Below are 993,812 nucleotides of genomic sequence, written 5' to 3' on the forward strand. Positions count from 1 at the left end.
CTTGGCTATAAGACAAAACAAAATACAGAAGGGAAAAATGGATTTTCACCTAATATGGAGAAAGAGGAAGCACTGAATGATTTTCCTGTAAACCCTGTTGTTACTACCTGTCTTTTTAATAACATTTAGATCTTGAGAGACACAAGAAAGTTACAGTCATTAAATTCATATTGATTTAGAGCCCCTTGTTGTTGCAGGGAAGTGAACGGGTCAGCATAAGGTGCCACTGTCAGGCCTGTAAAATTTTGAGGCAATGTTACTTTACATTATGTCTTTTATCAGTAGGTAAGGCTTTCCCTCTTGACTTTAAAATGGTGCAGATACTTAAATGCCCAACTTAAATGCCCCAAATGCTATTGTGGGCCTGGAGCATGTTCTACTGTGGGACCCTCCTCACCTGGGCCAAGGTGGGCCTGGGCCTCTTCACCACCCTGGGCCTCTTGGCTCAATCTGCTTCAGTTTGGGCAGAGGCACGGGACCATTATGGGTTCTGGGAAGAAGCATCTGTGAAAGGGACTGTGGCTGTGTGTCTGAGAAGCTGTAACACCCAGCTTGTGTGTCTGACACTGCATCACTATGGCTGCTGTAGGAATTAAGGGACTCGGGGCTTGACGCAGACCTAAACAGAAACTGAGGAAAATAATGGAGGCTGTAGGGTCACCAGTGTGACAACACTGAAGGCACCTGCTTTATCACATCCAAAACCAAGAGATGAACATCATCCCTGAATACTCCATGGTTCCTCCTGGGAGCCTCAGGGCCTCCCACTGGTTTGCAGGGCAGCAGAACAGAAATGGAGATGATGCCCATACTGTAGGGGACAGGGCTGTGATGGTGATGTGGGAGGTTGTTGGTGTTCTGCTGCCTTCAGACACAGGCAGACACCTAGGGTTCAGAACAAACAACCATGTTAACAGGCCCAGAAAGCAGCTTGACAGGTCTTTTTCTCATTTTGTCTGTCTGTTTTGTGGGTGCTAGATCTTGGGCACTTTGCCAAGAGGAAATCTGGTGTCACATGCCACATCTTGTGCTGTCCCATCAGCCTCGTCAGCCTGCCTGTGTGATTCAGTCCATCCCACTTTGGTGTAGTCCAGGCACAGGCACACAAATCTACACCTTCCTCACCTGCCCCACTGTGCTGGCCGTGTCTGGCACCTTCAGCAATTCATCACTCACCTCACATGGCAGAAATTTAACAAAAAATGCAGACACAAAATAAGCAGTAATTTTTTTTGGTTAGGTGCACGAGTCTGCATTAGTTTTCTTAATTCCTTGTTCCAAAAACAATTTGCTGTAGTGAAGTGAAACTGGAAAGGGCCCAATTGTTCTCTCTGGCAAGTAATTATCAGTCCTTCTTTGATCCATACACAGTGTGCTGTGTTTATAAAACTGAACTGAAGGTATTCAAGGTATCAGCCCCTGACATCTACCATGGCCCTGCATAGGTTACTTTTGCCTGTGCAGAACTTCAGGTACTCATGGATACCCTGTGCTTTAATAGCGTTAAGGCACACTGGTTGAGTTACCCCTGGACTTGGGTAAGACACGGTTTCACCAGGAATTAAGGGACAAATTAAAGTCTTAATTTAGTCAATCATGAAGAGCTTATCCCTTCTATAAATCTGCATTTAACAGATGCTTTATTAATTAAAGGGGAAAAGGGGAAGTACAGTGGATCAGTAGCCACTGTGGGGGGAACCTAAGGCCAGGGTGGAACTCGTTGTAGACAGTGTACTCAGGACTGGGAAAAATGTGGAAATCTTTGATGGTAACTGAATTTGACAGCTTGCTAGAAAGACAAAAAGAGGAATAGACGAGACATCAAATGCCAAGTATATGTGTTGCGCTTGTTTTCCTGATGTGTGTCAATAAAAAATGACTAAAGGTGTCTGGCCTTCTAGTGCCCAGAGGAGTACACGTCCTGACTCCTGGTCCAGATCTGTTCTTGTGATGCCTGACATCTCAGTACCTAGAGGTCATGGGGGGTTTGTAGGACTCTTCATCAGGCATTGAACACAGGCTGCCCTGGCAGCTGGTGACAAAACCTGCAAATTCAGGAGAACTAGAGTTGGCTGGAATCTCTTTGGTGGGCAATAGGGACTAAACTGGATCTTGGGGTCTTCTCAGATTGTGAGGAACATGGGAGGAGAGCTGGAAAAGGCTGAATAACCTATGAAGTGGATCGTTTCCAATTGCCTTGAAGATTGGTCTTTTCGATACTGGCATTGGACAGGCAGAATGCTGGGATTATAGAGATGCTAGCTGGAGTAAGTGGCTCATTCCTATCCCATATTTATACAGTATTTGGCATCCAAAGGATGACATTTTTCACTTAGGTTCCTGTGTAAACTAAATCACTTTACATGACACTGCTGTTTTCATATTTCTACTTAATTTATTTATTGAAGCCAAATGTTTATATCAGACTACTTGTGTAAAGTCCAAACTTCTTCTGATCATGTATACTAAGCTGTTAAGCAGAATAGCCTTGGCTATTGAAAGCAGCATAAATTTATATCTTGTGCATATCTGAGAATACCAAGGACTAGAAAAAAGTCCTGAGAAATTGTTAAAATACCTTTTGAAAAGGAGATACGAGAAAACTGACTTACACCTATAGAGCATAACACAGAGAGGGCATGATTTATAAGAAAACTTGGTATTTTTATAAAGCATAAACTTAAAAATGAAGACTGAAGGATGTTTTACTGATGAAGCCCCAGAAAGACTAACAGATGGGAAAAGATATGGGTTACTTAAAGGCTGAGAAATGAACAGAAATGCTATCAGACTCCAACGATATTTCAGTGTATAAACAAATCTAATCCTTCCATCACAATCACATTGCATCATTCTAATGCTAAACACGGTCAGAGGTAAGAAAAAGGCTTCATCTGATTATATCTCCCATCTCCCATATTCCACTGATAACATTTAAGTGAAAGAATGTGAATGTGTGAACAAGAGAAGAATAAAATTCATCCTATTCACAATTTAAAAGAGGCTATGATTGGTTACGGGAAAATTTATTGACCATTTCCTGCAAAACAAACTTTCCAGGGAGTTCTGAAGCCTATTCACCTGCCCAGAAATAACCTAAAGAGGCTCTGGGTTTGGGACATCCTCTCTTCCTCGGGATTTCTTTTCTGTTCAAGAACATTTAAGTATCTGATTATCTGCGAGGCTTAAATCACTACCACCGATTTCTTCTTGTTCTGATATCAAATGAGTGTAGAAGTTACTCAAACTTTTTGTAACATACTAATTATCCCCCTCAATTAACAGGGCTGAATACAGCCAGAAATATCATTTTGAAAGTATTTAGCCTCAGCCCAACACGGATCTGTGTAGCTTCAGGTGTCATTTAAGCATGCCATAATATTCCCAGGAACCCTTTACAGAACCATTTACAGATGATGTTGTTGAGAAGAGGACAGCATTTTTCAACTAGGTGATTTCTGGTGCAAATGATTTGCAAAGGCATCCTTGATCCCTTTTCATGGAGGCATTTGCAAACATTCTTTCTGGTACTTGACTTCTATTAAAGAGCCAAGCAAGGGGATGAATAGCACTTTGTATTTTAACAACAGAACACTCTTCCAGAACATGCCCTTTTCATATTTTCAGGTACTAAGTGCAAGGTACTACTGAGAACCTCTGGACCTCTCGGTGCATGAACCTCTTGAGAAACTGTGCTACCCAGATCATGCAAACCTGTAGTAACACCAGTGCTTGGGTATCAACGTACAGAAAGGTCCATCTTGCTTCATATTTCCACCCAAGGGTGGAAAGATTTCCTTCTGACCTGGGATGATTTCTGGGGTATTAGCTAAACATTCCCAGGTTTGTTAACAAAGAGAAATGCGTGACTAACGGATTACTGCCACTTTTGTGCAACTTTTTAGTTAATTACTTAATTCTGAGTACACAAGGCGTTCCCCTGGCCACGTGTGTGTTTTCAGAGGAGACTTACGCTATGTGCCTGTGCTTGTAAGATTGAAAATTTGTACAAAATAGCTTGTTATATTACGTGCTTAGGCTGTGGTTTGACAAGACAATTTAGGGTGTCTCATACCATATCTAACAGGCACAGATTACAAAGTGCTAGACAACCTCACTCTGCTGGTTGATACTGGTTCAAAATATGTAAGTGGGAGGTTATGTCTTGTCCTAGAGACTTGCACAGTCTGTCTGAATTGTTATTACATAAGCTATAGATAAGGTATTATATAAAGCATCGTAACACCTTATTTTGGCTGAGGTATTGTTTATCCTCCTGCAGCTGGCATAAAAACTACATACATAACATATGTAGCACTCTGAGTCAGAATAATGCAGAGGTGTTCACATCTAGCAGCATCAGATCCATACTTCCAGGTGATCCAGTAGTATGGACTCTGTATTTATTACCATGCCTAATATTGCTTTTACAGGAGTACCTAATCTAAAAATCAGCAAAACTCCCAGTGCAGTCAGTGGGCTTTGGATCAATTTTGTCTCTCATTTGCTTTGCTTTCCCCAGGTTGACAGAGATGGGCTAGCGTAACTGGTTTTAAAAGAAAACTTCATTTCTTAAGAAAACTGCTTTAACTTAATCTCATTCTGGAAAACGTTGTAATAGTGACTTTCCCACAAATAAAGTGCAGTACATTAGCTTTTAAGAAAAAAAAATAATAATTGTATTTAACAATGCCATATTGTAACTAAGTTATAAACTGATGTATCTCTGGTGTTTTTAGCAAGTTTTCTTATGAGCGGTTATTCTTTTGTTTGTGCTTACCATGGGAAGAGCAGGGAAGGAACATGCGGTGTGGTGTGATGTGGTGTGGTACCTGGTATGAGATCAGTCCCTGGCTTGAAGACGATCCCAGCCTCCCAAAACAAGGGAGTGTTTCGATCTGCTTTTGCTTTTCATCTGGCTGGATTACAGTGACATGTTAGCTCACCCTGCTGCTGTTTTTTCTTCCTGGTAGCAAACCTGAATGCACACATAATTCTCTTGACAACGATCCTGTTCCTGAACTCATCCACAATAAAGCGTGCAACTGAAGGGAAAGACAAAAGCTTCTCACGAAGCTGTCTCAGACCTTGTTGGAAGCGTGTTTTGGTTCTTGAGGTATGTTTCTCTAAGATGTCTTTCAGAAGGTGGGCACCTGCCTTATCAAGATGGCCCTGGAGGCTGGGAGGTTTCGTGTCGCAGGTGCAACAGCATTGCCTCACCTTTCCAGATAATCATTCTCCTGCCGGCACACATGCTGCTGGCAGCAGACCTGTGACACAAGATGTGTTGGAATCATAAAAAAGGCTGGAGGTTGCTGTGGGGATGGTTGATGTTGGGAAAGCACCAAGCAGGTGCCTGCAGCACCGTGTATGGGTGCTCCTTCTCTGTGACTCAGTGCAGCCCCTGAGCCCCGCATTACTAGATGGCAAACGGGAGTGGAGGTGGAACAAGCTGGTTTGTGCTTTTGCAGTCCTACATGTATATCTGCTCCTGCAATGAGGCCATAGCACACATTGTGAATTCCTATGTGCTAGAACATAAATTAATAACTAATAACTAAGAATAACTAATAACTAAGAATAACTAATAACTAAGCAGGAACCATTGTACTGAGGTGACAAGGACCAAGGACTAGCTGGATCAGCCAGGTTAATGCCAACATTTATTTTTCCTCTGTATAGGCCATGCCGCAGTAGCACAGAGCTACTTGGAGTTCAGCATTTCTTCAAGTCACTCTTAGACAGTGTTTTTATTACACTGTGCTTGGTGAACATTGGTGAACATGCTTTTTTTTTTTTTTTTTTTTTGGGGGGGGGTGGGCAGCAGTGGTTGGAAGTGGACTTGACAGCAACAGCAAAACAGCACACACCTCCTGGGGAGAGACACTACAGCTAATGGACATCCAGGCATGTGAAACAAAAAGGGGATTTACAACTTGCCTAAGAGAGGTTATGGCAACGGAGCAAAAGCAACAGGTTCAAGGAAGAGCTCTGGTTTGGTTTCTTGACCACAGGGGCTATGGAGACATAGGCCTGAGGGCTGGAAAGTCAAAGGATAAAGTTAAACCAGATTAGGTAGTATTACAGCCATATGGGACTCACTGTAAAAGGAGATTACTGAATGATGGTAGTGCTGATTAACAAAAGCTGTGTGCAAAACTGTGTGTCATTTCTTCGAATCATAAAATCACACAATGGTTTGGGTTGGAATGGGCCTTAAAGACCTTCTTGTTCCAACCCCCTGCCATGGGTGGGGACACCTCCCACCAGACCAGGCTGCCCAAAGCCCCATCCAGCCTCGCCTCAAACACCTCCAGGGATGGGACACCCACAGCTTCTCTGGGCAACCTGTGCCAGGGTCTCACCATCCTCTGAGTGAAGGATTTCTTCTGAATATCTAATCTAAATCTACCCTCTTTTAGTTTAAAGACATTCCCCCTTGTCCTATCACCACCCTCCCTCACAAAGAGTCCCTCCCCAGCTTTCCTGCAGGCCCCCTTTAGGCACTGGAAGGCCACTGTAAGGTCTCCCCAGAGCCTTCTCTTCTCCAGGCTGAACAACCCCAGCTCCCTGAGGCTGAGGCATAGGAGAGGTGATCCAGCCCTCTGAACGTCCTCGTGGCCCTTCTCTGGACCCACTCTAATTGGTCCATGTCCTTCTTGTGCTGGGGGCCCCAGAGCTGAACACAGCACTCCAGGTGGGGTCTCACGAGAGCAGAGCAGGGGGGACAATCACCTCTGTCGGCCTGCTGGCCATGTTTCTTTAGCTGCAGGCCAGGATTTGCTTCATCTGCCCTCCTTAGTCCCACAGCGTATCATCTTACCTTTGATATTTCCAATAGGCCAAGAGTATTTCCACCTTTTCTTTGCTGGCTTGAGCCATGGCATTCATGACAGATCCATTTATTTATTTGTGAAAAAGAAAATAAAAATCTCCACCCACCCAACCTGTTATTAACTGGGCCCTAAGCTGCTTAGTTAGGCGTGCCAGTGAGTAGAAAGGAAAACACAGCAGCAGCAGAAGCAGGAAGGAGCCTCTTAGTTTGAGGGTGAGCTGGGATAGCGGCCCTGGAGTAGAGCAGAGGTGGGTGGCAGGACTGTGGGGTCGGGTCCGGGATGGGGGCATGGGGACCACAGTACAGCGGGGCTGAGCATGAGGGACAACAGAGGAAGAGGACAAACTCATCACATTCAAATGTACAAGGAGAAAAAAGAAAGTACAGAGTGGGAATAAACAGAGCTGTGGGCACAGGGAGAGAAGGAGAGGATGCTGAAATGGGGAGCTGGGGTGCAGTGGGGCTGTGGTGCTTGGGGTGAGGCAGCACTTGCAGGACACCGAGCGCATGCAGCGGGCTGCAGCCGTAAGGCAAGGGAGAAGCATTCGCAGGGGTGTTGTGTTTAGACTGAGCTGAGCTGACTCACAGCAAGAGGAATTTTTAAAAACTAAAGCAACAATAAACAGCAGAGGAGGAAAGAAAAAAACAGGGTAGGAACTACATGTAAAAGATAGAAAGCTCACGAGAAACTTCAGAAGATGAATGCTTCAGATTTAACAACCGATTCTGTACTGTAGGCCTGTACTGACAAGGAACATATGGTGTCCTGGAAAGGTGCCTTCTCTAATGTCGTGTCTCCCTTAACAGATAGAAACAGTGCTGGGTCTATTAACCCCCTCCAACTCTGCCTAATAATGTTTCGTTTAATCTGGAAAAAAAAAAAAAAAAAGTAAAAATTGAGAAGAACAGAAATTCAGCTCAAGCAGACCGAACATGTTGTTCTCTTTTCAACTTTTGGTTTGCTACAAAGAGATGAAAAATCAGTTTGAGACTCAGCCCAAGCAGCTACAGGTACCCTGCATGCTGCAAGCGTCCACCCTTCCCCAGGGCACGCTGTGGCACATCTCCTTGCATGGGGCAGAGCAGGCGCTCGCACAGCTCCTGACTGTCACAGCCTGCAAGCGTGCCCCAGGCCTTATTTGCACTGCTCAGCCACGGATTTGCTTGGCACATCCCAGAGACTGACGGAGTGACTTCGTGCCAACGTGCTGCTCCGATGCTGGCCCAAGGGCTGCTCCCAGTCGCGCTGGATGGCCGTAGGGACCCTGGTGCCAAGTGGCATATTTCAGCGGTGTGCTAACCGCGAGCTCTCGCCTTCAGCAGGCACTTCGCACCGATGGCAGGAGGCCAGGCGCTGGGCCAGCTCTGCTGACTCATGTGAGCCAGGAAGCCTCCCTCACCGGTGAAATCCTTGTCTGACCTGTGAGCATCGCTAAGGGGGATGGATCCTAAATGCCTCCACTTCATTTTTACAGTATTAATTGGTATCTTACCAGTTATCGATGGGTGCATATGGTTGAAACCAAACAGCAGAGCTGGCACGTTTGTAAGGTTTCAATTTAAGAGCAAAATCAATATCTAAATGTAATGGGAATAAAAAGGATTAGAATTAACAATATATAGAATTAACCATTTCAATCTATTGTCCATTGCTTGGCCAGGACCTGCTAACAATATTTAGTGGGGTTGGGCATGCAGGCAGTTATTGGAAAAAATGGGCAGATTGTTGTCTCTTGATTTAAGATGTCAAACAACAACACACGCATAAAAAGAAATACACTTGGATTCTGCTTTCCACTTCAGACAGCTACTAACTCACCATTTCCATTCCAAATGTTTATTTATTTTGTTTATCTCTTCCCATCTTTTTCCCAGGACACATGGTTGTTCTCGGAATGAATTCACCCCCTTAAAACTGCAATATGTCAGTGCTCATTTCTCCAGCCAGAAGGACAAGATGTGTAATAATTTCTGCATTATGAAAACATACCATCTACTAAAAGTTTCTAAAAATCGAAGCATTCATTTGTTATCTGCTCTGTATTCTGCTGGGAGATCTAAAAGCAATAAATGAAAAGACTGTTAGTGCCTCGGGAGGATAATGAGAACTTCTATTGCCTAGGAAAGAAAAGTTTATAGTGAAGCTTAGTGGATGCCAACTCTGTGCATGTGAAGATGCATTCTGTTTAAAAACATGACATATTTTTCTGACAGTGGGAAATATTCCTGGGATACAGAATGACGCGCACCGAGAGAGCAATTGGAAAACACTATGTCTTACAAACTGCTTGTGGTCTATTTTTCTGTCCTCACTCCATGTACCTAGATTGGTCCAGATGTCCTGAGTTTGCAGGGATGAAGCTGTCAAGATATCAGCTGTCCCCGTGAAGTTCAGATTGGGGCCGCTGTTGTGGCTTGTCCGTGCAGCACCTCTGCAGCTATCAGCAGTGCAGCACGCGAGGTGGCTGCTGTCTTGCAGACAGATTCCCTCTTTGCTTGAGGAACAGGAAAAGCCTGGGGACTCCACGAGACATTTCTCAACTGCATAGCTGCAAATGTATTTTCAAATGAAACAGACACACGTGGACATTTATTCATTTATTTATGCTTAGACCATTAGCATACATCTAAGGCTTGAAAGTGAAATTAGCTTTTTGTTTATTTTTTTTTAAATGTACTTACGTAAGCTTAGCTTTATATATTGGGGGAAAAGAGGAATAAATGTAGACAAGCATGTTAAATTTAGCCACACGCAGGTCTGACCACTGCTGCTGTTAGGACTGGTGTGACTTGGATCCAATGCTCCTGCATGCCCAAACTGCTTTATGAGTCAAGTCCTGGCTCTAGCTCATGCCAGAGGTGTGCATCTGCCTTGTCCAAAAGGGACAGACAAGCAGCTGCTATCCTGGTGCATGCTGCTGTCTTGCTAGGGGCAGTTTGTAGCAAATTGATACAGCAAGTCCTACAGGATTTGGACTCGCCATACCTACACAGCCAGGATGCTGCCAGGACTCTGCGGTGCCTAATCCTGAAATTAGCTCCACTGCCTCTGCACGGCACAGCTCCCTTCCTCTGTGCTGAGAGTGAAGCTGCATGGATCTCTCCATTCCCACACTATGGGGGCACATGCCACGGGGTCAGCTTTCTTTGCTTGGCTTCTTGGCTGCACTTGCTGGGATTCTTCAGGTGCTTTTTCTTCATAGTGGTATTGGGAAAGCTTACTATTATTCTTCTTCCAAGTCCGGATCAGATAGTTTCACTGCAACATTACCAAGGCACAATACAGCCTAGCTACTCCAAATGCCTCTTGAGAGGCAGCATGTTACCATCGTGAGACATTTGGTGCAATTTGTATCCTGGGAAGAGTCAGGACATTGTCCGACAAAAGAATCCAACCATCTGGAATCACTCATATGAGAGCCCCTCATTTCTAAATCCCTAAGCACTAGATCCCACAGTCTGTGCACACCCAAAAAATCCCATTAATATTGGCCAGAGAAATGGCTGCAAACAATCATGAAATGAGAATTTCTTCATGTTAAAGACAGATGAAATTCCAAGTTTAAAGTGGCAATCAAGCTTTTAAATTGCTTCTTTCAGCTGTGGTTTTGTAAGAAGTAGAAAATAATTGCACAAGCACTGGTTAATTTAGAAAAGCCTATTCTGAGGGGAGATTTTGCAAAATGTTAGGAATAATAGAAGAGCCATTTTTAAATTGTGCCAGAAAAACTCCAAGTTAACAAAAAAGGTCTGGCTCCAAGCTGGACCACCAAAATAGAAACTAAAGACAGTGCTACAGATTGGTTCATGTCAGTTTGGCTACCTTGTAAATGGAGTGAGGAATAATTTAAAGTTTCTGATATCAAAATGTTTTGAAAAATCCCACTTGCATTGTAGGCTATCGCTGTTAATGGAGAAACCAAGACTCATTTTTTGCTAGCACACACACCTTTATGCATTAAAAGGCTGCATGTAATTATGGCAAGACAGCCATGATGTGCTTCCAAGGCCTTGAAGTAAAATGAAAAATTTCTGTGCAAATTCCAAGATTTCTAGATTCATCTATTCTTCTTTCACATATTAAAAAGGAGTAAAAGTATCTTCAGGTAAAGTAATTTAGACATCTTTTGTCCCATGGAAATTGCTGTTTTCAAACAAATAAAAAAAAGGCAACAACAAAAAACAAGCAACCAAACAACCTTTCTCACACTGCAGTTTGTTATAATAAACCTTCAGCAATGAAAACACTCCACTGGAAATACTTTTTAAAGTAAATAAACATACACAGGTGTGATGCTGAACATACGGGGCCCATCTGTTGAGAAAGCTTGGGATAATTATTACCTAGTCGCTGGAGGAGCAGCGTCACTTTAAACAAAATGGGTTTAGACGTATTTTTTGGCAGAATGCTGAAGCCAAGGTCACGTGGCAAAGCTTTGTTTCAGGAACACGATAAGCAGAAGCTCGTACTGTAAAGAACAGCACACTGTCTCGGAGGACAAGAGACCTAAGAGGAACAAAACAAGCTAGAGGATACGGAGGTTGAGCTTCTCATACACGCTAGCTAGCAAAAGGATTTTGAGATGAACAGCAGATTAAAACAGAACAACAGTAGATAAAATCAAGCACAAATAAAAGCGAAGTAGCACACACGGAAGGGAGACCGTGAGTATGGCTCAGAGGGCTCTGAACAGTTTCTACTCAGGGTACCGCCACTGCCTGCCTCCTGGGAACTTCTGCTCCAAAACAATCCCAACCCAACCCGACCACAGACGAAATTCCAGGACAAAGACTGGAGTAGAAACCGCAGCAGGAAATACAGTGAAGAGCTATTTACACGGCACACTTGACAATTTGCCCTGTGTAAAACATCTTTATCATCTCTGAGCTGCATCTCAGTGTCGACCACCTTCAGCACGACATGCAGCAAAAGCTGACAGACTCTGCCGTGTCCTCACTGCCTGAAAAAGGCATCTGAGCAAGGAGTAGGCCGACTTCCTGCAGGTTAACATTGACTGTGTTTTCTCAGGCATGTTCTGCAGTTACAATCTGTAAAACCAAACCTTCCTAGGCATCAACAAAATTCCTGCTTCTGCCACCGGCTTCCGGAGCACGGCCAGCTCAGGCGGCCTCCCTGCAGCCATGGCCCCACATCACCCCGCCGGCCTCCAGCCGTGGCCTCCTGCCCACAGCCCACAGCACAACTCCCAGCTGCTCTGCCCAGATGCCCACAGGGAACAGCAAACAGACACCTCTCTGCTCTCAAATCCTCAACAGCAGGCACTACAAAGTGCCAAGAAGGGAAAGCAAGAAATCTACAGCCATCCCCAAACCTCTTCTCTAGAGGGCTGTGTGGCCTACTAGCGCGTGGTGTGTGCACACGTTGGCACGCCTGTTTCCTGCTTCCCCAAATCCTTACATCACAGTGAAAGTCATCTAACTAAACATTAAGACAGGTCTCCTGTCCTCAGCTGTCTAAAATGGCTTTTCTTCACTGGCCCACCAGGTACTTCTGGCTCTTTGACACTCTGGTCCAGCCTATTTTCACACAGTACAGCTACAAGGGGAGGATCAGGTAAACTCAAGCCTATGAAATTTCCTATATAGCTCTAGCCTGTGTGTTGATATCTGAAATCACTCTCCTTTTAACAATGACATTTCTCATACAGGAAAAAAATAAACAGAAATAGAGGTCCTTTGAATAGGTTCATTAAATTAATGCAAATGCTGGAAACCCATGGTGGATTTCTACAGGCATTAAAACAGCAATAACAGAAGTTCATTGGATTACCAGCAGTTTTGAGCAGAACACACTAATGGGTGAAGCTGTCGAGAGCTAACACTTCAGTGCTTTCAAGGTCTTGCTTGACCAGGCTCAACATTTGCAACTTTATTTTTAAAAGGCTCACTACATCAAACAGGCACATGTGCTCAAGGTAACAGCCTGAACTCAAAGAAGTCCCTTCTGCATTCTGAAGAAGAGGTAAAATACATTTTACTACCCTGTGGTTTACAAGGTTAAGCTACCGAGTCATGCATCTCACCAGGACACATTTTGTCGAAGAGTTTTCTCCTCCTACCACAGCTACATTATCCCACGCCAGTTTGTGCTGACACACAGGGTGTATTGTCACGAACTGCAAGGCAACGCAAGCCGTAGCAATAAGCACATTTCTCTTGTCTGGGCCTCCACAGATGTGAGATACAAACCAAACTATAAGCAACATTTCCTGTGGTAAGCTTAGTAACATTCACTGCACTTCCCTTAAAACAGTGAGGAGACATCTCTACCAATGCTCCACACCTTACTCGTGGTTGGATCCAATGAGTCCCTCTCCCAGCAGCTTCACAGAACAAGGTCTCAAAACTGGAGCTGCAGGAATACTGAGGTGGGGAGGTGGGGGGAACAAAAGAGATGAGTTTCTTGGTTTCCATGCTCTGTGGAATTTGCTTATTTCTATGGGCTGGAGAGATTAAGAGAAGCAAAAAGATACTGTGCATCTCTAAGCCCAACAGACCCACTGGGGCTCCAGCAGGGCACCATGTGGCCCAAGGTCTCGTTCTCAGCTTCTTAACTTGGGGAACAACTCCATATTAGCACATCCCTCACATGAGAAGTGGGCAAAGGATGCTCTTATCCAATCCTCTCCCTTCTGAAGGAGAGCAACTGAGATTGCGTATACCTCTGTGCAATACAGAGCCACAAGCAACTTGCCTTGCTCTCACCAGTGCAACAGTATTGTAACATGCTAAAAGTTTGCTTTCAATGTTTTCAGCACTGATAAAAGAATACATGTTTTTAAATGCCTGTTAAAGCCACAAAATATTTTAAGTATGTTTAATACACTGGTAAATGTACCATTCTCTACTTTGCTTACAGATTCATTTCAATTCCTGTTCATTTGCATGCAATCAAAATGTTTAAAATAAAAAATGCACGTTTTCAGAAATGATGCATACCAGTTACCCACCCACTCTCCTCTCCCCAAACCATTTGCAACTGTAGCTTATATGTTATTGTTATTTGTTGCACATTCCAGTCATACAAGCCAAGCACTTTCTCTTCTTTTTTCCCCCGAAGTATGCTAAGAGGCAACACAAAGAGTGATCTTCCAAGCTCCCTGCTTGAGCTCCGTAAGCAGTTCCTTGAAGTGCCCTCATGCTTAGTGGGTTGGCATCACCAACAGCCTGTTCACCTCCACTTGCAGGCAGGGCTCTTTTTACTGCTCATGTATTGGCCTGCAAGGCATATTTGCCTTCTGGCACTAAACCTCCTCAAGGTACTCTACACATAGCTTTTCCACCAGCCTATACCATAATTAAGCGGTGCGGCTGAATCTGTTTATCCTGAATGGGGAAGCAGAGAACAGATTGGGCCCCTGAAATCACATTTTTTTCCCTTCAATAACACCAAATGCATTGTGCTTCTACAGGAAAATCTCTGTTCTTGGAGGTGTAAGGAGTTTTGCATTTCTTTTAGCAATCCAATTTAATAGACTGTTCTCCTGGTGGATACCTGATAACAGAGCCACTCATCTGGCTTGGGAGACTGCCAGTGAGGGAGAGAGAAAGAAAAGTGACAAGAAAATGACACAGAAAAAAGGAAAATGAAATGCTTCTCTCAATCCAGATCACTTTGAGAAGCCTATTGCTTCAAATCTCTTTCTCATTACCCGCATAGACACACCAAGTGCAGCACACACCTGTACTCCCTGAGCAGAACCCCCAACCTTGAACTGACTTTTATTTCATTGCCAGGAATTCAGGACTGCAAACATTTCTAACCCCAGAACCTCTGGTAAGTAGCTGTACAAACCTCATTCCCCAGCTTTAAGGGCAAAAACCTCTTTTTGCTTTGCACTGTATGGAAGAGATGTATGTGGTAGGGAACCATCTGCGGGTACTAGCAGTATTCCTTCCTTCCAAGCATCAGCATGAGTGACACTGGACTGTCACGGAGCGGGGAAAGAAAAACAACAGAGGAGAAGGGGAGCTACAGGGGAAAATAATGGCCAAAAAGTCGAAGGGGAGAGTGGACAGTCTCAGCAGGGCAGGTTAAAATTCTGGGTCTGCATTACACATTTCAAGGAGCTGCCTTGCCCCATCTATAGAGGAAAACACATATTGTCTTGCAGCTTACTGATGACAGCCCCATCACTTACAACCAGCACACCCAGCCCTTAAACTGTGGTTGCCTTTGAAGAGCAAGCCACTCACAATAACGGGTTAAGCCTTCATATGCAAATAAACTTATCAGTCTATCCCAAACACTGCATTATTTATGGACGCTATGAACCACATAACCGAGGCAGAAGGTGCTTGAAATACCTAAAGCAAATGTAAACCATATTTCTGTTTTTAAACAGCCATTCCTGACTTTAGATCATTAAGACTGTCATTTTAAGTGGTGAGTGACATTTCTGGCATCCACTGACGAAGGTGCAAATTGCACTAAATGCAATTTGAGTTTCAGACTCTGCACAGAACCTACAGAATTAAGCTAAATACTGACAGAGTTAAGTGGAAAGGATTTTATTGGCTACAAATGTTCACAGTTGAAAAAAAAAAATCAAAGAAAAATGATTTTGTTTGGATGTAAACATTCCCTGCTGCCCTGGAAATACTAACACAGAAACACTGCACTGAGATGCTGGGAAGAAGAAAATGTTCTCTAAAGTAAAGAAAGAACAACCACCACCAAAAAAGGTAAAAGTACTTCTTGAAATATTTCAAGTTTATGAATATTATAAAGATACTGTGTGTATTTCTACTTAAATCTCATATGGCATATGGCTGATTGACCAGTGAACTGCCATAATATGAAGATGCCAACTGGTTTTGGTGGGAATTCCCAGTCATAAAAACCTGAACAAACAGTAAGAGTGCTTGGACAAGATTACATGCATAAAAATGTACGTGCTGTATCAGGCTGGACTAACACATACTGAACCCCGAAATAGCATGATAGTCAAACCTGAGGGCCAAAATGAGAGGGGAAGAAGTAAGATCTAGCTTTGTAAAATTTCTCAGCAAGTTTTCAGGGACAAAAAGTCTGTAAGAAGAATTACCAAAAGCTCTCCCATAGACACTGTAAGTTGTTGCAGCCCTGACTAAGCAGATGGCCCCCCAAAAGTTTGATAACTTCACTAGGCAACACATCCACAAACACTCAGGCTGTTAGTACTGCCTCACATCCCTCTTCTCACTGGTTACAGCAGTCTCTGGGCTTTTGGGTTTGATTTTACTGTAAGAGTTGTCAGAAGGACCTGCAGCCAGCTGCGCTGGTTTCACAAAAACACATGAACCTTGCAGGCAGCCTGGAAGTCTCCCACGTGCACTCCATCCAGACAGTTAGATTCATGCTAATTTAGATGCTTGCAAAACTTCATGCTAGACCACAGTAACTTGGCAAAACGACGCACACGAGTGTGAAAGGCTCTGTGCATGCAGACACTGCCTGATACTAAGGCTAAGAACACATTTGCTGTGTTCACCAGATTTTTATAAAAGAGAAAGTCACAGCTGATGGGATAACAGGAGAAAGAGCGAGACGGGAAAGCAACAATTGAGGCTTAAATTGAAAGTCACATTGAAAAACTGACAGGATCTCATCAGAGCTCAGAAGTAATAATTTTGCTCAACTGCAGCAGTGATGGGGCTACCTCACAAGTGAAATGTGCTATCAATCACCTCACTTTTAAGCTCCATCATTACACCAGTAAAGGGCAGAAGAGTAGTAACAGGCTCATTTTTCAGGCTCATTTCTCCAAGTATCTCAAAGCTAACAGCTGCACACAGGTGGAAGTTTGAAACACCACTGATCTGGCTCTAGCTGTGCTGAAGCTTGTCTCTTCCCAGCCGTGTCAGTTTGCCCAGGTTTACGCAGTATTGTCTCACCCCTTCCCAAGTTGCAAGACATTTTGGGCTGTCAAATCACTGCACTGCTTTTGATTTGCCCTTTGTAACAAGACCATGTATCAATCCAGCCTATAAAAAGCACACCTGTGAAAACAGGTACCTGTCTTGCTGGAAATCTTACAAATAAACTTATCTGCAATTACCCCAGAAGTCTGTGCCAGAATTCTAGTCAACTAACAGAAAACTATTTTTCTATAACATGCTGGTCCTCCCAAAGAAATCAGTTCCCACACATTTTAGAAGTATTCCCACCCAGAAATTCCATCAGTCTTCTATTTTCACTGCAATTTTGTACAAACACTGCTTGAGAGAAACTGTGGATGCCCCATCCCTGGAGGTGTTCAAGGCCAGACTGGATGGGGCCTCAGCCAACCTGATCTAGTGGGAGGCATCCTTGCCCACGGCAGGGGGGTTGGAGTTAGATGATCTTGAAGGTCCAACCCAAGCCATTCTGTGATTTTATAATTTATTTTGAGCAAAGCATAAGAAATACAGAAACACTGAAGAGAGAACATCTTCCCATCCTATCTAAGCAATGGGACTTACAAAAACAGTATTAAAAAATGTGTATTCGCGATTTCTGCTGCAGAACACAGTGTACAGGTAATAAAATCATGATTCATTTCTCCTCCAAGCCTCTCACCTACTGTGTGCTGTGTCTTCACTCGTCACTCAGTTAAATGGTTATCTTCAACATCTGCTTTCAGGCAGCAGATATCAGCGCCTCCATGCTGTCTGACGTATCATGTAAGTGACAGCAAGCTTCGCCTGCAATCACCAGAAGAAATCTACTCATGAATCAATGATGAACAGAAGATCCGTGGTCCTGCGTCACCCCTTCAGCACAGCCAGCACGCTGACTCAACAAGGACATGACAACCTCAGGAGCTGTAAGGGCAGGATTCACCCAGTGCCAATGCCATACACGCATCCATGCAGTAGCGAGTTGCTGGGAACCGAAGAAACCTGTTGAAGCCAAATACTTCTAATGAGAAACTAAGGGAGAAGGAATTTTCATGCAGAAGCTTACAGCACAGCAATGAGCAGGGCAGCACATGTGCAAAAATTAACACCAGAGCAAGCACATGCAGTGAAATTACAGGGGGCTCAAAGACGGTGATGAAGGCCAAGTTTATGGAGGTCTAAAACAAAGTGGGGGGTATTGCAGGGAGATCCCGTGTGTCTGAAAAACACCACTGCTAATACTTTGCATGGCAAGTATCCTTAAAAGCAGGCAGCAATTTTAAAGCAGCCACTAACACTGGAGAGCAAGGCAGAGCCCTGGCAATGTCTCCAGCACACAGAAGACAGGGTGGTCCAGTCCAGCATCAGTGGCAACCAGGAAACTGGGAGGTGACAGAGTGCCAGGAAGGGCACCAGACTGTAGGAAGACTGGAGAGAGTAACAGACAAAACCAACAAATTCTTGGCAGAAGGACTAAGCAACAAGCACTAGGAAGTGCTTCAGACTCCAGCCGGGTATGCTGCTCCCAAGCAGGACAGGAAAAACACGACTGTCACTGCTTTGCTGCTCTGAGTCAGGAGGTTAAGACGCACGCTTGTGCAACTCATCACTGGGACAGAAGGGACCAATGTCTGCTCATCCTTCCTTGCTTCTCCTGCCACCCAGTGCCCTTCCGCCCCCACTTGCTCCCCAGATCCTGCCACTGTTACTGAACTTCCTCAGGAGAAGATGCCTGCAGCGATTAGCATGTAGCAACGATGGTGAAAAGATGTAGCACAGACTAGTGAGTAACAGAACTCAGATTTCCTGGGAAAACAGGACAAGGGTGAAATGATGCAAGTGATCTGCTGACTGAGCTAAAGCACCTTCTCAAGAATTAAAGACTCTTACAGTCTGTAATTATATCTGTAAGATTGTTTCATATTCTACCATATAGAACACAAATTTCAGCATTCAGTGGACCAGATTCCCATTCTGGAGCCCACTAAAATACTGGTATTCCAACACAGCAGCTGTTACATTTTCCGGTAGACTACGGCCTGATTCCTACCATTGCCTCAACAACCGGCAAATAAAACTACAACAACTACAGTTAGAATATTATCAAGTCTTTATAAAACAAAGCATGGCAAGCCAACTTCAAAGGCCAATTTGTTCCTTGTCAATAGTTAAGATTCTGTTGTGCTTTCTTAAGTAGAAAACCAAAAATTCTGTAAAAGGTCAGGTGATGGAAACCGTGATTGCAAAAGGGGAAGTGATGATATACGAGCAAGGGGGGGAAAAAAGACTAAGATTAAGAACAGTATTTAAATATAAAAATTTATTTAGGTGAAGTCACAAACATTTGTTTTAAATCAATTTACAAACACTTCATGTTATGCATATTACTGAAACTATCAAGGAAAGGTAAAGGAGAGCAGATAATGGCAGTTTGTTTTTTTTTTTTTCCTGAAACAACTAAAGGCATACCCTTACCATCATGTGCCTTACTGGATCATAGTTTTACCTTGATCATACTCCCTAGTATGCAAGGGGAAAGGAAAAGAAAACAAAATACTGAGATGTAAAATAATTTAACCATGAACCAGTGAATATGATTTTCATGAACGCCAGACCACAAGAGTGAAGTCTGATGCTCAGGATCCTAAGCATTCTATAAGACAAAAATAGAATAATAATTTAGGTCAATTGTTCTATCTGATCAAGAATTTTGTAATGCACAATTGGGCTATAAATTACTTCTGGCAATGACAGCAACAGTTAATCCATTTCTCAGAGACGAAAGAAGAGGCGGTATTGAGCCTCACAGAATTATTTTGTCAACAACCTGAGTTATACCAAATGTAGGATACTGTTTAAAGTCAAATATACATTTATGTTGCAGATATTCTCAATGAAATGGTAAAATTAACAGCTGTAACAAGACAAGTTATGATTTATTTTTTAAGCAAATATAGTACACAGATTATTTTACTTTTTTTTTTTTTCCCTTTTCTTTTTGAAGTGTCCGGTTGTGATCTGCAAAGATCCAGGATTGCACACAGGTTTGCTCAAATGAGAAGGGTTAATCTGCGCATTAAATTGGCTTATATTTTCAATGTAGTATTTTAGGGCAGGGTTCTCCTCCGGGAGACTGTTCCTGACCTCATTCAACCAATGTTCAATTTATTCACCTTCCTGAATCTTTGCCCTCTTTGGATAGTCTGTGACAAGTGCTGCGCTGCAGGAATTCCTGTTTTCCAGCAAACTGGCTTGCTCTGCAGGTTTGTAGTCCATTGTTACAATTGCTGATTGGGTAAAATGAATTTCCTACGTCTTCTCTAGCACAGCTTGCAACGCAACAGAAGCAGAGGTAAAAGAATGCACTAGAATACCAGAGCTCCACTTAAACACCAACGGAGTCAGGCTGTTGGCACCAATAAGAAATTCTGTATTTAACAAATCTGTAAATATTTAAAATCCAAAGTTAGTCAGTTTTATACATAAACTCACCCACTTAGTCTGACTGCCATTCCAACTGGCCTTCTGTTTTCATGGAGTCTGAAATAAAAAAAAAAAATAAACTGAGAATTGTCCAAAGTTAACTCACATGCAGGAACGAATCTCAGCTATACCAATTACTGCCTTCAAACAAAGCTGAGGTTTCTCACTTCCCTAAGCTAAAGCAAGCTTATACCTCTCTACTGTCTCCCTAGAACAGAGGGTTAGCCTCAAACACGTCCCTTTATTGCCTTTGACTTTGTTTTTACTGGTTAACCTTCGGTGCAGAACTGGAGAGATACAGGCACTGCAACAAACTGACATGTACGAATCTACTGAAAGGGGAAATTATAAATAGAGTCAGGCTGCCCAATGCTGTCCTCTGAAATGAAAACAAACATCATTTCAAGCAATCTGGGAGAAAAGGTCTCTGTAAAACTTCTCAATAGTACAAAGGTGAAAACGCTCAGGTTCTGGTCAAAGCCTGTTGTCTATCAAGGCCTATTCTCTCCCATTTGAATTCTCTGATTTTTTTGCCCAAATGCAAAGCCACAACCTTTTACTTCTCTGAAGCAGTTTTACAGTTGGAGCTTGTCAGGAGCTGAGACTGGGTGAGGGGGAAACCCTCAGGTCAACATTTCCCTGCTGCTGCCTTGCCAATGATAAGCTCATGCTTTATCCTAAGCGTCATCTACATTTAACAGCTGCTCAGATGATTGTTTCAGTTAAGGATGTTCTTCTTCCTTGAGCAGTTATAAATTAGTATGTGCTACCAATTAAGAAGTGCTCTAATAACAGACAGGTAGCTGAATCCACACTTAATGGTTATACAGCTTTTACTTCCCATCACGCTGTTGTTAGCACTGCAGTTTCTATGTTCAAACAAACCACTAAGCTAATTTGGGCGTTTTATAAACTATTTAGCTAAAATAAACACGTTGAATTTTTCTTTCCACAGCTTCTGATTGGTTCTTCAGATGAGAGGAAAAGTCAATGTCAGTACTAAAATCAACTGGAAAATTTCCACACAACCAAAGGGGATCGAGACCTCTGGTGTCTAAGCAGCCAGCAGTCCAAAGCTCTGCACTGTCACAACAGTTATCATGAAAGTTACAAGTCTGGGTAACGTTACAGGCTGAAGATCCGTCTCGGATGAGATGAAATATATGAGATATTTTCCATCTGGTGCTCACATAAGATCTGTAGTAAAATAAAAACTGAGCTGCTGTTCTTGAGAATGGAGAAATCTAAACAGAGATATCAGAACAAGTAACGTAAATCTAAAACATCAACCACAGAAAGCACCAAGGCCACACGGCTGGCACTGGGACCTACTACAATACTCGTTCGTTACACTGTCTTTGTTTCCATTCTTTGTCTGCAGGTTGACCCAGAGATTCTGACAGGTAGAGAAATCAGGGTTTGGTGATGCGCTGAATACTTGGAGATCCCCTGAAAAAGGTCCTCCCTTTCCAGATCAGACTAAGAGTCCAACAGTTTAGCCACTCCTCTCTGCTGAAGGTAACTGAGAAGTGCAATGTCTGATGAGCTAGCAAAACCCCTTCAGGAATGGAAAGGTTCTTCCTATGGACCTACTTTTTTTTTTTTTTTTTTTTTTTAAAGACATAAATATGGACAATGTAACAGAACCCTTTAACCATCATTCAGCTGGCATGAAACTCAACATTTAGTACCCAGCATTTTCTGCTCTGGCAATCTGACAGATTACAGCCACCAGTATTAAAAACAATACCCCCAAAAAATAAAACAAACAAAACCCAGTACAACCCTAAATATAGACAGGCAACTCTCTTTGTACCACTGGAGCTTGCTGTCACAGCTCAAGCAGTGGAAATAGTAGATTTGCCTGTGTATGTTCGAGGTTATGCCAACTCAGTGGCACTTGATGTCTGTAATAAAAGCAAATCCTTAATGTGAACAAAATCTTCCCTGCCTCCCCTAATCATTTGCATCCCACAACACAGGCCAGAACTCGTGGATTAAATCTGCTGAGGCCCAAAATAAATTAAATCTCCGAATCACAGTAAGCTTGCAAGCCGCGGCTGTTCAAATTGAAGTTTGTCATTACTTACATCAATTTTCCTGGCCTCCCACACAGCCTGCAACTACCCAGTGTTCCTACAGCAACAGCAGAGTCTGTACTCTGTGTCCTGGTACAGCTGACAAAGTTAATTTAAAATCTAAAAGTTAAATCTTTTAGAGACAACACAAAGTAAAAGAAATGCCCTTCTTCTGATGGCTTTAGGGAAACACAATATATCCTCAAGGATACATTGCATCCTCAGGAGGCAATTACTGGGGTTCCTAACTCCGGATGGCTGGAGCAATAGACATTACACAATATTTGCCCAGGGAGCATTTTTCCCCAGCAATCCAGCAATTCCCCAGCACACCTCCCACAGCAGCTGGCCGGGCACCTTGTGCGGCCCAAGCAGGTATGGCCCATGCCTTGCAAATTGATGCTTGGTGGGCACGAGCTCAGGGTCGGAGCAGTGACGTGGGAGCCTGCAGACATCCCAACTGCCCATCCACTTTCCTCGCCCCTTCTCCTCTTCCCCTCGGCAGGGGCATCACTGGGGCCAGGGGATCGCACCGCCGCGGCCGCCGGCCTGTCACACCTGGCTTTTCTCCTCCTGCTTGGGGCTCTGGGACGACGACGAGGATGGTGGCGGCAGCGGTGGTGGCGGCGCGGCCTGCGGCTCGCTCTCAGCACGGTGGTGCCTGCTGATGAGCGACTTGAGGGGCGCCATCCACTTCATCCAGAGGTCCAGGTCGACGTCGCCCCAGGGCAGGTTGGGGTCCTTGGCCGCCCGCCGCCGAAAGTCCTCGTCGTAGCTCATCCACGAGGTGCCCCCGTAGGTGGCGTGCAGCTTGCGGATGGTGTCCAGGTACTTGAACATGGCCCCGCAGCGCGCCGGGTGCTTCTCGCACACCACGCTGGCGTACACCAGGAAGGCGGAGACCCACTGGTCCAGCGTGTCCCCCGGCCGCGGGCCGTGCTCGGGGGCCAGCTCTGTGTGGAGCAAGGAAAACAGGTCAATGAACTCCCCCCGCCAGATGCGCTCCTTGGTGGCCTTGGCCAGCTGGTAGCCCAGGGGCCGCCGCAGCCCCACGTAGGGGGTGGCCGCCGCCTCCGCCGTCGGGGCCGGGGCCGGAGCTGGGGCCGGAGCCGGGGCCGGGGCCGGAGCCGGGGCCGGGGCCGCCTCGCCCTGCGCCGCCGCCGCCGCCGCCGGGCCCCCGGCCGCGCCGCTCGCCGCCGCCTCGGCGCAGGGGCTGGCGGCCGCCGCGGCCGCCCCGAGCGCCGCCTGCCGCTCCAGCCAGCGCGGGTTCACGTACACCGTCCGCAGCCGCGGCGCGGCCCCGGCCCCGGCCCCGGCCCCGGCCGCGGCCGCCCTCGCCGCGCCGTCGGCGCCGGGCTGCAGGCGCAGCAGGGCCAGGGCGGCGGCGGGCGCGCAGGCGGGCAGGTCGCTGCCCTCCCGCCGCGGGGCCGGCTGCGCCGCCGGAGGCACCGGCAGCAGCGCGGGCGCCGCCCAGGGCGGGGAGCCGCCCCTAGGCCCCGCCGCCGCCGCCAGCGCCTCTAGGCCCGGGAGGCCGAGCCGCGAGCCGGGCGCCACGGCGCCGAGCACCCATCGGGTCTCGGCCACCCCGCCGCGGTCCCGGGGGCTCCGCGACCTCCCCTCCTCGCGGCGGCCGGCGAGCGCCGTGCCCAGCGGCAGGGGGGCCGCGGTTCCGGCCCGGCGCCGACGGCGGCTCCGCCGCCTCCCACGTGGCATCGGCGCGGAGGCTCCGGGCAGGGCCGCGGAGGGGGCGGGGGCTGCGCCCGGCGGGGCGGGGACGGGGCGGGGACGCGGACGGGGACGGGCGGCGGAGGGGGACGGGGAGCGGGGCGGCCCGGAGCCGGCCCCGGGGCCTCTGGGGCCTATATCTATATATATATATCTATATGTGTGTATCTATATATATATAAAAATAAAATGACCCGCTGCTCACCGTCACGGGCAAAACGGACTTCTCTTGGGGAAGGTTAATTGAACGTGCCGCCAATTAATAGTGCAGGAGGGCAGCGAGAACTCAAACCCAAATCACCTTCTCCAAATCCACCCTCTTCTATGTCCCCCACCCCCGAGCAGCACAGGGGAACAGGGAATGGGGGCTGTGGTCAGTCCCTGAGGCTTCACCTCCAGCACTCCTTCACGGTCACTCCCTGCCCTTGCTCCCCATGGGGTCCCTCCCATGGATGCTGCCCTTCCCCAACTGAGCCTGGGGGGCTGCCCACAGGCAGCAGCTCTTCAAGCACTGCTCCCACATGGCTCCGTCCCACAGGGTCCATCCATCCCCAGGAGCAAACTGCTCCAGCACGGGTCCGCCATGGGCGGCAGCTCCCCCCAGACCCCTGCTCCTGCGTGGGCTCCTCTCCACGGGCTGCAGCTCCGGCCCGGGGCCTGCTCCTGCGGGGGCTCTCCATGGGCCGCAGCCTCCTCCAGGCCACATCCACCTGCTCCAGTGGGGGCTCCTCCACCCATGGGGGGGCTGCAGCGTGGAGATCTGCTCCATGGGGGACCCATGGGCTGCAGGGGGACAGCCTGCTCCACCAGGGGCCTCTCCCTGCACAGCCCGCAGGGGAACTGCTGCTGCCTGCCTGGAGCACCTCCTGCCCTCCTGCTGCACTCGCCTGGGGGCTGCAGGGCTGCTTCTCTCACATGTTCTCACTCTCCTGAGGTGTTTTACTGAGGGTGTCTCAGTGACTGACCTGCAGAGTCCTGTGCCAGGGAAGAAATAGGGGAAGACAATGACTTTACAGGGAGACATAGCCCTACAGGCAATTTCCTCTCTAGTTATGTCAAAGCACGTGTTGTTAGCATGGCACAGCCATACACGTCTTACCAAGGTCACTAGCAAAACACACAGTGGCCACTGCAGAGACAGGACCAGGCTGTCGTAATACTTGGTCACCGTCCTTGTAAAGGTCAAACACAAGGAGAGCCAAAGCTGCTGACTGGGTGCTGGCTTCTTGCAAGGACTTAAATCAAGCATCAACTCCGTCTGCTTCTGCAAACACTTTTGAAGACCTCTCCTCTGGAAGAGTAGCTTTGAATGTGATGTTAAAATGTGCATAGATCAGTTACACTGTAGTGTAGCCTTAAGTTCTGTAAATAACAACTCTTCTGTCTTCACATGAAAACTAGAAGAGTTTTAGAAGAGCTAAACTTTAGACATGCCTTTTTGTCAAACATCAAATCCCAGGAACTAAAGTTATAGGAATTCTCTTGTAAGAAAAATAGTAAGGTTAAAAAACAACTTCACTTTTTTATGCCTATAAGTTTTGAAGAAATAATGAGTAGCAAAATGATCCAATTTTCTAATTCACCTTTATTTTTAGAGATTTTGTTCAGAAGTCGAAACAGAATGCAGTCTTCCTTAATTACTGAGATGAACACATTTGTATTTTGATAAACAGTTATTTTTAAAAGTGCTACCAAAACTTGTGTAATGATAATGAGATTTACACATTCTGATTTTAAGTTCTGTCCAGAATCTCCTTCTAATTCCAGATTACTTCCCGTGGAAGTAGTTGTGTCACCACCCCTAGTTGTATTTAAAAGATGTGTAGGTATAGATGTGGTGCTTTGGGACATGGTTTAGCGGTAGACTTGGCAGTACTAGGTTAACCATTAGACTTGATGATCTCAGAGGCCTTTTCCAACCTAAATGATTATGTAATTATATGATTAAAAACACTGGAGACTGTACAGTAACGTAATTCCTCTAACGCCTGTCCATGCAGCAAGCTTGCTAGTAAAACCAGTGATACACATCTTTACAAAATCTCTACAAAATTTTAAAAGTTTATTTTTTTTTTCTTGTCTTTAATCCAAAATTCAGGCTCAGTTTGAATAACACCGTAGTGTTATTCAAGTTGGAAGGGACCTCAGGATGTCGCCGGTCCCACCTCCTGCTCAAAGCAGGGTCCAAACTGAATTCAGACAAGGGTGGTCAGTGCCTTTTCTGGGCGGGTCTTGAAAACCACCAGTGATGGGGATTCCACAACCTCTCGGTAACCCGATCCAGTACTTAATAACTCTCAGTGTTGTTTTTTGTTTGTTTGTCTGTTTGTTTGTTTTTCATTGTTGATCCAGCCCTGTTTCAGTTTATGACCCTCACCTGTTATTCTCTCGCTCTGCACGTCAGTGCAGAGCCTAGCTCTACTTTCTTGATAATCCAAGAAGGGACTCTGAGGCGCATTCTGGAAGGCTGGTATTGGGTTCCCCTAGCTGAACTAGTCTGGCTTTTCCAGCATCTCCCCAGCAGTCAAATTCTCCAACTCCCAGCTGTCCTGGTGGCCCTCCACAGGATTTGCTGAAGTTTATTGGCATCCTCCTTGTATCAGGAGCACCCAAACTAGACACGGTCTGCTGAATGCTGTGTAAAAGGCAGCAATGACTTCCCTTGCTCTACTATGTTTCTGTTGATGCAGCCCAGGATGCTGTCAGCCTTCTTCATGTCCAGGGCTCGCTACTTGCTGTTGTTTGCCCTATTGGCCACCAGGCACCTGGGTCCATCCCAGCAGAGCTGCTCCCTGGCCTGTCAGTGCCTAGCCCATAAAAAAACAGGGGGTTAGCCCGCACCAAGTGCCTCTGTCCTTGCTGACTTTCACAAGAATGCTGTTTTAGCCTTGTCTAAGTCCACCTGAATGGCAGTCCTGTTGGCTATGCAGTCCTGTTGGCTATATGCCCTGATTCGATGTTGTCCATGTACTGAATGAGAGTGCACTCTCTCTCCTCCAGGCTATTGATACAGATATTAAACAGGACAGGTCCCAAGACAGGCTTTTGAAGATCTACACTTTAAACCTAGCTCCAAGGTAGAGTATAAACCACTCATAAATATGATCCAAACATTTTTTCTCTTATCTAATTGTTCCGACAAGGAAGCTGTGGGAGGTCACCAGTCTGTGGCCTCTTGGATTGTCCTTGCTCTTTTTGAACATGGGTGCAATGCTTAGCTTTTTCTCACCACTGGGTACCTCTCCAAATCTCCATGACCTTTCAAAGATGATAACAAGTGGTCTTGCCATGACATCAGCCAGATCCCTGAGCACCCTCAGATGCATCCCAGCAGGGCCCCCAGACTTGCATGGGCTGGGGTTCCTCAAAAGATCCCTGACTCAGTTCTTTTCTGCTTCTGCCAGATCCTCTTCTCTGTGAGACACAAAGGGCTATAAGACTTTGCTGGTGAAAATCAAGGCAAAGAAGGGATGAAATACCTCAGCCTTGGCTGTGTCAGTTGTCAGTAGGTCACCTATTCCTTTTCAGCAGAGGTCTCACCTCTTCCTCTTTATTCTTTCAGTGATACTGTAAAGAAAAGAAGCTGATCTGCTTGCCCTTAACATCCTCTGCCAGTTCCAACAACTGCAGAGCTTTGGCTTCCCAAACAACCATGCCCATATGCCCAGGGTATGTTTCTGTATTCTTACTCTGTGTGCTGAATATTTTTCAGAATAAAACTGATGACTTGGAAAGTTGTAATTACGAAATGCATTCATCCCTCAAAATGTTTATGAATTCTTATTGCATTATTAATCCATATTACTACTGCTGCCTTTCATAAATATAGACTTGAAAAGCTGAAGACTGATTTCACATTCTGATAAGTCAGCAGACTACTGCATAAAGGCAGTGAGAGGCAGCGAGACAGAACAAGGAATAAACTTCCTCACTGGATTTAAGCTTTCACTGAAAAAAATATGAGAATGCAAACTGTTAGCAAAGCCTTTCTGGCTCCAGAAGTCAGCCCACGCCATTATCTACTCACAGCTCCATGAAAGACTGTAAAATTTCTTGGTATCTACTGCAACCTTGTGAGGAGCAGCTGCAGCTTCGCTTTCAGAAGGGAAGGGCTGATGACCAATATGGGATCGACCAGCATCGTCTCACCATTTCTCAGCATACATGGCCACACGGGTTATGTCTTTCATATGGTGATTAGAGCTAAGGTCTGGGGACTAGGACAGTCTTTTTGTCTGGAGTTTGTATGGTGCCCAGCTGTGGAGCCCAGCTGCATGGGTGGTGCTGCCAGACCTCACAATAATGCAGTTTATAGTGATAATCATAGAATCAGAATGATTCAGGCTGGAAAAGACCTGTAAGATCATCTAGTCCAACCTTTAACCTAGCATTAAAGTACACCACTAAACCGTGCTAACAAGTTCTACATCTCCACGTTTCCTGAAGACCTCCAGGGATGGTAAACAGCAGCATTAAAAATATTTAATGTTGATATTGCTGTTGCCTCAGAAAGATACAGATGGCAGCAAAGATGGGTAGTAAAATTGCATACATGAAGCTTTGAATCTCCACGCATATGTTGGCTCTAGTAACTGAATGTCAGCTGTGATTCTTTGGGTCTCTGTCTCATGAAACGTCCTCAGTTCTTTTTTGTGAGAGCTCTCATTTTTTTGTTTGTTTGTTTTTGTGAGAGCTCTCATGGAGAAAACCAGCTGGGTAATAACAGTACCTGGGCTGAGATAGTGGAAATGAGATTGGTTTGCACCCACTTAAGTTGGAGTGGGTACTTGTAAGCTGGCTGATGCTAGTAACATTGCATTTGTCTGATTGTTTCTGTCTCCTTTCACAGGTTGTATGTGTGTTGTGCAAGGATCCGAGTTTGCACTTGGAGTTTTGCTCACTGGAAACTGGTTGTGCCCCAAAGTCTCAGCTCTTCAAAATAAGGAATGTGTCTTACTGAAAATGGCAGGAAATATTTCCAGTGTGATTAGGGGTGGGCATGGTTGTTATATCTGCTACTCATGCTGCTCACAGCTCTGAATTTCTCCCTCTGCAAGCTTCCTCACTTATTCCTGGCCCTGTATGTTCCACACATACATTTGTAGAGGAGAAAAGTTAATGCTTGGAGCAACATATCTGTAAAACTGTATTGTGGATGTGCCTTTCTCAACCGCATTGCTAGCATGGGCACAGGGGGTGTAGAAACAAACTTGGATCATTGCTTCATGCTTCAGACCTTTTTAGTCTCAGGCATGAGACCCTATTGAAGGCATTAATGAGGAGGGAAAATGAAGCTTTAAACAAAAACAGCTGCAACCTTAGCTGTGGAGGATCTAGCAGAGTTTGGAATTAAGCAATAGACTGGTTTATTAAAATAAAGGGGAAAAGTTCCTTTCCAGAAAAAAATAAAAATAAAAAATACTGAGAGCCCCCTCTCATATGGAAACATCACACAAAACCTGAACACCCACCTCCCTTCGAAGGTGGATGGGCTGGCACGCTGCTGGTGGTTAAGAACTGTAAGTAATGCCACTCCGGAAAGAACAGCCTGCTCCCTCTGTTGATGAAACTAGAAAATGCTGCCGCGGAGCGCTTACCTGCACAGGCTCCAGGATGAGCCAGGGTTGGAGGAGAAAGTGCAGCATGAGCGGGAGATTACTCGAGCGCCGTGCTCAAGGGCTTTTTTCAAACCATCCCATTTTTTCTAAGGAATTTTAAGAGCTCCCTGCAATAATTGTGGGGGGACTGTGGAGATGGTGGTTTCTTGGGTCAGAGTAAGGAAGGTTAAGCCCCAAAGAACCAGTAGTCTGCTGGTGATTTCACCTGGCGCAAGGAGATTTAAGACTTTCACTGGAGCTCTTAGCTAGCCTTTCCCTATGTGTCTTCCACTCCCCCCATAAATTAAGTATAAGTCTGGAAGCAAAACAGGATTTGTGTCTGTGTATTTTTTTCTTTTCACCCCCCAGAATTTAAGGGTTGTGCTCCTCACTGACAACAGAGCAGCAGGTCTGAACTCACCCATGAAGCTAACAGCTAAGTGCAGCTTAATAAAGCTGAAGCGCTAATTAAATGATGGCGTGGGGCCTCCAGAAAGAGCCCTACAACCGGCGCTGTTATTTCCAGTGGGGGGAGGGCTTTGCATTCCCGGCTGGGGCTGGGGGCAGGAGTCAGATCCTGTGGTGAGGGACCGCTTCCTCCGCTCCAGGTGGGCAGGGGCTGGCCGGCTGCCACCCGGCCAGGGCTGTGCAATGTTCTTCCTTTGCTGACACTCTGCTCCCATGCTTCCTCGTGTTTTTGGCTCTCCTACGCTCGCCCCTTTCTCCTGATAAAGGTTTCCTTGTCTGCGCTTGGGGAGCGAGCAGAGAAAGTCTCTAGAATGGATCATCTGATGACATGAACGTCCACATCCCTTTGTGTGGAGTTGTTCAACTCGGGCTGTCTGAAGTGGCTGAGTGCATGCTCAAAACGTGCGTTGGCTCTGGCGGAGATGGACAGACCACCTCAGGCTGGCAGAGGATGGAAGGCACAGGCCTGAAGGTGCTGGCTGGCTGACGCCTGCTGCTGGCAGCCCCACAGATGTGTGCCAGAGGCTGGCAGCGCTCTGCAGCCCACACCACGCCGGCCCTGGGGGTCCCGGTACTCTGGAGAACACTGGGTGGGAGAAGAGGGGGACCCCGGCCACCTGCCCTGTGGGGCCCTGCTCTCCAGCACAGGCTGCAGGATGGACCTGCGTCCCTGCTTGTGGCATGGGGCACACTGGGGCTTTCCCAGGACCAGTCCCCGGGGGAACCCCCCAAAAGCCCTGGTAGCCCCTTGGGACACGGTCCCTGCCCCGAACGCCACCGGGCAGCGCCAGGGCGGCCGCGGGGAGCAGCTCCCGGCCGGGGCCGCCGCCGCCCCGACGACGTCCCCGGGAGCGGCCCGGCACCGCGCAGCTCGGCCCGGCCCGGCTCGGCTCGGCCCGGGAGGGGACCCATCGGTCCCGGTCGGCCGTGGACCCGTGGGTCCGTGTGCGGCGAGCTGCCCGGTGCGCATCGCGGCCGCGGGGGGAGTGCCTCTGGCAGGCTGCGGCGCGCTGAGATAAAAGCTCGGCGGCTGCCTCCTTCCCTCCCCTTTTCTCTCGCAACTTTTTTTTTTTTTTTTTCCCTTTTCCCTCCCTCCCCTCCCAGCAAAGTGACCGCGGCGGCAGCAGCCCCAAGCGGGACGCGGGCCGCCGCCATGAGCCCCCCGGTGCCGCCGTCGAGCCGCGCCGCCGGGGGCTGAGCCCGGGCGCCGGGCGGGGGGCACGGGGCTGGGGGGGGGGGGCCGCGGCCGGGACCGGAGACCGGGAGACAGCCGGGACCCCCTCGGCCACCCCCCCGGGGCCAGCGGCCGCCGCGATGTCGGCGCAGAGCCTGCTGAGCAGCGTCTTCTCCTGCTCCTCCCCGGCCGCCCCCGCCGCCAGGAGCCTCTCCAAGCGGAGGCTCCGCCAGACGCGCAGCCTCGACCCCGCCATCATCGGCGGCGGCCGGGACGAGGGCGAGGGCCGGGGGCGGGCGGCCGGCAGCCCCCCGGGGGAGCGCCGCGGTGCCCGGGGCGCCCCTCCGCCGCCCCGCGGCTTCTCGGCGTCCACCCCCAGCACCCCGCTGGAGCGCTCGCCGCCGGGCAGCGGCCTCTTCGAGCCGGACAGCCCCCGGGGCAAGCGCAGCCCCGGCCGGGAGCTGCCCTTCCTGGCGCGCACGCCGTCGGCCAACAGCATCTTCTCGTCGCCCCGCCGCTGGCTGCAGCAGAGGAAGGGGCAGCCCTCGCCGCCCGGGCCGCGCCCCGCCGCCTACGTCGTGTGGAGATCCGAGGTAGGGTCGCCGGCATCCGCGACCACCCCCCCGTCGGGGCTGCGCACTGGGGGAAGGCTCCGGGCACGGTCTCCACCCGCTGTCACGCCTCGCAACCTCCCCTTCCCACCTCGCAACCTCCCCGCCTTCACACCTCGCCGCCGTCCCGCCTTCACACCTCGGCCACCTGCCCTCGGCGAGGCTCCTCGCAAGCCCGGCGAGGTGTTTTTAAGAGATGTTGCTCGGAATTAGCCGGGATTCATCGCGGTGCTTGCCTCTGGAGTTAGTTAAAAGTTTGTGATTTCAGAGAGGCTTTGTGGGACACCTGCGGTGTCAGTGACAAGAAGCCATGAGACGGTGCCTAATGGCTTTGGTCTTGAGATGCTCATGGTCGTTAAGGCTGAGATGGCAGCTTATCCATGTAGGGTTTGATGAGGAACCTCCAAAAGTGTAAGCCATGTAAGATTTGCTGGGTGGGGTTTCCTGATGCCAAGGCTCTGAGCACTGTCTCAGGTTTGCAAGTGGAAGTGGGTCTCTCTACACTGACTCCACATGAAGGTGTCAGATGCTCAGGGCACATAAGGGTTAGCTTTCCTGGCATTTTCCACAAGTCTATGTATTGTCACACCACGTAGCATCACACACCTTCAAAAATATGTTTTTTCCCTCTAATTTGGTGTGTATCTAGCACATTTAAAAAGTCAAATTTGAGGGGAGTCACATTGCTGATAATGTGATTGCGTTACATCGCGATGTAATTTGTAGCTTAATGTGAATGCAGGGCAGTTCAATGGGATGTTACAGTTTGGCTCTCTGATAAACTGCTTTTTGCTCACATGGACCTGGGAAAGTGTCTTTCATCCCTTTAACAAATGGATGCTCACAGTATTGAAGAGTGGTGTTGTATTTTGAGGGCATCTGTCATACTGGAAAGGCCTAATTTTTACAGTAACCGCTACCTATGTGTAAGTGCAGCTTAAAAAAACATGGCCTTTATGTCAGAAGAAAAATGCATGCAGTTCTGCCGTAGGAGAACAGTTCTGAGCCCTGTGCAGTAAGGAGCAGCGAGTGCCCGTGCTTGTGCTGAGTCCCTGTATCCGTGCTGCCCGTGAGACCTGTGCCCTGCAGGAGCATCTCTGTTGTAGCCATCAGCCCGGCCATGGTGGCATTGGATGTCCTTGTGGGACCCTGTGCCTGTTGGGTGTTGAGTTTCTGCTTTCGAATGGTTATGCAAGTATTAGTTTGATCATAACTCTTAGCAACACCATGTGTAAGTGATTTTAATCTCTATTTGAAAAGAAACTTCACCTAAACTTTTTGACCGCTTTGATTCTCTCATTGTTGGCGTGCATCCTAATGTTGGCCATTCAATTTGGTTTCATCGTACAGTGGCATTGTTCATAAAGGATTTAGTTGATCCTCTTTAGACTTCACTGAAAAAGGACCTGCTCAGTTTTCTGGAAGTAAAATGTTCTCTGTTTCTGGGGCTTCACCCTCACTGTGGCAAAGCAAGCGTGCTTGGAAAGGTGAAAATTTTAAAGATTGTAAAGGTTTGACTGGGTGAAAAGGAGATAATTACTTATAATGTAACTTTAAAAGGTCTAATTATTCAAATTGTTGCATCCACAGTAGGGTTAGTAGCTCAGGTTTCCTGGAGCTTGAGAAATGAAGCACAGCATGGCAATGATGATACTCAGCTGCAGAAGATAACTGTATAGAAAACAGCAAGCCAAAAAGGAGCATGGAAGTTTTTGGTCTGAGAACTTAAAAAATCCCATCCTATTAGCTAGGGAATAAAAGACGTATTCATTACAAAACCTGTTTTTGTTACCTCCTTTCCAACATCACTAGCATAATTGCACTTTTTGGGAAAACATTTCCTTAAAGCTACTGTGCAAGCAACAATTCTTTTCTTCCCGCTACCTTAATCTCTAAAGTAGTAAAGAGAAGTACGAATGTAATGGAGATTTTATCTTCAGAACCCACCAAAATAATAAGTTTTGAGCAGGTCATCCTTCACCCACATCTGTGCCGTGATATATCGGATGACGTGGTGGGGATGCAGTTTGCAGCAATGGTTTCTGTGCGAGAGCCCTCAGCACAGCCCCTCTGCTTAGCACGTGTTACCAGCTGGTCAGGGGATCCTGCGTACGAGGCCAAAACGGCTGCAATAGCATTGATGAGATGCCAAGAGAAGGATGGATTGTTTATTTTACCTTTTTTATTTTAGTCATTTGATTTCAGTGTTTTATACCCTTTCTGCTGGCTGAGAAATGGAAAGGTTACTGCTCGGGTTAAGTGGATGGGCATAAGTAACTTTTAATGAGTTGTCAGAAAGCACTGAAGATTTCAGCAGGTCACACCTAGAGGCTTTCCACGAAGAAAGGTATTAAGCTCAAATTCTCCATCCACAGATGTTTGGATGTGAAGCATCATGTGACAGAGGCGTCTCTAACTCGCTGGTTATCTGTCTCTTCTTTATCAGCATTTAATTTTATTCTCAAGGACACTTTACGGTTGTAAAGAATATTTTTAGTGGACTTTACTTCACTAACAGGAATTCTTTCCCCGTTCTATTATCTGCTCATGCATAAGCTGCTTAAAAAGAAAACTGTTCCCGGTGATCTCAGAGATGACAATTTCCAGTGGTTTCAGTAAATCATAAGGCAAAGCTGTGGGGGATTTCTAACAGAAGGAAAGAAGCATTTATCCTCAATTCCTATCAGATTTCAGCTGTTTTTTTAAGTCCTTTTATTTTTTTTTCACTTACAAAATTAAGTCTATTAAGATTATTATGCCTTTTTTTTTTTTTTTGTTTAATATGGCTATGTGACTAGATATCATGGAAAAAGGTAGTAAAAATATGAAGAGATATCTTAAAGCCTCGATTCTGCCAACATTTAATTGTATATCTATGCTTGATTATGTGGGTAGTCCTGTACAAGTTAAGGACACAGGTGTGAGGGGGTTATGTTCACCAGATGAGAAGTCCAGCAGGGCTGGATATTGATAGATCTGGGTGAAGTTTTGAGTGTGTTAAGTGTTCTGCTTATTTTTCTAAATGAAAGAGGAAGAGAAGATGGGAATGGAAAGCCACAACATGTGTATAGGAAATACAGCAAATTATGTAAATATATCTGAGTAATCTCTTTGTTATGATAAACCAAATCTACACTTAGCTTATATGGCCTGATTATTTTGCTGTCGTATTCTGAGTGTTACTGAATGATGAAACATTAGCATCTCCAGCTTTTGTGGGGTTTACTGCTTTTAAAGGAATGGCAGCATGAAATCAGAAGCCTTCTGCTGGCTTGCCAGGCTGCTGGGAGGCAGGAGGACCTGCCACAAGGAGGGAAGTCGCGAGCCTCCCTGGTGGTGTCTCCGGGCCAACTGCAGGGATATTGGTGTTACTTGCCAGCAAAACTGGAACAGCAGCTAAGGCTTAGCTATTTTATAACTTCTGGTCGAGTCTTATGGAGTGGGAATTTAGAGCATGGCTGTCAGAAGTAGTGAATGCTCACAAAACCACTTTCAGCTAATTGTTGCTTTGGGAGGTCAGCTCCCTTAAATTCACTTGATATTGAAAGAAAGTTTAAATCCATTGGGAAGGCAGATATTCAGATTCTCTATCTTCTCACTTACCAAAGTTTCCCCCGAGCATCGTGGCTTTTTGCAAACTAATTCTAAACCCATTTTCCAAGTTGCTACAAGTGGCTAGCTTAGTTCTTTTCCTTTGCTTCCTTCTGCTTTTTCACATCCAGCACTTGCATCTAAACTCTGCTGGTGGAAGGATATACATGAAAAATGCTTTTACAGAGAAAGTGGAAAGCAAAATTCCTCAGAGAGTCTTGAGCTCACTACTCAAGCTGACAAATCAAGAGGTCACGTTCTCATACGGGTGTATATCTTTGGGTGCTTCCAGTGAATATTTTTCTTTGAAGGCAGTGGGGCAAGTTGTTTTGCAGAAAGAAAGGACTGATTGCATCATCAAGGATGAAGGAAGAGAACCCATTCATTGTAAATTCAGAGGAAGGAGAACTTTTATGTGTCTTTCCTTCCCCTTTCAAGTCATGAGCAATGGTTGGGATCTATTCTGAAATATCTAGACTGCCTATAGCAATGAGAGAAAGAAGTCAGTCTTCTTCTGTTCATTAGGAGGCAGGAACATGAAATAGAAGTATGGATGCTGCATCATTTTCAAAATATCTAAGATGAGCTCTGTAAGCCAAGGAATCTGTGTTCACAAGGCATTGATTGCACTTACTGTGATGTTGAAGTCACAGCGTGGTTGTCAAACCAGGGGTTAAGTCGAGACCTTGCAGGTGTAAAAGCCAAGCGGATGGGGATACTGTTGCTTGGAAATGGGGATAAGGCTCTGCCTCTGAAGGCTGCAGTAGTTCACATTGTCTAGAGGTCAGCATGCCCCGATAAACTAATTTAACAATATGCATAGAAATATTTTAGTGGAACACCTCCTCAACATTTAGTCTCTTGTGACAACTTGTATTTATTGCTGTCCAGTTGCCATAGGCTTACAGGCTTTACCTTCAGCATGCTGTTGGTCTCATGCTTTTGACTTTATTGTTTACGCATTTGCCTGTGTGTATTGTGTGGCTTGTTTTGGTGAAATGCTCCAGAATCATTTCCCCATCAGTTGGAAGTTTTGTTTGTTATAAAATCACAGAATCACAGAATGGTTTGGGTTGGAAGGGTCCTTCAAGACCTTTCAGTTCCAACCCTGTGCCATGGGCAGGGACACCTCCCACCAGACCAGGTTTCTCAAAGCCCCATCCAGCCTGGCCTTGAACACCTCCAGGGATGGGGCATCCACAGCTTCTCTAGGCAGCCTGTGCCAGTGCCTCACCACCTTCTGAGTAAAGAATTTCCTCCTAACAGCTAATCTAAATCTTCCTTCTTTTAGATTAAAACCATTCCCCCTTGTCCTGTCACTACCCTCCCTGACAAAGAGTCCCTCCCCAGCTTTCCTGTAGGCCCCCTTTAGGCACTGTAAGGCCACTGTAAGGTCTCCCCAGGGTCTTCTCTTCTCCTGGCTGAACAACCCCAGCTCCCTCAGCGTGTCCCCATAGGAGAGGTGCTCCAGCCCTCTGACCATCCTTGTGGCCCTCCTCTGGACCCGCTCTAACAAGTCTTGTGCTAGGGGCCCCAAAGCTGAATGCAGGGCTCCAGGTGGGCTCTCACAAGGGCAGAGCAGAGGGGGAGAATAGCCTCCCTTGACCTGCTGACCATGCTGCTTTAGATGCAGGCTAGGATATGGTTGTCCTTGGAAAGGAATCCTGGGCAATGTATTAAATTGCTATCATCACTGGTTGATCTTTTTGCCCTAATAATCTCCAAAGAGTAATATGTAGCTGAAGTAGAGGACAGCTCAGCTCAGTGTCTGTTTAATATACATAGCCTTAGACACATTCCCACCTGATTCAGATGCTTTTCAATATGGATGGAAAAGAGGTTTTAACTAATCCCTGTGTAGAGCCCCCATTAACTGTGCAGGGAGCAAAATGGGGATCTGGCATTTTGAAAGGACTTTTTGGCACCTTGTTTTATTGGTTTTCCTTCAAACATTTAAAAACCCAGACAGTCCCCCACTCGCAAAACTGATAACTTGGATTTTTCCTTTGGTGTGTTGGTGTGGGAGGGATGGGTTCTTTAATGACATGTGAGAACTGTATTTTGAAGGGCTTTTGTTTTCTTAAAGTAAAAAATTTCATGTTCTGACATTTGCCACTGAACCCTTTGCTTTGTTTTTCTTCTGTAAGACACCCTAAAACATTAGATGCACAGATTAGTTGCAGCCTGAGCCCCTCCCATTCAGTGTTGTCAGAGTTTTACAGCTGTAAAACTCGGTGGGCAGACATATTGTGGGTCTCGTACGAAGAAGAATGCCATTCAAAGTAACTAAATATATTCAGCATTTTTGAATTGGCAAATGCACTCTTTCCATTCCTGACTAAACTACGTCTGAGGACATTTGGTGAAAATGTGGGAACTGACAGCTAGGACAGATGGAATTGCGGCAATGATAGAAATGAGACTGAAAAGCAATTTTGAGCAGTCTCTAAAATATCAACAACCCAGACCGCTGTCTGGCTTCGTGATGGAGTTGCTGTGCAGTGGCAGTTTGCATGTGCAGAGCTTTGCAGCAGTCGTTCTTCACTCCTCTGTGGTGTTGTGGCGGGATAGGGATGGAGGTGTCAAGCATGTGGTTTTCTCCTTCCAGATGTAAATATTGTAATGGAAACCAGCGGGGAAGTCTGAGCCAGTAGGGCTGAACTCTCATGCAGAAGGAACTAGATCCTATCAGCATCGTAGCCACAGTATAGACACGTAAATGTAAACAGGTAATGAAAATTAAGACTATAACAGCAATTCTATCTTATTAAATACGGTGGTGCTCCTATTTGATTTTCTGGGTTTGTGGCATAGCGTTTGAGAGCATGAGGGTCACTGGAATTAAGCCGATGTTCCTGAAAGTAGCTTTGTACATCCTGGGCTCCACTGGTTTCTAACTGAACCAGGTGTCTGGGTGGTGGAAGAAGAGGCCAAATATTCCATTCTGCTTCTGGAAAATTAAAGGGGGGGCGGCATATATGAGGAAAGGGCAAGATTCAGACTTCATTGGAAACTGATCCTGAGATTCACTGTCCAATTTTGCAAAGTATTCAGCACTTGGACTTCAGTCAAGTGTGTGCTTTACTTTAGATGAGTGAATGATACTAATCAAAACATTATCAGGTGGGAAGCAAAGACTTTAATTACCATTCAGTCATAGGAATTTTACTTGTTTCACCTCTCTTTAAAACTTTCCTGTCTATTGTTTTGTACATATTTTTATGCTGTGTCTGTTCAAAATAATTTCTATTGTTTTTATCTATTCTCACTCTGTAGGAATAATACAAGTATCTATGGAAATGTGTTCCCAGGCTTTTTGATTATGTTTCAGCTTCTCCTAGATGTGCACAGATTGGCTGTTTCAAGTTCCATGTCTGTTCTACTATGCTTGTCAGCAAGGAGATATTAAATCCCTGGGAGGGTTAAGAGTGTTTTTGAAGGATTTGATGAGCTTCCAGTTCTTGATGCTCATCACATCGTTGTTCTGGAAACAGATTTGGGGTACCACATGTCCTTGCTTTAGGAGCTAAGCAGGTTAGGTGCTGTGTCTTTGGACCGTAAATACAAACTCCAGTTACCCACCATGAAGCTGCCATCCCTGGGTCATCATCCTCACGGTCCTGGCAATGGGAACAGCTTGCATCAACCTCCCAAAGCATGAAATCAGAACTGGATTTTCTGCACCTTTCTACTTGCTTCTGCTCCCTCTGTATCCTCACAAAGCAATGATTTGTGTTATTCTTCTACGAGGGTTTTTTGACAGTTTAAGGTCAAAAAGAGACTTTTGAGCATTGAACATAGCAAGGATATGCGACAGCCTCAGTCCCATGCAGAAACTCTCCTTGCACTGTGGGCACTGAGCACCTGAAGCTGACTTGGATACATCTTGTGTTTCTTTTTTCTCCCAAACTCATTTATGATTTCTTGTTCTGTGTGCACTGACCTGTTCAGATTGGCTTTACCTTCTATCCATGCCTCGCTGTCCTTGTTATGTGTCTTTTGTTTTGTTTTCATCACCCAAAGTCTGTATGAAAAGAAAAAAAAAAAGCTGGTTTCCTGTAGCTCTAGCATGTTATTTGGATTGCCCAAGTCAAACCTTAACAAGTCCTTATGTTCTCATAAATGGTTTGCCTCATAAATGGATAAAATGGTTTTCAGCAAAGTACAAATACTTTGATAACCAGTGAAAGATTCAGATTATAGTGGATAATTTGAGAATGCATGCTGCAAATATGCAAACTCATTTTTTATAATGTGATAAAAAATTACTTTTGCACAGAGTCATTCTTCTCCAAAGGACTGGCTTCCTGGATTTGATTTTCAATGATGGACTGTGCCTCCAGTGAACATCTATAACTGATTTTTTGAGACAAAGACTAATATAACCTTTCCCTTTCTATTTTCAGGCTTTATATGCTTTATCCCTTTGTTTTCTGCCACTGTTGTATTATGGCAAGATGGTTTTTGAGTATCGTCTTTTTCTTTTTTTCTCTCTGAAGGGTAATTTCAGTTGAGTTGCACCCTACTGAGAGTAATTTGGTGGGAAACCAGTTGGCAGTATTCTGTTAAGTTTTCATTTGCCTCTCTCTAAAAGTCTAAAAATATTCCTCCTACAGGAAATGTTTTTCATTCTGTTGTGTCTTTTGCTTCCCGTAGGAGGTATTACTTTTAATTTATTGAATAAACCTTTCTGAATTTTATTCCCATAAGACTTTAGGCACAATAGAGCCTTTGGGTAAGCTGTCCAAGAGATCTCACCATCTTCTGTTTTTAGAAGATAGGCTATCATTTCTTTATACAGTGATATCAAGCTCTGGGAAAAGCTAACACTTATGTGGAATGGGAGATTTTGATGCTAAAGAATGCAGTAACTTCTCAAATTTTATTGTGTTGATCATGCATATCGTGTTTGTCCTTTCTTAAATCATAAAGAAATGCCGGTTTTCTTTTCCGTTCCCTTGATTGTAAGAGGTTTCATAACAATATTTTGATTTCAATCTCATTACCATGATTCCTTTTCTAAGTGCATGTGTATATGGGAAGGCTAGATCCTTGTAACATCCTGCTTGGAAGTCAACTTTGTTTAGCTGTTAATTTAATGTGGATGACAGGGCAGAGACTGTTATTTAAAAGGGGCGGAGAGGGGGAAAGGACTGGGACAGATTACATTTTCATGGTCCAAAATTAGACCCTATCTTCTCTACCCTAAATGAGAACAATATGCTTGAGTTTTCTTGTGGCTATTTCATAACATTCCTGCTGACAAACTCTGGTGTGCCTTTTGCTCGTTGCTTCACTACTGTTTCCCAAGCATGTGTTCGTGTGTCTGCATCTCCTGACAGCTCTTGCGGCAGTGCGTATGGGGGCATGGCTCTTACTATAAGCAAAGTGGGCTGCGCCAGACAGTGGGTACCAAACCATAGCCATCTGGGAGAATGAGGGCGGCCAAATTACATAAATAAACACAATTAGGAGTTTTGCTTTTCTCAGGAATAACGTTCCTTACTTCTGCATTCATTGAGTGAATAAGGAGTAATTAGCAGTCAACCTGCCTGGAGAGTTGTAAAGCAACTTTAAATAAAATAATTAGCAAGATTTATGTTTATACATGCATATATTTGAAAATTATGTGGTTCACTGTATAAAATGTAGGCTTCTTCCTCCTTTTTTCCACTTGCAGTCTCAGGCCTCAGATAAAGACTTTTGTTTTATAAACCTCTCCTCGACAGAGGCAGAATGGATGTGAGAGATGAGCATACTTTTGTCTTTGTTGGTGTGAACTATGTAACAGAGCTTCCTCCTTGTATTTTAGCCCAAGTGCAGCTGAACTGCAAGATTTCACATGGGTCAGAGGAAGAATCCAGGTAAGTTAGTGAGCACAAGGAAAAAGAAATGAAAAAAATCCCCACCAATCCACCTTCTCAAATACAAGTGTTTTGCAGAGATGTCTCTAGCAGAACTTCATCAGGGATTTGGTGTGATCTTGACTGGTGGGAAAGTTTCTGTACTGACTGCCAGGCACCTGTGCTGCCATCTCATTTAACCAAGCTTGCCTACATATACCAGCATTGGGATGCCTAGTGCTCACCAGGTATGTGACTTCTGGACAGTGTGTCACCTGGACAGACCTGCTCTGAAGTGGAGCTCCATCCATTTTTGTGGGTTATTTCACTTTGGATTTAAAAATGCTGAAATTTTGGCAAGTGTGCTCATGACAGGCCATATGATGTGCTGCCTAAAACATTTCAGTTGAATGCATTTAGTAAAATTCTGGTGCAGCAGCACCCCTGTCAACTTAACTTTCCTAGCTTTCCTTTTTATCATCTTCCTGAATGTAAAAATAATCCGGGAGAGAAACATCAGAAGAACGAAAAAAACTGAAGAGCTCTGTGAGAAGGAAAGGAAATCTCCTGCTGAGCTTTGGACTGGCGATTCCACCAGACACAAAGGGAAGTAGGTGTGGCAGCAGGACGATACGTGCCTTGCCTATATTGTCTTGCACAGCAGCAGCTGAACCTGATCCTGAGCTAACAACTTAGGAGCTTAATGGCACACTTATGTAACTGGGATCAGTCAAAGCTAAACTGGAGTAGGCAGATGGGGCCACACAGCCCAGAAAAAGCTAGTACCAAATTGGCTTGCTGAACTAAATGCTTCCATGGTGCTATTTAAAAGGAGCACAGGACAGTTTGCTGCTGTTTACGATGCAGCGGTGGGCTTTTTTGAGCTTCTGGAGCATGTTGGTCTACATCTGATCTCCTCTGTCTCCTCTCCTTGTCCTTGGGAAACGATTTTGGCAAGCCTGCATTGAGCTGGCAGAGATTTTGTGAAGCAGGTGTGTCTTCTGACATCGGGTATGAAATTGGGCTGACAGAAGGAACTCATCCAGACTAAAACAAAGCCTCGATGGCTCAGAGTCGTGACATTTTCCCTTCTCCATGAGTACTTTTTTCCTTCAATGGACAAGAAAGCGAGAAGAGAAAAATGGGGACTGTGGATTACGGCCACGTGGCTGAAATAGAAGGAAATAAGGATGTCGAGAAGAATGAAACAGCATAGGAAACAAACAGCTAAGTAAAACAACATTAAGACTGGCAAACGGGGTTGCCACGGAAGTGCCACTGCAGCAGGGAAGAGCAGAGCTCTGGCTCCCACCTGCCTGCACCTCCCTGCACGAAGTTCTGGCCTGAGGCTACCCCATCCCACGTTTTGCTGTGCTGAGGTGTCCCCAGGGCACAAGTGTACCTGCTGGGTGGCCTGGACATCAGGGAGCTCCTGCCCACTGGTGGGATGAGAGGTGGGTGTTTGGCCCTGTGGTGCTCGGTCCTGGCTGGCTGCCACCTTGTGTTGCGCTCTCTGGATGGTTCTCACCATTGTCTGTAGGGGCAAGATGTTTGGGACCTCCCAAGTCACTTTGGAAGATGGCCCTCAAGCTCCTAGATGGTTTAGATAGCTTTTGGAATCTTATTCTAGGTCTTTTATATCCTTACTTTTTTGCTATATTAGTCAGAACTAACTTCCTTCCTTCCTTCCTTCCTTCCTTCCTTCCTTCCTTCCTTCCTTCCTTCCTTCCTTCCTTCCTTCCTTCCTTCCTTCCTTCCTTCCTTCCTTCCTTCCTGAAAATGTCTTTACTAATGAGGTCTTCCACACAACCAAATACCATTTATTATCAGTAAAGGGGTCTTGTGCCTTGCCCATATGTCTTTTGAGCTGTTTCTGATTTTGCTAGTGCTTTCAACTTGTCTCTGTAAATATTACTCATGTTTTCTTTGTGCTGGCTTTGTGGTGGTTACTGTGTGTTTTAGCACAACTTGCAACATTATTTTTGCTTTCTACTATCATTTGTTATTTTCATCTTGTGACAGAGGATCTCCTTGAGTTTTAGAAATGGCTTGAGACTGTACCAATGCATTATTAAGGTCCAAATGTATGTGCTTTGTTTCTTTAGTGCAGTAGCATCCTGCTTATACATTCTGACAGTAAATGGAAATTCTGATTGCCATAGAGTGCAGGATCTGTTTTAATTGACGAGATTAAAAAGAGAAGATCTGCCATTCTTCTGTAAGTTGTTCTGTTCTGGCATAGCTCATGTAGAGGATGCGCTCTGTGAGTTGTGCAGTATTTTTCAAATTGCTCTTCGTCCCCAGGAGTTTTCAAAAAACAAAGCTCCCTGGTGTTTAGGTACTGCATTTGAAGGCTTGGTTGTTGGAGCTCTCTGGCAAACTGGCTGGAAGCTGGATATTGTTTTGCTTTCTATGGAGGAAATCCTTCCTGTACTCCCAAGACTGTAGAAGGATGCAGCGGCAGCAGAGCCAGCAAGGTGCCATTAGAGATAAGGGCGGTGATGCTCCATGATAGACATTGCCAGCACCCCACAAGTGTGGAAGAGTAGTGTAGAAGACTGGTAGCAGGGGCAGCTCCATAGAGGTTAGCTTGCTGACCCCTCTTGAAAGAATATCCAAGGCCAAAGGAGACTAAAAGCAGAAGAGCAAAGGGGAGCTGCTTGGAGTGTTCCTTGGGGCCAGCGATAAAGGGCCAGGGCAGCAAGGGAAGAGGGCTCCTTCCAGGGCTGAGGCTAGGGATGATGGTGCAGCAGAGGCAACTGCTCAGCTGCAAAGGACACAGAACAAGCAGCACACAGGGAGAGTAATGGGACCTCCTGTCAAGTCCAAAGGTTAATAATTTGGTTATTTTATAACCCAACATTTGCAGGCAGAGAGACTGAGAAGCCTTGCTGGGAAGGGCAGGACAGATTTGGGAAGGAAGGACTGGGATGGCTGAAGGAGATCCAGTGACCATTGAGCACAGATGGAGATGTAAACGAGAGAGCTGCTGTGTTGATCCACTCCGTTTGGGCTCAGAGCACCATGTAGGTTGTGGGATAAGTGCCTTGCTGCAGCTCGTCTTATTAGCAGCCTTTATTTTGTGCAGTGGTGAAGTGCTCTAATTTGCTTTACAAACCTTAACGAAGCCTGGAATTGAACCTCCGAGGAGGGAATTTGTGAATTGCATCTTTACATTATGGCACCTTCGGTGAGGGGTGGTTGCCCAGGAGAGCAGGACTGCATGTAGCTAATGGGAGGAAGGGGAAGAGTTTAGAAACGTGATAAAGAAAATGGAAACCAAGATGCTCTGGGATGGTTAGTGTTATGAACTGCAGGGGAATTAGCTAATTTTTGTGACAAGATGTTTTGCCTGTAAAATATACATGTAATACTTCTGGTTTTCTTTCTTTGTAGACTAGCAAACAAGGTTTGATATGTTATTCTTTGCATGGAAAACATTCTTTTTTTCTGGATCGTTTTCTTTCATGAGGATTGCCACATGGAAAAATGCCAGTTTAACCTTTTCACAACCATCAAAATAAATCCAAGTTACTAAAAAGTAACCGAGTCCAAGTTTCTAAAAAGCTGCATGTTGGTTACACAAAATTTCAATGTACAATGCCCAGGAAAAGAAAAAACATGTACAATTTTACCTTTTCTTACAAAGGTAAGGTATTATTGAGAGGTACATCTCTCAGAAGCAAGTCACCATTTTATTGTCCATCTCTTCCTTCGTTCTGCCAGGAAACATCTCCCGGCTACGAGATGTGGTTTCCTGAAAACGAGACTCTCCAAAGCAGGGTGGGTAAAATCCACAGTGGGCAAAGCTGAGGCTCCTCAGACATGTGTTTGAATTCTCAGCGCGGTGAGTCAGTGGAACATTGCTTTGTACTCCAGCACAGCCACATCTGTGACCGCACTGAACAGGCACTGATGGCACGAGGTGTCCTCACCAAACTCACCCAGGTGCTGTTCATCGAAGAAGGCAGCCTGCAAGCAGTTGTGAGATCAAATAGTTGGAGGTCGGTTGCCTCCAGAGAGAACCGGAGGGCTGTGCCTTTACTTCAGGGTGGGGAATTGGTGATTTATGTATTCTTTGCTCAACTGGCGCAACATCAATGTGTAGAAAAGGATTTAACATACCAGATTTAGAAGAAATGAAGAAATATTCTTTTATTTCTTTTCCTATGTTTTGTATTAGGATAACTCTGGAAATATTCTGTGTCTGGTTTTGCTTTTGTTCTTCCCAGCTTTTTAGGAAATATTTGAACTAAAAGAATTGAGGCAGTGTTCAATACCATTGAGAGAGAACTGAATTTTCCCAGCTTGGAAAAGGATCAGCTGCAGATTTTACTGCAGGGACTAAGAAAGCTTTTGTCTGTTTCTTCTTCCTCCCCTGGTGTTATGGGTCGGGGATGCCTCTGCCTCTGTAAGCATATGTTTTATTTACAGTATGTGTAGCTTACATGCTTCTTGGAGCATCTTTTGTCTTCCTCCCAAAGAGCAGCAGTGGGCAGGTGACTGCTCGGTCCTTGGGATCTGTATCGGGTTGCCGCATCAGCAAGGGGCAAGGCTCAAAAAATCAAAGCTGCAGATGAGCCTGTGGATTTGACAGCTAATCCAGGCAGGAGCATGGGAAGTGTCTGTGGTGAAGACTAGGTCTCTGTGCCACATGGCCCTGCTGAGTAGGGCAGTGGGGTTGGCGTGATTTGGCGAGTGCTGCTGGGTGTTTCCCTGATGGGGGGAGAGGATGCGGCATTAGTTATTTCTGGCAACTGCACAGCCCACAGAAATTATATTTAGCTGTTAGATAACTGGTTTAAACTGGGATTATGCCCAAATTAGAGAAGAGAAGGTAAAGCCGAGTGATAAGAGTATCTGTTTTTTCTTCCCTAACTGTAGTGGGTTTAGGGACAGAAATGGGCATCTGCCAGCATGAAAAGCCTTACAGAATCCGGGGAGGGCATGGAATTTGTGTGGGCATCCCTGTACTGCTGCTGGCCTTGCATCACAGATGTGATTTTAACATTACCGTAGTGTTGTGGTACCCTATTTAAGGGCCAGAACACATGCAAATTGTTGTATAAACACAAAATACTTCTTCTTTTTTTTTTTTTTTCTTTTTTTCTTTTTCTTTCCAGGAATTCTGAAGAAGAAATAACAGAAAGACACAGTCATACCAGGAACTATATACAGACTTTGTTGTGATATTTAGTGCCCTCAGAAAACTAATGTTTTGCCCTTACTGAGTTCTAGAGAGTCTTAAGGCGTGGAGATAGTAGGTTAGTGATACAGATCTTTAGGGGGTATTTATTCAAAATATGAGGGGAGGAATGACGTTCCCAGGGCACAGAACCAGGTAGAGGAGACTTGACATGGTGGAATGAATCACTGAGGTTGATAAGGAGGATGAGACTAGTTAGGGAGGGGATATGTTTAGTGTTTGATGTAATATCCGGCTGAGATTCAGTGGAAAGTTATGTAGAAAAAGGTGACCAAAGCCAAGCAGTCTTTGCAGATCATTCTGGATGGATGTCAGTACAGCAGTGTTGTGTTGGAAAGGTGAGGAATGACAGTGCCACAGCCCTTGAGAGGATAGAATCTGAATATGATTTCTAGCTGGGTTTTGTATTTAAAAGACAGTATGTTGGTGATTTGAATACCTTGAATATCTTCATATATCTTTCTTTTTCTAGCTCTTTGCTAGGGGCAGGGAACAGGAGGACTACTGCATATTCTGGCCTGTGTTGTCTTCTAGCCTCCGTATCCTCCAGAGGTGTGGATTTTCCCTTGTCCCTGAGGGTATGTCTAGAGTCTCAGCACACTGTGGTGTGAAGACCTCTTGTCCAAGCAGTGAAGTTGATGGGGCACAGAGCAGGCTGCTGCAAAGCACCTGCTTGCATCCCGAAGTAGGGCAGCCACAGTCCCATAGTGACTGAGCTAAGAAGCCTGATGACACAAAGTAATGCCTTGAGGAGAGGGTGCCTGGCACTGGGGAGCTGTCCGAATAGTAAATGGAAAGTAAATCAATTTAAGCATCAGTCTCCTTTTGTCTCTGCAGTATTGATTGTTTCACTATCACTTGCTAAACCTCACTGGGGTGATGGATCATGCTTACACAGTACCAGGAGTCTGACACCCTTTACAAATGAGATTACCTGGGGATGAAGCATGAGGACATTGAGTACAGAAGCTGCAACTCTAGGCAGCAACACCATTTTTATTTTTGATTATTTTTAAGAGCAGCAAAAGGATAGTTATGATGATCACTGCCAATAGGCTCAGTAATTCCTTTTGTATGAAAGCTATTCAGCTTATTCCAGGCACCTTTTGCAGTTTTCTTTGCACGTTAAATGTCTTAATGGAGAGCTGGCATCTTGCTGTGAATTATTAACAATTACCTAACAGGTGTTTACATATGTTTGCCTTGAAATGTAGCTCTGTAATGCCACCTGAAAACATCGTGTTTTTGGGCCTGTGATTTAACAAAGGTGCAGGTCAGGTGGGACAAGGTGGCTCCCACTTACTTACGAATGGCAGCTGCGCTGAGCCTCCTCCAGTGTTGCCAAACAGGCACGCCCGAGTTTCTTCCCGGTTTGTTACTTAACTAATTTACCAGCAAGGCTGAGATACCTGCGGTAACTGTAAAACCTCTCCCCTAAATGGTTTCTTTGTAATTCCTCTGCCAGAAGAGCCCAGCAGCCTTCAGCCAGGTGCCGGAGAGCATTGCGGCCTGCAGCCCCGCTCATGCCCGAGCCCGGAGCAGGATGGTGGCAGCCTGGTGACACAGACCAGGGCACGGCTGTCATTGTCTTCAGCCCTTGACAAGGAGAGGGGCACGCAAAATATGTCGCTTTCTTTCGGATGGGTGTCCTCGTGTACTCAGCTCGGTACCTTTCTGGAGACAGACTGTGTAATCTTTAATAATTTCTGACAAGAGAGTTGCTGGGTATTACAGCCAAGGTTGCGTTATGCAGCTCTTGATCTTGATCCTGCTGCCCTCCATAACTGCATCGTCCTTCCCCATCCAAGGACTCCTGTGAGAATTTGCTTTGATGGAAGGCAAGCTTATTTCAGTCAAAAATGTTCTTTTGCAGCAGCCACCTTTTAGTACTGGAAGAAAGAGAGTAAAAAGCAAAACACAACAAAAGCAGTAGAAGCTGAAAATCCATTCTCCATTTAAGAAACTGAATACCTCACTTGGAAATGCAAGTACAGAGTGGTGACGTTAATTACAGGTGACCTCATCACACAAGAAGATGAATTAGTTTGTACCTTTTGCCCTGGAAAATGGTTGTTTCTGTGTCTTGATTTGATCAGTGTGTGAGAAGCTGAGAGTGGGATAGCCAACCTCTCACTCAGGGTCCCATACTGGAGCCCTGCTGCAGCACCGATGGCTTTCACAGCAGTCCTTGCCCTGGTAGTTAGCCATTACCAAGAGGGATCTAATGATTTACCTTTACCTGAACAAACACCTCATAAAGAATCAAATGGCAGATGCAGTCACTTCTACTGTGACAGCTGGAAATTTGTGGCGCTGGAGGGGAGCACATGGAAATCTCTCCACACAGCAGTTGCAGCTAGTGGGGCAGCTCTGAGCTCCCAGGTGTGTTGGTCACCCAATGATCTCTTGAGGTCCCTTCCAACCCCTGCAATTCTGACATGGGACTGCTTTGCAGTGCTGGTGGCACTGCCAGGGCAGCTGCGTGCTCGTGGCCATGCAGGGACTTCTGTGGCCCCTTCTCTCAGATGTGCATGATCCCATACACAGGAACAATGCTGTACCTCACTGAGTATTTAACCTGTAAGGTTTTAGATCTTTCCTTCATCTGAAATGACAGTAAATCAAGGTGAATCTTAGAATTGGCCAAACCATGTATTTCATCTCAATTGATAATTCTCTTTACTTGAAAAAATAATTTCAGTTTTCACAGAATACAGTTGGCTCTCATTAAAGGGCATGTATGTCAACTTTCTGTTGGTTTCTGATCCTGAGAGGAAAGCTCCAAATCTGCTCATAGACATAGTGGAAAAGAACTATTCAGGTGAAGAATTAATTAATATTTATGCTGCTTTTATCTTACTAGAATGTGCCAGACTTTAAAGTGTCATGCCATGATTTATTTTGCAAGAATGCATGCAAGGCACTATTGTGTAGGAGAAATATTTCTAGCCCCTAAAAGCAGAGACATTTGTAGCAAGTTCTGCTATTTAAAAATCCACAGCCAATGACTAGACCACCTAACATGAAGCTTTGTCAAGCAGAATGCTGATATTGATGTGCATGGTTTCTTTATCAAAGATGGTTTTATTTAAAATGTGTCCTAACATCTTATGGAATCAATTAGATATTACTTCGCAAATGGTATGGTGTTTCAACAGATGTGTAAACACCATGCTCTTCCTACCAGGAAAAGGTCACAGATATGTCAGTCTTAAAACTCAGGCTGGTCATGAAGAAAATGCTGTCTTTTATGCTGAAATAATAGAGGGTACCCTGGTTCCTATTTTGGGAATGAAGCAATATGATTTTTCATCAGTGGCAATCACAACACATGGTCCATTTCTAATATACATGTTTACTTTAATAACATGAAAACTAATATTCAATCAAAAAACCTTATAGTGCAGTGCTGTCAGTCAGGACTTTGCTGCGGTCTCCATTTGACAATATTTATTTCTGTCTCTGATTGGGATTTGTTTTTTCGGTCAATTTGCCTTCCCGTAGTAGGGAGGACTGTATTTATTAGATCTTACTATGTCTAATCTAACATGAACACCTGCTGGGAAGCTATAATACAATGTCAACTGTGGCAGTGAGATAGGGGCCCCATTTGTTTTTGCTTGACACTGTTTCATATTTACTGTATTTTTTTTTAAATCTTTTTGGAAATTTTTGTTTGGTGTGAATATTTTTCTGAGCTTCCCCATCAGTCATTGCTATGTTTTACTTCCATATACAAGACATTTTGTAACTCCAGTATGTCCCTGTATGATTCTCTTGATAATCTTATGTGTAAGACACTCTGCTTCCTTTCAGACTTCCTATGGGCACAGTCTTAATTATGACACTTCTTTCACTTTGTTGTTCTTTGTTCATTAGATGAATCAACACTTAGTGGCTTAGACAGATCAACCCAGAAATACTCATTCAAATTATGAGAGGAATAAAGATAATTCATTTAGAAAGTGTGTTGATTCTGCAACTTAAGTATTCTGAATGAGAGAGAAGTGCAAAGCATGTATGATTATTATATATCTATTATGCTGTTTGCATCCACCAAATTAACAGATGAATGCAGCTATAATGTAGCATTCAGGACAAATCATTTTTAATCATTTTTATATGGGGTTTGGAATTTCTTTGCTTAGATGCCTGCACCTTGGAAGCTGACAGGTGTTGTCATTCATGTTAGAAGTAGCATTCAACAGGATATGAATTATTTTGTCTTTATGTATAAAGGTAGTATTAAATTCTGTCATCCTCTGCTTCTGAAAGGCTAAAAACCAGATAAAATTGTTTTTAAAAGCATCTATGCTATGTGTAGCTGAATGAGAGAATGAATCAATGACCTGAGAATCCATAGGGTAGCACAAATGCACATGAATTTATCTCTAAGTTTGGTGCATTTATTTGGAAGCTATATAATCAGATCTGTGTAGATGCATGGTTTGAAGCGTCCCTTGAATTGAAGGACTTCACTCATTTTGATGTTTTGCTATAAATATAATTTCATTTACATTTGATGCTGACATCAGAAACAAACATGCAGCTAAAAAGATAAGATTTAAAAGAACTACCCCAATGCAACATTGTGATTTTTTTTTGCATATGCATATGTTCCCATATAGTTTCGTGCATGAATAATTTGTGTACGTTCCAAATGAAGGACGAAATGTTTCCCACATTTGACTTTGGCAGGCAGAATGGTACGTGTGAAAGTGGAACAAAAATAAAGATTCATTATTGGCCTCACATCTGAGGAAGCTCTAGAGCATAATATTTTCCTCCAAAGTTGTCTTTAAACTTGTGTTTAGTAAATTAGCTTCAGATCTTCCCATCCAGCACTGTTCTAGCATATGAAAAAGAGCTTTGGCCACCATTTGCTCTTCTCCAAATACTGACCATCAAACTGCAACGTGTCCATGGTGCGTCTTGACATAATTTATGGACAGAGCTATGCTGCGGAGCTAATCCTGCAGAAATGTTCATATATTTAGAGTTAGAAAAAATCAACACATAGAGCATCATGCTAGAAAAATTCTGGTTGACTGTATAATGACTGCTTCCCACTTGAGTTTAGAGTCAAAGTTATACAAGCAACTTTACCATCAAAAATTTGGAGTTTTGAGTATTTATGTTCATGTTTGTTTTTTTTTTTTTTTTTTTTTTTTTTCTGAAGGTGGCCTGTCATATGGGATTGCAGTTACAAACTGCCAAAATGCTAAGGCCAAAAGAGAAGGCTTCTGTTTTTTTCTGCTTTTTTTGTTTTAGTTGGTCCATCCACATACTAAAATTCTGGGAATGCTCAGAATATAAGTTACTTCAGTATAGTTCTATACATGGGTTGAAACGTGGGGTTGATGTAGTTGATTTTTTTTTTTCTGTTGTTTTGTTTGGCTTTGTCAATGACAAGTTGCAAATGGAATAATGGAAATTCTGCCCCCTTCAGCAGAACCTGCGTAAACATGGGCCCTCACAAGGCCAGTAGTTTTAATCTAAAAAAATGTTCAGTCTACATTTAATGTCTTCCGTATCTCATTTCCATGGTGTTCAGATTATTGGCTTCAGCTCCAGTGAGATAATTCAAAATGCCTCGTGCTTCCCTAGCTAATTACAATGGTAGGTGAGGTGTATTTGGCTGTTCCCCATCCACAGTTTTCCTGGGGTCCCTAGATGGATTTTAGAGCCTCGTCTATCTTTGTGAAAATGCTTTCACCCATGACTCTAAAGAATGGTTTTTGCATCTTTGGTGTAATATAACTCTGGGTTGAAAATAGCTCTGGAGTGATGAATGGACCACCAGAAAAAAACACTAGCTGACAGATTTGAGGCCTCTCAGCAAAAATTTTCTTGTCTGTAATGAGTCCGTAAACATCCAAACTTTGCTTCATCATGTTGCTAAAATACACATGGCTGCAGGCATGTGCTGTGAGTATTCAGACAAGCAAAATTCCCTTTAGCCATGGAAAAGAGAAGAAAAGAGGTCACTGGGAAAATTGCCAAGCCTATATAATTTATCTGGAAAATACAAAGGTGTGAATAGCAGCCAACATTTCAGTGAGAGTAAATTACAGTAAACCAGAGAGAACTAAGGCATTCTGTTGTGGTTTGTGCTTGGATGCTTTCGGCATTTGAAAGTTTGTTGTTTATTTGGGAGAAATTCTCTAGGTGCTGTGGATGTCCTACGTTGTCTGTAGCTTCTTGTGTGAGTCTTCAATTATATTTTTCTTAGTAGCCCTTTAAATCTGTGTTTGGGTCTTCAGTTCAGACTTGTTAAGTAAAGTGATTTTAATCTTTGATTTTAAACCTGTACTTAATTAGTAAGCAAGGCACTTGATTGTTTTGGTTATTATTTCATAGTTAGGGAGATCAATTTGTATTGATTGATAGCTATTTCATGTGTTGAGTGTCAATGGCAGTATAATCTTTAATTTGGTACTTCTTTTATGATTCAGACTGACAAACTGCATACATACTCTCTGCTAGAGATGGTGAGTGATGTGTTTGTTTAGCATGTGGTCATATTTTACTTGTGGTGATGTCTTTTTGGAATTCAGTTCAAGATGCAGAATTCTCATCAGTGTTATAAAGTTGCTTAAACAACACCGCATTACATGTACGAGAAGCACCGAAAAGTGAGTGAAACCATGTTTTGCTGTTAAAAAGAAGGGAATTATCAGACAATCAATTAGCGCAGTATGTGCATTAAAATTAATTTGGATCAGGAGTTTGCCTTTGGAAACAACTCTGTTGATGGTCTGCACTTGCTGAGCTTCACTTCACATCCTGGAGCAGTCTTGGAGCACGTGAACTGAATTTATTTCAGATGAAATTCAATGGCAAAATGTGCTGCTGCGTGTTCAGCCTGCATTAGGTATGCTGGAGGTTTTAAAAGGCAAGCCGTGTTTTGCATCTACAGCTAAGGGAATGATTAACTTGTTAGAAATCCTGAAGGCTGTCTTTAGGTAGGACTGTGTAGGTGTCTGATTGGACTGTCATTACCACTTCTTTCGGTTTGTAGAGCTATGAGGTATCAGCCTCTTCTGCCAAGTTTTTATGGATTTGGAGGAAAAAGGATCTTTCTTCCAGTCAGTTCCTCAGCCTTTAAATGAACTGGTTCTTGCTCTGGGCCAAACTGAAAAAAATATTCTTTATTATCAGCAAAATAGTTTGTAGTCAAGCAAGCCACTTTGGCGGTTTATCACTGTGATCCATCCTACACGTCCTTAAGCAGTTCATTCTCCTGTTTAGTGGTTCAGCTTTCTTGTAAACTTAATCAGCAGACGTCTAGTGGTTAAATTTAATTTCAGTTCTTTTAATACAGTGTGAAACCTTACATTGTAATAAATAAGATTTTTCACATTTGGATAGATCTGTTTAGAAATAAAATAAGTAAAAGTTGTAGTTATCTGTATTGTCAGTCACGCCAACATATTTAAGAACGCTTGCATGCATATCTGGCCCTCATTATTTCTGTTTCTCATCTTCAGCTATCAACAGTATGTTTCTGGAAAGAGTAAGTATGGCTGTTACTTTGCTAACATCCTTTTGCAATAAAGATGTAATGCGGAAGACATACAGAAATCATGCAGCTTTGTGTTTCCTTGCCCAACCCGGTGGCTGGCCTTGGGCTGGGGAGTGCATGGCTCACTGCTGTGTCCCCAAAATAAAGCAAAGGAACAGTGCAACTGGGAAGCTGGGAAGCCTTAGCTGCTCCTGAAGCGTTGTGTTGTGGCTGTGGCTCACTGTCTGTCCTCAGTGTGTTTCTGAAATTGGTATTGCGGGCTAGCTGGGACTGGAGGGGAAAGGGGGGTTCTGCCTTGGGTTTGTGGCTTAATCCTGTGCACCGCAGAGTGTAAGACCCAGGCTAGAGCTAGCCAAGAAGGCAGCATGGACACAACTTTTAAGTATCCCGTGCAATTGCACTCTGCATGTGCAGGACAATGCACTTCAATGGGCTTGACGTTCCTGTGCTCACCAAGCAAGAGGTCCTGAAAATGAAGGAAAAATTTTCCTTGTTGTTTTTGCACTGTCTAGGGCCAAGGTAAGCACTGATACTGAAAAATAAAAAAGTTTTTTTTTTTCTTTTTTAAAGTAGAATCTTAGCACAGTTTGTGCTTTTGGCTATTAAGGAAAAAGTACTCATTTTAGTATTTCATCTTTTAGATAATGATTGTACTTGAACAATGTGTTAAGCATCTCAGCCCTTCTGAGCAGGCAGCATTGTAAACTCTTGGTTATTTTGTAATGTAGCTTGGTCCCCAGTTTGGCTACAGCAGCACAATTTCACAGTATGTGCCTGCAGTTTTATATCCATTTTCGACAAAGTTTTTCTTCGGCATATTACGTGCTGTCATTTGATACTATGATTTTATATTCTTCCCTTCCCCTTCTTCTCCTGCTGTGGTTGTGATTTCTGTCAAAGTTGTACTGCTGCTTGCAGTTATCTACCTTTTTCACAACTCTTCTTCATCGTGGTGTATAAAACATACAACTTCCAGACTCTTGCATTTTGCCTGCAGTACATTAATCTCTACATTCCCTTCCCAGGGAGGTCGTGGAGGATCAGACCTCAGAGGTCTCATGGAATTTTCTTTAACAGAGTCCAAGGTCGTGAGGCTGAATGCATTGTTTGAATATTCATCCAGCAGGACCTTTGGATATGCAGCAACTGAACTCAGCGGAGCACTGCTGCTTACAGCAGTCATGATCGGTCTTTGTTTATTTAACCCAGGCTGTACTTTAAAGAGGTTTTGGTTACAGGCATATTTTGAGTCCTATACAGATGGCAGCAGCACTGACCTCCTTATATTATCTCTGAGTATCTTTATTGCTGCTGAGCAAAAAGGGAGGCTCTATTCTTTTCACATAGTTGTATAATTAATGAGTTATTCTAATGGCTTTCAGATCTTATTATTTGGAGAAATTTTGAGTGAAGTTACACAAGGTCAGCATTTGAAAAAAAAGTGAGACTACATTTTATAGTTTAGGGAATAAGATGCATTCTTTACCAGTTCTGGTAGAATTTCAGTTTAGATAAAAGTGTCTCTAGTTCTTTGGATTTCACAGAGTTCTCTCCCAGATGTGCAGGGCTAAAAACTGCTTTTTCCAGATTCTTCTGTTAGACAACTCAAGGACCTGCCAGCACATGAACTTTGCCAAGCTTCAAACAAGTGATTCTGATAATGCTGCGGACAGTTTCCCCATGGCTATTTTGATCCTTGTGACAGAAAGGAAAATGGTAAAAATCATGTGTTTCCACTTAATTGCTTCTGAGAAGATGTGAACAGTTATAAAAGCTAGTTCAAGAAATTCACTAGTATTCACAGCAAAGCAGGAAAAAGAAACAATAAAAAAATGGGGTGGAGGATTCGAGGCACAGGGTTAGGAAAGCTTCATCCTAAGACCCTGAATGGATGCTGGTGTGGAAGTTGGGGTACATCTAATAGGAGGTAGGGAGGTGAAGCTTCGATATCTCCACAGAGATTTATTAAAGGTGTATCGGGAGGTGTCTTCCTACCTTTCATACACATTAAAAGGTTGTTTCTTGAAAAACTTGACATACGTGGAAGAAATCTGCCAGATCTGCAGTGTTTACCACTGCAGTCTCAGGGACTTTTGAGTAGCAGATGCTCAGAGCGGGCTTGGTGCATGTCTGCTGGTCTGTGGGTGCAGGGTCTTTGGGTGTAAAGCTGGGATGCTTTGGGATGTCAGACAAATAAGTAGAGTGTGATGGCTCACTTGAGGTCATTTTGTCCTTCAGCTTGCCTGGCTGGAGCAGCTGCCATCCTGGCATCTCATGGGCTGGTGTGGCATTGCTCCAGTGGCCAGCAGACCTGTATTTTGTTACATCTCCATTGGCCAGTTTATTTTTTAGTATTGCCCTCTTAACAGGGATCCTTCTGCCTGAAAGGTAGAGGATTATTCCCAGAGCAGCCCAGCCAGCAGTGCAGAGCAGGCGTTAATCTCCAGTGAAGGGGAGATGACAGGCTGCCAGGGGCAGAGCAGGGGTAACAGCCTCTGCAGCCGGCACAGCTGGCGCTGCAGAATGACAAGTGGCCAAGTGCTTCGGCATCAGAAAGGCATTTAATACCCACTGTGCTCTTATTTCATGTTGTCGTCTTAAGGGATGAAACTCATGGTAATGCTGCTCAGCCTCGCAATATCCGTAAATTCTGCACGGAATGCAAAAGCAATTCGCAGTGTTTAGTTTCACTGTGTAGCAATAGTTGGAATATAACTGAAGGCTCCGCTGCAGCCATTTGAGGAACTCTGACTGGTTATGGTAAAAAACACTGAGAAATGCAGCACTTGACTGTCACTAAGAGATAACGCAGGTGACTTGAGAAGTTCCACACCAGTCAGACTTTGTGCTGTGCGGTTTGTCATTCTGCCTCCAGCTGTGGCTAATGCTAAACGCTGCAGAAGAAGATGAAAAAATCATAAAGGGAGCATGTGCATCTGTGTGAGTACAATTAAAGAAGAAATTAGCATGCAGTAACTTCGAGGAGAACTCTCCAGCAAGCAGAAAATCACAGTTCTGCCCATGTGCTTTGTCCCAAGACATACATATGTGTTGCCTTACAGGGCGTAGTTTGTCTCCTTCAGAGTGTGCAGCATAAATGATGCAACCACGATTCTAGATACTCAGCTAGCTGTGACACACGGCCCTGAGAAATGCTCATTATTCTTTGGCTTCGCTGTTCTTTTTACTTTTTATTTATTCAAACAGATTACATTCCCATTTGGATGGGATTAGCTGTGGTTAGAAAGTATTGCTGCGGTTTGTCCTGTGAAAATGAGTGGAGTATTATTAAGCTGTGAGATGTCTGTTTCATGACCTGAAACGTTGGATAGAGCATGCAAGAGAGTCAGCATTTGTATCTAACTAGATTTCCTGTCCTATAAAGACATGAGGCACGTTTGGGGACTTCTCATGAACTTACCGCTCCTTTTCTCTGGGGAAAACACAGAATTTAGGGGTTTATTCAAAGCTTTTCTAGGAAAGAGATGTGTTTATTTCTCCCTTGCTATTGAGCTTCTGATTAGCATTAATGAATGTATCCAAAACAGGCTAAAACAGTAGTGCCCAGCATTTTGCTGTGACCTGCCTGCGCTCTGTGTCCCTGTTGCGCTCCCATCCTGTGCCCAGGGAAACACGCACGGTTGTTTTTTCAGAAGCCAGCAGAGTGGCTCGGACTTCAAACTGCTCAACTTTGCATTTTTCAGGATTTAAAATCACCAAATAAGTGCAGTAGAAGTGATTTGCATTTAATGCTTATTTGTGCCATTTAGGATGGCAAATCAGAAATTCCTCAGAGCGATCAGATTATGCACTTGGGGCTCCAAGTTCATTTTCCAAAATGTGAAACGGGGCATGTAAGCCACTGTCAATAGTTATGTTGCTGCTATGAACATGAAGTATTTTTCCTAATTTCATTTAACAGCTTTATTTTGGATACAAGTAATTCTGTTAGTGTTGGAAACCCATGCACAGAAACACGGCTCTGATGTTTAAGAACTGTGACTTTAATCGACTAGCCCTGGCTCTGTGAAAGCAGAGGGCAATGTAAACAAGAAAACACAAACCATAAATGGTGAAAAGCTAACTCCTGAATTTTTACCTCCTGAGCTAGACTACCGAAATTTTGTGCTGGGAACCAACCTCAGCGCAAATACACACATTTATTTTAGTAGGAAACGCATTTCTTTCCCTCCGTGGCAGATAGCTGTTAAAACGCTGTGTAGCCGCTTTATGCTATGTACGCATTTCTTAGCACATATTAAATTGTTCCTTGGCTCAAACTGACGTGAAATAAAAATCTGCCTATATTCAGATGGAGAGAGTTAAAGAGTAGAGCAGAAATCAAACTAACCCCTGAGACAAGCTTCTTCTGGTTCATTCACCCCCTGGCAATTGCCGTTCCACCTCCCGGGGTGTGACCTGTGCCCACCTCTGGCCTCTTCCTCGCCAAGGAGGAGCAGCTCTACTGCAGGTGGCACCTGGGTTGATACCACCAGGCAGGAGAGCAGCATACTGAATTATATATATATATATTCTTTTTTATATGTAACTAGCACAGAATTCAGCAGCAGGCACGTGGAAGTGCTGGTCTGGTGTCTGTGCTTTGTATTTCTCTGCACCCCTGCCTTCCTGTCAGTGGCAGAATATCCTTCGCTACTTTCAGGATCTTGCTTGTGACTGAGACTGCTCCCATCAGCTCTGTCCCTCTGGTCACGTAGTTGCTGCTCTACTGATGAAAGCCACTTTGCATGGTCCTCCAGGCCTGACATAAGGGAGAGATGCTGGCTTCAGTGAACTTTGTGTCAAACCCTTTCTCAGGAGCTGGATGCACACCAAAGAACCCATTCCCACAAGAAAGGAGCGTGATCTCAGCATTCTCTGTCTTCCGAGAGAGCTCTGGCTCCCATGGTATAGTTTATTTCATCCATGAATCAGTGGTAAACACAGAACGAAAGCTTACTACTTTTTCAAGCTGGACCTACAGAGGAGAATTTGTTCTTTTTGCTATTTTGAGGCTTTCTATTTTTATACTGCAAGCAAAAGAGCTACCTAAGTATTTAACAAGAACCTCTGATAGCTAAGCACAGTTGACTGTCAGGACTTAGGGACTGGAGATTGTTTCCTCGTCTTGATTTTTCCAAGACTTTTCCCACCCCTTTTGAGCCAGTAATAAATTGTCCCTGATTTGTCTTGCCTGTAATGTGCCTTCATTGTATTCCACAGCTGAAGCGATTCTCCTGAGAGAACAGGAAGCAGTTTTCTCAAACTTGTGTTTGTAGCATTCTGTTGATAAGGATGGACTTCTGAACTCTTCCTGGTTATCTATATATAGATGTTCTAACAACTGGAATTAGATAAAACTTGTCCGTGTTTTATCCATCTGTTACTCTTTGACAACATTCAGATACAACATGACCAAGGTGGTAAAAACTGATTTTTACAAGAATTCAGCACTGAAAGAAGACTTTGCTCACTTTGAGATGCTAAAATAGGGGACTTCAAGCATTTTAGATGTGCAAAATGGGTAGCTTTTTGGATTGAAAACTGCTACATAAAGGCATTTGAAGCCTCCTATAGTCATCAGGATTCCTCAGCTGGATCCAGGAATATCATGCAGAGCTGCAGAAAGCCCTGTATGCTTGCTTACTATCTGGCAACACAGTCTTCAGCAGGGCTCTTTGATCCATTCCAAGAACACTTCACATTTTAAGCTACACTCACATCTTTTAAAATACACTCTGAAGATGTGTTAACGTTTTGAGAGAGTCAGCAGGGTTCCGAGGTGCAGAATATAATAGCCAGGTAGAGCTGAGGCTGCTGCCTGATAGGGACACACACAATGCTATGTATATATTGTATATATGAGCATTGCTGGCCACACTGATCAATGCAGACTGAGGACACACAGCACTCCCACAAAGATGACCTTGCACCCCTGTGGCAGATTGCTGGGAGGCTTTCGTGAAGTCTTTGAGCTGTTCAGTGGGAAACAAAGAGAGCGGCCAGTTCGCCGTGGAAAGATGGATTCGGTACCCTGGAAAGAAGGAGGCCTTGGTGTGTGTCATATTACTCTGAGTCAGCTTTATCACTGGGACGATTTAATGATAAAAGCATGTTTCCTAAAAACACAGATTTACAGGAATGGAATGAAGTCGCTAAAAAAGTTAAAATCACAAAAACATATCACTAAGGGCACACTTAGAGCAAATTCTTCTTTCCTGCTCCAGCATTTCAGGTAGCTTTTAAGGCAAATTAGTTATTTTACAGCCTGTTCTGTAAAGTTGTTAGGCAGAAATGATGAATTACAGGGGTCTGGCTGCTGGGTGGTTACCGGAGTTTGGTGGCTTTGGGTGTTCCCCTCCGTTGCTGGCTCAGGAGGGAAAAGAGCTCCTGCCTCTCTCCTGCTGCCCCTGGCCCTGTTCCCCATGGTGGGCCATGGGCAGCCCATAGTGGTGCTGGGCCAAAGTCACGCCATGGCCCGATGAGCTTCTCCAGATACCACTGCTTTTAAACACCCTGCACCCTCAGGCACTAAGCTACTTCTGTCAGGTGTTGGTGCCCTTAGCATGACATGCAACTTCTATGCAAGTTTTATGTAATGAAAAATAAGAATAGATTATTTTTCCCTGTGCTTGTTGTACTTGAGAACTTGTGCAGAGAAAATAACCCAGATACATAAAAACAAACAAAAAAAAAGGAACAGAGCACCTGGATGCTGTGATCTTTTACTGCTTAATAGGCTTAGGGGAACATCTAGGACCCTGCCAGAGTCTGGTTTCTTACTGAGTTTGTTTAATTTTGCTGCACTGGAAGTGGTCTCTTATGGAATTAAAATATTAGAGAGGAAAGATTCAAGAAAGAGCATTAAGCTTATTAGAAATTTGGAGTTTATGATCTATTTTTAGAACGTGGAAGTATTCAACACTTGGTTCAAATTAAAGCACAAGCCCGTAGGCTGAATCTGTGACTTAAAATGGAGGAAAGGATAAAAGGTAGAGTAGCTTTCAGATGCTAAATGCTCTTTTTGCAATTAGGGGGAAATTTTGCAATTAGGGGGAAATTAGGAAAGCCTTCTGTCCATAATGAACTGAAATTAGTTGGCCCAAGGTGACATTTTCAGTTCATTGCACCTGTTGGTTATGCTGTACGATGAAACAGCTCTGAGCCAGAACTGGGGGGATAAAGTCACCAGAAAGGCGTGCTGGTTCATGCTGAGTAAGGTTGTCCTGAGCTGGGAGCTGTTGAGCCGTGTGAATGAAAAATATCATCATTTAGCCTAAACCAGTGAACTAGTCTTGAAATTAGAAGAGTTTTCATTGCATAATGACCAGAGTGCTTGCCGATACACAAAATCCCAACCACCTGTTGCAGCGGCATGAGCTGTAGTCCTCAGATTTGACCCACCTAAGTACTTCCTGCAAACAAAATGTGTGAGACCAGGATTATAATACTGAAGGTTGCTTGATTCATAGTAGCTGCCGATGCACACGATCTTGCTCCATGGAAGTAAAACAATTCAGGTGGCTTATTGCACCTGGTGGCTCCTGGTATAGGTTAGTGTTGGCTGGAAACAAGGTACTGGCACCAGAAGAGTCACTGCTGGAGAAAGGAGAATCAGTCTCATGGCTTGAGTTCTTGTTTGGCTGGCTTATTCTCCTTTTTTTTTTTTTTTTTTTGTCTTTATCTGTGAGAACCATTTTATATGGATCTCAGCTGAACTGTCAAAAGCTCTCATATCCTTGGAGGGACTGTCAGCTCTATTCAGTTTTCTTTTACAATGCAAGGAGATTTCCCAGCGACTCGTGCATTGATATCATTTCTTGAAAACCCTGTAAGGATTTATTTATTTTCTACCACAGAAAACACTGGATTGAAATGAAGAAGCTTTTTTTAAAGGCCAGGTATTGATTTTGTTCCTATCGATAGATGGGCTTTTTTGAGTTGGCAATCGATAGTTACATAGGATCTTTTGAAAGTTTCTGGGATGTTACACCAGCTGCAGAGCAATTAACCATTTCAAGCAGCAGTACTTGCTTAATCTGCTTTGGTGGCATCTAGAGAGGCATATGGATGTTCTCCTGGGCAACGATGAGGCTCCACGGATCTTTCAAATCTGGTGGGACTCCAAAAACGAGTAAAAATTCTGTTTTGTAAATTAAGATCAGAAACTATTATTAGCTTTTGTTTGTAGCTCAAGCATGATGTCATGTTTGGCAGAGCACTCCAGTAAAACTCCCAGCTCAGGGCTCAGATCTGTTCTTTCTCAACTGGGTGTCTTCGATGTCTGCTCTTGAGGCTGCCTGTCCCTCCTAACGAGGGATGGCTCTTGCGATACCGGCTTTTTAAGGGCTGGCTCAGTGTTATCGCCCTCATGGGAAGAGGGACGGGAGGCCTTTCTTAGAGCTGGTCATGACCGCCTGATTTCCAGCCACCTTATCTGTACATAAAGCTGGATTAAACAGCTTTAACTTTTTATGCTGGCGTAAAGTCCTCTAAGGCCATTCCAGCTAGACAGTCATGGGCTTTGTGGGAGAGGCACACAGCACTTGCTCTGGCATTTTTTGACTTTTATTCCCATCCTTCTATTTATACTTCTAAATAACCATAATAATTTAGGGTTAAAAAGGAATTGAGGAAGTATAATATCCCAACAAAAACATATGTTTGGAACCGTAAAGCACTGCAGGAAACGATGTTCTTCCAAGTTTCACGAAGTTACAGTATGTTAACTGCTCTTTATTTAAAGTCCTTTCCAGTCTTGGCTTTTTGTGCAATTAGGGCAGGAGTTGCTGAGTTTTGGAGTAACTGCATCAAGTAAAAACAACTATAATTGTGGAGGAATAATTTGATCTTTAATAAATCTTCTTTTCAGGTATTTGAAGTTTTCCTGAATATTTAATCGAATAAAGTTTGAAAGCTTTCTCCTGCATATTGTGATTACCTACATATAATTTACTATTGCTACAATCAAATATAAATAAAATCTATTCATTGGAAATACAAGTATAAGGAAAGGGGAATATCATATTTCATACAGTTAGGAAAGCATCCTTTCAAACCAGAGACATCAATTCCTGAGGACAATCGTACAAGTTTAAAAAATTATTTCCCTTGTTTCTGAGTACATTGGCCAAATATGCATAAATATTTTTCAAGAATACCATAAGGTTTGCAGCTAAAGGTAAAATGCATATTCCTGTCAGGTGACTTTTTTTTTTTTTTTAAACGTTCTGTTCACTTGCTGAAACATCTTCCTTATCCTTTGTAGAAAAATCTTCTTCCCATTGTGGAGTTTTATTCCCTTTCAAGGTTGAAAACGATTCAGTAGCCTGAGGGGCAGAACAGAACAGCCAATATACAATACTGTAATAACGGCAGATTTAAAGCCTGGTAACTTGCAAATTGGTAGCACTATAAAAGAAAGTACTAGAATGCAAGCATTTCCCTGTTCCCAAAGGAATGTACGATGTGTTTATAGATGGTATATCTTGAGAGATGGCATATCACACCATTATTGTATAATGCAGGGCAGAAGAAATATTAAAGAGGTAGATACTGAACACATAAATAGAAGGTAAATATTACAGAAGGGTAATTTATATTTACAAGAGTCTAATCTCTACTGTGAAGATAGATTTCATGAACAAAGATGGGTAAATTAAAGGCAAACGAACAGCAAATGCAGTCTGATAAATTGTCCCCTTACCTTCATTATAGGAGTGAAGGGTCAGGTTATTATCAATACAAAGGAAATATGGCAGATATATCTCACACCTGAGATGGCTCCTGCAACACCAAGCCAGACATCCCTCATACATGGTCCGCAGTATTTCCATTTTGAGGAGCACTGTGCCAAGAACATGGACCAAAGCTTTGGGGCAGCAGAGGTTAAGTGTGGACTTCTTGCTAGTGCCCGCTACAAATTGGGTATTCTCCTCACTGGAGATCTGCCGACAGGTTGATCCAAAACTTCCCTGCAGAGTGTGTCTTACAGAAAACACAGAACAGCCTAGTTTTGTGGAAGGTTATTACTGATACTCACTTAAGATAAACAACATCATTCCTTTGTGCTTTTGCAACTCGTAAGTAATGACATGATGTTGGCCTGCTCTGTTTTAAGCATTTAGACCATAATGGCAGTGCATTTTTGTGTAAGCAATATTTTACATGAATTTGTCATAACTCTAGCAGGTGTCTTAAAGTCAGTAACACTTCCAAAACATTTTTGCCCTTGTTAGGAATCATTACTGTATTGTAATGTGCCATAAATAGTGGAAGTGAAGCAAATGTTCGTCTCCTGAGTGCCTGTAAAATTACTGCCTAGAATATTCAATTTTTTTCTGGGAAATCATCCTTATGTGACCGATCTCTTTTGTTATGTTTTATACTTTTTTTGTATAAAACATGGAGCGGAGCACATGGTTAACTCTTTCTGTCACATCTAATCTGATATTAAAATGACCAGTTTTCAGGGTTGTGCAGAAAAGAACTGCACACGAAGTTATTCCATTCCCATTTTCAGCATCCAAAACTTGAGCTTGGATGGTAAGCATCTCGCAATGTTGCAAGGAAAGGGATCAAAACAAAGTGACACCAAGACAGCTAACAAATGTCACCACCTCACGTACACAAATATCTTTTTTAAATAAATAGTCTGTTTTAAAGAGTACACTGGTTGTTACTTTTAAAAAAGTTTTCCAATGAAAACTTTTATAGCTACATGCTAGGAGAGGTGAAATATGTTCTCTGTAAAATCGTAATCATGCTAACATGGTGTTTTAGAGATGTCATTCCAAATACAACAGCTGTTTTTTGTGTAGATGGTCTTGGTTTCTAAATAATGCGGATGCTTGCATCAGAGGAATGAAACTTGAAAACTGTAATATAAATATTTTTAATCTCAGAAGCTTGCTGTCCTGCTCATATGCATACATATGTGTGTGTGTGTGTGTATATGTATATATGTATATATATATATGAATTTCTGAATGTGCTCTTAAGTGCTATAGGCTGATGTTACCTGAGACTTTGCAGGAGTGAGACAGAGGAGCTGACAGCTTTCTGAGCGTGTTCAGTGCTCCGCTCCATATCCTCCCAGATGAGAAGGCACCAGGATTTAGTTTGCTCTGCCTGTTGCAGAGGGCTTAAAACCTAAACAGGCAGCGAAGGGAAAAAGTAAAAGCACTGAAGTACACTAGTATAATGGTTCATGTAACTTTCTGCAGTAATTAATCTGTCCTCCAGGGATCCATCACTTTTCTGAATATTAAATAAATCCTGACATTTACAGTTATGTTAAGAGACTGTTTGTCTTATGACCCCGAAGTAATTTCGTTTTGTGGTTCTCTGACAAAATAGGCAATAAGGGAATCAAGAAATTATGTTCTAGATCTTTGCTTTCTGTGTAATCACATTGCTCTTCATAATAACTGGAAGCAGCTTTGTGTGTTACTGACAAATGCTTAGTTCAAACTAATTGTGAACATAAGTAGCCTTTAGAGAATATTACCAGCTTTCAAAGCTTCCTCCATGCCCCAGCTTTAACACCCACACAAGGTGTTCAGTGAAATTTGCTGTCTGAGCAAAATGTGCAGGTGTAGCTTAGGGACATGGCTTGATGGTGGGCTTGGCAGTGCTAGGTTAAAGGTTAGACTAGATGATCTCAGAGGTCTTTTCTAACTTAAGTGATTATGTAATTCTGTAATTATTGCATCATGTAGAAAGCACATTTGACTTCTTAAAATCCAGAGTGGATTTAACTGAACTTGAGATTTCTTTGGTTACTTGAATGTATGATGGAGGAAGCCTTTAGTGGTTATTGCATTATGGATGCCAGGGAACGATGTTGTAATTTACATTAGAAGAGAACAGATGATTTGATGAAATCCAAATCCCATTGCCACCCAACTCTCACCATGTTTGCTAAATCTTAGCACTTATCCAATTGTTATAATTCTGCTGCTCTGCATCCTTCAGCATTGAAATTGGGATGGCAGGAAATCCAGCTGAGGCACTGTTATTTTTTTTCATTGCACAGAGTTTATATTTCAGAAATAAATACAGTTATTTTTACAAAAGGGCAACAATGCATGTGAACATAACATAGAAAAATCACAGTGGAGACATCCAATCCTTATACATTAAATAATCTGCTTTACAAATTAAAAGAGTCACGCCAGTTCCCATCCTATCTGGGACATTTGCTGAGAGACTTTTGAATACTAATGTCTGTTTTGACACAGACTGGCAACAGTCAGCAGTATACATATATATGTACTTTTACTTTTTTTCAAATGTAGATGCATGAACAAACTTTCCTTGCATGTTCTTCAGATTCACTTCTGGATTATTCCGAAATAAAGTAATTGACCTTATAATGACAGCAGAACATGATGATCCCAGGTGACCTTCTGTGAGGTCAACTGTATCAACCCCAACATTTTATGGCTAAAATAAAACAATCTGTGATTTATTTATTTATTTTTTAACTACAAAATGATGTACTTTAAAAGCAAATGAGCAATTACACTAATTTTTATTAGATATGTGGGCTCTAGGTCTCAGATATATAACCCGTTTGAAAATTTGTTCCCTTTTATTCCCTTGGCTTCCTATATTTCATCCTGAATAAAAAACGTTATTATGGACTGGATGAAACCTTACCAAACGTTTGATTATACCAGTCTTCATTTATTCAGAGAAAATGTGAGAAGGGCATTATAAAAGCAGCTGATAGCCTGAGAGCCTCAACTCCCCCAAATCCTGTCCTTTGGCTCGTGTGGAGGTTTAGCTTTGAGGCAGAGGAGGTGTCCCCTGTCATCTAAAAACCATTGCTGGGACAGGAAGGTGATATGTTGAAAAATGTGGTGGTCAAGAGAAGAGCATTAGGAAATCAGCACAAAATCAGAACAAGTACTGGGAACAAAATCTGTGGAGAAAAAGTGTGGCAGAGGGGGTGCAGATTGTTGGCAGGATAGGGCTGGGAAACTGTTACCAAAGAAACTATCTTTTCTTTGATTGTGCTGTGCAGCAGGGAAAAGGACGTTGCATGCTTTTTGTAAGAGAGTTGGGTTTTATCAGAGAAATACGTGACTCCGTTGTGTTTTCTTTTTCTGACAGAAGTAATTTGCAGAAGCAGAATTTTGGCTCTGTGGGTCAGAAATGAATAAATGCTTATATGCATGCCTGTGAGCACACGTTTAATTTACGTTTGTGACAAGACAAATTAACTAAACAGAATAAGTAGTGAAGGTCAAAATCTAATAAGTTTATATGTTTCAGCATAACATACTTCATGTCAGTGCTAAAATGGTAAAGCACAGCTAGGCATCTAAGCCAATACACATAAAAATGTAATGAATACATTTTGTACTGATTGGCCAAGTTCATCTTGCTCAAACTCCCTTGACTCCTAAAATAACTATTGACCTAGTTCTCAAACTGTACAGGATCAGGTAATATCTTAATTCTGATTTCTTTTGTTCAAGCTTCAGAGCTCTTTCACTTGTAGCTGGCAAATATGCACTGGCAGGGAGCAGTGCCATAGCGAAATACTGCAGACCGAGGAAAATCACCTGCTTGTCCTGGGATTAGTTCCATCTCTGTCTGCCGGAAACGTCAGGCTGGTCTTTCAGTCTCACAATTGGATGCAGATGTTTCCAAAGTGAGAGCAATTTACCTATAGGACATAGGGATGAGGCAGCAAGAAGTGACACTTGTATTTTGCATGTGACTTCTTGTAGCAGAACATAGGGCTTTTTAATTTATTTTATTTTTTTTTGCTTTTCTCTAAAAGCAGAACCAAAATCTGGTAAATATTAGAAGAAGATTGCTCATGTACTGGAAGAGATTCAGGACAGCTGTTTATTTTTGGCCGATTCAATTTTTAAATAAATACTCCTAACAAAATAATAGAAAAATATATGTAGCATATTGTACCTTTGTTTGGCATTTATGGTACAGTGCTCTATGTTCTCATTAAAGTTATCACCCTAATTTTTACATAGCAGTTGGGCATCTGGTCAAAACAATGTGCACTCACCAATAGCTAGGGCTGTGCCAGGAACGCTCAAGCAGTGTGTTTATTACATTGGCTTTCCTTATTGCCCTTGCTTCACTGCATTTTTTTTAATTTTTTTTTATTTGTTTGTTTGTTTGTTTGTTGCTGGGCATCAGTTTTGTTAGCAATGAGTCCAGTATTTGAATGCAGTTACTGGATTACTTCTTTCCCTCTTATTCCCCCCCAAGTCCTTTCTGTGCAGTCTTCTGATATTTGTATTGAAACGGGACTACAGTAATTTTTCCAGTGTGGATCTACTGAAATGGGAAATTGAGCAGATTGGTGCTTTTCCATTTTTAGTCTTTACATCCTGTTGAATCAAATGTGAGAGAACAAAAGCACCGGCAGATCAGCTCATAATAAAGATGGTCCTCACAACAGAAAGCTCCCTGCAGATCAGAGGTAGCAGTATTTAACCTGTTGCCATCTCTAAATCTCTGCCCTGTTTCATCAGACTGCTACCAACAGCCAATCTGTTCTGTCCTTTGTGCTAGATGCTTTTTATTCCCTCTGCTTACAACCATTTCCTACCCTTCATGGGTATAAGGGGGTTTATGGGCCCTGCCCTGTCACCTTGCCTCCCCTTTGAACCTGAATCCATGGATGAAATCTGGACCTTCTCGTAGACCTCATTCCTTGCATATTTGTTTAATTCCATGCTGAATCGACTGTCTTCCTGCTCCGGGATTTGCTTAATGTTACTACATTTTCTTTCCATTATTTAAAGTTGCAAAAAAACTATTTCCTGTTTCCTGGTAATTCCTTAATTTAGTACATTTTAATGTATCTGTCCATGTTTCTTTCCTGTGTATATAATATCAAATAGAGAAGAAAATCCAGGATGGTATAAAGAAGAGCTTTATCAGCATTAGCTTGGGGATAGTTCTGTTATTTCTGGACAAAGGCCACAAATGAGTTATTTAAGACATGATGAAGGAAGGGGAGACTATTGTTGGATGCTTCTCTATCATGCATAACCCACATAAATCACTGAGTAAAAGTGGAGGAATACCTTAAAGAATTTTGAAGTCTTGTGTGGCTAGAATGGATCTGAAATGATGATGATGGTTTATTAGAAAACTTGATGGATAGAACAAGTTTTTCAGAGCAGTTTAGGCACGGTGAATTCTTAACAATGCAAGGCAAGGCCTGATGGATGCTTGACTAGATGAAATTGCTGGCTGACTCCTTTAAGCACCACATCTCCATCTCTGGTACCATTTGTCTGTCATGAAGCCAGATCTCTCAGGCCTGAGGTGGGACGTGCCCTCAGATCAGGGTTTTCTGGCCCTTTTCTCACCTGTCTTCTCGTTTCCCACCTTAGTCTCAGCACCCTTAATGCATCCTGATGAGGCACACTGTCATTGCATCTATAGCAGCAGTGTTTACGTTGCTGAGGAGACACAAGAGGAATGAAAAAGCTCACGTATTTTTGGCAGAGCAACATTTCTAAGCCAGGGATGATTTATAACTTCCTTTATGTGAGTCCGGTTTGGTCAAGAAACCAAATAAGTGCATTTGAAGCAAGCAGGCAAACCCCACAAAGTGCAGGTGAGCAAAAATCACACATGATTTTTGTCACCTCTGACTGGGACTCTTCATATCAGTCAACCTGGATGAGCAGCATGCCTTGCCCCTTTGCTCCAGGGTCCCCAGCAGCTGTGAACACCCCAAACACGTTGTGTCTGCCTGGAAGGCCACTCTTTCCCAAGATTAGATTATTTATCTTGGTTGAAGTTAAGCTTGGAAAACTTGTCCATCAGCATAAAGGACCTTTCCGTCCCATGGGGATGCCAGCAGTCAGACTTAATTTTGTGATGACCTCGTTCATAAGGGAGCAGTTGCTCACAGTTTCTCTTCCTGCTTTTCACAGCACCGAGTCTGGTTTGTCTGGTGCCTCCAACCATAAAATCTTTATTCCGTGAGGTGAAGGAAAATAACATCTTCCTCTGAGACACTTATTTAAAGTATGTAGCTCATCTGAAGCTCCCTGGTGATCTGGAATGTTGAAAGAAAATCTGATGGAGAGATTAATTCTGTTTTTTTGGGATGGGATATATTTGACCATAATTGTGACCTGATCCTTAAAAAGAGAAAAAGCTGGGAAAACAGAGAGGAAAACAATTTTGACTTTTAATGTTTAATTTTACACTGCTGATAGTGGGTGTTGGTAATATCTGGCACTTTAGATCTTGATCTCTTAGTTGTAGACCTAGGTCTCTTAGTTCTTGGGGTCAGTAGCTGTCAAAGATGCAAATAGATTTCTAGGCATTGTAGAAAAAGAAATAAAAAAAAAAATAAAATCCTGAAATGGACCTTGATCTACCCTTACCTCCTTTTCTTTGGTTTGCCTGGGGGAGCAGTCTCAGGGCCCACAGGCTGGATCCATTTTAGGGGAAGCTCTCTGAGAAGATGCACTTCAGAAGCGCTTGTGGCAACTGGGGAAGCACTGGGGACCTGGTCCTGGGCCAGGCTACACCTTTGGCCTGTTATGGTTGTGTGAAGGATACCAAGATCTCATATGAAGAACGAGCGCACCTCTGTCCTGGAGACTGGCTTTACTGATACTAGGGAAGGTTTGGGAATGGGATCCCCTGGCCAAGCTGTGCTTTGACTGTCCTTGAAATTTTCCCTCTGTAACCTTTTCATCTCAGAGGGCTTCTTCTGCCTCCTGGTGATGCTCTGTCTTAATTTGATTTACATAACATAGCATGAATAATGACATAGGTAATTGCAGCCATCTGCTTGTAAACCCTAACAGTTTTTTCTACCACACCTCGCAACAGCAGCTGAAATCTGGCTACCCGAAACCTGTCCAACAGCAGGCACCTAGCTCAGATCCTCTGAAAAACTCTCTAGCAGCCCCCACCTCTCCCCACCAGCTCCACATCTGCTACTTATGCTCCTGCCTTCTGGTGATCTGCTCACATCAGTCTGAACTAGCCTGGGGTGGATGGAGCCTATACACCACATGTTTTCTGGGGCACAACTTCATCCAAAATGCCCTAATGGCAATCCTTGGGGACAGTATTTAATGGGAGCACTTCTAGTTGCCTGCCATTTCTTGATGCAGAACAGCCGTTCAGTTTTAGCCACCTTTTTGGTGCAGTGCCCAAAACACCAGCCGTGGGGCTGAAGGATGGTGTTGGCAGCAGTGAGTGTGGAGGAGGATGGGTGCACGTGCTCAGGATATTCTGGGGAGCCCTGATTGCTCCAGTAATCACAGAAGCAGTGGACATTTTAAAAGAACATGCTGGGCAGAAATAGAGGAAGACTTAAGAGAGGATTTTAGCTGCATGCTTCTAACTCAGACAGTCATTCTTTCTCCTCCAGGTATCCTAACAAATTACCTCCAGTGGCCCCGCCTACATGAGCGGTGAGATTTCTGGTCCTATTTTCTCCAGGCCATATGCTCTGCTACACCAGTACATCAAACCTGTTTTTTCATACATATATATGTTTTTTATTTCCAGATGAGTGTCAAAGATTAGCAGCTAATATGTGTATGTCTGTGAAGAAGGAATGATGCCAGCTGGGTGGTGAGCTGCCACTTCACTTCTCTCTCTCTCTCACTTCTTCTCTCTCCCATCACTTTTCTCCTTTACGTTCAGGATTTGGCTGTCATCCCTGGAGCCAGCTGATGTCAGACTGTGGAAGATCTTCTTCTGATGCCAGCGGCAGCATCTGGATGCCCGGCACAACTCTTTGAACTGTTGTCTTGATTTCTAATGTGGTCAGCATGCGGCTGGAATTTTTTATCTTCCCTGGATGCCTTTTCTCTTTGGCTCACCTTGAATTATTTGGAATTTATTTTTCCATCCCATGGGGGAAACAAGACTCTTTGCAGTTGCTTCTCAGTACTTGTATGGAGGATATTTGCAGCTCAAATAGGGAGAATTCCTTTCTGCCTTTGTATGTAGATATATTTCTTGGAGGAGACTGCACTTTAAAGCTTGCTGTCACCCTGAAGTTGCTGCACACTCGCTGAACATATGCTGGGACTATGAGTGCAAATGGAAGAGCGTTTGCAGAGCTGGTTGCAAACTTCTTTACAGTATATTTTCTACCAAAAATTACTTAATATATTAAGGTTCAGCAGGGATCTTTCTTGGGTGTATGGTAGAAGTCCTGCCTGCAAGTATAGATATGAAAGCAAAAAAAGGAAAAAAGTGAATAGCTAGTAATGCACCTCTCCCTGCCTTCACCTGGGTGTGAGGGAGACAGATAAAGGTTCCTTCTCTGCCCATTTTAGTGCTGTGACAACCTGTCTGCAGGGCTGCGGTGTCTCCCATTGCAGCCTTTTACTCAGCCAGCTGAGGAACTGAAGCTGAGGCCAGGACTTCCCTGGAATCAAGGGGTGAGTCTGGGAGAATAGGAGGAAGTTTCTGTCCCCAGAATGTTAGAAAGAACTGCACTTCGTCACGTTGTGGGGCAAAACTAGGTATCAATGATACATTTCCTATTACATGGTCTTGTCTGTGGTCCGGGCCATACCTAACTGCTCATCCTCTTTCCAGACTTGCTTACTCTTTTGCAGTGTGTGGGTTCTAGACATCTGGGGTGCAGGTTTCATCATCCTAGAAATATGCCTCTGCTGCCCCTTGCTGTGTCCAGACGATTCTTCTTTGCCTGGCAGCAGTTTCCTCAGGCTGCCAGCAGACACACACCCCACAGCATGAGAAGCCAGAGGATTCCTACCAAATTAGGAGTCGGGGTTGCTGAGTAGTTCAGCAAAGATACTGTGGAAATGTAAAAGACAGCTTTCAGATCCATCAGCTGCTCCAAGGAAGCCTGAAGTAGTTCCTGGAGCAGCAGCTATTTTCAGGGATGCAATAAAAGTGAGCACATATTTTGGTGTTGGCCAGGGCTTCCTTTACATAGGTCTTGGTGATCATCACTTTTGGCCTCATGGGATAACTTTGGGAGGAGAAACTGCATTTCATTGTGCTTAAAAAGTGGTCCCCAAGAGCATCACCAGGAGAGTCCTACTTGGGGGAGCACGCGGCAACGTGTGGACACTTGTGGGTCAGCCCCTGCCCAGGTCGCCTGCTGCCCTGCTGTGCTGGCTGCCAGGGAGGAAGACAGGTGTCTCAGCTTCCTTGAATTCCTGTTTCTTTATGGATGTGGCCAAAAGAGCCATGTGGAGCCATTCTTGCCCAGAAAAGCCTTTTGCAGAGGATGGCTTTGCTGGCCTGCCACCCTGAGCTGATCGTGGCAGAAGAAGGAAAGGAAAAGTGGAGTTGCCCTGCCTGCCCATGGCTGTGCTCCTGGCCGCTGGGGGGAAGAAGTGGGAGACAGCTGGGCCTTCCCATCGGATTGTGGGGTACAGGGCAAAATAGGGCAGAAGTCTTGTTGGGCAGGTATTTGTTACAGCTCTGATCTCTTTAACACAATAGGCTTTATTTGTCTTTTTAACCAAAAAGTTTAAGATGCCATTAGTGCTAATAGTAGGTCAGCAGTGCAATTCTTAGGACTTTGTGTATTTTTTCCTACCTGCACCAGCTCGATATTTCCCCTGCTTGGCAGATAAATAAACTCAAATAATACGGGAAGATGTGACTACAGTTACACATGGTGCTTGGCAAGGACTTTTTGTCCTGTACGTTAGCCACATATTTATCCCTCTGCTATTTATACCATCAGTTTTTCATTTCCTCTCTTTTTTTTCTTTATTCCAATTTCCCTTCTTTTTTCTTCATTATCTTTGTCTTTGCCCAGCCTTGTTTCTCCTTGTAGCTCAGTGGCTCCTGTCGTTCACTTTATCTCTCTCCCTTAGTGTCCATGAGAGAGGAGAGCATGCGCGTGCCACCCATGCAAACATCTCCCAAACACACATGTGCATCGGGAGCTGTGCCCACGTGGGCATGTGCACATGCCCAAGTATGTCCCTGGTTGGTTTTACACTTGTAATTTAACCTTAGCTAACTAGCTTTTGTTAAACCCACAGTTGTCAAACAGGCCATAGGCAAGAACCACAAACCATATGTTTCTTCTGCGTTACCACATGCAGTGACCAGCTGAGCTGTCCTGAGGGCATCGTAAAAATAATACGCATATGCCCCTGGTGAAGCTGTGACAAGGTATGACGTTTACTAGAAGGCGGTCTTTGGATTTGTAGTTTCAGCTGAACATACTGCATAAAAATCTGCGTATCTGTTCTACACAATTCAAATATCATTATTACAGGCTTTTTTTTTATTATTATTTATTTATTTATTTATTTATTTATTTAGCAGGGGAAGCGTAGTTTGTGAGGAATTTGTAATATATAGCTCGTAACTTAAAGTCAGGGTATCCTAAACATTTAACTGTGTTCTAATTCGAGCTCCATCCTAGAAAATACACACTTAGACAGAGAAGGGGGATTTAGACTACTGGATTTTATCCAGAGTTCAGTCCAATGACACTCTAAACGCAGGCAGGAAGTAGTATTTTCAGTCCTTTTCCTCTCTTTTTAGCAGGCTCAGAAAATACAGCAGGTTCTCCCTTATTTCTGTGGACAACTAGCTTTGCACAACACTGAATCGGCTGTGCTGAAGATGCATAGCCAATGTAAAAACCCCTTAATTTATAAACTGTTGACATTGGAGAATGTCCTTCTCCAAAACTGTGTTGCTATTTTTAGCTTTGTTAGCGTTGGTATATAGAGTATGACAAAAGAGGACTGAATGTTAGCAACAGTCTCAGGCTGCTGCAATCAGTGGTAACTCCTACCTGAAACATCCTTAAAAACACACTATTCGGGGATTTAGTAACACGTTAATAGAGGTGTGTTAAGGAACAGTATGCCCCACTGTGACTTTTCCCGAGAAGGGGGATCAGACTGGAACAAACAACAGACTGAGCTGTTCTAACCTCATCATGTGGGATTTAGCAAGTATAGTCAGGATGAGTTGCAGGAAACACAGTATGTTGAACATCGTTGTAGCTTTGTACAGGGCTAGACCACCTGCAGCATGCTTTTCTCTTTTTAAGCAAGTTGTCATTACAGGATTTTTTTTCTCCTACTAAATTCAAAGGCCATCACTGTAATCGGGAACACTCTTAACACCAAGCCTATTTATTGGAGTCGATAGACACAGCCTGTTTTCTGCTCAAAATATGCTATAGACTGCTGCAATTTGATTTGCTTTGCGGAGTGGAATGTCGGACTAAAAGAAAACAGCTTTACCTTCACAAGACACTCCATCCCCATTTGAGATGCTGCCAAGGGGGCTGCTGTTTGCTGATAAAATCTGGTCCTGATGGTCAGATCCAAGTGCTGTGGCCACAGGCAACAAAGTACTCATCCACTGCTGACCCATCTGCTCTTTCAGATTTTGCAGGTTAGCTTGGTTCCAACAAGTTCTTTTGTGAGTCAAATATTGCACTGGCCTTCTTCAGCCTGCATAAAAATGTAAGGATTTGGCTCACTTAAGAAAAATGTAACTGCGTGTCTGTTCCTAAGATGGATAAAATTTCTAATGCTGGCTTATCTAGCAGTGCGCAGGTTGGTGTCATGGAGCATGGAGCCACAACCAAAGGCTCTTCCTGGGTATATTTGGTAGTCCTTTTCATGACGGGATCATACGGCAAAGTAGATTTTCATTGGCGAATTTTAAGGTATATCTGTTAGTGCCTGTAGTGTTCGCACTTGTGGTTTAAGCTGGCAGGCAGCTAAGCACCATACAGCCATTCACTTACTCAGTGGGATGGGGGAGAGAATCAAAAAAAAGGTGAAATTCATGGCTTGAGATAAAGGCAATTTAATAGGACAGAAAAGAAAGGGAAATTATGGAATACACAAGTGACACAGAGCTGCTCACCACCAGCTGACTGATGCCCAGCCAGTCTCTGAGCAGAGGTCCCCCAGCAGCCAGCTCCCCCCAGTTTTACATGTATTGTTCTGCACATGCCACATGGCATGGGACACCCATTTGGCCAGTCTGGGCCAGCTGTCCTGGTTCTGTCCCCTCCCAGCTCCTGGTGCACACCCAGCCTCCTCGCTGGCAGGGCAGCACGAGAAGCTGAAAAGTTCTTGGCTCTGTGTAAGCACTGCTCTGCAACAACTAAAACATCAGTGTGTTATCAGCATTATTTTTCTCCTAAATCGAAAACATAGCACCATACCAGCCTCTATCGAGAAAATTATCTCAGCTGAAACATGGACAACACTTCTCTGAGCTACTGAACATGCAGGCTTAGGCAGGCAGCACTGCATCTCTGAGACTTCAGCCATAAGAGCCAGCATCTTTGCCTCTGCTTGGCCTGGGAAGTGTTGACTTTTCATGCCACGTGAGCTGACTGCATGCTGCGCTTCTGTGTGTGACAGATACTATCAGCTACCATAAACTGAATTTAAGTGTCTAACAGAAAATACTGATGACCTTAGTGTATCGTCTCACTTTATTGCAAGTGAGAAATGGAAAAGTAATACGTTTCCTTCATAATAATTCAGGCATACTTTTTGTACCACTGTGTTACTACTTGCTCATGAATAAGATGAGAACACTAGCAGTTTTTAAAACACTTGTCTTGCTTTATCACTTTAGCCCAAATTAGAGAACTGACCAATATTGTATTTTAAACTCCAACATTTTAGCTTTCACTAGTGCTGTGTAATTGAGCTATCTGCCAGTCTACCTCATTTTATTTCCTTCATACTTTTGTCAGTGGTTCTACAGAAGCAGCACAAAAAATTCCTTTTCCCTGCTGTGATAAAGATTTATCATCTCATGATGATTTAGTTTTTCTTTCTGTTTCCACTGTCATGGTAAAGCAATGATTGATGAAAATCGAGTCCTTCTCTACCAGTGAAAAATGTTTTAGTTGACAAAAAGAATCAGGCCTGAAAAAGAAGACAGCTCTGCCTTAACATCTGTTTCTTTGAGGGAAGGAATAATTTCATTTGGGATGGAAAATATGTATTTATGGATATGAAATTGTTCTTTTGTGGTGCTTTGGTGCATTTCCTACATTCCAGTGCTGGATTTTATGTTAGTAAAAGCAGTTTAATGCCATAAAAGATCTGCTTTTGCTGGTTGGTGGATGAGATATTTCATACCCTCAAGAGTTTCTCCCTAGTATATTGCCACACGAATCCTTCTTTTGTTAATTGTCTAAAATGGATGGAGAGAATATTGCTTTAAGCATTAAATCCAAGGACATAAGCTCTGGAAGGGTGAAATGGTCAGATAATGTTTGTCTGGGCTGTGGGAAGTTCTGACAAGCAATTTTAGAGACTTTTGTTGGAGTTATTGAATTGTAACAGCCACAAACCAATCTTCTCAAGAGTAGAGATGTCCAGGAAACTAGCTGAGGACTAATTTGGAGAGGAGAAGACTATTTGTGGTTGGACCACCGTGGACACTTGAGAGCACTTGTAATTGCACATGGCAAGTTTGGTGGACATAATCTTCACAGAATTTACTGGCAGCATTGCCATGGGCCTAAGCATGTGTTTCTGCCCAAGGGTTTGCTCCCTCTGTGAGATAGGTGTTGGTCAGAACAGGCTGGATAATGAAACAGGGGCATAAAATCAGACACTGCCACCTGTTTGCCTGGTGAGCTACCAGCTTACACCTAGTGTCCTGTTGGGAGCAGGACAACTGGACAAAACCTGGAGTGTTTTGTCATGAGTGATGGTTCTGAGGACTGATCTCTTTTGGGTGACGTTTTGCAATCCATAAGAAAAAAACAGCCTCAGATTAATATGGTAGATGAATGTATTTTCAGGCCGTATGCGGTAGCTGGGCCTGGCTTTGTTGAGGAATCATGGCCACAGCTGGTATGCGTGTCGGGCCTGTGAGGGTTGCGGAGCAGAGGAACCATGTTGACAGCTCCAGTGATGGGCTTTAAGACCTTCAGGTGAAGCATGTAACCCTTCCAGGAGCTGTCCATTATCTGTGGGAGGATGAAATGCATGTGTTTATTTAGAAGACCTGGCTGCTCAATTTTTAACGCGCTGACCTTTTTTCTACTTTCTGCTTTTACCATTCATCTAATAATAGCTTTCTGGGTGGTAAAGCCTGGCAAAGTAACTCTCAAGCTGTGTAATTACCGATAATGTGGCAGCCAGGGAGGGATTTATGGTGTTCTTATTGAAATTATTGTAGCTGAAATGCAGCAAACTCTGGACATAAGCAGATGAACAGAAAAGGAAAATTTATGACATTTGGCTGTATTTGTTGTTGTAGTGAGTGGGTGTGAGAGAAATATTTTCATGATTAGGCTCAGATTTGGGGCACAGCATTAGATCAGATGGTTAGTAATAATGTCTATCTTGTTTCTTACAAGACTACAATTGACTACAATTAATAACTTGTTCCAGAGCACAAAACCCCATTGTTTCCACTTCCATTTTGTTTGAAGACTTCGCTTCACCACAATCATGTCACTTGTGGCGGACCTTCAAGAAGGAGCTGGGACCATGTTTCCATGCACTCTGGGTCTCCTCTGCGGAAACCTTCTGAAGTATTTAGGCCCTTTGGATCGTGAAAGTTGACATGAAGGCATTATGTTACAGGAAGGAAAACGTGGCTCTGTTTTGCTTTGGTGTGATACTCTGGGATTCACCAAGAATCCCATCTATTTTCAGGTGGAGGTCGTGACGCTTCTTGTATGCAAAGGGAGAAAATCCTCTGCTAAGCAAAGCAAGAAAATCCTCCCTGAGGGAAAAACCCTGAGGGAAGCTCTAATAATGTAGTAGGCTCTAGTAGACTTTTTTTTTTTTTTCTCTGCATTTTTTTTTCACAGAGATTAGTGAAACAAAAATACATTTATAAGAAGATAACTGTGGGATTTTGTAGCATTCTCCTGTAAAGCTCAGGAAGATGGTAATGCTATGCAGCACACATATATCATCCACTGCTGAAATGACTGAAAAAAATCTCGGTATTACTGGAATGATAGAAACTTAATGCCCTGACTCTATCAAGTGAAGCTATGTGGAGAAAGACTATTCAAGAGATTATGGGAATTCATCAAGCACAAACAGCTGTGACGTCTGTCTTAGATTTTGAGATTAATGGAATTTTTGTAATACAGAACATTTTAATTGCTTAATTTAAATGCCGGTGTGTTTCTATCAGCAAGTTGACTTTTTGCACTGGTGTCACAGTGTTGGAAAACACTGCATCATATATGGAAGTAGAAGCTCCCCATGCACTTCCTCTATAAAATGCCCTTGAAGGACTAGAACATTTCAGTTGTTTATCACATACAACAGCAGTATGACAGGCTGGCTAAATACAGTAAAACAAGAGAAGAAAAATGTGGGTCCATAGCTTTCATTTTTCGGAATTACATAACTGCTTCATAAAACTAATCTCTTTAAAGACAGAGGATCAAATTCTCATCTCTCAATTTAGCTGGAGTCACCCCAGCAAATTTGGAATGCCTCAGTCCCTCAAACCCTTCATCTTTGCGTAAGCCTGCATAGCATGAGCCACCTGCTCTCATGGAAGCTGTTGGGCTGTGGGGATAGGAATGGTGAACAGGACTGCCTCCTCCAGAAGAGCCTCACTGAAACTCCCTGAAAGGAAGAAGTGCTGAGTGGCTGTCGCACACTGTGAGCCCAGCTAGTGGGTGAAGCAGGCAGAAAGACCACAAAAACTGCCAGAGTAGCAGAAACAATTGGGATCAAAGTGAATCAACTTACCTGTCTTGTTAGATCCACTTTTCTTTTTAATTTTATTGTTTTTATCCATTCTCTCGTTTATTTGGATATATATTATAAATTATACATTGCAACATATACATGTCCCAGCAGTGAACCTCATAAAATATTTATATCAAGCTGAACAGAGTAACTATTGCAGATTGCATCAGTTTTGACTAAACTACATGGCAAAATATTTGATAAGGAAATCATATGTGTTGATAAGCAGCATCAGCAACAAACAAAACCAAGAAGCAAACAGATAATGTGAACCACAGACATCGGAAAGGAAGGATCTCTCCTCCAGCAGAACCATTGTACCTGCTTTGTCCTTGACCTCTTTCCACAGGGAGAACCAGCACTTGTCTTGCAAGCAAGATGCACAGGCACTGAGGAAACTGGGCACCCAGTACAAAACCCACCAAAAATCACCTCCATCTGCAAGCAGCCTTGATTGTGCTTGCAGAGTGCAGGATCAAGGTGCTTGTGCTCATCACCCCTTTAAAACTCTTTTCTGAATAACATTTGTGTGGTGCTGGAGCAGGAGGGAGGTGGCACCTGGCACAGCTGGACCAGGTGCTGTGAGGTGCTTGGCTCTAGTTCATGAGATGTGACACATCAGTAAAGCTCTGGGAATGGCTTCAGTCTGGTGCCAGTTAGACACATTGGCCAATTGACCCTCCTAGTCTCAGTCTGACTGCCATCTAGCTTGCCTGATAGTTTGCTCTGTGATGTGCTTGTAAATTACTCTTAACTAATCAGCTAATTCCATCCTAAAAATGACCCTTTTCCTTGGATAGAGAGACCCCGATAAGCTTGTATAAGAAGTTTATTTTACTAGAGTGGTATTTGTCTGTCTCATCCTCCTTAGGTGACATCCTTGAAACATACTTTTCTTTCGAAGGAAGGAAGCAAGCAGTGTTATTTTAAATTTTGCCCAAGCTCATCATGCTTTTTATGAGCACGTGGGTCATCTGCGCTGTAATTACTTTCTTCCAGTAATATTCCTTTTGTTATGTGCAGATGAATTTTAATAATGGAATTGATTTTCACATAGCTTTTAGTAATGCTCTTTTATGAAATTTCTACCTGCATTGAAGTCAAATTATATAAATCTTATTACAGTATTCCTATAAATGATTTATTAACTGAAGAAAATTTACAATGGAAAAATATTTTACTATTGGAACTTTTCTCAGCAGGAAGTTTTCAATAATATTTCTCTTGCCCCACAAAATAGCAGCACTGAACACTGATTCTCGAGGCTTTTTTCTGCTTGTGCTAATGCTGAAAATATATTTAAGGACATGGAAGCCATTATCACTGGCTATTTTAAAACATATCAAAAAGTGAACCAGATTTTCTAATTTCAGACAGATTTTTCTCTTCATTTGGCTACCCCAGTGTTGATTTTGCATCTTCTGTTACTACTAAAGAAGAAATACAAACTTCTGCTGCCACTCTTGATAAAAATAGCTGCTTTTGAGATATGAAAAAAAATAATTTTGCTTCATTTCACTGATCTGTATTACAGCTGCTTGCTTTGTAACTTGCCCTTGATTCAGTACAGTAACTTCAATGTGATTATTAATTAGATAGTAAGACTTGACTAAAAAAAGTGTCCTTGAAATAGAGCTTATAGTAAACAACATATTTTTCCATTCCTTATCTATGTAATAACAATGCCTTGAAAAAACACCAGTGGTTTTCTAGGCTTGTTACAGCACTTCAGCTTTCATCTATTTTGCAAATCAAGACAAAGTGGGTTTTAATGTAGGCTCAGCAGTGTGCTCTTTGTGGGCTACCGCTGGGGAAAAACCATAGCCAGCTCCATCCAGTGTCCTTGCTCTGCACATTTGGGGTGCTTTAGGGTTTACTGGAACACATGCTGATTGCAGTGCAATCTTCTATAGGGGGAGTTAATTAATCAGTAAAGAGAAGATGCAACACTGAAGTCAAGGCTGAATCAAATGTACAGGGATTACACTGCTAACCTGCATAATTTACGTGGTTAATACACCATCTGCCAGACCTGTGGAGCTTTTTGAAAGTCTTGGTAATGTTGCTGCATTGTCATCCTTTCACCTGATATTTGATTGCAACTTTGAGATTGCAGTTCAGTTGCAGCTGGAGAATCCAACAAACTGGATTTTGTCTGTTGCTTCTGTTCTTCAGGCCATGATCTAGCAATTGCCCTACTCCCCAGGCCACTGGTATATGAAGTAGTTTCTCCAAATACATATTTTAACTTCTTTCCCACTTCCGAATGACTTTACTAGGGGAAATAGCAATTGTTGTCACTGACCTCCCTTTAGTAGTTAAAAACTCTTTCCAGTTTACTCTGGATTTTTTTTTTTTAAAAAGTACTTTTTCAGTGGAAATTAAAATGTATCTCTTACATTTCTGTTCTTAAGTTACTGATAATACATATCTTAATTAGCTTATTAACATAATTTTAATTCTAGTTTTACATAGCATTTAGCTAGAAAACTTACTGTGTCATCTTCCAGAAATAGTTCAGGTTTAGGCAATTCAAACATATTAATAGCTTGTATTGTGTCATGGAAAAAGGAGAAGAAAGCAACAAATATGAATGTGCCTGAGTCACTCTGACTGTATTTTCTATCCTATGGAATATCCTTTTAATTGAAAAGGAAAAAAAAATAATAAAAATCCCAGCCCCTGTGAAGCAACTCTTTTTCTTTCAAGCTTCCTGTCTAGACTTCTAGTCAGAAAAAATCTCCAGGAACTGCTTCTTCTGCTGCTGTCTCCAGCACAGGAGCCCTCTTGCTGGGGCCGCATGGGATGTGCGGTCTGTCCAGTGCAGCCAGGAGCCTGTCCTGTCTGTACTTGAGGACTCCTTGGAGACATCACTGCTTTAAAGCACAAGTCCACAGGATCTCTGGGGAAAAGAGATGGTTTCCTATCTCTGAAGATGCCACTATAGCGTTTACGTGGCTGAAGAAGAAAAGTAGGAGGCTGCAGTTGGTCTTATTGAAGGCGCTGAAATGGTATGTGGGTTCCTCATAGCCTCTGTGTAAGGATCCCCAAAGGGCCTTACGTTATGCTGGTGGGTGGTTTTGGTAGCCAGCTCTCTTGCAGCACTGCTCAGCCCCACTTCATAGCAGCTCGTGCCCCATGAGGGCTGGGCTGGTGCCTGCTCCAGCAGATGGCTGGGTCTGGCACAAGGGAATGCAGAGCTGGCAAGAGGCATGCTGTGCCGCTAGCTAGGGAGAGCTGCGTGAACTTCGTGGCGTGGTGAGCAGGATGTATGCTAGAAGGGCTGTTATCTTGCAAGTGAAGGAAGACCCGGGAAAGCCAAAAGGCTCGGAGCAGGGGTTGCAGCTCCTGCCAGCGCTTCCAGATTGTTTAGCTCTCCCGTATCTGATAATCGCTGTTTAAACAGTGAGGGTCAGGGCAGAGTACTGGCAAAACCCGTAAATAACATGTATCCTCACCTTTGAAAGAACTCATCCATTCATTTTACATTTTAATTTCCTTTGTACGTGTACTTCAGGAAATACCAAAAATTACTACTGTCATTCTCTGCTGCATGGAGATTGTTCCCGGGACCACCATCTAACCCTGGGAGTCCTTGCTTGTTTGAGCTCCGCTACTAATCTGTAGCCTCAGACCTAACTGGAAACATGACCCTGGTCCCTCTGCAGCTCCTGAGGGAGGCTGTGGCATTTGGCATTGTCAGGGAGGTGCAGATGCTCCCCCAGCTCTCTTCTGGGCAGCCTGAGGTACACTTGAGAGCAACTTTGGACTTGCAGGCAACATTAGTGCATAGGGAGGCTGAGGTTTTCATTTCTGATTTTGCGGAACTCAGCCAACTTGCGTGGATGTTGCTGGGTTGTTCTGACACCGTGGCAGAGCAAGAAAGCACAAGAAAGTTGATTTCTAGCGCTGGGAACAAAATATCCAAAGTTTGCAGTAGTCGGAATAGGGCAGGCTTTTATACATTTCAGATGTGCGACTCAGACACCATGTCAGGCGACAACGTGCAGCGTGGTTTCATCCAGATGTAAGACTATTGGGTCTGGAGGGGACCAGGCAGGGCTCCTGCTTCTCAGGCCAGCCAGTTTCTTGCATCCCCAAACAGATTTTAGGGTGTATTAGCCTGTGTTGTAATAGTTTGGTATTTCATTAATTCTTTGCAGACACAGCGTGAAGGAACACGATGCTTGTAGGGTACTCAGGCATGATGTGGCAGGAGGTGCGGTGTTTATGGAGGCCATACCCGTGCCGGAGCCCTAGGAAGAAGCCGTAACAAATCAGACAATGGGCAGATGTTTAAAGAAGTTAATTTGTAAGTTGAGATCTGAGACAGCTCAGGGAGGCCAAACAGGTAGGAAATAATTAGGTGTTCCTGAGCCCCTTGGGATAACCACAGAACAGAAGACAGGACAGAAAGAGAGCTTAAAAAAAAAAAAAAAAAAAAAGGTTATTGGAGTGCTATGAGGAAATGAAAAAGCCCAACGGGGAGAAAGTGAGCTCGTGTCCAAATGTGTGTATGCAATGATTTTTTCCTTCATGTGTTTTGCTCCAGATCATTTATTTGTGCATCATGTTCTTGTCCTTAATAGCCTATCGTACTTTTGGAAGGGGATGAAGGGGGAATTGGTCAGCAACAGCTGACAGTTGTTTTTAAACTCTAGTTGAGCTCACATGTGACAGGGCACACTGGAAATTAGAGGCTGTTGAGAAGGGGAGGACTATAACTGTGTCCTGGTGTAGAGCATTAATGCTGAGCCAGATGACTATGAAGTTTGCAGATTTGGTGGTTATGGTATTAAAGTATTCCAGTCTTGAATTTCCTATCAAGACCAACTGTAGACGAAAATTCTTCCAGATGTCTTGTAAAATGCAAATTTGTTACTTTTCAAAATAATGCTGTTGTAGTGAGATCACAGAAAATCATGTCAAAGCTAGAGATTCTGGAAAAAATGGCTTTCAAGCAGACTTCTAATTGAGAGAAACTGTTTGCATGCTCTTGTCGCTCTTGTGTGTGGCTTCCATTGTAGCAGTATCTTGCATAAGTCTTGCACAAACTTGTTTCATTTTGTTCTAAAGCATTTATTTTCCCCCAAGTTCCTTTTGGCTATTTTCACATCAGGCTTTGCCTCTGACTGGAGGCTGCTACAGCCCAAGTCCTGTTGCAACAGCGTTTGCCATGGAGATGTATTTCTAGGAATCTGGAGGCCTCCTGACTCCAGAAGGCTGCAGGATACAGAAAAGGCAAAATGCTTAGTCCTGCTTAATACAGTTGTGTGTTGGGAATGTCTGTATTGGGCCCACCATCCTATGCCATGCTATGTTGCCTTTCTTTACATTTCTGAAGAAGGAAGCACTGGGTTTGGCCACTGGTTCCTGGGAGCTGGCCAAATCAGGAGGCAGTGTTACAGGTGGGATGGAGGCAAAGGGTAAGGCCTTGGTAAGGCTGGGTAATCCATACAGTTCATTTTCTGAAAATATGTGTCCCAAAGAGAAGGGCAACAGAAAGAAGGCTGAGAAGTGTTTATAGGAAAAGGGCTAAATTGGAGAGTCTCGCTTTTTTGAAAGCTGAAGGATACTGAGGTTGCAAGCTGGCACATGATCCCAGGGAGGACTTAAGATGTTGTTTTTCCTACTTGTGAGGTCTTGAATGCTCATTATGAAGAGGAAATATAAAATTCTTCAGTTAAAAAAACAAAAAAAAAGTAATTCTGGGTCTTTCTGGGAAGTTGATCTAATTATTTTAGTGGGTCCTAATTGGAAGCACTGGAAGTGCTGCAGAGAAGACATAAGAGCTCACACAGCTGCCTAAAGCCTGAACTGTATGTATTATTTCAGACTGAAGTGGAATGAGGTCCAGCAATTTCCAGAGTTGTCTTCACTTCCTGAGTGAGACAGGGGCTTGGAACAGTGCCCTGATTTAGCTTGGGGTGGGAAACCTTGTCTGTCTACATGGTGGACGTGGTGGTTTCCTCTTGTCCTCCAGCAGTGGGAGGCATGTTCACTGGGCACTGACTGTGCAGATGGAAATATGGGCAGAGTGCTTGTAGCTGCACCATGCTGTGTTTTTTGTTTTGTTATATTTTTACTTTGTATTTTTACGTTTTATTTTCATTTTTATTTTTTTCATCAGGAATGTGATGGGCACCAGCAGAGGTCTGCACGAGGGAAACCAGGCTGGTCCCAGCTTGCTGCACCAGGGCATGGTGTGTGGCTGCCCCAAGGAAACTGGTGCCCTGTGCTGCTGGGATGTGTGTGTGTGCTGCCAGGAAGTATGTGATGCAGGGATGCGTATACACTGCTGTCAGCATGTCCCAGCAGGGCTGGACCCGGCCACTGTAGGGGCAGGTCCCAGAGGGGCATCCTGCACAGTTGGGGATGAGTATTGTGGAGCTACTGACGTGTGGTCTCGCTGCCTGTCTGTGGTGCTTCCTCCTTCCCATCCCTTGTACGTAAAACCCAGCCACAGCTGCTGAATGGTGCCCCAGTAGGCTTCATCTCTGACTTTGTGCTTTTCAGATGCGTAATTACATTTTTCAAATGGTGGCGGGATGTTTGCTGTTTCCTCTGCTGTGCAGCCCAGCTTTTCTCTCCACTGTCGTTGAAGGTGTGGGTTTTGGGCCAGGCAGCACAGTTCGTAATTTCCCATCTCCTGTGGCTTTTCTTTAACTTCAGGCATTTTATCTTGTAGGACACTGAGGTCAGCATTACTATTATTAGAACATTTTCCAAACTCTCATTTAACTGACTGTCAAAATTCGACAAATAAAGGATATATAATGAGTCAATGTGGCCATCTCAAGAGCCTTGGCAATTGGGCAGCAGCTCAGTATAATCAGACAGGAATTCAAGAAAATGCTACCCATCTTCATAGATGTATTTCCAGATAATGTTTCAAAAAAAAAAAAGTGTTTTTTCCCTCATGTATTTCTTTATTTTTTATTTATTTATTTTTTGTTTTGTTTTGTTTTAGTTTTAGATCCAGGAGTTTTCTGAGTTGAAATCTGCTCAAAATCCATAAAAATACTTGCAAACACATGTAATGAACTTGTCTCTGCTTTCAGTCTTCCATTTTGTTTATATTTCGTAATTATTTGTGGTCCAGCTGTTACTGTCCTGTATAAATAAGAAACCAGTGAAATATGATGGAGTTTCTCATCAGATACCCTCCAGAATGTGTTTGGTTATTCTTGCCCGTGCCATCTGGTTTTAAGAAGAAGGGCTTGGATTAATCAGCTGTAACAACTGGTTTAGCAATATTATATTTTCTAAATAGATTGGTATGATAAGTATGATTATATTTGGCATTGAAAGCTGGTAGATCTTATTCCTGTGTACATAGTAGATTTTTTTTTCAAGGGGGAGCAATATTTTTCCTCTGAAGAATGTCACTATCACTGGATAAATGGACAGCAGAGGTAAACTGTGTTTCAGCAAGCCTTATAAAAATCACAGGCTCCCTATCAAGGGGATTCCTTGCAATTCCTGAAAGAGTTTCTAAAGCAGACATAATTTAAGTCCTATATCATAAAATTAGACTACAAATTATCACATAATTGTTTCCATATCTTTAAAGGTTTTAGTTGGACATTGCCCTTTTCCAGTATTTCATGTTTTATTATTGCTTCCCCTTAGCTTTCAAAGATGATGTTAATTTATTTACACTCTTCCTAAACTCAGTTTGAAGCATATCAGACCCATATGTGAGCTAACGATTCTAAATATGGGCCTTGTAGATCTGAATGCCTGTTTCTCTTTTTTCATTGTCATGTGAGCCCACACTGAGAATTTTGTGTGATATTAAAGAAAATAAGTAGTTCACTAAGAAGTAGCTCATTCGTGACAGAGAATTTGGTTGAACATGAAATAAAAATGATGTACACCTTCAATGAATATTTCCAGCTCGAAAAACAATGAGACATATTATTGAAAAGTTAAAGCATTTAACACCTTAGAAATTCATTTTATTTTATTTTATTTTATTTTATTTTATTTTATTTTATTTTATTTTATTTTATTTTATTTTATTTTATTTATTTTTTGTGCTGCAAAATAACACTCAACACTGAATATAAACATGCTTTCATTAAAAAAAAAAAAAAGTAGCAATCTAACCTCCTAGAGAACAGAATAGGATCTATGAATTGATGAATTATTTGTTTTAATTTACAGTAACACTGATGCTGGGCATTCATTTCAGGGAGAAAACCCTGTTTCCATACAACAAAATTGCGTTCTCTACACCTTTTTGGTTTTCACATTGATTTAGAAAAATCAGTTTATGGCATGGTACAACAGTATATGTTGACTCTCAGTGCCACAAGGTAACAGAATCGTATTATTCTTACCACTGTAAGTAAATCATATGTATGTGAACACAAGCTGGTTTCATGTGCTGAATACTTAGGCTTTTCTATTGTTCCATGCAACAGAGTCTCTTTCTCCTGTGAGTTAGGACACAACCCCCCAGAGGCTTGTTTGCATCCAAAGAGACATAAAGAGACACTTCTGCTTCTTGTGGGCATGTCTGTAAGACCTGATAGTGATGGAACACACATTTTTTTTATACATCCGCTATACATTCTAGGTATTTACACTGCTGTTCCTGCTTGTGATTTCCAGGGACTGTAGAGGATTGTGAGGTTGTTTTGATTTGTAAACACAATTGAAAGTTTGAATATAATATTACATCAGATATTGAGATTATGGAAACAAGTGTGTTTAAATTTGAAGAAATACATGTATGCTAAGAGAGATTACAATCTGACAGAATTTTATAGTATAATACTCATTATTATGGTTAGTTCTGGTGCCATTTCAGATGTGAAAGATGTGAAGTGCACCACAAATATATTAAGTCAGCTGGGACTGTTTTTGGGTTTGAGGTCCTGTTCGAATCTAGTCAGGGTGTGGTAGTTTTACTGTACACGTAAGATGGAAAGCATATGTGTTCAGACTGCAGTGATCTGCAGAAAATGACTCCTTGCAATCAGAATGGCTTCACATACACACTGTTTTGCAGGATAACCTCCATGTACTGAAATATGGAAGTGCTGGGAAAAATGTGTTTACACAGAACAGAAATAGAAAAGTCATGTATTCATAGCTTCTGCTGGAAAAAGAAAACAAACCATTTTTATACTGGTGAAAGGACTAACTCATATGGTTCACATTTTGGAGGGAAAGGAACCAGATAACAAACAGTAATTCCTGTTTTAAATCTCATTGCATTCAAAGTGCACATGGGTTAATTTTCAGTGAACTTTAACACACAGTGTCAGCAAGATTTTTTTCTTTTAAGGAAGAGAAAATGTGGCCCTCATCTTACCACAGCAAATCACCATACTATATATACATAAGCCCTCCTCCTGCATACATAGACAGATATACATACTTAACCTCACAAAACATTGGAAATCCCATCAAATTTAATACTGTTGACTGCTGAGGTAGCCTAGAAATAGAATTTTTCTGATATTTCATTATTTGAGAAACAGTATTTGATTATCCAAAATTTGTCTGCAGACTCCTACTACAAGTGAATATGGGAACATAAGAGAGAATAAGCAACTGCTTCTCACTTACTATTTCCTTCTTTGAGTGCTTTATTTTGCAATCTTAACTTCCCCTAAGTTTTTTTTTGTTTTTTGTTTTTTTTTTTTTTTAAGGCAGAAATAAAACCATGTTTTAAAACAAATTATTTAATCCACATGGAAAGATTTAACTTAAATCCAAGTGATAAAATTCAGAGCCTCTGTGTTCATACTATGTTCATTTTAATGCTTTGGTATTTCCGACAAACTGTGAAGAAATGAAACTCCTGCCTTTTCATGTTGCACATTAATAAAAGTTTTTCCATGCTATAATTGCTCAGTCAGTATTTTGAAAACAGAAAATCACACGCAGTACAAAGAGTAAGGTTTTCACCTTTTCTCTTTCTTGCTAGGGCTTTTCAAAGATAGAGCAGCCAAAATCAGCTTGCAAGAGGGGTCATATTTATCTTCAGATCGGCCATTTCTGAGGCACGACCAACTGTTCCCCCTCTCCAGACTCAAAGGCAGCCATGCTGGGGCAAACTGAAGCAGCCATTTATTGGCCTAAGGTTTCCTTTTGCTCATGACAACTCGCCTCTGGGTGATGGGGGTTTCTTGGTGACGTTTCTGTCTCAGCCACAGCACAGTGGGTCTGCTTGTGTCCCTGCCAGCCTCTGCCCAGGGCACCACAGCTCTTGGATGGAAGAAGCGGCAATTGATGGTGCTCATCTGGTCAGTTCTCTGGGCGTTGTTACACTAAGCTGTTGGTGAGATCACTTTTTCTGTGCATAAATCACAGAATCACAGAATCATCTAGGTTGGAAGAGACCTCCAAGATCACCGAGTCCAACCTCTAACCTCTAACACTAACCTCTAACACTACCAACCTTTAACACTACCAAGTCCTCCACTAAACCATATCACTAAGCTCTACATCTAAACGTCTTTTAAAGACCTCCAGGGATGGTGACTCCACCACTATCCGGGGCAGCCCATTCCAATGCCTAACAACCCACTCAGTAAAGAAGTTCTTCCTAATATCCAACCTAAATATCCCATATCCTGGTGCAATTTTAGCCCATTTCCCCTCATCCTATCACTGGGCATGTGGGAGACCAATCCCCACCATACAAGGGAAACCAGCTAAAAAATAAAAATGCAAGTTGTGTTTCTCCATAGGAGCCTGCATGCGGGCAAAAAAAAAAAAAAGGAGCTTTTCAAAGTTATTCATTCCCTCTTTTTCCCTAGGCTCCTGCGTGTATGAACTTGCATGTTAATTTTCTACTTTGTCACTGATTATACTCTATTTTTTGTTCCTACTTGTCTTTTTAATGTCAGTTCTTGCCCTTAAGCATGACTGACGGATGATAATTCATTTTCAAAGAGAAGTTCTCTTTGCTGTCCAGAAAGGAAGTCTGGTGGACATGCAGTGCGGGAGGTTTCATGGGTGAATAGTTGTGATGATCCTCACATATCTGGCAATCTTTAGAGCAAATTGAATGTTTCTTGAAGATGGTGCTATTTTTGTTTAGTGTCAGGGAACTGCCAGTTAACACCATGCTCTGCTTAGTAACACGGAGACTGTTGTCTTTCCCTCTCTCTACAAAAAAAACTTCCCTCCTGTCTCTTTCCACCATTACTACTGTCTCTGTGATGGAAACGAACTTCAGGGAGCCTGTGAACGCTAAGTAGATGAACATATATACCACCAGAGAGAAAACACAGAGCAAACAGCCTGTTCCTTCTGTCCTGACGGCGTCTGGAGGTGAAGAAGAAGGGCTGGCAGTACCAACAGCTCCACGCACCACCGCTGTGCCTCTCGCCAGGGAAGCAGCCTCTTCCACCTCTGCAGGTGCTCATTCAGCCACTAATGACACCTCAGTGTGTTTATGGGGCTGGAACAGGCTGGAACAGGAATTAATGTATGGGTACAGGAACAGGAGATGTTAATGAGGCTGCAGGCTTGCTGCCTGAGTGTAAAACATGACCCACGGGTTTCTGCTGGGCCTCCGGCCCACGCTTAGCACCAGCAGGCCTTAACACATGCCCAAGGCTTCCCCTCCCCGTGCGGCGGTGTTTTGTGTGTTGTGACCTGCTCTAGAGAAAAAGTGAAAACATCTCGACTCCAGCACCTTCTGCAGTAAAATGTTTAAACCTCTGAAGACATTCTTCACATCAGTCAAGACACGAAGTCATTCTTCAAGTCATTCAGCCACTGCTTCCTGGGTAGAGAAGCGTGCCTGCCTGGTGTCGCACACTGACTCCCATTATCAGCTGCGTGGCACTGAAGTCAGTGGCATGTCAGAAGATGACGCTTTTCTGCTACATCTTTGTGGGATTCAGGCTGTCTCTAGACCACTGAGCTGCATGTAGGCCAGCTTGCTCACCCAGAGACATGTGCGCCACACATGTCCTAATGGTTGGCAAGGCAGGCCCATGTGGCAGAAAGTGCTGCAGTGTTACCAGCCCAGATTAGTATTGTTCTTCTGTAAAAACCGACTGCCTTGACATTAGGGGCTGTAGTTGAGTACAGACGCCTGCACTTTGTTACGCTCCGTCTCCAGATGTGCTGTGTTGTAATGACACTCTAAATGGCAATATTTTACACTGGAATAAGGTTGCAGAAAGATGTTTTTTAAAGGGTGTTTCAAGTTCTGAAGGCAGTGCTCCCATAGGACTAATTTTAAATAATTCTTACAGTAGCATATATCAAGTTTAAAATAGAAATCAGTGGGGCTCCTTATGCTGTCATGAGATCCGGAGCCTGCTTTTCAGTCTCCCATGTGCACAGCTGGCCCGCCAGCCTCGGAGCTGCCAAGGCAGTGAGAGATGGTGGGGAAACAGGCTGGGTTCTTCTGGGTGTGGGTCTGTCTCTGTCTGTGTCTGCGTCTGTGTGTCTGTGTGTGGTTTAAGCACCCTGACCATTATTTCAATCTTGCAGCTCTTCTTGGACAGAGTTTTATTTATTTAAAAAAAAAAATAAATTGTTTGTTGTTTTCGTATCTACATATGGGTTAGCAAAATGCAGTTGAAAGCACAGCTAAGAATAAACAGTGCCATTGCTTTGTTGTGCTGTTCCTCTTTTCGCTCTGTTTCTCTGGCAGTGTTCGAAGACTGCGACACTCCAGGTATCCCGCATTGTAGTTTCTTCCCCGCTAAGTGAAAGAGTTAAGTTTAGGGCTAAGTTATGTTTGTGGGCTGTGCAAAGTACCTGCAATGCCCTTGTGAAATTGGCCAACAGGGTTAATGTTGCCTGCATACCACAGTGACAGACGTGCCAGAATAACCTGGCCAGACACACTTGTGTGCCAGGGGCACCTGCCCTTGCAGTTAGACTTTATGAAGATGGGAAACTTGTTTTATGGTGCATTTATTCAGTTGCTTTTTCATTATCAATGACTGCTTTAGTTTCCTCTTTGAAGTTTTATAAAGTCCTGTAAAGGAGGCAAGTTAGGGAAATATGGCTTGATCCAGAGGAAAGATGTTGAACAGATGATTGACATTACCGAACCATGGCATTGCCCATGTCTACCGCTTCCTGCTTTCTTGTGCTTGAGCAGTGACAAATTCAGACAGACACCATCCAGTCCTCTGTGGTATTTCAGTGTTGCTGTGATCCTGCTGCATCCATTCCCTGGGTGGTTTTTCAAAACTGCTTCAAGCCCATGTTTCTGTAGGTGTGTCCCAGCACTCTGTTCACTTTTCTGCTGTTGTGCATACTGAACGGTGACCTTCACACTAAGTCATGCATCATTTTCATTGCACTAAGTGCACCAAAGCAACAAAGTGAAGCCATTTACTTTCACATTCAGGTTTTCCCAAATGTGCTGTTTATGAGAAAAATAAACAGCTCCACTACTGAGAAAAAAAAGATAATAATTTTCATCCACATTGAACAACACAGTGCTATTTGGTATTTAAATACAATTTTTGATTACTGTCTTAACACAACATAATAGCAAACATCTGACAAAATAGTACATCGATCAGAAAGTATTCAGGCAGTACATCAGTCAGTCTGCCAGTCTGTATTTATAGTTTCTAGGTTTGGCTAATAAAGACTTATTATTGTTATAGCATTTATACTCAAATTATTGCTTTGTCACATTAATGTATTCCATACTGCTTTCATGGTATATATTAGCCATCTTTAAATCTGTATATAGCTTATTTTTGCTTAGTTTTGTTCTCTGTGTGCAAACTTTCTCTTTTCCAAGCTGGACAAAACCAGGGGCTCCACATGCCTTGGCGGATTCTGTGAGAATTCTCTCCTTATCGCTCTGCAAGAGAAAGCTTTGGGACTTTAATTTATTCATAAATATTTCAAAGGTCTTTGCTCTCCTCATTATCGTTTTTGGTTTACACAGATAAAATGTCGATGGTTAAACATTTTGTTTCTGCAAGAACAGGGCTCATTTGAAAACCCTCTGGAGAGGGTTTAGCTTCCCATCGACGTGGAAATGGCTGCTGGCTCCTGCCAGCCCCCAGGGCTATGGAGCTCTACCTTGGCCAGGGGTGTGGCTACAAGTAAAAGACCCAAAATGGGTGATCAGAATGAAGAAGGAAAAAATATTTGGATTCTTGGATTGTCTTCCCTCCTCAGCATCATCCTCCATCCCAGCTGCTGATGGGGTAGGTGAGCAGCATGTCCTGCAGGTCCTGGCCCCATCGCCTGCCTGGCATGAGTACAGTGAGGGGCAGACCAGTGGGTCGAATGGATGTGGGCTGGCCTCACTTTGTGGTTTTCCCTCCCTAGACACTGCTCTGTAGGCTTCTGCTGGGACTTCACAGAGTTTGTGGAGCACTTCCTCTGTAGCACCTCTCTTCTGTCAGATTTGGCTGATGATAGCCAGGGAGTTCAGATGCTGCTGCAGACTGGCAGGCAGGCAGGAAGAAGCGTGGTAGCCTTGTTTCCATAGAAAGTGGGCCTAAAAAGGGAAAAAAATGTATTGAGCCCCCTTTTCCCAGTCTTTTGCATGAAACTTTCCTTACTTAGAGCTGTAAATACCTCAGGGCCAAGAGCTCTCCATGTGTGAAAAGCTGAGAAGCATCTGGGGTTGCTGTCACATCAATGGTGCTAGCAACAGTGGCAACAGGTATGCGGATAGCAGGCCAGGTTGATTTTCTGTAGGATGGTTTTGAAGACAAACTGATAGCTAGTGGTGTTGGAGTTTAGGAGTTATTGTGACATTGATGGATTAAAACATTTAAAATAGCCATTCTAGCTGGTTAAATGGAGTTTTTTTTAAGCCAGCAGGAAAGACCTAGCAGCAAACACTGGCCAACGCAATCTGTGCCAGTACTGCACAAGTTTCGTAGCAAGTTTTACTATAGAATAACACTCATGCTTTCCTTTTTAAAACCTTTAAATATTGTTCACTTTCAAGCATGCCAGTATGCTTGAAAGTGAACAATTTTGATGAAAATCTATATAGAAAGATTTTTTTTTTCCAATTGCTTTTCAATTCTTGGCGCAGCCTGTGAAGGAAGTGAAACCAATCATGTTTGTTTGATTTGGGGAGGGAGCAGAGGTGGAAGAGAAAGCTTGGGTCATGAGTAGTATGTTTTGCCATGTTAATCATTCAGGATTTTGTTGCTTGAAAATGAAGCATTCCTGATGTTATTCTAAACAGAGTATTTTAAACACACCCCGTGGTAGGCACAAATGGATGTATTTATGTACATCTATCAAACATATGTATTATGTGACCTCGCTTCAGCAGAAGACTTTGTTGCTTCTTTGTGCTGAAGGAAAGATTTTTTGGAACCGCAACCTAAAAATTGTCAAGTGCTAAAGATCTGAATGCAATTCTGTGGTTTTGTTCACAGAACTTATTTTTAGGTTGGCCTGTCTTTGCCTCACTGAAGAAATAAATCACAAATCATTTATGAACAGCAGATAATGAACTGCAAAACTTCAGGCTGCATGCCCTTATCACAGGCTGGTGGACTTCTCCGGGAAGCGTTATGAGCTGATTTCCACTGATGAGAGGAGAAGTTGGCTTCAATTGCTAATGCATTGGACTCAACTTCACTCACAGACTCTCCCCCCCCCTTTTTTTTTTCTTTGCCTTTTCAAGTATTTCTTCTTTATTATGTTTTCATTTTTTGGGGTAGGCGAAGAGGCTCGTGTACCTCTCCATTCCTATAGAGTTGGACCTGGAGCTGTGTAAAGCAGATGTCACTGGTACTGGCAGCATCAGCCTTGTGCAAGTTGGGGGGTTGTGCTGGGGTCCAGAGAGACAATGTGAAGATGGGACCTCCTCTGCTGGAAGAAGGCCTTTCCACATGGAGGGCTACACTGTCTCCTCTCATCCACCTTCATTGCCACCTGTTGTAAAGTTACAAGGACTCTGCTTAATTTCCTGTTATAGTTTTTTTTTGTTTGTTTCTTTTTCCCCAAATTACTAAAAATATGTTTTGGAGTATTTAGGTTCGTCAGCAGTGCACTTACTGAGGGAGGTGCCCCAAACACACCCTGTCTGGTGTCCCCAGCCAGGTGTCCCTGCCAGCGGCACAAGGCATGAGGGACGTGAGGGGCTCTGCCTTTCCTCGGGTGCACAGAAGGTTATTCCCTGTTTCTAGCAGCTGGGAGCTTATCAGAAAATAGATACAACAGTTGCCTCAGTTTGTCCGTGTCTCTTTCTGGATCCTGTTTTCAAACTGGGAGGAGTCATTAAATCATCAGTTTAACCTCAAAATTAAGTTATACAATGAAAAAAAACAAACAAACCACCATTTCCCCCCATCTCCCCATCTTCCTCCCCCTCCACTGATTATCCTCATTAAGGGATGTCACTTTATTGTGACTTTACTGTAAATCAAGTAACATCCAGGACAATCACAGAGTGGATCCAGTTAATAAGCAGGCATTTGCCATTGCTAGGCTGACTTTTGCATGCTTTGTAAATTTTACCGAATATATTCAGCAACTCCAATTGTTTCCGCTAAGTACCATTGGCAGTCCTTGTATGTGTAGCTGTGCTTTTTAAAAAATATTGTAGCATTCTAGCTCACACTGGCAGCAGTACAATTTGGTAGTATTGAATGTGAGACTGTGATGTTTGTCAGCATTTCAAGAAATTCATCAAAAATTCCTGTGGGGTCAAGTCCCCCCAAATACAACAATGAATCCTGGATGATAATTAACAAATATATTTATTTTCAGGCTTACTGAGAAGCTTAATTTCAAGTTTTTTTTTTTTTTTTTTTTAAGTCTTTGAAGTATTTTTGCACCTTTGCAATGAACATTTTTGAAACTAAAGCGTGGTGAAATGGAAAAGCTCACCATTTTATTCAGAAAAATCCGCAGCCCATCAGCTTTGTTGGAACTGCTTGTGCATTGACACAAGTATTCGAGTGGTACAAAAACAGAGGAGCAAAGCATTTTGATGTCCTGACCACATCTGCGTGCACACCACGTACACCAGAAGGTCTTGGTGGAGTAGTTGGCCCTCGGTGTCCCTGAACCTGGCTACACCAGTGGAAAGGTCCAGTCCTGGGGGCCCCCAGGTGTGCAGCTGCTGCCTCAGGTGTGCTGAGGGGTGGGGAAGGCCCCAGGCAACAGGTGGGGCCAAAAGGATGCCCCCACAAGAATGGAATTGCATGGAGAGTGACACTGCTGCTACGTGTGCCTTGGACGAGTGGTGTAGGTCCTCCCAAACAAGCCCAGTTGAGAATTAAAGATAGCCTTGGCATCCTTGGCACCAGGTGAATCTGTTGGATGCCAAAGAGGTTTCCTGGGGAGAAAAGTCCTGACCCAGGGAGATGATGGTGGGTATTTTGGCAAATGCTGTGAACATGGTATGACCAGGGTGAGGAATAAAATCCAGCAAAGCGAGCAAGAGCCAAGGCCACTCACTGATGCTCTCTGGAAATGGCAGCACGGGCAACTGCTCGGTTTCCTGTACAGCTGTCCATTTCACTTATTGGATTTTTTTATTTTTTTTTAATTCCTCAGATTGCTTCCTTTGCTGTCTTAATCACGCTGAAAAAGGTCATTTTGAACGTTGTTTTAAAAAGAATTTAATCTGACACAGGCCAGGACTGAGTAAATAAAATTTCTTTTTGAAAATGGCTGTTAATGCTGTTTCCTGTTGGCTTCTTTTTATCCCCTATTACTTACCATTAGAAAACACAGCATACGATGCATTTCCTAGAGAATTCAACTAACGTGTTTGCTTTGTTATTCATCATTATATGCAAATCTCTTTATTGTTTTACTCCGCATGCTTGCTTTCTTTGAAAGCTACCACTGGCACTGCATCACTCTGACACCCGCGTGCAGCTCATACTTACCTACACAGGCTTGTACCAGTAGGTGCCATGCAGAGATGGCACTTCGAGGAGACGGCCTGCAGGTCAGCTGGGGGGTTATGTTAAACCTGGGTATCCATAAACCTTAGCTTTGAGTTTAATTGTTAACAGCAGCACCAGCACCCAGGTAATGGGTTCAGCAACACACCAGCAGAGCTAGCTGCAGTGAATTTTGCCTTCCAGATAGACGGGGAGCAGCAGCAGCAGTACTTGCCCCTTGGAGGAACCCTATCCATTAGGATGCCAGGACTGCCCTTCCCTTTTATTTATTTATTTATTTATCTATTTTTTTATTTAGCAGCTTCAAAATCCAAAGATGCTTATAGTTAAACTTTAATTCATAAGGTATGAATTAAACTACCAGCTTCTACCCTACCAGCTTCTGTTTGCCGAAAGGGCGCAGGCTTAAACCTGCCATGGGTGGCTTTTTGTTCTGACTCTGTGCTGTTGCCATTTGTTCTTAAAATGTCCTTTCCAGTTTGCTAGAGAAAAATGCATATTCAACTACTGAGAACTCAAATTCGTTTCATGGGTGAACCTGGCACCAAGAGGGACAATTGGAGTGCATAGGTCATTTAAGATGACCTAGGCTGTCCCACTTGTTGCCAGTCCCACCAGGACAGGTATAGCACACGTGTCATTCTGTTAGCTCCCTGGTAAACTTCAGATATCCTAAAATGCATTTAACATGTGACTAGATGGTTATGCTTAGGACCCTGGTTTCCTCCCAGAGTCTATGCACATTCCCTGATGAGCTGAGTGCTTTGGTGCCTCTTTTTTCCCTCTGAGATCACCCAGTTACTAGGGAGGAAGAAGACAGATGTAATAGGCTTATTCTAGAAAACTTAGGTTATTGATTACAAAATCAGAAGCATACTCACTACACAAGTAAACAGAATTCAGTTCTGGGTGTTATTTGACTGTGAAGATAATCTGCAGTTGCTAGAGGACTGCACCACTTCATCCCAGAGACCTTTGTGAAACTACCACATCTCTGTTCTTTTGGTAAAGATGCCAGCTCCTTCCCAGAGATACTTTACTTAACTCTGGATCAGAATGAAAGCAGCTTCTCATCACATGTCTTTTCCTGCCTACTCGTGGATTCATGGTCCCTGTTGCTTGGAGCTGGTTCCAGAGCCACAAGACAATATAGGTAACACCACCTGTCTTTGCTCTCTTGAAGCAGTATCTGTCCTTAGGAAGTGCTATGGATTCATATTTCCATTGCATTCTTTATTATATTCTTTCAAGCTGGAGGATATATTGCAAGTCACGGGATCTTCATGATGGTGGCAAAATTTTATATATTTTTTTATCATGAGGATTATTTGTAGTGCATACTATGTGTCAGGCATCTATTTAAAAGAACATTTCAAACCTGTGATATTTATTAAAGGCTCTCTATATTACCTCACTTGTCCCTGTGAGCTTTCATCAGTTTGGGAATGCTGGATATCATAAAGGATCTCACAAAGCAATTGAAGAAACTTGGTCGTATGTAAATAGCCTCTTCCTTTGCACTTTTTTAATGCTGTGTCTGACTTGCTGCGTAGTGAGTGCCAAGGGCAAGGACAACTGCTAGGGCTTCAGTCTACAGTGAAGATGGCAGACTTCTCTTAGCCTTAAGAACACTTAGGAAAAACTGCCACATCTGTGACATTCCCTGATTCAAGATTGTCAGCTTTAGGTTATACCTTCAACAGTATAAGTAATACGTAGGTCTGAGGCCCTGCTTCCTGTGAGAAAAGCTTTGCATTGCCTGTATTAAAGTTAATAATACCTATTGATACCTACTGATAACTATTGATATTCCACTATATTGATAAGACACTGCAGGGGAGATTCTTCTGATAAACAGAGAGATGTGGGTTGAGGTGCAGAAAGCACACTTGCATGGGCTTCAGGGGGAGTGGTGCGCACCCAGGCCCAGCAGGTGGGGGAAAGTCCTGTGGGGTGGATGAGGAGGTTGGTGTGGTGGGGCTGGTGTGGCCACTGGTGTGGTGGGGCTGAGCCACAGGTCTCCTGCCTGGCCCCCTGCACCATCCTCCCGCTGGACACAGAAGGATTTTAGCTGCAAAGCACTGTTTTTGTCTGGTAAGGGGAGTGCTTGCAAGGAAGGTGGATCAAAGGACCTTAGTAGCTCCAGATGAATTGCCACACACCTCGTTAATCAGCTAATAAAATGCAATGAATATCCTGCACTTGGAAAGCCAACTGAGAGGCCTCACAGTCCTTTATGCTGTGGATTTCCCACTTCGTCCTCATTTAACCTTGATGTGCAGTGTTTTTTATTTTTTATTTTTTTTGATATATTATTTACGGAAACAAATCTTACTGTAATCCTTTCTTCTTCAGCAGTTGGTAGCATCCTCAGAAATAACAATCAAGTGCAAATCAAAAAACAGAGACACGTATATTTTTGGAGTTTATTTTACAAACCTGTTTGTAATGGCCAAAGAAAAAACACAATTAATAAGGAAGCAGGGAGTGGAAGCAGTGTTCTTTTATCTGAATATTTGTTTTGGCAGTGATCTGGAGTTCTCTGAAACACTGGCTTAATTGTCTCTCGAGTTTGCCAACTGTAATTTTCTCTCCTATTATTAGAAATAAGGGCATTTTTTGGTTCACTTGAAGAGATTTATTTTCGTAGCAAATGCATTATGTGGATACTGTTAATGTAAAAATCCAACATGTTTCTGTTAACATCCTGCATATAAATATATTTTATGGATCCAAGCCCTGAGATTTAACTCCTAAGGAGCATTAATGCATCCTGAGCCAGACCATTTGAGAGGGGCTGTTTCCTGCCAAGAGATCCCCTCTGCGGACCCATACATAGCCCTGCAAGCATCTAGGGTTTTAAAGGGAGGGAAGTGTATTCAAGCCCTTCTGAGCCTTCAGAACATGAAAACTTCCCTCTGGTGGAGGAAGAGTTATGTCTCGTACACGCGTAACCTGTGTATCAAACCATAAGCTCCTGACTGGAAGCGTGTGACTGCTTGGTCTTAATTTCTCAGCAGCCCTGGGCACTATATAGTTATGTATTAGACTCTTAAAAGCAAAATCTGAAAGCAAGAAAGGGAACCATTTTTAAATATTTTATTTTATTTTATTTTATTTTATTTTATTTTATTTTATTTTATTTTATTTTATTTTATTTTATTTTTATGTTTGATACGGAACCGATTGAGTTTCTCTTCTTGTTTTCTCTTGGGTAGCTGTCACAGAACTTTTTCCATAATTCAGACTACTCCAGATATTAAGAGTACATGTATAACCAATTAAAACTAAAACACCAGCTATTGCCTGAGTTATGATAAAATTATGAATGCTGGCAAGATGATTTCCTTTGCAGAAAGATTATCTGGGAGTAATATCTCTGATGATGATTGTCAGAGTGATGTGAATGAGTGCAGAAGGTGAAATTAGAAATCCAGAGCGTCTGCCAGAGAGGACAGCTCTGCTGTGTATCTTTGACTCTTGGGAAGCTGAAGGAGTCGTTTGAACAGACAGACTTAGCAAAGTATTTTTGCTATTGCATAAATATTCACAAATATTTCATGACAAATACTTAATGAACAAATGAAGTAACGTCCATGGGTACTTTACCCAGGCTTTCCCGAGATTCTTCAAAAAAGAAGGCTTCCCCTGGACCTCAGGACACATTCTGCTTTTGACTGACATGCTTCAGTGTCTGAGGGCTATTTCTTACAATTGTTCCATGTCATCAGAAAAGAAAACATTCAATTTCATAATGGGGGAAAGAATGCAGTCTTTAAAACCACCTTTCAACTTACACTGTTTTTCTGGCAGTTACCTATGACCATTTTGCTTTAATAATTTCAGCATGTTCCCTTTTATTTTTTCCTTCCATCTTTTCCTGTATTGTTTCTTGCTTAGAAGCAAGATTTAAACCCTCAGTGTTGTTGTTGTTGTTATTTTTTTCACATTGAGGCATTTGCCAGACTGAAGTTAGAGTAGCTGGTATCTTTTGCAAGACTAGCAATCTCCCTAAAAATAGACTATGAATCAAATTAGCATTTAGCAGCTTTTGTCATTATCTGGTTGGTGTAAGTTTCAAACAGCTCTTTGTAATGAGATTTCTGTATTTATAGTCATCTTGCTAACTGAAAATGTTCCTAGGGACTTTGTAATTTTATGCTTTGTAACATTACACTCTCTTTCTTAATAGCGAAGGACAAATTTTGTTAAGCTGCAGTTAAATTTTGTAGTATGTATCAGTAAAACAGTGGCGGAAGAGAAATAAATTACGCGACCATTATAGCTTTTAAATGTAGCATTTACTGCCCAGAAAAGCAATTAAAACTTAATGAAACTATGAGTTTGGGAGTATTGCAATGGATAGGTTGGATGTGAGTTGCATTATCGTATTGCTACTGCTTAGCTGTTTACTGTGTTTGAGTAAAGCAGCTGTCTGTAACACTCTGTGCACATGTTCCTCGCCTATGGCAAATGCAAAGTAATTCAATTTAGTTTAGATTGCAGTGAAAGTACAATAACTCAAGTCATATTACTTTGCATTTATCTAGGTCTAAAAATATGTATGAAGAGGTTACCACAGCTGGCACACAGTGGCTTGTTAACTCTTGTTAAACAATAAACCATGAGCCTGAGCCCTTAATTCTGCCTCAGAAGGGAATCCCTAAAAAATTATCTAAAACTTTAAATATCATAAAATCCCTGGTCATTTTATTTCATCTTAGCAGGGAGTACAATAATACCTTCCATATAACCTGAAAGTAGTTTTTGTGGACTTTAACATTCTTTGTGGATCCGCATAAACCATCAAAAATGTACTTTCAGTTTATGCAGTGCTTTGAATCCAGCCATTGCAAATTTTCATTAAGAACAGAGCTCAACTTTTTTTTTTTTTTTTTTGGAAATAGGTTGCAAAAAAAAAAAAAAAAGTGGTTTCTGTCATCCTGAAACTATTTGGAAATTTGGGATGATTTCCTGACTAGGTTTGGATGGAAAAAGCTTTCAGGCTAAAGTGGTAATTGTTATGCTTTGACCAATTACCTTGTCATTAGGGTGCTCACAGATGATAATGGAGGATGGGCTTAAGGCCAAGAGGACTTGAAGCCCCATCAATCATCTCTTGAGAGAGTAATGTGATCTGCAAAATAAAGGATTTGGGGGGCTATCTCACTCCTTATCTCTCTTTTTGATTATATCCCATTAAAATAATGAAATAAAAGACTTAAATATTTGCTGAGCCAGAGGAATAAAGGGTGAGAGTGCCAGTGTGCTGGTGCTTAGGGCACTTGCCCGGGATCCCGACCTGGTTCAGATGGTTCTTTGTGGTGTAGAGCAGCTGGCAATTTGTGACAGCATAGCACCTTATACTGCCACGGCTGCTGCTCTGTTCCCTGGGCTTTCTGAAAACAAGTCCAGGGAACAGCCATTTCAGTGCAAATGCAACACTTAGTTCTTCTTGCAGTAAAACTATGGGTTGCTTTCCTTTTTCGCTTCAGTGAGAAAAGTTTGAAGATTTTATTAATCTATTTTTAGTTATTTATTTATCTAGTTATATTATTTATCTATTTTTTTTTTCAGTGTAACTTTCATTTTCCTCCTGATAAATCACTAAGGTAAAAAAACAAGCAAGCAGTTATTCACACATAAGCAATTCAGATCCGTTATGCCACTCAAACAGGTATCCTCAGATGGACTTTATTCTGTGCAGCTTTGACTCAAGTGAGGCTGTTTTGTTCATCTGAACTGTGTGGCGAGCTTTCCAACTCTCACGTGCCACCCTTTGCTGCTCAGCCTGGCTAAAGAGGCTTTTTACACTGCATAGCAAACCTGGCATTATGATAAGCTTTTGAGATGTAATTATGAAATCAATTTTAAAGAGTTGTGTTAATACAGCTGAAATTTTAATGGCAAAATGGACACAGTCTTATCTGTCCATTTAATACCTCTGATAAGATTATAGCGGGTGCTGCACACTGACTCTGCTCAGTCTGTCTATTGACTGAACCCACTGCTGTGATCACATTTCAGAGAATCATAGAATCATTAGGGTTGGAAAAGACCTCCAAGACCATCTGGTCCAACCACCAATATCACCCACTGCACCATGTCCGTAAGCACCGCATCCAACTTTTCCTTGAACGGGACAGGGACTCCACCACCTCCCTGGGCAACCCATTCCAATGCCTGACTGCTCTTTCTGAGAAAAAATGCCTCCTAATTTCCAACCTGAAAACCCACAACCATTTTGCATGTAATTGGAGAGATCTCTGGTAGATATTGATTTTTTAACTTCTCTGAAAAACAAAGCAAAACAAACATAATGAGCTCATTTGCTAGAAGCTGGAAAACTTTATACTAGAGGCAGGGAACAAATTTGCTGTGAGGATGTACAAATTTTTGTATCCCATGAAAGTATGTGGTGGGATTCTTGTAACTTGTAACTTGGTGTGTTTAAAGTAAGGTTATCTTTCTAGCTGCCATATATTTGAATTCTTTTTTTTTTTTTTTTTTTTTTTTTTTTTTTTTTTTTTGTAGCATTTCCTTTCTTTTAATTGCTATGCAAGTTAAAATACATAATTTCAAGGGAAATGACGTTTTAACCATGTTTTATTTTGGTGAAATTAAACCACTTTAATACAATCATGTCATACTCATTTTTAAGTTTTTACTTAATTACTGTATAATTGCGGAGCATTATTATTTATCAGAAAATCTTTTTCTAGTGGAGAAGCTTTCCAATGTAAATATGTTAACCACTCATGAAAACCCATAGCCCAGAAATAGGGTAGATGAATGTTGTGAAACTATTAGAATTCAAAACCTCTGATTTTTTTTTTTTTTTCAAATAATTTATTTTTGTAGAACTAAGTTTGCAAAGTTCGAGTTCCAGAAGGATACAATGATTTTCATTGTTCACTGTTGGTATATGGCATTATAAGAATGCATGACATTTTAAAGAGAACAACAGGTTCCTTTTAAAACTAGCATTTAGTTCAGGAGTAACACTGCCCAGTGAAAGATCACAAGAACAGTAGCGAGGCGCATACTAATACTGGCTTGAATTTATAGGCTGTATATCCTATCCTCCTTCCTAGTAAAGGCAGAGGGGACTGAGAAGAGGTATCAGTTGTGTTGTAATTCTTGTAGACTCTGAGAGTACAACCCACCACAGACATTTTGTTTAAAAAAAGAATATCCCACTAAGGTCAGGAGATATTTGTGCATCCTGTAGCAGCTCATGCCCATGCCTGTCACTAGCATGAAGCATGGCTCTCTGGCAGCGACATGTCCACATGTAGGACAGAGGCTTGGGTTTAAAAGCACACGTGAGTGTCCTGTGGAGGTGAAGCCCTTAGGAGAAAGGAGGCAAGGGAAAGGCTTTTCAGCTTCATTTTTTTTTTTGGTGTCATAAAGTATATATGTTTCTGTGTTGTGCTGTTTCCCAGTCCCAGGTTTTGCTTTAATTTTTGTCTGTGCTAGCAAAGGGGGAGATGTTAGAGCCATTCCGGGAGTAGTGCTTCAGCTGGGGGAGCATCACAGCCTGGGGAAACAACGGAGAAATCTGTTCATGTCTTTCAAAAACAAAAACACCTTGGGAAATAATGAAGTGCATCTTTTATAGCATCATTCAGGTGAAACATCACCTTTTTCCCAGACTGCGTGGTATCTGAACCATCTTTAGTTTTGTCCTTTCTTGGAGAAAAAAATGTGACGCTGCCTCTTACCATGTGTTATATGGGAGGGAATGAGTTTTGTGTGGTGGCAGGGAAGCAGTCACCTTGTCCAGCCATGCTCCGAGGTGCTCCCTCCAGGGAAAAGGAGGCATCAGGGACCCTTGCAGTTACCGAGAACCTTCTGATGAATGCTGCAGGGCACCAGGAAAAGTTAGCAAGAAAATTTCAGGAAAAATGAGACTTCTGTGAGCTTTTCCATTTACCAAACCTATGCTTCAGGGCTGATGCAACTCATCTTTTGGAGGCTTTGTTCTGTTGTTTTTTCCGTGTGGTGTGAAAATAGCTAATCCAGCTCTGGTGATCACAACTTAGTTCCATTATGGACGCCAGGATTCTAGCTTTCCAGCAACCCGAGCTGCAAAAGTTCATGGTGTTTTTTGTTGTTGTTGCTGGGTTTTGTTTGTTTGTTTGTTTTGTTTTGCTTTGTTGTTTGTTTGCTTTCTCTCTATTTGCAGACCAGCATAGCAAAGACAGTAGGGCAAAAGTAGGGAAAGTAGGAAAGAGCCTTACGTGGTCAGTTTGGGGAGGGCAATTTTGGCAGGGCTGCAGAGTCAGGGGAAGGTTGCAGAGCACCAAGGTGCGGTGTGGTCTGTACCTCACTGGTGAGGGGGTTAAAAGTAGTTAAATTCTGCAGATAGGGGAAGTAGATCAATTTGTAGTATTATGCCCAGAAAAATCACCTTAGAGTGCATCAGCTAACGTGTCCAGTGCAATCCCAGAGAGCAAGGGTGTGATGAGCTTAGTGGGATGAAAAGAAGAGGCACAGCTCAGCTGCAAACTAGAGACAACTTTGGTGGGCTGGGATTCAGTTTGGTCTTGGGGAAGATCTCTCCCTCCCTTTTTGTTTATAACTTGCATGTTTTGGGGTTTGGCTTTTGTAAATGCCACCGTGAAAGCCCAACTCTACAAGCCTATGTGTTACTAAAAGAGGTGCCAGTCTTCGGGACCTGAAAAAAATACCACAGGCTACACCTTTGACAGGAGCTGCTGCGGCAGAGCTGTCCTTTCACCCTCTACATCAACTTTCCAGCTGGAAATGATGCTGACCACAAAACACATCTGGGCATGGCAAAAGTTGGACTTCCCTCTGCAAGCAAACAAGCAGCATCGCTGTGCAGAAGGCGCTACATCTGCTGCTGTTCCAGATGTTGACACAGCTCTCGGGGCCGGCAGAGAGGTGTGTGGGTGAGGCCATCCCGTGCTGAGCGAGCCCTTTGAACACAGGTTCCTCTGCAGCAGAGCACACTCCGAGGTGCCTTTCCTGCACAGCCAGGGCTGGTATCAATTAAATGATTTTGCTGAGCGTTTAAAGCAGTTAAAAATAAACGAGCTGTAAAAATAATAAATGCAATTACAAAAGGACACAATTACAAAGACCTTCCCTCTCCTTGTTCCTTTCCTGTTCAAGGACTAGTGGGTTGTCTGTTTTGATGGGATGGAAGTAAAGTAAGGACAAGGAACAAATGAAATGAGTTTCTCCTGAGTTCAAGACTTGAAGAAACCTAAACATCTTAGACCATCCTCTTTTTTTCAGTGTCTTTCTTTGCAGAAAAACACCAGAACTATTTAAAAAGGTGCTGTCAACAAGAACTATATTTTGTTAGAGCAACAAAGAGCAGAGCAAGGGAAATTCCTTGTGACATATTTTTCATCAGAAAATGTTTCTGCTTTTTCAAAATGTCTGCAGAGTTGAAGATCTTTTTTCATTTTTTTAGGAAGTTACTTCTTACTGGCCTCACAAGTGGTTTTGTCTCTATTTCAGTTTTGCTTTGTTTCATTACCCTTCTGTCCCAAATTTCTTGGTAAATTTAGGGCTTTTGCATTTTCCTCTCTATGTATATGTGTGTGTGAATATGCATGTGTGTGTATGTGTATATGTATTTCAGCTAGATATTATGTTTTGTCAACTCCTAAATTAAGTTCGTAGTGTCTTTGTGCTCATAGAAATATGGGACTAAGCATTGCTGTTTTAAATGGGGCATTATACAATTTTGCTCACTCTAATTCAATTACTGAAATCCTCTCTGGAACTAAGCCAGCTGTGGAGCATGTGTACCAAGAACCTCATGTGTACATGACAGCCTTACCATCAGTTTTGAAGGAAAAAGCTAGGAATATGAATAAATACTTGCCTACCTGTTTGTAGGATCAGAGCCATTCGCTAAAAGTAAATGACAGCCTGGCCCTTTGCTCTGGATTTCTTGAGACTTCTTACTGCTTAGGCCATCATTTTTATCCTGAGAATTAAAAGTTAAAATTATGCAAGACTTCTCACTTGCAGCTTTTAAACAGCAGAGCTGTTGGGGAGGGTCAGTGTGATACAGTGCCTCTCTTCAGATTCACTGCCCAGAGCTGCCCGTGTTGCTGCCCCAGGAAGCAGATGCTGGTTCAACCCGTGCCTGCTGTGTCTGCAGCATCGGGTCCATGGCCAGCAGCTCATCTCAGGCCTGGGCACTGTGTGGAGTGGAGCAGTACTAGGAAGGATCCAGCAGGTCTGGAGGAGGGCCATGAGAATGGCCAGAGGGCTGGAACTCCCCTCCTGTGGAGACAGGCTCAGGGAGTTGGGGCTGCTCAGCCTGGAGAAGAGAAGGCTCTGGGGAGACCTCATTGCAGCCTTCATGCACACAAAGGGGGCTTGTGAGGAAGATGGAGAAGGACTCAGATCAGATCTTAGGAGTAAATTCTTTACTCAGAGGGTGGTGAGGCACTGGCACAGGTTGCCCAGAGTGGATGCTCCATCCCTGGAGGTGTTCAAGGCCAGGCTGGATGGGGCTTTGGGCAACCTGGTCTGGTGGGAGGTGTCCCTGCTCATGGCACAGGGTTGGAACTGAATGGTCTTGAAGGTCCCTTCCAACCCAAACCATTCTGTGATTCTGCAAGACCTCAGACAGGAAAATTGTTAGCGGACTGGCAGTATCAGTCTTACAAATGGTAATGTTTATGATTTTAGTGCAGTATAGCGGCAATAAATGCTGCAAAGTTAAATAAAACTAATCCTTCCAAGTGTTAGATTTGCATTGGAAGACCTCTAGACTTAGCACCCTTCTTCATATTTTGATAAAGTTTTATTTTTATTTTTTTCTCTTGGGTTCAGAAGAATTATGTTATGCTGAGCATGACAGAAGAAAAACCTGGGCAGGCTCTCTGAAGAGTGCCAGAGGAAACTTCACAACACTGCAGAGACTGCTAAAACAGGTTGAATTACAGTTGCAAGCAGTTCCAGTCCATGGGTAGTGTGTGAATTTTGTCTTGAGCAATAAGCTCAAGTCTCCTGTAGAGGAAGCAATGCGATGCTTTCAGGTGGACCTCTAATGTGAAGTCTGACCTCACTGCGATAAACCTACAGGGATCCTGCTTCAGGAAGGTACTTACTTCACTAGACTTTCATAACTTGCTGCAACACAATAATGAGGAAACATTTTCTTTGACTTGAACATCAGCATAGAGGATTGTAGGGAGGTTACCTCACCTTGATCAATACCTAGAGTATTTCAGTATATTGAGATATATGACTTTAATGCATATTACACTGTTATAAGGTTGTTAAGACACTTGCCAAATGTTGAATGCATTAGGAAAAGGGTCTTGTATCTTGTATTATGCTGTAATAATGCATGTTAAGAATGGAAAAATATGTTCTCGCTAACACACTTGTAGATTAGCCATGGCAATTTGGTACAAAAAAAATATAAATAAAATAATTGCTTTTTTTGCATAACAATGCAGAATCCTGCACTGATTCTTGTTAAAAAGGCACCCTACAGCTTCACCTTCTTATGCCTTATGAACTTTCCTCCATTTGTAGTTACAACAGTGTCACCTCTATAGGATAATAGAAAATAATCTTGCTTTGTGTTGTTTCATACATTAAATAGCAGAAGTTACTGAGAAGGTTCAGGATTTGGCTAGCAATGACATTAAAATTCAGCCTTTTTCCTTCCCACATGCTCTTGATAACCAAGGTGAGTCACTGGTTTCAGTTTTATTACATCCCGTTTATGGATCCCATCAACACTAATGTTGAACATGAGGATAAACTTGATGTGTCGTCTTATTAGTGCTTATAAATTTTAAATGACTATCATCAACTTGCTGAAGCACACAATAAAATAATTCTCATGTGCATAACTTTTTAATAACACGAAGAAGGAAGGATAAGCTTGAGTTTAGCTGTTATGTATTGCTGAATGCTTTGCTTTAGCTGCTTGCAGTTGCAGAGGCCCTTTGTTTAATTCTATAGTAGCCGTGAAAACTTCGGAGTGCTGCATCTTTATTTATTTATTTGTTTATTTATTTATTTCCCCAAATGACAGAGGGGTCCTGTTTTAGCAGCATATAACATATTCCTTTGGGATTCTGTGCTCATAAAGATGCTGAACAATCTTAGATCAGTATCTCTCTTTAAAGATTACAAATTTGTATTAAAGACTTTTTGTATTAAAAATAAATAAATAATGGAAATATTCCAGTGCAGTTAAAGGTAGCTGAAATCAGTGAAAGTCTTGAGATGGAAAAAAAAAATTGAGTGTCCAGATAAGCTTTTCTGGCTAAAGAAATGCATTAAAAGCAAGCCAGATAGATTGAAGTTTTCACCACCCAGATGCAGAAAGGACCAGAGCATGTTTATTATTGGTAAAGGAAGCATAGCACATTAATAATAGTCATTTCTGGTCCTCTAAGAGCAATTGAAGTCAAGAAAGCTTTAACGGAAGTGGTAGATATTTAGAATCTATGAAATAAGCTTTTTTCATTATAGGGTTCATGTGCCAGATCATCACACTGATCTGATCTTTGTCTTACAGAGCAGAGACTGTCTTCTCACTTAACACTTGTTAAATACTGTTCAGGATGTATTTATTATTTTTTTTTTTTGGGGGGGGGGGGGGGCAGGGGGGGCAGGAACAGATTTATCTTTGACATCAAAGCTTCTGCTGTTTGTTGCTGCCAACCTGCAGAGGTCACCTTCCATTGAGGACAGGTTGGCAATAGTTCTAATAGTTCTCCCCTTAATTCTGAAGCTCTTTGAGAAGTCCTGAAAATCTAAGTGCAGACCTTTTCAGTTAGCTTGAAGCCAAATAATCACTTGCCTGACAGGACAAATTCCAGGGAGAGGGAAGCTAGAAAGTGAAGGTTAGTGACAATTGCTCAGTGATACTTGTAGCAACCTCTTTTGCAGTGCAGATGTAGAACTGGATAGAGAACAGGAAAATACTCTGTGGAAGCATTTGCACATAAAAACAAAACAAAACAAAACAAAAAAACCCCATATCACACTTTTAGACTTTTAAGCCAAATGAACCTTGTGATTTGAGTATTTTTGACCAATTCATGCAGATATGGAGAAATCTGCTGTCAACAATAGCCTATGTTTATACCTTGCATTCTCAGGATTTCATCCAGTATCTGTGCTCAACTCTCTTTCTGTTAACAGGCTCATTTTTTTGTTCCCAATAGAGTTTATTATCACTGTGTCTCCAGAATTTAATAGTGATTTTTTTTTTTTTTTTTAAGAGCTGGTTAATCTTAGGTATGACTATAAAGCTACTTCGCCGGTAAAAATTACCCACTAATACTTGATGTTTGAGCATACTGCTGAAGCAGGGCAGTCAAAGTCAAAGCTGCATGCTGCGTCAGAGGCGACATACATATTGATGTTGGATGCAGCCTCTCCTTATTCTTGCCTGTGCTGGCATAGTGGAGGTGAAAAGAAGGGCAGCAGAGAGGTCTGCTTATACAGGCTTGGAGTGTGTCTTCAGCTTAAGATTTCTCTGCCAGCAGCTTGCCTGAAGGATCTTCCCAGGTAGGTGGCACTGAGGATGGTGCTGGTTGGGGTCAGCACATGTCGGTGTGGCATTGCCTTTGTCAGTCTCTTCAGGGGGAATTCCTCATGCACTTGTGCTTCCCCAAGAACAGCTTAATGGAATGGGGAAATATCTGTCTGCCTTCCTAGTGGTGGCAGCCTTTTGGGCACAGATGTATGGAAATGCAGTTCTCCATGCTCTGATTCTGCAGTGAGCCAAGCTTGTTGGCTGTGATCAGTGCGTCTCTGCCTTGCTGGGACTCTCAGCTTTGCAGTGACATGCAGGAGGTTCTCGCTGATGTGTTTATTGGATTCTGGTTGCAGTCTATTTCTGAAAACCAAAATCTTTATATTGTCTCTTGCATTTTATGTTGTGGTTCAGCTCCATTTCACTGATAGTCGTTAACTTCAATATCTTTACATCACATGCTCTTAAATCATCTCTCCTGCCTCTGGTCCCTTCACTTTTCAGACATGTAGTATTAGAAATCCCTAAAATATCATCAAAATATTTTAGGGGGTTCTTTTATGTTAACAGAGTTTGGGTCAACTGCAGTAATAAGTAACCGTCTGATTAAAGTGAATTCATCTTTCTCTGCATATTCATATTCTCTTCATAAGAATGACCTTTCTAAATTCTCTATATAAAATGCACAGCTTGAAGTTAAGAACTGGCAAGAACTTTGGCCTCAGACATTATGGGAAAATGCTGATCCTCCCAGGGAGATGCTGATGTTACATTTTATTCTTCTGCTTCCTTTTTTTTCCTGTCATGTGAGAAATCCTGTTTGTCCTGAACTTAAAATCCCTTCCAGCTTCCAACAGAAACTTAATGATGTTGATTTGTTTGGCTTCTCAGGCCGTTTTTAGGAAAACAAAATAGTTGGACCCAGGTAACAGATAAGCAGTAACCCCGTGTTTTTAAAACTCCGCATATTCAGGATGGGGTAATGGGGCAATTCTAAGACCTTTGGCAGGACAGAGGTGATAAGAGCTTTTTTTAAATGGCATGTGCTAATATTTTCCCATAGCTACTTGTAACAGTAAGGACAATCGAGCCTTGTGCTTGTCTTAAATTTCAAATTGTTTTCATTGCTGTCCAGCGGGAGGGAGATGCGTCGCAGTTTTCTGGATTGTATCAGGGTAGGTACTGGCGTTTTCACAGCTGAACTGAGCTGCCCTGGAGTGAGTTGTAGTAGAGTAAGAAAGAAGTCAGGCTGCAGAGCTTGTCTCCTTGCCAGTTTTTGTGTTTACTTTTCATTATGATTAAATGCCTGCAAAAATAAGTTGGTGATTGAATCCAGTCCTTAATGTGAAGGGACAAAATGGAACTGGGAGTAGGAAATGTCACGCCTGAATCCCTTAGCCATTAAATATCAAAGCTTTTGGTGGTGTCCCCTGCTGAACCCTTTCTCCTCACTGGAGGCCTGTGTCTTTGAGATAAGGTTTTAGGGAGTAACCCACTTGGAGGGTCAGAGCAAAATCTTTGGTTTCCATGGAAGAAGGCAAAGTGTTCTGCCACATGGGAGGGGACAGGCAATGTTTGGGCTCTTGTTGGGAATGAAGTGCTAATTTTAGCGTTGTCAGACCAAAACAGGACCGCTCTTCTGTCACGGGTTGGAGATGGTTACTGTGGTGGTGTGTCTGCTTCTCCGGTCTCAGCAGAATGTACTGGCTTCCTTGCAGGACCTGTCATCCAAATATCACTGAATCACAGAATTGTAGGGGTAGGAAGGGACCTCGAAAGATCATTGGGTCCAACGCCCCTGGCAAAGCAGGTTCCTTAGAGCAGGCTGCCCAGGTAGGCATCCAGACAGGCCTTAAATATCTCCAGAGAAGGAGACTCCACAATCTCCTGGGGCAGCCTGTTCCAGTGCTCCGTTACTCTTACTGTGAAGAAATTATTTTGCGTGTTGGTGTGGAACTTCCTGTGCTTTATCTTGTGGCCATTACCCCTTGTCCTGTCCCCACAAACCACTGACAAGAGGTTGGCCAAATCCCTCTGTCTCCCACACCTCAGGTATTTATACACATTGATGATATCCCCTCTCAGTCTTCTTTTCTTCAGGCTGAAGAGACCCAGATCTCTCAGCCTTTCTTCATAAGGAAGATGCTCCAGGCCCCGTATCATCTTTGTGGCCCTCTGCTGGACTCTTTCCAGGAAATCCCTCCCTTTTTTTGTACCAGGGAGCCCAGAACTGGACACTACTCCAGGTGAGGCCTGACCAGGGCAGAGTAGAGGGGTAAGATCACCTCCCTTGACCGGCTGGCCACATTCCTTTTAATGCACGCCAGGATTCCATTGGCCCTCTTGGCCTTGAGGGCACAGTGCTGGCTCATGGTCAACCTGTTGTCCACCAGGACTCCAGGTCCTTCTCCTCAGAGCTCCTCTCCAGCAGGTTGTCCCCCAGCCTGTACTGATACATGCGGTTGTTCCATCCCAGGTGCAGGACTCTACACTTGCTCTTGTTAAACCTCATTTGGTTTCTTCCTGCCCATCTCTCCAGCCGGGTCCAGGTCTCACTGAATGGCAGCACAGCCTTCTGGCGTGTCATCCACTTTTCCCAGCTTTACGTCTTCAGCATACTTGCTGAGGGCAGACGCTATTCCCTCATCAAGGTCATCGATGAAGATGTTGAACAAGACCGGACCCAGCACCGACCCCTGGGGAGCACCGCTAGTCACAGGTCTCCAGCTGGACTCTGCGCCACCGATCACCACCCTCTGAGCTTGGCCAGTCAGCCAGTTATCAACCCACCTTACTGTCCACTCCTCTATCCCATACTTTCTCAGCTTTGCTATCAGGATGTCATGGGAGACACCGTCAAAAGCCTTGCTAAAGTCAAGGTAGATGACATCCACTGCTTTCCCCTCATCTACACAGCTGGTGGTGCCATCATAGAAGGCAATGAGGTTGGTCGAGCACAACTTCCCTTTGGTGAATGAATCCATGCTGACTACAAATATGCCCCTCTGAAAACAGCTCATCCCTGGGGCTAGGTCTCTAGCATGCTCTGTTGCTACCCTTCTCGTCTCAAGCCCTTTCCTATTCCTTGCAGTAGGCAAGTGTAGGTTCATCTAGTCTAACTCCAGATGTTTCAATGTCTATGTCTATGTGGGAGTTATCCACCCTGGTGCCTCTTTGCTGTTAGCCCAATGGAGAGAACAAGAATTTCATCTACCTGTTAAAGGATGAAACAAGTAGTACCCTGGAAATACCATTTTTGCCATAAAACACATCTACATCACCAGCTCAGGCTTCCTAAGGTCAGTCCTACCCATGTGTTATTCCCATGAGCCAACCTCTTAAAAATGGCAGTAAATCCAAATGAATGGTTCGGGCTTGGCTTTTTTGTTTGGATATGTGTTTCAGTAATACTTTGTGTAAATAACACATATTTCCCATTTGATAATTCCTAGTATTAGGTTTTCTGAAGTGGATGGATGCGATAAAGGCCCACTGCCTAAAATATGCCAGGAAGCCCCCATGCTTTCTGTAATTCCTAGGAAAGGGATTATGGTTTCCATTTCAGGGACTGTCTTTAGCTGCCTTGTAGTCTAGGAAGAGATCACGCTTTGCCTTCAAGTAGGCAAGTATTATGGTTTTGCTTTATTCTTTAATTCAGAAATCTATTGTGCTTTTTGTTGCCCTAACTGAGGATGTACTTCGAAGTAAATTAGAAGCTCCTTATAGATGCTATTGGTGGCACTGATATTAAAGACCTAATTACAGTATTAAAGACCTAATTACAGATCTGTGAGATCTGTTTTGGCTGTCACTTGTTCAGCAGCCCACATCCTGTCATCACCTGTCACAGTGTCTGTGCTTTTGGCCACAGCATGGGTTGTGCCGCCAATCTGTTTTTCCCATGAAGGAATTTACTCCATAGTCCCAGATCTTTATAAAGGGAGATGAGTTGTGGTGCTATCCTCTAGTTTTGTCTGGGGCTATATCCCCAGAAGCATCAGGACACCTGGCAGGAAAGGAGTTAATGCATTGGAAAGGCCACACTGCAGACTCCTGGTGGTTTGGGGGGTGGGGGTAGGGGGGGTGTTTGCTTTTTTCCTTTAATCTTTGGTATTGCACAAAACTCTTTCCTTGATTTAGAAACTTTAAGCTAGTCCCCTGGCTTTGGGATAATAAAACAAACTCTTCCTGTAGAGTGGCAAAAATAAATAAAGCATGTCCCTTGCTTTTGGAATATGTGCAGAACAGTCACTTTTCTTCAAGAAAATATCAACACATCTAGTCCACAGTCTGGCCAGGATTAATACTAATAATCCATTTCACCTCTGGCAGGGTTGTGCTCTGGTCTTTGTATTTAGGCCTGGTGCTTTAAACCTTCTTCACGCTGCTCCAGAGAGACACTGGTCCTTTTTTTCTGGTGACTGCTGTGGTGATACTTGTCTGGTGATACTTGTCTGGTTTTCTCAGGGATCCCACTCATAGGTTCCTTTTCCCAGGTAGAACCCAGTAGGAAGCTGGTGCAAAGGCAAGGCACCAACGTCTTTTCCTCTTTTCAGGAAAAAAAAGATAGGACCCTGAATCTATCTTGGTGTTTGGCAGTGGTGCTTCAGCTCCACTAGAAACAACATTCAGTGAGCACAGAATGATGGGGAAGCACGAACACTACAACAACACCATTATGTTTGAGGAACCTTTGAGGGGCTTTCTCTGTAACAAATTTTTTTAAAACAAACAAACAAAAACCAAACCCCAACCAACCAACCAGAAAAAAAGGGGATATCAGGTCCCTATCCTTGCATTTTTAGGAAGCAAATAAATGGGTGGCTTAAGAGCAGCTCTTTCATCATTTTATAACTTAGAAGTTCGGTCACTTAGGAGAAGAACTTCTGCATTATTAAACAGATACTGATGTTAATGATGGCAGGATGCTGGCAAGAAATTTACCAAACGTTAAACTCGTGGGCTAAATGTGATTAAATCTCCTTGATCCATGGAGGAAGTCTAGTTTAGATTGCTGCTAAGTACTTTTACTCATTAGTATGGAAGTAGATCTTTTGTGTATATGTGTGGGTGTTTTTGTTAAATTGAGACACAGAAAGGATAAGAGAGGGACACAGCTGGGTTTTTTCCAGCTTTAGACTCACCCTTTTCTTTTTGCAGACATTATGGATGAGACTTGAAAGCACACATTTATCGTATAATCACAGTGGAAAATAATTCAAGACCTCTTGCTATCACCCCTTTTCTTTACCATGTTAATTTCCAGAATCTATTCTCAAGAATATCTGATGTTAATTTTAACTCTGAGTTCTGATGACAAACAAGTCGTCAGATTGTACTCTTTGTTGCAGATTTCAGGTATCCCTTATGTTTACAGGTGAGTTATCATGACAGTCTCTAAGTTTCTGAAACCAAGGAAAACTTTTTCTTGCACAGAATTTATCACATTTTCAAATCTCACAGCTTCCACTGCCATCAAGAAGAGAGAGAGGAAGCTTGAATGTTAACACTGATTTGCTCATGGAAAATATAAAAGCATGTGAGGTCATTTGGGAGAAGAATTATCTCCAAAATGATCTCATACTAGAAGGACCCGTTTATTAAGTTCAAGCTTGGTTTCATGCTGGAAACATTGCATAAGAAACAGATGCACTTTTTTAGCAGATTATCTATCATAGTTTCCATAGTGCGTATGATTCCAGTGGGAACTGTGAGCCAAACATCAAAGGATAAATTGCTTAAGAGTTTATTGCCCCCATAAATCTTCTTTGAATATGAGATGTGTATACCAAAGAACCATTAGCTGTTGTGGTGATGAGTAGTTTCTCCCTGGTGTGAGGGTCCCAGAGTTTTATTTGGGGCATGGACTGTGCCTGTAAGGGTTGGCCTCCAAGTGGTCTGTTTCTTCGAAAAAGGTTCCCTCTTTGGTTAGTTGATGTGACATCTCTCACCCCGTTCTTGTAAGAATCAAATGCCATGCTTAGAGGCAATGTGGTGAACTGCATCTTTAAGCATTTAATCTCTTTAACCTTACCGCAAGCTGGCTTTTTGTGTTATTTTCAAAATACCTATGGAGTTTGCATAGGAATAGGAAGTCTTCAAAGGAGTGCTCTCTTCAGCAAACTCTGGACAGGGTAGCTGCTGGCTAAAACAGCATCATTTGGATTTATTGCAGTCATTCTGCTCAGAGAGGGGGAAGCCATAATGGCCCATCGTATTTGATGGAAGGTATCTTGTCTGTAACCTAATATGAAACCTTGAGGTCTTGTTTTGCATGCTGACAAGACCAGGTTTTTGCTAGATGACCATTGTTTCCTCTCAGATCAGTATGTCCTGTTCAATGAAGACAGTCTGATTCCTATGAAGACAGGCTGAGGGAGTTGGGGTTGTTCAGCCTGGAGAAGAGAAGGCTCCAGGGAGACCTTACAGTGGCCTGCCAGTACGTAAAGGGAGCCTGCAGGAAAGCTGGGGAGGGTCTCTGTCAGGGAGTGCAGTGATAGGGCAAGGGGTAATGGCTTTAAAATAAAAGAGGCTAGATTTAGATTAGATATAAGGAAGATATTCTTTACTGTGAGGGTGGTGAGGCACTGGCACAGGTTGCCCAGAGAAGCTGTGGATGCCCCATCCCCGGAGGTGTTCAAGGCCGGGATGGATGGGGCTTTGGGCAACTGGGTTCTTGTGGGAGGTGTCCCTGCCCATGGCAGGCAGGTTAGACCTAGATGGTCTTAAAGATCCCTTCCAATCAAAACCATTCCATAATTTTATGTTTCTGTGATTCTAACAAAGGATTTTGTAAGTAATTTCATCTGTGGTGTCCATAGCAAATGTATCTGTAGCGGACTTACTGTTCAGAGAACAAGGTGCAGCACCATATCTACTACTCAGTGGAGGCAGGCAGGAACATAAAATACCTCCAATATGTTTTTAAGACTTCAGTTTCTGGTGCTGATCAGTGAAACATTTTAATTGGCTTGTCTGAACTGCCTAAACGTATTTCTGAGTATTTGCAACCTCCAAGAGCAACTCTGTAGTAAAACACAAATGTGATGGGAGATTGAATGAGGTTGTTACATCAGCACTGCTGAGTGCTTTGTTTCAAATAGCTGTTGAGCTTGTTCCCAGGTAAGGTATGGTTTCCTGCATTCCTGCTGCAGTCTCACGTGGCTTCAGAAGGTGACCGAGGAGGGAAGGTAGCTTCAACTATATAGGCTAAGCTAAGAGGTCCATTAGCCCAAGAAACTCAAGCAGAATCTAATTTTGGCCATCTTACTTGTTAGTTAAAGGTTGTATTTGAGATGAGATCATAAGACCTTCCTCTATGCAATGGTCTTCCATGGATGTGTCCACATTTGGGATGACTGTGAAAGCAGAAAATATTTAACAAAATGAGTGAGGGAGAAGGGGAACTGCAGTAAGAAAAGGGAGTCAATGAATATACTGTTAATCAGAGCAAGATATTTATACATGCTCTTGCTGTTCAGAACAGAGGTACTAAATTTTAGATATCTAAGAAGAAAACTTCCAATGTTACAGGTCAAAAGACATGGTAAGGAAATTTGCTATATATAGATAACATTAGCAGGTAACATTGAACAGTTCTACCTTAATTTAGAAAAGTGCAAAGAGGAAAATCTTGCTTTGAAAGAACTGCAAAATGCATCTTTATAAATGACAACCAGAACTGGTGTTTGAGTAGGAAATGAACATTTTCTTGAAACAGAAATACTTTATAAGATAAAAGCTTCATAAAAAGGGCACTTTGTGCTGAAGAATTGCAGATCTCTGGGGTACTTCTCCGTGTTTTGTTATCTATTTCACAAAATGACAAGCTGATGGGGTTGAAAAGTCAAGACTGTTTATATAGATAGAGTCCTTGAAAATCATCACAGGTGGGTAATTTCTAAAAATAGCGTTGCAAGGCACTGAAATGCTACATCACTTCAACAAAAAGAGGCTTGTAAAAGGAAAGATGATTCTTAAAATCATTGCAGACTCATCCCTTATAATGCTTGAATCTTTGAGAAATTCTTCACTTACTTAATACTTCACTTTACTTAATACTTCACTTTACTTAAAAATTCACTTTTAAGTAATAATATCCTAAAATGATTGTTATTTACAAAGGATCCTGCTGGTGATGGACAGACAATGAGTGATCTCACTGTCTTCATTCTCTGGGTCAGACCTTTGTAAATCCAGAGTCTCCAGCCACTGTAATTTTTCTTAGCACATGATATGACCTAATGCTCGTTTTCTGCCCCCCAGACAGTTGGCTCCTATGGGAGCTGTCAGAGAAAATCCTTTTGGAGTCTGTTTGAAGCAATTTGCTTTTCATACAGTTGTGTTTCGAAGCCGTCCTCCTGTTGGGACCCTTTGGGTAGGACACTGACTTTGGTATGTGTATAGGGGGACATACTTTTTGGAGAGATTGCAGCCCGAGCAGCACAGAAGATCAGATTGATTTGGCCATTGGCACAGGGCGTCCCTCCAGCGCACTCAGTGGATTTACGCACTGACTCACGTTGCTGTTCCCTGCTGGTGTGCTGGCTGTGGGCTGCCGTAGGTGCAGGATGCGGGAGCTGGGAGCTTTTCCTGCTGCTGGAGAATGCCACAGAAATGCTTCTTCTGCCTCTGCTCAAGATTCGGCTTCTCCACGTGAATTTTTCTCATTTAGAAAATGAGGACATCATTAGCCAGAAAGGTGAGAGAGGTCAGCTGCCATCCTGAATGAATGCTGCTGCTTTATGCTTTCTAACAGAGATATTCAGAAGTTACTTGTGGGGCAAAAGATGTTCTGAGAGTAAAAGAACCAATATTAATACTAATTTCTCCTTAGCTTTTGGAATTTTGGTGGTGGGGCACAGTCTTATTTTCTGGACTGTGTCCGAGCAGGGTAAGGGGGCAGAAAGCTGATTACATAGGTCTTGAAGGAAAAATGTTTGTATGTGGTTTGGTGGAGGAACTGGTACTATTTCAAACTGAGGAGAAATGTTGTAGTCAAATAATGAACTTTTTGAGGGGGTTAGAAGCAAGCAGTGAGTTTTCTATGAAGAACAGGAAAAGGAAGAACAAATGACCATTAAAGAAATTTGTAAAACTCAGAGAAAACAGACAATATTAAAAAAAAATAAAAAATGTCCAGCTTAGTAAAACAAGTGAATGCATTTGCTCTGCAGTGGTGGCAGACCACAGAATCAAAATGATCAAATGAAAAATGTTTTTCAGCTTTTCAGTGATGTCCATTGAGGGAAAGAGAACTAATGGAAATGAGGCTTGGAAGAGGAAAATAGCACAACAACATGAGGGCAGCTCAACTGAGTGATTCAGAGGGTGTTTCTCTGATTATTACCATGTTCTGATATAGTACATGGAGCTGTAGATCTGGCAAAAAGGATTTTTAATGAAAATCAAGACAGTCAAATTAGTGAATATCCCTAAAACAACACAAGGCAGGAAATGTAGCACCCAAATTTGATAACAGTTAGAACAATATGGTCTACGCAATATGGATTCATTAGCTGAGTTTCTGTATGATTGGAAGACTTTGAACTTGTACTGAAGTCTAATTAAAAACATAGAAGGAGATGGAAAATAATCTAATGCTTTTATTTGAAAGGAGCTCATTTTCTACAAAGGGGAAAATGAATAGATTTGATTTTTATTTTCATATTGCCTCAAAAATCCTAGGAACTGTAGGAGGTTGTTATGCTGTATCTCCATAACCACAGTAGGCTGCATGTCAGTCTGTACAGGCATTAATGGGAATTATATGCTGGGCAAGAGGTCAATCTTATATACTAAGCCAGGCATCTGTCATGGTCCAAAATTAATTAACATTTTTTATTAATGACTTGGAAAGTGGAGTGGAGACTAAGTTTATTCACTGAGCAGCCATTGCCAAAATGAGATAGCAATAGCTTTGTAAACATTGAAGGATGGGATTAAAATTAATTTGTTTTGAACAGATAGGTCTGAAATAAGATATAAGTCAAGTGCAAAATACTGTATTTGGTTATCAGCTAATCCCCATGATAGGGACAGGTTGTTATGCAGCAGTTCTTCAGAGGAAGATGCAGTGATTATTTTTTCACTCTGATTTAATCCTTGATTCAGTGTTTCATGTGTTATATGGGAAGCAAACACCATACCAGTGTGTATAAACAGGGGTGCTGCATACGAGACTTGCAAAGTAGTCGCCTGTTCTACTTAGCTCTGTGGAGTCTTTAGGAAAAGCACTGTGTCCATTTTTGGGCAATTCAGGAAAACATCAGCAATGATCAACCAGAAGTTCACAGACTGCAATGTATAAAAAAAAATGTCTGAAAGAACTGGGATTGTTTAATTTACAGAAAAGAAGATGCAGGAGAGATGCTCTCTTAAATTTGTTAAGTATGTCCACAGGCAAAGAGTTAATATAATACTCTGCGTCCACAGCAAAGACTGAAAAAAAAAATAAAGAGTGAAAAGGAGACAGGTTACACATCAGGATTTCTTTGACAATAAAGATAATGAAGCAGTGAAGTAGATTGCCTAGTCTGTATTTACTTTCCAGGGACAGCAATTTCTCAGCTTTGTTAAGTAGCCATCCCTGGAAGAGCTCAGCTGTCGCTGATCCTGGCTGTCAGGATTTTCCGCCTGTGCCTTCTGTGATTTGTAAGCTCTGCTACAGCTGGGCACAAGGGCTCACACATTGGATAAGGAATGAGTGGAGAAAGTGGCTGTGAGTTGTTTTGGAAGGAGGAATAGCATGGAGATGGAGAATTGCTGGAGAGTCTGGTAGTGATGTATTTTGCTATTAAGTGGGATACATCTCCTGTATATTCTAACTGACCCAAAAAGATGTGAGGGAATTTGCTATAAACTGTCAGGAGAAAGAATCAAAAAAATGTATGAAGTCCTCTGTTGCCAGTCTACTTTACATACAAGATGCTCAGAAAATACAGTGATTAATAGCAATGCAAATTCTCTGGTGTGTACACAGCCCACGTATCTGGAGACGCAAGGGGAATGCAGGATTATTTGCAAATCCCTCATGTGAGGAAAAAGGCAACTCTGACTGGACTGAGTGCTTCTTAAATCCAGCCTTTCTTGGAGATGACAAGAAGTATGCTTCTTGGACAAAACCGCGCAGTTGCAACTGCAGATGAATTACTTCAACAAGACATTTTCTTTCCTGCTAGCTAATTCGTACATCATGTGGCCCATGGAGCTGAAAATTGCTCATTCTGTACACTCATTAAAATAATGAGCAACATCTTTGCAAGCGTGGTGGGTAGAGTTGTTCGCTTCGGTGTGACGAGGAGCTTGCTCTGGCAGCCGTGGTGCAGCACAGCCTGGCCGTGGGGTCTAGCCCATGCTGATGGGAGGAAGACGTGGGGAGGAGAAACCTTGGCATTGACTGGTAGGCATAGGGACCAGTCCTTCAGCTGGCATTGCTTCTTTGTTGTGGTTGTCTGACGTGGTAAGAAGCAGGAAGATGTATGTTGGCCAAACAAACACCTAAATATGTGGACAGAAATGAACCTATGCACTTAGAAAGTACCTTCATATGGTCTCATGAGTTACAGAGGCTCATTTGGCATACATAGCTGCCATTTACCCTTTTCCACCTGCTCTCTTTTTCCAGATCTCTAAAATAAGCTTTTTTAAATGGACTGCAAAAAGTGTGTATGTACAAAACAATTAGATTTTCTTTCTTTCAATTCTCTCTCTCTCTTTTTGTGTTAATCTGTATTACTTGATAATGCTGCATTAAGATAGGACTGGATGAATGGTTAAATCAGCAAAGCTGAGAAATGGTAGCTTTAGGTGGGAGGGGGTGAATGAACTACTGCAAATATAGTAAAAGGGTAAACTGGATTTGGCAATAATAGAGAAATTTCTGTATCCTTATGATCACTTTTGAATAACCATTATGAAAATAACTTTGTCCTGTTGGCATAAAGAAATACTGTAACTTGCTGGTATTGAAAGAAACTTCATTATTAAAGAAATTTCATTCCTCCTATTTCAGCCTCCTCTTAGAGGACAAAGACCACAATTTATAGAAAGTAGTCCACAGTTGAATAGAAAAAATATCCCTAAGTCTGAAAATGACAAAAATAAGTTCGATGTGGCTGCTAAATGGCAATGAAAGAAGAAATGATTTTACTCTTGCTTCTGTGGGGAGGCTTTAAATACAAGTGTGGAGGAAAGACAAATTTGTGTCCTTGATCAAGTTCTTCCCTGAAGTGTATGCGCTTGTAGAGAGAATACCAGAGTGCAGGAAGCCGTGGGTAGACAGCTTCATACCATTAACTCGTTCTGCAGAGAAAACTCTCTTTTTCTAAATGTTTACATTCATTCAGCGGTGTAGAAATCCACTGTGCATTGTGTCTTGAGCTAACATGTGCACATGCATACGGCAGCGTGTGGGCAGCCCTGCACGTCATGCATGCGGATGGGGGGCCGGGCAGGAATGTGTGGCTGCACATCATTGTGTGGGAGCCAGCTTGGGCACACTCAGGCCTGTCGGTCTCAGCTAGAAACTCTTTCAAATGTTTTTTTTCTGGAGTAAATGCACAAGAAACAAGGTACTATGCAACATAAGAAACACTAGCCAAAGGAAGGAAGGAGGGATGGAGATTTTACTCTCATTACTTGAAGAGGGCACTACTGAAGACACGGTATGGTTGCTACCCCAAGGATATGTAATTTTGGGCAGGGAGGGAAACAGGGAAGTTTGGGCTTTGTTTTTGTTTTCTAGAAAGCTCAGTCTGGGCAGACTCCTCAGTGCAAATACTCGTGGTTGTGAAGATATTTAAGCCCAGTGTAAGACCTGAAGCAAAAAAAGCAAAAATAACACAATGGAACTTTGCAATAAAATACTTGTGATATGCCCAAAGTGCAAGTTCCTTTCCTATCATAAGTGTGCGAGGTCTTCAAGGATGAAAGCCTGATGTGAGTTAGGTCTGCTATGTGCACATGAGGACATGTTTAAGGGGTTAACAACATTTCTGGGTGAAAGGAGTGGAGAAAGCCAGTGACGGCATTGAGAAGGATGGGATAACAAAAGAAACAGAAAGGGGTCATGACCTAAGCATTATGATCAAACGGAGTTAATCAGAACTCATGTCAGTGAGTTATCTAACCCTCTACCTGTGAATATTTATATATATGTTAATGCATAATGATTCTAGATTCACTTTATTTCTGATCTCCCACTTTTTAACATTCTAAAGGGTGAAAAAAGAGAGACTGTTGAATATCACTTCTGTTCCCCGCACATTTCCTAGTGGTGATGAGTTGCTGTCTGAACTGTGACAGCAAGTATTTCTCACCATCTGTGTGGGCATACCAACTACATCCTTTCAGTCAACTGAAATATAACTTCGGCTTGTGTCTTCTTTTCTCACTCCCTGCACTTTGGCTTTGCTGGAAGGAAATGGGGAGATTCATGGTACATGGTACTTGGTACATGGATGGGAAAGGAAGTCGCAATTTGGTGGTGGGATTAGTGGGATGGTCTGCAGAGCCCAGGTGTCCTGTTCATGTGCAGCAAAGACCAAGTAACGTCTCCCTCTCCTGCATCCTCTCTCTCTCTCTCTCTCTTTCAATTTTTTTTTTTTTTAATTTGTTTGTTTGTTTGTTTTTCTGGTGACACTTCATTTAGGTAGTAAGCATTTGTTTCACTTCATTGGGACTGCTTGGGGGTTTGAACACCCTAATATTTACTAGAGCTCAAATGTTCTTTCAGACCTAAAAGTTATTTTATACCCAATTTTATTCTGTATTTCCCTCTGCTTCAAAGATAGTGATCATGTGCTTTTAATACATTAATGTTTCTTTAATACTTACTCTTTGCAGAGATGTGTGATTCAGCATTGCCAAAATCAATAGTTTGAATTAAATTAAGCTATAAGATAGTAATTTTACAACAGTCTTCATTCTGACACTATCAGAGGAGACGATTATCTAGCAAAAAAGTGGCAGTTTTGCATGTCAGCAGACTTGTTTGGATTTTTGTGTCGGGAAATAAGTTTAATTCTATAGATTCTGATCGATAAAGTATGTGAGACGCTTACTTCAGTGACAATTTTCATATAGACCAATGCTGCAGCTCTAGGTAGTAATGCCACCCAGTGGACGAATGGTGTATGCGAAGCTAACAACAAGAAAAAAATATAGTAAAAACACTCATTTTTCTGAAGAAATTAAGATTTTACTACTTTTCCATATTTAGTAATTGTCTTTCTGTTTTCTTATTTTTTAAAAAAAACAGTATCTGAAATTTTATTGTTATCTTCTCAAGTCATTTTGCTGTCTTGCTGTTATTAAAGTAATAGCAGTATATTAATATCACATGAAAATTGTACAGACAATGCAGTTCATATCGTGTATGAGATTCCATGATTTCAAACATAATTTTATCTTTGGATAGAGTAACAATTAATGCATCTCAATCTTTTATGAATCAGATGTTTGAAAAAAAATAAGAGCAATCAAATGTTTTTTCTTATATTGAAATGTTCTTAATATACTTAATAATTCCTGATATACAAAAGAGAAAATGAGTTGTGTTGAAAATTTAAAATTCAATTTTACTATTAATGATATATTTTTTCCCAGGAGAAAAAGCTCAGTTCACAAGTTCTTGTGTACTTAAACTCCAGAAAATAATGTTTTCTGGAGGAAAACTAGAAAAACATGTGAGGGTTTTGTTTGTTTGTTTGTTTGTTTGTTTGTTTTTTCCTGGTGAGTCCTAAATGCACATTTTTGGGATCTTGAGATCTAATCAGTAGTGAATTTGTCCTGAAATCACTGATAAAATATAATTATGAACTTACAGTCAGATATGTTTCTTTAGGCACAGTCACATAGTAGACCACCCACCCTGAAGTTCTTGGGAAGCCCTTGGGTTAACATCGTTAACAAGGGAAGAAGTTTGGCAAGTTGCATATTTCTTTGAATACATTTGTGCTGGTATTTCAGCCTACAGAGATGCACAGCACACTGCTTGCTACCTGCTAACTTGGTGTTACTTGAGCATTACTGGGATAGTACTGAGCATTATTTGGCATTGCAAAGGCTGCTCAGGCTGCTGGGGCATGGTGGGGTTTGCTGTGTGCTGGTTGCTGGAGGCAATGAAGGCACCTGAGAAGGAGCATGGGTGTGTGGAAGGGAGCACCTGGATTTAATAACTTCAGTTCATCCTTCACCATTTCCTCTGTCTGTAATGGTCTGGTTGGATTGTACCAGCTGGGTGGGAACTGAAGCAGAGCAATGACTGGTGCTCCAATTTCGATGTCGAAATGCTGCTTGTGCCCACTGTCAGGTCTCATGGTGAGAGTTTGTTAGATCTGCTCACGAGCTGCTGAAAAACAAGTTAATTTCTCAAGTAATTGATTGCTTGGCAGGTGGAAAGAGATCAAATTACTTGCACTTACGTTACTTGGCAATCTTACTGTTTCTGTTGTGTTGCGAGGGCGACAGCATCCATCATGGTTCACAGCCACACTGCGGTTAGTCACAGGCTGACCTGCATCAATGCTGCCCAGATTTTGGAAAACTAAATCCTCCCAGGCAAGCTGAAGCCTTTGCCACCCCAGCCAACTGATGCTGAAGGGCCACTACTTGATGCCTGTGCATATTGGACTTATTTGGAGCTATAGCTGCAGGCATGTGAAATACCACCTGACAGTGTATGAGTGTTTCGCCAAGTCCTTCTGCTACAGTTTGGATTTTCCTCTTGCTGTTTTCCTCTGTCTCCAGTTTGATGTCTTCATCCCCACCCAAGGTCTGCAGTCCCTCCTGGCGTGGGTGGTGGGGAACAGTTTGGGGACATTAAGAGGCTGCCCCACCATGGGCAGCAGGAACAGGAATGGACAGAAGAAAGCCAGCATAGGCTTCAGTGCATCTCCTTGCTTTATAGCTGCTGTTTCAGCTAGAAAACCTGTTTGTGACCAAAACCTCAGCCCAATGATTTTTTCGGGGGTCCACTAATCAAAAGATATTTCATCTTTTTTGAGCTCCTCATGTTCCATCATGTTCCATTCTCCTTTTTTTTTTTTTTTTTTTAAACAGATAAATCGTTATATGTTGTGTTTTACATATAGGAATGGGGAGAGAAGTGGTTGATTGGGAGTTAGAAAAGTACACTGTTTTCCTGAGCAGGTTGTCAGGCCTCCATACTGATTGCTTTTTGTGGTAGAAGAATGACTAATATATATATTTTTTGAAATGATTCATTTAAAAGAGCTCTGCTGGGTGATTTTCTTTATTTCCTGTGTGTTCGTACATGGCATTTCGTTGTGACTCTGAAAGGAACAGCAAGACATGATTAGAGCATGTACTGATGGAGATGTATTGATGTTAAACAAGCAAAAAGCTGAGGTCTGTGAGTCAGGAAGTGAGTCTTTTGCAGCATGTTTGCTGCAAAACATGCAGCATCAGTTTTGAAACGTTTGTTTCATCAGTGTGGAAGCTGGATTCCTCAGAAAGTCAATGATATACAAGTTAACCTTACCAGACTCAGATTAATAAAGTATATGTATGCAGCTACGTAAAATAAAAGGAAACGTCATTCTTGTTTGTTTATGTACAAGTATATACAAGTTTATGCGTATTTAACCATAGCAGAGCTACCCTGGTTGCTGCACGGGACATCTGTGATGCAATGAGTGTCAGTGATTCACTGATACAGAACATGAGGACGCGTGTGATGACTCATTTCTTCCCTCCCGCTTTCTTATTCCACTAATCTGAAGAAAAGCTTAACAACTTGTACCAGAACTTAATGAACCATAAATACAAGCCCTAACAGTATGACAGTGAGATGTATTTGATTGTGGATTGTTTCCCGTAAAATTCCCTTAAGAGAAATAAGATTACATTTATTTTCCTCCAGATAAAGAAGAATGAACTAGACAAAACACTGGAGAATTGCTGCAGAGATGAAGATTGCAGCAGTGTCCATTTCTGATACCCAACTTCAGCAAAGCTTGATAGTTTTGGGGAAAAAGATAAATGGAAAATGAAAAGAGATCTGTGCTCTTCAAAACTTTGAAAAAAAGCCTTCAAAAATTTCTCCCATTTACAAATAGAAATTTTCACTTGAACACTTCTGACTTTTCCCACAAATCTGGAAATAAATAAAAAAATAATTTTTTTTTGGAAAAAAAAAAAAAGTAAAAGATACTGGATTTTTTCCTCTGAGAAGGAAAAAGCTGAGCACCTGCTGCGCTGGTTAATGTGGTATCTGCTTTAGTAAAAGGTTTAGATGGACTAGTGCCTCTAAAGGTTTAGATTTTTCTGTTGGATTTTTCCCTTCCCCTTTGGTGTCTCTGACTCAAAATGATTGATTTTTGCTTAGCTTGCCATTTGATGTCAGTTGTGATTCAGCTTTTCAGGAGGGAAGAACTGTATTTCAAAGACCACATGAGGGAGTTCTGTGCTGTGTATCTGTCTGCAGGCAGATCTCTTGCTAATATGGGACACTTCAGCTTCATGGTTTTACCTTGTTGAAGGAAAACACTTTCTTCAGCAGTTCTCAACTTTTTCCAGACCAAAGGAGTCTCTCATTAGCTCAAGGCTGTTTTCAGTGGATAGTATTTGGAATTTATTGCTTAATAATGGCAGATGCTGAGTTCTGGCACACAGGCATCCCACTCTGTGCCCCATACACTCTTGAAGTGTGTGTGTTGTGGAAAGATAAGTGAGGGGAAAGCAGGCGTGGTTGTTTTATTTACTTTCTGCTTTCCTCTTTTCCCACCTGTGTAAGTGCAAGTGTGGTTAGATCTTACCTGCAAAGAGCCATTATATCACACTAACTCTAGTTCATGTTACAGTGTCTTCTCTGTCAGAAGTGTTTGACAAACCCTGTTTATTTGGCATTTTAGATTTCTGTAAGTAATCTCAGAGCATCACCCTTTCTGCTTTATGGGAGATGCTTTGCTTTAAGGCTTGCATATACAAATTCCTTGCAGGTGCATGGATAGGCAGCTGCTGCACATTGCTAGGGATCCTCTGAAGGCCTGTACTATTCAAGCATTAAAATGAGGTCTCAGGGGTGGATGCTGCCAGAGCTAGACTTTCAGCAATTCATCCACTACCTACTGTTCCCTTGAGGAACTGGAGCCTATTTTTTGGAGGAAATAATACCACACATTTAAAGAGCAATTTGAAGAACCGTGCAGAGAGCATGGCAGTCACTTACCGGTCACTCCAGAGAGGAAAATTACATGTTTGAGAGGATGTTACAGGAGACTTGCAAGGAGCAACCCACTGCTTGGGGAGCAATGTCATCTCTCCCTGAAGTGTGATTCAACAGGTGTATTTCAGCTACTTTTCCTAGCTACAGATGGCCTAGCACTATGCTGGGTAGAGCAAAGTACATCTATAGTATGGCTTTAAGCCCCCTACTGCCAGCTTTTCCCATTTTCCCAAGTGGCATCTATGCCAAAGATGGAAATATTTTTTATATATATATATATATATATATAAATATAAATATAAATATAATTTCCCCTACAGTATCTCATCCGTGCATTCACTCCTCTTTCATGAAACTCCAGAGGTCATAATTCAAAGGCTGCAAGGAGTTGAAAACACTGACATGCTTAAGGCAGTACCATGTGTGGTGATCATACAGAGCTCTGTCAGCTAGCCAACGCACTTTAGTTTGGTCAGTGGGAGTAATTGAAAAAGAGTTAAGGTGAAGAAAGCATGCTGTCTGACAAGAGAAGTAAATGATCAAGCAACCCTCTCAGCACTCCCTAAATAGCTTCAAATAGTTCCAGGAAACCTTTGTTTCATCCGAATGGAGAGATGTGAAATTAGACTTGAGAAGAATTAGCTTCTTGGAGCAGTCTCAGTGGAGCAAATGATAGAATGTGTTTTTGTATGGTGATAGGATTAAAACATACAAGGAACGCAGCTGCTGGGTCGCACCTCTCATTATAAGAGCACTACACTCCGGTGCCCTGCGAAACATGGTAAACACTCCACGTTGGAATATCCATTGCAGTCAGCCAACGTGCAGATTGTTTCCACCATACGCAGCCCCAGAGGAGATAGTCTTCCATGCTGTGACTTGCATCTCTTCTTCCGAAGTTTAAAAATTTCCATTTTTTTATGGAGCGAATGCTTGTGTTTTGTGGAATTGGCAAGTGCGTTTTTAGCTATATGCCCAAACAACTTTTTATAGTTTTGGTCAATCTGCAAATGACAATATGCCAGCTTTCTCCATTTCTTACAGCTCACTTACCCTTTTCCATTTTTCTTTTTTTCTCCACCCACACAAAATATTTCTTCTCTAACAAAGCGTTTCCTAGCCACAACCACCCTTGCCATTCAAGTGGCAATACTAACTTGGGGGTTGAACCAGATGATCTTTAATGTCCCTTCCAACCCAAACCATTCAGTGATTCTAATGTATCAATGACCTGTGTGCTTGACAAATTGCACATTTTCCTCCCAGAGCTAGCCTCTATAACTGCCCAAAATTTCTGGAGCCTCTTCAGTTTCTGCTCACACATATTGTCCAGGATTTTGTTTGTTAGATGTTGGGCAAATTGCTGCAGACACTTCTCCTCTAAGAAATAGAAAGGTGGGAAGCATGGCTCTGCCATCTATCTAACTGATGATCTTCCCAAACCACACAGATATACAACTTCTCTGGATTCAGTGACTTCTTTCCATTAGCCAAGCTTTCAGCAGAAGGCACCATAACCTGGAAGGCTGAGTGTTAAGTTAGACCTCTAGGTACAAGAAGGATTTTAACCTTCTGCCAAGCTGTTCCACGAGATACAGCAGTTACTGCCTTGCAACAAGTCAAATACACCTGACACTGCTGCTGATGAATTTATCAATACAACCTGAGGAGCTGCTGGCTGCAAGGATAAATCCCTTGCAGCTGGGGCTTGCACGGTACTTCTTGTGTGCAGTGGTGCTTCCAGCTTAGATTTCTGCCACGGGCCATTGTTTTGAGTACCAGGACAACTTGTAGGAATATTGTATTTGTCATCCTCCAGTGCTGCTGTTTCTGCTGCTCTTCACAGTTTTCCATCACTATGCAATCCTGCTGGTCACTCTACTGAGTTAAGGGCCACCTTAGCCATGTTCTGCTGCAGTCCTGGCTGGGTTCCTCCTTCTGGTTGTCACAAATCATATCACAGCAGTAGCAACATCCCCAAGAAATGCTACATGAGTGTCCATATAGCTATGGAAATCTTTGAATGAATCTTATAAATGATACCTGATAAGTATATAATGAATGTTGCTTTACAGTAATTTCTGTTTATTTCTGCCGTTTCCAGGAGGATGTCTTTGTCTTACATTGGGTAAGATGTTGGGTTAAAAATACTGTTCTGATGCTACCTGGGAGGTGCGGGAATATTGGGCAGAAGAATTTATTGTGAATGAAAAAAGAATGTTGTTTTTGTTGTTGTTGTGTGAGTTTTTTTGGAGTACACAATTCAGTTCCTGCAGGATATTAGAAGGTCAGGAGTTTAAATAAGTTAAAAAAAATGACTAGATTAAAACCAAAATGCTTTCAATGTAGTTTGTGAAAGTCCTTACACTTTGCATTGCTGGAACTGAGTGGGAAAGCCAGAGTAAGGAGAACATCATCATTCCCCATTGCTTATGTGATCTTGTTGAACGTGTAGTACTTAGGGAGAGGACCTGCGACACACCAGTTCTCAGAGACGTCTGTTCATAGGATAACAAAGTTAATTTTTAATGCTGTGGTCCTCCTAAAGGTGTCTTTAGGCTTTCAGGTATTGGTGCATTTACGTGCCCTCCTCAACTCCACAGCTACTCCAAAACAGTTTTAGACAAAGAAAAAACAGAAAAAAATGTAGAGATTTCTGACACGTTGGGGGATGAGTTGCTTTTCTACAGGGAAAATCTGGAAAATTGATTAAAAGTGGAAACTACTTTTAAATTTCATTGTAGATGCACAAATAGTCATCCATGATTGCTCGCTTCTCATAATACTGAGTCTATCAGTACTGTTGTTTCATACCCCTGTCCTTATGAGCACATTAGGCATCAACATGACATCAGTATCTTGGAAACACCCAGAGATGTGTATGTAGGTCTCATGTGTTAGAAGTGAAAGGAAAATTGTTTTATACATAAGCATTATGACAATCTTCTTTATTGTTTTGGGGAAATGTTAGATAAAACTCATCCAGATGTCATTAAACACTTCCTTTCCTTGAGTTCATGTAAGTTAGCTGATACTTTCTTCTAGACAGTTGGGCATGAAATATTATGAAAACATCATTTTCCTTTTCAGGAAAGTGAATAAAGAATGGGAAATAATTGGTTTTGTATGTAACCGTGACCTTTGTTTTTCTCATGGAATGGTTAAGGGTTCTCAGAAGAAAATATAAGATATACAGGAGCATAACAGGACAGCACAGACATGATGATTTCTTAGTTTTGGGGAGAGCAGTAAGCCTGAAATTTTTTGAAGAAAAAATGACCAAAAATGGATTTTTATACACTAATGACCAGTGACAGTTACAGTTTGAATTTGATTTACTGGGAGGCCTGCACCTAGAAATCCAATACTTGTATACTGCAGTATCAGATACACTTACAATCATACCACAGAGATTGGTTAATGGAATTTTCTTCTCAGCACTGAGTTGAAGGCAGGAATGGTCTTCAATAAATGTAAGAATAAGGCTCAATCCTATCAGTGACTTGCAACAGAAGCTCTAGAATGCTTTTGCTCATAAATATTGTATACTTTGTTGCTTGTGATGAGGGTTAGTTTTGCAAATACCTTATAATCTTTGGAGAAATATTAATTTACATATATATATATATACATAGTTTTATTTATTAAATAATGATAAAAAAATGATTAACTCCATTTTACAAAGCATGACAAAGTCTTCACGTGCAATTTTGGCCAACCATATGCAAGTACAATGACCTAGGGCTGGAGTAGGTCCAAGTAAGCACTGCTAAAATCAGGGAGGAGGAAGATCAAAAGATTGTAGATTGCTTAGCCTCACAAAAGAAGGACATTGAGAAGGCGGTGGGATTATCCTTTCTTAGAAGAGACCAAATACTAGGGATGAAATGGGAGAGTACAGCTATTTAAGCTGAAGATTTAAAAGGCTATAATGTGTCACTGCACAACCTTAGGACAGAAATTAGGAGATGGTTTCCAGCCATGGAAGCAGCAAAACTCTGAAACTCTTCAGAATGAAAATAATTGGAGTAAATGCAGCAGGTTTAACAAGGGACTTGTCTGGCAAGAAAGCTTATGACTGTGACCTCACCAAATATTGCAGTAGTTGGCAATGCCCAGGACTCAGTTCTGAGCTGCCTTCCAGTTCCTGTGCTGCAGGTTTTGCACCTACAGTCGAAGCCTGTTTTACTTTCAGGCATACCTTTCTTTTTATTTCCATATGACAGCAGAAATAGCTATCCAGAAGAGCTACCAGCCACAAACATCATGCACCCAAAATATGTGCTTTAAGCAAGCTGAAAGGATTTCCAGATCTGTGATTTGACTTCAGAGGCTGGAACATCATCATAGCATGCTCAGTAGCAAGATCCTGGTTTTGAGTGTCTTGACCATGAAATGTGATTGTATAGAGGGCAGAGACAGCTGACTGTGTGGCAGACTTAAGGACATGGCTTGCAAGATCCTTGGGCAGATGATTACTGAAGCATTGAACTCTGATTTAGAATAGTGCTCTTCCAAAGTGAGTATGTATGTGGTCAGCATGCTTTCAGAGGCATGAAGAAGGAGCAACTTACCTAAGGAAGGCGTTGAGTCTGGTTCACATTAACTCAGAGAAAAATGGTGTGTAGAGTTACCTGGCAATGTCAAGAATGGTATAAAATCAATAAACGATTATTCTGTTGTCTTTTTTTTTTTTTTTTTTTCTTCCCGCTACAGCTTTCTCTTCTTCATTTTTGACTCTGATTCTTGAAAAATACTCGTGTAGGAAGTTAATGGTTTTGGTAGAAAGGTAGTGCATTATTGTGACTGTGAAATACTGTTTTCAGATGATTAACTAACACTGAACAAAGAAACAAAAGAGGCAAGTGAACAACACATCAAATGTAGCCCTAGAGAGCGTCAGAGATTGTAAGAAGGCTCTCACAAACCAGTCTCCATGGTACACAGTGTACATTTCCATGGCCTTGTTTATACAAAGAAGAATTGAGTAGGCAGCTTAGCTGTTCTCCTTCCTCTCTCTAGGCAGTCTTACATTAGAGGATTTTAATAATGCAATTACCATTGTAGCTGTTTAGCACACCTACAGATTACCTTGCATTCCCCCACCTCTTCCCTAACAGAGGAGGTGCAAAGCAGAGTCTGATGCTTGAGCAGTTGAGGGACTGCTGTTCAAAGATTTTCCCTTCTTCCTGCTCCTCACAGCAAGAATAAGCCTGGCTCCATTTTGGGGGAGAGGAGCTGCTTGAAGGAGAGGAAGAGGAATGGCAAAGCTGTTTGCAGAATAGGCCTGGTCTTGCAGAAGAGACTGGGCAGGAGAGACAAAGGCAGTCCCAGGGAAGCAGTGGGAATGGAAAGGCCTCCTCACCCTCACTGCTCCCACTGACTCCTCTTGATTGTGCTTTCCAATGGGCATTCAAGTGACCCCAGGGTGGACAGAGGGGGTAAGTGATGTAGCTGAACTTAGCCATCCTCCTTCTGTATGTCTTGATGGCACTTCTGCATATGTTAGGGGGAGAGTTGTGACAGGCCAGCACACTGACTGGCACATTGTGTTTCACCATCTCTAGGGTCAGCCTGAGAATGTGCCAGGTCTTCCCAGCAGCTCTGGGTTGCCCCATTCCTTCATCCACTGTCATGGTCCACCCAGCAGGAAAAAGTAGGTACAGGTTAGACCCAAACTTGAATATGGATGGCTTTTAAAATACCTATCTGTTTGGGAAAGGGTTGAGGGTTGTTACAGGACTGCTGAAAGTACAAATCAACAGCATGTCACACAGATGTGGCAGCATTTCAGTGTGGGATTGTCACCGCAGGCTGGACAGCTATTGCAACTGCGGTCTTGTCAAGCTGGCGGTAAAGCCCTTCTTCCACAGAAATGAGGGAATATGTACCAAAGGCTGTGCCAGGAACGAGCAAAGATGCCTAATCCAAAAGCCTTCAAGTGTTTGTGAGAAGGGTCATGTGAATCTGAAAGCTGGTGGCACATATCCTGCCTATGGGAATCACACTCGCTGAGACGTGTTTACATAGATGACAGTTGTTTGTCCAGATGGCACTCACAGAGCTTTGCTCACCATTTCCTTGTTATAGCGAAAGCACTGCACGTGGATCACATTCAGGAAGTTGGCCCTCTTTATTTCTGAAGAGCCCAAATATTTACGTTTTCTTTCTGGGTGAAAGAAAACCAGGTGAAATTGCATGAAAGACCATCTATCAAGAGGAATTAAATGAGATGACTCATCAGTCTCCTGCTGATGGAGAGGACAGCTCTGTGCTCCAGACTTGTGCCAACACAGCTGGGTCACAGCTGGGGTGTGAGGACGTGCACGCATCGATACGCATGGCTTTGCTGGGCAGAAGCACCTCCTGTGTAGGTAGTTCTTCTGGCAAAGCTGTGTGTAGTGCGCTACTTGTTTCTCTGGTGATGGACGTTTCAGGTGCATAAAAATGAAGTGCTGCAGGAATTCGGGTGTCCCAGCCAGAGGCAGGTTTAACAGATTAACAGATCAGCTTTCCTATGTAAGATGCGTGGAAGCCTCAGGGTAGGGAGGTTTAGAAATCTGACGTGGCAGATTCCACATGTATTCATGAGTAAGTTGTAGCGGAGCACTCAAGTGTATACGACAGCTTTCCCATTAGCTTGCTCTTACACACCCCTGAACCCCTGATACTCCATTGCTGCATGAGTGGGCTGCAGCACTCATGAACTCTGTCAATGCAAAATTACATTTGTTTTCAAGTGTCTGGAGTCATTAAAGAGTAGTCATAGGTGATTCTGTTTGCCCAGCTTGAAGAACCTTAACAAATATTTTGATTGGTTCATGTTTCCCAGACGAGGTGGTCTGCAGCAATTCACCCTGTTAAAAGTCCTTTCAGGTTTTCAATTTTCAACATCTGCTTTAGGCCAGCAATCTGAAGATAGAAAATGCTATAAAAATGCCAACACTTTTGATGTTGTCGACTACTGGACTGGATACACTAGGGTTTATATGCTGTGGCAGATGAAGCAGAATTATCATTTTATAGTGTTAAACCATGGCTCTTTTGAATGTGGTTATTCTGTATGTCTCCTTCTTCCTGCCTCCAACAAAAATATTGTAAAGTGTGGTTTGTGAGGGCAGGGAAGACTAAAATTGCTATGAATGTGTTTTCACACTGTTTGAAAGAGAATTGGCTTGAAGACTTAAGCCACAGAACAGTTGATTGCCAAATGCTGGTTAAAGTGCTGTAGGTTTAGTGTTAGGGGAATGCATCTTTGAAATACTTTTGTGAGGTAAAGGAGAATGCAAGACGATGGTAAAGACCACTGTGAATTCAAAACTGAACGAACTTGGGAAACCAAATTTTAAATCAAGAAATTATATGTAGTATTAAAGTTAAACACATGGCAGAGAAATGCTATGTGTTAATAATGTACTGAAAAATAAATGTTTTGCCTGTGAATCGGAAAGGTATGGGACAAACCAAAATATAAATATAATGTATTGGTTTAAAATAATGACCAACATAATAGTAGGTTTATATATTTATTTATTTATTTCCCTGATTTCAACTGTTTTTTTTTTGTTGGTTTTTTTTTTTGTTTTTTTGTTTGTTTGTTTTTGGTATTACTTGTTTTCTAATTCCTTTTGGAATACATGTAAGATTATTCCATTTTTCTGCTTGTACATTTAAGGAAATGCCTCTGAAATGCATTGGATGCACCCTACAAATTGTTGTAAAATGCCTAACACTTCTCACCATCAGTTCCTTACTTACTGCACCTCTTTCTTCAAATAGCTTCTATTTCTTTTCTTGCTACTGTCTTCGCACAGTAACATGTAGTTTCCATCCCTGAGTCCTCTCTCTCCTGTCTCATGCTGCCTTGTTGTCGAGGGGTCTGCACAGCTCTCCATTTGGTTGCAGTGTGAAATGAAGGGTAAGACTTCCTCCAGAGATCTCTCTCCAGCTAAATTCACAGCATGTTGCTCATCATCTCCCCCAGCTTTAGGACAAGAAGGCTGTCGTATTTTGCTTCCACCAGCTGGGCAAGCAGAGATGTCACAATAAATAAGTGTACAGATGGAAAACAGTCCAGTTTCAGCTGCGCTGTTTCCCAGTAGATCAACAAGGGTATTCTGACTAAGCTAAAATATTGCGTGGTCATGATTCTCTCATGAGATTTACCATCATGCATAAAATTATAGGCCTTACATAAATACAGTGAATAATATCTTTTTTGAGCCTACCATAACAACAAAATAGTTGTGGGTAATAAGTACCAGGATGCTTAATAAATTATAGTAGAGCTTAAAAATAATATCCTTTGCATTCCAGTAACAATCTTAAGTACTGTTAGAAAAGATTGTGAATTATAAAACTTAGTAGCTTAGTGTTTTTTTTTTTTTTTGTTTTTGTTTTTGTTAATCTGATCTTTAATTCACTCAGGAAACATCCATTCTCTTTCAAAATCACTGGGAGTCCCATACTTATTTTGCATCTTCTTGTGTCATAGCTACTGCATTTTGGCCAAGGAGGACCAGCTTCTGAGTTCATAATTATACCTCTTTATGCAGTAAGAGGTATGAGAAAGGGGGACTAGTGAATTAATGTGGGGCAGTCTTAACACTTCTGGAAAAAAAAAAAAAATCTTATGAGGTGACAGGCCATCCTGATGACATTATCTCTCACTACTCAAGCACTGGATGTTCTTCCATGTTTCATTGTTCCATAACCTTTTTGTGTGGAAGAGTAGCATTAAAAGGTTCCTAGTGGAGTTAATAAAACAAAATGTGGAGCTGAAGAGCTTGGCTCCAATATGGTCTTTCCTAATCACAGAATCATCTAGGTTGGAAGAGGCCTCCAAGATCACCGGAACTAAGGGAACAAGTCCAGTAGTGAACTGTGAAGGACACACTGTTTAGAACAGTAATCTTCTCTCCAGGACTAGGAACTCTAAACTGATTTATTTTATTTTTTTTTGGATACTCATGAAGACGAACGTGTACATTACTGGAAAGGAGGCCTTTAAAGATTTTTTTTTTTTTTTCAGTTTAGATAAAACACACATCACTGCCCAAAGACTGTATAACAATTTTCTGTTTTCACTGCACTATTTCTTCTTAAGGCTTTTTTGTTGCAATTAGGAGTTTGCAATCTTTTCTTGCTTGTCTCCTTTCTCCTTGATCGCAAGTACTTCCAAAGGAGTTGAAACATGCTAATTTAGGTCCTGGTCTTTCATGCATTTATGTACCCCTAAATTTAATGCATGTGGATAATTGCAGTGAGATCAATTTAAATTAGCTCTGTATTTAGAAGTCAACATATGCATGTATACATTTCTTGGAAAAATTGTTGGATAACATTTCTGAATATAACAGTTGTGTATGCCAAAAAGTTTTTTGTTTGTTTGTTTGAAATATACAATGGAAAATGACAGCTACAGTATAACCTCCAGTTGGAGTTCGGTGTGCTCCAATAGTTTTCTGGTTGTTGTTCTCAAGCAGACTTAATGATAGTTGAAAGCATATTGGTATGAAAATGGCACTGAATTGATAGCACTTATCATAGTCATTTTCTGGAAACAGTTTCTTCCAATTTCTTGCCAGAGATTAGGATCATATGAGGAAAGGAGAGTTATTACTCTGCTTGTCAAATTCACACAGAAATGCACTTGCCATGATGCAACAGTGAATTACTTTTAAGCTTGGCACAAGTGAATAAAACAAAGGCTCAGGGAGAGCAGCATTTTAAATGTGAGCATATGTGGGACCACAAAAATCTTTAACTGAGGACTGATCTTGGCTCACAGTGTTATTAAGTGTGTCAGATGGACAGTGCTCACCTCTGCCAGAAGGGCAGTCTCACTCTTTCCTCACTTGATCCTCCTTCCCTGACCTAGTTGCATTGTCTTCAGTAAATACAACATAATAATATATATTGATAAAAATATATATATATCTAACCTGATTTATTCTTCTAGCATTTTCGAAAGCAGCAGGTGGAAGAAATAGACTTGACTAGAAAATTGTTATTTTGCCTGTGAGGAATTTCATTTGTCTCAGGCCATGACATGAAATTGTAGTATTCAAGCTTGTTCTACAGACAAGCTAGAGTGAGTAGCTGTCTCTGGATGAGGCACAAGTATTTCTCATAAGTGGGTGCTTCTGCTAATTGCTTTACTTACAGGGTTTATGCTATCTGATATAGTCTTAGTTTTAGGATGTTTGTAATGCTACTGCCATTTTCCCATCAGTCAATCTTGTCCGCATTAGACAAACATGAAACTTCGCGTCAGGTAGAATTGAGTGGCTAGATTTAACACCAGAAGCTGAATGTTAATAATTGTGTCTGCCATGCCCTACAGGATTTGACATTTAGTAAGTCAACAGTGAACCTCACAGAAAACCATTTCTAAATGTACAAATAATAAAAAATCAAATGAAACTTATAAAAATGTCAGGGGCAGACATTCCCTCAGGTAAAAATATGGTGATATCAAAGTAATTGATGATGCAAAAAAGCAAAACATCTTCAAAGAGGTTCAGACCCTTTGCTTCTCACACATCATCGACCTTGGTGTCTCCAAGGGGTGTTTGTATCATGACTTTCAGATAACAATAACATTTTTTTAGTCCACTGCTATTAATATAACATGACACAGATGCTTTTAATTAACTTAGTTCTGAAGGGAGCCTGTAGACTGTGTTTGCACCACGATGATCAAAATGGTGTAGTGTCCCTGCTACCCTGCAGGTGAATGTTATGGTGTAATACCATTACATTAACTGGCCTGATATTTTGAGCTTGCTTTTTTTTTTTTTCTCTTCCCCTCCCCCTCCGGGTTAGTTTCAGCAAGTAATTTCCTTTATTATACAGTCATATGATTTTTAGCATTGCATTGAGGAAGAGACTGGGAATGTGAAGACAGAAGTGTTGGAAAGGTGTGACCATCACATTAGGATACTTTAGTTATGCTAGAATGGTCTTAAAACAGGAAAACATCTTCATTACTATCTGGCATAGCTGTGGCTCTCAGTGGAGAACAGACAAACCTGTGCACAGAGGTATCCTTTCCTGTATTCCAGCAGACATGCCCGTGTAGGCAACGTCTTGTGAGGAGATTGCATTTTGTACACTGATCTCATACTACTCTGGGAAGGCAAAGTGCTTGAGAATTACTGTCTCCAAGTATGCAGTTGGAGAGGTGAAACAACAGAGTGCTAAGAGCACTCAGTGATATGCTTCTGGTGACTGCTCTCCTAGCAGTGCATTCCTGGCATATAATTTCTGTTGCATGATCTGCCAGAGGATTTACCAGTAGCATTTTAGTTGGCAGGACAGTTAGCAAAGGGTTAACGAAGCATCAAAGCTCATGCTTTAAGCAGCCAAGAGAGGAACCTTTCTCCTGTGTTCCTCATATGCCCTCACTGTTTTCACTCCACTTCTAAGCACTGGAGTTGGCAAATGAACTTGGGGACTTAATAGCAATAGGGAAAGAACAGTGAAGTATGTTAGTTAGCTTAAATCACAGTGCTGCAAACAACATTATTATCATTCCCAGTATCATCTTGTGTTGAAGAATAACTGAGCCCTTGGTCACTGCTAGTTCTGTCTCCCTTTTTGCAGATGTCTGAGTTTTCTGTGATCTCTATTTCAGATTTGTATTTTGGCATGTGAGGCATTCCTGGACACTGGAGATCAGGCAGGAATACATCTGCAACAAGGATCGAGTAATGGTGATGGAGATCACATGGCAGATGAGGGCGGGGAATGCTCACCTATATTCAAGGAAGGACTTCTCAAGGGCTTCGCTAGCAACATGCATCCCAGTTTCAGCAGAGCAGCATGGTCTCTGCACTGGGAGGAGTTGCCTAGTGCTATTTGCTTTCAACCATATGCACCAAGCACTGAAGCTGACATGTGCCATAGTAGGATTACACTATGTTGCTCATGCATGAAATACAGTCACGGGGTGAGGGAGAAGGACATCAAAATGAAATGTAAATATTGTGTTCAATGGTCCATATCCATCGTTATGTGCCAGCATCAGCCAGTGGCAGGATTTCAAAGTCTGATGGCAGTAGTGGAGAAATGTCTGGTTATTTAAGTGTGTTGAGGAGCCAACTCTAAAACAGCAGTAGAATGTAGCTCCCGTTTGGTTACCAGGAGGTGGTGCGGTATGCTCTTTGGAGAATGGAGGCAATATGGTTGTTTATATTCTGGGGGTGGACTCTGAGCCTAGTAAAACAATGGGTAAAAGTAAACAGAGTTCTGCATGTTTGCCCTTGCTGCTGTAGAACAGGCACTGATGCCATCATTTCCTTGTAATTTTACAAGTTTCATTTCATATTAATTATTAATTTTGCCATAAATCTACCAAAACCACTGTTACCAAAACCATCAACAAAACCACTGTTGTGTCCCCCTTGAATCATCAGCTTTTAAACTTTTTCTCTTTAATAATCTGATACCTTTCTTCAGTATATTCATCTATTCTGGACTGTACTTTTCAGGAAATGTCTCATTCCAAATTCCTTTTTCTTTTTCTTTTTTTTTTTTTTTTGAACATTCTTGTTGCAAATGTGCTATGATATAAATGCAATTGCGTCAGCAAATGCTTATTTTTTCACTGCTACACTACTTCAGGATTTTGGTAGGTTGCTTTCTCAGCCAGATGCTTGCAAACTGATGAACCATTCTTTCTGGAGAATGGTTAGGATGTTGAGGCTCACCTTTTAGGACAACACTCACTCAAGTGAACAGTTGTTCCTGAGTGTTAATACTCAGCAGCAGGGGAAAAAGCAGGGTAAGGATGCCTTCAACAAGGCAGCAAGCACTTGCCTGGGAGGAGAAACCTAATTGCTAGTGCCAGGTTTGTTCCTGTGTCTTCTCAATGACTTTTTGGTACAAAATCTGGTGGCAGTCTGAGCCCCCTTGTCTCAATATTGCCTCTATACTGTATTCCCTTACATCATGGTTGTTTAGTCTCTCCATTTGTTGGATTTAGTTGCCTGTGGTACCCACTCACTGTCATAACTTTGTTTTCCAAACCTCATGTTCTTGAAAAAAAAAAAAAAAAAAAAAAAAAAAAAAAAAAGAATCAGTCATTTGCCCTTAAATGAAGGACTTTCCAGGAGCTCATTTAGCATAGAGAACATCAGTCTTAATTGCCACTGATCTCTTGGATAAGAGCATTTAGCCATTAGCTGGATAGGACTTTACTTGCATGGCTGTTGGCATCTTGCCTTACAACTTCTGTTTTCAAAGAAATAATATTTTTTATGCAGTGTTGGGAATTTCATATTTCTGATAAACTTGCAAAGATGGAGAAACTATGTTAGCAAGGCAGAGGTTCATAGCAAAGAATGCATGACACAAATGACAGCACCATCGCTTAGTTTTATGTGGTGGTGCTTTAATGTCCTGGCACATTGCTAATAAGCAGTGAGCATTTATTGGTGTTTATAAGTCAATCCCTTCCTTCCTCTGGTCTGCAGGTGGTTTCAGTCTTTTGCAGCATTTTGGATACTTGGAAACAAGCACATCTATAGATTTAGACTGCCAGGAACCAAGCTTCGAAAGTCTAAAAATACAGATGTATCCAGAAGTTGAATTTTTTTTTTTATTTTTTTATTTTTTTTAATGAAGAACCTCGGATGAAAATCTTGGCTATTTTGTAGGATTTCATCATCCACCAGTCTTTGAAAATAAATTGTCATAAAACCAGGATTTTATTAAACCTAATCAGGACTGAGGCATGTAGAAACAGAAAAGTAAATCTTGCATAAAATGGGAAGTTGATTACATTTATTTGACCTTCTCATCAGTCTTGAGTTCTCTTTACATTTTTTAAATGAATTAAGCTTGCTTTAATTTCACTTCATTGGTTTCTCTGTTACTGCTCGTTAGCTGGACTATGATGCAATAATATTTTTATTTCACTTTGTTTAAGCTTATCTTTCAACTGGAGTTCTTTTGCTCCTTACTGTTATGGACAAAGTGCTGAAATTTGAACTTTAAATACCATGAAGCACAAGTCTGAAAGTTACCAGTACATATCCCTACCAGGATATTTTCCAGCTGAAATCATTCTTGGCGGAGCTGGATGGTCTAGAACATAAAAGATGCTATGTTGTATAAAACAAAACCGGTTTCTATACAGCAGTATCTTCTTCTTCTTTTTTTTTTTCTTCAGTTGTCCCCAGTGTAAATTAGAGAAACTTAATTGAGATCAGCTTTTACTTAGAAATCATTTACCATGGTAAATTATAATGTGTAGATTATAAATATTTACACACGTTTAGTATTTATTATGTTTATACCAAAATAAAGCCAATGAATTAATAGCAAAAATTAATTAACTGGTAGGGAAACCTAATGAAAGATAAATGAGGCAAGTTCAGGGACCAGCAGCTCAGCTTTTGGGGGAATATATTTTGGGTTTTGTAGTCTGGGATGGAGTTAGTTGAAAGCAAAATAAAAGTGGTGACTTCCCCATTTGATTGACCCAGGTGATTTTCTCTTACTTTAGAGGAGCATGATTCATTTCAGAAGATAAACAGGTTTGCATTTGAGCAGGATTTACAGTATTGAATATTATTTGGACATGGGTTTGGAAATACTTTAAAAGGAGCTTCCTGATTATGTGTCAAGAATGAACACTAAGTACATAAACATGACCTCCTCCACCTTCGCCCTTTTTTGTGATAACAATAAAGCTCTTTCAACAATGTGTGCTGAGAGATTATTGCACTTCTTGAGTATCTTGAGTCATTGAACCAAATATGTAGAATAAGTGATATGGCAAGACTACCTAATGTTGCTGACAGCATTCACCCTTTTGTCACAAGAAATCTTTAGAAGGAAGCATACACATTAAAAATGCTAGCATATCTTATTTAAAGGGACGTTGTATGAGAAGAACTCGCTATCAGCTGTGAACTGATTGCCTAGCGTAGTTGTGTGCTTTTAAAGTTCTCTGAAGAAGCAGGATATGTTTTCATTCCTAATATAGATTTTTTCATTCTGAAGGTTCAAAGGTTTCAGTCTCCCAGAGCATTTTAATATTTTTGTTGCAGGATTTTAGACAACACAAGGCCATGTGCAAGGAAGTTCTGTCCCTGTACTGCAGCTCTTTCCCACAGGTAATGAATAACTGATGGTGCTCATTATCTCTGAACTGTTAGGAAACCAACCAGTGTATCTGGGTGAGATTATTCAGATTCACTAATGATAAATTCAAGGAATTCAGAAATTATCTTCTTACGTATAATCATGTTATTAACTATTATTTCAACCTCTGCAGTTTTTTCAGTTTTGTGAGGCATTGAGAAGCATGAAGTACCAAAAAAGCGGTAACAAACACCATGATATTTTTTTCAGCAAGCTTATTCTCCATGATTTACAACCCAAGTTTTTCAAGATTTATGCAAGTATCTAAGGATACTTGCTTTCAGCTGGTTTCACTGAGGACTCATGTTTTTCTTATTGCCACATACAAAATGAAAAATGCATTCCTCTGACAAAATAATAATAAATAAGTAAATAAATAATGTAGTACATACCTTTGCTAGAATTAGATGCAAGAGTTATATGGATTTATAAGTAAAGCTCATCTAAGGTATCTTTCCAGTCTTTCTCCTAAGGAAATAATAGCTACATTTATAAACATCCTAACCCAGATCCTTCAGTGGATATCCCTCTCTTCATTTCACTGGCAAAACTTTGGCCATTGCCCGAAGTAGGCACAGCAGGTTTGGATGCTGCTGCTTAACCACTCCTTCTCCTGCCACACCATTTGAGCAGAGGCATATCCCATTTTGTTGTCATTATTACAGGGAGAAGGGACAAGAGGCAGAAGGACAAGACTGTTAGCTGGGGATAGGAGCACCCAAATGTGATCTGAGCCCACAGGCTCCATCTGCACACACACATAGAATAGATGCATGTCCTGTGTTTAAATATGGTTTTAAATTGGTTTTGTAGACAGCTCAACTGGATGAGGGGGTATTCTTATTTCAGGTAAGCTTTAAACTTCTTTGCTTGCACTGGCACTGGTATTCAAGGTGAACTAGTTGAGAAAGGCAAACCACTTTTTGAAGAAAAATGAAGCAATAGTTTTCCATCTGTGTGAATTCTTTGTATCAGACATGTTAGCTCAAGCAGGAGCTGGTGCTAGCAGTGATGGGCTGAATAGGAGAGCACTACTCTTGGAGGCACTTCAGCATTAGCTTTAACTTGGAGTTACATCCTCAGCTGCTCAACTGCAATTATTCACTGTCTTCTGACTTAGGTAGATCAGCTTAAAATACAAGGTTTAGTATGTTGCAAAACATGTTCTGGCAAACCCTGCTCCCGCAGCATTTTAAGAAGTTACTGGTCCCTCCCTCCCACCCCACTCCACCTCCCAGCTAGAGATGGATGCTCTCACTGCAGCGTGAGCAGAAGAAAGCTCAGTCAGTTGGGTAGAAACTTTCAAGTGTTGGCATAAAAATACTAATTTAAGCTCAGAAGCTAGCACTTCCAAATCGGTTTTGGCACAAGTGTTCCTATAATGGAAATAACCACAGCTGAGGTTAAAGCTGTGCTCATACCACTTTCTGTGCTCAAACTGGGAGGAGGTGAGCATAGAGGGAAAAGGAAACCAAGTAGTTCCCACTGGAGGACAGATTGGTTAGTAGAGATTTTGTTATGGCTTCGGTTGTTCAATGTGATGGAAGATGACTTAATTAAATATTTGCTTGAACTTTTCCTTGAATAGGGTATTTTTTCTATATAGTTCTTTAATTGGCCTCAGTGTTTTTATTAAATAGAGACTTGTTGTATAAAACAAGCTGGATTAGAAGAAAAAAATCTGAGATGAGTAAGGAATTGGCTAATGGGGATATGACAACAATTAGTGCTGAAAGAGGAAGTATTAGGTGGAGGGAAATTACTGGTGAAATTCCTCTTGGTCTTGGGACCAATTTAGTAAAGTAGACATTTGGAATACGAGAATAACCGTACTAATGAAATATGCTGATGACTCAAAGCTTAGAGTTGTAATCAACAAAAAGGGGGATTAAGATATTCCTTTCTTAAGGGGAAGGAAAGACTGGATTATTTTGTGAATCAGACAAATGGAAGCAGTGTGATAGGAGAAACAGGATGGCTTTCTAAGGAGGTGAGATTCAGTTTGGCTGTTTGGTTTAGAATAAAACAAAGCCTGAGATGATTTGATTGCTACCTGAGGATATATGTTTCCAAAAGCTTAAGACTGTTTCAGTTAAAGGATGGTATTAGATAATGAACAGATGACCTGAAGGAGTGCATGCTTAGACTTGAAATTAGGAAAAAAAAAACAAAAAAAAACAAAAACAAAACGCTAACCATGAGGAGAACAAAATTCTGCAACACCTCCTCAGTGAGAGAAGTTGGGACTCTTACCTAGCACTGCATGTGCACTTAGATAACTTACAGAAGGTTTTGTAGCGTGTGGATGTTTATGACAGTTGGAGACTGGGCTCGAGATGCAGAATTCAACATTCTTTTTCCTGGCTGGGAAAATCTGGAAAAAATACCATTGACGTTATCATAAGTTCTGTTCATAAGCTACTCAAGCTGCTTGCTTCAGAGAGTGATCTTCCCTCTTTCTTCTGGTAATTTCATTAGGTTGCTAACAAAGCTGACGTTCATTTATCATTGGCTTTCAAAATCCACAGCCCACTGCTCTGAGCTGCGAAAGGTCACACCTCTCTCAGCTGTTGTCTCAGGTTGTTGGCAGTGCTAGATCAAACACCCTGCCACTGATACATGGTGAGTCACTGCTTTACAAGTGCTCTTTGCAGTTCAAAGAGCTAGGGATTTACCAAAGTTTCTATCAATAATCATGTACTTACAAGATAAAGATTCCCGTTGCAGGAAGGTGGCTGAGCATTGTGAACTAACCGTGTGGTCACCTGGGCTCGGCAGGAGCAGGGTGACATCGTCCCACTTGAGACGTGCTGACCCCACTTCTGTAGGGGTCAGCACGTCTCATCAAAGAGAGGTCTTGGATGCAGCCAGGTGCTGCCGATTGCAATGACAGTAGAGAACAGGCAGTTAAAATGACGTGTGCATTAGGTCAAATTGCATTTAGATCAGGCAAACAATGTGTTTGTTCTGCGTGATTCCTGAGGCTGCTCATCAGAGAAATTGCAAGTCCCTGGGTCTACCGGGGAGCACAATTGCTTCAGGAGGGGATAACAGAGTTTTGCTTATTTAGGAGAGGTTTCTATTAGTCTTCTGAATTGATCTTTATAATTTAATGGCAAAATCATGTGATCCCTTTAGCTGCAGATGTAACCATATTTCTGGGAACTCTGTTGAGTCGCTGGCTTCCTGTGTGGTCCTTACCTGACCATTCTGTGTGTGTGTCACTCCTGATGCCTAGCAAAATGTATCTACAAGGGTGACGTTAGTGTTGTTTTGTTTTCCCCCCAAGTTTTTCCAGTATTTTAAGTAGAAGCTCTGACAATATTTTCATTGTAAAGATATTCCCCTTGACTTTCACATTTGATGATCATTTCCCCACACCTCATGCAGGTAATTTCAAAAGGATTTTGCACGCTCTGATAGCTGCACGCTCTCACCTGTGCTGAGCAATGTCTCTGTGTGTGCATACTGTACTTGTATATGCCCACAGAAAGAGAGATTTTGGTCAGAGAAATCTTATATATTGGGATGTATTTCTATTGTAATTCTTGATGGAGGCAAAGCCTGCTTTTCCCCCTACCCATCCAGTACAGTAGGTGAGCTATGAAGAAGGCAGGCTGCTTGATATGCTGAGTGACAGCTATCCAGAAAGGTGTCTTGACAGCCTATTATTTCTCAAAAAAAAGTCTATTCAGAGGAATATGTCACATTTTCAGCCTTTCACTCCATTTTAAAATGGAAAAAAGATAGAAACACTGACTTTCCCAAAAGATGGATGTTTACAGTTTATGCACGCCTCTAATTCCTGGGAGTTTTGTAAGAACTATAACATGAACGTTAAGTACTGTATTAGAAAAGTTTTGTTGACTGAAGAAAGTGAAACATTTTTAACACTTAAACAGCTCTGTTACCTACTGCCTATCCAGCTCTGTATCTGAATGCCTATCCATCCACCTGAATGATGCTGTTGAAATTACACACAGTGATGAGCTTAAATGACAATAAATAAAATGAAGTACCTTTCAAGTTGTTTAATTAAATGGACAATTATTTCTCTTTTTTGTAATTGATTTGGAACTCTAAAATAATGAATTTTCAAATTAAATTGTCTGCAGAAAGGAAGAACCATCATGTTGACGAATTTGGTAATTTGTGTTAGAAGTCTATATTTAAGATAATTTCTTATGGGATGGCATTTAAAAAAACAAAACAACAACACACACACACACAAAACACTGATTTTCAATCTGTTTTGTTTCTTGTGTTACTGTGGCTACCTGCAGACCTGAGCAAGGCCTAATTCAGACATTCCTACTGATGCTCAAGATCATTCTACTTCTAGTTTTCTGTAAATGTGTACTGTTTCTTGCCTGGGAATTTTGATAGAGTAACAGTTGTGGATTTTATTTATTCATTTATTTGTAATTCTTTAAAGTGTATCACAGCCTGAACTGAACTGTCACATGATTGTGTAGCACCCGATTCAGTTAAATCCATTGCTTCCCTTGGGCCTTTGTGACTGCACCACATTTGTGGGGAGATGAAGATAAACTCCATGTATACACTTTGTTCACTGACTCAGTGACAGCTTCGTATACTGGTGGCTTTACAAAGTTTTTAGATCTACTACTCCAGAACTTGCTGGGCGAGGCCACATAGACCCAGTGGGTCTGATGCTTACAGGAAATGCATCTGCTCTAAGCAGTGAGTATACACATAGATCTAGAAAATCCTGGATTGGGCAATAACTTTCTTTATGATTGTTTTGTGGTAGCAGTGGACTAATTTTGGGTAGGACTGTGGTTTGCAGTGAGATGTTCTTGGAAACTCTTAAAACATTCTCAGGAACTTCACCACATGGTTGTTTTATTGGATAAGTTGCATTATCAAAGGAAAACCAAAATGTTGTATCCAGTCTGTTACTAAAGCAGTCATCAGTCAGGTTTGGCATGCACTTCCAGGTGCATAATTATCATTACTATTGCCCCTTCATCTGGGCTATTAAGGAACAGTGATCTTACTCATTCTCCCCTTTGATGTGTTAAGTAAATGAAACAGCAGCAAAGTGTACGCAGAAGGGGAAACATAAGCTAAGATGACTTTAGTTTCAGCATTTTAGCAGTCATCACTGACATCAGCACTGCTGTGGTGTTTTTTGTGTATGTGCACATGATGTAGCAATCCTAGTGATTAGTGGGTTATTAGCAATGAAGGATTTTGCTTCAAATGCTCCCATGAGCATAGGTGTGAATGTATCTCTGCTCAAAGCAAAGGAAGAAAGGCTCTGATGAGGCTGACTGAGCTTTGCCATGCAACTTTAACAGCTGTTTTATAGCTTGTAACTTCATTAAGTTGCTCTGAATTTCTCAGTTTTTCCTCTGTAGCTTTTAAGCCCTTCTGATAATCGACAGCTTGTAATGCTCTCTTGGAACAACTGGAATCATCTGGCTGTAGAAATGGACTTACTTGCTGTGGGAGAGGCAGAGAGACTCTGTTGCAAAAGAACTGTGTAGGACCCAGTACACCATGACCTTGGTGCTGCTCAGCAGTGCTCTGTGCTGCTGGTATATGAATGATTAATTAATGCTTATTAAAAAAAGCATGCATTGTAAGAAACAGCCCTGAAGTTGTTGTTACAGCTTCACAAAGCCACCAAGTATGAAGTTTATTCTGCATGCAGATAGGTGCCTGAAACATCACGGCAGCTGTCACTCTTCATTCCTGCTCTGACAGCTCTATGTTCAAGATCTGCTTGAAGGGGAGGGAGATTAAAGGAAGATTACAGGGAGTTTGGGGATCCATGAATGGCTTACTGTGAGGAGAAACACAGGAACACAGGATTAGACCAGACCTATCCAGCAGCACAGAGAGACCCTATGGTGCTGTCAGACCTCTTGGCAGGCAGGTGTGGGTTAATGCTTTGTACTGTGCCCATATGGCCAGTGATAGATCTTGGCGCTAACCCTAAAGCATTAGATGGAATATTGCTTCCATTTTTTAAATTATAATTTATGTTAACACTGCATACATGTGTTGTGTGCCCAGTCTTCTTTCTTATTTTATTGTTTGACTTAACAGGTTAGTATGGAAATGGGCTATAGAGTCTAGGTAATTAGGTACAGCATTTTCCTTTCCAATTCACACATTTAATTTTGTAATCCAATGCAGCTCAGGGAAAAAAAAAAAGCATATACAGTTATTGCAATTCTAACAATGACACCAAGATCCTATACAATACTTTACCTCAGAGCACCTCTGTATGAAATAATGTTGCAGCATTGAACCAACAATGTAGCAAAACACAATGAAACACCTTAGGGACCTCGTTTATTTCAAAATTAATCCAGTTTCACTTACTCTCCCTGTCACACTCACTAGCACCAAGGTCCAGGTAGTCAATCTAGCATTGAGGCATGAACACGTGTGCATCCAGGTGGCCTGCCCAGGTCTCCTTGCTATGACGCACATGTCTACTGAGTTCTTCATAGTCTGGTGACCACAGCTGGTTTTGGTAGTTTCTTATGTGTTATGGGACATAGGACATGGTTACACTTCTCCAGATGCTGTTGCATGACCAGAGGGTCTGCGAAACATGACATGAAACTGATTCTTTTTCCTCAAAAAAAGGATTAGGTTCCCTTATACACAGCGTGGCATCTGGAGAGCTTATTCATAGTGCACAAAACTAATCTGCATTTCTTTTTGCATGTATAACAGCTACACATGTACCTTACACCTGGAGAACAGCATCTGGATGATGCCCGATGAAACAAAGCCTAGCTAATGCAGTGGAGCTCTGTCAGAGGGGAAAGTAATTGTAGTGTAAAACAAAACTGTCATACCCACATACTCACAAGCACCAAAACCATGCCTGCTAGTCGTTTTTTTTTGGCACTCAGTTACCAAGTCCAAGTGATCTGGCGAGTATTACAAATGTCAAAGGATGTAGGTAAATCCTCATCACCTGTCTTGGGTCCTCTACATTTGTGACCATCCTCTGCTTTTGGATATGCTGTTTGTAAGCTGACAGGGCTTGTGGGCTTCCCTCTCTCCATCCTACCCCACCTCCATGAGTCATCAGTAGCTCTGTGGAGGTACTCGCTGTCTTTTGTCTCCACTGTGTGGGTGTCTTATATCTGCAGCTCTGGTCTGTCACCCCACTCGGTGGCCTCAAGGGCACTATTTGCTTGGAGGAGGGTAGCCAAAACCATGATAGAAGCTGCTTAAAGGGTAAAAGTTTGGTCATTTAATGGTTCTCTATTTGTAATTCTGTATACATAATTTACATAATTTACATAATTTTTAGTAATACCTAGAAATACCAATTAAATATTCTTTGAAATGGTAGGACTAATAGTGCCTTAATGAGGTCCAGATATTATTTACCTTGTTTTATAGAAAAGGAAGCGAAATCATTATCCCTAATTAGGGGTAGGGCTCTGACAGGTTTCATACACATTTTTTATGAGAAGCAGCCTAACAGGACACCTGAAAATAGAGTGGGGGTTTCTTGCTCAAGAAATAGCATCACAAACATGATGGAAACATTTGTAATGTCTCTTACTTCAGTGGGATTAGGGAGTCAAGTATTGCTTGCATATTTTAGTCATGTTAACAGGCCAAAAGTTGTAGACTAATGGGTAGAAATATCTCATGACTTTACATCAAAGGGGTTAAACGGAAAAAAATATTTTTCTTGAGGTAAAAACAAAACTGGTAGCTAATTAAAGGATTAGAAAAATTATTAGACTTTTTTTTTGTGTGTATGAAACATATATAGTGAAAATGTTTCTGATTCTTAGTCTCAAATGCACTACACCAAAGTGCATGTTGGTATTATAATAAAGCTTTTTTTCAATCAGGAAATAACACATTTGCAGTGCGCATCCATCCTGGGATGCAGCTGTGGAGAAACATGCTGGGTACTGTAACTTATACACAAGTCCCCAGGAAGCACAGAGGTAATTTCAAGTCATCCTTGACCATTTAACCTCCTCCCTCTGGTGGCAGCTTTGGGTCATTCTGCAGTATTTATTATTTTCTCTTGGTCAAGTGGTTGATTTCTGTTTGTAGAAATACATTTTATGGTGCAACACGGAATTGCACTGAAAAAGCCTAGGCCAAAGTCACAGTGTGGTTTTAAAACTAAGCACTCTGAAGCTGGGCAGCTGATGATGTTACTGCCCACAGCCAAATCCAGAGAGTCCTCTTGAAATGCACTCGCAGCCTTATGCCTGGTTTCCCCTGTACCTGTTTTTACTGGACATTACAGATTTAGAAAATGTATTTTGAGTGTTGCCACAGCTGGTGGGATTGCACAAATATCTAAGTTCTAGAAACAGCCACATCTGTCCAGAAACAGAGCTTGCAGGTCAGGCCTCAGATCGTATCTTTCCAATTGTAGTTTGGAGCAGTGGTGTGCTGTGTGAGAGCTTTCAGTATTTTTTTCCTAAGCACTGAGTGCACAGTGTTTTTGAGACAATTATGACTGTGTTATCGCTATGGAAATGTCAGACTGATAGCTAACTGCAATGTTTAGAGAGCAAAGAGCTATTTCAATTTGCTAATGATAAAGCTATCACTTTCCCTGAAGAGAGAGAGTCGTGTCCTCTGTGAAAGCACAGGTGCTGGTTCCTCTGACCCCTTTCTCCTCAGCATCCTGATTTAGTCCTCTCCTGCCTCTGATCACAAGGACCCAGTTTCACACCACTTCATCCATTGCATCCTGTGAATAGCAGTTCACCTTTGGGGGCCAGGTCCCTCTGTGAGCCCACACAGTGATGTCAGGAACTCATTTGGACTTTCCACTGGGCATTAAGTTGCTGAGGCTGCTCCTGGGCTTGCTTTCAGCTGTGTTTATTAGCAGATCCTTTTGGATTTCTTTTTAAAGAGCAACAAAACATGACACAATGGTCAACTGTAAACTTGCACAATATCCTTCACAAACTGTGGTTACGCTGTGATCTTTGGAGAAATTCACTGTAAATCCTCTCACTTTGAGCAAGGTCTTTTCTTTCTGTGCATGTGGATGTCACTGGGATAGACGCAGCCTGTCCCCAGGTTACCTTCTGTGCACCCCTGCACCTGCTCCTCTAGGTCAGAGTCTCTGGGCGGGGGGAACAGAGCATTATTGGCAGGGTCTGAAATGTTTTAGTTAAATTCTCTCTGCTGATTGTAGGCTGAATGTGGATCAAAGTCGTGTTTTGAAAAGACTGGAAAAATCTGTGTGCCCTCTGACTGTCCCTAGGGAGTGAAGTTAAATCTACTTAACCTCTGTGTAGGACTTTCTGTGGAAGATTCAGTGATCTGACTGATTCACTGTTATCTGATTGATGTGCTTTACAGGTATAACTTTAGCTAATGTTAGCCTGTATTTATGAAGCAATTGAAAGTGGTATGTGTTTGTTGAAGTAACCAGCACAAATCTCCTCCCGAGGAATCAAGTGTACTGAGCAAAAGCTTCATATGACAGGCCAAGTATGTAGTCCGGATCCCAAGACTGTGCAGTATTAGAAATCCTCCTTTTCGTTTTGTTAGGTTTCCAATTTTTGTTTAGTCAGTGTGAATTTGGAAACCACTGCAGAGAGCTAGTGGAACCAGAAGGCAACATGTTGAACTGCTCAGCAAAAACCACTGCTCTGGAAACTCTTTTCCACTGCATCTCTAAGCACCGCTTGCTTTGGAAAGGTAGCTGTGTACAAATTATGTTTTCCTGCTTAGCGGTTCTGCTTTCTGTATGTTGTTCCTACTTGTGGCAATTTTGCAATGATTACTTCTTGCCTGCTTTAAGCTCCAAAGCACGTCCTTGCTGCTGTTACATCTCTTTGTCCATGGACCCAGCAGAGCCACCGGGATGTGTGCTGCACTGTCAGGCACGCTCAGCAGAGCTCAGCTCTGAGTTTTAAGTGCAGAGATATTGGAGGATGCTCTCCTTTCAGGGAATATGCAGCCCCAGAAGATGGAGTGGCAGCAAAACATGGCTTGAGAAGAAAAAAGCCTATAGTTTCCAATCCCAGGTTTAATTTGGGAGCTGGCAGTTAACGAAAGCACCCATTAGCTTGGAAACTGAACAAATGTGCTATGATAATTAGTGAGAAACAAAGAATATGGGGCCCCTGGATACCATTTTAATTAAAATTATTTTTCAGAGGAGAACAGCACTTTAAAAGCATGCTATCTTGGCAGCCCGGAGAGGGGTATTAGCAGCAATATGAACTGGAAACTCTGACAGTCACCTTTGGAGAAAGAACAGCTCAAATTGGTGGGCACAGTCAGATATGCCCTTTCCAGACCCATTTGGAGCTGTAATGAAGTTACTTCCCTGCTACTGGAAGCTACTGATTTCTCAGTTGAGTAATTGAATATGCAAGCACTTATACTTCGCTGTGATAAAATGGGGTTGCTTAAATCGCCCCGCTGAGGGGGTGGTGATTTCCGACTGAGGTACGGTAGCTAGTAGCTGTGGCCAGTAGCTGTTAAACAGCTTTCACTTGATTGCTTATAATTGCCTAATTATAGTTTGAGTATATTAAAAAAATATACTTCTACTTAAACTAGCATTTACTCATGTTAGAGTTGGGTCTGCTGCTTTCTGAAACAAGCGACTTTTTTTTTTAAATAACAAAGAATTGCATGCCTTTTATTCTCAAACACTGCTGTTTCTATAAATTGCTATATTGTACATGAAGGAAGAGCAAAACCTGCTAAAATGTAGAAGATACTGTTGATCAGAATCAAGATACTAGGGCAGCTTCCCTTTCATTTATTTCATCAAAAAATTGGCAAGTGTATCAAAGAAAATATTTATCTTTGTTATTTGTAATTCCAAGGGCCCCCTTGTCTACTCCTCCAGACTTTTTTCTTCATTTTTGCTGTCAGTCACCAGGGCTGTGGCTTTATGAGCCTCTGCTGGCTGCCTAGTCACTGGTGTTGTTTTGCTTCTCCTTTCTGGGGGCCCCTGACTCCTGGGCCTCCAGCTTTGAAGTGGCAGTGCTGGTAGGAAGCCTCAACTTAAACATCATCAGTTTCGTCCTGTCTTTGTCCACAGCCGCCTTGACAGCTCAGAGGCTTCTCTTCTTGTTCACTATGTACTGACCTGCCCAAAGACACAGATGTTTGGATTATTCCAGCATTGGTAAAATTAATACATGCGTGTTTATCCAATGCAATTTGGTTATACTTTAAAAATAGCGACTGCTTTCCCAGTGTCCTCAAGACTGTTGATACTGTGGAAAGTGATGGATACGCCATGGGTAGCTGTTAAGAATTAGACTGTCAGAAAGCCCCACGAATGTATAAAACCTGTCATTTGTGTATGGATGCAAATGTACTTCATAACCATCACCTTTTGTTAGCCCAAGGCTTAGGTTATGCAGTGATACCTTTCCAAGAATGTTTGTATCATTGTTTAAACACAGCCATCTATACGTACGTACTTACGTGTATAAACCCATCCTTTCGACTCACAGTGTGCGCTGAGATGACAACAGCCATGAGGGTTTGGAAACCACAGAAACCATAGCATTCAGCTCTTTCGTAATCACGAATTCAATACAAATACACAAATACCCAGGTCTGTTTAGGTCAGTATTTTGCCTCTGTGATAAAAAGAGCAAGGTGGAGATTGCCCCGGTGCTGCATCTGCTGAATACAACATATACGTTTCTATGCTGCGTTCCACAATGCATATGCTTGAAGTAATGCTTGTCAAACAGGGTCGTAATCTAGGGAAAATTACCATTTTCTGAGGATTTAACAGATGTGACATTTGTTAATATGCAATGAGCAATGATGGTGTAGCAAATACAGTTCAATGCAAAACTGAGTGAATCACTGTAACCGCTAATGGGTTTCCTAGGAATCTCCTGCATGCCTGATAAGAACCTTTCTTTTATTAGTTTGAGACCATCAGAACGGTTTATGTGCCCTCTGGGGGTTATTAACATATGCCAAGAACGTTAAGATAATATCAGGAACACAGAATGAGAAATAATAAGTTAGGGATTGAAATGTACTGACCTCAGGGGAACTTGTGGACTGGTGATTGGATAGAGTGGTAAACCAAATATTACTGGGGATTTTCCTTCCAGCTAAGCAATAGGTGGCTTTATGGCCAAGATCCCCATTTAACATCCCTGTGCATGAGTATAAAATGAAAGTATTCATGTTTGCCTATCTTCAACATGTGCCAGATCTCTGCTAGTGAAAGGCTCAGGGCTGTTACAAGGAAAGATATTGAAGATATGTAAGGTTTATATCTTAGACACAAATATCTTCACACACAAACACCAGGCATGGGGTTGACCCACTTTTCTGAAGGAAGCAGTGCTTGCTTTCTTTTCCCTTTCTTTTCTTTTTTTTTTTTTTTTTAATCACATCCCTTCTTTCATTCAGAAAGATTTTTCCTTACCAGAAGAGAGCTTTTTATAAAATGAGTGTTTATGAATGATTGTCTTAAATAACATTTATTCCATTCCACCAACCTCAAAGTAAAATGAGGATCTGGCAGAAAAACCTCTGGTTATTTCTTCAGTCTATGTCATTCACTTGGACTACCAGATTTTTGCAGTAGGGAATAACCCTGCCTGTGTGTACACCAGGTATCTTAGTTGAATTCTTCATGTGGTACTTTAGGATAGTAACCATGTGGAAGATGAAAACAAAGGGATTACAGGAGGAGAGGGGTTTGAGGGTTGATGTCATATCTACTCACATACATATAACGAACATTACTGCTAATTTCTGGGGGCTATTTTTACAGATAAATCATGGGCTGTATGCAAGCAAATTGGGTAGTAATGTTTCTAACAACAACAAAAGAAGTGAGTGCAGATGTGGTGTACCTGCAGTGGATTGATACTCGTCCGCTTCCTTTAGACTATACCAGAAGAAAGCCATCTGTGAAGAGAAGTTAAGAAAATGGAGTAATTTGAATACATAGAAATAATAATAATAGCAATAATAACAATAATAAAGACTAATCTCTTTGCACTTGAAGATTTTATTTATTTATTTATTTATTTTTAACAAGGACAATGGAAACATTTAGTGAAAGAGCATAGTATTAGCATAATTGTAAGTGTAATGACTGGGATAGGTTAGTTACATGGTTGTTACTAAATTCATGTTTAAGAGCTTGTTTTATCAATTAGCTGTGAGAAAACAGTGAAGGGAAGGAAATCATGTCTGGACCTTCTTCTGAAGGTGGGCGTCTGGGTTTTCCTTCTATGCATGAAGCTCAAAGTTTGTATTCTTACAACCGTCATTTAAGAGAGAAAAAATACAAAATAAAATAATCCATAGAGTTTTGGAAGCCACTACAAAACAACAACAACAACAAAAATAATTTAAAACGTCCTTTTTCTGGTATGCTTGAGCACGGAAAATGTGGAAGCGAGACCCATTTTTGCTACCACATTGACATCAAAAGTAACCCAGTGTTTCAATAAGAGATCACAAGAGTAAGAAATTGTTGTTACAGAGGCCAGACAAAGTTCTTGAGCAGAACTTGGGATGCTTTCAAACTTCTCATCTGAAAGCTGAGTGTTGATTTACTCTTATGCTGTCCCACCAGAAGCACAACAAACCTCCAAACACACTAACCAGCTGAAAAATGAGAACATATATTTATTCTGTAGATATGCCTTCTTAATTCCCTCATTTGTTATTCCCTGACGTTATAACAGCAGTGCTATTTCTGACCTGAATTTTTGGGATATGCTGTTAAAGCTAGTATGACAGAGTTCAGCTAAGCATATATGAATGCCTAATAGAAGTGAAGAGCTAAATAATCTTTATTTAACTATCTGTCACCTTTACAAATCAGAATATTTATTTGCCAAGCTTTTTATTTCAGCAGGAATTCAAAGCTTTTAGAAAGGGGTATGTTGTTAGCCAAATAAAGTATGGGGTTAGCTAAGCCGAGATGCCTTCACAGCTGTTGTTTCCTCTCCTGGTCCCTAACAGTGTCCATCTGGTGCTGAAAACCAGAGCTTTTAGTTTCTGAGTTGTATTTTTGCTCCTCTCTAGTCTACCCGGTCAGTTTAGACGTGTAATTTAATGTGATGAGTCACAAGCTCAGTTTTATCACATGAAGATCAGGCGAAAACAGCCATCAGTTGCGCCAAGGAATTTTGTCCCACTCATCTCTCCAGCTCCCTAGCTTGTTTCCCCCTTTCTGTCAGAGTAAATCAACTTACACAGGAGATCTGGAAGCAACCTTTGGGCACGACTGTAATTCATGTGTTCTCTTCAGAATAGGCCTGCTTGGTGCCAGTGGTTAAATAAATTCGCAGATGCTTGCTCTGGTGTTGCTGTTTAACAACACCTGAGTGGCAGCGGCTTGAGCAGCATTCCTGAGCTGGGAGCGAGGCCTTTCCAGAGGCTCTTCTGCTGTAAATCTCCTGCTGGGCAAGAAGCGTGGTCCTGCTCCCTGTCAAAGGGAGGGTCCCAGAGCTTTATTGCAGGTGGCCCTGCAGAGAGAAGGTTTTGGTATATACTGTTGGGAGGCAGCGTGATGAAAATAGCAAAGTGGGGGCATTATCGAATGCCTGTGGGACTTGCAGACATCTTGTTTTCATTACACATTCCAGAAACACAAATTAATAACTGTTTTGGTTTAGTTTGGTTTGGTTTTGCATTGCTTAAGAGGCAAATGATACAACCTTTCTCCACAATTGTAAATCTTCAAGCGTAGCCTAGGTTGCACAAGCTAAATGGCCTTCTTAAGGTCTGTGTCCTTGACAATGTACTTGCAGTGCTATTGTTGATTTATGCTCTTGTGTTTGTCCTGTTTTACAAATGCAAATATTGCCTCAGGTATTTAAAAAACAGATCCCTGTTTTGTGTAAAAAAAAAAAAAAAAAATCTGAGTACTCCCTTACCCCTTTAATTATACAGAATAAATCCTCTAAAATAGTTTCAGCTTGAACAGAGCAGCAAATAATAAATCAATCACATACACAGTTGTATATCTAGCAAAGAATTTTTTAGTTGAGTAAATATATCCATAACATTTTTACAGATCACTGCCACAACAAACCTCTCACATGTACTGTCTCTACTGTCTCCAGCTTCCCACAAATTTTAATACGACATGAAATAGTCTTGAGCTAAAGACCAGAATTCTGTGTATCTGGGAAATGACACTGAAAAAATTAACGGACACCAAAAAAGGGTGTACCAGAGCATGTGAGTTTGATCGCAAGTCCCAGAATTGTTCTGGTTTCTGGAAGGTGTCTAGCATGGGACAGGTTCCTAAGCAGGAGCACACGATAACATCGATCTCTCCTGGCACACCAAGTCGTTAGCACAAACAAGTGCCGTATTGTCCGGATGCAATGATGGAAGAGGTATTCAAGCCACATAACAGACTGCCTGGATGCCTTTCAATTGCTGCAATTAAGATGAACAAGCCAAATCAACATAACATATTGTATGGAGATGGCTGTCGTGCCTCTCGGAAAATAAGATCTGTAGCTTTTAAGTATAAATTATTCTGTGCAATGTGAATTGTACATGCCAGGTCTTATTAAAAGGCACAGCCTGAAAGCATAGCAGCAGGAGAGAAATGAGAATGTCCTCATTCATCTTAGCTTTGAAGTCTAAACAACAATTTAAATATCTATTACTGATTTGTTGCAGAAACATAGGAACATCCAGCAAATTGTTTTGTACTACTGTAGCTACAAATGCTGATATTTGCCCCGTTGACTGATTGTTCCGTGTGTGCATAAATCTATGTCAGGGTTATGTGTGAAAAATAATAACAAAGCCATAAAATAAATCTAGCACAACACTGATCATGTTCTGTTTCACTTTCTGAGAATACATGCAAGGAATTCATGAGTTTGCTACCTAAACATTTCATCAATATTTCATTTAAAAAAAAAAAAGCCATACATATCATTTTTACATAAAAAAAAATACATTCTCTAATTATCTTTAACATCCCTGAATTCTCCCTCCTCTTTATGTCACAGCCAGCTGAACAAGAATGTAGGTGCTGTGTTTGTATCATCTAGGAAATGGGGAGCAGAGATGATGTTGCCCATGTTACCTGCAGATGCAGCTTGGGTATGGTGCTTTGGGATAAGGCTGGGCTGCCTTGACAGTGCAGGCTAGGATTTCTACACCATCTGCCATTGCATCATATAAATGTACCTGCTTGGATCTGCTCTGGTTTGGGTGCAAACACTGTGTTGTGCAGCAGCTCACGGGTGAGGGAGGTGGATGGAGAGGAATCCCTTGGCTTCCTACATAGTTCGATCCTTTGCTCCTTGTCTTCATTCCTCCTCTTCCATGCTGACACATGCAGAAGCGAGGAAAAAAAAAAAAAGGCAAATGATGGAATGGAACAGGACAAGTTATCTATACTATTTCAGTTTCTCCCAGCTCCTGTGACTGGTGAACACGGGACTAGTGAGGTGAGGAGAAAGGGTGATGGGGAGGAGGCATTTTTCCCCACCCCTTCCTTTTTACTGCTCCATTTTTGCTTTTCATAGCAGGAAGGCAGCCCTGGAGGGAGATGCTTGTGGCATGCAAGGGGCTGCCAGGACACTTGACCAGCTCTCAGCCTGTCAGCTGAAAATATTTGCTGTTTAGTGCCTCGTCAGACATGGTGCTTTGGGCCCCTTTCAGCAGTGGTGGGGTGCAGGTGTGTGTGTAGAGGGTCTGCCACATCCTGGTGACACCTCTGGTGTCAGCGTGCTGCAGGCATCCTCCCCAGTGCCGGGGATGGGATGTCTGCATCCCGCTAACAAAAGCTAGGGGCCCTTCAGGAATTCCTGTATAAAAAGCAGATACCTACAGCTGGTAGCTCATGAGTCTAAATTAACTCTGGCAAGATGCTATTGTTATGAGAGGCATTCTCCTGGAGGCAGACAGGGGTGGCTCTTCTAGAAAGAAGCCCAGCTTGAGCTGTGGTGCTGTGACCCGCTGCCAGCCCTGTCTGATAAACAGATCAGCTCCTGACAGGGGAATGGAAGAGGGAGCATGTTTTGAGTCACAGACTAGTTTTAACAAAATGCACCTTTTCTTCATACTCCTACTCTTTGTACTCTCTGTACCATGGTATTGTCATTATATGGAATGGGATTTTTGACCTATTAAATGATACGCTTGCCATTTCTGTACTCAACGGAAAGGAACAAATGAAGTGAATGTGACCACAGCCTCTGTGCAGCTGAGGCTGAATGTGATGCGGTTAGGAGGCTTTGGTATCTGTGCCCGGAAAGAACAAAATTTAGCAAAGCTTTTTAGGGTGTTAGTGCAAATCTGCAGTTACAGTACAGCATTCTTCAAGTCAGACTCTTGAAAAATCAATAGCAAGGTACGTACTCATTTTTTACAGAGAAGGTTACAATTTTCTTACAGCAACAAAATTAGCATTAAGAGCTGGCTTCATGCAGACATTTATATTCTAGCATGAGTCATGAACTTGAAAAGGAGTCTGCCTAGGTAATTAATTTTCTCTGCATTATTGCAGATCTCGTTATTTGCTCATGTATTTTCTTAAAGGATCCATTTGAAATTTAATCATAAGATTTTTGGATGATTTTAATTTTAGTGGTACTCTTATACACGGCTTCCAGTACAGGAGGTGGTGGAAATTTGGTTTTAAATTCATGAGAGTCTTAAGCTTTAAGTACTTGTCTATGATTTTGTGTCGTGCTGTCACACAACCCATGTGTGTGGTCTTTTGCCAGTCGTTCCCTTCTTCAGCTGCCATCTTTGAAGTGGGGCTAATTATATTCATTATGTAAATGTCCTTGGAGTTTAAAGTGTTTGCGAAGAATCTCGATTTATTGATGATGGAGATTCTCGGGGTAGTGATGTTAAGCATCTTGTGTCGCAAGGTACCTTTGAAATGCCCTTATGTTCATGTGGAGAAAGCTGAGTCATTTACCTCATTCTTCTCAGCCTGTGGCAGCGAGCAAAACAACTGATATTAGCACTAACTCTCATAGCAACCACGTACTTGCTTCAGACCGATTTCCCTCCAGAAATCTCAGCTAGGGACACTCCTTAAAGTGCTGGGAGATGGCCCAAGTCTAAGACAGCACTGCAGAGCCCTTTCCTTTCCACCCTCATTATTGCGTCTCTTGCGGATACTGACGTGTAAGTGAGACGAGGTTCGAGACATGGGCAGAATTAATTGGACCTCATAAGTGCCACCTCATCAGGCAGTCTCCTGATGTGTTGAAGGTCAGCTGCATGCTGCTGGCACACTGCTACATAAACAGGATCAGTGCACAAGGCAAATGCTAGTCTGCATCCCTGCAAATCTCTCTTTTTCACCTGTGTTTTGATGCAGCCTAGATAGCCACCTAATTGTGCTGGCATCAAGCTTCTGAAAGCTTTCAGTGGCACTGCCTTACAACTACAGGTGCAAGACCTCATTCATAAATAGGTAGCAGATTCAAAAATGTGCTCTGTGCTGCTGAACATGCTGCTGATGTACTTAACACGTTGAACCTCAAGAGTACAATACTGAATTTTGGGGATATAAGAAACACAACATGCTAGATTTATTGATTCCAGTGCAAATGGCAATGCCAGGGAATAAAAAATAAAAATACACCTGGAATAAAAATCCTTATATTAGCACATTCAACCTTACCAAAATATATGCTTTAGGTCCTAAGAGTTGCTGACATGAGGATATTTTAATTTAAAATATTTTTAATGCTTGGATGTATTTTTTAATTACATATTTTGGATACAAAGCATTTCTCTTTGGGGGAAAAAAGGTTGTGGGTTTTGTTGTTGTTGTTTTTTAGCTCACTGAACTCTGGAGTAAGCAATTGGTTGGGATCTGTAGATAGATGCATTTTAAAATTGTGATTAATACAATTTACAAATGTTACTGTGAGAGTCAGTTTGGAACAGCCTGAATACTTAATGTCATAAGAAACCGTGATCAGTTGCATGAAAATGTAATGTTTTTCTCAACTTGGTGCCATCTAATCTTTTCCTTCAGGAAAAACAAACAAACAAACAAACAAACAAACAAAAAAAAAAGCAGGTAGTTTTTGTATGATTCTCTGGCAATAAGAAGAAATCAAGCTAATCACACTTTTTGCTTTCTGTTGGATTTGGTCCTGCCAAGCCCCATGTCACACAAAGGAAAGAAAAACAAATTGTTTTGGGAGAGATTTCTGGAAAAGTCTAAGAGACAGAAGTGATGGATCTGCATCAAAAGTCAGCAGTACTTCTGCTTCTGTACGGGGCATGTGCTTCTCCCACCTGACCTTGGTTTGGGATAGTACTTAGAGAACACACCTCCTCTATTTCACTGTGTATTGTGGACATCAAATGCACAGGAGTCTTCTAGCTCCCTGACAAGCATGCCAAAACCATGTAACCAAATTTGCTTTCCAGTCATGTATGCTTCCGAAGGAATTGCTGCTGTGGTCTTGGTGTGTCAAGGAGCACCATCTTGTGAGTAATCTGCTCAGAAAAGGCCTGGAAAAAAACTATCCCAGGCAATATATGGCTCAGATAGCAAAGCATGCAGGAAAACAAAGTTAAATAAACTCTATAATCTGCTCAGTATGTATCTTGATTTTGACCTGCTCATTGGGTTTACCATGTTCCATTCTTGAAACCCCTTTTTTCAACATCTTCTTTCTTCATCTGAATAGTAATAGGTATGAAAAGAGAAGTTCCTTACTTTCATGGTTGTCTAGTTTTTGAACAAATGCAGACCTGAGAAACCATTCAGTGAATCTTCCTGAGTAAAAGGTGCAGTTCCTGAGTTATGCCTGGCCTCACCTGAGTTTTCTGTTGAGCCTCCTCACAGGCATAACATAAGAATATGAGCTCTGTCCTCTCCATGCTATCTTAAATACTGGATAAACATGTAGGAAACCAGCAGAACAGTTAATGTTCCCAGCACCGTGTTGCCAGAAGGTTGACTTCAATAAAGTCCACCTCTGTTCTTCCACCAGTACTCCTGTGCGGAAAATGTTTTGTGGTCTCTATGTGCAAAGGCTAAATGCTGAACTGGAGGATCTGCTTGCAATCGCAAATCCTCGTTCATCTCAGAAATGAAACTGGCAGCACTGTGTGTTTCTTTTCTTTTCCTTTAAGGGTGGAGCCTCTTTTTCTAAAGCCAAGGATGAAAACAGGCATGTGCTGAATGCTGAGAAAAAATCCCGCTGTTTAAAACAATGCTTAAATGTTCTTTCAGGACAGAAGAAATGAACTGTACTTTGTTAAAACATCTTAAATCTGGTGGGAGTATAGTCTTAGATTCCTGGCAAGCGTGTTTCTCTCCCAAGCTATCATTTTTAGAGGCTCACCCTTTTTCTGAAATACTTTCTAGGATAGACACTAATTCCTCTTCTGACTTCTATTTATCTGTCTCACTTATTTGTTTTTACTTCTTTTGCTCTGGAGGGAAGGGAGTGTCCATTGATTGCTTTTTCAGTAAACTTCAGTATAAGTTTATGGTGTTTGTGCAGCACCTGGCAGAGAGAGATCTTAGTTCACTTCTAGGACTCTCAGATATTGCTAACGTACTGCTAACGAAATCACGCTAGTCTGGGAGTGTTGCCAGCGCAGTAAGTTCAGGGTGGCTGCTGGCCATGCATTTTCAGGTCTCTCAGACATCCAGGCAACTTGGCTTTTTTAATTTTAAAACCCTTCTCTGTCAAAAGGCGGGAGGAGGAGGTGTGGAGAGGGAAGAACAGTGATCCCATCCCATGTGAGGACTGGGATGAGGTGGGAGTGGGCTGCAGGAAAGCACCACGTATGGATGCTGTTTTCTGGGGGAACCAGCATCTGTACAGACATCTCCCACCCCATCTGTGCTCACAGTCCCTTTTACCTCAAACAAAACTGATGTTCAGGAAGCTGTACCTTTGTATACAGCCACTGCTATGTCAGCCTCCCTGGTAAATTGGTTTGGGATGGCTTGAATATGAAAAATGTGGAGAGAATTCCTTTTATTATATTGTATTTTAGGGCAACCCAGAGTGATTTCCAAACGTAGTCAGGCAGTTCTTAAACTTACCAGTTTAAAAAAAAAAAAAGTCATTTTCAGCTTTGAGGGGAAAATTGCGTTACCCTGTCTCCTTTCTATTTATTATATGTACGTACATATGGAAATGGTTGGCTTCTGTGATAAAAAGGTTTTGTTTGTTCAGCACGCTTTGGTGTCTAACCAACACCTTTTATTTTAACAACTGAGTCACTCTAAGAAGTGCAACGAAGTTTTAGTCATTTTTGATCAGCTATACAAATTACAGTCTCAGTTATTCACACTGTAGAAAGACAAGCTGTTGTCCTACCTCCCAAATGTGTCTAGAACCATTCATGGCATCTGTTTGGCACGAAGAAGTTTTGTCTGAGGAGCAGTTTTGAAATATCTGAGCCTTTTGCATCTGAGCATTTTTTTTTCTCTGGTAGCAGCAGTTTATACCACAGCTCCAAAGCATATCCATCCTTCTCAGTGAGTACTAGCTAGAGAATAAATGTTTCAGTTTAATACTGGTTTGCTGAGTGACCTTTGATGCACTGATGAATGGAGAGGACAGAAATAAAATGTAGTGAATGATGTGGCCAAGGTTTGGTTAACTCTGAGTTAGATCTTGGGTTGTTTGGTCTCATTTCTCAACTCTGCACTTCTCTTCTTTGCAAACTATATTAAAATACTTTCACCTTTCTGTGCTTGCTTTCTCCTCAGAAGGCTGTGTGAAGAACTCTGCATGATGCCAAAAGCAATATTAGTTTTTGGAATCGGCTGTCAGGATGTGCTGAAAGTTGTGTAATCAGCACCTTACCTCTCAGAAAGACTGGGTGCTTTCCTCTTGTACATCTCACAGATGTGCAGGGCCTGGGAAAGTTGTTTTTTTCATAAACTCAAGAGACCTGACTAGAAAATTATATGGTCTGGAAACGTATCAAAAGTCTCTCCACCCTGGGTTCAAAGCTAGGCCCATCTTGACATTGTGTAAACTCACCAGAGGCTTTCTCCAGGCTACAACAATATTTTGGGGAAGAGAAAAATGAGTGGAATGAAACTTTAAAAAATCACAACTGGAAGAATAGAATAGAAAATGCTAATTAAGCTTGTGATTCCTGTTAAAATATAAGACAAAAGGAGTAATAGTACAGCGATAAGCACAGAAAAAGGCATGTGTGCACACAGGGGAGTTAGATGTTGAGAATACTCTGTAGTCCAAAGGAGAGCTGTGATTCATAATTGGGGCTCCTATGGAATTTGACTTGATGTGTTTCATCCTTAGCTTCAAAACCACGTTCCTTCCACGTGCATTCAGAAAACCTCTTGCTGTGAGGTAGTCATGTTTTCACCTGCACTTGGTGAATCGAAACATCGGTGATTGACCATGATGCCCTGCCTGAAATTGTCTGGTGGTGCAATTTCAATTTACTTTGAAATATGGGGCAGAAACTGTGGTGGTCCAGAAGTTGCTTCAGATCTTGTTCAGCTTTCCTTGCTGAAGGTGCTGCACCCTGCATCTATCAGCAAGTGGACGGGGGATGTCAGTGCCCATTTCATCACCTTGATGCCTGTGAACTGGAGCTCTGATGCCTGGAGATGTGGTTACTTCTCAGATGGTTTAAATAATATTTGGTTTTAGATAGTTTAGATATTTATGAAGCATCCTGAAGTTCACATAAGACATGTCATTCAGGACTATGCATATGTAAGCAACTTGTCTCTCCTTTTGAGCAGCTGCCTAAGCAAGTTTTGTCATTAAACGTTGTATTTTTTGGACAGCAGCTCCACAGCACAAGGGTTTGGCAGCAGCACTGGATTAACAAGTTCCTGCCCCTGGCACTGCCCACAGCTGCAGAATCAGGGCATTTAGGGTGGTATACTTGTGGTGTAGAAATGCTTTGCTCTACCTTGGGCATCCTTAACCTTGGTATTGCCACTAGCCCACCAGCCCTACCAATTGCCAAACACATTTTACGGGGTGAGAAAGGTAACAGTCTAATTCCTAAGCTGCCAAACACTGACTTGCGAAGAGCTTTTTGTTCAGTGAAGAAGCCTCTTCCCATTGTGTGGTCACGCAGAAAACACTGGTGGGGTGAGGGTGGTTATCCACTCTCCTGTGTGAATAGCCTGGGCCTTGGTGGGACAAGCAAGGAATGAGTGCTGGTGTTTAGGGACACCCAGCTGCAACCATTCCCTGCTCCAGCCCTGGAGCACAGATCATGCCAATGTTTGCACAGTGTTTTCATGAGGAAAAGCAGTATATTGCTTGTTATTCATAATAACAAACTCCTGAGTCTCCAGATAAACAAAACACTTTAAAATAAGCTAGACCTGAAGATTTGGACTTGAGAATCCTGAGGGGAAAAGCAGAGCTATTCAGATGATGTGATAAGAGGAAATACCAGCATGTATTTCTGCTGAGATCTCTTCTTCATAAACAGCTAAGCAAACAACCCAGGGAGCTGCTGGCCAGTTAGTCTCACTTCAATATCTGCCATAAAAAAAAAAGCAAATAAAGAGATTATTCTGTAAATGTTCAAATGATAACAGGTTGATATACTGTGGGGAATGCTGATTTTCAGAAGACAGAGCAAGCTTTGTGAAGCTTTTGTATTGCTGAAACAATCTTAATAAGGTAGATGATATGAAATTCAGGGCAGATATCAAATTGAAAGTGAGTTTGGGAATTAATGAAGCCATTTATGCAAGTACCTTTGTTATGAAAGGTAAATCTGTATTTTGCTTTCATGAATAATCTGGAATTTTAAATGAGATGATTATTGCAATTTGTGGAAGGTTGTAGCTTTGGCGCACTGAACCAGCCAAGAGACATGGAGAGTTCTAGCAAAGCGTACAATTTCCAAGAGGAAATACAGTGTCATAAAGTTATGGCAGTGATACAGAGGAAAAAAATCCTAAGCCAAACTATTATCAATCAAAACCCAAAGAAAAAAATGCTTATATAGTAACAGTAGGGATCAGGATCTGGGCGTTAATAGATAACAAGTTAAACACACCACAGTGTAATTTGCTAAAATTCAAAGACTGGGCAAGGTTCCTAATGTTTCTGCTACTTTTGATCCAGGATTACCTCAAGTTCTTCCCTATTGGGGCTTAGTTTTGTATTCTCCTCTGTCTTTTACATAAAGCTTGCAGAATCATAAATCAGAGTTTAAAGATAGTGTATGTTAAAGTAATTTCATGTTTTTGTTTAAAGCTGTATGCAGTAGGGGATTTTGTGTGTGTGTATGCGTGTGTCCTAGACATAAGTTTGGATTCTTACTGGTCACGGCGATGGTTCTGAGTTTATTCTTTGTATTCCTTTAAAGTCCTCAGAGTGATGATTTCTTGCTGAACAACATAGGCAAGACCAAGAATACTCTATGGAAAAATAATAATAATTAAAAAAAAAAAAAGAACAAATCCAAAGATTGTTCATTGGACAAAGGACATAGATAGCCCCAAAAGTTATGAAAATGACACTAGGCTTAAGGCCAGCTTTAATGAGAGGGTAGGTAGAGATGGAAATACACAGTGTAGAGGAGGGCCAGGAATACTTCGAAAATATTTTAAAAGATAACATTGGTACTTCTGGTATATTGGTAGTAACAGGGAGAAAAAAAAAAAAAAAAAAAAGAATTACTGCAAGTGACCAGTGACCAAAGAAATAAGCCAACAAAAAAGGGTAAATCAAACTATGTTTTAGGGAAAATATGTAAGACCGGGCAGAAAAAAGGAAGGATTTACATCACTCCTGGAGTTTGTTGTGCTCAAAAATGAGCTTAGCACTTGGGGTGGGTCTGGTGAAACTGGCTGCTATGGAAAAATTGGGCTTTATTACAACGCAGCATTGTCCCAGTAAATAGTTGCCTTCCTCAAAAAACAAACAAACAACAAATATATATCTATATATAGATATAGATATATATCTCCTGACAAATGCATATTATATATAAATATAAATATCGTAATATAAATAATTATTATTACATATTATAAATATATACTCAGTATATAATAATTAATATATAATATAATAAATTAATTAATAATTAATGTATAATATATTATAAATATATATGCTTATATACAAATATATATATATTATAGAATATATATATGTAATATATATATATTTGTCAGGAGTTTTCATTATATTAAGAAAATTACTAAATGCTGAGAGTTTCTACTGATAATTGACATTAGGGGCAGAAAGAGATGCAAAATTTTGGGTGAAAGTGAAGAATTTTCCAAGCAGCTCCATGCCTTGTTTCACTCAGGTGAGTGAGATGTGCCTGTGTGCAAGTGAGGAGCATGGCTGAGGTGGAGATCACAGCAGTGCCATCTGCCCACAGATCCAACACACAGGCAGGCAGGATTCACCTGCTCTGCCATGGCTGCCTTGAGTGGTTAGGACTGAGCAGAGGTGTCTGAGTGACTCAGGTTTCAGCCAGTCATTCTGTAAAGTTGCTTTACAGTGTTCATCATCCTCATGGCAGGGACAGGCAGGGACAAAGAGCGAAGCTAAAGCCTGCCCAGCCATGGCAGCAGGAGGGAACAGAACAACTAGCTCTCCTCCTTGCTTTTCCTCCAAAAAGTGCCTTTCTTCCTTCCAGCTCCAATGTGTGGGGCTGGAGACTGCTCTCCAGCCCCTAAAGCTCTCCTTAACCACTCCCAGCAGAAAAGGGAAACTTCTGCCTTTTTCTCCCTTCCCCTTCACCTCACTGCTGTGGGCTCTTGGGAAGGGTGGAGGAAAAATGTGTCAGTGGAAAATATGGGATAAAGCTGCGATGTGCGCTGCATGGCTTTTCTGAATCCGTAGCATTTAGGCAGAGCAAAAATAGCTTTAAAGAGGAACAGGCCGACTAGTTCAGGCCCAGGCCTTCAGCAGACTGAGCGACTGCATGACTTAAAAGCTCTGCAATGCGATGGGTTAAGGAAATGCCCTTTTGCTTCTGGAGGCTTCGAGTCCAAATGCAGCTTAAAGTGAAACAAGTCTGAATAATCAAGATGTGGTGCTCCATTCTAAAATCACCAAACCATTAGGCTTCCTTCCAGGTCCATGCTCACAGAAGGCGTCGGGGGGCCTGCTCCTGGAGGGCGAGCAATAGCTCCCCCGAGAACTTGGCCTGGGCAGGCGACGGAGCAGAGCAGGTGGTGACAGTGCCGGTATGCGGGGACTGCCAGCAGCCTCCCCAGAGGGACTGGATGAGGGTTTTGCTTTGTTTTAGCCTTTCAAAGCAGTGAGCTTTTCTTGAGAGAGCCTATCTGTCTCTTGGCTAAATATAGGGCTGCCTTTCTCCTTCCCTCTTGATACATGCACTGTGCCGGCTGTGGGTGCCAAATCTGTGGCAGGGCCTGTGCCTTGGTTTCCTCCTGACCCTGTCACAGTGTCACCATGCATGGTGCTCCCTGGAGGGAAGGTGTCCCTGGGAGGCCGGGGTTGGGGCTTGGCAGGGACTTGGGGCACTGGTGATGCTTTGGGAGGGTGGAGGTGTCAAGTGGTGCTTCACCATGCCTTGCCTCTCCTCATCATGGGTAAATTTGAACAAAACTTAGAGGAGCCATCTTGCAGGGGTTCTTCTCTCAGTGGCTTTCTGACCACTAGGGACCATGTTTCCTGTTCATGCATTGAACATGTCTTTCTGAGATGGGTCTGTGCTAATCACCTGGCCCCAAGTTCAGGAAGCATCCTTCTTCAAAAGGACTCTTGAGCACCTGCTTTAAATTGCGGATGTATTATTTACAATGTTCTAGTTCCTAGAGCTAAATTCAGGTTAATGCTCTATGAAATTGGGGCTCTGGTGAACAGCAGTACCAAGACCTGCGATTACATTCCTTCTGTCTCAGTGGCACCTAAAACCCTCCTCTGCAAAGAAACTGTATCTGTCAAAATCTGAGTCTTCACACAAAAGCTTAAGCTAGTAGATTGGGTGGGATTTAAATCAAATCATTAAAAACATTGTCTCTTTTAAATATTTATTTCTATTTATTTTTGAGTAAAAAATGACATCTCTAATAATTTCATTTTTTCTCTTCAGCCCAAAAGCAGATGTCTTAGCTGTCGATGTATTTTTCCTTCTCTGTACTTCTGTTTGAAAGCATTCTGCTTCATAGATGTCTTTTTTCCTCCCCTTTTCAATCTTCATTTTGCGAGCAAATGTTTCTAGAGGATTTCAGAGTTTGTAGACGTTTGCTAGTGATGATAATGCTAATGATAGCGCTGTGTTTTCCTTCTTTCAAGGGTCTCACTGTTTATAGATAAGGTGGCAAACTCCTGGGAGATAACATATACAGCTAATATAAGCAGTCACATACTGGATGAGATCAAGAAGATCCCCAACGCTGTAATGCTGTTTTCTGTGCTAGGCAGGAACAGTCATTAAAGAAACAGTAGAAGAATTAAGTGTGAGATCCACGTTATATTTTCCCATTCCTGCTGGTTAGTGATTTAAAGTCTTCTTGAACTTGACAATAGCTGAAGCAATTTTGTTTGATAGCCAGTGATGTCTGGGAACTTGTCTGTTTGTTTTTTTGAACCTATTTTCACTCCTGGCTGTCACAGCTGTGACAGGGAATTCCACAGTGGAGTTATTTGCTGCACAGAAAAGCACTTGCTAGTGCTGATAGGAACTGTCCTCTGGTGCAAAGGGAAAACAACAACTTATGTAGCCTCTTTTAGGAGTCACAAGGTGTGAATGTACAGGGTTTTAGGAGGGTGAATTGAGTTGCACAAGGCATTTAATTTATTCAGTTTAATTGTAGGCAGCTTTTGAGAGGCATCCTGCAATCAACAATTCCTCCCACTTCCCCTGCATCAGGTATAACAGCTGAGTGACCTCAGGGTGGGTTGATTGATTCACCTTTTAATTCTCTACTATTTTGATAATTGATTCACTATTAATTTTCCTTCCAATTATCAACTTTACCACACAGTCACTGAAACAGGAGCATGTGGATGGACATGAGGGCAGCAAAGGGAGGCAGAACCACTCCTTTTGGTGGCATCTCACTGCTGGATGGGTTAAGCATACCGTGAGTCTGCACAGGTTCTCAGCAGCAGCAGTGTTTGAGAAGCGTAGAGCAGCAGGGCAGTGTATGGCATGTGCTGTTTGTCCAATTTATCGCATAGTTACAATAGGTTTTCAGGGCTTTCTCATTAAGTGAGAAACTTGTTTGTTTTCTGTAATCCACAAAGATAAATTCAATCCTTGGTGACATGGGGACAATAGCCACCTGACTTTGAATAGAACATAGTTTATCAACTGCACTGAGAACAACAGGCTTGTCTCTATTGTGCTTGTGTAGGAGGAGCCTCGTAAATGTAGTTATCCAACGTGTTTCCCTGACCTCACTTGGAAAAATATCCCACCAACTATGCTACAAATGGTAGCTACATTTTTCCTCCCCTCTATCATTGCTCTCCAGATCTTAAATCTAGATTTTCCATTACAACATGAGGCTTCAATGCACTGCTGTTTTATATAATGCACGGTGCTTATCCACATATTGGCAGCGTCTTTATGTTCCAGTGCCGTAGGAAAGAAGTAAAAATTCACTTGCAGACAAAGTGACAGCTTCTGTCAAGTTTACTTAGGTATTTGGATTTAACTTCTGAATTTAAATTAAAAGAAAACCGATTCAGTCTATTTCCTTTCCTTTGTAGATATATCATATTATTTAATTAAAACACTACCAATTTTGCCATCATGATAATGCTCATTTAATAATATTAAAAACTAAAAGTGACAGTTAAAACACAAAAAGATCTTGGGTCAGCTAAAAAAGCCCCAAAACTCAGACCTTACAGAACCTTAAAAGCAGCCTCTAATAGAGGTTTCTCTTATATATAGTCACAAAATTTGCTCTGATTTTTTAAAATGGAGGGGAACGTCTGAGTCTCTCTTTCCCCACTTAAAAAGGCTGCAAAGCTTAGTTAAGAAAATAAATAGAAAAGACTTTGAGTAATGTGTGTGCTCCTAAGGAATGCTATGGTCCAGCTGCAGTCGAGGCTGAGGACATCAGTGGCTCTAGCTGTTTGTTTGCTGTACACACAGAGTCCTCTCCTCCCTTCTGCTGAGAGTCCCCCTGTATTTGTTTTGGTTGGATTCCCACAGAAGATTGTAAGGTGGAGGTCTGCGTGTCTTGACAGCTCTCAAGCAGCGGAACTGCTATGTTCTTGTGGCATGTTGTGATGCCCACCATCAAGTTGACACCATGTTTTCTGCCCTGGTACTTTCTGCAGCATTTGGTATGCTACAGCAACAGGGGATTACACACTTCACAATGCAGGGTGAAACACTTTGCTCTTTGCATGGTTTTTAAGAGGTGAACCCAGAAGAATTGATAAACGGTCATGCCAGTGGGAAAGGGAAGGCAAAATGGAAACTTTTCCTGCATGAAGTTGTTCTGCCAAAGCTTTCCAACAAGTTGAAATAATGTTTCTGAGAGATGGCTTCTCCATCCAAGACCCTTAGCTGGACCTGAGATCATCCTAGAGGCAGCAGATAGGTAGAACTTGGAGAACTCAGAGGTCTGTAGCTTTCTCTGCCCTTGGTTCAGGAGTTTTCCACCAAGGAGCAGGAAGAATCCTAGAATTACCATTCCCAGGGGTTACCTCTGGGTTCACCACACTGCCATAATTATTTGTAAAGAATCACAGAAAGAAAAAAAAATCAAATTGACGTAGATTTAGACAGAGGTTGAAGTATGTACTGAGCTTCAAGAGGGCAAACAGTTTTTGGATTACAAATATACTCAAAGTTATGTGAGTACTTAGCTGCCACCTTGAATCATAGCCATTGTCAGCAGCCTATGATTAAATACTCTGTGAGTATGAGAGAGGTTTCTATTGCACTTTGGAGGTTTTACAATGATTTTGAACTAAAGTAAGACAATACCAAGCACATTCATTCACAATTTGGTATGGTACTACACCAGTCTAGGATCATCTCTTCTGTCACAATAATCCATATGGTAGACAGACATATACAGGCATCATCTTCTGGATCCCTCAAGGCTGATGGAACGGGTCACAGCAACCATCTGTTGATGACTGCATCATTGTGCTGGTAGGTCTCAGACGTACCAACAGAGCAGGGTGTGTGAATGCTGGCTGCTTATGCTTCAAGCAAGACATCAAACAAATCTGCAACTAAAGCCAACTTCCCCACTGTAAACCATTCAAACTGGCCAAGATGCTTTTGTTTAAAATGAAATAAGGGGCAGCACAAACATTTTTTTTTCAACGGACCCGTGGGATCCGTAACTTCTGTTAGGACAGTGATGATTCACCCACGATCACGAGCGAACTGCTTATGCTGGTACAGCTGGATCCAGCAGAGAAGCCTGTCACGGGCAGACAGTTTTCAGCTATGACTTTGTTGATTCATGTCCGTTGTTGAAGTGCTCATCTGTAGAACAACACTGAGGCCTGGGCACCAACAGCAGCAGCAAAATACTGCTGCCTGCCTCCTCACAAGTACCAGCAAAAAGTGAAAACCTACCTTTCCATCTCAGAAAACCTTCCTGGGTCTCTCCTCACAAACATTGCTGTGTTTGTCTTTGGAGTCTTGTGGGCTTGTAACCAATCTCTTCGGTCCTCATGGGGCAGTTCAGGTGCCATTGTTTCATGGTACGGCTGGCAGTGAAGTTGTGCTAGCACAACTGGTTGGCATCCTTGGCTGTGAGCAGAGCTAAGCCAGCAGGGATTGCACAGGTGGTGGTCAGCTGGGTCCCCCCACTGTCTGCAGTGTAGGGCTGTCTCACAGAGAAGCAGTGGGAGCTCCTGGCATTGCCACTTCATCTCCAAGGCATGCCACCTCCGGTTTCATGGCTCTGGGTCACATGAAGGTGTTCATTTCCAGTTAATGTTCAAGAAATCTAATCATCCCTACTGTATTGCGATATCCATTTCTTCTTCCTTATTTGCCTGTGCTATTTTTTTTTCACACTCTCTGTCATAGGAAGATTTCTTTCCCATTTATGGGTGCACATCTTTGTTGTAATATACAGCAAATTTAGTAACAAACCTTTACCTATAGTAGGTATACTGTATCATCATTAAATGGAAAAAATTGCCTTGCAAATTTCGTCTTAGACACCAATGCCATCTAAGGTGGAGAGGTGGAGAGAAAATGGAGAGATGATATAGATGAAAATGAGATAGTGTCATTTTCCCATCTTGCTACCAGGCATGTATGTACCTAAAGGGGAAGCTACAGATCCTTTGATTTCTGGCTTTCATATTTGTCTTCGGCACATAAGTCTAAGTTTTATGGGTAAATTTTTGTACAACATTTCATTGAAATGTCATCAGTAAATGGAAATCTTAAATGAAGAAGCATTCAGTGGGCTATTGAGTTTACAACGGACATCTTTATCCTGAATATTTTGGAACCCTGTTATTACAGCTACAGTGATAATTCTTATAAAGCTATTGTAGATGGTCATAGCAATTTTGAATGGAAAAATAAATAAAATATATCCATTCAATCCCTTTAATTGCATCCACACCAGAACTTCAGCTACAGGAGTGAAAACTCATGTTTCTAAGAGGACTTTGCAATACAGGTCCAACCTTATGTGAGTCTTAGATTAAGCAGGTATGTAGGAAAGGGAAGGCATGAGGGCTACTGGTGGGGAAGAAGGGGAATGAAATACCTGAACCCTGTGCTTCCTTTCCTCCAGCTGTGCCATCCAGCTGTTTCTAGCTCAGAGAACAGAGAGTATTTGAAGCAGAGCATGGTAAAAGAAATGAAAGAGTTAAAGTGGCAGGGGCAGTGTAGATCTGTGGAAGGAAAAATGCTTCCCAAAATGGATCAAAAACAACAAATACAAAATGTACTGAATGAACTTTTGTCTTTACTTAAGATTAGCTTAATTTTTTCTAGAAGAGAAAAAAACACTTTCTCTAACAACACGAACCCTGTGTGTATTTACCTGGGGCTTATAGAAATAGCTCATATGACAAGTCTGGCTCCATAAACTCCACCTAAGAAGCCTGGATCAGCAAAATTCAATCTGGAAGCTGTCTATAAATGTATGAAACCTGTCTGAGGTTTCCAAGTTAACTAGTAAAGTTATCTTTTGTTTGTAAAAAGATATAACATTTTTATAAATTAATACTGAAAACCGTGGAAATCAATTTTCAGTTTTAGCTGAAATCAGTTTGGTGCTTTAGCTAACTTCTGTTTTAATTTTGCTGATAAAGAAATACTAGCTCGAGACTGATCACATAAAGAGAGGTCTATTTGGTAATATGTTTAATTACTTTTTGGAGATATTTTTGTCTCTTTTTGCTCACTGGAGACTTTCAGCAGTTTCATGCTTTGAATAAGTCTTAAGGAAGAAGTTAAAGCCAGCAGTCAGCTGCTCTAAGGCTGATCAAATAGTGCTTTTCTGCATGTTTTACTAAGAGATGAACAAGTGATCCCATTTATAGAGCATACTACATGTTGACAGAGCACATTACTTCATTTTGCCGTATTGGCAATTCGAGATCTTAACAAAACAATGCTGAGGTTGCTCTCATTCTGCATTGCTATCCTTGGAATGCCTCTTGGATTTTCATTAACTCTGTCACTGCAAGATACCACAGATGGAGGCAGACTTTATGGGGGGAGTAATAAACATCAGAGACCAGAGAGTTGTAAACAGCTTAAATTCCCTGTCCTACGTGGATGAATCCCTTTTCCTTAGGACTCTGTGGTGTTTTCAACTTCTGTAGCTACTTGGTCTAGCTGGAGGTGAATGGGTGGATACTTGCAAGAGCTCTGATACCTCCCAGCTGCCGTGTGGGTAGAAGTGGTCTTAAACTCCTGCAGCCAGCATCAATACAAAGAGTAAGTCTCGAGATTCAGCCTGACACTTGGCTCATGGCTTTCTGGCTCTGCTCAGGGGCACAAATCACATGCAGAGCCACTTACGCGATTTCTTTTCCCTTGAACTTTTCTATCAAGGCAGAGGGAAACAAGGGGAAAAAAGAGCACAGCTCTGATTCACTGCTGCGTTACTCCAGCTTTCCCCTGTGTCAGCTTCGTCTTCATCAGTATTACAATAGATTCAAGATAAAGTAAAGCTGCAGTGGATCAGCAGGAAGCCTTCCAAGGCTTTCCAAGAGGGAGTTCCACCAGGACAGTTAAAGCAGACCAAGTCACCAGAGAAGAATTTAACTACAAAGGAGCTAGGCGTCCTGGCTGCCCAATGACAGCAGGCTCGTGTGGGATTCCTTAGGAATAGCTGTGGTGCTTTCAATTCATAGTTTACCTTTTTCCAAAACAATTGCTTGAGAACAGGCCAGCTCTTTTATACAACCCAGCGTTTCCCAAGCTATTTCGCCCAGGGGAATCTTCCCCTCCCAGATTAGTAGAAAGTGTCATTGCTCAGTGCTGCGGCTATGCTACCTGCAGACCCAGGAGCCTGCGGGCTGTGTCCTGTTTTCACCTTCCTCCCATCCCTGCAAAGGGAAAAACCCCAGTTTGGGATATACAAGAATAACTACATCCAAGCCAGGAGGGATTCAGTGTTCTTACAGCAGTAAAGGATCACGCAGTTTAAAACAGTACAGCTCTGGAAGCAGAGAAATTGTGCTTAGATGATGGTGTATTTCTTATATGAATCATGCTTTCGTGTTTCTGTTCGCTTTTAAAAATCACTTTATCAACAGTGCGTGCGCTCAGGGTTCTAGTTTCCAGGTAACAGTGAGAATCAGACACCCAAGTCCTTGGTGATTTAGCCTTTCACTGAATACAAATGGGAGGCAGTTAGCACTAAGGTACTGTAACACCTCAGTTTGCATAGCTTTTGGCCTGAGTTTTAATTCCTGGGAATGACATGCCATAGTGGTCATGTCTGATGCAATGGCCATCACAATTGATGCAGGAGAGAATAGAACTGCAATAAATGTACCTTCTGCAGTGTATTTACTGCTGTGTTTTCAGCAATGTGCACTGCACAGTACTGGATTGGTACATGAGTCCTCTAGGGTAGGGGATTAATCCCTTTTACCTGGCCATGTAAGAGGGGCCTTCTTGCAAGCATCTCTTTCCCAAGCTCCAACCCACGTGCATTTTGGTTTGCATTTTGGGAACACATGGCCGTTGAAACAAGCTACCCAGTTGCTGAAGAAAAGGTATTTAAGGTAGTCATTCTTTACCTTGGGTAGCTCAGAGACCTGTTGTAGGGGTCTGCACATGCACATACCTACAGTAGTAGCTTGTAGAAGGCACATGTAGTCTGCCAATGTAGTTGTGTCTGGAATTTTATTCAAGGGATCAAACATGGGGTCTGCTTTAGAATGACATGCCTCTAGCTCTTTTAACTCTCCTGTCTCTTTAGATTAAGCCTTTAGTGACTGTAAGGGGACCAAGGCATAGACACCTATATATAGGTATCTGAATCTGAAGGTGAATCCCAGCTGGGACCCTTATACATTTGTTTTGTTTTGTTTGCTTGTTTGTGTTTTGTTTGTTTGCTTTTTTGTTTGTTTGTTTGTTTGTTTGTTTTTGTTTTGTTTTTCTTACCTGCTTTATAGTGTTTTTACAGTGAGGGTAAGAGCCACCCAAAGTGTTTAAGATTCTGTGTTTTCCCATCTGTCCTTGGAGTGCTGAAGTCAGTTCCCTCACGTTCTCTCTCACTTGTCATGGCAGGTCAGGGGAATGCCTGAATCATTAGGTGATTGAAGCTTCTTACCAGAAAGTAAATCTGCTTTGATGCTTCTGCAGCCGCAAGGTAAAAACAAGGATGGACTTATAGCCAGGAAGAACAATGCTCAATTAAAACTACTTTGCTGATTGAAGTCCTCAGAAATCAATATATTGAAATTGCAACCGTACCTGTTCTTCAGAGCAAAACCAGACAGTGAATGTGATTGCTAGAGCACATGATAAAATTATTCATCGTTGATGTGGTGGACAGCCATATATACGAGTGCAAAAGACTTCACGAGGAGCTCACAGTGTGAGGCTATTGCATGTGATTCCATTTTATAAATACAAAAGAGCAGATGTTTCAAAAGCCATTAATCGCAATAATGGATAGAAATTTGCTGCAGTGGAAAGAGACCATTTGCTGGCCTTCAAATATTTCATTTGTAACCCCTTGAATCCACTTCTCATGAATCCGAGAAAACTAACCCTGTGTTACAAGCAGGCTGAGCAGAGTCTCTGGGTTTACGACTGTGAGAAAATCCTTTTGCGCTGTCCCACAGCAGAAGGCCTGGGGCTGACTCAGGGTACGTATCTTTGGATTAAGTCTGTCCGGTGATCCAGACCAAGACCCAGTGATCCCCAAAATCTCATGTTCCCATTCCTAATGCAGGCTGCCTGGCATTACTCCACTCCAGGCTCCCAGGCTGTAGGTCGGGCTGTGGGACAGGCTGCCTGCCAGGGCTTGGCACGGCCAGAGATGGCCCTGCCGTGCTGAGTGCCAGTGCCAAGACCTCAGGGCTTCACCGGGCTGTGGCATGTCCTAATTCCTCAGTGGTTCCCAGGCTGGCTCGCTGGCTTCCCAGGCTCCCTGCCCTGGCACTGGGATGTCCTGGGGTGCGTCCTGGGGGCTGTCACTCCAGAGTGGTTTGTGTGGCAGCTCCCTAAGGGCTCAGAGAAAAGCGGGGGGTTTCTCAGGCTCAGTGAGAACAGCTGCAGTGGTAGTACCCAAGCAGAGTACTTCGCGATTTGTCATTTTCTGGCTCAAAAAAAGCGTAAGAATTTACGCAGTTCACAAGAAATTTTAAGATGTTGGCTTTAGTCTCAATCGGATGAAAGTCAGATTTTGAAAAGCAACGTTCCTTATCAGCTGGAAAATTTGCTCTTTCAGTCAGCTCCTGTGAATGCTATGAATAATACCCTGCCTATGATTTACAGCTGAAATCCAGAACTCAAAGACGCCAAGTCTATCTGCTTACATGATCCCCAAATTATTGACTATTCCAAAAACTTGACATTTGTAACCACTTCACATATAGCCTGAAACCTATTAAACATTGACTTCATTTGAAGAGGTTTGTTAACATTATGAATGTTATTGTTGTTGGTCACAAGAGGTTTGGTCTTATTTCAATCTTGAAATAATTACTTTTACACTGTAAAAGTGATTTATGAATTATGACATTAAAACAAACCGTACAGTAGTTGCATTACTTCTTGGGAAAGTTTGTTCACTAATTATTACTCTGCACGCCAAATGGATTTTACCAATACTGTAATGTCCACAAAATAATACTGAGTAAACTTTAGGTGTGTGAAAGAACCGTTCCCCTTCCCAAACTCCTGTTAAATGTCCATATGGCAAATTTAGCTAGAAGCCCATGCTTCTGTCATTTGCTGATAAGCATTTCTATTTCTAGTCAGAGAGCTAATCATGTATACGGAGCCGATTTGTTTCAAGTTAGTGTTTTCTATTTTTCTTGTGTAGCTGCAATTTCTGCAAAAGTCATATGTAATGGAACAAAATTGTGCTTTTCTCCCTCTGCAGTTCTCAAAACACATTTTAGGTAGAAGGGTAATTGAGAGTGAGAGCTCAGCCCAGTGGTGCAGTTTATGGTGAACGTGAGTCGCAAGGAGATAAACAAGGAAGGAAATACATGGAGATCTGCCCACTTTCAGCAAGTAGAGAAATCTCCCAGCTTGCTGTTTTACCAGATGTGTATCATCTACAGAGATGAGACTTTACTGAAATTTTTGGTTCGTATGTTTAAGGTCTTTAAGCTGTTTTGAAGATCTAAACCGAGGAGTCACGTTTGCTTCCATTTAGCATTTTGTCCTGTCCTCCCTCCCCCCTTTATTTTTTTCACCATATTCCTGTCTGCCTTTTTAGCTTGTTCCATCATCAAGGAAAAACAAGAAATAAAAAAATATTAGGTCTGAAACTCTGTCATTAATCTTCACATGAAGCAGTGAGTGGTCCCATTTATTTAAATTGCAGCCTTTGAGGGAAGAAAAAAAAAGATGTTGGAGGGAAAACTGTTAGTTTCTTCTGCAGCTTTAAAAACTGAATGAACTACAGCAACCTGCTGAGAGTAAATTCTAATCTTTGTTGAAAAACTATTTTATGCAATGTGATAGGGTCATAGATTTGATTTACAAGTTGCTAGTTTGGAGTTTTAATTTAAAGATGTTATCATGAATTTTCACTGACACTAGAGGCGGAGAACAATGTGCAAACATAAGGAACGTAATTTATCCTTCTTCTGAGATGTGAATCTTAGATTAAATCTCTCTGGCAAACTGCTGATAACTGATGGTGCAGTGATGTGCAGTATCACATACGAAATATCCTTCTGTGATTTAGAAATTAAAGAGTAGAGTGAATTATTAGATGAAAAAACTATGAATGTAGCAACTAGAATGAAATGCCTGAGTAAAATTCTGGTGGCAGTGCCATCAGTGCTAACTGATAGTGTCCTGGATAGCACACTTCTGTCAGGGAAAGGATTTTGCTTGGGGTTTCTTGGTGAGTTGTCCATCTCTTCTGCTGAACACTTACCAGAAAATCTGTTTCTGATCCTGCGGCAAGTTATTCTGAGTGTCACCCTCCCCGGGGGCTGTTCTGTGCATTGCTGCCGCTGCTTCCCAGAAGGTGCCATCGGGCAACTGTAGCAGCTTCAAGGGCAGAGTGTGGGGAACCATGGAGGGAGGGCAGGGTCTTCCTAAAACACTTAGTGTTGCCATTCCTAAAAAAAATGCTGCTCCTGCCCCTCTGCACAACACAGCCTGCAGGTTTGAATTAGCGATCTGGAGCCTGGTTTCCTCTCTCGGGCTTTACAGACTCGGAGAGTGCAGGAGCATGATGTGGGTGTGCACAGGGTACAGTTCCTCTCTGCTTGTACCACCTGGTGCAAGCACAAGCTGAGGGTTTGTGTTTGGGGAACACAGGCTGCTTTGTATCGACTCCCTAGGAATAAAGCTCCAGCTTCCTCTCTGCTGGTACGAGCAACACTTGGACAACTGTAGACTTAGGAACTCTAACGGTATCATGCTCTTCTAGGGCATTAGATCTCATATAACAGGGTTTCAGACATGCAGAAAATTACAGTGATTGAGTTCTTTTTAAATAGGATTTCCTTTGTCTGAGAAGATACATGTCACCGCTGTGAAAAAGCATCTAGAGTGAGATGGTACTTCATTCTTCCCAGCCATTAAGTACTGTTTCCCCTGGCTCTGTTACAAACTGGTGAGAAACTATCAACATATTTTGATAGGTAGCAAATAAGTACTTTTTCAAAACAACAAAAAAAGTTAGTTCTGAACAATGGATTTCTGCAGTATATTATCTCTTAATTTTGATTCCTTAGTCTCTAGTTTTTGTTAATGGATGATTATGTATTTGATTTACTTGTCTGTCATCCTTCCTCTCTCTTCTTTTTGGGAAATAGACTTAGACTGTAACTGACCGAATGAACATTTGGCCAGAATAAGGGAAGTGCTAATTCCCTAAGGAAGAAGTGTGCTGCCAGTATCACTCTTGGCGCTTGCTCAGCAGCCACAGAGGCAAGTCTTTTCCAGATTTGGAGCTAGTTCTATGTAGAAACTGCATTCACATGCTATTAGAAAGGTCAAACAGAACAAGACCTTTATGCATGTTTGAAGCTTTCTCACCTGAAGAAGTGAACTGTTTTTTCACCAGGTAAGTGCTGTCACCCCTGCTTTCTGGAATAAAAACAATCAAGGTGGTGAGACTGTTAAGACCTTTTCTGAAAGCCCCAAGTGAGATTTAAGGGCTGACCCCATCCCTTGCAGCTCCCAGCGTGGGCTTCTTCTCACTGGATGCCTGAAGGGCAGACATCTGCACTACTTGTCATGGGCTCCCAGCCGAGTGCAGCAGGTGCTTCTAGGGAGCAATTTATCAGATCAGTTTTTGATGCCTGCTTGGAATGATGTAAACTGTCCATCAGATGTCTCTGCTTCTTCCCATGGAGTAGGAAAGACTTGGGTGATAACTTGAGGTGCACACTGTAGATGTTTAAATATACATGTAGGTGAGACGAATCCATTTCTGCCGTAAGGACCAAGCTGGCTTCCTTCCCGTAACAGGGTGGATTTGGAAACTTTTCCCTACCTCATCTGATGTGACATCAGACAGCTTGAGTCACTAGTTCCAGGAGTCCTTTTGGAGAAGTCACTTCTCCTCAGTTTCATTCTTGTGTGCTGTCTGACACTGTACAGCTGGTTTCTTTTGTTTTAGAGCAAGTAGAGTGGAGAAAGCATTTGGTCTGCAGAGCAATACTGAAAAACAAAAACTGGCATCATCAATGATCAGCACACCAATATTCGATTACCTACTCATTTACCAGATGGAAGCAACTAAATTGTATTTGAAACATGGTATATTCGTCTTTTTCTGTTGTCAACAATAAGTGATACATAGGAAAGAAGGAGTGAAGTTTTTACTGTAATCTGTATTTTTAGGTGTAAAGCATAGGCTATAGCTTCTTAAAGCAGTGTAAGAAACAACAACAGTGTAGTCATGGAAAACTAATGGGAAAGAAAAAAAAAACACAGTAGCGCAGTATTTCATACAAAGTATCACAGTATTTCATACAACAGAAAAGGATTTAAACTTATTTACTGATTTTTTTCTGGCTTATATATTTTTTTCTTGATTGAGTGTCCTTGGAGTGAGTGTACAGGAATATGTTTTATAATGACCTATTAAGAGAAGCTGAACTGGAAAGTTTACACTTTCCAAAGTGAGTTGCATGCATTCATTGGGTACCCATTATCAGAGGAGGAAGGCAATTTGGAAGGAACACCAGGGATGGACGATATACCAGTGTGAAAAAGGAAGGAATGTGGAAAAGAAAAGTTAGCTCAAACTGCTGTGAAAGATCAGCGTGTTAATCCTAGTAACTAAATGGCTTAAACTGGGGACAAGCAGCCGAGTAGCACAGCACAGCTTGTTACTCCTCATTGCAGATCAGGGCTGCGCTTTAAATCCTGTGAAATTTGAAGTCAGGTAGACACCTTGGCCATGATAAATACAATATACGCTAACTTGATACTCACCACCACATCTTGCTTTGAAAATACAGGAAGATTTTGTTTTAAGGTCTGGCCTTTGAAAACACCTTCTGCAATTAGCTTTAAAATTTGTTACTAGCTGATGAAGAATGTTGAACTGCACTTTTACATTTCTGATACCTGCAACTTACCAAATCCTATACGATACTCTGAATGGAAATACTTAAGGAATCATTTTCTCCCTGTTTTTTGTATTGTGGTAACAGAAAGCCTACATCTCGTAAACTCGCACCTTTCTGGGTTGACAGCCCTCTGTGGAACTGCTAAGTTTTGTCCCACAACTCTTTGTTTGTCATTGTATGAAGTTCTACTTATTTCTTCTCTTTGCATACTTGTTATTTTCAGTCCTAGCTATGCTGCTGTAAAAGCCTGTCAGAGTTGAAAACGTACTTCCATGCACACTCCTCTTCTGCTCCCGGTATCCTGCTCCCAACGAGACAAGCTCGTGCTTTCCTTTGTGCCAGCTCTGGCTCTCATCTCCTCCCTCGGCGAGCTGATTCAGCCTGCTGCACGGGAGGAACGTGCAGTTTGCAGCATTAGTTTGCAACGAGCCCTGAAGCTGAGGGAGGGGAGGCAGTGGCAGGACACTGCCGGGTGCGGGGGGATGGAGAGGGTCACCGAGCCAGGCTCTCCTTCCTGGTGACAGTAAATTGCCTGGGCAGACAAGTTCAGCCTGCAAAACCTCTCCTCTAGTTGGCCTCTTCTGGGACAGTCTTAATCTTCCTGCTGTTAGTTTTTTTGCCTTTTCCTAAACTGCACTGTTTCTTCTAAATTCTGCATCTCTGCATTTGCTATTTTTTTTTTCTTTTTCTTCTATACCTTCTAGTCGTGGATTATTTCTGGTCTCTTCTCCATATGCTATTATTATTATTATTATTTTTTTTCACTTCGGGGTGTTTATTGAAATATATCCCCCGTGTTTTAATCCTAACATTTTCTGATGTTTAGCATTTCCTTTTGTGTTGACCATTGTCGGGAGGTATGGCTAAAAAGGTGGTGATGCTATAAAGCTTGAGGGTAGAAAAACTATTTGCCTCTTCCTAACCTTGTTCGTCTGCTTTCTGCTGCTTCCTGTGGATAAATGCCATGGCTGCAGAGCAGAGCGAAAAGAACACTAGGAGTCAGAGCATGGGGCGTGTGTAGAGTTGTCAGGATGAAACCATCTCCCCAAAATAAATAAAAAGCAGAACTTCAGAAGGGGAAAGCAAACACTCAGCTCTTTTTTTTTTTTTTCTCTTTCTTTCTTTTTAAAATTATTTTTTTTGCCTGCCTGCTTGGAGATCCTGTTGATTTGAAATGTTCGATATGTGACATTTATTTCTGTTGGGTACTGCTTTCTGATGCATTCCCTGCAATTGTTCAAATACCTACCCAGCCTCATTTTCCTGGAAGGGCACTAGCACAGCTTAAGAGACAAAAATGGATTTTATGGGTAAACGCAGATACTCCGTGCTTTGCCTGAGTCAAAGTTAGCTGAGAATTACCTCCCTAACCATGGGAACCCTTAAGGATGTTTTCCTCTGCAATAGGAATTAAAACCCATAGAAGATCCATAACTGGACATACATAATCAGTAGAGCACAGAAACATTGGCTCAGCTGATCCAGTGTGTATTCTGAGCTGTTTTGCTAAAATATTCACTCACAAACTTTTTTGTTTGTTTGGTTTTTTTCCCCAAGAATGATATTACTTTTGTTTATAGATAAGTCAAACCCAGTAAAGCTCGTTAATTTCACATACATCATTTCTTTAGGGAAGAACTCACCGTAACTGGGGGAGTTACTGGTAAAACAAATTTCTGCAAAGTGTTAGAAAAACCGGTTCAAAAGATGGAAGAGGCCTCAGGAAAGCATCTAGCCCATCCCTTAGGATGGGTCTCCCTGTTTCGGTCACTTCTGAGGGAGCTTTTTAACGCTGCCATTGCTGGAGATGCCACAGCCTCCCGAGGCGAGTCGGAGCGAATTACAGCAGGGCAGAACCCGATTTGTACCGTGTGCAGGACTGGGTTCCCCTTCCCCAGTCGGTGCAAACACACGCGTGTAAAGGGACGAACGCACCACGAAACAGGGCTCCGCTTTTCAAGGCAGGGTGGTGAGCCAGCCCTCCCCAGCCACACCTCACAGCATACATCTACAGGGAGGGCGGGCAGCCCACACCACACCACAGACACCAGCAGCCGGCAGCGTTATCCCCAGCCCTCGGGGTGAGCCCGGCCGCCCGCCGGGACGCTTTGGGGCGGGTGGCGGCGGGGCAGCCCCGCAGGTGCGGCCGGGCGGGGCGGCGGGAGGGCCGAAAGCACCGCTCCTCCTCCTCCTCCTCTTCCTCCTCCTCCTCAACCTCCTCCTCCTCCTCCTCCGAGGGGCTGCCGGCTCCCGCGGCGGGGCGGAGCGGGGCGGGCGCTGCCGGAGCCCCGAGGGGAGCGGAGCGGAGCCCCGAGGACAGAGCAGCCCCCCCCGGGTCGCCCCCATCGCCCCCCGGCCCCATGGGGGACTCGGTGTTCGGCGAGAAGCCGGCGCTGCGCTACGCGGTGAGTGCCGGGCAGGGGGGATTTGGGGGAGATCCGGGGTTCATAGGGGGGCTGGAGGCTGCTGGCCCCTGCGCGGAGCGGAGCCTCTCGCCCCCCTGGTGTGGGGGATCCGGGGGGGTCCGGGGTGCGAGCAGCCGGTGCTGTTATTTCCTTCGCTGGGGCTTGTGCTGCTGAGAAGCCACTTCCTTTCTGCTGGCCTTATTAGGAGCATTTTCGCGGTTGCTCGGGCAGAGGGGGGAGGAAAAAAAAAAAAAAAGGCAAAAAGAAAGCTGCCTGCAAACACCCGTCTGCCTCCTCGTGAATACCCAGCGGCGGCGGGCAAAGGCGTGCGGGCTGTGCGGCCACCCCGCTGCTCGCCCCGGGGCGTGTGGCGAGTGCCTGGGGGGCCCGGGGAGCCCCCAGCAGCCCCCCCGGCGGGTCCCGGCTCCTCCGGGCTTCCCCGAGCACTACGCTCCCCCGGTGCCCTAAACGGGGCTCTCCCCTTGACTCTGTCGTCCCTTAAACCTCGTGTCTGCAGCCCAGAGCCCTAGCGGGTTGTGGGTTTTCTGCCTTTTTTTTTTTTTTCGTTTTGGTAACGTCTTGCTTTTGGGATGCCGGCACACCCGCACGTCGCTTAGCCCCCCGGGTAGCGCTGCAGCTCCCAGGGGTGGCGGTGGGCTGTGCAAGGCGGTCATCTGCAGGCAAATAACTTTTGCATCCCGTGTGAGTAGCGGCAGTGATTTTGCTGGGAAACTCCTTATCCAATTAATAGGAATCTTCTTGTAGGAGGGTAACGGCCCCGTTTGTGTTTAGGCACGTGGTAGACCCGTAACAGCCCCGTCATATGCTAGCTCTGAAACTTTTATTGCTTCCTGTGGATGCGCTTGTCCCTCTACCATCATCTGCTAGCTGCAAACGCATCGTTGCTGCTGGCCGTTGGGTATCAGTCCCTTTTCTTGCCAGCAGTCGTGCAAAGCAAGAAGCAGGATGGCTAGCTGCCTCGGTGACCGTCACCAGCATTGCAAAAACCACTGCTGTACAGCAATCCAAGAACATTTCCTATTACAGACAGCGGGAAAACGCTCCTAAGAACCCTTTGAATATTTTAAACTACTACTATTTTACAATCAAGTATGTTTACTTTTTAAAAATATGCTAATATTTTAATAATAACATGATTCATAGCACTTAAGAGGACAGCGAATTTTGCAGGCGATGTTACTGCTTTGTTTAGAGAGCATGGACCTAGATGCTATGCATAATCCACACACGTGCTTGGTGTTGTCTGTGAGCAGCCTAATTGAAATCAACTGCCTGTTGACCTGAAGATAAGCTAAGAATTTAGAGCTTTGTTGGATTGAGGCCTTTGTAATTGCTGCTTAACTGTAACTTACTGCCGTTCTTGTTAACTTTGGGTAATTACACAGTCTAGCTGCAAATCACGTTCTTGGATTGTTTTGATAACTGTGAAATAAAAATTATGCAGTGTTATAGTATTTAATAGCAATTAATTTATTGACAGAACAAATTATAGTGATTAATGTGGAGGGCTGTTCTTCTGCTTTTTAGGACTGATAATTAAAATTTCACGATTTCCATAAAGGTATGTAAAGAAGCATCTGCCTTAGTATTTCAGTTCTATGTAGTATTTTTATGAATACTCGTAGAAAGTTAAATAATATCTCGCTCTTGCTGTATATTGCCTACATAAGCCATACTTGATTGTTTTTAGGCCCAGATTCGTTCTACTTCCTGATTAATCATCTACTGTTCTCTGCTGAATTCAATCTGATTTTTAAGCTGTTCTCGGAATTGTGATATCTGACTGATATTAAGATCTCCAAATGTTCTGGGAACATTTTTCAACTGACTTCATGAAGTGAAGAGTGATGGCCACCTTCCTGACACAAGATGCCTTCCTATTAATTTCTAAATTCATATTTTTTTTCTTTAGTCTTAGAAGTGGCTACAGGGAAAACTGCTTTGCATATTTTGGCTAAAACATCAGAAAGCAATATTATACTTAGAGAGATCCACTGGTAATTCAAAATGTAGTTTTTTACACAAGTGACTAAAAATAGCACTGGGGTTGCACAAGAAACCTCTCAGTGGGCTGAAGCAGGAAGCTTCAAGTATGGTCTAGTTTGGATATAGCTATCTGAATCTCGATATAGCATCTTTTCATCATGTTTTGTCTTCCAGTATTTACCAGAAGGGATTTCCCTCAAGGGAGGGGATGTTTGCCCTGGCAGGGGAACTCTGTCCATCTTTCGCCAGAGAAGAAAGGGGAGAGGAGCAGGGCTTTGGAGTGGCTGCTGTGTCCCAAAGGGTATGGCAGGGCTTCATCTGGAGTCGCAGCAAGGCTCTTGCTTGGAGAGGGAGACCAGGACTTCTGCCAGCTCGAGCTCTGCCACTTGCTGGAGAGAGGGGACATCTGGGTCCCTGAAGGGCATGAGTATGAGGTGGCTTAAGGTCACCTCCAATTTGAATGTCATCCCGTAGAGTGCTTTGGGAAGAGAAGAATTTTTCCCTGCCTTTGGTAGTATTCAGGGTATTGGCTTGTCTCATTGTGTGCAGTTGTCCCTTTGCTGGTAAGCTGGGCAGATATTCTGCTTGTTTTTACCACCTGAAATCTCAGTCTGGGTGGAAGGATGCAGAAAACTGAAGAAACAAGTTTGCAATGGCAACTATGACAGCGGTGAAACACAGAATGCTTTCTGGAGCATAGAGGGGAGTAAAAAGAAGGTAATAGACGTGTTCCTCCCATAGTCTAATTGTAGTGATGGTGATAGTTATTTATAACAAAATTAATTTACAGAATAATTCTAAGTTCAATACTGAGATTGATGGTGACGCTTTGAAACCATGAGCTAGAACTGGAGAGCTCCCTTTTTGAGGAGGACCTGAGTGCTGACATCCTCCTGTAGATTTGGTTGCTTTTTGCAAAAATCTGCTTTTAAAGAGTTGCTTGCCTTTCTGATTTCAAGACACGTTGCCTGATGACTTGAGCTTTCAGCCACTCCGATTTTAACACCAATTATGTGCCACAAGCAAACCACATTTATTACAGCGGTGACAGTAAATCCTTCAAGAAATTAATCTTGCAGGACTAATTACATCAACTTCTTTATTTTCTTTAAAGCAACATACTCAGCCGCCCCAAGGCTGAATGAAACTTGCCAGGATCACTTGTCTGGCCTGATCCTGGCCTCTCCTTTGGCTTGGGTCCTTGGGGATCTGGCTTGAGACTGCACAAGTTGTCCTCGTGGTTGCAGGCTGTTCCCAGCTGTTTTCTTTCTTTGGAGCATCCTGGATTCTCTCCCACCACTGGCATTACGAGAAGAAGCTGGGTGGCCCTTCCAGAAAAGGGCTGCTGTGAGTGGGATCCCATCACCAAAGCCATTTGCTTGATTCCCCTCTGTTCCCCACAGGTCCCCCAAGGGAAGCTGTGCAAGAAAAGCAGGCCAGGAGGCCAACAGTGCCTGTGCAGGCCAACTGCGCCGTACTCATGTGGTTGGTCTTGGTGAGGCCGTGGGACTTGGCCTGTGCTCGACATCAAAGTAGGACCCATCAAACTCAAAATGAGTCTGGTGGGCAAGAACCCACCAGAAGCTAAGTGTCTCTGCTTCGTAGGAGGCAGCTGCATTATTTTCTAATACTCGAGTACTCAAAGGCAGTGGTAACTGGTTCAAAAAAAAAATAAATTAAATCGCTCTGTAGGTGTTTTTCAAATTAGGGAACTGTGAAGAACGCTTCCATCTTGATCAGATAAGCAAGTTGCAGAAGAGGCAGTTCGCAGAAGAGGAATGATTAAGTGTTCAAATTTCTGGCATCCCACTCTCAGATTTAATTTGTCAGGGACTTACACTGACTACGTTTGTGTGGGGCTTTTTGCTGGAGGAATATTATTTGTGATCACTGTTGAGCCTAATCCTTCGCTCTTCATTTGGGTGAAATTCTCATTGACAGGGATGATTCACGTAAAAGTGTAATCATTTGTAAGTGCTTTATTGCTAATCTCTAAAGAACATATATAAACATAGGAAACGAGTGCTATTTGTCGCTCAGCAGAGAACACCAAGGCCAAGCTTTGACTGGGATTGATGGACTCTGAAGTAGCTCCAGCCAGCTTCTATCAACCGTGCAAAGTGGCAGAGAGTTAACATCGAGCAGTCGGGATGAGAGGAGAAGACACAGAGCTCTCATGTGCATCACAGGCTTTTAGGAAGTTCTAAAAAGTAAACTTCAATTCAGATTCTGATAAATATATGTATTTTTACAGTTTTTGAACTCTTTATGTATTCCCAGGGCTCTCCATGCATACTTGTATATAAATTGCCTTTCTATTGTGTATGTGGGAGAACAGATGGGGACCAATGCAGGTTGCATTTGCCAAGCTGTTAGGCATTAGGTCAGATGCAGAGCTGTGCTGATGTGGCCCTGTTAGTCTGTCCCCACGTACAGGGGACAGAGGTGTCCTGAAGCACAGAGAAAGTGTCCGTCCCTAGTACTGGCAGACAGTGAAGCTGCCCTTTCATTTGATTTCTCTGCCTGTTCTTATCGAGTATCATCCATCACTGCAGCACGGTTACAGCTCTTGCAATAGCACTTACTTCTATTAAACAGCATCTTTGTATGTGAGACTTGAGCTTTGGGGTTTTTATTCAGAGAGACGCAGGGTCCTTTGGCTTTGATATGGCTGTGCACTTCCCTGGTGTAATTTACACCAATTACACCTCTCTCCAAGGGGATATAACCAACCAGCAGTAGTCCTTCAGAAAGCTGCATGAATGAGATTTCATCCTCATGACACTGAGGGAGTCTGTGAGAGCAGCAAGGTCACCTGTGGCCAAACCCAGCAACTTGTGCCATTGTGGAAGGAGGGACAGCCGTGCAGATGAAGTGCAAGAGGAGGACTGAGAATTTCAGTCTCTGTCATGTCCTTTTTTGGTGATTTTGAACGGGGCACTTTTACATGGTAAGGCTTCTCTTCCTAAAAGAGCTGGTGTGTGGAAACTCGTGCTTATCTTTAGGAGACACTCAGATGTGAAGGTGGTCTGATACAGAACTACCCTTAAAGTAAAAACTTTAGACTCTGAGGGGTCAGTATTTCCCTCCCAGACTGATGTTTTGTATTTCAGTTCTTTTTCCCAGAACCTTTAGGAAATTTACACATGGCTTTTTACATTTCTTTCAGCCTAAAGAGTGAAACTGTATAAATGGAGGTTGACTGACGTCACACATTTTTTTTAATAGTTGGTTCTCCTTTTATTTATCTTCTTTTGTCCATCAGTTACTTCTTATACCCTATTGTCTTTGTATAGCACTGTGAAGAAGGAGGGGACTTGCTAATAATGTTCATCTCCAGTGACATAAAAATAGTAAAGTATTTGTGACAGCCACAGCTCTTCATAACATCGTTTATTTAGAATGTAAATTTCAAAAAATATGTATAACCTAAGAAACAACCTGCTTCATGGAGTCTTTTGTACACCTTTGAGCTTCTTTCCCTCATGTTCCAGTTACTTCTGTTCCTCACTGAGTGGTTGAGCTGTGAGGGTGCTGGCCTCTGCTCTCATTCTAACGTGGTGATGACTGCTTCTGCAGTAGTAATGCAGCTGAACTCACACTGGCTTGGAAAAGAGATATTCAAAGTTTGAATTTCATACTATTACTGCCTGTCTATGATATTTGAGAATGCAGAAAGCCATTTCACTCCATGAAGTGAAATGACTTGTTCTTGTCTAGGGAATAAAAGAGGTGTGCATGCATTGTATTACTCACAAAAAGAACCTGAAAACCTTTCTGCAGCAAGCCCTGGCTGATGAGGCTACGTGGTTCACATTTACTTTCTCTAAGGGGGTGTCAAATCTGAATGCTCCCTTGGGAGACGCCTGGGTCTTGTCAGGAATGGCTGACTCAAAAAGAAAAATAAGTCATGTTTTTCTTTCTAATGATTACTATCTGAGACGTTATCGACAGTGCACAGTTGAAAGGATTTCCTGAATATATCCCCTACTAAATCAAAAAGTGTTAGGAACTGCTAATGAGAAATCGAGTATTACAATGGTACTTAAGTAGACTGCAGTGCAGTGTTCAGTTGCCTTCAGCAACATAAGTAAAGTTTGGGTCTGTCCAGGTGATAGTGACCTCAGGTATATGGGGAGAGCAAGTGCTAATTATAACTACCTGCACAATGGTCTGCTCTTATTTCATAGTTGACTGCTTTACATTTTTGAAGCAGTTGAATGAATCTTTGAAAGTGATGCTGGAATCTGTTTGTTATTTCATCAGTTGGTTACTTTTAAATAACATTCTATATTTTTTTGTATATTGATTTCCCTGCATCTGATTATCAATCATCTTTGCTGTGCTGCCATGAAGGTAGATGATCCTGTGACAGTATTGTACAGTGTAGTTCCCCTGGATTATAGCCAGTCTTTAGTGTCTGTTTACTGTATGCGAACAGTTTTTTATTTTTCTTATATTATTTTAAAATATTTTTATATCAAGTATTGTGCAGGGCTGAGAATGCCAATAGGCACAAATCTGTAGCATCCAAACTTTGGCCTGAGTGTCTGTATCTCCTGAAACTTACAGTTAATTTTTTCTTGGTGCTGATAAGTGTATAATATTGGCAAAGATTTACATATTTAGAAAGATTTGTGTTGTCTAGGTTGTCAGATTTGATTTAGAGGCATAAATTAGGTGGCATTTAATGTTGATTATTTTCTCCCTTTACCCAACAGTTTGTAAGAGCTCCTGTTACACTCATCTGTACATGACTTGGCATACAGATGCAGTATCATTGCAGGCTGAAATTCTTCTCATTTGAGTCGATTACGGTATTTTTTCCAGTCTGATCCTATTAATAAAAATCCTGAGCCTTGCAAAGCACTTTGTTTTAACACAAGCTGTGGAAAAGCATCTGAGGATGATTGCTTGATAGACAGATATTAAGCCTGCTTAAAAACTTGAAAATATCTTTAAGCAGTCCGGGTGGGGTCTTGAATGAACAGGGTACGTAGTACTGTCTGTGAGAACGAAGACAAAGCAAACTCCAGCTTGTGCAGGAGGGAAACCGTGGGTACTAGCAGCCCAGTCCTTGCCTTGCTGAAATGTGTCATGGGTCCTGAACCAGATGTTGGTCCTGAACCAGAAGCCACACCCGCTGCTTCCCTTGGCAAATTGTCTCGCATTCCAGTGACCCTCTGGGTAAAACATCCTTTTATTGGTCCTCTGCCCTTAGATGTTTCCTTTTTTCCTCTGAACTAAGCTGTTCATATCATTTCAGTCTGTCGTTTATATTTGCATACCATGATTATGTATCACTTTAATGTCAGCTGCACATACTGCATTTTGGAAATAGTCCCCACCCCCGGGAAATATGTATGTTTTTTAATGTTTTAGCGCAGAGCATGGTACTGGGGAACTTGTGGCAGAGTGCAGGAGATGTTGATCTGCGAGCAGAGATCTCTCTGAGCGATTGGGAACCCCACGATGAGCTGGCCACTTCCTCTCCCAGATGCCTGTTGGAGTGCTTGCCTTGGGTGTGCTTTCAGCCTCGTGTGTGTGCCCTGTTCCAGCATCTAAGCACACGTGGATGAATGGGTGCAAACAGGTGGTTGGGGAGAGGGAGCGTGGCTCAGTTTCTTACTGTGGGATGGGGGTCTCCTGGGGTGCAGCAGCTGGATTCCATACTTCCTTCCACTAAAAGCTCAGGAAGAAGAGATGCTCTTCCTAGCTGGGCCCCCAACACTCAGTGTGGAGCTGTGTGGATGCTGCCTGCTGGGGTAACTGCTGGAGGGGCAGCAGAGGCTGCTGCACAGCCCCACGTGATGGCTGGGCATCGCCCCGCTCGCTGCCAGGAATCACAGAATTGTCTAGGTTGGAAGAGACCTCAAGATCATCAAGTCCAACCTCTGACCTAACACTAACAAGTCCTCAACTAAACCACATCACTAAGTTCAACATCTAAACGTCTTTTGAAGACCTCCAGGGATGGTGACTCCACCACTTCCCTGGGCAGCCCATTCCAATGCCTAACAACCCACGCAGTAAAGAAGTTCTTCCTAATAGCCAACCTAAAACACCCCTGGTGCAACTAAGTATAGAAGCCTGAGCTACCCAGGAGCAAACAGCAACAGATTTCACCTGCTGCCATGCAGGGTCATGTGGCCCCATGAGTCAGTATAAATGTGTATGCAGTTTTTCTGCATGTCCTTGTCCTGAAGTGTATTCAAGAGGTCTGATTTTAAATACACATAAATCTAAAATTCAGTCTGCGAGCACAGGAAAACAGACTGAGATGCAAAGCTGACAACTTGATTGCCACCTTTCCTACCTTCTTGCAGAATGTATCTGTGTTTTAGTCATCGTTTTCCACACGTGATCACACAGTCCGTGTGAAGCAGTATCAAATTCTGTATTTATGGGGAATTTAAGATGATAAAAATGTTGCAATGAGGAGAGTTAATCTCTGTCAGAATCACAGAAGAGAAAAAGGCTAAAGAAAAGCAAACTATGCAGTCCTCTGTAACTGCATATTACCTTGTCAAATGCTTTTGTTACCGAATTTACCAAAGAGAGTGTGAGTTGGTTACGTTTACTTACAGAAAAGGTGCTGTTGTCCTTTCTGATTGCTGATCAGATGGCAATTACTTTCTGGCTGATTATTTTCTTGGGGGAAATTTTCCCTGTTGTGAGTTTACTAAGGGCAAATAATCATCCAAGTAAAGGTGGTTCATGGCATCAGAAGTGGTCCTTGCAATATTTTAATTATCTGATGGCTCTGTGATCTTTTGAAAGACTTTCTTGGTAGGGGAAATTTGGGAATCTCCATTTATTGAGTCTTTCTGCACAAACCTGGAGACTTTGTCATTGGTGCTTGTGATGAACAGAACCATATACTGCGCTTCTGGAGAGGACTATAGTAGCTATCTAGTAGCTATAGGACTATACATGTATAGTAGCTGGAGGGTATTTAAATCCTTCAGTGCTGGGATGGTACTTTGGTTATAAATTAAAGATGTCACAGTGTACCTGCTAGACTGTAAATGAGACTGAGCTGGAGTCAAGACTGCAGCCCTTCCTGCATTGGATTGAACTTGGGCCGTTCCCATACTGTGTCACACCATTTTGCATCAGTTTTCATTTACGCGTTGCCATTAGGCCTTCAAATGATCTAATTCTGTATTTGTATTGGTGCAGGCTTTCTCAAGTCCAGGTGTGCAGGACCCATCTTTGTTACTTTAAATATGGCACAGTGGTGTTCAAACATGTTCTTCTGTGAAGTGATGGCATAAAAAGGCACTTTGGTATTTCAGCTGGATTTCAAAAGAGGCCTTTCCTAGTATCTGGTCCTGTAAATTTAGCCAGCCAAAGCCTGAGGCTGTGTTCCGTTTGCCAGTACAAAATACCCGGTAATTGTAACTGCAGAGAAATGCTTGCATATGTCGTTGCAACTCCTTTTTCTCTCTGCAGGGCTGAAAAAGGTAAAGGGCAATGTTTCTCTTCATAGAGTAAATAGAGAGTAATTGAAATAAACACAGAGAGAACATCTGATGAGTAGCAAGCAGTTTTTTTGTTTTCTGTCCCTATGCATAACCCCAAAGTGTTTGGCAAGAAATAATACTGCCAGGAAGCCCTTACAGTTTATCTCTGTCTGTAAATATGGTACCTTTTACCTTAATTCACATGTAACATTAAGCAGAGTTTACATATACCTTTCTTTTGGCCTATTTTGTGCCAGTTGTTTAAATCATTGTAGAATTCATGCCTGAAAAAGGAATTCCATCTGCAGAAACATCGTTGAATTCCTTTCCTTTAGTAACGTCTTTCTGAGGATGGCTTTTTGTTTATAGCTTTTTTTTTTTTTTAAAGGTCTCTTAAATTCTCTAACAAGAAAATGAGAAAATGAACCATTGTGAAATACAGATCTTCTGTAGGCCATCCACAGCCATTTCATAAAAACTGTGCATCAGCAGCCCAACCGATCCTATGTTATTTCTGATGAAGTATTTTACTTTTCATCAGTTTTCTAGCCTGCACTACATCTTCATTAAAATAAATACAGCACAATAATTATTTACTTTGTGAGGTTTTGAAAATTATAGTATGCATTTTGCTAAAAGAACTTTTTTTTCTGGTGTTATTTTGCAAGTTGGGGCTCTGTTTCGAACCCTTCAAATTCACTGGTGATGGATGGTTTCAGCTGCAAAGATGTAGAAGACTGAAATACAAATGATTCCCTCTCCCTGCCTTTTCCTTTTTTTCCCTTTCCTTGTATGGATTGGCATTGCATGGTGTTGATCACTCTCATGTGAGTGAGATGTTTGGTGTTTGATCTGCCACTGTTCTTTTCCTCAGGGCACCAGGCTGCTCTGTGTCAAGTTTTCCTGTTACAAGGATTAATGTGTTGTTTACAGTTTGTTATAAATGCTCTGATTGAAATTTTCTCAAATGCTGTAAGTTTGCTCATAGTACACTGGAGTAAAACACATTTCGTCTTTAGTGGGAGCAGATTTAAGTCATTGCTTCTGAAAATCCAGGCATTCACGTGGCTGTTTAACAAGGGCAAGAATGGTTTCAGTATTTTTAGGATTACTCATGTGGTCTTTGTTTAAAGTAGGTTTTCATCCATTTCCTCTTTCCATTTCCATTTATATGTGTTCTCTTTAATGTTGCATCATTCTCTCCTGTGTGCCCCTGTGTGCACCCCCAGCTCCAGTACAAGAAGTCGGATGTGGTATATCTTCCACGCAGACATCTGAATCATCTGCTAGAAGTTATTGGGTTAACTTGTACTGCTGAGGTTTGTTTTAGATTTTGTGCAGTCTCAGGTCAATTTTGAATTTTTTTTTTTTTTTTTTTGTGAGGGTGATGGGAGGCAATGTTTTTGCAAGCGTCTCAGCCAGTAACTTATGTCTTGATGAAAACTCAAATTGTAAAGTTATTAGTCTTTTTCCTACCTTAGAGTGCCTTTTACACTGTTGTGTCCCATATAATTATTACAACTGAAAAATGTGTTTTTATCAAATGCCTTTTATCTATATGTTTTAGAATAATTCAGTAATTCTCTTAGGATGCGTTTTTCTTTTGATCATGGTTCCCTTCTTGATTTTATTTAAACAGTATGTCCTATAAGTTTCCTTTAAAATCATTGACAATCTATACTGCAAAACTGGAGTTATTTTTGTATGAACTGATACCTCAGTGTATTATATACTACAGAGAACAGCATTAAAGTGTGTTGTGTTACTTGTTTTAAAAAGCAAATCAATACTTTCAGGTAGTCAGCGCACAGGTGGAGTTGAACACTTTAGAGCAAACTGTTGATCTGAAACACACCCTGTAATTTTAGAGCTATTTTGGTTAACTAAAAATCAGAAACAGTGTGTCCTGCTTAAGCAAGCAGATAAGTTTCTCAGAGTAACCTTTATGCTGCCCCTCCTCCTTTTTTTTTTTTTCAAGCACATCATTTCCATGGTTTTTAATAAAAAACAAACTTATGATCTGTTGAAGCAGAACTTGTACTTAGCTTTCTTTGTAGTGCTTAATGTGTTTTGGTACATTCAGAGGTAACAGCATTGGAAGTGTGTATGTCCTTGGTTCTAGCAAGTCATCTTGTTTTGGTGACTCATCTTGCTGTTTTCTGTCGTGAAACTTTATTTTTCAGCTAGTGGTAATACTATTCACATTTCTGTTAAATGAGTAGGATTGATGGTGATCTATTAAGCATGCAAAAGCAAGGGACAGAAGAGGAGGTCACATTTATTCTGGGATAAGTACCTGCAGTTAATGGAATTATGAGGAATTAATGTCTTGCTATTCATACTCGCTTTCTGATTCCACCTGAACTTGCCTCTAGCTATCTTTGTGGATCCATTTTAAAGTACGTGTGAGTGCAACTTAAGCAGGGTGACCAGAGGAAGGCAACAACAAATGCTGTGACTCATCACAGTATGTTTTTAGGTATTTAGACAAATGTTGAACTGCAAAGAGCGATTTCTCAACTGGGCTCCAAATAAGCAGATAAGAAACAGCCATTTTTGATCGCGTTGATCAGACAAAGTTAATTTTATGCAAGCTTTCTCTTTATGTCCTCAGAGTGTCTCTGGTTGAAGCAAAAGTAGGAAAACAAATGTCTGTTTTTGCCTGTCACCCTGTTACAGTTATTCAAGCTGCTGCAGGACCACCAGCTCTTTGGCTGCCCTGTACCACTGCTTGATGCGCGTTCTGGGCTGATCTAATGCCTTAGACCTCATTGTAGAGAAATTGTGCTGAGACAAAAAAAAAAAAAAAAAAAAAAAAGGCTGAAGGAGATCCATCCCACTTATGAGTAGTTGGTGAATCCAGAGTCCTTTCAACAGACATCTCAACTAATGACCAGGGGCTTTGTTTTCATTAGTCCTGGAGGCTGCTAGCTCCCAGCTTCAGCTGCAGCTTTGTTCCCTCAATGTAACTGAAGAGCAGCGCTCAGAGATTGAGTTAGAAATTCACATAAATCTTCCTGGCCTATAAACAAGCCTGCTGACACAGCCACGTGAGTGAAGGCCAAGCCAGAAAGCAGACCTACCTTCCCACTGCCTTAGCCAGGAGCTGTGCTCAGAAGAAGAAATTGATTTAGGAAAAGAGAATCTCATAATGACAATATCATAATGTCTCTGTCTTATGTCTTTTGTGTGTGTGGGGGTATATATATACACACATATATATTACAATGTATTGGTTACATATTTGTATGCATTTTAGTACTGTGTTTGCATATGCTGTTCTGTTATTTCTCCGCTGGTAGTGTTTCACTTGAGGTTGTCAACAAGATGACCAGGCACCCTATTCTTGTTAGTCTTTAAATGTCAGTGGCATAGCCACCACTTAGGACAGAGGGGGGATCAATCACGTTTGTCTCTTGAGGATGTAACAGAAAGCTTGTCTCTTTTGCTAGAAGATACTTAAGTTAACTTGCTGAAATCGCATTTGGCTATCCGTTTGGAAACTTTCTCTTTATGAGTGGGAATTTCTTGTGTTTTGTAAACACAAGAGCTCCTTGCTGCATTCTAATGCAAGGTTGGATTCCCTGACATAGTGGTGACTTCTGGCTGTGGCAAAATTTTCAGTGTTAACTGGCAGCTCAACTGTGAGTCTTGGTCAATTCCATCCCTAAAATACTGTTCCTTGAAACACTTCTCTTTTCACTGGTAACTTCTGTCTTTCAATAAAAATAATGAAAATTTGGACTTCTGATAGCAGGATAAGTAGTTGCATGAGTTCTGTAAATGAAAAATATACCTTTGTGGATTAAAAAAATCAAAAGCTAAGATATAAGTATAAATAAAGCAAGCAACTTCTGGTAATAGCATTGACGCACTTGCTCACAGCTATGCTTGCAGAAGGATGCCCCTTTTACAGCATGTAGGCTGGATCTGATGCATGAAAATGATTTATCCAGAAGGTTTCAGGTCGTGTAATTATTTTGACAGCCTGTTTTCTAGTGTCTTCTTCTAACACTTTTGTGCCTCTTCCCTGCTACAAGACCAAAACTCTGCCTGCCACTTGATGTTGTGATGGGGAGAGCCAGCCACAATTCTACAGGCTGCTTCTTAGGCCCCATGTTTTTATATGTATTGGGAGTGTTTGGTGGTTTCTGGCTCACAAACAGTTCTCATTGGGTTGTACCCTCATAAATGTATGTAAGTTACTTCTTAAATGACCACAGAAACATGTACTTCCAATCTTAATAACTTGAGCATCGAGGGTAACAGTACGGGAGTAGGGAGGAGAATAGCTTTTTCTTGAGTTTCTTTTAACATTTGCGTGTCACCCATTGCTTCGGTGCACATCTTCCTCCTGGTTGCAGCAGACTTGCATTCTTTTTAGTGCTTGCACTTTACTCTATTTCCTGGAGACTTAGGCTGTTTAGCACTGCGGAGGGACCAGAGGAAATGATCTCTTGACTGAGTCTATTAATTATTGCTCCCCTGAGAATCTGGTTCGTCCTCAGAAAGGATGGCAATAGCAAACAGTAAAAGGGCTCTGGAAACAAGCGAGTGCAATTATTACTCATGTTTGGCAAGTTAGAGGCCTGATCCTTTTCCCAAAGGTTTCAAAGAAGCCTATTCATTTTGTTTTGATGTAATAGTGTCTTATATAAAGAGCATTGGTCTTTGAGGCTGAAATTCTTCGTATTTACTCAAAGCCTGAAAGTGATTTCTTTGGAAGGAAAATATTTGGAAAGTTTAGCAAAATTCCATTTGACCAATATCTAGGAATGTGAGACCGGGGGGAGGGGACTCCTGGGCCATGGATTTCTGCCCCTTACTGATGCAAAGAGCAGTGCATAATCCCTTAAATAAACATGTTGAGCTCTGCCTCAGAAGTAGCTTGTCTTCAATGTACTCCTTCCAGAACTCCATGACTGATTGTTATCTTTTCTATCAGCCTGAATATATTCTTGGGGCAACATGATCTTTTAGTTTAAGCTACACTTTTGCTGCCCTGATGTTTAACCCAAGTTTTCCCCCATCGGTTTGTTTAGGCTGAGGATGTGAAGGTTGCTCTTTGCTGTGATGGACATCTTTATTCTGTGCCTCTGCCTCCTTCTTGTGGCTTTATTCAGGTGTGGGCTTCACGTGCCGTGGAAACAAGTGACTGCCTGGGAGAGCAGGGTGGCGGGAGCTTGTATCGTGGCCTGAAGTCAATGAAGAGATGTCCTCGGTCCCACTCTCTCCCTGACCTAGCTATAAATGGAGCCTAAGCCTAGCAGGAAAAATGAAAGGAAAAGGGCAAAGTGTTGATCAGAGAGAATGATGGGTGCTGCAGAGGAGACCCTGCTGCTGTTATGCCTGCAGGGGGCTGCAGCCTGAGCACCCTCCTGCCCCTCAGCACCTCCCTGCCCCTGCACCAGTCCCACTGGCAGGGGCCAGAGGCTGGGAAACTCCTGGCGCGAGCAGCTTGTATATAGGAAATAAAGCAAACTTCAGTCCTCTCCCTAATTCATGTTCTTCGCTGGTGCTATGCCTTCTGTTTTGCCACACTTGATAAAAGGAAAAAAATTAGGATTAAAGAGGCACAGAACAGTACATTCTATTTAAAGAAAATCTGTTGCAAACTGAGTTAATTCAAAAATTGCATACATTATCCGATTGTATTGGCTTTATTGCTCTCTTACATGGCTGAAGTTGAGACTTTAAATCATTATCTTTGTGCTATGCCATTGCCCTTTGTGCTGTGTGCACTCACTGGGGATATGTTGCATTTTCTGTGGGAAATGGAATTTATACTTGTAAAATTTTAAGGATGGTGTTACGTTAAGTAAAAGGTTGTTTTGCTGGTGGTTTTCACATTTCATGAATCTGAATGAGGAAGAAGAGGAACAGATCTTTGTATGCCTCATTGTTGAAAGTGTAAGTGTTCCGGCTCTCTCCTACATCTTTTTCCCCAAGGCTTTAAAGTTTTAGGAGCACTTAGCAAAATGTTCAAAGGAAATGAATGGCAATATGGTTTTAAGTAGAGCATAAGGCATTTTGAAATAGTGACTCATGCAAAGTGTTAATAAATATAACTGTACTGAGATTCCTTACAACTGCATTTGTTACACTACAAAGGTAAGAGGTGCTTCTGAAATGCCAAAGCAAGATTAAGACTTCAGACTTTGTCCATCTGTATGTATCTGTCTTCAGTAGATAAGAATCATCTCTTTGATTATTATAATTATCTGACAATCTTGTCAGGGAGATTCACAAACTGAAGAAGTCTGTGAAAGCCTTGGTGAAGTTGCTGAAGTTTTCAAGTTTTCTGTCATTAGGGAGTACTTTAAAAATGGATTCTGAATGAGTTCTGCATGACCTAAAACAACAATTTTCACTGTGCTTCCCAACTTGTTCACAAGGTAACCAAATGGCATGGAGGTGGTGAGATTATGCCATTTCCTAGAGGCCTGGAAGTAGATCATGTGGAGAGAAGACCCACGTACTCTACTGTTCTACATTATAATTCCAGGACAGGTTTAATTTTTAGGTAGTCCTGTGTGGTGCCAATTGATTTGATGATCCTTGTTGGGTCTCTTCCAACTCATGATATTCTGTGATAGTAAGACATCAGGTGCAGTGGGATGGCGTTGAAGTTGATTAAGGAGGCATTGGGGAGGCAAGGACAATCCTCAGACATGGACTGTATATCTCGAAACAAGACACTGGAACTCATGATAAGGAAGCGGCAGACGGACAGAGAAACAAATGTAAGGACTATAAATCTCAAAAGTGGACATTGGAATTCATTATAAAGATACAACAAATGGAAGAATTAGCAACAACCAGCTCTCGCAATTAAGAAACGTGCCAATTCAGCAGATTCCTGACCAAAGGTGAAAAGTACACTGTGAGGAAGACTCGGGGTCTTCCTCCCAAAGACCCCTGCCCACGTCCCAAAGACCCCTGCCCACAATTCTTGGGAGGCTCTACGCAGGCGCAAGGTGCCAAAAGGCTAATTAGCATGAGAAGCGAGGGAAGGCGGGGATAGGTAATGCATATGTATAGGCGCTTGTAGAATATTGATAGATTGATTGTATAAATTCAAGATTGCTTTCCGCTTTGGGTATGCACCATAGGTGGAGAGATCCCCCGTGCATCCAGCGCTGCAATAAAGAATATACCACTTAAAGGAATTTCGGCTTCGATCTTTGAATCAAAGTCCTAATGCCAAGTTCAGACTTGGCATTAGAAGATAGAACTAGGGAAGGAAATACTACTGGGAGATACATGTTGATGGGAAACTTTTATTTCTTGGAGAAGATACTATTAATAATGGTAGATATTTCTGGATGTAATAATCTACATATTTCTTCTCCTAATAGTTATTGAATGGAAAGATTACTCTGTTTCAGGCTTAGCTTTTGTACGTAGGAGTGACCTTGTAGAAGAGCTGTCTGTAAAAACAGTCCTGGAATAAATGTTCACCATTTAATTCATTTCAAACTGAAGAGTGAACAAAACACTTAGCAGAAGTTAAGGGAATAATTAATTAAATTAACTAAGCTAAAGAGATAAGGGAGTGAAACATGGGGGAGAGTTTAATAAATAAATAAAGAAAAGTCCCCAAACTGTCTGAACCATACAGGAAATGTCTTATTGGAGATGTAAATGTAGGATTAACCCTTTAAGAATAAAGGGTAAGTAGAGATGCTGCAAAACAAGTTCTGGCTTGAAGGTTAAAGGCTTCTGTAACAGTTATCAGAAGTCAGGCTGAGTTCTTTACAGAGGAAACTGATACAAATAAAAGAGGCTTCTCATATTTAGAAATAAAATAAAGTAAGCAAACAAAGACTGAGATGAAGTCACAGTGCTATGAAGGTGTAGTAAGGTGTAGTATACCTTAAAAACAATTTATATATGACCTCAAAACTAGACGTGTTTTCTACCTCTGCTCTCAATACAAGCAGTTATGTTGGAGGTGCTATATTAATACCAAGATCACTTGTATAAGTGAGTGCCTGGAAAAATAGAATCTCTGATTTATAATAAAACTTAAGTGTATGATCTTCCTGGATCTTGAGAACTATGATATCCATCCCTACATCACCATAGAATACCATGAAGTCAGAAGTTCTGTGTATGAATTCTTCCCTTAAGTATATTGATTATTCTTGTAAAATATATTATTTCTTTCTGCAAATGTTGTTTGGCTGTGTCATTATACATTATCTCAAAATACAGTAAGGGGCTGACACACAACTTAAAATCTAATCTCAATGCTGTTTGGTAGATCAATCATTACAGAGCTGCTCACATATGATTAAAAAATACCAAATACAATTCTTAGTGTTGAGAAGAAGCAAAGTGTGTCTCAGGCACCTGTAGATCATTCTGACATCAGTTGCGTGAAAGGCTTTTGAAGAAGAAAGTCAGTATTAAAGAAAATGAATAATGGAGAATGGAAGACGAGAGAAAAATGAAGCACAATTTTACCATGGCCATGTAGTAGCAGAATGGTTGATGGTTGTCTTTAATGGTTGTTGCATTTCTCAGAAGTGTGTGTATTTTGTTCTTTTCTCAACACAGGCCTTGGAGGATAAATCAGGTGTCAGATTTTCAGTAGAGGAAGGGAAATGTTTATACCATTGCTTAGGGCACTGCTACAGTGTCATGGGGGATCTGTGAACGTTTCTAAAGCCCCATGTTCAGAAAGATAAATTCATGTCTGGAGGAACTGTAAGAAAACATTTACAGAATTAGAGGTACTGTGATCTTGAGGACTGGAAAGGAATAACTTCGCTTAGCCTAGCAAAAGGAAAGATGATGAGAGCACATCAAAGAAGTAAACAGAAAAGAAAGAAAAAGAAAGAACTCTTTTTTTTTTTTTTTTTCAGTCAAAGCACAGCAATGGCAACGAATGAATCATAAACTAGGCATAGATAAATTCAGGGTAGAAGTTAGGAGGCTTCTGCTCTGGAAGCAGGCTAGCCTTCTGGATAGCCTTTCCGTCAGACTGTGCTCCTTGTCCTGTTCTGCAGGAGTCGTTCTCATGTTCTGTCATCACAATTGTTGTCTGGAATAAAAAATATGTATTCCAGACAAAATTGGTGGGGTCCACAAAAAGCATTGGTTTTCACAGAGTAATTTTAAATCTAAAAGATTTGCACTGTGGTTTCTGCATGTAAGGACTATTAGCATTGTGTATATCTATCTATATCTATATTCAAAGGCTCCCATTTCTGAGTAAATAAAAAAAAATAAATAGAGCCTCATGTATCCATGGAGACAAAATGTGCTGGAGGACATAAAAACTGGAGAAAAAAAATATATTTTCATCTCTATACTTTTCTATTGAGTAGAATGTATTTACAATGTGTGCAGATCACTTTGAGACATAAAATCCTATGTAGCAATTGGTCTCCTGGGCTTTAAAGTATATCAGTGTTATGAGGGCAGGAAATGTAGAACTTAAGCAAACAAAGTTTTGTAGTTAAGTGCATTAAATAAAATGAATGAGCTTTAGTGTCACTGGGACAAAAAATAGCTTGTAGTTTTAGTGTAAAAACTAGTCCAATTCTATTTTCCCCATTTTTTTTTTCCCCCCACGCACCTTTTATAAAGCACTTTTTTTAAAAAAAAAAAAAAAAAAAATTAAGTTTCTGTGGAGTGGAAGAAATGTCCCCCCAGTCATCCCTTCCCCTCTAGTGGGGAGTGGGATGGGATTTTGTCCCCATGTGTATGAGTGCAGAACATAGTTTGATTCTCATACAGGGACAGAGAAGAGCCCTGGGAAGTGCTAGCAACCCAGTCCAGCAAATCTGAGTGTTTTTTTTTTTTTTTTTTTTTTAAAGGCAGAAGCTATGCAGCCTTAAAAGGACTTGTTTAAATTTTTGTGTGTGTGTGCTGAATATGTCAAGTTTGTAAGGAGCTGGTGATTCTTGCATCCTTTTAAAGTGAAAATTATAGAATACTTCACATAATGTTTCTCACCAAAATGCAGATTCTCTCACTTGCTGCAAGGAATATCATAAAACTAAATTTAGTGAGAAAGAGCATGTGGACTGTTTTCATAATTTGGCACTTCAAAATGGATTGGGAGATCAGGAACTGCTGGCTTCTAACAACCTTGACATAGTGCATTCAGAAGGAACCCCCTCACCCTGTGAACCCAAACAAGTCCTTTTAAGGCTATATATGAGAAGCATAGCTCATAGCTAAGGATGTAGGTGCTATATAAGTCATTAAATAAGTGAATTAAATGATAGGTGAAGCACTGGAGTGAAAAAGAAACCAGAAATGGCAGCAGAAGTGCAATGCTCCATGGAAATTAGCCAGAGTTTTGATGAATTTCACAGTTTCTTTGCCCTAAAATTGGTTCAAAATGTTGGGGAGTATGTCGTGTAATCCTATTGTACAGCCATAGGCAAGCCAGGCTGTCAGAGAAGGATCTGAAGAGGGTTTTAAAAACACTCAATTATTGGCTTCCAAATCGTGCCTCACTTCCCTTCCAGCAGGCACGGTGTTTGGCTGGCTGGCACTGGGGCCAGCACTAGTCCTGATCCATGGATGGTATAAAATGTGTGTTGGGTTGATGGACAGTTGTGTGGCTTTGTGAGCTGATACAACATTCTTGTTTTCTTTTTTTTTTTTTTTTTTCCTGTTCTAAACTTTATTAATTTAGGCTTTATCGTGGGTTTACTGCAGTATCACTTAAATTAGCAAAACATTAATATCTCTTAATGCATCTTCTCATCTGTGAAACTCCTCTGGAATGGCCTTGGCTTAGCTGAGGCTGCTTTGCAGCAGAGGTATCAGTCTGTGAGCTGTGATCTGGCTATGAGTGAATGTAATGCAGTAAATTCTATCCTGATAAAATTTTTGGCATTGCTCCTGTTACATGTGGAACTTTTAAAACATACTTGGTTTCTGTGTGGCTCGGAGTGTATGTCTGTCTGCAAAGCTCTGATCCTAATCCCTTTAACACAAATGGGAGTTGTTTCTTCTCTCACTGGCATCAGCTGAAGAAGTCTTCGGATTTTTTTTACCCTCTCTCCAGACATTGCTGGGCTGTCAGATGCTTCAGCACCACTTAAGCATTCTCAGGTGTCTCTCATTTGACCTCTGGAAACGGCTTTACTGCTAGACTTTGAATGCTGTCTAACTGTGCGTTGACTTCATTTGTAACCATCATGACACAGAGGGTAGAACAACCTTAGCTATTTTATAGGACTCCACAGTGTTTTATTAGTAACAGTTATTAACATGATACCACTGTGCAGACAGTACAGGATGCGACTAAATCCAGCTTTGGATAAATGCTTTCCAAACTTGAGTTCATCCTCTTTACGTCTGTTACAAAGGCTGTTTGAAGACACAGATTCATGCCATCTTTCCATGTTGTCCTCTCTTTGACAATGAATAAGCCTCCTTTAACTCAACAGGTGATGCTGTTCTGGCATGAGTGAAAGTATCATACGACACGAAGTTGAGTAGACAGTTCATAATTTCAGCAAATTTAAAAGCCTTTCTGCAGGAGAACGTAGTCAGGAGACCTTGAGTTGTAATTAAAACTTACATACAAATGTATCCTGGTAAGAAGGCAAGGCCGGAGACTTGATTAGGGCAGTGCTGTTCCCAGTTGAGTTTTGGGGTCAGGTAGATGCCAATATTTGTGGGTTTCAAATGCGGTTGCCCCTCAACTACAAAGGAAAATTACCACTCTACTCTGGAGGAATTTTGAGGCAGTGAGATTAGCATAAGCTACTCATAGAAAGCAACGGTCTTGGTTATCTTTATTGTTTTGTGACTTCAGAAAATGTCAGTTTTTATTTTGAGAACTGCTTTCTTTGATTTGCAGTAAAAGACCAGAACTGATTCCTTGGATTCCTTCCCTAGCCACAGTTTCAGGCAACTTCACATTCAGATGTGAATTAAAATTCTTTTGAGTCAGCCCCAACATTGGCATAAAATAGTAAAATAAAACCTAAATTTGATGGATTTATTTTAAATTGAAATTAGCTTATTAATTTCTTGGATAGTTTGCTAATGAGTTACTCAGGCAAATGTTTTTATTACATTCTTTTTTCTTTTTTTTTGGTACCCTAAAGGAGATCTCTTGCTTTTGGCAGTGGTTTTCATTGGCCACATTTAGATGAAGTATGAGCTTGCAGCCAGCACACTTTAAGTTGCATAAAGAAAAAGTGTATGCTATCAGTTTGCATTATAAATAAATTTGTTTTCATAATAACTTTGAATATTCTATTGGGTATACTTTTTATCTTGATAGGTACTTTTTATTTCAACAACGTTCTAATTAGCATGCTAATACCCTCTAAAATCCAAGAATGGTGGTACAGGCTTGGGGAAAATAGCATGATATACTAATTTGTGTTCTAAATGTTATTTTGCCACTTAGATTTTTTCTCAGCAGGATGGTAAGCTACTGTAGATAAAAGTTGCTGTTTATCTGACAGCAGAAGTTTTATGGTTTTAAAATAGTTTTTCCTTCCTCTGGAAAGGGTGGAGAATGAAAGTAATAACTTACTCAAGTCTACTGATAAGCTTCAATGAATGGCACTATCATCTTAATAATCACATTTCTTTATGTGCATTCCTGCCAGTTTTAAATGTACTGTCTAATATGACTTATACCAGAAAAACATTGGGAGATAACTCTTTTTTAAATTTATTTATTTATTTAATTTATTTTTTAAGGCACCTCTGGAGATTGCATAGTCCAGTCTCCTGTTCAGAGCAGGGTAAGATGCAGCAGGTTGCTGAGTGCTGTGTCTGGTTGGGTTTTGGATATCTCCAGTGCTGGAAACTCCATAGTCCTTCTGGGCAACCTGCTCCAGTGTTTGATAACCCTCAGTTAAAAATAAATAAATCTTTAAGTGAAATTTCAGGTGTTTCAGTCTGTGCCCATTGCCTCTTGTCTTGTCACTGGACACCAGTGAGAAGAGTTTGGTTCTATCTGTACTTCCCTGCACCAGATATTTCTGCATGTTGATAATATCCACTGAGCCTTCTCTTCTCCCAGTCTCTCAGCCTGTCCTTGTATCACAGAATCACAGAATCTCTAGGTTGGAAGAGACCTCAAGATCATCGAGTCCAACCTCTAACCTAACACTAACAGTCCCCACTAAACCATATCCCTAAGTTCTACATCTAAACGTCTTTTGAAGACTTCCAGGGATGGTGACTCCACCACCTCCCTGGGCAGCCCGTTCCAGTGCCTAACAACCCTCTCAGTAAAGAAATTCTTCCTAACATCTAACCTAAAACTCCCCTGGCGTAACTTTAGCCCATTCCCCCTCGTCCTGTCACCAGACACATGGGAGAACAGGCCAACCCCCACCTCTCTACAGCCTCCTTTAATGTACTTATACAGAGCAATAAGGTCGCCCCTGAGCCTCCTCTTCTCCAGGCTGAACAAGCCCAGCTCCCTCAGCCGCTCCTCATAGGACTTGCTCTCCAGGCCCCTCACCAGCTTCGTCGCCCTTCTTTGGACCCGCTCAAGCACCTCGATATCCTTCTTGTAGCGAGGGGCCCAAAACTGAACACAGTACTCGAGGTGCGGCCTCACCAGAGCCGAGTACAGGGGGACTATGACCTCCCTAGCCCTGCTGGTCACAGTGTTTCTGATACAAGCCAGGATGCCGTTGGCCTTCTTGGCCACCTGAGCACACTGCTGGCTCATATTCAGCCGACTGTCCACCATCACTCCCAGGTCCTTCTCTGCCTGGCAGCTCTCCAACCACTCATCTCCCAGCCTGTAGCTCTGCTTGGGGTTGTTGTGCCCCAGGTGCAGGACCCGGCACTTGGCCTTGTTGAACTTCATACAGTTGACCTCAGCCCATCGGTGCAGCCTAAAATGAGATGAAGAAATGAGATGAGATTAAGGGACTGAAGTATAAGATACTTCAGTCCCTTAATCATCTTCATGGCCCTTTGCCAGACTAGTTCTGGTCTCTCTTGTATAGGGGAGCCCATAACTGGCCACATCACAACAGATGTCTCACCCAGGCTGAATAGAGGGGAAGGTCCTAAGGACAGCATAGGCAATGTGCATAACCTATTAATTTACATACCATTTGGCATCTGTGGATGGCTTGTAGGCCTTGTGTTGATTGACTGATATAACTGCAGTGATCTGCTAGAAAGTATAGGGGACTTCATTCCCAGGGTTGAAGTTGGTACTGTGGACTGAGTTTGTGCATGTGATGTGGATAAGAATAAGCCTTGTCCTGAACTGAGCTGTCATTATCCTGGCCGGATTCACACCTTACCAGATAGCAAAAAGTGAGCTGGTATCCAAACTGTTTAAACACAGATAATGAGTTTCACTATCAAAATTCAATGTATGGGTTTATAGGTGCAAGTGTGTTCTCTTAAGTGTGTATCTTTTACTCATAATAAGGAAACAGAAAAAAATAATTATAAAATCTTGCTTGTAAAACAACAAAACTGAGTAAGATTTGGGAGCAGACTCAATAGCTGTATCTACTCCTAGCTCCCTTTTTAAGTTGTGCTAGATTTCAGCTCAACACGCTGTGTTTCATGTTATGAAATAAAGGAAGCTGAAAAACTTTATGCGTGTTTCAAGGCCAAAGAATCCTGCATGCAGACGTAAATGACATCTTGTGAAATCTTTATCAAACCGGATTAATGTTCTGAAACAAAAGCAAGGAAATCAAAGGTTGTTTCCAACATTTTCTTTGCAAGTTTCCATGACAAAACTATCACGAGACTATCAAAATAATACTCCTGTTATTTCAGTCAATGCTTTTCTTCTTCTCAGTAAGGAAAACCTATATTATCCATAAAATGCTAATATATTAAATAATGAATTGGTTTAATAAGTGGATGCTAAAAGTACTGAAGCCTTGAAACTCAAGCTTGAAGTGAAAGTAAGATGTCAAGAAAAATTCAATCATTTTTTTTCAGTTGTACAACCTTTTATCAATTATGAAAACAGCTAATATTACTACACTACTTGGAGCCTAAGTAAGTAAGTAAATACACAAGTCCTGTGTATTTTTTTTCCCTTCTTATTTGCTTCCAGCAGATACTTTTATCTCATAGCAGCACTTAAACAGCATTTAAAAGATTTAGTCATTTTTAGGCTTATAACGGTACTCTAGTCCTGAAAAATGCATGTTGTCCTGAGTTTGGTCAGTGCAAAGACCCAAACAATTTCTTGTTCTGCTTCAAACGTTCACCAGAATAGTGAAGAGTTAAACTTGACTCTTGCTATTTGTCAATAGGTGGACAAACACAGTAGCAACTGGATAAGAAATTGAAAAAAGAAATTCCTGAGTTTATGCACTTAAAAGTTATTAAATATTTATAATTCTGGAAACTAACAGATTGAACTCTACATGCTTTTTGGACCAAAATGAGATTTGTAAAGTGTTTATATTGGTAGTAAGATCACAAGGAAAACTGGTAGTGTCTTCTAACCACAGACTACTGTGATGAGTTATGTGTACCTCAAGTAGCTGGGATAAAAACCAACTGGACCAACCACTGCCATTCAGTGAAAGGGAAGAAGGAGCAGAGTGTTGAGCTTTTCAGCAGGAAGGGGGAAAGAGTCTTTTTTTCTTCCCTTTTTTTCCCCTCTCATCTTGGATGATGATCCTCTCTGTTCTATAGGCATCTTGGATGATGATCCTCTCTGTTTTATAGGCTGAGGTGCTTTATCATCTCTTTGTAGCCCTGTTCTGGGCTGTGAATGTATGCCTTTGGAAATGCACAAGAGAAAGGAATGTATCAGTGCTGCATATGCTGATGTAGAAATGATTAATGATTTAGGGGACTCTGTTTCCCAACAGTGGCAGTGTCTCCTTAGGCTGAGCAGTATTAGGCTTATGTAACGTTCATGAAGTTGTTGGACTGAACTCCTAGCACTCATTAGTCCTCTACAGAGGACCCTGTATGAGAACTGGACTTAGCTTAGTACCTGTGTGTGAAGCCTGGTCATAAATATATAGATACATGAAATGAGATAAGGACATTTTGGAGGAGAATAATTTCATTCTTGTTCCCCTTTTAAAATTTCTGTTCCTACTGTAAGGTTTTCCCTGTTGCTGTCCAGTGTGTGAGGGAGGGTTGTTCTTGATGAGCAGGCTTCACATTTCTTGTTACTTTTAAAATATTAGGCCCTTGGATGGCACTTTCCTCCTCTTTTACAGTCCTCTGGCCCCTTACCTCTTCTGGAGTTCAGGACAGCCCTTGACATCTCTGGCTCCTTGCAAGATCCCTTGGAAGAGCACAGAGATGTTCTTCATAGTTAAGCCTCAGTAGCTTAAATATTTACTTAGTGTTTGTCTGCGTTTGTTTCTGTCACTTAGTGCTCACCGAATGTGCAGAATACCTTTCAGGAAGTTGTCTTCACTCATAGGATAGAGAACTCTGCTCGTGTGGTTCTCTCTACACATTAACCTGATGTCTTATTTAATCTTAAGAGCTAGTACTTAATGATGATCTTTCCACATGGGAAAGAAAGAGTTCCTAGTCAGCTATCAGTAGTTAGCCTTGTTGCATTGTTAATGTTTGGGGAGGCTTTAGTATTTTGCTATATAATGAAATGTTCACTACTAAATGGAAGTATCCCACTGTATATGCAGAAGTTCACTGAAGCTGATTTGTTGCAGTACTGCCACCCTTTTTGAATTTGCAATGAGGAGGATCCATGGCCTATCCCTTGTGGGACTGCTGCCTGGAGTCAGCGGCTGTGTTCTAGAGCCCACCTTTTCACCAGAAGAATGAAATTGATATTAATGGTGACCTATCAACTCCACGATTGTCTCCCTGCAAAAGACTTTATAACTCTCTTTTCCCAGCTGTTCCCTCAGTGTCTCAGTCAAGGTGACCAAGGCTGATTTGCCACAGCCACAAAAGCCTCTTTACTCTGGCAACGTATGTGATCATTCTTACGTTGGATGTATTTATAACTAACAGGACTGGACTCAACGTATCAGTATGTGAAAGAAAGGCTATTCTAATATATGTCAATTAAATCATCTAGATGGCAGAAGCTGCTACTTTTTTTTTTTTTTTTTTTTTTTTTAAATCAAGATGCTTGTTTAAGAATTGCTTCTTCCCTGGTAATGTTGAGAATTATGTGATAAATGCACAAATACATGCCACTCTACTTGCATATTGCTTGCCCATAATAAGGATTGGAGGAGTAATTTCTTGATGATAAATTTTTGAGGCTGGACCCAGCACAGTAGGAGCCCATTGTGAGTGTACTATGGCAATATATGTTTTTTGTTAGGGTAACAAACTGCAGGGTTGTTCTGAAAAGGAAGAATGTTTTCTGTTTTTGACGTATTTGTGACCCTGGGTACAGAGATTATCTTAAATGACGATAGAGACTATCACTATCTGTGATGTATTTTCTGTCAGGCAGTATTACAATATCTGCTTCTGACTCTCCATTGCTCACAATATTCTTAGAAGCTGCAAAACAACTTTACCTATCTCACACATCCATGGTTTCTATAGTAAAGTTGTTTGAGCCCACCCTTTATCCACTTTACATGGGACTTTGAGAAGATACCACTGAGAACAGTCATGTCAGGAAAGAAAATGAGTTCAGGTCTTAGAACAACTTATCTGAAGGATCGTTGCTGTACTGAGTTTTATGTGTAATAATAAATGTTTCTGTGCATATTGACCTGGCTGAGCACCATGGCAGTGTCCAGCAAGAATTTGCCTGGGGTGAGCAGCACGTGCCTGACCTGCCTGTGGGCCAGGAGGATTATTTTCCCTCAGTAGGAAGAGGAGGCTGTGTGACAGCTCAGTGTTGCACCAAGGAGAAACTCATGCAGGAAGTGTGCATGGGCTCCCAAGATATGTAGGGCTGTTGATGTAATTGGTTTATGCTGAGAGAAAAACTTTTATTAGAGTGTAGTAGGACAGCAAACCACAATCAAAACAGTTACATTCGTACACAATGTTAAGAAGCTCATTTAATCCTCAGGCAAGTTTCAGAGGTCAGGTCCTTTCATCCCATTCCTTTGTGTTGGCAGAGGCCCAGCACCAAGAGTAAGCTCTGTCCTCGCTGTTTAATCCTCCTCCAGACAGCCTCCCAAACCAGAAGTTGTTCTGTATTAGCCTTATTATCTCCGTGGGCCTGGTGAATGCACACGCAGGGAAGCTATGTGGATTGGGTTTAGTGCTGGAAATCTGCGTTGCTTAACCATCTATGAGAGGAACTGTTGATGACCCATTCCTCCAACCTGGCCCGATGTGAAAGCCAGGGCATGCAGTTTGCTACACTTGGCAAGATGTGAGGGGAGATGTTTCAGAAGAGGCAGTCAGGGGCATCCTATAAAAGCAAGAGGATAGAGGGCTGTTTTCCTGATGTTCTGGATTTAAAGGAAAGATGAGACTTGGTAGGTGGAGAAAATGGCAGCTTGTGGTACATCAGGGCAAATGGGAAGTGGGGACTGAGCTGAGAGACAAGAGGGAGAAGGACTCAGTCTGAAAGCTGTTTCTTTTGCTAAAAAGAAATTCAGGCGACCTCCTTTGATACTGGTTGAGGAGAGCTGAGAGATGACCACAAGCTTATTTAGGCCAGCAATGTCAGAAGTGCTTTGTAAATTGTTTGTCTTCTGCCTGACTTTAAAGATGATCTCCATGCTTGTTGCTCAGCGACTTGAGAAATGAGAGAACAATTGTGAAAATTTGGCTACATATTAGTCATGGAGTTTTCATGGACAGAGAAGAAGAAAGCATTTACTTGAATAAAATTTGCATCTCTTCAGAAGAACTTTAATTACGATCATGCATCCAACTGCCCAGTTATGTTCCTTGTGAATGTGACATTCAAAATATTTACTTGAGCTGCTACCTCGGAATTTTCTCATGGACTTTCTGGGCTATGGGGACTAGCAGCTGCTGTGGTATCTGAGGGCGAAGTCATCTCGCTGCCAGGTGGGGTGGTTGTGGGGAGTCTTCATGTTGTCCTGAACTTTGTGTTCCAAGGAGTTTATTTAACTCTTGTCAATTATTTATGATAGTCAAGCCAGCTGTTATTGTAATGTTAATGTTAATTCACATTACTCTATGTGTATAGCTGAAAAGATACCAAGAACTGTGCAGATTGAAAAGGTAGATTTATTCAAAGAAAGGACACTACTTTAATTTCCCAGAATACACAGAGAGATAGCGTTTCTTTTTTTTTTTGTTTTACTGACATGCTGTATAACTTCTGAAGCCTTAAATTAAGGGAGAACCCCAGGAGAAAAGGGATTAAACTTTCAGTTGCTCTGAACTACTTACAGTGCATCTCTGTTACATTGTTTATAATGAGACAAAACTATTTAATTTTTAGTCTCCTTCATTTTTTAAGAAAAAGCTATCAGACAAATATTGCACAAGGTTTAAAAAACAAACACCAAAAAACAAACACAAGGCTCTTTGAGAGGTTTTGTGGACTCTGTCTCAGAAGATTTTGTTATGTAATATCATGGATATGTTCTCCTGCATTTTCCATTACATATAATGTAAAAATTGTGGTTATCACTTACAATATCATTCGTTTATATTTCTCTGGCTATGTAAAGCAGCTAAGAGCAATAGAAAATTTGACTATGAAGATCCCTGGTATGTAAGTGACAGTGAGAAAAACTGCTTTTCCTGAAGAATTTACATTTTTGAAATGTGAGAAAGTTGCAGTGAAACAAACCCAAATGTTACTTTGCTGCAAATCAAAGTAGTTACCATCCATTAGAAATACTCTTGCTCCATGATATGTGAAAAATCAAGGGTGAACTGTTTCATACTCACTGTGGGGTTGCAGTGTGAACATAAGCTTCTCAGCTGCAGTCTTACCACAGAGCTTACCCTGCGGCAATGCTGCAGTAGCTGTCCTGTCTACACTTATTTCAAACTAAGAAGAAATCAGACAACAATTAATGAATGCTATTTTGTAAGAAGAGTAGAACTGGGGAAAGCCATGTACTTGGGGGGTTAGTTGAGAGGTTAATGTATGTGATTTCAAAGTTGTTATTCTTTTCTGTTAATATATTGCTAGAATCTAGTATGAGTGCAGAGGAGGCGAGGAATAAAAAGGAATGCATGTCAGAGAGAATCAAGAAGGCTAAGAGGAAGAAATGAGGAGAGGAGAATATGGAGCCCATCCATGCAGATTAGGTGGATGAGAAGAGAAGTTTTTCAAGGAATGGGACAAGATCAATGAGGAGCAGGTCAGATGATGCCTGAGAAGATCCCTGAATAAGCAGTGGAGCAAATGGGTCATGTTTTCATAGATGACCATGAGATTTTGTAGATCAAGGAGTCTATCTTGATTGAATGGAAAAAGTGCAGAATGGTTCGTTATGGTGATAAAGGTTGTGGCTTATATTGTGCATCTTTATCTACTGTGGAAGTAGTTACCGAAGCGGTTTTGGACTATCAGCAGTAAAGATTAAGATAAAATTCTGTGGGACTGAACTCAGTGTGTGTAGTACCACAGACTTCACTAGAGTATTTGTAGTCTTAAGTTTTCAGTATCTTGCTAACCAAACCTATAGAATGAAATATACCTAAAAACCTCTTTTAAAAAGCTTTTGCTGTAATATCTGCAGCCTTATAAGGATTGCTTATGTGACATTTAAAATTAGAAACATTCTAGTTTATTGTTTAAAATATGGATCCAAAAAATAACAATTGTTAACTTTCTGTAAAGAATTATGACAAATCTTAATTTTCAATTGTCTGAACTCACCATACATGGGACTTCTTTAAGCTAAGGTGGACTCTCCCATCCCAAGGATAATGTAACGTATAAGGAGAATTGGATATTCTTCCTTTTCTTTTACTGTCTGGCTTTTTGTAGCACACTACTTCACTTTTCAGTAGTTTGTTTCGTTTTTTCTAACTGAGCGAAGAATGTCTGGCATCGGTTTATTTTCTTCAGTTATTAAAGATCAACAGCCTTCTTTATTATTGTTTTGCTAGATGATGCATGCAAGTGACTTTGAGGGGTGATAAGGCTGGGATTCTCTAAATCATTAGAACAGCAGTCACTTCAAGCTAAACAAAGAGCTACCATTTCTGCCCTGCTGGGTGAAGGTTGGATATTGTTGCTGGATATTTTCTTCTGTTAATAGTGAAGCTGTCAGATGTTAGTGAAATGAGTACATATCTTTATGAATCCTTCCTCAAGTTCACATCAATGTGCCATATATTTATGAGTAGTGCTTATGGAAAGCTAGTAAATATTCATATTAGCTTGTATGCAGAGTGAAAGAAAAAAATGCGGACAAAATGAATTTATGTGGATACCTATGTGGCCCTACTTTTTTTTTTTTTTTTTTTTTTTTTGTGGAGTTATTGAGCACCAGGTAATAGGAGGGAAATGAAGTTATTGGAGTTTATAACTTTGTTAGAAGAACATGAGAGAAACCTTCCTGGGCTGTATTCTCTCTTGAAATAGCTACAATAGTCTTTTATATATTTTTTGTAATAGACATGTTTTACAAAGGCATTCATTTTTAAAATATTCTTGGAAACTCATCAGTCCAATTAAGATAGTTAATATATTATTCTTTCTCCTTACACTCTTTCATCCTGCTTTCTTGGTAATCTTTTGACAGGTTAAGATAAGCACTTAGCTAGTGTTTATTAAAAAAAAAATAATAATTATAAAAAATCCTTTATTTTTTTCATATAAGTGTCTGTATTTTCCAGACAAGTCACTTTTTTTAAAGTTATTTTACTTGTTTTCTTTGAAAGCTTCTAATAGGTCATGGCTTGGAGACACTTTATCCTTGTCTGTGCCAAATTCAACAGCAATCAAAAAGAAAAAACGGAGACATGATTAAAGATTTTGTAAGCCACAGTGAGATACTGAAGATTGATGGGAAAATTTGTTAATAAATCAAATTCCATCTGTTTGTATCACTTACCATAGTGGTGAGACGTGGAAAAACTTTTTTATTTGAAATTGCAAAGTATTGCATATTCCGTGGTAGTGTTCTTTTATCTTATTTTGCCTCTACATTTTTTTTTTTTGTATTGCAACTTTTCAGCTGAACTGTGAAGTGGGGTGAGTGATGTAATATGCAAGATATGGAGAGGGAAGGAAAACACTTAGAGAATATTTTGTATCTTTGTACAACACTTCTGTTCCAGTTGAAAATAGTAAAACATTTAATAAAGAAAAGTGGAAGAAAGTTGGAAATAAGTTAATAATTGGGGGACTTGACTTTAAAAACTTGAAATATTTGCACTTAAGAATTTATCTTCCTTGGTTGCCAATACAATTATATTCAATAATTCCAGTCCTTTCTCAATACATTATGTTGTGAAAAAGCAATTAGTTGAAAGACCTAAACTGGTACAGAAAAGCTATTCAGCTTAAACTGGTAAATGTCATCCACACATACAGTGAAAAAGCACATTTGAATTGTAAATGGTTCCCATGTGTATAAATAAAAAGAGGAAAAATTGTTCTTAATTCAAATTTCATGTCACATTAATAAAAAAAAAAAATAAAATCAGCTGAGTAACTGCATTGGGAAGTACTTTTAAGATGAATAAATTGCAATCTGTTGCTTACCATAAGTGTTCTGTTTTATTTAATTGTTTCATTTTGATTCCCTTTTATTTTAGTGAGTGGTTAAGGTTAGTTTTTTTTTGTTGTTGTTTTTTTTTTTTTTTTTTTTAAACCTGCATTGTGGTTAAGGGTTTTTAACTTGCTTTGTGGTTTTTATTACTGGCATTTTTGGATCTTCTGCTGTCCCTTATGAGTTTTATGAAGACGCTAAATGCTGTCAGTGCTTAGTTGCTTGCCTTGAAACCTCCTGAAGTCTACTGTGGAATGAATCCATGACTGTGAATAAACCAGCCATCCTCAGATGTTTGTCATGGGTTTAGGATGCATCCCAGTGGTTTGGGCAGACTCCATCTGTTTCTGATGTCCCACTTGTCTCAGCAGCACTCACACTGTTTCTCCCACTCTTCTGGAGGTACAGCAGGTAGACTTCATGGGAGAAGGGCACTCAGGTTTCTCCTCATCCTTCTGGTCCAGAAGGTCAGGAGCTATTTGGTACTGTCATGGGGCAGGACTAGGAGCTCGTGGCTGTATAGGAGTTACAGCGGCAGCTGGGAGAGCAGGGTGGGATGTCGTGTGTGACCGTGATGCTGAGGAGCACCTTGCCTCCTGGGCAAGCACCCTGAGCACATAGTGCTCTGCAGCCAGCCTCCTGCTTGCTTGTCCAAATTTCGCAATTTCCGCGTTGGCACTTGTATCCTGATAAGGGCCACAGGCAGAGAGCTGGCATGATACGAGCGTCTTCTCAATGATTTTAGTCATTTAGCTCTGTGAAATAACGTGGGTTAGGACACTCACAGCTGACGGCTTTCACAATCATCAGCGTGCTGAGCAAGCAGCTGCTGAAACCAGCCGGCAAGCACCAGCAGCAGATGTAACTCCCCTGATTTCTTGTACTTCCCGGTGGGATGCCGTAGGTTCGCTTGCGAAAGTTGAGTGCTTAAGAGTGAAACATCAGAACTGTCCGTCCTTTTCAAAAAGCTGACACTTGAAACTTATTTTTTCCCAGTTGCTGAATACGTTGGCTTTTACTGAAGTTAATGAGTATTGCATGCACTCAGGTTTCCTAAAAGAATTGCATTTTAATTGAAAAAGAAGCTGCTTGGCTTGGACACAAGCAACTATCAAAGTTCACTTGCTGCAGGTGGCTTTCTGAGCTTGTTTTCTCCTCCAGCTTACCCAGGTATTTCCTACACTTCATTGTTGAATGGATTTTTTTTATGCTTGTCACCACATTAAGTATGCATATCTTAAGTGTATTAACATGTATTGCTATGGAAATACTAGTTTTTCTCTTACATTGCTGCTGCTCATGGTTCTAAGATGCTTTTATGAAGGATTACCATAATAAATAAGTCATTAGGAAATTATGAATGCTCTGACTTATGCTAATTAAATATGTGAAGGTTAGTTTCCATTTTTTTTTGTAAATGGAAACTATTTTTCTTTGCCATTGGAGACTCTGAGCAGCTGAAGGAACTGTGAACAGACTCCTCGGGATGAAAGTAGTAAAAACAGTGCTGCTCGGGCTTTTCTCCATGGTTCCGTGTGGGAAACATGACGTCCTTCTCATCAGATAGTGGGAATGTTTTCTTCTGCCGGCCTGAGTCACTTGCAGGGAATGTCAAGATTAATGTATGAGATGGATTTTCTCACTGCTTTCCTTTCTATAGCAAAAATGGAAATTTGCTTGCCTTTGAACTCTTCTCTTGTTTCCAGCAAAACTTTAGGTACCCAGAGCATTTTGCCTCAGATTCAAACCCATTTGGTCTGTCGCTTTCAGACTTGGCTTTTTTAGAGCACAGCAATTAATCTCTCTCTGTTTGCTTTGGTGCATTTGGAGAACTGCTACAATATACAGGAAAACATTCTGTTCTCACAGAGCTGTGAATAGGTATGTTTAATTTATCAGAGATCCATGGACATACGGTATCGATGTAATTCAGTTTTGTTAATTTCAGAATAATATTAATTATCTGTAATATGTAACAACAGCTGTTCTGAAATGACATTTATATTTAATGCTAGATTATCAGTACAGATTACACCTACTTTATTCTTTCCTAGTTAAACATTAAGGATTGTTGAAATAACTATTAAAATTAAAGAAAGGGGGGGAGGGGAAGGGGAGGAAAAGGATGCCTTCCCAGGTTAGTCCTGGTAAGCACCAGTGTCTCCAGCTTGAACCTTGTCAAAGGCTCAGTGCTGGCAGCAGGCCAGTTTTTGATGCGCTTGATTTCTCTGTGATCCCACTGAATTTGAGCTAAAAGACTGAAGACCCTTCCTGAAAGGAATAACTAGCTGTTGAGGTACCTTTAGTAAAATCTGTAAGACAGAAATGAGTAACTGTTCCTATGGTCAATATGCCTTCTTTTATATCTTCTTAAGATAAGATTTAGCACACATCAATCAAAGCATAAGCAATGGGCGTACCAGGGGCTTTTCTTCTGTAGCCTGCAGGGAGCAGTCAGAGCATCCCCCCATGCTGTGCCTGAAGGAGCAGAGTGCCAGGCATCTTTCTTTGCACACTGGTCCAGGCCCTAGCAGTGGCAGCTCTGTCCTGCTAAAACCATCCCTGCTGCTTAAAAGGATACGAGGAAAGTGCTTGGATTTCTTCCTAACCTTACCATACCCAAACTCTTTCTCTCAAAGAGGGAGAGAAAGTGGTGCTCAGGTGACAACACTGACACTGGCCCAACCATGTTTGCATTTGAATAATAGGAAATCAGTCCAGTAAAGCTAGTAGGAAAAAACAGATGTTACAAATAAGTACGCACAGAACTTGTGCATGTAGCAGGTAGCACTGGTGTGCATCATGTGGCTGTGTGCCTGCTAATGCCTGCTGATTGCGTTCTCCTTGATTCTCATGTGGGCGGAGAAGCAATTATTCCAATCAAGGATATCAGGAATTAATAAAGATAATTTCCATTTTAGATTAGGTTATTTTCTCAGAGAGGCTTATTTGCTGTGAACTCGTGTAAAATTCTACTCCATTGCTGTCACTGAAATTTCCACCATTTTCTTTTTAAACTAAAGATAGAAGTTGGATCTGGGTTCCTGTAATGTTAAGGAACAGAGATTATTTTAGAGCAAATGTCCCATTCTGGGGATGATTTTTCATTTGTGATGAGCAGATCATGAGGGGAAAAAACAAGTAACATCAAAACTCTTGAAAGTATGTAATGTCATTGAATCAGTGAGAAGGTCTAATTAGTAATTAAAAAGATAATTAAAATTTGACATGCTTCTAAGTTTTGTGTGTTATGTTCTTACTCTTTTTCAATAGTACCTTTTTTTTTTTTTTAATTATTCATTACTCTTTGTGCTCTCTTTAATTCCCCCCACCCCTTCTGCCTGCCTTCATCTGATCACTCATTTCAGCACTTCTCATTTTCTGATGCCTTGAGTTTTTGTTGTTGCCTGTTTCTTTCTTTGGTCTATTTGTTTACATTTTCTTCTTTTTCTTCATAGCCATTGTACTCTGACTTTGCTTTCCTACCCAATATCATATTGGGTACTCATTAGTTGCCTGTGAATTGTTCCTTTCAGGCTTTCAGCACACACTTCTACAATTCTTCATGATCCTTCTTTTGCTTCTTTCATGTTTTACTAGAACCAAGACTGGTCATTATTCCTATTTATCAACATAATTTTCTGAGACTCTGCTCTAGTTAAGCAGACACAAAGCCAAGCATATGTTTCAGTGTGCATAACAAGGACAAAAATGAATTATAAATGTGAAAGATAGAATCTTACTGAATTTGCCGACATTCCTCTTGTTTCTGAGTCAATTTGAGTTTTCTATTTAGATGACCTTGTTATTCCTGATTATTTGTATTTGTGTTTAGATCATCCCTTTCTGGTTTTGCTCATATTAATACGTTACCAATTTTACTTGTTCTCTGATTGATGAGAAAGTCTGGATAATATGAGTGAAAAGTCTTTTTAGCCTAAACGGGAGGGAAATTAGTCTCTGTAGGACTAATACAAAAGATCTGAAGTAACATACAACTTCTGACAAGCCAACATGTTAGATTAAGCTCAGGAGGAAACAGAGTGAACCACAAACTGCAAAGGGCTTCCTGAGCATTTGAGTCCTTCTTCAAAGGCATCTGTTTTATTTATAGCGTGCATTTCCTAAGTACGAGTCTAAGAAAACAAGTAAAAGGAATCAGAGTCACAGGAGTATAGAAACATACTTGAAATTTAGCATGAAAACCTTCACACAGATTTCAACCCATGTCATAAACGTTGCTGTAAGACATTTGGAGAAGACAAAGGAAAAAGCCCTGAGTTTTGAACTGTGCACTCGGTCAGTGAGTGGGCTTCACAAGAGGTTGGTGATGGACTTCTACTCCTGCCTCTGCAAGTGGTTCCCTTTTGACCTTTGGGACTAAATTGTAATAGGGAGGGAGGCATCAAACTGCAAAGCCATAACAGCCTTTTCAAATACTTGGCATTTTCTGGAGGGCAATATGTAGCCTTGACTATGTGCCTAACCTCAGAGTGCAATGAAAAGGAAGAAGCAGGGGCCTGCCAGCATGCCAGCCAGAGCCACTTGAGACCCAGAAAACTCAGGTTCACCATTCTCCAGTGTGACCTGGCAGGCTCTTCAAACTCCAGTTTCTTGGAAAAGCTACAAGACACTAGATTAAAGAACACTCTGAGACAGAAGACCTCCTCATCTGTCTTAAACCTACACAAACACACCCCAAATGTATTCCTACATCTGTTGTGGCCATCAGACTCTTCTATAAAAGAGAGGCCTATTTCCATGTTCCTGAATTACAGCATGCATACCTCTCTATCCTGTAAGCATACGGCCTTTTGGAAACCCTGTGTAGGCTTAAATGGCCTGAATTTAAAAGCCTATAATCAGCCCCTTTTAGGCATTTAACCCAAACGCTTTGCCTTTGCCTTCCCATGTGCAAATTGGAGCAATTGCTGAGAGCTAGGGACTTCACAGGAACATGGCAGGATTCCCTCTGCTTTCCGTAGATTCAATATGCTACATATGTTGCCACAAACTAGTCATAGCTGGTTTGTCTTAACTAGTCACATCTCAAATGTTGCAATTCCCATTTGATTTCTAATATTTAGCACAGAAAAGAGCAGAGAAGTTCATTTTTAAAATAAAATCAAACCTATTCATTCTTTATGCTCTCCAAATTGAGCAAGAAGGTTTACCTTCTGATTTTCTTTTTACAGGATCTGCTTTAACAACCACACTGATATTTCTTAGTCTAAACTTTTTTCACACCATTAATGTGACTTTTTCGAGGTCTTGCATCCTTTTATTCACTTAATTATGGCAACATGGCATTAAGCCCATCAATAGCAATTACCCCTCTATTACCAGTCTTCCTTGTTTTTTTACTATGCAAAATCTTTATCCAAAGAAAGTATACTTATTCTTCAGTGAAAACAGCAACTCTAGCACTTTTTATGGAGTGCTTAATTTTAAATATGTAAAACAAAAAACAAAAACTAATTACTGCAGAAAAAGTCAAGTCACCAAAAATCAGAATGTGTTTGTGGCTTTACTAAGTAGTGATTGCACCTGCAAAATAAATACCTTCAAGAACAATATGAGAAAATAGATAAGTGTGAAGGTAAAACAAATGGCTATGGTATTACACCTGCTAACTATCTACTGAAGTGTTGATGTGAGCTTCCTGTAGACAAGGTTGTCTTCCCGTGTATATACAACAGGGAAAGAAGCTTATGGGGTGCTGCTTCCTATGCTAGGGTGCTGTAGCAACCACATCCTACTGTGTATCTTCCACTTGTTCACTTTGTTCATTTATTTTTGTTGTTGTTTGTTGGTTTTTTTCTTACCTATTTAATTTGTCTTACTGACTAGGGACTGTTTAAATGTGACATCAAAGTCATTTTGGGGATTCAGCTTTCTGGATTATCATCTTGAATGATGTAAAGGCAGAGCCAAGTTTCTCAGCAGTGTGTGTTGGTTTTGGGTACCTCAATTTTGGGATGACCAACTGAGGCCACTGTTTGTGGTTTGGTTTGGTTTGGTTTTGAGGGATGGGACCTCATCAGCAACCCAGCTCAAAGAGCTTCACCAAGTGAATGTTTGTAAGACAATTTTGAGGCAGAATATTTATATGAAAATACATATTTCATGTCAGCTGCCACAGAGAGCAAGATTATTATTTTGCTCATTTGTGGAGTCTTACTTACTGTTAAGATTTGGGAAGAGGACCACCAGAAGCAGCTCACGCTGTGTCTCCAAAGCGGGAAGCTCTTTTGTTGAATGAGGAACTAGAGCAGTCTGCTGTTTTGAAGTCACATAAGCATTTCCTTTAGAGACGTAGAAATGCATTAAGTATAGCAAACAGCAATTTTGTCCAGGTCTCTGATACTAAAACACTTACACAGAAGGAAATTTGAATGTTCTGCTCTTATGTTTGCGAAACTGAAGTAGGATGCATTTAAGTGTTTTTATTATTTATAATGGTATTTTTTTCTGGGTTGTGAAAACTAATAGTAAGGAACTAAATTTTACATCCACAGCCATTTTTCCATGTTACACATTGCTGCATATTAAAGCTATTTGTCAGATGAGTGTTGATTTGAACAGGCTAAGTCTCTTACTCAGAGTAGCCCTGCTTATGCTAAAGCTGTGCCTTAACTTCAGGAAACATGCTATAATTAAATGTCAATAGAAATCATTAACTCAGCAGTAGCTCAAGTGCTGTATTGCAGTGAGACCTTGGTTTCTTCTATGCTGAGATTTGAGCTAGTTCAAGCAACGCTAAACTTAACCTGAATTTATAAGAATGTGACAGATCATAATCTAGTTGTTGTGCATTGGAATACTACCTTGAAAAATAAGAATATTGTTCACTTGTTTATAATTATGCTGTTTTTATAGCTAATAGAATATGCTTCACGTGTAGTTTTGAGTGTAGTCCTGTGAGAGCTGGAAGGTTAATATCAGGTGAAGTTAAAGACATCAGCAAAAACAGCAGAGAGGCAAAAGTATGTGTCCAATTTATGAAGAATGTACAACATTATTGCATGCATAGTACGAATGGGAAAAATCCCTGTTTTATAGATTCAATAGGGTGTGTATATTCCCAAAATTACTTCTTTTTTTTTTTTCTCTCAGTAAGAAAACAAATCCTCTCATTCTCAAGCTACATTTCAAGAGACGATAGTAAAATCATTTTATTTTTCCCTTTTTCTTTAATCCTCTTATCCTCAACATTTAACTGTAGGAATAATCTTGAATCTAAACAGTACCCTTCAAAGTTTTGTACTTGGATTTAGTATTATTGAATTACAAAAAATAATGCATGGTATTCCCAGTCAGTAACAAACAGAAGCTGCAGTATTTCAAGCTGCAGTGTAACTTGTTTGCTGAAGATTCTGTTACACATCTGCTTGGTTAGTCAATAAGGATATTTATTCTAATGCATAAAACAGGTGGTAAGTGAAATAAGCATCCTATATAGAAAATCTTTGCATTGTTATTTATTTCAGAATAACAGGAGCTGCATGTTACTCACTGTTTGTTCTTCTGAAAGATTCAGAAGCACTCTCTAAGAGTTCAATACTAGAAACAATAAATTCATATTCATCAGCTCCATTGTGCAAAATTGTACAGATATGGCAGTTAAAATAATATGATAGTGCTGAGCAATTTGCTTCTAATTTGCTTAACTGAGAACGGGATTCAGTCTTCATGTTCTGAGTGCCTTTCAATCTGGTGTATATATGATTAATGTCGGTGAGTCACTTTTGATGGGAATTTTCTCTTTCCTAACACAACGAGATAGGGAGATTTTTCTGCCCCTCCCACCACCAGTTTAAAAGCACTGTGAAAGACAGAAGGAGGTAATTCTTCAGTTTTTCAGGGTTGAACCCTGTTAGAGGAAGTGAGGAGATAACCAATTCATTGGCAATTGCTGCGTGAGTACCTGCAAACCAGCTAGGACAGCTGAGACTGGGATAGAAGTGTAAGTAATTTATTATTCACTTGGGAAACCAACCATTCTCACTGCTTATTTAAAATCTGAATTTAGCTGGGAAGACTAGTTCAGAAGAGGAGGAAGAAGATTCGGGAAGGAAATAATCTTGAGTGTGCAGGAAGGCAAGTGAATCCTGTATGGATATGTTGTTAGAATTAGTGGAGTTCTGGAGACCTGTTTATCCTTGTAAGAAGCTAGATGGGGGGAGTGTAATGCTTTATGTACATAGGTTAGCTCAAAAACTTGCTATAACTGAGTCTGAAATAATGCACCCATGTCTATGTAACTTTCCCTGTAATTTAGAAAATGTTTTTCCTAATGCAGAAAGAAGCATACATATACAGAGAATATAACAGGTAGTTTGATTATAATCAGAGATTATAAGATTTAGCTTCCTTAAAATCCATCCAATGGGGCAGAATGGCTTAGAAAATATTTCTTCGGTGTTATGAAAGTATCATCTAAAACTGACCAAAAGTATACAGGAAGTCCAAAGGGCTTCAGTTCACGTGCATCTGGAGGCCAGGTATTCTGGGCACATAAACGTGTGGTAAATTCTCAGTGGTGTTTTACAGTGTTTAAACAGGCTGCTGAGCTAGTAACCACTGATTTGACAAGGCTATAAGCACCTTGCTGGCTTCTGTTTTAGAAAGACGTGCTATACCTCTGTGTGCAGCTTTAGACACACCTAAAATCTAAAAAGTCTGCCCCACATCACTTCTGACACTGACTGTGGACCTCCTGAGTTAATAACTGGGTGCCTTGCATTTTTGAATTTCTGGGTTCATATCACCTGCAGCTTGAAGAATAGGACAGGGCAAGAGAAGTTGAGGCTATCCTCTGGTAACGTAGGCAACAGTATCAGATGAGTTTTATTCATTATGGTGGTGATATTCACGATGAATAACATTTCAGGCTATTCAGTGACATCTAGTTGTGTATCTTCTGTCTAATACCTTTTTGACTGGATGGTATTTCAAAACTGACTCAGCAGAAAGCATATGGGTACAATGAGTGAAGATCGGGTATCATGACACTACTGGTAATGGTGCTTCTGCTTTGGCTTTATGTTACTGTTAGAGATGTATGAATGATTCATTGTATTATGGAGAAAGAGGACATTCAATTTGTATTACTGCCAGGTTGGAAAAACAAAAACAAAAACCAAAACAAAACAAAAAAAAATTAAAAAAAAAAAAAGGTGTTATGTAAAGTACAGAGTGCCAGCACTTGAAAAGGTGACTTCCACAGAAAGAATAAAGATTTGGGGATGGTTCTGTAATTTATAATAAGAGATTTACTTCATCCCTCCTACCTCTGCTCTTCACAGCTCTTTAGAGCTCTGTTTGTTTTTCAGAAGTACAACAGCATGTTCACTGTGGCTGAAAAAGTATGTTTCCTGCCTGGGTTAGAGCAGAAAAAGAATGAAAGCCGTGGTACTGTACAGCTACTGTGCTGATTTGAACACCAAGGGAGAAAAATATTTAGGTCAAAAGATTTTATAACCTATTTGTTAGTTGTAATGTTTGTTTTCAGTAGTCTCTGTTGTCATTTTTTTTTTTTTTTTATTTCCTGAAGAAATCTGTAGCTTCACAGGTTACTTAGTCTTGTTGGTTTTCAGAATACATTTCTTACTGGAAGTCCCATACTGCAGGCAGAAGATGTCCAGGTCAGATTCCTGGCTGCCACTGAATGCACACTAAATACTAAGCACACATGCTGGTCAGTGCTTGCATTTATCCATTGAGCAAGCAGAAACCGCCAGCAACCCTGCAAAGAATTGCAAAACGTTCTGTAAGGCTGCCATCGCCAAATTCATACAGTACAAACAGCATGGCTCTTTGAATAGCTTTTTGAAAGGCAAGACCAGAGAAAAGGTTAGGAGTGGGTAAAGAAAAACAGGGCTGTGTATGTGTGGGCAAGGAACAGAGAGGGTTTTTCTCCAGTGCTCTGGTTTGCCTCTTCCCTCTTCTGCATTGTCCTTTCCCCATTTCCCATGGCTGTCCCTGTTGCACAGGGTTCAAAGTGCCCCTTCTGCTGCTTGCCTTGGCATGCTGCAGATCAATACGTGGATCAGGAGGGATCAGCTGGCAATGCCACCAGGGACTGGCCACTGATGGACTAGATTTGCACCATGGGCTACCTACGGTATTTGAATCTATAAATCTCCTTGTGTGGGCTGCTGAGGCCATCCAGCTGCTCCCTAATGGCTTCTTAAGCTCGAGACCCTCACTGTGCCTGCTTGCATTTGTTCTAGCAGGCATGTGGAAAAATACACTGATTTTTCATGACGTACTCTGAGTGTAACACCTACAAATGACAGTGACAGCTACTTTCTGAATACCCTGAGTGGAACATAATGTTTTTGTTATTCTTCTGAAAAGTAATCGGAAAAATGACTTAGTACATTGCCTCCTCCGAATTCCCCTTTTTCTGTAGAGTGGTTTGAGGCTGTGCATGGATGCCTTTGTTTTTATAGTTTACCTTTTCAAATCGTTATATCATCTGAAAACACAAAAGAAATTTCTCTGCTTTTTTTTTTTATATATATTGTTCTAACAACTAGATGATGAGAGAAATTACCAAAAGGAGGCTGAATAGCAGATCCTGTTAGACCCAAATCTGTTTTCATGAGGGCTGTTATTTCCCATGTGATGCTGAATAGGCATGAAGAGCTTTTTTAGCATTCACCATCTTTGTCGAGTTCCAATTTGTTGAATGGGCAGCTCTCCTACTGGTATTTCAAAATACTTTGTGAATTTGTGCCCGACGGAGTGATGTGGCTCTAGTATAGATCCCAGTGGGAAGAGATGAGGAAAGGAATCTATAAATTACCACAAAGTTGTAGTCACATCTGTCAGATTTCTTAAAGACAGCCATTACTTTATGTGATCTTGTGAAGATACAAGTGGCTTCAGCTGATGGTGTGTGGGAGGCCATCAGAAGCGTGAGGGGCTCAGAAGTACCCAGGGAACTGAAGAAAGGCAGCCACAGCTGTGGTAAACAATGGCTGCTTTAAGATGCTTGCATGAAACTAACTACAGATCAAGGCAACCAGATAGGTGAAACAGAGTTTTTCAGCCTGGAGAAGAGAAGGCTCCGGGGAGACCTTTCAGTACCTAAAGGGGCCTACAGGAAAGCTGAGGAGGGACTCTGTCAGGGAGTGTAGGACAAGGGGGAATGGCTTTAAACTAAAAGAGTGTTGGTTTCAATTAGATATTAGGAGGAAATTCTTTACTCAGTGGGTAGTGAGGCACCAGCACCAGTTGCCCAGAGAAGCTGTGGATGCCCCATCCCTGGAGGTGTTCAAGGCCAGGTTGGATGGGAATTCGACAACCTGGTCTGGTAGGAGGTGTCCCTGCCTAGGGCAAAGGGGTTGAAAGTAAATGGACTTTAAGGCCCCTTCCAACCCAAACCATTCTATGACTTTATGAGAAAATAGTGACATTTTGTATTTTGGTATGTCTACGGACAGCATAGAGTTCCACTTACGAATCTTTGAAAATAGATTATGCTTTATAGTAAATGGTCAGTGTACAACAATTAAAGATAACTAAGTGATGCCATCTGCTGTCTCATAATCTTATTTAATGCTACTTTTCATGACAGAATTGTTATCGCAAGAAGAAATAGAAACAACCTAGGCTGATTAAAATGTCAGAGCTGTGACAGTATCTGATCTGTATCAAAGTTACACAGTATAAACATTGGTTGTGATTAAATACAGTGGGCTATAGCATGTCATAAGGAAACACAGTGCCAGGGTCAATCCAAAATAACTCCTCAGTGACCCTATTATCTAGAGTTTTTTTGTTAGGTTTCCTTTTTTGTTTGTTTGTTTGTTCTATTATTTTTTCTGTCTTTTTGGAATCTTGAGAGGAAGATTAAGAATCCTGTGGAACAGACAGTGGGTTGGAAGAACATGGCACACCATCCCATTAAAGTGTGTGTTTCGCCAAAATGTGTTTGTTACGTAGTGAAATTCTTCACATTACAGCTGTATTTAGTACAACTTGTTATCCACAATGACTTTACTTTTAGGTGCTTTATGGAAAGAGTTAACCTGACCATGGACCTCAAAGAAGCTGAGAACCACACTTGTGTAAGACGTATTATTCAAAGAGAGTTCACCCGTCATCTCAAAAAGGTAGAACAGATCATAACATTTAACTGTTGAATTTATACAGTGAAGTAAATTCCAAATTAAGTTGACTAAAAACTAAAATGCTCAGCTTTGAAACAGCAGTTTATTTAGAGAATGTCAAATGCTTTCTTGTGTATATATGGATTATTAGGTTAGTTGGGTCTTTAATAGCAAGAGTTTTAGATTTATTTTCTTCAAATGCAGCTACACCAAATTGCAGTTCACAGGTTGCTCCTTGATGAAACAGTGAAATGCTGTAGATGATCTGAAGGTCCTGCAGTCAGCAGTGCTTAGTAGGTACAAACTGGTGCAGAACTGAAGAGGCAGATTTTGTGTTTCATGTTTAACTCTTTCTCTCTCTGTTCTTCGCTTCTGTTTATAATGGTCTGCAATGAACTGAATTACAGTGATCTGTATTTCTGGTTGTATGTTAAGAGATAGACCATTGGTGTTTTCTTATGCTTTTATATGGTTTAATTTTCATGGTGAAACTCATCTGGTCTGTAAATACCCATTTGCTGAGGTAGTACATTAGAAGTCTCCCATTTGAACATCACCATAACAGAAGCCTTGTAGCCTCCTCCTCCCTCAGTACTTGGGAGCCTATCCTCAAGGTGCACAAACAGCCTAACAAGCACAGAGCGAATTCCATAACTAACGATTCCTAATGAAAGTCTTACCCAACCTCCTTGCAAATCAACAGCTCTGCAGATGAGTGTAGCACAGTCCACGCTGAAAAGAGGGGAAGCTGTGGACATGTTGACATCCTCGTAGCTTGCCATACCTCTTTGTTTTAAATTTCTGTAAGGTTTCTTCCTCTGCAGACAGATTTTCTAACCTGGGGCATGAGACAGATTGAGGAATACTGAGATAGATTAAAATATATATTTATACATTAATATATATACTCTCTATATGTATACTCTAAACTTTACTTAAAGTTTTCTGCCTTACTTTAAAAGCCAAAATGAAATGCAAAATTCACATTTCCATATAATAATGGGTTGTTCTTGAAAACACAGGAGCTTGAAAAAAGTCTGAGTTCACTTGAAAATGGTGAAGTGTCCATCAACCAGAAGATGTGAGAGTATAAAATGGGGGTACATTTACTTATATGCAAATCGGCTGTTATTAATTTAGCCCTGAGTAGGTAGGAACTGTTACAGAACAAGTTAGGCCTTGAGGTTATCTCCAAACAAGTTCACCAGGACCCCCAGGTTCTTTTCATCAGAGCTCCTCTCCAGCAGGTCATCCCCCAGCCTGTACTCATACATGTGGTTGTTCCTTCCCAGGTGCAGGACTATACACCTGCTCTTGTTAAACCTCATTTGGTTTCTTCCTACCCATCTCTCCAGCTGGTCCAGATCTCGCTGAATGGCAGCACAGCCTTCTGGCATTTCAGCCTCTCCTCCCAGCTTTGTGTCATCAGTGTACTTGCTGAGGGCAGATAGTATTCCCTCATCAAGGTCATCGATGAAGTTGTTGAACAAGACTTTCCAGAGGAGGGGGGCTGTCCCCATTCCTGGAGGTGTTTAAGAGATGTGTGGATATTGCCCTAATGGTCATGGTTTAGTGATGAGACTTGGTAGGTCAGGTTGATGGTTGGACTTGATGATCTTGAAGGTCTTTTCCAACCTAAAGGATTCTATGATTCTAAGTGTGTGTGTGTGTGTGGGGGGGGGGGGGGGGGGGGAATAGGGGTAATATAATCTGTGAGTTTGTATTATATTTCCAGGACAAATGCTACTCTGTTGTAATTAGAGCATCGATAAAAATGTGAGGAATTCTTGTGCCTTTGGCCAGAGAAAACCCTACCTGAAAGCAGCAATAGATTTAAAGCTCTTGTTGGAGGCTGTAGGAGATTTTATTCCTCGTGAAAACTCAAGTTGCTCTTGAGATGGTGTTTTAAAGAAGTTGTAAAAATGTTCCAGTGTTCAAATTAGCACGTTCTTCTCAGAGAATGGTGACTGGCTGTTAGCAAAATTTTCTGGAAATATCTAGGCTTTTAGAGAACATGTCTTCTGCCACTTCAGGCTGGCTGTGTATGAAATTGAATGATTTTGTATCTGCAGAGTAACACCTTACGAGGTTGGGCAGACTCTTAGTGATTTTGTAAGGTGATGGAGAAAGTGGAGTGTGGATTGAAGATGTGACTGATAGGAAGAAATGACCGAGAGGTGGTGAAGATAGAACGAAAGAATAAAAGGAAAACCAGGCTGTCAAAATTGGCTTCTTTTCAGTCTGTCTAGCATGATTTTTTTTTATGCTACGTTAATCTTGCTGATACCTGAGTGCTTCATAAATTCAAAGTGTAACCACAAAGGATTTCTTTTGCTCTCCCCAGTGCATTTTTTACCTCTATGACTCTTGTTCTTTTCCAACCGAGTGCTATTTCTAGGGAAGCCAAATCATGCATTTTGAAAGTGAGCAGTGCTTCAGGGAACTCTCAGATCATCTGACGAAAACAACACGAAGACATAAGTGAATTAGTGAGAGACCTAGTAATGCAAGGAACAACGCGTATGATGAGTATTCATCTTCATCACAGCTATTACTGTTAGAGGAACAGAAGTGGCTCTGTGCCTCATTTGCTTTTTTGTTTAAATGCTAAAAGGATGGTTGCTGAAGTGCCAAAGGCTTCTGATTCTGTGTTTAAACTCAAAATCATAAGAAGTTCCTCTTAGGTTTTGAAGTGCTGTTCTGTACCCTGCATCGTGCAAGGATCCTTGTTGGCATTGCTACATCTCGTGTCTGTCTGAATTTACAGTGCCGACTCCTACATTTTAACATTGCAATATAACTAACACCTACCAGGAAGACAATTGAATTGTATGTACAAATACGCAAATAATATTGCAAGTAATGCTTTTTTTTTTCTTTTTTCTTTTTTTTTTTTTTTTTTAATCATTAAGTGGTAATGCTCTTAGTGGAATTTTGATCTCTAAAACAAAAAGATCATCTCTTATGGCCCTGTATGCTAGGTGCCAAAATTAATTTTATCTGGTAGTTAGCAACACAAGGGCAGTAGTAGTATTGGGGGTGCTTAAAATACATACTTGGATAAAAATGAAACTGGTCAAGACCACAGGGAAGGTCGCTGGGTCAAAAAAAGTTTTTCTTTTTTCATAGTCATAAGCTATGTCCTTGGTTAGTACGATACAAGGATGTTTGATTCTACACACAGTATTTCTCTGCAACCTGAGATGTGGATGCTAAATTCAAGGAACCTTTCTAAGGGAAGTTCAGTGCCTGTGGGATGGGTTGCAAATCTGGGGTAGGAATTGATTGTCTAGATTTTCTAGAGTCTTTTCAGCATTGCCCTGCTTTACTACCTCAGCTTATTTTTGGGGTTCTCTGAGTCACTTCTCAAAAATTTTTGCATTGGATTTTCTTATGACATAAGTAAATATGGTGGTGTCATAGATCAGATCAAAATTAGGATTCAATCTATACCTGAGATGATTCACAATTCAAAAACTCAAGTTCTGTATGTAGTTTGTTGTCAGTTTAGAAAATAACGCTGAGTTACTTCCACTCACTAGGCCAGCCACATAAAATTATTAGGCCAACATGAGCCTACTTCTGCTTTTTTTTTTATTTTATTTTAAAGTGTAGGTCTTGCATTAAGATAACTTCTGCTTGTTGGAGCAGAACTCAGGCAGCTGATATTTATTTATTTATTTATTTTTAAATAAAGGTGGATATTCTTCTGAAGAACAAGAACACTTTTTCCAGTTCAAAACTTTTTGCTTTTCCTTTTGCTTCTTTCTGGAATTTCATCACATACGATAAAAGCACTAGCTTCTTTGAAATATATTTATAGCTGTAGGAACTCTACTTTCTCATTCTCTTAAAGTGGGTGTAGCAAAAAGAGGAAGATTTGCCAAGTGCACTGTTCTTTTTTCCTGTCCTTCCAGAAGCGTGCAAACTATATCAACAGTTTAGCATGGGTACTTCCATGGGAGGAAAAATCAGTTGACCGCAGCATTTTCTGTATGTTCAATGCCTGATAGAAACCATTAACAGTAGCTCTTTGGGGAGTATTAATTACAAGAAATTGGCTATTGATAAAACTTCACAGAATACCCCTTGATTCATGTGCGTTGTAAGGTATTTATTAATGTCTTTGTCACTGCTGTTATTGCTACATTTCCAAGCATTTAGTTGTAGTTCGTATAGTCAGATCTTGATGCTATCCCACTCTTATTTCCTATTTGTAATGCCTTTCAGTTTACAGACTTGAATGCATGCTGTTAAAAATCCAGGCTGGAGATTGATGCTGGCTGTGGTGGTGCACACTGGGGAAGAATTTAGAGCTGATTTATACTATAAACTTTAAAAAAAAAAAAAAAAAAAAAAAAAGTAACTGAAAAATTGCTCTGTTAAATTTAGACTCATTTCTATATGGCTAGTTACAGTGGTGTTTTCAAGCATAATCTATTTTTTGTTTCCTTACAATGTCTTTTGTTCATTATTTTTCAACTTGTCAAATTTACAACACGCTGGAAGACTGACAGAGAGGCAGATGAAAAGCATACTGGCTATGACAGGAGAAGCAACAGGTAGATCCAGCGTGACAGTGGTTCAGCAGTTTTGCCTTGCATATCTGCCTTCATATCTACAGTAACATAACTTAAAACTTTGAGAGGAAAAGATAGTAAGAGCAGAAGAGAGTTAGTTTTTACAGACTTCAAGACTTTTGGTAGTGTTGAGCACGTGGTAATTTATAGTTTAACACTATAAATTGGAAGTGGCTCTCACTATGATATGGTCTGATGGCAACAGCACCATGATATAGTGTGTGTACAGACTGTCTGCATGTTCTGCTTGAAGTACCACAGTGTCTGTAAAGCCCCAGGCCATTACCTGATAAATCTTCCCAGAGTGTCGCAGTTACGTCAGGTTTGTGAAGGCTCGCTGGCGGAATGGAGTTCAGGATTGTTGCTGACCCAAGGGTCTTACAGGAAGTTTTGAGTCCCCAAATGTGGGAACAGAACCTGCAAGACTCTTTAAACTTGGCCGCAGAGAAAAAGTGACCACATCCATTAAAACACGAGATAATGTATCTCCCACACACTGAAAAAACAAAAAAGCAAAACCAGACTATGTAAAAGCATTATCTAGGATGTCTAAAAACAGCGCTGTATGTGTTTCTATTTTAAGATTATTTAACATAAACTGATGTTATCTAACTCCACATGCCTCCGCTGAGGGAATGTTGTTCTGAGCGCACAGAACATGCATGCTGATTTGAAAGGGTAAACACCTCTTTGCCTTTTTCTCTGAAAAGTGAATACAAGGAAGAGAGAACATGATTTCCCTTGTTGCCTTTTACCTCTTTCCTGGATCAAGCACGTGTCATAAGGAAACAAGCAAAAATGTTTTTTTATTAGAACAAACTGGGTTGTGGGGAAGAGGGTGATCTAAAGTCCTGAAGACATCTCAGCTTCTGAAACCTTTTGCCACTTTGCATCACAAATTCTTAGTGCTCAGGATTTGGGCTCTGTGAAAGCCACCTGGAAACCTGATAATGTTCCTTCTCAGTTAAGCCTTGTACTGTGATGTCAACCTTTGGGGGCTGCCTGGGAATGAATCTCCTTGCTGGAGTCCAGGAGGCTGAGGCTGGATGAAGAATACAGTCAACCCTGGTTTTGGTAAATGCCATGATTCCTACTTTTCAAGTTTCCCTGGCACCTGGTTAGGGCAGAGAGGCTACTCTGGGACAAATAGACAATTCTTCTAAGAAGAATCTTCTTCTGGTTACTGGTCATCAGTTAACATTTATGAGTTTGTTCACATGCTGAGCCTACAGAAATGTTTTATTAAGCACGTTTAGGGAGCTGTTGTAAGAGCACATCTCCTTGAGCTCTTAGTGTTTCTAAAACTGACTGGCATGTAGTTTAATCAGTCCAGAAAGCTCACTACTGTAGTAAATTTTCATCTGATGTATTGTATCAAAGTAAAATCCCTACTTCTCCCCCAACCGCCCTCACCCTGATTTAGCTTTAAAAAAGCTTATACATGGACACGGAGACACAATACAAATGTACATCTGGGTCACTTAAAATTCACATTTTCCAATAACAGTAGTAAGCTGGTTGATTATTTCTCATTCAGTTACAGCTTTCCCGGAAGTGCTGTCTTCCTGACCTCCTAGGTGAGGCCCTTGGTGGTCTATAACAGACGTGTGGTGGTACAGGCAGATAGCTTGGCAGGCAGCTGGGTGCCCGCCAGCTCAAAGACCTCACCAGAAGGATGAGCTGCTTCCCCTTTTGGTTACACACCCAGTGGCTGGTCCTTCTTCCTCCTGTTGTCTCTGCAATCTTGTTACAGCTTCTCTTCCTTCCAAAGATGTATTTCCTTTCTGGTGACTTTGTTTCCCTTTTCTGGGTGAGAAGAAAGAAGAAGGGAAAAAAGAAAAAAAAAAAAGTGTGTGTAGGTTTAGGAGTGTTTCTGATTTATGTGTGTATGTATGTGTTCATCCCTTCAGCACTGTGAAAGGTGAGTTATGAAATGCAATAGCTTTTTAGACAATCTGGTACAGTAAAGGAGATAACCCTTCTCACAAATTTTATCCTTTGATAACCAGAGAGCATCAAAGCTTTTTATTAAACAGGCCTGCTTATCTAAGCTAAGTGAGGTTGAAGTCACTGAAGACTGTCACTTTCTGGGTACTGACTTTGTGCTAGCATGAAAAAACAAACTAAAATGACAGTAATCATCCAATTTTGAGTGGGATTGGAAAGCAACGGTAGGTGATATTGGCTGGGCATATGAGTAAAACACTTCTCTTTTTTTCCCTGCAAGCTTTGCTTGTCATGCTGACCGCTCCAGCCTCGCTCTTTTCCCGTACCCTCCCATCTGCTCAGCTGTCTCCAGCTGTTGTTTCCTTTCTTGTACTTAAGCGTGCTCTTACTCTATGGGGTGTTTACAGACAGGCCAGACCCCGTTGCAGGCGCTCTGCTGGTATCTATGCCTGAGAGAATTGGTCGTGTTCAGACAGGAAATTTAGCTCAACTATACAGCTAGGCTAATGTGACACTGAACCTGCCTGCTTCATGCCTTGTGGGATTAGTGTGCTGTGCATGGGAACTTGTGTGTCTCCATCCAGATGTGAAAAATGCTTTAAAATCTTATTCCTTACAGCAGAAACTGTTATTATTGTTATTACTATTATTGCTAAGTGTCTGTACGACCCACTTGTAATGACCCTTATCCATGACAGTAATGCAAATGGTGACTATAACTTTAATAACAATTGAAACATGAAAGAGCAGTAGATGCCAAGAACAGCTAAGACTCCGGAGGGAAACAGGGAATGACAAGAAAAATATTATTCCTTTAAACATTCACAGATGTATTTTGTACAACATGATATATATAAATGCATATAGGTACATATGTGTATACATACACAACCGTAGTTTCACAAAGAAACAAGTTTTTGTAATGATCATATTAACTGTGAGTTAATCCAATGTCAATTTGGGGAGACTTGATTACAGACAAGCAACTAAAATAATAACTGCTTTGCTTAAGTTTTTAAAATAATATTATTTCTGGAAAAATGCTTGTTGCTCATTTCTCACAAGCAGCTGTTTTTCTGGTGCTCTGGTGTTTATCTGCATGTGTGTGTTGGCGAGATAGAGCAATATACATGTATCTGACTAGTAAGATTTCATTGAATGTTATTTACAATATATTCCTTCTGACGTTTATTTTTAAGAAAAGGCAGGGCTTATTATGTATCAGCATTTCACAGTGAATTTAAGACTGCTGTTATTATTAAGGGCATTTAATGAAGTCACGTCCTCTCTGAACTCCGGAAGATTCCTTCCCAGCATCAAGCTTAGTGTGTGTTGTGTTTGTGAGTGCATAAATGAGTAGGAGTCCACAGTGACATCATAGCCTGATACTAATTAGTGTTACCTTTGTCTTTTCAGGTGCTTTTATGGGGTTTTCTGCTGTATGAGCAGTAGGTTTCCATGACAGTTACAAAATGCAGGCAGTTCTTTATGGGTAAATACCTAGAGATGAAGGGGGGGGAGGGAGAACCACCATTTTGCTCATGGGATGGGAAGATGTTTAGCTGTAGGACAGGACAGATGCTGAGACAACCTTATATTTTGTGTCCAAGTGCTCAGGTGCACTCTCATACACTGACTCGGCCAGATGTGCACTTCTGACTTGATGGGGACAGCTGGCATTTTGCAGCATAGCAGGTGGACTTCATTTGCATCATTGGGAAGGGACTGTGAAGCCTTCAGTAAATAGAGTGGCAGAAAAAAAAAAAAAAAGGCAAATAATCTAGACAAATAGTTAGGCAGGCCAGATCCAAGCTGCTGTAGCTTGAGCCTCTCTGTTCATAAATGTGGTGTTGCAAACATGGGCAGATCCATAAATAGATGTCATGGTATAACTGAAGCTATAGTCAGCCCTCTTTCTCCCCACAGTACAAAACTAAATTTAACTGGGGAAATTCTCTGTTGATTAAGACTGGTATTTTGGGAACTAATGCTATACTTGCATTATGGCCATAGCTCCGAGTTGGATTCCTTGCTCCAAAGAGAAGGAAATGACTTATATCACTGTTACTGTTCTTGAGTTCTTAAAAAATATCCAAGATCTTGGAATCTCATGCAAATTTCTTTCATCATGTTGAATAAAAATGGGATTATAAAGATAAATGGGAAATAAAGGTTATTTTAATACCGGGAGTTATAGTACACAATATTGATACACATTCCTAGTTCTTAACAGCATTTGATATCTGCAGCAGAATGTCTGTCAATTTTCATATACGTTCTACTCTGCCTGCAACAACAGAAATGCTTTCTTTGGATTAAAGTTATCTTTGTTATTTTAACTATTATCAATCTAGTGAAGTTGTTTTTTTGTTCGTCTGTTGTTAATGAACTACCTCTGAAGGAGATGAAGTAGGAGCTGTTTGTGCAATTGCAATGCATCACCTTTAAGAAGCAGCAGTTCTTCATAAAAATGGAGAGAATGCAAATCCAAAGAACAAAATAAAGAAAAAAATATTTCTTTCTCAAGAAATTGACTTTCCTTGCTGTTTTGGTAGGATCATAGGTGGTCACGTACTGAGCTTTCTTATTTCCTTGCTTTACCTGAAGCTGTTTACTCCTCTACTCTTTAGGGCTGAACAATGTTGCAAAATGTTGTTGGTTAGAAATTAAAAGACAAAAAAAAAAAAAAAAAGCCTAATGGCTTGTGTGATACCACATGCATGACTCATTATGCTTTTTCTGGGGACAAGGAACTTCTATATCCTGGTACTAATTCAGAAGTAGCCACCCTACAAGAGTTAGACTGTTGTTTTTTCTCCTCCTATCAGGCCATATGCACTCATGCTTCCTGTCTAAGGAAATGGGTATAAACTTTCTCTCCCCCTTAATCCCTGAATTCTTTTTGTTTTTGTTTTGTTTTGGTTTAGGTGTTTTTGTTTGTTTGTCTGTGTTTTTGTTGTAGTTGTTGCTGTTGTTTTTTCACATGGAAAAGGAGCTGAGTTCCTAGTAATCAGATGCAGGAGAAGCATATATGGGGAAAAGGGAGATTATCTGGTTTGTAGTTAAAGCAGAACTCAGAATAAAACGTTGTCAGATACTTGTGTGTTCAAAAAAACAGGTTAACTTTATGATTTACGGGCAAACAGGTAATGTCTCAAAAATTAAAAATCCAAAGTTATAAAAAACATTAAAGAAGTATTTTAGTAGCTCTCTCTGTAACTAGGTTAGCTTCTCTTCCATGTTTTGTAATTTCTGTCTTTAAAATGTCACCTTATATATATGTGTGGTAAAACTTTGCTTGAACACATGTCCCTTTGCAAAAAAATTTATTAAAATACCGTAATGTTTGATGAAACAGAACTACTTGTTTCAAAATAGTGATATTGTATGACAAAACACAAAAATTCTGACTGAATAAGTGATACCAAAGGTGAGATGATCTTACAAGAGGAAATATTAATGGAGCAGCAAAAACTGGTAATACAACTCAGTTCAGTGCAATACAAGTGAGTTGGGGAGGGAGGGACTCTTTGTCGGGGAATGTAGTGATAGGAGAAGGCGTAATGGTTTTGAACTAAAATAAGGTAGATTTAGACTGGATATTAGAATGAGGTTCTTCACTGTAAGGGTGGTGAGGCACTGGCACAGGTTGCCCAGAGAAGCTGTGGATGTCCCATCCTTGGAGGTGCTCAAGGCCAGGCTGGATGGGGCTTCGGGCAGCCTGGTTTAGTGGAAGGTGTCCCTGTCCATGGCAGGGGGCTGGAACAGGGTGATCTTTTTAAGGCCCCTTCCAACCCAAAATGTTCCATGATTTTATGATAAAATCCTCCTGGAGCTGCAGGAGAACTGAATCTTGAGCATATGTGCAAGCAGCCCGTGAGCAGCACTCTGCTGACAGTTTTTTCTCCCAAACACGTGCAAGCTGAGTCAAAGACAAGTCAAGGTGGAAACTGAATATGAAAGCAGAAGGGATCCAGGTGGTACCAGCCCATATATCATCCTGGCGTAGAAGGTACACATTGCGAATCCTGCTGGAGCAGCTTAATACCTGCCTATAGTTCTGTGTGACCTACGCCTCACGGCTGCCATAGAGAAACACCATAGTGCACAGTGTGGTGCTGCCATTTCTCCTTTAATGTAGATGAATGAGATGACTCAAATCAGTTGAAGGACACAGCATGGATGTTAAATAATGGATAGCTCAACTATGATTTGCCAGCTGTAAAGCAGTGATGAATTTCTTGGGTCAATAATTTCTTAATGCAGTCTGACAACATCTGTGAAAACATGCCTACATATGGTGTCACGGGTGTTTTTCATGTTTAGGATGGAGATCCTCAGCGAGATACTCAGCTGATCTCAACGGGCAAATTGATGCAATGGAATTGCTTAGCTTTGCTTTGCTGTTAAGCATGGTGCATGTTAAGAAGGTTCTGATCTGCTACAGCTTTTCTGGCTGCAAGTCCCACAGTGCGAGTTTGGGAGCCTTTGGGCAACTTTTAGCAGCTCTTACCTATAACTCTGGAGGTTGTTTTTTTCAGTCCTAAGTCTGACAGTCAGTATTTTAATGTGGCTATGGACTACTGTGTATTTCTTCATTCTGTGCAGATCTGTAGATGGTATGTGGTAGTAAAAAGCAAATTATATCCCACACTTCCGTTAGGAGCATTCATTAGCATAGCAGCCTGAGTCCTCTTCATGTAAGTACATGGATCTGGGTCAATTATGGGGTACCATAGAAATAAGGGATGTGATGAAAGAGAGCCAGTGCCTGTAGAAACATGAATGGAAGACCAGACACAGGGAAACAAACTAGATTTGGTAGTCTGCTCAGCCACAAGATGCAGAAGAGAGAGACCAGAAGAAGAAATAGGATACGGGAATAGGCCAACAATCTGCAAAGGCCAGCAAAAAAGTGGCAGCTGGTTTGGAATTTCTGACAGAAAGATCAGCCACCAAATACCTGCTTTTGGATATTGCTCTTGAGGGCAGAACTGGGAGTGAATAATGACCTCCCTCAGGGCTCTTAACCTAATTGTAGCAAATAATCATTTTTAACTTGTGGAACAGGTGAATTTGAACACTTGCAGTTCAAACTGGTGGTGGTGTGCCCCTGGTCCAAAGAGTCAAGTGACCTTGTTTGTGCTGTGTAGCTGGACCACTAAGCAGCTGTTTCCACTATAAACACTTGAATAAAACTGGTTTGAGGGTATGCTTGTGCATATCACTCCATTATTAACTTTGTATGAACACACACGCTAAACCTCCTCCATGGGTGCCTAAATGCTTTCTGCTAGCGGAGGCAGAACGAACACATTGTACATGTATTTTCTCTGTTCGTTTTTGCCCTGCCAGAGGGACAGGCTGGTTGGCAGAAAGGCGTGAAGGTGGTACCCCCAGCACAGAGTGAATGAACTGCAGGGAGAAGTGGCTGGGTAGCTGGGACCCTTCCAGCAGAACCAGCAGCAACTTTGTGAGCAACCATTAACCCCCCAACCTACAACATACTTCATGGTAAAGTTAGGATGGTAAAACTACTGTGATAGGAAGAGACAAGCACATCTAAGTCTGATTATTTTAAAAGAGTGGAGTTTGTACGTATTCTTGAATACAATCTGTGCAGTATTATGTTGCTCTCTTTCCTAGATGGCAATTAAAAATAATCATCCCATTAGTTAAGGGAACAGATTTGTTTGATTTGTGTTTCTGGTTTTAGAAGTATTAGCCGGCAGAATGGCTTTAAGAGTCAGTTTCTGGTTAGAAACAGAATGGAGCTGCCAGGGATAGACGGAGGGTAGGAAAGACCTCTCTTTTACTGTGCAAACATCCTACATTGGCTAGTGGCCTTGAGCATATAAGAGCTGCCAAGGGTCTTTGATTATCATTAATACTGGCAAGCTGCACGAAGGGAGGAATATATTTTCACTTTCTCATGACATATTCTTCAATAGTGTGTGCTTTGTTCTGTTTATGACAGAGTTTTCTCAAGGGCTCTTTTTGTGCCAATGATTTCCCATCTTTTGTTGGTTTGTAGCCTACTCAAATGTGTCCAGTGGAGAAGAATCTCAGCCTGCTGACAGAAGGCTTGTTCTTCCTCACTGCAGCCCTGGGATGCCCCAGGGGTAGCTGAGCAGTAGTGGTCATGGAGAGCGGTTGTTACTTTTGGTGTTGCAGGAAAAAAAAAAAAAAGTTATTTTTAAAAAGAAATTTAAGTGAATGAAGGTGTCAGAAAAGGTTATGTTGAGTTCAACTCATAAACCTGCAGACGTCCAGCTTGGGTTTACCAGGGTGCAGTGGGAGCAGGGTGCCAAACACAGGGAGGTTCACAGCTCAAAGTACAGCTATGCACAATGCTGCATGGGTTTACCAGATGGGGTAAACACAGCAGTGTAGAGTCATGTTGGGATTTCAGGTAATTCTCTCCACCTGAAGCTTACATTGGCACGATAGCCCCATGAAAGATTTTGTAGCTTGTCAGAGAGCAGCTTTCTTTTTAAGCAATGTGGAAGCACCGGACATGGTGTCCTTCAAGCAGGCAAGAGCTGTGTTACACATGTGTTTTAGAGCAGTTCTGTGTCTTGGAGGAAGAGGAGCATGGTTTGACAGTTGCTAGAGCAACTAATGCTTTTTTAATGGACAGCAAGGATAAGCGATGGTATAAAGACCACGTAACTGGTGCACCTTCCCCTGTCTCCTGCCAATTTTCCAGTATATTAAAACAGTAATAATTTATGCGTTCAGCTGAAAAATGGCTCTTTGTTTGCCTAGCTCAGCCACATTTGTGAGACTGTGTGATCTTTATGGAGACAGCAAAGAAGAAACTATTTACACACCAGACGGCAAGGATTCAAGGCTCTCTGACAAGTATACTTTGCAACGGAAAAACACATTCCTTGCTCTGCCTCCAGAAATGCTCTTGGGTGTGGAAGTTGCTGGGCCAAGCCTCATTTATCTCTTAGGTTGATGTCTTCTGTTTGTCTCCTTTCCCTTCTCCCACTAGTATTTTTTTTGCAAATTTACCAAACTGTTTTTGCTTACTGTGGAATTACTGTTTATGTCGTAAGGCAGGTGTATGGCGATGAAGCCTAGTGCAGGACAGGCGTTCTGCTTGCCCATAGCAGTGCTGCAGAGCCAGCTGCCTGGAAGTCGGCATGGAGATGTCCTCAAATAACTGGTCTCTAGAAAGATAACTCAACTCTCATAGTATCTGAGACCCAGCCGGCTGCTGACTTCAGTGAGGAACGATACCAGAACAGAAAGGACGTATCACATCCCACTGTTTACAGACTTGGTTTAAGGTATGGGGAGGTAGATTAACTGGAGCTTTCAGGCACCTTAAGGCTACGTATACCTTAAGGCTACGTATATGAATTTAGTGGTGATTTCTGTAGGGTTTCTGTTATTAGTGAAATCTGTAGGCATTTTACAGCTGAATTCCAGGTGAAGTAGGTTTGGCTAATACTGGGTACTTTTTGAAATCTCCCTGAAGTTTTAGAATGCAAAGGTTTGAGTCTATGGGACTTTGCCTTCTCTGGAGTTCTCTGTAAAATCAGCATTAATTACTTCAAGGTTGAGCTAAGGTTACTGATTTTGATTAAAGATTGAGTATTAAACCATTAAGCATGTTTATAAAATGAAACATAAACAATTGCAGAAATCTTAAATACAAGGTTACACAATTTTCACACCACTCTTAAAGCTCTGTTTTCACAAATCAAACATTCTTACCTAGCTCTTTAAAAGTAAGTTTTATGTTGCAGCTCCTGGTTTTGTAGGTTTGAATCTTGCCTTTCATTTTGCAGTTTAAAAAAAAAAAAAGTTACCTTAGACACAATGCATGACAATTTTAAACTGTGCACTTACTAAAAATTATGACTGAAATAAGATCAGGTTTTCCAGTGAATGACACTGAGGTATTTAACTGGAATAAGTTCACTGCTCTTGAGTAGAGAAGCAGAGCATGAAGCGTACACTTTTTTTTTTCTTTGTGCACAGATGAGAAAGTAATAAACGTTTGCAACAATTTTATGCTGTTTAAAGCTCAGTAGATGACTACTTCCTACCTTCTTGCCATTTAGCAAGCCATTTTCTGGGCTCATGTGATTTCTGAAGAGGAAGAAGTGAAAACCTTTCTCAGATACCCTAAGCAGAGAGAATGGAAATATTTGTAGGAAAGGGAATATTGGCAGAAAGCCCTCTCTTTAGACACTTGTGTGTTAGTGACCAGTATTTATTCCAAAAGAAATTTACGACATTTGGCATGTGCAACATGAACCTCTTCTTCCCCCATAGCTTCTTGCCCATTTTTCCTTTCTTTCTACAGTCCTCTCCTTCTGCATCCTTTCCCAGTTGCTAACTTATCTCATCTTCTTTCTTTCTATAACTCAAACACGTGCCCAGTGACACAACCCCACCTCCAAATATCTTATGCTCTCTCCTCCAGGCTGTCTGTGGGTCACCCTCCTGAAAGATGCTCCTTTACATCTCACCTCTTTTCCTCAGTAATACAGACCTGCTGTTGTCTCTGTAACGTTACAAAATAAAAATAATTTAAAAAATGATGCACTCTTGATTCTGTGTGTTACTGCAACTGCTGCCCACCTCCCTTTTTATTTTCGTGTTGAATTTACTGATTCAGCTACCCAGTGTTACTTTTCTTCAGTTCTGTCTGGACTTTTTCCAGGCTGGCTGTCATCCCTGCCACTGCATCTTAAATGCTCTAAACCAGCGTCCCATGACTGCCAAATAGCATTGCGGTATTAGAGGGACACCAGGAGAACTTCTTGTTCTTGATCAGTGTGCATTGTTTCTGTTCTTTAAATCACATAAAATGGAAATATTTCAGTGCCACTGAATTCTTTGTTTGTAGATGAAAGGAAGATACTTGATTTCCTAGGAAACAGATATGGGTACTTGTGACACGAAGAACTCTCTATATATCAATAAATGTGGCATATAAAATATATTGCAATTGTTGAGATAATGCAATGGTCAGGGAGTAATTAAATACCCAGTATGCAAACCTCAGATGCCTTTGAAGGTATGGTATCTCTTATAGTTACCCATGTTTCGTGTAAGCCTCCTGCTTACTACTGCAGATTGTGCTCTGCCGTGGCAAAGCAAGCAGGGATATAGGTGATTTTTTTTTTTTCAAAACTGGATGCACTGTTGCTCTTTGATACAATTCTTGGGCTTCTGATTCTTGGGCATTCACTTTGGATACGTTAACACTGAAGGAGGCTGTAGCCATGCAGTACACATTTGTAAATGACCTGAACAGCTGAACTTTTTGAGATTTACTGAGTTATTGGAATGTTATAGTGTCTTGCCTAGCCAGCAACTTTTGACTTTTCTTTAGGTAGATATAATGAAGTTTCTCACCTGAAGAAATATTGGTATCATTTGAAAGCAAGAGGGAGATGCTTGTAGCTCATACTTGTCAGTCATCACTGGCATCAGTAAGAAATGTAGGAAGGTTGACACAAAACTGTATGTGAGGATATGCAGGTTGATCTTATCCAGCTTAACTTAGTGATCTAAGCTAAAGCTAATTAAAAGTATTTTGGCCATGAATATTACATATGCATTTTGTCTTAGGAAACATGAAGGAAAAGTACTATTCTCCTTTTTTTTTTCCTGATCAAATAAGACAGGAAGTTATTTGCAGTTGTCTTGGACATGATTTCATACTAAATGGCTAGAAATTGAAAATACTTCATAGTAGCTAAGTAACCCTAAACCAAAAATTTTTCTGTTTTCATGCTAATACAATTACAGTCCAAAGGAGTTGAAATGTAGCTCAGTTTGTGAATAGTATTTTGTCAAAATCAGCACTCCTGTCTTCAACTTCAATATTCTTAAAGATAGAAAACTGTCCTTTTGCAAATATAACGGCAGGTGATGGGCCCTATTTTCTGGAGATCTGGTTCTTCAATGAAAACCGATGTAACAATAGAAGGTTTCATATGCAAAATTCTTCGTACACGGGGTGGTTATATTTAAAAAAAAAAAAAAAAAAAAAAAAAAGAGAGAAGAAAAGAAAGAAAAGGAGAAAGAAGAAAAAGAAAAAGCCCTTATTTATCTGGGTCTTTTACCTAGGGAGTGAGCTTATCTCAAGGCAAGGCTGCAGCAAGGAGGACATGCCTTCCTTGAGGGCATTCCCTGCAGCTTCCCTGCTGCTTGGGGCTGCTGCCGGAGATGTCTGGACAGCGCCTGGTACATGGGAATTTCGTGTGGGATGCAGGAGCACAGAGCTGTATCACCTCTGTATCGCCCCTGGAGGAAGCTCTTATGTAGTGTGTGAAGCCTGGCAAGTCAATGAGCAAGCTGTAGTCTGATGTAAGGGTGCAGTCACGGAGTGAGCTGCAGATAAGGGGTGACTGAGATACGTTGACTTTTGTTATCAAGTAATTGATGCTCTGTGAGAAGGAGTTGTTTCTGAATTCGTTGAATCAGCTGTGGTCATGGCCTGAGAGTGAATCGTTGGAAAGCTCCAGCCCTGTTTGGACCAGCTGAAGTAATGCTCGTTATCCAGGACCTAGTCCAGTATAGGGAGAGCTGTGGAGTGTTATCTCTGTTGCCTAATGTCTGCCTATGATAACTATTGGTGATGTGAGACATCCAAAAAAAGAAGTCGTGGTAGTCTTCTAAGAAAGGCATTCAGCTCTTTAAAGAAACAAGCTCTCTTTGATATGTGATACCCCTGAGCGTGAAATGCAAGTCCAACCTTGCAATTCAAAGGTCTGCCAAATTTCTTAACCCAAATACATTTGGAGAGCATTCAGTGAGGCCCAGCCTTCTTTTCACAGGCTTTATATGATCTATATTGCCAGGAATACTGAGAGTCCCATGTGATATCCCAAGGGGGTGTATTTAATGTAACGACAGTACTTGCATAGGGGCTATTACTTCTTTACAGTAGTGCCTGTTTACATTTACAGGTCTGACATGTCTTTCATCCTGATTTGTGTTTGTTCTGCTTCTCACGTGTCACAGATAAGCAGTGGGTTTCCTTGCTCACTGCTGCAGCAGGGGCCAAACAGCGGCTGTCTGGTGTGTGCACGTGAAGGCAGTGAAGAAACCTTCTGCAGTTCTTAGAAAATGTGCAGCCAAGTTAGTGCCCTGTTTACCCACCCCTATGTTTGTGCGTATGTAAAATCTCTGTTGGAAAAAACGTGTGTTTACCCTCATTCCCTGGAAATTAATCTACTAACAAAACCAGATAGACCACAGTAGGAAGGAGAGGAGCGTCAACAACTGTGCTTTTAGAGCTCATAGATAAAACAAACCCACCTTCTGCCACCTCCTAATGCAAGTTAGAGAAAAAAAACAGCATTTTTTTTTCACCCAGTCCTGTAAATGTTTGCCAAGGAGCATCTATATTAGCAAAACCAAATTGTGATGCTTTTTCATGATATTCGTTTTTCAAAAAATAATTATTATTACTGTATCACTGCTGTGGACTTGTGATTGATGCAGGTGATAATTTCCTCCAAGGTAAAAATCAGACAGTAAGAGAGCACAGGAGCTCTTAACTTCTGGGGGTTTCTGGACTGCCAGAGCATTATTGTTTGCTTCCTGTCTGCAGAATGACAGGAGGCTAAAGAAAAGCTTTTGCCCCTTGCAGTGAGGTTTGTCCTCACAGAGGTGTGGGCCAAAGCTGAATCAAGGCTGCCCTGTTTCTGAAGCTGAGCAGTTGGGTTGTTGAAAGCACAAATTCCCTCAACAAAAGCTGTCATCCTTGTCTGGGGGAGGGGGTCTGGGAGATACAAAGTTTTCTCTTCCTGGGATGTACAACACAGAGCACCTCCACATGGAAATAAAAGCAGTTTTGTAATGTTGTACCAAAATGCCTGCATCTGTGTATTTGTTGTATTTTCAAACGATAATAGTATGTGCTTCACGGTGATGCCAAACCCACCTAATTTCTTTGGCTTATTTTTAAGCCAAATTAAATTGTACCATTTGTTGATGGTTAAACTCTGCTAATAGGTATATATGAGATCAATTTAGTGCAGAATCTGGAGTGTTTTTCTGGTTGTTAAGTTTGCAGCAGCTTTCACCTACTAAGATTTTACAGCTAGATAAGAACCGTGTGCCAGTCACTTTGCCATTACATTTCAGCTGTCTGTTGAGACCATATCTCAGAAACAGCCAGCCAAGCTGCAGCTGGAAATGAGATGAATGTGGAAATTCATGCTGTGGAAAGTCAAACTGAAAAACAGAAGTTTGAAACACGGAATCATTGAAGCTGGAAAGTACCTCCAAGATTATCAAGTCTAACCACAGACCTAACCTACCAAGTCTCATCGCTGTACCATGTCCCTCAGTGCCATGTCCATGCATTTCCTAAATACCTCTAGGAATGGGGACTCCACCACTGCCCTGGACAGCCCATTCCAGCGCTTGACCAGCGTGGTCAGGTGTGGAGGCAGGCTGAGCTGTGATTATGAAGAAAACCTTGATTTTCTATGGATGTTGGCAATCCAGAGGCACATCAATAAGGTCCTAGAACACAAGAGTGTGAGAATGTTGCTTCAGGGACCCCAGGGCAAGTCTTTGTGCCCCATGGTCTTACTGGCTTAAGAATTCAGTCACTTGTGGATTGTCCACCTCATGCTGTAGCTGTGCTCACAGGGATGTACTAACAGAAGTTGTTTACCCATAGAGATGCAGTGCTGTAATGCCTGTATCTGTTATCTTTTAGTATTAGCTAGGTTATCAGATTTGCAAACTGATTGACAGGTTGACTGTAGTGGTAGCAGGGGTAATAGGTTTTCTTGAATGATACCCTGAACATGCAGAATTGTGGATGGCTTTGTAGGGCATACTCAGGTGCGTTAGTCTTGACTGTTCCTTTGGATGCTTTCAACAGACTCTAGTACAAAACAGATATTAAGTCCCATCATCATGGAGTTGTTAAGTCCCATCATCACGGAGTTGCCCTACACCTGTTTTGTGTCCCAGAGTTTACTTTTTGAGTTCAGTATGCAAGAGATTTCTCTTGAAATGTCAGTCACCTCAGGTTTTGTCCTGCGTAAGTTGTGAAGTGTTCTCCTTTTTTTGCCTGGACCGAGAAGCACAGAGGTTCTGGGTGCCTTCCAAACTTTTTGAAGTGGCTTTTTCCACTGTCAGGCTGGGTCTGGCTCAGAGTCAACTGCAGTTTCCTGGTTCTCACCCTTCCCTTTCAGGCAGACAGATGACCTGCCTTAAGGGATCAACCTTTCTTGGAAGGTGAAATTAAGCACATCAATTAAAGGCTGACCGTAAACATCAGCTGCCTACGTACCTATGAACTTATTAATCCCATGTTAGTACTCCCTGGCGTAGTGTTTATTGATCAGTTAATTAGTATTTGCACAGTGCTTTGAAGAGGACAGTGATGTGTACATTTCTGTTATCATTATAGATTAGTATATTACACCAAGCCAGGAACATTGCAGAGATAATTTATCCATATTCTGTTGAGAGAGGTGTATGTTTATTAAGAGAGCTCAATGAGGCATTGAATGCATCTATTACGGTTCAGAAGGGGAAAAAATTGATAACCGTGTGGGAGTTTTAGTAGACACATTTTTCCCTGCTCTTAGGAGGATTGAAGATATTAATTTACTTGTCTCCCTCTATACGTGGGTTGTAGTATCAGCTAACTTTTCCTTCTCCTCTTCTCCAAAAGACTCATCTCTCATGTTGCTTCATGAGTGTTTGAGTGCCACAGATTTTATCTTACCTGAGTATTCATGAAACAGGATGAAGGAAGACAGCCTTTAAGTAGTTGGATCCATCCTGGCCTGTTCAGAAAATAAATTGGTATCTTATCTGCAAAATATAATCAAGGGGAGCTTCGCATGTACTACTTAAGCATTCATTGGAGCTGGAGGAGCAAATTAGCTCTTTCTTTCTGGACTTTGCTTTTTTATGTTTCCTGTCTTTTCTGCCCATTTCATTTAGTTGTCTTTACCATTTTTGTTCTCCTGGTGTCATGCATAACTTGCATATGTCTGAGATCATATTTTGCATAATTAGATGTGAGAAAAATGTGATCTGCTAATAACAGCATGTTTTTTCATTGTGGTATGTGCATATCCATTAATTTAAGGAGAAACTGACTTAGGCCTAATATAACGCTTGTTACACAGACATGAAATTAAAAGACTTGAAATTAATTAATTTCAAGTGAAAACAGAAGTCTGTGTGTAGAAATCTTCATGGTTCTGGCCTTAACAGTGGTTCTAATCAGAGGGACGTTGCCTTCTGTGGACCATCGCTGACTTCTGGGCTTCCCACAAAGGCAGGGAAGGTTTGTGAGGGGAGCCTGTACAACTGGAGGAACCAGAAGGGTAATGAACCTTGCAGTCAAGGTCTATTAATAGATGTTTCCAAAGGAGTGAGTCCAACTTGGGTCCTAGTGTTTGCTGTAGCTCCGGGCTGCCCCCTTTTCTCGGCTCCGGGGGAGTGATTCATTCCTTAAAGGCCTTCAGAATTCTTCTTTTCCTTTCATTAATCAAGGACCTAATCAGTTCACAGGGATCTAAGTGGATTTTAGGCCATAGATTTTTAGTTTCTTTGAAATTTTCCACTTTTTAACATGCAGATTCATTTAAGTAAATGTCACAATACTTCAATCAGGAGATCATCTTCTGATTCCTGCAGTTAACGTTACTTATGGACAACTAGTATCTGGTAGGATCCCTTCATTCGCATTCAGTGAAGAGACGAAGGCTCCCAGGGTGGCTGCATTCCACAAACAACTCTGATTTGCTGGGAATCTGTGCGGGGCCAAACAAAATTCTTGAATCGGTTATTTTTTCAGAGGATGTTGTTTTGCATTGCTTTGATGGGAGAATAGAAGTGATGGAAAAAATACCTGAGCCGCTTCATGCTGTTCTTTTTTGACATATTACGATATTTGAAATAGACCGATTTGGTTGATTTTAGCTGTCAGGAAGAGAAATTTCCCATGGATGCTTTAGACTTGAGAATACTTGTACTTTACTTTGCTGGAATTTTTAGGCAACAATAATAAATAGTCTTTGCATGTGAACTTGCATCAAGAGAAACAGAGATATTAATCCCTTAGGGGAAATCATAACTGTTTTGCTTTCTAGATGAATTTCATTTAATTTCATATGGTCTCACATTGATCTTCATCGTCTTTTGATAAGCTTTCCTTCTCTGTTTTATTGTTTGCTTTGCATCAGTGTCCCTTTGTTTTCTCTAAAGTTTCATCTGGTTGTTTCTCTTGTCTCCAGTGGGAAGTGTAGTACTTTTTGTTCTGCTCAGTCTTCCTTGATTCTGTATCTGATGAAACTCCTCCATTTTCTTTCAGGTTCCTGGATGTATGATGCCCCCCACAATCTGCTGGAGGTTTCCCCTAATTCTACTTAGCTCATTCTCTCCCCTCTGCTTTCTTTCCCAGTCTGCCCCTTTCAGTCTCTTACAGGATTTTTTTTCCAGTTAAGTCTCCCAAAAAAGCCAATTGGCTGTAGCTAGAGAAAATAAGGTCTTTTCAGGCACTGCTTATCTCTGCCGTGATTTCCAGCAGTGTCCTGTGCCAAATACACTGTGTATTTATAGAGGTTACCTTTTTCTCCAGCGGTAAGTTGGTAGCCCTGGGATGAAGAAGGAGCTCAGCAAGATGCAGGTGATTCCCTTAATATTCTCTAGTTTTCTGCTCCATACAAATATATTATGTCTGTATGCTCTATGAGTGGCCGTATGGGAAAGGTAGTGGTGAGGCAATAGGACTCAAATCCAGGTGTGTCATTTTATGTCTGAGAAAAGAATGCAAAGCTAGGAGGTAAGCTTTCTTGATGGTAAGTTGACCTTGTATTTTGTTATTCCTTTGTGACAAGTAGCATAAGAATAGCAGGCTACATTTTTATAAAAGTGGACTATATGTGAAGGAAAAAGACTGTTTGCACTTCTTGTTTTGTAAATCGCTACTTCACATCTTTTGTCAGGGTAATGATACAAATGGGGAATTCTGAAATCATAAATAGCAGTTATAAATCATTCCAAGGCAGTGACATATGGGCATCTGTCCGATAGCTGATTTGCTCTTACAAAATCTCCACCTTAGGGGACAGGTTTTTGGAAATGTTACTTGGGATGCGCATTATTTGTGCTTGAATGGTTAATGTGCCTGCGTACTTTTCGGTTGGTTATAGCTCTGAATTTCCATTTGTGGACTTGAAGATCATCTCCTAGTGAGGCGAGGGGATGTAGAGATCACTTAACATGTTGATATGCTTTCAGTTTGATTTGCCTTTTTTATGTTTCAGTTTGCCCTGCAGGTTCACTGGCCTACATGCAGAGGGCTGTTGCCTCCGTCTTTCTGCTACTCTCATTAAAAAGAACTAGTTTGGTATCTTCCTTTTTCTGGTGCTGGTTCCTAATTCTCATTTCCCTAAACATCTCACTTCAGTTCTCAGATGCAAATGAGGGCAATTAGCCTGATCTGAATTTGCAAATCGTTAAGCCTTTTAGAACAAATTATGCTGAACGTTTTCCACTTGAATTCAGTGTACTTGCTTCCACTTGTGTTTCAAGGTTAGTAGCTTTTTGATCAGTATTCAAAGTTCTGTCTGTACAATACTGCATGTTGATCCCTTTCTTGTTGTCTTCTATTTTTTATTTTACTTTGTGTTTTTACTGCTCTGCTCAGTTTCCTGCATTTCATGGGACTCCCCATGAAGCCAGATTTCCCTTGGGGCAGTCCAGTGTACCCCCTCCCTGCAGAGGAGGGCTCCAGGGCTGCTCCACAAGGGACCCAGTGTTGTTCATCTTGCAGGACTTCAGCTGGCATCTCAGCATAGCATCACGCTGGGCTACAGAGAGTCTCCCAATGGCTTTGGACAAGGCATAGAAGAAGCCCAAGTAATCTCTTGGGGAAAGGGCTTAGGTTCCTCCGTTGCTGCAGCATTTTTGCTTGTGTGCACTGTGTCTTACGTTTTATATGTAGACATTCACTTCTGAAAGCTACTCTTTGAGTGCCTATGTTTAAGGTCCTCCCTTAAACATAGGACCAGTTTAAGGGAGGTGAGTGGAGGTTTGAAGGCTTGTGTCTGTGTCATGTTATGTGGTGGGGTACTCTTGCATGGTGGAGTGGCAGATGGAGATGATCAACATGGAGAGATGATATACATAATCTTCAGGGCTGCAAATAGCTCCTTTCCTGTTCTCGGTGTTTCCTGTCTGTGGGATGTGGAGACAGTTGTATGTAGCTTCAAGTGCATACTAAAGAGTTACCTAATAATGTGGCTCTACAAAAAGTCAAGTGTAGCAAATAAATTCCTTGAAAGTAACAGCATTTGCTGTACAGTTATTTTGAAATGTTCAATACCATTTACTCTTTTCCATTGCAAGCATCTGTGAACAAGGAAATTTTCAGTATGCAGAAGAAAACTCTGTTTGGGCAGCATAATGTAAAGTTTGGGCTTGGTTTTGATCAGGAAAGAAAATGATTGGCTCATTTGGAGTCAATTGAAGTTTATTTTTTCTTCTCTTTTTGGTTGATTATTGTTACTCTTAAACTACTTCGGCTTTTCAAACATAAAAAAGGGTAAAAGGGTTTGCTTTGGCCACACATTCTAAAAATCTGTCTTTTGGTGAAAAGACAAGTGGGTTAGATAGAGCTCCCACCTTCTGCTGGCATCGGGAGATGCTGCCTTGACTGCCAAGTTGATAAGAGCTAGCATTTATTAGGCCTTGCATCATGCTTAAGGTAGATGAGAACAGAAAAATTATGCCTTGGAGAGAAGTTTTGTCAGCAGCACAAGAGAAGAGCAGCAGAGCCTGATCCCTAGGCCCAGAGCCAAGTGTCATTCATGGGCAGCTCACATTAATGCCAGCGGAAAGCACCTTCTGCTGCAGGCTGGCTGTAGAGGCAGCTGGTTCAAGTGGACCCTTCTCGGGTGGCTGTAAGAGGCTTGAAGTGTACAGCCTCTGTAGGTGACAGAGGGTCATCCCTCCGGCAGCAGAGCTGGTGCTGAGAGTGGTTTGGGGTTTTTCCAGTGGGGCACTGCAGGTTTAATTACTTCTCTGCCAGCTCCCCAGCACACCAGGTCAGTGATGATGCTCACTATGTTGGTAGCAAGTAAGGTCTCTCCTACTTTTCGTGTTCAAATGGCTGTCAAGGATGTTAGTGCAGGCTGGGATCTGGCACTGTGTGTTTAATACAGGTAACTTACGGTATAAGCATGTCAAATTTAATTTAAGAATATTATAGCTAATAACTCCCCATGTGAGCTTGCCTCTTTACAGAAATACAAACATTTCAGACTCTTTTGTGACATGGAGTGAGGAAAGCCAGTATTTTTTGACTCAGCTCTCAGTTGTCTCAGAAAAAATGGATCCTTTCTGGTCTCATGAGTAACGGGAGGAACAAGATAGAGACTTGTGCTCTCAGATCATTTGTAAAAACAGACCTAGACACAGTCCATGGAGATTTAACTCTGCATGTTGTTTTTACTAGAAGTGCATCGCACTTTGTGGCAGTGTTTTATTCTAAATATAGTGTCTAAACTTGTGGTCTAAATTCATAGTGGGAGTTAGGTATTTTAGGTATTTTCTTTGCAGATTAAAGTTCTAAATTGTCTTTATAATTCGATACATCATAACTTCTCAAACCACAAAGTGACAGTTTTTCAGGTTAATATGTTTATTCTGCTCAATCACTGTGCTGCTTTTGGTGCAAGGTGTAAGACCTCAAGCTCATCTTTTAAATTCCAAGCTCAGCAAAACACATTGATTTTTTTTTTTTTTAAGTATTCCTCTTTTCTGCTAGTTACACACTTCTGTTTTTCCAGTTGGAGTGCTCACTAAGAAGGGGGGTTAATGGAAGCATGCGCCACTGACTACAGGAGAATGATTGATTTTTGAAAGCAAGTGAAAATGCCTAAAATACTTTTTTTTTTTTTTTTTTTTTTTTTTCTGATTTCTTGGTCTTTTGAATCCTGAAAGAAAAGGAAAATAACAAAATTAAAACCAGCCTTAAAAAGAGCTCTTATATGGTGACTAGGGTTTGTGTTTTGTCTCTTTTCCACTGATGATAAGGAATGAGTTGTAAGATACAGGAAGAATGAGATATACGTCTTTTTCTCAAATGAAAGCATTAATGAGCTTTAAAATAGGGGGAAAAGCAGCAAGCTAAAAAATTTGGAAGTTTCTTTTACTGTTAGAATAAGATGTTATAATCTTCCTGCTTCTGAAACACATGCTAAGCACGTACTGTATTGCATGCTTGGTTCCTTTTAAACATAAAAGGACATGTTATTAATGCTATCTGTTGCAAAGGTCATGATGTTAGTATGTTTACATTTTCCTGGAGGATGCAGGGTCATGCAAAGTAGAGTCTTCCCTTTGTGCAGCATTGCACAGCTCATTGAGTGGATTTCTTCCTCTGAAATTCTTTTTAACTTCACAAAGCTGTGCCAGGACAGATTCAAGGCCGTACCGATATGATAGATCTACAGGAACAGATCTGATCTGACAGTCATCTGCCCGTTTTAATTACAATGCTACTTAAAATCTGACCTGCTGCTGCAGTCTGACAGAAACTAAACTGATACTAGCCCATATTAACCCACCAGGGGTGTGACTGCACAGAGAGACACCTTGATTTAACTGACAGGCTCTCTGGCTGTAACAACTTAAGAGGGAGGAAAACCAGAGCTTTCTTACTGTTTCCTCTAGCTTTGTCTTGTCTGACTGCTGTGGCTGCAGAGGCGCATCTGGCATGGGCACCTGGGCAGGTGAGGACTCCCCTGTCACTGGGGCTGCATCAGTCAGATTGGGGTTTGTAGGATGCTGAGGATGCTTGGGCAGGTTTGGTTGTTCACCCGCTTGAGGTTGTGCAGTTTGAGCTGGCATTGGCAGGCTTGGTTGGTGCAGTACTGCTGGTAAAACTGGGCACAGCCTAGGAATTTGCATCAGCCGGTGCTGGAGTGCCACCAAGGGTGTGGGTTGGAGTAGCGGTGGGCTCTGCATTTGTAGATGTTGATAGTAACAGGGGTTGATGTTGTAGCCAGCTCCCTTGTAATCATAACCACAGGATAGATACTAAAGAGGAGGAGAAAACCATCCCCTATATTGAATTCTCACTCGTATTTAACGTATATTGTCATGGCACCTAGGCGCTCTAAGGCTGGCGCCTGCTATGCTGCCCAGACTATGCAATAAAAGTCCTTGGACCAAAGTTGGTCTTTTTTGGTTTGGTTTACATCTGTTCAAACCGTAAAAGAATAATAGAATGGAAGGGCAAGGGAAGAAATATGTATAATACTTAATTATGTAGGACAATTATGGGTAAAATCTCTCTATACCGCAAGACAGTGACATATATGTCCACACAGAGTATTGCCCCATGGGTTTTCTTCCCTTGTGTTCCTTCCCTGCTAGCTATGGGGCATGCAAGGAAGAGTTCCAATGGCTTTCAGTCCCTATGAGGGTAGTTAAGTGTTTCACTTCTCAGGTGCTGTGACACAGCACTTGTAAATGCTTGGCATTTGGATGTTTTTGTAACAGACTGCAGGAGTTATATGCCTCTCTCTATATCTGTATATAGTCATAGGGAGGCAATATCTATGTCAGCCTGTCACTGATGGAAATTTTGAGGAATGTGTGTAAGGAAGAAAGCAGAAAAAAAAATTGAAATGTGATACCTGGGGTCTCCTCGGGCTCTGGTAACATTTCAAAGGTGTTGAATACCTTCCAAAATGAAGAAAAGGAAAAAATGGTATTAACCAAGGTATGCTAGCTTAGCATATTTCCTTGTCTAAGAACCAATAGCAAAGCCAAGCATTGTGTTGATCAGGCTGTCACATTGCAAGTCAATCCTAATACCTGTTAAGGATATTATTTTCTAGAGAGGGTTTTCAATATCTTGATGTGGGTTATAAAAGCAGAGGGTCTACTGGGATGTCTTTAAGGTAAGCCAAGACTCTGGAAGCCCTGAAGTCTAGAGTTGCCTAAGTGGAGACACTGGCCCAAGGTCACAAATTTTGAGTCCTGAATTTTCCAAGTGAAATTAAACTTATTTTCAGACGGAGGCATTCTAGTAAATGTTTACCATATTTTTCCTCAACCCCAAATCTCCCACTGCAACACATCTTGAAGTTTTGCTGTGGACCTGATGTGACTGAAACAGAACATTAGAAGCATTGCAATTTCTTGAGAATTAAAACCTTTGTGTTTCCAGTTCTGTTCCAACCATTATGCTGCATTCTGCAAGGTTAAAACTTAAAGCCATCTGGCCTTAGAGGAATGGGAAATATTTTTGTACTAGCTAAAAAACTAAAGCAGGAAAAATAGCTGATATCATACTTTCCAAAATCTGTGATTCTCTTTTCCTAAAGTAATGATCAAATTTTCTTTTACGCAGATATCATTTTCCAAATATTAAACACTTCTGAACTTTCTGGTTAAGTACAAGCAAAAAGCGCACCACAAAACTGGGCAAGCTTTTTGTTTTCTGCTTTTTGCTTTCATTTAAAGAATACTGTGGGCTTTTCCAGCTCTGAAGTTGCCTGAACACAAATGTATGAGCATCTCCAATCTTTAGGCAAATTCCTTTGACTTTCATTATAGCAAACCAGTATTTACTGCATGAAAATCCGTGTTGTTCAAAACAACTTTCTAGATGGATGAAACAAGACTGGTAGTTGAAGGTATGCCTTACAGCTGATCCAGGTTTATCTGGAGAACCTGCTGTGAAATGAATCCTCTCTGTCATCCTCAGATTTTACAATACTGGGAGCTGGCTGAAACTGATGGAACTCGTTAAGAAATCAGTTTCTTCCTGCTACCAGGTATGTTAAAGTGAATTAATATGTCAAAAAGATGAGAATATTTTACCTCAGCTGAAGTTGATAAAACCAAGGGATATGTGGATGGTGCGTAGGAAAGGGCTGGATAGAAAAGAAAATTGGAAGATACGTGTATTTTGTTTTCTTTGGTGTTATAAAGTAAAGTTACTCTGAAGTAGTGTAACACTTGGCATGGGTGTTCCTGACAGTCTTTGAGTTTATGTAATGAGCATAGCAGTGACAGCTTTGTCTTGCTGTGTAAAGCCAATATGGGTAGGATTTTTGAAGCATGAGCTTTCACATCTACAAGTTAAACATATAAGGCAATTGTCTAGTACCTCCCTGTAGTCGGTAGAAGGAGATAGCACCTCTTTAGGTCAAAGCATTCCTCTCCGGGATTCTGGGGTGGCTGGAATGAGTTGCTAAATAGCTCAAGTTAGGCTGTACAAAACACAGTTTACATCTATGATTCAGCAAAATACTTGCACTCAATAGATAGCAAAAAATCTTAAATTAAGCATATAATTAAATCTTTTGCTGACTGGCAGATTTGCGTTTTGCCTGAAGGCATTAGGAGCTTATTTCCACATGAAGCACTAGCAGTCAAAACAGTGCTGCTATCTCTGCCTCATTCCTACATAAAGATTAAATAATAAGATTGAAGGAGTTTGGAAAAAGAAATCCAGCCCTTTGGCTGGGAGAGGCTGCCAGTTCCAGCACATGGCTCCATGGCACACCAAGTGGTATCTGAGGTCTCAAGAGAGTGAGTGTTCATCTATGAAATTAATCTTTTCCTTTGCTGTTCATGAAAGCAGGATAATCTTCTGAAAACAATAATCACACAGAGCTGTCAAATCTTGTGGGCTAGCTCTGAGACCGAGACTCGTTCCTAACACAGGTCTGCATATCCCTGATGCACTCCTGCAGCACTGCACTGCTGTTTTGTTCCTGCTCCCTGATCTTGGCATCTGCTGACCTTATGGACTTGAAGCACATGGAGCAGGGCTCCCATGTACAGTGAGGTGCATGGTTTAGGTGGGTCCTTGTGCTGAAGGGGTCCTTGTTGGAGGACAGCCCCACCACACTGTCTCATAGATCAAACAGGGAGTTCCTAAGGGGTCCAGAGTAGTAAAATTAAACTTCATTGCAGCGTTCGATATACAGGCCAGCTGAGCCTTCGTTCCCTACTTTGTAATTTTCACTTTATAGTCCTGTGTATGTATGATGCTCCATTGCAAAGTAAAAAGAGTGTTTGCTGTCAAGTTTAGCAAAATTAAGTACTGAATTGCCATTCCAGTTGCAATGTGACTGTAATACTTGCTGGCATAGCAAATGGTGCACCTGGGAGGCAAGTAAGTGGTCTCTTAAATTACAGTATCTGAAGTAAGAGGGGAAAATACTGCTTTGGTTGCCATTATAGCAGAAAAGAGCAATGCTTATGTACTAGCATCTGGACTGGAATTAAAATATCTGTAGATGTCAAAGGCGAGTCTTCTGCAGTCTGTTTGGAAAGTTCAGTCATTCATTAAATATTTGGTGGCAACAGCAAATTCCTTCGATAAAATTCTTTGATAAAAAAAGATAAAATTCCCTCAGATTTTGGAATTTATCTTGATACGTTACAAATCTTTGAATTCTTTTGTTTCCATTGTTTCTGCACCCTGTGAGGGCAATTTCCTTTAACTTTCTAGTCCTGTTCGTGACTACAAAGAGCAAAAGGACTAAATGTCATTTAAAAGTAATTTAGCAAAACTCACCAACAGCACAGCCTTAGTAGAATTTGAGAGGAATGTGGGAGCAATAATAGCCTAAAAAAAAAAAAAGTAGGTTTTAGCAATTGGAGAATCTGCAAAAACATCTGAGAGTTAAACATGATCCCTCCTTGCAGTGCTGAATTTTTGCTCCCATCTTTTTTTTTTTTTTTTGAAACCTCATAGGAGATTTTTCAAGAAAAAATTGATAAAAAATATTTACTTAAGAACTGCCTTGAAGACCACTCCCTCTCTAGAGTTATCATAGTTATCATTTTCTTTTCTGCTTTTCCTGGCTGTTTTATCTACTTTAAAGTATTTTTTTTCACAGAGTATAGAATCCTATTCCAAATTTATAATTCACATATCATTTATGATTACAGTGGTGTGGTTCATTGTCTTGCTAAAAGAATTATCTGGAGTGACCTTTGTAAAAAAGTGCCTGTCAGAGTTAAAGAGGTCATGCTTCCAAAGTGTTTCCATGAGCAGATTTGTACTGGGAGGGGTTGATGTTTCCACTGCAAGAACCTGTCCTATTCTCATTGCATTAAGAAATAAATAATTGATTTTCAGTGAAAAGATTTCTCAGATTCCAAAGTTAGTGTTGGAGGAGGATTAATGTATATTTGCACACAATTTTAAGCAATAACAGAACTGTCACCTTTGTCTTATCCAAAGAGTGAACACCCAGATGTCCGCAAAGAGAGTTTCCTTACTCACCTCAGTAAAAAGGAGAGGAATGAGCAGATGAATTCCTTCATTTGGATTACATTCTGATTTATTATTATTATTATTTTTAATTTCCCAGCACTTAATTATTTCTATTTCTATTTTCTGTTTAGTTATTTACTTAATGATTTCATGCCTTTAAAAATCCAGCCCTGAGGTCTTCCATCATTCTTGTCATCACAGTTGTGAGTTGAAAAGTACGGTGTTCTGCATTTCTTACAATAAACCAATCAGGATTATGTCCTGTGCTAATAGTGTTATTTCAGATCATGCAAAAAGTTTGTGAGACTTGATAATACTCAGAAATAATAAAAAAAAAAAAAAAAAAAAAAAAACCACATAATTTTGTGGGGTAAAATCCAATTTCTGATGTATGAAGTTGTTTGCTTCTGAAATATTTAGACTTGCAGTTTCTATGCTCTTTAAGCACTCTTTAATTAGAAGGTGATGGCAATGTTCTGCCATTAACTAGAAGAAATGGGTAAGAAGTACTTTTGTTTGATAACGGTTGTCTGAGGTAAGAGCACAGAAGGAAAAATGTTCATCTGTGTTAACTAACAGGGAAATCAAAAGTGCCTTTTTCACTGGCACAACTGAACTCCAAAGAAAATCCTTATGCAGCCTAAACTTCCCACTCTGCGCCACTTACACAGAGCCTGTTGCTGTTTCAAAATCTGTTTTGCTTCCTTATGGACGTAAGTGATAATACCCCTTCTGCTGTCCCTTCTCTAGGGAGAAATGGATCACCTTCTTGCCTGTCCTGCCAACGAGTGGGGAGACATAGCTCTCTTCCCTTGAAAAAATCATTCTCTCCGGGCTAAAGGAAAAAGAGCAAACAGACAGCAGCAGCTCCTTATTGTGTCTCTCAGAGTATGAAAATAAATTAGGTAGATGGTAGGCTGGTTTATTTCATCTTCCTTTTAAAAGTTGAGGAAGTTTTCAAATTGTTCTTCTGTTTCCAGGAGAATGGGGGAGAGGGGCTCAGAGATAGGGGGATCTTCCCTGAGAAACTGGGAAACTGTAGCCACCCAGCACACCATTATTATGTCAGGACAAGTCCTTCTGGTATGAGAAGAACTGTGCAGACATAGAAATATATACCGAGCTGAAAAATCTGGTTTAAAATGTTTGACAAGGAGAGCACTCCTGCCATGCTCTTGCAGAATGAAGTGTTGCCACCCATCAAATATGTTGTAAGCCAAGTATACAAGAGTGGCCACTGGGAAGATATCCTTTGTTTTTTGGGAGATCGCCTGGTTTGTCTGTCATCAGAGAGCACATGTAACCTTGTGTACAACTACTTGAGCACAGAGTCCCATGGACTGCGATTTGGGTAGGCAAGTAGGCAAAAGATGTACTTACCACATTCTGTAGGTAATTCTGGTAACTCCATCATTCTTTATTAAATGGAATGTGCAGCTTCCTAAGTAATTTGAGAGAGGCATTACCACTGTCTAGTTTATAAGCAAACAGTATCAAATGGCATAAAGATATAAATTATAAAAGATATAAAAGATATAGAGATATAAAAAGATATAAAGATATAAATTAGTTTTATAGAAACAGACTTGTATAATTTGGGATTCATTGAGTCTCTTGCCATTTCACCTTGATCTAGATGAAGCTCAGATGAAGCTCGTTGCCAGTTTGTAAGAGTAATGTGACCCAGTCAAGTAGGACTGAGGGTGCCTTGTAAAGCCTTGCCTAACATAGGTAAATGTTAATTAATGCTATGTCACTAATATTTATGGTGAACTTTGGTTTTGTATGTTAGTTAAAACTTTGCTATTACATGGTGTATACACAAGGTTGCTCTTCTAGAAATATTTTACAACTTGGGCAGCAAAAATAAAACATGAAATGTAATACCACCTTTTCGTACAAGCGTGAAGAATTGACTTGATCAGTCATGGATAAGAATATCTTTTTTGCTTGAACTCCCAGGTCTAACACAACCACAGAAACAAAAGGAAAGTAAAGCAGGTATTTCTCCTTGCTTTAGTCTTGACAGTATAGCTTCACATCTTTTCTTATTTATGGCATATTGCAGAGTGTGAGTCACTTTCTTTAAGATGGATAAATGTCAGGAGTGCAGGCGTACCTGTCCTTCTGCCTCCTGCTCTGGTCTCTATGGCCGTGTCAGGGAACATCCTCAGGTGCTGGACTGAGATTCTGGGCTTGTGGTTTTCTCCATCATGAAGTGAAACTGCATCGCAGACTGAAGCTGAGGTACCTGCACTTACCAGCAGTGGCTAGCGGTCATCTCAGGAGCCTCATGGGGCTGCTGAAGTTCCGCCGATCAGCTAAACTGAGGTAGCTAATTGTTCATGTGCTCTTGCACTGGCAGGATGCGTTGTAAATATACTGATTTATACTCCTGTCAGGTTCATAAGCTAGCACTTTTTCTCTTTTAGCTGTGGCACAACCAAACGAGGCAGCTCCTCAGCAGCCAGGCCTGGGCTCAGGCTGTGCGTGCACTGCCCTTGGGGCATGGTCTGGGTGCAGAGCAGCCCCCTCCCCACCAGGAGACCCAGCTGGGATGGGAGCCTTGGAGAGACCTTGCCGCTTCCTCAGCAGCACTACCTGGGGGAACCAGGGGCCATGGTGTGTCCCCTGAAGTGTAGGAACAGCCACAGTGGTCATGTGTGGCAGGCACATGTTGCTTTCTGAAAAATATTTGTAAAGTAGAAGCATCCCTCGCTTGGGTACATGAAGTCATGCTTGTTCTTCAGTCGGTATTGACACCTGCTTTGGGGACAGTGGGGTCTGCCTACACAGCACTTACAAAGCTTCCTAAAATCTTAGGAGAACGATGCCATACACATGAGAACGGCAGGGGATATGCATTATTACAGTGGTATTGCCTTTTGGCCTGCTGGAGAAGATCATGTCATTTTATCCTACATCACTCTGTTCTGTGCCCAGGCCTGGTTCCCACCTTTCTATGGAGACTTGTTAAATACATAGGAGGTTAAAACAGGTACTAACTGTTTACATGGTGTTACAAATGTAATAGTTTTCTTTATTATTACTGTTATTTTATTTAGTTAGTTTTGTTTGTTAATTCATAAACAGGGTGCATTGGGAACTTTGTGGGCTGTCCCCAAGCACACATAGGTTCAGAGAGTAACTCAGTGTGAGTCTAAAATGGCATTATAGGGGGAAATTACAAGGTCTCCATCCTTATAATAGCTGTTTTTCTTACTACTCAACCTGTAACAGTGGTGTATTCTCATTCTATTAATATTATTTTGATAATGCACTATTCTAAACATATATTTTCCATTTAAACTGCTGCTGCATTGCAGATAGGAATAGGCAATCAAACACACACATGCGCCTGCTTTAGAATTTGATGTTGATATCCCCACTGGCAAAAAAAAAATAAAATCCTGAATAGGCAGACAGATTCTTCAGGGTCTACTGTATCTGTGTGCCACATTGATTTCTGTTGAGTTGTACAGATTCCAGGATTTATAAAACAGATCAAGATCCAACACAGTATAAACCCACACGATAGCTCCGATGAATGTTTCTTGGCTTGTGGAGTTTGAAAATCTATGGTGGCTGTCAGAAGAGCCAATAAATTCTCTGTTCTTGGCTTTAGGTTATAACAAAATGCTATTGGCCAGGTACATGTCTGTTTTCTGGAGTCTATCTTTTGTACAAAGGGTATGTATCAATACAGAACATGTCTTCTATAAAGAAGAAAGGTCTGTGAGAGGGTCTGCAGTGCAGTTGAGAGTGAAGGAGCAGATCTGGCTGTTTACATGGGGACAAACACTAAGTGATTTAATAGCCTTATTGAATTCAAACTGGAATGAGCAAATGGGAGAGAGTTCAAATCTGGTGGTAAGGTCAGGAGGAAACAAACATTCCATGCTACTTTTTGCACTCAAAATGCGGGTCCTAATTTATGAAGCAAGATGCTTAAATAAAAACATGCAATAACATTCTGATTATTAATGTGTTTTCTTCAACAGCAGCATACTGCAAGCTGACCTTTCAAGCATCTTGTTATAATTTTTTATTCTGTTTCTGTATGTATTTCAAGCATATCCGTGCTGATTTTATGCCAACATAATGTAAGTCTACGCAGCTGAAGGTACACAGATCAGTAGGCTATTGAAAGCTTTTTGTGCAGTTTGTGTTAGTAAGGGCAAAGAAGATATATTTTTTCTATTTTGAGGATTGCAAAGGCAATCTGTTGTCTCAAACAGGTCTGTATGGCCAATCCTGAGCTGCATTACACAGCAGCATAGTTTCTATGACAGAAAACTACAAGGACAGCCGTGCCTTGGGGTCTCGGCCTGGCTGGTGGGCTGCTGCTGGGACGGCCAAAAGCCATTCACCACCCTCTGGTGACTGCCTGGGTGGAAACGGAGCTGGTGGTGTTCAGGGGCACGGTCACCTTTAATGTCATACTGCAGCTGAAATATGGCGTCTGCTGTGACACAGAAGATGAATAAAAGTCCTTTTCCTCCTATTCCCTTCAATTTATTGTTATATTCTTTTGTGGTGCTAATAGGTGTTTAGTTCCTCATTTTCCTTTGTACAGCAGTAGTTCTCCATTTGTGTGATTCTTTCGGGGCTGAAGAGGGAGCAGTTACCACGAGGCTGTGGGACTAGAGAAAAACATTGAAGAGAAATAGGAAAATATATGACGCTTGTGAACGCAGTTAGAAACCTAAAGCTGATGACAGCTGAGGCAGACTGCGTTCCTGCACAGCTTTTCCCCTTGACGCACTCTTGAGTCCTGAGGATGGAGAGCATCAACAAGGGACGTGAAAAACACGAGGCTTGTTCAGAGGCAAGCTAAACTGAGTCATTTCCTTATTCCTGCAGAGTTACTGTGCCTCGGGTTCTCTAGTGAATATAAAACATGGGTACAGGGCTAAGTTTGCTGTTTTGGTCACAAAGATAGCACGTAGTCATCTAGAGAGCTTTCTAGTACACAGCCTGTACCTTAACCAACTCAAGCAGTCGAAATGATGCTATGCACATGATTTATGCTAAGACCAAGGTGTGAACCGGCATTTTACACCTCCACTCGTGCACCTGGATTTTGTAGGCTGAGGGCCCTCTGTGTGAGGGAGGCCTTAGGAGCTGCAGCAGTGCCTTGGTTGAGAGCTGGGTGAAGTGGGGCAGCACGCATGGGAAGAAACTGCTGTTCCTTTAAGGGAAGAGACATTCCACCGAACTAAAGGCTTTGGCTGGAAATACAACCTTTGTCGACTCTCCTCATCCAGCAGGCAGAGTTGTTTGTGTCTTTGCGATGCCAGCCCGTTAAAGGGGCAGCGGCAGCGCGGCGCGATGCTTCGCTTGTCGCTGAGGATGGCGAGGTTTCCCCTCTGTCCTTCCAGATCACCAAAAGCAGTGTGAATCTAAATCGGTCATGTGCGATGGCGTGGTTGAAGCAGTTAGCTAATCTGGAAAGTATCCCGCTTCTTTTCCTGGGTGAGGTAAATGAGTTGGGCCAGTGCCTCTTCCCTAACCTGTCCCCTTCTTTCTGCCCCCTCCTGCCCTCTCTCCTAGAGAGTTGTTTTTTTTTTTTTTTTTTTTGTCAGGGTAGCCTGAAGTTTTAAAAAAACTTTTTTAAAAATACTTTTTAAAAAGCCTGCAATGCTTCTTATCCTCTCACCCATGGTACAGTGAAAAAACAAGTAGGCACGTTTTGTAAAGACACCATTAGCAGGAGATGTGATGGATGGTTCTTACAGTTATTTATGGAGTTACCAGAAGATTTGAAAATAAATAAGACCCTGAGACACGTAGGCATGCTCTAATTTATCAACACTTGACATTTTAGTCATTTACCCTAGAGTTTAGGGTTTGGGCACAGGAGTTTTCTCTTCTTTTTGTTGTGCAGCTGTTTGTATAAAACAGATAATCCAAGCAGAACCTGTTGATTCTCATTGGGAGCAATACTAGAAAACAATATGAAAAACCCTAAGGCTTTTTAGTTTGATAGCAGCTCTTTATTAGTTTGGAGTACTGCATACTACACTTTGTGCTGACAGACATTTCAGATATAGAAATTACAGTTCTAACGTGCTTCAAAAGACTGCATATTGTTTTATTGTGTGCTTTTCTGCTCATTCATAAGAGAGTATATGGGAAGGAAAGAGTGAAATGAATTTCCAGAGAGAAGTGTTTCAGGATACTGGGCATTTTTCCACTGAACATCTCTGTGGAAATCTGGAATAAGTGTTATTTCAGTTCTCTACAAGAAAATAATGCTCCAACTGTACTTCTCTTTCCCACCATCTATAAACTTGAGAAAATTCTTCTGTAATTATTAACCAGGAGAAAAAAATTGAGCTTGTTTTGGAAAGAGCAGCTTTAGGAGTTTATTTGCTTTTAAATAGAAGTTTAAATTGGAAGTGTGAACTGTGGATGGTATTTGTACTATTGTCTTCTGTTTTGCTTTCATATAGAAGACAGTTTTAATGTTTTGGAAAAGACTTGGAAGAGGACAATTTTAACTATATCATTGCATCCTATAATTCTTTACTTTTCACCATTGCATTCTTCTCTGCATAGCCTGCTGTAGCCTGAATACCTTCTGTATGGATCGGACTGGCAATAATAGTGTCTCTAATGGACTTAAAAGATCTCTGGCTCTTTTCCTGTTTTGGGTTATGAATGTTTTTTGAGAGAGGCAGGAAAGTTTAAGCTACTAAGAAAATTAAGCTGCTATTAATTTATATTGGTTTCTGATGCTTATTGATAGCTATATAACAACACCGCATCATCAATGGAAGTTTAACACACCGTTTACGATGACTATTATATTGTTGCATCTGGCATTTTGTACTCTGTACTGCTGAAAAAAAGATCGTGATCCTACTTTCAGTGAGGTTACTGCAAGTCTGTCATTCGTTTTTGTGGGAGTTCATGCCCTCAGTAGGAGAACTCATTGGGACAATTGTCAGGGTGGATTTTTGTAGTGCTGGAAACTCCTCTTGTAGAGGTTGGCACCAAATTAGTTGAAAAACAGTAGTAGTATAATTAAAAAATGAGACTGACTGTAGTTTATTTCATAATAGCACAGTGTGTGCCCAGTTCCTAGGGGAAAATACTCTTGCAGCAGTTGAAGAATGCGGTCCGTGATCTCCTTCTTCCCAGGGACAGATTCGGTGGCTCCACCCTGCCCCATTGCTATAAATGGCAATTGGACTTAAGGGAATTAGAGCAAGCAATGAACTAAGCAAAGGCAGGTTCATCCGCAGCTAACATTGTCCTTGCTGGGCATGAAGTTCATAAAATGGGTGACCTTGAGCTGTTTTCTGTTGCTTCATTTGGGACACAGGGAGGGCTTGACACAGCGGAGGTGGTGGTGGCCTGGCTGGGCTGGAGCTGCTTGGTTCAGGGGACCAGAGGAGGGACTGCAGCTGAACAAACACTCCGCCTTGGGAAACATGTTGGCAAGTTTGCTGCAAAACCTGGTATTTCATCAGGCAGCTGTGGAGGTGGCTGCTGATAAGTGTGTTCATCATCTCCCTGGTGCCTTTCTGGAAAAGGTTAGAGCTCAGAGAAAAGCATGAGTTTTCAGCAGCCATGGAAAATGGTATTTAAGGGTGGAATTAATCTCATCTCATTCAACGTCTACAATTTAGTTGCACTGTAGACTTGTGCCTCTGAGCTAGCCTGGCCACCATACGGTCCCTGCCTGTATGTGAGGGAGCATGAGGGGAAAATACATTCTGGGGTTTCATTCTTCTCTCTGCAAACCAAAGGGATTGCTCCCCCACAAGTTCCTGTTTCTCACCGCAGATTGGAACTAGTACTTACAGTGCATCGGTTAGGTACAGGTGCCTGCATTTTGAAGGGAGTCCCACTGTCAGTCTGATCTGCCCCTGAGCTGAACTGTCAACATCTGAAACATCCATCATTACTGCACACTTCTGCAGCTGGTGGCTTTAGTTACTCTGCCAAATGGAAAGGGTAAAACTTCCTGAAGTCTACAGGATTCCTGAAGGAAAAGCTAATTCATTTCTGTAACAAATGATGCATAGGTAATATCAATAATAATGTTAACAGCAGTAATACATTGTTCATAAGTTCTGTGCTGTGCGAGAAGTCATAGTGGAAAAGCCTTAGCAGTTTGTTTAATTTTTATTCAGTGGAAGGTTTGAATGTAGGAGTGTAATGAAAATAACATTCTGTGGAGTAAAACATAAAAATACATTTAACTGATGCTTCATTATTTTCTCAATTTCCATCTACAAGCATTATTGGGTGTTGGTATCCATCTTTACCAAAACATCTCTTGTATATAATTAATTCAGTCAGGGTCATGTATTTCACTCATTGTATTGACCCTGCAATATGCTGAACGCTTCTGTGTGACCCAGAGCTGTATTAGGAGGAAACGCTCCTAAGGCAAATTTCCGTTTGTGTTGCATGGATAACTGTAGGGACTCCAACAGAGGAGTGCAGACCCAGCAGGAGCAGCCGGGAGGTGTTACCCCAGGGGTCTGCAGGGCTCCTTGGCCAGAGGCGATGAGCAGACGTGCTGCAGTAGTGCCTGGACAGACAGCATGTTGCTCCAGACAGTGGCAGCAGCAGGAGCATGCCTCTACCCTGCTGCAGCCGCTCACCTCGGGCAAGGAGCTGAGCGCTGTCTGTGTCACTCCAGTAGTTCCAGCATCACACTTCACAGGAAGAATCACCCTGGGCCTGAGTAAAGCAGAATAATAAAAATGTCTTGAAAATCATAAAGGGAAATTAAAAATCATATTTGAGTTTCTTTTCTTAGACCTCCATATAACAGAATTTCACAGAGGACATCTGGAGACATGTCTGAAGGCTGGAGCTTTGTGTGTTCCTTGAATACTGAGATTCACCTGTCCTCACCTATCTTCTGGAGATAAAGCTCCAGGAAAAGGAAAATACAAAATGTCACAAAGCTAACTAGTAAAAATTGGTGAAAAGTGGCATTGTTAGAGATGCCTTTAAAATCAGTGTCTTTTAGAAATGTACTGAGTTTTCAGCTTGGCCCCTTGAAAGTAGTTCTCATAGCTGAGCATATTCAGTTCAATTTCTTGAATGGGATGCAGCTGTTGAATTCTTCAGATCTGAATAAAGGCTTCAAGGGCTTTATTTATGTTGTGATTTTTTTTTTCTGTCCTTCTCTGGTTCTGAACAAATAGCCACAACAAGTTAATGGAAACTGTCCTACTGCAGCAAAGCTTATAAAGTCATCCAGCTTTGCCACAGTGACTTTTCTGAAGAACTGCACTCTTATGTGAGAATTTGTGATTATATTGAAGCACATCAGTGCAAAAGAGAAGGGCAAATGACAGCATTCTCCCAGTGCAAACAGCTCTTGTAGCTGGTCCCCAGAGATTTAAGGAACAAAGAATACATCTAAGGAAATCAACTAAAATTCATCCACAGTCCGTTAGGAGCACATTGCAATGATACTGAATTGCAGGAAGCTCAATAATCCTTCCTATTTCAAAATACAGGCTCATGACCTGATGAGTTTCCTGTGAATAAAGCTTGCTATTATTAATGAGATGTATGAAATAATCTCCTTTAGGTCATTAGCAGGCATAATGTGGATAAGAACTCTTTAGATCTCATAAAACTCAGAATGAATTTGTTCTGTAAACCTTTATATTAACAGATTTTTTTTGATAATAGGCTGTGGATATTTTGATATTAGCATAGCTGGATAAAAGTTCAAAAGCAATATGCTGTGCTGCCCAGTGTATGTGGGACGGGAAACTCTTGTATTGCAATAATATGCGACCCATCAGCAAATCTAATTTTTCAAGCAATTGTTGATTTTACAAGGATATTGCAGTGAAAGCTCTTTAACTCTGTGTTTGCATGCCTTTTTTTAGCAGGAGCTTCATGCTGTCTCTTAGATTCATGCTGTCTAAAAACCATAATGGTGACTCCTTTTTTTTTTTTTTTTTTTTTTTTTTTTAACTAAGCTCTTCCTCATATCTATAACAAAAAGCAAAACTTGGAAGAGGTTTGTGTGGATCGTTCAGCTGACTGATGTATATTTTAATTGCAGTATTAATAAGCTTGATAAGAGGAGCTGAACAGCTGCTGTGGCCACTCAATGCAGGCAGATTAAAATAATTGGGTGGGGGACGTCTGTTAGATTGCCATAAAAAAATTAAATAGGAGCAAAGAGCGTTTGGCAGTCACCAACAAAAGCTTATGGGGGAGAGATGAGAAGAGAGTGGGTAAGGAGAGATGTTGGAAAGCTCTCATGCTGTTCATTCATCTAAAAATAGTCTTGGTCTGTCTCTGAGTTTGTTTGTTTGTCTTTCATTTGGAGACTGCGGATGGAGACTTGTCCTTTCACATGCCTGAGGAGCAGGGCCTTGGTTACAAGCTTCATTGATGCCCGGGGTCACAGTTTTCAGAAAAAGCACTTGGAGCCTTGTACATGTTCATGTGGTGTTGTGCACAGGCAGGTGCTGACAGCTCCTCCTCGGTGACTTTACGTGTTGTGAGAGCTGAGCAAGGCTCTTGCTGCCCCCTCTTCTCACCAAGTGCTCCTTCAAGATCCAGTGCATAATTTTCCAAAACATCATTTGAATCCGTAACTCTGTGTGTGCGCTGCTTTCGCCGGTGGGAGATGTAAACATGCTCAAAGATGGGTGTTTTTGCCATTGTGATTCAACCACGATCAATGTATGGGCTGGAACTGCACCTCCACTTACCACTGCCGCTCACAGCACATGGAGAGTAAAACCTTTATAAAGGGAAAAAGCACCGTGCAGCTTTTATAAAAGCAAAGTGGTGAAGTGAGTACATTTTCCAGGATATCCCAGTGACTCAGAGTATGTTTGACAGGTTTTAAAGTTCTCAAACAGAGGAAAAAATAGTGTGCTCTTGTGCTCTTCACCTGTTCCTCAGAGATGACAGCAGCACTAGCACATCCAAGCAAAGCCCGTTTCAGGACTGGGAGCACTCCTTTTTCCAAACTTCTACCCATGTCCCCACAACTCCTCACAAGGCCTTCCTTTTCTAGAAACAGGGATTCTGCTGCTACAAATTCTGTCTTTTAATTTATCTCACAATATAGGTTTTTATTAGATCCTAATACAACTTGTCAGAGTACGTATGTTAGCTCTTTTGGAGGCATCAGTTTCTGCTAACAGCACTTAACAGCATGAGATAAAAAGCGTGAGCTAAATACGTTTAATTGCTATTTACTTGCTTCCTGCATTTTATCAGAAAGTGCATCTCTGAGGCACATGCAGACAGCCTTTATGTGGGGTGTCTTGTGGCTACTGGGCCAGACAGTGCAGGTATAATTACAAGTGCCTCTTTTGCATATGCAGCTTGCTACCACTTCTGTATTTTCACAGGTCTTAGGAACACATCAAGCATAAAGCTAAGTGAGGTGGTTGTACTTCTGTTACTTATTTTTGGTTTTGAATGAACTGTGTCACCAGAGCTTAACATCTATGTCTTTGCATGACTCTGGATGCCCAGTTTATCTCTGGGGCTCCCCAGTCCAATTCAGAGGGATACAAGAAATACTAAAGTAGCATGTTTTCAGTTACTTTTTTTTTTTTTTTTCAAATACAAACACGGAAAGTGCTTTTATTTAAAATACCACTACCACTTCCCCTGGAAGCTATCCTGCAGATTTTTAATGCCCCAGGTTCTTTCCAATGAGCCTTAAGGGATGGATATTCATCTCTGACAGCATGCTGCTGTCCCTCGAGGTAGAGGAAGGGCTCTGTCACGAGAGCCCCTGCTCAGGGTGGGAAAGGTAGCCAGGCATGCCAGGCCCTTGAATTACAGCTCCCATGAGGCACACCAGTGGGGTTTTGAGTGAAAACATCTTCTTTCTTAGCTGCAAACTTCTTTGAACTTTTTGACCAAGCCATACATTTTTCCACAGAAAGCATATTTTTCATGACTGTTTTTTAAGACAGAACCCTGATTTTCCACTGAAAAAAAAAAAGAGATTTTAGGTCAATTATATTTCTGAAGCTATTTTTAACAGTCCCTTGGGGCTTTTGTGGCCAGCTTTAGTCACTGTTGTAACAAGAGAGCAGCCAGAGGAATTCTCGGCTGCGTGCTAATTCAGTTCGCTTAATCTTGCACCCCTCTGGGGTGAGAGTCAGGTCCTTGGAATTTTGCATAATTAAGAAGCGAATTAAAAGTCACATAGCGCTTATCAGTGAATGATGAAGTTACAATATCAGAATCCATTGATCAGTTTCCCAATGAGAGTTTACCCCAGGCTCAGTTGTAAGTTTTAAGAGGAATATTTTTGAGTGCTCTGGGAAGAAATTAAGACAGAGTAAATAACAGAATAACTTTATTTTTCTCCATTTTTTAGTGATAGGTTTTATTTTCTATAGCCTCTCCATATACTGTGAATTTTTTCTATTAATAACGTAAGATTCTGTCCTGGGTAGTATTTTATTTTTTTTAAATACGAAGCTGTGTATTACTGAAAAAAGTACTTTGAGATCGGAAAAAAGAAATCCCTAGATATGCTGGCAGCTAACACAAATGTATTAATGATGTAAAAATAAGATAGTCTATGTGTAGCCAGTGTACCCCAAAGGACCCTTAGTATTTTGGTGAAGAGCACTGTTACTGACTGAATAGACTGAAAAACCCTGATTTAAAGCAGAACTCAGCATGTACCGTTGTACTGCTCAGTTTCTGAGAAGGAAACCCTCACTGTCAACAAGTAGTTCCAATAAATATTATTTTATTTATTTATTTTTAATGATGGTAAAGGAACATAGCCTTGTCTGGAGCTCGTAAATACAAAGGGGACAGGCTAAACTGGATTCTTGGCAGCCACTCTGTTTTGTCTTCCTGCAGGCCACTAGAAAAGGTTGGGGATTTTGATTGCTTGTTTGTAGAGCCTGGAAATGGCAGTTCATTCTTCACAGGGCTCGAGTGAGTGAGTTTCTGAATGAGTACATCCCCACTTCCAGATATGCAAATTAACAGAGTTTTGTTCACTAGAGGAAATTCAAAAAATAATAACACAGGAGTTATGTGGGCTGAAGAAACTTGTTTTTAAAGAAAGATGTCAAGTACCACAACCATACAGCTGATTAACAAACATAGATGATTAGCAGGATGCTGATCTCTGGCTACAGCACTTTGAAGAGGAGAGATAAATTTAGCTTCAGCATTCCTCCTTGGTTTATGTTGGGATGTAAGTGCAGTCAATGACAGTACTTGTCTGAGAAGGTAATTCACTAGGACAGTTTTTCTTTGGAAATCTCGTTAACTGCCCTGTTTGGTGGTGACACCCTGGCTGTTTTTAGCACCACGCTGCTGTTGGTAGTCTAAAAAGACTGAAAACGAAGATGAGGAACTACATGGTTTGAGGATGTGATGATGCCTAATGTAAGAGACACTGAAAACCCTGAGACCTGTCCATTGACTTCTGTGGGCTTTGGGTAGGGCTTTGAGATTAGAGATGTCTGGGGCTCACATATAGTGATACTGTGCAGGACTGGTGGCCACTATGTCCAGCCAGAGACCTGTAGCAAATGCTTTGGACCCCCCTGCGTGCTGCTTCTGGCAGGTCAGTGGCTGCTCAGCCCGCCTAGATGTGGCGGTGATCAAAGAATCTGGGTAGATCTATGGGAAAAAAATTACACGGTGTCCCTTGCTGTCACCATGACTTGTAGCTGGTGGCTTCTCTTCAGTGAGCGGTCTGATGGAGTGCTAAGTGGCATCGGCTGAGAAACACAGTTGTCACTCTGCACAGTTATTTGTTGAAATGCCATGCAGCACAGAGCTGCAGTCGAAGTCATTGGTGATTCAGTGTTTGTTTTTCACAAAGCGCCTACGCTGCCTGCCCACGCACTGTAGATGACAGCATTCTATATGGGGACTGCAAACGTGACAGACATTATTTACGAAGCAGTGCCTTTATCAAGTTTTGGTGTTTTGTTGTTTTTTCTTTCCTAGCAAATTGTGCAAAATAGCCTCTGTGTTGCTCGTGTCGAAGCCACGTTATAAATACAGCTGGTTTGCTTGTTTGAGCAGAAAGTTTTTAAAGGTGTTTAAAAAAGCTGCAAGCTAACCGTGTGAGAAGGTCAGGCAGAGCACACCAAATGCTGCTCGCTGGGCTCCAAGGAGCAGCAGCAGCTGCTTCCAGCATTCCTGCAGCTCTTCCTAATAGGGAAAGCTTGCGCAGTTACAGCCAGTTTTAAGTTTGCACAGCCATGTGGAAGAGGGATTTTTGAGGGGAGACATGCCCCTTCCTAACCACTCCTTGTGCTTGCTCCGAACAATTCCTCTGGAACAAGAAGCGGGGAGGTCAGTCACAGCTTGTCTGCCTCTGTCGCACAGGCGCTGTGTGACACGGCTCTCGGCTGCGCTGGACTCCCAGCCTGCTTCCAGCCAGAGAAAGGAAAGAGCAGACTTTCCCCCTAAGATTCATGACAGTAGAAGGCTCTGGCAGCCAAAGGTATCCGGGGAGTCGTAGCTGCTCCAGCTGGGCTCTTTCTCATACACTCACTACACTTTTTCAGGACAACTGCATTGTTCTTACCTTCATCTTATTTTACAAAAAGTCGTGGTTGGATTCAAACTCGTAATTCAGATCTGGTTTGGTCAAGTGCTGAAGGACACTGAAGACTCAAGAGAACTTAGTTAATGGGTAAGGAAACTGAATAATCTTATACAGGGTGTGGTAGAGGTAAGTGGGAAGGAGAGTATGTGCTGAATGTGGTGGTGTTGATGATTTGTGTTTTAATTTTTTTGTGTGCTTTAACAAGGTTCAAAGGAAGGAGAACAACTTGACTCTGGGGAAAAGACTGGCACTACCTACCACTTGCCAGGCTCTGGAGATCCAGCAACAAATGGAGAGCCCTCAGATACTGTTTATTTTGAGACTAGTTTCCTTTCATGTTTCCATAGTTAAACTAAGAGGAAAGAAACCATGAAACGAGAAGTGGCATTGCATTTTTAAACCAAACTGTATAATTATGCTGATTTTGATTTGAGTGGCTTTGTCAGGTGGTGGCTTGCTTCGAAATCTGTGGTGCTGTTTGTTGTGTTCTGTATTCCGCATGTGTAAAGACCCTAAACCAGGCAGCTGTGAGCAAAATATCCTGGTCAGAAAGGCTTCCTGAAAGCTGATGGCAAGACAGTTACAGCTGCATAGGTTCAGTCTGGCAAACAAGTTTGTGTAAGCATCAGGTTTTGTGGACCTGGCTGTGGTGTTGCTGGATTTCTAAGTTTTGGTTAGCTGCACAAAACTTAGCAGAGAATAAGAGCTGTTCATCTTCTGGCTCAGCCCACGAGGAGCTTGTAACTCTAGCAATTGTTTCTGTTTTTCATAACAGTGGGAACTTTATGGGCTATTTTTCCCTCTCTCTGTCCAAAATAAATGTGCTGCTTAAAAACAAAGAAAGAAATCACAGACTCTCTGGCAGGCACACAGTTTGAACTTGGGGTACCTCGGGCTGGAGGGGCAGTTTACAAAATGCACCTTTCTCCTGAGAATTGATGTTGCAGCACAGTGACTTTATTTACATGGATCTGTTTTACATTTCTGGCTTTGGAATACCACATTTTTAATGAGCCTCCACATTAATAGACAGTGAAGAGAGCATCAACGTGCTCTTTAATGGTCTTTCCAGGTATATACACTGATCCATCAACCTGACTTATAGCTATATATATTCAGTCAGACCAGTTTGTATAGTTCCAGTTCAGCTGAGGTGGTTTCTTAAAGCATTTAAGGCTCTAACTTGGCATTTAATTCAATGGCAGATCAGCAGATGCATATGTGAAAACATGGTATTTTTTATATATTAAAAAAATGTGCTTCTCAAGAAGCTGAGGTAATGATCTTTGCTGTGCATTGCATGAAGAGAAATACATAGAAAACAAAAAGTAATTATATTGATTAAAAGTGCTAGTGATTGCAGAGCCACCTCTTTGTACTTATAATAGTTTCCTAATTATTAGACTTTGAATTTTCTGCACCTTCTGAACTTTTCAGTGGAGAATTATGTGTGCAGGGTCTTTGAGAGAGCAATAAAAACACTAAAACAGCTGCTGATGTGAGTAGGAATATGACATCCCAGACCATAACAAACAAACAAACAAACACAAAACCAAAAAACACCTCCTCCTCACAAACCACAGTCCCAGTGGAAGGGTGTGGATTGCCAGAGCATTGCAGCTGGCTTACTGGTGCAGATTTGTGCCTGGGTGCCTGACACGTGCGTGTAGGACAGGGTAGTGTTTGCGTATGTAAATGTAGTGGGAGAGATGAAATCGAAGTGAAAGTGTGGAGTGATTATGTAGCAAATGAAGCATAACCTACTGATCCCTAACAGCTAACAGTTTACTTTCTACATGTTCAAAATATTCATGTCCTTGCCTCCAAGTGGTTCTCTGCATGCTCTGTGTCACTAGCACCTGAAATGGTGTTGATGATACAAACTCACGACTTGAAGAAAACTGCCTTAAATAAGAAAAGAGCTTATATAACACCTTTATTTCAGCACAGGTTAGAAGCTGTAACTAATCACAGAACACAGTAACTAATCGTGGCACAATAACCTGCTGACACTGTAACTAATCATGGCAAAATAACCTGAGTAACAAACTAGTTTTGAAGTGGAAGTGGGTAGTTCACTTGGACCTGGAGACAAACTTCAGTGAAATAATATATTCTCTGTGAGCAGCAGTATGGGTGAGAGAGCATAGTGATCATCGGACATGCCCACATTAGCTCTGAGAGTAGCCATTCGTTCACCTGAAGAGCTTTGAAAGTCATTCTGGAGGGACCCAGCAGCCTCTGCCAGGGGTATGTACCGTAGTGGGAGCAAATGCCGGAGTACTCCATAGCCTCCTGATGATGACACAGGCCAGGGATGGGGTGAAGCCTTGTTCCAACTCCTGCACCAGCTGGATTAGAGCATGCTTGGTCCTGAGCTCTGTGTTGTACCTCAATAACCAAGAGCTCTCGCTCTCATGCTTCAAAATATAAATATTTGGAGACAGGTTGTATTTTGTTCCTATTGACTAAATCAATCCCCCCCCCCTCCCCCACCCCAGGCAAATAGCATGACTTTCCAACTAAACCTGGTACGTAGGTAAGCTGAGTGTCTGTTTTCCACGTGTTCAGCAAATCTCATTTTCCCTAGACTAAAAAATCCTTCTTTAAGTAATGTCAGAGTTTATAGAGGGGAAAACAAACAAACAAACAAAAAAAAAACACACAAACAAACAAACTGTTTTGGACCACTTGAAACAATACAAATAGGGTTTCGTATTGAATTAAAGGCTTTACTACTGTTAGTCAAATCCCAGTCCTTGGAGTCCTGAAATTAATTATTTCATTTTACTTTATAATGAGATTCGAGCTGTACGCTCAAGTCAGATAATGCAATTTCTTTGTATCTTGAAAGCTCAAAATCCAGAAGGTAAACTGAATGCTAACGTATATGTTTTTAAATCTTGCATGCAATACTCAGGTTGATATGATTTTTTGAATGTTTGGAAATGACTGTGCATGCCCTCTCATGCGTGTTCGTTCTTCAAAATAGTAGGTTATTCACTTCTCTCTAAATTGTTAGGATTTTTTTATACCAGATATAATAGAAATAGATACCGTTCCTAGTCTGTTCAAAGCATTCGCTGCAGTCAAATTAATACGTATTACTGGATGCAGAAATTGTTAACTTCTGTGCTGTACTAGCAGAGATCCCATCAATTTTCCTTTATCCCTGTTTAAAACAAGCCAGAAAGCAGAAGGTGCTTTGTTCCTTGTTGTTTCACAGGGGCATTATCATAGTACTCCAGGATGAAAAAAGCTACAAATAGGATTTATGCTTATATTCGTATAATCCAAGTTGTTTAAATGCATTTCTCATTTAGTTTAGGCCTTACATTTACATATGCTTAATGTCAACCTTGTTAGACTGAGGAGAAAGAGCAGTATTTCATATTCAAAATCTAATTTGAGGTCTTCCTGTTTAATAAGAGCTTAACAGAGAACTGGGCAAGCATTGGAACAGGCTGCCCGGGGAAGCGGTGGAGTCCCAGTCTCTGGAGGTATTTAAGAGACATGTGGATGTGGCACCAAGGGACATGGTGTAGTGGTGGGACTAGCAAGTTCATTTTGATGGTTGGATTTGATGATCTTGAAGATTTTTTTCCAACCCGAATGATTCTATGGATGCTTCTACGAGTATGGTATGAATGGAAGTTCTGTAGTGCATTAATGTCTGTTGCATCAAGCAAAGATTGCCATCAGGACTGAGCCCACCTACTTAGGGATATGGGACAGTGGAAAACGTGGACAGAGCCTAGGGCTTGTTGCTCAGCTTCACAAGCACGGGAACACTGAGCAGGAAAGTGTTTGTGTTGTAGCAGAAGCTGGAGCAGGCTCTATTTAAGGAAACTTTGCCACTAAAATAATAATCATGGAGCTATTGTATCTGATTTTGGGTCAGCTGCCATTAGCTTACAGAGTTCACATTATTCCTGGTCAAGCAGGAAACTTTTTCTTATACTGGAAAAAAACATTGCACCAATCTCTCAAAATATAATGCATGAACTGATGAAAGGAATAAGTTTTATTCTCTTAATCAACCAAGGCTATCCCAAAGCTATCTCTTGTGCTGAGATTGCTGAAAACCCTGTGTTGTTTTTTTTTTTCTTGTTTTTTTTTTTTGTAGCATAGACCATTACTTTGGTCTCAGGCAGTATAATTACTTTGGTGTAGCTTGTTATTGCACGCATATGACAACTGTGCATGTACTCTCAACCAGCAGCAAAATTCAGACTATTGCAATATGGCTTAATTCTTTTTCACTGACAAAAATACACAAAAATCTTTTCACTTGAAGTCCAGAAAAACTTCAGCTACAGTTGGATCTAGGCTTTTTAAGGTGTTCTGTCTCCATTTTGGCACCTCCATGAGAGTATTCAGCCTCTTTTGGCTTTAATTGTGATTCTTCTGGGTGAGTTCCTCCAAAAATATTGATATCCATTGAAGTAAGTTATTCTGAAAATCTGATCTTTTTTTTTTTTTTTTTTTTTTTTTAATGCATTTTAAAGTAGGTTAGTGTTCTGGATGTGTAAAAAGTTCAGTACAGAGTGAAAATGTTAGGGATGAATGTTTTGCTAGGCAATACCTTTTTTACATCAGCAATACTTGTTAATGTCAGAAAAGGAATGAAATACATCTCCATTGTATGCAGTGTTTTTTCTTTCTTTTTTTTTTTTTTTTTTTTAAAGGGAATGCTTTTAACTATTCAAAACATGAAATAGTATCCTGAGGCATTTGGAAAACTTGGAGAGGTTGATCACAGAAGGACAGGAAATATTTTCTCCTTTATTTTAACAATTTTAATACTGCTGTGAAAACACGCTCATTCTTCCGCTCCCTGTTTATCCTTAGACTAAAGTTAGAAGGGCTTTTCTTCCTCCCCCAATGGAAATTGCCATTGTAGTATTCTGAAATGTGTTTCCTTACCTGGCCACAGGCTAATGCAGTCTTGCTAGATGAAGTATTTCTGCTGGGGGTGTGCACAGGGTCTGCCCTGTGGGGAACACCAGCCTGCCAGCACCCAAGGGGCTGGCTTGCTGTGCGGAGCACAGATCCCAAGTACCCAGATTTCCAGCTGACAATCCGCAGCCTTGGGAACAAGGCAGGATGCTGCTAGGAGTGAGGAAGTGTTTGTGTAGCAATAACATGATTATATTAACTGCCATTAAATAGCTTTGACACCTAAAGCGTTGCTTTGTGAGGTGTGATGCTTTGCCAAAACTAACAGCTGTACATACATTAACACGCATAAGTACAATAGAACTTAAGATAAGCTAACTTTAATGCAAGACTCCGAATATCTTCACAAGATCATCAGACTGTACTTATTCTTTTTCTGGTGGAGACATTGTATTAATTTTTCCACTGATGTCAAAGGGAACAGGATGTAACCCTAGATAATGATGCTAATGAAGTCAGACTTTCTTAATGAAGATTAATTGTTGGGGCCCCATGCTTTGTGCATCCGTGTTCAGATCCTTCTCCTGACTGCTTCAGCGTCATGCAGTAAGTCCTCTGCTCCTTTGTATTTAGTTACAGAGATGCCATTTTGGTGATCTGAAAGGCTTGTCTCCTTCTGTCATACCAGCAGTCCCTTGGAAGTAGCTGTTTTGACGCCCGATGTGTTTGGAGCAGCCAGACTAGTCTAGGCTGCATTAGTTTGTAACAGGATCTGGAAACCAAATACCCTGTCTGCTGCTCCAGCTGTGCCGGTTTAGAAGAAGCATCTGGAGATAGGGGGGCAGGAAGAGTCAGGCCACAGCATGCACACACCATCCAGTTGTTTCCTAACTTTTGGTTAATCCAAGATAACTACTGAGGATGTCTTTAGTAAAGGACTAGACATTTGGTCCTTAATTGCATGTAATGATGGATATTTACTGGAGTTTATTCCCCGTTCTCGTTACGTCTCGTCCTGCCGGGAGCACTGCTCAATGCCCTGGCTTCAGATGAAGGTGAACAGCCATGCAGCAATGAAAGACAATCATGTCCAAGCAGGGCTTGCTTCACACTGACAGCAAGCATGGGGAGGTGAGGAAGACAGGGATTATGTGCACGCACATCTAGATTGTGCTGCGGGAATCTGAATTGTCAAAATCTGAGGGGTTATGGCTGAGGAGGAGCCTGGAAGTAGCTTTAGAAAGAGTTGAAATAAATTACCAGTACAAGTGAAAGGTTTATGAAGTAGTAATTACACGCATTTTCATGAAGCTTAAAGAAGTAATTAAGCAAACAGAATTAAGACATTATAGTGCTATATTTGCCATTCTATTTGCAATACAACCTTTTCATGTGGAAAAATGCTGAACTCTTTTTTGTTGGAACCATATCTGGCTGCAAGCACGTGGCTAAGTGTTGCTAGGGTAGGAGAAAAACAAGTAGGTATAATTGGTTTTGATCTTAGTGGTTTCAAATGGATTTCAGCAAAAGACTAATGAAAAGCAGACGACTAATCTGATAATGGCATTTACCTAAATGAGTACAGACTAAAGTCATCAGCATTGACAATAATGCAGTAAGATAAAAATTGCTCTCTGCATCTTACGTTAAAATACTGTATTATTGGAAACTGCCATATGTGGGGTTCTTATTTCCCATAATTCACATGGCTCATGAAGGCTTAAAACTCCCCAGTGAGCAACAGAGGTAATGCCCAGTGGATTTGTATCCACATTGAGGATTCCTTGCAGTATTTGTCAACCAGTGTTTGTATTGTACAAAGGATAGAAGAATGGGACTTTGCTAACAGACAACTGAAAGGCTGCATGTTGGAGGCTCAGGGGAAAGAGGTCAAGTACACAAGAATAGCCTACACATGCTTAAGAGTAATTTAAGCGCATAGTATTACTTAAGTCAGGATGTACCACTTGGGTTGTTTTTTTTTCAGAGCCACTGGACACCCACCCAACCCCTAAAGAAAACATTTGTTTGAAAGAATATCAGTAAAGCTGCAGTCTGTATCTTGTTAAAATGTGCTTATGACGGTGGACAAGAAATATGGGAAAAGTGGACGCATTTTTCAAAGGCACAAGATGCAGTTAATCATTCATCTCCTCTGCTGAGTCATTTGCTCTGGTATTTTAGTTACTTACCCGATAAGTGAACTCCTCGGTTCAGTGGAGGAAAGATGCTGGATGTTAGTGGGAGGGCCAGAGAGAAGAATGCAATTGAAGCTGCAGACTTGTGAGGGAAAAGAAGTGACTGGTTGGCAGAAGAAACTGGAGAAGGCTTTTAGTCTGGTCAAGGTTTCATAAAAGTCTATTATGAAAGCACCCTTGCAATTAGCAGTTTGTGTCCTATCAGGCTGATCACTTTATCCCAGAGCAATATTTCTGTTTATATTCTTTTCTGTTGTTTATTTTTCTTCTTGGTGATGAAAGGACCATTCACAGATCATGTTTTAACTAGTCCTACAGTCTAAATAGTAGAGAAAAATACTGTAGCTCTGTATGTATGTTTGAACACATATGCAGGACATGGACTTCAAAAACAAGTCACCCTGACTTGATGCTCTAAAATCTTCTCTTAAGCTTCTGCAAGGAGATACGTCAAGCTATTAGTTGAAGGAGGCTGATGAAATGTGCCTCCTCATATGAAGAGAGAAACGGAAAATGTTCTCTGGGTTTGTCCTACCCTGTTCCTCCCATACAGCGGAGAGAAGCTTTAGGCAGATGGGATTCATGTAAATGCACTAGTTCCCCTTCTGAAAGGGATCTTGACTTTTCTGGACCTCTCCCAAGCCTGGTTGATTTTACAGTAATTTACAGGCTGCATGTAAAAGTTCCACAGTGCATTAGAAGGAAGAGGATTCTTTCAAGTTACCTTGTGTCCCACAAAGCCTAGGAATCTATGAATAGATTAAAACATAAAATATCGTGTTTTGGCTCATAGAAGACTGATATTTATTTGCCAGATAAAACAGTTTTTCAAGGCAACATTTCTTGAGTGTCTTCTTTAGCAGATAAGGAGATTCTAGTGGTCCTAACACATGATCTTCCAAAAATATTTCAGTTAATTACTTGTGTTCCATTAGCATAGTAAAAACCTATGTTAATGTGACCTAGCAGAGATTTTATCAAACACATCAAGTGTAAAAGAAGAATGCCTTCTGAAATGCACAGAAACTGGGCAGAGTGATTCCAAACAGCAATAAAGCTGTTTAACAATCTGTCGTGGTGTTCAAGGATGCAGCGTTTGCATCCGACCATTTTTAGCCAACGAGAGACGAGCTGGTGAGTGCTGGGGGATGTTCTGGGAACTTGAAGACTGCCAGAATAAAAATCATGGTTGACCTCCTAACCTTGTCAGGGGCTTTTTTCTTTTGCTGGGTTGTAAACACTTGACCTGTATTTTTAAATATATATATATATATATATATATGTATATATATATATATATATATATATATATATATATATATTAATTGCACCCATATTAAGGCAAAATTAGCCTGGGTAAGTTTCCTGAGACAGTGCTGAGTTGGCTGATCTGCTCGAATAAAGCAGCACAGCTCTGCAGAGAGGTTTATGGGGGTCCCAAACACAGAATCTTCATTCTGTGCTGTCCTGGAGCTAGCAAGCACTGTTGTTCAGGGTTAAACTCGTGTGGCTAGGGTCTAACAACTGAGCTGTGGCATTGTGAACTGTGGCAGCTTTCTGCTTCCCATTACAAAGTGACCTCTGAGATGAGGCAGAGAATGCAGTTTCTTCCAGAGTTAGATTTGCCTATGGTAATTTATATTTTTTAAAGAACATTAGTTTGGATGTCCATACAAAATCCCATTTAAAGAATATTTATGTAACTTGTGGTAATTCCTAAAAGCCCCATCTACCCCCTTAGTTTTTGTGCTCTACAGGAAATAGGACATGCCCTAAATCATTTTCAGTCTTCATAAGCCATTACCTCATCATTTTCTAACGGGTATCATTCATACCTCCAATTCCTATTTGAATATTAAAATATCCCAGTTATGTCTACCATAAAAATGTCTATCAGTGATACTTTTGTTTATGAAAATGCTCGTCTCAGAGAAATAGATAAGATAAAAATCTTACAAGCTCTACCCTAAAAACCTGTGATTCTCTCTTTGTACCAGCTTGACTGTAGAACATTCTGTACATGATATGTTCGTGAGGATTGAATTGCATACTTCTGTAGTTGTAAAGTTTTCTTTCTCCTGCATTATCAGGATTGGAAAGGAATTAGTTTCTTAGCATACATTGTCTGGTGGTGAATTCTGTTCTTGATCACTTTTAACTATAAATGACAACAGCTTTTTAAAAAATGTAAACATTTACTTGCAGTTTTGCAAATTAGGCTTACATGAATCTTGCTGCTTTGGTTTCACTTGATTTAATCTAGTCAGCTTGGTTTGTGTTGTCTCGTAAACTTTTAGGTTGAGACTACTAAATCTAGCTTCTAAGGCCGTAGAAAAGGAAGAAGTGAAGAAGCAAAAAATAAAGGAAAAATTCAAAGTAGTCAATTCCTGTACTAGTGCAAAAGTTTGCATATGTGGTCCATGTAAATATTGATATCATTCAATGAGTGTACAGATATACAGTTGTTCAGATCAAAGAAACAGCTTCATTTATTGCAATTACCAAGTGACTTGAAAAAAATATTACGAAATAAAGCTCCTTGATGAACTCAAATGTATTTCATACATCATAAGAAAATGTTTCCAATGTGCCATTCCTTTGATCTATATTCCTAGATGATGCTGCATATTTGTGAATGATCTTGTCTCTTGTATATGTGAATACACACACATCATAGGTGCATATAAATAGGTACATACATGTTTACAGTATCATATGGAAAGGCTTGCACAAAGGTATTTCCATACATTAGGATGCATAGCTGCTGAATGCAATGAGTTGTTACTAATCCTTCAGCCAATGTCTTCAAAGTCAGGGGGCATCCTTTGACTCTAGATGTGTGTGTAGAATAGATTAATTATAAGTGACGATGAAAAATGAGCATGCAGTGAAGGTACAGATGTTGAAGTTTAAACTAAAAATAGGCATTTAAAATGAAAGTGAAGTTTGTTAATTGCGAGCCTGCTGTGCTGTGATGAAGGGCAGGCTGGTGGATTTGTCTTTACACCTCAGCTGATGCAAATCAGAGTTCTTTCACTATCTACACCTACATCAAGTTATGCCTACTGACAGGTTTGATGCTTATTTTTTTGTACAGTTAGAATGAAAAACAAATTATTTTTCTCCTTGCAGAAATGTGCAGTTTGATGGTGCTTTGATGAATACTGAAATTCTTGCTTGAAGTTAATTGTCAGTCTTTAAGCTTCCCTATGTGCTTGCGCTTATGTTTGAATGATGATTACTTCTCTCACCTGAGCTAAATACTAGCTAAGAGAATAGCTTTTTGTATATGTCATCACAGGTGGGAGATAAAACATCTAAAGCTTTTGATTTGATTTCCAAACATAATTGGTACCTTACAGAGATGTAGCATATCTCATGTTGTTTTATTGTATAAACTGTAACACATACATTATAATGGCTGTTCAAAAATGTGAAACACCTTATCCTTTAGTCAATCTTGATCTAAACACAGTTGCATCATAAGGAGGGGAGTGGGATTAGCAGGCTGGGAGAGGTAAGATGTAGGCTGTCCATGGACCTGTAAAGGTCTATATACCTGCATGCTCAGGGAGGAGAATGAAGTGACGACCAAGTCACTTCATACAGCAAAACCAAACTGGGAAAAGCAGACAAGATTTTTTGTTTTGTGCTCTCCTGCTTTGTGCTTTTGGTTACTGGAATCCTAGTGTTTCTGCAACAATGCTTGCTTAAATGTTTTCAGGCAGAATTGACTTTTTGTTTTGCATGTCTGTACTCCTTTTAAGGAATGCTGGTCTTAGAAAAACAAAGATATTTGAAAGGTTAGAGATGTCCAAGAAAATGGCCTTTTAGAAAAAGAGGACTTGTGTTTTTCCTCGCAGTAGAAGAGATGGTTGTGTTTATTAAACTGTGCATACCATATGATGCTTCATATTTTCCCATTTGATTTCCTGTAGGGTGATTTCACTTGGAACAGCATGTCAGGGCGCAGTGTTCGGCTGAAGTCAGTTCCCGTTCAAAGCCTCTCTGAGCTGGAGCGCGCTCGGCTACAGGAAGTGGCTTTTTATCAGCTGCAGCAGGACTATGACCTGGGCTGTCAGATTGCTATCCCCAAAGGTAAGGGCTCGATAAACCATTTCTATTTAGCTTGCTAAGCCTCTTCTTTGTAAGCCATTGACTTCATACCACAGTAATAAATGGGAGAAAACACTACATTGTTTATTCCACGGACATTGTCTTCTGTTTCGTTTCTGTTTAAACACAGTAACTGTGCAAAAATGACTGGTAATGTTGTTTGTCTGTTATGTCCAGCTCAGGCCACCTGGGGTGGGATCATCTGATCAAGGACAGATGCCTACAGAGAAGATAATCTAAATCAGACTTACTTGTTCTAGGATCCCTTGATACTCAGTTAAAAGAAAAAGGCTTTTTTGCACTTCCTCACATCCAAACGTAAGCATCTATGTAGGCCAGATAGGTCATGCCCTAGAAGTGATTTTTCAGTTCTGTATTGGCTCTGAAGGAAGCCAAGCATCACTAGTTAAGGCATCTTCATCAAATAAAGTGAATCCCAGTCAAGTTTTCCTCAAGACAGTGGTGATTATTTCCTAGGGAAAAAAAAAAATCCAGTATATAACACTGAACACTTAAAGAACAGGAGATTACCTAAAAAGCAGAAGCTCAGATGTCAGAATCCTGATGCAGGATAACCACACATACTATACTTAGGTTACTGTGGCAGAGATCTAAACCTCACTAGAAGTAATTGGAAAGTTTCCCTTGTTTGCTATGGGCTGTAGATCAAGCCTAGCAAAGACAGCTGTTGTGCTGTCATATGGTCATCTGCAAATCTCTTTCCTGTTTTCACTATTTTGTTTGTTTGTTTCCACTTGTGTACTAATTTGTGGGATAGGAAGGGACCACTGAATTCTAACCTTCGGATAACCTGAGGTATTGCGTGCTGGCACATACATAGTGATGCCATAGGACCAGTTTTAGAAGGAATCAAAGCTAAGCAGAAAAATATTTTCTGATCATTTAAAATAATGGTGTGGAAAGGAACAAATGTGAAATATATTAGCCTGGGTGTTCTTCAGCTTTTTAGGATCTGCAGAAAACTCCTTCTAAAAACAACATAGTCCAGCTTACCATATACAGGAGAGAATCAGCTTGTAGTGAGAAGGATACAATCAATTACTTCAAGCCCTTCCACAACTCCCCAGTCCCTCAGAAATATTCCATCTATGTGAAAACAGTTTTACAGAACATTCAAATGAGGAACTGGATTACTAAAGGTACCGCAATATTTTTTGGTGGTCTAAACTTTCACTGGCAGTCTTGAGATAGATGAATATATGTGTTGGGTTTACATGGTCAGGTTTTGGTAGGGGAGAGGGGCTGTAGGGTGGCCTCTGTGAGCAGAGCCCAGCAGCTGCCCCATGTCAGACCAGAGCCACCTCTAGCTGGCTCCAAAAGGGACCCGCTGCTGGCCAGAGCTGAGCCAGAGAGTGACGCTGAGCGGGCCTCTGGGAGAGCAGATTTAAGATGGGGAAAAAAAAAATGCTGTGTGACAGCAGCTAGGAGAGAGATGTAAGAATATGGGAGCAAACCAGCCCTGGAGCAGAAGGGCAGGAGGTGCTCCAGGCAGGCAGCAGCAGTTCCCCTGTGGCCTGTGGAGAGGCCCCTGGTGGAGCAGGCTGTCCCCCTGCAGCCCATGGGTCCCACGTGGAGCAGATCTCCACGCTGCAGCCCGTGGAGGAGCCCCCGGTGGAGCAGGTGGATGTGGCCTGGAGGAGGCTGCGGCCCATGGAGAGGAGCCCACGCAGGAGCAGGGGAACTGGAGGGAGCTGCCGCCCATGGGGGACCTGTGCTGGAGCAGTTTGCTCCTGGGGGATAGACCCCGTGGTATGGAGCCATGTGGGAGCAGTTCTTGAAGAGCTACTGCCTGTGGGAAGCCACCACATTACTACAACACATATTCTTCACAATTATTACTTTCTTAAATTCTCCACAACTATTACATTCTTAGACAATGCCCAGTTCATGTTTGGCCCGTTACTTCTCTCAACTATCATCCTTATCTCAAATTCCTCGAGCTCCACACTGGGTGCTAAAAAGGATGGAGGTAATACCATCCAAGACAGTAGGGTATGTATATTGATATTCAGAAACTTTGAGCTTTGGAGAATGAATACTATTTTTATGTGCTCCTAGCTAACTTTGAAAGCAAGGATCTCAGCCTAGCCAACCTAGCCTTCCTTTGCACAAACCTGCGGAGTCACAGGCAACTTAGCACAGTGGCTTACAGACTAGGACCTACTGAATCTTTCAGTTTCAGATCACACACAAGAACAGTTTTCATTTAGAGTAGAGTAGAATAGTTCAGCTGAAAGGGACTTTTAAAAATCACCTAGTCCAACTGCCTAACTAATCCATGGCTAAACAAAAGTTAAAGCACATTACTGAGTGCATTGTCCAAATGTCTCTTGAACACTGACAGGCAGGAGGCATCAAGCACCACACTAGGAAGCCTGTTCCAGTGTTTGACCACCCTCAGAGTAATGAATATTTTTCCTAATATTTGATCTCAGCCTCCCTGGTGCAGCTTTGTACCATGCCATCGGTTCCCAGGAGCAGAGGCCAATACATCTCTCTGTGCTTCCCCTTCTCAGGACATTGCAGACAGTGAGGTCCCCTCTTGGCCTCAGTTTCTCCAGAATGATGCCATGAGGAACAGTATCAAAGGCCTTACTAAAATTCAGAAAGATTCCCTTGGATTCCTTTTGTCCACCAAGCAGGCAACCTTATCAGAGGAGAGCAGATTACTAAGGCGTGACTTTCCCTTCATGAATCTATGTTGACTATGCCTTATAATAGCTTTGTTCTTTAACTGACTGACATGTATGTGTTTTCACAACATGTATGTATGTGGGTGAATTTGTAATGTGTAGCTAATTTTAGATATACTGTGTCTGAAAAGTGTAATTTCAAGCGTAAAAACTAAATAAGAATAATACAATAATGCTCTGGTGAAGCATCAGAAGATAGTAATAAAAAGCACTTCACAAACTCAGGAACCTGGGTTCCAGTTTCGTCTTCCATTATTTCACGTATCTTTTGCTTCAGTTTAGATGAGAAATAAATTAGCTATCTAGTTTTGTCAGATTACATTTACTAGCAAGATTATTGAATGGCAGATTATCTCACATCTGTGTATTTACTGTGAATTAAAAAATTGTGAATTTTTCTTTGTTCTAAGGTATTCAGAGTGAGTGAATAGCAGAAGTAATTCACTTGTAAAATGTAGTACGACCTGTTGAAGGAAGTGAAGGCAGTAGCTAGAATTAGGGTACAACTAGTATTTACCTGTCCCTCCTGTTTATAAATCTGGCACTAATTTTGGTATATCACAATATGTATAAATAATAATCATTCATCATCCTACATGTGTGCCTGCACTTTGGTAGGAGAATAAGAATCTACTGTATTCTTAAATTACTACTCTTTAGTTTAGAACATTTGCAGAGACACTTCAGAAGTCCTCTTGATGTTCTCATCACTCCTGAATGGCGTGGAATGCCAAAGTATGGTAAGAGGGTAGCAGTAACTGCTCAGTCGATTTGTTAACATCACAGGACTGTTTAAATGCAGAATTTCAAGTTTAAGCAGTGTAAAATTTGCTCAGGCACTCTGTACAATAACATAAAACTTGGTCATAACCATTTGTGCCCCAGGTTAAAAATAGACTGAAGTCTATTAAGCATTTTCTGTATTAAAAAAAAAAATATGCAAAAACAAAACTATCAACAACAACAACAACAAAAAAAAAAGGTGATGTGTTTGGCCAACTTATAGGAAGAACTAATACTGTATGTTTGAGAGAGCTGCTTAGGACTGGAGAAATCCCTACATAGAAAGATGTGCTCTACAGCTCTTTTCTACTTAAGAGAATGTTGCCTAAAAACATGCAGGAGCAGAGGTTAGTGGAATGGTCTATGTATTAGAAAATGCAGAAAGCTGTTTTAAAAGTTGGGATTGTTTGAGGTTCTTTGACTGTTTTTCAGAAGTTGCAAATGAATGACACTAAAACGTGCTTGTGCCTGCTGGGCATTTGCTTCCTGCAAGTATTTGAGTAATCACATTTACTGGCATAAGTATTGTGGAAAGTAAAAACCCATTGTTCTTGGGTAACAAGTGTTTGTGCCAAGCATGCTTGCATGGAGGTTAAGTCTGAGTACAGAAGCATCTGCCCTATCTTTTGCAGTCAAAATAACATCACAGCCATGTCACTATTGGTAGCTTCTTTGTAATGTTTCAGTTCACCCATGCTCAAAAGTCCCCTTTGTCACAGCAAGTGCAGTTAGCCTTTTAGGGCACATCTGACAGTTCCCACACTTGCAGAGGAATGCAGAGAATGTTATACCTGGTATGTAATCCCTCTCCTCCACTTGTACTGCAGTCATTAGCCTTAATGAAACACACTACTGACATTTATTAGTTAAATATCCTGTGATCACAGAGAGGGACCACCTCCCACAGTAATTTTAACCAGCATGTCATTTAAAGTATGCTAAGGTTAGACTTCAGTAGGCAATTAGAATTATTTTAAATTCATCATTCATCAAGAGTCATTATTTTTATATGTATGACAGAGGTACTTCAGGTTTTTTTTTTTTTTTTTTTTTTTTTTCTCTTGTTTTTCTGCCTTATCTTTCATTTTCTGTAATCAACAACTCTCACAGTTCCCTGTCACTCCCCCATCTGCCACCAATAACTATACCAAGAATCATTTATACTCTCTCTAAGTTAACATAGTAAGTTGCAGGAGGCAGTCAGTTCCAAGCAGAGCATTCCACAGTTTCTCTATCAATGCAGTTACTCTGTGGAAGATTTTAAATTTGTTGTCCGATGTTCTGAATGACAGAACAGTACAATTTTGCTGAAACTTCTTTGCAGTTGCTGTTTAGAACATACTATACTTATTTCAAGGAAGTCAAATCTCTTTATAATAGGAGAAGAGACAACCTACCATGAAATTCACTTTAGGTGTGTGCTTTATCTTTGACTTTCCAATTGTGTATGTCCTTTTATGTAAATAGTGAGAAAAATGAACCCTTTACAGCATGTCTACATACACACACACACAAACAAACAAACAAAAATAAAACAAAACAAAAAATGTGGTTACCAAGTATGATTGAGTACATTGGACTGCAAACTGACCAAAGACTTGTAAACAATGGGTCATGCTAGATGGCAGTACATGGCAGTGAAAATCAGAGTCAAACTGTACTTTGCAAATATTTTTAAGTTTATAACTTTGTCTGATTGCTCTTTTTTTCTTTGACCTACCAAATTGGACAGATTGAACTATCAGGCCTGGATTTCTCATACACAAATTTCTCATTTCTTCTTTGAAAATTTATGTTTTGGAAGGGAAGAAAAATGCAGGGACTTAGATGCAGGATGAATGGATCTGTGGATCTTTGAGGCCCAGGTCCCTATGTGGCCTGGAGTTACCATGTGCCTCAGAGCCAACCCTGATGCGACAGCAAGTTTTCTACTTCTGAGGCAATCAATACATCTCTTTGTAAAGAAATGGCCACAATCAATTCATGGTATGTCAACAATGTTCTGTATTTTGTGGATTTTCTTATTTGTTATTGCTTTGTCCTTTGCAACAGCACATGCAGGAAGTGCTTTCTTCATAATATCAACAAAGAATAATGAAAAACAATTGGTGTTTTCACAAGAATACATCTCTGACAGTTCCAAAAGTTGCTCAGTTATATTTCTCACTGGTAATACTGTCAATATGGCCTGAACCCACACAGGCAACATTGCTGCACAGTAAGCATCCTAGTATAATTAGGTAAATTACATTATTCCTGTGATAACAGTCCAGCTGATTGCATTGTGCTGGGATGCAAAATGAGCATGCAACATATGTGTGTGTGTACAGCAAAATAGAAAACTCGTGTGTTGTTGTTACACAAAGTGTAGTCTTCACAAACCCTGGAGAAGGACTGTGGGTAAAACAGGGCTGAAAGAGTTATGAGAACATAGAAGTTGTGTGTACTAGGAATTTCCCCTAGGGAGTTTCCATCCTACTTCCTCATGCCTCTTCCATAGCTAAATACAGAGGGGCTTCTCGATAAAGGAGAAGCACCGATGCCTGAAGTTGAGTCCAGTAAAACAATTTATCAAGTGCTGTTGACTACTCAAACTGTATATGATACTGCATTTCTGTGAAAGCATAAAGAAAAATCTGGGGGGATTTCTGGACAACCACCAGAAAACAGCTGTATTCCTACTCATGCCTGTTTAATGCTGCTTTTATAAATCCGAGGTGCCAGCAATAGTGCTTGAAAGAACAGCACTGCCCAAGGTCATGTTTAGAAGAAAACATTCCTCTTATTCTTGCCCAAGCTTGGCTGCTGTGGCTCGGGAAGGAATCCCTTGGGAACAGGGGCTGAGACTTTGGTCCAGTGAGGAAGAAAGGGATCTTAATAAATGACAGGGAAGGAATAGATAAGTGGTTTGTTGTTTTTTGTTTGTTTGTTTGTTTTTTCTTTTACACAGTATGTTTAAACCTATTAAGAGCCTTTATACTTGTATTATAAAAGCCTGATACATGTTACCTACTGCTTGAGATAGTTTATTTTCCTCTTTGTGGATACATGATCATTTGTTATTGATTCATAAACTGTGTCCCTCTTTGGGAGCACAGGCTGCCTGCCTCAATCTTAACTGTAGCAGTAAGAAAAACATAGTGGACAGGTATTCGTTGGCATGTTCCTCTCACACAGTTATTGTGCAAAGGTTCAAGCATAGTAACCAAGAGTGCACAGACCAAACTACTCCCTTTTTCTCTCCCCACCTTTTTAATTGCAATGTAACAATTGTACTTCTGAGAGTTACTAGGCTAAATTATCAAGATGTTGTAAAGGCAACATGCCTTTAGTATCAGCCTGGATATTGTTTTAAAGCTGCAGGTAAATATTGCAGTTGTATGTAATATTGCAGTTATACTTTTCTTTTAATTAATAATCATGAATCCTAGTATTACCCTGTGTTTCAGAGAGTACTACTATGTTATCAAACTTCATTTTTGTGGGAAGACTTAGCTCAAGAGTCCAGGCCCATACCCTCAAAACAACTTGGTAAAATATCTTTGCTCCATTATCATCTTCAGAATTCAAGATTGATGTGTCCAGGATTGAATTTTGATCTTATATCTTCACCCAGGATTGTTAATGGATCAGATGCAGTAGACTGCAATACATGCAGTAGGTTGGGCTGAGGCCAGAACATCCATCTCTGATGAATTATCTTGCTTTTGTTGGCTTGGGTCACAACCCTAATGTTAGGCTGATGCAGTGTTTTTGTTTTAACACACACCACATTCCAAAGTATATTTATGCCTTAGTACAAGTGCGGCATACGTTTATTTTGTACCTTCGGGTTTATTTTAATGTTTCCCAAATGTTTTGTAGTGAAAATCTGAAGGTGAGCCACAGAATTGTCTTCACTTTCCAGAAATGAAAATAAACACACTCTCCAGCTATGTTAGCAAATGTACCAAATGTAATAAAAGAAATTAACTGCCTTTGCTAAGAAGACTGTTTACTGTATTGTTGCCACCTATGACAAGAATGTATATACACGCAATTACTTACTGTTAACAGCAACTAAGTCATACACAGTAGTTTCAGTAATTACAGCAAGTGTTCCACTTTCCGAGGGAATTTCTTTTTAGACTTACTGGGACAGCTGAGGAGAGAGAAGGTAATCCTTAATTTTAGTGTTTAGCTAGAGTCTGCCAAATCTAGTTCTCAGTTCATTTAGTTAGCTATAATTATAATGAATATGATCTCATGTTGGGTTTAGAAACCTAAATACAGTCCCAATCATTTAATGGAAGGTTGTTGCTTATGCTGTTTTAACATGTGCACTTGAACATTTTTGTATGCAAGTTCTGTAGCCAATTTCACCAGGTGCGTGATGCTGTGCATCTGCTCATATGAAGTTAGTCTCTTGTAAGACTTCCTTTGGTAAGGTAAATTTGAAGTATATAATTACAGACTGAGTGTTGGGACAACTCCATCTTTGAAATGGAACAAAACATACATAGCTGGGCTTTCTGAATTTTTGTTCATTGGTGCACTTTGTCCCCAATATGTTCCAGTTAAGGTCCGAATAAAAATGGGAATTCAGAATTATGTGTTCTTCGCTTCTTGTTTATTTTGGCAGGGAGTGGATTTTTGGATCTGTTTTTTGCTTACATTACTTGTCATTGTATTTCATTATCCATTTTTCCTTAACACCGAGAGTGACTATGATTTTTATCTGGACTTGCATTTTTGTAAGGGCTCCAAGCTGCTCATTGTTTTTAATCACTGACCATGTTACATACTTCGTAGACTATTATACCAGGAGAAAGCATCTAAGTAAACTGTAGCCTACACTTCATGGAGCTTTAAGATTAGATGCTTTTGTCCTGGCATACAGTATACCTTTTAAGTAGAGATGGAAGCTTACTAGCACTTCTCTTAATGCTATCCACTGCCAATGCCTCTCATATAATACTGTCTCTAGCAGTGACACTATGAATGGTTGAGTGAGTCCATGGAGCATTTGCAAGATTTTTTTTTCAATATAGCAGTGTTCGTGAAAATTATATTAACAACAAAGACTGTGAGCCAAATTCTGCTTTTACAGTACACTAGTAAATCTTGCATCTATTGTATCACCCTTGCTGTATCAGACCTGCTCAGAGCACTAGAAGTAAACTGTATGTCTTGCTGATTAGATGGAAGTTTTGGGGAGTATTTTTTTTTTTCTTCTTTTTTATTCCCCACCCCCTCCCAAAATCCTGATTTTCTATGGAAATGTTATTTTTTCTGAGGACTTTTTCTTTCCTCCCAGGAAAATAAAAACAGTGTCTCTCAGTCTGTAAAGAGAAAATAAAATTGACTTAATATTTTAAGCTGGGAGAAGTCCCAGCTGCAAGACAGAGGTGGTTGGAGCACTCAGCCTTGTGGTCTGCTACACAGGAGTTTGTCAAAGTGAAGGTGACAGAAGCTTTTCCAGGCAGGGAGATAAGCAAGCCAAAATAAGTTTATTTTTTCTTCTTCACAGGAGGAAATTTGCAGAAACTTCTTTTTTTGTTATTATTATTTATTTTTTTTCAGATTTTACTTTTAGCCACTATTGAGACAAGGAAAACTTTGAAATATATGAAACTTGCCAGAACAAAATTTTTCTGGTGGTAGAAAATGGGAAAGTAATAACATTTCTTGAAAACTTAAGAAAGTTTTTAGTCATCTGTGCCTCTTTTAAACTTTGTTGTTAGGCAGCTCTTTTATAAAAGTCTCTATGTAATGCTCAGCAAATTCATTTCCAAGATTTTCTTCTATCAAATGCTAGGATTTAAATGTTTATGTCAGGAACACTTTATTCAGCATATTTACTCTATCAGTTAGAAACAGTCCAATAATAATTTTAAAAGCAGATGTTTCATTGCTTAGCACAAGGAGAAAAAAAGTTTTTCTTTTTAATTACTAGTGTGTATTTTGTTAAATAACTAGGAGTTTTGATCAAGAAGTAGAATGCATTTTGATCAATGCTGTAGGAATATGGAACAGAAGTACAAAATGTCAGGATTTTTGGTGAAATCAATGGCACTGTGAACACACAAATATAAATGTCTGCCACAAGAGAGTTAACATCTTTAGAAGAAAGAATTGCCTAAGTTTTGAGAAACTACCCATTGTGTAGGTGTGTATTGTGAAGGTGGAGGAGGGGAAAGGGGACAGGGGTGGAAATCAAAGGCATGCTGAATTGACAGGGCAGAAGTGCTCCTGTCTTTTCATTGGGCATCGTGGTGAGGGGGTCTTGCTGGAGCTCCAAAGACAGATAGGGAAATGTTATGATCAACATTTCCAAGTACAAATGTCATTAAGCAGTTATTGGAGACAGAATTGTGACCAGATGTTTTCATTATTACAGCAAGGTAACCCTAAGAGCTTGTGTTGTTTTTTTGATACTGACTTGTGAGAGTTTAGGGTAGTGCTCTTATAAATACAGTCAGAGACTGTTACACGCCTACGTTTGAATTATGTGAAGGCTCACTGAGTTTAGAAATTACTTCTGAGACATCAAATAATTCCTACCTAATGCAGTTGCTTTAATAGTACATTCAAAATAGCTATTGGCTATAAGTATATACCCTAAATACTCTTAAGTATAAATTCATTTATCATTTTGTCTGTATTATTATTCCACATGGAAATCTGAGTTTCTATTTTAAAATGATACCTATGAACATACTGAAAAAGTTCAAACGTGGCCTAAAGGAAACAGTTTTAGGAACTAGAATGCATATATAAAGAATCTAAAACACAATGTTTGGAAAATCGTGTGTATTTAATTCTTTGTTTCTTTCCTAAATCATTGCAAGAACACCTAGTGTAATGGAGGTATTATTGATTGTCTTCTGCCTTTAGTAATTGCTGTAGTCCTGGCCCTTTGTCTTTCAACACTTGACTACGCTGTCCTGTACTTCACAAATAATCCACATGATGATATTGTGATTCTGGTGAAGCTTTTAACTGAAGCTTTATTAAGAATACTGACGTTGCAACCTATTGATTCTCAGGTTCTGCTTGACTTTGGCAGAGGTTTGCTTTAATATGTGTATTCTTCTGGTATAAATCTACTAAACATTTCAGTTGAATATCAGATTTATTTCTGTTATCGTATGCATATTGCTCTTTTCAAAAGTGCATTAGGGAAGTATTTCTGATGAGGATTTCTTCTTGCCTTAGTTTCTAAAGTTTATTTAAATGCATGGTTTCAGTAGAATTGTGGTTGGTGCCAGAAGTCTAAGCTATGTCTCTACATACTGATTAGGAAAAATAAGATGAGTATTGATAGATTTATTTAATCGGAGCTGTGAAACAATGTATATATTTGCATTTTTTTCTTTTTATTTTCCACTTTCCCTTTTTCTTTTATCAATGCTTACATTTTAGTTATGCTTTCAGCATTATGATGGTAATAAGAAATGACTGACTGTGTGGCTTTGTAGATTCTAAATTGTATAGATTTGTTAGGCTTTTATGCTCAAAAGGCTACCTGGAGATTTAATGGAGACCTAATCTCCTGCTGAAGGTTTTTAAGACGAGATTAGAAAAATGGCTGTGTGACTGACTATTTCTGTGCAGGAAGTCAACCAAAGTGGTCTCTGCAGATTTCATCATGCCTTTTGTTCTTGTGGTTTACATTGTCAACACCTGTCACTGTTAAAAAACAAAACAAAAAAAAAAAACACTAAGCAAGATGATTAATACTACAGATACAGAGGGCAAGTAATGATTATAATAAAACATGGCTGGAAAGAAGATGCACTGGTGCACTGGTAACTTTTCAAATAGGTAGCATCTCAAATATTGGGGCCCACCAACCTGTCTACTGAGAGACCTTCTGCATCTTGATTTCACTTCGTTGCACTAAAGGCTGCTCTCATTTCATTTCTTTATCAGGGCTTTGAGAACTGTGCAGTAATATTGTGGACTGGGCTAACTGGTCCTCAAAGGCATGTGTGAAGGGTTCATATGGTCAGCAATGGTCAGAGGACAACAGGGGCCGCGGATGCCTTGAAGCACTTCTGTGCTTCACTAGGACCGCCAGGAGGTCCCTTAAATGCCAAAGGGCTGGGGGAATCGTGGTTGCTTTTTCACCTCCCACTATGGGTATGCAAGCCAGCTTATCAATGCACACACACAAAAAAAAAAATTAATGCCTGCTAGTGTCAGTTTCATGTCTGTTCTGCTTCTAGCCCACCCGGTACTTTGGGGATGAAAGGTAATTCTCCTTCTTATCAAATCAAGATAATTTTGACTAGGAAAGGTGTGAAAGTACTTTTTTCCTCCCTTATATTATAAAATGACTTTTTATTTAGATAGCTAACACCAAGAAACAGTCAATATTCTCCCACCTCCGGTGGATTGAAGAAAGTTTTAGAGGTTTTTTTTTTTTTTTTCTAGCTATCAGACGACAACATCAAGGCTCCTGTTTCTTTTTTTATCCCTTTCCTTTTTCCAGTACAGCTAAAATATTTTCTTTTCTGTCATTTGTTTTGATGTAGTAGTACAGTCAGTTTTAGACCCATTTTACCATCAGTTATGAAAGCACTCCAAGAGACAGATGTTGTTGTCTTTCCCAAAGCTTTCCAACCTCTGCTCATCGTCGTGATCTCAGAGTGCTTTCCGTGTAAAGTGGGTGGCAGCAGCAAAGCCCCCAAGCTCTGCTCCTGCTCACCTATTAAACCTGCAGCTTCCTGCACAGTGGCACTACAGTGTCTTGGGCAGGACTGGAAAGGGGCTTCTTCCCAGCTCTTCTTCTTGCACAGGCGACCTGTGGTGACAGCACTTCCAGGCTGTGGATTCTGCAGCCCAGACCTTGCTCCAGTGTCTGAGTTCCTTATCACACCTGTATCAACGCTCACTGTCAGAGTGTATTGCCAGTTAGCGAAATCCCTCGTAACTGAGAATCATGGAAGAACATATTTTAATCACATAGGGTTACTTGTAAACTGTCATTTGATTAACAAAACTCGGATTCCTGTAGGGCTTCAAACTTCTTTTGAAATCAGTGACAATTCTAGCAGTTTCGTGTTCCACACAGTTTCTCTGGCAATTTATGGATGTTTTCTGTAAAGTCATATCGTTCATATGCCACTAGAGCTGAATTCTTGCTGTTACACGGTAAGGAAATAGTTTATAATGCAAGATTTAATCTTCAATCAGCTGCAACATTTAAACCTGCATGTTGACAAATTACAATTCCTCTTTGTTACATTGTGATCAGTAATGCAGTAACCCAAAGGACTGCTATACATATAAATACAATATTGTATATATAAATCTATATCTGAGAAGGTACACTAACCACAGGCTACCAAAGAGTCTAGTGCATTGAGGAAGAAGAAAAGCATGCTTTTATCTGGTGATTTAAAGTTTCTTTGGTTAGCTGCAGGTTGTCAAGCACAAAGGAAGGCTACCCTAAAACAAAGTGAACTAAAGAGAGTAACCAATAAAGCAGAAATAGTATGAGAAATGGGGAGGTAGTCCAGGAGTTATGAAGCCATGTAATATTTTGCATTGCTAAGGGAGTGTGTGTGTGTACCGCCAAGGACAGGTTACAGGGAGAAAGAGGGCAATGGGAAATACCTGGGGGCTCAACCCTTCCATTTTCATAGCTTGTGATGTGCCAAAGTCTTTAGCTCCTCATCCTCTGGTTGAAATGTTTACCTTCCGCCTGTGCTGCAGCTGGCAGCGCTCTGGAAGTTAGTGTGTGGAGACAAGAGCATTTCAACAACATGTTAATCTAAGTAAGTATTTCAAGATGGACATTTATAGTGACAGGAATGGCTAAGTAAAACCAGCACCCTGCTCTTCAGTAGAGCAGCTCCAAGTATGCATCCAGAAGGAAATTTGCTTTGCATAGAGCCTGAAGAAGTGATTGCAACCACACAGTGCAATGAGGAAAGAATGAAACACAATCTATTCTTCCTTGTGCTCTGTCAACAGCATTTAGCAGTATTTTTTACTTGCAAGCTCTATTACTTGCAGCACCACACAGGCAAGAGTTGAATGTAGCTTGACATTTGGTTCACAGGCTGAGTGCTGGAGGCTGGCACTTGGGAAATGAATCATTCTTAGTGAGTGGAGAGGACACAGAAGTCTACCCAGAAGAGAGGTCAGACTTGGTGCGTTGGGATGCCGCTCATCATGGTTTTCAAGGCAGAGTGGATTACACTTTTAAAAAGTACATTCTGTTATGATATAATTACATGCAAGGAAAAAAATACTAATACCAATTAAAGGAAAATGACCATGAATATAGATAGCTACTATGAAGAATTATTTTAGAACTATTACAATATCAGGATTTTCTTCCATTTCTGTTCCCATAACTGAGCTATGGGTATGATGCTTATCTTTCACATCATTCTTCTCCTTATACTTTGTGAAAATGACCCTTAATTGTAGAACATGACTTTTCCCTAAATGGACAAGAAGCATAATTCTTATATGCAATGGAAGCTGCCAATAATGGTTGGTGGGGGCACTGTGTGTTCTTCTCTCAGTAACCCCATAAACAACAGATTTCTTTTGTAAAAAACTTGGTGATTTAGATCAGATTACAGTCTCTGTGGATTTATGAATTATGTTTTTGATTAAACAAAAATTACTGTTCTTGCATGTAGATAATATAAAAGAAACATTCATTCGTATAGATAATCCATAAACTTTACAGGTTTTATTACTTATAAGCTTTATTTATCTGTAAGCTTTATAAGCCCATACATAAGAAAAGAAAGTGTTGAAGCACTCTATTTCTGTTACAGGTTCACTTCTAGCTTATTGCTAGGACACTTTCCATAATTTCAATCTAATACTATAATAGTGTCAGAAAAATGACTTGGAAAGCTGTAGTACTTCTTTCTACATATTATTTTGATTTAAAATAAATAAATAATAATAAAAAAAATCATTAGGACTTCACAATATAGTGGCTATTAAGTTCACAATATGAAAGTAGTGGTCAAGAGTTCCTGAATGTTAACTCCAGGTGTGCCACTACCTGTATCACCTTGAACAAATTCCCTATACCTAATATGTGATTCTTTTGCTATGTGAGCAACATTTTATTACTTGATTTATTTTTTTATTTATATTTTATTTTTATTATTTTATTATCTGACTCATATACACTGAAATTTGGACCTTGAAGTGGACCGTACAAAATCTTGAGAGTGTAACTGAAAATTAAAGGGTGTTAGTATTGACACTGTGCATGAATTTCAACCTTGAACCAAAAACTTTAAAAACTAATAATCTCAGAAGTCATGTTCCTCAATTCTTCAATTCTTGTCCAAAGTCAGTGTATCAGTGCAAATACTCCAGTGTTTTGTAGGCTTTAGTTCACTCACAGAGTCCTAAATAAATGACCTAATTTTTCAAATAGAAAAGTCTCTTTGGCATTAACTGAACCTGGAAGTGCTTGTTACTTTGCAAAAACAGGTCACATAGCAATTTAATATGCACTCAGGAGTTTCGTTCCAGGCTTGGTTTTTTTTAAATATTCATCATGTTAGTCGTAATATATACATGCCAAGAGAGTGATGTATGCATTGCAGCGTAAAATGCAGTCAACATATAAATAAGTAAGTATTGAACAAACCAAGTTCATTTCTGAAACAACTGATCTGCAGAGCAGCCTGGGCAGATGTTTTCCAGAAAAGTCAGACATGGTTGAAAAATAGAGGAAAAAAAAAATCTTCCTTCAGTTTGACATCTGTCTTTTGACATGAAGACTTTTGAATTTTCTTGTCTTGCTAATATTCTTGAGTGGAATCTATTAGACAGCATTATATTGCTGATCTGTAGAAAGAAGACATCAAGGGATAATAATGTACACAGAAGACTGGATAAAGTGACTGGATGAATGGCTTTTACCAATTTGTGGTTTAGACACTTTCAAACCACAAATGAGAATAGCAGGCCATCTTTAATAGCACTTTGGACTGATATGGTATTACTTTGCATGAATAGTTATTAATCAATTTGAAAACGTACAGTAGGTATTATGCACGGGTAATAATGCTTTGCCTGTTTTCAGGAATGCTTTGGATATTAATTATATTCTCCAAACACAGTGCAGATAGTAACTGCTAAGTGTTATTATTATGAATTGTGTTTGTTTAAGATTTAAAACTGCTGGAGTTGCACAAGTCCCTCAGTACATTATGAATATTTCAGCAGTGCTTATGCCTGACAAAACCTAAATCAACAATCATTTCAAAATGTATTTGCTTTTACACAATATAGGTAGTAATTAATTACGTCTTTTGCTGGGGGCAGAAGAAGAACTGGAACTGACCTCAGACCTCCTGGCAGATCCCCTGAGCTTTAGCTTTTTGCTGAGATTCCTATCAGTCTTACTCTCATATGCAACTCTTTTTCTCTTGGAAACCATAAATGTTAATGGTTTCCACTGCCTTTGGTGGAAGCACATCCCTTTGCGTCTCCTCTATCATTCTGCTGCGTCATTCTCTGCTTCAGGCGTGCGCTCCTTCAGAGAGTAGACTCTTCTCAACATTTTCTGTCCTGTCCATCTCCAGAGCTGTTTTCTGTTTCTCATATTGTTCTGGGCCAGATCACCGCTACGCAAAAATCAAAGACTTGTCGAGACAAATGCACAAATATTCTCTTAACCTGTCAATTACTGATTAATTACTTCACAGTTGTAGTTGAAGGAATCACCTATTAAGAACAAGGTTTTTTAAAAACCTAGTTTGTCCCTAGAAGTGATTAACCTGTTTTCCACATGAATATTAATATGTCATTTGTTCCCCTATTCTATACTGAATAGCATTCTTTTTTTTTTCTGGTATTTCTGTTATATTTGAGTATGCAGCACTAAAACATTCCAGAAGTTGCAGTTACATAACTGTAACAGAAAAACAATATATATTATATGCAGTTTCAACTTTTGTTCTCATTTTTACATCTAAGTAGACTTCAGTGGAATGTCAGAATATCAATAAATAGGTCTTTGGAGCGTAAAGGCTCTAAGACTCCAAAGAAATGTAAGCCATTTATCAAAAGGCTACTGCAAAGCAGTAATTTGAATTTATAAGAAGAAAAATAATTTTAAAATAATAGTGTATATATATAAAGCCAGAACACAATGGTAGTATGCAACCCTATAAAAACAAGCAGTATTGTTACTTTTATGTAAACAGGCTACTGACTATTCATATTGCCAAGAGGTAAAAGAATTTTTGTAATAAACTCAGTATTATGAACTGGGAATGTCAGAAGGTGTGAAAAGACTGGGCATATTAATCAATCAAAGTATGACTTTGAGTTATGAACTTGTCATATGGATATGAAAAAGGAAAATTTAATCATAGACCATATCAGGCAATGAATTACCACCGTTATATTGCTGAAATCTCATCTGGAATACCATATCAACTCTAGTCAGCCTTATTTCAGAGAGATGAATTCTCACTGGAGCAGGTGCAGAAAAAGGGGTATTAACATAACCAGCAAATGTGAATCTACCTCTATGTCAAGAGGCAGAAACTGTGTAGCATAGTTAAGCAACTGCTAGGAGGTAATATGCTTGCTGTCCCCATATAAATGCAGAATACAAACATAGAAGGGGATTGGATCGAACAGAAGTTGCACAAGGCAAAAGTAAATTTTAAAGAAAAGGATGTGAACTGGCTATGAAACAGTCAGAATTTGTCCATCTGTCTGTTGAATAATACTCTGGGCATGTCTTTCAATAGGAGTTGAAGGAAAACTATGAGGAAATTACTTGTATTTTCTTATGGGTAATTGTAAAAATGAGAGTTAATCCACAGAGATCCAATTCATTCCTTTGTTGTCTTTTCCCTAGTGCAAAAGACCACTTAAGACATTGGTTTACATAACCAGAAAAACATGTTGAGGCAGATTATTTGGCGTCCTTCCTACCGTAAAAGTGAAACACACATATTGCGTGTTTATTAATTAATTAATTAATTGTATATTTTTTTCTGTATTACAAAACCCAAAACCAGTAAAGCAAAAGTATGTATCCATTAATCTTTAGCTTTAACGGTGCCTATGTTAGTATTAGCATTAAATCCTATATTAGATCTTTTTTACTGCTTTGGAGCTAAAAAAAAAATAATAAAAAATAAAAGGTACGAGTTAAAGCAGGTCTCTGTCTTAATCTCTTGTATTTGTTGAGATCTAACAAAATGTGTTTGTGTTGACTTTTCATTATAAAAGATGCTGAAGGAAATAATGATAGCCAACCATTTGACATAATTCTTTCAAGAAAGGACCTGCCTATGCTGCTTCTTAAAATCATCAGACCTTAATACCTTAGTGAAAACTTGTATGATATATACAGTGTCAGAGCAGTAATTTCGCTTAGACTAATCCAGCTGAACCAATCTGAACATGCTGTACACAAACTGTAAGCTCCCTGTTTGAGTTCAGACCAGATGCGTCATGTGAGGGTAGACAGTTATCACCCAACTAGTCCAATTGGTATGCTGAATTTATCCTGGAGGTCGGTCATCCTTCCTCTCTGAATACTACCTGTGACTCCACAACCTGGCTCTCCAAATTCTACCTCTAGCTCCACAGCCAAGTCACAGTCCTGTGCCTATGGATGAGGGCTGATCAGAACTTAGGGATTTATACTACCTGCTATCGCATCTGAATTGTTTAGTCTTCAAAACTATCTTTCCTTTCTGCCACATGGGCTGCATGACCACGCATGCTGTGTCCAGCAGCATGGAGTGGGATACACTTGGTCTTCCAGTGCACTCGTTAGGGCTGAAAGGCTGTGACAGTTCCTAACCTTTGTGAAATACACCCCACATCCTTCCTGACTTCAAATGCCATGGCCATCTCATGTTCGTACAGCTTATGCAACGGTTTGTTCAGCATTCTTTCTTTTCACATATTTCCTATTTCTTCTCTTACAGATGGGCAAAAGAGGAAGAAATCATTAAGAAAGAAACTGGACTCGTTAGGGAAGGAGAAAAACAGAGACAAAGGTAAAATTTTATGAATATATATTCACTAATTGGGTCTTAGTTTTGCATATGAGATTTCTTTAGTCTTAAATTTATACTTTCTGGAATAGGAAAATGTTATCAAAAATATGTCATATCCCTTTGTATTTGTCATTAGTATAATCCAGATCTCGTGAACTGAAAGTTTCTTTCCTGGGAGAAAAGGAGGAGTTAAAGGACTGAATATTTTCTTCCTCGTTCTTTCTCCCCATTTTCACCAGCCAGTGCAGGGTGCAGGAGTGCAGTTAGGATAATATGACCCAGTTGTTTATCTGCATATACACTCTACACTCTCCCTTGCAATTCACAAAGCATGTAAACCCAGCCCTGCCTAAGCCAGTCAGATGGGGTTCTTTTCTTCCTTCCTCTTTTTTTTTTTTTTTTTTAAACCTTAGGAAAACAGCCATTGTTTAAAATGTATAAATGCTTCAATGGTACCGATCACTTGGGTCTTAATAGACTCAGTGTGATATGGATTTACAGATACAGTTGGACTTTTTTGTTTGGACACTAAGCAGCTTTATGGGCTGGGTCCTAATCCACCAGACTTGACCTGTAGTTTGCAGCCATTTGAACTAAGTCTAGACAGTGAGTGTTGAAAACAATCTCTGAAATTGTAGTTTTCAGCATATAATTATGCATCTAATTTTATGCTCACTTCTAGAGAAGTAGTTCTAGAAAAGTAGTAGTAAAACTTGTTTTTTGCACAACTGTACTGGTCGAACACTTGTAAATAATGTTATTTCTGCTATTATATTTCTGCTCTTTTTTTTTCTTTTTCTCTACCTGTATGGTGGCATTTATACTCAGTTACTTCTGAGATCTGCATTCTGTTTTTGTTCAGATAGTTTTTCTGGACATTTTGGACTTAGTAGTTGCCCACAGCAAAGATCAGCACTTTGTGCTTATTCATCCTTGTATATATTTATCTGTTTCCTGTTTTTCAGCATTGCTGTGGAAAAAAAAAAAAAGTTCTAGTTGACTTTAGCCAAGCATTTTTAAAAATCACTATGCTGATTCTTTTAACTTATAATTCCTTTTTTCTTCATTTAGCTTCAGGCTGTTTCAAATCTTCCTCCCATCTTCCACTGCCTTATTCTCATTTTATAGGTTGAATTCCAAGATGTCTTTTGCTTTCTAAGATGTCCAAGCTCTCTCCATGTATAAAATATTACAGGAGCATCCCCTGAGGGCAAAATACTTCAGCACTACTTGAATGGCAGAATCTGTTTCTCTCCTTCCTTCAGGATTTCTGCATTGACAGTGGTGTTGAGTTGGTCAATAAGAGTACAAAGGGCCAGGAAACCTGAAGGAATCAGGTTCCCAAGAAGATTCTGTCAACAGAGTGAAAAGAAAGCAATGTTAACTTTGTTGTTGTTGTTGCTATCAGCAAACATTAAGCAAAGATAGCCAAGATAGCAGCATATAGCACCCCACTTCTCAGTGTTTCTGTCATGATTGTTTCCATTGTGCTTCCCTCTGTCCTACCAGGTTATTAAAGATCATCTGTCCCACAGTTATTTGCTGAGCAGACAGTTAATCCATCACTGCAGAGAGGATAAGCCACCATGAAGGTGGACATTTGTGCCATGTAGGCAACTAGCCTGGCATACCTGGTGAAAGATAATGGGGAGGCAGCAGCATCTGCATCTCCTGCCCTGCTATGTGTGTTGAGATGTGTGTGTGCCTGCCAGGAGCTGGGCTTCACATGGGGCAGCATTTAGGCAGGGTTGGAAGGCTTAGCATGATGGGCTGGGACGTGAGGCCCAGGAATTCAAAGGGATGGAGTTGTAGAGCTGGTCTTTGCAAGGAAAATGCCTCGTGTCTTGGTACTACTCATCTTCACATCTTGGCAGAGCCACACCTGCTGCCCTAAGCAATGGTCCCTATGTTGCTGAATTTCGAGGCAGAGGTAACCTCTCTCCTTTTGTGAGCTGAAAGTATTAGCCTGATCTGTTCCATAGATCTTTTTTTTTTTTTTTTTTTTTTTTAACAAACATTTCTACCGTTTATTTTATAAAGAGAATATCTTCCATTACTGGGCAACCGGTCCAAAACAAACACTCTGCACTGTGGCCATGGGTGTACGCACACAAAAGGCCAAGAACATGCACTTTTTCACCCTTGCATGTCCCTGGTCCTGTAAGGAATGTCTGCCTTCCGTTTCCTTTTTTTCTTGGTGACAGTGTACCATCCTGAGAGGCAAGCAGTGAGAACAGGAAGAAGGACACCAAAGTGGAATCAGGGAAGCTGATTTCCGGAACACTTTTTATAGACGAGTTATGGCTGCCTTAATGCAAAGAGCAGTTCCCTCACTTGAGCATCACATATATAAGCACAGTTTGCATACATGAATAATTCCAAATATATTGAGTTCCCCATATCCCAGCCTCAGAGACCCCACATATCAGAATGAGTAGTAGCCAAGGGGTCCTGTAGTTAGGTCTTACCTGGAGTATGTGTCACATGAAAATTCTTTTTGAATGAATAGCCTTCTGAAAGTTAATCCTCACAATCATTGGCCTGTCACCCACTGTGTGATCCTGTGTGTGGCTTGCAGCCAAATATCACTGAGATGAAGCCACAGAGGTGGAAAAAAGGCTGCAGTGCTGATCACCAGGGATGCACAATGAGGCCTTGCTGTAGGGAGCATGAGTGAGCCTTGCATACAATTTATTTTGTTTGCAATCAGCTTTGTGTCTTCAGGTATGGACAGTTCCTGAAAAAATGTAGGGAGGCTTTGTATACTTAGTTTTGCCTGATACTCCCTCTCTGTTAGCACTGTCATACTGTGAACCACCCTGGGGTACAGACTTGTGGAGTTACTCTGTCTGTGGAGATGCAACATCCCTCTGCCTGGTGCCTGAGACTGTTCCTCCCCCATTCCACCCCAACAGATGACTGTGCTTAAAAAACATTACTGAAGGGATATGGTACTCATTTCTTCTAGGACTGTTCTGAGAATTAATCACCTATATTTTAGGATTTATTCCAATCTGTGGAGTTTTTACTCTCATAGCATCACATTTTATTTAGACAGATCAGTTGATCTGCTAAAGTGAGAGTCTCAGCAAACTGTTATTCTTTTGAAGGCCAAGAAAGGCAAAAAGTAGAATTGAATGCACTTTAAATAAGATTGGTATCTTTATTTTGTCTTTTTTTGACAGGTACATCTGTCAAAAATTAATTAAAAGGGGGAAAAAAACTAAAACAAGTGTTTTCATTTGTTTTTACATTTCTGAGTGACTCACCAGAACAGGATATAGCAAAACTTGCTGGATGTAAACGAACGAAACAGGAGAGCAGCAGTCCACCCAGTTATTTAGGCAATGTTTTCAGCTGCTATCATTCAATGTCTTTGCTTTTCTCTGCCCTGCCTCCTTGTTATTTATGGCCATTGTGATTCTCCATCGTTTTGTCTACATGTGTTTCCAAACACTTGCTTTAGCTGCTGACAAACAGTACTCTGGCTGGAGGAGCAGTAAAATGTCAGTGCTGCTCAGAATACGAAATTCTCAGGATGCTCTGCATGCTGGTGGCCGGGTACTGTTCCCTTGCAAATTCACTGCTAATTTTGACGACAGCAGAAGTGGAGCGTTTCATCTGTCTGCTGCCAGCCATACATGGGTCAGCGTAAGCATGCCTCCTTGGAAAGTAAACACAAACATTCCTGAAGGAGATGCCTCTCAGAAAGGATTTCTCAGTAAGATTTCTGTTATCAGTAAGCCAGCTCCATTTTTCTTTGGTTCCAGTAAACTCCACAGGTGAACTGAGAGACCTCCGTAGAAATAACAATCACTTGTTGCATGATTTGTTGAGCAACCTTTTCCTAATGTTTCTGTGTGGAATGTAAATTCTTGACACATTCATCTGTGGGGCCTTGGCAGAGGTGCTATGTATGCTGTACTTGCTGAGAAAAAAATGTAAGGCTATGGGATATGTGGTTTCTGGAATAGATGTTTGATTTTTCTTTAGTTATAGTTTGAAATTCTCAAACTTCTTCCATGTTTACTTCTCAACCATTCTCATTAAATTTAGATGTATTTCTTAATGTTTGCATTTTTTCTTCAGTAATTCAACCTATGATGATGTCAGCATGTCTTGGCATACTCTAAGGAGTGAACTGAATATACGGAGCTTCTTTTTTATTATAGTTTATTAGAAATGTGTGTGTGCGTTTTTTTTCAAGCTTTTTAGTGCCCCACTGTGCTATTTTCAGAATGTGTGTTATGCTCTCAAGGCAAATGAAAGTTATGTTAAGTGACATTGTGTCATATTTTGCATTGAAGTCAACTAAATAGCTGAAGAACCTCTTATTTAAAGCAAAAACAATAAAAATCAAAAACCTCTCCACAGAAAAGTCAAAGTAACTGGGAAGACCTTGTATCACTCCTTGAAGGTCAGTGAGCTTGGACTAGCTGGAGAAGGGAGTTCTGTCACAGAGCTGGTGCTGGGCACATGGTCTTGTCTTCAGTCTTCTGTCAACATAGTATTTTGTTGAGATGGAGGGAGTTCTGCCTTGATTTAAAGAACCCTCCCCATTTAAATATCCCTTTTAAAAGGGATACTTTTTTTTAGTCTCTCAGCTGTCTCCCACTCCGTTTCTATCATTTAATTGTGATTAGTAGGAGTGTCTCTGTTGATCGAAGTCGCAAGGTTTCATCAGCTCCAAAACAGCATTTAAGCTGTACTAAAGGAAAAAATAAAGGCTAAGGAGACTACCAAAGTTGCTGTATTTTATACTGTTCACATTAAAAACCTCATTACTGTCTGAAATGTAGACCTCACAGGTTCTTAATAGATTGTCATGGTTTTGGGGATGGAAGCCACAAGTTTCAACAGCAGAATCTTCAGATAAGCCTTTGAAGCTATACTTGGGCTGGATTGCATGAGGCCAAGTAAGCTAACTGCATGGGTCAACATCCTGGGTATAATCTTATGATGAGCAAAGAAAAGGATTTCTGGTCACTGAAACTCTTATTTGGTCTGGATGCGACTTTTTCTGTGAAATGCTCTTCTTTTAATTAGAAAATACTGATTTACTACCACAGAAAGATTTAGGAATGTTGCGGTTTCAATCAAAATTTTGTAGAGAAATTTTCCTCAGCTGCAAGATGGACTTTCTTGTCCATCTTTCAGAGAAATGAAGCACTTGTCCAGAGTAGCAAACTGTCTCTTGTGCCAGTAAACACTCAAAACAAAATATTGTATTGAGTAAACACTCAAAACAAAATGATTGCCTGGTCTGCCAGGTTGTTTCCATTTTTTACATTTTTTCCATTTTTTACACAGTGTTGTCTCCAAAATTTCTTTTTCAGCAGCCCACTCCCCTAGTTGAAAAAGTGATCGACTTTCATTGGGGTTTCAGAGAGTAACTTACTTAGTAGCTTTCTGACCATAGCACTCACATAGTAATACAACAGACTAAAATTTGAGCCTCTGCGCTAAAGAGCATTTCTTCATACAAATGAAACACCTTCAACAGTAAGGATCCCCACCCTACAGCAGCAAATAGGCAGTTGTTACTTTTACCTGGATCTTGAGGCTAGAACCTCAAATCTACACAACTTACTTCTGAGTCACTGCCCCATCACACTCCCTCAGGGGTTTGCATGGTTTTGTACCACTGCAATTCCTCTGTTTTCTAACAAATCTGAAACTTCAAAAGGTCTGGCATTCACTCTAATGGACATGTCATTACCTGTCCAACAAGGAAGTTCTTGGAATTGAATACTTCTGAGGAGACTGGAGAGGGGGGAGTATAAAACATACTCCCCTCCACTATATACCACACACAAAAGTTTTGCTGGGAACTTGAGGCTGTAGCTGGTCTGTGGTGGGTGCAGCCCATTCTCTTGATTTCAACAAATGAACAAAAAGTTACTGATTTTGCCAATTTTGTAACGTAATTACCACTGCCAGCCAGCATCACTTCCATCTGTATTTAGTCTGAAAATCAGCCAGTTGGTTTTCATCCAGTTCCCGATCTCTGCCAGACATTGAGAAACTGGGAAAGTGGTTCATGTCCTCTGAGAAGGATGCCTACAGCAAAGCTCTGTGTCCTTTCACTGCTCTACAGGCATGTTGAACAAGAGCAATTAAAAACCTGGGATTCCACACCTGAGGGTTTGTGAGGAGGAGCAACACTTAACCTCAAAATAGCAGCCTTTACATAACAAAGTTGGGGAGTAGGGCTATCGTAATGAAATCCATTTAATGAAGCAGTGCTGAAATCTCATCCCCTGCTAATCTCATCCCAGTTGATCCCAGTGTTGTAGGATCAGTGGCATCAGCGTGATGTTGGGTATCACTGGGCTGTGTACTGCTGTCCCATCCCAATTTGAAGTATAAATGTGAGACAAAAACAGGTAAATAAGTCTTGTTTAGGATTTCATTTGGCTCAGTGGCCTTTGTCAGGAAATGTTGTAGAGGGACAGGTGAAAGGGATACTGGAGGCATAATGAAGTACCTGGTTAGACTGTCAGAAGGGGAGTCATGTTGCAGATGTGTGTTTCAAGCGAGTTTTCAAAGTAAGCACATGGTCTTAAATGTTCACTGAGAAAATAATTCAAAATACTAAACATATATATATATATATACATACATATATAATCCTTAATCTTGTCATTTTATAGTCATACTCCACAGGGTGTAGGGGGGATGAGCTTAACTCTGGACTCCTTGAACTAGCCATCTCTGCGTTGCTTGATACTTATATGGTGATGTACTTTCTTGTCCTAAATTAAATGCAGACAGTTTTAGATGTCATTCTACTCACTGGTCACCTTCAGACTTGCTTGGTATGTGGTACTTCCTGATTTAGTTTTATCTGGTCACCAAAGTTAGTTCATGTCTTAACATTTCATGCTTCTAAAGAGCAGTAATGTTTCTCAGCAAATCAGAACAGGCCCTTGTTTCTTTCATATACTGAGATAGTAGTACCCTCACTCAAGATTCAAAAAAATATACTCTTATTTCCAATGTCTTACGTCAATTTAATAATAATTTAAACATAGACAACATTTTAAAGTGTCATCAAAGACACAGTCACACTGAATTCCGGGAGGAACTTTGGTCTTTATTCATTCAGAAGGTTGTAACAGAAGAGAGGATGAATATGTAAGGATCTTTTGTTTGCTTTTTTTTTTATTACTTTTTAATATATAATATATATGAATATATATATAATATATATGTATTTATATATATGTAAAAGCTTTTAATCTCTAGTGCCTTGTTTACTCCTGATACTGGCAGCTCTGAATTTGGAACCTAATAGAAGCTGCACCCATTTTCACCATGATGAATAGGCTCAGCAGCAATTCTTTTTCATTCCATTTGAATACAAACCAGTTCTGATTTGCAGTCTGGCCCAGTAGTTTTGATTCTGCTAATCTTTGGTAGGAAAAAATAAGAAACTTAATGGTGAGAATTTCAGTGTTAGATGTTGGCTGATTCACTGTGAAACACTTTTCTGTTCTTTAAAACATTTGACCACTCTTAAATTTAAGACCTAAGTATATGCTGATTTTGTACATTGCACTTATATTGATGTATGTATATACTCTACAGTTATATTGATGTGAAGTGGGTGTATACTACTACAAAAAGGGTATAGTTCTTGTATATAATTAAAACGTTATCCTTGAAGGCTCAGTCTGAGTAGTGGATGCAATTACAAACGCCCTTTACAGGTAGATGCACACCCTCCTGACCTGTCATGAGACCCACACACATGCCCATACTCCTTGACTTCAGTGCCCTGCAGCATTTGTGAGAAACAATCTGGTGAAAGGGTCTGAAACATGAGAGCTGCGGCACATTTAAGCCAGGCTCACCAGTCTCAAGATTTGGTTTCCAGAGCCCCCACTGGCTATCTGCACTATCTAGATACGGCCAAAGGTGCCTGACTTCCAGTTGCTTTCAGTGGAAGTTAAGATCTGAATTAGTTCAGTTCCCAATTGATTTTCCAAGATTCTGTGTGGTATATCATTTATGATCCAACTGGAAACAGGAGTCAGATACCATGAACTACAATTACCTGGCATTTGTCCACTATTATTTTATTGTTTAAATGTTGTTATTGTTGTGCAGTCCTGTACCTCCTAGGAATTATTATATATTTAAAGAGACTTCAGATTGTTTTTCTTTTTAACAGCTTAATACTGACTTCTTTCTGTACTAAATAAATATCAGATGTTCAGTAAATATTAACTTTTTTGTTGCAGAATTTATTCCCCAGGCTTTTGGAATGCCCTTGTCCCAAGTGATTGCTAATGACCGGGCCTACAAACTCAAGCAAGACTCTCAGAGAGAAGAGCAAAAAGATGTTTCAGATTTTGTGGCTTTTCTCTTACCGTTTGGAACAAAAAGGCAGAACAAAGAGCTTTCCAGCAGTAACTCATCTCTCAGCTCCACCTCAGAAACACCAAATGAATCCACTTCTCCTAACACACCGGAGCCAGCACCACGAGCAAGGAGGCGTGTAAGTACACCCATAACATCATCGTACGTGCCTGTTGCTCTGTGGAGGGTATAGGCGATGCAGAAAAAAAAAAAAAAACTTTTATTTGTGGATTGTGGAATATTTTTTGCATCATGTTTGAACCACGATCTTTTAAGTGGAGGCCAGCCTGATGAATACCAGAAAACCCTCACTGTAGAGATCTTTTTCTGGTGCTGATGGGAAAAGATCATATGAATGGTGTGAGTCTGTTGCAGATCTCAGTGATAGAGATTATTTAGAACTCCTCCCGCTCACTCCCTATATCTACCTCCTTATGTTTAGGTCTTTTAGATTTAATAAATTCCATCCATCTTCCACATGATTTTTTCATCTTGAGAAGACTAAACCTGTGTGATTGATATTTATATAGATGCTTCTGTTAATTTAGCTCCATAAACTCAGAAATAAATTAACTATTAATCTGTCGTAATGTTAATAGAAGTCCTTATGGCCTAATTCAAATCCTGTCCTTAGTGGTAAATAAGTTATTGGAATACATTTGTACCAGGCCCTTAAAATAATTTTTGCATACATGCTAAGAAAATGCCTTTGGCAGCAGAACACGGTGCAGTGTTTTAGGTTGAATGTTAATCCTGCACGCAAGAAAGGTATCTGGTAGACCATTTGTTTGCAGGGTTCTGTTTCTTGCAAGTAAATTTTATGCTCTGAACTCATAGAGATTTCCAGTTTTCCAATGCTGCAGCTAGTAGCAGTATTATAAATGTTTTGTTTTGTTTTCTTTTTTTTCCTTTTTTTTTTTTTTAGTGGAGTTGTCCATAGGATAGAGGCTCTAAAATTATTGCTTTTTTATTTCATATTGTAGTGAAGATAAAAGTGCACAGTAAAATACTTTAGATAAAAACCCCTGTTAAGTAATCTGTGAAGGAATTCAGGATACGTGAACAGACACTGGAAAATAAAACATTTTCCTAAGATCCTAGCCTTCTTTTCCCAAGGAGAAAACCTGCTTCAGAGAAATGTGATATAGGGCTCTACAAGATGCATTGTTAAGAGGGGTAGAAGGGTGGATCTGGAGTACTGGAGTAAATTGCAGATTAAGAGAAGGTTCAAGAGCCCTACAGCCTGCCTTCTTTCCCTCTAGCTGTCAGCTGAAGGTTATACTTGAAGTGTCAACAGTCTGTCTGCAAAGAGCTGAGGGCATGAAATTTGAAGATGTTTGCATTATTATAAACATGTAGTGCACATCCATTGGCTTCTCCAGACCATATGAACAGGCAGTTGTTCTCACACACACACAAGTGCAAAGTGCACTTGAATATGTGTGTGAAGAGAAATCTGCCAACTTCTTTTAGCATTTGGCATAAGCACTGACAAAAAGTAGAAATTCACTGTATACACCCATTGGCATCAAAACCTGTTTTCATCTGAAAGATGATTCGTGTTTCTAGACATGGTCATTTGTTGTTCTTTTCACAAAGTGTGATACGATCTCTAACTTGTATTTGACCAGCCAGCAAGCATTAGGAACCTGGATCCTTTGTTACCTAAAAGGAATAGAGGTCCATCAGAACCAAGTTCCTAGAAGCTTTTTATGGAGCTTTGGTTTAATACCAAGATTGCAGCTTTCAAGGTGTTGAACTTGACCCATTGGTCCGTCCGTAGTCATGACGCTGCAGTAGCACAAGGTTCACTTACAGAGAAGTAAGAGTATGCTAAGGTGGAGAGTAGGATGTGGAGGGAGCTACCATTTTCTCTCTGGAGTGTTCTCAGTTGCATTACTTTAACTTTATCAAGGCAAATGTTTATTAAAAAAAAAAAAAAAAGTTGATTCATGCAATTGATGCAGTTTCTCACACAAATGCTGCACAGAGTGCAGTCCTGCCCATAAAATCCATGCTAGTGTTTTAAACTTAAATTGGAGACGTGGTTTGTAAATGTGCCATTCAGCTCCTTGTAACTGTGCCACTCACTTGCCCAGTTTATTCAGATTCTGAGCTCAGCATGGTGGAGCAGGCCTGCACTTGGTATGGCCAGGTAGTGTTGTACTTTGGCTACCGAACTCAAGGTCATTCTTCCTAAAGCCAGCTCAGTGTCGCAGTTAATCCACAATTTTGATAAAGTGCCCAAGGATAATGGGGAACTGACTGTATTTGCATCTATTTTAGGGATCTGAAATCCGACTTAAGTGACTCTGTGATAATAATGATTCATGAGGTGAGGATGTTTTGCAGGCAGGGAAGGACCAGCAAGTGCAAGGTATAAAGGTGGGCAACTGTCATACAGGAGATGCCTGGGAACTGCAGTGGTGAGGATTGTGTTAGGATTTGCAGTGCCAGTCAACTGATTTTGATGTCTGAAACCCAAAATCTTTAAAAAGGAAAGAGGAAAATAGTTCAGCTTGAAGTTCTACAAGAACGGATCACAGCCTGAGAATGTCCGTGGTTTTTGTTTGTTTGTTTTCTTTCTTTTGTTGTTTGTTTGTTTCTTTCTTTTTGACAGGAAATGTTAAGGGGAATCAAACAAATGTTTTTTCTGAGAAACACCAGAAATCAGGATTGAAGTTGCATTCCAAAGTGTCTAGTAATTGCTTAGAGATGTGGGTCACAAAAAATTATCTAAAAACTTCTCTGTGTTTTTTCCTAAGTCTTCCATGAGTTATGAGAAACAGGACTAACCCTGATAAGTTAGATGTTATGAAATGAAATGTTTTAAATTCATTTGAAATCTCAGTGGATTTCATTTGAGTTGCCTACAAGATGGAATTTTTTATAATGCTCAGTTTTCTACATTGATGGAAGACAATAGTTCCAGAGCTTGGTAATTCCCTAGCAGTTGAACGGGTCCCATTTAACAGACATAACGATCTTGCCTACAGTCTATGAAATGCCTGTCAGCATCAGAAGATCTTGCTTTGAAGAAATTAGAGTTCTCAGCAAAGTTTTGAATGGAAATTCTACACTTTTTCATTCTTTGTTAAAATAGCATGCTGGTTACCTGTTCAGCATTTTAGGTTATGATATCTGTTTTTTTTTTGTTTGTTTGTTTGTTTGTTTTTTTTCAGAAGGAAAGGAAATATTATACAATATATATATATTTTATTGAGAAATAAAAAATGTCTTTTATTTTTAATTATTTTTATTATTATTCATAAGCCTAAAATACTTTTGCTTTGTAAGTTTAATAACAATTGATCAACTATGAGGGAAAAGGTTGTTTTGAAATAACTGTAATGTTGTGGTTTGAAACAAAAATCTTCATTTTCAAGTGTGAACATTGGAAATGCCATAAACCTCATGCTGCTTTGTCCTTTACTGACTGCTTGAATCTTTGTGCTTCCCTGTAATCTAACGATAACGTTCATAGCTTTCATTGGAATATTAATGATTTTAAGATGCATGAAGTAGAATTACTGAAAAAATATCATCTCTGTACCTCCTCTGGTGAGTCTTTGTCATAATGCATTTTTATTTCAATCTCTACAGCAAATCAATTGCTAGCCAACTACTAATAATTAGCCAACTATATGTGGTGTTTGTGTAATTTTCACTGATACAATTGCCCAAAATATGGAAGAAATAGGGAATCAGGTTTAAAAATGTATATATACCTTCATGCACATAAACACCATATGGCTGAATTGCATGTGCAAACCCTGACTCATCCTTGTCCTGGAGTATAGCCAGTCTTCTACAATAACGAAAAAGTGTGCCAAATGAATGTAAAGCATTTATTTTTTTTAGTGTCTAATTTGTATTTCTTGTGGTTTGGTAATAATAGCATTGTTACTGTCCTGATTTTTCCATCCATTACAGTGGTATTAGAACTTGACTATTTTATGAAAGCAGCATAACAAAGTGTATATTTATATTAGTTCATTTAAAATAGGGAGACTTTTTTTTTTTCTTTGTCAGATGAAGTAATGTGGCCTTTAGGTTTCTCCAGCCATATTGATTGTCCATGCATGTGTATTTTACAGGGTGCAATGTCTGTGGACTCTATTACTGATCTTGATGACAATCAGTCACGGTTGTTAGAAGCTCTCCAGCTCTCTTTGCCAGCAGAAGCCCAGAGCAAGAAAGAAAAAGCAAGAGATAAGAAACTAAGCCTGAACCCAATTTACAGGCAGGTTCCCCGGCTTGTAGATAGTTGCTGCCAGCACTTGGAAAAACATGGTAAGAATATCTCATTTTCCCATGAGTGGCAGATGTATTTTTACTATAGTATAAATAAACGTGTATTTTGAGAAACAAGTGTATACTTAAAATTGCAAGGACATCTTTGAAAGTCAGACACTTTCCCTCCTATTTTGCCTCTTGCTAAAGATCCTGTCTCACAAGTAATTACTTAGAAGATGATTTCCTCCCAAACAGAAGACCTGTGTTATAAGTTTGCAAACTGGCCTGTTCAGCATGAAGGAAAAGACTTTCTTGGAAGTCATTCATCCAGTAATGGAGTGCTCAGCTCTGCAAGAATGAATCTTTACACCCCACAGATTTACCCATACAGTGAGAATGAAAGCCTGAAATGTGCGAGCCAGTCATTCTTACCAGCCAGTGGATCTTAAGATACAAAAGCTAAATGAACAGTTTATGCTACAGTGCAAGACTTAGCTAGAAACAACATTTGAAAATAGAGGTTTAGAGAAACAAAAAAATCCCACACTAAATTATATTAAGCTCCAAGAAGTATTTTCCTGTTCACTACAAGGCTTTCAGGCTGCCTACCCTGTCCCTGGCTTGAGTCCTACTGACCAGCCTCAGGCTCAGTCCTGCTCTCTCTGAAGGGAATTATAAAATTGTGCCAATATTCTTCTTGTGTCTTCATGATCATTCAGACGCAAACCTCCCACCAGCTTTCTGTAATGCAGAAACAATAGTTAATCAAGGTATCTGTTCAACATCTTTCCCAATATATCTTTGTCTTGTAAAGATTTTTCATGAGAATTGAAATAACTTGGCCACAGCAAGACAGACTTATCACATGACCAGATGATAAACAAACCATTAAGTACTGGTGACTGCAACACCAAATGATGCATTTGATGCCTAATGTGACCAGAAAGAAGTCATTTACTGACTCTGAATGAAAGGCTTTTGCAGATGAGGGACTGCAATTTAGACAACAATGCTAAGCTTTTACAGTACATAATTGAAAACCATGTTGCTTACAAATATATAAAGGAAAATGATGAAAGCAAGTCATTGTTAGCCTTTTACAGAGAGGGGATATCATGGTTGACAAATACAGGGATCATTAAGTTTAAGATGAATGACTTTCATGCCTTTTAGTAAGGTTAGCTGAGTTCAGAGAACATTAAAATGTCTGAGTCAGCAAAAAGAGACATCCAGCTGAGGTTCCTTTGGATACTGTGATTTAATGTCATTTAAACGTTAGTGATGAAGTGCTTAATCCTCTTAACCCACTGAAATAATGAAGATACTTTCCTATGCAACACTTTTTTACTAAAATGCTTGCTTTATATTAAAAGTTCCTTTTAAATAAAACTTAGGACGTTTCTTTGTGCATTTTCTAAGAGTACACTGTGGTACCCAATAATCAGAAATAATTTAGAGTAAATATTGATGTTCTTCAATTTTCAGTTTAATCCACAGAAGTATCTGTGGATTACAGAAGTATATGATTTTAAAAAATAAAAGATTATTTTTTTTTTAGCCATAAAGGCCTTTGGCCTAGTTCTTCTTCTCTGCTGTCCCTGGGATCAGGTTCCAGAGTCGTAAAGGTTTGACTTCCTTCAGGCCCTTAGAGTAAAACAAATGCTGCATGTTTGTGCAGGAACGAGCTTCCAGTTTTTGCTCAATATGAGTATCTCCATCTCAGATGATTCCCTGCCAATGTTCCTGGGTTTACTAAATTCGTTCTGTGTTGTTCTATCAATTCAACTTTCTGTTAACCGAAAACAGAAGAATTTTTGAAGAGGGGTGCCATGTTGAGACTCAAAGCTAAAAGGCAGAATCCAACCTGATTTTTTTTCTGATGAGAATCTGCAACTCCACATACTGTGGAGCTACACATCTTCAGCAAGTAGTGTAGCCTCATGGCTGTTATGGGGGGGGACAACATTTGCTTTACAAGGCTATTTTACATTTCTTGTATGTCAGTAGAGAAGATGAATATTTCTGAGTAGCCTTTGTTAGACCATAAATTTTTCAAAGCTTAGACGGTCTCATCCTTTTTGGAAATGATGTCTAGCTCTATAAAATGATGCCATATACACAGCTGTTCAAGCCTCTAAGATTTCCACTTACACTCTAATTGCTAAAGACTGTGGCACCTCTAAGATGAATTTTAATCTCAAATATTTCAGTTGCTGTTACTTGACGATATGTGTCCATTCATCAACCACATATTATTTATTTGATATTCCAGTAGTATCTACAAGGATAGAAGAAGGTTTGAACTGATTTCTCTTGGAATAGCAGGCAACAACTTATTTACATCTCTTTGAAGGAAAACTTCATATTGGTAGGCACTATACAGCCAGCTGGTAAAACCAAACACCATCTGCTTCCCAAATCCAAAGACACAGCTCAGTGTTCAAGTATTTAGATATTTTATTGCCTGTGTCCTTCGATGGCAGTCCTGGAAGAGCTGCCTCAAAACACTGAGCCATGTCTTACTGTCAGCATTACCTCTGTCCCTCACACAATAGTAGTGGCACTAAGAAGATGGCATCAAGAGAAATGTCACAGAGATGCCATTTGCAATCTTGGTAAACTACACTGAGTTGCTACTTGTACCAGGGATTTTGTCTCAGTGTGGTAAGTATAACCTTGTAAAGAAATAAGTTGTGTGTTTTTTTATCGCCTTTTTTTCTTACTCTTTCAAGTACACACATAGCCCAGATTGCTTTGAGTCAATGCAACTTTCAGCAGAAAATCATACAATAAAACAGTTGTCTGATGTGCTCTACTTGCAGGTCTCCAGACAGTAGGAATATTCAGAGTTGGAAGTTCAAAAAAGAGAGTAAGACAGGTGAGTAGATATGGATATTCTTTTCCCTCATCAGGTAAGGTACAAATAACCTTACTGCTTTCCATTAGGTGATTTCTTCCCAGTCCTTCACCCAGAGAACTTCAGACTTCCTGTGTTAGTGACTTTATTATATTTCTTGATAGCTCATAACAGGCCATTTTTAGTCTTCTTTAACACTTGGTGAAATCCTTCTCAGGATCTCAACAGATTAACAATCACTGTATATTTTGCTCCATTGAAGTAGCAAAGGGTTGGATATCCAAATAGCCTACCGTGATGAAATTTTCCAAAGGTTTCATTGTCAGGAAAAAGAAATCTTGGCTGCTTGTTCATCTCAGAAACAGCAGCAGCTCCCAAAGTAAACCAAAACTGTAAATCTTTTTCAGAAAACTTACAGTATGAAGAAATATGAAAGTACAGAACAATCTCTTTGACCCTCGGATTGCTGTTCCCAAACATCACCTTTCTTTTACCCGTTCCACTTTAAGGTCAGAGCAGACCCATCCAATTCCTAGCCTCAGCCAAATGTTGAAAAAGCAAAGATGGTGTACGGTTAGGTTCCACAAAGTCAGAAGTGGGTGTTTCCTCAGCCTAGCTCTTGCATTGTTATTCCCAGAAGCTGGGAATACATGTTGAATTAGAACTGTAGACAATAGTGCTTAATGGTTGTATGATGCTTAGAGAGAAGACAAAAAGTTATGGTAAAATACCCCTGCTAGGAACTTTAAGACCAAAAAGACAAAATAGAAAAGAGCAAAAGAAAGCTTGGCTGCATCTAATCCCAGGAATAATGGTTCTGTGATGCAAAAATATACAACATAATGATTGGCTTTCTTTGGAGAGTTATGATGAATAGATAAACTGTCTTGATTCTGGCTGGCAGAACAGTATAACCTGCTGATTAGTAGTTTACTCTCTACCAGTTAATACTGCTGTGTGGATGATATACCACGAAGTTGAAAACACTCATGGTCTGCAGACACAGTTGTTAGATCAACCCTGTACTAGAAAAAATATTGAAAAGTAAGTTGCCTCTAATTTGCATTACAAGTTTTGATGTCAAAACATTTATTATTCAGGGATGAGTACAATTGCATCACACCTCTGGGAGAAAGCAGGGAGCTTATATCACTTGCTTGTAACCTAAGCCTTACTTCAAACATAACTAACCTTCACCAGTTTTTCTTTCACTTTGTTTTCAAAAGCTAAGGAAACCAAGAGATTTGGGTATTTATGTATTCTATTACAGGGACTAATTTATTGAATTAGATGAACTAATTTATTTTATTAAACAACATGGATGCATCAGCTTGGCCCTTGCAGCTACAATAATAAATGCTGTCAACATGAACACATGGGAAAGTCTGGATTCAATTAAAATTCCATTCATTTTCTGAACCATGGAAAGCCAAACCCAATACTCAGATTTTGGTGTGCTTTCGCAGCTGTTCATTAGTTTTTCTTGTACAGAAAGCAGGCATAGTTTTGTTTCCCTTCCTCCCCCAGTTAGAAAATGTCCTATTTCAACTGTACTCTGTTGCCGTAAATACATAAATAAATGAGTACATGTGCCAGCAGATTTTTTTATTGGTGAGCAGGAAGGGAAAATCTAGAACATGTCTATTACAAACCACCTTAGAGCTTTTTCACATTTAGTGGGGTGCAGGACCGAGGCTCCTGAGCTGGTGCTGAATCAAAGTCTGGTATACCCAGGTGCCAGGTACTAGCTTGTGCCCAGAAACCATACAGTTGCATGAGCAGAGCATAACTGCTGAGCTTAGGGAGGGCAGGCCTCTACACTAGTCTGGGTGCATGGAGGACAGCTGTGCTGGTGAAGCTGCCAGACCCCAAGGCTGAAGAGCGGCATGGCTGGAGCTGTGCTTTCCTGTCCCTCTCCCAGCAGGGATGTCCCCAGCTCTCACGTGTCCAGTGGATGCGGTAGTTCACTGGGTGTACTTACCAAAAGTCTGCAAATATTAACTGTGAAGGAAGTCTGAGAGACCTACGGTTGACATGGAAATGTACTGCTTTTTAACCATTGTGATACCTGGGCCTGAAATGTGGCTGTGTTCCACCAATGATTATTTGATATTGTGCTAATTAGGACAATCCATTTAGGCCCCTGAAGATAATGGACCAGAAGAGCTTTATATTCAAGGCTATACTAGCAATTCGTGATTCAGACAGCTATTTGGGAAGTCCAAATTCTTGATGCAGTGCTAATCTATTTCCTCAGTTGCCTTGGGGCAGTATCTGTGGGGGTAATCTTCTGGATAGAAGTAATTTGTGGTGCTCCACAGTGATGTTCCATGTTTGCCATCAGTCTGAAGAGCAGACATGATCTGAGAATTAAATCCCCAACTCAGTACTGGAAAACATTTGGCTACAAAACAGTGGGCAAAAACATAATGATGAATAAAGAAAAAAATCTGGTCTTCATACTGTAATTGTTCATTATTAATAAAGACTAATTTAATAACAATAATAACCCTAATAAATTAGAAAGGAGGCTCTATTTTTTATAGAATGCCTTTCATGCTCATTATGATGGCACGAATTATGTAGAAAATATGGGGATTTTCTACCTTCTCTACCTATTCTACATACACACATAACATAGATTTGCCTGTAATCAAGATTTTTCTCAGATTATCACACATAGTTTGCTTGTGATTTACCTTCTTTCTTCCTTTTTGAAGTGCATTTAATAATCCTGGTAAGGCAAGCTGATATCTCAAATTTCCTTGTGTTTAGTAAGATTTATAATTATTCCCTGAAAGGATATATTATGACACCTCATAGTATTAGCAAAGATATGAAGTATTCCCAGGAAATATTTTTAAAACATCTTGACTCTTTTCAAAAATAACAAAAGAGTAAAGGATAGAGCTCTCAACCTGAAGAAAGTATTCTGCTATGGGTGGTGGGAAGTCTCTTCAGAAAGTCAGGCATCCATATTTTCGAAAGGCATATTGGATATGGGAGAGGGATTTCTTCTGCCTCTGGGAAGTTTGATGCCTTTGACTTACACACAGTTTTGTCTGGGAAAAAAAAAATAGAAATAACTCATAAAGGTATTAGCGTGGTGTTTGTTATCTCCCTAATAATGATCACTTAGAAGTGAATTATATATTCAGCCTTACCAAAAACCATTTCTGCAATCTGGAAAGTGAAAATGGTCACATCTTAAAAGACCTTCTATGCTGGAATATGCTAGTTAAGTGACTAAGATTTTGTGTCATGATTTTTTTCAGTTACGTGAAGAGTTTGACCGAGGCATAGATGTCGTGCTGGACGAAGAGCACAGCATTCATGATGTTGCTGCTTTATTAAAGGAATTTCTGCGTGATATGCCTGACCCGCTTCTCACTAGAGAACTTTATACACCTTTCATCAACACACTCTGTGAGCTTTGAAGCATCTTGATTTACTGATTTTTGATAAGCTTGTTTGAATTCTATAATCTCTACTAACTGTATTGTGTTTTCTGTGCATTTAATACTCTAGCCTTGATTTACTTCAAATATTTATATATATATTTATATTTATAATTTGCTGGTGACTTTCCTTGGTTTTCATACTGTATTAATCCAGAGAACTAGAACAGAGATTTCACATATATCTATTAATACCTATTTTTACGTTGGTATATATGATAGAATTAATGTTCCTGGTATCTCAGCACTGTGAATGCTCTTAGTTTTTGTTGCTATTTACTGATCAAAATTATGGTCTAGCTTCAAAAGCCTGGCTTCAAAAGTTCAAGTTTTATGGTAGTTAATGGCTCTCAGAACATTGTATTAAATAGTTCCAAATGTATTGGCTTATGCTAAAACCTGGGTCCAGTCTCTCAAAGAATTGGGAAAATGTAAAGTTTGACCATTCAGGCTTGAACTGCTGCTTGGTATGTTCTTCAGCTTCTTTCTAGCCTTCATGTCTGAGATCCTGACTTTATCTCACCTTTGTCTCTGGCTACCATTGCATTTTAGGTGGTTGAAGTGTAGAATGTCCTTGGCATTTCTATCTGCTTTTCCAGTTTCCCAGACTCTGTAAGATGTGAAATTGTGAAGAAAAAAAAAAATAATAAAAAAAAATATAATGCCAAAGCATAAACTTTACTGGAACGCTTCCAAAGGGTGCCCTGTAAACCCATAACTATACCAAAATGAATGTAATATGTAGAAAATTACACATAATTTTTGTGTTCAGTGACAGTGATGGAGTATGCAGCATGGATTTTGCTCTCATAGGCTGGGAGAAGAGCCTATGAACCTATAAGCAAAATGTTGACCAACCAAAGCAAAAATCCCATAAGAATATTGTTGTGCTTTTGGTATTTCCTTGAAGTGTTTTCTCTTTTTCTTCTGATGTTACGAGGAAAATTATCATTAAACAAAGCTATTCTTATGTCTTCCTTTGGGCTGGGAACAGTATATTTGTTCTGATTTTCGGTTAGTTGGAGTACTTTTCTTAGAATGTATTTTTTCCCCTCTTAGTATTAGAGCCAGATGAACAGCTAAGCACCTTACAGCTTCTCATTTATCTCCTACCTCCCTGTAACTGCGATACCCTACACCGACTGCTGCAGTTCCTCTCCACAGTGGCTGGCCATGCAGAAGACACCACAGACAAAGATGGCCAAGAGGTAAGTTCCAAACAGTCATGTCCTTTGACTTTGCTTAATTATGGGTCTCAAAAGAGATCTTTAAGGCTGTGAAATAACCATGTGACATACCCCTGAAAGATGAGGGAGATTTTTTATTCTTGTCCACACATTTGATATTTAGTTTTTTACTACATTCTTAGCATGAGTTTAATTTTTATATGACTTAATCAGTAAGGCATCTAGCACTTTCTCTGGGAGATGCACAACATTATAGGCGTTGTTGTTAAGACTATTTAATGTTGTCCATCCTTTTTCCACCTTTGTTTTTTCCTGTTACATTCTATGGAAAAAATACAGCCCTCTTCTCCATAGAAAAGTGTCAGGCATTCAAGAGTGTGCTTTTTCATTCTTTTTTCATTCTCTGCTTTTTGCTTTCTTATATGACCTTTGGACATAGTTAAATTCTTTTTTCTCTTAGTTTCCTTGTGTGAATTGTGTACTGAAGAATAAAAAAATGAAGGACGGGTGCACTTCTAACTGTTAGACCTAATCACCAGTTGGAGTCAAGGTCCATCATTGCCTGTTCTCATAATGGCCTCCCTACTGTTGCATTCTGGAACAAATTCAGTGGAGAGACTGTACTGCACCCAACCCCAGTGAGAAGAATACCCATAGCTGCATTGCTTAGGTGTACTTCTGAGCATTGACGTGTGCATCTAAGACAGTCACACTACAGAAGATCTGAAAATCCAGGTTTCCCATTTTCTCCCAGGAAAATGTTTGAACTAGTGGGCTGCTCTGCAAAAGGCAGCAACTCTGTTTTCTTTGAATGAGAAGGATGCAGTCAGACACTTCTTGACAAAATGGTACCAGTTTTTCTGTGGAAGGGACTTCCTTGTCCTGTGGTCTGTAGCAGAGAGGTTCTGAGGTTACTTCTGAGATGCTGCTGTAACACCTGGAGAAGAGTCTTCCAAATGGAAAACTGCTGACTTCTTTGGACTCTTTTTGGACTTGGTTGCTATTCAAGAATAGGCACTTTGAGTTTTGCTGAATTTCTGCCTGAAGTCCTAACTTCAAATGTGCTACATGTGACTTCAGGACCTTTTTCAGTTTAAATCCCTTTCAAATGCTGTTATTTGTGTCTTCAGCAATAAGCTGATAGACAACTAAACCACTATAATGAAAGGCATTGGAAAAGAGCAGCCTGTAACAGTTTTACTGTACTTACAAACATAGTGCATATAAGCTGGCTAAGGCCTTGGTCCCTTTGGTCCAGCAAAGAGTTCTCTCTCAGTTGAGGAACGTACCTGAGAGGATCTTATTGCAGGACTGATGCTGCTTAAGAGAGTGGGCTTGGCAAAACAGTTGTAGTGAAGGAATTTTCATTCCCCTTAAGAGTACATCAGCTCTGCTACAGGTATTGCAAGGCAAATTTATGAAAGTCACCTTGGCAGTATTGTAAGCATCAAGAATATTACATGCAATTGTATATCTTTTATAGGCAATAGAGTATTCTATTCATAATTACTTAAGCTATTCATTAATAATTAAGTAAATAAAAGCATACAGGGCAAAAGATTGTATTTTGCTATCAGTGGAAAGAAGACGTGTGAGCTTTGGCACACAGGCTCTTCTCCATGATGTCTTTCGAAAGCCCTTCTCTCATGAAGATGAAGACAGATGACGAACTTTATTAAAATGACTCATCCAGCTTATTTCAGTTGATATGTTTACATCACTTTTTAAGGGATGCCCCGAGACTGCCCTTTAGAGAAGACTCACTGTTTGTGCAGACAGCCTGCACATGCTGATCCAGGCACAGCCAGAGGCTACCCCTGGCTCTCTCAAGACACCATGTGCCCACGCATCCTTGGTGGATCACTACTCTGATCACCCAAAAAACAGCTGGGTGCATGGTGGTGTGCAATAGGGGGTGTTTAAACACAGTCATGCTGGAAAAAGTGATAACATGTTTGTTATGACTGTCCACTATGCACCTATTTGGTGCAGATGTCTTTGCAAGATTAAGTAGTGATAAAAGGAAAAATTGTTGTTGTTGTTGTTGTTTTTAACTATCAGCTCTGTGCTATTTAGTTGAGCTTTAGTTGTTTTGTTTTGCTTAAAAAAAAAAAAAAGGTGTAGTGAGTAGACAGTTGTAAATTCAACTGGAACATTCAGCAGATGCCATGTTATAAAAAATATATATATATATAAATTGGTTTGAAAGGATTAATTTTGTCCCACTCATTTCTTGAAATGCCATTTTCTGCCTCTTTTTGTGCCTCGTTCTGACCTTTTTTAAAATTAATTTGTTCAGATATAGCTGAAAAAAATAACTCATATGATATTGTTTGTTCTTTAAAAAAAGCCTCACGTTTTACTGGTTCAGCTATCAAAATTCACTCGCAGTCTTATGTAGTCAAACTGCTGGCATCATCTTCTGCATTCCCAGAATGGCAACCAAGTAGAGATACAGAGAGAAGCACATGACCCCTGCCTTTTGCTCTGTTAAATGAATAGAATGGGAAAAAAGTAGTCTACTCACAAATCTGACATGAAAATATTGATTTAATAACCTCTATGACATGTTTTTCATATAGTTGCTGTCTAGTGTAGTACTTGTTCCTACCCTTCTACTTCCTCCAAAATCAGGTTACACTTGCTTCTTTAGGCACAGAGTTGTAGATGCAGAAGAAAGTAAAAAACAAAACCACAAAAAAGTAAATATTCAGTGTGTTCTCAGAAACAAGCAAAAAATCAGGAAAATAGTAATAAAAATAATGAGCATGTTTCTCAAGTATCCAAACTGTTTAACTTTTTAAACTTGGAAAAGTTGGCTTTTCTTCACTGTATCTGTTTCATATCATGATTGCCAGTTGAAAAAAATAACAATTCGTAGTATTGGGTCTTAAGAGACAGTAACAAGGTAAGAAAGTGAAGCGGGAGGCGGTATCTCCAAGTTCAGATGAAGTACACCACTGCTGACCTTCCAGGGAATTAAAGCAGGCAGCACTTTCACCTTCTTCTCCAGTCCATTTGAAAATTTGTCAAGAAAATCCACAGTGCTTGTTGTGGAGATGTCCAAACAAAGTGTTTCCACATTTCTGAAAATGGTTAAATTTTTGATTAGCGCTTGTTTTTGGTTTTAATGAATGAACCATCTGTCAAATGTTTTGTCTGCATGTATTTGTGTATATACATAAATCTCTGGATAAATTAGATTCTGGGAGACCCCACCTCCTTTTTATTCTGTTTTCTAGATTACTGGGAACAAAATGACATCACTTAACCTGGCTACGATCTTTGGCCCTAACCTGTTGCACAAGCAGAAATCTACAGACAAAGAATTCACAGTTCAGAGTTCAGCTCGAGCTGAAGAAAGTACTGCTATCATAGCTGTTGTACAAAAGATGATTGAAAACTACGAAGCCCTTTTTATGGTAGGTGGATGTTTCTTTCTGTGACTTCTAGGCATTTTTAAGTTAAATGAGGAAATACCTGGTTGGCATTAAAATAGACAAGGATTAAATAAACTGTGAAAACAACATTCAATTAAGCTCGACTAGTATTAGTAAACAAAATAGTCTTCCGTCAAGGCAAATGCTTTGCAGAAAGCGATAATACTGAAAATTTGTACTTATACCTTTCCAGGAACTTTTCCTATGTCAGTGAGAATATTATCTTACTTAATTATCTTCCTCTGTATGTAGAAATGAAATGATGGAATTGTTTATTCAATCGTATGGTAAATAATACATTATTATTGCTCATTAGTTTTCAAGACAAGACTGAAAATGACCTTTCATCTCACAGGTTTAGAAGTCAGGGAGCTAATTTTTCTACAGGGATAAGAGATCCTTGGTTAATTTAAGGAACAACTTCCCTTATCAAAGATTTTCTTGTTGGTCACATGGAGAGGAAGGACAAAGCTTTTTTATTTGTCAGTGGGGTAAGAGGAGTAATGCATAAATGTGTGCTGTTCTTGAGTACTTCTCTGTTCACTTGCTGAAGCAAGGAGGTTCTTCATAGAAGGGATGGTGACCTTGGACTTGAACATGTTTTGGCCAAATAATTTCTACATACTGTTGCCTACTGAAGATGCAGCTTAGTTAAATTACACTGGTAAAGCCTAGCAGTGACCTGGTCAGTTCATTCTCTGACCTTATTTTTTTTTTGTCTATGAAATCATAGTTCAGTTTTGCATGATTTGTGCCTGAGGCAGAGCCCTAGTCCAGGATATCGGAAGCCAGTCAGACCTAGTGGTGGGCACCGCCCTGTCTTCACTTTAGTAGACATAAATATCTTAACAAAAAAAGATTACTTGGAAAGGTGAAAACAGTTTTGTTTGTTGTGTCTTGAAACTAAGCAGCACTGTATATACTGAGGAGATTAGTTTCCAGCACAGGAAGAGGAATGCTGTGGAAGACCTCCTTTAGTGTTTCAGCAAAGCTGGGTGCTGGATACAGCGTTGGTGGGAGATGATGGACAAGATTGGATTGTGGGAATGTGGGAGTGGTGGACACATGGTACTGTAAGGAGAAGGTGTCTACCAGATTTCAACAGGGATGAAAGCATGACAAAGCAATGACGAGCACCGTCTGTTGATCTTATCCTGAGATTAATTTCTTTGTGGTTTTCTCATCTTTTCTTTAACATTGTGTTGCCTTTTATTACATCCTCTGCTTTATTTATATTCTTGTTCTAGTGAGGTGCTCTCTCTCTCTCTTTCTCTGTCTCCTCTTTCCACCACTTCAACCCCCTACCCAATTTGGGGAAACTTTAGGTGCTAGTTTTACTTCCACGGCACAAAAAGAAAGTGACAGAACTGCACTCTTGTGAGCAGTTCTGCTGGCCCAGAGCGTGGATGGCACTAACAAGGTTAAAATAATATTTGAATAAGAATACTTGCAATATTAGAAACATACATGTACTTACTGTTGTTTCTCTTTAAGAACACTTCACAGCACAGTGACATCTCAGCACATCGTACTTCAAGCTCATGTCCAGACTTTCAGTGTGGAAAAAGTGGGGCTTAGGATAAGACTAACCTACATATGGTCTCCTTTCATTTTGACAAATTTATTCCCTTACCTCATCAATGCTTGCATTTTTTGCTGAAGATTAAATGCAATGATGGAAAAAAAAGAGAAGTTCTCTTTTGTTTTCTAGAGCAGTTTTTCATATTGTGGAGAGAGATTAAAACCAGATTTAAAAATAAAAGGCTATCTGCATGTGAGAGAGAGGCAAACCTGTCTCAGATGCCCTCCTGAAAGCTGAAATACACTGATGTGAAATTACAGAAGTGCCTAACAGATGAGCATCTCTGAGTGCGTTTACTCTTCCCATTGCCATAGTTTAACAAACAACCTGGCAAGTTCTGCCTGTTTTCTGGACTAATGTCTAGACTTGCATGTGATATTTGATTTGTAGGATTGTGTCAAATTGCTCATGGTTGCTTTTTTATAAAACTTCTATGAGAGTTTGCTGTCAACTTTTCATGTTAGCATGAAAAAATTAGGCAGCACAGGGAGACTTTTTGCATTCTGAAGATAATAAACCCAGAGCATCCTTTGGTAATTGATGCACGGAAAGGAAAAGACCTGTACATTACATTGTACTGGAATTCCAATCATTTGAAATCAGGCAGCAAGCAGTTCATCTTCCAAACCCACAGGAGTGGAGCCAAACCAGGAGTGTTGTTTATACTTGACATTTGTGCTACTTAAAAAAAAGAGAAACATCTGGACTTGAGGATCCAGCTACAGCTATAACATATAGCATATTGATGCCAAGGTGGTTTTGTGCTTTTTTTTTTTTCTTCTTTCTGTTGTATATGGGGAAGTTATAAAACTCCAGTTGACTTCAGCATTGAAACTGAAGCCCCATTTGTGAAAGAAAACATAGGAATACAGCACATGCTATGTAGTTCATATCAGAATGACTCTGACTTATCAGTGAAATGCTCTGTTTTTTGGAACAACTTGGGATTATCAAGGTCTGTTTTTATTCCTAAAGCAATTACCATTAACATCATTAATATGCAAACATGTGAATTCAGCATAAAAGATGCTGACCTTGCTGTTAAGTCCCTGATGTTAAGGTCCTTAATATCCAATTCCTATCAATTTCAGTGAGTCTCAGGGATGCATAAGTACGTATTGTGGGACTGCTTTTTGCTAGTCTCTGAACAATGCCCAGAAATTGGATTCAGGGAGACTGAACATGACCACACTTTGCCTCACTGGCTTTAGCTGGGCATGAAGGATGAATTTATGCATTTAGCAGCTCAGTCATGCATTTATATCATCCAGTACCCAAATCCATCTCTGCTGCAAAGAAGAGTGTCTAACATAGTGTCTGAAATTTATTGTTTTTATTGTTAGAGTCTACTATGGCCTCCCCACTGAGGAGGCAGTCATATAGCCTCTCTGTACCAACTCAGTAGACAGGGATGGCACAAAGCAAAGACTACAAAGGTTCCTTCACCCTTCTGTGCCTCAGTAGCTGTGATACCCAACCTTAGAATCTCAGAATATCTCTGATTGTACAGCACATCTGAGAGCGTCCAAGCCCACTAATCAGTCCAGGTATGTGATCAGCAGGTGCAAAAACTGTTATTTCAGCAGAGCCTTGTTTTCCTGTGTGTATTTACCCTTGTCCATGAACTTCAGGTTCTCATCCATCTACTCAGACATAATTGCCAGTTAAGCAGTTATTTCAATAATAATTATTTCAGCTCTGTAACATCTTCTGAAGATACCTATTTAGTAATTCTCTAAAAATTTAAATTGACACTTACATGAATATCATTTCTACACTTGCGAGTTAGTTAACCAAATTGATTTAAGTTGCTTCACAGGAGGAAACCCCAAACCAAACAACTAGCAACGGAGACCATCGGTACAAATCCAGTTAAAGGATCATAGATTGGTGTACCCCCATTCACGCAGATAAAAGTCCTATAACTTGATTAAGTGTTAAGTTTGGGTTTTGTACATTCTTTCAGTGTGTTGGAACTTTTTTCAGTTTTATTTTTATGAAATGAAAGACTGCTTCTAAGTCATGGAAAATATATTTCTATTTTTTCTGACAAAGTCAGTAAATTATTACATGTATAGCAACTTGATACTAAGGTGAATAGTTACATACAAAAAGACATGAATTCTGCTTTTCCCCCAGATTTTATCTGGAGTGAAATCTACTGTATGGAAAGGCTATCTGAACAGACAAGTCACAGGGCACCAGGTTTCCAAAAATGTGTTCCTATAAAAAGAACATAATGTATTTAAAGACCATAATACCAATGGCCATCAGTAAGAAATTTCTCCATCTTAGAGGTCAAACATATTTTTTTTTAAAGAAATAGTCATAGTCACACAAATTTTTCATAGACGTTTTGGATCAATTTGAAGTAAATGATGCATATCTTCATTTATTTTCAAATTATTTCTTTTCTTTTTTTTTTTAAAGTAATTTGCCTTCTTTGTAATGTAATTCCCTAAATACCTCCCAAACCAAGGCATTCCCCTGGGGAATCTATTACTAATTCTATTCCTATTTCCCAGTAAATGTCGGGGAGAATAAATGGCCCATGCCGTTGACCTGAAGGTCAAAAGATACAGGCTCTGACAAATTGCAACCAGAAGCAGATTGCACAAGTGATGACCCCTTGCTGAGATTGTCTTGCCTCCAGTTCCATCCGTCATGAGTGAACCTGAGCTGTTAGCTCAGGTTTCTCAGATCTGTTTGAGTGTTGTGATGGGTGAGCTAAATGTTCGACTGTGATGTCGGCAAATTCTCTCAAAGATTGATTGCATTATAAAATGCAACCAGAAGCACAAAGTTTACTTGGGAAGATTTTGGAGTGCCAACTCCCCAGGAGATGTTATATCCTTCAACAGCTGAAGGTTTCAAGTGTTTTGAAGGTTTGTCTTCATATAAAGTGCACTAGAGGGAGTTTGCAAATAAGAAAGCCAAACTCCAGAGGAAGATGGCACAACTTCTGGCTGAGTCTTGCTATTATCCAAAGTCCAGAGTGGCTAGAGATCCAACAGGACCTACTTGTTAACCTGAGTAGTGAACAGATAAACTTTGTAATTTAAGCAATTTTACATCAGACAGGCAGATTCATTATAACTATCCATACTGTATTTCCCAAGTACAGAATAGCTATGATAGTTTCTACGTATAACTGTAGTAGTATGGTATAAGAGGGATAGACGCTCTCATTTTCCTGTGACATAAGTACCACTAAAGGTCTATCAATGGAATGAAAATGCACGAACTGCTCAAGTTCCAATAGGCCCTAAGCAGAATTTAAATGTGTCTCGATCCCAGGATTTGGCCATACAGATATCTGAACATTATATGTTTTTAAGACTTAATTTAGAAAAATGTTGACCTTAGGCAGCTGTCACTGAAATAAAACAATGGAAGAACTTCAGAGATAGCAGTCACCATGAAATTTCCATATTTCAGGGGCATAGATAAGCCAAATACCATGGAATATATGAAGAAACATTCTCCTTCCTCTGTAATTACATCTCTTGTTGTTTCTAGAACAAGAGAAGTACAGTTGCTTGGAATGGAGATGTATGAATATCCCTAGATTTTTGAATGGAGTTAGAAGATAAGGACCTTGAATTGGCGTTTTTGAGAGTACAATACATAAGTAACTGCACTCTTGTTATCAGATGTAATACCCAACTGGGTACTAGTAGGATATTCAACAGTAATCAGCATTTGACTTCGTACAAAGCAATCTTCAGTCCTACTGCATCTGTTACATGAAACTTCTCATTTAAGTGGAAGTGTCTGAATATTTATTTTAATATACTCTCTGTAAATGTAACTGTACTTGATCTTTTAGTTTCAGCATAGTACAAAAATGAATGTGTTTAAAAGTTATTAATCTCCAATTAAGTATTTTTGTTGTCTTCATAGGTTTCCCCTGACCTACAAAATGAAGTTCTTATTAGCCTATTAGAGACTGACCCAGATGTTGTGGACTATTTGTTGAGGAGGAAAGCTTCCCAGTCATCGTGAGTAATCTGTTTTTTCATCATCCCTGTTTCTGCTGGGAATTTCTATCTCCCACTGGAAGCATTCAAAAGGTTGTAGTTTTCCACAGCTTTTATGCACTGTCTACAGTGGAGTAGAAATATCTTCCCCATTAAACAGACTCTGCCAAAGAAATTATGACTCTTGTACAATGTTTTCTAAAGACAAACCTTGTTTCGCGATTCAAAGTAAAGATTGCATTTTTAACTATTAACTGACACTATTAACTGACAGGATGTATACTAGTAATCAGCTGGTTCATGTCTTGGGTTTGCTGTAGTCTTCAGTAACAGGAGGCTTGTATTACGGTATCCTTGAAACACACCCTAGAGTGCCTTAACATGGTCACGGCGAGCCGTTTGGCCGGTTTGTTGTTCTTTTCCTATTGTATACACTTGTGACCTAGGTAGGGCATTGTAAAAGAAGTCAACTGCTGCAACAGCGGATGTATGGAAACTCTTTGAGTATGATTTAATTGTATGCTTTGTGAAACATTAAGAGAAAAAAATCAAACCAGTCACTATGATTGTGTTGCAGTTATGTTACATAACATCTTCTAACTTTGTGTATGGTTTATGTATGCCTACACCCGTGTGCCTTAATGCTGTGACTTTGTACATTTGGATTAACAGGACTCCTGGCTTTCTCAAGGGACACACATTCATTGCCTTTATTCTAGTGAATCCCAATATGCCAGACCCTAAAATTACAAAATTTGACCAGCTTGTTTTAAGTAACTTTTAAGAGGTTTCCTAGACTCTAAGCTCTCTGGGACAGATTGAGCTTTGTCTTCCTGTGTGTGTGTGGAAAGTGCCTAGTGCATTCAGAATATAGTTAAAATTGAATTTGTACAGTCAGCTATGATTTTTTTCTCTCCCTCTGAACATTGTACTGTTGGAGGTAATAGTGTGCTTAGCTTTAAAGGAGAATGTATTGAAAGAAATAGTACAATTAATACATGAGGGAAAAAGGCTTCTTTATAACATGCAGAATATATTGTGTTGTGAAGGATGTTAGTTTAGCCACATGAATACATAACATGCAGTAGCAAATTATCACATATCATCTGATCTGTGATAATTGTCTGTGTGTGTTTCCTTAGTGTACTACAGTTAAGAAATAATTTCAGTTTGTCTGACTGACATCAACTAACCATGTATATATTTAATTCACAAGAAATGCCAGATAATTAGTTATTAATTGTCTTTTACACTTGTTTCACACTTGCCATGGTCTAAGGCAGCAGTTAGGAGAGGCACTGAAAATCACGTGACATATGGTAATAATATGGTACTCTCTAGAGACTTTTCTTTAAGCTCTTAGTTTGAAATGATCATATTTGTGACACAAGCCTATAAAAAAAATAATGATGGATTTCACTGTCTGTAATAGAAAGACATAAAATTGTATCTCACGTGGATTCACAAACTAATCGAGCATAAATTTACATCACAAATCATTGCAGATATAACAGGTTATTGTTAGATCCAGTTTCCTTTAAGTTAATTGACCTTTCCATTAGCTTCCTTACTTTTCAGTCAATATGCACACCTACAGGAAAAAATAGATCTTTTGTGCAAAGCTGGTCACAACTGTAAGAAAAGGTTACTAAACCAAATAGGAGCATTATGGCTACACTAGTACCAATTTATTGTGTTTTCAGTAATTGGCAGATGAGGTATGAGATAGGAAAGCTTGCTATCTCTCATTTGTCTTCTACTCTGGTATCATGTAAGCGATTTATTCTTAATGTTAATGAAATATGTTTTCACTGTGATTGCAACTTCTTGGTTAAGATATTCCAGGCTATTAGAGTGAATGTTGCTTAGTGTTATCGCTAGAAGTGTGATGCTCTTAAGAGATTAATCTTTTTCAGGACATAATATCAGTTTTGAGGATACATATTTGCTAGCTATTTTTCCTGTAAGAAGTGTGAGAAAGCAGAAAACAAGGAGATATTTGTCTTGATTTCATAACAATGAGCTTCCAAAATATGTCCGTACAACTCCTGGAATTTCCTTGATTATATACTCAAGAGCGCATTCCAAATTTGGACCCATGGAACAGAAAACTTTAGATATTCTTGAGAGAATCTTCATCATAAAAGCTGGTTGGCTGCATAACACAGTGTGTGGAATCAATTTCAAGACTTTAATGTTATATTTCTTGCACTGAAGGTCCTGCTTCTGCAAATGCCCTTGCATCTCTGCTTTTGATGTTACTGCGAATGCTTTCTTGGTTCTAATCTAATAGAAAACAATCTCTTTTCCTCCTCAAAGGAGGACAAATCAGTTGTTCCTCATATTTCAGTTCTCTTAAGAGTTGAGCATCATGAATTGATGTGTCAGGGAGTTTATGGAAGTTGGTCATGGTAAAGCACTAATTACCAGTGGCTGCAATTATGAAGTCTGCTTTTGTGGATGACTTTCCCAACGTTTTTGTATGTTGGCTTGATGACAATGGAATTTGAAGTTTCCAGCTGTAAGATGAAGCATCTTTAAACTAACACAAAAAATAAAATGTTTCTTATGATTATTTATTGCTTATCATGGTTAGTAGATAGAATAAATGTGTTTTAGAGTTATTTTAGATACAGAGTGATCCAGAGTAATTTTAGAGTAAATGTGTTTTAAATTTGTGCAATTTTCGAGTGCTTTTTATAGCAACGGTAGGTTTGGGTTGCTCACCAAAACTTGTGGCACCCAAGATGAGGCCATACAGTAGTTTTTAATTTTCATATTATTATTATTTTTTAAAAATTTCCATACTAGTTTCTATAATAGTTTTTAATTTTCCAGTATGTTTAAACACAGAGGCTTCCTGAATCATTGGGTACTCTATCCTGTTACAGTAGCAACCACATCATAATCCTGCAATAATCTGTTTTGTTGGTGGCACTTCCAATATATATGGAAATTGCTACTTCATGCTGCCAAGCCATCAAACTCTGTATGATTTGCCTCTTATAAGAAATAATTGTTTTTCTTCTCAGAAACTTTAAGTTGTAGCAGAAAAGTATTTCTGCCAAAGCTAAAATGGGATTTCTGGTTTTGATGGCCTTGATGCCAATGGAAAAGTAGGAATGTCCTCAGTAGAAGTAATTATTGTTATTAACATTTTTGCAAGTCACCCATGCTTGTAGACTCTGGTGGATGACAAATTCAGAAGGATGCCAGTTCAAAACTCCTTAACAGCATAGTCAATTTTTGTTTTGGAATCTGAAATAGTATTTTTGAACGAGTGCTGTGTAAGTTCTTTCTGCAGCTTTCAAACCTTTTAGTCAGATGCATGCACTTAACCACTTATTAAATCTTTTCCATAATGTAGTTCAAAACCTGTAGAAAATATTTCACTTGCCTTCCCATTTCTCACCTTTAGTAACACACAATTTTCTATTATTCTTAATGGGACTCATAATCTGCCCTTATTCATAGGCTGCATATAGGTGTGTATCCTAAGCAGTATTTACATTTGCCTCTATATTTATTTTTTCCCCAACATATAGGTAGGCAGTCTCACAATTATGTAGGAGAAGACTAATTAATATCTCTTTGATAATTAACTAAAACTGTAAACAAATCAGATGCAAAATTTTTGTTTTAAGGAACATATGGAGATTTATGTTTTATTTGGAAAGCTGCAAGCCAAAGACTTTTGTTCCTAAATATCATCTTAAGGTTATGTATGTAAAGCAAGTGTATGAGATCAATTTCTGGCTGAATAGTATTTAATCTATTCTGATGGTTTCTTAGAACAAGATTAGCAGAGTCTACAGGCATTTTCTTTAAGACTTTTTTTCTAAAGAAATTTGAAAATGATATTAGATGTAAATAATTGCATGAGTTTACTAGCAGAAATAGTAAATGAGGTTAAAAACTTGAATGTTCGGACCTTTCCAAAAACTTGACAGTTTCCATTTAAGTAAATTTTTATCAGGAGCTCTGTCTTGAGACAAGCTAGACTATAAGAGATCATTCAAGGTAAGACATTTAATCAGTGTTTCACAAAGCTCAAGTTTTTGTTCCCACATTCTTTCATTTGCATTTCTTTCCCCTCCTTCCTTGTGTTACCTTGCCATGGCTAAATGGTTTGATACCTCCATTGCCCTGTGCAACATAGTTAGGTTCTGGTCCTGCAAAGATTTACATGAGATAAGCCTAACTGGTGTCAGTGTAAGTGTTAAGCAAATCTGTATGGTAACAGGATGAGGTTTAGATCACACTCAGTCTAGAAAGCTGGAAAGAAAGACTTTTGGTCACAGGAAATCTGCAGATACCAACAGTTTTCCCCTTTCCTCACAGATCTTTCTGACTCTCTTAAAATTCCTTGAGACATTGCTTATATGCATGTCATTTTACCTCACACTCACTGCTTAAGTGTTTCGTTGTTGTGTTGGTTTTGTTGGTTTTGGTTGTGTGGTTTTGTTTTGTTTTGTTTTGTTTTGTTTTTTAAGAACTTAAGGAAAAGGGAAAAAGAAAGAAAGAAGCGTTTTAGTTTGTTATAGCATTTTACAAATTTAAAATCCAGTTTAAATACTGTGGCTTCAGTTTGTGACTGTAGATTAATTCACCCTGTGCTCGTCTTCATCTGGGAAGCTGAGATGGGAAGTTACATAGCTGAGGCATGATTTACAATTAGTTTTAATGACTCTCCAACATTACCATGCCAGCCATGCTGTTCCCAGGGGACAGTGCCTGGGACAGTGCTGCCTAGCTAAATGGCAACTCTGGTTTTGTGAGTTGGCCCCAGTTAAGGTTCAGGATCAGTTCAGTGGTGGTTTTCTTGCTGGGAGATAACTAGGAGAAAACATTATTAATTCAATCCCAATGTTTTATGGTTCCTTTTACACTAAAGGGAAAAAAAAAAAGAATATTGAAAAACAGAACAGAATAATCATGATGTCGAGTGTATATATTTTATGTTTTGGGACACAGCACTTGTAAGTCAATAAGGGGAAAAAAAAACACTGCTTCAAAGTGGTATTAAGTTTTGTCAGTATCTGTGTATTAATCTTTAGTCTGCTGTGGCTAGCCTGTCTTACCACTGTGTGTTTTCTTTATTTTCCTTCCTCAGTTTTACTTCATTTGTCTGGAAAGAGGGTTATTGTTCCATAACAAATAATGTACTTTGGCTGCTCACTGAGTTCAAGCTGTCTTTGGATTTGACTCTGAGAAGGGCTGGCCATTTTCAGTATACAAGAAAGACCCTCTGTATTAACACATGCAATCAGAGCAGATATTTATGTGAGGTCACTGATAAAAAGTGTTTTGTTCAAGAGAACAGCAAGCATAAGATAAACATCTAAGAAACAAAGATCAAGGTTCATAGAAATGAAAAAAAAAGGAGTAATAAAAATATAAATTATGGGCATACAACAGGGGAAAAAAAAAAGTACATTTGTTTACAGAGTATTTCTACATATGCTTTGGGAGGTTCCATAGCTTACAGATTGCCTCCTGTCTACATAATAAACAGTAACAGTTCAAGAAATCTCCCTCAGTGTCCCCAACACACTTTCAAAAAAGAGGGGTTTCTTTCTGAGCCTGGGATGTACGTTTTGGTGGGTGTTTCGTGTACTTTTTTCTTTTTTTTCTTTTTTTGGTTGAAATTAAATGCAGTCTATGCTGAAATGGTAAAAGAAGTTCTAGAAGTTATTGCCAGAGCCAATTGTTTGCTGCCTCCATCAGAAATACGATAGTAGTACTCTGTAGAATATTTACCTTCTGATGTCTCTAGAGGAGGATCCTTCTCACAGTGTTAGAGATGAGCTAAGTATTTGATTTCAGTGACTGTGTATTCCTTTAGAATGGAAGAAGTGATTTTAGCATACTGCTTATCATCAAACTAATCTTCCCCATCATGCCCTCAGATTTATTGTTGCAACAAGCAGAATTGTCAAGGTAACATAAGGAATTGATTCACTGTTTAATTTCCTGTGGTGAAGTGTATGATTGTGTGGTTTTCGTTGTTTTTTTCATGATAGCAACATCTTTTGATTTTTAGTGGCCTCTGCTGGCCACTTCATGGCAGAAGTTTTACTCATGGAAAATTCACGTCTATACTGCTTCTGAAGTGTTTTCATTTCAGCACCTGTGATCATACTTTTGCATTTAATTTTATCTGTATGATGTCAAACTGCACCTGTAGCTGTGAATATAAAGCATTTTTCATTAACAGTAGTTTGTTTAACAATATTTCCCAGAAGTCCTGAGATGCTGCGGTCAGAAGGTTCCTACTCCACAGGAGAAAGACACTCTTCCACAGACTCCAACAAAGCTTCGAGCGGAGATGTCTCCCCGTACGACAACAACTCCCCAGTACTTTCTGAACGCTCACTGATGGCAACGCAAGAAGAAGTTGCCCGCAGTCCAGATAAGCTGTACAGGGTGCCTGAACAGTACACCCTGGTTGGTCATTTGCAGCCTAAGACAAAGGAGAATTCTTCTGCATCACAGGCTGGAAAAGGTATATCCTGCTCCTGTTCCACTTTCTAAGTGACCAACATAGGCTTCTGAAGTATCTGTAAAGTGTCGGCTCTATATTGTCAGCTATCAAGAGTTGAGGTTATTGTAGTGTAACAATCTCACAAGAAATGATTTTTTTTTAATTTTTTTTTCCTGTTGTGCTTTAAGTGTTTGCTCAGAACTCCTCTTTAGCTTAGCCAGCTGCTAGGGATGCTCCTAGTGTGGCATTTGTCGAAACTTGGAGCTTTTGTTTAGTAAAGCAGAACTCTGTATGTCCTGCTCTTCAACCTTGTAAAGACTGTTTTTTCTAATGCTGCTTGGCAGGACTGTAATACCTACAAGGTTATGCTCTAGACTTTGGAAAAACCTGAGTTTAAGACATCATGCTGTAAATTTTCTCCAATTGAAAAGAATGACCTCAACTCCATTGCATCGTAGAACATAGCTGAGCTGCACAGCTTTACATCTGTTACCAATAACACATCTAGCAATACTAGAGCAGGGATCCATAATTTCCATACGTGTCTAGGGAGTGCACACCTGAATGATTTCTTCTGTAAAGAACTGTTGTTAAAGCTGGTGGCTCACCTGCACTCTCAGATGATTTTCATTTTAAAATGTAAAAAAATTATTAATAACTACTACCATGAAATACATGTGTAGTAAGCCAAACTTTAAGGAATGTCAGTGCTTAGTGGTACAGATAACTGTTTGGTGGCATTTTAAAAAACATTTGGTTTTAGAGGCAGTGGTTAGGTGATTAAGTTCCCTTTTGGAATTAATGGGATTTAGACTATTATCTCAATTGTATACTTTATAAATGCCACTGGATATTATTTAGATGTATTCAGCATCTAAATCTCTGAATAGGTTTCAAAATGTGGTTAGGTTTCTAGTAAGTTATCAACAGGAAATTACATGAAGCTTTATCGTATTAACCATCTTTTGGACTGTAATATGCATAACAAAGTTGACCATGATGAATTAGGAAATTTCTTTACTGCCAGATTAAATCCAAAAATGGCACAAAATGGTTAGAATCCAGCACAAGTGACATGTGCATTTGATTAAATCTCTGTTATGTGACAGTACTTTCTTGTAAGACCCAAGATGCAGGTTGCTATAGCATGCCTTACAGTGGCTGGTGGGGCTGTTTGAGGGAGCATTCTTTTCCTTAAAAAAGTACAGGAACTAACTTTTCTTGACCAAACCTTCCTGTTTTGTACAAATTTCCCATTCACACAAATACAGACTGGGCAGAGAATGAACTGAGAACAGCCCTGAGGAGGAGGACTTGGGGCTGTTATTTGATGAGAAACTAAACACGAACCAGCAATGCACTTTTGCAGTCCAGAAAGCCAACCATATCCTGGGCTACATCAAAAGAAGCATGGCCAGCAGGTTGAGGGAGGTGGTTCTACCCCTCTACTCCACTCTTTTGAAACCCCATCTGAAGTCCTGCATTCAGCTCTGGGTCCCCCAACACAGGAAGGACATGGATATATTAGAATGAGTCCATAGGAGGTCCATGAGAATGATCAGAGGGCTGGGGCACCTGTCCTATGAAGACAGGCTGAGGGAATAGGGCTGTTCAGCCTGGAGAAGAGAAGTTCAGCCTGGAGAAGAGAAGACTCAAGGGAGACCTTATAGCAGCCTTCCAGTACCTAAAAGGGGCTACAGGAAAGCTGAGGAGGAACTCTTTGTCACAGAGTGTACAGATAGGACAAGGAGTAATGGCTTGAAACTAAAAGAGGATAGTTTTAGATTAGATATTAAGAAAAAATTGTTTACTCAGAGAGTGGTGAAGCACCAGAACACAGGTTGGTTGCCCGGAGAAGCTGTGGATGCCCCATCCCTGGAGGTGTTCAAAGCCAGGTTGAATGAGGCCCTGGGCAACCTAATCTAGTGTGAGGTGTCCCTGCCCATGGCAGGGGGGTTTGAATTAGGTGATCTTTAAGGTCCCTTCCAACCCAAACCATTCTGTGATTCTATGACTTCATTAAGGCAGAAGACAGTGGAAATTTCACTCTCTCAGCAAGCTCAGGTGTCCTGTCCATAGACAGATCACGAAATTCATTATACGATCTGAACCTGAAACAGCAAGTAATTGCAGACAATACATTTGTTCTGTTTGTGTTAGGTGCACAGTAAGCCAGTTGCATATGTTATCAACTCTGATATTTTACATAAATTTTTATGTCAATTCAACTTAATATTCTATTTATGTGTTTTTAAATAATGATTTTAAAAGTACTGATTCACCATCTTCTTCCTGCTCTTCTTCCTATTCAGATGTTTCAGAAGATCATTTTGATATCTGGGGCACCTGGCATTCAACACTGAAAAGTGGCTGCAAAGATACAGGAATTACAGGTCAGAAATTTCTCAGAAGTTTTAAACACAAAGCTAATAAAAGCATAAACATTTCATGTTTTGAGAAATCACAGCGAAACAAATAGGAAAACTCATGTTGCCGAGAGTTAAATTTGTACATAAGCCACTTACCAGATCTTGGACTTTTAAAGGGTTGTTCAATAAAATACAGAGAAGCACAATGATTTTACAAATGTGACAGTATTTCAAGCTGCTAGAAGATAATTTAAAGAGTCATCTTCAAATTACTTCAGAAAACAGTTTTATGTAGTTCTAAAACTCACTAGAAGCTGGACACCTGGTGGAGACTTGAAAGTAGCTGCAGTAGTGGCATAAGCACAGCCTGTGAGGCTGGAAGCTCTGGCTCTGCCTGGGAATAGTATGGTCTTGACAAGTTATTGACCCATTTTGCCTTTTGTTTTCCCTGCAATCTGCACCCACCTCACAAAGAAACTGTAAGACTGAAACACTTCCTGCATCGAAAGATGCTGTGTGCTGTAAGGCTTTATGTTAGAGCAAAGTACTTGAGTCACCCAGAAATGCAATAGACACAGTTTAGATCAGAAACATTAGAGGTTCACACAATAACAGAATGGCTGAGGTTGGAAGGAACCTCGCGAACTCATCTGATCCAAGCCCTGCACAAGGAGGGCCAGACAGGCTGGGTTGCCCAGGCCTATGTCCAAGTGGCTTTAGAGTGTCCCTAGGGAAGGAGTCTCCACAGCCTCACGGGCAGCCTGTGCCAGCGCTCCATCACCCACACAGCACAGAAGTGCTGCCTGATGCTCAGAGGGAGCCTCCTGTGCTCCAGTTTGTGCCCAGCACCTCTTGTCCTGGCACTGGGCACCACTGAAAAGAGCCTAGCTCTACCCTCCATCTGGTAGCCTGACAGATGCAAGGCTATTGCTCTGTGTCCCCAGGTTCAAAGGTTCAGCCAGTGGGTGGGGGGGGCTGATAAACTTTTAATTGTGTAGCCTAATGATAAAAGCCCTTATCATTCTTCTGTGGTATTACACAGGGAAAAAGCAGAAACTTGTAAAATGTCATGTAAGGGACTGTGCAGACTGACATTGTCTTTCTTACTCTGGACCCCAGGTTCTTACGGAAACATTTATGAAAGTAGCTTGCTGCGACCTGGACAGTGCTCTCTTTCCCAGGGGAACCTATCCATATATTCTCCTCGATGGCAAGGCAGCTCCTCCGAATTGGACAGCAGCAGACAAGTCATGCGAAGGAGTCAGACAACTGCTGCCATTCCCGAGTGTCAGCTCCATCCTGCACCATCTCGGGTGTGCAGTAACCCACATATTGAAGCCAGCAGTAGGAGTTTGGACCAGTCACGTTCAAAGTCAGAGCGGCACTTGACTTTAAGCAGTGTGGAGGACCTCACTGAGTATGACTTACACGCAGGTTGTTCTCAGAGCACGGCCAAGCCCTCCTACAGAAAAGAGAGGCCACCTCCCCCGTACCCTGGCCCAGCAAAAACAAGCTCTGCGTTGTCTCAGCGATCAGGCGTTTCTTCAACGTTGCACTCGTTGTGGAGACTTCAACGACAGGAAAAAAGTTCAGGGACCAGAGCAGCTGGAGGACCAGCAGCCAAAGCCCCTGAGCAGGCCATCTCCAGGCAGGAGCGATCGGCCCCGCACACTCAAGTGGGTAATATCTATTCAACGGCAGCTCACAATCAGAACAGTAAAAATGTTTCAGAGCCAGACTGGCATGATTGGCAAAGAGAGAGATGGCAAATTTGGGAGCTTTTATCAGCTGATAACCCTGATGCCCTCCCAGAAACCCTTGTATGATCAAACTCGACAGAACTGCCACTTATAACTCTGCCTCCCTCTCATAGGAAAACAACAGTCATGTTGGAAAACTGGGGGCTCGTGTGTTTTCTACCAACTAAGTTTCATATAATTTTTTTTAAACCTTGTTCACTTTAATTTCTTAACAACACTGTCAAGCAATCCATTTACAAATACAGTATGTTCCTGTTTTTCAGCAAGCTTTTTGAGAAAAAAAGATGAAAATTTTAGTCTAATAACTCTGTATGCGTACACTGTGTATAAGATAAAACTGTTGCTTCAATGTGGCTAAAAGTGTATTTATATATCTGCAGTTTTGATGATTGTATATTCTGTAATGGGTATTGTATGATAATCATATATTATGTTTTCATATACAGATGTCAATCAGTCATGACTGCTTTTTTTTAAATCACTGCACTTACATTACCGTGATATGCATTGGAATTCTATAGAAAGTGCACAAGCTGGTTTCTGTGCTTATATATAAAAAAAATGTTAAGGGGGGAAGTTGTCCTTCATTTCACTGCCTATTGAAAAACACTAAGAGAGGAACATGAAAAGCCATATATTTTATAAAGGTAATAGTGAGCAAGGGGGGTGGGAATACCTTTTTTTTTTTTTTTTCTTATAAATATATTTTCAAACAAAATTAAAATTTGATACAAGTTAGATTGTAAAAATATTTTTTTTAGATTCTGGTAGGAAGCAGTTCAGAAAATCAAGAGCAAGGCCATGCCTAAACCAACTAAAGATGTAGTGCAAAGGTCTGCCCTCCCATTCTAGAGGAAAAACAATGTTATGTATACAGGATATAATATATATATTTATAAATGTATCATTTTATGTATTGTTCTAAAACAATAAACTGGAATCCAAATTTTAGAAAACCAAACCCAATAAATTGAGGTGTGTAATGACTGAGAAAGAATATGGCTTTTCCTTTAAAATAGCAAAGCTTCAGCATTAAGTAAGTTAGACAATGCGAAAAGAAAAATAAAGACAGAGATGCTAGCAAAAGGGAGTCACAGAATTTCAGAAATGAACATGCCATTTGGAGAAGTTCACAGCTGCGTTTCTATAAATATTGTGCCAAAGCCTGGGTCAATAGTACTTCAATAACTGTATGCTGCATTGTTAAATATTGATGTTTTATACGCCTTCTGGTGTTTTTAAATTGCAAAAACGTTTGTGGCCAGCAGGTGGCAATGTACTTCAGTATTGTAGAGAGAATTATTTTATCACTTGATAAGGGGAAGTATCATATCAAAAGAATTTCATAAAACATATTAGTGTTAATTTTAATGAAGTTGAAAACTTATTCAGTGATGTTGTGTTTAAGTTCTATCCTGTGCCATAATGATGGAATAAAAGGCTAAGCAAAACAATGAGCATATTTTTGCTCTTTTTTTTTTTTTTTTTTTTTTTTTTTTAGTAAGGTTTATGTAAAAATTGATGTGTTTTTATTATGTTCCTGAGTATCTCTGTTAAAAACATCTAAGAGGCTTAGGGCCCTAAAGACCACTTTTAGATATGACTTAAATATACAAGATCCCAGGTTTTGCTTGTGTCTAAGGCTTAAAAGCCATCATAAAAGGAGCCTGCTTATCTCCAATTTGCCAAGTAAAGTAATAATGTAAAAGTACCAACCCAAGTAGAAAGGGACAGTATTTGGCCTTTGGCTGTTGAAGCACTGTCAGGTTGGCCAGCTCTTTTTATCTATATTGCATTTAGAATAAATTTCAATTCTGTCCCTTGATACTAGACTTGATACAAAAGATTCTTGCATGTAGCATGTTGCAGCAACCATCAAATTATTATGAAAAGAAAAACAAACAAAACCAAACTCACCCAAATTTCAAAGATACTGGAATATAAGAAAGGACTAAAAAAGAGCTCTCACAAGCAATCATTATTTGATCTTGCTTCAGTATCATCCCAGGCTTGATGCAGATTTGCTATAGCAAAATCTGTAGCAGTCCTAAAAAACAGGCATGATAGAAATCCTGCTGCAGAAGATGCTCTGTTCACTAGACACCTGTCTCCTCATTTTAAGTCCTTTTCTAAATATAGGAATATCTGTACATTTCTAACATTTTTAGTGAAAGATGTCTAACAACTACTTAGCCTGATAAAGAGATTCCTTTTCGCCAGTACCTCTCTCTGTATATATGTGTATATATGTGTATATTACCATGAATATGCTGTTTATGCAAAAATGGAGGAAAAAAAAAACAAAAAAACAACACACTCAGAGGACAATGTGTCTGCACACATTTCAATATACAATTGCTTGGAAGAAAACATATAGAATAAATCCTGATGAATTAAAAATAACGTTGTCCAAGACTGAATCATTTATCTCTATTTTCATTTGAACAGGACAGACCAAAATTATCATAAGCAAGATAGGTAGTAAGTAGCTTTAAGTTGTACCTCTTAGATACATACATAAGATCTAACACTTCACTGTTACAACAGTAAGTTTAGTCTGGTTTCCTAAATTTTGATAGCTTTGGGGGAAGTTTACACTTTGCTACAGTATGCAAGGGGTAGAGCTGGGCTAGACCAAAAGCTTTTTTGATTTAGCTAGAAATTTTGAAAACTATTAAACTTAGTAAATACTTAGAGGAGGAAAACAAAACAAAACAAAACAAAAAAACATTTTGAAAAGCATATCAAATTATCTGGCAGGTATGCATCTCTCTCCTTCGACTCCTGGTCTTCCAACCTCAAAAATGTCAAAGAACAAAACAAACAAAAACAGGTGTTTGAAACTTTTTGTGAAGGAAATGTTTACTATAACAGGAAGCAGCTGGAACTGCTGGAAGACAAATAGACATGGAAAATAGTGGTCCTAGGTACCAAAGTTTGGAGCTTATGTGGACAGGGTAAGTCCCTCTCTGTTAGCAGGACCAGAGGCTGGGGGAGTGTTAGAGTCTGAAATAAGATTTTTATTGCCACCGTGTAGGACAGAGAGACTGGAGAGAACCTCAGTATAGTTTCTGTCAAAAGGCTGCCATGCTGTGTAAACACACATCAACACTCTGAATGCAAAACAGTTTGTAATGAAGTCTATATTGCACAGTAAATCTAGCCTTTGCAAAACACGGAGTTTCTTTAAAATCACTATTTTTTATTTGATAAAAAACAAGTCAAAGTAGAAAACCACTGACCAGTGATCAGAGGTTATTGGCCAGTTTTAGGACAAAGAACATCCATAGTCCAAGGTATAAATGTCTAATTCAGTGCTCCAATTATTTATCACCAAATATTTTAGCTATTTAGGGACTCACTTTAGACAAGTTTCTCTTTGATTCACTTGGAAGAAAGGGCTCATAGTCAGTGGTGCTGTGAGACAAAGTGAGATGCCCACATCATGGCAGAAGGAAGGCACATGTTTGTCGGAGGACCTGCCACCTCCCCAGCTCAGTTCCCACCTGGGCCCCCCCACTGCTTCTGAACTCCCACCACAACCTGTTCATTCCCTGTTCATGGCATGTGCCTGGTGGTCATGTCCACCTCAGTGATGGTGTCTTCAGCTAGAGAAAGAAAGCCAAAGTGATGGGAAGGCAAAGCAATGAATGTTTGGGTAATCTGGGAGCACGAGCAGTTGTTCTGGGTGATGTGATATTAGCAAGGACACTCTGCTAAGGAGTTAGACACTTGTCATTCCAAGCTGAAATTGGTGATGTGATTGATTTTGATGTCTGTCTTGTACTTCAAAAGAGGTTTATGTAGCCCTTAATCATTACTTCTAGCTTTACATATATGTCAGCCAACATGTCTGTGTGTACTATCCCATTTTAGAACTGTGCAACATTTTTCTTCCTCTGATGCTTGCTCTTGTATATTTATAATATTCATCTTATGAACAAAGTCCATAGCGTGGAGATATCAAAGCCTTTTCTCTGACTGTTTCCCTCAGGAGCAGGATTCTTTCCATAGCAAAAGTGTCATGGGTTTCTGCTTCAGCAGACAGCACACTAGAGAAGGTCTCCAGAAGCCACAAGGCCTCAGGGCAAACTCCTGCAGTTCAGCTCTTTCCCTTTGCTTTTTACCACACTACACTGGTTCATGCTTAGGACTGAAAAAACCCTCTTTACACAGCAGTCTTCATTACCGCCTCCCAGAGAAGTGAGACGTGGATGGTGTGAGCGTGGGCTCCAGCAGTGCAGGGGTTCCTCCTCTCTTCCATCATGGATACAACAAAATGGGAGCAATCAATGAACCTCTAGATACAACCCAAATGTGGTGGGGATCCTCTGAACCTGGGAAAAAATGAAAAGAGCAGATTTAGAATAGTATTTTACTTTTGCTTCTGTCTTTGGAAATGCGATGTGACCAAGACCATGTTCCACTGTTGGTCAGAAAGTTGCACCTTCTCCTTCCCCATCCCTCCCCTATCTTTACACCAGCTCTTGAAGTTGTGGGAGGAATCCCAGGGCTTGTTGCTCCGACTGAAAATTGCTCTGTACAATGTAGAGATTAGATTCAGGTAGCTCAGTGGCTTTCACAAGTGATAGGCATAAGGGAAGGGACAGACAAGTGATAGGCATAAGGGAAGGGACAGACAGGTTCAGAGATGGTTAAGACTGGCTGTCCCCTCTGGCAGCAGCCTTCAGTTAGCCGTGTTTAAATTACTCATGAAACTGCAAAGCTTGCTGCTTAGATTTGTAGGCAAGAGCCTGACTAAGCACTTGAGAGAGGCTTTGTGTTATAAACTTACACAAACTCAACTGCTGTCTTGGGTGCTTGAAATCTCTCAATAGCTCTGCTGTCTACATCAGAAGACCAGTCTGCTAACATGGCACAGTTTAATACCACTTAAAACTCTTGTACTATTGAAGTGACACACTAAAATGGGCTAGAATGTATAGTTGTATGGTCTGTTTCCCCCACTTCCCCCTTGTTTTTGTTGTTCCACAGGAAACAGCTGAGGTCAAAAACTCCAATTCCAGCCTTTCTGAAGCACCATCTTATTCTGTGCTCATGCCGGTATACTGGAGGGTCAGGAACTTCTCCCTCTTCTCAGAATTACACAGGACATAAGTCTCACCATGCTACCATGCTCTCTCTGTCTCTCTCTTTTTTTTTTTTTTTTTTCCTTTTTATTTGAATTCATTTCCAAAAAAAAAGAGAGTAACTTCATTGTGCGATGCCATAACCTCAGAGATCTGCAAAGCAGTGGAAATGGTTCTTAGTTGCATTAAAGAGTATCTTGACATCAGTAAGCTCTTTCACATCACTGAGAAAAACGAACTACTGCTGTGCTACAGTTGCTTTAGGGGAAGGCATCTCAGCGTCCAGACAGTGCTGCAGAGACCACAGAGCTATTCAAGGCATGTAGACACCCAGAGTGCTCGGTCATAAAATGCGCTGTCTCTGAGAATAGCATTCATCTAATTTTTCTGAAGTTTAAAGCCTCTCCAGAGGTGATCTGGACAAGTCCCTCATCGTCTCCCTTTTCATTCAGTGTAGAGAGACAGGTATTTCTGTGCCACGAGCCATACGGCTTCCTTGGATCTTTCTTTGAAGGATAATCCATTTTGAAGGGATGGTTGCTAGAAGAGCTCATTTCTTTCTAGCCTACAAAGGAAGGCTAAATAAGTTGCTCAAATAGAGACCACTTTACAGTAGCCCTCCAGATCTGGCTGAATGAATCACACTCAAAGGGCCTGGTAAAACAGAAGCCAGATGACGATCCTGGCAGCAGTAATAAAGCCATTGCCTAACACCAGCAAGTAATTACAGACAGGGAAGGCAAGAGGCTTAGCACACCTTCACAGCTCCTGGGGGAAGGGAAGCCCATCTGGAGGCCTCGGTGATGCTGTGCTCTTCCCTGGGCTGCCGGGCGAAGCTGGGCTTGGGGGTGCTGGTGGAGGCCTTGCTCCTCTCGTGGGCCTGGGGCACTGAAGCCAGGAGACAGAGACTTCACGCTTAGCTCTTCTGGATGCTGTACAAACCCCAGGGTTTTGTTTTTTTTTTTTTTTGAATGTGTGAGAGAGACGCTGCCAGGTCCGGAATTGCTTGTTTTGTTGTTTGTTTGTTTTAAAATGGGATCTGTTTATTCACTGGAAACTCAGTTTCCAGCTGATCTGAAAGTATTCATGTACTGGACCAGTTAATTAATTAGTTCAGCCAATGCAAAGTGAATAGGGAATTCATGAAAGCATCTGGCCTGGGCGTTTTAGAAGTACAGAAGTGAATTTGTGCTGAATCCCAAGCAGCACTGGGAAATGGTCAAACAAAATCTTCCTCACAAAAGACAGGTTTTAATCCTCTTACTCCTTCTGAGTAAGCAGATGTGTTAGCCACTGGACTTTTAGGGGCACAGAGGCAGAAGGGAAGAGCAGAGCTGTCGTTATCCACTTATATCCAGGACTGCATTTAGGAAGGAGAGGAAAAGCATGTCAGAGGGGGTGAGAGCAGCATTGCCAGCCACATGGTTACCAGAATCTGGACCCTCTTCCAATGACTGTTTAAACTTCTACATAAAACTGAACAATATTAAACAATGTTTTTGTTAAACAAGTAGGACACCTCAGATCACCATTTCTTTCTGGTGGGTGTCTTTATTTTCCAACCTGTGTCCAACCTGTGTCCTCGTGCCCAAGGAGGAGAGAAGGGCACTGGTGGACATGCATATGATCATGCACAACACTGGGCAAGGCACCAAGGCTGGCCCGAGGGAGTGTGGGGATGTCTGTGTTTGTAGATAATAAAACTGCAAATTTGGCCTACTTTGAGAAAGGACTACCTAAAAATCAAAAGCTTCCTTTAGAGTTTAAAAACTCCTAGATAATGAAAAAAGACGTCACCTGCACCCCAGTTACTATTTTCAAACTGACAGAGGTAAGTAGATAAGTCTCCATACAAAAATGGAGAAGGAAAGAAAGAAAAAGGTTTGGACTGAAAAGCACTTTCTCATGCAGAAAATAATAAATGTGTGTGGTAGCCTGCCAAGTGGGGTTACTGAAGTAGAAACAAACTGTTCACTCGAGGACAAGAATCATACAATCACTTTGGGGATACTGAGTGTTGAATATAGAAGAGGAATCTGGCTTTTCTCCTAAAAAAAAAAAGGTTTAAAAGGGTGAGATGATGAAAAAACACTGTTACACCCACAGGCTATTTCTGTAGCTAAAGGTTACCAGATTTGCTCTTGACCAGGGTGGTATCTTCAATATATAGCTGTGGCCTGCGTTCTTATAGCAAGGAAAATTGGAGCCCTGAGGGAGCTCAGAGCTGCAAGGAAGTTCTTCTGAAATCTTCCCCAAAACCAAAATGTCCCCGTATGGTAGCACTAAGGTGCTCTGTGAAAAGATCAGTGTGTTTAAAAAAAATAAAATAGGGAGTGCTCTGAAATAGCAGCTTCATCCCACTGGGAATTTTCTGTGGGTGAAAATTATTTTAGAAGATCCTTTTTTGATCTGTTGTTGATCCTTCTGTGAGCTGACAGTGGTAAATGAGTGGTGGGATCTGGGGAGCTGGCAGACTCCCCTGTAAATGGAACAATGCCTCTAATAAAAAAAATAAATAAAAAGGAATAAAGATTGTTTACAATGGATAATGTGTGCTTTTTTCCCCATGACAGCTATTGACAGATCAGTTTCTGAACCTTCAGGCCCTCCCACCCTTGAGAGACTAAGATTTGCAGTTAGAAACATTTATACAATGGAATAGAGGGTAATGCGGATGTGGGATCACCAGAAGGAATGATGAGGAGGCAGGATGGAGCAGATGGCCATAGAGACAAGACCGGCAGGCCAGGTAGCACAGCCATACCCAGCCTCTCAGCACACCCAGACCAGGAAAACAAGGGAGACCCAAAAGAAGAGAAGGGGCTGAAGCCATGAATTGTTGGGGGTGGGGTGAGCAGGAGAGAAAAATGTATAAGCAAATGAGCAGGGCTGCTAATGACCTGGAAGTAGGTCAGGACAACACCACGCTGTCCCTATCTGGTCTGTGGGATCCAAGAGCAGCACATGGTCACCAGGCTATGGAGAAACCTGGAGACATGGCGAGACCTGTTAGCCAGCATGTCTTGTCCTGTGTCACGGAAAGTAATTTTGTCTGATCCCTGGTGCTGGTGAGAAGGCAGTTACAAGAATATGTGTAAGCAAAGGCAGTTCTGGGTCAAAACAAAATCACTGCCTCCTCCCATACTGTCTGGTGTTGAGCTTTGCTACCACAGTGTTGCTACACAAGTACTGGGACAGAGTAATACTGTCCTTCATTCTGCTTTTCTTCTAGCCTTAGGGCTCCTGTATTCTCCCTTGTGTAGTAAACAAGACTCAAGAAGTGACCTTCAAAACATCCCGCCTTCTTCATAGTGTTTTACTGTTATCTAGCAATTTGAACACTACTCTTGGGAAATACCGGGTCTATATAAGCTCAGAGGGCTTATTACCTAGTTCTCCTTTTCCCCCATGTTGGTGAAGGAGACCAATGGCAACACCACTGTTCCACACCAGATAACCATGGACTACATCAGTCCATGGTTACTACTAACCTCAGCCCTCTGCCTTTTATCCATCCAGCTGGGAAGGGGATGATCAGACTGGATCACGTAGTAGAGGACACCTGTGCTGACAGACTATATCTGCCCCAGGAATGATGAGGTTAGTTGTGAGGCTGTGTTGCTGGTAGTGGTTTTCCTCCAGCTGCAGTGTCTGGGTTAAATGCTGAACCTGTTGGGGTAGGTGCTTGCACCTGTGTGGGGCTTGGAGGTCAGGGCCAGCAGGAGTCCTGGCTAGGCACAATATGGGTGGTTGCGGGGAGGGGAGGTGGGCATTTCCTTCCTGCAGGCCTGGAAAGATAGGGTCACTTGAAAAGCTGGTCCTATTCCCCAAGGATAAGGAGGTGCTGCCCAGTACTCAGAATCTATGCTGAAGAATCCTTACCCAGGGGCTGCTGGTAGTTTGTACATTGCTGGACACTATGTTCCCTAAGCTAATTTTGCTTTTGTTGTGCAGAAAAGCCAAACACCCAAGGGTCAGGAGGTGTGGCTAGGGCCAATGATGGTTTCAGGCACATGGAGAGCTGCAGGTGCACAGGGCCAACAACTTGTATGCTGGAAGTGAATAGGAAGCCTCAGGCTCTGGGGTTGTCTGGCTCTTTCAAACTCACCTCAGGCACCAAACAAGGGTTCTCCTTGACAGCCCAGCAACCTGCATGAGGAGTACCCTGCATACTAGGCAGCTTGGGTGGAAACACCGGCTTGGAGCCTCTAGGTCCCAAGCAATTTTGGCTTAAATAAAGCATGTTCCTAGCCTTGTTCTGTTTCACAAGTCTCGAAGAAGTGGATGGCAAAGTTTAAACCCAGGCTGGTACATGGATTGTTATCAGGGAAGGAAGAACCGTGTCTTAAAATCACCAGGGGCCAGTTATTAGGTGGAGGGAGAAGGTAGGGTATTGCAGCAGTCACTTAGCTGGTGGCTCTGGGCTCCACCTTTTGGAAGAGTCCCCTGGGGAAGGCAGCAGCATAGGCCCATGCCAGTTGGTAGCAGAAGTTGCTACTTAACTGCTACTGCAGAAGTAGTTTGAATGTGCCATGAAGACAAAGGAAAGGGGCTGAAATAAAATGCAATAATTCCAGGGGAAAAAAAAATAATAAATCTGTTAGTAAGAGAAGTTCCTTGTTCCTGCAGCTGCCATTGAGCCAACATCAGATCCTCGCTGCAGGTAAGCAATGAACAACTGAATTACTCCCAAGACATGCTGCAACGGGGCAGTGCAGATATCATCTCCTTGTCACCTAAGCTCTGGCTGAGGTGCATGTTCTAGTTGCATTTGTTGTAGGTGGACTTGGTTTCATTTCATTTTTCTGTGCTCTTCCCCTCAGTCCCTGCAATCTTTTTACACTGTTGGACTACTAGATCTGCATTGTGTACAGGAGAGAGAGAGCAGGAGCCTGATTGTTTCCGTGAAGAGAGATGTTCTGCAGATTTTCAGTTTAATATTTATATTAGCCTCAGGCAATTTTCTACTCCATGTTTTAGGGGAGTGAGCAGGGAGAACATGTAGATGTTCTTCTCTCTGATAACAAGGGATTAGCTTAAGCACACAGATAAGGAACATCAGGGATGCAGATGGCAATAGAAGAACAAAAGTAACCAGACAAGACCGTGAAGAGAGAGCTTCTCTATCCCTTTTCATAGAAAAGATTTAAAAAAAAAAAAAAAAAAAAAAGATAAAAATCTTCCATGACCTTTCTTCCTTCAAACAAGTGAGCAATACCCAGTGTCAAGTCTGATCAGTCCCAACAGAGTGGATTGGGACAGAGCTGAGTGCACTACAAGGCAAGGAAGGAAACTTGGGCACTGGAGACAATAAAACCACATTATTAATTTAGTGCAGCTTTGTGGTCAGAATTTTTTTGCCATGTTCTGCTGTACTGGAGCTCATTTCATTATTGTAAAATGTAGATAACTTCTCCCATGTTTTCTGAGGTATGTCACAACATACACAGTGAAACACTGGGCACAGCTCAAAGCCAATAACGGCTAGATAAGATCAGAGTTTTCAGGACATGTTTTATATTTACAGCTTAGTAATGGGTTCCATCCTGTCCATCTCCTTTCCACCACCCCCCCTTTTTTTTTTTTTTTTGAAATAGCTAATGTTACTATAAACATGTCTAGGCACAGCAAGAAGTGCTTCTACAATTTCTCTTCTACATTTCTCTTCTTCTTTTTCTTTTTCTGCAACAGTTCATTTTAAAAATGGACAGGAAAGTCTACTGCATATCCAGTGTATAGCTAGGCTTGGTCTTGTCATTTAAAGCCAAAAGCTGACTCATGCTGACCCTTGGGTTTGCATTCACGTCTGAACAAATCTTAACAGGTTTATTGGCAGGAGGGAGAGAGATGAAAAACTAGTACCAGAATCAGGATGCTTTTGCCACTTGGCAAATTTTCACTTCACGTCTTTGGAGACAGCCTGGTGGATTTGCTGCAAGCTCCTCAACAGCCATAGAGATGACTCCCCAGCAGCAACTCCTTGTGACTGTAACTGCTACTGTGAGGAGCAGACCTGACTTTTGTCCTGGTGGCAGCTGTTGATACAGGCCTCATGCAGACCTGTGTGACTGCAGTGAAAGCAATGCTAGCCCTCCCTTAGAGCACTGGGACTCCATGCTACCTCCTTGTCCTCCATCCCCCTTCCTTCACAGCTCTGATACCCCTCTGCAGCACACCCCCAGGTGCCTGCAAGTTTTGCAAAGGAGAGAGGCCTGCACAAGGAGCACCGAGCCTGTGGGGAGGCAGATGGGCAAGTTATGAGCCCCTGGTGTTTCCCATCCTCAGTGTAGCCTCAGGCAAGATCTCAAGTGGCCACACAGCCAGCTCCCCCTGCGAACCCACAGACTTTGCTGTGTGACCAGCTCAGCCTTCTCCAATTTGGAGAAGCCATTGTGGAGCAGAGTTGAGATTATACTGTAAGGATTAGCATCGTATGACCAGAACTTCTTACACTTGTTTCCAATCACCCAGCAGGAGATGTTGTTTATTTGGCAGGAATAAGCAAACACACTAGCACGGCAACTGAAGCAGATCTTTCCACTTAGAAAGTTTCTGCTCACTGCACAATTGCGTTAATGTAAATCCTTTATAATTGGATCAACAAGAGCTGTGCTGAATGCCTTGATTCTTCCACGGAGCGACCAGGCTGCTGGGCTGAGTTCCTCATGGCCAGAACCCAAACCCTGCCAACCTTCTCCCTAGCCAAAATAGATGTTCAGTGAGGGGGGAGAAAGGGAAAAAGAGCTTTTCTTAAATATATCCAAATGGGCCTCACCTTTCAGCATCTTTGTCTAGCTGCATATCTTTTTATTCAGTAAACTAAGACACAGGTCACATAGGTAGGCCAGATGAAAACTCCAATACCTGTTGCATGTCAGAGCTTGTGAAGGTTTTCTTTAAAGTATGAGAGTTTTGGGCTGTGTTCCCACAAAGGGATTAAACAGAGAAAAAGCCTCATCAACTGTCTCTCTCAACAAGTCTGGGTGCTAAGCTTCTTTTTATGTTTTCTGAACATTATATGCTTGTAGATACACCTGGACTAAAATAAAAGTAGTTTTGTGTGGGGGGCCTTTTCTAAGGGAAATTAAGCTCTGTTTCAGATTTTCCGCTGGTTGTTTTCACATGTCTAACAGCAATGCCACTCTGAAGCGAGCACTAAATTTTGGGTCTGCCTAAGTCATTGAGTCCTTTTAGAGATGCACGCTAACAGTAAGGCATTGCAAGCCAGATCAGACTTATATAGTATTGACCTTTTTTGTTGTTGTTGTTTTCATGAATGTAAAAAGCTGTTGTTTGAAGAAGTGAGGTTGGAGCTGTCAGAAGGAAATACATAAAGAGTATATAAAGCGTGTATGCATGTTAGACCAAGACCTTTGTGTGCTCTTCAGACAATGTCTGAACACTTGGTTGCTTTATAAGTGTAACGTCCCAAGAAGTGCCCTCATAGCTCACATGTAAGGTAAACTGCATTTTTCCTTTATTTTAAGCATCAGTTTCTGGAGATTTTAGGGGGCACATAAAGATAATACACATGTGAATAGAAAGCGAAGCTTTGCATGATCACAGGTATGACTGGGATGTTTTCCATGTATTGGAGGAGAATAAGCAGGGAAAGGCAGCACCAGAGCCCTCCTTTCACCTCATCTCTCATCCCAAGTACAATGTGAGTCCTATTCTAATGCCTGTTTGCAGAGGCAGGAGCAATAGAAAACTGTTTCTCAGTATTTGCCTTAGTATTGAATGATAGATGCTCAAAGGAGTGAATGAGCTATGCACAGATAAAGTAGTTTAGCAAGGGCTTCTTATGCCATAGAGTTTCAGGTAGCTCAGAACAGAAATTCACAAAATCCCATGTGAAAATTATTATTAACTGACGTCACTATGCTAGCTAGCTGCTCTCTATACTTTTTAACCTGATTTTTCTCACAAGGCAAACATTTGTAAACAGAATCTCCAGCTTTGGTAGCATCCCCATTTTGCTGCTGTTCCTAAACACAGCATGATGTCTCAGGCATCACCTGGGGTAGTCCAGTTGCACACAAGCAATTTGTTCTCTTATCGTCTGGGGAGGCTGCTCTGCCTGGAGCGTTGGGATGAGGGAGGCTTCCACATAGTTCCCCAGATCTCTCCTTTAGGAAAGGCTCTGGATGGAAAGGCAGGCTTTGTTGCTCTTCTTCATCAGTGGCTCCTGAGACCTCCATTACTGTGGAAGGCAGGAGCACATCTGGGAGTGCACGTGGTAGAGCAGAAGGTTCAGCAGAGGCTTTGAACAAGTGATCCCATAAACTTCTGTCTTACCTAAGTAGGGTGCTGCCCCATTTTGTCATGTAAAACGTGAAGATGAATATTCCTAGGCAGCTCATTGCTATGTCAGGAAGCTGCTGGATTTTAAAGAGGATGATGTGCTATGGCTTTCAATCGGGCTGTAATTTCACCCAGGTTTTGTATTGGCCAGCAAAACCACATCAAAAGGAGTGAAGCCTTGAAGGCTTTCAAGTGATCTGTTAGTACTGCTTAGAGAGAATCCAGCAGAATATGTGAATATTAATCACAGCTAGGTTTCAGCGGGGATAAAAGAAGGAAACAAGATTGCCTGTAAGCAGCTCAAATCCCAACATTTTCAAGGGGAATTCCTAGGCAATGTTCAGTCTTCTGAGCCTAAGGAGGGTTGAACGGATCTAAAGGTTTCTTTGGTGACGGCCGAGGTATGGCTAAGCTAGGCACAGGCTCTGCTGTTTCAGCTGTGCCTTGGGTGCAAGCAGTTGGGCAAGCAGGAGTTGTAGAACTTCTACTTGTACATCATCTGTTGAGCTCATGTGTAAGTCTCCTCAAAGAGTTGTTGTGGTCTGTCCACACACAACTGCCACAGGCCTCTGACAGCTAGGTGACCGTGATGGTTTTGTTGTGATGAGAAAGAGAGTCAAATGGACAAAAAGTATCACGTGACCTTGAGTGAGTGCTGGGAAGAAATGAGGGTAGGGAGTTACCTTGAGTTTTACAAAGCATGGTGCCTGAAGCAGAGGATACAGCTTCAGACCCTAATTTTGTGAAGACCCATAAGGGCCTATACCACTCATGGATGATGCTTGAGATTTAATAAACTAAGCTTTGCCTCTCACAGACGGACTAGGAGTCAAGTGCTAAAATATCACAACTGTATGAGAGGCCAGTGTGTAACTGGGTGTGTAATGAACTGTCATGTATTACTGGGGATCAGCTGTACACACTAAGGACAGAGCGGAGAGAAGAAAGCACACTCACAGCACAGTTTGGTGTTGAGGGATCTACAGAGGTCATCTGTTTCAGGCCCCTGCTCAAAGCAAGGACAGCTAACAGCTAGAGCACCTTGCTCAGTGCTGCGTCCCATCCAGTTTTGGAACAGAGATTTTAAAACCTCTAAGGGCTCTCTGTTCCATTGCTTGACCACTGTATTGATGGAAAAGTTGTTTCCTTGTATCTTGCCATGATTTCCTTCAAGACAGCTTGTGAGCATTCTCATATCATTGCTGTTCATCTCTGAGAAGAGTCCTGCTTTGAGGGAGCATCCAGATTCTTGGCGTGCCTGGGAATATACATGTAAGAGAATCCCAGCTGAACAGTCCCCCTCTACCTGCACTGTGTTGTGGCTGGGGAAATGCTGTCTCCTGAAGGGGTTTTGTTAGTGCTTGGAAGGAACACTGCAGAAATGAAGGTAGGTGCAAAATCCAGAAATTGTACATCATGAGCTAGCACTGCTTTATCAGGTCTTTGTAACTGTGCACAAAGCTGAACACTCTTCTTTCTGCTTGCAGATGCCCAGTATCAATCCTCATACTGAACAGACTATACATGCATATATATATATATATATATATATATATATATATTTAATATTTGTCTCCACGGTTCTCTCAGGAGAACATGACTCCTGTTGTGCTCACCAAATATCATATGTGTGAAGCACATCCTGCTTGGACTGAAGTGGCAAGCAGTTGCCTCCCTCCCTCCAACCCCATCACGTCATGAAAAAGACATTTGCTGCAGCATTTATCTAGCATTTCCATCCATCTGTTCTTCTCACTTTAAAAAAAAAAAAAATGTTTCTGAATCATTTCTTGTTTTCTCTGTTCTGTATGTTTTTATTTTCCTGGTTTGTACTGTTGTATATTTCATGCTTTCCACACCTCTGAATTTCTTGGCTGTGAACTCCCCAGAAGCTTTCACGGTACTCAGAGTGGAGTCCTCTGGGGCCATCCTGTGCTCAGTGGTGTGAAATAAGGATGGTGAGATGGAAGGTAAGGGTTTTATTGAAGACAGGTGCTACAGTGTATGTATATGTCAGTGCTGTGAAGGTCAGGAATGGAATATGAATATCCTTTCTGCTCGGGGACCAGTCAGGGGCTGCTGTGCCAGAGAGGGCAGTTTTCCCCCCATCCTTTAACTCCCTTCTGCCTCTTGCTCTCTAGAACTGCTCACCCTGAGCCCATTCTGAGAAATCCTACCCTGAGGGCCTATATGATCTTCCTTACACTCCAAGCCAAACTAGATTGACTTGGCAAGATCAGTAATGTTCTCAGTCCCAGGATATTAGTTGCAGGTTTATTTTCTGGAAATGTATCAAAAGTTCTTGTTAAAGATATTAGCTATGAATTGTTGCTCTTTATTAGGAGCAAGAAATATTTTATTTACTAGATGGGAAACCACTCTGACTCAAGAGATAAATGCTCTTTTGGAGTGCTGCTTTTGTATAGGCAAGCCTGGAGGGATGGGCTGGCAGATTCCTGTTAATCCCTTTGGAAGCAGGATAGCGGAGAGGGTTTATTTTCTTGAAGGAAAAATGCAGATTTGGCATCCTAAAGCTGTTTGTCTGAACTTGCTGGGTAGCGTGAATTTTGTTGTTTTATACTAGATGAATAAAAAGGAGTCAAGCATTTCTGTAACTTACTCAATAGCCAGTCCAGCAAGAATGTGGAAGACCCAGTTCTGAAAACCACCTCTTCCAGACCAGGGTTTTTACATCTTTTGTCCTGTACCTCCACCCTGCTAAGGATAGGGCATGAACTATGAGCCTAAAGGGTATGTACAGGTAGATCATCCTCAGAGCGACAGGATTGTGTTGTGTCATGCATTATTAATGTGCAAGTTTTCATTGGAAAATAGACATGCACAGAGAGCTGAGATGTGCAGGGAGTGGGAGATGTAATCCAATTCCTCCTCGAGACAACAGCTGAATGCTTTTCACAAAGCTCTGCAGTGTGAACAAGGAAAGTCGAGGGAACTGTGTCTGACCAACACTTGTAGCGTGACGAGCAAGGCATGTAGAAGGCAGATGATAAGAATGAAATGCCCTTACACAGTGAATGGGACCGAACCTAATTTTTCCATGCCTCAGGTAAATGTCCTCACCATGCTAAAGGAAGAGGCTGTATTCAGGGGAGCACCAATACCGACTGAAATGTTTGGTTTAGGTCCTGCCAAATGTTTTGTTTGATTTGGAAATGATATGTGGGATTATTTCCAAGAAAACAAAAACAATTTTTTTCAGGGATCTGTTCTTTATTTATTTAATCCTGCTCTTGAACTGAAAACATCCATTCTGGGATACACAAAGCTGCCTAAGAGAGAAGTACTACTCAGATGCAAGATGGACAAAAGCAATGGCACAGGTCTTTAGGTTGCCCTGAAGTATCTTCAGGGAGACAGAGATGCTCTTTTTTCCCTGCATATGAAATCAGTTCTTGCAAGTAAAGAAAAAATATCTTCTATTTCTTTTCCTCATCTCTGATGTTTTGGACGATGCTGAAGTAGTGTTTGTTGCTATAGGCATAGCTGTCTATTCCAGTGAATTTTCAATTGGTTTCTTGTTAAATAATCTAACAGAATTCAAGAAAGCAGAAAAGCATTACTATAGGTGCAGGAAGAACCTGTATTCCCATTGCTCATTCTCATAGTCACTTGCTGCAAACAACAATTCAAAATATACATCGTTATGCTTAGCTTATTCCACTTATTTTGATGTCTGAAGGTTTATAAATAATATGTTAGAATTTCAGAGGACAATGAAATGGTTTGCTTCTTTGGAGTGGAAACAACTGAACCCCCTCTAGGATTTATGAATCAAGGCCACATGAAACACTAGGCTTCTATTTGCAGAGTTGGCCCCACAGATTTGTGCTGAAAACTGAAACTTTCTCCTGTGCATGGCTGTAACCTGTCTTTCTCTTGTAACATTAAAGTCGACCCCTCACAAAATTCTTCCTTAATAGCTGCAGAGCAATCATTAAGAAATCTATACTCACTAAAAATACACAAGGCAGTCTCCAACTATGTTCAGTCCTTGCAGTGAACTCATCCGTCCACAGGGATGGCATGCTCTGTGAACACTGTGAGTGCAGCTGAGGGCACTTGCACATATATGGAAGTGATATTAAAATTGCTAGTGGTCCTTGAAAATAGTTGATTTGTATATTTCAACTTGAGCAGAAAAAAAATCCATCAAGAAGCGACTGTAATTTGCAAGAGAACAGCTTTCAAATAGGATTAATGGGATTGTAGTTTAGAGTATGTATGCATGTAGGTAGGTAAAGACCGTCCTAGGCGGGAAGAGGTTGTCAAAGTGTCAGCTCTTTCACTTGAAGAGATTTTGTCTTATCCTGTAGCTGTTTCAGGTGGTTTAAGCACTAATGTCTTGGTTTTAAAGCCCTTGGAGACAGGTGTGTGTGCATTTCTGGAAGCCTTGCTAAACATCCTCTGTGACATCAAGTTTAAATGTCCAACCTCAGTCCTTGTCTGCACAAAACGAATGCTAAACATATATATATATATATATATTAATATGTGTATATTAATATGTATACTTTAAAATATATGAAATATATTAAATATATTTCATATATTTTAAGATTGGGGAATTTTGCCTTGGTATTTTAGCCAGAACTTCTCCTTGCTTACCCCCATGAGCATAGTTCATGTGCAGCTCAAGCCACTTTTCTCCAGAAGTGCTAAGTTTCAGGTGTTCTTTTGTGAAACCTTTCTGCACACATGTACACTCACCCACTGGGGAAAAAAAAAAAAAGCGATGCTCCTTTTCAACTTTAACAAAATAATCATTTTCAACTGTTTAACTATATGAAAAAAAAAGCTAGAAGAGTTGGTTGCCCAGCTTGCTCAGGATCCTTGTGTCTGCACAAAGCAGTGGAGAATGGCATCTGTCAGCCAGGAGTTTTAATCTCTGTGTTTTTGGCTTGGGAAAACCTTTTTTCTTCTTTTTCCTAAGCTCATGCTGATGGTATGGCTAGTTAGGCTGAACACTGTCTGGCTTTGTCTTATGAGACACCTGAGGCTTAAACAACTGTCTATTTTACAGTGCATCTCCCATGACATATATTGTTTTATGATCTGCTTACACTTCCTAGCAAATAAATACGTACATTACATAATTTATAGAATGAATTTAAAGAGATGAAGTGTTTTTTCTTAGAATACTGTCAGAATGCTGTCACAGTCAGGATTAGGTCCTTTCTCTCAATGGACTTAAAATCCTTTTAATATACTACATATTATTTTTTTTCCTCTCATAGGCGGTTAGGTATATTCTGCAAGAATTTTGTTTTGCTAGAATATAAATATAGGAATAATCCAATTTCCCTCTCTTCAGTAATTGACTGGGTTTCTAAACTTCAGTGACTGGAAATGTCCTAGCAAATAAGGATTTGTTCAGTGAACTAGGAAAACACTGAACTTCGGGAATACATATGTTTAGTGAAGGATCTATTAATTTACCCTCATTCTTTCCTGCAATGTGGGTTTTGGCAGAATGGGCAGAATTTTGCTCAGCAAGTGCTTAGTGTAGTTCCCCAGGGTTGACCTCTCTGATACCCACAGTAGCTGTGAGTTACTGCTGCCTTTATGGCACATGCACAAAATGTGCTGCCTCCTCTCCCCCATCCTTCATCCGTGTGCCCATACCCCAGAGTCCCTGACTGCAGCCCCTGGCCTCTTGCTGCTCTCTGCCCCACAGCTGCATGTCCCCTGGGGCAGTGGTGGCTACTTTGGGACCTTGTAGGGCTGGAACAGCACTTTGTGGACAGCTTGTTTAAAGGATATATGTGCAGCGTTTACTTCAGACTGTTAGGAGCTTGTGATTTTTAGGTCTCAAGTGGTCATAGAGGAGAGATGAAGTCCAGGGATGACCAGAGGAAATGCAGAGCTATTCCTATCCGCTGCTCAGTACCATGGGGATGGGGCTCTGATTGCTCTTGGGTAACACTGCATTGCTGCCCTCTTATCTTACTCCCTCATCTGAGACTTTTCAGACTCATACAAGAAACACAAAGACCTTGGACACAGCTGACCTCATTTTCCAGTGCACTCAGAACAAAGATGCCTGTCCTGAGGTGTGCTTGACCCCTGCAGAAAGCTCCCCTCTCTGAAGACTGGTGCCACACAGGGGTATAAGGTTAGGAGAAAAAAGAAAAAAAAAAAAAGGAAGCAAGGTCTACCAACCTGTGTGCTCTGCCCATGTGGAAACTGTTTGCAATAAAAGACAAACTCCATTATATACCTCTGAACTGATTTTAGGAGGTTTTAAAGTCATAGAATCACTGAATTGTTTGGGTTGGAAAGGACCTTAAAGACAACTGATTTTTCAACCCATTTGCTACAGGCAGGGACACCTCCCACTACATCAGGTGTTCAAAGCCCCGTCCAGCCTGGCCTTGAATGTTTCCAGGGTTAAGACTGGGTTTTCAAGTTAGGAGAAAAAAAAAAAAAGTAAAAAAAAAAAAAAGTTGTGTAATGAAAATAATATTTAGTTAAAACAAACATTCTGAGAATCTATATCCATTGCATTTTTATTTTTATTTTTTTTCCCATGGGGAAACCTTTGCTCCAAGAATGAATTAAATTAAACAAAAATAAAAAATAAAAGCACAAAATGACTTCTCTGTGTAGTGGGGGACACTCACTGGTGTGCGTCCTCGTTTCTCATGGCTGTGATCAGAAACGCTGAGTTAGCGCTCCGAGATTTATCGCGTGCTATCTCCTAGCAGGGTAGAGGAATTTTTCAGATGTGCTTACTCTTGCTTTGTTTTGCTTTAGTTTTTCCCTGCACGCCTCCCCCTGCGCCGCCCCCAGCTCCCGGCGGGGCGGACGCCAGGCGGCAGCCGCCGCTCACGGAGCGCCTCCGGCCCAGGGGGAAGGGGAGGGAAGTTGAGGGCAGAAATTTTGGCCCCGGAGCGAGCTAGCTGCTTGCTCCAGCACTGTCGTGTCGGCTACGAGCGGCGGTGGCAGAGGTGGTTTGGCAGGGGGTGCATCAGGACTGAATGGGATTTTTTGGAGGCTCGATAGGGAAATGGGTGCGGCACGAGTTGAGCCCTTCGGGTGCCCGGGAGGGATGGAGGAACTTCTCCCATGGGTGGGCATCCTGCCCTACAAGCCGCAGCCCTGCCCAGTGCCTTGCAGTGGTAACCTCACACCGAGCTGGTGAACTGCTGAGTTTCCTGCTGAGGATGCGCTCTACTGCAGTCGTGTGCATCTAGCCCCCAAGCAGAGACTTCCTACAAACCTTGTCTTTTTTTTGTTTTGTTTTGTTTTTGTTTTTGTTTATCAAGATGAGGGAATAGGACAAACCCCTGTGCTGGTTTGCATGGTGCACACAGCCATTGAATTTAGCATCTTTGCACCTGGTCCAACTACTGAAGAGTCTGACTTTTTCTAAACCTTAGTATTTAGGGGCTGAAATACTTGCAGAGAGCCTGTACTAAACAACAAAATGCACCCACACATGGCTTAGTTTGTGCCTGAGGTCTTTCTGTAGCAGTGGGCAGGAGCTTTTAGCAAACTGAGGGGACAAAAAACATCAGTGCCTGTCAGGATTTTCAGAAGTGCCTCTGGTTCTCACAGAAATCAGTAGTGGAATTTCAGAGAGGTGTGATCCTATTTATTCCTGCTTTTCCCCTTGCTTTGACTGTTAATGCTTCATGATTCAGAGAGTTTTGGATTAGTTCTTAGTGTTGTTCCCCTCCCCCCCCCAGGCAGAGTGACTCTCCTTCATACTGTACGCTTGACTTGGAAAAGATTTCTGCCTTTTTCTTCCATCCACTGTTTGTTTGTTTCTTTAAGGACATACCCAGCATTATGTCAGTTGGGCTGCTGGCCAATAGCAACAAATACATAGGGAATAAACTACATTATTATATGTCACAGCAAGAATAGGAGTGTTGCTGTGATGCACAGCACTGAGGAAAACTTTTGGCTCTGTGCTGAGATAATTGAATGAACCCCGACATAATCCTATTAAGAAATTGATTATGAAAACCTGAACAGAAATTGGAAACAAGACTCTGTATGACATATCTCGTCCCATCCAGATTAAGGACCATCTGAATCCTACAACCAATTTAGAGAAAAGCAATTGCAAAGCCCTGCAGAAGATAACTGCATATTCTATTTGCAGTTTAAATTAAAGATGGAGACCTAGTCATGCAGACAGGCATAAGCGAATTCTTGATTTGAGTTATTCTGTTGAATTACTTTATCCAGAGGATTATATAGATTATTTATTCTATGGATTTTTACACTGGTTTGGCTCTACTACAATAACAAAGACTTGACTGTTTAATTTTCATTGAAGTATCTATATTTCATTTGTTAAGCAAACACAGCATAGCTTCTGCTTTGTAACCCTGTGTGGTTTTATGTTTCTACATACACACAGAAAACTCCAGAAGCCAAACTTACCTTTGGCATCCATGTGAGGGAACTTCAGTATTTTATTCACTAAATGCATGAGATCCATGAGGTCTGAGATCCATTTTCTCTCCCTTTCTTTCATAAACCATTTTCAAGTGGTGATTATACTAAGTCCTTCCTCCCAGAAATATGTTCTTGGACAGTCAATCAAGCTGAACTTTTGGATGGCTTGAAATCATGATGCAAGTGGTCTGTGTGAGCTTAATTTACATACTGAGGCTTTAGGAGGAATAAAGTGGTACAAAAAATACTCAAATAAGGCTTCAAAAGGGTGTGTAATTAAACATTTTTTATTTCTGTATTTTTTTCCTACGGTTTGCAGATTTTGTATGTAGCACCATTTATCCCCTGCTACGTCTTGGAGATTCTAAAATATATATTTTCATTTCGTCAAGGAGATTTGAGGCAGAATATAGACATCTGTTTTGTTGTTCTCATTCACCAAAGTATTGAGTTAGGTCTCATCATGGACAGGTTTGTTCAGCAGAAAAAGCACAAAAATAAAGTTTTGGCTTCATTCTAACTCTTCTGTATGGCAGGAGTCACACAGAGGCCTTTGCAGTTTCTGTTCATGTCTTAAGGGTTCACAGTTATCCAGTCTGAAGAAGTCAGGGAAGACTGAGTACACAGGACAAGGTCTGTGGGAGGGCTAAGGGGCTCCTGAGGTGCCAGGACAATCTCTCTGAAGAGTGAGACAGTTTTCTTGTGGTTACACAGTTGGTTGGAGTAGGGCTCTGATTCCCTTGCCCTTGTCTAGGTGGTGTTTGGTGGTATTGTGACTGAGTGGTTTATATTTGGTGCAAGGGCTGTGGTTTGTATTTGGGCAAGGTCTGGGGTACTGACTTTCAGGGGACTTGTGTAAGAGGAAGTGATGTGTTGCCCTGATGTGACAAATCCTAATATTCTGCAGGGAAAGTATTAGTGCAGTCTTTGTCTGACTGTTCCCTCTGTCCTGAGGGGTGTTATTGCCCCTCGTGGCAAAGGACCATGTTATACTACTCAGAACCTCTACCAGGCACACATCTCCCTTTCTCCATACAGGACAAAAAAGCAAGAGACATCTTTTTTTAGTATCCTGACGGTTGTATTGCCAGCCTTTAAGTGAAACCAAAGTAAATTCCTGAGGCCAATTCTTTCAGAGAAGCACACATCTTCTACAGCAAGCTCAACCTCAGAATTTAAGCAATGCTTAGAACAACGTGGAAGCCTTAAACAATCCAGCTAAGACATGATGCACTATATTTGCAACAGTAAAAAATGTCCACTTTTCTGAAATTTCATATTTGGACCAAAACTTTCAGAGAAAATCTTAGAAGGAGAAGTTTTTGGAATGGCACATTCGAACTGCTCATAATGCAAAATCATTTGCATGTAACTGTTGCTGAAGTGCTTTTATGACTGGATTTCTGTTATGTTTTTATTGCAGTGCAATAACAAATTCTTAAGATTTCTATAAAATGGAGTCAGTCTCCTCAGGCTTCAAGAAACCCTTTTGTTCTTTGAACAGACAAATTCAGCATTAGCTGAAGTCTCCAAAACACAGGTATTGTTTCTAGGATGTGTACACTGGTAACGATAGAGCAAATGTTATTAAAAGTACAGGCAATCTTTGTGTGGCAATCAAACCTCTGAAGTGCCAGTTTGTACTGCATAGACAGGTGAATGGGTTAGGTAAAATGAAAGCAGCCTCCGTTTTAAAATGAGGTAAAACATCAACCAGACAGTGTTAATGATTAAAAGTGATAAAAATGTGCACTTCATTTCTTCTTTGATGTTAAGGAAGCTTAAAATCTCAGGAGAGTCTGATTTTGTTAATTTTTTTAGGCCACATAATCTGAATGGTTTTTATTCCAGATGTGGATTACAGATTTCATAAACTCACCAAACATGTTAGGTTTTAGCTAGTCCTAAAAACTTGTGAACAGTTTGAGGTCACTCGTGAGCATGTTCCTCCCTTTTGACATTCGCTAGGCATAGTGCCAGAGAGGAAATGGACACTTGGTTACTTCTGTTAGGGTAGAGAGTTCCTGGGAAGAAAAGGATGGCTCACCTGCACAAGCCAGAGAAGTCGGGGCAAGGCTTTTGACCTGAAAGCTGTGCCCTGAGAGGCTTTTTAGGTTAACTGGTGTTCCTCATACCTACCAGTCTAAGAAAGCACCAGAAGTTTTAGCAAACTTCAGTGTTCTTGACTTTCAGCATTCTGAGTTTTATTTATACACTTAGCGTGATCAGAGGACACGTAAAGCATCTTTGGCTGAATAAGGATAAAATTTTCTCTAGTCTCGATAGGAAAATATCAATTGTATTGAAATATGATTCAATTTTGAGCAAAAGTGGTTGCTGTTTTAACGTGTAGACATGTGGACATTGTCCCCACTCAGTAAACTTGAGCCGCTTGATTTTCGGCTACCAATAAAAAGTGCAAGTCCAAGTAAGTATTAGTATAACTAACAAAATTAGTGTGTGCAGGCTGTCACCTATGTGAGGCCTGTGCTTGTAGCCTTTCTGTTACAGCATACCAGCTGTTGGAAGGAGGAGTACTAAAGACAATAGCCACAGCTCTTGCCAAAAATACTTTTGATAGAATGTGATCTTTTTAAAGTGTTAAGTGGGCTTTGAAGCCTGTGGGTTGATTATATTTTAAGAGCATTTTGCTAGAAATAGAACTTGAGTAAAAAATACCTTTACTGAGCCACTCCCCTTAGAGCTGTGAGTGAATTCAGTTCTTTGACTTAATAAATGCTACTTTTACTCATTGTTTATGGTAAAGCAGCCTGGAAGTGGAGAGAGAGAGAAGGAGGGATCATTGTTTGCTTCTGAGTCCCAGTGTCTGCTAAAAATTACTAATGTTTGTTTCACAATGGGGTGTGAATTACTTGGTTGCAGTCAACCATTGTTTGGAAATATATTTTGGAATGTCTCCTTTATGAAGGTTTTTATTTGCTTAGGATTCATGATTCTGTATTTCTTTCAGCTGGTCACATATTCTCTTGCTACAGTATTGCTCACTTTTATAGTAATGGGTTCAGCTCATAACCAAACATTTATTTCAAACTACATCCTGAAGCATGGTGAAAATCTAACTCCTGAAAGCTGTATTAAAACAGGATCTCATACATTGTGCATTCAGCTAACAGTGGCCCTGGGATTTAACTTTTAATAGGAATCTTCCATTATTTCCTGGAAATAATTAAATAAAAGGTGGTCCTAAATTTTTGCAAGTGTGGTGAACATACTTTCAAACTTGATGATTAGGATTGAAATGTTTCAAATCTTTCTAATATGTTGGAAGACAGCAGTTGTTTTTTCCATTTTGTCTGACCATAGTTGAATAGCTATATAAAATGTATCTGAGTTCATTAGTGCTGCTTGATCTGGGAGACTAAAGCTTACTTTTGGGCTTGGAGGGAAAAATTGGGTTTTCTTTTAATACTGTTGATTAGGACTAGAAAGCTTCCAGATGGATCAGATTATTCCAAATATTACCCACTACCCCCACCACCAAATTTGTCAGAGGGAGGAATGTGTCTGTGGGAAGAATATGAAGGTGGTTAGATACAGAGGTGGTTAGACTAGTGCAAGCCTTTCTTACAGACTGCCAAGATTTGAACACCTAAGTTCAAACTCAGGCTTCTGACTGACTTAGAGTGCTGGGCACCCAAAAGCTACTGCTAATGGGAATGTGCTTATGGTTTGATAGGCACTTCTGAAGACAAATTTTCCCCTTGGGATTATTCTGGGTAACTGTCACCAGGGATGAAAATCAAACCATTTGTTAACCATTTGACTACTTTTGATCAAAAGGTCTGATGTTTCAGTTCTGTGCCAGCCTCCTTCTGGTTTGCAGGAACTGACCAACTTTATCTCCTGCTGTATCTACTTTATTTACTCACATGCAAGTGAACTGGTCACCTCAGCAGAAAAATATGGGAGGTGGTGATGTGTGGCCTTTGTGTCATAGTTGCCGGCTTTCGTTGTATTCATTACATGGAAACTTACAGGAAAAGACCTCCTGAATCCAGTCAAAACCTAGTCCAGTCCACTGCTAACCTCAACAGCCATATAATCTAAATCTGAGAAATCTGTCTTCACAGACTTGAATTTTAGTCCCACTGTGCTTTGAAAGGCTGCTCCATAACTTTGCTTTTTAGATGATTAGATACCTTCCTTCAAATAAATGTGAAAAACCTCAGTGAAAATTTACCTTGCAATTGGTTTACAGCTTCTGTAGCTTCTTAGACCTGTGCAGAAGAGGCTACTTTTCTGATCTGACGGTTTTTTATGCCCTTCAGCTGCAGTGTTAGTATGTGCTCCATACAAGTGCAGCTGCAAGATGGCACCTGGATTTGCTTCTTTCTTTTCACTGTTTTTCAGCCAAATAGTTTCTGTGTTCTCCCTATTAAAAAAAAAAGAGAAAAAAAAAAAAAGTTAAGTGTGTCAGGAAGCTATTCCCATAGAAGAGGTTGGTGGTTTTTGTGTGTTTGTTTGTTTTTTTTTCCCTTGGTGTTTCTTAATCACAAATTATGTATCCTAAATTTATTTTTCATCTTGCTTTTCCCTATGTTTATCTGTTCTGCTTGTTTAGGATTTTGGGAGGTAAGTGTACACCTTCTTGTCTGCATTCTCTGTGAATGTTGCAGTACACAGAGTGCTCTGACAGGGGTCTGTGCTCCATCCCTTGCTTGTAACATGCTTTGCAGACTGGAAATATTGCTCTCTTTCCTCCCACCTCTCCACATTCTCAGGCAGAGTAGACGAATCAGGAAATAAGCAGGATTGTTGTATTCCTCTGACTAGTCTGTTATTTTAACTACACGGAGCGTTTCCTTTAGCAAATACCATGCAATTTTTGTTGCAAGTCATTCTGTTAATCATATCATATGAAATTCAGTGTAGAAGACAAATATAGGCAGTCCCGAAATCCTATACATTCCCCAGACACTTGGCTCATCTTTGAGGGCTCCTGCATGTTCAGCAGTAGCATGGCTCACTTTTCCTTCAGTTGCCTGCTTAAGGAAGTTGGCCTGAGATGCTCGTTTCCTGTCCAAAGCAATCCACCTTTAAACTATTTTGCATCTCCTGTATGAGATTTTGTCACTTTGCTTCATATTCTAGCTTCTGATGCACGTGGGATGTTCAGCGATTAAACAGTAGTTGCCTGTCATATGCGTAATGTCAATGGTTTCCTGCCTTATGTGATGATAATTTCTAATAAAGAGAATTTTAACTGTTGGTCTCACAGTGTCACAGTAGCAATGGCTTCTCATTAGAGATTAGATTGAATTCAGAGCTTACAGTTACACTTCCAGTTTCTGTTTAAGGGAAACCCTTCAAAAACAACTTCTATTTTGTAAGAAAAAGACATTCTTGGTAATACTTTGTTTTCTGATTCTGGCACATTTTGCACTGCATATAATTTAGGACTGTTTTCATATACGTAAGTTTTCCAGATCTCAGTTGAAAATGATATTTTAGAAGCATGGGGAGAGCTGGCAGCATCAGATGCTACAAATCTTACATTGAGTTTTCCTCAATGGAGAGTGAGCCAAACATTGCTTTGCTGCCTGGTGATACTGCAGTTTTATACCAGTAACCACTGTGAAATAAATACAGTTACACTTATTCCCATGAGTTTCAGGGAGTGTATATTTGATAGGTTGTTTTCTGAAAGACACAATTCTGTTACTTTTTAAGTCAGTCAGGATTTCAGAAACACATCTTTTGTACCTGAATACACAGCATGGTTAACTAGTCTGTCAGTGAGTTACTTTCTACTAAACCAAGGTGCAGGCTTGATTAAAAAAATACTTTTCCCTGGTTGGACATTATCTATTCCAGTTTTTCCTGACAATGTAACATAAGTGGACTTTTTTTTTTTTTTTTTTTTTTTTTTTTTTCTGAGTTCTTCCAGAACTGGTTTAAAATGAAATTAGAAGTTGACACCATGAGTGGTAAGAAAAGCAGAGCTAATCAGCGCTATCCATACTGAGCTCCTATCTTGCATTTTTTTTTGCCAGGCTTTTGGGAGCCTCAGGGTGTATCAGATATAAGCCTAGTTTCTGTTTCTCCCCTCCCCCTCTCCCCCTCCCCCCCCCCCCCCTTTTTTTTTTTTGCCTGTTTATCATCATTTAGCAAAGTAATTCTTACCAGCCACCTAGAACAATGGGGGATGGAACCAACAGCTGATTATGGTCCCATGATTTTACTGTGTTGGTACAGATTACAGAGTTCCTAAGGGTGTATTAATTAATTGGGATCATTTCCTAACAGTGTCCCTGAGGGCAAATGGAGGTTGGTGTGCTCTGAAACCACTCCCTTCCCAGCCCCCTCACCACAGCTAATAGCTGGGAAGAAAGGGAACCGATCTGATGGGCACTGGAGCTATTTCCCATTAGGGGGCAAACTTAAACAGCAAGATATTGGAATTAACTGTGTGTTATTTGGACTCAAAGCTGTTAAACAGGAGAGAGAAACATCCAGTTGAGATTTCCTCATTTTTATATGGTTGGATCAGTTTGCAGAGCGAAGAATGGATGTGAGTGCCTAACAATGCGATCACTGGATATAAGCACTGGCAGGACTCCCAAAACTTCAGCCTATATGGATGATAATAAGATGTGCAGATGAGAGGGAAGTGCCCATCTCAATAAACAGCAACATTATGTCTTAGTTTTCCCTTTCTCTTTTTCATAAAAACAAAATTTAGGTGGATTCAGTTTGTAAATTTGGGCACCCACATTTAAATATATATGTATAGGTGTCCTGATACGAACTAAGTGTGATCATTAGAAATCAGAGGGTTGTTGAAGAGATCAGCTACAGCTTAACTTTAGATGAAGAGATCTGAGCACTGAAGCACTTAGCTCATGTGTAGGTGACTTGAGCTGAATCCTACCCTTTACATCTAATGTCTGCTTCACTGGGATTTTTCATTGAGGGCAGCTGTATTTACATTAGAAACGTAGAATGGTTTGGGTTGGAAAGGCCCTCAAAGACTATCTAATTCTAACCTCCCCACCATGGACAGGGATGCCACCCACTAGATCAGGTTGCTCAAAGCCCCATCCAGCCTGGCCTTGAGCACTTCCAGGGATGGGGCATCCACAACTTCCCTGGGCAACCTGTTCCAGTGCCTCACCATCCTCATCATGAAGAATTTCTTCCTTATATCCAGTATAATTCTACTTTCTTTTAAAACCCTTACTCCTTGTCCTGTCACTACAACCCCCGGACAGAGTCTCTCCCCAGCTTTCCCGTAGGCCCCCTTTAGATACTGGAAGGATGCTATAAAGTCTCCATGGAGCCCTCTCTCCTCTAGGCTAAATAACCCCAATTCTCCCATCAGAAGTCAAAGAGAATCCCAACAATGTAGTGAGGGCTTGTAATAAATTCTTGCTGCATGCAGGTACTGTCCACCTTCCTTTTGCCTTCCTGGCAAAGGCAGATGGACTTCCCATGTTCCTCAATGAACCTGGCTAGTGATGAAAACTGGTGGTGGTGGGAGGAGAGCAAAGGCTGCATGTCAGCTGCTTGCAAAAGGAAAGAGGAAGGGTAGCTGACACCATCTCTCTAAAGAGCCTGATATCCACCCACCTTTGTGAAGATAAGCCACTTCCTGTGTTTCTAATTACTCAGAAGTAACTGCTTCTAATAATATTCTTTGTCCAGCAAGATATTATCTTGAAAAAAAATCCTGTCATCTGCATATCTGACATGTAAGTTTTTGCTCAGTGCTGGTGTTGGCCAAGAGAGATGAATCGAATCAATATCTGTACCAGTGGAATGAAGCTAGTAACATTTACATCAGATGTTTTCTCCTTTTCTCCCTGTTGCATTCAGACCATGTTTCACCAGTGTACTGTACTTGGCACCTGAATAAACACTTGCAAATATTTATAATTCCCCACCTTCTCATAGGGAGTGTTCTGAGATCTTTCCCATAACTCTCCCATGTAAAACAGTTGAATCCCTCTTCTTTCTTAATATAAACATGGAGGTAATGCGCCCCTTGTCACAACAGACATCTGTTATATGTACAGTAGTTGTTCCATAGCTCACAGATTAATCATTGTGTTCCATCTCATTTTGCATTGCAATCTGCAAGTTACAATGGTTCCTTGAAGAGACAGAAAACAGGTTTGTTCTTTGTATTATTAATAAACTCTAAATCACTCCCATATTCGTAAGTGTTTTTATGTGATTTGTTCTATTCTCCAGATGACAAGTATTGGCTGCTAAAGACACTTTACTAAGATGAGCTTTGCTAATTACTATGAATGAGGCTTGAATTTAGCATTAATTAACTGTTTCTGTAAAGGGCTCATCACAGCAAAACCTTCTGCACTTGTGTAAACTTATATTTAACATCCCATGACAAATGCATGCCTTTCAACAATTGGTTTGCAGCTCTTGACAAATGTTTCAATTACATTCTGTAAGTTATGAGTTCAGTCATTGAATCAAAAATAGCCATGGTTTAGATTTACATTAAGACAAATTACTCTTGAAGTGCATTTCCAGTCCTCTGGGAATCAGCATGTTTTCTTTAAAACGAGGATCTTCCTCCCATTTTTCCTGAATTTATATACTTTTATATAACAAGAGAATTAAAAATATCCATGAGGGCACTGCAATAATTCATATGTGAGGAAGTGATGGAGTACTGGAATTTGTTCCAAACCAGTGTCTCGCTCTCTGTGCTTTTTTTGGATTATGCTTAAATTTTCCATCACTGGAAATAATTGGTTACACTTGGGATCCATTCTTTAACTGCCCCCCTCTAAAGCCCTTTATGTGTTTGCTCTTGGGGTGTGTGAAGAATGTCGGATCAGCCTTTTTTGATCATCTCCATCAGCCATTTTATTCTTCAGGATGGAAATTAGGTGTACCCAATGTAATGCTAACTGGATTTATTTTAGGCAATATTTCATGATGGTGTATACTGTATATCAGAATGAAAAGTTAATCTGGTCCCTTGGACTTCCTCTTTTCCCCAACACTACCAATATCAAATCTTGCAAACAGTGATTCTCTTAGGAGACTCAGGTGAGGATAGCAGCAGCCTACAGTCTTCATAGCTGTTCTCTGTTGGTGCTCTGAAAAGTGAGCTGGCTCCTGCAGTTGCTTGGATAATACTACAAAGACTGCTTCTCTATTGCTGAACATACCGTACGATCTCCTACTATATGTTGGGATTTTAGTTTCCATATATACAAACAAGTGGTTCCTTCTGCAAATATTTGAAAACTTAGCTGAAAGATGTGGTGAACACTCCACCCTCTTTCTGGTATGTAGTAAAAAGATTTTTTAGGCTATTTTGTTGTTGAATAAATGCTAGGAGGACAATGCACCCATCTAAGAATAGAATTACAACTGCCCATGAAATCTAATATTATGGGTGAGTTCCTTGTTTGCTTTTCATAGTGTAGCTTTTCTGAAGTCTTAACTTCAGAACAAAACAGCTTAGCCTGGAAGGAGGAGTTCAAATATGATTTTCAGGAGATACCTCTAGAGTATTTCTTTAAATATATAGATGTATGTTTATTTCTCTATATACATATATATATTATATTTTTTCTACTGGCTTTTGTCTGACAGTTAATTTCCCTATGCATTTGGTTTGCGTTATAGGATGTGTTCGATCAATGTGTTCAAGCAATTGTTCTTGGAAATGTGTTGTGCAAATATATATCAATTTAATCTATTTGTGCTAATAAATGATTCTCTGTTATTTTCTTAGCCCTGTTGAGTTTATGCCATGTACATCCACTTTACTTTGCTCTTTCCAGTATTGTCTATGGTTTATCTTCATTAGACTCTTCATGAGTTTTGTCCCCATTCTTCATCCTTCATATGGCTTGAATTTTGTGCAGAGCTTGGGACATTGGGAACGAGCTTGGAATTCAGAAGAAGCAGGGTTGCTTTTCTTCTCCATTCTTCTGAGCCTTCATGACTCCAGGAAAATCCTTCAGTGCCTCTGATTCCTTCTTCAGTTTTGTCTGGTTAGAATCTGAGGGCGAGCTCTTCAGGAACTCTGTGCTGACAGGGTGGCTTGAAAAATCCATCTATGAGTGTCTAGGTGCTACCATGGTTCCCAAAAGGCATATGCCTCAGAAGAAATGTTTTCATCTGAAATACAATAGATTTTAGTGTGTTTTCATGACCTGCTAAGTTCCCCAAGTAACAAGCTTTGTTGTGTAGCCACAAATGTTTTATGTTTTTCTTTTTTTTTTTTTTTTTGGTTTGTTTGTTTGGTTGTTTTTTTTTTCAGCTACACAAAGGGAAAGATGCATGCTTCTTCCTGGAATGATGTCCTGCATAGATTTTACTTCTACTCAGAAGTTTGTATGCTCCCTTCCCTTCAGGGCTGTCTCATTTATAGTCTCTGCTTTGTGTTTGTATATCTGAATCTTGCTTTATAGACTCAGGGACTCGGACTCCTTTGTTCTGATGGAGTAAACCACAGCCAGCACGTTCTGCCTTGGGGTCTGCAGAGGGTCAGATTTGGGTCAGTCTTCAGTAGCTGTCTTCAGTAGCTGGATCCTTAAGGACAAGCTCATACTGCCCACTTCTTGAAACAACTCAGCAACTGGTAGTTAATCCTGTAGATTATACTCTCATTATCATTAGACTGTTTAACCCAACACCCTTAACCTTTCACGTTAGGCTGACTGAAACTAATGACTGGTCCCCAGCTGAGCTTAGCTGTGGTGTGATGAAAGCGTGGGTAAAATTGGTTACTCCTGTTTGTGCTCTGAAATGATGCATCTCCTCATTAGGAAACGGTCTTGGGTGCTGTTCTTGTTTGGGTGTCTAGCTGCTAAGAAAGCTGCCTCAAATATAAAGCGGCTTGTAAACATGGACTGGTAGATGCATTCAGTTAAAATCTAATTCCAGGCTTGTGGTTTACTGTTAAAATGCTTTCTTCCATCTAGCAGCACCACTGAGCTCTCATCCAAAGTGAAGCTGAGCCAGCTGTCTGTCTTCCAGGTACTTATCTGCTGAATTGTTATGGGTTTCACTGCTTCTTTGTCAAGGGAACCCCAGTAGAAGCAAATGACTTGGGGGGAGCTTAACTTTCTGACATTCCCAGGCACAGCAATGAGACAAGTTCATGGAACAAAACACCACCCAGGCCTATGAAACGTTAAGGTGCTGATGCAACCATTGGCTTAGAAAGTCCCTAGATTGTACAGTGCCAGGAACTGGTAGAATATATTAGGGAAATATCTCTGTCTACTCGCCCTGGTCTCTTACTCTTTTCCCAAACGTTCACCACTTTGAAACAGTTTACTGAACTAAATGGGTCTTCGGTGTGGTCTTGTAGAGTTGGACTTCTCTTCTTAACCTTTTACTGTATTTCTCATGCATTTGAAAACATTGTGTGGTCTCCACAGAAAGTTGGCAAGTGACCCGGATCACAAGCTTGACAAAATGTATGCATAGTATGACATTTAATATGAGTGTTTTACTAATCTCTAGTGGACAAAAGAAGTAATCCAGCCTGGGTGGAGGCAGTCAGCCAGCAGGGCTGAATAAGGAGAGTAGGAGAGAGGCTTTAAACACATAAATTGACCAGCCCCCTCAGAGTTCATATTTAGATCACACGTTCCTGGATGGCTTTGTATGAAGTGGGGATGGAGAAATTCTGCTGAATAATCAGAAAACATGAGCTAGACAGATTGTCGAGGGCCACTTGAATCAGCAGGAAAATCTGACTCCAGAAAACAGGAGGCAGCTGGGGAGGTGGGGACAACTCTGAATTCAAGGTCCAAGGTTCTACAGCAAGGAGAATCAAGCAAGGAGTTCTCAGGAAGCAGACATGAAACAGCAAGCCAGGAAGATTTTAAAATATGACTGAGAACTTTCTTTGAGATATGATTTATTAATTTGTCTTTGTCTGTCTTTGTATCTGAAATCCTGTCTTTAGATCTAACAAAGTGGACAGTCCTGCTAAAAATGTCTATACATTTATCATTGAACCTGGGTTGAAATGAATGAAGGTGGTGCTGCAAAGATTAGGGCGCACTGATCCCATATAGGTGGTAGGTCAGAGTAAAGATATGTACAGGTAATGTAAAGGGTTTGTTAAAAGAAATTCAGGAATTATAGTCCATTTCCACTATATCAGCAAAATATGGGCTTAGTTGTGAAAGATACTCCTCCTTCCTTCAAGAAGTAGTGGAAGAACTGTAATACCATCCCAGATTAAGAGTTTTGCACTGAGGAGAGGAGGTATCATTATCATCTTGCATCTGACAGGAATTTTCATATATTCTGGATCATGCCGAGCCTTGAGATACAGCACAAGTTACAAAGATGGGGCAAATCACTTTGTTCTTGGCCGATCCTTATATGTGACACGGGCAAAATTATGCTGTAAACCAAAGGCAAGCTAGAAAGATAAATATACTAAAATAAAGTTTTTCTTGTCAGAGAATAATAGAAAAGGGAAAGACAAGGACGGTAGAATTATTTAGCTAGTTACTGAGGTAAAAGAAAAACTAAGATGAAGTTTCATCCTGCTCTTTGGCTCTGAGGCAGAACTCAGTCCTGCCTCACTTCTGTCGTCTGAGGAGCTTTAGGCCACACAGACCAACCAGCTGTAATTCATGGCAGTCAGAACAAGTCAAATCAATAGTTTATAAAACAAAACAAAAATTCGAGTTACGGTCCTACTCATTATAGCTTACTTGCTGCTCTTTCCTAAATTAAAAAAGAACATAGATATTAAGCTTAGTAACAATATTATCTGTTGAGTGTATAGTTTTCATACTATACTACACTGTACTTAGTAATTGTACATAGTAATATATTGTAGTAATAAAGGGAGCATTTTCAAGAGTAACATATATTGGGTAGTCTAGATGAGTGCATGGACATTAATTGTTGAATAAGTTACCATTAGATGTGAACAGCAGTCAGTGGCAGATTCTGCCTGAGGCACTTGAGAATTTTCCTTAAGTGGTTGATATTACTGAATGCTTGACAGTTTCACTGTATGATAGTCTTCATGAATTTCCTGCCTTTGAAAGTCTAAATGGGCCAATTCAGTCTCGATAGAAACATTAATTTTGCATCTGCTTTTTTTCCCCATGAACTGAGATTTTTAATTAACACCAAATAAATAATCTTTACAAAGTGTTTTAAACAATAGACATGAAATCTGGTGAGTAGTTGGTTTGAACCTCAGTTGTCCATTTCCGTTTTGCATCACTGGGGACAATCCTATCTCTGTTTTATTGCATATCATCTCTTCTTCCATTCCCTCGTATACATACCTCTCTCCTCTCACTTGGACCATTACGATTCCAATCAAATAGCAGTCTATTAGGTCCCAGTTTTTCAAAGCATACAGTAATTTTCCATCAACATCAAAGCAAATTACTCTGATTTAATTTCACTTTAGAAAATGAAGATTTCCTTTTTTTTTTCCACTGGAACTCATTCATCCTTGCTAGCTGTTACTTTTTTTTTTTTTTTTTTTTTTTTCTGGAGGGTAGTGAGTTTCAGACAGGCAATTGTATTTGTCATTTTAAAGGAATGTATTATGTCAGAGCAGCTCTTGCTGTTGTACTGTTCTAATGTAATTGGAATAAATTAATTTGGCCACACACAAGATAGTTTTACAAATTATCTTTGAGAAATTGGAAGGGCCATGACAGAGCAAACAAATAAATTTTTCATATTTTGTGGTATTTAGGTCTGGCTTTCATATAGCTTTCAAAACATATAGCTTCCAGAATATTCATCTCGTAGCTTTAAGTTAATCTCTGTTTTTGTACGCTCCAATTGAACTTCTTCAGGGCAAAATATTTCCCTTCATTCATTGCTAGACATCAACTCACAGTTGAATTTAAAATACCAGGAACTAATACTGGCAATTAATATTTGGCATCTTCTTCACAGAAAGAAAGAAGTTTGAAAAAAATAAATAAATAAGAAACCCCATCTCCCTCCAGACTTGAGTTAAAAAGTGGATTTTGTAGAAATTTCTAAAATTTCTTTCTGAGATTTCTAGTCTAATCTTAAAATAGGAGAGGATGGGGGTGAAAAATATGAAAAGGAATTGTCAAATCCTTCAGAAATCACTGACATTTAAAACAAAAAATCATTCATATAATTAGGCATTTTCATCTGTTTTTCTGCTTCTTACTCAAAACTGGCTTATTTTCATGCTTTCAAGACCTATTTAAATACGCTTCCTGTCTGGGTTTGGAGAGAAGAGATTTAAGAATGAAAAATGGTTGCTGATTTGATATTAGCCAGCAGCAGCAGTGTCAGCAGCACTTGTTAATCTCAATTTCATAGGCCATTATGTCTAATTGCTGATGTTACCCAGTTTGACTGAAAACCTAATTCAACTGTCCTCTTTCGTTGTCTGATGCTAATTTGGTAGATTATTGATGTAAAATGTGAGCTCAAAGCACAAGTCTAGATGTAAATTGATAATTTCCAAATGGTATGGCATTAAGATTTCCTAAGGAGCTAAGAGCAAGACACGGTGTGGGAACTTGGTCTTGCTCCGGCTACAGGTGGAGACTTACCTGGACCTGCAGTCTTCACTTGGGCCCATGTCCAGCAAGGATGGGAATGAAAGACCATGGATGTAACTTTAACCTACTTCTTCAAAAACGTAAGAAAAACTAAATTCATATGTGTCTCTTGGTTTGGCCTTGTATAAAATTTAGCATTATATTTCAGTTTTAACTTCCAGATCCTTTCAATAAAATCTATGTGCTAGCGTATTCGGCGTGTTTTTTTTTGTACCTGGCTTTAATGAGTAACAGTGAAAGCTGGGGTGTGTGTGGAGAGAATTTGGTTTGTTTTTTCATCATATCTGATGTTGCACTACGAACATAAAACTATGAAGGGAGAATTCAAGTTTCCAGCATTTTTTTGCAGTGTTATAACTGATTCTTTATTCTTAAAGGTAAATACAGTGTTAGCATTTTTTTTCTATTTCATTTATCGGCCAAATATTTCAACATAAGTAGAATTTCTACAGAGTTGAATTAATTAAGAAGAAGAATAGTAAACTGTCTCTCAGCTTCATCATTTTATAACAAAATCTAAAAGTAACACATTCAGTGGTAATTAGTGAAAAACAATATTTATTTATTTTTTTATAGACAGGAATAATATAATGCATGGTGAAAACTGAAATCACAGTTCACCTAGATTTTTTATTTATTTATTTTTAACTAACTTGTCAGGACGTATGGAGCTCTCATCCATTCCCTCGTCTGTGCAGCAGCCAGTGTGGGGATTTTCCTGGCTGTCCCCAGGTGCACATAGACAGGCATGTAGCAGCTCAGGCTAAATATTAAAAGGGACATTTATGATAAAGTTACGAAGTCCTTTGTAGATAATGGCCTTTTTTCTAATTTTCAACATACAACTAGAGTCTGGTTTTGTTTTTATTGATCTTGAAAATGAGTGCTCATTACTGGATTGAAACGTGAAAAGCAAGAAACAGTGATGCCATTCCAAAAGTGTTTCTTACTGTTACCACTCCAAGAGGTGAAAAAAAAAAAATTAAAATGATGGGGGGGGGGTTGGGGGGGGGGAGGAGGAGGGGGAACCAGGAGCTGGAGCTGTTGGGATTTTGTGGTATAGCTGTTATGTGATTTGGGGTACATCTCTTAATCTCACTGCTCTACAGAAAAAGACTAGATAATCTGATCAAGCAGGGAACCAGAAGGGCGTAGAGCAAACCTTCTCTGTCTCTGCCTTTCCTTCTGTCACTCTCTCAAGGACATGAGGTTGTGGAACCATGTGCCAGCTTGCAAAGAAGGTGTACCAAAGAAGGTACCTGGGTTTAGATGATCCTGGCCATGTCTTTTCTCCCATGATCCTGGGAGGCAGTCTTCTTGCCTAAGAACAAAAGTGCTGATATGGAGTATCCACCCTTGTGCTTTTTTTTTGCCTTCATAGCAACTGTGTATCCATAAATTTATGCCATAATTTAGTAAAAGGGAATTAATAACACGATTATCTATTTCCTCAGTCTTCCCAAAGGGTAGATACCCTCTGAAAAGGACTTGAAGATCTGTGGGTCGGATAAGACTCTGCTCATGCCTTGCTGTGCTGGACAGGGTTAGACAGCTGGCCCTAGTACCCAGTGCCAGGGCATTGGGACTGCTGAAGTTTATTATGGCAGCATTTGTGGGCATGCCTGTGTACCATGACCATCCAAAGTCAGCTGTCTCTGCTCTTACAGTAGGAACAAATGAGTTATCCTGAGGGCAAGGACTTGGAGAGACCAATTTATTATATGACCAGATGGAGCTACTGTGATAATCTGGTATGAGCTTCCAGATAATTTAATAAGAATTGGCAGGAGCAGGATGTCAGTTCCTTGATGGCTTTTTGATGAGGGGAGAGAGTGTTGAGATGTTAATTAAGAGGGAATTAACCCTCGTTAGCTCTGGATATACATGCCTAATGATGTGTTTTTCTTTCTTTGTTCTAGACACAGACCATAGTGTCCTAGAGAATCCTGCTGGTGTTTAATTTGATAAATACTCCTGAACCTGAAAGCTGGAGGAGAAAAGCAGGTGCCTGGGTATCTGTGGTAGTTTTGCAGGCAGACTGCCTAGATTTGCTTACTGGAAAACTCAGTTCTGCTGCCTGATGCCTTGGTGGTAGTGGAATAACAGCTCAACACCACAGGGTGCTAAGGCGTTAGTGTTACAAAGGCTGGTGTCTTCTATTTTGGGTTCTGGTAAAGCTGATAAATTTTAAATATGGAGCCACAGCAGAAGTGTCTGGGGCACATTAGGGTTTACTTTTTTAAAATAGATCTCCACAGCTGACACACAGGGCTAGCCTCTCTTAAATCTCTTTCTAGGTCTGGATCATACCCATGACATGTGTTCCTCCTTCAGCCAGGGACCAAATATAAGCAGAGGGTGTTGCAGTGATGAGTGCTCGGGCTGCAGGAAGTGCAGGCAGCAAAGGTCATCAAGGGCTTGGTGGAAAAGAGTGGATTCCTTCATAAGGAAGAGGAGCACTTTGAGAATTTGCTTCCTTTTAGTGAAGTTCTTTCTTCAGTGGTGTATGTGTGTCTGTGAGACTGTCATTTCTCTGTAGAGCACTTCTCTAGATGAACAGCTGAATATTTGCTTGCTCACTCAGCGCTAGCACTCTGAAAGCATGCTGGAAGTGCTAAGTGCTTTTCTTTTTAACCACCGAGCCAGTTTAAGCTAGTAAAACTCTTCAATATATTTTTTGTTTGCTAAAAAGGTGGTCATATAAAATTATCAAAATTACAATAATTAGCAAATTGCAGAGAAAGGTCTCTAGGACTTATGACTACAAAGTGTAAGCAATAGAACTGTAATTTATAGGCTGACACACCAGTCCAGCTCTAGGCAACTCCAGCAGTTGCTTTGCTTCTCACTAAAGTAAGTGCACAGCTATCAGACTAATTATAGCAGAAAGCTATGCAGAAAACTGAAGCCAGACAGTGAGACAGGATGCCTTCTGACAGAAGTAGATCTACAGCCCATTACAGCCTTGAAATCCTTCTGCATTGTAATCCTCTGCCTCCCTAGACATGTTTGTGATGATTTTTATTTTGCACAGGTTCCTTTTGCTCTCTCTCTTTTGCCTCAAGTCCCCCAGAGGTATTAGTGTATTTCAAACAAAGAGTTACCAAAGGTGGTTGGGATGCAGCAGCTGCTGCTTTTGTTTTTGGCTCTTGGAAAATGAAAAGAAGTCCTGGAGACTCTACACCTTTGTTATTAGAGCACAGATTTCAGTTGCTGTCTAACTGTGTAAAGGCAAAAAAAAAAAAAAAAAAGTATTAATAATTTCATATTTTCTCCCTCATTCCCTATTATAAATGGAAAGACTGGATTCCAGTTTGGAAATATTTGCTACTGTGTTAAAATGTTAAGTAGTGCCATGGTTGTGTGGCAAACTATTTTATATTAATAGATTACTCAGGCAACCCTGATATCTTCATGAAAATGTCACTTTTTGTGAAAGGTTACCAACTTCTGACTTTTCTTGCAGGTCTGTGACTTAATTTGCATGCATGTGCCTGTAAATAGAAGTCAGATGCTATTGCTTATTTTAACTATATACATAAATAAAACATCCAACAGTTTTGTCTCAATACCCTTTTCACTTAATGAGGCTTAACTAAATTTGGGGTGAAATTGTTGTCTTATGGCAGTCACCACGTGGCAGGCAGTCTTGGTGGGCCCTGGTCTGAAGGCATCCTTAACTGCAACAGTGGCGTGAACAAGTCACTCCACTCTTCTTCAGTGCACATTGTACGTAATCTGTGTTCAGAGACATTTCTTCTGAGAAAAGAAGAAAGCTGGACTTCAGCTTCCATATATATGGATGGACTGTGAACATTTTCTAGCATGGACTAGCATCTTGGCTTTTAGCCTAGTATCATACAAGCATCCTCACGTCAAGTTGCAAGCTAGGCTTGCTAAATGTTGGAGTTCTAATCTGAACTTCACTGCCTTCAGCTATGTCTTAATCATACTTGATTTGTGTGTTTTATTAGAGAAGACACTCTAGAAGATAAAACAGATTTGGCAGCAAAAGAGAAGAGGGGAAAAAAAAAAGAGAGAGAGAAAAGCCCTAAGATTGTGCGTTTGGAAACAGGTTCCTAATTCATCTTGACACATCTGTTGCTCAAGAAGAAAAAAGTCTCCTGGCTGCACTGAGGCCCTGCAGCTATATGTGTTGGGGGCCTGGCTGTATAATTTGTGGAGCACAATAATACTATAATTATATTGCTAATTGTATGCTACCATTTTTTTTTTTTATTATTTTTTTTTTATAATAACAGAGTGAAGTGATTTATAACTTAACAGTTTTACAGGAGCTTAGACAGACTGTTAACTGAAAATGAGCACTTGCAATATAGGTCCTAATAACTGCTATTGTTAAGGACAAGTTATCAAGCTGCGTGAAAGCCTTGCTGGAAGGTGTAGCCTTGCAGAAATATTTCAGACTCAGAATCTCAACAGTATTAAAGCCTAATAAAAGCTTAATAAAGCCTTGCTTTTGCAGTCTTGCTTGTAGGTATATAAAAATAACAGGAGGGAGGCTGGAAGAAAGGTTGAAAGTAAGGGGAAACTAAGTCTAAGCAATACCCACAAAGAATTCCAAAAGACTGCAAATAAGAGGAAGACTGAATTTCAAGGCAGGCAACGTATTTGTAATGAAAAGCAGAAGAACTGGATTTCGGGAGAGACTGAAGTACTTTCCAGCTCCGTAATGATGAAGAATTGGCAGTTTGGATTGATCTAGAAATTAGAAATTTTATTGCAGAGCAATAGTTGTATCTAATTTTAATTGATGCTTTGAATTGTTACTTTTCCCAAGCTGAATTTTTGTCTGGGGAGCTATGGTTCCTTTCTCTGTCCCTGGGTGAAGTTTCTATGGGTGCTTCCAGGGCCACGTTTGCTTCCCAAGGTTACTTTGCCTTAGGTGAACAGAAAGGAGTAGCTATGCTGAATCATTCAGGCAGCACATGGTATAGCTAAAAGCCAGTATTTACAGGCTTTTATTTTTCCTTCCAAATGTTATGACATGCAAGGTCATTTTGCAGGAATAAAAGAGTAAGTGAAGAAAATAAATAAATAAATATATAACTTCCATGTGTAATTACATAGAAAGTCTATGTGAAATGAAGCACAGATTGGACATTCCCCCCACTTCCCCCCCAGTAGAATTTTCTATCTAAGCTCTAGGTGTGAAAAACAAAATGCATCCTAGATTCTTCCCTCTGTCCTGCAAGTGGATTTGTATTGTAATGGTTCATTCAGGATTTCAGCTTTTGGAGATGACTATTTAATACTTTTGGCTTAGATTTTTACTGCTTGTAAAGCTCAGTGTATAGGCTTATCATTTCAGAAATAACATGACCTAGGTTATGAGATCATTGCAAAAGCTTCTTCATTAAGCATCATACAACATTCATAGAATTATTTTATTTCAGGGGATTTTTTCCCTCATTTCTCCCTAGAGAAATTTTCAAGCCAGTTGGTTGTGATATGATATAAAATATGTACAATACTCATTTTGTATTCAAAGTTGCTTGACATAAAGATCAGTAGATTAGATTGCACATGCTTTTTGTGGAGAAACATTTTAGTTTGGAAACCATATTAAAGTGAATATATTTCAAAAAATAAATCATAGCATGTGTGTGATTAGATGTGTAATTTAAGTGTGCTGAAAAATATTATACCAGACAGATTATCTAACTTGATCTTCATGAGTCGTTTTGGCATGTTCAGAATATGCCTAATAGGCTGAAGTCAATAGCTAAGAATAACTTGTTCAGCATGTCCAGACAAAATAATTATAAAAGAAAGAGAAGAAAAATTAGAGCAGTGGAAGTATTTCAGGTGAAGGGAAAGGAAACTGGAATATGAGAAGTGACGTAGAACATGTGAATATAACAAGAAGTTATAGATTAGTTATTTATTATTTTTTATTTTTCTAATTAAAACTGTTCAGGTCTGCATTTGCTTCTCTCAAAATCTGTGGCAAGGTCTCTGTTTTCAGTAGTAGGATATGAACATACAGCTTCTAGCATAAGTTTGGCCTACATTATTTATTCTTTTTCACTATCATGAGGCTATTGGCTTTGTCTGGGCTTTTACTCAGGAAAATTGCATAGTCTATGATGAACACGTGCCACTACTATTACTAAGGAAACATGTAAAAATCTTTTGGTAGGATGGTAACAGATGTTTTTTGGTTAAGCATGGAGGTTGGTTTTGTCATTTCACTCACTGGTGAAAATACTAAGATAGGGGCAGCCTTTCAGAGCTCTTGTTAAATGCGCTACATTAATTCACAGTGTTTGCCTTAGTTCCTCATAATGTTATCCTGTTCATAATCAAAGCTTCCTTTAAAGCTTATCTCCTGCTGTGTTTTCTTGCACAGTTTAATGTAGAGCTTCCTTTCATAATCTTCTCTGTTTGCACTGTTTAATCTGCATTAATATTCGACTTTACTGTACACTGTTACATAGCCTTTACAGCTACAAATTGAAGTACACATCCAAGATGAAAGCCTGGGGAAAGGAAATAAAAAAACTAAGTATCTGGGTTGATGTTCCTTCTTCCTGCATATGCCTTTCTCCATTGGTGAAATAAATATCATACTACTTGCTTTGAATCTCTGGGTGAATTTTTTATGTGAAAAACTACCACTGTAGTTTTTATGTGAAAAACTACCACTGAAAAAGACCACCTTTTGCCTAAGAAGGCTCATGGCAGCAACTCCTCCTCATCATGATTCAAGGACATAAAGATAGGCACCTGTTGTGAACAAATTAACAGTTGGACTTGATGATTTTAGAGTTCTTTTCCAATCTAAAAAATTCTGTGATTATGTGATTCTAAATGTTTTTCTTCTGTATCTGTACTTACAGTCAGCACAGGGATGCAGAACCAAAAGTGAGCTTTGAGGAATAATTCCCTTAATTTAAGCTGGATTGTGCTTCATCCATAATATCAGAGTCTTAAACTTGAAGAGTCTGGGTGAAAACTGACTGATCAGTTTAACCTCATTGTATCAGTGGCTAGCCTTTCCAGTGGATGAATCTTTCACGCATGTATTAGGCATCTTGCAGATTTTACCTCACACCACCCTCAAAAAGAGATGGTTAATGATCCATAGATGACTGATAGAAGTGTACCCTATTTTGTAATGTTTTATATTAAAAGTCTAAGGATAAGCTTGTGGGGAGGCTGATGAAATTTGGTGAAAACTGCCAGGGTTTTATGGTCTCAGAGGCTCAGAAGCTTCATAGATCACATTGGTAAGTAGAGCAAGACTGGACTTTCTGTAGCCAGTACGTTCAGTATCGTTTGTGACTGTATGTGAGCAGCACTATGCATGTGTGTGGTGTGTGGTCCTGTCTTCCTACGTACATTATTTAGACTTTACCGAATCTACACGTTTGTGGCAACTCAGGGATCCTTTGGAAGAAAATATATTAAAAGTACTTTTGCATCAGTATGCTGAAAATACATTTTCATTAGACTCAAAAACACTTCATGTGGGTATCAACCTTGATAATTTCAATGTGGAGGACTAGAGGTTCTGAAATAACATCAATTTATTTTCAAAATATAACCCTTCTGCAGTGCACAGACCCTCTAAAATCCTCTCTCAGCTAACCTGTAGTTGTAAGACATGAGGGCCATGGAAATCTAACAACTCACCAGGATTAACTCCTGTCTTTTTCATTAGTCAAACTTGTAATACTGGTTAAAATGTACTTTTTGCACCTTAGTAATTTTAAATGGGAAAATATGGACACAAAACTGGACACCAAATAAATATAGTCCTTTGAACATGCTCTCTGCACCTTAACAAAATACATCACAGTGAGTTAATAATTGCTATTTTTATACTGTGTTATTTTATGGAAAGTATCTCTCACCAGCAGGAAAGTACAAGGACTTCTAGGAATCACTAGGGTATAATGAAAGTTGCCAAAAATGTAAACTAATACAGATTTTCTTATGAACCATGAAAATATTATGTTTAAACTAAAACTGTAACCTTTAGCCTTTGTACGAGAACAGCAAAAATATGAACAGGGTTAAAAAAAAAAAAAGTGTGTATATAGACATCTGAGGTCTCAGGACCTTTTTTCTTTTTTCTTTTTTTTTCTTTTTTCTTTTTTTTTTTTTTTTAATTATTATTATTATTAAATAAATAGGGCCTGAGACCTCAGATGTCTCGAAAATACCAGCCAACTAAACTAACATCAGAAGATCAATGAATGATCTGTAAGTGGAAAAATTCTAGTCTGATTAGATCTGCACAAAGAATCTGAACAGTGGGGACCCCTCTTTTTGCTTCTCAAGTGCCTTGGTGTGCATTTAATTGCACTGAGATACCTTTTCACCTCTATTAGGACATTTTTCTGAGATTTTTCCATTCTGCTCTTACTTCCTCCACTCAGGAAGTCAACAGACTGTAGCCAACATACCAGCAATGCTCTTAGGAGAACAGTGATCTACCCTGGATGCAGCATCCAGCAACACAATGTCAGGATAAACGAAGTATTCCTCTCAAAGAGACAAAAATATTAAGCTCTTAGGATGCTACTTGCTAGTGCTGAAAGGGGCAAAGTCATTTGAAATTTCTAGACTGAAAATCAAGTATGGAGGCATGCAGTCAAACCAGGAAACTTATGAAGAATGAAGATGATAAAAGCAGAGATGGATTTTTTCTGTGATTTTTTTTTTTCTTGATATGCTTGATAAAATTCAGTTATAGAATCGAGCTGAAACTGTTTACTGAACTAATCCACATTAATGATAAGTTTAGGGAACAACATGAAAGCCAAGATTAATTTTCTTTTTTGAAGTTTAAACAAAAATCACATTTTAAGGATTAAACACAAAATCCAGAACACTTTACTGAATGCCTTAAAAATTGGTTTGACTTTTCTATTTTGAAACTTGTTTCTGTTTCAGAGTAGAACTTTAATTTTTTTTTTCTTCCCAAAGGAAATGAAAGGGTTAAATAACCTGAAGAAAGAAAAGGATGAAATATATGTTCTGCCTGACCCCAATCATTCTTTAAGGTTTTGTTTCAATAACTCAACTAAAATATCCCTTGTTAACACGATTCTAAGTACAAGGTACCTTAACAACAATTCCCAGGAGATGTTGTAACACCTTTGTCAAATTCAGTTTAATGTCAAAGTGGCTGAGAACATGTTCATTCTATGAAAAAAAAAAAAAAAGAAAAAAAAAGAGGTATTTTAACATTTCCATCCTAATTTTGGAAGAAAACAAACGTTGAAATATTAGAATTTCCCCCAGGATGAAAATTCTAATATTTTGCTCAGCTCTAGTTTCCAATAACTTTTACACTTTAATTTTGTAATATTTAACTTAATGTTTCCCATGTGAGTATTATAGCACTAGTGGGTAAAACTGTAGTCACCTCACAGATTAGGCATGCAAAGGAAAACAGTTCATATATGTAAAGGGACAGATTTCTGCGTTCACAAGTACCTTCCTCTTGTTTCCCCTGCTGATGAGATGTCAGTTTATTACAGACTTGATGAATGGAGTTTCCTTTCTCAGGAAACAGTAGTCAGGCCTATGGAAGCATTTATGTAAAATACATTCCCTCCATGGAAGTTTCCGTATTATTCCTTCCCTTGACTATTTTGGACTGCAGTCAGGGACAACCCAAAGGGAAAGGGTGAAGTGGGAAACAACACTTAGCAGGCCTGGTCTTAAGAGTTGTGAAGCCACAATCAGCCCCTGCTTGCACCTCCACAGTGTGCACAGTGAGCTAGGGTCTGTGCAGTTAATCCCTACTTTGCTCAGAAAATCTGATATAACCTGCTTTCCATGCACAGGTAGGGCTACCTTACATACATGTGCACTGAAACTGGTTTCATTGCTTGCATCACATAAAATCTCTCTTTTGGGCCTGTGGCTTCTTCCTACCAGGTCAGGTCTCAGACAACCCAGGTCTACTGTTGCCTTTGGTACTCCACAACTTCAAACCAAAAAAACATCCAACCAACCATACAACCAACCAACGAATCGACGGCATAGAATTAAAATGTGAGTTAGAAACACTTCCCATTTACAGTCGGTGCAAGGTAATATGAGCTCTTCTATGGCATGGGCTTCTCTAGACCTCTAAATACTTCACATTAGCTAGATCTAAGTATCAGTTTTACAGATTGGAAAACTGAAGTATCAAGAGTTACAGGTACCAAATCAACCAGTGCATTCTACAGCAGAATCAAGCCTGGAGCCTGTGAAAACAGACTCCAGGTCTTACACTTCAATGTTTGACCATAGTCATCAGCAGACATTTGACCAGTTGTATTATCAGGTGTTATGTTATAAAAAGAACTCATTTTAGCAAGTTATTTTGAAGGTCTTACTAAGCAGAACCATACACATACAAATATATAGGTCTTCTAAAATTCAATGCCGTCTGGTCTCCCTCCTTGTGCTTTGGCCTTAGGAGGGTTTTCTAGTTACTGACCATACATGCGCCATCAATTGATGTGTTAAGTAAAGTGTTCTGGGGGCAGGGAGGAAGGTTTTACACGATAGGAAAATGATTGTGATAAGTTATTACCCTTGGTAGTGCACAACAGAAAATTTATATAGCGAATCTATGAGTCAAACAACTCTGTGAGAAAATCCCGTTAACTTCATAATCAGGTATCAGCATACATTTCCACACAGAATTGCTGTGACAATGTTATAAGACCTGCTTACACTTTAAATCAAGCGAATGAAACTAGTTTTCTTATTTTGACATGAAAATGTGCTTATCCATGTGTTGAATAGAGTGGCGTACCTGATTCAGTCTCACGTGCAAGTTCAAATAGCAATGGATCTCACCGCTGAGGAAACTGGCACTACTGGAAAATGTGACGCAGAGCTACCCATATGGCTTGGGATAAGTTCAGCAAGTGTATAAGCTGTTTCAGTGCTGCTGACCATGAGACTAATGAGGAGTTGGCTGCCACCATAGCACAGGGAGTGTAGAAGGTCAAAGGCAGCCATCAGGATCGTTCAGGTAATGGCTGATGGAAATGCAGCCATACAGGAGTCAATAAAAAAGGGAGGTGCAAGGGATAGGATTCTACAGCTTTCAGAGCCTCCCTGAGGTGAAACAGTTCACCAAAAAACTGGGATCTGCTGTTCTAGGCTTCTAGCCATGTCTTTGTAGTACTTCTGGTTTTCTTTCTTTAATACAGGATTTTGATGCCTGTATCCTGTTGCTGCTGCTGAAACAGCTCTCCACTGCCACTTGGTTGTCTTTCCTGGTAGGTTCCTACACTGTCATTTATGAAAAATAGTTTGCATTGGTTCAGCTCGGACTTCAAGTTTCCATACTTCAATTTGCTTCCTTTGGGGCTTTCTGACAGAAAGCACAATGCTAGGTCAAAATTCTGCTATAGATCAGATGCAGTCAAGTTTATTAGATGGTCATGCTGACAAACTGATATGCCAGTTTCTTGTTCTACCTTTCTCATTAGAGCCAAAGGAAATGCCATATATCACAGACTGGGTTTCAGAATTACTACATTGTTTGTTCTGTCCTTCAGCTGGTCACTTACCTCTTCATGAGCCACTGTTCATATAGTTTAAGAGCTCTCTAGCCTGGTATCCTTGCTGTGATTGCTATTGGTGCTGGTAAAAGAGGAGAGTAACACAGACACTTTTTATTCATATACACAAAGTACAAAGTGAGGAGAAACACTTTATTACTATTTTTCTTCCACCTGTCTGCGGAAAAAGGTGAACAATTAATTTCTTTCCACTCCTCACAGATATCTCCATTTCTTGGCTTATGACTAAACTAGCATGAACTGTAATATAGCTTTTAGTCACTAGGATCTATTTTGGATATGTATTGGTACAAATATTTCTTTTCTTAATTGGTCAGAATATCTGAATGCTATTGAAATACATTTTTGTTTTTATTGTTCTTTTTGACAAAATATACAACCTTTTCTGAAATTTATGAAAGCTGAGCACTTTATATGTTCATCTATTAGTGATCACATGGGAAAGAAGAAAAAAGTGAAGGGAAATATTTTGCAGTGATGTTCTTTGTCTGTTCTTGTTCTTTTTGATTGCTTTATTTTCATGTGTGTTATTCCTGGCTTACTGTCTCAGTGACTCATGAGAAGAATCCTTCTCAGGATAATTTCCTGAAAAGTGGCCCCACATATTTATGATATGTTAAGTCTTACTGATCATCTCACTCCTGCTTATTCAAGACAGCACCTACATGTTCTCAGATAATCTGTATATGCAAACACGCCAGAATAGATTGTCAAAGGGAACAAGTAAAGGCAAAAAAAGTAGTTCATGGACTCTGGTACTCACTATTCAACTCATTTAATTGGTTTTCTCTGCACTTTGGGACTTCTTGTGTGCTTTGAACTAGCAAATTATTAGATTAAAATATGTAAACAATTTCTGCAAGTGGGATTGAGATTCAAAACTCGTCCCCATCAATGGTTAATTCGCTTGCTTCTGTGCTGCAGAACCATGCTGGGCTCTTTTCTTTGGTGTCCCCTTGCCCGATACATGCCTTTTATCCTTGTCCACATGAGGGATGGAAAGTGTTTGATCGGTCAGTCTGTCTCTCTCTCCCAGCTGAGGAATGTCTGGTTACAGCTGCTTGGCAAAATGTGAGATATGTCTTAAAACAGCTCAAATGAAGAAACGTTCTAACCATGTCCTGCAGTACAAAGGGATAGGCACCGCTACTGCTGTCTTTATTACAATTATAACAATATTTCTAAGGATTAAATCTAGATTCTCGTGCTCAAAGGCATGTTCTATGGGAGCTCAGTCCCTGTTGGAGCTTCAAACAATGGACCCATATATGAATGGTACTTAAGAAAGTCAGTGTGTCGGCTGTGTGTGTATTGTTTCTGAGCATCAGTTTTTCCTCTTTACTTTTGTCTCTAAGTAACTAACTCAGCCTTGGCAGGTGTAGCCCAAGAGACAAAACTTGTAAGGTCTGAGATGGCCTTCGTAGAGATATGGACCTCAGCTTCTATTCAGATCATTCCTGTACTTACAGGAACATCCTCTAGCGTCACTCTTAGATTAAATACAGCTTAAAGTAGAGGTAATTAATTTTTTTCTTAAATCTTAAATGTACAGGTTCAGGTACATTTTGGATGAACTCATTACCTACTGCTTATAGAGAAAACTCCCGAAGGTAGGAGTTGAAACATATAGCAAAGTAGCATGTATATGAAAAAATATATTGTGCATGTTAATATGTGTAGTATATGATAATAATAATGAAATTAAAAAAAAAAAAAAAACACAAAAAACCAAAAACAACAGCAAACCTAGAAATATCTTAAATTTTGTATAACTGAAATGGAAAATTATGTTACTGTCAGTTAAATGTTCCTTAATTTTCAAATTATTTTTCTAGTGCATTATGACTCCTGGAAAATTTAGCCAGAGGGGCAGATCCAAGAAATTCAATTTTCTAATAATGTACTAAATATTGATTTTTTTTTAATATTTTTTTTAATTTGAGTTTTTTATCCATACAGCATTCGGTTCAGCAAACTACTCTTCAGGAAAGTACTCCTAGAATGTACACAGCCACAAAGGGCTCTAAACTGACAATGTTGGTGAAGCAGAGAAGGTTGTTTCCATGCATTCAATTCACACATCTATTACTTGTCTAAATATTTCAGGTTCACTTTATCTTATAGCAGAACTTTCCATCTGTCCTGTTAATACCTATTCAATTCTCACTATTTTAATTTTCACTTTCAAAGCTTTTTGTCTGCAAGTTCATTACCTTTCCACCATTTGTTGTCAGATTTCTGTTTTGTTTCTAGTATGCTTTACCATAACTCATAATTCATCTATCAAATATGATTCTTGAAATGCCAAATAATTCCCAAGAACTTCATGCACTTTCAAGTTTTCTGTTTGTTTGTTTGTTTGTTTTTGTTCTTAATGCAGCTAGGTGGGTTTCTAGTGCAATTCTGTATGAAAATCAAAACATGTCACATTTTGCTTATGTCTTTTTTTTTTTTTTTTTTTTTTTTTTTTTAAGAAAAAGCAATTGGAAATAAAGAATTAAAAAAGGAAAATATTTTACTTAATAGCTACTTGATATCAGGCAGTTTAATGAGTGTCTTTTGTAAAATCTGAAAAATATCTTTTGATTCAGTTAAGATGCTACCGTTACACAATTCCCTTAAAGTGTTTTTTTTTTTTTGTTGTTGTTTTTTGTTTGTTTGTTTTGTTTTGTTTTGTTTCTTTTCTTTTTTTCCTCAAAGTTTTCATGTAAAATCTGAATTCTCCATTTCCTTGCTCCATTCTTTGGGACATGTCACATAATCACAGTCAGCTCATGAAGCTGTCAGTAGAAGTCTCTTGATATTTCTTTTATGATGTCAAGATGATGGCAGAGGGAATGGTTGTGCAAGTTCAGCTGCTATAGGTAAAACAAATAAAGCTTTCTTTAAAAGATATTTTGTTTGAAACAAACCAACCATAGGAAGGAAATTCTGAGTTAATGCCTCCAGAACCCAACCTAGTCCTGCTTTGCCCATTATGAAGAACTATTGCATCCCATTATTGAGTAAGGCACTAGGAGCTGAAACTCCTGAATCTTTGGCTTGCCATAAATTTGTTAAAGGAGATATTTTTCTGTGTGTTTTTTTTTTTTTTTCTTTTTCTTTTTTTTTAAATTTTCTTTTCTGATGTGTCAGCTGAGGTAAGGAAGCTGCGTAAATGCAAATAGATACTGTATGTTTCTTAAGTGCTAGGTAGCAAACTGTATGATTAAAAATTAATAAACAGACAGCTATGATAACACAGCTCAGTGGTCTGAAGTGAACAAAAAAAATTTTTTCCTTCCTGAGCCACAGAAGGTTGAATGAACATACTATATAATCTTGCCAAATTTATCTAACTTGTTCTTGAGAATTACAGTGATGGGGGTCTCTGAGCTTCCTTAGGCAATCTTTCACAAGTGTTTCATGTACCTACTATCTAACCTGAATCTTATTTGCTTCAATTTAAACCCCTTGTTCCATGCACGATAAACTTGCTTTTTGAAGATTTCAAGAAGCCTTTTACAAAAAACATACTTTCATTGTGTAGATTGATTAGAAATGTCAAACATTGCTTATGTTAACTATATATCCACTTTTGTCATTTTGAACAATCTTAACTAAGACAATATTTGTTGAATTTTTGTACCTGTTTCTTCTGTATAATTTGATAACAGATGTTCCAGTTTCTTTTTTGTTGTTGTTGTTGTGTGTGTGTGTGTGTTTTATTTTATTTTATTTTTTTTATTTTTTTTTTTTTCTTATTAGGCATAGTATTGCTAGGATGAAGATAAATGTTTGTACCAAAAGATTAGTGATCTATTTTGCTTTGAAGGTGATGTGTGATAATTGACCATTCAATAGAAAAATGCTTGTAATCACAAACCAAATTCCAAAATCCCTCTCTTCTTTGCACTTGAATGCTTCATTTCAAACATTCAGCTTTACACACATCATGAAATATCTCGGTTTTGAAGAGAGAGCCTAACTTACTGATATCATTCAAGCTCAGGAATTCAGTATTGATCCAGGCAATGAGCGTACTGAATTGCTTTATAGTCATGAGCAGAAATTCCATCAGCTCCTTCTTTGCAGTAGGAATGATAATATTCAGAATAAAAATATTGCTGTAGCCAGAACTGGACTGCTCTTTTCTTAAAAAAAAAAAAAAAAGACAGAGAGAGAGAACCATTTCATTCTCTATTCTAAGGACTTAAGGACTGTAGTCCATGTTTTTTGCTCTCACTCTTTAGATTCCCAATGCAGTTTGAAAAAGGCTTTCTTTGAATTTTACTGAAGTGGGAGCTGGCTTGTTTACAGTTTAACTCTTCAGGAGGCACATGTAGGGGTAAAGCAAATAGGGCTGCATGGACTGACTTAGACAGGGGTTTCTCTAGACAGGCTTTTTCCTCAGAGATTAAAAAAAAAAAAAAGAAAAAAAAAAGAAAAAAGAGAGAGAGAGAGATTGCAGGTCAATAGTAAACTTCCTTAAGGTGAGGCCCATGGTCTAATGACTCTTTTTGTTTTATGGGGCCCAGGATGTGTTTGGGAAGGGAAGCTTTTAAGACAGATGAGTTTTGGTGATATATTGTGTTTGGTGCTCCTATTGGGCAAAGGAATTCCTTGGTGTCTGCTTCCCACTATCCGCTCGGCTGCATTGGATGTCTGTGCTAGGAACTAATTAAAGGACCAGGTGTATTTAAACCCATTTGCAAATAGCTTTGTTGATGTTATGCTGCATCTTATAAGCTGGGTTCCCCCAACAGCACTTTTGGCCCAAGTGAGGGAGCTCCAGAGAGGTAGGTGGCTGGGAACTTGGTGAGCTTCTGGGAAAAGGAGTACTTAGACATGAAGCCACAGTGCTGTGTAACCTATGTGATTGCCTAAAGAGTCAGGATATCTAATGCATTTGTGGAGTAAAGACAGGCAACTGAAGGTACAAAGGCCTGTCTGGCAATAGAGGGAAGAGAGGGCTGTCCCTGTGTTGGAGTAAAGGTGAATATTTTGTTGGATGGGTGGGCTCCCAGACAGGGGAGAGAGACAGAAGTCTCTGTCACCACTATTCACAACTGCTGGTAAACTTCCTTTCATCTCTCTGAAAACCCATTGAGATTGCCCTGGCTCCCATCCCATACAGCCCTACTGATATTTCCCAGACACATTTATTGATGCATGGGCTCATGCATGGGCTTCCAGCAGCTCCAGGCCAGTCATTCCCGTGTCTGCCAGGTTCACATGCACGTAGCTTTGCTGAGCAAGTGGAAAATGAAGGAAAGTGTTCACACTTTATGTGAAGGAGATGTGTATTTCAGTTTAGACTCCTCTTGCAGCAGCTTGCTATCTTAATACAGGCCTTTGGAGACTGAGGTGGGCCAGAAGTGGATCTGGGTCTGGAAACATCATTCTAGAGCCTGGGAGGTGGTGGTACTCCGTGTGCTTCCCTTAGTGGATAGGGGCACAGCAGTCCCTTTCCCACCTCCCCATGACCCCCTTGACCACATCTCCCAAGGCAAGATACCAGCATCCTAACTAACTGCTGTGCTCTGCCAAAAGGTGAAGATGCAGCTGTCAGGCTTGTGCCCTTGCAAATGCATATACTGAGTAAAAAGTGGTTGTGATGAATACAGCCTGCTTGTTATCAGTATCAAACTGCTGGTGTTTTAGAGAGTAAGATGTACAGGAAAGGATACCCATGTATTTTGTATTGATTCTGTGACTTGTATCTCAGCCTGCGTTGCACTCTTGCAGTTTTTTTAAGCCTGGGTGATTTGAGAGGGTTTCGTGTTTCAAGAAGATACGTGAATGATCCGTGGTCTGATCGCTAGAGGCAGGTCCATTCAGCATGAACAGCCTGAAACATCACAAAACATCAAGGCATGGAATCTACCAGCAGCAGAGCTATACAAACAGTTTGCTCGGGTGTAGCTAGCAGATAAAACAAACACTGGTAATGCATGGTAATGCATCTAGACACAGGCTGACCTGTCCAGAGTCTGCTCAAGTGCATCTGGAGAACACTGCATCATGAGGTGAAAGCATCCTCATAGCAGCGGGGAAGAAAGGTGATTTTGAAGAAAGAAGAGGGCTAATAACTGGTGGAACAATATCTTAAAGAAAATGCTGGGTAAGAACGGAGAAATAGTGAGAGAACTGGCAAACAAAGAAGAAGACCTGAGAAGTTGGAAGCCGAAAGTACTGAGAACACAGGTTGACAAGGAGACTGAAATGAAGAAAAGAAGGGAAGAGTCATTCTTTAGATGTGTTAGCAGGTCACGCAGCTTAGACTACTTGAAGCCGAAAAGGAGATATAAATGATTCCTAAACTAACATGCACATTACTCAGTATCCTGGATTACTGGAATAGTTTGTAGCCCAACTGCTGATGTCTCCTGGGCTCTCTTTGGCCTGTCAGACCATATTTCTGCACATGCTGCTCATGAACAGGTGGCAGCCTTCATCCTCATACTCCACACAGACTGAAGTGGGTTAAAAGCTATTCCCTTCTTGTAATTTAGAATTTATACACAGAGGGAACATGAAATGAAACAAGAAATCCAGAACAGACTGCTCTGCAGCTCACAAAACTCTCTTTCAAATGTAGCTGAACATGCAATTTAGATGAGCACTCACTTTCTTATTCCTTGTATCTGAGTGTTCTGTGACAGAGCAAAACAAATGCAACATTTTAATTAGGATTGTTGCTTGCTCTCATGTTAGATTTTTGGACAAATGCTTTCAACTCTTGCATTGTCATTTAGACAGATACTGCCTATACTAATAAAAAAAAATTACCAAAAGAGATGGTTACTATAAGCACACAGCATGCCTGGCCATCTCAATAAATAAATAAATAAATAAATAAAAATTAAAATTAAAAATTAGACCAGATGGCCAAAAGATAAATAATGATTCCTGAATGCTGAGAAAGAAATCAAATCCATCAATAACCATGCTTCAGTCTTCTCCAAGTGCAAAATGATACACTGTGAATGTATGTTTGTCTAATCTTCTGTAATAATAGTAATATTCAGTTCAGGCATTATCTCCTTTAAGCACATCAGGCTTTTTGTCCCTACTAGAGGGACTGTGTTGTTGTCACAGCACTGGTACAAACACCCAAGATTGAAGTGTATGAGGAAAGCTTGACTGATACCATTGGAGACATTGGTGAGTGCTGTCAATCATGGTTGCTGTTTTTATCTCATTGTATAACAGATACTCTTTGTTTTCAAAAATACTGAATTATTTGGGTTAGAAATGTGTATTTAACTGTAAAGAGTTCTGGTAATTATTACTTGGGGTGAAGGTGCAAATACAGTATGTTCATTTTCTGTAAGCAGACTAATATGTACTTCTCAAAGTATACTTGATCTTGTGGAACTTTGTGAGTTGTTGTAAAAAGCTAGCTAAAACAGCTTTCTTGTTATGAAAGAACAAGGAAATTTATTTATTTTTTCCTTCATCTTTGTTAGGAGCAAAATAAATTAGTTCATGTAGTTCACTCTTAATTATTTTGCTAAAGTTTTACTCTTTTACCTTGCCTAATGATAATTTTTCTCATTTTAATCCAGAAGATGAGTAAGTGCTGTTGTTTTGGGTATGTGCAGGACTTATTTTTCTTTTCTTTTTTTTTTTTTTTTCTTCTTTTTTTTTTTTTTTTCTGGAAATGTTTGCAGCTTGGGGCTTGTCAAGTGGGTCTGTGCAGAGCCTGAGGAAAAGGGCTGAGTGGGTAAAGAAAACATAGCTCAACATTTAGTGTTCTTCATGAGCAAATTAATCACAGTTACATTTAAATATGCAGTGACATTTGCAAAGATGCACAGTTCAGATGCATTGAATCTAATTCATTCTCAGCAGATTTGTTCTACATGAAATGTAAATATTAAAGCAGAATAAGACTTCTTTTTCTTTCCATTGCCACTCAAGATTCCTTGCTAAAGTCTTCCACAACATATGATGGGCCTGATCTTCCTATGTTTATGTGAAATTGATTATTATACCCTCTTAGTATAAAAGGAATTTAAAATGCATGTAAATAACTTATACCAATATTAAGGGATGTTATGATGCCAAAGCAGTGTAAAGAGGCCTCAATGTAAATGAAAATCAGACTCTGTATGTTTATGTGAATTACACATCTGCAAAATATCTATAATATAGAACATAGCAGTTGTTTAATTTTTACCTAATTAGAGAGGCTTGAAAACATCTGGTAGTTGACACCAATCCATTTTTTCCATTGTATCCTTTCTTGGTAAGTTGGGAATGGAATACAATATATCCCCTGAGATGCTCTTTAGTTTATGACAGGTGTGCATTTCCTAGCTGGCCATTGCATGACACTATTTGTTTCCCACAGATACAGCTGGAAATACATTTATTTGGCAGTGAGGAATTAAGAGGGAAAGAAAAACTGGTTTAGGAGGAAATTTACATCAGAGATTTAGATGTATAATGTTTGCATAGAAATCTCAATGTGGCATTTCATAGCTTTCACAGGCATTTGCTTTGTCAACCAAAATAACATAAATTTAATAAAGAAAGTTGGTGCATAATTTCCAACAGTAGTGTAAAAAGTAAAAGGAAAATGTGTGCTGTCCTACTATAATAAGCCCCCTAGCATTCATAATAATTTTTATTTAAGCCTTGAGTGAGTAACTCCTGTTGTGATTTCTGCCGCTTGGTGTAAGGGGAGCAGCAAAGTTGGCCGACAGCTGGCCAAGGGTGGTTTGGGCTATGTGTGGGATCCATGGGCAAGGAACAGGGAATTGAGCTTTCTCCTCCTTCCTCTTCCATCCTACACTTTCCATCCTAGGGGATGCGAGAGCCATGGGGACTCTACGAGGGACCTGGGGAGGAGTTGAACATAACTCTGCATGCATACTCTTCTCTTCATTAAATGAACAGCAGCTCTAGCAGTGTTGCACACAGCAGGCTTTGCTGCCACAAGAGCACCAGTCTGGCACTTAGTCCAGACTAGTAAATGCAGCAGGGCCACACCAGTACCTGGCCCCGAGGCCAATATGTGTGGAGCAGCTCATAGCCACACTATTACACTCTTACCCTCCAAAGCAGAAATTCAGACCACCTATTAATGGTGGACCCATGTTAGCTTCTAAATTGTGCCTGGAAATAGTGTGGGAGTGTTCCCTGTGGTGTAGGTCAAATCTATACCAGAACTGCATGATATACACAGCCAAATTACAGCGCCTGGCAGCATCTCCTTGTGCCATTTGCTGGTATAGGTGTACTCCAAATGTTCCTATTTCATTTGTTTTCCTTGACTTGGAGTTTCCCTAGAAAAATATGTAAGGACAAATACAAACCTGTGAAACTTCCAGTCTACACAATCCTCAACAAAAATTCGTGTCATAAAAAGGTGATTTCTTTAGTTCCAGATTTTTTTTTCTTGTACCACATTGTGTTTTTTTTTTTTTTTTTTTTTTTTTTTTGTTTTTTTTGGTGTTGTTTTGTTTTATTTTATTTATTTATTTTTTTTTTGGTTGGTTGGTTGGTTTTGTTTTGTTTGTTGTTGTGTTTTTTGTCATTGTTGTTTTCAAGCAGGAAGCTTTTATAAAAGCTTCCACAAATCTTTTAGAATGCAAAATGTCATGTAGCTCCTCTCCATATAAGAAAGAAGTTGTAGGACGTGTGTGTGTTTTAATCCTGTCCATGATCACAGGTGGTAGAATCCTACTCTTGTGTAGCCTTGACTCCCTCCTTGCCCTCAACCAAATGAAACTACTATGTTTAAGATTTTTCTCCTCAGATGCGCGAAGTATTATGACTGCCCTTCTGTGTAGGATTTGGCATACATAAATAATAAATAAATAAAATAAAAATCCATCAAAGTTTGGGAAGTTGGGGAAAATTTTTTTTCTTTCTTTCTTTCTTTTTTTTTTTTTTCCTATATGTCATATGGGAGAACCTTCACTCCTGGTGGAAAAAGGCCCAGGTCAAAATCTGCTGGCTACAGAAAAGTGTGGTTGATATGGGTTCTTTATAATTTATTTTATTTTTTTCTAAACAGTTCATGTTTTCTCTCCCTTGAGTTTTTCTTCTTTAAATTTAAGCTTTTGTCATTGTTCCAAAGTTGCTTCTTATCCTGACAAAAAAAAAAAAAAAAAAAAAAAAAGCAACCAATGCTTACTCTGATGACGTTGTCAGAATGGATTTATGGATTTGTTTACTAACCAGGATTTAGAATAGGATGAAACAATTTTGCCTCTGGGAATGGGTATGACTGATGTTGTTTTCTGAGAGCTGATTTTTGTGACAATTTTTAAAAATAGATTGGTAATACAAAATGATTTGTAACTAATGGAAATTGAGACTAAAATACAATGTTCTTATATAAGTTCTGAAAATGGCAGCCTGGCATTTCTAAAGTCGAGAGGTGAAAAGTAACAGCTCTGTGAAAAGCATTTTCTCTTTGCTTTTTGGTATGTTTTCACTTATATCCAGGGTGGTCCTGAGGATTTGTGGGCTCCAGGAGAATAGGAAAGATTTCTTGTCAAATACTCCTTTCCCTTACATTTCTTTCTCTCTTTCCCTCTTTCTCTCTCTCTCTCTCTCTCTCCTCTCTCTCTCTCCTCTCTTTCTCTCCTCTCTTTTTCTCCTTCTCTTTCTCTCCTTTTCTTTCTTTCTTTCTTTCTTTCTTTCTTTCTTTCTTTCTTTCTTTCTTTCTTTCTTTCTTTCTTTCTTTCTTTCTTTCTTTCTTTCTTTCTTTCTTTCTTTCTTTCTTTCTTTCTTTCTTTCTTTCTTTCTTTCTTTCTTTCTTTCTTTCTTCCTTTCTTTCTTTCTTCCTTTCTTTCTTTCTTCCTTTCTTTCTTTTTCTTTCTTTCTTTCTTTCTTTCTTTCTTTCTTTCTTTCTTTCTTTCTTTCTTTCTTTCTTTCTTTCTTTCTTTCTTTCTTTCTTTCTTTCTTTCTTTCTTTCTTTCTTTCTTTCTTTCTTTCTTTCTTTCTTTCTTTCTTTCTTTCTTTCTTTCTTTCTTTCTTTCTTTCTTTCTTTCTTTCTTTCTTTCTTTCTTTCTTTCTTTCTTTCTTTCTTTCTTTCTTTCTTTCTTTCTTTCTTTCTTTCTTTCTTTCTTTCTTTCTTTCTTTCTTTCTTTCTTTCTTTCTTTCTTTCTTTCTTTCTTTCTTTCTTTCTTTCTTTCTTTCTTTTTCTGTTAATTTTTATGTTGTCAGTTTCTCCTGTTGTGACCAGGTCTGAAGAGTAGCATCCTTCCACAGCTGCTCCTCTTCTCTTTGCCCCAGGAGAGGGGGACATCGTGCACCATGGTGCCTCCTTCCTCTGGAGGCAGGGGCCTGGGGTAGGGTGAGGCTTGTTTTCTCTCCAACCTGTTTCTTGCAACTCTACTGATGGCTGTTTGTGTTTTGTTTTGTTTTTATTTTTTTTTCTTCTTCTTTTTTATTTTAGTTTATTTAATTTTTGTTTTTTATAGCTGGCCTATTGGTTTTCAGGACTGCACTTACAACTTTAGTTTTAATGCCATTGCATTTTCAGGTCTCTAACTGAATCTTGTCCTAACTGCTTTTCTCAATCACTGTAACCTAATATTCCCTGTATTTTACATTGAAAATTTCAGGCCTCGTTTCTTCCAAAATACACATATTAATGGTATTAAAAAACCCAGACCTTAAACCCTTTTCAGTGACTTTAGAAAATGAAGGTTTCTATCCATTGTGGGGGGAAAAAAGTCTTACCACTTCCATTTAATAGTATCACAGCCAAAACCAATGATGTGAGAGAACACATTGGCACTGAAATCGCCCTTGCTGAGGAGAAGCACATTCCAGAGGAAATTGATTTTCATGTCACCAACTTACACATATTTTGAAAATTAGCTTCTGAGCCACAGGGTTCACAGCCAATTTATTTGTCTTTATTTCTTTGCTAAATGTGTTCAAATAGATTTTTAGTGAACTAACAAAGTTGCCTCTGAAACAGACTGAGGAAAGGTTTGTAGAAGGAATGTACAGTGCAGGGTGGCACGTATGTAGAGGTCCAGGCAGCCCTGTGAAATGCGTAAGAACTGCTGATGGCAGTGTATGACTGACGTCCAGCATAAAATTCCGGGCTTCATAAAGCTTAAAGCTGGAAGCTGATAATGGGGTCTGCTCTCTGTATTTCACAAGCTGCTACACTTCATCCCTTTATCCATGTTGAACACAGAGCTTCCTGTTTAACTTAAACATCTCTTCCAGAAAGGCATCCGGTTTTGATCTGAAATTAAGCAAGGTTTGCTTTGATAGCTTTTTTTTTTTTTTTTTTTTTTTTTTTTTTTTTGAGGGGGTGATTGACAAAGTCCAAACAAACAATTACTTTTAATTTAACTTTATCTGGCATCAGCTTCTGACCACTGAGGATTATGTGGTCCAATTAATGAGCCTGTTATTTTTTCCCATCGTGTTGTCTGTGCTCAGGCAGTGTCACCTGTCAGTCTTCTCTTTGGTAAGCTAAGTCTTTAAGCCTGCTTCTTGGAGATGTTTTCTATACCTCAGACGTTCTCTATACCTCAGAGATTTCCTTTGTTTTCCTTTCACAGTTCTTTCAATAGCCTTGTAGAGATGCAAAAGTGTATCTCCTAGTAGTTATGTCAATTAAGAAAATCAGTTCTTTGGCAATAACATGTATTCAGTGAATAATCTCAATATACATTAATATAGGAGTATGAATCCACTCGGTTTAAAGTGAATTTTCCAGCTGGTAACAACTTGCCTCACACATCAATACACGTATGACTGGTACTGGTACTGGATGATTCCCTAACCATTTTAGTCTGCATCAGAAATATATATATATAGTTTTCCTGAAATTGCTACATGCTTTAAATTAAAAATTTCTGTTCATCCCCTACTGGGAAATGTTCTCTTTATGTTCTCATCAGCAACCATAAGGTGTTTAAAATTTTGCTGATTTTCTTTTTGTTTTAAGAAGAAAACAAAAAGTCTAAATTGGTTTTTGTTTGTGTTTTCTTTGATAACAGAAGGAGTGAGAGAAAAGGAAAAAAGCTTAGGAGAAGGTGCAGATAACTCTAACTGGTGCAATTGCTTCCTCTGGGGCTGGAAACTGGTGATAACAAGGGTGTCATTCCCATGCTGATGACCTTCTCTTGGCTCAGATGACTTCAGCCCTGTGGAATCTCCTGTACCTCTTGGCAGCCAAAGGGAAAATACGCGCCTCACCATAGAGACCCCTTGCCTTGCCTTGTTTTTCTTAGACAGCACGGCTTCACTTATCATTAATGTTTCACTTAAGAAAGTGTGTATCCATGGGATATAAACTTGGCAATGGTTTTGATAATTACTGTTTGTACTGCACACGGTCAGCACTTTCCCCTGTCATTCCCGGTCTCTTAATTGTGTCTGGAATTCTGCAAATTTGAAGAATTCAGGCTAGACCTGGCCTGGGTTTTTCAGGGCAGCTGCACTTTGACCCTTTTTGGGAGATGATTGAAGGGGACTGCTGGAGCTATTAGTTTTCTTTATCCTCTTAGCCCCCTCCTCCAAGTAAGCCCCCCAAAAACTATTCAGTGCAAGAGGTCTGCTTGCACAGCTGAGTTAGTTCTGGGACAGCATTCCAGTTACTCTATGAATGATGTAGTCATCCCAGTTATTAAATAAATCAGACTTTTTCTGAAAGAAATATTGCAGAAAGAGGTACAATTTGTTAAGTGGTGCACTTTTTCCATGAAGATGAAGAGAAGAGAGACGTTACTACCAGTTCACATCTGGTTCCCCAACCCCACTTGGAAGTTGCTCTTCATGTTTGTTGGTGTGTTGTACTCTGTAAAAGCTAAATCTCTGTTTCTTTGTCTCTTGAAGGTAAAGTTCAGTCTTCTGGTGAGCTGCGTATCCAACTCTTGCAGGAATGGTTGTAAAAATTATTTGCTCAGTTTTAAGTTCTTTTCTGTGATTGAGGGCATGAACTATGCAAATTTTCATGACATTCATCCATGATGTGCTCAGTGACACTAGCCAGAGGACCACAGGGGCTGTGTGATATGTTTAGAAAGATATGTGCCTGGGAACGGGCAAAATTTGTTCAGGGTATTTGTGTCCCAACATCCTGGGTCCATTACCTCCTGTGTTGTGTGATTCCTCAGATGGTAAGTTTAGTGTTGATGAAAAAAAAATGAAGTTACTATCCCTATCATGTTTAGGAAGAGGTTTCTAGAAATGCACTTGATGTGCCAGAACACATTTCAATGTATTACATTATTTCTGTGTTGCCATTCATACTCTGTTTTAATGCCACTGAACTGAATTGCTGAGGGCTGATGTGTGAAATCACTGAGATTCTGGAGAGTTTGGAGAAACTCAGGAGATGCTCAATGCTCCTGATTGTCATATACATCTGAACAAGCTAGGTAGTTTGTGTTCCCTGTCTTTCACCTCAGGGATTCCAGTGTAAGAAATGTGTTTGCTTAATAAAATCATATGCTAATGTCACTGTAGTTTTCTGCTCTGAAAAGCCTATTGTAACTAAAATGGTTAAATTAGTGCAACCTTGTGCTGTCCTCATTTGGTATAGCAGTGATCTGAGTGGATTACCTGTAAATGCAGAGTAATCCTTGCCTCAAACTGTGATAATATATTGCTAATAAACAGTATCATAAAACTGACATCACTTAGCCAGTGGTTTGTCTTTAGATTTAAATGATGGTTTGTATATACTTCAAAGAGAGAATTCCTCCTATTAGAAAAGCTGGGAGAAAGCACCTGGAAAGTGAGCCTAAGGTAGCGGTTAAATAATTTTAAAAGACAGAGAGAAATAGGGTAGAAAAAATAAATGTGTGCAACTCCTCTGTCTTGTACACTTTGCAAGCAATAGCCAGAGGGATGCCTTTGACCTTAAAGTAAAGTTCACTCACAGCACCATAGATTTCTCTCTCCTGATAGTTAATACTGTTAATATTTATGAAGAGTGGTTTGCTTGTCCCAAATGTTTGCTTCTTTTCTAAATAGATCATGGTGTCAAAAACCCAGTCTTTTAACATGTAATGTGATGTGGTGATGTTGTGGATACAATACAAATGCTTTTTTTTTTTTCCCCCCACAGCTGGAAAGGAAATATGTATTATACGTATTTTCAGTTTGACTCTAAACTACTTGCATTACAGTAGCATTTGAAATCTCAGGCTGAAACATCCTATTAGAATGAACCTTTTAACACCAAACATTATTTAAATATTTAATATGGTATTAGTCAAATTCTGGTAGCAAGCTGTTACAGGTGATGTACATAAAGAGCAAAATCATTTGCCCAAAGCCATAAAGTAACAAGATATTGGTAGAACTCAGACCTTTGGGTTTATTATCTAGTCCCTTGCACCTAGACCCTGTTGCTGGTTGACTGATGTTATAAATATATGTCTCTATAGGAGAATTTTAATGATTTTTCTCCCTGATAGTCAGACTGTGGTAGCTGAAAGGGTATTTTTTAGTTACTTGCAAGCAAGTGCATAAAGTTTTAAAAATTCAAGCCGTAGAATACATCTCTGGAGTTTCATGTAGGTCAATTAAATACCTGAAAATACCAGCTTTGATACGGCTTATGGTTGTATAGCCTCAGGGGTAAAGATCCAGGGACTCCATAGCTGGCTCTAATAGTGTTCCCTTTTAAGATATTGACTAGTTTATTTATAGTAACTTTGCTTTTTGTAACCAGGAAAATGTCACTGACAAATGAATGTTGTAATAAAAAAAAAATGTTTTTAGAACTTTTAAAAATATACTATTATACTCAGTGTTTAATGTTATAGCTAGTAAGCTGATTTCATATGGGGAGAATTTACTTTGCACAAGCATTTTTAATGTGGGAATGAAAAATTGAGAATAAATGTCTTTGGATTTGCTTCTGATTTCAAAATACAGAGAGGAAAAATGTAATAAAAAATGAGAGCACAGAAGGAAGATGAAGGAAGGACAGAAGCATGAGAAAGACAGAAAAAAACCTTTTAGGGCAGAAATGCTCACACTTGTATCAACTGGCCAATTTCATCCATTTATTTATAATCTATTTTGCTGGGGTTGTATAGTCTTTTCCTGGGCACAATATATATCAGAAAAGAAATATATCATAGGTTATATGAAATAAATTTACAGACCATATCTGGTCAGTATTCCAGTTTTTCTATTCTTGACTTAGATTAAAAAAAAAAAAAAAAAAAGTATGTTAAGAATATCTATGTTTCTTATGGGAGAGAAAGTAAAATTGTCTTGTTCACTGTGTACCATCCATGTGGCAGGCACTCTTCACCTGTGCTTGGCCTTTATGTTGTGGTAGATAGCATGTGTTTCTCTCCCTGGAAAACTAATGTTTGTATTGGATAGGACTCAGGACAGGGAACTGTACATGTAGACATTAATTATAGGAACCAGGCTCATAAGCTTTCCCTGTTAGAAAATTAGAAGCACAGGTTTCCATTTTTGTAAAGCTGCTATTTCCTCCACACCTATTTTCTTATTGCAAGAGATTTGTACCAATTTTCCATGGATTAATAGATGCCAGTCTACATTTAGTAACAATATAAAAAGTCAGAACATTTCAGACTTTCTAAAATGTCCTCTAAAATGACCTTTTTTTTTTTTTTTTTTTCCCCCACACAATTTCAGCAGTTGCTCCTTAAGGTCTTGGAAATGGAACAGAAACAATAATATCATTCTGGTGTATTGCTGCAAAGTTTACAGATGCATGTTGAACAAAAGCCTGAACATGGAGCCATGGCTGTATGAGGAAGCTTGGTCTGCTGCAGGATAGAGAAGATCAAATGTTGTGTTTGGCCACAGGATCCGTTATCAGTGCACCGCTGACTTGTTCAAGCTTGTGAACTGATGTTATATGTAAGTTTGTATGGGTGAATAAGGAATAAAAGGAAGCAAACACTTAGGATGAAGTTGGGTAAAATCCTAAGAGAAGAGCTGCTGGCAGCCCATAGTTTACTTTGGACATCCTAACTACTTGGAAAAGACAAGGAGCTTTCATTTATTTTTTTAGTGTTTAGTAGAGAGGTGGTTATTTCAGGGATGCATTTCAGCCAGCCATGTTAACTGAAGTACTACAGCATCTTCTACAAATCACGGTGCTCTAGAAGAGTTGCTAAGTGAACTGAGAAAACTTTTTAATTAAACTACTCAAGCTAAGCATGTCAGTTCTTGCTTTTATATTGTAAGTGGTATGTCACTGCAAACAAGGAAAGAAAAAATCGAGATGGAATAAAGACCACTAAAATGACTCCCTTCCTTCCTATACTGTCTGAATCAATTCTTGTCATACAGATGTGTAATTCATCTTCCTTTTCATCAAGTTCAAATTATAAAATGAAAGCCAAAGTACTAAGCTGAGGTGATTAGGTTCCAATTTGATGTTTTAATATCCTATCTCAGGAAACTTTCTTTTTTTTTTTTTTTTTTTTTTCTCTTTTAACTTAAGGGGAATGCCGTAAGAGAGTTGGCTCTATAACCTGTAACGTCTGGCTCACTGCCCCTTCTTCCAAGAGGGATGTGGGGTGTTGCAGAGTCCCTGCAGCAATGCCAGCCTGCTGCCTTCCAGTCCCTGGGGAAGGAGGCTGTCAGCCTTGTGGCATCTGAAAAGCTGCTGTGGAGATGGAGACAGCTCTGAGCTTGGCCCCATTGAAATTTGGAGGGAAAGTGGAAACTGCTGATACCTGTCCAGAGAGAAACACTATTTAAAAGAAGAAGAAGGAAAACCAGTAGAAGGGAGCCTTGTTTCTGAAGTGCTTGATATACAGTGATTTTCAGACAGTTTAGGCACAGGAAAAAAAATCATGAAATGTGGAATGATACAACAAATTAAGCACACATGATATACTTTTAAGTAAATATCGAAGCCCTGGAGAACACTGTTTGCACACAATTTAAAATGAAGAGTTGGGCCGCTGCATCTGCAAGAGCTTGATTGAGCTCTGCTATGAAACCAGGTGGGGCTGGAATCAGGATTAGTAGCAGAAGGTTGTGTCTAGGCCAGACAGAAAGTTGGTGTTGATGTTGAGGTATGATACCTGCACTGTATACAGTTTGGAAGTTTTGCTTTGGACTAGCTAGCTGTGGTTTGGGTCTTTGGACTGAACATCCACTGGCATGTTGAGGGTACTTCCTGCTTCATTTCAGCTGCAAGGCATCTAGCATGTGCGTTCTGAGACTGCTATTACCAACCCAATGTGGAAAGTGGGGACACTGGGAGACTGGCATCACTCCACACAGACCACTGGGTATCAGGGAGGTAGGGTGGAAAGAGGCAATGCATGTGAAGTGCTAGTTCCAGGCTTCACACCCAAACAGCCCAGGCAGAACGTGTGCTGAGACAAAACACCCCAAGGGGATGCCCTGCAGTTGGGAAAAGAAGCTGAGGCTGTGACAAAATTCTATCCGTTTGCAAGTTTGCTGGCAAAAGTTTTTCTCTTGCAAAGCTGTATTTTCTACCTATTAGTAATTGGAGTGTCTGGAGAGCATTGCACAAAATGGAAGCTAATCTCAGTCCAATTGCAGAAGAATGGCAGAAACAGTGATATTACCACTAAGTAGCACCAGTCCATTCAATCTTGTTTTCATCTCCTGTATTTTCACCTCTCTCACCTAAAGCAAAGAGAAGAATAAATATATAAAGCCAAGGGCTTTCACTGAAGTAAAGAAAAGAGAAACTAAAGGACACGCTTTTCAGTAGAACGGAGTGCCCAAACTCCAAAGCAAGAATTTGAGGAAATTTCTTGTGGAAAGGTGAGCTGTATTTAGTCTATTCTTGTGGAAAGGTGAGTGCAATAAATAGTGACACAGGTCAGCTACTAATGGTTTGCTACAAGTAGTCCACTTTTAAAATTTAAATTTCTGCTAATGCTAAAAATATATTTTTTTTAAGGCTAAAAAGAATGGTTCTTCATTCTTGTTAATATAGAAAAAGATGGTAATGCTCAAGTTTCCAATAGCCCTACCTAAGTAGTTGACAGAAAGTTAAGTCGCAATTAGTCAAATTATTTTGAAAACTACTCCAAAGTCACACAGTTACACTTCCAAAATGTGCATGGGAAACACAGGCTGTTGTTGAATAACTTCTTTAAAAAAAAAAAATAAGAAAAAGAAAAAAATATCAAGAATAGCTGCACTGCCTGAAAATTGATGATAGAAGCAATGGGGACTGTGAGTTATTTAGAAATACACGAGTGACTGACATATTCCCTCACCCACGTTTACACACAAGCTAGGCACACCTAGAGCTTGATATGATGTGGTATCTTGTGAGCTGCTGCTCCCATGTGAAAATGATTTTGTAGATACTTGTGATAGAAGCTAATGCAATGATCGAGGGTGTTGCAGGAGTTGGGGTTCAGATTATGGTGCTATAGGCAACACTTTTCCCAAATCCCTGTTTTCATCTGTTTTGCCTAGCAAGCTCTGAGAGAAGACTCCTGTGCTAAAGTTGTTGCACAGTGTGTGGCTGCACAGAGCCTTACAATGGGCTCAGTACCAATGTCTTCATGAGCCCCAACCACTGGCAACAGAGTAGTACATCTCCTCAGGACTGTAGTATGCCATGGAAAGGGGCTGGCCTCTGTGCCAGGAGCAAAACAGCTGTATTCACTACGGTGAAATAAGTATAGTGTTTTTAATTTTGGACCAAGCTTGGTTGATTCTGGAACAGGGGATTATGCACCATAACTCCTTGCTTTGTGCACAGACATCCTTCAGTGACCCTTTCGGGATAACTACCAAAACTCCATGCCTAATTCCTCCACTGAATCTGCACTTGAACTGAAGTAGCAGAGCTGAAGTCGAAGGCAGAGTTCTGTGGATCCGAGCTGAAATTCACTGCAAGTGACAGGGCAGAATTGAACTTAAAGCATCAGGATTGAACTAATTTAGCTGATGCTGTGGCAGACTTCTGTAAGATTGCTGCTTAATGGGGAAAAAATGGAACACAAGGCCATGTGTGCCAGTTACAAAAGGTCGTCAAGTTGTATGCTATATTGGGTATCTGTCTCATCATTATCAGAGACCTGTGTGTTATCAGAGACCTGTATGGTATGGTGTAGATGTACATAGACTTGAAGTATATTGCTGTGTTTGTAAGTGAGGGGAGGTAGCCATGCCTGACATAAGACAATTGCTAACTGTGTGCTGCTGTGTGTGCTGAACAAATAGTTGAGATTCCTTAGGGGTTTTAGGAGACAGGAACATTCCCCTGTGTTTTTGTCAACAGCGTGCTAACAAAAGGGAAAAAAGAAAAATAAGAGGTTTAAAACTGTTACATACAGACTTGAAAGTGGCACCTGATGGAGCATTACAGATTTTCCTAGAAGCCTTTCATGGCTTTGTTCAAATTTCATACCAGCCATACTGAATTAGGCTAAAAGGAAATCAAATTTCAAAGGGAGCCATCTTTCAGTAGTATATCCTGAACATTCTTCTGAACTGAAAGAACTCTCTGCTTCCCTTTTTTGGTTTAGCAGGGTAAAAACTAATATTCTTGCAATTAGGTATCAACGTAGCTAGAAATCTTCCAGCAGAACTTTGCAGTGAAAGAACTTGCTAAACCAAAGTGTCCAATTTTTATTTATTTATTTATTTTGACTAAAGCTCAGTAAGCTTGCCTTAGATTTCTAAGGAATCTTTGCCTAGATTTCTCTTACATTTATCCTGATACAGGGAATACACTCATCAGTATTTTGGACAGATATCTTTGAGGTCCTCAACCATTTCTCCATAAAAATAACTTTTTGAGTGATGTTGTCAGTGGTGTCTCTGACAGTCTTTTCTCTTGCTCTGTTATGTGAGCAGCCATAAATCTGATCCATAAAAATTCTTTTAGTCCAAATTAGGTACTGAATAATGGATATTAATGAATAAGGCATATATAGACAAGAGAGTAATTAAAAACACTTTCAGAGGCCTGTCAAAAAAATAAAAAGTCTTTTTCTCATGAATGTGTTACTCTGAAGTTGACAGTAACCCTATAACTTGAGATCTAATAGGATTACAATGACAAAGAACATAAGTATAAACAAAGTAAAAGTGAAACAAGACTACCAACAGAAGCTTTGATTTCTAAATTTGCAGACATCATCTTATTTGACATGCATATGAAGTTGCTGGTCTTAAATGGTGATTTTTTTTTTTTTTTTTTTTTTTTTTTTTTTGTGCAGGACTATAATACTTTTTCCTCCTGCCTCTACAACAATTTCTCTCTCTCTCTTTTTTTTTTTTTTTTCTCCTTTGCTGTTTCCAAGACTGAAAAGAAGTGTAGCAATGTCCAAAATATTTCAGAATAATGAAACAATATTATGATTTGAAAGTTGAAACTCATGTGGCTGTGAATCCAGAAATCCTGGGGACTCAGAATTGTGGTTTGTGAAGTTGTCTTATATGCTGTATGGGGTTATTATGAGAGCAGCTATTTTCCTTTAATATTATATTTCACTGATTAAGAGATTCCTTCACTTAATACATTAAAGAAGGGGTAAAAGTAAATCAGCTTAACTTACCAACATTAGGGATGTACCTACAATGACACCAGTGGTCCTATTTTTATTTACTTTTTAGTTTCTTTTTAATTGTCTGTAATATTAACTTTGAAGAACTGTTCAAATTTATGGCCAAATCTTTTTGACTTACTGTGGAGCCCAATTCTGAGAGACTGCTGTGATAAGCTGATATTGGGGAAACTGGCTTTTGACAGGCACTTCAGACATTACAAACTGAACAAGTTTTCTTCAATCAGTCTCCAACTAATCTCTTAAAGCTTCGTCTAGACTTTTCTGCTCAGGCACACAGTGCATGCCCTGGGGTTTGGGTCCACGCATGGCTACAGCTCTTGCTTGACCTGTGCACTTGGGTTTCCTTTCCGTGGAAATTGAGGAATGATGTTGTGTGTTCAGGTTTTGTCCTAATGTGGAATTGACAGAGCCATGAAGCCAAATGCAAAGCAGGGAAACATTCTCACATTCCATGATCAGATACTGCCTGAGACCTCACCTATCAGACCGAGTATTTAACCCATATATACACATTTCTTTGACATGAGCTCATTAATGAACAGCAGTGGGTTATACTGCCTAGCATTTTCATTTGGTTTTGCACTGTTAGAAAACTTGGGATGACAGTCACTTTAAATTACCCCAAATGCTATGTTTTTCATAGTTAAGCAACTAAGATAAGTGATTATGGCTTTTGAGATTCCAAGTTACTTATCTGAAATTAAATTAAAGCTGCTTTCTTAGCTGCTAAAACATGTGGGGTGTCTAACTCATTCATGCTTTCTTTATTATAAAATTTGAGGTAAATAAGCTAAATGGAGACAGGCAATAGATTAATTTTTTTTTTTTTTTTTCAAAGTCATGCAAGAGGCCAGAACCTCTGCATGTGTAGAAGACAGTATCATTACTGTTGTTGCAGACATTATAAGAGAACACGGTTTTTGGTAGCACAAACAGCTCTCAGCTCTGTTGCCTTTCCTGTCTTGCTGGGGATCAAAAGGTCAACTGGGTTTTGTGAAACTCTTAGACTAGGGTAGCAAAGCTGTGCTGTTTGTGTTTTGTTTTGTTTTGTTTTTCTTCTTCTTTTTTTTTATTTTTCTTTTAGTCTACCAACCGTTACGGTTTACAAGACAGTGTGGTTTACAGAGTAATATCGTGCCAAGGATCAAATGTGGCCCTCTTGACCTTTCGACTCAAATGAGTAAACTTCCTTTAAACTTGGATTATTTGGGACAGGTTTTAGCATGAATCTAGAATGAAAGTTTAATTGCTCTTACTCTGCTGTGAGATGCATAAACTCTGCCACACTTCCTATAGGAGTATATGTTATGTAAAAAAAAAACAAACCATTTTTTAATTTTTTATTTTTATTTTTACTACTTCCATGGAAAAGACCATGACTTTTTACTATTGACCACAACATTTTACTATAGGGCTTCTCAGTGGGTGAAATCCTGGCTGGTCTGAAACCAGTAAAATTCTCTAACCTCTGTGAATTTTATGAATAGTAGAATTTATTGCTAAAGAAACAGTTTTGTCAAACTTATCACTTGGAACTAAAACCTGAGATATGTATGTAGTGTTAATTTAGTCTGCATGGTACAGGACATGAAAAGGTAACATAAAGAAAATACTTCTACTGATTTCCAACTAGCCAAAGAGTACAGGAGACTGTTATTGAGTCTGCATACCTGAAGTAGCAAATTATAGAGATGTCATGCCAGCATACCCTTCATGCATTCTTTTCACAAGTTTACAGATATAAAACTATACTCTGAAGTATTCATCATCGCGGTTATCTGGATATAATAGTTGAGACCCCTCCTTTTCTTGCTTCTCACTAGGTATCTTTCAGAAAATATATACTGATCTGCAAGACGTGTTTGTTTCCAATGGAGTACCTTGACAAACAGTTTTAGTACTTCAATTAAACCAATAATAGAGGTGCTTCTTGTTCTCACTTACCAAACCAAGCTTAAGCTTAGCCTTGCTGGTCAATGGAAACATATTCTATGAAGAAGCACCACCCAGCATCTGCCTAACCCACCTTATACTCAAACATGGGATGTACTTTTTCTGTTGCTATCTCCCCCTGAGCAACTCAACTAAATGTCTTATGTCTAATCCTGCTTAAGACCCAGAGATGAAACTGTGTGGCAGCTGAGAGCCAGCAGGTGTTTTGGAAACATCTCTTGCTACTGCCACATGGGTGGAGCACCACACAAGAATGTGGTTATATCTATCATTTGAATCTTTGGTTGGCAGGGTGGAGAATCTCTATTTCAGATGGCAGTTAGACTAGACGCACCTGGGGAATGAGGGACCTGTGTTCTGGAGTCCCACCTTTGCTGGGAGGGTACCCTACAAACAGAACTTCCTTCCAATGGAACCTGGCTCTGGGACTATGCAGAAAGTCACGTGGCCAGGCAGGGAAAGCCAGCATACCTCTGCAGGCAATTGGCCAGGGTGACCTGAGGTAGAACAGTCAGTCACAGAATCACACAGAATCACAGAATTGCCTAGGTTGGACAAGACCTCAAGATCATCGAGTCCAACCTCTGACCTAACACTAACAAGTCCTCCACTAGACCATATCGCTAAGTTCAACATTTAAACGTCTTTTAAAGACCTCCAGAGTTGGTGAGGACTATGCTATTGGTGGCAGAAAGGCTGTTGTGGCTTATGTGGCTTGCCTGCTTCTGATATTCAGTCTCTATTATTTAGAAAGATCTTGGCCACTGTGCATGGCAGAGCCTGTAAGGATAAACTTTATGTCTTGGATAAGAGTGGTACTACAGAAATACTATTATATTCATTGCTTTTGCATGGATGTCTCCTTATTAAAAATGGCCTATTTTTGGCTCATCCTCTGAGGCACCCAGAGGATGTGTGCAAGGAAGTCTTTGAGGCAAAGTGAGGTCCTAACTTTATACTTTTGTTTCCTTGCTAGAGATGAAATCAATAAAAGGTTAGGAGTCTGCAGCACCTAACTGGTAGGTGTGAAAGCCAGTTTGCTGGGTTATGTTCTCTCTTGAAGACACTCCATGGCATCTTGATAGTTGCTGGTTACAGCTGAACATGCCGGTGCCTTTGAACTCACTCAGTTTGAAACTCATTTTTTTAGCAGCCCGGGGTGTAGGGCAGGCCCAAATAAACTAATAAGACATATTTCAGTGATGGGGTGGCAAATACCACCTCCTAAAGCCACTCTTAACAAAGTTGCAGCAGAACTACTTCAAAAATACTTCAAACAATATCTTAAATGTAAATATTCCATTTAAAAAATAAGTGCACCTTGGTTTCTTTTATTTCTGTTTCAAGTGATGGTTAGGTACACAGGATTAATTTGTTTGACTAATTTTCCAGTTACAATGGTATAATCTAATCCAGGTAAAGATACACAATTGTTCAAAGCTTTTAGCATTTGCTTTTAATGTTAACTCTCCAGCTGTGGTTAGAAAAATAATTCTTTCAGAAATCTGATCTGCACTACTTCCTTTTGTAGTGCTTTTTGGCTTCTTTCAGCTCTGTTCCAAACCTGCAGTAATGGTGCTCCTCTTATTCATATTTGCTTTCACAAATCCTTGCTGAAGTACGCAAGAAGGAAAGAAAGCTCTCTGCTAAGTCAGCAGTGACTTAAACTTAGATGGGGTAAAAATACAATTCTTCTATATTCTTTTGTGAAGTATTTTAATATAGCTCATGTTAAAGAAGACCATTAAACTTCTGAAACTGCAGTCATGTTGAAAACATAGTTCCCTTTCATTGCATATTATTAGGAATATCATACAGGAACAAAATAAATAAAACCTTTAAAGTGGCATGGTTGGTTTACTTTGTTTAACACCAGAAGATGATGCTTCTAGTATTTTCCTGGTTATCATTATGCAAAGGAAGTATTTTTCAATCAAAATTGATTTTATACTATCTCAAAGCAAACAACCAGTACCAATAACCTACTCTTGCACATTATTCCAAAACAAGTTTAAACATGATAGAAAAGTGCATTAAATGTATCACAGCTGTTATATGTAGTCTTGAGTTTCGATTTACTTCTGTTACAATAAAAATTGAGTTTTTTTTTTTTTTTAACCTGATATTTCATGCTTTTCATTCTAATGTATGGCATACAGTGAGATTCACATTTCCCTTAAATAATGGTTTTGCCACTATGGATCCTTATCACAGCTGTTGAACAGTGACTCTAGAGCAGATAATTTTGGCAAAGACAATATAAAATCTATGACAGCTTCATATTCAAATTGAATCCTTATTCTGTGGCTCCTAAAATAAACGTACTTCCAAGTTTTCATCATGAAATACAGTACTTAAGAGATCTAAATTCTAGTTACATCCACAACTGATAAATGTCAGCGCAGCAGGGTTTAGGAAGACAAATCCTTAAAATGATGTCACTGTGTATTACTACTACTTAAAATTGAAAAATAAAAAAGTTAAAATAAAAAAGATGCAACCTGCAAGGCTTGCTATTTCACTCCTTAAAAAAAAAATAAAAAAAATCCAATGAATATCTAAATGAAGTCCAATGAAAGTTCAATGAATCCAAATAATATTCGGGAGCATAACATAGGTCTAATTTTTGTTTATTTTTCTTGTAAAGTGAGTTGTACTCTTTCTCCTATGAATTAAAGCAGAAATATTCTCTTAATTTTCTAGAAAAAAAATGCCTTGTCAGAAATTAATTACTACTAAATGTATATGCTTGGAGATATATATATATATATATATATATTCTGAAATAATCTTCCTCATACACTTTCTCCATGCCTTCCTTTTTTTTTATATTTGCATGGAAGGCATGATATTGCAGCAGCTAATATCATGAGAAATTATTTTTCATTGGTTCTGAAGCCTTCTATTGTACAACAATCTATACTTTGTGTGGAAGCCTGGAGTTCTAGCGCATACTGCAGAAGAAGAGAAAGATCACTTTTAAACCCTGTATTTTACAACATATAAAACGTGCAGGTTCCATGTCCTTTTTTGCTTATTTCAGAAACTGAAGTAGCTTATTTTCTGTTCTAGGATATTTGCCAATCTCACACTTTAAATGACTGTGTATTTCTTATGTGTCCCAAGGCTAAGGACTGGATGCAAAAGTTAGGAAAGAAGCAATGGAGTAATTGCCTTTCAAATTGAAAGAGCAGGATTTGGCAAAAGATTTTAAGTCTTGTAGTACTTGTTGCTATTATGGTGAATATCTCACTTGTGTCTGAAATAATATCCCAGTTCAAACTATTGCTGTCATAGTACATGGAACTTTAAAGTGTGAGGGAGTTTGAGACAAGATGAAAACAGACGTTAAGTCATGTGGGGAAGGTTGTTCTGGCAAGTAGCTGAAGAATGTAACAAAAGAAAAAAATTTCACGTAGAAACTTTTTTTAATTAGAAAAGGGCTTTAAACATTATTTTGTGAAAATATGTACCTGTAACCAAAAATAATGTCTTAGATAGTTGCTTTAAAAATTCAAATATTTTCAAATGTGTTTTTTTTTTTTTTTTATTGTTTTTCTGCAAGCAGTTGAGGTTTGATAAATCACGTTTTGACAAATATTATGAAAACATGAAAAAGATAACTGAAAATTTGTCTGTTTTGAACAAAGAAAAGGACTTTTTAGTTCATGATAATAGCTTTTCACTATTGACTAGATATTTTACTTAGGTCAGGCTTTACATCCAAACAACAAAAGTTGGGTATAGATCTGACAGTTATAGATACAACTGTGAGGATTTTTCTGTTCAAAACATATAGGAAAAGGTGACAAAATATATAAATAAGTGCAATATTAGAAGTGAGTAATAAATCCACTAGTCCCACACTTTCTTATGCCATCGTAAGTATGAAGTAACCCAACAGAATTAAATGAATCTATTAGTGACTCCTACTGCAGTAAAGATTTTTTTTTTTTCTGATTTTTGTTTTTATTTTTTTTTTTCCTGTTGCAAATCCTAAAACGTTTGGTCTGGGAGTTAATTTCCGTGCTGTCCATATATAACAAAAAAGACTTTCCATAATAACTATCCCTCTCTGGTATTTCACGTTACAGGAGGGAAAGAAAGAACCCTATATACAATGCTGAGCTTAAAAATAAACTTTTCTTGTTTGCAAATAAGTGAAAGCACAATGGGATCCAGTGTTTCAATCTTGTATGTGTATTCATCGTGGATGCTTAATTATGAAGCATAGAACTAAAGCTGAACTGTGTACCCCTGGTTACAGGACCCAGGGGATGACTGGATGCACTGCTTGGTAACTTGTTCCTCAGGGGCCAATTAAAAGCATGCCAGGTAAAGTTAAATAAAAATATATGTATATAACTGCTGCTGATTTTACTTATTGCTGGAAACTGGCATCAAGAGAACCTCAGTAAACTGCCCTTTTTATTACCTTTTTACGAAACACTTTGCAATACATATAAATTCCAATTTATATCACCACTTATTATCATAAATACATTTGGTGGAAAAAAAAAAACACTTTAATACATAGTTCTTCCAGGATCCTTGTGAAGGAAGAAGAGACATGACCTTAGCTGAGAAACTGTCTCTGCACTCTCACAACCCCTACAAAAAATATGCCACTTCTTTCTCTGCCGATGTTCATGTAGAGCACCATATGAAGGAATTTCAGATTTTGTTTATGTCAGTAATTTAATCTTGAAGTCATAAGAGCATGTTTATTTTTGCTCTGCTGGTGATGAATTTTTTCTGCTTTCAGATAAATCACAGTTAACAGAGTTGTTGAATAATTCATCAATATCATTTTGAACACTTTAGTGTATCATATCTCATAAAATCTACCTAGAAAATGAACAGGAAAAGCATAAAGCACCCATAATGTATTGCAAATGTATATGCATGAAAAATACGTGCTTTGTCTCTTTTTTCATTTTTATCTACCATTATTCTGGTGTGGTTGCTTATAATAGTAGTAGCTACAGTTTGCAATGGGGCAAATGGGAAAGGAAACAGGAATATGATTTGATATGCATGGATGAAATGGAAAAAACAGGAGAAGATATACATATTGCGCTAATGTATTGGTTCATGTTTAAACATAAATGACTGTATCAAGAAGCAAACAACCATTAATAAACAGCTGCTAACCCTGTTGGAGATTTTATCATATGCATGAGTACTTTTTGCTAATGAGAATATGCTTCGTTTATCAAAGTAATGTTGGTTTCATAGAGTCATAATTCCAATTTTCTTGTGTTGTACTGGGAATAAAAAAGGAAGTAAGGAACAAATTAATTGCTATCAGTATACTTGAACAGATTTAAAAAAAAAAAAAAAGTGAAGAACTCTACACTCGAATAAGACTGGAAAAGTTTTATCTCACAAACATGCTGTCTGTGGAGGGACTGCTCACAACTTTGTGGAAACAACAAATCTGTGGTTGGGGGAGGGGGACAAAAAGGACCAGGAATGCTGATTATCTGGAGAGCCTTATCATTTACACTTTAGAACAATAAATTTAGTGTGAAGTATTAGGAAGGCTACAGGGAAAATTAAGTATCTCCAGTGGGCTGTACTTCCTATTTTGAACATAGATGTTTAATGTAAGTGAGATGAATTGCTGTCTGCAAGTTCCCATGTATCACTGGTGCATAGGAGAGCTGCAGCTTCCACCAGAATCCCACATCACTGCAGCACACACATATATTTATTATTATTCATTAACACTAAGTCACTAACAGGGTTGCCATACAAAGCACACTCAACTAACAAAAAAGTGAAAGCAGTGACTAAAGTAATAAACAGATATCAAAATGAAATAAATATTAAATTAAATGACCTTCCAACAGTCCATGTTTGCAACTATCAAGTGGTGTAGGTTGTTGCATATAAGACCCCCACTAATGGCTTTTTTTTCTTCAAGCAGACCATGGCAGCTCTATATCAATATTATTTCCTATTAAGTTCTTATAAATCTGATGCCCTGAGACATCTGGACACTCATGAAAATTCTTGAGCTTATAAACTAGGGAGGTCAGGCTGCAAAGTCATCCCCAGATACTGTGGCAAATTAGAAAACATCAAAGTAAGCAGCTTATTTTTAAAGGGTTGAGTTTTTTTTACCTGTTAATCCAGTTTCTTAGCAGAATAGTACGCTGAAAATTTAGAAAACAAATGGAGTTATAGAAGCAATTATAGATGCCTTTGTGTTTAGAGCAAAATTGAGAAATACATATGTGAAGACCTGCAATAATCTTATAGGAGTCAGTACTTGTAATTCTGTAATTTTTTATTATAGCCTGCGGCTGGCATTTTGCTATATTTATTATGTTCATTCTTGACTTCTTGAAGTTAGTCAACTTTAAAGCTTTTAAAATGAGTGTTAAGTTTGGAAAGGGTCTTTACTACAAAACAGACTTAAGGTCTTACAGAAACTTGTACTATCATGAACTAATGAGTTGCTCTTTACAAATATCAGACAAGCTTGGGCTAGAAATAAGGGACAATTATTTTCTCTATCAAATCAAAACAACTGTTGAGAATACCCATAAAACTGTATGTAATTGACAATCTTAAAGTACTTCTATCATGTGTAAAGGAAAAACATTTTTTTTATGCAGGCTATAAATACAGAGTAAGGAAACCCCTGCTAGAAGTGGCTCGTACTCAGCGCAGTGAAGAAAGAAAGGGGAAAGGGCAGAGGAGCAGTCTGAGCATAACAGTATTTGACAAACACCGTGGAGATTAGAGCATGTTATTTGTTTTATTGGCTATATTCACCTAAAGATTTTAATATTCTTGTAGCAATTCCAAAACTAAGATTTTGAGACCATTCACTACCTGCAAGGTTGTTGGCAACAGCCCACACAGAGAATCATATCAAATATTGACATTCATAGCAACTTTAACATTTCCAATCAAGGGTATAAAAATGCTAGGCAATCCAACAGAAATTATTTAGGCTGACAATTCAGAAATTTGGGGGTGTGCTAGAAGTGATATTTTGACTAGTAATAGAACTACTGTGCTCCTGTTGCAATGGCTTCAAGCAGCATGTGTGTCCTTTGCCAAATGACAACGTCTCACTGAAGTAAACATGACAACTCTACCCAGCTGCTGTGGTTCTTTGTGTCCTGATAAGGAATTAGCTGCAGAAAAGGGTAAATGGGTGCAGGTGGGAAAAGGGGCAGCGTGAGAGAATATGCAGCACTGGACTTAAGCATTTCATCCTTGTACCTTCTATAAATCACTGCCCTTTCTGTTAGACTGCGATATAGCTGTTTGTATCTGAAAATAATCAAACATAAATTAACACTTTGGTTCACATTGGTTGCCACATTAATTAGAAAGCAATGTTACCTGGTATGTGAATTTCAAAAAGGAAAAAAAAAAAACCTTAGTGTTGTATAGTATTGTAGGATATATTATGAGATAAAGAAAGGTTTTAATACAAAATCAAGAAAACAGAAATACCTCCTCTTAGGATTGTTAACTTTCTGTCTGAGTTAAGTTAAACATCACTGTCTTGGAAAAAAAATATGGAATATTAGATCAGTTCTGCCAAGTCTTGTTGTATAGTTCCCTATTAGGTGTATAAAGCTAAATTCTCTCTGAAGCAGCTCATGCTGTCCTGTGAATTTAGAACAAAACTGGAATATTGAAGTAGGCTCTTTTTACCAAAGAGAAGACCTTAAGCAATATATGGAAGATAATGTACTTATTGGACTAGATCACCATACAAGCACAAAAAAATCTCCTATACATATACTTCTATGCATCTCTAGCACAAACCTAAAACTGAGTTTCATCTGACTGATATAAAATACAAAATATCTGCAGAACACTTATCAACAATATGGGAAAATCGCAGTCTGATGGTACATGTTAAATTTTACACATATTAGTTGACAACTTTACTAAAATTACTAATTTCCTAAGAACATTTACTCCTAAATGCTACTTGCTTTAGGATAATAACTACATTTTACTACATGAAATCATACATTTTACTAAATGAAATCATGTCTTCCAGTGGTTACAGTGATAGGAGAGGCAGCTGAAATGAGATGTAACTTGGGAAACCCTGATTATGAGGATACATGTTTTTATCCTGAGAGTGGTTGGACACTGGAACAGGCTGCCCAGAGAGTCTGTGAAATCTCCATCCTTGTAGGATACTCAAAACTTTGAACAAAGCATTGACAAAGCTGGTCAAGTTGAACCTGCTTCACACAGGGGATTGGGGTGCATGTCCCGACAGAGCTCCCTTCCAACCTGAATTATTTTGTAATTCTGTGAGAATAAGGGTATTTTTCCCACAGGATTGGAATGCACAGAATTTAAAGCACATTTTTTGTTTGTTTTATTTATGAAATCGGTAAAAAAAATAAATATTAAACATTCAAACAAAAACAGTCTGAACATATTGGATTTAAAACCCAGTCATGGCTATCTGGAAATTCTTACTGTAAGAAGTATCTGAGAAAATGCTACTCATTGCTGATCTGTCAAAACAGATAAGATCTTGTGGAGTATATTATTAAAAACAAAATTCATCTAAAGACATGAGTTATATTTATCACTACATGAGCTTTCCTGATGAAGACAAATCATTAAGCATTGGGGTAAATCTGCTTTGATATTTTTTTGGAAAACAGGATGATTTTCTGAGATTACATGGTGATGTTGGATTACAAGTGATCAATTTTGGCATAATTAACTTGCCTGCACATGGGAGTTCATGGGATGTCATGTCCCCATACTGTAATGCACCAGGCACCTAATGTACCCTAATGCATCCATGCCCCTGTGCAGTTAACATACAGTATATGTGGAACATCCTGGTCCTTTGGGATAGCATATCCCCCAAAAAGCTTGCATATCCTAGGGTATATCCCCATCACAGGTCACATATAATACTTGGGTGTAACTGAATCAAGCTCTTTTCAGTCTTAATTATGATCCTTGACAGGTAGTGATGATCAGAAAAAGTACATTGTTGTAAATGTCCATTAGTAAACACAAAATTATGAATATAACACATCTTGGGATTTCAGGGGCAATTGCAGCCTGCCTTCCTGGCAAACAGGCTTTGGGTAGAGAACAGCTGCTTTTGCATTATGTGACAGTGACCAACATGGCAAGTCCACAGAGTATTCCAGTTTGGAATCCTGATGGTTCATCTTCCAGTCCTGCTTAAAAGCCCTGAAAATCCGGGCTGTAGACGAGAGAGTTTTCGTGGCCCCCATCATAGACTTGTGACTGGGAACCTGGGTATGCTGAAATTGATTTCAGGAAGCTGAAATAGTCCCACTGGTACCATTTTACTGCCAGGAAGCTGAAAATTCTGGCATCTTCAGAGGCTGTTCAGGGAATTTAGATAATTTAGTCATTTTCAGATTTAACAAGAAAGCCAGTTTCACATTGCAGCTGTGCAGAATATTAACGTCTAGGTTGCTTCCGAAATGTCATGTTTCAGTGTTCATGACATGAAAATGTGTGTGAAATTCTGACTCAGGATAAACTTGATTTTTTGTTTTGTTTTATTTTCTTTTGGGGTTGATTCAGATGGAAACAAAATTAGTATTTTCAAGGTGGAAACTATTTTCTGATCAGCTCTGTTTCTAGGTAATCTTCAATTTAATTTTATAAAATCATACTTTTTCCCAGTTCCTTTGGGATTGTCCTGAGACATGTGATTTACTTTGCCAGACTACAAAGATCTAATTTTATCTGAAAACAAAACAAAAAACCAACCAACCAAACAAAAAACCCTAAATGTGTATGTCTGAAGGAAGTGTAACTAATTGCTTAAGTCTTCTAGAGTTTCTCCTTTCAGAAGAATCACTGTCGTAAATTGTTTTGTTCCTGTGTTACTAAATGATTGCTTTCTTCAAATATCAAAACATCTAGTTCTGACTGTTGTTCTCAGCTCAGACTGATCTTTGCAGTTCACTAAATGGATCTGGTTTCTTGTCTCACCTCGGAACAGGCAATGGAAAACAATCTCTCCCTAAACATGATTTCTACTGGGTAAGTCAAGTTTTCATCAGTCTCTGGCCTAGTACAAAAAATATAAGACATACAATTTTAGAAGCTCCTAAATGTTGGAAAAGTGTCAATTTTTGTGTGGTGGAATCAGTAATACTCAAAAGTGGTAGTGAGAGAAGGTGGAAACTTGTGTGAATGAAGAAAACCTTTGGAAAAGCAGCAGACTGATGGCTACTGTTTGGGACAGTTAAGGACACTTAAGAGGATTAAAATAATCATAGAATCATAGAAAGGCTTAGGTTAGAAGGAACTTTAAAGACCATCTGGTTCCAACCCCCTGCAATGGGCAAGGACACCTCCCACCAGCCCAGGTTGCCCAAAGCCCCATCCAGCCTGGCCTTGAACACCTCCGGGGATGGGGCACCCACAGCTTCTCTGGGCAGCCTGTGCCAGTGCCTCACCACTGTCTGAGTGAAGAATTTCTTCCTAATATCCAATCTAAACCTACCCTCTTCTAGTTTAAAACCATCACCCCTTGCCCATTCTCTGATAGAGTCCCTCTCCAGCTTACTTGTAGGCTCTCTTTAGGTAGTGGAAGGCTGCTGCAAGGTCTCCCCAGAGCTTTCTCTACTCCAGGCTGAAGAACTCCAACACCCTTAGCCTGTCACCATAGGAGAGGTGCTTCGGCCCACTGATCATCTTCATGGCCCTCCTCTGGATAAGCCAGATATTAAAAGTAGTAAGGAACTACCAAGTACGTGCCTACTGAGTGCATGCTTTGGTTTCAAAGTTAAGCCCCAGGCTTAATTTGAAAGATTAGCACTACCCTTGTGAATCCATATAATATTTTTTTAAACATTGTAGCTGCTGTTCAGGCTTGAACAACCTCAGCATTTTATGCTCCAGGAAGGAGCCTCCATAAAGGAAAAATTTGCAGGCTGCAGGTGGAGTCTTCCAGAGGGCCTTATGTGTGGCAGAAGATCCCAGCTCTGCAGCCAGTTTAGCCTGCTTCCATTATTCAGATAAACTGTATACCCTGTACTCTCCATTGTTGTTCTTTCTTCTTATTTCACTCAATCAGAGTATTTTATTTTCTTCTAATAAGAGTTATTGGCAAGCCACAACAGATTATCTGCCAAAGCCTTAGAATCTAGCCTTACTCCTATCCATGGTTTAAAGCTGTATTTCACTTCTTAAGGAAGAATTTAATGAACATCAACATATCACTTGGGTGCTATCTTGAATAAGTGTGGTTGACTTTTCTAATATAAAAGTGAACTAAGTGAAACACAGCAAAAGTGAATGGGAAAGTTAATTAATTAGCAGCATTGTCTCAATATGAAATGTAATCTTTAAAACCAGAACATATTAAACATATGTTTTCCCAAGATGATCTAAATTTGAGCTTCTTGCAGGATTCTAAGCTGTCGCAGAGTTGCTGCCTCTTACATAGTAACACCTGGCTCCAGAAGCTGAATTCTATTGAGCAATGCAAAACTCATTTTTAAGAATATATAACTGCTTTATGCTACCATCAATATTTTTTACATTGTTAGTTTTGGTGCTATAGTTAGTGATGGACCAAAGACACAGGAACCACATGAAATTGAAGGTATTACTGATGTCACCTTTTAGATGAGCATTACACTTAAAGAAACTGTTTGTCTTGAAGTCTGCTGAAGCCAAAAAGCTGAAAAAGGGCTTCAAGCTGAACCAAATTAAAAGGTATGTTAAAGAAATAGGAGTGGTCTTTTTTCTTCTTCTTTCTTTCTTTCTTTCTTTCTTTCTTTCTTTCTTTCTTTCTTTCTTTCTTTCTTTCTTTCTTTCTTTCTTTCTTTCTTTCTTTCTTTCTTTCTTTCTTTCTTTCTTTCTTTCTTTCTTTCTTTCTTTCTTTCTTTCTTTCTTTCTTTCTTTCTTTCTTTCTTTCTTTCTTTCTTTCTTTCTTTTTCTTTTTTTTTTTTTTTCTGTTTCCTTTTCCCTTTTTTCCCAAAACAACCATCAAACAAAGCTATCACATCTCTTTGTTCTTGTTTCAAGCAAGCTGGCAAATGCTGTTTGAAATAGCACAGTATTTCCAACATATGTAGTTGTGATCATGTAGGTCAGCTACTGAATTAACAAAAGGAAAAGATGCTGTCTGCATTATTTAACTTGAAGGATTGGGAGGAAGTCAACAGCATGGATTTCATTTTGGGTTATTTTTCCTGTTGCTCTGCAGCTTCCACATGGCACTGTCTGTGCATTGTTTCAAACTGCAATTCAAAGGCATGCTGTTTTGTTGGCCAGGTCTGAACTGGAATTAGCAAAGACTAACACAAGACTTGCAAGAAAATAGCTAGAAATCTTTTGCAATAGTGTGGATTCTTTCCTTCATCAAAATTCAAACATGCTGCCAGATGTTAATTTTCAAAATACAGATTTCTAGATCATATATTTTTGTTTCTGCTCATTAGTAGTCATTATTTAGAGCTCTGAAGTTTTGTTGTTGTTGTTGTTTTGTTTTGTTTTGTTTTCTCTTGTGGTAAAACCTGTGAAGATTTGGGTTCTGCTTGGTTTGCGGTAGCTTTTGTTGATGTAATGTTGCTTGTCTTCCTGCAAAGAAATAACCTTCTTTTTTCCCTAAAAGCAACATCTGTAATTTTATGGACTTACAACAAATTGGGTAAATTTTGAATTGGGTTAATCAAACAGAAATTTAGTGAGAACTATTTATAGCAACTGACTTTTAAAATTCAGCTTGCTCATAGGCCCCTCTAAAATCACAGATAGTTTCAGCACCAGCCTGCTGTGGTGAGGTCTGTCAGCCAGCTCAGTGACCTTTATGAAACGCAACCTTATGACAGGCTTCACTTCTCTTTTTGAAGTGGTCCATTCAGAAGTTTCTACTATCTTCATTCCCATTTCTTCACATTATTTTTCCCCTGCCTATGGTAGCTGAATGCATATAGCATTCATTCATTGCACTACTGAAACTCAGTCTAAAAAAAATATATATATATAAGCATCCAGTTTAAAAAAGAAGTGCAGCTCTGCTTTATGCTAAGAAAGACAGGAAATTTGAAGCAGGAGCTGTCTTCTTTCTTGCTAGAGTACAGGTGCTGGTGTTACATGCCAAAAGCTTGTGTGTGTGCATGCCTTCAACTGTGGACATTCACAAGATGATGCTTTCAGGTTGGAAGAGTATCCACTAGAGACTTCAATATAGCATCAGTGATAGCACCAGAACCACACTTACAAAAAACAGCAAAAGGAAAATCACATTCACAGAAACACAATTGCTTTTTAATCCAAAGTACATATATAGACTAAATGTTTTCAGATGAATGGCTGAGTTGGCACTTAGCTCACATCACCCAGATCTTGTGCTTTTCTTGCAATAATCCTTATGTAATTACACATTTGACATGTGAAAACTGCCAATGTGGTTTGACACTGCTTAACAATGTGTAATCTTTCATGCTACAATCTGTAATTTTCCTAGCTGTATGAGAGACTATATGCTGTCAGCTCTGTGCACTCAGGGCTCATTGGAACTGACAGGCTGCATATTTGTAAGCTTATTTTTGCTTACTCAACATGGAACTGTATATTGAATTCAGACTTTGATTACGTGAACTAGAAAGGCAATTCCTACAGTTAGAATACTGTTAATTCACTCTCACTGTTGTAAATCTTCGGAATGGATGGAGTGGGATTACTGTTGATACTGTTGTTGTATGGAAGACAGCCTACTGGTCTCTGATTTTCAAAAGCACATTACAGTCTCCAATTTTACATATTTACTCTTCAGATGATTTCCTTATAAGTGATGAAGAAATGTTTTATGTATCATTAAATAATGAGAGCTCTGAACCAGAGACAACTTCAGAAGGTCTAACTCACAGTCTTAATCAAATAATTATATGGGATCTTCCAAATTCAGAATCCACTTTGCTATGATTTGTAAATAGTATTATGAATGAGATACTGAGAACAGGCATTCAAGACAGGACTTCAGTTTTCTTTAATATTTTTCTCACATATGAAAATGTAATCATCTGACTAAAATAGCAACCCAGTCTCTACAACAGTAGAAGGGGGAAATAAGTAAAATCATGCAACATAGTATGATGGATCCATTAAGGAAATTGTTTTCAAGTGCTTTCAGATGGCTCTTTTAGTTAGAAGACAAAAAAGTAGTGCCTTAAGTTAAAATGGATGCACTGCACATGTGGCAAGAATCATTTATTTAAAGACAATAGTATACCTTATTGCTTTCTTCCCATGTTGAGTCATTACAGCTCCCATCTTTCAGAACAAAATGTATTTTTCTGTTTTAGTTTTCTGCAAGTGTAAGTTCATCTATAAATAGAAGAGATCATGTGTCATTCACAACTTTGTATGTGTTCTGAACACTGATAATAATTCAATGGATACCCTGAATGCATGTCTTTTAGGCTGCACACCCTAACTGCAGAACAATTTGTTATGATAATGGCTTCTAAAGGCTTTTGCAAAACATCTTCTTCTACTATTTTGTTGTTCTTCTTTTTGTTGTTTCTAATCCCAAGAGTATCAGTGAAACTCTCTTTTATATATTCATTTCATATTTTTTTCCAGTATCTTGAATATTGCATAGGCAGTGAAATTGCTTTTTTTTTTTTTTTTTTTATGAAACTGCTTGTTTCATAAAACTGAGAAATAATTGTAAATAATCCGTAAATAATCCGTGTCTATGTAGCAAGTAGGTGGTACAGATATTGTTTGATGTATATGTATAATTTTTGTATGAATTGAAATGTTCTCTGCTAATCCATCCAGGTTCAACATTTATTTTCACATGAAAACTAAGCCTCTTTAGAGACATTAGTATATTATAATATAAATAAAGGCTAGTTGGAAAAGTGTCAAATCATTTGGAGAGTTTTCCTGGGGGAAAAAAAAAAAAAAAGTGAAAAAAATTAAATTAAGAAAATTAAATTAGAAGTAAGTTCCACAAAGGTCCAAGAGTTGCCCATTTCTTAATATTCAAATTCACTTTCTTCCTTCTACTTAATTTCCTACTGCACAGTTCATCTTGCTTTCTCTTCTCATATTCCCTTTTTTTCAGAAGGTTGAAAGAAAAAGGGAAATAAGTGCTTCAGTTTCATAGAGCATTTAAACTATTCCTTTGGGAAGACATTTCAGGATGGGATCTGAGTTCTTGAATTTTTTTCTATACATTGTTTTTAGTTTACTACTTTGTGTTTTCTGTAAACTTTACATTTTATTTGAACACTGAAATCTTCCTCTAATAATATATTACTTTTTTTTTTTCTTTCCATCAATTAATTTTATGAATGAGCTATTGCACTCTCATTCCAGATTTATTGAAATTAAGGGATTTTTTTGGTTCACTCCTGGATGTAATGACTACAGTGTGAATGCCCTGATGACCAACTATTCACAAGAATAGTTGGTCATCAAACATTTCATTACACTGAAGAAATATTAATGTAGAAATTAATACTATGGCACAGAGAAAGACACTTGGGTTGTGGTATCAGTTCTATCAGATATTTAAGCTTCCTCCCAAGACCTTCAAACTAGAGAAAGGATGCTTTAGAACAGACATCAAATTAGACTACTAACTTGCTTTATTGCCATGTCCCCAGTAAGATGCCAACATCCTTCTTACAGTCCTGGCATCTCTGTATTTGAAAAGCAACAGTTCAATAAAAATAATTAGAGAGGTGGAAGATGATTGAGTGACACCTATACTATATGTACCTACATGCACACATCATTTCCTGTCTCTCTAAGCAGTGGAGAAAAATGTAATGCTCTAACAGTGTGTTGCTATGGCTGGTTGGTTCTTTGCCAAAGACAGATCTAGTTGCATGGATTTCAGACACACTGCCACTTTTAGGTTTGAAATGAAGCTCTAAAAAATCAATAATTGGACTTCAATATTAAGTTGTATACAGTAATTTCATTGTGGTTTTATTAGATCAGTAAAATACCCGCTGTGGGACAGTATCACAAGGAACTAATTCATGTACCAAACTTTAAGTCCAATATATACCTAAGAGTTTAGAGAAAGGGATTTGAGAGAGGTGAAGGAGCTATATAGAGGTTTTAGTGTTTGAAAGAGTTTTCTAATGAGAAAAGTGTAACAAGAAACTAAAGTCTAATAAAGCAGATATTGTAGGGTTTGAAGTTTCAGATTACCTTCATTTGCTTTGTAAATCACTAAGGAAACAAGCTCCTGGGATGCTTTCTCAGACATGCCCCTCATCAGCCTGCCCCTCTTTCATCCCATCCATGCAGTACATACAGCACTAAACAATTAATTAAGTTGAGAATTCTTATGAATTCTTATTTCAACCACCTTGTGATTAAAACATGTGATTGTGTTGTTTTAAATGTCATATGTCTGCCACCTTTATTCATGCTGAGTAGAGTCTGCCTGTAATTTTGAATTTTTGAACAAGTGGATCTTTATGGTGCTTTCTCATCAGTAGTTCAGATGCTGTTCTCATTTTTGTTTGTGTGCAATCTACCAAGTGACTTTCCTCTCTAGCAATGGGATTTGGAATTATCCTGGTGTTTGATCGTATACTGGATTTCTATCACTGTGCTTGGAAATCAGTTTGAGCCTCAATAAGGAAATGAAACTCTTAGCCAGACATTGTTCCCACAGACCACAGTTCTTTCAGAATAATAATCAAGTTGGTCAAAGATGTATGTTCTGTCAGTGGCATAGCTGGCTTGGCTGAAGTCCCTGATGTAGTCACAGCTATGCCAGCAACACAGTAATTTTTTTACTGTGTGAGAGAAGGGGAAGATTTGTTTGTACTGCTACAAATTGGAACTTTGCCGTTTAGCATGTCAAAACGTGTTTGTATATTGTGTCTGAAAGGAATATTTCTATAGTAATGAAGCTCTTCAAAATAAAAAGAAGCTTTAAAGAAGACATCGCTCCTAATCATTGCAACTTGAAATAGATAGTGCATCAGGGCTTTTATAGTGATAGAAATGATTACACCTGACATGAAACACAAAGTAGAAGGAAGCAGTTTGAATAACAGTGATTTCAGTTTACATCCATCAAAAACATTTAATCAAACCTTAAAAAAATTTGAATTATCTGAAAAGTGGCAAAAGGAACTGAAGAATATTCGTGATCACTTTCACAGTCCTGATGTAGTTCAGCACAAACACTCTTGTTTGTGCAAAGGGTTGACTTAAAAATGACATAAGATTAATTACTAATTTTCCACTAAATCTCCTTCTAAATATCCTTTTTCTATTACTTTTTTTTTTTCTTTTTCTTGTGTCCAAAAGGTGGGCACAAAAATTTTGGTGATAGTGAAGTGCAAATTGGTAGCATGACATTTGTGGCTATAGTGCAACAGGTGGGGAGCGTCTTTAACCTCAGAACAGAACGTGGGTATCAGTATTGCAAAAATACTGTTCTTTTATACTTCTTGTTCACTTTCTATGCAGTCACACATCTCAATGCTTCTGTATGTTTTGAACTTCCTATAATAATTGTACATACAGAAAACTAAATAATTGAAGTCAAATATGCAAATAGCTGTTGAAGCACTATCAGCACATTCCAGATACAGTCTTTGATATTTATAATTCATTTTCAATATCTTTCTCTTTGCTAGAAAAATTTGCAGGGCTTGCTTTTGTCTGTGCCAGATGCCTCTCAGATGAGAAGAGATAGTTGCCAAATTGCTCACCATGCAGTAGAAATGGCAACTGATAGTGATTACACCCAGCATATGGTCCAAAGGCAGACATCTGCTAACAAAGATTAGGGATACTGTGGCAGATTCTCACTTGTTATAATGAGCCAAATAATCCTGAACATAAATCCATTAGAACAAATGAGAGTAGCCATCAGAGAATTTTGCATCAAACCTGCTTCCTCCTGTCCTCCCCATATATTCCTATGCTTTGCCAGCTTGGACGTGGAGAGGTATCATGGGAAATACCATGTATTTGCCAGAACTATTTTGTAAAACCATATAAATTAGTTAAAAAGTAGTGAGACTAGCATTTCAGTAAAAAGGCAAGTCTCACAGTTTTAATGGGACACAGAAAGAACATGAAGTGGGCACCTGGGGACTGGACTGTATATACCGGAATATACCGGAAAGACAAATACAAACCTGTTATTTTTCATATCTGGAGGTTACATATGTTCTTTGTCTCATTTCAATTTGGTCATTGGAGAAGTATCACTTTTGTACATATTAGCAATGTGGTCTTCTTAATTCTTAAGAAAGAAGCAAAGCTCACTTGTAGTTACAGACTTGAGGGCTCAGGGCCACAAATTCTAGGTGGGAAGAGCATCTAGACATAGATAAAATACAGGTTGTGTGTGCGTCTATCTATAAATGAAATACACAAGGGCCTTATTAGACTTTCTCCTGTTTCAAGGAGAATATTCTGAAGTGTCCATGTCCCCAGCTGAACAGCAGAGTTCAGGTCCTCTAGCTTTATTTGAAAGGAATCTCCATTATGCAACCTGTTTTTGCTGAGTCTCGGGGGTGTTATTTGATACATTTTCAATATAGTTTGTAAAGCATGATGGAAGCCTTCCAGTAAAGAGGTGTAAGATTAAATACAAGATTATTAACATTGTTCCTTTTGGCTATGTGGGTAGGACGTGTATGTGCTTTCTAACTTCTGGGGCACTTGAAATCACCTATCTATAAGGTTTCAACTAAAGTAATTTAAAATTATGCCTTCGCATAAGTGGGATAGGGGTAAATCCATGAGTATTTATCAGTCTTCTACATACTTCTTTATGATCTTATAACCTGACAAGGAGGCTGAATACCATAAAATCTGTTCAAATTAAGATGTTTTAATTAGTGGACATTTAAATGAATTAAGAATCTATGAAAAGATGTTTCACAACCCATCTGCTATCCAACAAAAAATTACAGGTGCCTGAGAAAGGATTAAAGTCTTCATGGTTGACTTTTGCAAGTTTTCCTTATAGCTGCAAAAATCAACATGCAAGCTTGTTTAGATATTAACATTTCAGAGGCTGATATGTCACGTTATGTCTTCTGATTAGGGATTATTGTCCCGTCATCTGTTCTGGAGATAACATTTTGATATAGAATCATAGAATATCCTGAGTTGGAAGGGACCCTTAAGGATCATCAAGTCCAATTCCTGGCACCGCACAGGTCTACCCAAAAATTCAGACCATGTGATTAAGTGCACAGTCCAATCGCTTTTTAAATTGAGACTGGCTTGGTGCCGTGACTACGTCCCTGGGGAGCCTGTTCCAGTGTGCGATCATCCTCTCAGTGAAGAACCCCTTCCTGATGTCCAGCCTAAACTTCCCCTGCCTCATCTTAACACCATTCCCGTGGGTCCCATCACTGGTGTTTACAGAGAATAGGTCACCTGCCTCTCCACTTCCCCTCACGAGGAAGCTGTAGACCACGCTGAGGTCCCCCTTCAGCCTCCTCTTCTCATGTAAATATTCTCATGTAAATTCTCATGTGAAGTGGTTGCACAACATAATTCAGACTTCTGTAGAGTCAGAATCACCTATCCTAATTTCAGATTTTCAAGTGTCTCAGTGTATGCCACATTTGTAATTGTAAATTGTTCTCCTGATATGTATCATGAGTCAATGTCTTAAATTAGGCCTTACTAGAAAAATGGATGAAGCATTAGATAATTCTTTCCTCCCTTAGCCATGCAAATAAAGTTAAGAAGTACTGTTTTTCAGCCTTCTTTTTCTGTTTACTTTAAGCTGCTAATTAATTGCAGTGATCAGGATTGTATTCTTTTGACTGTAATAAATGGAATTCCAACAAGGAAGGCTGAAGCTGTCCTAAAAATAAATTGTGCTGTGGTAACTTTCAGCCAGTGTACAGTTGTCAAGCTGATCAGAAAGGGACACTACAGACCTTCAGTCTTTTTGATTCATTCTACAGCTAACCTAGGGTATTTTTGGTATCATAACTATAAAAGGTAGAACAGAGGAGTTACATGGGTACAATATGTGCAATAAGTAGAAGGCTTTTAAAAGCCTTGTGATGAAGAATGTGTGACTTTCTGGTGTGAGCAAAAAGTCATAGCTTTATCACTTCGGAAATTTTGCATCATTTAGATTGCCGAAGAATGTGGTCAAATACTATCTGTAGATGCTCCTTTAAAAAAAACAAACAAACAAAAAAAAACCAACAACAAAAACAAAAACAAAAACTCCACAAAGTTTGCAGAAGCTGGTGAACCACAAACTTGGAATAATTACTGTTGACATGTTCAAGGACACATCTTACTTTTCTCTGTTAATAAGGCTTGATTTGTACTACATTTTTGCTAATAATGACATAGCTCTACTGAAAACGTCAACAGTGGAAGGAATCCTCAGGACAGATTTAATTAGGAGACTGGTATGTTATGCTAATATTATGGATATCTATGTTGAAGTATTCATGGTACAGAAGTCACAGAAGTGTTTTAATAGACTTGGATCTATTAAGACATCTATAAGAAGTCATATAACCACTTATTTCTAGCAAAAGTGTTTCACTTGGTTTATCCAAGTTTCCATTTTCCCTACAGTTCTCATTCATTAAGAGTTTTTTTTTTTTTTTTTCCATTGGTAGTGATATTCCATGATTTGCTTTTGTATAGTTAACACAAGCATGGCAAAAACTGAGTGAGATTTCTTGGTCAGTTCAATCCTTTATAGTCTTCAGATTCTAATGTCAAGGGCATCTGGAAAGAAATGTAATATAGTTCAGTCTGCTGGACTTTCAAAATGCAGAGAGATGCTAATCTATCTGTAATGGAGAGCTTATGTTGTGTATTTGCTAATTATATTCTGCAGTCCCAAAACTATAGTTAAGTTCAAGAGGTTCTATAAGAAATTACTGATTATATTACATAAACTATAGGAAATCTTCAATTATAAATTTAGAAATACTACTTCTAATATTCCTGCTATGGATCACCTTTTGTATCATTTGCCAGCAGGCAAGTTTATTTACAGCTCAGAAGGAAAGGTTGGATGAGGTACTTAAGGACATTGTTTAGTGGGTAATATTGGTGTTTGGGGGATGGTTGGACCAGATGATCTTTTCCAACCTCAGTGATTCTGTGATCCTATGACATATTTCACAATCTGAAAAGAAAAAACTGCAGTTTTTATAATGGCTCTGCATATGCTGAAGTCATTGTATGTGCACTATTTCCTGAATGCATTATGGTTCCTTAAATTAGCACTCTCAAATGTGTATTGTTACTTGTGACATATTTTCAATATGCCTGATATTTACTATGGAAAATGTTAAAAGTTCAACAAACCTCCATTGATACTGCAGATGTAAGTACCATAGACCTCAACAGATAATAGAGGGCTTTGGCTGAACCAGAACATGACTGGGACAGACACTTGAACTGTGCTTAAAGACTGTTTGCTGCACTGATCAATGTGATTTAATTTGCCAGTAGCTTTAGATCCTTCATCCTACCTCTGCTGCCCTGGCACAACTACTGAAGTGTGGAGCAACAGACTGAACAGACAGATCAGCTCCAGCCTCAAAACTTCATTTTTCTTTCTGTCACTAAAGTGATGCTAAGATAACTAGGGACATTTGCAAGCCATGTAAAGCTTAAGTCCCACCTCCATTTTAAGTCTGAACAACTGAAGCACCAAGAGAATGAAGAGTAACATTTTAAATTCATGAGTCACATTGGCACTCTTGAAAAGTGGTGCTTGTCTGTGTTGGAGACAAATGACAGTAGCATATCTACAATAAAGTCCTAACTTGAACGAAGCTGACAGGAACTTTCCTGCCGGCTGAAGTGATTTCAGCAATTCAATTTGCAAGTCACTCTCATAAGGTGTATGGTGAGTGAGTGGCATAGGTCAAGTCATTTGCTAATTTCTAAATCCCTCTCCAAAACATACAGTCCATATTCAGTACAAATTCACAATTGGCATTTATCTTTAGGAGACACTCTGGAAGGTATACATAAGCTTGTGTTCCTGCCTGTAGCACCCTAACATTCACATTGAACTTCTCCAGATTCACTTCCATAGGGTGGTGGCTGTAGAGCTTGGCTAAAAAATAAATGAATAATAATAATAAAAAAATCCCTCTCCGTTTACACAAATCTAATTGTTTCAGCTACTCATTCTCCTGGGAATTAGTGGCTCAAATATAGTCAGTCTTCCAATGGCCCAACCTGTAAATCCCTAGTTTTATGTTTTCTGCTCTTTTTGTAGAATACTTTCTCTCACCTCTAGAAGTGACAGGCATCTTTAGCTCTTTAACCCTTTGTTGCACCAAAGACCACAGTTGTATCTTGCTGTATCTGGCCAATCATTGCCTTCTCATCCAAGAAGGTAGTTTTCAGCTCCCAATATGCAGGTAGACAGGAAGGAAGCTTTGGGCTGAATATCTGGAAGAAACACTGCAAACAGAATGAGTGGGAGGAAGCAGGACTGTTTATTTCTACAACACTAATTCCATCCAACACATCAGCTTAAAATATAACCAAGTACCTCAAACAATTATGTTGAAAAGCAAGGTACCAAACAACAACCAAGCAAACCAAACAAACAAAAAATAAAAAGACATACAGAAACAGCCCCATAGCCTGACATGCACATTTTGACAAATTTATTGCCACTGCTCCAATTTATTGCCACTGAACCTGACATCTGACATCCCACTCAGATATATTGCTATGAGTGTGAGTGTGAGTTTTTCCCAGAAATTAAGAGGAGGAAGAACTCAAATGATTTTGAAGAGGCAACTGAGGCTGTGACATTTGTCTATGTGAACATCGTGACTGGATCAAGGTTTGCCATCATTAAAATTAGAGATTTACATTCAGTCTTTATAAGGCTTTTTTCAGGAATGCTAATATGGGCATGAAAAGGACTATTAGTTTGGGGGAAAGTCTCATTTGTTTGCTTTTTTGTTCCATTTTGTCTTTTTGAGTTCTCTTCACAGAGACCTTATCAAATGTTTCAGAGAATCTCCCATGGAAAAAAAAAAAAAAAAGACGCCAGTTTGGTTTGGTCCTTTCTTTCCTATCACTCTGCCATAGAGTGAAAAAAGAGGCAGGAGAGGGCTACGTGTTGGTCAGTCAACTGACACTTACTTCAGCAGCTTATCAGTCGTTCTCTGACTTTCTTGGAGAAGTCCTTCTTATTGCTGAATCTGTCATGTTAGTTGGTAGAGAAAATTTTGCTGGTCTACCTACATTTTTGCTATTCACAGGCATGTCATGGTTGACAAGCTCTTGTAACCCTCCATTCACATCAATAATGGTGACCGTCACCTCTCTTTTCCACTCTGGGCCTTCAAAAGCTGTGTCGCTAATGGATTATCCAGCTTGACAGGTATTATGGAGCACCATAATTATATTTATATTATTATATATATATATAGTATTATATATATATTTATATATATTATAAATATTATATTATGGGTGATATTGGTGTTTGAGGGATGGTTGGACCAGATGATCTTGGAGGTCTTTTCCAACCTTAATGATTCTATGAACTCAAGGAACCATGTCACTCAGGCAGGTCATGCTCTTAGTCAGAGGCATGAGAAGACATAAAATGAGAAGGAAAAAATAAATGGAACCCTAGGTGGCCAATAGGGTTGTTGTTGAGGTAGCTGGTTTGAAGGCTTGCTTTGGGGTTTAAGGTTGTGTTGTAGTTTACATTCTGATTTTCCAGGTATCAACTTGAACAAAACTTTGTTAAAGGTGTTTTTTACTAGCAGTCAGGGTGGTCTGACTGCACCATCATGGCTTTTTCTGTTGTTTTCTTTGTAGATCACTAAAATTCCATGTTTAATCACTCAATTCATTACAACCAAGTGAATATGAGTGGTACCAAAACATTTTATTAAAATATAACAAAAGAGAAAGCAGCCTTTTATTGTAAAAGTCAATAAAATGACACCTGGTTGATAGCCCTTTACTCTAGCAAGTAAAAAGAGTTCGAATTAAATATTAACTTACTAAGTAAACTCTTACCCACTTCAATCTACAAAAGCAATGAGGCCCAGGATAACTCACAAGAATTACCAGTCCCCTCACCATAGAAATAATCATAAAAAAATGTCATCAGCATTCTGAAGCTCTGCACTATAATGCTATTGTAACATGTTCCACAGTATTTGATGATCTGGGGAGGGGGGAAAGGCCTTCGGTTTTAGCATTTGATTACTCATCCAATTCTCAGGTGTTTATTTGATCATGACTTCTGTCTCCAACTGCTTAGGAAAGCACTTAAATGTTTTGTAATATGACTAATAGATCATTGTCTGTGCAGGCTCTACTCTTTATGATATTGCTCACTTGTAGCATGCAGGTGTTATGGGAGGTGTTGCAATCCAGATATACTTTGTCTGCAATGTTGGCATCCAGATGATAGTAATGGCAGCAGCATCCTGCATCCAACTTTCTACATGTGCATGCTTCTACCATTCTGCAACCACTAGGGACGTAGCCAGAGGTTTGGTTTGATTCCATGTTGTCTGCATTTGTCTTCATGAATTACAGAAGAGAAGGGCTTGGAGAAAACCAGGATAAAATGGTGGGGTTAGGAAAGGGGTTAACTATGTTTTGCACATATCTCCGGATACCTTTAGTTAACAACACTGGATGAGGACATACGCAATGATTACTCCCTTTATGTTCTCCATTTTCAAAGCAGTACAAATATCCTCAAATTCTTGCCAAGCTGCAATTTGTCTGTGTGCTTGAGACATATGAGAAAATCACTATCTTCCTGCCATTCGATGGCTGTTGCTCAGCCTCCCTTGGCTTGGAATCAGTATGTCTGCTGACATCAAGCAAATGAATCCAACCACTTTGTCCTCATCTTCTGCTGCATTCCGTTTGGTGGAAATAGGCTAAAAAGCAAAAACATTGGTAACTGTTGGCAACTTTTCTTTTATGTCCCATGCGTGGATCAGATTCCCTGATGTGTTTAGTAAATTTTGTCTCATAGTTTCTCTTCCATATGTGGATAAAGAAGGGAAAATATTATGAAACCATGGATACTATCTATATATGCTTCTTTTTATTATTATTATTCATTTTTTTCAAAAATGGCAACACATATTATTGTATAAATGACATGTTGAATCGGTTAAACTTGTGCCTAATAAGCACAGCATAGGGAATGGTATGATGAGATTCCTCTCTGTAAACCAATTTAATTCAGCTCCTTCCTGAAAGAATCACAACTGTGTCTGAAAGTACGGTTTAGTCTTCATAAGTTTTTTAGTATATTGCTTTATGCTTTAGATTGCTGAGGATCGTCTTAACTGGGAGTTCTTGTGATATAGACAGAAACTACCGAAGCAACTAACTTCACACTGTACTAAAACACTGTGTTTTGATAAAATTTGTGTATCTCCAATAGGTCAAAACTGAATTCAGGAGTGAAGATGTGGAATGCTTTAACCTTTTTCGGATAACAGAAATCATTCCTTGGTATTGTTTAAAATATTTGTTGAGGTTTCCCTTTCTTCTTGAGTTTGTGTAAGAGAAAAAAAGCAGTATTATATAGAAAGTTTTGTGTTTGACTGTTTTCCATAGGTAAATGAGGTTTGCTAACATTATTTTCAAAATATATGCTTTCATATTTCTCTCAAAACAGCATACTACTGGTATTGCTGTCTTGTAATACAGATATTTCATATTTACTCTCAGCAAAAATTGCACCTTTAGAGCCTGCTTTAAAACACAGAGTAGTGAGTTATGTCAAATATATGCATACCATCCCAAACAAGCCTATTCTCAGATCTACTGAAAATATTTAGTTGTATTTTAATGAAAGGCATGGTACTCATGGTAAATTAAAGTTGGGGAAAAAAATGTATCAAAAGAGAACAAGACCTTGACTTGAATGTCTACCAAACACATCAGTGTCTTCTGTTAATAATGTAAATTATGCATCCATCTTTATGCATTCTGAGGAAAAGCAGTAATTACCAGGAACTGAGGATTCCCAGTAAGTGCAGAAGAAGCAGTGTTTTAGAAGAGGTCCTGATGTTACTACCATTTGTGTTTTTAACTTGCATGTTTTTATTCTTTTGAAATGCTTACTTTGGAGTCAGCAGCTGAAATAATGTGCTGAACTAGAGCACAGAAGGTTTCTTGGTTGTATCTGTAGCACTTATCTATGACAGAGTCAAAAAATCCATACGCAACTAGTATGGCTGAAGGCAGTCTTAAAGGCTTAAAGGTGAATGAATACACATTCTCTTGAAATGCAGTTCTGCAAGTATAAAGATACATGTCAGAGCGTAACCTGAAGTCAAAGGACCTGCCGTGTCTGAATATGGACCGAATCTCTTAATCCTATATTCAGTCTGCTGATGCATGCAGGAATGTGAGTTCAGGGTATGGGAGAGATGAGACAGAGGAGATGTGTTCAGCCTGCTTGGGAAGTAACGTAGTTTATATTTTGTTGCACCATAGCAACACTTCCTTCAGCTACACTGATTAATATTTTATTAAATAATTATGCTTGTAATATTAATCATATCAGTAATACCCAAGTACTCATAAATATTCATACCAGTTTATGTATCTCTACTTGTAGTATTTCTGACTCTTGTGATCTCAGAAGTTCTGCCCAACTGAATTAATTTCCTCTGAATTCTGTAGTGGTGGAATATATTTTTTGTTGTGGTGAATATATTCACCCCCTCCTTGGAGGTGCTCAATACCAGGTTAGATGAGTCTCTGAGCAACCTGATCTAGTGGGTGGAGTTCCTGCCTATGGCAGGGGGGTTGAAATTTGATGATCTTTGAGGTCCCTTCCAACCCCAGGCATTCTATGATTCTATGATTTTTTCTAAAAGTAACATGTTGGGAACACTGAGAAAAATTTTAAACTTTTGTACATTTTTTTACTTTAGTATCTTACATGTGTAACACAGCTGTACTTCCTTCTTTTTCACCACCTGTTTTGGAAATACACTTGTATTTATTTTTTGTTAAACACCAGTGTTCTGACTTTGGTGTATGAAAACAAGAACATTTACTATGGAAAATATTTTCTGGTGGGAATGATGCCTACCTATAAAGTTTCCATAATGTTTTAATTGTCTGAAGATCTAGTGCCATACTATGTTCGAACAGCACTTTATATGTAATTGCATGTTAAAATGCAGAAACACTGTAAAAAATTGATGGTGAAGAAATGGCATTGCATAATTAAATTAGATTCATATACAAATTTCCTTACTAAACTAGGGGTGTTCTGATCTACATGTGGCTTTAATGAATACCAGGTAAAATATAGCAGCTGATGACACTTTAAAAGATTACCTTAGATCAATGAGTAAACTAGGGCTTTGCTGCCAATCAGTTTAACTAGAAAAAACTGACTTAAGGTGGGTCAGAGCACAATGTACTTAGATTTGTTTTCATAGTGGCCCAGAGTTCTGTGTTATTTGTACTGTAAGAAAAATAAAGTTTTTTAACCTAAAACAAAATATCACCCCTGTAGAAACAGCAAGAGCAATGCTGTTGAAAAGCATATCTGTTGTAGCATTTGTACTCAGTAGCTGCTGGTTTTCTTCTTTTGCTTCAGGATATCAAGACGAGATGTTGTGATCATACATGTACATTTACTGGTGGTGCAGAAACCAGGGGCTTCTGTCTTTTTTTTTAGTACTTCCTGTTGTGTCCTCTGCCTTTTCTATGACTGGAGATGTTAGGTACGAAAGAGGAATTTGACTATTTGCTTAAGAGATTTCAGTAATACAGGAATTTGCACATTGGCTACTCAACACATGTGAAAAGAAGCAGTTTTGTCCAGATTTATTTTGTTAAATATGTGAGCTGATTATCTGTGCCATTCAGCAATCTCCTATGCCTGTAGTTTTTAAAATTCTTGTACTTCTCTTGGTATTTTCCAGGTGGAATTACATGAAGGCTTGTAAGATGTGATGCAGGTACCTATGTCCCTTGGCACAACAGTGCAGCCTTCTGTCTCTTTCCCTCTGCCACTCCAAGGACTGCATTTACCCCGGTCATTGGCACAGACTGACTGTCAGCATGAAGTGAGAATGATCCCATTGGCTTTCACAGCCTGTCTGTATCCCAAATGCACATTTTCTCGTCCACCACCACCACCATGCAGCATATGCCCTTTTTCTTCCTCAATATTTCTTGATGTGGTAACCCCCAAAAGGGCCCCCGTGCCAAATACTGCAGCTGTTTGGAATGATCTTTTGGACACATGGGAAACCCGAGAGTGTCAAGGACTGGTTTTAAACTTGGCAAACTAATCAAAGACGTATCTGCAAATGCCCCAGACCTGTACTTTGTCCCATGGGCCTTAAAAATAAGTACCTAAATCACAATGAAGTACACATGAAAATCTGTTTTCTTCCCAATACTCTTGGTTGTCACTGTCCATTTTGATGCCTCAAAACCATAACAAAACTACAAGAATTGTTTTTAAATGTTATACAGCTCTAAAGCAAGGGACAGTAGATCAAAAATCCAGCATTGCTATAGCTCTTTTGTGCCACTCATAATCCCTAGAGATTGGAAGAGTTCATTGAAGCAAATCTAATTTAAAGCAGGGGGTGTACTCCAACTTTGTCAAGGACCCCGGAGGGTTGGTTTAGGGCAAAGGGGAATGCCCCCAAAGTGTAAAATCAAGTTCAGATGAAGTGTAACCAATGTCTTAACCTCAATATGAAATAAATTTTTGTAGAGCAATATTCAAGTGCTACAGAGTGATCAAAACAATGCATTTGACTGATGTACTCTTGTAAGGCTCTGTGTAGCAGTAGGATTCAGCCTGTGACAAGAAATTTACTCTGTATATTTTCCCTGAACATTAAAAAGAGTCTTTAAAATTCTCTTTAGCAATTATGTTGTTCATTTTAAACACTGGTAAAAGGAGCTTAAGGGGCTGTTTCCATGGTTTACAAAAACACATCCTATAAATAGTTTTTCCTACTGCAAAGGTCTCTGTCAATTAATTCTTCCAATTAAACATCAGTAAGAGATACTCCATAAGAATTTGAATTTGTGCATTATGCCTGGGAAATATACATAACAATTTCATGGGACATAATAGTGTTCAGCCTAACCTGGGATCAAAGTTGTGTCCTTTTACTTCCTCTGTGTTTATTGGCAGCTTTTGATTCAATCAATCATGCCAAGGCAATGTCAACTTTGAAGAGGCACTGCTGGGTTACCGTGAGTATTATTTTGGCATGTTTGGAAAAATCTCAGACAGAGCTCTCTGGTAGTTATTCTAGTTGATCTTTTTTTTTTTTTCCTTCTCACAGCTCTTCAGGGTTCCATCTTCAGACCTTATTAGTCTTTTGTTGTTTTTTAAATGCTGGTTTCTAGGTTACACTAGCCTTTTAAAATATTAGATGTACCATGCAGATGACAAGACTTCCTTTTGGAGCTGTCCTTTCCAAACTTGATTTGGTTCCTGCAGTTTCTGAGCTACCCTGAAGACTCATTTCTGAATTAGGGCCAAAAACTGCACAATATTTTGCTTTAGTGATTTTTTTTTTTTTTTTTTGACAAAGCATAAGCTTTATGTGTGGAACCCACTATCATGTTGGACTAGCTCTTTCTTCACAGTCCCTTTGAGGATAATTTTTCCATTTCCTGTCACTACAGATTGCACTCTTGGAGGCAGTTTTAAATCAGTAATGTCTTTGATGTTTTTCTTTTACCATGCCAGGAACATTCCCAGAGTGACACTGATGCTCTCCCAGGCTGTCCAAATGTGTATTCATGGCAGGCTTCTGCTAAGCTGCTGTAACACTCTCCCGCTCTGTTTGCTAGCTTGCCAGATGTGAATAAGCTCCAGTTAATTGAAAATACCAGATTTTGAATAGGTTGCAGTTAATTCAAAATGCTATGGCCAGATTGTATATATGGCTAAACATTATGTAGTTAAATTTTAACCATTGCATCACTCTTCTGTGAAAAACAAATGACAGAAACATTTCTCAGACATTTCAACTTTTTCTTCTCAGGCTTCCAGTGTCCTTAAACAAAAATGTTCAGTGGATCTCTCCAAAGCAAGCTAAATGTATTTGACATAATTGGAGGTCAGGTAGAGTAAAGGTACTAGTTGTTTTTAAATGACAGCTGAAAATGAGGTGCTAACATCCTGAATTGTTTTCTGTTACTGCTGTGGAATTGCATACCTACAGATGGGAAGAATTAATTTTCTGTATGTCAGTATAAAAGCTCCTTTTCTTTTGGTTGTGCCCTCCAGCATATTAAACTGGAGTTTATACTTTTCACTACTTCTGTGGTTACAACAACTTAGAAAAAATTTAGTTATGTTGTCACTGCTTCTACATCATACATTTCACAGTATTTCTGTTCCATCTATTTTCAGTGGAGTTAGGCTATTTGTGAAAACTATATTTGAATACTCATTACACATTCTCCCAGGTGTCCTAGTTCCTTGAGTAACCCCATTAGCTGTTCTCAGAAGATCTCAATATAAAAAGAGAGAAAACTTCAGGTCATCTCTAAGGAATAAAAGAAGAACTTATAATTCATTTTAAGTCTTAGCTGCTGAATGTTGCAACCATGTAATTCAGACTTGGCATTTATTTTTTCCCCTAATGCCAGGAAATTGTTATGGAAATTGATGTTTTTCTGCATCCAGGTTTTAATTATGGATCTTTTCCTATGTCTGTCTCTTTGCTACCTGCCTGCACTATTTCTTTCCTCTCCTCAAAGAAATTTGAGGGGATGGCCATATGTGATCTGTCGCAGGGGACAGGGTAGTAGGGATGTCTTCACTATATATTTTTCTTTCTAACAATTTCTTCATAACAGTTCACTTGTCTGTCTGACCATCACTCCAGCAGGATAACTCTTAAGCTATGTGTTCATACCAGCTAGCCAGTGCTTAAAATGGAGAGACAATAACTTATAACAAAAGTCTCTTACCAAGACTCTTTTTGGATAAGAAACTTGAAGAGCATTCAAACAAGAACTCACAGGTTTACAAAATCAAATGCCTTGTATGTCTGTCCAGATATTGTAGAAGGAGAATCATCTACACTGTACACTTTGTACACTGCGCTGTACAAAGCTGCAAATATTGGACTCTTCTGGAGCTCCAGTAAAAGCTTACTCTGTCCAGGATTTTGAATATGAGAGCCACATCTGCAGAGTAGATCTTTGCATGTGCTAAAGTCATAGCATTTTCTGCTTTCTGCAATGCTACTTGAAATCATAACACAACTATAAATATTCAGGAAAAGGAGTTATGAAGAGTATGGAAAAGCCTGCACTTTTCAAAATAACTGGATGAATATATTAATAGCGTAATATTCAGACAGTAAAACCTATTATATATTAATAATATCATATTATTCAGACAGAAAACCTGAATTATCTTTCTGACAGCAAAGAGGCTCCAGGCAGGAGGGTGCATGCTAACGCCATACCAGTAGCTGGAAATGACAGGTGGAATGACTGGAACTATTAAACCAACCAGGCTGATGTCAGTCCTAGACAGAAAGATGAAAATCAGAATGGTGATATGGGATTTAATTATTTGAGATTTATAAGATGGGAATGATGTGAGTAAACCAGGTTTTATGGCTTGTGTGTCTGGTAATATAAACCTGGTTTTATTCCTCCGATGAGGTAAGTTTGGTTCATTAAAGCAATTGTTTACACATAAACTGCTTTTTGTAAAGCACTGAAATGCATGCTATTTTGATTAGAAGTCAATGCTATTTGATATCGATTAAATGCAAAATAAATAGATTTAGCCACTTGGTAGTTGTTATATATCAAAGAAGATTTGATAAACCACGATTAGATAAGCCATAGAAGATTTGTCATTGGATATATGCATTTCAAATGGGATTTTGAAGAGATCAAATGCAGGTCAGCTCTATTAAATTCTCTTTTATAAATTACTGGAAAAGTAAATATAAAAGCAATGCTAATAAATTTTATGGATGATATAAAGTGTGACAAAATATTGCAAGTAGAGCAGCCATGCTGAGCAAACTGGTAGGACATAAGCACAAGCTGAGTTTAGATGTCAGGGTTCCTGCCTGTAGTGAGTCTACCACGAAAAACTGCATAAGCTGGGGATGCAGCCCTGCTCCTGTGCCACGTGCCCTTCTTCCTTGGCATGCTGATTTGTCTGAGCAGGAGGATATGCTGGCACTGCTGCTGGGGTCTGAGTCCATATCCTTCCATGGATATGTAGCATGGATGGTGCTACTTAACTATGTCAGGTCTCCAATGAGTGTGTTTAGAGACCAGCAGAAGTGGGTCCATGAGCAAGGTGGCAGGGAGCATTAGGTTTCAGAACCATTTTTATTAGAAGAGTGTGAGTTTAATATCTGGAGGTCTTAAATTATCTCTTCACTCTTAGTTAAAGTTCATTTACCAGCACTAACCCTCAAGAAAAACAAAAGAACACAAATATTCGTATCATGTAAAATTCATTGTAGGACATTAAGTCTGCAGATACTGCAGTAGTTACACAAACTGAGGGGGCAGAAGAAAAGAACGTTAAGCTGAAGGTTGATACTTTATTTTACAGGAGTAATATAAGCTAAGGATGCAGTATTAAAAATGTTTGTGATTGTAAAGGTCTATAACAGCCTCAATATCATTTGTGTTGATATATATTATATATTAATTATATATTATATATTATATATATATTATATATATTATATATATAATATATATAATATATTATATATATTATATACATTATATATAATATATATAATATATTATATATATTATATATATATATATTATATATATATATAATATATTATATTATATATATTAATATATAGTTACATGTATGTCTGCCTGTCTTTTTTCTGTTACAGAGAAGGTGTCAAATTTTACAAAGACCAGAATGAATTTCAGAGACTTCATGGTACAAGACCAGTTACTGTCTTGGGCAGTTATTTACATTAACATAATACATACATGAATCAGGAGGGACCACAGGTTTTGTTTGCAGTACATCTTCTGTGTTGGCACCAGCATCTATACTGCTCCATGGTGAGGGTAAGGCAAGGTGTAGTTCTTTCTATAACAAATCCAACTAGATATGGTATCCTTCAGCCTGAATGCTTCCCTGACACATCTCATTGGGAGGCCATTTGGTCTCTGGCTTTGGTGACAGGTAAGCACAGGGGAGGTACTGTTTCTTTGTGACAATATTGGATCAGGGCCTTGCAAAACATCACCAGGTATTATATTTGGTTTTGCAATTCCCTTCATCATTGTCTTGGTTCGCTGCTGTTCTGCTTCCTTGCATGTGGGACTTCCAGACCTTTGGGTTACTTATTCATCCGATCTTTTCTGGCACACCTTTTGCCTTTTGACAATAGTTTTGTGGAAGGTAGCTTCCAAGGGACCGAAGCTGTCCCAGAGCTTGTTAGGGACAGGGCAAAAGCTCTGCAGATAAGAATGGAATGGTCTCTGCATCTTTTATATGCCCTCATATAGTTATCCCAGCATAACACAGAGATTAAAACAGAAATGGATTGTCTTTTTTTTTTTTTTTATTTCAGGCTAGTTACACATTTTTGGGTTCTCTTTGTCACATCTGGTAAATCATTCAGTTGACAGGACAGGAGTGAGAAATGGATTGTTTGACTCCCCAAAGCAAATGTCATCCAAGGGATTAATATATGGTGCACAGCATGAAGGTATCAGATGAAAACTTCCAAACCACGTGAAACAAATATCAACTTAATTTAAATATACATTTCAAGAGATGGTTATGAGGAAAGCCTAACACTACAGTTGGCCTCTTATGCACAAGAAGGTTTTCAATTTGCATTTGGTAAAATGTTTAATTCAACACTATAACACCCATTCCTGTTGCTGTGCCCTGCACAAATGACAAGGAAAATAGTGACACAGTCAAAACCAGGAGCTGGCAGCAATGAGGTTCTGAGAAAGTGAGCAAGAAACCTATACTCCAAGTGAAATGAGGCTCATGGTCTGCAGGGAGAGAGGCACTGCTATGAGGCCAGGGACATTCCTGTTACCATCTTAAAGCCTGAGATTCATTATAAGTACATAAAGAGTTCTAGAAAACCAAGTGAAACATTTAAAAGCAATGTAGTCATTTTGCTTGCAAAACAGGTTTAAAGACCTCTGACTAACACTACCTGAGGGATAGAGGGCAAGAAGCTGCAGTGGGAGTGAACCATACCTTGCTTGCATCATGAAGATTGAAAGAGCTTTCTCCAGTGGCTTCTAAGCAACAGTGGCTAACCATCATGCCCCATTATGTGCAGTGTGCTGAAGTGATTCATGCATTTTGTGATCGAATGCAGTGTTTCTTCTCTTGTGTATTAGGATAGATAGCTTTTTCTATTGCTTGTGCTTGACTTCCATGCCTCTCTGTCACTTCGCAAACATTATTGGTGTTCCTGTTTATGCAAAGATATTTTCCAACATGTAGTCGACAGTGAACCACTCGGGAATTGCATTATATTTATCATGTAGACCTATAGTCTTGCCATAAAATTCAACCACAGCATGGAGATATGTGTAGTACATTTTAAATTCTATAAAGTCTTCCACATGCAAAACAAATTAAACTCTAATATTGCTGCTCAGGCTATTGTACTGGTGGGAGACCCAGATTCTGCAATTGTATTCTACAGTAACATTGCTGCCTTTTGGAGAGACATCTAAGATGCTGCATTATATACCTTATGTATGTTTGAAGCTATGACTTTTGAAGTACTTGCACAAAAAAAAAAAAAAAAAATCAAAAAAGGAGTGGGGGAACATATGTATTGAAGTCAAAAGGATGACAGCTACTCACTTTGAGTTATCACAGCAAACATAACCAGCTAGCCTAGGTGCAGATACAAGGTCAACAGGACCTTATCAAGCTCAGCATGGATTGCAGAATCCACCAAAAAAATCTTATAACTGGGCAGCTTGTCTTTCTGCTGCTTGCTGTACAACTTGCACATCTGAGCTGGCTTGGATAAAGGGTAAAGGTAGACATCCTCAACAGAACACATCTGCTTAATGTGTACCTAATGTGGTACTGCAGGTCTAGAAATGGACTACGTCAAACACCAGCCAGGAGAAAGAATGAATCCTAGTCCAGAGACCAGTAGCCGGTTCCAAAGATCAGCTTGCTTTATTTAGATCCTTGACTTGGTCTGTAATTCTAAAACACAGAAATGATGCTTCTGCACTTACATGTCACTCAAAACATTTTTTCTTTATTCTGCTGTGGACAGGTTTTACTTGCATGTTAGATACTGAATCATTCATCCTAGCTGCTTGTGCCCTGTCAGGAAAGAACTTCAGAAATGTTTGCTCATTTTCTGAAAGAAAATGTTTGTTAGAAAGAGCTGATGCTTCTCTTCTCCCACCACTCAATAACATGCTTTGTTGCTGCCACAGGGCTGCTCCAAATATTATTGGAAGAAAATATGAAGAAATAATGCCCCTCTCTCTCCCATTCCCCTCCCTCCATCCCCCCCCCCCCCTTTAAAAAAAAAAAAATCAAAATGGATTTGGAATAGATTTTCAATGTTACAAATTATGTGCAGGCCTGTCTGCCTCTTTTATTTTTATGCTGTTTTCAATTTTGTTCTTAGTGCATTATCCACTCAAATCCTTACATGTTAGTCTGTGCATGTAATAGCACAACTTATGGGAAAAAGAACATGAATTTAGAAAATGCAAGTCCTTTATTTGTAATCAAAAAGTAGCTGGTTTTTCACTGGTCTGTGGTTGTTAGATTATGAAATCTTTTATCTGCATCTTTCTCTTCCAATTAATTAGCTTTTTAAGTAGAGTCCAAAAAGATAACCATGACCCTGTGTTTAGTCTGAAACCACAATAACTGCAACTCTTTACTTCCTTGTTCATAGTAGACAGTGATCCTTATTATGTAAAATATATATATATATATATATATATATATAAAGTAATTACATAATATTTTTCTTTCCTGTTTTTCTTTTATGCAAACTTCCGTATGATAAAGATGAAACAGACATTATAAAATCTGGAGTCTTTTTGCCAAGAACTCAGTGCAGCTTAATGAATTGAGTAATGATGCTTTATTTGTGCATGTATATTTGAATATGTCTCCAGTATAAGACAGAAGTAATCTGGTGCTCAAATGACCTTTCCTTTTCAATATGAAAATGGAGAATGGATCATATAGAATACAGTAAGTGGGATTTTTTTTCCTTGCCTAATAGTAATCTTAGGAAAGTCTTTAGTTTACCAGCATATTCTGGTTATGGATTTGGTAGATAAATATAAAATTTCTGCATTTTACACCTTATCCAGCACAGCGCTGGTTATTCCATAGGCCTTTCAAATCTGATAAAGTACAAGTCTGTGTCTGGGGTTCCAAAAAAAAAACAACAAAGCAAAACAACAAACAAACAAACAAAAAACTTATAGAAATGTGGATGTCTGATCATGGAAGAGATGCATTCTCACATGCAAGGCCATGCAATAGAAGCTCTTCACTGAGCTTAGCCACGTATAATACCAAATTCTGTAGAAACCCATGGCTGATCTAGCAAGCACTGCTGCATTGGCTACCCCAAGGAGCGGCAAATATTTGCTGCTGCTTGCCAGCAGATTCCTTCTCAGAAGTGTACGTGATGGGCAGAGCATGGACAGGTCTGTATTGCCTATCTAGCAGATGACTTTTTAATTTGATAAGAGATTCTGTCCTGAGCCTGGTAAACATTTTGCAATAACATTTTATTTCAGTGGAAAGTTTGTTTTTGTTTGTTTGTTTTCTTTTATTATTATTATTTTCTGAGAAATAGACAGATTTCCAGTGAAGGAAAAAAAATATCTCCAGCTAGCTCAAGCTGTTATAAGCACCAGCCCTGAGTGTCTCTTACATTCGTGTCGTGCCAGACAAAAATCCTTTATACCCTATAACCATATCAGCTTTCGGTAGTTACCATGTCTCACAGATGGGTTTTACGTTATGGCCAGCTGGTCCATGGGGTAAGGCTTATTGCAAATACAACAGGAAATGAATGTCCCACTGTAAAGGGACTCAACAGAAGAAGACCCCAGTTTCTCAGAGAAGCAGCTGGAGAGCTGGTAAATCCCCAAAGTGGGAATATCCACATCACTCCTCCTGGGCAGGTGTTCCCAGCACAAACAAACCGGCCTCTACAACTGGCAGGGGGCTGTAATGACACTTGGCAAAGAAACCAGGTGGTGAATGGCTATGGGGTCTGCATCTCCCATGCCCCCCAGCAGCCAGGCTGGCATGCTGTCTTGTAGAGGGATGGGTTTGGCACTTTCATTAGCTACAGAAAAATAAAAATCTTTCTGCTCGTGTCTGGTTTTCAAGTATTTCTTGTGATTTGCCTATTAGGATTTAAAACCTGTATTCTGGTCCAGGAAGCTGGTGTATATGTTACAAGTATGAAGGGAATAACATGGCAAACTCAATAAAATGATCTTTTGCATTTTCAGTGTCCTCTGTGCTTTACTGGATCTGTCAGTCTCTCCAGCAGGAAACATAGCTGTAACTCAGGAAGGGTTTCAATTATCTTCTTGTTTGCTGGAAATAAAAAGAAACCTCAAGCTGACATGTCTCTTAAGAAGAATCCCAAGGGATACATACTTCATACCACAGAAACCAGAAAGAAAATAAATAAATAAATGAAGAGAAGAATTCCTAATCAGCTCCAAAGGCTTCACTGGCCAAACCGAGGTGGAACAGAACATTAGTAGCTTTGTTATCTGTTTGCTAGTGTTTTACTGCCAGTGATGTCTTAAAACCTTAGTATCACACATGCTGGGGCATCTTACTGTTATGCTAATGAGCTGGCTTGGCATATCTTCAGGGGCCCAAGAAGGAAAAGAAAACAGAAACCACTACATTTAGAAACAGAGCTAGTAAATATATGTACAACCCATGGGCTTCAGAGGACTGTGAAGTGTGGATGGCATACAGAGGTCACTGTTCAACACCTGAACAGTCTCCCCCTGGGTTTCAACAGAAGTACATCTCACTGGCTGTCACAGTTACATGAGTAACTAAAGAATAGAGGGCTGTATGTGTATATAGCACTCTCCTTTTCCCTGCGTGTTATCACCACCATCCTCTGAAGGTGGAAAAAGGAGTTCTGCCTTCTCTCAGGCTTCCTGAAGGCATTGCCCATGGTTAAACCTTGACCTTAAGCATTCCTAAAAAGCAGTCCTGTCACTTCCACTGGCACTATGAGAGCAAATATGACACAATGGGTTTATTCAAGTAACCATTTAGTATGTACAGAACCCTTCTTAAGTAGATGAATGTTGGAAACTGTATTCAGGATATTCCAAATAACTTGGAAGATAAGCCACTGAACAGTTTGTTGCTCTTGTGCAGACTTCCCTCATTGATATCCTTATACATATGCTGCGATCAGCAATAAGTTCACCTTCTGACCCTGATTTTGTCATTCATAGGTGGATTTTGTTTGTTTGGTTGTTGTTTTGTTTTGTTTTCCAGATGTACAGGAAGCTACAATGTATAGTGGGCTGGATGTGCCACCTGAATACTTCAGAGGTGAAACAAATGTCAGCAGTATCACTTTTCCAAAAGGCTCTGTAACCTGTCAACAAACAAACATCTGGGGTCACCCCAGCTACCAGCACTTCAGCCCAACCTTAGTGGTTGATTGATTGTTCCTGTTGCTGGTCAAAGAGAAATACATTGCGGATATCTAATAAGATAAAGGTGTGGAGCTCTTGTATCAATAAGCAACTTAAGCCTGTACACATATCCCCACCTACCTACGGTTGAATTCCTTCTATAGGCACAAATATGCTGAAGGGATGGGTTCCTAGTAGGTTCCTCTGATATAACTTGCCAGCAGTAGTATCTGTGGTTTAATTCTCTTGTTTAGCTTCGGAGGTATTTAATGCTAACACTTAATAATTGCCAAGCCCTGGTATTTCTTGCTGAGTTGTCCAGCCTGGCACTTTGTGTGTGGTGCTTTACCTCCTGCTCCTGCTGTTTCTTTCCCTTCCTTGGTGGTTTGGAAACAGAAATAGAAATACAAGAAGTGGCACACACTTCCTGAAAGAAAATAAAGCTGTTACAAAAGTCATCGTTAAGCCTTCACCTCAAGGAGCTCTCAAATGTGGAAGGAGAGTCACTGGGGTTGCTCAGGAGAAAGCAGTGCAATGGGCCATCTATGTACTACACGTTGCTTTCATAGCTGGTAACAGTGGAGGTACACTGGGAAAAGACTTGAAGAGAAGAAGGAAATAGGGAATTCCTTCTCAGGAGTCTGGGAAATGTTACAGACCTGGAGCACAGTTAACTCTGATGCAAAATTTACTCATGGGCTGGATGCAGACTGGCACCTGTTGTTTTTGAATAATCCATTACACAAAACCACATTTTCAAATGTAGCTGAGTGAGTTGGAGTCCTGCTGATTTTTAGTGTTCAGAAATCTGCTGTAAATTTTGTTGACGTAGTCAAGTGTTCAAATGATCTAGTGAAAAATGTCACTGCCTATGGCAGGGGAGTTAATGGTCACTTCCCACTCAGACACCCTTTTATGATTCTATGACTGTATACACTTGCTCAAGTAAAACTGCTTAGCATAATTGGAAATTTAAGGGAGACGTCATACATGGAGTGTATTTATCTGAACTAGAACTATGTTTGAACCAACTGTTAATAGTGCAGACTTTATGAAATACAATTATTTCTGTCATGTAAGTAATAGTGCTCAATAAATGCAAACAGCTAAAGATTTGTCTCCACGTTTGATTTTAAATACCATATTTCCAGTATTGTAGTATCATGAGACACTGCACTTGGATTGTTGATTTGCTGGGAATACACATTATTTCTTCATTCCTGAATAATATCAGATGGTAGTGTTTTATACATAAATGTACGCTTTAGGTACTGATCTAACATAGAATCATAGAATCATAGAATCATAGAATCATAGAATATCCTGAGTTGGAAGGGACCCTTAAGGATCATCAAGTCCAACTCTTGACACAGCACAGGTCTACCCAAAAGTTCAAACCATGTGACTAAGTGCACAGTCCAATCTCTTCTTAAATTCAGTCAGGCTCGGTGCAGTGACCACTTCCCTGGGGAGCCTGTTCCAGTGTGCAACCACTCTCTCTGTGAAGAACATGTTACTGCCTAGCTAGTTACACTTATGAAGTCATGAAATCCTCTGTTGCTATCCTTCCTATTTCAGACTTTAGGCACGGTATAAATGAAGAATTTATTAAATTATTTAAATTTATTAAATTAAATTTATTAAATTATTAAAAAAAAAAAAAGTTGCCTTTAAGCACCTGCCTTCCAAATGGGAGGATACAGATCTTTGAAATATGGCTTCTTCTATTTGAATGTCTCTTAGCATTGAAGAAGGGTGAGTTTACTCATTGTCGTTCTGTGGTCTTATAGCTGAATGATATTTTAACTTCTTCAACAGCATAAGTACTTATTTTATGCAAAATGAAATCAGTATTTAATAGTTTTTACGTAAATACTGATGCTTCCTTTTGGGGTACTTTTCAAGTAATAAAATTACCTGTTGGATATTTTTAAAATCAATATTAATGCCAAAGCATGCAGAAAACTTATATTTGGCTGCAGAAAGCTTACATTTGGCCACAGAGACTTGAAGGAAATACGACTTCTTTATTTTATTATTTTATTTTATTTTATTTTATTTTATTTTATTTTATTTTATTTTATTTTATTTTATTTTATTATTTTATTTTTCAGGGATTTAAATTTTCCTTCACTTCTTGGCTTTTCTCACAGTAATTTCTAAGCATTTTACATTATTCAGGCACCTTCAGTCTATAAAAACCACATACCCCTTTAAAACTCTTCTGTTTTCCCAAGTCCACAAGCTCCCAAGGTAAACGTTTTTTCTTTTTCTTTTTTTTTTTTTCCTGTAAATGCTACATTTCTAACACTGTTTTAAACTGAAAACTCCCTTAGTGAAAAGGAAATGGAACTACTGTCAGTTTTTAGGGATGGGTGGTAGTTTTTGCAAATTCATGAAAATATGTGCTGCACCATTTTCCATAAGAGTTTGAACAATTTTGTCCAATTCTTCCTTTAATTACACCCTCTATATTACTGGGACAGAGTAATGAGAAATGTTTAAGCAAGAGAGGAAAAAGAGAAGAAATAAAAGTAAATGTTGTTGGCTGAATAACGAAACCCCAAGGACAGTGACTAGATTTTCCTACCTATAGATCAGATTACAGGCAGAAGAGTTTTCTCAATGGTTAGATTTAATTAAACCTTTTTTCTAAATTTTTCATGAATTGAGCATTTATTTCTGTCTCCGTGTTTAACATGTATTATACCATATGTTTGTGTAATATTCAGGAAGCTTTCTACCTGAGAAATGTTTTTTGTTTGGTTAGTTGTGTTTTTTTGTTGTTGTTGTTTTGTTTGTTTTTCATTTGAACAGTTTTAATTCCTTTTTAAATGAATCTAATGTGGAGCTGAATTACTATCACGGGTTTGCTGGTTTTCTATTTCTCAGATAAGAGTGCAGTGTGGTTCATGAGGAACTACTTGGAAAGAAAGGGAAAAGAGAAAGGGAAAGGGAAAAGAAATGATGAAAGAATTATTTAGAATTTATTTAGAATATTCAGTTGGATGGAAACCTAGAAACACTGTCACGTCCAATTGCCTAACCCCTTCAGGGCTAACCAAAAGTTAAAGCATGAGGGCATTGTCCAAATGCCTCTTGAACACTGACAGGCATGGGGCATCAGCCAGCTCTCTAGGAAACCTGTTCCAGTGTTTGCACAACCTCATGGTAAAGAAATTTCTCCTAATGCCTAACCTGAAAGCCTTCCCCTGGTACAGCTTTGTGCTGCCCCTGTGCCCTGCCATCGCTTCCCCAGGAGCCAGCGCCTCCCTCTGTATTTCCGTTCTTCAGGAGGCAGCAGAAAGCAGTGAGGTCACCTCTGGGACTCCTCTCCTCCAGACTGTGAAGCTCAAATGTCTTCAATCTCTCCTCGAAGGACATGCCTTCCAGCCCTTCCACAGAGAAAGGAAGGGAAGGGAAGGGAAGGGAAGGGAAGGGAAGGGAAGGGAAGGGAAGGGAAGGGAAGGGAAGGGAAGGGAAGGGAAGGGAAGGGAAGGGAAGGGAAGGGAAGGGAAGTGGGAAGGGACAAGGGACAAGGGACAAGGGACAAGGGACAAGGGACAAGGGACAAGGGACAAGGGACAAGGGAAGGGAAGGGAAGTGAAAAGGGAAAAGGGAAGGGAAGGGAAAAGGGAAAAGGGAAAGGAAGGGAAAAGGGAAAAGGGAAAAGGGAAAAGGGAAGGGAAGGGAAGGGAAGGGAAGGGAAGGGAAGGGAAGGGAAGGGAAGGGAAGGGAAGGGAAGGGAAGGGAAGGGAAGGGAAGGGAAGGGAAGGGAAGGGAAGGGAAGGGAAGGGAAGGGAAGGGAAGGGAAGGGAAGGGAAGGGAAGGGAAGGGAAGGGAAGGGAAGGGAAGGGAAGGGAAGGGAAGGGAAGGGAAGGGAAGGGAAGGGAAGGGAAGGGAAGGGAAGGGAAGGGAAGGGAAGGGAAGGGAAGGCTCAAATGGATTAGAAGCATCATAACATTCCTGTAAGACAATAAAGAAACATAAAAAGGCCAAAAAATAAGAACCAACTAATGTCTCCATAGCAAATATTTACAAATATGCATGTAGTTAGCCAAAATAACCAAGTAGCTAAACTTTCTTCTTAAAGGAATTTTGCCTGTAACAACATCTCCTGATGACTCAAGGGGTCCTGACAGTGAAGCTCACTGGTTACAGGTATGGGATATATGATGATCTGGTTCTGTTATTCCAGGGACAGAAGTGCTACTTTCCTACTGTTTGACTTAATTCATGGTCCAGCCAAGGGTATGGAGGAGTTTTTTCTCTGCTGAATGACATCAGCATACCTTAATGATGAGGATAAATGAACTTCTTGCAGTAGTTGCTAAGATGATGCCCAATCCTATGGAAAAATGACTATCTGAAGGTGGGACTGAGCTGGTAGTGTGTCTGAGACAGTGATCAATGTCCATTTTCCAGTCCCTGGGGAAAAATAGACACTTAAAGGGCATAATTTCTAAAACAGATACCCAAAGTAGCTCATCTGAACTGAGACCTTGAAGTGCATATTTTTCTCCATTGAATACAGCATCCATCTACACTGTTTAACTCAGAAGCAGAGACAGCTGTATTGTGGATATGTAGAATCTGTTAAAATTTTTCCTATCTCAGGTGTCTGATTTACAGGAGACACTGCAGTGGGACAAGGTGGTACCCATGAATATGGAGCTGATTATCCTGCTACTTGCAACATAAGTATTTGAGAGTTGAATTGATAAGTGATCTTAAACTTAATATCCCCCACAAAATATTATACCAGGTGTTAAATGCTGCCTGAGATAGCAGAGTTTGGCAGGGCAGTGTTCTCCCCTTGCTTTAGGTCTGTACGTAGGTCTACAGATCCCATGTGGGAAGTCCACAGGAGCAGCAGCTGGAGCAACAGAAAGCAGAATAACGGTGAAAAGGCCCGGCATGATAAAATCTCCATCTTTTTGTTTCATGTAAATCTCCTGAAGTTGTCGTTTCAATACATTTAAAAGCTACATCAGAGGAATGTTTAGGGGTAACTGTGGCAAAATCCTGTAAACACTTGGGAAGAAGGCTCAAATACCACTCAGCAGCTAGCCTTGGGTAGCAGGTGGCAATGATAGAATGGGAGAGATTAATTTCCTTTATAGTGGACGTAAATGATCCAGTGTTATCTACTGTATCCTGATCTTAAGCTAGAATCCTTCACATACTGTTAAAATAATTTTCAGACACTTAGGGAGGAGAAACTATTTGAATATTTCTGACCACTCTCTATGATAAGAAGTAAGTTAAAATAAGCTGAAATCAGGCTATTTACATAGTTAGAAAATCTAAAAATGCCTAAATTTTTGTAGGACTGGAACTTACTTACAATTGCAAGGCAAATTTTATAAGGAGATTTTTCTATGTAAAATACTAAAAAAAGGAACTTATCCACTCCAACTTACATATTTTACAGGTTTATCTGCTGCACTATTTTGAGTATATTATCTAATCTCCCTTTAAGTATTTCCTCTTGTGGTGTCTCAGGGGTTCCCTTGGCAGACTGCTCCACTGATGAATAACTCTTATTTGGAGGTTTGTCCTCACATCTAATTAAAATTTTTTGTTTCAGGTAAACATTCTCCATGGTCTACCATGAACAATTCTCTCAATTTCATCTTTTTTTTTTCTTTTTCTTTTTTTTTTTTTTTTCTCTCTCAAAAACTCCCTAAAACTTCCAGCTTTTTTTTCTTTGTTTTGTTTTGTTTCAGCTAGATGTCCTTCACATCTTGTTCCTTGTACCTTACAGCTTTCTTAATGTACTTCTTTGATGCTGTCTCATCTTCACAATGTGAAGGTCAAAGAATATCCTAAGTGAAGCCTTAGCTATTATGTGAATGCATAAGTTATTACCTCCCTACTCTTAAGTACAAATCCTTTAATACGTGTGCTTTTTTTATATTCCAGTAGTATTTCTGATTTTCATTTGTATGGACACAAAGCCTAAAATTGCATTATAACTAGTTGTTTTCCATAAGTTTTGGAACAAAATCAATTTACCGTGTACAGTAAGTAGTGACTGGGACAGATCACTTTTTATCAAAAACATTTGTTTTCACAATATATGCTTTCCTGTTTAAGTCCTGCAGAATGATTTCCTCCACCTCCCTGAACTGAGAACACCATAACTGTTGATTCAGTCCTTCAGCTTTTCCACAACAAGGACCTATAAAGAAAAACTCCCACATTATCCTTTTAATAGTCAGAACTCCCAGAATGTAAAACTTTGCCTGTCCTTCCCCTAAATTTTGATGTCCTTGTGCATACAGTTAGGCTCAGAGTGGACTGAAGGTGGACTATGTAAAACTAAGGACCAAGTTAATTCGTATGTTCTACTGAGGAATAATGTTTCAGTCAAAATAATCTGCATACTATCAATTTTAATAAACATTTTCTTATTTATATAACTGATTTTCATATGCTCTTTGGTGAGCAGCCACCTCTCCTAGTTTAAGGAACCTAACTAAAGTGTTTAAACCAGGTGTAGTCACGCCTCTATGGTCCGTCCAGAGAGATGTACCACTGTCAGGCAATCCAGTTATCTATGGTACAAGGCACTATACTGTTTCTCTTTCAGAAAATGCAGAAGAGCTTAGGCTGAATGGGTTCTAATTTTCAATACTTCACTTCTTTCTCAGTCAGGAAAAATGAACTCACTGGAAAGAAATACAGTTGCCAAACTGTGACTCTTTCAAAAGTGCTAGGGAAGGTGTGTCAACAAGCTGTTTTATGCTGCCTTTCAGCAAACAAGGGAACACAGAGTCCTGCTCTGCCTCTTCAGCTACCCCTGCTCTGGATCACCTCTCTTGACTTATTTAGGATTTTCTAGTTTGGCCATTTTTTTCTGCCTTCTGCAGAAATGCATGGAATGCAATATAAAAATTCAACTAACAATGGCTGTTTCATTTACAGCATCACCCTTCTCCATGTAACTCAAGATCACATTACTGATTTAGCTAATCTGATGGTCACATCAAATACTAACAACCATTTCTAGTAGCCCCATCATTAACACAGCATGCTGAGTATAGAAGGTGACGCAGTTAAAGACATCTTGAAAGGGCTTTAAAACAAAGCTTAAGGCACAGCTGGTCAGCATTAAGCATCACCATGTTTATAATCCCTAATGTTGATGTTGACATGAAGGCAGTTTCTGCAATCTGGAGTCCTATGGCACTAAAAACTAAGTGTTTCCAAAATGCCCTTCTTAGTATTCCGAGTATTCTTTCCCTGGATCCTAAGGAGTTTCCACAGTTCTGAAAGCCTATTTAATTGTCTGATTTATTTTCCAAATGCCATTTTAATCCATCTCTAATCTTCATTAATAGCATCATTGTAAATATTTCATTAACTTTACCAGATAAGGTATTTAAACTCTTCTGGACCAAATAGCTTTTTGCTGGATCTTGCACTAATTGCTTCACCTAATAGCACAACCTTGAGTTTTAAATCTATTTAACGGAAACATAAAACTCTTGTTTGGTGTAAGCATGTTACTGAAACCTGAAGAACACATGGTGCAAGGTTAAAGATAGTAACTTGTTGTATTACATAGCTTTTAATGATGAATTTTGAAACAGTGACAGGGAAGAAAGCTCAATTTGTTTCCCAAGGGTAAAAATAATACCCTTAGACATTAGCCTGTAACTTGTTTTGACATCTTTGTTCCTGTGTAAAGGTTAAGTAATATGGTCAAATTTTATAAGAAATGCTTTATTAGCAAAGTAAGTTGCATTAAGGTTGTAAAATTGAACACCAGATCAGGAAATAATAAAAAGTAAAGGTTGTATCATAAAGTTAACTGATCCGTACAGCTAGTGTTCCCCTGATAAGGTACATGCTCAGCTGCCTGCAGTACGTGCAATTGTGAGTTACTGCTTCTGAGTACCCTTAACCTTTTAGTTTCTTCTTTCTTGTATATTTTCATTTACAGCCTTAATGTTGATTTCTTAGGTTCTTAGGTTCTATAGGTTCATAGATTAATTTTATTTTGCATCTGTTGGAATAAAAGAGTAGCATAAATTGACAGAAAGGCATATAAAAACCCTGTGCCTTCTTTTATCTGAGTGTATAAATTCTGTGCTATGTCTACAGCTCTACGTCGTTTGTTGCTAGCATGCCTGCTAACAGGGACTGACACGTTTGGCTTGATGTGTCTGTGTATTCCCAGTTATAGTCATGGAACTAATGGCTGAGAGGTGTTATCAACACTGTTTTAACCACGGATCCAAAATACAGCACTAACCAGGCTATGATGACAGTTAAATCCATCCCAACCATAACCAGTACATTTCCCCAGGTAGCTTGGAGAAAGCTATACTCTACAGAAGAGCATCTTGTTTGTGGCTTTTTCAGTTATTAAACCAAAAGCCTGAGCATAATACTCATTAATGCATCTGTGCAGACTACCACATATCTTACAATGCAAAGTTAGTAGTCTGTGTGTGTAGAAGATTTTAAAGCCAATGCAGAAATAGAAATAGTAATAACATACTCCGAGTTTTAGGTATTTAAGATAACAGACCTTTTTGATATGGAAAGAGATGCAGCATGCTACTGTATATCTCTGGGGCGATTTGTATGTTAAATGAAGGCTGTTAGAACTGAATCTACCTTATGTGTAAGGTATTTACTTCTGTCATTCTAGCAAAGTATGTTACGTGATTTGAGGACTAGGTAATGAAGCTGAGAATAAACAATGAACTATTGAAGGAATGATCTAGTTGCAGTCCAAGAGAACAGAGCATGCATTGTGGGATGCTCAATGATGCACATCTCTAAGGGAAACCGAAGATGTAAAGAGGCAGATACCAAGATGAGGTAAGAAATTTTGTCAATATTAAAGTGAAAGGAAGTGTTACCATTGAATTGAAGGAATCAGAACTTCAAGAATGCATTAACAGCTTAATTCTGGAAACTGTGGGGCAACAATTTCTCAATGAAATTTGAGAAATCTCTATTACCCTACTTACCTGGCTAAATTTAGCCAGTTTATTGAGTTGCTCAAGTGTGGACAATTTCAGACTACAAAGAACTTCAGAAGGAAACCTTGTCCTTGAGTAAGAATTCAGTAAAAGGAGACTAAATCTTCTGTGTTACCACCCATAGCTTTTAATGGGGAAGAAAAAGTCAAGGCAGATATTTAGACATACATGGTAAGATTAGGAACTAGCATTGTTTGTTTAATAGGAAATTAATTTATGGATGTATTTTACTTATCTATTCCATTCAATCAAAATTTGCCATGGAAGTGTATACTAGATTTCCATTTCTGACATAGCAACGTAAACAGTGACAGGACTGTGGATTTAACAAATGGGCAGAAATGGGAGAAGAAAAATCCATCAGTCTTTTAATAAGAAAGTATAAGAGAAAATATTTCTTATAAACCATCTTTTGAGATAAAGAAAATATGGCTAGTGAGGCATATGGCAACTGGCAGTCATGAGGAACATAGCAGTACTCTGATCAGCCACAAGAACCTGTCTGGGACTGCTCCTCTACTAGACAAAGGTCGTTGGGCTAACAAATAGTTACTATCTAAAAGGCAGGAACTAAACTAACCTTAGTAAACCGTTTGTATAAATTGTGCACCGGAAACGAGCTAATGACACCCTGAATGAGAGCGATTACTTAAATGTTGATTTTTTGCCAAAAATAACATGGAACACTGTGATACAGAAAATAACATATTGTCATAACTTGCATTCATTTCTACTGAATCTTTTAATGCCTAACATTAAAAATAATATATTTTAGATATCTGCTTAGAGATTTTCCAGCATACCCAGACTGAATGCAGGCTCAGAACTACTAAAGCTCTTTCTGAAGAACAAGAGAGATTGGTTACAGGGTAATTAACATTATCTTGGCATCATTTGCAGATAATGCACGTGCGACAGCCAAGTAAATGAAAGTAATAAGCCTAGGCTTATTACCCTCAGCTTCAGGAATTAACTGGATTGCTTTCATTTCAGAAAAAAATGTATTTCACTACACATTTTAAATAAAGGGAAGAAATTCTCTCCTACACAGGTAGCAAATGGAGGACTTGAGGAATTTTCTCATGTTTTTACCAGTGCTCTGCTGAAGTCATGATTTGAGGGTCAGTAGCTAAAGCATTCATGCCTGGCTATAAGACCCCAAATCCTATGACTGATTCATAACATGATGGTTGCGTCAGGGATGGAGGTAAAGGAGGATGTAAGGTACAGAATATGACAGCTAGTTGAGATTTTGATTGGAAAAATAAATTAGTCATACAGGCATTGAAGAAATGGTAGGAAAATCCTTGACTACGGTATGTTTTGTGGGATCTGAGTTGGCTAACAAAAAGAGGGCTAACCTAAAGATAGTTGTCAGCCATACTTGAAGTAACAACTATTCTGGCATAACATCCCTTTTAACCATCCTTTGTTGTTGCAGTTTTGGGAATCTGATGGATTTTAATTGCTTGCTTCATGTGAAAAACTGATACTCAGTCAGGAACTGGTCACAAGCTCACTGGTGTTGAGGGAATACAAGGCTGTATAGACCAGCTTTGCAGTAACTTGGCACGGCTGACATACTCTTACACTGTGAAGCCACAAGCGAGTTACATGTCCTGAAAGAGTCCCATGAAGACCATTACACCATGCCCCTGGCCACATATGCCTGATTCCCTATACACTGTACAGAGAGACTATTTTAGATATATTTATTGAGTCTTACAGCTTTTATTGGTATTGTTTCTCATTTTTCTCCACTTATAAGCCAAGCTCCTGCAGTATCAAAAGGTTGAATGTTTATGCCTCAGGGGAAGAGAAAAATTATAATGAAAGAAGTATTGAAACCATTAGGAATGGTCATTAGGAATAGCTTTTCTGTGCAGTATATTATTTGATGATCTTTAAGACATATATTACATGGGGATAAGAAAAGTTCTAGTCCACTGGGTAATGGTAATTCCCAGCTTTTGGGTGGTACTCTCTGGTTTCTAAACGACCATAGGTCACCAGGAAGCAGAATTTGTGTCTCTTGTCTGTCTTGAGTTATAGGCAATACATCTGGAGGAAAGAATGAAGAAAAAAAAAAAGAAAAAAGAAAAAAAAAAAGATATGTCTTGGAGTTGAGTTCAATGCACTTTTTTTTTGTTTGTTTCTTTGTTTTTTAAACACCAGCCTTTCATCATTTGACCAAATCTTTTAACCTTTCTCATTGTCACTGAATTCTTGTTTTCATTTCATCCATCATTTGCTTTTTTATTATTATTATTATTATTTTTCTCTTCCTTTATGTTTTTTGTCATCTGTCTCCCCCTACATATTGTCAGCGTTGTAGCTTCTAAGAGGGCCATAATAAATAGGTGAATCTTGACCAGATAGAATAAAAGGCAGGGAAGCATATTTCATGATTTTCCCTGTGATTAATTAGTTATGTGTTAAGGTTCTTCAAACTATTGAAGTTGTGCTTGCAGAAGGGGTTTAGTGAGTAGTGGGTGGGCAAGAGGAGTCAAGAATATCTGAAATACGTGTGTCCTCATTCTGCAGAATGCATTGTGTTATTGTTCTAGGTACCCAGTCTGTCTCTGTATTTTTTTTGTTTAGGTAGGGGTGTGTCTGTTAATATATCACAATCACACCTGTCTGACAAAGACAGATCTATCACCAGAAGCTTAGCTATTACATTGTATAGAAAAGGAAGTGGAAAACAGTAAAACAAGCTTTTCTTACACAGCTTTTTTCCATTGACAGCAGTATTGCAATCCTCATTTCCTAACTTCTTCACATACCATTTGATATATGGCAGTCTTTCTGTGAAAACTCTGATAGGATCAGAATTATTTTGGTGCTAACAGAGTGCGCGTGCTCATGCTTTTGTCACCTCGTGTGCTTTTCTTGAAGTAAAATATAGGTTAAGGGAGAGCATTTTGTAAAAATATCAAGTGTTTTATGCAATACTAACATAGCACTCAGTATTAGTAGAGCTGTGAAAAATGGAATAGCTTGAGAGGTTTTAAACGGTGTTGCAACAAAACTCTTCTCCCCTCCGAAGCCACTTCAGAGCTACACCAGCAAACTTCAGGCGGGCAGGCAGCCCCATTTGGTATCTGTGGAGTTAACCAAGTTAAGCTCGCTCCCGGTTAGCCTCTTTCACCAGGAATGCAATTAGCGTTCACCTATATAAGGAAACCTGCCCGACAACGCGGAGCTGGGGCTGGAGCTGGGGCAGGGGCGAGCGGCGGTGCGGGGCTGGACAGGGCAAGGCGTGGAACCGCGCAGCAGCAGCACAAGCAGCAGCAGCGCAAGCAGCAGCAGCAGCACAAACAGCAGCAGGGCAACCCAGCGCCCGGCTGGGAAGGACTATCCCCGTTTTCTTCAACTTCAGGCCGGGGAGAAAACTGCCTGGGGGTTAAAAATGGAGAAGCAGGTATGGTGACGCGCAGCCTTGCGGCTGGAGGGTGGCGGGGTGAAGTGCGGGGTGCTGCTTGTCCTACAGCTGCTGTTCCCTCCTAAAATGGCTTGCGGTTTAATAGGGGTTGGGAAGCAAAAGTGCGCTTCTTGTGTGCAGCAACAATTACTTTAGTTTTTCTGGCTGTTCCATGTGCTTCTAATTCTCATACACCTTCTTTTTGCTCGGGAGATTATCAAACTTTCTTATCTCTGATGGAACACAGACGTTAGCTGGGACTGGAAATAGGGCTGAGATGCTTTGCTTAACTCCTCGAATTTCTGCAAATGCAGAACTTTAAGATCCTATCCTGTCTGGAGAAGAGGTCCTTGATTTTGTAGGTTAAAATGTGCACTTTGTACAAGGCGCTCTCTTCAGCATTCCCAGGATTTTGGTGTACTTTATTTCATTGTGTATGAATGCAGCTCAGTCAGCATAGCTGGAATGCATTTGCGGGAAAACAGGGAGTTCCTGCAGCAATAAAGATTTTTCAGTGAGTTAAAAAATAAGCTGCAGGTACTGTTTAAGAAGTGTAAGCAAAACTTGTTCTTCTACAACAGGGATTACCCCAGGTTCAAAACAAGCTTTTGTGTTGCTTAGGAAATATTTATATATTCTGATAACCTTTACAACAGCCTCTGTGTAAAATACTGACAGAGAGAGAGACAACAATCTGTTCCTTGTAGATTTTGGCCAGGACATAATGAAAATTCAAGTTGAAATCTTACTTCCAGCAGCTTTCTAGCTGGAAGAAAACTGTTGTGCTGTCCTTCAGGACAGTTGCTGTTAAGCATCAGCATGTAAATTGTGAAAGTTTCTTCAAGTTTTATGCAGTTATGGTATAAAAGATAGGAATGAAATTATACTTTGAGTTTTCTGAGAAGTGCCTTCTAAGAAAAACTGCAAAAACCTATTCAGAAACAGGTGGCAATTATTTTCAGAATCACTGCTTTTCTGACCTTTGCAATTGGTAGACATAAGATTGCCTTACACTAGTTTTCATTGTTAATCATATTTATGTGGGCATGTGCACATGAATGCACTAGTTATGGGAGTTACAGACACGTTTTTGCTGGGAAACAAAGTGGGAAAGTCAAGTGCAGTCCCATGACTACAGGCTGAGAAGCTTTCAATGAAGATTGTGTAAAAACCGTTTTCTAAATATTTCAAATTTTTATGAATGAATGCCTGCTTGGAGTTAGTAATATGATATTACCTGATTAAAATTGAGACTAACTGTCAGGATTAAAATTCACTTGTGTTGATATTGATCCTCATTCATTTATATGTAAGACATTTCCAAACTCCTGACTGTTTAGCTAAACATTAATGGCAATGACATAATAATAGCCATAACAGTCCAGAAGGGAATTTTATGACAGCTTCAACATTGCAGAGAAGGTAAGTAACATGTTCCTAAATGCTGCTTCAGTACTACAGCTAATGGGTTCATTGCTATGAAACAGCTTTGGTCTTGATGGAAAACACCACAGCAAACAGTGTAGGACTGGTGGACTAGAACTGTCAATTTAACTTGTTTAACTTCTCATCATGGTAGTTTCCAGTCCACTTTGCATATAGCATTTATTATTGTGAATTGAGTGGGAGCACAAAGGAAAGATTTTAGCAGGGGTGTTAGTAATTAAAGTATGAACTTAAAGGACAGAAGAAGACAGTGGACCAACATACTATTAAATCAGCTTTCTTGTAGTCTATCCAGTAAATTACATTGCCCCTGTCAGTTTAGTGTCTAGCCATTCCACAATTGTTAATGGTCTTTTGGCTTCACCATGCAAAGTGAGACAGAACCCTGGTTCAAAGTGTACACAGTATCTTTTGGGCTCCATGAGCTTACTCTACCCTAAGATCTAAGCAGCCATCTAGGCTGCAGACTGCCCCTAGGTGAGCTTTCTGACCCTGGCTCTTCCAGGGAGACAAGAGGCACTGTGGGGTCTCATCCCCTCAGGCCACAACATGTGCCTTGTTCTTTCCTCTGCCTCCCACAGCATGTGTAACACACCAGGATATGCCTAACACCAGTGTCTACCCTGTGTTTTTTGCCTCTGCTTGGTGCTGTGCCCATGGTGTTGCATGAGTTTTCATTGACTTGGATGCACTAAAAAGCAAGTTCTTTTCTGACTAGGATATATGGATGGAAGATATATCCCAGGAAAACTATCCTTCTTTACAGTGAGAAAAGAATTGCAAAGTAGATGAAGCAAGCACAGGGTAGACCTTGTGTATTGTCTCAAATCCCAACAAAATCTGATAGCTGTGGCTGGGTTATAGAATGACTCTTCTGTTTCCTGAGCTCCTGCAAACCAACCTCCAGCCCTACTCATTGGTCTTCAATCCATGTGATGTGTTGTATTCACTGATTAAAACAAGAGCTAGCATTCACTGTGACATAGTTTAACAATTAATTCTTCATTCAATCAGTGATTCCTTGATAACAGTTTTAATAGCAGACCCATGTTCAGGGTGTACAATAGTAAGGTATTGGACCGTATAGTTTGGAAATGAACATCCTGAACCCAGGCAAAGGTGCAGCAAGTCTGCATATGTCTATGGTACCATCTTGAATTGTGTAACAGAAACAAGATTGAAGTGAAAAAGAAATATTTGAATTTGACAATCTGGAGTTTAATGCATGACTGAATTGGTATTTTTGTTTGTATGCCAAAGGTGAGAAGCACCAGATTATTTATGGGTATGACAAAAGCTTTGATTACTTGGACCAAAAATATTTTTTGCCTCTCTTTCTTACTGATGAGTTACTGGTGGTTTAAATTCATGAGAAGTTTCACTCATTTGTCGCTTTTAAAACAGCGTCTGCTTGATGTATTTAGCTTTTATTGCCATGTTTTTTTGTTTAGAAATGAAAGGCCATAACAAATGGTTTAAATGTTTTTCACATTTAGTAACCTGTTCATCCTACAAACAGAAAATTTGTTTGTATGCTTTCTAGACTTAAATGGAACCATCACTGCATATATATATATATATAATTTCTGATTTGCATGCAATTTGAAACGGAGTGGTCCTACACATTGGCAAGAGGAGCTGGGCACATCATGGTTGTTGTTTTTTTTTTTTTCCTGTTACCTCTTATCACTTTTTAAATAAAAAGAAACACTGACTTTCAAAGGTGTAAATAGAGAGCTTGAAATAAAAAATGACCATGCTGTACTAGTTGTGCGCTCCCTTTAGGGTTTTGTTAAAGGTTTTACCATTCCATTATGCTATCATTTTGTAGTGTAAGCATTTTATGTGGCATGTGTGATTTCATTGCCCTAAAGTAACCTTGGGAAATTCCTTATTTCCCCTGAAGCACATGCCTAATTGAAAATTGCCATCCGCAGTTGCAGAGCTCTAAGGAAGGAATCTGGGAATAATGCAAGGGGGAGATGGGCATCCAGAGAGTGACTCGGGTGAGAGCTGTTCTTCTGCGATGCTCATTGTACTGCATGAGTTTAAATCTTTGCTTTGAGGACCAATGATAAGGAAGTACAGCGAAGACATCTTAATCTGTCTGTCCAGTCTGTCTGCCTGATGTTGCTATCCAGAGATCACATGGTCTACAAGAGGTGTTTGATTTTTTGTATCTTTCTTTTTACTGCTGTCTCCCTCTTGGTCCAGCCATTGGTAAATGTCTCTGGAATTTTAAAGTTAAAAATATCATTCCAAATCTGAACTGCATTTTCTAGTCCAGCTGCTGCCCTCATTCCCTGGAGCCCTGCTTGGCTCTGCTGAGCCACTGAGTTGGAGGATAAAGTTATGATGACCACAGTCTTTAACCACGACATAAACTAAGACATTGCATTCCCTGCTAGAAACCTCTAGCCTTGCCTTGCATGGCAGCTCCTGTGAGCATGTGTGCTTGGGAGCCATGCAAATGAAGGAGGCAAAAAGCTGCGCAGTGTAAAGCTGAGGAGTGGCACTTTGTCAGATCAGAGGACATTAAGCTGTTCCCTGAATTAATAAAAAGAAAACTGCAGCATCTATATATTTATTCACTAATGTGTAATGTAATTGTTTAGGGAAGGAAAAAATTGAAGTATTTTAATTAAAACTGGCTGAGAAACATAAAGCATGAAAAATCTGTGATAAAGATGTGGAACTGCAGCTTTATCATGCCTTCTTGTACATTTATTCAGTCTGAAAAATTCGGAAAACTACTAGGCTGAAGATTAAACTTGCAAATTCTCAGGTCTTATGTTATCTCATAAATAGTCTGCTTTCTGTAGGCTTATGATTCGATTTTTTTGTGTTGTTTGTTTGGTTTTGTGTTTAATTTTGATCAATAGTTTGTAACTTGGATTTAAGTATTGGAATACACACTACTTTGAGACTCATACAGGAAAGTATTGAAAATATGCAACTTATTTTAGTATTTGAGTTTACCAGCTTCTTAGAAAAGATTTCCTTGCTTCTTTCATCAAAAACAATATTAAATCTATTTTTTTGATGCTGTAACAGATAACTAGCATGTGCTGTAGCAAATAAGGGAATGCATAAACACTTGGTATATTTTGTGATTCTATTTTATTAATGTTTTCTTGTTAAGTGTATTATATGTTCAGCAAGATATTTAAGAATATAGTTGAGGCCAGAAGTCTGTACATAAATAGATGCATGTTTCCCAACATAACTATATCTGGGATTTTAGTACCTGTTCTAATTCACATGCTGCTAAATTCTCTGCTCAATTTTAGTAAAAAAAAAAAAAAAGTTATCATGTGATGCTTTGGACAGAGCAAATAGCAAACTGCTGTTTGCTTTTAGCTAATTCAGTCAATATTTGTAGCATTTTTCTTGAACAAATCAACATTTTTTTCTTTTTAACAGCTTTTTGTAAAACTCCTCTGAGAGGTGGATGTTCATTTTCACTTTTTTCCCTCTGGTAGTTTCACTCAATGGCAGTTTTGCCATTGGTTCTCTGGATGTTAGATTTAGGGAAATATCAGCAAAAGAGTAGTTGCCTTTGTTATATATGATTATATGAAGTCATATATAACTTCAGCTTCTTCTGAGACTTTAGTGAAATTTACATTCAGTGGTATGAACGAAATGACATTTTTGACACCTCATGCATAGTTCTAGCCATTCCAACAGGCTGAGAACAGCACTGTTTGTAATGCACTGGATTACAGAGCCAATAGGATGTCAGACCATAAGTGTCACGACTTGTCCGCTGTGCTCTTCCAGCAATGCATGTGCTGCTGTGTTTCCAACATTTTTTTTGTAGTTACCCAGCCTGGAAAATTCCATAAAACCTCAGATCAGGCCTCCTGAGGTGGATTTTTTGGGGCACGTTTAATTTCACTACATATGAAACAACAGTAGTGTTGCTGCTAGGTTAATGCTGTAAAACAAGCAATGGTTTTACTACATCTCATATCTTTGTCTTGTTCACAAGAAATTCCACACTGTTTTAGCTGAGGAGTTTAGGTATTAGCAGTTAATTATGAATTCTTACCTTAAGTATGGCAACATGCCACAAAGTGGTTTGGGATATCCTATTGGTTGTTCATTCAAAGTTATGCAGCTGTGCTTAACACTCCAGTGGGCAATTCTGGATACGTTGTGTTTTGCCTTTGATATGTTGCCATACCACCACCATTAGCACAGTGCTTAGACTGCAAACATCTGTTTGCTTTTATTGCACATGTGTTGCTTAAGATGTTCTGTTTTTACATGATGTAAATCACTGGACTCAACCAGCATTGCATTTGTTTACCAAATAAACCTTAAATTTTGTCAGTAAAATATATCATATGGGATAACATATATGACATAGGCAGAAAAAAAACACTGTCAAGTTCATATATGCAGTCACCAATATTTCTAACCATTCCAACAATACACCAATAGTGTTTTTTTTTTTTTAAACTGCATGGAAAGAGACATGTAAATGTCAATACAGAAGTAAAGATTGCAGTGAGATGGGCATGCAACCACACACCAGACAACAATGATGGGCATAGAGAAATGAACCAGACATTGGAAAACAGAAGTAGATGAAATCTGCATATGCTTCATTCCAGAATCTCACCATATTCACAGCACAAAACAGAACAAACACTTAAAAGAGAAGCCAAATACACGTTGATATAGGACAGTCTATGGTGCCATCTTGATTGCAAACGTTACCTGGGTTTTGAAATTTAGCTGTTGATCTCAGCAACTGTTTAGCAATACGTTGTTTGGTACGCTGGTGCTTCAGACACATCTTGGTTCTAATGTGCACCATTGAAGACTTCTAGAATGCACAACAGAATTGTTTTGGTTTAGATTAATGAAAATGAACTCAGTGAAATGACTTACAGTTGTTAGCTTACATCTTAATTTTAGAGGTTAACCTAATGTGCCTCGAAGGTTTTAGTTCTTATGTTTCTGTCCCCTTAAGAGATGAATTTGAATGTTTTGTCTATGTCACATGAGAACTAAATCACAGAATCACAGAATTTTCACAGAACTAAATCACAGAAAACATGAGGAGAAAATGGAAGATTACAGCTGAGTAGACCCATCAGCTGAACAATCCTTTATTCACCACAGACAATTTAAAGTTTTGGTGTGTGCAGAATTGCTGGATGTGAAAAAATGTTTTCTATTCAGAATGGGTTTAGGAAACCGAAAAGTTTAATTGATGGAGTTGGTATCATGTGTAATGTTCCCAGTGCATTATCTAGGCTGAGAGAGCTAGAACTAAATTCAAAAGTAGTTTGAGCAGCGGGCCAGCTGGTCAGAAATCAAGATAAAATGAATCAAAAGAAGCACGTCACTACAGTCAGGAATGAAAATATAATTCAATGATAGAAAGTGGGGAATCGTTCAGTCAGAATAAGCATCTGTGGGCTATTGCAAATTAGAAAATGAATGCAAGTCACCAATGTGACAAAATGTTGAAACATGAACATGTCATTCTGGGACTCATTACCGAAGGTATTGTATACAAGAGGATGACAGCTAATTATTTTGTCCTGTTCCACTATGATAAGTTCCTAGACTGAATTATTTTTCCAGTTTTATACATGATAAAGACATATGCAGACAAGCTGGAGAGAGTGTAATAGAAAGCAATTGAAAAAATTTAACAAGAAAACCTGACCAAGACTGCACAAACTGAGTATATTTTAGGTAAAACCTGGATTCCCAGAGTGCCCTATACAAGATCTCTTAAGAACACTGGCTTCAGCTGAAGGACTAAGGAGCACCTGAGCTCTTCCTGCTACTCCAGCAGATGACTGTTGCCTGCTCCTGTCTTCACTTGAGTGCAAAGAGTGAACCCGGAAGTACATGCTTGGGAGCCAGATGGAGCTGGGGTTGTTTTTATCTCCACCTTAGGCCTCCAGTTCCTGTTCTCTAACCATCTGGTTGTAGATCAGCAGAGGAATACCCCTGGGTGCCTCCTGTATCTTAGGGATCAACAGGCTCAGCCTTAGACTGGTATTATACCTGCAATGCACAAGACAGTGGAGTGAAATGATGCCATGTTCCCTTCACTCTTTCTTATGTTATAGTCTCATTGCTTTGGAACTTGGGATGTTCGAATAGTTACTTTACTTTTAGCTTCCACACGGGTCTTAAATGTTATAGACAAGTAACCTATTTTAACACCGGCATTAAGAAACAGCAAATAGAGAGATGATGTGAACAAATGAAAAACCTAATAAAATCATGCCAAAAAGTAAGTGGGTCTGCTTACACATGTGAAACCATTGCTATTTAGTTTACAAAATGCATACCTTTTCCTCTTATTAGAGCATTATATAATCTATACAATAAAAAACAGAACAATAGACTCTCTGTAGATGTAAAGCAAGCAAGAACACAACTACTGCAAATAAATGTGGGAGTTTTTTTTTAAAAAAAAAAAAAAGCTTGTTAGTGCTGGAGTGAAGATTGTTCTCCCAAGCACTGTATCGAAGCAGAAGGTATGCCTGAGAGTTACATGACAAAGTTCTCCTTAGACAGCACAGTGGAGTGTTTGTGTAGTTGTGTAAAATGTGTTATTGATGTGCTATGAGCAAAAAATTAGTACATCTCCCATGTGCTGAGTCGTTTATTACTGTCGATCGATGTAGTACACCATAGCCCAATATCCATTAAGCTCACTATGAGAATACGAGGCAAAGCATTTGATCAGTCAGGTTCCAAATTAAAGTTGATGATCCAAGAGAAGGAGAATGTAAAAATAGAAGAAGATAAACATGGAAATGGAACTGAGATTGATTTCTTCTGCTTGATACTTTCCATAACCTCATTCTCATGAGTCAGCATTCAGTCAGTCATTTCAAGAGGTTGGCTGAACTGAAATCCTAAATGGTGATTGTGTCTGAGATGCACAATGGCAAAACCTGAAGTGTTTACCTTCCGAAAATTAATTCACACATATTGTCAATTATAAGAGATGGATTTATAACAGAGTTGTTATGGGAACCTTTTCTCTAACTATATTTTAATTAGCAGAAAATTTCTTCAATATCACAAGCATCCATTTGAACCTGTCCATGTCTTCACTTGTCTGTGAATGGACTGGTTTTCTTTAATGGAGGGTGGGAGCAGGGGTAGGGAGCAAATGGGATGCAGCAGAGATATGTGGCAGCAAAAGAAACTGCTTTCTACTGCATTCATGTGTTCAAGGAACAGGTATAGCAGGCAGAGGCTGAATAAGCTCCTCTCCTTCCTACTGCAGCCAGGGGGCTGTTTGTCAAAACCACTTCTCTGACCAATATTTAGCCTAAGTGTTGAGGCGAGGCAGCCACCATGAATTTTCAGTTTTCTAGGTGAGACCATATACATATAGTTTCATGACTAGGTCCTTCGCATTGCAAGAGGGATCCCATAACACGTTGCTGTTATCTTCCACAGTGATCTCTGACTTAATCCAATCCTTATTTGGAGCACAGTGGAAGGGAATGTTGTCTCAGACAACCAATGTATAACTGTTAGAAAATATTCGTTTAGTGATGGCAATCATTACTATGATTTTTAATTACTGTCCTTTGGGAGGGGAGCATATTACATTTTGTATTCATAGGCAACATCACTATCTGACTCTCATTTCTGAGGTTTAAAGTTCTGCATCTAAAAATATTTTGCAAAAATTAAATTGAACCAGACTACTAAAATATTCAGTAATTGTAGGCAACTGTATAACCATATGTCTATTCCAAAACAGCTTTTAACATTTTGCCTAGAGAAATATCCTCTTTTAAGTGCTTGGACAAGTTAAAGCTAAAACTTGTTTGAAAGATGACATTCTTCTAAGCAAGGTTCAGTAATTCTCCTAGATCAGGACCATGTTAGGAGTTTCTCATGTTTTCATATAATATAGATAGATGTCAAAGTAAAATCCAATGTTACGAAACATGACAAAAATCTCTTGTCCAATAATATGCAGGTATGGTACTAATATTCAACAGAAAGCAACCTGTATCTTTTAGTGAGCTAGAACTGAGTATTTTTTTCCACTGAAGTGATTAGAGACTAGATTGAGAAAGATGGGTGTTATGAGCAAAGTTCTGCAGTGCTTGACTTTTAAGTGCGTGAAGTGGGATCTAAGGCTTTCACTGATGTGCCTTTCCTAATCAGTACCTCAGAACAAGACCTATAATACAGAGGTTAATGAGCTGCCAGAAGAAATGCCTTCCCTTCTGTGGAGTTCAGGGAAAGCATTATGTAGTGATGATGAATGACTTCATCTGCCTGGGATGTTCTTTCAAGTGTAGTTGCTAACAAATGTTCTACCAAGGGCTGTGAAGAGCTCCCTGTTTTTTAATCATAGCTAGACATACTTTTGGTTTGGTCTAACTTTTATATGACAGACTATCTTGCCCTGGAAATGCAAGAAGTGTGATGAAGACTTCTCCCTGACTGAGAGAAGGTTCCAGTGTACGTTCAGTATTGCCCAGAAAGGTGGTGCTATGGCCAAGAGGTGTCATATCTGTGTTGATACAAACTTATTTCCTACTGTAACAACTGGGCCACTGAGGGAAAAATCACATAAAACTCTGGGCTTTGTGGTCTTCTGGTGAGAGCTATCACAAAAGGAAGGGGGTAACATGGCTTGTGAGCCTCATTAAGATCATTTTTGTATGTTTTACATTATACAGATGTTAAGGAAAAAATCCTAAAGCACTGAGTCAAGGACTTTTTCCTCCCACATGGAGGTCATAAACTCTTGGGAGATGAGACAGAGGGAAAAGCAAGACTAAATTAAAATAGGCTTTCAATAGTCTTAAAAGCTCTATGTGAAGTTAGGCACCTCTGTAGGCTTCTGGCACTTGTATTAGTTTGGGCTCTTGAATTATGAATAGCTGGAGACAGCAGTTAGGTACTGAGCTCTTTGTACAAGCTCTGAATCAGATTTACATTTACCTTGGATTTTTAAAAAACAAAGTTCTTCTGGGTTAATGTAGCTTCTGTGGTATGTCCAAGCATTGAAGTCAGTGTTACCATTTACAGCTGATTCCTAGGTCTTGTGTTTAAGCTGCTGCCCATTTTTCATAATGGGATGAACTGAGATGTAGCTGTCGAGCACAGTACTAGAAGGTGGCAACACTCTTCCACCTCAGGAGAGTCTGTTCTTGAAGACTTTTCTTCCTTGCCCATGCTAAGTGTGTGGTCTGATCCACTTGGAGTATTCCTCCTGGTGATATACATCTGACACAGCTATGGCTTCCTTTCTGTGAATGATCAGCAGGTGGGATTTTTCAGTGTAGCAATATTAGTCTGCCTGCAGTCTCCTATGGGAGAAAGGAGTAATTTACGAACTACTGAGAGCAGAAAGCCCTGTGTTCATGGGACCACAACATTATTTCTTTCCTATGACCTCTAGTAAAAATTATGATGCAAGATATTGAGGCTCTGAACACGACTTAATATGTTAGTCCATGGCAAGAGAAATTTTTAAAGATTGCAAGTGAGTAATGAAGACACTGTCTGTGTTACTAAAACGCATCAACAGTAGTTACGTTTTGCACCTGAGGGAGTTTTTTCTATTGTTTCCTATGTTCATCGTTTAATGCCAGCCACTCCTTTCTCATGCACTCAGATTGGCAGAAGTTGCATGCTCATGTGCTGTTTCCAGTGTAGTCTGTGTTTAGTGTTTGGTGCCAGAAACACAGCTTCCCTTTTCTCCATTGTGCTGACTTCGTTTGTCTTCCCTGAAGTTTCTGTGAAACCATAGGAAGAAAAGGGCTTTTAAGATATTGTAAAAAGAGAAAAGGTCTTGACTTTTATGTCATGCCTTGTTAGAAGCCCACACTTAGTATCGGACAAAGGATTCCAGACAGTTGGCATCTCTCCAAAACGACTTATGGCTTTGCTTTTAAAAAGAGAGATCCCAGGTGCAAGTGACTTGAATAACAGAGAATTTAATGTTAAGACTATAATCTTTTATAATCATCTTCCCTTTTTTCTCCTAATGTAATACAGGTATAATTCCACTGTAACAGATATTTGCAAGCACAAATAAGTTTTCCTTGTGACTCTACAGGTGTTACAAATACTGATGTGCTGAAAACTCACTATTCGTATATCTTGTAGAATTTAAGAAAATTCATTCTTCTGATTTCAGACAATAAAGATGAAACATCTCTTTCTGTTTCAGGAGGTATTCTTAACCATATATGTTGCTCTAAAATTGAGTTGCAAGCTATTAAACAGAAACAATAGGGTCAAGGAGCATGTTACAAACTTCCTTGTCAGTATCGTGTAGCTTTTCCAGTGCAATGTTTATCTGCCTCATATTCAAAATGGTGGCTTTTAAGAGTACAACTGTCTGGAAGGATTTCAAAGGCATGTAGAAGAGGATTTTTTTTAAAGTTTTTCATTCTAGCATGTGTAACAAGGGATGTTGAATGAGTATTACAGAAGCACTTAAACTTCGGCGATCAACATATATAAATTCATATATAGTGTGTGACAATTTTGGGAAGAGATCTGTATCCAATTATAAATTCTTCTTTGTTTTATGAGTAACATTTCTGTGGAATAGTCTTCCAAGGGAAGTGGTAAAGCTGTGTACTAAGCCATTGGCAAATGAACTGTATGAAGTCTTTGAAGGCTCTTCAGAAAACAAATCTGAAAAGAATGGAGGTATGGACATGATGACATAGCGGAGTTTCCTTTTCTAAGTACTGGCTTGAATTTTGACCATTGTGCAAGCCATAACAAGCTGTCTCAGAGCCATTCGGGTATGCCAAATTACAGCATTCAGTGCAGATGAATGCCTTCCTCCATCACTGCTATTAGAGAATTTTCTGATTGAACAGTTTTTTATTTGGAAATATGTATACAATAGAAATTTGAGAGGAGTGTTTGCCAGTTGAAATAAGGATGGAGTCTCTGTAAAAAACGCAGGAAGCAAGCAACTCTGAAATAGTAAGTGTCCCACCAGTTAGATCACCAGTCAGAGTTACGGGACAGAGACACTCAGGTCTATCATCATTTTTCTTTATTTCATGATTTTCTTCATTTCTGTGATGAGGTATCAACAGAAATCACTGTGGGCTTTATAGCTCAGACATGACAAACATCTCATAAGTGTAGCTCAGAAGTGCAAGCAGCTGCATTTCACACTTATTAAAGGTCCTGTAAGATTTGTAGCATAGTTCTGCATTTAGTACAGACAAATCTTGTGTGATACCTGTGAGCACAACATTCAGTGTTCTATTCTAAGAGCAGCTTGACACTACTTAATTAGCAAAGGAAGATGAGTTATTTATATATTTCTGATTCATGCTGTTTTATTTACTATTTTTTCATTACATGTTTTTGATTGAAAACCTCAGCTATTCACAACAAAGTTTTTGCAGGGCTGATCTCATTTTGACTACATTCATTACAAAAAGGCTCTTCAGTCTTAAGAGTGGCTGGTAGAATGTGGCATGTGGAGGAGAAATGTAGAATGCAGCTTCATAGTTGCAGATAGGTTTGTTTTCTCTTCTCTGATCTTACAGAGTCAGGTTTAAGTTGCTGCTAAAATGGAACCTGTCATGTCTTGAATGGATCACCCCAATCCTGGCTGCTCTCACCCAGCTTTGGGCTGCTCTCAATGGCTCCTAATGTTTCATTTTGTATAGAAACTCTTGTCTGTTTTATTGTGTTTTTTTTTTTTGTTTGTTTGTTTGTGTGTGTTTTTGTTTTTTTTTAGACCATTTAAGGATTACTCAAGTGTTGAATGAGGCATTTCTGAAAATAATACTGTTTTCTGCCTTGTTCTGACTGTACCAGTATTAAATAATTTATCTCAATAGTATTTCTTCCTGTGCCTTCTTTCTTTGCAATAAAATAAAGTTTGTTGGAGTCAGAACATGAAGAAGCAGGCAAGTATGGTCCTACAAGGAAAGTGGTTCTTCTGCAATGACTGCTCTGTGAAGCAAGTTGAATGGACTTTGTTTTAGACCTGTGCAGCTGGTGGCTTCTTATACATTGTCATCAGTGCCTGGAACAGGTTCAAATGGTGCTTAATATAGTGATGCTTAACCAGGTGAGCTGCCAGTTCAGGTTTATGATGAACCATTCAAATGTGACTGGATTAATATCAGGGCACCAGTGCTTTTTGTGAGGCCTCCCTTCCAAAGAGAATGTCTGTCCTGAGTCATCCATGGCTTCATTGGCTTGTGTCCCTGACCAGAGCCCTGAACGTTTTTCCCCACTCTTGCAGATATGCTTCTTAGGCTTTGATCCCCCTTTCTCAGAAACTTGGCCATTCTTTGCTGAAAATCCTTTTGTCTGGTAAACGTGAGCTCTGGCTAACCCAAGCTCACAGGCTGTTAGTGAGAAGAATCCTTGAAGCTAAAAACTTTATCTGTTGTTTTTCAACTGTGTGCACATATGATCTCACTGACAAACCTAGTATGTCACTCCCACTGGAAACAAGAGCTGTATCCTACAGTAAATGTTCCCGTACCACCTACATAAGCTGTCTGTGTTGAATTTACCTCACTAGCCAGTTTGCAGTGTTTTGCAGGTTTTTCAGTGCTCTGCAGGTTTATGCCATCTCAGAATTAATTAAGCAGTATAAAGAAATTATATATCCTGCACACAAAGTTTCCATGTTTAAACACTTATAAAGGGTTAATGAAAGAGTAGCAGATTTGCATATAGTTTGAAAAAACACTGAAACATTGTTCCCATGGGAAACTGGAGAAATGGAAGTAGAAAGAATTGAATTTATTGCAGATATCACTTGCTATGTTAGGTCATGTGGACCAGAACAGGGATTTAAGGCCCTGAACCTGCAAACGCTTATACACATGCTTAACTTTACTACCTAGTGCAGTCCCATGTAAGTTAGTAGGTCTACTCATGGCAATAAAATAAAATGTGTAAGAAAGCATTCTTAGGGAGTGAAGCTTCATATTTGATTTTCAATATATCAGAAAAACAGTGAAGGGTTTTGTGGAGTGGCTTAACAGATCATGCTGGTAGCTAGATAATTTTTTTGTCCATATTTTGAATGGATGGTAAGGAGCCTATGCCTTGTAAACTGAAAATATCAGTAATACCTCCCTGTAAGTGTAGCAGTGAGTGAAGTCTAACTGCTAGGATGCAGAAAGACTGGAGTCTGGAATATTTTACAGATGCTAGCTTTTCATTTTGCTCTTCCTACAGTTTTTCTGAGATTGGCCCCAAAATATTCTGACCGTATTAAAAGCTGTTCCTCTCTCTTTACCTATCACAGTTTGCTAACCAGCATTTTCATGCAAGATTTGAAGTGGAATGTTGTAAAGTTATATGCTTTTAGTCTGTAAAACTCTGGACTCTGTCCAGCAGACCATTTTTACATGGCCTGGATACTTTTCAGACAAACAGGATCTGTACTAGGGTGCAAAACTTTAGACAACTGATGCATTCTTTAAAATAACTACAAGTTGGCTCGCTGCCTCTTATAGGAGTCTGTTAAGACTCCCCCACTGCTGCCTAGGAATATATTTGTGGAATTGTGAGTGCCAACAAAGTAACAAATTTAAAGGTAAGTTTTCTTTCCTCTGGCACTCTGAGAAATTCTTTGTAATTTATTATACATTTAAGCAAGATAGGTAAAAGCACTTAATACTTCTGGGTGGACATACATGTAATTTCAGGGAATAAATATTTTCTGATTTATAAAAGGCAAATATGTCACAAGAGTTCTTTTTTCTTCTTTAGTGATAGACTAATTTCCCAAATCCATGAAGTCATTCCCTATAGAGATTTGTTCCTTGATATTCTGCAAAGTACTTTAATTTGAGCATCCCCCAGAAATGTTCTGCTGTGGGTAGATACTCCTGTGAACCCATCTGGTGAAAACTTTACTCCATTTCCTTGCAAACATCCAAGAAGCATTAGTTTCCTGCCCGCTCCTACACATTTCTTCCTTGTATTTTTTTAGCCCAGGATATCTGGATCTTCATTATTCTCTATCCTTTTTACTTTACGGGATTATCTCTAACTCCTGTTAATTATCTGTTCCTCCCTATAGTTTTGGTGGTAGCAGATTGTTGCATCTCCAACTGTTGGATTCAGATGGAGATACTTCATCAGAGGAGAGAAGTATCAGTTCTTGTAGACTGGACAAAAGAGGGCTAGATGGGTTCACTTTTTATCTCCAAAGTAATTGAGCAGGTTATCTATTGATAAATGAGCACCTTATCTATGGGTGAGAAGGAGTAAGTTTAATCAAGAAGACATCTACAAGAGAAGAGAATGGTGGCTTTTGGCCACTTTTCCCATGACCAGCCTGCAAGGAAATATGGCTCCAAATGATCTCCTTTTAACATGCCTTTTTACACTTGAGATGGGCAATTTGGCAGGAATCATACAGCTTTCTCCATGAAGCAGAAATTTGGCTTAGTCCCTTAATACACCTAGCTAGAGAGCAACCCTATTGCCAAAGACACTAGCAGAGACTGCGTTCTTTATGCAGCAATGAAGTTGGATATGAGTAACTGCATGTCTAGAAAGTCTGTCACTTTTAAACTCAATGCATTCTTTAATTCCAAACTTGCTTCACAAGTGAATTGCTTGGATACTTGGATTTTTGTGTTGAGATTAGCAGGGAAAAGGTTGGAGTCTTTGGTACTGTTAATTCTAAAAGTGAACTCCCTGCTAGGGCTGCGAATGGCTTGTGGCAGTTACAAAGCCACACCATTACATCCCAAATGTGCAGACATGCTTCTTCAAGTTTTCCCATAACTAAAGGAACCCACTTGGCTTCCCTTGTGATGTTCATCATGGCTCTAGAAAGACAGGTGAGCTCAGGCTGCCTTTAAAACTATGGATAGTGGTGGTGATGTAGCCAAGCCAAACTTTTGTCGGGGTAATTAGTTGCTTTGGCCCCTCTGGATACATAGGAAAAGCTACAGTCTGCCTTCCAAAAAAACTACGAAACATAGGACCAGCTGTGTGCCAGTGGTTTTTCTGCCTTAGGAGACATTCTTCTCTTGCCTTTTTCCTTCCAAATATAACCTGGATTTAATCACAGTGCTTATACCAAGTTTTACAGGATTGAGGTAAACATCAATATATTTAATTCCATATTTTCATTCCTTGCTTTCTAATTGTTATTTATTATTTTTAAATTAGATAAATCTTGGCTACATCTACATTTTTTTTTTTAAGAGGGACGTATTCTGAGGGCTAAATGTAACAGTTCTTATGGATAAAAACTAGATAAGCAGATTCAGGAGGAAAAAGTATTGCTGAGTAGCAGTGTTTTATTTTAACCTTTTTGCAGTGGAACCATAACAAAGACAAAGGGAGAGGGTCTGAAAGCATTGCATTGGAGTTGCAATATTGGTTGGCTTGTAAGCTCTCTTTCAGAGCACTGTCAAATCAATGGTATCTTTAAAAGCCTGAAAAACAAACTTGACAATTCTTCTCATGGTTTATAGAGTTGTAGAAGAAAAATATGCTTTGAATTATTTTTGAATAAGATCTTAGAATAATTAAATAAGGGTGTGACTTGGCCCTCAGTTCCGCTGAGTATAAGGAGAAGCTGTGCATGTGCAATGAAATGCAAAATTTGACTCTCCACAGAGTTATTTAGTGAAGAAAACAAATGAATATTCTGCACATTTTTTGTTGTGTTTTTCATAGCTGTCTAATAATGACAGGAGGTGTTTTAATTTTCCATACGCTGTGAAAGTGACTGTCAAAAAATAACCTGGGACTAATCAATATGAACATCATTTGACAAATTCTTGACAAATATGAATGCTAACTTTGTTATTAAAGTAACCCTCAGAATGTAGAAAGTGCTGTTTTAATTTAATTATTATGAAAAGAAGTTTTAAATGGTAAAAACGAACTTCCAGCAAAAAGTAAAATCAGTATCTCTTGATTCTTACTTTTTTTTTTCTTTTCTTTTCCCTGAGACTTACCCACCACCATGTTAAGCAAAGAAAATGTAGAAACACTTCTTGCAGTGTTTCAGCAGGCAATATTTAGCTTTGGTTGTATAAAATGACAGTGCTCAGGAAGGTACATGTATTGAATTACTCCATTAATAGAAAGGAGATGCTGGTACAGTAGTTTTCCCCCAGGCACTGAGTTTCACAGGTGCTGTAATCATGGTGGGCTACAATGATAGTACTGTAAATGCAGAAATAACAATTTGCAATTAGATGCATTTTTGTGTGAAATGTGATAAATCAAGAAGCAGAATTTGTCAGATATCAATTTCCTAACAGCAAGAATGTTTATCTAAAAAAAAAAAAAGGAAAAAAACCTCACAGCTGAAATCACTATTTCCTTATGTTTTCACTCAGTTCTCAAGAGAAATATTAAAACACAGTTCCTAGAAGGAAGCTTTTTGGGTTCTTTTAACCTCCATTAGAGAGCATTTGTAATGTAGGCACATTTTTGGCAATATCCATGCCTTCATCTTCATGCTCTGCAAAAACTGACAGTTTGTTGTGGAGAATGGCAGCATGTTGGTGCTGTCAGTCATTGACTCCCTGATTTGGGATGCAAAGGGCTGACAGATAATTAGGGAAGCACTTGCAAAGAATTCTGCCTTCCCATTGCTCTCACTCAATGGGAAGTGTGTCTTCCTTTTAGAGAGGATGCTGGTGTTAACTGCAGTATGCAATCACTGCCTTTCTTTTTGTAATGCATTGTTGCAAGACATGTAACTGATGAACTGTAGCTCCACAATGATGTAAAAGTTACCTTACCCATGACCTAACCTTGGAAAACGCAGTCATTTTGAGAATGACACTTTCATTGTGAATTCAAATATTGTAGTTCTTGGGTTGTTTGCTAAAGGGAGAGGTGTTGTTTGTCAAATAAGGAAGTAAAATTACTACGTGATCCGTGGACAGCAATGGGACATGAAAACCTGGAGGTCTGGCCTTAAGGATGTGCCCTGGAAATATCAGGGGAGTGGAAGAGAAGAGTCACAGCTCTACTGTAGTGCCAGATGGACCTGAGACACTACTCCTGCCCCCAACCAGTGGTGCCATGACTCCTCAGCTCCAGACCAAAGCGCAGCCGTCTTCCTTCTGGGTGCATATAAGGTCAAAGTCCAAGCTGTGCAAGCACCAGAATTTCAAAGCCCATCTGCTTAACGATTATTTCGGGGCTGATTGAAGTTATTGAAGGCGTGACTCCTTTCTAGCTTCCTGTGCTGGGGTGAGAGAGTGTCCATAAGTGAAAGTGATGCACACTGATTAGTAACAGCAATATTTTATATTTTGCAGCATTAACATTCTTTAGAGATTGTCTCATTTTTTCCCATATGTGGGCTAAAATGATCACCCTTTTTTTGTTTGTTTGGTTTTTAAGCTTGGTTCCCACCAAAAAGTGAACAATTCAGCTGCTATGGAAATCCTACTGTCAAAACAGCAGACAGGGCCTCTCTCTTTTTCTCTTTGTGGAAATGTGTGAGTCACCCACCTACACAGTATTAATTTCTCTAACCCTGGAGAGTACTCTGTGGATTCAGGGTCGAAGTACAGGCTACATTCAAAGCTTGGGTGATGTTCTCTGCTCTTTGTGGCCCACCCAGAGAGCCTGGCCCATGAAGAGCCAGGTGATGCAATTCCTCAGGGACTGCCTGATAAAAGGCCTGGTAAGAGGACAGGTCTCAAATTTTGAATAATCTCCTTGCTTATTCACCCCTGGGACTGATGCAGGACTGGTGATGTGTTGCTTCCTGTAGGGGAATTCAGTGAGATGTTAGGGACAAGTCATTTGTCTCCAGGTCAATGGGCTCAGAGACCTAGCTGTAGGATCGGCTGACCTGAGGCCAAGGTTTACTGCCCTTTCCCTGAAAGGGGGTTGGTTTACAGGAGTGCAATAAAAATGCAAGTGCTCGAACGTGAAATGCAGGTAAGGTTAATGTGTAGAGTGTCAGCCAGAGCCAGGCAGCAGATAGCTGTGGTGGGTGCAGTTGGGGCTTGCTCCTGACTACTGCCATGTTTAAAAAAAAAAAAAAGTCTCCATTCAGAGTGGCTCTGATTGACAGCCAGGGCACCGAAGGGAAATAAGCAGTAACTATTATCTTCCCGCTGAAGCGGCTCCAAAGTGAATATAAACAGTGATTGTTTAGAGACCATCAATTAAGCTAAGAAGTATTTAGAGCAGGTGCAGAGCAGATAATGAATGAAAAAGGACTTTATAGTCCTGTATGTTTAAAACAGTTTGGCTTTTTGATGTTGTGTTTACCAGGAGAAGTATTGAATTGATAGTTGGTGCCTATGATTTGTTTATTAAGGTTTCAGCTTAATAAACACACTGCAAACACCAACAGAGAAGGTCTAAATGATGAGAACTCTAATGCCGGAGGATGCTTTATTTATGGCTGCAGTAATACTGAAAGAACATCTAAACTTATAGATAGAGATTTATGGACTTTCTTTCTTGTTAACTTCTGATTTACAGAAACATACTTATGCAACCTTTTGTACACTCCACCACACAGCCATGTTTAGAGGCATTGATGAGAATGAGGCTTTCTTGTGTTAAGCAATTGGTATGAATGCAGTTCGTGGGAACTTGAAAAGCCATGTTAGATAACAGATAAGGGAAAAGGAAACATTATCTTCACTCAGCAGAGGAAGATTCAAGAAATAGAGGAGCAAGGTACAGAGACACTGCTTCCACCAAAACAAAATTTAATTGGCTTTTCATAAAAGAATTATGTAGATCAAACAGGAAGCTGATCTCACTGTATTAAATGAGAATAAACATGGATCATTTTAGCTTACCCATCTTGGCAATGTCTTATATGACCCTTCCTAAAACAGGCAACCGAATATATCGATCTGTTTGTTTTTATCTAGGCTTGCACTTTGTACTTCTATTATTTAACTTTAATATTTTATACTTTCACACTCCCAACTCTTTGTTCTTTCACTGAAATTTGAAGCATTTAGAATTGCTTTCTTGACCTCTTTAGTTTTCTATTCTGAAAAGACAGTTTTTTACTGTTCAAGACTAAAGGTGGCAGAAAGAAACACTTTGAGTGTTAATCAAAGAGCAGCCCTGAATAACGTACAGAAACCCATGTGATCCATTTGATTAGGTGCACTATTAAACTCGTAAATAGAAGCACGTCTTCACTGACAGCTAGATCCTCCACCCATGTTGTCCATCCCCTTGGTGAATATATTACCACTTCAAAACTACATACTGCAAGCAACAGTAATGGGACTCTCCAAGCAGCAAGTCTGAGCTGATGCTGCATGCAGAGAGCATGCTAGTGTTGCATGAGGCAAGTGGGTGCTCTGTACTCTGGAGTTGTCATGCCTTTGAGGCAACCCCTAGCACAAGGGTGCCAGTACTTGCCAAGGCACCACAGTGCCAGGTAATGCGTTGCCAGTGTGTGTGCACCTTCCAGCATGGCCTCTCCATCCTTTGCAACTCTGCAACAATGACTGGGCTGGAAGAGGCAGAGATCTGGCAGTGATCCCACTTGGTACATGCCTTGTATTGTGGAAGCTCCCTCTGAGAAGCCCAGCCCATCTGCCCTGAGGGATGGCATCCATCAATGTGGACATGATACAAGGAGGCTAACACTGACAATCTTGAGGTCACCTTTTTTTTTTTTTTTTTTTTTAATTTTAATTTTTTGTCTGTCCCTTGGAGATCTCCCTGCAAAATCCCAGCAAGACACTGACTGGTCTGAATTACTGAGAAGGAAGACTTTTTAGTACTGGGAAGGAATTAAAAGAAATCTAGTGCTGATACCAGCAATGAAACAAATGTTCCTAGTGATTTCATCCTATTTCTCAATTGGAAGAAAATAAATCCCCCATGCTGGGTTACCTGAGAGTCCCTGGGCTGGTTGAGTGGTAGGAATGACGTGAGGATGACTCTTAGAGTAAACAGATGGGGAAGCCTCATGGACTAGTTAAATTACTTAAACACCACCTTATCTGTAACACGGACATGCATAAAGACACATGGGAACATACAGTTCTTTACCACGGCTGAACATATGCCTCTATTAATGTAAAATAGACAGAGTTCTATTTCAGTCAAGCATAATATAATTTGCTGTTAAATTCACAGTTACACTGAACTTGTATTTGTACATTTGGTTTTAGTTTATCTCAAACTGTCTTGCCATTTGTTTTTAGTTGATCTCAAACTGCCTTACCATTTTTAGGCGTTAAATATTTATAAAATCTATAGAAATCTTTCTTTTTCCTTTTGTTTTCTTTTTCTTTTACCAACCAAATGATTCATTGATGCTTATCTGTTATATTTTTGTAAAACTTTTTTTTCTTAACAATAGCTCCCAACTCTTCCCCCAAATGCCAGTTACTAAATCCTGCTAATGAAGAACCTTGTAAAACCAAAACAGTCTTTCCATATATAAAAGGAAGAGAAAGTGGAGTAGAACATGTTTAAGTTTGTTCTTTCAGTGTCTTATAAACAAGAGATATGAAATTAAACAAGTAAGACAATGTTTTATACATACTGGTATTGGCTTTGGGTTTGACTTTGAATGTAAATATGAATTTAATTAGCCATTCAACAAAATGTAAGACATAAATATACTATCACTGCACACCAAGGTTCCCTTTTAAATAAAAGGGTTTTCTTAAAATTTCTAGAAGGTGCCAGCCTACATGTGGGTTACAAATTAGCCTTATATGCTAATATAACTATATATATCTACCATATGAATTTACAAAATACTCTGTTAACTGCCATGAGGATATTATTCGCTTTTAAAATTCAAGCGTTAATTACTTTACTTTCCAAAGTGCCAAGTTATTTTTCCCCATGCAGATGTACTTCAAGTCCTCAAACACTAAAACAATTAAGGAATTAAACTAAGATTAAAATTGTCTCAGAATTAGTTTCCTGGCATGATTTTAATTAAATTATAGAGGAATTTTTAATGAATCTTCCATTGAGAAAAGTTTATTGCTTGTGCTTTTTTGTCTGTCATACAACAGTTCAGCATTCTTTTAATTTCCATAATTAACTTTAGATTCATACTGCCTTTTCAAGATATTTTTCTAAGCCTTGAGTATTTTAGAATACAAATACCATTTTAATTTGTTTAATCTATTAAAAATGTAGACACTGTTACTTTTTTTCCTCTCTTCTCCCTTCTCTCTTTTTCATTATTTTTTAACCAACTGCAGTTAAAAATAACTGTTTGACTGGGATGCCTCCCACAATTACCCACTGCCCAAAATGGCACATTACCTGGTTCAGATATAAAAGTCACATTAGAACTTTTTTTGTTAGTATTTCATCTTGGGAACTTAAGTAACTAGAATAAAAATGCTTTTTTCCTCATGTGTCATTACAGCACATGAGCACAGTCATCATACACCTTGGAAGAACACAACATAGCTAGCTTCTGACATTTGGTTTTCCTACAGTAACCGATGCAGCCTGGTTGTTAACAAAGGACAGGCTCTTGTGGCAGTGATCATCTTGTATTTTTTGAAAAATTCCTGGGATGCTTGTGGATGGGCATAAATACTGCATGGATTTTTCATTTTCTCACTGCTTAGATGCTCAGATCACATAAGGTGTTTCCTCCATTAGATGGCACTGCTTGTTTCAGTGGTGCCTTCAGTCACTCATGCTGTGTTAAATTGAAAGTAATTAACTTTTAGGAGGTGTTCTTGTTATAAAAAGCAGTCTCTCCATGTGGGCATTAGTTCTTTGTTCATATCAGGCTGAGGAAAGCTCTCTTTCTTGCTCTGGCTCTCTTTTTTTTTCTGTCTGAATAACAATGCTGGAAAAGCAGAGCAGTGGAAGGTCCATGGAAGGACACAGGTAAGAATAAAAGACATCTCCATACTCCCACTCTGAAATCAAAAGGAGTTTTAGCTTCATATAGGCGATTCCATTTGAGCCCTTGTGATTTGAGAAACCAAACATTTCAGTTATTCATTATAGAATGGTCATGTCTCACAAAAAAAATCCTTAAATTTGGAAACACAGAATTATAGAGCTGGACGTGTCTCCCAGACCTATGAAAGAGGGATGGATAAATAACTTTTTTTTTTTTTGTGTGTGTGTGATTGAGTAAGAATCAAGCTATCACATCGATGCAGCTGAATTTGACCTGTGCCATTAAAACAGAAAGACAAAGGGAAACACTCTTGTTCTAATGTAGATTGTGGGTTGAAGCTCATCTCTGAAGAGGGGCCGGCAGGAGGCTTGGGTAGGTCTCTGCTAACAGTGAAGGCTGCTGGGTGCTGGCACATTACCAGAGAGCTTCTGGGCATGATTGTGACTTGGCAAAGTGGCAGGTCCTAGGCATGTTTTGGATGTTAGGATGAGCCAGGGATGAACCCTGGTAAGGGTTATGCCTGTGGCCACCTTGCTTTTGAGGGTGGAAGAATTTAACAGTGTGAACATGAGTTATTCCATGCCTGCTGGCCTCAGTGCCAGAGAACAGTCCCAGGCTCCTTTAATTGACTCATATAATTGTAGGCACTGTGTCCTAACAAAGTGTTAAGCAAACAGGGGAATTTACCCTCTCTGGACTGCTCAGCACTAGCAAGGCAATGACTAGCAGCAGTGTACCTGTGAATATTTTACTGTACATGTTTTTGGAAGTATTGCTGCTCTTGGCTGCACCTACAGTTCTTGTGTTATAAGAGGCTGCAAAAACAAGTTTAGTCAAGAAAAATAACAGCAAATGAGGTCGGAGCGCAATGTTGTATTTAACTGCAAAGATAGTATGACCCTGCTGGCTGAGCTCGGGTGAGGGAAACATGGACCACTGTGTGTGTTATTGACTCTCAGCATGACTTTGAGACAACTACTTCATCTTCAGTTTTCTGAGGTGAATAATGATATTTCTTGCAAGCTGGACGCACTTCTTGATGGTCTCATAATTCAGTTCCTGAAATGATGGCCTACTTGAAGCTGTATTTTTTTCTGTTTTAAGCCTGTAACATGGGAAAGGTAATAATGACCAATCCTTTTTCTATCTGTTCTAGTGTAATGTCCAATCGTTTTTCTATCTGTTCTAGCGTATTGTGAGTTTCTTGTTACCAGAACTGCTTCTTACTCTGTGTCTGTGGTAGTTACCAACAAAGTCATTTTAGTTACTGTTTTCTGACTGCTAGAAAAATAAAGCAGTAATGAACTAAAACATCATTTCACATTCATCACTTGCATCACATTTTGGCTGACAGAATACAATTCTGATCTTTACAATCATATTCATGTTATTTATACTAACTGTATCTTCAAGTTGTATAACCTATGTATATAAAACAACATACAAATAAAGAAAAGTTTGAATCTGTAAAGCAGATTTCCTAAGGAAAGAAAAAAACAAATATATATTTAATAGTACATTTTACGCAACAATAAACTGTTAACAGTTCAGCTTTTACAAAGGATTAGAAAGGAATTCAAGCAGGTGTGGTAAATTATAGGTTGAAAGAAAAAATACTTGTAAAAATACAGTCTCCTTATTGTTAATTTCTACCAAATTTCCAAAACTTGAGTTAAGGCTCAATTTACATTTTCATTATAAGCAATTTTTCAAATTCTTATTAAATAACTTCTGGCTATAAGCTAGAAAGTAAACCATATACAGATATGATTTTAATTTTGTAAATCTATTTTAAATTGGAAACTTCTAGACAGTAAAATTCTCTGTACAACAATGACTGTAATAAACTTTAAGGAGCTTGAAGATTACAATTTTTGTTGTGGGTTTCCGTCAGTAAAAAGTTTTTTATTTTTTTTATTTTTTTTTTTTTCCCCTATCATTTTGAATAGAATCCAAACATTGCTGTGCACTTTTACTCCCTGCAGTGATTACCAGACATCACACATCCATTAGGACCCTGCATGGTACCCAGCATGTAAGAGATGGATGGGCAGCACTAAGATCCTGGGTAGCTTGGAAATACTAGCTGGTTACTTGCAACATTAAAATCCTATTTCTGTGAAGTTTCAGGAAAGTGGGTCTTTTTTTTTTTTTTTTTTTCTCTCATATGATACTTAAAATATTTTCAGGCATTTAAAATCATAATGACTTGCTGCTTTGGCTAACTTAGGTGGACATGTAGGCCAGCCAGAGAATACGTCTAGTCTTTTACAGCCCATTGTGATAAAACTATATTGCCTATTGTAGGCCTGGATGCAATGCCAGTTGGTCTAATTAAAATTATCTTTAGAAGCATAGTTTTTCACACGTCCATGTTTGGAGACTTGTATTACATTCTTTCTGTTCCCTGTCTTAAATTAAATTAATTGAAAATCTGTACTATGTAAATAATAGAAAACTGAACTTTTTGAGAATAATGGTTCCCAAATAAAAACAAAGTGCATATGATGTTTCTATATTCATGTAAGAATGAAATCTGAGTGATTTGGAAGCTAGACTTCATATATAAGGTAGTAGCTATGTTCTTGGGAAATGTAGTATCAATAGAATGACATCACAGTTGAATTCTCAAGTCACCCAGGTGTCAAGTTAATTTAATGTAGACTTGTTGACTTCATAACATTCTAAGTGGTCTTCCTAAATCCTTGTGTGGAATAAGACCTGTTCACAGAAGAAAACCAAAATGTAGGAAATATGACAAAACAGTGAAAGAAAAGGAGGCTATGTCCTTACAGCATAAGACAGAGACTAACAAGTAGTCTAGAACATATGGATTTGCCTCCCTTTTCCTAATCTGTGATAGGGAATAAACTCAGCACAGTATATAACCAATGCGTACATTACCCACATACTTTACTTTCTATAGCTTTTCCGATTCAAACTTAGTCTGAAATGTAGTATACAATTCAACCAAATGGGCAGGTGCCAGTGTTAGAATCTGTAGAAACCAATACTAGAGAAACATCATTTGTTAAACAATTGGAGAAATGAGTCATGGAGACAAAAACAAATGTAGAGATTTCTTTAAGGAAATCAAAAGGAAGGAAAAACATGATTGGAAGGTAAGTCCTTAGATTTGTGACCAAATCTACAAGTCCAGAATCCTTGAAGATTAACAATGAATCAAAAGGAGTATGTGTCAAGATTTTGTCCATAAATCAATAGAAGACTGGGGCCTGATCTCCTTATACTGAATACATGTGTAAATGTGTAACCTTGACACAGTTAATTGGAATTAGGAATGACATGGTTGTACATCTATCTACAATTAAAAAGGAGTGTGGGCTACGTTTTGCAGACTTGTGCACATAAACATAAAATAGTAAAAATTTCCCTGAAATAATTTAAATCACACTGTTTATAGTTTAGTCACTTAGGGAAGAGAGTACCTTCTTCAAGAAGAAAACATCATAACATTTTTATTAACCAAAAATGCAAGGAAGACACAGATTTTATTGCTCTTAAAGAGCATCTCTCTGCAGGACATCTCTCACTGGTTGATTCCCATAGGAAAAACCTAAGTCCACATCTTCTAGTCTCTGGAACAAAAATAAAGTCAACACAAACTTGTTACAATCCCCTCATCTCCTCCCCAAGAGGAGAAATTTTTCTCTAAGACTATGGGCTGAATATGTGCTAAGGTTTTTATCTGGGGGTCTTTTGCTGGACTGCTGTATAAGCCTAACTGGAAGTAGCTTATTGCCCTGTGAAGGTACAGTAGACTAGCTCATCATATTCAAACCAGATCTGCACAGGATTTGCACAGTTTACCCTCAGCTTGAGATGGTACATTACAGATTAGAGATAGTACATTACAGATTACAGTCAGGTAATCCTAACTGAAGGATTTGAGGGAAACCATGAAAAGAGCTTTTTTTTTTTTTTTTTTTTAAATCTTCTCAATATAACATCTATTTATCATAAAACACTTACTTTGACAGGTCTGAAAATATTGTTATTTTAAAAGGGTGACTAGACTTATTGTTGATTTGGGCTGTCATTTTCCTTTTATTATTGCAAGGATATTTCTCTGCCTTTCTTTATTAAACTAGCTTAATTGAGAACCCAAATAGCACCCTTGAGACAAGCATAGGGGCTGATGGCAGCTGCATATTAGAGTCAAAATCATCCTGTTATCAAAAATAACTCATGGTCTTTCTCATTCAGAGGATTTCTTTCCAGTGTTTTCTCTTTTTATTATGACTTTTCCTCATGAAGACTTGACAACTGATAATGAAAACTGTTTATAGCTCAGATTGCCTGGAGAGTGAGAAAGATGACTGCATTTTAGGAATTCAGTGTTTGGAAGAGTATCATGACCAAATGCATGTATCAAAGGCACATTGCACAAAAAGGCAGTTTTTACAAGAAAGAAAGGGAAACATTTAAGAACTGATTACTGACGGTTATATAAAACACGTAAAAGGTGATGCCAGTTCAGTACTGCTTTTGTGTAAAATAACTGATCAGTGCTCATGTGATCAATAGAAATAAGCATTCATTAAAAAATCAAAAGTTGGGAAAAAGCTTAGACTTTTATTTTCCAAACAGGAGGAATTGTGCTTACAAATATATTCTTGTGTGAGGCAAGAGAATGACTCTTGCAGATAATTTATTACCAAAATGAAGTGGGAAGTTTTTTTCCTTCCCAAACCTTTCATTGCAAATAACATTGAGTCTCATTTTTATGACACCAGACAATGCTTAATTTTGTAAACTAAAATAAAAATGGGATGGCATCAAGGCCAGAATGATAAATGTGGAAAATATATTTTCTGTCTTTGTAAAGTCTGTGAATAACTGTTACGAGTTATTAGGCCAAAAATTCCTATTCTATGTGCAGTACAAAAGAGAGGAAAGCCACTCAAGAGGACAAAACAGTAGGTGGGATGAAAGACCTGTGTGGTCTGTGTTTGGTGTTACTCAGCAGTCCCCTTACCTTCAACAGCTTGTTCCTTAGGGGAAATGATGTACTCTGTCCCAACCATATGAAGTTAACCTTCTTAACAGTCTATACTCGATGGGCATGTATGTGGGTATATGTGCTGTACGCCCACCAGCACCACATGTATAACAGCTCTGAGATCTGTCAAAGAGGAGAGGCAGCTGAACAGTGCTACATGGAGGGATAGTTGCACTCTGAATGACACAGGATTTGGGGAACCGGAATCAGTTTCCTCACGCAGGCTTTTGGTGTCTGCACTCATTCTTGCTCCTTCATGTGGCTGCTGTCTTCCTCCTCTCTTCTCACTGGATCAGGATGAAACAGAATGGGATTCTGCTTTATTTCTCCTCCATTCACCCCACCACACCCACATGTTAGATGTGGGACTTCCATTAGCTTTGTTTTATCTGACCTTGAAGTCGTTTCTGGGGTGGAGAAAATGTGTCACTGTGATACCGCTTGTGGAAAACTTGGGAGTTTTCTGTGTCCTCAGTAGGATGGTCGCTTTCTGGATCAGATGTCTTCTGTGATGAGAGTCCTTAAAATATTTTGTTATTCCTGCTGTGAGCAGGAGGTTTGCCCAGATGACTTCCATGGGTCCTTCACAGCCTAAATCCACGTATGGTCTGTAATTCCACGATGGCTGTTGAGAGGGGAGGGGAAAGAAAAAAAAAATAAAGAGAGAGATAGAGAGAAAAGACAAAGATATATAATTTGCAGCTGTTAAATATTAGTATGACGAAGCAGGATTATTGTTTTAGTACTTTCCTGGGGAATGAAAACATATCACTTCTGGGTGAATCCTGTGGTAGGAAACATTCCCAGCATGTCACACAATACTCCTGAGACACTGATGATTCGATTATTCTCACAACTTCAGCCACACCACGTTGCTTAATTAAATAATGTAAACATGCCACATACATGCCATAAGTGTGCTTGCCATTTGGGGAGGCTTTTTCAAAGCGGGTGGTGCTTAAAGCTGGAATTTTGTCAGTGCGACTTCTAAACATGAACCGGGAAAAGGTTACATTTTTGAAACATCTGTAATCATTTGCGTGTCATATAAGTTAATTAGCTGTGCATGGATTTTAAGCAGTTGACTCCTTTTCTGTTATGTTCAGACATATTGCGTGCTCTGCATTCTTGAAACCTTTATAGTTTTTTTAAAGCTTGGAGAAACAAAAACTGAAATCTGTCATAATTATGTGCAAGATTCAATAACATAAGTAGTAGAATAGCTAATATTTGCCTGCCTTTTTCTTTCTTTTTTTTCCCTTTCCTTTCTTTCTTTTTTTATTTTCTTCCTCTAACGTATCTCTGGTGTAAAGAGAAAAAGGTTATCAATACAGATTAAGACCAAACTCTACAAACTCTATCATGTTTGTTTTTGTTTTGGTAATATTATAGAAATACAGATGACAATTAGTAGAAAAACATCTTTCACCTCCCCTGCATCAGAAACAAACCTGTGCTTAGAAGGTGGCAAAGTATGTATGTAGACCAGCCAGAAAGGTGGAACTTTTACTCTTAGTACAAAATATAAATTGACTCTAGGCCTTGAGGTCAAACTAAGCAAAATAAAGAACTTGTGGTACTAAATTGAGACTGCATTTACAAGAAGTTAACCCTGTCTAAATTCAAATTAACTTAGGTATGATTTACAACAAAATTGCAAATTTGGGTAAATGAGAACAGAAGAGACCTTTTTTTCTTTCTTTTTTCTTGGTTTATGGTCAGCAGTAATAAATAAATAAATATATATATTATTTTTTTCCAGTGGTTAAAATACTTATCCCTCACTCCAATCTCTTTCTCCTGTGGGTTTTCTTTTTTTTTTTTTCATCATGTATAATCCTATGTTGGCTGCAGTGAAAGATGATGTCTTCAAATGTTCCACTTTAATTTTCTTAAATCCTTCTTTCCATTGAGCAGCAAGATGATTGATTTCTCTTTAAATCTAAACCTCACAGCTTTCCTTGTCTCAGCTTAAGTACATCTGCAGTCATTTTAAGTAGAATAAAATATGTTCTACCTTGGCACAGTGTGATCACCTTTCTGAACCTCTTCTGTTTGTGTTTTAATTGGCAGTAATCTGAAACTAAACAGTCAGTTACACATAGTGGAGGTATAGGATCATATGTACATTGGCTTATGGAGTCTGGGAATTTGATTGTATTCAACATCTAACTGGAGGACACTGAGAGAAAAATTACTGCCTGACATCTATGTACCTCATATGAAGTTGAGAAACAAAGCCTTTCATTGTAGGTTTCAAGTTCCTATCAAAGTAGATTGACAGTGGTAATAAATGGATTCCAGCTTGGTGGGTCATGTGCAATATGTAGCTATGAACATCTTGCACCATTGTTACTGTTCCTGACATTCATGAGAAGACCAAGAATGTTATGGAAATGAACAGGCAAGGATATGCGGCACTGATCATCAGCTGGGTCTCTGCCATAGTAGCTGCAAGGTGTTAGAGAACTTGTACCACTTCTTCTCAGACACAAAAGTAAAATGAATTTCACTCTCCTGGGTCTCTGCCATTTTTTTGTTGGTGCTTCCAGGTAGCAGATGCTTCTGAATTGATTTTTAGGAAAAATTATAATAAAGTGTCTTCTTTTTGGAATTGGTGAACATCAGTTAATTTCATAGGCATCTAAGGGATGACCAAGTTGATCAAGACTATAAAGTCTTGCCATAAATGGATTCAATAGTTCTTGAACACATGATTTTGTGCTGAGTTTCCTTTCTTTTAATTCTTTTTTTTTTAATATTTATATATTTATGTATTTATATATGTTTATATTTTTAACGAATCTTTCAATATATTATATGTAAGGCTTATGTTTAGTTGAAATCCTAGTATGTTCTATGTCCGCAGGATATCAATATCAATATTCAGCTGGTAAACAGCTGAAATTATGAGCAACTGAGCTAGGTCCTCTTGCTGTTTGAAATATTGTACCTGCCAGAGAGTGTTTGTATTCACTGTACTGGATGACAACCATCTACAACACTTAAAACTATCATCTAGAATTAGTGATTAACCAGCCTCTGTAAGATCATGGCAATAAATCTGCTCTATTTCTCTTTGGTCTTCTTGACAGTTGTCAGCAGAGAGACCCTCAGTGTACTGTTATGACTAATGAGTGGCCATGCATTTTCTCCCTTCTGTTTGTTCATTAAAGATTAGTGCTTTCTGTCATTGAGCTGGTTAAATGCTGCCATTTTATGTATCTTACTGTTTATCTTTCTCATGTTAGCACTTAAAACTTTTACACTCTGTTCCAGTTATTATGGCCCCTTAGAATCTATTATGGTAATTATTGGAATGACTCTCTGAATTAATATATTAGTATAATAATACTTTCAAAATTACTATTTAAATCAGAGATTAGAAAACTGAAATCTAAGTTTAAGCAGCGACTCAGTTTGGATATCTGGACCAATTCAAATAAATAGGTCTCAGCAAGAGATGGAAATCCTTTCTTGGTTCACTGTCCTACCAGCACATCATCTGGTACTTTCAGATGATGTAGCTCACAGACCTTTGCAATAACATTGTTTTCAAAATATTAACGTTTACTTGCTAGCTTTCCTTTGGAAGTACTATAAGAGCTGTGGAGGAAACTTCAGGCCCATGGTAAGGCTTTCACTGAGCACTAATTTGGGGTCTCCCGATGCTTCTCTTTCCACCAGTGGGATTTACTGGTTTTTATGCCTTCTGCTCTTGGATGCATGGAGAATGATAAAGCTATGGATCTGCTTGTGCTTTTAAGTATGTAATTGCTATCATCCAGTTAAACAGGTTGGCTTAAAAACATATTTATATTCTGTTAACTTTATTCTAAAGTACAAAACCCTACCAAGTGTATGTATATACAAGTGTATCTCATTGAAAGCAACACCTATTTTTTTTTTAAAAAAAAAAAAAAAAAACACCCTACCACCACAACAAAAAAAAAAATCAAACACTTTATAAACTAAGAATTAAATAAATTACCTATTTTTAGGCAAAATGACAGGACATAGAAATGAGATTTTTATCTATCTATTTCTTTATTTGTTTATTAGTTTAGACTGATTACAGAGATAAGACGTATTTGGTAGAAAAAACTCTTTGCTCTCAGAGGTAAAAATCAACCACATATTGTGTTCTGTTCCAAGTATCTTATAGAAAAGAATGGGGAAGATGAAAACAGACAGAAAATAGATTTTGTTTGTTTCAGGTTTTAAGCTGTTTAGCAATTGATATAAGAATTCTGGGACATAAAGTTCCACTGGAAATAAAATGTAAATATACATTTTCCATTTGGTATGAAGAGAGATTATAGACTTTAATGAAAGGACTTTTTTTTTTTGGCATAGGAATGCAATTCAAATCTTTTGGTAGAAAGCCTATAGCTCAATAGCATCCTGTGCAGATCCTGTTATTTTTTTCAATTGTCAGGTTTATTGCATTACAAGTGTTCCTTGGTTTCAAATTGTAGAAAATGAAAACTCAAGGCCACAAATCAAAGGACCTCTATGAAATCGAGTTTCCAGAGCCAGAAACTTTGAGCAACTTTAATTTTTTCTTTGGAACAGGTGTTTGCCCTCAGATTCCTTGCAAAGCTTCCCATGTGCAATCCATCACTGGAAGATCAAAGCGGCTTCAGTTTGTGCAACATTTTTAGGGATTTGTAACCTGCTCACAGAAGATTTTAACTGATTATTTGGAATATGAATCTTTATTACAAAGAATGCATAATATTTATTTAAAGTGGTTTTGTATAATGTGCTAAATTCTCAAAAGTGTGTTTTGCTTGGTCAACATTACTGAAGTAGTCCTTTTCCTTTATAATCTCATCCTCTACAGTAAGGTATCATGTGTCATCCCCCCCCAAAAATAAATAAATAAATAAATAAAATAGGAAAAACTTCCAAATCTTATGTCGGCCATTTGCTTCTGTTGGAACAAATGTGTAGTTTTCTCATAATTTAAATGATTATTGAAATGCAAATAGCAGCTGTTTTTCATAGCACATCTTTTTAGTACTATGAAAAATATTATCAAAACACAGATAATTTGGGGGTAGTTCCTCACAACAGTGAAATACAACGTTACAGAGCTTATATGCATGTGATGATCTGCCTTTTATAGAAGTAGTAACTGTTTTGTGACAGAAATGGAAGCTCCACAGTTCATAGTAGTTTTGGTACCCTTACTTATACTGGACTTAAGTTTATCTATGACTATACTTTTGCATATATATACATATATATATGTATATATGCATATTTAGTACCTTTGAAAGAGAGCTAGGCCTAAAAAAATGGAGGAGTCATGACTATGACTGCTCTTACAGAGATCATTTTTGGGGGACAATATCACTCATCATGAATAAAAATGTCTAACCTTATTCACAGAATAAAAGGTTAACAGTTCTGTTTAAAATGCATGAACACAAACACATGACTATTGATTTTGTTGATTATTATTTGTAGGCTTAAAGTACAGATCTTTAAAAAGTGGCTTATTGAATCACTTGAAGACTGAGTATAAGGCAGATGTGGATTTTTAGCAGAAGCTTATAATCAGTTTAATATTTGGATTGAATATTCTTGACACTGAAATGCATGGTTCACTGCCTTTTTCATTATGGGTTTGGTATCAGTCTGGAGAAGGTGTCTACTTTTATGCACCCCTTTTCTACCTTGATTGTAGTAAGTGATAAGAGTTATAGCCACACATTTTGTAATAGAAGCTATTTGCTTCTTTTTTGAAGATTTAGTTAGCCATTTTGAGTAGGCAAAAAAGATCTTATGATTGAAAAGGTTGAAAATTTTGCTTTTTTGATTTCTGAACTTTCAAAAGAATATTTACAAGAAATTTTAATAGAAATTAATACCTTCAAGGTTTTATGAGGAAAAAATCTCCTCTAATTTGGATGAATACACAGTTTTTCCTTAATTCACATCTAGAATTCCCGATCTTTTTATCAGCAATTAAACACATGCATTAAGAGAGGAATGTCATAATGTTTTGTTTCTCTGAAAATTTCATTGAGGAGTTTGGCAAGAGAATAGAGTACATATTCACAACAGCTGGTTATGTGACTGACCACAATAGCTGCAAAGGAACAATTATACTTTATTAGTTCAATAATTTTGCTAAGAAGCAAATAACTGTTGTAGCTCTGTGAATGAATAACATACACCAGATTCACAGCTTCAGGGAAGCATCATTATTCACATCAGATAGCAACCAGGAACAAGAGCTTCACTCTCCCCCTGGCCACTTTATTCTGGAAAAAAAGGCATTGTCATGGGGTAGAGCAGTGGTGGGGAAAGATTCTCTGAAAAGGCAATGTGGAAGACAACTTTAAAGTTACCTTTTAGTATGCTATTGGAAGGAAAAGTGGAGAGTAGCATGGTTTTGTTTTTATTCTAAACAACCTACCTTTTTGTGCTGGAGTATGTTGCATGAATCACATGAAGAAATTTAAGTGAAAGGATGTGGGTACTGGATCTAGGTAACCACATGAGTAATCTAATCTAAATCCAGATTAGGACAGTATGAATACGATTGATTTTACCAAATTATTGCCACATAAAACTTTGGGTTTCAACTATGTAAGGGTCTTTTATAGCCGGAGGGTAGAGAGACCTTCAGAGGATGATGAATCTAGCTAAGGACACCGATGGCTGAGCTAGAAAGTCTTGCTTTGGGGTGGCTGGTTATTGCTCACAGCTCCTGGACTGCCTAATCCTCTGCATGCTCAGGAGCAGGGAGAAGGAATCATAGAATCAGAGGAATATGTTACTGAAGGAACACTTCAGAGCAAAGGAGCTTCAGGAGCAGTACCATCTTGTCCTCCTTACAAAGTTTCTGATATACCTGCAGCAGTTTGGTGAAACTTTTAAGTGCAGTGAGTAGAATAAATAAAGAAAATAGAATTCTAAATGGAATTCCCTGTATTTTTACAGTTTCTTGGGTTTTGCAATCTGAATCTGGAAAATGTTGAAATAGCTTGTCTTTTTCGATGGTTCTAACATAAAGTTTTGCCTTGCGTTCAGGGTAAAGCTCAAAGCTGACTTTTTCTAACAAGGACCATGTCAATTAAAAGCCTGTCATAGACAAAAGTGGAACTGTGTCATCTGGATATCACATACAATCCTTTTACTTCTGCAATTAACAAGCGGGTAGTGACTGCTTTTTTCTGTGTGCTGCAGTGTTATGGAAGTTTATATTGCTGATCATAAGATAAGTGTTGATATCAGCAAATTAGTAACAGAGATGTGACCTAAAAGCATATGGAGAATGAATAAATTCAAGAGATTTTGGTCCTCAGAACTTTTATTTTTCTATTTATGCATTTATATATTTTAACTTACAATGAGGGGCCTCCTCTGCTATTATTAGGGTATTTTACCCTCAGTAAATGACAGCCATTATTGGTATGTAGAGATACATTACACATTCTCTCATTGCAAAGCCTTCATTGCATATCATTAGATAACAGCATGTGCTCAGTAGCTGTGGTCTCTTAGCAACTAACTCTGTCTCTTTCTTTTGAATTCTGCTTTTGTGACCCAGAAGCAGGTCTTAGACGTAAACCTCAGACCTCTTCTCTATTTCCAAGACAGCAAAAACTGGAATGTTTCGGGTGCTTACATAAAGTACGTATAGCAAGAATATGTCCTTCCCCAGGATATTTTAATATTCTGCATGTTTATTCCCTGTATATTCTGAATCCATTGCATGTGCTAAGAATGTGCTAAATTTATATCTCTTGTTTTAATAATAAACACATTATTTGAATCATACCAACTTCAAATATAGTTAGCAATGGTGTGCCAATATATTTTAACATGAACTTTGACTTAAAAAAAAAACACAAACACATAATTAAAATCCACAGATTTGACAGCATTACATTCATAGAAAATCTATAAGCCCTTTCCATTCACTGATGTTAATTTTAATACTTATCTTTTTTATTTGTTTCTTTTGGTTGCATATCTGTATTTGAAAAGTGGATGTACAAAGAGAAGCATTTATTCTAGGCAGGAGATTTGGGCCTATGCTTTAGAGTATAGACAAATAGAGCTTTAAATTCAGGTCTTTTCCTGTATGCTCCTAAAGTGGCCACTGGATATTTTGCTTACTGGAGGCTTTATTTCCTGTTCAGTGGCAAAGTATACTTGAAAGCCTTTTCATTCCTAAAGACAACCTTCAGATCAAGAAATATTTTATTGATCAAAATATTCTATTCATTCAATTAAACAACATTAAAAAGTTGAGGTGGTGAATTGTTGTAATGAATTATAGTTCTTCTAAACTCCAGCTATATTTTTATGTCTAGAAAGGACTGCAAAGAAGAAGTGATTATAACAGAATATATGAGAATGTAGCAAAGATATTTTTTATAGTAAGCTCTTAATATGCCCCCCCTTTTTTTGGGGAGGCGGGGATGGGGAGGGAGAAGTCAGTGGAAGAGAGAGGGAGAAGGGGAGAAACGAAGGCATGTATATTGTTTAGAAATCTTTCTGAAGTGATGGTTCTGCTTGACTCTTCAATGTTAAGCTGATTAACTGTTTCTGACCTTTCAAAGTATGTCTTATATAATCCTGAAAGACCACCAGAGTTGAAACTATTCTGTTAGTTTTGATGTCCTCATCAGGCTTTCTGTCTGTATCACAGGCAATCCTAATTCACTTGTTTTTAGTTAATTTGACAGGTCATTGTTAACATCATTACTAATAGCAAACTGATACACGTTACACATGTTTTGACAAGTGGAGTCTTTAAGACATGGCAGCACCAGTTAATTAGAATAGAAGGAAAATGCTTATTTCTTTTGCACATGAACAACTGGATATTCTCTTAATATTTTGGGAGTAGAGGGGAATGGAGTATGTTTACTTCATGGGCAACTTTATTTCTGGCTGCCTGAAAACCAAACAGGAACTGTATCCTGACACTATCATGCGCAACATCACATTTAGATTTCTCTTTCTGGTAGCTATTTGTCAAGCAGATTATGAATGAATCATCACTCCTCTGCTGCTACTATATCTAGCATCGTATGTTCTGACTACCATTTTTTTTCTGTATGTGTAACCAATTTTATTGTCAAATATGAAGTAAGTGTTCATCTGCTGAGCTCTGTCCACTCCTCAGAGGCAAAAGCAGAAAAGACATAGATCCTTGCCCAGTGAATGCAATGTAACCTAACTTTGAGCCACTCTTCAGAGGAAGTGGGAGAACAGCATCATTGTGGTCAAGTGAGTGAATTAAAGACCATCCCTGAAAGCATTGCCAGGTGAAGTACACGTAGTGTGGCCTAAGGAGTCATTTGAGTGAATAAATGTTTCATGGCTAAAGGAAACTGACATTCATAAGCAACAAAGAATGAGAAGAGAGTAGGATTATGTGTGGATTAAATGGGAGCAAATTTTAATGTGGAAATGGAAATATAGCGCAGGATTTTTGGAGAGAAGTTTTCATAGAGACTTGTTTCTACTTGTGTTTACCAACCCAAGAAAGTATGCATAAGCTAGACTGGACTAAATCCTTAAAATCCAATATCTGAACAGTAAAATTGGTGTTGTCCCAATTTGAATTTCCAATTTTGATATAAAAGTTATGAACTATACATGAAGAGCAATTTGGCTTTAAAACAAGAATGGAGCAAATATTTGGGAGTAACAAACTCCTTTCCCAGCTAGGTACTATACTTGGCAAATGTATCTATAACAGACAATCATGAAGTGTCTTTATGCAAGGCACAAGCTACTGAGTCAAAGGCATATCCCCTATGATGTTCATCCATTCCCAATTAGACAAAAACATTTGGAAAAAAAACTACATGGTTGTAGCACCTTTCTGTCAGTGTAACAGACAGCCCCCAGAGCTGTACATTAAGGTGTGACTTCTGGTTCTCAGCCCCAAGTCATGTGCTGCATGGGAGTATACAGCAAGTCCCCCCATGCCTGCATGCCTGGCTTCCTTTCCACTGGAAATCTCTGTGGGTGTGGGGAGGAGGAGAAGTGCCCTTAATGCAGAGACCTTCAGTCAAAACAAGATACCACATTTCCATTTATCAGGAATAATTTGCACCATTGCTAAGAAATGGCTCCTGTGCATGACCCAGTGAGCCTGTAGGGACACGATGGAAATGGGTATCCTGCCACAAATGGAAGGATGGAACTGATGTGGAAAGCATTCAGGAGAAGAATTGGAAGCAGTGGGTTCCAATATATCTACCTACAGCAGTGAAGCAGATTGCACTGGCCTTGATTATATCTGTCCTGGGAAGGGAAAGAGCAAGCATCTCAGGTTGCAGCTGCTTTGTTTGAAAGGTTTGGTAACAAAAATTTTGTGGAAAATGCTTTCAGACTTTCAGACAGTAGGAAAAAAAAGCAAGCTGGTGGTTTCAAAACTATGTGCTTTCATTTTTTGAACTGCAAGAAAATTTTCCTTCCAAATCACTCATGGGATGGATAATAATAGTGGTTTTCTTTGTTATGTGTTAGGCCATATCTTTGCCCTGACTTCTGCTAGAGAGAGCTCTAGCTTATTCTAGCCTTTGTCCCTTTCCCAAGCCTTCTCCTGTTGTAATATAACTGCTTTCTGGTGTCTTCTGTCTTAATGCTTTCTGTCTTAATTTAATTATGCTTAATTTTATTGAAAAGTAAAATGTGTGTTAAATTATACATTTTAAATTGTTATGTACCTACTATGCCTATACTGATAGACATCTGTTATAAAGCCACCCTACAATATTTTCATTTTAAAAAGGAGAAAATGTGGAAAGCAGGGTAATGATAAAGTGAATATGAAGAGGGACAGACTTGAATGATAGTCTAGGCCTGAGAGTGTGTTGTGGTTTGGCATTTAAAGACAAGACTCTAAAGTCACTTTCTTTAGGTAGTAAAGAAAAAGCCAATACAGCAATATCTCTAATCACAAGGATCGACATTTACTTTGAGATTGGGCCTGCCTGTTTGTTAATTAGCATGGTGGAGTTGCACTGCACTCAACCCTGCAGCTCAGCAGGCCTCTACTGCAAGATTTACATTTCACAGAGAGAAGCAGTCTTAGTAATGAAATGATGCTTTGCAGAGATATGTGTGGAGAAGCACAGCTGGATTATGTAAATGTGATTTATCCAGTGCTGTAGCATACGGGTCCTGTTACTCAGATGCTGATCTATAATTCACTGATGGCTCTTGTGATTTCACATATATGTGTGCAGTGATTGGTATTAACTTTTAAGATCATTTATTTTTATGTATGCCATAAAAGGCTTACATCAAAGTTAATATATATCCCCTACATCTCTCCTGACAGCATTTTGTGATGTTTATCTTCTCCAGCTTTGTCATTAGTCACAGTGACATTTTCAAAGGAGGAAGATTCCTACTGAATGCATCCAATTTAGTCTCAAAATTAAGTGAGTGAAAGATGCAAAGGAACCAAAATGTAACATGTGCTACCTATTTGCTCTGTTACATTGTCCATGTTCTCTTTTCACCTAGGAGAACATTTTGGATTTTTCTTACTATCTGGAAAAAAAATAAAATAAAATAAACACAGAAGCATGGGAAGGGGGATTTTGCAGAAAATTTTGTTGGTACCTCTTCTGTAGCTACAGTTTCTGAGAAGGCTGTCAAGTAGCAGAGAGCTTCTGCCTTTGTTGGGATTTGCTTCTAATTCACTTGACCCATGTTGCATTCCTTGTGCTTCACCAGTTACCCATGAAAATGCAGACTTATGTCTTTGTGCTTCCAAAGCCAGGGCAAGGGCTTGGCCTTGCTTCAGTTCTCTGTCTCTCCCCTTTCACTCTTCAGAGGATCAGAAGATGCTCTTAGCCTGATTTAACACCTCTGAGGTGATTCATTTCTGGGGGGGGGGGAGGGGAGGAGTATCACAGGACTGGTGAGAAGGATCCTTCATCACACAGGGTCTTTGCCCTGACCCAGACAGTAGTTGGGAGAAGTGGCTAGGCTGGGGTGATGTGTGTGCCTGAGAGTCTGGAAGGGATGCAATGAAGTCCGTGAGAAATCATCACGCCAGCATTGTAACTGCTGGCAAAGCATAACCTTCTCCCAAGAAACCCTGCTTGCTCTTAACCTGAAAATATATTAATAAATTTTTGCTCCATTAAAGTTATCTGTAAGCAAGAAACAAGAGAGTCAACCCCCCGTTTTTAAGCTTTGGGGAATTTCCTGAAAGCGATTGAATCACTAAGTTCAAACAAAGAGAAAAATATTCTGACAGCATGTTGCTTTTTTATTCTTTGTGTGAGTAAGAAGATTTGAGTATCTAAAATCCCCATTGTATTTTAGGAATGCAAGATAGGGTCAGGAATTGTAGAAAACAAAAGTTACCATTGTTATTTGTTGACCCAGGAGCCTGTTCTGCTGTTTTTTGAACAAGCGGGCAGGCACTGACAAGTCACTGAAATGAGAAATTTGCAGATGGTTTGAGCACTGTGGCCAGAGGTAGAGGGAGCGGAGGGCTAATGCATCTTATAAAAATGTAAAATCTCCAGAATAAAATACACACTTAACTGATAAATTAATGCATGTTTCTTTCTGAAAAACTGTAATCTACATGGACTCTTTTTAAATGAAATAGTTTATAAACATTAAAAGATCATATCTCTTTCTTGTTTTAAAAGTACTGTGAAGAGAAATGGGGTTTCAGCTTCCTACACACATCCAAAATCTAAAAATTAGGTTTTGATATTCACCATTATAGGCAAAAATGCCTTTGAGAGTGGCAATTGTGAGCTAGAATATAGTAACAGGGCTATAGAAACATACAAAAGAAAGGCTCAGACCAGCTCAAAATCTCATAAATCTAGCTTAGAAAATTTTAGCAGGAAGGATAGGCACCAGTTTGATATTATCTGTAATGTTCTTAGAGGGGCAGAGGCCCCAGACATCCTCAGGACATCTAAATGGTTACGGACTGGTTCTCTGGGGATTCCCTCTTGTGTAGTCCCAATAGTACTTCAGAGAAGACAAATTAAATGCTTCTCATTTTTCCTTGAACTTGAAACATTTTTCAGTTTGAAATTTTTTCCTTTGAGAAAAACCTCAACTCAGTAAGTACTTCAGTATTTGGCTCCTCAACTGAAAATCCCAACAGGGCTAAATTGCAATGATGTTTTAGTGGGTTGAAGGGCTGGATTCACGAGGGAAGACTAATGCTTCTGTAAATTCTATATAAGTCTTAAGGAAAATTGCTTACACTGCTTATTGATAACAGAAAGACATTCTACTTTGTCCCCAGCTGAAAGTCTGTATCTTTTTCTTCAAATAGAATATTGCAGTATTTTAGCAAATTGATATTGTTTTGCTCTTCTTAATGCTCTTTCTCTTCACACACTGCTAAAAGGCTGGCATTTGATAGATGGTATCAATGGCAGAAACTGTTGCACTACAGCTCTCTTTCCTTCAGCATATTTATCTGACATTTCCCTTAATTTCAATTTCTGGCTGTACTTCTTGCTAACAAGTTACATAGTTGGGTAGTAGCTTCCAACTATTAAGTATACATCAAAATGCAAAGATGAATGAAATTTAAAATTACTCCTGAATGGTTCATTATGACAGTGTCCCATCATTCCAGTGGATGTTTGAAGGTTAGTACAGCGCAACATATTGTTAAATACTAAGCTTGGTATCTTCTTTTCTAATGATAAGTTTTTCCTGAGGTTTTTTACTTTTTTAATGCACAGAAGAATATGTGAAAACCGAATAGTATCTGCAGAGTTACTATTGGGGTGGATCCTCAAGTGTTTTTATTCCTCCATAGAAATGATGGCCTCCCTTATATTTGCACAAGGTAAACTGTGACAGTGGACTAAAGCAAGTTCCTTACTGCCATACTGACAGTAGAGGGAGGAACCAATCCCAAACACATTTTTAGACTATTGAACTATAATTTCTATGGTTTCTTGCTATATCTTGCTATGTATATGCTTTCAAAATAAGGCAGTGTTACAAATAATCTAAAACTAACTGAGTTTGAAACAAATGATTAATTGTCCTTGGCACTACTTAAAGAAAGCCATTAATGTGTATATCACAGGCTCCATCCAGCTGCCACAAAAGTTTCTCTTAAGATTTCCATTTACTTCATTATGACCTAGAGCAGGACTAAAAGTGTATACTGTCCATTTGGAGTAGGATTCCACTTTAACTAAAGCAGTTAGATGTGCAGATTTTCAATAATAGAAGAAAAGGTAATAATAATAATTACAAGGGACAATTGCTCAACTAAATATACACTGGTGTTTAATTTACAAAGAAAAAACAAAGCTATTGGCTCGGGAAATCAGCATATACTATGTAAAGCCTCAGGAGAGGCACAAATGTTTAATTTTTTTTTTTCTCACATTTTATATCTGTATTTCCTGCAGAGCAAAACCAAAAACATTAAAGTGTCTAGGATCTTCTACAAGAAAAAATCAGAAGTGCACTAATTGCAAGAAATTTTAGAAATCTTTAACATGTGTGATGGTTTGTTGTTTACTTTGGAATGGAAAACATTACTAAACTAGAAACATGTAGTTGATATACGTCACTCAAGTCACTGGGATTTCAGCTAAGCAGGAGCCTAGAAAACAGCCATCAAAATTGACAGATAGGATGTCTCACAACTCTGTCTGATTTTTGCTGAACTCTTGTTTTTATTTTTGATTCCAGGAAAGTGAATATTAAAAATCTTGCTGCTATCACCGGGAGGCAGCTGGGCCCTGCTATGAAGTTACCATCTCAAATTCGACCAGGAATGCATAGGCAATGCTTCTGGTCATGAAAGACTTTTGGATGAAATTTGAACATAATGCTTTTTCTTGCATATTCATTATGAAGCACCAAAAATGTCCATCCAGCTGATTTGTTGCAGTGGCTGAAAACAGTGATGCTTCAGTTTGGCACAGTTGGTGTGCTGTAACATTTAATGTTGTGGTGCTCTGTGATTGCAGCTGGGAAGGCAGCAGTTACCTCAAACCATGAAAAATATTTCTACATACCTGTTTTAGAAAATAGTAAAACGTGTACAGAAAGATTATATATTTGGGCAGTGATACTACTTGCTTTTACATTCCTGTAGTGACTAGCTGGGAAATATATAAGGCCATCTTGAATGCCTAGCTAAACTGCTTTTATGTTTTGTGTGCTTTAAGCTGTTCAGTTCTGAATGCTTTCTGTAGATTTGCAAGAGCTGAAACCCGACTTTCTGCAGTTAACTTTAAGTATCTCAGCAATGTTGCTAAAATGAAATTATTTCTATTCTTTATGCATACTTTGTGAATATTTTCTGCAAATATTCTTAAGGACCAGTTTATTAACTGACAGTGTAAAGAAAATATTTCTGGAGAATAATCTGGGGAGCAGAGAGAAAAACTCCTCTTTAAACTGTGTTTAAATCTTTGAAATTGTGAGCATTAAGTGGTCATAGATCTTTTACTAGCTCTGGGGGCTGCAGTTGCTTTCATTCTGGAAGGAGGCTGAAAAAGCTTTTCAGAACTACAGACATCCAGCATATTGCCTGAATAAGAGCCAAGATTAAAGTTGTTGGCCAGAATAATACATGAATATGAATTGAATTGATTAGTATCAGTTATTAGTTTAATGATAATAATAAGAAATGATTGGTGGAAATGTTCTAATGAATATATTTGTGAATTACACAGACTTGCACCATTTAATTTTTTTCTCACTTTTTTGAAGAAAGAGTAAAATTTGAAAAATCTCTTGTTCAGTGCAAGGTATTCAAAACAGCTTTCAGCCAAAATGTACAGAGCTATCACAGTCAGTATAAATCAGGATCATTTGTGTCAGACACATATTCCCCATCACTTGATTTAAAGTGAAATGATGATCTAATGTGAACTCACCTTTTTCATGTTTCAGTAAGCTCGGTTCTTTCAAGCATAAGAAACATGGGTTTAAACCAAAGTGATACTCTGATAACTCACAGCTGTTTCAGTGGCCCATATATTTAATTTGCAGTTATTTGTAGACTTTTTCAGAAAACAAATGATTTCCCTTTCTTTTATCTTAGCCCTTTCCTTGAGAGTTGTGTGGGATTGTTGTCACTCTCACTTTAATTACATGATCTCAGAGCAGTGCACACTCTAAATAAGAACAATCCTAGCGACAGAAGACAACACTGGAAATTTTGGCATTGTAGTAACTTTTTATTTGCATTAAGTGCAGTCATATCTACAGGTATTTATGGGGTATTTTAGAAGGAAAATTTACTGTTTTCCATAATTTTCACTTTTAATTGTTTTCTGTTGGCCAAAGGAATCTTGCCCAGCTGGCATCTCTTTAACCCACTGCACAAGATGATTATTGTACCTAATTTCCAAAGTCTAATAAACTATAATATCACGGACCCTGCCTGTTTATCTTCAGACAAGCCATGTTTCACTAGTGTGCACTAGCCTTACAATGAAGCTGAACAGCTCATTCAAATACAGTCCTGGAAGTCAAGGATTACTTGTACATATTTCATTTTAGCACAGGCAGTACTGACATGTTCATTGTGATTCTTAAATTTCTAAAATGGAGGATATTTCTTAATTAATTTCACTGAAACACAAGCTCATATGTGCTGTTGAATACATTCCTTTGCAGATTTTTTTTCTGAAGTGGTTACAAAAGCTACATTGGTTCTTGAATAAGCTACAGTACTTACCCCTGTAATCCTAAACTTATTGTCATGACAGCTGGGGAGCTGGAGAGGAGCAGCACTCTCTTTCTTTGTGTTTCTTTCTTTGGCAACTATGATTGGTGCGTGGTGGAAACATTGAAAAGAATTCATCTTCCAAATGACGCTCTCAACTCAGCCAAAAAAAAGAGAGAAAGGAAATTCAGTAGATTAAAGGAAGAGACTATTTATCATTACTGAGAATAATTGTAAGAATTTTAGCAAAGTTTAGTTTTGAAAGGCTTCAGAAACGAAAGTTAATAACTTCCAGGACTGCTTTGAAAATTAGAAAGATTTCTAAAATCAAATGAATAAGCAGTCATTTAGCAGATGAGTGGAAAGCTCTAGGAGATTTAGGTCCACAATAGTGGCCTGACATCACAAACTTCTGCATTTTCTCCACAAGATGCAGCTTCATACAAGCATTTGCTAACTTATTCAGCACTTAAAAATTTAGAACAATATTCATTTGTAGATAACCTTGATTTTCTAGGAGTTCAGCTCTTACCTCATACATGCTGACACCTGGAGATTTTTCAGAGTAGTATTTTCAGTGATAAATGCCTACTCATGAAGGTACACTTTGCTAAAATATACTAATTTTACAAAAGCTTTAATTGAGAAAAAGCATAGCTGAAGCAGGATTCCTCATCAAAATCAGAGCAGTCTTTCTTCCTCATCATAGCTATTCTTGTACCTGGGCTGTGGCAGATATAGTTTGGAGCCATTGCTATGCCTGTTTTCATGTGTAAAACCAGATTACGTCCAACCTTAGTGATGATGAGAAGTTTCAGTTATGATTTCAAGTTAACTTTTCATTGCTAGATTTTTCTCCATGTATCTGGCTTCATATTTACACAATATTTACACACTCCTAACATCTGTATTTTCTGGATACCTGCTAGATGTATAGAGGCTTGTGGCAGACAGCCAGAGGGTTCAGATGCCATGCATTAGGCTACATTAACACAGCAAACCATGACTGCCAGGGAACTCACTACTTGAAGCAAGTATCCACAAAGGTATTTGGAGTACTAAAGATTTTATATTAACATAACCCTAAAAAAAAAAAAAAAAAAAAAGTTTCTGCATTTACAGCTTCAAAAAGGCATTTTTTTTGAGAGAGGCAAGGAGTCTGTGGCAGTTCTGGGAATAAAAGTCAGATTTCCCGGCTGCAAATCACGTGTCTTGACCACAAAACTTTTTCCTTCTCAGAAAATCCAATTTTGTCCTGGCTTGTATCCTTGATTATTGCTTTTTTAAAGAATCTGCAGATCTTGGTTTGGTTTGCATGGTGTCATATGATACTTCAGAATAATGTCTCAGATGAACAATCTTTGAGTATTGAGAGACGGTATTTTAACTTATTTCTGTTGGGTATTTTAACAATGACTACAGTTATATTTTACTGTTGTCTGTCCAGGATGTGTCTGATCCCATGATTGCTGGTTCATTTTAACAATAAATATGTGCATTTTTAAAAGGTGTGGAGATATCTGAGTATGACAAAAGGTCCTTCAGATATCAGTTAACGTTAAGATTGCTTGTCATGGCTTGTATAAGCAATGAAAGCTGTGAAATAGAGCTCAGTTGGCCAAGTAGGCTTTTCATTTTTAAGAGTTGCTTTTGTATTTTTTTTAGAACTTCTGTTAATAGTTATATAATTAAAGGTATGCCTTCTAACTTTCTCTATTAAATACTAGGAGAAAAGTGCTTCAAAACCCTCATCTTTCTAGACAGTAAAAAGTCTTTCTTTTCAGGTTCTTAAAATCCTAAACTACATGGAATATTTTTAATACATAAACACTGTCAAAATTTTCAGACTCAATTTTAGAGTTTGCTTTCTGCATATAGTTCAGCTCTGAATGAATAATTAGAAACTTAAAGAAGCTTGTAGCCTTCCTTTTCTGTTAAGCATTTAAGTATTTACTCACGACAGTTTAAGAGCCATGTAGGAGTACTTTTGTATTTTAGCACTGTTTTTAGGTCTTACATGTTTTTGGGGGGAGAAAAATATCTGGAATTTGCTGTAAAATTGGAGCAATAACAATCATGTTTTTCTGTGTTCATCATCATCAAACTAGGGAATATTATAGGTACTATCCTAAGTCAAGGCCATTAAATATCTACTTTAAATTTCATAAACATCAGAGATACGGTCCTGTTTTTCTGAGCTGCTGTTATGTAGATCATATTATTCCTATAGGATCATTTACATTTGTACCAAAAGTACCAAAAGCTTCCCTCAAAATGTGAACTTTAAAGGACTGCAGTCTTTCATACATGAACACATTCGAGTACGTGGCTGCATTTGTGAGTTGGGTGGAGATACAGGTGCTTGACATCTGTAATGCAGCCACTAGAAAGTCCATTTGAAATTATGTATATTGAAAATAAAGTAGAGAATGACTGTTCTCCCAGCTCCCAGGAAGTAGCTGAAAGATTGCTGATATGTTGGAGACGGAGGTAATTGACACTTTGTACTAATAAAGACACCTTAACCTGTTTAGAAAAAAGATATACTTCTGTTCATTTTCCCTATCTTGTTTATCCTATTTTTAACTGTGATATATGTGGGGAACATTATACTGTGGAGTGGGGACTCAATTATCTTTATGCATTTCTCCAGCAAAATTATGTTTCTATTTGGACTGGAACTTTTGGACATTAGTTCATCTTGTTTTTAAGGCATTAGTACTGAGTACATGATCAGTACTAATGCCTTAAAAATAAGCTTATTGCTTTAAGCAAGTACCCTCTAGTAATTAGGAGATTTGGAGGACCTTCAAACTTCATATCCAAGACAGCATAGTATATATGTTCTTTTAGCATCTCATTCTTTGTAGAGCAGATAATTGGTTTATTACCTTCCATGGAATATGTGTCCTCCAAAGTCGCATGAAAATGCTGTTTAAAATAAGAAGTTGAATGCAAAACCTGAAATGTAATTTGTTACTATGCACAAATAAATGTTATAAAAAATATCCCCCTTAATAATACATGATAGATTCATGTGAGAAGCAGTAAATACACTAACTGCACTTGAGAGGAAATGACCTCCATAATTCATTTGAACTTCACCTTTCATCTGTTATGAGCAAATTTGTCAGAGAGATCATTCTCTATCCCCAAATCTGCAGCATTCCCCAATATATCCTCTCACCTCTTTTTCACATTTTTCCTTCCCTTTGTCTAGCAAAGGCAGAGACAAAGAAGCAGAAAAGCAAAATATGTTTTAAATGAGATATGGATGCAAACAGTACTACCTGTGATGTGGATTAGTGAAGAATATAAAATGTGCAGGACAAGCAGTTCAATAGTCTCTGTGCCTGCTTGCTCTGTTTATGTTTTATTCTACTTTTGTTTAGTTTAACAAACATCTTGTAATTATAACGTCACGTTACTTTATTTTATCAAGTGCATTGCACACAAAGATCAAACAAGGGCTGGTATGATTTTATTAACAGTTTTTAACTCTTCATTTTTCTTCATACCTTGCAATTTAGTTGGGCATAGCAGAGAAATTCTGAGAAGCTAAGATCACGTAAAGCAGCTGGAAGAAGCCTCCCCAACTGAAACATCACTTTCTTGCTTTTTCAATGCCATATACAGGAAGGTTTCTTCAGAAGGCTCTCTAGTGTAACACTGGCAAACAAAAAGCTACCGTATCTTAACTTCCGACTTCATTAAACTCCTTTATATAGACTTGGATTATTCAAACAGGAAACTATTATTTCCCATTTATAAAGCCTTTTCAATGGAAGGGTTTTGTGGTTACTGTTAAATTAGTTTATTAATTCCTATTCTTAGACATTAATTTTCCACATATGAGGGAAAACAGATCTAGCTCGTCCAATCATATAAGAACCTGCCTGCTGTAAGAAATCTGTTCTGCAAGTCATTTTGGGTTCTCCAGACTGGAAGTAACTTATCCTGATCACACATTCCCCAATACACAAATGGGTTTCTATCCCTGCTCTAACACTGTTTCTGAAAAAGTGGGTCTTTGGTCTATGGTCTTTCCCTGTGTCTGAAGGGGTGGCTTTGACCATAGTAATAACCCTTGTGGAGAACACAATCAGCACAGCAGGCTGTTGTTGCTGGGTGTTTTGCCTCGTCATCTGGGAGCTGCAGTAATGAAGTATAGTTGTAGGGCCAGTGCTGCATTTTGATGCTGTCAAAATTACCCTATTTGTTTGTTATATTCTATGTAGCTATATAACCGCCAGTCACTTTACTTGATCATTCTTTTTAGAGGCTTTAGACTTAGAGAAGTCAACTCATGGGATCATAGAACATTTCAGGATGTAAGTTATTTTGGAGGTAATCTAAACCAATCCATTGCTTAGTTAAGCTTTAAGCTACAAACCTACATGAAAAGCTGTTCTTTAATTTTTTTTATTATTATTATTTTAGTATATATTTTTGTTGGACACTGATGATATAAATCACCTTACTTAAGTAAGCTTACAAAAACCTTTCAGCTAGCATAACTTTTCCCACATCCATAAAAATACATTTATATGTACGTGAATTAGCAAAGCTGAAAATGACAAGATTTATCATATGTTTACTTTCTATTTTAAGTTTCATCCAGGTTTTGATCTTTCATTCAGACTGGCATCTTTTGTATCTGATAACACCGTTGAGGGGGGGGGGGGGGGGGGGGAATAAAAAAATAAGTATAGCTTTGGAAATACTATTACTCGATGATGTGGAAATACTTATCCTAATCATTAACTTCAGTAATGTGGTGGGATATATATAAATTTTAATTAAAGTAATGGATTTTGGAAAGCAAGATGATTGCAGGGTAGAAATGTATTTCTTTTCAAGTTGAATCAGTCCATTTTGCTTTAGAAAATGTGTTTTCTTTTGCATGTAATGCTTTTCCACTTTAACTGGAGAGAAAAGTGTGAGGTAATATTTCTCCTAAAAAGAACTGTACTGAAGCAACATATATTTGTATTTTCAGGCAGGTGTGTCAGTGCCTTTGGTTTTATTTTTTGTCAAGTACCAGTATCTCAGTAGGACAGTTCTGGGATTTGCTGTAGCTTCTTCCATCTGAATATGCATCTTTAAAGACAGTGAAACACAAATCATTACGTATCCCTGTTAATTTCAGTGTGATTAATTTATCTGTCTGTTAATAGGGTGTGTGATGTGCCATGTGCCCTGATAGTCTCATAACTCTCTTAGTACCAGATGGCTGGCCTGGAGTCTGGAAGAACTCTCTTTACTGGTACTTTAAGTATCTGGTGCATCCACAACCACATTTCATGGATCTACTAAGTGCAATGATTGAATCCAGCTGTTGTCATTCCATGTCTTGCTATCATTTGCCAGCCACTCACCATGAGCGTTGGGCAGGAAACAATTTTCCCATCCCATTAAAATTTTCAGGGATTTAAAAAAAAAAAAAAGAAAAAAAGAAAAGAAACTATGGGGGGGAGGGGGGGGGATGTGTAAAGGGGAAGAACATTTTAAGGCCTGGAAAGGGGGAGGAAAAAAAAAGATTGAAAACAAGACTCAGAATAGCTTGTCTGTCCTTCTGACAGTCACTTCAAACTTCTAAGCTGGGTATCTTCATGAAAGATTTACTTTTTTGAATAAATCTTTCAGAATCATAAATTCCTGATGAAAAGCATTTAGCATCCAAATTCCTGACTATTTCTATGCACCAGAGCCACTATTTGCCCATAAATGATCTGTGATCTGTCTTAGTTGCAAAGGGTGGATTATTTTTCCATTTGAGTGACTGCCAAGACTTTGGGAAAAGCAGACATTGTACACTGGTTTCCCTCTCACCACTCTGCATCATCCATGCTTCATATAATACTGTTTGGTTTATTTGGTGAGTGTATGGATTGAATTTACTGCCCCATTTTCATTTTAGTCACTGTCATCAACACAAATCTAATAGGAGTAGTAGGTTCACATCTGTCTTCACAGTAGACTTTCTTTTCTACAGAATGGGAGGATGTACAACCAAGTCTATTTCTATTACCCACTTAAACGTCACTTCTGGCCCTTATTTTAGTGCTGCATTTTATTATTCATCATATCATTATACACTATTATTTTTATATTATATTTTACTAAAAAAGTACTTTATTCTAGGCATTGTACCAGCATAGTAGATGATGGTTTTTACAGACTAAAATTGAGAATCTAAGGATTTACAGTCCTATGGTATTTAACCGAAATCCCTGCAGCAGTGTATAAATTAAAAGATCTACTCCTTGGAAATCTTGACCTAACAAATATACTATGGCCATGGAGGTGTTAGTCCTTAAGGGAGAATGGAAAAGGGGAAGACAAAAAAAAAAGTTTATTTATTTATTTATTTATTTCAAATTTGGGTATAAACCGAGGGTTGAATGCTAGAAGGCCTAGAGCTAATTGGCATAGGAATGAAAAATAGCACCATGCTCAAACACTGGGTAACTATGAGCCCTGCAAATTTTTACAGTGTGTATTAGTGAGTGGTCAAATAAATACCTGAACAGCTGCAACTAAATTATCTAATGCTACTTAAGTATGTCTATGCATGTGGAAGCATCATTGGTGACTACAGCATCTTACTACTTTATCTATATAGCCACAGAACACAGTCTTGTCCCCACTGAATTCTTCTGTATAATAAGGCTTCCATAGCTGTGTTTTGTGTTGGCTCTCAGAAAAAAGCTTAGAGTGTGTACATCTTTTTATTCCTTCTAGACTTTTCTTTGCACTGTGACAAAAAGTGTGTGGTGTCTTCTCAAGAAGCTGCCGGTACTTCTGTGCCAGTGCTGTGGAGTAACAGTCCTGGCACATTTGGCTCTTGGGCATGTGGCACATTGCTAAATGTCAGACACTGCTGGTTTACAGCATTGGTGCAGCTTTTGGGTGTTCAGTCCATCAGTTTTTTTTTTACTGGAAAGGAGACAGTATGATTTGTTGAAAATGATTTGAATTTCTTATTAAATTGTAAGTGAATCCTTTAAAAAGTGAAATTCTTTATAGGTAAAATGACTGGATAATTTCTAATTGGTATAAATCTCTCTTCTGATTTATGGTTATTTTTATTCATTCTGCAAAAAGATCAGCAGTAAAAGGAACACACCAATGAACAGCTTTTTTTGATACTTGCCTTGACTAGTAGTGTATAAATAATTTCTGAGAGATACTATTAACTTCCCTGGTGGGACAATAAAAATGTTAAATAATTCTAAAACTGGCAACAACTGTACCCACCAGTTTATTTCTTAACATATCAAAAATATGGCTGGTAGTTTCATGATTATTTTCTTTAAATGATATATACACACCTATATAATATATGTATATAAAGATATAGCTGTCAGCTATAGACATTGTAGGGTAATCTTCTCTCAGATATATATATTTTATTTATAGACTTGAAGGTTTTTTATGATAGTCCTCCACAGCATAGCTGGATATCTCATAAAGTTTAATGGCTTTTTCCTAACAATGTTTATCTTTTGAGGGAACAATATCTTCATTTTAAGGGCAGGTAAGGAAAGAACAGCGAGCTCAGGATTACCCAAGGTCAGCATGGAAGCACACAATAGGAAAAGAGGTGGAGTGTGAACTTTGAAATGGTGTATTAATATCTAGTCTCCTTCTTCACAATGTCTCTTCCACTGCCACACGCTGCTTATTTATAAGGAACATTGTCATACATTGTCAGATTTAGTTGGAGTTAATGGCAAGATGTTGATGACTATTATGTCTCTTCTTCCAATGGTCTTTGAAAATGTGTTCATCAGTATCCCAAAATGTCACCTGTGAGCTCTTCTAATTGTCACAGTCCCCATTCAAATGATAGAAACAGGCAGAAAAAAAGTCTGCTGGTATGAAAGCATCCCTTCAATGGAAGGTGACTGCTGGCTGCCAGGCGCACCGGGCTGTCTCGCTGCGTGATCCAGCATAAGCAGGGCTGACTTCAGCCCCCAAGCACAATGTGTGGTGTGTGGGGTCGCTGGCTGGCTCCCTGGGCCCCTGCTCCCAGCCCATGGGGCTGACCCCCTTGACCCCTGCCAGTGCAGCTGAAATGGGCTCAGCAGGCTCCCAGCCGGGGCCTGGGGCTCAGACCGTGGCTTTCAGCAACAAAAATGGTAATGGGAGAAAACATTTGTCTTTGGAGTCACCACTACCACCAAAGTGAATATTCACCCCCATTCTTATTTAAATAGAGTGCATATTTGAGACTTCATTTGTTTTAAAAGCTCAGTAAGATCTCTGAGGAGAGAAAAAAAGAAGCATGCTGTCAAGCTTCTCTGTCAATTAAAAGCAAAATAAAAGAAAGCTTATTTGGCTGGGATTTAGAGTATGTAATTTCAGTGATGTGTACGTGCACATGTGTGTATACATAGATATGCTTGTACATAAAAGTCCATGTGCACAGATAAAAAATGCATATTGGTGTAGTTCATCATCAGCAAAAAGCTGGGATGTCTGAATGATTTGATATTTTGTGGAATTAGAAAGTTTCTTGTCTGATTAATACAGATTCACTCACTGATTGAATTCAGTAGAACTATTGGTATCAGTGAATCTTCTTAGTCCAAGCCAGTAGTTACTATGTGGGTTGAAATTATACACAAGTAAAAAACTACAAATTTTGCATATTTTGTACATAAATTATCTTAAGAACCTTTAACCAATCTTCTATTATTTCATCATGTGTAACACAAGTAAATCAGATGAATTATAAAAAAATTGCTCATTTCCAAGTGTTCAGTAGTTGAAACATTAATTACTCCATACTCTTGCTGTATGTGTAATACTTATGGTTCAAACCAATTTTCACCTAAAAGAGTTATACAGTCTAAGGATTAGGTTTGTTTGTCATCCACGTCCTTGAAAAAACACAGAAGGACCAAAAGGTGAAATATGGTGCAGTGTGCTTCTGGTCATGAATGGTCATGAAGGCTTCCAATCCAGCAGGTTATTTCTTGGAATTACTGTAAAAAAAAAAAAAAAAAAAAAAGCAGATCTATATAACTTTTTGATCTCTGCTTCAACCTCCACACATGCACAAACACATGAAAAAATCTCTTTATCAAGATGAAGAAAAGAAACGTATCACCTTAGAAATCTGGTAGGGAAAGGGTCAAGGAGATGAGGAATACTATATTTTCAAATCAGGGACTAGTACAATTGGTTAACATCATGTATTAGTGGCAATATCTTATTCTCTTATTCTTTTTGTTAATAAAATGATGGGTTATACACATCATTAAAGAAGAGTATGTTTTATAATATTTTAACAGAGCAATGGCAGAGTAAATGGATGAAGATGGTATGCAAATTTGTTTTACGTGCTATATGTGCAATATGAGGTGCCCTGGCTGCTGCTGGCATTTACATTTTAAAGGCTGTTTCTCTCAAGGAATGTTTTATTGTTTACGTTCTTTAAAGTTATGCTTTTGTTAAGATGTTTCTCAAAGCAAAACATTTCTATGTGTAAATATATGTACAAAAGAGTATGAAACCATAAGGGCTTTTTAGTTCTTTTAGTTTCTGTTTAACAAAGGATTCATTCATTCTGAATGATGAATTTTTATTATTATTATTTTTTTTTTTTTCTAATCATAAGAATGGTTCAGGTATGAAGAGGCCTCTGGAGGTCATCCAGCCTAACCTCCCTGTTCAAGCAGAACCACCCAGAGCAGGTTGTCCAGGCCAATGTCCAGGCGACTTTCGAAGATCTCCAGTGAGGGAGACTTCACAACCTTTCTGTGCCAGTGCTCAGTCAATCACACTGTTAAGAACTGCTTACTGATGTGTATCCAGAACTTCCTGTGTTCTGGTTTATGCCCATTGCCTTTTGTCCTGTCACTGGACTCCACTGAAAAGATTCTGGCTCCATCCTCTTTGCACCCTTCCTTCATGTATCTATACACATTGATGAGATTCTCTTCTCTGAGCTGACGCCTTCTTGGCCAAATCCCTCAGCCTTTCCTTGTATAAGAGATGCTCCACTCCCTTAATTATCTTTTTGGCCCTTCGATGGACTCTCTCCGATGTGTCCGTGTCTAGCCTGTATTGGGGAGTCCAGAACTGGACACTGTACTCCAGGTGCTCCAGTCCTCACTGGTGCTCAATAGAGGGGAACACCCATTCTGTTACAGTCAGAGTTTCGTCAAGGTTGTCTGAAAATGTGCAATCCTCCTGCCTGGAGGATCTGCCCAGATGTCCCAGTTGGCTTGACACTGCTTTGTCACAATTCTCTAACCTTACCTGAAGGCCAGTTATTAAGACAGTGACAAGCTGAGGTTAAAAAATAAAAATAAAAATACAATGATTAAAAGCCAGCTGATGTTATGTGCTTTAACCAAGCTTTCTCTTCACATGCTAGTGCTAGGCCAGCTCCTGATCCAGTACAAGCTGACCACTTGAGGAAACACACTGGAGACCCATGGAAGATGCAGGATAAGAACTTAAGCCACCTGTTTGTAGTTCAATGTTTCATGGTTTCCAGGGAAGTCAGTACTTATGATCTTTCTGGCTTCACTGGGAGTTGGATCAGACCCTTAATGCACTCAGAAAACCTAATGATTATTGGTGTTGGGGTTTCAAAAATCAAATATGAAGTTTAGTTGTGGATTTATTGAATGCTTATATGAAACTTAAACCTGTTCTTTTGTTTTTAATAAAAGATATAGTCGTGTAAGCTCTCTGTGAAAATCTGGTATGTAGGGACAAACAGGATTTCTTACCACTTGTTCATAGTTGATTTTATATCCCCCTTCTCACTAATCTAAGGTGCCTTGGAGAACTGTGTATATGTTGGTCTACGTTTTGTGGTAGAGCTTAATTGCTACAAAGTATGATCTATCTGTTAGAATTTTTGTTCACATTAGTAGACTCTCTTGGTAGTTATATAAACATTTACTGTAGTCCATTAATAAAAAGTGTGCTGATGCAGGTGTTGAGTGCACCACAATAAAATTTTATCAGTCAAGAGGTTGTTTATTGTACTCAGTCACATATTCTGTTGTACTCCCAGGTATTGAGCCTGGAGTGGAACAAATGAAAAACCGAGATTAGAGCTTCTTAAAATGGGAAAGGAAGCTAAAGAAAAACATTGTAGCCACTGTACCTTTTTTCATGCAAAACAATGCATGATTAATTTATAGGAAACAGTATTGTTTCTCTGAGTAGAGAGTTTTATTTTTTATTTTTTTGATACATAATAAATACTGTTGCCATAAAAGCAATTGAAACCAAGAACTCTTGACAACTCATTTTAAGCCTGGTAGGTTTAAGAGTAAACTGAGCTGCCCATGGAGAGTTGGTGAAAGAGTTTACTTGCTGTAATTGTAATAAAGGAAATTTAAAAACCACAATCTGTTTCAAGTCAAAAATGAACAACTGAATATTGTCTTAAACATTTTTTCCTGTTCTTGGCATGTCTATGCTTTCTAGATGACATTATCAGGCTCAGGATACAGGTGCTATTTCTTTTAGATAAGTAAAATTATACCCTTTCTGAACCCTTCAATCCATTAATGTAAAATCTGTAGGTTCAGAGTCTTTGTTTCACAGTGTAAAAAAAAAAAAAATCAAAAAATAAAAGATAGGAAAAAGTCATAAGCAGGGATCAAATATTATAATCTATTTGTTTCTGGTGTTACACTTCATTTAGTACACTTCACATATCTAATAGCCTTGATATGATTTAAAATCTATTTGATTATTTTATGCTATATATCTTCATTATTTTTTTGTTTCTAATATTTATTCCAGAAACACAGTCATTAGAAGATTGGCATGCTGTTTTTAGCTATTAAAATATTACAAAAACATAACAAAACATCTTTAAAAGAATGCTGGGGTGGAGGGTTGGGGGGGCAGACATGATCATTTGTGGCCGGTGTTAAGCTTTCGTTTGAAAATTAATATTAATGCCATCATTATTATATGATAGTATCCTTTTTATTGTAGGCAAAATATGGTGTTCTGACCCAGCTTCTAGATGCTTATGTAATATATATGTATATATTACATTATGTATATATTTATATTTAATAGTTTTATTTTCTGAAGTTGTATACTGACAAGTATATCTACCAAGTGACTTTATGTCTGAAGAATCCCTGCTCCCGATGGTGCTCACACTTTTACACGGTTTAACCATAGGAGGGAGCCTCTCCTCTTCCAAAATTACACAGTAAGATGCAATCATGGGCCTTGGGAGGTATCTTTAAAAACAGACACTTCCGTTTCTTCCTACCAGTTTACATCTGGAAGTGTAAATGGCCCTGTCCTCCTCTAAGACAGGTCCACTGCAGTTTCACAGGCAGAATACGTTTACAGAGAAGTCAGAAACAGCTGCACAGAAACTATCAAACCCTGCTCCCAACAGAGTGTAAGACTGTCATAATACTTTAACATGAATGGGATTCAGTCTTTATTAGAAAATAGCTGGGTTGCCTAAATATCTGTCAGTGTCACTACAGCTGCTGTAGGAAAAAGTGCTTGATTTCCTCTTGCTGCATACAGTGCGCTCATTTTTTTTCTCTGTTATCTCTGTCTCCATTACAGACTATAGTTATTGGAGAAGTAAATATTTTGGTCATTATTCACTTATTACAATCAGGTTAGGTTTGGCCTTAGTAAGAAGCTTACACAATTCAATGTAAAATTTGTGTTTTAATGGAGTTGATTATTTGGATGGAAACCTTTGCCTGAATGTATTTAAATATGTTTGTGTCTACCTTGGTTACATTAAATTCAATTTGTAAACTGGCAAAAGAGATAGAGGAAGAATAATTATCTGTTGAATGAAAAAAAACAAAAACATAGAAAAGTGTAGAAGGGAAGTATATTATTAGAGAAAAAACAAACAAACAAATAACACAATAGTTGGAGAAACTTGAGCAAAAGAATAGCTTAAAATGATTTATTATTAAATCTTAATACTCTAATTCATGTAAATTGTCATTAAGTTCATTTTTAATACGTTTAAATGAAATCTAAAGGAAGCTACCCCTAAAGTTTTATATTATCAGAAATTATTTCCCAGGCTGCTTGTGCTTGGTAATTCAGCTTGTGTCTCCCCTTCATGGTGAGCAGATATTTTGACCATCAGGCTCCATCTTCTTCCTCATTTTACAAGGTTGAGCTTGGGCTCTGAAGCTGGAGTGGCTTCTAAATGAGAGACAGGGATTATTGCTGTGATATAATGCAATATAGGGGTGCTAGAGGTGTTAAGTGAGCTCACATGAGATGCCATCAGGAAAGCGGTGTCTCTCAAAACTGCTTTTCTAAGCTTCTCCCCTTATTCCAATTCTTGGCCGTATTATTGCTGTTTGAATCCTTTTCCCTCAATGTGTACTCTGAAGTCTGTCTTGGATTGCAACAGATTTATCTTATGTTACTCTGAACAAATGAAAAAATCCCACATTTTCTCCTAGCAAGAGCAGTGCATGGTATTAACTGAGGCATTTCTCACACCTAATATTCTACTACCTTCCTTGTGTACATTATTGGATAATGTCCAGATAAAGTCATATGTTATTTTTTCTTGTCATGTGAATGTGATGATAACTCCTAGGAGAAATCTTTAATGAGGGGATAAATCTGCAACAGTGCTTAAGTTACAGCTCAGTGCTACAAATTCTTGTTCATAGAAGGGGATTTCATGTATGGAGTCTGATTAACTGTAAGACATTGACAAAGCTCATGTTTGCAGTGGTTTGAGTAGTTTGCAGGGTGGTTCCCCGCCAACTATTTATACCATATGTCTGTATGACACTTTATTCTTTAATTCTTCTCCCTCTTCCCAAATACGCCCACATTTACCATATTAATTTTGCATTGTTTTGGAAAAGTGGGCAAGATTACCACTACGTAAATTGTTGTATATGTTTTCACTGTAGTAATATCCAGAAGATTTAACTGCAGTTGGAATTCCACTGTGATGCAAATCTCTGAACTACAGGGAAAATTGACGTGTCTCATACAAAGAACTTAAGAGCCTGAGGCTTCCAGCCTAGGATTTTATTTTTTTTTTTTCAGATGTTTGTCTTTAAATGCTGAAAGGGTTACAAAATCATAATGGTTGGGCTTTCGAAGGCCTTTCAGTCTCCTAAATGCCTGTGAATGTGGATCTGAACCTATCAGTCTGTCTGTAGCACAATAACTTTGCTACAAGACCATATCTGATCAATTAAAGAAAATCCAAGGAATGTCCACAGCATCAATGTCTGCAGCTGGTGGAAGACTGAAGAGGGGACAGCAAGCCTCTCCAGCCTCTGCAGCAGAGACACAGCTTCACCTGCTGTCACCACGGCCATGTGAAGCCCTCCTGGGCCCAGGCTGCCTGCTCATCCCCAGACTGATGCAGAGTGTTGTGAAGGTTGTGCTGGATTCCAGGGATTTTTCCTGGCTGCATAGGAGCAGTACCTCACTGTCCAAAATGACAGTGTTTGCTCATCTCTGGCCAGCCTTTCTCTGCCCAGCTTCCTAAAAGATACCTGGAGCATGTTTTCTGTCCAGTTTATAGAGAATGACACCATACTGCTCCTTACAGCTTATGGATGGAGGAGGTATGAAGATATAACCTTTTACTAAATGAAGGCTGTTCTTTCCATTTGTTGTTTTTATCTTGTTCTTCTACCAAACTTTTAGGAAGACTGACACATATACTGAAGTTCACAGTCTAGACAAACCAACACTGGCTGACATGCTTTGAAGTGTCAAGCCAGATATCCTTAGTTTCACACATACACTCCTAATGTAAACCCAGCTGCAATACCGAACCCTTACTTTCATTCAACTCCGGGAAAACAAAACAAAATAAAAAAGAGAGAGAGCAGGGCTAGATGGAGCCTATGGAGATCAAACCCTTGCCAGAATGAAACACTGACTTGCAGTTGTTGCTGGAGTGACTCTCTAATCATCTTTATTTCTGATTCCTTTCCTTCTACCCAGCTTTTTCTGCTGTTTTCTTCCCTCATTACTGCCAATCATCCTTCCTTCTCACCATCCCTCTGCTCTTCCTGTTTCAGATTTGACATCACACTGATTTCTCGAAAGATAGATCCTGTGACATAGCCAAAGATTGTCTCTGAATTTCAACGTACACATGTTAAAGGCTGGCCGAGCACAGAACATTAAATAGCTTTACCTGTGAATAGTAAAGTTTCAACATTAATTGACTGCATTAAAGAGCTGTTTAAAAGATGCACTCTCTAAAGCCTCTAGTGACTACTTATGGAGCTTGTGCTTCCTCCAAATTAGATGATGTATGTATGCCTGAAATATTCATTTCCTTCTGGTTATAAAGATATGCTGCTTCCATTTTCCACATTTTCCACGGTGCCTTTAAGAATTATTGGAAGTTTCTTTCTAGGAGAAGGTAAGCAAGCAAAATCAAAGAACTGCAATGGATTGCACTCATCAGTCACACCAGTGATTCTCAAAGAGCTTAGCAACCTTTAAAGTTTAGTTTTGCTGGCATCTTTTCCAGTGCAATTGTCTGCAGCATCCTGCTTGCAGAAAAGATGATTTCAAATGCACTTACGATTGCTATTAAAAATGCGTGGCTATTATCCAAATGACCTTGCCTTATGCTTTATGTTAATCCAAAAAACACAGAAGAGTAAATGCTATGCAAATAAGGTGTTTTCGACATCTGATACAGATAAAAGAGGACATAATTGAGAGCAAGTAAAGAAAAAACTATGAAGCAGTGTGTAAGCCTGCTGGTATATCCTAAAGCTCAGACTTTCTTCAAGCATTTGTCATGCATTAGCCTGAAAATTATGTTATACTACAAGCATTAGAAAAAATGAGTTCTTCCGATTTTTTAGTGCTTGCTGTTTTCAGTAATAAGTCACATTGTGAGATTTTTTTATATTTTTTTTCCCCCTATGCAAACTCATTTTGACTGGTTTCCAGATACAAGAGTGGCTGTACTTTTCAAAGTGACTTTTCAGAGCTCTTCTCATTTGTGCGTATCACAGTTAGGTACGTGTGGGTTGGTATGAACTTTGTTATTTAGAAGCAATAAAATGGCCTGTGAACTGGTCTTAGTGTTTATAAAACATTTAATGTATTTCCTTCTTTACAATGGGAACGTTCTCAGATCCTTAAGACAAAGAAACAAAGACAGCAGTTTAGAAGCTGTAATTGGGAGATAAACGCTTCACAAGTACATCTCTCAAAACTCCTTTTAGGGGGGTTGAAATTCACACCACATGACTTTCACCATGTTAGATTCCCACCTACATCCCTGAATGGGGACACCAAAAGCAAGCATGTAATTCTAAAATGGTTCTCAGAAAAAATAAATTCACATATAAATCCGAGTTGAATTGATGAAACAAAAGGTAACTGTAGATATTCCTGTATGTTGTCAGATTTTATTCTTTATTTTTTAGTATCAGTCAGTTTCTGGCTTTTGTGTGCTACCTCACAGAAATATTACAGAAAGAATATCTATAAATATGGAAGTACATAAGTATAATAATCTGAAGCAAAGTGAGTCTTTTTGGAAAGAAAATAGTATTTTTTGGAAAAGAATAAGAGTCACATATATTTATGATACATTTTTGCTACCAGGGAGGTAATTCTTGTATATTTTTAGATAGAGTTATAAATATCAAATCCAAAACAATAAATGACAGCAACAAATACAAAAAAAAAAAAAAAATCTCAAACATAAGGTAAACTAGTCCTTGTTCTCAGAAATAATCTTTCACAGTGGAGACAAGGTGCAGTTATGTGGAACAGGAAAGACTTGGCTTCTGGCCACAGACTTCTTTGGGCCAGGTCATTTGGCCTGAGTATCCACCCATAAAATCAGAGATTTGATGCCTGCCGGTATTATCATAACGAGCCCATCTGATTAGATGAAAAAGCAGAAACAAAGGCATAAAGATATTAGCAGACTGTGTTCCTCTCTAAGGAATATAATAAGTGGCTAATTCATGCCATGATATTTGTTAAGCCCAAGCCTATAGAAGGTGGAGCCTTGCATTTCAGAGAGTTCATTCATCATTTTTTAACATTTTTTTCAAGGAAAGGCAATTTCTTCCTGGAGAGTTCTGTGCAAACTGGCAGTTTTTATGAGAAGCATGTTAATATTAATAATGTAAAAAGACTTCTGAATTCATTTTAGCAGAGAATAGAATCTGCATTCAAATAATGAAGTAATAGGTATCAAATTGTTTTTGAATATATGTGACTGATATATGACTCTGATACTTGATGATAATCTTTGTGTAATGAAGAATTGCAATGGGCAGGTTAGTGCACTAAGGCCTTTGTCAAGTAAAGAATTGTCCAAGATTCCTGGTAAACACTTAAATTAGCACAGTTAAGAGAAAATTCATAAATTCACAGTCCAAGTGTTCTTTGATTATAATTGAAACAAACAGAATCCCTTCCCTTCCCTTCCCATCCCATCCTATTCCATCCCCCCTCTCTGTTGATGTTGCCACTTTCTTAATCCAAGATACAATTTGGAGGAAACCATTGGCATCAATTCCTCTCCTTGGAACCCCTTCCTTGTCCTCTCTTACACACTATCGCCAACAAAAATGGAAAGGGATTCTCCCAACTTCCCAACTTTGTGGTAGGAAAAAGGTGTTGAAGACATTTCTTGCATATGCTTGGTTCATTTTCACTGTTAAAATGGCTCACTATGGTGAAGATCCTCCTCTGCTCCTATTTCCTCCTTCAACTAAGCAATAATGGGGAGACAGAGCTGTGAAGTCACAACCCGTATTGTGAAAAAGATCTCATCCATCAAACTGTCACCTCAGTTTTCTGTCCAGGGTCACCGAGGAACAAAGTCAGCTTGTGTCAGGTTGAAATAGCATTCGTAAGTGTTACTGTGCGTGAAGCTGGTGGTTTGAAGTCTATTTATTTTGTTTGAAAGGCTCAAACAGCATGCTGCTGAGCAGAAGAACAAGCAGGAGGAAGTCTCCTTATAAATTATTAGTGGAAGGCTTACAGCCATCATTTACGATGTGAAATTATGCCATCTGCTTTTGTAGGTCTTTGATTTACTTTATGGCAGCTGTCTATTTCTGAGTTACAGCATATCACAGAAAGGTAAAACTTGCATTAAAAACTTATACTACAACAGCATTTCTTTAACAATGATTTTAAGCTTTCTTGAAAATCTGGGAATATGTAGGGGATGCTATCTCAGTATCTATGGCATGCTTTCAAGAAAAATTATACAGAAAAATGCTGTCTCTTTTTACATAAACTGGGAATGTAGATAGAAATCTTCTTTCATCATGAAAAATGCAATACTTTGTTCTGATTTTATCTATCCAAAGCATTTCTGGGAGGCAGTGATGTTTTTTATATTGCTTTTAATTTGGTGATTCCTCACGTTATTCATGTCTTGTCTCTCGGGGTCTTTGCTCTCTTACTTTCCTATTATTGACTATCTGGGGGATCATTAGTGTTGCTATTTAAGGTTTACTTTTGTGTTCTTTGTTAACATAAATATATATATATTAGGCCCAGCATCAGCTTTAGGAAGTCACTCAGCTAACTGCAAAAAGAGATAAATAAATAAATAAATAAAAATAATAATAAAAAAGGCAAAGGCAAGGCTAACTGCTTCGCTGCCCGAGATGCACAGGGGGGACCCCTGCGAGCACCCGTGGCCGTGCTGCTCCTGCGCTGAGCGGGCGGCGGTGCGGGTGCGGATGCTTGTCCCAGGGGTGCCGGGCGGCGGCCGAGCGGCAGCGGGACCTCTTCCTCCCCCTGCCCTCCCGGGAGAGGCGCTTCTGCCGGAGTCGTTCGGTGTGTGCTGCTTTTCTGTTTTTTCCTGTGCGAGGATTAGGGAGCGGGAGAATGGCTTTGTGAGGAGGCGCGGAGAGAGGGAGCTGAAGAGAGGCTGCTGAGAGGGGCCGGCAGACTTTAGCCTTTCATAGTTCTTTCAGTCAATTCATTCTGGGAGACCAATTGCATGCGCTTCGGCAGCTGGGGGTTTTGTTTCCCTTTCAGCTACATACTGTAGGAGAAGCTGGTAAGGTTATTTCTTTTTTTTTTTTCTTCTCTCTCTTTTTTTTTTTTTTTTTTTTGTCCCCCCCCCCCCCCTTGTTCTACTGTTCCACGATGCTATTGTAATTGCTTTATTGAAGCGACCGTTGCGTGAGGAAGGGAAGTTGGTTAATGATGCTGAGGGTCCCCTGTATTGTCTCTGCTTTGTGCAGCTGCATAGTTTGTGGAGAGGCACTGTTTACAGTAGAGGGGCTGGTTTCCGTTGAACAACTTTGCTGTTATTTTTCCAAAGTTGTTTCAGACTTTCCTTCAGTTGAGCTAGGAAAATAAACAAATAAACGGGCTCAGCTGTTTGGAAATGGGTAAATTTATAGAGGCTACAATTTGTTGAAAAAGCTGTTCTGCCTAAACCCTAGTTTCAGATGCTCTGTCTTTGATGTTATCAGATTTGTCACTCTTCTGGATCAATTCCAAAACTTTTTTTTTTTTTTTTTTTTTTTTTTTTTATGTGAGAACCTTCTCTCACAAATCTTTTCTTCGCATTTTCAGCAGGGACAAGATAGGTCACATGAACTGATAGCCAAAGAAAACAAAGCTCAAATGTATGTGTAGAAAGTGGAAGTATTTGGGGAAAAGTCCTAGGGGAACTCTGGAATTAAAAATAAATGAAGGAGCATTAATTCTTGGCACTAATTTGTAGCAGAATGCTCCTGATTGCTGTAAGATGAAGCATGTGGTACGATTGAGATTGTAAAGACTCCTTAGGAAGACTCAAGATGCACAGGTGCATATCCTGTCTAACTGCACCCTTCCATAGAGGGAGTTAGAGATTTATCCTCTTTGGGAGAGAAAAAAAAAAAAAAAAAAAAGAGAGAGAGAGAGAGAAAACAGAAGATACTGGAATACTGGCTATCCTATCCCTTTCCCCTCTCCTTGTTATTTTTAGAATAGTGACTTGTATTTGTCTGAGTTTTTTTCCTTTCATATTATCGTGGGAAACTTTGGCTTGAATTGGTTAGGCATATGTGAGCGCAGCTTGGGGCATACCAAGTCTATTCCACAGGCAGGCTATGAAAATCCTTCTTGTGACTCAGATGAATTGTAAAGGCCATAATTACCAACAAAAGTTCCTTTTGTGGCCATTCAAAAATCACAAACAAGGTAAGGGGGGATGATTGACAACAGTTACACTACTGATTGACAGAGAACGAAAAACTTGTTCTGTGACTTAGTATGTTAGTTTTTCAGGAAGTGTTGACCTTTTTCACTATTATTCTGTTCTTTCTGGTGGACTATTCCCAACTCCCCTATTGAAGCTAGAATGTCTATCTAAAATGTGTCTTTGTAGTTACTGCCTATAGTCTGTACATCTCTTCACAATCATATGCTTATTTGTTGATGCTGAAACAAAATTGATAGATGTATTATAATCAGACCTCCGTGAAAGAATGTCTTTTATATGCTTCACATGCTTAACTATTGATTTCAGCTACAGATTTCTCTGTTATGAAGTAATGAAGTGCCACATCCAAATCCTGCAAATTTACACTCACAGGTCTAGCTCTTAATAATGGAAGGCCCAAGGATATCAATGTGGTTACTCATGTGAGTAAAGATTTGGAGACTCATTTCCCATTCATGAATGAAATGGTTTAGGAAGTGTGCAGTTACTATGGTTCTCTTTTGGCTTAAAAACAAAAATCTCTGTTAAAACAACCACTAATGAGATTTGTTAGAAGGGGCCCAAGGATAGGCAAATTCACTAGTTTAATATAAGGATGTGGTAGAGTCTTGACAGCAGTATTTCAAGAAGAATGATAAAAATGTTCCCTTTCTTTAGCTTATTAACAGTTTTTGAAATATGGGAGACCTAGTTCATCTCTCTGTGCTGCACCACTAGATATGGCCATGACCCTTGAAATAACAGCACAACTATGAGTTACTCCTCCCTTTGAGAATAAAAGTTAGTTTAGCCTGTCCTTTATTGCATACTCGTCCCAGCTCCTAATAATAGCTGTCAGTTCTGGCAAATGACACCAAACTGATATTTCAGGTTATGCTTCTCTTGGCTTTTTGTAGACAAAGGTACTGTATCTCTAGCATGCACTGTTTATTATTTTCACATCCTTGGTTTCACAGCAAGCAAACAAGGCAGGATGCATTCCCTGGCCCTTGATATACCAGTTTAGGCTTCTTGGTTCTCTACCAGAGAAATTACTTTAATTCAGTATTGCGAAACTGTTCACTAGCATCCTTTAGTTTATAGAAATAAAGGGATGTATTTGTTTCTTCTTCTTTCCTAGTTTTCACTAATTCTAAATTTCCATTTATTTAATTTTAAGAGCATCTGACATAAAGGAACTCACATTCAGTATTGTATCTATACACGTGGATGGTAACGGAACTGCATTAAAATAGTTGAGCAAGAGAGTCTTAAAATTAACTGCCTGAAACAGTAATGTTGCTATCCTAGCATTTTTTTTTTATAATGCAGAACTACATATGCTTTTATAAGGCAGTTATTTTTTTTATTGCAACTAAAGGGGTTTTAATTGCAAACAAAAGATCACCACCAACCTCACATTTGTGCTTAATGAAGTAAATTTAGTTATAAATATTCTTCAAGGAATTAAAGCAGAACAAACTTAATGCCAAAGGTGGAGAGAAACCCATCTAAATAAACTTAACATCCATTTACTCAGAAATTTAGAGCAAACTAAACATATTCCAGCAGACATTAACTACTTGCTATTTGTCATAACTAGAAGGTTTAGACAGATGGAAACTATAATATTGCTTCTTGAAACACACACCATTCTACAAAAGAAATTGTAAGCTGCCATACAGGTACTGTGCTGCAATTTGGTGATTTTTTCTAAGCTTTTACACATTTCTTAGTCTAGATGTCACATAAAGACCACATAGCACTGCCTCCAACTTGTCTATGTTTTTATACTATATACATACATACTTATATGTGCATCTATAAACATTAGTGCCAATTTTTTAAAATGCATTTGATATACTTTTCATCAGTACTCTTTTACTTGTACTCTTAACTTGCATCACTGCAAGAGAAATTGTTTGGACATATCTATTAAGATGTACATTAACGTTATGCATCTTCTGCATTAACTAAACGCTTCCTAGGACACAGAAGACTCACAAAGCCTGCACTTAAAGCTCGTGACAGCCCATCTTCCTAAAAATAACTACCTGAAGTGAATGTCATCATAACTTGGGCTAAACAATGCAAAGGAATGATACTTTCGTTGTCCTTAACTGGAAGAAAACACTTCTGGGCTCTCATGGGAAGCTGCCATTCTACAAACAGTAAGCAGCAGGAGGTCCAGTCTGGTGCAATAGGATAAGCATAAAAGAAAAAGCTCCCACATAACTGTCTGACAAAACAAGAGATTTTGAGTATTGCTTCAAATATCAATAGCATTTTTTTAATTGCAATGAAAGTGGTTAGATACTAATTCAGTCATTTTTTTTTTTTACTCATATAGAAACAGATAGAGTATGTCCATCATATATATTTGAATGATATTTATAGATTCTAATTAATTTAATGCAGTTTTCAAAACTTCCTTTTGATTAAATTCTGCCTAATTACTAATACATCTTTCTGTTATGCACATCCTCCCACTCCTTAGAAGTGCATTGTGTCCCATAGTTTGGGATTTGTTTGCATTTAAAACACAATATAAACAGATAGGAATTGACCTGCTGAGCAGGAGATCATCTGCAGAATCATTTGAGTTCAAGAAGTGTGGGACATTGTTACAATATATGTCTGAGGTCTGCAAAGTTCCCAATACCCTCCCCAAATGTGTTTCAATGATGTATGACCATATCTCTTTTATTTTTGAAAAGCTGTAACGTGTACAAGAGTATAATCATTTCTGGTTGGACATAGCGGGTATCTTTCCTTTCCTATTAGAATTCTCAGTTTTTTAGAAAAGTAACATCCATTTCTATGATAAACTTGCAGGTTTTAAGAGATTATAAATTAAAATTCAGACCACGTGCTGTGGCAGACAGGACAGGATGCTGTCTATCAAGGTCTCATAGTTGATGCAGAATGAAATCATTGAAATGTGTGGTCTTATGTAATTAAAACTTCAACTGAAATATTAGTATTTTGGCTGACTCTTAGGCAAAGCCCACCAGTAATTTCCTAAAGGGAAAACACTGTTAGCTTCCAGCCATACCTGAGTCTGTCCAAGCCCAGTATATTATTAGCTGACATCTAAGCTGACATCTATGTAAATTTGTAAGAGCTTTTGAAGTTTTCTGGATTGCATACAGACAGAAAAGAGATGGATAATTTTTGCTTCCATGAAGGAACTCGAGTATCATACTTCAGTGCTAAATAAAGGAAACTGGGGGTCAACCTCACAATTAAAACCCATCTACATTAGAAAAATAAATGAGACCTTCCCCTTCCCCTTCCCCTTTTTCCTTTCCTCTCTCTTCTCTCTATTTTTTTTTTCCTGCACTGGTTCTTCTTATCCAATCCACCAAACAGATTGTAATCTGAGATTTCAGGACTCCAAAGGCTTCCAGAGCATTCCCAGATGGCAAATGAAGGAACAATGAATTCTAAAATTCTAATTGCCTCTGCACCTCTTCCAAAGTAGTCACAGTAGATGTGTTGGTGGAGATGGGGATTATGTTAGGACTTGGATCACAGTTTTAATTTCTGTTTTCTTTTTCAATTTAATTTAACTGAGTCAGATTTAGACACTGGTTGTCATTTATAACTCATTTTCCTACAGGTTGTTAAAGAGATGAATACACCCTGTTGATACTAGCACAGTGTCCTACAAGGAGACTTCTTTTGTCTTTTGGAAATTCTATCAATGACTTTGTTGCTTCTTCTTGTTGTTTCAAGGCCATAGAAAGAAAGGCCAAGACTTTGCACTAGATGTAGTTCCAATTTTTAAGATTATTTCTGTACTCCAATTCTTTTTGCACTCTAAGGCTATAAATAGACTATAAAAATGGTTTTGATATGTCAGTTGATGCTGGGAGATGTAGTGAAAGCTGAGAGCAACTTGGGTGGGATTCATTTCCAGATAAAAATTTTAAAATTTAGGCATCTATATTATTCAGCCCAAATGACGGTAGTCACATATGGTTCAATTCAGTTGACCACATCTAGCTATCTAATGCCATCACTGGTGCACTGAGGTACCTTAGACATTCATATGGAACACAGGACATGCAGACATATTGTCCTTCTGGAGAAGTGGCTCTGCCAGATCATCTGAAAAAATGCTGGGCACCTGTGCCTAGGTCCCTGAACAGGGAGGATATCTAATCTACCCAGTTCAATAGCTCTTTAGGTTCCACTGCCCATGTTGGCTAGATTGTCGGTGGCTGCAGTGCCACCTTAGACAGTTATCTTGTCTATAGACAGCTACACACAATTTGAGTAACTGTTGATTCTTTTACATCATTTTATTATGTCACAGTTCTTAAAGAGAAAGAGCTGAGTTATTTATAGACCAAAATTGAAATGTTCCTTTTCAATGTGGTAGAAATGGAGAAGAGGGAAAACAGGAAGGAAGGGAAAAAGTGTATACATCAATACGTAAAAGCATTTACTTTAGTGCTGAAGTTAGGTCACAGGGTCTTTTTGTAGCCAAGAGACATTGTTAAGAGACTTTATCTGAATTATTTAAATTATGTATCAATCCCTAGTGAAGGGCACACACAGTCTCCTTGTGCTGATTCTACTGGCCTTGGTAAGATGCTGAGTTACTAACTTCTAGGGCTAGTCAGTAAGAAATATCAGGCATGCTCATTATAGGCTAGGTCAATGGAATATGACATGGTTGCTATGCTATGCTATTCTATGCTATGCTATAAATCTAATTTGTCATAACTTCTATCTCAGATGATTTGAACTGACTTTTAGATATATCTACCTGTCTTCCTTAACTGCATACATCTATTTGGTCTGAGAAAATTAACCGAGGGAAGAAACACTTAACTTTTGTTGTGCGCTATTTAAACAAAGCCCTTTTGCTGCAATATCTTTAAACTTCCACCTTGTGTAGGCATATCTGTAGAGTTGGTCTAAGGTATTCCTGTGTATTTGGAAACAATATACATAAACACCCTACCTCACAATTCTTTTGTGTGTGCCAAAAAATTGTTTTCCCAACTGAACATTCTAAATTATAAGTCCAGTTCTTGTCTTTTTTGAGGCCCATAATTAGACCTCAGATGGTAGGGCAATTGCAGAAGAGGGTCTACCAATTTACATGTTAATCAAACATAGCCTGATGGACTATGATTAACATAGACTCAGTCAACATCTTAATTAGCCAAAGCATATCATGAGGCACTGGTGCCTGTCTTCCCACCCCTGAGGATTTTTTCTGAGCAAGAACATCCTCTTCAATAGTTGTTTTCCAGAGCGCTGTTAAACCTAGGACCTTAATTGCTCTAATGAGGAAAGCTAGTTAAAAACTGTTTAGCTTTGCATAGAACACCTGAGGTAGCATAACATCTTTATTTAGAGGACAGAGCCCTGGCCAATTTGTAACTTGGATCAGGTATGATATTAAATAACAGATTTGTGTCAAAATCACATTGAGCACAAAATGTGTTTTTTAAGAATTGCGGATGGTCTTATCTGATTGATTAGTTCCACATGTCCACAGCCCCAGGAATCTCTCCACGGGAGCCCGCATGGAATCGGGATAAGCACAGTTTAAGTATGCCTTTGTAGTTGAGTAACCTGCTGGGCAGGACTTCATCTCTGCTAACAATGTCTCTCCTGATATTTTGTTTAAAGGACTGGTAGTCTGCAGCTAATTTATTTTACCAGTAAAAAATCAACTTTTTCTGCACAAATATGTTTTAAAATTCTTTGAATACTATCAAATATTGTTTTCAAAAGCTAGGCTTGCTGAGGATTAAATCCCAGGGAGACTAGGGGATGTTTAAAATTTTCCCCATCTGATTCCTTGCTTTACATCTTTCACTGCTGCAAAATATACACAGTGATACATAGATGGAAATGTTCGGTGTATATTTATTTCTATTTTTGAAAGGAAAATCCTGTTTTGAAATGTTTGGTTTTAGTGGGAAGAAGTTGTTTTGGGGATGAAACCAGAAACTCTGCTGCTCTGGCATTGTATGTTCTCACTATCACAGGATTGCAGAATATAAGTGCAAATAGCACATACATTGTGTGTAATTTCTGTCCTTGCATTCATCATAGCTGGTGTTAGAGCTTTTGGCAGTGACAGGAAAAACAAACAAACAAGCAACAACAACAAACATCTATCATGCAGTTTGGAATTGACAGTTTAGCAGAACAGGGAACAATTTATGACCTCATATTTTCTATTGTCTTCAGGCATAACGTGATTTTCTGGTTAGTTTCTGAGGAGTGGTATGAACCGTGTTTGGTATCAGAACCTTCATGAGCATCCAATACTACCCTAGCCAGGGGAACTAGTGTCTCAGTTTCCTGTATAGGAAATCTTCTCTCATTACAGAAATAAAGAATGATTCCTTGAGATCAAAACTGCTTACAAATTACAGCTATCTCTTGCCAAAACAGAGAGAATTTATTAGTGGAAAAGATCCAGAAAGCTTCCTTGGTCTATTGCTTGCCAAACGCTTGTTATTTCTTACATCCTTTCAAAGGCTTCATTATATTCAATCTATCCTTGCAGGCTTTAGTAGCAGTCCTGCTTCTTATTTAGAAGCTTATTTTCTTGATATTAAGTCTTCTCTTAACTTCATTTTTCTGTTTGTAGTACAAAAATCATCCTACTCCATTCAACCTATGTCACTAATCAAACGAAGTATTTCATATATAATTATAAAGATTTCTGTATTTGATTTCTGAATATACTCTAAGTTTCAAATGAATGGTAATAATTTGAAATGAGAAAAAAAAAAAAAGAAAAAGTTTTGATTTGCTAGCATGTTGAATCCTTTTGTGAAATACTAATATTTTAAGTTATTGAAGCCCTCATGTTTACCATCATAAAAATTTCATGTCTTGAAATACAGTGTGCTGAAAATTGCTTTGACATACAGTACTTTAAAAATATTAGGCTAAAAAATGAACTTTTAAAAATTTTATGGAACCAATCATTTAAAATAAATTCAGCAGTTATCTGAACTGCCGTACTCTGAGTTGCCGTACTTCATTACTATGTTACCAATATTTCTTAACTGAAATGCAAAGAAATAGTTAGGAACAATCTTTTTTAGCCTAAACATATATGAAGTGACCTCCCACTGAAGTTACTACAGTCTACAGTTTTCATATGGTAATTGAAAATGGCTGGTGGGATGAATAACATGACTAGGAAAAATCAGTTTTTAATGGCTAAAAAAAAGTAAAGCAAGCTAATAAATGACACCTATAAAAGTTGATTCTGGAGGTGGTTTTGGTAATTTTTGAAATTTGGGTAAGTTAGTCTATTTTAGCTATGGACAATAGCTCTGGAAACTGTTCTCTATAAATCCCATTTCCAATAGCAGGCTGAAGTTTTGAGCCTTACGCTCAAAACTAGGACATTAGTGTAGGCCTTTTGGTCTATACTTTTAGTATGCTTTATATGTTTTTCATTCCCTTTCTGATATCCATCCCGGATAATCAGTTAAAAATGAAGGTTTATCTCTTCTAACCTTAGGAAACCAAAATGCTAGATAGTCAATTCTGAAGGAAATTAAAATTCCAAAGAATTTCTGTAGTCTTTTCATCCATGCCTTTTGGAAGGTCATGTCTTTTTTCTTTATAGCAGAAGTGCACATGCTTAGGTTTAACCCCTAACTGTAAGTTTTAAAATGTGAGATAAATCTTTAAAATGTGAGATAAATAAAGAATGCTATAATATTGCTATAATGTTAAAAATGAAGAATTATCTTTAATAATTTAAAACAAGTAAAAGGTCATCTGTATTCAAATACAGTGCAAAAGTTTTCAAACAGGAGAAGCATCCAAAATATTTAATTCCAGTAATCAGCCATCCTCCCGGAATTACTGAAGTAAGAATACTATACTTAAGTGGCATTTACATAGTGTTTTCCAATATGAAGAAATTCCCATTTCACAGAAAGTAAAATACAGGCAGAGTTTAAGGATTTAAATCATGTGTCTGTTTTTTCTAAGCGAAGATTTCTAGTGTTCATGATCAGACCACTGGCCATCTTTCACAGATGATTCTCTCTGTCTATGAGATGTTCTCCTGGAATCGGTCCCAGGGAGACAGAGTGAGGGAGCAGGTGGGACTTATTGAAATGAAGTCATGGATATTTGAACACTATTTTAGTCATTAACTTTGCATCAATTATGCTGAGCATACACATAAAGTAAATATTTATGTGACTGGTAATCCTGCTGGAAAAAGTGGAAAATTGAGCAAAGATGAGTATGTTTTAATTTTGTTTCAGTTAGGTGTCTGACTCTATCTGTTATGTTATTTTTGTTCTGTCATCTTTCTATAGAGCTGCAAGATTAGGAAATGCTTGATCAAATTGAGAAAATTAAAAGTAAAAAAATAAGTTTGTGGAGAAAAAGCAGGCCAAGAAAAACAACCAACTAACCAACTATAATTGATACCGTTCAATGAGAAAAATATTAATTCCTTTTTTTTTTTTTTTTTTTTCTGTAGGAGATCATTAGAGGTCTTTATAGTCTTTCCAGATCAGTACAAAAGACATTCTATAGCTTGATGTGTCTCTATGAATTTGAAAGATAAGATCTCCGTAGGGCATACTTCTGTTGGTTTTACATCATTAATGTTTCCCTTCATTTATTTCTGCAGAATACCTGCGCTGTCTCTTAAAGTGGGAATAGCCTGGGGTGATAAATTGAATCTTGAATCTTTGCACCTGATGCCATGAGAAGCTATAAATTAGTTATAGGCTAGGATGATAGAATACTAAATGCTTCTATTTCTCACAGAAAAACTGACCCTTGGGGTCACTAACCAAAGAACAAAAAATCTGAACTTGTTAACAAGAAAACAATTAATTATTTACACACATGTGGGTATTTGCCATTAGCGTCATTCAGATTATTAGTCATTGTTCTTATAGATTTAATTCTGCCCTCAAGACTGTAGTTGTTAAAAACTGAGTTCAGTCTTGCCTATTTAAAACCAGGAAATACGTACAACACAAACTATGAGCTAAGCAGGGTTTTATATGTCCATTGCATTTCATCTTTCAAAGGAAAGAAAGATAAGCTATCTTATTTCAGAGCCACAATAATGTTGAATCACCAGTAGCAACTGTGCTATCACCCATATGGTAGCTTATAATTCTAAGATGTTCATCACCAGGATGAAGTAAATAAATTATTGAACGCTGTGGGTAATTTCATTTATTTATTTATTTATGCGTGTCATTCATAAAGCAAGCAGAAGAGAAAAACCTTGCATCCTAATATGACTCCCATGGGGAAAGCTTAATGCTATTCAGTCACTTGGAGCTTCTGTGTGTTTTAGTTTTTTGTTTTGCTTTGTTTTTTTCCATCTGCCCATCTATCATAAGGTCTTGAGCACTTTTCAACCATGAAAACTCCTTGCTATAGCAATATATAGGCTTTGTAAATAAAGTCTGGCACCCCTAAGGGGAATAATATAGACTTCTAGGAATTCTCATATATTTACTCTGTTTTAAGGGCTGAAAAATATATTTCTATAATAAAATATTTTAAGACCTTTTTGTCCTGGGAAATTTCTTTTCCATGGAAGTTGACCTTTACAGGTTCTCTCTCACTACATAACTGCTACAAATTTGAACATTAAGGGATTTCAAATGAATGAAGCATGATGCAGGCATTTTTGAAAGATTCCTTCAAGGCTTTTTCCTTCAAAGCACTTTTCCCAACAATATTTGAGCAGTTTGAAGGCTTCAAGGCCTGTGTTCTCTCCACAGATACATGCAGGAAACTCCCAGTGGCTACAGCCAAAGCTGCACTTGTGCATTCAAGAGCTTTATTTTGGCTCTGAATGTTAACTAGGTTACGAGAGAATAGAATTGGGTTTTGTATAGACTCTTTCTTACTTGTTATGACTCAAAGAACCTTAAAAGGAAAGAAGAGAGATACTATTATCACAGGGAACATGTAGAAAGATTGAGAAGATATTAGGTACTTAGCAGTAGATCACACAGTGTTTGGAAAGGCAGAGCTTAGAATCATATAATCATAGAATGGTTTGGGTTAGAAGGGACCATAAAGATCATCTAATTCCAACCACCCTGCCATGGGTAAGGACACCTGCCACTAGACCAGGTTGCTCAAAGCCCTCTCCAGCCTGGCCTTGAACATCTCCAGGGATGGGGCATCCGCAGCTTCTCTGGGTAACCGGTTCCAGTGCCTCACCACCCTCTGAGTAAAGAATTTCTTCCAAATGTCTAATCTAAATCTGCTGTCTTCTAGTTTAAAGTCATTATTCCTTGTCCTATCACTACACACCCTGATAAACAGTCCTTCCCTAGCTTTGTAGAAAGCTATGTTTATCTTGTTTTTTATTTTGATTTATTAAGAAAAACAACAGTTTACAACAGTACTATTTTTTTTTTCTTCCTTCTCCCTCTGTTTACCAGAAGGAGACAAGATGTCATTGAATTTTTAATTTCAGATTTTTTAAACTACTGTCTTAAAACTGCTGACTTTTTTCTTTTCCCGTGACATTTTCTTCTAAGCATCCAGTAAGACATAGGTGTTAGGTTTGAGAAACAAATTGCCTTCTTAACCCCAGCGCTGCAATGTCAGATTCTTTAGTCTAGGCATGTTAAAATCACATGCACAGCTATATAGTAAGATATGTGAGCTCATTTGGAGAAAAGATCCTCCCAAGCAGCTAAGAAAGGTAGGCAGTTTTCCAATAGCTGGTTTAGGGCAACTGGCACTGCTAGAGCTGGACATCTCAGCTGTGGCTCTGTATCTTCTTACCTGGCAGTTGGAAGCATGTAGTGCAGCATAGCACCTGTGTTGCCAAATCATGTGGGAGCTTAAATCCAGAACCAATGTAGTCACATCCATTTTGAGAAGAGCACTGACTGGCAAGTGCTTCCAGGATATTAGACTGATCCTGTGTAGCTTCTTGCTATGACCTGAGCAAATCTTCACTGTGCTACCCTAAATCAAATCTCAAGTAGCTTAGGTAGCAAGGTGCATGTAAGCACCACAAGCTTCATGGTGCAAAGGAGACCTGCCACACAGCCCCAGTCATAAAGGAAGCTCTGAGCTGGCAGGTTTCTGCATGAAGCTCATTGTAAGATTCAGTGTAGCTGGGAGGGTGTGAGAGTTGATAAGCCACTCAAGCCCAAATAAGGTTAAGTTCTGAAGGGAAACAAGTCAATTAGTGCCAGGATACAATGGATATTTAGCCTGGTGTTCCCAACACTACTAATTGAACAATTTTTAGAATTTGCAGCCTCTCATTATCCGGTTCTGATTCAACATGAAAGTCGCATGTGCCTATAATTTCCTCTCTAAATCCCTCTGTGAGTAAGCAGTCTTGTGGTGACTGCATAGTTCTTACTCCTTGGAACAGTCTGAATCCATATTGCTGACATCAGGGTTGGATTTAGCTGATGATATTTCCCTAATTGTTTAATTAGTTAAAACATTTAATAGAGCATTTCCTGAATGATATACTCAATATTTGCAGCATAAAAATGAACAGCAACATGTGTATTGCTCTGCTACTGTGTTCAAAGTGGTAGGTTTTGATCTTGGGCATTGTCAGAAGCTTGCTGTCTTTGTAGTCTGGATGAAATAGTTTGGATGCAGTCACAGATTTTCCTGTGATTATTCTGTTTTACAATAAATAGGATTATGGGAGGTACCCATAAGTAATGATCATAATAACAGGATACTATATACCTTCAAGCATCCATGCACACACACAGGTTCTACATTTGTACTTTTTATAAATTATCTTTTTAATAGCTCTACAGTATTTGCTTAATTGAATGGCCCCCTTTGCTTTCTGTATGTTTCTGTTAACATATCCTTACTGCTATTGGCACTGCTGGTGCTAGGCCCAGGGTGTGTTACCATGTAGTGGCTGAAGCCGATTTTCCCCCTTAAACTTGTCCAATGCTCCCTATTAATCTCTGAAATTGCACTTTGGTGCTGCAGTGGAAACTGAAGGAAAAAAAAAAAAAAAGAAAAGAATAATTATGGTAACTGTTGGGTTTTAGCAAGTTAAGGGAACATTTGCTTTCCTTTTCAGATCATTCCAGCTTTGTCAAAGAATCCCCCCCCAAAAAAAATATCCTGTGGTAGACTGAAATGCACCATAAGGACTAGGCATTGACTTTATCCCACATTTGTTATAGATCAATGTTGCTCGATGTGTTGCTTTTGGCTTGGGGACTGATACAGGCAAGTGTTGCCTTCTCATCATGGACAAAGAGCAGCAGGGTCAGGGAGTTTCATGGGGAAACACTGGGAGAAAATGAGAAGCTGGAAAGGGGACCCAAGGCCAGACCACTGGGAAAATGAACTTGCGGCAGCTGCAGAGGGAAGGAGAATGCAGCACTGGGAGGTGGGACCCCCTCTCCACTCTCTGTCCTCCTGCAAAGCATCCACCAGCACCTGCCACCTTGCAGGCAGCAAAGCCCCTGTTGCTTTCCTGCCCCAGCAGCCGATTGCCTCCCAGTGCATCCAGAGCTGGCTGGTGGGGCTCGCAGATGTTTGTGGTGCTGGGGTGTGGTCTGTGTGATACTGGCCAAAAAGGGAAAAATGCAAAACCTATAACTGTATACACATATACAGCTACACAGAACCATTTCCAGAGTATAAAATCAGCTTGCAATGTCGACTATATGATAAATGTGTTTTTTTTAAAAAGGTAGTGTTTAGTTGAACAATGTGGTTCATGCCTTATTGATACCAGCCCTTCTAAGCATCACATGGCTGTGGGAAAAAAAGGATAGTTTATGGATGGCTTTCAGAAATGAAGATTTCTGTAGTCCTCTAATTAAAGAGGTTGCAAAGCCAGAGCCAAAGATAATGAATGACACAAGGACAGTTTAAATCAACAGGTATTTAACCAGCAAGTTAGTGTGGTTTATAAAACCTCTTCTGCTTCTGCTCTGCAGAGGAAGGGAGCTTGCTGCAGCCTTTTTAGCTGCAGCAGAATACTCTTTAACTTCCAGAAGCCTCTCTGCCTGGTCTGTCATGAGGTTGAGAGTATCTTTTCCTACCTGCAAAGAATGGCTAGCTTTCAAAAAGCATTGACCTCCTACCAGTCTCTTTCACAATCACATTTTAGCTTAAAAATCATAACATGTTAAAGACAATTTTGCATTCCTTTTCTCTAGCCTCTGGCTTTCAGATCATGAGGTTATATTCAGGTCAAACTGTCAGCTCTCTCTTTACAACAGTGTAAAGGCTAAATCCCTTTTTAAAAAGAAAATAAATCTGCGGTTCTCACATGATGACTTGGTATCAGCAGCTGAGGCTTCACAAAAAACATCAAATAACCAGAGCCTCATGACAGAACTGTAAGAAATGACAACTCCTCATTATCCCATTGACTTCCACAGCATAACATCTCAGTTATGCTGTTAAAATTGAATAAAAGGACCCTTTCAGTCTCTGAATGTTTCCTGAGACAGATGACCAAGGATATAGTCCCTGTGACAGAAGCTGGTACAGCTTCCATGTTTTGTGTGTTGGTGATTGACAGTTGTGCTCTGGACTCTTACATTGTTGTAGATGCTCACTGAAGTGTTATATTGAGTTAAACTGGATGGTTATGGCATGCAAAGTGGTAACGAAATGTGGGATACTGCCGAGAAGTTAATGACTCATGGGCACATATGGGGACAGAAGTGGTTATGAGTGAGTACTCTACATTAAACCCCTAGAAATTTTCAGAAGAGCAGAGGTAGAGGGACTACACAGCAAACAGCTTATTCTCCCTTGGAGATCTTTCCTTAAAAAGAGAGCAGGATCCTTGTCTCATTTGGACCAAACCATGAGCTCATCTGCACGCTATTCTCCAACAGCTGCAGATGTATTACAGCAGCCTTCTGTGCCTGTGCTAATGGGATAAAAGCATTTCCATGTGCTCTTTTCATTCTGAGAGTATACAGCCCTCCCCACAGCCTCCAGTGTATCCTCATTTCCTTGAAATGGATTCAAATATTAAAGCCTGTTATGTTTAATTATTGCTAAAAGTCTGGGAGGAAACAAAATCATAGGACGAAGTTGCTTCAAAATAGGTATGTATAAGTAAGAAATGCGCAGTCACTTATGGGAAATTCGGAAGCAGACAGAATGCAGTAATATCTAACAAAAAGAGCAATCTTAAAACTTACACAGTCTTCTTAATCACGTGTGTGATTTTGAGTTCCTGACCTGGTAAATATCAGTAAGTATCTCTGATGGTCAAGACCTGCACAGGACAAAATCATAGGGTGCAGTGTGGTGAAATGCTAAAGATATAATATGCATTGCCACACTTTATATAAACAAGCGCAAGACTTTCATGAACGTGTCCATGTTCCAGATTACCACTCAGAAAACTTTGCACTTGATCATGAAAACTGTGAAATCCCCTTAATTTCAAACAAAGTCAAAGGGAAGAGCTTGCCTTCAGCCTTTTTGTCCAGTCAAGTGCAAAACTGAAATTTATTTGGAGAGCTTTTTTCTTTATTTTTCAAAGTGTATAATAAGGTCCATGTAGGAAAGTCTTCCTTCTGTTATACGCATCCCTGTTATCTTTGTGCTACATTTCTCCCTGTGCAGGGATTTCTGATTTTGGTGGAGTGGATCATGAGGGTAATTGGGCATTACCCTCATTTGAAAAAAGCTTTGTATATATTTTTCTATATACTTTTAACAAGGCTGCGTCTAGTCTCACCCCTTCCCCCTCCATTCTCGAAGACAAAAGTAATTGTTTTCATTAAGTTATGCTGTGGCAAAACAGCACTATAATAACATGTAATTAATTCAAGCCACAGTTAAGGGTAGTGTAAAGAAAACAAGACTGGAAGGTAGCTGTTCTTGTTTCTGTAGATGGGATGAAGGAAGAAGGGTATTTCCTTCTTCTATTGTTGGGTAACTTCAGATCAGAGTCCACAGGAAGTCTCGGTTTACAATTTAGCATCATTCTCTCTTTTTCCACTAGAGTATCTGTGACAACATCTGGCATCTGCAGCAGAAGCAGCAGACAAGCCCCACTATCCATTTCTTCTTTCCTTGATTCCTTCACTGCTTCCTTGCTGCCTTCCTTCTCTCTCTCTCTCTCTCCTTCCATTCTTCCAGAAAGCATTTATATGTTTGTTGATTTGTTGAAAAGCAAACCACTAATCAAAACAGAAACTGTGGCTTACTTTCAGTTTTGCGCATAGGCTACATGATTCTTAATGTTGTATTTTTTATTAATGAACAAAGTGAACTATTTTGGTTTTCTTCTGATGCTTAATCACATTAGTATTTCTCCTTGTATAAAATGTTCCTGTAAAAGTTTAAAGCCTGCAGTTCCTGATGGAAAGGCTTCCTTCCTCCTCGTCCTGCCTTTCTGTTTTAAAGGCCTCTCTCTCTCTCTCTTTTTTCTTTTTTTTTTTTTTTTCTTTTTTAACCTTTAGCATCATACCACACAGGAAAAACAAGTTTGAGGATCTGGGAGATATTATAAAATATTTATTGGAATTGGATGTAAAAAAAAACCAAACATATATAATGTTTTGTGGAGGATGCTGCACCAAATATTGTTATTGGGAGAACTGTACTGAATCACTATTTTTTTTCATATGGAGATTGGACTGATTTCTAATGCCTATTGACAGTATGTGTTGATGATGCTAGTCCTCTAGGCTGAGCTCCAGCAAGTGCTGATAAACTCCAGACTCTAATCAAACATCTTTCAGAAACATTAGCATTTACTAAATAAACATATTTTCCTCCTCTCTGTTGTATATAAAAAATGTTTTTAACATTGTTTGCCAGTCTCTACGAAGCATAACAGATGGCCACTGCTTTTAATGAAATAATTATATTACCTAACCCTTTCCTTGAGAAAGAAAAAAGCTGGGGCTCAATTTTTCACTGTCTTAACTCTTGATTTCTCAGTGAAGTGTCTTACATCTGTCATTAATATTTTCTATTAATGATCTTAATGCTACAGATAAAGTAAAAGTTTGGGGTTGAAAAATCTTTTGTCAGTTTTGAATGAAAGAAACACTAGCACTCTGGCTAGCTTTTTGATTTGGTCACCCTCTCTGCTCATAAAACTTAAAAGGGGAAGCTCAATTCAAAAGTCCGTGAAGGGGGACAGAGCTGTTTAGGTCCTAATACCGCAGTGATGTGGTGGACCTACTCTGTTCTTCAAGACAAAACTTGGGAATGCTTAGAAACACCCTCTGCTTATTGATTGGCCCATAACCTGGGCACAACTGATTAATGGATATCATGTCCTCTGAGTGTCTTCCCTAGTTGTTCTTGGTGACTTGCTAAGTCAGTTGGCTAAGTGCTATTGAGAAAATATAGCATATTTGCTATTGGCAAATATGCTTGCACATGCAAGGAGCCATATGGAGTGGGAATAGGCTTCTAAAAAGGTGGGGTCCAAGCTCATGGGTACAGGAAGAAGTGCAGCTTTAAGAACTGCCCCAGGCATGCTGGTGGGGTTAGTCTGCTCTGTGAAATACATGTTGGTCTAATTGGGAACCTGAGTGTTCTATCAAAGCGGACGCACTGGGAGTATTCAAGACCATCCTGGCAAGATGGAGTCACGCTGCAGCATACTCCCATGTGTGCATGTGAATGGCAGAGTGAGAACAGAGACTCCTCAGATTCAGAATATACTTGATTCCTAAACATTTCAAGAAACTATTTGGCCTTTGACATTGATGACATACCATAGGTTGCTAATAATAGCATGCCTGAACTTTTGTTAGAAAAATAAGCACATCCCTCAGTAATTCCCACACTCCTAGGCAAAATCACCACAATATCATATTAATGCCAGGGCTGATGGAATACACAGAAATAGTAAAAACAGTTGAATAAAAGTTTTTCTCTGTTGAAGGATCTTTTTTATGAGGCTGAAGAAGAATAAAAGAACAATAAGATGCCAGTTACTCATTTGTCAGCAGCAAGACTCTTGGACACTGATAAGAATGACAGGATACTCATCCCACTTTCTTCACAACTGTCAGGATCTTGCACGAAGCTGTTGATGTTCCACTGAATTATTGTGGCAAATGCAGTTTCATTAACTACCCTTAAAATAAAGGAAGCATGTGTAAGAGGAAGAAATCACTGAGTTAAGATAGAGGAGTTCCTGGAAGGAAATACTATGAATAGACGAGTTTGGAGAGGAAGCACAGTTTGAAGTTAGGTTGTATTATTTTTACTAACTTTCCATATGATGAATAAAATCTATCTTCAAGAGGAGTTCAGGCTTGGATGCTCTGCATGGTTTCTCAGCACAGAGGTAAGGATTCAGCCTGCTCACACCCACAAATAATATGGTTATTTTTCACAAGATGGAAATAGTAGGATTCATGACAAAATTTCCCACTATTTACTATTATATTTTTGTTATTCCCCAGTATTTATTATTATTACTTATCTAGTAAATGAGTGACAGAAAATTGAATATGAGCATGGATAAAAGTTCATTTCATTATGATGAGATTTGTTTTTTGCATGAATCTTGGAGTACATAGTAATCAATGAAATAACATTGTTTCCATAGAGACACTATATAAAGATAGTTACCCCAATATTGAACTACTTTCTGTTCAGTCTGGACATAACATCCAAACCTGCATTGTTTTTTTTCATTCAAAATTTCAATGTTCGGCTTTGCTGGGTACCTCTTCTGTAGGCAAACAAAAAGTAAGTGTTAAATCAGGAAAGACAGAAGGAATATGAAAATGAGCAAGATGGATCGATATTCGCATACTTTGAGTGGAATGGTTTGAGTTATCTTGAGGTTTATTTGCTGGTGTTTTTATCCCCTTTATGCTGACTGTCAGGATATCCTGTTGCTATAGGCTAATGTGGAATGCACTGTGCTTAAATGGTCAGAGTTCAGTGGTTTCATCATATTTTTGCAAGCAAAAAGCTGGTCCTTAACAATTTTTATTTATTTTTTTTTGTCTCAAGGGGCTAGGCATATGCTGGGAAAAAAAATTATCACAAATTTCAAGTATGCAAACTCTTGCGGGCCTTTAAGACTTTAACTACTGACGAATCATAGTATAGAGACTTCACTGTGGTAATAGAGCTGGGGCATGAAGTGTTATATATTCATATATATATATATAAATTCATATATATTCATATATATTCATATATATTCATATATATATATGAAGTGTGTTATATATATACTCCTCGTATGCATCAATAGTATACTCACATTATAATAATTCAAACTAGGAGAAAAATAGTTGCAATTTTTGAATGTATGTGGTCTTCTCTTCATTTTTAGAGATCTGCTTTAGGCACTAAAAAGGTCATGACACATCTCTTATAAGAGAAAGATATCTTAAAATGTTATAGATGGCACAGCACTGCAAAAATTAATAGAACTGCGTAATACATGTTTTTTGGTTTTGTTTTTTAATATATACTCCCAGGTTTAGATCTGAAGCTTAGCTGAGGACTAAAACTACAGAACTTTAGCTTTTGTCTGTAAACACATAGAAAGCTTTTGCAGTTTCTACAGGAAAGTGATATCGCGGCTGCCTCGAAGCGAGCCCGCCTTGTGCTCCTGTTTCTTTCTGAGCCACCTGGCATATTAGCTTGCCAATTGTCGTCAGTGATGCGCGCTGCAGGGGCGGGCGGGCGGGCGAGCGGGGCGGAGCCGCTGAAGGGAGCGGAGCGGGAAGGCGGTGGCCGCCAGGGGCTGCTCTGCGCCCGGCCACGGAGAGGGCTCAGCGTCGCCGGCTGTTCGCGTTGGGATTTCCCTGACACTGCACTCTGGTCGGTCCTCTCCTCCATCAGTCACTTTTATTTAATAGCATCAGTGAGCAAACATATAAAAAATCAGTCGTAAGATGACTCCTTGCTATTGCACACTTTTTTTTGTTGTTGTTGTTCTGCTTAGTTGTACACGAGAAAAGTTTTGATGGATTGATTTCCTGAGAAATGTCTTTCTGATCTTACTACATTTTTTGATGTTTGTGTATTCCTGAGTTTGTTGTTGTAATATATATGTGCATATTTGCATGGAAGATTCTTTCTTTTCCTGCTTCTCCGTCGCATGCATTTATCACCCCATCCACTTTTTCATTATCTCTTATTCTGTAAGTGCCATAAGTACCTAAATACTGAAACCAGTGACAGAGTCATTACGCTAAATAATAGCCGTCTTGGTCAACAGAGGGTTAGCTGTAGGTTCAAGAACAGGTTTCCTTAAAATTGCTAAAGCCTTCTGGTGGCTGACATCACCATCACACTCAAACTTCGCAAGTCAGGTTGGTGTGTGCTGAGGAAGGAGGAGGCAACAAAAGACATTTTTACACTTCGGAAAGGAACCAAAATGCAGAGTGAGTATGGATGGGTTGTTTTGTGGATAAGAAAAGTGGCATTTGTAAAACAAACAGCTAATTTTACTTCTGCTAACTGTAGCATGAAAATACTTCTTGCTGAATGCTTGTTATTGTATTTGCAGATCGACTTCATATGTACCACATGTGCTTATTGTTGTTGGATTGTGATTTCAAGCTTTTATGAAGTGATAAGCCACATATTAATAGTTTTAACAGAAGGTGCCCTAGTTGTTAACATGGTAACACCTTGAAGGAACAATATGTTATGTCCATTTTTGATTCTAGAAATATGCAACATTCTGTGCTTTAAAATACATAAGGTAAGTGCCTAGTTAGTACGTAGATCTGCTCAATATATTATCTTTCACAAATTCCTACTCTGTTTCTCAGTACTGCTATAAAAATTTGCTGCCTCAGACTAAAAAATATTAACTCATTTCCCAGGAATCTCTCTGGGTAGAAATTGTGAAAGTGGATCTGGAAGTTGCAAGCACATTTGCTCTTGCTTAATCTTACTCAGAATTTAGCTATTGTCTAACACCAGTATAGTAACAGGTGTTCAAATATGTTTAGGTTATTACCCTAGCTTGGAGGAATCTTTCTTTCTATCTATCTATCTACCATTTTATCAGAGGAATATAGATGAAATCCCAGTAACTCATTTCAACTCATTAAAGATTGTGCTGATACTACTGTAAATGAGTTTTATAGGCAGGACCACACCACGACTGCAGCAGATGTCATTGAAATTTTTCAAAATAAAGTATAAGGTATATAATAATCATAATAGTCTAAAGGAAACCAAACTAGTATTTTGATCATAGTAAAACTAGGGAACTTTTTGTTTGTTTTCACTCTGGAAATTTTAATAAATGAAATAAAATTGAATGAAATTAGCATGTTGAAACTTTCCTTCAGTTGCATTATGAAGGAGTAAGGCAAGGATAAAAATACTAAATGTGTTGTCTTTACAGTAACTCCTTTTTAACCTGCCTTTCTGAGTAGGCAGCACATGAAAGCATTAGCTCATGAGTAATACCTTATTAAATCGTCATGATTTGATGTGACACATTTTTCTCCCAATTTGCATGCCTGATAATAGACTTCCTAAATATCACCTTCAGGTCCTTTGGCAAAAAAGTATCCCAAATAAAAGAAACGTTGGATCAAATGTTGGTGGTGGGACAATCCCTGGGCTGGGTCTGCATGTAAAACAAAAGGTTCAGGCCATTAAAAGCTATATGGTCTATTGCCATGCTAATGTTGAGTTCTTTGTGTAGTGAGGGCTTGTTGCCTTGTAAACACGTTTCCATGACTCATTAAATCCTCAGAAATAAAAGCTCTCACAATTCCAGTACAGTGGAGCAGTCATTTTTAGATTTAATTATAAACAGGCTAGATAATGAGGTACCTAACTTGTCCCCTTTCCTGAAGAAGAAGAATGGTTAGTGACCTCTCCTTTCTCTAAACAGTACTAAAATCCACTTTATTTGAAAGATGAAGGAGTGGAAAGTCCTTGACAAAATAAAAGAGGTACAAAAACGAATGCCAGCTGGGCAACTAATATTTTACATAACAAGTAAGAATTTATATTTTGTGAACCTATTTAGTATTCAGCTTAAGACACTATAGTAACCATAGCAACCCCCCTATCACCTGTTTGAGACACTGCAACATCTTAATGAAATGTGCACCAAATGCCCTGCTAATATTTATAAAATGTTAATGACATTATCTCTTGGAGAGAGCTACACTGAAAGATAAACGTGTAAAAACTGTTGAGATTCATGACTCCCCTGTCTAATAATATCTGCTTTCTCATTGCCCTTCTATTTTTCCTTTAATATATCAATTTTGTTTATCAAAAGTGAAAGATTAGTGGGTACAAGGATTCACTTTAGGGAACAGAGTGGTGAGTATGCATTAACCTTTACCCACAGTGTGCCCATAGTAAGTGACCTCAGCTTACTTCTCAGAAGGCTTTAGTAGTATGTGGTGACCAGACAGAGGCAACATTATAGGGAAGGGTTCCCTGAAAGCATTGAACATTGCAACTCATAGGAAGGTACTCAAAATAACTTTATAAATATACCTCCCTTGAAGCAGTTATCAATTTACAAATAATCTCGAGGCATTTATTTCATTCGCAGGCTTCTGAATTACATAAACCTATAGCATTAAAGATCTTTCTGGTTGTAGAGAATTTGCATTTCAGATGCTCACCATTCCTTTTCAGTTTCCAAGCTTCAAGTGGTTAGGGCCTAACTCTTCTGAAGTTTAAAATGTGGGTGTGGCCAGTGAATTTTTCTGCAGTGCTATTTCTGTGCCCAACAGCCCCAAAGCTAAGGATGTATGGATGGTGTGCAGAATTATTCTGTTCATGTGTCATTACCTTTTCCCAAAGGACTCTGTGCTTTGTCTTTTATTGTAGTGGACTTTATTTTCCTAGTCTATGAACTTCTTAGAGAGGCAGGTGGTTATCAGTTATTTGAATTCAGAATTCCCTTGATAAAAGATAAATGGAAAATATTTAAATCCTGAAAATCTTTGGTTTTGAGTTCTTGATATTTTTGTCTCTCACTTCAGTGTGAAGTTCATTATACTGTGGATATAATATTTCTGATCCTGAGTTCACCCATGGAATGAGGGTAGCAAAATCAAAGGTTACCAAATCACTACTAGGTAACATGGCTGCACAATTATCATAATTCCTTTGTATGTGTGGAGACATCTTTTTGTCCTGTTTTGTACTACTGTACTCTGCAGTAGGAAGTTCTTCATTCTTAAACCCAGAAGGTAGATAGGAGACTGAAAGAAATGAAAATGTGAGTGGCTTCAGGTAACAGGATTACCAGGACATCACCCACAATTGTCCGTTACATAAAGGACATTCTTTGTGCCCAAGAGATCTGAAATAGGCCTTTATGAAATGGGAGGTAGGACCTTCATGTATCATTGCAGTCTCATAATGTATTATTGCAAAATATAAGCTAATGAAGACGTTGGAAAAAGAGAGAGGGTATGAGCATATGTGACAAAGTGTGGACCTAGGGATCATAATCTACATGAACAGCTTAGAAGGCATGCACCTACACTGTTGGTGTAATGGGCAGTAGCAGCTACTTCTGTGTATTTTTTTCCTGTTCTTGGTGAAAAAATGATGTTAGAGAGTGTGTTACAGGCAGGGCTTAGAACGGCTGTGTCTCCCTGTTAAAAACACATGTACTCATGAAATAGGACACACTTGGCAATATCTGTGAATTTCAGTGTTGAAGTGACTAATGCAGACTATTAATAAACTGTGGAAGTAAGAGATGGAGAAATTAGAACCCAATGGTATGCGTTTCATCTCTGTGCTGGCCCTCACAGTCTAAAAGTCTTACCTGAATCAGATTTTCTTCATGCAAAAAATTTAACACCAACTATAAAAATATAATTTTCATGGACCAGTCTTGTTTTTCTTTAGTAATGTTATTATTTTAGTATTTTTAATAAGGATACTTCATAGAACGAGAATCAAAGGATTGGATTATAAAACTGGTTTGCCTGGAGAAGTACATTACCTTTGTAGTCATTGTCTTTTATTACCAGTGCCTTTTAACAAAAAAAGAGAGGCCTAAGGAGGGGACACATCTGGAAATGTGAGCTAAATAAAGTAAAAATTCTTTTGGAAGCTGGTAAACCTATATGATATATGCCTGTAATTAAAAAGAACGAAGTACAGTGGCTCATAAAAGTACCATCTGAAAACAGTTTAAAGGTTACAAAAGGGCTATTTGGCAAAGATAGAAGGGCAAGACCTGGCCAGGCCTGTCCTCTCAGGGTAGTACTCCTGATTGGCCTGTTTAACAGCGTAGTGTTTCAAACCTGTCCTTAGCTGGTGTATACATAATAATTTTAAGCAGTGCTCCTGGTGAGAAAATCCATTAATTTCAATAGAGAAGAATCTCTGAAACTGTCTCCCACTTTACTGCTACAACTAATGCTTTGTGATGTCTGCCCACGTCCTTGAATAGCTTAATTTAAAATTCTCTGGTAAGAAGGTTCTTTTGATTTTTCACTGTTTTTCTCATTTGAAATTAAAAGAATATGATTTGTGTGTGTGTGTGTAAAACTTCCCACATAAATATGTTACATAATCAGTACCAAGGGCCATGCTGAAACAATGGGAAGGGATAGTAATTTGATATTTCATTGGTAAACTGACCTTGATGGTAACCCTGTGAACTCCAGAGGCTTAAAAGTCAAATCATGAGTCATGTGTATGAGCAAATGCTCAGTTGCATAAAGAGGTTTTCCTGGGTGGAGTATGATGACTTCAGGATTGGGTTTAGGTTTTTATTGTCATTTCCCAGCCCACCCCCTGCAGACCTAATTTCACCACAAACATTGTGATGCATTGGCATCCTGGCTAGAGCAAGAGTTAGCTCAGTTGTAGGGAAGGTAATCTTAAAACTTCTTTCTCTTAATCAGAAAGAGAACGAGATTTTTTTTTAAACCTACAAATATGAATATATTTCTCTTACATAAGCAGGTGAACACACACACACACAAAAATCTAGAACTAATTGCAGTAGTCTGCTTGATATATAGTCTGGTTAACACTGGCTCTTATACTGTGGCTACTTTCATTTAGCCCAAAAACTTGTAGTCAGTCTTGGTTTCATTGATGCTTCTTAAGACTGGACTAAGTAATTTAACTATTATCTATTACTTTTTAAACTAATGAGATATCATTGTGATTAAACTATTAACTAATGGTAAAACCCTAACAAATAAAATGGAGAAACAATAGTAACTACAATTTGCATTAAATCGTGTGTACCTATATTAGAGAACAGATGTTTTAGAAACTCTGAATCCTCATAGCATCCTTCTTTGTCAGTCTCTTTAACTGATTGTATTTCCATACAATTTTGGAACAGACTATCAGACAATTCTTATCACTGATTTATTACACATGAATGTGCACCAACTTGTTCAGCCTAGCAGATCAAGCATCTGACTTGTAGCACAGATGCAATGAAATAAAATCCAGAAAATGTATTTTAATCAAAATAATCTTAATCAAAAAGTCTAGTCAGTTTTGTCATGTAGCAGGTACAGATGGGTTGTTTTTTACTATATATGTCTGCCTGAGCTGTGTATATGTCTGCCTGAGCCTGCTGATTGTTTAGATTGTGTAAGTGATGGACAAAAACGTGTCCTGAAAGCACCTTCCCTTCTCTTTTGCCTGTGGCTGGTACAGCCCCAAGTGAGATCAGAGCAGTCTGAGGGATGCTGTAAATAACAGAGTGAGGGGAAGTGGTCATCTAAGGACCACTCTACCAAGAGGACTGCAGCATGCTCTGATCTCTCTCATCTCTGCCTTTTTCAGTGATAGCCTGCCAAAAGGTTAAGTCATCTTTCTTGAGAGGTAATGAATTTCCCAAAGGTCTGCCTTAAGAACTTCTTTCTGCACTGTGGCTTTCAGTCCATATTTGTAAATTTAAGGATGTCTGACATTGCTGGTCTTATTTTTGAACTTTTGTTGGAAAACATGTGCATTAAAATACCCATGTCAGACATTCTGCCAAGATAATTAGTTTATCTTCCTTCCATTCACCACACTGATGTTGATAAAAGCAGTTACTGCTTTGCAAGATTCAGCTCTACACTTTCTTATATTCATTGACTATATATTTTAAAATTATTTTGTGACACTTTCACATCTTGAGAACAGGTGTTTCTATGTTTTTGTTTATACTGATACTATTTCAGAGTTTCTTTATTTTTATACCATATTTTCAGGAACCTTTCCTTACCTTACAACACTAATTCAAATATTTTGTGCCAGTTCTTCTGGAGGTTGTTTTTACATTCCAGTGTTGCCTGGCGTTATATATTCTAGTGTTATCTGTGGTTATTAAATAGTATTTTGTAGTTTGAACATCCCAGGACATCCCACTCTTCCAGTAAGTTCTAATTTGAATCTACTAGGGAAGGACTACAAACACATTAGAAATGAATTAGAACACTGATAGTTTGGGTGTAAGTATTGCCTTTTTCTCCCAATTTAAACAACAACAACATCAACATATTTTTATTAGTTGTCTACACTGCAACTTAAAGGCAACATATTTGTGATAGTCTTCCTATCATAAAGTGTTCTTTTTAACCTATATGCTGGGATTTGCTCTGCTGTAACTCTTTTACTTCTGCTGGATGTAATCAGGTCCTGGGGACTGGTCTGTCTCTATCTGGCCCAGCTCAGTAAGGACACAAAGTGATTCTTTTGTCTTCAACCTATATTGAATTCTCTGGGCCCAGAAGGATTTGCATGGCATCTGAAATTCAGCTAATGAGAGAAAGTCCTTTCCTCCACTTCCCATCTTGCTCACCCCTGTAACTGGCAGGGACCTGGCTGGCCTGTACTATGTAAAATCGCTTTATAGAATAAAAACTCCAGTGACCCAATAATTCCACATTAGGTTGCTCTGCATCTGGTCCACCTGTTCAAAAATGTTCCTGTATTTGGCAATTTATTGAAAAGAATGAAGCCAATTAAAAAAGGCTTAGTTAACAAATTAGAACAAGTGAAAGTTTCACATTTTGAAACAGTGCTGAATTTCTTAATTTAGTGCTGAATTTTTCATGATTGCTGTCTTTGCTTTGCTACACTTAATCACCTTCAGAGTTATCCACTGTTGTGTCCACTGAGCTAATCCTCATCCCACTACTTTTACTTGCAACCATTTGTCTTTTAATTTACCTCCATGAGAACCCTCTAAAAACTATCACGCTCCAACATATGACTTTGCTCTTGCTTATACAGGTGTCTGCTCTCAGTGATACCTGAACTTATACTTGGCACCACCTACCTCCACAGGCTACACTTCCCTCCATAGATTTCCACTGGATAGACTGTAAAAGTTTCTTTCTTCAGAGCCAAAATCTTCTTTCACTTACCAGAATATAATATGACTTTCTCTCTCTCTCACACACACATACACTTGGGTTATAGGTGTGTAACCAAATATTCAGAGGAAAATGTAAAAAACCAACATCTGTCTTTTCTTGTATCCAAAGTGGCAAACTTTCACCAAGAAAGTTTCTCTTTAAGGTACAAATTATCTTCAGAAAAAACATTTTTACCGTTTTGAATGCAGCCTGGAGAGGATTCTCACAGATTTAACAGTAAAAGGTCTTCAAATACCACATACTAATTTCAAGTGGCATGTGTCCACTAAGCTATGTTTGGGGATCAGAGAACAAGCATTCCTACTCCTAATGCACCCATTTCTGTGCATTGCAGCTGCTTGGAGCCATTGCGCAAGTGTGCAGGACTAGACCATCACTGGAGGAGGAGTTGTCTCAGGGAGTTGTGTATTCTTGGGTTAGTGTAAATAGCTAAGTTTTATCTTATGAGAATCCGTCAGGATACTTGGTTGGGGTTGCAAGTTAAAGCACATAACTGGATATGTCCATTTTGGGACATAAACCAGATGAAGACAGCTGGCCCAGGATAAAGTGCAATGGTACTTTACATTAAATTTTTCCTTCGTCCATACTTTGCTTTTGAGCTGGACAGTGCCAATATTATGCAAAATTCTTGGTGGCACTTATGAAAAAAATAATTATTCTTTTTCAGCGGGAAAGCAAATGTATAGATTTTTCAGATCTATTCTTCCTTTCCTTGTGACATACTCAGCTCCGGAGCTTATCATAAAATAAAGGAAATATATTTTAAGAAGCTTTAGAAGCTTTTAATTAAAATCCTGGCAGCACATCACTGTAATGGCTTTTTTTTTTTTTTCTTCTGTAGCTCAATTCAGTAAGATTTCTTGTACTGATAGGAATTTTGCTGGCTAGTGACTAGTTTTTGCCTTGGTAGATAAATCCCTTGCAGAAACAAATCCATGATGTTGGGGCTTTTCTTCAGACTTCAGATTTGTCTGATTGTCCCCTGAGATCAAAAGACAGCTTTCCATTTAGAGAAGAACAGAAGTCTAACAGCTTTGGTACTGATATTAAGTGAGGGATAAAGAAATTGGAGAAGAGTGGGTGGTATGAATTGGCAGTTTTCTCTTTCTCCACTTTTTTTTTTTTTTTTCTACTCAAGAAGGGTGTAACTCAAACAGCAATAGCACTACTTTTTTTTTTTTTTTTTTTTTTTTTCCTTTTGTTTGTTTATTTTAATGAAAGCCACTGAGGGGCAGCAGATAAAAGCTGATCTCATTGTTAAAATTAAAAAAATAAAAATAAATAAAGTTGCAATTGGGTTCCAGTGTTATCTTGAACATGGAACCAAATTTCAGAAACCAGGAAATCACCCTCTGTAAAGAATAAAAAGCAGATTACATGCTAATGATGGTTAAATATTTTTCACCAAGACAAATAAAATCTTGCAACAAAATTTGCTGATTCCTGTATATACCCTCCGGCAGACAGGCGCTTTCTCTTCATGTAACTGGCATAGTGTATTTTACTAACTTCCTGCCCATGTCACGAGCCAATTTACTTTTTAATCTGACATGAGGAAATCGGTGCTTGTGGAGTGCCTGTGGCTCCTGCTAGTACGGGATATTGCCACTTTGCGGGGCTGCTGTTAAGTGTTTCTGCATCGCTCTGGTATTTCGGGAGTTTCGCTGGACATTTACATTTTCTTACTTAAGTCCTGGGAGTCCGTTCAGCTGTAAGCAGACCCAGAGCAGTTAGATGAGAATGAGAATAATCTCTCACACCACAAATTGACTTCCCTCTTTGTAGCCCTAGACACTGTTTCCAGCTGCTTTCAGTCTTTCAAATCCTTGAAAGCTTTCCTAATCCTCATGTAGGCAGCCTTTCTGTGCTCTACCTCCCTCCCCTTTCTCCTGATTGGCGAGGCTATTTCATGGCCTAATTCAGCCAACTACTACATCCCTGAGCTGTGGTTTGAAATAAGAGCCAGGCGGACAGTTGCCTCCCTGCTCCTGACTTTTAATAGGCTGGGAAGGAAGGTTGGGACACTTGACATTGTCTTGGGAAGAGTCCCCCCAGCAAAGGATAAAAGAGGAAGAAAACAAAACAAACAAACAAAACACAGAACAACAAACCAACAAGCAAGACGGGGAGAAAAACTTGTGTACAGTGGGAAACTTGATGGATTTCTGCCCTGCAGATAGCAGCGCGGCGTGAGCCCCTTCCCGACTGGATGGATGGATGATGGGAAGCTCAACATGAGGCAGGTGAGGAGCTGCTGCCCCTGGGGCTCCTCAGGGCAGCAGCACCAGGCATGCTGCTTTTTCGGTTTGGTAGCACTGGTACAAGCTTCTGCTGAGATTTTTCTCTCTCTCTCTCTCTCTTTTTTTTTTTTTTTTTTTTTTTTTCTCCCCTTAGCCTAGTGAAAAGCAAGTTTCAGGGAAAAAGGAAAAAAAATAAGCGATTTAAAGGTTTTTGTCTTTCAGTTCAGTCTTCCCAGTAGTAAGCAATGCCGTGCAGGTCGTTGTGTGCCTGAGTTTTGTGGGGGGTACAAAAGCCGTCTGAGAGATGTGTAAATCGATTCCCGTTTGCCGGGGTTTAAATGCATTGTGTAGACTGTCTTGCAGCCGTGTTTGTGACATGTAAAAGGAAAGAACTCGCTGTGTTATAAGGCTAAATATGCCAATAATGCAGCCCAGGGATAATTTTTTAAACAGCTCCTCATGAGTTCCTTGCCTGCCAGTGCTTTAATCTTCTGATTGTTTTAAAATGTAGTAGCTTCAAGCTGTCTTACAGCTTCACAAAAGTACTTTAAGATGGGTTTTCTAGAGATTTTTTTCCAAGATTATTCAAATGAGTTTTTTTTTTTTTTTTAAAGAATTCTATTCACCTGAAGGGACAAAAGGAGCTTTTATACTCATTCTCCCAGTTAAAAGGCACAGTGGCAAAATGTTTTTGATTCTCACTGTTCATAGTTTTGCAACAACAATGTGAAGTTAGAAGAGCCTTGTGGGAGCGAGGGAAACTGGCTGGGCTGTATCTCAAGACTGAATCAGAGATCTGTCCCAGTTTAAAAAGCCCTGCCAGTCCACTTCCGAATGTTACACTTAATATGTTATTTTCTAAGTAGGCAGTGGGTAGATATGAAGAAATAAGAGAAGTTTTCTAGGTTCTCTTCTGTGTGGGTGTTATTCATTCAGCTCTCAGTGGGACTTTTATAGTACATGTCCAGGGAGTGCATGTGTGAGGATTTTGCACCTGTAGTGCAAATGGAGCATTTGTTTTTCACTCACTTTCTGAAATCATGGTGGAAAATCTCAGCTTCCTCACACCATTTTTCTCAAAGTTAAGGGAGGTGGGGAAGGGAGAAGAAAGGGAGAATACAGGTAAAGGAAGAGGACTGACATTTCTTTCTCCCACAAGCAAAAAAAACCACCAACAACAAAAAGTATTTTTATAGCTTTTAAGAGAGAAATTTTTGTCCTTGTGAAGCAAAATGAAGGGCATTTTGTATATTGCATAGCTCAAGTTGGTCAGTTGGATGCACACAGTTATCAGAAATCATTATCGCCACAAGAGGGTACTTTGGCACAGGGGGTTGCCAGTGGGGAATATAGAAAGAAGCAGAAATGTTACAGGATGGTAATAAAAACGTAAAACGCTCTGCGAAACACACACTGCTCATCTGAAATATTTCTACCTGAAGCGTATGGTTTTATGTGTAACAAAGCTTCATAGCTGGTGGGCTAAAACAGAATGGAGAAGGTGAAGATTGTCAGTGTGCACGGGTACCCTCCCTCCCCCTCTGAAAGAAGAGGCATGGGAAGGAGGAGGGGTGGGAGGCATTCCCGCCTAAGAGGTGCAGGCACAGACACAGAGGAGCTTACTCGTGCATGGCCCAGCACGTCCTGCGGGTGCCTGCCTCCTTTCATTCCCCCTCTGGAGCGATGCACAGGGTGAGCGTGCTCCCCGCCTGCACGGCATCCCGCCCAGCTACTCCTCCTGGGGAGGTGTGGGGAGAGCCAGCTGAAGAGCTGCCAGAGCTTGTTTAAACACCTGCCCGTGAGCACAGTTTCTCACCCCGAGCCAAGTGAACAATTTAGAAGTATTTCTCCGGGTCTGGTTGGTTTTGTGCACAAATATTTTCAGTTTGGCAGGAGAAGGCCATGTGTGCTGCTAGGGCCGGAGGGGTGAAAACCATGGAGCTGATGGCAGCCAAGGGTGGACAGAGGCTAGGCACGCTGGCCCCAGCAGCAGATTTCTTGTTTCAGCGGGAACTGAAGGCTGTAACGAGCTATGAACTAATTATGAAAGATGGTTAGGAAAAACCATTACAGCAGACACTTAGGAGCAGGAAGTGTCACATGCAGCTGGAGCCTTCACCCCTTCCTTTAGTTTGTCATTTTTATGGGAAATAGGAACATGACTTACTTGTTGGCCCATTTACTGCTCTCCTATTCAGAGCAGCAGAGAGCTGTTTTTACTTACTTTTCCTGCTTGCCCAGCAATCCTCCCTCTCCACAGTGTCCTCCCTACCTGTCCTGTTATCTTTCCTGCTCTTCCTGGGTGCTCTCTTCCCCATCCTTATGCCAGGTAGTATAAGGCAATGAGGGGCAGGGCTGACTCCTTCCTCTTAACAAGCTCTGGGAGCCACTGTTCCCACCTGAAGATATTCTTGGTGGTAGCTATAGCCTAACTTGAGGCTGCAAAGTTAGCCATCAAGCAGGTAGGTAGCGTGTTGCTAGCACTGGAATGAAACTGCATTGTGCTGATGACTGAACCAGTCCAAAGGCAGTCCACAGATAGTGAACAATAGCACTTCCAAGACAAAAATATTCATTTCCCAAAGTAATTAAAAGGATTACTGTAGAAATGTAATAAGCAGACTGTTGAACTGATAAGATTCAACCTACTTGACCGCTACCACCGTGTGGCATCAGGACAATGGTCTCTATCTAGTAACAAGGGTTAGTGTAAGATGTTGTGTTGATGTTTATAAATGAGACAGATATAAAGAAGCAGACATTTTTTGCTAGTAATTAAAAACCTCAGCAAGAGCTGTCTCCTTTCTGTCACTTATAAATAATGACTTTGTGTAGAAGGTCCAGTAACCAAAATGGGAGAATTTCCATCCTCTTGCTCTGCATGTGACATCTATGAAAGCATGCTGGTTACTGCGTACTTGTAAAAGTTTAAGTATCCATAGGAAAATACATCCATTTTGTTGTTCTAGTGTGCTGCAAAACTAATAATAGGAAGCAGAAGTGCGTTTTTTAAAGGTATTTAACATGGTTGCAAGAGAAAAAGGAAAAAAAAAAAAAAACACAACAGCAAAAAACTAACTTGACAAATAAGAATTACACTTAATGTATGTTAAGTGTAACACATTTTCTGCTTTGCAGACTACTCTGTTCAGTTAGTTACTTAAAAATACTTGCCTAAGCAAGGCAACTTGCAAGTGATGGAAACTCCTGAAAAGACACTCAGCCTTTATGTGCTAGAGCAGCAGTTTCATGTGGCTGGAGGCTGTCGCGTGGCTGGATTCCCTGAGTTTGCTGTAGAACTGGAGAGGGCACTGTGGGCTCTGTTTTAAGTTCACTAAGCCTACTTCATAGAAAATCAAATGTTTGAAGAATTTTAATACTTCATTTTCACTCACTTTCACCCACAACAAATCCCTGAAGTGCTGTTCATGGGAGTGTCAGGACAACAAATGTAGCTCCTTACTTTGGCCTCTTCCTATTGAAGTCCCATTGACTTTCATCAAGGCAGAGTTGAGCCCTTCATCACACAAAGAGGTCCAACAAAATGACTGTTAACTGACAGGCCACCTAAAAATGAAAAACTGTGTTTCTAGGGCACATAAGGCCATTATAATTATTTATCATGACTGCAGACATACAGCTTTTAGTGTGTATACAATTCACCAAGTGAATAAATGCTGCATACGATTTCAGTGAATAACACATGCAAAATTCAAAATCATCCCCTTTCCTTACAGATGTTTAACTGCCTAGCATGTGTTTCTTATTTCCTATTTTCTTTTGCATAACTTTTAGAATTCTTAATGTATTCCTCAGTGGAAAAGCTGTTTTCTTATCCTGGGGTGCTGTAGTCCTTAGTCTTGCTTTAGGAAATTCTCTTTAAAGTTCCTCCTAGGATGTTTAGTTGTTTGTTTGGTCTGTAAGGGAAGAATGAACATCTCAGAGAATGCTGTTTTTTGTTTGTGTACCATGCAGAATAAAGAAAACAAGTGTACAGAGTCCACAGGCTGGGAGTGTATCAGTTAATTAGTGGCTGGACATTGCTCTGTAGGAAGCCTGGCGAGGTTTTTGTGCGTGTGTGTATGTGTGTTGTCTGCCTCCTTTGATCACTTGTGTGGTAAATAGACATGCAGTGTAGCTATGGCAACATGTGCTGTAGGTTGGTGGGAACAGAGGGGATGGGATCACCGGACAAAGGGCAGTTTGTTAGAGTGGTTGGTTCTGATTAGAAAAAGGTGGCACCAATCAGGGCATTTAAAAACATCAGTTTTGCAAAACACAAATGTGTGTTATCAGTTTCAAAGTAGTGTTTGTTTCTGTAGTGCTGAAGGAGCAGATCACATGGAAGATTGGGGAAGGAGGAGGAGGGATAATAAAAAGCAGAAGCAAAACCCTGTAACACTTCTGAATGTAAAAATGTTCATGCTGGATGTGCTTTTTTCTGGTTTTGCTGCACTGTGGATGCATTTTGCAAGAAGGCATTTGTATGAACCAAATTACTACAGACAATGGTGTTTTAAAAATAAGGTTTTAATGATGTAATGATGGTAGCCTGGGATTTTATATTACATCTGGCCCATTACCTTTCTCCAATACCTAAAAATGCAATGTACAGTTTGAGATTAAAAGACACTGTACCTATTTCAACGGCCCACCTGTAGAGGTCAGACTTGAAGTTCTCAAAATCTTCATATAATAGAATTTCAACCTAAAGCTAAGGCTATAAAAATACAAAACTAGGCACAGTCACTTTCCTCATTAACTTTATGTGGAATACTCTTAAAATAAGGTTAGTTTATCAGTATTGGGTTATTAAGTAACACTGCATTCTGCAACAATGGCAGCAGAAAATACACCAAAATTGAGCCTTCTCTCCCAGCTTGGAGCGAACCCAACCCAAAGCTTTTATTAGTGCCTGAATTATTTAGATGTGTATCTCCCTCTCTCTGATCCCCACCAGGCCTCCTGCCTTTGATGAGGTCTGTCTCCAGCTCTCTCCCTCCTGCCTGCCCGGCACTCGGATGTGCTGGCTGACGCCTTCCCACTGCTACCCGGTCCCAGGGCTTCCCTGCTGGGGAGGGACGAGGAGGCAGGCAGGCAGGCAGGCAACGACACAGAGTGCTCCAGCAGCTTTGGAGCTCTGCAAAAAAAAAAAAAAAAAAAAAAGTTGCCAGAGCTCAGTCCCTCCGCAGAGTAGGAGCAGAGGTAAGGGGTCTGCTGCAGCCTGGGTTTGAGGAAAACGAGCTGCTGGGGACAAGGAGATCATGGTGGTAAATGCTCAGGGGATAGATATGATGAAGTTCAGTAAATATGGAGAAATAATGGAGATGGAGAAATAATTTGGTTTGGCTGAGAGTGAAGACTGAGCTAGGAGAAAGGAGCAGACGTATTTGCATACAGCTCTGTGAATAGCTTTTTGAATGCGCACTGGGTTTTGTTTGAACTGAATTTCAGACTTGCAAGGGTACTCTGTTCTTTAGCCTCTTCTTGGGTTTGGAGTCTTTTATTACATCTTGGAACTTGCAATGCTTTAGCAAGCTGTAAGGAATTACTGTATATCCCTGAGATCCCTGGCTTATGGTGTAGAATCCACTCTGCCTGAAAGCTGGAAAAGGCACTGCAGGGTAGGAAGCTGATTTTGATCTCTTTCCTAAACAATGAAAATAGCTCTTAATTCTTTAAAATTCTTTCCTATTTGCTGTCATGTCATGGTTGTTTATCATTATAATTTATATCTTCCCAGGGGGATATGGGAAGACTAAAAAGCTGGCAAATAGGCTATGTTTGTTTGGCCCCGAAGTAGAATAAAACTTTTCTGGTTACATAAGTGTTGAGATAGCTGGGTGTAAGAACAATTTTGAGACAGTGAAACAAATAATAGAGAGTTCAAGCTTTTACTCCTGGCTTAGTGGGACAGTAATGAGGAGATCCACACGGCTGATAGGATTCTTCATTGCAGCATGATAAACTGTAATGAAAATATTTACGGAGGGGTATTTCATGGCCTCAGAAAGGAGCAGGTGAGATGCTATGACAATTGCACTGCGTTTTGAGGTGTGGGGGGGGCAACATCTTTCACATGCCTCTGGTGATGCTGGTGGCTTTCTGTCATGTTTCACCCTGGTTGCCCAGCACTGCTTGGGCTGCAGGCTGGGGGCATTGCCTGCCCACCTTACTTGGATGCCATCATGGTGTGGCACAAAATCTGGGAAAAACAAAGTTCTCTGTTACGTCATGTTGCTTTTCAGGGTACCAGAGACTTTCTTGGTCCATTTAAATGGAGGATTGCCCCCACAGGGGCAGCAGTCATCTGTGGGATATGCAGGCTGAAATCTCAGTCCTGCACCTGCTCTATATCCCAAGCAGGTGCCCATGACTAATGGCATTAATTGTCCATTTTGGTCTCCACGTATTTAATTATTGAGCAGCCACAGCAGGAGCACTGAGACCACCCCCCACACTCCTCAACAGAGCAGTAGTTTGGGCTCATATCAGATAACCAACACACTACTTTTAGTCAAGAGGAGCAGGAGCTTGCTCAGATAAGCCCCCCCAACCACCTCTGGGTTTTTCCCTTTTATTTTTTTTTCTTATAAGCTATTCTGAGCTTTAGCTGAGCCCTGGTGTTTTCTTCTAAAAACTTCTGAGAAATGAGCATCTTTTAGCAAAACAGTTCTCAAAAGAAAATTATTATTATTTTTTTCTCTCCAGTAGTTGTCCCATATGGAAACATGAATCTTTTTTTTTTTTTTTTTTTTTTTTTTAATTTTTCTTCCTGAGAGGTAATTAGAGGCATTAAAAAGAAAAAAGGAACAAGAAGTGAAGAAAAAAAAAAAACAACACACACAACTGCATATCTACATATTTATAATTGGAGTTGCCAGATCCAGACACTTTATCATAAGAATGGCCAGTATTCCAATATTAAGGTATTCTTCATCACCAAGCAATCTTTGGAAGTGTTGTTTTATCACTGGAAAATATTGTTGTGGTTTTTTGTTTTTGTTTTTATTATTATTTGTTTGTCTGTTTTTTTTTTTTGTTTGTTTGTTTTTTTTTTTCCCCCCCAGGATTATACCCTTACTACTAAATTCATATATTCTCAGGGAGAGTTAAACCCCATTGTCATCTTTTGCTTTCTGGGCCACCAAGGTCTGCCTAATTCCTGCCTCTGCTTCTTTACTCTTTCCTAGTGCGCTCCAGCTCCTTGAGAAGTCAGCTCCTCAAGCACTCAGCCTTTCATTCTCCTGCACCTTAGCTCTGGAGGACAATTCTCCTGTTTCAGTTTTTTTCTGGAAGTCATGAGAGGCTGTAGCCAGACCCCTACACAACTCTGTTTATAGTCTCACTGCAAAACACATGTGCTGTAAATCTAATGTGTAGAAGAACAATAAGAGTACAGGAAGGGAAGGCTCCCCTGGGCAAGCAAAAGGGCTGTCCCTGTCAGGGTACTGCATGTGGACAAAGTGCTAGAGTAAGGACATGTGATAGCCAAGCACACGATACTCACTCTTTGTCTGGGATCTGCCTGGTGTGAAGTGGTATCAAAATTGGTGTGCGTTTTGCTAGTTGATGGACATTATCTGTGCAGACAGACATTGTGTTAGACAAACAATACGCAACTTATAGAGCTTAGATTTTGACCTGTATGCAAAGCTACACTATTCCACCAACCTTGGTAGCACCTACTGAAACAAGTGACTCTAAAGAGTTAATGACTTCATTTCTAGCTGGATAACCTCAAAAGTATAGATTAGGTAGAGACTTCAAACTGGGAGTTAAGTAGTTCAAAAGTGCACTATATTGTTTTGGTCTAATTAACACAACATGGTGATAAGACATTAAAGCAGAGTGACAAGACTATACATTGATAACAGAGGACATTAATGCCTGCAGACACAGTCTACATTGTAAAAATCTGAAAAAAAGGGGCTTATTATGTTAGATAGGTCAATGTGATTTGACCTAGTTTTGCTTTGCTGCTTGGAAATTATGTCAGTATTAGTTAAGTCATCTCCTTGGATGAACAATTTAACATCCTCATTGCATTGCAGTGTTGTCCTAATATTTTATATATATTTACCTACTCTCTAAAAGGATCCTTCAGGCTAATTCTAGAGATCTGGGAAAAAATGGTACAAAACGCAACCTCCTAAAACTGGATTCTCTTTTATATATTTCCTCTCTGCAATAAAAAGGAGTGATTTTAGCCACTACGAATACCTAAAAAATTCTGAAATTTATCTTGTCCCACTCGTCTGTAAAGCTTATTAAGTTTGTGAAAAAAGAATGACTATATTAACTCACATAACCATGTACACCTTTCTCATCAAGTTTTTTTTTTTTTTTTTTACTAGAAAATAGTATTATTAATTTACCTGGGTGCTTATGTAAAATAGAGTGGATTAAGATCATCATGCCCCTCTGAAATTTAAGGTCTCATATGAAATCATCTGTACTTCTTTTGGAAAAACTGAGTTTTTCTTTTACTCCTGAAAAAATCAGAAGGACTTCCCTTCATATTTAGGTTTACACTGATTTGTTTTTGTTGTGTTTTGTATGTTTGTTTTCTTTCTCTTGCCATCTGGACTTGTAAGGCAAGACTTTATATTTGCCAGGGCTCAACTAGTGGTACATCAGGGATCAACTAAAGGATTAAATGCTACTATTCTTTGCTCTAGTGGAAAAATAATATGTTGCTGCTATAGCCAATTACATTATATTGGTTAGTGCTAGTAAGACTGGTCTTATCCTCAGCTTTACCTATCCATTTGCAGCTATGCCCCTTGCTGCTGTGTTACTGCTGCAAGTTATTACAAGGTTACTGCTTTTGCTTCTTAGACTTGCTTGATCTAAAGTGGTCAACTCTGAAGCTTGACTTTGCTTCTGCTGAAGGCAGGACTGCAGAGGTGGAGTGGATTCCCCCTTCAAAATACTGTGTTATTGTAGTTATTCAAGAGGTATGTGTGTGAGTCATTTGTGACCCTTGTGACAAACTGAGCAGATCAGGTGGCACTGTGAGAACAAGCTGAGACTTTCTTTCCTGTTTTTTTTTTTTTTTTTTTTTTAATGATTTTTACTTTGATGTGTCTTTTCTTGAATTGTAAGAAATCTGTACTTAAGTTTCAGCATGAGCTTGTTCCTTGCAGTGTTGAAATATTTTAATGAGGTAAGAGCTGTAGTTTCCTCACCATCTTTTCACAAAGGCATCAAATCTTCAAAAGGTCCCGCTTACTCATTTTTTTCAGCTCAAGTAAAATTTAAAATTGTAATAGCTATCTGAAGTCTTTGAGTATACTTCAGATGCAAATGCTCTTGTGTCCCATGTTAACTAGCATAATTGGAACAAAAGCCCAATAAGAGTGAGTGTTCAGAGGTGCCTCTTCTTTGCTATAACATTTGCTCTTGATCCCTAATTAAGCCGTGTTACTGAAGGTTAAAAAATCCTCCCATAATATAACTCTCCTTGAATGTCTTGACTGCAAAAGGAACTGTCATGAGAGAAATATGCTTATCCCTCCCACCCTTCTCTTCCTTTTAAAGAGAAATAAAGTGCAAACTGCTTATGAAAGATTAGCAAGGACTGGAAATAAATATCACATATCCCCAGAGTAGTGTAATGAATGTTGTGTATGTGTGTTTGTACACTGATCATCTAGGGCTGTGATGGTTTATAAGCAAATGAGAAAACCCATCTGCTACCCCTTCAAGTTTACAGTCTGAGGCAAATGAAGAATGTAATAAAATACAACACTACTGTATCTTCTGTAGCAAGATTGGGAAAAGTCAATCCCATTTCAAAAGAAAATACCTAGTGTTTTTAATGTATGAAACCCAGTGTGAAGAGAGATGCTTGAGGGAAAAGATGATTGCAACAAAGAGGGTAGTGACAACGTTATTCATATAGCTAGCAAGACCGCACAGATAGAGATTTGCAAAAAAAAAAAAAAAAAAAAGACAAGATTTAGACCCTGGAGTTTAGCTGGTCCCACTTTCTCTTCAACATAGTTCATAGATTCAAATAATCTTGAGTATTTCTAACGCAGCAGATTGCACCACTTATTTGAGCAGCCTTTTTCTACATTCAACTGATATCATAGGAAAGAATTTTTTTCTAATATCCAGAGAGAAGTTCCTCTGAAGCAGCTCATGCCTACTGCCTCTTGTCCTGTCAGCAGGCATCCTTGAGAAGAGAATGTCTCCACCTGCTCTTTAACTAACTTTTTAGATGCTCAAGAAGTATGATTAGATCTCTGAACTTTTTCTTCTCCTGGCTGAGCAAATCCAGTCTCTCCAACCTTTCTTCTTATGTCAAGTTCTCAAGCTGGTGGCCCTCCACTGGACCTTTCCAACTGCAACTGTGGGAACTGAAAGTGAGCATAGCATTCTAGGTGTGTCTGAGATGAGTCTAGTGGAATGAAATAGCCCTTGGTTTACTGACTGTATTTTTGTTGTTGCAGCCTGGGACATTGCTGGCTACCTTCCCTGCCAGGGCTCACTGTTGGTTTGTGTTCAACTCGCTGCCTGCCACTATCCCTGGGTCCTGCAGCAGAGTTGCTCTTCAGTCCACAACCTGTCCTGCTGCTTGGGATTACTTCTTTCCAGGCACAGGATATTGTATTTATCTTTGTTAAAGTTTATGCTAAGGCTGTGTTAAGAAATTTAGTTTACAGCCGCCAAGAGAGGCTTCCCGGCTGAGATAACAAAACCAAACCAAAACAAAAACACACTTTCCCTCTTTAGCTTGATGTTATTGCATAATTACCACAAAATGCTTTAGTTATTTCTCAAGCATTGTATATCTTTGTGGACTAGAAATTATGGGGTATTAGGTCATGGATCTAGTTCATTTCCATGAATTTTTCTATTGTCTGTTTCTATGAATTTATACCTGTAAATATCATAGAGGAGTTTGCTTTAAGAAGACAGATTGTGTCTTTGTGGTCTATAAAATCTGGAAACTGTTACCAGAGAAAGCAGGTTTCTAATGAAGTGCACTGTATTTCCCCTTTCATCTTGAGTTGATGGGGTAGGTATGCACCAAGAATGATGAATAACTGATGGTGTTGATTTTTTCCCTAAGGTTCTCTTGTGTTTTCAGACTAATTCCAGTAATTTGTTGTACTAGTTCAGTGTTTTTCACCTCTTTGGACCAAACCTCACTGTCCCCCACCCTGTCCCTGAGTTAGAATTTCTATTACTGTTCCTCACTTGCCTGTCATGAGATTTTTGGACTCTGTCTTTAAATTTCTGTGCCTTCCCTAGGTATCTGGACAATACTAAAGTTCACAGGAACAGTAGGGTAAACCCAGAGGGCAGAGAGGTATCTTGAAGAATGCGACCTCCATCCCCCTCCTTTCCAAGTGTGCTTTTAATCTCATCTGGGAAGTACGCTTTGCTAACCTGTGACTCCTATCCTAGTCACTGTGCAGCTGGCAATTTGAGCATAACAAACAAGAAAATATTTTTTATCTTCTCTTCCCTTACATTGAATCATAAAATGCTTTGGGTTGAAAGGGTCTTTTAAAGTTCAACTAGTTCCACCCTCCCCTGCCATGGGCAGGCACACCTCCACTAGACCAGGTTTCCCAAGGCCCCATCCAACTTGTTCTTGAACACTCCCAGGGATGGGGCATCCATGGGTTCTCTGGGCAACCTATTCCTGTTTCTCACCATCCTCATAGTACAGAATTTCTTCATTATTTCTAATACAAATCTACTTTCTTTTACTTTGAAACTGAGACCCCTTGTCCTGTCAGTACAGGCCCTGGTAAAACGGCCTTGCTCTTTCTTATAAGACCCTTGCAAGTATTGAGAGGCTGCAACAAGGTCTTCCTGGAGCCTTCTCCACGCTAAACAACACAAACTTTCTCAGCCTGTATTTATAGAAGAGGTACTTCAGCCCTCTTTTCATCTTCATGGCCCTTCTCTGGAACAGCTGTAACAGGTCTTTCTTGTACTCAGGACCCTAGATCTGTGTACAGTACTCCAGGTGGGGACTTGTGAGAGCAGAGTAGAGGGGGAGAATCACCTCCCTTAGCCTGATGGCTGTGTTTCTTTCTATCATTGAACCGAAACTGGAAATATTCGTTGAAAATCCTAAGCTTCAAAATATTTTTGAAGCTTTCTGAACATTTTTTGATGATGATTTTGCCATTAGTTGATACTGTTCCAGGGGATGATTAAATGGGTTTGCCTTTTCAAGGTACTTGAAAGGAGGAAGAGAAAGAGAAAGACAGGGGCAGCTCTGGCTGTTTGTGCTATGCTTATTTAACAGAAGAAACAGTTTTCTATTTTTCTTGACAGCAGTGTATTTTGAAATGCCAGGGTACATTCCTGAGACTAGACTAGGTTATTCAGAAAATAAAGTGCAAAAGAAATGGACAGAGAGAGGCCCAGAGGGAAAACAACTGTGTGGGAGAGGATGCCAAGAAGAGCCTGGAGAAAGAGGAAAGATCACCAGATTCTCTTCTTGAAATTGCATTAGGAAAGCTGAGGAAGAACCATTTATATAGAAGTTGTTAATGAAGTTTGTTTGAAAACCTTGAGAATTAATATGAAAATAGGACTTTCAGTGTTACAGAATCAGAAATTCCCTTGGCAAGCAGAGAGGCAAGAAAGAGGAATAGCTTACAAACTTCAAGGCAAAGAGAAGCAAGGTACCAGCCAGAAAGTTAAGGGAGATGAAGACTTCTGAAGGCGTACAAAAGGAAATAAACGCAACAGCCCATTCTTTCCCATTCTTTCTCCATTAGACTGCCTGGCCTGTCTCTTCTTGTTCTGATGATAACTGTCCTTTGCAGGCCCCATGTTTTACACTGAAGTTGTAATGGGATGATCAAAGGTGCTTTGTCCTATAAATCCTCTGAATGTCCATCCCCCTAGCAAGCTATTATTTCTAATGGGTGTTAAAAATATGACAACATTCTAGAGTGTTGGATTTTTTGACATCTCTAAAACCATCCAAAGTATAAGGCTTAGTTTTCTGGTCAAATAGAAACAAACATTTGGCTTTTTTAATCCTGAGATCATTATGAGTGTGTGTAAATATTTTTTTTACTACCAAATGCTGAAACCTTGCACTTGAGGTCTGGAATTATAAATCATCAGTTAAGAACTCTAATGTACCTATTACTACATGCATATTCATTTTTGAAATCTATGATCCAGAATTATGGGGCAGCATCAATGTAAGAAATTCTAGGAAATTTTTTATTGTAAGGCTCTGTTTAATAAAAGACCTCACTTCTATGATAAGACCCTTACTCATGCTGACCTTGTGATTTTTCCATTGTGCGAACAAAGACTTACCCTACAGAAGTGACAATCTGGCTTTTAGTAGGCAGAAAAACAAAACCATGATGTTTTATTTTGCAAATATATGGAAATGCTTACTCTGCAAACCCAAATGTTCCCACAGAATTTCGAGACTGCAGTTATACAGGAGATGTTAGTTTTTATGATAAAGACATTTGATGTTTTTACATATCATCTCAGTAAAAATTATGGAAGATCTCAGACCAGTTAGAAATTTATATTATGGGCAGATATTATAAAAAGCTGTACTTAAGCCAGATGTAAGTACAGATTTTAGAGTTGAAAGATGACTGACTTAATTCTTTTCCCTGCTTTGGACTGTTTCATTTGAAAATGCTGAGCAGAGACTTATACACCAGAGATTTAAAGAATACATATTAATGCATATATATACTGTGCACAATTAGCATGGCATATGCACTGTAACAAATCAAGCAAGTTAGCAGAGCTTGGAGATTTAGTCATATTTACAATATACATTTGTGTATTCTGTTCTCTTTCTTGTATTGGGTGAAAGGCTTATGAATGTCTTCAGGTGATAACGGACAAATTAGTTAACTAATAGGGGTGGTTTTTATCCAAATTTGAAGGTCAAGAATATTTGCCTTGTGTGCAGGAAAGAATGATGCTCAGAACAATTAACACCCAGAGGAAAATTTTCAGAGTTTATTTTGGTTGGTCTATAGCTCCCTTGGCTAATGGAATACCCAGTTCCATGTCAGTCACCATTTGTAGAGCTTAGCTCTGAACAGCAGTTATTGGTCACATATGTTGTCCTGTCAACTCTTGTTTCAGAAACAGGACATAAAATGGCATATGGATAAACTGTAGCAATTTGTTTTGTTGTTTCTATTTTGTTGTTGTTGAAAGATGGATTTAGAAGAATAAGAAAAAAAAAGAAATGTAGGAAGGGTTTTGGTGCAATTTGTTTATACAAAGTAGGAGACTCTCTATGCCACACTACTTAATTTCTCAGTTAGAAGTTTGAGAAAGAGGTTAGGAAAAATAGGAATAACTACCAACTTCCATGACAGTTGCCACTTATAGCCAAGGGTGACAGACAGGATAAGAAGGCTTAAATGTCACTAAAGATTGCATATGGATAAAAATGATGACCTAAGGTCATACCTTTGGTTATTGATGAAAATACATTCTGTTGGCTAGACTTTTGTTCTGTAGAGGGTTGGAGGACAGGATGCTTGCTATGTCAGTAGTGTCAGAAGACTGTTAGGCAAGGTATGGTCCAGGGCAGCTATGACTTTATGGTGTACTGCTGCTAAGAGATTCCAAGAACAACAATCCATTTTTTGGCCGCTCTACACTATTTAGCTGAAATGAACAGCTAATCACGAAGAAGACATGGACAAAGACATGCTGTAGGCCTTCGGGGGAAAAAAACAATGTTGTTTCTTGATTTTATCTGGAAAATTTGGATTATAATACTGACTTTGAAAGACGTTTTCATAGAATCATTATGGTTGGAAAAGACCTCCAAGATCATCTAGTCCAGCCGTCCCCCTAGCACCCTGATTAGGTAATCTAAACCACTAAACCATGTCCCTAACATCCAGCATTTCCTTAAACACCCCCAGGGATGGTGACTCCACCACCTCCCTAGGCAGCCTGTTCCAATGCCTAACCACTCTTCCTGAGATGAAATTTCTTCTAATTTCTAACCTTTTATTTATTTATTTATTTATTTATTAACCTTTTAGTTATGCTCTTCTACATACTATAGAAAAGAAAAATATTTGTGATTAATAAATGAGAAAATTAAATAAAATCATTCCTTTTGACATGTTCCTTAAAAAATTTCATTCAAGCTGACATAACATGTGTCTATTTTGATGAAAATGAACTTTTCAATATGGAACTGTTTTATTTAAAAAAAAAAAAAAAAGCATTTCCAATGATCTGTGAATGAGAGTGAAATACTTTTTGGCATTAAAGCATCTGGTAAAACAGGAGGTGAAGAATTCATTTTAATTTTTAAACCAGTTAATTTCATTGTGAAATTGTGTCAGACCAGATGATAGAAAAGAGACTTTATGAAAAGTAAAATATGAAATGTTTTAATTTTATTGAAGATAAAAATGCTTGTATTTCATTTTTGAACAGGAAGTCTCCAGTATTCCAAAATGCTTAATCTGATCAGTTATTCTGACTACATTAATGATAATATAGTTTTTTGTATAATCACAGGATAGCTATTATAATTTAACTATTCTAGAAGAGAAAAACTCATAATATGGTGGATAAAGATTCTTAGCCTCAGCTATAGTTAGGATCTTGCTAAGCTACTGTGAAGTAAACGTTACAGGTACTGTGTTTCCTGTTAGGCTTTTACAGAAAGGTAATGATCCTCTGTTATCACACTTCTATGCAGACAAACATGGAAATACCTTTCTAAGTGAAGAAAAAAAGGACTTTCAAAGTTGCACAGGGCATCAGGTATAAAAGTCCATAGGACTTGATGAGATTCATCTGCAGGTCCTGAGATAACATGTAGATGAAGTTTCTAAGCCACTTTCCATCATATTTGAGAAGTCATGGCAGTCTGGTTAAGTTCCCACTAACTGGAATACAGGAAACATAACCTCCATTTTTAAAAAGAGAAAAAAGAAAGATCAGGGGAACTACAGGTCAGTCGGTTTCTATGCTGAGACTATACTAAGGCACATGGAAAATAAGGAAGTGATTGATGACAGCCAGCATGGCTTCACTAAGGGCAGATCATGACTGACAAATCTGGTGAACTTCTACAAAAGGCTTACAGCATTGATGGATAGCAAGGAGAAATTGACATCTCTACTTGGACTTTTGCAAAGCATTTGATGCTGTCCCCCATGATATCTTGTATCTAAATTGGAGAGACATGGATTTGATGGATGGACCACTTGGCAGGTAAGGAATTGGCTGTATAGTCGCACTCAGAGTGTTGTGGTCAACACCTCAGTGTACAAGTGGAGATCAGTAACAAGTGGTGTTCCTCAAGAGGCAGTATTGGAACACCACTGTTTAACAATCTTGTCATTGACATGAACAGTGGGATCGAGTGCACCCTCGGCAAGTTTGACAATGACACCAAGTTGTGTGGTGCAGCTGACACACTGGAGGGAAGGAGTGCCATCCAGAGGGACCTTGACTGTCTTGAGAGGTGGGCCTGTGCAAACCTTGTGAAGTTCAACAAGGCCAAGTGCAAAGCCTTGTACCTGGGCCAGGCCAATGCCAAGCATAAAATACATGATGGGTAGAGAACAGATTGAGATCAGCCCTGAGGAGAAGGACCTGGAGCTGTTGGTTGACAAAAAAACTCAACATGAGCTGGCAATGTTCACCAGCAGCCCAGAAAGTCAACCATATCCTGGGACGCATCAAAAGAGGTGTGGCCAGGAGGTCGAGGGAGGTGATTTTCCCCATCTTCTCTGTTCTCGTGAGACCCCACCTGGGGTGCTGCATTCAGCTCTGGGGCCTCCAGTATAAGAAGGACATGGACCTATTACAGTGAGTTCAAAGGAAGGCCATGAGGGTGATAAAAGGGATGGAGAACCTCTCCTATGAAGACAGGCTGAGGAGCTGGAATTGTTCAGCCTGGAGAAGAGAAGGCTCTGGGGAGACCTTACAGCAGCCTTCCGCTACCTAAAGGAGGGCCTCCAAGAAAGCTGGAAAGGGACTCTTTGTCAAGGAGTGTAGTGATAGGACAAGGAGGAATGTCTTTAATCTAAAAAACGGTAGATTTGGGTTAGACTTTAGGAAGAAGTTCTTCACTCAGAGGGTGGTGAACAGGTTGCCCAGAGAAGCTGTGGATGCCCCATTCCTGGAGGTGTTCAAGGCCAGGTTGGATGGGGCTTTGGGCAACCTGGTCTGGTGGGAGGTGTTCCTGGAAGGTAGTTGGAATTAGATGGTCTTTAAGGTCCCTTTCGATCTAAATCATTCTATGACTTTATGATCATCAGTGGCTATGTTCAGCTATCTTTCTTGATTGTCCAGGAGCAGAAACTGATACAAAATTCATTAGTAATATGTATATAAGAACTGATTGCAATATCTAGTATAGTTGCTTAATGCCAGCAATGATATCCCAGTAGTTCAAAAAGATACAAAGAATATCCATTCTTCAAAACTTGTGTGATCAAGTAATGAAATGAGTCATAGTATCTCATAAAATATTTAAATGAGATTGTATAAAAGATCAAAAGCCATAAAGGCCTCTAAAATGACTCAGAACAAGAAAGATAAATTGCTGGTGTCTTGCACTAGCAGGAAATTCTCTGGGAGAAAATTGCAGATGGTAACAGGAAGTGGACTATGTCTGTGCTAAAGAGGATTGCACCACAAAATTTACTCGAAATCTCCCAACCTGGGACATTTCTGCTTACACTCTAGGTGTACTATTGGTGTAACTCTGAGTATGTAAGGAAGTTGTGTTGACTATGTTTTCCAAATATTCAGAGCATTCTTATTTCAGTGGATGAAGTAATTCACAGGTGTTTTACTATGCTAAAATGTGGATGTGTTTTGAAGCATCACGTTAAAAGTTTGGTACATGGTTGATATTTTTAATATTTTTCAAGTCTGTTTTTTTTTTCTGTTTTAAATGCAAATACATGGAGACAGGAAGCCTGGTCTGCGACAGTTCATGGTTCTTTTACAATTTCATGTCTCTGCATGTTCATGCTGTAACTGAAGACTTACACTTCTAATTTGTGTGGTGCCTCCCAACCCTCCCAATCTAAATGACACAGGCATACATACGAAGCAGGTGCCTGGTTCTACTTTCATGTCAGCTGCTCTATCTCCCCCATTCACCTCAGGATGAGGATGCAGATTAAATCATTTTACGGTGTTAGTCCTCTAGTACATGTCTATACTTCCCTCCAAGTGCCCAGATGGTCATGGAAGCTTTCCTGCAACCGAGTGGAAAGCATCATGGAATGGTTCAACATTGTCTGCAGCAAGAATTGCCCCAAGAAATCTTAGTAATAGACGCAGCTGAAAACTGGTGTTAAAAAAAAAAAAAAAAAAAAAAAGCTATGGATGGAAAATTGTAAATACCTGAGTGAACACAACAAGCTGACCTATCTTATTAATTAGGTTTTAGATTCTAAATCCATGATTTATTATTTATATCAACCAAGACAAGAGATATATAAAAGTGGACCTTCAGAATCATGCCATTTCCAACAAAATCCTGCATAACTAATCTTAGTATCTATCTGTAAAGTATATGGATTGACATACAAACTACATCCACCTGATGTTATGCAGGATGCTCAATTTAACTTAAGTGTTGCTAAAGCTTTAAATAGATGTATTATTATTATTATTATTTATTTAATACAGGCTAGATCTAGGCGGAACAATACAGAATAAAGGAAATAATATTGAGCTTTTCTGTTGAGAAGACAGGTTTAGTGAAGAAGTATTTTGATAGTGTTCCAGCTAGGTCTGCCACAATGAGGGACTATGATGGCTGAAAAGCATCTCTGGTAGGCTGAGAACTTTCAAAGAAACTATGAAACCTTTTAATTCTACCTTTAAATTCTACCTCTAAATTCTAAATCCAACTCTTAATCTGCAGTGCTCAGACCCTCAATTGTTATTGTTGTTCGTTTGTTTGTTTGTTTTAAATAAAACAAATATTGATCATATGAGACAGCAGAAGTCCATGTTGCCTATAAAAATGTAACCTTTTGAAACCAACTTCAACAGGAAATCCAAATGTCGTGTTTCATAGGTTTCAAACAGCCAGTTTATAAGCATTTGCATATAATTACACATTTGCAAGAAATTCAATGACCCATTTTTTCTTTTTGTTAGTTTAACTTATTCTGTGGAAAATATTACAAGAAGCCATTAGAATGAGCCATTTTAATTTTAATTAAACCATGCATGTGCAAGTGCATTCCAGGAAGTGTACTAATTTAACTGGAAATTTTCTCGATATACTGCCCTCTTCTGGTGGCAGTCATCTCACAATATAGATACAGATGATGTGGACAGCTACATTACAGCCCATTTTCTCGAGGCTCCTTTTATAGTTCATGGTACTTCCAAGACATTATTCTTTTTGTAATAAAGCCATCTCAAACTACTCAGGTAAATTGCTTCCTTGAAATGCCTATTGAGTATAAAAGGATCCCAGGAACTAGTTATCTGTAGGCTTCTATTATGGACACCTCTGCCTCATCAGATAAATCAAAATTTAGTATCATTTAGAGTGGACTTTGTTTTCCTTGATATCAGTTGTATACCGTTCAAAGATGACTGCATAGAACAGTCAAAAAAATATTGTTTTACATTGTCTTTCTGTATTTTTCATATGACATATCTAACTACCAGACACATACAGTCTATTGCAATGAAGTTCTACCTTTATAGAGGATAGGATTGACTAAGGATTGACTAAGGTTAGCAGAGTGATGCCACAGTCTCGTAGAATCCAGGTACTTCAGCAGAATTCATGCTATGGCTCATTTTATATGGCTACTGTATTATATCTAGTCACGGTGCACTGAGCAAGGGCACAAATTGGCAAATTTATTTCAAATATATTAATTTTGGAATCATTTCTGCCATTCAGAATGTTAACAGGGTTGAGAGCTGCGTAGTGTCTTGCAGGTCTCCTAGTGGGAATCTCAGCCTATAAGTGTTACCTACTTCATACCATACATTTTTAACTTCACAAACCAGGACTACGGTCCTAAGTATCCCACGTCCTTTCAGTGTCTTTCATGTCCATTCCCATGTCTTCACCTTTTCCCACATGCTCCAGTTCTGAAGCCCTACTCCTCCTGCTTCCCAGACTGAATCCTCAGTTTCCTGTAGGTGCTTGGCATACTCAGTGCTTGTGTCCAAATTAACCAGTCCAACACTGCTTGTTAACAGCAGATCTGCAGAGTGAAATAATCAGCGCAGATAACCCAAAATCTGCATTATACACGTTACTCCTGTATTCTACTCCTTCTGTTTGAGGCATGAAGACTGAATATTCATTAGTGGCTGAAAATCATTATTAAGTGCTCACATACAGTTCCCCATCTGGGTTATTTCCTCTGAGAGGATGAAACTTCACATGCTCCAGCCTCAGTCAGCAACGTCAACTAAAGCTTAATGAATGGAGAGGATTGGAAGACTACTTGGAAATGTTCTCATGACCTGAACTAAAGCATCAATGGGAAGACCTACAGCAAGCACAGGGGCTTCCATTTTACAAAGGCATAGGTATCCCTGAATTAGCATCTGCATTTGAACTACTCATTTCCATAATAGTGCTTTCAAAACCAGTCTCCTTCTGAGTGATGAGGTTAAAAATGCAGATACAGTTAATGAGCAAGCTGCACTCAAATGGCTCATAAGCTACAATGTGACTAGCCCTCAAGAGTGAAGGTTAAGTTAGTGCATAAGTGTGTCTTAGGTATATTGAACACAGAAAAAATGATGAAGGGCAGGCTTAATAACAGAGAGATGCATTTGAGCCAGGTTGAGGGAGGAGTACTAATGCTAAAAAGTATTCTACTGCTAATGCTTTTAACTTCCTCTCTGGGCTTTGTTACAAGACCCCTGTTGGAGCCTGATTATTCAGGCTTTGCTCCATCTTCCCAGGCATCCGTTTTGAGCAGAGCTACCTCTTTCTGTAACTTACAGAGAGCAGAACTGCAAAAGGAAGCTAGTATTTCATGAAGGTGGTAGGCATCTTTTTACTGTTAAAAGGTTGAAATGCTAGAATTCAACCAAAGCTAGGGAATATTTGTTGATTGAACATATGAATGTATTTAGGAGGCTATATTGCTCAACACTATGGGAGTATTGTATCTGTGTCATATTATTCCTTATCTCTGCAAACAGTGGAAGAATCTCTTCTACAGAAAAGCTCAGGAGTACATAAAAGCACCCTTGTTTCTTGGAGTTAGTGAAGCTATGAAATGCATGAACTTTACCCCTAGCCTCTACAAAAGGTCTGCCAATTCTGTGAATTTTAAATCCATGGGAAATTTTTGTTGCCCACGGCTGTTGAGTTTCAATGGCCAAAACATTGTCTCAAGTTATGCTTGAATGATATATTCTTTAAAGCCTCCAAATGACACTTATGCTTTTCCTGCATTCATGAAAATGAGAAAAAGATGAACAAGTGTTCTCTGTTCAGACAACCATCATATATATTCTGGTTTGTTTGTCTGTTTGAATGTAGTGATTTACATCAATAATTAAAAAAAAAAAATACATATGTGTTTAAGAGTTTGCTTTTTTAAAATCTGGAAATAAAAAGACTGATGTTATGATCCATGAAGGAACAGCACATACAAACGAAATGGGCTGTCTGGGGTTAAGCCACAAGAAAACTGGAAATGTTTCCTGTGTAATGAGCCATGCATGGTAAAGACTGCATGGAATAGCTGACAGCAAAGAGCTATCTAGAGTGATATAGTCATCTTATGTTCCATTAAGGTCTTGTTATTTTAGTATTTAAACAAAATTATACTTCAGAAAAATATGAAGCCTGTTGTGTAATGCTGGTAAGGAAGAAAATCAAACTTCAAAGTGTCGAGCTATCATTCAGAAGAATTATATCCATAAAATTCTGAAATTTTAGCTGAGTACTTGAATAGTTTGGAGACGAAAGCAGGGAAACTGATTCAGGAAGGAAATTGTTGTATGCTGAGCATTGCATATGTCAAGGCACACTGGGGACAGGAGCAAAGAGCATTTTTCTGGCTATGTGACCCAACTTCATTTTTGCTTATGTAAGATAACAGACAGAGAGAACATCCTGTACTTTCAAGATCCACCAGTAATATATTAAATGGATCTGAGGTTTGTTTTGTTTGTTTGTTTTTAAGAGTATTGAGCACTCTCTGAAAAATTAGACACAAACTGGATGTATAAGAAATTCATATTCCTGTATGTCCTTTTGAAAACCTAAGACATTATATGCACTCATATCATTATGAAAGGGAAAAAAATGAAATCTGCCTTCAGTTTTCCCTTCTGTATCAATCAATATCATAACTGAAGCAATTCCAAGACTTGTTCAGGCTACTGCATCAGAAGACCAAAGATACCAATTTAATTGGTAAGATAGGTCTCTGAATCCATATTTTCTTCAATAAAGAAGACAGTGACTCGTGTCAGACAATTTATCCACCACTTCCTCACTGGGAGTCCAGCCTTACTGCCCAGATCAGCTGTCACACAAGATCCTAACTTTAAATACATCTGGAAAAAACCACCACCATGGGTCTTGTGTCCAGTTTTCAGTCTGTAGTGGTGTGCCCAGACTGATTGACAAAGAACTACTAGAGATGATTGGTGAAAAAAAGTGTTGTTAAACACCAAATTAACAAAATGTGCAGAGATTCTCCTCTTTGCCTCCATAAAGGTTTCTTTTCCTGCTGCATCATACTCTTTCTTTCACCAAGGAAACAACAGCTGAGACAACATTATGGTCATTGGCAGTGCAGATGCCCCAATAGCGCTATATCTATCTCATGGAGAAATTTAGCTTTCAAACTGCTAAAGGTGCAGCTGTGATAACTCCCACCCTCAGTGAGGCTTATGCTCACCCATGATGTTGGGTGACATTTACAGGCTTGGCTTTCACACAGGAAGAGTTGAGCTCTTGTGGCAGGGTAGAAATCTGAATGTCTCAAAGACTAGGAAGCAAAACAAAATACTAACTTTTAAGTCATTCTTCTAAGTCCCGTTTCTGACTTGTGTGCATGTAAGGGTGGTAAGAGTGAGTTTTATGGGTGTTTATGGGATTGTTACAGATATGAAGGGAAGAGGTGAATATTTACTTGAACTATTCTCTCTCGCAGCAAGCACTCTGCCAAACAATTCACAAACAAGTTCTCTTGGAAAAGTCAATCTGTTACAGATGCCATGTACCATCACACAATTCTTTCTGCTCCCCAAGCACTTAAGAAAGGCAGATAGACAGTTAAAGGAAGGCTTGGTAATATTGACCAGAAAATAAAATAATAAAATAAAATAAAATAAAATAAAATAAAATAAAATAAAATAAAATAAAATAAAATAAAATAAAATAAAATAAAATAAAATGAAGAAAAGAAAAAAAACTGCCTGCATCTAAAGTGTATCTTTTAGTATAAAAATAAACCATATCATTTTTAATATGTCCTTTTATAATATGTACAAATGTCTGTTTCTGAAATGCATAGGCTGAAAGCAAGACTGTGGCTCTTTGGTCCTGATTCTTTCTGGCATGTAGTAATAGAATAAACATGTATATGCGAGACTGCTTTAAAAGATGGATTTAAACAACAAAAAAAAAGTTTTGTCCTAAAAACAAGCAAGCACTACTCAATGTACTAGAAGTCTTTTCCAAATAAGCAATCCATCGCCAAACTCTGAGAACTGGTGTACTTCATCTGGTACTATAGGGTGATATATATCTTCAGACTAGGCAGAACAAATCTTCTTTTTAAGCCCTTGTGGCCCTTTGAGTTCAGGTCTGACTCAAAGTAAAGAAAGATATTTATCAGAGAATCTCAAGTGGATGCTGGGGTATTATGCTTTGAATGCTTTATATACTGCTATCTCTCCTATATATTATTTTGAGCTCTGTCTTGCTTTGTATCTGAAATATGTTGGGATAGCCATGTTCCCAATGCAACATGAAAGTATGTGGAACACCTTTTTCATTCATCTGTTTTGGGGGAGGGATGTTACACAAATCCTGCTGATAAATTACCAGTACTCACAGACTGAGTGGCTCAGATGTCATATGTCTAATTTTCTCTTCTCAGAACATTAGCAGTTGAATTCCACTGATGTACACATGACCATTTCTTTTCACATTGTCAGATACTTTTCCCTGTTACTCCAGCATAAAAACTGAATAGTGTGATTTACTTTGTTGTAGTGTAGAAGTGAAACTTGTGCTTGGTATTGTCATCAGTCGCCAGAATTTGCAATTTTTCACAATATTGTTGAGTAATTTCAAGGATCTCTCATGCTGTGTTTTTGTTGTTGTTTGGTGTTTTCTTTTTGTTGTTGCTTTTTTCCTTGTATGCACATAATACATCAATGTTTCCCTACAAATAAAAGATGTAATATTATAATTACAAACCATTATAAACCATAACTTATAATTATAAACCATCTTGACCACATCTTGACTGTGTACAAAAAGTCCGGCCCACCTTCTACCTACAGACAAGTATAAAGCTTTGTTTGACCTGATAATAAAACAATTGGGAAGACAGGAATCGTGTCACACAGAATCATGTTTTAGTACTTTGATTTTCAGGCAATGATAAATCTTGTAACTTCATGATCCTGAACACAAATATAATGTAAATCTATAGATCTTAGTAATAAATGTTTTCCATTTGAGCAGTAGCACTTCAGCATTCCAAAATAACTTACAGTAAATGTTAAGTGGAATAGAGTTTCTCTGCTACATTAAGGGCACTCTATGCTGTCTCTGCACATACGATAGAATCCTGGCTTAAATACACAGAAAAACAAAGTATTAAATTTCTTTTTTTCCTAAGAGTTCAAAATGTTTTGCTCCTATGGGAATTAATGTAAGTGATGCTGGATGTTTAGTCTACAGTCTTTCATTCACCTTTGAAAAGCTTAGCTTGTAATCTGATTTAGGTGACAATCAAAAGACCTCAGCGTTTAGTTTCTTGTTTATGAAACTACCATCTCACACTTAACACAGTGCTGAGCATGACAATAACAGACCCATTTTAAGGGGCACTGGCACAACTGTAGCAAAAGAGGCATGGAATATAAAGTTGGCTCTAAAAGTAATAATAATAATAATATCCAGTATATTCCTTTCTTTTAAACAACACAAACATTTGCTGACATTTTACAAGGTCAGATCCTTTCTGTTGGAATGTCTTTATTCTCATAGCTGATAGTCTATTCTGCATTACAAATAGCAAAGTTTTTGGTACTGCTAGAAAACAAATCCTCAATAGGAGGAATAGCATTAAGGTATAAGTGATTTTCACTGGTTAACTAAAGGTATCAGCATAGCAGAATCTGGCCAAATGATCAGATGGCCATAAAGAAACTATTTTATGTTCAGAAGATGCTGACCCTGATCAACATCTTCAATCATCTGTTTAATTCTGACCCATCTTAAAGTTGTAACAGGAATGGTGCGCTATAAATTTACTCTGCAAATTAATTGATTAAAATTAGTTTATATTTGAATAAAAGTAAAATATGGCCTTAAGTCAAAAATGCAAGAAAAAATAAATTCTTTATAAAATAGTTATTTCTAGTCCTGCATTATTAAATTCAGAAAAGATAATTCTACTGTGGTTTTTGAAAAACACTGTGGAAGTTAATTCAATTTCTGTAACCAAGTATAGATGAAAAGCTGTGTAGTACAGTACAACCATCAGTAAAGTATTTTTTAAGATACAGATTAGACAGCAAAAGAAAGAGGTTTAGAGGTTAGCAGTTCAAAGGGCTGACTAATGTGTATTAAAGCTACTTCTTGAATGGACCATGGCTTAATCCTTTTGCTGCCAGTCAAGACAGTGATTAAAAATCATCCATCCAAGGAACTGCTTCTGGATGCTGATGGGCCAGGTTGGGGGGATGGTGTTAAGTGGGTGGAGAAAAGGAGGGTTTCATTACATATGGCTGATGGAGTAGTTACACTTTGAAAAAAGGGAGAGAAGGAAAACTTGGCTGGCCCAAAAGTAAGAGAAAACAGAGAGGAAAAACTCCCTTTGCCTGTCATGTAATCATAATTTCTGAGTTCCTCCGAAGAGAACTACGCGACTATCACTACCCTAAAGAGAAGGCAAAACTGTAAAAACAAAACAAAATTCAGCACAGAAATATATATATATATATTTTTATATGTATATATATACACATACACATATATATATATATCTTTTAAATGAAGGAGGGTTTGTACCGAAATAATTACCTTAACAGTGATAGCAAGGCTCTTAGCGAACCTTTTGGTGGACTTGCTCAATCTCTTTCCAGATGCAGGGTGTCTGCATATTTTTAAGTAGCTTTTTTTTCTGTCAAAGGAGCTTAGCACTGGTGACAGAATAAAGAACTCTTTAATGTGGATATAGAATGAAAATATACCTTCTCCTTTGACCCTGATGGTAGTTCTGTTATGTTTATATGGTTCCTTTTTTTTTTTTTTTAATCAGGTTATTAATAAACAACATAAAAATAGTTGTGGATAAAGCATATTTGTTTTTTGGTTAAGTAAAATAAATGAAGATTTACAGAGGATGGCACTAAAACTTCTTTCAGCATTAAACATTTAAATAAGTGATGGCTGTGCTGCTGCTTTTTGAATTCATGTATTCTTACTAAAATATTTCATCTCTCAGGCTTTCCTGCACATCTTATCCATTCTAATGGGAGGAAAATATGTTGGTTTCTGATCTTTTCCAGAAAACATCTCTTTGAGTGTCTGGCACTCTCAGGTCCTTGAACAGAGAGGGTAACATTGCTGATAGTTTTAGTCCAACAGATTTACTTCAGATTAGCCGAAACACATGGAGTCCTCAAGGAGCATACATTTTTAATAAAACAAAGCAACATGCTGTAAATTACTTTCCTCTGTCCCTTAGATGTATTTCCTTTGAAAGAAGGGGAAAGAATGAATATATTGTCAAATATACGGCTTAAGTTGGCAAAAAAGAAGATAATTCAGAATATGGTATACTGTTAAATTTAGGTATACAGATGAGAAAAATGAGTGCTATGAGATCTATTTCCCACAGATCCTGTCCCCTCCCATCCCGTCCCCTCCTGTCCCCTCCCCTCCCCTCCCCTCTTTCTTTGGTTTTACTGCCTGAGAAATGGGCTGCACAATGTTCCAAGGTATTTTGTAAAACTTTGTGTTTTACAAAGGATCTTCCTTAGAGTAACACTGTAGAACCTGGTCTTCCCTCTGCTTTAGGAACCCTGTATTTTCATTGCTAAATTATAGGCAACACAAAGTAAATTGGAAACTCTATCAGGCTCTGCTGCTATTGCTTCATCTTTTGGACAGGAGATCTGCCTCTGGGAATTTAAATTAGTCCTTATTTTCTAGAGGTGTCCATAGTTTAGAGAAGGAATGCAGACTAGAAAATATCATAAAAGTACGGTTTTAATGAAAAAGATTTCCATACGAGGCCCTTGCACATATGCAGTGCTACTGACTGAGTAAGCAAGTAAGTACTGACCAGCAAAAAAGTAGAAGCAGCTTCCATGAGAGGGTTTTCAATACCTGGTTCTTATGAGCTGGAAGTGAAAGCTTCCACTGGCTTTAATAAGTATTTTAGTTACTATTCAAAATCAGGCTAAAGAAAGCTACTGAAACAGACTTACTTTTTTTTTGCCCCAGTGTGTGTGAGCATTTGTACATCATTAAGTCAGAATCTCTACTCACCACTTCATCTGGAAGTCTTCCAAGTACATTTACAAGCTTAGTGGAAAGAGGAAACGTGTACTGGAACAAGCTCAGCCCATTTCTGCTTGATTTAACTAGGTAAATCCTTTGTGAAAGTCTTGAGGGAATGCTGGGTTATCCATTCTTGATAACAAGCCAGAGTCCTGAGTAAGTTTTGAAGGAAGTGATCGTAAGTTCGTTATCAACTAATCTGTTCACGGTAATTAGGTACTGCCACCACCACGCCCCATGCCCCTTCTAGAGAAGAATGATTTGTCTAAAAGCCAGGAACCGAGAACATCCTGGTTGTACTGACTTTCTTGGAGTTAACAGTGGTAGAGATGGCTACCTACAGAGGGATGTTCATGCTGTCTGTTTTGGACATCTATCTCTAGAGGAAAAATATTGCCATCATGTGGTGGCTGTTTCACTCAATTTTCTAGGAAAAAAAAACAAAAAACAAAAAACAAAAAAAAAAAAAAAAAAAAAAAAAACTAAGCAGGTGGCTAAAATGTCTATTTTTTTATTATTATTTTATTTATTTTTATGGCGGAAATTAAGGTCTTGGTCTTGGTTATGTCTGGAGGAACTTACTTACCAGTTCATTAATGACAAAGAAAAACTGACTTAAGTGATATAACTTTCCACTGTGCCTTTTTCATTTTCTCAGGCCTATTTTTTAACAATATAGTTTCATGCTAACTCATGCTGTCTGCAGTGCTACAGATAGCAGAAGCTGTCTTTTTCCTAGCTGAAAATGGGAGAAAAAATGCAAGAAATATAATGATAGAGTGAACAGATCATAGCATGGATTTATATTCCTGATGTGACTCCACGGGCTGATGAAGTTTGTGGCACTATTGTGAATGTTCATATTTATACTGATGAGGAACTTGGAAGAAATAGGAAACACTGCAGAGTGCAGGAGGAAAGCACTTAACGCTTCAGTCTCGGAGGATATAACATTTTTATTTATTCTAACTTCCAGTAGCAGCATTTTATTTTATTTTATTTTATTTTTTTTTTTTTTTCTGGCGTACTGTAGCTACTTATTTTCTCCAGCACTTCAGGTAATGCAATACCTGTTCATCATTTCTTGTGGCTGAAATAGAGAGGATGAATATTCATGTTCTGCTAGGTGATTTTCTCAGCTGGGACAAATGCAAATGGAAGACAATATTAGGTTGATCCTGCAGAAAACAAAGGTGGTGAGAGAATGTGAAATTTACATCCACCTGCAAGAGATTGTGGATTCAATATGGTTAGAGCGTGCTCATCTGGGGGTGAGAGGTGGGGCACTAGCCATCCAGATTGGTTTCTTAGAGAAGACATTTCTGTTGGCTAGTCACTGTTTAATAAGTGTGCTCTGTCTGTCATTCAAGATCCTGAACAAATTATTTGTGTCTGTTGTGGAAAAAATGGAATTTCTCTCTTGTAACAAAAAAAAAGCCATTATGACTGTGAATTTAACATAGGTTCATTAAAGTTAGTGCAAAATAATATAAGGGTGCATTATCAGCCTGTCTTGTCTTCCCTCCCTTCTTCCCTCCTCTCTTTCTCTCTTTCTGTCTTTCTCTTTTTTTCTCTTTCTCTTCTTTATTTCAAGTCAAGCCATGAAGTTGGATGTTGCTGAACCTGTTTGGTTGCTTTGTAAAATATGGATGGACACATACTATCACCTGGAGCAGCTACTTGGCTCGGCCACTGCTATATCTGACTGGTTCACAAAGACATATTTATTCTGGTTGGCATTAATTAGATGGAGACGGCGGGAAAGAACAAAAGAAGAAAAGAGAAGTTATTGCATTCCTGAGCTGATAATACATACAAGACTGACAAGTGGAGAGGAACCTTGCAGAGCATAGGGCCTCTCTTTACTGGCAACCGAAAAATCAGCTACATCAACAAACATTACTAAGAAATAACCCAACCTAGTGCACTCTTTGCAGCCCAGTAACTATTTTTCAAGGGACTTCTGCTCGGTCTATTTGATCTAAAGAAACCTAGGTATGTTACCTTAATGATAGGTACGGCAAATAAAAGTCTGGAATGGAAAATTGACCTTGCAGTTAGTATTAAAATGCTGTGCATCTTCACTGTGCTAGGCACTGTTATGTATCACATCCACTTATTTGTGAACTTATTGCTCAGCAGATCTGAAACTTAAAATAATCAGTGGATCTCATTGTCATGGAATGTTATGAAGGCTCAAAGTATAAAAATGCACTCAAAAAAAAAAAAGAAAAAAAAAAAGAAAAAAAAAAAAAAGGAGGAAAATAGCATGCTGATGGCTGCCCAGCTGCCTGTTACCAGCAATTCCAGGGAGAGGTTCAGTCAGTAACTGTTTTGTTCCTCAGTTTTTATTTAACTTAATCATCTTCTATGGGTCATAGCTTGCTGATGGTGAAGACTGCTCATTTTTCATAGGAAACATGAGATTTTCCTAAGAAAAATATGCCAGTATTTTATAATCTCTGGTTCAAACAGATTAAAACTAATAGCTGCAACATGTGTTAATTCTCAGATGGCCAACTTGTGTTCTCTGTGGCATGTTAATATCATTCTAGTATGATCTTGAGATCTTTAAACATAACTGATGACTGTGTGATGGCTTCTTCTTCTTCAAAAACCTTAACACTCATATCAGTTAGAAGATTTCTGTAATTTCAAACTCCAGATCTGAAAGTTTCATAACAATTAATCCCTAATGATATTGTTATTGCTTAAATAACCACAAGATTTTTTTTTTTTTATTGAGTCACTATTTGAGTCTTTGTTCATAGCTTTTACCTGCTAGATTGCATTGTTATTTAAAAGTATTTTCATTCTTTCTTGCTTGAGAATGAATACACCGTTCCCCATTGTTTTGAGCTGGGAGTTACACTTCTGTGTTTTAATTTATGCTGTAATTTATGATGGGTCATAGTAGTGGGAGATTCTTTGATGAAAAGCAGAAAGCAAACTATCGTATTTCTTTCCTTGTCTCTTGTTTAGCATTGATTTTTAAGGGAAAATTCTTTTACATATACTACCATGACAGTGCTACTGAGACCTGCAGGGGCTCTAGGTAGCGTAAACATAGTGACATGCTCTTATTTCAGGTTGAAAGAAACCAATACTTATATGATTCTATAATCTATAATTTGGTAACGAGCTTTGTCTTTTATTTTCTAGATGTGGGTCCACTACCCTGACAAAGATGCTAACAGGAGGATAGAGAATAAAGAGTAGGATACAAGAGGAAAAGCAACAGAAAATTAGAAATGTAATAATAAATATGGGGGGGGGGGGAAAAAAAGTGGTTGCTCTGTTACCCAGAATTGGTGCTCACTTAATTTCTTGCAAATCACTCGTAGTTAAAGAGAGAGTGTGATTGATGGGATTAATTAGAGCTATATGTTTAACAAGTGCTCCTAGCTATAATGAACTCATTAATTAAAACTTGAACTTGCTAAGAAGTCTCTTTACAATGCATACTGGTTTATGAATTTTCTCTTTTTAGTTTCTGAATGGAGAAAAAGTCAGATGAACAGGTCAGTAGTGTATACAAAAAAATAATATGTAATACATTACAGTGATTTATGTTTCTTTGGAGAATCAGAAAAGCACAAATCAACACATAAATCATGCATAATCAGCAAGGCCAGCCTTTGTGGAGATATTTTCTTTAGCAGTCTCTGGAGGTCTGAGTTTAAATTCATCTTATGTGAGGTTACGAGAACCAATCTCTGAACTAACTGTAGACTAAGTATATCATTTTTACAATGTTTGAAGCAATTTGCTTTCCATTGAGAACACTGAGTATCCATAATCATCCTCTTTATGGACTTGCATTTGTAAATATCTCTTCACTTATGAGACTAACACAAGGGTGTATATGTTTTCATACATGTTGAGGGTCTTGATCCTGCAGTCTTTTACAAGCATAAAATGCACTTAAGCCACTCAACAGGCACTATGCTGTTAAGTAAGGATTTGTGTTCCCTGATGCTTTGCTTTGTTTTGCATGAGCTAATGTTCTGTATTAAAAGACAGTTTTCTTTTACTAATACATTTCAAGGCTATTGAGTTCAAATTGCTGATGATCCTCATTCATTTTAAAATACAATGATGCAGTGAATACAGGAATATCCCTGGAAGACAATAGATATACCCTTGAGACTAAAGATCATTTCATTAGCATACATTTGCTTTGTCTCTAATTCTCTAAGTATTTATCTATGTACTTTATTTAGCATTCCCAGGAAATTATTGTATCTGATGCTGTCTTTTAGTCCCTGCAACATGATTGCCACTACTATTTTCAGTGAAATACATCCCCTTCAAAGAAAGCTGTAGAACAATGGCTTCAGCTGAAAACAGAAATGAAGTTTCAGCAGCAATTCGCATGTGTCCATGCGAATGAGAAAGTCAGAAATTTATCAAAATTGTGCTAATCATTTGAAAGAACATTTTATTAATATGCAAATAATAAATTCTAGTATGCAGTGCTAAGTTTGTAATTAAAGTAATAGTTTGATAACCACACAAATTTTAGATAATTATATGCTTTCAAAATATTTTGTAGTTGCTCATTACATTAATTTCTGTAAAACAAAGCATAGAATATTAGAAATATGTATGGCAAAAAGAAATGTAGTTGGACTGCCTGTGAACATACAGTGTCTGAGTGAGTAAAGATAGCATATTGTGGTTTATATCAAGTTTAATGAAATTGTTTTGTACCTATCAATCTTGATCACTTTTCTGCAAATTTTCAGGAATTTTGAGTCAAATGGAATTAAAAGGGAACTTTGACATAACTGTTATGTGATTCAATACTTGCAGTTTTCAACAGCAATTCTTTCAGAGAATGATATAGTATCCAAATATTAGGTATATAATATATTGTTTGAAAAACAAGACCAAAACAACCTTAACCTACCTATTTTGTTCAGGTGTTGAATGAAGAAGCTAAGTATATATCAGTTGAAAGAAAATTCTTAATGAGAAGCAAAATGAGATTTAAGTTTCTGATGGCATGATATTCAGATTTTTTCTGTCTTTTAATTAAATGTAGCAATTTTGGTATGGAAATGCTAATTCTTCCTTTATGAACATTGAGTCTGTACTTCTGGAGCTCTTTGTGAAACCTATCTTTCAGTTTTAACATTGAAGCATCCCTGTTGCCTTCAGGAAAATGGAGAGCTGGGTTTGAGGCTAAAATATATTTTTAATTACTGTAAGTGTAGATATGCACTACTACTTATGAATACCATACAATTGTCCACTGAGACTAAGAAATTTGTTTCAGTGTTTAAGAATATAAATTCAAATTTCTAATACAGTTCCTTGTGACCAATATATAAAAACATGAACAGACTCAAGCAGTGTATCTTGAGTTTTTAGACGTGATATTCACATTCCAGTTTTCTAAATCAGAAGAACATGTAGAGGTAAAGAGTAATCAGACATCCTCTTTGTAAAGCACCTCTACCAAAGAGAATAATCTGCCTTTTATGTTGGAAAAAAAAAAAATATTTTGGAAAACTATAACACCATGAGCGATTTAGTTATAGTCAGCAGCCCCAAAGTCAAACCTCTCTAAACCTCCCAAAATTTTGAGGTTACCTGCATTGGAGAACTCATTGTCTTCTGTGCCATTTAGGATTAATTCCTTTCTTAAATACTGTAGCAGAGGCTTTGACTTCAGACAAGTATTTTAGAAACTTCAGGCTTTATGTTTAGTAAGTTCCAGATCAAGTTTGATTTGGCATCATACTGCTAAAAGGTAGCTTACAATGCAGCTATGAAGCAATATATATATATATATATATATATATATATAATTTTCTTATGTTTTCGATACAAAACATTTCTGTATGATGAGTTTGGACAGGTAAACAATCCTTTGGTCTATGCTGCAGTAAAAGACAGTAGACATAAAAAAGAACCATTTCTTGTGGATTTGGCTGGGGTAGTTCATACCTTTTTTTCCCTTTCTTCTTCTTCTTCTTTTTTTTTTTTTTTTTTCTTCTTGTTTTATAAGCATACACTTGCACACTGATGGTCTTTACATCTTACTTTACCAATTTGATCTTCTTGGACCAAATGGTCCTCCAATTGATCCTCCAATTTGTTACGTCTCCATGAGCCTGCCCTGATCACTCCCTCAGGGTCTTTCATGGGGGCAGATTAGATTTCAGTGCTGTATCATTAATCTAACAATTTGGAATAGAGTAATTAATCTTTTCTTTCCCTATCCAAAACCCAACAAGCAGCACTGAGCAAAGGGTTTCAGTGATCACAAGGGAATGTTAAAAACAAGTTCCGTGTAGCAATGAAATGGGATGGGAGTAGCTTTTCTTTTTACATCTCCCTGTCTCACCTACACCTAAGATTACAGGCAGATTCTGTGTATTGGAAGCAAGAAGTTTAGAAAGATACTATTTTGTCTCAATATGGGAAATTTGATATTTGATGGTGCCATTCTTAATCTATTCATCTAATATGAATCAAGTACTACATGTTTCTCCTCCAGTGAGGCACAAATTGTTCCAGGATCACATGCTGCTACTGAAATTAGGGTTTGATTTCCTCCAGAGGATGTTAACGATGAATGGGTCATTTATAGTACGGTTTATTGGGCCAGATTCAAAGAATATTTAAATACCATTATAAAATGCAGATGAAACATTAGGGGGCAAATGGCATACCTGCATAGACTCACTCATCATTGTCTCAAGTTTTCTATCCATGAGACAGCAAATGGGTTTTATAGCTCAAAGAGCAATTAATATTAAAATAACCATTTGAAGAAGAATTAGTACATTGGTATCATATGAAATAGTTTCATATTAAGAAGCTGTTCAAATTGTATTACATGAGTTGTTCTTGCTGACATGACATTTTTTAATTTTTCCAAAACGCTAAGCTGCCTTTTTCTTCCTTCTATGCTCTTCATATGCAAAGAGAATCACAAGGTCCAAATACTAAATAAATGTTGGAAGCATCTATACTTTCTCCATTTGTTATATTTGTGGTGGGCAGTGACAGGTGGGCAGGATTAAGCAATAATGTACTGAAGGTACTTGCCCAGGGCAGGAGAGCCCCACACCTCTGATGTGTTGTTCAGAACAGCAATGAGGCTGCTCTAACTTTGGCACTGCTCAGCAAAGGAAAGAGATGCAAATGTCTTGCAGATCAGCCCCTTTGTGCTAGCTGAGAATATAACAAGACAAGAAAGAATGGAGATGCATTATTATCATACAATCCATTATTATTATTTTTCTTCATCAGAAAATCCTGTGATTAGCTGTATAGCATAAGTAATTCATGAGTCTGCTTTCTTGCATGTCTTTGATAAAGTGATGAACTGCAAACATATTAGCATATTTGTTTTAATTGTTAATATTAGAACAGATCTCTATTTTGATCTCGTTATACTATGCTATGGTATTTGCATAGCATGTACAGGGGACTGATTGGAGTATCAACTGCTTGGTGCCTGGCAAGCAGCACCTGCCAATCTAAAAATATATATCCGTTGCCTGTGAAAATAAGATTAAATAAAATTCCATAAGTACTTGAACTTTTAAAGAATCTTGTATTTCTCTTCTGCATTTGAAATGAGTGGCATAGAGAATTCTTTCATGTAGGGTAGATGGCAAAGTGGCAAAAACAAGGTTTCTGAGATTGTGTATTAGGACACAAACAAATAAAAATCTCACTTTCTGGCTTTCTTAAAAAAAAACATCTGGAACAATTTTCAAATCCAGCTATTTTTATGAAGTTATTTATGTCTGAGTTATCAACAGGATAACTGGACCCCACAAAAAAACAGTAGTGGATGTTTGTGTTTCAGTGAATTTCAGTAATGAATCTGGTGTAGAGTTTTGTGCCCCATCTCAGTTGCTTGATAGTTGCCCATATCAGATGATCAGTTGTGCTGATACCATATTTTTTCTAGTGGAAAATTTCAGCAGAAAGGGTGCATTGGTGGCTGATACACCTTAAAGCTTTTTTTACTAAGATTCACGAGAGCTCCTAGTTGGTACCATGCACAGGCACAGCTGTCCCTGAAGGTGGTATCTCGTGATTATTTGATCACATTCAGTTCTATATCTCTGTCTTTCTGCTGTATGAGAATTGAACTCCATGTCCAAAGACTTGCCTGGTGGGGCTTTTGTGGATCTCATTAGATGCGTGCAAAGAGGAAGGCTAAAAGTCATCTATATTATACTTGACATGAATTAAGAAAGTGGAAGAAGGGAGATTAGTATGGTAGAGGATGTGGATTTTTCTCAGCTGCATTTTTTATCCTAAGTTAAGACTACTGAATGCTAACTAGAACAAGCTAGCATAGCCAGTGGCACAAGCAGGAGTATTTCAGGTTATGGGATTTAACCAATAATGGTTTGCTTGCACACGTGTGTGTGCATACTTATGTATGCGATATGAGAAGTGCACTGAACCCTTCATAGACACACCATCATATAGAGACACTCAGATACGCTTTGGAAGCTCTTCCAGGGTTATTTGTTAAAATATATGCGATGGTACCCTCAAACTGAAAAAGCAGACATGCAGAAATCAAGGTAGGAGTATCAGTAGAATTAAGATTATTGGAACTGTTTGGCATCAGTTTTGTGATTGTTTAGAAGATTTGACTACAAAAAGCTATTTATTTATTGAAACTTTCAGACTGTGGCTGGTTGTCTGCAGGCAAAGGGCATGAAAAGCTTAGGCTTACTATAATGTGAAGAGCAGCAGGGCAGCACCTGCCAATAAAGTTGATCTTCGCACTGATTTATCTCAAATGTGCCTGGATGAGTGAGCCAGCAGGGCTGGAGGGACAGTCCAAAGGAACTGCATGCTGCCATTTAATGAAAGCTCAAGAATAGGATATGAGCTGAGGAATCTAAAATCCTTCCTTCTCGGACTTACGCTATGGCCCCTGCTGGGATGGTTATAACTTGACTTGCCTATAGATTACCCACGGACATTTAATATAATGAAAAAGAGTTGCAATAATGGCAATCCCTCTGCACATCTGTCTTCTTTCTGCATGCTCATTTCTTCAGTTACAAGCTGTCATTCCACATGCATGCTAACCGACGCTGCCAGAAGAAACCTTTAAAAAACCTTATGAAGGGTGTGCACATGTGAGGACTCCAGTCCATTGTTTCAAGGAAATGAAATGGATAGGAAATTAAATAATCACAACAGTTGTTTATTGTTTCAATGAGAACAAAGTGCTGGCTCAACCACGGAAGAAAGACCAAAGATGGTGTGGGTTTGCATCCTTATGTTCAGACATCTGAGGTATGTTTTGTTTCACTTTGCCGTGTTACCACTGTATTAAAGAAGGCATTGCAACATGAAAAGCAGAGAACACAAGGAAGCAATTCTTTCCTGCTGTTTCCACTTTGCATGAATTTTTAACACCTTTGTTGGAGACCAAATGTCTGGTGTGACTTCAGTCAGGATTCTTCCTGGGCACTTTGCTGAAGCATTTGTAGTTTTCTGACGCGTTTTGCTGCTTGTGTGCAAGTTTAGTTAAAAAAAAAATAAATATTGAGCAACATCTATTATCTTGCATTTCACCTGCTAAATTTCAGAGAACGGGGACTCCATGGAGTCTTGGGCACTGTGCTCTTTCAGACCTCCCCTATTTTGGCTGACTCCTGATGAACTGTCATCAAATTTTTAAAAAGTATTTGGAGAAAGCAATAAATACCCCTTTCTGAAATCCTCATTCTGCATGTGGCAGGTTTGGGCAGCCCAGATGGGTCTCCTGTCATGGCCCGGGTGCTGCCACTCCCTCATCACTCTGTGCTGGATTAATTTCTTCCGGGGCTGAGCTTGTCATAGGCTAGGCTGCCTGGCAGTGCCATCCCACAGCCACCAGGCAGGACATTAGGGTGCCCCACAAGAGGACCCACTCCTCCCAGCCTCCTACCCTTCTTTGGGCTGGGTCTGGAGAGAGAAAGCAGGTATTTCAGTTCCAGCCCAGCAAGAAGGGCGGCTGGCTGGCTGGCGGAGGCGGTTAGGTGGAGCGGGTTTTCCTGCAATTGTAGGGGAGGCTTTCCTGTTGTGCTCTGACCACGGCTGCCTCGCAGTGAAGGAGGCAGGCAGCACTGGGACAGGATTGCTGGGACGGAGACAGCTGTTGCCACTGAGCTGCCAGCACCATCCGAGGGGTCAGAACAGTCCCTGTCTCCGCAGCCATGCCCCGGCCAGGAGGAGGAGAAGGGCGGGATGCAGCGGTGGGTACCCATGTGGTGGCTTCTTGCCAGCCAATACTGGTGTGGGGGGGCTTGCCATTGCAAGTAATTTGGGAAGTCTTTTGAAGGTGTTTAGCAGTCATAAGGGAGGAGTGGAGTTTTGGTCTGTTGCTGTGACAAATTTTGTTTTCAGTACTGGAAACTCAGGGGAGAAAAGGGGAACTTTCAGCAGTGAGTATTTGTCATCTTGTGTTTTCAAATGAGGGTTTGTTGTTGTCTTGTTGTCATGAAACTAATAAGAGAGCTAAAGGGAGCACTGGCATGTTCATACTGTTAACAACATCTGGAACATTATAATTCTGTTTTAAAAGTAACAGAGGAAGACTGAGATACATGTTTACATGAGAAGAATGAAAAAAATGCAGTAATTCCCTGCAGTCTTCTCCACTCCTTAAGCAAAGTCTTTCAAATCCCATTTATTTATTTCTAACCGATGAAGTTACATAACATAAACCTATGATGGCCTAGAGAATGTGTTTTTTCAAAGGATGTGTTTTTTAGCACTAGTATACTTAGAGTGATAGTCTGGTCACCACAGTTACTTTATACATAAGTTCAAAGGCCTACAAAATGCACCACTCATTTGGAGGAATCAGAAGCAAATATAGCCCACAGCTAGAGAACTTATATGATTTTCCCAGTTCAGTATTTCAAACTGAGCAATCTTCTGAGAACAAGATAAGCTCACAGTCAGGTAAGTATTGGATAGTTAGCAAGCTCCCGGGAAAAAAAAAAAAAAAAAAAAAAAAAAAAAAAAAAAAAAGAGAGAGAGAGAAAAAAGCTTGAGACTGGAGGTGGTGCAGAAACATGCCAATAATTCTTGCAAGGGTGCTACTCTCTTTATTGCAGTAATGGTGACTTAGTTGATAACTGACAGGAGGCAGACGATTTATTCTATTTTTTTTTGGATAATCTGTGAGACTTCATGTGTTGTGGATGAGTAGGGTCTCAAAGGGATGTAATTAAGCTATTGTTTTCTCTTTTCATACTATCTTAAAACCTAATAATCTATTTTCTGAGTGACATTAGAAATGTTTTAGTAAGAGACCTGTCTGGGGTATTGATACAGTTGTTCAGAAGTGATTGTTCATATTGGTTGATTTTTCCTGCTCTCTCTTAGGATATTCTAAAGACTATTTTCAGGACAATTAATTTGAGGATGTCAAGTAAAATAGCCCAACCACCAGTAGTCAGTGGATACTCTTCATGTGTATGTATGTGCATGTCTGACCACGTTTGGCAGAACATTCAGCCAATAGCCTTATAGTGGAAAAACATTTTTGTTAATTTCATAATGCTACTTGGCAATGCCATTCCCAAGATGAGGAGCTCTCTGAACACAGGAGAAGAGCTGTACAAACCAACTACCAACTGTGACTCCTGGTTCTTATCAAGTGAAGTATAAGTAAATTGGATCATTTATTCTTATCACTTTACTAAGCTGGATTAGAAACTGGTGTTATCTTGTTTCTTAATTTACTTCAAATCCCAGAGCACCTCTCTGGTCATCAATAGGGTTTAAAAAGAACTAGTACTATTCACTACTTTGGTTCCTAAGCTGCAAATTACATTACTGATACAATTAGCCTTTTGCTGCTCTGAATTTCTTATCTTGAAGCAATGAAGTTTTGCCACAGAGTGGTTACTAAAGACCTGTGAGGCAAGATTATGTGGTTGCATTTAGTGATTAGTTTGTCTCAGGTCTTTAAATAGACCGTAAAGGAAAACATCCTTAAAAGATGTTAATGCATAGAAGAAAATATTTGAGATCACAAGGATTTATTGTAGTATGGGTATGTTTCTGTTAAGTAATACTTTCTCAAGAAATAAAACAGAAGTGGGTGTGCCTCTGGCAAACAATAAAGCATTACTGGTTCTTTGCAAAAAGCACCAGCTGACATGACTTAAAAAGTCCTCAAGAGAGGTTAAGTGGAAACTTGCCACCTTCTTGAGATTTGGCCTTATTAACAAGGAATAAAGTCTGACTTTGCATCTCATTGTCAGTGGGAGGTGGTACCTCACTGAACAGGCTATGTTGGTTTGCCAAATCCTTGAGTGTCTTGGGGGCAGGACAGCAGGCTCTCATTAACCACTGCACTCAGCACAGCATTTTTATCCTCTTCTCAGTTGATCTCAACATTTCATTCGGTATCCTATTGTGTCAGGGTTAGAACTTTTAGTCATGCACTATTCTGTCCATTTTGGGGTGATTTGGGTTAATATTGCCAATCAATAACACTCAACCAACCTGAGGAGAGGACTAATAAAGTAGTAAATACACTAGCTGGTACTGTGAGTGGAAGTACCTCAACTCTTTGAAGCCTGCTCTGCTTTCGATATGGAGAATTGTAGCAGGATTGGTAGTTGTATAAAGAACAGGAAGAACAAGGATGTTGCATCTGAGTAATGATCTGCAATATAAGAAGGCAAGCTATTATGAATAAATTTAAGTTCAAGTTAGGTTTGCCATGCCAAGCAGGCTGGCCTTAAAGATTGCTGAGTGCAGATCCCATCACCTCTGTTTCTCAGGAACTCTCCACACACCCTTCACATGCAGCAGGGACCAGAACCATCCAAATAACAGAAAAATCCCTGTTCAGTAACATCACCTAGTAACAGGCCATTTTGTGATCATTCTCCTGTAAGTCAATTTAGTTTTCTGTACCTCCTTTCAGTTCTTTGAAAATTAGGAATGATAGAAATGAGGCATGCTGGAAGAGACTTTTGGAAGCAAACTTAACTAATAAGTGAATAAGTTCATAAGAATATTCTTTAACAAAGCAGAGCTGTAGATTCTCCATTGTCTTCTTTGAAGCTCAAGAACACTGTTACTTGTTAGATGATGTAGTTTTAATTTCTTACCCTAAGATCTTTATGTAATTGGAACAAAATAAGTATATCTAGGAAGTAATTTAATCTTAAAGATAACTTAAAATTGTTTAAATGAAGTGCCTCTAGAGATGCCTGTTTTTCTCTGGTGACTACCATGAGAACCTACAGAGACCAGTTTAAATGAATATCATCCTTTGTGTTCAGGATCATTAGGCAACTAGGGAGAGGAACATGTTTCTAATATTTGTTCCACTGGTCATTTGCTACAAAGTATTTGCAGACTCCTGCTCCAGTTTATAGGGGCAAAGAATGCTTCCAAGGTCATTCTGCTAACAGAATGGGAACCTGGTACTCCTGGGTGGAGTGGTAGAAACATGCTCATGGTGGCCCCCGTGGCAGCAGTAGGTTGGGAAGTGTCCCCATTCCTCTTGGAGCAGGTCTGGGGGTCTGGTGAGGGCCCTTGTGATGTTTGCCAGTTCCCATTTGTTACTCCTGGACCCAAGAAACCTCAGCTGAGTGCTTTCTGCACCAACAGAGAGGTTTCTAACTAGACGTGTCCTCTAAAATAGATTACCTTAAGAGCACAGATATAATTTGTTCCTTATCCTCTTCTCACTCCCACAGTTCACAGCTAATTTCCCCTTCTAATTACCTGATTACAATCTTGATTTTTAAATACATCATCGATCTTCTGCAGTACAGTGTACTGCAAGCATGCAACTAGAGCAAGGAACTACTCAGTATTGGATGGTAGTTTCTTTTGTTTTTTGTTTGTTTGTTTGTTTATTTTTTTATGGGGGGTGAGGTAAGGGGGAGTCAGCCACCAGAATCTCTTTGTACTCTTTGCAAAAGTGCAGAATATAACACTGACAGTGTGTTTATTCTTTTAAAAAAGTCAGAACCCTTTTAGAGTTTGTTTTTTTTTTGTTTGTTTGGTTGTTTTTTTTTAAACGATCACATATAAGGAACAGAGAGTAAGACTGTCAGAGGCTAGCAGTGTAGCATGTAATGTGATAGGGATAGTTTCATAAACACTGGGTGCTTTAGTAAGTTAAAAGTGCACCTTATACCCTCAGCTTGCAGTTAGTGTAAATTCAGATTTCTTTGGCTCAGGTAAGGTCACAATTTCTTACTTGTTGTAGTTCCTGGGACATTATTTGCTGCTATTTTAATGGCTGTCTTTGATAAGAAAGCAGACCTTGGGGTTCTCCCATGGGAATTTATAATCTAATGTCACTATCTAGATGGAGATGATGATCATGAATTTAAATCATATTTATGACCCGCTTTACTTAGCTGCAGGGAAAGAATTCATAGGACAACTTGCTGGAAAGAGAATGATATGATTTCTTGAAGCCATCCTAAAACCTTCACTAAAAAAACAGCAGTAGCTTAAGGGCCCTGATATTTCCAAGCTACACTAAATCACATATCAGTGTGTGTGAACACATATGACTAGAAGGAACGTACTGAAATATTTCTGGCTATTTCTCTTGCTATATCATCTGCACTACAGCCCAGGTAGTACCATGGCACCTTAGGCTTTACAGAACTGAAATTCCTAGAAGTGGGAGATTGACAGCTCTACTGTGCAAACAGAGCCATGAGAAAACTGGTGGTACCAGGTCTGTACTGACTTCCTCAACATTTGTTGTATTGCTGTGATAAACCCCAGAATAAGTGCCAATTTCTCAAATGAAGGGTGTGAATTAAGTTGGAGAAGCAATTTTTGGAACACATCTTCGGGCATAGGTTTATTAGGAGATCACTGTTAATGCCAGTAGACGTGATGTTGAGCCACATGTACTAAGTATTAAACAATCCTTTGCTTTCATTTCCCTCAAGCATTTTTGTATCTAAAGAACATAAAGCTATAAGAATTGCGATATAAAAAATAAAGGTAAAAAAGCATTCCAGATATACCCTAGTATAGGTATATGCACGTGTGTAATATTGCATTTAATATAGCATTATAGATAATATTAAATCATTATAATCATTATAATATTAGTATAATTATTACAATATAAAATCATTATAGATAATATTAAATCAATATAAATACTGATTGCTTCAGGATTTATAAGGCACGGTCTTTTTTATTTTTCTTCTTTTTTCTTGCATATATCTTTTGAGGCTCAGTTGTTGTTTGAGCTCCCATGAGAATTAATATGTGATGTTGTGCCAAAGACCTTAATTCAGTGAGATATTTATCTCACTGAATAACATATAGGATTTGGTTTTTTTTGAAAATATATTCTCTTACTAGCATATGGTTCAACCAGAGAGGGATGTTGTCAAGGCTTTGCATCGTGACAAACAGCATGGCAGATGTTCTTTTGCTGCATTAATATCATTTAAATGCTGCAAACAACAATCTCAACAACATGGAAATATTGCATGTAACTTACTTGTAGACAAGGCAACTAATCACTCTTGTCAGTGAAAATATATGAGTAGGATGAACTAGCCATTTTCTTTTATGCTGTGTATTTGTTTTTGCATACCAGGGGTTGATGAACACGTGTTATCCTTTGAATATTTATTTATTTGCACTGTTTTGATTAAAAAAAAAAAAAAGTGAAAAAAAAAAGTATTTCCATGTTTGAGGGTGTATGCAGCTTGTGTGCTTTAGTGCTACAGAAATTTTCATTAAACATTTTTAAAGAAAAAATTCTGATTTTTTATTATTAGCCCCCTATGCACTACTTACACAAATTACAATACTTAGATGAACATCTCACTAGCTGTGATGTTGAAAACTACTAACATCATAAGTTACTTGGAGGCTTCAATGTCTGTGATGCAGAAAGTAAAATCAGTAATGGACTTGAGAAAAACTGGGCTATGAAGCAGCCCATTGATTTAATCACATTTGAAATGTTTATTGAATGTGATGGAAAGCAATCAGATTCATTTGTTGGAAGGAGCAGTTGTTCCCAAGACAATTTTGTGTATATCCTAAAGTGGGATAGAAAATGGCAAAAAGAACGTTTTCTTGCTTTTTGTTTCAGAGCTAACAGAAAAAATTGCAAGTGTTTTTTTATTGCCCGTGCCAGATTTTATGACAGGAACGTAAATTTAAAATTTTCCTTTTATAGTGCACTTACCAGAAAAATACTGCTGCTTTGAAAGCTGCAGCTGTGTATTATGATAGTAGACTGTTTAAGCACTTGCCATAGTTCATTCAGGAAGACTGTGTGTGCACACTGTAATTCTTCTTTTACTACACACCTAGGATATATAGGCACACATACACGCATACATACATGCATAGCACATTTTATTACCTTTCAAACCCAGATTTTCATATTTCATATTAAATTTTATTTCATATTCATATAGTGGTAGTTTAATAAATTTTATTTTCTAACTGAAAAATCATGTCATCTACAAGTGTTCAATCTTCAATTTTGCAGTCTTGTGTCCATTTATGAACACTTCCATATATGAGACCAGGGCTGACATAGCCTTGTTGTAATAAGCATTCAGTAGTAGCTTTAAGGCAACAGATTGTTAGAAAACATTGTTAGGAAAAGATGTTATTCCAACCTCCTTGAATGAAATATGGCCGTAATTCACCAAAATGCAACAAGCTGTGACTTTGTCAGTGAGATGACACATCAAATAATTCTGGAATTTGGCACTTGTCCTGCTCTTTTGCCCAGTGCTATTTGTTACTAAGATGCTTCAGATTTGCAGAATGGTATACAACTCTGTTTCCTCCCTCAGTGTCACAGAGGTCACTACAATTTTAAAGTTCACTGAAACAGCTTTAAATCATACTGTGACTTCCCTGCTAGGAGCAAGGGTGGAAAATGAATATTCTTAAGATGTCTTCCACTGCTGTTTCTTTCACTCCTGGTAGCTTTTCTTCTCACCTTCTCTGAAGGTTGTAGAAACAGCTGGAATAAAAATGGATGGGACACAACTAGAGCAGGAGGCAACATGTGGCATGCTAAAACACTGTCAGCTAAATTTATTCTAATAGTTAGAGATTTATTCATCCTGTCTGCACAGGGAGAATTTTGTAACGCTTTTCTGACTAAAAGTGACCTCACCATACTGCAATTTTTGAAACATGTATATTTAAGTGTAGTTTTGTATTTTAGTCATTTTACTTCAGACATTATGTTAACGCTTCTGAAATATCATGTTTTAGCTTGAATGTACTGAGTTAAGATGAACAATGTTCTTTGGCAATATTACACTATCATTACTTTTTCAGTAGAACAAATATAAATCATTACCAATATTACTGATCTTTCATAGAATCATAGAACGCCTTGGCTTGGAAGAGACCTACTTCACTTAGTTCCAAACCCCTGCCATGGGAAGGGATGCCACCCACTAGACCAGGTTGCTCAAAGCCCCGGCCAACCTGGTCTTGAACACCTCCAGGGATGGGGCATCCACAGCTTCTCTGGACAACCTGTTCCAGTGCCTCCCCACCCTCTGAGTGACTAATTTCCTCCTGATGTTTTATCTAAATCTCCCTCTTTTAGTTTAAAACAATTCCTCCTGTCCTTTCATTATCTGATCAAGTAAAAAGTTGTTCTCCATCTTTGTCATGAGACCCTTTTAAGTAATGAAAATCTTCAATGAGGTCACCCCGGACCCTTCTCTTCTTCAGGCTGAACATCCCCAGCTCTCTCAGCCTTTCTTCATAGGAGAGGTGCTCCAGCACTCTGACCAACTTTGTGGCCCTCCTCTGGACCCATTCTAACAGGTCCACATCCTTCTTGTGCTGGGGGCCCCAGACCTGGATGCAGCACTCCAGGTGGGGCCTCACAAAGGCAGAGTAGAGGGGGACAGTCATCTCCCTGGTCCTGCTGGTCACATCTTTGGGATAACAGCAATGAGAAACAGTTAAAAGTAAAGCCTGCAACAGGTTATCAGTTGCCTCACCATTGAACATGACAAGGTAAGATGAAAGGCACTACCTGGGTTGAACTTGAAAGAATTCTGTTCGCCTTCTTGAAATATCTTATTAGTTTAGCATCACCATATCCTGTGGTATTGCTGCTGGATCACAAGGATCTGCTGGATTACTTGCCTTTTTCACAAGGAGGTTGGCAAAATGATTTATTTAGATATTAATTGCAATTTGTTGGTAGTCATTTGGGTGCAGAAAGAGTTCTAGCCATAAATGGGTATTTGCTGTAAGAACATCTTCATGTAGCAGTGTGGCTTGCAATACTTTTCTAAAGGCAGGTGATTTCTTCAAAACATAGAAGGGTGTTGCTTTCAATGAGAAAATGCTTACCATTCGGGTTCATGGAAATCTCCCTATACAGAGATGTTCTCATATTTTTGTCCTGCTGCTTCTGTATGTTGATTTTTGTACTTAAGGCGTCAGGATCATTCATAAAGCTGACACCCCCAGCAATGAGAAATCAGGATTGAACTTACAGTCAGCTATGGGTTGACTTCGGGTCCACCGAATCACCATATTTACGTATAGATGATAACGTTTTAAAGAGTGATGAACTGTGCATTTTATGTCCTCCTTAGGAAGTATATTTTTAAGACTTCAATTTTTTGGGTCTCATTAAGATCAGTGATAACGGTTTTCTTCTGACTTTGGTTGTATCTCTGATCTGTATTTTTATAAGTATACAGCAAACAGAAGATATAATACAGCTTTTTTGCTGCATAACATTGTCTTCAGTTATGAAACAGCTCGACAGATTATCTTTTATATCTGTTCAGCTCTGATGGCACTTAACATATTGAAATTTATCTATTTCAGATTTAGTTTTCACATTTCTCATGTCTCTTTAGCACTGAAGAGCTTTGTGTGCTCTACTGTGCCACTGAAAACATTAGTATCTCCTTCAAAAATAGTAATGTTGTGCTTTAGAGAAGCTAACTCCACTAGGGTTAGTAGATGTCTTACCATGAACTACACTGGGATCAAGATTTCATTGGCTTAATTGCTTACCATATAATGCAGAAGTAATTGTTGTGTCCCAGGGAGATATCACACTTAATATCACTGAAGTGTATTATTCATTTTTAAATAGCACTTGTCTTTTTTTGATAACTTTTACTTTGATATCTTTTCTTTAAACATTAGAAAAGCAGTACTTCTCATTCCAATGACATTTTGATAATAGTATAATTTTCTGACAGAAATTCCATATTTTTGCAAATCTGAAAATATGAACTCTTTTTTTGATTTTCCTTTCTGTGCCTAGAGGCTGTCTATGTGGCTTTCTATTTATGGGCCATGTTGACTATGGAATACAACCATGTGCATTTTAAAACCATGCATTATAATTGTTTGCCTAATCTTCCAGTTTACTGTTGCTATGATTTCTCTATCACACTCAAGAAAACAAGTTACTAAATACGAGACTTTAAGGCTGGTGTGTTTGAAAAATTCTGTGGCTGGATCAGCTGCACACTGCACTTCAGACACCAACCTAAAAGTCAAATCAGAAATTCAGTTGATTAAAGAGCAATCATTGGATTACATAGAAAATGCAGCCCCTCTTCAGTGCCTCTTAACGTATTCATTATTCAATCCCAGATGCACCATGTTTTGACGTATTGGCAGCTGCAAAATAAAAGAGGGAAAAGTCTTTTTTTGTTGTTTGTTTCTATCAGTGTGATCAGCTTTGATTACCTTGGAAGATAGGCTTTTACTGGCTTCTATTCCAAGAAGTTTGCAGTCTAAGATTAGACTTTGGCACCCTTGCTCTTACTAAAGAGCATTATTCAGAAGTGGCTGCTCTGTCAGGCCAGGTAGATCAGAATTGGTTATTGATTAGTATGGTGATGTTTACATAGAGCCATGACAATGATTTAAATACTTTTCCATGAGTCAGTGATGCAAATATTTTCTTCTGGTTTAATCTGTTCACCCCTCTTTTAGATGAGTAACATGGGAAACACTTTGGTTAAAAAAATACTTTGAGACGGAAACTGAATGAATGAAACATTTTGGCAAACAAGGGAACAGGAGGAATTTTGTGCAGAAAGCAGAGCATTCAAGAAAGCCCCATATCCCCAACAGAATCCTTAGAAGCAAACCTGAGAGGTCAGCAGGTTTTCACTAGACTGCCAAGAGATGAGCAATGTTTAGTTTGCCTGTTTGCCGCCTTAAAATGTTGTCTACTGCCAGCCCCAAATCCCCTTCTCCCATTTCCAGTACAGCTTTCAGCCTGCAGGATAAGCAGATGATGAGGTATACAGTTGTGGTGTGGAAGGGATTCAAACAATATGAATGAGATTTTGATCTTCTGGGACTTGTGTGATACAAAGAGTGAAGAGGAGGAAAGACAAACTGTTCTTCATTTGTAGAAAATGCTTTCATCTTTTCTGTGCTGTGTGGCTATGGCTGAGGAGAGAGAAGGGAAGTTATCTTCCTGCTTATATCAAATTGCCAGCCCTTTAATTTTGACCAGATGCACCATATAATTATGGCAGCTGAAGAATAGTTATAAAAGGATAGTTATAAAATGAATTAATCTTTGGCAAACTGAACTTCATTTTAAGTAATATCAGCATCACAGAAGATACAGGAAAGCAAATTTTTTGACAGGGTCAGTGCCTTTTTTAAATGATTGCATTTCTTGGCAGAATAGAAGGGAGCATTTGTACAAAGAGGCAAAGTATCCTAATTTCCAAACATATCTCTGGAACAGATACCTTTGCTGCTCTTCCCACAGAGCAAGCAGGGCTGGATACTGACAGGCACTCTGAACCTTGACCCCATCTGCTGAACTCTCCCATTTTCCTGAGGTTCCTATTGGCATTGTAGGTAGCATTCCTGACACTGTCACTGCACTCCACACTCTAATTATAACAAAGTACAGGAGGTTCAAACATGCTTGTTTCCCAAGGCTGCTAATGAGCCCAAGCTCTCCTTACCCTTAATGAACCAAGACTTGTTTGGGGGGATTCTTGTCCATCCCTGTTTTTTCATGGTCAGGGAAGGAGGCAAGGGTTCACACAACTGAACAATGACTTTACAGTGTAAAGGCTATGCAGCTGTGCCATCTGAAGCTGTCTTCGGTTATGAGCAACAAAGCTTAAATAGATTATACTGTGAGGAGGTACAGCTCCGTGAGTGTGAAGCACAGCTCTTGCTTCTGCTTCACTGACCTGTCTGCTCACAGCAGCGATGGGCCCCTGATGGGAGCTTCAGCAGGGAGAGCTGCGTAGGGCGATGCTTTCAAATTCACTCTCTGTAAAGCTGAATGCAGAAAAGGAAGCAAAATGAAGTTTCAGTTGATCTCTGAGAGGGGTGTGCAGCTGCCTTGTCTAGAAAATCCCATGCCCTCCATCTAAAAGTCATGGATTCCTAATCCACTTCAGATGATTAATAAGGCCACTAGAGCAAGCACTTAGTTCCTGAGTTTTAGCAATAAAGAATACTGACACAAAAGCACATGTGCATACACACACAAAACACTGAGCAAATCACACATTTCATTGTCTTCCTCTTTAGAGGCTCTTCTTGTAGATTAGAATCATCAGAAATTTGGGCTAAACTACTGTTTAGTAGTTTGTTTCATCCATATCTCTTTGGGCTTTTCAGTTAGGACAATATAGAGTCCTTTGGAGATATTTACCAAAAACATGCTTGAAATATATTTTTGTGCATATTTTTATACATATGATCTTGAAATACACAGGAGCAATATATTAATATATATCATAATATACAATATATACATAAAAGATGTCAAAATATCATGTGCTTTCCTTGACACATGATTCCCTGTACATATTAAAGTATATATTTGCACAGGTAAACAATGAGGTATACTCTAAATGTTGTACTATTGCTGTAATAGCAAATGAAAATATAAATTGCAGAAAATAATTCTGGGAAACTGTATTAAAAATGATAGATTTAAAGTTATGAGCTAGTATACTCTGGACTGATCTTGCACAATGCTATACAAAATTGAAGGTTTTTAAGAAAGTTTTACTATTAGATTAGCAAAGACAAAAGCAGCATCTGCAGAAGAAATCTGGTTTCACTGTAACAGGTTCTTTGAAGGTCATCATTTTGGTTTTTTTAGCAATGCACAGAAACATCTTCCATTCTCCTCAATCACATGAGAGAGAAAGAGAAAGCAAAAACAATTAAGAACAATATTTTGGTTTGCATTCTTAAGTGAACAGAGAGAGACAAGGAAAAGGAAAAGGAGGGAAAAAAAAAAAAAAAAAGTCTAGTTTTAAATACCTTGATGTGTGCATGTGCAGTTTCAAAACTTTAGATCGCTCTCCCGCTTGGTGTTGTGGATTGATAGCACCGGGAGCCGCAGCAAAAGCTGACAACCCCCCACAGCTGACCCCTCATGTTCTCTCTCGCCTAATCGAATTTTACGTGTGTTTCCAGATAGCTGATCAGCTTCCCTGGATTTCGCTGACGCCACAGGAAAGCTTTGCCTGAAGATGGAAACACTGGAGTCGGAACTGACCTGCCCTATCTGTCTGGAGCTGTTTGAAGACCCGCTGCTGCTGCCCTGCGCTCACAGCCTCTGCTTCAACTGCGCGCACCGCATCCTCGTCTCCCACTGCGCCACCAACGAGCCGGTGGAGTCTATCACCGCCTTCCAGTGCCCCACCTGCCGCTATGTCATCACCCTCAGCCAGCGTGGCTTAGAGGGGCTCAAGCGCAACGTCACCCTGCAGAACATCATCGACCGGTTTCAGAAAGCCTCGGTGAGCGGGCCCAACTCCCCCAGCGAGACCCGCCGGGAGCGGGCTTTTGACAGCAACAGCATGTCGTCCTGCGAGAAGGTCCTCTGCCAGTTCTGCGACCAGGACCCTGCCCAGGAGGCGGTGAAGACCTGTGTTACCTGCGAGGTCTCCTACTGCGAGGAGTGCCTGAAAGCCACTCACCCCAACAAGAAGCCCTTCACTGGCCACCGGCTGATCGAGCCCATCCCAGACTCTCACATCAGGGGATTAATGTGCTTGGAGCACGAGGACGAGAAGGTTAACATGTACTGCGTGACTGATGACCAGCTGATCTGTGCCTTGTGCAAGCTAGTCGGACGGCACCGTGACCATCAGGTGGCAGCTTTAAGCGAGCGCTATGACAAGTTAAAGGTTAGTGATACCTACCAGCCTCTGCACCCCATGGCGCGTGGTTGGGAAGGAAAGCGTCCTTCAGATGGGTGTTGTATTTCCTCCTTTGGGCAGGGGCTGGTAACGGCAGGTGTGCGGTCTGTCACCAGATGAGATACATATGCAGATCTATATGTGCTCATCAAAATTGAAAAGGTGTCAGATTTTCCCTTAAAGACAGATTTCTCAGTTGTGCTTTGATTTTTCTATAGCTATCATAAGGAACATGCAGTGTGCACTACTGCTGGGGTGAATTTGCTTATCTGCCTACATCTTCACTCATGTCATCTAGCAGGATTTTCATGTTGACTGCACATACACAGGCACTGACGGAAATGTCAGGCTTTCTTCACATACACTCTGCTGTTGATTATTTTTCATTGAGTTGTTTTCATTGTGGAAAGCTCTTTGCATCATTGCTAGCAGAAGATGTATTTACATGCACTGGCTTCAGGGGCTGCAGCTGCCCAACCACCCCAGGGGGTTCGAATGCCAGCCTTGCTCTTCCTGTGCTGCCTTGCAGGAAAGAAAACCAAAATTCTTCCCTAGTTCCTTGTAGCAATTCCCATGGTTATGCGAGCTCTCCGTCCCCACTGGCATGGCATCTCACCCACCCAGCACCCAGGCGACTGGCAGTCCCTGACTCCCTGACTCGTGTGGGACATCCTCACCAGGGGCAACGGGAGGCTCAGCTGGCTCCTCAGACTCCCGCTGAGGCCAAGTCAAGTAGCCCCTGACCCATCACACCAATTCAGGTGCTATGGCAGAGCACAGGAATGAATTTAAAACCCTAAGCTGCCGTTCCTCATTCCCCCAGGCTGGTCTGTGTGTGCTTGCCTGCCTGTGTTTTGAGGGGATTTCTCAGCTATGAACTGCAACTGAGAAGTCACAAGTGTGGAGGGCAAATATTAACTGCCAGCTTTCTCACACAGAATTTCAGAGATGTGAAAAGAAACTGTTTTAATAGTTTTAACTAACAGGAAGGGTTTTCTTAAATACCTTCAGATAAAAACACGAGGCTGCACACATCTACAACAACTTTATGTGAGTGCAGGTAAGTTTTGCATACACATACCACATTTTTTTATGCCTCTATGCATGTGCAAGCATGCAGATCATATTCTACAATTACATTAATATAATGAAAAATACTTCTTTACCTGAACCTATTAGCTTCTTTTCATCTCTTAAAGACTTTTTTTATTCAATAAGGGGTTGTTATTTCTGCTTTTTATTTCCTTTAAGCAGGTTTATTTTTTCTTTAACAATTAAGAGTTTAGCCATTAGTAAAATGGACTATAAATGTGAATACAAGGGGCGTGGACCTACAATTCTTTTCAATAATCCAGCAGGTTTACATGCTTACCAGGTGCTTCTATTTAGTAAGCTAGTAGTGACTGAATGACTGTATTTTTTATCAACTTTATATGAGCAGAAATGTGATACTTAACATGAAGTACCTTCAAAATTAAATACTCAATAAGAATATTTTTGAGGATGTCAATAAACGTTAAAGAAAAATTTCTTATTGCTGATGTACTTAGATATGACTAGTCTTGAATGAAAAGTTTGAAAAGCATGTATCTTCTTTTGAGATTTTTGGCTTAACATTGCAGGTGGTTAAGAAAAAAAAATAGGGTGTTTTTGCATAATCTATGCTTTTGCTGTGCAAAGATTCCTAAGCAAACTCTGGATGGGTATCTCACACAGACAAGCAACATTCACATTAAATATTATTCAGTTTAGCTAATTTGGAAGAAGCCTAATAGAATACTTTCTGCCAGCCTTGTTCAAGAATAATTTGAGTACTAATTTAATGGTTAGGATAGGCCTGGATCAAATAACCCTTTCCTTACAATGGCAATTCCTATAATTCTTTATAATGTCCACAGAATTTTTGAGACTTGGACTTTCCTTGTACCCAGTCTATCTAGAATCAGTTTATAAAGAAAATTTTTAGTCTACATGAAATCCAGTTACTAACCTTTTTGTTATGAGGCAGTCTATTTCACTTTGCTATTCCCAGCAATTACACCAGTTGTGCCAATTTTGCCACTGGTTTCAACATATTTACACTGAGCCCAGGGATAGCTGCTAATGTACGTATTTGGTGCAAGCTTGCAGATAGTCTTTGTTAACCTACCAATAATGTGCAGATGCCATTGGCAAATGCAATGTGCAAGTAGATCAGAAATAAAGCAGATCAGAAAATTCCCCTCTGAAAAACAGGTTGTTGCTCATTATATTGCTGCTGTGGGTTTTTAAATACATGAGTCTGTTTGGTTGATAGATAGGTTACCAAAATTTAAAATGAAAATTCTAAAAGAATGAGCAAATGGTAGTCAATAGTGTAGAGGATTCATTCAAAAATGGTTGGTTAATTGTATCTTTAAAAAAGAAACCCCAAACCGCTTCAAGTGACATTTTCTTTTCTTGCAATTTTCTTTTTTAAATCAACACATTGTTGATGCTAACAACAGCAACTAGTGTAGCTCTGGGTGTCAAGCTATGCTAATTACTCACATTCTCTTCCAGCAGTGTTACTAATTATTTAAACTATATCTCACCCTTCATTAAGCATAGGACAAAAGATGCCATTGCAATCTAGCTCCTTTTGTGGCAAAAATGAAACCCTTTAATTAGGAGTTCTGTACACTTGTCCAGCAGAGAAGTCTATGTTAAAGCATGTTTAACAGTCAGTGTAATCACAGTTGTGGACATTTGAAAAGGAGAAAGTGTTTTCCTTTGGCAGCTATGGCTCCAGCCATAGCTTTTCTTAATGAACTTTTACTGTGGGTGGAAGGAGCTGAGGACACATTCCAGAACCACTTCTTTCTTAGTTACCAAGACCTCACAGTATAACTATGTGTGTATAATTATTTTAGTGTTTATAGACTTTTTATTTTTTATTTTCTTTTTTAAAAAAAAATAAAAAAAAAACATAAACACAGATGCCTTAAAAATAGAAGCCTCATAAACCGTGACAAAAAGAGAGAATAGGAAACATTCCAGTGGTACATTGACTTTATGAGGTGGTGGTCATTATTGTAGTAAAAGTTAGAAATAAATTTTAGCTACATAAGCAATGAGAGCTTTAAAAATAGAAGATACAAATGCTGATGTTTACTCCGCTATACTATCACAAAGAAAATATTTTTGTCTAATTATTTTTGATGTTGATTCTTTTTTTTTTTTTTCTTGTTGCAATGGCAAGGAAAACACAATTTAAAAGTGCACTTGTTATTTTTAGAGAAAATTAATGAAAAATACTGTTGTCCTATTATACTCCTTGTCCTATTATGTATTTATACTCCGGAAAATCATAAGAGAAATTAAAATATAAAATTGTTTTGGAAGAAGGAAGAATATTTGGGGGAGACGGTGGTGGGTGAGGATGGAGAGTTATCATCCATTTCATTTTAGCCAAAGAGCCATGGAGAGATGTGACAAAAGAGGAAGATAAACAATAAACCATATTTTAAAGTGGTATAAAACCTTCTTAACTCCATTGAAACCAACTATTTTACTCCTCTTCATATTTACTGTGAATATGGTCATTCACATGTATAACCCTGCCCAAAATTATTTTTGAAATGATTTCCTTGCCGCTTAATCTTTTATTAAATCAAACTGTTAGAGGTTACCAGTGGTTCTCTGTGGTTTTCTTTGAACCTTATTAGCACTGTTGCGTATTGGACATGTTTATGAAGGCAGGGAAGTCCTCTGAATGTCAGTCCGGAATTCCAAGAACAAAAGGGAGCTTCTTGTTTGTATGCTTTTTATTTCATTTGAGTGGCAGAATCCATGGACATCTATTTTTTTGTGCACTTCTTTATTCAGGATGCAAGGATTCGGTTTTCATTATGTGTCAATTCAATTACTCACAAATATTTTTTGGTGGGAAGCAGCCATAAGCTGTTTCCACATAAGAAGAATTGCATTCAACTCCCATAAACCTACCTTGGTGGTATAAAGGTAAGAGATTTTGTCAGGTCCACAACTTCTACAAATAGAGCACAAAAATATATGTCCTTCCCTGATACTCTGAGATAAAAACTTCTCATATTTAAATGTCTGTGCAGAGATACTGGCAAAATATGTGGGAAGATTTCCCACTATTTCTTCTTTGTGATATTTTGTATTTGCAGCTTGATCATTAATTGATATATTATGATACTGTGAGAACCTAACAATTCTAAGCCTGTCCTCAAACAAACAGTTTGGTTGGCAATACAGGAATACTGGTTTCTGTACTTATATATAAATACATTATGCAAATATATGTAAATATATGCTGTATACATTTTATCAATTTTATATTAATATTCAAAGGGTTTGCATTAATACAATAACATGGCAATACTACATATGTTTGTATGTATGTATGTGTAGATGTGTTTGGATAGCACAGAAATACACATAATTTCTAGCAATTAATATCCAGAACTGTGTAATTGTATAAATATACGTATGCCGATATTTTAAGTAAATATAAATTTTCACTTATAGGTAGGACAAATAAAAATATATTTGATCATGTGTGCATTAACTACACCTTAGTTGTTTTTCTTGGTATTTATTTTTAATACTTCATGAATATAACTTTTTTAGTAGCATTTTTTTTGCCTGCATGCCCTTAAATACTAACTTCCTATTTATTGGAAGCAATTTATAGTAAAAAATAAAAAATAAAATAAAATCAACTGATATGAAATATGATAGTATTTCAGTGTTATAGTGATATGCATTATTAAATGTTTAGATAAGTGGCACTTTTCCATACATAATACTTAATAATTTCAAAATGTAGAAAAATACCTTCTACAGTGACAGCTAAGCAACTTTAGTATATACATAAACCACTATAACTAACCTGAAAAAACGTGAACTCCTGAACTTTCATTGTTATTAAATTAGCTACAGCTTTGTATTATTATTAGATTAGGTACTGCTTGACACATATTTCATTGTATTCGTTATGAAATGAAAAAGAGGAGTAGTCATATATATATATACTAGTAAGGAATATTATCAGATATTATTTAACACAGAAACATGCGAAAGTATAGTTAACTCTCTGTGCTTTAATATTTGCAAATATCCAAAATGATGACTTTTTACATGGAAGATGATATATGCAGGAACAAACTATTTTATTACAAAGGCTTTCTAGCGACATTTATTATATTGATATGTAAATTTTAAGGCAGACTTTAGAACATACTTTTTAGTCTAGTATTATCTCAGGTGGGTGTGTTTGCACCATCTGACATATCTTTGGTGGAATTTAAAAGAATAAGTAAATGTCAATAGAGTCGTAACAACATTAGCGGTGGACTCTGTTTTCCTTTGTTGTTTTGGTAAGTTTTAGAATGTTTTAGCCTAGTTTGGAGATCCGGGTATTTATGACCATGGATTATGATATATTACTTAACAATAGCTATAAATAAAGTTCAATTAGATTGTTTTTATTTACTGAATATATTTTAAATAATATAAGCTACGGTTTTTAAAAGCTTTCACAAATTTACCAGTTATCTTTCATAAATATTTGTATATAACTTATTTCCTTCAATTTTTAGTGGGAATGATAGTGTTGAAGGCATAATATCTACAGGAAGAAGACAAATGTAATTGTAACTAGTACTGCATTATTTTCTTTGTTTTCATGATTCCGATTTCCAGGGAAGGTACACTAGATGTTAAATATATTTTCATAATTTTCCATGGATCTGATCCAAAATGCTAATGGACTTCAAGTCCTTGTTCTAGCTCTTAATTTGCTTATTGTAATGACCTCCTGACTGTCCCTTTGTTGCTTATACGTTTTTAGAGATAATACAATGATCGAGAGGTGGTGTTGGAATATAATGAATGACAAATGCCTCTTCAGAAGGAGAATCTGTGTTTAAACAGCAAACAATAAAGCAATAAAAATGGAAATGAAGGAAATAAATGAGGTTAAGGACAAATAGCTAACTCTCTTAGAACATTCAGAGTTGGGGACAGGTTGACCCTTTGTGTAGGAAAGGTAGTGCTTGCCTAATGAAGTAACAAATATAGGGTAGGTAATGGGAGAAGTTACAAACAAGGTGACCTTTCAAAGACAGAACTTTATATACTGTAACAGTACATTTTCTTAAAATTGTTAAATAGAATGAGAAAAATAGTTCTTTTATTGCTTTATTAGGGAATTATAAAGCTCGCTGAGGGAGTGTGTTTAAGAGAACTTGCCATAGACAGTAGGCTAAATCTCACACTCTTTGGATGCATTGAGAGGTATGTGGAAGTGTACGAATATGTATGTCAATACATAAAGTATGTATATTCTAAATTTATTTAAAGGCATAACCTTATTTTAATGCAGATATTAATAATAATAAAAAGTGACACCAAATAATTTTTCAGACAAATGTGAAGGTTGTTGGTGGTATGCTTTATATAGGAAAAAACAACAACATGGATATAAGTATCTCCCAAACTAGCACTACAGAACACTCAATATTCAGATTTCTCTCAAGGATTAATTTAACATGTTAAATTACTACATGAAGAGAAATCCAAATTACTTTAATTCTGCCCTGTAATGACATACAATCATAGGAGCATGATTAAAGCATTTCAGTTCTTCATTTTATGTTAAACAATTTTCATTACCTATTATATTTTTTTTTTCTGTATTCTCTGATCTTAAAACACAAATCCAGCAACGATCCCAGTACATTACTTTGCATTTCAGTCTTTACAAACATCTATCAAGATATTCTTTGGCCTTATATTTTTTCAGCAAAATGTGCCCTTCCTAGCAAAATGATAGTATTCGTGTGTGTCCTCAACACTGTGAGCCTACACATAGTTGTTCATAGCCAGTAAGGTATAGTGCCTACCTAATTCAAAAAGCCTGAATAGTCCAAGGACAGACAAGGTCTCCCAGGTCACAGACTGCAAAGCTGTGGTGGGTTCCTTTGGCCTCAGAGCCTGATGTGTATGGCAAGACTTTGTGTTCCCTCTCTCTCTCATTTCCCCCAGACCAGCCCCCTTGTCTTCCCTTGACCCATAGGAAGCCTTCTCTTTTGCTGGGGTGGGAAGGAAGCTGTTGATACCAACAGCAAGCACCCACACTGGGGACATGAGGGGACTTCACAGCTTTCACCTCTCATTTAAAATGCACTCTCTTGAATGAGATAGAGCCTTCTCTGTTCTTCCAGTTGTCTGAAGTCTGTGAAAATGAAGAAGGAGCAAAGAAAATGGAAAAGTAAATGATTTTGTCATAGTGTGACAATACTGAGCTACCGAGCTATCCCTGGAACTTCTATATATGCTTACTTAAGCAATTCTTACCTAAGTACAAACACTTAAATGGAACCACATTGTCTTCATACCTGCCAGTAAAATATATAGAACATGTTGGGTAGCTAATAAATAAGTAATGTAACATTGGTGTTCCTGATGCTGTATGGTGCCAGCAGGATTGCTTTTTATGACAGTCTTCTCTTTTGAAATTTCTGCAGGCTGAAGTGGAAGTATAATTTGTTTTATGAATTTCCTCCTTTGTGTGGGGTGTTGGCCTTGTGCATTATCACAGTTATGACTGTAAAAGGGGGCATGTTCATGTTGTTTTAATGCCTCAAACAAATTTCTCAAGAGACTGGATGTCTGCATTGCCTCTGTACCTTTCAGATCCCCTTCATTAGAGCTTACAGACCTGTTTTCAGCTGCCAAGATGGGAAATTTTGTCATAGCTGGGATTGCACTGCAATATTTAGAAAATTCTTTGCCACCTGCTAACACCTGTGTGTTTTTGTCTATGCCTTACTTCCTCTGAAACAGCTCCTTGAGATTCTGAGACCTAAAAACTAGAAAGGAAAAAAAGAAAAAAAAAAGAAGAAAAAAAAAAGGACAAGAAATGTCCATAGTCAGGAGTATGGTTATGTAGAAATATTTCACTATCCATCTGGAGTATGACACTAATGCACTTCCAACATTTTAGGGTTATTTGTGTGTTTTCAGGAATGCATGCTCATCAGTTTGACGCTGAAAGGAAGGTATGGTGTGTGGTTTTTTTCATGCTTACACTATTTGCATTTTTGGGTAAAGGAAAATTTCCAGGTAAAAAGTTGTTTCAGTCTAGTCATTTTAAATTTTGTAATTTTAACTTCCTTACAGTGTCAGAATAACACAAAGTAGCAATATGATCTTTTAATTATATTTTGCAGTATGAGAGGGATCAAATTCAGTGCAGATGAGAGATGTAACTGGAGTGCCTACGGCTAGCTTTTTTCCTTTTGCAATTTCCCTATTTAATTAGTTTTCATATTGAGGATGATCTTCTAAATTACCACAGATGCCTTAACCATAGCCTCTTTGTGACACACTAAACACTGGCTACAAAAAGAAAATGCTTAAAAGTTGAAATGGCAAGAATATTTTGGTGGAATAATAAAGAAGAGAGAGATAGAGAAGGAAAAAAAAAAAAAAAGAAGGAAGGAAGGAAGGAAAGAAAGAAAAAAAAAGAGAGAGAGAGAGGAAAAAAAGAGAGAAAAGGAAATTTCTGTGGGCTTTTTTGACTTTGGAATAGATGGTATTCCACTGTACTAACATCTCTGCCAAACATATCTGTAAAGTACAGAAATAATTTTATCTATTTTTACCATGGCAAATCACAAAGGTTCTGTTCAAAATTAAGTCCAGAGTATAAAATCTTTCACAAATTCATGAAGAGATGTATTCCTTGCTTGAAGAAGTATAATTAGTAAATTAGAAAAGTCATATGGTATCAGTAATATTCAGGCTACCTCATGGCATTATGTAATGGGTAAGATTAAATAAATAATGATAATGATAATAATAATGATAATGATAATAATAATAATAATAAATATTGATGAGTTCCACTAGTCAAAAGGGGCACCGCTTTTTGATTTCTTTTAATGATTCTGGTGTGAAATATAGGTAACCTCACCTTTTCACTGTGCTGAAAGGTCTGCGTTCTCATTTAGGAGAAGTTCCAGTGTAACTGCATGTCCTGCCTTCTGTGCCAGCCTATACTCCCATTACTTAATTGTGATGTTCAAACCAAAGATAGTACACTGTAATAAGCGTACAAAATAGTACTCTATTGACTGAAAACTTACACTGCCTAAATTTGAAAAAAGAACTGAAATTTGAGACATTCTAAGATAATTAAATTCTAGGTTTGGTCTGTAGTGTTTTTTATGTCATAAGTGTTTCAGCTTTTATTTCTTAATGAAATTCTGATTTTGTTATCACATTCATTTTTCAAAGGGAATTCTCAATAAAATTAAAATGAAAAAGTAGTACAAGAAGAAGAGATCTTTTATATGACATATGCAAAACCATAATGTAATCATAAAAATTACAATAAGTAGGAATAAAATGTATTGTCTCTTCTCAAAATGCTGAAAAGTACAAAGAGTCCTTTTCATCACCTTTCCTCTTAGGGCTATACTACACTGATAATTTCTTACTGTCAGCTACTGTGCATTCACCAGCTGTGGGTGAACCCACATAGATATATTAATTATATGGATTGACTTTCTTCTACTTTTGGGAATGGTGGTGTGCCCTGATAGGATAGCGACTGCTTCGGTGTACAGTGGACTGGAAGTTGTTGCTGGCTCCTGCATTACAGGAGTCTCCTCACTGAAATACATCTCTGGAGCCACACCAGCAATTTTAAGACCTGAGGCTGTATGCCCGCTTTCTCTTATTTACTGTGACACAGTCAAACTTTTCAATAAATTAAAGGCAGACAGCTGTTTACAACAGATGTGTCTCATGGTAGAAGCATTAAACAGACTTGGTGGGCTGTGGTTAATGGCAGTGTGTGCAAATTTTTTCTCCAGATTAAGCCAGCAATGTATGGGTTGCGGGCTATAAGTCTCTTCAGACTGAATCCAAGCAATATTTATTTTATTAATAAGTTGTTAAAAGATCAGAAAAGATATTGATCAGTATATGGATGACAGTTCACCTAAACAGACATTTAAAATATATCCATGACCCAAGGAGTCTAAGCACATACACGCAAGAAATCCCTTCAGAGGTATACCAGAAGGAACATTTAATATGATATGAATAATATTTGACTGACATCATAAATATAAAAAAAAAATAATAATATTAATCAACACAGAAAATGTTCAGTTCCTTTTCTAATATAACAAATCTGACCATATTCTTTAAACTATAAAAGAGGAAAAATGTTTTTGCAGATGTACATGAGATTGGCAGAGGTGAATGCTTGGGAGAGAAAGGCCCTGTGTTTTTCCTGTAGTCATGGTCCTTCCGGATGTTGTATGGTCTTTCCTATGGTTCCTGCTTCCTCAGCATGCCAGGTTGCTCAGGGAGGGGGCACTCCTAGATGTCCCTACCATCACCGGGTCGTTTCCACCACATAGGGTGTGATTCAACTCTGTGGGATGGAGCTGCATTTGCCTTTCTGTGGTGAAGTGCTGATGCTGGAAGACCAGCACTGAGGGTTAATCTGTGAATTGAAAACTCTGCCATGCGAGGGAGCCCCTGCACTGATGTGCTTTTTCATCCCAAGGAGCTATAGGTGTCCGCTAAAGGACCTGCTCAAGATGCCCAGTGAGGTTATGCAAACTTTGAGTGAACTCCTACGATGATGCAATCTTTTCTTTCATGTGCTTAAGTAAGGGCAGACGTTGTTCTTTCCCCTGCATTTGATATCACTTTTCAACTTAAAAAATATGCTTCAGCTTTGGGGGGAAGGGGCGTTATATTAGAAACACAATAATGTTTTCACCCTCTTTTGAGCATTTCTTATGATCACTCTTGAGGAAAACGTGACCTTTCCATTCAGATCCACCAATTAGAGCAGCAGCCATGATGCCTTTTTGTGTTTTCATGCTGTCTTACATTTTTCTGAATTAGCTTTATTTTCATAGGGTCTTTGTAGACGCTGGTCTAGCTCTCATGAAATTCTGATGCACTGAAGTTCTCATGCAAGCAGGATGTTAACAAGTTATTTTAGGTTTTTGTGCATAAGAAATATCATCAGAGAGACCTTTTACTGTCTTTAATTTACTTGATTACATTCAGCATTGTCAGTATTTACAAGAATGGAAAACCTTTGTCTGAACATACAGTGAATTACTCGTAAGTAATACCACCTCTTTAGATCAGTAACTTTCTTTTTATGTCTTTTGTTGAAAGAGACTTTGTAAAAGAGTAAGAGAAGAATATGAGAGTGATAAAATAGTAAGACATTTTTGAATGCCTGAAAATTTAAATGTAAACATTTAAATGTAGACTGAATTTTTAGCAGTCTTAAATGGGTTCTTGCTCTGTCTAAATCAATTTGCACATTCTCATTTGAAAACAGTATATTTTTTCTGCCAAATAAATCACTGTTACCATATAGGAAAACAAACAAACAACAAAATCTAAGCAAACAAAAACAATTTGGAGTTCTGCTCTTAAATCTCAGAGTGCTTAATTTCAGCACTGCTGAAGTCAGTCAAGGTTTTAGATGTGCACAAAATCAAAATGTGTTTTAATAACTTAAGGAAACTTTTAGTCTAATTGTTACCTCTATTGTTTGTAAAACTGAGTGTTTGCTGTATAGGGGTAAAATCAACAAGAAAATTGTTGGATTGTAGGTAAATGATTGTTACAAGTTACAGATGCAGATGTGGGAGGGCTTATTGTGTAACGATTGTGTTTATAATTAGTGATGAAACTGTCACTCCAAGGAAGAAAATAAAAGGAAAGTAGAAGGGAAGACGCTTATTTTTCACATTTTTTTTCTGATATCCTTTAACCATGCTAAGCACCCCAATTCACTTTGAAGTTCAAGACTGGAGTTTCTTGTTGGATTACTCCTGTTTGCAAAACAGGCTGTGAATGTGCTGTCACATGTTTTCCTTGGAGGAACTCATTTCCTTCTAGAGGAGGTCTGCAAGGTCAGGTAAATATCCAATCTTGGAAGCTGCCTCTGTCAGGGATGCTCTCTCTGAGTCATTATTTCTGTGATAAAAATTCATGGAGAAAGCCTTTCAGAAACCCTGGAGTGTAGCTAAGGACTTAGTCGTGGCTACGAAACCATTTTAACCTATGCATGCTGGGTAAAAGAGAATTTTTATAAAGCTCTGCCCCTTATACATGTAATTTCAGTATTGTTTAAGAGTTGGAATTTGTGTAATGGTTTCTAAATGCTGTGGAGCAGTAAGAGCTAGGAAGTATGAGTAAAAGGCCTTGTGTTAAGTCTTAAAAGCTTGGTCCTGTTGCTTCTTTTGCTTTATATTATGTTTACAGTATAGCCCACATTCTTGCCACAGGCACACCTGCAGAATCCTAAATTCCTTCAGTGAGCAGTCCTGGTAATGCAATAACACAGGCCTAAATAGGGTGGGACCAGTCAGTCTACTCCATCTTCTCCGTCTTTAGGCATCCAGCCATCTTCACTGACCAAATAAGTGTACTCTGTGTAGACTGCTGGACTACATGTTAATACCATAAGCACAAGTTAGGTGCCTAAAATATAATTTCCAAGCAGCCAAATCAATTAATGGCTGGTTTCTGTGGGTCCAACCTTTTCTCCCTCCTGTAATGTTGCATCTCTGCTTCCTCTTTGGCATTGGTGTCATGCCTGTCCAATCCTGCCCTGAGCTATACCAGCTCTCAAGGTTAGTATAAAACCACTCCGTGTAGCTAGTGAATAATTTTCTGGACATTTGGCAAGTTGAAATGACTGTGTCAGATATTCTGTCACAAAGTAAAGATGTGGACCTTTCAGAGTAGGACAGGGAAGAAAGTAATTGAATGGACTTTAAATAATATCCTAAGCAAGGTGCTGGAGCAATTCCATCTATAGCTCTTAATTGTATGTGAAAAGTGGATATAACAACTTTTCTATGTCTAGCTCAGCTAAGAGTCATTCTCCTTATTACCACAGACTTCTGTTAAGATGTATAGATGTGACTACTGAGCTTGAATAAATCTATCAGAATTTGAAGAAAGATGAAAAAAGAAAGTGTTCTTTTTCCTTGTGTGAATAAGTGACCAAAAGAAAAATGGTGATATAACAATATATATATAAAGATTTATTTATTTATTTATTTATTTATTTTTAGTACAAAAATTCCCGGTTGAAGGTGGGGCCATCATGTGATGTTAGTGCTCTGGCAAAACCTTCTAATGTAGATGTGAAGCTGTGGCTTTTGTTGGAAGTAGTGGTACAAGAACATATTTGATCTTTGGAGGTTTTTATCCCTATTCTGTGAATTTTGCCCTATGATTAGTTTTCTTTGTCACCCACTGGTATACGCTTAGAACTTACTATATGTCCTCCAGAAAGTGTTGAAATTTCAAAAAAATATTTTACAAATCTGGCTTAAAGTTTGAATGTGGAAACAGTCACAGAGGTTGTATGTTTTAGATTTCCTTGAGAACCCCAAATATATTTCTACTAGGCATATAATCTATTCTGTTTTAGGAAAAGTCTATCCATGAAAAATATGGACAAAGCTGAGATTTGTTATTTATGTATTTGTTTTGATTTAAACATCCAAATTTTTAAATAGTGAATTTTTAAATAGATGAAATGGAACTCTCTGATAATTCCCTTTTAACCACAAAGCAGCAGAACCTCAATAGCTGAGCTACAACAGGTGTAATTGCCTGATTTTTAAAAACTCCCGTCTGATTCTTCTCATTTTCTCACAGACTGTGAAATCAAATGGGCTTGGGAATCATGCTTACTAAAACAAAGCTATTCTAAACTAAATAAAGAGCAAATTCCAAAACACATCAGAGCTAATTTGCCATTGTTTTCACCATAAACCATAATGAACCCTCATCAAATGAATGCAGCTGCAATGGTGCTGTATCCAAAATAATGTAATTAAATTGCTGCTTGGGGAATTTTGGAATATAAATTTGGCAGAGACTCATTATTGGCAATTCGACAGTGAAGCACTAATATAATCTTATCCAGAGAGGTGATCCTGTGTTCTGTCATTCTAGAGAAGAAACAGGATCAGGATGACAAATGAGCAGACTGAAATCTGAAACAAGAAACCATAAGAACTTAAGGCTAATCCAAGCCATGCTGGAAAGACTATTGTGAAGGAAAGGGGAGGACAGGAGGAGAAACCTCGGATGGGGTATGTTAGAAAAATTCTCTACCATGCTTAGATGTGACGAGGTCAACACAGAAAGGGAGTCTGAAGAAGGTACAACCTTGCCACCATCAGGGTATGGGCAGTCACAGACCTGAAGCAGACAAGGGTAGTGCAGGGGCATCATGCCCAGAGCTTACTCATCCTTCCTGCCTGTTCTCCTACAAAAACATCCTCTCCTAATCTATCAGAAAATGTGTGATTGTTTGATGGTAACTTAAATTACCTCCATCTGAGGGAAAGCAGCAGTGTTAGGCAGCTTGGCCTCTTGCATAATGAATTCCCTTGGAGCTGTCAGGACCCAGGCTGGCACATGGAGTTACAACATACAACTCAAACAACTGTAAAAACTTCCACGAGGAACGTGTGCTGAACACACTGACATTGTCTTTGCTTGGGCTGTTCAAAAGCAAACAAGCATATATTGAAGTACCAAGTGTTATGATGAAGTGCCTACTACAGTCATTTTCTTGGTTAAGAAACTCTAAAACTGAAACAAGTATCATCCTGTCTCACCAGAAAGCAAGTATTCCTTCTAATTTTTGTTAAAAGAAACCACAAATTAATTCTAAACTCAGGAGAGAGGAATTTGCATTGGGGCCAAATCTGAGCCTTTAAATGTTTATGTTTAATAAACCTTAGTATGCCCGTTCTAATTAAGTGTATATGAAATATTGCAGTTTAAAGCATACTTTAGTTTTACAGCTATGTTTCTGTTCCTTTATATGGTAAGAATAGCTCTTGGGATTATGTTTCCAATATGAATATTCAATATTATGGATTCAGAATTGGATAGCCATGAATATTTAATGTTACATGTTCCCAAAGGAGATACCTAACACTTCAGCTCAGGGACAACTGAACAGATGAAGCCAACAAAGTCCTTCAGATTATCTTCAAACAAAGTCCTTCATGTTATTCTCTCTCTCTCTCTCTCTCACACACACACACACAATTTCTTAGTGCATATCAGTTACTGCCAAAGTTGCAGAACCAGCAGCTGACAGTAAAATAACTGAAAAAGGGGACACAAACAGCAAATTTTCAGGCTGTTGATGAGAAACATCATTTCAAAAGAAAGAAGAGTGCAGAGATCAAATGTTGAGATTAGAGGCTGTCATGTTCAAAAGCAAAAGCTCACAGAACATCTTTGATATGGAAAGAATATTAAAAAAAAGTTCACAGGTGGGTGTGAATCCCTGTTATACTCCCACTTAGATAAAAATATACATATATATATTTTGAGGTTTGATAACCTTTCTGCCCTAAGGTTTAAAACAAGAAGAAAAAATGAGCCTGCAGTATCCTTCTGTTGCTCAGCATTGGCCAGTAAACATTTTTTTGGATGGGAATAAGAAATAGTTATTAGAGCTAACATTTGTCCTCAAGGTAAATGTTCCAGCCACATAAATCTGCTCTAGTAACAGACTGATGTCTCCTGAATTTGAACTGCCAGAAGGGGAAGTGAAAAGAGAAATAGGCAGGGTGGGATTTGTAGGTCAGTCACGGATTTCATGTAATTCATTTGTTTATGTAGCTTTGCAAACCCAAAGCTGTCTGAGATTTAGAAAAACAAATATTCGTGTCTTCTCAGAAGTTTGCCAAATGACAGAGTGCTGGCAGTCTTAGAGAGAGGCTGAATTCATTTGCTGCCATGTTGTTTTAGCCCACAATAAGCTTTACAGTTATCCTGGTTTTCATATGTAATACCTTCAGCATTGCTGATGGCAATAGGGTGCCTCTGTCCCATGCCATAACAAATAATAATAATGATGATGATGGTGATAATAATAATAATAATAATAAAGCTGTAGGAGTTGCTTAACAACTTCAGTGGGATTTTTAGCATTACTGGATGATGACTTTGGTTTTATCCTGCAACTTAATCAATAGAGTTGGGTAACGTTTTTAGTGTCTGCAAATTCATTGTGAATGAGGTTTTGACCCTAAAGCTATGCTATTCCCACTTCTGTGTAAAACTGTAGAAGATTGGGGGGAAAAAAAAAAAAGAAACATAGCCTCAAGACATATTCTAGTCATGTCACACTTCTTTAACCCAGTGACTCAAGGATTAGAAAATCTGATTCTTATCCCAGTATGACTGTCTTTGAAACCACACCTCCCTGTGTAAAAGTGTGGTGTCTCTCAGGAGGAAGTTAGAGGGCTTTTTGAGGGGGATCTTCCTTTTTTTCTTCACTATACTTTGCATCATTCACTTGGGAGGTAGAAAGTGATTCTTCCTCTGACCCTTTTCTCAGTAAACCACAGTAGCATAGGTGGTCCCTGGGACCATGAATGATGTCTCTTCTGTCCAGCCAGCCAAAGATGCTGGGCTCTGCCATCCTCTGGATCTGCAGCCTGATGTCCAGGCTACTCTGGTTCAGGGATTCCCCTGCCTTGACCCTCAGACCAGTCATGAAGGACCTTTAACAGGAGAGAAGTCCTTGGCCATATATATCTTCCTACTTGGTTGTCCTAGAACCTGGAGATTTAATCTGTCTTTAGAAAAGTGGGAAGTCCAGGTCAAGTTTGTTTTTTTCCCAAGGTAAGGACAAGACCAAAGAAACACATCAGCTTTTCTGCTCTCATTATTTTGGTTTGTCTGCTGAACCAGAAAATCAATTAGAATCACAGCCCTACATGGGGCAGAATAAGGTAATAGTCAGTAGGACAGTAGTTTGGCCTGTGTGGAGCTAATACACTTGCAGAGGCTGCTTTCCATGTACTGTCTTATTTACTCCTTTACATTCTCCTGCAGAATCCTGGTTTTTGTGCAGGCTTATTTAAAACAGAGATGTAGTACATTAAGAGAAAGCACAGACTTCTTTGGGGATTTTTTTTTTTTTTTTGGCATGACAGGTCTACAGACTGGTCTTAGATGAAGTTCAGCTAATTTATAGACTAACAATAGTGACCTAATATTTCCTTTAATACTGAGATTTGGCAGTGAGAACCAGAAGGAAGTGTTTCAATCCAATATATAAGAGAACAGCAAAAGAGAAAAAAGAGACTTCCTCTTTACTATGTGAGGAGAATAATATATTACAAATAATTTCCACCCATTAAAATGCCCTTTTGTTCTTAGAGCCTGGTTTGGGATTTTCAGTCACTCTAGTTTTGATCATTGTAATATCTGTACAAGATCCCATCTTTTCTTCTTCATAACTTTCCTTTGCATATGTTCCATCTGAGGCCAACTACTTACATTCAAAGATCATTAAGCAGGGTACTTATTACTAAAGAGTAGTGTTCAAATTGTGAGCTATTCTGGCCCAGCTAGTACTGCTAGATTTTTGTCATCCTCTTCAAATCTAGTTATTTCTGGATATTTTCGTCTTCGGTCAAATGACCAGCTGTAATGTAGCATTAACAGTCAAAATTTTGTGGAATATAGCTGTTTAACTCAGCTTTCTCTAATTTTGCAAACTCCAAGATTAAAACCCAGGCTGAGAAACTGTCCAAGCTTCTCTCAAGAGTTCAAGGAAAAATCTGGGTTGTGCTAGCAGCTCCTAAGCTGTGCTTAGCAGCTTCCATGATGTACCGCTCTGGTTAATGAATAATATGTTTTTGCATTACAAATAAATAATAACTGGAGAAGAAAAAAGGAAAGATTTTGTGTTGTGTGTTTTTTTTTTTTTTTTTTTTTTTTTTTTTTTTTTTTTATACAACACTAACAATAGAACAGTGTTTCATTAGTTTGTGTTAGGGAGTTGGCTTGTGTGGCCCATTTGGTCCTACTAGCTTTAGGAAATTATATTGGCAACTCTCAAGTGTATTCAAGTCTTAGAGCACTGTCGTTTGTGAACCATATAGCATGGAAAAGCTGAATTGCTCAAAGGTTTCTCTCATAAGAGGCATATCATGTCTGATTTGGAAACCCCACAGCAGCATGCAGTTTAACAGGAGAAGGGACTGGAAGAGACGCTGCCAAGTCCTGTGGAACTCAACACCAGGTTTCAGAAAGTGATGGGGAAGGAGACAGAGACTTCTGGATGCCAAGGTTTTAAAAACAATCAAGAAATGGCAGTGAATTCTATGATGATGCATTGGGAAAATGCCGATTTTTGGCCAGTAAGTTTTGATAGCTTTGGGACATAATCAAGCAATAAATGTCAAAAAAGCACTGATCTTAGAGGGATTTCTGTACTCGCAGTTCATTGCAACTGAAATCCAGAAGTGTGCAGGTTTGTTTAACAGCTTGTGGGGAGTGATCCCAGGAACTGAAATTAATCAAAGAATAAACAACATCGAAAAAGTAGTGTTTCTCATTTTTTCAGGATTTTGGTTGATTTTTCTTTATTGAAACTAAGCACAATTATAATTAACTTCTTTTGAGAACCACTGGAGTCTAGTTTCTGCTAGGATTCCCATCCAAAATGCTACTTTCTGTTGCCTAGTTCCTATTTAAGTAGAAATTTAAAATTGTAAAGTTTTCGTCCCAAAATAAAATTAGAATGGGCTTTTCTTTTATTATTATTTTTTCTCCAGTGGTTACTGTGTGTAAGCCAGAGGTACATTCCCAATTAGGGGACCTCTATTTTCTTTTTCTTTTCTACTTTTTTCAAAATACAGATCCTAGTAGACAGTTTATGTCAGTAAAAAAAAAAACAACAAAAAACACATGTATCCGTCTCCAGAAAATATCACCTTACTAGTTTAAGTGGAATTTCTTAATGATGAACAGACTGTAGTGCTATTTTTCACAACATTTTATTTGAATTTACCTTTTATATTAGCAATATATTTCTTTCTGTGTCAACTCTGCATCAGATCAGGAGGATGTATTCTGTTAGCATTGTCCATTGTGTTCAGATGGACTTCATGGAAGATGGGCTCAGGAAATCTACTGTAGATCCCTGACTCTGGCTAAAGTTCAGCAGCATTCAGTGAGGTACATATTATTAATATATATATTTTATGTTCTTGTTCCTGGCAAGTTTTTAATATAAATCTTCTATACAAACAGTTCTATCTTCTATACAGTGTTCTGGGGCAAGTCCTCTCCTTCTGGCTAGAAATGTTGTTCAAGCAAATTGTAAAGACTGTAAAAGAGTGCCCAGAATTTCCAGATAGTAACTCTTACATATAATATGCTTCTAATTTGGTTCTTCTTCATCTGGAGTCCTATGCATCTTTGGGATTTTCAGCTATGACCACCCAGACATGTTCACGCTGCTCTTTACCCACACACAGAAATTCTGATACTGTCAGGACAGCTTGGCCTTCCTGAACATACACTATACTATTTATTGATTGACAACTTCATAATAAGCCTTCAATAGGTCCTTGGGAGGGGTCACACACTACCCAAGTGGCTGCAGTGAGCCAAAAGATTCCTATGTGCCCTAAATATTTCACATTTATTTAATATACAGCAAATGTTCACAGCGTTTTGATAAGGAAATCCTGCCTAAAAATATCAGTCATCTGCTATCTGACACAAGATCCTTGCCTTCCTGGATGATTCACATCATGGCAGACATAGGTGGAAATGAAAACAACGTCAGCTTTTTACCTACAAAAGCTTTTTCCATAGTGACAATGGTCCATTTTACTTTTACTGACCCACTTAAAAACATCACTGGAAAACCTGGCACTCTGGAGAAAATATCTCAAATGAATATTTCAGTTTTATCTAAATACCCTGCAAACATTTTGGTTATGTAATCAGAATCATACAATCATTAAGTTTGGAAAAGATCTTGAAGGTAAGAGAATGACTGTGAGGTGCAAGGAAATCTGTCATTAAGATATGATTGTGCATCTGTTCTTTATTTCATTTATTTGAAACAGTATCCTGTGAGGTTATGGTGACAAGAGTTGGAAAATATGTCCAGTCTTTCTGCTGATGATTCCAATGCACACAACAAAGTTCCAGAAGGAATTTGAATTCATGGAATTACTTCTTATTATATCTACTTGTTTTAGTGCTGCTCACAGAGTCATAATAGACATGAAATAATTTACTGTCTATTTTAAAAAGCAGAAATCCATGTCTCATGAATGCTCTTTCTTTTGAGTATCCTAATGCTTTTTTTTTTCTTTCTTTCAAATTTCATGTTAAAAGGGGATAATTGGTATGCCTCTGAAATTCATAATTCTAATAGGTTTTAAGATAATTCCAAGACAAATATTTGGTGGGCCTATTAGATATTTATTAACTTTTTATTCTGGAGAACAAGAGGGTTCATGGTCTCAGTATAATTACTGATCTCACTGGAAATTCTAACTTGTTATTTGACTGCTTATTTTGGTGACATAAATTAATTGGTGAAAGGTCTGATTTTAAATGTATTTTAATGCTACCTAAGTAATTCAAGGAAGATTTGTATTTTACTCAGATAATTTGTAAAAATTTATAAAAGAGAGAGGAAGAGGAAAGAATAAAAATCAGTATAGCAAACATGTAAGAAAAGACAAAGTAAACAAAAACTCTGTTTAAGGCTCCAATCCTGCACAAGGAAACCTAGTTGTTGATTTAAATGGGAGCAGGAACTTGCCCTTTAGCAGAATGAGTGCTTACGAGATACAGGACTGTCATTATGTAAAATGGTATTGTGTATTTGCTATTTTTTGTTTCATATCATGGAAAAGACCCAAGAATCAAAGATCCTCAGGCTAGCATTTAATGTCTAAAATAAGTTTAGTAAACCTCTTATTTTTATTGGCAACCTGCAGTCTGTTGCAGTTCTCACTCTGCTGACAAAAAAAAAAAAAAAAAAGGCTCAGCATTGGGGTAAAACACAAGCTTTTCATGTCTGGGGACTTGGCAGAGGATGAACACAGGAGTCTCAGTTAAACCTCTGATGTAAATAGGTGATTTCACAAAGCACCTTTGCAATTTGGCTGCCTGGTTTGCAAGAGACCTCATGATTAAATCAGCCCTCAGTGAATTGCTTAACATTACCCTATAGAAACCTGCCTCTGTAGGTCAAATCTGAAGTTAATTCACTGTAAGTATTGCAGTTCCTTTTATGCTGTTCTCAGAGTACAGCAGATGTCTACCTCAACACAGTACCTACTTCAGTCTGTAAGTATTGCTGTGAAATACATTTACAGCTCTGAAATACAATGAAGAACTCAATGAATAAATATTTGACATTCAATGAGAGACTTTTTAAATTCCATTCACCTGCAAAAATATCTGGCAGTAGAATTACCAAATTGAATATAACTGTAAAAAATATGAGTTGTGCTTAGGCAAATAAAATTAATGTTGCCCTAGTTCTTTCTACTTTGATTATAAGTCCTTACAGAGTACCATCTGCATTTAGCGAGGTGCTTCAGTTTCTGTACCCCATTCATTAGAAGTTCACACTAACATCATTCTGTTATGGCAGGACCAATTCAATCAAGGCTTGTTGGCATCAGTGGAAAAGGCCCAAGCTGACTTCAGTGGCTGCTGCACAATTACCACAGGGAATCAATGGCTATATACATAAAAAATTTACAGGGATTAATTTGGGTATTTTGTCTGCATCTTGAGTGGAAAAGTCTCAAGTGAGGTCCAGGGAGTCAAGCTGTACATAAATCATTTAAGAACACTGCAGCAAAAACCATGTGCTCAGACTGAACACTTAATTAAGCAATTAAATGCCCAAGTACCATGAACATTGCCCTGCGAATTAAGTATCTGACTGTTATTTATGGAGTAAGTCTACAAGTCCTAATAATAGATTGTATAGGTTTTTTCTCACATATCTTTTGTCTCATTCCATGCAAAGTATATCTGGAATAGTTCACTTTGAAAATTTTGAAATACTGTGCCTTGTAAGGATCTTTTTGTTTGTTTAGTTTGAAGAAAAAAAATAGGTATCTGTACACTCTTCCTAATTACTCTTCTATATTCTTTCTATATTCTTTCTTCTTCTATATTCTTTCATCTGTTTGTTTTAAATTTTACAAGGCAGACATCGCGTCTCCTCTGGTTTTGTAAAGATCCTTGGGTACTTTTGCTATATATAGTTGATTGATGGCCCAATTCTAAGGTTAGGTCTTCATAGGTAAAGATTCTACAGCCAGCCACGAAACAGTCTGTTATTTAATCCAGGTGTGTAACTGCCTGCAGGATCAATCTCTCATTTGTGAATATTTGTTTCCTTCATATTTGATGCAAATGTTGCACTATTTTTTACTGCAGTTCTACATTACTTAACTATCCATGTAATTTAACTGGATAAGGAGGTCAACTGACTTTCACAAGGTTCATGAGATTCCTTGACTGGATTCCTCAGCATTCATATTGAGTGCCTTATTTAACAATCATGCCTTTCACAGGTTATAGAAGACCTCTGCTTTGAGACACTTACAGATGGATGTTTACTAACAGTATTTGTTTGATAGGTTCATCATTATTTCACACATCATTTTATACTGCATTTGTACAATGCAAAAACTTACAGGATTATAGTTAATTCAAGACATCATGAAAAAAAATAAAAGGTCTGTTTTCAAATAAAGTTAGCATTGGTATAACATATCTGCTGGATCTACATAGCCAATTATATCTCATTCTTTAATTGAAATCTGTCTATGACATAGGGTTGCTGCAAATACACATAATCCTATGTAATGTTTTCTTTACCTGGGTAGATTTTATCAGTCTAGTTTTCCACTTTAAATGCAGGACTCTTAAGTTAACCTGGACTGTTTATAGGCATCATTAAGGAGTGATATAGTATCTGTTTCATGTAACTTTATCCAGTTTATAGATAAAACATAGCAAATTCATCCTCAGTGGACATTTACTGAAGTTTTTGGAAAATCACTTAATCCAATAGATATGGCAATTTAAATACTGTTTTGAACATATAGCTCACTTTCTTAATCACAAGTGTTTAGTAACTGACATCCAGTAAGTTTTACAAAGTTTGTATAGTCTCTTGATGTAAGTATTGGCAGAAAGTATTCTGGTTAACAGAAAATCACATCTGGTTTTAAATATTTAAAAAAAAAAAGTTAGTAATTTTGTATTTCCAGTTAGTTCCTTCCCTAGCGTGATTAGACAAGAGAATGCAGAACGCATCTCGTACACTTTGAACCTACTCAATCCTACCCAATTCAGCCTTACAGTGCTTGTTTCTTTCTGCTCACAGCCAAATTATCAAAGGAAGTTTATTGCTATGATGCAAACACAAAAATTCCAGAATTAGAGCTACATTTCTTGAAAGTACTGATGTTGAGGGCTGATGTTGAAATAACAAAAATGTTTTGGCCTAGACTGGGAATAATGGTAAGTTCTTTATTCTGCCATTATGGGTAGCCTGTCCCTTCAGGATGTCCCTTAGGTCCTGTGAGGTGGGATAAGTGTGGTGGGATCACCACCTGGGAGAGGTCACACTAATCCAATGCATGTTACATTAAAAAAAAAAAAAAAAAAAGGTCCTGCATTTGTGGTATCATCTTATCATCTATATGTAAAATGTATAAGCTTTTTAGGAAGTGAGAAAAAGGAAAGGTAAAAAACAATACAGTGTAACAGCCATGTGTAACAAATATATGTGGTACATAGTGATCTGTTGCTGTTTCCACTGGTACTATTTGCAGGAGTAAGGGTGACTCATATAAGAACTTATGGGACAAAGGCTAGGGCTTGTGTTTCAAAGCAGAATTGATAAATAATTGTATTTTCCAGGAATGCCTCCAACCAGATTTATTTTTTTTATCACAGTACAAGAAACAACAAACTGAAAACATCCCTTTCTCTTCAGCATATTTTGAATGCCAAATGATGAAGCTACATAGACATTCAAAAAAAGAACATACTCATTTAAATACAGGGCTGCATAAAGCAGCACAGATTCACTTGAAAGTGATAGATAAAAAACAAGAGAACAGTCTATTTTTTATCTTCTAAATTTCTCATTATCCTAGGTTTACATTAAAAAAAAATACTGAGTTTTAAAACATTGCCTGGGATGGGATCTTTTTAAAGCAATATTATATTATTATTATACTATACTTATATTATACTATATTATCATTACAAAGTAGGAGTGTAGCATGTCCTAAATGCCACCTGAACATCAGAGATGGACACTGTTATCACTAGCTGTGATTATTTGCTCCTCTAAGTCACTATCAAAGGTTGTAGATGAGATCACAGAGATTCATTTTTTTGTATCATGTAGTAGAGTTGCAACTGAAAATAAACACTTTCAGTCATTGAACTAGCATTGTTTTTGGAAAATTTTGGAGGCTGAAAAATAATTTGGGCACTATGAAAGGAATAGTTATGATTTCTTGATTTTACTCTGAACTTTTAAAGCTAGATTTTGTATATAAACTTTGAAGTTAAGATACTAGCAGATCATAAGAATAATGGGAGAAAAGCTTTGAACTTCAAAGAAAACCACAAAATTGAACAGGAGCAATGTGACACTACAGAACTTCACAATGTTCTTTCATTGCTTCCATTGTACTCTCCTCTTGGAGCACTTTAAAATCATGTATCTACTCTTATGCTTTCTGTGAGTATAACTTTGGTTTATAGTGAAAAAACAGAACAGAAAACATTCTGGTTCTCACACAGCCAGCCATTATCAAGCCTTGATATGGAACCTACCTTTTTTCTTTTCTTTTTTCTTTTGTCAATTGGCAAGTATATCATACGTATAGTTTAACTATACTCATAGTTTAACTAGTAAACTATGCTGCCTCTAGTAAGTAAAAAAAAAAATAATAATAATAATTCTAAATCCCTCTCTAGGTTTCAGAATTGGATAAACTATTTTATTTCAAATGTTTTGAGTACAAATACAAAAGAAGAATCTGAATAAATGTTTTGTTTTTAACTATACTAGACTGAAGTATCTTAAAAGTCTGACAAAGCATTATGTTATAATGGAACAAATAGAGCAGCCTGAAACTTGAAAAATAGTGAATTCTGCAGTGTAAATTTCAACAGAAAAACTCAGTATAGAGCACAGGCAGATCAGATAAGCTTTATCTTTGATCAAGAGCCAAAGGCATGAGAAAAATAATGCCATTCATTTAATATTATATATATTTATTTTTTTTTTCATGGAGAACATGAAGTAAGGATTGGAAAAAGTTATTATTTATTTTAACAGGAGAATTATTATTAAATTACATTTGTCTAGTTAAAACAAAACTAGGAATGAAATAAAATTGTATGCTCTCTTCATATCTTTACTCTTAATATTTAATAAACTATCTTATCTTCTATCGTCTGCTCTCTAATATTCTATTTCATTCTTCAGTCTACAAGAAAAAAAAAAACTTTAAATTAAATATAGTCTAATGCCTGGGCACAGAGCTGCTTCTAATGCTGTAGTACAGTTCAACAGTTTTCCTCGTTGAAGGACTAGTAACTGAATCTCCAGTCACTTATATACATTATTAGGTCACAAAGATTCAGTCTTCATTCTGGTGTAAAATTTCAAATAGAGAAACTTGTTTCCCTTTTCTCTTAGGGCATTCTAGTGTTGCAAAGAAAGGAGTTAGTCCAAAGGCAAACAATATCTTTACAGAACTGTTATTACAGAGATCTATATCAGGGCAGTAGGATTGTATAAGGGTTTGGGAGCAGGGAGAGTTAGGTATTTTGGAATGATCTCCTCATTGCTTTTTTTTTATTATTAGCAGTAGTAGTAGTAGTAAATGCTGGTAAGCAGATTATTTTTTTTCTCCAGGAATGTTACATTTTTGATAAAATTTCTGTTGAGAGATTCAGAAAGGGCTGGATGGAAAGAGAAAAGAAGGACCATCTCAAAACAGTATTTGTATTCAGCAGTAATGATTAGGGAGAGCTGCTTGTTGACAATTTATTTCTATAAGATATATACATATGTATACATATATATATATATATAAGTATACATGTAAGGGGGGGACTCTGTGAAAGAAAATGATAGGAACTGCATGCTCCAGTCGCAGACAGGCAGTTAACTGAAGCTGTTAACTTAGGCATCTTGTTTAAATCAATGATACGGGATATGAAATTTCAAATATATGTTCAATGCATGCATTTAGCTCTTTATAGCCATTGAAATCTCTGCAGGAACACAGACCTCACACACCAACATATTCATACACACTGAGAAGAGAGAACATGGCTCTGTACACACATAGCTGCACTGAAAGAATCATTGGCAGCTAAAGTATAGGTAGAAGCTAAAGTCTTCTTTTTTGCTTATCTATCTTGGGAATTTTATGACCAGTGCATTCAGTTAATACAGTTACCTTTCTACCACCATTCTCACAAACTTCTGCAGTTTTCATTCATTTTTTTCTGGAATACGTTTAGTCTACTGTGGTTTTCCTCATACGTTTCCCTCTTCTCACACTTCTGTTCCTTAAGTCATGTGGGCTTCCTTTGTCAATAGCTGTAACTGTTTCCTTGTCATCCCTCCATGTGTCTATTTCTCCTTTTAAAACTCTCCATAGGGGAATATTTATCCATAAAATTTATTTTTAATATTTTTGTCACTCTGACCTTTAATGGCATTTGTGGGACTTGATAGGTTCTCTCTGAGTGCCGTAGCTCAGCATCCTGTATACTTAAGCAGTACACCTCAGCAGCTTGCTTGATTTTAGCACATTGCAGTTGAGACCAGTCAGGAACAAGCTCAGAAGGGGAAGCAGCTGGGTGCATTTGTGAAACAAATGCAACATGAAACAAAAATAAAAATCTCTGGGGTATGGAGAAAATCAGCCAGTTGCCTCTGTGCTACCAGTTTCCAAATAGAAATTCATTTCTCACATTTAGTCCCCTTAGCTAAAACAAAGCTTGGTAATTCAGCGCAAGGTCACTTCAGCCTCTAAGCTTCCTAGGCAATGATGTCTGTATTCTTGTTTGTTCAGAATATTAGCCATATATCAATTAATTCAGAAATAATACTATTCAAATATGGTAATATAAATTATTTTTAACACAAGATTTTTCCTTGTAGTCTTTAGGTATTTTTGTGTGTTGACTAGATTTTTGTTTTACATTTACATAGTACCTGGTTCTTGTGTGTGACAGGACTCTCTCACACACACAAAGCACTGTATGTCTCTTCACTTGCTTAAAAACTGATTGCTTTATTGTAGGTATTTCAGAACTACTGACTAATTCACTTTTAACCTCAGGTGTGCAAAATGCTAAGTATTAGAAAAACGCAGGGAAAATAAACGTGTAGTTGCTTTTTAAACATCTTCTGTAAAATTTGCATATAGTGTTCATAAATTAGTTTAATTTTGATCAACTATCACACGTAAGTATTCAGTTGGTCACCTACAGGTTACAGCTAATAATCATTATATAAGTTTTAGACTAAATTCTCTAACATTTAAACAAAGTAGTATTTGAGTAAGTGTCCCTGGAGGAAATTTTTTAGTGCTTGACTCTGCCTTTCATTACTACGAATTTCTTTTAACTTTGCAATTATTCACTAGTGATGTTTTATTTGCAGATAAAAGCCTTATGCACTAAATAAAGAGAAGAGGTTTCTAGCAGGCTCATAATTCAGTATTTGACTTTTTCTCTCTGTTAATAATTAGTATATTAACTGATTCTCTGAATATTGATTGTGTGTGCTTATTTTTGAATAGTTGGAAATTTCACAACACATGTGGCAGAAGTGGCATTGTTCAGATAGGTTCCTAGTGCTGGGTAACTGTCTGCATAATTACAGCATTGATGCCCCTTGCCTTGCCTTGTTGCCTTCTTGCCTGACAGAGGGGAGTGCAGGCAGAGCCCATGAGGAGACACATAATTCTTAAATGGGCCTTGTCAGCACAGCCAGCTGACAAAAGTGTGGCCAGCAGGTCAAGGGGAGGAGATTAATCTCCACCTCTGTATTCATGAGACCCCACCTGGAGTACCGCATCCAGTTATGGAGACTCCTCTCAGTGTTGCAGGCCCTATTCTGACCATTGCAAAAAAAGCATGATTCCCAGTCTCATAGTTTCACTGTTCCCTCTCGCTTTTTGTAGCAACTCTTATCTGACTCTCTTCTGACTAGTCTGTAATGCTGTTGGTGTGTTAGCAGGCTACACGGCTACATGTTTATAAAGGGCCTAAAAAGGCGGAGGTGCTGCCACTACAAAAGGTATGGCAAGTGGCAGCTTCACAGGTGGCAGCTGTGGAAGCCCTTGGGCACTGCCCTCAGCCCAGTTTGTCCTTGCCTCATTAAATACTGTGAGGCTAGTATTTCTTTTTTTTCCTTCATAGATGAAGGAACTTAAGCACACAGTGATGTCAAGTGGCAAAGGCCAGGGAATAAACATCACTACTGGGAATAAAAGTCAAGAGAAAATGTATGTGAAAACTTCTTCTGTAGTTTGTTTCCTACCAGCCTGTGCGCAAAATAATGCAACTCTCATAACCCTTTTTTTTTTTCTGATTTGCCAGATGCAATCTGTCAGGAATACTTTTTCCTTAGACAAATGCTTAAGAGAGTAACAAAATTAACGTAGCAACCTGCTAGTTTAAAAAGTGTGCTACTGTGCACTGTAGCTATACGCTGTTTCCAGAATTTCTTAAAGAAATGGAAAACCTTGTGGGCTGATTTTTTTTTTTTTTTTCATAAAGTAATTGGTATTTGCTGGGATATCTGTGTTGCTTATGTCAAACACATGAATTTTATACTAAAAGCAGTTTTTTCTTCCAGACAGTTACTTATCCTTTAAATAAATACCAGTACCTAACAGTGTAATAAAAATACTGAGCAATAAATAAAGGCACTGGGGAAGAACATCTTACCTGTGTTATATGGTAGGCTTTGGGTGAATACTAAAATAACTCTAAACTAGCTGGTGGAGTCAGGCTGTGGCTTTCCTAAGTGGTCTCAACTTGTACATGCATGTAAGGAATAGACAGATTTAGTCACAGCATTGTTAGCACCAGGAAACATTTTTCATTGTGCAACAATTTTACCAAATTTGACCCCGTAGGAAGATAAAAGGAAATAGGCTTTTGATATAGAAGGTGGCTAAAGAGAATGTATTTTTACTTGATATTTTCAGCAGTTCTGAATGGGCACTGCATATAGGAGTCTGTTATTATTATTATTATTTTATTTTTTAACACGAGCACATTTCCAGAGGCAATCATTGGACTATTTATGGTTTTTTTGTTTGTTTGTTTGTTTTGTTTTTACTCCTTACTCTGCATACAAGCAGAATTTCTAAGGTTGCAAAAAAGAGTTGTAAGAAACAACTTAAACCAGAATGTTGCCTCTACTGGTTTCATTTATATGATTCTGTTGTAATATGTGATTGGATTTCTGCTTGCAGATGGAAATCCTTGGTTAATGGGAAAGTATAGCTGATATCATAGGATCATTTGAGTATTATGAAAATACTGTCTGGAGCTGAGGTTTTTTCACTGTCAATACAAGTCCACACAAAGGGCATTATTAAGCTTGCAAAATTATTCATCTAGAAGCCTCCCCCTTTGAGGGAGTCTAATTTCTAATTCCCATCTTTTTCCAATAAACTCAGTCATCCCCTTTCTTGACACTCGGTCTCTTTGCCTGCTCAGATACTTTCACAGTTGTATATTCTCAGTATCCCTGTCCCAGGAGTAACATTAACATCTCCCTGATTCTACACCCACATATATTCTGAACCTTTTCCTTTGACTGCCCATCTTCTTAGACCTCCATGGATCCTCATTAAATTTCAGTTGGACCCCTCTCCCATACACCACTGTTCTGTTCTCCGCCCAGATTTCTTGCCCCAGCAGCTCTGTCCTCCATGGTTTTACTTTCCCACTCCCAGATATTGCCCCACCACAGTAATTCCCATTTGCGGATTGTCTTCTGACTAATGTCAGCCTTCCCCTGGTCCATCTTTGGCGATAATTGTATCGCTACTCACCTTAACGTTCAGTCACCTCTAGCCATTTCTCATTCTTGTATCTACCTTTCTCTATCTTGTATCGAGTATCTACCCTGATATTTTACCCTCTCACTCTTTTCTGGCTGTACTTTCAGGGTGGCTTCCAGCTTACCTGGCTCCCAGGTTCAGTATCTCTTTCCAAACAATGACTCATTTCTTGCTCCCCTTTCCCAGTTGTTCATCCCCTTTTCATCATGCTATTCCAGTCTAGTCTCACCAGGAACACATTTTATCCATTGCCAGCCTACCAGATCCCATGTGTTTGTTGAACTTTCTGTCTCTGACCAAATTATGGCACTTGCTTCATTTTAACAGTTTCCTTCTCTGCTAGAATGGGTGATTATGGGGAGGAGAACTGAGGATGCCACAGAAACAAGCTCTTTGCTATTATATCTGGAATATGACCATGCCCTAGGTCATCAGGTGGGAGAAAACATTACCAGGATGTTATAATCTGTTCTAGTAGACCAGAGTTGTACGGTGATGGTGCACATACCATCTGTCAGCTGGGAGTCTGGAACTTGACTACCATTGACAATCTGTAGAGATTTTAGTTGCAAAACTGAGATGTACATTTTTTAAAAGTTTCTTTTTGTTTGTTTGTTTGTTTTGTTTTTGTTTTTGTTTTTGTTTTTGTTTTCAGGTTTAGCCTGAATTTTGGGGGACTGGCAGGAAAGGACAAATATATCTGACGTATATGGCACAGAAACCTCCCCTGCCAAATTTAAGTTTAGCTTTAAGGCACTGAGGTGGTATTGCAAGACTTTTTATCATAGACCAACAGCATATTTCCCCTAGCTTAATTTGTGAAATTATCTGGTTGTTTCGGCTCACATTTTCAGAAGAATAAAAATTAAATAAAATCATGCCAAGGAAACACTGTATATGGAAAATTTAATCTGGAATAGCTGAAATTTGTCATTGCTGTATGTGAAAACAAAATACAATAATGGGAAATGTCAAATATCCATAATCGTAGGTGAAACTACCCTAAATCCCTACTCATATGAGTAATGGCTTTGAAAACTCTGAAATATGTTCTGTCAAGGATAAATGATGACCCAAGCTACATCTCTGGAAATCCTCTCATTCTTACATTGAACTGGTGGCTGAATTTAGCCCTTTGTGTTTAGCAAAACTACTGCTTTTTAAAGCTTGCTGCAGAATCAGACCTTTTGTGCAGCAGAGACTGTACATTTTTCCATACTAGTTCTTTTATTTTAACTAAAACCCACTGTTGAGCAAGAAGCTATCTGTTAGTGTATCTATACCACCTATCAATATGCATATATTCAAGGGAGCTATTTCCTGGGTTTGTATTCCAGAGAAGAAGTTGAGCCTAATGGCCATGTGACATAACGGTATCTTAATGGGAACACCACTGGCAAAACATTCCAATTAACAGAGGATGTACTGAGCTGAAATAAATGGTTTTAAGTGATGATCAGCCTGGTGTGAAATTATAAACCACATTGTTAGTATCAAAATGTCTAATTACAGCTTAGATATAGAATAGCAATCAAATTTTAAAATCTATGGGACTAAACTGAAAATGCTTTCAGCTTTTTGCAAAACCTCCAGGGAAAAATGAAAAGTGTAATTTTTATCTTGCATTTTTATTTAATTGGTGCATTATTTCAGTACAAAGTATTATATAGTATTTCTTTCCTCTTTCTCCAGTCTCTTCTTTAATTTAGTTTTCACAGGATGTCCTAATTAGAAGAACCATACTATATACCCTAAAAAGAATTAAGGTTTTCACTTCAGCAAAGTGGCGTTTTTTGACTATGCGAAATAATAATTATTATTATTACTATCATTATTATTATTTAAAGGAAAAGAGAAAAACAAGGCAGTCAAGCTATTCAGGGAAAAATTGGAAATAGGAAAAATATTTACATAAGGACTTATAACTCGTTTAGATTAATTTACTTTTCTTTACTTATTTCTAAGTTCTCTTAATTTAATTTGTATTTCTGTGTAAAGCAATCCATACATATTTTAAGGCTTTTTCTTCCTTTTGCCCTACAGCTTTCATATCATGCAAACAAATGTTAAAAGCAGACTTGAATCTGTTCCCTCCATTGATGGGTTTTAAAATTAAAGCTCTTTGAAAATTTCATTTTATGCAGCCCGGGAGCACTAAGTAACAACTGTCTGGTACCACATGCTGAAAAAGTCTTGAAAAAAAAGGTGACAATTTTTCTGCCCTTGCTTAGAGTGCTCAAACCGTGTTGAATGGAGAGGAAAACAAAAACCAAATCAAACTAACCAATCAACCAAACAAAAAACAACCAAACAAACAAAAAACAGATTTTTCTTTTTAGTAGAGTATATGAGAGATACTCAGTAAAAGCTGAAGATGCCTTTGAGTTTCAGTTCTGTGTTATTTACTATTTCTCAAGATTGCCCTGAAAGCTGAGATGACACCCCTAATAAATTAAAAGTTATTTCTTTGTGGCAGATTTTCAGTGAAGTAGTAAAGGTGAGATGTTTCTGTAATTGTACATTATCCAGAAAATATATTATTCACTGAAACTTGATACACAATTAAAGAAATTAATTCAGTGTACAGATTTATTGAGGTTAATAGAACAAGCTATGTAGCTGTATTATATATTTATGTTTTATAATGTGTGTTAAATAGTTTAATCAAATGTATAAAACAAGTTGGTTCCTATGTAGTATAATGATGGGCATATTAGGCATATCTAGTAAAGCTCACAAGCTTATCAAAATCTTAAAAGCCAATTTTCCTGAAATCTGTCTCTTTGAATATTTAAAACAAAATCTTAATTTCATACATATTTATTAGTTCCTTGTACTTTTATAAAACCTATATTAGCATATTTCGCATTTTGATATTACAGATCTTGTAGCTCTGGTAAAAGATAAGATAGTACATATGAAAGCTTCTAAATAATACACCTTATTAAGTTATTTTTATAAACATGAGTTAAGGCTCAGTTATCTAAAAAATGTGTACTTTCACATTTTCTGTAAAATTTATGATTTATGAAGACAAATATCTTAATTGCAGAACTATAAAATAATTTAGGTTGGAAGAGACCTCTGAAAGTCATCTTGTTGAATGTCATACACAATGACAGGTTGAATGAGGACTATGTATTTGTAATATCTTCAAGTATAAGGCCTCACAGCCAATCTATGCAACTTGTTACAGCATTTGACCACTTCAAGGTGGTAACAAGACGCATATGCAGTGAGGGTACATAATCAGCTTGTTGTCCACCAGGTTCCCCAGGCTTATTCTACAAACTGCAGGGTGAACAGCTCTTTTATCAAATAAAATGTTTCCTTAAAGAAAATCTCCATGCTGTGGTGTCAGACGCATTGCCTGTATGGTTCTTTCATTCAATTTGATTTCAGTACAAGTTGTGTGGCACTGAGCCTCAGAAGCATTCTAGATGTTAAAATTTCATTTCTACCTAAGACATGTCTGAAGGTACCTGTGGAGAATTCTGCAAAATTAAACAAACCTGACTCCTATTTAGTTTGAAAAGCTTCCAACAGCTAAAGTCATACACCGGAGACATACTGCAGTGCATGTTTGGTAAAAGGAAAATGTAGCCTTCTCTCTCTGGAGAGACCCAACAGGAATTAGTGAAACTTCTCTTTTCAGATGTGCCATTTCAAAATAATACTGAACAGCAAGAAATTAGTTCTTCATAAAATGTCTCTAGATGCTAGTTTTAGCAGTGTGAATTGGGAATGTTTCTTCAGTGTGTTTTCATTTTGCTCATATATCAATGAACTGTGAAGAGGGCAATATAATTCTCTTATATTGAACTTAGACATCTTTGGGTCATTACTTTTGTTGTCATTAGTAGTCATGCATGTGTGGCTTCATGCAAAAGTTTGATATCAAAGTTACCTGTACTACTCTGACAACAAAGTAGTAGTTAATCAGTATCTTGAGCATTTTACAAACTTGAGAATTGGACCCACTTAAACCTAATGACATTCAATAATTCTAACTGCAAGGTGCTGCGCCTGGGTTGGGGCAATCCTAGGCATGAGTACAAGCTGGGAGAAGAACTCCTTGAGAGCAGCCCTGAGGAGAAAGACTTGGGATTTCTAGTGGACAAAAAGCTTGACCTGAGCCAGCAGTGCACACTTGAAGCCCAGAAGGCCATCTGCATCACCAGAGTGGCCAGCACGGCAAGACAGAGGATTGTCCCTCTCTGCTCTGCCTTTGTGAGGCCCTACCTGGAGTGCTGCATCCAGGTCTTGGGACCCCAGCACAGGAAGGGTGTGAAGTGGTTAGAGCAGATCGCAAGGAAGGCCACGAAGGAAGGCTGGAGCACCTCTCCTATGAAGAAAAGCTGAGATGACTGGGGCTGTTCAGCCTGAGGAAAAGAAGGGTGACCTCATTGCAGCTTCTCAATATTTAAGAGGGGTTTATGAAATGATCTGATGTAGTGGGTGGCATCCCTGCCCATGGCAAGGGGATTGGAACTGGGTGATCCTTAAGGTCCCTTAGAACCCGAGCCCTTCTGTGATTCTATGATGATGATCTTGATTGCCCAGATTACTTGTCAATATAAGCATGTGTTACTGGTAAATGGTGTCTGTAACAAGAGGAATGAAGAATCTCATTCAAAGCCTACTGACTCATTAGAAAAACTAGTACAGTCTTCAGTTGGTTTTGGACTAAAGGCATTTGATTTAAGGGAAATTTCATAATCTGTAAAATAAAAATCACAATGTTTCTCTTTCCTAAAAGAAACTAGAATTCATAGATATGAAGTACAAAACATGAAGTATTACTAGTTTTCTCTATTAGGAAAACTGTTTTTATCAAATTTGATTTAATCGTTTAAATGACTAACTTAAGGGGCTTTAAGACCTCATAGATTGGTGTATCACTCATTTCTTTCAGTTGAAGTTACATGGTTACAATGGAAACAAATATATTGCATGATTTGAGTTGATGTTAGTTTGGGGAACAAATGTATTATTACGAAAACAAAAATCCACTGAGATATTGAAATACAAAGTAGAATAAGATCCTTATTATTTAACAAATCCTGGGTAAAAGCTAGTTTTAAATATGTAAGTATGTAGAATAGGAAGCACTCTGGCTGAAACAAATGAAAAAAAAAAAAAAAAGAGAAAAAAAAAAGAAAAAAAGCAAGTTAATGGAGCTTTCATTTCAATATTCAGTAATATTATCTAGAATATGCAGTTTTCCAAATGTAATTCCCATATCCTGCATGAACAGCTACAACAAAGTGAAAGGTTTACTGGTGCCAACTTGATTTCTTGTCACCATGTAACTGTAAAATATATGTACTTACAGAAACAGTGGAGCAATTGGGAAAACAGAGCTGCTCTTGACATCAGTTATGTGTGCAATGTATGGCATAGTCCTGCTGGCACCCCCTTGGCTATTTGCACAATTATTTTCTTGGTCATCTCACAGAATTGCGTGTTTATGTACAGGGCAAACAGGTGTTTGTGTAGAAAAGAGGAATCTAAGCCTCTCCATCTGGGACAGCCTGATGCCCTGAGGTTTGACAAGTGTTGCAAGGCTTTGCTTTCCAAATTTCTGGAGATAAAGAGTGGACCAGGACTGTAGGAAGTAGATAGATGTTGATTTTCCTTTCCCTTGCATAGATACATTTGGTTGTTATATGTGTGGTGGTTTTACTCAGGTGGGCAGCCAAGTTCCACTACAACCATTTTCTCACTCCCCCTCCTCAAAGGGAAAGGAGGAGAAAATATGAGGAAAAGGCCTCAAGGTTTGAGATAAGGACAGGGAGAATGCTCAACAGTTATTGTGATGGGCAAAACAGACTCAGAATAGTGAGATAGCCAAATTTATTGCCTATTACTAACAAGCTAGAGACATGAGAAACAATGGAAAGAATATAAAAACTCATTTCTTCCTTCTACCCTCTTCCGCCTCCTCCCCCCAAGTAAGACAGTGGAACAGGGAATGGGGGCTGCAGTCAGTCCCTAACGTTTCATCTCCACTGCTCCTTCACGGTCACTCTTTGCCCCTGATCCACGTGGGGTCCCTCCCACAGGATGCTGTTCTTCCTAAACTGAGCCTGTGGGGGCTGCCCACAGGCTCTTCAAGAACTGCTCCAGATACGAGTCTGTAAGGGGTCCGTCTCCCAGGAGCAAACTGCTCCAGCACGGGTCCCCCACGGGTGGGTGGCAGCTCCCCCCATGCCCCCTGCTCCTGTGTGGGCTCCTCTCCACAGGCTGCAGCTCCAGCCCGGGGCCTGCTCCTGCGGGGGCTCTCCATGGGCCGCAGCCTCCTCCAGGCTACATCCACCTGTTTCACCAGGGGCTCCTCCACAGGCTGCAGTGTTGAGATCTGCTCCATGTGGGACCCATGGGCTGCAGGGGGACAGCCTGCTCCACCAGGGGCCTCTCCACAGGCTGCAGGGGAACTGCTGCTGCCTGCCTGGAGCACCTCCTGCCCTCCTGCTGCATGGATCTGAGGAGCTTCAGGGCTGGTTCTCACTCCTCACTCTCCCAGCTGCTGTTGTGCTGAATGAGTTGCATAGTTGCATAGGTGAAATCTGCTCAAACTGGTCAAATCAGCTCACAGAGTTCAGTGAGCTAGAATAAGAGCCCAGGGTAATCTGTAGCTTGATTTCACTCTAGAATTTGCTAATACACATGCATATCCATGGATACACATGCATACGCACACAGAGCCACACTTAAATCAATGCTTTGATTATAGACACAGCTCTTTTAACTAATAAAATTGCTAAATACAGAATAAAGTAAAAATAAATAAATAAATAAATAAATAGATAAATAAAAGGTATATTTTCATGGGATGTTCTAAAAACTGTTGAGTGTACAAAATGAAGTTCAACACTAAAGTAGTGTTGTGAGACCTTGAACACTATTGCTATTCATGCATAGAAACATCAGGGAATACTTTGTACACCTTCTACATCTTCACATTGCACTAGTTTTGCATATCACAGTGCATGTATGAATGCCTATTCAAGTGCTTATTTGTGCATGTTTTATATAGTTAAAGAGAAAGTGTTTCTCACAAAGACTGTAGTCCCATCTCTCACAAAGAACAGATAAACAAAATACATACAAAACTAAAGTAATGTACTAGGTGAATCAAGTCCTGGTCTTCTCTCCCAAGAAAACTTTGTCTTAGGTCAAAATCTAAATTAGTTAAATAAGGGCTCCAAATAAATATTTCTATAGGCTTCACAGTTTTTATAAATTCCCAAAGCACTATGAAAAGCATACTTACATAATCAACTGTGGCTCATGTTTTCAGTGGAAAAAGTTTGCCAGCCTTGATAGTATGAAAAACTTCAAAGGCTGTGATAAATCAAATGAATAATTTGTCCGGAGGAAGTCTGCATAAATTGGTCACATTATCTAAATGTGTCAAATGAAATCTTAAGATCACTCCCTCTCTTTCTCCAGTAATAATTGGATTTGTACGTCTCTAGATTGCTAGTCTTTCACCATAATGCAGGGGCATGTATTTTTCACTGCTCGAATGCCTGTCATGGTAAATGGTTACAGAACAGTGGCAAAAGATACATGGGAGGATTCAGGCAGGCTGGTTCTCCATTTTCCAACTCTTAGCCCACCCGATGTGAAGAAGATGAGGAGACCATGTAAGAACAGCTCACTTCTGTATTCCTAATTTAGAATAGCTGGACTGGGTAAGATGAAAGGGGCTAAAATTCTATGTAAATCATTCAAAGATAAATTAGAAGGCTTCATTAGTCACATGATTTCCTCTAGGGGACCATCATTTTTGAAGGAAGAAGAAGTAACAGAAAAATGTCTTTTTAAAATTATCTTGATTTTTCTTAAGTTTTTAAGGTTTTAAAGAAGAGTTTGGTTATATATATATCTTGCTGTTCTAGAAAAGCAGTGGTGGAAACAGATGTTTATTCTCTGTTATTCATAAGTATTTTGTTCTTAATTGAATGTTTATGAAATTCAAAGCTATGTATGCACTTGAAAATTGCTTTGGTTCTCTATGCGTGAAATGCCCTCATTTCTGAAGCCACATTTACTAATGCAAATTTGGATGTTTAATATTTTAACCAAGACCAAAGAGAAAGTACCTTTTCCTTATTCTATTACTAAAATGTTCAAAGTCTCTTGCTATTAGCACATGTGGCTCTCTTATTTATTCTTCTAATTCTCTTACGAAAGGAACATTTAGATCTTTCCTGAGGGTTCTAGCTTTCAGCTGAGAATCTAAAATGTGAAGAGAACAATCTTGCAATCATGTTCACTACTTTGAAGTATTCTCTTGCAATTGCTCATATTAGAATGAGCAATTTGTTAGTTCATACTAATTAATTAGTTCATATTAGTAAAATAAAACACATCTGTTACTATTTGCAATGCTGAAATAAGTGAATTGTGCAAATCTATGCCTCCAGATAGGACATTTGCTTTTGGTTTTCTGATTATTATTTTTAAACTTTAAATTTATATTATCAAAGGCTGTTAAATAAAAATCTGTCTTTGAATTGTTGGCCCCTCAAATGACAGTTCGATTAACATTGAATTAATTATTTCATTTTAATCTGAATGAATGTGCAGTCCAATAAGGACTGAAAAGTAATATCTTAGGAGAGGAAGCAGAGGAATTATTTACTTGGGGACTTCCCTGGCTGTATCATGCACCTGTCAGCCCCAGGATACTTCCTTGAGCACCCAAGTTACTTTCAGTCCTTCCACCCAGAAACTCTTGGCACTGTGCACAGTTGGCAAAGCAGGAGCCAGCAGCTGGGTTCAACTCAGGTTCATGAAATCTAGCAGGAGGTGAGGGTGCATCATTAAAGAAGCTGGGCATGCCACAGCATGGCCAAAGCAACAGAGGCATAATAAGTACATGATTTGGAGGTAAGAGTGGTGAGGGAGATGAGGCTGTCTGGGAATGGTTTTGGGTCCACTGCTGAGGTAAAGAGAGAAAAATCTTAGTGTTGTACATTAAATGAGAGAGGATATACTTCTGTCTGCTGTTTTATTTGTATGCTTTATTTTCATGTATCAGTTGGAAATATGAGGCAAAATGGAACGCTGTTTTTGTCATAGCTATTTTTCCAGTGCATTGATATTTAAATCATACTGACACCTGAACCTGGTTTTCCAACAAAAAGCTCCTGTGGTTTTGTTTGCTCGTTTGTTTTATTTTGTGTGTGTATGTGTTTTTTGTGTTTGTTGTTTTTTGTGTATGGTTGTTTTGTTGTGTTTGTTGTTGTTTGGTTGGTTGGTTGGTTGTTTTTTTGTGGTCAGTGAATTTGAAATCTGGAGATGATCTTTGATGAAGTATTGGAAATAAGAATTAAACAAGTAAGAAAATAAACTTTACTAGAGTACAAAAGAAACATGAAACAAAATCTGATTCCAAATCATGATTTTTACCTTGTACTTTATACTCACTGCTTGATTTAAAATTGGCTCACCACCATCACATTACCATCACATTTTACATTTTAATAAGTTCCTTCTAGAGGAATACAATTATACTATATTTAACATTATTCTTTGTTTTTATCAATAGCAACTTATAAAAATTGAAGACTTAAATATAATAACAAATCTGTAGCTGCAATATGAATCAAAGATTATTTTCCTGAGTCCTAAATCAAAGATCTGGTGCTTGGTCAAAATCTCTGAACAGAATAATGTTGATAAATTATTTTACCAGCCCAGATTGGCAAGTATTATGGAAGACTCTTTAAGCCTTCTTTTCAAAGAAGTACTTAAGCCTGTGTCTAAACTTTATATGTGTGAGTAACTCAAGTTCACCACATTAAATTCTTTCAGGGCATTTACTCAATATAGTATAGTATTTTAGTATACTGTCTAGGAAATAGGATAAATGAGAAGAAAATGGAGAGATTTACACTTTTGTCTAGATCTAGCTCTAACTGTGGGCAGCAAAGTGAAGAGCTTGTGCCAGAATGAGCATTAAACTGGAAGGATACCAACTTTTTTATTGCTAGTAACCTACTGCAGCTGGGGCCTATTCCACTGGAAGGCAAAGATTGAGCCACCAATGACTTCAGTGGCACAGAACCAGCGTGCAGCAGAATGGAAGAACTAAGTCGTAGTGTAATTCTTGGCAAAATCCTGGATAGGTTTTAAGAAGAAAAAATACTATAAAACATAATGGTAAATGTTTCTTTTCTTAGCATGATACACCCTAAGTCAAAGTTGGGTCTTTCTGGCTGACCGTTTGGTTGACACTTACCTGAGGTACCATGACATTGAACAGTGGGATGGATCTCCATTTTCCCAAAGAAGTGCTGCGCTTTGCCTTCACTTGGTCTTTCCGACAGTGACAGTATAGTTCCAAACCAGCAGCCAGAGCAACAGCTGGGAACAGATATACCTGTTTCCTCTCTATAGACGAATTGCACAGAAATTGACTCCCATTTCTTTAATAAATCCCTTCTGGTGGTCTACTCTGACAAAGTTCTGCATGCTGCACCAGTAGCAGACAAAACTAGTGTGTGCCCCAGGCATCCCAGCCCTTCCAGTCATGTGAGGAGATGGAGTTCTAATACCTTCAAGAAGGCAATTTACAGAGGTCTTTCAAAGTGATGTTTGCCATGCTGAGAAACATATACAAATACAGGTGGTTGCAGCTCCCTCAGATGGCAGCTTTGTCACAAGCCAGCAGAAAGAGCTGAACAAGGTTTATGGCAGTTCCACAGGTCTACTGCCTAACACAGACCAACTCACCATGTTGACTTTCTCTGCTGCTTGCCTATACAGCTGTCCTTCCTAACCTGCCAGTTTAGCTTAATACTGAACTGCTTTTTATACATACCTGGTTAGATAAAATGGATTTTTTTTTCAACCGCAAAATGCAGTAATATGTATTGATTGATTAAAAACAGATTTTTTTCCATAATATAACCTCTCAAATAAAATATAAACTTTCAAAAATGTTTTGGTAGACATCTGTAGAAGCCAGGATTTTAATAACACTGCATAAATTGTGGTTCTTTAGATGAGCTTTTTGCTTTCTCTTTCTATAAATGTCTGTCATTAGTTATGTGCAAAACTCAGAGGTTCATTTTTTGGAATGAATACTTCCCAGATCTTGCTTGCTCAAGATTAGATTAAACGTCTCATGAGCAGCAGCTCTTGTTGAATTCCTGGGTTCAAATACATCCCATGTCTTGGGAGTTCAGAACCAGATGCAGCCAGGATGCTGCAGGACAGCTGTACAACCATTCAAGTTCTCCTTATCCCCCTTCATTGCGTTGGATTAGCCAGTAGGGAATAAGCTAGAGAACTGTCTAGCTCTCCTCAATAAGTCTTTAATGATATGCTTTAAAAGCAATCTATCTGGTATTTGCTGTGCTCTTTTAACACTTCAGCTTCCAGTTTGACTACTGCACTGAAGAAGAAAAAAAAAGTCACACATATTTGTGCCTCAAATATATGTACAGTTTTGCAAACCTTGAATAGCTCACATGTTCATCCACAACTGGTATATTTTCAAATTTATTCAAATGCTTAAATGTCTTTCTTGATTCCTGATTATTATCGTAGTCCTACTTTGGTTACTGATTCATTAGAAACAGGGCTGAACTAACTACAAAAGATCCCAGATAAGCCAGTATTTGGATATCTTATATTTTGATTGAAATGGGAATCTCTTTTTAAAAAATTGCTTGTCCTAAAGTCAGTTCTGTCAGTGTCTAACTTGGGACAAAGTTTTGGTAAGAAGTTTAAATGCCCTGAGAAAACATGTTGTTCTCTATATTCTTTGTTTTCCCATCTTCTCCTCCCCCCTCCCCTTTTTTTTTGTATGTCCATTTCACATTATAACAGAGAAAATAACTAATCAGTGTCAGTTCCATTGGCCTGTGTTCTTTGTAATCGTGGTCTCTATTACAGTTAGAACAATCCTCAAGCACATACATTGTTTCTTTCCCAAACCTAATACAGCACATCAAAGGTAAACTTTTGCTACAGCATGCTATATATGGCTCTCATCCTGTCCTTTTTCCCCAGAGGCCACAGCTGTGAAATTTCTCTTATGCTCTGAAGACGGAAGAAAAAGCAGTGAAGGAAGACTAAAGAGCATTGCAGCAAGGCAACTCATAAGGCAGAGTAGTGTAGCAGTCACCTCTACTTGAATAAAAGGCAAGAGCTGTGGCTGCAAATGGCAGGCACCCATGTTATATTGAGTGCACAGCTTTGCAGAGAAGTGAGAGAACAATTGTAGGCTTTCCTTAGAATATTGTCCTCTCAGTTAATAAGGTTTTTGTGTGGTCAAGAATCTAAAATGCTTGGATTTCATTTACTTTTCCCAATGTTGCATTTTAAATAAGAGAAAAAAAAAAAATCCTGTGAAATATAGCAACAGACCTGATTTAGTTAATATTGTTTAAGTGATGGTGGCTTCAAATGCAGCTATTTTTATTGTACTTTTAATAATAATAGTCCTGGACAATTAATTAAGAGTGCAGTATCTCAAGGGTCTTTCCTTGCGCTATACTGTAATCACTCGAGGTAAAAAGCATAGTCCCCAGGAGTGTATCAACATCATAGCTGTTATTTCTTTTCACATAGAAATGTGCAGTGCAGTTGTCAAGCTCTGCACATTTGAGACTAGAGGTCAATCATTTGTATTAACTACAAATGTTACCATTCCCTGGCTTAAGAAATACAGGGTCGAGCATGTGTATCCTATGGAAGAGCAGTCATCTGTTTCAGGACAAATACATAGAATAAAAATTAGCTTAAGTTTTTCCATGTGCACCTGGTATGTCCGTTTAAATAAAGAACACCAAAGGAAACATTAAACTCACATATACCCCAAACCTGGCTCAAGACTGTGCTTAATATTCTGGCAGTTCTTCTGGAATTGATTGGCAACTTTTTTAATAGATTAGACGCAAGTCCTAGAGGCAACAGGCCTGGTTCATAGGGTACGTCACCGCAACGAGGTGGAAATGTAACTGGAGCATATGCAAGTATAACTTCTTCAAGTTAGGAGGAAAAATAGTTACAGTGAATATGTGGTTGCATGGACTTTGTTAGCAACAGGGTGCGTATTTATGATCTATAGGGAGTCTGCATATCCTAAAGACTGATCTGCCATGTCATCACCGCTCTGGTTCCCCTGCTAGCTTGACTAAAATGGAATTTGATCACACTTCTGCTTTGTGGTGTTTTAGTCCTTATCTCTCTTCTACTGTTATGTAACTGTTTGGCTTTTGGTCACACACTTTAAGCAATCAAGTCTGAAAATATATAATCTCTCTCAAAGCACTCCAATGAACAAACAAAATGCATTAATGTGAAAAACTCCCAAGTGGTAAATTCTAATGAATGCTTATATTTAGCAGGAACAAGAAAAAGAATACTTCTAATGCAAAAAGGAAAGTGACTTCAAATGGAATTTAAAATCTCATTGTAGTTGATAGCTGTATCTTTCTTTTGTGACCCTTTGAGTAGACATATTTACGGAGCAGAAAAATGCCACTGAGGAATTCTCAGGGATGTTGTCTCTCTGCTGTGACGTAAGTCAGGAGTACACAACTCAGCATGTTTCTTCTTTAGTAATACTTACTTACGTTAATTTATTTTGACAGCATTTTCAACCCATATAGTAGCTTAAGACTATCTGTTTGTGCTACCTCCTATTTTAGACATGCGATGCTTTGCGTGAGACTGTTAATTTGGCAAAGGGCATGGGTTCACATTTGGTTTTCATAGACTGATAGATTTAAAGGCCAGAAGAGACCATTATGATCATCTAGTCTGACTTCCCCCTTCAATCAGGGCATGAGCCTCACGCAATCATTACTGCAAAAAGACCAAGACTCCACTGTGAGCTAGACAGCAGCTTAAAGAAGACATCCAGTCATGAGTTACATTCCTTTAGTTTTTAGAATTAATTTTTCCAACTTCAGATTCCAGTCCCTGGATCATATCATTTTGTAGGCATGCAGAGTCTAAATGAAACATCATCCTCAACTGTCCTTTTCAATTACGTCTGTGATTCCATCTACTTGGATTTATCCCCAGATTATAAGAATATTTATGTTGTACAGTTGTCAGACCGTGCTAAATGGACAGTAAGCATTCTCTTCACTTTGTACTGCATATTGTAAAAAAAACAGCTGTGAAGCACACATGGATTTTTAAGATCTCAGGCTAGGTCTGCATTGGTAAGTCATGAAGCATTCAGCCTGGCTTTTGACTTTTGAGAGCAGTTTTCATTCACAGGGTTAATATGTATGAAACCTGCTCACAGAGATAATGTACAGCAACTCTTGTACTTCTTTTTAAAAGCCATCCCCTGAATTTCTAAAATCAGCTTTTAATAGACAGAAAAAATTGGCAAGTGAAAAAAAAAAAAAAAAAAAGATAAGGAAAGGCAGGTTAAAATGTTTCAGTAATTATGATTTAGCTAGACATTTTCCCAAAATATTATTGTAATTCACCTGCAAGAATGGCCATAGAGTATTAGTTGGGAAGAAGGAAGATATTTTGGATAAACTTTTTCTAGCACTTGTTTTCAAATATATACATCATAATCTGGGAATAAACTTTCTCCAGAATGCTGTGTGATAGTCAGAGTGGTGCAGTGGTCCATATGTGCATCGAACAGGGGAAAAAGCTAGAGAAAGATACTGTCAGAAGAAAATTCAGGTAAATATACTGCAAGAGTTGATTGAATTTTAACAACCTTTAAAATTTCCAAGTCAGCCCAGTTTTAAGAAATGACATTCAGTACTTGCCCTAGTGAAATCAGGAAGATTGACATTCATTTAAGAAAGCAGCTGCCAGTTCTTACTATTTAGTAAAGCATTAATATAAACTGATGTTCTTCAACAGAAGTTTAGCAAAATTCTGATACTTCTTGACCACAATCTCTTACCTACCAAACTGCAGTGAAAAAAAATCCAAAATTTCCAACTTGAAAATAACACTGTTCAAGAGCTCTTGAATGCATTTTCTCTAATTTTTGTAAGGCAACTCACTAGTGTAATGGTTATCCTCTATTTTTATGACAGATAAAGACAGACCACATCAAGAGACACATCTGAAACCGTAATAATATGTATTGGCTTATGTTTATTGGAGAGAAAAAATATTCTAAAATCTTTTTCCAAGATTTAAAATAAACCTATGGGTAAATAAATTTCTGTTTCAGTGCAAATTCTTGTTCTTCATGAATGGGCTTTGTTCAAGAATAGGCTTTGCTCAATTCAAGACAAAGGTTTAAAAAAAAAAAAAAGACAAAGGTTTTAAAATCACTGTATTCCAAATTCCATAACAGCTTTGAGAATATTTTTTTCTTCAGCATATGTATTGGCCCTAACTGTTAACATTTATTGTGTCAAAAAATACCGTTGATATTAGGCAATCTCAAGAGTATACTCATCAAGAGTTTACTCATCAATCATACAGTTTTCATCTTACATCTTTTAGTATAAACATATCAGGACATGCACACAATGAATACATAGGCAATAAGAAGGCACATAAATATCATTTCAAGACTACTTGCACATTTGTATCCCCTTAATTTATTATTTTTTTTTTAAGACAAAGGTTATCTGATACTGTAAGTATATATGATATTTAGACTTTTCATGTGAGTCTCAGCTCTGCAAAGGGACATCTAACAGCATGGCAAACATGCCTCTGCAATTAAATGATCTTTCACAGTACAGCTTTTGGAAATTTAAGATACAGCTCAAACTGTTCGGTAAAGAATTCCCATTCTTGTTACTCTTTGTTTTTGATGAGCTATAAAATAAGTGCAATGTAGAAAGTATTTTTACAACCAGAGTTTGTGATACGTGATACGCATGGTTGAGCTGGGAAGAAAATGCCCAAATTATGTACTTCAAACACCCATCACGCTTCTCCAAAGAGTTACATACATAAAGCCATCAAAATCCTGTGCCGTCTTTAATGGGACAGGACTGACTGCTCCTCCAGTGTTTACAGCTTCAGCTCTGGTAAACGCCAAAGTATGTGTGGTTCAGCAGTGAAATACTGCCAGCTTCACTCACTTGTAGCCGAAGGCAAGAAAGAGTAAGGAGACTGCATGGCTGCAAAGAGGGAGGGCAAAGCACAAGGCATTTTGAAACAGCATAAAATAGGCAGGAGGTAACAGTGCCAGAAAACACACACAAACAGACATGAAATACCTGCGTGGAGATGGTAGGGATGGAGGAAAATGAAAGGATTAAAAGTCAGGTGAGTTTGTAGTAGCTGAAGTACCTTAAGTAACATAATAGCTATATCGTGGGGAAAAGCAGTAGGGTGGAGAAATGAAGTATATTAATAAAAGATGAGCAGGGTTGAAATTAAGAAGAGTTCTGCAGGGGCACTACAGGCTCTGTGAGGAGGGCCTATTTCTGGTATTCTTGTTCAGCACCTCCTAGATCACTTTAGTGGGGACTGATGGAGGATAACATACAATTAAAAGGCAGAGATTGTCAGCCTGTCAGGAATACTAAGCAAGGGACTAGTCTCACATACTTAAACAGGTGAATAACTATGAGGAAAAGCTTCTTATGAGCTGTCCTCAGGATTTTCAATATGAAATATATATATCCAAAGTTACTGAAATGTGTGAGTGTTTACAGTCAGGACTCTTTTTAATGGACTGTATTTTTTTATTCTTTTCTATTTACTCAAGTTATACTTAGAAATTATACTGTCTTTGTGGAAACTTTGCATGTTATGCTTGCAGAAGGTGGACTTCAGCAGCTATCACAGGATCTACGCTAAAAAGCAAGGGTCTCCTTGGTAGTTGCAAGTCCCACAGTGCATTGCATGGTCCCAGTCCCAGAGCAGCCAGATAAGGGAGCAGGTCACAGCCACCACAGACCGCATCTTCCTCATGCACTTGGATTTCCTTCCTGCGGGTAGGGTGGGGAGGGAGGAGGCTGAATGTTTCTGGATCTCTGTCTCGCATGAAATTGCACAGTGGCCAGGATGTGGCTTCAGATCTGGGAGGCAGAAAGCACTGCGAGCTCCCACAGTTGGGGATATTTGTTGTGGCCATAATCGGTTGATAAACACAGGCACAAGCCAAACATTGTTTCTCAAGGATGATCAGTGAGTAGATATTTTATTATTGTACTTAGAAATGATGGTTTTCTTTAGAATTATTTATTAAAAAATCTGACTGTACTGAAGTAGGGAAATAAATCAATTACATCAATGCCCTGGTGGTGTGATCAATGTCCTACTACTGAGTCCTTATGAGTGTGATCCCAAACAGGCACAGGCTGGGAGACCTCAGTTAGCAGCAGGTTGTTAAATTTAAATGTCAGACTAAGAGCATGGAATAAGGAGTCACTTTTTTTTTCTGATAAAGCCTTTTTAACTTCCCTGACTTCTACTTACTCTGTTATTTTTTCCCCTGATTAAAACTAATTTCTTGATCTAGTTTCTAGTAGGTCCTTAGAAAGTATTTTGTGGTGAACTCTTACCACAAACATTTCAGCTTTCTTGTCTTGCTATGCTTGATTCATGGACAAAATATCTGACCGTGCACATCAAAATGAATGTCATGTGTTGATACCTGTGTAATTACATAATTCAGATCCTGAAAGTACACCCATTTTTCAACTGTTCACTTAAATTTTAAATTCTTCAGAATACTAATGTGTTCTTTTCTTTCTTTTTGACAGCAAAATTTGGAGAGTAACCTCACCAACCTTATTAAGAGGAATACTGAACTGGAAACTCTTTTGGCGAAACTCATTCAGACCTGTCAACACGTAGAAGTGAGTGCTGACCTCCATTTGATATACCTGCAAACTGAATTACATTCACTTTAAGCTTTCAGAAATGAAAGCTTATACAAAAACGTAACAAGTACAAGACTAAATTAAGGTCATGGTAAACTGATTTGGAACTTTTTCACTGAGAAATGGTATTCTCAGTACATCTAGCCTCCTTTACATTTATTCCTATCCCCTTTTAATTATGATTGAATGTTTGGATGATCCCCTCCACTGTTACACTTGAGCATGCCATTCACCATCTGTAGAATGGTTACCCTCTTGGTTCCTTTGCCATACAGTAATAGTAATATTTACTGGTTGAAAACTAGGACAAAGAAATAGTAAGGTCCAGATCCACAAAGATATTTAGCTTTCTATCTGTCATTGATTTTATTTTTGTTCATCAGAATTATGTATCTAGATACAGATGTAGCCTCAAAAGTCATGTATGAACTATACTTTTCTTAAGAAGAATAGGATGCCTACAATCTTTTGAGTTGCCTGAGGGTATCACAGAAGGGAAGGACCTGAATCCAGATTTCCTCCAAATCTGGGGGATATTCTAGATGGCTCTTTGGGGGCTGTTACTCTATATGCAAATTAAAATAATCACAGACTAATTCAACCATGGGAGCTTACACGGGAGAACAGAGTCCAAAATATGCTATTTTTAGCAGAACTTTTCTTTTTACATTTTTCTGCACTCTTAAGACCATTTTCTCACTGTTAGACAGTGTATTCTGCTCAGTGAAGTCAAAACAGCTATGAACAAACAGCTTCCTTGTCATAAAAAAACTTACAAAAGACAGTATGAGTTTATGCTTTGTGACAGTAAAATTATACAAATATTAAAAAATTTAAAGCATTAAGACTTTATCTCCAATGCTTTCCTTATGGTCAGTCTCAGCTGAGAGTCCCAGGTGACACAAGAGATACAAAATATTTTCTCCTCTCCTCCAGGCAAATTGTGAATGAGGAATACTGGAAGAGTGAGAAAGGCTCAACATTGTGAGGTGTGCATGCTTGTTGGCCGATATACTGCATTTACTGAGATACACTGAGTTGATCATTTGAAGTGCTATCAGATTTCTTAAGTGCTAAATTCGGTTTAAGACAAAGTAGGAAATTTAATGGTGTAGGAATCAGAGAAGCTGGCACAACATAAATACGGGTGCTTTAGAGTGGAACAAGCCTTAGACCTCAATCACAAAGAAAAAGGTATTTTAAGTCGAACAGCTAATTACTAGCCATATTAGCAGAGAAAACTTATTTTCATAGTGCAAATTGCTTGACTTTTGTATGCATTATAATACTGCCTGTTGACCTGCTTCTACAGGGGAACATTTGTCCTGACTGCATTGTGATTCCTGCAGCAACCTCATTTATTTAGAGGAGAGGGTGTACTGTGTGCCTAGCAGACAGGCAGTATTAAATAATAATTGTGTTGTGTAGAAAAGATATTCTGCTTTGAGTATGGCTGTCCAGACATGTAAAAAGAAGCCAGGTGTCTTTGTCAGTGTTAGGAAAGTAGCCTCACCCCAGAGTTTCTGATACATGGGTATAATTTAGCAGAAAGTTAGCTCTGACATACACAGCCTTAACAGAGCTACGCAAGTCTGGAGAAAGACTCTCTTTTCTACCATCTGCCATATTTTTAGCAAAGCTTCTTTTTCTTCCTTAGAAAGTTCTGTGGAAGTTCTCTGTAGGTCTTTTTCAGAGGAAAATTCGGTCATCTAAGCCCAAGAGCAACTGTTGCCTGTGAATAGTCACGTTTTGAAAATATGACACCTGCTTAAGTAATTTATTGACTGTGGCAACAGTACATGCTGCAACAATAAAGACAACAACAAAACAAAATAAAACAAACAAACAACAACAAGACTGTTCTTCCAAAGAGAACATTTTTCATCCATTTTTCTGTCTGATAGTTGACCTCTCTCCTCTGTGAAGCCTCACTGACTCAATGGGACTCAATAAAAACACAAAGTCTATCACAAGATTAGACTTGCGGTAAAGGATTTGACTTCTTTATATACACAGCAATAACATCAGACAGAACAACTGTAGCATCAGATGGGATGACTTTAGCAGATAATGAGAGACAGAGACAAGGTACATTTTCTTCCACTATATATAAAACCCAGAGCAAAAAACATGAAGCAGATGAGTGCAGGACAGCATAAAGCCTCTACTGCACTAGTGGCCTATATCCAAGATGTGCTAGATCTGGAAAAATCAAAATCGTTCCTCCTTCTCCTCTGCAGTATATTACCAGCTCTAAAGTTTAGTATTACAAAAAATCCAACTTGTTCAACTGGTAACAGATGCGCTACTGTCCCTTAGGTCCTGTTTTAGAAAATTTCTCTGTAGACATAAAGCAATAGCAGCAAAGTTGTTAATAAATTCCTACCACGTTTTATACATCAAATTAGTCTAATTAGCATTTAAATTAGCTAAATATTAAGAAATGAGCTTCAGTCAAAACCCTGGACCTAGGCAGCGGTGGAAATCAGGCAAGTGGGGATGTGGAAGTAAACTTTAAAGCTATCTCTCTTTTCCAGAATTCTGAAAACTTAGATATGATATGAATATCTTAAACAGTAGAGATGCTGAGGCTAGTATAGATTTAAAAATTCAGTATGCTCTATTTCTTTGTGCTTCTTGACTGAAATTCACCCAAACCAGGATATAGAATGAAGCATAGTATATTATTGTAATGTTAATGTTACAAAATTAAAATTACAACACTTTCAGAAAAGCTGAAGTTTCCAATGATTTTATTAGCGTTGCTATATGAACTTACAGAGAGTTGGAAATTGAACACAGAGTTAATTTTATAGGAAAGGTTTCACTGTTTTCTTTTTCATTTTTTTAATACACTATAGTACAGATTATAATGTAAAATATATTGTATACAATTTGTAAGGGTGTAAAAATACAGGTAGTGCACTGTAAAATCTGATGTTACATACCCAGGTTATCGTTACCTAATTTAGAATAATTAAAAAAAAATAAAAATTAGTGTTGATTTAGGTTTTCAGGAGGTTAAAATCTGATGAGGAAAAAGTAGGACACTTTTTTTTTTTTTCAGGCCAAATAATTTGAATTTTGATAAACAAGGAAGAGCAGGATGTTTTTGTTCCTTGTGTTAAAGTTGCAGAGTTTTTATGAAGGGGTATATCAACAAAACCAAAGTTATTCTATTTGACATTTATTTGTAGAAAATAGAAACACTAACTTTTTAACCATTTGTCATTAAAAAAAAAAAAAACCACACTATCACATGAAAAATGAAAAAATAATATCTTTTTCTGGCTTTTGATATGGAGCAGAAGCTGATGTTTCCTAAAATGAACAACAAACAGGCCATGTGTCTGTTGAATAAACGAGTCTTCACCAGCCAAACCAAATGTTGTTGTAGAGCCACTGTTTCTCATCAACAAAGTGTGCTGTTAATGGCTTCCTAGCAACTGACTTTATGGCAGATTAATTATTTACCACGCATCCTTCACATCAGGCAATTGTAATTTCATCCATAGCAAAAGCCAAATCCTATCACTCTGTTTTAAAACTGAAGAATATTCCCTTTGGAAAGAGTGGTGCTTTTTTTTCCACTTTTCTCCCATATTAGCAGGCGGGAACTAGTCAGGGATGTTCATTATCTGGAAACTGGATGATTTCCAGCAGCAAGGGAGGAGAGCTCTGGAGCTGCCTTTCATCACTGCAATGGGGACATAAATCTTACCTATTTTTAGATGGAGTTCATCAATTTATGACAAGATTTATCCTGATGTGGGATCTGATCTTGAGAGACTGGAGAAGTCCATTTCCAGTCTTAGGTTCCTGTGAGTGGTTTGGGGCGTATCAGCAGGAAAAGAGAATAAATCAAGCCAGATTTGTATTCTTTACTGCTTTAAGTAAAGCCGAGATATTATTAAACATTTTATAATGCCTGAATGACTGGCTTCATGACTAATAAGAAAGTAGTCTGGGCTAATACTTAGTGTATGGTAACACTTAAAAAAAACCTCCCTTTTCTCAGTGGAAACCACACCCTGAAAAGTGCACACTTCAGACAAAATGCCTTTCTATCCCAAATCTTTTGTTTAATTAGGAGCACCTAGGCACACTGATTTTACTCATCAGTCTGATCACTGTTGTGTTTTGTTTTACACTCTCCCTTCCTCTGTAATTCCATCTGTCCTTCATAATTTTCCATAAAATCCCAAAGCTGTTCATAAGGAAAGTTTTGTTTTCCTTCCTTGGATAAGATAGCAGGTCTACAACCTCATGCCCTTGGCCAGGAGACTTTCTCAAGCTTTCTGAAGGATATTAACCAGAGCACAATCCCATGGTCACAACTCTGCTGCTTTTTTTGTTTGTTTTGTTTTGTTTTGTTTTGTTTTGTTTTGTTTTGTTTTGTTTTGTTTTGTTTTGTGAGGGGCAACAGGGACAGCTTTATGGAATCATAGAAATAGAATCATAGAATGGTTTGGGTTGGAAGGGACCTGAAAGAGCATCTAGTTTCAACCCCTCTGCCATGGACAGGGACGCCACCCACTAGATCAGGTTGCCCAAAGACCTATCCAACCTGGCCTTGAATGCCTCCAGGGACGGGGCATCCACAGCTTCTCTGGGCAACCTGTGCCAGTGCCTCACCACTTTCTGAGTGAAGAATTTCCTCCTAATCTCTAATCTAAATCTCCCCTCTTTTAGTTTAAAACCATTCCCCGTTGTCCTGTCATTATCTGAGCAAAGAGTCGCTATCCATCTTTTTTATAAGTCCCCTTCAAATACTGAAAGGTTGTAGTGAGGTCACCCCAGAGCCTTCTCTTCTCCAGGCTGAACACCCCCAGCTCTCTCAGCCTTTCTTCATAGAAGAGCTGCTACAGCCCCCTGATGATCTTTGTGGACCTCCTCTGGACCCATTCTAACAGATCAACATCCTTCTTGTGCTGCGATCTATCAAATGATAGATTGATATAATAAAATAATTTTCTTTGAAAGCAGAGAAAGTGGAATAGAAATGGTCACTAACCTTAAATTTAAATATTTATATTCCTAGTTCACGGCCTTCATACATCTTGTAATATCTGTAGAAAACTTGTAAGTGAAGCACTAAAATCAGTCCTGGTAGATTATCTTTAAACTCTGTGGAAATTCACACATTGAGAGAAAACTCTAGCATGTTGCTAAATCAGAGTGTGTCTTGTAAGTGTCCATAAAAACAGCTGTGTGTGTCAAGAAGGCAGCTACTTAGTTCTGGAAATAAGGGGAAGATGTTTGGAGAAAAAAAGAGTTAAATGTAAATGTTTACGCTTTGTCATATATTAGCAGCCTAGGTACAAGCCCTCTACAGCAGCTGAGGCTTTAGCTGAAGTCCTGCTGCGTGAAACATGTCTGCGGAATCTTGCTGATAAAAAAATGGTGCAAGTATCTGAAAATTCCTGTAGGATACTTCTGTAAACAGTGTAATAAAACTGGGATTGACAGGCCTGAGGTATAATGATGCAGGCTAATGCCTGGGTGATAGCATTTCCATGGCTGTACCAACCACCGCCTGGTCTCCCTTCCTTCTGCCCTGTGCCTGAGAGGTGTCACTGCTGTGCTGGCCCAGGATGGCTGTCTCCAACCTTCCCTCTCTGCCCCACCACCTAAAATGCAACAGGGCTGCATGCTTCTGTGCTGCCCTGTGGCTTTTCAGTCTGTGCATGGGTTCAAATTTAGCCACTTCCCAGCTGAATCAGGGAAGGGTTGAACACTGTAAGTGCACTGGTTCTGCCTTCAGATTTTGAGTCACGGGTTTCTCTGGGTGACAGTACTATGTCACAGCAAATTGGCTTCCTTGCCATAGTTTCCAAGGTACTGTGCTGCTGTGAATGTGTGAGTTTGCTGCAGATGAGTTTTAGATCATGCCATTAATTGTCATTAGGCACAAATTTGAGTATGAGGCTCTTTTGTCAGTTACTTTTTTCTAAGCTCTTTCAGTTTTCTTCTGGACTTTTTTCTCATCTTTTCTAGGAAGTATATGATCAAACGTCTATTATTTAGTCAAAACCATGAAGCTACTCTCATCTGTTATGCAGAAACATAATCTGAAGTCAGCTGGAGGAAAAATTGGAGCAATTATCTAGGGGGGAGGGGAAAGGAAATAGGTTTTGCTTGTAGACAGTTTTATAACATCTGTATCTCAGTCTTTTTGTTTTGTTTGGTTTTATTTTCAATTTGCCAAACGTCATAGGAAGCAAATTCTGGACACTGCTGCAAAATCATTTTTGGTTACACAAAGAAGGAAAGGCATTTTCCTATAATTGTGTAACCCTCAAACTGCTGCCTCCTTTGCTTTCTGTTAGTAATGGAAATGCTCAGTTTCTGGCTCACTTCTGAAGATCTGCTGCAGGCTAAATCTCAGTGTAAAGTTTCCAAGCAAAAACTGTGGGGTTTGTGTGTGTGTGTGTCAAAGGGTGTTTTTTATAACCATGTTCTGTAATCACCTGAAGAAAGTAGTATACAAAAAGACCCTTTATTAAAATATGACAGATACTGAACACTCACAAGAATCAGACACATTTTAAATCAGTGTGACAACAGTTGTGTAAAAGTGATGAAGAGAAGATGGCAGCATCTGGAAAAGCCTGCTGTTGTGTGGTTTTTTATCTTTTTTTTTTTTCTTTTTTTTTTTTTAACTTTTTTTTTCCTGTGCCTTATTAAAAATAAATAAACCAAATGGGAAAACTATAAATAATAAAAAATTGAATCTCTGATCAGATTTCATTTACAAGAGAGTTTCTTTAAATTTTATGACACACTGTGGTCTCCATCCTTTTTTATTTAAGATACATGTAGCATTTCTGTTATTTGAGAGACAGCAAAATCAAAAGTCGGCTGTCAGAATGATTCCCTGAGGACACACAAAAGCTTTTTCTGTGACAATAAAAACAGTGAGTACTCTGTTTTCATTTTCATGGTACTTGCTTCTTCTTGAAATTTGTGGTCATTTCATTCAAAGCCTGCATAAACTAAGAAGTCCCTATTAGGAAAATTTAGGTGGAAAGCCTATATGTTAATTCTGGTGTCTGAACTGCAGCAAATGGCCTTTGTAGTCATACACAGCTGAACATTAGTAGTTTGGAGTAAAGAATACACTTTGGTGAGGTTTTATAGACAGCAGGAAATGGGCAATGGATTAAACAAGTGTTTTCCATCAGCATGAATTATATGAGGTAGGTAAGATGAAAAGCATCTCAACTGAAAATTCCTGTTTCTTCTGCCCTAATGCCTTCAGTTTTTGCAGAGATACTTGTTCAGTAATTATAGTCACTTGCTATATTTAAGTCCTAGAAGTAACTGACTTTTTTATTTTAAATAGGCAGGAAACCAACTTGAAGGAAATTGAAATCTGCTATTCTCAATAAGAGACTAATTAACAAACTTTATGATGTGCATAAAACCTTAAGGAAGAGTTTACAGCATTTGTTTCCTATGACAGCTTCTAATGGGAGAGGGGATAAGGTATTTTATCTATTAACGTGGTTTAGATGAAATAAGTGTCATGATCTTCTTTTGATTTATAATTACTTTAGTTCTACATTTAGCTCCACTCTTTTAAAACTTGATTTCATTCAAAGTAAAACTCAGATAAGTTTCTCACTTCAGTGAGACTCTTCATTTTGCATGCTAGTAGAGAAAAGAGAAACATGAGAAACAAGCATAAGAAATAAAAAACTAATAAAATATACTGCATATACGGTTATATGGATACTTCAAAATAAATATTCATTCAAGGATGTTCTCAGTTTATGCCCAGTAAGCCCTAGCCTACTAGTCAAATATTATTTGCCTGAGTAATCATTTAATTGCTTTCACAAATGACTAATTAAATGCATAATTGGTCATATATATGTCTACAGCTGCAGCACTTAAGCATACATTTAATGTACAGATTAGGCACATACTGGAAAATAGCATTTCATCTACAACTGTTTTGTAATTTCTAGAAATTGGAATTGCAATTATAATACGGGTCACATGGACTCTGTATAGACTAACAGGAATGCTTGTCACTGTCTGGTAAAAATGCTAGTTCCCATTCCTTCCATCTCTCCCTCTAGCTCACATCCATACACAGCTGTGCTCACATACTTGTTAGACGTATATTCTTGCAAAACTTTGTTCTTGGAGTAGAAAATGTGTTTCTGTTCACTGTTAATCACTCAAGTAATGCAGCTCTGTGCCTACCATCTGAGAGTTTAGCTTGTCAAAATGTCCTTAGTTTTTGGAACTCTGTTTTGAGACATTTACCTTTATAGGAACAAAAGATTTCCAAGTTTCTCCTTTATCTTCCTAAAATAAATAGCTGAACAGCTACATATGATCAGCAAGGAAACCAAAGGCATTATTCTTCTAGGAAGTATGCTAAATGCTGGGCTAAGGACCACAGATTCTGGATGAGCATTTTAAGTACTGAACTGTTGGATACAAGAGCATTGGTTTCAGCAGTCAGTTGAACTTTAGTGATTATTTAATTGTTTTTATTTTTCTATGCTCAATGAAACAGACTAAGTGGCATACTTGCTCAACATGAAACAAAAGCTTAGTGTCAGCAGGAAAAATAACGTCAAAACAATGAAAAAACTCATCCCTCCTAAGAGCTAGCTTCACAAATAGCTTAATCCAATCTTATACCTCATTGCTGCCAAAAGCCTCACCACCTCTCTTGTCTTCCCTGCTGTGTTTACCTACTTGTTTCCCATGTGATAGTGCAATATCCAGGTCACCCAGGTGAGCCCAGCATCGCCGTTTTGCCAGGTAGCCATACCAGCTTCAGCAGATGGGTTATGAAAATGGTTCACCTGGCAACAAATGTCTTTTCTCCAGCATGCTTTCCTATCCTTGAAAAAAAGCCAGCTATTCAACATGATGCTGCATTTGTGCTTCATAAAAACAGGGCGTGATTTGTTGAAGCAAGCCTAGTCTATGGGCTTTACAGCTGTCAGTATCATATCTGGAGTAGCTCTCTAGTAGAACTTTCCAAAGTTGAAAACTTTCTAATGTTTTAAATGTCAATCTTATTAGTTTGCTTTCCATGAAGCTTCTGTGGTTTTATTTTTGTTGTTGTTCATTTTGGTTTGTTCCTCTGATTGGATTGTAAATGTCACTAGAGGACTGCAGGTTCCTTGCTGGTTAGTTTCTCAACCATCTGCTTCAAAGCATAGTGGGACAAAAGCCTTTAAAATAATATTTTAATAAGTAACATGAGTATTTCAAACTTCTAAAAAGGTTTACTTTTAGTCAAGATTGGGAAAGATAGTCTTATCAGTGTGACCCAAAATATTGTATCCTGGCCTAATCAATTCTTCATTCACAAAATTCTTAGGAAGCCAGAGTAAGTTGGTGTACTTTTGTGCTGACCTTAGTTTAACCTGCTCTGAGACTGCCTGTAAACACAGGTCTCCTGGTTAGAGATAAATGTGGAATGCAAACAAAAACAAAGCCTCTGGCACACTTGAAATGGGAGATGGACATTCCACTCTCTTGCACCAATTTAGACTAAGAAGTTGTAGGTGTTCCATTCAGATGGGAAGCTGATTAATTTCACATATTTCCAAAGGCACAGTTTGTCACAATAGATAAAATCAGTTTTACTCCCAGACTTGATAAAATCTGAGAAAGCTTTATTCTGAGTTACTTTTGTTCTACAGAATCAAATTGAATAACCTGTATTATCAAACAGGGATATTAAAAGAAAGAATTCTTTGGAAGGAATTCACACTCAAAATCTAGAATGAAACACGTGGCAATGATGCTTCAGTTGTTAAGTGGAACCAGTGCAATTTGTTTTTCTGATGTTTTTGTTTACTTGTGAGTAAGTTGTACAGTAAATTCTGTAGCTATTAACTCATACCCACCAAGAAAAGCTGGTATCTCTTTTTTACCTGGATAGCCATGTCTGTGGCATTTTGAGGCACACAGACTATTTTTAGCCAGTAAAGCTAAAACCAAAATGCATTCCTCACTTTCCAAAGATCATACTCTTTCTACAACCTACTTTATTTCATTTTGCCGTAGGATTAAGTGAATAAAAATTACTCTGTTTTTAATTTATCCCAGCCACTATAGTCTTAGAAAAAGCAAGCAACCTCCAACTTAGGGTGTCTTATTTAGCTTGTCATTTAGAAATTATTTGCCAAAGAAGGACTCATGCATTTCCACTTGCAGACAAAATTGCCTCACCCATAAGGAATCCCAAAGGGAGAGATTTGTTCCTGCAAAGAAGTCTGCTGAAACGTTAAAATATCCTTTGATTCTAATATATTAGTTTTCTTTGGTATGAGTCTAGCTCTATGACACTACACGTGCCTTTGAATTAACCATCAAAACTTTCTGTAACCTTGCATCACTAGCAGCATTGCAGTTCTCTGATTTCCCAAACATCTGCTAGGGACTTTGAAACCACCACAATCATATGACCTAAGCTGCAATTTAACTCAGGTCTCTGAAGATGAAAGCCTAGGAAGCCTCTTCATAGAGGAGAACATTTTCCAAAGTAGTTCTCAGTTTGTGGACCTGTGAGCAGCTGGCCTGCTCTCCTCTTTGGGTCAGGAAGGTTTGTGATTTCCAGATCCCTGTCAGAGATTTGAGGAAATTCCAGTTTTCTTTTCTTTTCTTTTCTTTTCTTTTCTTTTCTTTTCTTTTCTTTTCTTTTCTTTTCTTTTCTTTTCTTTTCTTTTCTTTTCTTTTCTTTTTCTTTTCTTTTCACACCCACTCCTTGAGGCTCAGACCACTAGACCTTATCCTTACATCTGGAGAACCTGGAAAGATCTTTGTATATTGCTTGTCAGTAAATTGTCTCAGGTCTTCAAATATTGCAGAAATAGAAATAAATTCCCCATGAAAGCAACAGGACTAGAATATATCTTTTCCTGCATGTTTGGTGGTGAAAAAGTTATAATTTTTCTAAATCCTAACAAGGCCTGCTAGTCAGTTTTTAAAAAGTTTTGTGGTATGGAAGAGAAGTTTTTAAAAATGATACTACCAAACCAAAAAACTTTACTTTCATTGTAGTTGTGGTGATGGATTTCTGAGGAATTTTTTGATGTCAAAATTAAGCGTGGTGATGTCAGTGGAATTTTCAACAGAAAATTATCTCCAAGTCCAGCATTAACTCTCCAACAATGGAAATCTCATATTTAAAAGTCAACATTCATCTGGGATGGAGGAAGCCTGGATTTAAATCTGTTCTCTACATGATTCAGAGCCTCCCACAACCAAAGTGAGCGATGCAGCCTCCAGACTTTTCTAATGCGGCTCTCAGTCTTTTTAAATCAACTCTTTGGAAAGAGGGTTTGTTTTTATTGTAGAAAAGTAGAGAACATAAAACCTCAAATATTTTCACCAGACAGAACTCGTATTCCTTGGCCAGCCCCAGCTGGAAGTTATTGTCAAGGTTGCTGTTCATCAAAGGACTCAAGTAGAAGGCAGAGTCTTATTCTGGTATTTCTGTAGCACCTGTACAGCGGAGCCCTACGCCATGCCTCTGGCTCTTTGGTCTGACATATGACTCCTCAGAAATACACAAGTAAATAATATTCAATGTTAATCTCACAAGTAGTCCCTTTAGGGCCACCACTAATATATTGCACTTAAAGTTAGGCACATGCTCAATTATAAAGTTATTACGGAATCAGAGGCCTTCTGGGCCCCCAAATTAATATATATATATATATTTATTTTTTTTTTAATTTATTATTATTTTTTTAGGGGGGAGGGCATTCATACAAAGCTCAGACATATCAAATAGTTTTGGAATATCCTTTCCAGTTTTAATAAGCTTCTGCAGGCTATAAAATTTGGAAATGTCTTCAAATGAAGTTTATAAAAGAGTATACTTTTCAGGTTTCAAAGAAAACAGAGATGTCTGCAGTCAGTGTGTAAGAAATACAAAGATTTTTTACAAGAATTTCATTTTTCTTAGTCTAGAGTTTTGTAATTGAAGATTTAATTAATACTTTATTTTTCAAACCAGTCTGAGCATTAATGAAACACTGTTGTCTTAGCCTTCCTGAACTATGTCATGACAGTTACCCCGGAGGTAACTTAGATCTGCTGTACAAAACACATTCATGATATAAGTGGTGATAAAAGTAGCACTTTGAGTGGAAGCTACTCAAAAATCCTGTGAACTGTTACAGTAATTCAGTGCCAAAGTCAGCTCTGGCATGAGCAGACCCTGGTATCAACATAAAAAGAGTTGCACCCATGTGTATTGAATACAGTTGTTGCCTCTGACTGAACCCATTTGGGATTCCCTGCTCTGGTGGAATTATAATCCACTAGTGAAACAGGAGTCGAGGTTGGACACCTCATTGAAAACAGCCCTGCAGAAGTTCACGCCAAAACACAGTGCATGACCAGAGGGTGTTATGCAGCTGGGGTGGTGGGATAATGAGAAGAGGTGGAGTAGAAACAACAGTGTTCACACAAACCAATTTTTGGCCCTTGGGTAAGACTGATATGTCGACTGACTAGTTCTAGGCTTCCTAAGCTGTCACTGGAGAGACATATGCTCTGTCAGAGGCTTTGTGTTAGCTGTTCTGTGGTCTCTCTCTCCTCATGGGCTATGGTGGGATGCCAGGCAGAGCAAACAGCTAACGTGTGTAAATGAAGAGGCACCTAAAATTGGATGGTGGAAGTATTTCTTACATTTTCACCTTTTGTGTGTAGATCTCTCCAGCACTTTCAGCACCATCTATTGCCTTCAAGAAAAAAATATACTTTCTCTTTATAATACTGGTAGCTTAATTAACATTAAAGCCAATGGAATATGTGATTTAATTTTTAATTTAAGGAAGGTTTGAGAAGGATAATCTGAAATTTAAATGAAAACAGGCCTTTGTAAACAAGTCCCCTCTTTGCCCAGAGGACACAATGTATTTAACATAAGAAGGTATTTATAAAATTGGTCCTGGTCCAAACTCAGATGTATAAGCATTTGCTTAATCTTAATGAGCTCCATAATGTGCTTACAGGTAAACGCGTGTTTAAACATATTGTTGGAAGAAAAGAAAAAGAAAAAAAAAAAAAAAAAAGGCTGAGGCAGATCAAGGGGCTCATCAGATAATAAAGAAAAATAACCAAAGAGGGGAAATATAGTTAGTCTTTACCTAGGACTGTTCCCTTTTCTGGTTCACCTCTAGATCTGCTATCCCAATGGAAAAGGTGATGTAGAGTGGTTCTAGGAGCAACTGGCCAAGGCTGAGGTCTGTTTTAACCTCTTAGCAAAGTGTGTATGGAAACACAGGTCTGACATCACTCCTTTTATTTTTTTGTGTTTTGTAGGTATGATTAGAACCTTTTGTCTTTTTCCCCATCTCTTTTCTTTCTTAGATATAAGCTAAACATGCTGCTGGTGGGGAGGTCCATTTTGCTTGTCATATTAAATGCTGACTTTTCATTAAAACAATTAGTCTTAACCTGAAACAAAATGTTTTGTTTTGTGGGGATTTTTTTTTGTGCTAAAAATAGTTTCAGCAGTTCACACATTTATACTGTAGATATCTACACAAGTACAGCTAATGCTTTCTAGTTGATTAACTGTCAAAGTACTACTTTACAGTAGTACTTTGCCTCTTTTGCTGTACTTTTGCTAATAAAGAAAACATTAAATGCACATGACTAGATAACGTCAGTTGGATGTTTGGTAACTTGAGTCTTTCAGAAACTACTATATGGACATTTAAAATAATAAAAAATACTAATTTTTCAAGTATTAAATTCAGCAAATCAAACATTAGGAATCGTTATAAAAATAACCACAGCAAAATAGAGAATGTATCATGCCACTGTATAACACCATAGTTTGCTTGCACCTTGGGCATATAATACAGTTCTGTTCCCCCTACGAAAAAGTAGGTGGTAGACCTGGCAAAGTTTCAGAGAAGAAAACAAGAACGATTGGAAGTATGGAACAGCTTTCATGTGAAGAAAATCTGAATCATTTCAGACTCTTCAGCCCTACAGGAGGATAAAACAGTGGTGTAGAAAATTGCAGGTGGCATGAAAATTGAGGTTAGGTATCACTCTTCTTTCCAGTAAAATAATTTGGGGTCATAAAATGCAGCTGAAAGGGGGTTCAGATCCCTCTAAAAGAGACAGTTGTTTGCTTGACTATGAGTTAAGCTTTGGATCTCACTGTCATAGGAGGGTGGGGATGGGAAAACAAATTTTAGATGATTGGAAGGAAAGAGTGAGTAAATTCATAGAAGATAACTCTTATGAGGATTACTAATGACGTAAAAATTGTTTCAAAAAGACTCTGATCTGCAATTGGTTGGAGGATGAGACAATAATCATGGGAACCATCATACATGCTTGGCTTTTGTAAGGTGCTCTACTAGCAGATGGTCATACTAGCAGCTGATAGAGACAGGATACTGTAGTAGAGGGACTGTGTGATCCAGTACTTCCAATACTTTTGCTCTTACATGCATGAGTATTCATTGCAGTCCTATGTACTTCTTCCATTACAGGTTACAGGTTAAGCATCTCTGGAAAAGCTTTCACTTCTCACTGATGTCAATTATAGCTGACATCACTCAGTTATCACAGCACCAGGCATCCCTCATTTGAGATAGAAATAAAATAAGTATCTATTTACTAGTCCCATCTCTTACAGAAGGTACATATAAGACTCAAATAGAACTTTCAGGCATGTCACAGTCACAAATCACAAAAATAAGAAAAGCAAAACAACATATTTATTGTACACAGAGCGGAGTAAATAAAAAATAAAATAAAATAAAATAAAATAAAAATTTAACAATCAACATGGCTTGCTTTGTAGGTAAATGCATCCCGCCAGGAAACCAAGCTGATGGAAGAATGTGACCAGCTCATTGAAATAATCCAGCAAAGACGACAAATAATTGGAACCAAAATCAAGGAAGGAAAGGTAACAGCTTTTCTTCTTTTGATAGCAAGTAGGTCATCATTGCTTCTTCATGCTTTTTTTTTTTTTTGACAGTTTTTTGACTTCAGGTGCTATTAATACAAATTTGTATGAGTCCTTATGTAGTCCTGGGCCACTACTGCCTTCATGTAAAGAGGAATAAAATTGGTTAACATTAGTACATTAGACTTCAACACTTTCTTTAGCATTTCTCTTCCTACAGGTGATTATGATTTTTAAGGATAAACACTGAAATTATAGCACTGTTAGTAAATAATAATAAAGTGATGACTAATTAATGCTTCTTTCACTCTGTTATATGTCTGACTGTTTCCCCCAAATTTTCACCTTCACAAAATGCCACAACACTTGCTATTGTGGCTGACAATTATCAACAAGAATATGTTAGATTAGATTCTTTAATTATTTATTATAAGACTTATAAAAATAATATTACATAAGGAATACATCTCAACCATTGTCGTTCTTAAGAAAAGAAAATCTAACATGTTTATGAAAAAAATAAATATTCATAAACAAGCAGGAAATTAAGTATACATTTCTAATTACTGAGGTGTGATGATTATTAGTGACAAACATATTGGGCAGTAATATATTCAAATTTCTACTCTTTAAGCTAGCTATCTGTTAACCCAGAAACACATTAGATCTGAATTAACATTCTTATTTTCTTGGTACATGGTGTTTACTCTTTAACTGCTAAGCTAACTAAGTCAAATATAAACTCTTCTTGTGTGGGAAAAGCTCAGGAAAGGAACAAAGTCAAGAGCAGGTTAAATGGTTTGCACAGTTGTCAAGATATTCCAATTAACTTGAAATGAAAAGCCTGTAGGCAAGGGCTGACTTAAACATGTTTGAAACCACAAGTCCTGTACCTTGTGTGACAGAACCTGAATTTCCTCATGCTGTTAACAAAATATAAGTCCCCTGCAAATGGAAATGGTGGCCTTCTGTATTATTGTTTTGACTCTGTGAATCCAGTTGTGCTTTCAAAAAAATAGAAAATTTTTCATTCATTTGGATTTGTGTTATATATATAAGTTGCTTTCTAAAAGTATATTGCCTGTGAAGGTGTAGTCTAATATCCATTAAAGCATGGAAGATTTATGATACAATTGACTCCAAATTTATGTGAATGTAGCTGATATTAGAATTTATCCCCATTCTTTGTTCCATTTTGTTCAACCAAAAAGTGATACCAATGGAGAGACTGTTAAAGACTGGAACACTTTACCTCAGAATGTTGTAGATGTTGAAAGATTTAATGGGTTCAAGAGACAGGTGGATTAACTCATGGAAGAAAAACAAAATGAAGAAAAAATAGAAAAAAAAAAAAAGTAACAACAGCAACAACAAAAATACAGAATTAAATACCACAACACCACTTCAAACTCCAGATATCTATGAGAGACAAATTGCTGTTGGCTGAGCCAGTGTTCTGAGAAAGCAGTATTTCCCAATCCGATGCCTCCACTACTGGCCTGTCCTAGATGGTGAGCTAGATGGACAATTAAGATCAGCTGTTCATATGTTCTCAAAATGAGAATCAGGCTAGTCTTTTCTAAGCAATTATGTAAAATACTATAATAGCTACAATTCAGGCATTTTAGATACATATCATGAAATTTTGCTAAGGACTACAGTGCCCAGGGAACTCTTTTTATTGGCCAGAAAATCTGAAAAGCCGCAGGAAATTCAGCCCCAGGTGTCTTTTACAACAGCCTGTGACTGTTCTCCATAGTCATTCTAGAAGGCAGAGCATGGCACATTTTTTAGAGGACCACAGTTAAGGCTACAGAGATGGAAGAACTCAAGTATAGTTCTAGCTGTGACTGCAGGGCTTCAGATTAAGACATACGATTCTTATAATATGGTGCAGCTCCATCTTTAATCTCACTTATCACTCTAAATTTATACAATCCAACAAAGCACATAGCAGGAAAAAAAGATTTAAATAGAATAATTTTAGTGCAGAGGTCATAAACTTTCTTCCTTTAAAAGATGGCTTTTTGAAGACGTAAGGAAAATTCAAGTAAACAAAAAGCCAAGTTTGTACGTAGACCTCACAAATCATGACATCTAATTGTTAAAAAACTTACAAGGTAACATTTATTTCAGTTAATTTTGTTAATTAATACTTAAATAAAGATATGAGATGTTTTTTACTGAAATGAACCTTTCTCTGGTTAGACTGGTGTAACCAAATAGTGATCTCCGAGTAAATGCACAATTACTGAAAATATTTTGTTCTCCATGGGACAGTCTGTTGACACTTCTCAGTATCTATCTATCTCCACCTCCCAGTGTATTTATAAAATGCTAGGATGTGAATACAATTCCTTACTTGCATAAGTAATTGTGAGAGTACTTCATTTATTAAGTCTTTCCCAATGCAGTTGTACATCTTGGTGCTCAACAACCTAAACATGGGCTTTATCAATAGAAGTGCAGCCAGTAAAACAATGGAAGAGATTATCTTCCTCTTGCAACACTTGCAAGCACTAGACCTCATCTAGTTACTGCATCCAGGTTTGGGCATCCAGCAAAGCAAAGACGTGGACAAAGTGGGAGGGCCTCCAAGTCAGGGGGATCTGGAGCTCTTGAACTGTGAGGAGAGAACCTGATCAGATCAGTAGCATTGTCAAAATCTTCATGCCTTACAAGCATTTTTCTCTTTACCAAAAATAAATAAATAAATTAATTAAATAAAATCATTTGGATAGTGTCTTCTTTCTGAAAGTTTGCCAAAAGATGTATTTTCCTACTGACTTCTGTTGTCATGTAGGCGCATGAAGACACCATCTTTGCTAAAAATGCTGAACTCCTGTCACAGTTATATTGGCAAACTCAGTAACTTCAAAGTTTATACCCTAATTGCTGAGATCAGGAATTTTATTTAATTATAAATTTGCTAATCCACATACAGTTTAGTTTCCTTATTTTTCGTGTAACTGGGTCTTTCTGAACTCCAGATTTATTTAATTTCCTTCCTTTTTCTCACTCTTGTTCAAACTATGAAGTAGCAGCAATCTTGATATGATAACAACAGGAAGGTCTCCCGGGTCTTTCAGGAACTAAAAGTTTTGTTAGCCAACATTGTCTTTAAATGGGGGATTGACTGTGCTCCTTTCTAATATTTCAGCTAATGACTACAGTCGCATCTTCTGTGTTTATCTCTAACACGTGTTTTCAGTAATAATAATCATCTCTTCAGTATTACTGTCCTTTCATCCTGTTAAAAATATCCAACAAATGAAAAAAACCCTGTCTGACTAAAAGCACATAACAAAAAGGGCAGGCATGTATTGCTGGGAGAATTTAACAGTCTTTTTACTCAAGTTTTATTTTCAGATGGTTTTTTATGAAATTCTCCTCAGTAACAGGAAAAAAAAGTAAGTGATCCACAAGTTGCCCTTAACACAAATCTCATCACTTCAGGGAAATGGTTATCTAAATAACCTTTAGTTATCATGTAAGCAGAAAGTACCAGGAAATTACGTTTCTTCTGCTGGAAAATAGTCCAGCTGTGCTTGTTTTGGCTCTCCCCTGTTGTTTTCCATGTGGAAAACTTCGAGGTATAAAGGCTGTGCCTGTCCCCTTATTAAAAATGTTATGTGGCTAGTGGAAGGCGCTCACCATCAAACTGGTGTGAAAGAAGCTCTTGTCAGTGAAGCCATTCATCTTAGCTTCCCCTTTGCATGACAGTTCTGTCTCAGAAGTGTAAATGCAATCATGATTTGTGACGTTAGAGAACTGACTGCTTTCTCGTGTTTCCACTCAAGGTGGTAAGGTTGAGAAAACTGGCTCAGCAGATTGCGAACTGCAAACAGTGCATTGAGCGTTCAACATCCCTCATCTCTCAGGCTGAGCAGTCTCTGAAGGAGAATGATCATGCTCGCTTCCTGCAAACTGCTAAAAACATCACTGAAAGGTAAAAAAGAAATGTTCCTCTTCACAAGCAGAAGAGTCTCAATTTAAGGCAGATAGGTTGTCATAATTGCTGTATTGTTTTGTACTGCTACTGTGGTGATGTGGTCAAAGAGGTGGATGATGCTGCATTTCTCAATAACACTACTTAGGGCTGTTCCAGAGTGGGAAGGATCTTACTCTAATGTTAAATCAAAACATCCCTTTGAAAAGAGGAGCAGCCAGAAAAGGGGGTGAAATAAGTGTTAGAACAGTAAGAGCATGCACAAATGAAGGAGGCAGTGTAGGTATTAATAGATGCTAAGCAGAGATCTGGTACTAAACACAATGAAAAATAAGGTGCCTAGAAACTGAAATTCCTAATCCATTAAAAATTCTGAGACTGAGAAAGAAATAAGGAAGAAAGTGCATTCCCTAGAAGAATTTTGTTATGATCTTAGCTGTCTCATATCCTTCACGAAATAGCAGGTAGAAAGGACATCTGAGGTAGCCCACTCAAAGTGTTGAGGGTTCAACAAGTTGGGTGTCTGGAAGTGATGGAGGCTGCTGTGGTGGGTTCCTGGGTGCCAGGAATTTCTACTACTTCTAGAATATTAGTTCATTTTCAGATATATCAAGGACCCGAAGACAAGGGCCTGAGTGATTCCAGGAAACTGTGCTGTTAGAAAATTCAGTCTGTTTTTCAGGGCAACAGGGTGAATGCTAAAACATTCCCACTGAGTTTCATCAGTAGTTTCTAATGAAAAACAGAAAAATCTTGGAACTATCAGCTATTTAGCCATCAGGAAGAGAAACAAAAGAAGGTGCAAGTATCTGTGACAGTGAAGAAAAAAACGATTAACAAGTATCTTTATTCATTCCGATGTTTGTTTTTGTTTGTTTGTTTCTTCATTTGTTTATTTTAATCTGTAGGTTCACATTGTATCTGCACAATGTCCAGCCAACTTTTAACCTAATCCAAATAATGAAATTCCTTGCTCTAAATTTATATGTATTTTAAGCCTATCACTTACTTCAGAGCACAGTGTGCAGATTCCTAAAATATCAAACTTCACCAAAGCTATTTTAATCAATTTATAAAGAAGTGAGAAACTCTGTGTTACTCTTTAAATGTTCAGAGAATTGAAACTCTGATGAAAAAGGCAAAGCAAGGAAAAACAAGACAATGGATTAAATTTGGTCTGTTAGACTTGTACCCTGTTTTATATTTTATCACCAAGATATGTTGTGCCATTTCTTTTTCCCAGCTGAAGCTGATAGCAAAACTACCACAGAATATTTAATAATATCATGAGTAAAATGCTGAAGGTGAGAGTATGGCCTTTTTTCAGTATCCAGTGGAATGAGCAATAGGACAGAAACCTATGGTGATACAAACCTTTTAAACAGACTGCCAGAGAATATTCAGAGAAGGTCCAATTTTGAACTTGTAAACATGAGCAGTTGCATCATAAATACAGCCACAGAAGAGATGCTCAGAGAACAGAAATGAGACCAGCTGACATATGTGCCCAATCAGATCTAATTCTTGGCTATTACAGATCACTATCGACAATGAGAGGACTGCGAACGACCTGCAAATCAAAAAAAATCATTCCAAGCAGTGAATAAAAATGAGGGGAAAAACCCCAGGTACTTGCAGATAAATTACAAATGGAGAAAGAGACTAAATCTGATTAATAAATTATTTCTCACAAGTTCTTTCTTGTTCCCATGTGGTGAGCAATATTTTGTTTGCTTCTAGGCTACACATGCAACACTCTCACCAGGGTCCTGAACTACCAGAGCTAAAATCATCTCCTGAAATTATGCACATTGCATTTCTTCATACTCACATTTCAGTAATTTCAATATAATATTCCCTATTGTAATCACAACAAGTAACTAGGTATAGCAAAGACATTACACACCCTGCAGTGATTTACGTCATGCATTATTTACAATGGGTGAAATGTATTTATCCTAGAAAATCCCTGTCCAGCCAAGTACAGTGTCCCTTTTGCACTGTTCAAAATAACTGTCCAAAAGAGCCTGGTGCTATGGTCTTCTTCATAATAAATGTGTGCTTTATGGAGGCATTCAGAGAAGCTCTTCTCCTTGCATAGCTGCTTGCTGGTTTCTTAGCAAGGCCATGGATGATTTTTTGTAGGTGTGTATCAGCCTGGCTTTGCCCTAACACAGGCCCTAAATGAAGTATATGTCTTGTTTCTCTACTAGATATAGAAACATGATAGCGTAACTGTAACTGCAGGCGAGCTACTGGGGGATGGGAGGACTGGAGGAAAAAACAATCACAATTTCAAAGAGAAATGATGATGAAAACTGTATAACAAGAATTATTGACTAAGAAAGCTCCTCAGCCGAGTCTTTGAAAACTGAGCTGAAGACAAAAAAAATATACAGCTCAGTTTTTAAATTTTCTAATTGTGTTCCTAAAATACTAAATGAGAAGTCTGAAAATGCAGTTCTTAACAAGTGTTTGGCCTGGAGCCTTTTCAGTCTCATCTACAGTGAAATACTGTAATTTGGGAAACTTAATTGAAGCAATCAAAATATTTTGACCTGATATGTCACAAATGACAGATAACTGACATACAGTGTGCTCATGGTTATCTATTTACCTCCAAAGTGAAACAACAATTTCCTGTTGTATAACACAAGGTTTATTAACCTCTTTGTTGAATTTTCACCTGATCTTTTTTTAAGCATATCCAGTATCCACCTAGCCACTAACAAGTATGTTGAGATATCAGGCTGAAGGCCAAAAAATGAATCCTGCTGCTAGTTTTCCAGTGAAAACGCAGCTTTTTATGTTAGTACTCTTGGACAGACAGAAGTGGATGTAGTTTCTGAAATAAGGTAGGCAAGGAAATATTTCAGTTTGGAGGAAATGTAAATATGCACACATGCTTGGCTTTATTTTTTTTTTTTTTTTTCAAAATAAACTGTGCTGACATCTATTGGTTTGATCTCTCCCCTGTGCTTTTTGAAGTTAACAGCAGTGTGCTGTGCTAAACAGCTGAGGAGATGTGGTGATCTGCACCAAGCCCTTGAGATAGTACTGTGAAGGAATGCCTCAAGCAAGAAACTACATAGGGAAAAGGGGTTTGGAAAGATGTAACATCTGTCATGCTCACTTAAAACACAAGTAAAAATAGTGCTAATGCTACTTTGCTTCAGAGGGTGGCTGGAAAGAAAAATTCAAAGTGTATTGTTGCTTAATCGATATTTTGTTAAAGACTTATCTAGCACTGCACATTAGGCAAAATGTAATAATAACAGATTTTTATGGGAGACTTTACTTCCAAAAGTAAAGGTGGCAGGAGAAATTCCTAAGAAACAATATATATAAAATACTTGTAAAAATTTTTGTCAAGCTTTGTGAGAAATAACAGTGATCATGATTATTAGATCCTACCTTGATGTAAAAGCTATTGTGTCTTTGGGTGTACTAAAATACTTCTTCTTTTCATTATAGGGTTTCCATGGCAACTGCATCCTCCCAGGTTCTAATTCCTGAAATTAATCTCAATGATACTTTTGATACTTTCGCACTTGATTTTACCAGGGAGAAGAAATTATTGGAATGCCTTGATTATCTTACAGGTAATTTTCTTCTCAAGATACTACCATATTCCTCATAAAACAGTAACAATAGGATTTTCTTCATTGCTCTCCCATTTAATCCTAAAGATATTACCCCTAGCAGCCCTAGAGTGCCCCAGGTAGCATTTGGTGGTAATGGGCACAGCTGGGATGCATTTCCTCTTATCTCCTTTCCTCACACCCTCCCCACCACAGTGTGGATAAGTGTGAGTGATAAACAGTTAAAAGTCAGCAGAATGAAATAAAAGAACAGCTGGAGCTCAGCCTGGAGCGGCCCAGAGCACTTCCCTAGGCCAGACGAAGGAGAATAGGGACTGAATCTCATTTCCCAGGAGGCTCGATGAGTTACCCTCTCCCTTAAGACTTCCTTCTTGCTGTGGCAGATTGCAGCCTGGCAACTGTCCCACGAGCAACCAGAAGCCATGCAAGCAATCAGCACGGAGGGCTCAGCAAAGAAAAATATTTTCTCATAGCAGCGTCACTGTGCATTTCCCCCATTACATAACTGGAGGACCTCACTACGTTCAAGTCTGGGGAGCATGCAGTGTGCTCTGCAGAGCAGAGCTCCAGCTCAGTTAACTGAAAGCTTTGGCCTGTAGACTTCTGCAGCATTAGACCCTTACTGAGTAATGTGCAGTGTCAGAGTATATAATGACTCACAAAAAGAAACAAATTACTGTAATTTAGGATGTTTTAATTTCAATGCCAGAATTAGAAAAATTCATTCCAGTTCAATTGAAAACAGAAGAGACGGGGTGTGGGTTTTTATTTTGCAGGCTATTTAAGCATCTTCTGTGAGCAGCAAGAGTTTGCAATGAAAGGGCATTGGTAGAAAAACACTTCAAAACGCAGGGCTGTTCTCTTAGCCCAGGTTGCAGGAAATATACCCATGTAATTTCAGAAGAATGCAAAAGCATGCAGTCTCTTTGTGGTCAAACACAGTGTTTTTTGCCATGCAGAGGCCTGGTTTCTAGCTTTTCTTCAGGGGAATATGGTGGTGTATAAATGATCAAATGAATTTTAGAAGTAGCAAGGCTGTGTGCATGTACCTTTGCCTTGTAAATCTGTGAGGTTCCTGCCATAAGGGATTTTTTTCTGCAAGAAATTTCTTACTCACTGTGTAACTGGTGAATGCAATCAGTGTTTGATGCATACCTGAGTAAACAATGTGCAATAAACTGTGGTGAGAGTCACTTATTAGTTTTTATACAGCATCAGTGGTGTTATGCTATCCACCTTTCCCTTCATTCCCATTCTCCCCAGAGTTTGCTGGAATTTTGCCATCAAAGTTGAAGTTTCACCACAAAATTATAAAAGACAAGGAAATAAAAGGAAGGGCTAGCAAAAAGCCACACTCATTTGTCCCAAGCTAGGAATCAACTTGAAAAATCATCAGTCGTGGCTTTTCTATAGCCAAAGAGGAATATCCACCTAATGTGGAGGCACGTATGCCATGTCAGCTGACTCTGTTCTGGAGGTGCCTAGTCCTCCCCATTGGCTCCAACACGGGCTAGAAAGACTCATTCAAATTTACGTAATTGTGGTTTAGATCTCTGAGGATATACAGTCCATTCTTCCACGCCCTAGTCTCACATCACATGTCACTATTACCAGCCTAACAGCTGTGCAATGCGGAAAAGGAAGGATGTATCTGTACCAAAATTAAGGGTAGTCTTGCCATAGTGTTCAATGTCACAAAGATCCTTTCTGTGGTCCATCATGCTGGCTGTGCTCCTCCTGTGCCTTCCTACCTCAACCACAATTTTGAAAAAATTATCACATTCCAATCTAGGGGAAATTGCTATGTATTAAGCTGTTAGGCTGTTTTTTCCCAATCTACTCTTTTCATCTTTGCACTTGATTGCCAATGAAGAACAGTTTTAGCTGGCTCTGTCTTTGTAATAATTTTTTTCACATTAAGAAATAACATATGGCTGCAATGACAAAGTCCAAAACATGTCTAAAATATCTGAGCATAAAATGTAACCAAGTCAGACTGTAAAAATATATTTATGTAAATATATGTATATATGTAATGTATAAGTATATATATTACCCTGAAAATCAAATACATTTGATTCTTCTCTATTGTTATTCAGAAACTCTAGAGGAAGATTTGTTTTATTTCAGCCTTTCAGAGTGTGCAATCTTCATAGATTTTACACCAAACACTGTGTGTCAGAGTGAATTGGTCTTTACTTTTATCATGTTTTATTGTTAAGTAAAATAAAGACCATTTGTTAGTCCTAGTGATACATCTGTGTTGCCAATTAAGGGAGGATGCCTATATAATATCTATCATCTGTATTGCTTCTGAAAAAAAAAAAAAAAGAAAAAAAAAGTCAAAAGTTGAATTCCAGCTTCATTCTCTCTGCTGTCAGTTGCTTTCAAAGCAAGTGACCTCAGCTCTCTTCTTGAAATTTTCTTCTTCTTTGGTACTCTTTCCCAATGTACTATATATCAGATCTTCATCTTCCACCTTCCCAACTCCAGTTTTCTATGTGGCACATTGAAGCTTGCATCTTTCTTTCCTCCTAAGTTATTGCTTTCACAAATATAAACGTAAATAGTTTGCTCTCATCATTTGCACAGCTGTCTGTCCAAAGCTTCTGCTATCCAAATTAAAATCTCCAATATCTCTCAGAGAGCTTCCAGCTGGACATTGAGATATCAAGCTCAGCATAGTAAAACAATACCCTTAATCTTCCTCTGACTGTTTCTGCTCTGGTATCTATAGTCTTGATGTCTTTTGGAAGTTTTCTTATCTTGCCAGTTGCTCAAGCTTTTCATCTGGAACTGATCTTTTCCTGAACAAGTATCTAGCTAGATCCAGACAATGTCTGTGATTTGCAAATTCCCTGCACAATAGCGTTGACATAAGAACATTTTTATCCACCGTGAATCAAAAATACTTGTCTCAAGTTTTAATACTATGAAATCAATTGAAGCAACATCTATTCTTTGAACTTGCAGTTTTCCCTGCTTCAGAAATCCCATATGAAATAATGATACATTTTCTTCATCCATCACTAGCTATGTCTGTGCTAACAAATACGCATTGTCTAATGTATGCCAGGATTTTTTTCACATGAAAAAGACTTCATTCTGGAAACCTTTTGCAACCTGTCTCCCTTCCTAAATTGCTTTCACTATTAAAAGATCAAAGCTTTTCCAGAACCAGCCCAGTCTTTAGCTTTGGATATAATCTCTTCTCATTCAGTTGCTCTTGAAGAGTTCTACCCAAAGACTATATATACATGGTTGTATGATTGAGTTCTTGATGCCAACTTGTGCATGGCATGTTATTAACACATTTAGTATGTACCCACATATGATGTGATTTTGCCTTTCAAGCTCCTTCATATTGTTTCAGTCTGGTATCGTGATACAACAGCAAACCGGTTATTAACTGTTGAGAGTTTCAGAGTAGCTTCCTCAACTCCCTCATGTTCATATTCAGCCATATTAATATTTCTATTATCAGAGCAACCTGACTTAGTGGAACCCCATGGCAGGGGGGGTTGGAACTAGTTGACCTTTACAGTCCCTTCTAATCCAAACCATTCTATGATTCTATGATTCTAGCACTATTAAGTCAAAGAGATGGCTTAGGTATTTGTTTTTTCCTTAGTATCAAAAATCAGTAAGAAAACCTTACAAAGTCAATCACCCGATTCCAGGAAAGGTGGACACCAAGCAAACAAAAGGAAGTTGATGTGATTTTGATCAACCTCTGTGACCTTGCACTAAAAGGATTTAGAAATAGTTGCCCAGGAACCACTGCATTCATACTGGGACTTACCAATGAGAAGGGGCAGTTTCCCTAAACTGCCTCTCAGGTGTTTGGACCAAGTGAGTCTTTCAGTCTACTTCAGGTCAAAAGCCACACAGATGACATTGAACTGAAGGTGCATTAGACCAAACCTGATTGACTTTGCTCTGAAATGGAGTAAGCATGCTCACAAGGTCAGTTATTTCTAGATCAAATTTAAATAACTACTTTTTGGATATTTGTGATTACCTTTCAGCCACTTCAGATGTGGGTCCTGACTATTTCAGGCATGGTTCCTGACTGTTGAAGGGTATCTGCTCAGTTTTGAGTTGAAGTCAGACAACTGAATTTAATCATTGCCTTAAGCAATGATTTTCATTTGTCAGAATGTTGATTCGTGAATGTAGGTGGATTGAAGTCAGAGCAAAAGAAGCAGTTACCACTCACAGATGTTTGCTCTGGTATTCTTATGGAGACTGTCACTCTATGACTAAGGAGAGCTGCAGATGTTAGAAAGCAATTCCTGAAACTGCTGTAGCTTTCTTTGTGCCCTGCAAAGTCTGCTGCCACTGATTTCAGGTTTCCCTGCTGTTTAAGGCTGTAAATTTGGGGGGTTTCTAGAGCTGCTTCAATTTTTATTTTTTTCTTTTTTAATTTTTTTCCTGACATTGGGTGGCAGTTTGTAGACAGGAGGCTGCGTATAGCTGAGGATATTAATTGCATCAGCTGTCAAACGTCAGACTTGTTATGGTTGTGAATCAGTACTGCGTCCTCACCCTGAAATGCACTGGAAGTGCTTAGGGACAATCACTGCTACTGGAGGAGAGTATGAGGCTGTACAACTTGTAGCATTAAGACTATGCAGAACTGACTAGGACTCTTCTTCCTCTGCTGTTGTAGAAGCATGCTGGACTTCCCTTTCCTAAGCAGCGATAAAGCCCTAGTCAAGGTTGTAAGGGAAGGTGTTAGTGTAACCTTCAGATTGCTCTGGGCTTTCTGTAGAGTTTTCCTGGTGGCACATGAGCTCTCTAGCTGTGATGTGATGGTGAAGATAATTGATTAAAGTTTAACTCTTTAATTGCTTTCTGGACTTATAATCTCCAAAGAAATATGTCTTGCAGGGTGATAAATTTTGCAGTCAGACTTCTACATTATTTCAGAAGTCTTAAGATTAACTGTTTGCATGCAAACTTCCCTGTCAGTCTACAGGAGAAGCAGGTATATTTAGTTTTATTCTGAAAGTTTTTTGAAATGATTGTTGCTGGAGAGCTGAGTTTCATGCAATGCAGTCTCAGGCATGTGTGGGTTAATAACAAGAGCCAGGGAAAAGATGTCCTGCTCAGGTCAAATCTTTCTCCCTCTCTCTCTCTCTCTCTCTCTTTTTTTTTTTTTTTTTTTCTCCCTGTCATCCTCATTGTGTGAAAGCCTGTAAATCTCCAGCCTTCTATAAGGCCAGCCAGGTGTTCATATAAAGAGAACATCAAGCCTGTCATTTTCAAAGGAGTTGAAGAGACTTAGGTGCTATTGAAATGCAGTCTACAGTTCATTAAACACTCAGTAATTGTTGTGTTGCATTAAGTTAATATTTATTATCTGTGTTGTAGTAATAACAGGTACATTCTCAACTAAAAGGTTTTGTTCTGTTATGTGCAGAAGGAGATTGAAGAAGACTTTAGTTGAATACTAACACACTTGCCTTTCAAGGAGGTTTTTGTTTGTTTGTTTGTTTTTTCTTCTTTTTGTTTATATACCCCTCCTGAGATGACTGTTCCTATTTTAGTTCATTTCTCTCTCTTTCTTTATTAATATCCATCTGTCCCAATGGTTTTTCTGCTTAGAGGAAAAAAAAAAAAAAGAAAAAAAAAGTCACTGGTAAGCTTCTGTGCTACAATATTTAGAGCATCACAGATCATGGTCATATCATGAAACACATTTGAACATTTCCTTATGCCCCTTGTTTGAAAGAGGCTGCTTGGAAATGCATCTGCATTTTAATCTTTGGGAACATACATCAGAAAACCAGGAATATGAACTATAAAAATTCTTAGTGGAAAGTAAAAGATGAAAAGTAAAAAAGTAAAAAGTAAAAAAGAAAGTAAAAAGATGTTTTATATGTATAAATAGAAGCTGTTGTAAAAGGAAAAGGAAAGTTGGAATTCCTTCAGAGTGCCTTTTTTTTTTTTTTTTTTTTGAGTACATTATTTGTGATTAACATAAGTTAAAGAACTGACAGCCAAAATACCATTCAGATTTGCCTTCCTTTTCCTTTAACTTAGGCATATTGTAATTGTTTCAGCTTGAGTGCCCTCCTTCCTTACTCTGTGACAGCTGGGAGGAATGCTATTAAGCACAAGAATTATTTTTTTTGCATGATGGTGGCATATAGGGAAGATGATTAAGAATTAGGCTCCCACTGAGACAAGCAAGCAGGAAGGCCCAAAGAAAGACTCATTTGTTTCTTATTTCATTTTTTATATTTATAGAAAAATCAAATAAGAAAAATTTTGACCTAAGAAGTTTGCTTCAAGTTTTATTTATTCAAATAGTTCTTTAAATCAAAATTTTGTATTAATGCAAAAGAAGACTGCATAGCTTGCCACACATAGAAACTGTAGCAATCTTGTTTGTTGACTTGGAAGAAAAAAAAAAAAAAGAAAAAAACAAACAAAAAAACAAAAACAAAACAAACAAACAAACAAAAAAAAAAAAAACAAAGAGACAATTCTTTATTAAAATGTTTGGGTTGTCTCCTAGAATTATTTAATTAGCTATGATATTGAATTTTAGGTTGCAAATGTCCTACCGCCATGATGTTATGATAAGAACTCTTTACATAAAACTGAAATAGTATGTTGTATAGCCAACAGAAATTATATGCATCTATATTAAAAATGATAGTTAAGAATAAATTTAAATGAACTTGGAGAGAGAAGATTGAGCATGAAAGAAAGAATGTTTAGAGTTATATTTCTTAGATACCACTTATGCTAATCTCTGTTAAAATAAGCTAGGCAAACACTGCTTTCAAGTCAATAGTGAGGAGTATTGACTTTCCCTATTGATATGGATCCATGAAATTTTGATAATTTTAATGTGATGATAGGAAACAAACCTAGCAAACTAGCATATAAATTGTACCCACTCAGTCACAGTTTACCATGACCACCAACACGTAACTTTTGCTAGGCTGTCTGAAGCTAAAGTTTCTTTAATACAAAACATTTTCAAAATCTGGATCTCTTAGGTAGTTATATTAATAGTAAGAATTCCTTAGGAACAATTTAATAGCAATCTAAGTCTAATTAGTAAAAGCTACGTTGTAAAGTCTGTTGGACAGTAGGGCTGCAAGCTCATATGCCACATGCATGCCCAAATCTCAGGTAAGATGGGAAATATTTGACTGTGTTGGTAAGCCTCCTCTGTTGTATGTGACAGCTCCCAACCCTCCCACCATTCGAGAAGAGCTCTGTACAGCTTCTTATGATACTATTACTGTCCACTGGACATCGGATGATGAATTCAGCGTGGTCTCTTATGAGCTGCAGTACACCATCTTCACTGGACAAGCTAATGTTGTTAGTAAGTAAAAATCTTCTCATTTCTAGTTCTGTTTCCTTATGGTTTCACTGCAAATTAAGTTCTTTCAAATATAAAGGTACTCATATATCAGGAACAAAAGAAAAACATGTTTTCTAGGAAGATTTAAAGTCAATATTTTAAATCCAAAACAATAGCCAGCACATGTTCCCAGTGGCACATGTGTTAGTCCATATTTACAGGAATTGTCTCTTGCATCATAGAGCCCTTCTGCAGATGTAGCCTGAGGGATGAAAACTTCACTTCCATTGTCCAGGATAGTCAGACACTTGGGACCCTTTGTTGAACTACCTGTTAACTAGTACTGCAGCCTCCTTGTTATTTATGACATGCTACTTGACAACTGGGCCTTTGTCAAAAATACACATTAAGTATTCTCTCTGATTTGTACTGTCTGCAAGGACACAGAAGAGAGGTCTCACTTTGTATACTGCAGACTAGGGCAGCAAACATCAGTGCAACAATGATCAGTATGGTAACATTGTTTGATTTGCAATGAGATTAGCTACCATCGTTTCATATTTTCTATTATTACACATTTTTATTAAATGCATGCACTGTTTTGACTTTGTGAATTTCTTGAATGAACAAATTTACATATTATTCCTTGGATGTTTTGTTGTTACATAGCTAGATTTCTGAGAAAATGCTCCAGAATTGCCTAATCTTTGGCTAGGCAGTCAGCACTTCTGGGTTCAGTGGATAGTGCTATGATTGACTTAGCGTGCTTTTGGATAAGTCATTTAACTTCATCCTGATTCCTATATGATTAATAGGAATGCTACTATCTGATGTATAGTGGCTTTATGAAACTGCAGGAGACTGAAATGAACCAAATCAGTCAAAAGACGGGGTTTGTTCAGTCAATACATATTTAAATTGTGAAACTCATTGTCACAAAGGGTTGTTGATTAAAAATTTAAGTTAAAGAGATGACTGGAGAGATTATGCTAGAAAAATCCAATGAAAACAATGAAGTGCAGATACTTCCTCCTGGCTCAGGAAGTCCCAGAGCTGTATGGTACTGGAGCCTGGGAGAACACGGTGAGAAATGATCACTGTGTGCTTTCCCTGTCAGTTAACATCTTCCTGGGCACTTGCTTTTGTCCGCTATCAAAAACCCTAGCCACACACTGAACTAGATAGGCTTAGCCCTAAATAGGCTTCCACCCCAATGTGGAAGTGATTTTGTTCTTACAAAATTTGTTTTGAGATTTTTTTAATGAAAGTCAGTGCTATAGACATGTTTACATACTTTATATCAGTGGAAAAATTGTATGGTCTCTGCCAAGTCTCAGGACTAAGACAAACTTGTGCTGACTCCACTGCTGCTGTGAGCACCTAATTTTCTCCATCACTAAAGTAGAGTTAGTTTTCCAAGCCATCTGAAAGGATATCTGAGGATTCATGTGCAAGTATTTTAGCACCATTTCGATGTAGAATATTATGAATATATTATGGTATTCAGGATTGACCAAAAAATAAAGTGGACCTTTGAAAATTTAATTAACGCTTTGTTGAAACCTCCGTTTAGTATCTCGCTAAATAGCCTAATTTTGGGCAATACATGATAAAATTCTAGAATACTGGAGGAAAATTAAAAAAAAAGAAAAAAAAAAAGGAAAAAAAAAATAAATTCAATACATGCTCCTACATCTGAGCAAGTTAGATACCAAAAGTTTAATAGTAATTTGGAACAAATTGGAGCCAGGTAGATAAGGAAAGAAAAGTTTCCCCGGTTTCCACTATTAAGCAGACAGGACTCAATAACTTAATGCAGTGTATTGCTCATTTTCTGATCCATTTTTGTCTCTGACTTTATGGTAGAAGACTATAAAAGTCAGTTGTTGCTACTACCTATGAATATGGCAAAAGTAAAGTTTGCCATTTCCACACTTTTATGATATGGAATTTTACTTTTTGCTTACTAGTGAATAAATAACAAGTCATTTCGTTTTGAGACTGTTTTCCCATGTGGAAGTGAAAGCTTTGATCTGCAAAACAATCAATTAGTTTTCTTTCAGAGATGGAATATGATAATTTGGGGGTATGCCATGAAGTATTTAGTGTGTGATCTGAACTTTCATTCTATCACTTTGCAAAAAAATGGTGCCATTAAAAGTTTGAAGAGAAAATAAATGAACACAGTAAGAAACTTTGTTTATAAAATCTTATTAAGATCTGAAAAGGAAGAAGAAAGAAATGGAAAAATTGGCCCAAATATTTATTTGTTTGTTTGTTTAACTGCAGCTAGCTCTTACAGAAATATCCTGGCTATTACTTTCAATTTCATTGAAAGTTATAATTTAATCCAAAACAAACACATATTTATGAAAGTATAGTATAAAAGGAAGGTTTTTCTAAATATTGTCAGGCTTTTTTATCTCATTATTTAATGAGGAGTTTTATACCTCCAGTGGAAGAGTTCTACCCTTCCAAATCCAACAGAGCTACTACAGGTCTACCCAAATTTCTGATATATAGGACTCTCCCAGTTCATTCCAGCTTCCAATGGTAATGGAGCTTTGCCCACTGACATAATGATTTTACTCATGAGTGGATATTTATTCACTTTGATGTATTATATCCTCTGTCAGGTATGAGAGTCCTTACTTTTATAGATTATTTTCCAAGATCATCCCTAGAATATTGGAGTTTACTATAGCAGTGTGGAATAACACAGAGAGCTCTTTTCACTGGAAGAGGAGTTAGAATCTGTACTGCAGCCTTGATGTTTTGATGAACTGAAGCTGTGGTGTTTTTTGCTGTTGTTTGTTGTTGTTGTTGTTTGTTTTAATCCTGTTTTAATGGAATAGAATTTAGATTAGCACAAATTTATTTCTATTTATGTCATTTACATGCCATTGCATATATATTTTTTCAATTGCTCTGTCATATCCCCAAAAGTTTCCATTGCTATTGTGTGTTACCTGTAGCAGGTAAAGTAAATAGGTTCATAGATCATCTTCAGGTCTGTGTTACTGCAGCTATGGATTAGTTGTGAGGAAGTAGCTAAAAAAACAACAAGCTTTTTTTCCCTTGAGGCAATAGGAATCACTTTGCATACAAACCCTAGTACCATGCTAATGGAGGTTGTTATTACGGAATCTATTTCTTAAAACCACGTAGTCAGACTGAACTTTCCACTCTTCAGAACGTTTCCTCCACCAGAGACATATATCATTCAGAGATTGCTAAGAATTCAGTTATAAAAACAAGTAATGCTAAGTTTTTCTACTGTATTTTCTATCCAACATAATCATCTATATTCTTTTTTATTAACTGAAAAATTGGGAAGTTAACATTTGATGGAAAAATTCCAACTAGAGTATTTCATTTTGAATCCTATTTCATACAGGAAAGATTATTTCCAAATGTGGCCAAACTGCTTGGCTATTAAATGCTTGGCAACACTGTTCTGTGTGTAAGAGAAATACAGTACTTTAAATTAAACAGACTTTTACTAAAGAAGTTGTTCCCAGAGCTATACTATTCATGCATTTGCATTTCTGAGAGGCAGCTAATCATCTGCAATCTGAATGTTGTAAAGGCTTTCAAATTTGTCACTAGCTATCTAGCAATCTAATTTCATTATCTCATACCAATAAATGTTGAAGTATTTTTTGTTTGATTTTTTTTTTCATGGAATTTCTTTAGTGGGTTTCAGGAAGGTTAAAATTTGAACACAGCTTTTTACTAGCTGCAACACAAGATGTCTTCATGGAAAACACATGAGACTCTCTTCAAGACACAAAGGAGTAAACAATTCTCTTTCCCATTAAATGGAATTTATGTTAGTTACGTTGGCAAAATAGTAAAATTAACTGTGTTAAGGATAGACTGTATTGTCAGAACTTTCCCTGTGTTTTGTGATTACTTTTCTTATGAGTTAGGATAAAATTTTGTAGGCACAATTGTCCTAAGACAATTAGGAGTTCATGCTTCTGATGATCGCCAATGAATTTTTGAATAGTCTATCTTTTGTTTCTTTCTAGAAGCTTTAATTTATTAAAAATCATATTCCTTACAATTTTCAGAATGATACTAAGGTTTTCAGCAAGTATCTTTTAATGACGCAAAAACAATTTTTGGATATAAGGAAGAGAACTGCCTATTAAAAAGTATTAAAAGAGTGTTTTTTTGTTGTGTTTTGTTTTAAAAAAACTATGGGTTTTGCAGAAGTCCAGCATATATTTTTTTCCTTCACATGGGAATGCCAGGGGGTGTAGAAAGTCATCTGTTGCCTTCACCTACTGTATTTATTCTACCAATTTGAATTGATAATTATTTAAATAAAGCATTTAAAAATAATTAAAATACTCAAACAGTTAAATAACCTTCCTATGACTTTTGCACTTCTGCTTTTCAAGAAGATATATTTTATTAAAATCTACCAGTGTAAATTTTAGGAGGATTTACACCTTGGGATTTTTCCCATCTGTTCTTTAAAGTGCATCAACAGCCAACACCAGGGAAACAGCTTTACAAATTATTACCTCCAGATTCTGAGAAACTTGTTTTGAAAACTCACACATCCTGTATGGACATCACTGTGCTCACTGCACCATTCCAGGATGTAATTTAAATTCCCTACATTTTTGTAGTCTACACTTTAAAAATACATTGTTTTACCACCTGCACAATCCTGTAAAAAGCCCCGAGTTTTTGAAACAAGAAACCTGAATGTAGCCTGGATTAGGAGTGGCTACAATACCAGACCTTTAGTTTTTGCTGCTGCAGCAGCAAGAAAATATGTACTTTTCCACTTTAACCTGCTGCCACTGGCAGGGAACTGAGAGGGCAAGTTACCCCCAGATGCCCACATTACCAGGCTGCTATGAATGATCATTTCCCTGATCATTGTTAGTTATCTTATTTTGTATTCTGAGAACAAAGGTTGTTCTGCTAGGGTAGAACTAAAGACCAAATATTTTGATGTAGTGACAAAATATTCTTTCATACCTAAAAGCTTACCTTGGCTGTCACTAGTTACTGTTCTTCAGTCTGAAAGATCTGGGACTTGGAGTATCAATATCATCAAAATTTCATTACCAAAATTTTGAATCAAATTTCAGTTTGAACCTTGACATCAAGGTCACAGTCAGGAAGCACATGGGCGTATCAGTGTGGAGGCATGTGCAGAGTTTGCTTAACAACAAGGTTTATCAAGCAAAGTAACCAAGTTAGTCACTGTGCATCCTGCATTTATTGAACACCAGAAGTTTGGGATTCTTAAGACAGGAAGGACAAAGGAGAGAAACCCAAGATGTCTTTTATCATCAGTGAAGACAGAGCCTTCTGCTTGAAAATGAATTACGTGAAGCAGACACTTCCCATCCCTCTCTTCTGACTGTACAGAGAGTTTAGGTTAGTAAGATCCTAACTCAGGAGCTCCTTTTTTTTCAGTGCTAGGTGGGGTGAATGCCTGCGAGCATTTTGACAGTAGTCCCTAGCAGCAAGATGTAGCAACACCTAAAAAGATTGAGATTGTTCCTGTACACAGGAATCCAAATTAACTATTAACTTGATCTTTTAATAATAACAATAATTTTCTCTGTTTAAATTATTGAATCTACAGAGTACTGAGTATTGAGTATGTGTGAGTCCACATTTATGGGAGGACAGGAGAGAGTGGCAAAGAGACTCATAGCAACACATCTGTACTTTTACAGTCCTTCATATACCTATATAAATAAAAGTTTTGTACTTTGTTAAGGACTGACTAGCCTCTGGAGGGTAACAGCAAAAGAGTAATATAAGACTGAAAAATGTGCCCTTTAGAGAGTTGTACTGATTGATACAACTCTATTTGCTAGATGATTTAGCAGAAACCCGGGCACTTTGTCTGCATGAGGGGGTTTTTTATATATGGTCTATGTATACCATCGACCACAGCTTTCAAAGTGTGTGGACATGGAAGAAGCAGGCACTTCCAGAACTACTGCCCAGATTCATCCCATTTACAGACTTACAGATGTTATTTGATAACCCATCAGAGGCAGCTGAGTAAGGGATTCCTTAGTCATCCTGATCTCCTGAATCCAGTGCTTTATTTTAATTTATTTTAGCTTAACATTTATTGTGCAATAGCATCACCGAACTAGGTAAATGATCTCGATGTAAAATCAAAGCAGCAGTTCATCTACAGATAGAATGTACCTGTAATACTTGTGCTGAATTTTTACTGGGAAAAGTCATTTTTGAAATATTTTATGCCAGGATGCTGCTACTTTTATTTCCTTTCTTCCTACTCCCTACCTCTCAAGGATGCTATGTAATATGAGAGAAATCTGAGACAAACACTGCATAATTTTTAGATTGAAGTTTGAATTTTAAATTCTATTCCTAATGCTCTTTTATTATGAAAGTACATCCTAAATTAAGAAGGAGACTTCTGTTATGGCTATGAATCTATAATGGCTATGAGTCTATAAACCTGTTTCACAGGTCATTTTATTTAAAGTTTTGTGTAACCTAGTAACTTTTTTTTTTTTCTTTAAGTAAGGGTTTTATATTGGTTAATATTTAAGCTAAAAGTACTACTGGCTTCTAAAAGATTCTCTTCACTAGTACTTACTGGTTTTCTGGTAAAACATGACTTAGAAGCTGAAAGCTAGCTTAACAGCACATTAGCATTGGTAACTTTTTCTATGCCCAGTCAAGGAAAAAAATCACAGAATCAGAGAATTTTAGGGATTGGATGGGACCCTGAAAGATCATCTAGTCCAATCAAGAAATCTGTAAGATCAAGAAGTCTGTAAGTTTCCACCCAGTCAAGAATTTTGCATTTATTTTTTCCAGCCTTATGCACATGTGCATGCTTATACTTTCATATGTGTATACCTTTTCCTAGCTGTATAACTATAAAATGTTGTGAACATATATATATATTGCAAATGAAAACTTCATTATTTATATAAACACTTATAACAAAAGAGTTATCAGACTGAGGATCCATTAGACTGGGAGCTGTTAAGAATGTACAGTGAGTACTATGGGTGATTCACTGATATTGCAGTTATTTCACAGTAAGATTTATGCAATAGAATGAATTCATTTTAATGGATTATGCTCATATTTTGCAGATTATATTGCTTCTACCCTATTATACTTATTTCCTACATGTTATACTTCTGTGGTGGTCATCAAATGTACCACAAAAAAGTTTGTAACTAGAAAATTATGTAGCTCTTCCCCACCTGACATCTAACCATGAGGCCATAAATCAAAAAGTTACGTCTATTAAACTTAGTGTTTAATTTACATCCTGACAAATTTGGGAATGTAGAAGCTGAAGCTTGCCATGGAACGCACACTTCACCCTGTTTGGCCTCCCACAATTTTGCTTCAGGTCCTGAAGAAAACCTACCCAATGACTGTCAGCAAAGGTGGCTCCATAAAACCCTGAGCATTACTGCTTATGTTACTTTTTAGAGGCTTACACTGAGTTCATTAATCTAAAAAGTAGATTGATGGCATCTCCGTAATCCTCTGGCCCTTAAGCAATGAAGAATTCCTTGTGTTGGGATATGAAAATTCCCAGATTGCTCATGCCTCCACTGAGTCATTTCTTACACATCCATTTTTTTTGGTTGACTTCATATAGCAAGAAGTTAAAAGGTACCCTGGTTGAGGGCTGGTGAAATGAGTTAGTGTAATTAAGTGGCAACTTAGTGAATGTAACAGCACTTTAAAAGGTATAGAAGCATATTTCTTATCGGTGGTTGGGTGCTCAGGCATACTCTAAATGTTCCCCTGTTACAAAGTGTTTAGTATGTTATGACTAATGTGCTTGGTTTGAAATTGCAGGTTTATGTAACTCAGCCGACAGCTGGATGATTGTTCCCAATATCAAACAAAACCACTACACCGTGCATGGGTTGCAGAGTGGCACTAAGTACATCTTCATTGTTAAGGCCATTAATCAGGCTGGTAGCAGAAACAGTGAGCCCGGCAAGCTCAAGACAAACAGTGAGTAAAGTGAAATCCAGCATGCACGCACTCTTCTTCTTTCTTGTCTTCCTTTTTAGGTTTGGTTTTTGAAAGACACAAGACTGCAGAGCAGATTAACCTGTTTAAAGTGCTTCTCACAGTGAAAGTCACTTATTTAACTCAATTTAAGATTACTGGTGTCTTCAGTAGTGCAGAAATTACTTTTTATCATAAAAAGCATCTATACTTTGGTCACCAGAAATATCATTTAGGAACCAAGCCATCACATATGAAATGCTTGAAAATGGTCTGTTGTGGTTTTGTTTAATGTCCTCTTTTCCTCTTTTCCTATTCTTTTTCCTCTACAAAGTAAAAACATTTTGTGTTTGCAATAAAACATTTTATTTTTGTATAGTGTTCAAAAGATGCTAGTTTAATTTTGTTCTCCAAGATTAGCTCTTTCTTAGGACACTAGAAAACTTCCTTAGCTCCATCCCTCTCAGTTTTTATGGAGTTCAGCAAGGTAGTAGATTAGTCAGAGATCCCACTTCAAAAAACAAAATAAATAATAGTTACACAAATTATTAGCAGATGTAGTATAGCAATTTTAAGATGGGTTTTCAATCTTTTTCTTGTGTCCCAGCCAATCCCTCAGTCCTGTAGTCATCATGAAAAACTTTGAGCACTGGAAAGGGAACACTAGGATTTGTGCACTCTCTGAAATCTGCTTTTAGAGGGGGAAGGTGTTCAAAGAGGGGTGACACTGAGTGTTGCAAGAAAGGGGCCACAGGGAATGGCACATACCAGCTCGGGGGCTTCTTCTGGCTTGCACTCCTGTGTAAACACTATTCATATAAACCATACATCTGCTACCAAGAATCTGATAACCTACAAGGAAACGCAGTACCAGAAGATCCACTTGGAAATAGCATCCCTTCATCCTTTTGTCTTTTTGTGACCCAGTGTGGTGCAAAAGCAATCTCTCAGGTGATTGAGAAATAATGTAAGCAAATATGACTCCACAGAGAAAGATATCTTTCAGATACTGCTTCAACAACACAAAGGCTACTAACCAGTTAAAGAGGCAGGCTGCAGATATATTCCTGCTACTCAGCAGTAAAAAAAATTGTCAAAAAACATTCCCAAATAGCTTCCAATGTGTTTATCTTCTGCTTCATCATAATATATAACTAAATACACATTATAAAAGCAGATTATAACTTTAACACTAAAAGTACTCCTTGTCTTAATACCGACCCATCTCTAATAATGTTAACTGAGAGTTAGCATTGCATCTGTCATCTTCCATTTTTAATTTCTGCTTTTCAGGTTTCTTAGAGATATGAACCAATGACTGTCCTTGCTCAGATGAATTTAATTTCTTCTTTTCCCCACACTAATGCTTTCAGCTGTACTGCATGAGAAGTACTTTACTGTTCCTTCATAAACTCTGAGCAATTTACATCTTATTTGAAGTACACTTGTCAGTGCCAGAGGGTCACAGACCTCATGGGAGTGTTCATTTCTATTTTCTATGCATGCGATCAAATCTTCCACTTACTTTTTTTTTTTTTTTTTTTTCCTTGACATGAAAGACATTAAGGGAAAAGGGCTTTGCTGGATCACACATAGAATCATAGTTTCCTAGTTGTCTCCTGGTGGAGGTAAATGATCATTCCGCTTTTTTGACACAAGGTGAAAGCTTGTCAGAATTGTGGCAGGCTTTAGATATCTACAGGGTTCAGTTTACCAAAAAGCTTCCTGTTATTGTCTACAAACCTTGTGCTACAGCTGAAGATACTTGCCAAGAGCAACAGCCTCAGTAATGTTTTTACACCGTATTATTTGGTCCAAGTTATAGTTCACTTCCTTCTTTTTAATGCACAATATCCAGCACCATAGAACCCCATGGGCGTCCTTCCAAAAAGGTCTCGAATTGTTGACTGTGCTTGTTATAAATAAAGCTGTGAGTGAACGAACAGACAAGGCTAGTGCTTTTTCTTATTTTCAAACTCATTTTGTGGGATTTGGAATCATATTTTTTTGTAGCTATGATGAAGACGTTATTATGGAGATTTATCCCTAGTGAATTAATAGAATGTAACAATCTAAATCTAATATGCTGTGAAAAAAGCAACCCTCAGACCTTTATTAGCATGTACATTGGTTTCAATTACATGCAAGAATTAGAGTGTTCAGGTTACCTTTAGGTCAGGGATAATGGGCATGAAGATTACTCAGGGCTCTTTTCAGGGATTATCAACACAGGGAAGTTAGTGCACAATGAGACTGACAGTAAACTGACAATGCAAGCCAGCTAGCACAGGGAGCAGAATCACTTAGTCTATCTTGAAAACACTTCAGAGAAGGAGATTAATACGATTATGTAATCTTGTATGCTTCTTTATTATGCTTTCTATTCACTCTTCTTTTTAAAATTAAAGACAAACGGTTCTTCCAGTATCTTTGTCTCTGCTTATATAGGTCAGCCATTTAAACTGGACCCCAAATCTGCTCACAGAAAATTGAAAGTGTCTCATGATAACTTGACAGTGGAACGTGATGAAACCTCCTCCAAAAAGAGTCATACACCAGAGCGATTCACAAGCCAAGGGAGCTACGGAGTAGCTGGCAATGTGTTCATTGACAGTGGACGGCATTACTGGGAAGTGGCTATTAGTGGGAGTACATGGTATGTATGTAAGATGATATATGAGAATAATCATTGGTTCACACCAAAGGTCCATGCAGGTCCCAGCACAGTTCCTCTGACAGAGAACAGTAACAGATGCATGGGGAATGGTACAAGAGCAGATCTAGCATATTCTTTTACACAATTTGTCAGACTATTTTCCCAATTTCCAGCACTTTCAGATTCTGGAACTTATTCTGCCAGACAGAGCATCTTTATATTTAGAAACCCATGCGGAACTTTTCCTCTATGATTGTGGTTGATTGTTTTTTGAATCTACAGAAAACACATTTCAAGATTTTAGTGAGCTGGAAAGCTAAGAAGGTTTCATCTTATTTCTATAACAGAGCAAACATTTGAAGTGTGATCATTTCTTTACTAGATATGAAAGATCTTGCTGTCATTCTTTTGGAAAACATAGCAAAACAGAAAAAAAAAATATACAGAGTATGAGGACAATTTGATGACCTAGATTCACAGGGGTGGAAGTCAGATACAGCTCTGGGGAACCAGTGGGGAGCAGCAGTGCCAGCTCTATGCCTCAGGCTTCACATCCTGGGGCAGGAAATGGAAGAGCACGTTATTCTATTCCTGAATGATCCTCTCAGCCATAAAGGGCTGGGTTTCAGGGTCCCTTTGGTCAGTAGAAAATATGTTATCCTTTAAGATTCAAAGGCAGCAATCATGATGGAAGTTAAAAAAGTAAAAATTCAGTAAGCTGTTCAGGTATGCCCACTGTCTCAAACAAGAAAAATGTTGTTTGCCAACTTCAAGAAATGAAAATAGATTAATTTATGGCACATTAATCTCTGGTGGTTGAAAGCCCAACAAATACTGCAGTGTCTCTAGAATGTGAGGAACTTTTACATTTCTTTATTATATGAGAAAACAGGCATTTGCCCTGGGTGTCCATTAATGAGAACATTTTCACAATCCTTTTACCCTGGACATTTTGCCATGAATTACAGTTTGCAGAGTCTTCACCTGTAAATGCTTCACTTGGTGCAATACCCAGTCTAAAAAATGCTCACACCAACATCTGGCAAAACACATTTGGGAATGGCAAAAATGTTTTTGTTTGTTTGTTTGTTTTTAATGTGTCCTTTGACGTCTGCTCTTACATTTGTCCTTCTGGGCCATATATTAAAGGAGAAATGAGAGATCAGATTAGGTGACAGATAGCAATGTATTTTAAAATCAGTGAATTCTTCTGTACTCATCTGTTTAGAAGTGGAAATGCAAGACCCAGTAATTTAAACCCTAAGTTGCTGAGTACTTAATAATTTTCCTTTAGAATACCAGAGACATGTGCTCCAAAAAATTACCATAGCAGCCAAACTACAAATAAAGTGAGGGACAACTGAGTTTCCCTGACATCTCAGAAGAGAGACATAGGAAAAACATTAATTAAACCCATGCCAATATTATGGTGCAATTTCACTTATTTAGAACTTAATCAGCACAATCAAGAGACTGGGGAGTTCCAGTGAGTTCTCTGGCTGACACAGCAGCCTATGAGCAGGGCAGGAGGCACTTGCTTTCCTGAGTAGTTTTTGTTTTGCAGGTATGCCATTGGTATTTCATACAAGTCAGCCCCAAAGCACGAGTGGATTGGGAAGAACTCTGCCTCCTGGGTGCTCTGCCGCTGTAACAACACGTGGGTGGTGCGACACAACAGCAAGGAAATCCCAATAGAGCCCGCACCTCACCTCCGCCGTGTTGGCATTTTGCTGGACTACGACAACGGTTCCCTTGCCTTTTATGATGCCTTGAACTCCCTGCACCTTTACACCTTTGACATTACATTTGGGCAGCCCGTGTGCCCCACATTCACTGTGTGGAATAAGTGTTTGACCATTATAACTGGCTTGCCTATCCCTGACCACTTAGACTCCTCTGAGCAGCTGGCATGACTGCTAAAAGCCAAAAGGTAGGAGGACGCATTTCCTGAGAGCAGGTGCCTGCAGGAGCTTGCCAGAGCTGGCAGACTGCCTGGCATCCCAGTTGTTGCTGTCGAGCCTGGACAGAAGTGAAAAGGGAAGAAACTCTCTTTTCTGAGTACTTTGTGCAGGACAAGAAGTGGCTTTAATAATACCTTAGAACTCTTTTTGCAGTTGCTTTTGTTTTGATTTGTATTTAGTATCTTACAGGAAGATTTATAAATTATTTATAAAAAGAAAAAAGGAAAAAAAAAAAAAAAAAAGAAAGAAAGAAAAAGAAAGAAAGTGAGAGAGAGAGAAAAGGGAAAGCCTGTTTTGGATACCTGGAAAATGACTTATTTGCTTTGCACATTGATGGTCCTATTCATTAAAGTTTCATCAGCCCCTTTACATTGTTTTATTTTACAGTGGATAAAAGCAGGAAATTGGAAGGATGGAAACTGTGCAGTGGACAAGTCAGTATACTGCTGGTTTTATTCATACCAATATTAGTGCTCTCATTACCGATCTTACTGAATGCAAGATCTCTTAATTTCTACTTTCCACATGGGAATGTGCAGACCAAATAGAATGAAAATAAACAAGCAAGGAATTGGAGCTAGACAACACAGCAAAAGAAGAAAGTTTAATTTACTTCTGTTCATGGTACATTATGTTCTCTGTTCATAAAACACATGTGGAGTATCTCCTAGAAATGTGAGTGTATAAATCATCTGGTGATTTATTTTATTGATGGCAACATTCCCGTCTGCCAGTGTTTCACTTTCATGTTTGGGAAACATTGTAGAATCACTGAAGATGTGAAAGACTGATACCATCTCTGAAAATCAGCAACACTGGAGGAGAGCAGCCAATCCAAGGTCTGACTGTAGACTAGTTTGATAAAGCACTGCATCATTTAAGGTTTGATTGTAATGGAAGATGTCATGGTTCTGATGGTAGACATGTGAATGCTTATTACTATTTTTACGAAGTTCAATACAGCAAGCCCAGCCAATAACTCAGAAGTGAGACATGAGCCACTTTACCATTGATTTTAAATTAAATACAAATGTTTCATTGTTGTACACTGTGTAGTATCTATAACAAAGCAAGGAAATCCGTTTTGCATGTGCTGTGTGGAGAAACACTACAGCTGGAGTTTGTTCATAATTATCATTGTCTTGGGTTGTTTGGGGAAGCACAGTTCTCTTTGTGAATGAGGAGTAAATATCAAATTTTCAGCAGCAGTAGGAATCTGCACAGGCAGGCCCTATGTTCATCTTGGTGATAGTGGATGAACTTCAATGAAGTCAACAGAGGTTGTACCTATTTAATCTCAAAGCTGAATCAGGTGCATTTTTTTCTCTTTCCTTTCTACAGAGTAGAAATCCTTTGTAACTACTACAATACTTATATAAAATGATCATTTTGGAAGATGCTTGAGGCATATGACAAATTTAAAAGAATGGTTTTCTTATGGTGTTTTGTTGTTACTATGCAAGGGGTGAAAATCTGCCTGTGTAGAAAGTTGAATACCAGCTTTAAAAATAGATTTTCTCTGTAATTACCATGCTTTAGGTGTCCTTTGAAATGGATGCCTTAATGCACTTTGTTCACTAATGGGTCCAGAATAAAATGGTCCCAAGCTCAGCTTCAGATTTTTTTTAAATACTGATTCTGCAGGTACAAAGCTGCACTACAGTTTGCCTTATGACGATATAGAAAACTTATGAGCAAGGTGATGAATACATACATGTCTACAGGGTTTATTTTTCCCTTTTCTAACAAAAAATAAATGTCTGTCCATATTCCTTTCATTTCACTTTACATGCTCTGCTAACTGGTGAATTAAATGGAGAAAAGAGTGACAGTACAGTGCTGGTACCATGGCTTTCTGATGCAGTAGTATCTCATGGTTCACAGGTAAGATTGGTGCAGAATTGACATAAATACCAGAAAATATGTACATACAGCGTACTACAGTGTTTATCTTTGTGTCTTTAGTAATAAATAAATGGATATGCTTAAAAATGAAAAAGTAAATTAATCCCCAAACATCGTGTTTTGTATCTGAATACATTGCTACCTCTACCAACTGGTGTACATTGCCCGGATAATCTGTCCTGGGATGTTTGGAAGGTAGCTGAGATGGCATGAAAATTATTATAATGAGCTGACAGGTGATGACTGATAAGAAGTAGTGATAAAAATGTACAGAAGGAAGGAAGTCTTAAAGTAGGATTTTTGCCAAGTTTCCATCCAACAGGAAAGGGTATATTGCCACTGTAAAAGTAGCAAAGCTGTGTACCTCCTTTTTTGCCAGAAATATTAACTCTAGAAGCTGATTTCAGTAGTGGACAAACTGAAAATACTGTTCAGTGTTTGGCCATACAATGTTAGCAGAGATTGAGCTGGAATTAATACCATGAATTTGGAAAGATCCCCAGTGATCTCACATATTTTCATCTTAAAATTAAATTGTGAGTTCAAAGACAGATCATTGTTTTGGTGAGAGGAAAAACAAATGGTCTGTAATCTACAGGCCTTGCTGTATCATTTATATTTCAATACAGAATACTTCATTTGGAGCTAAATCACATTGCTTCAGTACAGTATTAATTCAGTCAGTACATTATGTGTTTATATGTTTGTGTATATATATGTATGGGTATACACACACTAGTATATGTCCAAATATAGTGTAACGTGTGTATATACATACATACATGCACACTCAGCATGACAATATCTAGTCAGGTGCTCCTTTTTTGCTTGTTTCTTGAATTATTTCATATTCTGTATGGACTATGAGGAAACAAGTTCACTATGAATGGTATTCATCTGGACAATTTTTAACAAACAACATCTGTTCACTTTACAATACTTGATTCAATGCCTGATTAATCAATAAAAGCATCCATTCGAAACCATAGCTTCTGTGGTCTGTGGCATTTTGCATGGTCCATAGGAATCTATTGAAATCTGGGGGAATTGTGATCTTTGTGTAAAAGCAAAGCATGTTACTTTAACATAGAGTGCAGTCTTAGATGAAGGCTTTTCCCTGATTTTTCAAAGTTTTGTGACTAGAAATGAAGTAACATTTTATAATGTCATGTTTAACAAAGCCAGATTTTTGAGGAATAGAATTCTAAGATGCAAGCAATGAAAGTAATAGATAAAGCCTATATTGGTATAATCATTGTTCCAAGGTTATGTTTCAAAGCCAAGCTGTGATTAAGCAGAATTAGACTAAGCCATAGAACAGCCTCTTCAGAAAACAGTAGAATCATCTCAGAGTCATCTAAACTCTGGTCTGACTTGAGGTAATGGAATGGAAGGGGTCAAATTTTTTTTCGTTCTGAGGCCAGATAAAATTTTCCATATGTTAGGCTTCCAAGTGTTAATGCACATCTAACAGGGAAAAATCATTTAGGCTGTATGTTGTAAATTATTTAGTAGACTGTCTTTAGCCCATTGTAGTTTCCCAATGATGGCTTTCAGAGAGCAGGCAGGGAGCTGAAGATGTTGTGTTTTCTGGACATGAGTTTATTCTTTCTCTGTATTGGTTATCCTATTTCTCACTTTCCCCAGAGGAGAGACTCCTACTGAGCAGTGGGTCCCAAATATAAGAAGCATGAAATTCCCTCAGATATAGGTACACTATGAAAAGCTGGAAATGGGCAAATACAGATGAAAATGTATATACATTGTTCATTATAAGAGCAATGGCAGGTCACTGAATGGGAGTGTGCATCATAAGCGTTTTAACCCTGCCTCATAAGTGGGAAGACTGTATTCTCCTCACAATAGAAAACACAACAGGGCACTATTGACAGCTGAAGTGTCAGCTCTTTAACGAGTTCATTGTGAGATGGCCAGAATATATAGCACTATGAAGTACTATTTGCTATAGGAGATTTTTTGATAATTATTTGACATCAGACACAATATAAGTATTTCTTTCTTAATTATTCTGACAACGCAAATGTCTACTAATTCCCAGATTCTGCTGGTAGTTATAACAGCACAAATTCAAGATTACCCACCTACCAAAACAAAGGGAGAATTGCCAGTGGCTCTACCTGTACCACCAAAACTGAGATTATTGGCTTTAATTGGAAACTGTCTTCATTTTTGGTTTAGGAGCGAACCAGTGTAGGATCCACAGCAAGAGAAATTTCATGCTGTTCCATCACAGTTACTGGTCAGCACATACCTGGCCTGAAGGCCATGAGTGGGGCAGCCTGGGGAAAATAGTGGCTTATTTTACATCATCCAGCTGTATTTACTGTGTAACTAAACACCAGCTCCTTGAGGTCAGTCTATCTCCTTTCCCAAATGGTAGGTATCCCTAAAACAGTGCTCCCAAAGGTGAAAATCATGACTTTTCTGGTATTCCCACATCTGATCAGAATAATTATATGTTTATTCTGTCTGCAGTTCATACTATTCAGTGTCAAAATGTTTCCTCCTTGTGCATAACTGCCACACCTATGTGTTACACTAAAATCAAGCACAGTCTCTGGCCAGATTGACAGCCTTATGGTTTATTCTATCCCCTTGATCTTATATACTCTTGCAGGAGCACAGAGGTTTGTTTGTATCCCATAGACTGTCTTCTACAGCTCTTATGTCTGGCTCATTGAAATAGTGTCATTTCCATATATTTTGTCTGGTCATCTTTTGAAGGATGAAATGTAAATGTGACCAGGTTGACCAATCTATCTTCTCAATTATAGCTAGACCTTCAATGTCATTTTTATTGAGGTTGTTGAAGCTTTACTGCCAAATTGTGAGTTATTTGGCTCCTATATTTCATTTAATTTATAGTTTTTTGTTTTGTTTTGTTTTGTTTTTGTTGTTCCTTGGTAGATACTCAGGGGCCAGCAAGCTTTTTAAAATTTCAATCAGCAGAGAGATGTGTGAAAACATGGTGCCTCGTGTTTTCAAGCTGCTTTGTGCAATTTTTCACTTTGTGATCTTTAGGACTTTATCTCAACGATAATTAAAAGCATGCACAGGTTGCTTATGTACTGATGCACTGGCAAAATTCTCATAACACCATCTCTAATATCTTTTCACATGTTGATCTTTCCCAGAGTTGGAATGCATGTCCAGATATAGGAATGTAAGGTGCAGGGTTTGCTTTTTTTGTGTCATTAGGCTGATTGCACATTTAAAATTATGACCTTCAGCACACTGTTCTGAACTTCAGTCTTAATCTTTGTCTTTTCTACAGGGAGGAAAGCCCTGGTACTTCCAATAGCTGATAGTGGGTCTTCCAAGTTATACTGAGTTGTTTGTTTTTATTGTGCTTTTTGAACTGAAAGAAACTCTTTACATTTAAACCTTTGATTTAGCATTTGATTTTCATACTAAAAAGGTAAAAGACTAAAGAGCAGTGGTGCTAACAGTGGTGCAGTGTGAGTAAGACTTGATTTGGGCCATGAGGCATAAGGCATCTGTGTTCATTAATCTTGGTATAGATTTGAGAGTTATGGGATTGAATACATTCAGTGTTGAGGAAGCCCCAGTTTAGAAGCACAACAATGTATTGGGAAGGCATGAAGTCTTCTAGTTTTTTTATCCTCATTCTCCCACAATGTGAGTGACAGCGTCATAATTACTGCTGCCTGAGAGAGGCACAGAGTTAGCAAAAGAGAGAGTGCTGGGAGGGATCATTCAGAACGGCAGGGCAGCTGGAAACCTGCCACTGCTGCCTGCCCTCATGCCATCCTGCAGCTCTACAAAGCAAGTCTGTACCTATTCTGCCTTTTGATACAGCTCAGCCCCAATCTACATTCCCAAATGATAGAAGAAAAACAAACAAACAACAAGAAAACATCTTGCAATTATATGTTTGAAATCCTAACATGAATAAAAGCAGAAGGGCAGGGATGACAGCCCCAGGCTTTGATTCTCTTTTTATTCTACTTTTGTCCAGAGTTTTTACATATGTTGACTTCAAAAGAGATTTACATAAAGGTAGGTACAACCCCATGAATTTTCAGTTTCCAAGGGGTCAACAGCCGAGTAAAGCAGTAGCCTGTGTGCTAACAGCTCAGCATTCCTATTAAATCATATCTTTGTAGAAAGCACATTAACTGCTAGCAAAACTGCAGTTTCTCATGAGCTGTTTCCTAAGGCCAGCACAGGTGTGCTTTAAAATGTATGGTTCAATAACATTCTTCTTGGGTGAATTGTTTGGGCAACGCTTTGCTGTTTCCCCAAAGCAGAGTGGGAACAATTCTCTTAGCAGGTGCTGTGCTGCTTTTACAGAAAGATAGATAAGCTTTTATATAATTTTTCAACTTAAGACTATTGTTCTTGGCCTTCTTTTTAAAAATGAATAAGAAAACAAGTTTAGTAGCACACTTCCTTTAAGCTTTTGTCATAATTTATATAATTATTTGAATGCATGGAGATGTTTTTTTCACAAGGAATACCACCTAGTTTCTTTATAGTGTACACAGACATATAGTAATTAGGATTATTTCTGAAAATCCATGCATTCATAAAATAGCTTATAGTCTCCTTTAAAAGACTGCAAATGGAGGCTTTATGTTTTGCCTAATAGTCATTAAACTCAAAACAATTGAAAACAAAAGTTTTACATGGTTGGACCACTGAATTATTTTAAAATGAGAGCCATCTGCCACATAAGAGGATATTAAAGTTTTAACTAGCATTTTTATTAGTTTTTTTTCCCCTCGATTTGTTACGTGGGTAACAAATTATTCCCTTGAAAATATTCTTCTGCTATCTTTCCATTTCTTCTTTCTTTATGCTACTACTCTTATTTTCAGACATCAAAAGTTAGAGTAGCAAGAAGTGTGTGTGTAAGGGGGAATACCTTTATGTTTTAAAAAGTTGGATTTATTTTTAATTTCATTGAAAATTACCTTTTTCATGAAGCTTACAGAAAATTAAATGAAAGTAAAAATGTTACTGTACTATGTTATTGAAACAAGAATATTTTTTATGTAGAAGCTAAAGAAAGAATTCAGATAAGCCTTTCACTCTTCTACAAATGGAATTATTTTATTTCATTATATTTGGCTTAATAGTATTGCCCTCTAATTAAAGCAGTATTATGAAACCTGATTAAGGAGCACATCCAGAGGAATAGCATATTATTTTAGGATATCACTGTAACAAGTCCCCTTGAATAGCAATATATGTATATATATATTCAGCCTCATTAATATAAGCAAGTTTGGGTTTTGCTGTTTTTAAAATATATATATATATAATATTATAGTTATTATATATATAATTTATATATATATATATATATATATATATATATATATATATATATATATATTCTTTGTCCTCTCCAACAGCAGTTCCCAGACTAGAAAGATCCTTTTCTTTTGGGAAACACAGGGACTAATTCCTTTTGTAATTCAGAACAAGTCCTTCATATGGACTTGTCCTTCATATGGACTTCATGTGGACTGCCTTCGTATGGCAGGTATGAAGGTGCTCCTAGCACAGTGATAACATCTCCTATTGGCATGGGGCAATTTGGACTTTATTTCTGTCATCTCTGTGTGAGTAGTAGTTATGGACAAATTGAGAATAAAATGGGTTCATGTAAATTTGTAAGTGTGGGTAGAGGTGGAAAGATTCACGATTCATTCTCTGGTGAATCATAACGATTACAATCAGAGGTAGACCCAACCCAGAAATAGAAATGAGCAAATGGAGATTTATTTGTTAATAAAAGTGGTAACATATCTTTTTAATTTCTTCAGCTGATTGCCTTCTCTTTCATTCTGTTCATCACTTTACATCCAAATACTCATTGAACATCTGTAAAAATTAAGAGTTGAAAATGCTACCTTTTTCACACACACGCTATATATATATACATACATAAATCCAGAACTGTTAGGCTTTTGTCAAGATAACTTGAAAGCAAATTTTGCTGATGTGAAGTCAGTTGCTTATGGCAGAGGGTAAAAGTGAAGAATAAAATGAGACCTAGCTACTGAGTACTAGTGCAAACTGAGTTCAGGAAAGTGTAATTCTGTTCATAAACACAGCAAACATCAATTTTAATCAAAATTAATTTTGTGGGTAGGAAGAGAGAAACACAACTGGATTCAGCCTTGTCACATGCATGAATAATGATCAGTACAAATTATCACAACTGCTGAAACAATTGAAAAACAAGACTCTGCCCTTTTACTGTAAAATTAATAGTTTGGTTGTTTGTTTTTTTTTTTGTTTGTTTGTTTGTTTGCTTGTTTTTGTTTTCCTTTTTTCTTTTTTTGCTGGTCATAGCATTCCTGCATTGTATTTACATACATTTACATACATTTAGACAAACAGGAGGTAGTATTAAGAAAGTGCCCCAAGTAATGCTGTGAATTCTTACAAATGCAAGACCAATTGTAGAAATTAGGATAAATTTTTGAACGTTATACAAATGAACAATAGAAAAAATATTTATTAACAGTTTGTAATGCAAAAAACTCTACCCAAACCACATTTTCTTGTTACAATCTTGATAATGCCTTCCTGAATCCCTTCATGGAGAGTATGAAACAGGAACACTTTGTCTTTCTGCTGTTATGAAGTCAGTGCTTCATATTAGTATTACTTGGAAATCTCTCAGGATGAATATAGTAGGAACAAGTAACGAGTTCTCACCAAGCTTGGAACCTAAATAAACCATTAACCAGTTTCAAGGCTGAATTACTATCAAGTTATGAATGCTTTCATCTATTTTTAACTTTATAAGAAGCATGTAGAATTAAAAAATGTGACTGGTTTTATATAGACATTGGAATAGATGTCACTTTTTCCAGGTAAAAAACTGCTGTTTGATACAGTGACAGGAAAATATTTTTATGGATTTGGTATAAACCACCTGCACTTGTGTTGATTCTAATGCACAGAAATGTGTTTTCGCTTTAGGTCCTGAGAACCTTTCATCTGTGTAGGGAATTTAAATTTCTGCAAATCATGCAGAATGGTTGGTTGTTGTATGTGGGTTCAGCTTTCCTCAAATCATGCTTTGGGTTTCCCCAAATGTAGTAGGAGAGGCAAGCTAGATCCAAAAGGTCTCCAGCTCTAATCTTTCCCTGACCTCTGTCATGACAGGAACAGTGAGGCCACAGGCTAGTCTTGTCCCCACATCTACTATGGCAACAAAATTATGTTACAAAGCTTTACCCAGGCCCCTCTGGCAAAGGAACCTGAGGTTAAACTACCTCAACTAGCAAGATTCAGACATTTCTCCACTAGCTTCCCCATCTTCTGTTACAGATAGGAAATGCAGGTTCAAAGAGTAAATTTTAAGCACCATTTGTCCTCATAGGAAGGTTTGTGTCAGAAGGCTGAGATTATTTTTCCATGTTTCTGTAAGGACATGGAAAGTAGTCTCCTCCTGCCCCAGGTTCAATAGTGCTTGTGGGGCAGGTAGGCCTTGCAGTTCATTAGCTGAAGCTACAGATGATGGCTGAAGGGAGATGGGGTTCTTGTGTCTGTAAACATTTGTCTAGGTGTAGCATCAGGAAAGGTGAATAAGATTTTTGTGTAGAAGTCAATACTGGTATGAAAATAAATGCAGTCAGGCTAGGAACATAGTAGAAATTAGGTCCGTAGAAATCAAGGTTACTTCATAGGATAGCAGGAACCTCAAAGTTTCTGCTTTGTGAACTAGATTCGGTTTTCTTCAATATAAATGCCCAAATGTTAGTTGACTGGGCCTAAGTATATTTTCTAGACATCTTCTATAAGGAATGAGAAATGAATAGCATCTCCAGGAGTCTATTCATCCCAGATATTTTAGCATCTTAACTTGGAACAGGGAGAATCCAACCACATTACTGATCTTTCTTCATTGGTCTTCTAAGGAGTTAGAGACAGCTAGCATGCACTTAATGCCTGCTTTTTAGACAAAGAAAGACAGATCAAATGACTATCACTCTACAGTCTAATTTAGAAAATTAAATATTGACACTTTTGCAGTGTCAATTTATTTATTTATTTATATATATTTTTTTAAAGAAACCTGTTTTTTCAATAGAATACAGAAATATACAGACAACTTCTGACTTCAGAGGTAAGCAGGCAATTTTTCATTGGCCTAATCAAAGCCAGAGCTTTGCATCTTAAATATGGACAAGATGGAACATTGTAAGTCACATTCATATTACATGTGGACATCTCTCCTACCCAAAGACTCTTCAAGGCACTAAGCCTTTGTTTTTTCAAAGTAAGTTATTCGTAATAATTTTTACAGAAAATGGCCATCCAGGTAAACTCAATGAATGAAAATGCTTCTGTCTGACCACAGAACAAACCTTCTTACAGATTATGTATGCTTACATGCATTCTCTTGCATCATTCATATGCACAAGTATTTAAAACACTTAACTGGTTAGTTTAACCAATTGTCTCAAAATGCTATGTAATAATAGTTAACACTGTTCTTACATTGTCCTTAAAGTTTAATAGACATTGCCATTAGATGTTCTCTAGCATTTCCTGAATTCTTTAATCAACTACATGTAATTAACATCTTACTAAAACTAGAATATCTAGGTTCCAGTTAGCATGAGTACATTTTTCATTCCTCACAACAGTAAACATATATTGATATGCTAGACTGAGTACAAGTATCAAACATACACTACCTGTGCCAAATGTTGTTCTTGTTTGTTTGTTTGTTTGTTTTTGTGGAACCCCAGCACAATTCTTTTATAATGCAAAAAGCAGCCAACAACTATAAGTTAAAAGGAATGTGTAAGAGAAGTGCTGGTTCTTTAACATGCAAGTTGGATGCTGAGGTCAAAAGTGCTTATTCTACTATGTAAGTTATTTGCATCTTCTGTAAAGGAAACAGAGCTGGTTTTCTGAAGGATAACTGAGACTCCTTTTGATATTCATGGCAGATTGTTTTGGATGGCTACCTTCCAGAAAATCTTAATGGGGAGAGAAAAATATTCTGTGGATGAATGTAAATATCCCTTTTTCCAGGGTTTTACCCTAGACTCACCTCTCTAAACTGTACACTCTTCTTTCAGAGGTTTCTTTTCATCTGTTTCTAAACAGCATGAGTATTTATCTATAATGATGCTGTGGTGAGGAATGATCCATCCTTCAGGTTAACAGAGTGCACTGTTGAAAAAGTCCTTCACATGCAAAATATTGCTAACTGCTTGTTCTTCATAAAAGGGAAGGAAATGACTCACACTGGAGAAATGTTATAGTGAAGACTGTTTACACTTCATGCTGATAGAAAAAAAAAAAAAAAAAGAAGTTCAAATAAAAGATGAGAGTTTCTGTAGAAAAGATTTTCTGATGGGAAAAGAGTTAGTGCTCCAGGAAAGTTAACTAAGGGAAACTGTCAGAAAAACACCTGAACCAGGCAAATACTTTGGAAAAGGGTTGGCAAACAAGAATTTAATGGAGTTCAAGTCATAAGGAAAAGTGGAATATGGGCAGCACTGAGGCAGTCTGGGATGCATTGGAGGGATGAGTCTGTGGATTCCTATTTGCAAGGATTGTCAGAATGGCCTGTGAAACTGGACTGGAAAGGCACACCGAGGCTGTCCTGCCTAGGGGTTTCAGAGTCAGGAAAAACAGCAGAAAATAATGGAACTGAAGTACAAACGAAGTAAAAAGGAATTGGGAACATATTCTTTTCCTTTTCTACTCATTAAAAATAAATTTGAAATATCCATTACAGCATGAAAACTTTTTGTAAAACAACACTCTTCTCCTTACCTTTGTGGTATGTAACATCAACGGTTATTGAAATGGTGAAAGCTTTCAGACTGTAACTTATTTCCACAGATTGTGGCAACTTGCTTCACTACTGTTGTTAGTTTTTACCATTTGAAGAAAATATTTTTTTTATGTCTGCTGCCTAAAAGTCAATCTATGATCCTAATTCACATGCAAGTAAGGCCTTACCTCAATAAGTATTTCTCAACATAATTGTGGAATCAATGTTATCTTCTTGAAAACCCTGAGTCCTTCCAATAACATGGTGGGAAAACAAAGCAACTTTTTTCTGGCTCTAGCTGACCCTACCCAGGTTTCTGGTAAATGATGTCACTAGGCGGGTACAGTGTCTCTGTGAGGTCCCTAGGCGCAGGAGCTTGTTGTGTTGATATAGCAGAAGTAGTACTAATTTGACTTTTACACAAAAGCAGGTACTACTGAAGTGGTTAAGAGCACTGCTGGATGGTTTTGTGCTAAGCTGTTGGAATGGAATGTGGTGAAGGTGGTGAGGATGTTTGATACTGGATGACAAGGACGTTTTGCCAAGACTTAAGGGTCACTATTGAGAATATTAATAAAATGTAACCACAGTCACTGTAATACAGAAAGATTTTGACAAAATCTTTGTAAGGTTATTGTGCTCCAAGTGATGTTAAAATATAGAATTTATGTAAGTGTAAATGAACTGAAGTTTAGCTATTGGAATAAAAATCTGCAGATGCATTGTGGGATATGTATAAATGAATGTGTAACCTAGATGATATGGGTTATAAAAGATGGTACTTTGACCATCTGTCAGTGATTTTCTTTTACTCAGCTAAGGAAATTGTGGATATGAAAAGAAATAACAATTTATTAGCAAGTTTTTGGATTGTAAGAATGTGTTTTGATTTTTTGTAATAAAGAATGTTAACTCTACGTCTCATTTCTGCTAAAGTAAACCTTTGATTTTCAGTAATAATTTTAGTTTGGGCAGAATTAAGCTTAGCAAAAGTAAGAGTGGTAATTAAACCTTATGTGATCTCAGTTTAAGATAATGGTCAACATACTAGCAATTTGTTCATGAATCACAGCCTCACTAAGGAATTCCGATTGACAGGGAATCATAGGGTATATATGGCTGGAGGCAGTTTTCCAGAAATCCATCCCAGTACTAGCCTTGAGAAAAACAGTGAAAGCTACAATGTGTGAAAACATCAGGTCAACACATGGGTGGGTTTGCCTGTTTTTTTGTTTGTTTGCTTTGTGTGTGTGTGTATGTTTTTTATGACCCAGGATAACAACCTTCATGCCAAGAGGAAAGGAAGGGCTCCCAGCCATAGATCAAGATCACATTAGATCAAGGTGAATACGTGAAACCCAGCCACTTTTCCTTGCTCACACAAGCTTTCTGTCCTACATAACTTCACAGGAACTAAAACATTACTAAAACAAAATTAAATTATGGTATAGAACTGTTAAAGAGTAATAACAGCAAAGCTAAATTTGGAGGTGTGTACCAGCTAGGCGGAGAACAGACACAGGGTTTACTAAGAGTAATGAGGTGTGGACAAGATGAGTAAAGCAAAGTTCTGAGTGTTTTTTTCTCTCTCTCTGAATTGACATAGTTTTGGGAATGTACAAGAGTCAGAAATTCCAGCCAGGAGTAAAAGACAATGCTTAATTTCACTTTTGGCTGAAAGACAGCTTTCCATCACATTCCTGCAGCCTTGCCTCAGAGATACCTTATCTAAACTTGCTCAGAATAGCATACTGAGCTCCTGCTAGAGAATTGCACCTATTTAGTCACCTTTAATTATATAAAAAATGAAAATAGTATAAAGTATATGAGCCAACTAAAATACAAGATTTATAAACTGTACACTTTTTTCCTGGCAGAGGCATGACATGACACATAGTTAGTAGTTCTTTGAATTAACATGCTTTATAATCATTTTAGTCATGGGAAACTCGACGAAGTCAGTGTGCTTGCAACTATTCCAGTCTTGTGTTGGTCTCCTATCAGTTCTTCCAGGCAGGACTAGGCCAGGCCCAAGTGGTAATACCAAATACATCCTTTGCATTCTCAAAGTATATGCTGAACCCCTTTATGGTGTTGTGGCATATCAGCACAAATGCAGTGTTAGCCAGATCACTCATGGACCTACTGAATGACCTTAGTAGAAGCTAATGTAGACACCAAGAGCAATGGACATCCAAATACAGAAATGTTTCACTTGCTGTACTTGAAGATAAACATCACATCACCTGCAGGGTTTCTTTCTTTTTTTTTCTCTTTCTCTCTCTCCCAGTCAAAATTCCCCCATTGCTTCTGTCTTTCCCATTGACCATGTTTTTCAAGATTTATCATCATTCATATTGCTCCCTTGCAGAGTTTTTTCAACCTATCCAAGCTGCTATTATTAAAAAGACTGTGCCGAAAACTGGATAGAAAATTCAGTGTAAGACTTTAGCAACTATTTGAAGAGCAGAAGGATAAAAGCAATCATCTTTCAGAGGTACCACCAGTTTTCAAATCCCAATGTGGTGCTTGCATTTCTCATAACACCATGGCAATATTGAATAACATACCCATCACAACCAATACAACCCCTGTAGACTCTTCTGGAGAGCTACCTTCACTCTGTCTTCACCCTGTCAGAAACATGTCTGCTTTTAATCCCACCTTGTTGGTATCATGTTTGTTCTTAATCTTATGCTGCAATGAATTTAAAGTCTAGCTTTGTGTCAGCTGCAAATGTAATAAATATGTCTTCTGTTCTCTTCTTTGGGGTGACTGGGAACTAAACGAGTTCTGTTCAGCCTGAGACAGACCCTCCCTTCCTCTGAGAAGTACCTTTCCGTGCCAATATTTTGACAATGAACTTAATTATAAATATTCTCTGAGCAGAGTTTTTCTAACTGCTCTTATACCCACTTGTGGTAGTTTCAGTCTGATAACATCTCCTTTTTTTTTTTTTCTAAGTATTGTCATATGAGACAGTGCCAAAAGCTTCACTGAGTACTATGTGACAAGTATGTGCCTCTTGTCTCCTCCCAGATCTGGTTACCCTACAGCAGAAGGAAATAGGATTTGTCAGGTATGTTTGCTCTTGAAAAATACATGCTAGCTTTTATTCAGATTAAGTTATTTTTGAGGTCTTACCAATTTATATTACAAGAGCAGGCACATAAAGATCTGACAATGGTATTTTTTCTACAAAATTGATTCTCTTTCCAAAAACAACCAAATACCTTCTTCAGATAAATTTATGCACAGAATAAAACAAAACAAAGTATATCAGAGCAGCTGAAAGATACTCTGTGAGATGTTTGGTTCAAAATGAAGACATCCAAATGACAACATATAAGTGACTAGTACCTAGGTATAGGCATCTAGTGCTTCTTGAGATGCCCCAGGGCATGGGAGACATATACATGGGCTGGCAGATATGCCACAGGATCTAGGGGACAGCTTCTCCAAAACAGCAAACAAGGTATTCTAGCCACATAAAATGGTCCATAGTTAACAACTAGGTCATTCCTTAGTTGACCTAAATTAATTGACCTTAATTTTGTCATTTTAAATCTCTAATGGAATCTCTGTTCATTTTGTTTTATGTTACTGTTGAACCTTGATTCCCTGTTTTTAGTAGGCCTTCTTGGGCATATCAGCTTGTCATCCTGAGGCTTAGGCTAAAAGGGAAAACAAAAACCAAAATAAACAAAAGAAAAAAAAAAAAACACACTTCTGTCTATTTCCTGCCCTTTTAGAATACAGTTATTTTTATGTAGGATAGGAAGGAGGAAGGGTATCTTTCCACTTTGCTATATCCTCCTCATAACAGAATTATCAGTAACTCTATTTAACTGCCTTTGTGTCAGTAATTACAATGAGCCAGAAACCATTCCCAGCACTGCTACTTGCATTTGAATTACTGGTGTTCTCTCAAGTTCTGAAAAAAGTCTGGAGGCAAAGAAAGGGGATTCATGTACTGGTCTGACTTCAGAAATGTCCTTGGTGGATACAATAAGTCACTAGCCTAATCCGGAAAGAAAAGAGATCATATGAAAAAATACATATATATTCTCATAGTATTGGGAATCAGAATAGCACTGTGATGCAAATGGAGAATCAGAAAGGAATATATATATAAGGAAAAAGAAGGAGTCAAGTGAAGTTATTTTTACTTGCACAGAAGAAGCTAACAGGCGCCCTCATATTTCCAGTATGATTAACAGAAGGCACGAATTCCTCCATCTACATCATATGATTTATTCTTTTAGGCACAGATCTCTTTGCTCTCAGAAGCAAAGGAGCCACTTACTGCAGTGGCTTGAATTGCACATGGGTTCTGTGTTGGCTCTGTGCTGCTTTCCTCCACACATGTTGCAGAGGGGTAGATGGATTCACATCTGCTGGAAGACAAGGCTCTCTGCCTGGAAAAGGGAAAGGGTTATTTCTGCAGTCCTAACAAGGGCCAAATAACTGTTCAGGTGCAGCTGCCAGATCCCTGGCTGGCTGGCTCTCCCATCTGCCTACTGCCTAGGGAACCTGGGGCACACTCATCTTCTGCAGTAGTCCCCTCCACTCCAGCAGGCTCCTGCTGACCTCCATACCCTTGATGGGTATCATGGTTCAGAGCTTGTTGTCTATGTGCCATACACACGTGGGGATGAAAATTAATCATGGCAGCACGTTGCTTTCAGTATTAACAGGGAGACCATCTGTACGGCAAGGACCCATTACACACATAATTATATTCTCTTTTAGGTATGTCCACTTTGGCAAATGCCCACTTTTCAAGCTGGCCATATACAAGCCAGTTGTGGTCTGGAAGCTGCAGAGCTGTGTTAACATTGGACTTTCCCATGTTGACGTAGGAAAAGTGAGAGTGAGTTGCTCTGCTGTGACATAAGTCTCATGCTAGCAGAGCTGTAAACTTTCCAGCTGAGGCACGCTCACAGATGGTGTTCTCAGAGCATGCGCCTTCTCTACCCATACGCGCATCTGTGCGTCAACCAATTAACATCTCATCCATCTTTGTAAGTGAAATACAAGCTAAGTTTTCATCAAATGGAAACAAAATCATTTTAAAGTGTCCTAGCAACAAGAGTTAGCAACTTTGTTTCTTTAAAAAAAAAAAAAATTTGCAGCCTCACATATTTTCCAGAGATATATCAACTAATTTAATCCAAATTCTTGTGCAATAATCATGTCTTTTCTGTGTTTAAAAAAGGAAAGGAGAGGAGAGGAGAGGAGAGGAGAGGAGAGGAGAGGAGAGGAGAGGAGAGGAGAGGAGAGGAGAGGAGAGGAGAGGAGAGGAGAGGAGAGGAGAGGAGAGGAGAGGAGAGGAGAGGAGAGGAGAGGAGAGGAGAGGAGAGGAGAGGAGAGGAGAGGAGAGGAGAGGAGAGGAGAGGAGAGGAGAGGAGAGGAGAGGAGAGGAGAGGAGAGGAGAGGAGAGGAGAGGAGAGGAGAGGAGAGGAGAGGAGAGGAGAGGAGAGGAGAGGAGAGGAGAGGAGAGGAGAGGAGAGGAGAGGAGAGGAGAGGAGAGGAGAGGAGAGGAGAGGAGAGGAGAGGAGAGGAGAGGAGAGGAGAGGAGAGGAGAGGAGAGGAGAGGAGAGGAGAGGAGAGGAGAGGAGAGGAGAGGAGAGGAGAGGAGAGGAGAGGAGAGGAGAGGAGAGGAGAGGAGAGGAAAGGAGAGGAAAGGAGAGGAAAGGAGAGGAAAGGAAAGGAAAGGAAAGGAAAGGAAAGGAAAGGAAAGGAAAGGAAAGGAAAGGAAAGGAAAGGAAAGGAAAGGAAAGGAAAGGAAAGGAAAGGAAAGGAAAGGAAAGGAAAGGAAAGGAAAGGAAAGGAAAGGAAAGGAAAGGAAAGGAAAGGAAAGGAAAGGAAAGGAAAGGAAAGGAAAGGAAAGGAAAGGAAAGGAAAGGAAAGGAAAGGAAAGGAAAGGAAAGGAAAGGAAAGGAAAGGAAAGGAAAGGAAAGGAAAGGAAAGAAAAGAAAAGAAAAGAAAAGAAAAGAAAAGAAAAGAAAAGAAAAGAAAAGAAAAGAAAAGAAAAGAAAAGAAAAGAAAAGAAAAGAAAAGAAAAGAAAAGAAAAGAAAAGAAAAGAAAAGAAAAAAGGCAAGGCCATCAGAATAGAAAAACTCAAAAAAAAAATGAAAAAAATGTATTCACAGAGTTTACAAAATGATCCAACTTTTTTTCAGGACCAATTTTAATTAAGTATTAAAAAAATAAAAATAAATAAATAATTAAATAAATAAAACATGTGTTCCAGTTACAAAGAATCTCACCATTTTACCTGGGAAGCTATTTGAATTGCATGTCTCCTCTTCTCAGTGTCCCCAGATAAGCTGCTCTCAGCCTTTCCAAGTTGAACACTTAGCACCCTTCAAAGCACTCAGTAGCAAGCCTCATCTTCAGCTTTCTGTGGAGTACTGAGTAGGATGAATTATGTCTCATAGGAGGAGCAGGTACTTTCGGTACCTTGATGAGGGTCTTACACTATTTAAGGAATGGTTTTATCCCAGTCTACTTGTGCATCAGTGGATAGCTTCAGTAAATTCATGTTTGTATATTCACGCTATATATTACTTGCCCTTAATATTTTGTATAAGTAGCTGAACGTTTAGTGCGGACAGCTGCTAGTGAGGGTCAGGCAGGTACACCACACAGTGCCTACTCTGGGTCTGGCTCCATTGGAGAGCATCAGCATAGCTGTGACCCCCTCTATGGGGAATCATTAAATGAGGCATCTTTCACCATGTGCAAAGACTTGAGAGTACACAGCAAATATTTCTTGGCTAATTAGTGCTAATAGGCTCATCACTCATGGATGAGGCTGTGCTAGCCCTGCAACCATCAGGCAGGCAGGGAAGTGCCATCCCCATCGCGTGGTCTGTTGCTGAATCACCATCTTCAGGATTTGCCGTCTTCTGCCTCCCTAAATTCCCCCACGCAGGTTTTACAGCCTTCACTACACCATTTCTCCCTCGACCCCTGGACTACCCATTACAGGCTTTTGTCTTTGTTTTTACTATTCTTCCACAGGGGTAGTGCTAAGCCCCAGTGGAAGAGCCAGCCCTGGGGCCATATCGCTGCCCTGGCAGGCTCCCCTGCTCTTGGCATGAAAACTTCATTTCCACCAGTTATTTACACCAGCACCTTCCAATGTGAGTGTGTCTTCTATGTAGGAGCCTATCTCAATGTAGCCTTGAAGATTTCATCCAGCAGAGAATTCTCATATTGAAATTTTTCCAGCAATTGATGTAACAGAATTATGGTTTAAAATAAAATTTAAAAAGATAAAATAATAAAATAAATGAAATGAAATGAAATTAAAATAAAATAAAATAAAATAAAATAAAATAAAATAAAATAAAATAAAATAAAATAAAATAAAATAAAATAAAATAAAATAAAATAAAAAATCTTACCTTAATTACATTTTTAATGAGTCTGGTTTCAGCTGCAAATGAAAGGATTTTAGGATATTTTAACTAACATTTTAGGATGTTTTAACAAACCAGAAATCCCTTTTTGGGCAATAGCAATAACTGAAATGATGGAAGTGGAATATTTCTTAGACATTTCATTGGCATTTTACGTATGAGTTTTTATAAAAGGAAAAAGAAGTTTTAGTGGGAAAATTATCTTTTTCCCCTCCTGTTTAAATCATCAGAAGGTTCAATAAACAGAGGAGCACCTCTCTCTGCTTGTCATAGTCTCAACTTTAATCTCAGCTGTAAAAAGCCAGTCCATTGTCAAGACTTAAAAACCTCTACTGTGAAAGGGAAATATAATAACCTTTGCTGCATATACACCAGGTGTTGTTCCCTAACAAGCACTACTGATAGAGTGATGTTTCATCTTTGACAGTAATATATAACATGTATTAAATTGCAATAAAAACACTTTCCAGACACAGTATCTTCCAGGATTATAAATTCTATGGACAAACCATATGATTCTATACAACGGTATTGAGTATCGAATAGTAGTGCCAGGGAACTTTGGGTAATGTTGTAAGTTTGATCTCTTACGTGGGAAAAATCCAGACTGTTTAATAGCTTTATTAAGTGGCGAGATTTTGCTCCTGCATATCAGGTCAGCAATAAATTCTTACATTACTACTGTTATAAAATGCAGTAAGAGAAACATGAGGCTGTGTTATATGACTCTCCTAGAGGAAGGGTGGGTGATTCACTTCCCTTAGTGCTTCACAGTGACTGTAGGAAACACCAGATTTATATAGAAAATTGGGAAGAATTGTGATCCAAGCTCAGTACTACACCACTGCAATTCAATGTACCACTATTGCAAAATTCATCTAATTATAATGATCAAAATGAATTGTTACAGAAGACAGGTTTTGGGAGGCAAACAAAAATATTATTAAAATATGCTGGGAAATCTGCACGAGCTGAAAGTGAAAGGTAAGGATTGGAAGAAGAAAAGGCTAGAGGGAGAAGGTAGAGAAGGCACTCATTTTGATAGAACTTAAAAAATAAAAAATACAAATAATAATAAGAAAAAAATCTCACAGCTCTTAGGGCCTTTGCCTAGGATATCTTTGCATTTTCTGTAATACTCAGCTCATTGTGATCACTGAAAAGTAAAATCCAGGTTTTAAACCAGCCATGGCTGTGAACTGGAACCCAGGGTAAAGTTGAGAGAAAGGGTTAATGTAGCCCCAGCAGTTTAGCACAAGGCAGAAGTCTGCCTCTTTGTGCTGGAGCTTGAAGCACACCTCTAGGCAATAGTAAAGTATGTTACAGAATTTGCAGGAAGGCATTAAGCTTGATGTAGCCAAGGAAGTTTTAAAGTGAACTGGGATTAATCTTGCCTACCAATTAAATGCTAATCACTTAGCCTAAACTAGCACTTAGCTTCCTGCTATAGCCAGGAGAGAAGAATAGACACCTCCACCCTCTGCTGAACACCCGGGGTGGGGTGAATCACCTTTCATAAATATCTGCAAGTCTCCACAGCGTACAAGAGCCTAGATGATTAGCTAAACTAACAATTTTATTTTGAAACGGCTTAAGTTAGGTGAGACGGATTTCACTGCCGGAGATTTTTCAGTGCTAGATTCAATTGCCCAGACAATTGCCATATGAATCCAGTTCTACCCAAGCTCATAAACAGAGGAAAACATGGAAGTGGGGGGGAGGGGTAGCATTTCAGCTAGTTTGTTCTTTCCTTCCAGATAACATTGTTTAATTCTGCAGTGGAAAGTCTGAGTCAGCAGCTTTTCCTCTGGACGCCAATTCATCCTAGACAAAAAAGTAGTAGTCTATATAAAAGTAGTCTTATGATATGGCTGGCTATACCAGAGCATCACCAGCCTTCTGTGGGCCTGACATCACAAAATTTCCAAAAAGAGCATTTGGAAAAAAGACTTTATTGCCCATCATGAGCAACTTACTTTTGCTGAGGAGAAATATTTAAGACCACAGTAATGTCAGTTGCTCAAGGAGTGGTGACACTGTAACCCATGGTCTTTAGTTCTTGTGCTGCAGAGAGCCAAATTATAGGAGCTTTGGGATGTGATCAGTATTCATTGCCCTAAGTAATACTATAGGGCCTTCAGGACTACTACATCCCAGATATGAAGCATGTTGGCAGATGTCACTTGCTTTTCATTCTCTGCACCTCAGTAATTTTCCCAGGCTGGAGACGGGGAAATGGGTGAAGTGGCTTTTCTAACCTCCTTATTCTTTTTGAAACTATGGCTGTTTTCAGAAAGAGTTTGACAAGCTAGCTTGTTTCAAGAAGGTGTTGAAAATTTCCATTAGCAGCAGACAGTAGTTTTTCCACTGTTTTTCACCAGTCAGGGAGTGTACAAATCTGTTTTGTAGGCTGCACTCACATAATCCTAGGGGCTTCTAGAGTTTCATTGTGTTTGATAATGTTTCATTATGTTGGGGCAATGAGGTGGTTAATACCAACCAGACCAAGTGAAAGTTTTCTGCCCCTGTGAATTCCTGTCGCATTTAGTTTATTTCTCCTGCAAATTAAAATGAGCGTTCTTTGAAACTGGCTGGTCTCAAGTTTAATGCAAAGACCTTCAGTCTTTGACTGTCAGCTGTAACTGGCCTTTACTGATTACTCACCACACTGTACAGAAGCAGAGATGAAAATACAGATAATAGAAACAGGCAGAAAAAGATAGTCAGATAGATGGATGGATATATACATACATACATACACAGATGAAAGTCTTTCTAGTAGCCCCTGTGAAATCTGTGCCTTTTTCTGTGGGCAGCTGGAACCAGGAGAATTAACTCTGGCACTGAAAAGTCCTTTGCTCGTCTTTCCTGGTTGTTCTGCAGAAAGCAGCGTAAAACAAACCTGGCCTCAGCATGAATGACCACAGTCCAGATCAATCATTTTTGTATACCTAAAAACAAATCAAAAACAAATTAGTCTGGAACATTACTGGGAAATCAGCAAAAAGGACAGGACTAAAGAATATGCCAGGATTTTGCCATATGCAAATTGTTGTCTTTGTGTGAGTTAAAGAGACAATTATCTTTCCAGATAATTTTAGCTGACTATCATTTATCTTTATTACTGTATCAACTGTAATTACAGAGCAAATTATTGACACTGGGAGGAATTAAAACTACTCATTTCACTGCACAGCATTGTTAAGATTTCCCTGACATTTTATGTCTTTTTGCCAATTTGAAAGGACATTCTCAGGAAATTTGAGACCTCAATTGGAGTGTCTGTGAAACAACTTTGCATTCTTTCAGTGAGACACACTATAAGGTAAAAAAATACACGTTGTGTTCAGGACCGAGAGGCATTTCTCTCCACAGGGTATCTAATCTAAATCTACCTACTGTCAGCAATGGCTGCCTTTCATTGTTACCCCATGTCTCTTTGCAGCTTTGGTTGTGATTTCTAGTAACTATGTTGTAAATGTGTCATCATTTTTTCCTTTTAATTCTGAGCTACTTTTCATCTGACACCATGCCTAGGAGAATACCACGGACCTTTTTTTCTGTACCAGATGAAAGGCAGATGAGAATAATTCTCTTTGCAAGTCCCCACTCTACTCACATATCTTCCTCTTCAAAATGTGTCCCTACAGGCAAATTTGTTCCATGCAGACATTTTTCTTTATCTTTCTGCTTTTTCCCACAATCATCTATGACTCCCTTTTCCATGAATTCTTGAACTCTTCACTTTTCTTTCAACCAAAGATGGCCATATAGCATTATTTTATTGTGGTTCTCCTTAAGCTGGAGCTTCCCACATGCAACCAATGTCTCCACATCATTCAGAGACATCAGGTAAAGAGTTAAGGTAGGCATCAGCTTTCTATTTGGTTCTGAATTGTCCCTCCCACAGCAGGAAGAGGGGTTTCAAAAACGTAGTTAAAAAGCTGGAGACGTTGCATCACGAATGGAGAGGATCCAGATAAAAATTGGAAGTGTTGCAGGTACTTAATTTTAAAAGCAAGGTGATGCAGAGGGAAGAAGAAACAAACAAAAAAAATTTGCAACATAGGAGATGAAAATAAATGGAGCTGATCTGGAAGCAAAACTGAAAACACTATCAGAGAGGTAAAACTCCAAATAAACAGTAAATGGAATAAAGAGGAAGGAAAGCTGTGCTCCCTGTTTCCCTATCCTTGGTACTGTAGTATAAGGATCCCTATACCTGCTCTGAGCCCAGCCAGCTCTTTGAAAATGCTTTTACAGATGCAAGTGCTGGAAAACAGATGCTCTGACAGTTTCTGCATTCCTTCTGGTAATTGTCAAAGCCTGTAGTAACACACTGCCTGGTGAACTCAGCTTAAATATTTAAAGCCCCCAGCTACAGACAAGCCTTTCATTGCTGACTAAAAAATGGACACTTTTTTTAGCTGTTGGAAAAAGCCCTGCCAAGTGAGCTTGAATTCCTATGAATTCTTTTAAAATTGCAGGAGATCAGTTTTTTTCTCACATGCATATGGGATGCTAACTGGGAACTCTTACTGACTAAACCAAAAGGATGTAACCAGAAGATTGAATAAGCAAAAATGTACCTTTTAGTATAATTATTAATTTTAGTAAAAAGTCTGCTGCATTAGTGAAACCAAGAAGCTTTTTATTTTATTTTTTTTTTTTTTTCTGAAAGCCACAGGTAATTTGCAAGTATCTGTTGTTGCCTGGCCCTTCAGAAATTTCTTTACTATTACTATTGGAATAGGCTGCCCAGGGAAGTGGTTGAGTCACCATCCCTGGAGGTCTATAAGAAACATGTAGATGTAGAACTTACTAGCATGGTTTAGTGGTGGACTTGTCAGTACTACGTTAAGCATTGGACTAGATGTTCTTAAAGGTCTTTTCCAGCCTAAACAATTCTATCATTCTATTCATTATATTATGGTCTGAATTTTTAGGTACGCCTGTGTGGTGCCAGGAGTCCCTTCTGGGTCCCTTCCAACTCAAGCTATTCTATGATTCTATGATTCTATGATTATAGCTAATCCAAATAGTTATTCAGCATTGGACACAGAGACACACACACAAACAAAAAAAAAAAAAAAAAAAAAAAAAAAAAAAAGTTTGGATTTATTATTTTTGGTACTGTACAAGTTCAGAGTAAGAAATGAGCTAATAAAACGTCTCCTCTTTTAATTAAATGTGTGTGTGCTTTGGCATTTGATCACATGATTGCTGTAATCAAAAATTGCTGTGAATCTGAGATTTCTACATGTGTGCATGCAAAGTCACATGCATGGATATAAGGGTAAAATCAATGTCACGTGGCATAAGGTTTTATTGCAAGAATATTTTGAATAACCATATTTCTAAAAAATTAGTTTCTTTTGACTGAAATAGCTGTACATTTGCATTCAGCATAGAAACACAGGATGACTGAGTAGTGGAGGTTGTACTGTCACCAAGTACATATAAAGAGTTTTCTCTTTATTGTGCACCATTCTGCATCAACTGCTGCACCAAAGCATTGTGGTTGTTGGCCACCTCTGCTACTTGTTCATGTTCCTCAAGGTTTGTTCAGTCCCCATTTAGGTCATCTGACAACACCTCCACAAAAATTCCCATGCCTTTATAGCACACCATCACATATTTTATGCATGCCTACATAGAAATGAACTCAAGCTAACCTGTTGCTCCTAGTCTTGTCCTTGCTCTTCTGGCTATATATAATGTATCAAGGACAAGTTAATAATGTATCTTGAAGATACCTCTTTGTATAAATAAATGATTAAATAAGTGCAAACACATGCACACAGATGTGTGCCTGTGCACGTGTGCACACTATGAGTGAGGCAACATCCACTAAGGCAGCCATTAAGCATAGGATCCTTGGCAATGGAAAGGAAAAGCCCAGAAGCAAAATTTGCCAAGATCATTTTAAGAGCTTGAAGATCTCTAGATTGTGCATGAGGCTGCACAGGTCTTTTAGACTGGGATTTCCTGCTGCCAACACTGTGGTACCAAAAGCAGGCCAGAATTTTGTGTCTGGCAGTCCTAGCATCATAGTCTGTATTTTCTTAGGGAAGTACCTCTGCAGAAGGTGTTCTGGTAAAGTGGGATTTAGCAACTTGTACAGCTAACTGAGGACTCCAAAATTACAGGTATCCTTCAGTGGAGCAGCTTATGAGCTCAGCAAACCAGGAGGGTGCATGTATCCACTGTGTTCTGGGAGAACATGGTGAGGCCCTGGCACAGGTTGCCCAGAGAAGCTGTGGATGTCCCATCCCTGGAGGTGTTCAAGGCCAGGTTGGATGGGGCTTTGGGCAACCTGGTCTGGGCAACTCTGCCTGTGACAGGGGGGTTGGAACTGGATGATCTTAAAGGTCCCTTCCATCCCAAACCATTCTGTGGTTCTAGGAATGTGGGAGCCCTCACCACATTTACTATTGAAGACAGGCTGTCATGCAGCAAGGAAAGCCAAACTGTGGGACTCACTTGTTTTTGCATGAGAAAAGAGGACAAAGAAAATTTCCACACAAATGTGATTTTTAGGGTGCTTTTTAGCATAAAGAAAATTAATTATCAAGAGAAAAAGGAAACAGAAGCACACAATTCTTACCTACAAAGTTTATCTGTGAAAAATATATACAGCATATCAAGCACGAAATTGACAATTAGCATGTTTTCCAAAACAGGATGGGTGTTAATAAATAAATAATATATCCAAGGACTCTATGTACTGATTTTTTTTTTCTATTTTGGGATTTTGAGATTTCCAGATATGTCTGTATCCTCTCAGAGAGATGTAAGTTTTGTTTCTGAAGCAAATTTCTTATAACACTTATGCATCCTTAAAAGTCATTGAGGGGAAATAGTATCTATGAGAGATACCACTGAACTGAAGTTAAAGTCCAATCCAATTAGTCATTTCCTTGTCTGTGAATGGTTGCTCCCTATACACTCTCTTTTAAACTGCATAGCTCTATCTAGTTTTCAAATGACCTCAGAACCTTTAAAAATGTTAATGACAGAGCTACACAATGCAGTAACACAAATAAGTCTCAACAGAAAAAAAGTTTATTGACCTTTTGAATATTCAAGAATGCAATATAACAATGCATGGTTTAAAATACGTGAATTGTTACATATAATTAAATATAATTTAAGTCTTTCTATTGGGAGCTTACATCAGAGGTCAAACCAGAATTAGTATGTCAAGATATTTGTTGTCTATCAGAAACATCATGTATATTTTGGTCTTGTAAGGGGTCCAACAGCTAGGCAAGTAGCTCTTAGGATTTGAAAATATCTGTCCATGTTGTAATTGGCCTAATTTAACAGTTTGAACTGTCAGGGAAGGAAACCATGTTTAAAATTCTCATCTTTACTTTCTCAGTGAGACATTCTAGGTTTGTACCAGACTCCAGTTTTTCACATTCTAATCCTTAAATAAAGCTGCCATTATGGGGGATGGTGAGGCACTGGAACAGGTTGCCCAGAGAACTGGTGGATGTGCTGTCCCTGGAAGTGTTCAGGACCAGGTTGGATGGGGTTTGGGCAGCCTGATATAGTGAAATGAGTCTCTGCTGTCCTGGTTTGGGCTAGGATAGAGTTAATTTTCTCCCTAGTAGTGTGTTTTAGGTTTAGGATGAGAATAATGTGGATAGCACAGTGATGTTTCAGTTGTTGCAGAGCAGTGCTTACTCTAAGGCAAGAACTTTCCAGCTTCTCATGGTACCCTGCCAGTGAGGAGGGTGGGGGTGTGCCAGGATTTGGGGGGAGACACATCCAGGACTATTATTATTATCATCATTATTATTATTTCCCTTCATTTTCTGTCCTATTAAACTGCCTTTATCTCAACCCATAAGTTTTTATCTTTTTTTTTCTATTTTCTTCCCAGTCCCACTGAGGAAGGGGACAGGCATAAGTGAACAGCTGTGTGGTGCTTAGCTGCCTGCCAGGCATTTGCCCGTGGCAGGAGGGACCTGATCCTCAAGGTCCCTTCTGACCCAAACCATTCCATTGTTCTGATTATGATTGGAACAAAGCCTATAGCATCTCCTGAAGTTCATTATATCTAGCACTTCTTTTTATGTTTTTTCCTTCCACACATCTTTTAGTTTATGTTGTCTCAAACTCAATATTTGTTTAGCGTATGACTAAGTGGATTTATGTTTTTAGGCCAGTTGTGTTAAAACAAGGATCTTGAGTGACATTTGTGGATTTGCTTTAGGTTTGCTCAGCTGAGCAGCTGTCTCTGGCATTGCTTCAACAGTTGTTGTCTGAGAAGCTGTGTGGGTTGGGACAAGATGTGGGTCTTACCTTATAAGCAACATTTTTAAACCAGGTGCAGTTTTGTAGTCATCAGCTTTGTGAGTGTCAGTGGACCTCAGGGCGTTGTCCTGAGCCTTTCAGATCTTTCAGTAAATTGAAATCTCCTTGACACTGATTGTGTCATATGGCTTTCATTACCATATGCACGTTGATGATATTCAGATTTGTGGTTCATGTTAACCTTTCCTACCAAGGTCAGTAACAGTATCTCTGAGCGTCTAACAGCTGTCTCCCTGTGGATTTCTCATAATTTTTTGACATTAAACATAGGCAGCAGGAGGCTTTGTTAATGGGGTCTGACAGTTTGTATTCTTCTTTGGTTTGTATTTCATAGTATCCACTCGGTACCTTTAGCTGGGAACTTGGGTCTTGCTTCTGACAATAATTTGTCATTTACCATTTTTTTTCTTCAACAAAAATCATGTCATTGCGTAACATCTCATAAATTTGTCTGTACTTAACCAATACTTCAATAAAAACATCATTCTGTATGCTTTCAGTTTTGTGTTTAGAGTTTGCCATTATTCAAAAAAAAATTTGTCACATCAACATGCACACATGACCTTCTGCTTGCAGCACCCCTTATTATACTGGAGAGCAGTGTGGGGAACAGCCAAGGCCATTAGTTAGCAGGTGCTTGGTGACAACATGTAAGAGGTAGGGCATAGCGTGCCCCTGGTGCACAGGCCACTTGTCTTCTGGGCTGAAGCATATTTGGCTGGCTTGGAACATGGGCAAAGGAGCCAGTCAGAGGAGATAAAACTTTTCAAAATTTAACAAAATTGTCTCTGTAGGCAAAAAGAAGAGTGTATGCTCTGCTCCCTGCTTCTCAGTGGGAGATTTTGCTCTCGGGCAGGGCATTAAAGAAAACAATACAGTCACTCTCTAGTGGTCCTCAAAGTGATTAGAGAAATACTGTTGTGTCTGACTGGCAGCTCCTCAACTGAGTGACAGCAATGTGGGATGCAAGAGATTTCTGTTCAAACAGAATGAAAAAGGGAATATGCATGTGGTTTTCTGTATCAAAGGTTTAAAAAAAAAAAAAAGTGTTTGGATTTTTATTTGGTGGTTATTGAGAAGTGACAGAGATGGTTTTCATTTTCATTTTGTTCTTACTTTCAAATAAGTGCCTGTTGGCCTGGACAAAGACCAGCTTGTATTTCTTTTTGTTTTAAAATCAGGTGCAATAGAAACATAACCTTCATTCTGTAATGATCAAATCAATAGTTGCAAAGTGTTTGAAGGCTTGAATGTCTGGAGATGGATTGTGTTTCTGAAGATTTTTAGGTAGCTCAGAATAATTGTAAGTGTGAATTGTTTGATATTGCACAACCTGAGAGAGACACAGCGAAGAAATCTGCCACATAGTTATGGGCATAATAGGCTGTTTATGGTAAATATTGTGCTGCTCTGCACCTACTCAGCTCTGAAACAGCATAGTCCCTCTCCAACCAATTTCCCAATGGGAATTAAAAGAAAACAACAAATGTGGATATGTTCTAAGAGCAGCATGTTTAAAGTGTAAATGCTAGCTCTGAGTTGAGGATGCATCTGGGAAGCATCTGGGAAGTAGTTTCAGAAATACACAAGAAAAATCAGTGCTTAACCTGCTGCCTTGTCAGTTCATGGTAACCAGCACTGCCATCCTCCAGGAGGAAGGTGATCAGTGAGAAATACCCCTGAGAGTGTTTGGTTGTGATGAACTAACCCAGGACCCCCTGTTCAGCACAATCCATTATGGTTGAGGATGGAAGAGAGAATTTTGGGGAAAAAAATGGATGCTTACTTCCCTTCTATTGTAATACAGTCTTATTTAGTCTTTCTCTGCTGCAAAGATTGCAAATGGCACCACAAATCTTCATTTGATGTGAACTGCAGAGGATTGTTTCAATATTACCTGCAAATGGAAAGATAGTTATTATAAGTAGAAGGAATTAAATCAGACTTATTTTAAACAGTATTATGCTGCAGGGAAAAATAAGTTTCAGCAATTCCAATATTTTCTGGTGGAGCAGAAGAAAGATTTGGGAGAATTGTGTGGGAAGTTTGATTGACTGTTAGTTGAGGGAACACGTAATGATAATGGATTTATTTTCTAATTTGACAGCATTTCCAAGAGCGTTCTTAACTGCAATCTGGTATAAAATACAAGAACAGGAAAAAAAAAAAAATCCATCACTGCCTGTGAAATTAGTAACCACAGAAAGAACTCACTCTGAATTTAGCCACATCCACTTCATGCTATAGCAAATCACTTGCAGATATTTTCAGTGGCTATAAATTTTTTTCTTCTTTTTAGACCATATTTTCCTTGCATCCCAGAAAGCTCTAAAGAATTTATGTATGTTCAGTGAGTAGAAAGACCATATTGAGACATAATAAAAACAGCCATAGTGAATGAATACAGGTACTTTTTAGAAGAGCATGTAGTGATAGGACAAGGGGTAATAGATTTAAACTGAAAGAAGGTAGATTTAGATTAGATATAAAGAAGAAATTTTTCACTCAGGAGGTGGGAGGCCCTGGAAAAATTTGTGGATGCCCCATCCCTGGAATTGTTCAAGGCCAGGTTGGACCCCACCCCCTTCATGGCAGGAGGTTAGAACTGCATTAAATTAATGGTTCCTTCCAATGCAAATCATTCTGTGATTCTATCTTCTGCATATTTCACTGATGAAGGTGTTTCTAGCACCTCAGTACTATTGGCTCTGTCTTGATCTATTGCCTTGTGTCCTAGGACAACTTTCCCTGCTTAGACTCTGTTTACAAATACCTTTATAGGGGAATTTTCTTTTGTCAGAATTTTTAAGTCTCCTTCACTGAGCTCCTAAAAGGAATGTTTGCATTTCTTCCTTTCTAAGGTCATTCCCTTTCAGGAATGTCTGATAAGAGCAGGAGCAAACAGTTTCTGGGGAATACCTGGAAACAAATCTATCACCAAACTCTCCTTGGGACAGAAAATATTTGTTGAATATTTTGAAAACATTTGTTCAGAATGTTCTCAAAATACAGTAGTAAAATTGCTTAATCCCAATCCCATCTGTCATCAGAGCCAATAAAGCATTTAAGATAAAATAAATAAATAAATAAATCCATTTTTCTATAAAAAAGTTGTCTCTGTCAAATACAAGCCCATGCATCTTTTACTTTCCATATTAACTGTGGACATATTAAAGTTACCCTGTTGGCTTCAGACAGATAATGGTTTTGAGAAACAATCTGACAGAGAAGGTAAAATCATATACTTCGTTTGCCATTGCCGTTTGATGTGTCTCAATGCTCTGTACGAATAAACATGCTTTTTACAAGATTGTAAAGGGCATACTGGCACAAAATCCTTGTAATAGATGAAGAATAGATAATATTCTTCATTACATTTTTATTGACTTCATTATATGGCAATGCATCACGGGCAGATGTATAATCTTGAGCATCACAATAAACTTAGAAAGCAAAGCAGAACAAATTCTGGTCGTGTGAATATTGATGTAATCTAAAATGTCATTGCCACCATTCATATTACTTTTTTTTTTTTTTTCATAAGAGAACAATGTCAGGCCCAGGCTGTGGCTCATATCTCAGACTTTTCACATTTCTTTGCTTCAGATAATATTTTTCTTAGACATTCTTTTTTCCTTCAACAAAGTTTTATAGAGTAATTCTTGCAACTTTACTAAAGCTAAATTAGAAAAAGAAAGCTAAAGTATATGGTCCAGAATGTTTCACACATAAAAAATGACAGAAGAGAAAAATAATAAGGTAACCCCAAAGAGATTTTATTTCTATAAAAATAGGCACACAAGAGCATTTAAATTCAGGTTAAACCAGGGGTGGTTAGGCCTCGTTTGGCCATACTCATGACAAATCTCACATATGGGAACTATAAATTTGGTAAAGAAATAATGGACTCACTGAGACCTAATTTGTTTTATTTGAGTTGACCATATAAATGAAAACTACATTTTTCCCAGTTTGGTTATTACAACATTTTTTTCAAAAGTTGTTACTCAAATCTATGTTTCTTCCTTTATGTAAAAGATCTTGGGTTGTATGCATTCCTTTGGTATCTTTTGGTCATGGACAGACCCTAAAAATTACCAGAATTCCAAAAGAATACAGGGTGTAACTGAAACCAAGAGAAGTGTGTTTTGTGTGTGCTCCAGGACCATGAAGAAAATCTCTGAGCCATAGATGGTGTAGGGCCAAGACCGGCGAAGACTGAATACATATGCAAGTTGTGTGAGATGTTGCCTATACGTCAGATGCTTGGCTTTCAGAGCATGATCTGAAATGTAGAGTGAGGACCTAAAACGTCTTATCAGTGTACAGGCATCCCTCAGTCACATAGCACTCTTTCCCAGAAGCAGGAGCAGAGACATAAGGTGACAATGTGTGTCCTTCATAGCATGTGTTTTAGGCACGCTCACACCTATGCTGATTTAGTTCGCCATGTACAGGCACTGAAGATATCCATGTATCCAAATTGAACTGTTTGGCCCTTTTTGAACTCTATGCTGCCTTGTCTGCTCTATCTGTTTTAATGCATTGGGATGTGTTTAATTAAGCTTGGCAAAAACCTTTCATTTGCCTTGTTCACGTATGCCTTGGAGATGCAATGTCATCTTGGTAATGCTCAGTCTCCCACTGAGGACATTATATCCAACCCAAAATACAGCAGATATGAAATACTGTCATAGCCTTTCTTCTTTTAGTTCCATTCACAATAACTGCTGTACCTCTACTCTCCAGATACTTTCAGTCAATGATTTGTGATTAGCAAGCTCTAGAGGTTAAGGGGACCTCTTTGTTTGTTTGTTTTTTCATGATAATTTCCAGATGTTTCCCATGGTGATTTGTGCTGTGATGCAGGAATTCCATCTGGTCCCTCCTGTGCATTAGCTCTGCTTTATTTAGCATCTGCATCACATTGTCAATGAGTGGGTTTGAATTAGTAGCTCTTATTTGCTATATCACCTATTTATTGTAACTTCTGCATTTGCAGATTGTCTCTTCCACTTGTCTGATTTAATTATTGCAATAAAAGATAAAGAATTCATCAAAACATATTAAACACTTCAATGTTCTTCTGAAATCATATTTGAAACTCGTTACAAAAAGCTATTCCTGGGCATAGCAGAGTTCCAAAAATAGTGGGTACTTGAAAGGTGATGATTAATAAAGCCACTTAGGTAACATTAATATATATGTATGACAAACAAAGAGACATGGAAAGAATTTAAATTCTCCACTTGTTTACTGAAAAATCATACAGACAAGTTAGTACTTGACTTAATGTTAGAAAGCCAATAGTTCTCTGTTCACATAGCCTTAAGTAGCACTCCTAACTACCAAGTCATTAGCCAGACATTATATTTCTCTTGCTAAATATCTGTTTACTCCCTGAGCAGGCAAGACCTCTGTTTGGCTTTGACTCAGGCCAACCAGCAATTCTAAAAATATCTTTACACAGAAGACAAGTTACACCAATGCTTAGCTAGTGGTTGCAAGATGTGGTAACGAATCATCGTGACCTTGATTAAGTTTATTAATCATAGGAAACACCAGTTGGGAAGAGTTCTTTACCATGAGACCTGAATTACTTATTCTGGATGAAACTTTTGAAGACTGCTTTTGAGTGTTCGCCTGATTAGAAGAAAAGCATCCCCACTGACGGCCAAGAACATTTTATCTGAAATAGCAGTAGAAAACCCTTACAGAGTTTGCCAAAATTGAGATTGAGTCATTAGCCACATTTTTTTCCTAACTCTGTGCATCAGTTTTTAAACATATTAATTATTTATTAATTATTGCAATTATTATAAAATACTTCACACTTTTCTCATGTCAAATAAGATGTTAGGATGACTGGGAAAAGTTCTCCAAAGTAGCATTTCCAAACAGAATATTGGTCCATTCTTGCTGTGTCCAGTAACCTAAAAAGGACTGAACAGCAACAAGTGTTTTGGGGATGTTCCTTCTCTAAGATGCAGGAGTCAGTATGGTTACACAGAGTTGTAAACAGAAGAAAACATTTCCCATCAATGAAATATGATTGGTATGCAGGGAGGATATCTATACAGTGGAAATTTTCCTGAAGTTTTAAAATTAGCTTTTGAAGGTCACACACAGATCCTTGGAGTTAAAAATAACGTACAACTTATCCATTAATATTATCTTGGTCGGTTAAACTCAGTTGGATCAGTAAAGGATGAGCAACTACTGAGTGAAATTTCTTGTTTAAATATAGGATGTGATTGAATGAGAGTAAAAGACAAAGATGACATTCGAACCTGTAAAATGCTTCTGGATAATTAACTTTTACTATTTGTAATGCATTTATGTATTGTAGTGTCTTTTTTTTTTTCTCAACTAGTAACACAACAGCTTTGTCATACTAGGTTTCTACATACAGGCTAGTTAATTTTCTAAAACAAAGTCTGAAATGGCAGTAGTGGCTGGGGGAAATCCTGTCCCATGCTTCAACACAAGTCTGACCTGAACTAAAAATAAGCTACAAACCAAACCATAAAAATGTACCAGTAATTATTTTAAAATGTTTGGTTCTCCAACACTGTTCTCAGTCTATCCATTCAACAAACTGTGCTAAGTGAACTCAGGAAAAAGCAGGAATGGGAATACATGTTTCTGCCAGAGACTTCAGGTCTTGGAACCACAGGTCCTGCATGTTCCTGAGAGCAGAACATCTAATTGAGATGTGTGGGTCATTATGATCTACTTTGAAAGCTTTAAGTCACCTCCTCAGACTTTCTTTGGCATTCTCACTGCTTTATGAAATTATGTTCAAGAATTATGCTCCTAGATTTGTGTTACCAGTTATCCAGTTCTTCAATTCAGTTTCACATCCTTATTGACCTAGTGTTTTCATAAGTGATAGTATTTACATAAGTAATACTCCAATAGAAACATTTTTCTCTATCTCTGAGGAATGTGGTTACAGAACGATGTAAGGAATTTTGCATTTGTATTTTTTAAATCTTCGAGTTTTGGCCATCTCCCAATTAAATATTTATCACGAGTCCAAAATATCATCTAGAAGTTTATCTCTCTTCTAAGCTGTCTATCAGTAGTAAATATATTCTTTATTCCAAGGATTTCTCAAATGCATTTCATTTTGCACACTGCTAATGCAGTAAATCCCAAGTATTTGGATTGTATACATAAATGTAATTTATATGGTCCATGTTAAAACAGTTTGCTCTTGCAAGTATGCTACTGCTATGGTTATCCAGAATCCAGTTAGTTTCTAATAATTTTTCACTTTCATTTAAAATATCCTATTGTGTTGCTGTGATCTCTGACTATCATAAATAGCTGATCTGTGTACAGAAAAAAAAATCCACCAGAATTACCAGAAAAATAAGCTGGTGGATATCGAGAAACATGAAGTGTAAATCTCTGAATATTTGCATAGGTTTTGAGAAGCATGCTCATATATTCAGCTTCATCATTATGTCTTGTTTTCTCTCACCCCAATAAGGCATAAAGACTCTTTTATTCCTTCTAACCCTTTGCTGCAGAGATCTCATCAGCAGAAACCCAATACAGTCATTCCTGTCAATTTACAACAGAAATCCTTTTCTTTCTTCCTTCTCTCTGTTTGTTGTTTTTTTCATGTAAACTGTTTGGAAAGGCTACTGAGATTAGACTGCTCCTTGTATCAGTAGGCATTGCTTTCCCAGAGTGACAGGCTAATTTCCTCCTTTTCTCCTCATAGCTTAGCACCCTGCCAGCACTGTCGTGGGAATTTGAAAGTTATCCATTAGCCTCCTGAAAAGGTTTACCTAGGTTTTCATTTGTATGCACTGGCAAGTGAAAAACAGAGGAGAAAAAAAAAAAAAAAAAGAAACGCATGTGGTTCAGAGGTGGGGCATTACTGCTTCAAGCAGTGGAAATTAAACCTCCAGGGACAGGCACATAACATTTTGGACTCGAACAAAGTTTGGGATACTTGGTCTGCGAAATATAAAAAATTACTTATAAGAGGTGTTTTCAAAAGTATTAGTTTAGCACAAATTTAGAGGATATGTTGATACTGGGAATGAAATCACCCCTTCTGGAGGAGAAACTGAGTTAGGACATTACAGTCTGACAAACCAGCATGCTGTGGCTTTCCTCCCGATGCTTTACAAGTTATTGCAGTCTCAGTTTCTGTGTTAGAAGGTCAGACTGAGTCTTCAGAAGTGATAATGAACAGGAAGGAACATGAATGAGTGCAAGAGTAGTGCTGCTGGTTTTGCCCACACTGGGCAGTTAGATGCCCAGTTGACTCCAGCTGTGATACATGCTTCAGAGAGTGCCACTGTAACTGAGCTGAAAGGCATCTCAACAGATTTTCACCAGGGTGAGACTTTATGCTCCCATGAACTCTCCCCTAGAGGATGGTGATGCAGGGAGCTTGTGCAGGTGGCAGCGCTATCCTGGCAAGTGGTACAGCCTGCAAGGATACTGTCTCTTGTTACACGGTGATCACTGTGGGAAAGTAAATGATAATGAAGTTTGGATTTCAATGGATGTTTCACCTCCCTGTGAAGTCTTTCATCATATTCTAATGGGTCAAGAAGAGATCTCCAGTCTGAAGTTTTAGCTGAGTGGCGAATCTGTTCCAAATCAAAATAAGGTATCCTACTTTCCCAAAAACTAAAGCTAAAAAAACTATTCTCATTTGGATACTGCTGGTAGTTCCCTGTATATTTTCTTCCCTTCTTATTTCAGCAAGGTACAATCTTATCCTCACATTGACCATGTCCTCAGCAATGAATTCTATCTCAATTTCACAGTAAAGTATAAAGTTCATCTTATTAAACACCGCTGAGAGCCTTTGCCCTATGTACTGATATCATACTCCTTTTGACAAACAGCATTAAAAATGTATGTATCTGATATCAAACATGCATTCTTCTCACCTAGTACAACCATGGAATAGTTATGACTTGCGTGAAGATCTGCTGTTTTGAGAACATTTGTAGTCAGACCATGTGAGGTCCTCCTGATGGCAAAATTCTTCACAACTGAGTCCAGATGAGTCTGGACTAGTACTAAAATACAAATGCCATTCACTATTTTATGGTGAAATTCATACAAATGTAATCTGGACTAAGGAGGAAAATGAATCTAGTGCAGCAATTTAATTTAGTAAGGCAGTGCATGATGATTTATTTGCTTTCTGACAGATAGAAACTGTAAATTTTAGGTAAGTACAGACATACTACTTGATCTGAACTGTCCTGCTGCTCAAATATCAGAGAGCTGGAATAAATTTTTTATAAATCTATGCCTTAGGGAGAGAGACAGAGAGGGTATTTTCTGCAGCAAGCTGCTTTTCCCCTTATTTATTTATTTATTTTTCATTTAATAAACCATGAAACAAGGACCACTCTTTCAATTTTCTTCTATGAGTCTTCTAAGGGAGGAATATAACTACAGTATGGTCCGGTAGGAATCACAAAACTAGCTTGGATGTCTCTCTTTTTACTTTTACTTTGTTAAAAGTAAAAAACAAAACAAAACAAAACAAAACAAAGCAAACACACCAAAAAAAACAAAGAGCATCACACACATACACTTTTCAAAAGGTGGCAACACAGTTCATGTTTTGAAGTTGCTTAAAAGAATAGAACTGTCCTTGCTTTCAAAACAGACAACTGTATTTGGGATAGCAAAACACAGAAGTAGTATTCTGCCTGTGGACCTCCAGGCTTCTGGAGTGAGACCTGCTCAGGCAGGAGAATTTTCTTGTTGCTGAGATTTTCTGAAAAAGACAGTAAAATAAGTAAAGTAGTAAGCCAGTTTCATTTCCAGGTATTCTGCATACGAATATACAGGCAAAAGGATTGGGTACAGAAATGTGGTTCTGTTATAATTGCCCAGAAGCTGTATCAAGGCATTTCCAACACAAGCTTTCCAAACGTGTCACTTATAACAGGTGGGCTGCCAAAGCAGAACATTTAGCCTGGCATTTTATTACACAGACCTCCATTTAAGTTCAGTGTGTTGCAGTCTCTTTGGACCTACATTTGTTTTTGTTAACATTTAAAGATTTTCCTTTGAACTCAATAGATTTTATCAGAACCAATACAGAGGGAAAAGGCAAATGTGCCAAAATTACAATACATGCTGTAGATAACATTTTTCTCTTCTTCTCTTCGCTGTTTAATAGCAGATGTTTACTGCTCCAGCTTAGCCACCTTGTGCCTTTTAAAATGCCCTAGGTGAGATCTTTTGTCTGCCTGCTGGCTGCCTGTCCGTTGACATGTGGGTCTCCCATAAGGCTTGACCCACATTTGCCAGACCTGAGCAGATTTTTCTGATATCCTGAGTCATCTTAAATGGCCTATTTTAGCCCACTTCTATTTAGGCAACTGAACTGAGCCTCTAGTAACCCTAGTGAACAAAAGGTGAGATACAGTTATCTAAACTTCAGCAGACAGAACCAACTGAGATGCCCTGGGGCACCAAAGGCATTAGCTGGGGGCTGGTAAGTCTGGTCCATGACTTCCTGTAGCAGTGTCTGCAGCCATGTAGACTACCTGAAAATGTCTGAATGGAGATCAAAAAGGTCTGTTCCGGCAATGGAGCTTTCCCCTTCCCCAAATCTAAATAGCTAGTCAGCTGATGGAAAGTAATTGTAGATACTAGCCCAGTATCTACAGCTCAGTTAGTGGGAACTGGATCTTAAATACCTCACTCACATCCAGAGAGGACTGACACCTAAATAGAGGTCTTAGAATAAGAAGCTCCATCTGTAAATTTATTAATTTTATATGGGATGAAGCCCACTGCAGTTGCTTTAAGCAGACACAGCTATTTATAAACCTTTACTGAACTGGCAGTGATTGCCATGATTAGACTTTGCAAAGTATACATGTTTCTACTGTGAATTATAAAAAAGAGTACCTCATAAAATATGCACATTATTTAAAGCTGTTTTACTCTCTTGCACTGTGATAGTTATTGTTTGTCAGCATTTCTCTTCACCTTTTATGTATCTGACTTTTCTCAGTGAGTTTTACAGCATTAGAGTAATTTCTTTTCAAAGTAAATTACACCCTGCTTTGCTTGTCATCATCCTAAATACATTTTTAACCAAACACTGTAAATCAGGGAAAACATTTTAACCTCAGGCAGGTTACTTCTTTTAGACACATTTTTGGCATGTTGGATATATATATATATATATTTTAGACTAGAAACCGAAATTTGGCATCACAGTTTTAGTTTTTCCTAAAGACAGGATTAGGCTGAATGATCCTTTTAGGAGCTGCAGTCAGGACCGAGCCAGATTTTTCTTTTTCCTTTTTTGGCAACTATTCTGAGGGATAGATTAATTTTTCAAAAGTGAAAGCTGTTAGTTGGAAAGTCTAAAAATTCAAACTATTATCATTTTTAAGACAGAGTTCTGGCAATCTGACACACTTTTTTAATTTCATTGACTAGTTTGTGATACCACTTTTGTTTCCTTACTTGATGGTGCCTTAGTAGACGTACATAGAGATGTATATACACATAACTGTATGGTAGATATCAATTGTTTGTTATTAGGTTAGCTATTCTATGAAAAAGAAGATCATTATAGATGTTAGAATGGGAAGAGGAAAGAAAATTAAATTGAGAACTGCTTGCAGGTATGGAGAAAAGGTCTAGAAAATAAGTACCAGTCACATACCTCAGCTGTAATAACAGCTTTTGCTTCTAGGGCTATAGAAACGAGCATCTCAGATCCCTTGCTCTTGGATGAATTGGGTTTGAATCCCTCTTATTTCCCCTCATTAGGATGTATAGCAGATGTGACATGTTAACTTAATTGTTGCAGCAGAAGCACAGAAAGATGCCACAGGGAAATCTGTTGTCTTTTTGCATCCTCCTATGTTAGAAAAAAAAAAAATATATATATATATAAAATATATATATATATTTTTTTTTTTTGACTGGCCCACAATAATTACTTCTGAGATTTTTTCCCTGAATGCCATTTTTTTTCTTTTCTTTCTTAATTTGTACTGTGTGCCTTAGGGCAAGTGACCAGCAAGATACAGCTTTAAATGTGACTAGTAAAAAAAAACTGATCCAGGAAGGGACCTAATACCCACATCTATATAATACTGTGCCTTTGCTTATATCACCAGCATGCATTCCCAAGGGGTCCAGAGACTGTTTCTGCTTCTGCATCTGGTTTCAGTGGACGAGAAGAAAAAATCTCTGTGCTTACTGAAGTCCTACGGGAAGTCAATTACGAGAACTGCTGATCTCCTTGGAAAGGACGTGACTACAGGCATTAGGATGTGTCTCCCTGCCCATGGTTTCCAGTGGCTCAGGTCATGGTTCCCCACCACCAGATGCTTTCTCTCCATGCTGCCTCCTGGGAGCTCAGCTCCTCCCGGCATTCCCCTCAGCTGTCCTCGTCCAGCTCACTGCCGGGAACTGCTGGCAGCTTGTTTCAGAGGCATCAGACTGCTTCAGAACAGATAACTCTTTGTGAACCAAACATTTTCAGTCCTGAATGATACTTTCAGCAGTAAAAATACTTTTACAATGAATGATAAATGGTGGCTGCCTCTTTTGCCTAAGTGTTGCTGTAATTCACCAGTGGTTGGAAAGGACAGAAGCTTGAAAGAAGAACCATGCTGTCTGCTAAGTAGTTTTCCTTTCCTCCTCCCCATTATATGTATTTATTGTCTGTGACATACAGCTCTCACTGAAGATCTTAACCATCTTGAAGGTCTTAACCATCTTGTAGAGTCTGGTTGTATAGCTACATGGGAATATACATGGGAAGCAGGGACACATAATTATTCAATTATGTTATGCTATGTTCTTGTATGTGTAAATTTTTTCTGCTAGAAAGCTGTTTTCATACTATGGAGTAAAACCTATCCAACCAAAATCACTTCAGCCCTACAGAAATTGTACTCTGCAGCTAGTGAGTCTAATCAGAATGACACCTTTTCTATCAAATTTGAATTTCTCCTGAAAAACCCATAGCAACCGTTATGTCTTAAATTCCAGTCTACCTTAAAATGGTCATAATTTTCCTCCCAATTTCTGGGGAATTTTCATAAGTGCTAGAAAAGTCTTGGCTGAATCCTATTTTCTTTATTCGGAGATTTAGTCTGGGTCTTACTGAAATCACTAGGAATGTTTGCATGAGTAATGCAGGAAACATTTTTGCTACCCCCACAAACTATGCGATAGGGAAATTTGTCAGCCAGGCTTTCCAGGAATGATTGCATTGATTTATCTTCAGCATGGTATGTCTCAACAAGATTTCTTCAAACACTTCATTCTTAAAGCTATTTCCCTTTAAGATGCTCCTGCCATCTGCAGCTTTTACAGCTTGAAGCGCTAGAAGGTTGTTCCTCAGATGGTCGTTACTTCACAAACAGTTGTGTTTTTGACAGTCATGGCCTATGCACTGGAAAATTCCCAATCTCTGCATCAGAGAATGGAATTCTTCTTTTAGAGAATAATTGTTCTTTCTCTAAAGCTTTCTGGTATTATATTGCTTAGTTTTTTGATATACTTTCTGGAATCAAATAGAGGGCTCTTTATTCCTATATGATATATTTGTGAATGCGTTCTCAGCTTGTTTGCATGTCCTCCCAAAAACTCCTATGCCACACCAGCTGGCTTTGTTACAAGTGGAGGAAAATGAGTGGCAATAGTCCATGGGCTCCTTCGCTGCAGGGTAAATCCTGCATGACAGCGACAGTCAATGCTGATCCAGGAGAGCTGCAGCAGGACAAATAAAGGCATGTGGAATCTGGGGAGAGCCTCCATGGGAGGCAGGGGAAAATAGAGCTCTAAGCAGAAGGAGAAAAGCACCTGGGATATCTCCCATGCAGACTGACCAGAAAACAGGGAGATATCCCAATTCCACAGTGAGTTCAACCTTTTTCCATTACAGACCTTACAGCCTGAAACAGTTCCTGCTTTAATCTGTAGCCTCCTCCAGTAACAACACAGTGGCATTCATCCTGAGTTGTGAAGGGAGACCTTTCGCAAGCTCAGGCTTGGCAGCTCTGCCTGGAAAAGTTTTGCTGCTGCCATAATGCCCCAGGAGAATGATGGAGAAAATGTAGGCTGCTAAAAATTAAAAGGATGAATAATGTAAACAAGCTGATTAAATTTTGTAACCTCTTCAACTTCATGGCTCTAGGGTGGCTTATGTCCTGTTAAAATGAATGGATTCTGCAAGCTGGGCTTGGGAGGAGAAAATTAGAGTTGGATAACAGAAAAAATATATATATATATTAAAAAAAAAAAAGAAAGTAATAAATAAGAAAGCAAGCAGTGCAGAGTAACTAAATAAAAATGGCTATTATATTTTATACATCTGATCTACCTTTGCGAGGATCTGCCTTATTATTTCAAGGGTAGAATATGCCAAGTGCCTACAGAGGAGGCTTCACAGAGCACAAGCTATTTTTTCTGCCCAGTTATCTGATCCTGTTTAAAGCAGTTTTGAAGGATACCAGGCTCAGAGCACTTTTCAGGATGAACTTTGTATCCATCCAAATCTAAAATATGTTAAGACATAACAAGACAAAATTCCTGTTCTGTCCTACTTCAAAATTCTCAAGATGCAAAGGGTCTTTAAATTAGGAGATATATGAAGGAGAGAGCATTTCAACATTTCAATAGCATTCTAGCTATTTCTTTATAGCCCAGACTTATTTTCACAAAGATTAGTTGATATATATACTCCATATTATGAGGTGAGAGGGAAAGAATAAATATAAATTATGAAACATTCATCAGGTTGTCACTTTTACATGTGTGAACTTAGAAGAGGCATCTGATTTTGTGTCTCTGTCCTTTGCTACAAGCTTTGTCAGGCCCAGGAAGCTTTAACTTCTCTGAGACATCTTGAACTACCTACACAGTGGTATCCCATGAAGTATCTGCCTACTTTGACATAGATGCTAATGCAGCTGGAGAGCTGTCTCTGTCACTAACATTAACAGGCTTGATAAATCCTGTGGAGGACAATATAATGAAAGAACATTGTGGCAAATTCTCTTGGGATCCTTGAGGTTCAGAGGTGCTCACCACTCCAAGAGGACAAGTGGGCTATTAAGGGCACAGAAGGGCAGCTGGTTCGTGCTGGCTGCATGATCCTCCACCCCTTTCCCTGTCTCTGAAGGTTACTGCAAAAATATACTCTGAGCATGCAAAAATGAGGTATGTGTACCTGTGGCAGTATAATAAGTCAAACTAAATTTCCCTTTCCCTTAGGAAACTGTGGGGAAAATCATCGTTTTGAAAGAAATAGGTGTAAGTCTTGAGCTGGTAATGTCATTACCAGAAGAGGTCAGGCAGAGTAGAAATGTGCTTACATATTTACACCTACCTAGTGAATACATCCATAGAGACACACACTCATAGAGAGACACACCAGCATTGCAGAAGTGCACACATTGTTGTGGAAAAGGATGTCGAAGCTACTGCTCTGGATGTCTGGGGACAGAGAAGAACTTGATGTAATGAACTGAAACGTTTCATGAAATTATCAGTCCCGTTTCTTATCTTTCATGTCATGAATATAGCTAGGGTCCTGCATGAGAAATTCTGGCCAGGCAGGATACCTTCAGATGTATAATAGCTCTGATATTAGATATCTGAAGAGACGGATTAAGGAACGTGGATTACAAACAAAAGAATGAGAGAGTTGAAATATTCCAGTAAGAATTGACACAGTAGAGGGACTTCACCGAGTTCAGTCCCCTGTCATTTCTGGCAGTCACATTGTGTAATCCCACAGGTTTAGAATTGATCAAACTCTATTTTACAGCTAATTAGATTTTTTCCCCTTAATGCCTCCAAGTAGAAATCTATTCCAGATCTTCATTGCAATAATTTCTATAAGTCTTCTAATTATCAGCATAAGTTTATTTATGACTAGGTTGTATTAGTTCCTTAACCTAAATAACACTTTCTTCACCATGGGATTTCCTTTGTTAATATATTTTTTAATATATATTTATAAAGACCAAACATAGACCCTTCCAGACACTAAGGGGTACCTAAACAAACCAAGTTGCTTGCTTTCATATTATCTCTATGTGCTACCCTTCATTGGTGGGAGTGGTGGAGGGAGAAATGGGAATCTGAGGACACAATCTGCGTTAAACTAGATATGAGTCAGAAGGTTAAACCTCTGCTCATCACTCAGAGAAGGAGCACCTCTGGGAGCCTTTCTTTCTAAATTCATAGAAGACTTAAATAGTTCAGACAAAAATCTGATCTGCAATTGACTGAATCACACTGAATACCTAAATATTGCCTTTGATAAAAATTAAAAATGTGCCAGCCAGTGTTACCATTATTATAAACTCATGGGAATAAGCTTTCTTACTTGTGCTGTATTTTCTCTCATTAATTTCTCATTCTGGTTTGTTTGACTTCATTTGCTTGTAATAATAGATGGAAGAGAAACCTGAACCAGTTTTCCTATTCAGTGTTTCAAAGTGCTTGTATAAATTCAAGCAGATAAGAGACAATAGTATACTATTAATTCGTGCTTTTATAAATTATATGAAAACTAGCCTAAATGGCATTGTTTAGGCAATACTTGCATAATGTTAACCTTCGATACAAGAAAATATAGTGAATGAAAACTTAAATAAGATCAGAGTAGAAGTACAATACAAAATTACAATAGGCAGAATAGATTAACTTTGGAACAAGTTATTTAGAATAATGGTGTTTTCTACAACAACAGTAATTTTAAAATCAGATGTATGTATTATCTTCGAGAGTAAGTAACTTAGTTAAGTGTTTGTATTACACTAGGTGATCATAATAATATTGTCAATAAAAACAATTTATTTAAAGTTGTTGGATCCACTGTAGGATTATAAAACTGGCATAGGTTAGAAGTGTAAAAAATGAGGTAACTCCACAATTGCAGAGAGGTGAAGCTGGTAGCTACCTAGTCTTGAAATTGGAGTGTCAGCAAAAAGCTTATATGCAAATATGAGATATGTTTCCTGTTAATGACTCTTTCTTGTTAAGATTACAAATTTGTCTAGAGTAATGAATACAATGGGTAAGATACTCACTGTTATGGATGGATGGAGGATAGGAATCAATGAGACTCATAAAACCAGCTCTCGTTTATGCTTTAGGAGCCTTGAAATCCTTGTGAGAGGATGCCTGGGGAAGCTGGCTGAAGGCTTTCTACTACACAAATTTCAGACAAAATGCCAATAATGTGACAGGTTTATATTGAGCACAGATGCACCCCCATACACCAGACTTGCCTCTTCATGTCCATCATGAGCAAGGTATTTCCACAGTATGAGTAAGATGCATTCCAAAAAAGTACATGGTGGCACTAGTAGATACTGCCCTTCAGTCACCAAAAGGTACAGGTGTTGTTTGGAGGAAGACTCTGGAGTCACCTGGCCCAAAAAGCAGAGCTACTGTCAATCACCAGCCAATAGACTTGCCAAGACTTGAAATCATTCAGAGAGGGAGATCCCACGATGTCTCTTGACGTCTGTTCCAGCACTGCTCTGCCCTACTATACTTTTCATACTTCCTGCCTTCCAGCATTTAAAGTCTGAACAGAACCCTTGGTCTTTGAGGATTGCCCCTTGTTTTACTTTGTATTGAGGAGGGTTTGAGTTCACCATTTTTGTAGTAATCCTTCTTTAGCAGGATTGCCTGGGTGACAAGTTTTGACTTGGCTTGCTCTTCATTTCTTTTTTTTTATAGCTTTATCTTTTTGTTGCCTCCTACTTACAAGTTCTGTTTCTTTACACCCTGATATTCTGAATTCTATGGATATTTTAACATTCTCAGACAGGTACAAGCATCACATTTCTCCTTATCTTGTGATGTTTCTCTGACGTAATTCCCATTTCTGCTTGGATTAAGAGGCATCTGGAGGATTGATTAAAGTTCACTGAAATCTTATGGGAAAGATCTCAAAAACTGATTCAAATTCAGCTTCAGCTTCTCAATAGACTGCACAGCACTCATAGTATGAGGCTTAGCAACATGAATACAAGGGTTATGATTTCCCCTCTCTGTTCAAGTAGGTGTGAATCCAGGCCTTTCCTATTTCTCAAACGTGTATAAAACAGTCTGAAAGAGAGAAAATATGAGGAATTTTCTTAACATAATGATGACAGGTTTTTCTGTAATACGTATTAACTAGTTTCAAGTTTCTCTTCTGCAAGATGGAGAGAGAGGGGCACAAGATACATTTTTTACTAAGTGCTACCCCATGTACAAGGTACATTCTTTTGAAGTATCAGTGCTCTTTCAGAACATCTGCTCTTCAAAGGAAAAAATGACAACTGGTTTGAATAGGAAACCTTAAGCCCTAAGCATAATAGATAAAGAATGTGAATGTCTTTTGATGTAACCAGAAGTCTTTGATGTATTTATAAAATCTTGCAACTCATCTTGTATTTTCAGCCAGTTAATATATGGATTAAAATAATTAGTTATAACTAACACATTTTACAATGTTTTTAGGTTGTCCTCCTGGATCTTCTTTCTTCCTGCACTGCTGACATGCCTGCTACTTTTGGAAGCCATATCACTGGTTTCTACATTCAAAATCTGATATGCTAATAGAGAAATGTTTAATGACCCAAATAAAGCTCCTTAATACAAATGGAAATTAAAAGCAGAGTGCGTGTTGGATGAGGGAAACCAGGCTGTTGCTATGCGGCTGGTTTCATTTACAAAGTTGACAGTTCCCTTGCTTAGCAAAGCAAGAGCCATACTCTACTTTCATTTCGTGACACAATAGTATAATCCACACTAGCTCCACTGAGGTCAGTAAATTTATTCTCAATGTATCTCTGGGGGAGCAGTATTTGGCCTTCACTAGAACAGGATGTCATTTGCCACTTTATAAGATAAATGTATTAGAGACATTCAACAAAAGTCTAAACCAAAGTATTCTTTCTGTAGAGGTACCAGTGTTATTAAAATCATGTTACTCCTTTTCAGTGGCTGTCTCCCATGAAAAAAAAAAAAAAAAAAAGAAAAAAAAAAAACCTTCTCTCTGGGTTTCAGGAATTCTGTTTGAGCAGCTCTCTCCACTGCTCCTGTCCTGAAATCTGAGAATAATGTCTTCTGTGAAGCCTTCCTTTAAAAGCTCCAGCCTTGCCGGGTGCTTCCATTTTATAGAGAAGGTGTTGCCTTCAGAAAATGTCAAGAACTCTTTTGGCTTTTTGACCACTCATGACTTTATTTTTCACAATATAAAATCGGTTGTTTTCAAATCAGCAGAGTGTAATTGCATGTGCTAAGGGAGATTTCACATCTCCTCTGCTTTAATGAATGTGTCCCAGGGCTATGTATCTATCTGCCCTTTCAAACTGCCTGCTTAATTTCCCCTGCAGCAGCCCAGCACCTGCTGCTCATTTCACCATGGGGACTCAACATGAATTTTTCTAATAATATTCATGCATCTGTCCTGCACATTCTTATGTGAACATCTCTATTACTTTCCTTCTGCCAGCCTACCTTTGCTTCTATGACTTTTTCTTTTATGAATAACCAGGGACTTTGTCCTATGTGAGGCTTTATCAAACTGGTGACACCTGGTCTTTAGTGTTGTCCACATACCTGAATGGCAGATATGATATACCAAACACAAGATATAGGACAGAAAGCCTACTGGGATTTACTTTTGTGTATTTTGTACTTTCAGGGAAGATTTTCCTTGTAAAATCTTGTGGTTTAGAGAAAAATGTCAGCAAAATGCTCTTTTTGCTTCGTATCTCTCCTGTCTTACTGTCTTCTCACTTCTTTTCCTGTAGGTCAGTAAAATTTCTCCAGATTTATAGTGGTATAACAGGAAGAAAAAAGTTCCTTATTCATTAGACACAGCTGAATTATTGTCAATTTTTTCTGCAGTCACCAAATAATGCTTCCCCTCTTTTTGCCTCATTTATTGCTTTGTTATAACTGCACGTGAAATGTCACCGTGGCTGGTTTTGGATGTACTGAACAATAAGGAGGCAGGATTCAGCCTGGCATTAAGACATGCAAATTGAGATGTCTATGCATGAGCTGGAGGAGAAAATCAGTTGCTAAACTCAATCTAAAGGTAGTAGGCACCTTGTGTCAACTGAGATGTGCAAATATATATATCAATATAGGGACAGCAGACATCATACAAAAATGATGATAGACCTTCTGGAGAGGCAAGTCCATGTGAAATCCAAGAATACCCCACAGCATCTTAAATGATGTTTAAGCATCTAGCTCCAGGCAACTGAAACCCCATTACTAACACTATCTCAGTTTATGTGTCCTAATCTTAAAATGAATCCCTCCTTATTATATATATACAAGAGGAGGTAATCCTGCAGGCATTATTCAGGCACAGTCTACTCTGTTTGTAGATGGGCTTTTGCCTGAACAAGGCCAGTTAGGTTGGCTTTCTGTGCATCTTTTTCCATCACTGTGTCATAGATTATTTTTCATGCACTACCTACTTTAAATATTATTTTCAGTTTAGGAAAACTGAACTGAACACTCTGTTAAAACTTCTTTTTTTTTTTTTTTTTTTTTTTTTCCCCTAAAAGTTATCCAGACAACAGCTACCAAATTTGAAGGTTTTGTTTTTCATTCAGAAAGCAGAATCTGGACAGTCTCATTCATATTGTCCAGATCCCTGCTCCTCTATCTCTATCCCTTCAGCTGGAATGGAAGTGTTGAAGCGTGTCATAGGAGCTTCTGTCCTGGAGCCTCTTCACTACTTCATAGCACTCAGGGCTAAGTATCTACACCGATGGATAAGGTCCTAATACTTCAGATTGTCTCTGGGGGTGTTTCATTTACTTTTGACCTTACAAAGACTAATTAATCACAGACATTGACTCCTGATTTTTACCTCTCCCCTGTACTAAAAAAAGTCTCATGGGCTTCTTTCTAATAAATGTTACTTGTCTTCTCTCAGATTTTTGTTATGAATGTGTTTCTCCTGGTTTTGCAATCCCCTCCTCAAATCTCCTGCTGGTGCATGCATATACATCATGAGTAGAAGACAGGAAGAAAAACTATAGTGCTTCACTGAAGCTGCATTATATTTCATCTCCTCCAGATACATAATGCTTTGAAAGAATGCAGTGGTTTTAAAGGAAAAGCTACTCAGTGGAACTGACTGAATTAATGAGAAATAGACAAATACCAACACAAAGAAAAGAACTCAAAGGAGAATAAGCCAAAGAAATAATTAAGAAAGGTCAGTTCAGTGAAGCCCACTTTCAACATTTAAATATATTATTTTTCCACTTTCTTTTAAAAATAAAAATCTAGAAAGGAAAATGTTGAAGGCTCCTCTAAGCAGTTTAAGAAAGAAAGCAATCAAATGACAGGAAATATGAAAATTCGAATGAGGAGTAAGGTCTTGGAAAAGACTTCCTGGGTCACTGAGTCCAAACATCTAATTCAGACAATCCGTATGGTAAACTGAACAACTACCCTCAAACTAGCTGAGTTTTTTTTCCCTTCATTCCTAAAAGGAGGCCACTGAAGCACTGCTGAATTCCTGCCTAAACTTGTCCAGATTAGTGCAAACCAATAAATTCTTTTGTCAACATTATTGATCAACTTCAATATCTTCTCTTATATTCACCCCATATGAGTTACTAACATAAAGCTTCTTTTAAAAACAAATAGATTTAAATTTGTCCTTTATGAATACATTTTGATGATCATCAGAATAAAGTATTAGGCATTATCTTGCATATTATATAAGGACCAAAAATTAGGATTATTACAATATTATACCAAGATTTAAGAAGAATATTTAACAAAACTCTTGATGAAGAAATCACCCCATAACTCAGTAAAGTAAGACACGCAGGTCAACAATGCATATTTCTGGAAATTGAAGAGCATGGATGATGCAGGCTAAATGGGTCTGCATCACTAAAGTTTCCGGTGTCCATATTATCTTAAATTTCCTGTGACCCTGGGGTATCATTCTGTCATCCTGTGTTGCACTGTCCCTGTATTTACAAAAAAGGGAATAGCCACATGTCACAGCATCAGAGTAAGGGTAAAGCGTTTCAGATCCTGTGATAACAATGATCGTATTTTAGACAGACCAGCAACAGGTGTTTATTGTGAAAGTGTGGCAGCCTTAATTCTTATGCGGGACAGACATATGTTTCATATACATAACATAAAGTGTGTGTCATATTTCATATAGCAATACTGAAGACTGCAGTATATAAAAGTTTCTTTTATATAATGAGTTGCTCTATGATCTCATATAAATTCAATCTGTGAAACATTTGCAATGACTATAGTATTTGTAAATGTACTTTTACCATATGAGCTGCAGTATATACTCTCCGTCAAAGAGTATGTAGCAACCTACATGACACATAAACATATTAATAAACAGAAAAATCTAGTAGTAGCAGCCTATAACCAATTTAATGCTGTTTGGAAAGCCTGCACAGTTAAGCAATCCTGAATACTGGCACAATACACAAATCAGAAAAGGTTACTTGCTCACTCCTGAAAAATGAATTTATCCAAATGAAAATGTGAGTGAAAAATGGAAAACCTTTAATTTCCTTTAATAAAGGGAAAGTAAAGGAATTTCACTGCAGCAATTAAAAATACATGTATAAATAACTATTACGTCAATTTTTTCTGTGTTCACAAAGAGCAACTCCAGACTTGTCCAGGAGTTTCACTGTTTATCACAGAATCATAGTTTATCATAGAATCATCAGTTTATTTATAATGGTTTGGGTTGGAAGGGATCTTAAAGACAATCTAGTTTCAACCCTCCTGTCATAAGCAGGGACAATACCCACTAGAACATGTTGGCCAAGGCCCTATCCAACCTTGCCTTGAACACCTCCAAGGATGGGGTATCCACTGCTTCTCTGGACAACCTGTTCCAGTGCCTCACCACCCTCTGAGTGAAGAATTTCCTCCTGATGTTTAATCTAAATCTATCCTCTTTTACTTTAAGATCATTCCCCCTTGACCTTTCATGATTTACCTGAGCAAAGAGTCCCTTTCCATCCTTTTTATAAGAACCCTTTCAGTACTGAAAGGCCACAATGAGGTTTCCCCAGAGCCTTCTCTTCTCCAGGTTGAACATCCCCAGCTCTCTCAGCCTTTCTTCATAGGGGAGGTGCTCCAGACCCTTGATCATCTTTGTGGCGCTCCTCTGCACTTGTTCTAACAGGTCCACAACTTTCTTGTGCTGGAGGCCCCAAACCTAGATTCAGGATTCCAAGCAGGGCCTCACAAGGGCAGACTAGAGAGGAACAATCCCCTCCCTTGACCTGTTCATCATGCCTCTTTTGATGCAGCCCAGGATGCAGTTGGCCTTCTGGGCTGCAAGCATGCATTCCTGGCTCATGTCAACCCTTTTGTCCACCAGAACCTCCAAGTCCTTCTCCACAGAGCTGCTCTCAAGGAGTTCTTCTTCCAGTCTGACTCCTGTTTGGAATTGCCCTGACCCAGGTGTAGCACCTTGCACTTTGACTTGTTGAACCTCATACGATTCACATGTGCCCAATTCTCCAGCCTGTTCAGGTCCCTTTGTATGGCATTTCTTCCTTCTGTTGTATTAACTGCACCACTCAGTTTAGTGTCATCTGCAAACTTGCTGAGGGTGCACTCAATCCTATATCATTTATGCCATTGATGAAGATATTGAAAAGCACCAGTCCCAAGACAGACCCCTGAGGGACACTGCTTGTTACTGGTGTCCACCTGAACATAAAACCATCAACCACTACTCTCTGGGTGTGGCCATTGAACCAATTCCTTAACCCCTGAATGGTTCACCCTTCAAATCCATATCTTTCCAATTTAGAGATTAGTATGTCCTGTAGGACTATGTCAAAAACCTTACAGAAGTCCAAGTAGATTGTATTGGTCAGTCTTCCCTTGTTGACTGATAAAGTCATTCCAAAGCCATTCCAAAGTCATTCCTGGCCACAAGATTGGCCAGGCAGGATTTGCCCTTGGTGAAGCCATGCTGGCTGTCCCAGATCACCTCCTTGTGCTGCATGTGCCTTAGCATTGCTTCCAGGGGGATCTTTTCCATGACCTTGCCATGCACAGAAGTGAAGCTCACCAGTCTGTAGTTCCCCAGGTCCTTCTCTCTACCCTTTTTTAAAATGGGAGTGATGTTTTCCTTTTTCCAGTCACCAGGCACTTTGCTTGACTACCATGCTTTTTCAAATACAATGGAGGGTGGCTTGGCGACTACATCAGCCAGTTCCCTCAAGACCCTGGAATGCATGCCACCAGGCTCCATAGACTTTTACTCGCTAAGTTGTGTCAGGAGGTCCCTAACTTGCTCTTCACTTACAGTAGGTGGTACTCTGCTCCCCCAGCTCCTGCCTAGAGGTCTGGAGACTTGAGGGATGTGGGAAGCCTGACCACCAGTGAAGACCGAGGCAAAGAAGTTGTTAAGTAACTCAGTACTTGTGTTTATGTGTACATTGAGGTGCAATTTGTTTCACCAGGTTTTCCATGACAGCTGATTTAGCAACCTTTCATATCGACTGCAAGAAACATCAGGACATCATTTTTTTCAGCATTTTAAATGCCAGATTCAGATTTTAGAGAATCCTGCCTGTTTCTGACCACAGAGTACAGCACAAGTTTAGACAGCCAGCTCAGAAGCAGATGTACATCACTAACATGTAGAGCAGGATTCAGCAAACTGAACATAGATGTGCAGCCTTACAGTAGACACTAATGGGTATCTTACCTATCTCCTACTATGCCAGTGAAATTCAGGTTTCCCAAAAGGCCACATCTGCTGTTTCCTGTACCTGCAGTTTATCCAATGTACCTACATTGGATAAACTATGTCATATGATGCACAACTAGGTGCCTATATTTAGGCAACTAAATTTTATCTTTATCTTCAGAAACAAAAGCACGTTAGCCTAGATGTGGAACACCAGACTTTAATTCAGGCCTTCAAAGATCCATGGCATTACCATCCAAGGAACATAACAAGTAAAAACAAAAAGCCCAGGAGAAAGTTTGTGTGGGAGGGGAGGAGGAGGGAGAAAATGAACATGAACAACTTCAAAAGTACCACATGCACTAAACATTTGCAAAAGGATTTCCTGTATATTTAAAAGCCACATTGATCTAACATCTTCTACATCTGGAAGTTCAAATCTATATGCTGATTAACTTAGACTATAGTTTCCATTCTTGAAGTAAAAAAACGGGTGTTTATCAAATAGATGGACTAGTCTTAAAACATCATTGCAAACTCTGGCCACTCACAGCAAGAATAAATGGGTCTAAATGTTTTACAAAAACAAAACAAAAGAAAACAAAAAGTAAAGCAAGGTTTTAAACTGAAACACATGGTAATATCATTTTTTGCCTAAAGGAGAAATTATTACAGGAAGCAGATTGTTACAACTGCATTTTCATACATTGGAAAATTCATCTCTTATCAAGGGAGTGTCATCCACTTACTTTTGAAATTGTCTTTGTATGGCAAAAAAAAATCTCTGTGTGTGCATATACAGTGAACATGTTTTTTGAAGAACTTGATTTTTGCGCAGGGAGAGAGGCTACTTATTAGTCTGCATAGTGAAAAAACTATCACATGAACTTTGTTAGGGCTATTTTCACATCACTTTCTTATTAGAGAGTGAGGTGCACAGCAGACGAAGCAAAGAGTTTAAAGGAGTTTTCTTATCAAGGCTTTTTGATTGTTGCTCCTCTGTTTAGCCACATGGGCATAGAGCAGTAAAAACACTGATCTTCTGTAGTAATGAAACCTGTCCCAGTGGTTTTGTGAAGTTTACCTTCAGGCACTTGAATAACCTTCAGAAGTCATACAACTCTCTCCAGTGGTTAAGTAGGAACTTATGCTTCAATGTAAAGTACTCTGAATCACATGCAAGCTAGACATCTAAAACCGCCTTCTCACAAGTGACCTTAACCATTATATTCCTGTCACAGATATCTTCTTTCCATTTTGACCTATCCTGGATTTGTGGGTCACCAATGATCTTTTCTTTCATTCATTTATTCAGTTTCTTTTTGTTCCCCTTTGATTCTGGTTTCTACAACATTCTGTGGCAATAAATTTCACCTTTTTATTAAGTATTATGTGAAGTACATAACTGTTTTGCTCTTAAGATTTTCATCTTGGCAAATTTAACATTCATTAAAACTACACTACAGCCCTCCTCATGTGACATTGACTTTATACATCATAATGCTTTTGTATCCTTAGATATAAGTATCCCATATGAGAGGGTAACCACATGAATTGTCTTCAAGATTTAAAAATTCAGTGACATAATTCTTCTGCTGTTTGAAATTCTTAAATGAGCAGTTAAATGCATGCTGATTTTTCTAGAATCTATAAGAATTATACAATAGTGGAGCTTCACAAAGCTAAAGTAACTCACTTTTGACTGTCTACAGCCAAACTGCATGAAATGTAAGCCCGCTGAGTTGCAAACAGTCTTCTTATTACAAGGGTATACAGTGCCTACCACAAGGGAGACATAACTTCTGACTCTTCCTCTGTGGCTCTTTTATTCTCCCTGAGCAAATATGTTCTTGTCAGCACTGCATCTATGGTTTGGCTGGGTGTAATAGGATGGCTTCTGTATTCTTTCATTGGTTGGCCATTTATGTTGGAATTAGCATTTGTCTAGTCATCTGAGGCACAGTGTCAACATCTGGAAAACCTTAGTGCATTGGGGACATGGAGTTTGTACTTCTTCCTGTGCTTGTAATATTGCCTATATCCCTAATGTGAACTATTTTTGTTGCATTTTGATGTGAATTTATTCGATGTGTTGGTAGATTGAGAGATTGAGATTCTATTTTATCATTTTAAATATCCATATGTACAACATTATTTTAAAGAAGATCCTTTCCAAGAGTTTATTTCACCTACTGTTTCAATTATGGCTATGAAATAACTCTCAAAATAGATAGCTATAAACTTTGTGGGTGTTTGGCAGGAAGTTTTCTGTGACTGACGACAAGAATCAGGAAAGCTGCAATCCCTTACTCAAAAAACATGTTCAGACCTAGGATGCCTACTGACAGAGGGTGTTTTCTGGATTGATTCTCTCCTATGATTCTCACAATAACTTTTTATGAAAGTGATCGGTGGAATTTTACATCAATTAGTATTTTATGACAAATGAATCATTCTCTCTTCCATTCTTATTTTTCTGTTTTCCACACCATCTTTTTTTTTCATTTTTTTAGGTTAATTTAATAATTTATGTACAAATGTTGGTTAGATTTTAAACAGATAGTGAGCCAAGCTTCTTAGCTCTTTTTAGGTGAATTTAAATATGAAGTATTTAGATACATTTAACATAACTGAGACTTCATGTTTAGAGCATTAGAGAATATACTGGAGAACTGTAAACTTGTACAATATATCACATTTAATGAGACACTTAACATCTTTTTGTTACAGTTCACTCCTATATAAAACAGGGGACAAAAATCCCTACCACTCCTGTAGTATAAGGTCACTTTGGTAATATTTTGTACAGCTCTCCAAATATATAAAAAAATATGTGAATGCCAGCCACTAGTAGTAAATACACATTGTTTCAAAGCATATCACTTTTCAGATTATATCTTTTCAACATGTGAGTTCACTGACATCAAAAAGGACCTCCTCTATCTCTGAACTTAACTGCATATAGTGCAGAATTATTATTAAAGAACACTAAATCATAAACAAAGAGGAACTTCATTTTATAAAGTGAATGATGGAATTTAGTTTATGACCTGACACAAAAAAGTAAAAGGAAAGAGAGAGAGATTGTAAAACCTTCAGTGTTACTCATGTTCAAATTGGTATTAACATGAGTTAATCTTCATGTTTTCTTCAGTTTTCAGAGAAGAAAGGCTGTGTATACTTAGAGTGAGCATTGTCATCATATGCTAAAGTCCCTTTTCCATAAAAATATATATTTATATATATATATATATATTTTTTTTTTTTTAATCAGACAGCTGAATTATAAAAGAATACATGAGTCCATAAACCCTTTTCTTCCCAGTTCATTCTAGCTCCAGGCCTCAAACTACCAAGTTTAAGTTTTTTGCAAATGCCTGTGATTCATAACACTTGTTTTCAATCAATGGAAATTCTGCTCTGATTAAGTTTTGAACACAATGCTAGTGTAGGCATGAGTCTCTCCCATAGTCTCTCAGGAAGTTGTCCCACCACACAGTCTGGCTGGGAAGATCTCTGTTATGATCACATACAGCAGTGCATGGCCATCACAGAGAAGGAACTTGCTCATGGCCTGCTGTGTGTAAATCTCTCTGTTTCTCTCTCCACGCAAAGAAACCAAGCCAAAAAAAAACTTTTGGACTTGCCACATATAAAAAAAAAAAAAAAAAAAATCCTCCCAGAATGTGCTACCCAGATAATGAACTCAGAGAGTTTAACTCAAGATCACTATCTTGCTAAGCTCATACAGATTTGGATCTTTCCAGCTTGCAGGACATGTCAGCCTTGAATTTTATACAAGAGGCAACAGGCCATAGCTTATGAGAGGTTTTAGGGCATTTTGGGAAAGGAAGACGACAGTAAAGGAAGAGGACAGAATACCACTTCCTATTCCTACATAGAGAAAAAATAAATAAATATATATTTATATATATATATATATATACACATAATATATACATTCTGCTTAATGATAATGGGTAGTAAAATAAAAGAAAGCCTTAAAGAAGTTAAATTATACTTATTAATTTAAGAAGGTAAATAATAAGCAAACAGAAAGGAATTGTTTAATTCTGTAAAAAAGAAGCTTTTAAAGTCCAATTCTATACCCGGGCTGCAACAAAAGAGGAGACCTTGGGACAAGGGAATAGTTGCCAATCTCAAATAAAGAAGAAATTTAAGGCTGCAGGTCAGTGTGTATCTGATTACCCTTTTACAACTAGGTCACAAATTAATAGGACAGAGAGACGGTAACACTGAGTGTGTCTCTCGGCTGCTGAAGACAGCTAACAAATGAGCAAATGTGGAAACAGAATTGTTGAGAAATACCTTCTGTGATATGTAAGAACCTATCTGTCCGAGTAAACACAATGGGTTTGCCTTGGTCAGCATACCAGCAGCACATTGGGGTAGGCTGTCTGCATGTTATTTTTTAGATTGTCCCATGAAGAGGCAGTAGAGTACATAAGCAGAGATGTTTTTGGAAAGCTCTTCCTGAATCTTTATGATTTGTTGGAAGCTGCTTGAAATTTGAAGTTTGCAGTTGTACAGAGTATCCCTTTGTCAGAAGGTGGAGAAAATAATTAAATCTGGATAGCTATAAATGCATATATTTGTAAGGAAACATGTCAAGTGCTTATTCCCATAGCAATCAGATATAGGTATGTACAGTAAAAAGGGTGGTGGTAAAAAGGAACCAATCTGGAGGGAACACATGGGTGAGAGAGAAAAATGGCAGGCAATAAAGAATAACATATGCAATGACCAACACTATCTAAAGACCCTCAGTTTAATGGTTAAGCATACAAATGAATTAATTGGTTTTTGTTTCTTAGTTTGTTTTCCAGGACACTTATCATCTATATATTGCCTGAAGCTGGACAAAGCTACAGACTGAAATGGGCTGAATAGAGAGCCAGACTTAACTGTACTTGAATAAAAGCTCTGGCTTGCACTGTGAAGAGATTAGTAACACTGTTCTGTTTGCTTGTTTATTTTTCTAAATAAAGAGGAAAATATTTGTTCCTCGTGTTTAAGCACCTAAGGCAGAATGTATTACTTTGTCAGACATCTAACTAGTTAACTATTAACTTTATTTTAAGAAATCATTACTAAGAGCACTGACTGCCTTATAGTTGAATGAGCAGCTAACTTTGGTGTCTTAACTTTGCCTGGAAAGCCTGCAGAGTGTATGTGTGTGTGAGAGGGATAGGAAGAAGTAAGGGGAAGAACTCAGGAAAAATATTGAAATTAAATTTCCAACATGCCTATTTAACATCATGAAACAATATCAGAGCAACTTCTCCCATAGTTCAGGCTAAAACGCTGTCATAAAAATACACATACAACATACACATAGAAAATACAAGTATTTTCTGATGTAAAAGTGCTTAGTTCAAGTTCTGATCTAAAAAGTTTAAATTCTGTTCACAGCTGAGACTACAAACTAGATAATTTCATTGCCCTCAGAATCATCAGCAACAAAAAACAGATCTAGAATTCCTTGAGATACTTGGTGCAATTAAACTTGACTCTCTTAGAAATTAAAAAAAAAAAAAAAAAAAAAAAAAAAAAAAACAAGGAAGGAAGGAAGGAAGGAACCAGCACTCTCCCAAGCCCATGCAAACTAATTTTAATATTTAGCACTGATTTTTTTCCTAACAAGGACACCAAAAGGCAGTAAGAACATATAACATTACAAATCAACACAGACTGCGCACACATGCATTCCCTTCACTCCTAATCTTAATCTAAAATATCAGAATGAATTACCCCAGGCTTCAGGAATGTTAAATGCCCAGGACATTGGTGATTCTGAGAAGAGAGCAAAAGATGATCATAAAAATCAATGCCAATGGTCCTGTTTTCTGTTGGTTTTTTTGTTTGTTTGTTTGTTTTGTTTTTTTCAGCAATTTCTAGCAGCAGACTGATGATTAGCACGCTCTCCTTCTCTCATTTCTCCATCTATCCACGTATTAGTTCAGAAACAAAAAGCCAAACTGATGTTAAGAGTTTAAACTGCTTTGCTCTTTCTTTCACTTTTTCCTGTATTCTGTGTGATCCTAGTCTCAGATTCAACCCTGACAGAAATGAAATTCATTTCATTGCAGATTAATGCCTATTAAATTTAATACTTATTATTGGAGAAAAGCCGCTGCAGCCTCCTGCAGTGTCAGTGCAGCCAATGCTGACAGCATCTCAGCTGTCTTGCCCTGGCCCTGAAAGGCACTAATGGGGTGACTGTGGGACTCAGCTACTCCCTGTTTGTCAAAGCAAGTGTCTAGGAGCTGCAGAGCTGAAATTTTGGTGCTGTCAGAAAAGAATTTGTCACAAGCGCCCCACGGCTCCCACAGTTCTTTGAGTGCACCCTGTCAAATCTACATACATCTTCTCCCAGTGTCAGCTGTGCCATGAGTCCTGTTGTTTAAAGGACATGTTGTTGCAGGGTTTCTCTGAAAATAAAAACATAATCTCTAGGCATGCATTGTCTCACTGATTTCTCTCTCTCATCACTAGTTTAAAATAGACAAGTATATTTTATATACTCAGTCCTCTTACCATTCTGCTTTATTTTCTGAATCTTTATGGCAGTGTCTCTTATTTCCATCTGAGTGATGATTTTACTGAAAGAAGGAGGAAAAGGGACACATAAGGGATGTGCTGCTGCTATGTGACTCAGTAGCTGCTCACTGTCCTTTGTCCCAACCACAGTGCAAGAATGCTCTCCACCTCCACACTCATTTTAATGACTGCAATACCTGTGCTGTTTGCAGACTTTCCTTCCTAAAGCAGCTTGGCTTAGCCTCTGACAGCAGAGAGCTAGCACCTTTAGGCCACTTCAGTACCCCCGCCTTAAGATGGCTGATTAAAAGGTCCTGTGCAGAGCCAAGACCCTTTAAAGAGAAGAGGACCATACCCCTCTTTCCCATCCCCAGTGTTCAGGGTATTTTTAACTCTGTTTCCTTGGTTACTTTTGAGTGGAAGATATGCGTGGTATGGGGAGATTGGCTCTCATTGTCTGAAGGAAGCATAGTTTAGTATCTCAGATTTGGAAGACAGAGAAGGAATAAGGAGATTTTATAAAACAATTAAGGTGGCTTTAGCCACCTTTTGCCTTCTTCCCCTTCCCTGTTTCATCCCCTCGCATCGCAGTCCTGATGTCTCCAGGTACAGGGAACAAACTATTATTAGACGTTAGAGCACTGCCTGGGTTCTCCATCTTTATCTTTAGTTGTCCTGTTATCTTTCTGATTGCAGAAACATGACTCTGCTTCTTTCCTGGCTGCTTGTAAAGAATTTCCCAGGCTGTTGTGCTCAGGAGTAACTTTTACCATTCTGTCCTCCTTTCTCTAATCAAGGTTGAGCGTGGCTGATCCAGCTCTTTCCATGGATCATTAACAAACGGAGCTGCAGAATTTCTGATGTGACACCCTGTTGAGCCTTCATAAATATTCAGTCTGAAATACCGAAGGATATTATTTCTTTGGTGGTGGTGGTGCTGCTGCTGCATGTATTATAGTTGTATGGGAAATTGCATGGTCACTGGATCCATCAAAGCTCTTTGGTATTGTTCTTTACAGTTTGTAAAAGTAATATAAAACCTGATACAATATCTAAAGAAGTTAACTTTTCAAGACAATTGCAAAAAATGCAGGTGTCTTTGCTATGCTCTAGCCTATTTGAAAACTGAACACAATCCCACAGTTCCTGCCTTTTTGCAGTGTTTTTTTTTCCCCTTCTTTTTTTAGGATGCCTATGTAAAAAACATAAAGGTAATCCAATCCACAGGGATTTAAGTATTAATGTCAGCCCCTGAAAATAATATAGGGGGTCTCAAAAAAACTATGGTAAACACTTTGTTCACTGAATTAAAACAGAGAAGAAAAAGAACTCTGTAATTATAGGTCATGTGCAATTACCCAGAAGGTCAGACAAAAAGCTGTTGAAAGAAGTGCATAGGCAGTGTGGGTTGTTGAGGAAGGAATCTCACTTAATGGAGCCCCACAGCAGAAGTGTGTGAAGCTGTTTGTGATATCCTTGGAGCGTCTGATAAGAAACATAAGATGCTTTTGCTCTGAGCCACCCCTCCAACTCTCTTGCAGTTTACTGTGGAATCACGCTCCCTCCCCGAAAGCTTTGACAGTTGATTGACAATAAATTGAACCCTTTCTGGGGTCCCCTATATTTTGTCTATTTGTTTTCTTGGAGTTTTGAAAGCTGCAAAAGACAGAGGTGTCTGTCCCCTGTCCATATGTTCTTCCCTATTGCTCTTTGAAGTAGCTTTCCTGACCAGCTAGAGGATTAAGCTGAAGAAAACCAGAGACCACCAACTTTGTCCCTGATGTTAACCAGAGGAATTCTCCAATCAGCAGCACTTATCAGATGCCAGGAAATATGAACTTCCAATGTACAATATCTGCTGGTGTCTTATATATGGAGGGCTAACTACTGTTGGGTTAGACCCCAACAGTATGTGAACCATTTTCTACATTTTTCAGTAGAGTGAACCTGAACTTACTCTAGGAGTGAAGGGACTCAAGTCTTCAGCTTCCTTGTTTGAAAGTGATCCCTTTTGTCTGGTGTGATACCTACATTTTTCAGTAGCGTGAATCAGAACTTATTCTAGGAGTTAAGGGACTCAAGGTTTTAGTTTCCTTGTTTGAAAATGATCTCTTTTGTCTGGTGTGATACCTTATGAGATGAGATACTGAGTTATGAAGACACGAGAGAGGATGGTAAACCAGGGCTGTATGTGCAATGATCTGTAGGTCATTCCACAATATTTCAAAAGTGTTATCAAGCAGAACTATATGAATACAGTGCTTCCCTTTCCATGGAAAATGAACCTTTCAAAGAAAGAGTTTAAAAAAATAATAATAATAATAATAATTCAGAACAACATCAACAAGAGTCTGAACAATTTTCACTCTAATTGTTTTCCCTTATCAGACTTAATTTCCATGATCCTCCACATTCATACTAAGTAGAAAAGGACTCCCTTGCTGTGATGTGTTTTAAAGAAAGGTGACCCAAACTAATAGTGTAGTAGAAGAATATGAAGTTCTCAAATGCATTTCACAGGAGATGTTACTGATACCTCAGATTCTTTATAAACATTCTTCAATACCACGTACACTGTTTTTAATATGAACTTTCAAAATGAACAGTCAACATTCTGCTGTTAAGAACATAAAGATTAAAAATGTTGTTCATCATTATTTCTTGTAGAATAATAGCTTTTTGAGGAAACTTACACTTCCTATTGTAGTGTTTTCTTTTCATCTCACTCTCCTGCATATTCTTCCTTCAAACTGTCAGAATTACAAAGCCACAGCATAGCTGCATAATTTGTATGTGATCTTTTGAGGGTAATAGGACTGGATTGCTCTGGGCAGTTATTCACCCTGAGCAAGTGAGTGCTAGGCAGAATGAAGCAGAAGTATCTATATATGGTGGCTTACACAGGAAAATAAAGAGAGTGAAAAGCTGACAAGACACCTGAGTGCATTTGATTTGTCAAGAGACTCTGGTGCCATCAGGTAGCTTCCCCATCAGTCAGTCCTGCCTGCTTTTACAGGGTTGCCATCTCATTAATTTTAATAGGGTTGCTTGCCTGGCTTTGGGGATCAGCATTGATTAAAATTTTTTCAGACTGTTGCTGATAAACTGGAGCCCAGCTGTAATCCTAATGAGAGGTCAAGAAAGGTCTTGAATAGGGTCATATGAGTTTGGACAACTGAACCAACAGTTGCAAGGAAGGGGGGAAGTGCAACCAATAAACTGTTATGTGACCCAATAAATAAGCAGAAAGGAGGAAGTCAGCAGAAATACCTAGTCCTATATAAAGGTCATAGTCACAAGCATTAGTGATGAGACCTGAAGTACCAGTACTGGCCTTTATATTACAAGGCATTGTTCCAACAAGACACCTCTTTCTGTCTTTCTCCCTTTTTAAAATACAAGCTGTAGCACTAGATAATTACATCTCAGGTATATACCCTAGGCTTACTTTACAGTCAACGGAGAAAAAGATGTTCTTCTAAGTGCAATTCATCATTTACTAAAATCTCAAATAGGCCAGATAAATTGCACCCTAGAGATTTTCTCCATTGACTGCAAAGGAAGCCTAAGACAATTCAATAATCTCAGATGTGGATATCTGCACTGTTACTATCCAGAGTCAGAAGAGATGAATCTCACTCAAAGGTACTGTACTTGTGAAGATGTTTTACTTCTACTGCTGGAAAGGAACAGACTCAAGGAATGTGTTATTGCATTAAAGGCATTAATTTCTAGCTAGACTTGATGGTCTGTGTAAACACCATATGAGGAAATATCTAAATTCAGATCCTAATGTAATGTGGGTCCTCAGACACAGAGTTACAAAATAGACAGAGCTGTTGGAGAAAAAACAGTGCTTCTGAATACCAACTTTTTGTACAACCTCCATAGAAAAGAGTTGGTTGAATTCAAGGAGATCTTCAGTGACAAGCCTACAACATATGTTTCAGTCAGCACCCCAAAAGCAAAAAAAAAAAAAAAAAAAAAAAACAAAAAAGTGTAGATAAACTAGAGGACAAAAATATCTTTCATTGATATTACTACCAAAAAGGTTTCTTTTCGTTTCTTTTCGTTTCTCTTTCTCCTCAGAGCATTGTGTCTTCAGGATGAATCTTAGCAAGTTGGCATCTACATGAGTAACAAATCTTCTAGCAAAGATGTAAACAAGTTTTTCTTTTAATGAGAAATTTTTAGTTATTAGCCAAATCACAAAACCAGAACAGGAAAGTAAATTCTGTATCACTTTTTTATTATTTTTATCCTAATTATGTTAAGTTTAGGAAATTCAGAAGTGTTAGATGAACTTCTAAGAGGCACAAGGTATAGATTTGTTTGGATGTTTTTCATGATTATGATTTTTTTTCTTCTTTGGCTGGACAGTCTGTTTAAGTATTTTCAAGGGACAAACTGCCTCTGATACAAATTGTTGAAATTGGCAGAGCTGAGTTAGATGACTGAGCTTTAATAAAAGGGACATTTTGAGGTCTCTTACTGAACGTGATTACTTCATCTCTGAAAGAGGGGTTTGTTTTTTTCAGGTGGGTGAACAGATCACCAAATTCCTAATGTCCCTGCTGAGGTCTTTGCTTAGTGGTTGTGTCAGCTCCCACCTGCTCAGGCTGGTGCAGGTAGCATTATGTGTGAACAAATAGATTTGTGAAAATACAAAGGTGGCTACTGACAGCTTAAAAGAATTTAGACATGTGCATGCTCCTTATAACTGACGTAAAGGTGTAAGCAAGGAGATACAAGACATAGATGACACCAAATATGACTACTGGCCTACCTTTGCAGAAAATGTAGATGAGGTCAAATGTTGAAATGAACCAGGAGACTACTGAGCAGGAGAGCTTTATGATAACCAGTAATATAGCTCATACTGTTAGTGCGGGGCAGACTGAAGGGTTCTTTCACAGAAAGTTTTGCTTTCTCCTAGAAGTCCACCAAAATAAACAATCCCACACTCATTAGCAAGACCATATATGCAAAGAGAGTGCCTGGTATGAATAGCAGAACTTGTAACTAGCAAACCAGTTAGAAGTCCAGACCAGACTGCTTCTGAAACCATATCCGGTATTTGTATTTACATACTCATCCAAAGACTTTCAGATGAAGGATTTTGGCCTTAACCTCCTGCTTTTTTTTTTTTTTTTTTAATTGGATTGTTTCCAAATAGTTCAGCATGCAGAATTTTTCTCAGCTCCAGAGTACAGCTGGAAGCAACTGTTGAAAAATCTCCATGAGGGATGTAGCTGAGTATGTAGGGAAGTCATATTTCACTCTATGTCTGTTGAACAAAATGTCAGTGTTTGACCTTGTTCCTCTACTCCACTGAAAGAGCTGTCCATGACTATCTACCTGTTCCAAAGCTGTCCTTCCTATACCTATTTTATAACATAGGTAGGACAGCTACCAAAATATATCTATTTTTGGAAATGATGAATCACCATGTGAAGTGTCTCTCTCACATTAGGTGAGATGAATTAAAATCTAACATGCCATATACTAGCTATTTGCAGTCTCAGAATGGTACATTCAATCTGATTAAATCTGGCACTGTGCTCTGATTTATCTAGACTTGACTTCACCCTCACTCTTTACAAATACATTGTTCTCTTTGTCTTACATTAGACACCAAGTGCTATAGAGAGGTGTGTGAAAAGAAGCGATTTTTGGACTATAAATTACCAAAAAATCCGAGGCAAAGATATTTTGACTGATAGGAAGAACAAGATCTAGTAATCAAAGACAAAAGATAATGGAAACTGGGAAAGTTACCTTTACAAAAAGCATAGCCATGTTGTGTGGTTTTGTTTGTTTGTTGGTTGGTTTTGTTTGTTTGTTTGTTTTGGTTTTGTTTTTGCAGGCAACTTCGGGTTGCCAGCATCTGAAGGTCATCTGAAGAAAGTGATATTTTTTAACACAATGATTTGCAAGGCAGCTGCAATAGCACTGCTCTAAGCTGTGGACATGCTGGAAGTACTAGGGAGCAAGATGAGGTACAGATTAATGGAGAGAATCTCCTTTGTTTGCAGGTTTTCGTGCTTTGCCATGACAGCAAATTCATTTCTAAAGATCTGAGCTGCTTGTCCACATTTTTGCACATTGCCAAAGAAACATGTTCCCCATTCCCTAACACCTCATTCCAGTAGTCCAAATGGGTCTGGGCAGCTTAGAGGAAACCCCAGCACCAGCGTTCCTCAGTTGCTGTCTTACACATCCATTCTTTTGGCAGGTTTATAATTTCTGGCTATCACATCTGCACACAGCCAAAGTCAACATAGATGATACGGTTACAACCATACCCTGTTCTAGACACCTTTTCAGCATGCCCAGGTTCTTGGTTTGGACTCCTTTCTCCTCCCTGCTAATGACAACTCCAGGTCACATTAGACACAAGAGGTCTTGCCTCAAACTCGTTCCCTTTATCTGCTGTGCACCCACATGAGGTTGCTCACAGTTCTGATACAGAGTCTTCTGCTACACTTTTTGGCTTCCATTCTGCAGACAGCATTTATTCCAACTTCTTTTTTCCCTGTTTCTTTCACATGAGAATTTGTATTTGAAAGAACTGCTTTTAGTATAGAGGAAATCCTGATCACAGATTTAACAACTTTTGGCCTTGGATTTTTTTTTCTTTTTCTTTTTCTTTTAATATGATACTGAAAAAGAACATCCTAGACTTCCCTGTGAGGTTTTGTGAAACATTTACTGGCACTGAAAATGCTTTATGGATTCCAGCCACTATTGCAATATCTTTGATCTGGTACTGGGACTAGTCCAATAAACACATTCTCTGTGCATGATGCACTCTATTTCTTTTTCACCTGGTCTGTTTCATTTAAATGCTTTCCTCTCTGCACATTGCTTTTAACTCTTTAATATTACTATTTTAAAATTTTATGCTCAACTGGTCCATATTGATTTTTCTCTGCATCTTAATACACCCTTATAAAGCAAGAAATAATAAATTAAAAAAAATGCAGAAAAAAAAAATAATGGGAAGACACGAGAAAAACTGTTTTGAGATTAGAAGAAAATGTAGCCTACATATCATAGGACTTGCTTTAGAAATGTGTAAGGTACAGGTACTTTTCCTTAATGAGTGTTACACTCTAAAGTAGTGCATTGCTGTAGCAAGAAGACTCCAGTGTAGGACAGAAGCAATTCAGTAACAAGCATAATAAAACAGAATAAGAACATCAGGATTCACTTCCTGATGTTCAGGATTCAGTTTCAGGCAGCTAAACTGCATTCTAAATGTCAAGACAAATATTACACACTCAGAGACTGTATCCAATGTATGCAACACTGACCTACCAGTTATATCAGCCATTTGCCTACTGCATTCTGATTTTAAAATTAGATGGAAATCCCAATTTAAGCAACAAGTCAGGAACAACACAAACTTGTAGAAGAATAGGTAGGCTTATGAAAAGAAAGGCTGAATAATAATTCAGAAGCACAACAGCCACTGATATATTTCTTCTTGCCATGATCCATTTTCACTTCAAGCACAGCAGATTTCTTTCTATGGGCTTCTGCAACATATGTTTACATGCATAGTCAAACATCTAGGATAAAATCAGGCACTTGGAAAAAAGACGAAATACCCTATACCAGGGAGGAATACTTTTTTAGTTGCCTAAATGAGGTAGGCATATTTGAAAATTCAAAGTACTTTCTAGACCCTTTCATCTTTTTACAGATGTCAATACATTTTTTCCTCGCTAGACCAGGACTTCAGACAATGGGACACTCAGATGTGATTTATCGGACCAGATGTGGATGTTTACATCCAAGTTGGTTGCCTGGCTGTATTTTCTAGCAAGGGCTCAACAGGTGAAATTCATCTGGAAACAGGCACTTCTCCTTCCAAGGTATGTCTCTATGCATATTATGAGAGGCAAATTCTCTGAGTACCTCTTTCTCTGACTATGAAAAGAGATGTGGGTGAGCAACCCAGGTACAAATATTTCTGTGGTAGACATCAAACGTCAAGTGGGATGTATCCCAGTTTCAGAATCAGTTTCAGACAATGCATCTACATTACTCATTTCATACCATAGAGACACCATCACTCTTCATTTGCCGCTAAAAGAAAGGCAAAAGTCTTTCATCCCCAACTTTAACCATTACAAAGCAATGGCAGCTATTCCATGACATGGAGTGCATCCCAGACAACTGATCTCATTCAAGTAAAACAGACACAGTTTTGAAAAATGGAGGATAAAAGAAACATTACTTGCAAATAGAAAAGTATTCACCTTCTCTGGAGTTTCTGTACCTACTGAGTCACAGGGCCAAGGACACGAAAAATCAGTACTTTATAGTTACCTACCTTCAAAAAGCCTTCCATCTTTGAAGCTACAAAATAGTGACATGATGCTCAGGAAACTGCACATTTGACCAAAAAGCCCCCCAAAAATAGGCTACCATTTTGTTCCTTTTTTTGTTTCTCTTTTATATTAAAGATATGTTAGTATCAAATAAATCCTAATGGGTGAATTATTTTATTTTATTTTATTTTATTTTATTTTATTTTATTTTATTTTTACCTATGGGTCATTGCTGCTGTTTCTAGCTTCCTCTCAGTTAAAAGGTGTTCAGCTGCACTCATTGGCATGTCTGCCTCCTTTCTGTTAGTATTCCCAAATGTGCTACCTTTTAAGCTTTTTTTTTTCTCTTTTACCACATTTGACAGCACTGTCTCCATTTCAGCCTCAGTGCATTAGCCAAGTTGTCTTCTACAATAAGTGAATTTCTTTCCAGTCTTGGGATATTTCATGGGTAAAACATACCATGATCTGTCATTCAGGCTGTACTGCAAATTGGAAACCTTATTGCACCTGGCAGCTGATGAAGAGGGCAGCTGTGAGGAGGGAAGGGTTGCCTGGTGTCCCTGGCTGACTGGAAGAGACTGGGGAGCCAGTGGTGCCCCTGTGCCTCCACGCTTCTCCAGGGTGATGGCAGACTCATCACACAGGGCTTCTGTGCTTAGTGCCCCGTGCCTTGTACCTTAATGTGCTGTAATACATTACATTAGAATTCCATTTTGAACAAGGCAGGGAAAAGGGGACAAATTTCTGGGCTCTGGGCTGAGTTTTCTTTTCAGAAAGGAACTCTTTTCAAGCTCAGTCTGTCCAGGATTTTTAAAGTTATGATTCACTTGCCAGGTCCTTTTTAGAGGGTAACTATTTTACTGTATTCTGCCCTTTTTCAAAGTAGGGATAAAATTATCCAAGTATAAATTCTTAATTTCCCAGTATAATAAAGTAGCTCTAAATATAATTCTATTCCAAACAACAGCTCTGATTCTTTTCACCCAATACTTTTTTTTTTTTTCCTCTGCACTAACTAGAGGAATGAAGCTCATATCTCTGCATAATGTTTACTGATACACGTATCTGTGGGAAAATATAGGTCCTTGGAGTAGTATCTTTAGAATAGACAGCGAAGCAACATGGAAACTGCTGTTACTTTTACAAGTTTTCAAGCACAGCCATATCTCCTTTGGAATTCAGTTATCTCTTCATGCATGCCTGCTTTTATATGCACTGCTTGTGCACTTGATTTTGCTTTAATTAATTTATTCCTTGTTCAGAAAACATTTAGACATTAGCACCTGGCTGAGTTTTAATTTAAATATACAGAAAAGAATAAAGCCAAACAGAACAAAATAGAACAGAATGAACACAGATTTGGATAATAATTAAAATTGGATTTTCTAGCATTTAGTAATCTGTAGTACACTTCAGACATACAGATATTCTAACTTTTCTCTACAATCATGATGGATAAAATATTACTTTCTCTTTTTTTAAAAAATGGATGATACATTTACAGGTAATATGAATTATTGTGAAATAAATCAGAAATTGTGAAAGGTGGCAATGCTGTTTAGAGCACAAAGATTTGACTCAATTTTTGCAAACGATAAGAAATAAGACCACATTAGCCCTCTGTTTATTTGGAAAAGAAGCAAAAAGCAAAAATTTGCTTTTAATGGTTTATATTGAATTAGTCTAAACATGTTTAGATGATGTTTCTTTGGGAGCAGAAGTCTTTCTTCTTTCTTTGCAAGACATTTGCAAGATGGCAGGGCACTGCAGTACTAGGTAGCAGTTTTTTTAGACACTGAAAAAATAAAGCTTTGGCCTTCTTTATGCTGGTGTTTATAAACTGGACTTTTGCTGAATAGATTGTATCTGATCAGACTTTATTTGCCTGGTCGTCAGTGGAGAGAAATAATCACCTCCAGGCATATCCTATCATGTCAGCTGAAATGCCCTCTGTGGGTGCCTACGTGTCTCCACTCAGGGTGCCCTGATGAATACTGAGAATGGATAGACAGCTTTTACAGAGGAAAAAAAAAAATTAGATGAGATAGATCCCTCCTGATTGATCATGAGGGGGAACAACCCTGCCCCCATTCTGAGTCAGTGAAACCTGCTTCAATAACTCATCCGGGCTTTAAACAGTCACAGCGCTCGCGATCCTGCATTCCTTGGTACACGATGTGGAGAGCTTCAAAGGGAGCTTGTTCTTCACTCAGACTTCAGCAAAAATACCAGGTCAAAGGTTGAGGGTTTGTAAACTAATAATCCCCAGATGACAGGAGAGGAGTTGTTACCAAAATTCTTTCCCTCTTTTTTTTTTTCCCCTCATTTCTTTATTTCATTGGGACTGCATCAAAAAAAAATGGTTGAAGGAAGAGAACTGTTAATGCAAGCAGCAACACTATGAATATCTTGGGTAAGGGGTGAAAAAATACATAGAAGTTTTCACACAGACGTTAAAAATGAATATGCATGAGACTAGAAGAGGGTTATGGTTCAACTCACAAAAGACTGTATTAACATTTGCAGCAATGTTAATTTTGGCATTTTCTTTCTATTCTCCTCTAGTTGCCTTGGAGCTTCCTGAACTGTGCAATAAAGAGGAACAACAGGAATTCATCTGATATCCCTATCTTTTTTTTTTTTTTTTTTTTGGGGGGGGGAAGGTATGTGTTTTTGTTTGTTTTGATTTTTTTTTTGTTTTTGTAAATGAGTTATTAAAGAATACACAAGACAAAGCAGAGTGTGGATACAAATTTCAGTACCAGGTCTGTACATGTCAGCTTTACTACACAAGTCTTAGAAGTTTCATATGGGTATTTTGTACGCAGGGGACATGAGTGAAAGGTTTACAATGACATGAGGTGCTGAAACAGTCTTTGAGTCTTTGGGAAGGCAATTTCCAGCCAGAGGTGTCTGCTGTCTCTCAGCCAGCAATCCCAACCTGCACAGGATCAGAAGTTTATCTCCAGGAAGCTTTATCCTGCTCAAGCTCCCACAGCTCAAGTACCCCCATCTCTGAAAAATGTGAGACACAGCAGTTTACCCATCCAGCCATGGTTTCTGACTACTTGTTCTGTGAAGGAATCTCTTCTCTGGAGCTTCTGTGTGTGTATAAAGATAATGAAAACATTTTCAGCTACACTAAACAGGAAACAAGTGGCAAGGGAGCAAGCTGTATGAACAGCAGTGCTCTCCCAATGCATTGCCACCTACTCAAATTGTGTAAGGTGCCACATAAAAGAGCAGGATAGGATGGCAGCTACTCCAGCAATTATTGATGTCTGTGAGGTGTGAAATTCCTTAACTTCCTTGCAGTGGGACAGAGGCTAAAAACAGAGGCTAAAAACACTGGACTTCAGTGTTTTGCCTTGCAGCAAATTTTGGAAAAAAGATTGAATTTTCCATAGAGTTGTTTTTTGACTACCACCACAATATTCTTGGATCTGTATGGGCTTTGTCTAAGAGACAAAAGTACTACTGGTCAGATCTGATGCCTGTCAGTGTGCATATGGGATTCACCAAAACAGCTTGTAGGCTTTGTTGAAGCTAGAAATATGGATGAAAAATGGACATAACTTTATCAGTTTAAAAGCTAGATGTTCAGTTTGAGCTGTTATCTATGCTTTACTTATAAATAAAGTGGTAAAGGAATGAAAAAGAATTTTGTTAACAGCTCCGCTCATGCCATCTAGGAATTATTAATTTGCTGGCCTTTATACTTCAACCACTTTTGTGGTAAAATCTATGTGGGAAAGTAGCTGCATTGAAACTCATCTCAGCTTCATGCACTACAACAACCAGATCTCTGTAGCTCAGCCTCTCTGAAGCCCAGATGAATTTCTGGTTCAGGTTTCACCAGTTCAGGATATGTTGTACTGCTTATTCCAGGTGGAAAACATCTTCCCTTGGCTAAAAGGTGAACTGGCTTAGCCATTTAAGCCCTGCTTTAAAAAAATGCTAAAAGTTTTCAGAGGGTAATTCAGCTGCCTGTCTTGCACACCTGTATTAGGATCTGCTGAAATGCTCTCTTAAGTTGCAGCGTTCTCTCTCCCTCTCTCTCTGTTTGTTGACAGGAAGCTTCCAGGAGCCTGGAAGAGGTAACTTCTGGGTGCAAGAACTCCAACAAACTACTCAGAAAAAATATCAAGACAAGAACAGTGAACCTAAAGCTAAAGAGTACAATGGTTGTGGCATGTAGTTCTTCACAGGTGAAATACTGAACTGTGCATCTATTCATTCAGCCACATAGAACTGCTTCCTGAATAGTGCTGCTCTTTGTTTTTCTGCTGGGAGCTTTGTTCTACCTCCATCCAAAAGCAAAATACTTCAGTTTTTCAGAGAAATAGCTTTATCTGCAAATTTTTATTTTGAGAACAATGGTCTGGTCTTTGAGAACACAAACCAGAAAAAGTTAAAGGTAAAGCCACAGAATGGTGGCCCCTGTCCATATTTTCTACCTCCAAATTAGCCAGTGGTTTTCCTTAATAGCAAATTTGTCATACAGCAAACATACATGGTCCATATGGTTTACCATAGCCAAAAATACATGACAGAGAAAAGAGAGAAAATGCTTAGTACTACAAAATCAACAGATGTCATGCTCAGAAAAATGTAAGCAATTTATTGCTAGTCTAACTTGTATCATTCTGCATGATTGTAATAAAGCAAGGGAGTTTAATTGTTGGTAAAAAAAACAATCAATCTTTTACAGGAATCCCGAGGATAAAGGCAAAAGATGGCATTGAGCCCAGCTTTAATAACCTCCAATGACATATGAACCTTAATTTGCTTCAGTAAAAAGGTATTTTTTCTTAAAGTGCATTTTTTTTTCTTTCGGACAGACACTTGACTACTGTATTTAATACGCACAAGCTGCCTTCAATTCTTTTTTTTTTTTTTTTTTTTTTTTTAAGTGTGTGCAGTGCCCAGTGCTGGATTAAAGTGAAAATGTTTAGAACAAGTGGAAATCCCTGAATACACCCTTTCAAATGTTCTAAGGATTTTTAACTTTTCCATGGAAAAATGGATGAATTAATTAAAAAGTTCACTTGGTATAAGTGGATTCAACGGAAAAATTAAATTCCAAGGTCTCAAGCTGTAAAACTGCGCCACCCTTTAATACAAGCATACCCGATATTCAATAGATTCGTGATCTTTAATTATTTTTTCCAATACATCTATCCCAAATTTCCCCTGTATACCTTTTTTCTCTGGTTTATCTATTAAGAAAATCCCAGCTGCTGTTAAATTCAAGTACAACTGAAAAAAACAGACCTTTAAATGTTCCCACAACACTTCTGCTTCTCCTTTTTCTAGATGATGGATGAGGATTGGTTTGAATCCAAGAGTTTTCCTGTGCCATGAAAAGGTGGGGGTGAAACAAAACAGGAGAAAATTCATCTAGGTTTTGTTGGTTTTGACCTACATTTCCTTCTTGCACTCCCACTATAAATACAAAAGTTTCAGCATTAAATTCACTCTTTGCATGCAGACAGGGAAGAACACTGAAGTCAGCTGGAACTGGAACATCTCAGTGAATATATGCAAAATTAAAATATGTCTTTCAAGCATCTACAGACAGAAGCAATTCTGCTGGGAGAACCTAATACAACCTTTAGCACATATATGATGCTGAGAAAGTTTAGAAAAAGCTCAGGGTAGAACTGTTGGCCTTGACACTAGCACTCCCTTCCATCATTCCAACAGTCATCCTATATATGTGCACACTTAGACTGATAATAAGACCTTTTGTCAGAAAAACATCCCTCGCCTTTTGTAATTTGACAGCATCCTGGAATTATTTTATTTCCATTTTATTAATCTTCCTTTTCTTTTTTTTTTTTTTCTGCCTTCCCCGCCCAAAGAAAAATACTTCAAGCTACTGGACCACAGAAATTCTAGAAAACTGGCTTCCCCAATGCATTTTCAGATGTGAAACAAAACAAAACCTCCAAAATGGTCAGGAGGTTAGGAAAGACTTTCCTTCCCAATTCTGTTGCTAAAAGTTATATTTGACACACTGGCAAAATCCTAATCCAATAATCTGTACAAAAATTTCAATTGACTATAGGGCGAGCTGCTCTTCACAATGTCTTATGTTGATATCCTGAAAATATTATTCTCTGCTGCCCAAAGAAAAGAAAGATTAATCATTAATATTGTTCTAGATTATATCATTATTTTAACTTTTATCTAGAGGTCCTGCAACAGGAAAAATCTCTTCTCTGTTAGACCCAGCATACTAGGGCCAGGGGTATTTCTTCTGAACTGTAGGAAAAAAAGAAAAAAAAAAAAAAGAAGAAAAAAAAATCCTCGGTATTGCTAAACTGTAGAGCTACAGGAGCTTGAATGCAGCTGAATTAATTTTATAGTATTCTTAATAGAACTTGCTACTTCTCTAAAGCCAACAAGGATGCTAACACCAGTGTCAGTGTTTAAAGGCATCATTGCTGGTACCTAACTGTGCTAAACATACTATTAATTATACAGGTGCCTAGAGTGACCTGCAGTTATATGAAGTGATCAGAATAAAAACCTGGTGAATTTCAAGCAGTCGGAAATGGCTGGTTCCCGCCTTGAAGTTTTAGTTGGACTGTACCATTAAATCAAAAGGTACGTGAGCAAGTGTTTGAAGATTCCCAACAGGAAAATTTGAAATATGCCAAAGGGAGAGTGAATGACTCACAGCTATTTTAGGAAGAACTTGCTGTGACAAACTTAAAGCCCTTGTGATGGATTTATAACAGAATTTATTTTCAGTACTACCTCCTGCTATAAAAGGTACAGAAATTATTTTCTCTCTCTCTTGCTGGATGAAAGGCCCATACAAACAGGGTAGTTTTAAGCTCAAGAAAAACAACAGGCAGCACAAAGAAAGGGAAAAATATTTTCCAATCATAGACTGTTTACAAATGCCTTACAACAAATGATTTTGGCTGATGGTCCAAAGGCATTAGATGATTTTATTGATCTCTATTGTATTGTAGTAAATCACTACCAGCTCTATATAAAATGACCATAGTTTGATAGCCTTCATGATGATATGTTTTGAAACCAAATCTTTGGAAGCTAAGTTTTACCATTGCTCATTATTTCCATTAAATTCAACTGGAAAAACTACATCATGCTCTCACACTGGCAGTTATCAATGTTTGCTCTGGGGACCTCTGACTTTGAGGAGAACTAAATGATACAGTTGTTTGCATGCATAATATCCAAATATTTGCACAGGCTATATATATTTACAGAGGGTTCTGTTTATACAGGTTCCTGCCTGAAGTGGCTAGCTAAAAACTAGCTCCCTTCTGAAAGCTATATGATCATATCAGCATAGAAGGATGTGGGGTGACTGTGGGAGGCAAAGCACTTTGCTAGCTGTTTGGACCCAAGCTGGTGCTGGAGGGTGGAGTATGCAAAGCACAGGATTGCCTTTGTGCTTTAGGATTGCATTGACAGATGTTTGGAGGCATCTCAGCTCCGAATGTGGGTTTTGTATCTACAGGCAGATGGCCAGACCAGAGGAGGGCAGAGAAAAGGCTGGTGTCAACTCCAGGGTGAAGCTGGGATGTGGATGATATAGAAACAGCCTTTTTGTTTTTACGGGAGGCTGAAATTATCTGTAATGGCTTACAGGTGTAGCCTGCATTCTGTAAACACTTAGACAGTTGGGAATAGTCATTGCCATGGCAGTGGTGGTGGTTGAGTTACCATTGTGTTCAGCCTGGGGAGTGGTAGCAAGCAGGCATCCACGGTGAGGCCGTACCACACATGAGTACAATGCAGGCACTGGAACAGCACTGGTAGAAAGGGAAGGGCAAACCAAAACTTAAGAAAACCTAGTTTCAGTTAAAAGCAGAGTGAAGATGGGTTTGGTCTGATTAGCAGTGGTGGCTCCTCTGTGGTCTGGGGGTGGCTCTGGCCTCCATGTTTGAAAGGAGGTTTCATTCCCCACACAGCCCCTCAGGGAAGCTCTCCCTCTCTGGATTTGTGCATGACAGAGCCAGAACCTGGGCAGCCAGGCAGCATTTCATCTTCCCAGCTCAGCTGGCGCTGAGCTTCCCAAGTGAGCAGATGACCACAAGTGAGGTGTTGCAAGCTGATCCTGGGGAGGTATCTCTGCAGGAAGCATAAGGGCATGCTGTGCAGGGAGCCCTCCTCCTCCTACTCTCCCCATGCCATCATGTGCTCCAGCTGCCCAGCAGCACTTTTCAGAAACAGATAAGCATCATCTTGAACTCATTAAAATTGTCTTAATCTCTTACAGCTTTTTTTTTTTTCTTTTTTCCACAAACAAGCTGTGTTTACCCTCCCCTCATCTACAAAATAAGGGTGATATCCAGCGATCTGATAAGCCCTCAAGATATTTATTTTAATACACTGGCCTTTCACTTCTGAAGATTAGAGAGTCAGTCCTCTGGGGGCTGAGAAAGCCTTAACAGTGAAATTCAAAGTGGCTTGGAAATGTTTTGGTTTGGATTCATTAAATACCTTACGTGTGTGAAAGACTCATCTGCTAGTGTGTCCAGTAGCACCATTGCAGCAAGATGTATTCTGGAACTGCTTTTTACCTGAGACACTTGTGGTGTTCAAAATGCCTGGCTCGGCAGTGTGAAGATGGGTGACCCCTGCCTTCGGTCTGCTCGTGCTCCCGAGGCGTGACACTGCAGGCTGTGCGCTGCACATGGGGGTAAAGCTTTAGGGGAGACCAGCACTAGGCAGGATCTGCTTAACATGCCCCTTGGGCAATTTGGCACGTCTGTCCTGCTGGCAAAACCAGTCTCCATTTGTATGCTTCTCAGAGGCAACCTGAGACTCCTTGTCCCTGCTGGCTGTCCCTGGAAGACCCCAGCAGAGCAGGCGTCGTGAGGGATGATGCTTCGGAACTACTGGGAATATTTCAGCGTTGGAAATTGATAGCTTCAGAAAGTAACCTCTAACCATTCCTCCTTGGCTGCAAAGGCTTCAGTGAACAGCTTTGGCAGGAGCAGATGCCCAAATAGCCACGAGAAAGAGTGGCTTTTCACCTCTGTGTCTACCAGAGAGAGATACCCAAACCAGGGATGAAGAAATCTGAGGGACTGACACAGCCTCCAGAATCACTTCTATGGATTAAAACTTAGAAGATAAGATAAACAGTTATACAGAACTCTTTATTGCAACAGTTTATTTTTCCCCTCAGTGCAAGTTCATGCTGTCACACCAGACTGGTGAGGCCTTCACAAGTTTTCTCCCTGTATAGGCTGCAGAGGGTCTCATGAAGTAGCAGAATGTGGAAGAGGAGCAGGGGTACCTGTGGAGGAGAGCAGGGAGGGAGAGCTAGCAAGACTAACTTCTGATAGTCGCCTGTCCCAGCTGGAATTGGATTATGCCACTTGTGAATTTTTCATAGTTACCAGCTGAAAGGCATTTTGTAAAGCAATTACAGCCAATCAGCAGAAGAGCTGAGTGTTTTGCTTCCCCATCAGCTAAAAGGAGCCATGAGTTATACTAATATTATTATTTTATTTTTTGGGGGTGTAGGGGGGTGGGAAGAGGAAAGGAACCATAAGAAAACCATTATACTTGTTCGTACTGACAACAGGAAGGAAGGAAATTGAATTAAAATTTTGTTAGCAAGTGTGGTAATTGCAGAGTATTTTTCTGCTGGGCTGATTTCCCTTCTCTTGTTGCAGAGCCCTTCCCATCCAAAGACAGAGGAAGGCTTCCACAATCCCCTGCACACCTGCAGGGCCTCAGCTTCCTCTGGGTAAGGTAAAAGCTCTATGGGCAGTGAAGGAAACATCTTGTGTCGAGTCTCGGCCTGGCCATGGCTCAGAGACTGCTGCCCCTTGCCAGGATCAGCCAGGAGGAAGCACACTAGAGTGGGTGGGAGCTCATCCATTGTGTGCTGGGCCATGTGGGGAAACAAGGGAATGAAGAGGACAGAAAGCTCTTTCTACCTGATTAAGGCACTTTGTTTTGGCTACTGGAGGATGCTTTCCCTTTTAACTTACATTAATGTGGATTGTCTACAGGAGACAGCAGAGGTAGAGCTTAGTATTGCAACCTAACCAACCCTCCCCGTTTATTTATTTTTCTTCATTATTCTCGTAGTGTGATGGTAACACCATGGAGCAAATTCATTGCAATAAAGAACAGAAACAAAGTTCCAGTTTCCTCAGCACCAACGCATCGTGAGAAATTAAACCTAACGCTCATTTCCTAGAATAGCATTAAGTTCTATGAAGAAATGAATTGTTCAGCTGGCTTCTTAATCTAGATGACAGTTTTATTACAATTAAAATATCACCTCTAGGAGGCCCTTTGTTTGCATTTGACAGATTTTATTGTGTTTATATAGGCTAATGAAGCAGAATGAAATTATGGAGCTTATATTAAATTTAAATGACTGATTTATTGTATTTAAAACCTAAAATTTATCATGCATGTACTTTAATGCCACGCAAACTACATTAGTTCACCACTGTTTTATATTTTCAGTGATTTGCCCAATTGAATAAAGCTTTGTGAGTGCACTAAAATAAGGTGAATTAACGTCCAAATAGTTAAAATGAGAAAGACCTTCTTTAAGCAGTTTAAGAGGGTAAAAATATTGCTATACTAGACCTAGTCAGTGCTTCAGGTCAGTGGTTCTAATTTCATGGGTTACTATGAGCGATTTCAATGAACAGCTTTAATTTAAGCCTTTGCCAACTGAGCTCAACTTCCTATCTGCTCATTGTTGTTGTTGAGCTTTATTATTGCTTATTTTTATTGGTCTAGGCAACTTCCATATTCCCCATTGAACGTGACGCTCAGAAGGTGACTATTGCATACAGTATTCTGTACTTACATGGAAACCCAAATACTTGCTGTTCATTTGTATTGTTTTAATCACTGTATATCTGAATACATTATTCACATTAATCTTAATATTTTTCAGATGATGTAATTCCTCTCACATTACTCTTTAGATTTTCTTTTTTTTTTTTTTTTTTTTGCTTTAGATGTTTACAGATCATCTAGTTACTCCATGTTTTCTTCCTTCATCTTCCTTCATTAACAAAAAGAATTAGATGCATGTGAAAGCTCACTGGAAAAAAAAAAAAATATATATATATATATATATAAATCTAAGATGATGACTTTAGGATCAGATGGGTTGTGCCATAATGCCTTTATTCTCCTCTATGTAGAAGAACTCCAAAGTGATTTGTGTAGATGTAGAAGATATCTACAGTGCAGAAATCTATGATTAGTCAGATTAACCTGAAATATTGCTAAGATATGTTCCAGTCATAGTGAATACTATTACTTTTATTGGCAATACAAGCATAAATGAAGAGATTAGGATATAATTTATGGTAAATCATCTTCCAAAACAAATAACTGGAATCACTGCCATTAGGGTATATCACACATAATTCTAGGAACATTAAGTAGACCAAGAAGTGCTTTTTAAGAGTGGCAATATTGCTGAAAACTTATATTTCAAAGAATAAATTAAATTCCTGTATCCAATTTGAATCTGACAACAAATTTTGGCCAAAGCAATAATGGAAGGAGAATTTCAGAAGACCGTTTTTCATTTTAAACAGCAACACTTGTTGAATTCATGATATCATTGATTTATTTTCTTTCTGTAGCACTGCTATATCTTCAGCTTGGCTTTTCACTCAGGCTGTTAGCTCATGGACATATATTGTTTCATACGTAATACTATGGGGGGAAAACAGATATTGGGGCTGATTTTCTGCTTAGTTATTATAACAATATGACTGAATGAACAACTTAAATGATTTCTGTGATTAAATGTATTGTGTAACAATACAGATAATTCCCTCATATTTGTGGGTATGAGTAAGTCGGATGTAGGAGTCAGCTTTAGTTTCTAGGGCTTTATGCAGCATGATGAATCTTACTGCCCTCATCTTTCAGTTCCCAGCTGTCTGTCGTAGTGTCTGTAGATCTACAGTGTCTGCCTGTGGGTGGCATCTACCAATTTAATCAGCAGAAACAGTTTTGTTTTATCTCTAGGACTCAGCTGTGCTGATATGATTCTGCTCAGGCTAACCAAAGATTTGGTAACTTGCATTCCTTTATGATGCCTTATTTCAACTGTAGAAAAGTAGGACTAAGCAGGAAATAATGTGGAAATACTCTCCTTGATGAGCCTTCTTACTTGTTGCCACCTCCCCATTCAGCCATGGAAAACACATAGGCTCACAGATCTGTTAAGTACATATAATGTAAAAGGATTTGGTGAATACTATGCACCATGGTAGGAAATCTCAGAAAGCAGAATCTTCTTTAAAAATAAAGACTCTGATTCAAAAATGATTAGTTTTTAATAGTTGATATGAGACGCAGCTGTGTCTAGTAATGTAAGTTCAGCATGAAGTTTCCTCTGTATGACTCATTTGAGGAAATAACATTTTTCTTCCATTGAGTTTCAAAAGGGAAAAGATAACAGGCTATATCAGAATGCACAGAACCCAATACTGAAAGATATGGCTGCTTTAATATAACATAGTCATCCCCACCAAAATCAAGAAATCAAATCATGGCCTATCCTGCAGTGAAGGGCCTGCACCCCATATGTTTCCCTTTTCAAAGTTTCTACCCTGAGGACAGGTTTGTCTCTCTAAGACATGTCTAGTGTCCTGCCCACAGATTGCACAAAGAAACCAGAAGTCCTGGCAATCCTGGAAAGCTCATTAGTGAAGAATATGAGTTGCTATCGGAACTTTTTTAAAAACATTTTATTAAAAAAATAAATAAAAAAGTGAGAGGAGAAAACAACAACAAAAAGTAATATGCCTGTGAATGGGGGAACAATATACATCATTCCCAGAGCACAACTGCTTATTCCTTTGTCTGATTTGTCTGGCTTCTGTCTGTTTCACTCTCCATAAATCACAGTGATGCAATGATCTTTATGAGCAGAGTTATGTGCTAAAGATGTCCTTGTCCATGTGGTGTTGTTAAATAGTGTTCGGTTAAACTGCTGTGTTTTGCAGCAGATAATTTGCTACAAAGTAGTTATTGGTTCAAAATGTACCAAAAAAAAAAATGTGGTAGAAAAGGAAAAGGTCCTTTTCATAAGCTTGTGTAAATAATGTCTACCAAGGAAGGGTCTTGTCTGTGCCTGGATCTGGTATCAGTTGGATCTGCTATCTCAAAAGTAATGAAGCTCTTCAGAGACAGATATGAAAAAGTCAGTAGAGACCTTTGGTGCTGTGGACATTGCATTGGCACACTAAACTGGGAATAATCCATTAGATAAGATTTTTGTGATTCCTTTGATATTTGAACAACTTCATTTTTTTATGATAGTAAACTTTTTCCTGTAAATATGTAATCATCTGATTCTTTTTTTCTTCATTTTTATGAAGTGACAAGTCACCCACTGCATTTTCTCTGGAAAGCTTTGGGTGCAAGTTGGACAAGACAGTCTCATGGAGGGTCTGAGGACCACTGAGAACTGTCTTCACTTAGAAATAGATGGCCAAACCCTGAAGGTTTTAAGCTTTCATTGAAGAGCTCATGCTGTTAAATATAATTTTAGTACTATTCTTTTTCTTTAAAAGTCAGTTGACTTAAGAAATGAGGATATTCTATTCTGCAGTTTATGGGCAGAGATCTGTATTTTGGTGTACTTAATCAGGTCTGTAGCAACAACTGAGACTGTGCAGCCCATGCTGCATATATGGAGCAGAAGTGAATATGGCAGAACAGCAGTCAGCCCATACAGTTGCCAGCAAAGGTGTTAATATTTTTCTCAGTTCTCATTGAAGCTCATTGGGATATGCAAAACTTGTTCGTTAAGCACCGCTGCAGAGTGACAGATGCTGACATATATAATTTGACAGCTGCAAATACCAGGTACTAGAAAGTGTCATTTCCCATAAGTATAACATAATGGGTCATTATTCCCTGACAGATTAAAAACCAAGTACTATGAATAAATGAATCCGTAATCCTGTGTACTTAAAAAGAAGAAGAGAACATTCTTTTTCTTCTTCCAGAAACAAAGGTGATTTCCTTTGTTCTCTGCTCACCTGCATGCACCACCAGCAATTCTCAGCTCACTGACAAGATGGAGCAGAGGAGGCAGTTGCTCATGCCATCATTTCAGACATTCATGTGCCTAGACAAAGCATGCTGGCTCCCTAGATAGCCTGTGCAGAGATGGCACATGCATCCAGCAGGTTATTCGGAGGAGAGGCTTATGCAGGAGCCTGTGTACCCAAGTTAGGTGTCTGATATGAATGGTGCAAACACTTGCCCCTCAAGTGTTACTCATCCAGCTTTGTGCTGATCACAGGATATCGGCTGCCATGTGGCCCCTTCAGGAGTGCCTCATCTGTGACTGCTTCTTGCCTTTAATTCTGAGCCCACATCTCTACTGCTGGTACACTGGTCACAGTGAACTTCCTCAGGCAGACAGCTAACAGCAAGAGACCCCTGAATTTTTGGAAGGAGCACTGCTAAATGCTGGTCTTACTCAGGGCAGGTAGGGGAAAATCTGTCCGCTGGTTGACAGTGTGGCACAGGAGAGGAGCGAAGACTGATCATACTCAGCAGAGTGCTGCTGAGGCTGCGATTGCTGTGCTTGCTGTAGGGCTGTGTCATACTGGGGACAGGATGTTATGCCTAATGTGGCCTGAGTCCCGAAAAGCCACTGTGTGCCATTGATAATATTGATAGATTTTATCATATTTAGCAGAGATCTGGTTGATCTCAAATGGTTTCCCAGTTCATGTCTGCACATACCAGGCTTCTACCCACAAGTATGGCTACCTTGCAATTCACAGTTAAAACATGGCTATAATATACCTTGTCCTTCCTTCCATGTGATTATATCTTCTGTCTCCAGGTGGAGACTGGTGACAAGTGGTGTTCCTTAGGGTTCTGTACTGGGACCAGTTCTATATAACATCTGTCAGCAACATGCATTGAGTGTACCCTCAGCAAATTATTGGACATGTGGTGTTTTTAATCCTGCTGGGCAGCTGAACTCCATCTCATCCATAGCTACTCTCTCAATCCCCCTCCAAAGGAAAAGGGGGAGAAAATACAATGGAAAAGGGCTCAAGGGTTGAGACAAGAACAGGAAGATCAATCACCAATTATTGTCCTGGGCAAAACTCAGCATAGGGAGATTTATGTAATTTATTCCTATCACTAGCACAGCAAGAAACTAACAGCACACCAAAAATACCTTCCCCTCTCCCTCCCATCTACCCTTTTCTACCTCCTCCCCTCCCTAACTCCCCAAGGGGTGCAGGGGAGTGGGGAATGGGGGCTGTGGTCAGTTCCTAACTCTTCATCTCTGCAGCTCCTTCACGGTCACTCTGCCCCTGCTCCCCATGGGGTCCCTCCCATGGGATGTCATCCTTCCCCAGTTGAGCCTGCGGGGGCTGCCCACAGGCAGCAGCTCTTCAAGCACTGCTCCCACATGGCTCCATACCAAGGGGTCCATCCCCCAGGAGCAAACTGCTCCAGCACAGGTCCCCCACTGGTGGGCGGCAGCTCCCCCCAGACCCCCTGCTCCTGCGTGGACTCCTCTCCACGGGCTGCAGCTCCGGCCTGGGGCCTGCTCCTGCGGGGGCTCTCCATGGGCCACAGCCTCCTCCAGGCCACATCCACCTGCTCCACCGGGGGCTCCTCCACCCATTGGGGGGCTGCAGCGTGGAGATCTGCTCCATGTGGGACCCATGGGCTGCAGGGGGACAGCCTGCTCCACCAGGGGCCTCTCCACAGGCTGCAGGGGAACTGCTGCTGCCTTGCTGCCTGCCTGGAGCACCTCCTGCCCTCCTGCTGCACTCACATGGGGTCTGCAGGGCTGGGTCTCACTCCTCACTCTCCCAGCTGCTGTTGTGCCACAGGTTTTTATTTTCTTACTTAAATCTGCTCTCCCAGAGGCACAAACAATATGGCTTATCGGCTCGGCTCTGGGCAGCAGCGTGTCCCTTTGGAGCCTGCTGAAACTGGCCCTAATCTAACATAGCTTCCAGAAGCCCCATCACCAGGCCAGGTTAGATGGGGCTTAGAGCAACCTGGTCTAGTGTGAGGTGTCCCTGCCCATGGCAGGTGGGTTGAAGCTAGATGAACTTCGAGGTCTCTTCCAAACCAAACCATTCTGTGATTCTAGAATGATCAGAGCAAGTCTCATAGTAACATTATATTGCAGCGGATGTAGCTGAGACCGAAGTCTGTCCTCCAGCTGAGTCAGTGGATGTTGTCTGCTTATGATAATTGCATTGTTGCGGAAAGGGCCATGGTAGGAGCTACGGCAGTGTCTTTGGAGACGGCACGTGAAGAGGTGATATCTCTTGATACCTAGTTAAGTAGACTGCAAATTCTTTCCAGCAGGTCTGCCAAACATCTCTGATGTGCTGAGAAAAGTGTTCTTTGGTGTCTTTTGGGACAATGTTTCCTTTTGTGCATTAGACACTTACAAAAAGAAGCATTATTTATTCATTTATTTAAGCTTCTTTAAATCTACATGCCTTAGATGAAACACAAGATAGGGCAGTTAACTGCTGACAAGTTTGAGCTCCTATAATGGATACCCACAGAATTTCACTCTAATTCCTGCATTAGGGACTTGCTTGGTGTTTTCTGTTTGTTTTGTTTTCTTTTGTTCTTAATGTGAGCAATTATGATTTTTTTTAATTAAAAAAAAAAAAAAGCTTGCCCTGCTAGGAAAGTTTTTAACAAACTATTTAGAGCTTTCCAATGAATTTTAAATTGTAACTAGCATTATACTGCCAGAACAGTGTAGAGATTTAGATGCTTTGGCAAATCATGCCATATTTTAGATCTGTTCTTTGTGTTGGTTTTTAGAAAATGATGTTTGCTTCATTTGGGTTTTGCTGTCTTTGCATGTAGCAGAATAATTAAAGGCATAATAACACCAACTGGAAAAACAGCATCTAAATAAATGGACAGATTTCCTATAATCTTTGGGGTTGGAGACTTTTCTTTTTTTGCCCATCTTCTACATTTAGCACAATAGCCTCCTGGTCTGTGACTGGTCTTCTAGGAGCTGTAATCACATAAATAATAATTAGATGGAAGTTAGAAACAGCATGACTGTACTGAACAAATATGCATAATTAAAAATGTGTCTGTATCAGTAGGAGTGAAGGAAAGTGAATATACTTCAAATATTCAGATTTTAATACCTCATTATTCAAAGATCATAAACATTAGTTTAAGGAATAGATTAAAGGGAACTCTTCCCCTTCCCCCAATCCATTTATTTCTTCTCCCATATTTAACAACTGATGGTGGATCAGACATCTGCAGAATTTGTTGAGTCTTTCCCATTTTTTCATGCCTAGGAGATATATCTTGAGGCTGCAAATCATTGGGCTGAGCTGGTGAAAGAGAACACAGGTGCCTCACAGCAGCCTTTGTGAACTCAATCTCATGCTACCCATAGCATAAGATGCTAGTCTTCCAACACTAGTTCTGTTTAAAGTGGATGCTTGGCCTGCTGGTTAGCAATGGGGCATATTTTTGGCTCCAAGAATACACTTTTGAAGTCCTTGAAGACACAAAATATTGGAACAAGATTGCAGGATAGGAAATTGTAGACAAAGTGGTGTAGCTAGCATTGCAGAGATGGAATGAATGGATGTTTTTCCCAGTATCCTAAACTCTGCACTAATCAAGTCAAGTATTAAAAAGCTGTTAAATACTGTTACCAATGATTATTTAGGCAAAGCCCAAACTTCTATATGTGTATAGCATATGTGGGATACATGTATTTACAGTAACATAGGTTAACTTTCAGAGAATATACACAACTTAAAAAAAAAAAAAAAATCATATATCATAAACAATAGAACTTACACATTTTTACCCCTTCAAATGGTAAAATATTCAAGTTTTAAAAGAAAAAAAATAAATCAGAAACCAAAATGTAAGGTCAAAAACATATTGGGGGACCTGGGCTGCATGCCTATATGTTTCTATTTTCTTCTTTTAGTTCTAGGTGTTGATAACTAAAATTTCCCTTTGGTACAGCAGATGGCTATAACAATATGCCTGTCTCCTTAGTATTTGTTGGCAGTCTAGTTTGCTTTTTTGTGTGTAAAGTAGAAAGTAGCAATAAAGGCAGTAGCTGAGGATGTGCTGTGCATAGAGCACTAGTAAAGTGGTTGAGACATTGCTGGCAGCAGGAGTCTGCAAAGAAACCATCATATCGGAACAAAAACAGCTGTCTGCCAGCACCATAAACGTTAGGAAATGCTGTGGGTGATTAGTTGCTGCTCCTAATGTGTGAAAGTTGGCCTGTCTGCATACAGGCAAAATAAACTCCCTTTTACTCCTTGCACTCATACGTGGAAATCACAGGACATTATGGGATTGATTATGAGTCATAAAAGCCAGGAAGTTCAGTTTCAGAGTGAAAGCCATGGCAATGACTGTCTCTTTCTATTTAGATGTCATTGTGTGAAAAGCTAAGGTGAAACGAAAAGGAACAGGAAACAAAACTCAAATAGAGAATGGGACAAAACTCTAATGGGAAAAGCAACTTGGTCAGGAAGGAACACTCACACATATAATATAAGGCACCTGGCCTCTCTGAAACTTTTTTTTTTAAGTAAACCTTAGTGGTCCTGAAACAATAGCACAAGAATGGTCCAGCAAACCCACATACTACTGAGTGCCACGTAGTCTTTTTCCCCAAAGAAAGACATCCTCCTTATTTCCACTATCCCACCGGACTGAACATTCTGAACAAACACCACTTCAATGAAAGCAGAAAAAAATCCAGAACGAGGGAAAAAAAGAGAATATAAAAGTTTTTTTTGTCATGAAATTCTTCAGTTACATTTGTCCTGAATAAACTGCTTAGCTGGCCATTTCAGAAATGAATCAACTGTGACTGTAAATCTGGGAATTTAACGTGGATTAAAATTATCCTTGTTTTGTGCTGCATGGCATTTTGAATATTTTCTTTCTGTGAGGGATTTCTCATGCTGAATTGGTTATGAAATAGATCTGAAAACCAAGGGCAGAAGGTGGGGTTACTTAATTTTCTTTTCTATACCTCTGAGCTGACTGCTTTTTTAGCAATCATAACAAAAAGATAAACATTTATATAGCACCTGCCAGTCTATGGCTTAAAAGCACTTAACACACTTCAATATATACTATTGTACAGAAAAGGAAAAAATACAGTTCTAGGGTGAAAGGTAATTTCTAGCTGATAGTGATGCTGGAAAACAGAAAGTCAACTGAGTTTAGAGCAAAGTAAAACAGAACAATTCAAACCAAGTACCGACTACGAGAGCAGAGTTAATACTTCTACTGCTGCAAAATTTGTCAAAGGGAATTTCAAAGCCTGATTTTTCTTATCTTTCATACACAGACTGTAAATCTTGGGTCCAACGAAACAAATGGATGGTTTAGTGCTTTTACAAAGGACTAGGTTTTGTTCCACCAATTTAGTAAGGTAGACCCCTGGAAGAAATGGTAAGGTCTGGATCTCAGTGCCCACAAGGAGTTAAGAGGGGCTGTAGAAATGACTGATGCTTTTGCCTGTGTAATAAAACTAAATTCTCGGGTGGAGGGAGACCGCAATATTTCTGAGTGCTTTTTCCTCACAAAAATGTCACAGAAAGATTTTATTTCATTCTGCATGATCCACTTCATTGTATTTGCAAGAAAAGTAAAGGAAATGAAGACTTTTACTCTCGGAAATGCCTTTTTTTTACTTTTTAATGCTAGTCAGCAGCCTGGTGATTTAGGAGACATCCTCAGGAGAATACCAGGACTAGCAGATGATATCAGAGGGAGCTTTAATTTCTTCTACTCTTACTGTTCAACATTGGCTAAACAATTAATGATTTACTAGAGAAAGCTAGGGAACAGCAGAACTAGGGGCCCTAGGAAAAAGTCCTAGAGGTTGTTCCATAAAGTCACTCTCACTCTGTGAAATGAATATTCAAGTATTCCATAAAAAGTAGGACACCTCCAAGAGGAAGTCATGAAAGAGCTCTGCCTCCAAATGCCCTGTCTCACAGGACAGATTTATTTCATGAACATAAGCAAACTGCTAACTTTTGCATGTGTAACCTTAATTAAAGCAGAATTTAACATTATTTTTTTTTTCTTTTTAGCCAGTTCAGAGATTTTTCTGCTTACTAGGAAGACTATTTTAAGAAACAATTTAAATATCTTAAGTGATAGGTAAAATATAATACAGATATGCTAAGTTTAACCTTTAAAAGAGTTCTTAGCTGTTCTACCCCCAAACTAAAATCAACAGAATAAAAATTGCCCTGGATTAAAGAGGCATACTCCTTTTTTCCATCATGGAAGAGAGATAACCTCAGTCCACATCTATAAAGGAACTCGTTGTGTAATATGAAATTTCAGTTGCTAACAATTTCAAATGAATTTTCATGAAATCTGCTTTTCATCTCTCAGATTGCTCGCAGTTAATAAGAATCAGTGTACTTGCTACCAGACACATCGATCCAAACATCCTGGTACAGAGTAATACGTGCTATGCCACGACACTAACCCTGGTCCCAGGGTATTGTAGCTCTGCAGGTACAGCACCCTTCTCTAGTTTTCTGTCTACCCCTCCTAGAAGGGAGCCTACAATATATAAGCATGCAGGCTGGCTAGCACAACCTATGTTTGCGCTGTTTCAGACCCGTGTTGCCTCCTGTTCTGGATCTATATTATTCAGAGCCAGTTAGAGATCTCTAAGTAAGTGTATCGTGTGGAGCCATGAACTCCAAAGCTTTTGGAGACACCCTCTAGTACATGGGAGAACTTGGGTACCAGGAGGCCAGAGGAAGGGCTAATGACCATGTCCCACCCTTTAGGACTGAAAAGTCCTCTCATCTTTTAGGGCTGACAAGTCTGATCTTCACAGCCTGAGCTGGCATTGCTGAATTTCACAAAATACTTACCTTCAGTATTACCCAAGGAAGAAGCGCCAGATGAATGCACCAGAAGAGCAGTACCTGTCTGTAAGACCCTCCTCAGCCTGGAGTTATCAGCTGCAGCTACAGACTCTCAAGGGACCACCCTGACCTTGAGGCTAGGAATGAGCAGAGAGAAAAGCTCTCTTTGCCTTTCCTGCTGAAGCTGGCCCACAGGAATGCATGATTTCAGCAGTACACAAAGGGAAACATGACTCTCTAGCCTAATTGCTTTGGCATTTACTTCAGAGGTGGAAGACTTCAGTTCTGTCCTTTTTCCCAAGGCTTATAATAGATTTTACATTTAAGAAAAGTAAGTAAAATATGTTTAAAAAAAAGTTGGGAGAAAGAGTGGGTCCTTCTCCTGCTAACTGCAGTAGTATCTCTCTTCTTCCTCCTGCTTCTCCCACATTAATTTTGCTTGGGGGGGGGGGGGGGGGGGTCGGAAATAAGTACTGAGTCCCCATCTGCTGCTTCCTGCTCAATGCTCTGAGTGCTTGTAAGATGCAGGCAGCAGCTCCAGAAACATTTCTACAAGTTCTCAGCCTCTTTTCACAAGAAAAGAGTGCAAGTAATCCATACTGTGGTATGTGTGTGTGACGTATGGTCTGGAGAGACAGGAGGCTTCTCTGAGCTCTAATATAGGGAAGAGGCAAGATTTTAAGGTCTTCTCTGGTATTTCTCAGTAGCTGTTATGGACTTTTGCATGCTCCGTGTGCTGGCTACAGCGAAACTCATTCCTTAGCCTTTAAGTCTCATTATACTTTTAAAAGGGTATTTAAGCACCTAACTTCAGGTTGTAAATTGCACAGAAGCCTAAAGGTTACATATGGCAATGCTGCCCACCAAGGAGCCTGTGCTGTTTTCCAGATCTGACCAAATGCTTTACAGGGAAGGCCTTTTAGTCAATTGCCTAATGCTGCTTATGTTTTAGAACTGCTATTACACAATATGAGATTTCCATGCTCAAAGGGCCTCTGTGCATTCCCTCCACCAGTTTTGCTATGCTGGGGGAAATGCTTGCACAAACAGAAATGATGGTAAAGAAAGTGGAGAGGAAAAATATCAGGACAGAAGAACAAAACTGTATTTCTTCTAGCTCCATCAGCTTGGCTATATTTACTTCCTGACAGCAACTTTGAAATGGCAAAGGAATTCCTTCTTCCAGCTCTTCCTGTGACCTAAATGCATAATTGATGAAAACGTATTGGTTACATGAAAGCCTCACAGAAACCACCAGGAAAGCATTGCAGATTATTTTTTCCTCCTTTTGCCACTATGTTTTTACAGATGTGATATGTGGTTTAAGAAGCCAAAGGAGACAGGCATGCCTGAGCCCTGCCAAATAGTCTAAACAAAGAAAAGATTTCTTTCTTTCCTTTCCCCTTCCCTTTCCCTCTAGAGAGCTCAGCACATCAGACTAAAAATTATATATATGTATGCATTCGCTTTTAATTGGCATACCGAAGAAAACTGATGAGAACGATTATTTATAAATTTAGAGCAAACAGTAAGACATCTTGTCGTACACGAATCAAAACCCTGCTGCCTTTGTCAGCGTGTGCACAGTTTGTGGCACCGAGCGTGCCGCGCTGCCATACCGAGTATTTGAACGCCACCTCGTGGGCCTCTGCGACCTGAAACCTCTGGAGCAATTAAATTAAACTCAGGCTCATTGCCCTGACAGTGATTAATAAATAACCCGAATGTGGAGCAGTGGGTCACCAAACACCACACCGGGCGACCAGTTCAGCAGCAGCGGGTCAGGGGAGTGTTTGCTGGGGCACCTGAAATGCCGACTGCTGTGTCACGGCCTGCCAGGAGGGCACTTCCACCACATCCAACTCCTCCTCACACTGAGGATATTGGCCTCTGCCAAGCATCCTGGGGTACTTGAATACCCTTATAAAAGATAAGATATTCTCTTTGAAGTTCACAGAGAGTCAAAATACGAAGACAGTTGTGGGGCCTTTTGGTGGTGCGGGACAGTGTCTGGCTGCTTTGACAAATTGCCCCTCTGTTGTGCTCAGAGCAGATGGAGCTGTGGTAGTTGCAATGATGGGTTTGGTTTTCTGTTCTCCCGGGGCAGGAAGATTGTGTGCATCTCTGTCAGAAAACAAGATCACTGTGATTCCTGGTGTGGCTGTGCAGGGCGATGCAGTTACTGAATATCTGTAAGGCCTACAGGAAGGAACGGTGGGAAGGAAATGTCCGGTCAGACCTGCTGGGGCCCAGCTGAGAGGCCAGTCCCAACCGGGAGGATCCTCAGCCAGCTATCGCAGTTCCCCACCTTTTCCTCTGGCTGTTTCTGTTCCCAGAGCCCTAAAGCACCGGGACAATGGGGCTGGGAGGAGGTGGCGGGGCAGTGGCCATGCAGGGAAGGCAGCGGCAGCACGGCTGCTCTGGCTGCTGTTGAATATGGCTCTAGGTAGAGAAGAGTACCTGGTGTTTCTGCCCCTCACTCCCTCTGTGTCTATCACAGTTGTTGCAGGTTTTTACACTGGAGAAGATGGTCAGTGTTAACAGGCTGGCATGAAGGGCTCACACTTCTATATGATGCCCAGTGTAACTGTGCACCCACACGGAAACGGCAGAAGTTTATTTTCTGAGTGCGAGGTTGCCCATTAGAAACGGGGAGGATGGGTGTGCAGAAAACCTTGCCTCTCCATAGGTCTCATTCTGGGCTGAATTTCCAGCTGGATCTCACAACATTTGCGCCTGGCACTTACAACATCCACATCTCATAGTTCCTTAATTTCCCTGCTCCCACAGACTTAACCCTCTAACACAAACATATCAGTGGTATTGGCGTTCCTTTCGCAGGCAGGAGCCTGGGGTTCAGTTCTTGCCTCTCTATCCAGTGAGCAAATGTAATCACATTTAAGGCCATTTTCTTTTTGTCTTAATAGATATTTTCGTGGAGAATGAAACAGCTTCAGTAAGAGAGGCAGAGGCTGTCCAGCTCAAGATACTCCATATCATCATGAATGGAGCATTCTCTTGAGAAAAAGGGTTCTTGGCATGGCAATAATTCCCCCTCTCCCTCCGTGTCATTCAAGCTTGAACATCAGGAAGACAGAAATATAATGTGGAGCCAGAAGAAGAGCAGATGAGAAAGAATCTGGTACAATAGTCTGTATACATCAGGACATCGTGTGGGCAAACTGGGTCCCAGTCCCTCTATGTTTTGTCTTTCACATTTCACCAGCACTGAATGTTTATTCTGTGGAAATAATGCTGGGAACCAGACGATTGCTCAGTTAATGACTTTCCTCCTTGCCAATTTGTATTCTGCACAGTAGCCCCACTGCAACAGAAAGAGCAGATGTGTTGATTTGTTTGGGGTTTGGGCTTTTCTTTTGGTTATTACAGAAAAGTTGCAGCAGGGAGGCAGAGTGGGCTGGAACTTGAGGCTCAAGGAGAAGAAAGGCAGAAGCATACAGCATAGAGCATGAAATGAGAAAAGCAGGAGGGAGATAAGGGTGTTACCTGCCATACCTGTTTTTCCTTATATGGAGGGGGAACTGTTACACGTGGAAGAATGCCTTTGTGTATGGAGGGAGGCAGTCTGGCACTGTGCAATTTACTAAACTGGAGCCACTGTAGCTGTCGAAAGGACAGGGATTTCTATTGCCCAAAACCAGCTTGGCAGAGAGAAAGTGGATGATTTCATGACTTCAAGCTCCCAGTCTTGGAAGGGAGAGGTACAGCACAGCTTATGACTTATTCCTTGTGCTTCTGTGACTAGTGCTTTGAGGGAGCGTTCCTCAAAAGTTGAGATGTAGCCAAAACTTAATTCAGATAAAATGTTGAATATCTGTGACATGGAAACCTTCAGTCGGACTGAGCTTATACTTTTATTATATCCCTAACTGTAGTACCACTTGAACAAGTATATAAAATATAATGGCAAAACAGGTACCTAAATAGAGGATAGAGATTAAAAATCATGAATTACTACAATAATCCAAATGATGATTGATCTCAAGCAGTGATCATATAGATGCAGTTTAAATATTCAACAAAAAATAAAATGTTTTATTCTTTGGCTTAGTTTGCTGATATTTTTTTCCAAGCGGTTTGACCATTTGTATGTTCAGTACCAAAGAAATACCTTAAGGATTCCAAAACTGTGAACCAACTGTTTAGCAGTCTGGAAAACAGCATATTCAGAAGGAATTTTGAAGAGGTAATCTCAGACTTCATCTAATCTATACTTGTATCTGTACTTGCAAGAAGCCAAGGACAGTGTTCAGGCTATAGCAATGCCTGAAAATATAACTGACCCCACTCTGGTAATTATGAGAGTCTAAGCAGGCACCCAAGCTCCCTATGAAAAATCCAGGTACAGAATGTGCATCTCAAAGTCAATCGGAATAGCCAGCTGAGACATCTCTAAGTAGAAGCCTACAAGTGCTTGTAGAACAATGCTCCTGCTGGCCTGCCAGAAACCCAACCAGAGCAGCAGTTACAAAAAGGGGAGCTGTGCTGGTCTAAATACGCTCAGGTGCCACTCAACACCCAGAAGAGCTGGTATCATGGGAACTGGGATATTGACCTAACACGATAAATGGATCCCAGCCCTACCAGATCCCAAAAATCTCTAACCATGAGGCTATTATGCAAAAGGTAAGGGCTGGAGATGGCAACTCTTGTACTTTGGTTTTCTGGAACTCACTGCTGACTGGGGCCATGCTGTGACTTTTGTTAGAGTTTGTGTCCTCCACCTCTGAACTGCAGCAAAGCTTAGATGTTTCTTTTCCCAGGCTTGAGGACTTCAAGAGTCTTATTGTCCCCTCCAATTCTTTCAGATATTATGGTGTCTAATGGTGATCTAATATAAGAGTTGGATGAGTAAAAGTTGTCTGAGGCAAAATGCAAGTTTGTTAAAGATGTAAATGTTAAATATTATTTTATAAACCTTGGGGCTTCATAATACAGAAATACCTTTCCATGTTACCTGGTGGTAAACTTTAGAGTTATGTTTTTCCTCTAGTCATGCCACTTTAATTATTTAAAATGGTCCTTTCCCATGGCAAAATTATTCCAGGCACTCCTATCTACTACATTTATCAAAGGAGAAATGCTCAGTATTTGATGCACCAGCCCAGAAGCATTTCATGTTGACCTGTGTGCAGTGCAGTTAGTCCTCACTAACAGCTATTAAAATAAAGAGCTTACTACAAAGTGGGGAAAATGTTATCTTTTGAGATACATTTTATAACATTGATTGTCCTCCATAGAAATACATATGTTTTTAGCTTGAAATCTTACTCCTTCCTAGTGAGGAAACTAGTGAGCAAATACTGCACTGGGGATGGTCCTCTTGAGAGCTAGACACCATGGTGGACATAACTTTGAGAACAAAACAATTTTCTGTGGTTAAAATAGTTGACTGTCTAGCTTCCTAAGCAATTTGCATGTTTGTTGTGTGTTTGTTGTTGCTGTTGTTGTTTTCTGGGCCCTTTACTGAGTCTTTGTGGATTAAGAAAGGCTGCTTAATCTGTAAAGTATGTGCTCCATAATGAACGCTGGCCCACTCAGACATTGCTCCTAAGGCTGTGCAAGCCGGAGACGGACCGCAGGGGCTTTGCAAATCCCCACGGGGAGCTGTGCACTGATTGTTCAGGCTGCAGAATCCTTTTTCAAATGAAACACAGCTGAAGAAGCTGGGGAAAACACTGTATCCATAGGAATACTCAGATTGTTTTGACCCTGACTATACAAGATAATTTTGAAGATAGCACGGGTTGAAATCATTAACTGTGCTCAAGCTGTGCTTATAATGCACTCAAAGTGAGCATATTAATTATGCTCAGAATGCAAGAAAGATGAAAGAAGAGATGCAGAGTTGACCAAATGCTGCAGCCCCAGGTCAGCAGTTCCTGACAAATTCTGAGAGCTCGTAAGTGCTTCAGTGTATAGTTGCCAGTCATTTCCCAGCTCCTGATTGCCTTCACTGAGGATTCACTACTTACTGGTTGAGATGGTGAACATACATTGATCTGTGCAAATACAGCAACTATTTTTCTGAAAAGTCCATCTTTTTGGTAATGTGTTAAGATAGCAAGCCAAAAAACAATCAGAAAACTCAATGCAGAATACTACTGCAAGTCACACCAAGTTTTCCATATCCTTCAGCAGGGAGTGATAAAAAATCCTGTATACCATGAGCAAAGCCCACCTACCACAGGTGCACCTTTCTTGTGTGGGATGTAGCCTGTAAGATGGTGCTTGGTGGTGGACTAAGCTACCACAGTGGGAGCAAGATTGCATTTGGAGCTGGAGCAGAGGACCAGGGCAAAAACTGTAATTTGCTACAATATTGCTTGTAGCAAGTAAATAAGGAGGGGGCTCCTGAAGGAGCAGAAAGGCACGTGGATAGCAACAGGCCATTTGGTTTAGCAGAACCGAGCACCTAGGCCAGGATGTGTGGTGCACAGCTGTGACAGGGCAACGCTGGATTCCTCTCAACATTTTCTCTTCCATTTCCTGGTCTGCCATCACAAGTGATGACAGGTAGGTCTAAGGCTCAGTCCCTCGTGACCAACTACAAACTACAGGAACAATTACTGCTTATTTATGCTGCTGCAAGCCTGATGCCTACTGGCTTCTTCATGTATGCATTGGGCCATGTTAGAGCTACAGCAATCCACGGAGCAAGCTGGAGGCCCTGGGACTCCAGCACCAGCTTCTGAAGTGAGTAATTTAACTTAAATTAGGATAATGCTGACATATCAGTCTTATCAAATTTGTTCCCTGGAGCATGCCTTTAAATCTGTAATGCTTCTTTTGGATAAACCATTGATTAATGTCTTATTTGCATAATGCCATAGCGCCTTTCTATTTGCTTGTTAGTACATTAATCAGGATGAATCTCATTTTCTGCTACTACACAAAAGTTCTGTCATTTAAGGGATGTTTCATCCAAGTAAATGTGCACAATTGAACCTGCCATTTTCAGTCTTTGGGCCTAGCTCTAAACTAAGGTAAAAATGAAAAAAAATATATATATACAAAGTCTGAAATAGTAAGGGCTTTGTGACATTTAACTTTAAACAAATTTCATGATGATTGTAAACAGAAGAGCCTGATAGGATAAATCTTTTTTCTTCTCTTTTTAGATTTCTTTAATAAAGGATTTGTGATGCTGAAGTGAAAATCATTTCCTTCCAAAAATGAAACAGCCAGCTGTCAAGGTTGATTCTTTGAAGTCTACTTCATGGACTGTACTAACTTCTAATTTCATATGAGGTAACCCAAAGCTGAACTAGATATCCTAAACCATTAATCCGGCTTGAATTATTCCTATAGGTGGTAAATAGAAACATCAAAATCATACAGAGACATTATGATTCAATATTCCAATTAACAATATGTTCGAGCAATGTTTCCAATACAGTAAGTCAGTTTTATTTAAAAAATAGAGTCCAAACATTGTTTTTGATAAGGTGCAACATATATACCATTTTCTACAATTAAAACAAACAAACAAACAAAAAAAAGCAAAACAATATTCTTAATAGTGTCATTCCAACACAGAATCAGTGGGTCTTCTGTAATTCTTAAACATTCTTTTTCTGCTTCTGCAAAGCATAAGAATTAATAATTAGTGTCACTGTGACAGCCAAAGGATCTGGCTAATCCCATCCATGTTCTCTGTTTTAATAATAAACTTTCTGGTACAAATTGCTTCAAGTATACATCAGAAGCTGAATGTAACTGAACACAGTTCATGCAAAACAAAGGTACAATACTGAACTTGCATCATTCAAAGGTTTTTGTTCTCTTGTTTAATGTGACATCAAAGTCCAACTGCTTGAATGTGAGGATTTAAATCCAACTACATGAATGTGAGGTTGCATAAACTGAACACTGGATATCAAAGTACGTATGTAACTCAGATTCAACAGGCTATGTGACTCTATTTTGAGTTATACAGATTCAAATACTGAAGGCTGAGATCTATGCCTTTTAGAGTCTATTCACTGACTTCTGAGACACATTTGGGAATAAGGATGGAAAACGGTAACTAATAATGGGTTTGTTATGGGGAATTATTACATTATAACTGCATTTTTTGCAAAAAGCATGATATTAATTTATACAAGTGTTCTCCATGCAGCCACTCAAACTCTAAGAGCGATGAAAATTGTAGCATGAAGGAAATTCAACAGAAGGGCTTACAGCCAACTACCATCTCTGGAAGTTTTCTCATTATCAAAGTCTGTCCTGTTTCTAAGCTTTCCTCATCATTCTAGCATTAACTCAGCCATGATAACACCAAGCAGCTGAAGTCAGCTATTCCTATGCCATTTCTGCAGAGCTAGATGTCAGTCCCTGCTCTAAGGAGATTTAGTGTATTTTGAACAGACTTTGGAACTAAGAACAGCAGTCTAACCACCCATGTACACAGTTACACATTCAAACCTTTTTCTCTGACCCTTAAATATTTAAATGATGCCATCTAAAGAGGAACATGTTTGGTGAAAAAGAGCTGGACCCTCATTTACCCACCTTCTAGCTTGGGTGGTAGTCCCAAAGTTAAAGTCTCAATTTCTTCTGTTGTTGCTTCCTACAAACCACCACCATGCTGGTCTTATGGACCCTGTTCTTAAGTCCTTGAATATCCCTGAGTCCTTCTCATATGCAGCCTAATAAGAAGAGCCAACAAGATATCACAGGGCTGGCTGTTGGTTTTAGTGGATCAGGCCTCTGGGTACTAAGGCGAATTTGCCACGCAAGTTTATGCCTATGCATAACCATGGACTGAGCCATAACCCTAGTCAATACCCAGATGAGTTCGTATTCACAAGTTTAATCTCAGTTAGCTGACTCAATATCTTTTTCCTCAGGAAATGACATTTTATTTCAGCATGGATGTATTATCCTGGTTTCTGTTAGCAAACACATGCTCTGAATGCTCTTCAAAGTTAGCTCTGCCATGGACTAAATTCTAGTGTGGCATGGACTGAAATTTCCTTGGCCAACAGAGAAGGCATTAAGACCTCTCCTTTTCCCTGACATATGTGAAGCATGGGGTTTGATTTCAATTAAATGGACTTCCTAACTTATTTCTATTGACTTCTGAGCAAAAGAGGTATTTAGAAGTGTTCAAGTGGGAGAGTTTGCACACTTGCTTCCCATATAAACATACAGGGAGATGGAGAAAGTGTTCATCAAACATATACTAACATTAAGATTTATAAGAATTAAAAGTTAAACACTTCAGTTTCAATGTCAGAACAAGAGTGCCCTCAAAAATTAGCAAGCTTAGATTCTCGTAATTTTGGTTAGAACCTGACATTTGTACTAAGCCCCGTTTGGGCTTAGTTTTGGAAATTTACTGATTTTTTAAGATGGCATCTCTCTTCAGATGAGGGAATCCAATTTTCAGGAGCTTGGTGGTTGAGTCAGTTGCTTTTTTATGAGTTTGGTTGATGACTGCTTCAAAGACAAAACAAAAGAAACAACAATGTTATGTTGCATTTCCTATTTTCAGAGTGAAAGGGTTGTTCAGTCCTATAGTTTTCATAGTTTTAACAATATCCCTTTAATAATACATTGTACTGCAGATGTTTAACAAAAATATACACTGAAATATCTGTGGGCTTTGGCCAGAGCTACATATATTTATGTCAGTCTGTTGCAAACACTATTGTTAAATGCTGTATTTAGCAGATTAAAATTATCCTTTCACTTCCGTTTCTTTTACTTAAACAATTTGGGCCACAGTTTTTGTGAATGCAGTGGGACACCTGCCAGACGGAAGCAGGGTCACTGGAGATAAGAGGAGGAATTTGTAACTTTGGGCATCTAACTTAGGGTGCACCTGGCTAGTTGTCTCAGTTCAGGGACACAATGATCATGCACACTGCCTACAATTTAACACAGTTTGGGTTTTGTCTGGAGTAATGAAAGGTTCATCTGGCATATTCTTCTTCCCTAATCTCTGTCTCTGAAAAACATTTGGATGCAAAAGATGCATCCAAACTGGTATCTACTGGTATCTATATATATTTGAGCAAAAATAGTAGAGGATTTAGATGCCTCAATGAATAGTCCAGACTCTCAGGTGGTCAGAAGGCCCTCCTGCTGGGGATTCGAGGAACCTAAGTTAGGATCCAGCCTAACTCCAGTCATTATCTTTATGTTGATAGTTGTAAACCAAACACTGGGCAGTGTGAATTATGTGTTACTTAGAGTAGAATTTGGTCACCTATTAGTGACAGCAGTCTTGACTAAAGTGCTAGTATTTTGACACAGACAATGTTGACTGTGTTTATCTTATGCAGAACCAGGGTTTAAGAAAACGTAGCATTTTTACCTGAGTGGCTTAGAGGTTCCTACTGAGGGTTGTTAAATCATGTGTTCTTTCTGCGAATAGATCAGTAATTAAAGCCTTGCTATTGTCATTTGCATTCTCAGTTGCTTTGATCCCTTATCCTTGCCACAGTGTTGTGGGGAGCAATTCTGCAGTCCTATTACTAACAGTAGAAGTGTAAAGAGTAGATCTGCTACAGAATAAATGTCTGTGGTTGTTAAATTAACTTAACCGATCTCTTAGCAGGTGCGGACAAGTGCCAAGAAAAGGCAACAAAGAAAAGGAACTAAATGGAGAATAAGAAATCAATGGAGAATAAGAAATCAATGCAGAATTCAGAAAGTCTGTGAAAAAATATTTTTGTTTACATAAGGGGAGGCAGGCGAAAGATTCTATTTCTTGTCACTAGCTTTGATGAGAGCTGGATACCAGTCTCCCTTTTGTGCCTTTGAAAATTCCTCCATGGGCTTTTATGCTTTTTCCTGTTGTCATAGCAAACCACGTAATACTAAATATTACAGTACCTGTATGCAAAATTGCATAGAGAAATAATAAATCCTTAGAAATAAGTCACATTTCACTATTAATAAAGAAAAGCTGTTTGACAGAAATGCTGAACTGTATATTTATAAATTGTATATATATAAATTGTAAAATTCAAAGGACTAAAACAGGGAGCAGGGGACACTACATTTTAAAATGAATTTAAGTGTGCTCTTGCTCCTTTAATTTCAGTCCCAAATCACTTAACTTTTAAAAAAATAAATGAGGGTGACAAAAATTTTCATTTTAAAACATGACGTTTTTTTCCTCATGAAAATGGTATAATTCTCTAGCAAACAAATAGCCATGATTTCAGTAACAAATACAACTGGCATTACTCATACACGCTCCCCAGTTTGCAACACAAATCTTTGCTAACAATTTATGCATAAACGGTGTCTGCTAGTCTTCACACCTGCCTCCTGAGTTCCTGTGAATGTTTATGCATCCCACTGGTGCTCCTGGCTCTTTGTCTCTCAGCACCACATCACTTACGCCCACCAATGCACCAATTGAGCTGTTAGGTAACTCATTAAGGAAACACAGCTTGATGTCTGCAGCTGCTCAGAGCTTCTAAACTGCTTTCCTCATTAAATAAGTGCCATCCTGCATCCACTCCCTCTGTCGGAGACATATTAGGCCATTCCTCATACACATTACATTTTCTCTTTAAACAAAATGAAACACTGAACATAGCCTTTGTGTTAATCTAGAAGGGATTCCTCTGGGGTTACTTTCTTCGTCCTTTACCAGACTAGTTAAACATGATAGATTCAGGGTCCTGGTTTGCCATTTGAGCCATATGTCTTAATACATCCTTTTTAGTTATGATACCCAGCAGCCTCCTAGAGGAGAAAAGGAAAGGAAAGGTCAACAATCATCTCATTTATCATGCTTTTTTTTTTCCTCTTTAGCTACAGGGACATTTTTAGTGCTTCCATTAACACTGTCCATCCTATTTCCTAGAAATTCTGTTTTATAAAAAGCATTCTCACCTCATGTATGTTCACTACCTCAGCCATGATCATTAAATGAAATATTTTGGGTTGTTATCTCCTTTTGCTGAGAACATGATTGAGCAAGGAGCTACAATTACCGACACTTCATATGACAAACTAATGAATTTCCTTAGGCTCAGGCTGCAGAGGATCCACAGCATAAAACCAAGGCACCAGTGACCTGATGTAGGACATGCATGGGGTTTAATAGTACACAAACTAAGCAAAAGCATGGGCTTTCTGAAACTCTCACTTTCTGACATAACACTTCCTTCAACTTTGAGTGATAATTTCACACTTATATGTTACTAAACGAATTGTATCTGTCACAAAATGTGAGACTTACAGGTCATCTAGTCCCAAGAGTAAAAAAACTTTTTAACGCTCAATGTTCCTGGGCTTTTATTTATATTCCTTGAAGGCAGCGAGGCACTGAATTTTGAAACTATGTCCTTGTTAGAGCTATTCTACTTTTCATTTAGTGAAATGAACTAAAAGAACTCAAGATGAAAATTTCCAAATTGAAGCACCTCAAAACAGAACCTACACATCTGTCCCAAGAAATGGTACCTGTTTTTTTTAATGCTGAGTGCACTCTGTTGATACTAACAGATTATATGCAATATATTTGAATAACAAAAAGGGGTTTTGCAGAAGACTAAATTTTAGTCTTCCACGTTTGAAAATGATGGCTCTACTTTTGCGGTCCTGTTGTAAAGTTCCTTCTTACCACAAGATCCTGTGATGAGCAATACTCCCAAATTAATGGAAACCTCATTGGAACCACCAGATTTATTTCTACTGCATACTATGCAGCTTTTTGCTCTTCTAATGTCATGTTTGCCCACACTTTTTCGTGGACTTTCAGTTTATATGCCTTTGAAATTTCCATTAAAGAAAGCAGAATGAATTATTTTTTCCTCAACTGACATCTTTATCACAGTCTTTATAAGTATCCAATCTAGCTGGATGTCTAGGAACAGGCACATCATTTGCAAACAATACTACTTGCCAGATCTGCTTCTGTTGAAAATGAAAATACAGTAGGAGTCGCAACAGATTATTTTGTATTTATCTTTACCTTATTTAAATAAAAATACACTAAGGACTTGGCAGAATAGCATGAACCATGACACCCAGTAGGAGCATTTTGGTTGTGAGTCTGATTTCTTTTGCTGCCCTGAAGAGAGACTGGGCACACTTCCCTTCGTTTTCCACCCACAAAATAGGATATAAATATTATCTGAGTGTCTCAGAGGTACTGATTAATTAGTTACTATCTATACTTGGCTTTAGATGCACAAACAGTGTTTTTGTTAATGCTAAAGAAAATCTAAGATTCTTGAAGCATGCTTGACTCAGCATCTACTCACCCACTGCGAGTGACAAGACACTGTCGGAGTCCAAGTTTCCGGAAGATATCTACCACGGTCTCCATTGGTGTGTGGTCAGTGACGGTGAAAGGGCTCAGGTTGAGAATACGCCGCAACTTCAGTGGATGGGGACTATTGGGTGGCAGTTCTGGGGGGTCCTCAGTGAAATACACAATGGAATTGCTCACCACCCCATCCTGACGCTGCCTTGCATTCTCTGCATAAAGAAAGATCAAGGCAGACCGTGAGTCAGGCCTGTTAATCAGGCTTGATAATAACAATGAAAAAACTATGTCCTCCCTTGGAAAGCAAAGGCAGTAGTAGCCTTTTGTCAGACAGTTACCGAGGTCCTAAGAGTTGAGGTCTTGGAGAAAACATGAGTTTCCTTCTGATATAGTTTGCTCAACATTTTTACAAATACATACTTTTACTTGATTGGCATAATGTTTTCCTGAATAAAAGCGTGGCTCATTGCATTCATTAACATCACTAATCCAAATCACCGTCAAATTCAAATGGTTATAGGATGTTTCCTGCATTGTGAGAATCACAACAGAAACTTCTATTGCACACATGAAGGAGAGGAGTCAACAGCCTGTATATGGTCCCAGTCGCTTTGGAGCAGCCTATTTGTTTCCAGATTTCTCAGTGGGGCTGATGAAACCTGAGCATGGCAAATTTATTTATGAACATAAAAGTAGCAAAAGACTAAATCACTTCCCAGGAATATGGGAGCAGTGTGGGTGTTATTCTAGACTGGCACACCTCTCCAGGTTGCAGGGAAAATTATGCACTTTTGCACTTAAGTTCTCAAATTGAGTTTATATAGAGAGACTCTAAAAGGGCAGAAAAAATAAGCTTCCTACTTAACAGAAGATACCGAAAGGAGGAACAATATATAGCAGTAAATGAGTTTGATACATTTTCCTCAACAGTATGTATTTGAACCTTTTCAAAAGGTCAAAAGCTTTCATTCATACTTTGATCAAACGATGAAGTGAACTGCACACTACATCTGGAGTTTACATGATCAGTATAAGCCTTTTACTTTAAAGTATCACCCCACAAGAATTTTTAGCATAGAAGTGGTTTATTTTCTCTGTAGTGTTTACCTCATTTCTATTCATCACTACAGGGTGTGAACAACGTTTGAGACGGATTTCCAAATGAAAGGCTACTTGTCTTTCCACAGAAAAAGCATATCTTTTGTTTGGCTCTGAGGGTTTCATTCTGTCTTTTTTTTTCTTTCTTTTTTTTTTTCTTTTTTTTTTTTGGTATAAATTCTTGGAAATGGTATGAATTGTTATCTTTGATTAATATAGGCTGCTTCTGTTCTTGAGAGGCACAGCAAATCAGACATACTCAAAGCATATGTATATATTCTTGGAGCTCATTTCCATCAATCAAAATGCAGAAACTTGCTTCTGCAACTTGTAATGTGTAGACAGTAATGGTTTCCAACATGTTCCAGCTGCACTTTTTTCCTTGTAATGATCATTGTCTTGTAATATTTCTGGAACCAGAGCAGTGCTGGCTCAAACCTAATATCACTATATTATGATTCTCAACTTTCTCACTCCACATATTACAAGCCCTATTGCAATTTATAGGAATGATGCTAACTTTGTCTCATCTTGTTTTGATTCATACATCCAATTTCAAGTGTGAACATGCCTGCATAGCTCTTTGATATATGATCTGCAGTAAGAGGTATCATTAATCAAACTGAAGGTAAGTCCCACCCTTTGATAAAAGCCCTTGACAGCTAGGTATTTCCTTCCTGAAGCTGCACCCAAAGCAACAGGCCCAAGCACTTTAGTTGCTATTTTGCTGTTCCCAAAGCAGCAATGACCCTGGACAACAGTGATTAGCCAAAGCCATGACTTCACTCTTGAAAGCCAAACATCTCTCTGGAGCAACTTGAATGATGTAGTAATTTTGAGCAAATTCAGTGGCATCATAAAAATGGTGGACTTTATGTGCAATCTCACTGCATGGAGGAGTTAAGAGAGAAGGTAAAACGGAAGAACAGATGATTTTTGCAGACAGTGGATAAGGAAAATAGATATAACTTAACAGAAGGAGTGGATGATGATGTCTGGCTCTACAGAGTAATCAGTACAGAAGACTTTTGTCATAGCTACAGAGTGAATTAATTCTCCCAAATGTGAAATGGCCTCTCATATTCAGGAGTTCACAGCCTATGTTAACTATGTCGCTCTTTCAATTCCACATTGGGGAAAGCACATTATGCCGGCTACCTGGTTTGTGTCCTGGATTCTGCCTTCTGTACAACACCTCTAAAGCTAGCCAAATGAAAAAAGAGCTTTACGGAGTCAAATACTCCTGACTGTGAAGTAGGAGTCATCTTAAACATAGACACATATTCCCAGAGGGTGACTCTGACCACCCAGGTTCACCTGACCTGCTTGCCCGCCTGCTCAACAAGGACCAACAGAAGGACTCAATCCTCCTGAAGGTGCTTCAGAGGAATCACAAGTGGCATTGCCATCCACTTTACAGGGACTGGATACATTTCTAGAGCAAGTCAGTTGTGTGAGGGAATTTCTCCCGTGAATTCCCTGGTTCTGCACACTGCGGATGCACAATTAACCAAGCAAGAGAAAGCTGGAGTTTCTTAGCTGAAAGCATATACTCAGAAATATTCTATAATTGTATATAATGTCACAACATGTCATCGCATAGAGGTACCAAAGCTAGTTCAAACTGAGGATACATTCTGTGGAGCACAATGTAGTGAAAGCAGAGATACATCTGCAAGCCTTACTCTGATTTTCCAAAGGCCTCATTCTCTGGCTACAGGGCTGCACAGATGGGGCTATACTGGTTGTAGAGATTACTCCAGTATCTCTGGATGCTGTCAGGCTGAACAGGAGATAAGAACCCGAACAGGAGAATAAAAGATGCTTTACCACATGTGATGTCTGTCTCCTGGCCAGTAATTTTATAGTTTAGAGAGACTTAGGGTATGGCTCCATGAACACAACTGTGAAGCAAGCTGAGGTGGAAGTTCACAACACATTCTCTGTCATACAACACATACTCTGTCATTATTTATTACCCAAGAGCAGAAATGACTTCTGCAATAAATGCAAAGCAACTTTACCCTTCAGTGAAAGATTAACTATCAAAAAATTGCTAGCTTGGTACAAAACCAGTGTTTTGCTCTGCCCTGTACTGGAATCATATACCATGTCTCTTAGAAAAGTGACACCAAATCTAGATTTTAAGTCACAAAGACACAAACCATACTCACCTAAAATTATGAAGTACTGGAAAGATTAACTGTTGTATCACAGAGTTGGCCCAGAATGAAATCAGGGAGCAGTCATGCCCAGCACTAGAGAAAGACCGTTACCAAAGGTCCCTTACAGCTAAGCCTCTTAGGAAAACTTATCTATGAAGATAAGGTTTTGGTTTTAAATCTCAGTTCTGTCTCTGATCCTATTAAACATACTCTTAATTAGATCAGGTCAGGACACAATACCTTTTCTTCTGGAAACTGTGGATGTCAGAGAAACAGTTTTCAAACAGGAAAGCATTTTGATCTAAAATGTTCACTGAGTTTATTCTTAATTAATTTCTTTGTTATTGTGCATAGCTAGGCATTTTCACATATCTCCTAGCAAGCCAATTCAACCATGTTGAATTTATGTTGCCATTTATGACCTGAATCAAAAGATTCAGCTGCTCAAACTTATGACTCACTTCAGACTGTGTCAGATCTTTCTGGTTTTGAAGTGAGGGCTTTGCACCTTCACTCCATGCAGTTTTCTCACTGACATACCTCTCTGCAAGGGAGATGCAGAAGGCTATAAAGTTAGGATGGCAGCAAGTGTTACAGCCCTGACACGGCATGCACACTGTAAAAGCCAGACATGGGGCAGGCCAAAAACATTTAATTAAGGTTTTTTACTCCTCACAGGGGATTGCAGAAGACATTTGAAAATTATTAGCAAAAGTAGGATAAAATACAAACTATTTCATAAATGGCATAAACTCTTAGCATTTACGCTTTTGGTGAAACTACAGGCACATACTTACTATCCTAGATTGGATGTACACCTTTTGTTACTACCAAAGGAAGATTAGCTCTCAGACAAAACTGGTTGTTTAAAGAGGGCATTGCAGCAGACTTGGACCTTACTTTGGTGTATTTAAAATGCTCTTATACTGAGACTGGTATGCAGAGGATTATGACTTCATAGACTTTTTCCCTTCTTTTTAGAGGAAGAAGCAACCAGTGATAGTGTGTTTTTAACAAAATAATTAATTAATTAAATTCCCATACACCTTGGAAGTTAAGTTGCAACTGTGTAATTAGAGGAGTTGTGAAACTGGTTGCAATATCTGTTCTGCTTTCCTGTGTTTTGAGAAATTCTTTATATATATGGGGAGAAAATTGGGCTCTGTCATTTCTTTTTCTCTTCTGTATATAGCATCCCAGCACTGATGAGTTTCTGCTATTGGATGAGAAGAGAAAAACCAAGTAACAGCTGAGCACCCCTGAATAAATGAATATAAATTTTAGGGCTGATCACTTGGAATGAATCTCTTTACATCTGATAGACAGAAATACACATGTATCCAAAAATGTGCTTTTAAAGAGCACCATTCTTTCAAATCTCATTTTAGCTTTGTGAAAAGTCCTTGTGAGCAGGAAAGTAGGCTTCTAAACCCAAGTTTCTATTTAGGGATTTTCTTTTCTGAAGAGTATAGAAGATTCCTCAGCTCCATCTGAGACAGCAGCTATTTTAAAGGTACCTGAAGCAGAAGGATGAAACAGGCTCACACAGAGAGGAATAATTTCATTTCAGGGAGATTAGGATATTCCTAATTCACCCCTCTGCAAAGTATAAGGCAGCCATGCCCTGCCAGCAGCCTGTCTGGCTGCCTGGGTGGCCTTCAGCACCATAGGACTCAGAATTGAGAGCAGACCATGGAGTTGATTTCCCAGGCTTACAGACATCTGCAGACTTGTGTCTCTGGGTATAAGGAAGGTGGAAACGCTTTCATATAACACATCTTTGCGATCCCCACCTAGCCATCAGACCGTACAGGAAAGGATCTGATGGGTCAAAATCCTTATGGATCTAGATCATGCTGTGAGTTAACTGGCTAGCTCTACACTGGATGCTTGACAAAACTCAACCATCCTTTACCAAGAATTGAGATCTAATCACATCGACATCCTCCAATTAAAAGTCTTCCATCTCTAGTGCAAAACGCCTGCACGTGAGAAAAAACTGAGATAGTGAAACAAAAAGAAATACATGGACATGCACTTTGTCACAGGGTGACAAAGGTTAGCAACTGCCCCAGCTGCCACTGGAAGCCCATGAGACTACAGGAAGCTCAGCACCGCAGTGACATTTGATCTGGTTCTGGCAAACTTCTGGTCATACAAGTCGTGCTTATCTTTATTGTCTCTAGCACATTGTATTGTACTGTTGTGAGTGACAACAAAATTATCTCACAAACATCAAGGCTACAGTTGCAATAGAAGAGCTTCCAGCTATGTGTCCTAGCAACAAGTAAAAGCCAGATTTGTGGAAAATTTGGCTTGGTTCTTATTTATCCACCCTTCAAGGTGAACAACACTGTTAACACCCTATGCTGTCAAAATCCCTAATGAAGTCACACTCACACATACACAGATACTCTCTACTCACTTATTGCAAGAATCAGCTCTCGTCTCTGTGCAAATCCAATAAGTCTCTCTGAGTCTTTTGAAACCACGACTGGAAAGCCATTGTAGTCAGTCTCCTTGATTAATGTCTCAACATCCTCCACAGTCATGCTGTCCTGTGTCAGAACAGAGAGAGGAGCTTCACCACGCCTCGGTCTCATGACGTCTGTTGCCAGGGTTCGGTGTGTAAATTCATCCTTCACATCCAGAAACGGGTAACCATTCAGATGAATGTGAGCTTCATAGATCCCTTCTTTCCCAAAGGCATCTGCCACCCACTTGCTTGTGACAGCTGCAGCCATGAGAGGTACAATATACTCCAGGCCTCCAGTCAGCTCAAACATAATCACCACCAGAGAGACCGTCATTCGGGTAACACCACCTGCCAACAAGGAAAGCAGTCACATTCCCCTCAGCACTCTTTAAGTGTACATGCTAAGCAACTCATTCCTATTTTTGTGTCTTACACTCTAAAAGCCATGAGATTATTCATTATGACTACTTTGCCCTTATACTTTGTGAAGTATTTTGGGGATATTTACCTGAAGAAAGAGATTTTTCATGTGCTGCGATTTTCATCAAAAAGGTTGAGTGAACTTGTTCAAGCCAAAGATGCCAACATTGAAAAGCAAATATTGAATGCTAAAAGATTGTGCTGTCAAACCATAAAGCATGCAAAAAAACCTCAGCTACACTGGATACTTCAGAAACTAAACCTGAAGATAACTCCAAGGATCAGCTAAGTACCTTGGCTGGGACAGGTAGGAGTACAGCCTAGGGAGCATTGACAGCTGGTCTCTCCATTGGGTTACCTGTAGCATTCATACTGAGAAGAAAACTGAGCATTATCTCCAGATATGCCACGGCTACAAAATTCTATACAAGAACAGTTTAGGGCCACTGACTGCAAGCTACATTACAGCTTAAACCCAAGATTTTGATATTAGTATAACACCCAGTTTGAACCCAGAGAACTTGGTCTAAAGCTACGTCTAGGCATGCAGCTATAGTCAGGGTTGTAGTTATATTTTTCAATCCTTTTCTTCATTTTACTAGCATACTTACTCCTTCAGTTTACATTAAAGTATAAAAACAATCATATAACTGTAGAAAAGTGTGTATGTATCACTGAATTATTAGGTAACATTTCTTTGCCTCTGTTCAAAAGGTAAAAGTAATAAATCTGTTATTTTTAGTCCTCAAAATATGGCACCATTTTAGATGTGAGAAATCAGCAAACAGGTCATTAAAAGATGTTTTTAATCTAGCAACATACAGGAAAATTAAATTGTTGATTATTTAACACAATGATCCGGATATAGCTTTCATCTCAGGAATGCCTTAATGACTGAGCCTGAAAAGCTGGGAGCAGATATCACAGTAAGGATCGTTTAATACTTCCTCTACTTGTTACAGGCTTTCCCTAAGCAAGACAGAACACTGGGCTTACGAATGAGTGGTTATCATGCTGCTGTATGTCTCAATGTACTATTAAAACCTCTGCACCTTGATTTGGACCTTTTGAAAGAGGGTGTGACTGTTGACTAACCAGTCAACAGGAATATCACAGCAAACATTTTGTGTGTTGTTTCTTTTATGAACATTAAGACCATTTATGGGTAAGAAAAAGTGCTTTCCACTTTCTGACAGTAAGATTAAACCTAGTTATTGTTACATCACTACATTGCTGTAGGTGTTCATATTCACAATGGTCATCCAGATTGCCTTTAAAGTCTTTGGAGACAAACCAAATCCTTCAACGACAAATTCATCTGTTCATTTGCCTGGTTTTAGATGTCTATTGCCAGATGAGACTGAACTTCTGAGTATCTCATTTTTCTGTATTGACTGTGACAGGTATCAACACAGCTCAGGTGTTACTGTCTACATTACAGACAGTAAATTTAGACAGGTAAATCCTACCCTTAGCTCCTCCATAACTGATCACACAAATGATCCAAACTTTGTTAACAAGAAATTCTGAAACTGACACTTTTCCTGCTCTTCTCTGAGTGCATCTTTTCACCCAATTACATTAAACATGTTATACCTCCCTACTGTTATTTTATCATCTAATGATTGTATCAATGATGACAACAAAAGGAGGTAAAACATGCACATACAGAAGGGGAAAGACATGATAAGGCAAAAATGTGTTCAGATGGCATTCTTGCAACATTCCTGTTAGATTTATGACCAGAAATTTGATACATGAGGAAAGATTCAATGATCTAGCACTAAAAGTTAACAGATCATTCTTTTTAAATCCAAGGAATCTTAGTGATTAAATGTAATCAAATACTGGCCTGTGGTCAAAATGAAAACAAAAAGACAACCCAGTTGACCAGTGTGTGTTACACAGCCATAATAAGACACCAAATTTTTACCTCTGTGTTGGTTAAGATTTGGCCAGACCTGGGAATCTGTTTCCTGCACTAGAGAGAGAGCACAATCTAAACAAGAAGCAGCTTTACTCCAGCTACTGTGAATTTCATTATACCTAAGGAAAAACAAAACAAAAAAAAACACCTACTGAAATCAGTAGACTAACTTTAATTCTTTCATTCTTTGTGTGTTTTTTCTTGTTTGGTTGGTTTGTTTTTGTTTTTGTTTTTGTCTTTGTTTTTTTTTGTTGTTGTTTTTTTCAGATTAGAAGGAGCAGGCATTGGTGACTGCAAACTGCTTGTGTTGACTACCTGGTAGAGACCCTACTGGAGAGACCCTTTGAAGAAGCTGCCCATGCTTTAGCCCATCAAATTCATTACATCCAGAAAGCCAGCACAGAACCTAATACAAATATAAAGCTGTCTTAAGCCAATTTGTAGGTGCCCAAATACCCACGTTACACATGCACAGTGATCAACAGGTACTGTACCCAAGCAAGCTGCCGCTCCCACCATAGCATAAAGTCCTGGTGTGACACAGTCTGCCCCAGGTCTGCACCAGTTCCTGAAGATGATCCAGTCATGATGGTGATACGCCAGCTGCTCTACTCCAATCCCAACCATCCTGCCAGCCATGGCTCCAACAGCCATACTGGGAATGAAGAGGCCTGAAGGGATCTTGAATAAAATATAGACACATGAGTGCATGAACAAAAATGACCAGTAATGAAATTATTGATCAAACCATTAATTGTTTATTATTGGAAACAAGAGAACACTTTTTTCTTATTAAAAGCTAGATCAGAAGGCTGTAGCTTTTTGGCAGCCTACAGTGATATTCCCCATAGGCTTCTGCAGTGATCGAGTTTGTGCAATTAACAGCTTTATGTAATTTTAATGCATTTTTATAGCCATTTTGAATCCTTCCTGCTGCATCACACTGAATTTGATAAATAAATGGTATTTCTGAATCATGGTCTGTTTTTAAAGCCAGGATGTTCCTGTTTTTGACTTTATTGCTTCCTCATCAGAAGCTGCTGATGGCTGTGTCATGGGCTTGAGAATAAGCTTGACTGAAAATAACATCTTGAATTCAATGCCTCTCACATGAAGTACTTTACAACTTTTCTGCTACTCCTTCAGGCTAAATCAAACCAGATTTTAAATTAAATGTCAAGCACAGAATAAAATTTTAGAGAAAAGTGGCTGAGTGCTCAGAGGCAGATATTTCTTCATTTCAGTTTGCTATGTATTCTCCTGGAAGCTCTATGAATCATTACCTTCTTGTATGCTACACAGACAAGTCACAAATCATTAAAAAAAAAGAAAAATAAAAGAAAAAAAGGAGAAGAGGGGGAGGAATAGAAAGACGTAGAGAAAGAGGTAGAGAAAGGAAAAAGGACAAAGAAAAAAGGAAAAGAGAAAAGGGGAAGGGGAAGGGGAAGGGGAAAGGGGAAATGGAAAAGGAAAAGGGGAAAAAGGGAAAGGAGAAAGGGGAAAGGGAAAAAGGGAAAAAGGGGAAAGGGAAAGGAAGGCAGGTAATTTTGCCCATTTTGCCTCAGGCAAGTGAATTTTTTCTTAGATGTCAAGCTGGAGACAAATTTCCTAGCAGAGAAGACAAACATTGCAAGGACTTGCAAGCATAGACTTTTTGTTATTTTTAGAGAGAAAAGCTATTTATATCTTCTGGATTCTAAAAATACACTTTGGGCTTCCTAGAGAACTAAACTAACAACCTTGGCATGGCCCAAAAGCATTAGTGATGATAACAGCAGAAGCTCCTCCACAATATATTGTTAATTTTGCTGATACAATCAGATCAGGCCTTCAAAATTTGGTGGGTAAATGTATTTTGTCTGTTCTTTTTCAGAATAGTTGAAACTGTCAATTGCTTCTAAGGAATTTTAAATACATCAAATGAAGAACTATACATGTATGTCAAACGAAGACCCAAACTCAGAAGTTATAGCTAATGAACGAGCATAATAAAAACTGGCTGCCAGCTGCAGCACAAATCACATTCTGCAGTAAAAGGGCATCTTGTTTCAAACCCTCCTCCAGGAATATTACACCTGTAGCATCCAAGTGCTCTTAAACTCCCACTCATTCTCCCTGCTCAAGAAATCAGCAGAACTCAATCACTCATCCTGATTGACCTGAACACAATTTAGTAGTTGTCATCAGGGATGTCCCAAACGGAGAAAACATGACAGAAAATCAAACTTCAAGAAATTTCCTCTTATTTTTCTGATAACTGGCATTCTAAAGGATAGATCTTCAGTTCAAGCTCTGTTTTTAAGAGAAAAAAATGAGATGCCTTATCTTTGAGTATGGCATACCATATAGTGTATAACTCAGAATAACTTCACATCATCTGCTGCAGTGAGATCCAGAACTAAATTCTCAGATCATGGGAGCTGTAGACAGACAGATATGTGTTTTATATGGGCTCCAGCAATCAGATACATAAAACTCGCCACAGACAGCTTTGTATATATTGAAAACTTGGATAAATTGTTCTTGGATCTTTCATCACCCATTTATGGGAAGGAGGAGGAGCAGAAGGAAAAAGCTGCAAATCTAGAATAATCAAATCATACATCTATCAGTCCTCCCACTCCCTCGTTCTTCCAGGCTGAAGTGCTTAAAAAGATTCAAAAATAGAAGCTTTCAGCTACTTTTATATCCTTGTGAGATTGTAAATGTGTAAATCAGTAAACTGAAAGCCATTACTTCCCTAAGCATAGCTACCTTGAGGCACATGAAGACATTAATCCAACAAGACAAACAACAATGTAAACAGCCTGTGTCTCTGGTAGAGCTGAAAGAGAGCTGCAGTGGGAATCACTGAATTTGCTCATTGGCAGCAGTGGATTTAAATGCCCTTCCAGATAACTTTTTCACTTAATAAAGCCAAAGAAAATTAGAAGGTGCAAAATAGCAGGGCTTGTCCCTCTGCTGCCATCTGGGCCTGCAGAGTGAGGTGCTGGCAGGCCAGAGGACCAGCAGACATCACAACCTGTGCACAGCTGAGATCAGGCGCACCCACACCACATCAGATAGACCACAGCTGCTGACCACAACCCATCTGTGCCTTGGGACAGAGACAGCTTCAGTGCTAAATGCAAAGCTGTGGTGCCACGGCAGGCTCTGCACCACTCCCCCATTTACCTTCATGCCAAAAGTGAATATCGTGATGACAATTTTGAACACCAAAGCCAAGGCAAGCTGCCACATGGCAGTGTAGACTCCAGGGCCAGCAGGTCTGTCGGGAATGTCATCCACTGGTCTGGTCATGTTTGGGTCATTGATGTAGTCACAGAGCTGCGAGGACTCCAGGGCACCGCAGTCATTGAAGAGCTCCGAGATCAGCTCACTGGTGCTCCTCCGGGTGTATGGGTTGGGGTAGGCGATGATGGCAGTGATAGCTGTTATTGCAATAACCTCCAGCACTGGGTATTTCCCAAGCCTGGTGGTTTTTCGTCTCCTGCACCAGGCAATGTTGCATCGGATAAAGAGGGTCCCCCAGAGGCCACCAAAAACACCGAGCAGAATGAAGGGGAAGAGCTCAGCCATGTACCAGGGGGTATGGTACTCCACGTAGAAAAGGACCAGTCGACTGTTTCCAAAAGGATTGATGGACCTCAGTGTGAAGGCAGCCACGAGAGCAGCAAAAAATGACCTCCAGAGGGTTTTCAGAGGAAAGTAATAACTGACCTAAAACCAAGCAGAGACAGTCAACACTTCACTGAGTGCGATGGAGGACACTGGATTTAATTATTTGCATGAGCACTGTGCACAGTAGGCTGCCATAGCATTTAATCTGTGACTGCATCTGACTGTACTGAGAACACCAGTTGTTACTGCAGCCAGAATGTGTTCACAAAGGTATTAGAAAAGGCATTTTGAGATTTTGGTTATGGAGCAGCAACCAGTGAAAAATCAATGAACCTAAATTCAAAGTTGCTGGCTAGAGAGGGTAAGACAGGTGCTCAGCAGCTCATCGCATGCAGCAGCTATCAGAGAGCCATAGAAAACTCAGCACAGTGATACATTTCCAGATTGAATCATTATATTCATTTTCAGGAAGCCAGTGATCATCTTTTACTCAAATTATGCTAAAACACCTGGCTATTTCTTACTACTAGAAATCAAAGATTATTTTTGCTTTAGAAGAAAAATAAGCATATAAATATTTGAAAAAATGAAGAGGACTCTTAGGAAAAGACATCAAAAGAAAATATATTTACTGAAACAAATGAACTGCCAGGTCTCACCTCTTCCAGACTAAAAAGTACACCTCCAATTGGAGCCCCAAAGGCAACAGAAACTCCTGCGGCTGCCGCGGCTGAAAGCACCTACAAAGCAAATATTTATGTACAAGGCATGAGTCCTTTGAAACACTGAGTATCTGGAAAGGGAAATAAAGGATGGTTTGAGCCAAACTCACCTCTCTCCTCTTTCCTTCATTCTTGCTGTACTTTGAGAAGAGGCTGCTGAAGAAGTTTCCACAGCAACAGGCCACGTGGACTAAGGGCCCTTCTTTCCCAAGGCTGAGGCCTGAAGATACCACCAGAACCAAGGTGACTGTTTTGATTAAAAGTGTCCACTTTCCCAGGTAGCCCCTAATAATGAACCCACTCAAGATGGTTTTTATCTGGAAAGCAGGAAGAACATGTTGAAGAGCTGAAGAAACCTGAACTACTCTGAACTTGCAAATGGAGTTAAAACCTCAGTGGTATTAAAAATTACAGACTACTTGAAAAGAGACAGTGATGGAGAGAAAGAAACCCTAGGTAGGGCAACTTTCCCACAGAGATCTCTGAGCAGGGGTTAAGCAGACCACACTTTTACTGTTATTATGGGTGGTCCCCCATGTCGGTAAGGAGCCTCACAGAGATCAATAGAAATGTGAAACTCTTACATATCTTCTTGGCTTACAGGATCAGAGTTAAACTAGACTGAACTTTAACAAAGCAGAAAAAAAGCAAATAAACAAGCACAGGCTTTTCCCAGTTAAAACAAGGGGGAAAAAAGTTCTAAATATTTGGAATGGCCATGAGATAAAAGCATGCAAGTATTATGAAACGAGAAAGTCCAAGAGATCTTATTTTTACACATTTCCTCTTAATTTTGCATATAAGCAGCTTGGATAGAGTGCAATGCACATGCATTAAACACATGCTGCAGGGGGATTTGGATTTGGAAACTAGCTCTGGAAAGGAACTAGAGTTGAGTGTTACCCTCACATGTGATTTACCACTTGATAACAGTGATGGGGGACATGGAGGGTCATGCCCACATTTAGCAGCAAAAGTGGGAACTAGAATAAGGAGTTGTATTGCCATTGAAAGCCAAACCTCTACTTTATTAACTATGGTTTTAAAACAGTAATTAAGAAAATGAATTGACTGAGAGTGTTTAAATAATAGTGTTTTTGCTGGACTCATCTTAACAGCAAGTACTATAAAAGCATTTCTTGCAAACAAACATAGGTATCAAGTAAAACTGATTTTGAGTGGCACAAGTGGTTCTGAAAATTGTTTTCTATAAACTAGATTTACAGTTAACCATGAAAAATATTTAAACATACTTAGAGATGTATCAAATATGTAACAAATGATGTAACAAATATGTGACTACTTTGAAACATGGAAATTTTATTAATATTCCAAATTATTTGCAGGTGTTTTTTTTGTTTTGTTTTGTTTTATTTTTTCCTGTATTTGGCTATGGAACTTTTGGATGCTTCTCCTAGAGATAAAGAAAAAAGTATGCAAAGATTTCTAAATTTTGGGTTGTTGGTTCTGTTTGCCAGATTCCTAAATAATAATCTCAGTAGTTCTGTAGCACTTCTAACAAAAGATTGCTATGATTTCAAAAAAATTGAGTAGTTAAGCTGCTTTAATTACAGGGGTCCACCACTCAATGACTCAATATGGATTTAGGCTCAATATACAAAATATCAAAAACGTAGTAGAGATTTTGGCAGTCATAATGCTGTCATACCAGCATGACATTGTGTGCAAAGACACAATTTTCAGGAGATGGACAGCCAGGCACTTTTCAGACATCCCAAATGATGGGCATCTCACATCTTTAGTTGCTCAGGAAATTTTACATTTGTTGTCCTCCCCTGTTATTTTACCTTGCTTTTGTTTTAAAGCTTCGCCTAAAAATTTCTGTCTTGTAACTGGTCCAAGTAATTTCATCCAAAGAAAACACTGTATAATCTCCTCATAAGTGCCTTAGACACAAAAAGTTGGACTCCATAAAATGATGACTGGGAGCTGTCAGTTTTTAATTCAATATACATACTTTTTCTTTGGCAGAGCTCAACAAGCCGCAGTGGCATTTGAACATTTTCTGCTATGAAAATTCTTGACAGGCAGGTTAGAAAAAGAAATGATTGCACATGAGGTGGAAAGACAATCCTCTTGTTCCTAATGCTACCTGATAGTGCAGTTCTAGAATAGGAAAAGGCAGCAAATGATCTTATTTTGTTGTTGTTGTTTGTTTGTTGGATGTTCATCCATAAACAGAAACTCACCTCTGGGATTCCAGAGCCACAGGCATAGGGAGCAAACACTCTGACCAGGGAGACTGCCAGGAAAGCAAAACATAGAGCCCACATAATGTATAGAAAATAGTTTAGAATGTAAGCACTTGCACCCTAGAAAAATAACAGTAACAAACATTGTTAGACAAATACAGGTTGGTAAATCTCATGCTTCTTCTAGGGATCATGATGGCATGAATCCCAGTCTTTTCATTTAAATGCCAGCTGCTGCTTTGGCTCAAGAAGGACAAATAATATACTCATAAAAAATATTTGCTACCTATGTGAAAAAGTAGCATACTAAGATATAACTAACACAACCTGTTCAGTTGGTTTGCAAGGGACACAAACACCTTAAACAGAGCATTTTTCAAGCACTGAAAAATAAAGCCAACAACAAAAGTTCCAAGACTTCAAACAAATCTGTCATAAGGGCAAAAGTAATTGGTAGTAAAAAACACCTACTGAAGCAAACTGCTGTGTTCACCCCATGGCAGGTGACAGGACATGAGACCCTGATACATCTTTTTCTGAGGACTGGTATTCAAAGGTCAGATGCTGATCTTTTCAGACTGTATCCCTGTTCATATTAGCAGCCACTTTAGTTAGCCAGTAGAAGGGTGAAAGCATAAATAAACCCTTTCTTTCTGTAACACACTATCTATGATACAGTTGAGAATAATTTGAAAACACAGTATATTAACAGACCCAACTCACACACATCACAATCATTTGCCCATGATATTTTAGAAGTATTCCAGTCATTAATAAAAAACAATTTGCAGGCTAAACATCTTTACTGACAGAATGGAAATGATAACGATCATCAGCTATGGTTGACTGTGTAGTGGTCCTATAGCAAAAGCATAGTCAGTAGTTATTTTCAAGTTTTCTACCTGTCTCAAAGGTCAAGCAAAAATTGTTGTTAAAGTCTGCCTTAAATTGCCTCTCCTTCTTTGCAAGCATAATTTTGAGAAGAATTTTGAAAACCCCACCTACACAAACAAAAGAGAACAGAGTCAGAGGCATTGGACTAATGCAAGGAGCTTAAGCCTTCAAATAATCTCCTCCAGCAACACGACACTACAGAATAAAAAATAAGATGAACCTCAGTGCATGAACTGGTATGAAACCTTCACCTCTAAGTGAACTCTTCCTACCGGATACAAGCCCAGCTGCTGAAGAACATCAAGGCTCTTGCCTTTGCTCTGCAGGACAGCAGCCTGGATATCAACATTATGACAAATCAAATAGAAAAATAGGCATTAATCAGCTGTACCATGCCTTCTGCTAACAGAGCTGGCCAGACCCAGTTCCTAGTTGTAAATAATAATAATAAAATAATAATAATAATTTTAAAATATATAATAATAATAATAATAAACTCTAGTACTGAGAGGTCTTTGTGTTTGCAAGCCTTAAAGAAATTAACCTTTAACAACATGAAGGCTTGCTAAGCCTCATTTTCCTGGTCTCTATCCAATTGAAAAGCCCTTACCCTTGTGGATATATTTGAAAGAAGGGCAGTTTGTTAAGTTCCTCTTGTGCTTGCTGATGTTAGCAGCTGGCCTTGCTAATAAAAGCAGAAGAGCAGTACAATGTCATCTCCCAGTGCCCTGGAGACTAGGTAGTCACAGATCCCCCACTTACAAGTGATTGACATCTGTCTATAGCAATCATGGATCTTTGTTGCTACAGCTGAAGATAGTCTCGTTTCTTCATGAATGTCTTCTCCTAGTGCTTTCAATTACAAACAGCTATGGCAATATTTACTCTTCCTCTAAAGAAAACTCTGAATATGTTGCCCCAGGGCAAAATACTCATCTGTGGATCTGGATTAGCTCCAAAGAAGACCAATGCCATTACAAAAATTTGCCCTACAATGTTGAGGTAAAGCTGCAGTTCTGCTTCTAAATTCACTTCAGTCAAATTAATTTTGTTTCTTTTTGCTTCCTCTTCTTTCACAACTCAGAATTCAAATGAAAACTATGTCAGCTCGTTAGTGCAATCACGTATACACCTAGTCCGCTGTGGCAAGACCTCACAGGAGTCCATATGGCCAGTTCAGTCTTGTCCCTTGGGACAACTCTCATTGTTACATTCTCCAGATATGTGGCATTCTACTGGTCCAGATGCAGCAGTTTCTAATGATTAGTAATAAAACCTTTGGGAAGCTATTTAGTAGTAACTCAGTATAGCAAATAGATGATTTCTCATCCATTATATATCGTTAGTAAGGCCCTGAATCAGTGAAATTCTACACTGGAATCAGAGACCAAAAAAGATCATCAGTAGAGATGATTCTGTTAAGACCTTTTCCACCAGTGGCCCAAAGGACTCAACCTAGCAGCAATAGAGATGAAGTAAGCCATAGAACTGAGCAAAACTTTATATTTTAGCTTGCAAGTACCTAGCAAGATTTCAGATCTGGTTCCAGTCCTATTTAGGTACAAATGTAACACAACTGAATACAACTCTCGTAAACTCAAAATACTGAGATAAAACACATCCCTCAGGATGCAACCCATTGCTGGCCAATATTTGTTTACTACAGAAGCAAAGAGCCCAGCTCTTACTCCACTGGAGATGTCACAGCTTACAGATTCCCTCCTGTGGACTTTATGGCAATGTATGTCCTGAGGGCTCACAGACTGACAGAATCAAGGCTGCAAAGTTGGGAAGCAGGTCCAAGATACAGAAAGGTTTCCTTGTCTTGCAAGTCTCAGCTTCGTGACAGCAGATCCAGCAGCCTAGGCATGGTCCTGGGAAACCTGCTGTAGGTGGCCCTGCTTGAGCAAGGGAGTAGGACCAGATTACCCCCAGAGATCCCTTCCAACCAAAATAAGTCTGTGACTCTGCAAAGACCTATGGTTGTGTTATGAGCCATGTCCAGATCCAGTGTCATGAGCCATGGAAAACATATTGTACTTCCCTCTAACTTGGACAGACACAAGGCATTAGAAACAGTCCTCAGCTCCAAGCAGCTGAGGTTAGGACCAAATTGGATCTGCAGAAGCTCTGAGGCTTTAGATAGTGCCAACAAGCTAGCTGAAGTAGGTGGCATTTGTTGTGATTTACACACACACAGCTCCAGTGAATTTGAAGGTTTTGAAACTCTCTTGCATCACAACACTCTTCACATGCTCTTTGAAAGCAATTCATGACCAGAGGGATGAAGGGTACTGTTGGCCTACAAAACAGTGATTAGGGAAGAAAATACAGCCTGGTGTGTTTCTGACATGCTATTATGTTTTTCATAACAATTTATATCAAGACTCTGCTTTGGGCTCATTTTATAGGAGGACTAGAACGAAAACATTTTTCAAGAGATGACATAGAAAATGTCACAATTTTCAGTGAGAACATATGTACAGGGTTTATCACTGACATAAATCAGCAAAACCACAAGGAAGAACTGGTCAAAATCTTAGCCCTCGAAATGCCAAATTTAGTTGGCTATGATGAGAAAGAGTCACAGTCATGCATGAAAAAGAAGACATGCCTGAACAGAGTACCTTCAGGGAAATTGCTCAGAGAACTTTTTGTCTAAAATGTGCTCCAAATTAGTCTTTCTGTGTAATGCTGTTTTATAGGGCAGCTACCCAAACACAGAGTGCAAAGTCAAGCAATATTATATATTTAGGATATATATATCCCTTGAAACTCAATAATTTTCACTGTATTTTGATCCCTCCTAGAGTCCTTTACAGCTACAAGATTCATGTAGAACTTGCCCATATCATAAGCCTTTTGCTATAGAGCAGAATTTTTGCTTGCCAAATTCACCTTTCTATGGAGGTATTATTGATCTTTCCCTGGGACTTCTATGTAACAGTGATAGACAGCCATCTTATTCAAATTACAGCGTCCATAGCAGTTAGAGAACTATAGATCTTAGAGCCACCTTCCTTTTGAGAAAGAGCCTAAAACTAATCCAAAAAGTTTTTTTATTTTTCCCACAGTGACAGTATACTAAGAGGTCAGAAGACTGATTTGGATATAAAGTGAGCAGCTTTACACTGTCTACCTAGATGATACTTTTCTTCTAGGCCACAGCATGCAATAGTCATGGCTGCTGAGTTTGTGTAGCAGGTGAAAGCAATAAATTTTCTCAAGGATATGCTCTGTTTAAATATTCCAGCCTTTCAGAGTAACAGCATGTCAAACACATGCACAGGATTTCCAAATCCCATAACAATTGTAACTTTCTCCCCCTTTTTAGCCTTCCCACATTTTTTGTTCGCTTAAATTACAACCTTTTCCCCAGTCCTGCAACTTTATACCAGGGTAATATTTCTTCACTGGTGCAAAGATACAACCATCGGAACCATCTGTTTATGAAGGAAAGTGCAGACCTAGGAAACCTCTGGCAAAGGGAAGTTTGACATTGTGGACTGGCAGCTGTACAGAGAGATTTCTGCTTGTGATTAAGTGGTGGGAATGTTCAGGAACAGTGAGCACCCCACTACTTTCACTACGGTTAATTAAAAGTATGGAAACTTGGGCTACACGTATTCACAGACACTCTCATCTAGTATTACTTTAACTATAAACCTAAAGCAGCACCGAAGTGAATGTGAATGACAAACTTGTACAGCAATGAAGGCTTCCTGAAATATTTTCTATAGGGCCAGACAACATCCAAACTGCAGGAAGATCTGAGACAATCTCTCCAAGTCACCCAGTCTTTAATTGCCTGGCTGGAGAAGATTTATGTCACTGAAGTACATATTTTCTTCCCTATTAGTGACTAAACTGAAATATCAAGTATTACAAAAAAGAGACTTCCATTACAGACTTCAGTATTCCATAAGCCAATTATCCTCAATGCCACATCCATCCTACCCCTGTGTCACATTCAATATTGCCCCCTAGACACCTGTAGAAATCAGGGATTCTTTTCAACCTAATAATTCTGACAAAAAAAAAAAAAAAGAATTGTGAAGTTGTGAAGGAATCAGTATTGTTCAATACACATAATAGTTTAGGTGGAAATAAAATGTCATAAAAATATCATCTGCCACAAAGTGTACAGAAAACCTTCTTTTTTTTTTTTTCTCTGAAACAGCATTATTTGTATTTAAAATTACAACAATAAAAAAGAAAGGATAGTAAAAAGTTTTTTCAATATAAGTTTTGTATAAATCTGGATCAGCTTCTTCCCCTCTGCTACTCTCCCCCTGCAAATTTTTAAATTTGGCCACTTCCCAGGAAGCCCATTATTTCCCCAGTGTTCAGCACTATCTAAATATTTTGCTATCCAATAAAGAAATTGATTGCAAGGTCACAACAAGCAGTTTTTATGCAGCTTGCAGTACAGTTCACAACATCTGAATATATAAAATCCATCTGCAACCATGAACATTTCCTTTTAAATATATTTGCAGGGATGATCTTTTTTTCTCATATATAACTGAGTTTAAAAGAAAAGTTTGGATAGCGGCTAAGGTCCCCCGGTGATTATGTTATGAGTGTTATGAAACACTTTTGTTTTAATACTGATTTAAAAAAAAAAAAAAAAAAAAAGAGATCTTGCATTTTTCCAATTTCTATCACACATGACACTGTAAGAGTGGGACCTATCCCAAGTTATGCAAATACTGTTTGTGGTAATCAAAAAAAAAAGCAAACCACCAACACCAGTTCATGACTCTGAGAGAAACTCTCTGGAGGGAACATCAGCAAGCATGAAAAAGTGCATTAACTGGCCTGCTTTGACCCCAGCCTAATCATGTCTTCCATACCTCAGACTGGTTTACAAGAAGTTCAGACCACTTCTGCCACTGGGGACATTTGTCCCTGTCATCAAATGTAGTTTCATTAGACGTCCAGCAGCACTGCTCGTGGCTGTACCAGAATGCAGAGAGGCAGACACCCTCCTTCAGGTCTGTCATCCAATCCACAGCTAAATCTATCACTCCAGCTAACGTGCCTGGAAAAAAAAAAAAAAAAAAAGAAATGCAGAAAAATAAGCTGTGGCATAAAATATACCAAGTCATGAGAAAAATATAGCTACTTATAATGAAAGAAAAAATACATGATGTGGGGCAGCAGCTGCAACATAAGTATGAATGCACCAAAGAACGGGGAGAAACAGTGAACTTGCAAAGAATCAGCCACAACAATGTGTTGTCTGACCTTCAGTGTTCTCTCATAAAGCATTTATTTTAAATACTGCCATTTTCATACTGTCCAGGTGCCAAGTAGGGATGGCATAACGAACATTGGGCCCAATCCAGCAGGTGCACAGTCTGACAAAGACCAGCAGGGCTGTATGCAAGTACTAGGCAGCAGGGTTCAAACCACCCTGGGTGTATTTCAGGGGCGGGGAGGAAGAGGATACGGTTGTTTTCCTATAGCCTTTCTGGTCCCAAGTCAGCAACCTTTTAAAGGGATGATTTCAGTACAAAAACAGTACGGATGCCAAATTCTGCCTTGTGAACTTAATGGAATCAGACTCTCAATGCGAACATTCATTACCAATCCAAACACACAGAATAAAATTACACTTCAAATCCTCCCTTTACAGAAGTAACCTTTATTTTAGCTTTGTCTTGGTAACTACACAGAGCTACGGCGACATCCAGTGGTTAGAGGATGCAAAAGTGTAAACTTCATGTGGCAAGACCCCAGCGGAAATCTTGGTTTTCCAGAGTATTTTGTCACAGATGATGATGACCTGCCACAGCATTGGCACTGTCAAAGCAGATGTGTCCCCACAGCCACTAACACAGTACCAGCAGGATGGCAGAGGCCAGAAGAAGCCAGAACACTGAAATGGCAGGCTTACATGTGAACCCTATATGCCTACTTTTGGAAAGTATTAAACCACCAAACAATAGCAAATTCATGTAATGTTTTCCAAACTGCTCTCAGGTACAATGGAAAGAGTGAGTTTTTTTCACAGGTAGAGTTCAACATTTTTGTTAGTCACCTTAGTACAAATTCAAGGAAACCAGTAACGAATTTGAACAGAATTCATTGGTTCATTTCAATTGGATTAAAATACGGGAAAATATTTTGGAAAATGAAATGGTTTGGTTTATGTCTCCAAAACTTTTAGTCTTGTGACTCTTGCTGAAAATGCAATCGAATGAAGTGGGGAAGAAGGGTTGGGGCTTGCTCCAATTTCCCCTAGTAGCTAGGGCACATGTCTTCAACAGCAAGTTCATTGGACCTGAAAATAAAGGTTTCTGCTTTTAATTTCTGTGAAAGAACAAAAATAAAAATAAAAAATCAAATAACTGAGGCATACGCAACATGTTTATTATTCACAGAACAGAAAAGAAAAAAAGATCAAGTGTTCACAGAACCTTATACATGAACATGTCTTCTCACTTCCTTAAGAAGGATAATTGTCACCACACTGACAAGCAATGACTGTAACAGTAATGCAGAATTTTTGTTGTACAGGAATAGTCTGAAGAAATATACTCAGATATTAGATAAGACCACAGAAAAAAAAAGGCTACAGCAGGGAGTATTGATGCCTGTATCAGCGATTTTCTTTCATGCAGAGCTTGGCTTTCTCTTGCTTAGCCCTTCCATTTTCCCAAATTTCTATGGAAACAATGAATGGTGTTTTTTAGATGATGGGAAATCATTGTGCTGCTAGTAACGTCAGCATGTGTAACTCAGTGAGTTTTACAGTAAACTCTAAATTCTCCTCCAATTCTCCGAGTTTCAGGAAATAGCACAAAGAATCCTGAGCCCTTGGACATCAGCACCAAGTGCTGTGCCTCTTGCATCTGTTGATGGACCTTTATCATTCTCTCTAGTCACTCCCGTCTTCAAAACTCACATCATGTGTAATCAGGCAGTTCAATATTAATGCTGCGTAGCAGAAGGGGCAAAGGAAGGCAGGCTTTTGAATGTTTTCCCCTGATATAGTGAATAACAGAGAGTGGAAAGAACATTCAGTTCTCTGATACAACAAGCTCATGTACACCACAGTTCCTCTAAGAAATTGTACTCAGTTATGCAGCTGATCTAATCCATCTCACCAGATGATTTGGGATCCACATAAAGAAGAAAATGCTATGTATGATTTATTACACAAGATTTATAGAGAAGAAAATCATGAGAGGAGAAGGCCAGCACTTGCAGGATAATGGTGCAATAGTTATTGATCTTAAGCCACATGGCCAGAGCTAGAAATTTTACAAGTTCTGAATCTTTGCAACTTTAAGTGAAATTAATGGAGGTAGCAGACTGTTCAGCATTTCAGTCCTTTCATTTCTTGTGCTTATCATGGCTGTCTAGACATGTCACTGCATTGCTGTAATATAGTGTAAGTTTATCTCCATACTTCATTGAAGGAGCTGAACTTGCTCCCCGATCTATGTATCCTCCTGCACAGACTGAAAAATAATGAGCCTCCAAAGCCAGAAAATGTTGAACTTCATTTCAGATAATAGCCTTCTACCTCTCTCCTTCCTTTTTTTTTTTTTTTTCTTTTCTTTTATTGGTTGATGATAGCCACACATCCTTTTTAATGCTCTAATGAGAATGCTAAAATTTTGCTTTGAGAACATATTTTTCCACATAAAGCAAGAAAACTGCATCACTCAAGTGGCAAGGGACTGAAATACATAAGGGATTATTGCACATCCAATCCCAGTACTGGAGCATTTTAGCATTAGTATGATTTTATTTTCTGATGCATAGTTTTAGAAAATCAAGTCTCTTTTGATCATCTTCTGTAAATAGCATAAATAACGTGTACCTTCAGCTGGCTAGTAATGGTTAGGTTGGGGGATGATCATGGATATGTGAGCAGGAAGGGCAAAATAAAAACTCAGCATTCCTTAAAAAATGAGTCCCTAAACATCTGGCACTCACATCCTAAATTTTTAGGCTCTTTTGGCATTACACTGCTTTGTATTTCTCCAAAAAGTGTGCAGCCTTCCTGATTGAGACAAGCCCAGTTAGTACTCTTTTTCTAGAGCATCTTGTGAGCTTTTCATCTGATCTCCACAGTGAATACTTGTGGGTGTTACTGCTTCTTTCCCTTTTCTAAAATGAACAAGCTCCCAAGGCCTGATTTCCAGAATCTATTCGGTGCATTTCCATGTAACTGTGTAATGCACTGTCTGCTCCCTCCATTTAGCACCTAAGGTTTGAGATGCACACTGTGAGTACACAGCCCTGAAAGAGCCGTGGAGCTACCTATGTCAGGCTGCAGTGGTAGCGAGGGGCTCCACTCACGCTAATTTATGTGTTTATGCTCACACATTCATTCATGAAACTTCGGTCTGATCCCAAATGGTTGCTGTTAAGTTCTTTAAATACTTCGGTGTTACTCTAAACATACAGCTCTAACTCTGAAGCTGGCTCTGCAGAGAGTAGGAGGCTGGAGCAGACTTCCTCTGGAGTTCCCCTTCCTACCTACACTTTAATGGGACTAACAAAGAATGCCAAAAATAGCATGACTGAGGGCTACTCCCAAACAGAATGGTCCTGTCCTTCCTCCCTCCATCAGTACCTTCCCATAAGCAGTATTTTGCTTGTGTGTATGGCCCTGTGGTGATCAACCCTGCTGAGCCGACAGATCCAACTGAAAACAAATCTGGCCAAAATCCATTTTTCCCACCAGGACACTTCCCAAGTCCAACCCCCTCTGCAGCTGCACACACACAAGGCAACAGGGCCCAATGGCAGGGCAGCAGAGAACAAGGATCATTTCCTTCAGCCACATCAGCTTGTGTTGACTGCAGAGGTGCAGCCCTTCAAGTGCTGCAAAACCTGAAAGATTCATTTGACCAAATTATTGGGACTTAGGCTGCTAGGTTATTTAAGCTAACTTTAAACTCCTAACTTTATTTCCAAGTGCCTTTAGATACACATGGAGGCTCCTGCCATCCCTCCCCTCTAGAGTCCCACCTTGCTGGCCTCTATCCCCAGCAGGGGTGCAGGTGGCACAGGGTGCTCCCCAGTCCCCTCATGCCCTGGAGAGTACTGCTGCTGCTTTCTCCCTCCTCAGCATCCACTGTCCTTTCCCCTGGCAATGTCTGCACCCAGCTGCCCAAGACATAACCCCACAGCCAAGCCAGGCTGCTCCCCAGTGCAGCGCTGCTCCCCTCAGAGCAGAGGCAGCTTCTGCCCATTCCACAGGGTAAGAGGGGCCATGGAGGAGCAAGGTTGATGCAGAGCAAGAGGCAGGCAATGTTTCTGAGCTGCTAATATTTCAAGCAGAGAGGGGAAGTGATTCAACTGCATCACCAGCCTCATCTCCTCCCTCTCCAAACCTGGTTTAGAAACCTCATCCACATATCAATAATCCCCAGATCAAAGGGGTGCTTGACCTCTCACTGAGGCTGAGGTGGTGACTCTCTACCTTTGTCCTGTCCCAGAAATGCTGGATGCACGGAGAACACACATCATTTCAATGGCAGGCAAAGTCTACAGCCCAGATCATGAGCATGCAGGTAATTTTTGTTCTCTCATTGATTCACAAGATCTTACCCCAATTTAAAAACAGACTAGTCTTGACTCTCAGGTAAATTGTGTTGTTCTGCACCTGCATCATTGAAAAGGTTTCTACAGCTAACACATCTCAGCTCCAGCTTACCCTCAATAACCTTCTATTCCTAGAACTGGATGTACCAGCATTAGAGCTTTACCAGACCTCATCAGTTCTGGGTTGCAACAACCTTGAAAATGTTGGAATGAGCTTTCATTGTGAGGTAGAACTGAAACAAACCTGGCACGTGTTTACTATAAAGAGAGCATGTGAGTATATACTACATTCCCCATATGACCAAGGGGTTTACCAGCTGGCCTGGGGAAGGCCATTGCTGAAGGTTCACTCTAGCTTTACTTGCAAGCAGAATTCCCCATCCTAGATGAGGGCAAACCCAGGCTTTAAAGACAGCTCAGCAGCTCTGGTAGTACACAGTCTGTCAGACTTCCTTCCCATCTCACTCTCCCATCACAACTTTTGTGGAAACAAATGTATCTCTATAAAACAGCATAATTTGCCAAAACATCACTTCAGCTATGTTTTCTCAAAAACTTCCCCAGTACTTCTGACACTCCTGAACAACTATGATAAACATATAAACTTGACAGTTGGCAAGCAGGAAATTTGCACTGCTTGGAAACCGTGAAGCTTTGCATCAAGCTTCTACCAAGATACAAGAGCACCCTGACATCACTGAAAAAGCATAAAAAATGGCAGCTGTTTCAACTTGGTAATAGAAGTGCAGCTTTCCAAGTTGGAAGATGTGCTAAGCTAAACTGAGTAGAAGACCGGAGCAATTCAGGCAATTAATGAATTTGCCATCTGATTTTGAGCAGGCTGTTAAATATGTAATGTCTGTCTGGTTTGGGAGCAAATCCAGAACTAAGTCTGAAACTGTATTTTCCCTTCATGCATGTGTAAAGAAGATAACCCAGTGAACATGATGATTTACAAAGCTCCCCTTTGACTGTACACAACCACGATTTTCTTCACCCTCATTATAATATCTACTTGCAGAGTTCAGTTAAGCGAAGATAAGGAAAAAAACTCTACCAATAAAATTGACTCGTGTCAATCAAAGATTCAGAAAGCCAAAGTAGGCCGTTAAGTGTAAAGTACTCAGATGCATATTTTCAAAAACAACAGACAAACCCCTCTACTGGAGAATAACATTTTTCTAGGTCAGCACTCAGCAGGACATTTTGCAAGCGGGTATTTTTTATTAAGTATTATAACTGCATGGATACATAACTGCCTTTTTAGCTTGAACCATCAGTGAACAGACAATGAAGTAAAAAGAGAAACAGATGGCACTGCAGCAAATTTCAGTGAAATGCTTCCAGGCATAACGAATGTTAACACACACATACCTGCCAGTAGTCCTATGAGAAGCATTACAACCCATCCTGACCAGGCATCCAGCAAACTCTTGATGAACTCCCATATGGATTCCTTACTCTTGCTTGTAATCTGGAATAATACATTTAGAGAGATAAATTGCTGATTCAGGCTGACAGAGTTTTAGTGCATCGTGTTTAAACTGAAAAAAGATTTAACCTACTCAAAAGTGTATACAATTCCTCTACTCTCTGCTCTCTCCAGTCCTAATCACTTTTTAGTGATGGCCTGACATTTAAGTTGCCAGAAGCAGTTTCATATTTACAAACCCAAGACATCTTGCCTCCTTATTTTTATAAGTCCTCCTCAAGTGATACAACAAAGGAGGAAGCAAAATCTTTGGAAACCTGCTTGTTTCTCTCACAGCCAGGATGGCTGTAATTCGGGGAGAAGACGCTGCCTTTACCTTTCTATGGCGGTCAGTATCACGTGATTTCTCTCGCAGCCAGTCAATGGTGTGGAAGTCTTCATAAGTCCCAACATCGGGGAAAGGCTCATCCAGAAAATCCATCAGGTTACCAGAACCATTCATTTCTCCTGCATTGACCATATTAGTGTCTGCAAGTAGGCGAAAAAGAAGAATTTCAATAAATCTTTGATTTAAAAATTTGTGCAGCTTTGCCAGACATGGCAGAATCAAGTTTTCCAAAATCCTTCCACAAACCACGAAGTTAACAGACCGTGGGTCAGCAGTACTGGTGGGCACTTTCTGAAATCTATGCATTGCCACTAGGAATTGCTGAAGACTACTAAAACAGCTTAGCAAACCCTAAAAAGCATACATAAAATGCACAGTGTCTAAATGCAGATATACTATCTTTTTTGAAAATATAGCCCCCAAACCCAGGGTAGTTCTGGGCTTCTTCTGCAATGTTACATCCTGATCACATGGTGGAAGATGTACCCTGTCTGCTGGGAGGTCACTGAGTAGGCAGAATTACCAGCTCAGGAAACAAATGATGATTCAATACCATTTATCATTCTTCTGGGTTTACAGAAGCCCTGGAAATACATCTACTTCATGCAATCCACGATAGCAACACCTGAAAAAGTTAACTCATAACTACTGTACCTCTCTAGCCCATAGAGACCTTAGCAACATTTGGCTAGGTGCAAAAATTACCATCTCCTTTACAGGGTCAGGTCCCAAAGCAGTCACTAATATGACAGGTTCCAGAAAAAGCTGACATCATTCCCAAGGAGAGGAGCCCTTAGCAGCATGAGAATCTATTAAATAAAGTATTTCAGGCACACAGGGTTGGATTCATCCAGCTTAACTTCAGCCATCCGAAAGTATGTTGTCTAGACCATAAGAACCATCTAGGTTGCTCCTAGAGACAAAGACGTCTTGCTCTACAGAGTAACATAATCCTATCCATCCTAAAATAGGTGTCTGGGAAACAGGGTCTTCTGGAATGTAGCCAGGATTTTTAATCTGAAAGGGCAAACATTTAAAAAGAAAAAAAGAAAAATAAAATCACAGTGGATTAGGTTAGTGTAACCTGAAATTAAAAAAAAAAAAATAGTGACAGATACAGATTTTAAAGGTTGTACAGAATTGACTCATTGACTCTGCAAAGCCTACAAGCCCTTGTCATACTCAACAATAACTTTTGCAGGTTGCTGACAAGGCTAATACTAACTACTACAACCCATACACCTCCTTCAGATAGGCACGTTGTGATATGACATGTACAGAATTTGGATCTATGAATCATGGAGGAAATTTCCCAATTCTGCAAACGAAAAAGGAAAAAACTTGGCAGATGAGCTTTAAATAAATTGCCCGCCCATTCTGCTGATGTGTTTAGCCCCCTTTATTTACTTCCCTTTTCCCCCTTCTCTCTCCATTTTCGACTGTTTTACTTGAATCCTATCCATTTATTTTTTTTCCCTGGTGTTGACTTCAGGGATATAACAAACATGAATACTCATCTCTGTCAGTGTCTACTCCTTTGCACTCCACTGGGTAGGACTTTTTGGACTGCACAGCCAATGTGCTCAGCACAAGCAGCTGAGAAAAACATTATCTTAGAGGCAAACAGCAGGTCATCATTATAATTCTATAGAAGACTTTTTAAGTGCGGAAATCAAGTAATCTCCAAGCACCATGGCATGTTTTTCTGCAAGAGAATCAAGCAAGGGAGTCACAGCCTGGGGAAGGAAACCAAATGCAGAGCAGGTGTCCCACACAGCGCTGCAGAGCACAAATAGGCTGCCACAAGATGGAGGCAATTTAAAAAACAGCAGCTAAGAGGAGTGACAATTGAAAATAGCAGTACTTAGCAAAACAGATGAGAGCACACTCCTGCATTTGCTAAGGGAAATTAGAATCCAAAGGCAGGATGCTGCGGCTGACACCTGGGAGCTGAAGTTGCAAATGGATCTTGAGTTCGGTGTCTTGTAAGCCATGACAGAGGACTGGAGTGGGAAGCTGAAATGAGGTGAAAGAATTAGACCGTGGTATGATTTTGTAACACACTGATATTTTGCAGGTCATTTACTTCAACCTATTCTTCCCATACAGTGAAGAAGTACCTGCAAAGAATATGCATGCAGCTCAGACTGCTTGCCTGAACCCAGGCAGTACCCCTGCTGTATAAACAAACTTCTGGGAACTATTGTGCGGGAAGAGTTGGCAAGTTCTCCTTAATGCTACAAGAAAATTACCCAACATGCTAGTTATATCACATAAAAAATAGCTTTTTAAGTATGTTGTCAATGCCCAGCACATGACAGTTTTATGATGGATAATACCAGGCCAGACCACAAGTATGTAGGATAATTACAATCTCAGCCTGAACCTACCCCCGAAATACGTGCTGCACAGCATGTCCAAGGAGACAAAAGTGCTAGAGACCACAGGGCCATGGAAGACTTAGGAAACAAATAAACTTTGAATTCTAGATAATGTTCCAATACCTAGAAATTGTAGCTAGCTGGATGATTATCAGCCTGAAATTTGACTCTGGGTACCGCACTTTTGTAAGTGGAGATGTGATATCAGATTACGCAAAACCCAATTCTAGTAAATAAAATCTGGCTACAGCACTTTTGAACTGAGTAGTATAGAGTAGTCACCTTTTGTGCTAGCACCAGAAGTATCACTTTCTTTATTTCGCAATTATTTATCTCACCTTACTTAGGCATCTGAAACAATCTCCAAAGTTTCTTTCAGGATAGCTAAATTGCCCTCTAGAAGTGCTTGCAGAGATGCTTCCAGTTCTGCCAGCACAACTAGAGCATTATACTAATGATTTAGTTATAGATACGTTAATTTAATACACACATGTTAAGGGCAAATACGTCATCCAAACATGGACTGCAGCCAGGTGTACTGCAGCAATCCACTCCGATGATGGCAAAGGATGAGCATTCATGGCACAAGTTATCTCATCTAGGATTAGAAATCTGTTCTAGACTCTGGATACTAGAATCTAGACTCCTTTCATAGCTGATGAGGAGAGAGAAACTCTGTTCAGAGGTGATTCATCTGGTATATTTGAGAAACCTGCATTATAATGAGGCAGTCTGTCCCCTAGAAGTGTCGATTTCTGTTCACTGCTTACAGAGATGTCAGAAGTAGACATCGATGTCTCACCAAATGAGTCCAAGGCTACCAATTCAAACAAAAATAATGCAACTCCATTGCATACAGAATCAGTAACAAATGCAACTGTTAGCCATAACACCTGAATATTTAAGGAATTTGTATACTCCAACAAAACTTATATACAATAAAAAGTGTCTGATCTTGTTATGCTGCTGTGTGACATGTATTTTGTCCCTTTGTTGTTCTGACTTCTGATGTCCTTCCTGTCCTTTCCACTGCTTTTCCAGATGCTGATGAAACAATTTGTGTAATGGCAAACATTTCCTGCTTAGTCCCCTATTCTTTTCTAATAATTCCTGGCGTTCCATTTGTTTTCCTTAGGCATACATCCAACATTTTCATTGAGCAATCTGCTATAACTCCAGGATATGTTCCATGAGAGTCAGAAGCCTATCATTCTGTGGTCTCTTCAGGTCATTTCCCTCATTATTTTGCCTTTATCAACTTAAAATTTCATCTGCCATTTCATTCCCTATGCTTCAGTATGGAAAGACTCATTCTTCAGCTATCATTTTTACTGAATAGCTTAGGTATTTCTACAACTGGACATTTTTGTTAAACCTCTGCTTTACCAACTGTAAAACTAATTCCTGCTAAAAGCCAAACAAAGAAGTCTGACTGAACCAAGTGTCTTCTGTTCTCAGAGACTTCCTCCTTGGAGCCCAATTAGCAGATTTCCCTTGATTTAGACCCACGTCAGACTACTGCGGTCCTGTAGATGGGGCAAGGTCCTGGCAGGGATTGATTCACAAATCATGGGAGGCCAGAGTGCTAGACTGGCAATTGTGCCTCTTCACAGAGGCTCTCCCGGCTGCCACATAAGCCTAGATATCTTCCAGAAACATTGGGCCAGCTCAACCTGATACTCAATCCCAAATCTCCCAGTTAGCTGTGTTTGGTGCATAATACTACGTAGTTAGAAAGAAAGGGACACTGCCCTACAAACTTGTGAGGTGTTGCATGAGAGGAGTTGGAAGTAAGGATCACAAGCACAAGTTCAAAGATTAGACCATGAGGCTTGATGATGAAAGAAGCCAGACAATTTTTAAGTAAACACTGAAGCCTCCTATGCAAAGAAAACAATGAAGAGGTTAGTGCAGACAGCCTACAGAAGCCAGGGTGCAAATGCAGTGAGCTAGCTGCTTGATGGGCTGGTGCATGCCAACAAGCACAGTATGTGGACAGTATGTGGACTGTAGGTCTCTTCTGCTGTTTGCTTACTTTTTGTTATTATTATTATTATTTTTATTTATTTTTTTAAGAACCAAAAAGTAGTATTATCATATTTAAGGTCATTTCCGCAGTGAGTAAACTCATCTTCTTGTGATTCAGACCAGCTGTACACTGCAGCTTAGTGCTAAGTCTTGTGGAAGAATGATAAATTACATTTATAATGGAAATGCTGACAACCTCTGACCTTTGCAGCACTATTACAGCATGTGCAAATGTTAAAGTCACAGCTAGAAGAGCTGTATCAGTGAACTGATACTAAATATTTCTAGCAGATGAACGTTCACCTACACGCTTTCATCTTTATGCTGTTTTCGGTGAAGAGAGTAGTGTGGGGCTAGCTATGTGGAATGTGACTATGCAAACAACAAAGCATACTTCTCTCAGTTCCTCTGCTGTAGCATAAGGAAGAAGTGGATCTGCCAAGAAGCTGGTGGAAGAAAGCAGAAGCCTAAAAGCCTATTGTAAGTTCCTCAGTTTGTATTTGTTTGGAGTGACTTTTCCTGGGCATCTAAAGCATCATCTATTCCATCTCTTCCAAATGTGGCATGAGCTAGCCAACACATGAAAGCAGAACATGGTACAACTCATGGCTTTTCTATGTTCTGGTACAAATAAACATACATACATAGAAAGCAGGGAGGGTCCTACTGCAGACATGATGCTTTTGAAATGATTCAAGGCCTGTTAAATCCAGACTCCATCAGAACTGAACACACTACTGATTTGAATGCTCAGTGTAGTTAGCTGTGCTGATGTTATGTGATATTACAGCATGCACTGCACAAAGAGTGGGGACTGTGACAATCTCTGGGACTTTGATTATAAACAATGCAGTCTTACTGGTTTACCAAATGGCAGTCATCACAAAACTCCTTTGCATTGATAGATGATTTGCCACTCTCCATGGTCTTGCTATCTTTATTGACCATTCCTAATACTGAAAGCCCAAAGAAGCCAAACACGGTGACCCAGATTCATGGACATTAACACTTCTTGTCACAGACTGCTCAGTGTAACCAGTCAAACACGGGCATCTCATCTTGAGAGCTAGGTGCTCTGCCAACAGCCATGTACCCTCTGTCCCAAGGGATTTAGATTTAGTAATAGATGGAAATTGAGCACTCCCCACCCAGGCCCTGGATCCAGGTAATCAGGAGGTCACTGCTGCCTGCAGAGCAAGCTGAAGTCAGTGTTCAGGAAGAGCTGTAAGAGGACATAGGTGGGGGCCCGCGCTGCAGGAAATGGATCCCAGAGCAGAGCACAGTCACACTACAGGTCTTCAGGACTGCCTGGCGGGAGAAAATAGGCCTGAGAGCACAGAAAGCCAGCAAGCATGATTATTATGAGGTCACCTGGAAAGAGATGAATGAGAAATACAGCAAGATGATCAGGGACATATGCTTTTGAGGAGCAGTGAGAAAACACATTTTACTTAGCCTGCAGCCAAGAAGGCCAAGCAGGATGGGTGCTGCCTAGAAGACAACCTAGGCACAGCAATGTGACATTGCACCCTATAAGATGTAGAAGGAGGTAAACAGTTACAAAGCATTCCACTAAATAAAAAGTAAGATGCTGCTGGGTGATGAGTTTACAAGGAAGCTGTTTACAGCAAAAGCAGACTTAATCACTGACAAGTTAAATGTGCAGTTTTCTGCAGGCTCACAAACATCCATGACCAATTTAAGACTATTCATCTTAAAAGCCTCAGACCCAGTAAGATGATCTATTGACCTTCTACCTTAACAATAGTGTTTAAAAAACATTGAGATGGCCTTGGACCAGAGCAAGGCACTGTCTCTGCAAAAATAAGAAAAAATAAGAAAATGCTGAACCTAGTCACAAGCCTTTCTGGAAACATAATATGGCACCCAAAAAAAAAAGCAGAGAGAAGTTAAATTAGGAAAGTACAGAGGAATAATGAAATTGGCAAATCCTTCTCTTATAATGCAAGGATTAATGGCTCAGCCCCTGTATACGTGTAAATTATACTGCACAAGCCTGCCATCTCCCACAGCACAAGAGCAGACTGGCTGCAGTATCTGGAACATGACTTTAAAATACTGCAGCATGTTACTGTATGGCCCCATCACCACACATTAAGGAGTTTCCTGCTATGATAGTGTGGGCAAGCTAAATAGAGTCAATCTTTGAAGTGTAGCTTTACCCTGAGTAACCTCTATGGAAAAAATTATGAAGCCGCAGCAGAGCTCAAAAAACACAGGGCAGTAGATCACAGGGGAGAGGGCCTGGAAGGCACGGGGGAAACATTTGGGATAAGTGGTGGAAAACTGAAGGCACAAAAGGCTCCTCCAGACTGAACCACAGTCTCCAAACATTCCCCCTCAACCACCACACGTGCAAAGGGCGTGAGCACAGCAGTAATATTGGTGCTGGCTGGGAACACGGGGCAGGTGAGGCGAGGTGAGGCACGACAAGGGGGCCTGGTGCATAGGGCAGCATGGCCTGCTTGGAGGCTTGAGCACCCCATGTGCCCCACAGCAGGGTTGGAGCTAAGGACAAATGACCAGGGCACTGAGACCCTTTGGTGGGGGGCACAGCAGGCACAGGGTGACTCCCTTTCTTCTCTCAGGAGGTCCCTAGGTGACAGTGCTTCTCCTCAGTATCAAGAGGCCTGCACGCCTAGCCTGCCCCCTGCTCCCCCTCCCAGAGCAGGTCTCCCTTTGGAAGCAAATTCCTTTCAGGATGAAATATCAGGTGTCTGGTCTCCACTGGAGGTTTCTTGGAAAGTTTGACCAAAATTAGTTCAGCTGCTGAGTTATGTCAGGAGAGAGGGGCGGGGGAAAACCCAGCTCTTTCCCCACAACTGCCAAGTGGAATTTTAGCACTCACATAGCTCAAAATAGGCTCCATATTGAGAAAAATAATACTAAATGCACTTCTCTATGTTATTTTGAGCAAGCCTGAACAGTCCCTCCAAAAAATGTAGTTGCTACCATTGATCTTGAGGCTGTGGAAACACTGTTGGCTATGGGGCATGATGGTCCGCCTTTCACAAACCAAGTTGTGACAGCTTTATTAAAGGATGCCCCTCCACTGACACGCCAGCAGCAGATGAGCTCTGTGGGCCTTCAAGAACCAGCATGCCTTTACTTCTTGAAGAAAGCAAGGTTTGATTAGATAAAATTCAGAAATCCTTCAGCATCGTTGGTAAGAAACTAAAATTGAGGAGAGAGGAGAACTGGCAATCAGGCTACCAGCATGCATAGCTTCTTTTCTTGCTTTTCCTCTATTCCCCTTACTCACAAAACAGGGTGAGTTTTCCTCTTGGAGCAGCTGATTTGCTGCCACCGAACTCAAAAACAGAGCTGAAGGTTCAGGGGTGCCATACAGCTTTCCTGTTTGTGGCACATACCGGCAAGCTTTGCAGCACCAGGTTTTGGTCTGCAGTGCTGCCTTTTGTCTCCTCAGTCAGAAAATGATAGCATTAAGAGGGAAAACATGGATTTCAGGGGAAGAAAAAAAATAAATACAGAGAGAAGAGAGTTGCACTAAAAGGCTCTCCCCTTAAATGGTGAGTGTAGCAGCATTAAATGCACCTCTCACTAAAAACCTTTCTGAGCCCTCAGCTTGAAATAAAGCTGATAAACCTGCAGTAGAAAAGCCATTAATCTGTTCTACCGTGTCACTTCTCATGATTTGAGTGAGTCACTCATACAGATGGAGGGTCATGTTTTTCTGAGGGCAGTGGTTAGCATTGCTGCAATTGATGCTGGTCAGCTGTGCATTTACAGAAAGGTGACTTCATACCCTGAGTTCCCCCACCTGCAAGAAAGGAAAGGCCCGCCCTTGTGATAATTTTCTAGTGCAACATGTTAGAAGCGCTTTAGGAATAGTAACCTACAGTCACCCTGCCAGAATTTCTCTTTTAGCATCAACTGTGGGTCATGTGTGATTTTTGCTTCTTCTGGGCTAGAAAGGAAGAAATCTGAGTAAATCCATTACCTTTAGTGTATATATGCATATATGCTGAGAAACACATTAGACTCCTACTCTACAAACTGCCCCTGTTTCCCTGCCTGTTTTCTGCAGGCAGACCATCCAACACCATCCATGGGACTTCCTCCAGTCCTGGTTTAAAAGGCCTGGGCCACTACGTCCTTTGGCAGGGAGATGGGCACCACCAGAAACCAGATGGGGCAGGTGCCCTGAGTGAAATGCACCCGGCCCAGGAGAGCAAAGCACTCCAACCAGGGATATTTCCAGGGTCACAGTTTTACACTAAATAGCTGTTAAGGGACTCAAATCCTTCAAAATTTCTGAGTTGTTCCAGCATACATTTAGGCTGGTATCACATCTTTTGTTGCATGAAAAACACCTGACTCAAATCAGGAGACCAGGACTCAAATATGATCCAGGCTGGGGACAAAAAAAAAAAAAAGGCACACTGTGCCCATAGAATCTGTGTGTGGCAGCCCTGGTGTGTACTTCATGTGGGCAAAGAGCCAAGTCCCTGCACACACGGTGAGCAAGAGAGGAGTTTGGTGTACTTTAAGTGCTAGGTAGGAAGAATTGACACAAGACTTCTCCTGATGCTTCAGAGGAACTTAAAAGAGGAAGTTCAGTACTAGTGCCATCAAGATACAGTCTTCACTGTGATCTCATAAAATGAAAGGTTTGTATTTGTATTGCTTTTGAACCAAGATCATGTAAAAACAGAGGTTTGGCTGAAAAAAAAAATTTCTTAGAGCTTTCCATTTTGAAAAACTGTTGTCCTTTCTTACTTCATTTTTTTCAATGCTTCATTACTACTGCTGGCTTTGGTTGTGTTTAGTTGTTGGTTTTGGTTCTATAATTTTTTTTCTTCCATGTTTTCTGACCCTGATATGACTGCATATATCGTCACTTCAGACCACCTTTCCCTAAGGCATACAGCCTAGTTAACTTTACCATAGGAGATCCAAAATCTCCTCCACGAGTGTTTAGGTGTGCATACAGAGATCCTAGACATGCCAAATTCTCAGAATTTTCAATAGTGGGAAAAAATATTTGAACAAAGAACAGGATTTTGACAAATAAGAAAACTTCCTGCGTACTAGGAATGAAAAGTCACCTGACTATCTGCCTGATGAAGCTGCAGCTGAGTCATCCTCCATTCTCTGGCAAAGGAACAAAATATTTATCAGAACACTTAAAAAATGGGGGGGGGGGGGGGGAATGCAGTTTTACTTTTCTGACTAGTATAAGCTCAAAAATCAGCTTCTTTCATTGTAGCATTTGTATTAAACTAAGAAAAATAATAATGCACTGCAAATAACCTAAAATATATTTTTAAAAAATCAAGCCAGAATTAAAAAAAGCCACAGAAGAGTCAAGTCAACATTTTTAATCTGAAAATATATGTCTTCCATAAGTTTTATGGAGTGCATAATTAAACACCCACACCAGGAAAAGAAAACAGTCTTTGGACTTTGCTACATAAATACCCACTGTCCGAAAAATCCATTTAGCAAGGATTTTTTAGCCTTTCGAGGATTGGCAGTTTGTGTAAGAAGCAAAAATCTGCTTGTCATCTCCTCTGTCTTTTTGGGAGAATATTTTTTCATGTTTATTTTGGATGACAAACAAAACCTATCCTACGCTACAGCAAATTATGCGGGAAACCTGCTGGACTAGGTACTTTCAAACCACGTCAGCAAAAATTAAAAAAGGAAAAGCCTCTTTCCCCAAATACATCTGTTAACCCCCTGAACAAGTTAATCCTCATTCCTTTTAAAGCGCAGACACATCTCTCTCTGTAATAACTTTCTTTAGGCATGCAGGGTTAAAAACTAAGCGAAGCAAAACCAAAAATCCCACGAAACGGGGAATGCAACCAAGACAGTATTGCTGCCCTCTCTCCCTCCACAGGGCTGGATGATGATGGCTGCTCATGCAAATACAGAGTTCAGCAGACACACGAAGGAGCCATAGCAAGATGCAGGGACAAAGGGCCTTCTTCAGCTTTAAAGCTCCAGCTGGCAGCCTTTCTGCTGGGGATGTCAGCCGGAAGACCAGCACAGAGCCAGCAAGCAGCCTCTGCACCTGCAAACCCTCTGCTCGCAGAGAAACCGTTCTGCTTTCTTTTCCAGTGAAAACCCTGCCTAACAGAGCTGCAGCTCCAGGACGGCAGCACACGAGCAGCTGGCAAACTAATTTTTTCGAAGAATTAACGTTGCTTACCTGCAATGCAACATCATTTAGCCCAGACCCAAAGATTTTAATAGCATCCTTTCTTTGGTGGTATGGCTGCAAAGCAATGATGTCATGGGGAGGAAGCAGTAACAATCATGTGACTGCATCCTCCGTCTATAGGATTTCTGATAGGAGACGGGGCTGGAAAGAGACTGCTCTGTAATCCTGCAGGATTAAACTGCAAGCTTCTTTATCCTTCCTTACATATTTCTGCAGCCATTAGATCATCTGGTGCCTTTTTTTCCCCCCTCACCTGAGCCTTTTTTTTTTTTTTTTAAAGAGAGTTCATGGATTTTGTTGCAACAGCAATAAGAATCACATTTTTTTTCAAGAGGAAAAAGCACTGTAAGTATACTGTGTGCGAATTAAGTTTTATTCCTACCTACTCTGCAGCAGCGCCCAGGTGCCATAATTATCTTCTTTAATCTTTATGAAATATGTAATCACAGCAGCTTGGAAGTGAGACAAACCACAATTTCACCATCCCTTGCATTTTTCCTTCTCCCTGTATTCCACTTCAAGCTTATCCAGATTGACTTCCCTCCAACTTCTGGGTCATATTTGAGCTTTGCAAGATTACCTCAAAGGTTCTGTTCCTCTGTTACCTTCACTTCCTCATTCTCCACCCCATTCATCCATTAAATAACCTCATTTACAGCCTTCTGCCTTTTCTTCAATGCAACTGCTACTGCTTGAAAGATTTATTTGCCAACCTAGTTTTCCTTTTTCAAAACTTCTACTTTTTTTTTTCCCATCAAATATTATAATAAAGCAATTACCTCGACTTTCACATTTTGATTAACTATGTATTGCAACTGAGAACCATATATATATATACACACACATACACTTTTGTTATACTGTACAATGTATTCAAGTTCTACTACAAAATAGTAATTTCGAAAGTTGATTGTACAGATTTCACATGCCCCACTAGGATCATGCTCTCCAACACCACGGTTATAACTGTTCTTTATTAAGACAGAATACAAATAAGCAAGTTTGTGTGCATGCAACGTTATGCTTTATTTCAAGACATTCACCTTCCGCTGCTTATTGTCTCTTATTTGAACATGGTGCAGACTGGTTTTTACCCTTAAGGGTATGCAAGTTGTGCTTTGTATTACTTAAGCAAGCACAACAGCTAGGTAGAGGGAGATCTTGTACAGGTACACATGAAAACATCCATGAGTCATTGAAGGCACACACGTGGCTTCCACCAACTTCAAAGGCCACAGAGCACAGTTTGGAAGACCTTTTTGTACCAGTGCATGTGGACATTTTTGGGGTGATGCTCTAAGCAGACAGTTTGGCCCAACAAAGCAAGCTGGTTGGTACAGAGTGTACAAAACCTTTTCAAAATGGCTACACAGCTCCTCCAGATCTTGTCTGTAAGCTGAAGGGAGCTCCAGTACCCCTTATTTCTGATATGGATTACCCAAACAGAAGTTACACGTTTTCAATTTTATTGTGAAATCTGAGCACTTGATTTGCTTCACCTGCAATTCCTACACTTTTCTGGAGCATGCCTTTAGGAAAGAGATTTGATTATGCCCTTTACACACAGTAGTGCAGATCGCATTTCCCTATTGTTCATGAATCACTAATAGCTGCAGAGCTACCATAACCACATCAGTAAAGTGAGGAAAAGTGATGGGAGGAAAGGCCTAACTTCTTGCCAGCGTCTGTTCTTTGAGCCCATTAAAATCAATATTAATATGCCAATTGAATCCTGTGGAGGAAGTTAAACCAACACAGAGTATTTAATTTAGTTTCTTGATAAAGTATCTGCAATTTTCCTTAATTGCTTTATGAAACAGAAGTAAGGAAAACAGCAAGCAATTTGAATTGAATCAGTCAGACACAACCATCTATACCTGGAAAGTTTCGTGCCATAAGACACATTAACAGAATGCAAGTACCACATCCTAAACACGGGATAGCAATTCTGTGCTGTAAGAAAACAAGCACAGGGCTCTCAATCTCCCATTTCTTCCTGGACAAATTTTCCTAAATTCACTTCTTAATTTTCTTGTCTGTTACCACAGGTAAACTCACTGAGTCTCTTCCTGAATGTCTATTTTTTTAGTTGGATGATCCAGCTGCACACTAAAGGGACAGAGTAACTGATTCACTGTAGAATATGTGATTCTATAAGCCAGATATGTTCAAATTTGAGAGATTTTGAAAAGTTATAAGAAAGCAGAAACAGCTTCTGAGAAGCTTTTAATTCCCAAGAATATTAAGATTTTCCACAGTACAAGCAAATCGCTTATATACATAGATTCCAAAATCAATTTGATTTGACTCTTTGATATTTTCTTTCATTTATACTTAGTCAATCAAGCAATCTCAGAGGAAAGAAAATACTGTTCACATCATGTTTTTAGAAAAGATTGTTCTTGCTTTTGCTAGCCTGTAGTTTCTTAAGTCCCTCTGTAAACATATTTTTCCTCCTGTCATAGACCTATGACTCTATAGTTAAAAAGGAGATTAGATTCAATACAAGCAGTAAAATACCCTCCTCCAAACTAAAAACATAATACAAATTTTAGATTTGCATTCTGCTAAGAATGGATGCAAAATACATAGTTCATTTGATTCCTAAAAAAACATTTGTTCATTTTATACACTTACCTTGAAGTCTTGCAAAGTGCTTACAAGAATCACGGCAAGAAACACATATAAGATTTCATGTTTATATCAGAAAATTCATACCAACATACCCATTATAGCTTTTGTTGTTGATCCTGATGGTAGTGAGACAGTTGGTATTCCAAATGACTATTTCAAGCAGACCATTTTAAAAATAACCTAAACTGTGTCATACCCTTAACGCCTTGCGAATACTGGATGAGAAAGGTGTCAAGTGTCAGTACTACAAATTTGCCCATGCTCCTGGCAGCTTAGGGCTGCATAGAGAAACCAAAAAATGGCCTTTCGATAAATATTAAGGTCTAACTTTCCTTTGTGAAAGAAGCAGTGCAGTTCTGCCTACTAACATTAACTTGTATTTTTTCCAGTGGTTTTCAGCTTGCGATTGGTCATAAAGAAGATACTACAGAAATAACGCTGTCAATTTATTTCAAATACTAATCTACAAAGTACAAACTTCTGCTAGAAAAAAAAATGCAGTTCAATGTGTCATAAGGAGCTACCCATGAATTCCTGGAATATTCAGCTCGGAGCCTCAGATACAGCTGTCGGCTTATCATGAGCAATAAGCACGTGGGAGAACATACCTGCCATTCCTTACGCTCTGTATCCATTTCAGGTCTTCAGTGCAACCTCTCTAGAATCCCTAACTTCACAGATTTCCTCTTTTTTATTTGAAAATTCATTACATACACTGTTTTACAAAATATAAAATTTCTTCATGAAAGCATCATCAGTGTGGCAAATATAAACTACTGCAACAATGTCTTCTTCTATGACATTAAACAAAACTCTCTTTCTGTTTATGGCAAATTATTTTATTTTATAGAAGAAATACTTTCAAATAATACAAAAATGACACAATCATACAGAACTGTGACAAAAACGAGAGAGATGAATACTGACTATGATAACTCATTACCACATCAAGACAGAACTCATTACAGCAGTCAGAATCACGGACTCACAAGATAAACTGACGATGTCTCCAAGCAGTCACTAATTAAAAACACCAGCTGAACCCCCTAAGAGGTAAGCCACCAGACATTGCCCCTTTGTTACACAGTCACAGAACAATTCAGGGTGGAAGCGAGGTCCCTATGGCAGCCCCTGCTCAAAGCGGGTCTAACACAACCAAGCTGCTCTGGGCCATGCCCAGTCAAATCCTCTACACCTCCATGGGCAGAGATCTCATAACCTCTCTGGGCAAGCTCTTCCAGGACTGGAACACCCTCATGAAAACAGTGTTGTCTATTCTTAGTACACAGCAAGTATTTCTGGTATCACCACATGGTAACTTTGGATAAATACTACTATGTAAGGGTCTCCACTGAACATGAGACGTGAAATTCCGACCAACTGATCTTTTCAAGTAACAAGCACTTGAAAGCTTGCTGTCCCTAGACTTTTACCCAAGCACTAGCAATTTCTTACATGATTTACGTGGCTTTTATCTGCATAGTTTCTGAATAGCTCTAGTTCAGCCCAAGGAACCCAATATACACCCATCAAAACTTAACTGGCAAAAAGAGAGACTTCAGGATGGTTAGCACGATAAACGCTAACCATACTTTAATTTCATACGTATTGCTACACCACCAGATCACTTGATGTCTGTGATGATTATAGGCTATACCAGGCCTGTAGTAGCTTAAAATTAAACGTCTTTGCTTAAAACGTCTTTTACCAGCCCCCATCCCATCCCCTCCAGTATTTTTGGTCTCAGCCTGGACAAATAAAAGCAATTCAGTTTCACTATCAGGTTTTCCTGATCTTTGACAAACTAACAGAGTATAAGCTCTTGAAACTCAGACGACTTACAAAATATTTTAAAATATTCCCATTGGTCAGAGGTTTTGATAAGTTTAGCTTTTGACTGTTGCTTTGGTTTCCTGACATACAAAAATTTGGAGTCAATTTGACCTGGGCATAATGAAGAGACAGCATGATCATCCTTCTAAGCATTTCCAGCAATTTGCAAAGTTAGTCTTGTGTTGGGCACCTCTCTGTGTAGGTATAATTAGAAAAATATGAGAAACTATTATAGTAGCTTAGTAAAGAAGTATTTTTACATACTTGCAGGATGCAAGGACACAAAACTGGCATTCTCGGGAATTTAGGGTGACAGTCTTTCATTACAATGAATGGTTACAGGAAAAGTATTTCTCACCACATTTCTGCTGGTCCAACTATCAATCAAGTGAGCTATATCTTCCAGAATTATACACCTCCTTTCTGGAAAGTGTCACTGTACAACAGAACTCACATGCAGTAACCTCAAAGCAAATCCATTAGGATTAACATGTGCTTAAGCACCCTTACTTATTGCAGCTGCTTTCTGAAATTAGCACGTGTTTTCCTGAATCAGATCAGAATCTTTAAAACTGTAGAAGTTGCTATATTCCTTTAGCAGTTTTTCCACACAGCTAGCTCACAGTGCTCTTTTAACTACTTTTCCCTTAAATAGCAAAACAAAGACCTGTCACCCTTTTCCTTCCTCCGTTTAAATTGAGAATCTAGTTAAGAATATAAAGATATTTTAGACAAAACTGAAATGAAAACAATCTATTAGTGCACAGTAAGAACATGCAAATGAATTCTGCAATGTTTAACATCACTTCTAATCAGTGTTAAACACATTGCAGGTGATAATATTTTGCTATAACGCAGACAGTGCTAAAGGATACAATATACATAATAAGCTACAGATAATAAAGCTGAAGAAAGTGACAATTTTAGAACACAGTATTTTCATTTCAGGTATCAGAAACAAAACCAGCTCAATGGTTCCATTCTACTGTATGACAAATACTGAAGAACAAAATTTCAGTCTTAAAATACATCTTAAAGTAGGTATTTTCCTTCAAGGAAAAAAGGCACTATAAATAAATTACACTACAGTGAATTTGCCTGAACTCACTTTGTTTCTGTCTTCCAGCCTTTAAGTCAAATAAAACAGCATAAAAACTGTACACGCTCTTAACAGGATAGTCGATCTTTTATAAAATAAGTTGTCTTCAGAGATGTCAATTTCACAACAAGGAAAAACCAAGCCTTGTTGCAGTCGCTATTATAAAATATATATATGTATATATATTTATATATATGGTTTTGTTTACTTTTACTTTTTTTTACTTTTTTATTTTTTACAAAACGTGTATATTAGCTTTTGCACTTTTTTTTTTTAAAGAAACTTGGCTAATCTAATAACTTCATTAAAATAAAAGCGATAAATACTTCATGTTTACAATGCAACATGTCATACATCATCAGCTGGCAGAGGAGGTATGTTAATCCTTGGTCTTGTAAAAAATGCTATCTTCTCTCTGTGACCAAAAAAGATGAAAAGAAAGTCAAATATATGCCTCAAATAAAATATAATCAAATATATCCCACACCCCTGCAAGAACATCATTTTTTTACTCTGGTTAGTAGTTATTATTTGTTACACGTTGAACTGTGGGATTACTTCAATATGAGAAACAACTCCTCAATGCGTGCTTTTGGAGGCACTCCCTTGAACACAACTACTGTTTTTGAAAATTTAGGTGGTAGCTTTATACAACTTATTGGACATCAATTATAGTTCACTGTAAAAAGGTTTCACGGGACTAGCCCTGCGTTAAGTTCCCTCTGCAATGCAAAATTCACCTTCTACATTTTTCAGTAGTGCCTAGAACAACAAAACTGATGGCATTTTCATCTTTTTGCTTCTTTATTGAGAAGCAATATTCTTTACCTGTTGTAAGAAATGAATGTGTGCATACAAGGGGCAAGAATTTAAACAAGCAAGTTATCATTTGCTTCATTTTACTGCATCTCTCTCATCTCATCAATTCCCCACATAATTTTATCTCAGTAGCCAAAGCAAATGAATCCTGTTCTATTAACAGAAATACAAGATGCAAAAGCAATGCTAGAATTTTTATTCCTCTTACTTCCTCTCCACATCTGTGAGGAAGACCTTTCCCTTTCCAATATAGTTCATTAAAGGATAGACAACTTTTGCATTTTATTTAAGTATGCCCTGCAAACAACTTCTAAAAATTGGAACACTAACAGCAGAATATAAAATTGTAGCTGAGCTTTCCCCCACAGCTACACTGCACTAGTATTTCTTCATTCCTTAATCCTAATGTTATTCTACTAAAAAAAAAAGGAAAAAAATAATGCTAAAGTAATAAAATCTTCCTGTGAAATGCCCATTATCAATGGCACCTGTACACAAACTAAAGCTAAGAGAGGACACATACTATGCAAACACAGATGAAACAGGAAATAAAACACAAAGAAGAGGCTTAAAAGAAAGCTGGAATATTACTGAGTAATTTCAGGGAGAGAGTGTTCCTAGTAATGTATATGTATTACACTAAACAATTTAGGCCTACAGGCTAGCACTGAAGACCTGACAAATCATCTGAACTAAACAGTAACTAGGCTAAGTTGAAAGAATCACCTAAAGGTATGTTGTGTACACTTGAAGAATTTTTTTCCTCGTGTTTTACAATTGTAACACTACAACTTTACCGTTTCTCTGCCTCTTTGTACTACAAGTGATTCAAAGGAAACTCATGTGCCCAAATCAGTATGTGGTTAAAAATTACTGGTTATATACAAGACACACAGTATTTTAGCTAAATGTTTCAGAGAGCTTTAACCTCCGTAATGAACTATTGTTACACTAGTTCTGTACACATTACCACTTACCTAAAAGTCTGCACCTGAATAGGCTCCTTCTGATTTTGCCCACGCAACTGGTAGATTTCTTTTGATGCTTTCTTTAGCATCTTTTCAGCTGCTTGTTCTTGGTGATGTTCAAATTTGGTCTGTCTTGTCTGAAAATGAGAAAAAATATAATGCCAAAAGTTATCATGTGAATAAATATAACACAAGACTACCCAGGTTAAAATGGTGGATTGTTACCACTCATCCCAGTAAAACCACACCAGTATATTATCTTAAATAACTAAGATCATAAATGTAAATGAAGGAGAATGAATATAAATGAATGAATATAAATGAAGGAGACTGATACTATTGTTTAATTTCTTAATGTATATATGGAAGCAACTCTAGTTATTTTGAAATTTTGTAAAAAAAAAAAAAAAAAAAGCTCCTTAGAGATTTTTCTACAATCAAAAAGTTTTGAAATGAGAAGTTTCTGAAAATGTTGACTACTCATCTAATGTTAGCTTACCTGCCTCTCTGCTTCCTTCAACAAATTTCGGAATCGCTCATCCCGAAGGACCCAGTGGGGTAGATCTGTCTGCCCTCTGAGTTGAGCATCTTCCAGACGCTGTCTCAACTCTCTTAAGACACATATCTCCTCGTTCAGCTGTCTCTGTCTAGTTCTGGATGCCTGGAGATCCAGCTCCAGGTCTAAGGACGTTCTTGCCATAAGCTCAGCCAAAGATGATCTGCAGGACTGCTGAATTAATTGGATTCAAATAAAATGCACAGAATGTTATTCTTAACATGGTACATGGTATACTGGCCTATTTTTAGCTACAAAGGGCATGCATTTTATTTTATTTTATTTATGTACTCTACAAAAAGTGTTGTTTTTTTTTGACACAGTTTTAGAGAGGTTATTTGTACCCCATAGTGAAAGGTTAACTGGCTGTAAGGGTTTTCTGTACAAAACACAGCTTTTTTCAATTAATACTTTTTACTACATTCCTTTACAGTCTAGTCTTAGCTTATAAATAATTAACTAATTTAAGTTTATGGACTGAACTCTTACGTAATGATGACAATAAAAGGGATATAACACGAAGAACTCATAACTGAATCACGATGCTAGAAAACAGTGCACGGTGCAACAGATTTCCCTTAAAGAAATTTATTCAGTATTGGCTTTTAGATACGTTCCAAAACAAAATGAGAAGCATGCTGGTCTACTTACATACATAAGCAAGAGATTAACTTCTGCTTACCAGGCTAAACCATATGACATTTACCTACATGATTTATCTACAGGTAACACCTTACCTGTCCTTCTCTACCCACCTGTTCTGGAGGGTGGGAAGAAAAAGGAGAACTTAACCTATTTATTCCTCAAATACTGCTGCTTGTAGGCTGCATGGGAGGGGAGCAAGATGTTTTCCCACTATTCATACACACTTCTGCAGGCCTGCACCCTGCATCATAAACTAGATTTTAAAGATTTAACAAAGTTTACATCTAAATCAATACAAATCCAGTGGCTAGTTGTTGTCTGCCACACCTTGTTTTTTCCTCAGCAATTGTTCACAACAGTATTTCACTTCTGTGTCTTTCAGCTTAAAAAATAAAAAGAAACAAAACAATCCCTCACACTAATCACATAACAGAACACTCATATATTTCCTAAAAACATCACAGTTTACGTTTATACCAAAGCTTTACATGTCTACCAGTGCCACTTTTCTAGCAATTTAAGTAAAAAAAGGTTTCGTAGCTATACCTGCTTATACCGTAGAGTACGCCTCTCCAAGGTATTCCGGACAAAAGGTGACTTCCTTGGCAGAGTTGAGCTGTCACTGTCACTGCGATACAGCTGAGTAGAAAAGATATTGAAAATAAAGGTTGTTTACATCTAAATTCAGATTTATTTTTTTATTTTAAGATGTATTATTTTTAAAAAAATGAAATTGTGTTGTTTTAAGCAAATTAAATCAAAAAATTGCCTTTAACTATTTATAAAAAATTATATATAGTAGTGCACATATTGAAAATTTGATGTGGTCCATTGATACACTGGATACAACACAAACAAGAGAGCAAAAAACAGGTGATTCTTGGCTTAAAAATCATTATGGCATATTCAAACTCAAGCTCTCAACATCTTATGAAAGAGTACAACTCAAGCTGTGGACATTCCACCAGTATACCAAAATTAGTATCAATATATTGGTCTGCAATGGTGGGAGAAAACTGCTTATAAGCCTTTTGCAGTTGAACATAGCAACTACTCAACGTGAGTTTGGAATTATTGTGCTGATTCTCAATTACTTGTACCAGTGCACCCAGGAACCCCGCATACCACTGTAATGGGCATCCTATGATTGACATTCGCAACAGCAGCAAAAAAGCCCTAAGAATATTTATGCAGTAACCACAGGATTATGCATTGAGTCCCCCTTTATCCAACTTTTATGTACCTGGAAGTTAAACAAGGCCTCTAAGCTCACTGTTCATACACCTCGTTAGGCAGCACTGGACCTCCATAAAATTAATCAATCTAGCCCAATATCTAAGACTGCTAGTTAAAGAAGGTTTAAGATTCAAGTTATTGTAGGTTCTTAAATCTGAATTTAAGAAAAAACAAACAAAACAAAACAAAACAAACAAACAAACAAAAAAAAACAGTTTTAAACTCAGAAAGATAAAGAACCAGGGGACTTCTTCCCCAGTGCAACATTTACATTCACCTAAATATTATTCATTATTATCAAATAGTAGTATATAGTTCTTATAATTCAAATTTTAAGAAGAAGTTATCAAAAATACAGAAAATACTTGTGTGGAGGCCTCTCCCCGAAACTTCTTTTAAAGCCTTACTCACTCTGCAAACATACTGACTTCGTGCTCCAGGCGAGAAGGTCTGGGAACGAACAATAGTGCTACTGCGAACAAAAGCAGAACCCCGTGGCCTGCGGCTAGTTCTCTCTTTTGGAAGAATAGCAACTTCTTCAGGAAACAGATCCTCAGTGTTAGTTTCCTTATCCACCTAAAATTACAATGAAGGAATTTTATTTTACTTTATTCCTTATTTTCTCTTTCTCATCAAAACCAACCAGACATTTCAACCATATCAAAAGTAAACAATTTGCCTTGTTAGCTAGGCTAAAGTTTTAATGAGCCTTGAGAATGGAGGATGAATCACTTCATTTTTAGCAGTTTTAAAACTAGGTCATTCAAAATTATAAGATTACTTTTCAGAAACTTCCCTGGAAAAGTAACAATTATAAGATGCAGTTATAACATGAATCATAGCTGCAGAGCACAAAGACTGCATTCACCATTAGAAATTGGGCATTAATCAAGCTACCGCCTGATCTCCCAGCCTCAACAGAAGGAGAAAACTAAGACATATTTCCAAAAGCAAGGTGACTGAAACACAAAGCAACCTTAAAACTGCAGGAATTCAAATGAAGAGAAGAAACCCAATGAAAGGGAACTGAAAGACTGTTAAACAGTGGCACAAGAATACTAAAATATTTGGAAATATAGGAAAAAAAAACATGCTACTCTATCATAGTATCAAAACTTTTAAGATAACTTATTCCAAAATATGAAACAGAATCTTCCCTGAAGGCAACACAAATAAGTGTTCCTTTACTTTAATGAAAGCTTCTTGATTTCAGCTTGTCAGGATTATTTCCAATGTCTCATATCTTGAATTTGAAAGATTTTAAATACCTCAGTTCCAGCACGATTCCTTCAACAATTCTAATTTCTAAGAGCACTGGAATTAGATCATGATTTTTTTTTGTTATAATTTCAAGTCAATACAAACATTTATACAAGTGCATATTCACAGTTAGATAAAAGCAGCAGTAAAAATAGCTTGTCTTTTGATGTAAAAAAAAAAAAATAATAGTTCTGTTCCGAAATTACTAGCAAGTAAACAAACAAACAAACAAAAAAAAACCCACTGCCCTAAAGAGGACATTTTTAACAACTCAAAAGGCATACCACTGTCATCACGACAGTGCTCATATAGGATTGCTAATGTCATTTCTGATTCTATTCTCTCCCTATCAGTTTGAACTCAAACTCAACAAGCAGCAGTAACACATACTGTGTGCGCCAGGCATCGTGGCAGTTTCCATACTGCAGTGTCTTTTCTCATTACCTTTAGTGGTGGAGGCTGGATTTTTCCAGAACTGTACTGGCCTGCTGGAGTTGCAAACATGTGTCCAGCTAACGAATCCCCGCAAAATGGCTCCGGATAAGGAGGACTAGTCTGGGTGCAATTACTGCATCCACTGTCAACAGATTCTGCTTGCCAACTCCTGAAGTTAGAACATTACAAGGATTTTGTAGGTATTAAAAAAAAAAAAAGTTATGAATTCTATTTGTATATTTCATTATCCAGGTCAGTTTACCATTTTAGAGTATTATTTCTGCAATAGAAATACAAAATTTACAAAGGGAGAACACATCCCACTTGCATTTCTGCAGATGCACAAATTACAGTTGCCTCCCTAATGAAGCTTATGTTTGATCCAAAAGAAATGTTTTCCCACTCCCCACATTCCAAGTCCTATAAACTCAGCTAGCTATTCAAATGAAGCTTTTTCCTGTTTGCACATCATCACATGATAAAACAATTTTATACCCATAACACTAACAGGGAACAGATCTCAACATAAGGATCTGCTCTTTCTCCTGCTGTATTTCAGAGCATAATTACAGTGTAAATAGTACTTGGCTGTTTGATGAGGTATTTGAGCTACTATTTTTACCGTTCTGATATAGCTTCTGCCTGGTCTTCCTTTCTTTCCATCTCCAGGATTTCCTCCTCGGTGTACTCCAGTTTCACTCTCTCTTCTGCCAACTCTCTCTCAACTGCTTCCAGCTGGGCAGTGGTCCTGGCTAACAGGGCTGTCACTGCATCCTAGAAGGTAACAATTTGACTTCAGACAAATCCATTTGAACAAGCCTTTGTATTCAATGTATAGTATTCAGAGAAAACAAAATACAACCATGGTCCTTGTACATGTATGTTCCTAAAAAAAAATTAAAGTCTGTCCTGAATCTCAATAATCAAGAAGTACTTGGTGTCCCATGAATGCAACTTTTAAAAGAAAATGTTAGAAAGTGAACACAGAAACAGAAAGTGAATGCTTTACAGTTATATCGCACAGCAGTTCAGAATCCAAAAAGTTGAGTCAAAGCCATTTGTGGATTGGGTGACTTTAACACGCAGTGCAGCATCATCCAGTAAATTAGGTGAGAAGAGATCTCTGGAAGTCACCTAGTCTGACATGCTGCTCAAAATGGGGACAGCTTCAGAATTATACCAAGTTGCCCAGGGCTAAGTGGCATGCTGAAAAACCTCCAGGGATGGAAACTGCACAACCTTTCTTGGCAGCCTCCTCCAGTGTAGTGGTAGATTTTTTTAATGAGTTTTAGTCAGTTGAACTGGAGGCGTGCATACAAACATACAAGTAATATTTCAAGCACCTGTCCAGACATGGCTTTTAATTATTTTTTTATATTCCAGTTCTTGCTACAAGAGTTCAATTAATCTTCTCTGCATCTCACAAACAAACTGTATCCAAGATAAGATCAGATGCAACCAACCACCCAACAGGTCAAATGAAGTAAACAAATCACTTTTTCCGATCCATACCGTTTTAACTGTAGTTACATTTCCAGAAGACCGGGGAATATTTTCTTCACACTGGTTTTTATTCTTTGCTCTCTGGGGGTCTGAACCAGTGAAGATCTGAACAGAATACCAGTGAAGCTGCATCTCACCAGAACTCTCCAAATCACTCAGGTTTATCTGAGCAATACCCTGTAAACAACAAAACATATTCACCACGATAAGATAAACACACACAGCAGGATAGATATCTTGTCATTTAAGGAGTATCTCATTTATAATGGGGAAAAAAAGGCTTTTATAAATGCATTTATAATGTGAAAAAAATACATTGTCTAAGATACTGAATTTCTTGTCTCTTGCTTACTACCTGAAAGGATCAGAGTGGGTATTAAATTTTTGAAACTGAAAAGCAAACTTACTATGACTGATGTAGTATGACTAACACCATCAGTTCTTAATATTTTATTTTAAAAGCTCTCAATTACATGTCTGTTTTCTGCAGTTGCTTAAATTAGCATTATTAAAACAATATTACTTTAGTTAACCTATTTTCCTTTGACAGAACTATATTCTGAGATATCTTTCAGTTCCCTAGTCATCAAAGGCATCCTCCAAAGGGGGAAAACATGTCATATAAAACATTTTTTTTTCCCTGTTTATATAGTAAGTTCATCAAGCAGACCATAATCTCATTTTTCCACTTTCCAAGCTATCTTTACAATTAATTGAGGCTTCCCACTAAAAAGAATTCCCAACTTTAAAGTAAGCCTACTATATCAAACGGTGTTCACATAAGAAATTTCTGAGCCGTGTTGACCTAAATGAATGTTCCCTGCGGCTCTGTTTAAACAGGTGTACAAAGAACAACGGGGGAATGGATTTTTTGAGACTAACAACAGAATGGCATATTGGGACACAGCATATTATTAAGAATGTCATTTTATATCAGCATACTGGATGCTCCAAACAGAAATACCTTTCCTTTATTATAGCAAACAGAGATGTCTACTAGTTATCTACTTCTTCTGACACAGTAAATGAAAAACATCTAACACACTTTTATATCAGAGTTGGATAGCATTTAAGAAATGCTGGGTTTGTTTTGGGGGGTAAAGGGAAAATCTGTTTTCCTCTGTTACAGACATTGAAAATATCCTTCAACTTTAAGATGTCTCGCACTGCCCTATACACCGTATTTATTCATAAGCTAAAAAGGCATGACAAAGAAGTTATTGCTACAAAGCAGATTACTGCTTGAGTAGAAAATAATTTTTAATTTGTTTTGATGGCGATTAGTACTGATAGGACTAATAAATATTTTATATTCACCTTAAGATTTGGAGCTTGCTTATAACAAGGAGGAAGTCACGATGGGTCTGTCATGTACCTGTTCTGATGTATTTGCTAACAGCTTGGATAGCAGAACAGTAAAAGGACTTACAAATCTCTTGGTGATGACTAACAGGGGGACTGTAAAATTTATGAGAATTTTATATGGTGTTGAAAAATGGGACAGATGTTCTAAAATAAAAAGACAAAATGCTAAAAGACAAATATTACACTGAAGAGGAGTTCAAATTAAGACCTGGGGAGTAACAGGTTGGTCAAGGCCACAAAAGACCAGAAACTGCAAAGCCATGTTATTGCAAGGAAAGGCATTTCTTTGAAGTTTTAACATGAGCAATATGTGCTAATTGTGGAAAATAACAACTCCCTTATCTCAACATTGATGAGGCCACCAGGGAAGTAATACGCCAACCTAAAGAACCAGGTTTGAAGAGCTATAGTAAACCAGTAGGATCTTTCATCAAGGCAGGGCATATGTGGATTGAGGGAACTGAAAGACACACGAGTTCAGTAGATTTACTTCCCTATGTAAGTGAAGTTTAGAACTATTTGCCAGAATTTTTTACTTCATTTTTTCTTCTTCCCTGTTATATACAGTCATTTGTTTAACTTAGGATACACTCCAGCCTGACCCCTGCATTTAGGAAAGCTATATATTGGCATAATCTAATTAAAAGAAATTGGTCATCAAGAACTTCAAAAACATTCAATCAAACAGACAAAAAATTGTGGAGATTTTGAAAGACAATTACAGAGGCCATAACAACAGTTCCAAATAAATGAATTCTTAATTCAATAATATGTTTATTTTTCAACTTACAGCAAGAGGGCAACAAGCAGTATATTTAAATATAGACTTCAATGCGCTTACCTGAAGGTCCATGGCACTGTTTCTCTCTTTTTAAGTAGTACTGTTACCTTATCCTTAAGTATATGTTACCTACTACTGTAGACAGATATTTCTGACAAAAGTATGCTGATTATAAAGGATAAAAAAATCCTGAAGACGTTCTGAAAGCCTATCATTTTTTGCTAATTCAGTAGCAGCAGTTAAAATAAAAGCATCCTAAACTTAGATGTGCTTGTGTCAATATACAGATGCTTTACACTGAAACGGCTATTTAGCCTCTCAGAGGAACAGACTATACCAATATAAAGCAATTTATACCAATATATCCAGGCCATTCTTGAGATGCTTTCTCCTTAATTAGGTTGCAGCAGTAAAAATGATCAAACATCCAGCTGCGGACAAGCCCTTGGGTCTACTTCTGTCAACATTAAGGCCACTGTTTATCTAACATGGTATCTAGTTTGAAAGGTAGACTAACTAACATACATTCTTGACCTGTTTTGTTCAAATAAACACCTCTTATCCATTGTCTAGGATGACACTGAGATGCTTGTACCTCTTAACTATGTCTACAGGCTTTAAAAAAATTAACTACCCCATTCAAACCCCTCACTAAAATGCCAGCCCAATGACTTCAAAATATCAGACCCAATGTAGATTAATTTAAGCATATTTACATTTGAAAATAAACAAAGTTGACATTTAACACATCTAAAGTTAACACAGTTAACGTGTAACCTATTTAAGCAATGTTATACCTATTTGAATGCATCTACATTAGATGCCTCAAACAGTTTAAAATAAAATAACAGAAGTTAGCCTGGATCACTATTACTCTGCAAGTTTAGTCTTCTCAAACCACAGCAACAATGGGCTATCTTTTTTATTAGAAAATTGTTTTGCAGATATAGACTCATTGCGCATGCATTATAGTGCCATGCAGAAACGGAAGTCTTGAGCACACTGTAGCCTGAAATCTGTCAGATGAAGTCTTTGGGAAAACGTTTAACTTTTTCAATGTGTTCCTCTTGCACTAACATTTAGCAACTGCAGATTTTTCAGCTTTCCCCAAAGCAGAAATTTGTTTTAAAAAAAAATGCATTAAAGACACTCCTTATCTACTAAATCCCACAGCAATTAATATAAATATTGTATCAGTTTTAAATATGGCTCTGCAATGTAACAGTTATATTAATAGCACAGATAACGGTAATTTCAATGCTGCTTAAAATGCTCCAATTATCAACCTCTGGTAATTTTGCTAATTACTTCCAAATCTTTATTTCCCATATCATGAAGCTTTAAAAAAAAAAAAAAAAAAGGACCAAAGGGCCACTTACCAGTAGTTCTTCTTGTTGCTGATGGTCAACTGAGCAGATATACAGCTGCAGTGATTTTAATTTCAAAACACTTGAATGCACAGGGATTCTGAAAACTTCATTAAATATTAACGGAGTTTGGAATTCCAAAGCTCTAGAGCAGTAAGTGGTCGGTGTGCCTGACTCAAGCGGTGGCAAATAAACTCTCACGTGACTGGAACAGCAAAACAGACAAATAGCATAGTTCAAAGAAAGCTATCTTCAGGTACTTCTCACTTCTGAAAGTTAAGCTAAGCAAAATCATCAGTGTAACTTCTGTATTAAGGATCTACTTCGGGATCTCTTTGCTACAGGAATTTGCTTTGTATTCTTAACACAGAAGAGCAAAACTGATTTGGAAACCCCATCTTTGTCTAACTAAACCCCACTTTTTTCTAAGTTGGTGCTTAAGCACAGGCACCAAGTGCCACTTGAGATGCCCTGAGGTATCTAAGGCATCTACATGGGGCTTGCAAGTATGACATAGAATCTACAGGAGAACTACAGCCTTCTTGAGCAGCAGCAGCTGGAGGCCAGGTGCTACGCTATGACATTTCAAGTGGAAACATATGCCTATGTTTAAGCAACTGAATTGCCCCTCCATTTCTTCCCTACATCCACTAAGCCCCTTTAACCCCCTCGCCCCCTCCCTTGAGAAATTCAGCACAAAAGGACGGCAAAGATTAAGATTTTTTAAGATTTGCCATCTTAAAAAAATATATACATCTGATACCATCTCATTTTGGACTCCAAGCCAAAATCAAAATCCACAACCATTTTAACCTGACAGAAGGGAACATACCTACTTGAAGAAGTGCTTCTACGTTCTGCCTAGCCCCTGCAATATACCACATCTCTTGCTATACCTTCCCTTGTGCCAGTTCATGCAACTGCATTGTGAACCAGGCTAGAAAACTCATCTGGGTTAAAAAGGTAACCTAGAAAAAAACAGCTCATTTAAAAAAAAAAAATCCAGCTCAGAGGCTCACCGTAATTGACTACACCACTGCCTGTACTCCTATGCCACCACAAGAGACAGTGGCAGACAAGGAAGTGGTTAGAGGACAATTGGAAGAGCTCACTATGATGGAGTCATAGCACTGGAGCATGGAGCACCAGTTAGCTAAACTGGCCCATGCTGTAAAAAGGGAGTGAACCAGCTGCTCTGCTCACCACCTGCTGCAGGTAGCCTCCCCAGTGCCACCCCAGTAATTCAGATTCAGTGAACATACAGAAGCATGGAGGAACTCATTAGACCAGCTAAAACTTTCTTCTAGTCTTGCCAAGATTAACTTTTTTTTTTTTTCAAGTCAGTCAAGTAACTGATTTACCCTGCAGCCACACAATTTATAGATTCCAGCCTAAGCAGCTAACTAAGAAGGAACAGAAGTGCCTTTTTTAGTGTCACTTAGAGGCTTGGTTGCCTTGATGACAAGTGTCCAATGAATCCTCTGGAGTCATTCTTTTCCTTGGTGACTACATTTGCTTTTATTTAGATGCCTTTTTTTTGTGTATTTTTTTTTTTCTAATCACAAGGAAACATGGTTGAGCACTACTCACATTTTTTCTCTCTACGATGCCCTTGTACCAATATTGAAAACAAAGCAAAAGCCTGCCACTAATGCATTGACCTACATGAAAAGGTTCCACTAGAGGTTTGCAGGGTTTGCAAGGTCAACTTTCTGAACAAAGACCAACTCATTCAGCAAAATGCACATTAGTTGAACAGCTCCCACTTAGTGGGCTATTTTACAACACAACAATATTGCCACACCTCCATTTTCCAGTTTTCAAACAACTTCTCTGAGATAAAGATCAACAATTTTCATATTTCTTTAAAATCTATTAAGACACATATGACTACATCAGACTGCGTTTTACAGCAACATTGCCACTGTTTAAGAACCACTAAACAAACAAAACAATATTCTACATGATGCGATACGTAATTTGAAGCATTACCACAGGCAGCCAGAAGTTAAAAAAAATAAAAATATGGTTGTTTGTACTGATTCTCAGCTAGTTGTTATGTTAAAATTATTTTGGAAGGTGTTTCATAGATACTCCAGGAGAATTGGCACAGCCACAAAAACTTGCAGTTGTCCTATTTTGATATTTATTATTATAAATAAATATAAAAAGTAGATAAAAGCAGGGTTTTTTGTCAAAAAACTTTTTTTTTCTTACTGATTACTATGTATGTTACATTAGCTATTTAAGAAAGTTACACTAAGCTTATTCTGGGACACATCACAGATAACCTGTAGAGAAGTTTTACAGGAAATAATATTCCTGGAATAAAGCAAAACATTGTTTATTTTCTTTGGCCAGAATGCATGCAGTGATAGAAGAATGATTTTTATGTTTTTGAATTATTTTTCCTGTAAATAATCAGCACAAGAAAATGTGTCATTAGAGACTACATTTGCTACCTCACCACTAACTAGGACAGAGAGAGGTTCCATAAAAAGGATGCCTTGTGTCCACAAAATGAACCCTTTCCCCACATAAACTAGAACATGCTAGCTTATACCTGAGTAATGGCTTAATTTTGCATGAAGTAAACAAATTTATAGCACTTAAGATTACTGCACAAGATAAGCAACGATCAGGTTTTTGGTGTAAAGTATGCTTACATTTTGCAGTTTTCTTTAACAACTAGGCTAGAGAAGTTCTTCAGCTGTAATACATGGACTAAGAGACATTCGCTTCCACTGTCATGCCTGGAAAATAAATTTCTGGTGTTAGTCACCAAGCATCAATACTTTCCCTAAGAAATACAGGTGAAAGATTCGGAAGATTTTAAGAAAGCAAAAGCACCTTTTTCAGTTAAATGAAGCTCTAACAGAAATCAGTTTGAATCAAAAGCATTTAAAGATACCACACTCAGAACCATAAAAGATTAGCTACAGTAACAAATTTATCACAACTATGGGAATTAAACATTATTCAATTCAAAAAGATATTCCCTAGTGTGACTCTTCGTAGTGAAAATAGATTCCATGTTTTAAACTCTTATACCAGATGCATACGTATGTGAGTGACATATCAGTTACACTAAGCCAGTCAGTCTGCATTGGATTAATGAAAATAAAAAAAAAATATATATATATTCTTATCTTCCATACCAGTATGGATTTTGAAATAGAACTATCACAACTTGTTGAAATTTGAAAACTGCCAGCAGCCTTGGGAATTATTTTTTCCCAAGGGTAGAGAAGATTCTGGAGGTCTGTCTAAGCCAGGAAAACCTGTCTTGCACTGCTATAATCTGCTCTTCCACGCAGTACTCCCACTACTAACAATAGTTTGTCCTAGGCACAGGATTTCAAAGCTGTATTTGGGAGCTTTATTTTTATCTCTCTTCACCTTCTCTTCTTCCAGATCCTCATTTATCTGGAAAATGTCAGATCTCACACACTGAGATGTATCCTTACAACCATACTCACAATGAAAATGCTACTGGAAGAAGTAACAAAAGTCCTTTCACCAGCCAGCATTTAAAGGACACCAAATGAACAGTGGTTGGGACACATCCCCAGCAGGAAGTGGCATGTTGACTGTCCTGTACATCCACTAGACTTTGGCTTTCAGTTCAAAAGCTTCTTAAAGCTATCCAGTGGTCCAGTTTATTAAGAAGCTTAAAACCAGAACGAAGAAAACTAGTGAGCAATGTCTGTTGAACTGACATGGATAAAGTAAAGTAGCACTACTTACAGAAATCCAACATGTATTTGTGGATCTTCATTACTGGCAATATCAACATAAACAGGCTCTTCCATATCTTCATTCCTGCACAAACAGAAAGTACTGTAAACTACATGATGACCTATGCTGTTAGAACATAATGAATTCAACGTTTATTCTGTGATCTGTCGATATAAGCAACTGTTTGGTACAGGAGGGACTGAGATACCTATTTAAAAACACACAGAACAGAAGCAGCAATTTAAGAAATTAAGCTTTTAGAATAACACTTTCAAAATGCTTATGTTAGTTTCTCTTTAGAATCATCAACACCTTAACTTCTTCTCAGTTACTGCTTACTAATTTAGAACTGTATAAAATATCTTTACCCTCCTTCAACAACTTGTCCAACCTATCCATGTTTAGATTTTCAGCAATCCATGTATTTTTTCCTTTCATCGTAGGAAAACTTACACTTTTAATCATATGCTTCCCAGAACTCTATGTCTTACTCAGTATATTTTCATTTTGTTATAGATGGTTGAAATAAAAATACTGATTTACAACTAACAAATGAGAAAACTCTTTCAAGGGAGAAGTATTGGGTGCTAAAATATTAGAGAAAATGAAGTAAAAGGGACAACTGTGAGGATGACAGTGGAACTGCATGTAAAAAGCTTCTTTGGTCGAATATGTACAATCTAATATTCTTATGATACTTGGAATCATCTATTTTGAAAGCATATTCAGAAATTTACAGTCAATTCTTTCAGACCGTGTGGCAGAACAGGAATATTTCCAGCTTACTAAGCATTTATACACCTGACCTTTTGCTTAAAGCTTCAAACACGCCACTGTCACTAGCCAGTGAATGATCTGAGAGACATGCTGAAACTCGCCTGGCTCTCCTCTCCGATCTTCGACCACTGTCTCCTCGCAGAGTTACAGCTATCATGGAAAAAAAAGAGAGACAATATCAGCTCAAAGTAATCTCTTAACAACTAAATAAGAAACATCTATCATATCAAAACGAGTCCCAAAAAAGTTGGAACAAATGCAATGCATTGCTTTGTCATCTGACTTTAAATTAAAAGACTAGGATACAATGGACCAGAGATTTTCTGTGGAAGAATTAAGGAAGGAAGTTTGTGGCTAATTTCTCTATGACATAAGCCAATCTCGTTGTTATTACAGTGCTCTTCTAGTGGAATAATCACTCCTGGGAAGAACATTTATTCAGCATATGTACACATGGCATCCTAAACTTCTAAGATTTACCTACTGAACATACAATAGTTTTAAAATAAACAGAGACTAATTCTTTTAAGAAGTTATCAGATAACAAAGTAAGGTTTTGTTGTCATTGGCTTCCTAATATGAAGTTTCAAAGCATACTGTTTATACCATCTCATAATAGCAGCTTTTATTTACAGCCTGAGAGGCACTTTCCATCTCACTGACTGCTGTTTTTTCAAATTCTTTAATACTTTTGAATAACTTTGGCAGGGGGAAGGAGTAGTCAACCCCCTTTTACACCTTTTCCCTGAACCACCAGCAACACCATTAACAGGGCTTCAATCCCTTTCATGTGCTAAGTGACATTACACATCGCGTTTTGCAAATGTAAGCAGGTATAGAAGGTACAAATTCTTCAAGGTATGTGCACAAGTGATAATGCTTAAGAACTGCACAAGTAAGATTTCAACACCTTGATGAAAGGTCGACTTTAATTCTTTCATGTCCTAGAGAGAACCATTAAATGCACTTAGGGCAGTGTCTTTTACCACCTTTTCACCCTCTTTTGCTTAAGGCTTAATGTTTGTCCTCCAAGCAGAAAAGCAACGACAAAGAGGGGACACTTCAGAAGTGGGGAAAGCATCACATTTACTTCTACCCATGCTCATGATCTCAAACAGACATCCTGGAAGTACTTGAAGTTTTAGCAGACTGCGTTTGGAGTGACAGCAGCGCGGTGCACATCACGCTAGAAGCAAGCATATGCTGATGTTTCCAGCTTACTACCACTACTGACAAGAGGTGTCTTACTCTCAGTTACAATTCAAGTACCTCTGTTACGTATTATCTTAAGGCATTTTAAGCACCCAAACTCTGCCACCTGACCAGCAAGTTTCCTTCAGCACAGTGCCAGCATGCAGCCTGAGCCCCACCTGCAGCGCCCAGATGAGGGATGGACAGCGAGCCCTCACTCTGCATGGGATGTGAATAACCTCCCACGTGAGCCCCAGGCAGGCAGCACGTTAGGCCTTGAAGCTTGATAAAAATCCCTCAAATGAACACATCTGTGCTGCTGCTGTCAATAGGAGCATTTGGCTGTAACCTACAGCAGGACTGCCAGGCAGGATGCTCTGAGCCTGGCAGTCCTGCACCAGCTTGAGATAGGACCTTTCTATCGGGCCACCAGCAGCACAACGCCCCAGAAGATGTTCAAAACAGTCACAGGGCCCTGTTCGAAGCTGAGACTCCTGGATGTCTGCAGAGCCAGTTCTCTGTGCTTCTGGATCAATACGCAGCCCTGTGGCCCTCCCCTCCAAATTCAGCAATGGATTTAGCCACCTCCAGCTCTGCAGGACAGCTATCTGCTGACTAGAACATCCCAACCTGTATTTGATTCTGTATCTGGAGAAAGAGCCATCCCTTCCTCCACCCTCCCATAATCTCATTTTCATTGTCTAGCATGTGCCACTGTGCCATATAATTCATGTCATCCTCCCCACAAATGAGAGCCAAGTTGCAACTAACACAGAAAACCAGAAGACTGCATTTGAACCATACTCTCCTCCACAGCATTTGTGCAAAGTGGTGGCTTTAAATTTTTTTGAAAAAACTTTTCATTTGGTGAGCCAACCTCCATGACTGCTGTTACTGCCAGTTAAGCAGAATGAAAACTAGTGCTCTGTAAGGACAGTTATCAGTATGGAAGAGTTTCCCCAATCACTTTGCATCACTGGAGAAAGGCTGACAAAATGTATAATTTTTATATGCAGGTCCGTCTACATTTTTTGCCCTAATTGCACCAAATTACACTAGGATGACTTCTTTTCATAAATAAGCCTTTGGCTCACCCTGCTATATGAACACTTTGCACAGATGTAGGAGATGAAAGAGTAGGTTGTAGTATGAGTGGACCTCATGGACTCTCTCCTTTGGAGGCTGATGTTCCCAATTTGCCTGGAAGGAAAAACTGTCGTGACGCACCAACACAATGTCATGAAAAACTGACGTGTTACAGCTCTGTTGGAACATGACAACGATTTGGCCACTGCCTGCAGGCCAGGGAAGCATCTGATAACATCTGGACAATCCCACAGAGCTCAGGAGAGATGCAAACGCCAGAACATGGCTTGACTAGAAGAAGGAATCAGCAAGAAGAACTTGTAAAGAAAGAGAAGCAGCAGCAGACTTCAGTTTAAACAGAGCAAGATTTACCACAATTAGAGACCTCCTAATGCAGGAAGCTGAAGACTTGCTTAAAAATAAAGTTTCTAAAATAGACAATTACCTTTCAAATCAGTGAACAAAACATATGGTTTTGAATTTCCAGAACTACTAGGTGCCAAAGCCTGACAAACATAAAACAGGCCTGATGAAAAGAATTTTCTCAGCTGTCATGAGTTCAAAAAGTGAACTTCAAAGGAAATTTTGGTGTCCAGTATTTCATTAGCAAAAAAACACATGAATAAATCTCAAGCATGTTTCACAGGCGTAGGAGACTACAAATACTGCATGTCAGCTCAAAATGCACTAATACACTCTCATAAAAACTAAATCAGAGCCACAAACAGACCTTACCTACCATGATGCGGTCAGGCGTTACAATGATGTAATAAAGCTGAAGCTTGCAGAAAACTTTTTCCACGTATTTAACTGCAGCCATGAATATATTGTTTAGTTGACATAGCAAAAAATTAATTATGCCATAATGATTAAACAGATACAGCACTGTATCAAACAAAACCAAATGTAGCAACATCTCCTTTTTCCTTCACATGCAACTCAGAAAAGAAACACTTCACACACAAAAACACACTGGGAATTACAAGCAAAACCAGCACAATAAGTAATTTCAGGTTCACTTACAGTGCATTTTTCTGTTGTGCCGCATGAGAAACAAGACAAAATGAAAAGCACACAGTGATCAATCATCTTTTAGATCCACGACAATATTTTGCAAACGAGATTATTTAGGCATTAAAGGAAACTTAACATTCAAAAGATTATTTTAGGACAGAGAAGAAGATACAGAGAGATTATAGAGTCCAATGTTATCTTAACATGTTTCCTTCCACTTCCAGCTTTGCAAGGACAATGGATGTAACCCCTCAGGCATCTTCCCTCCATTCACACATCCTAACAAAATTTATAACATGTCCCCAAAAAGGTGCAAAACAAGAAAACAGCAGATCAGCAAGTGAACATCAGAAATACAGTTCCTGGAGAACTCTTGAACATGCTTGAGTACTACTTCGGTGCAAGGTATATGTAATGTACTGAGCATTACCCTTGGGACCCTCAGAAATTGCAAAATTGCCTATTTTATTTGATAGAGGAACTGGTGAAAAATTTGTCTGAGATGACACTTACTGTTTTTCCAGTGTTGCATTATGCTACCAGACCATAGGGTGGCAGCAACAAAGCATACAGCATAGTAATTTAGTGAAAACCAAAACCCCCCAAAATACCTGGGGGTTCACAAAGTGGCGTATGAGTTTGATGCTTCATCAAATTTTTCAACAGTAGAAAACCAAAGTAACTTTGAAACGTTCAACTGGTACTTGCAAACAATTACTTTATAACTGCAAGCCCACCAACTAGGGAACACCAAGCTCAAAGTAGTCATAATTCCTGCCAAAAAACAGAATGGTTGAATGGATTTTTCCTAAGCAATTGTTTTAAAAACCAAATATTTAAAAAAGAGAACCTCCAAAAAGACCAACTGGCTACCTTTCAATCACACACTCAAAAAGCAACAGAAAGCACTCTATGTTGTACGCAGAGAAAAGTTGTAAACCCTGAACTAGGAGCTGAACCTGGACACCACAGTAGTGACAAAGAAGTATCACAGGCATGTTTAGAAAAACCTGAAATGCACAGGAACATTACAGAAAATAGAGAAAAGGAGAACAGAAAGAGGACCTTGACCCTTATCCTATTGCTCCCAAGGCCCACAGATCAGGCCTTCACTTCTAGGAAACACACATGAGCTATAAATGAACTACTAACATAGTTTTCACTTACCACAATGGGTGAAGACATGCTGTGGTCTGATCTGAGGTTTAAAGAAAGCCTCAGGAAGCCTCTCCACGGCACTAATTTAAGCACAAACTTACATGCTGGTCTCTGGAATTCTGTTTATTTTGGTCAGAATACTGCAATATGGGACCAAGACGTGTTTATGTCTAGTAAATGTGAATTCTGCAGCAGTATCTTCTGGCAGTGTTAGTTGCGTTAAGGAAAATAGGTAAGTCTACGCTCGAATGCTGCTTGAACAATACAGGCTTGTTAGCACGGCAGGGACATTTTTCTTTTTAAAAATAGCTGAAACTTTTTCCTTATGTACTGTCAATGTTCCTTTTCATTATCTCTTGACAAACAAGATGTAGTAGAACGATATATTCCCTGCTTATATTTCATATTAACCCTGATACTCCAATCCCTGAGTGTAGTATTATGTGCATTTGCTAACACAAAATTACAGATACAGACATAGGATGTGAATTACAACATTCAATATTAAAATATCCTATAAAAGCCTTTCTCTACTGTAATGGTTCTATTAGAAATGCAAGTATGCCAACATAAAAAAAAAATATTACAAGGAAAGAGTATTCCTTTTCATTTTACATCAGCTCTTTCTTCAACTGATTGATTAAAACAGGAAAATACTTTTATTATTATTTTTTAAGGTTTCTGTTTCCACTTTTGATCTCTCATATTCAAGATTCCAACACACTCTTATCTACAGAGCCTCAGAAGCTTCCACCACTGCAAGCTGAAATAAGTCCATCCACTTCACATTGAAGCACAAAAAGAAAACTAACGGTGTGTGCTGTGGTTAACTGAGGCAGCTCCTCTGCGATCACCGAGAACAGGTTCAGAGATGATGAAAACAAAAACAAATCACTCAAGTGGATGCCTAGCTCCTCACATACCCACAGCAAAAAATGCTTCTCAGTTACTGAAGCACTGACTCATGAGCGTAGCCCATCATGAACTCAACACTGCCGTGCCACTGTGGTTTCTGCTCCATCGCACAGCTCACTGACGCGAATCTGGTATCAGGGTGGGTGTGAATCCAGCACAGAGCCAAACAGCCTTCAAGCACTATCACAGCTGCATCATCACCTTCTGCCCACCCCAGCACATTTTCATTTATTTAATGAAACCCATCAACTGGTTTTGCATTGCTTGAAATTAACAGAATAATGGCAACATGAGCAGAAACAAGGCCTCACAAGTGATTAAACCGTGTGCGGTTTTACCAATTCCTGACCAAGACCAACAGAAAGTTCATTTTCCATTCCCTTTCTTCTGTCCAATTCACCACTGCTTTAAAATCTATTTGCAAAGACTTCTCTACTCTCACCTCTGCCCTACATCAAAACTTTTTTTGTTGGTTTTGTTTCATTTTAGGGGACATCAAAGGAGGTTCACATCTTCTTTTTAAACATTTAACATCCACCATGCAATTTTTAACTGATGTAAGTAAAACGAAACTGAGAAACAATCTCTACTGTGGTGGTACCATTAGATTTGTGTGCTATCTTCTATGACAAAGTGACAAAAGAATCACGTCCAGCAACTCACCTCCGCTAGGCTGCACAGCAGTCAGCTGTGGGCCCATTTCTCGCACTCCTTCGCTGTCCACAGCGTAAGCAGATATCTGAGATGAACTTGTTCCTTGCGTATCATCGTCACCCAGCGCTGCAGACTGAGCCCTGAGCATTTCCAGGGCTCCTATGCTTGCCATCTCCTCAAAACCTTCTGACATCTGAGCCAGCGGAGAATCTCGAGAAGCGGAGAGAAATGGGGTGTCCAGAGGCGAGCTCGGAGGGGACAACGATGACAAGGAGGACCGTGATGACAGGGATGCCAGGGACTGCGGAGTATCCAGAGACCTCCGCTGCTTATTGAAATTCGAGTGTCCGATGGGATCAACATATGGCACGTCCTTCGTCAGAGACTCAAAGGGAATGATGTCAAAGCGCAAATGCTGCCCGTAGTCTGTAACGCTGTCCGACTTGTCGTACTGCGGGAGGCCGTAGATGTCCGTGAAGCTGACCGAGCTGAGGGAGCCTCTGCTGGAGGCCAGGGAACCTCGGCTGGAGGCCAGGGAACCCCTGCTGCTGCCAGAGGACATTGTGAGGGTGCTTGCTGAGAGACTAAGGGAGGCAAAAGGAAAAGGAAACAAAAAAAGGTCCATTCGAATACTGTCAGAAACACCAGTGTGGACATAAAACATCAACCCAGTTAACATAAGCAGTTTTACATTCATTCAGCACATGACACTGAGAAATGTTTTGGCAGTTTAGGGTCTAACTCATGTTTCTTGCCCTAGTCTCAAGCACAGACGTGACTGGAACAGTGCAAGTGACAACCAAATCAGGGCCACGTGCCTGAAGACAAAGAGAGCAACAGGACAGGTCTATTCCTTCCTCCAACTTGCAACCAGCCATAATGCAGCAGAAAAGAGGAGAGAGGAGGGTTTGGATCAGTGGACCCAATATAAAGCCAGGAATAGTAGATTACCATGATCCAGCCTGAATTGGTGTTAATGATGGATCACAGAGGTATCAGGGAGAAGCAGCAAGAAGGGATTTGGAAAGACAGCACTAACAGAAAAAAAAAGTGCTGCACAAGTCTCATCCTTACAGTTTTTTCAAGTGCAAAATAAAAACAACTTCAGTATGAATCCCATTTCAGTTTCTTCTACTATTCTCAGATGGCTAGGGAGAAGACAGCATAAGTGATGGACAGAGATGAAGCGAGGCACAGCAGGAACTGAGCTTTTGATGTCGGCATGGTGTTGAGCTGAGGAATCCCCGAGAGCTGCACCAAAAAAGGCAGCTGCGAGTGTGAATATGCAAAACATTCTGGGCTTCTATGTGGGTCTTAGCACGTTCTCATATTTAAATGGCGAAATTCTGTCATCTCACCAGGGATCAAAAACCCTTCCTTTAGAAAAGGTATCAGGATACTAAACCCCACAGAACTTAAAAGAATGTTATCTACATATAAAGTAGAACTATAACAATTTTACAGTGTTCCTCAACTAGGTATCTCCTTTTTGTAAAATAAGTGAACGTATAAAATAAAATACCCAAATATATGGAATAATCTAGCCCAAATAGCCATTACTAACACTTTACAGAACTCCATCCAAATCATCACATTCCACAGATCAAACAATACACTTAGTAAAATTCAATTTACTTGGCACACATACACCAAAAGTATTAAACGGTAAAACTTACATTACTAACATTCTTCTCTGCTGCAGTTAAACTTCAAAACCTGTTCCTTTTGCACAACTTACCTTTTTAACTGGGAGTGTAAATATGAGGTTAAACGTGTAGCTTCTTCTAGTTGCATAAGCAAACAATTTCTCTTTTCCTGTAACAGTATCCTATAATTAAACAGATACATATTAGTATTTTTCTTTATTACAGCAGTACTCAAGAAGTGCTAGGAGCTTTCCAAGTACAGAAAAATGCCATTGCATTGCAGTTTAGAATACAAAAAGAAGTTTCACTGTTTAATGAAAAGTTTTAATTTACACAGCTCATATGCAGCAATGGAAATTCCAGCAAGAACACAGGAACTGAGACTAGCAGAATTCCCAGACAAGAAAAGTAATTGAGGCACAGTATAAGAGTCACGATGTTGTAAATACACAACAGCTATTGTCAAAATCATAAAAAGTCCTAGGTAAAAGCATTAAACTTGACAAGATTTTTCTTTCCTTGTATCAATGCGATTGTGCCAGTGAAATACAGAAAGCTACTATGACTAGTTGCCCTGGCAGGAAAAAAAATCCGAATAGCCCTATTATCCAAGCTTCCAAATTTCAAAGATAAAAAGAAAAATTTTGGAGAATAGTTGTTAAGCAGTTACCATAAAAGTAAGCTTTAGGGTCTAATTCTATCTGATTCGCATATGTTTACATAGCACTGTATTTAGGAGACAATATAGCATTCTGAATACTAAGCTATGGCAGAAATCTCTCACTGAAACTTATTTTTTGCACATTCTAATAACAAGTAGCTGAATTACTCAGCACCACCGCCCCAACACAGAAGGGAACATATCTATAACGCTGTCAGTCTCAAATGCCTGTAAGATATCTTCAATGCTCTACTTTGAGATTATTAAAACTTTGAAGAATACATTCTTCTGATAACACGCTTACACTTTCCCTGAATCTAGAATTACAGGCATTCCTGGTGCTTTATCCTTCCAAGCCCAATCACTAAATTTCAACATAAAATCAGGGTAGTAATCTGTTTCGTGTTATATATAGTAACATTTGGAGCAGGGAAGCTATTTCTCTAGCTCTGTGTTCACAAGATGGTTAGAAATAGGGATTCTGACAGTCTGGAGAAAGCAGATCAAACATTTCAGATCAGTGCATCAGACCTTCCCCTACTGCAGGCAGCTGCTAGAATTCAACATGTTAATGGTCAGGATAGAAAAATATAAATAAAAGGGAGCCCTTTTGGATAAAACAAACTGGCAACATTAGTTTCAATAAACTGTGGATGGTTAAGATATGAAAAAATACGTCTTTGTTAACAGTGAAAACATAAATCTCTCAATTTCCTTGGCTTCCAACTCCATTAATTCACATGTTGGCAAGGGACTGCAGCACTGTGCTCCAGCTACCCCCACCGCCCTCTGGGGAGGTTCCCCTCACTGCAACCACACAGCAGAAGCTGCACACCAAAGTGTGCACGGCATCAAAGCATTTCTCCTTTTTTTGTGCATTGTAGACCGGGTTAATCGAGTGGTGCAAGGAAAGCTGCAGTTTTGTAAACTCAGGTGATAAAGGCACTGCATGCAGCAACCTTTGAAGATAACAGAAAAAGACAAAGGGATGCAAGTAACTCCACTCATTCAAATTCTTGCAGGGGAAAGATGGGGTACTCACACCATCTACTTCAAAAAACAAACGCAGGAACCTTCACTCCACAGGCAGTAATGCTGTGAGGTGAGCACCTGCATTGAAGGTGCGGGAACTAAGGCTGCCTTAAAGCAAACCAACAAACAAAGACCTCTGTCATACAGATTTTGAGTTAGTTTTGATCAACCCTCACAACACAGTGCATTTAAAACTCAGTAACAGAACAAAATTGCTCATCGTTTAAACAGGAAACTTCTTTGTATTTTGTGAATAGGAGAAAGTAGAAATAGAAAAGCAGATCTGGGAATGGTTTCGGTTATTCCTCAGCCTAAACTAAACAAATAAATTAGGTTTACTAATAGTTAAGCTTTCCTCCAATTTGTTATACAAAAATAGAGTGCCCTTAAACATTACTCTAACTTCAACTCAACTTTTTGCTAGCATTTGAAATATCAAGTATCACACTGGAATGCTGGTTTCCACAGCATGAACTACATGGAAAAATAGCTTGGCCTCCTTGCCAACATAGTATGCACTACCTAACATGAGAGCCCAAAAACAACAAATAAAACTTACTACACTGCAGTGTAAAGTGAACTCCCTTCTCTGTCAGTTTAAGCTGGAAAGCCCGTGTAACAATATTGCAAAAATTGCAAAATACACAACACTGAACTATACTTTGGCTGTGAATTTTCTGTTTTTATTACCTGAATTTACCATCTAAAGTAAGCCTTTTCAAAGGAATCAAAGTTCCCAAAATTTGTACATAGAAGGCACTTCCAAATCTTTTTAAAAGTTTCTTAATTTTGTAAATATTAACCTTTATATGGATCACATAGATTCTGGTTCACAAAGTTTTCCCTCATGTGTCAAGCCTGGCTTTTTACCATTAATTCATGCCTCAGTCTGCTTCAGAATGAGAAAGAATAGCAAGAAAAAAGGTATTTTTTCATGCAGTGGACAAAAGCACTATCCTGCCATAAAATAAATAAATAAAATATAAATGAAATAATGAAAATAAGCTTTAAAAGGTCATAAATCATTTTTCTATAAATTTTAAAGCTGACATTTCTAGATTATCATCTCTGTATCATATACATAAGAGAAGTTTTGGAAAAAAGAGCTAGCACTTTCACGTTTTCACTAGAAGTAGCCTATTGTAAAAAGAACATATTAAGAATTCTTGTCCCTTTCTAGAAGAAAAACTAATTTTGAAATAAACACAGTGTTTCTGCTACAGTGTTTCTATTCCCTTGTTTGTTCTTACACACAGTTTGACATTTGAATTATATTTTCAAGAATGACTCAGTTTACTGTATTGCCAGAATTGGGGTGTGCTCACACTGCAAAGTAAAAGGAAAAATTACATGCAAAAGGTGGTATAAAAGTTAATCCTTTAACTTTCCTGTTCTAAGGCAGAAAGCAAATATAGGGAAGGATCTTTGTTCTGCTGCTTTTGGAAATTACTATCCCTCCACTGCAAAATAACAGAAAAATCCTTTAGTACCCAGGTGCTGTTATTCAACTTTCTTATCAGACAACATCACTCAGACACATCACATATCTGATGTGACTATTCTGATCTCTTCTTTCACACAACTCAGATGAATGAAGGGAATGTCAGGAGCAAACAACTCCTTTACTGAAAGCCATTTAGTAACTTTGTTTGTTTATTAAACCTAGTGAAATTCCCTGTTCTTCCTTTAGATGCTACACCTATAGTAGTGCAGTACAGAAGCTAAGAAAATGATTTAAGTTGCCAAACCTTTCAGTGGCTCCATGAGCAGAGGTTGCTCGAGCCCGTTGAATTTCATCCTCCAAACGTCTTTTTTCTTCCTCCAAACGTGCAATGTCTTCTGGGGATCGTCTCTGCTGACTGATGAGCTGCAGCTCCTGAAGAAGAGCCTCCTTCTCTTTGATGAGCTGAAGACGGTCCCTGTCCGCTTCAGCCATCCCTGGCCATGATTCGTTATCTAGCAAGGCCAGTTGCTGCTGTATATTTGAAACTCTTTAAAAGAAAATAAGTATATTTCAAAATGCAGAAGAGACAAAGGTGAAGACAAGCAAGAAGAAAAATATCATAAGGTAACATCAGTGAACATCAGTGACTTTCACTTAAACTTTGAAACAAAAAATTAGGGGTCTTTGGGAGGCTTTATTTGTCTCTGGGTTTGACATGTTTTTTGGTTTGTTTATTTTAAACACAAAGAAGAGCAAATATTCATAAATGTGTAGCTGTGTGAGAACTACACTACATTTATCACGTGAACAGTATTTGTCTTCACAGCTTGCTCATTTTATAGAAAAACAACTGATATTTTAGAGCTCCTGAGTTTGCTGCCTGGACAAAGATGATGAAGCCGAACATCCTTTCATTCCTCATTCTTCCACTATCAGATCTTAATCAGGGATTTGAGAAATGCAGTGAGAGGTTGAATAAAATGAAGGGGAACTATTTGTCTTTGAAAAATTCTGTATTTTTGTGTCGCACCTCAACAGAGGAGCATGTCCCAGCTGGCAATAAGGGTTTAAGAATATATAAGCTGGCAAGTAAAACAAAAACAGGTCTGGAAAAAAAAAGATTTACTGGTTGCAAAATACATGTGGCTTCATATGAATCCATCATCAAATCAAGTAGTTAAACATGCTAACTTCATTTTTTTGTAGTAGTAGGATATATAGCCAAAAGGAGCTTCTATATCTCAATACACTGAACCACTACATTCTTACAACTATCAGTGTTTTGTGATTCCACAGTTGACATTGCAAGAAATCGTTCTGCTAAAAAGAAATTTTGAACTTTAAATAAACACTGCACAAACCCCTAAAGCTAGAAATTTCACAAATGTTTCTTTTGGCAAAATCAAAAGTTGTATTAGCATAACAGGGAGAACACTCTGTTACTGTTTGGTTTTTATGCTTGTCTTACAATGATCAATTTAGGCACTTTAGAAGCTTACAGTTAAAATGAAAAGTACATAAGAGAAAATCTAGCTTTCTGATTTCTGAACATTTGTAAGAAACTAAACTGTACCAAAGTTATGCATCTGTACACCTTAGTTACATCTTCACTTTGCAGTGGCAGTGTTCAAAGTTCAGTGCACAATAAAAGATCACTGCCCTTAAAAAAAAATGCCCTTTAAAAAAAAAAAAGTGTATTTAAAACCAACCATACAAGTGGGATATGCTCCCATTCTTTGATAATTTTTTTTAAGTAATCATTTTTTCAAAATATTTGATAAAAAAAAAAAAGAATAAAACAAGGTGAAAAGCATGTAACAAACAGAAGATCCACAGTATGGTAACATCTTCCCAAGGGTAAAAGAAAAGGAACAGATATGGCAAAGGTAGGTTTTTCCCATCTAAACCCCAAACTTCCAACAGTGCTTTTTCATACTGACATCTGGAAAGTATTTGGCCATCTTATCACAGGAAGTGAAATAAAGTATCAATATAATTCATTTTGCAATGACTGTATTAATTACAGTTTTCGTGTTCATATACAAACAGGGATTTTACTGTGACTTTTGTCAAACAGCTTTCTTTCCCCTTAGTTTTCATTTACAGCCAGTAAAGAATTTGGGTATTGAATTTGGGTATTGTGTTACATTATAGTCTAAAGTGTAATACTTTATCAAGCCCTTCAATACCATTTCCTCCTCCTTGCATTAATAACCAACTTCCTGCAAATAGCTAGTGAAAGCACCATTGTGAATCAATACATACAGTTTACATATTTCATGCCTCAGCTATTGTGCATGAATTCCAGATGCAGTTTCCTGAAAAACACCTCATCCCCTCCATGGGACGTCAGGGCCATCCTCCCTCCCTCTTCTCTTCCACCCAGGCCGCAATAAGATTCAGTAAACACTTCTGAACGTGTATACAGCTTAATTTTAAAGTGTTTGGTGCCAAACAAAACAAACAGAAACCCAAGGTCTGTTCAACAGAATTATAAAATTCAGGCACGTTTGGGTTATCATAGCTTAGTTAGCGTGAATCGGCTGAACCTTGGCAATGTATTTGAGTGACCGTGTTCACAAGTTCTTACACGGCTCACAGATGAAAGAAGATCAGATGTGTTTGGTGAAGTCTCTGCATTGTTTGGTGAGACAGCTGAAGGAATGACCCTCTCCCAATTGTCTCGCTAGGCATTTATTTTTCTAATGCAGGGAGAGCTAGATAAGGCACTAGCCACTGAAGCAAATAAATGCTAATGCAGGCAGCGAGGAAGAACAGAAACACCAGCAGTGATGATGGGAAGGTAGCAAAAGGAAGGAGGTGACCTGCTCTTGCAGTGCCATTTAACCACTGAGTCAGCCTGGCTGAGCAGTGCACCACCCTCAGTACAGGAGGTTTTAATTTAGACTCTTGTGGTGCTTGCTAAGAGCACATTACTCCCCTGGTGTATGACATTCCAGTTTAAAGTTTGCCTTTTTTTCCCCCAATTTCTGTTACAATGACTTTTTGAAAGTAGAAAGTCGTGGCGGAGTAACTTAATTATACTATTATTAAAGGAAAAAGTACTGCTGTGGACTAAGCTTGTGTCAATGAAGAGTTCCAAAATCTGATTAGGGATTTGTTTTGGTTCCTTTGACACTCTCAGTATTTCTGCTAGCTCTTCTTGTCTCTATTTTTTCCCCTTTAAGCAAAGAGAAAGCACTTGAATAACACTACAGAATGCAGGAATCTGCCGGGAGGGGAACTTCAGCACCAGTAAGCCAGTTTTCTGCAACCTGTATTTCCTGCACTTGCTGCAAGCAAACTCAAGTTCTCGGAACCACCAGTGAAAAACTTCGTAAAAATTTGTCTCCGTGGCTAGAAAACATCCCCAAAGCTTTTACAGTCTCCCTCACCTCAACCTTAGAAAAATATGAGGAGAGGAGGCATGTTGAATTCTGCTAAAAGCTTAATAAGAAAAATCCCTCCAAGCACGTTCATAATTGCAATATGCTTCTTGCAACACAAGCTTTTCTTCTCAAACATAACAAATGCATATAAGCATAAAAGCAATAAGCACTTTCACTGTGCTTGTCCATGCCAGATTTAATGCCTATACCACACCAGCCATTCTCACTGCTCATCTTTTACAAAAAGTGGCTCTTTTGCCTTGTTTTAGACTCAGGACGTATATGCACCTACCTTAAACACCCACTTAAACAAATCAATGAATTGACAGGGACAGAAAAAAAAAGGGGGGGTCCTGTTCAAAGCCTCTGTTTTTCAAAAACATTTTTCCTTCCTACTGTGTATTTTTAAGATACTACCTCTTAAGTCAAGTCACCGTAAAAGAGTCCTTTTATCTTGGCTTAATGCCAGATACACCAAGGTCCCTACCAACGTACCAATTTAGCGTATTCCTGGAAAAAAAACAGTTAATTTTGAACCATCAACATTCCAGGCATTTTGCCCATTCCCATCCTTGCATAACAAGCGCTGAGGAGCTTGCATTCCACACTCGAGTAGGTGGTATCAAATGACTGGTTTCCTAGGTAGGCAGCCCGAGTTGCTGCTTATTTCAGGATTTAAAAATTTCTGATGGAAATTAATATAACAGCTCCTGTTAAGCAGAGAAGCAGGAGGGCACAGATGAGATGACAAAGGTTTAACCTGGTGATCTTAAGTAAACATTGATGTGAAATGGCCAACTTGCCCTGAGATGGCCATACTGAAATAGCTGGAATGATGCACAGTCTGTGATAACGCAGACGTAGCATGAGGGTGGAAAACAGGACAACCAATAATTTACCACACAACATCCTAACTACATCATGGGGTGGGAGAAGCACACATTTTCAGAACTTAGAGCATATCTGAGTCATTATATTTCTACACAGACTATGCTAGTCAAAACAGAGCAATACTTTTGTCATTGGAAATAACACGAGCAGCAAGCTTGAAGTAAAAATCACTTTTTGTGAGATGAAACAACCTCAGCTGTAGGCATTACATTTAAGATGATGCTTAGACTGTTATTCAGATTACGAGCAAGGCAGGTGTCCTGGGGAGAGAAACACTCCAGAAGAATATCAGAGTCCTAATTCATACCCATAAAAGGGACAAACTAAGGGTACCTTACCACCTGGTATTTCGTAACCCACAAGTGTCGGTCTTCCTAGCGTAAACAAGTTCTCTGAACTTTGCTTGAATTTTCCAAGCCGAAAAAGAACAACAAGAAAAACAACACTACTCTATATTAGTTGCCTAGAATTCTGGGTGACGTATCAGACACCTCTACAGCTGAAGCCCTTGTTACCTGTGGAATAGGAACATTGAAAATAAACAAAACCAAAACCCAGTTATGGTTTGGAGCAGAACGGTGGCTAAGATTGCACAAATACGCTACCGTAAATCAGCCCAGCTTACTCTTTCGCTTACACAGAACTAGTTCCTGGAACACCAGGAGGCTTAAAGTCAGATCCTAACTTCAGCTAACAGGCAATTTCTACCACATGCAACACCAAGAGAAGGTGGTTACAGGACTGAAGACACACAAAGGGTGTAAGAACTGGGTAATTTCTGGTATTTACAGGCCCTCAAGAGAGTGGATTATAACTTGTACTCAAAGAGGAGAAGGCTAGCGAAAGAGGAAGAAAGAAATGGAAAGAACAAGAAGCTAGGGAACTCAGCCAAAAGCTCACAAAATTTCTCCACTGTGTCTACTTTGGCTGTTCCTGCAAGTATGTGCCACTGTGGCTTTGGCGGACAACATGAGTACACTCTGTAGAATATCCAGTCTTTCTGGCAGCCCGCTTCAATAACAAGGAGGTCTTAAATTGGCTTAAGACACTCATGAAACCTTTTGGAGTCCACTGGCATTTTGCAGATAAAATTAGGTATTCACCTTTCATGCAAAGCCTGTTAAAACCAATGGAGGAGAGGAATTAGAATTTCCTCAATTCGCAAGTCAATTGGTATAATGAAAACTTTAAAAATAAAAAGGAAGCAGAGCCATGCTCTTCAACTAACCCAAAGAGAAAGACAGCTATCTGTTTAAAAAAATGACAATGGGAGATTGGGGATTAGCTGACGTGCCTAAGCCAGATATTTATGGGATATCAAAGAAATTACTTCATCCCTAAATCCGATTTTCAGATTAGCATAGCAGAATAAAGCACATAAATCCACTGAATTTCACCAGAAATTAGGCAATTAGATTTTGAAACTTGCCTTCACAAGATGTATAACAGGGAAATACTTGACTCTTTTGTTGTATCCAAACTGGAATGTTTCTATCAAAATCCAACCAAAATGTGTTTTATCAATACAAACAAAAACTGCACTACCACATTTCATGTGCTAGTGCTTTTAAAGGCACTAAAACTAAATTTTGGTAATTAGACAGCATGCTTGCAGCAAAACGCCTATTCAGTAACTATACTGAAAGAAGCAACATTCTGAAAGGTAATGTGGAAATACAAAGCATGGCTGAACAGGAGGTTTTTTCAAGTCTCTGTCTGCTTTAAATGTCTGAATTGGAAAACAGCATCTTTAAATTCAAAATTATGGTAGGTGTAAAGAAATTTCTTCTTTTGCTCCCAAATTAGATAAACGGAAGGAAGATGCTTGGATGTTTCAGTTCCTTCAAGTCAGTTGTCATCAGACTGGATTAAAAAAAAATGAAAATCACAGTCAGTGCTGGCACTTGTTATTGGAGGGATCATTCTTCATCTATTGATTAGTTCACTTTCCAAGGCACGAGGCACTGCAACGACAGTTCACAATCATTTGCCAATATACTTCACGCAGTCATTACACTGAACTCTACAACTTTGAGTTATCAAAGAAAAACAATTTTCTTTTGATTTCTTTTTCTATGAAACGGTCTATTCAGAAAAGCGCTCGAGGGGGACACTTTCCAGTGTGCAAATGCTTTTCATGAAAGGTAGTCTCACTGAAATAGCAACTGAAACTAAAAACGGTATTTATCCAGGCAGCTCAGGGCTGTCTGTTCAAAAAGACCATCCTCCCTCCGCCTGCTTCTCTGGAGGGCCACACTGACAGATCTGAGAGAAAAAATTTCACGGAAATAAGGTAAAGTTTATTTAAAAATAACGGGGGGGAAGAGAACAGTAAAGAGCAGGAGCTTCTCTGTTCAGCATGACTGGTGAGTTAAAAAGTAGAGTTTACATGCCTCTTCCCAGAGACTGGATCAGACCCAGGATAAAGGACGACTTCCCCAGCGTTTTGAAGATGTCAGAACCCACAGCTCACAACATCTGAAGATACTCATGGGACAAATTAAATTGCAAATTATCCGACTTCCTTCCAGTGGGAAACTGAAGGGGAAAAAAAAGCTCTGTGAATGCCTTAATTTATGCAAAGACCAAACCACTCAGTACTGTTAGAGAAATTTTTGAAGGAGGAATAAAAAAAAAAATCGGATTATCTTTCTCAAGGGAAGAAAGATATTTGGGGAGTATAAGCCAACTTTTCCACTATCACTGGGCTCATCTCACGAATTCCTCAAGATTGATCATTCAGAAGCCCCAACACTACTTTCTCGCTAAAATGCCATATACACTGTACTTTTATTTATATATTTAAAAAAAAAAAAAAAAAAAGTCTTCTTGTCCCTTTATGGCAACTATTCTTCTGGTATCTAAAGCTGTATTATCTTTTATGACAAAAATACAACCCACAACCCTTGAGTTGGTGTTTTGTTTTGTTGTATTTTTTTCTCCCCTTGATTTCCTTTAAGGGAAGAGATCCACTTCTTTCCTTTGGTGTCCTTTACAGGTCTTCCCTTAAAACTTGGGAATAAGGCAATTTGCTTGTTGTATTGATTTGCTATATGTTTCCACTCTGCTTGACAAGCAAATAGTCATAATATACTGCTTTACAGTTGTGATATACTGTAGCATTTTGATTTTCTACTTCGTAGATTTTAATCCATGGCAGCACATTCCGTCACCCACACTGTGCAGTAACAGTAGATATTTCACCAGCCAAGGCAGAACGAGCACAAAGATATTTAGTAGAGACAAAAGCCCTACAGAAATGCCAGCAAGCTAAGGGGAAGGAATGCATGATAAATGAAGAATGCAACCACAGAGATAACTGGTAGGGGCAATGAGCTTTGTGCAGTTCCACTCAAAAGCTGAAAGCTGATTACTTCCGTACAACATACTGGGCAAAATAAGGCTACTATTTTAAAGGAACTAACATGCTTTTGCTAAATAACAGACCATTGTTGGAGCTGCTATCCCGGGACAGCAAAACTACCCTTACAGCAATTACTATTCTCCATTTGGAAGGTTAGTTACCCAGATTTTCTACACTTAATTAACATCAAAACCCAGATCACTTCTGATGTTCAGAAATACCGCATTCCATGCGTAAACAAATATTCAGCATTTCCAGCTGAGAAGTGTTTCTGCTACTAAAAACAGACACAAAATCAAAACCAAACAAAAAATAACAGAACACACGCAAAACCCCCTCTACTTTATCTTTTCCCTGGACCAACACACAAGAGTTTTGAAAAAGACACAGAAAATGTATGTCGGAAAATCTAATTATAAGCATTTAATATAATCTTTACAGCACCAATAGCTCTGCTAAACTGAACAGTATGAAATAATATCCTATCCTTTTTCCTTCATCGACTGTCATGTACCTCTTTATCACTCAACTATGAAGTACTAAGGGTTAACCTGTGACCAAACAGTACGCTGATGCCTTTTTGTTTTGCCTTTTTTTGCCCCCATTTATTTAACTTTTATTAGGTAATAGCCACTAGTATTATCCACAGGCAGCATTTTACAATACAGACTTTCATTCCAGTTACAAATGCTGAAGAAATTTAGCAGTGTATTTCTAATGTGCTTGCACCAATTTATTTTTTTTCTAAGCCTGTATTGTGTCCAAATGTGGGCAAACTTTCCAAGAAATACAAAATGGCGAATTGCCTATAAAGCTTCCAACCCGTGCCAAGACATATGACAGCATTACGGTTTCCCTCAAAGAAAAAGTCATCATCGTACGAAAAAACAGGCAAGAGCACTGGATTTTATTTTTAACCCTTGTTCGCACAGATGTTGAAAACTGGAAAAAGCAGATAAAATTAAAAAGAAAAAAGCCTAATTTGAAAAAGTAATTAACTAAAAAAAAAACACAAGGTTTTCAAAGTCAACTGTAACAGGATCTTCTACATGCCAAACAATTTTAAGCAGAGGAAGTTCTACCAACACAAATTAAAATAATTATAAATGGTAATTATAAAATTACGATGTTCAAGCTGTCAGCTATACCTAAACTACTGTCCTGAATATATGGAAAATAATTTGAAAGCAGTGAGATTGAAGGAGGGTGCATTAAACGACACTGGTAGGTAATAATTTTAAAATAATGCTTAATCAGAGCAGATTATTTTCACAAAGACATGAAAAAAACTGCAAGACTAACTTTACAAAAGAACTAAATAATTACAATAAGCAACTAGACTGAAGGACTTAGTGAAGAATTAATCAACTTCAAGTTAATTTTAAAACATTTTTGTCATATTTTTCAATCTCCAAATTTATTTTTATGTGCTGTTTTGTTCATCTTTATTTATCTCACTGGAATTTTTTCATTCTTTCTTTACGCTTCAACATATTGAACTTAGAACACAGGTATGCAAAGCTCTGAGCATATTAACAGAGCCTCGCAAGTAAAAACCCAGTGTAAATTTAAAGACTGTTTATATTGAGGTTTGAGAAGAAGGGAAAAAAAGGAAGTAAAACAGCTCAATTAAACTACTGCAGTTTTGTGTTTATACAAGTGTAGTATAGGACTGACGTTTAGTTTTTATCTGTGCAAACAAACATAATAAACTTATGATAAAGTCTCATGTTTACCTAAGCTTTTATTATCTCTGAACTTCTCAACAGTAAGCATATTAATCTTCCTAAAGACATTTCAGCTAGAAGGCTGGCTCTAGTTCTACTTTGAAAACTTTGACAAGAGTAAAAACACCACATTTGTCTTTAATTACCTTTTCTTGGCCTCTTCATATTGCCAGTTCAGTCTTACTTTGTCTACAAGTCTTGTTTTATCATCGAACCCAAACTGTTGCAGAGTTGAAGAGGAAGGATTGGGGAGGAAAGAGAGGGAGACATTAGATTTTTAAAACACTCTCAAAGTAAAGGGATAAATTACTGTCCTACTGGCAACTAAAAATTGACGATGTTTTGAGTAAAAACAATCAATATTAATTTTATGCTTTTTAATATAAAACTGGTTTATTGCTAAAAACATGAAAGATAAATGAGCCCTTTTAATAAATTATGATACGGGAAGTGAAAGGTTAGCAAACAGTATCACTAAGCTTTTCAACTTTTCAATCCTAAAATTCTATAAAGAGTATGCTTTAAGTGTAATATTTTATTACTTAATGTAGCTACTTTATGGATAGTTTAATAAGAAATAATTCAGACTACAGTCCATGTACTGTGACGTGTTACCCAGCACTTAGATCATTAGTGTGATTTAAGCACTATTACAAAAACATTACCTGATCCTTGAATCAGTCAGTCGTAGAAAACGCGTTTATGTTACAACTCCTGCTGTATACAATCTAGTTTCTACAGCAACTTCTCTTCATCTCTGGGCATCAGTAGCTGCCCTCTCCAGAAGTCTGTGTACAGTCTAATAGTTAAAACCCAAGTCCCTACTTAAGTGCTTTGCTCCACATCTAGATTTCATGCTAGGTATCTGCAGCTTTTGCTCTCTTTATCATCACACATGTAAAAATCTACCTCTTCTTTACTCACATTCCACTACTAATAATTCAGGAAAATAATTAACATCATTATGCAATTTTATTTGCCTTACAAAAAAACGCTATACCTGATAAACACAATTTTCAGACTACACTTGGTTCCTCTTCGATGACACTCTATGTGTATTGTGAATGGGAAAATGCTGCTATTTTCCTTTAGGTAATTCATTTTGGAATTAATCACATCCACCACCAGTCTGAAAAATGACATGCCAAAGGCACCATCTACCTAGCACACTTAAAGCAAGCCTAGTATTAAATAAGTTTTTGGATGCTTTAAGGAGTAATTTCTTAAAAAAACAGACTTCCTCTTGTGTAGAGGTTCTCTAGAGACATCCAACGTGGCAACAAGTCATCAGTAAAAGAAGATAATAAAACAAAAACAGGGTGATAAAAGCCTGTATTTAAAAGTTATTAAAAGTTGAATAAAAATTCTAACTGAATGTGTAGTAACATCCAAACAATGGTACTACAAAACTACAAACAGGTTGTCTTCTTGCTCTGTTGTCAATCTCATCCACAGAAGTAAATGTTTTATTGCTTGAGAACAGCTAGGCTGCCACTGGTGATAAGGCAGGCCAAAATTTTAGTATTTGGAGTATACTTTTTCATTCACACAGAACTATTTCTGAAGATTGCTAATAAGATTCTTTCAAATATCCTATACAAAGGCATTATATAGCCTTGCATAATTTATGAGTATGTATGTATGTATATAACATATATAGAGATTATACAAATATATATATATATATATATACACTATATATAAAGGAATACTAAGAATGATGAAGTAGATCAAAGTTTTTTAGTTTAAGAAAAATACTTTGGGGCTCAAACAAATACTTCCCTAGGAAAAACAAAAGAAACAGAGGCCTACCTGTCTTTGATACCTCTATGTCTATGAACAATGACAATTGTTAAGAAAAACAAGATTAAGAAAAACAAGATTAAAAAAAAAAAAAAAGATAAATACTTCCATCTCTACTACCAGAAAACTAATACCTCATGGTGTTGTGCAATCAGGTCTCTACTGCAACTTCAAGCAGGCTAAAGCATTTTCTTCCTTGCTGTGTCACTACACATGTCAGTAAAGCCGAGAGCTAGGGACATGGCCAGAAGAAGTCTGTGGGTGCCTCTGCATGAGCTGTTATTCAAGATGAGCCAGCAGTCACCAAAGAGCTCTGCCAGGCTGGCTGTGTTTAGGACCTGACTGTACCTGTCGTCAGCCTATGCCCTATCCCAGTGCTCGAGCAGCAGAATGACACAGCTCACCATTCACCTGCTCTGAAAATGACAAGCAAGCTCAAATCCTTCACCACCAGTATTTCCTTGGATTTTTTGTTCTGCCACGGCTAGCACGTCTTGGATTCAAGCAGGAAGTAACAAAGTATCACTACAGTACAAAAGCAGCTTATTTTCTAAAGCAAATGTCTCATGTAGGAATACATACCTCTCCAGTGATGTCAGTCTGAGAACAAGCATCGCAGTGTTGTTGAGGTAAACAGGAATCGCTGAGCGAACTGGAATTGTGCTGGAGATCCTGCAGGGAGTCTGTAATACAACAGCTATTCCTGAATCCATCAGTTAGCTTGGCCAGGCTCTACAAGAGAGGAGTTAAAAAAAAAAATAAACAAACAAATGTAACTGCTTTTGGTAATTCTTTTATTGATTGAAAAAGAGAAATGAATTCTGTTTAGAGAATATACATGTAGGTAGACTACCTAGAAAGACCCATTTACAGGAACTAAAATTTATCATACTCTCAGCTAATCTGAAGCACCTTTGCTTAGAAATAAATACCTCCTTTTAAAAGATACCCGTAGATCACTTTTAAAAAATCTGATGTTTACAATTTACTTTAGGTCTATGAAGGTTTTAACTTTTGCATGGCTTACAGTTCTTTGAATCTAGCGACTGGCAGCTTCCAGGTTCGTTGACAGCAAAAACAAATGGGATTCACCTGCCCTTTTGCCATCTTTTGCCCAGGTTACATTCCTTAGCCACTACTGCCATCACATCCAACTTGATGAATACCTTGTATTGATTGTGTTTTTACAACAGCTGATTTCACCCCAGTGCTCCCTTACTCAAGGTTCGCATAGTTGGAGATATTTTACACTTAGGGTTAAGGAAGCGACATCTCTGAAATGTCTAGACAGTGACACAAACTGTGAGGGTAAAGCAGAGATCTCAAACAGCCTTTAAGGCAAAAGGGGAATAAGACAATCACACAAATAACAAGAGCTTGTTTGGCTATCAGAGCTTTGTTGACAGGCTCTTAGATTTCCTTTAATAAAAAGATAAACTTGTTAATGCCGCTTATTTTCTGATTGTGCATTAAAAACTATTTTTCAAAAGTTACTGATAACGTACCATTAATGACAAAACCACTATTCAGGCTGTCATTTGTGGCTAAGAACCTATACATTTTTCATCAAAAGAACATTAAAAAATACGTAAATATAAATCTACTCTGCCCCTCCCCCCACTATAGAGGAAGGAAACAAACAAATTATATAAAAAATTCCTCCAGATTTTGAAAAACTGTATCTGTTCATGGATGATAAAGCTGTAAAAATGCCCAGGTAAAAAACAAACAAACAAACAAAAACCATCAAAACTGCTCCATTGTCCAAACTACAGAATGAGAGACTAAGCAGAGGCACTGCAGTGCAACACACTGGCCCTCTGGAATCGCGGTGTCTGACAACTGATGATTTGCAACAATCCCCAGTTACGATGCATATCCAATTACCAGGATGGATCTCAGTCTTCAAAGAGCAGTTTAAAAAGGATACCCTGGATAACACAGCAACGTTTCCTTTTCCTAAAACAAATTGAACTGGCAGAGTCAGGAAGATTAGCCTGTGTAACAGCAACTGGCTGCTGCTCACAGGAGGCACAAGACCACCTTGAAGACGATGGCAGCTGATTTCAGAGCTCAGGAAGCATCCTTAGGAATTGCATCATGCCTGAAACTAGACAGCAAAAGCGGCGTTTTCTGGTGGCTTCCACTCCCCATTCACACTATCCCTTCGTTCTCCTTATGTACTTGTCCTTCCCTCATGCCTGCCTCCACTAGAGAGGAAGAAGAGGGAAAATACCCATCCTGGTAGAGGAAGAAGGAAGGAGTGGGCACCCTAGGCACATGAGTGAGGGGACTACCCTCCTCCCTGACGACCCCTGAACTCACACACGGTGCCTTCTTCCTACTGGGGAACAACAAAGAGAGACATGATATGCATCGGACATGTACTGTTCCTTCTTCAGTCTCCATTGACCAGTGCTACTGAGTCTGAGCAGGGCTGGGAGTTTGTGCTCAGCACTGGCTAGGACTGAGGAGAGTGCAGAGTGATACCAGGCATGCTGATGGTGAGACAAGGCTACAACTACTTGCCTCCAGAAGCTCAGCTTATCCTGAGTTCCCAAAAGAAACCAATTCTTCTGCTACCTCCCAACTGAACTGTGCTACCTTAGCACGAAGGACAAACAAAACCATTTGTTCTCCATCCTGAGGAACCAAAATACAGTTTTGAGCTATGCTACTGACAAATCCCTAGCCAGCATCCCTTTATCTCAGAAGACTTGCTGCAAGATGAACTGCTCTACAAAGCAGAAAGAAGAAAATCAGAGTGTCTGCCATTTTAAGGCAACTGAAAATTGGCATCCCATCCAATGTTCCTCTTCAAAACTCACTGGCAATCACCCATTCCTGGCAACCTCCTGCAGTACAAGAGGATCAAGACGGTCCCTAACAGATTTATAAGATGGAAATAATCATTACAAATTGTAGCTACACAAACATCAAATGTCTAAGATCTCCTTTTCCCAGTAAAGCAAAGCCAACCTCATGAACACCAGGGATTCAGAAAGCCTTAAGTTTCTCCCAAACAAACCACGTCCCCTCTGGCACCTTTGGCTAACTTGCATTATGTTACAGACATATTTATCGTATTACCAGCACCAAAGGTCCTGGTTCCAGAACTTACATCTAATTTTTTGCCCATGTTTTAGCTTCTTCATGCACTACTGCTGTGCTCCAATCCCTGCCAGCCTCTCCCTGGCAGGTAGTGAAGGACTGCCTGGATGCTGGCCAGATTTCCTATCTGGGCAGCTGCTGAATGCTGGATACTACTTAAAAATGAGGCTGGTGGCAATCACCCCAACCTACATGCAATCTAACCTACATGCATAGGTGACTGTGCTCTAGGGTAAGCATAGAAGTCCTTTGAGCATTCTAGTTGGATGAGCAAAAGCACACCCTCCAGCAATCGTAACACAGAGAATTACAACCTGAATTAGCAGTCTTTTAGGATAGAAACAATTTACATCAACTGCTAGATCATCCCCAGCTATATGGGAGAACCTCTCTTTCATCCAGGGTTTAAGGATTGTTTATGGCAATCCTGGAGAAACTGCCAGATGAGCCTAGCATATGGATGTGAAGTTGCAGGCACACCAAAGTCTACCTAAAAAGAGAGAAATGGGCACTATCATTTCATCGTTGATCTGTTGCTACCTGATTTGGGAGCTCTCTGCCACAAAATTTCAGTGCAGTTCTTACCTAAACTGCTTAGCCTATTTAAATGGTAAGGAAGGAAAAAAAATAGTAATAAAAAAGCCAACTCCAATGCTTCTAAGGAGAGAATATTTTTAAAGAATATGCACATACTGGAACAGAAACTAAAGCACAAAGGGTATTGGGGAGAGGGACAAGATACACACAGACATACTTGGGAACTTAAGCATGTACCTTGCTTACTCCGTCTTATATAAAAAGTTTGTCCACTTTTTCGGAGCTGCGAGACTGCATATTTGATGTTATTTGTAACCACAGCACCCAGTTTAAATCTGACCACCTTCTCCTTCCCCTGTCAGCCTTCTCTCCCACACAACTCAATCTAATTATCATATTTCTACGACAGCTACAATTTTCCAAGCACCTACACAAGACTGAGTCACTTCTGCTAAGTTTAGTTCTGTTGCTTACACTGGCCAGATTTAAATTAAGAAGTAGTATGAAATTTTCTATTTCCTTTCTCTGAAATAAATTCCCATCTGTTTACACAATACTTCCAAATCCTCTATAAACAGCTTTCAAAACAGAAAGTTTTCCATAAGAAAGCTTGTCTTAACCAACAATAGCTTTTAAATGTAGCACTTTTAAGGACAAATCAATTTAAATATCTATAGGGCAAAGAAAAGATCAAATTCTCAACTCATTACAAAGATATTTAAAACAGACTTTCACTTGTTTAACTAAGCTAAACAAACCCATAACAATTACCTTCAAATAATAATAAATAAAAAGGCAAAGCACCATGAAATTTGGTAACAACAAAACATCAATGAAATAACATTTTTTTTCTTTTGTCAAGACTAAGAAAAAATATCAGGTAGAAGCTGGGGATTTTAGGCAGAGCACAATAAGTTGGTAGACATAGACAACTTTGACAACTGTTGACCTTATAGACTGACATTTGATGCCTTGTTACAATTGCAAGAGAACATGCAGAACTGGTAGGCGTGTGTGAAAATTATTTTATAGATTCTCCTGGACTACTTGCCTATTACTGTCTGCTACCACAACAGATTGGTGTTTGCTGTGGTTAAAAAAAAAACGGTATCTCCTACACTACTAGTTCCTAGATGTCAAATAGGTTCACAAATAAAGATCACAACACTCTTCATTTTTGGTTATGTCTCGTGTGACCTCTACATTTTGGTGTTGCCAGCATTGTCCAGTCTATGATGCTAAGCTTGATCCTAGGTCCTCCACATCTTTCAATACTATATTTAAAGACACTGCGATGGCACTTCAAGTTCATCTAAAAGCTGTGATTTTCAAGGCATCTCAATGTTTACTGCTGGATATAGTGCCACCAAGGACTGAAAATCTATGGGGAAAAATAACAACACTATTGGGAGAGTCGAAACAAGGCCAGTAGTTATGTTGCTCCAGGATCTCACACAGAAGTCTTTAAATTACCAGTTAATTTCCTAAAATGTGCGTCAGAGCATCCACGAAGAACTGCCTTTCTAATCATTTCTTGCTAGCTAGGCATGTGGAAGACTTGAGAATTACTTTAAAACCTGGCCAACACAAAATATCGAGTATGTTAAAAGCTGCCAAGGCAGAAACTTTTAAGAGTGACTTAAGTGTTCTGTCTACTTGAACAAGGATTTGTGGTCCATCAGCTGACCTTTGGGTAATGCTTTGGAGACTGAATAATTGTATAACTATGGAAATTCATTATATGCAGATTACAAGCTACCCACAGAATTTAACAACAAAAAATTACCAGCAAAACACTACTGCAGAGAAATATGAAGAAAGAAAAAAAAAAAAAAAAAAAAAACACTTGAATGGCAATTATAGTTTAGTGCAGTCTCAAAGACTTGGGTAATGAAAATGTGTTTTTTCCATAACGCAGTTTCAAGACTAGGTGAAGAGAATGGTTCTTGCCATCCTTCTGTACCCAGAGCATATTTCAACAAGTATACACCAAAGTTCCTGCAGTAGCGAAGGATCACGGCTCTTAAGTCAAGCTCCTTTCACATTGATAATGCATACACAGCAGGTGAGAACTCAGAACAGGATACAAAATCTACTCAAAAGCTGTATTGCATGCAGCAATACCTGGGCATGCATCTCCCCTTAATCCTAGTGCTTGGATTTTAAAACATGATTTAAAGCTTGCAGGATGGTGTATATATACACTATATTTGATCACATGCTTTGAGGATTTTGTGAAGACACTTGAAAGTAATCTGTGTCTTGATGTCCTACTTGTATAGGAGGAGCAACTGGGGAAAAAAAGGGAGAACTGCCAAACTGTAGTATAGTAACATCCAATTTTGTGAGATGCTTATAAAAGGAAAAACATTATAAAAGAGATAATAAACATTTTAGCAAAAGAATTCTCAGTCTTCACTCATTATGCAGAACACAAGGGGACATTAAACAAAATGAAAAAACAATACAGTTAAATATATTTTGTTTGGTTGTGTTTGTTTTTTGTTTGTTTGTTTTTTAAATGCAGGATAACTATTCCACAGGAGTGTTTGATATACTTAGCAGCAATGGGAAGCTAAATTAAATAAAAACACTGATCCAAATGTAAGGGTACTACTTTATCTAAGACAAAAAATATGAAATTGTCACGTGAAGTCTCATGTTCACAGTATAGATAATGACTACTTCTTATGAAATGTCTGCTACAGGCAATTATCGAACAGAAAAATCAGATTATTCCCCTCCCCCTTGCTTATTTAAACCTGGTAATCCCAATGCAATCACAAACAACAAAATGAAGATAGGCTGTACATTTGAGCAGCTATTTGTTCAGTAGAATATATATATATATATTTTTTTTTTACCTGCATAAGTTCCTGCCTCTCTTTTTCACCTGTGCATATAGCTTTCTTTATGGTTCGAAGCTCGCTCATTATAGCCTGTGCTTCATCCAGTCTATAATTTGTATGAGCACTTGACATCTTACGATCAATCCTGTTGAAAAGATGAAGACAGGTTCAGTAATTTTTACACAATAAGAAATACCATAAATGCTGTAATGCTCTTGTTTATTCATGTACCACTTTATTTCCAGGAATAAAATGACACTCTACAGGGAATCAGAACACCGTTCAGCATCCAGTACATTCAAAAGGTAAAACAATGCAGAACCCCTGTTCTGCCGAACCAACAAATTCCACGTCTTTAATGTCCCCTACTACAGAGTTTACTCACAAAAGCAATGTCTGTGGGTTACTTTATGCAACAAAAGTAAAATCAACCTAAAACTAACCTATAAAGTAACAAGACATTAGCAGCCTAGCCATCACATTTCTGATGCGTCACTACACATTGCAACATCTCTTCCAGGACATTGTCTGATCTTGTTTTAGAAGTTTACAATGAAGGCATTCTGTTTGTTGGGTGCTGGTTTTTGGTAAGCATTTTTGTTCGTTTGTTTGTTTTTGGTATTTTTAAAATAAATTTTAAATTCTGAAAACTGTATTGTAAATACTTTCCTGCCATCATTTGCATCTTTAAGTATCTTTCCTAGACAATATCATCTTCCTGCACTGGGGTACGGGAAGGTACACAGGGACCATCCCAGAAGATTTCAAATGCAATGTGAACTACCCATAGTTCTTCCTCTGGATTCCATAGAACACCAAAAGGATAATGTGAGTGCAAATGTGAGTGCAAGTGCATTCACAGCTTAAACTATTCAAAAATTTTGTTACCCTCCTCACTACGTTCTGCCAGAGAAACAAAAACACGACAAATCCACTTATAGCCACTTGTGTTAAAATCAAAATATTAAAATTATAATAAGAAAAAACAAAAGGCTTGAATGAAACTCCAGTGGTTTTATTGTGCAGCTCACAACTTTCAGGAGGAAGTGCAGATTGGGTTTCTACAGTTTGGGTTTGTTTGTTTTCTTCTGACAACTCCTGATTTTGTCAAAATGCAAAGTAAGTCTGAACCTCAGCTTTCTGCTTAAGCACAATTCTCCTCATGTTGCATACAAAAATATGTAAGCTTTTATAATTTGTTTCAAAAACCAGAAAGAACTTAAAGTTTGGATTAAACTTTTTTTTTTTTTTTCAGATGGTTACTTGACTCTTCACTCATTTCCAGTTAAAGTCCTGAAAAGATTAGATAAAACAACTAATCCAATTCACTAAAGGTTTCATGAAAATGATAACGTGGTTTTATCTGACAGTTAGATTAATATTAAGAACTTAGATTCCACCCAAATATTAGACCAGAAAATGCCTCCTACACAACCGTTCATTATACTGTTTGCCAGGTACAAGGTGGTATTACAGGAAAAGGAAATTATTTAATTTCAACCAGATTTTTGTCCAGTTAGCCACAAATTCATGTTCCTGGACGTCACTTTGGAGCCCAACTTATGAACTGGTATTTGTTTAAGTAAAGAATCAGATAATATTCTACTGCCAGAAATATCTGAACTTAAATCAGTACTGCTGTCAATCCAAACCGGCTTAAGTATCTTACAAAACTACTGCTTATTCATTGTCTGCTAGTTTTTAATTCCTTTCATAAATCTCTAGTTTTGAAAGCCACCACATTGACCAGAATCTTCCATTTATTAATGGAAAACAGCGTGATGCAAAATCAGATTAGCCCTTTATATGAACAGGAAGAACATTCAAGTAATACTCAACCCATGACTGAAATACACATTTTCTGAGGAAGATGTTTCCAGGATATGTAGGCTATTAACACACTCGCAATAGCTTTGGTCCTACATGGCAGTCTCAGCGTTCCTCTATTTTCCACCACGTCTTTCAAATACCTAAGACTCCCCCCCAAAGCATAGGTCTGTAGTTGAGTTAAAGCCTAATTTTAAAGCTTTTGTCAGGTCTTATATCCTCTAAGCTAGTCTGCAGCTATAAACTGTTTAGTCAGCCCTAATTCCCCAACTCTCCTCACTTCTCTGAGCGGTCCCTGTGCTCTCACAGCCAACTGGCTGGGTTTTCATTTCCTTTCCAGCTAAACGCCTTCTTCCTCCAAAATTCCTGCCGACACGCAACAGGGTCACTGAAAACTCAGGAGAGAAGGAGCTGCTCCTCATTCCCAGTCCCCGCCAGGCCAGGTGAAGGGATTTGTTCCAGGTAAGGCTCATTTTTACCCCTCTAGCCTTGGGCCTCAACAGGACTAGCTGTGCCTCAGGGCAAAGACACCCCTGGGGACCAAGGAGCAGGGAAGGCTGTCATGCAGGGTGGGTCCCAGCAGGCTTGAAATGCCTCCAGAAAGCCTGCAGTGGGCAAAAGCAGACCATAATGTTCAAAGGCTTATGACAACACTGCCGAATTTGGACGAAAATGGTGAAAATATAGACCTAACAAAATGCTGCACACTACAAAATTTGAAATTCTGATTGCATTGGAGCTGCAGAGAGACTAAAAACCTGCAATCCCCTCTCATCCCCACAAAACTAATTTTTTCCTCTACTATTTTTTTTTTTAATTCTCAGAAATGGCTAGGCAATTTTACTAAAATTAAAAAGAAAAGATGACAACCTAGTCCAAGGCAGATAACGTACGTGGAAAATTTCAATGCAGAAGATTTGCTTTTAACGAAGGAACCGGAATCTGAGAGCACTGTGAAGCAGTGGAAACACCAAGCACCCTAACCACCCCCACCAAAAAATGGGGCTCTTCTTCTCCAAGGGCTGGGCCCAGCAGTGGCTGAACACGGGGCCGTGCAGGTTCTGGTCCCTGCTCCCACGCTATTCGGTCCAGAGATTCAAGGCAAGCGTTCGGCCAGATGTAAAGCCTGAAGTGTGACAACTCCCAATATTGTTCTTGGCATGTACTTAAAATAAAATGAAGAACATGGCTTTTTAAACATCTGACCAGGATGCATGCCAGTCTCAGTTTGGCAGTTACTTGAAGATTTGACCTAGCACAAGAAGGAACAAAAATTAGGCAGACAAAAAATTTAGAAAAGGTAACAAAAGAGGGAAATGCCTGAAATGCAAGAATCTTAAAAAAAAAAAGAAAAAAGAAAAAAAAAAGAAAAAAAACCTTTTAATTTAGAGAAGGAACAGCAAGTTTCTTTTCAGACAATGCACTTGTTTTGTGGATATATAAGCAGCAAAATACTTTAGCTTCAGTACTTGACTGGAGAGACTCTTCCCCAGACAAGTAAGAGAGCAAGAGAAATGGGGGAGTGAAGGCTCAGGGACAACCCAGAGCACAGTCAGATTTTTGGCATGGACTGACCACCGACGCAGTCTGCCTCTCCGCTGCCTACACAAGGAGGCCAGAAGAGCTTCTCTCTTCAGTTGTTAGACAGCATGAGTACTCTCCAAATTGGCTCACTTCCTAGTAGAAGCAAAATATTCAAAAGAAAGCACGTACCTTACCAGAAAGGCAACTGATTAATTACTTTAAAAATAAAAAAAGTCCAGAAGTCACTGCAGAGAGCAGAACTCAGCAGGGCACAAGCACCAACTGCAGTTCACTGCAATACAGGCTAACACCCGGCCAAATGCTCTCACCGGCTGCAGCGAACAATGACTGCCACCCTGTACACCCACAGAGAGCGACTGCAGCAATGAGAGGCTCTGAAGCACTGAGCTGTCATCCCTGAACATTTAAACCAGCTGATTACGTTTACCACTGACCGATGTGATGCACACAGCTCGATTTAAAACAATTCCTCTCTTGAGAGTCTCTCCTGTACCCCCGTCCTGTATTCCAGGCAACTTAGCTTGGGCTAAAATCAAAGGAACACTTGCACTCATAATCATTTGCAGACTTTATTTTTCAAAAAGTTGCACTGCTTTGCTGGACAGTCTTAGATTAATTATATTAATTAAAACAATCTTCAATTTCAATTGGCCTTCAAATACTTTCATCTCCCTCATCAAGTGGTTTGTCCTTTTATAAAAAACTGAACCTACGCCCTTAAAAAACAAAACAGTAATCATGTGGAGGAAAATAAAGTAGAACAGGCAAGGCAATTCTAACAGAAATAAAGAAAATACGACTAAGAATCTTAAGATGATTTTTTTTTTTGTTCTGTTACCACTTAATTATGTTACTATCCTGAAATGTTGACCATACTTAGAATATTTGCTGTTTCGATATACAGAAGGCTTTGCTTTACAAATTTGCAGTTAATATCATATATTAACAACTCCCCTGCAACTAAGTGTAAATGCTTTTTGTAGTCAATAAACTATATTTATGCCAGAGAATGATTATATCTGCCAATGAAGGATTTTGGTCAAACTTTTTTTCTCTGAAGCTTTTAAAATGCGTTACAAAACAGAAGAACCTTGTAAGATTAGAAAACATGAAATGCATAGGCTATTCCCTCTCCTTTAAATTTAGAATCTGAGCACCTCCCTTTATATAGTTTTATTAACAAAATACCATGTTTGATTAATTCAGTCTAAGCTGGAAAATCAGGAACCTAATTGCTCCGGGACCTCCGGAGCTTTGCCAGGATTCCTGAAGCGAAAGTGCGTGCCCATGCTTTGTAGCACCAACACAATAAATCCACAGCTTCAAACTGTTTCCACAGATAGTGTACTTACACTGCAAAATGCATTAGACGTGCAATGGTTCCAACATTTTCAAGAAGCGCCTGCATTAGGCAGTTCGTTCACATGCATGCTGAAACAGCACAAATGGCCAAGATTTCTAAACATACGGCCACACGTCCAAAGCAAATCCAGGAGTTGTTCAACATAGAGCCTAGCCTCTCAGCTTGTTGGACAGATCTGGAAGTCACAGCACCATGTGTTTACCTGCCATTTTTCCCATGGCCTGGCAACTTCTCTCCCTATCACACTGGGCTTCCCATGTATGTGCTATGTGTGTAGGTGACTAAGCAGCGCACAGATGGAAGTCACTCGGTTCCCATCTGATGGCCTGCAGGAAGAGTGGCAGGGAGAGGGTTACCACAACAGTCCTCAACCTTTGCCACCGGTAAATGTGAGGGAAACAGAGCGCAGGCTGTCTAAGGGTCCCAGGAGCAGCGGCAAATTGCCCTGAGCTACCTCTCCTGCCAGGGAGGAGACAAGGGGTCACATCTACATACAGTCATTCTGCACACATGCAACAAAGCCCCAGGTCTCACGAAGCATACTGCGCACGCACACACCAGCATGCAGAACTGGAAGGTCTGACTACCAAGGTAAAAGGAAAAAGAGGCATTCAGCCTTCCTCCCAGGAGAAATACACTGCCCAGACAGAAAGCCTAGGTACTGCTCACAGAAAGGCTACTCCTCTGCACGGTGTTTCTCACTGTGCTCCAGACAGAGATATCTTCGGATATGTCCAGAGAACATTTTATAAATCTGACTCTACCTGCACAAAATTTTCTGCCAGAGTTATAAGACAGTGCCTACAAAATTGTTTGGCATGTGGATCCATGAAATCACCTTTTGAACTAGTTTTGTCCAATCCTTCTTCCATCGTTTCACACTGTTCTCAACCTGCAACACTATCACAGCAGAAACTCTGAAGCAAAGCAATTAGAAGGTTTCAAATTTTTTTTTGGCAATAGTTTTCTAAGCAAGTCATTCCAAGATGAATAAAGGAAAGGAAAAAATACCATCCTCCCACAAACCCTTAACTTACTCTTGCAGAGTTTCCACTCCTTTTTCCTTATATTGCAGCTCCTGCTTCATCTGTGCCAATTCTCGTTTTAGCCTAGAAAGCTGAATATATCAAAATAATTTAAAGTAACAGTATGTAACAGGAACTGACATTATAAAAAATAACTATGTCCGATGCAAAATTTTAAGTTGTGTTTTTTTGTGTTTGTTTTTTTATTTTTTTTAATGGAAGTGATAATCTAAGGGCTGTTGCTGTTTTCTTTAAAATTTGCACAAAAGTAACAGACCTTCTGAAAAATAATACAACCCAATCAAACTGTGGTCACATCTTTCAGAGTATTGATTTCCTCATCTGTTCTAATGGTCTTCTGCCTCCAATAGATTATGCCAACAGCTAAGGAGTTTCAGTCCCAATTTTTCTTCTTCCCTTGCAGCAAACAAATACCTCTTAGCTCTTTAGTCAAAAAATAATAATATTAAAACACATTCAATGTGTTGAATAAAATCACTGGCAGCAGAATTGGTCTCTCTTCCAGAAATGGCAGCCTGATTTCCTATGGTTATTTTCATATTGTCCTGCCTTCTACCCCCTCCAGCTAGTGTGCATAAATGGAAAGTAAAAGAGAAGCACCGTCTGAAGAACTATCCACAAACACTTTACACCGCACATTTTATTCTACTTATTCTATTACCTGAAGCAATCATGAAAACAAATACATGCATTCGGTGGAACAGATTGTCCTACGCACTTGGGATATCATTTTATTTTAAGATGCAGAAACAGAGGGAAGTAGTCATAAGTGAAGATCTTGTTTGTTTTCTTTAAATATTATTTAAACAAATAAGGCTTATTTTCTTGTTTAGAATATGCTGACATGTATGCTACGTAAAACAAGCAAACACTAGTCAGCATGTAGTAAACATATACAGATAGAATAAATGCCTTTGAAGGGTGGTGAACAGGATTTATTTTCAGAGGCGCTCATGTGGAAAGTGGTCACTACAACAAAAACGGAACACTATCCTGCAAAGATCAGTATTTTTTTATTGATTTTTTTTAGGCTTACATGGCACACTAAATTCCATTTTAGTGATTAATAAAGAGAAATGTACAATTTAGAAAACATGTCCTAAAGCTTAATGTTATAACTGCCTTATTTTTTTTTTATTTTTTTATTTTTTAAACAGTTGACTACTGTATCAATTTGCTTTAAACAGACACACAGAGTTCAACTGTTTGCAGCATGGGAGAAATTTGAGAAGTCAGCTATTCTTTCTTCAGACAAGACAGTACCAAAAGTATGGTTCTAGTCATTTTTATTTATTTTAATTAGAAATAAAACATTTTAATTACAGAACCACCTATCACTACAAAAAGGTTTTATCTTCTTCCCCACCCCGTCCCCAAAGAGCTCTGGTCAAAAATTAGCTAAAACATTTCTATTTTGCCAGCATGTCTACTGAATTGTTAACAGACTTCCAAACAAATAGCTAAATCATCTTCAACGACATCCATGGAACCCCACTGAAAATGGGTAAATGGGAAAATATGAAGACAGTGGGTTTGAACTGCACTCAATCAAGGAAGAATTTGGCTGCAGAGCATTTACTACTTGCAGCAGTTTGCACAGAGAAAGTAATTTCTGAAAGCCTGGCTGAGTTTGTTTCTGACATCCATGACAAAATCTTGACGCTTGTAACATGGAAAAAGCATTACTTTACAAGTCACTGAAATGCAATAAATACAGACTCATTTTAATGGAACAATAAGTCAGAGTAGAAAAGCATTTTTTATACTTTTTTCCAAAAATGCATGCAACACCCAGTGTAAATGTTAAGCAAAAGCAGGTAGTCCCCCTCCCTTCCCCATGCCTAATTCATATTTTTACAAAATTAAAAAAGGTTACTCACTCTGTCACGACGGCTGGCTATTTCTGCTTTAATCTGATATGGGTCATACTTGGTATTAGTTGAAAATCCAGAAAATGCTAAACAGATGGAAAACAGCATTTTATATATTTTTTCTTAACATAGTTGTTAAGATGTAGCAGTGTTTACTAGACCACTGCATCCATTCCTTGCACTACAAGTCATTAGCTTTTAGAATAATCCTCCCTGCTAAAGTGCAACGGAAGAATTATCTTTGGCCTGCCTGATTTTTTGTCCTGGACAGAAAATAAATATATTGTTTATAGCAGCATTGTATGTTGCTAAAAAGCCAGTAACTTCGACTAAAAGATGATAGCATTTACCTATACAAACGATTTGTGTAACATTAACAATTGTTAATTGTTCTCTTGGTACACTGCCACACCATTACAATAGGGACTGAAGTCACAAAACTACTGGCAGGAAAAAATGCCATCAGTGAAAGGGAGACATTGCTAAACCAATGGTGTGGGGAACAGAGACACAGCTCCACCTCTGGCAGGCGAGCTCTTCATACAGCAACATATCTGTAGAGCCAGGCAACAATTTCAAGCCATGACATTACCAGCTAAACCTTAGACAGATGAAGTAAAGGTCCTGGAGAACAGGCTGGACAAGACTAACTGTGATTTACTGAGCGAGCCATTCATAGCTGCACTGGCCCACTGAAAAATGCCCGGTATGCGAGTGGATCAGGTTGTGCTGTTAGACCTACCATCCTTTTGTAGAGCTGAAGGCTGCTGTTTTGAAACCCATATCCATGTCTGCGTTTCACTGAGCCTTTCCACTCTCAAAAGAATACCGCAACACCAAGGTCATGTCAAGCGTGCAGAAACTTGCCAAAATGAGTAGTCATGCCTGGGCTAATTCTTTAAATCCAGGATTTTCTATGGATTATTTTTACATTTTTTTAACAGTGCTGATCGCAACTGAGTCACAAAACTGCTGCATGGGCACCTCCCTGCCAACCCACGACTGCTGAGCTCACGCTGCCTCCCACTCATGAGCACACTGTACTGAGGCAATAGCAACATCCCCAAGAAAAGAGAAAGAAAACAATTTGTGTACTTTTACATTTTTAACAACAGATTGAAACAACTGATGGTGAAGGCATGAACGTTCACAATATGAGTGCCCACCTTTTGGCTATCTAATTAGAAGTCAGAGATTTCTGCACAATAAATAGAGAAGCAAGCATCCCAGAGTGCAGGGGAGTGGCTGAATTAAGAAAAACAAATGTAGAAGCCTTGGGGAATCTCATGTAGACAGCATGAATAATCCCCAAAGGGATTAAAATAAATAAATAAATAAATAAAGACTGCGGTCAAAAAAAACAACATGATGCGCTGAATCATCAATCCACCCATTTTCCCCAAACAGATGCATATGACCTCAAAGCAATATAAAATAAATTAATGCATCTGTAGAAGATTAAAGTATCTTTTCACTTTTAAAAAAGTGAAAGGTTTTATTTAAATGATTCTTACAGTATCTTGTTATCGATTTCACAGATACACATACAAACACTACCAGAAGACTTAGAAGCACAAGTCAACACGTTTGCACTCATGCTACAGATAAATTCCAGTTTAGTCATTTTCAGTCAATCTTGTTGGTGTTTCAAATTTTTTCGTAAGAGCTATAAAAATATGAGAAAAAAAAAATTCTGGTATATTACCTTCTTCAAAAGCATCTTCTTCCTGTATAGTCACCCAAAATAATTCAACAAAATACCAAACTGAACTGTTGTCAATTTTTAAAAAACAAAAAACCCAAGCTTCTAGAACAGTATTGCAATAACTTTAGATTTAATAATCTGAAATACTGAAATCACAATCTTTTTATCCCACTCCAAGTCTTTTAATAATAAGTTCTTTGAATGATATTTTCTTTTTTAATGAAAAATGTCTTAAGAAGAAAAAAATATTTTCTTAATAATTCTTAAGAAACTTCCATATAAAAGGGAGAAATACAACCAGTCATACCTGTCATGTCAGAAACTAAATCATAGAAGTACGTATATTTAAAACTAAATAAACTGATGAGATAATTCAGTTCAACAGTAAAAGAACTCTTGGTAAAGACTGGTCAAGACCATCTGGGACATCTCAGGTTTATAACCATCTTTTAGTTAGTTTTAATGTGTACAAATGAATTACCTGGGATTAATAAATAATGTTGTATCAAAATCTAAACACTTGTATCCAGATGCCTGCTTTAAACCCTCATGGTCAGGTTTCTTAAACTTTTTCAGAAAGGGGTAAGCAGAGGTTCCCATATTTACCAAGGATTTGGCAATTACCAGCAAATGCTGCAGTTGAACAATGGCTGTACACACAGTCACAGAAAAGCCACCCGTGCAGTGAAATTCCACTAGGTTTCCACATGGCTGGTGGGTGTATCTATCTGATACACTTCTTTGAACTAGACTGTTTTGACCCCTTGAAGATGCCTTTTCTGTTGCACTAGCCATGAGTGATGACAGCAGTGCAACTTCAGATTTCAGAAGAAGTGCTCCATCTACTACCACAAGCTGCCTCAGACATCTGAGGAACAAGAAGAGCAAGACATCAAGGTTCTGCCACCTACTGCCAGCATTAGGGTCAGACCCAGGTGCACTACTGAAATGCCTACTTTTGTCAGACAACTTTCCTAGTGCACCAAGATGTTTTAACTTGTCACATCAGAGGTACTCTTGACCACAAAGCTTTGTTCTGAACTCTTTATAAAGTTGATAAACTGACCACAGATTTGCAGAAGACTTCCCCGAAGCTGATTGTCTCCCCAGTCTCCAGAGAAGAATAACTATGAATTTAGGAGTGCCAGTAGGTGGCTGGCCCAGCAGCGTTCATTCTTTTGTTGCCTCTCATGAAGCTTTCAGTATGGCTGGCTCCAAGATGGCTAGAGATGCTGGTTGAGGTATGTCCCTGCATGACGTTAAAAAGGCATACTCCAACAGGAATGCCTAATGGGAAACCAAAGTCCTTGAATAGCAGAGTCTAAGGACTGTGCCTCATTTCTGCTTTCAGGGTTTTCATTCAGATCAGAACATGGTGGTGAAACCAGTTTGCACACGTTGCATTTTGTATTCACAATAAATCAAGAAAAGGCTGGCATACTCACAGCTAGCATAAGAACGGCTGTCGTCCTCACACATTTTGTGCAATTGTTGATATTCTTCTTGGGCTAGTTCAAAACGCTGCTGCTTGATTTGGTAAATCTCTTTCTTGGCATTAAGTGCCTCCTGGGCAACTATTAAATATTCCTTTAGCATGCGTTCTTGCTCCCTTCTCCATTGCTCCCTTGGGTCCTCAATTTGTGTGAGCTCTAAGGAGAAAAGCATAAAAATCTTTTAAGACACCATCCCACGAAGTACGAATTATTTTGTTAAGGTCTGTTCTACAAGTCTACATCACAGCTTACGAGTGACATGCTCAAAAATCTGGACAGAACAAGTATGCCTAACACTACAGTGCTCAAAATCACTCCAGCCTGGACAAGAGGAAGGAAGGATGCAGAGTGGAAGAATAAGAAAACCCCTTGAAACGTAAAAGGCATTTAAATTTGATTCTTTTCTTTACAAAAGAGAACATACCCAAAGAAAACAGTATTTTTACCTTCCTTTGTAGCCGACTTGAAAAATCTGAGAATTACCTCAAAACTCAGAACCACATTGGGAAGCAGAAGTTATCTTAATGCTTAACCCCTAACTCTAAAGACATCTGGGACGTTACTTTACATTATTACAAATAGCTTTGCAGGTTCAACATCCCGAAAGGGTTACTGACTACACCTGCCTAGTCAAAAACAAAGTTATTCAACAGAAAAGTTTGCATTTTAATACCAAATCCAGAAAAAACATTTACATTGGTGGTTTGTTTTGTTGTTTGTTTGTTGTTTTTTTGTTTTGTTTTGTTTTTAAGAAACAGCACTTTCAAGCTTTCTCCTTCTAGAGTTTAGAACTCTTTGTATTTAGACACAAATTTAAAATAGGATTCCAGTACAAAGTTTGTTCCTATATATGCTTATTTTCAAAGCTATTACCTGACAGCAATCCCTTCAGAGTTCCAGAAACATTTGTAATACATTTGTAATACACATACAATAAAATTCTAAAAATGTTATTAGTTCTCTTGCTTTTGTCTTTGTGGTGATGTTCAAGCTAGCAAACATGTTTTACATGAGGAAGTCCATGAAAAGTCTCATGTTTAAGTGTTAACTCCTGATGACTGAAGTTGCTGCAGATGCACTGTCAGTAGTCAAAGCAGTGGCAGAACCTGCAGCACAGTCGGGAGGCAAGCACCTAGTCATTTTTTCCAAACTTTTTTTTCTCACGAGAGATGAAAGCCAGTTATGTTTAATATTAATCTTGCATACATAATTCAGAATGTTGGTGCTTGTGATGAAATAAGAAATTATTAAAGATTGACCTTAACAAATTAAGATCTCTAATGGTGTCATGGTCATGCTACCAGCTCTACCATTTGAGAGTTATTTGAAAAGTAGATTTAAAAAAAAAAAGAAAAAAAAAAAACATGAAGCTAGTTTATGAAGAGTACTTCCAACAAATTTCTGTATTATGTTCCCAATAACCTTTTCTCTCAACAGCTGACACTCTTCTCTCCCCACAACTCCTCACATTGCAACAGTATGAGGATCGTGCCTACAGCTGTGTGATTTCTCCAATGTATTCCCCACACCCCAGTGACCCTCTGTTCCCAGCAGCACCTCCAGTCTCCAAAGCATCCCAACTCCGATGTCCCTAAGCTACCTCTGCAGCCCAGGGCAGGATGTGCCATGACTTGTTCCAGTCTCCATAAATGTTTACGTGCCCAGTCTCTGCATGCAGGGCAAGCAGAGAAAACTGCTGAGTTCACATTGCAGCCCATCCTTTAGAGAGGGCATGATAATTGGCAACACGATCGCATCCATCACTGTCCCTCAAGTTTGTGCAAATGTAATACTCCTAAAACTGCTAAACCTCTATGGAAAGTATGCAGAAATTAATAAACATTTATGACACAGAAGAGCTGTATAGTAAGCAGCTCTTTTGGAATAGAAAATTAATAGTTCTAATCTCAACAAACAGCCAAGGCTGAAACATTATGTTTCTGAGGTTCTGTACTACAGGGCGCTGCATCACTTTTCAAATAATTTCAGAAGCCTTCTCAAAAACTAGCAGCGTTCTTCTGGGACAGAAAACTCTGGTACAGCAGTGACATTCTCTTCTGTTTTATGTGTACAGAGGCTTCACTTTGCCCCGGATTTCTACATGTTTGCCATGTAACAACTGAAACTACAGCTAAGTTGGATGATAAAATTCACTTCCTTTGTTTCTTTGTACACAATTAAAAATAAACAAAAAAACCAACTATAGTAATTCAAGAACAGCTCCAGACAAACGCAAAGAATATATTATTCCCCCACTGGGGAATGCCCAACTGGTTAAAGGAGACTTCAAAGGCTCCCAAGACTCTGAGGAGGAGGGAAAGGAATTCTGCGGCTGGCAGCCGCCACAGTTTTTTAAGCAATGGTTGGACAAGAGCCAAGAGTAGCTTAGCAAGGGTGTCAACAAAGTACTGAATTTACAGAACAAGATGGAGATCACGATTGGAAGTACCATTGAGATTTACAGAAGATTCCTCTGTTTCTGGGGTTTTTCAATATAAATGGAAAGTTATTGCCTGGAAGTCTTTTTATTGCTTTCTGGGTAAACAAATACAGGAGGAGGCTTGGAAAAATTAGACGTTGTTTTTCTTTAAAAGGGGCAAGGGCAAAAAGCTGAGAGGATGCACAAAGCATGACAGTTCCCTGATAATTATAACTTTAAGAAGAATCTCTTTGAATCATTCCTTGCATTTTCTCACGGGATTTCTTGAAACCAAAGCACTGGTAACTGTTTCGTCAATTAACACAGCTCCAGTGCTGTATAAAGCATTTAAACCCGATCAGTCGCTAAAGGCAGCCTGAGAAGGTCTGAAGAATAAACTTTGCTTTCACTTGGAAGTTGCTATTTCAAGTATTTTAGACGTATTTCAGAACACAATGCAAGGGGCTTGTTTTGGAAAGACATTTCTTCCATTCCTCTACCACCTCTGCCACTTGCCTGACACCGTCCCGTGATGCACATGATGGCCCAGTCATTAGTTCTCACTCCTACAAAGGAAGTTAATGCCATCCTGATTGGTACCTTTGATGTCCACAGTTCAAAATTGGACCGAGTATCCCAGTAATTTTTGAATAATGATAATCCAGCTAGAATATCAACTCTGTCTTCCCTCTGAATATAAATCTTGCTTGTATATGCAAGCACTGTATTAGCCTAAGGGTGACAAACCCATTTTGCTGTGACGGCTGAATTACCACTTAGGATAATATCTGTGGGCTGCAAGTAATTAGTTATCATGAAAGAGACAAATTTTGCAACCTTGTTAATTGCAGAATGATTCCTTTCACTCAGCTCAGCACTGGCCCTATGAAGTCTCTATCCCTTGGTTCATAAACTACTTTTATTTAATTCCTAATACGCTTAGCTTTATGTTCCCAGACTCATTTATATTAATCTTCTCTTTCTGTGCCTTCCCATCGATCATTTGGGAATTTAATTTCTCTCTGCAAAGACTCTCTTCGACAGTTTTTGCTCTGAATTGCACAGAAAAAAATGCAAGCCAGATCTGACATGCCTACAATGATTAATATCCTTACTCTAAGTTCAAACTTGATGTCTGTGGTAAAACAGCTAATAACAAAGTCTGAAAAACAAAAGGGAGTGATTTCCTTTGCATGCAATGGTGATTGTTGTTCCTATCAAAGGTGCCTATTGGTGGGATGCTTTATTAGCTCTTTTAGTCACAGCATTGCAACAGGAGTTCATGTTCTACTCATTATTCACAGTGGCTTCTAATGCCTTTTACAAAGATTAAGGAAAAAAACAGTTGCCAATATCCTCATGTTTTTCATTGTTGTTGTATTAAATATGCGCCTTGATGCACATACATGTTGGTGCAAATAGACTCCAACATAAACCTAATTTTTTATTCAGCATTAACTAAAGTTACCATGACAATTTAAATAGCAGCCATTAAGTTACTATTTCTTTTAAGTTGAACTTTTTGTAAGAATTACCTAACTACTTGCATTTGTTGATTTTAAATTGCCTAGCTTATCTATCCTTATGATCAGTGCACTAACAGCTCTTCAAAGTGTGTTATTTAATTTGGGATAGCTGCTAACTTCACAACAAATAAGCGCATATGAGGGTCAAACAGTATAATAAATAACATTTGTTATTCTGGTGTTTTTGTGTTGTGCTGTGGTTTTTTTTTTGTTGTTTTTTAAATAATTGTTAAACCACAATACACAAGTAATTCTAGTGATGGCAGGAAACCAAAAAACAATTCTACATTTCTCTTTTAAATAGATTAGATTTCAAGTAGATAGCACTGAGGTTGCTTGTGCAGACTATACTATTTACCATTACTGTGATAGCTCATATAGCTACTTTCTTCTTTTCTCCCTCCTCATCAAACATCAATTCCCACAATACTGAAAGCGTTCACTCATTAGTGATAAGATGCTCAATGACAGCAACAGAGTAGAGTAGTAACTGCAGCAGCAGTACAAAGCTGTGAAGTTAAGGCATACTACTTTAAAAGTAGAACTGGCACATGTGCCAGCTCCGTGGTGATACAAAGCTCAGCAGTAGTCCAGAAGAGAAAATTATGGAAATCATTCCCTTAGTTTCTCAGAGGGTCACCTGTTGTCCTTCTTGACAGTACCTTGTACTATATTAAAGCATAAAATTTACACTGCTTAAGAGCAAATGAGATTGCTGTATTTCATATTGCTTCTAATTAAAAAAATCAGCACTTGTCTCTCAGATTTTTTTTTTTATTTATTTTTTTTTTGAGACAGAAGAGTAAACTATGGATCACTGGAAAGCTAGGAAGTGCAAGAGTATAACATGAAAATCTTGATAAATATAAAAAGCAACAAAATTACCACCAACAGTCCACAGTTTGACAAAGAAAAACAAAGTAACTCTATACACTATATCTCAATCATCGATTATAAAATTATTTACAAAGGGAAGAAGGGTTGTGCCCCATTTGAAAGATGACGAAAGAGATAGTACAAGAAATTACTTGCATGCATTCCCTCACTGTAACATGAGTTGCATAAATGGTATCGGAAACAAAGTTAGTGCCATCAGTTAACATCAGCTTGCTAGTGCTCCTAAAAATAACCACACATCTACTCACGATTTATGTGGTCCATATAATAAACTCCAATCTGTTGATCGTAAACAGTTTCCCATCCTAAAGGAAGCTCATCCCCAACACAGTCAGCAAATGTCAATGGCTTTGTAATCCTGTAAAAACAAAAATAAACACATGTAAATACAAAAGGTGCAGTTATTACATGATTTGAAGATACCACCATGATCTGATCACAAAATAGTTATACTGCTTAGGAATGGGCTAATAATTACAAACATACAGTTTTTAAATATGCTGACAGATACTTCCCAAACAGGAAAGACGAGCTTCTACCTTCAAGTTTCTATGTTTAACAATTTAATTATGATGGCATGCAGTCCTGCCAGTTTTTCTCCCATATTGCAAAGAACACAAATGTGAAAGTTGGAGTTCATCACTACTAGAAAAATATTAGAGGCTTTATAGGCTTTAACCTCTTTAAGGTGTCAAAGCGGTATAATTGTTTGTCCTTAAAAAATAAATATTATATAGTGCTATTGATTTATTTTCAGTTATACATTTCCAGCTACTATTAATGATATTCCTTTGGTCCTGACTCATCCAAATTACTTCCTCTTCCCCAAAACATAAGGAAAGGGATATAAACACATGTCTAAAACCAATTCTGAACTGCACTAGAGCAGAAACAGTAACTAACAGGTAACGGCACCTCCTATCTAAAAGCTTAAAATGTCACACACGTCCCTTCCTGAGCAAAATCCTGACAGACCTGTGGGTAATTGAAAACCACAACAATTTTGGTATGTACAGGAATACTGAAAACACATGGTTATTAATTCTAAAGAAAGACTATGTAGCAATGCTGTTCTACGACACCAAGGAAAATGAAAATAGGAAAAACAAGTGATGCAAATAAAAATCCACAACAGTCAATTGAATCATATCTACTTCCCAAAGCACACTTTGGGAAACATTGTAGTCATCATTTAAACGCAAAGATAGTGTTTCCCTCTAAAAGCTACAATAAAATTCCTTTACAGAAAAGCTATTAATATAATAATTTCAATTACACATGGGATATGGTTCCAACAACTTCAGTATTTGTATAGACAAATGTATAATATAATATAGGTGCAATACCTATAATATATAAGTATTTTAATACCTAGAATGATGACAGCTTTGCAGAGATTCAATACATGCATTCTTTTAGGGACTGACTTAAGTTCAGCATACTATGAGTAACCCACAATAGTACTTGGTGTAAAATGGAAACTGTTCATTTAATATAATATCCAATTAAAGTTTCCTGACACCAGAATTTGGACTGTATTTATAAATACACTGGATCACTGGGATTGGTATTTTCACTTCATTTGATAAAGCCTGAATAAAACAATAGCTTTATCTGAACTCAAACACATCCTTCTTTGAAACACTAATCTCTCCTCACTTCCCCACACTGAAATAAAACCAACCAAATTCAGTTGTAAAGACTTTAAATGATGGAAATAATAACATGGCTATATTTGAGCTCTTCCAATGGTCCAGTAAGCGCACCAGTCAGTCACTAACAAAATATACAGAACATAAAACTACATTTATCTGTCCTGTCTCCTAAAACTGTTTTAGTATTCTTCAGATTAAAGTGTTCAAAACTAATGGTAGTAGGATAAAAGTGTGTGTATATGTATATATATCCTCATTAGCTTGTAATTGTAAAGTTTTGATCAGCTCTATATGAAGATTCTCAAGCATGTATAAATAGCTGAAGAAAATGAAGATGCACATAAACCCCTGCACCACTATTTAAAAGACTTCCCATTCCTGACAAATACGTAGTTTACATCATGTAATCATGTAAATCCAAAGCATTCGAGAAAGAAGATGTTACTGTGGGCTGCCATATGCATTCTTTTGGTATTTGATCTAGCAGGCAGGACAAATATTGTCAAAATACTTCCGATCTCCCTGAAGTTCAGTCTAATATTAAAGATATAACATGCAGCATTTTTTCATAAACTCTCATGGTTTTGTTCAGAAGACATCATGTTTACAATTTATCAAAGCAGTCTAGACACTGGTTCCTCAATTACCACACTATAGACAAGATTTTCTTTGGAACAAGTTATGAGACATGCTTGCCTGTTATACAAACACACCCTCGCCCTTTAATCCTAAATAAAACCTGCATGGGATACTTCAACTCTTCGCACTACAAGAAGTTCAATTCACCACTCTCCACGGTCCCACCACTGCCCCAACTTCCCCAAGTACAATGCTGACTTCCTGGAGAAGGGCGACCAAAGAGCGTCAATCCACCTGTCTAACCAGCTTTCATTTCAACGTTATAAAGCCTGTGTGAATAGTTTAATTAATGCTTCTGAAGGAAACCTTGTCAGAAAGAGGACATATAAAAAGCCAACTTTCAGGCACAAAGGCTATTAACTTGATGTTGCTTATTTTGAACTACAGTCAAAGTTGCTCCAGCTTGAATTTCCTTCAGACAGAGCATAACGTAACATTGAGTGAAGAATATTCAAGCTACGTATGTCTGAATGTGACTAAATTGTGAATCAATCGGTTAAACCATGCAAAGTTTAAAATAAGAATTGAAAGCTTGTCCCTGTGTTTTGCATTGGCTTAACTAAGTCAAGTGAAAAAAAGCCTTTGTTGTTTGACAAGGACAACTTTAAGGACAAGATTGTTATTTTTTGCTAGAGAAATCAGGGGGATCCAAAATAGCAAAGAAAAGAAAATGTAATAGATGCAGACATGGGTATTGGAGATCAGCCACAAAATGCAGCAGGAGATTACTGAAACTTTGTATCTTTGGAAATACTGCTTTCCCCTCTTTTCTTTTTTTATTCCCCAAATAGCTTAAATTGGACAGGTCATCTTCTCAGCTGCTGCACAAGGTACAAGCATTATAAAGACTGACAAGAACAGAAAAGAAATGCTGCCATCTTTAATTAAAGAACAAACTAAGCAGGGCTGCCATGAACTGTTCTGCCACCCATTCACAGTAGCAAATAAACAAAGTAAGGCGTCTCTTCTGTCACAAGTTATCATCTCCTGTCCCACAGGACATCTGGTCAATATGTATAAGCTGGTCCTGAACTTCCAACCAAAACAGAGTTCCTCTGGCACCACTTTCCACATTAACTGGGCATGGACGTTGAATGTACAGCCCAGGTGTAAGTGACCGTCGTCCATGGGGGCCAATTTTGCGTGTGTCAAAGAACCAATCATAAGTTCTGATTGTTTAGCTAATTCATCATCTTTAAATGTTTCTCCTTTCCAAAAGTAAAGATGCTCTTCAGTCATCAGGCACCCATTATTTTGTGTCTCAGAAACCCTTCAAAAGCTCAGAAGAAAGCACCTATCACCAAAATCCCACAAACTAAGCCGACAGAAATCTTCGAGCATGGTCTTGCTCTGTGGATCTGTCACTTCTAACGCTACCCAAATTAAATGTTTTCTTTAAGAAATAGTGGAAGTCTGGAACTTGAAAGCAGTAGAAGACATTTCTGAAAACCCAAATTTTACATTAATATTTTCAGTACCAATTATCAAGCTAAACAGAATATAGAAATCAAACTGCAAAATTAAACTCAACAGTTGAATAAAACAGTTTCTGACTAAGAGGCATTTTTCCTCTTCCTTGCCAATTTATCACATACCTTTAACCATTAAATATATCCAGAAGGCTTCCATAATGCAACACTACAGCTTCCTGAATATAAAACAGCTAGAGAAATACTCCATCAGTTCATAGCAGGGAGTGGGTGGGAAGGAAAGCAATGGGCAATGACTAAGTACCATTTTAGAAGAATTACTGCAAAACTGTTCTTAGCTTTAACATACTTTATTAACAGAATCTCATTTCAGCTCCCCAAAACCACAGAAAAACTCAACCTTTAAATAATAACAGCACACTCCTGGGTTCAAAGAAAAGGGATACTCTCCACAAGGCAGTTTGACTGCTAGCATGGGGCAGCAATTTTGTTGACGGGGATTCCAAAAATGGAACTGGATCTCTACAAACACAAAGCCTCAGAACATACTGGACGAGATCCTCAGGCTTCCCATGTCCCTTATGCCACATCAGAAGGCCCTGTCTGGTGGAGATCGCTAAGCCTAATCAAGCAAAAAGTCCCCTGGGAGAAACCAAAGTAAGACAAACAGCCTGTTTTTGCAAAATCTTGATCAAGAAATAAAAATATAATAATAATTTAAAAAGTATTTCCAACACAAGAACTCCACAGCAAACTAGCTGCCATCTCTCAGTCGATACCCAGGTGCCTAAATGACATGCGGGGTCACCTTGTCTTCTGAAGTAGGCCAGGACTGAAGGGAAGTGCTAACCCCAAGGGCTACATCTCACAGGTTATGAAAATGAACCAACAAGTTCTGAATTAAAAACACCCTTTGCACAAGAGATGGGGGAAAGAAGGGACAAAAAGCATCAACTGTGCTTTTGGTTTTGTTCCCAATTTTGGACAGGTCCAAGAACAAAGCCAGAAAACTGGCTTTTATTATCATGTAATAAAACTTGATACTCCTCAACAAACAACTAGGAGGAACAGTCTCTTAAGGCCAATCTCAGATTGAATAACAGCCTGATGGGATAAGAGTTTTTGCCCGACAAACCCACGTTACAGGCTAGAAAACTATTAATTCATATGACAGATCTGATAAATGACATGCAATTTTAAAACGACAGTATAACTAGAAAAGAATTAACCATTCTGACACACCTAGCGATACTTTATCCAAAATAAAGTATTACACCAAGTGTATTACTGAAGAGTCACAAGACAAGAAAGAGAGAAGGCAAAATGAGAAGTCATGAACATGCTTAAGGGCTTTCTGCCAGACATTTTTTTTCTTACCTCCTTTCAAATAGTCATTTAAATTACAGCCCTTGCAATAAATTTCAACTAATCCTCTTGCCTTGTACTGTAGCTTGTATCTCCCCCAGTCCCACAGGAAAAAAAATAAAAAGCAAGCAAGAAGCTGAAAAGGAATGGAAGATGATGTTTGTGTTGTCGGTTTTCCACAGAGGTTCACAAGAAAAGCTGTTACCAGCTGATGGGGAGGAGGGCAGGGGTGGGGGCTGCTGTTTAGTTTTCAGCAATCACACTCCACTCCTGAAGGAACCTCGTCCTGGCAGCTCCAGCCCGGCCTGCGGGGCACCCCAGGCCTGAGGACTTCTCTGGAGAAGGAAGCCCTGAGGCCACCCACAGCCTCCCACAGCCCCAGCCCACAGGGCCCTCTGGAGAGACCCCCCAACATTAGGGGCACATACTTGAGTATACATACATAGAATCATAGCAGGTGCCATCATGAACCATGGGGCCAGTCCTATGGTGCTCCAAAAGAAACCATGTTCTCCTCGCTGCCCGTCCTGCCCAACAGCCTCAGCTCTCCTGAAGTGTTTTAGTTCAAGTGACCTCTCCAAATCTTTAAAATAAGCTGGATTTCAAAACAAGGTTGAGCAAAGTACATACTGACTGCTTAGACAAAAGTGCAATGAAGTTCACCACACATTACGTATATTTTCAAGATAAATCTCCCTTGCAACTTTTTTCATAATACAAATGCCGTATTTTCATTTTACCACTTAATTCAATCCCACATTCGGAATAAAGTAACTTTGTAAACATCTACATGGTCTATCATGTAGACAAATCCACAGTACAGACAGCGAAGTGGAAACTTGCACATATGCAATTCTGTGCTCAGGACAAAGACCTGAAGAAAGTAACTTGTATTCAAAGTCATCACTGGGATGTACTTCCCCTCAAAATAAAACACCCTGGAGCAAGGAAATAACAGCTCCAATTCTTCTAAAGGGCACTTGAAATTCATTCCTCTGAAGACCACACTGCATTTTGCAGTAATTTACATTCCTTTTTCAAACAATAAGGACGTGAAGACTGATAATAGTGTCAAGCTAGTGTACGTGATTTGGTGATTTTTACAGTAACATAAGCCAAAAAAAGTATGCACCAAGATACAAAGCAAGGCACAGGACAGAATTAATCATCTACGGTAACGAATCAACATCTTTATGCATGGAGAAAATTGTGTTTATTATTAGATATCACCTGTTTCCATACAAAATGTTAACTGCCCTTTAATGCACTTTATTTCAAACCTGGACAACCTATGCTGAGACAGCCGACAAGCACTTCACCCCTGCAAACATTTGAGCTATTTGTTAGTCGCCTCCCAAGCCCAAGCCATGGTTTGCCACCACTCACAAGCAATGGAAAGCGGCACACAATCATGCCCAGGCACCTCTCAAGGGAGATTTGCAGGAAAAGGCTTTTACTGCCACAGATCTCACGAATAAAATTAAGTACAGAGCAAGAGGTTTCACTGCAAAGATCAGGTTTTGTGACCAGGACCTCACACTCTTATCATCACATTCTCATCATCATATCATACCACATATTTAAAAAGTACAGGAAGAAAAAGTAAGTGATAGCCAGCTATCTACCTCTTTTCTGACCTTGTACTGAAGGAAAAAAGAAAAAAAATAAATCAGGAAAAAAATGAAATAATGCTATAAAAGCTCAGTGCAATGACCAGACTGCCCTCATACTCTATTTTGGCACCTTAAACCTGAAAGGAATACTTTGTTTCTGAAAGCATTTCTTCATATCATCATGTTCTGTGTTACACACTATGTTGAACCAATTGACTCAAAATCAAAAAGAATTCACTTTTTCCAAGGTAGGCAACCCCTCACTTTTTAATTTTATTTTTTTTAACCTCATTAACACTTTTCTGTCAGGCAAGGTATTATACTAATTTTAGATGAAAACTGTTCATCACACACAACATGCTCTATGCTACATAAAATTTGAAACATAGTAGGTACCCATAAAAACCCTGAATAGGTAGATTTTGTGATGCAAATGCAGTTACCTGTATGAATAGGAGATAAGCTATACAATTTGTTAGCTTCAAAAGAAATAATAGAAGCTTACATTGCCTACTTTAGACATTTACAAGAAATGTACCTCAGGACTCCTACTCTATTTTCTGTTAATTCTTACAGAAATAATAAATATTTACTAACAAGCAACAGAAAAATAATATTCTTTTATTTTTATCCTTTATCATACTTACAAAAAAACAAAGCAGCAAAGAAATCCTGGATTGAAACGTTGAAACATAAGAGTATGTGAGCTCCAGTTGCATCTATACTGCAGTTGCAGTATAATTTATTTGTCTGTTCAGGAACTGCTGAAATATGCCACACAGCCAAGTTTTCCAAGCAGCTACCCATATCTTAGCAGCAGCAGCAATGATCCATATCCAAATTCAAGACACAAATATTACCATAAATTCTTGCTGAAAAGATGCCAGCATTTCATCAAGACAAGTAAAATTCCTCCTCCAGAAATCATAGCTGGGTTAAAAGTCAGCGCTCTTAAGAAAACTTCTTTTGTTTCTAGTATCTGCTGCCTTTACAGAGCATAAACAATAAAAAACAGGGACAGGTGGGTTAAGTAAGACTTCCATGAGCACTTTAAAACATGTTTCGTTTGTGTATGCACAGAGTCTGAAGTTACGGGCAACTGTACAAAGCAGCCAGCCAGAACCTAAGATTAGCAGCAGGTGTCCTGACATCTCAGACCAGAAAACAGAAGTACATATGGAGCCCGGTAATACACCATCAGAGATCACCAGACAGCATGCAGCAGTTAAGACAGTTATGGGAGAAAATCAGGAGACTACAGTTCTACCAGCTGATGACATACTGGACCTCTGCATTCAGGAGGTTCTTAGCCAGAAACAATTGTATGCAAGATATTTACAATTTTTTCCTTTGCCAATCCTAATAAAGCTGCCTTGGTTACTCAGAATCTATAAATATTTATAAGATCTTCTCAAGGACATATGTTGGGATAAACTTTTTAAAAAAAGAAATAAAAATCAGAAGTCAAGATTGAAATAAAAGGGAAATTTGGAAATTTAATCAGGAACTTTGGAATCTGAGAACAAAGCCGAATTCCTACAGCTGTGTAAGAATAACCAGGACAATGGGGATCTTGAGATGTGCTTGTATGAAAATGTGTTTGAATTGTATTTATGTATGACTCATTTACACAAATTGTTATAAAGTATTAATTAATAAATATTATTCCTGTAAAAAATAGTAAAACATCTTCCACACAACGGGTTAAACTCCAGGCTATACTCAGATATGCAAGTAGATAAAAGCAAAAAAAAAAAAAAAACACAGCAGAGCAGTAGTCATGGCTCTTCAGAAGCTGGTTCTTTTAAAAGTGTTCCGACAGTGATACAAGTTCAGCTTCTCTGCAGCTAGCTTCTGAAATGGTACATATCCAATTTTTCATTTGTATCCAATTTGAACTCCTAACATAACACTGCACCGGACCTGACACGGCACAGCTTTAGAGCAGGCAAGTAAAGCCATGTTCTAGTTTTAATGATACTGCATGAACATTTTATCTTTTTCTCCAATTTCTGTGAATAACAGTATATTCCAACTACATGCTATTGGTAATTCACATCCTAATTAGTACAGGGCAGCCCTGCAGATCTCTCTTTTTCTTCCATCCTGCCAGCCACAATTCTGCAACCTTCTGCTGGAGAAGAGCAAGTCATGCAGCTGTCTGAGTTTTTACATCCCCAGTACACATCAAAGCCTACTCCCAGCTTCAGCTCCATCTAGCATACCATTTGGTAGTCCTGTGCTTAGCTTTGCCATGACTCTTCCAGTTTGAGAACTCCAATTTCTGACAAGCTTACTTGGGCACAATCCTGTCCACAGGCTAAGTGAACCATCCTAGAAGAGCCACGGGAAGAGGCGATGGATTGCTACCCCTTATACAGAGGACTGTATGTGTTTGTGTGAAAGTATATGTGTGCACTCACAAAATTGTTGCCTTCTTTCTGCCTGTTGGTCACAACTTCTGTGTGCAAACACCAGATGAAGAGGAAACACCTGTACCTTCCTAACGGTAAGCACCTGAGCAAAGATGAAAAGGTGCATCTGCCAGACCTTACCAGCAAGTTCTCATAACAAGCCCTTTGCACTTGAACAACAACGGGAGCAGATCAAATGAGGAAGATGGCAATAAGAGCAGGAAAAGAAATGTCCCCAGCAGACAAGGAGAACAAAAATGGGGCATAGAACTCCAAATTCAAGCCCATGGAGTTCAATGTTAAGAGAAAAGGAAGCATCAAAAGAAGCTTGATGTTTCAATAAAAAATATATATATAAATTGGCCTTATATGCTGTCATGCAGTGAAATACTTCCTGCAGATTCTTGCAGTATGGATTGAAATTTAAATTGAAAAATAAAAATAAAAATAAAAAAAAAAATAAAAATAAAAATAAAAATAAAAATAAAAATAAAAATAAAAATAAAAATAAAAATAAAAATAAAAATAAAAATAAAAGGATTACCACATGCTCAGTGTTACATTGCCTCCTTGATTTCTATATTAGTACGGTATCTTGGCTATCTCTAGACTAATACAGAAGCAAGCAGGGAAGGTCTTCACAGCTGCCTTCCCATCTACTATGTTCTCTCACTAACTCCACACATCCTACACCCAGAAGATTATGCCAGCATTTACTGACTAGCTCATTACCCTTAAATCTAACCTTAGTAGACTAAAATCTAACCTTACTAAACTAAACCATTCTTCAGAATTTTGACATCATTTTTTTCTAAAATGTTCTAACAGCCACTGGTAATTCACTTTTCTGTACATGTGCTGCAGTTTGCCATGCCCTGCTGAAGGCCCCCTCTCTCCTCTTAAGTCCTTATATTTATCTTTCTTTACCAACTAGCCAGCCTGGAAATAAACATGTAAGATGCAATATGTATTTACTAATTTGTTCACATACCATTACGGTGTCAAGTGACAGAGACAAGGCTTAATTCCAACATTTTTCAATAAAGAGAGTGTTGTAAAACGCTTCTGTGAATTGATTATAGCTTACAAACACAAAAGACAAGTCACAGTCAGCAAAACTGAGTATCTTCGTTAGGTTAAACAGCAATCTTTGGTCTGACTAGCAGGCGAGTAGTTGCAGATGCACAGCGGTCAGCAGCAGAATCTTGAGGTATACATACAATTACATCCTGATGTGGTCTACAACTGCTTATTAACCAAATAAAACCCTTTTCTTATACTGAGAAAACCCATCATGCTAGAAAACAGGCCAACTAACATGATGCTAAAGGCATTTTATACTTCTGTAGTCTGAGAGAAGAACATATTGCAGCCAAACTATGCTTAACTACTAGTGTTGCCCTAGAGGTAAATTTAAGTTTAATGGTATTAAAACCAGACATCTGTCATGTCTATGTGCACAAAGAAGCTCAGCACTCCCATGAAAAAAAAAAAAAAGTAATTTGATGTATTTGATGTTTTAAAATGTTTTAAGCCCCAATTTTGCTAAAACTTACTACACTTTGAGTATATTCAATTAAACTGTACTGAAATTAATTTTGTAAAACCACTTCCATCAGTAAGTATCACTTAATGATACTTATAAAAGACAATACACATTTTTAAAGTTACCAAACAGTTTCTAGAGAATAAAGCAGAAAGCAACTAACAATGGGAGGAAAGAGTAAATGCAACTGGACTGAGTATAAAACAATGGTTGGAAAAATATATATTCAAGAGACCATTCTTTTCAAGTCTCTGAACAAAGTGATGTGTAGATAAGTGCCAAAAGGCTATGCACACCATGACTTCACATACATCCTATTGAAAACAAATTGTGAGGTAAGACAGTAAACAAATGCCTCACGCCCTGAAAACTCTACACTGCCAGCTAATATTAGAAACTCAAGACGGGAGTTTCTCATTTAAGCTTTGAGAACACCTTTGCTCCTCCTCCAGCCCACTCAAATAAGACAGTCCTATATGTTTTCTAAAAGTACCACGTACAGCATTTCTCAAACTCGTTTGATTACCACATTCCTTCAAGTTTTACAGGCTCTCACACCATTTCTGCACAATGTCTTCTAACATGGTACTGTGCTGTCACACACCACCTCTGCCTGTAGAAGGGTCCCCAGAGAAGACACCCTTGGCCCATGCCCCACTTGGTGGGCAGCCATGGGCCATCAAAGACAACACATGGTGCTCCAGCAGACCCTGCCCAAATTATGCAGCAGATCCACAAGGCAGGCTTTCCAGACTGCTTCTTCAGCCTCAACTCCCGTTAATAAAGCAAGTGGGAGAGAGTGCAACCAACGTTACACGGGGACAATCCAAGGACACCATTTCAGTAACTTTTCTGAAGAGTTACAAAGTTCAATTTAGCTCTAAGCAACTGGAGAGAAAATATGTTGACAGGATCTTTGATGCTTTGGGTTTCAGACTCCATTTCTTGCAAGCAGTGATCTACGGCAGTCGCCTCATTATTGAAGGTTTCTTCAATCCCACAAAAGTTAGAGACCCTTAGTCAAGCAGATATGGGTGCATGCTTCAGCTGCCTAGAGGTGGCGATGGACAAGTCATTAGTGAATACTCTGTATGTTAGCACAGTTAGAGGAATTCTCAATTCACCTACTTACTTAAAAGATACAGCAAAACATATTTTAAAACTTTATTAAAAAAATTTTTAGTTATTACCTTTAAGGCACTAAAGGTGGTCAGAAAATAGTCCCATTTTAAGCATTTTTTCCCTTAATAGGTTTTTCTATTTTCTAAATGCACCAAGAAATGCAACAAGATTACATCTCCCTAACATCTTTGCTCTTTTATACCATTGGAACAATAGCACCCTTGCTAAAAAGAATTTAAAAAATTACTTCTTTAAAGCCCAGTAACAGTCTAGAAAAGAGCAATGGATCTGCAGTGCTTTGCAGCCTTGCTACATTTTCTTCTCACAGCTCACTCTTTGCCTTTGCTTTAAAATTATAGATGTATCTGTCAAATTATTTGTACTTGATATGTCAGTTTATATACTTTCTAAGCTTTTTATTCTCACCATTCTCAGCTTGCAGTCATGAATGCAAATGCATAAGCTACAAACACATAACATTCATACAGACAGCAGGGTGAGGGAAAGTCCCTACAAACTTAAATTATTAACACATTAAGACCTGTTTACAACTGCTTCCACACTCCAGGTTTGCCACCCTGACAACCAGCATTTTTCATGCTTTTACAAAAACTTAGCCCATGTTTTCCCAGTATTTAGTTATCCCAGTGATATTACGATTCCCCAAATATACTTGCCTCTACAGTTCTCCTTAATGCTGACTATGCAAACTAACGCAATATATTCCCCAATCAATTCAGTGACTTAGTAATGTGTCCTCAAGAAAAAGACAATTATACAGATTTATGTTCATATGAAACTTTTCAAGAGGTTGAAGTTATGAAGTTTGATGTTCTTACTTCTATGGTTGCCAGCAGTTATGCAATGTATTGTATTTAAGTTCCAAGCTAGACCAATAAAGTACTTCCAAGTAATATGAGGAATTACTCATAACTTCACTGTTGCATGTTTGCTAAAATACAGGAATAAAAAATATTTGTGAAAACAAAGAATTCCAAACAAATAATGCAGTGTTTATGAAGAATAGTAAGGTAATAAAGGGGGGGTGGGGACAACCTGCTCAAACTCCAAATTAAAAAAATATTTAACTTACTAGAAAAAAATATTTTTCAGTATAATAAACTAAAGCAAAGAGAAAAACAGCGTGTCTTGTATTTTTAGAGTATAAACTTTCAGCACAACAAAAAAATGGGAAAAAAGTACACAAGAGATGAAGCACAATTATAGCAGACAGCACATGGTCTCGGATCTGCACTGGTCTTAAATTTGCACATAACTGATTATACACATTTAACAAGTAGCTCCTCGCTTAAAAAGCAGTGGAAATTTTGATTACGCTTATATGATAACATACTAATGAGACTTCAACAGTAGATGGCCTCCTCTTCTTCCTCCCCATCTCCCATGACTGACAAAAGTTAAAAATAGAGGCTTCCGTTTCCGTAAATTATTTCCCTTTAAACTTTTCTAGAGCACTGAAATTAGCTACTTTGCCAGCTTCCTACATTTGTGTTGGAAAAGAAGGAGTGTTAAAAACATGCTTCCATTTACAGCAACTCGGGAAACTGACTTGTGCGGTTTGTATTACTGTTACTGTCTGTAATTGACAAGTCCTTCTAGAAGGTGTAGGTGTTAGAAAGTATACCTTTGGATACTGCTCACCCAAAGGCCCCTTGCACTGCAGACAGGGCTATATATATTTTGTGGGTAATCTTCTGTATTTGCTTATACTTCTGTATTTAAGCATTGCTTTGCAGTTAGACAACACAGATATTTTCAGGACAAAGCTTCCAATTCCCCATTCAAGAAGAGTTCAATAACTGTGAAGGAGAGAGTAAGAGCCACAGAAAGCCAGCTACAAGTCCCTTCCTTCATGGCCCTTAGCCTTCAAGGAAGTCAGAAGCCACGGGAAGCCTCTGACTTCTGCTGTCACAGCACAGCAGGATCCCAGCTGACCAGATCCATATTTTAAGGTCAGAAAGAACCACTGTCATCACCTAATTGACCTTCTGCATAATGCTTGCCACAAAACTTCAGCTGACAATGCTTGCATCTAGCCCAACATCTCGTGGTTGACCTACAGCATATTTTCCATATTGGTAAGGGAACTGTTTGTTTATATCAAAAAAGATGTACATTGCAGAATAAGTATCTGAACTGTTTATCTCAAAGTACTGAAGACCAACAACAAAAAAATAGGAGGAATCCTGACACCAGTCTGTATCATCTACACACTACCTTACAGCAGTGCCATGCATTCACTAGGAAGCCTGGTACCCTTCATACGACATGGCCCGGTTAGGAAATTTGTTGATTGCTTCTAATTTTGCTAGACTGACATTGTTCTGGCTGAAGTTCTCTCTCCTGGGGGTGTGTCTCATTCTCATCTCTTGTGAGAAGTTTCAATTAAAGCAGCTTAGCCATTGGAAAGAATAAAACAGAGGAAAAAATGCTGTCCCTCCCCACCCCCATGCTAGCATTCCCACAGCAGCTTCACAGACGCTCTCTCTACTACTAATACTGGGATCTGCATTTTTCAGGTCTCCTGCTATCCCTGTGGAAAAATGTTCAAGTTTGGCCAAGGCACAAAGGAGTGGAAGGGTGGGAATGTATTCCTGCACATGCTCAGTGTAACTGTGAAATGCAAAAGCCCTGGTTAAACTCCACAGAATTTAAACTCTACGCAACATGCACTGACATCTCCAGACACCTCTGCTGGCTACAAACCCACCCAACCCCCGTGTGCTGGGACATCACTGAGCTTGCTCCAGCTGCACAGAGCTGATACAGAAAAAACATTTCCAGCACACCCTTGCTCCTCACTCTGTGCCCAGGAGCAGACTAGGGAGACAAGTTTCTTCCTTCACTCCCAATCCGACCCCTTTGGGATCCGAACATCTGAACATCACACGGAAAAAGAAAGCACGGCCTCAACAACAGGACAGGGAAGGACAGGCAGGCTTTGCCAACATCAGATGCCGTCCTCTATAGCCCTCTGCTCTGAAATCCCAGGGCAGATCACAACTTCTCTCCCCTGTCCACTCCACTCCCCATGGTCGCCCACTTCCAATTCCTCAGTAAGCTCCAACTGCAGTTTGCACAAAAGCTGAACTACCAGCTTGGTACCACTGAACTGGAGATCCCTGCCCTCTTCACCAACTTCCACCACCTCTGCACAACGCCATCACTTAAGAGCACTATGATGGTGAAGGGTCTGGAGGGCAAGATGTGTGAGGAACAGCTGAGGTCCCTTGGCTTGCTCATCCCCGAGCAGAGCAGGCTGAGGGGAGGCCTCATGGCGGCCTGCAGCTCCCTCACGAGGGGAGCGGAGGGGCAGGCGCTGAGCTCTGCTCTCTGGGGACAGAGACAGGACCCGAGGGAATGGCATGGAGCTGGGACAGGGGAGGGTCAGGCTGGGGGTTAGGGAAAGGTTTTGCACCCAGAGGGTGGCCGGGCACTGGGACAGGCTCCCCAAGGAAGGGGTCACGGAACCGAGGCTGCCGGAGTTCAAGAAGTTTGGACAACGCTGTCAAACACATGGTCTGATTTTTGGGTGGTCCTGTCTGGAGCCAAGAGTTGGACTTGATGATCTTTATGGGTCCCTTCCAACTCGGGGTATTTTGTGATTCTATGATTCACTACCAGTTCAAGACAATGCCGAGGAGAAGGGCGGCAAGCAAGACCTCCTACTATTGGTAACAAACCATTAATCAAGTTTTTTAATGTACTGTGGCAAGGCTCTTTAGGGGAAAAAAAAGCCAACACAACAGAACACAACCACATAAATTAAGACTGTCTCACAACAATTTAATAGCGAACCTTAATTCTGGCATTTTATAAGGTGTCTGTGTTCAACTATACAACTGCAATAAACATGAAAAGAATTTACACACACATCTCATAAAAGCATCTCCATTAGGAAAAGTTCATTTAGGTGCCAGGGTCCATATCTTAAAGAGCCTTCAAACATCTGGGGGAAGGTCAAAGCGTATTGAAAAAGTTTTGTTCTTTTCTAAGAAAGTCAAGTATACGACAAATGAAAAACCAAGACCTGAAAGGCACTTCTAAATACCCATTGCCAAACAATGGCATTGTAATTCCCAGTAACAGTAATCCACAATATGAGCACTTCCTTCATTGCTCATGAAATGTTAAGACACAACACGGGAACTTGATCTGGATAATATCTTTCAAAAACACCAAATTAATCCATTTATTTGGTAAGACTGGTTAAAAAGCAACAATACCCTGGGAGCTACTTAAGAGAATAATTCATGAAGGAAATTAACTACTAAAATGTGTAATGACTGACTGACCAAACAACCTTTAAACAAAAGTTATGCAAAAGGAGATAGCTACTGGATTTTAAAACATATCTTTACAATATGCTCATACAAAATATTTTTTCATAGTAATTGCAATTAACATCTCCATCCAGCCTCTCTCTCTTTTTTCAAATAAGAACAAGTCTAACTTTAACATAGACTTTAACGTTCCACATGCAACACCAGAAAAGCCATAGAAATATCAGAGATGCAGATTAAATGAACTGCAGAAAAAGCAGAGGAAGGAGGAGAAAAACATTCCCATTTCCAAGAAGCCTTTCTGGTACAGAGCAGTTTGGACTGCTTAAAGTTAAGCTCTACCTAGTGCTACCAGAAGGGAGATGGGACACGATGCTTTGTTTCATACAGAAAATTGCCTGCCTCACAGAGTTGATATGAAGCCTTGTTACAGAAAGAATTCTCAGTTTCACAACTCTTTGGGGTTACTAGCAGAAGAAGCATCCGAACTTTAAGTTTCTGTAAGTCCAATTTACCTACTTCCTTCAAAATTACTTTTGGTAGAAATCTAACCAGCAGTGAGATCCCAAGTCTTCAAAGTGAGGATGGTAGATAGCACTGTCCTCTGAATCTCAGAACTGATCAGCAAAATTTGAGACAGGTGGTACACTTTTTCCAGCAATTTCAGCTATTTCTCATTACTCAAAGATCTAGTGATTCAATCTCTGAGTGGTATGAAAGAGAAAATTCACAGATTTCAGAGGCACTTGAAGCCTGCTTGCTTAGTGGAGTTGAGCAACACTTCAGGAGATCCAGTAAAAGGAAGGCCATGAAGCAGACTAAACCACGATTGCTATTCCAGACAGCAGATGCCTAATGTGTGCTGAAAACTTTGTGACTAAAGTCTGTTTCAGAGACTATGACTTCAAAAATTTACCACTCCAAGGCTATTAAGAAACCCGAGTGAACTGAAAGGGAAACAGCAGAGCACGGGGAAGGCAGGGGAGCATACAAGCATGACAGGAAATTCCAAGAAAAATGTGGTAATGACTCTTATGTACTTACTCTGCTCCACACATTCTTGTGCTGTATCATTTTCTAAAAATCTTTTACTACTACCCATTAAGCAAGAAGGCAGCTGAGAAAAAAATAAAAAATAAGGGAGTACTCACTCTTCCTCCCTCACCTTGTACTTATACCACAGCCAAACAACTAATTTGGAGAAAAGATTTCCTAGTCTGCCACTGCTGCCAGGAAAACCTTCTCTGCTATGACCCTTGTCTAGCTTCCTTTTGCAGGTCTTACCTCCCCCTCATAAGTGAACTCATATGTTTACATGCATTGCCCCTCTCAGCTCTTCCCAGAGCTAAATCCACATGACTCTTATTCATACAATTTAGATTTTCTAACTCCTTTCTGCCCCAGCATGACAGACAGGAATTCCATCTTTACAAAGATGGAAGCTGTCAGAAGAGTGAAGGTACCCCTTTAGTCCACCCCTTCCCTCCTCATAGTCACAGTTGAAAGTCTGATCCTAAATTTTTAACATCCCAAAGAAGTTAGTTAGAATTTGAGGGCAAAATTATCAAGTTAGCTAGAGTACAATGAAGATAACATTGATTACATAAATTGGTTCATACTGAATTAAAGCTATTCCTTGTCCTTTCCCCTTCAGGTATTACCACTACCAGATTATTTTTTTCCTGTCGTTATCAAAAGGGCAACAAGTAAAAAAATTAACAAGCTATTTTAATCACTTTTCAGCCTATCTGATCATTTTCTGTCTCTTTTCAGAACAGCCTTCCGAGACAAGGATACTCACTTCACACCCAGTTAAACCTTGTTGCTCTGCTGCATTTTAACGGAAGCTTAAGTTTTATAGGTATGACTGGTCTAGACCCCCCTCCTTCCCTCTGGCCATGTATTGAGCAATGCATCTTGTTACTAATGCACTGCATTAGTCTTCCCAATTCCTGCAAAACTTAGGGAAAAATAAATGTCTGCATAAAACTAGCTCCTTTCAACAATGCAGCAGTCATAAATGCACTAAATTTAAACAAATAGTCGAGACTGAATTGAAACGCTGATCCTCATCCTGTCGGGGGGAAAAAAATCACCAGAGCCAAACTCAAACTCCCTGGAAGAGACTAACAAAGACTATATATACAACCTAGAGAGCAAAATGCAAGGCAGCATACCAGCTACCAAAGCCATCTGTAAAACTCGCTGCTTTCCGAAGTGGCACCGAAGTGATGCTAAGGGCAGACATCCATGGATGCAAGCACATTTCTACTGATTGAATAATCTGTACTTCTCAAAATCCCAGAAAACACACAAAAGGGTACTATTCAACATTTACTTCTTCCTAGAAAATGAGTGCTGACAGAAGCAAAGGACAGGATGGAACTGTTGCTGCCATAATATAAATCCAGAATTCTTAAAAGGATAAGATGCCATTTGTTGACAACCCAGCCAAAATTATTTCACAATGTAACATTTTACACGATCCAAGAACAGTATGAAAGTAAATAAAAATATTTAAAGAGCTTTTGCATATAGACTAATTGCCTTTAAAAGGAAAACAAATTACACAAATGTCGTTCTCAATAGCAGCTTGTCTAACATATGATTTAATTTAACAGGTCCTAAGATAGTAATGACAGTAAGCACTGACAAGTTCTTCTGGCAACTTCTAACATCCATCAGAATTTTAATGTTGAGAAGAGAAAAAAAATAGTTGTCTTCAGAGCTGCAACATTAATTCTCCTTCTATTTCTTCTTTATAAGTAGCCATGAAAATGCATTCATCTTGTCCTCAGTAAACTGTTCATCCCCACGTATTTTGGGCAACTAAGCCCAGCACATTCTTCCATTGTTTTGGACGTACACTGCTTTGATGTCTGATTTCCAAAACAAGAGAACTACAAAAACACTCTCAAACATACGATCCAGCTTGGACATGTGCTTCCCCACACACACATTAGCGGCAAAAATTGCTGTGTTCCTTTCGCACCGCTGTCATTCGTGTCATTTTATACGTGCCGATTTTGACTGTACAAAACACAGAGCTCCCCGAACAAGAAAAAATACCCGTTATTAGCACCACCTCCTCCTCTCTTTCCTACAGCCATGCAGCTGCAGCCACCGTGGCTGGGCAGAGCTGGCGGCAGCCGATCCCACCGGAGGGCAGCCAGTCCCTGCAGCTCCTCCGCCAGCCCCACGGCACACGTTCCTCCAGCGTGTTCCCACCCAAGGAGCTGGCACGATGGAGCAGGAGACACCAAAAGGGTACTTAACCATTTATAAGCACAGTTTTTCCTATTGCACACTGGCAATAGCCACACGCATCTTACTTGTCTCCAAAAGCTGCCTGATGCCCTTACGGCTACTGCTTTCCACAAACAAAATCCCCACTGGTGAAGCTGCTGAACTGCCAACTATTCCGTGCTGCGATGAATGCCTAATATTCACCCTCATCAGCCTAATGAAAAGAAAACTTTAGCTCAAGCTGCACAGCTACAAGATACAGCTTACACGTGAGAGAAAGTACATTTCCAGAAAATGCAAGGCATCTACACCTATATCATGCTTCGCAATTGTAACATGAATTTTGTAAGACCAATAAACCCCATCAATTTCTAATGCTTCTTTAAAAACATTATGACAACTGATGTTGGTAACAAGTTAGAAAGGAGGAAGGGAGAGGGAACGCACAATTCCATCCTCAGACCAACCTTGCTCATTGCTAACTTTCTTCACGGTGTAATCTGCAAAGCTTCATGCAAATAACTATGTGAAGTGATACAAGATTCAGGGGCTGAGGTCTTCTGCCTTTGGAAGGCTGTAGCTGAGACTGCTTAAGTGTCACTGATTTTAGAACGTGCTTTACAAGGGAAAAGCACAGGGGTCTGAAAACAAAGCCAAACAGGAGAGATGAATCTTTACATTCCTGTTTTATTAGTATGCATACAATCACATTATTCATTTATAAGCAGAACACTACCGTGAGGTAAGAAACGCCATAATTAGTACTCAGGCTGAAAACTCCTTGGGGAGTTTAAAAGTAATGCTACGCAAGAAGTCTGGAGAACTGGTCTCCTACGTCCCAAACCAGCACCGCTGAACTAAAGCCTCTCTAGCTCTGGAGGGGTGTGACTGAAAGAGACAAACATTTCAGGACTGGTATTTCACAGCAGCTACAGGAAGAGGTCCGAAAAGGCACTGTGCTAAGAGAGCTGGGAGATTGGGCGGTAAATCCAAAGCAGGATTTTGGGAGACTGGGAAGAAGACTTGAAGCGCACCTTTCTGTGCTTCTGTGAAGTATCTGAGAAGAGTAATATAACTGTCCACTGCAAAGACTCGATTTATCCTTCCAAGTAGCTATTGTGACTGGGTAATATTAAAAATCTTCCTGAAAACACTGTTTTATTTCCAAGATCTTCCCTTAATAGCAGTTTATTATATACAAAGCATTGTATGCCAATACATTGTGCCAATCAAGAGTTAAGAAAGTTATGAATCCATTTATAATGAATCCATGGTGATATATACTACAATAATCTGCATTTAATGTGTACTTCATAAATACAACCCTACAAGGCATGACTAGTGTCTCCAACTCACACAAAAGAAGGTTGAGGTAACTGATCTCTAAAGAAACTAGTATTATAGTAGAGATACTACAAATTTGCACACTAAGGTAATTACTCCACACTCCACTACATGCAGACACTTCTAGAGTTTGTCCGAACAGGATGTTATGTGCAGACCCAAAGCAGCTCAGCCCTCGCTCAGATATGTACGGGCTGCCAGCTACTTGAGAGTGGCAGGGAGCTTCGTCTAACCCAACCTCCCCTATGCAGGGCTTGTTAGCTCAGGTTCAGTGATGAATTAACCACAGGCACCTGGCTCCCGACCAGCTCAAAGCACGAGCCGGATTTGCAACATAGCATTTAGACACAACTGAGAACGTCTCATAATGAAATTGCTTACTCACCTTATTCACCTCACTTACTTCATCTAGTGGAATAAACTACTCACCCATATTGCTACACAAAGAGCATTTACATGGAAGATCTAGGGCACTGTTTATTCACACCCAAGCTTTCTGAACTCCAGCTTTTCCAGGTAGAAAAATCCATTCTTAATGAAGGTCAAAACTGAAATGAACAATCTTTGCTGACAGCAAAACCACTGGCACCTTCTACACTTGAGGGCAGTTCAGACAATAATATGTCTTTGACCCTTAGGGACAAAAACTGGCTGCTGGCAGCTCCGGGAGGTTCACTAAGAGCAGGTATCTCACCAACAAACCTTCTGCAAGACTCTGTATCTCTTCTTAAGATCACACTGCTTGTTCACACCTAAGGGAAACCAATGCTAAAAGCCAGGCAGCGTACTGCAGGTCACGTAACCTAACAGCTACACAGGAAGCTTACATTTGTCCAGTGCTTTGGTCCATTTTTTTGTAATAATGCAGCCACGTGAAGATACACACATCCCACAGAATGGTTATAAGCCAAGCCTGTACCATAAGATCTGGCACATCATCACCTCAAAATGTGTTTATATTAATTGATTATAACTGTTCTTATCAATCAAATGGTAAAACCATCACTTGGTTTTAGGAATTGGCTTCTCTTTAAGTCAAGTGGCTACTAAAACCAGCAGGCAGAGATGTAAAAAAATAAAAAAAAATCAAGGTCTTGGAGTCTGGTCTCTTATAAAAATATGGATATGCAATTTTTATTACTAACACTATTAGTTTAGTGCCTATTTGGCTTTTATTCCATTGATCGGTTTCAATTTTTTCTGAAAGCCTCCTGGTAATTCAAATACTCCAATACTCTATAGAGTTCAGAGCAAGCAGGGGGCCCAGCAGAAAGTGAGATTTCCGTGCTCACACTGCATCAGGTATCAGAAAATCCACTCAGGAGCAAACAGAAATACCCCAAAGTGCAAGGCAAAAAGCATCCAGCAGAGCCTTCACCTTCCCAGACACCGAAGTTGATAGCTGTAAGACACAAGCCCACAGGAAACCAGGCTTTTTTAGTTCCGGGACTCGTAGAAATACCTGATTTCTATAAACAGTGACATTTTCCACATCTACCGCAAGCTTCTTCAGCACATCAAGTTCAGTATCCTGCAAGGCATCTCCCTGCCCTGCCCTAGACATTCACGTGCAAGCTACCCAAATATTTTCCCTTCCAAAAGTTATTTTCTTTAAAAATACATTAAATATTTCCTTTAAAATCCACAGCTAGTCCTATTTATGTGACTATTTGCTGGGTGGAACAAAGTTAGATGCTAAGCTGGAAATACCATAACAGCTGAGTATTTTAACTGGCAACACCCTTGTAATGACATGCCCGTGTGTCATATCAGCTATAGACACCACATCTTCACAAATCTGACATCTCCCAGCTTGAAAATTAATTTAGCATGTTTATCAGAATTTTACATGCACATTCGCACAGGCATTCTTGCATTGAAAATACCTAAGAGCATTGTATCAAGTGTATGTTCAGGAGTTTGATGCTCATCAGTAACCATCTCAGTAGCAGGTTAATCCACCACCCCTCCAAAACTGCTTAAAGCTTTTGTGCCGTGCCACAACACAATTCATGTTACAATAATTTTTCTATAAAAATAAAAACCCAAATTGTAGGTCATGCATTGTTTTTAAATGCCGAAATTTGATCTCTTTACAGATAAAAATCAATAGCCTTATTGCCTGTACGGGTCCATCGATACGGGTATGCACTATTTACATACATTAGCGCTGTTATACAAGCAACTTGTCCTAAATAAACAAAAATTGTATAAGAATGTTGCAATTGCTGGTGAACCTAACAGTGCTGGGTTTGGGAGCTGTGTTTTTCCCCAAAAAGTTGAAAGAAAACACATGGTGATACATAGGAAGATTATGCTACTCTTTCTTTAAGACAGGCACCAGAAGTTTTAAGAAAAGACAGGTTCATTCCCAATTTCAGTATTTCCTGAGTGTTTTGTTGCCACATTTTATAACTTGAACTTCGCTGATGTTTGTTTTGTTGCATTTTATAAATAAAACAGGGCAAAAGCTGAGAACTGAGCAAACCCGGGATTCAGCAATCCAGCAGACATCTAAGTCTTGATTAAAAATATTTCTCCTGATTAAAAGCGACCCACCCATGAGAATCAAAGAGATAGGAATTTGGAGGCATGCCAGTTCATACAATAACTATGTTTATTTGTCTTAATAAATATTTAAGAAACATGACTTGTGGTATTTGATACAACTGAGCCCGGTTAAAAGGCCTCTCTCCATGACATAAGCAAATACCGTCTACCCTCTTTATTTGTCCGACTTCTCCAACATTCAAGGCTAATCTAGTTTTAGGTCAGGAAAAAGACTGCGGTCTGTCATTTTAAACAAACCATTGTAGTAAAACGTGAACAGGAAATTCCTAACTACGCTGTTCAAAGAACAATGATTAAAAAAACAACAGAAACTTACAAAGTACAAGGAGCCTACAGACTATCACAGGACAGTTTGGGTGGAAAAAAAATCCAAAAAAAAGCGGAAAAAAAAAAAAAAGAAAAAGGCCTATAATTACCTTGCTCGGTATTTTCCCTTCCTCCTCCGCCCCCCCTTGCCCACCCCATTGCCTCCGCAGGGGCAAGGGGTCCTTCAGCCTCTGCCGAGGGAGGCACATTGGTAACTGAAGGGGGAAGACCGCAGTATATACAGCTCTGTCTGATACCTTGGAAATATCCGGCCCGCGGGAGTTAGCGCAGGCATGCCATTCATTCCACAACATATAAATGCCCTCTTTAGAGCCTCAGCTAAGCAGCAGTTTCATTTGGATTTTGAGGCACAGGTCTGCCTTGTTTTTCAATAAGCAGCAAGCTATTTTTACTGTGGAAAAAAAAAAAAAAAGAAAAAAAAAAAAAAACACGTTTTAAAGGCATGCCTACTAGCATACAGACAGTATATAAAATGGATAAAATGTGGATTCAAGGAAAATCTCCTGCATTAGCGTTCTATTCATAGCACCGATTTCCCTCTCTTCAAAAAAAGGATTTTTCTCCTTTTTAATTTATACCAAGTGTGATGTGTTAAAATGTTTGGAAATTCTTTAACCAAAGTACTCTGACAACTATTTGGGTTTTATTCTCAGAAATCTGGATATCTGACTATCTTCACTGATCAACAGAAGAAAGGAAAAGGATACATGCCTAATTTGAGACAGAAATCACAGCTAAAGGGAACGATTTCACTTTTAACATAAAGTGCTAACAACAACAACAAAACGAAAACATGGAAAGAGCCTCAGGCAAACTTAACAGTAAAGATACCCTAAAAATATCTGGATATGGGTACTAGTATCAAAATCTTCAACCACTTTGAAAAACAAGCCTCAGAGTACATATGTAAAAGGTCAGAGACAGAAAAACGAACATATGATCCCTACAGAACTGCATTCTGAAGAACACCATTCATGGGCTGGAGGGTGGGGAAAACGTTTCCACAGCCAGGACACTATCCACAGTTTCGGGGTGTTTCTAAAGGAATCAGAGTCCTGGACACAGGGTAATTTATTTTTAAAGCAGACAGACAAGCCTTTTATAGCTGCTCCATGGCTTCTAAATGTAAAGAAAAGGAAACTTATGGTTGTGATTAAGGTCAAGAATAAACATGATTTTCTTTATCAACTGACTTCAGAACGAACAAGCCAAATATCTGAAGAACAATACAGGCAAACAGTCATACGTGCAAAACTTCAAAAAACACAGATGTTCATATACTGTACGTAATTACAGAAAGCAGATTCCAAAAAATTGTTAGAGTAACTTTTAATGGCAGAATGATGGAGTAGTATTTCAAAACAACAAGACAACTTTCTAAAAATTCAGAACCCCTTAAATGTAAGCTGTTAGGGGAAGAAAACATATAATCAACACTGTCATTCAGATGCTGTTGCTGAAATAATCAGATAATGGCCAAAAGGCTTCCTACAAGTCAGAAATGGTGAATGAAACAGTCTTTAAACCAAGGATCTGAACTGAGACCTGGTCAGTAGTAACGATAGCAATGAAAATGTATTACCAGCTTAAAGCTGTTCAGCAGACCTTGTGCAACAGGCTGGAGGACTCAGCTCGCTCCTAGCAGGCAGATGTCCAGAGCACACAACCCGCTCCATCATCACTGTTACCAAACAGAAGCCACGAACAGGCACGGACAGATCTGCGAGATCACTCCCAGAAGGAACTTACCCAACACGCTACTACAGCCTGCCGTGGCACCAGCAAGTTCATCTGCACCCGTGCCGAGCCCTACAAAGGAGGCACTTCACATGGCAGCACAAGGTTTACAAAAACGGGCTGTTTTCCATAATTGCCGCAGTTTTATTTAATCTGTCAGGTTTCTAGAACAGAGTCACAAATTTTACAAATGTTTGTTAAAATAAATAAGTAAAAAGCTCACCCATATGTACCATCTGGTGTTTTGTCTTTTATTAAGTCATAGAAAGACATCGCATAACTTGGCTTAGCATGAAAACAGGTTTACATCTAAGGCCCAATGAAAAGTTCTTTTTTTTTTTTTTTTTAAATGCACTTCTGGGAAAAGTTAAGATTTTTTTTTTTAAAGCACATGACACTCCTAGGAGACAAAAACTTGGGACATCAAAATTTGTGCCAAAATCTCCACAAGCTATTTTTGAAAATGCATTAAAAATGAAGATGATGGATCATTCCCTAAGATGCCCTTGAATCTGCAAGAAAAGACTCAGTACAAGTAACTGAGGGGTCCTTAAAGGCCATTCACAGCCAGCTACTGTCCCCTCCAACGCCCTCCCCTTTTTTTTTTTTAAATTATCATGGCTTAGCAAACCTTCTACAGATCACTTCCCAGAAACACTTCTCAGCTCCAACCTTCAGAATTGTAAAGTGAGAATAACGGGTACTAACAGATAGTAAATCCTGGGGGTGATCAATTTTTCAGATGATTAAATGGCATTGCACAAAACATTCACATACTCCTTCCTATATCTTTGTGTTTGGATACATGCTCATGGATTAGAAGACTTTTTGCTCTGAAAACCTTCTATTGTATTTAACTTAAGAAATTTAAAGACTTCTCCAAAGCTTCATATAAACACATCCAGAAAACCAGTAAAAAAAAGACAAGGAGGAATTTGCAAAGCAGCTTATTTTACAATAGGAAAATAATTCCTGGAACTGGAAATACAATATCTTTATAGCACCATCAATCAATCAGAACCTAAGAGTCAGACTGATCATAACTATCTCAACATTTTACACCAGAAACAGGCTAAAGGGAAAGACTTGCTTAAAGCAAAAATGTAAGGGTTTATTTCATAATCCAGCAGCTAATTCCCCCCCCACACACACACACACATCACCTTCCCAAACAGAAGGCACTTAACCAGCACATGTCAAGAACAGCAATCATACTCCAGAACTCCATCAGTTCAAAGTGACTTGACTGAAACTAGCTGGTCATTATATATATTAAAAAAAAAAAAAAAAAAAAAAAAAAAAAAAAAGCTTCTTAAATTCAGTGCATTACATGGCGTTACGGGAAATCGAGGAAAAGTTCAGCTGAATGAGTATGCAAGACTGCCAAAGCCCGGAGAAGTATTAAACACAAACAATGAGACAGGCAGCATCAGGACAAGCACTAGGACCTCTTGTGCCCCGTCTCTGAGCACACTCCCCTTGACTAAGGCAAAAAGCTTAGGAAATCCATTATTTTTAGACTCCTACGTTGTAGCTACTTTTGATTAATATAAGTGAAGTGTCACTTCTTTCTGAAGTCCTTGCTGTAACTAAGTACATTAAAATACTGTCCCATTCGTGTATTAAACTGCAATTTCCCAAGGGTTCAGAACTAAAAGAAGTTTTCACATCAGATTTTCCTCTTGATGACTTCAGATGTACTCCCCAACTTCCCCTAGAGGCAACAGAAATTCTGTAATTGAATTGGCCCAACTAAGCAGCTACATTAAACTCAGAATTGAAATTCAAATGTCCATGCAGAGTCTTGAGTACATGCTGCCTATTTATCGCAGATCTCAGTACAACCATAACCACAAGAGCAGGACTAGATTTTCCCTTGAATAAACTATGAGCTGGCAGAAAAGCAAAGGTAATACAACTCAAAACAATGCAAAGTAGTTTTTTAATGTCATAACTCAATACATTGCATACAGTTGGAAATATTCATCTGAATATACAGTACAAATATACAGGTTCTTAAACTGGAACCTTACAGGTTACCTACTGGTGAAGACTTTAAATGCATTTTCAATTTTATTATATAGAGGAGATAGAGAAAGTGTATCTTTCTCTACACTAAGTGTAGCTTTTTCTGTCTCATAATGGATAACAAACAGGTCTAATATGTATTTCTCATCAGTTACTGTTAGAGACCATTTAGATTCTCCAACAACTGATCTATGTATGAACCAACAGCTGTGATACTTTTTTAATAAATTGTTCTTGGGTTAACTTATTTTGAAGTTTGGGTTACAGAGACCTATGTACCATATCAGATCTTTAATACTGCCAGTCTTGGTTTTATCCAAAAGATGAAATCTGAGGGAAACAGAAGACACAAATGTTTAAACAGTCATTTCCAAATATATGTAATACCTTCTCCATCCACAAAGCATCCCTACATTGCCAAAAAGCAAATAGAAATGTCAGTTTAGTTTTTATTCTGAAAGTTCCGTTTTTAAGCACGCATGGCGTTGTTGTTCCAGTCAAGTAACTTTGGACTGTAAGAAGTGTGACACAATTTGTTTATGCTGCAGAATTGGATAATTATGCAGCATTTTCAGCCATCTTCCCAAACACAGATAAGCCACTCTTTCTAAGAATCATTGTGTGTTAAGGTTAAAAAGTCTTAGTTTTAGCTGTCTAAATGGGAAGCCAATATTTAATAAATCAACTTTGAAATATTGCATGTTCACAGCTTTGATACCAACCTTTGCATTTTGCCATAAGGAATACTAATCACTGTACGTGTGAAAAACCTTCAGCCTAAGTACAATATAAATCAAAATAGTTTCAATGACGTTCTCTATACATATTTCATCTTGAAAATAACTCTTTCAGAAAGCTACGAAAGATATCTTCTGATCCTCTGCTGCCAGTTCAAGGCTGTTGATACCACTACACTTTATTTTTGTCCCATTGCCAATTAAATACGCTGACGTAGAAAAGTCTTCAAAAGCAACAACAACAAAAAAAATACAGCAATACCAGTTTTTGATAGTCGCTAATTCAGTCCCTGATGGCAATCAGCTGTTAGCCAGCACAGAATCTCACCTCAGTCCCCCACACTAGAAGGGGACAGACCGGACTCATCACTGGATGCAAGAGACCTTCGTACTCTAGCAAAGCACCCACAGGACAGGAAAAAACAGGCCAAGAAACAGGAACTGAGAAATACTCCAGCTTATCTGAAAATACAACATGCATCTCGAGCTAGTCTCACTAGGTAGGAGCTGACTCAAATGATTCAACGTGCCAGGAGAACTGACAGGGCCGTCAACTTTTAGCAGAAGCTCTCCATGTTTTTAGCACGCTCTGAATGTGCCAAATCCAAATTAATGTTCCTATCTGGAACAGAATCAAGAAACGAGCAAGGCCCCTGTAGCATGGCAGAACAAAACCTAGATCCCCATTCCCTCGCCACTGAACAATTAAGAACCAAGGGGTTTATCTCCACAAAGCAGGCCCTGAACTGGGCCACAAAAGAGGCAAGGCAAAAACATGACACCATAGCTCCTGCTCTTCTTCATAAGCAGAGAGCCAAAAGCCTTGTAAACCACGTAACTTCAGCATTACAACCACTTCCTCCTCTCCTAGCTGGAAATTTCAACCTTTATTCCTTCCAGTCCCATAGTAACACTCCCATCGAACAGTCTTTTGATCAGCTGTAGCCCAAAATACTGGTGGTAAAGCCACTTTTTCCAAGGCCTCTGACAGCTGCTTCGTTGGCTTTGCTATCCCCTCGACGTGCCTCTCCTCACTCCACCCTTCCTCAGGTACACCCTGTGCCTCCCCACTGAGCCGAGATCCTCCCTGGAGGTACTCCACTGTCAACATCCTCCCGGTATCGACCCGATCTCATACCCAACTCCCTCACACTCCTCCGAGGCGCCGCGCTGCCAACATCCTCCCCAGCTCCCCATCTGATCGTACACCCGATCCTCCCAGCCGCCTCCTTCGCTCCCTGCCAGCGATGGCAACACTTGCCATCGACTCCACCAACCCTTCCTGAGCACTCCCAAGCTGCTGCTGAAAACCCAGCCTCCTTCCCCAGATCGGCTCTGCAGGTTGTACCTGCCCCTCACAACTGAAAAGCCACTTCCACACCACTACCCAATGGACAAAGTTACAGTGAAACCTGTTTAAGACACTTTTGTTACTTTTTATACATCTATACATTTTTTATACATCTGTCTGACATTTCAAAGGTGAATCCTCACTTTTAAAAAGGTAACTTGAGATGTTTTACCGTGGGGGTACTTTAGAAGTCAGTAGTCAGGACTGCCATTCACGAAGAGGATTCACCCAAGAGGGTTTTAAACTGACTCATCACTTTTGCCTAAGCCAGATCCTTATTGAATTAAACTTAATTGCCATAAGCCATTTAAATATCCATCTGCCCTGAGGGTAAGTCAGCTGAGGGAGCTGAACAGGCCAAAACCCACCCTTCCCTAAAAGAGAAAAATGAAATGCTGAATAGCTTATTTTTGCCAGCTGGACTTTGTGTGAGGTTGGATAACCACCAGTACCAGTGAGAGAGATACAAGACCATGAGGCTGGAGGGGGGGACACCGCTGCTTTTGGCAACAGGGAACCACTCGCTCGGTGGTGCTGTATTGTGAAACCTTGCTGAGCGTGCAGCCTGGGCTGCCATGGAGAGGTAGAGCAAGTCCCTCGAGGTTGTTCTCCTCTTTGGCTAGCTTCTTGCAGCCAGAAACAAGTTGAAGATCACATAAAAGCTGCGATACTCCCTGGCTTTGCTGGTGAACATGAGCGGTCACATCTGTAGCAGATAAGACATTCAGGAAGTTCTATTTTTAACTCTAGGCAGAAAAAGTATTAGTTTTACTGTTTCGCCAAAATACCAGCTCAATACTTCTGTTCAGCCTCATGTGCAACTTTACAAAGCTCTACCTTCCCGTAATCAATGTGAAATTATAAACCAACATTACATTGAACAGACACCTCTACGGTGCTTGTTAACAGGACTTTGCCTGCTATAGATAAGTTCTTAATTTTTTTATTGCCTACAACTCATTTGTTCTCATGTTTGCGTACTGCTGTCACTATATTTACATTCACTGAAAACGCGAAGTTGTTATCTCTCAAACTAAACTTATCTCTAAAATCCAAGCCTAAATAGGATTTTTTTTTTCTTGAGATAACAGAACTTCAGACCCTAGCCTCATGACATTTCAAATCTTGTATTCTCACATGTGCAGTTTATACATCTTGAAAAGCAGACACTCCCCCCTCCAACCTTTTCAAAGACATTCGTTCAAGTACTTAATTTTCTTCTAACAATGCTTGGTGCTGTCTAACAATAATAAATACAATCGCTATGTCTACAGTGACTCGCATATGCATTGGTCTACACACAGACGAAACAGTAAACTACCTTTTCTGATAGTTTCGAGCACTAACAACATCTGACAGACCAAGGTTTCTCAGATTATCAGATCCAACTTATAGGCAAGACAGCCAATACCTCTGCACAGAACCCTCCAAGAATTAGCCCTTGTAACACGTGCCATTGCATTGCTGCAGCTCACTGCAGTCACAAGCCCTAATTTAGTCCTTTCTAGCCAGCATACAAACACAGCAAGGCAGGTGTCTGCATTCCCTGACTGCTGAAAATACTTAAATACCTCCATCTAGAATTCACTAAAAACTACACGTGCACAGGAGAGGGGAAAAAAAAAAAAAACTTTTACCTTTAACAAAGCATTAAGAAGCTTAACAACACTCTTGGTTAATGAGGTAAACTTGGCTCTGTAGCTGTTCGGATGCATTACCACATGTGAATTAGGTCTTGCAGTTTTATGCTATCTAAGCCAGATTTTCAAAGTATATATATGTTAACCTGCAAAACCAATCAAATAAATCAGAATTCACCACTATTGTACTAAAAGGACAACCTTTCATTTTCAGGAAGAAGGAGTGGATGCCTCCCACCTCTACTTTCTGAGACACTGAAACATTACTAAAAACATTTTAAAATGTTTATCCTCAATTACTGGAGATAAAGCACTCATTTATAACTATGTCATATTACAAGAGTAGTTTATCAGAAAATGTGAACACGTATTTCATACAGGTATTGCTTACTTCATCCAGGTATCTAATTCAGAGAGCTGAGATCAAGAAAAAAATGCAATAATTTAAAATTAATTTACCACGAACCAGCTCATTGTTTATGTGTTATCAGAATCTAACAATTGAAAGCAAGGACTGAGTTTGAAAACAAACTCTGAAAATGCACAGACATTAATTCTGAGACTCTCACACCTATGCTTATTTTGAATCATAAACAATTTCATACAAGTGCCATATAAAAGTTAAACATCTGCCTGTTTGAAGACCTACCAGACTGAATGAAAAAAATAGATATATGAATCGAATAGAATGCATCTCTCTTCTGAATGGCAAAGAAATAAATGTGTCATGGCATATAAACGTGACACTTTCAAAACAAATGTCAGCTACAGCATACCTTTAAAAATATTACTGGACTATTTTGAAGAACTAGAGCACAAGCATGTCCCGATGGGTCGGGGGCTCAGGGCACCGCAGCCCTCTCTTTCCACACGTGCTGCAGCCCATACTCCCAGCCGCATGCCAGGAGAGCAGTCGCACAGCTGCACGGCTTTCCCATCCACGCTGTGACTGCATCCAGGCTTGACATTTGCACAGAAAATTCAAAACATCTGGATCTCGAGCAGTACTTTATATGCATTGTTTTTCATACAAATTCTACCAAGTCCACTGTATTCGCTGCTAACTTGAGGTAACCACATGATGCAACTGCAGTGACCCAGATGTCTCAAGTGGCGGGGGTAAACTGGACTTCTTCCTTGCCGTGTTCAGAGAAACAACCCGGAGAAACTCTCCACTTTCTAATGAAAGCATGGCTGCTCTGCCAATCCATACGAGATATATTTAGCTAGATATATTATATATAGGTCAAGTGATGTATCATGCAACAGAGGCAGCAAAAATAGATGCTCACAGACAATGGGGCTTCAACTGATAGCTGACTTTGGCAAAAAAAAAAAAAAAAAAAAAAAAAAGAATCAGATAATTTCATCTAGACAGCTAAAGGAGTAGAAAAACTATTCCAGCATTTAATATCTCTTATTATTAAAAAAAATATATCCGATTTCTGGTTTCAACTTCTGCCTAGCAGACACTATTATAAATCTATTAAACAAAAGAGATCTGAAGTCTCAGATATCATAATCTCTTTTTACAATCAGCATTCAAACCACTTCTTAAACACCTCTTCAACTGAGTAAGTTCAGCTCCCTTGCTCTCTTGGGAGAGCATGTTTTCCAGATTCATACTTACTTACTCATTCTTTTTTTTTTTTTTTTTTTTCTGAAGACAACCATCTTCATCTCTTGTGACATTAGCTCTGACAGCCTAAGGAGCTAATTTATTTATAAAATCACAACCAAATTAGTATTTCGTCACTTCTGCTCACCTTGAATGATTTTCAAAGCATCACTTCCAAAAATATTTTTTTGTACCCTATAGGTTAATTTTTTTTTGACATTAACAGTCTGCATCGCACAAATAAAACACATGATTTAACTCTGTCCTGTCATCATCGTGTTTTCAGAGTGAATATTACAATGATCAACAATTAATTTTTCTTCCCATTCCACAAACAGCATTAGTTTAAAACAAAAATGTGAGCTAACGCAGGTGACAAAATACAACAAAATTGAAGTAGACAAAAAAAGTCTGAAAACACACAAAAACTTAGTGCAAACTTTCAAAAACCGTGGTGGTACTGTGTTGTTGCCTTCATCTTTCCCATGCTCGGCAAGAGAAGTATTTGAATTGTAATGCTGAATGACACTGACCGTAACTCTCGGTGCAGGGGTTTAAGCCCAGCCTAGAAAAATGCTATTTGTGATTTAAACGATTCTCCTGATTGTCAATGGGCTGCTGAATGCTGTCAGCTGGGCAGATACAATGCACTACGCTGGCTGATACTCTCTGGCCTTGACAAAGAGGCCACTGCCTTTCCAAGGGTACCACACATGGGTGCTCCAGAAGATCCTTTGCCTCACTAGAGGCACGTCTTCCAGTTTCAGCAAAAGTTTGCGTAGCCCTTCTAATCTAAATCTGTTTCACCTCCCAGCCCTTACCTGTCCTCAGAGCTGCTCCTCTCCAGGTCTCAGGGGAGGCAAGGTATGGAAAAGTTTGTCACTAAAAATGCTCTCGATGCAAAAGTAGCAATAGCTCAGCAACTTAAACCTGTAGTTTTCTAGCTCTGAATATTTAACAAGAATATGGTGTAAGTTTCCCATTCGCCATCTCCTATTCCTTTATAAAAACCGAACTGGGGGAAAGAGAAATCGCATGACGCAGCATCACGCTTTGCTTTGCTGTAACAGACCACATCGTCAGAGCAAGCTAGCAGGAACTGCCTTTGTCCTGCTACACAGGAAGAAGAGACGAGCGGGGTAGTACACTTGCTAAACACCAAATAAATGATGAGAATGAGGAGGAACCCTGAAATAGTTTGGGAGAAACAGCCCAAACTTCTGGACTTTTCTGCCCATTACCCACTTCCTCGAGCTGTTCTGCAATGCATTCCTAATAACGCATACCTGCCTAGTGACTTCCTCAAGCCAACTCCTTTCAAGCACGCTACCCTTCCCTGCTTATTTCGACCTTCCATAATTCAGATTTTTCATCAGTCTCCTCCTCCAGCACATCTTACACCACCTGACGTTTCACACCTCGTTCTTGTCCTTCACCTTCCAAGTCTCTCCTCCTTCTCCACAGGCTTCCCAGCACGCACGTTTTCTGCCTCTGAAGACTCCCCATCCCACGCGGGTGCTCCTTCTTTTCCCTCGGGGTTCCCTGCACAGCCAGCAGAGAGCTGACACCCTCACACCCTGAACCCTCACCAGACCGGTTTCTTCTCACCTGTTTTTCCCTGTCCTACAGGTTTTCAGTCCAGTTCCCCTACTTTTTGCTTCCCAGCCTTCAGGTGCCTTCTCCCTACCCCCAGCTCCTGATTTGCTTTGCTCCTCACAGCTCTCCAAAACATCCCCCCTCCTGTAAAATCCCAAGGCCAATCCCTCTTGTTCCAACCCACCTCTTCTACAAGGCCAGGACTCTTTCTCTCTGGGTTCAAGTTCACCAGCTTCAAGAATTAAGATGCTGCTGAGGACGCAGGACAGAAGAGCTACCTGATCTTAATAAAGATACCAGCAGTCCAGGTTGCAGGAAGCTCCTGCAAACACAGCTGCTAGAAATACAAGTCCTTACCCAACCCATACGAATTCTTCAAAGCTTCCCAAACTGGCCCAGATGGATTATTTCTCCATGCAAAAATGCTGCTACACCTTGCGAGTTTAAAATCCTCATTCCAAACCAAGATGATTTAAATCTTCAAACAAACAAAGATGATAACTCACATTAAGAAGCTGAAGGAAACAAATCAAATCATCTCCCCTGGTGAGGTTCTGCAAAAACAGCACTGTCTCTTAGCTGAAGTTTCCACAAGCAAAAAAATCTAACAAAAACTCACCAGCTTGGAAAGCTTTTGCCAACAGTTTTGGCTAAGCATCTAATCACTTGAAAACACAGCCTTGTAACAAACAGCAACTGTAGTAAGACCTGGTGCCACAAAGATCATCAATATCAACCACAAACACAGTCAGTCTTTTATAAGAGCATTCACGATCCCCAGTTATTGACCAGCATCTCCATATACTAAGTACTGTGCAAACACGAGATAAAAAGGCCATTTGCTGCCTTAATCTATTAAGATAAAAGACAACTACTACAGCAAGAAGAAAACGTGCACTGAATGGTTCCACCTCAAGACCTACAGGGTCTGCTAGACAACTGTCTAGCAATCTACACAGATCAACACAATAATCTCCGTCAACCTAACCACTGATTTGATACCAAAGCAGCTTCTCATATCTGCTCATTTTATCACTCTCCTACTGTTCTCCCTTTTCTTTATTCAATTTTTCCTACCCTAAAAAGAAAAAAAATCATATGGCATCCACTTCTAGGTCCTTTATCCCCTTTAACTCTGTTACCTTGATTTACCTCTTGCTCCTATTACCTTCTTTCCCAAACCCCCAAATCCTTCATACAGCACATTTCTCCTTCCTTAACTTCTCAAAATAGTATTTCCTTCTCTTCTTGGCTTCAACAGGATTATTTTTTTCTTAAATCAAATAACCGCTTCATATTAAATTCACTAACCTAACTACAAAAGGCAGAGAAATCTCAAAGGGAATGCTGAAAAAAAAAAAATAAACTATTAAGTCCCAGCTACAGAGAAAGAGGAGCCCGTGGGGATGCTTATAGGATCACTGCCCATAGGAAAGCTTGGAGGTGCTGATTCTCAGAGTTTGGGTCATGTGCAACACGGCCCGAGGTCCCATAATTTCATCCAACTCCTCCTGGATAGAAATGAAACCAACACACCAGGCACGGAAACAGGGGGCTGATTCGTCACTCTACGCCAAATTGACAATGCCGAGGCAAATATGATACCAAACACATTATTCTACCTTACTTTTTCAAGATCTTTTTGCAGAAAAAAACACCTTCAGTACCATCTCCCTGCTGCTCCGACCTTTCCTTCCCAAACGCTGGCAGAACACAACTAACCTGACCCCCTCCTACTTTGTTGCTGGAATCCGAATAGCTGCAGTGAAAACTCAAAAGACCAGCCACCTTCCGCTATGCAACACACAGCCATCTCACTGCACTAACAGCAGCTTGTTCTCAGCCAGAGATCAACTCTGCAGCCATAAAACTAGCTTCTGCTGCTTGAATCCTGTAGAAACTGTTGACATTTCGTCGTGGAAACGTTGTGTCTTTTCTACCTGCCCCAGTGTAACTGTCTCAATCTCTGCTCTACAGCCAGCTCTCCTCACCTGATAAATACATCTCGGTTTAAACACTGGTGTGAAGTATTTAAAGAAATTTTCAAACGTCGCGTGGCATTTCAATTATTTCTTCAAAACATGAGGTCCTAATTTGAGCAGTGCTATTCGAATCGCACGGTGCTACATCGCCACTGAGTTTAAACACTGCGGGGAATTGCTAAGTCTTTTTCTTTGCTGTCTCTACATAAAGTTCTCCAGGAGACGAAACTGCACACCCCCTGAAATTTAAGGGAAAGGACGGCACGCAGAGAAGCCACAGACACGTTATTGTGTCACCAGTTACCTTTAAAGCAGAGTACTGCAAGTAAGCGAACGTTAAAAAACACACAGATCGCTGCAGAAAAAAAAATGCGCTAAAGCATAACAACAAGCATTTAATACATCAGCAAAAAATATGTGCATGCGTAAGTATGTCTAAACAACGAGACAAAAGATCTTGATCTCGTAGGTAAATATTTAGGCTATTTAAACAGCTATGCATCATTGTGCAAGACGGCAGGAATTGCTCAAATTACTCCAGTCTTTAACCCAGACTGCGCTTAAATGTTTCTGTGGCCTGCTTAACATTCCTGGCATAGCTCTGGCAAGGTAGCTCTGGCCGAAGTTCAAACTGTCCTTGTCCAACTTTCGCTTACTATAAAAACATTGTTTAATATAGGAAAGCACACACGGAGACATATGTTTCTCATTTCGCAGACACCTCCAAATACTGACACTTGTGTTCCGCAGCTCCGCGTGGAAATTTTTGGGCGAGCGCGTTCAAAGCGCGGGTGCGTGCAGCAGGCGGCACCCTCCGCAGATATTCCCCTGTTTTAAAGTGAAGCTTTAAAGCCCGGACAAGTTTTAAGCCTTTATGGGCAGCTCTGTCAGAGGGCGCGCACCCCACAGGGTGCAAACCCTGCTGCGATTCACCCCGGGCTGCCGAGACCCGGGGCCGGGACCGTGCCCGTGAGCCGGGGCCGGCTCCGAGCCGCGGCGCTGGGGCCCCGCTCGGCCCGGCCCGGCCCCGCCGCCCACACCCCGCCCGCGGCCGCGGCCAGGAAAATGTCGCCGCCGGGACACGGAGCCGGCAGCGGGACCGCGGTGGGAAGGGGGGGATCCTGCGGGACGGGACGGGACGGGACGGGACGGGACGAGCCCAGCCCGGCCGGGGGCTCCCCGCCTGCTCCTGCCCCGTACCTGTCGCGGGGGTCGATCCACGAGGTCTGCCGGGTGTTGTGGTCGATGTAGAAGACGCGCCCGTCGAAGTCCCGCGCCTCCTCCCAGCCGGCGGGCAGCGGCAGCTCCGAGCTCTCCCGGCCCCGCTGCCCGCCCGCAGCCGCCGCCGCCGCCGCCGAGCCGGGGCCGGGGCCGGGGCCGGGGCCGGAGCCGGGGCCGCCGCCGCCGCCCTGCCCCGCCGCCCCTTGCTGCTGCCGCCGCCGCCGGCCGCCGCTCAGCCACGGCATGGCCGCCCCAGCGCCGGGCCGCCGCCGCCCAGCTCCGGCACCAACCCGCTCCCCGCCCGCCGCCGGGGCAGCTCCCGTCCCGCGGCCGCCCGCCGCTTCCTCCCCCCCCTCCTCTTCCTCCTCCTCCTCCTCCTCCTCCTCCTCCTCCTCCTCCAGCACTAGCAGGCGGCCCCGCGGGCAGCGGGACTCGGGCGGCTCCGGCTGCGCCGCGCCGGGCTCATCCTCCCCCGCGACAGCCCCGCTCGGCGCCGGGACCAGCCCCGCCGCCGCTACAAACCCCGCCCGGGCCCTGCCCCGGCCCCGGCCCCAGCCCCAGCCCCGGCCCCGGCCCCGGCCCCGGCCATCTTCCCGCCCGCCCCCCCTCGCCAGGGCCCGGCCCCCGCCGCCGCCTCCACCCCGCCCGCCCGTTCCCACGCCGCCGAGGGCCGGGCCGGGCCCCGCGGGGAGCGGCGCTTCCCCCCCGGCCTCCCTCCTGCCCCTTCCCCCGGCTCGGCCCGGCTCGGCTCGGCCCGGCCCGGCCGCCCCTTCCTCCGCCGCCCGCGGGGGAGGCGCCGCGGAAGCCGGGCCCCAGCCCGGCCCGGCCGCTGCCCCCCGGGGGCGAGGGGCGAGGGGGGTCGGCGGGCGGCATCCCCGGGAGCCAAGTGTTTGTGAGGCGTGGGTCAAAGCTAAGCCACGGCACCAAGTATTAAGTCAGGGGTTACAGTTTCTGTGATTTTAATTATGTCTCCCAGGCTTTCCGAGCCTTTATTTAGCTGAGGTAGGCGTTCTCAAATGGCACAGGTCTGTATTAGCAATGCCTTGGGACACTGGATTTTCTTGTTCAAAGAATATAAAAAAAAAAAGCCCTCTGCACCACAGCTCAGCTCTCCCTTCGTTGCCTTTAACGGCCTTGCAGCGATTACCTTAGCACAATATCTGCACAACAGCACCGTGCCAAGACGCTGCACCAGTTCATAGTACCTGGAAGCAGCGGAGCCAGGTCGTTATAGTAATCCACCAAGACTAATTAGCCCTGCTGAGGATATGTGCAACGTAGCTTCCTCTTCCTCATCACTCCCCGCAGTCCCAAGATAGGGTCCGGCTTCAGCGAGGAACCTATGGACTGAGGCTGCAGAAACAGTACGGGACTGACTGACCATGGAGTGTCAGTGTTTTGGGGACAAGGAGCTCAACACGGTGGTGGGCAGAGGGGAAGTGACGGGACCTAATGTGGAACATTTCATTCAGCTCATAGCCCTTTGACTAAATTCTCGTCTTAACTTTGGCAAAGTGCTTCAGGCTAGAGCCAGAACAGGACTTGGCTGGGTTGTGGTTTCTCGGCAGAATTATGACGCACATGTTCCGTGTAAAGCATGAGCTGGAGGTCCAGCATGGCTTGGATCTCGTGGATGCATTATAATTGCCGTTTAGGATGCATCTGCTGCTGTGTGAAGGACAGGGCCAAGACTTTCAGGTGCACAGTAGGTGCTTCTCCAACTGGTAGGTTATATCTCCCAAAATCTTCAACAACTGTGGAAAAAATATATATGTCTGTAGATGATGCCTGGAAAAGATTTTCAGGCTAAACAAGAGAACTTGTCCTGAAAAACTCAGATTTAAAATTGTCCCAGCATTCAGATTTAATTTCTAGGCTCTCCATATTTAGCAAAAACCTCTAGCTTAGCTTAGGAATGGAAGCTTTTGAATAAAGGTGTTGAAAAACGTGATTCCAACAATCCAGCCAGCTGCGCCCAGAGCTGGTTATGGCAGTCAGTAGGAAATGATAGGGCTAGCGGTTGCCACACAAGAATAGAAACTCCCTCTGTCTGCAGCACGCTCGTGCCAAGATGCCAGGCAGGAACTCTCTCAATTATTTTTAAGGCCAGATTGGTGCCCTTCATCGGATGTTACCTCATCCTTTTGCCTGTTCCCCGGGAGGAAATGAACAAAGCATTCAGGAGCCAATGGTTATTTTTGAGCAATATGAGGAGAAGAACCTGAAAAAGTTGCCACAGTTTTAAAGCCAGAGCACTAATTTGCAGTGCATTCTCTGCCATCCTCACCTGCAATGAACACCTACTGAACCTGCATCACTGCTCCCTCCGTATCCTTTTCCTTCCTCTTAAATGTCTGTCATACCTCATCCGGAAAAAGAGAAAGAGAAGAATGGACAAAGTGATGTAGCATAGCATCTCTCCATTTTGGGTTGCAGAAATGAAGCCCTCTGCTAAATAAAGGTGACCTACATAATAAGCAACATGCAAGTACACCATAGAAGGCTTAGAAGAGATAGAAGCCTGCCACAGTAGATGAAATGCTTTCACACATGCCAGTATGTCGTATTTCATATAAAGATGTATCTGTTTATATAAACTCACATAAGTCCCGTCTCACTCGTCTCCATATATTCAGAATATGCATCTTGATTCTCACGATTTCACACACCTCCATTCCATGCCTATTTTTCTTTAATCACATTTTTTTCCACCCACCCACAAACATTGTTCACATACTCACTCATTCCTCAGGCACACCTGTTCCCATTAGCTCAAAATTACACATGTAGCCTTTCTACATGTACCCTCCCTTGCCATAATCAGTTTTTTACCATCACGGATTCTACGTACATGTCTTCTCCACTCTACGTGCTCTTATAACCAAGACCATAATGGATATCACAACATTTTCCATCGAACACATAGATAACTTTTCCAGCTGTAGGTTGTACATAACAAGTTCCAGCTGTCCCGCTGTGGAAAAGGGAAAACCCCTTCATTCTGCGTGAAAATCCCAATCTCCTTTGGTACTCCACTTCTTTCTTGCAATTGCTGGGAAATGGCAACTGGGTAGAACTGTGACCTCTGTGCGTATAATAACAACTCCACTCCTCATCTTCTAACTGTAGAGCTTACTTGCAATTTGTTTCATTTGTTTCTCATTTTCCATGTGTGGTCATAGATGTCTTCTGGAATGGCAGAGTGGAGGCTCCTTCATCATCATTGCCCTTCTGAAGGCCAGCTATCACACTCATCCTGCAAACTGGGGGAGACTGCTGGGGGATTCCCCTCTCCAAACCAAATAAAGCTGCATGTGGCAGCCCTGTAATCGGTTGAATTGCTTTACTGCTGAGAAATCTGTCTCAGGGGAAAGCTCTCCCGGGGATGCAGTACAGAGATTCAAGCATCCTCCAGCATGGTGGAAAGCAGGCTGGCTGCCCAGCTTTTGCAGCTGCAGGCTGGTATGATGTCTGAAGCTCTTTCAGACAGTTGCTGGGCAAAGGAGAGGTCTGACACGTGGGTTTAAATATGTGAAACAAGATGCAACGTTGGCCCTTCTGTAGGGTTAGCAATTGAGATGGCATGGAAGGCAAACTGGATGAACACAAATCACCATGGGTTACACAGGGGTTCTAGATGGCACAACAGGCAACATGGAGAGTTGTATATAATAGGAAGCATGATCAACAGTAACCCACTACAGAGGAACCAAAGAGCAGCAAACCCTCAACCCTCGTTGGCTGCGGGAGTAGAGGGCCTGTCAGTGGTTGTCCTCTAGCCCAAGTACAGGCACAAAGGGCACTGAGAAACAAAACAGAAGTGTATAATCACTGAGGGCTTTCAGGGTGTGAAACAGAGGAGGGAGATGTGTCTACGTTCATGAGAAGGAAGCATGCCTTTCTGCACACTGAACAGGTCTAATAAGAAGTTCTCCTTGAGACAGGGTACTCCTACACAGCAAAGAGACTGAAAAACCCAAATCAGTGGGAAAAGCAAAGAGTAAGTCTGAATCTAACATGAAGACTTATTGAAAGTTTTCACAAACAAGAATGTTTTATCAGGAGGCATTTGTATAGGGGAAGGTTTGTTCATTCTGTAGCAACGAGATTATCTGAGAAAAGAAGTAGTTCTACTAGTCTTTGTAGTCACTGATATTTTTTCCCCTGATTCTTTTCTTCATGGTAATTCCAATTAAACAGAACATGGAATATCTATAGTTACAGCCTCCTGGGTCAGTAGTCCACATGCAGCCAAGGAAATAATAACAAGCTATTGTTTGATGCTTCACTTCCTGGTATGGAAATAGCATAAAAAGGCCCAAGAGTTGCACTGCCATAGCACAGAGTATACATAGGTGGTGGGTGAGGTAGATAACAAAGCTGATGGTACCTCTAGGCACATGAAGAGAATAGTCCCTTACAGGATTTTTAGTTCAAATCTTGAGGCTGTGGTTAACCTTTGCTTGAATGCAGATCAAGTGCTTAGATACTTGGTAAAATAAAATGTATACATAGCTATTTGTTCTCAAATAGTTATGCCCATAAAACATAACAATATGTAAATAATGTGCTTTTGTAATGTACATTTGTAATTTGATGGCATGCCAAGATTCTTCATTTATGGCTTTGATTTAATAAAAAATACATAGATGGAATTATTGAACAGAAACTTTTAAAGATACTGAATTTTGTAGAAACAATAAGATACATGCATAATACTCCTCCAGGCATCACAGATTATATAAGACTACCTTGGCTGCAAATAGAAAAGTTGTGAAATATACAGGAGCTAGATATTAAATAACTGTAGGAATAGGATTTAAATATAGATCAATTCCTCTGAGTGTGCAGTCCTGCTTACATCCAGGTTACATACCCCGTTCTAATTCTCCATTTCATGGCACCTACTCGTTTGTCTCTAAAAGGCCTGGGACACAGGCGATGGGAATTTCTCTTTCTCATTCCTAATATACCCTCTTCGCTCTACTTATTTATCAGCTGTCAGTAGTGTTTGCTTAGAACAGTGTAAGTGCTCATACTCAGGAAATCCCACTGACCACGTTTCCCTGGACAAATTCAATTCTTCATACTACAGCCCAGCTTGTCAACCGTTTAAACATCCAGATATATCATTTTATCTATCCAAACATTTAGGATGTTTATAATTATGAAGAGTTTTTATTTATTTATTTGTTTGTTTATTTTGGAGAGACAAGGAATTTTTCACTTGCCTTCCTGTGGGATGTTCTGTTCCAGGCAACTTCCAAGTTCAAAGCTCATCATTAAATCTGTGCGTAAGTTGCACAACATTTACAATTTTAGATTTCTAAAATTTGATGTAGGAATCTGATGAGTCACTGAGCCAGTTCCATCAATATAACAATCTTGCTGTGACATCCCACTGCAGGGGCTGGAAGGGCAGGGGGTAGTTGCCTCTCTTGTCTCTGTCTTTGCTGTGAATACTCACCCACTTATTCTATTTGCAAACTTAAGGCTATTTCACTTAAGTGCTTTCCCAGACAACTATAAATAGGCTCTTGGAAGTGGTAATTAAGTCAGGACCACATTCACTCGCAGGAATTTAACAACTTCTCCTGGCAGAATGCGATTGTTTTTTCCTCCTTCATCCAGGTCCTAGCAATTGGCCACAGAGGACCTGGAACAGTTTAATGGTTCAAACCATTTGCTGCATGATTGTATACTGGCACGTTATTCCTTCTGCCTCATTATTCATGCTGCTATTAATTTTTATTTTAAAAAAATGTTGAGAAACAGACTCAGTCTGAGCTCAGTCTTGTCATATGCCCAAAATAAAATGGGACAGTGGAAGAGGCCTAGAGGACCCTCAGGTGGGAGGACAAGATGTTGAGTGCTAGGGAGATCCTGCGGAGGTGTGAGCAGAGAAAATTGTAAACTCAAGTGTACAAAATAAATTGCAACTGCATGAAATTATAATTTAAAGCTTAGTGTACTATATTTACTCTATATCATCCTAGCTTCAGGGATGCAATGGGTATTTTGTGCTACTTCTGTAACAAGTTGCCATAAGGAAAGAAATGGTTTCTTCACCAAAAAAAAGTACAAGAGCATTGAAATCTCATAACAGCAAGCTTTACTACATACGGTGACCACAACCCACACACCTCAGCACCAACAGGACACGGTTTTTGCCTCCTGGCCTTAGAGTCAGCAGGCGTACTGTGCCACCCCTTGGTGCTGAGGTCTCCTCCTTGCTGTTTGGGTGCTTGGTGGAAGGCTTCTTGGGGCCTGAAGGATCGAGCATGTGTTGTGTCACTTCAAAAGGTGGTAAGCGTATTCATTCCCCTGCATAAAGCTTTGTAAAAGCAGAAATAGAGAACTTTCTAGATAAATTACCATATATAGGCTTTCTGCAGGATTCCCCGGCACATTTGCTTAGTGACTCCCAATTACTTCACTAACACTGTAGTGCTTGTTCTCACATTGACATCACCGGAGAGATATTTATTCCAGCACAAGATGTTTGCTGTGTAGAATATGCCCAATTTTGTTTTACAAAAGCACATTATTACAGCTCATTTTTCATTTCCATCCAAAGATGTATTGTCCGTGGTATTGCATACTCTTAGGGAAAGAAACAACACAAAACCACCTCCTGCAATCTCCTTTTCTTTTCCTTCTAAAGAAGCACTCCCGTTCACATGCATTCCAGTAAATATACATTCCAGTTCAGTAATACAAGAATAACACCCACAGTGTGCATTGTGACTCTGGTACTGGAGACAAGCTATAAAACCTCTGTAACGTGAGACTGACTGTATCAAGTCAAACCAAAATCTATCCAGCCAAATACCGTGCTTCTAACCATGGCCACTACCAGATGCCCAGAGAAGAAGAACAAATAAAAAATGCAGTAACGTTTTTCAATATCCTTATCCCACCCCAATCTCCGGTGAATTTCAGCTCAGGATGCTCTGACTTGATATTATTCTGAGCTGATATCCTTGTATTTAACAGCTCCCTTGGGATTTTCTTTATTGTATTCATTCAATTGTTTTATCAACCATGACATATATGGCGAAGATCTTTACATACGCATCTCGAGAATTATTACCTTTCATTCTGAATCTCTGTGGTGTTAGCAGTTCATGCTTCCTATTTGACGCCGTAAAGGAAAAAGCAGTCATTTTCTGTCTTCTCCATGCAGTTCCGTCATACCCGCCTCCATCATTTCTGTGGTGCTTTCTGTGATCTTCCCAGAGAATACTCTCCTTTATTTCACTCACCTTGGACTGAAGTGGTTATTTTCCCTCAATGACCGTGATGACTGACCAACAAATTAGAAAGCAGCCATGGATAATAGATTCTACTACTCTGTCCTCTCTGAAGTGAAGGCAAAAATACAACTCAATGATTTATTTCGGCCTTTTGGAGCATGTTTCACATGGGGTGGATGTGTGTAGAAGTGCTTTATCTCAGGCATCCCAAAGGCTACACCCATTCAGAAAAGCAGAATTCTGTTCAGAATTCCCCAGCATTCCCAGATAAGAAAAAATACCCATAGCACTATTATTTTAATGTTAATCAGAATATTACATTCATAACCAGAATAGTTCCTCTTTATATAAGTCATTTATATTTGTTTAGGGATTTTTCTTTCATTTATTTATTCATTTAAAGTCAATTATTTTATAGTGGTGTAACATAACATTGCTATACACAGGATATGGACAAAGAATTCCTAATGTTCAAACCAGAAATATAGAAATAGGCAAACTTATTCCAATGGTTGTTTTTTACCCTCCATCATTCCTTAGTAAATACCATCTCACCAAAACTACCTAGACAATTACCTAGACAAAGGACTTTTTTACTCTCTGAGAGCTTTTCTAGTTCAGATACTCTCAAGTTCTCATAAAGTTCACATTAACATTTATATTTGAACTGACCTCCAAATGATATTTTTCAAATACAGATGGATTAATATTCTCAGTGGATCACATATAATTTTAAGGAAAGTTTAAAATATGTTTTTAATTGCTTAGAATTTTTCCAGTGTTTAAAAATCTGTAATTGGCTTTTAAAATTTAACTCTAAGATCTCTCGGTCCTTTAAAATCAAACTTGTAAAATCAAGGCTATATTGCTTTATTTTATCCTTACTGTAGGAAAATCTGCTAGTTTCTGTAGTGGCTAGTATTGTAAAAACCATGAAGATGCTTAGTATAGCAATAATACAGACAAAGGAAAAGCATCTGCTGAGCTCACTGTATTGAAATAAGCAACATGCTTCTGTCACTAAACAGAGCAATCTGGTACAAAGTTAAAAATAAATAAATCATTACTTGGCCCAAAACCTCATCTGCACAGAAAAATCCCTAATTCAAAGTCAGTACCTTCAGAGCTGTGTGATGTTGGGAAGACTAGTGCTGCATTACTCCTTGTTTCATGCCAAAATAAAGTTCAAGATTTTGTCCAGTTTCAAGCAGAGAGAGCTTCTCTTCAGTGCCTGTCTAGAAGCATCCTCTCTGTGGACTCTATTAGCATTGTGGGCATCTAGATTTGGAAGCCCTCGATTTTTAAGTCTGTCACGCGCTTTGAGTTGCCTGAAGCCAGTGATGCAAATGCTATGCTTTAGTAATATCTGCTGTAAACAGCTGCCCACCATCATAAAGAATGAAAATCCTGTGGCAAGGGCAGGGCTGTAGCCCAGTTCTCTAGGGCAGGATGCAGCTGGTTTAATCACTGGACTTTCTCTTGGTGCAGTTTCTTGCTTCATTTGCTAAACACTTCCAGCTTTTGGAATGCGAAAGTGAAAAAGGCAAAGTTCAATCAAAACTAAAGCTGAAAAGGTTCAAATGACAGTGACCATGCAGCATAGGAGACTTTTCTGGATGACCAGCATGGCACCAACCAGTGCTGCTGACGTTAGACTCCACATGGTCCAAGGGCCATATGCTTCCCTCACAATCTCTGACACCAGGATTGCCAGGGGAAGCTTTCTGTGGGGAAAGCTGAGGGACTGCAGCCTTTTCCTTTTTGCAAAAGACAGTGTCCTGCAGTCATCCTGTCAAAAGATGGAAAGAGAGCTGCCATGCACAAATTCCAGGTCTGGCTACCTTAAAAAGGTGGGTTGCACACAAATTTTTTCCTTGGTATGCAGGTCTTGGACACTACTGTTGCCAACCACTGGCGTGACTTAGGAAACAAATCGGTAGGCCATTATGTGTTTCATGAAACTGAATCAGTATGAAATAAAATAAATAAATAAATAAATGAACCAGCATGTGTGGTGTGTATGAAGTGTGGTGAGACATAATTTTAACCTATGCCTGAATTAGATATCAGGGGTTAGACTGATTTAACTTCATTATCAGATCTGACAGAACAATATGGAAGTCACACAGAGGAAAACGAACAAACAAACAAACAAACAAAAAAACCCAGCAAAATGTTAATTTACAATGTTATTCAGAATGTGATAGTTGTGTGTGTGAAAGTATGGCAGCCCCTTGGGTCTTCCTGTTGCCTTCCCATTGGCATACATTATTAGCACACATTTTTCCATAACCATTAGCTTCTCTGCAGGTTTGGTCAGCACATTTAGGATGGTGAATACTCTGCTGTGAGAATAAAGGAGAGTCTAGAAAATGAGCAACAACCATTTCAGGCAGCATTCTCTTTTCTGTTGTGAGACTCCTGACTTTGGTTTCTTTGTTTGCTACGGTTTCAATGTTTTGATAAAGTTTTAGGGCTAAATATGCCCCTTGACACAAATGTCAGTGGTATGCTTTGGGGCTGAAATAGAAGATTTTTGCTTGTGGCTGGAAAAATTATAAATGACATTTTTCTTTCCAAGGAGGTTATTCCATTTTTTATTTTTTTTTTTTCTACAAGACAGACTGTATATGAACTAGGTTAATAGCAGCTAATTTTCCTGATATCATTATCCTTTGGGAGTATCATTTTACTACAAGTAAAATGACATATAATCCTCCCCCCCGCTACCACCATTATTTATTACCACTCTATGAATAGATCTCCTAACTTGGTTTTATTAACAAAAGATACGACTGCATATTTGGTAGTAACTCTCTTGATATCAAGGCAAAAAGCCACAAGATTAGAATCATATTTTCTCAAAAACACTTTCTAACAATAGATAGAATTCGCACCAAATAACATCTTACTAAGAATAGATGAATAATTGTGTAAAAATGCTTCATGCACAATGGAAAAAATTCCAGCAATTTTGGCTGGGAGACTACGACAATTTGTGACACACACAGTAAAAAAAATAAAATAAAATTATACTGTCACAAACGCAGAAAAATATTTTAGTTCTACCAGGGTGCTGCTTAATTGCTTACCCCCAGGTGAGAGTTCCAAACTTTTTTTGGAATTACTTACCTTTTTAACAGTTTCCTGCTTTTAGGTAATTGTCTATCTCCTGCATTAAAAACATAGTTGTGACTACTATCTGAGATCAAAAATTGAGCTTGTTTTTTCTTTGGAACATTGTTTTTTGAACATGCACCATCTCCTTGTAACTTGATGTGAAGGGGCACTCCAGTAATGTTTTCAAAGCTACCCCAGTGATCCTCAAAACATGGTTTCACGATATCTGCACAAAGTCTGACTGTGGGTAGATTGTAGATAGTGTGCTATGACTGCATATCATGCTGATTACTACTCTATCACACCTTCCTTATGCTCCCCTGTCCCTAGCCACACTGCTTCCTGGCTTGCCTCTTCACACTCCTCCTTCAGCTCAACAGCATCCCTAAACACCAGCCTATAATTAGTACAACTAGCAACAGGGGTTTCTTCATGCTCCTTTTTAGCATCCTCCTTGCCTTATGCCCCCACAGGGGATGTGAGAGCAGGAGCTGAGCTGCTAGCACATCACTTTGGTACTCAGTGGGTCTCCATGCTGGAATCACAGGAGCCTGACCCTGATTTAGTGAGCCTTTGCTCTGCCAAAGGAGCTTGATGTAAACATCCTCGTGCACCGCACTCAGAGAAGTTTAAAGCCTGCTGAAGACAAATGAGTACCTTTTATTGGTACATTCTCACTTAGGTGTATTTTATTTAATGCCTTTTGAATTTAATTTTGGGCTTTTCTACCCATACATTTGAAATGCTTTAATGAAATCTGTTTGTAGCAGTTCAATCAAAACATGCCAGTTTGAGTCCAGACAGGGCTACAGAATCTGTCTTCCTGCTGCACTGTACAGCTGATATGAAGGTTGAGCTCTGAGGAGGGCACACCTTAAGGACATGGCTTAATTCCCTTTTACCACTAAACACCATGGTTTTTTTTTCCATGCAAACTTCTTGGTCTTCAATATCTTCTCTCATCCTGTGTGCAAAGCATCTCTGAATTTCAAAATCTTTTTAAAGAGTCATGTCTGGAAGCAAATTTTCGCCCTGCTTCAGGGCCTTACAGCTTCAACCTTCACTTCCCGTATTGGTCACAAAATGTAGAACTGCCTCTTTAAAAACAAACAAAAAAAGTTAGTGAGTGCAGCTTGCAGTGATTTTTATGTTCTTTCACATTTTCCTGCCACACTTCCTTTATTTTTGTCTGTCATTAGGTTAATTGTAATTTCATCTGTCATTTTGTTTATCTTTTCTGTACTATGCATACCAATGGCACTGCATAAGGAACTGTTCAAGTGTGTTTATGTTAATAACAACAAACATAGAAGGGATTGTTCTATGTCAGGTGCTATCTTACAGTATCCCATTAAAAGAACAGATTTCCAGTGAACACTGAACACCTGTTTTTCACATTCTTTAGTAAATGACTAATGTTTATATACAAAGAGAAGGTGACATCAATTGCAGACTGTAGCAGCTGGTAATCACATTGCCAAACCCTCCCAAATGTTAGCCAATTAGCAAAACCAACACTTTTCTTTTCATGAATTCCAACCTTCAGCTTCATTTGCTTGCAGCTAACTCAAATATTATGTGCTGTTACATATAAGTATAGGATTACAGTCCAAAAAGCATTCTGTAGCCACTTCCCAGAACAGAGTGTGCCCTATAGACTGATAGCTAAGGTGGAGTTATCGTCAGATTTATCTCGATTGTCATCACAGAAGACTTCTCCATAGTTTATCAGAGAAAGAGGAGAAAGATCCTGTATGTAAGTGATGGGTAGCCATGTGAGATCCCTAGAGGAGGAGCAAAGCCAATTTCCTGCCTCACTGGGATGGAGGGCAGGCAGAAAGAAGGAGGAAAGGAGATACTTCCACTGTTTACAGCAGAAGAGAAATTCCAGCTTGCACATACCAAGACACAGAGGCCTGACAAGACATAATGAAATTCCTCCTGCCTCAGGAGTCCATGTCAAATTGATCTTTGAGAAGTGTTTCCATAATTACATTCCATGAGGAGAAGGTGAAAAGTATTCCTAATCTTCCCAAGAAATGTGCACGGAACATGAGAATCTGAACAAGTATTTCTATAGGGAAGAACTTTCCACTGAAATGAAAATCAGGACGGTACACTTAACACCGTCAAGATGCCTTTAGTTTAGAGGGAAACAGATTTTCCATAATCCTATCTAAGTGATGCCAGGGGCAAAGCTAGTGGCATGAGTCACAAACCACAGCCTCCAGTTTGCCTTCTCATGGTGCTGCAGGTTAAAAGCCAGCACAGAAAACCAACAGAGAAAAACCAGCTAACTGAAGGAAATCCCTTGTATTACAAGGAAACATTGAATTGCAATCTTCAGGAGTCTTTAAAAAAGCCAAATAGCCCAACAGTTTATTATGGCAGCACTGAAGTGAAAACCAATGCATTAATAATTGTCATTATATATGTGCTGATTAAAAGCAAACCCATTTAATTACTAATATGGATTGTGGGTTTTTATTTCCTGCCAGTAAGAAAAAAAAATCTTCTGAATGTGTTTACAATATTGGCCACAGTCCTACAAATTCTTTAACAAGAACTTTACTCTTTCATATCTGTGAAGCTGTTCACTCACATAGCATACACATTTTGCTGACCAACCCTTATTTGAAATTTATGAACAATGAACACAACTTTTACCTATTTCTTTGTTCTGTCTGTTGACTGGATTCAGTATTTTGTGTTACATATTTAGTCATCTTTCATATATTTGTGTTTACTGGGAGCTGTCTACATATAAGACTAAAATCTTTTCCCCAGATTAATATTCCTTAAAGTTCCTTCTTTCCATCTCAATCTGTTTTGGAATGCAGGCCTAGACTGAAAACTTTCAGCCAGGAAAAATGTTTATGCCAGTAGGCAAGGCACAACACATACCTACGTACACACAAATGCTGCCTCTTTCAGCACAGTATTGCAATTTGTTTCCAGTTTTGTAAGTCTTTATTAGAAAGAAGATTTATGGGTAATGCTTATCCAAATGAGAGCTGTCATGAGAGCATCTAAGACAAATTAGGTGTAGCCCCATTCATTTTTTCAGCAGCACTAGTCTTGCATAGCTAGTTTTTCCCCTCCGTCTTCTGTCTTGTATTACTCTATCAGCGTTACCTGCTCAGGAGTTTTCCACTCCATCTCAGTTGAGACTTCTGTTTTTCATTTGGATACAATCCTGGGAGATGGAACACTAGGGAACGTAGAGATACAGTTGTCCAATACCAACATCTAGTCAAAAAAACCTACAAGCTTCTGGTCAAAAGCAGCTGAGCACCAATCAGCCTTAAAGCTTTTGAAAAATCCCAGCCCAAGCAGTGTACAAGCAGAATGTACTATGCAATTAGCCCCCCTGCCCAGCTTGCTTAAATCAACATGAAATGACATCAACTCAAGTACCATGTAGTTAAATGGTAGAGCAAAGGGCAACCTATGCCTTTGATCGTGCTGACTTCTGCCTTGTTGTGTTATCTTTGTTCTTCAATATCTAAGTGTCTGAGTTCCTCTGAATGTTTAGCGCACAGTTTTAAGTGGATGTCATATCTGACTCTTCTATCCACATAACTTAATGGTAGATATAAAAGAAGAGATAACATAAAAAATCGGGTGTTTCCTACCTTGTCAAGGCTCTTTCTAGATGCATCTGTGAGAGAAACATATTTTTAAATAACCCCCCTCCCCCCCAAAAAAAATGTCCAAAGGAATGAAGTCTTTGCCAGAAGACTCCACCGTTTGGTTTCCTGTTACTGGCATAAGAAAATTCAGTTAATGTTTTGCCTTGAAACAGAACCCAAACATCTCATCACTGCCCATCCAGGCCCTGCTCCAGTTTGGTGTTATTGACCAGATGAAAATGTGAACACCCTGAAATGTTCATGAGAGTTTTGCATGTGATACATACAGCAAGTTTCTCAGTACACAATTTTACGTTATCTGCTTTCCTAAACTGTCAGAGACAAGGCAAAACTGTGGAGTGGGGATTACCAAACAATGTTAAGCACAAGAAAAATCAAAGGGAGAAAGGAGAAAACCTCACTAACAGAAGGAAGCTGAGGTCTTCAGAAGACAAAGATTGTCTTTCTGCCTTAAAAACTGACAAAGCAAAAAGTTTTCAATAACTCTTTTTTTTTTTTTTCCCCCACTTTATTTATTTATTTATTTATTTTGGTCACAATAGTATAATTTAGACATAAAAAAGAAATTATGTGGAGTAAACATACCATTTGTAATTACATTTATCATGAGAGTGACTATCTCAGTCCAGGCTGCAGTAGACAGTGGTCTATCTTGGTGCCATACTCATCTGCAGTTTCTGGGAGAATGAAAACAGAATAAAGGTCTAAAATATATGGGACAGTGATGGTCCTATAATAGACAGAATCACACAATCACACAATCATCTAGGTTGGAAGAGACCTCCAAGATCACCTAGTCCAACTTCTGACCTAACGCTAACAGGTCCTCCACTAAACCATATCCCTAAGCTCTACATCTAAACGTCTTTTAAAGACCTCCAGGGATGGTGACTTAACTACTTCCCTGGACAGCCCATTCCAATGCCTCACAACCCTTTCGGTAAAGAAGTTCTTCCTAAGATCCAACTTAAAACTCCCCTGGCGCAACTTAAGCCCATTCCCCCTCGTCCTGTCACCAGGCACATGGGAGAACAGACCAACCCCCACCTCGCTACAGCCTCCTTTAAGGTACCTGTAGAGAGCAATAAGGTCACCCCTGAGCCTCCTTTTCTCCAGGCTGAACAAGCCCAGCTCCCTTAGCCGCTCCTTGTAGGACTTGTTCTCCAGGCCCCTCACCAGCTTCGTTGCCCTTCTCTGGACCCGCTCAAGCACCTCGATGTCCTTCTTGTAGCGAGGGGCCCAAAACTGAACACAGTACTCGAGGTGCGGCCTCACCAGAGCCGAGTACAGGGGGACGATCACCTCCCTAGCCCTGCTGGTCACACTGTTTCTTATGCAAGCCAGGATGCCGTTGGCCTTCTTGGCCACCATATGAGCACACTGCTGGCTCATATTCAGCCGACTGTCCACCATCACTCCCAGGTCCTTCTCTGCCTGGCAGCTCTCCAACCACTCATCTCCCAGCCTGTAGCTCTGCTTGGGGTTATTGCGCCCCAGGTGCAGGACCCGGCACTTGGCCTTGTTGAACTTCATACAGTTGACCTCAGCCCATCGGTGCAGCCTGTCCAGATCCTCCTGCAGAGTCTTCCTACCCTCAAGCAGATCGACACATGCACCTAACTTGGTGTCATCTGCGAACTTACTGAGGGTGCACTCGATGCCCTCATCCAGATCATCAATAAAGATATTAAAGAGGACTGGCCCCAATACTGAGCCCTGGGGGACGCCACTGGTGGCCAGCCTCCATCTGGATTTGACTCCATTCACCACAACTCTTTGGGCCCGGCTACCCAGGCAGTTTCTAACCCAACGAAGCATACGCTAGTCCAAGCCATGAGAAGCCAGACCTGCACTTCTAGGCTTCTTTCCTGGTATAAGAAATTCAAACCTTGGAAATGTTATATTTGATTTTGCCCTGTGATAGGTACATAGCAGTACCTTCTCTTGTAATATGGAAACATATGTTTTTCAGGTAATGCTAACATGCTTTTACCATGCCATAGTTAGTATCATGCAGCACAGAACAGAGTAAGCACCCTAGGAGGTCTCCAACTCAATGCAGCGTGCCAGTATTGCATGGTTCAACAAGATTTATGGTCTCAGTCCTGTATAACTGGAGTCAGCTGAATTTCTGAAAATGATTTTCTAGAAACAGTAGAACTTTATAGTCAGTACAGTATGACAAAATTTATTGATAGGTCAGAAACATTCTGCATTGTCAGGGGAATCTTTGCTCTCCTTCTAAATTTGATCTCAAGAAACACTTTGTAAACATTGATAATAGTGATATATATATATATATATATATATATTTATGTTCAAAGGAAAAAAATACTGTTCAAGTCTTCAAAGTTTGTTGAACTATTTATTATTGTAGTGGAAAAAATATACTGAGTAAACATCACTAATATACCCTGCACCATATGCTGCAAATATTCAATGAAATTACACAAGGATTTTAAAAAAAAAAAAAGTACCTGCAAATAGATGAGTTAAATGACTAAATGACTGAATTTACAAGAAAAAGGCCTAGAGGGATGTAGAAGGTTTATCACGTATATCCCTCACTGAGATCAATTTTCCAGCACCTAAGCCATGAATATCCTGAGAAACACTTAAGAAACTTCCTCCTGGACACCCCCAGTGCTGCAGCTGTGTGCTGTCTCACCTTGCCCTGTTCATGGTATGCTCAGGGGGTGAGGGTACAATAATTCACCTGAAAAAATGCCTCTCTCTGACCTTACAGTCTGGTCTCTGTCTACTGTAGTTGCAGGCAGTGGGAGGAGGCAGACTTTTGAGGAAAATGATTAGGAGCTGGGCTTCCAGATTAGGCTCTTTCTATGAATTACAATGAGAAGTGCTCTGTCTCTTGTTATCCAGAGGAAGGCCTGGGCAACTGAACTCCTTTGAAGTGTGTGCACGTGCGTATGCGTGCGTGCATCTCTCCCTCTTCTTCTCCATCTGGTCCAAAGAAAGAGCCCCTTTCTTTCCCATGCAGACCATCTTCAAGGCCTGAAAAGGGAGAAAGAAACCGCCATAAAGGCATTTATTTGATCTCAGTGGTGCATGCTGGAAATTTAGTGCTTTATTAAAACGCCGGTTTAGCTGCCAGAGTACTAACGCGGAAGCTTAAATACACCTTCCTTCATGCAAGTCTTCGTTGCTGAGGCATAAATGAAGGCGTAGAAATTAAAATGCTGTGTTCTAGGAGAAATCTGTCTCCCGAAGAGCCGTTTAGGGCCAGGCTGGGGGCTTTTCTCTATCGCTCAGCCTCCCTCCGCGGGCCCCCGTGGGGAGCAGAGAGGAGCGGGGCTCCTTGTTCCTGGAGGGGAGCGCGGCTTGGCTCTGCTGCCCTCTGCTGCCTCTTGTACAGCACGGCCCGGCACACCTCAGCACATTGCAGCCCAACACACCACAGCACGGCACAGCACAGCATGCCACGCCACACAGCACCACACCACGGCCTAGCACACCCCACCCTACCCCTCCACAGCATCACCCCATCCAGACCCCAGCTCTGCTACAGCATCGGCATAAGCTCCCAAATTATCTTTACTAAAAACCTAACTACGTGTCACATTAAATGTATTTATATATCTTTTTAAATGACAAGTCTTGTTTTGTTTTGCAGCCCTTTGAGCAAAACAACCCTTCTGAGCCTTCAAACTCCCTTCTTCATGAGTTATGAATGCCATAAAGCCGTGCCTGCCCTGCATCCCAAAGATGCTGTTATTGTGCCAGGTCTTCAAATCCTTCTGAAATTTTCCACAGTTGCCACATACGTAGCAGTAGCCATGAAGTTAGACAGATGAGGAAAGAGCAGTGAACTCTCAAAGCCCTTAAAGCTGGTGATTGGCAGTAAATATGCAGGTATGGACATCACCTGGCCCTTTATATATAGCACAAGGCTCATTGCAGAGCATGTCAGGGCCTCTTGAGGATTTCAGAGGCTTTTTTATTGGCAACTGAATGCTTGCAGCACCCTGGATGACTTCACAGCAATGCAGCACACCCCTTGTTTCAGCCCTGCTACAGACTGGGTGTATTTGGTGCATATTTGGGGTGACTCTTCTGATTTAGCCTTTTCAAAAATTAAGCAAGTTCACACTTACCAAAACCTCTCTGCAATGCAAAACAGTGTTGTTTATCATATGCAATGTATGTGACTTTGTATTGACCTGCATATTTAAAATAAAGTTTGCCATGTTCAGAATATGTCAGGGTAATTACTCATGCATGTTGGTGCCCATCTGCTGAACTCCCAGCTAGTTTTCTTGCTGAGTCATTTGCAGGCGTGTACCCTCTCTCACAGGTTCGGTCAAAGGCAAGAAAATGGAGGGCTAAAGCTACTTATTTTTTGTAGTATTATAAAGACTGGGGTTGTGACTTGGCTGCAAAAAGAAGCTAGGCAGGTGCAACGGGCTCACAACCATACTGTCTGAGGTTCCTTGTGCTAAACAATCCTCATGTCAGCTATATCTTGGATTTTTCATAATCAATCAATAACAATATATTACTGCCAAAGACAATTTAATGAGATGCTGAGTCTGAAATGTCACCATCCATTAACTGTAATGATGTAAAGGCATTCAGTCTTTTATTGTTCTTACATGCTCACAGTATCTGACTGGAATTTAGTGAGGTCAAGCTAACATGAGGACGGGCTACAAGATACTGTACTGCAGGAGGTAGGAGGCACAACACTCTACTAGAGTACACCCAAAGCTGAATTCTCCTCCCAGTTATATAGATGTAACACCTGTGTTGCAAATGACAGAATCTGCTTACCCACGGTGTAGATATATTCAAACATGTCACGTGAAGAACTTTGATAAAAGTAATAGATAGGAAGCTAAATTTTTTTAAGGCCTAAAAACAAAATAGTGTGAGGTGCCATTCCATCCTCTGCCAACCACAGGTACCCTTCACTTTGATGTCCTATTTTCAGAGATTTCATGAACCTTCTGCTTTAAGGATACAGTTTGAAACTGACTAGCAAAACTAAAGATAAATATTTTCTCAATGAATTGTTAAAAGATCCGTGCTAGCCCTTACAGAAGTACAGCTTTGCCATGGAAAATAGCAGGGATGTGAAAGAGGCTGGTGTCAGGTTTTTGTTTCTTCTAGAAATACACAATCTTTGTCACAGACAGTCCCAGAGCAACTATCACTAATGAATACTGAATGTCATGAATAAATCCATAACTCGAATCCACAAGGAGGACAGGTTTGTGCTAAATAGGCAGAAATAATTTTCTTTTTTGTCATTTGCAAAAGCCCACATTTGGTTAGATATGATATTGGCCATGCAGAAAAAAGAAAAAAAAAAATTGCTGAAAAACACAATGCATGTGATAAAACCAACTTTAGAGAAGGAAAGGAGTGAGTTCTGGGGTCATCCAAAATGAGCAAGTTGTGTGTTTCTCACCCACAAAGATTTAATGATGCCTGAAGGTCTGTACTGAGCAAGAGCCCAAGACTTTTGTGACCAGTTAGGCCACTCCTGCTAAAGCCCCAGACTCAATCAACAAGATCCACCCACATCTCTGGAATACCCTAAAATCCAGCAGCTGCAGACAGAGCACATTTGGCTCTCAAGTGGATCCGGCCCATCACAACACACAGTGACGACTATTTTAAAAAATGCAAGCAAAGACGTTAACCACCATTTTCTGTCATAAGAGCACATTTCTTTTTCAAGTGGGTGACCTGTGTTTGAGGCCCTTCTTATCTTCAACAATGAAAGAGATTCTGTGGCTAGCACTGCTGCTGAGTCCCCAGCTGTGCAGCACAGCTTTTCTGTGTGATCCAAGCCTTGCGCTTCTTGCTGCTGGTGACCTCCATTCAGCAGAACGAACAGAGGAGGAGGATGTCCCTGGAGTTTCCAAACATTGAATACTGTGAGCTATTTTGCTCTGTGCATAAGGTTTCAGAAAGTGTTGTGGGTTTTGTTGTTGTTTTAACTCTGATTGATGAGGAACATTGAATTTTATTCCCATTCACTGTGCTGGGAACAAAGGTGTAAGAACTCAGTTTTTTGGGCCTCTAAAATTCACACATCAGGGCATATTAATGTGTGGGCATCCAAACTTGTGACTGAGACTGGCATCTAGACATTCTTCATCCTAGCCCATGTTTCTAGTAGGTAAACCAAATAAGTAGTTTCAAGAGCATGTAGCAATTATGAATTATTGCTTAATTTCACTCCAGTGGGCTGCACTGTTTGTGTTAATATTTTAATGTTGATGTTTAACCAGAAAATGATAAACTAACTTATTTAATAAACATTGAAATAGTTAGAGGAGATAGATTTGCATTAAAGGGAATGTGGCAAGGATCCATGGATGGCAGTCTCAAGTCAACAGTACCATGGTTGCATGTGAGGTTTAAAACATGAGACCAAACTATTTTAACAGGGATCTTTCTTTTTTAACATCTTTGCCTAAATTCATAAGAAGGAGACTTTCTTTCATACCTTTCATGAGCATAGAAACTCTCTCAGTCAAGATCCACTCCTTTTCAGATTTTACAACTTCCTTCTGCAAGAATCCCCAGGCTCAAGTCAGTTATTCCTCTCAATAACAACCTGCCAACCTTTCAGTCTGAAGTAGTACAATTTGGCCCATCAGAAATACCAATAATAATAATTTTTAGAAAAGAGATAATGAGCTCACATGCAATACAAGGAAAATATTGTTTGCCAAGTGATCAGAAAAGGGGATTCAGATAACTAGAATGGGCATCACAAATTACACGGTTTCTTTTTATCATACTCCTGTTACCAGCTGCTTACCTTGAGAAGGCTGAACACAGGTTAGCAGTTTTTAAGCATGTGTAACTTTTGTTAATTGGTTTCATTTTATGATGTCAGCTGATAATCTTTTCCCAGTGATGATTTGGCAAAAAGAAGCCTGTCCTAAAACAAAACTGGTATCTGTAGCTACTTGCTCACTAGTCACCCTTAATGGCATTAAATCACTGATCCTTAGTTCAGCCGTCCAGGTGTTGTATGAACAATGCAAACAATTTTCTGAGCACTTTGCAGACATGAATGCATCTCCTAGCAGCTCCTGTCTAGCCATTGCACAGAGATTAGATCACTTACCACAGGAGCTGGGTAACAGCATTTTTGTGGTTCCTAATCCAGACTTTGGTCACTAACACCAATCCGCCAAAGCAGACTGATACAAAACACTTGCGATTTGTAAAACCTTGAAAGCAGAAGCTGCTCTTGTCAATTCTATCCACTTTGCTGTAAACTGTTTCTGCTTTAGAAGAGGAAGAATTATTTTTCATTGGGACGTCTTGCTCTCGTTTACTTGCCAGCACTAAACTCATCAGGGAGAGCATTTGTAAGCTCTCTCTGAGAGCTGCGTTAACTTGGGCTTCTTCTGCTGGCTTTTCAGTAACAGAACGTGATTTCTAAAATTTTGTGCAAACAATGGATTAAAGTAGCTTTGGGGTTAAATCTTCCTGTTGCAGCATAGTTCATCAGACTGCAGTGAATGGACTGTGGTGAAGAGACAAACAAGGCTGAGAGCAACTAACATGGACATACCTTCTCAGGATGAAGACAAAGGTAGCCAAAATTAGTTGTTGGTTATACAATTACAAACCTACCTAACTCTGAAATTAATTTCCAAGCAAGACTTTGATAGGTCTAAGCAGACAAATAGTAATACAAAGACAGGAACTGCCAAGGCTCATGTGTGCTGCAAAATATGCTTCATATGTCTTATATAAATCTGCAGTCATATGCATCCTCTCCATTACCAGATGTACTGACTCTAAGCGCTCCAGGTTTGTGTTAGGTTCTCAGTCAACCATGAAATCAAAGCCCAGCTAAATTATCTCTCTGTGTAGCTTACTATTTTTGTCTTCCTTCTGAATCTGAATTTCTGAAGTAAAACTGTCCATTCTCATTTTCTGTGTGAAACACCATACCAGGTTGAATTCTTTATTTTCTGTAGCACCAGACAGATTTTATCCTCTACTATTCCCTGTCTTTGTTAAACCACCTTTCTCTTTCCCTTTCGGCTTCTCTCATCTTCATTCACATTTTCCTGTCTGGTTCACAGTCCTGTCCTCAGTGACTCACTCATCTTTCTTTTCTTACCCCTCACTAACCTTTTTCTTATAATCCTTCTATTTGCCATTCTCATATACCTCTCATGGTTTCTCCTTTGTTCCTCATATGTTCATTTATTCTTTTATCTCACTTTTAATCTTCAGTTTGCATTGGGTGTTTAGACAAGAAAAAATCTTTTTGATCTCTTAAGGCAGAGCAATGGCCATTCCAAAAAATGGTAGTTTTGGTTAAGGTCATTTTAAAAGAATTTGAGGTTTTTATTGTTGTTGTTATATTTTCTAGAAACATGATGATTTGCAAATAGAAAAAAAAAAAAGATAAAGATACTTTTGGTGGCATGGACCTCTGGATCTCATCTGCTCCAAAACCCCTGATAATTTTGGATTTAGATCAGGCTGCTCAGTCCAGATATTGATGTCTCCAAAAACTGTGTTTTTGTAACCTCTCTGGGAAGCCTATTCCAGTGCTTACCTACCCTCATGGTGAAAAGACATTCCTTTTATCTTGTCAGAATATCCTTACCGGTATCAGTTCCCTGTTACACCACCCCTGTGCACCTTAAAGAAGGGCTGGGCTCCATTTTCTCCACCAGCTTTCACCCAGAAGAGGAAAAGGGCAGCACGACTCTCTTGGCCCTCTGTTCATAGGACTGAGGACACTGCTCCACAGCCCCTCCAGGTATGCCACACTCCAGCCCACCAGCTGGGGAGCCCCTCCTGGTTTGGTATCATTCACAGCACAGAAGGCAATTTTTTGATAAGAAACGCAATTTCAGCCTCATTGGACATACAGTTAGGAGTTGGCTACCCATCAATACGGATACGTCTGATACATTTCAGTTTCCGGCACAACACTTCTATTTTCCTTGTTCACAAAAGGCATTGTATTAATAATACATATTTTTTACTAAGCAGGCCTTAAATATGTCCTTCATTTATTAAAAAATAATTTAAAAAATCCATCAATGCAATAGATTTTTTCTCTATACAGTTGCTTTTGTGCTTTACATTGTCTGACCCCTCTTCTGCGCAGATATAGCTAATCATCCAGTGACACAAGGAAATCATATAAGTTAATGGTCAAAATTACTTTAGCTTAAGTAATTCACACGAGGTTTTTTATGGGACATTGCATTACTTTATAAAAAAAATAATTCATTGTAATCAAATTAAATTATTTTATTTTAACATATTATAGGTTAAAATGTATTGTAGCTTATAATACATTACATACTTTATTTAAGATTCATTGTATATATTCACATCAGAAAATATTTTTAAAATTTAATACCAATTTTTCTACAAACTGTCTATTTTTTGTCTTAAAATGAGAAAATGTGACAGTCCTTATACAGTCACATTGCACATGAGAGCTTAGCTGTTTTAGCTTAATATTAAAGAACAATCCTGCAGGCTGCTGAATACTTACCTAAATCCCATGTGACTTCCATGATCAGACTTCTGCAAGACCCACTTTTCAGGCTCAAAGCTTAAATTCTTTTTCACACTTAGGTTCACTTTGCTTACACCTGCTCCAGAGTACTTTGCTGCCACACAGACGATGTTTCACTGTAATAAAACAGATTCCTAACGAACTGCTAGGTCTCCAACAAGCAAGCAATGCTTTTGTCAGGGGCAAGCTTTTCTATGCAATAATAACTTCCTTTAGACTACTGCTGTTTAAATGTTCGTGTTAAAGCTTGTGAAATTTGTAGCCAAAACTCCTCCTGGAACAAGGCACAGGTGGTGCCAATGTGTTCTTTGAATGGTTTGATGGCCAGCCTTGTGAAAGAGAGAGCAGCACCTGATGGCCACCTTGGAGGCCTGGACTGAGCCGGCCTGGAGACTGGAAGCCACCAGCTTTGGTGACATTCTGCATTGGCTTCGTAACCATTTGGACTATGAGCAAATCAAGCAAAGTTTACCATGTACAGCTGCAAAATGTAACTCTCAGAATTCCTGGGCTATCACTGGAAATGAGGCTATTTATAGAGAGATGTGCTGGCAGATATAAACATTTCTCAGAAATAGCAACAAGAAGATAAAGCTTTAACACTCTTGCAGCTAATCTCATGGGTAAATTCGTGGGGTATGTGTTCTCAGTCTGCAGTCATAGAAAGACAGGATGAATTGGCATGTACTAAGCTCCTTCCTGCCAGAGGTTATTATACTAGTTAGTTTTAAACCCTTACATTAAAAAGTACAGCCGTTTCTGCAATCCCATTTTATTCATACATAGGTTTTTGTTTTGTTTCTCTCTCTCTCTCTCTTTTTTTTTTTTTTTTATTCAGAGCTACACTGATCGTTGTCTGTCCTCCTCTATGTTGCAAGACAGTATTTCTGCATGAATAAGGGCAGGTTACTCCTAACAAGGTGCCATCAAACAAAGCACCCCTTATGCGTTTTCTAGTCAAGAGTCCATTGGTACATCATTTGGTTACAGTAGGCAAAATTCAAGTAAATTAGCACTGAATTTACATACATCTGTAAAACAACAAAACCCAGCAACATACAAAGCAAAGCCCAGTGCTGAGCCCAGCACTGTGACAGACTGGAGGAGAAGATGGAGGTATTGCTGGTATGCCACCCTCAGTGCTGCATGCAGGAGATGACCCCCAGCATCCTGCCCAGCCTGCTTAACGCCAGCCAGCTGGAGGTGGCTCTTCTTAGCCAAACAGGGCACGGTCTGGTGACCTCTGTGAAACCCCTCTCTTTTCTCCCTGCTTTTTCCTCTTTTCTTGTGTGACACCCTTCTTCTGCCTCTTCTCTGTTAGTAACATTACAGACAGCTTCACGCAACCAGGGGACTTCAAGCATCTCTGAGCACAGCTTCAGAAAACATGCAAAATGCAGTGGTCCAGCTGACCTATTTCGGTGCCTTCTGTGGCTCCTACCATACTAACCTTTAATGTACTTAATTCCATAACTTTTTGTGGCTACTATCTTTAGTTTACAAATAGGAATCTGTCATAAGGAATCACTATGGGCCAGATTTTACACATATTTGTAAAGCATTGAGATCCACTGCAAACAATTATTCTGAAAGCTGCAGAGGGACAGCTAGTAGGCTTTTCAGCAGGACTTCTGAAAGTCCAGTAAGTGGATGGCCACATCTTTACACGAGCAAAGCACTAGAAATGTGGCTTTAAGTGATTTGAAATTCAGCCCAAGATCTAGTCCTTTTTCTTTTGACCGTGGCTAGCTATTGGATATTGCACAGTTCTTCCGAGTATAAAGATAAGAAGCTGTTTCAGCCTGTATTTCCATCATCCTCATGACCCTGCAAAATTAAAATAATTCCAGTTCCACATATAGCTCTCGTCTTTGAAAACTTTTTTTAAGGGAAAGATGAAACATATCCATATTGGCCAGTTTATTCCCATACCTTTGATGTGCTATTCAGCAGTATCACTGTTATTTCCACTCTCTTCACCAAACTGAATGTTTCATTTCCAGTTATGTTGCCTTCTGTTGTGATAAGGGATTTTTCCCATCAATTTCACAAAGCCAGCAGCTGCAATATACCTACGCAATGGGTGCAATGCCTCTGGTTTTTGATTTCACACATGAATCATGGAACCATAGAATTGTAGAATGACTTGGGTTGGGGGCACCTAAAGATCACCTAGTTCCAACACCTGCCATGGGCAGGGTTGCCACCCACTAGATCAGGTTGCCTAGGGCCTTGTACAACTCATTCTTGATGCCCCAGGGATGGGGCATCTACAGCTTCTCTGGGCAACCTGTTCCAGTGCCTCACCACTCTCTGAGTGAAGAATTTCCTACTACCCTCTAATCTAAATCTCCCCTCTTTTAGTTTAAAACCATTCCCCCTTGTCCTGTCATTATCTGTCTGAGCAGATAAGTTCTTGAGTTTCACTTGGGTCCACTTCTCCAGTCTGTCCAGGTCCCTTCAGATGACATCTCTTCCTTCTGTTGTATCAACCGCACCACACAGCTTGGTGTCATCTGTAAACTTGCTGAGGGTGCACTCAATCCCACTGTCTATGTTGTTGATAAAGATATTAAACAGTACCAGTCTCAGGACAGACCCCTGAGGGACACTGCTCATCACAGGCCTCCACCTAGACATAGAGCCATTGACTACCACTCTCTGGGTAGTCACCTTCAAGCCAATTTCTCATCCACTGAATGGTCTACCCTCCAAATCCATCTCTCTCCAATTTGGAGATCAGGATGTCATGTGGGATCATGTCAAAGGCCTTATAGAAGTCCAACTAGATGACATCAGTCAGTCTTCCTATGTCAACTGATGCAGTCACTCCATCATAGAAGGCCACCAAATTGGTCAGGCAGGATTTACCCTTGGTGAAGCCATGCTGGCTGTCCCAGATCACCTCTTTGTTTTGCATGTGCCTTGTTATTGCTTCCAGGAGGATCTGTTACATGATCTTCCCAGGCACAGAGGTGGGGCTCACCAGTCACTAGTTCCCCAGCTCTTCCTTTCTACCCTTTTTAAAAATGAGAATAATGTTTCCCTTTTTCCAGTCATTGGGGATTTCACCTGACTGCCAGGACTTTTCAAATATGATGGAGAGAGGCTTGGCAACTCCATCAGGCATTTCCCTCAGGACCCTAGGATGCATGGCACTGGGCCCCATAGACCTGTACTTGTTAAGTTCCATCAGGTGGTCTTCATTTACAGCAGGAGGGACCCTCAGCCCCCACCTACAGATTCAGGGAAAGGAGAGACATAGGAGGTCTTACTGGCAATGAAGACTGTGGCAAAGAAGTTGTTGAGTACCTCAGCCTTCTCCATGTCTGTCAGTTCTTCCTTCTCTTTCGTCAGTGGGGTTACACTCTCCTTGGCCTTCCTTTTCTGAGCAATGTACCTACAGACTCCCTTCCTGTTATTCTTTGCCTCCCTTGCCAACCTCAGTTCCATCCATGCCTTGGCTTTCCTGATCCCATCCCTGCACACTCAGACAGCATCCCTGTCCTCTCCCCAGGCCACTTGTCCCTGTTTCCACTGCCTCTACGTTTCCTTCCTGTGCCTCAGTTTGACCAGCCATCCATGTTTTCTACCTTGCCAGCTTGCTTGCTTACACAGGGGGATGAAGAACTTTTGTGCTATAAGGAAAACATACTTAAAAAGTTGCCAGCTGTGTTGAGCTCCTTTGTCCCTGAGGACAGTGTTCTATGGGATCTCATCCACTGGATCTTTAAACAGGTGGAAATTTGCTCTTTGGAAGTTCAGAGTCCTGACTTTGCCCTTTGCCAGGCCAGTATTCCTTTAGATCACAAACTCAACCATGGTGTGGGCCATGCAGCCCAGACTGCCTCCAATCTTAACCTCTTTAATAAGTTCATCTGTATGGGTGAGCACCAGCTCCAGGAACGCTTCTCCTCTGATTGGTTTTTCTAGTACCCGGACCAGGATGTTATCCTTGATGCACTCCAGAAGTCTCCTGTATTGCTTTCATATGCATTCTCTTCTACTTACAGTATTTTTTCTGAGGCCATTTGGGACAGACTGGGAGAGCAGGTACCTGGCAATATTTTGAGAATGTTAATTAAAAGCAGGACGTAACTTTTCTCAAGTGCCACTTTATTCCATAATGGGTCGGCATATTCAGCTTCCATAAAACAGCTTGCACGTCAGAAACCTTGAAGGGTGTTGGACCACTTAAAACTTACATGCTTGTTCAAAATATCATTCCAGGTATTTATCTTGTGCTTAGACCTTTCCAAATACATCCCAAGAGAAAGGGGGTAACGTGGCTTTCTGTGAACTGGATCTTAACAGTTCATACTGTACCCCATTCCAAACGTGCCAGTATTTATTGGTGTTTGTTGGTTTTATAATTTTGAGATGAGGTTAACTTAGGTTTTTGTGATTGGTGCATAGGTGCATAGGTGGTTTTGATAAAATGATTGGCAGCCAATACACTTTGAAGCACCATGCTAATTACTGAACAATGTCACCATGCAATGTAAATAGAGTAAATATCTGAGTAGTGGGAAGGGAATATGTTGGTTGAAAAATACATTTTTATGAGCTGATGCTGGATCTGACAATACAAATTTTAACAAGAATGAAAGGAATTCCAGTTCAGCTTTGAAAAAGGTATATTTTCACAGAGAACATGTCTCTTCTGGGAACCTTTAATTTAATGTACATTGGTTTCCTATTTTAAGAAAACAATTCACTGTTAAAACACTATGCCAGCTAGACTTACATTTTTAAAGCAAAAACTCTTTGTCCTGAAGTATTTTAATGGCCTAAAGAGCAGGAAATTGCCTGTGACATTTCAGTTTTTCCATTCTAAGGGAAAAATGGTCCAAGACCTAAAAATAGCTCTCTTGAAAAACACCCTCACTCTCATCATTGTAATATACCATAAGCCATGTGACAACAAAGACATTTCTTTCTGAGACTAGCATTGTTTTTAATAAACTAAAGAACTTAAAGTCAGCAATTAAAATTGTCTACATGTAAAACTGCTGATGTGAATAAAAAATTTTGTTTATTGACTTAACCCAAATAATTTTATGACCTACTTTGCAGTACAATGCCTCTTGTTCCTTCCTCTTCCTTAACATTAACTCAAATGATGTTAGTCAGAATTACATATTCACCTGGGAAGAAAATCTCAGCAGACTAGTTCTATTGGCCTGTTTTACCATTAGAAACTTTTCAGATTCTCCCACTATTTAAGCATCCATTTTTGAGAAGAGTATTTAACACATTTTGGTCTGTGGCAATAAATAGACAGGTAAGGTAAATAGTCTGCATAAAATAAGATTAGCAAAATGTTTTGTTTGATACAATAGTGCCAAGGAGTATGTTCTGCAGGTTAGAGATGGATGCCTTATCGTTGTGTCTGGATATCCAGCAGATTTGAAAGAGAGTCTGGGTATTTAGATCAGCCCCAGCAGTGCATTCAGGCATGTGAGCTAATCACAAGACACTTGTTTATTGTCAACTCAGAAAAAATAAAGCAAGGCTGGTTTGTGCATATAAACTGAGGCCAGCCTGGAGACATTCCTAGACAGGGTGGAACCCACAGAGCGAGCAGCGCTGTCACTGGAGATGCAGCAGGTCCGGGTCTGCACTGAAGCTGAAGATGTAGCTGCATGATACGATCTCTTCCATAGTGAAATTTGCTTGTTCTCGCCCCTTTTCTCTGTCCCTCAAGGCTCTGACCACACAATCCTATCTTTGCACCGCAGCTCACTGCCTGTCCTCAGTTGTGCTACTACAAATTATGGCAGGGAGGGACAGGCTACAGAGTAGCTCCCTGAAGTAATCTAGGTTGAAAATAGCCTTCCAGAAAATTTTTGCACTTTTTGAGTTTTAAATCCAAATTATTTCAGGTGTCAGATTTTGTAGGCAACCCTAAAAATAGCTGTGCAAACCCAACTGAAATGGTAACATACTGAACTACTGAAAGGTAGCTTAACTTTTTTAATTCTCTAACTAATGTATCATGAAAGTTTGCACAAAGAAACCTTGCCTCCTCTCTTGTGAAGAAACAAATACCTTACTTTACTTTTCTCCAATTACAAAATCTTAATAAATGTAAACATTCACTAGAATTTTATGAATTACACAGCCTGGGGGGATCAAGATTAGACAGACCTGATCCCATTGAAACCAATGGAAGTTTTGCCTCTACCTTATTTTCAGCTAAGATTTATTTTCTCCTATCTTTTCTTCAGGGAAGGACTGGAATTTTTAATATCCTCTTGTATTTGACTATAAACCACAAGTTGTTATATATCAAAGTGTAATCTGGACCGTGTAACTACTGATAGATGCCTGCATTAGAAACCTTGGAAGCACGGTGGGAAAGGACATCAAGAGCTTCTCCTAGATCATAGCCACAGACCTTTCTATATCATGCACGGCAGTATTTGTCTAAACTTATTTTTAGTAAAATGTAATTTTGAAAAAGGACACGTACCCTTAGGTAATCCGTTTCAGTGTTTGGCTAGGGATTTTTCTCAACACCTCATCTACACATATGACCCATGACAAATGTTTTACAATCGCATATCAGGACAGACCAACAGAATCCCTGATGGAAACAACTGTGGCAGCAATGCAAAAAGTTGGCAGGCATGTGATGTTGTTTGTTGCTTTCTCTTTAAGCCAAGAAGAGTAAGTGTGAACCCAACACAGTCATTTAGTAAATATAAATAATAAATACAACTGGGGTTGTGTTTACATATGTGAGTTCAAAAAAAAAGTTGTGAAAACACTAAATTTCTGTTAAAGTTCAAGTTCCTTGCCAGGAAATATTGGTCTTTTATTAGTGTGGGGAAATGCTGGCATGGATACATCTTTTTTTTTTTTCTTTACAACAACAAGATAAAATCTAGTATCATTGTAAGCACTGTGGGAAGAGAAAACAGTTCTATTGACCTGCACATTTAAAAAGAAAAATGTCAATGTAGTGTAGGATGTTTAACAGACATCGAACTAGAAACAATATTGAATAAACAAAATATCAAATCATGCACCTTCACTGAAGCACCATTTGAAAGTGCTTCACAGCACTGCAACCAACCCAAAGATAAACAACTGCATCTCATCAATCACTAATGGTGAGATAGGATACCATTTCAGAAAAGATGGGCAGACCAGAGAGGGAATGAATGTGCTGTAGGGATTCTGTGTAGGAAGTCAGTAGAGCAAAGACAAGACTGTGTGGAAGATGTAGAGAATAAAAATGGAATGCTCTAACAAGATGAGGTAGTAATAAAGGACTAACTTGCTCATATCTATGTGTTTCTAATGGGTTCATTTGGGGTGAAACTTAAGGCAGAAATGAACAAGAGCAGTCTTGGGGCAAAAACAAGCAATATTAACCAGGATCCAGGGAGAAAGCAAGCAGTAGACAGAGGAGCTGCTGTAATGGTTTAAGAACTTGGACAGTTACCTTTCTTCCTAAAAGTAAGAAGAGGAGAGAACTGCAAAAGGTTGAGGTGCTTGGCATTTTCTCTCTCCAAAATTTAAAGACAGCAAAAGTACTCACCATAAGTAACAACCACAAGCAATATGAATTGTCTTGCTGGCATTTTACATTTTACTCTTATGTACAAGGAGTTACTTTTTTGTTTGTTTGCTTTACATTTTCTTTTCTTTTTTTCCTCCGAATCTATGAGAAAATGAATAATTAAAACAGTAAAAATAAATTGCTTAGATTCTTGTTGCATTTCTTTGAAACTGCAATCACTTTTTCTGGAACCTGTTTTCAGTAATCATCAGATTGTCAGCACTGTCTGCTCATCCCTCCCAACCTCTTTATTTTTGTTTGTTTGTTTCCTTTATTGATATGCTTGGGGCCTCTCTCCCTCCCTCCTATGTGAAGTTTGGTTGTGTGCACATGAGTTAGCAACTGTAGTTATTACAGTCATTACAATGAATTAAGAGAAACAGATTTTTTAGGGAGCATGTCATCTTCCAGCTACTCTAGGCATCTATTTTGGATAGATGTCTTTTTCTGTCTAGACTGTCTTTTTCTCTGCACTGACTATAAACAAAGACTAAAGTGACCGATTTAGGTACAGATGTCTGCATCAGGTTAGATGAATCATACTCGGGAAGTTGTACTGAGTATTCCCAACTACTAAGAGCACTGATTTTGGCAGCAGTTTTGTAATAACTTCTAGAAGAAGTTTCCATCTTTTGCAACACCTTTGGATTCAGTGAAGTGTCTGATGAAGAAGCATATGTTTGCAGACTTTTTGGCTCTGCCCAGGTGAGGAACTAAGAGCACACCTTGCCCACAGGCAAACATGTTGCAACATAAAATGCAAATAGCTTGGAAGAAAAACAGAAGCATTAAAGACACGGCTCTTTACATGCCCTAGAGCAAGAAGAGAGACTGGCAAGAGCTTTGTAAGACAGTTCAGCAAAGACTCATTTGAAACAACCATTTGATACAGTCATATCATATGTATTAAAAGTCTCAACTTGTCACAAAATACACTTCACTAAAAATGTCATTTAATAATGGACAAAATACTTCAGTACCAACAGGGAAGCAAGTTCACAGTAAAACACGTGTCATTCCATGTGTTTCTAACAGGACAGTTAATTCAGATTCAGCTCTTTAAATATAGTAAATACCTGAGACACACACTCACACACAAATAAGTTAATCAACAAAGTTTGTATATACAAAAGAGGGAGACTGATAAAACTTAATAATCACAGTTGCTGCTTTACAGCAGTTATCTCAAAAACGAACCTCTTGTCATATGTGACAATCAAAATGGTAGTTCAGCTGGTTTATATAACAAATTATGGTGGCTACTGTAGGATACAATTAAATTCTGCAGTTTCTTGACTATAAAATCACTTGTGCTGACAGTTATCTTTTGACTGCGCTCTTGTTCTGAAACAGCATGGGGGGATTTATCCCATCAGGATTTCATGTCTGTGTTTGTGGTTATAGGAAATCTGTAGGAGAGAGAAAAAGTCCCACTCAGCAGCAGCAAGATGACAGCTATGATCCCAATGGGAATGGCAGCACCGACTTCCTGTGCCGTGGGGCTGGAGGGCATGTAGTAAGAGGGCGGAAAAGCGATGCTCTGGTTTTGTGCTACAGAATAGAAGTTCCAGCTCACTGGAACCAGGACACACAGACCGGCAAATATGTAGAAGAAGCCACCCAGCAGGAAGAAATGAGTGATGAGAGTTTTGCGGCTGATTCCCATATAAATATTTCTCAGAGCAAATACTGTGGCTGTCAGTCCCAGCAAACCCATGACCATGGCGATCAGCAGGAGACCCTGGGCAACATAAATTTCATGGGGGATGAAGGAGTCGTAGCCACTGAATTTATGACAGAACTGTTCTTTATAGCCAGATGAGACATGAAGATAACTGATGAAGCAGACTTTCCAAATCCCCACCCACGCAATGCCAGAGGAGATTATGGTGGTGTTGTCCACATGCCACACTCTCCACTCCACAAGTCCCATGGAAATGGTGCACAGGATCCAGCCTATTGTACCCAAGGCAAAGGCAGCCAGCTGGAGGTGTGAGGTGCTGGTCAGGGAGCTCATCGTTTGGAGGTCTGCTCTATCTCAGACCGTGCAAAGAGAGATGGGTACTGGAAAGAAACACATCGTAAAGTTACTGATTGTGTGGATGGTGCCTCTGCTAGTGAAAAGCAGGAGGAAGTACATGTGTGGAAAGAGGCTGGTAGTCACCTTTCTCTAACTGTAGCGAAGTGTTGAAGCCCATAGATAAATAATATCTAGGCTTTAATTCCATATATTTCACTGTATCACAAGCAAAGGAAAGGTAAAATAATGATTAGCTCCCAACATGACCTCTATTTTACATTCACAAAAGGAAAATACATCTTTTCCCAAGTCAACTGTTATGTTCCAAAGGCCCTCGTATGCACTGCATGCAACCAATAGCCCCGGGGGTACTGGCTAGTAGAAGGTAAATTTGAGAAAACCTTTGGGATCCTGTACTGTGAGATGCCATGAGGCAGTTGCAGAAGCCATGTGTGTCTTCCCTGACAGCTGTGGCTCCTGCACAGCAGCCCTGCTTGAAACACTTTCTGCTTTTCTGCTGCCATTTTCTAGGGCCACTGGGACCAACATTAGAAAATGTCGTAGCTCAGAGGCATGAGCAAACCCAGGCCACGAGTCTAATAACAACAACTGAACTTTGACCATTTTAGCTTATTCAGCTATGAGTGCTTTATCAGAAACACTGGAGTGAATCAGAAATGCAACGCTCTATGCAGAGGCTGGAGCCTGGCTGTGCAGCCCTCAGTTTCCCACCCTCAGATATTAACAGAGGTTTCTGCAGCATTTTTCCTTCACAAGTCACGCTTGTTCATAACATATCTGGCTTCTCCAGCCCAAATCATCCTAAGGCTGTGGTGGAAAAGACTCTAGTCATTTCACCTAACAAAAGGCTCTAGGTTTGTTTGCTGACTCTACAGCCTGAGTGCAAGTTAAGGGTGTCATTTTTTAATGAAAAAGCCCTCTTAATTTCCCACATCTTTAATAAAGCCTTCTGAATAGCTATAGCAATGACTTGTCAGCAGAGAAAATGTGACTTTGAATTTATTATGTAGACCTGAAAGGCAGTAGGGAACTTTGTATTCCATGAGTTATCTAAAATACCTTTTTTCCTGCCTCCAGTGCATTCAAGACAGAAGAAATACTGTACCAAGTTCACTCCAGTAACAAGATAGATCCGCAACTGAGTTTTGTTATTAAAACAACAACTTTTCTATTTACTTATCTTATCTTAAACTAACAAATACAAGTAGTGATACAATCTAGTTGCAAAAATCCATATGTGGAAATCCTAAATAGACAGTATCTTTACAACAACATGGGCTTAAGCAAACTTTCCATCTTCTCACACCAGTACACACTATTTACTTACTTCAGTCCTGAATCTGATGCCAGTGATAAGAGGATGGAACAGAGTGGTTTCTGACACCAGCCAGACACAGCAAAATCTTCAGTTTTGTCATTTTGGTCTCCCAGTTCATGTATGTATTTTCAATAGGACTGGTTTCCTGCGGGACATATTAATCTCCATTATTGCAAATGTATATTTAATCTTTTCTGGTGTGGAGGAAATTGCTCCAGAATATCCTCCTATGTTTGTATCTACTTAAAATGAAACCTATTTATAAATGCTTTCTCAATCTGCTGTATTTGCAGAGTGATTTTATATATATGTGTGTGTATGTATATATACACACATATATATAAATTTGACAGTTGTTAACAGCCACAGTATGGTAGCCCTCACATGAAATTAGGAATGTCTTTTTTTTTTTTTTCCTGTCACATTTCCACGTTAAAATAGTGTATTTTCTGTACCTGTCAGTTGATTCTTCGTAGTCAAAAGAAGAGAGCAATCAAAATATTTCTGCGTTGACTTCCTTCTGCTTCTGTTTAAATCAGTTGAACACACGGAAGCCAGATCTGAACCATCTTAAAATATCATTTTGGGCAGAGCTCATATTTCTGTAAGACTTTTCCTATTCATTATAAACACCCATTTAATCAATTGATTGATATCAAGGTCATAAAAGACATGCAATCATGCTGCTCGGTATCACTGACAGCTGTTAAGAGTATGATGTCAGTATGTATATTTATGGGTTGAATTTGTCCACTTGTCTTCTCACAGAATTAAACAAGATGATTGTGTCCATAACTTCTGATCCCTCTGTCACATGGTACATCATTTGGAATGCTTTCCAGAATTAAAATTTAAAAATCGAAAATGGGAAAAGTTTTGTTTTGTTTTGTTTTGTTTTCACTGTGATATTCACCAAATATACAGAACAAGCAAACACGTAGAATGAAAGAATTCAATGCTTACACAAAAGTTTTGTAAACAACAGAAATTAACTGGATAACAAAGTTGGAGGTCCCATGTTTCGATGAGGTACCAAATGTCTAGAAACACAAGAAGTTGCTTATGTTGGCTTACTTTCCGTACCCTCCCTACTGGAGCTTATTAGATCTAACCTGGTGGTACTGATTTAGAGAAAAATCTGTGTGGAAAAGAAGTGAAGAAGTACTTTAGAGATCAATCATGAAGTTGAATTACAGTTTTTGTACTCGCCTGTTTTGAAAAAACAGACAGAGGCCCATAGTCATCATTGCTTGTATTAGGATTAGCAAGAAGATAATGAATGAAATGTCAAGTTGGCAAGGAAGTTGCCTGACATACAAAACACATCAAAATCAAGCACAGTGATCTATTTTCTGTTTCCTGTCTCTATTATAGTGAATATTAATAAAAGCACTATAGGTTTTACTGCAATCTTCAGCTCAGAATGGGCATGCAGCACTTGCCAGAAGCACTGATTTTAAGGATAGGATTCAGAAAATAGTGTATTTAGCATCGAGTTTCTTACATAAATCAGGAGCCTGCACAGTGTCTTAGAGGAGGCACTTCTAAGCTTATCCTTCATTGCCGATTCAATATTTTAGTCTTGCCAAACCATCCAGTGTTTAACCTCGAGGTCCTGGCGCGTGGCCGTGTGCGTGACCCACCGCGGCACAGCCCCTCGGGCTCACCCTGCCTTTGCTCACCCCTCTTTGGAAGCCCCCCACGGGCTCTTGGAAGCCAGACGAGCTCATTTTTTTGCGGACTTTCGAGGTGAGTGTACTGCGAGCCCTTCCAAAACTGCGGAGCTCTGGCCAAGACAGATTTTTGCTCGCAGGTCCCGAGCACAGCCCGGAGCCGCCAGCAGAGGCCGCCTCCAGCCGCGGTTGCTCCAGGACAGCCGGGGCGAGAGGCTGAGATGGCGTAATCTGTTGACTGATCTCATGCTTTGGTAATTATATAAATGTTTGGAATTAATTCAGTTAGCATAGTAAGATTACCTATATGATCTGAATAACACAGTGATGTAACGTGAGCACTACCCAAAATCTCCCAAGGCAAATGAACTCATATTCGGGCAGCGACGGGAGGTCGTCTGAATAATCAGTTGGCTTTTCCGACATGCACATCTTGATTTGGAAGCTCACTCGGAGCTGTGGATGCCAGCATTCAGAGTTTACACGCCAGATATTTCCTGGGGTAGAGGTTGACTGCAAAGCCAGTGAGGCCAGGAGGAGCCAGGTAGGTGTACGTGCTGTGTATGTCAGTGGGCAAAAGGCAGCACTGAAGACCCTTGTCACCCAAAGAAGCAAGAGGACTGTGTTAAGAGGTGGCTTAGTTCCACCTCTTGGTGTCCCTATACATCTACATTATCATTTAAAGTAGCTTCAGCCCAATCCAACAAGCACTCCAGCAACTTCTGGGGCCATTCTTTCAGAAGTCTAGAAACAAGAGCTAAAAAAAAGAGAGCCACTTCCACAGGCTCCTCACCTGGTAGTGCCTTGCTGTCATTTTCTCTCTTGATACATCTTTCATTTTCTTAATCTGCAAGGTATTTCATTCATGGGTATATTTTTAACCAAATACCCTACTGAGTAAAAGCAAAATGTAAACTTGATAGCATTCAATGGAAATTTTCACAGGGAAGACAGAAGCTAATGAAAAAGAGGTACACATTAGTAAATTAGTCCAAATATAAAGACTTGAAGGATCCTTTCATCTTTACTGCTGCTTTTTATTTAAATCAGTACACAGTGAGTAGCTGTTGTGAAACTTGTGTTGGGCCCCTTTCTTTCAGGGACACTCTGCGACATGGCTTTCCCTCTCTTCAGTACAAGGAACAGAAGAGAATGCCTGGGAGCTGTGGCAATTTTCTTACTGCTACAGGCTTGCTTCTAGGAGAAAAATGGAGACAAGCTGCTCTCAATGGTTTCACAGAGCTTTCGGGGGTCATCTGTGCTTCAGGCTTGCCTTTAAAAAGAACAAAATGGCATGCTGCAGCCTAAGAGGTAAAGGTCAGCTCTTTGTGGCCACGGTCCCATCTCCTGATGGTCACAGCAGTGGGAGCAAACAAATGAAGCTGCACGTCAGATTTTGTCTACACTTCTTGTATTTCCAGTAATCTCTAGTGACACAAGGCTGCAACTGTGTTCTCAGAGCAGTGAAACCTCAATGACACCTACATGCATTTCACTTCTGGAGTTAATTCTGGTCCCTGTGAAAATCTATTTTAATTACATTCAGCAGTCTGTAAGCATCAGCTGTGTCTCAGACCTACTTTATAAAAAAGATTTAAAATATCCTGAAGGTGAATAAGGAAAAGAAAAAAAAATGTCAGACATTAGCTAGCATAGTTTTTTAATGTAATTGGGCCTTTCAATGTAATTGGGCCTTTTGGGGTTACTGGGTCTCAGATCCCCTCATAGGCCAAGGGCCTGTTCCAGGGGCTCAGTGTATAGGGGGGCACAAGAGAGTGCCCCCAACCGTGAGATCACCCTCAAAACTTGTCTTTAAATGCATCCTTTCACATGATGGGGTGAGGGCCAGATGGCACTAGCTTTTTTTTGGCAGCTTTGAGGAAGTTTGCCATGTAGCAGGGATCTTGTGGAGACTGGTGCCAGCCTGGCAGTGCACTGGGACCTCCAGCAGCAGTCTCCTTGATGAGAGGTCTTGAACCCTGATGTCTGGTGGTTAGGTTCACCCGGTGTACCCCTAATACACCCATTTTCAATTAGAAAAGACAAATTAGGAGGGCATAAAGTCTTAAAAGCCTTTGTAGAGTATTTCCAGATTTAAAACACCTTATACGCCCCCCTTCTTCCCAAATGTCCATATCCAGTGTTATGAACCCTGCTGCCTCCCCTTTCGCTTCATGCTTTAAAAAAAGCAAACTGCAGAAACTCTTCTCTTCTGTTCCACATTGAAATCTAGCTGTCTAAAAGTTCTTTGCCCATTTCAGGGAAAGATTTCCTTTGATTTGCTTTGATGGCAGGATGAAGTGAAACCAATAATTCCTACATACGCCTCACTAATTTACTTGTCTGTGGTTGATCCTACCTTAAGCTCAAAGTTAAATGAGGAAATGTTGCAGGGGCATATGGAGTGTGATGGCAGTAGGCTTGAAATGGGACCTAGCTGACCCCGTATTGTCATAGTTTTTACAGACTGCTTTGCCTTTGCCTTGAGGCTTGAAAGGAGCTCTGTTTAAAGCCTAAGTGGCACAGTTGAGGGACCACATCCAGGTCTCTGACAGACCAGAAGGATCAGGGCACTGATCATGAGCCCGGGGAATGCGAAGAAGTTGCCCAAGAGGAGTCATCCCAAAAGAACAGGAACAGATGATGCCTGTGGGAGAAATGGGGGAAACTGGGAGCACCCAGAGCGTCAGCCCAGGTGCTGCACAGGCACATGGTCAGGAGGAGTGAAAGCTCCCATCACCTACGGTGCCTGAGGAACTCCCCACAAAAGGGGAGTGGGCGAGCACACAGCCTTCACACGGCAGCTCGAGTGTGAGGCTTTCTTTGTAGGCATGGGGTGGGTGGTTGAAAGGAGAGTTTTCCAAAGCAGGCAGGAAGAATCATCCTTTGCTTTTCTGTTGCTACAGTTTTTATTTTAGTGGGCTTTATTTTAGCTGTGCTATTGCTTACAAGGAACAAGCACATAAATATAATAAATATATTTATTTAAAAGGATAGACAATGTTTGCCTATCCTTGCTTCCTGGCTGCAGCACATCTGCCTGTCAAAAGACTGTTCTGCTTTAGGAATTCTGATGCACATTGTAACCACCTTGAAAAGAAAGTGCACAATAAACTCTTCCTCTATAAAATATACACAAAGTTGTTTTTCCCGGCTTGTGTAAGCGGGAATGCATTTATTTCAGTTTTTCTCATGTTTAAGCAAATATTTTAGCTTTAGACGCTGCCAGGCACCACGTGCATTTTGAAATTAACATTCAAATCCTTCTTTCCTAAAGCTTTATAGTCTAGATGCAACTTTATTGGTCTATACAGGACATAGCTTACTAACCAAAGCCTTAGTTCAATCTAAGTCTTGCAGGAAAAAGGAAGTTAAAAAGACAACGGCAACAAAAACGGTGGAGTAATTAAGAAGGTCTCTTCTTAGCAATATCCCTATGATTTAATGCTCAAAAACTTAATTCTTCAATTCCCAATTGGGAAAACATTCTTTAGAGGAAACAAATAAATATTTAAATCTCTCTCCATCTGTTCTCTATCAGCACTTCATAAAATAAGTCATATAAAGAAAGAGAAGACTTACTTCTGTGAGTCTGAGAGTTGCCTAAGGCTTTGAAGCAGTCAGCTGGATGAAGCAAGTTCCAGAAAGGAGGTGGAAAAAAATGCCCGTGCAAATTTTCTGACTTGTTGCGCTACCAAACAGGTACCTCACAGTTCCTTGTCACTCTCCCACTAAGTCAACAAAGATTTAAGGAGTCAGTTAATCATTAACATATTATAAAAATATGTAAGCTTTACCATATGCCATTTTTTCTAATTGCTCTAAAACACTTACCAATGTATATAGGTAACTCACATGCAAAATTCAATTTTATCTAAGACGTTCTTTCAGAAATACTGCTCTTGTGATTACAGCCTGAGTCCTCCAAGATGTCCCAGCCTGACAGCCTGAAGGACACAGAATTTTCATTTGAAAGAGAATACAGAGATTTCACAACACTTTCTTCTTTGTTAGAGTTTTTATCCAGTATTTATAAAAACAAAATTAGTGCAGCTCTGCAGTGGGGAGAAGTATAGGGGAGAAGGAGGAGGGTTTCCAAGAGTAAACTCAAGCTGAGCGGTTCTCTTGCTGGGTTGTGGTTGACTGTACCCATACTTCAATGTAAATTGTACCACACTTGGTGCCTTAGATGCTCTTTAAAATTGCTATTATTAATATTATTATTATTATTATACATATTTATATTTGCTTTCCTCTGTGGTTTTCCCATGAATCTAAATAATGCTTCTTATAAATGGTAGGAGAGTTCTTAACTGCCTTCTGGTTTCTCCTCTTTGAACCAAAGAATAAATTATGCTATTCTCTAAAAGATGCGCTCGCTCCTACAGCGGGAGGACATTTCCTGGACTGGTGATGAAAGACAAGGAAGTTTATTTCACAGGAGAAGTATCCCGTAAGAGGAAATCCTCATTGAAAAATTATTCTCATCTGTAATTAGCACCATGACTGGTTGTTACCACCACCGAGGAGGGATGCAAAGTGTCATTAAGCTGTAACTTCAATTCTCATCACCTTTAATGCAGTTCCTCTCCTCTCCTGCTGTATCTTCCAGCTGATGGAGATTCACTAGTTCCGTGTGCATGTATCTCCAGAGGCTATGGCAACACAGTCCTCTCCTGTGCAGCTCCTGGATCTGCACATCTCCTCTGTGCATGACAGCTTGTTGGTGGTGTTTTGTTGCACAGGCATGCTCTGCTACTGGCTTTGCTGTTGCATGCCAACAAGCTCGGGCACATCTAGACCCCGATGGGCTTGGTGGCATGTGTTAGACTTGAGTACAGCTTTTTGACATTATGATGGGTCCATTGATTCAGAAGGACAGCATCCTCGGGCAGTAGGCAGCTGGGAGATAGATTCTTTTCTTTGTATTTAATAACGGTGTGAGACAAAATCTGCAGGGAAACCCATTGCTGATTTTACATGTGAAGATGTTGCACACAGCCTGTTTGCCTGGCCAGGCTATGGGAGTGACAACCCCTGCGTTACTCCCGGAACAACTTTTCTTTGCCCCCAAAATTCTGCATCTCCCACATGGTTCTTCTCAGTTCCAAAAGCCTATTGTGGTGTTTAAAGATTAACCTGTACCTAAAAATTGTAATTGGCAACTGCCACCAGTGCAATGAAGTGTAAGTTAGCTGGAAACCTACAGCACTTAGCCTGTGGTAAAATAACCAGCAGCATAAACCATTACATCAGTGAGAAATGCAGTACACACCAAATAGAATGTAAGCAGGAAATGAGAGTATAAAATGTCTTTTCTCAGTACTTGATTATGACTTCTGTAGACATGTTATTCCTTTTTAGTGCATTAGTGGCAAATTATTAGGAAGCAGATGGAAATTAAATAAAGTTTCTGACTACCTTATTTAAGGGAACACATTTTACATGAGACTTCATTGTTCTTTGAATGCCAATGGTTAATACTTTCTCAGGCAGAAAGCATTTGCTTTCTTCCTCCTGTTGGCCAAGGCGCATTGAAATCAGTGGGAATATTTCTGCTGACTTCAAAGTCCTCTAGAGCAGGCCCAGTCCTTTCTGTGGTTTACAGTTTCATTGCTAAATACCACAGAACAGGAAATATTTGTTTTAAGTTATTTTTCCTTTCATTTGCCACATTTAAGAAAAAAAGTCTGAAATCAAGATGCCTTGCAAGGTACATTGCTGAACAAATGGTACCAAATAAGCAGCAGTCTTATGGGTCTCAGAGACCCATAAACAGCTTGGAGATTCAGGTACAAGCATTTTCTCATTTTTTATTTCAAGATAAACGTTACTTCTGTCAGGAAACCCAGCAGCCTTCCTGCATGCAGCTCGCCAGCAGCTGATGGGTGAATTGGGGATTAGGGTTGTTGCATCCTCATTCTTTGTCACCGCTTGTTTTCTGCAGATCATCAGACAAGCATGTCTCCAAATCCAACACTGTAACCCAAGCATGAGCTCCTTAAACCACAACTCAAGTCTGAGAAGAATGTTTGCACAAACACCTTTTCTAAGTATATTCCTTTATAGCCAAACTAAATTGCCCCTTGAGACCTGGGGAATTCAGACAAGACAAACATTATCAAATGACATAACTCACATCACAAAGTGAGTTTTTTTCTTAGTCCAGCAGCAGCTTTGTATGTGTCTCTTTAAAACCAGATCACTAATATAACATCAACAGTACATTCAATAACATCAAAAAGCAGGACATTGAAAAGGTGAGGATGTACTCACAGAATGCATGATCACCTCATGGCAATCAGTGCCCGCTGTTGAGGCTCACACCATAAACAACCCACTGGACACCTACACAGCTGCTGGACACTTCAGAGCTGCTGCAGTAATAAACACCCAAAATTGAGATGGGCGTCTGAAAGGGTTAAAAACCCCTCACATTTCAATGCCTTAAGAAGGGGAAGAAAGCAGTCAGGCGAGCGGTTGGGAACCCTCCAAGAGGGCAGGCTCACTGGTCCTCTGGGCCAGGTGGAGGTGGCCAGCGGTGGTGAGATGGATGGGCCACAGCAAGATCCTCCATGGGTTCCTAAACACCACCCTGGGTCACAGCATGGCAAAGGACACATGCACATGTTGGGCTTGAACTTTACTTCTAGGGAGGTTAATACTCTTATTGTGCTACTGGCATCATGTCATTGCATTTGGAGTCTTTTTTTCTCTTCCAGTTTGTGAAGTTCCCAATAAGTGTCCCAAAAGCTCAGTGTTTACCATCCTCTGTGTTCATTCTGCTTATATTTTTCTGTCCAATAAGGGTGAGATTTAAAGATGTTTTACTCTCACACTCCAGATGACTCTGACTTCATATAGGGACCTCCTATATACATGTACGTTGTCCTCAAGCAAGAGATAGCGTATTTAATGCTCATTTTAGGTAGTGGAAGCCGGGAAGCCTGTACTTCAACCATGTCCTGTTTTGCTTCCTTTCAAACAATCTTGCACAGCACTAATATCCACATCAATGGTTGAATACTTATTTACTGCTATACAAGATGTGACAGAGATCTTTCATCTACCATGGATGCTGCCAGTAGGATCCTCAGACTCTCTCTGCTGACACAAGGAACTCTTTTGTCCCTGACTTCTCCTGGATTGCCTTTACAGATGAGACTTGCAAGAACTTCCCATTAAGAAGTCTACCCTTTCAATACAGGTTAATTAAAAACAGGGGGAAAATGGAAACAACCAAAATACAGCTTCCCAGATTATGTCCAGCATGGTTAATTCAGGCATTATCTGCAATGACCAGAAAAAAATATATCCTTTAGGATGGGCTCAGTATTAGTTTTTGAAGCAAAATTCATATGCCAATTAGGGACTGAATAATTTAAAGAGGGATGATTTCACTGTGATCACAAATCAACAAGGTGCTGATAGAAAAAAAAATAAAAATTTTCTTTGTCTCAACAAGAAATTGGTATTTTTTTTTTTCTGGAGATGCAGAGCACAAAAGCTTGCATGCACAAAATGAAGGGATTCTAAAATTAGATGCACTCTTGTGGTTTGGGCAGCTTTCTGGTTATTCCCAGATACCAAAAGTAGGTCATTCAAAGCTAACAAAGACATTTTCCTGAGACTTGTTGACATTTCAGAGCTAGTAGAGAACACCACCTGATGCGAGGATGTTATCGACATGTCACACTCTTTTTTCGCTCTGCCCTGGCAGTGTTTCTGCACCGTGAAAGCATTGCAGCGTTAAGGCGCCAGCCTTTTTTCTCTTTGCTGGAGCTGCCTTTGCAGCTTGTTCTTATCAGCCATTAGAAGTCACAAGAAAATCAAATTCCAATAAGTTTCCATCAAAGGGAACGAACGTAAGATAGCAATAAGAACCTTTAGCTGGTAACGTATCATGGGGCTTTAAAGCTTTACAAAGCAACTTCCTGCTTAAATAAAAGGGCACTATTAAAGTACTGCTCTAGGAGAACAACGGTGATTTACATGTTTCATTAGCTGGTCGTGGCTATGGCCCTGGCTATGAGAGGTTCTCGTGGTATTTATTGATACTCTAAAACGGCCTTTCTGCCTTTACCCCCTCCTGTTTGCCATGACAGCTGAGCAATGATGCTGAATGACTGTGATCTTTCAACTGATCAATACCCCATTAGGACTGACACAGTAGGAAATAGATACAAAAGTTCTGGTGAAACAGAACACAAATAAGAGAAGACTATGCAGAAAGAAAGAAAAAAAAAAAAATTTCTCACGAACTGCCATGTCCTCTAAAGTAGAGTGCGGGCAGGGAGCAGAACAACACAGTCCTGTAAAGAGCCCGAAACTGAGGAAACTCCTTAACTACGTGAAGGGCAGCTGCTATCAAACGTGGTTTATCAGCAGCTCTGTGCCAAAGGTAAGACAGCTCTACTTACCCTTGTGCTCGTCTGTCATTTACCTGGAGTCTGGGGGAAAGACGTGTCAAAATACACTGCTTTTCCTCAGAGCACTGCGTAGCCAGTTTGCAAACTGCAAGGGAATGGAGATGAATGCCATCAGCCCTCCACCAAGGTGCCCTCCAGCACGCACAGGGGGCAGTTTCGAAAGGGGCACAGCCACCAGGAAGGGCCTGATGAATCACAGATTCCCACCCATTTTCTTTCCCTGTTACTCTACAAAAGCCAAATGTATTAATTGCCTCTGCGCTTTTAGGACCCCAGTTATAAAACTGTTAGCAGTATAAATATTTACCAAAGCAGTCACACATCGGCGTGTGAGCATGTAATATAAGAACTTCAAACATGAAAGGTGGATTTATGATGATCATAAAATTTTTATTCTGCGTTTTCTGACTTCCAGAAACTTAAAATCTGACCTTGACACTGCATATTTCCCTGCAGTTTGTGACACCACTACAGTATTCCTGACAACCTTGAACATTTGTGCCTCATCTTTATTTTTACTTCTGACTTGAGCTCACTGGCTCTGGTATGGCTTTCTCTGCTAAATGAGTTTCCTTCTGTATGTGATACTGCATGACACGTACAGAGCAATCTTTAAACCTCAGTTTTGATCAGTAAACACTCATTGGTTTCTTTGTTATAAGACAGTCCTTTTATTTTCTAGCAATCTAAATGAGTCTTCTCTCATGTTTTCCATGTTTTGGATATGAATAGTAGAATTAGGCAAATTTTAGAAAGCTTTCACTAATATTGTATAGCAAAATATTTCTTTCCTCACATTCTTCTTTTCCAAGGCATTGTTTTAGCCCTTTTACCAGAGCACAGAGTTCATATTAGCTGTTCGTTCACATTGAACCCGTAGAGTTTTTCAGTCATTTCTTTCTGGTCTATATTCCATCACCCCATCCATCTGATGCCCATCATTTGCTATTTGACTAATTGTTTTGCATATGAAATACTAATTTGTTTGAGCACACCCAGGCTACCAATCTTGCTCTATACAACTTCCTCTTCGTTGTTTGCCATGTATGTGGCATTACTACTGTAATCATCACTTCTGTAATCACCCCAATCTTACTTGTGTGGTGGAACTGCCCATTGCATAAAAACGCTGGTCTAAATATTTCCATCTCTGTCAAATGATTGCGTTGATAGAGTATACTCACCTGTTTTGTTTTTTTTTTCTTCTTTTTTTTTTTTTTCTTTTTTCCCCCACTGCAGTAAATACAGGAGAAAAGGCCACTTCATTTTGTGCTTGAAATAGAAGTATATACAAATATGAATGCAGCATTTGGAAAATAAATACAAGAGTTCCTAGATTTCAGACCCCAGAGACACACCATCTGTATTCACATCAATAGGGTTCAGTGTGTGCAGCCATTTGGCAAATGGACCTACAATTAACATTGTGCACCTGGGCTTTTAACTCTGAGAGGGGAATTTAATGGTGAGCTTGACACCTAAGGCATGGATTAATCCAAGTTTTTTTATTTTAATGTGTAAATTAGGTACTTTGTCTTGCTAGAGAAAGAGATGGAGGCAGCAATGGCGGAGCCATCTGTCTCAAACCAACCTCTTCAGGTAACCTTGTCTGAACTTGTCTGTAGAGGGAATCAAGGCCAATTAGCCTCCTGCTTCAGGCCATCATCTATGCACCTAAATGGTAAGCTGGATCTAGGAGTCCCTAGAGATGGACTTCTGTATCAGTACCTGCATACAGGCACCTCAGACTAGAAAAAATAATTAAATACATAAAATAAAATAAAATAAAATAAAATAAAATAAAATAAAATAAAATAAAATAAAATAAAATAAAATAAAATAAAATAAAATAAAATAAAATAAAATAAAATAAGGGATTTTATTTGCCTGTTTTGCCTCTGGTTTTGTAAGTCACGCTTTCTGGCAGTGCAGCTTAAGCAGGAATTGGACATTGCTCTGCCTGCCCTCAACAAAAAGCCTGGTGGTAAAGCAAACTCTTGAGAGGTGGCAATCGTGCAAGCAGAATCACAGAGTACAAGCCTGTTTGCTCACTTGGTGAGTGATCTGTCAGCAGTGATATACGAGATGGAAACCACACATCGCACAGTGCGGGTGGTTCAAGCACCTCAGCACACCTAACAAACTGGGCTGCTTAGAGACTTTAGGATGAATTGAAAGGATGACGTCTTCTTCAGCAGTGATTGTCCATTAGTGCCAGAGCTGTGCCAGTGCCCCCCGAGTCAAGAAAGGGGTGTTACTGGATGCGTTTAGCAGCATGATGGTCTACTAACGCAGAGCGACCTAAGACACTCCAGAATTTTGAGTTGTTCCCCATAAATTTAAGTTTCAGAGAGGCTTTAAGGATTTTTTTTCCACAACAGTATTGAAAACTGCCTGCCCTTCCAGCCAGGAACAGTGTGGTTTTTCTGTATCACGTATGGAGGAAGAAGAAAGCAGGAAATTCACAGCTCTGATAGACTTGACTGCTTGTTTAGTTCCTCTTCCTTTGGGGTACTGATCTTTCCAGGTTTTCTTGCTTTTCATTTCCTTGAAATCTGTCTCACCCTATGATTAGTAAAACTAATTTGATCCACTCCACCCCTTTCTGGTCGACGTTGGCCACCTCCATCACCACAGTTCGATTTTGCTTTTTATCTCTGGAGGAACTATACCTGAGTGTGAAAGCTGCTGAAACTGTAATCCTTGGGAGTGGCTATGAATGACAGTCACAAGAATCATGCTTTTATATTTAGATACCGAGATAAATAATCTTATCTTCCATGCTTATTATTTAGTGTACAGTTCCTCATTGCATTTATATTTCTCTGAGGCTGTTAGAAAAGACACAAGCCTAATTTATCAGTAATAAAACTTTATGAAGAGAAGACAGCTGAACAGTGAAACAGATTTTGAAACAAAATGCTTGAAATGGTCTTTGTCAGAAGGACCTCATTAATTCTGATCAACCTTTTGGACTTCATATTTCTACCAAAACACACACTTTGCTAAAAGTCTTGTAACTGCACATCCATTATTCAGTTTACAGAACATACCTTCCATGGTATGTTCTTGGCTTGGGTTGGAAGGGGCCTTAGAGCCCATCCAGTTCCAAACCCCCTGCCATGGGCAGGGACACCTCCCACCAGACCAGGTTGCCCAAAGCCCCATCCAGCCTGGCCTTGAGCACCTCCAGGGATGAGGAATCCACAGCTTCTCTGGGCAGCCTGTGCCAGGGCCTCACCACCGCCTGAGTGAAGAATTTCCTCCTAATATCTAATCTAAATCTCCCCTCTTTTAGCTTAAAGCCATTCCCCCTTGTCCTGTCTCTACACCCTCTGACAAAGAGCCCTCCCCAGCTTCCCTCTAGACCCCTTTAGGCACTGTAAGGCCACTGTAAGGTCTTTATGGAGCCTTCTCTTCTCCAGGCTGAACAACCCCAACTCCCTCAGCCTGTCCTCATAGGAGCTCCATAGGTGCTCCAGCCCTCTGATCATCCTCGTGACCCTCCTATGGACTCATTCTAATATATCCACGTCCTTGTGCTGGGGGCCCCAGAGCTGAACACAGGGCTCCAGGTGGGTGTCACAAGGGCAGAGCAGAGGGGGACAATCACCTCCCTCACCCTGCTGGCCACACAGGATAGGGCTGCCTTTGTGGGCTGCAAACACACATTGCAAGCTCATGCTGAGCTTCTCCCCAACGAACACCCCCAGGTCCTCCTCCACAGAGCTGCTCTCAATCCGTGCTCTGCCCAGCCTGTATCTGTGTTTGCACAGCTCCAGGTAGATGGCATAAACTGTTCTTCTTTTATCCAGCAATATTACGACCCCATCATAAAAGACAACCAGATTTGTCAGGCATGATATGCCCTTAGTGAAGCCATGTTGGCTCTTCACCAAGCACCTCCGTATTTTCCATGTCTTAGCATATTTTCCAGCAGGATCTGCTCCACGATCTTGCTGGGCACAGAGGTGAGACCGACTGGCCTGTAGTTCCCAGGGTCTTCCTTTTTTCCCTTTTAAAAAATGGGGGCTGTTTCCCCTCTTCCAGTCGGTGGGAACTTCACCGGACTGCCACAGCTCCTCAAATATGATGGACAGTGGCTTAGCAGATCACAGCTTTTTCAGAGCTAATACTGGCTCCTCTCATAGAGGTTGCTTAGAACGAGTTAAGGTCTAATTGACCCAGTTGCAACTTAATTTATGCTTAACAAAAGCCTTTCTTTCACTAACCCCATGGAAATAAGCAAGCACAGATCTAGAATACTTGGGTATTCTTACCTCTGACTTACAGCATACAGGTCTCACCTTAAATACCATTTTGCTGGAAATTTCTATTACCATAAATAAATGTAGTTATTTCAATAGAGGTGGATTAGTGGTGTGAATCCGGTCGTTCTCTAGCTGTGGTGTCATAGGTTATGAACTCACTCCGAGTGAGCAGGAGGTACACAGAATTCTTCGTCCTGTTCCATCCCAGAAGAGAAGTGCCAGAAAGCACCACGTCAGCAGTCCAGATACTCTC

At 39.3% G+C, this 993,812-nt stretch overlaps 6 protein-coding genes and 7 long non-coding RNA genes across 36 annotated transcripts; 3 read left to right on the forward strand and 10 right to left on the reverse strand.

Annotated features, from left to right (window-relative positions):
- Window positions 1-17,202: 17,202 nt before the first annotated feature.
- On the reverse strand, window positions 17,203-24,006 carry LOC113843203 (uncharacterized). Of its 2 annotated transcripts, none has more exons than XM_038173014.2 (3): window positions 22,837-24,006; window positions 20,210-20,257; window positions 17,203-17,719 (listed from the first exon to the last, which is right to left on the reverse strand). In XM_038173014.2, the coding sequence occupies exons 1-2, from the start codon at window positions 23,989-23,991 to the stop codon at window positions 20,249-20,251; spliced, it is 1,164 nt and encodes a 387-aa protein (XP_038028942.2). In that variant the 5' UTR covers window positions 23,992-24,006; the 3' UTR covers window positions 17,203-17,719; window positions 20,210-20,248. The 2 variants fall into 2 exon arrangements, with proteins under 2 accessions (XP_038028942.2, XP_038028941.2); XM_038173013.2 differs by lacking the exon at window positions 17,203-17,719 and adding an exon at window positions 19,023-20,123.
- Window positions 24,007-31,181: 7,175 nt separating this feature from the next.
- On the forward strand, window positions 31,182-348,260 carry ARHGAP6 (Rho GTPase activating protein 6). 7 transcript variants are annotated; one of them, XM_027447633.3, is made up of 14 exons: window positions 186,597-186,919; window positions 230,971-231,076; window positions 287,461-287,620; window positions 306,069-306,140; window positions 314,387-314,643; window positions 318,602-318,797; window positions 321,563-321,618; window positions 324,873-325,023; window positions 326,115-326,263; window positions 329,485-329,664; window positions 335,168-335,265; window positions 341,487-341,749; window positions 344,041-344,121; window positions 345,217-348,260. In XM_027447633.3, exons 2-14 carry the CDS (start codon window positions 230,978-230,980, stop codon window positions 345,921-345,923), a joined length of 2,469 nt encoding a protein of 822 aa, XP_027303434.1. In that variant the 5' UTR covers window positions 186,597-186,919; window positions 230,971-230,977; the 3' UTR covers window positions 345,924-348,260. The 7 variants fall into 7 exon arrangements, with proteins under 7 accessions (XP_027303430.1, XP_027303425.1, XP_038028943.1 ...); XM_027447629.3 differs by lacking the exons at window positions 186,597-186,919; window positions 230,971-231,076 and adding an exon at window positions 31,182-31,835 and having other exon boundaries at window positions 341,490-341,749; XM_027447624.3 differs by lacking the exons at window positions 186,597-186,919; window positions 230,971-231,076 and adding an exon at window positions 31,184-31,835.
- LOC110352018 (uncharacterized) lies at window positions 63,108-64,059 on the reverse strand. Its single transcript, XR_002400336.4, has 2 exons — window positions 63,725-64,059; window positions 63,108-63,347 (listed from the first exon to the last, which is right to left on the reverse strand). It is a non-coding gene; the product is annotated as an uncharacterized lncRNA (long non-coding RNA).
- Window positions 348,094-367,786, reverse strand: LOC139999835 (uncharacterized). The gene is made up of 2 exons (XR_011805307.1): window positions 367,667-367,786; window positions 348,094-350,194 (listed from the first exon to the last, which is right to left on the reverse strand). It is a non-coding gene; the product is annotated as an uncharacterized lncRNA (long non-coding RNA).
- A 100,336-nt stretch (window positions 367,787-468,122) lies between these two features.
- MID1 (midline 1) lies at window positions 468,123-715,827 on the forward strand. 10 transcript variants are annotated; one of them, XM_038173018.2, is made up of 10 exons: window positions 468,123-468,331; window positions 612,230-612,945; window positions 660,653-660,748; window positions 675,591-675,698; window positions 679,499-679,647; window positions 683,122-683,249; window positions 690,457-690,600; window positions 698,428-698,589; window positions 701,035-701,242; window positions 702,807-715,827. In XM_038173018.2, exons 2-10 carry the CDS (start codon window positions 612,286-612,288, stop codon window positions 703,153-703,155), a joined length of 2,004 nt encoding a protein of 667 aa, XP_038028946.2. In that variant the 5' UTR covers window positions 468,123-468,331; window positions 612,230-612,285; the 3' UTR covers window positions 703,156-715,827. The 10 variants fall into 10 exon arrangements, with proteins under 10 accessions (XP_038028946.2, XP_038028947.2, XP_038028949.2 ...); XM_038173019.2 differs by lacking the exon at window positions 468,123-468,331 and adding an exon at window positions 530,782-532,132; XM_038173021.2 differs by lacking the exon at window positions 468,123-468,331 and adding an exon at window positions 532,179-532,358.
- On the reverse strand, window positions 532,420-544,591 carry LOC139999890 (uncharacterized). Its single transcript, XR_011805308.1, has 2 exons — window positions 544,281-544,591; window positions 532,420-532,651 (listed from the first exon to the last, which is right to left on the reverse strand). It is a non-coding gene; the product is annotated as an uncharacterized lncRNA (long non-coding RNA).
- A 13,210-nt stretch (window positions 715,828-729,037) lies between the features above and the next one.
- LOC119715590 (uncharacterized) lies at window positions 729,038-791,351 on the reverse strand. 2 transcript variants are annotated; one of them, XR_011805336.1, is made up of 5 exons: window positions 791,221-791,351; window positions 747,745-748,774; window positions 746,034-746,140; window positions 742,350-742,547; window positions 729,038-732,563 (listed from the first exon to the last, which is right to left on the reverse strand). It is a non-coding gene; the product is annotated as an uncharacterized lncRNA (long non-coding RNA). The 2 variants fall into 2 exon arrangements; XR_011805334.1 differs by lacking the exon at window positions 729,038-732,563 and adding an exon at window positions 739,816-740,435.
- Window positions 761,287-762,272, reverse strand: LOC106015838 (uncharacterized). Its single transcript, XR_001188143.5, has 3 exons — window positions 762,152-762,272; window positions 761,952-762,016; window positions 761,287-761,845 (listed from the first exon to the last, which is right to left on the reverse strand). It is a non-coding gene; the product is annotated as an uncharacterized lncRNA (long non-coding RNA).
- LOC119715525 (uncharacterized) lies at window positions 786,470-796,647 on the forward strand. Its single transcript, XR_005262639.2, has 3 exons — window positions 786,470-786,602; window positions 791,160-791,545; window positions 794,142-796,647. It is a non-coding gene; the product is annotated as an uncharacterized lncRNA (long non-coding RNA).
- A 1,975-nt stretch (window positions 796,648-798,622) lies between these two features.
- CLCN4 (chloride voltage-gated channel 4) lies at window positions 798,623-845,049 on the reverse strand. Of its 3 annotated transcripts, none has more exons than XM_038173033.2 (12): window positions 844,748-845,049; window positions 831,390-831,541; window positions 830,956-831,055; window positions 824,868-825,055; window positions 819,115-819,237; window positions 817,015-817,221; window positions 816,842-816,922; window positions 815,736-816,281; window positions 813,056-813,242; window positions 810,164-810,562; window positions 804,471-804,687; window positions 798,623-802,944 (listed from the first exon to the last, which is right to left on the reverse strand). In XM_038173033.2, the coding sequence occupies exons 1-12, from the start codon at window positions 844,749-844,751 to the stop codon at window positions 802,854-802,856; spliced, it is 2,295 nt and encodes a 764-aa protein (XP_038028961.1). In that variant the 5' UTR covers window positions 844,752-845,049; the 3' UTR covers window positions 798,623-802,853. The 3 variants fall into 3 exon arrangements, with proteins under 3 accessions (XP_038028961.1, XP_038028963.1, XP_038028962.1); XM_038173035.2 differs by having other exon boundaries at window positions 844,659-844,792; XM_038173034.2 differs by lacking the exon at window positions 844,748-845,049 and adding an exon at window positions 842,010-842,149.
- A 423-nt stretch (window positions 845,050-845,472) lies between these two features.
- WWC3 (WWC family member 3) lies at window positions 845,473-945,219 on the reverse strand. 5 transcript variants are annotated; one of them, XM_038173030.2, is made up of 23 exons: window positions 944,667-945,219; window positions 907,450-907,559; window positions 902,312-902,515; window positions 899,171-899,247; window positions 897,282-897,361; window positions 891,525-891,654; window positions 885,595-885,744; window positions 883,356-883,429; window positions 874,143-874,385; window positions 870,794-870,883; window positions 869,065-869,639; window positions 863,067-863,187; window positions 862,270-862,344; window positions 861,189-861,275; window positions 858,535-858,727; window positions 855,019-855,186; window positions 854,129-854,280; window positions 853,516-853,675; window positions 852,223-852,387; window positions 851,122-851,214; window positions 849,874-850,104; window positions 849,384-849,511; window positions 845,473-848,002 (listed from the first exon to the last, which is right to left on the reverse strand). In XM_038173030.2, the coding sequence occupies exons 1-23, from the start codon at window positions 944,930-944,932 to the stop codon at window positions 847,936-847,938; spliced, it is 3,639 nt and encodes a 1,212-aa protein (XP_038028958.2). In that variant the 5' UTR covers window positions 944,933-945,219; the 3' UTR covers window positions 845,473-847,935. The 5 variants fall into 5 exon arrangements, with proteins under 5 accessions (XP_038028958.2, XP_071885654.1, XP_038028960.2 ...); XM_072029553.1 differs by having other exon boundaries at window positions 849,874-850,101; window positions 863,139-863,187; window positions 944,667-945,045; XM_038173032.2 differs by having other exon boundaries at window positions 863,139-863,187; window positions 944,667-945,045.
- A 10,484-nt stretch (window positions 945,220-955,703) lies between these two features.
- LOC119715652 (uncharacterized) lies at window positions 955,704-968,922 on the reverse strand. The gene is made up of 4 exons (XR_005262926.2): window positions 968,234-968,922; window positions 959,302-959,393; window positions 958,199-958,274; window positions 955,704-956,160 (listed from the first exon to the last, which is right to left on the reverse strand). It is a non-coding gene; the product is annotated as an uncharacterized lncRNA (long non-coding RNA).
- Window positions 968,923-973,384: 4,462 nt separating this feature from the next.
- CLDN34 (claudin 34) lies at window positions 973,385-984,743 on the reverse strand. The gene is made up of 3 exons (XM_021269798.4): window positions 984,442-984,743; window positions 979,196-979,331; window positions 973,385-977,891 (listed from the first exon to the last, which is right to left on the reverse strand). Exon 3 carries the CDS (start codon window positions 977,842-977,844, stop codon window positions 977,200-977,202), a length of 645 nt encoding a protein of 214 aa, XP_021125473.1. The 5' UTR covers window positions 977,845-977,891; window positions 979,196-979,331; window positions 984,442-984,743; the 3' UTR covers window positions 973,385-977,199.
- Between the last annotated feature and the right edge of the window lie 9,069 nt (window positions 984,744-993,812).

Source organism: Anas platyrhynchos, chromosome 1 (genome assembly GCF_047663525.1).
Source record: "Anas platyrhynchos isolate ZD024472 breed Pekin duck chromosome 1, IASCAAS_PekinDuck_T2T, whole genome shotgun sequence".
NCBI lineage: Eukaryota > Metazoa > Chordata > Aves > Anseriformes > Anatidae > Anas > Anas platyrhynchos.

Coding starts and splice junctions, on each gene's coding strand:
- ARHGAP6 (XM_027447624.3), top strand. CDS start 31,383: ATGTCGGCGCAGAGCCTGCTGAGCAGCGTCTTCTCCTGCTCCTCCCCG. Junction 287,621..306,068: donor TCAGATTGCTATCCCCAAAG/GTAAGGGCTCGA, acceptor CTTCTCTTACAG/ATGGGCAAAAGAGGAAGAAA. Junction 306,141..314,386: donor GGAGAAAAACAGAGACAAAG/GTAAAATTTTAT, acceptor TTTTTGTTGCAG/AATTTATTCCCCAGGCTTTT.
- WWC3 (XM_038173030.2), bottom strand. CDS start 944,932: ATGCCGTGGCTGAGCGGCGGCCGGCGGCGGCGGCAGCAGCAAGGGGCG. Junction 883,430..885,594: donor AGACTGACATCACTGGAGAG/GTATGTATTCCT, acceptor ACTCTGCAACAG/TTTGGGTTCGATGATAAAAC. Junction 861,276..862,269: donor CAAATACATGTTGGATTTCT/GTAAGTAGTGCT, acceptor TTTATTTTCCAG/GCATGACAGTGGAAGCGAAT.
- CLDN34 (XM_021269798.4), bottom strand. CDS start 977,844: ATGAGCTCCCTGACCAGCACCTCACACCTCCAGCTGGCTGCCTTTGCC.
- CLCN4 (XM_038173033.2), bottom strand. Junction 817,222..819,114: donor GTGGCTCTGGAATCCCAGAG/GTGAGTTTCTGT, acceptor CCTGCTTTCCAG/ATAAAAACCATCTTGAGTGG. Junction 813,243..815,735: donor TATTCACTTTTGGCATGAAG/GTAAATGGGGGA, acceptor ATTTTATTCAAG/ATCCCTTCAGGCCTCTTCAT.
- MID1 (XM_038173018.2), top strand. CDS start 612,286: ATGGAAACACTGGAGTCGGAACTGACCTGCCCTATCTGTCTGGAGCTG. Junction 679,648..683,121: donor GCTAAAAACATCACTGAAAG/GTAAAAAAGAAA, acceptor TTTTCATTATAG/GGTTTCCATGGCAACTGCAT. Junction 690,601..698,427: donor TGGACAAGCTAATGTTGTTA/GTAAGTAAAAAT, acceptor TTGAAATTGCAG/GTTTATGTAACTCAGCCGAC.
- LOC113843203 (XM_038173014.2), bottom strand. CDS start 23,991: ATGCCACGTGGGAGGCGGCGGAGCCGCCGTCGGCGCCGGGCCGGAACC.